This window comes from Cervus elaphus, chromosome 18, assembly GCF_910594005.1.
Source record: "Cervus elaphus chromosome 18, mCerEla1.1, whole genome shotgun sequence".
Taxonomy (NCBI): Eukaryota; Metazoa; Chordata; class Mammalia; order Artiodactyla; family Cervidae; genus Cervus; species Cervus elaphus.
The window spans coordinates 64,891,299-66,044,731 of NC_057832.1; the positions used below are offsets into that span (position 1 = coordinate 64,891,299).

Below are 1,153,433 nucleotides of genomic sequence, written 5' to 3' on the forward strand. Positions count from 1 at the left end.
AAACTGTTGAGACTCTAAAATTGCTTATGTTGGTCTTTCTATTCAAAAACCCTAGTTTTCCCTACTAATTATTAATTTACAAGTCAAGGGTAACAGGGATAAAAGAATGAACTAAACAGTGATTGTTAAGACTTTTTTTTTTAGGTTCCTGATATTAATCTCCTCTATCGTCTTGAACAACTCACTGAATATTTATGCCAAAAGATGCTTATTTGGGTGTATTTGGTCATCCTTTCTTTCCTGGGGAATGGTCTTGTCATTGATGGGGTGAATCTCTGACAATCAGGTCTCCTCTACAAGAGTTTGACCAGTTGGTATAACTGATTGTAAGACAGGCAAGTTTTTAGTTGTAAACAACACAAAACGACTCTGGGATATTTGAAAATAAAAAATAATTATTGTGAGAATTTAGGAATGCTCACAGAATCCCTGAGAAGACCTGAAAAGCTGGGCTTGGGAAAAAATGAGCAACGTCTAAAGGAGACAATAGTAGGACAGTCAAAGTCATGCTGCAGAAAGAATCTGGGTAACATGTAACTGATGTCATTGCCCTGCAGTCATCACTGTAACACCAGATATTGGAAGCTGCTACTGGTACTACTGCCACAGAGAACTAGACGCTAGGGTCATTGGTTATAGAAAAACAGTTACAGAAAAAAAAATTTTCAAAATGTTTGTATCACTTGTTGCAAATTCAAAGTTTCAGACAAGAGGATCTGCTTTTTACCAAGTGAGTTCAATTGAAAGGAAAGCTGTAGAAAACTCCATCTGTGCCCCAAGTTCAAGTCACATTATCCAATCCAGTTTTACTGTGGTTATTTATCAATTGGCACAGGAATCAGAAGGGAGAACAATGTGATGAATTGATACCATAAAGTTCAAAATAATTGAGGCAGTCAGTCATTCTGGGCTGTTCTCTTGAATGACAGAGATGTAAACTAGGGAGCCGTGGAATTTCTACCTATCATGTGGCTGGGAAGCACAGAAAATATATCTGTAGAAAAAGAGAACAAAGCAATTTATAGAGAGACTCAGAGTTGAGACATAAAGTTCTGTTGACTTCAGTCCCTAGCTGCATTATACTACTCTTGTTGTTTAGTTGCCAAGTTGTGTTTGACTCTTTGTGACCCCATGTATTGCAGCACGCCAGGCTTCCCTGTTCTTCATCACTCCCAGAGCTTGCTCAAACTCATGTCCATTGAGTTGGTGATGCCATCCAATCATTTTGTTCTCTGTCACCCCCTTCTCCTCCTGTCCTCAATCTTTCCCAGCATTAGGGTCTTTTCCAATGAGTCGGCTCTTTGCATCAGGTAACCCTGTAACTTCAGCTTCAGCATCAGTGCTTCCAATGAATATTCAGGTTGATTTCCTTTAGGATTGACTGGTTTGATTTCCTTGCTGTGCAAGGGACTCTCAAGAGTCTTCTTTGGCATCACAGTTCAAAAGCATCGATTCTTCAGTGCTCTGCCTTCTTTATGGTGCAACACTCACATCTGTACATGACTATTGGAAAAACCATAGCTTTGATTATATGGATCTTTGTCAGTAAGGTGCTCTGCTTTTTAACATGCTGTCTAGATTTGTCATAGCTTTTCTTCCAAGGAGCAAAAATCTTTTAATTTCACGGCTGCAGTCACTGTCTCCAGTGATTTTCAAGTCCAAGAAAATAGTCTTTCACTGTTCCCATTTTTTCCCCATCTATTTGCCATGAAGTGATGGGACCAGATGCCATCATCTTAGTTTTTTGAATGTTGAGTTTTAAGCCAGCTTTTTCATTCTCCTCTTTCACCCTTATCAAGAGGCTCTTTAGTTCCTCTTTCTACCATTATTGTGGTATCATCTGCATATCTGAGGTCATTGGTATTTCTTGCAGCAATCTTGATTCCAGCTTGTGATTTATCCAGCCCAGCATTTCGCATGAAGTTAAACAGGCAGGGTGACAATATTCAGCCTTGGGTTCTAAGAAATAGCACTCTGTCTTATACAGTCCTTCAGTTTTGCTTAGGCTAGGTCAAGTTGCTTTTATAATTTACCAAGTATCCTAAGCAACATAACTCTCTGAATTTCGTTATTCTTAACCATAAGTGGCAATTTTAACACTTACGTATCTCATGAAGAGAATAAAATAACAGAGTTAGAAAGAATCATAAACTTTTAAGATTCCCTTTAATAATATCCCCAATAAATGGTTGTCCAGCCTTTTTCCTTGACAGGAAACCACTATTTCTTGAGGCAATCTGTTCTCTTTTCAGAGTTCTCTGGTTGTTAGAAACTTATATATATATACACAAAATCAAAATTTTCTTCCCTGTAACTCCATCTCATTTATCTTATTATCCTCTTGAGTCTTACAGAATAAATGCAGTTTCTCTTGTTCAGGACAGCCTTGAAGTTTATGAAGATAGCTATCAAATTTTCACCAAAGCTATTTTCTTCTAAAGGCTGAACATTCTCAGGTTGTTTAAATATGTGTTAAGATTTCCCTCCATCAGAGTGCCTACAATGACCAACTCGTTTGGATCTATGAGTTGGAGAGAGAAAAAAATTTTGATTAAGGTCTATACCATTGGGGAAAAAAAAAGACTTTGTTAATAAGGCCATCAGGCTGTGTATTCACATTTTTACAGTGATTTCAAATTCCCAACAGATAATTTTATGATTAAGAAAAAACAGGAATTCCACGAATCATAAATTATTATGAATTTTTTATTGTATTTATGTGTTTTTATATAATGATAAGTGACCATAATAATAAGCAGTGCATCATTTTTTTACTAACAGGATTATTCTGAAAGTCTCAGAGGTTTTCTGTAAAAATAAAGAGAAAAAATGTGGGGCTTTCCTGATGGCCCAGTGGTTAACAATCCACCTTTCAATACAGGGGAAATGGGTTTGGTCCCTGGTGTGGGAAGATAACACATGCGAAGGAGCAAATAAGCCCATGCAGCACAACTACTGAGCCAGGCACCCGAGCCCACAAGTCGCAACAAGAGAAGCCACTACAGTGAGAAGCCCGCACCTCAAAGAGTAGCAGCCCTGCTTGCTAAAACCAGAGAGACCATGCGTGCAGCAACCAAGACCCAGTGCAGATAAAAATTAAATAAGCAAATTAATTAATTAATTAAAAGCCAAAAAAATGCCAAAGAGTATATATTTGAATAACATATAACAATGATCTTTACCTCATAATAGAAAAAAATTAAGAAGAGAAAATTAACACTAAATAAACACCCAGTGAAGCGGACTAAAAAATGAAAATTTCAGTTATCAGTCACAAAACAAAGGAACAAAAATACAGAAAACATAAATTGCCCTGATGATCTTGATTTTTGTTTTGTAACAAATATTCTACATGTAGAAAATTTTATTTCCCATTGACGCCCATTGAATTGTTGAGTGTGTCTAAAAGCATCTTGAAATTGAGTATTATAGCACATTAACATCATATAAGCACCTTTATTAATTTTTATTTTGTCTGCTTGTTTTGATTTTGGAAATTGATATTGTTTTAAATAAGTAAGATATGAGATTTATTTCTTATATGTTGGACTATCCATTGATGATTGTTGCCTGAATCATTTGTTTCAGGAAGGATTGTTCAGTTCAGTCACTCAGTCACGTCTGACTCTTTGTGACCCCATGGACTGAAGCATGCCAGGCTTCCCTGTCCAACACCAACTCCTGGAGCTTACTCAAACTCATGTCCATCGAGTCGGTGATGCCATCCAACTATCTCATCCTCTGTCATCCCCTTCTCCTCCCACCTTCAGTCTTTCCCAGCATCAGCATCTTTTCCAATGAGTCAGCTCTTTGCATTTGGTGGCCAAAGTATTGGAGTTTCAGCTTCAGCATCAGTCCTTCCAATGAATATTCAAGACTGATTTCCTTTAGGATGGACTGGTTGGATCTCCTTGGAGTCCAAGGGACTCTCAAGAGTCTTCTCCAACACCACAGTTTAAAAGCATCAATTCTTTGGCGCTCAGCTTTCTTTATAGTCCAATTCTTACATCCATACATGACTACTGGAAAAACAATAGCTTTGACTAGATGGACCTTTGTTGGCAAAATGATATCTTTGCTTTTTAATATGCTGTCTAGGTTTGTCATAGCTTTTCTTCCAAGGAGTAAGGGTCTTTTAATTTCATGGCTGCAGTCACCATCTGCAGTCATTTTTGAGCCCCCCAAAATAAAGTCTCTCACCATTTCCATTGTTTCCCCATCTATTTGCCATGAAGTGATGGGACAGGATGCCATGATCTTAGTTTTCTGAATGCTGAGTTTTAAGCCAACTTTTTCACTCTCCTCTTTCACTTTCAAGAGGCTGTTTACTTTTTGCTTTCTGCCATAAGGGTGGTATTATCTGCATATCTGAAGTTATTATTTCTCCCATCAATTTTGATTCCAGCTTGTGCTTCATCCAGCCTGGCATTTTGCATGATGTACTCTGCATATAAGCTAAATAAACAGGATGACAATATACAGCAGTGACGTACTCCATTCCCAATTTGGAACCAGTCTGTTGCTCCATGTCCAGTTCTAACTGTTGCTTCTTGACCTGCATACAGATTTCTCAGGAGGCAGGTAAGGTGGTCTGGTATTCCCATCTCCTGAAGAATTTTCCACAGTTTGTTGTGATCCACAGTCAGAGGCTTTGGCATAATCAATAAAGCAGAAGTAGATGTTTTTCTGGAACTCTCTTGCTTTTTCTGTGATCCAACGGATGTTAGCAATTTGATCTCTGCTTCCTCTGCCTCTTCTAAATCCATCTTGAACATCTGGAAGTTCACGATTTTGCTGAAGCCTGGTTGGAGAATTTTGAGCATTACTTTGTTCGCATGTGAGATGAGTGCAATTGTGTGGTAGTTTGAAAATTCTCTGGCATTGCCTTTCTTTGGGATTGGAATGAAAACTGACCATTTCCAGTCCTGCGGCCACTGCTGAGTTTTCCAAATTTGCTGGCATACTAATGCAGCACTTTCACAGCATCGTCTTTTAGGATTTGAAATAGCTCAACTGGAATTCCATTACTTCCACTAGCTTTGTTTGTAGTGATGCTTCCTAAGGCCCACTTGACTTCGCATTCCAGATTGTCTGGCTCTAGGTGAGTGATCACATCATCTTGTTACCTGGGTCAGATATACAAAAGATCTTTTTTGTATAGTTCTTCTGTGTATTCTTGCCACCTCTTCTTAATATCTTCTGCTTCTGTTAGGTCCCTACCATTTCTGTCCTTTATTGAGCCCATCTTTGCCTGAAATGTTCCCTCGGTATCTCTAATTTTCTTGAAGAGATCTCTAGTCTTTCCCACTCTATTGTTTTCCTCTATTTCTTTGCATTGATTTCTGAGGAAGGCTTTCTTATCTCTCCTTGCTATTCTTTGGAACTCTGCATTCAGATGGGTATATCTTTCCTTTTCTCCTTTGCCTTTAGCTTCTCTTCTTTTCTTAGCTATTTGTGAGGCCTCCGCAGACAACCATGTTGTTTGGTCCTTCCAATTCTGGAAATTTCTTTCATGTATTGTAAAAAAACAACTTACCCTCAACAACCATTTGGTTTTCTGAAATACAATTAAATCAAGAAAGACAGTGAAAGTTCTAATTCTTTTAATTGACAATTTTAGAATAAGGGGTGTGTGCCCTAGTTACTTGAAATAGTGTCTAGTGACTTTTTTGTTTGTTTATTTTTGTCTCTCTCCTTTGAAGCATGATTAAGAATTCATAGATTTTCATATACTGAATGTGTTTCAAACAACAGTATTTATTACTTTTTTTGATTGTCCCATCTTTAGCCAAAGAGATCCTTTGATTTTGGTTTCAGTCACCTTTTGACACACTTATTTATTGTGAATGGATTCCTTTGTTTGTGTCACAAGATATCACATTTGTCTTTTGTATGTATTCTCCCCAGAGGTGAAATCAGACACTCCTCTGAGTGGCCCAGGTGCCTTTTAGTTGGAAATTGTATTAAAAATCCACAATGGATGACTTAAGTTACTTCATTTGTAGTAAAAATAAAAGCTTATACATATAATGTTTTATTCCAAGGCAATAACTTTAGAACCTAGTATTTATTTAGGTAATAAATACTGTAATTGCCTGTTTTATTTTTATTTTAAGTTCACTTTTACATTACTTATGTAAAAGAAGATGTGCGTTGTTCATTATAAGTATGCCTAAACTGGTTAATAACTATATATCAATGTTTCATTTTTCCAGATGGCACAATTTATATTAAAAATTTCCCAAAAGTGTTTGTAATGAAGGATATACATGAAATCTCAAATGTTTTTATATGTACACAAAAAGAATATAAATTTCATCAGAGTTGCTATAGTAAAAGCTTTGAAAAAACTTTCAGAAATGGGATGGGTTTTATGTTAGCTGTCAAGTCAGAGTTTTAACTTGGAATAAGTGAAGGACTATAATTTCAGGTGTTAGTAAACTCTGGTGTGGGAATGCATGGTATTCAAGTCAATGAAATGCAAAATGCTATCTGGCAGCAATTTTCAAAGTGAGGTCTGAGGACCCTTGGGGTTTTTTGAGACCCTTTTACAGGATTTTCAAGGTCTTTCCTTTTTCAACCAGGAATTTGATTGAGAGCCAGTTTTCTCCATAATATCTTAGCTATTACAACATATCACAACAGACTGAATGTAGAATCAAAATGTGAGCTTCCAGCTCTCTCATGACAGAGAGTAGACCGACTTGAAAAAGACGTGAAGAAACCCATTTTTCTCACTAATTTTTTTTAATGTGGTCACCATTAAAAAAATATTTTTTGGAGTAAACAAAATGGGTTTATTATCTTAAAAATGAGTTAATAAACATACATCTACATTTTCTATGTTAATTTTTAATATAGTAAATAGGGACATATGTAACCAGCACAAACAAAAGCTCTTTAAAGCCCTCATTTTTAAGAATGTAAAGAGATCTTGAAACCAAGAATTTCAAGAACATTATTCTATGATATTTTGCACTATTTGCTTACTAATTGTAAGTATGTATGAATAGGAATGGGCTGCCTAGGTGGTGCTAGCAGTAAAGAACTTGCCAGCCAATGCAGAAGACATAAGAGATGCCAGTCATAAGAAGATCCCCTGAGGAGGGCATGGCAACCCACTCCAGTATTCTTGCCTGGAGAATCCCAGGGATGGGGGAGCCTAGTGGGCTGTTGTCTATGGGGTCGCACAGAGTCAGACACGACTGAAGTGACTTAGCAGCAGCAGCAGCAGCAGGAATACATGATTCATTTTCTTCCTGATGTTATTAATGCTGAATGGAAGGCAACTCCACACAGGAAGCCAAATATCCTGTTTGGAATTTAACTGATGAATTTGAAGAATATGGGATGTTCTGAGGCTTTACCCCATCTTCTTTTTCTTTAAAAGTCTATTTCTTTCTTAAAGACCAGTTTTATGTTCACAGCAAAATTGAGCAGAAACTACAGACACCCCACACCTGCACAGCCTCCTCAACTATCAACATCTCAGGACCCAAATGGTACATTTGTTACAACTGAGGAACCCACATTGACACATCACTATGACCCAGTCTGCAGTTTACAACAGGTTCACTCTTGGTGTTATCCATTCCATGGGGTTTGACTAATGCTCTGCCTATTTGTACCTTCTTCCATCATAACCCTTGTCAACCACAGATCATTTGACTGTCTCCATTGTTTTGCCCTTTCCAGAGTGTCAGATAGTTGGAGTCAAACAGTATACCATAGCCTTTTCAGATTACCTCAGCTTCTTTTTTAGAATTTCTTATTCATACTTTATTTTTAAATACATTTTTAATTGGAGGATATTTGTTTTACAATGTTGTGTTGATTTCTGCTGTATGACAATGCAAATCAGCCAAGTATATATGTATATCCCTAATCTCTTGAGCCTCCCTCCCACCCCACCTCCACCCTAACCCCCACACCACCCCTCTAGGTCATCACAGAGCACCCAGTTGAGCTCCCTGTGCTATACAAAGAGTCCCACTAGCTATCTAATTTACATATGGTAGTGTACATGAATCAGTGCTACATTCTCAGTTCATCCACCCTCACCTTCCTCCTTGTCTACAAGTCTGTTCTCTATGTCTGTGTCTCTATTCCTGCCCTGCAAATAGGTTCATGGGTACCATTGCTTCAGTTTCTTAAGTGAAGTCATTCAGTCGTGTCTGACTCTTTGCACCCCATGGACTGAAGCCTACCAGGCTCCTCCGTCCACGGAATTTTCCAGGCAAGAGTACTGGAGTGGGTTGCCATTTCCTTCTCCACGGGATCTTCCCGACCCAGGGATCGAACCCAGGTTTCCCGCATTGTAGGCAGACGCTTTACCATCTGAGCCACCAGGGAAGTACATTTGATGAATCTTTGTAACAGGTCAGACTTAGCAACTCTTTTTGTATGTTTAATTCCATTCCATTATAATAAAAATCACACACCTGTCTTGTTTGTCCGCATACATTCCATTCCAGACTGTCAGCTCCTGGTTGCCAGGAACTCCGTCTACTTAACTTGTGGTTGTTGCTTAGTTGCTAAGTGGTGTCCAACTCTTTGTGGCCCTATGGACTGTTAGCCCACCAAGCTCCTCTGTCCACGGGATTTCTCAGGCAGGAATACTTGAGTGGGTTGCCCCTTTTCTTCTCCAGGGTCTCTTCCCCACCCAGAGACTGAACACGAGTCTCTTGCACTGGCCGTTGGAATCTTAATCTCTGAGCCACCTGGGAAGATTCAGGAGATTCTCGAAGTTCTAGCTATCAGTTTCATCTAAGTCTCTGAGTAGGTTTTTAAACCTTTATAATTAGTTTTGAACCCTAAGTACTAGAGTGTCTTGTCCTTTGATTTATATTGAATGATTTGCACAGATCAGTTCGTCAGTATCCAGAAAGAGAATAAAGGGAAAACGTAATTGCAAGTTCCACTTTCTTTGAAAGTTTAAAAAACCCAGTTAAGAGTTTGTCGTTTGACGTCAAAAGCTTAGGTATGAAATTCCAGTTTCTCCAAAGTAAACCACTTGTTCTGGATTAATCTTTTTCCTGTGCCCATTTTAGCAGAAACAAGGCCATAATGAGGCTTCCAGAGGGGAGTGTCCCCATAAGATAGTTTGTCCCCATAGCTGTGCACTCAAAGCAACGGCTGGGGTCTCGGTTTCCTCACCTGTAAACGAGGGGAGAGGATGGAGCCACAGTTTCATACATTTTCAACTCTTTGTCGCCCTCTCAGCGGATAGTACAATGCAGAGCTCAGAGCTAGCGCTGCTGCTGCTGCTGCTAAGTCGCTTCAGTCGTGTCCGACTCTGTGCGACCCCACAGACGGCAGCCCACCAGGCTCCCCGGTCCCTGGGATTCTCCAGGCAAGAACACTGGAGTGGGTTGCCATTGCCTTCTCCTCAGAGCTGGCGCTAAGCAAGGGTTATTTTTGATCCGCTGCAGATCCAGGCCGGGTTTTGGATCTAACCCGCGCAGGCATTCGGAAGCGCAGCTTTACCGCCGGGGCGGAGCTTCGCGTGGCTCCCGCTCGCAGGGGGCGGGGGCGGAGCTTGCCGTCGGCGGAGGGCGGGGCCCGCGCGGGGAAGTCCCTTGGGCTGAGCGGCGCAGCGAGTGCGGAGGGCGGGCGCCGGGAGGCGAGTCGGGGGCTGTGAGGTTGGCGGGGGTGGGCAGGCGCGCTGCTGCCGCCGCCACTTGGTGGTCCCCAGGGCTTGGGACCCTTCCTGGGGACTTAGCCCCAGAGGGGAAGGGCTTTGCTGGGAGGCAGAGGGCTGCTTGGCCGCGAGTCCTTGGCTGTGATCGCGGACATGTGTGCGTGCGCGTGTTTATCTGAGGCTCCGCGGGGCAGCGGACCCGGCCCCCTCGGCCCCTTCCTCCTCCCGTTACTTCCAGCAGGAAACCCGAGCCGGGAAAGAGCTACGCCAGGCCTAGAGCCGGCCAGCCGTTCCCCGCCGGGCGGGCGCCCCATATCGCGCCCTCTCTTGTACCCGCTAGCAGAGGGGACAACTCGGGCCCAGAGTCTGGCCGTGAGGGAGCGCTGTGGAGACGCTGGACGTGTCTGGACGTGTTGGGCAGGTGGTGGGAGTTCCTGAGGCTTGAACGTCAGGGATTTAAAACACGTGTTTGTCATTTTTACTTTTAGGGTTTTGGCCAAATTGGGAGAGGGCACAAAATAACCACTTACCCCTTCTCACCGAGGAAGAACGGGAGAAAGGGTAAGTAAGGAATGATTAAAGGTGGAAGCAGCTAGGACTTTATGCTGAGAGGGAGCGAGCCAGGAAGAGAAGGACTACATCCAGAACTGCTCTTGCGGAATCTTGGGGCCAAATTCTACCTTTTCAGCAGGAACCTGAGAGCCACATTCAAGGGTCACAGGCTCCAAGCTCAAAGAACTTATTTCAGATTTTTCGGAATCTGTAGAGTTAGCTGGGAGTTTGACAGCTGGCATGCGTCCCCTTTAGCCACTTGACCTGGCAGAAAACTGCGATTACCCTTAACCTCTCTGTAGTTGTCTGTCTTGTGGTTGTTTTGTAGTTGTCTGTCTCAGTCCCCTTAGCTCACTTGGACTAATCTCTGAGACTGTAAAATTAAAGCATCATGGCTTTCCGTGATAATTAACACGAAACTCCAAGGATAAAGTTAATAGCAGTATCACAAGTGTTGACGTTCCTTTGGGATCTTCTCTCGAGCTCATAGGGAACGGTATTTTGGGAGGGAGAAGTGGCCAGACTGGGCCTTTTTCTCTTGACTTTCACTTTGATACCCATCCCCCACCCCCCAGCATTCTCTTCACTACTGAAAAGTTGCCAAACAGCACACTGACATTTCTGAAAGTTTGCTGTGATTTTCAGTGTGGGCTCTTTAAAAGATTCTTCTCTGGGACTTTTCCATTACTTCCCGACTCCACCACTCTCTCCTCTCCTCAAATTGGTGAAATGAAACACAACTGCTCTCAGAAGTTTGGAAATACCTTAGGCATCCCTGAAGTCCTATATAAAGAAATGTTTTGAATTAGTTAAAATTCATGTTAGCCACAAGCAAGGAGTTTGTGAGTCACATTCTTGGATGCTTACACAGGAAAACTAAAATGGTCCTCTGTGACATCTTGACATTGGTTTCCTGTGTCCTGAACCTGCCTTCTTATTTGTTTGTGCTCAAGTGGCGGATGGCCCCTTAATTTACTTTATGAAAAAACAGAAAATAGTTGTCTATTTGTGATAGGTTCATTTATTTATTCAATAGATATTTATCTTTTTTATCAAAGTGCTGAGCACTTTGAGTAGGATGGGGAAAATGAGGAAGGTATGTAGAAGACGGCCATTTGGGGTCAGACCTTTTACCAGTTTTCTGTGACTTTTCTAAATGTGCTGTGCTGTGCTTAGTCACTTAGTCATGTCTGACTTGCATGCCCATGGACTGTAGCCTGCTAGGCTCCTCTGTATATGGAATTCTCCAGGCAGAAATACTGGAATAGGTAGCGATTTCCTTCTCCAGGGGATCTTCTAAACCATGGGATCAAACCTGGGTCTCCTGTATGCAGGTAGATTCTTTACCATCTGAGCCACAAGGGAAGCCCATAAAGTAGTGTGTATATGTCAATCTTTTTTTTTTTTTTTTTTTTTTTGAGCCTGTGTGCAACTTGCAGGATCTTAATTCCCCAACCAGGGATTGAAACCAGGCCTGCGGCAATGGCAGCACTGAGTCCTAACCACTGGACCACCAAGGAATTTCTATAACCTCATTTTTTACATCGACATGAAAGTGTCTTTTTTTGGGTTACAAAGATTATATAAGGTTAAAACAAAGTTCCTTAAATCTTGCAAGAATAGAAAAGGAATGGGTTGGCCAGAAAGTTCCTTTGGATTGTTCTGTGCCATCTTAGGGATGTTGCAATAGAAAGTTAATCTCAGTCAGTGTCAGAGGACCACTGCTTGATAAAATTCGGAGTTTCTGCCTTTTACTTCTGTATTCTTGGCTGTTTACCACTGCTCTTTGTTCCATTCCAAATCCTATGTAAAAGTTGCATGCTTTTGATATAGTCTGTTAGACATGGATGTGAATCTTGATTCTTATTGCTGAATGTATTAGCTCTGCTGCTGCTGTTGTTGTTCACTTGCCAAGTTGTGTCCAATTCTTTGCGACCCCATGGAATTCAGCACGCCAGGCTTCTCTGTCCTTCACTATCTCCCAGAGTTTGCTCAAACTCATGTCCGTTGTGTCAGTGATGTTATCTAACCATCTGATCCTCTGCCACCCCCTTCTCTCGCCCTTAATCTTTCCCAGCATCAAGATCCCGCAAGGGCAGTTCTGCCACCCCCTTCTCTTGCCCTCAATCTTTTCCCAGCAATCTTTCCCATCTGACTTTTCCAATAAGTCAGCTATTCGTGTCAGGTGGCCAAAGTACTGGAGCTTCAGCTTTAGCATCAGTCCTTTCAATGGATATTCAGGGTTGATTTCCTGGTTTGATCTCCTTGCTGTCCCAGAGACTCTCAAGAGTCTTCTCCAGCACCACAGTTTGAAAGCACCAGTTCTTCGACACTCAGCCTTCTTTATGGTCTAACCCTCACATCCATACATGACTACTGGAAAAATCCATAGCTTTGATTATATGGACCTTTGTGGGCAAAATCATGTCTTTGCTTCTTAATATGCTGTCTAGGTTTGTCATAGCTTTTCTTCCAAGGACCAAGTGTTATTTAATTTTCTTCCAAGGACCAAGTGTTATTTAATTTTGTGGCTGGCTGCAGTTACCATCTGCAGTGATTTTGGAGCCCAAGAAAATAAAATCTGTTTCTACTTTTTCCACATCTATTTACCATAAAGTGATGGGACCAGATGCCATGATCTTAGTTTTTTGAATATTGAGTTTTAAGCCAACTTTTTCACTCTCCTTTTTTACTCTTATCAAGAGGCTCTTTAATTCCTCTTCGCTTTCTGCCATTAGAGTGGTATCATCTGCATATCTGAAATTGTTGATATTCCTTCAAGCAGTCTTGATTCCAGCTTGTGCTTCATCCAGTCTGGCATTTTGCATAATGTACTCTGCATATGTTAAATAAGTGGCGTGACAATATACAACCTGGTGTACTCCTTTCCAAATTTTGAACCAGTCTCGTGTTCCATTTCCGATTCTAACTGTGTCTTCCTGAACTGCATACTGGTTTCTCAGGAGATAGATAAACTTCTTTGCCCCTTAACTCTTTGTGTATCAAAACACAACAGTGAGTATATTAAAAAGAAAGTGTAAGAACAGTGCCTGGCATGCAGATACTGTTGACTTCCCTCCCTGTTTCTCTGTCTGGTCACAAAACTTTCTTTTGATCTTACTTGTGACTATAGAAAGCAGTCTGGTCCTTACTTTCTTAAAGGTCCTAAGCTTCCCAGGTATTTACATTTTCACAGGTAGTACCTGTTCTGACTGGTTCTCAAATTTCTGGGACAAGGGCCAACACCTGATTCTCCCTATCAGATCATTCCACAGCCCTGGGGAAAGAATGTCAGCTTGAAAAGTGAAGGGGAAAGGTGTCCACCAGGTGTTTAAAAAGCTCTGACACTGTTTCCAAAGGGAGAAAGACATACTACCACATTTAGCTTAAAGTTAGGATTTCTATTTCAGAAATGTCTTTGGTTTATAAGAATTACAATAAAAATGCTGATGCTTCACATCCAAACTGTCATGATTTTGCCAAGTTGTGGGTTTTAACATACAGCTAAGCTGGGTATTTAGTGTAGCTAATGTTGCTCTGGAAGCCAAGAGAGAGACAAGTCCCCAGACATCTGCTTTCAGACCAGACATCTGCTTTCACTTTGCTAAGGACTACGTTTTGTTAGTAGATTACAGGCATATCAACTGTACTGCTATAGTCTGTGGCATTTCTATCATAAGCTCTAGTCTGTAGGGTTTAGTATGATGTTTTATTCAAATGACAGCACATTGTCAATGAGCACCTGGTCAGATAAGCACATTTCCCACAGGTGTCTTCTGGTGTCATTGTTCTTACAAGTTAACAGGGCAAAATGGTTTCTATCCTTACTGATTTTTTTTTTTTTTTTTTGGGTGGAAGAAAATATTCTTAAGGAAAAACCTCACTGAAGAACCCCTGGTATTCCCCAAATAAAATTTCAAGACCATTTTTATCATTTTGAACAGTGTCCTTACAGGGATAAAATAACAGAGTATGTAGATTTCCAAGCCAGGGTCCCCAGACTTTGTTAACTCATTGTGTGCCATTATGTATTAGTGGTACTATAGACTCTAAACCTGGGGGCTGCCATGGCAGCTCACTGATAAAGAATCTGCTTGCCAAGCAGGATCTGTGGAATCTCTGGGTTGAGAAAATCCCCTGGAGAAGGAAATGGCACTCCACTCCAGTATTCTTGCCTGGAAAATCCCTTGGATGGAGGAGCCTGGCGGGCTACAGTCCATGGATCACAAAGAGTCAAGTACGACTGAGCTACTAAACAACAGCAAGATTCTAACATACGCTTATGATAGTGTTTTGGAGAATAATGTATTCTGAGTTCCAACCTAGAATGTCTGGACCATATCCCACTCCATTTTGAGGTGGTCAGGGGTGTAGAAATACTCTGGAGGTTGTCATTACTAGGTTCTTGGGCCAGCTCTGTCATTGCTTAGCTGTGTGACCTTGAACACACATTCCTCATCTGTAAAATGGGGTCATTACTTATCATTACTGTGAGACTTAGTGAGTGTTCTTAAATTAACACAATAACTGGTACAGAATAGGTTCCTCAGCAAATAGCAGTTCCTTTCCATTCCTCTAGGTCCTGGCCATGAGAACAAAGACTCCCCCTCTCATATCTAGGCTTATGGCTCCATCTGAAGGGAATTTCCCTTGGAAGCTGGGCCTTAATGGGATGGGGAAAGGGGTACAGAGAATCCTGACAAAGGGGAAGAGTGGGATCTGAGAGAGGAAGGTGCCAGTCTTTTGCTCAGTCTCTGGACTCAGGTTGATGAATTGCTTGACTCAGAGAAAGAACCACCTTTATCTCTGACCTGTTAATCTTTTGTCAGCTGCTCCATTGGAGATGATTAGCTCCTTATTGCCTGCTTAGTCCAATGACAAATTTTTTTCTTTGTCACCTTCATAATTCATGAATAACTATATATTTCTATTTTTAAAAAATGCATGGGACTTAATAATGTCTGTACTTCCTTAAGATCAGGATTTTTTTTTTTTTAATGCTTAAAGTCCTGTTGGGGCTTCCCTCGTTGCTCAGCTGGTAAAGAATCCACCTGCAATGTGGAAGACCTGGGTTCGATCCCTGGGTTGGGAAGATCACTTGGAGAAGGGAAAGGCTACACACTCCAGTATTCTGGCCTGGAGAATTCCATGGACTGTATAGTCCCTGGGGTTGCAAAGAGTCAGACATGACTGAGCGACTTTCACTTCACTTGACTTCAAAGTCCAGTTGATCTTCTTGTCCTGTTACTGGTCTGTAGTTCATGAATTTCTTTTCTTCTTTCTTTTTTCCTTTTTGTTATGCTTAGTATGCTGTGTGCCTTGAACTAGTTCTGAGGATATAAAGTTGAAAAGTCACTTTCCTTGAACAAGAAGCTTATAGTCTCGTAGGACAGTAGACATCTTGACCAACAGATGAAACATTGTGTGAAATGTGCTCTAATGGAGATAGGTACACATGCAAAGCATGCCTGGCAGAAGCGCTTGCTGTCTGATGGCAGTGCCAGAGAAGGGCTCTAGCTGTGGTTGTATTTGAGCTAGGTCTTGAAATCTGAGTAGAGTTGGGCAGGGTGACAAGCAGCTCAGAGCATTTCCAGGTGGAGCTAATAGCATGAATAGTCATGTGGATTATGAGAGCATTGTGTGTTCTGGAACTGTACGTGGGTCATTCTATTAGAGTGTGAAGGGCAAGGTCAGGAGTGAAAGGAGATGCAAGTGAAATGCTAACTCTGGATGCATTTGCTATCCCATGCCTTGTAATGAGCTCTGAAGAACTCTGAGTGGAAGATCACCATGAGCGCAGAGTGCTGGGTAGCTTGGGGTGTTGTGTGATGGGGATGTGGTGAGATTGGGGGCCAGAGTGGACAGTGTGATTAGTGTGGATAATATGAGGTTGTGAGCACAGACAAAGGCAGAAGTCATGGTGATGCTCAGAAGTGAGAATGTTTAGGAAAATATTTAGGAGGATGGAGAACTGGCTGGTCTTTGGGATTGTTTGAATGTCAAGGGAATGGGAAAGTGAGCAGCTAGAAGGACTGCCAGGTTTCTGGGTCATGGAGAGATCAGAGCAGAGGAAGCAGTTCTGAGGGGAAGTTCAGGTTTGAAGACATTGTGTTTACTGTGTTGTGGGGCATATCATTGGTGCATTGGAGGCATCTTGAAGGCAACTGGATGTAGGGTCCTGGAGCATCATGAGAGCTGGGGAGAGGCTGGAGACACAGGTTTCTGAGTGCTTGCTTATGGAGAGTAGTTGGAAGCATGGTAAGGATGAAAATGCTCAGAGGAACCGCATGGAAAGAGAAGAAGAAAGGGCTGAATGTAAGTTTTAGAGGATAAACCAAGTTAGTTACAAGCCAAGAGAAAGAAAGATATAAGGATGCTGGAGGAGAGTGACCGGATAGGCTGGGAGAGAAGAAAAAGCAAAACTTTTCAAGATTCAGGGCAGAGTTTCACAAAGTAGAATGCAGTTAAAATTTAAATCTACAAATCATTAAGTACAACGAAGATTGTAAAGTGCCTGGTAGAGGTCCTTGGTTGGAGTGATGGACTAGACACTGAACTGCCCTGGGTGAAGGGGTGAGCAGGAGAAGGGGAGTGAGGAGAGAGTCGATGTGCTTGGGTTCCTCCTCAGAGCTTCTGGCTTCACTGGTCTTTAGTCCAGAATTTTAAAATCTCTGTTGAAGATACAGTTGCCAGCAATCACTGTTCTTTGTCACACTCTCTTGGGAATGAAAAATCAGGTTGTCCCTTTGTTTGCTTAATCCTCCCTTAAAAAAAAAAATCATAACTGATCTTACTTTGAGTATCTCATTTTATCCCATTCATCCTATTCTTTCTTGGGCTAGAGTTCCACAATTGTCTTATTCTTACCATATTTGGCCTTATTGCATACATTATTCTCTAACCCAATCCAGTTGTATGGGGGGGGCATGTCCCCTTTCTTTTATTTAAGTTGAAAAATTTCAGAAGAGTGTCTACTAGGAGGCCAAGGGGAAAATAACCATACTAAACATTAAAAAAAAAAATCATATCATTCAGCTTTTTAATATTTTCTCTCTTCAAGGCTCTGGATAAACAAAATGTATTAGATGGAAAAGCTGAATAAGATAGGGACCCTACCCTTAAGGAGCTCCTTAAGAGAATAAAAGAATCCAGTAAGTGAAATGTATGTGTAAATAAATGCCCTGTGCACTATATGCTGTTTAGAGGTAGAGTTCAGGGTAAGATGGATGCAAAACAATAGGTTTCTTTATTTGGTGTGATCCAAAAGGGTTCATGGAAGAGGTGATCACTTTAGTTAAAACTTGCAGTGGAGTTAAGGTATAGAATGGTGAGGTTCAGGGAGTGGGATAAGGGGAATAAAATATTCCTTGACTCCATGAAAGCTGTAGAATGGTTTTGACTTTCCCATCTCCTCTTCCTTCTTGTTCTGCTTCGTTTGTTGCCGGATTTCTTAGTCTTAGGGGATAAGGATATTTTAGCTTACATGGAACTGTTCAGTCGTTAAGTTGTGTCTGACTCTGCGACTCCATGGCCTGCAGCACGCCAGGCTTCCCTGCCCTTCACTATCTCCTGGACTTTGCTCAAACTCATATCCATCGAGTCGGTGATGCCAAACAACCATATCATCCTCTGTTCTCCCCTTCTCCTCCTGCCTTCAACCTTTCCCAGCATCAATGTCTTTTCCAGAGATTTGACTCTGTGCATCAAAGAGCCAAAGTATTGGAGCTTCAGCTTCAGCATCAGTCCTTCCAATGAATAGAGTTGATTTCCTTGAGGACTGACTAGTTTGATCTCCTTATTGTCCAAGGGACTCTCAAAAATCTTCCCCAGCACCACAGTTTGAAAACATCAATTCTTTGGTGCTCAGCCTTCTTTATGGTCCAACCCTCACATCCATTCATGACTACTGGACTTGTTCTGCTTTATTTGTTGCAAAGTTTTTTTGTCTTAGGGGATAAGGCTATTTTAGCTTACATGGAGAGATATCCAGTTTCTCCCTTTATGGCATAAACTTGCTGTGAATTGATCACCACTGGTTTATTATATGTGTGTGTGTGTGCTGAGCTGCTTCAGTCATGTCAGACTCTTTGTGACCCTGTAGACCATAGCCTGCCACGCTCTTCTGTCCCTGAGATTCTCCAGGAAAAAATTCTGGAATGGGTTGCTATGCCCTCCTCCAGGGAATCTTCCCAACCCAGGGATCAAATCCGAGTCTGTTACATCTACCTGCATTGGCAGGTGAGTTCTTTACCGCTAGCACTACCTGGGAAGCCAGTTTTTAATATATTAGATGGCTAAAACAGACCAAAGCAATCAAATCAGAATTTCTGGGGGATGATGTCCAGGTACTGGTAATTTTCAGAGTGCCCTAGGCGTTCAAGGCAGAGAACCACTGGCTAAAACATGGGGCAGAAGAGAAGTCTGGGATATGGAGCTAAAAAATTGTAGGTTGAATTCTTGCAATTCCTTTTAATAACTAGGTGTCTTTATTTGAGTTACTTAGACTTTCCTAAGCCCCATCATCTTTTGGAAAATGGGGATGGTGGTATGCCTGTCCTGTCTGTCTTGTAAGATCATGTGAGTCAAAAGGGGCAATTGTGCAAAGGAACATTGCTTGCAGACGCGGTTGTAACAGTGAAATGTTCTGTTCACCTTCTCCAGCGGGAGACAGGCTAAGAGCCAGCCACTATGTCTTGCAAGATAGTAACCATTTGGTGGATTGGGACTTATGATTTCACTATCATGAGCATTTTGGTAATTCATTTTGCAATGTTTGTGTAATGTTAAAAGTTGGAGACTGAAAGCACAAAATCAAATCCTTAAAACAATGAGCAGTTGAACTTTTCTTAGTGTGATATATGAATTCTGTTTAAAATTATACAAATATATATTGTGATTAAGATTGTAAAGTGTATAAATATTCTCAATATCAATAATGTAATTGTTTAGTGTAAAATTCTATAAATACGTTAGATTTTTATTCAAAAAATCTGTACATTGGGAAAAAAAAACCAGTTCTTTTAGAAGATAGTAAAAACCCCCCAAATAGCACGTGCGTGTAGTTGCTTCAGTGGTGTCCGACTCTTTGCAACCCAACGGACTCTATCCCTCCAGGCTCCCCTGTCCATGGGATTCTTGGAGAGTCACAAATTCGATTATATCGCAGGTCCTGTCATGTCTTTTGGGTTTGCGGAGACATGGCGCTGTGTCTCTGTGCTCTGGAAAGCCTGGTGTGTTAGTGCCAGTCATGTGATTGTATGGGTATGATTGTTCTTGTGGCATTATAAATGATTTTACTTGAGAAGTGGTGTCACTTAACAACAAGGAAATTGAATCTGAAGCCTAGAGACTGGCTTCCAGATGTGACTTAGTGCTCGCTCCTATGACAGGAGGTGAGCTAGCCTCTCTGAGCCTTGTATGTAAAATCTGGATGCGTTTATTCTCGGTTACTTTGTAGCGTGACAAAAATTTAGTGGCTGCAGACTGCAGTAATCGTTTATTATCTCATGGTTTCTGTGGGTCTGCCATTCAGTTGGCCCTTGCTCACGGTCTCGTGAGGTTGTCATCAGATGTCAGGTAAACGTACAGGTAGTGGAGGACCTGCCTGAGTCTAAAAGATTCTTCCACAGTGACCTGCTTAGGGGATTGACAAGTCAGTGTTGGTGAGTTGGTTTCTCTTCACGACGAAGTTGGCTTTCCATGGGGCTGTTCCTTCTCAGGCTTCCCCAGACTGCGATACAGGAGACCAAGGTCTCTTTGGTGTCTCCCTGCATCTTTACCCTAGTACTTTGTTGATGCTTAATTGGTATTTCCTAAACTGAGATGGGTTGCTGGTCAAGCTCCAGACTGTGCCTCCCTTGAAACTTGAGATACAGAAGGTTGATTTTTGCTCGGGTGGTGGTGGTGGTGATGGTCATGGCTCCTGCCAGAACACTTTTAAGCCTGTCTTATGGGTCCCTGTTTTTGCCCCTGGAGTCCTGAGCCTCTTCCAAATGACTCAGGTGTTTGGGGCTTCCAGTGCTCGGCCTGACCTCCTCATAAGTAAACGGAGGAAGCCAGCGAACAGGCAAACAAGCACCCCCACTGTTTTTCTGTGTGACTGCTTCAAGATCTCATTGAACTCCTGCTCTACTTGGTAGCTTATATGTTTCTGACATCTGAGATTAAGGATACCCAGAAGATACAAGTGTACATCTTTCTTCCACATAATAAATCATCAAAATTTAATCTTTGCCATTTTATCCAAAAGTTTATTCTGAGAGCTAGGTCTTTGGCACTTTGACACACACACTTTTAGATGTATCTTTCTGTTGAAAAGTATAGTATTTATGGTTTACTATTGAAAAACCATCTTTCTGTGACTGAAGGACACATTGTCAACACATTATCAGGGTCGAGTTTAGGAATCATGTTCAGCAAAGACGTTTTTTAAAGAAAAGAAATGCTTGTAAGATCATGTTTTATATTTTAACGACAATTTAATTTCACGTGATTTTTGCATTATGTAGACAGGTAAGTTCAGAGCATCTTAGAATTGTTTCCTCCTCTCTACTCTCTCTTGGGAACTTTTCTGCAGGCATTATTTATCTTCTTAGTCACTACCTGCCTTCCCCACCTGTTGTTTGTATTAAGTCTTTGGACTTAGTTGACCGATGTCATATACGAGGGTGAGCTGCTTGTGAGGGGTGGAGCAGTATTGGAAGGAGCAGAGGGTATGTAAGGCAGAATATCTCTGAAGGTTAGGGTTGATGGACAAGGGTACTTTTTCACTAAATAGGTAAAAGTGGACCACTAAAGCACTGGTGGAAAAGGTTAGAGTTGCCACAGATATTTTAACCTTAATTTTTAAACTACACTTTATTTTTTTTGGAGTAGTTTTAGGTTTATGGCAAAATTGAGAGGAAGGTACAGAGGTTTCCCATATACTTCCCATCCCTACACATGCAGAACTTCTCCCATTATCAACCTTACTTTCCAGAATGGTATATTTATTACAGTTGATAAACCTGTGTTGACATGTCATTATGCCTAATGCTCATAGCTTGTATAGGGTTCCCTCTTGTTGTTATACATTCTGTGGGTGTGGGCAATGTATAATGTCTTGGATTCACTATGGATTCATCACGCAGAGTAGTTTCACTGCTCTAATAATCCACTATATTCCATGCATTCATCCCTCTTCCTAACCCCTGGCAACCACAGATTTTGCTACTATCTCCATAGTTTTGCCTTTACTAGAATATCATATACTTGGAATCAGTGTATTCAGTATGCTGCCAATTTGCCTGAATTTTTAGTTTTCCTGGTATAGCTGATTGTTTACAAAGCATTTTGATAATTTTCCAAAAGCTTATTTGTTTAATAGTTACTTTAATAAGAGTTGTATTAGTGTCAGATGAGGATACTAAATAACTATTACTTGATTTGTTAAATAATAAATATTTAGTGTTGCTGTTATCAAACAGTAGTTTGAGGCACTTTATAAACTAATTAGCTTGTATTTTTTATGAGCCTCCCTGTTTCTTCTGGGTAAGAAAAGTACTATAATCTGAACAAATAGGTTGTGAAAATACATTAGAATATTAATAGTTTGAGGCATGTTTGTTGTATATGGCTGCATGGCATTAATACTATAAACAATTTATTCAAAGTCTTATTTTGAAATTAAAAAATAGGCATTAAATGTAAATTTCCAGACATTAAAGTGGTGATATAGAATATGAAATGAGGTTATGAAGACTTTTATTCAAATGCTAGCTCTACTGTTATCTATGTGGACATGAACTTTTGGTCTCTGAATTTCATTTTCCTTTTGGGAAAATGGAGATAAAATATACTTCATTGGTTAATTTTGAGGACTGTGTATGTAAGCTGTTAGTAAGAATCCGAAGTAAATTTAAACTTATTACAAAGAAATGTGAAGAGTTATTTGGTTAATAAGTCATACTTGGTTACTATTTCCAACTTAATTTCTTTTTTCCCAAGTAATCAAGGGAAATAATGATTTGGATTTAAGAAGGCAATACTGCTGAAAAGATGCTTATTTAACTGTGCCTGAGGGGAAAAAAACCCTGCATTTTTTATCTGAATTTGTCTTACTGATAGGCCTGCTTGTTTCTTCTTGTGAAAGGTATACACTTTGGGGTATTCTCCTTGTGTGCTTGGCTCCTGGTTGTATTTATTACCTAACTGTCAGCTTGAAATGTTAGTCCTTCTTGCAAAAGCATGAGTTATAGTGCCACGTTCTGTACAGAGTCAGAGACACATTATTTCTTATTTATTGTGAGAAAAGTCTGGATTCTTAAGCTCTTATGACCAGTCTTTGTGTGGTTGAAGCCACTGGGGCAGCGGAGACTTTGGTAGAAAGATTCTGGTGTGAGAGAATAAAAATAGTCCCATGAAGTTGAAATCCTGATGCAGCTGGAAAATTTAATATAATCTTAATTTACAATCAAAATGTCCTTGTTTAATATACTTAGAGGTATGGTCAGTGATATTGTGATATTATACAAAACTGTACACTTCTGAGTTTGAGAATGCTTGACAGATCTTAATTAGTACCAGACAAAAGTGTAATGGTCACTTCTTGGCAGGACAGTTGGCATCTTTAATATATTGCAATCTAAACTTTTTGTGGCCCTACTAATTTACAGTATTTTAAGAAGGTTAATCTGACAAGTGTATGGAATCAGTTGGAGGTAGAAGGAGTAATGAGAAGTAGACCATTTGGGAAGCTGTAATTTGCTTACAAGGTAGTGAGGATTTTCATTGTCATAATTGTGTGAATGGAAAATAAGAGATGCTCAGAAACCATTAAGAAAAGAATAGTAAAACCTGACTGTATTAAAATTATGCATTGCCAAAAATAGATTAAAAAACTATAAAAAGTAAAAACTGTAACAAAAAGCAAAGACAAACTCGGAAGATTAGCAATCCATACCATAGAAAAAGGACTAATTTCATACATATATTAAAAATACCAACAACTCAATGGGGAAAAATCAACAATCAGAGGAAAAATGGGCAAAGATATGAAAGATTAGGAATAGGCAATTCATAAAAGAGAAATGCAAAATAAAACTTCAGTGAGAAACTCTTTTTTAACCTATCAAATTGGCTAACAAAAAATTTTGAAAATGTGAGGAGTTACTGAGGATATGAGGAAATAGACAATGCCATTATTGCTAATGGATGTAGGTATTTTTGTAGTTTTTGTTGAGAACAATTTAGAAATAGTTATCAGAACTTAAAATGCACATATTATTTTATCCTCCTAGAATTTAACCCATAAATCTTGTACTTGTGTGAAATAGTATATATTTAAGGATATTCCTGGCAGCAGTTTGAAATAAATGCTCATCCTTTGGGGACTGGATAAATTATGGGACATATAGTAGAATATTTAGTAGCTGTTAAAAAGAATAAAGCTGCATATATATACACTGAAATGCAATCATTATTAAGTCAAAAAGGCAAGGTACAGAACAGTGGGTATTAATAGGTTATTATTTTGTAGGAGACTAAATTAAGATACGTATTTTCTCCTAAATGCATAGAAAGTCTCTGGAGGGAATTACAGCAAAATGGAAAATGCCCCTGGGGATTGAAACTCGGATATTGGACAACTGGGATGGGAGGGGGTTTCATTTTCCACTGTGTATTCATCTTTGGATATCCTGAATTTTGTATTATACAAAAGAAAAAAAAAATCCTAAAAAGAAGAAACGTGTTCAACTCAAAATATATTTCTGTAATACTTATAGCCAACTCTGAGAAATTAGAGAATTAGAAAACTAAATTTAAAAAGAAGTTGTTATTCATATATTTGATAAGGGATTAATATCTAGAGTATATGAAAAAATTCTTATAACACAACAAAAGCAAACAGTACAATTAAAAATTGAGCAAAGGACTTGAACCATTTCTTGAATAAGATAGATAAGTGATAAGATAAGTGACCTATAAGCACGTGAAAAGCTCAAAATCACTAATCACTAGGGACATGCACACTTATTAGGATGGCTGTTATTAAAAATAGAAAGTAACAGGTGTTGGTGAGGATGTGGAGAAATTGGAAACCTTGTGTACTGTTAATGAGAATGTGAAATGCTGCAGCTGCTTTGGAAAACAGTTCCTTGAAAAAATGAAAATAGTGTTTCCGTTGTTGTTCAGTTGCACAGTCGTGTCCGACTCTTTGCAACCCCACGGATTGCAGCACACCAGGCTTCCTTGTCCTTTGCTATCTCCTGGAATTTGCTCAAACTTATGTCTGTTGAGTTGATGATGGCATCCAACCATCTCAACCTCTGTCGTCCCCTTCTCATACCCTCAGTCCTTCCCAGCATCAGGGTCTTTTCCAGTGAGTCAGCTTTTTACATCAGGTGGCCAAAGTATTAGAGCTTCAGCTTTAGCATCAGTCCTCCCGTTGAATATTCAAGGTTGATTTCCTTGAGGACTGACTGGTTTGATCTCCTTGCAGTCCAAAGAACTCTCAAGAATCTTCTCCAGTACCATAGTTTAAAAGCATCAATTCTTTGGTGCTCAGTCTTCTTTATAGTCCAACTCTCATATCCATATACGACTACTGGAAAAACCATAGCTTTGACTATATGGACCTTTGTCAGCAAAGTGACGTCTCTGCTTTTTAACATACTGTCTAGGTTTGTCATAGCTGTTCTTCCAAGGAGCAAGGGTGTTTTAATTTCATGGCTGCAGTCACCATCCACAGTGATTTTGGACCCCACGAAAATAAAGTCTTTCACTGTTTTCTATCTTATCTTCATCTATTTGCCATGAAGTGATGATACTGGATGCCATGATCTTAGTTCTTTGAATGTTGAGTTTGAGACAAGCTTTTTCAACTCTCCTCTTTCATCTTCGTCAAGAGGTTCTTTAGTTTCTCTTCTCTTTCTGCTATTAGGATGGTGTCATCTGCATATCTGAGGTTATTGATATTTTTCCTGGCATGTTTCCGTATGATCCAGCAATTCCACTTTTGGGTGTATGCCCTAAAGAACTGGAAGCAAGATCTTGAAGACCCGTGTTCATAGTGGCAGTATTCATAATAACTAAAAGATAGGAGCAACACAAGTTCCACTGGGGGATGAATGAATAAACAAAATGTGGTGTATGCATGCAGTAGAGTTTTATTAAGTCTTAAAGAGGAAGGAAATTCTGACACATGTGACAAGATGGATATTATGCTAACTAAAATAAACCAGTCATGAGAAGACAAATACTGTATGATTCAATTTACATAAGGTACCTAGAATAGTCAAATTCATAGAGGCAGAAAGTAGGAAGATGAACGCCAGGGGCTGGGGGTAGGAGGGAATTGGAGGAGATGTTGTTTAGTGGGTAAAGAGTTTCAGTTTTACAAGATGGTGGAACAGTGTAAGTATACTTATCACTACTGAGCTGTATACTTAAAAAATGGTGAAGACAGTAAATTTTATGCCATGTATACCACACTTTGAAAAAAGATAATGTAACTCCCCGCTGCTGCCACCAAGAACCCTGTGGTGTAGAGGTAGGGAAGATGAATATGTAAATAAATGGCTGTAATTCAGAATGTAATCTGTGTCCAAAATGGGTATAATTGAAGCTTTGGGGTGGCATAGGGTGGGACGTAGATAAGGGAGATTGCTTATGATTTCACATGATAGGGGGTGGTACTTTGAGCTGATATTAGGGTACAGTATTGATAGGGTAGAGAAAATAGAAAAAAATTCGGTACAGGAGTAGCACAAGTAAAAGTGAAATGAGGGAAAGTGAATGGTATCGTCATAGAGCAGAACAAGATGATGCTGGAAAAGAATCAGGATAGATTCTAGGGCCAACTCTGGGAAATGAAGATGTGGTCAAAAGAAGTTTCATGGGGTTTGTAGGATGCCTCTGGGGGGGGGCGGAGATGACCAACCAGGCAAAGCTGTTTTCTTCTTGGTTTTCTCTTGATGTAAAATATGTCATCCCTTTGCTCTCAGAGTATGAGAGAGAGGGAAGTAAAGAGAGATAGAAGGGGTGAGGAAGGGAAGAAGGAAAGGAGAAAGAGAGAGAGAACCAGAGCACCTGAATTCTGGGTTGAGACTTTGTTCCTGTCTCTCAGAGTATACAAGGAGGTGGGGGTTTTGTCTTTTTCCTACTTGAGTTAACCTCACTCTTGTCTTGTTTGGGGCTGTTAACCACCCTCAGGGCTACTTAATCCCCTTGCTGTTTTGTTTCTTGCCAAGTTGATTCTGCCTGTTTCATTCTTAGAGTTGCCAGTTATATTCCTTTCCCTGTAAAAAAACCCAATATATTTGATTTTTACATAAATTGAATGTAAACCTTCCCTCCCCAGCTGCTTTTCTCCCATCTTGTTTTGCTTTTCTGTTAAAATATAGCTTGAGTCCTATTTGCCCTCCACCCAGAGGCCATGGAGACATTATATTTCACAGTTTTTCCTTAAGTCCATGTACAATATAAATTCATTGAGTCTTATTGATTTTTCTCTGTGACAGGTGAAGGTATCTAATTTAGTTCCTTGGTTGATGTTTCACTGTTTTATCTCTTCATGCTGTAACCTTTTTCATTCACTCTTTGCATTAAAGAAATATGAACTGAATTCCTAGAGTTGATAGAAACTATATTCAATTCTAAAGAGGGCATCTGTCCTTTAGCCAAATATTAGATTGCTCAGCTTGTTTTCTTGAAGTCTTTTTTTTCCTAATTCTCAAGTGTTAAAGGCAGTGGGATATACACATCTGCACCGTTTAGTAAATGGGAATGGGGTGGATTCTGATTTCATTTTTCTAGCTAATTTTTCTCTCCTACTTGGAGAGGTGCAGAAAAAAAAAGAGTCTGAGAAAATGTATTTTCTGATCAGCTTCTATTGAAAATACTTAATCAAAGTAGTCAAAAGGGAAAGAGATTCTCAAGGATTGCTACTTGATTATGAAATAAAAAAATTATGAGTGTCGATTTATCTCAAGTGTGATTCTCTCTTGGGGAAAGTTTGCCATTCTATTAGCATCGATTTGCATATCTTTACTTTTAACAAATGTATGATTGGATCTGAAGTGAGAAGACTACATTTGCTCTCATTCAAAATTTAATTTTATGATAATATCGACTACCTAATTATTGTTTTTGCTTAAAGTATCTTTGACTGAGGAGACTGGTTGGTTAGAAAATGTGCTGTTGAGACCAGTGCCTTGGGATTAATCAAGTGTGGTCTTGTTGGCTGTCAGAGAGGGCCCAGTTGGCTTTTTGCCTGATAGATATTTTTGCTCTCAAGCAGATGAATATGGGTAAATTGGGGAAAAATTAGTCATACTAGTAGTCCCTACCACTTGCAGGAGGTGACTGGGGTTTCATCAGCTTTGTATTTGAGAAGCTGAGTACCCTAGTAAGGTTATGGATGTTTAAAAGGTAATGTAACTACTACAGAAGAAGTCATAGTTTAAAATTAATTGCAGCTTTTGTTTAAAAAACGTGGTTGATTTTTAAGTACTTTGTTCTGTATTTGCTTTTATATTTGCTGCAGATATTACACATGAAGATTATGCTTTAAACACTGTAAAATGTTTTTCTAGTATTAACTAAATGATTATGGGAAATGTTACACTTTAAAGGTCATGTTGATTTTGCGACATTTCCAGTTATACATTTTACACATACATTTGAATTGGTTTAGCTTCTGATAGAGTGTTTAAAGATCCAGGGTAGTAAATGTGGAAGGGAAATTGCAAAAGGGCACAATGCTTTGGAATGCACTTGTCTTCCACCTTTCCTTTGTTTCAGCAGTGGAATTTCAAATTCTAAGAGGCAGTTCAGAGAGCTGAAAGGACAGTGTGATAGTACGGGTTTCGGGTTTTCAGTACTTGTTAAGTTCAAAGACAACTCTAATTATATCTTTCTATTAGTTGATTCTCTGTATACATTTGTACTATACTTCCTTTTGTATCCTTTCCTGATTTGAACATTTATTAGAAATGAAAGAGACTTAAGAATATGTCTTTTATATTTGTTGTTGTTCAGTCGCTAAGTTGGGTCCGACTATTATGGTGGATTGAACTAATTGAGTATTCAGACACTTTTCCTATAATTTGCACCTCATTGCTATAATAGCAGCTATGAGATCAATAACCCATCCTGATCTGTGTTTACTGGGAGTGGTGAATATTTACTGGGAGCCAGTGGAGCATAGTGCATAAGTGTACAGGCCACAGGGTCAGATTATCTGGATTCAGCTCTGCTGCCTAATATCTATGTGACCTTAGGAAGATTACTAAATGCTCTGAGCATCAGTTTACATCTGTGTTTAGGGATAAAAATAGAGTTAATGTAGGGATTAGTTGATATAATTAGAATAACAAAAATTTTTGTTGTAGTGTCTGTCATTGACATAGTGATATACTATTTTAGACAATACAAAATGAACTTTCTTCACTAGACTAAAATTTTTATTTCATTAGTTTCACAAAGTTGTTTTTTTTTTTTTTTAATTTTTCCTTCTTTTTCCAATTAAGGCTTCTTTCAGGGTTTATGGATTTGATAATTTGTGGAAGAGTACTTTTCACTGATTTTGTATGATTGGCCAATAGCTCTATGTTTGTTAAAAATGAAGCAAAACTCATGTTCTGTTAGTCAAAAATTTTTAGGCAACTGTTTAATATTGAGGTTATTGGGTGTTTGAGGTTAATACCTCAAATGTCACAAACGTAATATGTTTAATCTTGTCTGACTCTCCGTGACCTCACAGATTGCATCCAGCCAGGCTCCTCTGTCCATGGGATTCTCCAGGCAAGAATACTGGAGTGGATTGCCATTTCCTCTTCCAGGGGATCTTCTGGATCGAGGGATCAAACTCACGTTTCCTGCATTGGCAGGCAGATTCTTTACTACTGAGTAAGAATGTCACAAAGTGTTGGTATAATTTTCACCAAGGAAAAATAACATTTAAATATTTCCTGAAGGATTCAGATACATATATCTCACTTGTAAAGCTGGATCTTTTGTCTGGGTTTTATCATGGCTCTTTTTTTCTAGCTAAGAAGAACTGAAATTGCCACCCTACTTTTTAATTAATTGGTTAACAAGTTACTTGGCTAGGGAAAGGTCTTTGAGTGATATGCCTAGTCTTTTTGTAGTACAGAGATACATTAGGTTCTGCAAAACTTATTCATTATTTAAAATATTAATTTAAATTAATTTGAATTTCTATATGACTCTTGTATTCTTTTTTTATCTAGCTTATATATTCATCCAAACCTATCAAAAATTTTACTGGATTTTCTTTCTAAGTCATTTACTGTAACATTGTGACATTCCCTAATATCATTTAATATTGATTAGACAGTAAGTTTCTTACAAAATTGAAAGGATCAGAGTATTGTTTTCAGGGCCGCTGAGCTGTTGATTAGTTTGAAAAGAACTTATTTGGTGACCAACATGAAGATAATTTAATTTTATTTATTATTACTGGTGCTTCTTTGTAAATAGGGGTATACTTATCTTTGCTGCTGAAAGTAGGGACATGTTAAGAGGTTTCCCCAAGTGTGTGTTTTGTTCTATACTATCCAATTAGTTACTTGATGTGTGTTAGTTACATAAACACAGATATGAAATAAAGATCAGAAGAGAAATTTCACAGTGTCATCATTAGAAATGAATGTACTTTCATGAGTATGTTAACTTACAGAAGTCCAAAAGGTGTTGGAGCACAGGTGCAATGATGATAATGATGAGAGGTATCATGAAAGACAGGTTATTTTAGTATGGGAGGAAGGGACCATTCCATGAATTTCTGATGTGGAAGGTAAAGGTTTGAAATTAGTCTCACAGAATTATAGATAGAGCAGAGAACCTTAGAGTTAGTCTACTTATGTAGATGAAATGTATTGCCTAGTCCTTGGCGCAGTTGGGTCTTGAATCCAAGTTTTCTGATTTCTGATTTGGTGCTGAGCAGGGGAAGAGGAGAAGAGGTTTGGCTCTAGGAGAGGCTGGGTACTTGGTTCTTTGGGGGTGATACAGGCATGGAGGTATTATCAGATTGATTGGGTGAATCTCAACACAGGCTGACCGATTGCTCCCTTATGCTCCCAAGCATTTAAAAGAATGGACTGTCAGATACTACCATGCCAAATTGTCTTTCCATCAACACTGTAAGTGGGTATTAATACAAACCATATGTAAAATTAAACAAGCAGTCAAGAAATATTTATTTAGCACCTGCAAATGCTTAGTAAAATTCTCAGACTTTTAGGATATATAGGAAGGAGTGAAACATGGTGCTTGCCCTTTGGTGGCACACAGTCCAGCTGGGGAGAAGAGACATTCTATGAAAATATAACAATACTGGCTGGCATATGTGGGTGTGGCTAGTACATGCCAGAGGAGTTGAGGGGTGGAAGATGGCTCTGTGAGTCAGAATACTCACGTAAGTTTCCCCAGAAGAGGTAAAAATGAGGTTGGTTGCTTCTGTTAAACAAGGAGGCCATTTGATCGAGGTAGCTCTAATGCCATGAGAGTGACCTATTTAAGCCAAAATCTAAGCCTGTAGATGCTTCAAATTTACAAAATTGAAACCTAAGGACAACAAATCACCAGCCACTAACTCAACTTTCATCTGTAGCCAATCAAATATTTCCATTCTTTGGTTCCTTCTTTTTGGTTTAAAAATGTCTCCTTGAACTCCTCTTAGTGTAGCACTTCTTACCACTTCTGGTTTGGCACTGACCTGTTTGAATTGATTTTTGCTCAAATAAACTGTTAGCATTTTAATATGCCTCAGTTTATCTTTGAACCTTTCTCAGCTTATTAGATCTTGTCAATAATTATATGTGTTCAGCTCTAAAGATTTTGGATTCCCCTAATTTACTGCGATTCATGGGGTCGCAAAGAGTTGGACACGACCGAGTGACTGAACTGAACTGAACTGAACTTACTGCTTGGCTTCCCTGGTGGCTCAGATGGTAAAGAATCTGCCTGCAATGCAGGAGACCTGGGCTTGATCCCTGGTTTGGGAAGTTCCCCTGAAGGAGGCCGTAGCAACCTACTCTAGTATTCTTGCCTGGAGAATCCCCATGGACAGAGGAGCCTGGTGGGCTACAGTCCATGGAGTCACAAAGAGTCAGACACAACTGAGCGACTAACACTTTCAACTTACAGCAGGTGTTCTCTAGGGTGTGCCATTCCACAGTCTCCATGCCATTGTGCATAGATAGCAGAAGCCTTCTATGTGAGAGAATCCCACTTCTGCTTCTCTTCTGTGAGTGTGTTCAACAGCAGATCACACTCTCCCCACTGGTCTTCTGAATGTTGCGTGTTAGAGGGCCTGGTTTCAGTTATCTTGTTCCTCTTCTGTTTCTTGGCAAAAATAGCTAAAATTGCTTGTTAAATGTGAGTTTGGTGGGTTTTTCCACTTACAAAAATCTTTTTCCTAAGAGTATTAAAGTCAGATGGGATATTTGTCAATAGTACATGAAAACAGCAGCAGCTGGCATTTACATTGGGGTTTTCTGTTGTTCAATTAGAATATTTTGGTATTCTGTGTTATGAATCGTTAACTTGAAGATTGGTACATAAATAATGCCATTAAACATTATAAGATAAATAAATTTAGAAACAGCTGCATCAGAGATTAAATACACTTCTCAGAACTCATGCTATTTTCTCTCTACCTAGATATTTCTGTATTCAAATGGTATTTCTCATTTTAGCACAAATAAGGGCCTATAAACCTGACAGAGATGAATGTACTCTAAACAAGAAATATGAAAGACATTAAGGGCTTGAATTATAGAGTGTGAGCCTCAATCTACCACTGATTCTTTAAGGTGGTGATTTTTTTAACCTTTTTTCTTTTCTTATTTTAATATGGTGCACTCTTCTTCAAGGAAAGTTTTTTTTGGAATTCAATTATTATTGAAAGAAAAAAAAAGATAAAAGCAGAGTGGCTCTGATTGAAGCCAGGAGTCGGGGCTCAGAGCTCTGCTCACTTAGTACCTGCTTCTTTTGGCCTTAGGGAATCCTCAGGACACCATGGAGCATGGCTTGAAAAACACTGCTTTTAAGGAAAAACAAGCTAAATACTTTGTAAAAGTAAGCCTTTAAAGAAAGTTCTTACTGTCTGATAATTGAATGGATTGTGAAAGCTACTTGATCTTGTTACCCATCCTTACTGCCTTTAGACATGAATGCTGTGCTATGGTTTATTGAAGAAAAAAAGAAAAAAGCACCAAAAAAACCCAAAAAGCAAAAAACCTCTGGAAGTTACACACACACACACACACACACACACACACACACACGAGATGAGAGACGAAGATAATCAGATAAACGTACACACATGCTCACCTGTGTGTGCACACACATACAACTCACAGTTTGTTTCATGTTGATTGGGTAATTGCCTTTTCTCAACCCATGCATCTCCAACAGCCATCTCATTCTGAATCTAATATAGATAGTTGACCTGGACAGGAAATTTTGAGGCTAGCATACCAAAAATCATTAAATGAAGAATTATTTTTAGTAATGTTATTGGAAATGATTTATTTATTAATAAAGCTGTATTGAACACTTCATTGCAGGACAATGAGGTATGGCAGTGAACAAGTGTCCCTGCCATCATACAACTCACAGCTAATTGGAGGTGAGGATGAGAAAAACAAGTGTGATAAATGCTGTGTTGCTGGGTTTGGCTAGAACAGGATGTGCTATAGGAAGTGGAAACATATTAAAGGACTTCAAGCCAGAAAAGTTACCATTTGTATTTTTTTCAGGAGAGATCCCTTTGGTTAACTACCATGTTGACCTTGGGGAAGCTGTTTGGGTGATAAAGTCATTCTCTGGGAGTAGAAAGGCCAAAGATTATAGAATACAGTGTAGTTTGTCTTTCCATAACATCCCCAGTCACCCCTGTCCTTTATGAAATCTGTCTTTCTTCATCTTATTTTTATGGCCCTTTTAACCTTATCACAAGGCTAGTGTAATTCAAAAGAACAATGTTTAATGTTCAATGTCTATACAGATACATAGATATATCTTCATTCTTTCAGTAAAGACACTGGTATGATGCCTAGCACATAATAGGTAATCAATAAATGTTTATTGACATGAAAGGAGTAAATGCTGAAGAAAGAGATGCCAACTCAGTTCTCTTTTTTTGGTAATCATCACTCAGTTCCCCCCAGCCCCACCACCCTCGTCCCATATTCTTTAAATTTAGATAATGTTAATATCAGCTGTTTCTTAAACCTGCAAAGGTCTAATCATTTTATACTACTGGTGTAACTACTAAAACTGTACATTTGAAATAGTTTAGATTCACACACTTTTCCATTTTACTTTCCATTCTGTACCTTCCCTGCCCAGCCCTGGAATCAATCCTTTCTTGAAGAGCCCTGGTTTTTTATTGTAACAAATCATACTCGAACCTAGTATTCAAGTTCTAGATATACACTTTGCTACTAGGGTGACTTTGCTTTTAGGTGTGTGAAAGGTTATTCCTTGGTTCTCCTCTGTGTATTTGTATTGCCTCTTTTCCATAGTGAGCACCCTGGCTCCCAGCTAACACCATTTTTCCTTTGCTCAGTTCTACAATGTATCTAAAATAGTTTCATAACTGCTGCCCTCATTGTTTGGATTTCTCCTCCACCTACCTCAATTATTGTTGTTGTCCAGGCTCTCAGTCCTGTCCAACTCTTTGTGACCCCATGGACTGCAGCACTGCCAGTCTTCCCTGTCCTTCACCATCTCCCAGAGCTTGCTCAAACTCATGTCCATTGAGTTGATGATGCCATTCAACCGTCTCATCCTCTGTAGTCCCCTTCTCCACCTTTCTTCAATCTTTCCTAGCATCAGGGTCTTTTCTAATGAGTCGGCTCTTTGCGTCAGGTGGCCAAAGAATTGGAGCTTCAGCTTCAGTATCAGTTCTTCCAATGAATATTCAGGGTTGATTTCCTTTAGGATTGACTGGTTTGATCTCCTTGCAGTCCAAGGGACTCTCAAGAGTCTTACTGAACACCACAGTTCAAAAGCCATCAATTTTTCACTGCTCAACCTTCTTTATGGTCCAACTCTCACATTCATACATGACTACTGGAAAAACCATAGCTTTGACTAGACAGACCTTTGTTGGTAGAGTAATGTCTGCTTTTTAATATGCTGTCTAGGTTTGTCATAGCTTTTCTTCCAAGGAGCAAGGGTGTTTTAATTTCGTGGCTGCAGTCACCATCTGCAGTGATTTTGGAGCCCAAGAAAATAAAGTCTGTCACTGTTTCCATTGTTTGCTCCTCTATTGGCCATGAACTGATGGGACCAGAGGCCATGATCTTAGTTTTTTAAATGTGGAGTTTTAAGCCAACTTTTTCATTCCTCTTTCACCTTCATCAAGAGGCTCTTTAGTTCCTCTTTGATTTCTGCCATATGGTGTCATCTGCATATCTGAGGTTACTGATATTTCTTCTGGAAGTCTTGACTCCAGCTTGTGCTTCATCCAGTCCAGCATGATGTACTCTGTGTATTAGTTAAATAAGCAGGGTGACAATATACAGCCTTGACATACTCCTTTCCCAATTTTGAACCAGTCTGTTGTTCCATGTCCAGTTCTAACTGTTGCTTCTTGATCTGCATATAGTTTTCTCAGGAGGCGGGTAAGGTGGTCTGGTATTCCCATCTCTAAGAATTTTCCATGGTTTTTTGTTGTGATCCACACAACCAAAGGTTTTAGCATAGTCAATGAAGTAGAAGTAGATGTTTTTCTGGAATTCGCTTGCTTTTGCTGTGATCTAATGGATGTTGGTTATTTGATCTCTGGTTTCTCTGCTTTTTCTAAATCCAGCTTAAATATGTAATTAAATATGATATTCAAAAATTAATGGGATTAAAAGAGGGTGGGAGAAAACTTTTGGAGAGGTCTGCTATGTTTATGATATGTGTTGTAGTGATGGTTTCATGAGTGTATACTTGTCTCTAAACTTACTAAGTTTTGGATACATTAAATATGTATAGCTTTTGGTATATCAATCATAAGATAAGCTTAATAAGATAGCTTAAAAAAAAGATGACAGGTGAACTGCCATGGTGGGCAATATAGGGTTAGTTTAAACTGCCCACTTCAAGAAATTTTTTATATCAGAAAAAAAAAACTCTCCCCTGTTTGTGCCACTTAAAAGCGTTAATCGAATTAATGCCCCTTCATCCACTGTAATTGATGCCTGTTCAATTTTCTGTCTTGCTTAGACTTTTCTGACTTGCATAGCTATATGTATATAAATGTGTCGTCAAAACCAAGAATATTGAGATTGTTTTGTCCTGTATTTCACATCTTTTCTTAGAAACTCTTGCTGAATCAAAATAAAGTTTAATGTTTCTTTTCATTTTTCTTTTTTACTTATGGAATGTTTCTCTACCTCTGTGTTTTACTCAGAATTGCAGAGGCAGTTCTCTCTTCCTGCCGTGTTTGCATTCCTGGAAAATCTTTAATTCTGCAAAATCTTGTGCTAAACGTGATAGAACTTCCAGGGAAAATAGGGTTGGGAACAGATGGTTTGAAACCAGTGGAATTTTGTAAACAGAACTGGCACCAAGAAATGACAATTGCAATAAAAATAACAGCATGATTAAATCTCAATTGGCATTTATACCCAGCATCACCATCAGTCCTTGGCCTTACACCGTGATTTTCCTCCTTTGAGTTTTTGGTCCTTAAAGTTACTCACTTTTAACAGAGACCATTTTCATCAAAGTTAAAAATCTGGTCCAGAGTGTTGACTTATCAGTTTTATTTTAAACACAGGGGGAAATACTTTTCATTTCTTCATCTGTACTCTCAGCTTCCTTGGATAGTTTACTATAGTGGAGAGTCTTGAAGGCAGGAAATGAGACTTTCCTGCATGTGAACTAATTTACATTAAAGAAATACCTTTTGTAGCAGAAGAGGCTAATGTTAATTTGCTTTAGTATGTAAACATAATATATACCCACTATAGATAATTTAAATAATGTGGGAAAGAATAAAGAAGAAAGAAAAATCCCTTGACTGCCAGTAAATATTACTGTCATCATCTGTGTGCCTACTGTTCTTCATCTGACCTCTTTTGATGATGTGTGTATATAAAATTTCACATAAATGAATTCATATTACACTTAGTGTCTTCCAACTTTCTTTTAGGGCAATGTCAAACAATATAGCTATACAATGTCCTTTTTAATGATTGCAAATGATTTTACTATATGCATGTCGAAGTTCATTTCTTTCTTTTTTTGTGGATGTTTAGACTATTTTCAGTTTTTCACTGTTATAAAGAGTGGTGTACTGAAAATTCTAGATCGTATCTTTGTACCCAGGGAGTGGTGTCTCTGCATCAGGGGTATGTGTTTGCATAACACTTTGGTCCTTATTGCAATGTTGCTTTCAAGAAAGATTGTACCTATTTATGCTCCCAGGAGAGCATGAGAAAGTCTGTGTTCCTACACAGGATGGTTTTAGTTTTCTGAATCTTTGCCAGTCTGATAGGTTAAAGAGGCAATATTTTGTTTTTATTTGTATCGATTTTATTATTAATGTGATTGAACATTTTTTCATACCTCTGTATAACACCCATATTTTGCTTTCAGTGAAGTGCCTTTCATGTATTTCATGTTACTCACTTTTCTCTCAGAACATTTACCTTTTTAAAAAATAAGAATTGTGTGATTTTAGGGATATTACACCTTTGAGATGAATATATATTGCAGTTTTTAATATCATGCTGATTATTTCATAACCTTATTTATGGGATGTTTTGATTTTTTTTTTCTTTTTTTTTTTTTTTGATTTTTATGAAGTCAAATCCATCAATCTTTTTTATGTTTCTTGCATTTGTAAAGTGTTCAAAAATGCCTATTTCCACTCCTAAAAGACTGTCTGCCTTTATTTTCTTTTATTGCATTTGTGTTTATTTCTTATATTTAATCTTTGAATTATCTGGAATTTATCTTTCTATAATGAGTAAAATGAATATCCACCTTATTTTTTTTTCTTCCTCCAAACCCTGATTATTTAACATCATTTGTTAATTTAAGCTCCTCTCCATCAGTGTGAAAGTCTCCATAATATACCCAATTTCTTTGTGTCTTTGTATTAATTTCTGGGTTTACTATTGTGTTAGTTATTTCTGCTAAATAAATTACCTCCAAACTCAGTGGCTTTAAACATTTATTCTCTTTCAGAGTTTCCATGGATGAGAAATTTGGGAGCAGCTCAGCTCTACAATTCTAGCTCATGATTTCTTTTGAAGTTGAGGTTAAGATTTCAACGGGAACCATTGTCATCTGAAGGCTTAACTGAGGTGGGAGGGTCTGCCTTACAGGTGGCTCACTCCCATGTCTGGCCAGAGAGTGCTGGCTCTTGCAGGGAGGGGGGCCTCAACTGTTCTCTGATTGGACTTTTGCCAGGTCTGGCTGTCCTTAGGACCTGGTGCTAGCTTGCCTCGAGGTAGTCATCCAGCAGAGAGAGGCAAGAGAAAGCTACCTTTTTTTTTGACTAGCTTCAGAAGTCACACAGCATCAGTTCTACCACATTCTCTTTGCTAGAAACAAGTCTCTTTCTAAGATCAGCCCACCCTTGAAAAGATGGAAATTGGACTACTCATTTTGAAGGGAGACCTGACAAGGAATTTGCAGGAATATATCTACACCTCCATAGGTCCCTTGACTGTTCCGTTCATGTATTCGGCTTGTGGTTTAGTTGCTAAGTTGTGTCTGACTCTTGTGACCCTAGGCTTCTCTGACCTTGGGGTTTTCCAGGCAAAAATACTGGAGTGGGTTGCCATTTCCTTCTCCAGGGCAGGGATCGAACCCACACCTCCCTCTTGGCAGGCCGATTCTTTACCATTGAGCCACCTGGGAAGCCCTATATTTGACTACTTCTCTAATATTACATTAGTTTATTTAAAGAGTCTTATATTGAACTGATGGAATGTTCCATAACACTCTGCTAAGCTATATTTGACAGCCATCAACTCTTACTGATCAAGTATTTGAAAACAGATCCACAAAATAATAATGATAATAATGGAGGGCTTTTTAAATTGCTTTATTCCTTCAACTTCCGATAATTCTTTGGAATTATGTAGTAGGGGTCATTATAGTTCATTGCAGATCCCTGCTTACCTTATTAAACCATTTTTTTTTTTCACACCCTTCCATATTTCTATGAGTAATTTTAAATACTTTGGCAGATACATTGTAACTTCGGGGCATTGCATGTTAATGAAATTTCACAGATATCTGAAACAGAATCTTCTAATATACCAGCAAGGAAGCAGAATCAAAAGAAGGCATTTCTGTGTGGGGAGCAATCTAAATAAGCATCTCAGCTCCATATGCTGTGACGTTCACCAGGGGCTCGTCACGATCCCTGGATTTTCTGTGCAGCAGACACGCGAGTTCATGGAGTGCTGGGCTCCATCTGCCTCAGTCCCCAGGCTGTACCGGAGGAGCCTCTTTGTGTTCTGACCTCTAGGCTGCCTTTTTTTTTTTAAAACATGTTGCCAGCCTGGCCTTTGTTGCCGTTTCAACAAGTGTGTATGCCTGAGGGTGCACTTACACTTGAAAGTTTAAAAGACCACAGCCACTCGCCCTCAAGACCTTGGTCACTGTTGCTCTCCCTTTAAATCGCACGAATCTTCTCACCCGGCTGCGTCTTTATCTGGTTCTGAGTTGGCACTGCCAGTGTGTTGGCTCCCCGTGGACACGCGGCTGCCGTGGACCAGCTGTGGCAGCCTTCCAAAAATTGCAACCGTGGTTTGGACAGGCTTTATTTTTGACAGACTAATCAGAGCCTTAATATGCTTCCCCTGCTGGGGGAGCCTGTGTTTCTAATTTTTAGATTTCTGATTCTCTGAAGAGTAGAATAAGTCCCTGGGCTGGCTGTCTGTCTGCTGGTTACCTTGTATTTCCTGATCTCACTTTTTTTTTGTGACCTTCTCTTCCCATCTTTGCCTCTTTGAGGTCTGGTGGGCTTGACTACCTTGAGAAACCTGCCTACGTCCTCTTTCCAATCCTGATCAAAGGAAAAGTCATTAAAAAAAATTGGAGTATAATTGCTTTACAGTGTTATGTCTCTGCTGTACAATGAAGTGAAATCAGCTATAAGTGTACATACATCCCTTCCCTCTTGGGCCTGCCTCCCACCTCTAGCCCCTATCCCACCCTTCTAGGTCATCACGGAGCACCAGCCTGAGCTCCGTGCACTATACAGCAGGTTCTCACTAGTTATCTGTTTTGCACATGATAGTGTATTAGAGAAGGAAATGGTAAGCCTCCCCAATATTCTTGCCTGGAGAATCCCATGGACAGAGGAGTCTGGTGGGCTACAGTCCATGTGGTCGCAAAGAGTTGGACACAACAACGACTAAACAACAACAACAAAGTGTATACATGTCAATCCCAATCTCCCAATTTGTCCCGCCCCAAAAGCCATGTTTTTGCTCCTTATCTCCTGTTGTGAATTTGAGTTGGTGTCTAGTTAAAGAAAGCAACATATTTGAGGCATGGTGGGGAGAGGGGGTCAGGATAGGATTTTCATGAGACCCTAATGGCATATTTGTTTTGAAAAATTGCCTTTTCTGTCCAACCCATTGAGACCCTTGTGCCATATAAAAATAGGGCAGAAGCAGAGGTATTGTGAAAAGTAACTAGCATAAATGAGTATGAAGTAGTAGTGGACAGTAGGACAGCTATGCTCTAGGAAATATGTGTCACATGGTGTTTCTGGGGCCATTTCCCCATCACCCATGTTATTGCCTGACACTTACTTTCTAATATTCTTCTTGTTTATCTTGTGTCCTTCTTCTTATACATTCTCAGTGTCATTATTTTTTCCCTATTTCCCTTGTCTCACTTTTATTTCTTAGTTTTGATTTTTGAAGGGTTTTGAGATTTTGCTTTTGATGGGCATGCTTTTTTCTTTTTATAGGCTTGCTTAACTTTTTAAAAGCCAGTTGCACTCATAGCTTAAATGCTAAATAATGTGGTATTTTCTTTTTAGCTGTTCAGCAAGTATTCTGATGCAGGAAATAAGTTCTTTAGCTAATTCAAAATTTTATTGCTTTAGGAATAAATAGGCTTATGGTGAAATAGTCCAAAGTCCTCTAATTACTTTGTTTGGGTTGTGGATAAGTACCTGGTCTGTTTCATTTACACATATATTTAAGTTGCCACATTGTTAGCTTAACATCCACATTGCCTTTAGCTTCTTCTTAATGACAGCAGTTATGCTTTCCTATTAAATTGGAAAAAAATATATAGAGTGCAGTGTTGAAATCTCAGTTTTGTGGTTATTAGAGTTTAAATCTTACCTAGCTTCTCCTTGCTAATGGTTATCACTTAATAGGATTTTTCTCATTCCATAAAGAACTATTTGCTGTCCTGTTAATTTTTAGGGTAAACTGTTTTTTGCAGAATTTATGGCATCTTAATAACTGAAATTTGTGATTGGGCCTTAGTTGTAAATGCAGTCAAATGGTGTCTATGTGGAGTTAAAGGATAAGGATAATCCGTAGGATTAGGATGGCCTGAGCCAGCTCTTAGAGAGGGCAACTGTTGTGATTTTGTTTTATGTGGTTTCCAAAAATATTAGAGTGATGAAGATTTCCATATTGCTAAGAAACAAAGCAAAACAAAATAAAAAATAAGTTTTAAATCCAGTCTTATCCCTCACTGCTCTTAATATATCTCTTGTTCCCTGGTTTGGCCAGCATTCACACTATCTCAGTAGGCCCATTTGTACCTTTACTCTCATAATCACATTTTCCTCTTGCCTGAGACATTTACTAAGTGTAATTTATACTTCTTTTATTTTTCAACATTTCAATGAAAACTTTTAAGCATATGGAAAAGTTTTGAGAATTTTATAGTGAACATTCCTAAACCTGCCACATACATTCTAATTAATTTTTTTCTTTAAAGTTTCTTTCATGAATTTTTTTCTTCCAATTCCATCTCTTATCTTTCTTTTCTTTTTTTCCAGTATCTAATATATGATTTATTCCTGTGGTCCAATTTTGTTGCTAAGTCATATGTTTTTTATATTCTGCTTAAAAATAATCCTCAAGACACCTAAGGCATTGCTGGTGTTGGCACTCATAATTCTTATTAATTGGCTGGTATCAGGAACTATGATCATCCTTAACCCATCAAATCTTAGAAAAAGATCAGGTTCAAAGCAGAAGAAAACTATCATCTGGATATTAGGTGTCCCATTATTTAGAAAATAGGCTTTATTGGTTTAATTATAAGTAATGGATGTTCTTAAGTTTCTTGCCCTTTTAAAATTTGTCATTGTTAGTCCTCTTCTTTGGACATGGCTAATGCTTTTATCTGAAGAAATACCTTTAATTTCATTATCTCACCGTTGTTCTCTAATACATTGGACATAATATGCTAGTTTTATGGGTGTTTTCCTTTCTTCATGCAAATGTTTACTGAAACACACACACACACAATATGAACATTTTGAATATCTGAAACACCCTACAAGATTTCTTATTTGAAAAAATTGTGGCTTGGAAAGATGAAGTAGTTTGCCCAAATTCACATGATTGGATCATGATTTGACCTGAGATCTGTTTCCCAGGTTGCACTAGTGGTAAAGAACCTGCCTGCCAATGAAGGAGACGTGAGAGACACAGGTTAAATCCCTGGGTCAGGAAGATCCTCTGGAGTAGGAAATGGCAAGTCACTCCAGTATTCTTGCCTGGAAATCCTAAGCACAGAGGAGCTTGGTGGGCTACAGTCCATGGGGCCGCAAAGAGTCGGACACGACTGAGTGGCTGAGCACGGTTGGAGCCACTCACCTTCCTGCTGAGTCCCCTGTTTGGTGACGCTGCCTCTGCAGAGCGCTGCCAGCCTCAGCTCCGACAAAGGCGGAAGGAGAGGTGGGGATAAATGCGAGGTTTGCAAGTGGAAGGAGTCCTTCCCCAAACTCAGGAAGCTTATATGAAATTGCATTTCTTATTGATTTCGGGTGGTGTTTTCTCTCTACATCATTGTAGTACAACATGCCCTTGGCATTCATTTGCATTTTAATGTTTCTGACTTAAAATTTCACCTCTCTTCTCTTAGCATCCAGGTGTTTATCACTCTGCAATAGACAATTATAATTATCTCTGTCAGAGAAGTGGTTTTAGGTCAAAATAGAGGACCTTTATCTTCATCAGTCTACCAGTGTAGACTTTTAAAGTTGGTTTCTTTGCCAGAACATGATTCACTTTATGTCTAACCCCATTGTATTTCTCTCCTTTATTACTTTTGACAGTTTTTCATTCTTTAATTTTGCTTGCCATTTTGTTCCTTCTGAGAATTTTTGACTTAAACTGTACATATAGGTCACACAGTTCAAAGATAAATAATTTGATGCTGGAGTTCACATTTCTGAAGATTACTAATTATCTTTTTGTTTTGATCTTCAAAAGATATCTTTTAGAAAATTAAAAAGCAAGACACAGAGAGGGAGAAAATATGTGCAAAACATGTATCTGATAAAAGACTTGTACCTATATATATGTACACACATGGTTTTCCCTGGTGGCTCAGATGGTAAAGAATCTGCCTGCAACATGTAAGACCTGAGTTCGATCCCTGGGTTGGGAAGAAGCCCGGGAGGAGGGCATGGCAACCCACTCCAGTATTCTTGCCTGGAGAATCCCCACGGACAGAGAAGCCTGGCAGACTACAGTCCATGGGTTCACAAAGAGTCAGACATGACTGAGCAACTAAGCACAAAAGTATATATATATTTATACAAACACACACATCCTTACAGCTCAAATAAGAAGACAAACCAATCACAAAATTGGCAAAAGATTTGAGCAGACACTTTAATAAAGGCAAGACTTCCTACTTAGCTCATGAAAAGATGTTTGACATTATCACTTATTAGGGAAATGCCAATCAAAACCACAATTAAATACCACACTGCATGCCCATTTGAATGGTCATAATCTAAAGGACTAAGAATGCCCAGTGTTGGCTAGGATCTGGAGAAGCCAAAAAACCTTCATATATTGCTAGTGAAAATGTAAAATGATAAAATCACCTTGGAAAACAGTTTGGCAGTCCTCAAAATACTAAAAACACACTTTTCATATAGCCAAGCAATTCCACTCCTAAGTAACTACTCAAGAGAAAGGAAAGCATAAATTCACACAAGGACTTGTATGCGGAGACTTAGCAGTCTTATTCACAATGGCTCAAAACTGGAAATAATCCAAATGTCCCATCAGCTGATGAACAGGTAAATTATGACATATCAATACAATGAAATGTTTAGCAATAAAAAAATGAACTACTTATAAATGCAACAACATGGGTGAACCTTAAAAATATTGTTAAATGAAACAAGCCAGATAAAAAAAAACCTACTAAAATTTCTTTAAAATGCACATCTCTTAGAGAAGAGAGCAGTATATTCCTGGGGCTTGGATGGGAATGGGAACTGGCCTTCAGATAGGCATGGGTGAACTTATGGGGGTGACAGAATGCTCCAAAAATGTATTGTGATGATTCCACAACAGCATAAATTTGCTAAAAATCTTTGAACTGTATACACTTACAGTGGGTAAATTTTATGGTATATAAATGATACTTCAATGAAGCTACTAAAAAAATATTTCCCTTAAAAGACTTCATTTTTTGGGTTAGTGGTTCTCCGATGAGGGTGAATGGGGGTTGTGGACAGAGAGGAAGACCAGAGACAGCATATTAGAATTAACTAAGAGTTCTTTTTAACACACAAGTATTTGTTCTTCCCTATAATCCCTAGAGATCACAGAATATCACCATATATTATGAGGAGTGGGTAAAGAATCCTCCTGCAATGCAAGAGATATAGGAAACTCAGGTTCGATCCCTGGGTTGGGAAGATCCCCTGGAGAAGGAAATGAATACCCACTCCAGTATTCTAGCCTGAAAAAATCCCATGCACAGAGGAGCCTGGCAGACTATAATTCATACAGTCGCAAAGAGTTGGACACAGCTGAGTGATTAAGCACACATATATCATTTGCAAATGCTCCCCTAGATGATTCTGATATACACGATCCACACATCTACCCTTGAGAATCTCCTCTTAATCAGGTTGAGTCCCAGGAGTCTATGTTTTCCATAAGCAAGACAGGTGACTATTGTGATCACTTAAGTTTAAGAAACTCTGCCCATGTTCTACAATGCTAAGAACTTTCAGCATTGTGGCAGAGCACAGTGGGATAAATGTTACTCTGGGAAAATCTATTTTCTGACCCTTTTAAAATCACATCTACCCAGATACTGGGGGCAGCCAATACCTAGCAGTTTTAATGAATTAAACCAATAATTAAGACTCCCAGTTACTCCACTTTTGGTGGGGATTCTGGTTCATTGAAAAGAATCTGTCTGAATTCAATACCAAAAAGGCCAACCATTTTGTTACGATTATGACTTATTCATGTAATGTGTTAGCTGTGAGATGTGTGCTTGCATGCTCACTTATGTCTAACAGTTTGTGATTCCAGGCTCCTCTCTTCATGGGATTTTCCAGGCAGGAATACTGGAGTGGGTTGCCATTTCCTAGCTATGAGATAATCTGCTATATTTGTGCCTAGTTGTGGTCCCTTGGGTTGAAAACTCTTGGGTCTCTACTTTCCCTTTTAAGAAGTAATGTCTTTTCCTTTGAAGCATTTTGTCATTCCTGAGTTGACAGAAGTCTCCCATTCTTGGAAGAACACAGGAAACAGAAAACAGAGCATTTGCAGTCACCTTCAATGGCTTTATTTTCCTGATTGTCAAGTTTGCCAAAAAAATTAGATTGCTAGAGATGATGGCTAAATGTTCCTATTGTTTTTAGAAAAATACAGTTTTGTAGGAGAGAAAACATTTCAAAAAACTTCAAAAAAATTAAAGTGCTATTGCTATCCATCGAGGGGTCACTGCCAGTTCTGTACATGTCAACAAGATTCCTATCTAGCAAACTGCCTGAAATCCCTACCATTGTTCAGTATTGTGTAGAAAACCTTAAGCATTAAATATATATTTTTATAATACATTATTTATTTATAATCTGAAAAGAGGAAGTTAGCCCCCCAATTTTTTTCTAGGTTAGTATCCATTGATTACTTTCCCAGATCTGCTTCTAGTGGAATAAAAATTGTTCTCATTCATCGGTTATTATTTTTTCCCTGATTTAGTTCAGATGCCTCCTGCCTCGTAACATGCATGCTTAGGCTCTGTTTGCAGAGTGAGGTTATTGGTATCAGGAGCTTCCGGAGAGATACATGGAGGAGGTGGCCTGATCTTGTGTGGTCATCTATTTCTTGTGATCTTGTCGCAGGACCTTTGGGAAGGAACTGTGGCTCTGTGTGCCTTTTTACTCTTGGTATCTTAGTGAGACATAGGGAGGCCTTGCATGCTGCAGTCCATGGGGGTCACAAAGAGTTCGACACGACTTAGCAACTGAACAACAACAAAACCTTAGCATAGTGAGTAGCACAAAGTAGGCACTTAATGAAGAAAGAATGAAAATGTAAGCTCCACATGGCCAGGGACCACGCCTTCCTTGTTGTGCATTGTATGTGCCGCTTAGCACAGTTACATAGTAGGTGATCAATAAAGTATATAATGACTGAATCAGGAATTTAGTGTCAGGTTTGTTTGGATCCCTGCTTTTGTATTTTCTGACATTTGTAGTTTGATATACAGTTTGAATTACAAATAAAATTTTGATTTGGTTGTCCAAATGTGTGGGCTGATTTCTATGATCGAAAGGTTACATTTTGTATAAGATACTGCTTTGTCATTTATTGTTTTTCTCTTACCTCCAAACCTGCCACACAGTTTTAAAATAGTTTTTTTTTTTCATTTATTTTTATTAGTTGGAGGCTAATTACTTTACAATATTGTAGTGGTTTTTGTCATACATTGACATGAATTAGCCATGGATTTACATGTATTCCCCATCCCGATCCCCCCTCCCACCTCCCTCTCTACCCGATCCCTCTGGGTCTTCCCAGTGCACCAGGTCCAAGCACTTGTCTCATGCATCCAACCTGGGCTGGTGATCTGTTTCACCCTAGATAATATACATGTTTCGATGCTGTTCTCTTGAAACATCCCACCCTCGCCTTCTCCCACAGAGTCCAAAAGTCTGTTCTGTACATCTGTGTCTCTTTTTCTGTTTTGCATATAGGGTTATCATTAGCATCTTTCTAAATTCCATATACATGCGTTAGTATACTGTAATGGTCTTTATCTTTCTGGCTTAGTTCACTTTGTATAATGGGCTCCAGTTTCATCCATCTCATTAGAACTGATTCAAATGAATTCTTTTTAATGGCTGAGTCGTATTCCATGGTGTATATGTACCACAGCTTCCTTATCCATTCGTCTGCTGATGGGCATCTAGGTTGCTTCCATGTTCTGGCTATTGTAAACAGTGCTGCGATGAACATTGGGGTGCACGTGTCTCTTTTAAAATAGTTTTTATAATTAGGATGACTTGAGGTATATTTATTCACTTGGTTGCCCTGGGTGAGTGATTAGTGACTTTGTATAAGATGAAATGTATGGGAATTTAAGAATGATTTTAGATGAATTCATGCGTGATCAAACCATAACACGTGAGAGGAAAGACAGGTATTTAGAGTGGAGGTCATTAGGCAGTTGAGGTCAGTAATGCCAAAAAAACTTTTACTTGCAGGTAGTATATACTAAGTGGCAAATATGATTTCAATGGAATCTGAAAGCTTATTTAAAAATATTCTGTTTAGGTACTTCAGCAGTCAATCAGGTGTACCTACTATTTAAACAGTAATTTTCTCAGGAGCAATGTTTTGAACCTAAATGCCTTGCATGGTTACTGGAAGAATGAGGTTACTGATAAAAATTATTCCTTTTTTGCTTGGGATATCACATTATTATTGCTTTAAGGGAAATTTTCTCAGAGAAAGCAGATGCTCAGTGCTTATTAGTATGGTAGCTTTAAATATTTAAGATGTGAACAAAAGACCAGATCATCCCAATGATTCTTTATAAAAAAGGAAATGTATTAACTTTACCAAAATGTGAATGCCATAGCACTTTAAACATTTTATTTAATATAACTTGACATAGAAGTGTAATGTTCATTTCTTCCTTTGTGCATAGCTTTAGTATTTTAATGATAGAAATCCCAAAGAGGGTTTTATTATTATGAGTTAAAGATATCATTCACAATTCAGGTAGGACAGGACGATACTGAGACTTTTGCTTTGAGCCTCTGAAAATAGTGGCCCCTCATCTGCAAGGGAGCTTTTATTTTTACCCTGGGCTTGGGCAGAGTCCGCATACCCTCAACTGACACACTGCCCACATAATTTTCATGGCAAATAGAAGGGGAAAAAAATGGAAGCAGTGACATTTTGTTTTCTTAGGCTCCAAAATCATTGCAGATGGTGACTGCAGCCATGGAATTAAAAGATAATTGCTCCTTGGAAGGAAAGCTATGGCAAACTTAGACAACTATTAAAAAGCAAAGACATCTCTTTACTGACAGAAGTCCATATAGTCAAAGCTGTGGTTTTTCCAGAAGTCATGTACAGTTGTGAGTTGGGCCATAAAGAAAGCTGAGTGTTGAAGGATGGATACTTTTGAACTGTGGTGCTGGAGAAGACTCTTGAGAGTCCCTTGGACAGCAAAGAGATCAAACCAGTCAATCCTAAAGGAAGTCAACCCTGAGTATTCATTGGAAGGACTGATGCTAAAGCTGAAGCTCCAATACTTTGGCTACCTGTTATGAAGGGTCAACTCATTGGAAAAGACCCTGTGCTGGGAAAGATTGAAGGCAGCGGGAGAAGGGGGCAGCAGAGGATGAGATGGTTGGATGGCATCACTGATTCAATGGAATCAGTTTGAGCAAGCTCTGGGAGATGGTGAAGGACAGTGAAACCTGGCATGCTGCAGTCCATCGGGTCACAGAGTCAGACATGACTTAGTGGCTTATCAGTGACAACAACAGTAGAAAAATATTCGTTCTGAGTTGTGCAGGAGATGGCAGCAGTTCTTGGGTCAGTGGTGGAGTTGTGACCCTGAGAAGGGAAAGGGCAGTGACTTTCAGGTCTTACCTGTATTTAATATGTCCCTTCACATAATTTGCACTAATTCCAACTTTATCTCTGCTCCCCTTTTGTGACTAGTTGTGTAATAAAAGTCTTCTTTCCTTTCAACATTAAAAAAACAAAAACAACAATTCTCAAACCTAAAAGGCAACATAATCTCTCTTCTTGGGCAATAATAATCTAAGTGCATTTCTTTATTTTAGTATCTTCTCAAAGAGTTGGAGAAATAAAAGAAAAATATATAGGAATATAGAGTGACAGCCCTGGAAAGAATGTTAGAAATTGAATCCGACCCCTTACTATTTTTTTTTTTTTTGGCTACACTAGATCTTAGTTGCCATATGTGGGAGTTTAGTTGCAGCATGTGGGATCTAGTTCTCAGATCATGGAACAATGTGAAGTATTGTTTCATGAGAGTTTTTAAATGATTTTATACTGTATATCTCTGTCTTTATATCCCCTGAACTTAGCATTGGTGTTTAGCAGGAAATAAATGTTTACTGAATTAAACATGAGCATATTAAAGTTTGTATATATACAAAACTGAATTTCTTATAGTTTCTTAAATAACTATGTTTTATTTTGCTCTGAGGTCTTCATGCACACTGCTGCTTTTGCCCGAAGTGCCCAGGTCTTACCTCAAATGCGTTTTCCTTTGGGAGACATTTCTTAATCATTTTCTAATGCATGCACTTCCTTGCCCCAGGCACATTGGCCCTTTTCAATGCCTTTTTCCCTTGGAAATATTTGTCTAAAGGCAATCTTCCGTGCCACTTTGTAACTCCTTGAGAGCGAGGACTGTGTCTGCTTTTCATTTGTGTATCTCTAGCATCCAGCCTTGTACTTATTAGAGTTTTGAGAAATTGAATGATGAACATGTTTTTAGTACTTTGGAATGTAATCCAAGGACATGATAAAATAACAGTGCTTGAATAGGTCACAACTACCTCAACACTTTTCTCATCTCCTCTCCCCAATCCTTGCCCATCTATTTTCATTTCTGTCTGTTTAACCTCCAAAAGGCATATGTGAAGTTTGCCCATTTTGATCCATTTCCATCACCACCACCACCACCACCACTATAATCCATCCTACCATCATCTCTTGCCCTAGCCCACTAGAATAATCTGGTCTTCCTGTATTTATCTAGTCCTAGTCAAGAAATAGAATGGACTGAAATTATAGCTTATCACATAGTATGAATCAGTATTATTTTGAGAAACTTGTGAACAAACTGGTCATTTATCTTCCCCAGCCAGGAGGGTTCTTCATCTGTTAGACTGTGTTTAGCTCCATTTTGGTCTTGTAGGGTAGAATCTCTTGATCTCTCACTATTTTGTTTTTCATTGCCTAAGACCATGAAAGGGTTGCATTAGCCCTAGAAAATCTGAAAATTAACCAAGTGGTTACAGGGTAAGTGAGGGTTGATAACTATCTGTATTGAATTCACGCAGTGATATTTTTTCTTGATTTCTCATATATTTCATGGTTATATTAGGATAAATTTGGCTGCCATAACATAGGCCCCATAACATTGGTTTAAACATGTAGAGTGATTTATCTCTTAATTAACAACTTGAACATAAGCAACACAGGACAGTTACAGTGCTTCCATGGTGTTGGAGATGTAGGACCCTTCTATTTTATTGCTTTGCCATCTTTAACTTGAAATGGCTACTCCTGTACCTACAAACACCATCACAAGTGTCAGCAAATGGGAACGGAGGGGAGGACATAATTCTTCTAAGGCAGTGTTTCTGCTTATATGCCATTCATCAGTCCCACTCACATGGTCATACTTAGCTGCAAGGGAGGCTGGGCAGCCATGTGTTTCCCTAAAACTTCTATTACTGCAGAAGAGGACAGGTATCAGGGCCTAAGGAGCATTTGCACCATAGTCAGCAACAGGAAAGGATTTACTTTTGGAATGCTTTTTTTTTTTTCTAACACTGCTTTATGAGGAGAAATTTTCTATTGAAATGATTAAGCTACTTGACCTGTGGGAAAGAATTCACCTGAGTTATTGTATTTGACTTTGGGATTTTAAGTCAGATATATTTCAGTGGTTATAGGGATGAGTATTGGAGAAGGAAATGGCAACCCACTCCAGGACTCTTGCCTGGAAAATCCCAGGGACGGAGGAGCCCGGTAGGCTACAGTCCATGGGGTCGCGAAGAGTCGGACGCAACTGAGTAACTTCACTTTCACTTTTCACTTTCGTGCATTGGAGAAGGAAATGGCAACCCACTCCAGTGTTCTTGCCTGGGGAATCCCAGGGACGGGGGAGCCTGGTGGGCTGCTGTCTATGGGGTCGCACAGAGTCGGACACCACTGAAGTGACTTGGCAGCAGCAGCAGCAGGGATGAGTATGAAACATATTGAGATGAGGTTGCTTTTTCTTAACTCTTATTTTTCTTGGACTGTTTTTATGTTTTCTTTTTTTACCTTTCTTGGGGCTAATCTAATATTATTTTTGTTGTGCTTTTAGGCATGGCGCAGTCACAAGGCTGGGTGAGAAGGTACCTCAAGGCCTTTTGTAAAGGCTTCTTTGTGGCAGTACCTGTGGCAGTGACTTTCTTGGATCGAGTTGCCTGCGTGGCAAGAGTGGAAGGAGCATCGATGCAGGTAAAACTGATATGACTCCTTTCTTTGAAATACACGTTTGCTTGTTTCTCAAGCACTAGAGATGAGATTTCTGTATATTGTCTCCATGCTAGAAACGGAAAGGTTTTTGAAAGGCCTTGAACTAAATTTTAACATTACTAAATGTCTTTATAAGGTCTTCTAATGCAGTCATATTATAAGCAATGGTGAATAAAAATAATTCTCTGATAGTTCTCTTTATCTATAGTTCCCCCTACCTTAGAAATGATAAATTGAGATTCTAAAGGAATTTTACAAAATAATATCACTTTCTGTTGCTGTGGCCTGAGATTTTAAGGTTTGTTTTTTTTTTTTTCAATTATCCATATATGACTGAGATCAGATTTATGAGTTCAATTGCAGGATGAATTTGTCTCCAACTCAGTTACCTGATTATTTTACACTCTCACACATGCACTCACACACTCATTTATGCACACATAGAATTCTGATAGGTAGAAAAGTCTACGGCACTGATTTCAGATATTCTAGTGTGTTTTTTAAGCATGTTGCTGATTAAGAAGATTAAATGCCATTTGCATTGGAAAAATTTTGGAGTGGAGATTTCCAAAAGTTATAACACAAATAGTCTCCAGTAACTCAGAGAAAACTTGATTATTCTAATGTTGATATCTGGAACTTAGCTGTTTCAGGAAGTTTATCAACTAAGAAGAATTTGCATTTTGTAATATAATTTGTTTTCTTCCATTATTTTGTGTATTAAGTTTATGCATTATACTAAATATTTCTATAAAACAAATAAAATGAATGTATAAACTTGTAAGAGTTTAAAATGATACAGAGAGTAACCAGCTTACTCCCCCTCCCTTTTTTAGTCTTTAAACTAGGTGAGGGCATAGACATCAGCTTTGAAGAGTTAGAATGAAATTGCTTTGTTAAAGTTGTAACCATTGCACTGAGAATCAGGTCTCTTCCTGAGTTCAGGTGCTTAGTGAGATCCTGAGTGAGTGCTTTTGGGGTGAAACTAGGGTTCTAAAGCATGGCTGCCTGAATATTTACTTATTGACTTGTGCTTCCATCATTTGAGAATGATGGGGGCCTTCTCTTGGGTTGGGGCTTCTGAGTTAAACCCTGTCTCTCACTTTCACTCTAGAGTGGGTCACCAGCTCCAAGCAAACCGGTTACTTACTTTGAATGCAAAAATATTGTAGTGCCTGGGTACAGCAAACAAAGGAAGAGGGGTTTATAAGTGTATGGCTTTATTCCTAAATGCAGTTTAATACCTTTAACAGAGGTGGGTTTTACATTTCCTTCCTCTTTAATTTTAAATTCCTAGCAGCCTCATCTTAGACCCAATTCTTTGGGGAAATTAAACTTTCTTTGTTGAGCTTTTGAATCAGATTCCTCATTTGAGATTAAAACTGCCTTGTCCACAGCCATCCAAATTCCTTTTTGGTCCCTTTCATCCCTTTGAACCCATTTACAGGTATTATTTTTTGATAACAAATGATCACATGAGTAATGACTTTTTTCCAGTTTTGCTAGTGCTATCTTGTTACACAACCCGCACTATCCTGAGATGGAATTTTTCCAGAACACAGAACCTCATAATTTTGGATCTCATGATATTCCAGAGAATCATATGGCAATCATAGTATTGCAGTCTCCATGCCTTTAGCCCAGTATAGCCCAGTATGTTTATGACTTGTGCTCAGAGGGAAAAAACACAAGGAACTAGCTGTTTTATGAAAACACAAAGCTTATCCCCAGTGAAGAAGACAATGAAGAAAGTCTTGAATATGCCAGATCTTGTCTTCTAAAGCCTTTAGATGACAAGATCTGTCATTTAAATGCCAGATCTGTTGATTAAATAGTAAGTTTATTCCAGATACATTAGAATTTCTTACAGTATTCCTGGACCACTACCCCAAGAATCAAATTTATTACCTTGTGGTTTGTTTGGTAGGATTTCCTTAGCTGTTGGTTAGAGAAGAGCAGTTTGAATTGACTTTGATCTACAGGGAAATTGATTGGAAGGCTTGTGAGTACGGTGGTGGAAGGCAGGAATGTGGCAGTCGTCAGGGACAGCTGGAACCAGGGACTTGAATGCTGCCAGGGTGCTCAGTCTTTTCTGTTTGAACATCTGCTTCTGTCAGCATCTTGGCTTAGTTCTCTCAGACCAGCTTTCGTCTCGACTCAGGGCACATGGCTGCTGGCAGCTCTCATGCCTTTAGATGCCCAGTTTCTTTACCGTCTGAGCGAGATTTCTCCTTATGCCTTAATTTCACTTTGAAAAATCTTGAAGAAGGACTGTGATTGACTTAACTTGGACCATATGCCCTGATCCATTCAAATACAGATCCACTTTGACCAGAAGGTTAGGGTGCCATGATTGGCCTATCTTTGGACAGGTACACACCCCTAGCCTGTGGCTAGGAGGAATGAGAAAGCAGCAACATATATTTGAATCACATTTTTCTGTGGGCTTTCAAGGTGAGGTAGTGGTGATACTTCCCAGAAGATGAGGAGGTGTTATTTTTGGAATAAAAGGGAAAAAGATATTCTGAGAAGAAAGGAAAAAAAAATGTATGGTTTTGTCTATATTATAAGAATTTTAGATTACTTTTGAGGATAATGGGTAATTTGTTTACACTTTCATTAGATATAACTGAATCACACTTAAAATTATTTTGGACTAGAAAGTGTAGTCATGAGATATTGTTATTAATTAATTCAGCATATTTGAAGAGATCTTTGCTATGCTACAGCTTTGATGAACTGAACATGTTTAGGCCATGGGGTTCAGCAGAATTTTTGACAAAAAATTCAAAAAAATTCTTGTCTTCAAATTTCTCTAATGATGCAAGTACTAAATAGTTGGCAGGGTGTGTGGTACTCTCTGGAAATCCCTGAGCTTCCTGCAAGGAACACACCTGCTTTTATTGACTCTTTTTATTCAACCAGGCCTGAAAATTATTCCCGGTTTATTGCAGTTGGTTGATTTGTTGTGAACAGAAGGAGTATTCTGGATGTGTGGTGATGTCTTGTTATATCAAGGCTTAAAGTGTGAAAGGAAGAGAGATAAAACAATAGCAAGAAAGAAAAATATGTGGAGAAGAAGAGGAAGGAAACTATCATAGATCAGTTGGGTGACGGAGAAAATTAAACACCTGAGTAGGAGACGAGAGCGGCACAAAGGATCAGTGACAAACAGGGAGAAAACCGCTCCAGTGAAGGCGCTCATGGCTCCTTTTGTGGAACCTTCCTTGGAACTGTACCCTTGAATGCTGACCCATCTCTGCTGCACATTTGTGTATAACACCATGAGATTTGTCACCCAGCCATCCATTCTAAATCTCAGTATTCATCGAAGGAATCTGTGTGCCCTTTTGAGGGAACCGCTATTGAAATAGGTTATCAGTCTTCATTGGAAGGATTGATGCTGACACTGAAGCGCCAACACTTTGGCCACCTGATGTGAAGAGCTGACTCGCTAGAAAAGACCCTGATGCTGGGAAAGATTGAGAGCAGGAGGAGAAGGGGGCAACAGAGGATGAGAGGTTGGATGGCATCACCGACTCAATGGACATGAGTTTGAGCAAGCTCCAGGTGACAGTGAAGGCCAGGAGAGCCTGGCGTGCTGTAGTCCATGGGGCTGCAAAGTGTCAGACCTGACTTAGTGACCGAACAACAACAACAGCAGCAACCAGTCTTGAGCGTCACTCATTGCGTAGTACCTGAGTGCTCCTGTGCATTCAGGTAGAAAGACCACATGTAGTCATTTCTTTCATTTCAACTATAGGAATCATTTTGTGACTCAGGGGGCATTTGCACATTTGCAACTACAGACAATAATAAAGGCACTGGTAACTATGAGTTGGAATAGGGAATCATTTATCAAATGGCTGGTATGTGCAAAACTGCTCTTGAGGTATGGGAGTCAGATACAGATTCTGTATTCAAGGTCGTCTTGCTATAGCAGAGGTTTAAGAATTATTAATCCTAGATAATTGCTACATCTTCAGATGAGATTTGATATAGAAGATATCGAGCTGTCAGATATTTGGCCAGTGCCTAGCACATCCGGAAATGGAAAAAGAAAAAAAAAACTTGTTTGGTTTAGCGTACTGTTTTAGAGAATGAACCTGGAAGTTTTAATATGAGACAGAATGGTACCAGAAAAATAATACCTTGAGCTCTTTTATAGTTCAACATTATTATTTTTACTGTGGCAACAAACAACCCTAAAATTTTAGAGTTTATATAACATTTTTATTTCTTGCTCATTGGTCTGTAGATTGATTATAGTCACTCTAGACTAAGGGTTTGGATCAGTCTGCTTCCTATATCTCTCATTGTGGGCCCTCTGCTGAAGGAATAGTGACAGTCTGGGGTGTGCCCTTCTTGTGGGTGATAGCAGGACACAGGGTGAATGAAAATGCTCAGAACATCTTAGAGCCTCAGTTCAGAACTTCTACTCTTCTGTCTACATTCCTTTGATCAAAGCAAGTCACACGAAAACACAAAGCAATTAGATGGAAGTATATTCCACCCATAGGGAAGTCATGGCAAGGTGACGAGGGAAGGATGAATTGTGAATAGGGCAGGTATATCTACCACAACCACTAGGATGCCAAAGATACATGCTAGATTTCAGAGGTAATATATTAACCTTTGAGTCTACCTAGAATAACCCTAATCTTTATAGTCCAAGTCTGACAAAATTGTAATAGGTTGAAATTCTAAGTCACTGAATTCTGGGATGGATTGAAATAGCCCAGGGCCAATTGGATCTTTAGAGTGACTTCTTAAAAAGGTCACTCTGCAACTTGTATACATGTTATTTAAGAAAATCCAAGAATTGAGAGAGTTTGAATTTCATTAAAAGTACACATAATGCCAATCTTTTGGAGTTTATTGAATAAATACTGTTATAGCAACCCTGGAAATTTGCTTTGAGTGACAAATTTTGCGCCAGAGCTCTTTTTTTTTTTTTTTAAATTTTTTTATTAGTTGGAGGCTAATTACTTCACAACATTTCAGTGGGTTTTGTCATACATTGATATGAATCAGCCATAGATTTACACTTATTCCCCATCCCGATCCCCCCTCCCACCTCCCTCTTCACCCGACTCCTCTGGGTCTTCCCAGTGCACCAGGCCCGAGCACTTGTCTCATGCATCCCACCTGGGCTGGTGATCTGTTTCACCATAGATAGTATACATGCTGTTCTTTTGAAACATCCCACCCTCACATTCTCCCACAGAGTTCAAAAGTCTGTTCTGTATTTCTGTGTCTCTTTTTCTGTTTTGCATATAGGGTTATCATTACCATCTTTCTAAATTCCATATATATGTGTTAGTATGCTGTAATGTTCTTTATCTTTCTGGCTTACTTCACTCTGTATAATGGGCTCCAGTTTCATCCATCTCATTAGGACTGATTCAAATGAATTCTTTTTGACAGCTGAGTAAAATTCCATGGTGTATATGTACCACAGCTTCCTTATCCATTCATCTGCTCAGAGCTCTTTTTATGTCTTGAAAAAAAAAATTCTGTTGGCTTGAGGTTTAATAGGAGAAACTCATTTTCAGGATTCTGTCTTATAAGAAATAATTCTTTACTTTTAAAATACTACTCAGTAGTTCTTTTTTGAGGTTAGGTTTTCCAGTATTAATTTACAGTATGACTAGAAGGATGGGGGAGGTCCATCATGAGGAGTCACAGCTAGTTAAAGGTAAGTCATCAATATAAAAAAGGTACGTGATGTAATTCAATGGAAAATAGGATTCAGTTTATGAAATAGTTGATCTTTTTTGTTTTATCAAGTTATATAGGCATGTCTCTTTTCTTGGATGAGATGTACCTTTAGCCATGCTCTGCCCACACAGAGCGCTAGCAGACATTGTTGGTTAATGATTATTCATACTGACCTGAATCACTTCTACCACTGGCTGCTGAAAGGTTACCATGAAAGTAGATGCACCCTTTTTTTTTTTTCAAGAAGCACCACATTACTCAACATTAATTTAACTCAGGAAGCGAAGGCTGATATTGCATACAGTTGAAACTACATAGGGAATTTATGTCGGTGAGATGCAATTATTCAAATTAGAAGTTCAATCGCTTACAAAGGCTTTTAGAATAAAAAGGTGCCCTAGGAATAGTTTAATGACCTCACGCCAAAGTTTTAGAATTTATTTGAGTAAGAATGCCTGAAGCAGGGTCACTGGTTCTTATAAAAGGTGTATGTGTTCTACATGCACAATTAAGATGTAAGACTTAAAAGAACAACGGAAAGAAATCATTTTGTGTCACTGTTCTTTTTTTGTTGCAGTTGCCACATAATTTTACATAGTATGCTCTTTGCCTTCTTCCAGAACCAGAGGGGAAAATGTTTGAAAACAGTGCACAATACTATCTCTTTAGCTCAGACTTCAGAGAAAGATTTATGCAGAATAGATTAGAAAATTAGAAAATTTGAGGGAAAATAGAGTCTAATCAACATTGAAGTCTTTATTTATCAATACCACACATTCATTTGTCCAAAATTGTCGATTTTCAGCTACCTGAGAATAATGATCCTGAAGAAACTGGCTTGTAATAAACCTTTTAGACTTCTGCCTGGCTCTTTGCACTCATTGTCTGTTGCCTTCTGAGTTTAAAATTAAAAGTTCCATAAAAAAAAATAAGCAAAGAGGCTGATGCTCTTTCTCTCTTTTTGTCACATTATTTATTTTATTTTATTAGAAAAAATTTAAACCTATAGTGAGCTTAATATACAATGGTTGTGGTAGTTAATTATTCTTTGCTACTCTGAGACACTAGATATAAACAGACTCTCAAGGAAAGAGATGTATCATGATTTACCTGCCACAGTTTAAGGTAGAGTTAGGGAGTTTTATGTTACTTGCTGAATTTGCACTTCCAAGGTGCTGGGAATTGCCTGGCACACGTTTCCTGTGAAGCTGACTGCTCTGTGCTCTTCCTACTTGCTCTTGGTGGCCTAGGGCTGACTTTGGGAAGCCAGGAGTTAATGTTGGAAGCCTTTATTGGCTTACGTGTGTGCATTCTTCTCAAATTACTTTTGGCTCAAAAAATCTCACCTGAGGTTTTTACACCTTAGGATGTTATGCATTTTTATATAGTTCTGCAACCTGTCATTAATAGAGAATTCAAATAGATCAATTTGCATTTATAGCAAGAAACATATGTGATACTAAAACCATGAATGAGTGATGACTTTAAAATGTTCCTTTGGAGGTTTTCTTCATGTCCCATGATAAAATAACAGGGTGCTTCTGTTCAATACAGCCAGGGTTAGATCTGTTATTTAAACACTGACTTCATAGCACTCTCTCTTTTTTTAATGTTGGAGTAGTTTTAGACTTATAGAAATGTTGTAAGAGTAGAGCAGATAACTCCCATGTGTTCTCTGCTCAGATTCCCCAGCTTCAATATTTTGCCACATTTATTTTATTCTCTTCCTCTTTCTCTTTCCTTCCCTCTCCTCCCCCAATTTATAACATATGATAGATAATATATAACATATAATATATGCAGCTGTGTTTCTATGTGTATATACTCACATGTATATATGTTAAGTCGCTTTAGTCATCTCCAACTCTTTGCGACCCTTTGGATTGTAGCCTGCCAGGCTCCTCTGTCCGTGGGATTCTCGAGACAACAATACTGGAGTAGGTTGCCATGCGCTCCTCCAGGGATCTTTCGGACCCAGGAATTGAACCCATGTCTCTTATGTGTCCTACATTGGCAGGCGGGTTCTTTACCACTCACATGTATGAGTAAGTTCAGTTCAGTTGCTCAGTCGTGTCTGACTCTCTGCGACCCCATGGACTGCAGCACATCAGGCTTCCCTGTCCATCACCAACTCTTGCAGCTTTCTCAAACTCATGTCCATCAAGTCCATGATGCCGTCCAACTATCTCATCCTCTGTCGTCCCCTCTTCCTCCTGCTTTCAATCTTTTCCGGCTTCAGGGTCTTTTGCAATGAGTCAGTTGGAATGTATGAATAAATATACCCACAAACATTGCTATTGAGCCAGTGGAGAGTAGGTTGTATACAGTACTTCTGTGTTCTCTGCTGAGTATATTCATGATGTTTGCTAATTGGCATATTACTGCTTTTCTTTTATATGTTTTTTAAATTTTAAAAAATGATTAAAATTTTAAATTTAATATTTTATTCAGATTTATATGCATAGAACATTTGATACATTGAGATGTTGATTCAAGTTCTAAATTTTACATTTGAAAAATGGAGGCCAGACATTGGAGATGATTTACATAAAGTGGCAGAGCCATTAAGTTTGAGAAATGATTTGAACCAACTCTGTTAATCCTTTGCATTTTACTAAATAATAACCCACAAAAGTTGTGCTTAATTGCAGTGCTACAAGTGTCTCCTGATAGTATTCCTGCTCATGGAGATATGTTCCATTTTGATTTTTATTTATTGAATGATATAATTAGCAAGTTATTTAATTTGGGGATGGTTTTATAGTATATTTGGCATTTAAAAAAGATAGAAATTACATTTATAAGTGGGAGATGAAAGATTTAAAAATTTTGAAACTCAGGTTGATAAAAGATACCCTATTTTAAACTGAAGACTATAGACTCTCTAAGAAGGAATTAGACAAAATTAGGCAGAGTAGACATATTGAAAGTATTTCCCATGCAGAACTCATTAAAAAGTATAAATAAAACATTAAGAATCTTTAAAAATGCATAGTGACCTTGCTGGAAGGTAAGGGAAATGATCACAGACCACAGATAAGAGGAAATGCATTTCCAGAGTAGTAAGTATGCATTAAAATAAGCAGCTTTCCTATGGACATTTGTCAGTACCTGGTAACTTAGAGTTTTGGTTTTAATGGCCGCAGGAGAGCAGAAGACAAGGTCCTGGGTTCATACAAGGTGGTTGGCACAGGAATTCTGAATAAATTCAGGATCATGAAAAAGACACGTCGTTAGGGAATGAATAAACTAACACCAGAATCTGTTCTGAGGGAAAAATTGTCTAGGTTCTGAGTACAGAGGAAAAGCCCTAATGTGGGATTGAGATTTAAATTCACCTTCACTATAACTGAAAAACCCTAAACAAAGATATTAATTTATAGTGGCGAGGGGTTTAGGGTAGTCTCAGTCACCTGGCAGGAGTTATCTCCAGTCCTCCTGGGCACATGCAAAGTTTGACGAGCGTGATTTCACAGTGAAAACTGTCACACAGTGAAGTGAGTGCTACTAGAGTTTAGTAACCTTTAGTAGAATCAGATCTTAAAGACTTTAGATATTAGAACTGCTGCTGCTGCTGCTGCTAAGGCGCTTCAGTCGTGTCCGACTCTGTGTGATCTCATAGACGGCAGCCCACCAGACTCCGCCATCCCTGGGATTCCCCAGGCAAGAACACTGGAGTGGGTTGCCATTTCCTTCTCCAATGCATGAAAGTGAAAAGTGAAAGTGAAGTCGCTCAGTCATGTCCGACTCTTAGCGACCCCATGGACTGCAGCCTACCAGGCTCCTCCATCCATGGGATTTTCCAGGCAAGAGTACTGGAGTGGGGTGCCATTGCCTTCTCTGATATTAGAACTATCATCTGTTCAACGTAGCATGTTTGAAGAAATAAAAAGGAAAGTGAAAATAATGTGAAAGCAACAAAAGCTTATTTAAAATGGTCAAACAAAGTACCATTTTTTAATCTCTTGTGCTTTAATATATTTTTTAAGATATAGAAATGGAATTGTGATTAGGTTAAAAATCCTTATCTTCTATACTATGAATCTGGTAAAATTTGCAATGAAATATATATATATAATAACATGTAGATGTTATATATATAATATATAATAATATAACATATATAATATATATACAATATAATATAATATATATTATATATATATAAAAAACAGAGATTTACTTTAATATGGAGGAGGAAAAGTGCAATGGGGTTAGAGATGAAACAACATTGGCCATGAGTTCATAATGTTGAATCTAGATGGTGCATAACATGGTAGCTCATTATTCTATTCTGTTTCCTTTTCTAAAAAAAGGGTTTATACCCATTTTGAGTGATTTTTAGTAAGTTTATAGAGGTATACAGTCATCACTTTTTAGAACATTTCCAAGATCCCTCATACCTGTTTGAAGTTAATTCTTGGTTCCATCTTGAGTTTGTCAGCCACTGATCTGCTTTATAGATTTTCCTTTTCTGGATATTTCTTGTAAATAGAAGCAAACAGTATGTACTCTTTTTGTCTGGCTTCTTTTACTTACCATAATGTGTTTTGAGGTTTATCTCTGTTGTGAATACATGCTAAGTCACTTCAGTCATTTCCCACTCTTTGTGACCCATCAGGCTTCTCTGTCCATGGGATTCTCCAGGAAAGAATACTGGAGTGGGTCGCCATGCCCTCCTCCAGGGTATCTTCCCTACGCAGGGATTGAACCTGTGTCTCTTACATCTCTTGCATTGGCAGCAGATTCTTTATCACTGAGCCAGCCACCTGGGAAGCCCTATCTCTGTTGTACCATATATCAATAGTTTGTAAAGTTTTCTTGCTGAATAGTATTGAATTGTATGGATATACCACATTTTGTTTATCTGTTCACCAGTCAGTGAACATTTAGATTATTTCTGCATTTTCATTATTGTGAATAATGCTTCTGTAGACATTTGTGTGCAGGTCTTATAAATAGGTTCGCCAGGTGGCATTAATGGTAAAGAACCCACTTGACAATGCAGGAGACATAAGAGATGCAAGTTCCACCCTTGGGTGCAGAAGATCCCCTGGAGGAGGGCATGGCAATACACTCCAGTATTCCCAGGAGAATCCCGTGGACAGAGGAGCCTGGCAGCCTGGCAGGCTAGTCCATACGGTCGCCCAGAGTTATACATGACTGAAGCGACTTAGCAGACGGGCACACTCTGTGAACATGTTTTCATTTCTGGTGTTGGGCCAGGTTTCCCTTTGGTGTTTGGCTGGATTAGGACAGGTATTATAAAAATATTTTTTGTTCCCCTTGGCTATCCTTTTCCAGTCTTTTGGCTATAAAGTGGGCTCTTCTTCAGCTTTTTTGTCCTGCCTGTTGGTATTTCCTGGTTGCAGGTTTCTCTGGCACTTCATCTAGGATGCACGGAAAGCAGAAGGGACACCCAGGGAACTCACCCACCATGTCATTCCTTATGTCCTCAGGTCCCTAGGCTCCAGTATATCTTTACACCTTTCAGAATCTTCTTGTATTTGTTAATTACGTCTGGAATGTTTTAGTTGTGAGAGAGGACCAGTGATGAATGGAGGTACACCATTTTGGTCCGAGACTATGTTTTTTATTTTTACTAGTAGTCAAATGTGAATGAGTTCTGCCCTGTGAAAAAAGACCAGAAAAGTGAGGTGCCATTTCCAGGCCTGATGCTCTATCTTCTGTCTGCTGGCCAGACAGAGGACCCAGTTGAGGACTCAGACAACAGGCGAGATGGTGAATCTACCATATAGAAAGAACCTGGGTTTCTCAATGACCAGGTGTAGTAAATCCACTTACTGTTGTGTCATACACTTGAGCTTTGGAGATTCTTTTCACAGTTAGCCTAGTTTGGTTATACAGTAAGACTTAATACTATACCTTTTCCTCTCTGCTTTTTCTTGTTTTACACGTCCTTTAAAGCTAAACTCAAATTCGGTTGTTTTCATACAACTTTCCCTAATCCCATCATTCACTTATTTGAAATCCTACAGCCCTGTAAATTTAACTTATGATTATACTTTTTTTTAATATTGTTCTCTAGTCATCTTAACCACATGTTAATACTATAAGCTTCTAAAAGATAGGGACCATATTCCTCTCACCTACCTGTTCATGGGGATGCTTAATAACTGCATATTAAATTTGTTCTTTGAAGCATTGAAGTGCCTGAATAATTAAACCCTACAGCAATAATGATAAAATGAAATTATCATCATTAAATTTTTTTTCCTTTGAATTTGAGGGTGTTTCTGCACTTTTCACCTGAAAAACTTTTAGCTCCTTGATGACTCCATCATATTCTTTATAGCAGAAATTTTCAAACCTTTTTACCTATGACTCATATCATAGATTTTCATTGTACACACAGACACATGACTGAAACAAAAGTTTCATGTAACAGTACTTAAACTGTAATTGCCATCATTATGTGCAATGCCCTCTGATATTTTCTATTTTGGTCGCAACCCATTAAATTGATTCTGTGACTCATTCATTGGTCATGACCTGTAATATGAAAAATGCTGCTTTACTGCAAGAGGGAGGATTGAAAGGCAAACCTGCTCAAACTGAGCTATTAGCTAAGGACGTGGAGCATGTTAGCCCTTGAGTCTGACATTTTAAAGGTGGGCTTGTCGTAAGAACTTCAAGCAGTAGATGTAACACACAAAGGATAAGGAGGCCCGTGGTCTGAGAAAGCCCCTGTAGTAGTTAGTGTTGTCTTTGGGTCTTTTAAATTAACACTACTTGGGTACCTGAGCCCCATTTCATATCTGTGGAATTAGAATCACTGCTGGGACCTTGGAATCTGCATTGTGACAAGCTCTGTAAATACTTAAGTTTGAGAATTGTTGTTGTTTTTTCCATAGAGTCCCAGCTCTTGGGTATGACAGATTGTTGGGCAATTTGCCAAAATGAGAACTACTTTTGCTTAAAAAATCCTGATTGCCTTGGTTTGTCAAGCCTTTGAATTCTAACTCTTAGTAATTTTTTAATATTTTTGTTTGTTTGTTGAGTTATTCACCATATACTTGGGCTAGTTTTAGCTTATTTTTGTTTCTAACCTCATACCAATTGTTATATAAATTTATAATATTTTCATTGTTGATTTTTAGAATTTCTAAACTTTGTTTTTTTTATTTCTTCTTCCTAATTTTACTTTTATGTTATCTTCCTACTTTATTAAATCTTTAAAAATGTGTGACCTACATTTTCTAGTTATCTGTTAATGATAGTTAACTACTATTAATGATAGTTATATATTAATTTTTAAAATTTAGTTTCTTTGTTTTACCAGCTGTATTGTTCAGTTGTGTCTGAAAACATGTGTCACTAAGTCCTGTCTGACTCTCTGTGACCACATGGACTGCAGCATGCCAGGCTTCCCTGTCCTTCGCTATCTCCTGGAGTTTGCTCAAACTCATGTTCATTGATTCGGTGATGACATCCAACCATTTCAATCTCTGTTGCCCCTTCTCTTCTTGTCCTTAATCTCTCCCAGCATCAGGGTCTTTTCCAATGAGTCAGCTCTTCGCATCAGGTGGCCAAAGTACTGGAGTTTCAGCTTCAGCACCAGTCCTTCCAATGAATAGTCAGGGTTGATTTCCTTTAGGATTGACTGATTTGAGCTCCTTGTCGTCCAAAGGACTCTCAAGAGTCTTCTCCAGCACCACAGTTTGAAAGTGTCAATTTTTGGATGGGAGATTTGTAGATTTTTACAGTAATTGCCCCTCGATGAATCATACCTGCCTCGTTGCTTTATATAGTTGCCCCCACCCCCCACACCCACGCATTGACTCTGGCCTTGTGCCTTGCTAGCATCAGCGGATGTTATCCAAGTGGAAACTTGGTAAGCACTTTTGAACTGGGAACATGCAAGACACTCAGGCTATGCTGCTAGAGGGGACATTGGAGGACCAAAGAGACATTCTGGCTAACAAGCCCCAGGTAGGTGCCTGACATGTGACTAGGGCCATGTTGGGCTTTTCAGTTCCATTTGAGCCCCAGATGGTTATGGCCACCTGAGTGACCACAGGAGAGAGCAGCAGAGAATCTGCCCCACTGACTAGAGCCCAAATTGCAGCATCACAATCAAATAAATGGTTGTTCTTTTAAGACATAGTTTTGGAATGATTTGTTAGGAAGCAATAGGTAGCTGAAACAAAAACTGGTGTTATTAGTGAGGTGCTGACATAACAAGATCCCAAAATGTGTCTCATCGGTTTTGGGACTGGGTGGCAGTTGGGGGCTAGAAAAATGGTGATGGGATTGTCGGCAGAGGCTGGGAAAACGACAAACAACTGTCAGTGGAAGCTTGAAAGGTGGTGGGGAAACTGTTTTTGGAGATTGGAGTGGTGGTGACCCATTTTTATGGTACTGAAACAATTTTAAAAGCTATTACCTGCAGGAACTTAGAATCCAGATCTATGTACTGAGTTTGTGGATCTGGCTGCAGATCCAGGCAGAACATTGAAATTGTCAGCTGGCTTCTGATAGCTCTGTGTAAGGTATGGGGAGAGAGAACTGAACTTAAAGCAGAAATTAGAGGAAATAAAGGGTGCCCAGAAATTTCTGTGTTGGAAAATAAAACTGTCTTTAGTTGTCTCTGGCAGGCAAAAGATTCTTGTAGGGAGAAGCGGTCTGGAGTAAATATCAAGTATTCTTTATTAAGACCTTAGAAAAATTTAAGGTAGATCCTTTTAGCTAGATGAAAAGGATGATACAATCATAAGAATGTTAAGGGTTTTGTGCCCTAGCAACCCAACACTTCAAAATTAGAGAAAGGTCTAGTTTGAAAAAGAGTTATGGTTATAGTTTAAGGGGGAATAGAGTGAACCTCAGTTAACTGAATAGAAAGTCAATGAAGTTTTAAAGGGTTGGAATTGGCTTACACTAAAAGGGAAGGTCAGTTTAAAAAAAGGCCTCTGGGCCTCAATTTCCTAAGAATAGAAGCATTTCTGTTTAAAAAGAACCCCAAAGCCTTGATGGTGCTAGTGGTAAAGAACCTGCCTGGCAGTGCAGGAGATGGGAGAATGTAGGTTCGATCCCTGGGTTGGGAAGATTCCCCTGGAGAAGGGCATGGCAACCCACTCCAGTATTCTTGTCTGGAGATTCCCAAGGATAGAGGAACCTGGCAGGCTACAGTCCATAGAGTTGCGCAGAGTTGGACATGACTGAAGTGACTGAACATGCACGCAAAGCCCAGAGGGAAAGCTAAGAGCCCTGGAGAATAGACTAGTAAACCATTCCAGAGAACAGAAGTGGGCCCTAACAAAAGGAACATTCCTGTCCCTGAGGTATGAGGCTCTCAAAACACCTGCTGCTGGATTTTAGACCTGCTGTGGAGAAATGACTTCCGTGTTTCTCCTCTTCCCTTTTAAAATTTATTGCAGTTATACTGTCCCTGTCTTTCCATTGTATGTTGCCTATTTGGGGGACAGACAGTTTCTCTTTTTGCTTTATAAACCTCTGATTCAAGATGAGCTGCATTCAAGTTATACCCTAGGATTCTCATCCATATTTAGAACTGGTGCATATTATGAGGTAATAGACTTTGATCCTTTTGCAGACGTCAGAGGAGACGTCAGGAATCCTGGAAAGGGTCCCACGTGTCTGCATGTGGGAGGGATGTGATTCACTGGGGCCAGAGGGCAAGACTTCAATAGAGTGTTACATTAACATCACCTCCCCTGTCCCCAGCCCCCATAAGTCGTGCCTTTTGGTTCTCAAGCTCTTTTGTAGACCACTTCCCTGACTCTTGACTTGGTCATAGGACTCCCTTTGGCCAGAGGAATGATAGCAGACATTACTCAACAGAGGCTTGTTAGAAGCTTGCACAGTGGGGCTTGTTCTCTGACATCACTGCTGTCTCTATGACTGCAGTTGCCTGAATAATCTCAGGTCAAACTAGCTGACTAACCTCTCAGTTAGTCATTTGGTGGTGGTGGTTTGGTTGCTCAGTTGTGTCCGACTCTTGTGACCCCATGGACTCTAGCCCACCAGGTCCTCTCTTCATGGATTTCCCAGGCAAGGATACTGGAGTGGGTTGCCGTTTCGTTGCCTGGGTCAGGGATTGAACTTGAGCCTCCTACATTGGCAGTTGGATTCTTTATGGTTGAGCCACCAGGGCAGCCAGATTAGTCATTCAGCATAGCCTAAGTGCAGAACGAAGAATAAATAACTGATTGTTGTTTTAAGTTTTGGAGTAGTTTGTTTTATAGCAGCAGGTGAGTAATTTAAGGATTATTTGCTTTTGTCCCTTTCCTCTGCCACAGTGGTTTTTGATTCCTTTCAGTAGGTTCTTTGTTTTCTAATCCCTTCCATTTTGTTTTTGATCCCTTCCATTCTAATAGCTTTGATTTATGTAATTCAGAAGTTCCATGGACCAAAATTTCTACTGATACCCAATCATGCTGCTAGAATGAAGTCTACCCCCCACCCCCAATATGATGCAGTATCAGGTTCAGCAATGAAGAGCTAAAGGATCTAAAATCCATGGTTTTATCTTCACAGATTTGTTCACAGATATAGTAAAGTGAAGTGACTAGATCACTGTGCCCTGTACCTGTTTGGGAGGTTGTACTTTTCAGTTATGTACGTCTGGGGAAATAATTCCAGCACCCTTCTAAAATCCTTTTTATTTGTTGAGCCAACTTCTTGATGTTGCTTCACACCTTACTATGAACCTCTTTTTAGGTCAGGAGGATGAATCAGAGGGAAACATGATTTCTTCTGGGCAATGGGGAAGGACATAGCAGTGAATAAGAAAGACTTATTCAGTTTTATGAGGATGTTGAAGATTCATTGGTATATAGATATATCTTGGTGTCAGTACATAGACATATCTATGTAGCTGACTTGGATTACATATAATAATCTGTCTTCTTGTTAATATGTAGACATGTTTATTATCTCAATTTAATATTTCATTAATTGTATATCATCTATTTCATAATTAAAACTATTAATTTGAATAGCTATCTCAATATCTGTTTTATTAGCAGGAAACACCATACACATGTTTAATAGTAGTGTTTTGTAGTAACTGAATTATTGCATTGAACCAGAAAGTTTGCAGAATGTACCCTTGCAGTCTAGTTACAGTGATCTGAATAAAGGGGTTGCTTAAACACTAAAGAATTTATTAAAAAGACAGAAAACTTAAAAAGTATTTGTAATAAAAGGGTATAAGAATCAAATGCTCTTCTTTCATTTTAAAAAGTTAATTGCTTCATTTTTCGTTTAAAAGCATTACATTTTGATTGAAGAAAACTTGGAAGATATAAAAAAATACACAACATAAAAATAATCTATACCACCTTCCAAAATTAGTTACTCTAAGATATTATTGTACGAAACTCACAGTTAAAAAATACTGAATGATCTATGTGTTACAGGCATTATAGTATTGTATTCACTTTAAATAAAGTAGTTTAAATGCCTGCAAATCCTATGATGAAGGAACTATTACTAATCCATTTTACAGATGAAGAAAGAGTAGAGAGATTAATCTGTTGAAGATTACAAAGATTTAAACCCAGACTTTTGACTTAAAAGTTTGCATTTCTAAACCATTATAAGTTTCTCCTACCCTTTCTGCAATTTTCCTCCCTCCCTCCCTGCCTTCTTCCTTTTCTTTTCTCCCTTCCCTTTCTAAACTTGATCCCACCAATTTATTTTTTTCCATTTATCACATTTTCACCTAATTTATTTTACCAAACATACCCAAATATCCTTAAGTATTTCTCTGCAATGTGATTTTTAATAACATCTAGTATCTAGTGTAGACTGGTAGTCTACAGTCCATGAGGTCGCAAAGCATTGGACACGACTGAGCGACTTCACTTTCACTTTTGGTATCCATATACTACATGGTTTAACCATTACTATTTTAATCAGTTTTCTGTTACTTGTATTTAGGTTGGCTTAAGTATTAAGCTATTATAAATAATGCAAGATGAGCATCCTTATACATGTTTTTTGATTATTTCCTGAGGATAACTTTCTAAATATGACATTTTTAGGCCTAAGGATAAGACCACTTTAAAGACTTTAGATATATTTTGACAAATCACCTTTTGAATAGTTAGTAAAGATTTTTATTTGTGCAAGCAATATATGGGAGTGTCTGTAAAACTTTGATGTATCACTCTCTGTATATAAAGAATACAAGTTAAGTCTAGGAGAATGAAAAATTAGCAACTCACTCTACTTCTAAGTTAAAATGGTATGTATCCATTAAAAAATTTATTAATATAGCTTTAAAGGCTTGCTTTTTGAAGAAAAGTTGAGAAATTTAGTATCTACAGAAATACAAGTTATTTTTATGTGAATAAAATTTCGTGCAGAAATATCAAAAGGGTGAGGAAAATAGTCACCTCAATTTAAAGTGAATATTTTTTTAAAAGCTCTTAAATCTCTGAATAAAATGTGATTAGAGTCATATCTGGGCTTTCAAGGATATGGAATCCCATTGTCTAACACAATGCTTGGCAGAACTGGAATTCAGGAGTTTTTCAGTGATGAAGGAATGAAAGAGTAAAAGAAAGCACAAATGAATTTTTATAGCTTCACTTCCTTAATGAAGGCATCCTTTGTTGCCTTTTAATTTGGACATATAAAAATATATCTCTGTTCCAGCTCATGTGAAACCTGTACGAAGTCTACACATGTGAGCAGAGAGAGGCTACCAGGATTGTCTGGCCAAGGTGCAGTAACTGGTCTAAGCCAGAGCTCTGAAATAACTCTATGAAAGGGACTTTCTCTCTGGGACTTACTGTTTATTGCCAAATGCTCCTGTGGGCAGCCTCTGGACATTGGAGCAGGTGTGAGGAGCCCATTATTCTATACTTACTAATAAAGTGTCAAATGTAACTAGGACTTAATAAGTATAAATTTCCTGCGATGCTTTATGATTTGAATTTCTTCTTTGTAGCACTCAAGTGTAACTGAGTATGTATATGTGACTCTAGGTTTTAATCACCTTGCCAGGTTAAGGGCTCTGAGGTCAAAAGTTTGATTAATTTTTAAATTAGATGGATGGTCATTGTAGGGGGTCAAGTATTAAAGGCTATGGGTAATAAGTACCTTTTACCTAGAAAAAGTGCTCCTCTTCTAACTTAAAGCTTCATGCAGACTTGGGTACAGCATAGTCCATTTTATTATGCACACCTAGTAAGACAAATCTGGTAACTCTAGAAACCGTGCAAACAGTTCAGTTCAGTTGCTCAGTTTTGTCTGACTATTCGTGACCCCGTGGACCACAGCGCGTCAGGCCTCCCTGTCCGTCACCAACTCCCGGAGTTTACCCAAATTCATGTCCATTGAGTCGGTGATGCCATCCAACCATCTCATCCTATGTTGTCCGCTTCTCCTTCTGCCTTCAGTTTTACCCAGCATCAGGGTCTTTTCAAATGATTCAGCTCTTCGCATCAGGTGGCAAAAGTATTGGAGTTTCCGCTTCAGCATCAGTCCTTCCAGTGAATATTCAGGACTGATCTCCTTTAGGATGGACTGGTTGGATCTCCCTGCAGTCCAAGGGACTCTCAAGAGTCTCCTCCAACACCACAGTTCAAAAGCATCAATTCTTCAGTGCTCAGCTGTCTTTATAGTCCAACTCTCACATCCATACATGACGACTGGAAAAATCATAGCTTTGACTAGACGGACCTTTGTTGGCAAAGTAATGTCTCTGCTTTGTAATATGCTGTCTAGGTTGGTCATAACTTTCCTTACAAGGAGTAAGCTTCTTTTAATTTCATGGCCACAGTCACCATCTGCAGTGATTTTGGAGCCCCCCAAAATAAAGTCAGCCACTGTTTCCAGTTTCCCCATCTATTTACCATGAAGTGATGGTCCCAGATGCCATGATCTTAGTTTTCTGAATGTTGAGCTTTAAGCCAACTTTTTCACTCTCCTCTTTCACTTTCATCAAGACGCTCTTTAGTTCTTTTTCACTTTCTGCCATAAGGGTGGTGTCATCTGCGTATCTGAGGTTATTGATATTTTTCCCGGCAATCTTGCCTCCAGCTTGCGCTTCATCCAGCCCAGCGTTTCTCATGATGTACTCTGCATATAAGTTAAATAAGCAGGGTGACAATAGACAGCCTTGACATACTCCTTGTCTTATTTGGAACCAGTCTATTGTTCCATGTCCAGTTCTAATTATTGCTTCTTGACCTGCATACAGATTTCTCAAGAGGCAGGTCAGGTGGTCTGGTATTCCCATCTCTTTCAGACTTTTCCACAGTTCATTGTGATCCACACAGTCAAAGGCTTTGGCATAATCTATAAAGCAGAAATAGATGTTTTTCTGGAACTCTCTTGCTTTTTCAATGATCCAGCGGATGTTGGCAATTTGATCTCTGTTTCCTCTGCCTTTTCTAAAACCAGCTGGAACATATGGAAGTTCATGGTTCACGTATTGTTGAAGCCTGGCTTGCAGAATTTTAGGCATTACTTTACTAGCGTGTAAGAAGAGTACAATTGTGCAGTAGTTTGAGCATTCTTTGGCATTGACTTTCTTAGTGATTGGAATGAAAACTGACCTTTCCCAGTCCTGTGGCCACTGCTGAGTTTTCCAAGTTTGCTGGTGTATTGAGTGCAGCACTTTCACAGGATCATCTTTTAGGATTTTAAATAGCTCAACTGGAATTCCATCACCTCCACTAGCTTTGTTTGTAGTGAAGCTTCCTAAGGCCCACTTGACTTCACACTCCAGGATGTCTGGCTCTATGTGAGTGATCACACCATTGTGATTATCTGGGTCATGAAGATCTTTTTTGTACAGTTCTGTGTATTTTTGCCACCTCTTTTCTTAATATCTTCTGCTTCTGTTAGGTCCCTACCATCTCTGTCCTTTATTGAGCCCATCTTTGGATGAAATGTTCCTTTGGTATCTCTAATCATCTTGAAGAGATCTCTAGTGTTTCCCATTCTATTGCTTTCCTCTGTTTCTCTGCATTGATCACTGAGGAAGGCTTTCTTATCTCTCCTGGCTATTCTTTGGAACTGTGCATTCAAATGGGTATATCTTTCCTTTTCTCCTTTGCTTTTTGCTTCTCTTCTTTTCACAGCTATTTGTAAGGCCTCCTCAGAGAGCCATTTTGCTTTTTTGCATTTTTTTTTTCTTGGGGATTGTTTTGATTCCTGTCTCCTGTACAATTTCACGAACCTCCATCCATAGTTCATCAGACACTGTCTATCAGATCTAGTCCCTTAAATCTATTTCTCACTTCCACTGTATAATGCAAACTGTAAGACACCTGAATAGTAACAGAAGGAAGATGGCATTTTAGACCATCTTATGCATGTTCTTTCAAAAGTATGCCATCTAATAATAATAATAATAATAATAATAATAATAATAATAATAATAATTTTATGACCAGAATATATATTTATCGTAACTATACTTCATTGCTTCCTGGCTAGTGCTACAATGTTAAAAGTTTACAGCAGAGTGCTATATCAGTTTCTTCTCTTACTTTAATAGTCCTCCACCCCCACCCCAATAATTTCCCTAAAATAATGGTTCTTCAAAGGAAATCTGAGGGCCACTGTTGGTTCCTCATGGCTGCAACTGGGGACTATGTCATTGAAAAGCACAAGTGAAAATTGCTCAGTCGTGTCCGACTCTTTGCAGCCCCATCACTATATAGTCCATGGAATTCTCTAGGCCAGAATACTGGAGTGGGTAGCCATTCCCTTCTCCAGGGAATCCTCCCAACCCTGAACTGGGATCTCCTGAATTGCAGGCAGATTTTTTTTACCAACTGAACTATCAGGGAAGCCAGAAAAGCACAAACTTCTGTTTAAACATTTTAGATTGTATATATAGGCAGGGTGGGTGGTGCTCTTTATAGAGGTCTGAAATGGTTGACAGTACAGCTCCCAAAGAAGTGAGGTTAAAACTGGGCTTTGTTGGTAGATCATTGTTAGTGAATTGTGGCTGTGGACTTTTTTTTTTTTTTAATTAAAAAGTGAAAGAGAAAATAAATGAATGAGAGATTTATAGAAAAAATTGAAACTGTAATAATATCATGTACTGATGGATGGCTGTGGCTAAATCTTACAAGGTGAGAAATCTATCATGTCTCTGTTTAATTCTCTAGGGGAGTTTTATTTTCCTAAATCAAGACATAAATTTTACCCCAACTGCATATGATTTGAACTTAGGCACAAGCTGAGAATTTAGGATACCTTGACAATAATATTTGTTTGTAGGAGGAATAAAAATCCTTCCACATCGTCTTCGATCATAGAGAACATTAAAGCTCAACTTCTGTGTTATATTTGTTTCTAAAACAGGTTTGATACCTGCTGTTTCAAGCTTTAGGATAATTTACTAACATCTGTTGAAATCTGCTGACTTATATGGTCTTTCTTAGAGTGAATGATATAGTACTTAGGTCAGAGCAAAGCATTTAACCTTTTTTTCATGTAACTTAAAATTTTTCCAAAAGAAAAAGAAAGGAAAAGAAAATTATATTTCATCAACCAGAGCTAAGAACTTAGATTTTTTTTAATGTGTACCTTTATTTGTATATGTATGTATGTTTTAAAAATGAAACTTGAAAACATAATGAGCATAATGTGTCTGAAGAAGCTATTTTTCAGTAGTTATGCACATTGAAGTTTTTTCTGGGTTAATTCCTAGAGGCAGAACAATTGAAATCTAAAAGTAGACTTACTTTATTTGCTTAGATGAAATGAAACACTGCACAAAGAATTTAGTAGTGGGGGTGTGTGAAAGAAAGTTGCACAGTCATGTCCGACTGGGATTCTTGGACTGCAGTCTGTCCCACTCTTCTGTCCATAGAATTCTCCAGGCAAGAGTACTGGACTGGGTTGCCATTTCCTTCTCCAGGATATCTTCCTGACTTGGGGATCAAACTCAGGTCTCCTGCATTGCAGGCAGATTCTTTGCCAGCTGAGCCACAAGGGAAGCCTAGTGGGTGTGCGGTGGTAGTAAAAATTTCAGCCTGAAGACTTCCCGATTAGTTTAGGCATACCTCAGAGATATTGAAAGTTTGGTTTCAGACCACCTCAGTAAAGTGAATAGTGTAAAGCAACTCACATGATGTTTTTGTTTGTTTCCCATTGCATATAACAGACGTTTACATTGTATTGTAGTCTATTAAGTGCAAGAGCATTATATCTAAAAATAAAGTATTTGTTGTTGTTGTTGTTCAGTTGCTAAGTGTCTGACTCTTTGCGACACCATGGACTGTAGCCTGCCAGGCTCCTCTGTCATGGGATTTCCCAGGGAGGAATACTGGAGGGGGTTGCCATTTCCTTCTCCAGAGCATCTGCTCGACTGAGGGATCAAACCCACGTCTCTTTCATTGGCAAACAGATCCTTTATCTTTATCACTGAGCGTTACTTAATTAAAAAATGCTTTATTAGCTTCTAAGCCTTTAGCTCTTCATAATCTTTCTGCTGGTGTCAGGTTGCGTCTCATTGTTGCTGACTGCTGACTCATCAGGGTGGTGGTTGCTGTGAGTTGGGATGGCTGTAGGAATTTCTCAAAATGAGACAAAAATGAAGTTTGCTGCATTGATTGACTCTTCCTTTCATGAAGAGTATCTCTATAGCTTGTGCTGTTATTAAATAGCAGTAGAACTTCTGCAGAATTGGAATCAGTCCTCTCAAAACCTGCCAAAGCTTTATTAACAGAGGTTGTGTAATATTCTGAGTCCTTGTTATCATTTCAGCAGTCTTCTCATCATCTTCACCAGAAGTAGATTCCATCTCAAGAAACCACTTTCTTTGCTCAGTAAGGAGCAACTCCTCATCCTTTAGTGTTTCATGAGATTGTAGCAATTCAGTCACATCTTTAGGCTCTACTTCTAATTCTAGTTCCTTTCTTTTTCTACCACGTCTGTAATGACTTATTTCCCTGAAGTCTTGAACGCCTCAAAGTCATCCATGAGGGCTGGAATCACCTTCTTCCAAACTTCTGCTAATGTTGGTATTTTGACCTCTTCCCATGAATTACAAAGGTTTTTTTAATGGCATCTAGAATGGTGCACTCTATAAAGTAGGTTTTCAATTGACTTTGCCCTGATCCATCCAAGAAATCACTGACTGTGGTGGCTAAGGTTGACAGCTAAGGCTATAGAGTTACAAAAATGTGTGTGTGTGTTTGTGTGTGTGTGTGTGTGTGTGTTTAAAGTACCAAGGATCTTTATTCTTAGGTCTGAAAATGTATTTCTTAAATAATGAGACTTGAAAGTTGAAGTTACTCTGATCTATGGACTGCAGAATGGATGTTGTGTTAACAGGCATGAAAACATTAGTCTTATTGTATAATATATCCATCAGAGGGCTTCCTTGGTGGCTCAGTAGTAAAGAATCTGCCTGCTAATGCAGGAGACTCGGGTTTGATCTCTGGGCTACAGAAGATCCATTTGAGAAGGATATGGTAACCCACTCCAGTATTCTTGCCTGGAAAATTCCATGGACAGAGGAGCCTGGTGGGCTACAGTCAATGGGGTTGCAAAAGAGTTAGACATGACTGAGTGACTAAACAACAACATAGCCATCAGAGGTTTTTGAGAACCAGGTGCATTGTCAATGAGCAGTACTGTTTTGAAAGGAATTTTTTTTTTTCCTGAGCAATATGTCTCCACAGACCTTAAAATATTCAGGAAACCATGTTGTAAACAGATGTGCTGTAATTCAGACCTCTTTGTTCCATTTACAGAGCACAAGCAGAGTAGGTTTAGCATAATTCTTAAAGGCCCTATGATTTTCAGAATGGCAAGTGAGTTCTGCTTCAACTTAGCCTCCAGCTGCATTAGCCCCTGATCAGCCTGTCCTTTGAGATTTTGAAACCAGACATTAACTTCTCTCTAGCTATGAAAGTTCTGGATGGTATCTTCTTGTATAAGGGTATTTCATCTACATTGAAAATAAGTTGTTTAGTGTAGCCAGCCACCATCATGAATTATCTTAGCTAGATCTTCTAGATAAATTGCTGCAGCTTCTACATCAACACTTGATATGTCCCCTTGTACTCTGATGTTAGGGAGATGGCTTCTTTCCTTTAACCTCATGAAACATCTCTGCCAGCTTCAAACTTCCCTTCTGCAGTTTCTTCACCTCTCTTGGTCTTCATAAAACCGAAGAAATTTAGGGCCTTTGCTGTGCATTAGGCTTTGGCTAAAGAGAATGCTGTGACTAGTTTGATCTTCTAGACTTAAAACTTTCTCGATATCAGCAATAAGGGTATTTCACTTTCTTAGCATTTGTGTGTTCACCGGTGTAGCACATTTAATTTCTGCTGATAACGTTTCCTTTGCATTCACAATTGGCTGATTTAGGGTAACTGGCTTAAGAGGCCTAGCTTTCAGCTTTTCTTGGCTTTCCACATGCTTTCCTCATGAAGCTCAATCATTTCTAGCTTTTGTGTGCAACTCTTTCTTTCACTTGAACACAGAGGTGATTGTAAGGTTATTCATGGGCCTAATTTCAATATTGTTGTGTCTCAGGGAATAGGGAGGCCAGAGCAGGGCAGTGGCTCGTTGGTAAAGCAGTCAAACTACAAACGACATTTATCAGTTAAATTTTCTGTCTTACATGGGTGCAGTCTGTGGTGCCCCCAAACAACTATAATAACATGAAAGATTACTGACCACAGATCACCACAGTAAGTATCATATAATAAGACAGTTCAAAATGTTGCCAGGATTACCAAAATGTGGCACAGAGACACGAAGTGAACATATATTGTTGGAAAAATAGCACTGGTAGACTTGATCCAGGACTGACACAAGCCTTCAATTTGTGAAAACACAGTATCTGTGAAGCATAATAAAGTGAAAAGCAATAAGAAGAGATATGCCAGTATTTAAAAGGAAAAACATTCTAGGCAATAAGCAAAGGATTGATCTTGTCTTGAATGTTATGGAAAGGATATTGTACTTGATTTTGTTTCCCTTTGTCCTATAATTGCTGTAGTTATCATTTTCATCGTATTTGTTGACTGTTGCAACAGTTTTTTAACTGTATGCACTGTTAAAAAATTTCCTATACCTCTCTTTTAATTCTTATAACAATCCTGTGAGCTGGGTGGCACTGCAACCCCCACTTTATAGATGTGGAAATGAGGTTTGAAAAAGGTTAAGTAATCTGTGCCAGATAATCTGGCTAGTGGGCTTCCCAGGTGGGTAAAGAATCCACCTGCCAGTGCAAGGGATGAAGGAGATGTGGGTTTGATCCCTGGGTTGGGAAGATCTCCTGGAGGAGGAAATGGCATCACACTCCAGTATTCTAGCCTGGAAAATTCCATGGACAAAGGAGCCTGGCTTGCTACAGTCCAAAGAACTGAATATGACTGAGTGAGCGCACACGCACACACACACACACAGTGGCTAGTAAGGAAGTAGAGACCAGATCTGAACATAGTTTTCTCTCTTTAGAGTAAGGGCTATCCAAAAGATTTATCTAAGTTGTTCGATTTTTTCTTTTTTTTCCAGTTATAGATATACATGTATCTATTCTTTTTCAAATTCTTTTCCCATTTAGGTTATTACAGAATATGGAGCAGCATTCCCTGTGCTGTATAGTAGGTCCTCGTTGGTTATCTGTTTTAAATTTAGCAGTGTGTTCATGTCCAAAAGACTTATCTAAGTTGTTTGTTTTTTAATCCTAGTGCTCCACAGCAAAAGCTAAGGAATTGTGTGAGAATGCAAGAAAAGAAAATTCTTTTCTTCATTTAAGAAAAGAAAGGCAGGACTGCCTTTGGGTTTGTTTCGTCAGGAATCCCAATGACTAGTGATGTCTTCCCTCTTACTACTGGAAATCTCCACTGCTGGTAGGAACATCTGATACAATCACACATTTTGAGATACAGGTAGAAACTTCTACATAGGAAAGGGCATGGTGAAATGTAATTGTTCCACATTGTTGGTAGGAATATAAATGGGTGCTGGCCTTATGGAAACCATTATTGAGGTCCCTTAAAAAATGAAAAATACGGTTACTATATGATCTAGCACCCCCACTTCTGGGCAGCTATTTGGAGAAAACTCTAATTTGAAAAGATACATGCACCCCAGTGTTTACAGGTGCACTATTTATGATAGCCAAGACATGGAAGCAACTTAAATGCCCATCAAAAGGTGAATGGATAAAGAATGACATAATAACATTTGGAGCAACATGGATGGACCTAGAGGTTATCATATTAAATGAAGTAAGTTCAGAAGGAGAATATGATGTCATTTATATGTGGACTCTAAAATATGATACAAACGATCTTATGTACAAAACAGAAAGAGGTCCACAGATGTAGAAAGCAAACTTATGATTACCAAAGGGGAGAGCGGGAAGGGGTAAATTAGGAGTTTGGAATTAGCAGATATGCACTACTGTATATAAAATGGGTAAATAACAAGGTCCTATTGTATAGCACAGTGTTCTAGTAATACAAAAAACCAGAATGAATATATTCTGTTACATATATATGGAAAATAATATTTAAAAAATATACAACTGGATCATTTGCTGTATACCAGAAACTAACACAACATTGTAAATCAACTACAATTAAAAAAAAAAACCCTCCTAAATTAAATATTCTCTGCTATTTCTTACTTCAAAAAACTTTGTTATTTTCCATTGGTTGTAATTTTGATGTAGTCTCTGGAAATCTAGGATTTAAAGTATTAAAAACATGACAAGAAAATATAGACTCTCTGGTTACATCAAGTTCCCAAAGTTTATGACTTTTAATTTAGATTTCATATGTATAACTTCTTTGGTTTGAAAGGACTTCTTGTTCTGTCTGAAGCAAACTGCCATTCCCACAGGGGGGAAAAACAAGATGTAAAATTTCTAAGAAATAACATGGTTTTACTAATTTTTCTAAAATTGCAGCATCCAAATGAAGTTTCTTTCATTTCTTATATAATATTTTCATTTTGAAGTTAGAGCATTATTTTTCTTCTGAAAAGTTGCTTTAGAAAACTTAAGAAGTAAATTTTTTTTCTTTTTATAAAGAAATTTAATTGAAGTACAAACAACTATGGGTTTTTATAGTGGTGTAGGAACAGTTTCCCAATTAAAGAAATTTTTTCTTTATGAATAATGTTACTCATATTCATAAGTATTGTTTATTATAAATAAACTGTAAAGAAAAAATTCATGTTCTGATTAGCATTATTTCATTATGGATACTGGTGAAGTACTGTCCAACTTTATTCTTAAGGCTTAAATTACCTAGTTGGCCCAACACAAGAAATTTCTTACTAAGCTTACTTATCCAGAGTGTGTTTTCTTTGAAAGAGATGTATACATTGTTAATATAATGTACATTCGGTGGGAAATATCTTAGTTAAATATGTTTTCAAATACTTTTAATCTTTTAAGCTTAAAAGTATAGACATACTATTTTCCAGCCACTGTTCTGGGGTTGGGTATATACAAACATGAAATATGGTTCCTGTAACTGAGAAACTTACAGTTAAGTGAATGAAAGAGTTGTATGTATAGGCGGATACCTATAATCAGGTTTTAAGGGCTATCCCTGAAGTTTACCTGAATTGCTACAGGAGCACAGATTGGGAGATAATTAATTTAGCCTTGTGCAGAAGAGGAAAGTTAAAAAACCATTGTTTCTTTTATAAAATCAAACAAGGTCTTCCAGGTGTTGACTGATGATTCTGATATTTTACTGCTTGAAATTTGGCATGCTTGCTTTGGGGATTTTCCTTTCCCCTGCATGAATCTGTAGTTTACAAGGCATTATCTTTAGGTTCTAACAATTAACATTAGAAAAGTTGGTGGATGATTGATTCTGTAAGGGAAAGATGAATGCAGGTGTCAAGATTTGAGTCTCTAGAGATTATTCTGTCCCTAACCGTGGAGCACCAGCATGTACTTTGCTAATTTCCTCAAGGAAACTTCAGCTTCCGTTTTAAGGCTTCACAGAGAAGTCATCATCGACTGAGCTGGGCTTGGAAAGATAAATAGAACTTTTCCATGTAGGGAAGAGGCACTCTGGGAAGAGGGAAAGTCTGAGGATAGCTGACTCAGAGAGAGTTAGAAGTTCAGAATGACAAGATTTTCTGGAATAGGGGATTGGGTGAATTTTGACACTGTTTACTAAGGAAGGTAATGTAGAAGTAGACTTTGGGTCTAAGATGGAAAAAGGGCTCTGTATTGGGGATATTAATTTGTAAAGTCTTTGGAAATTTCATTAGTTTATTTAAAAAAATTCTTTTCATTAAAATGTATTAATATCCGTACTTGCCTAGGTATCAAAAACACAGACTTAGAACTAATCTCTTCTTAAAATGCTTTTATTTTCCTGGAAAGAGAGCCAATCAGATAATTATAAAAATGCTTAAAACCGCTATAATTGGGCATCCTTGGTGGTCCAGTGGTGAAGACTCTGAGCTCCCAATGTAGGATCTCAGGTTTGCTCTCTGGTCAGGGAACTAGATCCATCTACTGGGGAACTAGATCCATATAACTCTTGGGAACCAAAAGTTCCCAAGCCATAGCTAAAGATCTTGCATGCTTCAACTAAAAGGATCCCACATGCCATAAGTAAGACCTGATGCAGCTGAATAAATTAATATTAAAAAACCCTCTATGATAGTAAGAGTCACAGGTCTTGATGAGGAACTTGGGGACATTTGTTTATCTAATGGAGACTGAAGATGGGAATGAGGAGGAGAGGTGAGGAGTCATGTGAAAGAATTCCTCGGAGATTGCCTCACAGAATTCAAGTGTTTTTTTGAAGAATGAGTTAAATGGTGGGAAGGGGAAAGAGGGAAACATTTCAGTTAAAAATTTTGCTTATATAATGCCTTGGGAACTGTGGATGAAGACCTATGGATAGAGGTTCATAACACTGCAAAGGAGGCAGTGACCAAAACCACCCCAAAGAAAAAGAAATGCAAGAAGGCAAAGTGGTTGTCTGAGGAGGCCTTAAAAATAGCTGAGAAACGAAGAGAAGCCAAAGACAAAGGAGACAAGAAAAGATACACTCAGCTGAATGCAGAGTTCCAGAGAATAGCAAGGAGATATAAGAAAACCTTAAGTGAACAATGCAGAGAAATTGAGGAAAACAATAGAATGACAAAGACCAGAGATCTCTTCAAGAAAATTGGAGATACCAAGGGAACAAAGATGGGCACAATAAAGGACAGAAGTCGTAAGAAATCTAACAAGCAGAAGATACTAAGAAGAGGTAGCAAGAATACACAGAAGAAATATATGAAAAAGGTCTTAATGACTTGGATAACCATGATGGTGTAGTCACTGTAACACTCATCTAGAGCCAGAATGCAAAGTCAAGTGGGCCTTAGGAAGCATTACTACGAACAAAGCTAGTGGAGGTGATGGAATTCCAGTGAATTATTTCAAATCCTAAAAGATGATACTATTAAAGCACTGTACTCAGTATGTCAACAAATTTGGAAAACTCAGCAGTGGTCACAGGACTGGAAAAAGTCAGTTTTCATTCCAATTCCAAAGAAAGACAATGCCAAAGAATGTTCAAACTACCACACAATTGTACTCATTTACATGCTAGCAAGGTAATGCTCAAAATCCTTCAAGCTAGGCTTCAACAGTATGTGAACCAAGAACTTCCAGATATACAAACTGGATTTAGAAATGGCAGAGAAACCAGAGACCAAATTGCCAACATCTGTTGGATCATAGTAAAAGGAAAGGAATTAAAAAAAAATCTACTTCTGCTTCATTGACTATGTGAAAGCCTTTGACTATGTGGATCACAACAAACTGGGGAATTCATAAAAAGATGGGAATACCAGACCACCTTACCTGTCTCCTCAGAAACCTCTATGCAGGTCAAGAGGCAACAGTTAGAACCTTACATGGAACAGAGGACTGGTTAAAAATTGAGAAAATCAGGGCCGTATATTGTCACTCTGCTTATTTAACCTATATTCAGAGTACATGATGCAAAATGCCAGGCTGGATGAATCACAAACTGGAATCAAGATTGTCAGGAGAAATATCAACAGCCTCAGATATGCAGATGATACAACTCTAATGGTAGAAAGTGAAGAGGAACTAAAGAGCCTCTTGATGAAGGTGAAAGAGGAGAGTGAAAAAGCTGGCCTACAATGGAACATTAAAAAAACTAAGATCATGGCATCTGCTCCCATCATTTCATGGCAAATAGATGGGGGAAAAGTAGAAACAGTGGTGAACTTTATTTTCTTGGACTCCAAAATCACTGCAGATGGTGACCGCAGCCTTGAGATTAAGACACTTGCTCCTTGAAAGGAAAGCTATGACAAACCTAGGCAGCATATTAAAAAGTAGTGACATCACTTTGCCAACGAAGGTCCATATAGTCAAAGCTGTGGTTTTTCCATGAGTCAAGTATGAATGTGAGAGTTGGACCACAAAGAAGGCTGAGCATTGACAATTTGATGCTTGCCAAGTGTTGTGCTTGAGAAGACTCTTGAGAGTCCCGTGGGCAGCAAGGAGATCAAACCAGTCAATCCTAAGGAAAATCAATTCTGAATGTTCATTAAAAGGACTCATGCTGAAGCTGAAGCTCCAATACGTTGGCCACCTGATGCAAAGAGCTGACTCACTGTAGAAGACCTTGATCTGAGAAAGACTGAAGGCAGGAAGAGAAGGTGGTGACAGAGGATAAGATGGTTGGATGGCATCACTGACTCTATGGACATGAGTTTGAGCAAACTCTGGGAGATAGTGAAGGACAGGGAAGCCTGGTGTGCTGCAGTCCATGGGGTCACAAAGAGTTGGACGTGACTTAGCAACTGAACAAGAACAACATGATGTCTTGGGAGTGTGAGGAAGTAACTTGTGCATACAGTCTGCTTGTGATTGAGTGTCACTTGTAGGAACAATATAAGTAGGGATGGGTAGGGTCCTACATGTCATGTGTGTGTTGATTTTTATGTTGAAGACAGTCTTGTTGGTAGTCAGGGAAGCTTATTATAAAGGATTTTAAGTAGAATGACTTGATCAGATTTGATGCTGAACAACCAGTTAGAATCATGTTCTAGAATCTCAGAAATACAGTTGAGGGTAGAGTATAAATTTAACTAAGGGACACAATAATGGGTAAAACATACGTCTTACTTGGTTGTGAGGCAGGAAAATAAATATGACATTACTGCATTCTGAGTGTTGTAGTATGAAGTGGTATGGATTGCATGTAGAAGAGGAGCAAGTCGTTTGGGACTGCACATTTAAGAGTCATAGGTCTATGGGTGGTGTTTGCACCTAGAATATTCATGAGATTTTCTAAGAAAATAATTTAAAACAGAGATAAAAGACCTGAAGGTAGACTTCTAGACAAAAGCAACCTTCATAGGATAACAGTTAAAGAAGAATCATCTAAATCTATGATGTTAGCACTGTGGGTTATAATCGATTATTAGGTTGCAAAATCAATAATGACTTAGCGACTAAACCACCACTACCAAAATCAATAATAGTGAATGGGAAATTAATATGATTGATTATAGACAGGATTTTAAAAACATGGATTAGGAGAGAATAGAAATTATGATATCAGGGTATGTGTGGTAAAGGTGATTATTGTTTTGTGATGTTTTGTTCAGATATGTGCATTTGTACTTTGGGTACAGTATAAAATGTCTTTATTATGAGTTGTAATCACAAACTTTTGAAAAAAAAACAAAAGAGACTAAGGAAGAACAGTTGGAAATAATTAAATCACTTTTGTTCTTCACTTCTCTGATGGCAAGGAAAAGAAATGGACCCAGTGAAAGTGCCGTGGGAAGTAGATTTTCCTTTTCATTGTACAGTTGCTTTCCCCCAGGCCACCTTTACCACATCAGTAATGTAAGGAGGGAAAATACAAAGAAATAAGGGGAAAGGGCTTGCAAGATAATGAACTGAAGGGTAGAGATGGAGAGGAAGAAAGAGAAAGTATGAATAAGAAATATGGATGAGAGAGAATAAACCCCATATGGAAGCCTGGCTTTTAGCCTAACTTGACTGAGTGGCTCCAGAAGCTCCATTTCCTAGCACCATGGCCCAAAAATGCCCCTTGGATTTGTCCTGCCACGGCAGCTCTGTTTCCTATTAGAGATAAAGCTGGATGAAGAACCTGGGGTAAGGGTACAAAACTACCTCTAATTAAAATTGTGATTTAGTTATATCACTAATAAAAGTTATTGAGAGCTTAACTAGGCGTCAAGAACTATTCTAAGCACTTTAAATGCATGATCTCACCAAGTAAGTAAGTATTTGTTAAGCCCTTAGAACAATGTCTGGCACATGGTAAGCACTTGGTGAGTATTGGATATTATTATTATTTAATTACTAATTAGGGAAAAGTTACTAAATATCACCATTTTACTAGTAAGGAAATTGAAGTATAACAAAGTTATACTTTAACAAAGTATAGCAAAGTAAGTTTCTCAGAATCTTAGAGCTGGAAAGAAATAGAATCATTCACTTTTGAGTTGGAGGTGAGAGACTGATTAGTATAGGTACACAGCTACCCACTCCAGTATTCTTGCCTGCCAAATCCCACAGACAGAGGAGTCTGGTGGACTACAGTCCATGGGGTTACAAAAGAGTTGGACATGACTTGGCAATTAAACAACAGTGAAGGGTTATATGGTGATTGGTGCTTGAAATATGATGATAGAAGAAAGAATAGACAAAATAGGTCTTAAGTGAAAGACATTATGAAAAAAAAAATCCCTTTAGCTTGGTGACTGGTTGGATATGAAGTAAAAGGGTAAGATTTTAAGTTGGTTGTCTAGGGAAATAGTGAGTAGGATATAAGAAAAGGGAAAAAACTTTTATGCTGGGAAATGATGATAAATTCCATTTAATAGTATTGAATTTTATGTCAGATAGTCAAGTGAGGATTATCAGGGAATTCAAAACTAAAGTTAGAGATGTTTAGGCATTATCACATAAAGGAGTTGCAGACGCTTTAAGAGTGTTTGAGATCCCCAAGGATAACCAATAAGTTTTTGGTCACAAAAAATCTGGGGAGTCAAAAATAAAGCCATAATAATAGCCCCCACACAACATTTCTACGCCTTTGTCCACACCTGCTTTTTAGAAAATCTACGAGCAGTTCCAGGAATCTTTAAAAGAGTATGTCACTACTGGGACTTCCCTGGTGGCTCAGTCTGCAAAGAAGCCTCCTGCAATGCAGGAGTTTGATGCCTGTGTTGAGAAGATCCCCTGGAGAAGGAAATGGCAACCCACTCCAGAATTCTTGCCTGGGAAATCTCGGAGACAGAGACTGGCAGGTTACAGTTCGTGGGTCACAAGAGTCAGACACGACTGAGTGATTAAACCATCACCATGTCACTACTGCTCCAGGGACAGTGTATTTTTGGGCGTGTATTGTTTTGCTCGCTGCTGCCCTGCTTTCTGTGGCTCTGTCTCCTCTTGCTGCCACCCCACCGTCTGTGAATGGGGGGAGCTTCCGTTGTGGTTTAGCACCTTCCCCACCACCACAGCAATTGCTCTTTTAGACCAATGACGTTCTCAGAGACCCTGGAGAGTCAGTGGTGAAAAAGCTCTTCTACTTTTTCTTATTCTTCCATCAAGTTTCAGACTTGATATCCATTGACTTTTTCAGCAGTTCTGTCCAGGTGACAGATGTATTGACTTTATGGTTCCTTAATCAGTTTCTTATGCCTAGATGATTCCTGACCATCAGATAAACTCTAACAGAAAATATTTCTCAGTGTCTGCCCCATTGGTCTTTAGGCATATCTAGACTTGTCTAAATCCTAGGGTGAAGGCTGCTAACTAGGCTTAAGCTGAAGCCAGGACCCTTCCTGGAAGCTCTCTGGAGAAAAGAGAGATCAAAGTGGGAAATTCCCATATTTTCCAAGATTATTTCATCACTTGCTACTTCTGGTCTCTTTAGTGCTTCCTGTGGTATTTTCCTGGTTGATTTGAGGTTGTTTCTTCTCTCCAAATGGAGCAATCACATGTACTTACTATGGAATTAGGTCCTATCTGAATATTCTATGGGGAGTCTTGATTCACTTTTTTCTTTTCTTCTTACGATTTTCCATGCCTCTTTATGGGAGTTTAGTAAAGAGTTGACCATCTAGCACATTTTCCTTTGAAATGAGTATAGGTAATTTTTTTTTTCCTGGTTACCTGTGAACAATCCCAATGAGCCTTTTTGAAAACTCATCATTTGCAGTTATTTTAGAACAGCAATTTATTGAAAGCTACTGTGTTAGAAATGTTTTATTGCACTGCACTACAGCTATGAAGTGCAAGGAACCATGAAGATTGAAAATTACAAATGACAGATGTGTCTCTTTCTTCTTACTTTTTAGCCTTCTTTGAATCCTGGGGGCAGCCAGTCATCTGATGTGGTGCTTTTGAACCACTGGAAAGTGAGGAATTTTGAAGTACAACGTGGTGACGTTGTGTCATTAGTGTGAGTAAATCAGAAACATACTATATTCCTATAGGAGACGATTTATAATGATCTGATTTAGCTAGTAATTCCATGTTTTTTATATAATATTTAATGTAATGACCATACAGTCAGTTACTAAATAGGTTCACTTAAAATGTAATACATTTTTCAAAATCTATTTTGAAATGTAACAATACTATGAAAGAAGATTTTTTCCTATTATACTTAAAATTTATCCATTGATTGACATACTTGGTTTTGGCAAAATGTGTTTAGTGAAATATTGATTGGAAATTATTATATTGATGATCTAAGGTACATGTATCTGGTATTTGAGTTATTTTGAAATATTGCATTTTGGAAGCAACTTGTATGTTACTCTCATGCTTTATTAGCTGTGTAGCTACAAAATATTTCTAGACCATTGTAAATGTGACATGAAATTCAGTGGCATATATATACATATATATATATGTATATATATATCAGTAATTTAACTGAAAAAAGGAAGTTTGGAAGATGGTAGACTGGAGGCTTTTGTTTGGGACCAAAAGGTGGCACTGTTTCTCTGTTAAAGCATTACGACTGGTCAGGAAGAAGAATTTCATTCCAATCTTAGTGTAGAGAAGGAATGTCAAAATGTACATGACTGACACAATGATATTCCTAATGTTTGAATGATTTAGACTTGAGATTTGTTTGTTTATTTTAAAAGTAAATTTACACTGAGAAGACTGCTACAGAACTTGCCTAATTTCTACTGTTTTCAGCTACTTATACAAATGTTTTAATATGATTCCCTGTTATGCCAGTTAGTGCATTGGGGAAGCAATTAATGTAGTAGTTACTGTTATTTGTTTTAATGATAGTAAAATCCTACTGTTTGGTGAAGACTGCCAACTTCTAAGTATGATTCTTGAATTAGAATAATTGTTTATTTTTGGGTGATAATTTATAATTGGTAAAAGTAAAACGTTATCTACTTGTTCTTACTTACCTTTGGTTACTGCTTTGTGGAAAGAGATGTTTTCTAAATGTGTCTCAGTCAAGCCTGTTCTACTAAGATTTATTTGAAAACATATTAACTAAACCTGGTCAGTAACTAATGAAATAAATTTGAGTGGAGTTTTGTATGGCAGACATCCAAGGATGGGGATTAATGCTTCTCATATTCTTGAGTGCTTTCTTTAATATTACTACTCTTCAGAGTATCCTTTTACTTTGTCATTCAGGGAACTGTTTCTGCAACCTCCTAACAACCTTCCCATGCTGGGTTAGCCTGTCGTGTGCTCATTATTCTTTCGCTTTTGGTTTGACAAGGTTACATCCTCACTTAGTCTGTGATGGAGAGGATACCCACCCAAGTGAAAGAGGTCACCTTATAAGCAGACTATTGTGCGGTATATTTTTTCTGTGAGAAACATGCTGACTATCTTTAACCAAATGAATTTGAATAGGTAATTGGGGAGGAAAAAGGGCTCCTTAAAATCCAGGTTTGCATGGATCCAAAACGGTACCCTAGCATATCCTAGATTATATTAAAAAAAGAGAGTGTTATCCCTTTATGTAAATATTAAAGTGATTGATATTTATTATATAAATTAATTTCAAAAATAGTATATTCAAATTGTTGTTGCCATACTAAATGATAGCTACTTCAGTTGAACTGTATTTTAAATGAGTTAACCATGTGATGTATCTCTGTCAGGTATAAATAACACAAATTTTCTTTCATAATGCTTGTTGTTAGTAGGAGCTATTTACATATAAAAATGCTTAGTGATTGGTATCATATTATTTAACAACAAATAATCATCAAGCAGTAACTGTTGCTTTCTTTTGATGAACAACCAGACTTATACTTCTTTAGTATGATGCAATACTAATAAAAGACACTGTTTAAAGTATCTTTTTAGTTTTATGAGCAAAAATGCTTTCTGGACACATGTCCTTACATTAGAATATCCTGTCAATATAAGAAATGTGTGACTAATACAGAAACACATGACTAAATTTTGAATTTATGGCTAAATATAAAATACAAAGATAACAAATTGATGTTAATTATGCATTTTATTGATACATAAGTAATCTTTGGTAACAAAGTAGTGTGACAGCTTATATTTTAAATCATTCCTGGACAGCATTTTATGTATTCAGAGTATGTGGAAATGCAGCATTTCTACTATAATATTATATATGCCTTTCTGGCAAACTTTGTGGTTTGCAAATTCATTCTTAAATTACTAGGGCTTATGCATCTTCATAACCAGAACACCAATGAAAATAACAATAATTCCAATAGCACTATTTAAAAGACATCTGAAGTTTCTAATAAATAAACACTGCAGTAGATGTTGGATTTACTTAAAACAATAAAGGTGAAGATAGCTTGATGGAAGAAGATATAAGGAAGGTTTGAGGCTATCTATGTTTTCAAGGGCCAGAGTTATTATTATCAGAATTTGCAAGTAGAGAAAAGATTGCAGGCTTTGTACAAAATGTACTAATCCCAGAGATGGATGTTCAGCTCATTGTTTTGTGTTATTTTATTTGTTGTAAATTTTTATTTTTTAAACAAAGATCCCGGTTAAACTTGCAGTAAGCTTTCTAGGAAAAAGTTGAATGTATAATACTGATTCCTTCTTAGCTTGCTGCCTTTAGTATACTCAGCCTTCAACTGCTATTAATGAGATAACATTAATGATTTTGGGAGAAAATCAGATGTGAACCAGTGAAGCTTCTGCTTTATATCGACTTCTTTCTCCATTCTTTCTCACCAGCTGCCTATGAACTAATTCATGTTACAGTAAGACAGTATGTAGCAGAGCAGACTGTCCCTTCTGTTTCGTTCAGAGTTTATTGACCAACGCTATTCCCTAATGCAAGGAAGGTCTGGGTGAGGGAAGGGTACGTACTGAAATATGCTTCTTTGCATCTCTTCCTTCTCTTTTCCTGTCACTTTCTTTCTGTAAAAGACTGTAGCAGGGCAGCAACTGTTTAAGCACGTTATTCAGTAATGTTAAATTGAAAAGTGTCTTTGTTTAATAACATCACACAAAACATTATTTGCTGTCATTGAGTCCTCAGTGTTACTGAGTGTATGGAGGAGACATCATACTCTCTTGGTGGATTTGCAGACTAAAAGTGGTGATTAAGGTGGATTTTCTATACCTCGGAATTGACTTTTCATTAACCTGTGTGATGGCCTTACTGCCATACACTTAACATAAGTAGCACTATTTTATAATGATATATCAATTAACAGAACCATTGGGACAGAGTTTCCTTCATAATAAAGTTTCAAATAATCACGTTTAAGAGTGTTTTAACTTTTCACTTTGAGATATTATTGACTTAAAGATTGTAAAAATAGTACAGGGAGTTCCCGCATATCCCCTTATTTATTTTTTTAAATTTTATTAAGATAAAATTGACAAAATTGTAAGATATTTAAAGTGTATACTGGGATGAATTGATATATGTACACATTGTGAAAGAATTTCCCTCATCAAGTTAATTAACTCACCCATCATCTATTTACATTTTGTACGTGGGGGGCGTGGGGAGGGGGTTGGGCATAAGCTAGAGAGAGAGAGAGAACATTTAAGTTCTACTGTTGGTGAATTTCAGTTATATAACACAATTTATTAACTATCATCACCATGTTATACATTAGCTTCTCAAACCTTATTCTTCTTATACCCTCCAAATATTAACATCATACACAACCATAGTCTAATTATGGAGACTGGGAAATTGACATTGATACAATACTGTTAACTAGTCTACAGACCTTATTTAAATTTCACTAGTGTTCCCACTAATGTCCTCTTTCTAGGCCAAACTCCTACCCAGGATCCTGTATTTTGTTTTTATTTTTCTTGTCTCTCTAGTCTCTTCTAATCTGCAACAGTTCCTTGGTCACTCTTTGTCTTTTTTAAGCTTGACACTTTTGAAGGGTCCTGGCCAGATGTTTTGGGGAATGATCCCTTTGAATGTGTGAGGGTCAGTCTGTCTCCAGTGAGGAGGTGGTGCTGTTGATGGCAGTTGCTGGGGAGGCTGCCGCAGTGGTAACAGTGGGAAGGTGGATGAGACAGGGTGGGAGGAGATGGAAATGGTCAGGCACAGAGCTTTTCAGGTTCTTGCAACCACATATTTGTGTCCTGACTAATAGATCCCATGGCTTCTATAAGTCCACACAGATGATTCTTTAGATGCTAGGAAGTAAGGAGGGAGGCCTGTGCAGGTGGGGAAGGCTACAGTTTGTAGTAGGGGTAGAAGGGAAGAAACTAAGGCTAGGTGACAGATGGCAGCATTCACTTCTACAGTAGAAGGTGAGGGTGAGCGAATTCTCCTTTAATGCACACTGCTGTATGTCAGGCATTACACTAAGTGCTTTGGGTTGCCATTTTAATTCTCATAACAGTATCAGGAAATAGTTATTATTATTTTTGTGGGTAGTAGACATTATTGGAGAAGGCAATGGCACCCCACTCCAGTACTCTTGCCTGGAAAATCCTATGGGCAGAGGAGCCTGGTAGGCTGCGGTCCATGGGGTCGCGAAGAGTCAGACACGACTGAGTGACTTCACTTTCACTTTTCACTTTCATGCATTGGAGAAGGAAATGGCAACCCACTCCAGCGTTCTTGCCTGGAGAATCCCAGGGACGGTGGAGCCTGGTGGGCTGCGTCTATGGGGTCGCACAGAGTCGGACATGACTGAAGCGACTTAGTAGCAGCAGCAGCAGTAGACATTATTAATTTATTTTTTAATGTACTTTTTATTTAGGTAACTTTGGTTTATAATATTATATGTTTCATATGTAATCATTATATTTCTACTTCTGTATACACTAAATCTATCAGACATAAAGTGGTAAAACTAAGATTTAGCAAGTAAATGGCAGAGCCAGAATTTGAATTCAGGTCCATTTAAACCTGTATTGCTTCATATAGTATGCATATGTGGCTACTGAGCTGTTAAATGTGGCTTTTGTTATTCAGTTGCCCAGGAGTGTCCCACTCTGTGACCCCATGGGCTGCAATGCACCAGGCCTCTCTCTCCCTCACCATCTCCCAAAGTTTGCCCAAGTTCATGTCTGTTGCGTTGGTGATGCCATCCAGCCATCTCATCCTCTGACACCCTCTTCTTCTGTCCTCAATCTTTCCCAGCATCAGGGACTTTTCTAATGAGTCAGCATTAGATGACCAAAATACTGGAGTTTCAGTTTCAGCATCAGTCCTTCCAATGAATATTCAGGGTTGATTTCCCTTTAGATGGACTGGTTGGATCTCCTTGCAGTCCCAGGGACTCTCGGGCGTCCCTTCCAGCACCACAGTTCAAAGGCACCAATTCTTCGGCGCTCTGCCTTCCTTACTGCTGCCACTGTGCGCTTGTTACGTAACGTGGCTGCTGCTTGTTAACATGACAGTGTTTGTGTGCCAACTGCTTGTGTGCTCAGTCATGTCCACGTCTTTGCGACCCCATGGGCTGCAGCCCGCCAGGCTCCTCTGTCCATGGGATTTTCCAGGCAAGAATATTGGAATGGGTTGTCATTTCCTTCTCCAGGGGATCGTCCCAACTCAGAGTTTGAACCTGAGTCTCTTGCATCACCTGCACTTGGCAGGTGGGTTCTTTAGCACTGAACCACTGGGAAAGACATATTTTGGATATATTCAGTCAAATAAAATATATTATTGAAATTAACTTCACCTGTTTCTTTTTCCTTTTTTTAATGTAGCTAGTAGAAAATTTGAAATTACCTATGTGACACACATTACGTTTTTTTTTTTCCATTTATTTTTATTAGTTGGAGGCTAATTACTTTACAATATTGTAGTGGTTTTTGCCATACATTGACATGAATCAGCCATGGAGTTACATGTGTTCCCCATCCCGATCCCCTCTCCTGCCTCCCTCCCCATCCCATCCCTCTGGGTCATCCCAGTGCACCAGCCCTGAGCACTTGTCTCATGCATCCAACCTGGGCCGGTGATCAAGGGTTTTACCCTTGATAATATATATGTTTTGATGCCGTTCTCTCAGATCATCCCACCCTTGCCTTCTCCCATATAGTCAAAAAGTCTGTTCTATACATCTGTGTCTCTTTTTCTGTCTTGCGTATAGGGTTATCGTTACCATCTTTCTAAATTCCATATATATGCGCTAGTATACTGTATTGGTGTTTTTCTTTCTGGCTTACTTCACTCTGTATAATGGGCTCCAGTTTTATCCATCTCATTAGAACTGATTCAAATGAATTCTTTTTAATGGCTGAGTAATATTCCATGGTGTATATGTACCACAGCTTTCTTATCCATTTGTCTGCTGGTGGTCATCTAGGTTGCTTCCATGTTCTGGCTATTATAAACAGTGCTGCTATGACACATTACATTTTAAATGGACAAATGCTCTGTCTAAATCTTTTTCTATTGTACCTGTTGCTTTCCTGGAGTGTGTCTATGGTGTCTCATGTAAGGATGAACTAAGATGAGATCCTAAAGTCTGAAGTGGAAAAATACTAATGTAGTTGCTATGAAGTACAGTAGACTCCAAAAGAGAGGTAAATACTATGTTGGTGAGTGTTGGGATGATGAGGTTCAGAGACAAAGGAAAAAAGACATGTAATTTACAAAGAGAGAAAAGTATCCAATATAGTTTATTATTTTTTTTTCTTGTAGGACTGAAGTCTCTTTGTTTTTTTAAAAAAATATTTACTTATTGAAGTATAGTTGATTTACAACATTAGGTTCCAGTGTACAGCACAATGATCAGTTTTATATGTAAATATATATTTTCAGATTATTTTCCACTATAGGCTATTATAAGATACTGAATATAGTTCCTTGTGCTATACAGTACATTTTTTTTTGCTTATCTATTTTATATGTAGCAGTTTGTATCTGTCGATCCGAAGTTCCAGATTTATTCTTTTTTACCTCTTTCCCCCCTTTGGTAACCATAAGTTTGTTTTCTGTGTCTATAAGTCTGCTTCTGTTTCGTCTGTGGATTCATTTGTATTATTTTTAGATTCCACATGAAAGTGGTATCATATATTTGTCTTTCTCTGACTTACCTCACTTCATATGATATTTTCTAGGTCCATTTGTGTTGCTGCAAATGGCAATATTTCATGCTTTTTTTATGGTTAAGTAATATTCCATTGTGTGTATAGACCTCACATCTTATATTTATATATATCTCACCAGTCATCTCTTGATGGGCATTTGGATTGCTTCCATGTCTTGGTTATTGTAAATAGTACTGCTGTGAACTTTGGGGTGCATGTATCTTTTTGAATTAGAATTTTTATCTTTTCTGGATATATGTCCAGGAGTGGGATTGCTGTATCATATGGTAGCTCTATTTTTAGTTTCTTAAGTAACCTCTAAATTGTTTTCCATAGTGGGTTCACCAGTTTAAATTCCCACCAACAGTGTAGGAGGGTTCCCTTTTCTCCACACCGTCCCCAGCATTTATTGTTTGTAGAATTTTTGTTGGTAACCATTCTGATCAGTGTGACGTGATATCCCATTGTAGGTTTGATTTATATTTTACTAATAATTATAATTGAGCATCTCTTTTATGTGCTTCACAACAGTTTTAGTATTTATTGACTGTTTATCATTTTCCAGTCCCCAGACTGAATTCTATGTTCATTTTTATTTAATCCTCATTAAAATAAACCCCAGTAAAGTAGGTATGTGGTTATTCCCATTTATAGGTGAGAACACTGAGGTACAAAGAGGTTAAGTAACTTGTTTAAGATCATATAGCTGAGTGGTAAATGGAAGAATGAAGGTTTGAAGGGCTTCCCATCAAATCAGTGTTCTTGACTATCCACCTGTAAAGCTTCTGTACATAGAGGTGATGGTTTGGTTGAGGATCCTTACTCATTCTTAGCAAAGAAGTCACACAAGCCCGTGCATCTCTACATCAATTGGATTATCCCATGAAGTTTCTGATACACTGGTTCCTGAAATGTAGTCTCTTCATTAATAGCAGTAATACTTTATTATAAACATAGAATCTGCATAAAATTTTGACAGCTGATTTGCAATATGCTAAGCTAATTGCCACTTTCAGTGATGGCTACTTCTGTAGCAGTAAGTATGCAAAGATGTGAGCCAGGGAAATAGATGAAATAGAATAGAGCCTTTGGGAAAAAAAAGAAAGGTGCTAGTTCCTTTGTGTCTTGATTGCTTGTAAATCTTTAAAGGTCCCTTGACCCACCATGGGAAATTAACTGCAGTCTGCTAAAACACGAAATTCATGTTTTGTAACAAATGCCCAGGGCAATGATAATACCAAATAATGACTTATAATTGTATTAAAAGCCATTTAATCTGTTGAGCTGGGAGAATATAATCGTGAATACTTAGCTGGTGTATCCATTGTACTTATTCCTAATGTTTTTGGTTGAGAGCCATTTTTTTGTTTTGAGTTTGTAGTTAATATTGTACATTTCAGGAACCAAATCTAGAAAGAACATGACTTTAAGAGAAAGGTTCTATAGGTAGGAGGAAGTGCCTAGGCTTTTGTTCGTTGTTTTTAATTAATTGGTATTCAAAATGCTGCAGAGTGAAGTCCTAGACTGTAATTTACTTTAATGAGAGATTTAGGTTTTGGCACTTCCATTTACCCATAATAATTTGTATTCATTACTGAGTATATTTACAAATGATACTTAAAAAATGAGATAGTATAAGTTTTGTTTGCTACTATTTGATCTCGATTAAATTGATTTTATAAATACTGTTTAGAGGCATATGGATAGAAAGTTGGTAACCTTAAGGTGGTCCTTAAAAGCAATTTCCTTTCTTGAGTAGGATAAACTGCCTTCACAATTTTTATACATTTAATTATGCAATAAAACATTTTCTTAGTTCAGAGACAAATTATAGCTTAGAGATATTTCAGTGATCATAAATTTCAATTTTGAATTATTGAGATTTTATGGTAATGTAACTATAGGAGCTATCCATAGCCTCTGCTCAACCCTTTTCATAAATCTTATATCCTCTGAGAGATGACTAGAAGTTGTCAAAGAACGAAGTTATATAGGCCGCAGTCCATGAAATAGTGGTACTTATGTTTGTAACTTTTTATTTTTATTGTGGAAAAAAAACCAATCTCAGAGGACACTGTTACCCTACTTAAAAAAAAAAGTGCAGGACAGCGTTTACAAAAAAGACACTCCTAAATGCTTGTTGTTTGTTATATGTAAGGTGTCAGATTGAACTGTGAAGGAGAAGCATTTTGAATATAAGCTTTAAATAATAATTCTAACAGAGGAATAACTTAAAAATTTAAGAAGTAAATTGTTGAGCTTTCAAGCAGAAGATATAATACACAAAAAATCAACTATCCCATATGTATGTCATCCCATCTTTAATAATTTTGGAATCAATAAGATATGTATGCTCACATAAACAGAGACCACTGAGATCAATCAGTGTCTGATTTCTTCAAGTATGATAGGCGAGTTTATTTCAAACTAAGGCACATATTGACAAAATGAGAAAACATTGTTATAAAGAATATCTAAAGGCATTATAGTACTACCAAGCAGGAAAGATTCCAGAGTGAAGAGAAAGACGCTGAGGTGAGCCCTATATTTAGCGCCACTTCTCACCTTGGGCTTTCTGTCACTTTATAAACAGCTCATGCCATGAGGCTGAGACGTGAAACAGTGGAGGCTAAGATGGGAGATGCTGGGCATAGTTTTTGGCAGTGTCACAGGGCTAAGAAGTCGCAAAGTAGAATTCAGGCATATGCAGGACCCTAGTGAAGCGCTTTCAATGTTTAATTGAAATCCTTGAAAGGCTATGTCATAGGAGTTAGGGAGAACTAGAAATAGACTATAAGTTACAAAAATTACAATGCAGCCTCTGATAAACTCAATCTTGATTTTAAGGTAATCTGCCTCCACTTTAACTATCTCTCATTGCCAGAAGCAAGAGATATCATGCAGAGTCTCTATATGTTTTATACACAGCACCTCGCATTCTATATAAAATTACCATGCGTATCACAAACCAGGTCCAAGATTTTAAAAATATAAAATAGCAAACAGTAGAAACACTCTTATGGTGTTCTAGTTTTTGGAGTTATTGGACATGATGTATAAAATAATTATAATCAATATATTAAAAATTGATGAAAAGATAGAGTTTATTAGAGAATCAGAATGTAGAAGAAGAATTGAAAGGGATTCTAGAGATGAAAACTAGTATAACTGAAGAGCTAGATCACTTTAATGCAAATTAGAGACAACTAGGGGCAGGATTATGAACTGGGTGATAGGTCAGTTAGGAAATTCGTAGGCCATGGGTGATTGGTTCATTGGTAGGCACTGCATCTAAACAGGGCCAATCTGAGTCATTCCTGGAAATGGATGTCTAAATATTAAGGGTGAAAATTTACATTTTTGTTAGAGTTGTTAAGTTTGAACAATATGATCTGTTTAAAAAAAAGTCACATTTTTTTAAGGTTACATCAATAAAATAGGTGCTAGGTATAGTAGGCAGAATTTTGGCCCTCAAGTTTCCATACCTAATTTCTAGGACAGTGAATATGTTGAGATATTGTGCTCATGGATACGTTACCTTGTATTGGCAAAGGGATTTTGTGGTTGTAATTAAGGTTGACCTTCAGTTGACCTTAAAGTGAGGAGGCTGGCCTAGGTTATCCTGGTGAGCCCAATCAATGTCTCAGGAATCCTTAGGAGCAGAAGCTAGCCTTGATTATCCAGGTGGGCCCAGTGTAGTCACATGAGTCTTTAAAAGCAGGCAGAGGCAGAAGTGAGGAAGAGTGCAGTGGAACAAGTCAGAGAGAGCCAGAGAATGGGAAGTATTCCATGCACTTTTGCTGGCTTTGAAGATTCAAGGACCATGAGAAGAAGAAAACAGGTTACCTCTAGAAACTAAGAACGAACTCTTGCCAAAGGCCAGTCATACACAGAATTGAATTTTGCCAACAAGCTAGTGAGCCTGGAAATGGACTCTCCCCCAGTCTCTACAGAAGGACCCAGAGTGGCCTACAGCTTGATTTGGGCCTTTGGAGACTCCAAGCAGAGTACCCAGCTGAACTTGCCAGACTGCAGTCCTGAAGGACGGTGAGCTTTTTAAATTTTAAATGGCTGTAATTTTGACTTTAAGCCCCTTCATTTGTTTTAATTTGTTAGAATGGCAATATAAAATTGTGTTTAGCAATGGAAAGATGCAAATGGTTCTAATACTACCCTTAGAATGTATAAAGGGATGAACTTTTATGGAAGACTCTTACTAAGTATTTGAAAAATTTTATTAAGCACTTGCCTAAGTAATTAAAAATTATTTTCTTTTGTGTAAAACAAACCTGTAAGCCTCTACTTGCAAGTTGCTTTGTATAAGAATATAAGAGTGGTGGTGGTTTAGTTGCTAAGTCATGTCTGACTCTTGCGACCCCAGGGACTGTAGCCCACCAGGCATCTCTGTCCTCTGTCCAAGGGATTTTCCAGGCAAGAGTACTGAAGTGGTTTACCATCTCCTTCTCTAGGGGATCTTCCTGACCCAGGGATCGAACCATGGTCTCCTGCATTGCAGGCAAATTCTTTACCAACTGAGCCACTAGGGAAGCCCCAGACAGAAGAATAAGCTTCAGAAAATATTGCTCCTTTTAGCTGTTTTCAGTCACTAAGTAGCTGAGTGACCTGGGAGAGGTTTTCTTGACTACTCGTAGGCTCAAGTTTTAGCACCTGCAAAGTAAGACGTATAGACTAGTTGATCTTTAAGGTGTCTTCCATTCAAAATAAATTGCATGAAATAGTTTTAGGAATCCAGATGAAATTGTTAAAAGAGCTAGACATAAGACTCAATCCCTCAGAACACTGGAAAAATATGCTGCGAACTTTTGAAGCTGGAGTCAAATTAATACGACATTTTTAAAATATGAGAAGCTCTGTAGATACATTAAACAGGCACTTCATAACAGATAAGGGGACTTTGAACACCAGGGCTTTTTTGGTCTAAGAAGTCAGATGAATGTATGCTTATTAAGATCCTCTTCAGTTGAAATGATTGAAAATCAAAAAATCTAAAGTTGGCAGACAGGTAATTATTCAGATATGTATTCAGATTTCATATTATTAATACAAAAGCTATAGACATCTATTTCTTTATCTCTTGTCATTTATCCTGGGTGTTGAGTTTTTGGCTCCACTGGTTAATCTAGTTCTGATGGCTTCCATCTCTTTTGTCAACTTCATATGCACTTTCCACCAGTCAATACTCTGTACCTGTTCTTAGGAAAAAAAAAAAAAAAGATTCTAGATCCCATATTCCATTTCATAGCTTAAGTCCTGGAGAAGTGGAAGAAATCTCAAAACTTCAATATCACCTTATTTGATCTAAGGTCAATAGCTGCCTTCCTGTTTTTTTTTTTTTTCCTTTTACAAAAAAACAAAAGCACTGTTTTTGATGAGAGGGGGTGGCATTGCTGGGAAGTGTGTCTGTGGCTGATAAGAAAGGGAGAGGGCTTAAAGTGACAGCCAAACTTTATCAGTGTTTTGGAGTTCAGGAGAACATTTCTTTCCAAGAACAGAAATACCTTTTTTTTTTTTTTGGCAATTGTTTATTTCCATTAAAGAGAAGCCTCAGTAACCCATTATTATGAAAGGTTACTTATTGCATAATCTAGTGACCGGTTTACTCACATTCAGAGGTCACATTAATATTTACTGAAGGCATAACAAGTATCCGTTTCATTTTATTAAAAACTGTGTGGAAACTGCTGACAGGCTGACTCAGTTTGATTTGGCTATGAATATGATAATTGTAATATGGCTCTCTGTGCTTTTAGAGGTCATAAGTTACATTGCAAAGATTTGTGTATTTGGATTGCTGCAAAATTACTGTAAAGTATTAAGACAACACAATAGGAAACATTTAAGTGTTAGTTGTATGTCTCACATAAATTGTACTGTACAATTAAGTATGAATCATCAAAATGTTTCAGGTTATTAAGAATTCATTATTCTACTAGAGGATCTTTAAAGAGCAGTAAGAACCTGAAGAAATAATAGGAAAGCTTGGTAACAGTGACAGTGTGTTAATCGAGTTGAAAGAAGGTAAAGAATGTGTTAACGGAATGCATACAAATTTGGCAAAAAAAGAAAAAGATATGTAATAAATCAACGGGAGAAATCAGTTAATAAAGAGGCCAATTATCAGTGAAGGAGGGGGGTGTATTTAATGATTCTAAATGAAAGGTTAAACTGCTTCTGTGAATTTCTGTCTAACAAAAAGGAAGAAAAGCAATATGGATAATTAGACAGTAATAAGATCATACCAAAAAAAATCAGAAAACTGCCTTAGGTGTTAGGGGAATATTGGCTTATGAACTTCACCTGCTGCAGTTATCTTCGAATATTCACTTTTGGTCTAGGAATGGAGATGGTGGGGATTTTGGTTATTTTCAAGAAGGAAATAGCACATTTAGCACTTTTATTGTGGATTTTTAAAATGGTAGCAAATAATGAAATGGATAAAGGATTTCTCATGAGAAACATATGTAACATCTGTCACTTGTTAAAATACTGTAATTTTTCACTACACATATTACTGGTTATTTACACTTGGATTCTGCTTTACTCATCTGTTTCATAGTATAAACAACTTTAGAGACTATCAACCTACTTGACTCATTCACAGAAATTCAGTATAGAATATTACAATTCTTAGAAAAAAATCTTCATGCAATATTTGGAATTGTTACTTAGGTGTTTTTAATAAGACCTTAACTGAGATACACTTCTAATTAACCCAATAACATAAATAACATGTATAATTATATATACACATATATAAATAAATTAAACTTTTAAAGATGGTAGATTCTTGGCCATTTTTTTTCCCCACAGTGGATGTAATTTTTATTATTTTTATTTATTTATTTTTTCATTTATTTTTATTAGTTGGCCATTTTTAAAGTATCTTATGCTTCTGAATTAAGGGAAGATCTTGGTGGTAATTTTTGGAATCAACATAAGGACTAATTTTATATGATCTCTGTACTAATGATCAGTTAGGGGGAATAGTAACCAAGATAATTAAGTTCATAGATGATTCCAAATTTAAAGATGGTATGAATATAGAAATTGGGCTAATCTCAGCTCTTATGATGCTATGTTGAGGGAAATGTCATTTAATTTATACAGAACTATATAATTATAATCTGTCTTTGTCACTGATAGTCATACAATTAGTTTGGCTTTTCTTTTATTAGATATTATATCAAATGTTTTTCCGTGTTGGTTTTCAACATCAATATACAGTGAAAAAGTCTGCTTTTCAAAATGTTAGCAGTTTCCCAATAGGTTAATAGCTCAAATAGGTAATAACCCAAGGGGCAGTTAATGATTACCTAGTCAAAAAAGATTTGGACCAGATACCAAGAGACCTGAGTTGTAGGCTTCCTCTGGCACTGTGGGACTGCATGTCAATTAACTTGTCAATTAACTACTGTGAAAAGGTTTTCCTTTTTAATAAAATTATCAGGATCACACCCGATAATTTCTAAGGTATCTTTTAACTTGATAGTTCTTTTCTACATGATTGTTTTATTTTCACATGTAGGTTAAATTTATTTTATGATGGGAGGCAAATAGCAACTCCTACTGGATTTTACATAGTGTTTTCCTATATTTAAATTATTGACAATTAATTCATTTGGCAATTAATTTTTCAAGTGTTTACTCTGGGCCCAGAACTAGCCATTTGTACAGCTGTAAAGAAAATAGACAGGAAAAGCCTCTTCCCTTGTGTAACTTATGATTCCACTAGATAGTTGTGTTTTGAATGAGCCCAAATTGAAAATAGACATTTTTGAAACTTGTCAAAAATGTAGCAGGTTGGGCCTATCAGAAGGGGAAACTTAATATTCAGTAAATTGTGCTCAGCACAACTCAGGAGTTATGGTGAACATGGTACAATGCTTTGTTCTGGTTCCAGAGTCAGTGTGCCCATATCTTCCTATCCCAAGATTCAGTGACTCTGTGTTGGTTGCTTGAAATTAGCCATGGTGGGAGTATTTATATCATCAAAATTGGTAAACACTTCACATGAGGGCTTACAGGTTTTAAAATTATCTGGTTAATAGCATATCATTTGTGTAAAATGTTGTCAGGTGGTGCAACAGAAATGGCAGACATAGTTCCTATCTATATGTATCTTATGATTAAAATAGCCACAGCAGAGACACCAGGTATATGTGAGTTTATAGAACCATAGGAACTGCTATGGATAGGATATTGAAAGTAATGAGTTAGTAAAAAGAGAGGCACTGGAAGAAAAGTAGGTGTAAATTTGAAACCTGATTTTAAAGATGGGGTGGTTAATGCTTGACCAGAGAAGCAGGAGAGTTTCAGAGATGGCATATGTAACAATTTTGAGGCATGGGGAGGAGGTGGCATGTGTAAGAATTTTGAGGAAAGAGTGAATAGCTATGTGGGAGAAGTGGTTAAGTAGGTTTGTTGAAGAGGTGTCAAAGCTTCACCTCATAGGAATATAACAATGTCTAAATCATGTGTTAAGCTGTATCAGAAGTCCTAAACATGGCCAGGTTTTCACTAGCACTGTAGTTAAAAATGGAAGACCATTCTTGAATTTTTTGACTTTATCTTAGTGATGCTTTGAGAGTTAAGGAAATAAAAATCCTTTACAGTAGATTATAGACTCTATACCAAACTGAAGGCCTGTAACATGTTGCTTGCAGTAAAAATTTTACTGAATATTGATACTGAGTGTATCACAGATACGCAATTTCCTCACCATGAATTGCAAGTTTCTCTTACTGTGCAATGGGTTGGCATGTATATAACATGGTGACTGTGTAGTAAGCTGGAAGAGGCCAGTACAAGCAGGGGAAACTGGACAGATCTTTAAAAATGTGCTGAAGCTCTGCTTTAAATGTGATATCTGGAGCCGGTGGACAGGCTGCCATACAGGAATCTGGAATCTTTGAAATAGTTGAGCACACCAACTCCAGTTATGTGAAGGGGGGTCACAAACAGCAAGCAAAGAAATGCAAACATGTGGATCAAAATGGAAAATGCCCCTTTGGAAAACACAACTGGTATGTGCATGCCTGACTACATTAGCTAGATTTGTATCAGCCTGTTATCAGCCTGGTGCAATGAGAGAGCAGCACGTAGACAAGAGGTGGAAGCTGGCATTCTTTATTTCTCTCAATCATGTCATTTTGGAATACCAATAGTAGTTTTCTTTGTTAAAATAAATACAGGGTGTGTATATATAAAATGAAATAAACATGCTGCCTAATCAAATAATCTTCATTTTTCAGCACTGCATTTGGAGCAATAACTCTACAATGAAAATAGCTATCATCATTTTGGCAGTTAATAGCTTATTAAACTGTTCCACAAAATTTAGTAGTATGTACTGTTGAAAGCAGTAAGTTTATTTTTTCAGTTTCTTATGGAAAATTAGCTTGAAAAGAACAGGTCATTAACAATACAATTGCACCCATTTTTACATGGGAAATATGAACAGATTTATAGGAGCTTGGAATATTGAAGAAATTATAACCAGAGATTGTTGGTTGTTTATAATTATTGGTGATCCTGAAACTGTGGCTAACCTCTAACGTAGAGATTGAATGAACTTTTAAGGTTTCATTGGACAAAGTTGGACTTCTGTAAGAATTTGAAATATAGTATATTATATACTGTAGCTATGCTTTGAACATAGTAATTTTTAACTTCTCATGAGTATTGCACTAAAAACCCCTGATGTTTTACTGAGTTACCACTCATGAATGGCAGACAATAATACAGGAATTGAGAAGTAAATTATTTGAGCTTTTTCAAATTTTTTCTTAAACCTATTTTTTAAGAGACATATACTTGAATGGATGATACTGTCTTTAATGTGGAATTGTGTTGAAATAAATTCAGAGTGCATATATGCCCCAAATAAAAGCAAAACCTAGCATGGGTACCTTAAAAGATTAGTTCCAGTATGGATTGAGCGGTGAACATAGGATGCTGTTTTTACTGAGGTCATGATTTTAATGTTTCGAGGTTGTGTTTTTTGCTTAGTGATTTTATTAGATGTGGCATAGAATGGGATATATATTACAGCCAAGCTGCTATTACCTTTTTTAAAATTCAAGCTTTTAAAGTTTTCACTGACATTTCAAGAGGTGGAATAATAGTAATACTCATGGGTGAGTTCTAGTTTGAGTTTTGCTTCTGACTAGGCAGAGAACCTGAGTAAGCCACCTCATCAGCTAGGACTTAAGTTTCTTAAGTTATAGTGTCATGACATTGTCCGGGGTGACCGTATCATAAACTTTTACCCTAAAGTGAAATAGAAGGGCTGGTTTCAACAGAACCTTTTTGACCCCTACTCTTATTCCAATTCCAGTATTCATTCTTTAGATCAGAGATATCTAAAAAAATACAATGTGAGCTATATATGTAATTTTAAATTGTCTACTTGGCACATTGCCAAACTAAAAAGAGGTGAAATTAATTTTAATAATTATTTAGCTCAGTGTAGTATCCCAAATATTATTTCCACATGTAATTAATATTGAACTATTAATGAGATATTCACCATGTTTGAGATGCCAAGTCATAAATCTGGTGTGGCTTTCCAAGAGCGCATCTCAACTTGGGACTAACTCCTTTTCCAGTGTTTGGTAGCTTCATGGAGGCTCATGGCTACTGTACTGGACTGTGCAGCTGAGAAGATTGGATCTTTACATCACTACCCATCAATCAAATTTAGGAACTTTAGAATCACCTTTAATTCCTCTTGTTTTCTCCCCTTTTTTTATTCAGTAGTGACAGAGCTTAGAGCTGAATCGGCACATTTTCTCTATATTTTCAAACATCCAGAAAGAGTAGTCTGAGTTCTTTTCAGTTCTTAACTTACTTCCTTAGTTTAGTGAAGTCAGACTTCTGTGTTCAATACTGGACAGAAACTCCTTGAAAAAGCTCCCATACCTTCTTGGTGCTAAATATAGTGGCCACAGTGTGAATGCTTCCTTATACCATAGCTAACTCAGGCACTGTACATACTTCCTCCTTGAAACTGCCTTGTCCCTTGTCATGTACTGCATTCCTCTTTCTTGCTTATTCCCTGAGTCCTGTGTTTTTCTGGTTCTTCTCTTGGATATATTTTCTGTTTCCTTTGCCCACTGTCCTTGACTTCTTTCCTAAGAATCAAGCCTACACTTTTAGCTATTTATTGGATATATCTGTACGATGATACTCTGTGAATTATTCCAACCCAACCTAGCCTTTGCTCCATACCAAACTTTTCTTCCCCTGGTTATTATTTTGGTTCTTGACCTCCCATATTTGGTCACAAGTCAGAGTTAGAGAGTTTACTATAATCTTCGGCTTCTTCCTTTAAAAAATTTTTTTTTTTTTTTAACCAGCTACATATAATTAGAGACTCAATATTTTGGGGTTTACCTGTGAAATACATACTGAATATTTTTATTTTCTCTTTTTTTGCAATGTTTTACTTCATGTCCCTCCCACCCGTGCTAAAATCCCACATGGTCTCCCTTACTTTGTTTCCTCTAATATATTTTTGACATCGCTACCAAAGTTCTGAGCACAGTCGGATAATGCTATTTTCCTGTCAAAACTTCTACCAGTTCCATTTGTTCTCTTGTGTGGCATGTATGTCCTAGACTGCTATTCTATCTTTAACCCTAGACATACTCTTCAGTATTTTCCTTTCCTCTGAAACTCTTTCAAGACCTAAATTTATTTTAAAGATGAAATTTTAGGCTTCTTGATATTAATGGAAGGAACTAGGCATCAAGTGTGGACAGTATGGCTTGACAGCACTTGGGCGCTCATAACAAATGGCAAGATGCATGGTGCGGCTATGTGGTGGTCAAAGCTAGGTTAATAAGCAGGTTTCTTTGTTTCCCTGTAAAAGAAGTCCTGTATAGCGATTTCAGTTTCTGAGCAGCAAGAATTAATAACATCCTGGTAGCAATGAATGATTTATATTTTATTTACAGATATACTTTCTGCACTTGGAAACTAATATAGAGAAATATCTTAGTTAAGCTGTTCAGCTTGGCTGACTTTTATAGGAAAAACAATAGATCCCCTGAGGTAATACTAATGTAAGTAGAAAGTAACTATGGCAGTTAGTACATCTAGTTGCATTGAGAAAGAATGACTTGTTACCTGTTTCTTAATATTACTATAATTGGTTGTCTCCTAGCCTCTTTCTTCTCCTAGTGTATTTCATTTGGATGAGATGTTCATCCTTTATAATGCACCGTATTATTTCATCCAGCCCAATCTTATTACTAACCTCATGTGCCTTAGCTGGCATGGGGCTTCCCTTAGGCAGCATAGTCATTGATGCTGGGAGGAAGAAGATAAATATTAATTGGAGGGTGTTAGATCTGGGAAACCTTAAAAAAATACTAAATATGCTGAGGAAGTCATTTTTGCTGCTATTTTATGGAAGTTTGTGTAAAATCTAATTGCTTGATTTGAAAGAAAACTGCAGGTCATAAACAGCAATGAATAAATTGTCAACAGGAATGCTTTTGCATATAGTAAAAATGTTTTGCCCTTGTCTTAAAATGAAAGCAAGATAATAGCCAATAATCATATTTAAAATGGTAGTGATACCTTCTCACCTCTATAATTCCAAGCAAGTCCAAATGTGAACTCAGGATTCAGCATATATTGTTTTAATGTAAACATGGGTCATCAGTGAAAACTTATTTTCTAAAATCACCAATATGATGGTAAAGTGAATATGAGCAGTGAGAGTTGTAGGTAGGAGGATAAAAAAGTGCCAAACTGTAACTGTCACAGAATACTTCCTTTAAAGTAAAATTAATCTTTTTTTTTTTTAAGACAACAGTTACTGCCATTTACTTGGCACATATGATCTTCTAGATACTCTGCTAAATACCTTTTAAACATTTTCCCTCTTTTTTCTCAAACAGTATCATGAAGCAGATATTGTTGTTTTTCCGTTTACAGATAATTAAGTTGAGGCTTAGAGAAATAATTTGCTTGATTCCATCCATTTACCTAGTATGTGACAGAACCAGATTTGACTCAAATTTATTTAACTCCAAAGTTTAAGCTCTTCATGCCATTTTCCTGTTAATTTTTAAGGAGAAAAAATGCTTCCCCACATCCCAGACTGTGTTCCAGGTTCCCTGTGGAGGATTACTAAGCATGTTTTTGTTCTTTAGTTGCTGAGTTGTGTTCGACTCTTCAGCGACCCTGTGGACTATTGCCCCCCTGGCTCATCTGTCCATGGGATTCTCCAGGCAAGAATAATGGAGTGGGTAGCCATTCTCTTCTCCAGTGGATTTTCCCGACCCAGGGATTGAACCCTTGTCTCCTATTGTGGAAATTTAGACCCCACATTATTTCCTTACCACCACCATATGTTCTTCCTAGTCCCGAGTCTGGGGTATATCAATGAGAATGGCCCCTTGTACTCATTTTGGGCTTTATGTATTCACTGTTTCATTTGAACATCACAAGGAGCCCTTGAAACTATATTATGCTTGTTTTACTCATGAGGAAGCCAAGGCTAAGGGAAGTCAAAGAACTGGCCCACATTCCCAGTTAATAATTAAGAGAGTTATTCAGAATATTATAAAAATGATCTTTTATAGAACTGTAGGTAGTTCTGGACTGATTATATACAATTGGAAGTTTTAGAACTGAAAGTGTTTGAGAGTTTACTGTGTGTCAGGAATTGTCCTATTAGTGATTTGTCCTAAATACTTTGTACATATCATCTCATTTAATCTTTCCAATATCCTGGGAGGTAAGAACTATTATTTCACTGTGAGAAACTTCTGGTATGTGGCGACTTTAACATGCCCAAGGTCATTAAGTAAGTGTGGGAGTGAGGACTCTGACCAGGGCTTTCTCACCTCAGATCTGTGCTCTTGGCCACTGGGCTTTTCTACCAATTAGTCACAAGGTTAGCCAGTCAGTCTGGCTTTATAACAATGAACTCTATAGCTACCAGTCAACTCGAAGCTAGTACTCTGATTTCTAAGTTGAACCTCTCTTGGGATGTTGATAAAATATTTTGATGTGTTAATAAATAAGTGCTTATATAAACACACAAATTGTTGCTGTTGTTCAGTCCCTCAGTTGTGTCTCTTTGCAACCCCGTGGACTGCAGGATGCCAGGCTTCCCTGTCCTTCATCATCTCCCAGAGTTTGCTCAAACTCATGCCCATTGAGTTGATGATGCCATCCAACCATCTCATTCTCTGTCACCCCTTTCTCCTTCTGCCCTCAATCTTTCCCAGCATCAGGGTCTCTTCAAATCATCAGGTGGCAAAAGTATTGGAACTTTTGCTTCAGCATCGGTCCTTCCAATGAATATTCAGGGTTGATTTCCTTTACGATTGACTGGTTTGATCTCCTTACTGTCCAAGGGACTTTCGAGAGTCTTCCCCAACACCACAGGTGGAAAGCATCAATTCTTCAACACTCAGCCTTCTTTATGGTCCAACACTCACATCTGTACATGACTACTGGAAAAACTATAGTTTTGACTATACATTATGTCTTTTTTGAGTAACATTTTCTCCACAATTATAAAACCAAGTGTAAACATCTTGAGATGAAAATCTCTGTTAAAGGCTGTCTCTCTGGCTGAAGGAGGATTTTGATAACTGTTGTTTAAAAGGCTGAATAGAGCTTGGGGTAGTGGGTGGAGCATGGTGTCTCACATGTAGCCTGGAGTAGCCCAGGTTGGGGATTGATGAACATCATGGGCTTGTCTGACAGCATGTGAAGTCATCAAAAATGAATTGTAAGGAAATAAAACTGACAATTGAAGGTATGCAGTAATGGTCAGAGAGCCAGGTGTGGCAGGAGTAATAGGTCTTATTGACCTTCTGAGTTCGGTAGGTAGTTTGGATGGTAAAAGTTAAAGGATTGGCTGTGCTTTTATGTATTTCTAGCATACCTTTGAATGGGCAGTTGGGGTCCACATGAAATGATGAGGCTAGATGGACTTAAAAGCATAGATCAAGTGAAAAACATCAAATTAATGTAAGTAATTTGATGTCTATCTCATATAGCAACCCTATGACTTGTATACTATTACTTTAATGTCCATTTTATTAATATACAGCAAGGTTAAGTAACTTGCTCAGTTTACACCATCTGGTAAGTTGTGGAGGCAAGAGTCGAAGGGAAGCAGTCTGCCTCCACAATCCATGTTATTAAGCTCTCTCATATATTCTCCAGATGGAGATGGAGGAGAGAGGGCAAAGAGTAACAAATGCATATATGATATAGAGTGATACCTTTACTACCACTTATTTCAAATATTGACTGGAGGCATCCATGCCTGAGGTTACACTCTTGTTTAGAGTTTGATAAACCGTGTAGATCATCTGAAGTAAAGAAGTGGCTTATCCCTATGTACCACACAGGGTCTTGGTAAGAAACAGATGGTACATGAATGAGGGTGATGGAGAGAGGTTAATGAATGGGGCTGTTCACAAAGGGGTAGACAATAGTACAGGATTCAGCCAGAAATAGTGAAGCACCCAGGGACTAGGAGCAGTGGGAAGTCATGACAGCCTTGTGCTGGAGGGTGAGGGGGAGGGAATGGACTTTACTGATGAGAGCGCGAGGAAGGGGCCAGTGGGCGGGATTCAGAGCCCTGAGTGACTGAATGTAGTGACTACCAAAACAGCAGCCTGCTGGGAGGTTAGCGGTGGCAGCAGATTTCCCACCTTCTCTCTTCCATTAGCTTGTGATCTCCTCCAGGTATCTCCTATTTGCTGAACCCAGCTGGAAGCTAGAAGTCAAGGAAGCTTGGGTGATGTAGTTCACAGACTTGCGGTAGAGGTCTCTGGAGTGGAGGTCAGAAAAGATCAGGGAATGGATCTAGAGGGCAACAGGGATTAACCAGTTTGCCATTTATTGTGGGTCAAATTGTGTGTACTCACCCCCCTCCCCTGCTCCAAAACCTCATATATATTGAATTTTTAAACCTCAGTTTCTCAGAATGTGGATCTTTTGGGAAATAGGTAATCATATAAACTGAGCTCATAAGGGTGATCCCTAATCCAGTATGAGTGGTGTCTTTATAAAACGGGGAGATTTGAACGAACATACATAGAAGAAGATGACGTTGACACAGGGAGAAGATGGCTGTTTACAAGCCAAGTATTAATTGCATCTACTAGAAACTAGGCAAGATGCCTGGAGCAGATCTCTTCCTAGCCACTGTAGAGAGAATATGGCTGTGCACACCGCTTCATTCACACTTCTGACCTCCATATCTGTGACACAATACATTGCCATTGCTCTCAGCCGTTTAGTTCTTGGTACTTTGTGATAGCAGATCCAGGAAACTGATATACCATATATGGTGATGAAGTTTCTCATTGACCAACTGTTTTTAAAATTTTACTTTAAGCTTATATAGAATCATAGAGCCATAAAGAGTTTAGAAATGAGAACTAGTGTAAAACACTGATTTTGGAGATGAGAGCCTTTCCCAGGGTCGCAGAACTTTAATGGCAGAGTCAGAGCTAGAGCCATACAGGTAAAACATGTATATAGACACTGCATTGCTCAACTTTTAGGTAAGAAAAGCCTTATCACTATAAGTTTTCAGATTTTTATACGTTAATAATTTGGGGGCATTAATTGTTGGTATGTTCCTAGTTTGTACTTGAACCAGCATTTTCTTGTTATATGAGGTAGATTAAAAACCATATGGTAAATATTCCTATAGATAAATAACTTAATTTTATTCTGCTTAAGATCATGTTTGCATGATAAACAACAGAGCATCAAAAAAGCAATTGCCAGTTTCCAGGGTAAAGTGAAAACTCAGCATCATATCTCAGTAGAAAAAAATTTCAGTAGGTTGGAGAGATGTGCCAAAGTCAATGTATAAACAAAGATTTCAAAGTTAAAGAATACTTCACAATAAACCTTAAGCTATATGTTGGAAGTAAAAGTGATTACAGTCCTTGAGGGAAGCAATTTCACAATGTGCAGAAAGAGTCTTAACTTTCATCTTTGCTAGTATTATATAATGTTTGTGTATATATATATATATATATATATATTTTTTTTTTTTTCTCCCTCAGGACATTCCCTGCTTTTTATTTTTGTTTGAACATACTGTTCTGGAAAATTTTAAATATATACAATTTTATTTCATCTGTAACTCCCATCCATTTTGCTCCTCTGTATAATTTTGTTACAAATCCCAGACATCACATTGCCCTTTAATTTTGATTATTGTTTTTGATAAATAGTTCAATTTTGAGGATTCTATTCCAAGGAAAGAATTTGAAATAATTGAAAACCTTTTTACCCAATATGTTCCTTACAGAATTATTTATAATGGTAGAAGAAATTGAAAGCAACTATCGAGCACTAAGGCAAAATATAATTTGTAAAATGTCCATTTGATGGAATGCTGTATTAAACTGAAGCCTGTAAACAGTTGTAGGCAACATGAGTAAAAGCTTATGTTTAAATAATGAGAACTTAAAAGATGTATAGAATAAAATAAGCAAACAAAAGCTTGGCTTGGAGAAATCATGAGAAGGCAATCAACCAAAATATGAAATAATGATTTACTTGAATCACAGTATTGTGAGTTATTTTTCCTTTTGTCTGCTAGTCAATATGTTCCATATCATATATAGTTTTATGATGGGAAAAATGCAATAAACTTGAATTGTGATTAAAAACAAGGTACACGGTATTTGACTTTTGATAATCATACTACCTGGCTCTAGTCATTTATGGTAATTGTGGGACCTACTTAGAAGAATAACATCAAAGAAATAATAGGGTTTTCCTGGATTGCAATTGTACAACTGCTCTCTTTCCCTCCATTTCTTAGTTACCTTTTCTACCCTTACCACTTTAAAAAAAAAAAAAAGGCAAACATTTACTTAAAAATCTCCCACAAATATCTTTACCTATGAAATACAAAGAAAAGCAATTATAAGTACCCCATTCTTCTCTCTAACTTTTGAAATGTTGATTGGCATTAAACTTGGTTCTCATTTCTGATTGGGCTTCCTTTAAAGTTCTTACTGGTCTTGAAATTTCCACTAAAACTCGTAATCCCAATGTTTAGCTGCATTTGTAGAAGTATTCCTTAAGAATCTGCCTGCAATGCAGGAGACATAGGAGAGGTGGGTTTGATTCCTGGGTTGGGAAGATCCCCTGAAGGAGGAAATGGCCACCCCCTCCAGTATTCTTGCCTGGAAAATCCCATGGACAGAGGAACCTGGTGGGCTACTGTTTATGGGGCTGCAGAGAGTCAGACATGACTGAGTATTGTGGCAAGCAACTAAAGTGTCTTTAAAAACTAAATTTCTGTATGCACATCTTTATATGTGCATTTGCTTTATTCTTTGCAATTCAGACATGTTGAGTTTGAATTGCATTTTGTATCTGAGGCTCTGCCCGCTTTCTCTCCTTTATCACCCTGCCCTTATGCTAGGCTAGCATTTCAGCCCATACAGCTGAATGAAGCATTTTTCCTTGTTTCTAGATGCCTTTTTGGAGCCAGTAGAGCTGCAGTAAAACTATCTTAGAGCTGTGCTAAGAAGCATTTTTTTCCCCCTGAAATCTATCAAAATTTGATCTGAATTCTCTGAATTCAAACATTCTCTAATTTTTGAAGTCAGCTTGATTTCAATGACCTTTCTAGTTTTTAGCAATTTCCTTTGTTGCTCCACATTTTATGTTAGGAGAGGGGACTACACACCTGCAATCTTCCTGTCAAACGGCCTCCTTGCATTGAGCTTCTTGTTGGAAGTGCCCTGTGACTCTCTGCTCAACAAAGAGGGTATGCTTTAAGGAAGAAAACTGCATTTTACCACATGAAAATAATAATGATTCATTGTAATAAAGTAATAGAAACTTTTGCCTGTCATTTTCAGTGCCCTAACAGAGGGAAAAATCTGACAAATGGTTCTTGAAACTTTTGTCTAGAAGTATCACAGGTAGCTTTTGCTCATATTTTATTAGTCAAAACAAATGACATGGTCACTGTTAAAGGTAAATGGAAAAGTATAGTGAGTATATAAAATAATGTTAAGTATTTGAGAGTATTTTCATAGATATGATTGGTTGATTAATTTGTTTAAACCTGAGTCCTTTTTATTGTACATTGTTGTGTTATCATGCCTGCCATATATACAAAACAGTATATAGCTCTCCTGGAGCCAATATTCTTGTGATAGCACTATTTAGGAAATCAGCTTGTCAATATTAATTAAGAATCTTCATTATGAATATATCTTCTGGCCCCCATAATTCCACTTCTGAATTGCAACAGTAAAGCAATATTCTTAAATACAAAACTATGGGAAATGATAAACTTTATAATTTATTTTGTAATGCTGAAAAATTAGCAACAACTATCCAGTAGGGAAATAGCTATAATAAATTTGCTTATGGAATATTATGAACTTATGAGTTTCTACTGAAAGCAGTTGCTTCATTTGTAGTGGTGACTTAGTGACCATTATAGCATCTCTGATGAAATAAAGCAGGTAACATAGTTGTATCTGAGCTTGGGGGCTAGCAAGATTGTGAGGATTTTAAGTTTTTAGGATTACATAGATAAGTTAGATGTCTCCAAGTATGATTTAAAAGACTCAGACACGACTGAGAGACTTCACTCAAGTATGATTAAATGGATAGGAAGGTAAGGAGGATGGAGAGGAAGTTTTGAGTTCTGATAGGATGTCAAGTCATTCAAGTAGACAGATCCTATAGACAACTGGAAATATGGGATCAGAGATTGGTTGGAGATAAGGGTTAAAAATGTACTTTGGGGATTCATCAATCTAGAAATGTTAGTTGAACTTGGAAGTAGATGAACTTCAAAGAAGTGAATTAAGAGGAAGAAAAATGCAGGCAGAAAATCAAAGAGGAGTGGTTGTGGGAGAAAGGATGAAAAGGATCGTGGCAAAAGTGATGAAAAGTTGAGAGGGACAGGAGAGCTAGAAAATTTGCAGTTTGGGGAAATTTTTGAGGAAAGAATTTTTTGATTGAAATAGAACTGAGAGGCAAAGGAGAAAGAGATTGGGGGAGTAATTTTATTGGTTATTTAAAGTAGTTTGTTTTTTTTTTCTTGAACAGGCTAGTACAATGCTAGGTAGCTTATTAAAATTGAAGCATATGATAGATATTGATGGTAATAATACCATTCCATAAAAACTGACAAGTTTTTTGGTCCATTTTAAAACCATTTTTAGTAAAAGGCTTAAGTGATAAGTAGAAATAATTTAAGTCTTAATAGAAATTTGCTCATACAAAGAACATGTACTCATACAAGGAAAATTCATATAAAGTTACACGCTAACCAAGTAGTCAAAAATACCAACCTTATTCACTTACTGTAAAGAAATTTATATCTCTGAGACTGAAGCAGATTAAGTGGTCTGAAGATGCAAAAGAGAAAGAGAAAAGATGGGAAATTTAAAAAATCATTTAGAAAAAAATATCTGGGTAGAATGTTTCTTTTCAACTCAGTGATTTATATACTATATCTTGAAGCAACTAGAGGACATGGTGACCAATTTTCATGTCATAGAATATTTTCTTTGTTTGCTTTAAGGGACAAATTGGTGATGTTTGAAGACTTTTCAATAACTTTGTGGGAAGAACTAGGACATTTGCACTGAGAAAAGTGTAGTTTTGCCATGTCCAAAAAAATACCGTAAGCTAGTAAAATGTAACAGCTACTATATATCCAGAACGACTGCCGAGGCAGTTGAATCTATATAGATCTCTTTGATCCTCCAAATTTTCTAGTTTTAAATGAGTACCGCGTCCTTAGTCAGGTGGTATGTTTGGAATATATTTAAGTTTTTGCCGATGGATTCCATGTTCTTCTCCCACAGTAGAGCATAACAGTCAGGCTTTTATAGTTTTCCCCTTTCCTTTAGACACTGCTGTTGTTGTTCAGTTGCGAAGTCATGTCTGACTCTGTGATTCCATGGACTGCAGCATGCCACGCTTCCCTATCCTTCCCCATCTGCGAGTTGGCTCAGATTCATGTCCTCTGAGTCAGTGATGCTGTCTAATTATTCCATCTTTTGCCACCCTCTTTTGCCTTCAGTCTTTCCCAGCATGAGTATTGGAGTTTCAGCATCAGTTCTTCCAATGAATATTCAGAATTGATTTTCTTTAGGATTGACTGGTTTGATTTCCTTGCTGTCCAAGGAACTCTCAAGAGTCTTCTCCAGCACCACAATTCGATAGCATCAGTTCTTCGGTGCTCAGCCTTCTTTATGGTCCAACTGTCATATCAGTACATAACTACTGGAAAAACCACAGCTTTGACTATATGGACCTTTGTCGGCAAAGTGATGTCTTTACTTTTTAGTATGCTGTCTAGGTTTGTCATAGCTTTCCTTCCAAGGAGCAAGTGTCTTTTAAAATTTCATAGCTACAGGCACCATCCGTAATGATTTTGGAGCCCAAGAAAGTAAAATCTGTCACTGCTTCCACTTTTCTTCCATCTGTTTGGCATGAAATGATGGGACTGGGTGCCATGATCTTAGTTTTTTGAATGTTGAGTTTTAAGCCAGCTTTTACACTTTCCTCTTTCACCTTGATCAAGAGTCCCTTTTCACCTTCTGCCATTAGAGTGGTATCACATTATGGAAGACTAAACATTAAGATGTAAAAATTAGCAGGATCTGATTAGTATCATCGAAAAGATTTAGAATATTAGGTTTTTTAATTAGGGTAAGACTTAGGTCATTTACATTTTACCTCACTTTAGCAAATGAAGAATTTGAGGCACAGGAAAATTAAGTGATCTAGTCCTACTAGAACCTGGCTTTACCTGTCAGGCTATTAGGTATTTCCTATAGTTTCTGCTGTACCTATTATAATATTAGTGCTAAAATACCCCTGTAACCAGGTAGAGAATTTCTTCATGAATAATGATAAAATCACTGATGTGGTTTCATTCAGTAACTGAGCAAGTCAGATCCAGACAGCAAGTACCATTTGTTAAGTGAGAAAAGAGAGAGGGAGGGACAGCTCCTAGGCATAGGACATTGAGTCTGTGATAGTAACATCAAGATAGTAAAAAACATTCAGGGCTTGGTGTCAGAGGGACTGGGGTTCAATTTTGATGGTGCCACTTAACATTAATTGTGTGACTTTGGGCAAAGTCCTAAACTCTCAAGTTTCTTCATGTATGAGATAGGAGTCATGATTAATCTACTTCATAGATTAATTGTGAGAATAAATTAATCAAGCTATGGAGAGGAAGATTCAGTCGTTTACCAATATTTATGACAACTACTACCTTCTAGACATTACTGCAGATCCCAGTAATAGACAATTAGATTCTTTTTGTACAACACTATGAAAGGCCAGAAATTAAGTAAAATTTACCAGGAAATCTGATATTTAGAATAATAGGTTTGTAACTTGGAAGAAGTACCTGACTCTTCAGAATAGGACTTTGTCTTCTTTTATCCTCAAGGAGATTATGACTAGTTGGAGAGATGATCCTTTTAAGCAAAAAACCCATGTTTATGGAGGTCATTGTTATAATAAATCACTTTTGCAAACTGTTAATTCTAGATCGAAGATGGAAAAGGAATGTCAGCAGTATATCAAAAAGGAGGAGGAAGATTATTTGCTTAGAAAGCATGGGGTAATATTTTTTTTCATTGTTTTACTTTAAACCACCCCTTTTATTCTGTAACATCTTTCTTGTCCTCCTACTAGAGATCAAAGCACTATAATTACTCTTTGAGTCAGCAAGAGACTGAATATCTGTGTTTCAGTCAAAGACCCCATCTTTTAATTTTACCTCTAAAGGATAATTTGAATTCACTGAGATTTTTGGCCTCAATTTTAAGATTCGTACATGGCTGGCAATCTTTATGGAGTATTCTAGCTTTTAATATTTAAGCAAATTATGACCATCTAGTGATTGGGTTTCCGACTGTAAGCTATTTGTCATTTATGATTGTGCTATGTATGTATACATTTATAAGTATTTTGTGATTTCTAAAATGTACATTTTTGTTCATATTTCAGTACATCTTTAAATCGATACCTTCTTAAATTCCTTGTTGGCCAGGTGGTGATTTTGATGGAATTATCATTGTCTGTGCATGTATGAATGTAGTCATAGTGTCAATGTTTTAATTGAGTTATGTGTATTTTAGGTAACACTATATTTCCCAGTAGAGTAGGAAATGGCGATCCACTCCAGTTTTCTTGCCTGGAAAATCCCATGGACAGAGTGGCCTGGTGGGGTACAGTCCATGGGGTTGCAAAGAGTCGGACACAACTGAGCACACGCGTGCACATGCACACACACACACACACATATTTCCCAAATCCTAAGATTTGGCCTTGCAAAGAGAAATCGTACGTATACAAAGGCATAGAAGCAGAGCAGTGAAACATATGACAGAGACACAACTAACAAATCTTCAGTGATAACCATTGTGTCATCATGGATTGCTTTTTTTCTTTCTTGGTGGTATGTGAATAATAAAGGTACATCATATAATCCAGTGTTTTGGGTTCACTGAAGCATTGGGTTCACTATATTATTTTAGCTTGAATAATTTAAATGAGATGACTTACATTCTAGAGGATATGTTAAGGTGTGTTTATGGAAAGTGAATGTCATTTCAAAAGTCATACTTTTACTTACAGAAGCTCTTAAAGGTTACTTTTTTAAAAAATCATGAGTATTATTCAAATGTAAAATGAATGTGTCAAAGATTTTATTTAGCTCATTAATTAATGAGTGAACCAGTAAGATAATACAACTTGTTCACAGGAGAGTTAAAAGAGCACGTGTACAACCTTTACCTTCCATCCTGTGGATCATGATCTTTAGTGATTCCCCCCACTCCACACGGGCACAATTTGCACTTCTATGGAAAAAAGTCATTCGTATTAATATGTATTTTATAGCTTAGAGTTGTGAAGCAGCTGATAGATATTAAAGGACTTAAAAAAAGTGAAAGTCGCTCAGTCACGTCCGACTCCTTGTGACTGTATGAACTGTAGCCTCCTAGACCCCTAGGCCAGAGTACTGGAGTGGGTAGCCGTTCCCTTCTCCTGGGGATCTCCCCAACGGGTCGAACCCAGGTCTCCCACATTGCAGGCTGTTTCTTTACCATCTGACCCACCAGGGAAGCCCAAAGGGCTTAAAAGCCCTGATGTAATTGGATAATCTAGATGGGTACACTGACAGAATACCCATTAATACTTTTTTGCATTTTTTAAAAGTCTTTCACATTTTCTGAGAAATCCTAGTGTTTGGAAGATTTCCCAACTGGCCTTTTACTGAATTTCATAGAAAGGATTGCATTTAGGCCATGCTAGAAAGATCAGTACCTTATCTTATGGCCTCTTCCTCCATCACTCATTATTCCATGTTACTCTTTTCTTTTTTCTTCTTTTTGGCTACCCTGTGTAGCTTGCCAGATCTCAGTTCCCTAACTAGAGTGTGAACCCAGGCTCTGGCAATGAGAGTGCAGATACTTAACCACTGGGCCACCAGAAAACTCCAGAATGTTACTAATTTTGAATTTCTCATATCTTGGGTCAGTAGATTGAATTTAGCCCAGATTATATTTTGGGGTAGAGAAAAAAATGTAAAAAAAAAAAAAAAAAAGAACTTACAAATTAAGAATTGGAATTCCCTGTTGGGTCCAGTGGTTAAACTCTGTACTTCCAATGCAGGGGAAAAGAGTTTGATCCCTGATGGGGGAACTAGGATCCCACATGCTGCACAGTGTGGCCGGAAAAAAAAAAAAACAACAAAAAAGAATACTTACTGATTGCATACCTTGTTAAAGCCCAGCAAATTAAGACAATTATATTTGTCCCAAGAATAATTATTAATAATGAAATTATCCAAAGTAAGAATTTCTAGCAATACTTTCTAGAAATGTTTCTTTGAAACCATATAAACAACAGATTCTTAATGAACTTAGCAATATCTGAAAATGAGTCTTTGTATTTAATACCTTGTATACGTTAGTGAACTGAGAATAAAATATTTCCATATTTTGTGTGATCTTCTTAAATATGGAAAAATAGGAAATTAAGTGTGCTTTGTAGAGAGCAGAATGAAAATTATTATAACAAAATATGTATTACTTCAAAATTGAGAATAAATTAGCAGTTTCTTAGTGTTTTTGACTCATTACTTTTGAAAACAGGTATTTCATTTTCTGGTAACTGTATGACTGAGCATAAATTGTCACTTGAGAATTACTTCAAATCAAAAGTGTCTCAATTTATTGTTACAAAACTGCCTGTGTTGAATATATGAATGCATAAAGATCTTATTGAGTATCCAGACACATTTTTTTCATCTGCTAATATGTTGGTAATACACATTTTTTAGACATAACCCTTTACATTACAAAATTTGGCATTCAATTTGGGCTGAATTTCCCAAACCATAGGGAGGTACTCATTACTTTAGCAAACATTTGAGTGCCTTCTGTGTACTAATCATTTGTAACTTGCATGTTATTTTAAGGAGTTTTTTCCTTTCCACAACTGAAAGAACAGGAATGATTGGGCTTAACTTTGTGGAAGTGACTTAGGGTTAGTTTGAGACTTTGGTAAGAGGTAACTGGTAGCCAGTCAGTTAATACCTGCACTGCTCAAAATCACCCTGTGCGCTAGTGGCAGCTCCCCTCCAGTCTTTTTTTCTTGTCCCTCACTGATTCAAGGACAGATTGTAGAGTCCATATTAATAGTAATGGTCATCTCTTTGTTTCATCCTGTCCTGTAGGTGACATTAACCTCTATATGTACTTAATTTAAGGCTGAAGTTGACATCAAATAAAACTATGACTTAATTTGAATACTTTTACAGTAATACATGTTACAACATCCATTTGTAAGTTAAATAGATTCACAAATGTGTCTATGAATCTATTACTAAGGAACATTTTTTTTCTTGATCTTAAACAACAGACATTATTTTCTTACAGTTCAAGAGGCTAGAAGTCTGAGATCCAAGTGTTAGCAAATGTTGGTTTCTTTTGAGGGCTCTCTGCTTGCCTTGTAGATGGTTGACCTCTTGTGTCTTCACATGGTCACTCTGTGCACAAGACTCTTCAGATTTCCTCTTCTTATAAGGATACTGGTCATATTAGATTTGGGTCCACCATAGTTATTTAATTTAATCATTACTATCTTTTTTTATGTTAATGAGTTTTCATGGAGGTTGTTGAGGGACTTTGTTGATCAAGGAAAACTCAGAGGAGTAAACCTATTGTAAAGGTGGGGGGAGGCATAAAGTAAACAAGCTAAAGGATTAGATGCTTCCATTTCTTAAGGCCAAGAAATGAAATCAGCAGAGAAGCATCCTTAAAGCTTTAATAAAAGCTGATCTGTACAGAGAACACTTTCAGTTGTTTTAGACTATTACCCATGATAATGACAATAGAGTGAGAAAAGTCAAATGCAAATTAAGTAACCAGAATGTATTTAGTTAGTGCAATCTCAGATGGGGAATTTGGTATAGATAGAGCCTCAGGCAAAGTGATAGTCTCTTCCTTCATTTTTTTTTTTTTTTTTGAGTACCTATTATGTGGATCTATTGTGGCTCAGAGGGTAAAGCGTCTGCCTGCAATGCGGGAGACCAGGGTTCGATCCCTGGGTTGAGAAGATCCCCTGGAGAAGGAAATGGCAACCCACTCCAGTATTCTTGCCTGGAGAATCCCATGGACCGAGGAGCCTGGTGGGCTACAGTCCACAGCGTCGCAAAGAGTTGGACACGACTGAGTGACTTCACTTTTCACTTTTCATTATGTTTCTGGCACTGCTCTAGGTACTTGGGATAGGTGAGTGAACAAAAGGGTAGAGATCCTCCCTGTGAATAACATGAGTCTAGTATCTCCTAGAAGTATCTCTCTAACTCGGTTCCACTGCCTATTATTCTATTAGTGACTAAAATTGTTTTAAGTAGGTATGGAAAGACATTATTAGTTTTATATTTCCAATGACCTATATATTTTATCTTATGTTCTGCTTAAGCCTGCCTTTTAAAAAAAGTATTTATTGATTTCTTATGCTATGAGTGCTATGTCCAGAAGAAATGAAGGATTTATTTCTTGACTAAGTAGCATTTGGGCATTTTGTTCTGCTAATAAGGTGTTTCAATCATTGATTAAGCTCTATTAATTTCTGGCCTTTGTGCAGTTGGTCTGTTTGATAAGATTTCATCCTTTAATACTACATTGTGTGCCTTTCATCCTTTTTTCTTTCCTACTTTGTTTTTTTGTCCCTCCCTTTTCTTTAGTTAATCCCATTTTCCAACCTTTACCCTTTCAGCATCCCACAAAAAGGATCTTCTAATTTGAGCTTTAAAAAGTACTTGAAAATGCTCATATCTTGAGTGCACTTGAACTCCTATTCTCTACTTGTACTTTAAATTATTCTCAGTCTTCAAATTGTGCTTCTTTTTATTCACCATAACCTTGTATGGTGGTGTTCCTCTGAAGCCTACAACAGTTTAAACTGATGTGTGTGTGTGAGTGTGTGTGTGTGTGTGTGCATACACACACGTTTGCCAGTGCATTAGCTGAGCTATAATACAAATGTGTGTGTGTTTATTAACAGATATATAAACATGCAGATTGTGTTAAAACATAAGAGAAAGTGATAGCTTACAGTGAACTATATCAGATTCATGATCTCCGAGGATCTAGCTTCGGGACCAGGGACCAGGCTTGATCACTCAAAGGTTTCTGTGTAGCAGCATTTTATTAAAGTGTAAAAAGCGACAAGAGGGCTGGAGGGCTGCAGTCCATGCGGTCCCAAACAGTGCGACGAAGCACAAAAAGGGACAGAGAAAGCTTCTGACAGAGACATCAGAAGGGGTGTCCTACTCTCTAGTCTTATCAAGGCCTTATATACTTTTACCACATCCACTCCCACTACATACATCTTAAATTAACAAGATTAGAACAATACAAAGGTCTTACCAGACCTGCTCCTGTATAAGATAATCAGATTAATCAGAAGGTTCCTGTTAAGATGGAGAAACTTTTCCTTGAGCAAGATACTTGTTGTTATATAATTGTTAGTATAGAGCTTAAGGGAGAATATACCCTTGAGCAGGATGAGTTGTTTTGTTGTGTAATCATTAGCTCTGGGCTTAAAGAAAGTTAGTTATAAAGATTGTTGTCATAACAACTCAGAGTTTAAGAAAAAATGTCTTATGTGACTAAGACAAAGCAATGTAGAAAAACAAATTCATGAGTCTGATAATAGGGAAACAGAAGTAAATAACAAGCTTACTTCTTCCAAAGGATAAGGGAACTGTTTTTTTTTTTTTTAAATAAAAATACTGCATTTAAAAATTTCATGGTAACTAAGGCTATACATTTAATGTATGATTTATAGAGAAGTAATTTGAAATTCTGTTTAAACATTTTTGTTTTTCAAAATTGGATACTGTCAAGATATATACACAATATTCTTTACACTTAAATTTTCACACATATAATGTATTTAAATTATATGTGTGATATAATGGATAGAAAATAAAAGTACTCCCCTTCTACCACATCTCCATTTCTTTTCACTGTGCCTCTGTAGAAAGAGTTGAAAATACAGTAAGTTTTAGAATGTTTACAGTGATCCACGTATTTAAAAATAGAGGGAAAATGGGTAGTAGCTGAACACATTTGAATTCAACAGAATAGCTTTTGAGATTTTATAATTTCAGCCTTTTCAATGTTTTGTCAGAGCATTTGAAAAAGTAGACTGTGAAGGCCCACTTAGATATTTTGAGGAGAATTCTGTTGTGTGAAGCTTGGACTTGGAATGTAAAGCAGCACTCTAAGATGTCCGCATACTGAGAACTGTTCAGAGGCGCCTTGATACATATTTGAGTTCTATGTGCTTAGGTGAGCCAAGACACTTCTGGTTTCTTGGGGATTAAGTTCTCACCGTTAAGCGCGTCATGCTTGTGTTCTTTACCAGTCCTCTCAGGTTTCCTCCTCTGGTGACTGTAGTCATAATACTGTTTTGAAGGTAGCCTAGTGCTTGGATAGACTCACAAAATAACTCACTCTGTTGTATTTGAAGAAAGGGCTGTGTCATGGGGCACAGGAATTTTTTGTTTAATATATTGTGTGGTATTATGTGATTTACCTTTTCTAGGCTTCATTTTCTCACTTTTAAAAGGAAGAGGATTCATCAGATAATCTTGAAGTCTCCATCTTAAAAAAAAAAAACTATGTTATTATATGTATGTATTTTCACTGACTGATTTAAAAGTTTTGTTGGATATTCTGGGGGGAAGAAAGAAAAGTGGAGTGAACAACCCTCAGTATTTCTAAAGCAGTTGTGTAATTGAGACATTCTAGATTTTGTGTTGTGTTCCCCTTTGATATTCTTGTCAACATAGAGGCTTTTGTTCTGTTGTATTTAAATGGTAATTATAACTAGGACCAAGCCAGCTCAGTTTGGTTTTTGGATTCAAAGGACTTGCTTGGGTAGCAGCAGTTAATTATACGGGAAAATTTAAGGTTAAAAACAGTTTTCTTCCTATGATTTACAAGGAACCATCTCTCATGTAACTTTAGAAAATTTTGTTAGTATTTACATTCAGCATTGCAGTGATTTTTGCCTCATTAATTGCATCCAGTCCTACTTTATTTGTACCAGATTTTTTTGGTTGGTAGCTGGCAATCTTTTGAGGTAGCTCCACATACATTTCAATGAACACCTGGGCCTTCTCATTAGCACAGGCCATTACTGAAAGCTAGAGACATCCTTGTGTCCATCTTTAATCTGACACCTGGTTTCAGGGTTATTTTGTCCAATATCCTGGCTTTGATGAAAGTTTGTATTGGGAGCAAAGGGTCATTAAAGGGGTAAAATCCAGCATTTGGAAAGTCTAGAAAATCAGTCAACTGCAAATGATGAAGTTTTCAAATGTATGTCTCTAAAGCTACTTCCAGTGATTGAAACCAATTTTGAAAATGTGAAAACTTGAAATAGTTTCTGATAAAACTTCCTGTAGAAAAAGTGCAGTCACACTATCTTGGGACTGATTTGTGGAACATGGTAGGTGGCTCCCAAGGGAATCTCCACTCTCCAGTGGACACTTATCTGTCCAGTGAACAGACATCTGTTTGGATGTTCCTGTGATGACCAGCTCAGATCACAGTACCTGCAGCGCTCTCATGCATTTTCACCCTGCCTTGTGTTCTAGGTAGCTCTGTACTTGACTTTCTCTGACATAATGTGCAGACACAAGTTTGCTCTCTCCAGGTCATCAAGTCTGCGAGTGCAGTTCTGAGGAGGTGTGAGAATAATTGAGGCAGACAGAGTGCCTGAGATGGGGACCCTGGGTGGTAGAGTGGAGATTGGAAGGGTGATTGGGAAGAACCATTTCTGAAAAACAGAGATGAGAGCATTAGCTGTGGACTATCTGGGTGGATCCAGAGGGAAGAAGTTCTAGAAGAGGAGTAGATACTGGGGTGCATGGTTTGAGATAAGACTGTCCTGGGTCTGTGCATAGGCAGGCTGCTTCTAATAGCTGGACCGCACCTTCTAATAGCTGGATTTGATACTGTGTCCATTGCTTCTTTGTTGCCAAATCATGCCTTCATATGAATGTGAAGCTTCTCTGGGGGCAGATAGTGTTTTCTAGTCATATGTTATCCTATTGTTGCCTAGCACATAGTAGACACATTAAAAAAAAATATTGAATTTAGTTTATATTTTCCAAGTGGGTTGTAAGGGTTGTAATTTATATTTCATGTGTGTGGGGAGATGAGAAAGTCATTATTTAGTAGCTGAAAGTCTTACTGATCAGCACACGTCTTCTAGGAAGGTGACTGACCAAGCCTGCACATTCTTCTCACATTGGCCTCTGTGTGATTTCTTTTGGCCATCAGCTTCATCCAGGTTGTAAACAGGAGCCCAGAAGACAGTGGTTTTATACTCCATTATCATTTCTTCTAGCCAAACAGTTGTGTGAATAGAACAGTCTAGTAAAGGAGAGGTTGTTTACCTTTCATTAGGCTTCCTAGGAAATAGTTCTAGCCTTTACCTTTTATTAAAATTGGAGGTTTTGTTTTCCAGAGTCTTTCCAGACATTATTATAAAAAGAACCATGTTAGTAATTAGCCTCCAACTAATAAAAAAAAAACAAAACAAACAAACAAAAAACCATGTTTGGAAGCAGTATGGGGCTCTCAAATAAAATAATAATTTAAGACTACTTAGTCTTAGTAGTTCTGTAAATAATTCTATACTTTTTAATGTTAAAAATCTCTTATGTATTTACAGTTCAAGTGGATTAGATTGTGGTGTATGTGTGTGTGTATGTATATATGTATGCATGTATAAGCAGTATTCTTTAAAACTACCTGGAGGTCATTTTAAAAATGAGATGTAGCCAGTAGTAAGAAACTGAGTATTTTTGATTGAGAGATACTTTAAAAAATATAGTGCTATCATAACTCATTATGGATGAACCTTTAATGGTGAAAGCATTGGTTCACCAATCTTGTGGATTGGTTTCTGCCTCAGGAATATTTTGCTTTTATAAATTTCATGGCCTAACAAGAAACAAATTCATACATGCTAATCTGAAAAAATATTAAAGAAAATTTAGGACTTAAACTTTGAGGAACAGGTTTTTCTGGTATGCTTGCTGAGAGTGTTGCATCATGAGAGAGAATGACATTGTTAAGATTGTGGTGCTTTATGACATGTATATAATTAATCATTTATAAGCAAGTCATATTCAGTTTTACAGGTTGTGCATTGCATAACTGTAGAGATGTATGTAGAGCTTACAAGCCTGTATGATGCAACTCTGGGGGTGAATAAGATGGAAAATACTCTTTTATTCTCGAGGTCTGTATTTCTGTATGCCAGGAGATCCAACCAGTCCATCCTAAAGGAGATCAGTCCTGGGTGTTCATTGGAAGGACTGATGTTGAAGCTGAAACTCCAATACTTTTGCCACCTGATGCGAAGAGCTGACTCATTTGAAAAGACCCTGATGCTCAGACAGATTGGGGGCAGGAGGAGAAGGGAACAACAGAGGATGAGATGGTTGGATGGCATCACCGACTCAATGGACATGAGTTTGAGTAAACTCTGGGAGTTGGTGGTGGACAGGGAGGCCTGGAGTGCTGCAGTCCATGGGGTTGCAAAGAGTCGGACACTACTTAGTGACTGAACTGAATTGAACTGAACTGAGATAATAAACTAGTAGATATTTCTGTCAAGTATATCAGATAATAATAAGTGCTATACAAAAAAGTGTGATGTGATAGTGGCCCGATAGCTACTTTAGATTAGGTGGTCAGAAAGAAATAATATAATGAAAAAACAATGTAAAAACCTTTAAGTGGCACAATTAAAAGTATTTTATATACATCTTTTAAGTTTGTCATTTTTATACTTCTGTTGCTAAGGATACTGAGTCTGACACAGTTCTTTGTTTCACTCTGGACTTTTTCAAACTGTTTTAGCAGTGGATGTATTTTTTAAAAGATTTATTTTGGCTGGTTTTCATAAATAAAGAATAACCTATATAATGTCAAATTCTTTGAGTTTAACTCAGTGACAAGATTCCAAGTATAAAACCGAGGTTTAAAAAGTTTGAGTAACTTTGGGGAGGGGGGATCGGGATGGGGAATACATGTAACTCCATGGCTGATTCATGTCAATGTATGACAAAACCCACTGCAATGTTGTGAAGTAATTAGCCTCCAACTAATAAAAATAAATGAAAAAAAAAAATTTGAGTAACTTTGGTTTTATACAATGAGAAAAAAATTTTTTAAGTTTTCAGTGATATGTATATCTAAGCTTGAAAAGAAAAGACTCAGAAGATAAGTTAGTCTTCAGTTAAAAATGAGTCTTTATTTAACTTTTCTAATGTCTATAAAATGTTATGAGCAGTTTAGCTTGTGTTCTTACATTGATTGCTTAAAAATGTTCATTTTTTAGGAAATACTGTATTTTTTTCCAGTCTACTTTCTATCTCTCTTTTGTTTTTCACAAAGTGTTTCCATGTTGCTACTTGGATTTTATGTCAGTTATTTTAAATAGCTTCAAAACAGAAGATAAAGTAGGCATATGTTTATTTATATACTCATTCTTTTTTTCATAATTTTAAAAATTATTACTGGAATTTCACTGTTATAAGTATTTCTGTGATAGACATTCTGTGGCTTACAGATTTTTTAATGCATGTTGGATATCTTAAGGGAGATTATCCAAATGTGAATTTCTAAGTATTAATTCCTTTGTTGCCAAGAGTGTAATTCATGTCAATGTATGGCAAAACCCACTACAATATTGTAAGTAATTAGCCTCCAATTAAAACAAATAAATTTAAAAAAATTTTAAAAAATTGTAAACATTTTTTTTACATAGAATTTAAGGAAGTTTTCATTTTATGGTTGTAAAAAAATTATGATCAGCCATTCTAAGAAGGTTTTAACTAGAAAAAACAAAGCAAAAAAATCTGAAAGAGAAACTATACTTTGTAGAACAAAGTTTAGAACTAGAGTATTTGGTATAGTTTTGGTAAAGTCTGATGGAGGCAACGATTTACTCAAGTGGGAATTCAAAGCTTGCCACCAGTTATATTTTTCAAAAAGCAATGTTAAAGTTTAACTGATATAATTTATCTTCTCATGTCTTAATTTCTATCTTTGGGATCCTCTGAAAACTTTCTAGTTAACAAAAAAAGATAAAGGCTGATAATTCTTCAGCTAATCCTCAACTATGCAGGTCATTTCTTTCTCTTACACTCTTCAGTTCAGTTCTACCATGCTTTTATGGATCTCCTGTCCTCTTATTTGTTTGATGACATTTTATGGACTTCCCACCCAGTGACCAGACTTAAAAAATCTTTGAAGATTAAATAGACTAGAGAGAACCTTGGTTGTTTGCAGCCTGAGCATTGTTTCTCTGGCCACTTCTGGGTGGATGGTTGTTAGGATTCTATGGTCTTTGCCAACAATCGGTTAACGGATTAATAAAACTAATAAGTAAAATGCTCTATGAGAACTGGAGATCCGGTAGCCAAACAGCTTGCTTGTGAGTGTACACCACTTTCCTTTCTCTTCGACCAGTGAATTCTTAAAGGTCTTAAGTGCATTACTGATGGATGTTACCTTGTCATGAATTGCATTTCTTCTTTTACTTATCTGGGTTTTATTATCTAAAAGAAGCGCTATAAATTCTGGCCTTATACCATAGGAGTGCTGCACTTGTAGTAACTGTTACTGAGATCGAGCATTTTTTGTCCCCAACGTAAAATAGGGCACAATAATAGTTAAATTTAATAGTGTGTATTGTTTGTTCACTTCCTGGAGTAAAAAAGAAAATAAAAATATTCATAAGCTGGTAAATATTCTTAGTTTTTGCGTACAGCATCCAGGAAAATACTTTGTTACCCTACTTAGATTCTTTAAAACAAAGTCCAGGGGTTAAGATTCCAACCTTCCAGTGCAGGGGGCACAGGTTTGTAAGTGTGGTCCAGAAACTAAGATCCCACATGCTATGCAACACAGTGTGGCCAAAAAAAAGTTCATTGTATTTGGTTTGCTTAAGTAAGGCTTTTGGTTTGAGGATGCAGTATCTGCTGAATTAAGAAAATTGGGTGAAAAGTACAAAAATTTTATCTTCAGTTACTCATCTGTTCTATAAGCTAGTAGCAAAGATACTCTCCAGAATTATAGATCTGTTATAAACCCAGATTAAGAAAAAGTTAGACAAGGTAAAAGGCAAGCTTGATATCTAACTTTCCCTAAAAATTTATATTTACATGCTTTAAAAACTTCTGCCTGTGGTTTAGTTGCTAAGTTGTGTCTGACTCTTGTGACCCCATGGACTGTAACCCACTGGGCTCCTCTGTCCTTGGGATTTCCTAGGCAAGATTGCTGGTGTGGGTTGCCATTTCCTTCTCCAGGGGATCTTCCTGACCCAGGGATCGAACCCAGGTCACCTACGTTGCGGGCAGGTTCTTTACCAACTGAACCATCAGGGAAGCCTAAAAACTTCTTCCTACCAGGAATGAAAGAAGGAACAATATTTTAGTGTGTGTTATTTTTACATAAAATAGCAGTAGTTTTCAGACATGTCATTTATGTTATTCAGGAGGCATATTGCAGATATTGTGAAAATATTAAATATGTTTTTTCATTGTATTAATTTTCAGTATCCTGACCTTATTATATATTCTCAAAATTCACTTTTTTTTCCTCCCAATTAGAATGTTCTAACTGGGACCTCAAACAGGGCTTTTTATATATGAGATAAAGCCAGCCAGACAGGAAGTAGAGTGACTTAAGTGTATAGTGTGTTACCTTGTGTTTGCTTTGTATACATGTGGCAGTAGCTACTTGAAGCCAGATGTATTATGACCATTCATGTCTAGGAATTCTCGTCCATCTAGTTTTAAAGCTAAAACCCTAAGCCTTCTGATGTAATTCTGGTCCCGCATGCTTTCCTCTCCTGCTGTGAATTTGATTCTTCAGTCTGCATTTCTCAAATTGTGAGCTGACATGTCCAGTAAAGAAACTTACGAAGTTATTTGCCACCATGATAAATGTTTGTGAAAAGCTGGCAAAGATCCCTGAGAAGGTATCATTTCTCTAAAGTTCTGTTGCTATTGAAAGGCAAAATTTAGTGGAGGAAGTTTCAATTTAAGAAACACTGTTTCATCTGGGTTGGAGTTAAATTAGATGAGACTTTAAATTCTAAATTCTTCTTGGCTATTGTGAAAGGCTTGATAAATACGAAGGCAGGAATTTAAAAAAAATTTTTATTTTTGTTTTTGGCTGACTTTCAGTGGCTTTGTTATCTATTGGGTAGACAGTTTCCTGCTGCTGTCAATTCAGGACCTGTGTCTGCACCATCTGTGAGCACCAGACCTGCCTAGTCTGTGCAGGGAGATTCACTTGTAAAGGCCGCCTTGCCAGCCTCTTCACTCAGGTCTTGCTGCTTTTGGTGACAGATGAAAGACTCTGGTGAACTAGACTTCTAAGAAAGAGTGGGTTAATATGTTTCTGGGGACAGAAGAAGGGGCCTTTGGTGTATACTCTAATAATTAGAGAGATGGTTCCGTGTGTCTGTGTGTTCAGGCGCACTGTGGGAACTCAGGCCACACTGTGGAGAATTTTCCCTGCACAGAGTACTCGGTGCTGACACCTGAGAGCTTTTGTGTCCTAACGTCAGTCTCATTAAAAGTAAGTTCCAAGAACATTAAAAGTGAGTTTTTGCCCATTTAGGCTTTTAATTTCATTTTTTAAAAAGTGCTTTTTATGTTAAACAATACTATTTCCCACCTCTTAGGGTAGCCAACAACTCTGGTTAATGAGAGCCCTGCGTTTGAGGCTTTGTTTGCTTGAAATTCTTAGTATGGCTCCCCAGCTTAAAGAAGACTACCTAGTATTGCCCTACCATTTAATTAAACAAGCAAAACAATCTGCAGTTGTGGCCCTTCGTCTTCTTCTAGGTCACTATGCCTTTTAGAAGCTCTTAATCTAATTCAGAAATACATGCATGAGTGGATGTCTACATACATTCACCTCTCCACCCCAGTTCATGTGTATACTCTTATCAACATGCATCCCCATCCTTCCTAGTTCCTGGGGGTTCATAAATCCCCTCTTGAAGTACGTTGACAACCTCCAGTTTAAGAACTTACACAAGTTTTAAGTGAAAGGAAGAAAGCAAGATGTTGTTCCCTCTCACCCCCACCCCACCCCACCCCACCCTACACCTGGGTAAAAGGCAGCTTATTTATTTAATCACCTGTCATTCTTTAGCATCTGTTCATCCACCCACCCATCTATCCGTGTTTTATCAGATGCTTTTTTTTGTTGTTGAAACACTTTATTTTCTGCTTTTCCTTTCTTTTCTTTCTTCTTAAATCAGGAACTAGACTGCTTTCTAAATACAGAAAATGGAAGAATGATTCATGGCAACTATGAAGCTGTTCAAGTAGAGAATATACACATATTTGTTTTTGTATAATACTACAATTTTAAGCATTTATAACTTTGGGAAGGTTGTACAGATAGTCATTTTAGCTTGGCTTGGTTTACCGTCGTCTCTTTTTTTTCTCCTTTGGCAAGTATTCCTTTGAACCTTTTGTTCTGCTCTAGTTTTAAAATAAAGTACATTGTCAGTAAAGCAGAATAGATTTTCTTGGGTAAAAATAAAATCACTAGGCATCTGATCATTTCTTCAGAAAAGTACTCAATCAGAGTATTTTTTTAAACGTTTTAAATGAAGATTTTACTCCTTTTACCAAAAGTTTCTTTTTTCTTTTTGAAGTTATTTGTTTATTTCACATATAAGTCATTTTGTGAAGATACTTTTAGGACTGTAGGGATTCACGTAAGTAATTTTAGACATGAAAAATTTTCGTATTACATTGTTTTCCTCCTAGTCCTTATTACCTTAAAAAATTAGTGTTGAAACCTTATTTCTTTTTGATGTTTATTTTCAGTATTCATTTTTCTACTGCCCATGTCTTTCTCACTTAGATAAGAAATCAAGCATCTATTTTTTTCTGTAGACAAGGAAGGCAAACTGACTTATTTGCTAAATAAAGTCCTCATTGCCCTATCATTTTCATTAAGGCTGAAATATAAGATCAGGGAAGAAAGAGTCACTCTCAGCATAATGCACATGAGAAAAAGCAATGTGTTCACATGTGTACAACCTGCTGCAGAGTCTTAGCCAATGAGGAGTGCAGCCTGAGTGGATCCTCATAACCAAGAGTTGTATCAAGAGCATATCATGAAAAATGAAAAAATACAAATCAGCTTTGATAGCATTCAGGTTTTAAACAAATATAATATTCTAACAAAAAAGATTCATTCCTATATCTTAAATTCAACATATTTCATGAGAAGAAAATGTCAATGTTATGGACTTGCCTAATACAACTAAGCTTTAGGTTCTGTCTTTGCTCTTAGGGTATTAAGGAAAATTTAACTCTTTTGAAATATTTGATATATTGTGGTAGATTTGTAATTTAATGGTAAATATGAAGAATATTTTTTCCTAGTGGAAATAAAGCATGGAGATTAGTAAGCTCATCAATAGAAAGGTCTTTTTCTGTCTCCAAGTGATAATATAGTTTTATATTAAATAGTGTAAGTCATTGTTGTATGTACTAGAGGATGAAATCAGGCTTTCTGTTTCATTTTTTCCATCCTGGATATCTCTTTTCTTTAGACTTTCTGAATATTCTGCCTCTCCTTTAATAATGCAGTGTTCAGTCTTAAGAACTCTCCACATACTACTTTTCCTACCTGACTTTTTCCCAAGAACAAAAATATCTCATTCAGCCCAGGGATCATTTGAAGGTACCTATAGAAAATGGTTTGAAGCAAATTATAAAGCATCTTGAGTCTGAACCTCTGGCCCAACTCAGTCACTCAGTATTTTTTTAGAGGATTATTCGAGGTGAAGGTCCAGTGATATTTCTATTCTTGGCCACTAACAGATAAATGATAAAATAATTTTAAGGTCTTTGCTAGTGAACTCTGTAAAGAGTGCCAGTCTTGGGTGAGCAGTGAAGTAAGGAGTTTGGATCTGAAAAGGAGCAAATGAAAAACTATTATGACTCTGAAGTGGTCAGTAATGCAGTAAGACTGAGAATTTGGACTTTGTAACTAAACAGAAAAGATATAATGAATTCTGGTTTACGTTTAATCTAGTTCATGACCCAGATTAAAAAGTGTCTGTGGAATTGCATGAATATGTATGGATAAACATTTTTTATTATTAATTGCTATTTACTGAGCAGTAAGCACTAACTGCGTTTATTTCTAAACAAAACATCATTTAATTCTCATTAAACATGTGAGTATTTTAGTGATACCTACATTTTGTAGATATGATACATTGAAGTAAACCCACATATGCTAGAATTTTGTTAGAGTTGGTTAGAGAGGTAGACTGCTCTTTAAAGTTAATGTGACTATCCATATGCCTTAAAAAAGGTTTAAAATATTTAAAATACCTAAGTAGATTATATACAATCTAGACAGTACTTTGATGTTGATATTTGTCCTTTGTGCATTTTATAGTGGGCCAAGTTGCTGTGTGAGACAGTCACATTTTTATTTGCTGCCTGGTCTAGAAAGCTTTCTAACTCCAGAATATATACTCTTGGAATTTTAAGACTTTAGAGCAAGTGTTTCATGTAGTGAGTACCAGGTAAAATTTGTAATGGAAAAAAAATCCCTACAAAGTAATAAAATCAGATATGATATACTTTCAGTTAGGTTTCCCAGGTGGCTCAGTGAAAGAATCTGCCTGCCAAGCAGGAAATGTAGGTTTGATCCCTGGGTCAGGAAAATCCCCTGGGAAAGGAAATGGCTACCCACTCCAGTATTCTTGTCTGAGAAATCCCGTAGACACAGGAGCCTGGCAGGCTATGGTCCATGAGGTCATAAAAAAGAGTGAGACCTGACTTAGTGACATACAAACAACAGCATACTTTCAATTATTTAAAATTCATTATTTGCAGCTTGGGTTGAATGGTAAACAAGAGACACCAGGATTATATTGGAGACTGAAAAGATTGAAGAGTTTTTCAATAGCAGTATATTAGATAGTAAAAGAAGAGTCTAATATATATGTATATACATTTATTTTATTTTTTTAATTTTAAATATCTTGACATATTTAAGAAGCAACTACCATAAATGTGTTGCTTTTTGCTATAAAATAAAGTTTTTGTATTATATGCTTATGTACACATTTTTCTACAGTTTAGAATCAGCTTCCTCTATCTGGAAAAATTTCACTTATCCTTCATGGTCCAGAAAATGTCCTTCCAGCCATATTCCTGAAACAGTAAAAATTATGATGTATTACAGTTAAGTTGTCCTTCTTCTTTAGGACTTGGAGACATCTGGTACATAGAAGGTGATTGGCAAGTATTTGCAGAATGAATGAAAGAATAGGTGAATAGGTTATACTTTTAATTAATTTAACAAAATTTTTAGCCAGTTTTAGCTATTCAGATCAATTTATATAAACATTTGAAACATTCAAGTAAACGAGCAACTACCATCATAGTTCATTGTCTTTGGGAACACTTGCTGATTTCGCTTTCTTTACCCGGTGAGTTTTAAAGTAAAAAGCGTTATGAATAATGACAGTCTAAATTTTAAAACATTTTATTATGAAAGTTTTCATACATAGGGAAGTTGAAAGAAATTTAGTGAATACCAGTTTATCCACCACTCATTTTAGCAATTGTTGTTTTTGTTTAGTTGCTTAGTTGTGTCTGACTCCAGGGACTGCAGCCCACCAGGATTCTCTGTCCGAGGGATTTCCCAGGCAAGCATACAGGGGTGGATTGCCATTTCCTTCCAGGGGATGTTCCTGACCCTGGGATCAAACCTGTGTCTCCTGCATTGCAGGTGGTTTCTTTACTGTGATCCACTGGGGGAGCAAACATTAGTCAATTATCTGGTCCATTTGTTCGTCCCTCTATTCCATCCATCTTATGATACATTTAAAGGTAAATGCTTCAGCATGCACATCATCAACTAGACTTCAGTAATAGTTTCCGTTTTTTTTCTTCTTGAGGTAAATTGAAGTACAATGGACATGCATAGTCTTAAGTGAACGTTTGCTAATTTTGGCAGATGCTTATATCTGTTAACCCAAACTTCTATCAAGATAACATTACCATCACCTCAGAAAGTTCCTGCATGTCCATTCCCAGTCAGCCTTTACCCTCACACCTCATGGGAAACAATTTTTCTGATTTTTTTCTGTTCCTTGGTAAGTTTTGCCAAAACATGACATCTTTAAGAAGTCAAAGTATGTAAATGTTTAGCTGGAAAACATAGGAAGGTGACAGATTGTCGTGTGAAATGATCTTAAGAATGACATCTGTAAAACCCGAGAGGGCAGTTGATGAAGGAAAGCTAAAAGACTTCATGAGATGACTTATGACATGAATTCAGGGCAATGCCAGAAGTACACACAGGTAGCGGCCATTAAGTCTTGTAATTGCTTCTAATGGTATTGGACCATATAAACCTGAAAGTCACTTGATAGATTTTTGTCTGGTGGTCAGCGAGAGTGACATAATTCTATGACCCAAATAAATGCATATCTTTACAAAGGTTGTAAAGTTGAAATATGGCATTTTGTTTCAAGTGTTTTGCTTTTGTGATTGAGCTAGCTAATACTTGGCTTTTAAAATAATTATAAAACGTTAATGCAAATACCAAGTTTTAATTGTACAACAGAGAAAAATATTTTGGAATGTATAAAATCACTTAATATCAAGAGTCTTTGTATTTGAAAATACAGTTTTAATAGTGTAGTTATACATCATATAGGGTTGTGCAGGTGTAATGAATTAATCATGTCCTTTGTATCCATCACTAATATGTTTAAATTCTGAGCTTTAGCCAATAGAAAAAGAAATCACCATTAAAATCTATGAAATAGTAGAACATAGTTTGGGAACTGATCTTCAATTTATCACTATTTCTAGTCTCTAACCTCTCTTTTTGCATAAAGGCTGAATGTTAGTGGATGGTTTGTTAGAATGTACACCACCCCACCCCCACCCCCACCCACCTTTCTTCTCTTCCTTAATTCTCTCCTTCCCTTTCTCCTTCCTTTCCTGCTACTTAAAAATGTATTTATTGTGCACTGGCTATATAACATTGTATAAGATTCTGGAGATACTGTGAGTAGAAAGTATCTTAATGTAAATCAGATTCTAAAACTAGTACTTAGATTTGTAAACATTAAATTCTAATGAGTCAGAGCTCACTTTAAAAGCATCATGCATCTTAAAGTTTGTCAATAGCTTTTGTAGAAAACGAAATATGGTGGTATACATGATCTAAGTTGATTGAATATTTGTGGTGTGGACATAATTCTTTTCTTTTCACAACTGAAACACTGGACCTGGTTTATCATTGACACCTGCGCTACCTATCAACTCTTCATGCTCAGTGTAGTCATCTGTGTATTTAACACTCTTTTACTTTAATAAAGATTCACTTGTGCATCTGCTTCTACAGGTAGCTTTTTTAATTTGTTTTAAAAGAAAGAGACACAGATGTACAGAACAGACTTTTGGACTCTGTGGGAGAAGGCGAGGGTGGGATGTTCTGAGAGAATAGCATTGAAACAAGTATACTATCAAGGGTGAAACAGATCACCAGCCCAGGTTGGATGCATGAGACGTGCTCAGGGCTGGTGCACTGGGAAGACCCAGAGGGATGGGATGGGGAGGGAGGCGGGAGGGGGGATCGGGATGGGGAACACATGTAAATCCATGGCTGATTCATGTCAATGTATGGCAAAAACCACTACAATATTGTAATTAGCCTCCAACTAATAAAAATAAATGAAAAAAAAAATAAAAGATCTGTTCTTAGTCAGAGAAGTCTGGAATTTCTTATGTGATCTCTCAATTTGCATAGTATTAGAGAACAAAGTTCACGAAGCTGGAAGTCAGGAAACTGATTTTCTCCATTTTATTAGCTATGACCTGGGACAACTTACGTGCTTAGTTGCTGTTACTTATAATGAAGTACTTTTCAATTTAGGCTGCATCACAGAAAAGAAAAAATATATGTATACAAAAATTGAAGTGTAATTACTTTAGAACTATTTTTTTAGTAGGAAAATATCATAACTTAGAATGTATTATTTTAAGTATTTTCAGTACCTTAAACATATTCTCCTTGTTGTACCACCGTCACCCCCATCCATCTCCAGAATTTTTCATCTTTTCCACACTGAAAGTCTGTACCTGTTAAATAGTAACTCAGTGACTCCTCATACCTCCCTCCCTGCCGCCTCTCAGTTCAGTTCTGTTCAGTTCAGTCACTCAGTTGTGTCCAATGTTTTGCGACCCCATGGACTACAGCACGCCAGGCCTCCCTGTCCATCATCAACTCCCAGAGTTTACTCAAACTCATGTCCATTGAGTTGGTGATACCATTCAACCATCTCATTCTCTGTCGTCCCCTTCTCCTCCTGCCTTCAATCTTACTCAGCATCAGGGTCTTTTCAAATGAGTCAGTTCTTCGCATCAGGTGGCCAAACTATTGGAGTTTCAGCTTCAACATCAGTCCTTCCAGTGAACACCCAGGACTGATCTCCTTTAGGATGGACTGGTTAGATCTCCTTACAGTCCAAGGGACTCTCAAGAGTCTTCTCCAACACCACAGTTCAAAAGCATCAATTCTTTGGCACTCAGCTTTCTTTATAGTCCAACTCTTACATCCATACATGACTACTGGAAAAACTATAGCCTTGACTAGATGGGCTTTTGTTGGCAAAGGAATGTCTGTGCTTTTTAATATGCAGTCTAGGTTGGTCATAACTTTCTTTCCAAGGAGTAAGCGTCTTTTGATTTCATGGCTGCAGTCACCATCTGCAGTGATTTTGGAGCCTCCCAAAATAAAGTCAGCCACTGTTTCCCCATCTATTTGCTATGAAGTGATGGGCCCAGATGCCATGATCTCAGTTTTCTGACTGTTGAGCTTTAAGCCAACTTTTTCACTCTCCTCTTTCACTTTCATCAAGAGGCTCTTTAGTTCTTCACTTTCTGCCATAAGGGTGGGGTCATCCGCATATCTGAGGCTATTGATATTTTTCCCTGCAATCTTGATTCCAGCTTGTGCTTCTTCCAGCCCAACGTTTCTCATGATGTACTCTGCATTTAAGTTAAATAACCAGGGTGACAGTATACAGCCTTGACATACTCCTTTCCCTATTTAGAACCAGTCTGTTGTTTCATGTCCAGTTCTAACTGTTGCTTCCTGACCTGCATACAGGTTTCTCAAGAGGCAGGTCAGGTAGTCTGGTATTCCCATCTCTTTCAGAATTTCCCACAGTTTATTGTGATCCACACAGTCAAAGGCTTTGGCATAGACAATAAAGCAGAAATAGATGTTTTTCTGGAAATCTTTTGCTTTTTTGATGATCCAGCGGATGTTGGCAATTTGATCTCTGGTTCCTCTGACTTTTCTAAAACCAGCTGGAACATATGGAAGTTCATGGTTCACGTATTGTTGAAGCCTGGCTTGGAGAATTTTGAGCATCACTTTACTAACGTGTGAGATGAGTGCAATTGTGTGGTAGTTTGAGCATTCTTTAGCATTGCCTGTCTTAGGGATTGGAATGAAAACTGACCTTTTCCAGTCCTGTGGCCATTGCTGAGTTTTCCAAGTTTTCCACCTCTGGACACCACCATATCTTTTGTCTTTAGGATTATAGACGGTTTTTTTTTTGGGGGGGGGAGAGGATTAAGAGGGCTAAATTTTCTCTTTCCTTCCATTCCTCTTAGTTTTAAGAAGTGTTTTTCTTTTTAGTAACACTATTATTGAGGGTTAACTACTAGAATATGTATATTCCAAGCCTAAATTCAGTTCTTTAATTTTTTAACATATTCTCTAATTTTTATTCTATAGCCATGGAGGCAGCAAGAAAAATACTTTGAAAGAAATGTGCCTAGGCAATTGTATAAATGTAATAATTTAAACTAGCCATTTATATAATATTAGGCATTTCATTTGATTTCCACCTATGGCTATGGCTTTGAGAAGTTTGATTTACAATTTATTTGATGTGATTTCAGGTTGTGTATCTTTGCAATGCAATAATTAGAACTTAGGTTATTTGAAGTATGGCTTAATGAAGTGTAAAGGGTATGAAATGAAAGATAACTAATATGTAACCTAGGAATATTTGCATAAATGGCATTTAGCTGTTGGGCATTTTAAAATTTATACTACAAGTGCTTTTTTATAATGCATAAAAGTGGTTTTACTAACGTTGGTTTCATTTAGAACATTTTATAAAGGTAATTAGATGTCTGAAATTTTTGTTTTTTATTTTCAACGATTTGGTATTTTCAGGCCAGCATTTGGTTCAATATATTGTGTACTAAAAGAAAAGTCCTAGTCATTTGAATAGCCACAGCTCTAATTGTATGAGGAATTTCACTGGTATAAGCAGTACAAAGCTTAAAGGTACTCCATGTAACCTAGTTACCAGAAATGATGTTTGTTGAGTGCCAGTGAGATAGAATGATGTTTCTGTCTTTGCTTTTTTTTGGTACTGAAGGTTGAAGAGATACCAGAAAAGGTCCAGAGTGGGTGGGACACAAGCTTTTCAAATTAACCTTTTTAAATCCTGGGATTCAATGACAGTGATGTAACTGAGTTATTAAGTGACTCCTGGAATGAAAAAACAAAAATGTAGATATTGTTAATTGGTAAATACTTTGATCAAGACAAAATTTCCTCGTTTCAGGGGCATGAAAGCTTTGTTGGGGACCTGAAATTTAGACATTTTTTGAGAAAAAAAATACAAAATTGCAACTACAGATTAATGTATACAAGTTTAATACTTACAATGAGAAAAGAAAATGGATGACATGTTTTTAAAAAGATGGCCAATGACATAATCATCAGAATATTGAAAAATCGACATTTTCGAATTCCTGATCACACTTTAAACTACTAAAATTTAAAAATTGACACCCATAGGATGTGTAGTCTTTGAATGCCTCTTCCTATGGCATGATTATGCTACATGTTTGTGCTCTACAAAAAAAGAGTTTGAGAAATTCTATTTCAAGAGTTCTACAAAATGAAAAGGGAAATGTGTGCTGCATTTATAATTATATAAGACTTATCAAATATATTCCTAATAAAAGAAAATGCCTGATTTACTAGGCATTGGCTAAAGACTGAATTATATGCTTATACTATTTCATATATCATGATTGGAAGAACTTACCACAGACTATCTTTTAGCTGTGTATGTTTCAGACTTCCTCCCCGACTTACCACATACCTGTAGTTCTAGTTTCCATGGGACACATCATGTGTCTCGTTAGACCTCTGTCTCTGAACTTGCATTTCAGAAAGTTTTCATGACTCTGGGTAGTTGGTGCAATGGGTAAAAAAGGTGTATTCTTAGAAGCTAGTCTTACAGTGGAATAGATAGCATTAATTAATTACACATGGAAATGAGTGAGACCCACATACATAGATCCTGCTTAACCCAAATTGACAGTGTCACCAATTCCCTCTCCTCTTTGTTGGAACCTCAAAGTGCCTGCTATGACTCACACCATTTGACATGAGAAAATAACCCTGAAGCCTAAGCTTCATGAAGCAAATTTATGGTAAATTCACCTCTGTGGATTCTGTGGTGCTGTTTCTATGGTGAGGGAAATCTGCTATCCAGTATGGTTGCCACTAGTCACTTGTGTTGAATACTTGAAATGTGATTAGTGCCACTAAAGAAATGAATCTTTAATTTTATACTTTAAAATTAAGGAGATATTTGTGACTAATGTACTGTGTTGGACAGTATAGGTCTAGCATTTTTATTACTATTTTACATAAAATTAGTGCTCATGTAATTAGTGCTCATGTTAAAGATATTATGTATTGATGTATCATATTAGGCTTTACTTACACTATTTAGATATAAACTCTCCATTGTAACCTGCATTCTTGATTACATGATACTGCCTATTGAGCAAAGTAGGGAATTCTCGTAAACTAAAGAAGCCAAGATATATATATTTGAAGATCTATTTAAATTTAGCTGAAAGAAGTGTTTCTTCTTGTGGGGATATTGTCTTGCTGGAAAGTTATCTTGAATCAGAAGTATTAAAATATTATGGGCTGAGATGTGTTTTCAAAGTAGGAGTTAAAGCCTTTTTGTATGAAGCATTTTATTTTTTTCTTTAGAAACCTAATGGAACGTTTCCAGAGACAAGGGGCAAGTGTAATATTTGGTTGATGTGTTTAATATTATTTTTGGCTGATTAGTTTGCTAATTCAAGTGCTCCAAACAAGATTCCAAGATTTGGGCTAGATCTTGTTTTGCTATGACTTGGCATTTGACAGTAATTCATGAATATTTAAATTGGTCAAAGAAAAGGGGAAACATGAATATTGCTTAGTAGAGTTCTGGGAACCACTTCTATGGCTTATCATTACATACAATTTTCTGAAACTTTACAGATTTTATTCATTATATGCCTCATGTAGAATGAAGCATTTTCATAATTATTAATTCAGTGTACAGGTGACCTTTCAAGATTTGTGTATAAAATTTCAGTGTGTATTTAAATGGGATAATTAATAATTTTCTGTTCATGTGCTGGTGATTTTTATTTGAACAGCTGAGTGTTGATAGAAATTGGGAATAGATTTTTTCTGTACATCTGCATGTAATAATTGTGATTAATATTTAGATTTACTGGATTGACTTTTTTAATTGAGGTAAAATTTGAATAATATAAAATTAACTGTTTTGAAGTATATAATAATTGACATTCACAATGTTGTTTTACCTCTGTTTAGTTCCAAAACATTTTCAACATCACTGAAGAAATCTCCCATATTCAAAATGGATATAGCTATTGCAAATATTTTATAGAAATGAAATAATACAGCACATGGACTTTGTTTCTTGGCTTCTTTCACATTTTAATATAATTTTTTCAAGGCTTATCTTTGTATTAGTACTTTATTTCATTTTAAGTTTGAATATTATATTTTAAGGCTTCACTTGTGGCTCAGTGGTAGAGAATCTGCCTGCCAGTGAAGGAAATGCATGGTCAATCCCGGGATTGGGAAGATCCCCTTGAGAAGGAAATGGCAACCCGCTCTAGATTTCTTGCCTGGAGAATCTCTTGGACACAAGAGCCTGGTGGGCTACAGTCCATAGGTTTGCAAAAGATTTAGGCATGACTTAGTGACTAAACAACAAACAATAGCAATATTCTCTTCTATAAATATACCACATTTTGTTTTTCTACTCATCAATTAGACTAAGTTTTAAGAAATTAAAAAAAAATTTTAAATTGAAATAGAGTTGATTCATAATGCTATGTAGAATAGCTTTTAAATAAAATTAAAACTAGGTCCTCCAGTAATTTTTCTTAATCACTTCTAAGCCTTAATTGACCATGAACATTCTTGTTTATAGTTATTCAATACTCTTCAGGTTTAGCTTATTGAAATATGACCAGTGTTTCACTTTTTACCCTCAATCACATTCCCATTTGCTCATTTTTTAATGCTGTTTGTGCTAAACATTTTATATAAACCTCTCTAAAAATTCTTTTTAAATGTTAGTGAGATAGTCTGATATAGTCTAAATTTATTCTAAATCATAGAATGATAAAGCTGAAGTAAAAATAAAATTTGATCTATGAGACTAATATTTTAAACTATAATTTGATAAGAAAATAAACAGTAAAATCAAACATCCTTTTTATCCATTGAGGAAAGTCATTTGTAGGGCAGGAATAGAGATGCAGATGGAGAGAACAGATGTGTAGACATGGAGTAGGGGTTAGGGAGGTGGGATGAATTGAGAGATTGGGATTGACATGTATACACTACCATGTCTAAAACAGATAGCTAGTGGGAACCTGCTATATATCACAGGAAGCTCAGCTTGGTTCTCTGTGGTCCCTAGATTGTGTGTGGTGACGTTTGAGAAGGAGATCCAGGAGGGAGAGGATATATGTACACATATAACTGATTCACTTCGTTGTATAGCAGAAACTAAAACAGTAACACAATATTGTAAAGTGGCTATACTCCAGTTTTTTTAAAAGGAAAGTCTTAAGAAATCTCGAGAAATTAGATTTTTAATATTCCCTTTCCTATCAGTGAATGTAGACTTCTTTAAAAAATGGTGAGCTTCACCATCTTAAATCTGTGATATAAGATGTATTGCATCATGTTGTAAGGGCTCTTTGTTTTTAATCTCTTGTTCCACTGGGCTGGGCCTCACTTTTCTAGAGACTGACACATAGAGAGATATGAACATTGCTCATAGTAAATCTCTCTTCAGAAACTCAGGACTCATGATATGTGTTATTTGCAGATTTTTAAAATTTTGTTTTCTCCTGGTATTTTTTGGAGGAGCAGAACCTGTCTATGTTTTTAAAAAATTATCACTTGGTAACCATTTGCAAAATTCTCAGTGGCATCTTAAAAAGTTGCTTCCTGATGGATTTATTCTTGCATTCTTTCTTGGTTGTGCACTTTTTTTTTAAAAAAACAGGCTGTGGTTGTGTCATATATGCTCGTTGTAATTTGGCTTTTCAAAATGTCAAATGCCAGCCATATGCAAAATAAGGTAATTTACATTTTTATGACTGTGAAATTTAGCTCATTTTTCAGAATAAACAGAAACCTCAAATGACTTCTTTTAGTCTAATTTGTTGACTTTGGTGATTTGTCAGTGTGTGAGTAACAGACTGTATTAGTTTTCCATCCCCGAGTAACAAGTTACCACAAACACAGTGGCTTAAAACAACATAAGTAGCTGATCTTACAGTTTCTGTGGGTCAAGAGTACAGGATCAGAATAGTTGGATTCTGTGCTCAGGATCTCACAGGCTGAGTTCAAGGTCTTGGCTGGACTGAGGGCTCATGGGGTCTTCTTGCATATTTGTCTTGTTGTTGGAATAATTCATTTTCTTGGGGTTGTCTGATTGAGGCCCTAATTTTCTTTTTCTTTTTTTTTTTGGCTAACTGTTGACTGGAGACAGCTCTTAGTCTCTAGAGGCCCTTTTAGGGCCTTGCTACATGCCCCTCTTATGAGGCCCTTTTCCTAAAGGCAGCAGGAGAATCCCTCCTAGGCTCTGAGGCTCTTCCTTCAGGAAAGGCCAAGTCTCTTCTGAGAGCTCCCCTGGTTAGCCCAGAATAATCTTCCTTTGACAGACTTAAAGTCAGCTAGTTTTTAACCTTAATTACAGCTGTAAAATCCTCTTACCTCTGTCATAGAATATCATCTAATACAGAGAATGAACCCTATCATATTTATAGTCCTGCGGTACTCAAGAGGAAGAGATTACAGAGACTCTACCCCAGGGAGCAGGCATCCTCTAAGATGGAGGCCATCTTGGAATACTGTCAACTACACAGAAGTTAGGTGGTAATTTTAAATTGTATCTGTATATATTTTTAAAAATAACAGGCAATATATTCAAGAGCAACTTTAGGTTCACAGAAAAACAGAGTGTGAAGTACAGAGCTCCCTATACTCTTTCCCTCTGCACAGTTTGCTGGTTTTTTTTGTTGTTGTTGTTGCATTAATGCAGTATACTTGTTAAAATTGAGTCAATACTGATACTATATTATTAACTCAAGTCCATAGTTTATGTTAGGGTTTATGCTTCATATTGTTCTATGGGTTTTGACAGATGCATAATATCATGTATGTACCATTACAGTATCGAACAAAATGATATCACTTTCCTAAAGAATCCCCTGTGCTCCATCTAGTCATCCTTCCCTCCTCCCTCCCCTGAGCCTTTGGCAACTTCTGGTCTTTTTACTATCTCTAATAGTACTGCTTTGCCAGAATATCATATAGGTGCGATCATAAAATATATAGCCTTTCCAGACTGGTTTCTTTCAGTTAATAATAGGCATTTAATGTTCTTTCATGTGTTTCTGTGACTTGATAGCTTATTCCTTTTTATTGCTGAAAAATACTACATTGTACAGTTGTACCACAGTTTGTTTGCTTAATCTGGTAGGCTGCTCTCTAGATCTTATTGAGCATTGCTGGGAAATGGTCTGTAGAGGTGAAACTCACTAGGAAGCCTTCTTTGGGATAGAAGGAAGGGGTTTCTCTTTCTGGTTCCAATGTACTTTACTCTCTTGCTCCCCCTGTGTGTGTGGTGGAAGGGTTGTCTATGATTTTCTTTTTCTGTAATGCCATTTGGTTTTGGAGGGTTTGGTGGCTTCATAAAATAAGTTGGGAAGTATTCCTTCTTCCTCTCTTTTTGTGAACAAGTTTATATAGGATTTGTCTCAATTCTTCCTTAAATTTTTGATAGAATTTACCAGTGAAGGCTTTGGTCCTGGAAACTTCTTTGTGAGAATACATTTAGTTACAAATTCAATTTTTGAGATTGATGATGAGCTTCATTTTGAATCACTCATACTTTGCATCTGTCAAGCAATTTATCCATTTAAATTTCAAGGATATTGATATAAAATTATTCTTAACGTTCCCTAATTGTTTTAGTGTTAGAAGCATCTGTAGAGTGTCTTTGTTTTTATTTCTTGTACTTGTCGATTTTACCTTCCCTATTTTATTCCCTTAGTCATTCTAGGTAGAGGTTTATCACTTAAGTTCTTTTTTTCTTTAAAGCATCTTTAGTTAGTAAACTATATTCAAGTGAAAACGAAGTACTCAAGGTTTGATATTAGCTATGGTGCTGTGTATTATTGTGTGTGTGTTATGAATAAGGAATGAAAAGAATTTTGGAAAAAGTGATACAATATAATTGAATGTTAAATACTATTTTTCAAAATTCAATTTTGTACTGGGGTGTAGCTGATTAACAGTGTTGTGATAGTTTCAGGTGAATCAATTCACTTTATGGTAAAAGTGAGGTTTTCATTAAACTCTGACATTTTATCAGGAACTATAATACTTCTTTTTTTCTATCTCATATACTTCTAATTCATCTTTCTATACCTGAGAGATTCACTGAATCACAGTATGAAAGCATTTGCATTAAAAAAAATGCACCTTTGGCTTGTCTCTTTTCAATGTCTTTGCTTATTTGCTCTTAAAAACAATTTTCTCTCTTCTATTTACTTCTTTTTTTAAGTTGCTTTCCTTTCTCTAATTTTTTATGGTAGAAATTTGACTTTTAAAGCTACAAATTTTACTCTAAACCAGTGATCCCAAAGTTCTGTTGCAAATGAAAATGATCTAAGAATTTTTAAATATACTAGTGACTGTTTCCCAACACAAGACACTGTGATTTAATTGTGGAAGTAGACATGGGCTACAATGGGATATTTAGGAATTCTTGATTCCGATGTGTAGCACATTCTGTGAAGCATTGCTCTGAGCTTCACAATTTAGCTTCTCCCACAAAATTTGATAGTGTTTTCATTTTAATTCATTTCAAGATATTTAAAAATTTCCCTTGTGATTTCTCTTTTTTCCATTGGTAATTTGGAAGCACATTGTTTGATTCTCAAATATTTCAGTTTCTCTTCTTTTTCTTTCTTTTTTCTTGATTTCCTGTGATCACAGTAAATATTCTGAGTGATTTTAACATTATAAAATTTATTGGACTTTGAAAATTCAGGCCTGCCGTGTGATGAATCTTGGTTGATGTTTCATGTGCACTGGGAAATTAATGTGTATTTTGCCATTGTTGGCTGGAGTAATCTGTAAATGTTATTAGATCAGGTGTATTGATGGTGTTAGTCAAGTATCCTATGTACCTATGTATGTTTTGGTCTTTTTGTTCAATGAATTACTGTGAGAAGTGTGCTAATCTCCACACTTTATTGATGTTTATTTCATCATTCAGTTCTGTTAATTGTTGCTTCATGTGTCCTGATAGCTCTCTGTTATTAGGCACGTGTACATTAAGGATTGTTAAGTATTCTTGATGAATTGACTCTTACCATAATAAAATGCCCATATTTATCTTTGCTAATATTACTTATTCTGAGATCTACGTTGCTATTAATGTAACTACTCAAGCTTTCTTATGATTAGTGTGTGCATGATAAATCTTAAAAAAATTTACTTTTAAAATGTTTTTGTAATTAATCTGGATTTAACTTAGCATATATTTGGCCTTGTTTTACTTATAATCCAAACAATCTGTGCCTTTCAAATTGAATATATACTAGCCTCACTCAGCTAGACTTCTGCAAGAGAAATAAGTCTGCAGAAAATGATTTGAATAGGTATTTTCCCAATTTTCCTGAGTGTGGGACTAAACATATCTCAATCTAAGTGCTCAGGGGAGAAGTTAATTTACTGCATATAGTAAATGCCTTAGACACTAGAACTTGATTCTTTTGGGGAGCCCTGCTAGAGAGGCTGGGTTGAATTTCCATGTAATATAATTACTTAAATCTGTCATCTTTTTGTTCCTTTGTTTTTTCTTTCTTTCTTTGTTTTGGTGGCTGATGTAATTTCTTCTTTTTCTGTGGCCTTTTTGGGTAACTGAGTGTATTTCATGTGCTATTTTATCTCTACTGTTGTTCTATGTCGGTACTTTGCTTTGTACCAACCAACCAGTGGTTGCTTTGGAGTTGACTGGCTGTGTTTATATATATTAGGGCTTCACAGGTGACACTAGTGGTAAAGAATTCTCCTGCAGTGCTGGAGATGCAGGTTCAATCCCTGGGTTGCAAAGATTCCCTAAAGGAGGAAATGTCAGTCCACTCGTTTTCTTCCCTAGGAAATCCCATGGACTGTGGAGCTTGGTGAACTACAGTCCATGGGGTTGCAAAAGAATTGGACGTGACTTAGTTACTAAACAACAGCAATTTATATATATTAGTACACAAATACCTTATGTATAATATGTATTAGTAACACTTTATAGTATACCTTCAAATCATTTTATGCCTTTACACTTATAATTATCTTATAATTATGTACTTCCAGTAGCCCCTTCCATCTTTTGTGCTATTGTGGTGATACATTTTACATCTACATGTGTTTGAACTCCACAATACATTATTTTTGCTGTACACAAGTATTTCTTAAAGATACTAAAAAATTTGTAATAAAGATAACTTTTTCCTCATATTCTTCACACTATTTTCTATTCATTTATGTAGATGCAAGTTTCTATCTTGGTATTATTTTTCTTTTAACTTAAGGAACTTCATTGTTTCCTCTTAATGTAAGTATGCTGACGACAACGTCTCTGCCTTTATTTTGTGTTTATTTTTGAGAGACACTTGGGCTGGACATAGAATTTTAGTTTCTTTCTTTTTTTTTTTGAGCTTCTTAAAAATGGTATTCCATTTCCTCTGGCTTGCATAATCCTGATGAGATATCTGCTAGATTTTTATCTTTGTTCCTACATATATATGTATGTATAATGTACTTTAATATTTTCCTTGCTGCTTTTAAGATTTTCTATTACTGGCTTAGAGCAATTTGGTTATAACATGTCTTGTATGTGTGTTTTCTTTAGACTGTTCTGCCTGGACTTTGTTGAATGTCTTAACGTTTGTAGGTAGATTTTTTTTTTAAATTAAATTTACAACATTTTTGGACATTGTTTTCTTTTCCTTCCCCTATTAGGACTCTAATTACACAAATGTTAGATAATTGATATTGTCTCACATTTTATTGATGCTGTATTCACTTCTTTGCCTTTTTTCCCCTCTATGCTTTGGCTAAGACAATTTATACTGCTATGTTTTCAGTTCCCTGATTTTTTTTTTTCTTCTGTGCTTAATCTGCTGATAATCTCACCCAGTGAAAGGTTTATGTCAAATACTATATGTATGTATATATATATTTATCTTTAGACATTTAATCTGGTGTTTTTTGATATCTTCACTTTCTTTTCTCATTATATTCATATTTTCCTTCAAGTCTTAATTTCATCAAACCTATTTTTAAAGTCCTTTTATGTTAACTTAATCTGTCTTAATTCTGGACCTATTTTTATTGATCAGTATTTCTCTGGGTTATAGGTAACATTTTTCCTGCCTCTTTTTTGTCAGTTTCTTTCTTTTTTTTTTTTCAATTAGGCATTGAGCATTAGGATTTATTGGACTCTAGGATTTATTTGCCAAAAGTTTCATTTAGGAAAGGAAAAATCCAAATGAATCTTTTGGCCAACCCAGTACATTTTTTAGTTGAATTTTATTATTTCCTTTAAGTAGGATTTAACCTTTATTTATATATATCAATAACCTTTATTAAGGACTTCCCTGGTGGCTCAGACGGTAAAGCGTCTGCCTACAATGAGGGAGACCCAGGTTCGATTCCTGGGTCAGGAAGGTCCCCTGGAGAAGGAAATGGCAACCCACTCCAGTACTCTGGCCTGGAGAATCCCATGGATGGAGGAGGCTGGTGGGCTACAGTCCACAGGGTCGCAAAGAGTAGGACACAACTGAGCAACTTCACTTTCACTTTCAACCTTTATTTATCCTATTCAGAACACATGGATACTCAGAGCCTGTCTGGATTCCTATGCCAGTTACTTCAGCTTTTTTTCTGCATAGCTCTCCCCATCTAATTTTTTCCCCCCATCCCAACCAGTACTCTGCCCCAGACAGTAACTTTTGTTTCTTACATGGTCTGTGAAGTTTCTTTTTTTTGGGTTCCCCTTCCCTATACCTGGAGAAGGAAATGGCAATCCACTCCAATATTCCTGCCTGGTAAATCCCATGGACAGAGGAGCCTTGTGGGTTACAGTCAGTCCATGGGGTAGCAAAGTGTCTGTACACAATTTAGTGACTAAACAACAATCTCTATACCACAGATTGAACTTTGCCTTTAGAATGAAATATGGGAAGTCTTAGACCTGATTTGTTTCCCTTCTCTTAATTCACAGGGCTTATTGCCTTTTGTTCAGTATCTGAAATAGCTTTATATATTTTACTCATTTTGTAGTTATATAGAGAATTGGGAGAGCACTCTTATAGCAGTCCAGCAAAGTTACTTTTTCCACTGAAATGCATTGTGTTAAATGTAGTTGCTCTATACCTGAATATAGAATCTAGTTACTTTCAGAAGCAAGCTTTATGTTGTAGTACATTATTTTCAGAGATTTCAAAGAGTTGTTTTATAAAGACCAAAAGAGCATTTAATGAAAGTTGGACCAATATCTTAGAATAATATCCACAGAGATTTTTTTCGTAGAGGATAATACCCTTTAGGTCATCCATTCCCTCTTTTTGTTGCACATCAGTTATTTAACTCGTTACATTGACAGTATCTACAGGTTCTTTTAAAATTGAATTGGGACTCAGAATGAATACAGGCTGTTGTACTGGTTCTTACGATAGTGAGTATTGAGTTATGAGAGTCACTCATGGTTATTTGTTACCTAGGAGGACTACTAAATGTGCATGGTTATATAGATCTGCAAATTTTTAGGTCTAGGCTGATATCCATATTGAATCATAAATTTATTATTGATGCATTGCTTTCTAGGCAGACATGTTATACTTTAAGAGAATTAAGGATTAGAATTACATTTCTGTTATGGAATGGTTTCTTCAACTTTAAATGAATGGTTTAAATATCCACATTACTGATTTGTATAGTCAATACATAAAAATAGTTGATTAATTATTAGTTTGGAACACAAATTAATTGGAAAGTTTTTTAATAAAAATAGTAGATGAAACATTTAGGGAAAAATATTTCCACATAAAAGCAATTTAACTGACAGAAGCATGTCAGTGCTTAGAAACATTTATCCTCAGTTATAAATGGCACTTTTTAAAGCACCATTTTTATTCTAGCCTTCATCGATATATCATTTAGGCAGAAAGCGCTGATGTCGATTTTTGTCTTAAGTTGGAAAGGTATTGAAGGTGAATTTAGTTTTATTTACACATTCTGTTTCTTCCACAGTCTGGGTATTGTGTTTTATTAGACTGTTTAAAATAAATTGTTTTGAAGTATATGGGCGTGGTGGTCCTTTATACACGGTGCTTTAGTTTAAAAAAAATATCAACTACTTACCAGATAGTTCATTTATCAGCTTTCTTATCTAAATCTATACCTAAATTTAAGAGTATTTTTCTGGAACATGCACAAAAAGTTATTGTCCCCAAGTTTTCCATTCAAATTGGTTTACTGCCATGTGAAATTTATAACTAACTTTTTTTTATATGAAAAAGACAAAACACATTGTCATCTCATCTTGTCTCATTATACATTTCAGTTATAGGAACAATGATATGCCTTTATTTTTGTGACATGTGCTAGAAAAATTTTTATTATAGAGTGTATGTGACTCACTGTGTGTTTGTGTATGTTTATGCTTGACTCTAAGAGAATAAAGTTGTATTTACATAAACTGTAGGGATATTTCCGTATCTGTATGAACATATTGATACAGTAGACAAGATCGTAGATGTTTTTTGTATTTGTTTACAGTAATTCTGTCACTGAATATGCACCAGTCACTGACCAAAGTGTCCTGTAATAACATAGTTATTGCTGGTTTCAATGGCTAATAGAGATAATTAGATATGTTGCAAGGTGGTCACTTGGAGCATCTTAACTATGCTTTTTATGGTAAACTTGCCATGTTTATACACACATGATACCTATTTTGATATTTTTCTGGTTTTGCTGGTAATCTAGCCAAAGGCTATTAGTATTTCAAGGTAAAATGATTTATTTTTATGAGTAGCAGTTAATTAATATATTCTTAATATATTTTTTACTACTATATGAGCATGTTACTGAAATTTCCCTGAGCCTCAGTTATCTCACCTCTGAAATGAAGATGGGATTATGGTAAAAATTAAATGAGTTAATACACGAGTTAATGCATGTGAAACTCAGACTAATTCTTGACCCCTAGCAAACTCAGTGAGTATCAGCTATCATTGTCATTATATTACTTTAGTTAATTCAAGAATCAGTCAACAATCTTTTTTGTCTTTTTCCTTTACATCTCATAAAATTCAGCCATGCTAAGACTGAAAGGCAATGATATTTTTAGAGTTGTGTAGTCATCACCTCAATCCAGTTTTAGAACATTTCTGTGAACTCCCAAATACTTTTTGTGCATGTTTGCAGACACTCTACCTTTCTACCCCCAGCTCCAGGTAACCAACAACCTGCTTCCTCCCTTTAATGGACATTTCATTTAAATGGGATCATAAATTGTCTTTTGTGTCTTGCTCCTTCTACTGAACATAATGTTTGTGAGGCTCATCCATATTCTAGCAGATACCAGTATTCATTTACTTTTATTGCTGAAGAGTATGCCTCGTATGGATGTAGTCCATGTTTAAAATTTATTCACCATTTGATGGACCTTTGGTTTATTTGCATTTTTTATGTGTTATAGAGTGCTGCTATAAATATTCTTTACCAGTCTTTTCATATACGTATATTTCTGTTTCCTTTGGTAGATTCCTAGGTGTGTGATTGCTGGATTGTTTGATAAATTTGTGTTGAACCTTTAAAGAAACTTTTAACTGTTTTCCAAAGCAGCTGTAGTACATTTCCACCAGCAATGTATGAGTTTGTAGTTTCTCCACATCCTTGTCAACACTTGTTATTCTTTGCCTTTTAAATTATAGGTATACTGTCACTGTGTAGAGCAGTATTACATTTCCATAGTTTCCCTAAAGCATGCTTTTATGTGTCTTATCCAAAATCATGCCCCCTCTCTGGGAGAACTCTGAGCCCACATATTGGTGCATTATAACATGCAAAGAACTCAGGTTCTTGGCTCAGCTGGGAAATTCTGAAGTGCCATTCCCACTCAAGGTTCCAGTGGCATTGACTGAAGTCTCTGTTATAACCTCACTGCAGTTCAGCTTCTCTGCCTGTCCTGCTTCCTTCACTCCCTTCCAGATGTTGCTCCTGAAAGTGCTCCCCTAAATGCATGCACATCTGAGTCTTGGGCTGTTTCCCAGGGAATCTGACTATAGCTGGGTTGTAGAGTTGACAGGAGGCAATAACTCAGAGTGATTGAGGAAGGTGGCCTCTAGGTTAACATAATATTTGAACAGAGACCTGAATAAAATGAAGACGCATGGCAACTTGGTATCTGGAGGGAAGAATTTTCAAGAGAGAACAGTAAGCGCAAAGAAACTGGGCAGGACGATACTTGAGAATAAGGAGGTCTGTATGGAGAAACCAAAGGAGCCAGATCCTGAAGGGCTGTGATGGTCATACCCTGTGTGGCCTTTGAAGTATTTTCAGCAGTGGGATTCCGTGATCACTCCAGATACTTTGTGATAATATAAAGTAAGGGGCTGAGAGCAGCAACAGGGAGCCGGTCGGGAGTTATTGCAGTGGTCCAGGTGGGAAATGCTTGTGACTTGAGTTGGAGTGATAGCATCACAGTGGGCAGGAAGTGGCCAGATTTTGAATATGTTTTGATAATATAATTTTTTGGTGGTTGGGATAAGGATATGAGAGAAATGTAAGAGAAAGAAAAGAATTAAAGATATATCTGAAGACTTGGGCCTGGACAATTATATGAATTCTGATGGATGTATTGAGACATGAAAAGCTTAAGAGCAGGTCGGGGTGGGTAGAAATCAAGTTACCAGTTTTAGACATATCAAACTTGCAGGCCTCCTAGAAATATGAGAGTAGACGGGCTTGAAAAGTTGGATGGCAGTTCTGGGTCCAGACTGAAGATAGAATTTGGGGAGCTCTCAGAGTATAGACAAAAAGCTGTGGATCTGAGTGAGTTTCTCTAGACAGGGGTTGGCAAACCTTTTCTGAAAAGTCAGAAGCACCAAGTTGTCTTTGTCGCAACCATTAAACTTTGCCCTTCTATTGGCATTTTCTATGATGATAATTAAGTGGGTGTGGATATGTTCTAATAAATTTTTATTTATAAAAATTAGTGTTGGTTGCAGTTGGCCTGCAGGTAGGTAATAGTTTGCTGATCTCTGAGTTGGATAGTGAATAGAGAATGAGAAGAGATCTTAGCTCTTCCCTTAGCTGGGCCCTGGGCTAGTATAATACACAGAACCAGGGAGATTGGAAGGAAGACAGTGATGTAGAAGGAAAGCTCAAAGAATGTGTTTAGGTTGCAATTTATGTTTATCTTAACTTACATTTGTAATTGGGCAAATAATGTAAAAACATAAATATGAGATATTCTAATATTTTTTGGTATTAGACATATTCTTTCCTTAATCTACTTTATTAATCATGCTCTAGAACGTATGGAGTGGTATCATGTAAAATACTCAGAATTCTTTAGATATTTGGGTGTGAGGTTCTAGTCACATTAGAATTAATGTACGTTAGTGCATTATTCCAAATACATTTTTTTAGTATACTCTAATGTGTGGCATTATTAAGATGATATAGTTGAAACTTTCTGTTTCTGAATTTTCAGCCATTCTTTTTGTTTGGGAGAGCTGTGTATTCAGAAATAGTGAAATTAGAGGAAGAGACTTTGAAAATAATAAATAAATCCTTTAAATTTGAGTGTTTTTAATTTTTTAAGACCTTTGGAGTCTTGGAGAATGTTGTTGCACATTTCCTAATAAGTAACTAAAGAATGAATTGTGTAAGCAGCTGAGAAATCACCAAACTATAGTTGGTAAAAGGCATTTCACAGATGTGTGGTGGCTTAGCTTGGAAATATGACTGAGACATTATAAGAAATCTTGGTTAAACTTGCATTTAATTTGTAGGATTTGAGTTCTCACAAGCTATTCCTGGTGCAATTTTAATTTTTCTGACACTGTTATAAGCAGCAGCTGCAGCTGCAAGGTGAAGTAGGAATTAAGGAACTGCTTAGACATATCTTTTTGGAGCTTTGACATCAGAAGTGATCTTGAAATTTTTGCATTTCCTACTGATAGACATTATGTGTAGAGAACTCACATTATTATAGGTCACTGAATTAATTTTAGAAATACCAATTGGCATGATTCCTTCAGGGAATTGTGGTCTGCTTTTTGATGTTATTGTCTTTGTAAAATATGAAAGTGTAGAATGAATTTGTTTTTAGTGTGTAGGGACTTTAAGGAAGAGGTGAGTTTTCTCTCCAAATTGAAATTTTTTTTTTTTCAAATGGACCAGAAGTGAAGTTTATATAGATTTTCTTTCTACCTATCTTCACTGAGATAGTTAAGTGCTTGAGTTTTCTATGAACTGTTTTATGTAGTTGATTATTTCTAAATGGGAAAAAAAAAAGTTCCCAAAAGCATTAAAATCAGAGTAGTGCTCAAAAGTCATTTTTTACTTGGGGGTGAATATGGTCGTAATTGGTATTCCTTATGTGCCTATTATATTTGATAGCACTTATGTGCTGTCAAATGTAATGTGTTACAGATGAGATCATTAAGAAAAATTTTCATTGTCATTACAATAGTGGTTGGGCAAGCCTTCTTTTGCTAAAAGCCTCTCAGTAAATCCTAATACTCCTAAGGCTATCTATAATTTCTAACACTCCTAATATTTCAGCTCTTGGTATTTCAAACTGTGGTAACCAGTTTTAATTGTGTCACAATGAACCTGACTTTTTTGTATACTAGTCATCTTTAGATAAATTTGTGTCCTTTATTCAAAAATATTTTAGAAAAAACAGTTGACTAGTGTGAATTTATGTGGTATTTTATGATAAAGTACTGTGAGCTAGGGCAAAAATAGGATGGGTAGGTCATGCTTCCATGGTAAAAACTCCTTGTGTGTTACACTGTCATTTGGTATTAATTAGTGTATGTGTTTGGAGTTGCCATAATAAGTTGGTTAAAAAAACACACACCCTTCAAGAGGCTTCAAAATAACTAATTTTTTCCAAATATTACTTTACATTTTACTACGATAGTAATTTCACATTCTGAATTCAAACTACTTTTTAAATCAGAGGATCCCAGCTTTAACAATATTGTATAAAAAGGAAGGGATCTTTGCTCATACCCTTTCAGGACACACTACAGGATTCTTGGCAACCTGAAGAATACAAAATTTTAGCTTTTGGACTTGATTCTTAAACTGTTTGTGGTTTGGAACAGTTATTTAATGTTTTGTGGTTTTTTTTTTTTTTAATGTGTGAAGAAATTTGTTAGACTAGATTTATTTATTTTTTATCCTTTTAAAATACCACATATGTTTTGAATGTTTACTATCCAACAAGTGGTATACTAAATATCCTAGGAGTTCAGTTCAGTTCAGTTCAGTCACTCAGTCGTGTCTGACTCTTTGTGATCCCATGGACTGCAGCACTCCAGGCTTCCCTGTCCATCACCAACTCCTGGAGCTTATTCAAACTCATGTCCATCAAGTCAATGATGCTATCCACCCATCTCATCCTCTGGTGCCCCCTTCTCCTCCCGCCTTCAATCTTTCCCAGCATCAGGGTCTTTTCCAATGAGTCAGTTCACATCAGGTGACCAAAGTATTGGAGCTTCAGCTTCAGCATCAGTCCTTCCAATGAACACCCAGGACTGATCTCCTTTAGGATGGACTGGTTGGATCTCCTTGCAGTCCAAGGGACTCTCAAGAGTCTTCTCCACCACAGTTCAAATCCTAGGAAGTACAAAATAAATAAATGACAAACTACCTGACTTTAAAAATGTTAACCTAGTTGGTATGAAAACAGCAGATAGTAATTTAAAATTAATAAGATTTGTTACCAAAATGAATGATACATGATAAGGAAGGAAGTAGTAGGGATTTGGATGATCCAAGAGGACTTTCTGGAAGAAACACTGCTTGAGTTGAGCTGGAAAGTTTGGATAGGAGGGAGAGGATTTGCTGTTAAGATGGCCATGGAAAAACAGATGTCAGTAGACATAAATGAAGATGATGTGCTTGTGGAACCAAGAGGGCATTGGGGCTGGAACAGAAATTTCCTGTTGGGAAGGTAATAGGAAATGGATATTCAGAGAGATGGATGGTTTTTAATGTCTCCTTGTGAAATTTCAATTTGATTTGTAGTAAATGGAAGTTTAAGATTTGACTAGATAATGTGAACAAAGCAGCATATTAAAGAAAAGGGTGACTTCATTTCATTATGTGAATAATCTCTGTGTGTGTGTTAGTCGCTGTCATGCCAAATTGTTTGCGACCCTATGGACTGTAGCCCACCAGGCTTCTCTGTCCATGGAATTCTCCAGACAAGAATACTGGAGTGGATTGCCTATCCCTTCTCCAGGTGATCTTCTTGACCCGGGAATCGAACCAGGGTCTCTTGCATTGCTCTTATCTATATATCCTTTAAATGCTAAAACTCTTTTATGCAGCTACAGGGTTCACTTTTCTTTAAAGAACCATTTTATTCTGCCTTGTGTTACTGTTAGTTGAGCATGCATCTCTCTATTTTACCAGAGTATACACTTGGGACAGGAAACTGGTTTTAATTGCTCTTGGTCCCCCATAACTCTCAGCACAGGTAAGCAATCAGAAAATATTTAACATACTCTACTATTCTTAATAATTATGCATATTCACTATTGTATAATAGTGTAAGTTGGAATTTTATTTTATTGACTTAATTTTAACTCATGCTATACCTTGGTGGGTTATATTTGGAACATAGGCTAAATTTTATTACATCTCAAGATAATCTCACCACATGTTATCAAATCCTTAGAAAATAAAAACAAATTTGTCCAGTCCAAAATGAAATTATTGCATAAATTTATGTAAATATTTAAGAAAAACTAGACTAGAACAAGAAAAGCAGAAAATACAAAAAATCAAGACAGTTGTTTTTTGCTATTTGGGACAATGTGGATGGACCTTGAGGACATTTGTTAATCGAAGTAAATTGGACAGAGAAATAGTGTATGCTCTCACTTATATGTGAAATCTCAAAAGGAAAAAACACAAAAAATACTGAACAAGTATAGATACAGAGAACAGATAGGTGGTTGCCAGAGACTGGGAGTAGGGGGTAGGTGAAGCTCGTGAAGGTAATCAAAAGGTACAAACTTAGACTTATGAGTAAGTCCTGGAGATGTAATGTCTGCCATGGTGACTATACTTAATGCTATATGCTGTTTTGAAAGTTGCTAGGAGAGATCTTAAAAGTTCTTAAAACTTGAAAAAACATTTTAACCATGGGTGAGTAACTAGACTTATGGTAATTATTTCACAATAGATACAAATATTGAATTATTATGTTGTACAGCTGAAACTAATATAATATTAGGTGTCAATTACATCTCAATAAAAACATAACCAACTTCCCCCACAAACAAAATTTTCCTCATCAGAATACATTTGAAAACTTATTAGTATAATCTTTTTTTTTTGGTGCAACTCTAAAAAATATCTAAGTGTTACTTTTATTGGTGATTATTATAGAAATGAGATTTGTAAAATTATGTTATTGTTCAATCGCTCAGTTGTGTCCGACTCTTTGCGACCCCACGAACTGCAGCACACCAGGCTTCCCTGCCTTCACTATCTCCTAGAGTTTGCTCAGACTCATGTCCATTGAGTCAGTGATGCCATCCAACCATCTCGTCCTCTTTTGTCCTCTTCTCCTCTTGCTCTCAGTCTTTCCCAGCATCAGTGTCTTTTCTAATGAGTCAGCGCTTTGCATCAGGTGACCAAAGTTTTGGAGCTTCAGCTTCAACATCAGTCCTTCCAATGAATATTCAGGATTGATTTCCTTTAGGATTGACTGGTTGGGAAGATACTAATAATCTTCACTTTGAAGACATTATATTTCAGTAGATATGCAGTCATGCCTTATGCAGTATGCTTTTCAAAGATGTAAGCAGATAGGCTGAGAGCTCCTCCCCACCCTCCATGTCTGAATATTCCATGCCACTAATATCTTCCCACTGAGCCAGGCAGTGTACTTGAATATAAACTGGGCATGAGGAAGGTACATTAAATTGTATTGTCATTCAGACTACATATATAGATAGTTGATCACATAGAAAAGCCTTAAAGAGAACAGGGTAGGAACATTTTAAATGGACAGTGGGATGAAGTAGAGAAGGTCAAGGGTGGAAAGTGGGCACAAGAGAATATCACCAGGTTGGAAGTGCAGCAGCAGGGAGTATAAAACTAGATTCTGGAAAGAGAAGTAATGTCATCATGGAATCTTGAAATTGAACAGACTTAATAGGTAATCTTGTTAAGAAATGACCCATTTCTGAATTGGATACCATGGCCTATAAAGGTTAAATGACTTGTTTGCTATTGTAATTAGTTGACTCTTGAACAGCACAGGTTTGAAGTGGTGAGTGCACTTACATGGGGATTTGTTTTTCCAATAATTCTATAGTACTGTGCATTCCTATGTTTTTAAATACTCTTGAGGGAAAATTGTCCAGTTTTTTAAAAAAAACAAAAAAACAAACTATGTAATGTTGCCATAATTCCAATAATTGAAAAATAAAGTATGTAATGTGTAGACCAGACTGGAAGAATATATAATATATAGATATTGTGGATATATGTATTAAATGTAATTTATAATTTGAAAATATTTTTTTCTGTAGCCTTAAACATTATAATAAGAAAATTAACAATTGTAGACTTGTAACATATGTTGAGTAATAGTGTTTTTATACTAGTAATCTGCCAGCCAATATTTCTCTATATGATAGTCTGTGAGTCTGTGAAAATTGCTCAGTTGTGTCCAACTCTTCCCGATACTCCTAAACCCATATTCCTAGTTTATCCCTTCTTGCCTCCTTTTCCCCTATGGTAACAAGATGTTTGTTTTCTATATCTGTGACCCTGTTTCTGTTTAGTATATAGATTACTCTGTATTACTTTTTAGATTCCATATATAAGTGTATCTTGTAATATTTGTCTTTTCTGTTTGACTTACTTCATTTAGTATGTTATTTTCTAGATCCATACATGTTTCTGCAAATGACAATATTTCATTTTTTATGGCTGAGAAATATTCCATTGTATATGGTATATATATCTCTACATATATGGTATATATACATACACCATATCTTTTGAAGCCAGTCATCTATTGATGGACATTTGGGATGTGCCTATGTCTCGGCTATTGCAAATATTGTTACTGTGAACATTTACTGTGTGTTACTGTTCACATTACTGTGAACATTGTTATTTGGGTGCACATAACTTTTTGAACTAGTTTTCATCTTTTCGAAGTTTATGCCCAGGAGTGGGATTGCTGGGTCATATGGTAGCTCTATTTTTAAGGTAAGGAACGTCCATACTGTTTTCTATAGGGGCTTCACCAATTTACAGTCCCACCAACAGTGTAGGAAGGCATTCTTTTTTTCATACTCTATCTACGTGCATCTTAAGTCGCTTCAGTCATGTCCAACTCTTTGCGACCCCATGACTCCTCTGTCCATGAACTTTCCCAGGCAAAATACTGGAGTGGGTTGCTGTTTCCTTCTCCAACCCCCTCTCTAGTATTTATTATTGGTGGACTTTTTGATGATAACCATTCTGACTGGTGTAAAGTGATACCTCATTGTGGTTTTCATTTGCATTATTCTAATAATTACTGACGCTGAGCTTATTTTAAAATGTGGCTATTTCTTATACTAGCACATCCTTTAACAAGAAGTAAAATGATTTTCCTGAAGTTACTATACGATACAGTATACAGTAAAAACGAGTAGAAGTAATAATAATATATGATTAGGAAAACAAAATTGGGCTACAATTTGAAAATTTAACTGACTGCTGTTTAACTGAATTAAAAATACATTTCAGCTGACTGTGTATGGAGACAGAAAAAAATGACAAAGTGTAGCAGAGTGATGTGGAAGGAAAATAACATATCATTTGAAATTATAACTTGGTACTTTTAGTTTCTCTGGCGGCTCTGACGGTAAAGAATCTGCCTGTAATGCAGGAGACCTGGGCTCTGTCCTTGGGTTGGGTAGATCTCCTGGAGAAGGGAATGGCTACCCACTCCAGTATTCTGGCCTGGAAAATTCACAAAAGAATCACAAAGAGTCGGACACAACTGAGTGACTTTCACTTTCACTTTTAGTTTAAAAAAAAAAAAAAAGATTAGATCCATTTTCAAAGACTCCTAACTGCGGAATTGTCTTCTAGTCTGTTTTCCAGTGAGATTTTTTTATAGTCCCTTATACAAATAGTCTTTTGATTTGGTAGCTAGTGAAAGGATCTTATTGGATCTCAAAGGATATTAAAAACCTTTGAAATGAAAAGATGCTAATCTATTGGGTTTGGATACTCTGAGCCAGGTCATTTAGCATAACCTTTTGAAATTGCATCATATTTTTTACTGGAGTCACATGTACATGGGGACAAATGAGAAATATATAAAATTAGGACAGAAACAAACAAAATGCATTCAGAGAAAAAGTTGAGTAAGGAGAATGCATCAGATCTCTAACTTAATCTGTGTTATTTTTGAATTTTCTGTTCTTTCATGTTTAGAAACATGATGAGCACAGCAAATAAAATTTGAGTACTTTTCCTGTATTCCATATCCAATTCTAAGTATTTTACTTTGGTTATCTCTGGTGGCCAACCAGAGGCTGCTGGGAGAGGAACTTAAATTTTATCAAATCTGAGATACATCCGTATTTTTATATACCACCAAGAAAGAAAAAGGTACTTAAACTACGCTGTCATTGACTGTAAAATAAATGCTGGTTCCAGAGATGACAGAATATTTTAAAAATTGTATCCTAATAACCACAATACATTGGTTGGCAGATGGGAGAGTGAACTAGCAGACTGATCAATTACTGTTCCCTCTCTCAAAGATCAATTTTTAACAAGGTTATCATCACTGAGAAAAAATTTTGAAAATGTGACAAGATGGCAATGAAAAGAAAAATTGTGTTCCTGTTCAGAATGAAGTTTAGTTGTCTATCCTGTATCTCTTGGCTGTCTTTAGGCCTGTTCTTTTTGGGAAAAAGATACGTGTATAGAACCCATTTATGTGAGCATAGAATCAGAAAAAAGGTTTCTAAAGGGACTGCTTCTCTTCAAGTAGGGATACATTTTTATGTAGGCAGAGACTAAGCTTTAATTTCGACTCATATTAGACATTAGACTGCAAAGTTGTACTGTTGGCAGTTGAGAATGGCTGTGGGAGGATTTTAAAAGTAAAACAGTCAATGAACATTAAGCAATAGATATGTTCTCCCCAGAGGAATGGTGTTTCTAGAGACATTGAACCTGTAAGCAATTATTTCCTGCATAAAATGTCAGAAGTGAAATTAAACAGCTCCTCCTAGCATGCAGAGTATACACACAGCAGATAGTCTGAGCAGAGCAGATGACAGATTAAGTCTAATCAAAAATGCATAATCTAAATCTTGGCTGTTACCTGGTACAGACTTGGGCAAGGAAGAGGGAAGGAAAGGATAAATGGGAGAAGTTTCTCTTAGGAAGCAGTGTGAGTGAGTAGGTGAGTGAGTGAAAGTCGCTCAGTTGTGTTTGATTCTTTGCGACCCCATGGACTATACAGTCCATGGAATTCTCCAGGCCAGAATACTGGAATAGGAAGCCTTTTCCTTCTCCAGGGGATCTTCCCAACCCAGGGATAGAACCCAGGTCTCCCACATTGCAGGCAGATTCTTTACCAGCTGAGCCACAAAAGAAGCCCAAGAGGTAGTGTGAGAGGAGCAGTTAAAGAGGCTAGGTCACAGAGAGCTATTATTTGTTGTCTATGGAAAAAGGAAGAAAGAGTTAACTTATTAGGGTCCTAGAGAGAGAGATTTGATCTCCGTTTCCGCCTTCTGGCATAGAGCTCCTAAAACACTTTACATTTTCTGAGTGGTAGAAGTGGTATGAACATCTTTTGTTCTAGTAACAAGTCTTGATGGATCCCTAGATAGCTTTGGGTAGGGCTGGTCACCAAAACAGCACCTGCCTTGACTGGAAACTTACAACTTTGAGCCCCACCCAACAACCTCTGGCTAGTGGAGAGAGACTGGAGATTGAGTAGATCACCAATGACCAGTGATTTAATGAGTCTTGTCTATGTAATGAAACCTCCATAAAATGCCCTAGATGACAGGGTTCAGGGAGCTTCAGAGTTGTTGAATGCATCCATATTCTAGGAGGGGAGCAGATCCCAACTCCCAGGGGATATATATTCTCATGTTTGAGATCTTTTGGGATCTCATCCTGTGTACCTCTTCATTTGGTTCTTCGTTTGTGTCCATTGTAACAAGCTGGTAATAGTACATAAGTGTCTTCTAGAGTTGAATGAGCCATTCTGGTGAATTGTTGACTCCTGCAGTGAAAGTCAGTTGTGGGAACCCCTTGCCAAGTTGGACAGAAATGTGGATAACCTGGGGACTTGACACTTGTGACTGGCATTTATAGTGAAAGCATGTTGTAGGGAGTCTGAAGCTAACCCCGGGAACTCAGTGTCACAATCGACTGGATTATAGGACACCCAGAGGTATTAGAATTATTTGGTATCAGGAGGAGAAACACTTGTCTGATGTCAGAAGTTGTGTAGAGTAAAAACAGCTCAAGCATAATAGGAGAAGCACTGAGTTCAAGGCCAAGACATTCAAGAAGGGAGGTAAGGATGTAATAGATTGATGGGAAATGAGGTGAGTGGTAGCTCAGGAAGATGAGACAGTGGGCTGGAACAGAGTAAAAAGTAGTCAGACTAGGTGCTTTGGGATCTCAGGCTACAAATGCTGGGACCATGGCAGAAAACTGTTTATGATAGCTCTTGAGCATTTCCAGTGGGCAGGAAGCATTGACCACTAAATTGTGGCTAGAAGAATAAAAAGAGCCTTCAGTGGTTCAGGTACCCTTTTTCCTAGTTAGCCAATATAAGCGAGAGTGTTGGATATGTGTCTCATTAAGTAATGTGCCTGTGGATCCAAGAATAAATTCTTGTCTGAATTCCATCTTGTGTAGCAGGTGTCAAAAGAGAAAATACAATTTTCAGATGTGATACACTGGACACAAATGAAGTCTAGTTGGTAATGAAGGATCCGTATATGCAAAACAAGGCCAGGACTGTGAAGCAAGCAGGGAAAAAACACTTGCTGAGCCTTCGCTGGAAACCAGGAAACATTAGCCTGAGATGCAGGCAATGCCTATCGCAGATCAGGGATGAGATGATGCTCAATGTCATCCTTAAGAACAGATGGCAGTAATCCCATCTAATGAGTGGAGTCAAATGAAAGAGAGGTGTGGTTGTATTGATAAATATTAAAGAATCTTCTCCAGGCTTCCTTGAATTCATACTCTTATCTCTATTTGCCAGTTTCTGTTGTAAGGCTGAAACTCTTTCCTGTAAAAACTGTGGAATTTTGCATAATCATTCTTGTGTAAGGCACAGATATGATGTGTTATCTGCAATAAATTAGTTTGGTTTATTAAAAAAGAAAATTTAAGACACAGAGCATTCTAAGTGTGGAATCCTTTTAGATTTGAATAATTTTTTCTAATTACCTAGTCTAGGATTCTTCATACCCATTATGTTTATGTTAATATCTTTTTGTGTGTGTGTATGTGCACTAGGTCACTTCAGTCATGTCCAACCTTTTGCTACCGTATGGACTGTAGCCCACAAGGTTCCTCTGTCCATGGAATTCTCTAGGCAAGAATACTGGTTTAGGTTGACATGCATGTCTCCAGGGGATTTTCCTGACCTGGGGATCGAACCTGTGTCTCTTATGTCTCCTGCATTGGAAGGCAAATTCTTTACCACTAGCACCACCTGGGAAACCCCAATATTTTTAGTGATTCATCTTTATTACATTTTAGTGACACAAAGTACTTGTTTTTCTTAGTTGCAGTAATTCTTGCCTTTTTGCACTTTGATTTCATCAGCTTATGAGCAGTTTGCACAGCAACAAGAACAATTGATAATAAGTGTGGGAACAAAACAATCACCTTTGAGTGTACAACTCAGAGGGTTGGGAGGGAGAAAAGTGGTATGTGGTAAAGATTGCTGCCCAAGGGCTCCAGCCTGCATGTTTCACAGGGATGAATGGAGAGGGCTGGCTAACTGAGTCTGGCAAGAGATCTGCTACTGTATTTGTGACGCTCAGAAACGCTACAGTTCCTCTATTCCTATGCTTTACAAAAGATTCTGTAGGTGTTTGAGAATCTTTCATTTACATATTATCCACAACCAGACTTGTAATTATTAGTAAAAATGAACATAATGGGATATATTAGTAATTGGAACTGAAATTATAGTAGATAATAGAGTCTCAAATAAAAAGTATCAAATTTCTAAGTAAAATTTTTTGTTATAGTTGAATGTATCCTGGTAGTAATGGTAGGGAGTGATAATATACATTGATGATCGAGATGTATTTTTTAAACTTACCCTTTAATTAGGGTTTCACTCTTCCTAGTTTTGTGTGTATGAATCTGTTTTCTTTGTTTCAAATGTGATACTGGAAATACACACACAGAAATTGAAATTTAGTCCCATCACAGTCCCATAATCTTCCCTTATTTTGTTCTGTATCTAAGTCAGAATTCACATTTACTAGATTATTATCTATTGCCATGGAAATCATTTTGTTATATTTCAATTTCACTACAGGAACAGCCGCATGAGCTAATGGACCATAAGAGGGAAATTTGTTGTTTAAACAATGATTATCTTTTATATTTGGCCAACGTGAAAAGGGGAAAGTACAATTCTTCTGTCACACAGCATGAGAAGGTAAATGGATGGGAGTTACGGGCAGAATTCACCTTAAGAAAATCACAACTGTCTTATGAATCAGAAATAATGTTGCCCGCTCAGAAGACAAAATTATAAAAAGTGCCCATGTCAAGCTATGTTTTTACAAACAGTATAGGAGGGTCTTGTTGTAGATTAGATTCCCCAGAAGTAATCATTTTGAGATGGAATGGGGTGAGATGGGATGGGGGTACATGGTGTATGTCAGGGATCAACTACTGTGAAAGGAAGGGGAAGAAGATACAGGACTGGGCTGAAAAAGAGACAAAACTTGTCTGCAAGAGGGACAGAGCCCCAGCCAGGCCAGCGGCGGGGCTCTGGAGGTGGTATTGACCTTGGCATTGTTTTGGGTCACCCCTGCTCTGTGGAAGGATACGGAATGCTCAAGGAAGGGCTGCCCACTCTCTTGTCTGCAGCTGAGGACGTTATTGCATCTGCTGACCTGAAGACCCTCTACTGATCATACTCCTTAAAAGTTCATCCTTGAAGCAGAATCTGGGTGACACATTTCTTTGTCTACATAGGTCATCTTATCTCATGAAAATCAGGGATTTTCTGCAGTTTTATCCTTAAAATATTTGTAATGCCCAGAAAATATATCACCTTTAATCAGCAAAGTCTTGCATAAGAACTACTGTTCACATTTTTTTAGACTTTAGAGTTGACAAAGGCCATTTTAGTGTCCTTATTGTGTTTGAGGGCTTTTAGTATTATGTAAGCTCTCTTCTATCTATAGCCACAGCATGCCATTTTTTTTTTTTTTTTAATTCACAGCAGATTGTGACCCTTCATAGAAAGGTAAGGCTTTTCTTAATAGTATATGAACATTTATGACCAAACGTTTCTTTTTTGAACTTTTAGTTTTACAGTGATTTCAAACTTACAGAAACATTCCAAGAACAGGACAAAGAACTCTCATATGTTCTTCACTTCTGTTCCCCTATGATTAACATTTATTACAATTGTCTTATCATATTCCCTCTCTTTTCTCTACCCCTTTACTCTCACACATTATTTTGAAGATTTTTTTATTTTTGACTTGAGAATAAAAGCTGCAGACATGATGCTCTAGTAAAATCCCTTAGGAATTCAGAAAGTGTTTCCTAAAAGCAAGGACATTCTCCCATATAACCTTAATGTAACCATCAAAATAGGAAATTCATATTGATACAATGTTACTGTTTAACCCATGGATCCCATTCATAATTCATCAATTCCCCCAGTGATGTTCTTTATAGGTTCAGCACGCAGGACCGTGCCTTGTATCTATCATCCTGTGCTTTGGTCTCCTTCAACTGGAACTCTTCCTAAGTCTTTCCTTGTCTTTTCTCTTTGAAGAATACCACCAGATTATGCTTCTCTATTTGAGTTTATCATGAAGAGTTTCAGGTGATGTGTTTTGGGCAAAAATATCACAGAACTGGTGCTATGTTCTCAATTCATCATGTGAAAACGTAGTCCAGGCTTATCTTATACTTTTTCTTCCCAAGCCTCAGAATTATTAGGACTCAACTGATTCCTTTGGGTGGAAATGACATTTATAAACCAAGGTGTTTCTAGAAGGTTCTAGAGGTGCTCATTGCTATTAAAATATCTTTTTTTCTAGATCTTAGTAAACATACTTAGGAAATAGAGGTTTGTTTGTATGTGTGTATATGTATATATGTATGTATGCCTGTATATATCACATACCATATACAGTATGTGTGTATATATCTATATATCTATAAGTTGAGCTGTCTAAAAATATGTTCACACTGATATCTCCAATTCCAACCCCAAACAGCAGGGTTTATTCTTTCTTCCACATTTTTATACTTATGGTTTCCTTTTGCGGTATTGAAAACCTTGGCTCCCATCATCCTCAATACGTTTACTTATTTCTCAATTGCCCCTGTAATGTAACCAGTCTTATATCAATTGGTCACCTCCTTGGCTTGGCCCTACTATCTTCAACCAGCCCTGTTGAACATTTGGTCTTGGCCTTGCTGGCCATGTCAGCTGATTCTTCTGCCTCAAACAAGGGAAGAGGCCCTGATGCCTTTTATGTTTCCTCACCCTATTATTATTGTTGATATTTTCCTTTCGGTATAAGTTACTGTAGGATCTCTAAATGTGAGTCTGCCTAGCAGATAGCATTTGTTTTGGGTTATATCAAAAAAAGAAATTGCTAAGTTAAAAATGGAATTTTCTAGAATTTTAGTTTTTTTAATTGAAGTATAATTTATAATGTTAGTTTCAAGTGTAGACCAAAGTGAAGCAGTTATATGTGTATACCTGTATATACATATGTACTTATATGTTATATGTATATACCTATACATATATATATATATACCTATATATACATATGTATATACCTACATATACATATGTACGTACACATACCTATATGTACTTTTTCCAGATTCTTTTACATTACAGGTTATTATAGGATATGTAGTCTAGTTCCCTGTGCTATACAGTAAGTCCTTGTTGTTTTTCTAAAAATTATTATTCTAAAGTATGAATGACAGGGTTTTAGTGCTTAGCTTGCAATTCTGTTGTGGATGATAATGATAGCAATGGGATTTGCACTAGTGGTTTCTGATATAAAAGATAGTTTCTGAATAAGAAACCATCTATATTGCAGAGGCAGATCTTTGTTTGGTTTCTTTTGGATTTATTTCTTGTCAGCTCAATAAGAAGCAGCTATTAGGAAAAATGTTTGAGCCTTGTTTATTGGTTTGCAATAGTGAGAACAGTTACTGAGTCCTAATAATTTTGTGCTTTTATTTTCAAGTAAGAAAGCATTCTTGTATTGTGATGATACCAAGAGAAGGTAGTTTAAAAGCTAGTTTTAAAGGATCTGGAGCTTTGAGAGGTTATAATTTAGAATGGAGGCATGGTGGTCAGAGGAAATGAGCCAAAGTTAAAAGCCTTTTCTGTGCCATTGCATCTGTAACCATCCTCAAAGTACTGTGCACTTTATGTCACAAAAAAGCCTCAGATCCTGTGGGTAAATGTTATCTGTAGGAACCTCATCACTTCTAAAAACAGTTCTTTTATTCTTACAGTGTTTGAACAAAAATACAAATAATAGTGTTTTCTTTTTTCAGGGCAATATATGGATAAAGGGTTTCTTCTAGTTTTGAATAAGTGTTTTGTGATATAAAAAGAAAAGTCAAATTTAAAATTAATAGATGGTAAGACAGAATCTCCTTGCAGTCCAAGGAACTCTCATTGGAAGGACTGATGCTGAAGCTGAAACTCCAGTACTTTGGCCACCTCATGTGAAGGGTTGACTCATTGGAAAAGACCCTGATGCTGAGAGCAGTTGGGGGCAGGAGGAGAAGGGGATGTCAGAGGATGAGATGGCTGGATGGCATCACCAACTCGATGGGCATGAGTTTGAGTAAACTCCGGGAGTTGGTGATGGACAGGGAGGCCTGGTGTGCTATGATTCATGGGGTCGCCAAGAGTTGGACACGACTGAGCGACTGAACTGAACTGAAGACAGAATCTGAAGGTGTTCTCATGGTTAAATCTTTCTCTTTTTGTCTCTTTTGTGAAGCAAGAATACTAGTTTTTATTTTTCTTGAGATTGTTTTTGTGCCTGATTTTCTTTTGGAGGATAAAATATAATTATTCGTCAGCTAAAAGTTGATGGGATAGATGTTTTTGCAAGTGGCTTTAGAGAGAGATCTTGGTTGTGTTTAATCTGTAAGGAACATAGGGAGCACGTAGGATGCGGGCAAAGCAGTTGATGCACAGTCAGTGTGATTGCTGAGGGAAGATAAATGAGTGAAGGCTCAGTTCATTCTTTTACTTTAAACACATTTGCATTTTCTTATAAGTCTATAGTCTCCTGACCTCATCTAGTATAATTTTACTTGCTTCTTATCCCAGTCTCTTCTTTTTGTTTCTGCCTCTCTCTCTGACACAGAGTCATTCACACACATATAACATACCTTCAGGCTTGAATCTAAATAATTGACATGCATAAAAATATTCCCAAACAAAGGTCACACAGGACCTATGTATATAATTGGTGTGTTTTTGTGTAGATGTGTGTACACACACACATAATATTTTTAAGTAGTTAATCACTCTGAGTACTTGGTTTATTGTAAATACCCAGCTCAGTTTATTAAGTGAATAAATATGAGCCTAAAACCAGAAGTTATTTTTGAGAACTGGCACAAATTGGGCAAAGGAAAGGATAGTCTCGTGGAGATGTCATTCACGCCACAAAGATTTATTTGTTGTAGAGGTGATTACTTCCAGTCATTTAGTAATTGTGTGCAAAAATTGCTAGGTTATCTTCTTCTTTACGTCATCTTTCTGAATGATATTTTACTTGTGATTGGTAGGGAGAGATTAACTGGACTGGACAAATAGTTCCCTGAGAAAGGTAAACCATGTCTTGGGTGGAGACATGATACGGGACCAGATATTTGTACCTTTTCCTGGCAGTTCAGATGGTAAAAAGTCTGCCTGCAGTGCAGGACACCCCGGTTCGATACCTGGGTTGGGAAGATCCCCTGGAGAAGGGAATGGAAACGCGCTCAAGTATTCTTGTCTAGAGAAATCATGGATAGACCATGGGGTTGCCAAGAGTTGGACCTGACTGAGCAACTGACACACTCTGAATAAACTCTTCTATTGCAGCCCATTTCCTGTCTTGTGACAGCCGAGTAACTCAGAGTAGAGTCAAATGATTTCTGCATGATGGGAACCATAACAAAGCACTTAGGACATCAGCCTTTAAAAACAGCAATGAAAGATCAAACATTCTCTAGTTACAGTTTTAACATTTTACAGTTTGAGTGGTTTGCTACTCCTGTCAATGAAAACGACTATGTGGCATCTTTTTGGAGCCTCTGACTCTGTGGTTGAGGACCCTGGTGGGCAGGGGACAGTGCTCTGTCTTGTTGGGAGTTTGGGAACTGCTTTCTTAATGTGCCCTAAATGTCAAGAATAGGGCTCTTTCTCCTGCTATTTTCCTGAACATCAACATCTTCCTCTCCTAGAGGCAATTGCTTTAGTTTAAAGAGCATAAGCAGTGGAAATCCAAGATTTGGATTACAGTTTACACTGGGACATAACCCACTTACTTCTCTTCCTCCCCTTTCAGGTCTCTGCTCAAAGGTCGTTTTGTCACTGAGGACTTCCTCGGCCACCAGAAACCCAACCTTCCACCTGTCCTGCCTGATTTTTCCATTAGCACCTCATTCACATTGAGTCATGACTGGTTTCTACTCTCTGTGGATCTTCCTTTGAGCCTGATGATTTTAAGAATTTCCATAGCCCTGGGCCAAATGGAGTTATGATCTGCTGAGGCCAAACATTGCTCCTTTAGCTCTTCCTGGTTGGGCAGTCAGATTAGTTCAGATTGCTTATCCATGATACAAAATCCTTCCAATCTCTCCATTTCTTCCAAAAAAAAAGAAAAGGAGTTGGGGGGATAATGTTGATTGAGTGCTACTGGGCCGAGTAGGAGCCCCTCAAAGTGCTGTGGGAGTTCACAGGCGATGAGGTGTGCCTTATAGCACGGACCAACCTTGACAATGTGCTCAAGGCCAGAGATGCACAGCTGATTTAGTAGGGGAGCTATATTTAAATAACTAATTAAAATAAAGTGCTTAATAGAGATATAAATAAGGTACATGAGAGGATAGATGAGGCGGTGATGCTTAAATCTAACTAGGCAGGCCGGGAGGATTTCCTTGAGGAGATGACATATTGAAAATTCATGGATTTGAACATGTGCTAGTAGAAGGGGGGAGGACTTCAGGAGGGTCAGACTGAGGTCAAGACACATGAAAAAAGAAAGAAAAACTTAGTGCAAATTTTCCTTTGCCTGTTGCTGAGGGCTTTTGGATAAAGGGATTTCAAGGTGGGATTTTGACTTTTGATTTTGTCTTTTGATTTTTGATTTTGATTTCGTCTTTCACTTTTACCCCTTCTGTGGGGATCTGGACTGAAGAATGACTTGTTTCCCCGCCAGCAGAGAAATGAAGTGCTGCTTCATAGCTGGATGAATGCTTGGTAACCCTCCATGTCTGGCTTTTCCAGTGAGGGATTTGAAGGCTAAACTGTGTTTTCTGTTCCAGGGAGCCTCAGTCACACTTACCTCCCCAGTTGTAGGTGGAGAATTGGAGCAGAGGGGAGATGAAGGCCAGATCAGATTTTTAAAAAAATTACACAAAGTGATCAGGCAGAGTGGTCATGGAGGTCCAGATTCAGCCCAGGCATGCATGTGCACCTCTTCAACACCCGAAATGGGAAGAGTAGAGGAAGCAGGAAGCTGGGTTCCTGTCTTGAAGGAACGGTAACTCCACCCAGTGGCTTAAAGTGTGACTCCCTGTGGCAGCTGTGCCTTTTCCCCAGGAAGGAGCTGCTGAAGTGTTAGGCATAGAGGATGGAACTTGTTCTTACTCTCCACTCCACATGTACAAAGCGGGGAACCCTAGAGGGACAGAAGGGTTCCCTGTCCCTCCAATCCTCTTGGAGCTTAAGGACAATCATTTCCCAGAGGTTTCTTGTACTAGACCCTATTAAGTTAATGGCTGTGGAGTAGACTGAAGTTGAGTTGACTTGTGATAACTCTGTGCCCTTGACTTTAGAACATATTCTTTACAGAAGCATCCTCAGATACTTGAGTCTGTGGAGCTACATCTGTAGTTACCATTAACCAGAGGAGCCCAGTGAGTCCTTTATAACATGAAAGAAAGTGGAAGTGAAAGTCGCTCAGTCACTTTGACTCTTTGCAACCCCATGGAACATCGCCTGCCAGGATCCTCTGTCCGTGGAATTCTCCAGGCAAGAATGCAGGAGAGGGCAGCTGTTCCCTTCTCCAGGCGATATTCCCAACCCAGGGATTGAAACCAGGTCTCCTGCACTGCAGGTGAGAGAGAGAGAGAGAGAGAGAGAGAGAGAGAGAGAGAGAGAATGACTCAGGCTCAGAAGAATTGTTCACATGTGTTCAAAGACAGTATTAAACCACCCAAATCCACTAGCTATATCAGCTTTAGAGTGTTGTTCCAGTGCTGGCTGACTGCCTCACAAGCACCTGGGTGAAAATATGCTTCTCTTATTGGCTTGTATCTGAACCAGGAGCTCAGATTTCTTCTCTGTTTCTGGCACTATGGAAAGTGGTTGGCAGTGAGAGCAGTTGATGACTTTCTCTTAGAATCACTCCCAGATACTTAAAAGAAACAGTTTCTTGTACTTTTTTGTAAAGAGATCTGAACTTAAGTTTGTTCTGAGGTTAGCAATTTATGCATGGTATTTTAAAAGATAGAATGATACAATCCCAAAGTATATCAGAGATAAGCCAGATGGCTTGTTTCTAGACTAGTGTTACTGGTGATTAAAGAGCTGATTTTTCTCTCACATACTCAAGAGCGTGGACGTATTTATTGTCAACATATTCAATAGCTAGACAAGTTAAATTAGTCCAGGAAAACCTAATTGGGTATTTTCCACCTTGCATAACTCTAGTGTTCCTATTTAAGAGAGCCTGGGGAATAGCTGTTAGTGAAGGTATTGATTATAAGTCTGCTGCTTTTTAATAGCTGTGCATTAGCTCCACTTACATTTCAAGGGGCTAAAATTTTAAACAAAAGTAAAAATCTAAGCAGTTTGAGCTAGTTCTGTCACTTGCACTTAGGCGAATAGTTTTGCTTTGATTACTTTCTGAGAGTTGCTGTCAGCCTGGGTGAAGAGGACCACATTACTGGATCGCTCTTATTTTGACAAATGATCATTATCTGGCTGGAACATGTCCTAGAAGCCAATAAATATATAATAGGCTATTTCAGATTATTTGAAGATATTAAGCATAATCTCATTTTGACTATAGACTGTGTTTCTTAATAAATATTTAAAAACTCTCCTGGCAGAGCCTTGATATGACAACTAATAAATATACCATTGGATAAATGATAACAAAAAAAACACGAATTACAGTTGATGTGTCTTCAAATTATTTAGGTGCAGTAATAAAATACCATTTTTTTCTTGACAAATATATTAGCCATGACTGAATTCTTTCATGTTACTTCATGTTGAGAAATATACACAGAAGTTTTTGCTGGGGAGTTACTTTTACTGACTGCTGGTAATTCACTTTTGATTTTTATTCAGGTAGTTTTTAATGATAAATTATTTATAGAAAACAGTTACTCCTTGAAATATATGTGAATTTTATTTTTTGCTTAAACTTACTGTGTATTTATGAATCTTGTTAATGTTAGGAAAAATCTAATCAAGATCCTGGCTTAGAAAGTTGCTCACGATTACTCTTTCATCTAAAAATTCGACCTGAACTAACTTGCTACTTGTCTTAATCTTAAAATGATTTCCTGTTTATTTGATGAGCAGAGAGTTTGCAATTACCTGTTAAATAATTTTGTTATTTAGAGTTTGATATGTGCCATTTTGATGTGTCTGGAGTTTTCTGTTCTTGAAGCTGAAAAGTGTTGAAATATATATTCATTAGTATCAGCATTATTCAAGGAAGTGACTGCACTTTATTTGCTGTTCAGCGTGGTGTCTTACCACTATATGCATATGATTAGGGAACTGCTTTGTGGCTCATGATGTATCAATAGGGTACTTCCGAGGTGCAATAATCTAACATGAGGTTGTCTTAAAGTGCAGCATATGCAATTTTATTTCACCATGTGAGCATTATGGACTATCTTGCAATTAAAAAAAAAGACTTGTATTTAAATACCTGTAACAATGGTATTCCTGAAAAAATGGATATATTGTTTACATAGTCTCATTATATATAATTTATATACTCTCCTTACATAAGTTCTTTGATTAGAATATAAATTTGCCTTTACCTATCAGTTTACAAGGGAAACTGACATTGTACATGGTCTTTCTTATCTCTGATACGACTTCTTTACTGTAAGGTTTATGAGATACTTTATTTTTAATTTCAGTTTTCTCTGACTGTGTACAGATGTCACATATCTTGTTCTTCAGTTAATAAACAGCTTGTATTCTAGTATCTCATTAGCCTTTTAGTAAATGGGATTCAAAATGGTGTCATTAGCCTTTTGATAAATATCATTTTAATTAAATATGCATAAATATAGAAAGATTTACTGTGTAACAAATGCAGTAATTATGATGTGTTCTGTACTATTTTGTATTTTTATTGAGCTGTGTACCTATTTCTCATGGACAATAATTACACCATTAAGAGTCTGTACTAACCTGTTTTCTGTGTAAAGATCACAAGTGTATTGAGTATGTAGCTTGAATTACTTTGATTTTGCCTTTATCATAATACTGAAGAAAATGATATTGTAACTTCTCATGTGCCAAGAAGTAAAGAATTCAGGTTTAGTAATTTTTTTGACTGATTCAGAAAGGTAATTTGTTGCTTGCAGGATTTTTGTAAATAGAGATGTTTTAATGTAATTTAATATTATAAAAACTCTTCAGCTCAATTTTTCAGCTCGTCATTAAAATCATTACTATACTACAGAAGTATTGTTAAGAAAGGGACTCTTGTGATAGAAAGATTTGACTTTGAGTCTCAGATTTGCCAGTTAAAGTGATCATAATGCCCTTGGGTGATTATAATAACAATACCTGCCTCCTAGGATTGATTGAAGACATAAATGAGATAATAAGAGTTAGTAAGTACTAAAAAATGTAGATGATTTTTATAATCATAATTATCAGGACGTTTTTGTCCTAAACATATTTAATTTTGATGGAAATTTTATCAATCTTTGTGTATGTGACAGAAAATATTGACTAATGGATGAGTATACCAAACTGTGAGCTATTTTTCTGGACACCCTGAAGGATAATATAATCAGCACATTGAAAAACATTACATAGTTGATATTTAGTAGAATTGAATTGAATTTGAGTAACTTCAACTGGTACAAGATGACTGTTGTGCAGTTTTGCTTATTTCCTGATACATAATTGTTTTGTAATTGTTATATAGTCTCTGTCAAACTAGATTGTAAACAAAAATTGATTAGAAATTATTTTTCACTTTCATCTAAAAGTATGAAAAAAAATTTTTTCCCCCAACCACCAAATATATTCAGTGAATGTTTATTGGATTTTAACCAGATGTATTTTTGATGGATGTTCCCTACTCCCCTTGATGCTAAAAGAAAAATGGATAAATAAGATAATGAACTGTTTGTAAAAGAATGACAAAATCAATTATCATGTAATCATGCTATACATACTATTGTACTGTTAAGACCTATTTATATAGGTGGACAAGTAATGGTATAGCCATAGAAAATGTTGTTAGGATTTATAGTCAGTTGTTTATGGAATTCTAGAGAAGGGATTGGAAGAGTGTAGGTGCTAGTGCTGGTGCTAATTCGCTTCAGTCATATCCAGCTCTTCGTGACCTATGGACTATAGCCTGCCAGGCTCCTTTGTCATGGGATTTTCCAAGCAAGAATACTGGGGGCGGGGGGCGGGGGTTTCCATGCCCTGCTTCAAGGGATCTTCCCAACCCAGGGATCGAACCCGAGTCTCTTGCGTCTCCTGCATTGGCAGGTGGGTTCTGTACCACTAGCACCACTGGAAGAATTTATAGTATATACCAAATAGTGTGTTGTGATTACAAGCAACCTAAAATGAGAGATTATTTAAGCCTAGAAACCTGGGGGGGTTATTGGATAAAGTGTGAGTACATCACAGAATTGGAAACAGAGTTGAATAAGTAAGCCTCAGGAAGTATAGAAATAGAAACAACTCCAGAGTTAAGTGACAGAAATTTGTGAGCAGCTTCTGTGGCCAGAGTGGCATTTGGGGACTGCCTGCAGTTGACAGCCCACTAGAATGACAGGGAATGGGGGTGGGGGCAGTTCTCTAAAGGAAGTGGTGCTGGGCATGGAGGTCATCATGGTGGGGTGTTTTCCTTATTATTTTGGATAAATCTTTTTAAACAGTAGCTTCAGATTTAATCTGTAAATCATATGATTCACCCACTTGAAATTTATAAGTCAGTGACTTATATGTGAATTTGTGCGTTCATCTGCATAATCAATATTGTATTACCCATGAAAGAAACCCTACTACCCTCAGCCATAATCAATACGCCACCCCCACCTCTGCCCCTAGAAACCAGTAATATACTGTCTATAGATTTTCCTATTCTGAACATTTTCACTTCAGTTTAGTCGCTCAGTTGTGTTCGACTCTTTGCGACCCCATGGACTGCAGCATGCCAGGCCTCCCTTCCAATACCAACTCCCGAAGTTTACACAAACTCATGTCCATTGAGTCAATGATGCCATCCAACCATCTGTCATCCCCTTATTCTCCTGCCTTCAATCTTTCCCAGCATTGGTCTCTTCAAATGAGTCACTTCTTTGCGTCAGGTGGCCAAAGTATTGGAGTTTCAGCTTCAGCATCAGTCCTTCCAATGAACACTCAGGACTGATCTCCTTTAGGATGGACTGGTTGGATCTCCTTGCAGTCCAAGGGACTCTCAAGAGTCTTCTCCAACACCACAGTTCAAAAGCATCAATTCTTCTGTGCTCAGCTTTCTTTATAGTCCAACTCTCACATCCATACATGGCTACTGGAAAAACCACAGCCTTGACCAGACAGACCTTTTTTGGCAAAGTAATGTCTCTGCTTTTTAATATGCTGTATAGGTTGGTTATAACTTTTCTTCCAAGGAGTAAGCGTCTTTTAATTTCATGGCTGCAATTACCATCTGCAGTGATTTTGGAGCCCCCCCCAAATAAAGTCTGCCACTGTTTCCACTGTTTCCCCATCCATTTGCCATGAAGTGATGGGACCAGATACCATGATCTTAGTTTTCTGAATGTTGAGCTTTAAGCTAACTTTTTCACTCTCCTCTTTCACTTTTATCAAGAGGCTCTTTAGTTCTTCTTCACTTTCTGCCATAAGGGTGGTGTCATCTGCATATCTGAGGTTATTGATATTTCTCCCAGCAATCTTGATTCCAGCTTTTGCTTCATCCAACCCAGCATTTCTCATGATGTACTCTGCATATAAGTTAAATAAGCAGGGTGACAATATACAGCCTTGACATACTCTTTTCCCAATTTGGACCAGTCTGTTGTTCCATGTCCTGTTCTAACTGTTGTTTCCTTACCTGCATACATATTTCTCAAGAGGCAGGCCAGGTGATCTGGTATTCCCATCTCTTTTAGAATTTTCTGCAGTTTGTTGTGATTCACATAGTCTGAACATTTTATATTAATGGAATTAAGCAGCATATTGTCCTTTGTGATTTACTTCTTTTGCTTATCATAATATTTTCAAGGTTCATTAGGTTGTAGCTTGTGTCAATACTTCTATTTACAGCTGAATAATATTCCATCATATGGATAATTCCACATCCTGTTTATCTACTCATCAGTTGATAGACATTTGAACTGTTTCCACCTTGTGATTCTTATGAAAAACATTGCTGTAAACATTTGTGTAGAAGTTTTTGTTTGAATACTTGTTTTCAGTTGACTTGTGTCTGTAGCTTGGAGTGAAATTACTAGACAATGTGATAATTCTTACATTTTAGCTTTTGAGGAACTGCCAAACTGTTTTTCAAATTGCACCCTTATTACCATGAAGTAGGGAGACTCAAATTTCTCCAAATTGTAACATGTTAAATGTCTTGCTGTAGAACTATCCTAGACGGTATGATGTGGCATTTCATTGTTATTTTGATTTGCATTTCCTTGATGACTAATGATGTTTGTATTTCTATATTTGCTTATTGGCTATGTGTGTGTGTGGGGGTGTGTGTGGGTGTGTGTGTGTGCATGTGCATGCACACATGCCCAGTCATGTCTGACTCTGCGACCCCATAGACTATACCCCTCCAGGTTCCTCTATCCATGGGGTTTTCCAGGCAAGAATACTGGAGTGGGTTGCCATTTCCTTCTCCAGGAGATCTTCCTGACCGAGGAATGGAACCTGCATCTCTTGCATCTCCAGGTGGCTCAGTGCTTTTACTTGTCTTCCTAATCTTGTAGAAACAAAGATTAAATATCAAAAGAACCTTATGGTCCATCAGCTGTTGCTTTTGACCAAATTATAAATATGTCCACAGGTTTGCTAAGGTCTGATTGTTTAGTTTGGATTGTATGTTGTTTTCTACCTACATCAGAATCAGCTGTTTGTTAGAAATGCACATTTCCAGGCTTCACCCCCAGTTTCATGAATGAGTCAGTTGAATAACAGGCCCAAGAGACAGAATTTTAAGCAAGTAGATGGAGAACTACTTTTTTGGTGGTAGACATCTCACTATCTCACAAGGCCATTATTTTGTTGGATGTTCCATCATTTGTTTCCTGGTAACTTTTATCATTTGGTCTGTTTTGACTCTTTGCCGCAACACTCAACAATCCAGTTCCCTTGTGATGGTTGGCAAATATGGTCCTGTTGTGCATGAAGATAGGACATGTAGTCTTGCAGTTTGACCCTGCAAGTTCTGCTGATTTAATCATTGAGTTAAGAATGTCTTCCTCAGCACTGTCTGAGTAGATGGGAGACAGCAGCTCCTATGTGTGACCTTTGTTATAAAAGAGGCAAAACTCTGATAGGAATTTTAAGTGTTAACCAAAAATACTGAAGTCTTCGTACCATATCTGGTATCATGGTACCATATTTGAATGTATCTGATGCAAAAGCTTTCATAATTTCTTAGATAACAAAAGTCTAGTCTTGGTGGTAACGGTAATTTTTTTTGTTGTTCAGTTGCTTAGTCACGTCTGAGTATTTTGCGAATCTGGGAACTGTAGCACCCCAGGCTCCTTTGTCCATGGGATTGCCCAGGCTAGAATTCTGGAGTGGGTTGCCATTTCCCTCTCCAGGGGATCTTCCTGACCCAGAGATCGAATCTGTGTCTCCTTCATTGGCAGGCGGATTCTTTACCACTGAGCCATCAGGGAAGTCTGGTGACAGTTTTACCTGGTTTCATGTAAAAAGTTTTCTGAATAGTGTGATAGCTTCAGCTAATATCAAGTGCAGCATCCAGTGTCTTAGCACAGGCAATAACCCCTACACCTTTTCTCACCTGAGTTGTCAAGCTGGGAGAGAATGTTGTTAAAGGGTCAGACTCATGTGTTCAGGCCCTATTAGCTTTTGATATATGACCAAAGCCATCTCACTCATGTCCTTACTTTGTTTGACTCTCAGGATTGGACTGTCCTTTGGTTTTAATTTGATAAGAGCTGTATGAATGACATTCTTGCCTTTAATACTGTGAAAAAATCCAAGGAGCCTGATGATAAGTTGTGCATCAGATGAGTTATGATTGTTAGATATAAGGGCAATAATAATATGGGGTTAGCATGGACTTGGTAAAGCTCATCTTGTGAAGTTGTTAAGTCCCGCCACTTTTTTCTAGTGTTGGATTGTTTTTTTTTTTCCTCCTGGGAACTGGCTTCTTATCACCAAGTTTTAACGCTTTTATTTAGTCATTCCCATAGAATGCATTTGCTTCCTTTCCAGTTTTTAACAAGTATCATTAGCCTCACTTAGGACCTTATCCACCAAAGGATGATCGATACTGGGAAAGGTTAAGAAGGTCAGATGTGAATTTATTACATGAATGTTCGTTTGATTTACACAGATGCATTGTCAACTGGTTACCAATTTGCATTATTCAATATTCATTTATAGGCACTTACAACGCTGCCAAATTCTAGCATGTGAGCAATTTTTAAAGATCTGCTTTGTGCTTAGTTAAAGCTTTGAATAGTTTGACGTAACTACGGTAAGGGTTTAGTTTTGTTCAGGAACAAGGTCTTTACTGAGACTTAAGTAGGAATAGTCAGAGCAAGCCAAGAATTAGAAAGAGGTATTAATGTTTTTTTTCCTTCATGATTAAAAAAGCAGGGGACCAAAAGAAAAAAAGCATTTTGTAACTTCAATTTGATTTGAAGCAATGTTTTTCAAAGTTTAAGCCATTCTTGTGATATGTGAGTGCCTTTTACTTTAAAAATGGGATCATTTGAATCTGATGTATTTTCCCAAGATCTCCATTCATGCTTAGGAAGTAGGTGATTGATGAGCTACTACTCAGCAGAGGAGAAATTAATTTGGCACAGAATAAGTGGAATCAGCTCTTAGCTTTCTTGGGGGCAGGGTAAGGATTTATTCTACCCTCATCACCTCATCCTTGAAGGCATTTTCCTTTAGTTCATAATCTTCCCTAACCAGTTTGTCTCCTGGAGGAACATATAAGCATCTTGCTCCTGCTGCTGCTAAGTCGCTTCAGTCGTGTCCGACTCTGTGCAACCCCATAGATGGCAGCCCACCAGGCTCCCCTGTCCCTGGGATTCTCCAGGCAAGAACCCTGGAGTGGGTTGCCATTTCCTTCTCTAATGCACGAAAGTGAAAAGTGAAAGTGAAGTTGCTCAGTCGTATCTGACTCTTAGCAACCCCAGGGACTGCAGCCTACAAGGCTCCTCCGTCCATGGGATTTTCCAGGCAAAAGAGTGGGGTGCCATTGCTTTCTTCTATAAGCATCTTAGCAATGCTTATAACCAAAGTTGTCAAGAAAAACGGACAAATATCAGTGCAGTTTTTCATGTGGCCTCATGTGGAACACCAAGGGACCAGTGAAGGGATCCTAACCACGTTGCTCGTTGTTGGCCTTGCCTTATTGGACAGCGCGGAAAGCCAGTTTTCTCTCCTTTAGTATTTTCCTCAGTTTTAACAGTTTTACTACCTGGCATTTTCCAAGTATATTTACAAATATCTCACCTAGTTCTCATAACACTGATGCTGGGCAGGTGGTACAAGCCTCTGCTGCAGCATGCCATACCCCCTGTCCTCTATCCAAATAACTTTTCTGACCATCTTTGATTTGTTTTTCCTTTTCATAGAAAATCTGATATATAATTTCAGTTAATATTAAGAAATGCTTATTTAACAACTATTCTGTCAGAAGCTTTTGATCTCTTTTCCTCTGTAGTTAGTTTTTTTTTTTCCATTCATACCACTTTTAAGTGTTTTAGGGTAAGTCACTTAATTCTCTAAAATGAGAAAACTGTATAGTTTTGTAGGCCCCTTCCCTCATTAAGTAACAAAATAGATGGAATCAGCTCTTGATTTTTCATTTTTGTCCTGACTAGATGTTCACCTTAAGTGTGTAGATATATGACCTTTTTGTGAAAATGTTTTTGTGATCTCAAAACATTTGAATAGGAAAATGAAAATGATTAGGAATTCTGACTGCTCATAATTATTGTTGATTTGTTTATAGTCTTGTAAAACTCATGTTTCTTGCCATCCTCACTCATACATTACATTCATGAGCTCTTGGGTAGACTTGTAGTGAAGAAGAGATATGTTACATATAGCTTCAGCTTACTTATCTGTCTGCTACTCTGCCCCCACCCTCACCATTTTCTTTATGAAACAGAATTAGCTTGTATTAAAAAATAAAAATAAAAAAACAAAAAATACCTCATCAGAAGACATGATGGTGTCAGTGATCATTTGAAAGCTGGTAGACAGTCTGTTTATGCCTTTATTCAATTTTAAAATAATAAACTTTATTTTTTAGAGCAGTTTTAGGTTTACAGAAAATTGATCAGGAAGAACAGAATTCCCATATACCTCCCTCCAGTGTGCACTTTGCAGTTTCTCCTGTTACTAACAGCCTGAATTAGTGTGGAACATTTGTTGTAATTGGTGAGCAAATATTGATGCATTATTATCAACTGTATTTGCAAGTAATCATGGAAAGATTAAAGCAGATATGAAAGGATGAGGAGTCCCTGGTGACTTTGGGGTTGCCTCACTACACTTGGAGCCTTTTGGGAATAGAGATGACCTGAGAATCAGAGACATCTTTGGGAGCTGATGAAAAGAGGGAATAAAGGACATAATAAGATTAGTTTTGATGATCTCAGAGATGATAAGTTTGCCAAAAATGTGAATGTTGCTTGGGAGGAGGAAGGTTCTCAGTTTTCATTCCTGTCAGTGGCTGTGTACACCCTGGAAGGACTGCTCCTGTCTGGAATTGCTGGGCCTCCCATTGATTTGTGCTGTGGAGGCCCAGGAGAAGGGAAGTGATGTCTTATCCCAAGTATGAAAGCCCCAAGGATCTTTAACAGATAAGTGAGAAGACTAGGCCTGGGACAGGTGTATGTGAGTCATGATCAGTGCCTTGACCACGTCGGCAAACTCCCATTCCCGTAGCTCTTCGATGCCTTCTTTGGTATCTTCTTCCCTGTGGCCAAGAATGTCACCTTACAGATGTGGTTTTTCTTGTCTGCCATCAGAAAGAGAAAAGAGATGGGTGTCCTTTTCTTTTACATTCCTCTGTTACTTTATTAAAATAAAGCAAATGATAGTAATAGTTGTTCCCATTGTTTAGTTTTATAGTGGCTTGCGATTTTTATACTTGAGGCCAGGACAGAGCCCTCTGGCTAGGAGTTGTGCAGTGCTGGCTGCCCCTCACTGGTAAAGTGGAGCGCTGAGGCGGGGGAACAGCTCGGCTGATTGCTCTCACCCAGTGTGGGGGCCATTTGTTAATGTACTCTGAGCTGCACGATTTGGAGAATGTCAGTTATGGCTGAGTAGCTGAAATCTAAGACATGCCACTTTGCAGTGCATAATTGATGCTGACAGGCTCATCTTTAAAAATAGTGATTTTACAGTTTGTTTTCTATGTTTGTATGTTATGTTTTTGTTTTTCTTTAAAGAATAGTTTCCCAGGCTGAGTTTGTTTTTTCAAAAACACATATCCACTTCGTCACGCTTTTCTTTGAATTTTAAATTTCAAGTATATATACTTGTTTCCTGTGCCTGTAAAGAAGTGGCCTTACTTTGTGAACATGACTTGTTCAGTCTCTGAACATACAGTCTCTGTGGTGAGACTGTATCTTTACGTAGTGAATAGTCCGTTGCAGGTGCCTAGCAGTCACGCTGTCTCTTTCTTAGAAACTTCAAGGTACCCACTGTGCCGTAATCTTCTGAAGGGTACCTTATGTATATAATACCAAGTTGTCTGCCTCACCATTGTTGTTGTTCAGTTGCTAAGTCATGTCTGACTCTTTGTGACCTCATGAAGCACAACACAGCAGGCTTCCCTGTCCTTCTGTATCTCCCAGGGTATGCCCAAACTCATGGCCATTGAGTCAGTGATGCCATCCAACCATCTCATCCTCTGTCTCCCCCTTCTGTTCCTGCCCTCAATCTTTTCCAACATCTGGGTCTTTTCCAGTGAGTCTGCTCTTCACATCAGGTGGCCAAAGTATCAGATCTTCAGCTTCAGCATCAGTCCTTTAAGTGGTTATTCAGGGTTGATTTCCTTTAGGATTGACTGGTTTGATATTGCTGTTGCAGGGACTCTCTAGTCTTCTCCAGCACCACAGTTCAAAAGCATCAATTCTTTGGCACTCAGCCTTCTTTATGGTCCAGTTCTTACATCTGTACATGCATGACTATTGGAAAAACCGTATCTTTGACTATACAGACCTTTGTCAGCAAAGTGATGTCTGCTTTTTTAATGCACTGTCTAGATTTGTCATAGCTTTTCTTCCAAGAAGCAAGTGTCTTTCAATTTCATGGCTGCATTCACTGTCTGCAGGATTTTGGAGCCCAAGAAAATAAAATCTGTTGCTGTTTCCTCTTTTTCCCCATCTATTTGCCATGAGGTGTTGTGTCTTACCATGTGACCCCATTATCCTGACCACTGACTACAGGAAGGCAGGCAGAGGCTCACATCATGGAAGGGGCTGGGCATGAGAACTCTGTTCCAGGGCGTACTGTCTACAGGAAGGTGACCACACCCCCTGTAGGATCGTTTCTCCTTAGAAGAGGGATGCAGTTAGAATGATGTAGAAGTACTCAGATTTTCTAAGAGAAAGTAGGCTGCAGAATTCAGGAGGCTAGAGCAGCCATAAAGGCAACATTGCCATGAGATCACGGGAAGAGGCATACTAAAGAACTAGTAGTTTGCTAAAGGCAAGAAGCAGACCCAGAAGAGGAGTCCAAACTGAGTTGCCCTGTGACTCCTCAAGACACTGTGTGTTCTGAGGGCAGGTCAATTCAGCTCTTATCTCATCTTGTATCCTTTCAGCAATCCACACCCTCTGCCTACCTCACCATCCAAATTCCCTGTCTTCTGACAAAATCTTGAATTTCTGGAACTGCCTGATAATTCCTGAATTTTAAAATTACTTACTTACCTAAGAATAAGTCAGTTTTTGAAAAGTGATAATATGATTCTTAAATAAAGACCTTGTATAATGACATAGATGGTCTAAAAGTCAGAAATACCAGATATAGATTGAAATATCTGAAAAAGTGATATTGTAGATTTTTGTGTTTTCTTGCCATGTGCAGATTTTATTTATCTTTAAATAAAACTTACCTGGTTATATCATAGTTCTTAAGAAACTATGTAATAGTTTAAATGAGGTAGAAAAGATGGCTGTATACTAAATTGGTTAGAGAGCTCATTAACATACTGTCTTTTTTTGTCAGGTTGCTAAGACTCACTGATTGAATGTGAATTTAGAGAAACTATCATCTTGATGGCAGTGTTACTAACTATACTTCATCTTCATTTAAATTTCTCTTTTTGTGTTAAAGTTTGTGTTTTTTATTTTGTTTACCAGTGTTAACTGTTTTAAATACACATGTCATACTTACAGGGAAATGATTATGAACAAGGAGACAACAAAGCAAATAAATTATATAGATATAACTCAATATCTATTGAATTATAAATTACTCAATAGATATTTTCTGTAATTTTCTTGTGATTTTGGACTATTATATTCACTGGCATCTTCCATGTGCTAGAACACTGCCTGACATATTGTGGGTACTTAGTTGTGCCCACATATTGTGGGTAAATAGTTGCTAAATGAACACATCCAACAGAGGATAGGAATTTCTATAATATATAATATAGACTCATGTTAGAATCAGAGGGGAAGTTGAAGATCTTAAAGCATGACTTCATGACTTATTTCATAGATTAGGAAATTGATGCCTAGAGAGGTGAAGGGAATTGCCTAAGATCACAGTATGTGGCAGAATGAGGCCTACTTTCTATATTTCTAAACAACTTGATCAATTTTACATGGCCAACAGGAGGGTAGAACTGGAGTGGAAACTCAGATGTAAAAGGCTGCAAAGTCCATTATCTACATAGGAGTTTATTATTGATATTTTGAGGTCATTTTCATATTTTTGTGTTTTTTATAAAGGCTTAATCTGTCACCTCTTCTCTGTAGCTCTTTCTATGCCCCCACACAGAATTAATTGCATCCTTGAGAGATAGCACTGAATACCATCTCTTTTCTATTATGTATGACATTATCTTGAGTTGGAGTTCCTTGTTTGTTGAATTGTGTTGAGAGCTGGGAACAATTAGTATACCTAAGATTAGGTTTAAGGAGATAAAACCTTCATGAGAGGAACAGAATCTCATAGGCTTTCAAATACAGTTACCCCTTGATAAGTGTCAATATTGAATAATCATGTTTCTTGTAGACATGACTTAATGATTGCTAGTCTCCTTGGTTGGAATGGCTTTTGAGGAAGACTTTACTTTGTAATTTTTATAAGATTCATAATAGTACTTTGCTATGTATGTAATGGTTTCAATACTAACACAATTTAAAACATTTTGGCTGACCAGTATTTTTAGATCTCTTTTAGAAGATTTTTAGAAAAGTTGAACTGATGGTACTGTTATGAATATATTCCTTAGTAAGTGCACCAGTCAATCTTATACACATTTAGCAGAACATGTCTATCAAATCATCAACAAATTTTAAAAGAAATTATTTATTATTTATTCTCTTAAACTTGAAACTTCTAGGTTACATTGATATTTATACAACATTTGAAAACATGAAGGAAAGCACACTTTAGGAGAATATTGTGAAATGTAAAAATTGGTAGAAGCTGTATTGTTTTGCCTGTGGATATTAAAAATATAATAGTATTTACTGTGTAATAGTATTTCAAACCTATTTATTTTTTTATAGGTAGATCTTCTTAGATGTGATGTCATTCCCTTAGGGAAATAGTCTGAAATTATTTTATTCCTATTCTTTGTCAGAACTGCTATAAATCTTACTTATATGAAAATATTTAAAAATGAATAGAAAATACTAATGTCAACAATTATAACCACATGCTAATTTCTATAAAGAAAGTCTGTATTATTGGTGTTGTCAGTAAGACTCTGATCTTTTCTACAAAACATTAACATTTTGTGAATGCAGGAAAACTTACAGTTCAAACCATCTTCATTCACAGATGAGAAAAAAAATCGAGAATGAATGAATTCACACTGGAAATGTTAAAGCCTGCTAATGAGTCTGGACTAGAATCTAGATCTTCATATTCTTTGGCTAGCATACATACCAAACTAATGGAAAAGAGTAAAAGTGATCCAAAGAAATGCTAAATAAGATTATATAATTTCATCCCCTTATGGCTTTATATTCTGTATGTTTATTATCTTTTTTGTCATCTTTGCCAGCAAAAGACACAGACTGATTTAAAATCAAAAGAGGAATTTACCTGAAGTTTTTAGACTGAGGGAGGCTCTCAGGATTGAAGGGAGACTCCTCTCCTTGAAACAGGGAGGAATCAGCCGGATCCAAAGGTCGTGGTAACAGGAACAGTCAACAAAATTGCCCAGGCTCTGTTGCTGACTTGGATCAATTCTGACCTAGTCTTTGGTATGTGCATAAGTTAGTAACTCAGTTGTATCCAACTCTTTGTAACCCTGTGGATTGTAGCCTGCCAGGCTCCTCTGTCTATGGGATTCTCCAGGCAGGAATACTGGAGTGGGTTGCCATTCACTTCTCCATGGTATGTACATAGTCTCTTTAATAAACCAAGTCCCAAGAGATTGTGTTTTATTGACTAATCTTGTGTTTTGTGCTGACCAACCGATACAGGAATTGTATAGAAATGATCCCAGAGCAGCCTCTGAGGGACACCTTTGGTTTCTGTAATTGGAGGGCATGCATCTAGATTTATGTTTCCATCAGGATGGTATAGTGAAGGAGAAGATTCCCTAAAAGAGAGTTGAAGTAACATCAGGAAAGGGGCTGGATGCCAGGCTGCCACTAAATGACATATGTTCACTTCACCTGTCAAGTGATAATATTATGCTGGAAAGCTTGTTCTGCTGCTGCTGCTGCTGCTGCTAAGTCGCTTCAGTCGACTTTGTGACCCCATAGATGGCAGCCCACCAGGCTCCCCTGTCCCTGGGATTCTCCAGGCAAGAACGCTGGAGTGGGTTGCCGTTTCCTTCTCCAATGCATGAAAATGAAAAGTGAAAGTGCAGTCGCTCAGTCGTGTCTGACTCCTAGTGACCCCATGGACTGCAGCCCACCAGGCTCCTCCGTCCATGGTATTTTCCAGGCAAGAGTACTGGAGTGGGGTGCCATTGCCCTCTCCGAAGCTTGTTCTATGTCCAGTAAAATCCGCCTTTTCTAAATAACATACTAAGTATTTTTAAAATGTGAGTTACCTAGTGTATGTAGAATGAGACTATTTTAAAACTTTTTCTGTATTACTTTGTCTCTGGTAGTATTTTAATTACTCAACAATTTTTTTTTTTCCACCATGAGGGGTCAGAGAAAAGAAGACACAGGGAAATTCAAATCTAAAATAGCATTGGGTTTTGAATTTTATATACAGCATTTGCTGCCCACAGTGAATAGAAATAATAGCTATAATTTATTTTCTACCTACTGGTTTAAAGTACTGGATTTAAAGTACTAGATGGTCATTTTACCAATATATTCAGCACAAAAAAAATTTGAGGTCAGAAACTTAGGTTCAGGAAGGTAGCAAAAACACAGTGGAGCCTGGTGTCTAAAAGTATGGGGTCTAGAATGAGATTTCCTGGGTTCAGATTTTTGACTCTGACTCTTGATCACTGTATGACCTTGCCTGAGTTACCTAATCTTTCTGTTGCCGGTTTTTCTTTCTGAAGAGTGGTGAAAAAAATAGGATCTGCGTCATAAGAGTGATTATGATTGTTAAAAGATACAATCTATATTCAGCTCTTACTAGCATGGTAGCATTAGTAGCCTGGCACTTAGTAAGCAATAAATGTTAGCAACTAATATAATGATTCACATTAAACCTTGTTAACTGTACTATTTGTTACACTACACGCACACACACACACACACACACACACACACACATTTTTTGTTGAGTGGAAGAGACTTACCAAATTGAAGAAGCAGAAGAATTAAAGAACTGGACCTAAAATTAATACTATGCTTTTAACTCAGTGGAATAAAAACAAATTGATTATTACTTCAAAAATATTTATTAGTCTGTGGTGTGCTTCATTGTGAGGGCTTTTCATATTCTTTTAAGTTTTCTAAAAATTGAGGTATAATTGACATATTACATTAGTCTTGGGTGTACAACATAATGATTCAGTATTTGTCTGTAGTGTAAAATGATCACCACAATAAATCTAGTTAGCATCCATCACCATTGAAAATTATGTTAATTTCCCTCTGATTAGAACTTTAACCCATTTTTAGTTAATTTTTATGAATTGTTTAAGATGTGATTGAGTTTTGTTCTTCTGCATGTGGCTGTTTAGTTTCCCCAACACCAGTTATTGAAGAGATTGTCTTTCCACATTGTATATTCTTGCTTCCTTTGATATAAATTAATTGACGGTATATGCTTAGGTTTATTTCTGGGCAATCTGTTCCATTGATCTGTGTGTCTGTTTTTATGCTATGGCATACTGTTTTGTTTTCATAGCATGTAGTGTAGTTTGAAATCAGGGTGTGTGATGCATCCAATGTTTTCTTTATCCAGCTTGCTTTGGCTCTTTGGGTTCTGTTGTGATTTAATACAAATTTTAGGATTGTTTTTTCTATTCCTGTGAAGTATGCCATTGGTACTTTGACACGGATTGCCTTGAATCTGTGGATTGCTTTTCATAGTATGGTCGTTTTAGCAATGTTAGTTGTTACAGTCCTTGAACACAAAGTATCTTTTCATTTATTTGTGTCTTCTTCAATTTCTTTCATTAATGTCTATAGTTTTCACTGTACAGGTCTTTAAACTCCTGAGTTAAATTTATTCCTAGATATTTTATTCTTTTTCATATAATTGTAAATCGGGTTATTCTCTGAATCTGTTTCTGATAGCTTGCTATTGGTGTATAGGCATATAACAGATTTTATTCTTAATTAATTAATTTTATTATTGAAGGATAATTGCTTTACAGAATTTTGCTGTTTTCTGTCAAACCTCAACATGAATCAGCCATAGGTATACATATATCCCCTCCGTTTTGAATCTCCCTCCCATCCCCCTCCCCATCCCACCCCTCTAGGTTGATACAGAGTCCCTGTTTGAATTTCCTGTGCCATACAGTAAATTCCCATTGGCTCTGTATTTTACATATGGTGATGTAAGTTTCCATGTTACTCTTTCCATACATCTCACCCTCTCCTCCCTTCTCCCCATGTCCATAAGTCTATTCTTTATGACTGTTTCTCCACTGCTGCCCTGTAAATAAATTCTTCAGTACCATTTTTCTAGACTTCATATATATGCATTAGAACATGTTAGTTATATTTCTCTTTCTGTCTTACTTCACTCTGTGTAATAGGTTGTAGGTTCATTCACCTCATTAGAACTGACTCAAATGCATTCCTTTTTATGGCTGAATAATATTCAGCCATAAATGGATAACTTCTTTATCTATTCATCTGTCCATGGACGTCTAGGTTGCTTCCATGTTCTAACTATTATAAATAGTGCTGCAATGAACAATGAGATACACATGTCTTTTTCAATTTTGGTTTCTTCAGGGTATATACCTAGGAGTGGGATTTCTGGGTCATCTGGTGGTTTTGGAGAAGGAAATGGCAACCCACTCCAGTACTCTTGCCTGGAAAATACCATTGATGGAGGATCCTGGTAACCTACAGTTCATGGGGTCATGAAGAGTCGGACACAACTGAGCGACTTCACTTTCACTTTTCACATTCATGCATTGGAGAAGGAACTGGCAACCCATTCCAGTATTCTTGCCTGGAGAATCTCAGGGACAGAGGAGCCTGGTAGGTTGCCATCAATGGGGTCGCACAGAGTCAGACACAACTGAAGCAACTTAGCAGCAGCAGCAGCATGCTGGTTTTATTCCTAGTGTTTTAAGGATTCTTCATACCATCTTGGAGAAGGCAATAGCAACCCACTCCAGTGTTCTTGCCTAGAGAGTCCCAGGGACAGAGGAGCCTGGTGGGCTGCTATCTATGGAGTTGCACAGAGTTGGACATGACTGAGGCGACTTAGCAGCAGCAGCAGCAGCAGCATACCATCTACCATAGTGGCTATATCAATTTGCATTCCCACCAACAGTGCAAGAGCGTTCCCTTTTCTCCACACCCTCTCCAGCATTTATTGTTTGTAGACATTTTGATGATGGCCATTCTGACCAGTGTGAGGTGATATCTCATTGTGGTTTTGATTTGCATTGCTCTAATAATGAGTGATGTTGAGCATCTTTTCATGTGTTTGTTAGCCATCTGTATGTCTTCTTTGGAGAAATGTCTGTTATAGGTCTTTCCCCCACTTTTTGATTGTGTTGTTTGCTTTTCTGGTTTTGAGTTGTATGAGATGCTTGTATATTTTGGAAATTAATCCTTTGTCAGTTGTTTCATTTACTATTATTTTCTCCCGTTCTGAGGGTTGTCTTTTCACCTTGCTTATAGTTTCCTTTGCTGTGCAAAAGCTTTTAAGTTCAATCAGGTCCCACTTGTTTACTTTTGTTTTGATTTCTGTTACACTAGGAGGTGGGTCATAGAGGATTTTGCTTTGATTTATGTCATCGAGTGTTCTGCCTATATTTTCCTCTAAGAGTTTTATAGTTTCTGGTCTTACATTTAGTTCTTGAATCCATTTTGAGTTTATCTTTGTGTATGGTGTTAGGAAGTGTTCTAATTTCATTCTTTCACATGTAGCTGTCCAATTTTCCCAGCACCATTTATTGAAGAGACTGTCTTTGCCCCATTGTATATTCTTGCCTCCTTTGTCAAAAATAAGGTACCCATAAGTGCATCGGTTTATTTCTGGGCTTTCCATCTTGTTCCATTGGTCTATATTTCTGTTTTTGTGCCAGTACCATACTGTCTTGATGACTATGGCTTTGTAGTATACTGAAATCAGGTAGCTTGATTCCTCCAGCTCCATTCTTCTTTCTCAAGACTGCCTTGGCTATTTGGGGTCTTTTGTGTTTCCATATGCATTGTGAAATTTTTTGTTCTAGTTCTGTGAAAACTGTCATTGGTAATTTGATAGGGATCACATTAAATTTGTAGATTGCATTTGGTAGTATTGTCATTTTTACAATATTGATTCTTCCTACCCAGGAACATGGAATATCTCTCCATCTATTTGTGTCATCTTTGATTTCTTTCATCAGTGTGTTATAATTTTCTGTGTACAGTTCTTTGGTGTCCTTAGGTAAGCTTATTCCTAGATATTTAATTCTTTTTGTTGCAATGGTGAATGGGATTGATTCCTTAATTTCCCTTTCTGATTTTTCGTTGTTAGTATATAGAAATGCAAGCGATTTCTGTGTATTGATTTTGTATCCTGCAACTTTGCTAAATTCACTGATTAGTTCTAGTAATTTTCTGATACTATCTTTAGGGTTTTCTATGTTTAGTATCATGTCATCTGCAAATGGAGAGAGCTTTTCTTCTTCTTCTTTTCTGATCTGGATTCCTTTTATTTCTTTTTCTTCTCTGATTGCTGTAACTAGGATTTCCGGAACTTTGTTAAATAATAGTGGTGAAAGGGGACACCCTTGTCTTGTTCCTGATCTTAGGGGGAATGCTTTCATTTTTCACCACTGAGACTAATGTTTGCAGTAGGCTTATCATACATCACCTTTACTGTGTTGATATAGGTTCCTTCTCTGCCCGTGTTTTGAAGAGTTTTAATCATAAATGGGTGTTGAATTTTGTCAAAGGCTTTTTCTGCATCTACTGAGGTTATCATATGATTTTTATCTTTCAATTTGTTAATATAATGTATCACAATGATTGATTTGCATATATTGAAGAACCCTTGCATCCCTGGAATAAACCCAACTTGATCATGGTGTATGAGCTTTTTGATGTGTTGCTGAATTCTGTTTGCTAAAATTTTATTGTGGATTTTTGCATCTATGTTCATCAGTGATATTGGCTTTGTAGTTTTCTTTTTTTGTGTGTTGTCTTTGTCTGGTTTTGGTATCAGGGTGATTTTGGCCTTGTAGAATGAGTTTGGAAGTGTTCCTCCCTCTGCAAATTTTTGAAAGCGTTTTAGAAGGATAAGCATTAACTCTTCTCTAAATGTTTGATAGAATTCTTCTGTGAAGCCATCTGGTCCTGGGCTTTTGTTTTTTGGGAGATATTTGATCACAGCTTCAATTTCAGTGCTTGCAATTGGGTTGTACATAATTTCTATTTCTTCCTGGTTCAGTCTTAGAAGATTGAACTTTTCTAGGTATCTGTCCATTTCTGCCAGGTTTTTCATTTTATTGCCATATAAATTGTTCATAATAGTCTCATAATCCTTTGTATTTCCACATTGTCTGTTGTACCCTCTCCTTTTCCATTTCTAATTTTATTGATTTGATCCTTCTCTCTTTTCTTCTTGATGAGTCTGGCTAAAGGTTTGTCAATTTTGTTTATCTTCTCAAAGAACCAGCTTTTAGTTTTATTAATCTTTACTATTATTTCTTTCTTTTCTTTTTCATTTATTTCTGCTCAGATCTTTATGATTTCTTTCCTTCTACTATTTTTTTTCTTCTTTTTCCAGTTGTTTTAGGTGTAAAGTTAGGTTTTCTATTCAGTGTTTTTCTTGTTTTGTTTCTTGAGGTAGGATTGTATTGCTATAACCTTCCCTCTTAGAACTGCTTTTGCTGCATTCCATAGATTTTGAGTTGTCATGTTTTCATTGTCATTTTTTTTCATTGTCATTTGTTTCTAGAAATATTTTGATTTCCCTTATGATTTCTTGAGTGACCTGTTGGTTATTTAGAAATGTGTTGTTTAATCTCCAAGTGTTTGTGTTTCTTATAGTTTTTTCTTATAATTGATATCTAGTCTCATAGCGTTGTGGTCAAAGAAGATGCTTGATATGATTTCAATTTTCTTAAATTTACTGAGGTTTTATTTGTGACCCAAGATGTGGTCTATCCTGGAGAATGTTCCATGTGCACTTGAGAAGAAGGTGTATTCTTCTGCATTTGGATGGAATGTCCTGAATATATCAATGAGATCAAGTTAATCTGATGTATCATTTAAGACTTGTGTTTCCTTATTAATTTTTTGCTTTGGCGATCTGTCCATTGGTGTGGGTGGTGTATTAAAGTCTCCTACTATAGTTGTGTTACTGTCAATTTCTCCTTTTTTTGTCTGTTAGTGTGTGTCTTATGCATTGGGGTGCTCTTATGTTGGGTGCATAGATATTTACAATTGTTATTTCTTCTTCTTGGATTGATCCCTTGATCATTATGTAGTATCCTTCCTTATCTCTTGTAGTATTCTTTATTTTAAGGTCTATTTTGTGTGATATGAGGATTGTTACTCCAAGCTCAGATTCTAATCTGCTCCTACTCCTGTGTGTTCTTGCCTCCAATGTCCACAGCTATCAGAACTAGTGCATTTTCTTTTGTGGGAGCTCTCAGTGTCCTTTTATATTCCATAGCCACAGAATCTGCCTAGTTGATCGTGTGGATTTAATCTGCAGCTTGTACTGCTGTTGGGAAGGTTTTGGATCTTCTTCCTTAGCCACACTGCCCCTGGGTTACAATTGTGGTTTTATTTCCACCTCTGCCTGCTGGTCGTCCACTGGTGTTTGCTCCTGAGGCTGCCCTGGAGGACTTGGGTCCGCCCCAGTGAGGGCCAGGTGCGGAGGTCGTGCAGCTGCTTGTGTTGCAGGGGTTCTGGCAGCACCAGGTACTCGGGGGGGTTGTTGGCTAGGGTAGCAGAAAATATAGTGCTGTAGAAGAGTATGGTAACTAGTATGGCCCAGTTCACTGCAGTATGCTTGCCTGGAGAACCCCCTGACAGAGAAGCCTGTCAGGCAACAGTCTACAGGGTCGCAAAGAACTGAACATGACCGAAGCGACCCTGTGTGCCTAGATGCAAGACTTTGTTTGCCTGTAGCTGTTCTGCCCCAGTGAGAGCTGAGCATGAAGGTGGCACAGCTGCTTGGTTTGCAGTGACTCTGGTGGTGCCAAGTGAACAGGGACATGGACTGCCTCCACGTGGGAGCTTTGGCCCTATCAGTCTTTTTTCAAGCTTCTTGTAGCTGGTGATCAAAAGGCCTCTTTGGCCAGTCTTTCTCCGCATCTCCGCCTGTTCAGGTACTTAGAGGGCTCCCTTGTCTGGCTTTCTTCTCTGTTGTTTGGTGCATCAGGCACAGGACCCCTGGCTGGGGTCCTGCTCTGTTGATTGGCATGTCAGGCACTTAAAATGGCACGCTTATTGGGGTCCTACTCTGTAGTTCAGTATGTCGGGATTTTATGGGCCAGCCTCTCTATTGTTCAGCTGCCAGTGCTGGCATGTGGGGAGAGAGAGGCTATGCTGATGGCTCCACCCCCTACATGTGACTCAGCAGCATCGTCTTGCTTCCGTGGCTGCCAGGCTTTCCTCCATAGACGTTTCCCACCACAATCTCCTCTCTCAGATCCCCACCATCCATCTCTCCATAGTCAACAGCAGCCCTCTCCCTGGGATTGCTCCACAATCCCTAAACTCCAGCTCCCAGCTGCTGTACCTTCCAGGGCATCTGTGGCCTGTCCGGAGTATGTATGGCTGCTGCAAGGACTATCTGTTTCTCATTCCGTTTAGGCTACCACAAATCAGCTGTTTTAGTCTCAGCCTTAAATGTTTCTCCTCTGACTCAGGCAATTGCCCTGATGTAGTGATTGGACCCCTGCTTTAGTTCCCCCATCTGACTAGGGCAAGTCCAGACCTACTAACACTCCTGTTTTCCCCCCTAGTTCCTTCATCCTACTGAGTTTTGCATGGATCCATATACTCTTTTCCGCTGGTCAGGTACTCTTGTCCACTCTCAGCTGGTTTTCTGCATTTACTTCTGTGTCTTGACAGTGTATTTCTGATGTATCCATGGAGAGAGATGTACTCCATGTCCACCTACTCCTCCACCATCTTGTTCCCTTCCAACAGATTTTTAAAATTGATTTCATACCCTGAAACTTTAATGAATTTGTTAATTCTCAGTTGTTATTTGTATGTGTATAGTCTTCAGGATTTTGCATATTTGAAATAGTGTCATCTGCAAGTAGTGAGAGTTTCACGTCTTTCTTTCCAGTTTGGATGCCTTTGTTTGTTTTTCTGGCCTAATTGCTCTGACTAGGACTTCCAATACTATGTGGAATAAGTGGTGAGAGTGGACATCCTTTTCTTTTTCTTGATCTTAGAGGAAAAGCTTTCATTTTTTCACTGTTGAGTTTGATGTTATCTGTAGGCTTGTCGTATATAGCTTTTAGAATGTTGAGGTACATTCCCATGTGGTGCTATTGGTAAAGACCCAGCCTGCCAATGCAACAGACATAAGAGACATGGGTTCGATCCCTGGTTTGGGAAGATCCCCTAGAGGAAGGCATGGCAACCCACGTCCATTATCCTTGCCTGGAGAATCCCAAGACAGAGGAGCCTGGTAGACTACAGTCCATAGGGTTGCACAGAGTCAGACACGACTGAAGCGACTTAGCGTGTGTGCACGCCCACACACAAACACACACACACACATTCCCTTCTTGACCACTTTGTTGAGAGCTTTTTTAAAATCATAAATGTTTGTTGAATTTTGTGAAATGCTTTTTCTGAATATATTGAGATGACCATATGATTTTTACCCTTCATTTTGTTAATGTGGTTTATCAGATTGAATGATGTGCTTAAGTTGAACCATCCTTGCATTCCTGAAAGAAATCTCAATCATAATATATGACTCTTTGAATGTTGTTGAATTCAGTTTGCTAATATTTTGTTGAGGATTTTTATATCTATGCTCATTTGTGTTATTTTTTAGTGGTGTCCTTGTGTTAGGTTTTCTTTTTTGGTGGTGTCCTTGTCTAGTTTTGGTATTAGTGTAATGCTGGTCTCCTAAAATGAGTTTGGAAGTGTTCTCTTAAATTTTTGTGAAGAGTTTGAGAAGGACAGGTATTAAATCTTCTTTGAATATTTGGTGGAATTCAAAGACATGATTTTGAACTCATGATACTATCTGGTCCTGTGATTTTTGTTGTTGTTGTTATTTTTTGTTTTTAGCAGTGAGAAGGGGGAAGAGGTTTTTGATTACTATTTCAATCTCTTTACTAGTAATTGGTCTATTCAGATTTGCTATTTCTTCATATTCATTCTGGGAAGATTGTACGTTTCTAGTAATTTGTCTACTTTTTCTAGGTTCAACTTTTTGGCATACAATTTATAAAGTTTCTTAAGTGCCTATGTATTTCTGTGATATTAGTTGTAACTTCTCTTTCGTTTCTAATTCTGTTTATTTAAGCCCCTTCTCTTTTTTTCTTGGTGAGGCTAGATAAAGGTTTGCTAATTTTATTTATCTTCTCAAAGACCTATCAATTTCATTTATATTTTCTGTTGTCTTTGTAGTCTCCATTTCCTTTACTTCCTTCTACCAAGTTTGGAGAAGGAAATGGCAAACCATTCCAGTATTCTTGCCTGGAGAATCCCCATTGACAGAGGAGCCTGGTGGCCTACAGTCGATAGGGTGGCAAAGAGTCGGACAATACTGAAGCAACTTAGCACCAAGCTTTGACTTTGTTTGCTCCTCGTATTCTTATAGTAGTTTTGAAAAAATTATTAAGATAACTTAAAGAGCTTTATTGTACCTTTATTCTGCTTTGTAATGTGCTACTTTATGTATGTGAGAATAAGTAACATATATGTAGTTACAAAACATAGTAATAAGAGAACAGTCATGCATCTGTCATGGAAGATATTACACTTAACATCCACCTATCTGATTTCCCTGTCTGATTCTTCTGCCTCTCATGTTGTTTGGACTTTGTGTTTATCATTCTTCTGCTTTTGTTTTTTTAAAAAACTTTTTATTTGGGAATCATTTTAAATTACACAAAGTTGCAAGGGTAGTACAGAGAACATCTGAATACATCTGTGTTTAATGATACTTATGTATACACTGTACACACACATTCAGAGTGGGCATTTACGTTCATATTCTTCTTCAGAATCTTTTGAGAGTAAGGTGATACCATTGCCTTCCTTTACTGTTAATTATTTCAATGTCATTTCCTAAGAATGAGGTGTATTTTAACATGACAAAAATAACATAATATTAATTTTTATCTAACTTACTATATTTGGATTTTGTTAGTGCACCTGATAATGTACTTTGTAAATATTTGTTTTTTCTCTTGTAGACGATCCAGTATAGGGACACATACTGCATTTGGTTGTCATGTCTCTTTATAGTCTGAAACAATTCTTGGTGCTTTTTTCTCTTTTCTGTCTTTTTATATCATTGACATATTTGAAAAATACATAGTTCTGTTTTTTTTTTTTAATAGAATGATTCCCATTTAAGTCTGATGTTTCCTCACAGTTTAGTTTCAGATTTCACAGTCAAAGACAGAATATTACTAAAGTGATATTTCCTTTCCAGATACTACATCTGGAAGCACTCAGTGTTCACCTGGTCAGGGTATTGTCCAATTTCTCCCTCTGTTGCTGGTGAGTAGGTTTTGGGGACACATTCGGAGACCATACATATATCCTGTTCCTAATAAAAAACTTCTCCTCTTGACTTAGCATCTGTTGATAATTCTTGCCTGAACCCAGTGTTACTGTTGAGCTTGTCAAATGATAATATTCCAATGCCAGCAGCAATCCACTTCTGTCAGTCAGCTCTCAGCGTTCTATCAACCTATTGAAAGGTTCTATCAACATTTCTTTCCCATTTCTATCTTTATGTTTTCCCTGTTTCTCCCCCAGTGATCTATAATCTTGAGTCCCTGTGACACACCTTCTCATTCTTTAAGTATTTCTTTACTTTCTGGTGTAACAAGATGCTCCTGGCTCTTCCTCGTGTACCTTCTCTGCTCATCCCTGGAATCAGCTCTTTCTCCAAGGAGCTATGGTTCTTGAGTGAGAAACGGAATGTGGCATCTGGTTTATTGTCTTTGTAAGTTGATTAATTGTGGTTGTGGTTTTTAAATCAGTTGGCAATTCTTCTTTTGTCTTTAAGCCAAGTGGTTATTTATTGAATTTCTCTGACTTAAGATACATCCTTCAAAATCTATGGCATTTTCATTCTCTTTGTGTTTTTTTATAGTCCTTCATGTATTTGTGACACTTTTCCTCACGAGTGTCAGGATTGGCTGCCGTGTTGTAGGACATCCAGTAGCTGCCCCAGTGTGTGATGAGCTGAACTGGATTAGTATTGATGCCTGTCTCAGGCAGGTGTTGAAAAGGATGAACGTGAAGTGTTTTCAACAAATGAAATACTCATTATAGCAGATTGTGTTTTAGAAGCTGAATAGTTTCACATTATCACTTAATTCTCTACATCCTTCTTGAAATACAAGGAACTAAAGAAGTAAAGAATTGTGTAAATGTCACTCCAGGATATTAATATTATACTGAATTACATATTTAAAGTTCAGCAGTACAAAGGTTAGGTAGGACCTTCTCATTTAAAGTTTATCTGTTTCTTGAGCAATTTCCTGTTGATTTAGCACTGTAACCAGTAGGATTTGGTATATTGGATATGATTTTTAATAGAAATAAATGCTATGTATATAATGCTTATAGTTTATATAAATATATACATTTTTTAAAGTTTATCTAAATACATACATGCTTCTGCTGCTGCTCACTCTCTTCAGTCGTGTCCGACTCTGTGCGACCCCATGGACTATATCCCTCCAGGCTCCTCTGTAGATACATGTATATGTACACATTTCATCCTAATTTGATACTTCCTATTTAATATGATCTTGCAATTATTGTTTAATCAATACAAAAAGTTGGGAATTCCCTGGCATTGATGTGGTAAGAATGACTCAGTGCTTTCATTGCCGGGGCTGGGTTCAATGTGTGGTTGAGGAGGTAGGAAACCATGCGGTACTGAAACTGTAACTAAGACAAATTATGTGATTTTGTTGAAGACACATAGCCGTGTTCTGTATATATATATTCAAACCCTGCCAAGTTGATAAAGAGGAATTGAGGTAGATTATTTTTAAAAAATTGTTATGTACTGGTTTTTATTCTATCAGATGCCATAAAAATGCTGAAGCATAAGAGTAGAGAAAACAAATATGCTAATTGCAGCAGCTATTACAGTGCTATGATTAAGAATTAAATTTCATTTTATTCATTTTGACTCTATCTGCACCACCTGTTTCATGCCGTTAATTTTATTAGTCCTTGGAGGAAGTTATTGTCTATTTAGGGAGACAGATTATTTGACTATGAAAAGTGATGTGAGAGTACAAAGCAAATAAACTTTACCCATTGTGTGTGTGTGTGTGTGTGTGTTGGCACACAGGCAGGCTTCCTGGAGGAGTAGGTGCCTGAGTTGGGCCTTGAAGGACAGTGAAGAATTAGCCAGAGAATAAATAGGGCAAGGGTATTCTAGCCAGGGATAGCACCGTGGACAGTTACCACATGGTGTGTGCAGGGAGCTCAAATAATATGGTGGCGGTGGATGGTGGTTACATGATGAGGCTAGAAAGGGAAATAGGGGCCAGATAATCGTGTCCACATTTTTTTTTTTTTTGAGTTGGAGACAATTGAAGGGTTTGTAAGCAAGAAAGTGCCCTGTCAGATTTGTTATATAGCTTCTACTCTCTCTGCTGTGGAGAGGATAGATTGAAGGAGGTAAGGACACTGTTGCAGTCGAGGATAATAAGGAAGAAATGTGTTGCCAACATTTAGTTCGAGGCTTATGGTCTTAGAAAATAAACTGATGGTGCTAGTAAGGTGACAAAAATAGAAACATGAGGATTACCTAATTCTTAAGATCAGAAAGAATTGGAGATTATTTCTTCAAAAGAAAAATAGTGTCTATATATTAAAAATTTCAAAGAAGCATTTCTCCCCTTCTTATGTCAGTGTTTATATGCTTATCTGTATGTAAATCAGGGTGGATTTTGTTAAATCAAATTCTGATTTAGTGGGCTTCTGATGGGGCCCCCCAATTTGCATTTCTAACAGGATCACAGATGATACTTCAGCTGCTTTTTTGAGGACCATCCTTGGAGTAGCAAAGATTTAGATCTTATGTAGTGTTGTGATGATTGTGCCACCGACAGTACTTTTATAATAAATACAGAGGTGATCTTCTTGTGATTATGAATTGGCTTTGGGTTGCCTTGAAGAGAGGCAAGAAAGAAGGGGAGGGATTGGGGAGAATGGGGAAAAGGGGGTTAGTTTAAGATACTAAGATGAATGAAAGAATAATGTGTCCCTTCGACTTGAGGTCTTCAAATTTGGTACATGTTCATTTTGCAAGGGACACATAGTTGATTTTGAAGAAATCCATTTCTAAATCCTAGATCTCCATAGTCTTGCCTAAAACTGGTTCACCCGGGACAGTGTTTCTCCAGCATGTTCTCTTTTATTAACTATCTTCTCACAACTGCTCTTTCATGTAGCAGGAAGAAATGTGGATAGGCCTCACACATGCCTTTCTTACTTTGCTGCATTTTTCCAAAGTGGAAAGTATCCCTTGCATCAAGCAGAGGATCAGTCAGAAGTATTAGTATGGAGAAAATTAATGACTTAAAAACCCTAGGTAACAGATTCTTTTGCAGCTCAGATGGTTTCCATTTTATTTTGTTGTTGTTGTTGTTTTTAAGAAACTTGTAGGAAGATGTAATTGAGTTATCAGCTGGTAACTGAAATATTCTTAAAAATATTTGTATGATTATGTGTTTTTGAAGAATTAATATTGCTATAATAAAAATGCTGCCTTTTCTAGCTATTTAAGTGAACAAGGTTTTTGCATCCTTTCATAAAGAGAAAATGGAAAGAAAAATGATACATAAGCTTGATTCATACTAGCAATGTTTAATATCCAGAGGCCTATAAATAATTTTAGAAAAAAAAAACAGTCCTACATATTTCATTAGGAAATACATTTCCAATATATATCTTCAGTTTTAATTCAGCAGTTTTAGGAAATAACATTGATAGATATCCTGTGCCTGATTCATGTTGATATATGGCAGAAACCAACACAATACTGTAAAGCCATTATTCTCCAATTAAAAATAAATTTAAATAAAATTAATAGGCATAAGATTTTAAGATATTTTTATTATAGATAATAATATATTTTAACATAAGTATGATAGGGTGATCAATATAAACATTCAGAAATAAAATGTATTACTTAAGGGTAAAATTTAGTTAGGAAGTGAGTATAAATGAAAGTGAAAGTTACTCAGTCGTGTCGGACTCTGCGACCCCATGGACTATGCAATCCGTGGAATTCTCTAGGCCAGAATACTGGAGTGGGTAGCCATTTCCTTCTCCAGGGGATCTTTCCAACCCAGAGATCAAACCCAGGTCTCCCACATTGCAGGTGGATTCTTTACCAGCTGAATCCCCAGGGAAGCCCAAGAATACCGAAGTGGGTAGCCTATCCCTTCTCCAGGGGATGTTCTTGACCCAGGAATTGAACCAGGGTCTCCTGCATTGCAGGCGGATTCCTTACCAGCTGAGCTACTAGGGAGTATAAATGAGTTCAAGCAAATATGTTAAACAGGTAAAATTTCATATTATTAAATATTGTATTTTACAAATGGATGATGGTATATATCAAATAGCTGTAGAATTTAGATTTCTTTGGTACTCTTAAGAGTGATGTGATGGTTTTGTTTAAAAATGAGAATACTTTTAACATATTTGTAATTACATTCTTTGCCACTGTTCAGACTTGTAGTGAAACATTTTGAATGTCAACTGGAAAAGTGTACTTACTGCAAAATTTTAGAGAATTCTTTTGGGAACATATGAGGGCAAAAATGAGGACTACTGCTTTGGAGCACGTTTCTCATACTAACTTCCCTTAGTAAGACTTTGTAAAATTTAGATAGCAAAGTAACTGATCATATTCACTGAGAGCACATTAGATTGTTAGTAATGGAGAGTAGATTTCTAGGCTTTGGATGCCTGGTGAACAGATGGTGAGAAAGTTGATCTTCTGCTGGCAAAGATGAGTGTCCTAGATGGCTCTCCTAGATGAACACTTGTCCACTGAAAGGCAGGAGTATGCCTAGACTACACAAACATTTTCCTCAGAAAGAAATCTTTGGATCACAGCATACGTTTGAACACATAAGCATTTTGTAGAGACTCTATAGAATGGACACTTTAGGAGAAATTTTGTGATGGCTTCAGCGCTACTTAATTATGCTGCAACTGCTACTGCAGAATGTGTAACTCTGAACAGTGAGTTAGCTATGAAATACACTCAATTAATATACATTAATTGAATTAATGTATATAATTATATAGAAATCACTGTGTAATCCTGGGTAATTTAACATTCAAGAATGCTTGCAAAAATGCAGTGATTTTAGTTTTGATATGCTTACTGTTGAGTTTGTCATGATGATATAAGTGAGAATGATAGGGACCAGATGTCCACACAGCTAATAAGTTGTGAAACTGGTATTTAAGCTCATGTATTCAATACCATGTTTTTTTCTACTACAGGAATTAGAAAGGCTGCCTAGTATTTTATACATGCAGAAGGCTGGTTAAATTTAATACAGTGTATCATTTCTATAAAAATTTCTGGCAGTGTTATAGGATTTTACTAATTGGTTGACAGTTTAAAAAAAAATCTTTAATTGAGGGCCCCAAAGAGCTTTTGTTTACATGGGTTAGATTTATCAATATTTAGCATGTTAGAAATTAAAATTGGGAAAATTAAAAATAAAAACATTAAAAATATTAAACCTATCATGTTAATTAAATATTTCTATGAAACATAATTTTTTCCTAAAACAAAAACACTTAGAAGAGTGGAACTTTTTTACATTTTTGTAAATCTCTTTAATGCATAGCTTAATACACACAGCTGGGTTCCCACATCTGCTCTTGCCTTCAATCTGACATAATGTGTTGTTTTGTTTGAAGTGTATTTAGAAAACCTACCCTCGCACAGATACATACTTGGAAAACAGAGACCTTGTGGAACCTGTGACAGGTCCTTAAGGACCACCAGAGATCTTTGAACCACACTATTAGAAGTGCAGCTTTAAAACATTGTCATAAGCATTATATTAACCTTCATAATTTGTATGCACATAATAAAATAAGAGTGCAGTTTTTGCATATGCATTATTTTGATGTTGTCTGCATTTAATTTTAGCTTCATGTACTATGAAAGTCTTTTCCCTTGTAGATATGTAGTTAAATTTATGACAAAATTATAATCTTAACCTAAAAACATTTAACTAAAATTATGGGGTATATTACAATATAAGTTTCTATAGGATAGGAATTTTGAACAAGTGTTTATCTCAATCAGAAAAATCAATAGAAAAGAAATTCAAATATATTATTTAATTAATGTGGTTGTAATAATACTAAAGATTTCTAAACCTAAGGAAAATGTGTATCCTATAAATCCTTTAAAATAATCTAGATATCCATCCATCTGTTCATCTTTTTCCATTCTTTCCAGCTTTCCCTCCCTGTTTTCTCTTCATTTCCAACTTCCTCTTCAAAATTCATTCAATAAATATTTGTTGGACTTTTTATATTTTAGGGTAAGTATTAGTTTATGTATCAAAGAGGTGAAAATGTGCAGTGTTTCAGAAATTTATTTGTTGCTACATCCAAGGAGTGTGTTTCTGTTTGCGATAGGGGTTGCTTATTGCAAGAGCTGGCTGGTCAGCTGGGCAACTGCAATTTGTGCACTATTTAGCAACTGTCTCACAACTGCTGGCTCTAGGGCCACATGGTCTCAGCCATGATTCACACTGGTTAAATGTATGACTGACCTGGCTCTTGACACTCCTGAAAATAGGAACTAGACATTAGGATTTATCCTGCAGAAAAATCAAACTTTTCTCTGACTGATTTTGCAAGTAAAAACAGCAGAAGCCACAGTAGTCAGCTTGGGCTCTGCCTTGCTGTTTCCTGACTCTGACTTCAAGTCCTGCTAGTGCATCTGCTTGGCAAGAGCTGGATTATGTGCCAAAGTCTAGCTGTCAGGGAGTATAGGAAGTGAGCTCTAGCTTTCTAGCTTAGCTTTCTTGTTTGGCATTCATTAAAGAATGCAGCTACATTTGGAGTTGAGGGACCCAGTGGAGTGGGTTGCCATTTCCTTCTCCAGGGATCTTCCCAATCCTGGGATTGAACCTGGGTCTCTTGCATCTGCTGCATTGGCAGGAGGATTCTTTACTGCTAGTGCCACCTGGTAAGCCTGCAAGAAGAGGCTAAAAGACATAGAAGAAAAAGACATAGAAGAAAAAACTAAAATGAAATGTTTTAAAACATTGACAACAAACATCTCTGGGTTATTAAAATCACAGCACCTTCTCCTTCCTTTACTGTCTTGATTTCTGTCCTTATGCATGTTAATCTTCCACATTTTAAAAGAATTTTGCCCTTTTCCCCTGGTTTTACTGTATCTACCCTTCTTGCTAGAAGACCGTAAGACTAACTGTTAGAATTGGTCATTTCCAGTGGCTACAAGAAGAATACTCCTAGTCTGAGAACTTCTCATTGATCTTGTGGGGATAGGAGCACATAGTGAACGGACTGACTGACCCTTTCAGTGCAACTGCCGTGTGAGTTGAAATGAGTCCGTCTAGATCATTCTCACTTTGCTACCTGGTTTGGATGCTTTGGGTTTCTCACTCCTAACTGAGCTTGGGCATTAATGGTAACCAAAGTGTATCATGTCATGGAGGAAACCAAGATGATTTTATGCTTTGTGGTTTTTCCTTGAGTGGGTCAGAATTTCTTTTATCTCTTTTGCTCTGCCACATGTTGAAGACTCTATATGGCAGATAATGGGAAAAGATACTTTGATTAATGCTTGAGAGTTACCTAAATAACTGGTGGAGTTAAAAATCTGTCCTCAACTGTGAGTGGTATCTTGGTCTTTGAGGGTCAAGAGAATAGAGGGTAATAAGGTAATGCCTTATGGTGTAGTTTTTGCTGTATGTGCTCAGACGCTCAGTTATGTCTGACTCTGCGACCCTATGGACTGTAGCCCACCAGGCTCCTCTGTCCATGGAATTCTCCAGGCAAAAATGCTGGAGTGGATTGCTATGCCCTCCTCCAGGGGATCTTCCTGATCCAGGGACTAAACCCACATCTCTTGCATCTCCTGCTTTGGCAAGCTGGTTCTTTACCACTAGCGCCACCTGGGAAGCCCATAATGTCGGTTAGGGAAGATGAAATGGTAGTAGATGGAATGGCAGAAAGGAAACCACATTCAAGCTAGCTGGGTCTTCAAATCAAATGATTCTTTCTAGAGTTTGAGACCCCTAGAGGGTGTAACAACAAGAAGCCAAATGGTTCTGTGTGTGCTCATCATTCAGTCAGACTCTTTGTGACCCCGTGGACTGTAGCCCTCCATGTTCCTCTGTCTATGACATTTCCCAGGCAAGAATACTGGAATGGGTTGCCATTTCCCTCTCTAAAATGGTCTGTACTCTGAATCAAATAGTAACTGGTTCGTAGGCCAGGGAAAAAGGGTATACAGAGCTGAGGTATGGTGTCTAAAGGGTCTGGGCTGCCTGGGGTGAAAAGCTTAGGGTTTTTATGGCTTGTGGGGACTAGTGAGTATGGGGGTGGGAAGTGTGTGGTGTGGAATGGTAAAGCAGTAATCCCAACACTGGCTAGCGCCTTTGCTTATCTTCAGTTTCCTAGTTCCTAATAAGATGAGTATGTCCAACGTGGTTAAAGATTGTTGTTCAGTCACTAAGTTGTCTGAGTCTTTGCAACCCCATGGACTGCAGCACACCGGACTCCTCTGTCCTTCACTATCTCCTGGAGTTAGCTCAGATTCATGTGCTTTGAGTCAGTGATGCTATCTAACCATCTTATCCTTTGCTGCCTGCTTCTCCTTTTGCCTTCAGTCTTTCCCAGCATCAGGGTCTTTTCCATCAGATAGAAACGGACAACAGCATTTATGTATATCTTTTCTATAAATTCTTCATGATGACTCGTGTTGTAGAAGGTTGAGTCTTTTTTTGTTTTTTTTAACACATTGTTCACCTCATTAGGAGAATCAGTTTGATGGATTTAATTACATTAATTTGTTTAATAAAAATATTTAGACACAATAGCTAGAGCTAGTGAATGTTCCCAGTAATATAAGATAAAAAACCAAATGCAACATTTAGACAAAGCAAGTTAATTTAGTTGACACGATTCTGAGTTGTAAAAGCACAGACCAGCATCCGAAGGGAATGCATTTTGGGTTTTTAATGTGGCAATTAAACATAGTTAGGGGGGCTATGTAAATTAGCATGTTTTAAACTGCATTTATGGTCATCTTAATCTGATATGGCTGACTTAATTTTATAGTCATTTGAGGATAGTTAATTCTACTTTATAGTTGCTTACCAGAAAATTATACTTCATGCTGTGTGGTGAGGTTTTGTAAATGAATCTAAAGAAAATCGTTACTGTTGAAAAAAAAGAAAAAAGAATTCGTTGTTTAAGTACCATCTAACATTGTTGCCTCAAAGGGATTGTTTCTGCATAGTATTTAAAAAAGATTTTAAATGTGTTTTATATCTAGTCAGTTTTTGAGTAGAAAAACATAGATGTTTGCTTAGCAAAAAACTTAAGTACCACTTCGGGGCCAGTCTGTGTCCACATCTTCCTGAGGTATTAGTGATAAATCTCATGGCATAGATGAGCTTACAGAGATGAGTTTACAGTTTATGAAGTACTGTACCAGTTGAGAGTAATCTTCTGGTTTGTACATATGTGCTTTTTAAGTCTTTCAAATAAGTTATCTGTTAAAATGTCAAATCTTTCTTTTTTTTTTTAAAGTCAAGATTTTTAACCCCAGCTAATAGAGAAAGATAACTAATTTACTCATAAATAGTATTACATGAGAGAGGCCTGTAAATTTTCAATTCTGTGTTTAAAAAGTGAGCATTCTGGGTCTGATATCAAATATCAACATAAAGATGTTGAATTATCATAAAAAGGAATCTGGGTCTATTTAGTTTATAGCTGATTATACTTTGTTTAATACATGGCTTTGTATATTTGCATAGTGTGTCCAATTTTCTAAATTCTGTGTTCAACCCCATGTGGCTTAATTATTGTCTTTGTGAGTTTGTTTTTCAGATAATCACTGTATATTCATGGAAACAAATATTTTAAGAATTGTAAGGTTTTCTGGCAGAATTCAGTATTTTCAGATGATCTAAAGACCTATTCATAGAAATATAACATAAAATACTATTAATTAAGCTTAAATAAAAATCCTTGAAATATAAAGGAACATTAAAACAGATTACACTATGTGAAGGTGTTAGTCACTCAGGCTTGTCTGACTTTGCGACCCCATGGACTGTAGCCCACTAGGCTCCTCTGTCCATGTTCCAGGTAAAGATACTGGAGTGGGTAGCCATTCGCTTTTCCAGGGGATCTTCCCGACCCAGTAATATACTTTGGAAACTGGGATTCTCAAAATGTATTTGAGGGAATGCTGATGGATCCCTGAAATCCTTTTGGGGGGAGGGGTATATGAGGTCAAAACAATTAGCATAATAATACTAAGAATTTGCTTTTTTAAAAAAACTCATTCTCACATCAATGTACAGGCAATTTTGCTGAAACTATGAGAGACATCAGAACATTAAGAGATATGAGAATCCAGTTGTCTCCTGAGATTCACAAAAATGTAAAGCAATGTCACTCTTTAAACTATTTTTGGGAAAATATTGTTAATTTTAAACAAAACATGTTATTTGTGTTAACATGTAATGAGTGGTATTATTTTCAAATGAATTAACAAAAGTTCTAGGTTGTCAAATTTAGTTTCTAATATGTTATAACTTCATGGATGCAATCCATATAAAGAAATGACTTTGGGAGAACTTCTTAAAATGTTGTTGTTTACTGTTTAATTACTAAGTCATGTCTGACTCTTTTGAGACCCCATGGACTATAACTGCCAGGCTTCTCTGCCCATGGGATTTTAAAATGTTAAGGGTTCCTAATTACAAAATGTTTGAGAACTATTGACTTAGACTAATTAGAACTAGCACCTGATTTGGAGGCTGGAAAGTAAATGTAGAGATTGGAACTTGTCTGATACCTGAATAACATTGAGTATGTTTATCAAATTTTGAGTCTCACTTTCCTTAGCTATAAAATCAGAATAATGTTTAATGTGTAAGATTAGAGACAATACATATGTACATTGTTCACTCTAATACTCTGTCCATATTAAGTGCCTAACACTTTTTGAATAGGTGGCTGATTCAAGGGATAGTTATATTACAGATATCATTGGGGATATTTATGTGTAAACAGCCTATAGTTTTCTTTTCTCTTATTCTATCTTGAAACTCATTCAAGAATAAGACTAAGAAAAAGATTGAGAAGATTATTAATTTTCTTTCCCAAGGTAAAGTAAACACATTTATAGATACAGATATGAGTCTATCTTACTCCAGCATTTTTGAGTCATTCATTCATCAAGTGTTAAGTTTCCCTATGCCATGTATTTTTATTTCTTTATTCTACATTTTCTTCTCTAACTGCATGTCCAGATTTTTGTCACCTCTACACTGTGCATATGCTTTTTTTGGTCTTGTTTTTAAACACTTCTCCCACAGCCTGCCAACCATTACAATTCACGTAGGCATCGTCATGACTAAGGTGTTGGTGCTTGTGATTGCAAACAACTAGCTGATTGATTGCATTTATACCTTTTGCTCTTGGTGATATGGACACATTTGTTGTCTTAATGACAGACAGCCTGATAAAAAATGCTTCTTTAAAAAAATGACACAGGAAAATAAATATTCCCAGTCAAGTGCCATGTTTAAATAAGTGAATGTCATTTCACTGAAAAGCTGCAGCCTAATCAGATTCAGGTTTATATTAATAAATCATATGGAATATTTTGAGGTACTCTGTAGCAGCTGTCTTGAAATACACAAGTCAGAACCTACCTAAAGGGAGGTTCATTGAATGTGTGGTACAATATGGATGAAACAGATGGACAGCATGTCTGCATTTACTCATTTCAAAAGGACAGGTTACAGCTTAATATCATTATGAAATAACTAGATAAAATGCTAAAATATAGTGAGCAAATGACTTTATTTTTGCAGTCTCATGTTACTCTAGCCACTCATTTAGCAATTTTTATCTGTGGTACCTGTTTAAAATCTATATATGTCAAAAGTAACAGGTTTTTTTGTTGTTGTTGTTAGAAATAGAAGCAGACTTTGTTGACAAAATGATCTTGGTGATTGATGAATTGCTCCCATTGTTAGTTATCTTCTTGTATTGGGGGTTATCTACAATGCAGTAGAAGAAAAGTAGATGCCACCCTTATTCATTTTAACTTAATGGGTTGGTATAGAATACAAGATAGCATTTTCCCCCAGCATACATGCAATAGTGAATTGAGTAAAAAATGTATTAAGTAAGCTTTTTAGTTTTATATCAAAATCAATACCAGACTGTTGTTGAAAATTTTAAGATTATGATTTCCTCATCAATTTATGTTGTACTTTAATCTCTTACAGTGTAATAGTTGGCCATCTAATCTAATAATATTTAATGTAATGATTTGAAAATGCAGTCAATTTTTCACCTATCTCATCATCCTGTACAATTACAGTGTTCATCATTTTGTTGTAAGTCACTGTTACCTATGTGAGGAAATTAGTCTAGTGTGGAGACTCAAAATTAAAAATAGATAAAAGGTGTAAAAGGTGAAAATCTTCATATTGACTGTGAATAAACTGTTACATGTTTTGGATTATTTTTGGAGAAGTGTTAAATTCTGTTTCCATTTACTATAAAATATTCTGCAGAGAGAAGGTAAAAGAGTAGTGTTCATGGTAAAGTGGAGCTGAAATCTCTCCTAATCAACTAGCCACTTCATATAGAATCTTCTGTTGTATGATTACTTATGGAGAATAATAGTAAAATTCAGATAATTAGTAGTCTTGACCCTCCTAATTGTGTGAGGAATATTGTCCTTTAGTAATGTATTGAGAATCTGCTATGTACTTCTAGACACTGGGAATGCTAAAATGACCTTGCCCTCAAGAGTTCATTGCCTAATAATTTATAATATTAACAGTGCATGACTTCCCAGATAGTGCTAGTGGTAAGGAACCTGACTGCCAATGCAGGAGATGTAAGAGAAACAGGTTTGATTTCTGGGTTGGGAAAATCCGCTGGAGGAGGGTATGGCAACCAACTGCAGTATTCTTGCCTGGAAAAGCCCACAGACAGAGGAGCCTGGTGGGCTACAGTACGTAGGGTCACAAAGAGTCAAACATGCCTCAGGCGACTTAGCATGCACAATAAGTACAAAATAGTAGTAAGTCCAACAATATATCTATATATGCAAATTTACTGATATGGAATATATTTTATTACTTTAACAATTGACATCAGGATTTCCTGTTATGAAGGAAATATCTTTGAGTAGATAACATCATCAGTTCGCATGGAGTAGATGAGAACTATGACATTGGAGGGCAAGTAGGTGCAGAAACTTTTCTGCATTAGGGAAGAAGGAGCATTCATTTTGATTTGGACAGGGAGCCCGTTTTGTGTGACAGGCGGAGATGGGGGAGAGGCCCAGGACTGGATTTGGGAGTGTGGAAGAGTCTGGCCTTGCCTGGGGAAAGACCCACATGTTTCCCTGGTCTGCCTCTCCCTCTGTTTCCCTGAGAGGCGGTTTGGCGCTTCTCTCTCCTTAAGTCAGGGTCCCCCCCTCTGCTCCCCTCACCAGCACCACGTGGCCACCCTTTTAGATACGTTGTTAGTTAAAGCTTGTTGTAGAGGGTTATCGGTTAATGTTTTGTCACCTGTGTAAGACATATGGCGCTATGGAAGCCAAGACAAATTTATTTGCTTTACTAAAGTTAAGTGAGAAAAGCTGATCTTTAACTTTAGAAATTTTAAAAGGAAGACACCTTGTTGTAAATGAACTGGCTGCATTTGTTGACTTCCTGCTCAAAACTCTTTTTAAACTATTTTGTTCTCTCATGTACTTTCTATCCCACTTGCCTGTACAACTCCTGGAGGGTGGGAATAACATTTCCTGAGGCTTGGTTACCCTCCCAGTACCTCGCATAGCTGCTGCCCAATATAGGTGCTCATTCATATTTTTAACCTAACATTGTTCTCAATATTAGCAGTTAATCTTTTTTTCCCCTTAAATATTAGAGAAAACTAGAATGGAGATAGTCATTCTCTGTCTGATTCTGGTAATTAGGGCTCTAGGAGGCTCCTCTGTTTTGATAATGTGGTTGTAGCTCAAAAATCATTCTTTTCCTTATGGTGTACTACTAAACTTGCAGGAAAACTGAATCTGGGGGTGAGGGGGGAAAGCCTCTGGTGTGCTCAGCATGGAAGACCAAGCTTATAAACTATTAACTAGTACACACCGAAATCAGTCTACTTTGGAAGAAAATAAATGAAAGGATTTTTGATGAAGAAAAGATTTCTTTGCTAGTTTAGATTAATTCTAGGCAGGTCCTTAGGAATTTATGCAAAAAGTTGGCTTAAAGCTTAACATTCAGAAAACTAAGATCATGGCATCTGGTCCCATCACTTCATGGGAAATAGACAGGGAAACAGCGGAAACAGTGTCAGACTTTATTTTTTGGGGCTCCAAAATCACTGCAGATGGTGATTGCAGCCATGAAATTAAAAGACGCTTACTCCTTGGAAAGAAAGTTATGACCAACCTAGACAGCATATTAAAAAGCAGAGACACTACTTTGCCAACAAAGGTCTGTTTAGTCAAGGCTCTGGTTTTTCCAGTGGTCATGTATGGATGTGAGAGTTGGACTGTGAAGAAAGCTGAGCACCGAAAAATTGATGCTTTTGAACTGTGGTGTTGGAGAAGACTCTTGAGAGTCCCTTGGACTGCAAGGAGATCCAACCAGTCCATCCTAAAAGAGATCAGTCCTGGGTGTTCACTGGAAGGACTGATGCTAAAGCTGAAACTCCAGTACTTTGGCCACCTCATGCGAAGAATTGACTCATTGGAAAAGACCCTGATGCTGGGAGGGATTAGGGGCAGGAGGAGAAGGGGACTACAGAGGATGAGATGGCTGGATGACATCATCGACTCGATGGACATGAGTTTGAGTAAACTCCGGGAGTTTGTGATGGACAGGGAGGCCTGGCGTGCTGCGATTCATGGGGTCGCAAAGAGTCGGACACAACTGAGCAACTGAACTGAACTGAACTGATACATAAAAAGGACAGAAAAATAAATATTCCTTTCTTTCAGATATCACAACCGTTAGAAGGTAAGTCAGCCAGTAAGTAGATGGCAGAAACTCAGTTTCTACAAGGAGGACAACTAGGGCCAATGATGCATAGTTTAATGCTAATTTCATAGTTTCTAAAGACTATCCCAGAATTCTAGTTCTATTAATGATACTAATGATGTCATTCGGGCATATGGAAAAAAAATGTATGGACATAATGGCCTTTTTGTAAGGCAGATTCACATGAACTATTTGCTATTATTAGAAAAAGATTTTATAAACATTCTGTATTTTACTTATGAAAAAAATCTACTTTGACTTCTAACATGGAGAAGTGTGGGACTGCAGTATAATTAGATGAATCAATAACTTGCTCCTTTTTTTTACATAAAAAGAGCATCTGCTATGTTTTAGAGAATGACTAGGAATTTAGCACTGAAGGAAACATGATCTAGTTTGAAAATAAACATGCAACTATTTTATCATAATAAATGCTTTAATAGGATTTTTAGATCAAATGTTGTATAAGAGAAAAAGTTCTATTTATGAGAAGAAAGTAGTGGGGGGATATCACAGGCAACAAATGAATTGCCCTCAGAAAGTTAAGTTTATCATAGGAATGCCTTCCCTTGTCATTCTCACTCCATTACCTTCAAATATTATTCTAAAGCTTTGCTGGCATTCTCAAGTTCAGCTTCCTACTCTCCCCACCACCCTCTGCTCCCATGGAATTGATCTAATTATTATAAAATATGAAACTGGAAAAAAGCTTCCTCAGTCTCTTACTATAAACATATCTACCTCTGTTTCTATACATTAAAAATATTTGAAGTACAATTGATTTACAATATTAGTTTCAGATGTACAGCATAATGATTCAATATTTTTATAGGTTAGGTTCCATTTATAATTTTTTAATAAAATGTTGGCTATATTCCCTGTGCTATATAATACATTCTTGTAGCAGTTTTATTTTAAGGGTAGAGGATTAAGAGATACAAACTACTACCTTGCCACTTCTGCCTTACCTCTTGCTACCACGGGTTTGTTCTCTGTATTGGTGAGTCTATTTCTGTTTTGTTATTCATTCACTTGTTTTATTTTTTAGATTCCACATACAAGTGATAGCATAGAGTATTTGTCTTTCTCTGCCTTATTTCACTAAGGATGATACCCTTCAGGCTCATCAATGGTGTTGGAAATGGCAGAATTTCTTTTTTTTAAATGGCTGAGTGATATTCTGTGGTATATATATATACCATGTCTTCTTTATCCATTCATCTGTTGATGGACACTTAAGTTGCTTCTGTACCTTGGCTATTATAAAAAATGCTGCTATGAACATTGTAGTGCATGTATATTTTTAAACTAATGTTTTCGTTTTCTTCAGATACATGCCCAGGACTGGAATTGCTGGTTAATACAGTATTCCTATTTTTAGATTTTTTGAGGAACCTCCATAATGCTTTCCATCATGCTTCACCAGTTTACATTCCCACCAACAGTATAAGTGGAATCCCTTTTCTCTGGCCTCACAAACATTTATTTGTGTCCTTTTTCATGATGATCATTCTGACAGCTTCCCTGGTGGTCCAGATGGTAAAGAATCTGCCTGCAATTGGGAATTTCGATCCCTGGATTGGGAAGATCCCTTTGAGAAGGGAGTGGCTACCCTTTCCAGTATTTTTGCCTGGAGAATCCATGCAAACAGGAGTCTGATAGACTATATAGTACATGGGGTCGCAAAGAGTTGGACATGACTGAGTGACCAACACTTTTCACTTTCATTCTGACGGATGTGAGATTATATTTCATTATGATTTTGATTTGCATTTCTCTGTTTAGTGATGTTGAGCATTTTTTTCATGGACCTATTGGCTATCTGCATTTTTTCTTTGGAAAAATGTCTATTCAGTTCTTCTGCCCTTTCTCTAAGCAAATTTTTTTATGTTGAATTGTATGAGCTATTTATTTTGAATATTAATATGTTACTGGTTATATCTTTTGAAAAATTTTCTCCCATCCTATAGGTTGTCTTCATTGAACTCATATACCTTGTTCCAACTCCTTGTGATGTTATCTAGTTTAGACTTTTGTGAAGAGTTCATTTGGACTGTTGGGAGAGTTACTTTACTGCTCTCAGTCTCCAGTATGGCTTTCTTTCTATCCATCCACACATATCAATCATTAGAGTTAAATGTAAAATTACTTTAGTAAATGTTAATTCTATCACTTAAAATATCCAGTGGTCTTGTAACTATGGTAAGTTCAGACTTCTTCCTGAGATATTGGACAACTCCATCCTCAACTTTGCCTGGCTTAGCCCCTTTTTTTTTTTTCCAATTACTTGGAGAAGAGTTGTTACACTGAACACATAGGTGGCTCAAGTCAGTTTATATAGAAAATAACATAATTAGGATTTAACAGTTGCTCAGAAACTTCTCTTACCCTTTCTCTTACCTCCTCTGCTCAGATCTTGCCAGAAGCTTGTAAGTAGTCTCGGACAGGGGTCAGGCTTTGCAGTCAGCCATGTATTCAATTCCTGTACTTGTCTCTAACTATACAGCATCTAGCAGGAATTTCTATTTCTGTAGTCCTCAATATCTTCATTCTAAGATGGTGCTTATAATTCTTCCCTTATTAGGATTTGATGGCATAAGACATGCAAAACACTTAGTATATATGTTGGCTTTTAATGTTAGGTTAGTGCACTTGGCTTTGATTGTTGAGATATAGTGATAGCAATATACTGAGAAGATAGTGGTTAGATCATTAAAGTGACTCAACACCATGCCCTATAATCAAGATTACAGTTGAATAAGCAATTGCAGTTTAATCTGAAGATAAGGAAAATGATCATATGCACTGAGCAAATGAACAAAAAGTTCATTCAGGTTTTTCCATAAGATGTTGCAGATGGACTTTTGGCCCACCCAATAATAGCTTTCTCCAAATGTTTGTAGGAATGTAGAAGACAATTTTGATTTATTCTGTTGGCTCTAGGGATTATAGATTATTTATACTGAATGGGTATAAATAGTTGAGGTAGATTTTCAGTTAATATAAAGAATTCTATAACAGAGCTGCCTTAAAAAAAAATCTACCCAATGTAGCAGGTGTTCCAATGGAGGCCAGGGTTGTCAAATGGGACATTAGTGCTTTGACTAGACATTCAGACCTGTTAACTATTACCCAGAACTGCCACCAGGTAATCCCCCTGGTGCCTCTCATCTCTGTTGTTCAGTGAGTCAATTCAGTTTTTGCACAACATACAGTTTTTCAGCATTTCCCATCAGGGCCATTTACAGATCATAGTTTCTGTGGTAACCAATGCCTATAATAAGTTGCAGTTGTCAAATAATCAAACACCATGTATTACTTCTCCTTCTGTAGTTGCTTGCTGGCTTTTATATTCCCCTGAAGTGTTAAATCTGGCCTTTAGGAATCAACATTCTGTAAACCCCAGGAGATGGTCTAACATCGTCTGTGACATGGGGCTTATTGCAAACAGCTGCTTATTGCCGAATGGTGGGAGAAAATTATACCTCAGGTGACCAATGTAAAATGAACCTGAGTGCATCCAGCTCTCATGAAGCACAGTGGAAACATTTTCCTCGGAGTAGATCTACTTGGCATTTTTATCCGACCTCACATTAGTAATATTACACATTCAGCAATATTAGACTGGCCTAGGAGTTATAAAAGAATTGGTTGACTCATAAAATTTGGATTGCATTCTAGGTCATCCTGTATGAAATTTCCAATTTTCATGCTGAATATTTCTGTACAGGGAAAATGCTAGGAAAAAAACCTTATGTGAAATAATCAGGGTTTATCTTTGCTCCTCTGTCTATCCCCATTAGTATTATTCCTGTTTATAGTCATGTGTTTCTGGGACGCAAATGTTGTTGTTTTGCCTCATTTTTGTTTTTCCTCCAAAGCCTTATCACAAGATGGCTTCCTAATGCCACCACCCTTAAGGGGCACTTCACTTTCAGAAATTTCTGGATTTGTTTCTCTTACCAAAACTGTCAAGCATTTTATTTTCCATTTCCCCATGATCATATGTCATCCTTTCTGAGGTAATAGCTATCTACTTATATTGACTGAATCATATCAACCCTTGCCTTATCTCAGGTAACTTATGCAATAACAGTAGTAGTCAGAACAGAAGGCATTTATCTAGCTTAACTGATGGATGTCAGACTGAAGGTGAATTTTAGAGAAAACAGGGAACCTGTGCTCACATAAAAATAGACTGCATATGTTCTGCCCATGTATAGCTTCCCTTCTTTTCTTTTTACCTTAAAACATCTAAAGAAAATAGTCAGTTGCTGTGTACCAAGGCATGCCTCTGTACGTGAGAATGTGCTGAAATACAAAGAAGGAAAGCATGATAATAGAGGATAACAGGAGGGCTGAGGGAGCAATTTAGATACCATGTTCAGGGAAAATGTCTCTGAAGAGAAGTAACATTGAAGCTGAAGGAAGTAAAGGAACCAGCTTTACAACACATGAAGGGAACAGTGTGCTAGGCAGAGAGAACAGCATATGCAAAGGCTCTGAGGCAGGACAAAGCTTGATATGATGCAAGATGTGGAAGGTGGCCAGTATGTCTGGAATTTTGTTTGGGCATAGTTGGATGAGATGAATTTGGAGATATTGTTAAGGGCTCGTTATTTAATAGGGCAGTGGGGGCGTTATTGAGGGAGATTAAGTAGAGAAACAGTTAAATTTATAGTTTGATAAAGGTTTTCTGACTGCTCTGTGACAAATAACTTGGATGGTGGCAAAAATGGGAAAATATACCTGAAAGTCCAATAGAAAAGCTGGATTATCTGTGAGGAAAGAAGAAAAGAAATAGGGAACAGTGGATAGATTGCAATATCTCTTTTTAGGTGGGTACAGACTTTTGGATTGGATTAGGTATGATGGCAGGTTTTCTGGTTTTATCAGTGAGTGGATAGTTACACCACAGGATGAAATGGTGAAAGTTCCCCAGTTTACAGTAGCAGGAGTTAAAGCTTGAAGAGGAAAAGTAATTTGGTCATGGTCACCTGCTCTTCTACTCTACTTTTTCAAATTTAAGCAAATGCCCAAACTAGGAAGTTATTTGGGTGGGAAATATATTCTTATTCTGGGTAGTATTCCAAGAACCCAGTACCGATATTATATCAATAGCTGGCATTTATATCATTCACTCATACAACAGATAATGAATTTTCTAGTTGTCATTGGGCACAGAGCAGTGACAGAGAAATGGTCCCTGTCTTGCTGATGGTGAGGAAGGTAGGCGACTAAGTGCTATAACCCACCATGAGATGGCTGGAGAGGTGAAGCACTGCTATGTGGGGAGCCAAGAAGGTCTTCTCCTTGAAGATCTTTCCTTCTTGCAAGTGAATATTGAAGACTGAGCAGAAGTTAGGATGAAAGATCAGGAAATAGTGTTCTAGGCAGAAGTGACAGCTCATGTTTAGAGATGAGAATCCAAAAAGTTCAGAGAACCTGAAAATAGAGCCATGTGGTTGGAAAGCTAAGTCCAGATGGAGTAAGGCTGCACAAGTAACCAGGGTGTGTGACCCAAAGAGTCCTTTGCAGGAACTAATATGTGATCCTCTGGTAGAAGGGAAAGCATTTATGACTTTTTGAAGGGGCGTGACTTGATAAAATTATCATTTTAGGAAGACCATTGTAACTGTAGTGTGGAGAATGGATTAGAACAGGCTACAGCTACACAATAAATATTTGTTGGTAATATTCTATAAATGTCTAGTGTGTATAATAGGCAGTTGCAAGGATTTTCAGCTTGGTTGGGTTTAACTGATGAAAGATAATTTGCAGCCACAAGGGAGTGGCAGAAACAGAGCAGCCTTGATGAGTTTCATTGCTGTTTTATTCTGTTATTTGAATTTTTAGGCGATTTGATTTTAGTGTACCCATACATAAGTTTTTTTTTTTTTTTTTAGTTTGCTTGTGTTTTGCACTTTTGTCCTAGAAGGTTATTAAAATAGATTTTAGGAAATAATGTTGCTTTTTTAGAAATTTATATATATATATATATATTTATATTTAAGAATGGTGTGTTTACTGATACAAACATTCTTATTAACCTAGCTAGAATTATAGTAAAAATTGACATATTAAAAGTACTTAGATATAATGCTCAGTAAAAAAGGAATATAAAATTTAATTTTTGTTATACCATATATGTATAATTATAATAGCATTTTAAGATCTATGATAGAGTACTTTACATGTAAATTTATTATGAATGTAATTTTGTGTATGCCTTTTATTGTTTACATGCAATAAACTTTAAAAATATGTCATATTTTAATATATTTTCAAAGCTCCTAACTGATAATTTCTATTCTTTGAATTAAATCATAGAGAAGTCTTGTAGGTCACGTCCCTCCCAAATACAAATTCTTGCTTCTTTACAATCCAGTATCAAGTTTCTCTTTTAACACTGCTTTTTAAATTATTTTGGTTATTTAAAGTTCCTTCTTAATTATTGACCTAATCTCTTTGTTTGAAAAATCTGCCTCTTTGGTTCCAGTTCTGTCCTCTGTGATTTTAAGGAAATGCTTAAATATTTCATATGTTATCAAGACTTACTCATGAGGATTTATACTGGAGTGTTAACCCGGGAGAAGATTTACTTTACAGTATAATGAAATAGTTACTGAAAGCAAGGTTCCCTTCTGTGTTTGCGTGTTCAGATGTGTTTATACTGGATTGAAAATTTCATTTGGTGTGTGTTTATCTATACTTTTCCAATTCAGGGGAGCCTGGCGGACTACAGTCCTTGGGTTCACAAAGAGTAGGATGTGAAGGATTAAGAACTCATACTTTGCAGGTACTAATTGCAGTTTATGTCTTCCTTCTACCCTTCTCATGTTTTCTGCATATTTTCTAATTTCTTTCCACTAGAGTAAAAGTGACAAGTTTCTACAATAGTGTCTTATATATATTGGGTGAGCCAAAAAGTTTGTTTGGGTTTTTCCATACATCTCTATAAAAACCTGAACAACCATTTTTGTCAACCCAACAGTAAGCTCACATAAATATTTGTTAAATAAATTAAAATGATTTAATATTTTTCCAAAAACAATCCCCAGAAGATCTGAGATTTGTTTGACTATTAGAATTACCACTGAGGGGTTAAATTATATTAAAAATCACATGCTTAGTTAGTAGAAAGTCATGATAGAAGCTGATGACTCCGATAACTATTGCTAGGATGAATTCGTTAACACCAGGATGCAGTCTTAGGAAAATTCTGCTGTATGATTAATGTTTGAAGTGATGATCTTAAGTCAAAGTATTAATATAACAGGCAAGCAGAAATGAGTATGCATTGTAAGAGTACTGCTTGGTGAACTTTTGCAAGGTGGTTGCCAGGTAACCACCACATAGATGAACGCAGAGAACGTCCTCTTCCTCAGGCTCCCTTCTGGTCACTAATACCCAAATGATTATTAGCTCCATAGATTAGTTTTGCCTGTTTTTAAAGGTGTATGTAAATTGAACTATGTAATACATACTCTTTTGTGTCTGACTTCTTTCACTCAACAGTATGTCAATGACTTCATCCCCACTAGGTGTAGGGAAAGTTCATTCTTACTGCTATAAAGTGTTTCTCTGTAAGATTACTGGACAGTTTATATTTCAGCTCTAAATAGACATTTGGGTTGTTACCGATTTTTTGGAAACTACAGATACAGCTTAAATTTTCTTTTATATATATATGAATGTCTCTTGGCTTTTGATCTAAGAATAGAATTGCTTGGGACATAGGGTATATGTATGTCTAGCTCTCAAAGATATAGCTAACGATTATTCTAAAGTGGTTGTATTATATTTTATGTATTAGAATATGGTGAACATTAGGGATATGTTTTGATAAAATAGGAATCATAATGGCAAAAAATACTCACTTTTAAAGTTTAAGAATTTAAGAAATGTAAATAGTATGTAATTTAAAAAAAACAATTAAAATAATGTTTTTTATACTCTTTTGTTCCAGCTTTTTAATTTGATACAGAGAGAACTTGATAAATATATTATTTTGCAATAGTAACCTTAATGTACAAAGAGGTCTTTAACAGGATTTAAAAAATTTAATGTCTAGGGCACATATTAAATTAACAGAGATGTACTTGATCCCTAGTACTGATAATTTTTCCTGTGTATTTTATAAAAAGTGAGTCTTGGAATTGAAATCAGAAAAAGACAAATTTGCAGATTTCAGTTCATGTGATGTCCAATAAATTTTTCCTTCTGTTTCTTTCCCTCTACTAGAATTTCTTGGTTATGTTTAACATGAACTGTTTATAGTGTTCTGTATACAGAGTGGTAGGATCAGTGATCAATGTATGCTCTTTGGCAATTATAATTGCTTTTTAATCCCAAATTAGCACTTTGGAGTGTATACGCAGGTTTTATTAATCATTTTAAAACAGGCATCCTTATCTTAATACAATTATTGAATGCTATTTCAGGTTCACTTAGATTAAGTGTAGAGTTAGGAAAGTATTTTGATGTATTGCAAACGCTGATGACTCAATTTTCACCAAATTCCTTTACTCTGCAAGTGTAGGATCCAGAAGAAAAAGCTGAAGTTTTTAAATGACATGGATTAAAATATCACTAACTTTCGTATCTTTGTTTCATGTTTTGTTAGACTGAGTGGCTTTTATCTAGCAGAGAGCAGTAGTATAATATTGTTACCCCTCTTTACTTGTGGTTCTTTCAATCATCATTTGACTGGATAAACCCTTTACTGAGTCTTAGTTTCATTATTAAATCAGGGTTTGGGAGTTAGCCGGCTCCTCCTTAAGCTGATTTCTGGGTACAGGCTCTATATATTTATGTAGGGTATTAGATTTATATTTAATAAAGTGTTGCTTAGAGAGGCCTCTCTGGTTTTCTCTCTTCTTTACAAGTGAAAGGGAAATGTTTCAGGGAGAGAATAACTGTCCTCCCCCTTGCAGATCTTCATAACTGGTGCTAAATAAATCAGGGAAGAGAGAGATCTGCTGAATCATGGCATTGAACTTGGTGTTTCAAGCATTGTAATTTCTGATGAATGGTGTCTCAGGAGGCTTCTGTAAAATGATGCATCCTGACATCCAGTGACCTTTTAAACTAATATTTCTATTATGTAATTCAGTTGCTTCTGTTTCCTGGAGGTAATAGCATTAGTTTGTACTGAGGTAGATAATGATTTTGTTAGCAATTTCCTTTGTGGTAAGTGTTTTTGCTGTAATGTAGTTTGAAGGAAGAATTGTTTGTACAAATAAAATCTAGAGGAACTCACCTACTAGTAGTGCACTGTGATGCAGACAAAGGTGGGCCATGACTTCTGGGACAGTATTCTCGACACTCCGGGTAAATAGAGTCACATTGGCTCAATTTCGGGGAAAGATTGTTGCCAACTACTAATTTTTAAAAATCATATAACACACACAATGCTAATGACAAAGTAATGGGGCTCTGAAATCAAACCTATTGCTAATTCTCTCATTGATGAGTAAGCAGTGTTACAAACTTGAATTTCTTTATTTATAAAACAAGAGTAATAATACTTCACAAGAGTGCACAATAAGTAAGTGAAGAGTTAACCAGAAGCATACCTTATAGTACCTGACATGCATTGGCATTTAATATATATTATTAATAACAGTTTTTCTTTCCTTCATGGGTGCTGTAAGGTCCTAAATGAGTCTAATTTATCAAAGATGATTAAGATGTGCTTACTCACCTTTTACTGTTTTGTTTTTAATATATTTTGATTCATGTTATAACTATTAACTTTTTACCAGCAATTGACTATTTGGAATACCTGCTCCCCTTTTTTATGCCTGATAACAATTTACTGTAGGTAGAACGAGGAGGATGGGTTAGACAGTTGAACTCTTATTCTCATATTTTTATTTAAAATGTTTACAGTCATAGCAGAACACGGATGTGGTTAAACGGAAGAACATGTGTTTTCTTGCACAGTTCGCTTCTGTTCTTAGTCATGCATAACTTCCACACATCTCTCCTATTCTAAGCTGATGTCATTGTGGCCCACAGGTCCTCATCTCTGCCACTGTGCATTTGATTGTAAAACCTTCTCCTCTACCTTAGTTGAGGGCTTGCTTCCTCCATGAGGTGCTTTTACTGTGCTTCCGCTCTTGACTTCTTCCATTTTCTCACCTCGTTCTATGTCTCCTACTTGCCACTTGACTTTGCCATTTCTCTGATCATAACTTGGTCACACTAGGTTTGACTAATTTGATATCAGATTGGTTCTTTCTGCTGAATAGTTGATTCATTTCCATTCATCTGTTTATCTGTCCATCTATCTATCCATCTATCTGAATAGTTTATTTAAGACCTTCATTTAGATAGTGCAGAATATGTGCTAGGAGGTATGGAAAACAGGAATAAATTAATAATAGAGGATGATTATACTAGTTACTTTTATTGTTCATGCATTCATGCTCAGTGGCTAAGTCCTTTCCAACTCTTTGCAACCCCATAACCTGCCAGGCTCCTCTGTCTATGGGATTTTCCAGGCAAGAATACTGGAGTGGGTATTAGCTATTCCTAAATAGTTGTTTTGTATCTTTAAATAACATCAAAAGGTTGGCAAATCAGTGTTTATTTATATTTCTAAGTTAAAATGAACTATTTAATATCTTGTATTTCTCTTTATGATCCCTTGCTTAAAAAGAATCCGTTTCACTTGACTGACAACTGCTGATCCTTATTGCATTAGTTAGCACTTTAATCCTAATATAAAAATCTTAACTGAATAAAGAAAGTACTGCAGAATTTCTGAAGCCTGAATATCCAAAATTAAATAATACTGAAGTGGGTAACCTTTCTCTTCTCCAGGGGATCTTCCCAACCTAGGGATCGAGCCCAGGTCTCCAGCATTGGAGGTGGCTTCTTTACCAGTTGAGCCACAAGGGAAGCAATAAGCATGTAGGCTTGCTTTTAAATAATTTCATGAAAATTTAAAGATGGAGTTGAAGCAAGATTGGAACAATGAAAATTAAACATTTGTGATACTTGCTGATCTATTTTTGGTACCATTCTCAGTTATTTGGTCTAACTCATCAGATATAGTATCTGTAGGGCCACTTTACCATATCCACTATAAATGACATAAAAACATGAAGAAATCTACTTTTGAGAAAGACAGCTTTATCAATTGCACAAACATGAATTTGCTTTATACATTAATAAAATTAGTTTAATGTATGGATCTGTTAAAAATTTTAAAATAAATATCCTTTTTTTCCCCCATAGGGTAAGTGATAAAATAACTTTCATTGGACGAGGGTGAGAAATTATGTAGTCAGACAGGTGGAACCAAATAAGAATGTGTGGATATTAAAAAAAAAAAAAACACTAATTAGAAATTGTGGAAATGAAAAATGTTGTCACTAAAAGTAAAATACCATTATAGATAGGATAAACTTTTTCGACAATTTACTGTTAGAATTTTTGAACTGGAAGATATTATTGTGGAATACATACCAAAATCAAAGATAGATTACACAAATAGGCAAGTACAAAGGAAAGTATAAAAACACTGAGACTAAAGAATGTGTTGAAAAGTGTCATTATAACTAAAAGTATCTGAAATATTCTAATCACACAGTATCTCCATTTTGTAATGTGGTCTTTTAAAAAAAACTTAGGAAATTGTAAGTATGCATGAAACCATTCTTGACATAAAAATTCAAACACTGGGTAAGAATATATTGAATTAAAAACTACAAGTACCTCTTTCCTCTTTTTACTTGCGTACAGTTCCTTTCTGATAGGAAAGCATTATCCATTTGCTGTGTATTATTCCAGACCTTTATTCCTTTATTTATATGAAAATTTACAAGTGTGATTGTTTAGAATAAAAGCAAGTTAGATATGGAAATTAAGTGGTATGTAGATCTTTAATTTTGGTGGGCATTGGCTGTGTTGCCCTCTAGTATAAAGTTGTTTAATTTTACATTCTCACCAACATCTTAAGAGAATGATTCTTTCTCCATATTCTCACTAATAACAGATATTACACAATTCTTCAATTTGTAATTTCATGGCAAGAGTATCTTGATTTTATTTGTATTTCTTAAATTATTTGTGATGTTGGACATTTTTTAAATTTGTTTTTGTGTTAGTTGATATTGATAAATCTCTACCTGTTTTTATTTGAGTTGTTCTATATAATAAATATTAATCTTTATCTGCTACATCTGCTCTAAATGTTTTCTTCCTGTCCATTTGCCATTTAGCTTGGTGTTTTTCTACTCTGTAGACATTTTGCCTTTCTTGCTGTCCATTGGGTTTTTAGAACTCCCCAGGGTTATATCACAATTTAGATACTTATTTATCCTTAAAATTGTTCTTGTATAAGAATGTGTATCATTTTATCAAATGTTTTAAATATTTAAGATATGCATTAAAAAGAGAAGGTAAGGGAAGCTAAAATACTGTTCTAGTTTTCTCCTTTTTCTGTAAGAAGGCCATTCTTGTCTCCCTTACTTCTTGTATAAGTGTTAAAAGCTTAAATACCAGAAGAGCATTAGTAACTGTGAATCTCTGCTGAGCTCATAGGAGCTGGCTGTTAACCTGTTCCTGCCACAGGGTGAAAGGCCAAGGAAAGCTGCTTGTCAGAGGTCTGTATGGGATGATTAAAAATACAAGAGAGATGTGACTGGAGATAGAATAAGTGTGTCTCAAAATTTGGTTTCCGTAGGAACCTGACCCATTTTGCCTGAAACTGACCTACTTTTTCTTCTGTTTTTCTGTATATTAAGAGATGATGAAAAAGAGGGAATGGAATAAATAAAAATGAAGCAAAATGGAGTAAGTAAATGAAGTATGAAAAATCAGACCTGTCTAGTAGTCTGGTGTCTCTGACACTAGGCCATATATTAGTACCTCCAGGGAGTTCAATTCCCAGGAACTCTTTTGCCTTATTAGGACCAAATAGAAAGAACAATGAGAACCTGCAACATAGCTGGGCAATGTCTTTCTTTAGATGCACATGTATGAATCACCATGTTATATAAAATTTTATTTCAAACACCTTTATGAGCTGATATTTTAATACATATGTATCACATGAGTCTTTAAAAGTGCAAAACCTTTTCTGACTGAGTCAGAGCTAGAACAGAAAAAGAGAGAGATGGAGAGTGTTAGAGACTTGGGCTGCCATTTCTGTCTCTGAAGATAATTCATTTGTTTTTGTACTTTGAGTTTCATTGAAAGGGATGTTTAAGGCTATGAGTTTTCCTTTGACCAGTCCTGTAAAAATATCTGATATGTAGGGTTTTCATGATCATTTTTAAAAGACAGTTTTTTGTTTGTATTTGCCAGTTTATCCAAAAATGGCTTAAAATTTTTTTTAAATGTCCAGTTAGGAGAGGCCTTCCACAAATCTGCTTAGATGATTTCTAGTTTTGTTTCACTGAAACAAGAGTGGTATTTATATCTATTTTATAGAACTTACTGATACTTTCCTTGTGACATAATACATGATTCATTTTGTGATGTTTCATATAGAGAAAGGTTTATTTTCCATTTTCCAGATGTAAAATTTAATATACATAGAACCTTTATTACTAATTATATTTTCAGGATTAAAATTTTTTTTAATTTTTAGTCTACCATGTCTATCAGCAATATGTTAAAGTCTCCTACTGGTTTTGCCCCAGCTGTGCCTTTGGCCTCTCTGAGTTCTTTATTTTTGTTTAAGTAGTCACATTTGTAATTTTGCCTTTATTCTCAACTTAAAATTTTAACTTTTTCATGTCTGGTTTGTCAACTTTTAATGGTATACCTGCCTGTTTCCTATGCAACAAGCTTATTCTACTTTATTCTTTCCCTTTCTTTCTTATCCCATTGTTTTATCAGCATTCTTTCTACTTTGTGAGAGCATTCATTATATAGTATATTGCGTATATCATGTAGCATATTATTTCCTGTGTTTAACCTGTCTTTGTGTCTTATGTCTACAAATAAATATGTAAATGCACACTTAACTTTTGACTTAACTTCCCCAGTAATTGCTTAGTTGGGTAAAGTTCATCTTCTCATAGATTTCTCAAGGCCTTATGGACATGGAATTCCTTGAACTATTACATGTTTAAAACAGTTTTTTCTGTAGGTTTGATACTCAAAGGTAGATTAGCTGGATGTAAATCTTTAGGGTCAACTTTATTTCCTGGAATTTTGTGAAAATGACATCAGTATTTTGCTTTGAGTTTTGTATTTAATAAGCTTTGCTAGTTTCTCTTTTTTTTTCTTTGTACATTATTATTAGTAATTTTTTTTTGGCCTGGAAACCCTGAGAATTTTTTCCTTTTAATATTTACTAGTTTTACTAGGGCTTGATCATTGAAAGTCTTTTTTGCTTGATGCCAAGTGGTGCTTTTCAGTGTATAGATTTAGGTCTTCCATAATGAATACCTTATTTAAGTAGTATTTAAAATATTATTTCTGTTCCATTAAAATATTCCTTAGGAATTTGATTTCTATATAAATTGAATTTCCTTTTGCCTGTCTTCTATTTCAACCACTTTGTCTGTGACCCTTTGTATTTTTGTGTCAGTTTCATTTTATTCACTTAGTTGTTTCTCTATTATTTTTGTACTATCTCTTGTTATATTTTCATTGAAATCTTTTTGCTTAGTATTTTGTAATTTAGTGTCCACTGTGGTATGATTAGCTATTGTTCTATTTTTTCTGAGTTCAATCAATTTTTATTTCTTTTTCTGATCATGCATTTGCTCTTATTTTTAAATTTATTTTTCATCTACCTAATGTCAGTTTGAGGGTATTTAACCTTTGAGTGTTACATTACAGTTTCCCTTTGTTTTGAGAAATTTTGGGAGTGGGGTAGAATTTTCATTGGATGAATTGTTTGGGTTATCATTCTCAATTTTATTTTTATAGGAGTTTTTTGTTGTCTGTTTGTTTTTTCAGTGTGTTGGGTGGTTATGATGTTCCTAGTTGAAGTGCACTCTATTCTATCACTGCAGGCGAAGTATTGGTTCTTTACTGGATGGCATGGCTTAGGAATAGTCATGTTTCCTTTGATTTTAAATTTTCTTTTGTCTTATGGGATGCTATATTTCCTTTTGTTTCTTTACTTCTCTGTGTATAATTTCCAAAGAAACTCTCTTCTCTCTCCAACATGAAAGCTTGCTGAGATTGCCTTGTCATCTCCAATGTATCTTTTCCAGTCCCTTCTCTATTTCAGTGCTCATATCAAACTGTTGATTTTTCGCTATTTTTACATATCGGATTGACTTTCTAGAAGTGGTTGTAAATCACGTTCAGATCTGCCATCAGTCCCCTCTTCTTTCTCTATAAATTCTCTTGAACTACTCTTGGTCTCTGTGAAAGCTAGTGGCAAGAGCTCCAGTGAAGCATGCTCTAATTTAATGTTTACATTTTTACTTGCAAGTAATTTAAAGTTGAAAAATTTCTGTTTTCCAGCTATGCTGAGTCATCAGTTTCTATCATTTAATTTGTTGCTCCTGATTGTGTTTTTGTTTGCTTTTTCTAGGGTATGTTGAGACTTTGAGATTTACACCACTCCCTTTGTTTTGGCTGCCCAGAATCTTCTGTATCCATTGATTTCAGACAACATCCTGTAACAACTTAGATTTTTAAAATTTTGCTTAGTATGAAATTCAAATGTTGAATATATAACAGTTTTCCAAAAGAAGAGAAGATATTTTAAATAATTAAATTTATATATGGTAAGTTTTTTCAGGCATGTAGTCTGAGCAGGTTAGAAAAAAGTGGATTCTGAGGTCTTATCAAGGTCTTACTAATATAAAAATCAATGGCTTTTTCTCTCTCTGTTACTAATGTTTAGAGTCTCTAAAGTGTTTTGTGAGACTAAATAATAAAACAATGATTTTCTTTTGAAGTGTGATGCATCATTCACTGCTGATTCTTTTTGCTAAAATTATCTGAGACAACTATGTATGTTTAGCAAGTCCAAGGACATGTTGAGATTTCATGTGGAATAGTTACGTGGGAATATGCTGAAGCAATTACTCTGCTGTTTAATGACAAGTAATTATCCACATCACTTCCCAAGCTATACATCTCTCTCTCTTGCCCTTCAGCATTATGAACATCTCACCCATTGGTGTGCACATTTATTGTGCATGGTATCCATCTGTTACCTACTCTAAGACGTAACACACCTCTAATTAACATAGCTAAATCTTGCTTCACCGGGGCTTGTAAATCTGAAGCATTACTTATTCTGATGACCAATTTTTTTGTATTATTTAGACTTTGTAATGCTTTAAGAATCTGTGGCCTCTGAAATAAGTTTTCTACCAATAATGAAGCAAGAAAGGACAATACTTTTTCTACTGGGGAAAGCTGAATTATCTTGTAAATGCATTTCTAATTATCATTTGTGGGCTTCTTTTCTTTTTAGTTCTCATGGTTTTGATTGTACCATGTCATAATTGGTGTAATATGGTTTAAAATTTTCAGATATTACATCAGTTTTTGAAGTATCTTTAGTATTCTTTGTAACCTGCAGCTGAATTGAAAAGAACTCCAGTTGTATTGACAATTTTCAAAATAACTTTTAAGAGCTTATAGGAGAATATTCTGAGAGAGCTTTCATTGGTGCTCTTTTTAAAACTAATACACATTTTCTGAGTAAGATTGGATCATTGTACTTTCATTAGTTCTAATATGACTGAGAGGTCATGAAGTGGCTACCACAGTTATCTTTTATATTCTCCAGCTCAGCAATGAAAAGATGGAAAAATATGAGCAGTTATTGTGCTTCATAGTGCTTTGTTCCTTTATTTATTTCCATATAGTATATATTTACTATATTTACCTCTCCTCTCCAAACAGGTGATCATATATGCAGTTAAATCCCTCTTCACACTGAGATCAGGAGGTTTTTCATATATAGACACCTGGAGAGTTCAGAATTTTTCATATTACACACTCTTTGTGTTTCTGCTTCCATTTCAGACATCAGGCAATTTGTGGTTCTCTCCTTCTACCTCTGCATTTATCTTGTGTAAACCAGAGGATTTTATGATAGCATTTAAGTTATCAAGATACTGTCGGACTGCTTTCTAGCTTCTAACTTACCTCTGAAAATAGTTTAAGATTTTATTCTTTTATTCAGAAACAGTGCATTGATGAACTAACTTTTCCCATATGTGTTTCAGTTCAGTTCAGTTGCTCAGTCGTGTCCGACTCTTTGCGAACCCATGAACTGCAGCACGCCAGGCCTCCCTGTCCATCACCAACTCCCGGAGTTTACCCAAACTCATGTCCATCGAGTCGGTAATGCCATCCAACCATCTCGTCCTCTGTCGTCCCCTTCTCCTCCTGCTCTCAATCTTTCCCAGCATCAGGGTCTTTTCAAATGAGTCAGCTCTTCTCATCAGGTGGCCAAAGTATTGGAGTTTCAGCTTCAGCATCAGTCCCTCCAATGAACACCCAGGACCGATCTCCTTTAGGATGGACTGGTTGGATCTCCTTGCAGTCCAAGGGACTCTCAAGAGTCTTCTCCAACACCACAGTTCAAAAGCAGCAGTTCTTCTGTGCTCAGTTTTCTTTATAGTCCAACTCTCACATCCATACATGACCACTGGAAAAACCTTAGCTTTGACTAGACGGACCTTTGTGGCAAAGTAATGTCTCTGCTTTTTAATGTGCTGTCTAGGTTGGTCATAACTTTCCTTCCAAGGAGTGAGCATCTTTTAATTTCATGGCTGCAGTCACCATCTGCAGTGATTTTGGAGCCCAGAAAAATAAAGTCTGCCACTGTGTCCACTGTTTCCCCATCTATTTGCCATGAAATGATGGGCCCAGATGCCCTGACCTCAGTTTTCTGAATGTTGAGCTTTAAGCCAACTTTTTTACTCTTCTCTTTCACTTTCATCAAGAGGCTCTTTAGTTCTTCTTCACTTTCTGCCATAAGGGTGGTGTCATCTGCATATCTGAGGTTATTGATATTCCTCCTGGCAATCTTGATTCCAGCTTGTGCTTCCTCAAGCTCAGTGTTTCTCATGATGTACTCTGCATATAAGTTAAATAAGCAGGGTGACAGCATACAGCCTTGATGTACTCCTTTTCCTATTTGGAACCAGTCTGTTGTTCCATGTCCTGTTCTAACTGTTGCTTGCTGACCTGCATACAGGTTTCTCAAGAGGCAGGTCAGGTGGTCTGGTATTCCCATCTCTTTCAGAATTTTCCACAGTTTATTGTGATCCACACAGTCAAAGGCTTTGGCATAGTCAGTGTGTTTAGCTTTTGTTTGTTCACCTGTTGGAATATGAGGTTTAGAATAGATAATTTTAGATCATATCCATAGTAAGTTTTATATGGGATAGGAAATACATTGCAGAAAGGTAAATTTTAAGCTGTAATGTTGTAGTGAACCCAGAATGCTTACCTGACTAGTCAGCTGATTAATGAGGATTAAAGAATTGCAAATTAACAATAAAAGTATGGAGATCACCTTTTAAAATTTTCCTAAGTCGTTTTCCTTGATAAGGAATTATTTGTAGATGTCTATTTATAATTTAATATTATTTTGACTTTGCTATTTAGAGTTTTTTGTTGTTCAGTTGCTAAGTCATGTCCGACTCTTTGGGACACCATGGACATCAGCATGCCGGGCTTCCATGTCCTCTCCAATTTCCCAGAGCTTGCTCAAACTCATGTCCATTGGATCGGTGATGCCATCCAACCATCTTGTCCTCTGTCGTTCCCTTCTCCTTCTGCCTTCAATCTTTCCCAGAATCAGGACCTTTTCTAATGAGTCAGTTATTTGCATCAGGTGGCCAAAGTATTGGAGCTTCAGCTTCAGTATCAGTCCTTTCAGTGAATATTCAGGATTGATTTCCTTTAGGATTGACTGGTTTGATCTCCTTGTAGTCCAAGGGACTCCTAAGAGTCTTCTCCAACACCACAGTTCAAAAGCATCAGTTCTTCAGCACTCAGCCTTCCTTATGGTCCAACTCTCACATCCATACATGACTACTGGAAAAACCATAGCTTTGACTAGATGGACCTTTGTTGGCAAAGTAGTGTCTCTGCTTTTTGATATACTATCTAGGTTCATCATAGCTTTTCTTCCAAGGGGCAAGTGTCTTTTAATTTCATGGCTTTATTCACCATCTGCAGTGATTTTGGAGCCCAAGAAAAAAGTCTGTCACTGTTTCCATTGTTTCCCCATCTATTTGCTGTGAAGTGATGGGACTGAATGCTGTGATCATGTTATTTAGAGTTAATATTAACTAATTTAAACATTTATACTAGTCCTCTCCCCACATACACAAGGTAATGTTTTTCCTCATTTTCCCCACTCTAATTATTATTAATATTACTCTTCCTGACTAATCTTGGTTTTTAGTAGAGCAATTTCGGATTAGACATTTGAAGACCAATACTTAACATATTCATACTTACAGAAAAGAGTAAAGCCATTCTCCTATATAAAACTATGAGTACCTCTTCACTTTTAAGAAAATTAACAGTAATTTGTGATGTCATTTTGATATCCAGTACACAATTTCCCCCCTAAATTTCTTTGATAGTCCCCCCCCCACCCCAGTACTGAGACCAGTGAAAGTTTACCAGGTTGTTATGTCTTATACATCTTCGTACATGTAGTTTTTTCTGTTTGATATCTGTGACTATGATAAAGAAAATGACTCTCTTGTAGTGAATATTACTCTTAAAAATAAGCTGGGACTGTTTGTCACAATATCATAGTGACATATAGTGCTGAAGCCCTTGATTAGCCTCCTGTATTTATGGAAGTGGAATCAAGCTTGGAGAGATGGTGTCATGTAGCTTCTTTATTTCTGTTTCCCTTTACACTTGGCCCTTTGACTTCTGCTATTTCATATTCATGAAACAGAGATATTATTGAAGACTATATATGGCTATGAGAATTTCTTTATTTGGCAGTGGAGAAGACAATGGAAAACTGAACCATCTTGGAACGTTTCTGGAGGGAGATTACATATTACAGTTTTGGAACTATTGTAACTTTGTCTAAAATGAGCTATTTTATTACTTACCTTTGGTCTTCGTTAAAATATTTTCTGTGGTTTTGAAAAATTTTAAAAACCTTCATTCAATTTAACAGTTGTTGGATAAGCACTCTTTTTTGTAGTGTCACTATTAAATATTAATTCGTATTCTTAATTGAGGGGTGATGATGGACCATGAAAGCTGCTTAGTCATGTCTGACTCTTTGTGACCCCATGGACTGTACAGTCCATGGAATTATCTTGACCATAATACTGGAGTGGGTAGCCAGTACATTCTCCAGGGGATCTTCACAACCCAGGGATTGAACCCAGGTCTCCCATATTTCAGGCAGATTCTTTACCAGTTGAGCCACAAGGGAAGCCCAGTGATGGACTTATTACTTTTAAAATACCTAATACATGAAAAACTCTTTAGGTATAATTTTCTTATATCTGTATAAACATGATGAACTAAGTGAGGAGAGAAGACATTTACTCTGATTTGCTTTGGGAGATTTTTTGAAATATAATTTTAAAAAACAGTACTGTACATAATTTAAGCACAGCACGTCACACTGTTTGTGACTTCAAGCAATAATAAATTATAAATAGCAGTTGTTGCTCACAATTCAGTTATCGGCAAAACTACATTATAGCTTAAATTCAAATTCCAGTAGATTATTACTACAGTAAAATTTTACAAGGAGTTCAACCTTTATAATAAAGAAATGCAAATGAATCAACTGTGATACGCTATTTTGACCTACCACATTGACAGTGCTGAACAGTAATATCTAGTATGAGCAGGGGTTTGAGGGAATAGAAATTATATCCTTGTATGGGGATGTAAGATTCTTCAGTCTTTTTAGAAGGGATTAGAGAATATGCATTAAGATTAACAGCCTTTGATCCAGTAATTCCACCTCAAAGAATTTTTTCAAAGGAAGTAATCAGAGAGCTAGATAAATAATTACATGAAGTGTTTTATTACAGAAGGATTCCTAATACAAAAATATTAAAACAAAAACATAAACACCAAAAAAATCATAGAATGGTTAAAAATATTTTGGTAGGTACAAATGCTTAACAGTGTGTATTTATTGAAAATGATGTTGGAATTTATTCACTGGTAAAATAAATTATGGTAAATTACTGATAATAATATTAAATGAAAAAGTAGAATAAGAATTATATTTATTTTGCTTTCTTTGATATTTGTATTTTTTTTTAATTGTATCTATTTCAATACAAGACTACAGAAGTGAAGTATACCAAAATGTTAGGAATTACTATTTATAATTTAAAGGTAACAGCTTTTTAGTGGTCCTATTTTACATTCCTGTATCTCCTGTTTTACATTCCTGAATCCTAAGTAACTGGTGTTCCTTTAAAAGTAAATAAATATTTATTTAAAATAACTGTTACAATTAGCTCAAGTAATATATATCTATAAATATGCATTTAAATTATTTTATGACTAAAATCTCAGATTACTATTTTTCCTTTTGACTAAGCTATTGTTGAATTTTATGCTAATAAAATAATATTCACCAAATATTGCATTCTTTATGGATAGCATTTGCAAAACTCATATTTAGAGAACACAATTATGTCAGTGAATTGAAATTAATGAAATGACGTCCCACGCAGGCACCATAATTTGCATATTAATTTCAATTAATGCTTTCATTTATATGACAGGATTATTCTAGACACATTTGATTTAAAAAGAAAAAAGATGGTGAAGCAACCAAATGCTGAGCAGTTGTTCCAGTAGATTCATAGTATTCCAAAAATATCTTTAATATGTTATTTTTTGGTAATTTGACTTTGGCTTATTTACCTTTTATTGCTTTTCTAAAAGTACAAGTACATTTTGTTAATGAACAGGTCATTGTTGATGCTGAGTATTCTTTTTAATGATCAACATACACCCTGACTCCCTCTCCCCCGTGCCTCTCCAAATGCACATAGCACTCTGTCAACCCCTGATCTATTCTCTGTATCTTTGAGGTTGTTTTCATTCTCTGTTTAGTTTTATAGATTCTACATATAAGTAATAACATACAGTATTTGTGTTACTCTAATTTATTTCACTTATCATAATCCCATAAAGGTCCGTCTATGTTTGTCATAAATGCAGGATTTCATTCTTTTTTATGGCTGAATGGTATTCTGCGTGTTTATGTATTAATACCACATATTTATCCATGTATCCATTGACGGACAATCAGATTGTTTATCTTTGTAAATGTTTTGTAAATGATGTGGCAGTAAACATGTGGTACATATATCTTTTTGAATTAGTGCTTTCATTTTATTTGGATAAATCCCCAGAAGTAGAAATGCTGGGTCATCTAGAAGTTCTATTATTAATATATTGAGGAATTTTCACACTGTTTTTCATACTGGCTGCAGTAAGTTACATTACACCAACAGCACACAAGGGTTCCCTTTAATTCACATCTTCAACACATTATTTCTTGCCCCTTTGATAGTGGCCATTTTATGATGGTGTGAGGTGATATGTTAAAGGTGGTTTTGATTTGCATTCCCCTGATGACTAGTGACGTTGAGCACCTTTTCATGAACCTGTTGGCCAGCTGTGTGACTTTTTGGGGGGAAAAAAAAGTTTATTCACACCCTCTGCCATTTTTTTTCCTATTGTGTAGTATGACTTTCCTATGTATTTCAGGTATTAACTCCTTATCAGATATATGAGTGGCAGATATTTTCTCCAAATTCAGTAGGTTGCTTTCATTTTGTTGATGGAAATTTCCTTTGCTGCGCAGAATCCTTTTAGTGTGATATCCCAGTTGTCGATTTATGCTTTTGTTGATTTTTGTTTTGGAGTCAGATTAAAAAAATCATCAAGACTGATGTCATGAAGCTTACCACCTATGCTTTCTTTTAGAAGTTTTATGGTTCAGGTCCTACATTCAACTCATTAAGCCATGTTGAGTTGATTTTTTTATATGGTATAAGATGGTAGTCTAGTTTCATTCTTTTGCAAGTTGCTATCCAGTTTACCCAATACCATTTATTGTGACTTTCCTTTTCCCATTGAATATTCTTGCATCTTGTCATAAATTACTTGATCTTACATGTGTGGGTTTATTTCTGGGCTCTCTATTTTTTGTTTTCTTTCTTTCTTTTTTAATCCATGTGTCTGTTAACAAGAATCAGCTGCTTGATAAGTTTTAATAGTTTCTCTATTTTTTTAAATTAATTTATTTTTTGTTGAAGGATAATTGCTTTACTGAATTTTGTTGTTTTCTGTCATTCTTCAACATAAATCAGTGATAGGTATACCTATATCCCTTCCCTTTTGAACCTCCCTTCCACCTCCCTCCCCATCCCACCTCTCTAGGCTGATACAGAGCCACTGTTTGAGTTTCTTGAGCCAGACAGCAAATTCCCGTTGGCTCTCTATTTTACAAATGGTAATGTAAGTTTCCATGTTACTCTTTCTATACATCTCACAGTTTCGTCCCCTCTCCCCATGTCCATAAGTCTATTCTCTATGTCTGTTTCTCCATTGCTGCCCTGTAAATAAATTCTTTGGTATCATTTTTCTAGATTCCGTACATATGCATTAGAATATGATATTTATCTTTCTCTTTCTGACTTACTTCACTCTGTAAAATAGGTTCTAGGCTCATCCATCTCATGAGAACTCACTCAAATGTGTTCATTTTTATGGCCGAGTAATATTTCATTGTGTATATGTACCACAGCTTCTTTATTCATTCATCTTTCCATGGACATCTAGGGTGCTTCTATGTTCTAGCTATTCTAAATAGTCCTGCAGTGGACAATGGGATACATGTTTCTTCTTCAATTTTGGTTTCCTCACGGTATATGCCTAGGAGTGGGATTGCTGGGTCATATGGTGGTTTTATTCCTAGTTTTTAAAGGAATCTCCATAGCGTCTTCCATAGTGGCTGTATCAATTTGCTTTTCCACCAACAGTGCAAGAGTGTTCCCTTTTCCCCATACCCTCTCCAGAATTTTTGTTTGTAGACTTTATGATGAGGGCCAGTCTAACTGGTGTGAGGTGATATCTCATTGTAGTTTTGATTTGCATTTCTCTAATAATGAGCCATGTTGAGCATCTTTTCATGTGTTTGCTAGCCATCTGTATGTCTTCTTTGGAGAAATGTCTGTTATAGGTCTTTTCCTCACTTTTTGATTGGGTTGTTTGTTTTTCTGGTATTGAGTTGTATGAGCTGCTTATATATTTGGAAATTAATCCTTTGTCAGTTGTTTCATTTACTATTATTTTATCCCATTCTGAAGCTTGTGCTTTCACCTTGCTTATAGTTTCCTTTGCTGTGCAAAAGCTTTTAAGTTTAATCAAGTCCCACTTGCCTTTTGTTTTGATTTCTGTTACTCTAGGAGGTGGGTCATAGAGGATCTTGCTTTGATTTATGTCATCAAGTGTTCTGCCTATGTTTTCCTCTAAGAGTTTTATAGTTTCTGGTCTTACATTTAGTTCTTGAATCCATTTTGAGTTTATCTTTGTGTATGGGTTAGGAAGTTTTCTAACTTCATTCTTTTAGATGTAGATGTCCAGTTTTCCCAGCAACATTTATTGAAGAGGCTATCTTTGCTCCATTGTATATTCTTGCCTCTTTTGTCAAATTAAAGTACCCATAGGTGCATGGGTTTATTTCTGGGCTTTCCATCTTGTTCCGTTGGTCTGTGTTTCTGTTTTTGTGCCAGTACCGTACTGTCTTTATGACTATGGCTTTATAGTATAATCTGAAGTCAGGAAGGTTGATTCCTCCAGCTCCATTCTTCTTTCCCAAGACTGCTTTTGCTATTTGGGGTCTTTTGTGTTTCCATATGCATTGTGAAATTTTTTGTTCTAGTTCTGTGAAAAATGTCATTGCTAATTTGATTGGGATCACATTGAGTCTGTAGATTGTGTTTGGTGGTTTAGTCATTTTCACAGTATTGATTCTTCCTACTCAGGAACATGGAATATCTCTCCATCTGTTTATGTCATCTTTAATTTTTTCATTAGTGTCTTATAATTTTCTGTGTACAGTTCTTTTATCTCCTTAGGTAAGTTTATTCCTAGATATTTAATTCTTTTTGTTGCAATCGTATAGTCAGAGAAGATGCTTGGTATGATTTCAATTTTCTTAAATTTACTGAGGTTTGTCTTGTGACTAAGATGTGGTCTATCCTGGAGAATATTCCATGTGCACTTGAGAAGACAGTGTATTCTTTCTTTGGATGGAATGTCCTGAAGATATCAACCAATTCATCTCATCTAGTGTATCATTTAAGACTTGTGTTTCCATATTAATTTTATGTTTTGATGATCTGTCCATTGGTGTGAGTGGGGTGTTAAAGTCTCCTACTATAATTGTGTTACTGTCAATTTCTCCTTTTTTGTCTGTTAGTATTTGTCTTATGTATTGAGATTTTCCTATGTTGGGAGCATAGATATTTACAATTGTTATGTCTTCCTCTTGGGTTGATCCTTTGATCATTATGTAGTGCCCGTCCTTACCTCTTGTAATATTCTTTCAGTTCTATTTTGTGTGATATGAGGATTGTTACTCCAGCTTTCTTTTGTTTCCATTTGCATGGAATTTATTTTTCCATCCCTGCACTTTCAGTCTATACGTGTCTTTAGGTCTGAAATGGGTTTCTTGTAGTCTTCATATATATGGGTCTTGTTTTTGTATCCATTCAGCCAGTCTGTGTCTTTTGGTTGAAGCATTTAATCCATACATTTAAAGTAGTTATTGATATATATGTTCCCATTGCCATTATCTTAATTGTTTGAAGTTGATTTTGTAGATCTTTTTTCTTCTCTTGTATTTCTTGACTATATAAGTCCCTTTAACATTTGTTGTAAAGCTGCTTTGGTGGTACTGAATTTCTTAACTTTTGCTTGTCTGAAAAGCTTTTTATTTCTCCATCAATTTTGAATGAGATCTTAGCCAGGTACAGTAATCTTGGTTGTAGATTTTCCCCTTTCAGTACTTAAATATATTGTGCCATTCCCTTCTGGCCTGCAGAGTCTCTGCTGAAAGATCAGCTGTTAAGCATATGGGGTTTCTCTTCTGTGTTACCTGTTGCTTCTCTCTTGCTGCTTTTAATATTCTTTCTCTGTGTTTAGTCCCTGTTAGTTTGATTAATATGTGCCTTGGCATGTTTCTCCTTGGGTTTATCCTGTATGGGACTCTTTGCACCTCTTGAACTTGATTGACTATTTCCTTTTCCATGTTGGGGAAATTTTCAAGTATAATCTCTTCAAAAATTTTCTTATGCCCTTTTTTATTATCTTCTTCTTCTGGGACCTGTATAATTCAAATGTTGGTGGGTTTGATATTGTCCCAGAGGTCTCTGAGACTATCCTCAGTTCTTTTCATTGTTTTTACTTTTTTCTGCTCTTCAGAAGGTATTTCCACCATTTTATCTTCCAGCTCACTGATTCTTTCTTCTGCTTCAGATATTCTGCTATTGATATCTTCTAGAGTATTTTTAATTTCAGTAATTGTGCTGTTTGTCTCTGTATATTTATTCTTTAAGTCTTCTAAGTCTTTGTTAATTGATTCTTGCATTTTCTCCATTTTGTTTTCAAGGTTTTTGGTCGTCTTTACTATCATTATTCTGAATTCTCTTTCAGGTAGTTTGCCTATTTCCTCTTTGTTTATTTGGACTTCTGTGCTTCTGGTTTGTTCCTTCATTTGTGTAGTATTTCTCAGCATTTTCATTACTTTCTTCTAAATGTATTGTGTTTGATGTCTCCTTTTCCCAGGCTTCAAGGTTGAATTCTTTCTTCCTGTTGGTTTCTGCTCTCCTATGGTTGGTCCCGTGGTTTGTGTAAGCTTCCTATATGGTGAGATTTGTGCTGAGTTTTTTTGTATGGTTGTTTTTCTTTTGATGGGCAAGGCTGAGTGAAGGGGTAATCCTGTCTGCTGATGATTGGGTTTGTATTTTTGTTTTGTTGTTTAGATGAGGGTTGGGTGATGCCTGGTCTTGTATTCAAGTGGTTTCCTTTGTGTGAGTTCTCACTGTTTGATACTCCCTAGGGTTAGTTCTCTGGTAGTCTAGCATCTTGGAGTCAGTGCTTCCACTACAAAGGCTCAGGATTTGATCTATGTTCAGGAATGACGGACGATTCCACAAGTGGTCTGTTATGGCATTAAGTGAGATTAAAACAAATACCCAAAAATGAGAAACCAAAGGTGAATCCCAGACAAATGGCAGATACAAAATCAGGCAAATAATAATTAAAATAATGGAATATACACATATACATATACACCCATCAGCAAAATCAAAATAGTCCAACAAAAGTAAAGTATAGTAGATTGACCTGGAGAACAAAGGAAATAAAAAATTATATTTATCATTTAAGAACAAAACTAACTAAAGCACAAACTGGAAAACAATACTAAAGTAAGGTGCCAAGTGGAGAATAAAGCAATGAAAACAAAACTAACAAATATGTTGAGAGGAAATGAAAGAAAGAAAAGATAAGAAAGAATAGATATGCAAAGTTAAATAGAGGTAGATGAAGATTTATGTACATTAAAGATTAACTGCAAGGGGAAAGGAACAGTAGGAAAAGCAAACAAAGGAATAAATGTAGAAAAAATAATAATAGGTTTAAAAAATTAAAAATTAAAATTAAAAAAAAGAGAAAAGGAAAAAAAAGGAAAACTCCACAGAACTGCAAAAGTACAACATAGAGGCAGAGGTTTATGACAACAATAAAAAATGTAACTGAGGGGAAAAAGAAGAGCTCAAAAGCTTCATTAGATTTCATAGTGCCAATAAAATTGACAGGTACAACAGAGGAGGAAAAAGAAGGGGAAAAAAAAAAGAATCTACAGAACAAGTCAAAACATAAGAATAATAAATGTTTTTCTTGAGTCACTGCTGTCAGAGTCCTTTTCCTCGCTGGGAGTCACAGTCCACCTCCCCTCCCTAGGATGCCCTCCAAGACTGTGCTGATCTCTGGACCTGCTGTGGGGGCAGCTTAGATACTAATTTGGTCCTACTCCTGGGTGTTCTTGCCTCCGATGTCCACAGCTATCAGAACTAGTGCATTTTCTTTTGTGGGCATGCTCAGTGTCCTTCTATATATTCGATAGCCACAGAGTCTGCCTAGTTGATCATGTGGATTGAATCTGCAGCTTGTACAGATGGTGGGAAGGTTTTGGGTCTACATCCTTACCCACACTGCCCCTGGGTTTCAACTGTGGTTTTATTTCCACCTCTGCATATGTGTCTTCTACTCGGATTTGCTCCTGAGGTTGCCTTGAAGGACTTGGGTTTGCCCCTGTGAGGGCCAGGTGTGGAGGTTGTGCAGCTGTTTGGGTCACAGGGGTTCTGGCAGCACCAGGCACTCAGGGGAGCTGGCGGAGAGGGCAGCAGGAAATATAGTGCTCTAGAAGGGTATGGCAACCAGTATTAGCCAATATGCTCTAATATTCTTGCCTGGAGAACCCTGCTGCCGACAGAGAAGCCTGGCAGGCCACAGTTCACAGGGTTGCAAAGAGTTGGACCCAACTCAAGCGACCCTGTGTGCCTAGATGCAAGACTTTTTTTGCCTGTGGCAGCTCTGCCCCAGTGACGGTTGTGTGTGAAGGTGCTGCGGCTGCTTGGTTTGCGGGGACCCTGGTTGCGCCAAATGTGCAGGGACAGTGACTACCGCCACCACAGGAGTGATGACCCTATCAGAGTCATTTTTTGAGCATCTTGTAGCTGGCAATCAGAAGGCCTCTTTGGCCAGTCTTTCTTCGTAGCTCCGCCCATTCAGACCCTTAGAGGGCTCCCTTGCCTGGGGTCCTACTCTGTAGTTCAGTACCTCAGGTGTTTGATGGGCCTGCCTTTCTATTGTTCAGCTGCTGATGCTGCTGTGTGGGGGGAGAGAGGCTATGGTGATGGCTCCACCCGCTATGCATGACTTACCAGTATCACCTTGCTTCCATATCTGCCCAGCTTTTCAACACAGACTTTTCCCACTACAGTTTCCTCCCTCACTTCTCCTCAATTTGTCCCTGCACTCAACAGCAGCCCTCACCCTGGGATTGCTCCACAATCCCTAAACTCCAGCTCGCAGCTGCTGTGCCTTCTAGGGGACTTGTATCCCTAATCGGGATGTGTATGGCTGCAGCAAGGACTGATTCTCATTCCATTTAGGCTGCCACAGATCAGCTGTTTCACTCTCAGCCTGAAATGTTTCTCCTCTGACTCAGACCTCGATGTGGGAATGGACCCCTGCTTCAGTTTCCCCACCTGCGGAGGGCAGGTCCCGTCCTACTAACACTCCTGTTTTCCCCCCTAGTTTCTTCATCCTACCAAGTTTTGTGTGATTCTATATATTCTTTTCCTCTGGTCAGGTACTCCTGTCAACTGTCACCTGGTGTTCTGCATGCACTTCTGTGTTTGAAGATGTATTCCTGATGCATCCGTGGAGGGAGATGTACTCCATATCCACCTACCCCTCTGCCTTCTTGTTCTCCTTTTCTATTTTCATTTTCATTAGTTTCTTTCTCATGCTATTGTTTTGCTCTAATCTATTTCTAGATTTTGTGTGGAATTTTAAATCACTTTCTTTTCTTTTCCCCCCAAAACTTATGTATTTAAACATTTAATGCTATGGATTTTCTTCAGAAAAGTGCTTTTGCTGTGATCTATAGTATTAGTTGCTTAATAGCTTTTTGTTAATTTCTAGGTGAAAAGGTTTTATATTATTACTAATTAGGGTTGTTTTTTGGTTAGTATATGATGATAAGAAAACAGTATTTTGTATTACCATTAATACACTAAAATACAGTGTTAGGATTAATTCACGAATATCATTATTAGTCACTCAGTTGAGTTGCGACTCTTTCACCCCATGAACTGTAGCCTGCCAGGCTCCTTTGTCCATGGAATTCTCCAGGCAAGTATACTGGAGTGGTCAGCCATTCCTTTCTCCAGGGGATTTTCCCAACCCAGGGATCAAACCCAGGTTCCCTGCATTGCAGGCAGATTCTTTAACACCTGAGCCATTTGGTACTTAGAGATGTTGTGGATAAGTTTCAGACTACCACAATAAAGTGACTAATGCAATAATCAAAGTCACAAAAACTTTTTCGTTTCCCAGTGCATAGAAAGGTTATATTTATATTATACTGTTAGTCTGTTAAGTGTCCAATAGCCTTATGACTAAAGCTAATATACATACCTTAATTAAAAATGTAATTCTATTGGAAAAAGTGGCAACAATAGACTTACTTGAAAAGAGTTTCCACAAACCTTCAGGTTGTTGAAAACATAGTATCTAGGAAGCCTAATAAAGCAAAAGGATTATGTGCTTAGTCACTCAGTTGTGTCCAACTCTTTGTGGCCCCATGGGCTATAGTCCTCCAGGTTCCTCTGTCCATGGGGATTCTCCAGGCAAGAATTCTGGAGAGGGTTGCCATGTTCTTCTCCAGGGTATCTTCCTAATCCAGGGATCTAACCCAGGTCTCCAGCATTGCAGGCAGGTTCTTTACCATCTGAGCAACCAATGAAGCCCATGATAAAGCAAAGTGTAATAAAATAAGGTTTTTATTTTACAGTTAAAATATTTACAGCTATTTACAGTTAAAATAGCCTCTATTGGGGTCAGTTCAGTTCAGTCACTCAGTCATGTCCAACTCTTTGCGACCCCATGGACTGAAGCATACCATGCTTTCCTGTCCATCACCAACTCCTGGAGCTTGCTCAAACTCGTGTCCATCGAGTCGGTGATGCCATCCAACCATCTCATCCTCTGTTAGTCCTTTCTCTTCCCGCCTTCAATCTTTCCCAGCGTCAGGGTCTTTTCCAGTGAGTCAGTTCTTCGCATAAGGTGGCCAACGTATTGGAGTTTCAGCTTCAGCATCAGTCCTTCCAGTGAATATTCAGGACTGATCTGCTTTAGGATGGACTGGTTGGATCTCCTTGCAGTCCAAGGGACTCTCAAGAGTCTTCTCCAATACCACAGTTCAAAAGCATCAATTCTTCGGCGCTCAGCTTTCTTTATAGTCCAACTCTCACATTCATACATAACTACTGGAAAAACCATAGCTTTAATTTTTGGATTCAGTTCCTGTTACCAACCAGAGTTTGAGTTCCTTCTTCATTTTTGGCACCTGGAGATTTCTCTCCTTTGGTTTCAAATCTGACTATATCCCAGAATTATTTTGTTATCTCTTTCTGCCTTAGCATTTCATTCATTTGGGGGAAAAAGTGACTGATTTCTGTCTGCATAATCCATTATAAAATTATGCTAAAGTTATGCTTGTATTTTCTTCAGTTTGAATATCCTTACAGTGTAAACTAAAACTCTGCATCTATTGGGTCTAGGGGTTAATTTGAGTTCAATGAATATTTATTTTGAATCTTTTATCTTGTCACGTACTAGCCTAGTGGGTCAGGCATAAAGGAATTTCTGTGACACCTTTTTATTTATTAGTAACTGCTTGATAGATATCAAGTCCTAGAGTCATAGTGTCCATGTTCAGGTATAATTATGCAGGCAGAACTACAAATTGGAAGCCTTTATCTTACATTCCTACAAGGATATTTCTGGGCATTGTTTTCTGTTGCAGAAATTATAAGGTTCAAAAATGGAGGCAAGTACTGTAAGTACAGTGAATGAAGAATGTGGCATATTATGCTTTCAGTTTAACACAGGCATTTTAGGATTAGGGATTTATATCATCATAACTGAAGGTATTTTAAGGTAATTTACTTAGTCACAAAGGCAAAGATGAAAGTAGTCTTAGAAATGTTTTACAGAACCTTTGAAAAGGCATGATGAATTTTTCTGTACTAATCACTGTATATTTCTACACGTCTTAATTAAATAAACTGTTATTGTTTTCCTATTATTCTTGTAGTCTGAAGAGTGAGTCTAAGAGGATACTTAAATTAAAACCACATTCAGATGTTTATATTGAAGGATTTCTGAAATTAAAGATTTAGGGCAGAGTTGCATAGTAACCCCAAGCTTTAGATTGAGGAGTACAGTTTTCATTTGCAGAATTTTTAAGGATATCACCCACAGGATATGTTACAAACACCTGAGAAGTTCAATCTGAAAGACAAATCATTTAGGAAAAAAAAAATTTTTGTAAGTTATTTCCCCCCAAGTCGAGAATATTTGCATTGAAGACATTGACTACATTATCTCAAATCAGAGATCTGAGCAGTTGTGAGCTTCCAAGGAGCACTCAGGATGGATGGAAAGCATTTTTTATAATTACTGTCATTTTTTAAATCAGTGCGCAGTGATTAAATCATGTAATGAAGAGGATTTTGGTTAAAATCCCTTTCTTTCAGTAGAGGTTTTGCTCTGTTGACCCTGAGCCAGTTGTGTGCTGACTGAGACTCTGAGTTTGAACAGGTTCTCATTTGGTGTCATGGGAGACAAACAAGGATAAGCAGACCTGAAGGCCAGCATCCTTCTATAGCTTCTCCATCAGAAAACTTTAGTGGAATCAGTGGGAATGTCATGGAATTTCTGACAAACTCTTAGTTGTTATTTTTTTCTTTGGGTGGAGTGGCTTAGCCTAGTTCATGTACATTTGGTAGCCATTCTTTTTTTTTCTTGAAGGAAGCACAGATTTGCCTATCCTCCCACCCCTATGTTTATTTATGTATTCTTTTATTCAGTAAATTTTGAGAGTATCATGTGTTCCAAACATATGTGAATAAGGTCGTTTCTCTTTTTTAGTCAGGGTAGGAAAAGAGGAAAAAATATAAACAGTACAATATAGTGTGATAATTGTAAGTTCAGGGTCCTTACATAGATGGGTCAAATGTGAGAGGTCTAAGAACGTTTCTTGGAGGGCTACAAACTGGATGAAACTAGGGACTGAGCAATGTGGGACTTGCTGCTGAGAGAGTATGGATTGTTCTCAACATGTTATCAGCTGAAGTACTTCAAATATTGTAGTACTGTGCCGTATGAAAAGCAGCAGTGGTAAGGGAGGGGGCTTGAGAGTAAAGAGATCGTAAATGACCTTGTAAGCTGTGCTAATGAGTTTGAACTTGATCTGAAGGTGATGGGGAACTGCTTAAAAGTTTTAGGAAGATTACTCTGGCTGTGTTTTAGGACATGAATTTTTGGGTCATAAAACCAGAGGTAGAGAAACCAGTTAGGAAACTGATTAAGGATCACCTGAGTTAGAAATGCTTAAGCAAACACTAAGACAGTCAGTTGGAGGCAAGTGAAGAGACGAAAGAGCTAACAAAAATTCTGACTGTGGGTTGAAGGAGAGGCAGAGATGACTCCTAAGTTTCTGATTTGGTTGAGAAGGTGGATGTGTAAAGGTGATGACATTGTCTGAGGTGAATGAATGACAAGGCGGTTTGGGGGCCTGGACTTGTTTGGATTCATAGTGTAGAATTAGTGTCTGTCCTGGAATGACAGCCTGAGCAGGTGTTCTCCACTCTGCAGCAGTGCACAGGCCAGGTGTGATTTGCACTGTTGGTGAATCCTCAGGAGTGTGATGCCTGAGGATCAACAGCGTGTCCTCTCTTTCTGAGTAGATGCCTTTCCAGGCTGGGGGATGCTGTGGTGACGGGGGAACTTTTTAAAAGAGGCCTTATACTAAATAAGCAGTAATGAATAGCTAATGAAAGAGCTTAATTAAGTTAAAAATATAAATGAAAGAGAAAGATAGTATTTTCTTAGAGATTTTCTTAGAAAGTCATTGTTATTGCCTATAAAATGCTGCACCTGAAGTATTAACCATTAGTTACTCCCCAGTAGGCCTTGGGCATTGCCTGAAAGTGGGCCCTGAAGGTATATTTTCAGCCAGCATTCTGACCTTTCTTTACTCAGTGTCCTTTTTTATGCTATATGCTATTTTAACTTTTTAGGCAACCTTAGGTTTTAAATGATCAGCACTGGAACTGAAACTTGCTTAAAATAGTACCTACCCCTGTAGAATATAGTCATCCTTGAAACAGATTATGGGACCATTCTTGAGGGCTGATCATTGGGACAATCAAATATATAACTTTGAAAGATGATGAGAATTTTAATGGTTCACTGATAACTCTCCTCTGACTCTGCTTCCTAACCTCCTACGCCAATCCATTCCATCTCACAAGGCAAAATGAGTCCTATTTGGATCTGCTTTTCTGTAAATTTTTTACTCTTTGGGAAATAACATTGTATCACATTTGAAACATGTTGTTGTTACTTAGTCACTAGGTTGTGTCCAGCTCTTTTGCAACCCCTTGGTGTAGCTGGCCAGGCTCCTTTCTCCATGGGATTTCCCTGGCAAGAATACTGGAGTGGGTTGCCATTTCCTTCTGCAGGGGATCTTCCCAACCCAGGGATGGAACCTGCATCTCCTGCTTGGCAGGCGGATTCTTTACCACTGAGCCACTAGGAAAGTCCTTTGAACATGCTGGAGAAGTCTATAATATGTAGCACATTAGTATAGAAGAATATTCTACTTCTTGTGTAGAGATGGCGTTTAGCACTTATGAGGACTTAAACTATGGTCTTTATGCCGTAAAACATCAGGGTCATGGCTTGATATCGCTGAACAGTTCTCTCGATGCTGTGAGGGTGAAAAAAGAATGCTCTCAGCACCCTGTTGAGTGTGACATGATTACAAATGATTCCTCACAAAGTCCTGAAAGTGTCAGGATGCCCTCTGCTTTACTCTCCCACAGACAGATTTGGTAGCTTCTACTCAGACTCTCAAAGTCTAATGGAGTCTCTTACCTTAAGGCACATGGTGATGTTTTGATTACTATGATGGCATGGGAGAGGGATAATTTCTTCTTTAGTTACCACAATGTGTGGACAAAATTTAAGATAATAATACAAAGAAATAGTTGCTATAGATGGCTAACTTCTGGCTGACTAGCCAACTAATCTTAGAGTTATTCAGTACAGTCTGCATAACACTGAATCTTGTGAAAAACAGACAATATATTTGCTCTATAATAGGTTTGAAAGAATTATTTCCACACTTGAAATGTAAATAATAGCAGTTATTTCATAGTTCTACTTTAGTAACTAAAATATTTTTAAAAGAATCTATTTAATTAATGGCAACCCACTCCAGTATTCTTGCCTGGGAAATGCCATGAACAGAGGAGCCTGGCAGGCTACATTCAGTCCATGGGGTCACAAAGAGTTGGACATGACTTAGCAGCTAAACAACAATGACACTGTTAACTAAGAGAAATCTTTCCTAATTGTGTTATAGGTATAGTCAGTCCTCCTATCCATGGGTCCATTTGTGAATACAGAGAACTAATTGTGCTGCATCATGTTATTTATGGGAGTTCCTAGAACCGGTATCTATGGATCATTGTCTCTGAGTGCTATCTTCAAGTTTGCCACATAGCAGAACTAGAAAACTGCTTTGTGGTTTGATCTGAGCCATACCGGTGTCCTACAATGAATATTTTGGTTGAGGTTCAGTCCTGTTGAAGGCTGCTGTTGTTTCATGTCTGATCTGAGGCTTCTTGTGATAACTTTTGTAATGAAATCTTTTCACAGATCTCCCTTTCTCTTCTTCCTTTAGAGATCTGCCTATAGCTGCTATCTGTTACTACCAGATTTCAACCCCTGTTTCCCTTGTACTCCATTTGAAATTTTATTTGTGTACTCAAACTCTCTGTTGGTCTTTGTAAGGAACCCAAGTACCCTCTCAGCTTTCACATCTGTATTAACCAGGCAGCCTGGGGCAAGGCTGCCATCTGCTTTGTGGGCAGAATCCATCTGCTTTTCAATTCCACTGATACTCAGGCCCCTTCAAGGTCCTCTCCTGGCACCTGTGGCCCTCTTTCACATTTTAACTTTTTAGCTTCTGGCCAATATTGGAAAGCACAACTGCAGAATCACATGCTAACATGGTTTCTATTTCTCCAGTCTTCCGTAGCTTGGATAAGTATAGCATTATAAGGATTGCATTAAAAATACCATTTATATTCTGTAAATAGTTAACATGGTGCTCATCAAAGGGAAGGTTGGAAAAAAATGAATATTTTTATAGTGTAACTGTCTACTTGATAATCTTTTTTTAAAAAACAAACAGAATGTATGGAACTGATAACGAACTGTATTCAGCCTTTCTTGACATTTTTAGTTTGATTTAACTCTGAGTAGTTTAGGAAGTAATGAAATGTTAAATTCACAAACATAAAAAATCTTATTTTTAATAGGTTTAAAGAATTGTAAGAGACTGAAATTTTCCTTAGTTTGACAAAAAATAAATTGCCTTTACTAACCTTGTGAAATCAGTGATTGACAGGTTGTTCCCAGCAGCCTTATAATGATCTTTTTAGGCCATGGTAATTAGACTTGAGAAAGTGAAGATGAATTGTTGATTTCTGTGGTTTTTTTTAATTTACAAATTAAAGAGTTACATAAAATCTCATACACTCTTTACTAAGAATGTTTGCTTTTAATTTTGAGACCTTTGAATATTTTATTACTAGTTTATTCCTTTGCTTTATTACTTTTAGGTCTTCAAAATGCTGAATATTTAGGGTCTCTCTGAGTGATAAACCCCAATTTCGAGGGAGTTGTGTAACATTCTTTGCATATTTAATGTTGGATCTTAACATGTAAATCTTATGTTCAGCCAAATCACATTAAACTTGGCTGAATCTTTCTTTGTACAATAGGTCTAAATATCAATAATGATGCACTGATAATTAGTCATCATTTAGATCAGAGTGGCTTTAGATATTGTTCAATTTTATATCATATGTATCTTTTAGATAACATTCAGGAGTGGCTAAAGAATTTAGGGTCTGAGGCCTGAATAAGAATTTGGGTTTTCTACGTCCAATTAACCCCTTGAGTCAGTTTTCATGCCTGGATGAGGAGGCAATAATTCTGTTACCAAGTTGGGAGAATTGATAGAGATCGTATAGGTGAGGTCCTTTACGAATGTGCCTTTATAATTGCTTATAAATATGAAGATAAAGTTTTTACTTGAGCATATAAATATATGAGATAATACTATCAGATATACTCATTCATTTCTTAATTTTCCCTTTCTTCAATCATCTATTGAAAACAATTGCTTATTTTTTCTTCTCCTTTATAAAGAATTTTGTTAAGTTGAAGTCCCTAGTAGCTGGAGTATTCTAAGCTGTACCCCTTCAGAATGGAGTCTTAAAGAATCATAAGAACTACTATAGTGGTTTTATTCTTTGCTAAAATTTTTGAATAATTTTTTCTTTTATCTCTAATGTTGTATTTGTCCCTGTATGGTACATTTAGATCACAACAAAGAATTTTACTTTGTTGGCTCTTAACACAATGAAATGTGTACACTGTTTTTTATTTATTTATTTTTTTTACACTGTTTTTTAGATTCTTGCTCCTACTGACTTTTTGCCATGTCCTCTTCATCTATCAGTCTTTCAGTTAGGGTGTCTGGCTTGTGCTTTGAGTACATTCAACACTTACCTGGCTTTGTCGATATGGCTTTGCTTTCCTGGTGGCTCAGACGGTAAAATTGTCTGCTTGCAATCCTGGAGACCCGGGTTCAATCTCTGGGTTGGGAGGATCCGCAGGAGAAGGAAACGGCAACCCACTCCAGTACTCTTGCCTGGAGTACTCTTGGATGCAGGAACCTCATGGGCTACAGTCCACGGGGTCCCAAAGAGTTGGACACAACTGAGCAACTTCACTTTCACTTTAGCTTTTGCTTTCTTTCCACCTGCGTACAATTCCTTTCCACTCTTGAGGTACTTTCCTATCAATAAGGCAAGGGGCATGGCCTGAGTCTTACCTCCTCCACGACGTCTTTGTGACTACTCCATCCAGAGTGGTTATTCTGTTTCTTACATTCCTAGGAAGGAGTGATTAGCTCTAGCACTCATGTTCTCATTAGTTGACTAGTAAGGAAGGCTTTCCCCCCCCCCCCCTTTTTCTCAAAGAGTCTAAGAAACCTTTTCTTGTGTGTCATTTGCTTAAATTAACCTGGTGTCATTCATTACTGAAGCCCTGGTGGTGGTAAGGAGGTATTGCCCTGACTGTTTAAATTGCGTGCCTGGTGTGCATGTGTGCTCAGTCGTGTCCACCCCTTTGCAGGAAAGACCTGGTGAACTGGAGCTCACCAGGCTGCTCTGTCCGTGGGATTCTCTAGGCAAGAATACTGGAGTGGGTTGCCAGCCCTCCCCGGAGGATCTTCCTGATCCAGGAATCAAACCCATGTCTCCTGCATTGGCAGGTGATTTCTTTACCACTGAGCTACCAGGGAAGCCCCTGGATTAGATTAAACAGAGCTTAACTCTGAAGCTGGGGTTGGATTTATTTGGGGGAGTCAACTGTGTTATGTACGCAGATAATCTGACATTCCCTGCCCCCCAAAAATGTCCATGTAAATTTTTAAGAAACCTAAGAGCCTCAGAAATACTTTAAAAATCAGTCTTTTTTTTGGGGGGGGGGAATGCATTATGTCCAGCATCCCACTGAAAAAAATTTAAATTAATCTTTGATACTTGAAATGAAAAGCAATATTTATTTATGAGTGATAACCCTGAAAGGGCTCTTTAGAGATCAGATTGCCCTGGGCAATGCAGAGGAGTAGGCATATGTTGTCTTTGACCTTTTCCTATTTTATCTTTCAGTATGTGTCCCTTCTCACTACTACTTTCCACTTCTCTTCTTTAAGCATTTATTGAATGTTTATTGTGTATCAGTCCTGTGCTTTGTTCAATGAAGAATGAATTATAATTGTTTCTGCCGCGAAGGACTCTCATAGGCTAGTGGAGAAGTCAGATAAATTTTTGGTCAAATATTTTAAGTGCTGTAATACAATTAGAAGCAAGATGCTAAGGAAACACTTGTGTTCTATGTTCCTGTCACTTGTCAAGGCTAGTTCTCTATTTCTTACCCTGTTGTTTGGACTTCCCTCTGCCTAACTGCCCCAATTTTCCATAGCAAGAAGTTAATACAAGGTTTTATGCAGAACTATCAATTACAATTGGAGAGGGCCACTTTCCTGGTTGGCAGAATAAAACAGGCTGTGATAGCGTCACAAGTGATTGCCTTTTATTATGATATAAAAAAGTCAGTGCTGTGCTGAGGAATGGTGACCTTTCAAGCAATAACAATTGATTCTTAATTTTTCTGTGGGTGGGATTTGCCACTATACTTAAAAATATTTTCCTTTTAGTTTTCTTTGGGCAACTTCTAGTTTGTCTAGTGATGATGTATGAAAGAATATGGCAAAATTTATGAGCAACAATTTTGAAGAGTTAGATTTGCTGTAAGAGGATTGTGACAAAATAGGTAAATAAAAGATAGAATATATATCACAGCCTAATTCACATTCTTTTTACTAGTTACTCCTTACATTTACATTCTACCTGTCTCCATCTTTTTCTTTGGAAGAGTCTATAGGGTGATTTTATTAATCTCAACAGAGAAATAGAATTATTTAAGTGGTCAGTGAAAATACATTAATAGTTTTGAAATGAGCTTAACTGACAGATTGATTAGAAGCTGGTGAACTTGCAAAAGGAAAGATGAGAAGAGCTGAGCTTTTTTTAGGCTATGCATATGTAGGACAAGTGGGGATTAATTCAGTTTATGGCACCTTTACTTCTGTTTTCTTTCACTTGAACAGCTACCTACTTTTTCATCCCCTCAGTGTTATCTTCTTTCATTAATCCTCCACTCCTCTGGCGGTTATCTTTCTAGAATGCAAATCAGATCTGACAATCAGTTTAGTTCCGTTCAATTCAGTCACTCAGTCATGTCCACCTCTTTGCGAGCCCATGGACTGCAGCACACCAGGTCTCCCTGTCCATCACCAACTCCCGGAGTTTACCCAAACTCATGTCCATCAAGTCGGTGATGCAATCCAACCATCTCATCCTCTGTCATCCCCTTCTCCTCCCACCTTCAATCTTTCCCAACATCAGGGTCTTTGCAAATGAGTCAGTTCTTCGCATCAGGTGGCCAAAGTACTGGAGTTTCAGCTTCAGCATCAGTCCTTCCAATGAATATTCAGGACTGATTTCCTTTAGGGTGGAGTGGTTGTATCTCTTTGCAGTACAAGGGACTCTCAAGAGTCTTCTCCAACACCATAGATCAAAAGCATCAATATTTTGGTGCTCAGCTTTCTTTTCAGTTCAACTCTCATATACATGACTACTGGGAAAACCATAGCTTCAACTAGATGGACCTTTGTTGGCAAAGTAATGTGTCTCCTTTTTAATATGCTATCTAGGTTGGCCATGACTTTTCTTCCAAGAAGCAAGCCTCTTTTAATTTCATGGCTGTAGTCACCATCTGCAGTGATTTTGGAGCCCCAAAAAATAAAGTCTGCCATTGTTTCCCCATCTATTTGCCATGAAGTGATGGGACCAGATGTCATGATCTTAATTTTCTGAATGTTGAGTTTTAAGCCAACTTTTTCACTCTCCTCCTTCACTTTCATCAAGAGGCTCTTTAGTTCTTTTTCACTTTCTGCCATAGGTGTGGTGTCATCTGCATATCTGAGGTTATTGATATTTCTCCCAGCAATCTTGATTCCAGCTTGTGCTTCATCGAGCTCAGCATTTCTCATGATGTACTCTGCATATAAGTTAAATAAGTAGAGTGACAATATACAGCCTTGACATATCAGACAGATCTGACAATACTACTGTCTAAATCTGTAAAACACCATCTGATCAGCTGTAGGAGCTACAGAGTCATACTTTGCTCACTGTAGCCAGTTCAGCCTTTTTTTCTAGCATACCCCCTTGAACTCCCTCAACTCCTCACTTGATATTGCAACTACATAAAATTCTTCCACTTTCCAGGCCTGCTTTGTCTTGTCTGTCTACCTCTGCACATACTGTCTTTCTGACCTGGAATACCCCTTTCTTGCTGTATTCTGCCCAAATTCTAATTTTCTTGCAAGAGTCACTTCTTTCCTGAAGCCTTCCTAGACTCATCCATTAGTCATGTTTCTCTTCTTTATCCCTGGTACAAATCGACTAGTTCATATAATATAGTATTTTGTTTCTTTCCTCAGAGTAGAGTAAAACTCCTGTCATTGATTTTGCATATTTAGCACAATGTCAAGTGCACTAAACACAGTAAATACTTGTTGAATATTAGGAAAGGTAAGATAGAATGAAACCAGCATTTTGAGTACCTCTTTGCTGCTTGTTTTTCTGTACAATTTACCATTCAGATTACTTTTTGTATGGTTTATGAAGGATAAAAATGGTCATAATTTAACCATTGCTGTTTGGTTTCCTGCCAGCTTGGGCTATCATCTCTCAACACTATCCCTGACCTATTCTACTCCATTGTAGAGATACAAAACATACGAAGCATGAATGCCAGACCCCATTGCTAAAGCAAGTTCTCTGTCAGGTACAGTCAAAGGAAGGCAGTGGTGAAAGATGGGAGGGTGAGAGGAAAGAAGCAACTGTTTATTTCCTTTTATTGGATGGGGTACTTCAGCATGCAGCATCTCTGTACTTCTGTGGAGTAACGTGGGTTCCACTGAACAATAACAGAACAGCCCCAGAGGCCACTGTGGCAGTGTTTCCAGGTGCTGGGCAATGATCTCAGGCTTGCGGGTCTCAGCCCAGGGTAGTAGTGCCCTGACTTTGATAGGCACCCCAGTTCTTGTTGTGTGCCTTTGGTTATGCCCCCTTCTCCCATTTTTTCTTCTAACCTGTTCAACATCTATATAATCAATTCCCTGCTCTATGTTTGAAATACCTAGAATACTTCCATCCTAGTGAATAATAATCAAAAGTGGTCTCAGAAAAGAGATTTCAAAGATGAAAATTTACTTAACTGATTGGGGTTAAACACAGTAGGGTCTTACTCTCAACAGAGAAGTGCTCTGGCATGCCCTGTTAGTTACCCAGATTATGAGACTTCTTACTGAAAGTATTCTCTAAAATCAAAGCTTTGGGAAACCAAATGGAAGTTTTAATTGACCCTTATGGTGGGAAAGATGTTTCCTAGGATTCTCAGGGGAGTTGGTTGCTTTTGACTGCATAGAAAAATTTTAGAAAGGAAATGATGAGTTGAGGGCTTTAAACTCTCAATTCAGGTATGGTGAGAGAAATCAAGCTCCATGTTGGCCCACTAAGATTGTCTTCCTCATTGTTACAGTTCTTCTGCAGCTGAAATTAAGACCCCAAATTTGACCCTGAGATTTGTAGTATTATACATTAAGTTGAATTCACAGCCTCCCAAGCTTAGTGATGTAAGATAAGAATTGGTTAAGTAGACATGGGATCATGAGAATTGACATGAATATACTTAGATAAACTCAGATGAATCTGAGAGTTTTAAACCTGAGTTCTCTCTACGCTTCACTTGCATTTTCACCCATCCTTTATTGTGGAGCCAGCCCCTCCTGTATCTCTGATGGGATTATTTTTTCCCAGCTTGAAGACTGTATAATGGCCTCTACCTTGCTAGGGAAAAAAATCGAGGGAGAAGAGTGGTTGTATCCTGTGTGACCCACAAGTACTTCCTTTGTTGAGACATTGGGAAATGTGTTAGTGAAGGGAGCACTCAAGTCCTGGAAAAATTATGGAATTTTCCCCTATGCTTTGACAGCCTTGGAATATGTTATGTGCCGCTATTGAAATGGAAAGAAATGAAAGTGTTAGTAGTCTCTCAGTCGTGTCCAACTCTTTGCAACCCCCATGAACTGTAGCCTGCCAGGCTCCCCTGTCCATGGATTTCTCCAGGTAAGAGTACTGAAGTGGGCTGCCATTCCCTTCTCCAGGGAATCTTTCTGACCCAGTGATTGAATCTCCTGCATTGCAGGCAGATTCTTCACTGTCTGAGTTACTAGGGAAGCCCGCTGAAATGGGCTGTCATTTAAACGGAATCATGGAATCCTTTAGAGACAGAGCCTGGGTGTCTAGGTATAATTGTCAGAGGAAAAGTGGGTATAGTTACTGTAATGGGCAGAAGAGCCAACGTGACAATCAGAATTTTGTGACCCCCAGGGTTTTTATCATTAAGGTGGCTAAACCCTTAAAGCACATATTAAGGGCATAGAAACTGTTGGGTCTCATGACCAGAAACCTGAATTCATTCACCATCATGGAGCATCATGGTCTCTTAAATTTCTAGACCTAAGCCAGTTCACAAGTCCACGATCCTTAAGTAAGGTGGGAGAGTTAGATCCCTCTGAGCATAAGCTGTTGCTATTGCTGTAAATGTATACTGAAGATCTTCCCTCAGGTTATTCCCAGCGGGATCTCAGTTATTTACCAGACTGATTGAGCATTATGGAAAGGGGTGTTCTCAGCTCCTTTAAGAATTACTAGACATAACCCTTACTTGAAGCTAATCTTTTGAGGGAAACAAAACACTACCATTGTTCTTGGGAAAATTAGACATTGGAAAAATGGTGAACGGATGATGAATTTATTTCCCTGCTTCCCTCTCTAGATTGAGTTGATCTCACTGTAGTTCCAGGGAGTCTGTGTATCTACCTTGTGGTCATTGTCCCAGTTGCTCAGTGTTTACCCTGCAGAACGCTGTATTGTCTCTGACTCATAGAATGAGGGATATTATGGGAGGGGGCCAGGTGAAAGTCCTGGAAATGTTCTCCTGTCTAGCAGAATAATCAAAAAGTACTGTGTCGCAGGAATTGTAGAGATTAGAGCCATCATAAAATATGTGAGAAATTAAAAAACAGAGATTTTTTTTTTTTTATCACATCCTCATTTTACTCACCTTCTTGGCTTGTGCAAAGGGAGAATGGGCCTTGGAAGCTGTTTTATTGTAAGTTTAATCCGGTTGTGCTTCCAACTGCACTACCATTCCAGATGTGATCTCTTTTGGAGAACTAGTCATTCTAATCTCCAGTCCTCAGTATACAGCGATTGATTTTGCAAATCCTTCCCCTTCTTATATCAATCAGCCAGGATTACAAGAAGCTGTTTACATTCACCTGGCATAGAAAGCACTCTATTGTCAGGGTTATAAGCAATCTGCTGTCATAATCTAGTACACCTTGAAGTTATTTTTAAAATGAGTAAGGGCAAAAAATTCATACTTTCCCCATTATTACTGTAAACTTTTAAACCAAAGAACATTTCATAGAACCAATGAGGGGTGGAAGAGGAAGGTGTTTGTTAATGCTTAAAGCAGTATTTATTTGGTGGGCTTCAGCTAGAATGATTGTTCTCTTGGGATTAAAAAGTAAAGCAAAACTAGACAAAAACAAAAATTTACAGAAAGTATAATTTTAATCTCCAGAATATCTTGTCTTCTTACCCTTTTTCTTACATGTTAGAATAAAAATCAGAGGTGGTTAACATTTTTTTTTTTTTTTTTGAGACATAGTAGACTCCTTTGCAATCTGAAGTCTGTGGATGTCACAATGTTTTCAAATGCAATAGATTGCATAGGATTATGCAAGTCAATTAAGGTGAAATATAGTCAACAAAATATTTTAAAATTTCCAGTATAGTACAGTATAGTAATATATCTATAGTGATGATAAATAAAAATTAGCATTACTAATAAGTACTTCAGTTTTGGAATTAGTGATGAGTATAACAGTATTTCAAATTATCTGTGATTTCTATTGATCACAGTTAGTCTAATACTCAGAGAAGGCAATGGCATCCCACTCCAGTACTCTTGCCTAGAAAATCCCATGGATGGAGGAGCTGGTGGGCTGCAGTCCATGGGGTCGCTAAGAGTCGGACATGACTGAGCAACTTCACTTTCACTTTTCACTTTCATGCATTGGAGAAGGAAATGGCAACACACTCCAGTGTTCTTGCCTGGAGAATCCCAGGGACGGGGGAGCCTGGTGGGCTGCTGTCTATGGGGTTGCACAGAGTCGGACTGAAGTGACTTAGCAGTAGCAGTCTAATACTATCGTCATTTTTTGTCTGCCTTCTTAACAGAGGAAAATTTAAACATTTAGTTAGATGTGAGTGAAAATAAATGTATGATTTCTTTTCCATCCAAATACATGGGCCCTCCTCCTCCAGTTCCCTCTGTTGAACTTTTTGATAGATGAGAGGGCTACATGAATCTCACTTAAAGAACTTCTGCTCTGAATAGGTTTATATGACACGGTGGCTCGAAAAAAATGAATATTTGTTATCTTTTGAACGTATTTGCTTAATCACATATTTTACTACAATGTTTCATTTACTTTATAGAGAAATAAAATCCTGTAACATAATGGAAAGAGGAGATTAAAATGAGTCTATGTGAATAAGTGCTAACTTTTTGTCAATGAATTACCACATAGTGAATTAACTCCTCTGATACATTAGATGGTGCCTCATGGACCTTTTGAAGTAAAATTATTTTAAACTTATGCTCTGTTTTCCTCTATGTTATCAACTGGTTCAAGCTCATGTACTTGCAATGCTCACTAGACTGACTGCATAGTATGTAAAATTTTTGTTTCCGAAAGATTGAGTTTCTTCAGTAATCTGCACTAATTGACTGGTGTGAAATCCTTACTAGAGTATTTACAGAAGTATTATTTGTTGTATATTGTTGGCTCACGCAAATAAAACTGCAAAAAATGAAAACAATTGCATTTTGCTCATTATAGTTACAAAATAATTTCTGCATCTTTTCCTTCTTTCTCCACATTTTCAGTCCCAAATTATGACAGTTTAACTAGCATTTGAAAAATTATTATGTTTATTGGATTATTTGCAGGTGGGGCTCTGGACTTTGGTCTACAAATCAGTGGTTAATTTAATGATGCACTAGTTTATATTTAGCAAAATGAAGCATAACAAGCTCAGCTGAAAAAATGATTCTTGTTTTAACCAGTGATCTTCACACAGCTGTTTAAATACCATATTGTACTTGTTTTTTTCCTCTTTCCTTATTTAGGATGGCACATGGTACTTGTGTAATCTTTGCTTATTTTAAGCCAGCATAAAAGAATGGCTCTTGGCAAATTGGAGGCAATTTGCAAAACTAAGGGATATTCTTATGAATTCAGGCCAAGTTAAATTATTATTGAAGAATACATCTTTTCCCCAAAATCTCTCCTGAGACTCTTTTTCATTATAATGTTATATTTCAAAGTTTATGACAGAGGAATATTTTTTTCAATTGTTCCACGTAATTTTCTTTCTTTTGTATGATGATACCATTAAAATAAGATTGGCCAGGAAGAATCCAATGTTTTGAAATTGTAATGGTGCCCTTTTTGTGTTATCAATTTTATGTTTTTCTGTCTAGAAAAAACTGTGGCTCTTTTTATACAGATGTAAATGATGACTCAAAACATAGCATAACATAGCATAACGTAGATGGAAATTTAAAATAATTTTCTATGACTGTTTTCTTTTTCTTTTTTTTACTACTGGCTCATCCTCACTGCTTGTTGGATCCAGCCCCCAACTACTACACTTCCAGTAAAAATCAGTTCTTTTCCTTTGACATCTGTATGATGTGTATCAAATGAAGCTTTCTCATAAGCTTTTCTTATTTTGCTTGCCCTTATTTTTTATGTAACTTCCATTTTTTCATGAAATGTTTCGTATTTTCTGATGGTTCCATTTTATCGCAGTATCTTGTGAAGTAGGACACTGTGTCATGTCTACATCTTATATCTGCCTTTTTATGTGAAACCCTTTGCTGCATATTTACTGACTTAAACATATGATCTTGTAGACAGTGATCACAACTGAGGTTGGAAAGATGAAGAATAAAGATGCAGAACGTAGTTACAACTTAGAAGACTGTGTTGATGTATACCAGTGTAATTTTTCTACTTAGTAAAACAACTCAGTCCACATTTCTGTTTTTTAGAGTATGTGGTATTGCTTAAAATGTTCAAGTATATTCTATATATTTCTTCTGGAGTCTCTGGATATCAGATCTGATTTTGATTGGTTGTACGCTTTTTTATTTGCCGAAAGTAAAGAATCCTCCTACAGTGCAGGAGACCCAGGTTCCGTCCCTGGGTTGGGACAATCCCCTGGGTGGGCGGGGGAGCGCGAGAGCGAGTGAGCGGCTGAGAGTTTACCGCGATGAGGCGGTGAGAGGCCCGGGGCCTACCTCAGCGGAGCGGGCTCGCGGCGCCAGCTAGCAGCGGGCCCCCTCCCGGTCCCCGGGCCCGGCGGCGCGGCGGCTGCTTGGTTGTGAGGAAGCGGGGAAGCGAGTGTCCGGCCCCAGCCATGGAGGTTATGGACGTGGACCTGGACCCCGAGCTGATGCAGAAGTTCAGCTGCCTGGGCACCACGGACAAGGACGTGCTCATCTCCGAGTTTCAGCGATTGCTCGGCTTCCAGCTCAACCCGGCCGGCTGCGCCTTCTTCCTGGACATGACCAACTGGAACCTACAAGCAGCAATTGGCGCTTATTATGACTTTGAGAGCCCAAACATCAGTGTACCCTCCATGTCCTTTGTTGAAGACGTCACCATAGGAGAAGGGGAGTCGATACCTCCTGACACCCAGTTTATAAAAACGTGGCGGATCCAGAATTCTGGGGCAGAGGCCTGGCCTCCAGGGGTTTGTCTTAAATATGTCGGGGGAGACCAGTTTGGACATATGAACATGGTGATGGTGAGATCACTAGAGCCCCAAGAGATTGCAGATGTCAGCGTCCAGATGTGCAGCCCCAGCAGAGCAGGAATGTATCAGGGACAGTGGCGGAAAAAATAAAATTAAAAAAAAAAAAAGTAAATGCTGATGAAATCAAAATAAAACACCAAATAGTAACACTTATGATATTAGCTCTCAGCCAAATAAACAAATGTTTAAAAATATTAAAATCCTTAAATTGCGAGATATATCAATAAAATACTTTTTACAGTCAAACATTATAATGTATTAAGTTTTTATGTAGTTTAAGATGATGGGTATATGCTATTTCTTTTCCTTTTTTGAGTTTTCCATCTTATTCACATGTGAAAAGTGGACTGAAATGATAAACTAAGAACTAAATGAAAAATGTTTTTTAAAAAAATACTTCTTACAGTCAATCAGTTCTTTAAATACCAGAAAAGCTCTTTTAATAATGAATGATCAATTCCATAAACATATGTTTTGAAAGTATAATGCTAATGTATATTGATAATTCATACAGTCTTTTCTTCCATCTTGCTGAGGGTAGCAGGCTTGTAATCCTGTTAACTTCATTTTCACTAATTCAGCCTGAGGGATAAAAGTTAGACATCAGCAAATTGATGGAGTAAATTGGTTCAGAGCTTTGATCATTACTCCCTGAAATAAAAGATAGGAGCGGTCAACGTCAAATGTGACTATTGTTCAGCACAGGGGTCCCCAGCCTCCAGGATCTGATGTCTGAGGTGGAGCTGATGCAATAATAATAGAAATAATGTGCACAATAAATAAAATATACTTGAATCATCCCCAAATTGCTCACCCCCCCAGTCAATGGAAAATTGTGTTCTATGAAATCAGAGACTGCTGATTAAGAGCATAGTCCAAAAAAATAGGCAGCTGATTGTGAGTTCCACTTACCCATGAAAGACTTATAGCAAAAGGGTGATAGACTGTATTTTGCTTGCCTTTTTTCTTTCCATTTACTTTCATGAGTTTGTAGATTCTGATCTTATTGAGCCACCTTAAAACTAAATTAGTAACAGACTTTGGCAGTTAATTGTGCTTTGTCCAGTTCCCCAAATTTCACATGGAAATCACTTCAAACAACTGAGAATGCATGCATGCTAAGTCGCTTCAGTCACGTCTGACTCTGTGTGACCCTATAAACTAGTCTTCCAGGCTCCTCTGTCCATGGGATTCTCCAGGCAAGAGTACTGAGTGGGTTGCCATTGCCATCCTTCAGAGGGTCTTTCTTACCCAGGGATCGAATCCACGTCTCTTATATCTTCTACATTGGCAGGTAGGTTCTTTACCACTAGCGCCACCTGGTGCCCCAACTGATAATAATTGGCTCTATTTTTAATCAAGATCAACAGACAGCAAACTTGCTAGATATCAGCTATTATTTCATTCAATAAGCATTTCTCGGTAGTCTGTTATGTGGTTTATGTGATAGATATTCTGGTAGGAACACAGAGATGAATAGATGAATAACCCTTGGGTTTTCATTGTCTGCGTGTACATAGACGATGGGGAACATACATTCATGCATGCATACATACATGCACAAACATGTACTTGTGTAGGAATTTAGCATGCAGAAGAGAGGGAAAGGGAGCCATGTGCCATCATGTGAACTGGTGGAAGAGATGTTAAAAGAATTTTAAATAGAAGATTAATACCAATTAGTGGTCTGATAGATTCTCTGAAGATGGAGTCATATGGAGTATGGAGTCATATGGAGTCTCTGAAGATGGAGTAACTGAAATTGCCTCTGAAAAATTTAGATCAATTTTTATAACTACATTTCAGTCCCTTTGCTAGTTTGGGTACAAAGATGAGTGAAGTATATTTTTTGCCTTCTCCCAACTCTCATGTTGAATTGGGAAAGATAGATAACGCAAAACAGACCACAGTTCCTTGTGGTGAGTGCTGCAGTACTCTTAGAAACAAAGTCCTGTGGGGCAATTCTAGGTCACTTACCTTTTCTTTTTGTAAATTTGCTTTTCTCAATGGGTATTTTAAATGTCTTTTCATCACTGAAAATCAACATTGTTGAAATAAAATTATATAAAATCCAATGCACCCTTTTAAAAAAAGAGGTGAAAAATATGTAAGAACATTTTTCCTGGCGAAGAATGGGTGATGTAATGTTATTCTTTGTAAGGAAAAGATTTGAATTTGGTAAGGCCCAAATTTGGCTTCCTCTGCTTAGATTTTTTATAACATTGAAAGTAGGCCTGTATTTCAGAAACAGGCCTTTTGCTTAGAAGGAAATTTGGGGGCATCAAATTGAAGGATACTTTGTAGCAAGAATAGCAATCTCTGTAATTTTGACTGAGAGGAATAAAAGAAAAAGTTCTTTTTTCTAGTGCCAGTTTTAAAACAGTAAAGGGAAAAATATTTTTTAAAGGTGTGTCAGTTATGAAAAGACATTAGTTCTAGGAGTATCAAAGGAATCAACAATAGAACACTTTCAGGTTTTCCAAATCATTAGTTAGGCTGAAGATTAAATGTAGTATTTGTCCATATATACCTCTTCATGTATGCGATCCCTGTAATTGAGTTACACTCCAGAGATTGGCTTTGCCACATTATTTTATCAGAAGAGCCCGTTATTATAGCATCTGTAGCCTCTTCTCTGAATTAAAGAGGACAAAACTCCATCCCAGTATCATCAATATGATTCCCTATAGAAAAATGTGAAGATTTTAAATCCTTCTGAAAATGTGTTCATGCTAATGCCAGTCAAGTCAGATCTGTGCTAGAATTTTTAAATGATTGTTTCTTATTCAAATTATAGAGATGCACTTTGGAAAATCTTGGAATGTTAAATAAAATGAAGAAGAAAAAGAAAAGATAGTCATTACACACATTTTTATCTAAGTCAGTTTCATTAATTAAACAAGAATATCAATCCATGAAAATTGACATTCTCTTTTCTTATACTTCATGATATTTAGAGATCTATATGCCTGAAATTTTTGATACTTGTAGAAGGTATCTACTATCCTCTTTCCTATCTTACACTTTCTTTCACCACTTTTCCCCAGAAGCTGCTTCATAAATTCTCAAGTACCTTTTGTATAAAACACTGCAGGTAGACACCGATGGGATGGAGACCTCATCCAGGGTAGTGGCAGTCTCAGGAGGCCGTTGTTTCAAGGACCTAGTGCTCAGCTTTGTCCTAAAAGTTGATGCTTCAGTGTCTGCAAGTTCGTCAGTCTTTATGAGCTATACCCACCAAATAAATTAATAAACATGTGTTTAATAATTTTAAAATTAATTTGTCATTCTAGTTTAACCATAAGGAAATGAGTTTTTTAAAGACCTGAAATTCCTTTATACTGTTCTAAGTTGCTGCCAAAATCCAATTCTTTTCCAGTAATCTGTCCCTCTTCTTTGTTTAATCATACTCTGATTTTTTTTTTTTTCCATAACCAACTTCCCACTCCCCTTCTCCCCCACCTTGCCACCCTCTGGAGACTCCATTTCATAGCACAACTGAAGAAAACAACTTCCCACAGTATAACAATCTTTTTTTTCTGTATTCTTATAGTTGTCATGGAGTTCTTCTCTTTTACTCCCTTTCACAGCTAACATCTGCGATATGGAGCCACCTTCCTCAACAGAAGACTCTCTCTTTGTCATACTTTCAAACTCTTAATTCTGGAGCTTTTCTTTTATGAATGTCATGTAGACCATTGTTCTTAGATTGCTTTTTTTGTTTGTTTGTTTGTTTTTTAAGGAAAAATAGGAAGGGTCATGTTTAAGCTTTTTTATATGGTCCTTCTCTCATGCTTTTTAAAGTTACACGTGCATTATTTTGATTTTGGATATTGATGGCCAGATAGTGTGTTCTCCTGTTTCCTGATCTTTTTTTCCAGAAATATACATATATCCTATATATATTATAATGTAAAATATTGAATAAAGTACGCATTTAAAATTTATACATCTATGCACACATATGTATGTGTATACATATGTATATATGCATGTGTGTATGTATATAAAGGTATATGTATTTTGGCTCACAATATGCAAATGACTGAACATTACATTTTGATTCTTCCCAGTTTATTCTCAGGGCCTTAATTTCATTTCCATTTGTGGAACAATATGTCCTCTGTCCATGGAATTCTTCAGGCGAGAATACTGGAGTGGGTTGTCATTCTCTTCTCCAGAGTGTTTTTCTGTTTCTCCACCCTACCACCCCGAGTATGTTTTTGCTTTGGAAAAAGCTATCTCCATAAATGCTGTGGCATTTATTTTCTGTAATAGCTCTAGCTGCACATTTTATTTGGGCATTGATTTCTCGTCATATGACAGGAATGGCAAGGTTAGCATTTCAGGAGAGCTCCTCTCCTGTTAACAATATCTTCATCCTCTCATTAGTTTAATTCATGATAATATCCAGACAAGCTTTGACCATTAAATCCTTTTAGGCAGCAGAGTTTCCCAAAGGCCATTCTTTGTTTTTGAATAATAAGTTTCTTCAATTCATTTTAATGTATGAAGTTAATACTATGTGGGAATTCATTTTCTTCCTGATGCAATAAACTTTCCATTAATGTCTGAGGTTAACTTTTGAGTGTTTTTTTTCCTTACATAGCTGCTGATTAGAGTATCCAACAGAATGTTTTATTCTCTTCTGACTAAATCTCTTTTGGGGGGGATTGTGGTTTTTATAGCTGTTCCCTCAACCCTGTTCCTTCTATCACACCTTTTTCTTTTATTGCATGGAAAATGATGAGGCCTCATCAAAAGCCATTTGTGAAGAACCCTTGGGAAGGTGCTGAGATTGATATATTGTGTGTTTCTTTTTTAAAAAAATTCTCAAATTTGAGAAGCCCATATCTTTGGGAAGCTTAATATTCAAAAACTGTCTACCCAGATCTGAAAGATTGCCTTTGTTGTGCCATTATTATTTCTGACAAAGGGATCAGGTATAGTTATAAAGAACAAGAGAATCAAATGTAAGTTATTTCTTCCCCAAATTAGAAAGGAGTGTCATAGAATAAAATACAGGATATCCTAACTTTGCATAGTCACAATCATAAAATTGAAATCCCCAAGCACTTTCTAGAGATAAGGAAAGACATTGCAGAAATAAATAATAGATATTGGCTGCTTCAAAACAGTGAGTGTGTGCAAGTACATAGAGATTTGCTTTTCGAGCGCTGAGCTTTTTAATTTTTTCAGCCAGAGATTCTTTGCTGTGAATCTGTGTCATTTTTGTTGAAGGAAGGATTGAGGACATATTCATACTTCAAGTTACTAATATTTACAGAAGTAATTTATAAATAGTAAATGTTCTAATTTTTCACATTTTTGTAGTTTGCTTAAGGGAGAAAAAGCAGTACTTTGAGGATGCTTAGTAAAGAGCAGAGCAAGGCAATCAAAGAAAATGTTTACTTAGAAATGCATTTGGGCCTTTTACAGTTTATGTCTGGTTTCAAATTTTGAAACTGGTTTCAAAAGTTGAATTGTTTCAGATTTCCAAATGATGTTTATATAAGGGCATCTTTAGAAGATAGTATAGTCAGCTCTCTTAAGGTTGTTAAGATCCAACTAAGTTTGAGGGGGAAATTTAGTGAATGCTTTATCTGGGGTTTAGGTCACTGGAGTCGAGTGAAAAGCTAGAGATGTGGCAGCCCTGTAATTATCTCACAAGTGAGTCACACTGAAGAAATTCTCTTAAAATTTGCTCTGTGTGATACCCTTTCCTAAGATAGCAATATTTTTCCTTGGAACTAGAACTAGAAGTAATCAAATAAAAGGTGCTAAGTAATAAAGATTTCGGCAATTGTCATAATCTCTATCAGAGAAGCCAAACAGAAAAAAAAAAAAAAAAACAACAGTCTTTTAATTCACCTCTTTTTTTAGTATGATGACTAAGCACATAAACAGCCTGAGCTGAATCCTTGCACTGCCGTTTCAAACGAAGGGTAACCTTGGTTAGATAGTCAGTGTGTCTGTGCCTTAGTTTTCTCACTTAGAAAATGAGGACAATAATAACACCTTTTAGGATATTGTCAGAACTGAATGAACATATGTACATATGACTTTTTAAGGGAGGTGATAAGAAGTGATGACAAAAAAAATATTATGAAAATTTGGGGAAGAACATTCTGGTAAAGTTTCTAAGATGTTCTCAGAAAACAAAGAGCAGACTGATGGTGGAAATGAATAGCAGCCTGGGCACGAGCAATGTAAGGTGCAAAGTGGAAAGCTGTATGGGATCTGGTTTTGTAAGGTTCTGTGAGTCTGGATAAGGACTTAGGATATCATTTTTCTGTGCAACAGGGAGCTCTTGGAAATTTGATTTTTAAGTAGAAAACTGGCATGACCTATTTTTTTTATAACTATTTTCATTAAGGCTTACTATAATCAGAACAGTGACACATAACTAAGTACTGAATATGGACCCAAGAAAAAGACCTGCAGAGAATTCTGACAAATCGAACTTAACTAAAGGGCAAAGGCAATTCAATGGGGGAAGGCTAACCATTTCAACAAATGGTGGTTGATGGAGCAACTGGCCATTCAAATAAAATAATGAAATTGACCTGAAACTCATAATGTAAATAAAATTAACTCCAAAAGAATCATTTGCACTTAAATGCAAAACATACAAGTAAAAGAGTTTTAGAAAAAATAAATTAACAGGATGAGATTTTTAGGATCTAGGGCTAGGTAAAGAGTTACTGGACTATATTACGAAAAGCACAATCCACAGAAGGAAAAGTCAATAAATTTGATCTCATTTGTTCTGTGAAAGACCTGTGTAACAGAATGAAAAGATAAGTTACAGACTAGGAGAAAATATTTACAAGAGACTTACCTGACAAAAAAACCTAGAGTCTAAAATATGTAAATAACTCAAAATGTAGCTTATAAAGCAAGCAGTCCAATTAGGAAATGGGCAAAAAAACGTGAAGAAACATTTCATCACAGAGCAAATAAATACTTGAAAAGAGGTGCTTTTCTCTCCTGGCATCATTTTCCGTTAGGGAAGAGTAAATTACGGATAAAGCCACAGTAGGTTAACACTGCACACCTGTCACAATGACTGAGCACACAAGAACACCAGATACGCTGAGGGCGTGAGGAAGCTGCATCCCTCACGCATCGCTGGGGAGGAATAGAAACTGTGGCAGCCACTCTGGAAACAGTGCGGTGGTTTCCTGTGACTCTAAACAGCAGTTACTGCATGACCCAGCAAAAGCACTCTTAGACATTTATCCCAGGGAAAGTGACAACTTATGTTCATACAGAAACCTGTGCATGAATGTCCCAGCCCAAACTGGACACAGTCCAGGTGTTCTTCAAAGGTGGAGTGTTAAATGATGACACATGTGTACCATGGAATCCCATTCAGCAACAAAAATGAATGACACATGAAACAACTGGGCTGAGTCTTCAGGCAGTTATTCTGAGTGAAAGAAACCAGTCCCCAAAGGTCACACATCGAATGATTCCATTTATAGAATAGTCTTGAAAAGACAGAGGTAGGAAGTGGAGACCATTAATGGTTGCCAGGGGTCAGTACCAGGGGTTGGGTTTAGGAAGAGGAAGGAGGTGATTATGTCTACGAATGGATAACAGGAGGGATCCATGTAGCAATGGAATCCTCTATATCTTGTCTGTATCAGTGTGAGCTTCTTGGTGGTGAATTTGTGCTACAGTTTGTGAATTTGAGCTACAGTTGTGAATTTGTGCTACAGTTTGTGAATTTGAGCTACAGTTTTATAAGTGCTTCCCTGCTGGCTCAGACGGTACAGTATCTACCTGCAACGCAGGAGACTTGTGTTCAACCCCTGGAAGAGGAAATAACGACCCACTCCAGCATCCTTGCCTGGAGAATTCCATGGACAGAGGAGCCTGGAGGGCTATAGTCCACTGAGTCACAAAAAGGCAAACACAGCTGAGCGACTAATACTTTTACTTTCGCTTTCGCAAGACATTACCACTGAGAGAAACTGGACAGAGGGCACATGGCATCTGTCTGTATTATTTCTTACAACTGCATATGAATCTACAGTTGTTTCAAATAAGTTTAATTAAAGAAAAATTTTCAGCTGATCACTAGAGAATGTATGGCCTTCATCCTGTTATTCTGATTTAATTGCTCAGAAACAGGATATTCGTCTTGTACTTTTAGGAAGGCTTTCAGGTGATCCTATATGCAAACAGGTTGCAGAAGCTCTGCACAGCTGTACGTTAATCCCCCTGGGCTTTACATGAAGGATGTTACTCATGCCTTCTTTAGGTTGTGATACCTACAGTTTGACTTTACATGTCTATGGCCTGATCCTGGGGGACCTGTGTTACTCTTTCAGCTGAGACCACCATCTGAGAATACTTAAGATGCATATATATATCTACACATATCATATTTTACTTTTCAAAGTACATTTTACTGTTTTTTCCAGGATCCATTCAACTTTTATTTCAGACACCTCAACACCTGTTGAGGTCTTTTCATAGCTTGTAGTTACTGTAATTTTGTCGGTAAGGATGCAGGAACTGCTTATTCATACTTGCAGATTGCTCTTCATCCTTTTGTTGCCACTCCTCTTGAATATGGCCCTGGCTGGCAGTAAAATCCTGTGTGTGAACACAATTCATGCAAGTCTTTTTGCATGGTAGTTGCAGGAATCTATTTAAAAACAATAGCAGCATTTGATTCAAATTTGGAGTTCCTCTTTTGAGTGCCCGCTGCTTATGATCAGAAACCACGGTAAACTTACTTTATAAGTTTTATGCTTTTTCATGAGAACCACTTTATCTTGTCTTTTTACAGTAATAGAAGCATACATTTCATTTTTCTTTGCTTCAGCTACACTTTTAAAGAATATTCTGGCAAAACCTCACTGATAGTACGCTTGTATTTGCTCCTGGACTTGCCAGACTCTTGATTTTATATTGGCCAGTTAATTCTCTGTTGCATTTTGAAGATGATTTATTTGATGTGGAGTTCAGAATGCTTAGCACATAGTAAGTATCCAGTGATTGTTATTAAAAAGATTGATAACTCCTTAAGGGTTACTGCTGTGTACCAGCTCTGTAGACAGTTCTGTCTGCATATAGCTTTCAATTTTGTGGTGAGATATATAAATATAGAAAATGATCAGTGGGACAGAGCTGAGAACCTGCAAATAGACCCACACCAATATGGCCAACTAATTTTTTCTTAATAGACTTTATTTCCTAGTACAGGTTTAGATTCACAACAAAATTGAGCAGAAAGTAGAGAGAATGCCGACACACTTTCTCCTTCCCTTTCCCGGCTCCCAAAGCCTCCCCTGCTGTCAACATGCCCTACCAGAATGGTACGTGTTACAATCAATGAACCCACACTGACACATTGTTATCACACAAAGTCCGTAGTTTATCTTAGGGTTTACTGTTAGAGTTGTATGTTCTATGGATTTTGACAAATGTATGATGACATGTTTCCACCACTATATTATCATACAGAACAGTTTCTCTGCCCTACAATCTCTTTGCTATGCTTATTCATTCCTCTCTCCCCATAGCTACTCACAAATACTGATCGTTTTACATCTTCATAGTTTAACCTTTTCCAAAATGTCATACAGTTGGTATCATAAAATATGTAGCCTTTCAAACTGGTTTCTTTCACTTACTAATATGCATGTGAGTTTCCTCAATACCTTTTCGTGGCTTGATAGTTCATATTCCATTGTGTGGACGTACGGATTATTTCCCCACTTATCTATTGAAAGATACCTTGCTTGCTTCCAAGCTTTGGCAATTATGAATAAAGATGCTATAAACTTAAAAAGGAAATGATTCAAAACTTGTTAGAACATTCCACTTGTTGAATATGACAGAAACTCTTTCAAATTTACTTGGCACTCATGTGTGTATGTGTGTGTTTGTATTGAATTGTACACTAGCCTGATGCCTTCTATTTCTTCTTTGTCTCTCATCCTCTTGATAAAGTCTCACTGTCATTATTAGAGACCTGATGTTTATGGCTCTGGTAATTCAGGACAAATAGTGGAAATCTGTAGACTGTTCCTTTAATCAAGTGTGATCCAAATAATTTTCCCTTTTGATTGTACTTTTCCCCCCTTTATTCCTTTAACTGGATAGAATTTGTTTGCTCATGGCAATTCTTATTATATTGCTCAGTGCTTACCCTCTATTTTATTTTAATTGCTTTTTTCTATTGCCTGCTTTCCTGACACTCCACTGTAGGTATCCATGTATTTAGTGGTTGTCCTTACAATTGCTCTCCCCAGCTTATTTTGATATATATGTATCCTTGAAAAAGGATTATACTGTTTTTGTTTCGTTGTATTTACTTATTGTTAACAAACACATAGCACTTTTAATATCTTAGATATCATCTTAATCTTCTTCCAACATGAATTTACTTAATGTTTACGATAACCCTGTGAGTTAGATGTTTTTATCCCTGTCGTCACAAAAGGCTAAGTAATGCCGCACGGGTACATAACTCACGTGTGTGGGGTCAGGGCTTCAGCTTGGCTCATCTGGCTCTAGAGTTCACACCTTCAGCCACTGCAGTAACCCGCCCCTCCGGCCTTACCAGGTGTGCTGTAAATCTCACTTGTTCCTTTCCATGTTGCCATTTGTACTTCAAATTCATAACCTTTAGTTGCTACTTGATATTCTGTTAGGAGCATATACTACATTTAAAACATCAAGTTTTCTGAGGTAATATACACTGTGTAATAAATTCATTTAAAATACATAGTTTACTGAGTTTAAACACATGAATATATCACTGTAACCAACACCATCATCAGTATATACAACATTTCCTTCACCCGCAGAGATACCCTGGTACTCTTTCCTGTTCAGTCCTACCCATGGCCCAAGAAAACATGGATCTTTGTGTCACAACTCGTTCATTTTTCCCATATTGCATTTTTTATAGATGGAATTATATTTTAGATACAGTTTGTTTTTGGCTTTTGTTGTTGTTCAGCATATTTTGAGATTCATTCTTACTGTTGCTTAAGTTGGCAGTTCACTTTTTTTTATTATAGTGCAGTTTTACATTAAATAGATATACCATAATTTGTTTATCTGTTCATCTGTTGATGGACATTTGGGTTTATCCCAGTTTTTGGCAAGAATGAGTAAAGCTGGCATGCAAATGTATGCATAAGTCTTTGTAGTAATATATGTTTTCATTTCTCTTAGGCAAATACCTAAGAACAAACTTTCTGGGTCTTGTAATAGGTATATATTTAACATTATAAAAAATTGTTAAAATGTTTTACAAAGTTTTTGTATCATTTTGCACTTTTACTAGTGAGTAAGAATTCAGTTTTCTTTACATTCTAGACAACTCTTGGTATTGTCAGCCTTTTTCAGCTTTTTATTTTGCAATAATTATAGAGTTATAATTGCAAAAATAACACAGGAGGTCCTTTGTATGCCAGCTTTACATAAACTACTTTCTGTGTAATTTCTATGCATTTCTATGGGATTTTTATATGGTTAGATTCATGTAGTTACCACTGCACTCAAGGTACAGAACTGTCCCATTACTGCTAAGATTTTTCACGCTAGTCTGTTGGAGTCACACAGATTCCTTTTTCCTTCCTCCCTCCATCTCTTCTCACTCCCTTTGTGAAATCATGCAAAAAAAAACTAACCTATTACCCATCCCTACAGATTTTCGTGAATGCTATGTAACTGTAAATGTAATAATATACTCAGGGTCTTCCCAAGTGGCTCTAGTGGTAAGTAACCTACCTGCCAATGCAGGAGATACAAGAGAAGCGGATTCAGTCTCTGGGTTGGGAAGATCCCCTGGAGGAGGAAATGGCAGTCCACTCCAGTATTCTTGCCTGGAGCATCCCATGGACAGAGGAGTCTAGTGGGCTACAATCCATAGGGTCGCGAAGAGTTGGACAAAACTGAAGCGACTTAGCATGCAATAATATACTTACAGTCCCATCAGATTGGCTGATTCTGCTCAACATAATTCCTTTAATATCTACCCATGGTGTTGACTTATATGTATCAATAGTTATTTTCCTTTTCATTGCTGAGTGATACAGATATAACGATTTACCTATTGAAAGGCATTTGAATTGTTGCCACTTTTAGGCTTTGGCAAAACAAAAACAAAAACAAAAACTGCTATGAACTAATGTGTATATGCTTTTATGTGGACACAAATTTTCATTTCTCTGGGATAAATGCTCAGTAGTGTATGTTAAGTTGTTTTTGTTATGTTTTAAGAAACTACCAGACTATATTTCAGAGTGGTTGTACCATTTTACAATTCTATCAGCACCAGGGAGGTATGATTTGTCCAGTTTCTCCCCATCCTTGCCAACATTTGCTATTGACATTATTATTTTAGCCACTGTAATCGTTAAGTAATACTACTTCATTTAGTTTTTAATTTGCATTTCCTTAATGGCTAGTGGTATTGAACATTTTTTTCATGTCCTTAATTTGCCATCCATATATCCTCTCTTTTAAGGATTTTTAAATCCTTTTAATTTTAAGCCATTCTAGTGGAGTGTATTGGCATCTCATTGTGGTTGTAATTTTTGTTTTCCTGATAAATTAAGATGTTGAGCATCATTTCATATGTGTATTGGTCATCTTATGTCTTGTTTAGTGAAGTGTCTCTTTAGCTTTGCTTCGCTCTTTTTTAAGCTGGCTTATTTGTTTTAGAGTTACAAACGTTCTTTATTTCTGGATACCACTGCTTTGTCAGATACATGTATTGCAAATATTTTCTACCATTGTATGGCTCACCTGTTTCATTTTTAAAATTTCTTTTGAGAAGTAGAAGTTTTAAATTTTGATGAATTTCTATTTGTCCATTTTTTCTTATTCTTAGTGCTTTTTTACATCCTTTCTAACAAATTTTTGCTTACTCAAAGATCATGAAAGTTTTCTCCTAGGAATTTTGTAGTTGTAGGTTTTAAATTTAGGTCTAAGTCCTGTTTGGTAGTTAATTTTTGTTCATGTGCCATATTTGTATTATTCTATCCCCTGTTAATTATTGCTTAGGTTTACTAGCATAAAAAACATTGACAACACGCTGTCTCATATGGCTCCCTGTGACTGTGTAAAAGTATCTCTGAATGGTAAGGCATATGTATGTGTATATATATATATGTTAATCAAATATACACACACACACACACACACACACGTGTGTGTGTGAATCAAGTGTATGCAAATTGATATCCAGAATGGTAGCACAAGTTTATCTTCCCATCAGCATGGTGAGAGAGTCCCTGTTTATTTTGACTTGTGAATAGCTACAAGATTTTTCCTTCACTTGCTTCTAAACTCAGATTTCATATTATGCGCTTCTCAGCATGCTTCCTGATGACAATCTGTGACTATTTTCTAATTCACTTATTCTAATCTTTTATGGAGGGGAAGGGTAACCAGTACTCTTTCCTGGCCTAAGTTGTGTCTGAATTACGACTACACAGGCTGAGAGTGAAGGCCTTAGGTTCTGTACCATTAGTTCAGTGCATAGGTGTTATGATAGGTTTTTTGCCAACTTGACCACTCTTTCATCTCCTGTTTGGTTCTCACCTTTGGTACTTATTTTTCGTGATGTTGAATTGGTGACCTCAGGTATATGAGATATTAGTATATATAATTAAGCGCCAAGTTGTGTGAAGATTATTTTTGATATAGTTGTGAAGGCTCTAGAGTTTCAGGTGAAAATATTTATGAGCAGATGGTGATGTGAGCAATAACTTCAGTACCTTAACATGGGTCATATCTTAAAAGTCTCTTACGTAAAGGACAAAGCCATCATGTTAAAAATATGCTGGGAAATGCTGTAATATGCACTTGAAAACTTTATGTATTATAAGAAAAACTTGTATTGAACAGATGCTTCGTCTTAAGGGCGCCAGTATAAACCAGTTAAATTTACATAATTATTTTATAGGCTAAAATATTAGCTGTTTTCTCACTGATGGAAAAGTTCATTTACTGCTACACAACACAGCTGGAGTAAGAAATACCTGGGCTAACATTCAGCCTGAAATACTGACTGAGAAAATTACATGTGAAAGTGAAAGATTCCATTTTTAGTTTTCTCGGCTGAGTTCTTTCAGTACTAATATTAGTTTTGAGTTATATTTATAGAAACACTTACTTGCATTAAATGTTGCTTGCATCTGGTGAGAATTATTTCACAGTATCAGCAATTTAGTTAGAATCTGTCCTTCCCAGTTTTGCTGTCAAAACTGGAAAATACTGAGAAATCTTTGCATACCTTTGACAAGGTCTTGATAGTTTCTTTCCTATGAATGAAGTGCGTATTTTTTTTCCTCCTATTTCTCTAGTAGTTTTGTGTTTAAATTATGTAAATATTTGGAAAAAAGGGGAAAAAATCATAACAGATAATGGAGGCTATTACTTGCTTATATAATAGCTTTATGTGTAAGTTCAAACTGTTCTGCCATGTTTAAAAAAATGACTATCACTGAACATATTTTTTCCACACCATGCTTGATAGACAAATTTTAGTTTGTTTCTAAAGCCATATATGATGCATTCTGGGTTGCTCAGGACAGTTCAGGTTTATGCCCGTGTTCCAGATGTAATTATTGCTAGCATGTTCTATCGCATCCTATTAAACGACATGCTGGTCATGACCTATGGATTTGATTTCATGACCAGAACTGTATTGGGTTGAGATTCGTATCTGGATTCAGATATTCTCAAGTATTAGCCTTAGCTATGTCATCCTGACTCACCTCCTGTAAATTTCCATTTCTGCATCCATCTCTAGTAAGGATGTTGTGAGGATTAAAAAGATCATTTCTATGAGCACTTCATATCATGTCTGGTGAATGGAAGAACTTACTGCGTGTTAGTTATTCTCGTTATTTATACTATAAACATGGTTTTCCTCTTCTAAAATTATGTTACACAGAGTATGATTGAGTAAAAGTTTTTTCCACATTATTGGGAGACATTTAAAAATTAGAGATAAAACTGTGTTCTTGTCAGTCAGCAGTTATAAAGCATATCCAGAAATGCCTGGACAAACAGTAGTTAAGCTGTTATACTACGCCTATAGGAGCAAGAAATCTTTGGCTTTCCAGCTGAGTTGAGTTCCCCACCAAGAGGCCAAATGTAAGGGATGTCATTAGTGAAAATACATTATTTTGGTAATCCTTGTCCTATCCTGCTTATGATTCATGTATATCTTAAAAAAAATAGAAACACTTTCATCTTGTTTTGCATTTAAAATAGCATGTAGCCTCTTGATGTTGAAACATTGATGCCCTTTTGAAATATTAGAATCAAAAATTATTTTGGTAAACTGAAAGCATTAATATTTTGATTTTCACTGAACCAACGTTATTGACTTTATTTATAAAATGAGATGTTAAATTTGTATCTGAATAGCCTTTGAGCTGATACTCCATAATGACTGAGGTAAGTGGTCTAATTCAGATGTTTGGCTCCTAAGTTTATTTTGCTGTGTCAGATTACTGTTTTCTGAATTTCCCTGTGTTTCTTACCTGTGCATTGTTGTCTGCATTCTATGTCTCATTACTGCTGTCCTGCCTGAAAACCAGGGCGTGGTGAGGTATATGTGGCGAGTTAAGCCCTTCGACTTGTTAGCTTGATTAGCCTTGTATCCTCCACGTTGAGTTTCATTCTGAGGAGGAATAAGTCCTCTTGACTTTGGCCATTGTGCTGTTAAAGTAGCTCACAATGATTTGGATGGTTGTTCCACAAAGGTAGATAATAAATACATATCAGTGTTAAGGGAGAGTACTTCTTATTCTATCATATCATTTTTCTTTCTTTTTTTTTTTTTCTGGCCATGAGACATGTGAGATCTTAGTTCCCTGACCAGGGTTTGAACCTACACCCTTTGCACTGGAAGCATGGATTCTTAACCACTGGACTGCCAGGGAGGTTTTCCTCTGCTCTATTCTTTCCATTACTAACTCAAGTCACTTCTCATGATAGCCTTGAGAAGTAGGCATTTCTAACCTCAGAGTAGTTCAATATTTGCCAAACTGTCCCCAAACTAGTGAATGACAGCCTTGAAATTTAAACTCAATAGTGTCTTCGTCACATTAGTTCAGGCTCCTCCTGAGAAGTTTGTGGAAGCGATTTCTGAATCATTCTTCCAGATCACAGTCCTTACCCTTGTGTTTTTCACTTTTATCAATGACACATTATATATCAGTATCACCAAACCAGGCTAGGATTCTGAAAAACAGAAAAAGGATTACAATTAAAAAAAGAAAAAACCCGTGGCAAATTGGAAGAACTAGTAACTGTGAACAGAGTATAGCTAAGCAGAGATGCATGCAGGGTAATTCACATAGGGAGGAAAATAAGAGTGAAAATTTAAGAGTCTGCCCAGCAATTCTCTTTTTCTCCTGCAGCTCTGGTCATGACTTTATTATGTAGACTTTGGAGAGAATCCAGAGGAATCCAACAGAAATTATTAGATGGTTTGAGAAATCTATGATGTAAGTCTTAGGAACTGGGTTTATTTAGCCTAGAGAAGGGAGGTCTGCATAGGGACTTAATTACAGTCTTCAAGTTCATTGAAATCATAGACACAGAGGCCTTGCGTATTTCCCAGGAGAATTGTCTTTTGACAGGCACTTTCATATATGGTTGTTTTCTTGGTTTTCACCGTGCATGAGAGGATATTGTATGAGTGATGATGAGCAGCTGTTCTTTGTTCACTGCAGGGAGACAAGCAAGAAAGAGCTTAAATCACCAGAGGAGTGATTTAGGGAGAACTCTGAGAACTTTTCAGCTATCCTTGGAAGCTGGTGGAGATTCTTTCAGTAAAGACTTTGTTTTTTAAAGAATTGTAATTTTGTGTGTACACTGCCAGAATTTAGGGAATGGATTTTAGACTGAAAGGAGGAAAAAACATTGCGTCAGCCTTTTTTCTTGGTTTAAAGGTAAACACACTTTTTTTTTTTTTTAGATACTTTCTCTCTGAGCTCTGTAAAAGTGTGAGGGCACCTGTCAAAAACAAGGCTGATGATAGACATCTTCATGTTACAGTTTTAAGCTTTAGTTCAGTTTGGTACGACCACTTAGGCACCCTCTGATTGGGGCTAAGGTCCAGGGAGGTCCTGATCTTTGAGAACAAGGTGTTTAGATGCTCTGAGCTGCTGTGACACTGGTCACCTGCAAGGATCTGCTCATTTCTCACTGACATGCTGTCTTCTCACTGAAAACGGATTGCAGAATACCATCTGCCTCTTCATTGCCTCTTTATAACTGGAGGAACATTCTTTCCTCTATTGTCCAGTCTCATCTAGGTTTTAGTGGAGGGTTGGTTTCTAATTAAAGTGGCTTCATAGCTTTCATTATAAAGTTATGAAATGCAGGTAAATATTAATATTAATATAGAATCTTTATTTGGATTTCCTTTTTTTCCTCCTTTCCTCCCATGAATAGTGACTGAAATGCTGCTAGGTGCTAGGTACTATACTAGGCATTGAGGATACAGAACAGTCAAGACTATCTGCCTTGGAGAGGTGGATAAAAAATCACATCTATAGTGTGATAAATGGTGACACACGTCGTTATACAGGACCCAAATTTCAATTTGAAACAGATTTGTCAGGAAGACCTCACATACCTAGGCACCACAGATGTTTCTGTTGTGTATTCTGGGTCTACCTCCTCCTTGCCCTTGCTTGCCAGAAACAGGAATCAAGCTAGGTACATCACTTCTGCAGAACCGCTGACCTCTGATATAAATAGAGCATGAAAGATTTAAGTCATTTACTTGTTTTTTAAAAAAGAAGTCCATCATGTTTTAATAAACACTATTTATGTTTAAAAATGACCTCTAAAGACATTTAAAATATCCCAGTGGCTGTGAATATGGCCAGAATTTAGCAGTCATAAAGCAGTCTTTTTCTTTTTTCTCTTTCAGTATATTTAGAGAAATATGTCCCCTCACTTTATATCTTATTTTATGTTGTGTTTTGCAATTGTGATTTTTGCAAAGGTCATCTGGCAATGGAGTGTGAAAGGATTCAACAGCCACACTCAGAAAGCCCACATGATCCACTGATGTTCAATAGCATAACCTTTATATTACAAGCAGAGCCTTTTAAGACAAAAATAAGAATGATGTGGAATTACTGCTATAAGCATGGGATGTAATTGAAGTATATCCTTGGCTTTTTTGTGTAGTGGTAAGTTGGGGAAGGAAAACTATTAAGAGATAAGGTATAGGTTAGAACTTTGCAGTAACCACTAGTCTAAATTAATAATTTTCAGTGGATATGTTTAAATAAGATGTGATTCAACTCAATACTTTACTTTTGAGGTGTTGGATGTTAGGCGATATTTAACTGTGCTAATCCCCTGGGCAGAGGAACCTGGCAGGCTACAGTCCATGGGTTACAGAGTCTGACACGACTGAGCAAATAACACTACTACAACTAACTGTGCTAATAGTTCTTATGTTCATTAATATAATGCCTGTCCAAATGGCCTTTCAAGTGATGTAAAACCTGTAGCATCAGTATTCTTCTGTGGGTACAGAACACTTAAGTGCAGAGTCTTAGCACTCAAGGATAAGAGAGGTGGGTATATTTTCTATTTCATTCTTAAGCTCTGAAATAGTTTGCTTTTTTCCTTAAAATTTCTAGAATTGGTCTTCTGGTTTATATATCCCTTCAAAGGGATATTTCAAAATTTCTGAAAGAATAGCATGGGCTACTTACTCCATGTTGTAACTTCATGTCCAGGTTCAGTTCAAACCCATCATCACTGCCCAAACCATTCCTCAATGTTCAAGGCTATTTAGAGTTTGTCAGAAACTTGTCTTTCCAGGCTTTTCCCTACCTTTAAACAAATCGCCTAAGTCCAAGTAAATAGGAATTGCCTGTTTCAGAATACTTTCTTTCTTTTGACAAAATTTAGTGTTCCCCACATGACACATCTTTACTCTTGCTTACATGGGAAGTGATGTCCTCTTTCTTTAAAACTCCTGTCACTCTTTGTTTAATGTAGGTATCTCACTGTTTCAGAAACAACAGTAATGATGAAAACAATAAGAAAAAAAATCCAAAATAAATGACAGGTAAAACTTCAAGTGACTCTTGGAAATGTAATGTGGGCAGTTTTCAGTATGTTTATCTATGGAATGAATTTGATTTTGTGCTTTGGAAACCTAGATTCTGTTTTGTTGAAATTTGGATCATTTATGTTTCTCAGCTTCACAGATGTTGCAGATGTCAGATGTTGCAGACTTGTTAGATGCCAAGCTTTCTTGCTTTCCTCTATCTCTTATAGGAGGTGACCCAGTGAATTTGCCTGGTCTGTGAAACTGCTTCAGGACCCTTTCAAAGGGCAGGCTCCTTTACCTCTCTCTGGTCAGCTCTACGTTTCTGGTATGATTGGACACACAGTCTATACGCTTTTTAAAAGAATGATCCTTTTTCCTCCTAACTCTGGACTCAAATGTGAATATATGGCAGCTTTTAAATTCATTTCAACTTTGAAGCAAGCAGCCGTTGCAGTTTTCATATTCATGCCTTGAGGGAAATATCTTCTTAACAATGCAGCTTTTGTTTATTAAAATTTTTTGGCGGGGGAGGCTTGATTTTGGGGAACAGAAGACTCTGACGTCACATTCCTGTCTGTGGTTTGAGTGTCCTCTCTCTTCCACCCAGTTATGGTGTGTACAGAACAGTCACCGTGCTTAGTACCACAGTCAAAACCAGGATTCGTAGATGTTCTCCTGACAGCTTAGTAGATACTTTCGAGCGGTTAAAACTGGGATATGTTAGGAATTGCGTTTTATATCTTAATACAGTTCTACATGAGTAGGCTATATACCCCTTCTCCATTTACTTCCCACCTGGAAACTAGAGAAATCAGGTTCTTTCTTATGTTGGCATTGTGAATTACCACAAAAGAGGATGCAGGTGCTTGATGGTAGTGGTCTTTACATTTTTTAACTTAAAAAAATATTTTATTGGAGTATAATTGCTTTATAGTGCTGTTAGTTTGTGCTGAATAACGAAGTGAATCAACTCTTTGTATAGCACAGGGAACTCAGCTTGGTACTCTGTAATGACTTAGAGGGTTGGAGGGGTGGGAGGGAGTTTCAAGAGGTGGTAGTCATTAAACAAAATTGTTTCTAACATCTAATGACTGTCAAGTTTAAGAGTGGTGTCATAGAACTTTCTCCAATATCGATGCAGATGCCCTTTAACATTTTATTAGTTTGTAGCTGACCATCCTGTAGAGCATGTTATGTCACTCATCTCTCGAGAGTACATATTGCAGCCGGTTTATCTTGAAAGATAACATGAAACATTCCTCAACATGAATTATTTTTATAGATGGTATCTTAACAAGTCTTTGAAAGTGAATGGGAATGCCTCCTTTTGAGATTGGTTGTCCTAAAGCATTGGGGCCAGGTTCTAAGTCTCTGGAACCTCGCACCCCTATTGATGAGTGTGACTGGTGACTGTTTTCTGAGAGAAATAGTCTTTCTCTTGTTTACCATTGGGATAATATCCACATGCAGCTGTTAAGTTCTCATGAGATGATGCAGTCCTGCCTGTTAGCTGATGAGCAAGTTCAATATGCCCTTAATTGATTCCCGTTTCTTTTTGGAGACCACAGTTTCAAGCTCTGTGCTGCTTTGTTCTTATCAGAACTCAGTCCTGATAAATAGTATTTGTGGAATATCACTGAGGAATGTGTAATTTATCCATTCTGTTAGAAATTAGATCTTTTCCTTAATTCAAGCCAGGCCACCATAGAGCTGCATTTTTCCTCCCTTGAGAATTGCTTATACTGAGTTATACTGTGATGCTTTGTCATTGGCCAGATTGAGAGTCATTATTAATAAGCATCCTCAGGAGAGTCATTATTGGACTCATCAAAGTGCAGTGGGTAAGGAGAAGGTCCATTTAATGTACAACATTTGCTTTATGGACACTCATAGAAGAAAGTTCTCAAAATTATCAGTGTTAGGAGAGACTGAACTTCCCTTGAGCAACTGTTGCTGAGACTCCTCTAACTAATGACATTGTTGCCCACTTCTAACCAAGCTTCTGTTAAACTTTTTGAGAACTACACTGACTTTCTCAGGTAGCACTAGTGGTAAAGAAACCACCTGCCAATGCAGGAGATGTAAGAGACTTGTGTTCGATTCCTGCGTCGGGAAGATCCCCTGGAGGTGGGCATGGCAACCCACTCCAGTATGCTTGCCTGGAGAATCCCATGGACAGAGAAGCCTGGCAGGCTACAATCCATAGAGTCGCAAAGAGTCAGACACAACTGAGGTGACCTAGCATGCACACATATGCTGACTTTATCTTTTTAAAAAATTAGTATTACTTTTTTCTTATCCCAGTAACTAGTCTTTTTGGTGTTATAGTATATTTCTGTATGTAGTAAAAAATGCTTTGAAGTGAGATTGGGAATGAATAAAAAAAATTACACATATGTGTGCTTTGATAGTACTTTGTTTCTTGATTTTGTTTCATAGTGACCTACTTCCTTACCTAGGGTTTCCCATGTGGTGAGGGGTAAAGAACCCTCCTGCAATGCAGGAGACATAAGGGACCTGTGTTCAATCCCTGGGTCAGGAAGATCCCCTTGAGAAGGGCATGGAAACCTACTCTAGAATTCTTGCCTGGAGAATCTCGTGGATAGAGGAGCCTGGAGGGCTATAGTCCATAGGGTCGTAAAGAGTCTGACAAGACTGAAGCAACTTAGCATACACGTACACTTCCTTTCCTAATCTCCTTACCAAATGTGACATCTTTCTGGGTAAACATTTCTTGATTATTCAGTATTAAGAACAGTGCTTTGCATTAAGGGCTCTCCATGCATATTTTTGCATTAAATAAATATGAATTTATTGAACCTAAATGCTGTTGAGTATACCAATGTGAGTAAAATATGGTCCGTACTCTTAGGAAATTTATTTACATTTTAAAGAGAGAAAATGAAGATTGTGTTAAGAGTTGTTACATGCTATAGGCATCTTGGGGAGGAAAAAATGAATTCTTTTAGTCTAGAGATGACATTAAGTGGTCTGGAAGGATAAGTGGCATTTTACCAGGGGAGACTATCTTGGGTAAGTCCATTCTTACCACTGAAAATTGAATTTATATGGGAAATTTATATAATTCTTCTGTGATCCAAAATTATGCTCTTTTTCCCTCAAGCTTCAAGGATTCTCCTTTAAGCTAGTGTTCTAAAATGTGGAGAAGTTACTGATTCTTACTGATATTATGATTTTTATAGACTTCAGTCTTCTCTAGTTCCAAACTTTAGAACTTCAGTCTTTGCAGTTTGTCTTGATAGGTTAACCTTTTCCTTTCATTTTCTGATCATTTGAAAAGCTTTCTCTGTACCTTCTCAAGTTAATTAGATCTTTCTCAAGATAACATTTCTTAAACCGTGATTTTGTACATGATGATTTCTGCTTCTTTTGTAATTTTGTTTGTATTTTTACTTTCCTCACAGTGCATTTTATTTAGAAGATCCTGTGATTTGGGGATTGTTCTATGGGCCATGTCACTACATGTATTAAAGGTCATTGGTGGTCTCTGTCCTGATGACCTTTCCATGTGTCCCTTCACTTGCTCCTCATAGGTAACACTGCCTCATGTCATAATGTCAGCTTCTGTCTCTCCCTGGAAGGCACTGTTGCCTCATGCTGTCTCTCCCTGGAAGGCGCTGTTGCCAATTCCTTCCCATCAGTCATGATGCTCGTTCACCTGTGAAGCCTCTCCTGACCCCTCAACATAGTCACTTCATCCCTGCAGCTTATGACTCTAGACACACAACTCCTCCAGTTCTCAGATTGCAGATAATAATTTACATTTCTACTTCTCTGTTAGACTTGAGCTCATAGAAGGCCAGGGCTGCATTTTACTTGACTTCTTTAATGCTTGGTGGACTGAATTTCTTTGTATTTGCAGTTGCCTGTCTAGCCATCTCATAGTATATGAAAAATCTCTTGAACTTTCATGACCTCATAGAGCTTATTGTCTTGGCTGAGCTAGAAATTTCCCTCTGCACTTCTTTAAAAACATGTTCAATAATCACTGTATTAGAAAGTGTCTCTGAGGAGCACTAGTTTAAATTACTTTTATCAGAAAAGTTTCCATTCATTACAACCTTTTTTTTCTTCTCCCTAAATTATTTGTGATTAATAGAGCATTAGATAAATACTGTTAAATGAATTATTGTATTTTTTTTGAAATTTTTTGGGTTAAAAAAAAACAAAAAACAACTCCAAGGCTGTTTTATCATATTGATTTTGGAAGACAACAGCTATATTCTGGTCACCCTCAATAATGTTAGGCAAAGCCCTCACCTATTTGTACGCTCCCCAATACTTCTAATCTCATGTTAATCTGATTTAAAAAATCTTTTTTGTGTAAAACTTGATCTGATGTTTCTCTGTCTATGGACACCCCCTTGGGATATTCAAGTAGGTTGGCCAGATGTCATGTTTCCTTATGGGAAGTGAAAGTCACTCAGTTGTGTCCGACTGTTTGCAGTCAGGAAGTTAGTTTTTTCCTTCCATGGTTTATGTGTATGTAGGTATCTGGGTGAGAATCACATACTAACAGGAAAAAATGTTTTATAATTATTTTTCTTATGTATTTGTTCACCATAAGCTGGGTGCAAATTCATTTAATATCTGGTTCTGTATTTTGCCTTCAATTATTTTGCAGATCAGAAGAAATTCTTAGCAAAGCTGTGGAAATTTACAGCAAGCTAGAAAGCAAGACTGTTTGCAAATTCTTTAATTCCTACCTGTGGTTTCCACAAATAGTTCTTTGGCTTTAATTCCCCCTGATAGTTAGATACCAAGTACTCTCCTGGTATTTTTACAAGGTAGGCAATGACTCAGAGCCCTATGATGGGATTATTCTGTGATGTCTTCCCTATACGCTGTATAACTAAGCAAATTATTTTATTATTGTGATTACAGTATTTTCTTGCAAACATTTTGATTTTTTGAAAAATGTCAAGAAAAACTCTGAATCTATATTGCTTTATCCAGTTGATTTTGGTTGATAGGAAATAAGCCCGGCCAGTAGGAATTATGTTAAGCTGAACTGTGGTTTGTGTGCCTTCTAATTCCTTGCGGCTCAAAGTGTATTCAGTGAACCAGCAGCATCTGCATACCTAAGGTATTGAGAAATGTGGAATATTTGGTCCCTCTTTAGACCTACTTAACCATAATCTGTATTTTGACAAAATTCCAAAGTGGTTTCCATGCACAGGAGAGTTTGAGAAGAGTTCCTCTAGTGCACATACATACACATCACACAGATTTCGTAGGTTCTTGTTACTCTTAGTGGTCTACATAGCATCACATCAGTGTCGTCTGGGAGCTTGTGCTCTGTTTCCATCTGGACATTCCGGTCCAATCCCTGACCAATTGAATAGGAATTTACATTTTAACAAGATCCCCTGGTGATTTCTATGAATGTTAAAATGTGAAGAGCGTTGATTTAGATTGCATCATCTTCCTGAAGCTAACTTAACTTGAATTCTAGTTTTGGAATAAATGCACAGTATTATTCTTTTTTCAAAATGTCTCTTTAGTAGTCTTTGCTGGAATGTGGCCAATTCTATTAGTATGCCTATTGTCTCTGCATACAAAGAAAGACTCTTCCGAGCTTCCTTACACCTTCTGACATTTGCCCTTGACTTCTCTCCAAACCCTTCAGTGGATGACTCTCCTACTCCCACTTACTCTCATGAAAATGAAGAGAAGTATGTCACATTTTCCCCCTACCCATCATGATTTCCAGAACATTGTTATGCAAAATGAATTAACAGATTCTTTTATGATAACACTTCTTTGTGTGTATTTCTTTCTCCATTCTTATTTTCCCAGTCTCATTCCTGACGTTTGTTCTTTTTCTGGGCTTTTCCCCTCTTTCCTCAATGGCAGCTCCTTTCTCTTTTTATTTTCTCTCAAGGCCTGCTACTTTTCTTGTCTGTGGCATTTTCAGCTTCGCTGACCTGTTCCCTCTGGCTCACCTTAAGTCATCTTCATCACTTCCACTTTCCCACTTGTACCTCCCCAAATCTTTCCGCTTTCAAGGATCTTGAATTTCCCTTGCAGTTTCCTTTCTGCAGATTGCAGCCTTCTTTGCCACTTTCTGACTCCTCTTCTTTTCATCATGTCTTGGGTTCCTTAGCCTGACCACTGCAGTGAGCAGTTGTAATGCAGCTTTCACAAGAATCTTTGAACAGTTCTTTCTTTTTCACTTTTGCATCCTTTAATATAAAAATAAATAAAGACTGCCTCCTGCTGCCTGCTTTATCCGCTTCTGTTTTCAGGCTATTAAGCTTTGCTTGAGAGAACTGTGAAACCAAGATGATTGAGTCAAATTAAATTTTGAGCTTTATTACCTCAGCTGGATGGCTTCTGCCCCACTATCTTCTTATGTATTTCCCGTGGTCCCCAATTCCATGTGTATCTTTTTAGTTTCTTAGGCAAGGTGGGAGATACTCTTTCGCTAGTGAATGATGGTAAGGCTTTATGCTTTGAGATTAAATTTGCTCGTAGGTACCTAAATTGCTGTGCTTTTATATCATTACAATTTTTTTTCTGGAACAGTTAAAATAAATTTAATATATTTGGCACATTGCTTTGTTGCAGATTTTATTATGGTCTTTAGATGCAGATGGCTTTTACCTTCTTGTGGATATAAACAACAGTAACAAAGATCTGGAATCTTAATTGGTCTTATTCCCTGTTAAGCTCTGTTGCTTTAAAATTGCTACATATAAGAAAGTCAAGTGGGTATTAAGTCGTATTTCCTAGTAGCTTTAAAGGGTAAAGAAACACAATTCAGGTATAATTTGTTCAATCATACTGAATAGCCAACAAGGCTAACTAAATTAAAAAATAAAAGAAACAATCTTCAGTTTATGGGCAAAAATAGCTCTAGGAATTTTGCACTCTTTGTGCAGTTAAAAAAAAAAAAAAAAGAAGTAACTGTTTTATTAAGTTGCTGCAGTGTCCCCAGCACTGTGCCAGTAATTGTGGTGGAGCCAGAGGAAGAACAGGGTTTTTGTTATTGTTGTTCAGTGGCTAAGTTGTGTCCAACTCTTTTGCAACCCCATCAACTGTAGCCCCCAGGCTCCTCTGTCCACGTGATTTCTTGGGCAAGAATATTGGAGTGGGTTGCCATTTCCTACTCCAGGGAATCTTCCTGACCCAGGGATCAAATCCATGTCACCTGCCTGGCAGGGGGATTCTTTACCACTGAGCCACCAGGGAAGCCCTATACAGGGTATTTTACCCAATGACAAAAACTTGGTGATATACACATGAACACTATGATATAGAATGTGATAGAAAACGCAAATCTGATCGTGTGACTTTTCTTCTTACAAAAAGGTTAGTGATGTCCTATTACCCAAAATGAAATTCAGAGACTTCCCTGGCTGTCCAAGGGTTAAGATTCTGCCTTCTAATGCAGGACGTGTTGATGCAATCCCTGACTGGGGAGTTAGGATCCCACATGCCTCAATCAAAAAACCAAAATGTAGAAAAATAGAAGCAATATTGTAGCAAAGTCAATAAAGACTTTAAAATTCAGTTTAGTTCAGTTCAGTTGCTCAGTGGTGTCTGACTCTTTGCGACTGCATGAACCGCAGCACGCCAGGCCTCCCTGTCCATCACCAACTCCCGGAGTTTACTCAAACTCATGCCCATTGAGTCGGTGATGCCATTCAGCCATCTCATCCTCTGTCGTCCCCTTCTCCTCCTGCCCCCAATCTTTCCCTGCATCAGGGTCTTTTCCAATGAGTCAGCTGTCTGCATCAGGTGGCCAAAGTATTGGAGTTTCAGCTTCAACATCAGTCCCTCCAATGAACACCCAGGACTGATTTCCTTTAGGATGGACTGGTTGGATCTCCTTGCAGTCCCAGGGACTCTCAAGAGTCTTCTCCAACACCACAGTTCAAAAGCATCAATTCTTTGGCACTCAGCTTTCTTTATAGTCCAACTCTCACATCCATACATGACTACTGGCCCACATCAAAAAAAAAAAAAAAGAAAGAAAGAAAGAAAGAAATAGAAAATCCTTAACAAACCAAAGCCAAAATAAAGTTGATAGTCCATAGAATAGTGTACTTGATCATCAACCACCTGGCCCTAACCTTCCTTGTAAGCCTCATCTTTCTCTACTACATTTGTCCTATGATGTGCCCTATGGTCCATTCACATTGATCTGCTTATTCATTCCAGAATGTAATATACACTTCAGTACTTCCCTGCTTTTTGTAAGCTGCCTCTGTTTGCTTTGTTTTGCATTCTCATCTTTCGAGACCCACCTTAAAAGGTGCTTCTTTCGCCCTGTGGGGATGTCTTGCATTTTCCTGGGGAGAGTTAGTGTCTACTCTCCGTGTGCTCTTTTAGCTCCTTGCTAACTCCCGTTCTGTTGTTTCTCACGTTATTTTTTCTGATTGCCTTTTTGATTTCTTCTTTGTCCCTTTGGTTATTTAGGAGTATCTTAGTCAGTTTGGTTTGTTATGGCAAAATACCATAAACTGAGTGGTTATCAATCACAGAAATCTGCCGTGGTTCTGGAATTTGGAAATCTAAGATCAGAATGCCAGCATGGTGGGGTCCTGGTGAGGACTCTTATCCTGCCTTGAAAATGACCATCTTCTCCTTGTAGTTTGGGAGTAAGCTCTCTGCGTCACTTCTCACAAGGGCACTAATCCCATTCACGAGTGATCCAACCTCTTTTGTTTTTAGTTTTTCTTAGAGGATAATCGCCTTACAGTGTTGTCCTAATTTCTTCTGTAAAGCAAAGTGAATCAGCTATATGTTTACATATAACCCCCGTTTTCTAAATTTCCTTCCCGTTTAGGTCACCACAGAGCCCTGAGTAGGGTTTTTTATACTATATGGTAGGTTCTCATAGGTTATTCTAATTATCTCTTGAAGACCGCACATTCTAATACCATCACATAGAAGGTTATGATTTCAACATATGAATTTGGAGGGACATACACATTCCGCTCAAAGGAAGGAGGGTGTTGTTTAATTTCTGTATATTTCAGAGTTTCCCACAATTTCCCATTTATTGATTTTTAAAGTTCATTCCATGGTGTTTGTAGAACATATGTTGTATTATTTCTATTCTTTTATGTTTATTGAGGTTTCTTTTATGGCCTACCATATGGTCTGTCCTGGAGAGTGTTCCATGTGCACCTGAAAAAAAATGCATATTTAGTTGTTGTGTGGAATGTTCTGTAGATATCTGTTAGTTGGTTAGCTGGTTTTAAGTATTGTTCGAGTCTTCTATTGTTGATCTGCTATTTGTTCTATCCATTATGTAGAGTATTGAAGTCTCCAACTATTATTGTTGAATTGTCTATTTTTCTGTTGATTTCTATTAGTTTTTGCTTCATATATTTTAACAGGCTATTGTCAGATGTGTATATGTTTAAAATCACTATATCTCCCTGATGGATTAATTATTTTATCACTTTAAAATGTCCCTCCTTTTCTTCCTAGGAGAAAGCTGAACTTGAAGTAAGGAGAGAGGGTAAAGGCTTGGTTCAAATTCCACAGACTCCTGTTTTCTTACAGAATTTTCATAGACTTTCTTGATAGATACTATTTTTGTTTACTGTTTACCTTGTGGACCATTTCCTGAAAGTTTTTATATTTTTGGCTTTTTTTAATACTTTTTACCACTTTCACTGGAGACCAGATCAGCAGAGCTTTTCGTGCTGCTAGGCAAGAAGTTGATCCATATGTCTTTTTCTATAATTTTTGTGTATGTGTGTGTTTAACAGATGATAAGTTTTACAAGCCTCATGATGCAGTGATTTTTTCATGTTTATTTGCCCAGTACCTACCACAGTGATTTTGAAATATTGCAGGTCAGTGATTCTCAAACATTTTCTACTTTGGACAATTTTGAATGCTGAAACTTTTTGTGTGGTGCATTTGGAAGTGTTAAAATGGTCAAAATAACATTAAATGACAGCAAAAATGAAGCTTTTATTGGCAGTTTAGCAGCCTCCATGTAGTGCCCATAAAAAGAAAAAAAATCAAGGTGTCATCAGGTTAGTTCTTGTGAGAGGGAGAATATGTTCCTTGCCCTTCTTCTAGTTTTCTGGTGGTTGTTGGCAATCAGTGGAGTTCTTTGACTTCTAGAAGGAGCTCTGGTCTCTGCCTCCATCTTTACATGGTTTTCCCCTTTGCGTTCCCATTTGTATCCCCTTTCCTTCTAAGGATTTGTCTTTGAATTTAGCACCAATTTTAATTCAAGATGCTCTTATCTCAGGATAGCTTAATTGCAAAGACCCTTTCTGCAAACAGGGTCACACTTATGGTTTCTTGGGGTTGGGACATGGACAGCCCATTGTGGGAGGGTGATCACCATTCAGCTCACTGCAGCTGCCTAGGACCACTTGGAGGACCAGCTTTGTGCTTCTGATGTTTAGTAACTCCTAGACACATGCAAAGTCTGGTTTAAGTCTTTCTGTGTTGCTTAAATATAAAATAGTTCTGACTCTGTGTGATTTGCTCTCCTCTTCAAGTAAAATCAATTACAAAAATATTTTTGACTATCGGTATAAAAACTGCACAGCAGACTTGCTCCTTATAGACTACTTATGTGCTTTGCCCTTATTGATTATTCAGGGAGTTCAAATCCCCTCCTTCATGTTCTATTTCTTAATGAGCAGGACAAATATTTTATTCTCATGGAAACTTGTTTCAGTGGCCCCAGAAACTGTTAGAAATGAATATTTCTACTTCTGTTAAGAAGAATGAAACATCTTAAATGTTGGACTGGAGGTAGAGTTTGCAGTCTAATTTCTGGGGGCAAGTTATGCATAGGTTCCAAGGAAATAGTTTTGGTCACACACACAAAAACTAAATTGTTGGCATATGTGAGACAAGTAGAGTAAGTTCAATGCATATAAGCTAGAAAATGATAAAAAGTGTTATGAATAAGAGACCATATTTTATTAGGTTTTCATTCCTCATGTTCAAATTCATAGCTTGAAGATGAAAAAGCATTCAGGTTGAGATTTAATACAAATACATATAAATCATGCGTTGTTATAGAGCCTCACACCCGATGTGCATAAGTCATATGCTTCTGTATATGCCTAAAGAGATAAGTGGGATAATGTTTACTGAAGCATTCATAGTGCTTATCTCTGAGTTAGTGGGATTTCTGGTGATTTTTGATTTTTGAAATCATCAGTTGTGATGGAATTTTTTTTTACAATATAGCAATGTCATTTTATCAATATAAATACAGTGTTTATGGTGAGGGAGACAGAGAGTGGCTATAGCCTCCAGGCCAGTGACCTCTATCTGCAGGAGCAGGTTTATATGTTTCCCCATGTTCCATGCAAAGAACATAGTTTTTTCCACATGTGCTAGGGTAGAAAGGGCGGAGAAGTAATGCATAACGTATGTGTTAAGACTGAATTGTGTTGCCTTGTAAATCACTCATGCACACACACACACACACACACACGGACACACCCACACACCAGTCTCATTAAGGTCTATCTGATTTGTTAGAAGTGGACTCTTCATTATTAAAATTTCAATATAATTGGTTGTCTCCCTCCCCAGCCTCCCCCATGTGTTTGTGGAGTGTGGGATTAGTTATGGAAAGTAGTTCAAGTTAAACATGCTAAGGGAGGAAGGACAAGAATTCTGGTCCAAAGCCATTAAGAATTCTTTCCAGAACCTGACCATCCTTTTTAACAAGCTGATTCCCCTCAGAGATATTAGAGTTTGTTGGTAGAGCTGCTTATGTCAGAGTGCTTTACCATTATCACAGAGGAAGAGGCATCTGGGCTGCGTCCAGATCTCATTAGAGGATGCCCCTCCGTTAGTGGGCAGTGTGGGTTTATTGACTTGCAGGCACTGACTTGTGGTCCCCATGTCCCTCTTAGCAGATCCTCTCAGAGCCTCTTTGGGATTCTTATAAATATGTGCAGAGCAGTTGCCTTTTTTCTGAACATGAAGGCATTCAAGTACACTGGAAGCTTGCCAAGTTTGATTTTGACACATGTCAAGATTAGAATGTGTAAAGGGAACGGCATTGTGCCTTGGTGCTACTGCTATGGGGTCTGAGGCTGAGAGCTCTCCAGGGGATGGGGCTGTAAATACTGATGCGTGAGTGCTTTACATACTGATGGGAATGTTGGTATCTGTTCCAGTCTGTGCTCTGTTAATTCTCTAAACTGCTGTAGTGTTACTCTTCCTGTTGGGAATAGCAAAAACAGCCAGTCTCTCTGTATTCCCTGCTCTTGGGACATGTGCCTATTTGCTTAAAGACTGGTCTTTGATTTCAGGGTTGCAAAACAGTTGTTCAGAAAACAAGCATAGCAGTCTACTTCAGAAAATCCTTCTCTTTTGAGATATAACTGGATTGGTGATTCGTGTCTGTTTGTTAATTGCAAAAAAGCTGCTACTGTAATTTAGAATGCTTGTTAAGAACAGTCCAACGGTCCTCTAAGGGACAATAGATAACCTGCAATGTGTCTGGCTTACGGAGCTGGTAATTATTTTACTATAAATGAATCTAACAATAGCCTATCCGAAAACCACAAGAGGCACAGACTTTGAGGGGGGAGTATTAAAATCAAGGCTCTTCTTTATTGACTACATTCATCAGCCCAAATAACTGGCAATAAGGTTTTAAGAGAGGCTCAAATAAAGAAAGTGAAATAATTAAGATTCTTTTCAGTTACTGTAAAAAAAATTCTTAGTATGAGTGTATCTTATTTAAGAATCATTCTAACCTTCCTTTTAACGGAAGTTTTAAGGTTTCATATTATATAATGATGACTTCTTTGCTTTTTAAAAGGCTATCCTACCCGATTAGAGACTTGTCAATTTTTCCTGTTAGAATTGCTAGGCTATTCACACTAATTTTCCATCTTAGAGATACCTACCATGTTGTATTTTGACTGTATTTTTTTCTTTGGGGAAAGTTGGTAGAGGTAAAAACCAGGCACAAATAGTAATTTTGGGTGGCATTGGTAGAGTATATTATATACTCTGGTATTCTTGCCTAGAGAATCTCATGCACAGAGGAGCCTCTTGGGCCCCAGTCCATAGGGTCACAAAGAGTCAGGCACAACTGAGTGACTGAGCATGCACATAAAGGAAAAACCAGAGAAGCACATTTTCTTTCCATGAAAAGACTTTCAAAATTAGGTATTGGTTGAGGAAACTCTAGACAAGATAGTAATTTTCATCAATTTCGAGAAATATCTATAGTATATAAGCAAAAAGGAGTTGGTTATATTAATAAATCTAACTGATGACGCAGGTATATCCATCCTTCTGGCATTGGGTTCAAACCTACTTTGAGCTCTGCCCTTCTCTGTACTCCACTCATGCTCCCACCAAGCCTTTGTCAGTTCTCAGACTACTTAGTGCACCTCCAAGTGTTTGGTGTGATTTCCCCTCAGCTTTGACTGCTCCTAACTTCACCCTCCAAATTAGCAAAGCTTGGGAACCCTTTGGACCCCACTCCCTCAGGAAGCACCCCCTAATCAGGCAGAATGAGTGTCCTCTGTCTGTGAAGTCCCACAAGATACCTGCACCTCCTGTATCCTCAAGGCAGAAGCTCAAACTCTGTTCATGAGGACCCTGATCCCATGGTAAGTACCTATTTTTCTGTCCTCTAGCATGTCCTGTATTTAGAGCTTATTACTCTGGAGTCTATTTAGTTTTAGGTCTTCCCCATTAGGCTATGAGTTCCAACACTTCCCATGCCTTTTTTCTCCATTCCTCCTGCTGCTTTGCTGGCATAGCTCCTCCTTGTCTGTCTGAGATGGCTGCAGTGACCCCTTTGTGCCTATCCCTGGTCTTTACCCTCGAACCTCTTCTCCACACTTTCTTCTAAAAATATCTATCAAAGGACATATCTGACTGTGCCAGTCTCCTCCACGAGACTTTACACTGGTGTCATTATCACAAGAACAAAGTCTAACCTCCTCAGTATGTCAAGTCGAATATGGCCACCCATGATCTGACCCCCGTCTGTCTCTCCCATCCAAATTCCTACTACTTGCGGCCCCATACCTCATTTTCCAGCCATGCCGAGCCATTTTTATTTCAGTATGAGACCTTTGATATTTTATAATTATGAACTTTGCTCAAAGCACTTCTTTTTGTAATATTCTTCAAAACATAGTTAATTTCTGATTATCCATCAAGACTCCATCATCTCCTCTTCCAAGAAGTTAACCAACCTCTGGGCTCTTGCAGCATCTCAGTACATATTTCTGTGTAATAATCTTAGTGACCTCTTTATGTGACCTTTAAATGACAGGGCAATGTGATTTCTTATTTATTATTATATCCTCAACATTTAGCATTGTATTTGTCACATAAGTTCCCAGTAAGTGTTTAAATGAATGTATGGAAGAACAGAAATGAACAACACTCCACAGGCCATATGAAAGACAAGAGTATGAATCTTGGTGAAATCAAGACATGAGTCTTAGGACAAAGATTCTGTTGATAGCTTCCAACATAAGAGATGACTCTGAAAAGATAAGGGCTAGCAGTGTAGCTCTTGTTGAAGACCTGTATTGATTCTGCTTAAGTGTCCATTTGGGGCAGGCAGATGCTTAGTGAAGAAAAGGCGACTGTTCAAGATTCAGATAGGTGGCTATTGTTGGGGATGCTCTTAAAGGGATGGCCTGATTTCCTCTTTTATTTGGGGCTCAGAAGTATGCTGGATTTTGAGGCAGAAAAGTACTTACTGAGGATCAGGCTGAAGCACAGCCTTGCAGAATTGGCAGGGAGTTGCAGAATGAGGGAAACAGTCACAGCAACCGTATGGAAGCTTGTCTGTTGCAAAGCTGGGCTAGAACATGTAGGCAGTGCAAAAGGATTACTAAGCAAATAAGATGCTGTCTTGGAGGCTTTATTTTCTTTCTGCCAGTGGCAAGGCTTGGTCTGGATTCTGGTATGTGGTCTAAAAGGGGGCTAAATGAGACCTGTTGAAAAAGTTGGAGCTGTTCTGTGAGAACAAGCTACGGCCAGGCATTACGGCAAGTTTGGCCAGCCACTTTTAACTTTTGCTCACTCCTCATCTCTAATCAAATAACAATTTGAATTTTTGCAATTTTTGCAATTACATATTTATCAACCAATCAGTGCTTACTTTGGGACTTGTTACTACTTGTTAATAAGCAGTAAACAGGGCTTGGGATTAAAATGGTGAACAAGACATAATGGTTCCTTGTGGAGATAACCAGTGAGGTCAATTTACAAGGAACAAGCAATTTCAAATGTGATTGATCATACTAAAGGGACAGTGCACAGAGACTTGGGAGAATGTGGTTGTGATTTAATTTATTCTCATGAATCAAGGAATGAGGAGTTTGCTAGAAAAAGGGAGAGGATGTATAGAGGTGTCATCATAAGCAGAAGCCCTGAGGTAGGATAGAGAGAGATGTGACAGAAAGCTAGCATGGTAAAGTGGGACAGTTTACACTGGATAAGCCTGGAGAGAGATAGTAGAAACCTTATTTAGAGGCTATAAGAAACTACAGGAAGGGCTTTGGACCTTGTATTAAAAGGTCCAGAAGTCATTGGAATGTTTTAACATCACCATGCTTATGTTTTAAAATGATTGCTCTGGCTACACTATGGGGAAGAAAGGGACTAAAGTAGAAGTGGAGTATCTGGTTAGAAGTCTGCTACTTGTTCCAAGAATGAGATGATGCTGACCCTGATCATGGTGGTAGTGGGGATGAAGTAAAGTGTATCGATTGGAAAGATGTGTAGGAATAGATGAGACAGTTTTGGCCTTTTGGTTAGATGTGGCCAGAGAAAGAATAGTTAATAATGACTTCTAAGTTTGCAGTTGAACAACCTGATATATAGTAGTGCCATTTTTTTTTTCCCCCTGAGATAGGTTTTGGGTGGTGATTCAGTGTAGGGATGGTGCATTCAGGATCCCTTAAGACATCCATATGGGTAATTGGTTAGATGAGCCTGATAATGAGATTGGATGACTCCTGAAAGGCATCTGTGTGGATGCAGTTACCTGGCCAGTGGTTTTCAAAGTGTGAACCCTAGCCCAGAACCATTAATATCACCGGGGAACTTAGACATGCAGATTTTCAGGCCCCAGCACTGACTATGTCAGAAACTTTGAGTGTAGGGCCCAACGACCTGTATAATAAGCTTTTCACATGATTCCAATGTACATGGAAGCTTAAGAACCACTAGCTAAGGTAATGAAATGTAGACTGAGCAGGGAAAAGTGGGTCTACATAGGGCTTATGTGTTTGTTATTTTACTTCAAAGACAGTTTAGTTTGTGATGAACTTTATGTTATTCAAATGTTATACGTTTGGCCATTCAATTACCTGGGCGTGTCAGTGGAGAATGCAGCAGTTTTAACAGGAGTTATGTGGTCCTGAAATTGTACTTTACATTAGAGTTTTGAGCTTTTTCATGTAAGGTAAGAGGTAAGTGCTCTTTTTTAGAGATGCCTTTTTTGTATGCATAACCTGAAATTCAATTGTTATACCTTTTTGGAGGACTGAGGAAAAACTGCTCTTAGTAAGTGAATAAGGGATAAATGTGTTTTCATTAGATAGAGGTTTCTTCAAGGCAAACTTACAGTCTGTAAATTGTTGAAATAGGTATTATGTAGAAGTTACTTAGATTAAACCTTGGAAACTATTTTCCAAAGGGTAGATGCTACTTGGTGAGTCTTTTAAAGTTGCTTTTGACAGCTAATTTGCTCACATAATAGCATAAGGTTTCTCCTCTTGTGCTTCATATTTTTCAAAAGAGAATTTTTTTCCATTATAATGAACTCTGATAAATATATGAGATAATTGATGGACTACATCTGCATAAAAAGAATTCAACTTGCTAAATACAATACCCATGACAAATGGAATGCATTTTGACTCCTCAGTTCTGGGATTGCATTCTGTCACTATGCTCAAGAATAATATGGAACATCATGAAAAAATGGAAAGCAGATCAGTAGAAGAGGTTTCCTTAAGGTGGCACTGAAGTTTATTTATCATAATGGGAGGCAGGTAACGATAACTTTCAAGTAATGGAATCTATGCATAGTACATTTGCTTGACACATTTCCTTTGAATGAAAAAGTTTCTTTTTTATTTTTTAATGTGAAAGATAAGCTGGCTTCCTTCTGTCCCCATTTGATGGGCAGCTACATAGTAGGTGCTAGAAAAGGCAAACTGGTGGTTTTCGGTTGAGTGATTGTGTATACATACACATACACACATAATCACAGATCGTAGGAACAGGAATCACACAGATTCAAAGCAAATATCAATGAAGAAAGGTATTCTAGAATCAGAATACAGTGGAAATGGAAGATGGATGGAGGTATTAAAGACCATGGCACATTCAGGGCAGTGCAGTTGTCCAAGATAGCATGATCAGAGCATCAGATGCTTGAGTCGCAGTCCAGTGATGCTAGAGAAATAGCTTAGTACCTGCTGGCAAATACCTTCCTGTGCAATGCTAAGAATTCTGACCTTGATCTTGGAGCTTAGGGTTTCTATGTAAGGATTTTAACGTAGGAAGTCATAAACTCAAATTTGCATTTTAGAAAGATCATTGCATAATGTTTTGTTAGTGTATCAGGAGGGAAGAGCCTGAGATAGGCACCGATGGCTCCTAGGTTTTTGCTTCAAACCATAGGTTTGACTATCTATGTCTTGGCCCATTTCTTTATTTTTCAAACAAAGTTTGCTGCTTGTACAGGTTACAGACTTGAGGCAAGAACCAGGGAAAATCACAGAGAAGCATTGGATCACACAGATAGAAGAAAAACAGAACACGTTTTTAGATGTGGGATTGTGACTCAGAAGTGAAATGAGGGGAGAGTTTGAAATAGGAAGAGGGAGCCCACAGTGTCAAATATTAGTGGTGGGATAAGGACTAAAATTTCTCTAAAGGAAGTGTCACTGGTCAGTTTGAAAGTGCAATATTGAGAGGCTTCTTGGGGGTAGGCAGAAGTGGAATTGTTGAGAGCTGAAGATTAATTAAAAGCTAAAGAATTAGAGTTGGGGGTGTATAATTGAGCAGAAAAGGAAGAAGGGACATAGATAGGTAGGAAATGGTATTATGTGAGAGGAGTGATTTTCAATTGCAGGAGGTTTATGTGTTAGGTAAAAGTGCAGGAGAGGGAGGGAGAGAGATTAAAGAGTTATAGGAGAGCAGGGAACACTGATAGACGACATACTTGAGGGAAGTAGATTGGATGGGATCCAGCACCAAAGTGGTGAGTCAGTGATTGAGAAGAATAGGTGTGCTTGCTCTCAGAGAAGGTGTAAGTAGCCGAGCTGAAGCTCCAGGTAAGCTTCGAAGTGGACTTGGATTATCCTCTTTAGGAAAGCATTTCTGTGTGGTGGGTTTGTATTCTGTAAGTCTTCTTTTAGATGAGATAATGGAGGGTTAGCTGGATTTAAACACATTATTCCATATTTTGATAAAATAATTCCTTCTTTCATGATGTCAACACTGGTTATTGTTTTTTTAAAACTGTGGTACATACTATGAGAAATTAAAATTCATATTTAACATCCTCTTACACATAGAGAAGAAAATATTGTATTCACCATAGGATATTTACAACGTTCATTTTCATTCAACTATAAGATGAAATAAGTGACTCTTTGAAGAGAGAGGCCAAAGTTTACATCAAACATTTATAGATTTTGTATTAATATGTTATTCAGTTTTACAATTGGCATAATTGTGTGTTTTGCAAGGTAATATGTACTTGATTTGGTTTTAAACATCTTGTCGTTTATTCAGTCTTCTCCTATGAATGAATTTATTGTACACAGATTACATTTCTTCATGTTTATGTTCTTTTGGTGGATAAGACAATGTAATAATACAAAAACTTAAAGACTGATATTTGTTTTGACAAGGAAATGAATCATGTAAAGGTGTTCCTTATATGGGCAAATGCTGCTTTTTGACATAAATATTACATGAAAACCTCCTTTGTCTTCACAGACTCTGCTCTGCCATGTAATCAAATCATGCTTGGGTGCGTGATCGTAGACATTGACAGCTTTGCATGTAGACATAGCATAGTCCTTATGCCAGGGTTCCGGGGCTGGGGTACTCTCTTCTTCTGAGGTCCTGGCTTTTGTGCCTTGTGTAGTCACTGGTTTACTCTACCTACTTTAGAAGCAATAAAGAATAGGCATGATTTGCAGATACTTCACAGTTACCAAGGATCACAAAAGTACCCTAGGGATATAGTTATCATTTTCTGTTTGTTTGTTGTTTGTTTTTGTCTTTTCTTTTCATTTTTCTTTTTTTGTGAGGTTGAATTTTTGAAATCAGCAAATTACCATTGTATTTTCCCATTGCTACACCACAAAGCGAAAACCTATTACTGGAAGCCTGCCCTGGGCAAAACTGTGAAATAGGTGAAGTTTGTCTTAGACATCTGCTTCCTCCATTTTCTAACTCTGCCAGCTCTCAAAGGCCTAATGCTCTGGAGTTCCTCCTGCCTAGGGGGCTTCACACAGTGTTAGTGATTGATTGCATCCTAATATCTACGTCTTCCATGGATATCAGCTTTTAAGAGACTATCTGGGGAGAGTAATATATAACACAAAGAAGTAAACCTCTAATGGCAAAATATAAAACATCATTGTTGGGGGGTCTGATGAGTCAGAAAATGTGGGGCAGAGACCTTTTAATTCTAAAGCAAGTGTATAAGTGACTGCTTTCTCTGCTCTTTTTGTAAAGCTGGGGTTATTAATGATTGCATGTGCATGCTAAATCGCTTCAGTCATGTCTGACTCTGTGCAACCCCATGGACTATTGCCAGTCAGGCTCCTCTCTCTATGGGATTCTCCAGAATCCTTTGAATTATCATACTTAACTATGGTAATATACAGGCATGAATGGGCTGGCATTACCCTACTCTTCTTTGAAGAAGATACTCTGTAGTGATAGAAAGAGTAAATTGAGTCTATTTTTATACCATGGCTCATGAACTCATAGACATGAGGGAATGATCCTTGTTTAGCATTTCAATTTGTGGTCTATCTTGGATTCATATTTTAATTAACTCAAGTCAACACCTTAGTGGGTGATAAGTAATATTATCCCTGGAGAATGGTATATAGAAAAAATGTAATCTAATCTGAAACCTTGAGAGTGGGAAAAAAGATTGCCCTTATCAAGTCTGTTAAAGATCGGGTTAGAGAGATCACTCGAGGTTAAGAGTCTCCTGCTAAGAAGTTGCCCAGTAAATCAGTGAGAGAATTGCAAGGAGAACATGTGAGCTTCTGGCCTCTTAGGGCACAGAGTCACTGTTTACTTTAAGGCCACATTTATAATCACAGTTAGTGACCTCAGGAGACCAGTGCTCCCAGCAATGAAGCAGATGGCACACTTCTTCCATTACCCTACAGCTCATGAGCCGTGATGCTAACCAAGTGAGAGAGGAATGTTAAATAAAAACAAATTAGGCTTTGTTAAAATCATGACATTGAATATATCTCTATAGCTTCCTGTTTCTGAAGGACTTTAGTTATATTTATAACTCTTTCAAACCACTTGAAATTCCTCTCGTTGAAAATCACTACGCTTCTTTTCAATGCTTAAAGAAACAGCTATCTGGTGAGACCATACATATTCTGATGGTAAATTTGTATTTATAAGGAAGAAAGGTTATCTAGCTCCACCACTGGATGAAGTCCTATTAAAACTTGTAGAAATATAGCATATTAACACTAAAAGAAATCTTGGAGGTTGGGAGGAAATTAATTTGTAATTGGGCTCCTTGGACCAAACTCATTATGAAAACCACTCAGATAACAGGGTGCTAAATCAGTTAAGGGTGGTCTTTGGAGAAACAAGTTTTCTGGAACACTGGGAAGCTAGGGCAGAGAGATGGATCAAGGACACCTGGGCCAGGCTCTGCTTTCACCTTGTGGAAGAGACTGTGACCTTGCCCACACTGAGCTTGATCCAAGAACTAGGAAAGATGCTGTTTGTAAACATCCTTTAAATGGAAACATGTCTATAGCAGCATAAGTTCTTTCTGGGTAAATGATTTTGACCATATGTATAAAAGGGCAGTGACATGATAAGAATTTGGCTGTTTCACAATTCTGACAGGAAGGTCCTATATTCCAGGCTAAATAAATTGGGACTTAGTTTAATCCTGCAGTAGACATATAAGTTTAATTAAGCCTCAGTTTTACAGATGAGGGAAACACAGTTTATAGAAAACAAATGACTTGCCTAAATTGACAGATTACCTTAGTGCCAGAGCAGGAAACAGAACCCAGGCCTCTTGACCCTGCCATAATCGTCTATAACCTCATGAATCAGAAAAGAAAACCCTGATCCCATTAAAACCATTAATTTTCTGGTAATGACACCATCATATTTCAGTCATTTTGGTCTTTTTCCACGTATTCATTAATTTAACAAATACTTAGTAAATCCCTGCAGTGGTAGCATGAGTAAAACAGATCCAAGTCCTTGCTCTCAGGAATCTTACTTTATAGTTGAGGAAGCTGGACCATAAACTAAATGAGTAAGATATGATTTAAAGTATGTTTTAAATTGGTTTATGTTAAATGGTGGTTAAGTGCCATGAAAAAAAGATAAATTGGAAAAGAGTGGAGTTGTGTGTGTGAGTGTCCTGCGGTCATTCTAAATAGAATGGTCAGGGAGGACCTTGCTGACTCTGTAATCAGTCATTTCCCCAGTCATCATGTATCATCTGCTCCTTCATGCCTACAACATCTGCATTTCTCTTCCTATTCCCGGGAATAGCAAGAGAACACTCCCTCTATTGTTACTTGACCACACATTCTCTCTTTGTCTCATAAGCTAAGGCATCCATTATCCTGCATCCAGCCTCAAGAAACCAGACCAGAATCCTGTCACCCTCTCCTGCCTCTGAAGCTTCCCTGATTCCTCCTTCAGCACAGCCTCATCACCAGGAGACTCAGACTCTGTGATATAATCACCTCTCCCGCCCACCTTTCTTTCTGTTTGGACAGGCCACTTTCTTCCTCTTTTCTGTTTTTGCTCATTGAATGCTCTTCTACCAGTTGAAACTCTGACCATCTTTTACAGTCCATCCCAAATGATGTCCCTTTCCAGAGAGCTTCTGATCTCCCCACACCCCCACCCCCCAAAAAAGTTCCAGTTCACTCTTTTAGTGTAAGACTTGGCCTCTTAAATCAGCTCTTCATTAGCACAGTTCTTGGTACATTGCAACTGCTCCATAAGGGTTTGTTGAATCAAGTTGAATGATACTTATCAGATTTCTTTGGGAATCAGAAATCCCAACAAGAAGTTGAAGTTTCAGTTTGGATTAAAAATACTGCTCATGGAAATGTAGCCAAGATGTAGGAGAAAAAAAAAAAAGAAAACACGCCAAAAAGCACTTAATAGAATATATTTCAAACAGAAAGAGGCTTTCAGTAATGTAGTCTGTTCTATGTTCAGGGACAGTTGCAGAGAGAATGAATTCACGTGAATTTATGTGGGAAGCTGGCTGTCAGCTGAACCATGTGCAAATGAATCTGCCTTAAACTGTTTTCTGCTAAAATAAGCAACATTTTAGAAATGTTGTCTATCTCTTTAGGTTAGTGCTAAATTATCCCACAGCTCTCTGAAGCTCATCAAGTTAATAATTGTTTCCAATAATCTGTAAACGAGCTTGCTTAAAATAATTAACCTTTTCACTTATTTGTATAAAAGACTCGGGTAACAAAAGATTGGAAGTTGATGGGGTCAGTTCAGGAGATCTGGGTCGTCACCCATTGGCCCCTATCCTGGTAACAGGCTGCACAGCTGTGGGTACCAAAGACTTGCCTCTGGGAGATTTCTCATTTTCTCCCCAATCCCCCATGACTTAAGAGCTGCTGCTGCCCCAGTGGATGGAGTATGGGGGGTAGACGGATGCTTCTATACACAGCGTCCCTGGTGTTAGGGTGGAGGGGACACATGACCCTGGTGGTCACGTGAATTTTGCTTAGATAGCAACCTTACTGTCTAATCTTCTGTATAACTACTTGGCCCACTTTTCTGGTTTGTAATTAATCCATGGCTAGTGCTGGTATCCAGCCCTAAAGTTCCCGTCCATAACTGAATTCCTCTTGGGCAGAAACCTAAAGAAAATTCCTGCTTAGAGGATTAGTTTCTTCTCGGCAAGTTTTTCAGAAGTGTACTTGCCAAGAGGGTACATATAAAAGAAAACAAATGAAATCTTCATCTGCTGTCTTTAGCAGAAATGATTTGGAAGCATCTTTCATACCTAAAGGATTAGACTCTATTGGGTGAGCTAATAGACCCAAATCTGGATCTCTTCTCTTAGAGGGCTTTTAATTCTGCATAATTTTGATGACAGTCACTCACTGCCCTTCATTTAGCACCATTCTTCCTAAAATGAGATTTCTTTAAGAAGTCTCATTTTAAGAAGAGATAGGTAAAAGGCAATAAATTATTTTGCCTTGAAACTAGCTTTTTCAAGTTTTCTGTGTTAATATGTAGCTATTTCACTTTAGGTGTTTATACTTTAGTAGTGAGAAATGTAGTAGAATATTTTTAAATTAAACTTGGAAGCTGTGTATGGAGCATCATGGCTGTATTTACTATGTCTGTCTGTGAACGTATTATCATCCACCCAATCACACTAGCCAGAACCTAAGAAATGATTTTTAGATAGAATCTATGAGTTCTACCTTTTAAATATCTCTTCTTATTAAGATTACTAATGATTTCCATGTTGCTAAATACAAGGAACAAATCTTAATCTTCATTTTTCTGGACTATCAGGTAAAGTAACTTTCTTCACGTGGCTTCTAGGGAAGCCATATTCTTCTGGTGTCCCCCCTTTTCCCTAGTCATTTCTTAGTTCTTTCCTTGTTCTTCTTGCTCTTTTTGATCTCTGATGACTGGAGTCCCCCAGTGCTCAGTGCTTGGATCTCTTCTATAACGACAAAGTCTCCTGGTGATTTCATTCAGGCTAATGGTTTTAAATACCATCTATATGCTGATGAATCCCAAATTTACATCTCTATCCCAGATTTATCTCCTAAACTGCAGATTCAATTACCTAGTGGGCCATTTGTCATCTCCATTTAGATGCCTGATTAGATAAAGTCCAAAATATTCAAAGCAGAACTCCTGATTATCCCTATGGAATCTGCTTCTCCCATAGTCTTCGTTTTCTCAGTAAATGGCCATTTTATCCTTCCAGGGTCTTAGGCTAGGAAACTTGGGGTGTATGCTTGATTCTTCTCTTCCTATACTCCTCATCTAATCTGTCAGCAAATCTTGTGGGTTGTATCTTCAAGAGATATCCAGAAAATAAGTATTTTTCACTACCTCTACCTCTCCAAGCCATCATCTTTTACCTACTTCTTATACCAACCTCCTAACTGGTGTCCCTCTTTCTACCCTTGGGACCCTTTTCTTTTCTCACAACACCAGTCACAATTACCATGCCATTTTTTTCACTCCTAACTCTTGTTTGGTTTCCTATCTCTCTCTCAGTAACTGGGAAAGGTCTTACAATGGCTTACATGGTACTGCACTTGCCGCCTCTCATTTACCACTCTGAACTCACCATTTTATGACTCCCTTCCCAATCATAATGTTCAGCACACTGGCCTCCTTGCTATTACTCTCTGAGCAAACAAATAGGACTAGACTGTCAAATCAGAGAAATGTGAATCAGAAATCTTACCCACTCAGTTCAGTTCAGTTGCTCAGTTGTGTCTGATTCTTTGTGACCCCCATGGACTGCAGCATGCCAGGCTTCCCTGTTCATCACCAACTCCCAAAGCTTACTCAAACTCATGACCATCAAATCAGTGATGCCATCCATCTCATCCTCTGTCATCCCCTTCTCCTTCCATCTTCAATCTTTCCCAACATCAGGGTCTTTTCACATGAGTCGGTTTTACACATTAGGTGGCCAAAGTATTGGAGTTTCAGCTTCAGCATCAGTATTTCCAATGAATATTCAGGACTGATTCACTTTAGGTGGGACTGGCTGGATCTCCCTGCAGTCCAAGAGATTCTCAAGAGTTTTCTCCAACACCACAGTTCAAAAGCATCAGTTCTTTGGCACTCGGCTTTCTTTATAGTCCAACTCTCACAATCATATAGGACTACTGGATATAAGCAATCAAAAGATTTAGACAAACTAGAGAGATGTCCAGGTTGGTGAAGGCACCTCCCAAGGTCCTCCCCACATTGGAGCTAATCCTCTGGCTTAGAATAGATAAGCTATCCAAGTGGATTTCATGAGATTATCGTAGACAGAGGAATGTTTAAATTATAAGACTTCTTCATTTTATTCTCTAGAGTTATATCTGTATATGATAGAGACAAGATATATATCAAATAATGTATTATTCAAGGAGACTTCCTTCACACAGCTAAGGTTCTATTCACTAGATAATCCTGAGCTAGGTACATCTTGCTATAGGCATTTCAGAGATTTTCCCTTCTTCCTGGATAAACACCATTCATCTACTACTCAGAAGTCGAATAGCAAAAGGTTTAGAGAGTTAACTGCTTTCCCTGTTATCTTCTTCCAACCCTTCCCATCCCACCTCCCCACTCTTTCCTCCCACTTAGGCAAGCACAGTCCTGCTATAGGTGGTGGCACTTGATCTTATGTCTTCCTGAAGTGCTCTAGACTCAGACTTCTCACAGGCTACTCTTAACTTCCTTCACCTCTTCTACACTGACCTTTCTTGATGAGACTTCAACCCCACTCCCAGATACAGTCGTTTCCCAGCCTTTGCCCTTCTCTACTTATTCCTGTTTGAAATAGTATTCTTTCACTGGTCATCTTATTTACAGATAATTTGTGTCAAGAGAAGAGAAGTCCATGGGAGCTGAGATTGATGCTTATAGTTGTATCCCTCGTTCCTAGCACAGCGCCCGGCAGTGGCAGGCTCTCTGTGCTTGTCAAGAGGATTCCTGTTTCTCCTTGCCTGCACCACTAAGATGGTTGGAGACCTCATCTCTTCTCCTGTTGACTGTTGTGGTCATCTCCTAACAGACTGCTGGCATACTGTTTCCAACGTGCTCTTCTGAAACTTGAAGCTGCTCTGTGAACATATCTCATTCCTGCTTAAAATCCGTCAGTGGCTCCTCATAGTTTTCAGGAGAAATTCCATCTTAGCATGACACCTGAGGCTTGATTAACTCTCCAGCCTCATTGCAGTCTTCCTCTCACTACACTTAACGTGCTTTCCTTCTCATTTCCCCCCTAGATTTTCATGCCTGAAATGCCTGTCTGAATCAGCTGAAGAACTGGTTCCTGATGATTTAGCCTAAGGCTCTTTCCTGTAATGTTTCACCTTATTCCCTTTAGTCTGGGTTAAACGTTCTTCTCCAATAGCAACCGTGCCTGTCTTTGCTGTAGCATTTATGCATTATGTAATAATTGTCCTTAAATGTATATGTCTTATTCACTAGACTTCAAGCTTCTTGAGTTCTATTCATTTTGTATCTCTAAGACATTTGGTAATTTGATTCATAATAGACCTTCAAAATGTGTTGACTATGTGAAACTCTAAACCAAAGGGCAAAAGGGACTTTTAGATAAGGAGTAGCTTAAAAAAAAAAAGAAAAGTTTTATCTTGATTACACAAGACACAGAAGACTATCTCCTTAATCAGGTCTTGTAGAATATACGAGGCAGTAGTCATAGAGAGTAGCAACTAGGTAGGTACCCCTCCTCGGGTCAGGTCTGGGAGGGAAATGACATTGCTGAGAGTTGGATAATGCACGGGGAATATTATGCTGTGCATTTACTTCAAAGTTCTAAATTTTGAGAAGGGCGCTTTAAGCAGGAGACTTGCTCATCTTTACCCCATCCTTAAAGGCCCTGGAGAAATCGGCCGCTATTGAATCCTTGTGATTTTATAGAATAGGTCAAGTTAAAGAAGTTAATGGAAATCTTTTGACCCACGAAATTATTATATTACACTACAAGTCAAGTGTTAACTAGAGAGGGCACATTTTCCACTGAGACTCACAACTCTTGGCTTCTTAGAATTTTTATTCTTGATTCCAAATATCAAATCTGTCATTTCACCATATGCTTTATCATCTCCATGCGTGTTTACACTGAAATCAAAGATTAATAAGTGATAATTTTTAAATTGCTATTTTTATTTACTGATTCACTAATTTAGGCTGATATGGGTTTTATTAAACTCATATACATGGGAAACTTTATCAATTGGGTAAATAGGAAATTTCTATATATAATTTATCAGCTTCCAGGGTGGCTCAGCAGTAAAGAATCTGCCTGCAATGGAAGAGCTGCAGAAGATATATACTCGATCCCTGGGTCAGGAAGATCCCCTGGAGGGGGATATGGCAACCCACTCCAGTATTCTTGCCTGGAGCATCCTATGGACAGAGAAGCCTGGTGGGCTACAGTCTAAAGGGTCACAAAGAGTCAGACACGACTGAAGGGACTTAGCATGCACACATATATAGTTTTTATATTCCTGTAAATTGTAATACCTATTGCAATTGCATAGTTCTTTAGAGAAAACAATCCCTTTCTCACATATTTCACATAAAAATGACTAATTCTTATAACTGTTTTTCAGCAGTGCAATGCATTATGATTAAAATGTTTTGGGAAATAGGTTTATAAGGTGTAGAAAATATTGTTATGAAAAGATTGTTATGAAAAGATTCTTATTAATATAAATCTTCACTTGACTTATAGGTGTTCCCCCAAAATATCAAATCTGTTTTGCTTTGAACTGAATATAGTCTTTTTAGACCAAGTCCAAAACAGTCTACCTTAATACTAGATTCTGCTTTGTAGTGAACTGGCCATAGGACCAGTAGAGTTTGATCTCAGTATTGCAGAATTCAGGCTACAATTTAGATAATTAATATTTTGGTTCCTCAGTTATCTGCTAGTAACTCTAAGTACTGCAAAATGAAATTTTAACATGTTAACTTAAAAATATGCTCTTATTTTCATAAAACCAGTATTTTTGAAGACATTGCTATAAATATGCTTCCATTGCATAGAAGATACAAGATACACAAACATGAGCGGGTGCTTAGTGATTAATTGAAGACTTCCTGCTGTTTTCTGAACATTTGTTAACACATATTTGTGAGTATTTTACCCTTGATCTTCTTATTTTGAATCAATTCACCTTTTTTCTTCTCAAGTATTTACCTTGTACTTCTTTGTGATTAACCCACATTTAAGGGATGACAAGTGAACTGATCTTTAGTTCATTTCTCCAAATATCTGCTTCTCTCAAATTTGTGATAGAAGCACATAAGAACAAATCTTAGTTATCATTATTTTATTGATGTTCTGGCAGTTTATTTAGTAGCCTTCATGCCAAAGTGATGGGGTTTAATAATAATACGCTATTGTACTAGAAAAAAAAATGCTTTGTTTAATTATTGGTTCAAATAGCCTTTGGAAAAAGGTGTTTTAGAGATGTATAGGGGCGTATATTTTGTACCAGAGTAATCATTCACTCTGTTGTTTAAGCAAGTAAGTTACTTTAAATAAGCTCATAATGAGTTTTTAATTTATAGAGTAATGAATCAGTAGGGCAAAGAGAGGTGCAAAGTCTTAGAAGAATTTGCCTTGTATAATAACTGAAGAATCACTTGAGTAAAATCCCCACTGAACTAGCTTTTGTTGGATGAAAGAATGCAATTATATTAAAAATGAATACTTCAGTGTAATATGAAACCGATGCTGCCTGAATTATTATGTGCCAAATTAGGTTGCTGTAAACAATAACAAAATGGGTGACTGTGCAAATGAAAGCACTGAGTTATTTAAACTTGCTGTAGCATGTTTAATGAGATGCAGTGAAAGCAGAAAATGTTTAATTTAGTAACGGGTGACCTGAATCAATCTGTCCTACAGAATGACAGGCTTTGGATTAATTTTCAGTTAAAACAAAATAACTGAATAACCACCCTTATTAATATGTAATGTAGACTATTGCACATTATTCTCTTTTAGTAAGAGAAACAGCATCTTTCAGGAGGAATTATAAGTTCCACATGAAACGCTGCTAACCAAATTAAGTCTTGTTTTTTTTTCCTTAGAGAATCTGGCAATGCTTTGTGTTTCTGGTTGGATTATATTAAGATCATAATCTAATAAACCCCTTGAAGGAAAAACTTGTGGTATTTGTCTGGAATATAATTGTGTAAGTCTACTCTATTTTTATTAATTATAGGCAGTAGAAGGTGATTAAATTAAAATGATAGACTCCTTTCATATTTAGACAGATCTGTGGAGTTGATGGTCTACCCAGGTATTTTTTAGTTAAATACCTGAAATAGCTTCTTGCCCTTGTGTTTTCCTTCTTTTAGAGTCATCTCAGTTCAGGAATTTTGAAAACTTCCTTCTCAGTGGGTGTGAATTCACTACTACACCATGATATGTTTGTTTGATACAGGGCAGAGAGTTAAATTCTTGAAGGGCTGTTTTGCATCACTTGAGGGACACTGAGTTTTATAAGTTTCCTGTGATATGGAAAAACACTTCACATTTTTACTCAAATTAAAAAACTTTTCACTCTAGGCAGACTCTATAAACAATGGACATAAAGTGAACATCTATGTGATAATGAGAAGCTGCAAATATCTTTTAAAAATGAAACCGTTTGTTTGTGAAAGTGAAGTGCATTTTACTGTCTTAATCCTCCTTTAATGGGAGGTTTCTTTGATATATTTTACTCATTTGGAGTTGGTTTCCAAACTGAGTTAGAAGAAATAATATGTAGTATCTTACACAATGAACCAAAATGTGTCTCAAAAGTCATACTTATAACCACTTTAGTGTTAGGAATGTTATGATATTTCTGTGTCTAAATTACACACAATTGTGTAAGTATGGTATTTTTATATAATACTGAATATTAGAGTCAAACATTATTTTGCAGATTCAAAAATTATTATAGTTCACATGTGCAGCAGTTGGAGGTGTGGGACCTTAAATCTGGTTTAAAGGCAAAACGAAGTTTTACAAATGCTGTTTTATTACTCTGTAACTTTGGTAAATAACTGTTTTTGTATTTAAAAACTTAATTAGCATAATACTTTAAATCAAAAAGAAGAGTAGAAGCTATTTTTTTTATGAGCTTGCTAGAATATTATCTAAATCAAGTGACTAACTCTTTTGTTTAAAGTAAAAACAATCTTGTTTTCCCAAAGAAACAGCACAGTAGTATTTAATCTCTGTGTGTAAATCACTGTGCTTCAGTTTCTTTTGGAGAGAAAATTTTTCATGGTTTTATTCTTTTCAGTGATGAGGCTTTACACTGTTAGAACTATTGAATGTCTTTAAAAATACAAGGGGAAAAAAAAAGGCAAAAGCTTTTCTTGTCTCCAGAAACAATCCTTGGTAATTGTGGCTTTGAATAATAGAATGTAGATAAAGCTAGTATGTGGGAGTTATTTTCTAGTTAGAAACAGCATATAGATAACCTTTCCTTGGGAAGAATTTTAATGTTTAGTTAGAACTTTTGGTTTGAACAGTGATTACTACAGGATGGTCTCTGTACTTTGATTGTCCTAGAAATGCTCATGTTAACCAGAGTCTGAGCTTTGAAATTAGTAGACCTCTTTTCAAACCCTTGCTTGTCTGTCTGTGGCTCCTTTATTTTTTAGATCCTGAACCTTAGGGCTTACACTTCTTGAGGCTGATTTTTTTCTTCACTTGAAAACTTGTGTTCATAATTCATAACCCACAGAGTTTTATTAGGGCAAAGTGGCACATATGTGAAGGTTTTTGTTAATTATATACTATAATATTATTATATATTATTAGACGGCACTCTATAAAGATATAATGAATCATTTTAAGTGGAGAATTTCTTTGTACAATGATCTCCACCTTCCTTTCTCTCTCACCATTCCTTTGTTCCCCTAATGTTATACTCTGAAATTTTCAAACACTGTGTTTAAAATTGTGGCTGTTAATATTGTACTTGTAACATGTTTGGGAAAACATTCTAACCTCATGGAAAATATGGTATTTAACTTGTGGTTGAATTATCTTTTTTTAATTATGATACTTGCAGTACTTTTGGAAGAGAAATTAGTCTCAGTTTTGACACCCATGTTGATCACTATGGGACAAATGCTTTAAAAATGTACTGATAATAAGCTTTTAAGTTTCCTCCATGTCTTTTCACGGCTTGAGTGTATTTCTTTTTGGTCCTGAGAAATATTCTATTGTCTAGATGGGCCATAGTATACTTATTCATTCAGCTGCTGAAGGATATCTTGGTTGATTCCAAGTATTGGCAATTGTGAGTAAAGTTCATGAGGCTTTTGTGTGTACAAAGGTTTTTATTACTTTGGGTGAATTCTGAGGTATTTGCAACATTTGCAATCAACTATGATTATAAGTAAACCAAGCTTTGAATCCCAGTTTTAAGGGAAATACAAATTCCTAACAAAGAATCCTGTTGTTCATATTAGTAGACCTATTTACAAAAATCCAGTTACTATTATATTTTGGGTTTTTAAAAATAAAAATGTATGGAAATGGGAAAAAAAATGTACTTGTGGTGGTGTTTATAATAGTAGGGACTGTTAGATACAGGTAGGATTGCTTATAGCTCTAGAAGTTTGATCAGTCCAGAATTACTTGATATATTAGTTTGGAATATAGATTTAAAATGGGCTTCCCAGATGGCACTAGTGGTAAAGAACCCAATCTGCCAGTGCAGGAGACTTAAGAGATGTGGGTTCATTCCCTGGTTTGGGAAGACCCCCTGGAGAAGGGCATAGCAACCCAGTCCAGTATTCTTGTCTGGAGAATCCCATGGACAGAGGAGCCTACCAGGCTCCACATCCATTGAGTTGTAAAGAGTTGGACACAACTGAAGTGACATAGCACACAGGCACATGGATTAAAAATAGGAAGTGATTATATCCGAGTATGGGATCATTAAAATTTTTGACATCATATTACTAGAATTTCATTGGAGAGTTGCATATAAGCTTGGTATGTGAAATCAGTATTGATAAGAGCTGAAGATTGTTTTCCAGACATAAAATGTACAGACTAGATAAGCATTTGTAAGTCACTTGATTTTTTTGTATATAAAATGTTAATACTTTGAGCTCATCAATTATACAATAAACTAGTATTAGGTATGCTGGCAGTCCACTGTGAGGATTAAAATGGTACTGTGAGTACAGTACCGGGGGGTGAAATGTCCTATTTCAGAAGAGTTTTTCATCCATGAAATAGGATCCTGTGTTCATTTCTGTTTACCAGATCAGAGATTGATAGGTGAATTAAAAAATGTTCCATATTGGCTATGGTCTGTATTTGTAAGCTTTCCTCTTTGCAGATTTGCATATATTCAAAGGCTTTTAAGATCATTCAGGAATACTTAGGACCATCAACTTTGAGATGAGAAAATTCAAACCAAACAAAGGCAGATTTCTGCCCAAATGAGAACACAACAGGTTGCCTTACTTTTCTCTACCATTAATAGCCACCAAAGCAAATTTTTATCACTCAGAAATTTCTCCCAATGAAGGTATTTGGGGAAGTATGTTAGCTCAAATCTGAGATAACTTGTTACCTGTATTCTGTGTCTTAATGAATTTCTTCTAAATGGTCTTGCAATCTATGGAGTTAGATAATTTCTGAAAATATTTTTGTATGGTACTTTAACGTTTTGAGAAACATTTATTTAGTTGCCATTAAAAATTAATGTATTTTGCCCATGAATCTTGATTTCTGGTTTTCTTTAAATAAACGTTAAGTCAGCGCATGCTGCACCTAAAACCCTGCCAGGTAGTGGTTTGGGAGGCTGAGTTATCATAGACCTCTGAGTTCACTACAGGCCCCTTTGGGCCTGTTCACTTGCTTATATTGATATTACTTGCCTGGCTTTTTGAAAGCATTTGATTTTTGTGAGCTTTTAGATAAAGTTGAATGTAGCAGGTTTTGAGAGCTTTAATACAAGTTGACACAGACTTTGTGATTCTTGGTAAATTTGACCCAGTTAGTTTGTATGATTTTGCTGAAACACAATCTTTAGATCACCCTGACAAAAGCTCTTGGAGGAATTCCATCCATATATCATTGATGTTGCTTGCCATGACCTTGGCCTTGCCTTTCTCTGAAGGGCTTTAGTTTCTGGCAGTCCCCACAGCCAAACAGAATCACATCTGACTTCTTACCTCTGAGCCTTGCATGTCCTCCTGTCTGGAGCACTCTCCCACCCTCACTTATCTGGCTTCACATTGTCCTTCTCCTCTGTGGACAGCCTTCCTCATCTGCCTCCTCTTAGCTGGCTCACCGGGCCTGGCTGAGGCCACTTGAAGACCCGGCAGGCGCCATCTTTGTTTCACTCTACACCTACTCTCTGCAGGCGAATATTCAGTAAGTAAGTGATTCTGAAGTTTTTCTGGTGTCATTTATGTGTCATAATTCCCTCATATCTTTGAACTTTAGGTAGTTTATGTTTGGGGAAATGTTTCATTTTAGTGGGGAAATGACAAATCTCCCCCAACCATGCCCTACCACATACCCCCTTCTCCTCCCCTAAAGGCCCGACCTTTCTTCCTGTAAATACTTTAGGCAAGACCTTTTATCTCAAAGAATTTTATTGGATTATAATGTCTTTTATTTTCCATATTCTCTTTCTTACCATATTTTCCACTTAAAGTTGAAATTATTTGTAGAAATTAGAGGAAGCCTAGGTGATAGTAGTAAAAGTTTTGCAAGGTCTTGGTGCTCATCATATTTTTACTTTTAAAGAAACATTTTTATACAAATTCTAAATATTCATTCTTGTAAATAATGACATCAATCTTGGAAGCTAGTAACTTTTTAAACATATTTTCAGCAAGACTAAGATTTTATAATAATGCTCAATAGAAAACACCATTTTCTAATGCTTGTGACTTAAAAAACTTCATGAATCAGAAACAATATCAAAAGATATCTCTGAATAATTATCTGCATATTGTGCCAGTGTTACTAATCTTAAATAGATACTTCATGAATTCTCAGAAATAGGATTTTAATTTAAATGCTTAAAATGTCCAATTTAGCGTTGGCTTCAAGCCTAATGCAACATTGGAGCCTCATATGATTCTTCAGAGGCTGGTATTCTTATTCTCTCCTGCCTTACATCCGAAATTATTCCCTACCCCTTTTCCCTTTTCCAATGGCAAGGTCCGCTAACTTTTATCTTCTCAAATTGTGTGACAACTATTTTAAATACCCCTGTGACAACATTTAGGATGCTTGCTCATCAGTCATACTACTTCATATCTCTGTAATCTGTCAAATCTGAGTTTATACTTGACTGAGAATTTTTTTCACTGGCTTATTTATAATATCCCATAAACACTCATAAACACGGGTGCACACATGCACAGACCTGCATACTCTTTAACTTCATTTGCTTTGTTGGTTGATGATGCTTACCTTTTTCATGATATGTAATGATCCCTACCACCAGATGAATAAACCATTGCTTCAGCTCAACTCATTCATGATGAAGAGAATCCTGTGAGTGTGGAGTAGAAAGGAAGATCATTCTTCATACTCTTGAATGACCTAGTTTAAGAAGCGACGGTTTGTGAGATCCCGAGATAGGTTCTCCTCTCCTTTTGTTAAAGCAAATTCAGTTTCTCTTTTCTGTTCTTGTGACAGCTTTTTACAGATATGAGATGTTTTGTTAGGAGAGAGTGTACTAGGTGGGCCTTTGGAACAGAGCTTGTATTAGGGAACACAGCTCACGAAGAAAGCAGTTGATAGAGTGGCATTATGTTTTTAAATGGAAGATGGAAGTTCAATAGAAATAGTACTGTCCCCTCAGATGGATAGTTTTTATCTTTAGAAGCAGTTTGTCAATTTTTAATAACAAGAAGCAGATGTATGGAATTGTGTTTTTACTTCTCTAACATTGAAAGTTTTAATTCTGTAATAGATATAAGCTCCCTGTCATATAGGATTGTAGCCCAGTATACTAAGGACTTTAAGAACTGTTGAAATAACTACTTGATGCAAGAATATCAACCTTGACAGCTTGGAAATTTGCTAGTGCAGCGTACACTCCTGACAGGGTGCTTCAGTTATGTTACAGGTTTTAATTCTATAAGAGGTTTAGATCAAAGATTACTAGTGATGGTGAACATTTACAGCATATTAAGTATTTCATAATTTAGCATATTAATAAATATATATTTCATAATAAAAAATAAATATTTCTAGAATGATTGAATGGCAAGTGAACAAGGAAAGGTCAAGTTTAAAAAAATGCTGTTTTTCTGAAGCAAACTACTATCTACTTGAGGTAAAAAGAGTATGGCAGGTTTTTTTTGTAACACTCTTTTTCACTTTTAGACACTTGAGTCACAAGGAAAAGTGCATAAAAAGAGATTTGTTATAGGACAAAAAATATCATATGGTCTTCTTTTTCTTCCCTAGTAAAATACAGCTTACTAAATGTAACAAAATAAGAAATGGTTATAGAAGACAGGATGATGGGTTGTTTCTAAATAATTAAATCATTGTGGAAGGTAACAGCATGTCAGAGTCCAAACTTAATTAGCTGAGGAACATGCACATTATTTCCGTTTGCTTTTTGGAGAAATTCTAACATATTTCCGTTCTTAGCTGCTCAGATTTGCTATTCTCCTATCAGTAGTCATGGTCTAGCTGTGCTTTTGTCTTTGGTTGAGTTGAAAGAGCATTTAGAGTGATCATCCGACATGTCTGGCAATTTGGTGATGCAGGAGGCCTTCAGAAGGAAGAGCAATTAAAGAAAACGAAAAGCCCCCAGCTAGCTCATTTGCATGACACGAGTTACTCACTCAGTGAACTATAAGTGATACACAAAGAACACGGGTGGTTTAGGTTAATGAATTGTTCTTTGAGTCCTGTTAGATTTTTTTTCACCCCTTCAGTAACTGCTTTCCCCACTGTTCCTTTATCTGGGTCCCTGGATTGTGAAGTATTGTTGTCTTGCAGTTCCCTTTTGTTTTCTTTTATGCTCCAGAGTTGGAACTGTGAAAGGCAGCTTCATTTATTGTTTAGTTGAATCAGAATGACTGCAATGCCACGAACAAATTGGACTTCAGTTAGGGGTGCTTTGTCATAAATAATCTTGGAAGAGAATGGATTCTTTTCTAGCTGGTATACTTTAGCCATGTGTTAAAATCAGCATCCCAAAGAGATTGATTTATTGCCAGTCTGAGTGATAGCTAAGCAGCACAAGCCTGTCCTCATCCTGCTGTCTTTTGCTGTCTCTTTCCCTAAAGTATATTCAGCAATAGTTTATGGTGAGGGAAACAAATATTCTAGTTTCTCAATTATCCTGTTTAATTTAGCCTTCACTTCAAAACAAAACAGTTCTACAATGCACAACCCTCTCAGTAAACACTTCTTCATTATCTGGAAAGAAACCTGTTTCACAGATTGATTAAGGGCATTTTTCATAGTAGAGTCAAGTAGATCATATTTTACAAATAGAATGTTAGGACATTTTAAAATTTAACTATGTTTTCCCTATAGGCTTCAAATACCTAAACAATAATTATGAACACCTGTTTTCATTGACTGTAAATATTTTTTTTGTCCATTATATTTATTTTGTTTCAAGTTATTTGATGCTAGAAATCATCTGGAGATGTAGAAAATCTGGTAGTTTCCTCCTTGGTGGAAAGGATATATATGTGTATATATGTATATGTATGCATAAGCATATTTATATATGTGTGTATAAACATACTTTGTACTTCTGTATGAAGATATTAAAAGTGAAAAACAGTATTCATTCGACTAGACCTTGGTCCTTAATATAATGCCATAATAAGTAGCACTTTGCTTTTTTGATTCATAAATGCTGTGGTCAGTTATACTCTGTCAGTATCAATCATTTCATGTAAGTCGGATAATGGCATTAATTGGCACTAATATTTTTAATTGTTTTATTCATGATGCTTTACATGTGTTATTTAACTTGAAGCAAATATTATCTCGTTTGTTTCAGATGAGAAATTTAACATCTAGAACTGTTAAATGACTTACCCTCAAATCACACAGCTAGTAAGTTGTAGAAACAGAATTTACATCTGTGTTTGTCTAGCTCCAAAACTTGCATATTTTGTCTTTGCCTTCAACTTACTGTCTTCTGTAGAGATAAAGTTTTGATGAAGCTGATCGTATTTTCTGTTTGATACATGATACAAAACAATGATGAGTGTGTTTAAGGTGATCTTTTTTTTTTTTGCAAAGATCTACTTATACATTGGAATTATTTTCCACAAATGAGGTACACCCATGGTAACTTAGAGTATATTGACAGATATTTCAGATGAATATACTCTTTTTGGTAATATTCAAAAGCACATTTCATAGTTTTAGAAAATAAGATGCAAATATTAGTTAAATGTTTGTCTAATTCAAACATAAACACGTAAGGTGTTGTTATATTAAGGGGTTTCGGTTGAGAGTGTGCGGATAAAACAGTAGGATTGACTTGTGCCAGATATGCTCAGGGATTATGGTTTTACCACGTGTTTTAGGTGCTCTATGGTTTACATTTTAAAAGCATTTAGTGTTTATAAGACATGATGTCTGAGTAGGTCTTATATCTAATACATAGTTCATTGTGGCAGAGATTTAGGAGTGGGGATTGGGGTGGGTGATGATGTTTAATTTTTCTGACATCAAACTAGCATGCTTGAAAGAGAAATTTAGCAAACTTAATTGGAGTGACTACCAATACTATAAGTTAGGTCCATAGCTTAGATCTATGAGTACTAGCCTTTATAGCAGACTTGACAGGAACACAAAACTGTTAAAGAAAATAGAACTGTTCCTGACATGAAATAATGGGATTGTCATATATACAACACATTGTGCAGTTTTTCCTTTTAATTACTGTATGAGAACAAAATCATGTTTTGCAGCTGGTCCTTCTTCATTTCCATTTGCCTTGACTACATCTCACACCTAGGAGTTTGAAACATGAGAGACAACAGGTGTGAACCTGTACTAATAATTGACTATAGTTCCTGTCCTTCCTTTAAAAATTGGCTATGTTGTAAACATCTGTAATACTAATCAAGACAGCCTTTTCCCCTATGTGTTTGATGTTTTCCAAACCATGGTTAGATGCTATGTCAGAATCAAATCACAAACCCAAGTCAGGTTATTAAATTACTCTTGCTAGGAGAATAGATTTTAAAGGAATGATGAGTTTCAGTCAGTTAAGTGCAGCTGGCAAGCAGCCATTCATAATGGCATAGTGTGACATTGATTTTTGACTAGAAGAAAAGGAAGCATAGCAGTAACTCTGTATCCTTAAGGAAACATTCTATATTATCGATGTACTTTGTTTCCTTAAAAGCCACTACCAAAACTTTATTCAAATTGAATTTTTTGATTGTACTAATAAGGAAACCTATTCATCGCTGAAGTCAAAACATTCATTATTATGAAAATAAGATGCTAATCCCAGACTATTACCTTAGCAACTATTTCTACCCCTCTTCCTTAAGGACACAAGACACAAGGTGCTTTTTTATAGACAAGAGCTTTTTTTTTTTTTTTAGCAAAAATTACAAAATACTCATAATTACCTTTAGTAGGAACACGTGGGCTGACTCATTGTGCAGATTAAATAGGCTATTGAAACAAAATCAGTTGATTTGGCTCATTTTTTTTCTCCTACATTTTCTCCAGTGATTACTGCTCTCATCTACTTGCCAAATTGATGGGACTTGGCAGTAAAAAATAAGCAGTTGAAAATGTGGGAGATTAAGTTTTCTGAATTTCATAGAGGGTCATCAGAGGGAAAGCGTACGAAAGGAGTTGGGCTTACGGGGATGACAGGATGCATCATAACTTGTCTGTTCTCAGTTACAATCACCTAGACCTAATTTTAGAAGCCTTGCCTTAAGAGAAAGTTATTTTTATTTTCCAGATTTTGTTAAATATGGTGGATTCCACAAAGAAGGTGTTTGTAATTCTTACATGGCTTGTCTTTGTCTTGTCATTAAATGTCAGAAGCGTGGATTCAAATTGTATTATAAGTGTGTGAAAATCAATGGTGGAAAGTAGTACAGTGTTTAATTTGCATAAATTAGATCATGTGGAAAGTAGGGTCTAGGATACTGAATGTTGGCTTTGAGATCTGATCATACTGAAAGCTATTCACAATAAAGTCTATTTGCGTAAGGCAAATAGGTGAGGGAGGTGGCTTCAGGACAGCAGGTAGTATTTACTCATGGCTGTAGCTTGGATAGCAAACTGGCTATAGAATAGTGTTGAATGTGATGGAGATTTGAGCCAGTCATTCTCGTTCCAATTGGCAGAGACCTGGAATGAGTCCAGTTTTGCGTGTGAGAAAGATGTTCTAAGGCGGAGGCACTGGAAGGGCTGCTGCTACTTTGGGCTTAGTGACAACAAGGCTGATTCATCTTCTTCAGCTCGATTGGGAGGGGGTGCATCTTGATCTTCTGTACTCCTCCTCCACTCTGAGAATGGAAGCTACAACAACTGCAGTTATAGCAAGTACATTGCACACATTCCAACTTAATTTTCAGAATAATTCTGAAAGATAGTTGTTACTCTTATTTTTCAGGTGTGAAAATTAAGATTCAGAAAATATAAGGAACTTAATCAAGGTCGTTCAGCTCATAAGTGGTGGTTCAGCTCTCTGTTCAGCTTTTATCATAGAAGTCATTTTCTCACAGAAATATTTTATCTTATAATAGATCCTTATCAGTCAAATCCTTCTTTTAGGTCATATGGGATGGGGGCTTAAAAGACAGGCAACTGCTGGAATTCTGTTTCTAGACTGACCCTGGAATCAGTGCTCTCCTGTTTTATCTGTCCTTACAAGCAGGAATATGATACCTTCCTGCCTCTCCAATCTCCCTGGCTATTCTAATATTAATTATTGAGTGTTTGCTTATATAAGACTGATATGTAGTATTAATAAATCATGAAAGAAGAAGAAAAAGAAAGGAAGGAAAAAAGAAATTTGTTGGTTTGGGGGAAAAAAAACAAAACCAAACTGCTATATTTAAAATTGCTTCTCAGGTGGCTCAGTAAAGTATCTGCCTGCCAAGCAGGAGACACATGTTTGATCCCTGGGTCAGGAAGATCCCATGGAGAAGAAAATGGCATTTCACTCCAGTATTCTTGCCTGGGAAATTCCATGGACAGTGGAGCCTGATGGGCTGCAGTTCATGGTGTCATGACTTAGCAACTAAGCAATATTTAAAATGGATAACCAACAAAGACCTACTGATAGCACAGGGAACTCTGTTCAGTTGTGTGGCAGCCTGGATGGCAGGCGAGTTCAGGGGAGAATGCATACATGTGTATGTGTGGCTGAGTCCCTTTGCTCTCCACCTGAGACTATAACAACATTGTTAATTGGCTATATTTCGATATAAAATAAAAAGTTTAAAATCATGTTTAAAAATTCATTGGTTTTAGAAATCGAACATTTCAGAGGCAGCCAGGGGTTACTTGAGAGCCTGCCTTTCCAGTCTGCTTCTGCTGTGCTGTGCTATATATTACTTTCCCACTGAGCTGAGGTCTCCCCAGGTGACAGCTCCTGAGTTCATATATAGCTAAGTGATTTTTCTCTTCTTTTTTTAAAAGCCCCCCAAATGAGCCCGTATGGTGAATTAACTAGGAAAGAATGTATGCATTTCTGTGAGATTTGTAAGTTATTTTTATTGGTGTTTGTGAATCCTTCAATTTGAAGATACTTTGTTCCTGACATTCTAAATTCTTTCCAGGTCCACAGAAACAAATACACTGGCAAAAATTCTATATCCTAACTCTTCTCTAAATTTTGTAAGAATAATTGAAGTGTTGTATATAAATTCACTTTTTTTCTGTCTACACTTAAAACTGTGAGGAGAACACTTGTAGGAATATTAGGCGTTTATTTGTTCATTCCACATTTGTTATTTATTTTGTATCATGTGTGATATTAAATTTTCAGGTGTGAGGAAATGATTTGTTTAGTCGAGGATTTTATTTTTTAGTTTTTTTCCCCCGTTTTCCATTTTGAATTATTTTAAAATTCAAATTGACTTCCTAGAGGGCACTCTGAAATCTGGCAGTATTCCCTATCGAAAAATCACCACGCTTGACAGTTTTATCCTATGATACTAGGGGAGAAATTCTCAGAGAAGTATCTCACTTATTTTCAAAGTGTCTCCACTTAAAGAACTTTTAAATGAACATTGTAATGCATATTTATTTGTGGTTCTCTGGCTTTATTTTACTCGTCTACTCAGTCATCTTTGATTCATTTGTTTTCACTTAATAAATATTTACTAAGCCCCTAAAATATGTGTTGCTCTTGAAAGATAAAATTGACGTGAATATTTCCCTTATGACTCGTATTAGGGAAGACAAATTAAACAAAGAAGCACAGTAAGATGACAGTTTTTACATGCATGCATGCTCAGTCGTGTCCAATTCTTTGTGACCCATGGACTGTAGCCAGCGAGGCTCCTCTGTCTATGGGATTCTCAAGGCAAGAATACTGGAGTATGTTGACATTTCACTCCAGGAAAGATGACAACTGGCCTGAGGAAAAGAACAGTGCATGATGAGAGAGGCAGCAAGCAGGGAAGGCTTGCTTAATATTTCCCTACACGGGGAATATTAAGAAAACTGAGCAGAGACCTGATGGATGCTTAAGAGTTATTTAGCTTCATAGAGATTTGGAACAAAGCCTGTGTAAATTCAGTTAGCTGCCTGTATTCACAGATTTTATATCTGGGGATAAGGATGGCCAACTGTACGTTGTCATTTTATATACATGTAATGGACTTGAGATTTGCAGATTTTGTTAACCAGGAAGATTCTAGAACCAATCTGCAGCTGATACTGCAGAGCACTGTATCCTAAGGTATGTATGGATGTGAGAGTTGGACTATAAAGAAAGCTGAGCGCCGAAGAATTGATGCTTTTTAACTGTGGTGTTGGAGAAGACTCTTGAGAGTCCCTTGGACTGCAAGGAAATCAAACCAGTCCATCCTAAAGGAGATCAGTCCTGGATATTCACTGGAAGGACTGATGCTAAAGCTGAAGCTCTAATACTTTGGCCACCTGATGCAAAGAACTGACTCATTGGTAAAGACCCTGATGCTGGGAGAGATTGAAGGCAGGAAGAGAAGGGGACGACAGAGGATGAGATGGTTGGATCGCATCACTGACTCAATGGACATCAGTTGGAGTAAACTCTGGGAGTCAGTGATGGACAGGGAGGCCTGGCGTGCTGCAGTCCATGGGGTCGCAAAGAGTCAGACACAACTGAGTGACTGAACTGAACTAAACTGTACTGGACTTTTTGGAAGAACCAAAGACCTGTGTGGCAGTTAAGAGTAAAGGTTAAATTTACAAAAGATAAGGTTTGCCGTTTGATTTTCATCTGTAAGCATGAAGTTTACTAAGCTTTCGTGCAAAAAAAGCTTAAAAAAGCTTGGGCTTCCCAGAAGGTGCTAGTGCAGGTTTGCCAATGCAGGTTAGACATGAGACGCCAGTCGGATCCCTGGGTCTATAAGTTCCCCTGGAGGAGGCATGGCAACCCACTCCAGTATTCTTACCTGGAGAATCCTATGGACAGAGGAGCCTGCTGGGCTACAGTCCGTGGGGTTGCAAAAGAGTCAGACATGACTGAGCGACTAACACTTTCACTTTTAAATATCCGAATAATTTACCTTAACCATTTGAAAAATGGAGACAGGTTAGTATTAGGTTAGTTATCAGTTTTTAAATACTTGGAAAGATAGACTAAGTACTTTGATTGCTGTAAGAGTTATGGAACAATTTTTTGTTTTGTTTTATAAGTATTTTTCCTTTTTTTTTGTATGTGTATATACCCACACCACTTATTTAGCTGTTTTTCTTTTAAAAAGATATTTCTTATATTATTTATTAAAGTGTTTAGGAAGATATTAAAATTTTTATTTACCTACCATATTGTCTTCATAAAGGCAGGGTGGAAATAATTTCCACTTTTGCTTTATTGAGTTATCATATTGCAAAATGAAAACTCAAAGTCTTCTTCCAAATTACTGTTTTAAACTGCTAAAGTGAAACAAAAGAACAAAAGACACATTAACCTCTGCGTTTGTAGGTGTGCGTGAGTGTGATTCTTTCAGGGACAGTGTGATCCTTGAACAGCATAACCTAAATATTTTAATCAAAGAGCTTCTGGAAGTGAGTGTATTTTGTAACTTGTTTATTGTGTTTTGTATGTCATTACCCCAAATTATTAACTGCTTTATTGTGATATTTATTATTATTATAAAATATTCCAGTTGCATTCATTTGTTTAACTAACTCCTCTTAAGGTCTGCTTTGTGGTCCCAAGTGTGGTCTTGAGAATGAGTGTTTTTGTCCCTCAAGGTTACTTGAAATTCTTTGTTGCTTGGGTTTAATTTAAATATATTTGGTATTTTCTGTTCATTCCTTCCAAGGACTTCCCTTGTGGCTCAGTTGGTAAAGAATCCATCTGAAATGCTGAAATATGGGAGACCGGTTCAACGCCTGGGTTGGGAACATCCCCTGGAGAAGGGAATGGCTACCCACCCCAGTATTCTGGCCTGGAGAATTCCATAGACGGTATAGTGCATGGGTGTGCAAAGAGTTGGACACAACTGAGCAACTTTCACTTTTACTTTATTCCTTCCATACTCCAATATATTACTAGTTGACTAATCTGATAAACTGGTGAAGGAGAATATATTTACTAGTTAATGTGTAATGTCTTGCACCTTAATTAATGCTTTCACTACTTTAAAACCAAAGGAATAACAAATGCAATAGAATACTATTATGAATTGAACTTAAGATCTCTAGAATCTATACATATTTCTTAACTTTTTCTTAATTCTTATTTCTTAAGTACTGTTTTATGCTAGACATATTATCGTAAAAATGGCATTTTTGCCACTCTGCTATTCTATGTGATTGCTATGTCAGATTTCTTATCTGAACTCCAGGCTTCATTTAATTATCTGTCTGACATCTCCACTTGTCTATCTCAAGGGCACCTCAGACTCAGCATGCTCTAGACTGAACCAGCTTCTCTGCCAGTGTTTACTTAGTGAAGAACAGCCACAACACGTCCAGTTGTATAAGAGCCATGTCTCGAATTTATCCTTGAAACCTTTTGCGACCTCATTCCTCATGTTGCTTCTACCACAGAGTCCTACCGATCTTATGTTCATCCACTGCCGTCCATCTCCTGTGACAGCATCTGAGTCCTGGAAGACTCCAGGTGTTGATTAACCAGTGTCTCTGCATCTACTTAGCTTCATATAACCTCTGTCCCACTCCATCCAAAGTGATCTTTTGGAAATTCAATTTTACTCTCAGGTATATAGCCTTCATTATCTTTTATTTTAAGATGAAGACCATAGTTATTAATGTTGCCTAAATGTCCCCACAAAGTCTGTTACCTACCTCCTCTCCACCCTTGCCCCTCCATTTTCATATAACGTTTTAAATAAAATAATGCATGCAAAACCCCTGTATTCTGTAAAACAAGCAAACAAAAGAAAAACAAAACAAAAACTGAACAAATATGAATCTGCCCTCCAACTGAAGAATCACTGTGTCTCCCTGTATGTGCCTCTTCACTATCTTTATTATCATTATGTCTGCCTGCTGAGATGCAGACACTATCCTGAAGGTTCTCTTTTTATATACTTTTGCTTAAAAAAAAAATAGTATGACCAGAGTGAGAGATTGATTTTCCTAGAGATTTCCCTTATCAGAGTACACTAAAACTGTCTTGTTACTGGGTCTACTTGTATGACCAATGAGGGTGTCCTCAAGAGTTGGTCCCTATGTCACCTGAGGTAAAAGTCTTTTTTCAGATTCCTCTGCTTACTTGACTGTTTATATTCCAGGTTCATGTTTATTTTTGCTCCTTGGTGACCTCTTCTTTTTTCCTTCTCCCAATCCCTGCCCGTGATAGGGATTCTGTGCATTTTGTTGCTTTTGTCAGATCTCACCTGTTTTCTGTTGATGTCCAGCCATTCTTTACTCTCAACTCTAGCATTTCTTTTAAATAAAGCCTTCTTTGTCTCCTGTCTTCAGTTACCCCAAGCCCAAGCCAGTGTACTTTGTCATAGATACTGCTAGCTCTGCATCTCCTTTCTTTGCATTGTGCCTTATTTTGTAATTGCATACTTAGTAACTTTTTTGGTTACTATTTGTCTGTCTTTCTCTTTCAACCACTAACTAAACTGAGAAAGAGGTATTATTGCATTATAGTATCTTCAGGTCTCAACCCAGAGCCTGGCATCTGAGCATTTGGTTAAAAAAAAGTGTGGAAATCAATGAATATATGTAACACTAATTCAGCCTGAAGTTTTCTATGAAACAGAGCTAGCATTGTCCCACATCCATTTTCTTTGAAGATAAACTATGAAGTTTAAGATTTCTTGAAATTATACAACACTTTTATGAATATATTAACAGTATTATCAAAACTTTTTAAAATAATGGCAAAATAAATACTTGATCTTGCTGATCTTCCTTCTGAGTTTTTTTTTTTTTTCTTTTCTCAATCTCTTTATTCCTCAAATCCCTATGTGGTCTAGAGTATGGAGGAAATTGCTAATGTTTAAGTTGATATCAGACCTCAGTAGATGCTTGTAAAGTGAAGAAGTGAATTATTTACAAACAGGAAACTATCCTTCATGTGTATTAAATTGGTTGTAGAATGATTCAGTGATGAGGAATACTGAGCACCAGGTACTATTCCATTTTCATCGTTAAAACAAATGCCTTCAGTACTCCTTTCTCTTTTCTTTGCCATTGTAAATAAAGGTCTTGGTGCCCCATTTAGCTTTTTTTTTTTTTTTGCTTTCTATTTGGTGAAGTCCAAAGAGATCATCTGTGGTTATGGTTAGAAATTTATTGAAACATGCAAATCCCTGTTGTTCGATAGAAGTCAAAATAAACCATATGCTAGCCCAATCCACACTGTCTAGGGTCCTTCTTGAAATTACATCTAAGTGCTGAAAAAGTGTAACACAGAGATTTCTACCAAAGCTTGAATAATCTTCAGTTCTATACACTTGGGCTTTTTCTGAGCATTTTTCCAATGTAGCATTTCCTTCTCATTTAGACATTAGTAAATGAAAAAATAGGTCTAATTGAACCTTATCGAACATTTGCCTTTAAAATGCAAAAGCCTAGTATACCCTAATGGCGTGGAGTGTTTTAATATATACAATAATTCCTTGTCTCTTTTAGTCAAACACATTGGAAATTCCTCACTAAATCTAATTTTATCCCTTGTTGAGGTCATTCCCCATGACAAGTTAGGCACTTAAATGGCACACATTAACCTAGAAAGATGGAAGATGGCTGGGAGGGGAATCAGGGAAGTGGTGTGGGAACATTTGGAACACGTGTATCATGTTCTGCAGAATCTTCCCTATAAGAAGGCAGGGAGGATTTCAACTCTTAAGAAAAAGTAGTTTTTTTGATCACCTGATGATAATTTTCCTACCCAGAGCTGATTAAATCATAATTGGTGCATATGTATCACTATCCTAACCCATAGATAACATGCTTTTAATAATTTCAGTATTTGGTATGCAAACTATTAGGTATAAAATAAATAGTTATAAAATGAATAATATTGTAAGTCAACTGTCTTCTACAATATAAAAAGGGAAAGGATTCTTACAAAATAATGTTTCAGTATTTCCTTGGAAACAGAAGTTGAGGACTGTTTAAATCAATCACTTTTTAAAGAATTAAACATGTAATTATTGAGAGTTGATTTTGTTTCCATTGAAGTATATCTGTCATCAGTTTGGAGAGAAATTTTTTTTGTGTGATAAATGTGATTAAGTAGAACTGAAGGTTTGTGCACTGTTGGTGTGTTGGTAAATTGTTAGTATTTCAGATATATGATAAATCAGGGCTTCGTGTGATTTTGTTTGTGTGTATGTGCTCAGTAATATCTAACTCTTTGTGACCCAAATAGACTTAGCCTGCCAGCTCTTCTTTCCATGGAATTCTCAAGGCAAGAATAGTGGAGTGGGTTGCCATTTCCTTCTCCATGGGATCTTCCCAACCCAAGTATTGAACCCACTTCTCTTGGGTCTCCTGTATTGGCAGGCGGGTTCTTTGCTGTCTGAGCCAGTGGGAAAGCCCACATGTGGTATTAATAGTAGGTCATTAAAAGAATAACCAGTATTGCTAGTGCTTGTTGATTAACCTGTTTGTACGTTAGTGCTTACTCTTATGTCTTGGTCATTTATGAAATGTATAAACTATTTTACCTTTTGCCTTCCATATATTTATTGCTAATTTTTACAATATAATAAAATGCTTCTTTCCTAAAATGGCTGAGATCCTTTGTTAAATTTCTTTTTAAAAATTGATTTCAGTAAGAGCAGAGGTTATATTTAATTGTAGTCTTCCTTTTTGTAAATAAATAGAAAATGTTTATGCATTTTAGACAAAATCTTAGTGGCAGAAATGCTGTCTTTGCTCAAGTTAAGAAGTCTCCTACAAAACTCCCTGAACTTGCCCAGTATATGATCCTTTTCTGGGGATGAATATCAGCTGTAAACTTCAACTTGTTCCTAAGTCCTCTGCACTTCCAACACATGCTTGAGAGCTGACCTGAGGGCCTGTGTTGGTCTTGGTCATTTAGTCCCCACAGTTATAGGAAGCTACCCTGGTTTTTGTGCTTGGAGCTCTATGCTGCCTGGCATTTTGAAGATATTTCCAGATCAAGACCTTTTTGCCTTTTTTTTTTTTTCCCCACCATAAAAGGAAAGTTCTTTTTCTGGAGTTTGATTTTTTTTTTTTTTAATGATAACCTAGTCTTCTCCTGATACAAATTGATTGAAATAGATTATTGCAGCTAACTGCATTATATACTCTGATGCTAGACACATGCTGTATCCTGGCACATGTCCCAAATGCTCCTGTCTTCACCTTGACAACTTTTTAGTTCTGTGACTTATTTATATGCTGGCATCATGAAGCTGGTACTTAGTCTTAAATTCAGGAGAAGAGAATTATTTTGTGTTCAAGAAACCTTTTAAAAATAAAGTTCAGTGGTGAAACTATTTCAATAGCAGATCATCTCTTAATGAGAGGATTCTTGGTTAGCCCTACTGAAGTCCATCCTGATGCTATTTCTGAGAGAAATCTGTGTCCTAGGGCTGTTTCCATAGAAGTGGTTGAGAAATCACTTTATGCTTGTCATGTTAGGCTCTCTAACAAATACAACTAATAAAACAGATTAATAGTAGAAGGAAATTTTCAAATATCATTCTGAAGTATTGATTCATTTGAACTGTTATAAATAATAATCTGGGTTAATTTTAAAACGGGCTACCTACCATGTTATGTGTTTGTTTGTTTTTTTTTTCTTATATGACCTAGAGTTCTGCCTATAAGAATGCTTTATTGATAACATTTAAGCATAAAAATCATAGAAAAAGCAAGTGAGTTCCAGCAAAACATCTACTTCTGCTTTTTTGACTACGCCAAAGCCTTTATTGACTACATCAAATCCTTTGACTGTGTGGATAACAACAAACTGTGGAAAATTCTTAAAGTGATGGGAATACCAGACCACCTTACCTGCCTCCTGACAAATCTGTATGCAGATCAAGAAGCAACAGTTACATCTGGACATGGAACAATAGACTGGTTCCAAATTGGGAAAGGAGTATGTCAAGGCTGTATATTGCCACCCTGCTTATTTAACTTATATGCAGAATACATCATTTGAAATGTTGGGCTGGATTAAGCACAAACTGGAATCAAGATTGCCAGGAGAAACATCAATAACCTCAGATATGCAGATGACACCACCTTTATGGCAGAAAGTGAAGAAGAACTAAAGAGCCTCTTGATGAAAGTGAAGGAGGAGAGTGAAAAAGTTGGCCTAAAACTCAACATTCAGAAAACTAAGATCATGGCATCCAGTCCCATCACTTCATGGCAAATAGATGGGGAAGCAATGGAAACAGTGACAGACTTTATTTTCTTGGGCTCCAAAATCACTACAGATGGTGATTGCAGCCATGAGATTAAAAGATGCTTGCTCCTTGGAAGAAAAGCTATGACCAACCTAGACAGCATATTAAAAAGCAGAGACATTACTTTAACAACAAAGGTCTGTCTAGTCAAACATATGGTTTTTCCAGTAGTCATATATGAATGTGAGAGCTGGACTATAAAGAAAACTGAGTGCTGAAGAATTGATGCCTTTGAACTGTGGTGTTGGAGAAGATTCTTGAGAGTCACTTGGACTGCAAGGAGATCCAACCATCAATCCTAAAGGAAATTAGTCCTGAATATTCATTTGAAGGAATGATGCTGAAGCTGAAGTTCCAATACTGTGGCCACCTGATGCAAAGTACTGACTCATTTGAAGAGACCAGTGCTGGGAAAGATTGAAGGTGGGAGGAGAAGGGGACGACAGAGGATGAGATAGGTGGATGGCAGCCCCGACTCGATGGACATGAGTTTGAGTAAACTCCGGGAGTTGGTGATGGACAGGGAGGCCTGGCATGCTGCAGTCCATAGAGTCACAAAGAGTCAGACACAACTGAGCAACTGAACTGAACTGAAACATAGAGAGATATAAGATGACAAGCATGCATAATCATGATCAGATGTGTGTTATATGCTTGAAGTATTAAAAGTGATGTATTCCTGACTTAAGCAGAGTTATGAGAACAGTCTTATTGAAGGTCTCTACCCAGCTTTTGTCTCTTTAGATATTGACTTTATAGACACATATATGCCTGGAACTCTTTTCTACCATTGTCCTGAGACTGGCAAAGGAAATTGTTGGTAGATAACAGTTTTGTTCAGAACAGGTTTCTATGATGTGTGTTTTCTCTTGGGTGCTTAAAAAAAAAGAAACTGGCTCTTAAGGTAAGCGTAAAAGAAAATAGGTGGAACATGTGTAATATATCCTACCCACTTTCTTCTTTGCTTATTGATGTTTGGGGAATTGTGTGTTGACCAGAGGCTGAAATTTGTGGTCTCTTTATGTAATGATTTAGGGAGCAATTGAAATGTAGAAAAAAAGGGAAGAGGATTAAAAAAACAGTGTTAATGGAATAACTCAGAAGAGTGTGAGAAAATGCATATTGGTCTAGATGGAATACTGCTGAGAAGGAAATGGCAGTGTGGGTGCTTACGCCGTGAAACCGGCTGTAGTGTCTTATGAGCACTTCTGTCTGTGCTGTCAGCGCCAGAGAAAAGATGTCTGGAATCTTTGAGTGTTGCCTGCTCACCTCACCTCTCTCTGGTCACCCCCTCCCCTGCCTTTTTTCCCATGTCAATATTTTCTGGGTGCTCATTCACCTTCTTATCCATTACCTTCCTTTTTATCCTGATCCTTCCCATTTCATTAGGGAAATCAGTTCACCAGTCAACTTCTCACTGGACATAGCTATTGTTTTTAGTCATTTCCTTTCCACTGATTATTATGTTGACCTACATCTTGCTTATATGGTTCTATGTACTTCTATTCCTTCTGTCCCATCACAGGATTGTTCTAGTATTTCCTTTTCCTTGTAGTCTGTTTTCTAAAAGAATGTTTTAATGTCGAGGACTCAGAAATGTTGCATGTGATCATGCACTTTCTGAGAAATAAACCAAAGACCATAACCAGAATTTGTTTTTTTTTTGTTGTTGTTGGCAGAGTTATACTTTCTCCCTTCCTAATTTATTCACTTTATATTTAGCTAGAATTATGTTGATAGAAAATGAAGTTGTACACCAACCTTCCTATTACTGTGGTAATCAAGTTGATTATCATATACTAGGAATTCAGAGAGCGGGATTGATCAAATAATTAAATGGCTCTTAACTAGCTGTTTGATGTTGGATTCTCTAGAAGCTACACTAGAATCTACACTAGAGTCTACCAGTGGATTCTACGAGAATCCACACTAGAATTCTCTAGAATGCTACACTGAGGATTTATTTACAAATTATTTACAAATAATAAATTAAAGTGAGAGAAGAGTTAGGAAGTAATAAATGGGGAAGGGCAGGACAGGGAAAGGAAAGAAGAGGTGTAATTTCAGGCAAAGTCTCTCCAATTGTAACTGAAGTTTAAAATTTCATGGGAGTTTCTGTAGTATGAGTTATGCTACTGTTTCAACCCAACTTAAATGAACTGGACGTTTATACTTTTATACCTGTCGAACCCTGACAAAAAACCACAGGACTAGAGGATAAGGGAGGGTGGATGCTTGCCACCATTGGACAAAAGGACTCTAGTTAATCTTAGGACAGAACATCATTTATGAGTGCTCTTTTTGGAAGCAAAATTGCACTGAAGTGTGAGAGGTACAATATGTACTGTAATGTGCACAGGTCTTGTTGAAGAATCATGTGATAGAATTGGATAATTTCCTTTCTTTCCACTCCATCACTCTACTCCATTCTAAATCTCCATCATTTTCTTTGTTTTGGTTTTAGCCCACTTCATTGATTGGAGAAGTGAGAGGAGTATTTTCATAACACATGGACATTCTTCTTTAGTTCTGCACTGAAATTCAACAAGTGATACTTTCTTAAGGATTATTCATAAACATTTAAACGAACTTTTTGTACCTTGTTTTAAAATCCATTGATCTATCATATACTTAGAACAGATACTTTACCCAGGCATAATACTGTAATGTCATTTATTGGTCATTTAAAAAATGTTCATTCACTGAGTTTTGTAGATTTTCCAAATGTTGATGCATTTCATTACACAGCATAAACAAATCCCATTTTTTAATATCACCACCAATCTAATCAGAAAAAATTGCACTGGGACGCTATTATGCTCTCAGAGGCCATTAGAAGTTTTTCAAACTTCTAATTTCTGCTTGAAAGCCTTAATATTATTACTGACAATGAATATTCTCAGTTGTTTTCCTTGAAGCAACAGAATTACCTCTCTGTTGGTCACTTAGTTGTGTCTAACTGTTTGCAGTCCCACAGACTGTAGCCCACCAGGCTCCTCTGTCCATAGAATTCTCCAGGCAAGACTACTGGAGTAGGTAGCCATTCCCTTATCCAGGCAATCTTCCTAACCCAGGAATCGAACCTGGGTCTCCCTCATTGCAGGCAGATTCCTTACCAAAAATGTCTGCCCAAAACCCAAGCCTGAGGAATTGTAGTTTGTCTGTCAGTTGTTCCTTCAAGTAAAAATGATGCTGTATGAAAAATGGCTGGTTCAGTTGACAATTAAACACACACACACACACGTGAACTGTTCCTTAAAACGCCTCTCACAGTTTAGTATGCAGCAATTGCTTTCTGTTTACTTGCCATTTTATCACACAGAATAAAAAAAAATGAGTCAAGGGTTGAGATAGAATTAAGATTTTTTTTAACTGCTTCATCAGGGACATTCTTAAATGAGACAAACATTTGTTATAAAGCTTGCTAGTCTGTGGCAGTGGAGACTATAAAGATGACTAATACTGTTTGGTATCCTGGCCGTGATTTGTGCTAAGGCACCAGCGATTCTTCCATCAGTGCTTTTCACTATCTGTGCAAGTTTCCACCCAGCAAAAAAGGCCAATAGCATCTTAGTGTTATTATGAAAATAATTTTGCCATTGTGAATTCCAGGAAGGTTCTGAGGGACCCTAGGTATCCACTGAGTACACTTTATAAACCATTGCTTTGAAGAAAGCAAACATTCTTGGCATTTTTCATCTTGCCACCCCCTTTCAGCTAGTGTCCACTTTAGCTTTTAACACAAATTGCAATCACCAATTAATTCAGTCTCTGAATAATTTTGGAAGGAAGTACTTCAGTCACCTTCCTTCATCTTCTTTGTATAATCCTACTCTGCACAGAGTTCTGTCATGATATCTTTAACAGTTATTTATACTTTCTTGGAGATTTTCTTGTAGCAGATCTACTCACTCACATACAAACCATGGCTTGCAGGAACTACCAAATTAATATTCCTTGTCTGTTTCTGAGAATTTTGTTGTATTCATTTTGTGAAGATAGTTTTTGGTTCTGAAAGGATCAGAATAATGACAGTCACACTTTGTGGTTTTTGAATGCTTTATCGTTCACAAAGCACTTCTGCATGTGTCATCTCTTTCAGGCCTCACACCAATACTGTGAGGTTGGCAGGACATTGTCATTATCTCTGTGTGAGCAATCCCAGGTTGAGAGAGGGGATGTGGGTTGCTTAAGGCCACAAGGAATGAGTGGCAGAACAAAACTGAGGTGCTCTATTTCAATCTCCAGTTTCCTCCACTGTAGAGCCCTGTTTCTTTTCTTGTAATAATTTAAAGTACATTTCATACTTTTTTCCCTGGTCTATGCAGCACATTTCTGTTAGCATTTCATATCATACGATGCCTGCACAGACTGTTAACTTTGATAAAAATACTGTGCAGCTGAAGAAATGACCACGACCCGTAGGCTCTGTGATCTCAATGAAGGCCTGATGCTGCTCGGGATTCTGTTGTAACCATGAAGGGTAATACCTTTTTGGCCTTAATAAATATCAGCCAACCCAGGTATGAAATTTCCAGCTTCAAGGAGAACTGTAGAAAACAACTTAAGTAAACCCTGCAGCCAATGTGAGGCAAAACAATAAGAGAACAAAGATTTGCTGGCTAGTTAAACATATTAGAAAATAAAGTTGACTGACTAATCTATAATCATATGATGGGATTTGTTATGCAAAAGGCTGAAGTATGTGGCGTGAATTGATGAATAAGTGTTTTGATGAGTTTACGGTGGCAAAGAGTGTTTGCAAAACATTAGTTTATTATATATTATTGTGGCCAAAAGTCCTCCTTTGTGGCCAAGAGGATTGAACTGAGCTCCTCTGCATTTACTTTTAAAATCTTTAAACAAAATTTGTTAAGTAATATTTTTGAAATACTGAAAGTGATAGACAATGATAATATATATCCATATAGTCACTATCCAGAGTTCTCATATTTTAGCATTTTGGTTTGCTTCTTCTCTTACAGAAATAAAATATTGTGAGGCAATTGAAGCTTGGTGTGTACCCTTCCTAGGTTACACTGGTCATTCCCCAAGGTTAATTATTATTTAGAATTTACTATTCAGTTTTCATCATGCTTGTTTTTATATTTAGATACATATATTTGCACTGATAAATCTCTAGTACTTTTTATGTTTTAATACTTTACAAAATTTGGTATCATTGTATATCATTTGACAACAAACAGTTTTTCACATCAGTGTTAACTTTTAGGATTATCCATCTTAACATATGTAGCTCTGATTGAAGTATTCAGTGCATAGTGTTCATTAATGACTATGCTGTAATTCATGAATCTGCTTGCAATGCATGACTCTGGTTCAATTCCTGGGTGGGGAATATCTCCTGGAGGAGCGATGGCAACCCCCCCCCAGTATTCTTGCTTGGGAAATCCTGTGGACAGAGGAGCCTGGCAGGCTATAGTCCATGGGGTCGCAGGGAGTCAGACATGACTGAGCAACTAACACTTTCGCTTCCATGTTTACATTCTATTTTTGATGACAATTTGATTGCTTCCAATTCTTGCTGTAAGAAGCATTCTTACATATATTTCCTTGTGCACATGATTAAGAGTTTCTTTAAGATATATATCTACAAGTAGAATTGCGTTGTAGTCTGCTCAATATGCCTCTTCAGCTTTGTTAAGTCCTACTGCCAAATTATTTTCTTTCTTTTTTTTAAATTGTTAAGATCAGGTTTTACTTTTCATTTTGAAACAATTTTTACTTATCGAAAAGTTGTATGGTAGTACAAAGAATGCTCAGAAACCATTTACACAGATTTAAGTAATTTATTTTTTTGCCCAGATCTTAACACCTTGTCTTTCTATTTTGTGTGTGTGTATTCGTGTGTGTATAAAGTATTGTTTTTCTCACCAGAACCATTTGAGAATTAGGTTGCTTTGATCATATCTCTTCACCCTTTAATACTTAAGTGTGTCTTTCCTAGAACTGAGAATGTTCTCTTACATAACTACAGTACAGTCTTCAGCTCTAACACTGAAAATACTCATGCCCTTATTGTAGTGTTGTCAGTTGTCCCAATAATATGCCTATAGCAGTTTTTATTTCCCCTAGTCAACGATGACATCGTGTTAACCTATCACATCTCTTTAGACTTTTTAAATATGGATGATTCTTTAGCCTTTCTTTGTTTTTGTGACATTGATGTTTGTAAAGAACAGAGGAAGTTAAGTGTTTCTCAGTTTGTGTTTATCTAGTGTTTTCTCATGATTAGATTCAGATTATGCACTTTTGGCTGAAAGAAAACTAATATTTTGGTTATGATATATCCTTCTCAAGGATTATTAGCATTGATAGCATTAATCATTTTGAAATGTGTTTACATATTTTAATTGACTAAAATTCTTAGCTCTGTTATATATATATATTTGTTGTTGTTGTTCAGTTATCCAGCCATATCCAACTCTTCACAACCTCGTGGACTGTAGCATGCTAGGCCTCCCTGTCCCTTACCATCTACCGTAGTTTGCCCAAGTTCACATCCATTGCATCCATCTATCTAACCCACTGATGCCCTTTTCTCCTTCTACCCTCAATCTTTCCTAGCATAAGGGTCTTTTCCAATGAGTCAGCTGTTTGCATCAGGTGACCAAAATATTGGAGCTTCAGCATCAGTCCTTCCAATGAATATTCAGGGTTGATTCCCTTTAGGATTGGCTGGTTTGATCTCCTTGCAGTCCAAGGGACTCTCAGAAGTCTTCTCCTGCACCAGTTTGAAGGCACCAATTTTTCGGCACTCTACTGTCTTCATGGTCCAGCTCTCACAACCATATGTGACTACTGGAAAGACCATAGCCTTGCCTGTGTGGACCTTTGTTGGCAAAGTGATGTGTCTGCTTTTCAACACATTGTCTAGGCTTGTCATAACTTTCCTGCCAACAAGCAATCATCTTCTAATTTCATATCTGCAGTCACTATCCACAGTGATCTTAGAGCCTAAAGAGAGGAAATCTGTCACTGCTTCCACTTTTCTTCCTTCTATTTACCAAGAAGTGATGGGGCTGGATGCCATGATCTTAGTTTTTTTTAATATTTAGTCTTAAGCCACCTTTTTCACTCTTCTCCTTCACCCTCATCAAGAGGTTCTTTAGCTCCTCTTCGCTTTTTGCCATTAGATTGTTATCATCCACATATCTGAGGTTGTTGATGTTTCTCCCACCAATCTTGATTCCAGCTTATAACTCATTCAGTCCAGCATTTTCTACTTTCCCACCTATTAATAGCACTTTATGACATAGGCTGAACTAAACAAATACGCAGTGTTACCTGGATCATTATGCAACGCAACTGCTAATGCAGTCACCTTTGGTAATGTTTGTTAGTCTCAAGCCTGTGAAGCACATTATCATGTAGATATTTTAAATATAAAGCTTTAATCAGAATAGGAAAGCCACTTTAAAACAATGTTGAGTTTCATATAAATTGTTCTTCTGTAATTTAATTTTTAATAAAAATTAAAGGCATATTGACATTATTTTATTATGTCAATATTATTATTGACATTATTTATTATTGACATTATTTTTATTTGGTTCAAGAGTCATTCAGTTTCTCTTCCATATTTACTTTTCTCCACTGGAAATTAATAAGTAATTTATAGGGAAATGCTTTGAGATGTTTTAAATATCCTGTTTGTAATAAAACCTTTCCCCTTAGATTTAGCATCCATTGATGGTGCTTGCCTAAATCAGGTTTTACTACTATAGTTGGAAAACTGTGATTTTATAACCTCATTATTCCTTTGTTCTTTCAATATATAGTGGCATAGTTCTTTAGTTGAACTTGAAGAAATACTTGTGAGCATACATTCAGTCTAAATATTAGATTCAGGATTTATTTTGTGAAATTTCTTTTCCTATTAGCCAGGAAAAGAAATTCCTATTGGTTGGCTTTTGAGAAGAGAAGTTAAAATGGTCTTCCCATTGCCTGAATCAATCTAGAACTACTCTGAAATCACTTATTGATTAATTTATACCTCATTTACTTCTATTAAGGATTAGAGAAAGTTTTTCAAATTAAACACAATAAAACAGGACAAAAAAGGCAAAAATCATGATTAACTTTGTGGTACCATTTAATCTTTATAGTTGAATGTTGCATTCAGGTCATAGAAAATCAGCAGCTAAACCAGAGAGACAACCATATTGAATTAGATGTGATTTCTTTGTTTCATACGACAAAGAATCCTATAAGAGCTTAATAAAATATATTTAAGCAAGATAGAAGCTCACTTAATCTGAATAGCTTATAACTTAATTGCATGGCATCAAGAGGGCTAATTTTTGTACTGAGTCAGCTCTATTTATTGAAAATTTATGCACTGGTAAAAACAATAGCTCCAACCAGTGCAGACTTTCTTAGAACTTTTGTTTACAATTTAGGGTCGCGGGTCTCAATTTCCAAAGATTGTGGTTCATTAGGTCTTAGGAAGAGCCTGGGAACATCACAGGTGATCTTTGGATCACACTTTGAGAAGCAATATCTCAAGCAAAGACACAAAATTTGTAATTTTATTGTGATCAAGTCAGTATTGCAGACTTTATAAAGTGAAAGTGTTAATTAGTCATGTCCAACTCTTTGCGACCTCATGGATTATAGCTTACCAGGCCCCTCAGTTCATGGAATTCTCTAGGCAAGAATCCTGGAGTGGGTAGCCATTCCCTTTTCCAGGGAATCTTCCTGACCTAGGGATCAAACCCAGAGTTTATAAAGAGGCTTGTAAAATTCTTCCAGTAATCTCATATTTAAAGTATAATAACTTTTAGAAATTCCTGTTAAAAGTAACTTAGGGTAGTAAATAAACAGCTAAATATTAATAGCTGAACTGAACCATTAGAACATATATTAGTAATTGATTTAGTAAGTCAGGGGTCTAGTTTTTTCCATTCCAGCCCAATACCCATGCTTCTTAGTATTTTTATAACCTCCTTAGTTTTTCATTATTCATTAACTTCATTAGTTTCAGTGGCTCAGCATAGATGACTTTTTGACTTGTGTACGTATTCCAAGTGGTAAAGGTGTTATTATTTCAACTTTTAAGAATAATCTTTTTTTTATTAATTCATTATTTTGCATTAGAAGAGACAGGCCACCAGATTCTAAGATTTATTACTCTTTTGCAATAACTGGCTTTTGCCAGGGGCCCAGATTTCAAGAACTGTTCATAGGAAAGTAATTTCCAGTGGTGTCATTGCTAACTAAGTGAATGACTTTGACATACATAGCCCTGGCCTACAACTGGCCAGCCTGAAATAATTAATCAGAAACAACAACTATTTTAGTAACACTGAATTCCATCCTTACAGTTTATGAAGTAGGTTAATTGGAGATCCTCTGTCAGTAGAGACTTTCACCATGGCTGTTGGGTTAATAAAAATATCTTAAATCTAACTGAATGTGTAAGCCTTGGATGGGTCTGTGATTTCTCTTAAGACTGTATGGGAGACATTTTATTTGTTGCCTGGGATTTATTGCTGCAATTCTCTTGAGCACTATAATGGAAGCAACTGATAAAAGTTCTGAAACTATATTGAAACTTTGCCTCTTTGTTTTATTAAATGTAGCAAACATAACATGCAATAGCACTGCTACATGCATCCTTGATTTGCAGCTCTTTCAAAAGGAAGATGCTTATTTTCATAAGAAATGTGAAACAAGGATTGAATAGCTTAAAAGTGTATGTACAGAAAATGGTAGGACTTGTAAAACATTGGTTTACCATGCCTTGTTCGTGACTTGTGCAAGACATTGTTAGGACAGACACAGTGACTTAATTCCCAACTTGGAACATGTGTTTATACTTTGCTGTTTATTTATAAGATCATAGATGCTAGGCGAAACCATTTTCACATAGGGAAAGGATGACTAAGAGAGAACATTCTTATTATTGTGCTTATGATTCAAATTTCCTGTCTACCACAGTCCTTTGAATTTTGCTGCTTATTAAAGTACAGAGGCAAGAACATTTCTATAGCTCATTATTTTGTAAGGGAAAGTGAGAGAAATGAAAAATACTGTTGAGTTTCAGCATTTTAAGACCCTTGCCCCAAAAGAAGTCTTGAAGATCTTCAATTCAGAGTAGAGATCTAAACTTGTAAAAAATATTGCATTTACTTTTATATTAAATACATGATTTCTAGAGTATGGGGGAATATTGACAGTTATAGCATCTCTAATTCTTTTTGTGCCTTATATTAGAATTTTATTCAAGTGGTTATTTTTCAGTTTGATGATTTTTGAGGTGAAGGGTTTCCTGAAGTTACTATAATTAAATTCTAATCAGATATAGCTGGCTTGGTTGTTGTTTTCTAAATGGAAAAAGTAAAGGAAGTGGAGTGAGTGTGTGTGTGCTAAGTCAATTCAGTCGTGAACTACTCTGTGCGACCCTATGGACCACAGCCTGCGAGACTCTTCTGTCCATGGGGTTCTCCATGTGAGAGTACTGAAGTGGGTTGCCATTTCCTTCTTCAGGGGATCTCCCGCACCCAAGGATCCAACATGCGTCTCTTAAGTCTACCTACATTGACAGTCAGGTTCTCTGCCACTAGTGCTACCTGGGAAGTGCAAAGGAAGTAGAATAATTCAGTCAAAAGTTTCATTCTGATCAGCAGACCTTGGTTAGTTGTCTACTCAGTATCCATTTCGCTTTGCTGCTTTCCCTTCTGTGCTCCCACTTTCTCTGTGCAGCTGCTCTGCTTTCCGAAGCATCCTGACAGATGTGTCAGGAAAAGCTGAGCCTTATCCCAGTTCCAGGAGTGGGACTGTTTTGTCTCAAGTGAATGCCCTCTTTCATACCTCTAGCAGATTCATATGAAGAGGGTCAGGTGAATGCCTAAACTGACTGATGCTGAATGCAGGGCTGCTGATGCCTTTTGGGAAAAATCTTCCTAATCCTCACCTGGAGACCTTCCAGTACTAATTCTCTGATTCTCTTTCTCCCCTGCTGGGCTACTGGCTGCCTCCTGAAGACAAAGGGAGAACTAGCTTAGTGATAAATATTTATAGTGGGTTAAAGAGCAGAGAAAAACTTTCCCAATTAGAAACCTTGTAACTCCCCTGATTGCACGTGCACATTTGTGTGTGTGTGTGTGTGTGTGTGTGTGAGAGAGAGAGAGAGAGAGACTGAGAGAGGTATCAATAGATGAGGAACCTCCTGGATAAGAATGTACAACTGCATTTTCCCCCCAGAAATTTACAAAGGGAAAATTAAAATGCGTCATTTGCAGTTCTACTTTAAAGTCCTGTATAAACCACATCATCTGCATGCCTTTGATAAAAGGTCTTCTTTTCTGTTCCCCTCCCCCTCAAAGACACTTATTTTTCTTCAGTGAAAAACTTCAGAACACTCATGTGGTGGACTGGATATAAAGTCATAAAGCCAAGCCTTCTGAAGTGGAAAGGTTTATTGCTTGAAATGATGTTCTTTTGATGATACAGTTAGTTTTCTAATATTTGCATATTTTGGTGCCTCATATGGTAGAAATGGACTTCTCATCTTTTGCCCAAAAGATGTTTAAACCTGAGAAACCATTTACTTGCAAATTTCAATTTATTAGAAATCATATCCTTAAAATTAAATTTCAATGCAAATGTAAAATGTGGGATGCACTTTGAATCATCCCTTTTTTTCTTACAGAAGAAAGAAAATACAGCTATAGGTAGTCCTTCACGTTTTCCTGTTTTTCCATCTTGATAGGCATTTTAAAACAATGGTCTTAAAAGAGAGAATACCTCTAAGAATATCTGCTTGGGGCCTCCTGGAAGGTGAGAGGACAAAACTGGTGGTGTGTGATGCCGCACTTCTGTGACAGAGAAGATAATTGCAGCGAGGTCTCCAGAGTGATTTCGAGGTGAACTGGAATTTTCCAAGAAAAAGTGAAGTTACATTTGTGAAGGAAAGACAGTTGGGGAGAAATGGTATTTTAGCTACATATTCTTGTTGTACATAACTTAAAGAGTTTGAATTTCAAGAGGACAATAACAAATAAATTATAATAATCAAGACAGGAAATTACTAAGGGCTTGGGAGAAAGTTTCAGCCGAGAGGGAGTGTGAAGATTAAGTATAAATTCTCCCAGCCTGGCTGACAGGCTGATGAGCACATTTATAGATGAGGAATGCAAGAGTAACAAAAGAATGACTTGAACAGCGTTACGTGAGAACCACTGCTTGGTTTCTGTTAGAGAGAATGAAAGTAGAATTTGAGCAGAGAAGTTTCTGAAAGAAGGAGAAAAATAATGGCTTGCCAAAGTTTATTCTGAGGTTTTTCCTCATGATGGACACCCTTCTCTTTCATAGTTGCTTTTTTGTGGGCGGTCTGATGGTTTCTGTATCTGACATGTCTTTTACTGTTGAGGGAAATAAGGTGAGAATTCAGAGAGGAGAGAATATATATGGTTTTTGAAGTTTAACTAAATGAATATCTTTCTTATTTTGCCTGTTGTGTATAGTAAATTTTATTTGATGATGCAAAATTGGCCATATTCAAATAGAATAGAATATCTTCCTAAATCTTGTTTGAGAGAAATGTGTCACTTATTGCTAGCCATGTTAGCTGTGCCAAGGCTGAAAAAACACTACATTTTGGGTCTGAACATGGAGAATAGCATGTAAGTTTGTTATTTGGCAGCTTTTTTCAGTCTGAGCGAGATGCTTAATGACTTGAAGCAGAGAGTATGGTTGGATGTATAGATGGAAGGCTCTCTAAGGAACGGAATGGCTCCTGGATGTGATCTGGAAAGTGTCTGCAATGCAGAAGTAGTACTTTTTTTTTTTTTTTTTTTTCTGTACACATACAATGTCTCTGTGTGGAGGCAACCACAGACTCTCTTAACCAATGGCAAACTGTGAAGACTGGTGGAGACTGTCACAGACTGATCTAAACACCAGATAATAGGTTTTAACTCAGCTCAAAGTGATTGTTGACATGTGGGAATGCAGTTTTGCCAGAATTTGCAGTTTTTGTTTTGTTCTAATTTTTAGAAGCTTGAATTTTTCATTTTTCAGTGAAATTTCACACACACACGCACATGTAGTTAATTAAAAAGCGATTTTGCTACACTTGTGTGTGAGTCAAGCAAAACAAGTCTTTGAGCCAGATCTGCCTTATTGCTACAGTTTAGGTTTTCTTCTTTCTGGTTTTCTTAGATGTTTATTGAAATAATGATAATTTGCATAGCTTTATACTAGACTCTCTTTCACTGTTGAACAATATTCTAAGAAACTCCTAATAGGCTATTTTTTTACTTAGGTGATATTTAAAATTTTACTTAAATTACTTAATAGGATTAAAAGTAAGGTTCCTAACAGTACACATGTTATTGGAGTGTGGGAAGGATTATAAAAGAAAGGATAATCGATTTCTTTAATTTTGTTGTTATTACCATAAACTGTTATCAATATTTCTTATAGAATTTTCTAAATAATCAAGAAATGGTATCTTTGAAATACACTATGGACACTCAGAGGTGAAAGATGAATATTCATAAAAAAGTCTCTTCAAAATAAAACCCTCACTGCAGTATTAAATTGATATATGTATTTTGAAAAGATGTCTCTATTTTCAGGGTTACTAAAGCTAAGTAATGATAGTATATTTTCTGTTGGAAAAATATAGATAGTACAACCCTTCATTATTTGTGTGATTCTATTCTGTTTTTCCCACAATAACTGAATTTTGGCCATATGATAGCTTTTTGGTTTACATAAAACTCTGGAAGCATAGGAAGCTGCAGTAGTTTGAATCAAATTACCCTTATGGGTGATTGGCTTCAGAGTGGGCATCGGTTTCAAAGATAGTAGATCACTGGACCTCTGTATAACCTGACTGAAAAATACATGTGGATTTGACATATCAAGAGAAAGAGTTAACATTTGAGACAAAGCTGAATGTCATGGAGTAGCAGATGGCCATGAGGGGTCATAGAAAGTCCAAAATTTATAATGAAACATGCTGTGGATAAGATGAGGATGCAGACATTATGAGAGACATGAAAACATGCAAAAGTGGGGGCTGGAGTGTTCTAGAAGCATCCAAGACAAAATTTCTGCTCCAGGGAGCAGCCAGATGAGGCATAGCTGGACCATATTAATGCAGAGAACCAGGACGAAGATCCACGAACGCTCGAGGCTGAGAGCTCTAAGCTCCCGCCCATCCTTTCACTACCTGGTCTGTTTTTCACCGTCTGTCAGGCCTCTTTCTTGGTTCTTCTGTCACAAGGTTTTTTCTTGTCTCTAGGTGTTTGCTCATATTGGCTCTTCCTCTTGAATTAATCCAATTTCCCTTCCCCTCTCCCCTTTACTGTCTTCCACTCCCTCTGTGGCCCAGCAAGTCTCACTCAAGACTGCTTTTCCTCCAAGAAATCTTTGACTCCCTCCTTTTCTCCCCCCATACCCCCCAGAACCATGGTATTTTTAAAAAACCTTCCTGGAACTGATTCTCTATTTTTTGCCCCTGCCCTTCTTACGACCTCTTAGTTTGTCCCTCTTTATACCTTGTTAACCATGTTTAGAGCCTCAAGCCCTCCCTTTTCTCTATCCCATCTGACCCAGTGTTGAATCCTCATTATTTCATTTGAATCATGGGATTTAGCCTCAAAGTAGCTTTCTAACTGCAGTTTTCCCGATCCAGAATTTCAGATCATTTTTCATAAGGTAAAGGAGAAAATCATATCATGATGCTCAAAAAATTCCCATTAAATCTGTAATTAATACTTGAGAAGTGAAAAAGTGAAAGTCTGGTGCTCGGTCATGTCTGACTCTTTGCTGCCCCATGGACTGCTTCCCGCCAGTGTCCTCTGTCCATGGGATTTCCCAGGCAAGAATACTGGAGTGGGTTGCCATTTACTTCTCCAGAGGATCTGCCTAACCCAGGGACCAAACCCACATCTCCTGTTTGGCAGGTGAATTCTTTACCACTGAGCCATCAGTGCAGCCTTATTAATACTTGGAAGCCTAATTAATACTTTCCTGATGCTGGGAAAGATTGAAGGCAAAAGGAGAGTGGGGCAGCGGAGGAAGAGATGACTAGATAGCATTACCGACTAAATGGACATGAATTTGAGCAAACTCTGGAAGACAGTGGAGCCTGGCATGTCCATGAGGTCGTCATGACATAGCAAATAAGCAACAACCAACGTAAGATTCCAATCTCCTGTCCTGCTTCTGACCGATACTCACCTGTGAGGATTCTGAGGGCACCAAATTCAGCCATTGACTACTTCCATTCTCTTCCTCCTCAGCACCACTGTTCATTCCATCCCCATCTCCTGGCCTTCCTCCTCCCTCCACCCCCATATATTTTAAAGCTGTTTTTAAGCTGGTACTTCTTCCATTCTGCCATGATTTGCTTGTTTGTTTGTTTTTCCATCACATGTATAGTCTCACATACAAAAGGAAATAGACTAGAACTTTATCTATTCTTAAGCACTGTGATTTGAGGACTGGTCCCGGAGCCAGACTGCTAAGTTTCTGTCTCTGCTTCTTATTTTGTGGCCTTAGAGAAGTTACATAATCTCCCTTTGCCTGTGTTCTTGTCTGTAAAAGGGAAATTATTAGTGTTTCCATTACAGAGTTCTTGACCAGACTGAATGAATCAATACATGGAAAACACACAGGATAGTATCTAGCACATACCATATGCTTAATATATGTTGTTATAGATTGTCAATGTATGAAACATTTTGTTGGAATGGGAGTGACTTTTTCATAAGTCAGCAAATATACAAAAAGAAAAGTAATAAAGAAACTTATCACCAACAATAGAAATTATTTAATTGAGTAAAGACTTAGTGAATTAGTAAATTAAGGCATTCTCTACTTCATTTTGGGCTTGGGTGTTAAGGTAATAACCGTAGAACCATTTTAATCTAATTTTCAACACCTCTGGAGTTTTAAGAATTTCATTAAAGAAAAGTCAATGTGAAGATGGCTACTTTTTTCTTAACACTGAATTTTCAAGCTCCTTAGAGTAAAGGTAAAGATCTGTGCTTATTTTTTTTTTTCCCATTTGAGCTTTTGATGTCTTTTCTGTCTTATATCACTTCCATTAATGAGAATGCCTTCCAAATCATGGTTTAGCCTGTCGATTTAATTGCGTTTCTCAGGAATAACAGACTGTTTCATAATAATTGTCTGAATGACTAGATTAAAAGTGAAGCTGAGTACAAGTTGAAGAATTCAGTTCAAAATATGATTTCTAGTTGACCCTTGAGAAATGTGCTGTACAGAATGTGAGACACTGATCAGTTTGAATTTGTGTAGTTAAGTATTTTTTGAAGGTATGCCTTTGGTGAGGTAATACAGGGCATCTCTAACAATCCGCAATTTCCCTATGCATTTGGAACATGGGAGTGGCCTACAGTAGGGATGATGGAGCCCCTAACAGATACTGCATTTCTTCTCTCTTCTCTAGTGAAGCTAATGTGAGTCTTCACCTTGCCCTCCACCTCACCTCACACTCTTCCCCATAGCCCCTCTACCACCAAGGTTCTCAAAAACTGGGGGATGACATTTAGATGGTACAGACTGATTTGTTCCTGCTTGGCCATTGTATTTGTCTGTCTGGGGGTTTTGGATTGCAAATGACAGAAATACACATCAATCTAGCTTCAGTAAAGAGTTAAAAGGAACAGATGAAGGGACTTGGAGGATGGTTCATTGATGCCTGAAACTGGGAGGTCCAGGGGTGAAACTGACCTCAGAAATCAAGATACTCAAATGATGCTGTTACATTCCTCTCCCTCATTGTTCCATCTTTCTCAGCTATGCCTCTCTGTATTTTTTTTTTTTTTAACTACACATTGTTTTAGTTAAGTTCCCCAGAAGACAGTCGTTCTCTCTCGTTGAATCCTGGAGAACAGCTCTAATTGACTTTGCTTTGCTCCTCTGGCCAACCGTTGGCTTAAACACTGTGGATAAAGGTTCAAAGATCTGTGTAATTGGCTAGGCCTTTGGCAGAATTCAAGTGATAGGGTTTGAGAATGCTACCAGAGCATGTGAATTGGGAGAATGGGAAGTCCACCCCAAGGACAGAGCAGGAAATGGGAATGAAACTGGGCAGCACATGTCCCGTGAGATTTACACATCTGATGTTGGATTGTCTTTCACTTTTGGCCGTTACTCTCCTTTCTTTACCAGAACCCTCAGTTGTGCAATAGTCATCTTTTTACAGTTGAGTTTTACCACCATTTTATTTAACCATTGAGTGTAGTAAAGCACCTGTATTTTGTGATGGCAGGAATAATATATAACTAGAGAACAAAAGCTGCTTGCTTTTTAAAGGAAAATCTATGATATATTCTATACAGTGGAATTAACTTTCTAGATAAGGGTTCCCAGACCTGACTCACTGTTACAGTTGCCTGGAAATTTGAGAGACAGAGAGAGAAATATCTGGTTTAGTACAGCAAGATGAAGAATAGGGGTATGAATGGTTGAGATGATTTAGTGATTATCCCAGTTCTTTTGATGATGGGAAAAAGCAAGAGCAACGTTAAGCAGGATTTCAGTCTTCTACTCTGAATTTCTGGACCTTCTCTTTGCTCAATCTTCTTATTTCCATGTCTGCTGGCAGATGAGCAGGGCTTTCCCACTGCTGTTTTATTGTATGGCTACCTACCTGTATGCATTCTGAGCTTTTCCTTTCCTGCTTCGAAACTTCCCTGTCTGGTGGTCTTGTCCCTCTCAGTAACTCATTTGAGGGAAATTCTGTCAATGTTCCTGGGGATCAAAAAAAAAAAAAAAAAAAAAAACACCTTACTCTAAGAGCATGAGTTTCTAAAATGTAAAAAGTTAAGTTCCATTGCAGGTTGATTTTCTTTCACCATATTGACTAGTGACAACTCTTATATGACAATTATAGTCCATTTAGAGAAGAATTGGATGACAGAAAAGTTAGTCCAGAGATGCTGTGATGTGTCTAGCTAAATCTTGCTCTTTGGAATGTGTCTTCTTGAGAAATCATTCTTAGGGTCTCACAAAGACAATATTCAGCTCTTTCTACTCACTCTAAGCTTTTACCCTCTACTTGCCATTAGCAGACCATCTTGACTCTTTCAATTGTCTCAAAAGCAGCTAAACTTTTTGATACATCTTTCATCCTTTTTCTTCCTTAAAAACGTCCTTGGAACTTTTTTTAGCTTATTCCTTTCACCTTTTTCTATGACCTTGTTTAAGAAATGGCTTTCCCCTTATTCCTATATCTCCCATTGCTTCCTTTTCTCTGACTCAGCCAATATGCAGAATTTCTACCCTTTATTTCAGTACTTCATATCTTACCCTTATCACCCACTGTCAGATTTCTTCAAGGGAAGGGAGGTAGCTGTGGGAATTGATTTTCTCTTCCACCCTCTCGTTCTGGTCATGTGGCTTCACCTCTTCACCAAAATGCTTGCTTTTGAAGTCACAGATGGTCAGGTTTCATGGTCTTTCCTTGCTACTTTTCTTCCATGAGCTCTCTGTGATATTTACTTTGTTGCCCAGCATTTTCTAATTCAGCTCTCTTTGGCTTCAGGCTCTCTAGGTCCACTTCCTTTCTCTTTTCACCACCCTATTTGCTTATCTTTCTGCTTGGACTCTGTTTTGGATTTCCTATATATTTGATGTCCTAGATTCTCTTCCAAATTTTTTTTTTAAATCCCCCCTCGATTTCTTCTTTTTTATCTTATCCCTTTTTAAAAATTGATTCTATACTAATAGTCTGCTGAACTTTTGCTAAATGTTTATTTTTCCATTCTTAGTCTTTCTTACAAGTTCTATTCTTTATTTTTAGCTGCTTATATCTAATATAACTTCCTTACTTTTGGTATTGCTCAGCATCTTAAACTGCACTTATTCCACCTCACTGATGCCTCACCAAACATCTTCTATTTCATTTTGCCTAATGTCTGATCTCCCAGACACAGGACAATACTTTGAAATCCCTATCATATCTTTCTATTTCCCTTTAATGTTTATTTATTTTTCTAATTATGTCAATTCTGAAATATGTTCCAAATAACTTACAGTTAAATGTTACTATATGTAATAAACACAAAACAATGCATGATACACACAGTATAAATTGTGTGTGTGTGTATGAGGCATAGTAACACAATGAAAATTCACAAACATATTATCCTGTCCAAGATCCAGATCATTCTATGTTCCAAACTTTTCTTTTCTAGTTTCATTTAAGATTTGTGTTTCAAGAGTCCTCCAGTTGTTCTCTTGTTAAAACTATATTTCTTTGCCAAGCTTGTGACCATGTGCCCTTGATCAAAAGCCTTCTCAAGTTGCCCATTACTTTGAGAATAGAAAAATGGACTGAAACTAATACTCAACACCTCTTTGATTTGGTACAACCTGTGATCCAGTCCCATTTCCCTCTATTCCCTTTGAATCACTTGATGCTTCAAACTCAAAGTATCTTCCTTCCTTCTCTCATTTCTTTCTTTTCATGAACAAGCTATTGCTTTCATGTTTGTGCATCATTGCTCCTATAATTCCATACTGAAGCATTCCCTAGAATGTTCTCTGTCTTATCTCCTTGGATTAAAATCCAGCTGTTTTTGTAAGGCCTATCTGAAGTGTCTTCATATTTATGCAGACCAGTCACACGTGGCTTTTTTCCTCTGGAGCACTCTCACTCTCTGGTATTGTTTTGAAATATTTATATTTTTCTTATACTTCTTTCCATCCTTCATGTATTACATGAGGTCTTGTATGAAGAATGCACTGAACAAGTATTTTTAAATGAACTGTTGAAGAGCATGAACTGAATATATGTTTCTTTCTATGAAAAAGTATATAAATTCTGCCCAAGTTAATTTCTTATTCTGCTTCTCTTTCCCTTTTCATCCAAGGTTGGCCCATGGAAGGCTGGAAGCCCTATCCATAGTTATACAGTTGGAGGACTAATCATAAGATTTTCAAGTTGTGATATTTCCCATTTTGACTAGTATTACAGTTCTCATTCTAAGAAAAACATTATTCTTAGTAAATTTGAAGGTTTCATAAATGAGTTTCTCCCTTCAATACTCACAATACTGTCATAGTACAAGAGCAGTTTTTGTTTTTGACTTTTCCTTAAATGGCAATACCAGGATTAAGAGTATTTCACCAGCTGGTAAACCTAAAAGAGGAAACACACTTTAAAATGAGTGATGGTAAAAAAAAATAAAAAATAAAATGAGTGATGGTTAAATGTATCAGGCATAGAAAAAGAGAAATACTTCTTGCCTACACAGCAAGAAAACACCTTAAGAGAGTTACAGATAAGTTCCCAGATAGTCCTTAGAGTCTGCCTGGTTGAAGAGGCTTCCATCTAGAAATAGAGAAGTAGATTAGATGAATTTTATAAGTTTTTGCAGCTTTCCAGTTTATATGTGAAAAAAACAAACCCAGCGTGAAAACTTCAAACTGACAAAGTAGAGATAACCACATAATTTTGTTGGAAGTGTTCTCTATCTGTAAAGAAGAACTCTTTAATTTTAAAGACAGCTATGTCACCTAAATCTCTAGTAATCTTCACGTCAGGGGTCCCTTCCTATGGAAATGCTGAGGCTGAGGTAATTTTAATTAAAATGAGGCAGGGAGTCAAGTACAGACAGAACAAAGTCTCAGTCAAAAGGCATTACTTGGAAGGGAGGAAAAGAAGGAGGGACTGATTGTTCACTTTGAATTTGAAAGGACAGGGAGACTATGAAGCCTCCCTCTTCAGATTGGAGCTGGGCTGATAGTCAGGTAATATGGGCTTCCAGGGGGGCCACAGTGATAAAGAATTCACCTGCCTACTCAGATGACGTAGGAAATGAGGGTTCGATCCCTGGGTCAGGAAGATCCCCTGGAGGAGGAAATGGCAACGCACTCTAGCATTGGACCTTTAGTTCAGTTGCTCAGTTGTGTCTGACTCTTTGTGACCCCATGGACTGCAGCACGCCAGACTCCCTGTCCATTACCAACACTCGGACTTTGCTGAAACTCATGTCCATTAATTCAGTGATACCATCCAACCATCTCATCCTCCGTTGTCCCCTTCTTCTGCCTTCAAACTCTCCCAGCATCAGGGTCTTTTCAAGTGAGTCACTTCTTCGTATCAGGTGGCCAAAGGATTGGACTTTCAGCTTCAGCATCAGTCCTTCAAATGAATATTCAGGACTGATCTCCTTTAGGATGGACTGGTTGGATCTCCTTGCAGTCCAAGGGACTCTCAAGAGTCTTCTCCAACACCACAGTTCAAAAGCATTAATTCTTCGGCGCTCAGCTTTCTTTACAGTCCAACTCTCACGTCCATACATGACTACTGGAAAAACCATAGCCTTGACTAGACAGACCTTTGTTGGCAAAGTAATGTCTCTGCTTTTTAATGCTGTCTAGGTTGGTCATAGCTTTTCTTCCAAGGAGCAAGTGTCTTTTAATTTCGTGGCTGCAGTCACCATCTGCAGTGATTTTGGAGCCGGAAAAAATAAAGTCTGTCACTGTTTCCTCTGTTTCCCCATCTATTTCCCATGAAGTGATGGGACCAGATGCCATGATCTTAGTTTTCTGAATGTTGAGTTTTAAGCCAACCCTGTCACTGTCCTCTCTCATTGTCATCAAGAGGCTCTTTAGTAGTTCTTTGCTTTTTGGCAGAACGGTGGTGTCACCTGCACAACTCGGCTGCATTGGACCATACTTTGTGTTACTATCTGAGGGCATCTTACCCTGATAAAGGTGGTAATTGCTTACCTAGATAAACAGCCTTGTTGATTGAATATAGTTGAACATTTGGCATTTGGGCTAAGGCATTCCTTTAGACTTTATTGATATTGAGTAAATTTAAAATGACTATTAGTTGTACCACTTTTAATAGCTGAAATTACATACTAATTTTGGAGTTTAAATGTAATTAATGATTGTTTATTTTCCGAAAATAACTTTTACATTTCTTAAGAAATAAATTGTGCTCCCTGTCACTCTATTTTCTTAAATCCTGTTAGTGTTAAACTATAAACATGAAGCCAGCTCCTGTGGCAATAAGGTAGTGAATGTTTAAGGCATCTGGGCATACAGTACCTCAAAGGATAATTAGATGATTATAATGGTGCTTGCTTTGAGATGGCTAATTAAAAAAACCTTTTGCTCCCTAGTTTGGTTTTTTGAGTAATGATCACATATTAGCAACTATGAAACTTCATAGTTCATAGCCAACCTCATTGAAGAAAAAATAAATAAATAAGTTGGCAGTATTTCCTACAAAGAACTAAAGAATGGCTCTAGACCAGTCTTTCCATTTTTCACTCCGTATTCTGTGCCCAACCTTCATATGCATCAGCATTAAACCTCCTACGCTAGGCATCATTCATCTAATTTCCCTCTATTTGTTTTCATTTGTTTATAACTCTTCCTTTGGCACTAGGGAGGTGATTTTCTCCCTCTTTTCCACCTTTTGTGAACCTCTGAAAGAAGGCTTTTGTAATTAGACTTCACAGCGTAAAGAAACATTTTATAACCTGCCAGTAAAAATGTCCATTCTCTGGACTAATGTATAATTAAATAAGTATCACTGTGGTAATTCAGTTACAAAACAAAATCATTTTAAAGGGGTTATTAATTGAGAACTTGTTTTGATTTTGGAATTCTAATCAGTAATGAGCTGTGTTATGGACAAAATCTTTTTTGCTTTCACCATTTCCATTACGTGGACTATTAAAAATACTAAATCAAACTGTGCCAATAAATTTTTTACTTTATTTTTCTGAATAATTAATCACCTGAGAGACTCTTGTTAAAAAGTATCAACAAATTAGATATGGTCAAAATGATTGTTTTGCTATCAGTCTTTAAAAGCAAGGTTGAGTGATACAAGCAATGTATAAAATGTTGTAATGGACTCTGTTGGAGGCCGTTACTTCCTGATTGAAGGCTTAAAAAAAAAGCAGAAAATTGAATTTTGGAGGCTAATCAGAGTTTGTTCCGTAGGAGTCCTTTGAGCTGAGAGCAGTAGGAGGAAGTTGAGTGTGTAAAGTGAAGGGTACTGTAATGATGAGCTGTGGTAAAGGTTGATTAACTAGTTTGGGAAAGAGTAAATTTTGAGAACAAACTGAAAGGCTGATGTAGTAGAAAATCAAACTTTTAAAACAGAAAAGCTCAGGAGTTCCCTGGTGGTCTAGTGATTAGGATTTGGTACTTTCATGCTGTGGCCTGGGTTCAGTCCCTGGTGGGGGAACTGAGATCCTTCAAGCTGTGTGGTGTGGCCAAAAATAAAAGAAAGAAAAAGAAAACAAACAACAACAACAAAAAACAAAACAGAAAAGGTCTACCTTTACTTTTGCTGGGAATTAATTGATTGGTTGTATATTTTAAAAGCTTTATTTGAAGCCTGGGAATGGTTAAGGGTGAGCAATGAGTTAAATCTCAACATGATTTTCACTAACATTGAACTTTTCTTTGTTCTAGGGGCTGCAGTTTAAGTGCTTTAGTCTATCAACTCAATTCTTCATATACCCTTGTGAAATAGGTCAGACTCCCTCGAGGAAACTGAGGCACTAATGTTGCTTTATTAGTAATTTAGCTGAGGTGTTTAACCCAGGCAGCCCAATTCCAAAGCCTGGATGTTTGGCTACCACTATCCCTTCCAGGGTAAATTTTATTGATAGTGATGCTTTAAGAACAGTTCAGCCCGGGCTGTATCCTCTTGATGTTTTTTAAAATGGCTATTACTACATGGATGGATGGGGCTTCCCTGCTGGCTCAGTGGTAAAGAATCTGCCTGTCAGTGCAGGAGGCACAGATTTGATCCCTGTGTCACAAAGATCCCCTGGTGAAGGAACTGGCAACCCACTCCAGTATTCTTGCCTGGAGAATCCCATGGACAGAGGAGCCTGGTGGGCTACAATCCATGGGGTGGCGAAGAGCTGGACACTACCGAGGGACTAAATAACAACAACATGGCTGGATAGGAACTTTGTAGAAAGTTTGACGTTATATCCCATAGTAAGGAAAGTTTCCGTCCCACACCATGGCAAAGCTTAGCTCAGAGAACAGATTTTTGATAATCTTTAAAACATTTTTTTGTGAAAACTATATTTATTCAGAAATGATTAAAGAACTAGATTGTTGATCTTTTGTGTATTTACTTGAAATGTTCACTTAATTATGCACATCTGGCCTGAAAGATTAATACCTCAGGAAAGATGTCTCCTCCCCAACATGCTGTTTGCTTATTTGTTTTGTTCTCTTTTGTTTTATTGGTCTCTTACTTGTGAGATGAAAATAAACTTCTAAGCCTACGCTCTCACTTAAGAAGTATCTTAAGATCAGAGTTGCTGGTTGTGTTACTATACAGCAAAGAGAACATAAACATGACCCTATGTTGACTGTAGTTTAAGAAACTGATTTAGGGGATTGAACAGAAAGACTGAAAAATTGGCTAGCAAATCTGGGCTTATGTAGCTTAGAGCTGCAGCACTAAGGGGGACTTACTTGTATGAAGGGATATTAAAAGAAACATGTTCTTGTTTGTTTCCTCAGGATGAGTACAGAAGAAATAGGCTTAAATTAAATCAAGTGGTGTCCAGTGTTCTAAGATAAGATGTAAGGAAAAATCTCCTGGTTTTACTGGTAGTGAGATCTCAAGGAGTTTGTAGATTAAAAAAAAAAAATTACGATGGTGTAAGAATAAGATAGTATGTGAGGTGATTTTAAAGCAGTCTGGTATACCATTAGGAAAACCAATTTAGCATCGTTGGGCTGTCTTTCGAAATTTAACACTGTATTGTAGCTTGTTTTACTTGTACGCTCTTGAGTTTGGAGCTGTCTAGGCAGTTCTCTACTTAGAGTGATTGCGCTTCTAGATGATGCAGAAAGGCTTCCAGCCAGTTTTGCCCATGTTGTTATGTAATGGCACTTAATGCAAGCAGGGCACAAATGAACTCACCCCAGCTAGTCTGGTTCCTGATGCGAATCAAATAAGGCCCCCTCATCGACTGCCTCAGCTTGCTCCCCTGGGCTCCTGGGTGGAACTCTGTTACAGGATTAAACCCAGCTCCACAGCAGCAGCAGCTGAGAGAGCAGAGTGGGGAGTGAAATAGCAGGGTCCCCACACACTTCCTGATGTGATCTTTTTTTTTGTTTTTGTTTAGTGTAAAACCTTGCATTTTTGTTGTTATTTTCTGTAACTTAAGGTTATTTATTGTGTTTGTACTAAAATGGTTAGTATATACATTTCACTCATGAAGTCAAATCAAAGAGATGAGATGGAAGGAGGGAGAAGAATGTGTTTGGCTAGCAAGAGAGACCTTTTTGACCTACAGTGTCCTGTGACATTTAATGGGACTGATTTCCCAGAGCAATTGGTAAATTGGCTCTGTGACAGTTCCCATGGGGAAGTTCTAAAAGTGGCAATGACAATGCCCTTGAAACAAATATATAGCCTGTCTAGGAAAATCCTTTGAAGGGCTGTTCTCATTTGATGTGTGAGATCTTAATGTCTTACATGTATGTATTGCATTTGATGTATTTATGAGAAGAACTCAGTCTCAGAGCTCTATAGTCACACCTCACATCCCAATGTACCCTTCAGATAAAAATATAAGTAGACCTCCCGGAAACAATGACTACACCAATATATATATATATATATTTTGCTAGGATAGAAAGACTGGGTTGTGTCAATTTTGTGCCTTTAGTATTTGCCATTATTCAAATCACAGCTTTAAAGGTTTATTGTGTTGGTTTGTTTTTATATTGTGAAGGAATCATATGACAGAGATCTAAAGCAAGGACAACTCAATACAGTTGAGCGTTGATTCGTGCATAAAATTCTTTCATGTCAGCAAAGGGCAAGATGTGAGTTCAAGTGCTGCTGTCCTGACACTTTTGGACACTAGCTATTCAGCCAGGGAAATTTACTTGGAAAAATGAGAGTGGTACAACAAACTTTTAAGGAGCTCTTTTTTAAAAAGAAAAACAAGCATCAGGGATTACTGTTTCACTCAGAATCTCCTCTAAAGCCTCTGTCCTTACAAACTCAGAGTCCTTAATAGTTTATATTATGGTTATTTGTTTTTATTGCCCTTTTTATGTCAACAAGGACTCCTTCAAAGGTAGGAAGCTTGCTTTCATCTCTCTCTCTCTTTTTTCTTTGACTTTTCCTGCCTTGCATTTTGTCTGGTACAGAGAGGTGCTCAGAATACTTGTGTTTAATAAATATCTGACTCCTCAAATCTCTCTGCAAAAATCTTTCTTTCTAAATGGTGTCCTTTTTTTCTTTTTTGGTCCCTTTTACTTTTTTCTTCTATTTGTTTCTATAAAAATAGATCAGGTGCACTTTTAGAAGATTGTTGTAGCTTGGTGGAAACTTAGAATGGAAAAATAATAGAATTAAATCTAGATTATTACTTTTTTCTTTTTATGTACTTTAAAATTTAGTTTTGTATTGTGGTGAAAATAAGTAACATAGAGATTATTTTTAGGTTAATTTATAGAAGTCTCAGCACTATAGTGTGTGAAATAGAGAATAAAAAATGTTCTTCTATGTTTCCAGATTCCTTTAGCATTAGGCCTTTGGTAAGAGTTATAATTTCTTACTGTAGTTTTATTTCTGTGAGAAAATAACATCAATTTATATAGTTCTTCTGTGTTTCCAGATTCCTTTAGCATTAAACCTTTGATAAGGATTATAGTCTCATATTATAATTTTATTTCTATGAGAAAATAACATCAATTTGTATAATTCTGATTTAAGGTTTGTTTTTGTTTTCTCTAGAAGAATTCTGGTAGTTGACTCTGAAAGATCTGGGGTTTGAATTCTAGTTCTTACTCTGTGATCTTGGGGAGGGCAGTTAACTTCTCTGAGTCTCAGTTTCTTCAAGTTTAAAACAGGGGTAGCAAAACACACCTCACAGGCTGCTGTGAAGACTAAATCATTTTTATATTAACGTATTCAGCACATTACCTGAATGTAGGTAGCTTCCAAGAAGTTTGTGTGTGTGTTAATAATTGTTATTTTGTAACCTAAATAGTGAAGTATAGTATTATAGAATTTTTATGGGAAAAGAGCTTATTCATCATTGCAATATTAATAGATATAGCTACTTAATGTTTGTATGCTAATACTCACATATCAGTCAGCATCACTGAATACTTTGTATGCATGGAAAATTGTCCTGAATATTATATTTTAATCAGATTAAAAATATGTATTATAATGACAGAGGTGAGTATATGCTCTGGAATTTATTAAAGACTAAAATGAAATTTTCGTTTTATGCTTTGCAGTTCATATTGAAATTCATTTAAATAGAAGAGGGCTGAAACTGCATTTTAAAGGAGATGCCTCTCGTAAGACGTTTGCATCACTGAACACTATGGACGTTTGAAAGTATTTTCAAAACTGCTCACAGCAGAATTTGTCTGAGTCATTGAAAAATTCTTGGACAGGACGTAATTTCTCATCCACTAGAGAAATGATATTATTTTAGAATAATATTTTAAAATGCAGATCCTGTAAAGCATGATAGATGGTTATTCTAAAGTGAGATTTATTTCCTTTCTGGGTGTAGATTGGAGTGGTTAGACTTTAAGAGCATGACTGATCAGTGAATCTGATCTATTCAGTTCTATAGTATGCGGATCCTCAGTATTATTAAATCAACCATTTAAAACTCATTTCTAATCAAATTCTTACAAGGATAGCACATGTAATGTGGTTTCAAAGACAGAAATCATTTCCAAGAGAACTTTTAGATTTTAGTGGTTTTTCAAACAATTGGGAGATATATTTTAGGCATTACATTGCCCTGCCACTGATTATACTTCATGATATCCTGAAAATTATTTGGTTTTTATGGTTCTTTGTGTCAAACCCATGTTGCTTCTTACAAAAAATGAAAAAGAGGAAGCCAGAGATAAATTATTTTACCTCATGTTTGACAGTGACAGAAGTAGAGCAAGTAGCACTATGAATCTAATTTCTTGGGTTTCTTTGGTTTTCCAGCTTTGATCGAAAGAAAAACACTAATGCTTAATAATGTAATCCTAGCCTATTCTTTTGCAAACATCATTAATTTTCTTCTTTAAAAATATATGCCTTACCTTCCTTGACCACCTTATTGAAAATAACACCATCCCCGATATTCCCTATCCCTCTGGACATCTTTACTTTTCTACATAACACTCTTGCTGTCTGACTTACTATATATTTTTCTTGTTATTATCTGTCTTCTTTATTATAAACGGCTTCCCTGATGGCTCAGATGTTAAAGAATTTCCCTGCAAGGTGGGAGAGAACTGGGTTTGATCCCTGGGTCAGGAAGATCTCCTGGAGAAGGGAATGGCTACTCACTCCAGTATTCTTGCCTGGAGAATTCCATGGACCAGAGGAGCCTGGTGGGCTACAGTCCATTGGTTGCAAAGAGTCAGACACAACTGAGTGACAAACATTCATTATAAAAGCTCTGCAAGCGCAGGGCCATGTATCTGTTTTATTTACTGATGTATCCCAGTGCCAAGAACAGCACCTGCCACATAGGATGCTGGCAATAAATATTTATTGCATGAATGAAGTCAAACAAAACAAAAGAAAAATTATGCCTTGTTTATTTACATGATTGAATAGTTCTTTTATGGAAGCATTTATTTCAATAATCTTACATGAAATATACCTTTAAACATTAGCCATTTCTTTTTCCTGATATCTGTCTGAATATGTAGTCCTAGTTTGGGAGGTTTTAACTTTTACTCTTGGTTTTCCAGATAGCAAAGGGCCTTTTTGTAGAAAGCTAGGTTGCTTCCCCATGACTATCAGTGTTTACAATTTAGAGCAGGAGACCACCTCTCAAATCTTCAGTACTTGCCTGGTCTCTCAAAATTGTGGGCACTTAGAAATTTCTTGAATTGTTTGCTTACTTGTTTGCTTATTTCTACCCACCACTTTCCAAAATGCATTTCAGGAGGCCAGCTGTCTATGAGTCCACAATGTTCCATACACACTCATCTCTGTTTCTATCCTACTAATCAATCAGTGTTGGGTCAGCTAGAGTTCATAGAATAAAATCGCTTATTATCTCTTTATCCCGTTCTTAAAGAGAAGTAGTCCATTTCCCCAAACTCACTTCTTGCTCAGATAATGTTTTCCTCTGATGCTATTTTTTTTTTTAAGCCATATTTCAACTAGTATCTTTGAAGAGTCAGTTCTACATATCCTCTTTACTGTCGATCATTAGAGTGCAGCCACCTAGAACAAAGAAGTGGCAATTGAATTGCTGACTGGATTCACGAGTGAAACTAACTGTGAGGACACTCATCTTTGCCCTCTTGGATATATTTGGAGTAGATCAGCTTAAATGATGGGCCTCCGTGGGAGAATGGAAGACACTTCTCTAACAATGAATTCTACGGGATGGGAAACTCTGAGTGTGTGACAAATGAAGTTATTTTAAATTCTTGAAACTTGTCATCAGAGAATTATCAGACAGGTGGACTTTGGGGCCAACACTTCAGTTAATAGCTCCCATTTTCAGACAAATTTAAGTTCCCTTAATGGATTTTAATTACACTGACTTTTTCTGCCAAGAGTGGGGATCATGGAAGTTAATAACCTGGTATTAAAGTAAATAGAAATCCTTTATTTGACTGATTGTTTCTCAGTGACAATTCTGCTTTCTCTTAAGAGTGATATATTTATCACATGTGAAACAGGTTTAGTCAAGTAAAGAAGCTACTTCTCGAAAGATGTGCTTTCAGATTAGTATCTAGTTTTTCATGTAGTTTGAGTAGTGTAAATCTCCAAAAATTGCATGGAGATTGCATTCCTGAAATTGAGGCAATTGCCTGTGGATTTGACATGATAAATGTTGGTTGGGGACAACACATTGATTTTCATTATGTGGTTGTAGGACTTAGGCATGCTCTGCATATTCCTTTAATGAACTGTTGCTGTTTAAAAGATGTATTTGGGCCCTCCAACCAGCTGCATGTGCTACTAGATTTTTTAATGTGAATTTCTTAGAAGAGTAGGTAAGAACTGTTCTAAGCACCTGAATAAGCTGTGGGCTTTCCTGGTGGCTCAGTTGTAAAGAATCCACCTGCTAATGTAGGGGAGATGGATTCGATCCCTGACCTAAGAAGATCCCCTGCAGAAGGAAATGACAACCCACTCCAGTATTCTTGCCTAGAGAATTCCATGGACAGAGAAGCCTGGCGGGCTACAGTCCAAGGGGTTGCAAAGAGTCGGCCACAACTTAGTGACTGAACAACAAACAGCAACCTGAAGAAGCTAAGGTGGCAACAGTATTGCATTATTGGGATTTAATTTTGCCCTTATGGAAGAAAATATATAGAAAGAAGAGTTTTTCCCCCCTCCCTCTATGATACTATATTTTTTGAGATTTGTTGCTGACTAAAGTAAATATAAATTAAAGTATTAATTGGTGCAAGGGTATTAACATTGATTGGCAATCATGCAACATAGGGTTCTTCCTGTTGACTGCAAGGACCTTGTGTCTTTTATCGATTTAGTGAACTCCTAGTGATCTTTCAAGTTCCAGGTGGCACATCACCTCCATGAGGTCTTTTTCTCTCTGTTAAGCAGAGTTGGTAGCTCTTTCTCAGTGGTCCTTTTACTGCTCTGAATTATCTATTATGAATATGTGATATCAGTTGCTCAGGTGTGTCCGACTGAAATGCTTTACTGGCTGAGTCACCAGGGAAGCCCCATTATAAATATAGATATCTGTTATATCTACTATATCCATATCATAATGTATTATAGTTACTTATGTCTTTTTTTCCCAGAAGATTGTTTTCCTGGGCAGAGATGGTGCCTTAGTCACTATCTTCTGTCAGTACCTTAATTAAGACCCCATATATAGTAGGTTCTTTTGCTGGGAAAGTAACAAACAAAATTTCCTGTGTCTACCTTGAGTTCATTTGTAACAATCCCTGCTTTGGGGCCTGAATTAGAATTTGGTGGTGTAAATAAAGCCACTATGTCTGAAAATCTTATATGGATTTTCTAGATACCATAAAGAGACTGATTAAAGATCCTCCAAGTTAAATTAAACATAGTTACACTCTCCACTGCATCGTAAGTCAATTTAAAAGGATTTTATTATACTTTATTCAGAAAAGGTAATATCATGAGTCCTGCTTTATTAACACCTAAATATGTTATATACTTTGAAGTAGTCATTGGTTGGTTTTGAAAGGCTCTGTGTGATGGAAAGGATATTGAAGGAGTCAGACTAGAAAGATATTTTAATCTTCTGTACTTTTCCCTGTAATTTTGTTAAGTTGCATCCCATACATGTCAGTAAAAATAACCCTACCCCTTTATTAAAACTTCAGTATCTTCATTTATATTTAGAGTGGTAGCAACATAAAATTGAAAACCTGAGAGTTGTGAAGGATATAAAGTCATGTTTTAATAGGGAAACTAAATTGCTCCTTCAGAGAGCCTATAAAACTGAAAAGCATTCATTATAAAAGTAATAAAAACTTATGAGTCCCATTTTATTAAAACTACACCCAGTTTCCTGAAGGGGCTGTATCGTTTAGAGGTAAACCAGTGACACTTTATGTCTAGCAACAAACTTTCTGTGAGATAAGATGTCTACTGAAATGAGGTTGGTGGTTTTAACACAATCCCTAATGGACATCCATTCATGTTAAAAGATTAGAATTTTTGCTATAGCTGAGTTTGTGGCTTCTGATAATAATGGACCCAGACCAGGTTAACGACCAGTAAATTCCTTACTACTCTAAGTTTCTTGAAGAAACAGAACAATTGTTAAAGACAAAGCTTATGCCTCTACTAATTGCTGTGTTACATCACCCTATCATACTGTAAAATTCTTACTCATCAAATTATGTAGGTTAAAACTGTCAGGGTACTAACTTCCCAGTGGCCTCTCTTTTTTCCCTTCAGGTACGGTAATGTTTTTAATGTGTTACAGGAGAATCATTCTCTTTTAGTCTTTGGCTGCTTTTCAAAGTTTTTCACTTGCGTTTTCCACATTTCGTTCTATTTTGCATATTCTATACACGTATTTCCATATTACGTTAATGGATTGTGGTTGTGTTGAAACTGAAAGTGTTAATCACTCAGTCATGTGTGACTCTTTGCAACCCCATGTACTGTAGCCCACCAGGCTCCTATGTCCATTGAATTCTCAGGGCAAGAATACAGCAGTGGGTTGTCGTTCCCTTCTCCAAGGAATCTTCTCAACCCAGGGATCTAACCCGGCTCTTCTGCATTGCAGGCGGATTCTTTACCGTCTGAACCACCAGAGAAGCATGGTTGTGTTAGTGGCAGTGTTTTTAAAATGCAAAAGGGAAACCCAAGGATGTGACTGCCAGGTGGTCCAGTTACTCTTAGTTTTAGAGTCGACTAGTTTTACACAGAGATACTTAAACATTTAAATGAGAGAATTGAAGTGTTTAAGTTAATATACGTAGGTTATATTGATTTATTCAGAAAATAAGGCAAAGTTTCTGGTAGATGATGACAAATTAAAAGTGGATTTATTCTAATTCCTTTCTTAAAACACTTCTGACATATAAATAATTATATGATTCTGAAAGCAGATCTGGAGCCTTATTTAGAGAAATTTTCATGTCAGGCCAAAACTTCGGCCAGTTTATGCCAAGCAGAGAGAACTTTTTTTTTTTTTTAATATGAGCAGAAGGGAATCCTTGTTTATTCTCTGATTAGCAATTACATTCTGGTGTCCTGGAGAACAAGAAGAGTACTTGTCCCAAAGTGTATTGGAATCCTTGGAGAAAATTTTTAGTTAAATCTTAAATATTCTTAAACTTAGCTCACTTAAAAAAAATATATATTTATTATTGTTTACTGTCATCTGATTTCTAAATTCAATGTTATTTCCTTCTTATTGATTGCCATTGTTACCATAAAGCAGATATTTGTCTCTAAACCCCTTTCAACAAGTGAAAATGCCAAAGTTTTAGAAGTCTTTTAATTTGAAAGTAATGATTTGGTAGCAGACATTTTCAAGACAGCAAAATAATTTTAAAGTTTTGAAACTTAAATTTCAGCCTTAGGTCAATTTATCATTTGATAGAAAGTAATGGTGCTAAGTAAACAGGTTGAAGGCTATTATATGGTGTACTAGTTCTGTTTTTTTTTTTTTTTTAGCATGATTATTTTTCACATCCTTCCAGTTGATACTGTTAAATTTTCTTGGAATTGGGGTTTATATTTAACCAATATCTTCTTTCATTTTTAACTGATGACATATTTCACTTTGGTATGTTGAACCCCAATTCCATAATTACTTCTACCTTTTTTGTCTTTTTTAAAGGTGTATGGAGACTTTTTCATCAGATAATAAACTATATTGTCCTAAGATTTATCTCCCTATAAAAGCTTAGTTAATTTACAGAGTAGTTGATTGGTTTGTTGAAACTTCATGATGGCTGCTGTATTTCCTCAACCTTTTCAGTATTCTTTAGGTCATGTTAAAAAAAAAAAAAATCTCATTTCAGGGAAACATCTTGACTGTGTCCACATGAGAATGGTAGTTTGGTCGCTAAGTCATGTCCTGCCTTTGGGACCCCATGGACTGCAGCCCATCAGGCTTCTCTGTCCATGGGATTCTCCAGGCAAGAATACTGGAGTGGGGTGCCATTTCCTTCTCCAGGGGATCTTCCTGACCCAGAAATCAAACCTGGGACTCCTGCATTGCATGCAGATTCTTTAACCAACTGAGCTACAAGGGAAGCCCTTATTTTAAGCCCTTATTTATGAATTCTAGAGACTGCATGGAAATTTAAAGTAGTTTTGTTTGTGATAGTGAGAAAGTGGAAGCAGCTCAAGTCTACCTCAATAGGCACAAAATAAATTGTGAAATAAGTATTCAATGAAATACTACCAGCTATGAAAACCAATCTGCTAGCTTTGTATACAATGTTGGAGATATATAAGATAAATATTTTAAGTCAAAATGAATAAAACGTAGAATGCAAATAGTATGAGTGTATTTATGTAAAGCTAAAGATGTACAGATACATAAATAGACATATATACAGAGAAAATTTTTAAATGATTTCTGCTAACTATTAATCACAGTTACTTTTGGGGAAAGAAACTAGGAAAAATGAGAAGGATTTACATTTTCATATTAATTTCCTATTTTTCTGCACTGCTTTGATTTTTCTTATCTTTTTTTTTTCTTTTCTCTGTTTCTATGCCTTTAAAAAAAATAACGAACATGTATTATTTTTAAAACAGAAAAGCTTTAAAAAAATAGTGCCCATTTACTTAGTAAGCAAGGAGTAGGAGATTATTCTTTGGGTGTCTTCCATAACCTTTTTTGAATGAAAATTGATTATCTTCTAATTTACAATGATTGTTAAGAAAGATTTAGGAAAAATACCACATTGGTTTTCATTTAAAACTTCTAGTGTTGAGTAGTTCATTTTATTGACACTCCCCCCCGCCCGCCCCCAATTTGCTGTTACTGTTTTATTCTGAGATTAAAGAGCGGGCCATGCCTCTACTTGTAAGGTGTCACGTAAAAGGTCACTTTTGTTGTTCAGTAGCTAAACTGTGTCCAACTCTTTTGTGACCGCATGAACTGTAGCCAGCCAAGCTCCTCTGTCCATGGGATTTCTCGGGCAAGAATACTCCTTATCCAGGGATCTTCCCAACCCAGGGGTCAAACTCATATCTCCTGTGTCTTCTGTATTGGGAGGTGGATTCTTTGCCACTGTACCACCTGGGAAACCCTTGAAAAGTCATTACCCTAAAGCATTTTGTTCTTTAGAATGAGCAATGTAATCTTTTATTACATTCTCAAAGATTAATTATCTTATTTAGTTCTTGTTAGGCCAGTATTAAGCTTGGTTTTAAAAATTAAGTTTGATTGAACATTGTAGCATTCCATTTATATTGCCAAAGTAAAATTATAGATTTGGAGAAAATTCAGACAGACTCTGCTGTGTGTTAACTTTAATTTATTTCACATTTTTCTGATAATTTCTCAACATTATGTCCATAACTGTTCTGGAAAGAATATGAATTTTGAAATCTTGTGTATTTGTGAAAAGTTCTCATGGATAGTGAAAATTAAAGTAAGTGAGAAAACATATGTAAGAATCCTGAAGAAAAACTTGACCACATAACAGAACTTCAATAAAAAAATGTTTTATGCCTCTGTTTTTTAGAAACAAAACGCTTCTTAGTAAAAATACAGTATGAAAGGCAGTGTGGCGATCAGTAAAGTAATGAGTTTGAAATTTTACACTGAATTTTGACACTTTACTTTTAATATAATGATTTCTGCTACTGTTGCCTCTTGAATTCTTCCAACCTGTCTCATTTTTGTTACTTGCAACTTTATGCTTTGGTGAAATTAGTTTTCAGAAGCAATTGATAGTGTCCGTTCAGTTTGTAATGAGATCATAGAAACTCACATCACTTGATACAGAACTGATAAGTTTAAAATAAAAAAGTTCCTAACTTCTTATTGCATGTTCCAAAGATATTAATGGGATTTAGATTTCTACTGTCCTTATTACTTTAAATTAGAGAAATTCTGTTAATTTAGCAGATTAATAAAAATCTTTATAATTCTATATAAGTATAAATGAAAGCCAAAAATATCACTTGGTGTATCTTTCATAGAATTTACAGTGTAAGTTACATGTAACGACTATTAATCTTTAAAAACAGACATTGTAAATATTACTAACATACCAAACTCAGCAGTTTTGTATTTTTAATTTATTATTTTTTAAATTAATTTATTTTTTATTGAAGGATAATTGCTTTACAGATTTTGCTGTTTAAATAATTCACTAAAATGCATTATTTCAAGCTTATTATATGTAGAAAAGTATATACTTCTGCATCTGAAAATAATTAGTGAAAACTGTTTTATTGCAAGGGGGCAAATTTACATATATGGCAGAATAAAGTGAAAATTTACTGCCTCCTTACGTAAACATAGTTATAAAAAGTTGATGCTGACTGAACCAATTTTTTCTATATAAATAATTTTGTGATTTAAGGTTGGAAATAATGGTAAATCTCCTGCCTTTCAAAGTTGGTGATAATAATTTGTAAAATAAATTTTATAAAGGAAATACTATATTTTAGGTATTACTCTTTTATTTAAAAACGAAGGAAAAAAGTGAAGTCTCTCAATCATGTCCAACTCTTTGCAACCCCATGGCCTGTAGCCTGCCAGGCTCCTCTGTCCATGGTATTTCCCAGGTAAGAATATTGGAGTGGGTTGCCATTCCCTTCTCTAGGGATCTTCATGACCCAGGGATCGAACCCAGGTCTCCCTCATTGCAGGTAGATTCTTTACCATCTGAGCCACCAGGGAAGCCCTAAGAAATACTGAGTAATATTTTTATCAAATCCATATGGTTTTATTGGATTGGGAGATAAGAACTATTCATTCCCAAAAGTTTACTGAGTGTGTGGTGTGTACTAGACATTGTGCAGGAATGGGTGTAGTGACAAAGAAGATGAGGCTCTTGCATTGATAGAGCTCATTGTTGTTCAAAGGGAGAGAGCATTAAACGCAAATAATTATGACACCCAGTAACAAGTGTTTGGTAAACAGATGTAGAGAGAAAAAGGAGAAATTGATTCTGTTGGGGATCTTGGATTCTTTTCAGAGGCTGTGCTTGAAGCATGATAAATAGGAATGTTAGAAGTGAAACGGGATAATGGTGATCGTAAGTAGACGGAAATTAGGAAATTAGGTGAATGTTTATTTCAGTATTGAAAGAATACTAAATGCAGGAAAACAATATTCAGTTCATTAGATGCTAATTGAATAGCTTCAAGGGGGTAAGTCCCTATGTTAGCTACCAAGAGGCTAGAAAAGCTGCCAGGATCTGGAGCCTGCTCTGAGGGAGCTCACGGTCTGGCCTGTGTGGCAGGAGGAGCTGCGCCCCAGGGTGGGGGTGGAGGAAGTGTGCTGCGTGACTTCCTGCCCCTGACCAGGTCAGGGCATAACTGCTAATCCCAGAGGGATGCTTTGTAAGTAACCTAGTCTCTTGAGTACTGAGATAAAACTGGACTGACGTGAATGAGGAAAGAAATTTTAAATCAATATATTAAAAAACCACACACACATATATACCATAGTATTGAAGACTTAAAATCAGTTAATGGATAGGGTACAGTTTAAATAATGAGAAGGTGACTCACGGTATGGCCAAGGTAAGTGTCTGGAAGTAATAGGTATAGACAGGCACTTTCAAAAGGGATCAAAATTATGCTGTCTACAGATACTATTCCCTATCTCATCTTGCATCTCTTCACTAAGTTTACCAGTCAGCATATTTTCTAAAGAGATTCCCTATTGATTTCTAAGTCAATGTCAATGTAAACCAGTTTTTTCTTTTCTTTTTCTTTTTTTTTTTACCCCTAATCTGGCCCCAAATCTCTAGTCAAGATCTCTGGTTGGTGAGTACCTCCAGTGCACAGGACTGTATTTAACGCCACCCTTCTCTTTCATCTCAAATAATCATTCCAGAGAATTCTAATATCTGGGTGCTAGGAGGGAGGAGCCAAGATGGCGGAGGAGTAGGACGGGGAGACCAATTTCTCTCCTACAAATTCATCAAAAGAATAACTGAATGCAGAACAAACCTCACAAAACAACTTCTGATCGCTAGCTGAGGTCATCAGGCGCCCAGAAAAGCAGACCATTGTCTTCGAAAGGAGGTAGGACGAAATATAAAAGATAAAAAGTGAGACAAAAGAGCTAAGGACGGAGACCCGTCCCAGGAAGGGAGTCTTAGGCGGCCTTGCTTGGGTTAGGGTCCGGGCCTGAGTGCCCTGAGGACAATCGGAGGGAGCTTCTGTGAGGTGCCAACTTGAACTGTGGGAAACCAAAAGAGAGAAAATTAACCGGCCGGAACACACTGCCGGCCGTTCACAGAACAAAGGGACGGAGAAAGTCCCAAGAAGAGGTCGCAGGCTGCGGACCCGCCCAGCCCCGCCGGAGGCAGGAGGCAGGGGGGAGGGGAAGGTCGCGGCGAGACACAGGGCGCAGGCACCCGACCGGCGCGGGCGGGGACTGGGGCTGGGGACGCAGAGGGCGGAAGGCGCGCGCACCCGACTGGCGTCAGCGGAAACTGAGACTGGGTCCGCGGAAGGGAGTGAGTGTGCCACACCTGGGGATAGTGCGCCCATCAAGCCCCTCGCTGCCTGGACCGCTCTGACGGGGAAGGCACAGAGAGCAGGCGCAGCTTTTCCTTCCGCGCTTTTGTGTAACACCCGAGGGCTGGAACCTAGCGCAGCGCGGGGCGCTCTCCATATAGAACAGCCGGGAGCCTGAGCAGCGCAGACGGAGAAAGCAGCGTCAGCCCCTCCCGGCAGCGCCAGCCCGCCCCCGCAGGGCCAGCCCCTCCCCGCAGCGTCAGCCCCGCCCCGCAGCGCCAGCCCATCCCCCAGCGTCAGCCCCTCCCAGCAGCGCAACGGAACTAGCTAACTGAATAAGAGTCCACCTCCGCCCGCCTGTGTCAGGGCGGAAATGAGGCTCTGAAGAGACCGGCAAACAGAAGCCAAATAAACAAAGGGAACCGCTTCAGAAGGGACTGGTGCAACAGATTAAAATCCCTGTAGAAAACACCGACTTCACCGGAAGGGCCCTGTAGATATCGAGAAGTGTAAGCTGGAACGAGGAGCTATCTGAAACTGAGCCGAACCCACACTGATCGCAGCAGCTCCAGAGAAACTCCTAGATATATTTTTACTTTTTTTTTTCTAAGTAAGGAAAAAAAAAAAAAAAATTTTTTTTTTCTTTTTATATTTTTTCTTTTTTATTTTTTCTCTTTTATTTTCCTTTAAAATTGCCTATTACTCCCCCATTACTCCTTAACTTTCATTTACATAGATTTTTACGATTTTTTTAATTAGGGGAAAAAAAATTTTTTATTTTATTTTTTTTTGTTTTTTGTTTTTTTACTTTTTCTTTTTTTTTTTTTTTTTCCTTTCCGTTTTCTCTTTTATTTTCTATTTTTCTTTTTCTCTTATTTCTTTTAAAGTCCTCTAGTACTCCTCTACTACTCTTCATTTTCATTTTCACTACACTATAACCTTACCAAAAAAAAAAAAAAAAAAAGAAGCCCTATCTTTAAACCGAAGATTATTCTCTCCCAATCTTGACTCTCTGTTTTCTACCTCAGAACACCTCTATTTCCTCCTTTCCCCTTCTCTTCCCAATCCAATTCTGTGAATCCTTGTAGGTGTCTGAGATACGGAGAACACTCTGGGAACGGACAGCTGCGTAGATCTGTCTCTCTCCTCTTGAGTCCCCCTTTTTCTCCTCCTGCTCATTTCTATCTCCCTCCTCCCTTTTCTCCTGTTCATGTAACTCTGTGAACCTCTCTGGGTGTCCCTAACAGGGGAGAATCTTTTTGCCATTAACCTAGAAGTTTTGTTATCAGTGCTGTATAGTTGGAGAAGTCCTGAGACTACAGGAAGAATAAAACTGAAATCCAGAGGCAGGAAACTTAAGCCCAAAACCTGAGAACACCAGAAAACTCCTGACTACATGGAACTTTAAGCAATAAGTGACTGTCCAAAAGCCTCCATACCTACACTGAAACCAACCACCACCCAAGAGCCAGTAAGTTTTAGAGCAAGACATACCACGCAAATTCTCCAGCAACACAGGAACGTAGCCCCGAATGTCAACATACAGGCTGCCCAAGGTGACACCTAACACATAGACCCATCTCAAAACTCATTACTGGGCACTCCATTGCTCTCCAAAAAGAAGAAATCAAGTTCCACGCACCAGTACACTGACACAAGCTTCCCTAACCGGGAAACCTTGACAAGCCAATCGTCTAACCCCACCCACTGGGTAAATCCTCCACAATAAAAAGGAACCACAGACCTCCAGAATACAGAAAGTCCACTCCAGACACAGCAATCTAAACAAGATGAAAAGGCAAAGAAATACCCAACAGGTAAAGGAACATGAAAAATGCCCACCAAGTCAAACAAAAGAGGAGGAGATAGGGAATCTACCTGAAAAAGAATTTAGAATAATGATAATAAAAATGATCCAAAATCTTGAAAACAAAATGGAGTTACAGATAAATAGCCTGGAGACAAAGATTGAAAAGATACAAGAATTGTTTAATAAAGACCTAGAAGAAATAAAAAAGAGTCAATTAAAAATGAACAATGCAATGAATGAGATCAAAAACACTTTGGAGGGAACCAAGAGTAGAATAACGGAGGCAGAAGATAGGATAAGTGAGGTAGAAGATAAAATGGTGGAAATAAATGAAGCAGAGAGGAAAAAAGAAAAAAGGATCAAAAGAAATGAGGACAACCTCAGGGACCTCTGGGACACTGTGAAACGCCCCAACATTCGAATCATAGGAGTCCCAGAAGAAGAAGACAAAAAGAAAGGCCATGAGAAAATACTCGAGGAGATAATAGCTGAAAACTTCCCTAAAATGGGGAAGGAAATAGCCACCCAAGTCCAAGAAACCCAGAGAGTCCCAAACAGGATAAACCCAAGGCGAAACACCCCAAGACACATAATAATCAAACTAACAAAGATCAAACACAAAGAACAAATATTAAAAGCAGCAAGGGAAAAACAACAAATAACACACAAAGGGATTCCCATAAGGATAACAGCTGACCTATCAATAGAAACCCTCCAGGCCAGAAGGGAATGGCAGGACGTCCTGAAAGTAATGAAAGAGAATAACCTACAACCTAGATTACTGTATCCAGCAAGGATCTCATTCAGATATGAAGGAGAACTCAAAAGCTTTACAGATAAGCAAAAGCTGAGAGAATTCAGCACCACCAAACCAGCTCTTCAACAAATGCTAAAGGATCTTCTCTAGACAGGAAATGCAGAAAGGTTGTATAAACGTGAACCCAAAACAACAAAGTAAATGGCAACGGGACCACACCTATCAATAATTACCTTAAATGTAAATGGGTTGAATGCCCCAACCAAAAGACAAAGATTGGCTGAATGGACACAAAAACAAGACCCCCATATATGCTGTCTACAAGAGACCCACCTCAAAACAAGAGACACATACAGACTAAAAGTGAAGGGCTGGAAAAAAATATTTCATGCAAATGGAGACCAAAAGAAAGCAGGAGTCGCAATACTCATATCAGATAAAATAGACTTTCAAATAAAAGCTGTGAAAAGAGACAAAGAAGGACACTACATAATGATCAAAAGATCAATCCAAGAAGAAGATATAACAATTATAAATATATATGCACCCAACATAGGAGCACCGCAATATGTACGGCAAACACTAACGAGTATGAAAGAGGAAATTAATAGTAACACAATAATAGTGGGAGACTTTAATACCCCACTCACAACTATGGATAGATCAACTAAACAGAAAATTAACAAGGAAACACAAACTTTAAATGACACAATGGACCAGCTAGACCTAATTGATATCTATAGGACATTTCACCCCAAAACAAGCAACTTCACCTTTTTCTCAAGTGCACACGGAACCTTCTCCAGAATAGATCACATCCTGGGCCATAAATCTAGTCTTGGAAAATTCAAAAAAATTGAAATCATTCCAGTCATCTTTTCTGACCACAGTGCAGTAAGATTAGATCTCAATTACAGGAAAAAAATTGTTAAAAATTCAAACACCTGGAGGCTAAATAACACGCTTCTGAATAACCAACAAATCATAGAAGAAATCAAAAAAGAAATCAAAATATGTATAGAAATGAATGAAAATGAAAACACAACAACCCAAAACCTATGGGACACTGTAAAAGCAGTGCTAAGGGGAAGGTTCATAGCATTACAGGCTTACATCAAGAAACAAGAAAAAAGCCAAATAAATAACCTAACTCTACACCTAAAGCAATTAGAGAAGGAAGAAATGAAGAACCCCAGGGTTAGCAGAAGGAAAGAAATCTTAAAAATTAAGGCAGAAATAAATGCAATAGAAACTAAAGAGACCATAGCAAAAATCAACAAAGCTAAAAGCTGGTTTTTTGAAAAATAAACAAAATTGACAAACCATTAGCAAGACTCATTAAGAAACAAAGAGAGAAGAACCAAATTAACAAAATTAGAAATGAAAATGGAGAGATCACAACAGACAACACTGAAATACAAAGGATCATAAGAGACTACTACCAGCAGCTCTATGCCAATAAAATGGACAACTTGGATGAAATGGACAAATTCTTAGAAAAGTATAACTTTCCAAAACTGAACCAGGAAGAAATAGAAGATCTTAACAGACCCATCACAGGCAAGGAAATCGAAACTGTAATCAAAAATCTTCCAGCAAACAAAAGCCCAGGACCAGATGGCTTCACAGCTGAATTCTACCAAAAATTTAGAGAAGAGCTAACACCTACCTTACTCAAACTCTTCCAGAAAATTGCAGAAGAAGGTAAACTTCCAAACTCATTCTATGAGGCCACCATCACCCTAATTCCAAAACCTGACAAAGATGCCACAAAAAAAGAAAACTACAGGCCAATATCACTGATGAACATAGATGCAAAAATCCTTAACAAAATTCTAGCAAACAGAATCCAACAACATATTAAAAAAATCATACACCACGACCAAGTGGGCTTTATCCCAGGAATGCAAGGATTCTTCAATATCCGCAAATCAATCAATGTAATACACCACATTAACAAATTGAAAGATAAAAACCATATGATTATCTCAATAGATGCAGAGAAAGCCTTTGACAAAATTCAACACTCATTTATGATTAAAACTCTCCAAAAAGCAGGAATAGAAGGAACATACCTCAACATAATAAAAGCTATATATGACAAACCCACAGCAAGCATCACCCTCAATGGTGAAAAATTGAAAGCATTTCCCCTGAAATCAGGAACAAGACAAGGGTGCCCACTCTCACCACTATTGTTCAACATAGTGTTGGAAGTTTTGGCCACAGCAATCAGAGCAGAAAAAGAAGTAAAAGGAATCCAGATAGGAAAAGAAGAAGTGAAACTCTCACTGTTTGCAGATGACATGATCCTCTATATAGAAAACCCTAAAGACTCTACCAGAAAATTACTAGAACTAATCAATGAATATAGTAAAGTTGCAGGATATAAAATTAACACACAGAAATCCCTTGCATTCCTATATACTAACAATGAAAAAACAGAAAGAGAAATTAAGGAAACAATACCATTCACCATTGCAACAAAAAGAATAAAATACTTAGGAGTATATCTACCTAAAGAAACAAAAGACCTATACATAGAAAACTATAAAACACTGATGAAAGAAATCAAAGAGGACACAAACAGATGGAGAAACATACTGTGTTCATGGATTGGAAGAATCAACATTGTCAAAATGGCTATTCTACCCAAAGCAATCTATAGATTCAATGCAATCCCTATCAAGCTACCAACGGTATTTTTCACAGAAGTAGACCAAAGAATTTCACAATTTGTATGGAAATACAAAATACCTTGAATAGCCAAAGTAATCTTGAAAAAGAAGAATGGAACTGGAGGAATCAACCTGCCTGACTTCAGACTCTACTACAAAGCCACAGTCATCAAGACAGTGTGGTACTGGCACAAAGACAGAAATATAGACCAATGGAACAGAATAGAAAGCCCAGAGATAAATCCACGAACCTATGGACACCTTATCTTTGACAAAGGAGGCAAGGATATACAATGGAAAAAAGACAACCTCTTTAACAAGTGGTGTTGGGAAAACTGGTCAACCACTTGCAAAAGAATGAAACTAGAACACTTTCTAACACCATACACAAAAATAAACTCAAAATGGATTAAAGATCTAAATGTAAGACCAGAAACTATAAAACTCCTTGAGGAGAACATAGGCAAAACACTCTCCGACATAAATCACAGCAAGATCCTCTATGACCCACCTCCCAGAATATTGGAAATAAAAGCAAAACTAAACAAATGGGATCTAATGAAACTTAAAAGCTTTTGCACTACAAAAGAAACTATAAGTAAGGTGAAAAGACAGCCGTCAGATTGGGAGAAAATAATAGCAAATGAAGAAACAGACAAAGGATTAATCTCAAAAATATACAAGCAACTCCTGAAGCTCAATTCCAGAAAAATAAATGACCCAATCAAAAAATGGGCCAGAGAACTAAACAGACATTTCTCCAAAGAAGACATACAGATGGCTAACAAACACATGAAAAGGTGCTCAACATCACTCATTATTAGAGAAATGCAAATCAAAACCACAATGAGGTACCATTACACACCAGTCAGGATGGCTGCTATCCAAAAGTCTACAAGCAATAAATGCTGGAGAGGGTGTGGAGAAAAGGGAACCCTCTTACACTGTTGGTGGGAATGCAAACTAGTACAGCCACTATGGAAAACAGTGTGGAGATTCCTTAAAAATCTGGAAATAGAACTGCCGTATGACCCAGCAATCCCACTTCTGGGCATACACACTGAGGAAACCAGATCTGAAAGAGACACATGCACCCCAATGTTCATCGCAGCACTGTTTATAATAGCCAGGACATGGAAGCAACCTAGATGCCCATCAGCAGATGAATGGATAAGGAAGCTGTGGTACATATACACCATGGAATTTTACTCAGCCGTCAAAAAGAATTCATTTGAACCAGTCCTAATGAGATGGATGAAACTAGAGCCCCTTATACAGAGTGAAGTAAGCCAGAAAGATAAAGAACATTACAGCATACTAACACATATATATGGAATTTAGAAAGATGGTAACGATAACCCTATATGCAAAACAGAAAAAGAGACACAGAAATACAGAACAGACTTTTGAACTCTGTGGGAGAAGGTGAGGGTGGGATGTTTCAAAAGAACAGCATGTATACTATCTATGGTGAAACAGATCACCAGCCCAGGTGGGATGCATGAGACAAGTGCTCCGGCCTGGTGCACTGGGAAGACCCAGAGGAATCGGGTGGAGAGGGAGATGGGAGGGGGGATCGGGATGGGGAATAAGTGTAAATCTATGGCTGATTCATATCAATGTATGACAAAACCCACTGAAATGTTGTGAAGCAATTAGCCTCCAACTAATAAAAAATTAAAAAAAAATAAAATAAAATCTGGGTGCTAAATCCTTCAAAAAATAAAGGAAAAAAAATTAAAAAAGGGAATTCCTCATACCTATTTCCTCTCTTAACATTTTCTTTTTCTCCCTACTTCCATCTTTAAATTACTGTTCTCACTCACTATCTCTCTTTACCCATTTCCTTAGTAATGCTCCATCCACTGGCCAAACCATCCTACCATCTTACTGCGGGAGAGCTCGCTAAGACTGACATGGACTTCAGGTTGCTAAAGTCTCCTCATAGTATTGTTCACTGCCCCATCTACCTGGCCAGCCATCCCCTCTCTAAATTCCTCTCTTGCCTCATCAGCTACCACTCCTCTTTTCTTACCTCTGTGACTTCTTTTTGGTTATTGGTTTCTTCTCTCTTTATCCTGCTTTAAAATGTGGCTATTCACTTGAGCTCTGAATTTGATCTCTTTTTACCCTGTGCACTGTCTTGGGCTCTCATCCACTTTTCTTTGATTAAACTGCCCATATGACTCCCAAATCCAATCCAGATTCCTCCTGAGTTCTAGACTCATAGCCCCATCTGGGGGGACCAGGCACTCCCAACTTAGAATGTTCCAGCCCTTCACTGATTTGTATCTGTTATCAAGAACTGAGAGTTCTCTCTTTCAAAACAAATAATGCACACAATTTTATTATTATGAAATATTGCACATATTAACGTTTATTGGAAGAAGGAGGAAAGAAATCATGGTTGGTGGCAATATTAGCTTGTTCATTTTATAGGGTAAATACAAAGTTAGGGCAGTAGTATAGCAGGAAACAAAAGGTTCAACTTTTTAAAAGAATTTACATGGGATATTTTAAAAAGTCATCAGAAGAAGCAAAGAACTTTGAAGTTCCTTATACCTTCATCATGATGTAGTGTTTTTACTTTTCCGGTGGTACATAAGTACATGAGATTTAATGCCCTTATCCATGTTTTAATCCATGTTTAAGCCTTAATCCATGTTTTCAAGGTTTAAGCTAATTTGATCATGGTTGAATGGTGTTGTGAAAGTTCGTTGCTGCATTCTGAATTTTTTGGCTTCTGGGTAAGTCCGAGAGAGAATTTCTTCTTCCACTTAGATACATAGTTGATCAGCCACACTCTTGGTGATACCAGACGTGAGGTTGCTGTCTGTAAGCGCAGCTTCTATCTGCTCCAGTTGCCTTCTGACAGATCTTGATGAACAGAGACTCCCACGTGGCCACTTCCCTCCTCTCCCTCTTGTCCACAACTCTGCTCACCTCCTCCTGCTGTTGCGCAGTGGAGAACTAGGGTGATATGATGGGGAAGGGGGTGTACAGAACAGCGTGAAATGTGAGGTGTCCTTTTCAAAAAGGTTTTCTTGCTTAGCTATATAGCAAATCAACTATTGCTTGGCCTGATTTCATTTTCTAAAGACTTTCTCTGGCCCCATGACACATTTAAGGGTAAGAGATGCTAGACTCTTCTTATTGTAAGAAGCTGGATTGTGCTACTGACCTAAAACACATGCAAGTCAAGGGGAAGGGATATGCAGTTACTTGCCTTTAGGGTGCTTGCTTTTTGCTTTTAAGAGTCCACGTCAAGTCAGTTCTCATCAGGACACTGTTTAGAAGTAAAAGCATACGGGTGGCTGGTGTGTGTGTGTGTGTGTGTGTGTGTGTGTGTAAACAGCTGCATTTTATGCAGCTGGAGATGATAACTATTTCTGGAAGCATCCTGTTAGTAAATGTAACTGATGTAACAAATGCATTTTACATGCAGTAATGGAATTTAAATTGCTCTAAGAGGCTAAGGAATATACTCTATTTTTGCCTTGGTTTTCTTACCTGCAGTTTGGGGGTGGAATATAGCAAAGAATATTTTTTTAAAAAGGAATATAATTCAAGATGCAAAATAATATACTGTAAATTATGTCAGTCATTGAACAATATTAAACTGGAAACTTGTAAGCCAGGTGAACTCTGCAAAAGTTGTGAGCAGGGCAGTATGCTTTTGTTGCTTCTCGCTCACTCTCATTGTCTCTTCAATGTTTTTTTCTCTCATTTCAAATATGCTGTGGTTAGTTCACTTCTAGTCTTCAAAGCCTTCTCTAAGGAAAAAGGAGAAGCATCATTGATGTTTGCTATGTGTCAGACTTTGTATTAGAAGTTTTACATGTATTTTCATTAACTAAGATAACAGTCATGCTTGTGACACCAGCTCTGCTTCCTCAGCTTCAGGTTTTAGTTAAACTACCCATTTAAGATTGTTATGAAATTTATTTGCATCACATGATGATATATACAAATACCTATATATCTACCTATTGACATAGATTAATAATCTTGTTCTGTATAAAGAAGTATGCTCATAGTGGTCAAGAGTGTAGCTTTTGAGGCCAGACTACTTGAGGAAACCAGAGCTTTTCACCTGCCCAAGGTCACATAGCATTAGTGACATATCTAGTAGAAGGATTTGGACCTATGAGCGATTGACTCCAACACTCATTCTTTCAAGTACTTTCAATCACTGCTCTCCTCTTTTTCTATTTATTCTAGAATTGCGTGAAAGAGTGAAATATTTCCTGAAATCCTGCCTTTTTGTTATTTATGTCACATTTTATGCAAAATGAGAATAATTTTCACTTTTGGTGGGTCTAAAAAGTACATTTTATGATAAATGAAGAAGCTTTGTAGTTTGAGTTTGGTAATATGGTGATGCTAGATTTAATTTTACATTGGAGCCTGAAGGAATAGTAGAATCAGTGGAAACCTTGTTTTTTCTTAGATGTCACTGTTTACCTTGAGCATGAAAAATAGAGCAAGTAGTTAGAAGGCTCAGAGGAATAAAAAATAATAACCATCATGCTGCCCTGGAAATAAAAGGAAATGATAAAGCATACACCTACCAGCTCAGTGATCAGTGATTTTAGCTGTTGGCCAGACATTTAATTTAGTGTAAAAAAAATGGTGTGAGAAACTGCTTTAAGACGTATATCTATAGTTCTTGTGTCACTATTTATTTTGATATACTGATCCACTTTAATTTTCACTTCTAGTACCACTGAAATTATCTCATGAATCTTTACCTCAGCACCCCTCCCCCACATGGATTGTCCTGTTTAAAAAAAAAAAAAAACCCTGTTATACTTGAACAGATATATGAGGGCTAATCTGTGATAACAGTTGGCTTGAACAAGCATTTAGACTGGAAAGGCATCCTTTCATCTTAAAAGGTATAGTGAGCCTTCTCTTCCTACCCCAAAGCCTGTCTACTTTCTATCACAGGGCTGAAGTGGAGTTGGAGAAATCACCTTCAGTCATTTCAGTTTGATATCATTTAACCTATAAAGAATGGCAATTCTCTGAAACTTCACTGTGTTAAAAATATCATCCTTATTTTCTTACCTTCATCTTTGCCCTAGTATTTTTTTGCTGAAGGATTCCATCATTTCTTCAGTACTTGTAGAGATTAGGAGAATGTGGACCAATGCATCTTTCTTCTTTTGATCACTTTCTGTATGTGGGTTCTCAGGGGAAGGAAAGTTAAAGGATAGTCCATGAATAGAGTGAGAAACATTAAAAGACAGCTGTTGTGAAAATAACTCTGCTGTATTTATTAAGGATTAGCATGGTTTTTCTGGTCATTAATGTTTAGCTAATTTTCTTTTCGGCAGGCCCTTGTAGTAGTTCATTTTTTTTTTTTTTCTTCATTAAAAAGGTGGGTTCTGTGAAAGCACTGTTGCCTTTCAATAGTTAAAATTGAACAGAGGATCCTCAGGTCTCTGGGGCCACAGAAGCAAAGTTTCTGCTCTTGATATAGGTTTCTCTACTGTTTTTATCCCCCTTGAGATAAGTCTTTGATTTAAGAAATGGCCACAATAGAATGTGAATTTTCTTATGTTTTTGTAAGCTATTTTTATAGATCTGGTCTTATTTGAAGTTAGCCGTTTGGTATGAAGTTTGGCTTCAAAATAAGTTTAAAATTTGAAAACCTTCCTATTGAATGAGTATATATTATTCTACAGGATTATTAACGAAATAACTAGCTAGCGGGGTAATGCACTGTCTCCCTCTTTTGGGGGTTGTCAGAAATGGCAAGTTTATCAAGTGGCCACTCTCTGAACCCCTTCCCATCACTCACATGTGCCCGACTCTCCGTTTCACCAGGAGATTGACCCTTGCCTTCTCACCGGTGGCTCAGCAGTCAAGAATCTGCCCACAATGCATGAGATGCAGACTAAATCCCTGGATCAGGAAGATCCCCTGGAGGAGGGTGTGGCAACCCACTCCGCTAGTCTTGCCTGGAGAATCCCATGGACAAAGGATCCTGGTGGGCTGCATAATCCATAGCGTCGCAAAGAGTCAGACACAACTGAAGTGACTTAGCACATCTCCCTTGAGCTAAAGGGTCTGGCAACTTCAGGCAAATCCTGCTGGTAGTTGCGGTGGGAGAGGGCAAGCAGAACTGCTCTTGTGTTCCCCAGAGGGACCCTCCCCACAGACCCTTCCTATGGTAGCTTCTCCTTCTCTGACAGGTATACATCTACCTGGTCTCCTTAAAAATATATATATTTTTCCTTTTCAACGCAAAGTCATCAATGTAGAGGTAAACTGCATTCTGACTGGGCAGTGTAGAGGAGAGGTGAAGGCCCCAGACTCTGCCTGAATCTTCTGCCCAGACCTGTAGTTACTGACAAAGTGATTTTGGATAGATGATTTAAGATCCCTGGGCTTTACTTGCTTCCTCTGTAAATAACACTCATGAGCCTTATCAAGAGAGCTGAATCAGTTAGTATTTATAAAGCCCTTAAAACAGTATCTACCATATGATAAGCTCTTTTTAAGTGTTTGCTATTATCATGATGATTTAAATGTAATCATGAAAGAAGACTAAGGCACTCTCTTCTATCCTGTCCTATTGACTATAGCATTCATTCACTCATCAACAAATATTTAAGAGCATACTATGTGCTAGGCATGGTATTATCTCATTTCCAGTAGGCTCCAGTCTGTGAGTATGGCCTGAGCCCGACTATATTACAGCAGTCTGAATTTCTGTCCCAATACTGGATGTGAAATTTTAGAGTGCATGTGGCTTTTATTCCTTTTTAGCCTTTTAAAAAGGTGAAGTGCCTAATTTGGGCTTGGGTAGCATTGGCCTGCGGAGAAGGCAATGGCACCCCACTCCAGTACTCTTGCCTGGAAAATCCCATGGACGGAGGAGCCTGGTAGGCTGCAGTCCATGGGGTCACGACGAGTCGGACATGACTGAGTGACTTTACTCTCACTTTTCACTTTCATGCATTGGAGAAGGCACTGGCCCCCCACTCCAGTACTCTTGCCTGGAAAATCCCGTGGATGGAAGAGCCTGGTAGGCTGCAGTCCATGGGGTTGTGAAGAGTCGGACATGACTGAGTGACTTTACTCTCACCTTTCACTTTCACGCATTGGAGAAGGAAATGGCAACCCACTCCAGTGTTCTTGCCTGGAGAATCCCAGGGACAGCAGAGCCTGGTGGGCTGCCGTCTATGGGGTCACACAGTGTCGAACACAACTGAAGCGACTCAGCAGCAGCAACATTGGCCTGAATGTCTGAGAGTTCTTGCTAAGTGGCAGGATCACATTCAGCTGATCCTAATAGGAAGAGCCTGGTGGCCCCAGAGCAGGGGTCCTCAGCTTTGAGGAGCTAATGCCTGATGAATTGAGGTGGCACTGATGTAGCAATAATAGAAATAAAGTGCACCATAAATCTAACACATTTGAATCACCCTAAAATCATCCCCCACTCTTGGTGCATGGGAAAGTTGTCTTTCACGAAACCAGTCCCTGGTGCCGAGATGGCTGGGGGCTGCTGCCCTGTGGTCTCAGCCAGCAGAGCTCCCCCTTGTTTGTGTGGTTGCTCTGCTGCCAGAGACTCGCGGAGTTAAGGGGGTTAAGACTCCCTTTAACCAGAGAAGAAAGGACCTAGATTCCTTGGGGCCCAGCGGCTGTTGGAACAACCCTGCCTCACTCCCTCTTTCCCAGAATGATTTTATGTCACACGTCATATGTGTTCAGTGGTCCCCCACAACATTAATGTTTACTTGCATTTTACCCCCACTTTTTGAGTCTTTTCTTTTCCTGTATAATAGTGCATACATTTATGGGGAAAATAGAGCCTACTACTTCTACTTCCAGAGAAAAGTGTACTGATTTACTGGGGAGACAGAAGATACAAAAACTGAAAAAATAAATAAAAGGGTGTGATTACAGACAGTTGTCAATTTCCAAAAAAAAACATGTGGCTTCTTCCCAGTGTTGCTCAGTCTGACCCTGTCCTTGTCACATGAATCCCAGAGATTCTTGAAGAACTGGGTAGTAAGAGCCATTCTGAGATTATAGATTGCTATTGATTTCCTCATCAACCTGCCTGATAAAAGCTGAGATATGGTCCTGGATGCTTAAAACGATAGAATGGAATGATATGAAGATATATTGTGGGCAGAAAAGAGGAATGATGCCGGCCTGAGTAGACATGAGGGGGTGAGTATCTCATGGCTGTCACTCCAGCTGTGACGGACCTGTGCCAGGAACTTATATAAGGTCATCACTGATGTGTGGGGTTGCCTTTAAAAAAGATAACTTATACCCTTTCTTTGTATCATGGATACCTTTGGTGGTAATTTTCTATGACCTATAGACCCCTTCTTAGAATAAATTTTTAAATGAATAAAATATATAGGATTACAAGAGAAACCAGTTTTATTTCTACATATATATATATAAAACATTAAAATATTTTAAAGTTTGTGATGTACTATGTATGTGCTTCTTCATAATGTATTTTAATACACTAAGTGCTGTGATTCAGTGTTGGGTGTAAAAATGACTATAACCTTGGTGATTTTAAAAGGAAAAAAGTTATTTCAAGATAAAGGTGACTGCTAATATGACTGTGGTGATTGGTGTTTTCCTACATTCACTGTAGAATAAAATGCAAAGTTACAGGGAGAGGTTAGCAAAAAAAAAAAAAATATTCCTCCCAGGTTTATACATATCTCTGAATTCAGTGTGTGGACCCCTGGGTTTGTGAACCCTGGTTAGAGAACTCCTGTTAGAAGCAGCACTGAAGGCGGTACTGCCAGGGTGGGGAGTATATTGATAGATACTATGAAGACAGTGGAAGATTCTGTATGCTGATATGGTAAGGGAAACTTGTCCTCCATTTTAATTTTTTACTAAAAAATGTATGATTTTTAATAAATTTTTCTTCAGATTGTCAAGGCCCTTTTCATTTTCCATTTTAGTGCCTTGACCTACCTGTGAAATTGATAGAACCTATGATCTTTTGGGGGTTCTCTGGTGGCTCAGATGGGAGAAAATCTGTCTCCAATGCAGGAGACCTGCGTTTGATCCCTGGGTCGGAAAGATTCCCTTGGAGAAGGAAATGGGTATCCACTCCAGGTATTCTTGCCTGGAGAATTCCATTTACAGAGGAGCCTGACAGGCTATATTTCATGGGGTCTCAAAGAGTTGGAAATGATGAAAGGGTTTTTTTTTTTTTTAAATAATCTTTAACTTAATCATTGAGTATATAATATTATAATAAAGAATTTTGGATTATGTTTGTCTATTCATGTAAATAAATAAATATGTATATATAATCCTCGTTAAAGTTTTTTAGATTAAAGCATATTCCCTTACATTTAAAAAAGCTCAGCAAACCCACTAATTTCTGATTGTACTATTCATGCTATTTAATACAAAGTGCTCAGAACTACTGAAAGAAATATTTGGATGAGCAAAGTCATTAGACAGTAATGCAAAGGGATCTAACAATCATTTGGCTTCAATTTCCTTGCTATTCTTTTCATTACATTATAGAAATGAAAATTTTCTAATCTTGTTCTGACCTATAAGAATACACTTAGAGTGGGTTTTTAGTTTTGCTAGTTGCTGTTTACTAGTTGCTAGTTGCTATTTAGCTGCACCTCTCAGCCTGCGGGATATCAGTTATTCAGCTAAGAATCAAACACTGGCCCTGGAATCCTAACCACTAGGCAACCAGGGAAATCCCTTGTTCACTTGTAATATATTTTTGTGTTTAATTGCTAAGTTCTTTTAGAAATAAATCTTTGGAGGTAATGTCCTAGAACCTCTAGATTTTTAAAATTTTGTTGTCACTTTTAGATCTTCATTCCTCCTATTGCCTGACATCCAGAGCGTCTTTTCCTGGTATATTTTATTTCTAGTTGCTAAATGCAGTGAACACAGCCAGACATAGTCAGGAGGAAAAGCCTATGAGTTATGGGTGATTGCTTTTATGTATTAACGGTGCCTATGGAGGGTCTCATTAACACACCCAGCATGGGGAATTTTTGCAGCTACCACACAGAGCTCAAAAAATCCAACTGCAAAACAAACTCGATTGTTTTTGTCTCAGTATTTTTATTTGGAGCTTTAAAGGACATTAACGAAACTTCTTGGGGCAGGTGGAATGCCATATGGCACAGGGACTGGACCACCGCCATAGCTTTCAAAATTTATTGAAGCTTCTCCTTGTAGTGGGAGTGATATGAGTCCTTGGACTGTTTCCATTCAGTGATGACATTCATGTACGGATCAGCAGTAAAGCTATTTGAAAGAAAGCAAACCAGTTACCATCTAGAAAGAGACATATTTTAATATATACTTAAAAATAGGGCCTGAAAGAGAGTATCATTAACACTGTCTTTATTGGATTCAACTTTTTCACATATTGTCTTACTTTACAAATTTTATATAGATACTATTGTAGAGTAATTGGGGTGGGGATGGGGGTATAGATGTACTGGTTTCCTATACCTTAACTGAATACTCCTAAATTCAGATTTTATGTCATACACACACACCCCTCCCCGCCCATGCATACATACATACATATCTAGGGATAGTTTTGAATGGTGGCATAGTCATTAAGAGGGAGTATCTGGGACCTTCTAGGGTTACACCAAAAGTCCCACTGCTGAGTTCTACAATTAGCACAGGAGGCTTCCTTCACCAGTGTGTTTATGGCAGTCTTGAGGCAGGTGGAAAGAACTGCCTTTCCAGTCCTGCTTGTGACAAGTGCTCCTCATGGTCTCTGTACTGAGCCCAGATGCTCTATAGAAGGAGAAGGCTTTTAGAGAAGGAAAGGGAAGCTTTTGCAGTGCTTGAGAGAGTGAATGGATTATATCCTTGTTTAACAGAATTAGGAGAAAGTGAGTATTTGTGATTGTCACTGACTTCAAATTATCAATACATGTGTGCCTTGGAATACTATAGAAAATTGACTTTATGCAATATAGTTTTCCTAAAAATTGGCGCTGTCATTTTATATGGAAGTCGGCACTGCAAATAATTTTAAGTAAAGATTAAAGAACATAGGACATTTACTTGTTGACTCCATTTTCACTATCCCCTCCGCCCATTTCTGTTTGATTCTTAAGGCAGACGTGTAATTTCTCTCAGGAAGACCCCAGAGCACTCTGGTTTTTCATGGCTACTCGTATACTTGTAATAAAGAGTGAACAAAACATATGACAAAAAAATTGTCTTTCATTAAATATAAAATGTAAGAATTCCCATTCATGGGCACTTTCAATTTTTATGAATAAGTTATACTGCTTATATTTTCCCTATTATTATTACAGCAGTGCAAACTAGGTGCTATTATTTCCATTTTATAAATGCAGAAAATGGGACCAAGAGAAATCAATTCACTTCCTCAAGTTCTCACGGGCATACCTATTAAGAAGCAGAGCCGACTTAAAAAAAAAAACAAACAGTATCACTTGAACTCAAGAGTCCGTGTTCTTTCCTTTATGTCTAAAATTCTGTCTTTTATGTTAAATATTTCACAGGGATTTGCAATTTCCTGATTCAGGCACTTTGTTCTTTTGAGTTTAAAGACCCACCATGATCTCCAAATATACCCCATAGAAGAGATTGCTCTTTTAACAACCACCACCACAAACTTAGACAGGAGAGGTCATGCTAATGAGAAACGAGATGCAACATAGCTGCTAAGGAAAGTGCCAACACAACTTCTGGCTGCTCAGTCCGAGAATATAGCTTCTGCTCGTCCCAGTTAAGCTCTGAGTGCATATGCAGTCATTTCCCTTTATAACTCTCTGTGGACAGAGTTTGTAATATGAGATGTGAGATGATAGAAGTGGCTCCCAGTAAAGTAAAGCCTAGGAAGTTTGGCCTAAAATATAAACTCCTTAAAAAAAAACAACCTGTTTCCTTACTGAGCTTGCCAGTTTCCATAATTAGTCAGAGGCAATTAAGTACTTTAATTAGTTTGATCTTTATGGAATTTCCAACATATTTTTGTTTTGTAATCAGAACTAAATTTGAGTATGTGACTAATATCCCTTATAAAGGCTTACAGTAACATGCATCAGAATGATTCACTTCCCTTCCAGGATGGTGATATTTTATCAGCATAATTTTAACATGCATTTCACAAAAGCATAGTGTTTATATACATTATTACTTATTTGAAATTTAACATCATTTTTCAGGCAGCATGGGGTTAAGCAGAACATAATGGGTTTTAATTTTTAGTTTAGATACAGCCACAATATAAACATTTAAGATACATTTATAAATACTTAATGGCTTAGCATTTAATATACATGATAGTTTAAATTTTGGATGTAATAGTATAAAAGTTTATGTAATCTAGCAAGGCATCAATTTAAGAGAGAACTGCCAATCTATGTAAGATTGAGCATTCAAGTCATGGTACAAATTATAGTTAATTTGATTAATGAATTGTAACTTTTAAATTTAAATTTACAGTATACATAAGGACTTGAGAGAATCCAAATTATTTACAAACTAGCCTGAGTTATTTTTCTTGTGCTTGTCTTTGCCTCTAGGTCCATTTAATATAACTACTGGATCAAGGTTTTTTTTTTGTTTGTGTGTTTGCTTTTTTCTTATATCCACCTAAATCTATTCTTAAAATTATGACTGCTTTCAACTCCCAACACACTCTCACTTCTACCCTCTACTCCCTGCTGTTTTCTCTGAGGAACAGGATCGACTGTTTTTTCTTATCCCCTTGAGTCATTTTCTTAACCTTTCATCCCTGGGAGTTCTTTATGCCCTATTTCTACTTCTTGTTTTTCAAACGTAATATCTTCCTTTATTTTTACCTTTCAAAGTTGATAAATCAACTGAGAAACTCTATCCTGAATCCCTGATGATTGCTTTCTTGAGTTTCAAAGAATCTGAAGATTCTTTCAGTGGAATCTAGCATAGAGTTTGGATGCAGAAGCAGCCTGCCTCCTCTGTGCCTGAATCATGTTGAAACCGTGGGACAGGTCTGGCTTCCTCAGATCTAATAGAGTCAAAAAAGTGGTAAACACCTGGTGGTAGGAGACATAGAGAAAGAAGAATGGATTTAGTTCCATTCGCTTAGTAAATGGGGATCTGTCCCAGAGTTCCTTTGAGTACGCTGAGTCCTGAAAGCCTAAAAGGGATGACACTTAAACAGAACTGACTATACTGAGGATGGCTCATAGAAGGAAAAAATAAGATTCTGTATTTTATATATCAATTCTATACTCATTCCCTCTTTAGCCACTTAGAGGGAAGAGGTTTAAAAATCTTTTTTTTTTCCTGCTTATTTAGTTTATTGAAGTCAGAAATGACTGTGGATTGAAATGTTTATTCTTAAAGCTTTTGAATCCAAAGAATCATATTCAATATGTAAGCAAGGTCAGAGCCTATCTAAAGTGACAGATTAGCCAGCTACAAAATCTTTAGCTGTAGGTTTTAGCAGTAAGAGGTAATGAACAGCATGGAAGCAACAAGAAGACCTCAGTGTACTTCATTCTTGAGTTAGCTTTTATCATGCTATTGAAAAACATTAAGGGCAATTCTTTGTTATTGTTTTTGGCAGGCAGCTAGATTAAATAATGCTGGTCATTTATTTAGTATTACATAAAACCTTCACATTTATCCCAGTATCCACTTTCAAAACTGGAAAGTTCAACACTGTGCTTTAAGGCAACCGAGCCTTCCTTGTGGCTCTTACTGATCCCCTGGGTTTGGCTTCACTGTGCTGCCAAATATCAGCTGTGTATGTGGGGCTGTAGCCTATGAGTTTAGCTGGGGACACCCATTAGAATGTATGTATTAGTTCTTCCATATCGCCCTTCTAAACTATGACCTATTTTAGTGTTTCAGGATGCTCATATACATGATCCACTCCTTCACCTAATCCATGTATTGAGTGCTTATGAAATGTCAGCGAGTGTATAGAGGATTGCATGTATATAACAATGAACAGGACAGGCAAGATCCTGGTTCACAGAGCTTACGCTCTAGTAACCAAACATGTAAAGAATCAGCATGGTGATAAGGGTGACAGAAGTAGCAGAGTGTTCATCAGAAGCTTGTTTACAGTATGTGGTTAGGGAAACTGTTGTCCATTCCTACTATAGAAAAGCACATGAAGATACTGCTTTAACGTATCCTCCAGTAAATCACAGCAGGGGAAACTGGGCTCAGTGATCTTACGACATTCTTATTATGTGGATCTCAAACATATGTGCAAATTGTCTACTAGCAATGAAAATAGTATAGTAATAAGGAAATCAGGTAATGTGTACTAATTATATTTAAATAGGTCTACATGTAGTGATAATGATGTGAATTAATATAGTCATAATTGTGTAATAGAAAGGTAGTATAGAAATAATGATATGGTATTTGGTGGTTGTAAAAACTAAATATCATTTTATTTTTTCAATAGCTTCAGCTAAGCACTATAATATGTTTTTTTGTTATGCTCAATTTAACTTTAAAGAATAATATTTTTCTATCCAGGAACCATCATAAGGCCCTAATAAACAGTATGTCAAAATTCTTCCTAGTTTATAAAATGAAGCACGTATCTTATATAGAGCATCCAGGATGAAAAAGTAGAGGTTTTGTTAATACCTGTGCATAATTGAATTGAAAGTAATTAGTACATTCATTTCAGCAAAATTTTATTATTTCGTTCTGTGATTCATGGGAAATATGCTTGCTGGTTCTTGGGAGTATGTAGATACCTGCTAACTAGTTGGAAACAGTAATATGAAAAGCATTTAGCATACTAAATCTTATACTGTGTTCCCCTCATGATATTAGATGCTTTCTTGTGTCATCTGATCCTCAGTAGGACCCCATTTTTACATTGAAAGGAAGTGAAGGTACAGGCAAATACTCTTAGGGAATGAGGAAGCTAGGATTCAACTTCCTGCCCTCTGATTCTAAGTACCTTGCAGGCTCTTCCCACTCTTTGTGACACGAAACCTCCTACCCCATCTTTCTGTCATGTTTGCTGTACCCACGTGTACATAAAAGAAATCTCACAGAAGATTCCTAACTTTCACTGAAAGTTTTATGGCTAAGACTAATCTGGGTAAATTGAATTTGTGGGTCATCTCCAAAGGTCCTTGTAACAGTGATTTTAGTTACTTCCCGGACTAATGGATGTACAATTACTTCATAACAACACTGACTGATCTTCAGTTTACTATTCTCTTTATTACTCTATTTGACAAATACACCTTTTAAAGTTGGAGATGTGGAAAGACAGAAAATAATAATTAACAGAAGGGCAAAGAAAAGAGGACAGATTTTCAAAAAATAAGAAAGTTCGAAACTTAGTAATTAAATGAGTTTTTTTGTTGCAGTGACAAATTATGTATTTCCCTGACCACAATCATCAATGAACTTGAGGCTTGCTAGTCATCAGATGACGTGCATATTCTATAAGAAAAAAATTGTATGAATTAAGGAAAAGATATTAAGGGGATCAGTTCAGTTTAGTTCAGTTGCTCAGTGGTGTCCGCCTCATTGTGACCCCATGGACTGCAGCACGCCGGGCTTCCCTGTCCATCACCAACTCCTGTAGCTTGCTCAGACTCATGTCCATTGCGTCAAAAATGACATCCAACCATCTCATCCTCTTCTCCTCCTGCCTTCAATCTTTCCCAGCATCAGAGTCTTTTCCAATGAGTCAATTCTTTGCATCAGGTGGCCAAAGTATTGAAACTTCAGCTTCAGCATCAGTCCTTCCAATGAATGTTCGGGACCGATCTCCTTTAGGATGGACTGGTTGGATCTCTTTGCAGTCCAAGGTACTCTCGAGAGTCTTCTCCAACACTACAGTTCAAAAGCATCAATTCTTCGGTGCTCAGCTTTCTTTATAGTCCAACTCTCACATCCATACATGACTACTGGAAAAACCATAGCTTTGACTAGATGGATATTTGTTGGTAAAGTAATGTCTCTGCTTTTTAATATGCTGTCTAGGTTGGCCATAGCTTTTCTTCCAAGGAGCAAGCGTCTTTTAATTTAATGGCTGCGGTCACCATCTGCAGTGATTTTGGAGCCCTCAAAAATAAAGTCCGTCACTGTTTCCATTGTTTCCCCATCTATTTGCCATGAAGCGATGGGATGAGATGCCATGTTCTTAGTTTTCTGAATGTTGAGTTTTAAGTCAACTTTTTCACTCTCCTCTTTCACTTTCATCAAGAGGCTCTTAATTCTTCTTTACTTTCTGCCATAAGGGTGGTGTCATCTGTATATCTGAGGTTATTGATGTTTCTCCTGGCAATCTTGATTCCAGTTTGTGCTTCATCAAGCCTGGCATTTCGCATGTTGTACTCTGCATCTAAGTTAAATAAGCAGGGTGACAGTATACAGCTTGATGTACTCTTTTCGGTATTCCCATCTCTTTAAGAATTTTCCACAGTTTGTGGTGATCCACACAGTCAAAGGTTTTGGTGCAGTGAATAAAGCATAAGTAGATGTTTTTCTCAAACTCTCTTGCTTTTTCAATGATCCAGCAGATATTGCCAACTTCATCTCTGGTTTCTCTGCCTTTTCTAAAACCAGCTTGAACATCTGGAAGTTCTCTATTCATGTACCCTTGAAGCCTTGCTTGGAGAATTTTGAGCATTACTTTGCTAATGTGTGAGATGAGTGCAATTGTGCGGTAGTTTGAGCATTCCTTGGCATTGCCTTTCTTTGGGATTGGAATGAAAACTGACCTTTTCCAGTCCTGTGGCCACTGCTGAGTTTTCCAAATTTGCTGCCATATGGAGGGCATCCCTGTCACAGCATCATCTTTTAGTGTTTGAAATAGCTCAACTGGAATTCCATCACCTCCATTAGCTTTGTGGATAGTGATGCTTTCTATGGCCCACTTTACTTCACATTCCAGGATGTCTGGCTCTAGGTGAGTGATCGCACCATCATGGTTATCTGGATCATTTTGATCTTTTTTTAATATAGTTCTTCTCTGTATTCTTGCCACCTCTTTTTAATATCTTCTGCTTCTGTTAGGGCCATACCATTTCTGTCCTTTATTGTGCCCATCTTTGCATGAAATGTTCCCTTGGTACCTCTAATTTTCTTGAAGAGATCTCTGGTCTTTCCCATTGTATTGTTTTCCTCTATTTCTTTGCATTGATCGCTGAGGAAGGCTTTCTTATCTCTCCATGCTATTCTTTAATTTCTAATTTTCATTGTTTTGATAATGCACTATGTTAAGCAATATGCCATAACTGGAAAGGAATCACTGGGAAACTGTAGGCAATAAAAGTCCATGCAATGGACCATTTATTTTTCTTTATGCTTTAAATGATTTTACATTATTTTAAAGCAACATATTTTAATTTTCGTGATTAGAAAAAGGTGGAAGTATAGTGATTTTTTGTCCATTGACATTTATAAGTATTTTTACAATATGCTATATACTTGACAAATGACATCTATATGACAAGACTCAATTTTCTGATCCTTCTTCTCATATTAATTCATATATGATACTTCAGAGAGGAAAGATACCTTTTGATCATAATGGGGTAAATACATTTCTTCTGTTGACTTGTGTATATATATATTTCCCAATATAAAGTAAAATACCCTGCTTTTAATAGAAGAAAAAGACATGTTTCTTATACTTAAAATATTTCACCTCTATTTAAATTATCTTGTGCATTTTTGCTTTTAAAGTTCTATACTGCAGATCCATTTTGCATTTCTGCAGATAATTTCTGATCTTATGAATCATGTGATTCCTAATGGAGTACAAATTATAGATTCCTCTTTACAACAAACCTAGGATGGTCTGTATAAATTTCTTTCCTACCTACCCCATTGTATATCATTACTCAAAAGTGCATTTATAACTTAGGAATTAAAATAATACACAATCCAGATAAACATTAGTGAATTTACAATCTGTGCATCAGGGAGAGAAACTTCTGAAAGATTTGAAGTAACTGTTACTTCATACAGTTCAGATACCTCAAAAAATAAAACTCAAATGCATAAATTCTGAGAATAATGAAGTGATGATCATTATGTGAGTAAAAGGTTACCATAAAGTGCTTGAATTTGCTATTTATTGCCCACCTCCTCTTTGTATCGGCTTCCCTGATAGCTTAGCTGGTAAAGAATCTGCCTGCAATGCAGGAGATCCCAGTTCGAGTCCTGGGTTGGGAAGATCTTCTGGAGAAGGGATGGGCTACCCACTCCAGTATTCTGGCCTGGAGAACTCCATGGACTGTAAAAGTGAATGGGCTTGCAAAGAGTAAGACACGACTGCGTGACTTTCACACCCGTTTTTACTGATCAACAATACTTCTTGAGGCTTATTTCTCATATAGATTTTTCTTTGGTATATAAGTTGTTAATGCCATTTTTTTCCAACAAATTTAATTGAGGCTAATTTACATACCATGCAATATATTTACTGTGTACAATTCAGTGGTTTTTATAGTGACATGTTTTTAACATCACTGCAATGTGTGTTAGAACACACGCATCACCTCCAAAACAAAGCTAGAACCTGTTAGCTTTTGCCCTCTCTCCCTATCCCTCATTTCTCACAGCCCAGCCCTGAACAACCACATATATACAGTTTTTCTATGTAGAATCCTCTGTTTCAGACATTTTATATGTATGCAGTCACATAAATGTGGCCTTCTGTGATCAGCTTATTTCACTTAGCAAAATGTCTTTTAGGTTCATTCATGTTGTAGTGTATGCCAAAATTTACTTCCTTTATATGACTAATACATTATTATATGGATATTCCACATTTTGCTTATCCACTCACCTATTGACATACACTTGGGTTGTTTTCACTTTTTGACTACAATGAATAATGCTGCTATGAAGAGTGGTGTATACGTTTTTGTGTGGATATATGTTCCCAACTCTCTTATGTACATACCTAGCTATGGGATTGCTGGGTTATATGATAAATGTCTATTTAATTATTTCTTCACTTTTTATTCTTTATTGGAAAGTCCAACATACTTAGAGTAATTCTTTTGATGTTAAAATTTATATATGTCTACCTGTCCTGTTTTTCATATTTCTCTCTGACCATTTATTGCACATGTATTGATTTCAAAACATCATTCAGATTCCTTCCCAGTGATTTGTATTTGTGCATTTGTGCCAAGAAGGGATTGTATTTGTTGCCATGTTCATGGGGCTATGTTCTTTTTTTTTCCCAGTAATTGTTTTACCAGAGTCAATAGGAGGCTGGTTAATAGTTTTTCATACAGTGATAGAATTTTCTGAAGCAGAGAAAATGTAATCACGAAATGTAAAAATAAGCAAACAAGGGCCAAAAGATTCAGGCTGTATATTTTTAGTAAGCATGGTGACCTTTGAAACCAGCAGTATATTTTTGTATTGGGTGAAGTAGTAGCTTCAAAAATAAAATGTATAATAAAAATGTAGATTATGGCTCTAGGCAGTGTGTGTGTAAATACGCTTGAGTGTGTACATGGTAATAGGCATTGAATCAAGACTCAGAAGAGTAGGTTTTCTCACTCATCAGTTGTTCAGTTCAGTTCAGTTCAGTTGGTCAGTCATGTCCAACTCTTTGTGACCCCATGGGCTGCAGCACAACAGGCTTCACTGTCCATCACCAACTCCCGGAGCTTGCTCAAACTCTTGTCCATCGAGCTGGTGATGCCATCCAACCATCTCAACCTCTGTGGTCCTCTTTTCCTCCCACCTTCAATCTTTCCCAGCATCAGGGTCTTTTCCAATGAGTCAATACTTCGCATCAGGTGGCCAAAGTATTGGAGCTTCAGCATCAGTCATTCCAATGAATATTCAGGGCTGATTTCCTTTAAGATTGACTGGTTTGATCTCCTTGCAGTCCAAGGGACTCTCAAGTTTTCGCCAACACCACAATTCGAAAGCATCAGTTCTTCGGTGCTCAGCTTTCTTTATAGTCCAACTCTCACATCTGTACATGACTACTGGAAAAACCATAGCTTTGACTAGACGGACCTTTGTTGGCAAAGTAATGTCTCTGCTATTTAATATGCTGTCTAGATTGGTCGTAACTCTTCTTCCAAGGAGCAAGCGTCTTTTAATTTCAAGGCTGCAGTTACCATCTGAGGTGATTTTGGAGGCCCCCAAAATAAAGTCTGTCACTCTTTCCATTGTTTCCCCATCTATTTGCCATGAAGTGATGGGACGAGATGCCATGTTCTTGGTTTTCTGAATGTTGAGTTTTAAGCCAACTTTTTCACTCTCCTCTCACTTTCATCAAGAGACTCTTTAGTTCTTTGCTTTCTGCCATAAGGGTGGTGTCATCTGCGTATCTGAGGTTATTGATGTTTCTCCTGGCAATCTTGATTCCAGTTTGTGCTTCATCCAGCCCGGCATTTCGCATGATGTACTCTGCATCTAAGTTAAATAAGCAGGGTGACAATATACAGCCTTGACATACTTCTTTCCCTATTTTTAACCAGTCTGTTGTTCCATGTCCAGTTCTAACTGTTGCTTCTTGAACTGCATACAGATTTCTCAGGAGGCAGGTCAGGTGATCTGGTATTCCCATCTCTTTCAGAATTTTCCACAGTTTGTTGTGATCCACACAGTCAAAGGCTTTAGCTATAAACATCATCTGTAGGAAGATAATGATGTTTGGCTATAAAGCTGTAGGCAGTCATTAATCCCTGTCTGCCTCAGTTTCTTATTTTTTCTTGTTCTTGATACCTGCCTCATTTCATTTTTTAACTGTGCAATGAGATTTACTGTGTGAAAGGACTGGAAATTTTAGATTGTTAAATTGTGAAATAGCATTGTTATGAGTCTGTGTGTTTATAGCCAATTCACTGTTGATTTTAGTTCATTGTAATGAGACTAAGGCTAGGATCCCAAGATTTATAAAACCTTACATGAATGTGTATATGGGTGTATAATGTTTCTTTGTGATATTCAAATATTGAAAATTGATGGATGCTCTCTCACACTAATGGATGTGCAGGGTGTTCTACTTTTTTGTTTTTGTAAGAAGTGTTGATGTTCAGAATTCATTTTAAGAGATGTATAAACTTATAAGTCAGCACTGTTACATTAATATATTTAACTTTAATGTAAGTTAGATATTTTTAGAGTAGTTTGAAGTTTTAGGTTTGTTTCTTTTTGGAGACGAGAAGATCGTGAAATGATAAAACAGAGGAAGGCTGGTTGGTTATTTCTTGTGGTTCTCTTAAAAGATAACATAATCTAAGAAACTCTTTTCATATTAGTTGATCGCCATATTCTTTTTTTTAATTAATTTATTTTTTATTGAAGGATAATTGCTTTACAGAATTTTGTTGTTTTCTGTCAAACCTGAACATGAATCAGCCATAGGTACACATATATCCCCTCCCTTTTGAACCCCCCTCCCATCTCCCTCCCCATCCCACCCCGCTAGGTTGATGCAGAGTCCCTGGTTGAGTTTCCTGAGCCAGACAGCAAATTCCTGTTAGCTCTCTATTTTACATACGGTAATCTAAGTTTCTATGTTACTCTTTCCATACATCTCACCCTCTCTTACCCTCTCCCCATGTCCATAAGTCTATTGTTTATGTCTGTTTCTCCATTGTTGCCCTGTAAATAAATTCTTCAGTACCATTTTTCTAGATTCCATATATATGCGTTAGAATATGATATTTATCTTTCTCTTTCTGGCTTACTTCACTCTGTATCATAGATTTTAGGTTCATCCACCTCATTAAAACTGACTCAAATGTGTTCCTTTTTTTTTGGTTGAGTAATATTCCACCCTCAAGGAGATCAGTCCTGGGTGTTCATTGGAAGGACTGATGTTGAAGCTGAAACTCCAATACTATGGCCACCTGATGCGAAGAGTTGACTCATTTGAAAAGACCCTGATGCTGGGAAAGATTGAAGGCAGGAGGAGAAGGGGATGGCGCAGGATGAGATGGTTGGATGGCATCACCGACACAATGGACATGGATTTGGGTGAACTCCGGGAGTTGGTGATGGACAGGGAGGCCTGGCGTGCTGCGGTTCATGGGGTCGCAAAGAGTCAGACATGACTAAGCGACTGAACTGAACTGAATATTCCATTGTGTATATTTACTACAACTTCTTCTTCCATTCATCTGTCGATGGACATTTAGGTTGCTTCCATGTTCTAGGTACTGTAAATAGTGCTGCAATGAACAATAATCTCCATCTTCTTGACAGATAGGCTCTGTAATCGATATTCTGAGTCTTCTTACCCTCGTTTAGTGTATGGATTACATTTCAGTCTTGCCTTGTTCCTCTGATAGTGTGGCAAACATCCCAGGATGCGCACTGTCTCTGCTGGTCCACTAGGGATTAAAAGTTACACTGATATACCAGAAATACACTCACACCTAGCTCTCTGATGAGGTACATACTAGTTCACTATTTACCAACATGAGAGAAAGAACGCATGTGTGGACCCCCACACCACTCTGTGGGTCACCAGTGTTTCAAGCCATGTGTAAAAATCACAGCCTCTGTGGTGCATTTTTTTCTGTTGTACAGATGCAGATTTGCCGTCTTCAGCATCTTTAGAAAGTGCACTAAGTAGCTCACAAGCAGTATGTAAGAGAATGAGTGTGAAAGGCCAGAGACCGGACGAGTACTTCAATGCTTTAGGTGACCTTAGTCTACTTCTTGCAACAGCAACGTTTTCTCCCCGTGAGTATTTGTAGTCAGTCCTCTGTTGATTATTATAGATTATTCAAACTATTCTATAGAAATTGTTCATAAGAGACATGCCAGCGTGCCCCTGGTAGTATGTATGTTGTAGCACTTGATCCACAGTGCTTCCATGGCAGGGAAGTCCAATGTAGAAATAGTGAACAATAATAGCTCATTTAATATTGTAATTAACCATATCATGTGTTTATTATTTTATAGATGAGGAAACTAAGGCAAAGAGTGTTGTATAACTTTTCATACAGGTAGTAGCAGAGTTGCATGTTAAACTGTCTATAATCCAAGCTTTTAATTACTATGCTATGTTCCTTCCTGGTCAGTTCATCAAATCATTCATTAAGTTAAGTGATACTTCTCTTGAAAATATGAGTTACCCTACATGTCACCAATGGGGAAATTAGACCATGGGGTTTACCAGTCAACTGGTGAGTGTGTGTATTCAATACAGTGTCTGCTCATGAAGAAGCAAGATAATGGCACCTTTTTAGTTTCTCAACTCAGATTTTGTTTGGAAAGTTGCTTGTAGTAGGTGTAAATGGTATTTTTACTATTCTTTCTATGATTAAGCAACTTGACCAATGAGACAGTTGGCTGAATCCTGCATTGGTAGTACTAGATGTCAGGCACTATTCCGAACAGATAACACATAATGGAGATTAATACAATGTCAGAGCAATTTACAGCCGAGAGGTGAGCATTGCAGCCTTTGGCAAGTTAATCAGTTATGTGGACATAAGACTCTTGGTTGATAAAATGAAGGAATTATTTTGCCCATATTACATTTTGTAATTTATTATACTGCTTAATTATCAGTTAAATATAACATGGTTAAATACAATAAAAATTTAGTGAGCATACTTTTACCTGATGTAACCCTAATGAACCTCATTTAGATACTGGATTGTTTTTTATTTTTTTCTTTTTCAAATCAGTAATTTTTTGTGTGTGTTAATAAACTTTTATTCATGTAGGAAAAATGGTGTAGAAATATCTTTTAAAAAGTCATTAAAATTTTATCAGAAAATGGTACTTTTGACAGACTTGTATTTTGTCAAAAGAGAAGTTTTCAGGTGCCATTATCTATTTATATAAAATTCTGAAAAAGAAATTTCCATTATTAAAAATTCCCTTCCTCTGACTATGGCACTTTGGTGGTGATGTTAAAGCTTTGTGAGAAAACCACTTCCAGGAGATCAGAATCTCCTAGGGCTTTTGTGACTGGAGCTCTCAGTTATCCTCTGCTGGAATTCCTACTGACTTCACGTATTGTTCACTTGTCTGGAGCATATGGTGCCGTCACAGCCCCTCAGCAGATTACATTTCCCTCTTTGCCGTATAAAGAAGAGTAGTTCTGTTGTTTACATAGATTATCTCACAGTGGTTTTTCCAGCATTTTACTGTGCATTCTCTGCCATTTTGCCAAGTTCAAGTTGATTTTAATTAATTTAATGGTATGTTGCCTTTAAAAATACCTTTAAACATACACAACTCCACATTGAAGAAATGTTGACAGAGAACAAGAAATTGCCTCCTAGAGTATTTACATTTAGAGATTAAACTTAATATGGATCTAATATCATTGCTAAATAAAGTTGTGAAGTTTCATTTTTTTCTTTCTCCAGAGAACTTGAAATTACATGGATTCTGCTTAGGAACTTGCGCCATGATGCTACTTGTATTTAGAAATTCTCTTACATTTCTAACAGATTAGAATGTAGATTTCTACATTTAGCTAACAGATTTAGCAAGTGACATACATGATTTATTTATCTTCAAAATAGTCAACAATGCTTGTGTTCACAATATTGAAGAAATTCTTCTGAGCATACATTACTTTCTTGATTGTGATTAATAATCATTTCTATTAAACCAGAAAAGAAATTAACAAATGCCCGTGCTCTTTTTCATCAAACCCATGATATTCACTCATTCTTTCCTTCAAGTTATGATTCCTTGTTGTTTCCCATCCCTAACCTTACTTTATTTCTTGGTCTTTATCTCTTTAGTTCTTGATTTAATATATTTTCAAGTTGCATTTCCACCTGCTTTTAGTGGAAGCTACCTGGCAGTGTTGTTGTTGTTTTGGGGATCAGAAGGATTATAATTGAAAAGAAAGAAATGTTCATGTTACTTCTAGTGTAATGGGCATCTTAAGACATATATTAAGCAAATCTCACTTGATCAGAAAGTTGGTAAGTTTCCTTCAGGAATTTAGGCACTGTCCTCCCTCCCCCAGATTTCTTTATTATAAACTATGTGACTATAGTCTTGAAACAGAGTGTTATGCAATATATATTTCCATAAATGGTTGATCATGTTTTTTTCGAATCAGAAGAATCTTGAACTTTGGGACTGAAGGCAAGAAAGGCTGAAATCATTTCTGTTCTGCAGAATATCTCTGAACGGTTCTCTCTGCCTCTCTGGAATTTAAAGACAAATATTTAGATATTCACTGTGGTATGTATAGAGTTAGAATTATTTCCCTTGAGATCAGTGATTCCCAGCATTGACTTGATGTTACGCTAGTGAGTTTCTAATGATTGTGAGGTGGTACAGTATTGAAGGGGGCTTCCGTGGTGGCTCAGATGGTAAAGAATCTGCCTGCAGTGTGGGAGACCAGGATTGCCTTGTGGGAAAATTTAATACATGGTGATTTTAAATATAAATGTATGCTGTGTGGTGCTCTCTCTCTTTCCCATTCCTTCATCCCCCCTTCCTTCCCTCCCTCCCTCTCTCTGCCTTCCTCTCTCCCTTAGTGAATGTGGATGTGTCTGTCCATCTGTCTGTCACTCTTATAGACATATACTTCTGTTAGAAAAGGGCTGATTGCAGTTCTTGTGAAAAACAATTATGCATTCATTGCTGGACACTTAGAAAAGTTTTAGATTTTTATAGAGGTAAAAATGGACCTATGAAATACAGTCGAACACATGATTGGAACTTTCCTCTTCCTTTTGAAGCAACCAGAACTATTCTGAATAGCCTGATCACGCAATAAAATCGCTGTCTTTTCCTATTTCATGCTCATGTGTCTGTAGCTTCATTTTTCTGTTTTAAGACTCTTTTCAAGCACAAGAAAACAATATAGGTGAAATGATACCATTGGTGAATAGTAGCTAGGAGTATAATGATGGGAAATCTCAGATCCTGTTATTCATTGATTTGTTGATTGAATTATAGTTGATTTACTATAGTGTATTAGTTGCAGTATACAACATAGTGATTCAATATTTTTATAGTTATAGATTATACTCTGTTTAAAGATATTGTAAAATATTGGCTGTATTACCTGTGCTTTATAGTATATCATTATAGCTTGTTTATTTTATACATAGTAGTTAGTACCTCTTAATGCCCTCACATTATCTTACCTCTTCCCCTACACCTCTTCACACTGGCAACCACAAGTTTGGTCTTTATTTCTGAGAGTCTGTTTCTGTTTTGTTATATTCACTAGCTTATTGTATATTTTTTTAGACCACATATAAGTGATGACATTTAGTATTTGTCTTTCTCTGTCTAACTTATTTCACTAAGCATAATACCCTCCAGATCAATCCACATTGTTGTAATTGGCAAGATTTCATTCTTCATCATGGCTGAGTAGTATTTCATTGTATGTATGTGTGCATATATATGCATCATCTTTATTTTTCGGTCTGTTGATGAATACCTAGGTTGCTTCCATATCTTAGCTATTGTAAATCTTGCTGCTATGAACATTGAGGTGCGCCTGTCTTTTCCAATTAAGTGTCTTCATTTTCTTTGGCTATGTCCTCAGCGGTGAAATAGCTGGAGCATATAGTGGTTCTATTTTTAGTGTTTTGAGGAACCTCCATATTGTTTTCCATAGTTCAGACCTATTTATCTAGACATGCCAGTCAGTAAGTGGTTTTGTAGGATTGTTATTGCTGGAGCTATCCTGTACATTCTTTCTACTTCTTATGTATATTTCCAGTTAGATCAATTTCTTCTGAAAATGAATGTCCTAGGCTCTAGTTCTTAAAATGCACTTGCCTAAACTCTAATATCATGGGCTTCTTTTCAGGCCATAGCCTTCTTTCAAAAAATCATGTTTCTGGCCTTTCTGTTCCTGCCAATTTTTCTGGACTTTTGCCCCTGCCATGGTCATCTGGAGAAACTGCAGAAACAGACAACTCTGTTCTTAAATTGGCTTTAAACTCTTTGCCAGTCCATCTGTTTGCTGCATATCCAAATTCTCTGGTGTGGACGATGTCTTGATTTCTGAGTTTAGTTATTGTGTTTTCTGTGGGCTTGGGGAACCCAAGTTAGCAAAGAGAGAGACCTTATTTTATTTTTTAGGAGCGCTTTCTTAGAATTATTTTTTCCTTCCTAATGCTAATCCATAATGAGTGCCAAAATACATACAGTGACTTGGTTTCAACAGTTTCACTGTTAATCCTTGGGTTGCTTTTTGAAACAAATCCTGAATGTATGCATATATAAAGAAGCAAAAAATAAAAACAAAAACAAATTTTGTTGTTTAAGCCACCCAGTTTGTAGTACTTTGTTACAGTAGCCCTAGAAGACTAATCAGGTTTAATTCAGTAACAAATGATCTAATATTCATTAAAAAAAACTGTAGTAACTTAACTTTTCCTATCAGGTGTACAATCTAGGTTATTTCCTCATGATAATTTTTTCCTATAGAAAGAATGAAGGGGAAGTTTCAACTATCATTTACAACCTTGCTTAGAAGGTAGATCTTTAAGGTAATCTTTAGATCTGTTTTTCAAATTAAGGAATTAAGGAAGCACTTGTTAAGGCAGATCTATATAACATTATGGAAGATGTTTCAAAGGCAGGAGTACAAACGCAATGTAAATTTAACATAGGTCAATAAGTGTGTATATTGGGCCAGAAAGAAATATAAGCCGGTTGAGCATCAACACTCCTTTCTTCTTTAATGGTTTGCTGACCTTCCCTGTTGGCACAGATGGTAACGAACTTGCCTGCAATGCAAGAGACCCGAGTTCGATCCCTGGGTTGGGAAGATCCCCTTGAGAAAGAAATGGCAACCCACTCCAGTATTCTTGCCTGGAAAATCCCATGGACAGAGGAGCCTGGCAGATTACAGTCAATGGGGTCGTAAAGAGTTGGACCCAATCTCAACTTATAAGACTGGCTTACATCCAGAACTCCTGTTTATAGATGCTGCTAGGTAGTTTGCTTAGCAACGTACTTAATGAATTTGGTTTTCCAGATAAATGAGTTTGAAATGCTCAAGTAAAAAGCAACGTTCAGTTGGAAGAAAAAAAAAAAAAGGAAGGAAGAACTTAAAGCCCACAAGTGAGAACCAATCACAGATAATTAGATCATGTATCATATGCAAATAACTTTTTCAAGATTTTTTTTCTTGGCAAATCTATATTCATAAATTTAGCACTCAGAATTAAATCTATTTTTGCAGAAAACATATCCTACAGAAAGTCAGGTTTCAGATTTCACCATAAAGACATTTCTTAAATATTCTTAAATGAATTTACAAAGAACAAAACTTTATTTTTCAGTAACAGTAAATTTTCCTGGCAGTGTTGAACTAAAAGGCAGGCATGGTAAGGGAGGGGAGTCGTTCTTGGATGTGCCCTTGAGCTGTTAGAAATGATGTTAATATTTGTTCAAGTCTCTTACTGTGTGTGTGTTAGGGGAGGGGTGGATGTAGTGCAATGCTGGGGGTAGACAAAAGCATTTATGTCAAAAGCGCTGTTCTTATAGGCCAAGACTGAGGTCTAGCTGAGAAGAGGGCTCAGAGAATCCTGTTGAAGATTTGGTAAAGGAGGGAACATGCCAGCTCTGGGACTTGGAGAGTACCCACTGTGGGTGCTAGAAAGAAAGAGACTCACCCAAGATCTAGAATCTTCTGAGCTCCACAGACAAGACTACTGTAAAAGAAGAAACAACTTAACATCAGATGATAAATTAATTCCCATGGAGATTGTGTCCTCTTTAGCTGAGCATGATTGGTGACATACTTTTACAAAGTTTTATCTGTGTTGTACTTAGCAACATTTTTAAATGCCCCCTTTTCTTTTTTTAATTATTCCAGACTTCCTTATCCCATACAATCTATGAAGAGCATGTGGTTACTTGAGTTCATTGCTTCTTGAGGAGATTTTTGGGACACATTCTAATACCGTATAACTAAATCAAAGTTTATTAAAATTTTCCCAATATTCTTTAGGTGTTGGACATTTGTAAAACCTCTTGTAACCATGTGCATGTGAACACTTAGAGAGATGTTTAGGATGTAACTTTATAAAAAGTTCAGTTCAGTTCAGTCTCTCAGTCGTAGTCATCAATTTGTTAGTAATTAACAAATGTAAAAATACTAGTGTGTGATCATTGGTTTCATTTGGTTTGTGATAACTGATTTTAGATGCTGATATAAACAGTTCAAGTATGCTGGTCCAAAGCATTCGACAATCCTTCACACTGAAGTAAGACATCTAACAGTTGTTGAGCACATACTCACACACTATAGAGAGTTAGCCTCAGAATTCTATTTAAGGCAATATCCTAAGGTAAAACTGGAAAAAAAAAGGTTGAGTGCTTTACTTGAAGTACACACCTTTTATTTTGTCAAGATGTCTCAAATATAGACCAGTGAAAGTATTTACAAGTAAAATGCATGAATTATTTCTTCACTACCAAAAGACAATAAACAATTTATTTGATAGAAGTAAAAAAAAAAATCACACTTTTTAACTAATGAATGTCCTGAGGTCTGTCCACCACTATGTTAAGCAAATTGGTGTTTATTAAAGTTCATCCATTCTGTTCACTTGTTTAGAATACTATTTGCTCAGATTGTTGAATTCTTGAGAGATATGTCCTGAAATACTTGCGTAATTTGAATATTTCATGATAGAGCATTTAGCAGTTCATCATTAACAGTTATTCCTTAAGCTTTCTTGGTAGGTACCTTTTCCATTTTCTGGTTTGTTAAGAATTCTTATCATGACTAGGTGTTGAGATGATTATGATTTTCTCTTTTAAATCTGTTGATGTGATGAATTAATGGTATTTTTAGATCTTTCAATAGTAATTTTCTTAGGATTCCTAGAAGACAATAGTAGATATGTTTTTATGTGTTGGATTTGCTTTTCAGTGTTTATTTCAGTATATCTATAACTTCATAAGTGAGTGAGATGGACATATTATTTTCTCTTCTCTTTCCATTTTTTAGTTTTGTTGTCAAGATTATGTTAGTTTCATAGAGCTGGGAAACAAGTCACTCTCTCCTCTTTCCCCTCCCTTTTCCCCATTCTCTGAATAGTACATGATTGAAATGCTTTATTTACTGAAAGTCTGATAACACTTACATCTAAAGATCTCTGATTCTGGTATACTTATTGTGGAAAGATTTTTTTAAGTCAGTAGTTCCATTTCTTTAATAGTTCTAAGTATATCGGGATTTTCATTATTCTCTCCTCTTGAGATTGATTATATTTTTATAAAGATATTTAAATTTTATAGAAAATTTCTAATTTACTGGAATAAAAATTATTCATAGAGGGAATTATATAGTGGTCCAGTGGTTAGGATTCAGTGCTTTCCCTGACATGTCAAGGTTCAATCCCTAGTAGGGGAATTAAAATCCCATAAGCTGCATGGCATGGTCAAAAGAAAAAAAAAAAAAAATCATGGAATTCCTTTAATATACTTTAGTTTTGTTGTTTCTCTGATTATGTTCTTTTTCAATCCTAGTATTTATTTGACCTCTCTCTCTCTTTATCAATTTAATTTTTACACACCATAAATGTATCTGAGTTTGTTTCATTTTTTTCCCAAAGAATTTCCCAAAGAATCAGTAAACTTCAGGCTTACTGATACCTGTTCAATCTTTTATTATTTTTTTTCTATTTAATTTTTGTTATCTTCATTATTACTTTTCTTCAACTAACTTTATTTTTATTTTTCATAAAGTCTCATATTTAGCCCTTGAATTCATAGACTTTCTTCTGATTTAATGAACAAATTAGATGTCCTTACATTTTTTGACAGAGAGTTCTCTTAGTATGTGATAATGAGCCAGTTGGTTTGTAGGTTTTCACTGGTTTGCTTGGCTTATTTATAAGCAAAGTGTCTTACCATAGGACCCTTAAAAGTCTTATGATTTAAGTTTGAGTGTTAATAAAAGCTGCTTTTTTGGTAAATTTCAGAGGTAGAATATGGAAATTTCAGCAGACTACTCTGATATGTGTAAATCTCAACAAAAACACTGATCAGAGATTTATTAGTGAAATTTATCATTTTTCCTACATGTGACAATTCTATTTATTATTTTGTTTCTAACTTTTAAAAATTTTTGAATGAATGCTATAATATAACCATAACTATGATATAATTACATGAATGTAAGTAAAATTTTCCTTTAGTTAATTTGCTGTTTTGTTTGATGATATTTAATAATGATTTATCTTGTCTGTGCACATTTATGAGATGAGGAAGAACTTTGCACTCATCATTAGTGAGTTTCAACTAGACTTAGAATTTTGAAAACTGAGCATCTAAAGACCCTTTACAAGTCATATTATTCAGTAAATGAAGAACCAAAAGTCTAAAGCTGCATTGTGCAATATGATAATACTAGCTATAGAGCATCTGAAATACAACTAGTCCAAATTAAGATGTTTCATGTTTAAAATATGCTTTGAGTTTTGAAAACTTAGTATGAACAAAGGAATATAAAACATCTCATTAATAAATTTTATACCAATTGCATGTTAACCTGACCATTTTGTTTACATCAGGGCAAATGAAATACATTATCAAAAAATAATTTTGTTTCTTTTGATTTTTTAATATAGTTATTGGAAAACTTAAAACTAATATGTGGATCATCTTAATTTCTATTAGACCGTGCTGGCCTGAGTTTACTTCTTTATGTAAACCTTCATGGCTAACTGATAAGGAATTTAGAAACAAAATACAAGCCAATAGCATTTTGACAATTTCTTCTTTTCCTTTTTGTTTATTGAGTTTCTTTTTGCTGACTGGGAGTTTTCTTAATTTGGAGAAGTTATAAAACATTACCAAAAAGCTATTGTTTCCTCAAATAAATCACATGAATTAGATAAAAGTTATAAATTATAAACATTGCAAGTAGCAATATTAACAGAAAATACTCCTTTTTAGTAGAATGCTTCCAGAAATATTTTAAATTTCAAAAATAATTGTAATTTTAAGTGACTGAGATTAGAATGTTTCAAGTTACATTATTACACTGAGGAGATTGTCTATAATATAGATATTATAGTATCTATAATATAGATATTAAGCATATACTGATAAAAGAAAACAGTCTCAATTTAATTTTGGTCATGTTTATTTCATAGATAGTAGAAATTTATGTGGGTCTACAAAATATGTGTTGGAGAAAGGATAAACTAACTTCTGATTTCACATTAGATTTTGTGTTATCCATAGGGTGAATAGTTTGAAACAAAGGTTTAGATTCTACTCTACATACATTTTTCATTGTTCTTCTGCTGGATAATTCAAGAAATCTGGAATAGACAGTTCTATTTAGTACCTACATTATCCAAGAGAAACATACCTATGTGTGGATCTTTGAGAAAATGTATACACATTATGGCGCCTCACCTGTTTAGAAAAAAATATCACAGAGCGTTGTATAGCATTGTGAATACAGCAGTGCCCTGAATAACTGAAAGCAGTGTGATTTGAAAAATCAGCATTTTGGATAGAAGCTGAATTTTCATTTCATAACAGTTTTTCATCCTAAGATTACACTTAGCGATTATAAAAGCACATCATTACCTCCAAGCTTAACTGCCACTACCTTCTGTGTGAAGGAAGCAGTGTTTAGTCATGAGTGCTATTGGATTATATTGTACAATTAAAAAATCTCACCTTTATGAATTGTGTATTGACTATCTGTCATTGGCACGGAGTTTATATTGAATGCAACATTGTGTGTGCGTGTGTATATGTACCTATGTCTATCAGTCATCCGAACTCTTTTTAGAGCTGGAAAAACTGAAATGTGTTCTTACTGACAAAAAAGAAAAACAGCAGTCATTATAAATTCCTTTTAGAATTGTCTAATTATGTGCCACAACACGTTTGCTTCTTGAATAGTTAAAAAACTACAATAAGATGTTCATTTTGTAAATAGAATAGGTTACCAGAGAACACTCACAGTCTAGGAAAGTATCATACAAATTCTGACAAGTGGTGCTGACAAAAATGTCTTTTAATGTTGTCATCACAGAGGCTAGGTTTTCCCCCTACCTGTCCTACCGTGTAACAGAATAAGTTGATACACGTTTAATAACCAGTAGTTTCTAGATAATGTGTGTCTATTTTGTTTTTCCTTATTTTTTGGAACTTAAAATTCTGTAATTGAATGTTCTCTAAAATGAAGTGCATTTTATAAAGTGTCACTTTATAAACTTTTACCTTTTCCTCCCTTTGGGGCATGTGTTCTATCATGTGGGGAAAATCAATTTTCGTTAATGAATGCTTAAGATTATTCATAATAGAGAGAAATTTAAAATAATTTTCTCCAGGAGATACGGATTGATTGGGCAGAACTCTGATACAGATGCTTCTGAGTAATTGTTTCAAATTGTAGCATTCTGCCAAAGTCCATTCCTTCAGCTGGAGCACAGAATCCACCTATAAGACAGACTGTGTTCTGATCACTGCTAAGTATTTCTAAGGATGGAAATTTTGTGGTTCTTATCAGTAAGGAGTTTTGACTTTCAAAGTTCCATGGACTTTAAAATATACTGCAAGTTTATTTTGTGTATTGAAGGGTAAATCTGCCAGAGGATAAAAGTCTTATCATGTGCATACTACTTAGTGATGTGTGAGGAGAAGAAAACACCTGTTTCACTACTCATGATGAAAAATAAGTGGTTTCCATGCTTCTGTGATCTGCTTTATAAATTATTATAAAATATTAAACTACTTGTACATGTGGTTTTTTTTTTTTTTTTTTTAGTGCTACTGGGCTGAATTAGTATAGGACAATGATGTGATACTTTGTCCCATAGTGTATTTGGGACCCAAGAGATCAAACCCTTTCAAGAGGAAGAAAACATTTTTTGTGAATAGAATATCCTGTATGTGCAAAGTATTTGTCATAATTTTGTCTTTTAAACTTAAAACAATAATGTTTCATTGCAAATCTGCTTTTCTTTTTAGTCTGAAACATCCTCCAGACTAAATGGGTACAATTTTTCTAGACAGAGGGATAGCGATATCATTAAGACTAATATTAACTTCTAGAAATTTATTTTATGGAAGTAAATATTGTACAAAGATTTAGTATACAATAGAATTTATATTTCACTTATTTCTAAGTGATAATCAGTTGGAAATAATTTAACTTCCAGGAAAAATGTGGTGATTGAAGTAAAAATTATATGGGACTTCTAATCTAATGGATTGGTGGTGATGGTGTCTTTGCTAAGTCATGTCCTACTCTTGCAACTCTATGGACTGTAGCCTGTCAGACTCCTCTGTCCATGGGATTTTCCAGGCAAGAATTCTGGAGTGGGTTGCCATTTCCTTCTCCAGAGGATCTTGCAGACCCAGGGATCCATCTCCTGCCTTAGCAGGGAGATGTAATGGATTAGTATATGACTATTTAATAGTATCCTTTTAAAGATTGCCTGATAGTTTTTTATTTTATTTTATTTTTTTAATTTTCTTTTTTTTTTTTTAATTTTTTTTTTTTGTCATACATTGATATGAATCAGCCATAGATTTACACGTATTCCCCATCCCGATCCCCCCTCCCACCTCCCTCTCCACCCGATTCCTCTGGGTCTTCCCAGTGCACCAGGCCCGAGCACTTGTCTCATGCATCCCACCTGGGCTGGTGATCTGTTTCACCATAGATAGTATACATGTTGTTCTTTTGAAATATCCCACCCTCACATTCTCCCACAGAGTTCAAAAGTCTGTTCTGTATTTCTGTGTCTCTTTTTCTGTTTTGCATATAGGGTTATCGTTACCATCTTTCTAAATTCCATATATATGTGTTAGTATGCTGTAATGTTCTTTATCTTTCTGGCTTACTTCACTCTGTATAAGGGGCTCTAGTTTCATCCATCTCATTAGGACTGGTTCAAATGAATTCTTTTTAACAGCTGAGTAATATTCCATGGTGTATATGTACCACAGCTTCCTTATCCATTCATCTGCTGATGGGCATCTAGGTTGCTTCCATGTCCTGGCTATTATAAACAGTGCTGCGATGAACATTGGGGTGCACGTGTCTCTTTCAGATCTGGTTTCCTCAGTGTGTATGCCCAGAAGTGGGATTGCTGGGTCATATGGCAGGTCTATTTCCAGTTTTTTAAGAAATCTCCACACTGTTTTCCATAGCGGCTGTACTAGTTTGCATTCCCACCAACAGTGTAAGAGGGTTCCCTTTTCTCCACACCCTCTCCAGCATTTATTGCTTGTAGACTTTTGGATAGCAGCCGTCCTGACTGGCGAGTAATGGTACCTCATTGTGGTTTTGATTTGCATTTCTCTGATAATGAGTGATGTTGAGCATCTTTTCATGTGTTTGTTAGCCATCTGTATGTCTTCTTTGGAGAAATGTCTGTTTAGTTCTTTGGCCCATTTTTTGATTGGGTCATTTATTTTTCTGGAATTGAGCTGCAGGAGTTGTTTGTATATTTTTGAGATTAATCCTTTGTCTGTTTCTTCATTTGCTATTATTTTCTCCCAATCTGAGGGCTGTCTTTTCACCTTACTTATAGTTTCCTTTGTAGTGCAAAAGCTTTTAAGTTTCATTAGGTCCCATTTGTTTATTTTTGCTTTTATTTCCAATATTCTGGGAGGTGGGTCATAGAGGATCCTGCTGTGATTTATGTCGGAGAGTGTTTTGCCTATGTTCTCCTCTAGGAGTTTTATAGTTTCTGGTCTTACATTTAGATCTTTAATCCATTTTGAGCTTATTTTTGTGTATGGTGTTATAAAGTGTTCTAGTTTCATTCTTTTACAAGTGGTTGACCAGTTATCCCAGCACCACTTGTTAAAGAGGTTGTCTTTTTTCCATTGTATATCCTTGCCTCCTTTATCAAAGATAAGGTGTCCATAGGTCCCTGGATTTATCTCTGGGCTTTCTATTCTGTTCCATTGATCTATATTTCTGTCTTTGTGCCAGTACCACACTGTCTTGATGACTGTGGCTTTGTAGTAGAGTCTGAAGTCAGGCAGGTTGATTCCTCCAGTTCCATTCTTCTTTCTCAAGATTACTTTGGCTATTCGAGGTTTTTTGTATTTCCATACAAATTGTGAAATTCTTTGGTCTAGTTCTGTGAAAAATACCGTTGGTAGCTTGATAGGGATTGCATTGAATCTATAGATTGCTTTAGGTAGAATAGCCATTTTGACAATATTGATTCTTCCAATCCATGAACACGGTATGTTTCTCCATCTGTTTGTGTCGTCTTTGATTTCTTTCATCAGTGTTTTATAGTTTTCTATGTATAGGTCTTTTGTTTCTTTAGGTAGATATACTCCTAAGTATTTTATTCTTTTTGTTGCAATGGTGAATGGTATTGTTTCCTTAATTTCTCTTTCTGTTTTTTCATTGTTAGTATAGAGGAATGCAAGGGATTTCTGTGTGTTAATTTTATATCCTGCAACTTTGCTATATTCATTGATTAGCTCTAGTAATTTTCTGGTAGAGTCTTTAGGGTTTTCTATGTAGAGGATCATGTCATCTGCAAACAGTGAGAGTTTCACTTCTTCTTTTCCTATCTGGATTCCTTTTACTTCTTTTTCTGCTCTGATTGCTGTGGCCAAAATTTCCAACACTATATTGAATAGTAGTGGTGAGAGTGGGCACCCTTGTCTTGTTCCTGATTTCAGGGGAAATGCTTTCAATTTTTCACCCTTGAGGGTGATGCTTGCTGTGGGTTTGTCATATATAGCTTTTATTATGTTGAGATATGTTCCTTCTATTCCTGCTTTCTGGAGGGTTTTTATCATAAATGAGTGTTGAATTTTGTCAAAGGCTTTCTCTGCATCTATTGAGATAATCATATGATTTTTATCTTTCAATTTGTTAATGTGGTGTATTACATTGATTGATTTGCGGATATTAAAGAATCCTTGCATTCCTGGGATAAAGCCCACTTGGTCATGGTGTATGATTTTTTTAATATGTTGTTGGATTCTGTTTGCTAGAATTTTGTTAAGGATTTTTGCATCTATGTTCATTAGTGGTATTGGCCTGTAGTTTTCTTTTTTTGTGGCATCTTTGTCTGGTTTTGGAATTAGGGTGATGGTGACCTCATAGAATGAGTTTGGAAGCTTACCTTCATCTGCAATTTTCTGGAAGAGTTTGAGTAAGATAGGTGTTAGCTCTTCTCTAAATTTTTGGTAGAATTCAGCTGTGAAGCCATCTGGTCCTGGGCTTTTGTTTGCTGGAAGATTTCTGATTACAGTTTCAATTTCCTTCCTTGTGATGGGTCTGTTAAGATCTTCTATTTCTTCCTGGTTCAGTTTTGGAAAGTTATACTTTTCTAAGAATTTGTCCATTTCTTCCAAGTTGTCCATTTTATTGGCATAGAGCTGCTGGTAGTAATCTCTTCTGATCCTTTGTATTTCAGTGTTGTCTGTTGTGATCTCTCCATTTTCATTTCTAATTTTGTTAATTTGGTTCTTCTCTCTTTGTTTCTTAATTAGTCTTGCTAATGGCTTGTCAATTTTGTTTATTTTTTCAAAAAACCAGTTTTTAGCTTTGTTGATTTTTGCTATGGTCTCTTTAGTTTCTTTTGCATTTATTTCTGCCCTGATTTTTAAGATTTCTTTCCTTCTGCTAACCCTGGGGTTCTTCATTTCTTCCTTCTCTAGTTGCTTTAGGTGTAGAGTTAGGTTATTTATCTGATTTTTTTTCTTATTTCTTGATGTAAGCCTGTAATGCTATGAACCTTCCCCTTAGCACTGCTTTTACAGTGTCCCATAGGTTTTGGGTTGTTGTGTTTTCATTTTCATTCATTTCTATACATATTTTGATTTCTTTTTTGATTTCTTCTATGATTTGTTGGTTATTCAGAAGCGTGTTATTTAGCCTCCATATGTTTGCATTTTTAACAATTTTTTTCCTGTAATTGAGATCTAATCTTACTGCACTGTGGTCAGAAAAGATGACTGGAATGATTTCAATTTTTTTGAATTTTCCAAGACCAGATTTATGGCCCAGGATGTGATCTATTCTGGAGAATGTTCCGTGTGCACCTGAGAAAAAGGTGAAGTTGATTGTTTTGGGGTGAAATGTCCTATAGATATCAATTAGGTCTAGCTGGTCCATTGTGTCATTTAAGGTTTGTGTTTCCTTGTTAATTTTCTGTTTAGTTGATCTATCCATAGTTGTGAGTGGGGTATTAAAGTCTCCCACTATTATTGTGTTACTATTAATTTCCTCTTTCATACTCGTTAGTGTTTGCCGTACATATTGCGGTGCTCCTATGTTGGGTGGATATATATTTATAATTGTTGTATCTTCTTCTTGGATTGATCCTTTGATCATTATATAGTGTCCTTCTTTGTCTCTTTTCACATTCTTTATTTGAAAGTCCATTTTATCTGATATGAGTATTGCGACTCCTGCTTTCTCTTGGTCTCTGTTTGCATGAAATATTTTTTTCCAGCCCTTCACTTTTAGTCTGTATGTGTCTCTTGCTTTGTAGACAGCATATATAGGGGTCTTGTTTTTGTATCCATTCAGCCAATCTTTGTCTTTTGGTTGGGGCATTCAACCCATTTACATTTAGGGTAATTATTGATAGGTGTGGTCCCGTTGCCATTTACTTTGTTGTTTTGGGTTCACGTTTATACAACCTTTCTGCATTTCCCGTCTAGAGAAGATCCTTTAGCATTTGTTGAAGAGCTGGTTTGGTGGTGCTGAATTCTCTCAGCTTTTGCTTATCTGTAAAGCTTTTGAATTCTCCTTCATATCTGAATGAGATCCTTGCTGGATACAGTAATCTAGGTTGTAGGTTATTCTCTTTCATTACTTTCAGTATGTCCTGCCATTCCCTTCTGGCCTGGAGGGTTTCTATTGATAGATCAGCTGTTATCCTTATGGGGATCCCTTTGTGTGTTATTTGTTGTTTTTCCCTTGTTGCTTTTAATATTTGTTCTTTGTGTTTGATCTTTGTTAATTTGATCAATATGTGTCTTGAGGTGTTTCGCCTTGGATTTATCCTGTTTGGGACTCTCTGGGCTTCTTGGACTTGGGTGGCTATTTCCTTCCCCATTTTAGGGAAGTTTTCAGCTATTATTTCCTCGAGTATTTTCTCATGGCCTTTCTTTTTGTCTTCTTCTTCTGGAACTCCTATGCTTCGAATGTTGGGGCGTTTCACATTGTCCCAGAGGTCCCTGAGGTTGTCCTCATTTCTTTTGATCCTTTTTTCTTTTTTCGTCTCTGCTTCATTTATTTCCACCATTTTATCTTCCATCTCACTTATCCTATCTTCTGCTTCCGTCAGTCTACTCTTGGTTCCCTCCAAAGTGTTTTTGATCTCATTCATTGCATTATTCATTTTTAATTGACTCTTTTTTATTTCTTCTAGGTCTTTATTAAACATTTCTTGTATCTTTTCAATCTTTGTCTCCAGGCTATTTATCTGTAACTCCATTTTGTTTTCAAGATTTTGGATCATTTTTATTATCATTATTCTAAATTCTTTTTCAGGTAGATTCCCTATCTCCTCCTCTTTTGTTTGACTTGGTGGGCATTTTTCATGTTCCTTTACCTGTTGGGTATTTCTTTGCCTTTTCATCTTGTTTAGATTGCTGTGTCTGGAGTGGGCTTTCTGTATTCTGGAGGTCTGTGGTTCCTTTTTATTGTGGAGGATTTACCCCGTGGGTGGGGTTAGACGATTGGCTTGTCAAGGTTTCCTGGTTAGGGAAGCTTATGTCAGTGTACTGGTGCGTGCAATTTGATTTCTTCTCTTTGGAGAGCAATGGAGTGCCCAGTAATGAGTTTTGAGATGGGTCTATGTGTTAGGTGTGTCCTTGGGCAGCCTGTATGTTTACGTTCACGGCTATGTTCCTGTGTTGCTGGAGAATTTGCGTGGTATGTCTTGCTCTAAAACTTATTGGCTCTTGGGTGGTGGTTGGTTTCAGTGTAGGTATGGAGGCTTTTGGACAGTCACTTATTACTTAAAGTTCCATGTAGTCAGGAGTTTTCTGGTGTTCTCAGGTTTTGGGCTTAAGTCTCCTGCCTCTCGATTTCAGTTTTATTCTTCCTGTAGTCTCAGGACTTCTCCAACTATACAGCACTGAGAAGAAAACTTCTAGGTTAATGGCGAAAAGATTCTCCCCCGTTAGTGACACCCAGAGAAGTTCACAGAGTTACATGAAGAAGAGGAGAGGGAGGAGGGAGATAGAAATGAGCAGGAGGAGAAAAAGGGGGACTCAAGAGGAGAGAGACAGATCTACGCAGCTGTCTGTTCCCAGAGTGTTCTCCGTAGCCCAGTCACCTACAAAGATTCACAGAATTGGATTGGGAAGAGAAGGGGAAAGGAGGAAATAGAGGTGTTCTGAGGTAGAAAACAGAGAGTTAAGATTGGGAGAGAATAATCTTCGGTTTAAAAATAGGGCTTCTCTTCTTTTTTTTTTTTGTAAGGTTATCGTGTATTGAAAATGAAAATTAAGGAGTAGTAGAGGAGTACTAGAGGACTTTAAAAGAAATAAGAGAAAAAGAAAAATAGAAAATAGAGGAGAAAAAGGAAAGAAAAAAAAAGAAAGAAAAAGAAAAAAAAAAAAAAGAAAGAAAGAAAGAAAAAAAAAATTTTTTTTTTTTCCCCTAGTTAAAAAAATCGTAAAAATCTATGGAAATGAAAGTTAAGGAGTAATGGGGGAGTAATAGGGGATTTTAAAGGAAAATAAAAGAGAAAAAATAAAAAAGAAAAAATAAAAAAAGAAAAAATAATAAAAAAGAAAAAAGAAAATTATATCTAGGAGTTTCTCTGGAGCTGTTGCAGTCAGTGTGGGTTCGGCTCAGTTTCAGATATCTCCCCGTTCCAGCTTACACTTCTCGATATCTACAGGCCCCTTCCGGTGTAGTCAGTGTTTTCTAGAGGGATTTTAATCTGTTGCACCAGTCCCTTCTGAGGCGGTTCCCTTTGTTTATTTGGCTTCTGTTTGCCGGTCTCTTCAGAGCCTCATTTCCGCCCTGACACAGGCGGGCGGAGGTGGACTCTTATTCAGGTAGCTAGTTCCGTCGCTCTGCGGGGCAGGGAGGGGGCTGGCGCTGCAGGGAGGGGCTTGCGCCGCGGGGACGGGCTGGCGCTGCCGGGAGGGGCTGACGCCGCTTTCTCCGTCTGCGCTGCTCAGGCTCCCGGCTGCTCTATATGGAGCGCGCCCCGCGCTGCGCGAGGTTCCAGCCCTCGGGTGTTCCACAAAAGCGGAAGGAAAAGCTGCGCCTGCTCTCTGTGCCTTCCCCGTCAGAGCGGTCCAGGCAGCCAGGGGCTTGGTGGGCGCACTCTCCCAGGTGTGGCGCGCCCACTCCCTTCCGCGGACCCAGTCTTAGTTTCTGCTGGCGCCAGTCGGGTGCGAGCGCCTTCCGCTCTCCGCGTCCCCAGCCCCAGTCCCCGCCCGCGCCAGTCGGGTGCCTGCGCCCTGTGTCTCACCGCGACCTTCCCCTCCCCCCGCCTCCTGCCTCCGGCGGGGCTGGGCCGGTCCGCAGCCTGCGAGGTCTTATCTGGATTTTCTCGGTCTCTTTGTTCTGCGAACGGCCGGCAGTGTGTTCGGGCCGGTTAATTTACTCTCTCTCCTTTGGTCTCCCACAGTTCAAGTGGGCAACTCACAGAAGCTCCCTCCGATTGTCCTCAGGGCACTCAGGCCCGGACCCTACTCCAAGCAATGCCGCCTAAGATTCCCTTCTCGGGACGGATCTCTGTCGTTAGCCCTTTTGTCTCCCTTTTAATCTTTTATATTTTGTCCTACCTCCTTTCGAAGACAATGGGCTGCTTTCTGGGCGCCTGATGACCTCAGCTAGCGATCAGAAGTTGTTTTGCAAAGTTTGCTCTGCATTCAGTTATTCTTTTGATGTATTTGTAGGAGAGAAAGTGGTCTCCCAGTCCTACTCCTCCGCCATCTTGGCTCCTCCCCTCCTGATAGTTTTTTAAATGGTACAAATAAATGCTAAGTGAAATAAAATGATAACCATAAATACATCTTGAATAGTATCAATTTTGTATGAGAAAAAAATTGCACCAAATATATCTTAATTATTCAGCCTTGATATTGGATATGTTATCCTGAAGCAATAGGAGTGTGCTTAATATTTTTCTTGTTTCTTGAGAAAATGGGAGTATGCTTAATATTTTTCTTGTTTTGACTTACTAGTGTTCTTGAAATTATGTGTAGATGGATTATGAGTTACTTCTATAGTCAGACTCAGTCACCATAAGTATTATTTCTAAAACCAAAAGCTGTAACAGGCTGTGCTGCCTCTACATTCAGTTTCAGTCACTAGGTAACTGGGTGGCCTTAGCCTTTAGTGGTGAAAAGGAGATTCCAGTTCATACTGCTGTAGATTTCTTAAAGGTTAGAATCTTGAATTGCAGGTCTCTGCTTCCTCTTTACTTTTCATAGAACACATTTATGCCCTATTCTCTTGAGGAGTCATTCATTATTTCCCTACGCTATATCATGCCCTGGGAGGGCACAAAGATAAAGAAGACAGAACCCTTGGGTCCCAGACTTTTTTATATAAAAGCAGCAACAACAATAACAAAAATTGAAAGTGAATAGCCAACCTATATGCAGTTGTTTTCCAGATAAATTTATTATCACTACACCACAGAGAACTGTTACCATCTCTTTTTTTTTCTCTTTGTAGATTATACAAAAGAAAATAGTGAGACCCATAGTTAAAATTTATTGATGTGAAATAAGTTTGTTTCTAAGGTTAATTATTAATGAAAAGTCATCAAGGGACAGGACCCAGGCAAGTCATTTGCTCACTTAATCCTATGAAATAATAAAGAAGTACGATGATTCCTTACTTGCATGTAAGTGAGTTCAACTCCAAAGGTGTTGTCTCTTGCCTATAATTACACAGCAAATAGTAGTTAAAGAGGGCTAATAGCATCGAATCATCTGACCGTTTCTCTAAATGTACTGCAATTAGTGCTCATATAGACTTAAAATTTTAAGAGTCCCTCTAGTTTAGATTTTCTTTTCATTAAATAAAATTGTGAAGGAACATCATTATCAGCTGTGATGATGATTTGATACTAACCTCTCCTTCCTGCCTAAAGGAACCAAAAAATAACAGGATAAATAACAAGAAGAGCCTGTTTGAAGGCACTGTGGTAAAACCAAGATAGCCAAAGTTATGGAGAAAAGATCAGGGTAGATGTGTGAACACTGACTTCTCAGCACTTTTTTTCCCCCAGAACATTTGGAAAGTCTCAGAGAGCAGCGTGGAGGAATAGGAAACAGCGGCTCATAGCAGCAAAGTTACTGTAGTTAGGGATTGAACATTGAAGTATACGGTTCTGAGACAGCCAGAACCTTCTGGTCCTAGAGAAAGAAGCAAAGACAGGGGAAAGCAGCCTAGTGTTTAGTTTACAGTATCTTTATGAAGTATTTACTTACTTCTTAGTGCATGTTTGGAGAGTGCGACTCCCAGACGCCGAGCAGAACTCATGCAGCTTCATAGGACCTGGAAATTAGATTTCAGGACCAGCAAGGAAAAGTCCTGATTAATTATATCTCAGACTTTTTATTGGATCCTCTGAAAAGACTTTTCCTTTGGAGTCAAGGTAAGTCAGAAATATACTAACTTCAAATGGATCCAAGGTAATCTTCAGTCTTCTATTTACTTGCCAGCAAAAATATCATATCTTATTTTTAGGGAGGTACTATACTGTATAGTTTTTACGTTTACTGTCTAGCATTCTTTGAAAAATTGCAATTAATGCCCAGGGAATATGGCCAAATAAGAATAAAGCAATAGCAAAAGATGATCCTGACATTACAATAGTCAAATATATACTTTAAAGTAGCTATCAATAACATGATAAGAAAATAGATGAAAATATTGACTATGTCACCAGAAAGCTGGACTCTAAAGAAAAAAAATCAAATGCAAATGTTAACTAAAAAATATAAGTAAGAAATATCTACCTTGAGCACAAAGGGAAACAACTTTGGAAAATACAGACCAAATAAGATATAAAGGACATGCTGAAAAGAATTAGTAATTATGTAGTTGAGTTCCAAAAAGAGAGTAAAGAAAGAATGTGACAAAGGAAATATTTGAAGAGGTACTGGCTATACATTTTTTCAAACTAATGAAAGATGCAAAGGTCTGTGAATAGCCAATGTAATTAATTCCTAGACACAAAAAGTACATATTGTGTATTTCTGTTTACATGAGACAAAGAAAGTTAGTTGTCACAAATTTTGGAGTCTTCTATTTCTTGAAACAGATTCAGAAACAGACTGTATTCATCCTGACTCTGGAGAAGAAGGTAGAGTTATTGCCCATACATCTCTAAATATATCTCTTGCACCAACAGAATTTTAATGATGACTGATGTATGGTGATATTTGCATCCAGACAGTCTCCTTAGTGAACGGTGAACTAAATTAGCTACTAAGCAGTTTATTGGTTATCCCTAGTTCACAACAATTAGCATTCAGAGTATGAGGCTCTGTATTCCAGTTAAAATCCCTTTCTGTAGATACTGTTACCTTTGTTGGTCCACCACCACCATTTTTCTTCTTTTTGAAATTAATTTGAAAGCCTGATTTTATAACCTGAGTGATAAGAAAGGGACTTTTTTCTTCATGTTGAAGTGTGGACTTGGTGTTTTTTTCCTTACTGTACTTTAAAAAGAAAATTCTGTTTGCTAATATGATACTTATAAGTCTCACTGGACAAATCCTGAGCAATATATGCATGGTGGATAGTAATGCTAATGCCAAGCTTTCAACTGTGATTTATCTTTCTAACAGAACTTTAAAATCTCAGTGAGAAAAAAGCAGTCAGATATTCAGTCCAGGATAAATCAGGAAAGATAAGGCAGCAAGGTTTTAAAAATATCCATTAAAGATATTATAGAATAGTTTTAATTTCATTTTTCATATTATTTAGCCAACTATTGAATATAATACTGTAGCACAACAGGGCATATGCATCTTTAACTTTAATAGTCTAAGAAACAAGATTAAGTAATGAATGAATCATTGTACTGTGAAATTAGTGGGGATTCTTTTTCATAGAAAGCAGAAAGCAATGATACATGAGAGCCTTGTTAGTATGAATCTGACTGAGAGAAAAATGTGATGAAATGAGAAGACCATCTCCAGTGCAGTTTCTAGTCCAAAGAATTTGAATAAGTGTTAGGAATTATGAATTTGTTTCTGCTTCATCTAACTAGATTTGGTACAATGGGGTGTACAGTTAGGGAGAAAAATTCTGTGGTACTTAATAAGGCAATAATTCATGCTGAATGGATATGAGCAGACATTCAATGAAAAATTGATTTTCATAGTGTCCTAGACTTGGTAACTTTTGGAGATTTGTATGCTTACTGTGCAAGTACCATAAAGGAAATATATAGTTCTCATTAAAAGGTGAATACATTTTTTCCCTGGATTTGATAGATATTTCTTAAAAGTTTGAGCAGTTTTCTTTGAAATTTTGGGTATTCTTACTATGTTTCTAAGAAGAGAGTAGGTAAAGAGAAATAACATGGCTCTAGAGTCCACATTTTCTCTTAGTCATGAGTGAGCTTACACATAAATTGGTTGATTTCCATCCTTAGCAAGAGAGAGTAGGTGCAGTTTAGTTCATATTGCAAATCAAGACATCCTTTAGCAGTTCAAAAGGTTACAAGGTTCATATTACTCATCAGAATGACTATTTATTATGTTGGAAATAAAACTGCAGCACTAATTCTACATGGTAGCATAGTGTTTATTGTTAGAGGGTGTCACACTTCGTAACACAGATAATTTACCTTTAGTAGGTATAATGCCTTGCATTGACATTTTAATAACAGAGAAGTCTGAGTACTTGCAAATTAATCTGCTCTAAAATTCCCAGATTCATCATGACTTTTAGACATTGCTACATTGCTTTGACAAGACCTTTAAAAAAAAAAAGGTTGAAAAACTAGTTATTTGTCATAAGGCAGTACTCCCAAACACATAAAATGCTCCTTTTGAAGAGTTACGATTCTATTCTGTTATTGTAATATTACATATTCTCTTTTGGTTTATGTAAAGACCTTCTGAATTCTTTACAATAAAACTGCAGGTTTTCGCATTTAAGTTACACAGAGAATATTTCTTTGGAGCTTGATATCCATCCATTCAAATTGTTTTAAAAAATTGTTGTCATTATCCACTATTTACTTGATACCATGCTAAGTGTGGGATACTAAGTAGAGCAATCGGTTCCAAACTTGTTAGCTCACAATTCAGTAGTGATGGATAATAATTTAAAGAGAGAAATTGAAGAGGTGGGACTAGAAGAAAGTAAGATAGGGATAGATTATTTTTTTAATTAAACCCCAGAGAAGATGAAATAGTGGTCTGTTAGTAGGGAGGAGCTGAGGTGTGGGTAAAGAGCATTGCTAGTGTTTGCTATGTTCCCAGAAAGTTTTATGGGGCAGAGCTGAAACTAAGGAAGTGCTAATTCTTTTCATTAGTGAGGCTGATGAAGAAATGACTCTGTGTAGCAATTGGTTTTTACTATTCCAGACCAAGTAATTTAAGATTGGCTTTCCCAAAATATTTTCTGCAGAAAAAGTTGCCAGCGTGAGAAACAAACCACACTAATGTGTGATGCTGGCAGTGATAGAATGTGTGCATCATGCAATGGGTGGAACAAGCATCACACGTTGCTCAACTGAGGAAAAGTTAAGAGGCCAAGTAGTGTAAATATAAATACACTGGGGTGGTAACATTAAGTACCCAGTACTTAATACCTATCCTTTAATCCACTTGCTTCCTCTCTTCCTAGATTATTTGAAAACAAATCCCAGACATGAAATTATTTTATTTGTAAATATTTCCATCTGTAGCTATAAAATATAAGGTCACCAAAACATAGCCATCATACCATTGTCACTTCTAAAATGTTGGTCATAATTCCTTAATATCAAAAATTGTGTTCAAGTTTCCATGATTGCCTCATAGATATTTGTTCAGGTTTTTTTCATTTAGTTTGTTCAAATCAAAATCCTAAAAAGAAAAAAAAAATCCACATTTTGAATTTTGTTTATGTTCTTTACATAGATTTTAAAATCCATGGATTGGTGAATTTCTTTCTTTCTCTCTCTCTTTACAATGAACGTGTTGAAGAAACCAAGTCAGTTGTCCTAGGTAAAGTCTCTCACAGTTGGATTTTGCTGATTAAATCCCTGTGTGGTTATTGAACCTAGTTCTCTGTGTCCTATATTTATACAAGCTAGCAATTAGATCTTTCTAGACATTTTAAAGATCTAGAGAAATGTACGAAAAATTACCTGCATTATCCCATGTAAGTGTCAGTAAAACTGAGACCTTCCCTCTTGCAATTATTATTTAAGTCTAATTAATGCTGATTGAGTCTTTTCTATGCTGAGGTTCTCTGACACATGACCTAGGCATTCTGCAAATCAATAAAATTTAAGTTCTGTATTCAAGTGCTTATAATCATTCTCTGTTATACAGCAGCAAAGCTGGCCAGATTGCTCAAGACTCCCTGGGACGGTTTCCTCTGTAACATCCTGACCCAAACATAGGCAGACAGAGCAGCTCTCTGGTGGGAGATAACTTTTCCTAAGACATGAAAGCCATCAGTGTTTATCATCTCTTCAGGCATCAGGAACGGAGTGTGACTAATGAAATGGCACAGTTGGTCCTACAGATGCCGAGCAGAAGAACAGGTAATCTCAAGTCATCTGCTAGGAGACCCAAGGAGAAAACTGAGCTCCAGAAAGATTAGTAGAGTGATTGAAATAGATAGTATCATTTTTCTGAGATGAGATTAGCAATAAGACTTGCTTTTCTGCCATAAAATGAATATATACATACACATGTCTATAGACACACATTCATAAATATTTATATAGGTATTCTTGTCACTTCGAGTGCAAAATTATGAATAATATTTTGAGTATTTGGTAGTAAAACAAAGCACAGGAAATATCCAAACCTTGCTTGTCTTGACTTGTCTCTGTTTCCTGTTTGAAACATGCCAAGACACCCCAGTGGCAGAGAGAGAGAAAGCAAAAGTCTGTCAGACCTAGTCCTAAGGACTCAGTCAGAAGTATGGTCCAAGATGGCACTGTCAAGATGAATGGTTTGTTACATGATTTTAAAGGTAACAGCAGGTAATGTATTTTTAATGCCAGGAAGTTCATTTGCCTGTGCTGAAAAGGGTACAGCTACAGAGGGGAGGTTTGTCAGCTTGTCAGAACAAGGGCCTGTGGGCTGACCACTCACGGACGAGAATACACCAAGTGTTCTGAACGTGCTTGAGGAATTAAGGAATTACTTGAAGATGTAATGAGAGGCCTTATTTAAAAATGCAAAACAGAGAGCATGTATCTCATGGTTTATATTAGTGCCTTTGTCAAACTTGAATATTAGTGTCTATATTGAAAGGAAGTTAGTTGCACAGTTGTGTCTGACTCTTTGTGATCCTATGGACTGTAGCCCACCAGGCTCCTCTGTGCTTGGAATTCTCCAGGCAAGGGTATTGGAGTGGGTTGCCATTTCCTTCTCTAAGTGTCTATATTAGTCAACATTTAACTAATATAGTCAATATTTAACTAGTATTTAATTTAATATTAAATTAGTCAATTTTAATATTGACTAACATTTAACCCTGAAAAGAGTTCATTGTCCTGTGTCTTTTCCATGTCCTGGATGAGATTTTAAATTTTCTTGAAAGTTACCACTTGACAAGGGCAGGTGTGATAGGATTAAAAAAGCAAAGTAGTTCTGAAAATAAAATAAAAAGTGAACTAAAATACTGCTAAGGCTTGGTGTTCTGACATGACCCAAATTTTCTGGTTAGCTGACAGTGTGTTCCTTCATGGAGTATTAGAATAGCTAGGAGTTGTTTGGATGGTTTAGATAGAAGAGTAATTAGTTGCTTACACCTTATAATCTTTTAGAGAAAAGTAACCTTGAGCATAAAGTGATCTCCTGTTTTTTCTTAGAAACAGTTGTAGACAGCTCACATGCCTATTTGACAATTTATGAATTTTATTACAATAGTTATTTAAAATTTCATAAATAATGATTTATTATTTTAAATATATTTCTTTTTTTCTGCTGTTACCTGTCACGAAGAAAGTTTCAGTTTTTGAATGTATCTTCATCATCAGTGTTTTTATTACCAGAGCCGCTCTCTAAGTCATTAACAGTTTCAGAGAACATCATCTTCCTTTCTGTGAAAGTTGAATTACACGTGATGTTCTACCTAGAAATTACACCCCGAGCTATAAGAACCTATTTATAAAGCCTGAGGAAATTGTTTTTGGTTCTTTTCTTTTCATTCTCCCTGTGTTTTGTATTTGTGATACAGATACAAATTTACAATATAACTACTTATTGTGTTGCTTTTAACATACTGCTCAGAAGTTCTTATTATAGAAGCTGCATGGCATGAGTTTAAAAGCACAGGCTCTGGAACCAGTCAGTCTAGATTCAGATTTCAGCCCCATCACTGACTACATCTGTGACCTTGGCCTAGTTAACCTTGTTTTAGTTTTCCTGTAGAGTTAATAATCGTCCAGCTGGCTAGAGTTGCTTTGAGAATTCATTGTTATTCCACATGAAACAGTTAAACCAACTATGTGTGTTTGATGACTAAGTGTAAGCATTTGATAATAAATAAACCAACATAAGCATTTAGTAATAATACCACTCTACACACTCTTTCTCTCACTCCCCCAACCCCCCGCCCCCCACAATATCTGCTGTTTCCAATTGTGAGGCTATTTTCGCAGATGTAATTCTAGAATGAATAAAGTTGGAAGCCAATAAATCTGTCAGGTGACTTCTGCTAAGCTAAAAATACAGAATTATCTTCACATTTTCATGTTAAAATGTCTTCTTTAAGTGGTATTTTAGCCCCAGGAGAAAGCTGTCATCTACTGAAATGTTTTTAAAAATAACTTTATTGAGATACAATTTCTATACTATAAATTTCAGCATTTTGAAATGTGTAATTCAGTGGGATTTAGTATATTCACAAACTTTGGCAGTTATCACTGCTCTGTAATTTCAAAACATTTTCATCACCCCAAGGAGAAACCCATACTCTTTAGCATTCGTTCCTTATTCCTTTCTCCCACAGCCCTAGCACAGACTAATCTACTTTTGTTTTCTGTTCTTCCTATGGATTTGCCTATTCTAGTCATGTCGTATAAATTGTATCTTATAATATTTGACCGATTGTGACTTGCTTCTTTCACACAGCTTGCTTTTCAAGGTTCCTGATATTGAAGTATGTGTCAGAACTTCATTCTTTTTATTGCCAAATAAAATTCTATTGTATAGATATACTATATTTACTCATTTGTTAGTTGGTGGAGATTTGGGTTGTTTCTCCTTTTGCCTATTATGAATATGCTGCTATGAACATTGGTGTCAGGTTTTCGTGTAGACATCATGTTTTCATCCCTCTGGGTATATACCTAGGAGTGAAATTGCTGGGTCATAGTGTGACTGTGTCTAACCTTTTCAGAAACTACCAGATTGCTTACCAAAATGGCAGTTTAAAATGCCACTAAATTCACTCTTCTTAGCCAGATTCATCTATTTTTGTTCAGTAGGTGCCTCTCAGATTATCTCAAACCTTTGGTTAATTTGTAGCTTTCTGAAAGAGTGTTTTAATGATTGTGTTTCTATTGCCCTTATGGAAGAGAAGGTATTCAGAGGTCCTTAATTTGCTGGTCCATAAACGCTTCCCAGCATCTGCTAAAGCGGAAACAGTGGGCCCAGGAGTGGGTAAGGCCTCTAATGTGACTTCAGTCCCTGAGAGTAAGGTAGGATTGAAACTGAGGTGTCTCTAGAACTCACAAGAGGAGAGGAAAGAGAGGAGACAGAAACTGGGCCTAAGGGAAGCATGCATCGTAGCCACCTGTAGGATTGAGCTCTTTTCATTGGGACAGATAAATATTACCAACACATTTTCTGATTTTTCCCATGCACATTGACATGATGCTTCCAGTTCTCATGCTTTCCCAGTTCCTTTAAAATGCTTTGTTGTAGTAACCAGAATTGTACAGATCCACTCATTTTGAATTAAAAGACTTTTTGTTTTCAGTTAAAAATTTAAAAATTTCTAGTTACCTGAGAGATATTGTTAGCTATTAGACTCATTTGTGGGTATATCACATTGTAATCTCTCTTCATTTTATTTTTCTATTCCTCTGCTTTTTAAAAAATTTTTTATAAAAAATATTTTTTATTGATATTCCATTAATATCTCCTAGTAACTCAACTATTCTGGCTCCCGTGCTTTTCAATAACTACTCTGACTTGACTCAGAATGACCTTAAAGCCAGCATGTCTGGAGAGCAGCTGTCCATTGGCACTGGCTCGAATAGTACATTTTCCAAAGCCATCCTTTGGAATTAAGTTTTTATTTATTAATTTATTTTTAATTGCCTGTGAGTTTTACACATTATTTCTCCTGCTCCCCCAGATTTTGCTTCATAAAATTATGTTTTCTCATAAGAAGTGGCTCGTAATCCTGACAGTCCCTTAATATTGTTTTAATGTCTGTGATTACCAGCCTCGGCATTTGTCTGACGCTCAGTTGACACCCTGAGAGTGAGTGGAAGAGTTCACCTAATGATTCATCCAGGAGACACACCATTACTTTGATATCTCCTTATTTGGCAAGTTCTCGTTTGAGTGGTCCAACTGATTCATATATCCATCCTGGGTGATTCCTTTCATGTGAACACTTAAGTCGATACTTGCCATCTGTGACTTGTTTATAATTAGATTCAGCCATCCAAAAAGTCAGTTCCATGCTGATTCAATTTACTGTTTCATTTTGTGTTGCCCAAGAGACCTAGATCTGTTTTTTTCTTCACTTTACTTTTGATAGGACTTTTCCAAGATGAGTTTATATTATTAAAATTTAATTATTTAAAAAAAAGAAATAGATGGTCTCAATTTAAGGCTAATGTGTTAAAAGAACATGCAGTAGTGGATTGCTCTAGGTGATGTCATTTATTCCCATGGCTTAATAATAATTAATATAATAGTAGTTCAAAGGTATGACTTTAGCCCAGCTTTTTCTTTGAGCTCCCAATATCTACACTTGACATTTCTGTTTGGATTCCTTAAAATCATCTCAGATGTAAGCACGTGAAAAGCTAACTTTCAGTTCAAATCTATTTTTTAATGCTTCCTTGGAGTAAATGATACTGCCATCCATACAGGTACAAGTCAGAGACCTAGGATTCATTTTTGACAGATTTCCTTCTTGACCTTGATGATGCGATCTGTTAGAAAGAATTGTTGACTGGTTCTCATTGTGATCTTATTCTCTTGCTGGCACGTAACCCTACATATGCCACTATGGTAGGCTTCTCTTTGTTCTCTTAGCTTTCACCCTCCACTAATCATTTCTTCCTAACAGAGCCAGTGATTTCAAAATATTTACCGCTGTTTTCTTTTAAACAGGTAATAAAGGTACAAAGATAAATTTCAAAAGGCACAGGAGGCTGTCCAGTGAAAAGCTAATCTCCTTCCTGCCTCTGTCCTCTGGAGCCTCTTGGTTCCTTTTTTCAGAGGCACTGCTAGTATTCCCTTCAGACGTCATGTGCATATTTTAGCAAAACAACTTCTTTCCGAGTAAGACTTAAATCTGTAACTCTGCCTTTCCCATCTTGCTTGATACGCTTGCCTGAATTTATTTCCTTAGCTGTGTTTCTCAGCACTTTCGTTAGTTCCCTTCCCTCCAACCACACTGTGCCTCATACTTTATTTCAGTTGTTGACCCTGCCTGGCTTTCTCTAAACTCTTTACACAGGCTGTGTAAATGAAGGTTCTCTTCATTTGGCAATATGCTGCCCATTCACTGTAATATTCCAAGGTAAACTACATTTTCCCAGGGGAATCCTCATGACCCCCCCATAGTCCAGATCAGACCCCTCTGAAACAGGATCTCATATTTAGCCTTCAGAGTACTGATTGCAGTTTGTGTTTATATATGTAGTGATGGTTTGGTTAATCTTTTTTTTTTTTTGCCTTTGCAAGATTCTAAGTCCCATGAGGGCTGTGTTTTACTCATGTTGCTGTTCAGTATTAGTGCATGAATAGTCAAAAGCCAACTTGAGAGGACTAGGTTGCCTATGGGAAACACCCCTCTCAAAGCACCCCATTGTTTCTTGTCTACAGTTATTTTACACACAGTTGGTCCTCCACAACTTTCACCCTTTGTGCATTTATTTACCTAAGAAACCCTCAAATAAACAGCAGTAAGTATTTTGGATAGTAAGGAAGGAGAAGAGGAGTAAAAACCGTGGTAGCACAAAGGGAAGTGATTCTAGGAGTAGACAAGTTGTATTTAAGCTAGTTTACCAGTCAGCATTAAGATCTACTTCACTGTGGAAGGTGTGATTTTTCTCTTCAATTCAGTTCAGTCGCTCAGTCGTGTCCAGCTCTTTGCGACCCCAAGAATCGCAGCACACCAGGTTTTCCTGTCCATCACCAACTCCCGGAGTCCACCCAAACCCATGTCCATCGAGTCAGTGATGCCATCCAGCCATCTCATCCTCTGTCATCCCCTTCTCCTCCTGCCCCCAATCCCTCCCAGAATCTGGGTCTTTTCCAATGAGTCAACTCTTCGCATCAGGTGGCCAAAGTACTGGAGTTTCAGTTTCAACATCAGTCCTTCCAATGAACACCCAGAACTGATCTCCTTTAGGATGGGCTGGTTGGATCTCCTTGCAGTCCAAGGGACTCTCAAGAGTCTTCTCCAACACCACAGTTCAAAAGCATCAATTCTTCGGCGCTCAGCTTTCTTCACCATCCAACTCTCACATCCATACATGACTACGGGAAAAACCATAGCCTGGACTAGACAGACCTTTGTTGGCAAAGTAATGTCTCTGCTTTTAAATATGCTGTCTAGGTTGGTCATAACTTTCCTTCCAAGGAGTAAGTGTCTTTTAATTTCATGGCCGCAATTACCATCTGCAGTTATTTTGGAGCCCCAAAAATAAAGTCAGCCACTGTTTCTACTGTTTCCCCATCTATTTCCCATGAAGTGTTGGACCGCATGCCATGATCTTAGTTTTCTGAATGTTGAGTTTTAAGCCAACTTTTTCACTCTCCTCCTTCACTTTCATCAAGAGGCTTTTTAGTTCCTCACCACTAAGAGTGGTGTCATCTGCATATCTGAATTTATTGATATTTCTCCTGGCAATCTTGATTCCAGCTTGTGTGTCTTCCAGCCCAGCATTTCTCATGATATACTCTGCATATAAGTTAAATAAGCAGGGTGACCATATACAGCCTTGATGTACTCCTTTTCCTATTTGGAACCAGTCTGTTGTTCCATGTCCAGTTCTAACTGTTGCTTCCTGACCTCCATACAGGTTTCTCAAGAGACAGGTCAGATGGTCTGGTATTCCCATCTCTTTAAGAATTTTCCAGTTTATTGTGATCCACATAGTCAAAGTCTTTGCCATAGTCAATAAAACAGAAATACATGATTTTCTGGAACTCTCTTGCTTTTTCTATGATCAAGCAGATGTTGGCAATTTGTTCTCTGGTTCCTCTGCCTTTTCTAAAACCAACTTGAACATCTGGAAGTTCACAGTTCATGTATTGCTGAAGCCTGTCTTGGAGAATTTTGGGCATTACTTTACTAGTGTGTGAGATGAGTGCAAGTGTGCAGTAGTTTGAGCATTTGTTGGCATTGCCTTCCTTTGGGATTAGAATGAAAACTGACCTTTTCCAGTCCTGTGGCCACTGCTGAGTTTTCTAAATTTGCTGGCATATTGAGTGCAGCACTTTCACGGCATCATCTTTCAGGATTTGAAATAGCTCAACTGGATTTTTCTCTTAGCAAACTCTCTAAATATATCCAGCTCCCATTTTGTGTGGTTTTTCACCTCTAAGATGCAAGAGGGCAAAAATTGTCATCTGTCTTGCTCAATGCTTCCAGCACCAGCACAGTCGTCCCTTGGTATAGGGTGTGGGGTGGGAGGGAGTGGTGGTGGCTCCTGTTCCTCCCTACTGCATGGATATAAAATTTGTGGACATCCAAGTCCCTTAGTTGGCTCCTGATCCATGGGATTCAACCATGGATCTGAAGCATAGTGTATGTTCTGCAGTTGGTTGAATCTGCAGATGGAGAACCTGTGGATAGGGATGTCAGACTATAGTTATTATTGTGTCTGGGAAATGGACACTAAATATTTGCTAACTTGAAATTTAAATGTGACTGCATTGTGTATTGAGTTAGAAATATTGTGTGAAAAGAAACAAGTAATTATTCAGGGAGACTCTGACACTTTGTCTCTTAAGGCACATAGCGGGGATGAATAGAGAAGTGTTATTTGTGCTCCTAATTTTGGGTCTGTTTTTATCTAGTAAAAGTCGTGGATTTAATCAAACTATGGTGGGTTTGCTTTGCAAGTAAAATTCTTACAATACGGAGCTTTTGTTAGTCCAACAACTAAGTCTCCTCATTTGACAAGGTTGCAATGTACAAGTTGTGACCCTGAAAATTAAATAATAATTTCTAAAAAATTTTTTCAAAGCAAGTCAGAATAAATAATAAATAAAATAAAGCTATTTTAAAGGTTTGGTTACATCACTAGTTTGTGCATAAGAGTAGTTTTAAATATACACTGTTTGGAGGATGGCAAGATAGATATCCTGTGTCTCATAAAGGCCCTGGGGAAAGTCATTGGGTGTGGTTTCAGCTTACTTTTTTGTCCTTCAATCCTGAGAGTCATTTTCATTAAAGGTATTATTCCTTCTCTTGACCTCAGAAGTATCTGTAAACAATGCTTTCATTTGAAATCATGGAACAGGAAATACGCAAATAAGGAAATACATTTTAAAGAAATAAATACTAGTAAAATGATCCAAGGTAAGATTTTTAAATGTAGACAGGATAGAGCATTTCTATTTTCCTTTTAAAAAATGTAATTCAACAATTCTTGGCCTTTTACAGGGAATGGCTTCTCAGTATTTTAAGGGTAACCCATGATGTCGTGGTTGTATTCCTGAAATTTCTGACTTAAGAGTCCATGCTGTGAGGTCTGCAGTCTTGGTGATCTACTTTACTTATTTAGCCTGGGAAGAGGTTGTGGCAATAGGTGGGGGATGTATCAGAAAAGTAGGTTGTGTTGCTATAATTTAAGAAGTTATTATATAGTACCCTAATTACATAATGTCACTTCTTTTTAAAGTCAGTGCTTTTGTTTTTTCCTCATTTATATAATAAAAGAGCAGTTTCTAATGGACATCTTTTTAATGACATTCTGATTTTATGAAATTATATTAGCAAACATTTTACCATCTTCTTTGATCTCAAAACAAACATTCAAACATAAACGTTGATCAGAGCTCACATAAAAGTTAGGAAATACAATATTTCAGCTACTTAATAATTCAGTTCAGTTCAGTCGCTCAGTCGTGTCCGACTCTTTGTGACCCCATGAATCGCAGCATGCCAGGCCTCCCTGTCCATCACCAACTCCCGGAGTTTACTCAAACTCATGTCCATCGAGTCAGTGATGCCATTTAGCCATCTCATCCTCTGTTGTTCCCTTCTCCTCCTGCCGAACTTAGCAAATTGTAATTAAAACTTAAAATATACAGCTTGCCAGCGTAGGCACTAATATAGGACGGGTTATGTTCTACTCTCTGTCCACAGCAACAAAAATGTCACAATCTAAAAATAAAATCATAATGATAAATTTCAATGACAACAATAAAAGTTTGGGGGCCAGGAGAGTTGTTCATCTAATTGAGGGCACCGCCTTCTGCTGTCATCAGGTATAGAATATTGTTCCATTTTAAACCATTGAGGGAGAAGGGCTTTATATTTTAAATTGCAAACTAATAAATGCTCTTTTTCTCATTAACACGCATGACCTCTATGATTTGTGCTCTCACGCATGCTGGCCCACTTTCTCAGTCTCTGTTAATGATGTTGAGAACCTTTGTTTAACATGAATTATTTTCCAACTGAACCCCTGTAAATTTGCAATAGACATTCATTGTAGTGATCTACTTGTATTGTTCAGGAAGGGAAAATATCAAAATGAACCCTACTTGTTGTACATTTTCTGATTTCTTCAATATATGTAGAAAATCATTCCATTTATTGGAATTTCACAGACAGCTTTGTCATACTTATGATATTAGAGATAATACATGAGTTTCTCACTTCAAATATGAAGATATTTGCTGTTCAAATAGTAATTATTAGAGTTGGAAAGAGAATGACAGATGAAGAAAAACTGATAAGTTTATAGGACTCTATATAATTTTATGTTCTTAATTTACAATGAATTAAATGTTCTCATATTATTTTGCCTTCTTGACACAGGTGGGTATGGAATTTGGATTTAACTTCAAATCCACAATGTTTGCAGTAAGGTTCTAGAAGCTTCCCAGGTGATGAATTGGTAAAGAATCCACCTGTCAACGCAGGAGACATGTGTTTGATCTCTGGGTCAGGAAGATCCTCTGGAGTAGGAAATGGCAACCCACTCCAGGATTCTTGACTTGAAAAATTTCCATGGACAGTGGAGTCTGAGGGTCAACAGTCCATGAGGTCACAGAGTCGGACATGACTGGGCGGATACGCACACAAAATCCTATTAATAGAAAATTATAAATGCATTCCTAAATCTGCATAGTTCATTGACAGTTAATTTTTAGCTTTTTAAATTAAGGAAGAAGTTAATTTATGGAATAGGCTTTAGCAAAATATGTAGCTCAGGGCAGGCCAATAGTCTAGCCTTTTCCCCCCATCATTTGACATGACTATTGGAATATCATTTCACTATAATCACCACAAAGATGTTTCTGGTAGCTCTCATTTTGACCAACCTAGGAGGTGATATTGTTGGCAACTAGCAAAATCACTCCATAAAGAATAAAGTAGATTTTGTAAACTCATGGGATTATAGAATATTAAAGTTGGAAAGTGCTAGGGAGATTACTCAATTCAATCTCTTTCTAATATCTTGAGGAACCTAAGACTTAATAAGACATGGTGGTTTGTCAAGTGCATTTTGACAGGTGAGTTAAAAGCCAGACTAGAATTCTGTTTTTAAAATACTTTTGTCTTTATCACCTCGCTTTTTCTCTTAACTCATTTCTAATAAGAATTTATTTATATCTTAAGATAAAAGAGAATGCACTGAAATTTATCAAATAGAATACATAGAGGCTGTTGTATAGTGATTTGACTGTTTTTCTGTCCCGGAATTTGGATATATAGGAAGGTCTTTGTTATTCATGAGCCCTTTTTACCACATCTAAGTTTATGTTGATAAAGTGACTGATGATGGACCCCTTGATAGCATCAGGTTAGGGGCTGGTCAGCTGATAAGACCAGTCACATGATGAGAATGTTAAATTAACGCTTTGTGCCATGTGGTATTAGTCTGACTTCCCTAGAGATTGAATTAAATCACATGACCTGGTAGAAACCCTGGACACTGAGGTCAGCTGAGCTTCCTGGTGGGTGAACACATTGATGTGCTGGAAGGTACATGGCCTGATTTCATGGGGAAGGAGCAGAGCAGCTCTGTCTGTTTGGGACCTTTTAGGACCTTACCCCATGTTTCTTTTTATTTGGATGGTCTGGTTTGTATTATCTCTATTATACAATTACATTAAGTATGGCACTTTTCTAAGTTCTTTTAATCACTCTAGAGAGTGACCAACCTAAGGGTGGTCATTAGGAGCTCTCATATTTGTGTCTATTTGGTTAGATATGCAGGTGAGCTGGGAGCCCAGTTCTGGCTGGCTTCTGAAATGACAGCAGACTGGTGGAAGCCCTGAAGTCCTTAACTTGCGGGGTCTGTGAGCTAATTTTACGTGATTAGCATCAGAATTGGAATGTATTGCAAAATGCCAGTTGGGGTTGGTGTCAGAATAGAACCATTGAAACATACATGCCATACCACGTACCAGGACTTCATGTAATCTATTTGTTGATAACTGAATTGGTGCAAAAAAACTGGTCAGGTGTGAATCAAGTTGACCATGGATTCTGAGCGGTGAGCTGCAGTGTCTGTCCCTCTTCCTATGGATGGCATGGTGCTTTCTCTAGTAAAGAACTTGTGCTCAGAACCATGAATTGGAAAACTTAAGATATGTGCTAAGAATGTATTTTCATGTTTGAGTAGATCTTCTCCAGTTTCTACCCTTTTTGTGACAAGATTAAATGATACTTTCTAAAAGCTTGCTACTCAGGGTATAGTTCTTAGGCCAAAACCATTGATATCATCTGGGGGCTTGTAAGAAAAGAAGACTTAAATGTAATCTATAGTTTAACAAGCTCCCTGGATGAGTCATAAGCACAGTAAAATTTGAGAAATGTTAATCTAAAATTTGAAGATAATGAGATTTTATATTAAACTAAAATCTAAACTGTTCTCTTGAAAAAAATGAAGATGAAGATTCTGGCTTTTTTTTTTTTTAATCTCTTATTTTCCTCAATAATCTAAACCCTCTTGTAATCAGTAAATTCTTCCACACCTACTTATTGTAATGATACTCTATCTTTCATGACTCTTGGCATTTGCTAACATCTGTTAATATCCCAGTATTGCATGCAGGCATTAAAAATCAATCTCTAGCTCCTTGTTAAATATGGTTGATTGATCACATGCATTTATCTTCTCTCCTTGAAATGTCACTAAAATACCAATAAGGAATAAAAAGAAAACATCAACCCACAATGATACAGAGAATGGAATAGATACTATATTAGGCAAGAGATGTTAGCAGATTTATTGTTCTGTATAGAATTTGAGAATGAAATGTTCTAGGTACATTGAAAATAAAGCAATTGGAAAAAAAAAGAGAGAGAGAGATAGTAATTAGCTGAAGGGAGTCCAAAACTGTATAGGAAACAGTATAATCATAGTCATAGTATACGATGTGCTTCAGCACTTAAAATTTATAATATGTGTATGTGTGAGTGCTAAGTTGCTGCAGTTGTTTCCAACTCTTTATGACCCTTTGGACCATAGCCTGCCAGGCTCCTATGGCCATGGGACTCTCCAGGCAAGAATAGTGGAGTGAGTTGTGATGCCCTCTCCAGGGCATCTTCTCAATGCAGGGATCGAACCAGTGTCTCCTGCGTCTCCTGCATTGGCACACAGGTTCTTTACCACTGTCTCCACCTAGAAAGTTCAGTATGTGATTTAGCAAAGTTGTGATGAAATTATATTTCGAGCAAACTTTTTGGGGATGTGGAGGTATATAAGGGATCAAAATTCTCATTTTTTAAAATATTATTTCTAGTTATTTAATTATCTAAGACTTTAACATTTAGTATTAGTGGTGTAGGTTTGGAATGTGGTAGTACCACTAGAAAAAATAGTTGAGTTAATATTCTCTCTTTTGCTTCCTCTCAGTAAATATGTCAGAATTTATGGATACTGGTACAGAGCATCGAGATTATTGGAGTACCAGTCGGAAGATCTGAGTGCTAGTCCTATGCTGCCACCATTGTACTGTGTACATGTCAATAAAAAGGCATACTTTTTATCCACCATGATTCTTATTCCATCTTATCATCCAAGTTCTATACTATATGTCATAGATATATTCCTATGTTGTAAGCAGAGTAGATAAGAGAAAATTTCTAGTTGTTCCTTCAATGATACTAAATTTCTCTTTGCTTTGTCACTCAGCCATTTACCTGTGTCTTTAAAATTACTCTTTCATGGGAAGAATAGGCAATTTTTCTTCTCAAGCAGCCAAATAGTCTTAATAACTTGAAGAACAGCATGGAATCATCATTAGCATGAATGAGGAGCAATAGTTCCTTTAATTTAGGCAGATGGAAATATTTTCTGTTCTCACATCCTATAATATTTGTGAGAAGTTCAAATATTTCCAAAATTGCAAAATGCCATCTGGCCAGAATGCCTTGCCCCTGTTAACTTATTTCAACCCTGCCCAATTAATTATATATATTTTAGCTTTCTCATCATCTGTGTTCCAAGTTTTTGTTTGTCCAACAGCTAATCTATAATATTAAGTGAAGTCTAGTATCTTTGAAAGGCATGCAGCTATGACTTTGAATTTTGTTTATGTTTCAGAACCCTGTAGATTGCATGTTCAAGCAGAAAACATCTAGTATTGACCCACTTGGGCTGAGGAATATGTGATCCTTTCCAAAAGGTTCTTATTAGCCTTTGGTCATTGCCACTTAATGTCATATCTGCTTTTGCCAACCAATTTTCTAAAGGGCAGTAGAGAGCAGGTGATAACAGAGAAAAGCCAACATTTAATTAGGGCAAATAAGCTAACATGTCACGTGGACAGAGGGCTTTGTCCTCTCAATGTTCCAAGTCTCAGTCTGTCTCTTTCTCTCCCTCCAACGCTGCCTGTTTTTGGTGCCTTTTTTCTTACCTTGCCTTTTGGTCACTTGTGTTTCACTTTTTCAGCATTGATGTGCTCTGTTCTTGTTACTCTTCCTTTTTTCTGCTTTTATTTTTTCTTTATTCCTGTTCATTGTACTTGCATGTGTGCATGCTTAGTTATGTGACTCTTTCCAACCCCATGGACTGTAGCCTGCCAGGCTTCTCTGTCTATGGGATTTTCCAGGCATGGAAACTGGAGTGGGTTACTATTTCCTATTCCAGGGCATCTTCCTGACCCAGGGATCAAACCCATGTCCTTTGAGTCTCTTACATTGGCAGGTAGCTTGTTTACCTCTACACCACTTGGGAAGCCCATTGTACTACATAAAATCACAAAATAGGAAATTGAATTGTAATGGTACCTGGTGTTTAGTAGATGAGACAATAGGAAGCTAGAAGGTTACTGAAGAAATAAAACGAGAGTTTCAGTTTTTGAAGTAATAGTATCAATAGCATAAGGCCATCTTGTCAGATAAAAGAATTATTTAGTTTTTCCTTTTGCTGGGAAATTGTGAGATGAGGCATTTTCAGCAGGTGAAATATATCTTAATAGGTGTTCTTTTTTCCTAGCTTAAAATAGGATACTTTAATGTAGAGGAAAAATTATTTTTGTATTGTAGAAAATTAAGATTTATTGCTATTTTTATAAAGAGATCAGGCACTATTTTATGTGTCCTCTGTTACAAAAGAACAAGTTTTCAGATAGGGGAGATGGTTATCTTGCATATCAGGCTCAGTTTAATTACTATTATCTTGGAAATTTCACCAAATATATCTGGAAGCTATTTAATTGCTGTAGTATTTCTTACCTATCTTTCCTCCTGCATAGTTTTTCTCACCATAGATAATTTTCTAAACTCTTGCAGGGCAAGTACATATCTGATTCATCTTTGTATATCCTGAAGCTTTTAGCATTTTAATTTCTTAGTAAATACCAGTGAACAAAGAAATACCAACCTGGCCCAGTCTCTGGCCATTGTTGTGGTTTATTACCTGTTTATAGAATCATTTAGGCTTCTTGCCTCTGGGTGATGGTGCTGCTGAGGTTCCCAGAGCACTAAAATTCTGTCTTAATTTAGCCTTTTATTAACTCAGTTCCAAAAAATTTTCTTCAGTGTACAATGTAAATAGGACAGAGATGAAAATACCAGATTTATCCTTTCTTTTCCTGAAATACTTGACATCAAATGAACATCGTATTCATTTTTTTTCCCCTCACAATAGCCAAACAGAAATTTACATAGAGTTTTCGATGGAGTTCCATTTTTAAAATCATGTCAGCTAAAACGTATCTAGCAGAATGGTATGTTCTGCTATATTCGTGGTACTTGAATGCATCCTAACTTTCAAGATTTTTTTTTCTCCCTAAAACATAGATGCAGGCAGTTCTCTTTTGCCATAAAGAGTTTTACAAGTAAGTTATCTCTTATCTCTCATCTTTTTCTAGCTGTGTTCCACTTTTCCTTCTGGACTATTTTAATTTACTGAAAGTCACTTTGCAGGGTTTTCCATCTATAAGTTACACCTAACTTGGAGCAAGGGATATCATTTGTTTGTTTATGGATGACCATTAAAATTTAAGATGGGTTAGCATTTATATAAAGAGCAATGAATTATATTGCCAAGTAATAAAAAAGTACCTACCACAAATAAACAGAGAGGCTCACTATTTCCCTCTTTCTTTGGTCCTCTGGCACCAGCCGTTAATGTAGGGCATGACGAATCAGTGCTGGAGAGATGCCGAGTCACTGGGCAGAGTGAGTGCCTTTGGGTATTTTCTTTATGAGACTGTCGCCCTACTTGTGCTAGTGCTGAACAGACAAAAGCAAGGGAAACCTTTAGCCAGAGGGATCTTGTTTTCTCCAGCAGAACACAGGCATCAGGGTTACTCTAGGCAATGTGACATTTTCCACATTCACCAGATACATTGGAAAGGATGAATGGAGTACTGTTTTATATTTTAAAGTAGGTTTATACAAAGGTGCAGTGAATCCATCTGTTTTCCAACTGTATTTCAAAGTGAGATTTTTAAAAGTATAATTTCTTAACTCATTCATATTAAAGTTCTCACAAAACTTCAACCCTGACTTCTGATCTTTGGGAAAGCTGTTGAAATACCTCTTGGTCTTAAGTAACTGAGCTGCTTTTGATGCTGTGCTTTTATTATTCACAGCATTGAGGTGGTAATTTAATATCTTTACTCCTCAAATCAAATTTTTTTTTCCTATCATTTGCCTGTGTCTTGGCTTATCAAGCTTGATTACATTTGCCTTTTCTTATTTTGAGCAATGTGGTCTGAAAGTGTGAAATGGAAAAAAAAATTGATCTTCCTAAGTATATAAAGCTACGTGCCAGTATTTTGTATAAGTTTTGTTTTAAATGATGGAAAATTGTAATTCTAGCTTAACATCTTTTTTTTTTTTTGCCATGATTAGGAAATGGTGAAATGGATGATCAGCAACTGAATAAACAAAGATTTTAAAAATTCCTTACTTAAAACAGAAAAAAAAAATTTAATAAGGCATCTAAATGGCTCTTTCAGCATGATAATTAATATAAACTGAACATAGAATGAATCCTTCTTGAAAATTAATTGAACTTTATTATGCTTTGCATGTTTGCCATACCGTTGTAAATGTTATCAAAGAACCAAGATTAAGTTTCACGGTATTTTACCCATACCTTACTGCCCTTCAAAGTTGAACTTACCCCCCTATCTCTTTACAACTTTCAAATTTTGACAAGAGTTACTTAGTTCACATCCTAGATTTATCCATTTCTATCTGCTTGTAGTGGATTGAATTGTGTCCCTAGAAAAGATATATTTAAATCCTAACCCCAGTACCTGTAAATGTAAATAATGTCTTTGCAGATGTAATCAAATTAGTCCAATGAATGATACTTTATAAGAGAAACTGGAAGATTTGGGTATAGACAAAGAGGAGAAGGCTGTGTGGTATTTTCTTGTGGCAGTCCTAGGAAATGAATGCACCTCTCCTCCTTGAATGGAACTCAGGAAAACATTCCCAGGGATAGCCAGGCAATCTACCAGTATGCATTCATTTTTAGAAATCTATACGAAGTTTATCTGGTAATATACTGATTTAATTATTTTAAGATTTTTTTTTCCAGCCCTTTAAGAGTTTTTTGGTGCAATATTATCCGACAGATGCATTTTAGAAATATTAACTATGTTCCTCTAGACTATACTCTAATCCATGTAAAAATTACAAACTTTGGTTCAGGTTTTAAGCCCAACCCTTCCTCGGGCAAGTTATTAAACTTTTCTGAGCCTCAATGTGTGTGTAACCTGCTCTTCCCTCCTCCATCCCTTCGCATAGCAGCCTTTCAATAGCTGCCATTGCCATCTTTTCCTCTCTTCTCCTTTTCCCTTATTATCTTGAACTGAAGAAACAAAATTAAACTTAGAACTAATAACTATAAAAAGAGGAGCTAAATGTCAATTCCATAGATAATTCTTGATTTATGACTTATTTCTAACCATGGGTACTAGTAGGTGTTTAATGTTTTTCCAATTGCAAGTTATAAGCAACTGGTAGTTAATAAAATCAATTAATAGATCATTCAACATTTTTTTAATTAAAAAAAGAACTAGAATAGAAAATATACTGAGTTTGAATTGCACAGTTAGAATTCTTTTCACGAAACTTACATTTTGTTTATGTGCGTGTCACAATGTATTATATTTACTTTAATATGGAACACAGTTAAAAACAAGTTTAGAAGTCAATAGCTAAACAAAAACAACTTTACTTATTCTCATCTATAATTTCTTCCTCAGTATCCTCTTAATTCATGATGGGGTTAGATTACTGTAAGTAAGTTAAAGCAATGAAATAACATTGATGTGTTGGAATACCTTTCATTAGTTTTCTTTTGGAGATTGTCTTTTTTGTGGTGACTAAAAGTCTTGTAATTCTCAGTTTCTCTAATGACCATGGTATCAAGGAGGTACACTTGCTCTGTTCATGGTTTCAGTTTCTTAGTTTGTGTCAGGCTTTACTTCTAAAAGTATGCTATCAATAAAATACTATTTCTAACTACAGAGATTCTTCATTTTCTGCTATTAAGATTGAGAAAAGCAGTATTCCTGCCTTTTCAGTAAACAAGGACGTCACAGTTGTCAGTGATTTTCACCCTCCAAATGCGACTTCCTGAGCCCTAAGGGCACCTATGAAGGAGAACAATACCTGTGATGAGGCAGCCACTAGGCTGCAGCCACTCCCTGTGGTGAGCACCGAGGAACACAGGATGTGAAAAACTCAAGATGCTGGCCCCAGACAGCTGAGATACATGTGAAAGGAATATATGACAGGCATAATTTCAGTGAGCCTAGGCTTCTACATCTTCCCATACATAGAAAAGTGCTGAATTCCTTAACTTGGGATATCTGGTTTTCTTTAATTCACAAAACATTATTGATATTCAGACTACTCGCCCTTTGTTACAAACTTCTATATAACTTGACTCCCTTCCTCCACCTCCTCAGAACAGTTCTCTCAGGGTCACTTGAGGTGCTGTCTCCCAGGCTTAATGTCTAAAAATTCTACTGAATAAAACAACTCTCAACATTTAGGTTGTGACTGTTTTTAAGTTGACATAATTGCTGATGTTAATTAAGTTATCATATTACTCACTTTTACTACCTCCTTTGTGACTCTTATCTAAGAGATGATATCAGTTTATATGATAAATTCCAAAGTTTTCAGTTCAGTTCAGTTCAGTTCACTCACTCAGTCGTTTCCGACTCTGCTACCCCATGAATCGCAGCACACCAGGCCTACCTGTCATCACCAACTCCCGGAGTTTACTCAAACTCATGTCCATCGAGTTGGTGATGCCATTCAGCCATCTCATCCTCTGTCGTCCCCTTCTCCTCCTGCCCCCAATCCCTCCCAGAATCTGGGTCTTTTCCAATGAGTCAACTCTTTCGCATGAGGTGGCCAAAGTACTGGAGTTTCAGCTTCAACATCAGTCCTTCCAATGAACACCCAGGACTGATCTGCTTTAGGATGGACTGGTTGGATCTCCTTGCAGTCCAAGGAACTCTCAAGAGTCTTCTCCAACACCATAGTTCAAAAGCATCAATTCTTCGGCGCTCAGCTTTCTTCACCATCCAACACTCACATCCATACATGACCACTGGAAAAACCATAGCCTTGACTATACGGACCTTTGTTGGCAAAATAATGTCTCTGCTCTTTAATATGCTGTCTAGGTTGGTCATAACTTTCCTTCCAAGGAGTAAGTGTCTTTTAATTTCATAGCTGCAATCACCATCTGCAGTGATTTTGGAGCCCAAAAAATAAAGTCAGCCTTTGTTTCCATTGTTTCCCCATCTATTTCCCGTGAAGTGATGGGACCAGATGCCATGATCTTAGTTTTCTGAATGTTGAGATTTAAGCCAACTTTTTCACTCTCCTCTTTCACTTTCATCAAGAGGCTTTTTAGTTCCTCTTCACCTTCTGCCATAAGGATGGTGTCATCTGCATATCTGAGGTTATTGATGTTTCTCCTGGCAATCTTGACTCCAGCTTGTGCTTCTTCCAGCCCAGCGTTTCTCATGATGTACTCTGCATATAAGTTAAATAAGCAGGGTGACAATATTCAGCCTTGATGTGCTTCTTTTCCTATTTGGAACCAGTAGGTGTTACCAAACTAACAATCTTTCAGTTTGCTTTTACATGGAGACTGAATCCCTCCCACCACTGCCCATTAAAACTTACTAGAAAAGACTTGGTATGTCACTGAAATTTTCTAAACCTAAATGTTCCCACCTATATACAAAATTGGGCTGCTGATAGTATCTTCCTCATAGGAGTTCATTAGCTTATACGTCTGCTAGGGCTTCAGACAATTCAGTTCAGTCGCTCAGTTGTGTCCGACTCTTTGTGACCCCATGAATCGCAGCATGCCAGGCCTCCCTGTCCATCACCAACTCCCGGAGTTTACTCAATCTCATGTCCATGGAGTCACTGATGCCATCCAGCCATCTCATTCTCTGTCATCCCCTTCTTCTCCTGCCCCCAATCCCTCCCAGCATCAGGGAAACCCCTTAGCATATACTAAATGCTGGTGATGATGTATTGGTGGTATTGCTAACTACCAGACTTGGCATCAGAAATGATGACCCTTGACTACCTAGAGTCAGCACTGCTCTCAATTGAGACTAATGCAGGCATTTTGTTAATGCTGCTCCTCAACTAAATGCAGAGAGCTTAGGACACCTAGCTGGTCATGTTCTGTTTCTGGTACTGTATTTGAAGAGAGGCTTTAATAACTTGTATCATCTCCATAAGAGTGACCTGAATAGCTTTAAGGATATAGACTTCTTCAGTGTGGAGCAAAGAACATAGGGACACGATAGCATGATCAGCTTTGCAGGCTGCCCTGTAGTACATATATTATATTCATTCTTTTTTTGTGTCCTAAAAGAAAACTGATAAAAACTAGAAAGAAGGGAATTCTCAGTTGAACATGAGCATAAAAAACTTTTTACTCCTAAAGCTTGACAAAAATGTAATAGGCTGCTATATAAGGGACTGATATAGGGAAGATGGTAACATCTGTCAGTCCTATCATTGGGAGATTTGGGGGCTGGGTGAGGAGATGATGGAGTGAGCAGTGAAGTCATCTTTCATCCCAAGACTGGAGGTTGTTCATGGCACTTTTCCAGTCTGGGCAATTCTGCTGCTGCTACTGCTAAGTCGCTTCAGTTGTGTCTGACTCTTAGCGACCCCATGGACCGCAGCCTACCAGGCTCCTCTGTCCATGGGATTTTCTAGGCAAGAGTACTGGAGTGGGGTGCCATTGCCTTCTCCACTGGGCACCTCTAGTCTGTACTAAAAGTGAAGGTAGTAGAGTCACAGATACTATAACCTTTGTGAAAAATAGAATGGCAGGTTTCTGTAAGAGGGAAACTTGAAGAATACGGGGCTCTCTTTTCTGAATTTTTTGATTTTATATAATAACTACATGTTACTTTAGTAATAAAACATATTAAGGTAAAATGACATAAAATTATGTACTTTAAAGTATTTTAAAGAATAATCTGACATTACGATAAGTTTGGAATTTCAAATCAAGGAGATATTTAGGAGAGATTTACTATAAAAACTCCTTTCTGACACCAGATTATTTAAAGATCATAGGGTTGGCTTTTCCCACTATAGCAAAAATCTTTATTGATAAGCTGATTGCCACTGTGAAAGGTACCCACAGGTGTTTAACAGTGTTCACTTGGGATTAGGGGAAAGATGCAATGGGTTTGCAAATTTGATAATAATTTAATATATCCATTGCTGGGACCAATAATTCATCAAAGTAGGTTAGCATAATTTTTATCAGAGTAGCTATGGATGATATATTCAAATGCTAGACTATACATAATACATATAATTCATAATACACATGAAAATATCTTTTTTTTTAAAATATGTCTTAAAAAGTACTTGACAAACATGTAATCAGAGGTTTGTGATGTCTTTATAAATTTAATATTATAACTTTAGTTCCAACATCTGGGGCTACTGATCTCATAAAGCTTCTAGTACTTCAAACTTTCTGATTTCTGTGAAACTAAACTTGACTTATTCTTTCCAGAATGAGATGAGAGTTTGTGTTGAGCCACATACACATTATTACCCAGCATGAGTATTCACACTGAAAAACAGTTGGCCTGAGTACTACAGGCTAGCACTGGGGCAGAGTTTACTCTTATCAATCAAACAAACCTCACTCTGTCATTACACTTATTTAGTATCATTTTGTTTAAAGGCTATGTGGCTCTTCTCTGTTATCCATAGCAGAGTGAAATGAAACAGCCACCTTCACCAGGGTGAGTTGTTGTCCTCTTCATAATTAGGAGCTCACTTCAGAGTGTTTGGAAGTCTTTCTGGGCATATCCAGAAATACTTAAAATATCATGGGAAGGTAGATGTGTTTTTACCCATTTCATTTTATGTTTGGAATATTCCCCTCATTTTCAGGTAAGAACTTCCAAAAAAGTTTTCAAACAAAAGATATTTAAGGATTGAAAAGTAACTAACTTAGTATTTCTGAAATTTTATGCTAATGCTTATATTTTATATTTATTATGTCTATGCCTATTAATGTTTACCTCCTCTTAAATTTTAAGTACATCTTCAAGGTTGAACTTTAATTTATTGACATAATTCACTTTTATAGTAATATAAATTAGACTTGTATTAGGCAATCTTCATAAAATTTTCTCAAGAATGCTCAGCTGTAGAATGAGTGTCCAATTCATGTAGGTCAGTGTTTCTACCTACAATGCTCTTTCTTACTTTAAGTTATTTTGAGTTCAGGATCTCAACTGGAAACATATAAGAGAGTAATTCTTTTTTATATTATCTGAGGAAATTGATATATATGAGATCCAGTTAGAACTGTGTATGATATGGCAGAAAACATAATCCATTGAATTGAGACCACTGTTATTTCCTGGTGTTCCTAAATCTGTTTTTTTCTTATTAAACTCTATGTAACATATCTGTGAAATTTCTGAGAAATACAACTGATAGTAGAAATAGAACTATATTGGTCTTAAACTCAAACACATAAACCCTAATTTTACATTACGTGGGTTTCTGTGTACAAAACTGTCTTTCATTTATTTGCTCTTTAGGGAAACAGTGGAGATCTGTAGTAACATTTTTGACTCTTTGTTAATTTCACAGAAGGTGTATTTTTTTAATATCTGAAAATAGGATACCTTGCATCTAATGGACTATACTTACTCTGAACATGAATATCGTGTGCCTGAGTATGTGCTTGTGTCTTGAGAGAGATACTGTGTGTGTGTGTATGTTTTCAGATTAGGGAGACCTGAGAAGTAGTACAGAGAGTGATCCTGTATCTCTCTTTCCTTTTCTCTTTTATTTCCCACGTCTTCTCAATATTCCTGGCTATGGAGGACTAAGAAAGGATGAGAAACTATGGCTTTGTTATAGAGGGAGAGAGGAGAGAAACATGGAAAACTAACATTTGTAACTTTATAAATTAGTTCCAATGTTTTAAATTTGGCCAAAGCTTTTCCCCCGGAATATTAGTTTCCACCATGTTTGGCACCAAATAAGGTTTGATTTTTTTTTTTTTAACCCATATTTTCATCTGTCTTTTTGAAGCTAGCTCCAGCCTTTTTTCCTTCTTAGAACTTTCTCCCAGCTACTCAGCATGCTGTTGCTATTCAAAATTCTCAGCCTGTTGTGATCTTTACACTGTCCCTAGCCTGTTCCCAGCATTCCTCCGCTCTTTAATTGGGAGATTGTGTAAAGGCAGTTTTAGTTGTTAGAACCCTTTCTTGCCTACTTTATAATAATCCATACCCCAACGTATATGTAAGCTATCCGCATGCCTATCATATTTTTATTAACCTATATTGCAATTACCAGATTCATTTGTTGGTATCTACCTATAGGCTATAAGTTTTATAATGTCAGGGAGTTTGTCTATCATAGGCAATATTGCATCTCTAGTAGTTAATACCATGTCTGGCACATAGCAGATCCTCAATAAATGAAGAGTGCATGGGTAAGATTCATGTATGAATGAAAGCATGGGCCACACCTTCTCTGTTTAGAAAGTTTGCTATTGTTGTAGTAGCAAAGGAGTTCTTACATACAAATGATTCATTAAAAAAAAAATCAAAGTGGAGTGGTATCTGTAGAATGAGAAATGGTTCAGCATAGTGACTTTGATATATTTGCAAGCACAATTGGTGCTCATTAAATTTCTGAGATACTTCTCCATATATAAAATCTGCATGTCAATTTAACTCCATAGAAGCTCACTAATCTATGCAAATATTCACTTGTTTTAATGAATCACTTTATTTCTTCCACTGGGACATACAGAAGATCCACTTCATAAATGGACATCTGAAGATTTTAATCTCATGGTTAAAATTGATAGTGTCAAGTTTTTGTTTAATATTTTTTGCTGCCCCATTTATCAACAAACAATCCATGTTCCCTAATCTATGTTAAGTAGCTTTTAATCCCCTAGAACAAATTCTTTATTAGAACTCCTCAGAACCAATTCATAAATCCCAATTCATGTGTTAGAACTCCTCAGAATCAGAGGTATGTAATAGACTACAAGTTGTCCAGCAAAGCTAAACTAAACTCTCAGGGCCCATTTACTTATAACCCCTAAGCTGCAGATGTTTATGACATCAATATACAAGAAGATGGGCATGTTGGCAGAAAGCTGAAAAGATGTCCCCTTTAAGCTTTATTCTATATGTACCTCCTTTCAAGGTCAGAGTTATCATGTTCAGTTCAGTTCAGTCACTCAGTCATGTCTGACTCTTTGCGACCCCATGAACCACAGCACGCCAGCCCTCCCTCTCCATCACCAACTGCCGGAGCTTACTCAAACTCATGTCCATCGAGTCGGTGATGCCATCCAACCATCTCATTCTCTGTCATCCCCTTCCCCTCCTGTCCTCATCTTTCCCAGCATCAGGGTCTTTTCAAATGAGTCAGCACTTTGCATTAGGTGGCCAAAGTATTGGAGTTTCAGCTTCAACATCAGTCATTCCAGTGAACACCCAGGACTGATCTGCTTTAGGATGGACTGGTTGGAACTCCTTGCAGTCCAAGGGACTCTCAAGAGTCTTCTCCAACACCACAGTTCAAAAGCATTAATTCTTCGGCACTCAGCTTTCTTCACAGTCCAACTCTCACATCCATACATGACCACTGGAAAAACCATAGCTTTGACTAGACAGACCTTTGTTGACAAAGTAACATCTCTGCTTTTTAATATGCTGTCTAGGTTGGTCATAACTTTCCTTCCAAGGAGTAAGTGTCTTTTAATTTCATGGCCGCAATTACCATCTGCAGTGATTTTGGAGCCCCCCAAAATAAAGTCAGCCACTGTTTCCCTTATTTCCCTATTTGCCATGAAGTGATGGGACCAGATGCCATGATCTTAGTTTTCTGAATGTTGAGCTTTAAGCCAAGTTTTTCACTCTCCTCTTTCACTTCGTCAAGAGGCTCTTTGGTTCTTCACTTTCTGTCATAAGGGTGATGTTGTCTGAGTTATCATGTATGACAAACCTAAGCTAGAGTCAGAAAGCAGATAAAACAGGTGACTGACTCTTCTTCACTTTTCTGCAATGGGATAGAAAAAGAGGACTATACATAGGATCATGAAATGGATGCATGGAAATAATTATAGAAAGGTCTTTTATAAGTCCCTAAAGGAGCTTTCAGGCTTTGCAGGTTGTTCAGTGGTAAATATTCCGCCTGCCATGCAGTAGATGTGAGTTTCATCTCAGGGTCAGGAAGATTCCCTGGAGAAGGAAGTGGCAACGCACTCCAGTATTCTTGTCTGGGAAATCCCATGGACAGAGGAGCCTGGCGGGCTGCAGTTGATGGGGTCACAAAGGAGTAGGACATGACTTAACAACAACTAAGCAACTGCAAAAGCCACAGAAGTATCTTTAAGTCAGTGAATACTTAGTGAATATGCTGATTTAATAGTTTAACTTATAAGAATATATACAGGTCTTTGGGGTTTTGTTTGTGTATGTGTGGTTGATAAACCAGTGCTCACAGCCTGTCTTTGGCAAGCAGTAACACAGTTGGCAAATTGGAGCCCTTTACACCAATTGCTCATGCAAAACTGAGATAGGAATATGAAAATGAATATATTTATGGAGGTAGTTAGATGATAAGCACAATTAGTGAATCTGGTATACTATTTATATGTAGTCCCTCCCCAAATCCACCTTTTAGTTATTTTTGTGGGTTATGGCATGCCAGAAAAGGATCTGACTGTTACTTTTTCACGTGATATTATGTCTTTTTTAAATTTTTTTCTGGTCTATATTGTTATTATCTTGGGAGAAAAAATTACTTCTCTGAGAATGATTTATAAAGTGGGAGTGTTAGTGCTGAACCCACAAGTATTTCATGAAAACTGAATTAATGTAAATATTTGTGTGTGTGTGAGAGAGAGAGACAGAGACAGAGGAATGTAAACATGGAGACACAGCAGGAGAGTGAGCCTGTATATCTGTCAGTATGCATGATACATAGAAAGATGGTAAATGTTCATTTTCCCCACACTGCTTCTCCTTTAGATCCAGAGTGGATTTATTATGACCCTAGCACATTTTTAGTATGGTACATATTCACCATTCGGTAAGTGGTATTCCTTTCTAGTTTTTATCTTGCTACTCAAGGAACTGTGAATGTATACCTGTTCAAATGCAATAATGTTATTAATGATATTTCCATTAGTTGCTATACATTATATCTGCCAGGAAAATCTCTCAAGCATCACATTGTGATTTCAGGCCTGAGCCTGGACTGAGATGCACATAATCCGTTGTTTGAAAAACCTAACATCCCTTACCCTGACACAGTTGTTTTTGATGTAACTGAATTTTTCAATGCAACCTATTAAATCTCTATGAATGCATGCATATAAGGATTTTGATAGAAGAAAGAAATAGATGGTTTTTGTCCTACTTTTAATCTTTTCTCTATTGAGTGAAGTGAAGTGAAAGTTGCTCAGTCATGTCCAACTCTGTGACACCATGGACTACACAGTCCGGAATTCTCCAGGCCAGTTCCTGGAGTGGGTAGCCTTTCCTTTCTTCAGGGGATTTTCCCAACCCAGGGATTGAACCCAGGTATCCCGCATTGCAGGTGGATTCTTTTGTCTATTGAAGGGCTCTTACTTTTATACTCAAAGGTTTGGGTTGGTTAGTTAGAATCACATAATCATATAAATTAATACATTTTATATATAAATATGTTTTATTAACTCTAATAAAATAAGGAATTTAACATGAAAATCATATCAATATATGAATGTTGGTTTGCTTGGCAGCTGCCTAAGAAACAGGGATGGGAATTCCAGAAACCTTAAAAAGCTATTTCTAGACATGATTTTTGGTTCTTTTCTTAAACATGTGACTCCTCTCTGTAATCATTATTAAAGGGATGTTTACCAGAGATATCTGTCTTTAACCCCAGTTTTGATAGTGAACGTCAGTGTTATATAGTATTCTTTTAAGAACTCTCTTGGTGTCTTTGAACATCAGTCAGTTCAGTCACTCAGTCGTGTCCGACTCTTTGTGATCCCACGGACAGCAACATGGCAGGCTTTCCTGTCCACTGCCAACTCCTGGGACTTGCTCAAACTCACGTCCATTGAGTCGGTGATACCATTCAAACACCTCATCCTCTGTCATCCCCTTCTCCTCTTGCCTTCAATCTTTCCCAGCATCCGGGTCTTTTCCAATGAATCAGTTCTTCACATCAGGTGGCCGAAGTATTGGAGTTTCAGCATCAGTCCAGTGAATATTCAGGGATGATTTGCTTTAGGATGGACTGGTTGGATCTCCTAGCAGTCGAAGGGACTCTCGAGTCTTTTCCAACACCACAGTTCAAAAAGCATCAATTGTTTGATGCTCAGCTTACTTTATGGTCCAACTCTTACATCCATACATGACTACTAGAAAAACCATAATTTTGATTATATGGACCTTTGCTAAATAATGTCTCTGCTTTTTAATTGCTGTCTTTGTCGGTCATAGCTTTTCTTCCAAGGAGCAAACGTCTTTTAATTTCATGGATGCAGTCACCATCTGCAGTGATTTTTGAGCCCAAGAAAATAAAGTCTGTCACTGTTTTTCTTGTTTCCCCATCTGTTTGCCATGAAGTGATGGGATCAGTTGCCACGATCTTCATTTTGACTGTTCAGTTTTAAGCCAGCCTTTTCACTCTCCTTTTTCACTTTCATCAAGATGCTCTTATTTCTTCACTTTCTGCCGTAAGGGTGGTATCATCTGCATATCTGAGTTATTGGCATTTCTCCTGACAATCTTGATTCCAGCTTGTGCTTCATCCAGCCCAGTATTTCACATGATGTACCCTGCATATGAGGTAAATAAGCCCTGACATACTCCTTTTCCAATTTGGTCCAGTCTGTTGATCCATGTCCGGTTCTAACCATTGCTTCTTGACCTGCAGGTAAGGTAAATTCTTTGATCATTCCTTTAATAATGACATTTCTGTTGGTTTAAGAACTATTTGTCTTTATCAACCTTGAATCTGTTACCACAGATGACAGGGAGGTTATTTTATTACTGTCTGATTCTCTCTATTCTAGGATTAGGAGGGTCAATTTATGTTCAAGGTTTACTCCATTGTTCGTTCCAGAGGCTGGTAAACATTGTAAATGAATATCACAACTGAATGTTGAATCAACACCTTCAGACACTGAACCATATGTTTTAGTGAGAACCTGGATTTTTCTTAAAATGGTCACAGAATTCCATTAGTTTCTTGAAGATATATCAGAATTAGAAAAGATATACACACTAAGCACTATGAAAACTTCAAATGCCATAACAATTCATCCTTCTGAAAGGCTTGTTGAAGTCAGCCACAATTCATTTTTTTATGCTTTGTTATTCTGGACCACATTACACTAATATGGAAGTTATATGTGATAAATTTGTTCTTAAGTCATTGCTTACTTAAATACCTCACTTTACTTTTAAGAGAAAGCTATATATCTGTGTATCTGTGATATATCTAACCCCTTATTTGATATTGACCATATGGCTTTTTTCAAAGATAAGCTAAGTGTTCTCTGATGTATGTGTAACTGAACTAGAGTAAGTGAATCCATATCTATATGGGTTTGTCTATTTTCAGTAGGAATAAAAAGGAAATGTGTCCTTTTCATGTGTTCCAAATTTCATGTGTCTTCTCACTTGAGAATGCTGAATGCTTCCTAGTCAATTCAAGAGGACCTTTGCTATATCATTAATGGAATGTTTAGGCCAGATTTTGGTAATAATTTATATTTTAATAGATTACTATTCTTTAAAGTTTGTATTTTAATACTTATTAAAATTTAAAGTATTTTAATACTTTAATATTTTAGTTATAATTAAAATTTGTATTTTAATTTTGGATACTTTAGTGGATATACAGACCATGGAAATAAAAATTAACTCAGATTTTTCCATTGTATTTCTGTGGATAAACAGTGTTTTATTTTTCCCTTGCCTCAGAGAAATAATATAAATCAAGTTGGTGGTCACCCTTAACAATAGGTAAAGTTCTCTCTTTTCAAATTAACACAGAGACGTGGTCACTATTGTATTGAAATTAGAGTCAGATTCTTTCTTTTTCCAGACCTCCATGATACTGCTTATAGCATTTTGATTCTAGGCTGTTTTTGATTTTGCTTCATGGCTATTTCTTTCCAGTATAACACTGCCATACTCCTAAGCAACAGGAGTTGCTTAGCAATTCATTTGTCGGGGTAAAATAATATTATAATGATTAAAGACTGCAAAACTATGGCTGAAAATTTAAAGAGAAAATTTAAATTTCTCTTTAACATTTAAAGAGAAAATCATTTTAGTCTTTCTGTTTAGATTTATTCCCAGATGACCATTTGGGGTGTTTGATATTCTAAATTACCTGTGATAACCATATTCTTTGAAAAAAAAACTTTGAATTTATTTGTTAGAATTTGTTTTGGCAATTTACAGAGATACAGAAAGACAGAGAATGAATCAAAGGACATGTAGCCACAATATAATTACTATTAATAATTCCTCATCTCCTAGAAAGTCAGCATTGTAGTGAACCTAAAGATGTTCTTGATAGTTATATATACAATGAGAATTCTTTTCAGCTACTTGTGATAGCTGTGAGAACATTTTTTAAAGGAGATATATAATTTTAGTTGTTTGCTTTATTGGTTACTCACCTATCACTTCTAATTTTTCATGTAAAAGGCTAATCTATGAAATTGCTATTCATAGCTGTTGTAAGATTTTATAAGAGTGGATAGAGTAAGTTGGTCTTCCTCATAAAATACTTAAACATTGGCAGTGGTAGATTTACCTTCTTGAATTTAACTTCCTCATATTTCTTGGGCAATCAATCTATGTTGAGAATAGGGGAAAGATAATTGTTATCTATGTTTCTGTGCTTTGAAATAATTTATGGTAAGTAGACAAGCATCTTGATGTTAACTAGTCTGAGGATGGTGTTAGGCTAGTGTGTGTGTATTAAGAGCAATAATAGAATTAAGTTCCTATATCAACATGTGATAAATAAAACATTTTAGACCAAATGAAAAAAATTGATTTTCTGAATACAACCATTCTGTGAAGGTGTGGCTTGAAACTGGGTCTCCACTAGGTAACAGTTAACATGTATTTTTGAAAGCAGTGATACGTTATCATAATGTAGTCCAGTCGAATAGAAGCCCCTTAATGGTGGTGAATTTGTCCTGTTCACTTCTATTTTTCCAGTGACTAATAGCCATTCAATACATACATATTGAATATAAACAAAATAAAATATATTTAAGTGAATGAAGGATTTATAATTTTGCAATTATGCTTACTGTTAGGTAATTTTGCTTAATTTTTAATCTAATTAGAATAAAATTTAAGTACTGTGATAAGTATTAAAGGACTGATCTATGTATCATAAATCTATTTCATTTCTTGCTAAGCAAAATGGTCCCATTTGACTGGTCATATGTCACATATTGTTACATGGCTTTGTTGATAGTTGCACATTTTACACCACATTGTTTGTATGCAGTTTTGTATTCAACTAGGCATTCTTGTTTTCCAAAAATTGGGATTTATTTTGTAGTGTAATTTATAAATTTTTTTTTTTCCTAAAAAATGTTTTCCTTTATGCCAAGTGAGGGGGCCATTTGGCATCCATAGAGATATAAACTTTGGAGTTTTATGTATTATAGGCAAAGTTCTCATTTGTATTCATATGGTATCACCAAATTCTAAGTTACATGTGTTGGGTACTCTGTGCAGTGCTTAGTTAATTTTATGTGAATTTTAGGAGGTAACATAGGGAGTATGAAATGCTATTCTGTTGTTGAAGCAAATGTCTTTTTTTCCCCCTCACTGGAAATTTAGATTAGAATTTGAGCAAGGAAATAGGATCATGATTTGCTTTGAGCATCTGTATTTATTCAGCTGTAACAGAAATACTTAATTTCTGTGCTCACTGTAAGGTATCTATTCAGAATACGTATTTACTGCAATTTCTCTAAGAAAAATGTAGCTTGAAATGGATTCTCAGCTTCCCCATATGTTTGTTATAGTTCTTCATGCAGATAGACATATACAAGGTACCTAAGCAAGTTCTTGCTGACCTATACAATACCTGCATCCTATCAGGTCATATTTCAGCTCCTATATTTTTGATAAATAGCCTGGCTCTTAAAAAGCTCTGTCCATGGTGCTGAAACCTCTTGTGATGTATGAGCGTGTCTTGCTGATAAATTCTAATGTCAGCCTCTCTGTGATAGTGATTCATCAGGTTGTAAAATTTGTGTTTGGGAAACACACTGAATTAGCAAGTTTCATATTTTGTTTGTGGTAAAATTAACACAGTTTGTCCTTTTGTATTAAAGAATTCCTAACAATTACTTTCAAGCATTGCATTAACAGCTTGGATTTCATTAGATACTGTTAGTGCTATCACAAAAGCAAACGTCTAGTATTAACAAATAAATTGATATGACTTCAGTGCTAGAGATGTTTACAGGCCAGTGACATGTTGGTAATAGGAAGGAAGCCTCTGTAAGAGCAGTTAAGCAATTGATTATGAACAGTTAAAGTAGCAATTAACAAGGAAGCCTTGTAGAGATAAGAAATTTGCATGTAGAAAGTAAGGCTTATTACTGTTGGTGGTTTTTTTAAAAATAGTTTCAGGATGTTTTATTTGTATATAGATACATTTTTGCGGGGTAGAACTATGGATTTTTGTTTGTAAATATGACTAAAACCTTAAAAAATCTTGGTAGTTTTTTCCAGGTAAAACTCTTGTATTTTTTGTATAAGATTCTAAATTACAAATATTAGTATTTCAATGATTCTTGATTTTTTAAGCTGCATTCCTTTAGGTGCCTTACATATAGTCATAGAGAACTGCACTTTTTTTTTGTTTGCTTTATTCTAAATTAGTCTCAGAATCTTTTCATTAGTAAAACAGTCCTCTAAAATTTCTGTTTAACTCTGGAACTTCTTCTATTATCAATTCTGTATATCTTAAGATAAAATTTAAAAATTCCAGTCTCAGAAAATTGTAGTCTCCTAAAATTCTAAAATCTATTGTTTTCCTGGGATAAAGAACCATCCACTTTGATCATAACTATCTTTAAGTCCATACCAACTGGATAAGTTGCTATGCAATTATATAAACCTGCTTCTTTGGGGGCCATATAGAATATATTGTTTTCTTACTGTATTTGCAATATAGAAGAGTATTAGACTATTTGCTTGTTATTGCAGTGAAGCTCATTAACTGTTTACAATCATAACAAGATTTGAAAATTACACCTAGGTAAGTGCTAGTGAGATTTGGTGATATTTTCTATAAAGCAAGCAGCCTAATATTGAGTTACTGCCAATTATTAAAATAAGACTTTCAGTTCCTTAAATATTGGGTTTATATTACATGAACCTAATAATTAAATCCAGTCCAAAAGCTTCTTGTTGAGAAAATCTTTAAGTGAATACATAATTTCCTAGAGGATTTGTATTTATCAATAAGGGGTTAAGTACAATATTATTATTGCTGTTCAGTATTGATAAAGTGCCTTCCAAGATCCATTTTTGTGCATTATAAATATGTAGTTACATCCCCAGTACAAGTCTAACTCTTAGCCTTCCAAATTTCATTATAGAAAAACACTTTTGAAAACATTGTCACTTAAATATCTGGTCGGATGATATTTCCCAGAAATTATTCTTTATTTAGAAACAAAAACAAGACAAAAGCAACTGATTTTAATCCAAAATGTATTTTTCCTTATAAAAGAGGTCCACATACTCACTGTGTCTACTCTACAGAATTTGTCCATTTTATTACACCACGTGTCAATTCAAGTTTATCGGGTCACTGCAAAAACTCGTGGCTAATATGTGTAATACAACACAGGAGGAGGTATTGCTCAGTTCAACTACTCTTATATACTTAAAAAAAATACAGAAATGTTTTTTGTCCACTTTAACTGTAGTCCAGACAGAAAAGTTACATGAAAGGTCTAGAAAAAGGATTTATTTGATTTGGTTGCCACAGTACCCTTTGAAGCCAGTTAATTAAAATGCTGAACTTGTACATATGTCCATGGTCAGGAGCAGCACTGGTGAAGCTTAAACTTCTTTCTACAAAGTAATATTTCTCTGCCTTTTTTTTTTTAAAAGTACAACCACAGTTTTGACTTTTTGTTTGAAGTAGATTGAGTTGGTTGTTCTTAGGACATGTTAGTTGGCACGCCTATAACAGTTGCTTTTACTTCCAGTGCTGTACCTTTTTCTTTGCCTGTTTCCCAGAGGTTGATCAGAGGAGGATAAAGCTCATTGAATTCAAAAGTTGGTTTCTGTGAGTAATTCCTTACATAGTTATGCCCACCATCACAGTTGACTTCTTGAGAGAGGAAGCTGAAAAGACATATCACACCAATAATCCCCAGAGAGCCTCCAAGGCAAGCCATAAATGTTGTGGTGTTATTCTTTTCATACTCTTTTTGATCAGGGTCCAAACCTTTTGTGGTGACATTTACACATTGTTTTCTGCTTTTTTGATAGATGGTGGGGATATCAATACAAATCTTATACTCAGTTGCTGGGTTCAGATGAGTAAGATTATACACCTTGACATCAGATGGTATTCGCGCACTTTGGGCAGCATGGGAATTCTCAGCCTTGACAAAGGCTGTCCACTTAATACTGGATTTGAGAATTTTAGAACTTGCTTTCCAAGACACCAGAACTGAATTAGCCTGAACATCTTTTATTTTAATATTCAAGGACCCATTGTTATCCTGGGGAAGAGAGCCATCCACTTTGATCATAACAGACTTCAAGTCAGCACCCACCAGGTTAGTTGCTATGCAGGTATATATACCCGCTTCTGCTGGGGTGATGCCACTTATGTCAAGGGTGCCTTCAGAATGGACATAGAACTTGTCTGTTAGAGTATTCGGCAAGAGTTTTTTACCAGAAGGTGTTATCCAGTAGATTTCAGGCTGTGGCTCCGCGGTAGCTCTACAGTGTAAGGAAACATAACTCCCAGCTTCTAAATCCAGGTTGGAAGGAAAACTCTCAGGAGCTATAAGAGGGAGACAGATTTCCATCATTTCCCTAAAATGCACCTGCCGCACATTCTGGCCTTGGAATTCGGGCGGGTCCACACAGAACAGTGACTCTGGCTCCATAAATCGAATGTTGGTTTTGTTCATATTAATCCAGCGGATGACACAGTCACATCTGATCGGATTGCTGTGTATGCTGACTTCCTTGAGGTTTGGCAGAGACTCAACTGTACCCTGGTACAGGGCGCTAAGGGCGTTGCTGTTGAGCATAAGTGATTCCAGCTTGGGCAGCCGGAAGAATGCATTTGGGTGAATGTAAGACAACCTGGGGTTGTTAGTAGCTTCTATTTTTCTTAAATCTGGCAAGTTATCCACAGCAAGACTGTCGATGGAAATCAGCTCAGGCATATTGTTTATTCCCAACTCTTTTAAGTGTAGCATATTGCTAAAATCTCCCCTCCGTATTCTGTTAATGGGATTTTTATTTAGATCCAAAAATTTGAGGTTAACTGCTTTTTGAAGAGCAACATTGGGCACTTTAATAAGCCTGTTGTCATAAAAAGAAATGCTTTCTAAGTTTTCAAGTCCAACCAAGGCGTTATCTGGTATTTCTGTGAGGTTTATACCAGCTATAACCAGGCTTCGAAGATTGATAAGAGGCTTAAAGTTCATATCTTTGATTCTGATGATTGGATTTTCCCCAATCATCAGAATCTCCAGATTGGGAAGAGCCTCAAACCACTTACTGTTGATCATCTGCAATCTGTTTGAATTGAGATGAAGTCGAAGAAGATTATGTAGGCCAATAAAGGCTCCTGGTGAAATTGTAGAAAGCAAGTTGTGATTAATATAGAGTTCTTGTAAGTTGCTTAATCCAGACAGACATTTTTCAGGCAGCTCAGTAAGTTTGTTTTCTTCTAGGTATACAGAAAGAAGCTGAGGCATCTTTTTTACATTAATGTTGGTGACTGAAGATAAGTTGTTTTGAGATAAGTCCAGGCCAGTAAGGTTTACTGGAAAGTCTATGGAGTATTCAATTTTTGCAATATTGTTAGTCTGTAGTAGCAGAATCTGTGTGTCAGCAGGCAGTCTGGCTGGGAAATTTGAAAGACCTAAATCATTACAATCCACTGTAGATGCCTCCATATAAATGGATCGAGGTGTAAACCAGGGCCGGATTTCACATGTACATAACTGTGGGCAATCTGCTTTTTTATCTACAGCTTGCACTAGGGTAGTGATAACTAGGCCAAGCAGCACATGAATTTGGAGTGGCAGGTCCTTCATCTTAGCTTTCTTCTTCAGAAATTTAATGGGCCCTTAAGGATTCCACGGTCACTGTTAGTAAGATCAGTAAGAGCTGATTGATAAAAAAAATAGTTGCTTTTGTCAAATGATGAATGCCAGAGAACGGCAAAGATTTTCTTCATGGAAATAAGTGCCAGTGCCACAGTTGCATTGTCCAGAAATGCCATGCATATTGGAGAAAAGGCTTCTGTCTCCTTTATGATAGAATATGGATTTAACTTTTGAAGATGGAGTATGTATAGATGGTCACAGGAAATTAGGCAATTCATTTATTTAGGAGTATAATATTCACATCCCATGCTTGTTCAGTACTTGCAGGAATAGCAGCATGATGCTAACTATAATAAAGTAAAATATAAAAGAAAAAAGAAAAATAATTAGTCCAAAGGAAAAAATACAATACCCATTAACTAATTATGATTCTTACATATAATAGTCTTACTTTACAGTTAATTCAATATGTTTTGATGACTTTATTCCCTGTTATAACTGCCCTTAGTAGTAACTGGCCCAGACATTGGACAGGCTGAGAAACTGTATCTTTAGAAGACTTAAGTTACATTAAACATAAAGAATTTTTCTCTGTTTTTCAAATCTTTGCTTGTTTTATTGTTTGTTATTACAAGCTATTATTTGTTGTTCTATTTGACAATTACAGTGGGGGGGGGAGGAGAAAACCTTTCAGTGATGGCTTTTTTTATTTTCTTTTAGAGAGGCAAAATTAAAAGGTTATAAATAAACAATAAATAAATAATGCTGTTCAGTTAAAAATCAAATGAGTTAGACTGTGATTCCTCAGGTTTCTAGGAGAAGACAGTTAGAAACAAAATTATAAAATGATGTAGAAATTGTGGTATTTAGCTGAATTTTCCATTTTCATTCATACTTCTTTCCAAAGTCTCCTTTGTATAAAGTGACTTGTATTTTGTAGTCTTTGGAAAAGATTTTCTAACTTGCTGTAGATGCACTTGTATATTGTCACGCTTAGCTGAAATTCAGATTAATATTAGACCGCTTTATTATCCCCTGAAAATAACTTACATTCCATTAGTTACAGCAATTAAAAAGTAACTTTATCACATCAGTAAAACAGACACTTAGCTATACCTTCTTTTAAAGGGTTACTGATGTCTTTGTTGTAATAATAAGCAACTGCAAAATCAAGTTGCAATTTTGATATGTGCTGTATTATAAAATACCCCACAACTTTCAGATGTCCACTCCACCTGTTAGACTGCTGGTGAGTTCTCCCTGCAAATGTATGGGACAGCTGGAGCACGTTTGCCCTGTTCATTCTAAGATTGTGCCTACCAGGAGTAACTCTGCTGAATAATCAGTCTGTGAATACTGTTCTTTCATCTCTGCCCAGTATTGACATTCATGATGGCATTGCTGACTGACTCTAACATGGGTATTTCAGTGACAGAGGTAAATATATTTGGAGATATAGCTTCCACAGAGAGATAAACCTTTTTTTTTATTTAATTAAAAAAATTCCTTGGTTTTGAAACTTGTAAAAAATTTACAGTTCGAAGTCACATCTTATCCTCCTCTTATAAACTAAGACATTTGATAAAACTGGATCATGAAGTTCAGATAACTACTAAGTTATCCTGAATTAAGTATCTTTTTTTTAAAATTACTTCACCTATTTAATGATCAGAATTCCTTTCTTTATAAAATACTCCTCAGATATTATTACTCTTAATCTGTTTTAAGTAAGCTCTAAGCCCCTTGAAAGAATTTAATACAACTGCTTCTTCCCTGAAGACACCTTATAAATCCTTAGACTTCCATGATCTGGGGTCCCTCCTCTTTTTCTCCGTATTTCTTGTCATCTTCTGCCATTCTCCTGCATGCAGCCTTCTCTCTGCCTGTAGAACTATAGATGCCTCAACTTCTTCTCTCTGCCTGGATTGCCTGTTTCTTTGTTTTAAGTTAATTCTTGCTGTTTTATCAATCTTCAGTTCAAGCATCGCCTCTCTAGGAAGCCTTCCATATAACTCCTCCCCCCCCAAGTTGTACTTAGCTTCCTGCTAGTACAGGGTGGTTCCAAGGCCCTACCTAGCACACATCTCTGTTAGAATTTTTAGTTGATTTTCTCCCTCATCAGACACTCACTTCCTTGCAAGCCTGAGATCTGCCTGATTTTGCAACCCCAGCTCCTGGGCTGGTAACTAGAACACAGTAGATGCTCAAGAAAGGTTTTCAGTGAACTGATAAATGAATTACATTTATAAATATATATATTCATCTTTTGATATACAATTTAAGCAGCTTGGTTTAATTTCCTAATTTCAAATCTAGCTGGTTTAGTGCACATAAATCTACTATACAGAATAGGTGTTAACTTTATTGCTAAAATTCAAGCTTTATATTTGAGTGTAATACAAAAGAGCTAGATTTTAAAGAAAAGTCATCTAATATTATATCTTAATTTATTCCTTAATTAATTCAGTCAAAATTTAATGAACACCTATTATGTGTCAGTTTGGGTTCATAGTCGGAGGATAAAAGGATGACTTAGATATGATTTCTTCCCTTCATAAGTTTTCAGTCTTTCAAGGGTGACACATGTAAATAGGGAGAGGTATCAGGATAGAATTTGAAATAGAAAGCTATTGCGTCTCTATTTTCAAAATGAAGAAAAAGCCTAGGTACAAAGTATAAAAGATATTTCAGTGTGTTGCCACAAATGTGTGTGCCACAAATGCCACAAATAACTCAGTTGTGAACTAAGCAATCATAATTTCGGCCAATTAATCAGTTAGATCCAGTTTCTCTATCAAAGAGAAACCTATATTCTCCTTTATGTTAACTAGAGGATTAGAAATGTTCAATGTAAAACATTCTTTTGGGGGGGATCTTAACCTAATGCCATTTTTGTTTTAAAATTCTTGTGTTTTCTTAAATTTATATGTATCTTTAATTAGAAACTCTTTTCTGACCTCATTTTATCATTTTGCCATAGTCACATGCCAAAAACAACCAAATCTGAACATTTCTTTTGAAATACATTTATTCTGAACTATATTTGTTCTGTAAGCTTTTGAAAATAAGGAGAGTTCTGAAAGTACTGAACACATTTGAGTTTTATTTTTCCAGGTCTGTAGGAAGAAATTGTCAGTATGGGAAGTACAACAGAGGATATGTAAATGTTGCCTTTATTGTAATATTGATTTTTTTTTCATGTCTTTGTAAATGATGATGATACTTTCACTAATGGATTATTTGGCATGGATTGTTTGCAGGAGAGTAAGGCAGTAATAACATCTTACATATTAGTGCTTTGCAGTTTTCAAAGACCTTTGATATCCATTGTTTATTTTATGTTATTAATGACTTTGAAACAGATTGCAGAGGGATTTTAACCACTGTTTTTGTTTTTGTTTTTTTTTTGACAAGGCTATTGACAATCTATCTGCCTGGAATCAAACAGCTAATAATTGATGAGGTGGAATTAGAATCCAGGCTTTATCTTTAGGCCTGCAGCTCTTTCTAGTAAGGCATGTTGCCTACACATGTAAACATGTGATGAAATCATATTGACAAAGGTAGTGCAGTGATTTATTTCTTATGATGGGCTGCCATTACCTTTGTCTTCAGCTTTTCAAATTTAGAATATTGATATTATCAGTCTACTAATAGTGAGCAGGGTGTGATTCACACTAAACAGACTCACAAGGGACAAGACCCAAATCCCAATACATTACAGTGAGGAATATGACTATCAAGAGTACAAATGTTAATACCTGAATCTGCCAGTCAATGCTTTTGCTTCATTTTAAAAATATACTTGGCAGTACAAATTATGAACCTGCAGTTTGTTTGTGAATAGAGAGTCGGGGCAGGGAATTTAGGTTAGACTTCTTATTATTGTCATCAGACATGATAGTCTGACATGCTTGCTTTCGTAAAGAGCAAATATCATCACAGGAAACTGAACCTCTTGAGCCTCATGGCCTTTAGCATAGCCTCAGCCCCCAAAAGCTTATTGTGGGAAACTTTTTCCAGATTTATTCTTGGTCATTTCTCATCTGTGTCATGATAATTATTTGTTTACACTTCTTTTTCCCCTTACTTGCCATAAAATTATTAGACAATAGATTATTGCTAGACATTAGATTATTAGACTATTTCCTTATTAGGTATAAGATTTTTAGATTGCTACTTTCTAAATTATGAGGTCACTATTATTCTTGTGTGAAACTGTGCTCAGCTTCCTTTTGATTTGATTATATTAGTGTATTTGATTGGTTGATTAGCGCCTCGGCCAGTATGTAGGTCATTAGACAAATGTTTGCTACATGATCATTCACAATTGTCTTTCTCTAACTTGTGTTAGATGATAGCATATGGACTAGTGATTAAAATGACTTTTTGTCCTTAAGTAACTTACAACACCAAAAAGAGTGGTTAAAATCCCTGTGTAATCTGTTTCAAGGTCATCGCCTGAAATGCAGGAGACCCCAGTTTGATTCCTGGGTCGGGAAGATCTGCTGGAGAAGGGATAGGCTACCCACTCCAGCATACTTAGGCTTCCCTTGTGGCTCAGCTGGTAGAGAATCCTCCAGCGATGCGGGAGATCTGGGTTCGATCCCTGGGTTGGAAAGATCTCCTGGAGAAGGAAAAGGCTACCCACTCCTGTATTCTGGCCTGGAGAATTCCATGGACTATAGAGTCCATGCAAAGAGTTGAACATGACAGAGCGACTTTCACTTTCAACTTACAATTAGCAACATAGAAAAAAAAAATAAAGAGGAAAAGATATGCCCCTAGATTTTTATAGAATTTTTTTCTTATTGTTTGACAGTTAGAAAGTAGAAATATCACAGTTATACTGCAAAGTTTCCATTGGTAAAACAGAAAATGGTTCACTTTACTAGCACCAATTTTAAAACATAGCTGGTCTTTAGGTACACCTTAGCTTTATCAGTGAGAAAATGGTGTTTGTTGGCGGCAATTTTGAGACTTGGGCTAGATAGCAGTTATATTGGTGACATTGCTTTTATATGCATTGGTGTAAAAATTTTTTGTTTTAATTAACAAACTAGTTATGTCATTAAAAAATAAATGGACCAGCATCCCATCTTCACTTTTTGAGAATTTTAATGTATGTGCCCTAAATCCTCTTACTTTTATCCTTCTTCTCCCTCATCTTTCCTTTTTAAATATATTGGAGTAAAAAGAGAAACTCTCTGAAAAATTTTTTCAAACTTAGAAAACTTGTATTATACAATTATTGATATATTTACTTAATTTCCTATACTCCATCAATTTGCTGGGATTTTTTTTTTTTCTAAGGAATAGGAAAATTATACTTGAAAATATCAGTATTTCAAGTTAGGTTTAAAGATTTTAGGACTGTTGCTTGGAAAGATGATCTGGAACCTTGTATTGAGACTGGGATATAATAAGCCTTCAAATAAATACTTTATGATGGATGAATGTATGAATGGATGGATGTTTATAAAGTACATCACGTATAGATAAAACATTGTCCTCTTCTTCAAAATAAAGTAAGCCATATGCAATAAAACTTAATAATTGTAGATACATCTTCATTAAATGATTTCCTATTGTTAGTGTACACATCATATATGTGGTCATACTTAGGAGCTGAGAACCAATTCATACTTAACTATTGCTCATTTCAGTTGCTTTTTCATTTAAAGCTTCTTTTGTAAGGTCATGTTTATACTTCCTTTTAGTTTTAATGGCAACAGAATCTTCCATATATTAAAGCAAAGGTAAGCTATAATTGAATATTATACAATTTCAGAAGACATTGTTAGTGAAATGTCACCAGGAATGAAAACTGACATCTCAATGAAGTGTATTATATCAAGGCTCTTTTAAATGACTTGAATGAATGACTCATACAAGTCTAAAGGCAAACCCTATTAGAGTTTACCATCTATCTACTTTTTCATTTATTCTTCCATTCAGTCTTTCAGTAAGTATTTGCTGAGAGCCTACTGTATCAGTCATTGTGCTTTCATTTCTAGTCATTATATTTCATAAGATTTTTAAGAATTGAAAGATTAAAAATGATTTTTCTTTGACAAAGTGTAATTGGCAGTGTATGTAAGGCCTTTTTGGGGGTTGGCAAATTCAGAAGACTTTTTATTTTTTAATTTAAAAGGCATTTTAAGACGAAATTTTTCTCATTGCATCTTTATTTTTTTCCTGTTGGCTTCCCCATGTCATTTTTGCCTGATATTTGGGAGAATGGCATTGAAACATGTATATTATCATATGTGAAACAGGTCCCAGTCCAGGTTCGATCCATGAGACAGGGTGCTCGGGGCTGGTGCACTGGGATGACCCAGAGGGATGGGATGGGGAGGGAGGTGGGAGCGGGGGTTCTGGATGGGGAACACATGTGCACCTGTGATGGATTCATGTCAATGTATGGCAAAACCACTACAATATTGTAAAGTAATTAGCCTCCAATTAAAATAAATAAATTTATATTAAAAAATTAAACAACAACAAAAAATCCCCCCCAAAAGTGTTTTATATGTTTTAAATTAAATAATATGTGCAAATTAGACTCTGACCAGCAGTGTAAAACTCCCAGTTTTGGCCATTAAAAGAAAGCAATTTTAAGAATTCTCATATCTTAAGGATATTTTTTAATATTTGTGGACATTCATAACTTTAGATTTCTTTAAAATAAAAATAGAAATAGTTTCTAGCTATAATTATACATGGAATTTTTGAGACCAAAAACTATTTTTTGCTTGGTAAAAGAGATCTTCATTCTTTAGCTTCTTCTGTTTTTCTCCATTTCTGAAACATTGACCAGACGCCTCCTTTTTGGCAGACACTGTTGTAGCCACTGCAAAGTCAACAATAAATAAGAGAAATTGTCTGTTCACCAAGTTCTCGGTTACTGAAGGAGAAGAGAACAGAGGACGCCGCACTGTAGAGCTGACTTGTAACAGCAGCATCTGCTCTGCTCTGCAGATACACGGAGGAGGAGGGATTCCTAGGTCTCTCCACCCAGCACAAGTAACTTGAGTCTTCTGCATTCTTTTATAATGCTTATAAAAACTCAACTGAAGTAGTGGGGAAACACGTGGGTAAGAAGATTTCATATCCAGTATCTTTCAGGTGAATTTTTACAATCCTAAAGCTTAAGAACAAAGTGTGGCTTCTTCCCCGTACCTCATTATGTATTATAAAGACTGCAGAGTCTGAAGAAGCGAAACATTTGGATGCTTAAGTTAAAAAATTGTTAAAGATAGGAGGTTGCTATGGCTACATTAAAGCCCAGTTTTTCTGTTTCTTCTATAGCAAATTGCTAGCTAAGTTCATTTGTGTAAAGAACTTAAATTCTATTCTCCCATTATCTGACTTTACATTCCTTTGTTCTAAGATTCAGTCTTTCTTCAATTCTAATTGAAGGTTCTGTATCCCAAAGGTATTGTTGGACTACACTAAATGCATCCGTATAAAAGGTTATTGTTTTTTTCCTTGAGAAATATTTATTTTCTAGTTTTTCAGAACATAATTGTTCTATGTCAACATTCAGGGAGTGGATAATGGTGACTATTTAGAGCAGTTTAATGAATGTCAACTTAAAATATTTAGCTGTTAATAAAAAATTGATAAACAGGAAGAAAATTTGCTTTGCATTATGAAATATGGGTCAAGTTTACTAGGTGATTGTATGATTGAGGACACGGCATCTTACTTTCCTATGCCCCAAGTTATTGATCATTAGAATTTAGAAAATGGTTGTATGATCATTAAGGTTTTTTTCATATTCTAAGCTTATATGATACTACTCTGAACATGAAAAATATTTTTTAAAATATCTAAAAAATAGCTGTGGGTAAGGAGTTTTAACCTTTGTATTTAATTGATCACTTGTTTATAGTTAGTGCTGTAGTTCTATGTCTTAAACACATTAGGATCACTGAATTTTAGTCATTATGGGTTTTTTTTAATGCTATCAGATTGATTACCTGCCATTATTACTATTTCATTTTATATTTATATCTAGTCAGTAAATGAAGAAGAGAGTTACTTTAGTCATCATATTGAGGTACACTAACCACTGGGTAAGTAAATTACCTGAATTAGGTCCCTTGATGGAATAAATAAATAAATGGAAAAAATGAGTTGCTAGTAACTATTAATATTGGTATATGAACAATATGTGCCTTATGATGATTTTTTTTGCTAATTTGAAGGATATGGATTTTTAATAATATCAAAGTTTCAGCCACCTCAGTAAACTTAGCATCATATTCAGTTCAGTTCAGTTCAGTTTAGTTGCTCAGTCGTGTCCGACTCTTTGCAACCCCATGAATCGCAGCACACCAGGCCTCCCTGTCCATCACCAACTCCCGGAGTTTACTCAAACTCATGTCCATCGAGTCGGTGATGCCATCTAGCCATCTCATCCTCTGTTGTACCCTTCTCCTCCTGCCCCCAATCCCTCCCAGCATCAGGGTCTTTTCCAATGGGTCAACTCTTTGCATGAGGTGGCCAAAGTATTGGAGTTTCAGCTTCAGCATCAGTCCTTCATTAAATTAGTGTATTTTTGGTGTCATAGAAATTTTTAGCTAGAAATGGGCATAGAGATCTATTGATTCTTAACCTCATCTCAGTTATGAAACCCTTTGTTTAAATAACATCTAACCTAGGCTCACAGTAGGTCAAACATAGGAGAGAAGATCTATTCTGAATAACATGACAGGTGGATGGTGGAGGAGAGTCAGATTTGTGGAAATATTTAAATGCCACCCAGTCTGGTTTTACATCTGATCCTGAAGAGGCTCCAAAGACCACGGTTCTCTGAACCATCTATTGCATCCTCTCTTAGAAATGAGGTAGTGAAGGTCCTCAGAAGTGAAATGACTCAGGCAAAGTGGTTCATTCTAGAAGGGTGTTGAAAATCTGCAGAGACCTTAGTGGCTCAAGTGGTAAAGAATCCGCCTGCAATGTGGGAGATGCAGATTCATTCCCTGGGTCAGAGAAGGAAATGACAACCCACTCCAGTTTTCTTGCCTGAGAAATCCTATGGACAGAAGAGCCTGGCGGGCTACAGTCCACGGGGTCCACGGGGTCGCAGAAGTCATGACTTATCAACTAAGCAATAACAACTGTTCTTAGACATGACTGAGCGACTGACACTTTGACTTTGACTTAAGTATTCTTTCTAAAGCAAATTCCCCCACTGTCATCTCAGTCTAGGGACCTTCCACAGTGAGGTCTCTCTTCCTTGGCTTTGAAGTGAAGTGAAAGTCTGTCAGTTGTGTCCAACTCTTTGCGACCCCATGGACTGTACAGTCCATGGAATTCTCCAGGCCAGGATACTGGAGTGGGTAGCCTTTCCCTTCTCCAGGGGATCCTCCCAACCCAGGTGTTGAACTCAGGTCTCCCACGTTGCAGGTGGATTCTTTACCAACTGAGCAACAAGGGAAGCCCTTGGCCTCGACTGACTCTTAATTGGCCTTTCTCCTTTCAAGGTGGGAAGAATACCTAAGTGTGTTATGAAGGCACTGAGTCTCCAAGGTAATTAGGAGCTGCATATGGGATGGGGCAAGAAGAAGGATGTGCTCTGGAGGAGAGTGGGTGTGGAAGGAGCAGTTAAAAACAACACATAAATGGCAAGCATGGCCCATGTAGTGCTGGTCTCATGCCTTATGTAAATTGCCACAGGTATTCCTCATGTCATCTCCTTTTGTAGACTCTGATATCATCCTTCATTTTCACATTAAGGCCAAAGAGGTTACATGATTTGCCATTTTATTCCCCCTCAGATTCAAGGCCCTTTATTTTGCCTTTAATCCACTGCTAAATTAATTAAACACAGAGGTCATTAACTGATAGGGCTCTAATTTTGCAGTGGCCTTTGTAAACAAACCCAAATCTAAGCCTGTAAATGCCTCAAGGTTACAAAATCAAACTGCTAAGGACAGCAAGGCAAATAGCTAAGCAGACTTTAAACTATAGCCAATCACTGCTTTGTTTGCTTCCACATTTTCTCTCTTAAAGCCTCTCTCTGAGTTCCTGCCAATGGGGCCTCCTAACCGCTTCCAGTTTTACTCTATTCAAATTGATTTTTGCTCAAATAAAGTCTTAAAATCTCAATATTCCTCAGTTAATCTTATACTATCACTGAGTCCTCATCCATGGAATTCTCCAGGCAAGAATACTGGAGAGGTTAGCTGTTCCCTTCTCCAAGGGATGGATCTTCACGACCCAGAGATCAAACCTGGGTCTCCTATATTGCAAGCAGATTCCTAATCATCTGAGCCACCAGGGGGAGACGACTGAACTCTACTTCGTCCCAAATGTTTACTAATATAGCACCACTTATCTTAGTAACTATTCAGAAATGTGTTTCCTATAACTGGATGAGCACACTGGCTTTTGTTGTTGTTTATTTCTCCTTTGATAGAAAAGTTTTACTCATATGAAATATAGAAGGCAGTTGAGTGGTACAGAAGGGGAACTAGAATAAGCAAAACTTTTTTTCTAAGCCTAGTTTTGCTGTGTGGTTCAGATAAATCATATTACTCTCTGAGTCTTAGTTTCCCACAAAATGTGGATTTTGGACATTTTCATTACTATTTCCAAATTGATAATGTTCTGAAATATCCCATAAAGGTTTCTTATGGAGTTACTGTTATAAAGAAGTTCCCCTTTTAGAGCAAAATTATTTTTGTTATTGTATAGGACTTATGCACTAAAATGCATGTGACGAATCCCATATATTTAATTGGTACTATCTTTGAGGATGATTTCCTTAGATTCTTATATTTTGAGAATCTCAAATCATCTATTTTCAAACTGGCTAAAATTCTCTTTTGAATTATGATAGGAATAGCTGTAGCTAAAAAGTAGGGAAAAAAGAGGAGATTTGATATCATTTTGTGTCCTTGTCATATCCTGGACCTTCTGTTTGAACTGAGAATATTAGTGCAACTCTTAAAGCAAGTCATGTACTATTTTCATACCTCATGAAACTAGGCTCAGCTGACTCCCTTAGATTTAAATGTAATCCTTGCAATGAATTTCTTTTAGAGAAACCAGGAGCAACTTAAATAGCACAAGTCTTTTTTTTTTCCCCTCTAAATCTTAAAATATGCTTTGGGCAGATTTTGAGAGAGTCTTTGGACTTTTTAGCTGGTGTCTTCTGCTGTTTTCAGAATTTGGGGATTGTGCTATGTGGGGAAATCCATAGGGATAAAGTAAAAAAAAAGAATATCGTTTTCTTTAAAAAATAATTACAAACATGGCACCCCCAAACAGCAGATCTGTGGAAGCTTGTTATAGCATAACCAGAATCAGGAAGGATAATTCATAGTGCAGAAATTCCTTACTTGTAATATTTTTTTAGAGAGTAGGGAATGCCATCTGAGTCTCAGGAGGGTTTCATATTGGTGTAGTGATTTCTGTATACTTATAAATAATAGCTTGTTGTTATACTGACATTTCTCATCTTGAAAGGATTCTGATTTGTATTTATTTTTAATTATAGTTTTTGCTCAACTGAGCACTTCATTAATAGCATTATATGTGAGCTTGATTTTTGTATGTAATTAGCAAAACGAATGATATTTCTAAGACAGAACTTGTTCTGTCTGTTTATGCTTCTATTTCTTCTATGAGAATAACTCCATGTATTAGGGAACTCTATAACATAACAGTACTTCATTCAGTATTGTGTAAGTACCAATGGAATCTGATTGCCTAACTGGCTTCTTTAACTTCCTTTTTATCATTTCCTTGTTAATTTAGCATTTGTATAGTCTCAAGTGTAGGTGTTCGTGAGGAAAAGTTCTCATTTATGCATTATCCTTAACATTCACGCATCTTAGAATGAAGTATTAATATAAGCATCTTATTTTCCAAATATGGAAAACTAAATAATGGAAATTTTGCTTCAGGTTATAATTAAACTATAGATCTCTCTTTGGGTGATTAATAGTAGATTAGCAGCAGGATATTGTGAAAGCAAGGAGATTTCCCAAATTAGAAGAAGACGTCACAACCTTTAGTGACTTGATTTCTAAAATGAGAGGGTCCTCCTGCTCTACAATTAAATAGTTTTTGTAATAATGTTAAATAAGGTCAAAACTGTTTGACTATATTTCCCAAACAAACATAATATATTACTAACATGTACTGACATAATTTACATGAAGATTTCATGATATTTTCAGATTTATATGAGGTTTATCCACATATTTACTTGTGTGTCAAACTATGGCATATAGATCGGGTGGGAATTTTTCTAGAATCAGAGGTAGTCATAAAGGGATTCTTAGGACCTGAACAATTCATAGGAAATTTGGAGATTTTTTTTTTTTTTTACTTTTATGTCAGGAACAACTTATATATGTGTAAAAAATAATTGTTCTCTTTGCAAAATGTGTGTGTATAGGCATATGTGTGAGATCCTTTAGTTCAGAAAATTCCCAATGTGACTGACAAAACTTACGTACTAAGGTTTCCCATTTTGGTCCAATTTTTATTCTTATCAGTAGATGTTTTGGGTGATTGATTTAGTTAGGCATCAATTTATATTTGAAAATCTTCACACGGGTGGAGAGGACAAGTCTGCCTAGATAAGCTTTCCTTTTTCCCTTGATGCTTTTGTTTTCTGAAAACTTGTTGTTATTGACCAGTTCCAGTTTATTTGAGAAGCTAGGGTGTGGGATGATTTGTAAATGATGCCATCCTTTTGTCTTCTGAGGCATTCCCAGCTACATTTAGAGACAGCCTCTCTAGCAAACTCCTCTGAGTGTATGACATGAGAAATGCTTAGGTGGTGCATTGCAGTACAATGGTTTGGAAAAGGTTTCATGTAGACCTACTTTGTTTCCCTCCATTTCAGATAAAAATATTTGGGGTAATTTTCAGGTAATTCAAACAATTTTTAAACATTTTCTTCTTCATTAGAAGCCAGTCATATACCCTAAACTAAGTCTTTGAAGTTTCCATTAGGTGAGTCATCTGAGGACTGTCCACCTCCCTGGTGTAGTTAAAAGAAAAAGAGTGATTCCAGCTTGAGTTGATTCTATGGACAAGGTGCATGCATGTTGCCTAGAGCTTTCTGATCACAAGCACTGCTCTCCCTAGGGTCTTAAACATGGGAGGCCATGACAGGCATATAAAACACCCCCACCAAAAAACAGAAAAGGAAAAAAAGTGTATTATATATTGATTGCTACAAGTACAAGTAAATGCTTTCATACTGATCTCAGGGGGGTGTTTGAAGCAGAGACATGCCATAAAAGGATGACAGGAAAAAGATTTTCATCATGTTTGTGTTCTTTCATTAGCTCACTTTGGCAGAACAGAAAGTCATTGGTTTGTGAAGAAGATAAGGAAGGCTCTGAACAAGAGTCCAATGATGTACTGTAGATGGAGAATGAAGAATAGTTCAGTGGCAATATTATTACAGAAAACCGAAAATTACATTTCAGAAAGGGATGTTCCTCTGATGAGAACTCAAGAGTGCAGGGTCTCTGGATAGTTCAGCTTCTCTTCTGCATATAATTATGAAAAAAAATGTTTTCATTGCTATTAAACAAAACAGCATGAGTATCAGTGTTTTGTGTTTTTGCTATGAATTGTGAAAATAAAACACGCTTTGAAAGGAATTGACACAAAATGGGCTCCTGTGGTCAAACAATTTCTTCAAATGCAGTAAACAAGGGGTTGAGTCATAGCACCACATCTCAGGTGTACCGTGAGGCAGTGCTCATCTGCCACTGAGGTTAGTGATGAATGATGCTCTGTTACTGCATCTGAGGAAGCCGATAATACAGATAGGGTCTGTATTATTAGTTCCTTATAATGAACGTGGAATTGCTTGTCCATTTTCATTTGAAAAGTGTGTCTGATTTCCCTCATGCTCTGTGATTTTCCCCTCATACTCTTGTCAGACTGCTTAAGACAGCAGTGCTCTCTTTGAGCCCGGGGGCTAGAAGAAAGATGTTTAAATACAGCAAGAATACAAAGTCAATTGAAAGCTTGAGAAAACTTTTCTGAATTTTGCTTTCGAGTTTCAAAAATATCCATCTAAACAAGGAACAGGGGTAGTTTTCACTCCTGTGCGCATCTTCGTGCATCTTTCAGTAAGAAGAAGCTTGTTACTGACAGGTCATGGGCTCCTTCTCTAACACTTGTGTTGACAGATGATCACTGTGAGATGATCTGGTGGTAACCTTGAGAAAATCTGAAGGGGCAGCCAAGGCTAGTTCTCAATGCACCCAAAGTCAATGAAGTTTTATTATCTACCTCATTTGTGGAAATAAAAAGTGCCGTATGCACCTTAAAGCTTTGAATTTTCTTCTTCCTGTCACTTAACTTATAGCTACTGAACTTTCCAGGAGCCTCCCAATTGCTCTTTGTTTGGAATTAATTTTGTGGACTACCTTCAGTAAACAATCCTGCAAAATTTGGTTGCCTAAAACCTCCTTGAATTCATTTAAAATTATTATTGACAAAGGGGACACAATTTGATTCATATTCTACCTGCTCATAATAGACTTTATGATGAATTCTACTTGAATAGCTCAGACGGTAAAGCATCTGCCTGCAATGTGGGAGACTTGGGTTGGATCCCTGGGTTGGGAATATCCTCTGGAGAAGGAAATAGCAACCCACTCCAGTACTCTTGCTTGGAAACTTCCATGGATGGAGGAGCCTGGTAGGCTAGAGTTCATGGGATTGCAAAGAGTTGGACATGACTGAGTGATTTCACTGGTTGCTACTTGAATACGTTTCTAGTAATATTCAATGACTATACCATATAAGGACTAGACTACATTTGGGTAGTGAACATTTGGGGTATACGAGATGCCCAAAAACAGTGACATAAAAAAAGAATTTGTGTTGCCTTTAAGTGGGGAGTAGAAAGGGTCAAAGTTAACAGAGGAAGTAAAAAAGAGCAAATGGCCATTTCTTTGAAAGGGAAAGTAGTACAACTTGTAATACTTGCAAATTTTAACTTTATGTTAACAGGCAGCATAGGCTCTTGCTAACATGACTTCTTTTTACAACAGTTACCTCGAGAAGAGCTTGGGCAGTATGCCAACTTAAGCATATTTTTTTGAGGTTCCACTTTGGCTGGAGATCTAGTCATGGAAATGATTCTAAATCTTAATTGAGAGAAAGGATTCTTTCAAAACAAGGTTGTAAATTTTTCTCCACTTTACACTTAAAAGCCTGGTATTCATCTCATATGTGGATTAGGTGAAAAGCTAGGTAACAAATCTCATGTTTGGGAGAATTTTTTAGTAATAAACTCTCTACAGAAAATACAGGAATACATTTCAAACTATCATTTTAGGCTTGGAAAAGCAAATAGTTTTATATCATTTTACAATAGCTTCACAGGGTAGAATTTAATGTTTTTATATATTTTTGATTACTGGATTTGAGTTAGGAGAAGAACAATTTCCCTTCACACATTTGGGTGATTCAAAATCTTTTAAATTTGATCCGGGACATTGACTAAAATTTACTGTTCTCTTGTACCCAAACTCAGATAGTAAAAAACCTGCCTGCAATGTGGGGTACCTGGGTTGGGAGGATCCCTCGGAGAAGGAAATAGCAACCCACTCCAGTATTCTTGCCTGGAGAATTCCATGGACAGAGGAGCCTGATGGGCTATGGTCCAAGGGGTGACAAAGAGTCGGACACAACTGAGCAACTAACACTTTGTGCCCAAAAAAATTATTTTGTGAAGGGAAGTTAATTTACCATTACTTTGTATTGCAGGAATATTTCACACTGTTAAGTCAAGAATTATTCAATATTAATTTGATGTTAAGGAGAAACTTTCTTTGAAGCTTAAAAGTCTTTTTCTATTATTTGTATACTTATATTTTTCATATCATGCCTACATTTTAGATGTTTTCAGAAGTATAGCCATGTAATAAAGTTTGCATTAAACCAGTAGGCAATTGGAATTTAAGATCTAAATTTCAAATAGGCTTATTTTTGTGTGTGTGAATTCTTAAAATTGTAATATATAATGCTATTTAGTAAGATATATCTTTTCCATTACTCCTGGTGTTGTGTAGGTTTTCTTGGAAGGTATAGTTTTGTTTCAGTGAATGAAAGTTGTCCTCAGTGTATGAGAATAATTAAACTGTGTGAGGATGATGAAAAATATGGAGTTAAAGATCATAAAATTTCCTAAAGATCTTGGTCATCTCCATAAAGATTTTGTTTTCTATCATATAACAGTAGGAATAAATAACAAAAGCAATGGAAGTAGTAGGAGTCATAACATGCTAAATTCAGTTTCATATATATATATATATCCCAGAATAATCCCATTAGCATGTGTTGTTATACCTGTTGAAGAGGTAATGAAATGAGGTTCAGAGAGACTTAGTGAGTTGGTGTAAGTGAAAGGGCTGGTTAAGTTATGGCTCCTGAGCTTGATCTCAGATCCCTGACTTCATCATCAGTCATCTTTCTGTTAGTCTGTGCTGTATAAAGCTTTGTGTTGTAGATACACTGGTACTTGATTGGCCCCTTTGTTAGTTGTTAATGAAATACTTTCTAGTCTACTATACCTATGTCTTACTCACTTCCTCAGCATACACAAAGCTGAATATTCCTTTTTGTACAATAAAATTAAATGATGTGTGTGTGTGTTAGTCACTCGGTTGTGTCTACCTCTTTGCAACCCTGTGGGCTGTAGCCCACCAGGCTCTATCCATGGAATTCTCTAGGCAAGAATACTGGAGTGGGTTGTCATTCCCTTCTCCAGGGGATCTCCCCACTCCAGGGATTGAACCCAGGTATCCTGAATTGTAGGCAGATTCTTTACTGTCTGAGCCACCTTTTGTACAATAAAATTAAATGATATTCCTTTTTAAAACTTATGAAGGAAAAGTTAATGGCTCATTATGTAGTTGGCAATGAACATGTTATATTGTACTGAAATTATTTTAGGCATTTTAGACATTTGTTCTTTAATTTGGCTTTTAATTATCCCATTTGGTGATACCTTGTTTATAGACCACCTTAACAAAGTACTGCTTCAAATCACTGTCCTTGTTTTGTTTTCTTTATATAGCATTCAAGACTACTAGAAACTGTTTATTTACTTTTTGTTTATTGCCTGTTTCCCACCACCTCCAACTAAAAAGTTAGCTTTATTAAAGCAGTTCCTGTTTTGTACAAGGCTATGTCTCTAATGTCTTGATAGAATAGTGCCTAGCTAGTTAAGAAATTACCAAAAGAATGAATGAATGAATATCAGTTGATTTAAACTGTAAATTCCCAAAATAGCATTATAAGACATATTTACTATATAAGACACTCATTTGTGACCTTGGTTTTGCTGATGAATGCTGGGTTCCTGACAACAGCTTCTATGAATGGAGTATTGAGTGATAACATAAAATTGGCAAACTGAGAAATAAATATGTATGTGTTTGTAATTTGGGCAACTATGGAAACTGTCCTCTGGTGGCTCAGATGGTAAAGAATCTGCCTGCAATGCAGGAGATTGGGGTTTGATCCCCAGGTAGGGGAGGTATCCTGGAGAAGGGAATGGATACCCTCTCCAGTATTCTTGCCTGGAGAATTCCATGGACAGAGGAGCCTAGTGGGCTACAGTCCATGGGATGACAAAGAGTTGGACATGACTGAACAACTAACACTTTCACTTTCCAGGAAACTAGCAAAAGTCACTTATAAATAGTAGCAGGTGTAAAAGTATAGTTAAATACAGATTACTTCAGTCTTATCAGTGCCTCTAATCCAGTCTTCATCCTCATAATAGTATGTTGAATAAATCTGTCTGGAGAGAATTAATGACAGTAGTGTTTTATGAACATACCTTTTCACTTAAGATATATTGTTTCCAGTTGATTTTTATAGGTCATGTCTATAGTAGTAGTATAGTATAGTGAGGGTGTAAGGTAGATATTTTATTTTCTGAAATTTTGTGGCATTTTTAACATGACAAATGTAGAAAGCTATGTGAATTTGGTCATAATATGTTCCTAATATCTTGAGTTGTCACAGACTTTAAAAAATATAAAATGCTATAATGGCAATAAAAAGGATAATAATAAACATTAAGATGGTATTGAGAACTCTTATCCAAAACTGGTTTGAAGGGGCTGGCCCACCTTACTCATGGCCAACTGATAATGATCAAATGGGAAGTGTTCATTACAGCAACAATCTGATAAGTTGGCATTTTTAGTGAAGTCTAGATTGGAGTAAAGAATCTGAGCTGGAATAATGTTACTTACAGAAAATAATGGATTTCCCTAAATACTTTGGGGCATAAAAACACCCTTGTTGTAAAGATTCATATACACCCAGAGAAAAATGTTGATATAAACCATAACAATATCTGCTGTTAGTCAAGACTGGGCAAAGATTGTCAGTACCAATTTTTCAGCAGAAGTACACAGAATCCATGCAGTGCGTGTTAAAATGAGTAAAATTTACTTCAATGTCAGCTCTGTATTACTAGATTCTATAATATTATATATATATATATATATATATATATATATATTACTCTATATTATAACTCAGAGCTTTGAAATGGACAGCGAGTGTTGCAAATAAATCTTTGGAAGTTCATTATTATCCAACAAAATTATTGCTCACTGTATCTGAAATAACAAATCTATGGCTTTGACATTTAATCAGAGCATAAGCACATTTATTGAATCTCATATCTGAGATGATTACTTCAGTAGAGCCCCAATTAAAAGCATGTGGGTTTTAGAAATTCCTTTCAAATAAAGTAAAATGCACAATGCTTGTTTTACTTGGACAAATTCATTTTATTCTTTGCTTCATGTTCAGTTGCCTTTTCTTAAACATGCTTATTCTGAGTTTTTAATGAACAGAAATGGCTGTAATGTAAGTATACAAAGAGCAAACCAAGGACTGCTTTGTGTGTAACAAAGGACCTAGAAGGTTGAAACTGCCCATATTCCCCTGTGACTGTTCAGTTGAATATAAACTGTTTACAATAGAATGTGAAAGGAAGTTTCTATCTGCTCTGGGGTTGGTATTATAAGGTGTTATAATACGTTTTATATGCCTACATAATTTAAATTATTAGACTTTAAATAAAGACTCCTTAATCTGAGTCCAAGAAGAAAGAAAGGAAGAGAAGGGGAGAAGGACAAGAGAGAGAGAAGGAAGGAAAGATGGGAGAGAATCTGGGTCTCTGCCACTCTCCTTTTTCACTTTCTAGTGAAAGAAACTCTGCTGCTGCTGCTGCTAAGTCGCTTCAGTCGTGTTCGACTCTGTGCGATTCCATAGACGGCAACCCCTGTCCCTGGGATTCTCCAGGCAAGAACACTGGAGTGGGTTGCCATTTCCTTCTCCAATGCATGAAAGTGAAAAGTGAAAGTCAGTCATGTCCGACTCTTAGCGACCCCATGGACTGCAGCCTACCAGGCTCCTCCATCCATGGGATTTTCCAGGCAAGAGTACTGGAGTGGGCTGCCATTGCCTTCTCTGGAGAGAAACTCTAAGTATTGTCTATTCATGAGCTTCTGCAACTCACATTGCAGCTTAGCTGTCTCTTCTCTGATTTAATAGAAAATTTGATTGTTTTTCTAGGATTTACATCCAGAGTAATTGTTTTTGCATTCTAATATAGTAAGAAGTAGATTGAATAAATGCATAACGTATTAGAAATGCTATTAAGCAAATGATTCTATGTGGTACTGTTGAATAAATGTTCTCCTTTTCTCTTATGAACAAAACACAAATTTCTCCAATTATTTTTAAATTGATCATTCTCTATTGTTGCCGAAGGAAAAGTGAAAAAAAAAAATCTGTTTGTGAGTTCACTTCATTTAATCTTCTGTATGAATAACTGGAGCAACAGAAGACACGTCTGTACAGTTAGGAACTTTTGCCTCCAAGGCCTGGAAGGGACACTTGCTATCTGCATCCTGGATATATAGTGTTTTCACACACTGAAACTTTAGTCCTGTCATCTTGTTATTTATATTATACATCACTGCTATCTTGTAGCAGCCATACCTCACCCATTCTTGCCCTATTTAAGTCCCTGCCTTATAATAATCAGCCCTTAACTTGAGACTTGGGTGGTGAAAAACCTCAGAGAGGGTTTTCACATGGCAGTCATGGTTGTGATAGAGGACATATCCATTTTGTTTTGTTTATTTGCTTTTTAAGTGGGCCATTTTTCTAAAAGAACATTCTGAAAATCAGTGAACTTCCAGAAACTTGGATTGTTCTGAGACTGATAATTGAGCTTTATTGTTTCAAAAAAAAAAAAAAAAAAAGTTGACTTTCCCAGTCTGAACAACATCAGGAGTTTAAAAAGTTACCAGACTTGCCAATGAATAAGGACAACAACTCAAGTTTTTATTTTCAAGACCTTAATGGATCTACAGATTGTGTCCATGCTTTTAGGTCTAAGTGGAGAAGTAAGTATGTAAGTAATGGATGAGTGTTCTCATTGTATTCAGAGTGGAGATGTTAATTTGCTTTCTCCTGCGTGCACAGATGTGGGTAACGTGATGTGTTCTGGGGTCCTGCACAGCCTCCTGTGAACAGGGCCTGATTTGTGTTCCTGTGAGGTTAAGAATATGCTTCTGAGAAAATTAATCATCTCCTATTTGTATCTTGCCTTTGTTTTCAGTCCAGAAAAATAAGCCTGTCCTTGCTGATGCTTTAAGTATTGAGCTCTCAGTGTATTCCTTGGGGTATCATCCATAGATTTGATACATCAATAGAGTCAAATTGGCTAAAAGAGCTGTCAATGATAAAAGTGGGGATGCTATAAAAGACAATGGCCTGATCACATTCCTGTGACTCAGGCAATCTGTATCCATCTCTTTTATATATCAGTGGTTTTTTTTCTTTCCTATTTGCATAAATTGGTAGTATATATAATAAAATTGCAAACAACAGAAAGCAAACCCATTTTTTAAATTATGAAACAACAGAACTTCTGTCAGGAGATTTGTTCTCTTGGGGTGCAAGGAACAATAAAAATTCATGCTGTATTTGTGTTTTAGAAGGTACTTGGAGGGTTTTTTTTTCTTCTCTCTCTTCCTTCTCAACAAGCTAAATAGCACATGGCAGTTGCCACAGCAACCCATTTTTGTGATTTGCAGAATACGGGAGCAAACCAGATGCAAATTGTCAGTCAATAAATCTCTCTTCTCATAGAAGATGGTAACATATGTGGTCTTATTTGGTCAATTTATAAACTTTTGTGGTGTTTTGTTCTCATCTGTTCCTTTCCACATGCTGTCAGGAATTAGTATTCTATTCTTTCGCTGCATAATTTCTGAGTTTCATATATAATGTTAACTGGAATACCTAGATGGCAGAATTATAGAAGGCTGCTATTGAAAAATGAAAGTTATTTGACATCAGTTGTGCCATTTTTCAGCATATTGACCCATGAATTCTTTGGTTTATCTCATGGAGAAGAGTCAAATTAATTTTTATAGGGCATTTTAAAAGCCGTTGTGACTCTTTTACTTGGAAATCCATAATTTCAGTCTACAGAGATGGGTGTGCTTTTGTCTCCATGAATCCTTTGCTGTGGAAACAACTGCTTTAGGCTGGAACTGTTGGAAGTGTAAGGCCCTGCTTTTGCTCTCTGTATCCTGGCAAGTAGGCCCACATTTTGGGTCCAACTCATTTCTAATAGCTATTGTACTTCCTCTTCCTTCCTTTTATCTTTTGTCCTTTCTTGTGTATAAGGCTCTTCCCTTCCCTCTGCTTGCCTTTACTTTCTTCCCCAATATTCCAGAAGTCATGATCCTCTCATCCCAAGGACAGTTTGCCTCTGCTTCCAATGGAATGAGAGCCTGGGTATTTGTGTGCACAGTTTTTTTTTTTTTTTTTTTTTTTTTACAGTTTTTAATTTGATAGTAATTTGATAGGTAGTGCAGCTTACAACTTGTTGGGATACACGTGTATCTTTTCCCTTGCTGCCTGTTGGCAAGTCCTTCACCTTTTCTGTTCCTTTTCTGTTCCTTACAACAATCTTCCTTTCTCCCACATTTAATAATCTTTAGCATTTGTTCCAAAGAGCCACAGCCTGAAAAGACTAGGTGGGGGGATTTAAGATGAGACATTTCTGATGTTTAGCACTATTTTAAACAATTGCTGGCAACCAGACAGAGTAGTGTGACTTATAATATCCCCTCCTTCCTTTTAAAACTGCTATCAGCAGCAATTGAAGTGATGGTGTTCCTTACTACACTGACAGCATAAGGATACATGAAAATGTATAAACTTGGAACATTAGCAGCAGATGTGAAAACATTTCTAGAACTAAAGATGGCATTTGGTAAATCTAAAGTAGATGGCAGCAGACATTGTTTTATTGTCTAGAATAATTTTGAATTGTGGCTTAAAGCACTGTACATCTATGGGAAAGCACGGCGCAGAGGGAGAGAAAGACAATTGTAGGACCACTGTTTCATCCCTACCTGGGGTTTCATCATTTCCCCTCTACAAAACTAGCTGAAGCTGTGAAAAACGGAGGTGTGTATGCGCATGCATGAAGGAAGGAAAGAAGGAATTCTTCAACAGCGGGAGACATTTTTCTAGCAAGTTTGGCTTTCAGAGTGGTTGCTTGAATATAGGCCCAAACCCAGAGATACGAGTAGTGTTACACTTGGGAAGTGAGAGTGAAATTGTTGCCTTTCCCCCAAACCCATATTACAGGCATGTAACTTTTTATTTTTCCTACTTTGCCCCACATTTAACCCCAATACTACTACTACTACTTCTTTTTTTTTTTTTTTGATATGGAACATTTTAAAAGTCCTTATTGAATTTGTTACAATATTGCTTCTGTTACATGTTTTGGTTTTTTGACCTCAAGGCATGTTGGATCTTAGCTCCCCAAACAGGGATCAAACTCACACACCCTGCACTGGGAGATGAAATCTTAACCACTGGGCCTCCAGGGAAGTCCCTCCCCAATACTTCTTAAGCAGCCAGTGCAAATGCTTTATCATATTCTCTGTCTCTGGCACTCTCAGCTATGTTCCTTAGAGCCAGCCTAGTGACTAAAGGATCAGACATGGGCTCTGGTTCTTCTTCTTCCTCTGTCATTGATTTCTCATCTGTATAAACGGTGGTTGACAATAGTACCTATAGGCTTCCCTAATGGCTTAATGGGTAAAGAATCCACCTGCAATGTATGAGACAGGGAAGACACAGGTTTAATCCCTGGGTCAGGAAGATCCTCTGGAGGAGGGAATGGCAACACACTCCAGTATTCTTGCTTGAAAAATTCCATGGATGGAGGAGACTGGCAGGCAGGCTACAGTCCAAAGGGTTGCAAAGAGTCGGACACAAACTGAGCAACTAGGCAGAAACACAAGTACAATAGTACCTGCCTCAGAGGGATGGTATGAAAATACAATGATGCATTGAAAGTTCTTAGTTAAAAATGTTTGTATTAACTGCTTGGGAAACAAAGTAATTACTAAATATTACTAGTACCAAATTAATAAGTCATGCACACATGCTAAATTGCTTCAGTCATGTACGACTCTTTGTGACCCTATGGACTATAGCCTGCCAGGCTCCTCTGTCCATGGATTCTCCAGGCAAGAATACTGGGGTGGGTTGGTACGCCCTCCTCCAGGGGATCTTCTGGACTCAGGGTTGGTACCCATGTCTATTACGTCGCCCGCACTGGCTGGAGGGTTCTTTACCACGAATGTTACCTGGGAAGTCCAATAATACTCAAAATAATGGTCAAATTAATTTAGAATTTGTTGTAACTTAAATTTAGTTTGGAGGTGGCGATGTTAGAATAGAAGTAGCAGAGCAAAACAGAGCTACTTGAATGACATTTGGCTGATTTGCATTAGAGGTTATAGATTTTACTTGCCTTATAGTTTGTTTGTTTGTTTTTTATCTCTGTGAGAATAACTCTTAAAATTCAACACAGTATTTGTTACCTCAGTTCTATGGCATGTCTTAGAAGAAGAAAAATTATTAGAAACCAGGTACAAATAAACAGGGCTAGACACTGGTAAAAACTATTAACAGTTGACAGATGTTAAGAAAAAGTCCAGTGTTGGTGTGTATGCAAGGATATACGCATGTGCCTAAATGCTTGTATTAAGTTGGCATTGAAATTGATAGAGTGCTAGAAGTACAGTGGTTAAATATAAATCTGCAAAAATGCTAGCATAACTTTTTTGAGATGATGGGATAAGACAGCTGTCACTTCTTAAGATATGGTTACACTTGGGGGGAAATAAATCTTAAAGAGATTGTTAAAATGTAACTTAAATGTCATTCATTAGTACTTATAAGAAGGATTTTTCAAATGAGAGAAAATAAAAACTATATCTGAAGTCATTTTGATAAATGGACACTCTTCTTTAAAAGAAGTTCATGTTATTATCAGCAATTTAAACAGTTTAATTTAGCAACTCAGGGCCTTGAGTACTCATTATTTGATACTATGCATTCTTTTGGAAGAAAACCTCTGACAGGATTTTTACAAAAAGTTAAAAAAAAAGTTTAAAATGAGATTTGTCATTTCAAAGACTGTAATTATTTTGTATGTTATAAAGCTTCTTAGGTTCCCAGCAAAGAGGATTAGGACAGAATGACCTAGAGGCTTTTAAATTTGGGATGGAATATCCAAGAGGTGTAGACATTTCCAATAAAATAACACAAAGAACTGTATCATTCTATTTCCATTTTGGATATTATGAAACTTTGTTTTTGTGTGGTTGCCATTTTTTTAATTTGTGACTTTCCATTTAATAATTTCTCTCTCTCATTTGATTTAAAAATGAAACAAACAACTCTTCAGCTGAAACCACTTTAGAGCACAAATTCAAAATCTGGGTTCCAAGTAATTAACATGCTTGATGCAGAGCAGCAGCAACACATTAATGTCAGTAAAATGTCAATCTAAAGAGGCGTCTTGAGGAGTGACTGTATGATGGCATATTGGGCCTCTGCCAGCCTTCAGCAGCAAAGAGTTGTACAAATATGGGCCCTTCCCAGGGAAGAATCTGCTGGGTTTCTCTACAAGGTTGAGTTTGGGAACTTTCGGTCATAATGGTGCTTAAGAAAAGGAATGATTTGATGGGAGCATATGGTCCAGTCTTTTTGAAGCTCTGCCATCACAGTCAATGTGCTGTGAAATAACTGCTAGGCAAGGACTGAATCACCTGGCTTCTGGTTCCAGTTATGTTTTCAAGTAGTGAGGTCACTTTGAGCAAGTGACTTAATATCTGTTAAAATCTCTTTCAATTTCATGATTCTGTTATACCAGGTCAGACTCCTTGTATTCTTCAGTGGAATTTGAAGGTAAATGCAAAGGGAGTGTAGAATTGATTCATTAGTGATGACAGTGGTGGCTTCTGGGTGCCCCTCAGTTAAGTTCCACATAGAATGTGATATAATCTGAGAACGGGAGTTCATGAACATGTAGGGTAAAGGGTTTTGTCCATTACTGGTAGACATTCCTAAGGATACCTGATCTACCATCCTATAGACATCATCTGAGAACCAAGAAATCACTATAGGTAATGGTCCTCTTTAGACTGGAGACTATTCTTACCACAGTCTCACAGGCATATTAACAAAGAATGTCTACTTAACCATCTCAGTCATATCCCTGTCAATCAAACCCCTGTCTCATCTAGCTCTACCCTATTCTTGGTCTTTTCTTGGGAAAAATACAACACAATATAACTACTGCATGCACATTCTGTATACAGTCAAGCAAGTAATTGTTCATCAATAATAAGCAATTTTTCTAAACCTAAAATTAAAATGGCAGAAAATGGACAATGAAAAAAGATCTGAATCTTTAACCACTTGTTCTGAAACTTTGAAAAATCATTAGGTGTCACTCTTAGAGATTCTAAGATTCTGTGTTAAAAATAAACACTATGAATTTGATGTCAATCATCACATTTACACCTTACTGAAATTTCCTTTAATGTTAAAAGTGAATCAAAATATAAAAATAAATATATATGTTACATCTAGGCAATATGCTTCAAAATACTTTTGGAATATATGCCTTGTAAAATTTTAATAGAATGACACCTGTTAAGATGAGAAAATTTAGATAGGTATGGTTCTAGTTGTTGTATTATATACCAGCAAATAAATGATGTACCTAATTTCTTATCATTATCTGAAGGTTCTTTTCATTGACTTTGGATGCATCCTTAGTCATTGATTATATAGCCATGATGGGGCATGTCTAAGTGAATGACTAAATCATAAATTATTTTAGAATATCTTTCCTTTCAAAGATTCATAGAAGTCTCTATCAAGTAAGTAGATAGAGTGGTACATTGATTTATAATTAAACATAATTATCTCAAAAGAAAAACCTCATGCTTAAGTGAAGTTAAGAACTGAATATACTACTACCTTCAGGGTTGGGTGGGAAGGAGAGTGGGGGAAGGATGTGGTGGTTGAGGAGGAGTTACTATTCTAGATAGGAAAACATTCTTTGTGCAGCAGATTTGAATTTATAAGTGTTTGTCATTTTTTCTGGGTGTACAAAATGTAGAAAAATATAAAGAATTTTCAAATAGTTCTCAAATCTGGTGAGCTATATTCAAGGGGGCAGGATATGGTGGTTGAGGAGGAGTTACTATTCTAGATAGGAAAACATTCTTTGTGGAGCAGATTTGAATTTATAAGTGTTTGTCATTTTTCCTGGATGTACACAATGTAGAAAAATATAAATAAGTTTCAACTAGTTCTTAAATCTGGTGAGCTATATTGAAGGAGGAAGGATAGAGTTGAAACATTTTTCTGCATGGTCAGTTTGCAAGGTATTTATGACCTGGAAAACTTCCCTTGTTTTGTTCCTTATATCCATTCCCTAAAAAATGGTAAAGATCTTAGATGTTCACAAGTCCTTTTGGAATTCAACTATAATCATTTTTTTCATTACACTTTTGAAATTGCACAAATTAATGGCAATATTCAAATAGAAAATCTACAAGTAATAATTTTCTTTTAGATTAGTTGTATTATAATAAGGGCTTATTATATTGTTCATGAAATACTAATTGAGTCAGATGTGTGATAAAACTGAAGTTTGACTGATTATTATATGTTTTCTGAACTTTGCTGAGAAAATTACAACTATAGAAAGAAACTGTTGTTGAATGCTTCTGCATGAAAAGTAAAATGCTTCCCAAAGGAGAAATATATTATGCTTATTCTAATTTATATATGTTATGGGAGGCAAATAGCATGATTTTAAAGTGTGGGCTTTGGAGTCAAACATTCAGGATTCAAATCAGGACCCTGGTACAATGGAAAACTGGGTAAATACTTCCCCATCCTAAGCCTCTGCTCCTTCATGGAGCCGAGATATTAGGTGAGATGAGGGATGTAAAAACCTTAATGTTGAATAACTGTTGGCCAGCATCCTCCCTTTCTCCTCTTCCTCCTCATCGTTACGTATGAATGTAAGAAATATCAGGGAAAAGAAAATTAAAAAATTTAATTTAAAATTCTAAAAATATTTTATTTCATACCTGTGTTAGGTTATTCATGATGCACAGATATTTTACCTTTTATCACCTCTAGCTTAAATTCATTTTTCAGTTGCCTAATGATAATTTTTTAAAAATAGTTGACTCTGACAAGAAAAGACAGCTGAATATGAGCTCTCTCAACATAACATTATTCTTTATCATCGGGAGAATCCTCAGTAACATTTGGCCCTAATTTCACATTCAGCTTTTTCTATGTAGGACAGTCAGATTGAAGGACTCCCCTGATAGTTCTTTGAGGAGGTCACTCAGCGAGAAACACTGAAGTTTTGCAAAGAGCTGGGATAGAAGAGTTTTGCTGAAGTTTTAGGTTTGGCTCAGAATGCTCTGTTTGGAAAATGGATTACAGCTTTCATCAACTATCTTTACAGAGCTAGAAGCTTATTGATGATGAGGAGGACTAATTTCATTGACAACTGATGGTCATACTAGCCGTGAAGTAGTGTTCAGACTCTTTTGACCTTCTTTGTTTAAAGGAGAATTCATGAAGAAAGGAAGGATCCACAGACTGGAGCTGGAGCCCCCAAGGCTTGTTATAAATAATGAAAATTGAGACTTATGGGCTAAGCTTTGTGTTTCTCCTTTGTGTCCGTTATTGTGCTGGGTGACCTCAGTTAAAGAAGCATGTTGAATTCCACTTGATGGAAAAATGGTGACAGAGGAAGACTGTAAGCCCATAAGGTGCCAGTTAGATAATCTGGCTCCACACTGTAGAAATCATTTTAGTTGAGCAAGTGGATAGTGATTCTCAGATACAACCAAGTAAATCATCACTTTTTTCTCAGAAACAAATAAAAGAAGAAAATATGAGTGAATGCTGCCAATAGATGATATCCTAGTATAAGAAGAATGCATTCTGTGAAATGCTAAATTGGGAGACTGTATTTGGATAGAGAATCTGAGATCTGGAAGGCGGTGTAGACTAGTTATATTTAGGTAATACCAACAAGGAAGCAGAGTTGCCTGGTGTACAAAGGCATGATCTATACAGCCAAACTGACTGTCTTTAATTAAGTGAGGCAAGTTGCTTTTTCTTCACCAGGTCTTATTCTTTCAGTTGTAAAGTGGGATTAATACTATTAGAATAATTAATAATAATAGTTTGATATGATTATTGTGAGGGGTAAATGATAAAATGCACATGAAGTGTTTAGGATTGTTGGGCACAGAAAATGCCTGTGTGTAGTGTAATAAATGAGTTCTGCTAATATCATGATCATTTCCTTAGCCAGTAACGATTGTCAAAGAGACATAATGCAATTTTAACTCATAAGGTCTCTGCTAACAGTATTTTAGGTCATAAAACATGTAATTCTTCATTCCTTTGACCATTTTGTCCAATAGCAGAAGAGTGTGACAAACATAGTTCATAGTATAAATGAAAAACGAGACTGGTATTTACACGGAATTTGCTTGCTCATTAAAAGTAAAGTAACTGGTTAAGGAGATGGTGCTTTGGCAAATGCCTCATTGATTTTCAAAAGTTTGCTGAAACTCACTTTATGACACTCTTTGAGCAGCTGAAGTGTCTGTGTAAAAAAACGTGTGGATGACCAACTACAATAAGCAGAACAAATATAACTTATATGTTTGGTAAGTGAATCAGTTCACCTATTCACATGAAGAATTGACTTGGATGGATAGTCTAAGCTCTATCTTATAATGGCATTTTACATGCTTTTCATTCAATAATTATTAGGAAAAGAGTGTCCAATTTTATAAGTGCTTAGAATATATTTCTTTTTCAGATATAGTGGTTGCATTGTTTTTCTCATTCCATTCTCTTGCATTTTCCTTTCAGTGATGCAGCACTGCAGCCTACTTTAGGGTTCATTTTTGCCTCCTCTATTGTTTTATTCTCAGTGCCTTAGGTATGTGGAGTATAAGGCCATTAACCCCTTGGTCTTTGTGGAAATCAAAATGCCATTTGTCTAGATGTAAATTACCTCCTGCCACTATTGAAATTTCAAAAAAGTCCATTATGATTCCATATATTGTCTATTTCATGTTTCCGATTTTTTGATGATTTTTTGATTTTCTGACTGATTTTTTTGATGACAACAGAATTAAACATGGAGCCCAGAGACATTGTTAGCAAACAGCAATAAGACTGGTATGTCTCAGGCATATGAAAAGAGCGATGAGAAAAACAGTCTAATGACATAAAGGCCAATGTGAGTTGTATCTCAGAAAATACATGTCTGTTAACATTTTTTGAGTTTTTATTTTGTTTTGTAACAAAAGTAAATTTCTGACAATGTAATTTAAATGCCTTGACATTTCAATGTGATGAGACTGTAACATATTATGAGTCAAATTTTATCAGTGGAATAAATTTGCTGGAACATTTGCCCTTGTTTCTTTATAGTCATTTTACTAATATAATTTCCTAACTTTAGAGAGCATTATAATAAAGCTCATTCCAGTCCTCTCTACCACAATGCCTCTTTAAGTATTTCCTGGAATCAAAATACTCAATATTACTTTTGCCACTGGTAAGTGTTATGAGTCCAGAGACTTCCTGAAAGCCATTGCTTAGCCATGGCACATTAGCAGGCTCAATCCCAGGGGAATACATTCTCCCATTCCTGGAGTCATGGATTTGCACAAGTCAGGAAACTGCCTCCTCTCTCACTCCTCAGGGAATTAAATCCCAGAGGTTTTAGGCCTCTGGAAAGAGAAAATATTTCTTGTTGATGCTAAGCCTTTAATTGATTCAGTGGGTCGTTCAGGAGTCCATGGGCCTTTTCAATGCAGACTTGGGAAAAAGTGGTGATGTTTATACTCCTTCCTAAACAGAGTAGCTATTATTTGTGGAATGCTTTACTTTCTGGAAGTAAAGGTTGGCAAGATAACCTTTGGAACATGTGTTTTAGGAATTTTCATTTATTCCAAGGATGCCATTACTTTTGAAGGATAAAATCTCCCTCAGGGCCCTCAGAATAATCTGAATAAATTTACTGGCATTTTGAGTTCTTAGGGTGCCATCTTCTCTCCAAGACTAACTAGAAAAGAGATGCCAAACAGGCTGCTTTCCTAATAGACGTTATCCATTGGTAGTGCTTCACATGACTTTGAAGACTTTGCTCATAATTTTCCAACAATCTGGAACATGCCTGAAAACTTACTCATCACATTTTATCCAATTTTTGAGACCTTTGCCAAGTATCTGTTTATCAGAGTGCTAATGCTGTCAGACAAACATATGGGTGAGTAGGTAGAAGACATGCAGTCTTTTTCTCCAAGAATAGAGGTTGGTTGTGTGTATGTGTGTGTTTTTTTAATTTATCTTGGGCATATTATTAGCTATGATTTAAATTAAGAAGTACACATTTTTAATTGCAATGATCTATCCACCCATACTGTGGTATGGTGCAAGGGACACAAATCTTGAAAGGATTAGGCTAGAGTGTGATTTTAGAAAAAAGAGAATGACCATTTACTGATCAGCTTACAGAGCCAGGCATTGTGATTGGCGCTGCACCATCTCTGGAGTCAGGATACCCACGTCCTCCACGTGTTAGTTCCCTTACTGTGGGAAGTCTTTAACCTCACAGAGCTTCATTCTTCAGTCTTACAAGAAAAATGATCATCATCATTACTCCCCCAGCAGGTTGTTGGGAGGAAGAAACGACATTTACTCTGTGTACAGGATAGCTCTAGAAGAGTCACAATTACTGGGGGTTTTTTTGTATTCTCCTTTACTTCCCCAAAGTTTTAAAGTCAATTCATTACTATTATCTTAGCAAAATTTGGAGAGCACATTGAGAAAGAGAAATTTGCTAAGAAGAAAAAAAATAGGACTGTGAAATTAAGGCGCTAGCTCATTGCCTACAGTGGTTCTCACCCTAACGATGGAAATGGAAAGGTAAGGCAGAATGGGGGAGATGGAGAGACGAAGGTAGGTATAACTATTCTGAGCATCTCCTCTGTGAGGCGCAGAAACAAAACATGAGGATGGACACTGCATATAAAGAGGACACCTCTAAGTGCCTTAAAATATTACAGTTAAACCCAGTGAAAAAGGATTGGAGAGTCTCTTCAGAATTCCTGGGAACTCTGAATTATATAGTGGAAGGCCAATAGCTGAATAGGTGAAGGATAGCAGTATTATTATTAAGATGTTTTAAAACCAGGGCAAGGGTCTAATTTTTATGACTCATTACAGAATACAGTAGGCTATATCCCAAAGGCAAATTATGAATTTGAAATGTTGGTTGTGAGATGCCTCAACGAAGTGAAGTTGCCCAGTCATGTCCGACTGTTTGTGACCCCGTGTGCTGTAGCCTGCCAGGCTCCTCTGTCCATGGAATTCTCTAGGCAAGAATACTGGAAGCCATTCCCTTCTCCAGGGGGGTCTTCCCGACCCAGGGATCAAAGCCGGGTCTCCTGCATTGCAGGCAGATTCTTTACCATCTGAGCCACCAGGGAAGCCTGAGATAAATAGTTATTGCTTCTGTTGTTGACTCTCTGCTCTAACTTTACGAGTACTTGATTATATGGATAAAAATCTACTTAAGGATTTTTTTGGGGGGTGGTGGGGGCATATATCTATCAGCCTTTACTTCTACCTTTTAAAGAATATTATCTTCAGAAGAGGGAATAGGCAGACCTTTAGCAGACTGTTGGAGGGATCACTGTAGGGCTTCTGTCCTAGACTGCCATAAAGAGCTGAGTGTGTTGGGGTAAAGATGTTAAACCCTTTGGGCCCCAGTTTCTTTACCAGTGAAATGAGCATATCAGAGCCTTTACCGAAGGTTGTACTATTATTACATGAAAACCTCTTCACCATCTTCATTTCCCCACACCGAGGTTGTGTAATATACTTTTATGAATGGCACCTTAAAAAATAGCCCTCAGTTAAATGCAATATGACAATTATGCAAATATATAATAATAGATAGCCCAGTAGGCACTGCATTTCTTCACAAAGTGTGAGATGAGCATTTGGCATCTCTGCTCCCCAGTCTTAATAATTTCTAAACAGCATCTGCCGAGATTTAGTTCTACTCTTCTCATCAACGTAAAACATTTGTATTTCTCCCTGTTACTTCTTTTATCCTCTGGCACCACCTACTTTCTTTATGTGAAGTTCGATTGCCTTTTAGTTTGTGGCTAAGGGAACAATTGCTGTCACATTCTACTTGCTAGGTGTCCAACCAGACATCACTTCATCAGGAGAGAGGCAGGGAGGTGTTCACTGAGCTCTGCACGGGACCTGTGTTCAGTTGCTACAATGGGAAGCTTTCCTAAGTGCTAGTTGCGTAGCCAGCATCAGAGAGTTTTATCTTTGGCAGCGCAGATAAGATGCTGATCTGTTGCCTCATGTTTACCTGCTTTATTCAGTTGCATGGGACCAAGGAGTGACACCTAAGTGGTTAAACCTTCACATCCAGGTCTCCATGGCCCATTTAGATGGCTGGAGATGTGTCCAGTGTTTGTCGAGATTGGCTGGAGCAACAATATTTTAAATTATTCTTTGGGGGCATCTTCACTGAAGCTAGAAGTAGGGACTCATTTTTTAGCATGCAACTGGCTTCCGTTTAAATGATCTCCTTCAGATTCCCCAACAAATATCTCATCTGTGACCATCTTCAAGGGCTGCTAATTAAGTAATACTATTTAATTTACATAAGTGTTAGTTTGTAACTCAGATTACAAACCTTTCTCTTCAACATAATTATTTTGTAGTAAACATCACAATGTCACTTTACAAAGGCAATTTGCACCAGGAAAAATTCAGAGAGGAGGGGAAGAAAGTAAAATATTAAACCTATTTTATGACCAAAAAAAAAAAAGAGAGAGAGTAGGTGTAAAAAAGAACAAAAATAATAAAATACAGTTAGTGAATTATAAGTTGATTATGGTTTTCATAGGTTCATAAATTGCTGGCTTAAAAAAACTGATAACATGGTGTTTTCAGCCATTAACAGCAGTAACAACAACCAAAGGTAAAAATGCCAACTACTCATCAGCATTCTAACTCAGCGTGCTGCCTGTGACAAGCAACACTCTGAAAAGATGGCCCTTTGATGCTTGTCTTGCCAGAAAGCTATTATTTTTGGTATAGCTACATGATGTGGGGAGACTGTGGCTTAGTCTTCCAGGCGTGCTGATATGTCCATCAATTGGCATTGGTAGATGCCAATCAGATCACTAAACTCCCTGGCACACATTGAGTGACAACCCTGGGGGCCTGGAGTGATTGTATCTCTCAGACTCAAGTGGGCACATTATTGATCTCCGTAATCCACAAGATATGTATGTGAGCTTTACCAAGGTTAAAGAGTGAATCCACTGTTCTGAGGTGTCATTGATTGTAATTTTAAAAGAGGTAGGGTAGGATTTAAGAATGTGTGTGTTTGGTATGGAAAGTTTCCCCAGAAAAGGTCTGAGAAAAACTGAAATCAATACTGCAATGCTACACCGCACAGGAGTTTGAAATCTGGAGGTTGAATGTCAGCTTCAGGCTTTTCTCTTGGCTAGGAACTTAGGAGGTGCCTCGAAAATATCAGATCTGTTCTGTGGCAGAAGACTCACTCCTAGTGAATAGCAGAAAAGCAAATGCTACACCTTTTCCTCTTTGTAATAAATCATTTTGTTTTTCTATAGATTGCGTGTGGCATTTGAGGCAGAGCAAGCAAGCCTGCCGATATTTCAAGCTAATTCTTCAGCATCTTTCATTTTTCACTCTGAGCAGGAAACCTCTTCTTAAACTTGTTCATTTTACAGAGGGAAAATCGAAGCCCGTGGCATGTTGTCAGAGCTGCTTTATTGTCATCATTTACAAAGGTCACTGGAATTAATTGACTTCTTACGTTTCATATTGTAAAGTGACTCATTTTTTGACACATTTATGGGAAAGCGGCAGGATCTAAGTGGCTGGTTATTGTCTCTTGCTTTTGGCTCATATTATAAACTAGAAAACCAATAATAACTCTGAAATCACAGTGGTAGAAAAAAATAATCTGCAGTTCAAAAGAAGCAGTCTCCATTAACTATTTGGTTAGCTGAACTAGAAGAAGGAAGGAGAGAGCTCCTGAAGATAAAATGTAAATACTTGGTTTCTTTTACTGTCTTTGCAGGATCCGTTAAGGGGGGTAGTGAGTGTTTCCATGAACATACTCATGTTCTAAGTAGCTGGCTTCCTTTTACACGACTGGAAGTATAAATTAACCCACACTATATCCCATGAATCATCCCTGCATGGATGCTCATAGTTTACTGAGAGTAATTCTATCTCAAAGGCATTGCTTCTGAAACTAAAGAGAAATACAGGGTGTAAGCAGTATTTATAGTGTGAGGGCACAGTATGTTCTGGGTAGGTTTTGCGAATCCTTATTTCTTCCTTTTTTTTTTTTTTTTCACATTATCCCCTTTTCACTAAATGAAGAAGGTTCAACTCATTCTCATAGCTTGCTTTCACGAAAATTAGAGGCACGGAAACAAGGACATATTGTTAAAAATGAATAAATTAGAGGTGAATTAAGCCTGCTAGCTGAGTAAGAGCAAAGGGAACATAGCAGTTGGTTTGAACAAACAATCTTCTTAAACAGGAGATGTACTTTAAAGCCACCCTGCTGCGATCCTGTTAATTACCAAAGAAGATGCGAACTCTTCTGGTTCATGGGATCCTTTTACCTAGAGTGTGTCAGTGGCAGCTGCATTAGCAGACATTTGCACTGTCCCTTCCGACCAGTGAGGGGATGTTATTAAAGGGAAGTCATTTACCCCGATCCGTAAGATGTAGCCTGGCAGAAATTCAATAACTGTTTGTGATATGCTCTTTTCGCCACTCTGCTTAGTGGTTTTACTCTTGACTTAACAGCAGCATTTGCCTTTATCTCCAATCACTAGGTGAAAAAGGGAGAAAAATGCCCCATCTCTGGGGTTGGTTTCACAACGCAGAAGGATTTGTGATCTGCTTTTCATTGCAAATAATGTGAAGAAAAAGCAAAAATCCCCTAGCCCCTCTCTTCCTCTCCTTTTCTCCTCTGGTCTTCTCTCTTGCTGTCCCCTTCTCTCTCTCTCTCTCTCTCTCTCTCCTTCTCTACTCCCTCCAACCCCCAGCACTGCTTTTTCTCTCCCACTCACATCCTCTGATGGGCGTTCAAGCTAGTAAAATTCATGCTGGAGAATCCCACAAACACAGCAAGGCATACACAGAGCCCGAGGGCTTTTGCATTTGAATTTCGTCTCAAAAGTGAAATGGAAAGAAAACTGCTCTTGGAATTCACACAAGAAGAGAACATCAAAAGAGAATTTAAGTGTTAAAAAAAAACAAAAAAGAGCATCAACTGAACAGGAAAGAGAGCATATTTAAATAGAAATGTATATTTCAAACTTACCCTGCAAAAGCGGTTTCAGTGCTACACCCCCTTCCGTGTCCCTGCGTGCTGGATTCCTCAATTCCTTAGTTGCAGTAATCACATGGTTGTGTTCTTGCCCGGGTGGAAATTGGTGCATACGTGTGTGTACCAAAGTATACACAAACGTGTACTATAGGTATTCACACAAGCAAGCGAGCTTATCTCTGTATTCTAAAATATAAACGAAGGCGGGAGGCGACAGCGAGGATTCCTTCTTTCTCCCGAACTCTTTCTCTCAGTCAGCGGCAGGCTGAGCCTTTCAATCCAGTGAAGAGAGACCCTGGGAGCTGGCTTTATTTCTCCTGGTTTCCATGGTGGTTAGTGGTGCGTCGTTCGCCCGATCAGTTGTCACACTGACATGGTGCTTCCGGCTCAGCGGTCATTAATAACTGCACACCCTCCACTCCCCAGAGAGGAGCCAATCGCCTCGGACTGCCGGGACGTGGCACTCGCAGCTGCTCGCGTCTGGTTGGCTGAGACAACCTGTCTGTCCTATGACACTGCCGCTTAGGATACAAGTAAATGAAACAGGCTTGCTTGTTTTCTTAGGTATCATTCCCTCCCTCCCTCCTTTCCTTCCTTCCTTCCTTTCTCCCTTCTTTCCTTCCTTTTTTAGAGGGGGAGGAATTTTTGACAAGTTTCCTCATTTTGGGGTTTTTAGTCGCTCAGACACTGTTTTCTCTCTGAAAACAGCAGGGCACATTACTAACAAGGATTTCCCAAATATTAAAAGCGCCTGGGAGAGATGCAGAGCCTCCAACCGCTCCTCTGAGAAGTTCACCGAGGCAGTATAATTTAAGAACAGCTTGAAACTGTTTTGAGTGGCATTTGATTTTCTGTATGTCCTACTTAATTTAGGATATGCGTTTGCTGTTCAATAATATATATATTTTTTAAGCAATGGTTTTTCTTACCTGAAATGACCAGTTTTTTGTTTTTGTTTTTTTAAGTAACACACATATTTGCTTCTCTATATTTCAGTACATTGGCATATTAAGGGGGTATATATGTTTCCAGTGAACATTCAGTCACTTCTCCTTATGTGATGAAGTTAATTTGCCAGCCACATGTGAATGAGCACATGTGCCATGGTGTTTGTGTGTGTGACCGGGGAGGGATGTGTGGGGGTGTATGTGTGTTTAGGGTGTATGTTTTACTCTTCTGGGAAAGCATTTCTCCTGAAATAAACTTAAATCCTCAAGAAAATGATTTCTCTTTGTTCTTAGACATGCTAACTCTGAACTTATATTTACCAGAAAAACATACTCTGTACACATATGTGAAACATTGAATTATCTGAAATTTAGAAAAGAAACACACCAAAGCATAACGGTGTATATTTCTGCAAGGACACCTATGAGCAAATAGATGGCAGTTTTTTAAAATGCATGGTTAAAACCTTAATTAGCATACTAGAGAAACATTTTGTTGAAAACCATGATACATGAGGATTAATTTAGCAACAGGTCAAAAACAGGTTAGATTCATGACTCCAACCCTAGTTTTGAGAGACTACCCTCTAGTGGAGTAAAAAGAAATGGCATTTTCATGTTACTGGATTTATTGGGGGTGGGGGTGGGGGGGGAAGCTTCACATCTAATTATTCCTTAAGTATTTATTGAAATGACATAGACCAACAGTTTACATTTATTATAATACCAACTTTGTTTCTAACTATTAAATATTTTCGCTCTGTGGTTTTCTTTGAAATGTTCCCAAATGCTTTATTTTTTTTTCCTTTTAAAAAAATGTATTCAAATAATTCTTAACCTTTTGAATAAAACTAAGTTTGAGACAAAAGTAGCTTCTCCATTAACCTAATAGTGCTTATTTCAGAATGTTACTGCAAGATTTTATTCTTTACACTAGGCACTCTAGCACTTCCTCTGTAAATGTTAGGAATTTATAGTCCAGTGTTTGGGATGTTGTGATACACTGTCTCTATACTTAGTTTAATGTACTTGTGATAACAGTAACTCCCCCCAATTCTACTCTCTCCAGCTCCAGATTCTTGCCTATTCAAAATAATTTCACCACTGGCAGATTTTTATTTTCAGCTATGGAAAACTTCGGAGAAGGCAATGGCACCCTACTCTAGTACTCTTGCCTGGAAAATCCCATGGATGGAGGAACCTGGTAGGCTGTGGTCCATGGGGTCGCTAAGAGTTGGACACAACTGAGTGACTTCACTTTCATGTGTTGGAGAAGGAAATGGCAACCCACTCCAGTGTTCTTGCCTGGAGAATCACAGGGGCGGGGGAGCCTGGTGGGCTGCCGTCTATGGGGTCACAGAGAGTCAGACACAACTGAAGCGACTTAGCAGCAGCATGGAAAACTTATATTAAAATTGCATTAATTACTTGAAAAAGGAATTTGAGTTTTATACCATTGGTTCCTTAAGCATTTCATTTTGGTTGGTTGGTATTGACCATATAATAGACAAATCCAATAATCAAACCAAGTATAATGGCTTCCCATAATGAGAGTGAGTAGTGATAATCAAGCAGATAGATGATTAAACTACTTTCATGGTTTATAAATAAAACCAACAGTTGTAAGTATTATAAATTTTAGTCTCCTTCAGATATCAAAAAAATTTAAGTTTTAATTTAGCAAGAGTGGAATATTTTAAATGACACTTAATGCTCTATCACAGGAAGTTGTTTTGACTTCCTTTGATTACCTTTTTTGGAATATGGGAGATGAGATGGCTTTTCTTGTAGTTGTCCTTTTTGTGTAGGTACATGATAAGTTCAAAAGATTTCATGGGACATTAGAAATGAAATTTCAGTGTGAGAGAAAGTAACTGACTTTGGATGAAAAGAGTGAGGATTTTGTTTCTTGGCTGTAGTTTCCTTTTTGCTACAAGAACAACAGCTGCTGAGTAGAAGCAGTGTGTTTTAGAAGATATACTTTTCCATCACATCAATCACTTATTAGTAATGAGAGGTCCCAGAAAAGACACGTTAAATTATTTAATTATCACATCTATGTAATACAGTACCATGTGAAGACTTTAAATTGTGACAGGATGAAGATTTCAGGGCTTTTGAATTAGCAGGATTGTGAATGGTCATCAAATGAGAAACATAAAACCTTTAAGCTCAAATGCCTTAAGTCCTAAAGTTTAAGAGACTTAATATGTATACACAGCTGGTTAGAGAGAGCAAGACTAGAACTCCTCAGGTCTTTCAGGATTTTTCTGTTATGTCACCCTCTCAGTTCAGTTCAGTTGCTCAGTCGTGTCCAACTCTTTATGACTCCATGGACTGCAGCACACCAGGCCTTCCTGTCCATCACTAACTCCCGGAATTTACTCAAACTCTAGATATCTATTGAGTCAGTGATGCCATCCAACCATCTCATCCTCTGTCATCCCCTTCTCCCACCTTCAATCTTTCCCAGCATCAGGGTCTTTTCCAATGAGTCAGCTCTTCACATGAGGTGGCCAAAGTATTGGAGTTGCAGCTTCAGCATCAGTCCTTCCAATGAACATCCAGGACTGATCTCCTTTAGGATGTACTGCTTGGATCTCCTTGCAGTCCAAGGGACTCTCAAGAGTCTTCTCCAACACCACAGTTCAAAAGCATCAATTCTTTGGCGCTCAGCTTTCTTTATAGTCCAACTCTCATATCCATACGTGACTACTGGAAAAACCATAGCCTTGACTAGACGGACCTTTGCTAGCAAAGTAATGTCTCTGCTTTTAAATATGCTGTCTAGGTTGGTCATAACTTTCCTTCCAAGGAGTAAGTGTCTTTTAATTTCATGGCTGCAGTCACCATCTGCAGTGATTTTGGAGCCCAAGAAAATAAAGTCAGCCACTGTTTCCACTGTTTCCCTATCTATTTGCCATGAAGTGATGGGACCGGATGCCATGATCTTAGTGTTCTGAATGTTGAGCTTTAAGCCAACTTTTTCTCTCTCCTCTTTCACTTTCATTAAGATGGTCTTTAGTTCTTCTTCGCTTTCTGCCATAAGGGTGGTGTCATCTGTGTATCTGAGGTTATTGATATTTCTCCTGGCAATCTTGATTCCAGACCCTCTCATCTACCTAATGATTGATAGATTTTCTTCTTTTTCTTCTTTTCGTATTCTTTTTTTTTCTTATTTTGTTTCCCCCCCTGCTTTAGAATCCATTGCAAATACAGTGTATTACTTGCATATGCATGTCAGCTACCTCAGAATAAATGTATGCAGGGTTTCCTGAATGAGTACCTAGTTCTAATGAACATGTATTGAAATGATTTTTAAACATAAATGAGTAATTATAGCCCTTAAATTATGTTGACAGAGTTCTGCCTATATCATCAAATAAGAAAATATATAGGTGCAATAAATATTTATTTGTTGATTTAATGGTTGAATTTAAGTTACTCATTTGTGAAGGTTTATTGCTATTTCGTGGAATCCTAGACAGGGTTTGCCTGTGAGCTTTTGTTAGAGAAGTAATTTACGTAGTGAATCATGACACAGCTTCTGGAGACAGACAGCCTGGGTTGGAATGCTTACTTTGCCACTTTCTAGGTTTGTGACCTTGAGCACAAATTTAGCATCTCTGTGTCTCAGTTTCCTCCTAGGATTGTTTTGAGAATTAAAGTAGTTAACATATATAAAAGCTTAGAACATAGTAACTGGAACATAGTATCTGGAACATAGTAAGTCTAAATGAATGTTTGAAATCACCATTACTGTCAGTATTATCATTGTGAGAGTCATCATTATTTGTTCCACTGTGTCCTTTGGGCTGCGCTTTCTACCTTCTGTTCTAAGTCCCTGCCTTTCACTTGTTCCATTCTAAGTCCCTGCCTTTCACTTATCAGAAGTAAGTTAGTTCAGTTCAAATGCTGCTTCCCCCATGGAATCTTCTCTGGCCCTCTAACAAGATATGATCTCTCATTTGACCCATTCTAGCATTCACTGACCGGGGAGCCTGGTGGGCTGCCGTCTGTGGTATCACACAGAGTCGGACACGACTGAAGTGACTTAGCAGCAGCAGCAGGCAGCAGCATTGATTATTTGGAGAAGGCACTGGCAACCCACTCCAGTACTCTTGCCTGGAGAATCCCAGGGACGGCAGAGCCTGGTGGGCTGCCGTCTGTGGGATCACACAGAGTCGGACACGGCTGAAGTGCCTTGGCAGCAGCAGCAGGCAGCAGCATTCATTATCCCTCCTATCACATCACTTTTTAAAAATACATTATAATTGTTTGTGTAATTTCCCTTTACAGTTTATAAGATTCTCCTGGAGAGATGGCCTATATCTTATTCAGCTTTAGTATCCATAACATGTAAAAATTGTTCTTTCATAGTATTTAAATTTTAAGAGTTACTTAATCTTCACAACATCTCAAGGTATTTTTATCCTCATTTGACAGTGTAGAAACATTGGCTCAAAGAAGTTAGGTTACTTGCCTGGTGTCCCCAAACTATTAAATAATGGAGCTAAAATTTGAACTCAGTTTGGTCTGCCTAAAGAGTCAAGGCTCTTTTTACTGCACAGGGTACTCGGTATTCATTTGCAAAATAAATGAATGCTTGATTGATGACTGAGTCAACCAATTAAATGTAGTTAGCAACAAGGGTTGCTAAAGATAGAAATACTGTTTTTAAAAGGGAATACATTTTATGTACTAGACAGAGGATGTTTTTATATAGTTGCTGTTGTTCAGTGTTAATGACAGAATTTTGTATTGCTGGCACAGTTTGAGAAATATAGCACTGAAGAGATGTAGCGCCTGGTTGGGAAGATGAAGTGATGTGTTAAATACATGTGAATGGCCATTGATGAAGAGGTGCTGACACTGAGCAGAGAAGATCTTCAGTGGCTTGTCCTTCCTCCTCTGATTCTGATAGCAAATTTGCTCTTTAGTTAGAAATAAGATGAAACGTGAGGAGCTTGTTCATTCCTTTATTCTTTGCTCTCAGGGGATTGACTTTAACTTCTTCTCTAGACATGTGAAAAATAGTGAGAGAATAAAATATACTTTTTAGAAAATATATAGCAGGTAAATAGTTAAGTAGCCTGATAGGTGGTTTTCAGTTTGCACAGAAATACCTGAAAAGAAATTTATCAAAAAAGAAAATATTCTAAATAGTAGTTATTTTTGATGGGATAATGGTTGGCTTTTGTTTTTGACTAAGTGCTGACCTGTGTATGGCATCATTTTTTAAAAACTGAAGCATAGTTGATTTACAATATTGTGTTAGTTTCAGGGGTGTAGCAAAGTGAAGTGGTTCGGTTATGTGTGTGTGTTCTTTTTCAGATTATTTTCCATTATGTAATATTACAAGATACTGACTATAGTTCCTTGTGCTATACAGTAGGCCCTTGTAGTTTATTTTACTTATAGAAATGCATATCTGTGAATCCCAAATTCCTAATTTATCCCTCCTCACCCCTGCCTTTAATAACCATATGTTTGTTTTCTATGTTGGTAGGACTATTTCTGTTTTGTAAATATATTCATTTATGTTATCTTTTTAAGATTCCACATTTATGTGATATCATATGATATTTGACTCTGTCTCACTAAGTATAATGATCTTTTGCTCCATCTATCCATGTTGTTACAAACGGCATTATTTCATTCTTTTATGGCTGAATATTTCATTGTATATATATATATATATGTATACATTGCATCTTCTTTATCTATTCATCTGTTGATGGGCATTTAGGATGTTTCCATGTGTTGGCTCTTGTAAATAGCACTTCTATTTACATTGTGGTGCATGTATCTTTTCGTATTAGAGTTTTCATCTTTTCTTGATATATGCCCAGGAGTGGGCTTGCTGGATCATATGGTAACTCTATTTTTAGCTTTTAAGGAACCTCCATACTGTTCTCCTTAGTGGCTGCACCAGTTTACATCCCTACCAACAGTGTTAGGAGATTTCCTTTTTTTTCCCACGTGATAATGAGTGATTTTTATTTCCTTCTTTGCTTCTCAGGCTTTCTAAGTCAATGTTTTGTTTTTACAATCAGAAATAATAGCTATTCTTTGAAAAAAAGATAGGAAGTTCTTTTGGAGTGAAATTTTACTTCTGTATCTGAAGCTGTTTTGTTTAGTGAAATATCTAACCTTCTTAACTTAGTATTCAGTTCTACCTATGATATAGTAATTTAAATAGCAACACAATAACAATAATGGTAGATGCCATTTATTGAGTTATTTTCCATGAGGGCTTCCCAGGTGGTGCAGTTGGAAAGAATCCACCTGCCAATGCAGGAGATGCAAGAGACGTGGGTTTGATCTCTGTGTCCGGAAGATCCCCTGGAGGAGGAAATGGCAACATACTCCAGTATCCTTGCCTGGGAAATCCCATGGACAGAGGAGCCTGGTGGGCTGCGGTTGGTGGGGTTGCAAAGTCAGATGTGACTGAGCACACACAACATACACAGCAACTGTGCCAAGTTGACTGTTAAGAGTTTGTCATGAATTGTCTCTTTCAGTCCTCCCTATTAGAATACCAGGTAGCTAATACTCTCATTTTACAAATCAGAAAACTGAGAGCTGAGTGTGCAGAAACTCACAATAGTTGCTTAAGCATCAGCGATTGAACCAAAGTCTGTCAGACTCTAAGGCTAACATTTGTGATCACTGTGATGCATTAACTCTGATACGTTTCCCATATTCTGTCCAGTCATTGTCTCTCTTCCTGTTCACATTCTATCCCTCAGCTACATCAAGTACCTCATCATTTCCTGAAAGTATCTTGTATGTTGGATTCTTTGCAGTTTATTTCTTCTTAATCAGTTCTACAGGGCTTCTGCTCAAAACCCCCATCTTTTAAAGAACCTCCACCTCCATCTCAATGAGATAAGTATCTCCTTATTTTATCATAGCTTAAATTTAATTTTTATTGTTGTATTTCTCTTATTCCAATACATGTTATCTTTTATAGTTTAATTTTTCCTAAACCTTGATAGTAAGCAACTTGAAGGTAGAAAATATGTCTTATTTGCTTTCTAAATTCAATAGTGCATTTACATATTAAAAATCAATGTTTGATTAATTAAATCCTGAGTGACTGATGGAGTAATTGACTACTCTCTCCTGTCTGCTGGTTTTGTCCTAAGCATTTGAGTAAAATCAGAGAATTTTTTAGTTAAACAAAGCCTGCCCCTCAAAGGGGTCAATTTTGTCAGATCAGTGACTTCAGTTACACTTGAGGTTATTCATAAAAGAGCTCTTATTTATGGAAGAATAAAGTGCATCTCTTGGCTTGACTGCATTTTGCTCTTTTTTGTTGTTGGTGTTGGTGGTGGTGGCTACTTCCTCTTTTGATCTTCTTTGATTAGTTAGTACATATTAAACACAGTTGGGGTCAAATAGCCACTAAGATTCATGTAAGTTCTAGGCAGAAATTAAACTCCAAGAACCAAATGGCAGGTAAGTTCATAAAAATTCTAGGCATAAATTAAGAACCAAGTTGGCATGAGATAACATTTTGTACAATATTCTTAGGTAAAATCTGTTGGTATTTTCTTACCTTTCCTTTGTAAAAGAGACTAATGAAAGGTATAAGTTTATGTCTATGCAAGAGATCAAGGCAGTGATTTCCGAGCAAGAGAAAACAAACATTTTTGTCAGTAAAATATTTAGGCATATAGATATACTGCATCATAGAAGTTAGAGTTGTTTAAATTTTCATGAATGTTTTATGTCTCTTTTGCTTGATGTCTACTAAATGGGAGAACAAAGGTAACTGTTACCATTCTCATCTGGTTCTCTTCCTTCGTTGATGGAGAGTCTAGAGGCCCAGAGCTAATGTTCACTGTCTGATTGTTCAGTGATTGTTCACAGAGTCCTTCCTTGTAGTGTAGGGAAAGTCTTTTCAAGGATGGAACCACTTACTACAACTAGCAACGATGCAGAAGACATGGGAGATTCTTGTTGCCATTACTTATACTGAAGCCATTGCTGAATTCTCAGTTTTCGATGTTAAAATTTTTTTTGACTCTTTCTTACCCTACTGTATTCTACTAGGACTATTTGGGGCAAGGGGGTCTGCTCTAATCTTTGGTCTTTAGAATATTTTCAGAAATGAGTTAATAAAATAATCAGGTAAAGGTAGTTCTGAGCAGATACTAGGCACTCAGTACTTACTTATTTTTGACAGTTACTGCTTCATTTCTTAAAACTCTCTATTTTGTTTTTGCATTTTAAAATTTATTTATTTTAGTATGCTATTTTTAATTGGAGGATAACTGTTTTACACTGTTGTGCTTGTTTCTGCTGTAGAGCAACATGAATCAACTATAAGTGTACATGTATCACCTCCTTCTTGAGCCTCTTTCCCACCCCCATACCCTGTCTCACCTCTCTAGATCATCACAGAGCGCCAAGCTGAGTTCCCTGTGCTAAACAGATGCTTCCCACTAGCTATTTTACACATAGTAATACATGTATGTCAGTGCTCTCTCAGTTCATCCCTCTCCTTCCCCTCTGGGTCCACAAGTCCCTTCTCTATGTCTCTATCTCTATTGCTGCCCTGCGCATAGGTTCATCAGCACCATTTTTCTAGATTGCATATATATGCGTTACTATATAATAATTTCTTTTTCTCTTTCTGACTTACTTCGCTCTGTATAACAGGCTCTAGATCCATCGACCTCAGTACAACTGATTCAAATTCATTTCTTTTTATGGCTGAGCAATATTCCATTGCATATATGTACCACAACTTCTTTATCTGTTCATTTACTGATGGGCATCTAGGTTGCTTCCATGTCCTAGCTATCACTCTGTATGTTTTATTCAGGCCTGGCTGTCTTTGGAGTCAGCCTGTTTATCAGCTGGTTTCTGATTTAGGAGCTTGGAAGGGTAAAAGAAGTTCTGAGTAGTGTAAGAATGCTAAAATCCAGTCAAATGCAGGTGCATAAGTTTGCAGGCTTTGCCTCACAGAATTTGAGTTCTGCCTGCCAATGGCATTTGTTGGCCTTTGGTTGTGTATAGAGCTTTCTTCAAGGAATCACAAGAAGGTCTCTGCCAGTCTTTTCTATTTGAAAATTGTAAATAGTTGTTCATACTAAATGCGAGGGAGACAAACACTATTTAAACTAGCTTAGGTTAAAACTAGCTCGGGTTTAGACCAGCTCAAGTGCAAAAGTGGGGTTATAGCGAGGGTGGTATAGTCTTAAATGCACTAACAATATGGGCAAGGGGGAAAACTGGACCTCAGAGACAAGTTGGTGGTGAACTCACATATACTAAGAGACTCGTTTTCTGTCCTGTGTCTGCTTGTCATGGAGTGTTGCATTTATTCACTTACTGGTGACCAGTTTTCTTTATGGTGTCTGAAAGTTTGGGCACCAGCAACTCTCACATTCTTTACCTCCCAGTTTCACCTCTAGAGAGACTATCTCTTTCTCTTACTTCCAGTTTGAAAAATCTGGAGGGAAGCTCTACTTGGGCCAAATGCTTATTCCTGATAAAGCACTTTTCTGACATCCCTGCTCAAATTAAAGGATAGGGGACAAGGAGAAGAATGCTGCGAAAAGAAAGATGTCCATTAGGTAAGCAATAAGGACTTAATAATATTAGGTATCATTTCTGAAGTGCTGTGTTCCTGATACTGACCTAAATAAGCACTTCCTTACAGCATCTCTTTGATATCATAGAGTTGATTTGTAAGCAGATAGTTTCTTCCTTTTATAGATAAAGAGGAAGCAGATTATACCCCACTCCCTACAGTGGCATGGCTTGTGAATGACTCAGCCAGGGTTGGAATCCACATCAGTCTGACTCCCAGGCTTGAGTTTAGGACCACTCACCGTGCTGAGTGTCACGTGGTCATCCAGTGAAACTTAGAGCGGCGTCCACGGTGCACACACTTCATGTTTTTCTTCAGCACGGCAGTGTTGGACAGCCAGTCAGGCTGAGCTTCTTGCCATCAGTAGCCACCATGCCAGCGGTTGAGGACCTGAAGACCACCACGTATCCTGTCTTGAAGTGTTAAGAGGCAGCCAGTGTGGGCCCAGGAGCCCCTGCTTGGCCTGAACCATGTCTTCCCTTCCTCTGAATCATGAATAACCTTTAACTGAGATCAGAGCTCTGTAACCTTTGCCATCTGTTGTCAAGTCACACTCTCAGATTCAGTCTTATTTCAGGCAAGCCTCTTCCCATTCTACCCCTAATTCCACATGGTTTTCTCTTCCACAGACATCAGACATCAAGATACCCTCTCACATAGCAGCATCTAGCTGCTGTATGTTTCATTCTACATAAATCCTCCCAGTTCTTGCTACTTCTCTTATTTGTCATTTGTAAGCAGATTTCCCATCTTTTAAACTGTCTTCCGGGCCTCTTCTATTTTCTTCTTTAGCTGAAATTGAATCTTATTGCAAGTCTTGATTATTTTTTTTGGCTCTCTCCCTTTTTGTTCCTAGACTCCCAATCAATTCCTCTTTCTCTTCCTTCACCTTCATAACCATGAGTTTACTCTCTAAGTCTGAGTTTCAATTTTTTAAATAAGTTCATTTGTATCATTGTTTGAAAGATTCCACAAATAAGCAATATCATATGATATTTGTCTTTCTGTGACTTACTTCACTTAGTATGACAATCTTCAGGTTGTTGCAAACGGCATTATTTCATTCCTTTTTATGGTAGAGTAATATTCCATTGTACATATATGTACCATGTCTTTATCCATTCATCTGTCAGTGGACATTTAGGTTACTTCCATGGCTTGGCTATTGTAAATAGTGCTGCGGTGAACACTGAGGTGTATATATCCATCTGAGGCTGTTTTTCTCTTAGTCATTCTCATCTCTCTCCCTTCCCTACCTGCTAAGATTGGTCATCTAAACTACTCACCTTGGCTCTCTTGCTGTAGTCTCCCACCATACCTGCTGAGTCGGAACTTCTGGACAAGGCAAGATTGTTCTCTGCTCTTGTTTCCATGAGGTAAATTGGTCCTAGAGAAAATCACAGTAAGTGCAGAGTATCATGTCTCATCTGGGTCTTCAGCAGGTCCCTCACATCCTTATATTTCTCCTAAGTTAGCTCCTTATCCAGTTATCTTCAGAGATGGCACCAAACTTGAGTACTCTCTTTATATCCCTTGTTAGTCTCTGAGTATTCCTAGGGACATGCCCTCACTTTTAGCCACATTGAATTCAGGCCTGTAGGTGTGAATTGTCTTTATTTCACGGCCTCCCAACCTACGAATGACTCTTTATCCACACTCATCATTATCTTTCTTTTGTAGTCTTAAGGATGAGGCTTTTTTTCTCAGTATATCCCTCCTTTTCCCCACCTCAAACTCACCTACTTATGTGTTCTCAGGAATTGGTCTCTAGAAGCCTTTGTCCCCATTCCACCCTGTAGTTGACATGTTGCCATGAAATCCATAGACAGGCTTAATTATTCCTCAATAATAACAGTATTCCTCTTAACCTTTGGTCCTATTCTATCATTCTTTATCTGTCCTCGTCATATAAATTTCTCAGGAGAGCTATCAACATCTGGTATTACCTCATTATCACTTTCTACTTACTTTTCCAGCTCATGTTTTTCTAGGTTCTTGTTCCATCCAGGCTACTGAAATTTCCCTTTGGAATCTCATCAGTGTCCTCCCAATTTGGTCCTTGTACATCAAAGCCTCCCAGTCATGCTCCTGCTACCTCCACATTCATTTTGCTATCACTGTTGATGTATCTACCTTTTAAATATTTATCTTAGGCTTCTTCTTTTGCCTACTCTTCTTCATACACTCTCTTAGATAATATAATCTCTTCTTTATATATTCATTACTCTCCAATGTACATCACCACTCCTCTTGGAAATAAAATTATTTTTTTGTATCTTTTTAGATATGTTCCTCAGACTCTGTGATAAATATCTCTAATTGTATGAGCCCAGGCACCTCCTACTCTCCATGTCTAAAACTGACCTTTTAAGCTTGTCTCTATAAAGTGGCTTTTCTTCTTCTTTTTTTTTAAATTTATTTTAGTTGTAGTAGCATTACCCATTACCTCGAGTCCAGGGATTTTTTATTTTTCTTTTATCTTATGCCCTGCATTCAACTGTTCACTGTTGTGCTGTGCATACTTGCTCAGTCATGTCCAACTCTTTGCGACCCCATGGACTATAACCTGCCAGACTCCTCTGTCTATGGCATTTCCCAAGCAAAAATACTGGAGTGGGTTGCCGTTTTCTTCTCCAGGGTATCTTCCTGACCCAGGAATTGAACCTGCATCTCCTGCTTGGCAGGCAGATTCTTTACCACTGAGCCACCAGGGAAACCCATTGTTATTGGTTAGGGAAATACAAACGGTTTTCCTTGAACTGTCACTGTCTTCACAGAAGACAGTGAAATAGATCAGAATTTGAAATGCATTGCTCTGCACATGTGGAAATGATATGTGCTCAGATAAAGTACCTAGAAAATAATCAATAGCCTGTGTTGAGAGTTAACTGTGTGCAAGACCCTGATGTGTGGTCTGCTGTGCGTATGTTTAGTCTTATTCTTTCAGTTCTGTGAGACATTCACACACCTGCCCCTTTTCACAGAAGAGGAAACTTGAGTTCCACAGAGGCTGGTTAGCTTTTGCCATCCTAGAAGCTGTGAGGGAATTAAGCTGGAATACAAGTTGAAGTCCAAAGCCAAAACTTTTAAAACTGTGTTTTCTCCCCTCTAGATATCTTCCAATTCTCTCATTCTCTTCTTCGTAGCATGTTCTATAGAGCAGCTTTTGCTTCTTGTGTTTGCTTCTGTATAACAAAATGGACAGCGACACATTCATAGGAGAATGCTGGCTGTAATTTAGCTGTACCTCACTTTTCTCACTTTGACTACATTCCTGTCTTTCTAATTGGATGTTTTTGTCATATTGTGACACTATCTATAAACAATTATCCTCAAAGGTAAGCATTATATCAACTCAGATAATTAAAACAAACAAACAAACAAAAAACCTTTTTTTATGCTGGTTTTTACTCTAGGATAGTGTCTGTATTCACCTGCCTTTTTGAGTTAATATTTGAGGTGAATGACAGTTGTATTACTCTATTAGAGAAGCCAGCTTTTATCCCCTAATTGTTGTGTTGTCCTGAAAAGTGTTAATATCATTCACTCAGTTGTGTCTGACTCTTTGCGACCCCATGGACTGTAGCCCACCAGGCTCCTCTGTCCATGGAATTCTCCAGACAAGAATACTGGAGAGAGTGGTCATTCCCTTCTCCAGGAGATCTTCCTGACCCAGGGATTGAACTTGGGTCTCCTACATTGCAGGCAGATTCTTTACTGTCTGAAAATGGATAAGTAAATGATTAAAAGAAACACCTTCATAAAAGTTCAACACTGCTATCTTAAAACTACTATTGTTTTTTTAAAAATATATTTGAGACTATCAAAAGGCCAAATTTATACTTTTTCCTAGCAATAGAATTTCAAAGAATGATCAAAGATGATTGTTACACAGAAAACTGGGAAATCAGAAGCCGCAGACTTTAGGCACAGACAGAAAAATAATAAGACAAGCTTAGGCTTTAGGGTAAGAAAATGTTTTAAAATACATTCAGATGAAAGGACAACATGTGTCTGTTTTGGGAAATCCCTTATCTTTCTTTCCATTTTGTAGATATGATGAAAAAAAGTGAGTATATTAACCCGCAGCAGTATGAGCACATCTTACATCCTTCACTTTCTCTGAAGGGTATGTTTTATTAGAAATGGAATGAGTATTCAGTGTTTTAGCTGTGTTAGACTTTGGGGTGCTCCCCAGATGTATGGCGCTCACTGAGAGCCTATGTGTGGCTTGCAGGGCGGGGAGAATCTTGGCCAGAGGGGCTGTGCCGAGCTCTTTCACATAGTTCCCATTACTAAGGAAACCACTCGTTTTGTCTGAACATGCTCTGAATAGATGTCTCATTTGAAGTCTACTGCTCATACCATGAGGATTGCATTATGGAGTTGAGAAAGAAATGAGGGGAACAAAAAATGCTTGAAAATGCCACCAAGCAGTCACAAAGCGTCATACTGTAATAACATTCCATGAGACAGAAGGTGCATTTATTTTTGCTGTATTCCAAGTTATTTTGGTGTCATAAAAGCAAATTCCTTTGCCTGCCCACGTAATGAAAATAAGCAAAGCAGATGTTCTTCTGACCTATTCTTAATCTCTGCTCTTGTTAGGATCTCACTCAGAAGTGTGACATTCGGCACAGGAAGGACAAAATATGGATTCTCATATTAATCTAGATTTGCTCCGTGGTGCCTTGGAACTAAATGGTGTAGTGCTATCTCTCTGCCAATAAACAAACACATGTTCAGAGTCAGACCTCAGAATTTGCAGCCTCCCAATTGCCACTGCTAAATGCAGAATGGCTACTGCAAACTGGTGCTTGGTGTTCCTTAATGAGCCTCCCATTCAGAGTCTGTGTGACAAAATACTGCCTCTAGAAGTCCTCCTGCTCCCTTCTCTAGCTTCTGGCAACTCATAGCAAAGAGACTAGCTCTAGCTGAAAAATCAGATGGTCTTCTTTCTTCTTTACCATGGAAAGTAGGATTTATGAGACTTTGATTACAGTATAATCTTTATCATCCTACTCTCAATTCTTTGATAAAGGGTATTGATTTTCTTCAATGTATGTCAAGTGCTATACAGACATCCTCATCAGGAGTCGCCACCTTTAAACCCATAAAGAAAGTTAAGAGCCATCACTATAGGGAAAGAAAGAGTCACTCAGTTGTGCCTGACTCTTTGAGACCCCATGGACTGTAGCCCACCAGACTCCTCTGTCCGTGGAATTTTTCCAGGCAAGGTATTGCAGTGGGTTACCATTTCCTCCTCCAAGGGATCTTCCCAACCCAGGGATGGAACCCGAGTCTCCTGCACTGAGGCAGATTCTTTACTGACTGAGCTACCAGGGAAGCCCATTACTACAGGGAAGAGAGGCATTATTATCTTCATTTTCAGCTCCTTTAAGCTGTTTAGCAAACAAGAGGTATATCAATACATCAACTAATCCACAAATGCAGAAATTAACACATATTTATAGATTCCTTGGCATGTTACTGTTTTGTTCATGCTCATAGCAGTAAGATAACGTATCTGCATGACAGTTAGTGGCTGAATGAGGTATGGGACTTGGAGCCTCAAGTTGTAATTTTGCTTTGTAGATACAGGCTGGTAAGGCCTCTCCTTGGAATACCAGTGTGACAAAGAGGTGCTCACAAGTCTAAGACCTAGAAATTGGCATGTACAGGTTTATTTGCTTACTAATCATGCAAAAAGCCAACAGCATTGTTAAAAGGTCTTCTCTTTTTTTAAGATCTTTTCTTTTTTCTCAGATCATGCATGTTTACTAAACATGTATTTAGAGTAGATATCATTTGCAGGTTTGCTGCCTGACCACATTTAAGAAATACCAATAAACTGAGTTGTTTCTAGAATTCAGTTGCATGACAACACTACATAAAAGACCCTAGATTTGAAAGAAAGCTTATTCTTGTAAAAGTACATAAGTACTTACTCTATCAATAATCTCCTCGCTGATTCTGATTATGAGCATTCAATTCACTTTGAAATGAACAGCCTGAAGCTGCCAGCTGTTTCTGATCTGAGGTGCCTATAGAGTATTTACTCGGAGTGTGTGTTTAGCACTTTAGCTATTGTGGCTACTGACAAGAAAAGTTCTAATACTCAGACTTATTAGAAGTTTGTTTTCAAGATGAATATACACTAGGTTCCTTATAGTTTATCCCCTCAAGGTTTGGCAGAGATCAGCATGTAGGCATCTTCTTATTTTTGATATTCAGCATGAGGCCTGGCATATAGTAAGCTTCCAGTAGAGGAGACTGAACTGAGTTGTCTGATACGAGAAAAATACAGCAAACTCAGCAGTTTTAAATGACTCTTAGCCTAGCCTAATTGAGTGTGAAGTGATGGAAACATCGAATGTTTAACTTGATTTAACATTGAACTTAATAAAGTCTAATTTTTCCCTGGCCCTTTAATCACGCATAGTCCTTTCTGAAATATTTTTTTCTGTGAATATAAGAGTGATAAAATTTCACTGGAAGTATTGAATCAGATCTGTCACACAGCCTTTTCTTTGTTTCAAGCCTGCATAGTTATATTTGTATTTCATTCTCTTAATGGGAGAATTCTCAAAATGTCTCCAGGTACTGCAAATCATCAGGTATTCAATATAATTCTGTTTCTGCCTGCAGCAATATATTTGCAGTCTGTTGTAACAATCATACATTTCAATTAATACCAAGAATCATTTTATTTGGAGAAGAAAGTTCTTTTTAGAAGACTTAAACTTGTTAGTAGATCAAAGAAATTTTAATTTGAACAAGAATGGAGAATTTACAATTATGTACTAGTGATTTTAACAATATCTATGATTTGGTAAAGTTAGAAGCTCATTTTGTAATTTTTTTTTAGGGAAGTTATAGTCTTTACTATGCATCTTCAGCCATACATTTTGAATCATGAAATATTTTATATATAAATTAGGAAGTTGTGTCAAGACCCAAGTCAAAACTTACCTTACCAGGACAGATAACATTGTGAGAGTGATTAAAATATAGTGAATTTAAATATAAGTAAATACCCATCCATACAATGTTGTTTTTTGAAAGAATGAATTTAGAAAAAATTTAATGCCATATTTAACTCAATGAAACTTGTATTGATTCCTTACTCCTTTTACATTATTTAACTGAATATATATCTTTGTTTAAGGTTGTTTATTAACAAAAGAGTTCAGGTTTATTTTCGAAAATTTGGAAAATTTAGAAAGGATCAAGAAGAGGATAAAACCCTTTGCCCTCAAAGGAGGTATACCCTTTGGCATACTTTTGGTCATATTTTTGTTCTTATGTATTAGAAAATATTCCATTTTTAAAAATTATATAAAAATAGAAAAACTTTTATATAAAAATTATATAAAAATAAAATAATCTTTATTATTTTAAGCACATATATTAATATCAAACAGATGACACAGATGACCCATTCCCCGAATGCTAGATATTTGTTAAAATTTTTTCATTGTTTTATATTGTAAATAATGCTGTGGTAAACATCACAGGGGAGAAGGAAGTGGCAACCCACTCTAGTATTCTTGCTAGAGAATCCCATGGACAGGGCATCCTGGCGTGCTGCAGTCCGTGGGGTCATGAGAAGCCGGACACAACTCAGCAGCTGAGCACAGACATACACAGACATCATAGGATGGGATTGCTATAAGTGGCTCTTCAGCTGCAGGTTTTAGTCATTTAAATACTCCTGACATGTATTATAGCTAACTTTTCTGAAACCACACACAATGTGTGAGTCTCCTTCCTACCACGCCCTTGCTAGCATTCATTAATTTATTGACTGAAGAAATATATTTGAACACCAAGGTATTGTTCTAGGTGCTGGGAATACAGAGGTGAAAAATAAAGTCACTGATTTTAGAAATTTTATTTGTTGGGGAGATTTAGAAGGTAGATGATAAGCAGGCAATGACAAATATGCAAGTATGTAACATGTTGATTCCAGAGATTGGTATCCATATTTTTTTTTTTTTAGGTTTAAGCCCAATAATAGCATGGTGAATAACAAAGAAGGACATCTAACATACATTCTTAAAGGTGATTCCCTCTGAGAAGGTGACATTTGTTAAATGTTAAAAGGAGGGTCAGGCCCCAGTGTTTCAGGAAGAATAACAGTGCATGCAAAGGTCCTAAGACATGAATGCTAATGTGTCTTAGGGACAGAAAAAGCTCAGTGCACCTAAGTGTAATGAAAAAAAAAGGAAGTGGTAGAACACGATGCCCAAATGGCGCACTGAAATGAGATCATTCATGGCCTTACAAGCCATGTCAAAGAGTTGGATTTGGATTGTAATGGGCAGCCATTAAATGGTTTCATTAGAGGAGAGATATTACTGGATTTATCATTTTTATGTGTACTACACAGACACTTAGAGCAAAATAGGAGTTAAGGGGTGAAACAGATGCTAAGTCTTGACTTCCATGATAGCTTAGTAGGTGGTGAGAGATGGTAGGATTCCAGAGATACTTGAAATTTACACGTGACAAAGATTGCTGACTAATTGTGTGTAAAGGCTATAGGAAAGGATGATTTATGCAAGCCTCCTACATTGTGGTGTCACTGTCTTGGTGGCCGGGTGGTGATGATATTAAGGGAGATGTGAGATTCTGCAGGAAGAACAGGTTGCCCCATCCCCAGAGTTCTGTTTGACCTGTATAATGGAAATAGAAGCATAATGTTACAAAATGCTTAAATGCTTTCATATTTTGCTTGACTATGTGAGGCAAAAAACAAAAACAAAAAAACTTTGCCCTCCTAGAGTCTACTCATTCACTTCCCTGAAGGAAGATTAAAATTTTTCACAGAATGAATTCCAAAAAGTAGTCAGTACAATATTCATCTCTGTCTTTCTATAAATAATTATGCAATGAGCAGAAGAAACAATTAGTACAAAGGCTCTAAGGTGTGGATTTCTAGATGGATATGACAAGCGAGGCTTTCATTTTGAGAAAAGATTTTCCTGATTCCATCTGAGCTCAGGTTTCTCAGCCCATGTCATTTTTCCCAAGTTGAAGAAAGACTATCCACTATTCTGTAGAATCAGAAGGAAGAAAAATAAGATGTCATGGAAGGAAAATTAAAGCTTTTTATTTGGCCTAGTCTGAGGATTTGTGAGAAGAAAAGAGGGGAGAGAGATGAGAGTAAGGTGATGGGAGAGATGCCTTTCAACATGTCCTCCTAGAGATGGATGAATACATTAAGCAAATAAAATCATTGCTAATATCTCTGATGAAGAACCACATGTTTGCTCTCCCATCACTCTTACACTGAGCCAGAACAATCCGGCCACACCATACAGTCAGCCAAAAGGTTTCGCTTTCCTGAGCCACAGGAGCTGGGTTAAGAGACAGTGGACTGGTGACTGGAGTCCACACAGCAGAGGCTGGGCCGGTACCTGAGTTCCACACTGAATGGAGGATAAGCCGGTCATTCTGGAGTTTGCCACTAGGGCAGCCTGGATTGAGGAGGATTGGGCTACACAGAACTGCCAGGCTCCAAGCAAAATGATGGAGACGAAAATCAAAATACCAAGCCAAATTAACCAACCACAATCTCACAAACATATAGTAATCATAGATTGAAGCTCAGAGCATCAACAGAGTGAATCACTTAAGGATCTGGTTAAAATGCAGATCCCGATCCAGTAGGGCTGGAGTGGAGACTGGGGCTGTGCATCTCAAACAAGCTCCCAGGTGACATCAGTGCTGCTGCTACAAAGACCACATTTTGAGGAGCGAGGAGCTAGTACATAAGAAGGATTATCATGAAAGCCAATGGACCCCTCCCTCCAGGGTCATGAGGGTGGATATGTGAAGTGTTCTTTTTTCCCCCTGGGGTGAAATTAAATATTATCTGAAGGCTCTTTCAAACTATCAGACTAGACCAAGTTTAAACAAGGTAGCATATTTTGTTCATTTGATATTCTTATAGCCAGTAGGTACAAGGCTGGGGAGAACAATTTCATTGGCTATAAATAAAAGCAAAGTATTCATATGTTTTTTCTCTGTGCATTCCAGAATAGTGAGGTAGACTAGGGTTATCTTTTAGCTAGATAATAATCTTCATCACAATTTTGGATGTGTGAACCCGGAGCCCAGAGGAGAGAGCATAATTGAAGAGGTAAATTTGGAAGTCATCCGCATATCCTTAGATGAAACCTCCTGGGGAAAGAGTGTACAGAGACAAAGACATCCAGAGATCTGACCTGAGGCCCTCTATCATTTAATGTGAACCAAAGGTGGAAAGTTGCTAAGGGAAGAGAAGGAATAACTGACAAGAAGGAAGCCAGAAGAGCTCAGTATTAGGGAAACCCAAAGAAGAATGGAGTGGCTAGCTGTGTTAATGCTCATGTGATTTTGAGGGTTATGAAAACAAAATATTGATCATGAGATTTGGCACCTACAAGTAGAGATTTATGATGTATATCAAGAATTTTTTAAGAGTTGAAAGTAAGCTATTTAAAAATATAGCTACTAGAATTTTCTGCTCCTATTAGAATCAAAATTCTAGAAAGCATTGCCTTATAGCCATGGTCTCACTTCCTGACTTCCTGTGATCTTTCTTTCCATTCTATTTGGTTCTTGATTTTGGTCCTTCCATTGAATTGTTACCAGTCACTTGTATTTGCCCCAGAAATCCCCCAGATTTCTTTTTTCTTACAGATTCTCTATGACTAAATTTTCTCAAGATTTTCAGCATCTGTTTTTTTGATTATAGCGAAAAGTACTACAGAGTTACACTGAAATTTGATATGTGCTTACTGTCTTGGTCAGAACCAGAAATGGAAGGGAAAATAACCATTCAAATGTTTCTAGCGAAAAAAACATTGTATTTTTAAGAAAACTTAAGACTCTGTCACCTTCTTCTTTTGTAATCAAGGCTCATTAGCAAGAACATTAGAATGTTGATTCCCAGCAGTGTCTGTATGGATGAAATCTCCATGAGCCAACTTCCATTTCCAAAGTGTGCTAAGTATTGTTGAGAGAATTCTAGATAGTTGGCAGAGGAACAAGCATTTAGACAGAACTGTGTCCAAAAATGAGAGAACTAAAGATATGCTTCATGGGACCATGTATTTTCCATGGGACTGGGATTAACTGAATTTTGCTCTGAACCTTAAGAAATAAAGCTCTTTTAGCTTTGTTAAAAAACCTTGCTTTGAAAGATTAGTGGACATGTAGTGTTTATGAAAAGCAAGTCAGTATTCTATAAATTTTCTTAGACATTTGAAGTAGTAATCAGCTAAGAGAGAGACTGAACTTTTTTTATAGGTATCATGGTAGATGGAGAGATGAAAGGTCAGGCAATGAAAAGACCAGGTTTCTTAAACTCTCTCTCTGACCTCAATTTACTGTATTAGTTTGGGTAGGACTTTCAACCTTTTTGTACCCTGTGCCTTACCTCCAAAGTGAGAGAATTAAACCTGTTTGTCTCTGAGGTCCCTTTCAGCTCTGTTGTTTAATGAGACTATAGTTCAACAATCAAAGTGACTAGGTAGAATCTAGGAAATGTTTTCTGCACAAAAGTTCTTGTCATTTGAGGGGTTGGTTATCAGAGATTGGATATTGTCCAGGGTCCTAAGGACAGGCAAAAGCCGGGCTAGAAAATGCTTACGTCCTTACATATAATAATGTATGCCAAATAACAGCATTTTTCTATTTTCCTTGTGCAGAAGCCAAAGGTTAATAATTAAAGAAGGTTGGTGCACAGACCATTGGAAATAAGTATTATCTTCCTCAGTGGCAAATTTTGCAATATAATTGGTAACATTATTAATAAGCATTTCAGGATGACCTATATTTCAGCAAACAACAGTTAACAAAAGATATTAATACCTCTCAAGGGGTAGGTGGAACCCCAAAATTTGAGCCTCCTAAAAGTGAACCTCAAATAGCAGTGGAAATAATGCCATGGAGAATAATCTTGCACTGGCAAGTAGATAGACTTGATAAATAGGGTTTCTCATTTCTGTTTGCCATGCTTCTAAGAAGAAAATGGCAATGAAGTAATAGTAGAGCTGGGAACATAGTCTTTGAACATGATACAAGTATATAGACTTGAATGAAAATAAACTTACTTCAAAAACACAATTTTAAAAAATTTAGTTTTTAATTAAAAAAATTCAAACTTATAGAGAAGTCACAAGAATATTACAGTGAATTCCCAAACACTCACAACAATTAATAGCATCTTTGTGTGCTTGCTTGATCTCTCTCTCTCTATATATATATATGCATACATATATATAGACAACACACATATTGTCATTTTTATTGCTATCATTATTGCTGACCTACATAAAAATTAATTGTAGATATGATGACCCTTTAGTGTTAAATTATGAGGAATTTTATCTTATATAATCCTACAACAGCTGTCCAATTCAGGATTTTTGACGACAGCACAATACTATTATCAAATGTATAGTTTGTATTCAATTTTCATCAGTTGTTCTAATAGTGTTCTTGATAGCCATTTGTTTGTCTTAATGAAGAATCCAATTGAGCATCACACGTTGCCTTTAGTTGTTATGTCTCATTGAACTGGTTTTCATGACACTGACAGTTTTTGAATTTTGTATGATGTCCCTTAATTTTGGCTTTTGTAATATTTCTTCATGATTGGACTGAGGTTTTGCGTTTGAAAGTAATACAACCTTAGCACGTCATATCAGGAGGTAAACAATGTCAGTTTGCTTCAGTTTTAATGATGTCAAGGATGATCCCTTAGCAAAGGCAGTGTCTGCTGGGTTTATCCACTGTAGTATTAACTTGTTTTGATATTAGGTAATATGTTTTCATTGTCAAATAATGTATTCACTGTCAACTCATGCAGTAGGTTTAGCATTCAGTGATGATTCTCTCCTGAAGGTGAAAACTGAAAGTGAAAGTCGCTCAGTCATATCTGACTCTTTGCGACTTCATGGACTACACAGGCCATGGAATTCTCCAGGCCAGAATACGAGGATACTGGAGTGGGTAGCTCTTCCCTTCTCCAGGGGATCTTCCTAACCTTGGGATCGAACCCAGGTCTTTGGCATTTAAGGCAGATTCTTTACCAGCTGAGCTACCAGGAAGCCCACTAGTAGCTCTAGTTGAATATGAGGGGCCCATAGTATGGTTATTCAGCCATAAAATGTTATTTAACACCCATTGTATGCATATCTACATTTTGTTTGTTCATTCATCCACTAATGGGCATTTGGATTTTTTCTTCCTTTTGGCTGTTGTGAATAGCGCTGCTGTGAACATTCATGTACAAGTATTTGTTTGAATACCTATTTTGTTTTGGAGGGTATACACCTAGGAGCAGAATTGCAGGGTTACATGTCATTCACTATTTAACTTTTTAAGGAACCACCAAACTGTTTTTCACAGCTACTATACTAGTTTACATTTCCACTAGCTGAGGGTTACAGTTTCTCTACATCCTTGCCAATGCTTATTTCCAGTTTTTAAATTCTCACCATTCTAGTGGGTGTGAAGTAATATCTTACAGTTTTGATTTGTACTTCTTTAAGCCCAATTATTTTAAGTATCTATGCTTCTTGACCAGTTGTATATCTTCTCTGAAGAGATGTCTATTGAAGTTCTTTGCCCATTTTTGAAATGAGTTGTTTGGTTTTTTGTTGTTAATTTGTAAGAGTTCTTTATATGATATGAACTTTTAGTAATACTGTACACAGCATCATTTACTTAGAAACTAAGATGTACAAATGTTTTTAAACTCATGATTTTTTCTGATATGAAATTTAAGTTGAGAGAGTTGAATTAACAATAGTGTAAGAAAAAGAGCAGATAGGTAATCCTTTTTACTTACTAACTGAAATTCGAATATATGTCTATTTATATATACAACTATGAAATGTAGGTTTATTCTATCTGGGGATTAGTTAAAATATTATATGATATGCCTGCTGTCCATGGCTCCTTCAGTGTAGCTGTGATGGTGCAGCAGAGAATTTTGGGTTCCCCAGTGAATCAGGAGTCCAAACTCTTCAGGGAAAATCACTTTACACTCAGTATTTACCCAATGAGGTTCAATGTGGCAGACTTGTAAAGTCTAGTTTGCAAAAACAGCTTATTCTGGCCAAGTTTTGACCGAATTTTCTTATCTTCTTGGTAAAAATTTTCCAATCACCAGTTCCTTTCTCATCAGATAATGTTTTTATTTAACAACAACAAAACAACAGATTTTTCTAGCTAGCATTTCCATGCATGATTACTTCCCTAAACTAGTATCCATCAACTGATTACCAATCACTATTTGTCATGACAGTTATCAGCAGTGCAGCCTTGGGACATACTGCTTTAAACTTTGGTGGAATGTTTTGCAGCTTGTCAATTGCTATCATTTTCAGAAGCCGAGGCTGCCTTTTGAGGTGGAGCCTGCAACCCTTTACAGTTTTGTGGTGCTCATGATTTTTTTCCAGTAGAATTCCTAAGTTTCCTTATTCAGAGTTCCTTTGGATTTTACCCATTGGCAGGTGTTCTTCTCACTCTAGTTTTACATCTAGTTTTATATTTCTGACATATAAATGTGACTCACTGTTGCTAAGAACAGTTTTCCTTTCAACCTATAAATCTGTGTTGTGAAGTTCCAGATAATATTTATTACCTCATTTCTGTTATCTAGGAAACTTTCTTTGGAGAAGGGTAGGGATGGCAGAGATCCTGGATGCAAACGTTCCAGGATGACTGTACTAGAGATGGAAGTGTCACTTGTTTCATGATATATTTGCAAATAAAAAATAACTTCTGGGGGGACAGTGTCCTGTCTTTGGCCCTGGAAACTGGCTTGATAATCCATTCTGGACAGATCTGAAGAGAGTCTGGTGATCATTTCTTTGAAATTTGTGTGGTCTTTCCACCTTAGCAATCTCTGCAGGAAGGAAAGCAGTTCTAGGTGTCCCCATCTCCGTTAGGCATCTGGGCTCTGCATGGCGATTGGTTGGGGATTAGTGAGAAGTACACAAAGGTCCCAGGAGAATCATTGTTTTGTATATCTATACATTTAGAATCTATGTGCTACTTAACATTGGTGAATATAATCATCAGTGTTCATTATAATTATTAATCTGCAAACAGCAATTAAAACACTTATAAAAATCTTTTCTACCTAAAAACACAGAATATTCTGGTTTTAAGAGACCTTGCTGTTGCTGCTGCTAAGTCGTGTCAGTCGTGTCTGACTCTGGGCAAGCCCATAGACGTCAGCCCACTAGGCTCCCCCATTCCTGGGATTCTCCAGGCAAGAACATGGAGTGGGTTGCCATTTCCTTCTCCAATGCATGAATGCGAAAAGTGAAAGTGAAGTCGCTCAGTCGTGTCCGACTCTTAGCGACTCGGTGGACTGCAGCCTACCAGGCTCCTCTGTCCATGGGATTTTAGATGTTATTAATTATAATTTTCTAATTTTTTTGGATGAAAAGACTCAAGTCCAGTGTTATAGACTAGTTTATTATTATTCCTCATTATACCAAATGTTTATCCTCAAAGGAAATCTAACGGTCATCTAGGAAATAAATAGCATGTCCACTATGGCTCACCCCTCTGCAGACATTGCTAATAGATCCAAGTGCTCCTTCCTACAGAGCACAAAGCCTCTTTCTTATATGCCCAGCTATCATTACCAGTGAAAAGGTGTTGCTAGAAGGTGAGGAATCTTTTTGCCTTCCCAAATCCAGTCCATTTCCTTCAGTATAAAGAAGAGGAGATTAAAGAAAAATCATAATGAGTTTCTTTGCTTAGATTGCAAAAATAAAACATTTGCTGAGCAGCCCCCTGTCGCCTCCCGGGATAGCATCCACTCTCCTTTGCCAGAGCGTATCCACGCACCAGCCTCTGTCATGGCTGTGTACCAGACTGAAAACTGAGTAAAAAGCAGCTCTCAAGGAATTCCTCTTTTATTGTTATTGGCAGAGAGATAGCTGGCTTCACCGCCTGATTAGCCCATTAATCCCGTGAACAAAAGAACAGAAGAGATTTGAGTTAGACTTCTGAGATGTCTTTTCTAAAATTAGAATGACCTCATGGTTTGTTCTGGGAAGTTTAAAGTTTGGAGAATAATAATTAGTTATCTTTCCACATTGCTATTGTCTATATTAAATTTTAGTTGGAAATTAAAGGCATCTTTTTAATTGCTTTTGATAGCAGTAAGAGGTTTTTCTTTCAATTGCCTAGAGTTGATATATATGCTGTTAAAAATATAAAAACAATATTAACTTGGAGAGATCATAATTTATTGTTGTATGTTTTTTCTTAATTTTTTTGTTCTGTTTAAGAAACTTTGCTCAATTTTAGAGCATATACATAAGTGCATTGTCACTTTGCCCCCTGGAATTGGAAACTAGTGCTTTTTTACAAAATATGCATAAAATGACAAATTTAAACGGCATACTGATTTCATGAAAATATGAAAATCAATCATTTTTTTCTTGGTGCTTTTTGCATATTAATTTATACCAGCTTGGAAATGTGAGAAATTATTTCACACCAAATACATTTTTCTCTGCCAAAGTTTAGTGTGAAATGTTCCTTTCCCACAATGAAAAATGCTCCCCATCAGTCACAAACATTTCTTCAAAATTATTAGTGATACATGAAACAAATTTAGCCATCTGTCTTCTCACACACTGTCTCTTATTCTGTATTCTCTATGGTCTCTTTATATATGTGTGTTGTGTATGTAGGTAGGTAAATTTGTGTATGATATATATATGTACTGATATACATATACACACACTCTCATACACTGTATGCTTCACTATGATTAACTGACTGGCATAGTGTTTACATGATATTTATTTTTTATATATTTATTTCTTTATTCGTCAAATGTCCTGGTGTCACACCACTTTAATTCAGGGTTAGTTGGGTTAATTGAGCACTCAGTCTTCTTTGAAACATTTTTACATCTTCACACTGCTCGCCACCGGATCCTCAGTCTCTGGCTGAAATTCCCTTAGAAGCTGCATCTTTCTGGTTCTTTCCCTAGTCTCTTGCTTTCCCTCTATCTCCTTTGTCAGCTTTTTTTCTGCCTGTCATCATGGAAAGAGCATATGCTCTGCTGTTAGACAAATCTAGGTTCCAATCTCACTTTTCCCCTTAGTATGTGACTTTAAACAAGTGATTTTTTTAATCTCTTTGAGCCTCTCTTTTCTCATCTGTAAAATATTATAGTGCTTTCCTGTATGAGTGAGGTTCCTGATAAGAAAGAAAAGACCTCTTCAGTTTAGGAGAAATTGAGAAGGATTTATTCATGGGACTAATTGTGAAAGTATGTGGGATATTGAGGAGTAACTAGGGGAGGATGTTCAGGAATCCATTGAATGTGCTGTTACTCACCTTCACTTCTGCATCTTCCTTCTCTATCCAAAGGGCAAAGGGGAGGGATGAGTTAACTGGATTCTAGAATGAAATGCTGAAATCATGTAGAACATTCTGTCTTAATAGAAGCGGGGACTTTCTATCAGAGAGGGACATAGCCAATCTGAGGCAGTCCTACTGGGAGAGAACCACATGAATAAATGCCAGCTTCTCTCTCCTCCCTCTTTCTAGCCTTCATCTGGGCTCCTCGTTGACTATACTTAATCTTCAGTTAAGGATTGATCTCATCTCTGTAATACATACAGTTCAGCTCCCAAGTCTGAGATCATGGTGGATGCAACAGTGTAAGCCAACTACAGAGTTAGAGGGAACCACCCTCAATGTTCCCCTCACTTCTGTCTCCAACTGCATTTGGTGAGGAGGTTCTCAAAACTACCTTCATGTTCAATAGTCTGGTAGAAGGACTCACATAACTTACTGAAAGCTCTTAGACTCGCACTTATGGTTTATCATAAGGAAAGGATACAAATTAAAATTGACCAATGGAAAAAGCACATGGGACATGGTCTGAAAAAGTACAAATGCAAAGCTTCTATTATCTTATCCTTGTGGAGTCACATTATGACGTATTATTTTCCTGGCATCCATGTGTGACAGTATGCCTGTCATATTGCCTAACATGGAAGCTCACCTGAGCCTTGGCATTCTGTGTTTTATTGTGTCTATTACATAAAGAAGATTGATTGATTGCCATGTGGTTTATCTTAGTCTCTCAGTTGACTGACACTCTGTGATGCAAAATCCTTACCCTAAATTACATTGTTTTTCTCTGTCATGATGAACCCCTTCCATAAGTTTTACAGTTAAACTATCCAGCATTACCTAAGGCTCACAGGCTATTGAAAGCACTCTTAACTTTTACAGGGTATAGAGATTACTTGCCAGATGTTCAGGGTGAAGGCCAGTGTTAGATTTTTACTACACAGTGGGAAGAATGGAGAGAGGATATAGAGGGGCAAAAGTTAGCAGTCAGGAACATTGCCTTTAAGAAGTACTTCAAAGATTAAATGAAATAACCAATGTAAATCATTTCCTGCAGTACCTAGAATATTTTGTTGGTGTTATTCAATTGCTTAGTCATATCCAATTCTTTGCAACCTCATAGACTGCAACACACCAGGCTTCCCTATCCTTCACCATCTCCCGGAGTCCACTCAAACTCATGAACATTGAGTCAGTGATGCCATTCAACCATCTCATCTTCTGTTGTTCCCTTCTCCTCCTGCCTTCAATCTTTCCAAGCATCAGAGGCTTTTCCAATGAGTTGGCTGCTGGCATCAGGTGGCCAAAGGTTAGAACTTCAGTTTCAGCATCAGTCCTTGCAATGAAGATTCAGGGCTGATTTCTTTTAGGATTGACTGGTTTGATCTTCTTGCTGTCCAAGAGACTCCCAATGTCTTCTCCAGCACCAGAGTTCAAAAGCATCAAATCTTCAGTGCTCTACCTTTGTTACTGTCCAGCTCTCATATTTGTACATAACTACTGGAAAAACCATAGCTTTTACTATACAGACCTTTATAGGCAAAGTAGTGTCTTTGCTTTTTAATACATTATCTAGGTTGGTCATAGCTTTTCTTCCAAGGAGCAAGTGTCTTTTAATTTCATGGCTACAGTCACTGTCCACAGTGATTTTGGAGTCCAAGAAAATAAAGTCTATCACTGTTTCCATTGTTTCCCCATCTATTTGTCTTGAAGTGATGGAACCAGATGAAGTGATGAGACCAATCTTATTTTTTTTGAATGTTGAGTTTTAAGCCAAATTTTTCACTTTCTACATCACCTTCATCAGGAGGCTCATTTCTTTCTGCCATAAGGGTGGTGTCATCTGCATATTTGAGGTTATTGATATTTCTTCTGGCAATCTTGACTCCAGTTTGTGCTTTATCCAGCCCTGTATTTCACATGATGTACTCTGCATATCAGTTAAATAAGCAGCCTTGTGATACTCCTTTGCCAATTTTGATCCAGTCCATTGTTCCATGTCCCATTCTAACTGTTGCTTCGTGACTTGCATACAGGTTTCTCAGGAGGCAGGTAAGGTGGTCTGGTACTTTAGGATTGATGGATTTGGTACCAAAATCCCATCTCTTTGGGAATTTTCCACAGTTTGTTGTGATCCACACAGTCAAAATCTTTAGCATAGTCAATGGAGCAGAATTATATGTTTTTCTGGAACTCACTAACTTTTTCTATGATCCAGCAGATGTTGGCAATTTGATCTCTGGTTTCTCTGCCTTTTCTAAATCCAACTTGAACATCTGGAAGTTCTCAGTTTACATACTGTTAAGCCTAGCTTGAAGGATTTTGGGCATTACTTTGCTAGCATGTGAAATGGTGCAATTGTGCAGTGGTTTGAACATTCTTTGGCATTGCCCTTTTTGGGGATTGAGATGAAAACTGACTTTTTCCAGTCCTGTGTTCACTGCTGAGTTTTCCGAATTTGCTGGCATATTGAGTGCAGCACTCTAACAGCATCATCTTTTAGGATTTGAAATAGCTAAGATGGAATTCCATCACCTCCACTAACTTTGTTTGCAGTGATGCTTCCTAAGGCCCACTTGACTTTATCTCCAGGTTATCTGGCTCTAGGTTAGTGATCACACCATTGTGGTTGTCTGGGTCATTAAGATCTTTTATGTATGGTTCTTCTGTGTATTCTTTCCAACTCTTCATAATATCTTCTGCTTTTGTTAGGTCCATACCATTTCTGGTGTTTATTGTGCCCATATTTGCATGAAATGTTCCCTTTTTATCTCTAATTTTCTTGAAGAACTCTCTAGTCTTTTCCATTCTATTGCTTTCCTCTATTTCTTTTTGTTGTTCACTTAAAGACTTGCTTATATCTCCTTGCTATTCTCTGGAACTCTGCATTCAGATGGCCTGCCACAGGGTCAGGGGCACTGCTACGACAGTCCTGGGAGGCCCGGTGTGCTGGTGTAAGTCTTTTTGAAGGAGGTCAACATTACCGCCATTACCCCTACCATAGTTTGGGCTCAGGCTAAACTTGAACAAGCCTGTTATCCTCATCCATTAGAAGGCAGATAGAATGAAAACCACAATCACGGAAAACTAACCAAACTGATCACATGGACCACAACCTTGCATAACTCAGTGAAACTATGAGCCAAGCTGTGTGGGACCACCTGAGATGGATGGGTCATTGTGAAAAAAGTTCTGACAAAACGTTGTCCACTGGAGAAGGGAATGGCAAGCCACTTCAGGATTCTTGCCTTTAGAACTCCATGAAAAGTATGAAAAGGCAAAAAGATATGACATTCAAAGATGAACCCCCCAGGTCAGTAGATGTCCAATATGCTACTGGAGAAGAGTGCAGAAACAACTTCAGAAGGAATAAAGAGGCTGAGTTGAAGCAGAAACAACACCCAGTTGTGGATGTGTCTGGTGGTAAAAGTAAAGTTTGATGCTGTAAAAAAACAATAATGCATAGGAGCCTGGAATGCTAGGTCCATGAATCAAGGTAAATTGGAAGTGAACGAACACTTGAGATGTTTGATCAAACATAGGAGATGGCAAGAGTGAGCATCCACATTTTAGGAATCATGAACTAAAAGCATCACTATGAACAAGGCTAGTGGAAGGGATGGAATTCCAGTTGATGTCTTTCAAATCCTAAAAGATGATGCTGTAAAATGCTGCATTCAATATGCCAGCAAATTTGGAAAACTCAGCAGTGAGTAGCCACAGGACTGGAAAACGTCAGGTTTCATTCCAATCCCAAAGATAGGCAATGCCAAAGAATGCTCAAACTACCGCACACTTGCACTCATCTCACACACTAGCAAAATATGCTGAAATTCTCCAAGCAAGGCTTCAGTAGTACGTGAACCATGAACTTCCAGGTGTTCTAGGTGGATTTAGAAAAGGCAGAGGAACCAGAGATCAAATTGCCAATATCTGTTGGATCATCGAAAAAGCGAGATAGTTCCAGAAAAACATATACTTTTACTTTATTGACTTTGCCAAAGCCTTTGAATTTGTGGATCAGAACAAACTGTGGAAAATTCTTAAAGAGATGGGTGTACCAGACCACCTGACCTGCCTTCTGAGAAGTCTGTGTGCAGGTCAAGAAGCAACAGTTAGAAGTGGATATGGAACAACAGACTGGTTCCAAATAGGAAAAGGAGTATGTCAAGGCTGTATATTGTAACCCTGCTTATTTAAATTATATGCAGAGTACATCATGAGAAATGCTGGGATGGATGAAGCACAAGCTGGAATCAAGATTGCCAGGAGAAATATCAATAACCTCAGATACGCAGTTGACACCACCCTTATGGCAGAAAGTGAGGAAGAACTAAAAACCCTCTTGATGAAAGTGAAAGAGGAGAGTGAAAAAGTTGGCTTAAAAATCAACATTCAGAAAACTAAGATCATGGCATCTGGTCCCATCACTTCATGGCAAATAGATGGGGAAGCAATGGAAACAGTGACAGACTTTATTTTTGGGGGCTCCAAAATCACTGCAGATAGTGACTGCAGCCATGAAATTACTTGGAGCCATGAAATTACATTAAAGCCATGAAATTACATTACAGCCATGAAATTACAAGGAGCAAGCACCTTGAAAGAAAAGCTGTGACCAACCTAGGCAGACTATTAAAAAGCAGAGACATTACTTTGCCAGCAAAGGTCCATCTAGTCATAGCTATGGTTTTTCCAGTAGTCATGTATGAATGTGAGAGTCGGACTATAAAGAAAGCTGAGCACTGAAGAATCGATGCTTTTGAACGTGGTGTTGGAGAAAACTCTTGAGAGTCCCTTGGGCTGCAAGGAGATCCAAGCAGTCCATCCTAAAGGAAATCAGTCCTGAATATTCACTGGAGGGACTGATGTTGAAGCTGAAACTCCAACACTTTGGCCACCTGATGCGAACTGACTCATTTGAAAAGACCCTGATGTTGGGAAAGATTGAAGGCGGGTGGAGAAGGGGATGAAAGAGGATGAGATTGTTTGATGGCATCACCGACTCAATGTTCATGAGTTTGAGTAAATGCCGGTAGTTGGTGATGAACAACGAAGGCCTGGCGTGCTGCAGTCCATGGGGTCGTAAAGAGTCGAACACAACTGAGCAACTGCACTGAACTGAACTAAAATGGATAGGAATGTTTGAATTTAATTCTGATGACCATTGTATCTATTACTGTGGGCAAGAATCCCCTAGAGGAAATGGAGTAGTCCTCATAGTCAACTAAAGAGTCTGAAATGTAGATCCTGGGTGCAATCTCAAAAAATGACAGAATGATCTTTGTTCATTTCCAAGGCAAACCATTCAATGTCACAGTAATCCAAGACTATGTCCCAATCACTAATGCTGAAGAAGCTGAAGTTGACTGGTTCAATGAAGACCTATAAGACCTAGAACTAACACTAAGAAAAAATGACCTTTTCATCATAGGGAACTGGAATGCAAAAGTAGTAAGTGAAAAAATACCTGGAATAACAGGCAAGTTTGGCCTTGGAGTACCAAGTAAAGCAAAACAAAGGCTAATAGAGTTTTGCCAAGAGAACACACTTATCATAGCAAACTGCCTTTTCCAACAACACAAGAGATGACTCTACACAATGATATCACCCGATGGTCAATACTGAAATCAGATTGATTATATTTTTTGTCGCTGAAGATGGAGATGATCTATACATAGTCAGCAAAAACAAGACTGGGAGATGACTGTGGCTCAGATCATGAGCTCCTTATTGTGAAATTCAGACTTAAATTGAAGAATGTAGGGAAAAACACTTGACCATTTATGTAGAACCTAAATCAAATCCCTTATGATTATACAGTTGAAGTGAGAAATAGGTTAAAGGGATTAGATCTGATAGAGTGCCTGAAGAACTATGAATGGAGGTTCATAACATTGTTCAGGAAACAGTGATCAAAACCATCCCCAGAAAAAGAAATGCCAAAAGGCAAAATGGTTGTCTGAGGAGGCCTTACAAATATCTGAGAAAAGAAGAGAAGCGAAATGCAAAAGAGAAAAGGAAGATATATCTATCTGAATGCAGAGTTCCAAAGAATAGCAAGGAGAGATAAGAAAGCCTTTTTAAGTGAACCTAGAACATGATCCTTGTCTATTTAAAATGCTATCTTCCTAAGCAGTTTCTTTGATTCTTTTCTCTTTTTACTTCAAAAGTAACATATATTCCTGTGACTTCTCATTTATTTATTAATAATATTTTTGATTCTCATTCATTTGTTTAGTCATTATTCATCATTGTTTTCATTAAGGATTTACCAGGTGCTTACTTTCAGTTCAGTTCAGTCGCTCAGTTGTGTCCGACTCTTTGTGACCCCATGAACCGCAGCACGCCAGGCCTCCCTGTCCATCACCAACTCCTGGAGTCCACCCAAACCCATATGTCCATCGAGTTGGTGATGCCATCCAACCATGTCATCCTCTGTCATTCTCTTCTCTTCCTGCCCTCAATCTTTCCCAACATCAGGGTCTTTTCAAATGAGTCAGCTCTTCGCATCAGGTGGCTAAAGTATTGGAGTTTCAGCTTCAACATCAGTCCTTCCAATGAACACCCAGGACTGATCTCCTTTAGCATGGACTGGTTGGATCTCCTTGCAGTCCAAGGGACTCTCAAGAGTCTTCTCCAACACCGCAGTTCAAAAGCATCAATTCTTCGGTGCTCAGCTTTCTTTATGATCCAACTCTCACATCCATACATGGCCACTGGAAAAACCATAGCCTTCTACCCTCCCAGAATTTATGGCATGGGAAACAAACAAAAAAAACCCAAACATACAAAACACACAGAGATGCAGATACATATATCTACACCTCCCGGGGATCTTCCTCACCTAGAAGTGAAACACGGGTGTCCTGCATTACACGCAGATTCTTTACTGTCTGAGCCACCAGGGATGCCCTTAATCACACACTGATAAACAAAAAATGGAATAGCTCTAAATTGCAGAAAGTACTTGAAAGAAAAGAAAAGGTCTTGAGTCAGAGAATAACAGTGCAACCTCATTGAATCAGAAAGAAGAAAATCTTAAAGCTGAGATGCTAAGGCTAGAGAGGAGTCAACCCTGATATGATTTGGTTGTGGTCAAAGAACATTCCATAAAGAAGGAATAGTGTTTCCTAAGACAGGAAACAGCTTGATATGAAAAGTGAAAAAAAAATGTGTATATATATGTGTGTGTATGTGTGTATATATACATATATACATATGTGAGTATTTATATATGTGTGTATATACACATACACACATATATATATGTGGCTAGAATATATTGTGAAGTAAGAGCAATGAAGAAGAACATAGATTTTAATGGAGGTGTCATAGGCAAATTATTAAAAGGTCTTTGTGCAAATAAATAAAATCATTTAGTTAGTACTTTATTATGTTGGTTGCACTGTGAAGAATGGATAAGTCTTGGAAACTAGGTAGTAACAGGGCAAACTGGAACCCAAAATACTTTTTAGAAGTCTATTTGGCAGCAAACGAGATGAGAGTGGCTTGAATATTGAGGTGTCAGTGAATATGGTGGGTCCCAAGCCCATGGACTTGAGATATATTGGGAGAAGGTTTCATAGGATTTGCAGATGAGGATTGTGGGAGTGGGGGTAGCAATGGATCATGATTCCCAGCCACCCACACTCACCCCATCTCTTTGAGAAGTTGACCAGTTCCTGAGCCAGAAGGGATTCTCCATAGATTCAGAGCTTCATCGTTTCTAGTGTCTACTGACAAACCTATTTGGAGTTCCAACTATCCAAGGCCAGCAGTCATCATCACTTGGACAATGAATTTCAACCTCAGGCAGTTAGTCGAGGCCCTCTGTGATTTGGTCCTGACCTTTCATGCTTTATTGATCAACTCTTCACTAGTATATATGCTTCACTAGGCAGTCTGATTAGTTGTTGTGCTCTGAATGGCTTGCCTACTTCTCTCCAGTCTGTGAACCTGGCTTAGCTCAGACTATCTGCCATGTTTACCATTGAAATCTTATTTGTTTTTTCATATCCAGGATAAAACTGCCCCTATACCCAACCATCCCCGTGTAATTAAAGAACTAGACTAAACATGTTTATATAAAACAGTCACAGGCATGTACTTTAGGAATGCAACCAGATACATGAAAACAAACACCATTCTATTTCAAGTTTTTAACCTTGTATTATGCATATAGACATTTCAATATTTTTATAAAAGGATATTGGATCCTGACTAGTCTAAATCCTGGAAACTTGATGCTGTAGGTTTCTTAAAACTTTGTGAGAGTGAAATGCATCTAAGTGGAATACCTCTACTTTTCAAGTGAAAGTGAAAGTCGCTCAGTCATGCCCGACTCTTTGTGACCCCTTGGACTATACAGTCCATGAAATTCTCCAGGGCAGAATACTGCAGTGGGTAGCCTTTCCCTCCTCCAGGGGATCTTTCCAACCCAGGGACTGAACCCAGGTCTCCTGCATTGCAGGCGGATTCTTTACCAACTAAACTATGAGGTAAGCCAACTGTTAAGGCAGCATCTAAATCAAACCAGAAAGCAGCCATTGAAAATATACTCAGTTCTGGTTTAACCAAGCATCTTAATTTAAGTCAGCGATACATGTTGATGTAGAGTAATAATAAAAATTTATTGAGTTGTTAATGTGTCACAAACATTGCCCTCGCACTTTACATGAATTAATTCATTTAGTCACTTGAAGAAAACAATGAGATGGATGCTAAATGGTCTCCATTTTGTAGATTTAAGACTGAGGCTTAGAAAATTGAGATAATTTGCCCAAGAGTCTTAAAACCAATCCACTGTCCATCCTGGGACTCAAGCCGGTTTGACTTCAGAGCATCTGTGATTAGGAGCCCCACAGCAGTTGCCTCTATATAGAATCCCCATGCAATGCAATGAATCTGAAACTGAAGGTTTTTGTTCAGACATGCTGAGGGAGGAAAGTAGAATTCTTGAGTATTATTTCATTTTGTAAATTTTTTATTATCGAATTTTCTGAAAGGTCAGAAAAATAATAGAGTACGTGGGTAAAATAATGTGACTCCTTATAGAAAAAGCCCCAGGGATGCAGATTGAGGGCATTTTAAGCCTTGAGTAGTGGCAGTACCTGCAAATGCAGTTAAGATAAACGAATGAGCACTTCACATAGTCTTTCTGGATTGTCAGTAATAGGCTTGGGCAAAAAGGTCATATCCATTTTGATAGCAAATGAATATTTATTTTTTTAAAAATTTGCTTTTTTGGCTTCTTTGAGTTTCTTACATTGCTATTTACAAACATAAATCACGAAAGACTTGGCACTTCACAGACTCTGTTTTCTAGACAGTGAAAGAAATGCTGGCAACATTTCCATGCGCTTACTGACTAATAAGACAGCATTGGCTACTTTCAAAGGACTTGGATTCTGGCAAGAGCAGCTCTTTTTTCACAATTAGGTATTTAATTTTAAAGTCATTGCTGTATGCTATAAAGCCAAACATATATTTATGTTTGTGTGTGTGTGTGTCTGTGTGTGTGTATGTTGCTCAGTTGTATCCAACTCTTTGCAACACCATGGACTGTAGCCTTCCAGGTGCCTCTGTCCATGGAATACTGGAGTGGACAAGAATACTGGAGTGGGTTGCCATTTCCTACTCCAGAGGATCTTCCCAACCCCGGGATCAAACCTGCATCTCTTGTGTCCCCTGCTTTTGCAGGTGGATTCTTTACCACCATGCCACCGAGGAACCCCATATATATACCTGCTCTAAATGAAAAGGCTTTATGGTCTTATGGCACGAAGATGGCTGTAACTTTAGATACTTGATATCACCAATAAGAAAAAGCAAGAATTTTAAGTTTATCCTTGGGGAGAATTTGCCCTATGATTTCTTGATAAAATTTTGAGCAATAGCTCAATGCCTGTCCCATGTAGTCAGCACAATATATAAATGCCAAATATCTGCACCAAAGTGTGTAAAATCAATTCATTGAAACTTTAATCGAGTGCCCTCTGTGTTACAGCCATTATTTTAGACCCTGAGAGAAGAAAGCAGATGCAAAGGTAGAGTCTTCCCCTCATGAAGTGTCTAGCCTAGCAGAGGAAGTTCAGTTCAGTTCAGTCACTCAGTTGTGTCCGACTCTTTGCGACCCCATGGACTGCAGCATGCCAGGCCTCCCTGTCCATCACCAACTCCTGGAGTTTACTCAAATTCATGTCCATTGCGTTGATGATGCCCTCCAACCATTTCATCTTCTGCCATCCCCTTCTCCCCCTGCCTTCAATCTTTCTCAGCATCAGGGTCTCTGCGGATGACTCAGCTCTTCACATCAGGTGGCCAAAGTATTGGAGTTTCAGCTTCAAATCAGTCCTTCCAATGAATATTCAGGACTGATCTCCTTTAGGATGGACTGATTGGATCTCCTTGCAGTCCAAGGGACTCTCAAGAGTCTTCTCCAACACCACAGTTCAAAAGCATCAATTCTTTGGTGCTCAGCTTTCTTTATGGTCCAACTCTCACATCCATACATGACCACTGGAAAAACCATAGACTTGACTAGATGGACCTTTGTTGGCAAAGTAATATCTTTTTTTTTTTTAATATGCTGTCTAGGTTGGTCACAACTTTCCTTCCCAGGAGTAAGTGTCTTTTAATTTCATGGCTGCAGTCACCATCTGCAGTGATTTTTGAGCCCCCAAAAATAAAGCCTGCAACTGTTTCCACTGGTTCTCCATCTATTTGCTATGAAGTGAAGGGACCGGATGTCATGACCTTAGTTTTCTGAATGATGAGCTTTAAGCCAACTTTTTCACTCTCTTTCACTTTCATCAAGAGGCTCTTTAGTTCTTCTTCACTTTCTGACATAAGGGTGGTGTCATCTGCATATCTGAGATTATTGATATTTCTCCCAGCAATAAGGAAATAGGTCTGTAAATAAATTTTTTATGGTGCTAACTAAAAGCTGAATACTATGGACTATTATAGTGGGATGTAGAGGGGATATGCTTAAATTTTCCCTAGAACAATTAGAAAAGGCCTAAGGTTTTCATAATCCTATGTTTCAATATATAAATTCAAATACTTTAAACAACATAGTTAGTTTCATTTTAGTTTATGATCTTATTTTCTAATGCAGAGGTACTGCCTGCTTAATGACCACTGATAAACTGTGAGAAAAGGGCATAAAAAGGGAAGAAACATAGTGAGAAAGCATCTTTGTGAGAAAATATAATGAATTTTCTTAAAAGAAAGGTTAAGGTTATGATTTCAGTTATTCAATTTTCAAGGGTTTAATTTTTTTAAAGCTGAAATTTTGTAGTAAGGCTTAATAAGTTTATGCTGGGTCATTTTTTGAAGATGGGTGTTTCCTTAAGACTCGTTAATTTTTCTGAAGGGTAGGGAAGATGACAGTAATTGTGATACTTCCGGGATTTCTATGTACTGATGTGTTTTGGGGGTTCTTAAAGCTTTACACTGAAGAAAAAATGGGTTAGAAGGTAGTGTGATCAACTAAACTAGATGCTGAAAACTTAATTAAAAAAATATAAAGAATCATGTTGTCTTTAATTTTAATGAAATTTGTGATTCCTTCCTGAGTTTATTTTTAATGGGAACAGACTGTCCTACAAATACACAGAATTCTTCTTAGTCTAAGCTTGTTCTTTACAAGAACTGTTGTTCTTTCATTTCTGAAATTTGAATTATTTCAAATAGCCTAGCCCATTTCAAAAATAAGTCTGAATGGATGGACCTAGAGATTATCATATTGAGTGAAGTAAATCAAACAGAGAATGATAAATATCATATGATATCCCTTATATGTGAAATCTAAAAAATGATAAAAATGAACTTATTTATAAAACACATCAAGTCACAAACATAGATAAAAAAAAAGAAACTTGTAGTATATATAAAATAGATAAACAGCAGGGACCTACTGTATAGCACAGGGAATTATATTCATTGTCTTACAATAATCTACAATGGAAAAGAATAAAAAGTAGGTATATTTATAACTGAAGCACTTTGCTGTTCATCTGAAACTAACACTATATTGTAACTTAACTATATTTCAATTTTAAAAAGGTCAAATTTTTTTAGAAAAGAAAGAAATCTTAAATGCACATTATAATTTTGTATAGTTGTGGTATATATTTTTTATCAGTTCGGTTCAGTCGCTCAGTCGTATCCGACTCTTTGCGATCCCATGAATCGCAGCACACCAGGCCTCCCTGTCCATCACCAACTCCTGGAGTTTACTCAAACTCATGCCCATAGAGTCGGCGATGCCATCCAGCCATCTCATCCTCTGTCATCCCCTTCTCCTCCTGCCCCCAATCACTCCCAGCATCAGGATCTTTTCCAATGAGTCAACTCTTCACATGAGGTGGCCAAAGCGTTGGAGTTTCAGCTTCAGCATCAGTCCTTCCAATGAACACTCAGGACTGATCTCCTTTAGGATGGACTGGTTGGATCTCCTTGCAGTCCAAGGAACTCTCAAGAGTCTTCTCCAACACCACAGTATTTTATGGATACATATTTATTAGTTGTCTTTTATTTGAACTCAAGAGTAACTGGAAGTTATCTTTGAGGTGACAGCATGAGTTAGAAAGAATGTGGCTTTCCTCTCTCTTTGGGGTATCTGTGTTGACTTTTACATGGCTTTGTATTAATAGAAAAAAGGAGATATGTGTGTTTGTGGAAATTCAAGGCAGGCTTGTTTTTAGTTTCCCAAGTTCTGCCTTATGCAGAGATTGAAATGTTACTTTGCACTTGTATTTTGTGATGGTGAGAGAATCTACTGAATAACCTGTAGTACAAACTTTAAAAGAATCTTTCATTTAGAATACATGTAATTTACACACATGTCTCCTCTACAAAAGTGAGGCCATTTCCCATGGATAAAAGTGTCTTATAATTATCACATGTTTTATGTTAAAGAAGGAAGTTCTACAGTGATTTTTTCCTTTCTAATGCTGAGTAATTAAAAGCAGCATTTCACCTGGCTTGAAAGGATCAAATAATGCTTAATGAACATTCAGTTGATGAGAGTTTTGACCTAAGGGTTAAGCCTAATATGTATGATCCCAAAAGATACTTTGCTTAGATTTATGCATATTAGTGCCACCGACAAGTATTACTTCACTGAAAATTCTTGACTTGTAGGTTACCACTCATTCAGTTCCATTTAATATGTATGTAGATTCCTATGAATGGTAAATATTATTAAACCCTCTTTAAAATAACTGTCTATAGAATGTTAATCAAGGGATCACTTTTTATTTGTCACATTATTTTTTAAATTCTTAAACCTTTCTTCACTGAGACTTGTTTGAGTGTTTAGCTATAATGAGTAAGAATTACAGTTGGAAAGATTATTTTAAAATAAACTTTGTGTCCTTTTCTGCTCTGAGGATGGTTGACCCAAAGCATTATCAGTCTCTCTAATCTTCTAGGGAGGTGGAAGAGGTAGATGCCTAATGCCCATCTTGTGGAAGCCATCAGTCTATATGAGGTGAAAGTACTATGCCAATGAGTTAAGTCTAGGAAGTGGGCTCTGGGAAATGCAGAGAAGGGGAAATAAGATTTGTGAGCAAACATTCTCAAATTAGTTACTATCCCTGGAAGTCAAAATGTCATGTCCTTTATGAGCTAAAAAAAGAGTATTATTTACAATTTGGAAAAATTATATATGTGAGCAAAAATGATACGTCTCCAGGTAAGTATACCTAGATGTGAATATGGATTTCATATAGAGTAGATTAACTCTATTAAGTAGATTTGGAGTTCTGTTATAATTAATATAAAAGGATTTCATATTAAACATTTTAGGTGACTAAAATTTATAACTATGGAACAGTGTTGATATGTCAACATATTTAGAGATTTTTAACCCTAGATTATCTTTCCAAATAAATGGTTAAAATAGTATAGGAATATGAGAGCTTCCTTTTCTTCTGCTTTTATATCTCATGCTTCATCTTGACTCCAGGCCTAGGAGGCAGGAAGAAGATACCACTGAGCAAAATTATTAATGCCATGGTTCAGATTTACATGGTTGGCAGAATGTCAACCATGTAAATCTGTCAGAACGTTTTATGTAATTGCATATACTATAGATGATAAAGCCTGCATTAGTGTTATTTGCTTTATTTTTACTAGAAGACTTTTATTAATAACATTAATTATGTTAAATGATCTGCTATACTAAATAGGTCTGAATATACTTAAAGACACATTACTTTTAAAAATAAACACCTAATTCTGAAATCCATCTTTAGATGTAAAATTAGAAATGGATTTAAAATAACAGCTATTGATCAGTTAGATTTTAATTGACCAACTATAAATCATCCTGAATATTTTTAAAAAGTTAAATGTCAGAAGTTATTATTAAATGTGCCAATTTCAGAAGGACCAGCCTAAGCATGTTATTCCCACACAAACATCAATCTATTAAGTATCTGATAATAACATGTGTAAGCCTCTAAAATTTACCCATCCTATCCCAAGGTTATAAGAAGTCATGACTAAATACCAGTATCTGCTGGTGTTACAGGTGCTTACAGGCTTGCAAGTCGTCCTCTCCCTCCCCTGAACTTCCTCATTCCTCTGCCCACTGTATCCTTTGGAGCCTAATGGATCATTTTTCAGTCGGACATTATTATACATTCCCGACCATGAACAATAAGTGTGTGCAGAGGGGTACAGAATTGTCTTTCAAGGATTCAGTCCAAGAAAGTGGTTGAGTGCTTCACTAAACCAGGCAGGGGTCTGAACAGAATTGGAGCCAGCCCCCAGCAGACAGCCAGAAAGTACAACTGAGAATAGATCCAGGCATAGCTTGGAAACAAGTTATACAGGATTTCTGAAAAGTATCTTAGCAACAGAAAGGTACTTCTGAAGAGGAAGTAAGGGCAGTGAGGTATTAATCGGAGCCCCTGCCTTCTGAGGTGTGGGCATCTGGTCCTGGTCCTAGGACCACATTCAGAGACAGGCCAGCTCTTGACTGGAGAAAGGAGTGGGGGTGGGGGTCATTGCTACCTCTGGTGGCTACTTTTGAGCCAGCTCAACTATTTTGTTTTTTGTCAATTTATTGCCTTTTTTTCTTTTTTTTCAAATAGAGAACCTATACATTGAGACTGTAACTTTACTAATAATTCTCTTCTATCCTTTACTATTTTGTTCTCAAGTTTATCATACTGAGATTTTTGAAGAATTGATGAAGAAAGGAAAATGTATGTAGGTTTTCTCCCCACTGTTGTTTTTTAGATTCTGCTGCAGGAAATACTCCTTATAATAGAGGGAGGTGCAGGCCATTTCCTCTGGCCACACCACCTCTCCAGAAGAAGGCATTTCCCACCATCATGTTCAACTTGAAAAGTCTCTTCTCTTGTGTGGTAACTCACACATACGCGTGCACACACACACACACACACACACACACACCGCCCCCAAAAGTGTGCGTCTGAGGCAAACATCTGTGGGGATTCATGTGCTCTGTTCCTGAGACTTAGCTCATTGGTAAAGATAATTCTGCAAGAGAAACCATTTGACATTTCTTGGGTACATTTAAATTGCTTGTTACTAAGTCTGCAAATGGTTACTTGGGCCATTTGGTGTGCCCTGATGCCAAGCATATGTGCCAGCTGAAGTCCCTTTGATGGTTTCTTCAAAATGAAATATTTTTAAATGTCTTTAAGATAGGGAAGCTCTTATCATGGTTAACGAATAGCCGAAAGAGAAAAGGACACTTTAAAAGTCAAAACAACAGAGTGATTAGAAAATCTTGTCTCTAGGGCATAGATTTTTTTTAAACTGGATTATCTATGTAGAGTTGAATTTCTAAATGCCTATGTATTAAAATACATCAAATAGAATTCTTTTTAGTGCAGTCTTAAAAATGTGTTCACCAAGAAGATGGAGGTTTTGAAGATTTTAGCACTGATTTGCTTCTTTCCCTAGTGACCCATTTTTTCTTTTCTTTTTAGCACAGGTTGCCACTTCATTGATTCTTCCCTTTGTAATGCTTTACATGAATCTAACTTCCCTTTGAAAATGATTTGCTTTCCTGGATTCTCTTACCTCACCACTATAAAGATCTTGATTAATTTGAATTAAAATACTCAATACAAAATTATTAATTTGTTTAGCAATTACAGGTTTTAATATTCTGTAGTATGATATAGTTCACTCTAAGTTTTGCTGCTGACTTCTATCTCAAAAGGTAGACATTTCTCAAATATTTTTTTCCTAGGAGATTTTAAAGTGTGAAAGTTTGAGTTTTTGTGACTCTCTGAGAGTTTTTATATTGACATCAGCAGCCTTGTATTTGTAGCAAAAAATTTATTTAAGAACATGCTAAACACTTTAGAAATGTTTCCTGATGATCATAAGAATAGATGTGACTCTTCATAATGCACAGATCCAAGACTGATCTCAGGTTTCTTTGTCCTGTGTTCCATTCACTGGATGCATTTATTCAGAAAAGTTCCTGAAGACTTTCTCAGGCTCCCCAGGGGTTATATTCAGTGGTCTCAGAAACAAAATAACTTACTGATGTAGGAGAAAAACAAAGCATCATTTTAGTAAAAGTGCTGATAAAATAGAAATAAGCAGTGACATACTAGACATTCTTTGCCTTTGTTTTTAGAGTTGAGGGATGCGTAAAAACACTGAGACCATGAAAAAACAAACAGAAAACACTACCCCATCCTGAAAAATACCCTGAATATTTTTCTTTTATCCATCGTTTCCCCATAACTCTTAAGTCAGCTTTCTCATTTGTTAATGGATTTTTTTTCCTGTCATCAGCTCACTTCCCCTTTCATCGAGGTTTTTCAGACAAGAGGCCTGATGACTAAAACAGATTGAGTATATCCTGTGCTTTTCAAACTAACCTAACCTACTTCTTAGATCTGTTAGACATATCCCATGGATACACAGATGCATGTCTTTATGAGAGGGAAAAAAAAAAAAATTTTGAAAGAATATGGTACATAGTAGTCAGAAATGTGGTTGAACCTAAAAGGGAATATTTTCTAGGCTTGCATCAGTAGTTAGGCAGTAATTATGCTCAACATTGAGTCATTTGTAAAACTGAGACTTAAGCTACTAAAATCCACACACAGTAGATAATTCACAAGTCTGGCACAATCACTTCAAAAAGGGTGGCAATCTGCCAGGCAAAAAACAGAAAAAGAAATTCTCACTCTAAACCAGATTGTATAACATTAACACACCTACGGAAAGAATGTATCAGTAGAAAGGAGGTAAGAGAGTGGGCTAACATTTTTAGCACTTCTTGATATTATAAGGATACTTCACACTGGTTGTTTTTTTATTTGACACAGAGCACTCCTTCGATTAGGTTTTAGTATCCCTGTTTTTGGGTTTTGCTAGTGTCTCAGAGTGTAAGTGAAAGTGAAAGTCACTTAGTCGTGTCCAACTGTTTGTTACCCCATGGACTGTACAGTCTATGGAATTTTCAGGCCAGAATACTGAAGTGGGTAGCCTTTCCCTTCTCCAGGGGAATCTTCCCAACCCAGGGATCGAACCCAGGTCTCCCGCATTGCAGGCGTATTCTTTACCAGCTGAGCCACAACAGAAGCCCAAGGATACTAGAGTGGGTAGCCTATCCAGTGGATCTTCCTGACCCAGGAATCAAACCAGGGCAGGTGGATTCTTTACCAACTGAGCTATCAGAGGGTAGAGAATCTGCCTACAGTGCAGGAGACCCGGGTTCGATCCCTAGGTCGGGAAGATCCCCTGGAGAAGGGCATGACAACCCACTCCAGTATTCTTGGATGGGAAATCCCAGGGACAGAGGAGCCTGGTGGTCTACAGTCCATGGGGTCACAAAGAGTCAGACATAACTGAGAGACTAACCCTTTCACTTTTTTCACATCCCTGTTTTACAGGTGAGGGAACTGAGCTCACAGATGTTAATTTAATTTGCCCCAAAGTTTTAGAAAGGGAAGATGACTGTAACTAATAGAAATATGGTGAATTTGACTTCAAAATGTGTAATTTTTTTTTTTACTATATGGCCCTAGCAGCATCAATTTCTGTGTAGTAAAAGCTGTGGAGGAATTAAAAAAGGGTGTTTGTGAATGGGCAACTCAAGATTATCCAAGTGCTTATTGAATGCTTATTATTCATTATTATTAATATGTATTATTATTCATTTCTAGAAGTGAAACTGTTGAAACACCATCATTTTACTTTCCTAGCATGATTTGAATGACAAAAATCTTATGATTTGGGAATTCAGTCAGTCTTCCTCATACCTGGTTCAAGGGAAACTCAAAACTCAAACATTTGACCAGGGAGAAATTTAGTAATGTTTATCTTTTTGCCACTTTTTCTAAATGTCCTCTGGACATCTAATAAAAATGTATGAGATACAAACTTTTAAATATATTGTATAGTATATAAGATTAATATAAATTAGTTAAATATAAATCTATTATATTTAAATTATTAAATATTATGTTTAACTTATTAATGACATAATTCCAGATGCTTCTATTCTTATTTTTTTCTGCACTTGATAAAATATTCTCAGAGAAATGTTTATGTCTCACTATGATTATATGTTTTTTTCTTTTCCATTCTAACTTTTGCTTTATGTATCTTTGTTTCTTTGTTGTTAGGTTGTAATGGTTTATGATATCTATCTTCTTTGTGAATTGTACTCATTATCATTAAAAATATCCACCTTTGTTTATTTTAAATAAATAAATAAAAATCTATAGTTTTGAATTTCTTGAATATTAGAATAGAAAAAGTTTTAGATTTAAGTGAGACTAAGAAGACAGAGTTATTGGGGTTTTTTACTATGGAGCAGGTGACCGTCAGCTTAAATAGAAGTCAGGGCAGTCCTCTGAGATTGTAGAGTTTGGGGACTGAATATCCTGAGCTGATCTGCAAACCCAGGAGCTGGGAAGAGAATTCTGGTTAGCATTATCCCAAATCACTTTGTGACTCATGATTTCCTCAATTAAGAATGGAATCATTTATGATCTTTTAATAAGGTGCTAGTCACTTAGCCTCCACCATGAGATCACTGTCAATACCAAGTCACTGTTGTCCTAAGGGAAATAACCAGATAACTTGCAAAGTGACATACGCCTGCATTTCATTTTCCTATTTCTTTGTCAACTTCTCTGATACTGGCTGTCTTTTCCTTGGCTCCTCTACTTTCTCTTGGATGGACATTGACGTTTGAATCCCACTTGCAAATTGCTAAAGAAATGCCATGTAGGGACTGGCAAAATATTCATCAGATGTGTGTCCTGATTTTTAGACTTAAATTAAGAACAGTTGGAATATACACATTATATTCCAATGAAATGCTGAACAGGTCTGTATCATGTTACATTACCAACTGTCAGAAACATTTAGAATAACTCTATACTGAGGATGTTTTCCATTTTTTCTACTAAAATACTATAAAAATATTTCTCCATGGCTCTTGAAATGTTTCTTTTCTATCTTATTTCCTTTGGTTGTTCTGCTCTTATCTTTAGCATAGCTATTTTTTGGGATAGTGGATATCTGATAAGTTACCAGTTGAGTGATTAGATGGTTGGAAAATTTCACCAAGATTTAAGCTCTTACCTAAGTGGCTCCCAAACTTGTCTTCACATTAGAATGCTCTGGGAAACCTCAAGAAGTGTTCATGCCTGGGCCTCATTTCCCAAGGGCAATTTAATTATCTGGGAGTCTGACCTGGGTTTGGGAATTTTTAAAAGATCCCGGTATACTAACACATATATATGGAATTTAGAAAGATGGTAATGATAACCCTATATACAAAACAGAAAAAGAGACACAGAAATACAGAACAGACTTTTGAACTCTGTGGGAGAATGTGAGGGTGGGATGTTTCAAAAGAACAGCATGTATACTATCTATGGTGAAACAGATCACCAGCCCAGGTGGGATGCATGAGACAAGTGCTCGGGCCTGGTGCACTGGGAAGACCCAGAGGAGTCGGGTGAAGAGGGAGGTGGGAGGGGGGATCGGGATGGGGAATAAGTGTAAATCTATGGCTGATTCATATCAATGTATGACAAAACCCACTGAAATGTTGTGAAGTAATTAGCCTCCAACTAATAAAAAAATTAAAAAAAAAAAAAAAAAAAAGATCCCGGTAATTCCAATATGCAGACAATTTGGGGATCGCTGCTTTAGAATCATCTAGGGCACTCTGGATAATACTTCTGTTTAAACTCTAGTTCACACCAGTTAAATTGGATCATTTGAGATTGGGGCTCAAGTTAGAGTATGGACAAGATTGCCAGCCACTGTCTCAGGGAAACTTAAATTGGATATCTTTCTTACAAATGAGGTTTTCATTAAAACCAATAACTAGTCATTTAGTCAATTATTAAGTAGTTTCCAAATAGTTGGGTCTATAACTAATTTACTAAGTATTCTAAATAAATATGCAATTGACTGAGAATGTGCATTATCCATCCTATCTCTAAGTACCTATAGAAAATAAGTATGAGTTGGCTCACTAATACTTACTCATAAAGACAGTTGACAAGTCATCGGATGTGGATTTCCTGGCTGCCAGCTATCTTGTTTGTAGTCATTCTAACAGCCTCTCCTACTGGACTCACTGTTGGTTCTTGAAGTGCCACTGACTTGTGGCTATAGAAGTTACTAGAGGTTTATAGATCCCCCTCCCCTCAAATCAGCTCAAGAAACATCTGCAACCAAATATATTGTAGTGAGCAACTACCTGTCCTTACTAAGGATTTTCTCAGCTACCTAGAAATTCAGTTCCCTTTGTTCACCTATTATGCAAGGGTCGTTAGCAATTCCTGTGTACCATGTATTGTAGTAGGTACTGGGAATATAATTTATGAATAAGACATAGTCCTTGGCCTCAAGGGACTCACAGGCTATTCTATTTCATTATGACAAATGCTAAGATAGTGGTAAATACAGATGCTGATCATTTTTTTTTAACATGACCACTAGGAAAGTGGCTCAGCAGGCCATGAACACTTGTTCTCCTGCTTCCTTTCTGAAATTGGATTCAGCAGGTTACTTCACTGTCCTCAGGCAGAGATAAGCATAACTCTACTGTATCGCTTTTCTTCTTTAAACTGATCAGCAGTCCCCTGAGGAGAGAGACTTAAATATAATCTCAACACCGGTAACATTGTTATCTATTAGCATGTCAGTTCACACACATTTTCTGTGTACATCTAAAATGACAAATAAAGTATATTCTCTAAAAGGCTAGGCCCACTTTATGGTTCTCATTTAATTTATAATACTTTCTCTGAGTTAGTTATCTTCATTTCATTTTCTAGATAAGAATAGCATGAATCTACATAAAAAATTGTAGCAGATGGGAAAGAACATGGGGTTACATTCTTTATAGTCCAGTTTTTTCTATTAAGTGATATAAACTTTGAAAAGTTGCTGATGTAAGGCTTTGTCTGTGGAGAGCTTCCTTCATATGATATATGAAGAGATTCCAGACCATCCCGGGTAGGTCTTGGTAATGTTCCTTTGTGCTGTGCCCTGCTGGGCTAAGTTGTGTCTGACTCTTTGCGACGCCGTGGACTGTAGCACGCCAGGCTTCTCTGTCTTTCACCATCTCCTGGAGTTTGCTCAAACTCATGTCCATTGAGTCAGTGATGCCTTCCAACCATCTGGTCTTCTGTCCTCCCCTTCTCCTCCTGCCTTCAATCTTTCCTAGCACCAGGGTCTTTTCCAATGAGTCAGCTCTTCATTACCACCAGATTATAAAACGATTCAGTTAATAGCTATCCCATCTAAAACTGTGTCAGATTTTTTTGCTATATAAACTATAAGCCTAGACATTTGAGGTTAATGATTTTATACTTTTACACTTTTTCCCTTAACAAAGGCCTTTGATTATCTAACTATCCATGTTAATCTCAATTAGAATCTTTGATTCTAATATAGTCTTTTTACTATAATATTTAAATATTTTTGATACTCTATTACTTCAGCTTCTGGAAACATTTTACCAATTTCTATGTTTACTATTCAACTCCTTTCCGTTCTCTTGTTGCTAAAGAGCAGATCTGATTTTGTAGAGTATGCAACTAATACACTTTAGGGCCTTCTTCAAATAAAATACAAAGTTAGGAATGGAATTGTCTGTTTTTTAAACAGGGAAAGAAGACCCAATACTTACTGAAGCCTTGAAGACTCAGGTCCTTTCCTTTTGGAACCTCTGTAGACAGTTCTCCAGAAATGCCTCATGGATATATTTTCCCACTCTATCTAGGATACTCTTCAACTTCCAACAGCTTTCGGCATTATAGGTTAGTGGCCTGTGCAAATGGGTTGGGGGAGTGTTTACAGCCTAAGATTCATTAGTTTAAACTATGTCTGCCTCTGACTGATATACATACTTTGTTGGCTCATTCTTGATTTATAGTTTAGGTCATATTGACCTAACATTTTATAGATAATATTTAGTAGTCTTTTAAGAAATCTGCTGCAAATCTAATTGCCTTCTTCTATAAACAATCATTTCTTTTTGGTAGCATGACATACTGAAGTTACCCATGTGGTAGATTTACGGGTTGATTTATTTTTTTGTTTTCTTGCTGGGTCTTCAGTGTATAGTTTACCATATAACTTTTTTCAGTTCTAAGAACTTCTTTTCCACCTTCTTTCCTCTTGTTCTCTCTGTTTCTCACTTTATCGTGTACAACTTCTATTGGAAGTATGTTGGAGCTTCTCAGTCTCTCCTCCATGTCCCTTAAGTGCTCTGTCATTATTTCTTATTGCATTATCTTTCTGGGATGCATTTTGAGTCCCTGCTCAATACTCTTTGGAATTTACTAATTACTAATTCTCTCCTTGACTATAGAAATTTTACACATTATTCCACCTATTTTTTTATCTCAATAGCTACATATTTTCATCCTCAAATTTCTAGCTGGTTCTCTTTCATATATACTTGGCAGTGTTTAATTTCTACCTGTTTTAACCTTTTTATGTTTTATGTATTTTTTTCTCATCATTTTTTAGTTTTAAACCATTCTTGTGTTCAAATCCTTTTAGACTATATTATTATTTTTCTGATGAATACCTATCCCAAACTTTATTTTATTTGCTTTCCTTATCATTATTTTTTAAAGTATTTTGGAATTTTGACTGTGTTCTTATCTCATGTGGGAGATAAAACTAATCTGTATTCTTTTCCTATTGCTGCTCTGACAAGTTACCACAAACTTAATGGCTTAAACAACACAAGTGTATTATTTTACAGTTCTGTAGGTCAGAAATCTGACATGTTACACTCAACTGAAATCAGGATGTCTGCAAGGCTGCATTCCTCTGGAGACTCTCAAGTAGAATTTGTTTCCTTGCATTTTCTAGTCTCTAGAGGGTGCGTTCATTTTTGGCTCATGGCCCCCATTCATCTTCAAAGCCTGAGGAGTGTATCTTACATCACGTTGCTCTGACGCTCAATCTTCCTCTGCTTCTGCTTTTCGTCTTAAGTGCCTTAATGATTATTTAGGATGACTAGAGAATCCAGAATAGTGTCCCTGTTTTAAGGTCATCTGATTAGCAACTTTTATTTTATGTGGAACCTAAGAAGCTTTTGTCCAGGAATGTAACATTTTTGGGGGGCTTCCCTGGTGGCTCAGATGGTAAACAATCTGCCTGCAATTCAGGAGACCCGGGTTCAATTTCTCAGTGGGAAAATCCCCTGGAGAAGGGAATGGCTGCCCACTCCAGTATTCTTCCCTGGAGAATTCCATGGACAGAGGAGGCTACAGTCCATGGGGCTGCAAAGAGTCAGACACGACTGAGTGACTATAATTTTCACTTTCTTTCATAACATTTTCTCAGGTTCCAGAGAGTAAGACATGGGTATCATGGAGGGCATTCTCCTGTCTGTTATACAATCCCCACTATTTTTGTTGTCTGTCCAGCCAGTCCTCTGCAAAGTAATGACTCTGATTTTTAATATGCTGTCTAGGTTGGTCATAGCTTTTCTTCCAAGGAGTGATCATCTTTTAATTTTGTGAATGCAGTCACCATCTTCAGTGAATTTGGAGCCCAAGAAAATAAAGGCTGTCACTGTTTCCACTGTTTTCCCATCTATTTGCCAGGAAGTGTTGGGAACAGATGCCGTGATCTTAGTTTTCTAAATGTTGAGCTTTAGGCCAGCTTTTTCATTCTCCTCTTTCACTTTCATCAAGAGACTCTTTAGTTCTTCTTCGCTTTCTGCCGTAAGGGAGGTGTCAATCTGTGTATCTGAGGTTATTGATATTTCTCCCAGCAATCTTGATTCCAGCTTGTGCTTCATCCAGTCCAGCATTTCTCATAATGTACTCTGCATATAAGTTAAATAAGCAGGGTGACAATATACGCCTTGATGTACTCATTTCCCAATTTGGAACCAGTATGTTATTCCATGTGCCGTTCTAACTGTTGCTTCTTGACCTGCATACAGATGTAACAGGAGGCAGATCAGGTGGTCTGATATTCCCATCTCTTAGAGAATTTTCCACAGTTTGTTGTGATCGACCCAGTCAAAGGCCTTGGCATAGTCAATAAAGCAGAAGTAGATATTTTTCTGGAACTCTTTCACTTTTTCGATGATCTAAGGGATGTTGGCAATTTGATCTGTGGTTCCTCTGGCTTTTCTAAATCCAGCTTGAACATCTGGAAGTTCATGGTTCACGTACTGTTGAAGCCTGGCTTGGAGAATTTTGAGCATTACTTTACTAGCATGTGAGATGAGTGCAGTTGTGTGGTAATTTGAGCATTCTTTGACATTGCCTTTCTTTGGGGTTGGAATGAAACTTGACGTTTTCCAGTCCTGTGGCCACTGCTGAGTTTTCCAAATTTGCTGGCATATTGAGTGCAGCACTTTCACAGCATCATCTTTCAGGATTTGAAATGGCTCAACTGGAATTCTGTTACCTCCACTAGCTTTGTTCATAGTGATGCTTCCCAAGGCCCACTTGACTTCACATTCCAGGATGTCTGGCTGTAGGTGATTGATCACATCATCATTATTATCTGTGTTATGAAGATCTTTTTTGTATAGTTCTATTTATTCTTGCCCCCTCTTCTTAATATCTTCTGCTTCTGTTAGGTCCATATCATTTCTGTCCTTTATTGTGCCCATCTTTGCATGAGATGTTCCCTTGTTATCTTTAATTTTCTTGAAGAGATCTCTAGTCTTTCCCATTCTATTGTTTTCCTCAATTTCTTTGCACTGATCATTGAGGAAGGCTTTCTTATCTCTCCTTGCTATTCTCTGGAACTCTGCATTCAAATGGGTATATCTTTCCTTTTCTCCTTTGCCTTTCACTTCTCTTATTTTCACAGTTATTTGTAAGGCCTTCTCAGACAACCATTTTGCCTTTTTGCATTTCTTTTCTGTGGGGATGGTCTTGATCACTGCTGCCTGTACAGTGTCACGAATCTCCATCCATAGTTTTTCAGGCACTCTATCAGATCTAATCCCTTGAATCTGTTTGTCACTTCCACTGTATAATCATAAGGGATTTGATTTAGGTCATACCTGAATGGTCTAGTGGTTTTCCCTACTTTCTTCAGTTTAATTCTGAATTTGGCAACAAGCAGTTCATGATTTGAGCCACAGTCATCTCCTGGTCTTGTTTTTGCTGAATGTATAGAGCTTCTCCAGCTTTGGCTTCAAATAATATAATCAGTCTGATTTTGGTATTGACCATCTGGTAATATCCATGTGTAGAATATTCTCTTGTGTTGTTGGAAGAGAGTGTTTGCTATGATCAGTGTGTTCTCTTGGCAAAACTCTATTAGCCTTTGCTCTGCTTCATTCTATACTGTAAGGCCAATGTGCCTGTTACTCCAGGTACTTTTGCATTCCAGTCCCCTATAATGAAAAGGACATCTTTTTGGGGTATTAGTTCTAGAACGTCTTGTAGGTCTTCATAGAACTATTCAACTTCAACTTCTTCAGCATTACTGCTCAGGGCATAGACTTGGCTGATACTGAATGGTTTGCCTTGGAAATGAACAGAGATCATTCTGTCATTTTTGAGATTGCATCCAAGTACTGCATTTAGTACTCTTTTGTTGAGTGTGAGGGCTACTCCATTTTTTCTAAGGGATTCTTGCCCACAGTAGGAGATATAATGGTCATCTGAATTAAATTCACCCATTCCAGTCCATTTTAGTTCAGTGATTCCTAAATTGTTGATGTTCACCCTTGCCATTTCCTGTTTGACCAGTTCCAGTTTGCCTTGATTCATGGACCTAACATTCCAGGTGTCTTTGCAATATTGCTCTTTACTTTAAGCATCGGACTTTACTTCCATCACTCATCACATCCAGAACTGGGTGGTGTTTTTGCTTTGGCTCCATCTCTTCATTCTTTCTGGGGTTATATCTGCACTGATCTCCAGTAGCAATTGCGCACCTACCGACCTGGGGAGTTCATCTTTCAGTGTCCTAACTTTTTGCCTTTTCATACTGTTCATGGGTTTCTCAAGGCAAGAATACTGAAGTGGTTTGCATTCCCTTCTCCAGTGGACCATGTTTTGTCAGAAGTCTCCACCATGACCTGTCCATCCTGGGTGGCCCTACAGTGCATGGCTCATAATTTCATTGAATTAGACAAGGCTATGGTCCATGTGATCAGATTGGTTAGTTTTCTGTGATTGTGGTTTTCAGTCTGTCTGCCCTCTGATGGAGAAGGATAAGAGGCTTTTGGAAGCTTCCTGATGGGAGAGATGGACTGAGAGGGAAACTGGGTCTTGTTCTGATGGGCGTGGCCATGCTCAGTAAGTCTTTAATCCAATTTTCTGTTGATGTGTGGGACTGTGTTCCCTCCCTGTTATTTGACCTGAGGCCAAACTCTGGTGGAGGTAATGAAGATAATGGCCACCTCCTTCAAAAGCTCCCATGCAGGCCCTGCTGCAGACAGTGCCTGCGACCCTGCAGCAGGCCACTGCTGACCCACCCCTCCACTGGAGACTCCTGGACAGACACTCATGGGCAAGTCTGGGTCAGTCTCTTGTGGAGTCACTGATTCTTTCTCCTGGGTCCTGGTGCACACAAGATTTTGTTTGTGCCTTGCAAGAGTCTGTTTCCCAGTCCTGTGTAAGTTCTTGTGACTCTGTGGTGGGGTTATTGGCGACCTAATCCAAAAGGGCTTATGCCATACCCAGGTCTGCTGCACCCAGAGCCCCTGCCCCTGCGGCAGGCCACTGCTGACGTGTACCTCCACAGAAAACACTCAAACACAGTTCTGTCTCAGTCTCTGTGGGGTCTCTGGGTCCTGTTGCACACAAGGCTTGTTTGAGCCCTCTGAGCTCTCTGGCAATATGCGGTTTGATTCTAAATGCAGTTTTGCCCCTCCTATCATCTTGCTGGGGCTTCTCCTTTCCTCTTGGATGTGGGGTATCTCCTCAAAGTCGCTCCAGCGCCACACAGCTGCAGTCCATGGGGTCGCAAAGACTTAGTGACTGAACAACAACAATGACAATTTCTTTTTAAGTTTTTTCCCTCATATTTATCTTTTGTTGCTTGTGTTTCTAACAGAGGCATGGCCGTAAAGTATAAGTCACAATGTGATCTTGGCTGGAAAACAACTTCAAACTACCTTTTAAGAAACACATTTGTCAGTTCCTTGGTTCAACTAGTAATGAAAGTTAGATTCTGAAACACATTGCTTCTCCTTTCAGAATCTTGGTTGAGGGAAACAGAAGTTTATGGGATATATGTGGTTTACTGCTCCTTCGAGATACTTGTCAGACCACAGGGAACTGAATATCAGAATTAAATGCACTGGTGTTCACCTCTCCTCTACAGTTACCTTACTGAATTGCATGCTATTGTATCGATGTTGGCCTCTGTTTTAGGGAAATACTGTTTATTCTGGAGAAGTTTTTGATCCAAGTATCTGGAATTTTCATTGTCTGGAGCTCAATTCCATATTATGGGGTTGACAGATTCTCTTCTGACACAAAACATACATTTTATTTAGAGGCAGAGAGACCAACAACAGTCAAGGAAATTAATAAGAAGATTTCAATAAGAAATGTCATAAGGAAAATGAAACTGGGTTATATGATTGTATGGGTGTGAATGTGTGGTTTTCATGGACCCATTTTTGGGGTTTCTAGTAAAGACTTTATTAAAGAAGTGATATTTCAAGTGAATTCTGACAAAAAGTTGTTAGTCACATGGAGGTTACTAAGTGTTCAAAGACTGAGTGTTCTGGGCAAGTGCAAAGGTTGTGAAGTAGAAATGGGTGTGGCATATATTGAAAAATAAAAAGTACTTGCTGGAGCATAGTGGGCCAAGGTGAGGGTCAAAGGAGAAGCATTATAAGAGGGAGTCAAGGTGCAGATCACAAAGGTCATGGAAAAGGGCTGTAAGTCATTGAAAGAAAAATAGGAAACCATGGATGGTTGTGTACAGAGAAGTGAACAGATTTGATCTGTGTTTTACAAATGAGACTCCTGGCTTCTATGTGGAGAATAAGTTGTAGGGAGACCAGAAAAGAAATGTTTAGAATAATCTAGATAGGAGAAGGTATTGTGTTGGACTAGTGTGGTAGCATTGGAAATGAAGAAGAGTGAGCCTTTGTTAAAGATACATTTTGGCAATAAAACCTGCAGGATTTACTGATGGAAAAATCTGGAGAGAGGAAAAGAAAAATCAGCGATGACTCTTGTTGGTTGGGCTGAGTAAGTTAACGAGCAAGCCAAATATTTGTGCTTCTAAGTTCCAGTCTTTTTTTAATCTGTGGTTATTCAGCAGTTGTGATTTCGATTTGCTAGTAAGAGGAAGTAAGCTCAAGGTCCTTCTGCTGTGTCATCTTTCTCTCTCCTTGACCAAATAGCTGTGCTTGTACGAAGAAGCAAGTTTTGCCTTATCTTATAGCTATTGTGATCTTCATGTCTGGAAGCTAAGAATGAAACTGTGTGAGTTCCTTTTAGCAGTTTCTTCTAGCAAAATTTCATTACTGAAATTGATATGAAAACTTCAATATTATCTCTTTGTTATATTCTACCTCCTATTTCTCAATTTTTAATTATTTTTCTCATTACTCACATCTCTGTAAGCTGCCTTAAACAGGGCAGAGTATAAATACATTATAAACAGAAATAAATCACAATCTGATAGCAACCTGAGTTTTCAATAAACAACTGTCTACATATGTAGCCTTAAGTGATCATCATTAATTAGTTTATCTAATATGCACACATATACCTTAGCTTGTTGATGGTATAAAAAAGTATCAGTTCAGTTCACTTCAGTTCAGTCCCTCAGTCATATCCAACTCTTTGCAACCCCATGAACTGCAGCACGCCAGGCCTCCCTGTCCATCACCAACTTCCGGAGTCTACCTAAACTCATGTCCATTGAGTCAGTGATGCCATCCAACCATCTCATCCTCTGTCGTCCCCTTCTCCTCCTGCCTTCAATCTTTCCCAGCATCAGGGTCTTTTCAAATGAGTCAGCTCTTCGCATCAGTTAGCCAAAATATTGGAGTTTCAGCTTCAACATCAATCCCTCCAATGAACACCCAGGACTGATCTGCTTTAGGATGGACTGGTTGGGACTCCTTGCAGTCCAACGGACTCTCAAGAGTCTTCTCCAGTACCACAGTTCAAAAGCATCAATTCTTCGGTGCTCAGCTTTCTTTATCATCCAACTCTCACATCCATACATGACTACTGGAAAAACCATAGCCTTGACTAGACAGAACTTTGTGGACAAAGTAACATCTCTGCTTTTTAATATGCTGTCTAGGTTGGTCATAACTTTGCTTCCAAGGAGTAAGTGTCTTTTAATTTCATGGCTGCAACCACCATCTACAGTGATTTTAGAACCCAGAAAAATAAAATCAGCCACTGTTTCTACTGTTTCCCCATCTATTTGCCATGAAGTGATGGGACCAGATGCCATGATCTTAGTTTTCTGAATGTTGAGCTTTAAGCCAACTTTTTCACTCTCCTCTTTCACTTTCATCAAGAGGCTCTTTAGTTCTTCTTCACTTTCTGCCGTAAGGGTGGTGTTATCTGCATGTCTGAGTTTATTGATATTTCTCCTGGCAGTCTTGATTCTGGCTTGTGCTTCCTGCAGCCCAGTGTTTCTCATAATGTTCTTTGCATAAAAGTTAAATAAGATTTGATCACTTGTTAAGTTTTTGTTTGTTAGTCTTTCCTTTCTGCATCTATATTGTCTAAATTTATTGTTGTTCTGTTGCTCCTCAACCAATTTTGAATAGTTAAGAAGTAAGACGTTACTAGATTGAAATGATTGATCTGGTTTGTTCTTAATATCCAAAACTTCAATATTAGATTCTAAGTCTATAGACATCAAAGGCATTGTAGGTTTAGTTTTGTCCATTCTTTTCGTTCTATGCTGTGTAAAGATGTGATGGCAATGTTGCTTTTAATGATTATGGTAAGGAAACTTGCAAACAGATCAGAAGGCATCTAGGGAAAAGTAGGCTCACTCTACTAAGAGTGGTTCAGAGAACACATATAATATCTTTTGATTGATACTGAAATGACAAGAATCAACTTGGTGAATGCCTCTGTGTTTTATTAGTTTTGTTAAAGGATCACTACCTCTTGGACTATGAATTTCCTTAGACATATCTATCAAATCCCTTCACTGACAGAACAAATTATTAGTCATTCTCTCATATTTCAAGGTAGAGTAATGATCTCTATTTAATATTCCTGTCCACAACTTTTTTTGTCTCATATTTATCAATTAAAGCATTTCCGTCTATGTAACTTTCTTGTCTACTACATCAACTAAAACTTCTTCATTTTGCCTCTGCAGAGATGATATGAAGAAGGCCACATATGTTCTTGTTTGTTTTAGACTTAAAACTACTATATCACATGATAATATTAGCATTTTCTGGGGTTGAAACACCACTTTTTTATTCTTTGTTTTGTTCTCTTTTTAAAAAACCCAATTTTCCACCTGTAACATTTTAAAGAAACATTTTATGAACATTTATAAAGAAAAATCTCCAATTCGGCTAAGATGGAGAATATTAAAAGACTGAACTGGCAAGTTTTGAACTTGCATTTCCTTTACTGTTTATGTTTTTTCTACAAGGCATTTTGGAGTACTGTTTAAATAATCTGTTAAGATGTTAATGTTGAGGGGAGGAAGAACAAGTAGGTGAGACATTAAGTAACCTTGAAATTCTAGGTTCCTTGACAGAGCTAATTATATCAATTAATTGTATTATATTAATACTTTTTTGGTCAATTTCTCATAGCTTTTAAAAAAAATCACCTTATTGGATGTATTTAATTCAAGAGACCTTAAAGAAACCATCTTTTAGCAATTAAAGGAGGATATAATAGAATGCCCTTGGTACTTGCTACAGCTCCCATTAAGAATTATAGGAATGGGTGAATGCAGATGGGTGAACATGGGTGGAATGAGGTGGAATGGTACTGTGTCATATGATTATTCTGGAAGCAAGTATAGTCATTAGAATCAGCTTTAGAAATAGGAATTTGACTTCTTTTGCCTCATTCACTTTTGACTTTTATTCAAAATGTGTATTTTTTGAACTCCAGTTATATGCCAGCCACCCTGCTAGGTGCTGGGGAATAGTGAGCAAGATATGGACCCCATTCAAAACTTATAGCCATTTTTCATTTCTTTATCATTTTTCCTAGCCTTAGAAAGCCAGTGCTTGGAAGGAAACAAGGTTATCATGGATTTGAGGGAATAGAGGAAATTTGAGATTTCTAAGCTTCTTTCATATCCTGAAGTCACAATTTATATGGTAGCTGTCTGATGTAACAGGGCAGACCATGCTGTTTATGGTGTCATGGTAATTACTAAGATCCTTGTTAGAGTAATAAACAGATCATTTTCTTACCTGGCCTGCCCTCCTCTCTGTTTCTTTTTGTTTACCCATGGACCACATGACTCTTGCCAGCATCCAGCTGCTCGCTTGAGTTTATTGTTTTCCTGAGTGGCTCAAGTTTAGATAGTATCAACAGGTTGATCTTTACAGGAGATAAAATATTTAAAGGTTATACATGGTATGCATACTAAAAATCAAGACAGATCATTTTACAAATACATGGTGTACATAAGAGAATTATAGGGAAGAGTTTAGGAATCTTAAATTACAGCATTAATTCTTTTATTTAACAAATTACTTTATTTAGCTCTTATTATATGACAAGCTGCATTCTAAGTTCATTTCAGTCTTAGAGCAGCCCTTAAAGGTAAATTATTATTACCTCCTCTTTTACTGATAAGGAAACTGAGGCACAGAAGGATCAGTGGCTTGCTTAGGTTCATTCACCTAATGGACCTGGGATTCAGACTCAGGCATTCTGGCTCCAGAACCTATGCTTTTAGCATTAACACCAATAGGTTGCTTCATTTTTCTATAACTATGCATGGGATATCCAACACGTCTGGAAATTCATATGAAAGACCTGGGATGACAACAGATCAGAGTTCGCATGCAAAGATATGGTGATTGAAGCCATGGAATACATAAAATTCCATTAGGAGAAGACAGAATAAAGAAAGGAGATTCTCAAATATATGACCCTAGGATCTAGCAACATTTAAGTTATTGGTGAAAAAAGAACAATCAGAAAGACTGACTGAAGATGAAGTAGTTCAGGAAGTTGGTATCTTGGAAGTCAAGGAAAGATAGAGTTTAAACAGGGTTGAACTTTGCCATGGACCCCTCATAGGTTTAAAGATTACAGGCTGAAAAAGATGCTATAGCTGCCAGTTAAGAGGTCATTGCTGCCTTTTCCTAGAGTTGGATGTTTCTAGTGAAGAAGATAGACACATCTTAAGAAAACATAAGTACATGCTTATATACTTTAATAAACACATTTTACCTTGTAGGCACTTAGATATTTCTTCAAAAAAATAAAAAACATATGAGCTTCAGGAAAACAGTAATTTAAGTTCCTTAGGTGGTACGTGGTAATCAGAATTAGCTTCTAATCCCTAAGCAGGATTATCTTTTGGAAGATTTATCATACCAAAATACCAGCTGTGAATCTTAATTCAAAACAACCAGAATTACGTGATGACATTATGCATTTGTAATCGAATGCATGCAAAAGTGAGCGATTTGAATATTTCCCTTCAGTGCAATATTTGAGCCAAATAATGGCATTGGTATTAATTTATGATATTTTCTGATGTGACTAAAACTTGATTTATCATACTGTGCTTTATTGCTGTAGTTAAAGTCTTGTACATCTTTGTTACATGTCATTCTTGAAGACTATATCCTGAAAACACAGGAGAAGTAATAACTCTTTTTAATAAAGGAAGAGAGAGTTTTACATTAAAAGATATTATTTCCTGACTTCCATATTTTTGTGACCTTTGGATCAATGCAGTAAAAACTGATAGTTTTTATTGCTATTTTAAAAAATCATTACCATGTTAAGACTTGTTTAAACAGGCCAATAAATAAATAAATAGGGGATGCAAAGAGGAGAGCTCACTGACCTGAACTTACATGAATTTCTTTGAATTAGGCTCACTATACTTGATGTTAAATATAGCGTTTTACTCTGCAGGTGCAGGTAGTGCCTACTTCCTAACAAGCATTGCCAAACAGGGGATCTAACTATACCTTCCTTACAGTGTCCAAGGTATAACATTTATGTTAATCACAAAGGTTAATAGACTTGCTTATGATATTTTAGAGAGTTATATTCTATTTTTATTGAAAAATAAATTAGCTGTTTCTATGATTCCCTAAATGGAATATCCCAATACTTTTTATCCCAGTTGACACTGGCAGTCCAGTGGTCAAGACTCCACACTTCCACCACAAGGGACACAAGCTTGATCCCCAGTTAGGGAACTAAGATCCTGAATACCACATGGCATGGCCAAAAATAATAATAATAATAATAAAATAAATAAATAAATTTAATCAAAGTTACATTCATATTACTAATGCAGACTCTCCTATTGTGTACATTGTAGTTATCAGAGTTCAGAACAGAAATTGCATTCAAAAGGAAATGACACCTCTTTCCCACATATTTTAAATTTGAGATGAAAAACAAAACAATTATCTGAATTTCAAGGCTTAGAAATATATTTCTGTTACCCTTTTATTTATATTAGATCACAAGTGAAAGCTTAATTGTGGTTAGTGTGTTACCATTCCCAAGGTTGACCTTAACTATTGCCTGTGCTTTGAGAAGTTTCCCAATATCCTTTTCCCCAGAGTTTTTCACTTGTCTTTTAAAGGCATGATCTATGGAAATGATCCCCTTTGGTTTTCAACTGCGCTTCATTTCAACTTGTTTCAGATTTAAAAAAGTGATTCCAGGAAAGTATTAGAAATGGTCCCCTCTGCTGTACACACCCAAGGACCAGCACACCCTTTTACTATCCATTACAGTTCCCCTGAACAGAGTGATGGAGTAGGGCAGTTGTACGCCCACGCGTTCGTTTTGCTGAATGAGCTAGAGCTCATTACCTCTCCGTTTTAGTTTAAGTGCTGGTGCCTAGGTCATGGTGACTGCTTGGTACACACCATTCAGGATCATAATTGAATCTGGTTAGCTTGCTAACCTTGGTTAGGGTCTTTGAACCTACCTTGTTTATTTCCAACCAGCAGATGGCTTTAGCAGGGGTTAAAAGAGGGTAACGTTCACTTCCTAATTTCCCCTACCTCCCTTTTATGGTTAGTTATTGATGAGGATAATGAAAAAAATGAGCAATGGATTAGTTGATAGTAATCTTTACTTCTAAAACTTTGTAAGTCCTTTTGAATAAACATGAGCTAGTCTTTTAATTTAGGTTATAGTGTGACTACCTACTGCCAATCATAAGAAAATATTTTAATTTCAAATTAAGGTTCTTCATTACAACACTTATTAGCTATGGTGTGGTTGCTATTTTACCAGTTTGTTAATAATCTCATGCTGACCTATGGAAGAGAGTTTTCCTGTGATAGACTTTTTTAGTCACAGATATTAGGTAGGGAGAGCACATCAACACGACCTTTTTACTTCTTAATAAAATATAGTGCATGTTAAACTGTCAACTGGAAATAGATACTTGGCCACCCCTCTGTACCTCTTTTTAAATTTTTTTTGTATTTTCTGCAAATGATTAGTCTGTTTTCATTGCCTCCTTATTATTTTAAACTATTCATAATTAATTACCTTAAATTGCTTTTGTAAAGTTTACTTTCTGTCTCATACTGAAAAGGCCAAGATTCTATTATGTAAATCTTAATACATGAGAGAACCCCAAAAGTAAATACTTGAATAATAACTACTTGTTTTGAAGACACCTGAGTTTATTTATATTGTAAATATTATTTCACAGTTGAGTTAGTTACCTTGCTGGTAATAAAGACCCAGAAATTAAAATGACACCTTTTCCACAAAATTCAGCTGTAAGTTTCGTTACCGTGAAGCGGCCTTGGTTTGATACTCCTCCTCCTGACACAGAAAACGATATCCTGCTGATGAATCTCAAGTGGCTTTTAACCCATCCAAGACACAGTTGTGAAAATAATGACTACTGTTTTTGGCCTCAACTACATCTTGCAATTCTCCTGCTTCCTTTCCCCTGTTTTTTCTTTGACTTTATAGTATTGGTTGTATTCCAGATCTTTTAGAAACCTCCATTTCAGAAGGACTGTGTTTATAGCAACCTTGAAAACCTTTAGACCTGTATAAATTTGAACACTTAATTCTTAAGGTTAATGTTCTAGACTATGGTAGCTTAAGGTCATTTTAGCCTTTTAGGTATATAAGCACCTAACAGCTTAATAGAAAAAAATCATCTTACAAGAAATGGTATCAGTTCACTTCAGTCACTCAGTCGTGTCCGACTCTTTATGATCCCATGGACTGCAGCACGCCAGGCTTCCCTGTCCATCGCCAGCTCTCAGAGTTTGCTTAAACTCATGTTCATTGAGTCAGAGATGCCATCCAACCATCTCATCCTCTGTCGTCCCCTTCTCCTCCCGCCTTCAATCTTTCCCAGCATCAGGGTCTTTTCCAGTGAGTCAGTTCTTCACATCAGGTGGCCAAAGTATTGGAGCTTCAGCTTTAGCATCAGTCCTTTCAATGAATATTCAGGACTGATTTCCTTTGGTATGGACTGATTGGATCTCCTTGCTGTCCAAGGGACTCTCAAAAGTCTTCTCCAACACCACAGTTCAAATGCATCAATTCTTTGGCACTCAGCTTTCTCTATAGTCCAACTCTCACATCCATACATGACTACTGGAAAAACCATAGCTTTGACTAGACGGACCTTTGTCGGCAAAGGAATGTCTCTGCTTTTTAATATGCTATCTAGGTTGGTCATAACTTTTCTTCCAAGGAGCAAGCGTCTTTTAATTTCATGGCTGTAGTCACCATCTGCAGTGGATTTGGGGCCCAAGAAAATAAAGTCTGCCACTGTTTCCATTGTTTCCCCATCTATTTGCCATGACATGATGGGACCAGATGCCGTGATCTGATTTTTCCAATGTTGAGTTTTAAGCCAACTTTTCCACTCTTCTGTTTGATTTTCATCACAACAAAATGTTAATTTTTTCTGTAAAAAGATTCATTTTTAGTCTGAGTGAGCTTGTACAGCAGTGTTACTGAAAGTCAGGGATTTACTCAAACATTTACAACTGCTTATTATTGGTTCTTGACATTTAGTTTCTATGCATATTTATTCTGTTGCAAAATACTATATCACTTGAAACATTAATAAATAAAAATGTTTTTGTTTCAAAAATTATGGAAATGATAAGGTTATCTGGTTTGTAGAATACCCTGAGTACACCCTTTTATATGGGTGTATTACCCATAAAAATGCCCTTCTGCATATGATAGAATTAAAAAGCTCTTTGATAAGCAGTAGGATTAATAAAAGATAAGTATAACATCGCTAAAATTCTAGATTGCTTCTGAAAGTACTGATGGCTGTATTAATCCTTTATTTTTCTCTTCTTGGACATTTTTTTGGCAAATGATTTAATTTCCAAATGAGCAAAGTGCTGTGGAGAGAAAGGAAGAATAAAAATCCTGTCCTAGAGGATCTTGATGCTTATAATGTAGTTAAGTGTCTAGAGATAAATTCTAAAGTGTCAAATGTCAAACTTATAATACCATATGAATACATTAAAGATCTCTAAGGGATTTATTGAATCAGAATTTTAGCACTAAAAGGAATCTTAGCAATTCTCAATTGCAAACACTTTGTTTTAGGAATGAGTAAGCTGGGGCCACCAAATGGAAGGTGACTTACCTGGTACTCATTGGCTGTCCTTGATAGACATGAGCTATAGTCTTTGGTTCAAGGTCTCATTTTAACTAAGCAATGTCATTTCTGAAATGGCAAATGGCTAACTACTAATTCACGTTGCTCCGCTTTTTTTAGAGTTGTATCTCTTCTGTTTCTTCCTTGCTTTAGAACATTTTATTTAGCTTTTTCATTCCAGTTTATTGAACACCAGCTGTTTATGTGAGAAGATGTGAACAGAGTAACTGATGATACCTTTCTATTTTTGTCCTGTCTTTCCATTTCTAGGCATCAACTAGAGTTATTGGTCTAAGTGGTGCCAAGGATACCAAAGAAAGAAGCAGTAGTACATCTAGTAAAATGCCTGTTTTTGTACACTTGGAGAAGCGGATACCTTCTGATGCCCTGATAGCTCAGTTGGTAAAGAATCCGCCTGCAATGCAGGAGACCCTGGATGGATTCCTGGGTTGGGAAAACCCACTGGAGAAGGGATAGGCTACCCACTCCAATAGTCTTGGGCTTCCCTTGTGCTTCAGCTGGTAAAGAATCTGCCCGCAATGCGGGAGACCTGGGTTTGATCCCTGGGTTGGGAAGATCCCCTGGAGAAGGGAAAGGCTACCCACTCCAGTATTCTGGCCTGGAGAATTCCATGGTCTGTATAGTCCATGGGGTTGCAAAGAGTAGGACATGACTGAGCAACTTTCACTTTCACTTTTGATGCAGATCCTCTCAAATGAATATTGGATTCCTTAATGTTCTCTAGTTTCCTTTAATATTCTGTATCGACTTTACTAATAAAATGTTAAAAAAGAAAATACATATAACTATTGAGGATCTGTGGTAGAAATACAGTTTATTTATCTGTGGAGTTTTCCTGTGTGTAGTTTGATAAACTTTAATTAACAATCCATCTACTCTGTTTTCATTCAATGATATTTACTCAGCTTCCACTAGGTATTAGGTACTATTGTGGGTACTGGGGCATGTGGCTGCTACTATGGCCATTAGCCTGTTATTACTCAAGGATACATATTGAAGTAGATAAATTTCTCATTGGATCAGATTTAAGTTTTTGCAGCCAAGGTAAAGCAAATACATAGTGTTATACAGCCTAAATTTATTCTAGCTGTCCTGCAGAAATTATTAGACATAAAGCACAAGATAATAAATTCTTATGATACAAAGTCTGAAGTATTGCTATTCTGCAATACAGAATTTTGTCTATAACTGTGTTTTTTCTTCCTTCCTCCTTTCTACTTTTCATTATAGAATCATTAGAAAAAATGTTAAATTAGATCTATAAATTAAACAGGTTTTCTATTAGTTCTAGCTAGTGAAAAAACAGACCATTATTTGGAACATTTGGTAATATCTAGAGAACATGTTGAGTAAACTCTAAAAATCTGCTATGATCAAAATATACTCAAAGTTTGGAATAATGTTTTATAAGCTAATACCGAAACACATGAGAGTTCAGTAAGCAGATATACAGAGGTTGCTGTGCTCATAAATTTTGTATCTGTCACTATAATTGCCTTCTTGATATATCTGAGATGACTGAATCTTTACTGTTTGCCTGGAATTTTTCCATTTTAGCAGTCAGTCTCAAATCTCAGGAAACCCTTCAGTCTTGAGCAGCCAGGAGAGTTGGTAACCATAATTATATCTAAATCTGAAGATTTTATTTTCTCCATTTCAGAGATGAAGTGATTAATGAACAAATATCATGTGTGAACCTATTTAGCTAAAGGGCACATATTAGCATATTACTATTTATCTGACTACAGTGATAGATAATTGAAAGATGAGGGAATAGGTGGATGGATGGATGGTTGGATCGGTAAATAATATAGGAAAATGACTATGTAATGTACCTTCTATATGGTTAGGAAACATCATCTGTTAAAATCCTACTTGCATCTTAAGGGCCAGCATAGCTGTCATCTTTTTGTCAAGATTTCCCTAAATCTTGCAAGTTAATCATTTTTCTCTCTGCCTACAAAATTCTGTTTATATCTTTATTACTTGACTTAACATAGTTGTATTATGCTTTGTTGTATGCATGTGTGTGTGTTCAGTCGCTCAGTTGTGTCCTACTCTTGTGACCCTATAGGCTGTAGCCCGCCAGGCTCCTTTCTCCATGGATTCTCCAGGCAAGAATACTGGAGTGGGTTGCCATGCCCTCCTCCAGGGGATCTTCCCCACCCAGGGATCAAACGCACATCTCTTCCATTGTAGGCAGATTCTTTACCACTGAGTCACCTGGGAAGCCCGAATTTGTTGTATACATATCTATGTTCTTCACTGACTGAACTATGAATTCCTTGCAGAGCAAGAATTGTGCCTTAATACCATTTTGTCCTTCACCTTCCATATACTGCCTTGTGCCAAGCACAAACTGAGTATGTTATTGCCAAACTGAGCATTCACTTTCCCTTCAATTTTAATAATCTTTATTTAAACATAGTTTGCCTACAATAATATTCACCAGTTTTAAATGTACAGTTCAATAAGTTACAGCAAAATCAAGAGGAAAACATTCCAATCACCCCAAAAAGTCCAACTGTGCCACCGTGCAGTTACTCAGTCTCTGTCATCCTGGCCTCTGGCAACTGCTGATGTATTCATAGTTTTCCCTTTTCTAGCTTTTTATATGAATTTCATGTGTTTGGCTTCTTTTTATATGTTTGGCTTTTTTGGATTAACATAGTACTTTTGGAAAATTACCTCATATTGGCTTCTATCAGGATTCTGTTTCATTTTATTGCTGAGTAGCATTGCATTATGTGGATACACCACATTTTATCTGTTATTTTGTTAGTGGACATTTAGTTATTTCCAGTTTTAGGTTATTATAAATAACACTCCTGGTGGCTTTTCTGGTGTCTCACGTGGTAAAGAATCTGTCTGCAATGCAGGAGACATGGGTCCAATCCCTGGGTTGGGAAGATCCCCTGGAGAAGGGAACAGTTACCCACTTCAGTATTCTGACCTGGAGAATTCCATGGACAGAGGAGCCTGGCAGGCTACAGTCCATAGTGTCTTAAAGAGTCAGACATGACTGAGGTGAGTGACTTAAATAACACTGCTGTAAAAATTAGCATTCCCAAAGAAAGGCAATGCCAAAGAATGCTCAAACTACTGCACAATTGCACTCATCTCACACACTAGTAAAGTAATGCTCAAAATTCTCCAAGCCAGGCTTCAACAGTATGTGAACAGTGAACTTCCAGATGTTCATGCTGGTTTTAGAAAAGGCAGAGGAACCAGAGATCAAATTGCCAACATCCATTGGATTATTGATAAAGCAAGAGAGTTCCAGAAAAATATCTACTTCTGCTTTATTGACTATGCCAAAGCCTTTGTGTGGATCACAATAAACTGTGGAAAACTCTTAAAAAGATGGGAATACCAGACACCTGACCTGTCTCTTAAGAAATCTGTATGCAGGTCAGGAAGCAGCAATTGGAAGTGGACATGAGACAACAGACTGGTTCCAAATCGGAACCCATCACTTCATGGCAAATAGATGGAGAAACAGTGGAAACAGTGGCTGACTTTATTTTTGGGGGCTCCAAAAATAAAGCTTACTCCTTTAAAGGAAAGTTATGACCAACCTAGACAGCATATTAAAAAACAGAGACATTATTTTGCCGACAAAGGTCCGTCTAGTCACAGCTATGGTTTTTCCAGTAGTCATATATGGATGTGAGAGTTGGACTATAAAGAAAGGTGAGTGCTGAAAAGTTGATGCTTTTGAACTATGGTGTTGGAGAAGACTCTTGAGAGTCCGATGGACTGCAAGGAAATCCAACCAGTCCATCTAAAGATCAGTCCTGAGTGATCATTGGAAGGACTAATGCTGAAGCTGAAACTCTAGTACTTTGGCCAGCTGATGCAAAGAACTGACTCATTTGAAAAGGCCCTGATGCTGGGAAGGATTGAAGGTGGGAGGAGAAGGGGATGGCACAGGATGAAATGGTTGGATGGCATCACCGACTCAATGGATATGAGTTTGAATAAATTCTGGGAGTTGGTGATGGACAGGGAGGCCGGGCGTGCTGCAGTCTATGGGATCACAAAGTGTCGAACACGACTGAGTGACTGAACTGAACTGAACTGAAATATTAGCATGTCCATTTTTGACATATGTTTTAATTTCCTACAGGTAAATATTCAAGAGTGCAATCACTGACTCTAATGATAAGTGTATGTTTAAGTTTATAAGAAGTTGTACAATGTGCAAAATGGCTGTATCATTTTGCATTTCCACCAGTAGTGCTTGAGAATTCACCTTGCTCTGCATCCTTGCAACACTTGAAACTGTAGTCCTAGTATGTATGTGGTGGTATCTTGTCTGTGGTTTTATTTTTCATTTCCCTAATGACTTATGATTTTAACCATCTTTTGATATATTTTTCATTTGTATAGATTCTTTGCCATAGGATCCATTCAAATCTTTTATTCATTTTTAAACTTCAGTTTTTGTCTTGCTACTAAATTTTAGATCTCTTTTTATTTTCTGGATTCCAGTCTTTATCAATTATGCTTTAGCATTATTTTCTACCAGTTTTAATTTTTAAAATTTTCTGTATAGTCTTCCAAAGAGTGAGAATTGTAATTAATTGAAGTACAGTTAGCCGGTTATTTCTTTTATGGTTCATAGATTGAGTGTTCCACCAAATAAATATTTACCTGCCATACTGTGACAAAGATTTTCTCTTATATTTTCTTCTAAAAGTATTATTGTATTAAGTTTCCCATTTAAGTCTGATTCATTTTAATGAGTGATAATTTTTGCATATAGTTAAAGGTCTTTTTATTTCAGCTATAATTTTTATTTCTGGCAATCTTCATTTTTCTATATTTATCCATTTTTCTATGTAGTATTGTTTTTCTTCTACCTGAAAAATTTCTTTAAACATTTCTTTTAAATCACATCTAGAGATGAAGAGGAAGTTGTCAGAAAACAATTAAGACCAGTATCCTTCATGAACTATGAGGGTAAAAATCCTTAACAAAATTTTAGTGTATTAACTCCATAATCTATAAAATTGTTAATATGACTGAGTAGAGTTTATTCCAGGAATGCAATATTGGTCTAATATTAAAACAATGTAATCTACCAAGTTAATAAACTAAAAGGTAAGAAAGATATAATTATCTCAATAAATGCAGATAAAGTATTTGACCAAATTCAATACCCATTCATAATGAGAACTATCAGCGTACTATGAATAGACAAGAAATGCTGCAGCCTCAATGTCAAAGAGAGTCTATGAAAAAAAATCTACAGGTAACATCGTACTGCTTAGCACTAAAAGATTAAGCACTTATCTCTAAAGATTAGTATGTCCACACTCTTCTGTTCGCATTGCACTGTCCACCTTCTGTTGAACGACTGGTCAGCACTGCTCTGGAGCACCTAAAAGAGTCAAATTGAGAAATCTGAGGTAAAGATGTCTTAGTTCACTCTTTTATTCAGTATATTTAAAGAGAGCCTACACTGGGTGAGAATTTCACTAAACTTTGTGACAGGTTACACTCTCTTGGTAAATACCCATACTATCCCCCTGTCTTCTTCTGAAGAAGATCAACTTTGCCAGTCAACATTTCTTACTAATAAATATATACCAATGCTTACTTGGCAATGCACAAGAAATCTAATTAAATAGATATATTATAGGAATTAATATGTAAAATAACATGTTAGATGTACATAACATGGCTGCTCTTTGCAAGAGAGGAGGTATGTAGCTAGACCTAAGATATGTATATACTTTTGTATAACCTCATGAAAATGTGTAACTCTTAATCACTTTTCTAATGTAATGAATTGCTATATCAAGACTGAACTGTTGATGAAAAGTAGTAGTAGTGTGGCATCATAAAGTAAAATGATTCTCATCTATCAAAATAACATCTTATGACTTCAAAGCATATTGGAGCCATGTGGAGAGAAAATGTAATTTAATTTTGTTTCAGCAGATTACATGTTAATAATTATTGCTGAGTTATTTTTTTTAATCTAAAATACTACCATATATCAGGGACTAGCTCATATTTCTGCTCCTTGAATTTCTTCCAGATCAACCTTATTGGAAATGATTTTTACCTCTAAATTTGCTTACAAGTTATAATCCCTACCACTCCATGTATTAGAGTTTATATGGTATTGTCTTTTAACTTACATTACCATATATGCAATAATTTTAATTTGGTAGACTTCAGTATACAGGAGTTTTATATTGACATAAAAATTTAAAGTAAGTATGGAGTTCCCATATAATCCTTACCCTCCATCCACACACACAATTTCCCCTGTTATTAATATTCGTCATTGTTTAGTCACCAAGGCATGTCTGACTCTTTGCAATTTCATGGACTATAGCCCACCAGGCTCCACTGTCCATTGGATTTCCCAGGCAAAAATATTGAAGCAGGTTGCCATTTGCTTCTTCAGGATATCTTATTAACATGGTACATTTGTTAAAGTCGAGGAGTAAATATTGATATATTGTTATTAATTAAAGTTCATAGTTTAGATTTCACTCTGTGAGTGGTACTTTCTGTAGATTTTGCTAAATATATAATGGTCTATATCCACCATGACAGTGTCTTACAGAAAAGTTTTGCTGCCCTGGAATTGCTCTGTGTTCCACCTGTTATCCCTCCTTCCTTTCCCCTTGCTCCTAGTCCCTGGAACCACTGATATTTTTACTGCCTCCACTGTTTTGCTTATTTCAGAATGTTATATCATTGTAATCATACATCGTGTAGCATCACACTGCCTTCTTTCACTTAGTCTTGATAGTATGTATTTAAGATTCCTCCACGTATTTTCATAAGAAGATAGCTTATTTCTTTCTAGCACCAATATTCCATTTTTTGGACATACTACAGTTTATTTATCCATTTGTCTACTGAAGGACATCTTTTTATTAATTTTTGACCACACTGGGTCTTTGCTGCGGTGCATGGGCCTTCTCTAGTTTCGGTGAGTGGGGCCACTCCCTAGTAGGTATGCAGGTTCTCACAGCTGTGCCCGCTCTGTGGCGGAGCACAGGCTCTAGGTGCATGGACTTCAGTAGTCGCACGTGGGTTCAGTAGTCGTGGCTCGCAGACTATAGAGCACAGGCTCAGCAGGTGTGGCCGACGAGCCCAGTTGCTCCACAGTATGTGGGATCCTCCAAACCAAGGCTTGACCTGGTGTTCCCTGCATTGCAAGGTGAATTCTCAACCACTGGACCACCAGTGAAGGACGTCTTGATTGATTACAAGTTTTGGCAACTATACAGAAAGCTGCTATAAACATCCATTACAGGTTTTTGTGTAGGTGTAACTTTTTAACTTTTGAGGGCAAATACCAAAGACAGTGATAGCTGAATTGTACTGAAAGAGTATGCTTAGACTGACTGGTTTGATCTCTGTACAGTCCAAGGGACTCAAGACTCTTCTCCAACACCACAGTTCAAAAGCATCAACTCTTCAGTGCTCAGCTTTCTTAATGGTTCAGCTCTCAACATCCATACATGACTACTGGAAAAACCATAGCTTTGACTATGTGGATCTTGTTGGCAAAGTGATGTTTCTGCTTTTTAATATGCTGTCTAGGTTTGTTATAGCATTTCTTCCAAGGAGCAAGCATCTTTTAATCTAATGGCTGTAGTCACCATCTGCAGTGATTTTGGAATCCAAGAAAATAAAGTCTGTCACTATTTCCACTGTTTCCCCATCTGTTTGCCATGAAGTAATGGGACTTGATGATCCCATCATCAAGTGATGGGACTAAGCCATGATCTTAGTTTTTTGAACATTGAGTTTTATTTTTTTTTCTTTATTTATTTATTTATTGGTTTTGTCATACATTGATATGAATCAGCCATAGAGTTACACGTATTCCCCATCCCGATCCCCCCTCCCACCTCCCTCTCCACCCGATTCCTCTGGGTCTTCCCAGTGCACCAGGTCCGAGCACTTGTCTCATGCATCCCACCTGGGCTGGTGATCTGTTTCACCATAGATAATATACATGCTGTTCTTTCAAAACATCCCACCCTCACCTTCTCCCACAGAGTTCAAAAGTCTGTTCTGTACTTCTGTGTCTCTTTTTCTGTTTTGCATATAGGGTTGTCGTTACCATCTTTCTAAATTCCATATATATGTGTTAGTATGCTGTAATGTTCTTTGTCTTTCTGGCTTACTTCACTCTGTATAATGGGCTCCAGTTTCATCCATCTCATTAGAACTGGTTCAAATGAATTCTTTTTAATGGCTGAGTAATATTCCATGGTGTATATGTACCACAGCTTCCTTATCCATTCATCTGCTGATGGGCATCTAGGTTGCTTCGAACGTTGAGTTTTAAACTAGCTTTTTGACTCACCTCTTTCACTCATCCTCTTAGTTTAGTTCCTCTTCATTTTATGCAATAAGAGTGGTGTCATCTGCATATCTGAGGTTACTGATATTTCTCCTGGCAGTCTTGATTCCTGGCATTTTGCATGATGTACTCTGCATATAAGTTATATAAGTAGGTTGAGTTTGTAGATACCCTCAAAATAACTTGTTGTGACTTTTATTGGAATTGTGTTGAATCTATGTATTACATCAGGGGCATCTTGACAATGTTGAGTCTTCCTATTCATTTACATGGAATAGCTGTCATTTAGATCATTTATGTCTTTGATTTCTTACATATAGGTCTTACCATTTTCTTCATATAGGATCTTGTATGTATTTTATTAGATTTATGTTTCCCCTCAGTATTTTTTCCTTTTCTTTTTTTCTGAGCATGAGTCTTAATGACAGCAACTTAATGCAATTTCTTTGTTGTTGTTCAGTCACTAAGTCATGTCCAACTCTTTGTGACCCCATGGACTGATGCATGCTCGACCTCCCTGTCCCTCACTGTCTCCCAAACTACTTCAGCATTCTTGCCACGATAACCCCATAAACAATATAAAAGGCAATTTCTTTAGGACCTGCAAAACTAAACCATTATTCCAAGTCATCATCTTTGACTTCTCCATGTTTGCTCTACAGATCATTCCAAATGTATAAAGCTCACGTGAAGAAAAGAAGCAAAGATATTCCCTAGTAACAAAATGAATTATATATTCTACCAACATTCAAAAGTATATGCTTTCATATATAAATGGAAAAGTTTGGAAATAATAAGTTTGTCTAATGAAAGGAAAAAACTTTTTAAATTAAGTGGCAGAATTTTCAGCATACTTATGGTTTTCTTTTTTTTTTTTTTAACTTCTTCACTTTTGATGATGAAATTGAGGAACGCAGCTGATTTTTTTTTTTTTTAAAGTAATTGCCGCAACTCTAATTCCTTTTCAGTGATCAGATACAATAGGCTCAATCTCAAACTCTGCACCTGTTTTTCACACTATTTGGCTATTGAGGTAGAATCTCACCTGGCAGGATCCAGCCTTATTAATAGTAATGAGCTGGAATGAGCTAGATTCTATAGGAATCAGGAACTTGGGAGAAGAAGTGATTCTGGCAGATTAAGTTTTAAAATTCTGTGACTGTGATTCTGTCACTGTCCCATTAGAATGACTGCCTTTTTGTTCTTTTCACATTGTCTGAGAAACATGATCTGGAATCATGCCAGAAACCACTCTCAGGTGGTGAATATTTTTTAAAAGCTGTTCTCTTTGACTAACAAGGATTTTCTTAAAAATCAGGACCATCAGGTTCTCTCTTTCTTTCAGTTGTGTCAGAAATATATTACTGAATTGAAGTGGCTAAGGTTATAGCTGGCATGGAAAGCAGTGAGCAATAAATTGAAATGCCCAAATACCTTATTTTCCAAGTATAACAGTCATTTTATTTCATTTTTCCAATGTGATAGGCTTATATATATAAGCCCTTTATATAATTGGATTCATGGCTAAAGGGTCATGCGGTATTTAGCATTGCTAGTGTTCTCTAGATATGACAGGTTACTTTGGGATGTTTAGTTCTCTGCTGAGGTTAGATGATTTTAATTATACTCTTTGGTTCTTGGGACAAACAGGTCTTACAAAGTTTACTCCTGCCTGGCCAGAGCCACTTATATGGAGAGACAGGTAGCTCTTTTTCTTTGGCTGCTTATTGGTAGTTTGTTCCAATCGTGTTACCCGACCTCTCTGTATTTCATTTCTTCACATCTGAAATGGAGAGAGTACCTTCCCCGTGGACCTCACTGCTCAGAACACTCAGCAAAATGTAGAGATGGTGTCTGCTGTCGGCTATCCCAGAGGAAGCTGTGAACTGAAACCACAGCTCTCCCTGACGTAATTCTCTGCTTGACCTTCCTTGAACTATGCCTCATGGAAGTCGTTAAACTCTGGTATTGCACCTACATTAGGCCACTGCTGTATGGAAATTGATTCAATGTCCATGAGTTCTTAATCTGTCGAAAACTCATGTAATAAGTGATTATTTTACAATAACATCTGATCAGCTCTAACTACTTGGAAAAATTATATTTGCTTACTTTAAAATAATTCTGTATAGTTTCTTTAGTGTCTTTTAAATAGTGAATTTTCACAAGTTTGATAAAAACTGTTTGACAGAATTTTATATGAAATACTTTAAAAAGTGATTTTAGCATGCCCCTTGAATATTAACCTGGAGAAGGAAATGGCAACCCACTCCAGTAATCATGCCTGGAGAATTCCATGGACAGAGGAGCCTGGCAGGCTACAGTCCATGGAGTTGCAGAGTCAGGCATGACTGAGTAACTATCATTCACTCACTCACTTGAATATTAAAGAGCAGCAGTTCTTTTATGTCAAGGTCAGATAATTTTAATTGATGGACAGTGTATCCTAATCCATTAGGTATATCTCAGGTTTTCTTAAGAGGAAGGTTCAGACTCCAGGGATGTTTGAAGAAAATCTGATTTTATAACTTAGTTTCTACAATATTATCCATAAGATTTTTTCCCCTATTCCAAATGCAATCATTTTAGATTGCAAATACATGTTGTTTATGTTTTTAATACATAGTTTTTCCTTGGCAACACTTCGTGATATTAAGAGAAAATGAGAGAGAGCAATGAAAACCACGGAATACTAACAAAAAGCTTAGTATGTTAGCAGCATCTAGTGCATATCAGAGAAACGAGTTATGAAATAATGAGGCCCGTATTGAAATACAGCATAGTTATTTTTTTCCCAGAGAATCTTTTTGATGGTATATTTAATAAGCAGCTTCACAGGCCGTTGTACCATATTCATTACAAATAAATTGCACAGTTTTTCCATTGCATAAAAATCTCATCATAGCCTTTTGCTTTTGTCTTTGTTTAGAAAGAAGGTGATTATTAAGTATATTCTGCAGTAATGGCAGACACAGAGATTTCTCCATGCTGATTGCAAAATCTAATTTGTGTAATTTATAAAGCGAGAGACGGAGAGAATGTGGTGGAGTACAAGGAAAAAACACATGCCAAACAATGTATTTTCAGTTTGTTACTGCCCCTGGTGTTCAGTATGAGGGTGTTTGATGTGTAAGCTGATGGCAGAGCTGCAGAGTTTATGATGACTGGACTTGACACTGCAAATTCATTTTACCAAACTTTGGCTAGTGTTACCAAAAAAAATCTGATTTTTCATGCTGAATTTGGTGACTTATTTGCAAAACATTAATAAAGGTTAATTTTACCCCTCACAATTTTTCAGATGTCTGTACAAAGAAACAGCAGAGGTTGATCAACAATGTACTTTTATTATTTTTTTAAAGATTTGTCTTCTCTGTGTTTTTGAGCTTCTTAAATGTTTAAGGACATGGAACTGTATAAGCTTTAAGAAATTAATTTTCTAAAACACTCAAGACTTATTTTGCCCTCATGTATTCAAATCTGTTAGCCAAATGTCTGTTTCATTTTGCCTTTGCCTTTTAAGAAATCATTCCTCCTAGTCTGTCTTTCCACACTAAGAAGCTTTTGTAGTAATACTACTACTAATAATAACAACAATCTGGTTTAGTCTGTGAATTTAGATTTCATCTTAAATTTCTGCCTCATGAAATATAAAGTTAGAGTTCTTTGTTCTTTCTATACATATATCAGTGTTTGTGTCTGAATGCTGTTGAACTCATAAACAATATTAGACTTCCCTGCACATGGTAGATACTCAATGATGTATGTGGCTTATCAATTGAAGATGAGATTTATCAGAGTCATCGTTTTTACAGGTCCTTCAACTGTGTCTGTAGGTCAGAAGCACTGTGCACTGGACCAAGGGTTTCCTGCTAAACATCCTTGGCCATCTCAGTTACAGACGGCTCAGCAGCCCTTCTTGCTCTTGTTCTCGTTCTTTCTCTCCTTCTACCCTCCACGCCCACATATCTCCCATTACTAACAGGAGACATGTTAGCCATTTTACCTTGTGTCATTTTATCTGTGAAATTCAGTGAATTAAGTATTTTCAGGTATCTACACAAAATAAATCATTGTGATCTCATTTGTAGTATAAAAAACATCACCAATGTTATGTCAATGTACAAATCATTAACAAAAGTAGACTCCTTTTCTCTCTGTATCAATCTAGATCTACAAGTAAATTCAGAAGATGAGCACTCAGTGCATATTGGCCACATCCAGAGTTGTTGTTTTCTGCCACGCTGAGTTGTTTGTTTATACCATCTATCAAATCCAGTTGTGAAACTGCAGTAGAAGTTGAAGTGGCTCTTTATAAGCAACAGGTCAATAAATAGAGTGGTTAATTCATGATGAGTTAGTAATTAGAGATTGCTAATGAAGTTATACTCACTACAAAATGACTTCCAGTAGTAAAGAACATGACAAGGACTGAAAATTTAAACCGAGTTATATAGAAAGATAAAAGCAACTTAAGTCGGACAAATGCATCTTGTTTCATTTGTATCTCTTATGAGGCCTTAGCCAGCTCAAGAACTATCTCTGATATAGACAGAAAAAAAACTAAGAGAAAAAATTTTAAAAAACAGCATTATATAATCCAAAACTTCACAACGCTGTGCAATATTCAATATTTTTTTTCTAGCAAAAAAAAAAAAAGAAAACCTAAAAGCATGGTAAATGAAACCTTGACTTAAGAGCAGTGTGGGAATAATTTCAATAATTTAAAAAGATGTTCCTTGTTGTAATAAAAATTGATTCCTTTTATTTACTTGAAGGCATGCTTGTTGTAAACACCTTAAAATTAAATTGAAATGCACCTAATCCATGTTTTTCTGAACTACTTGATTCAGTGTTTTCAAGTACATTTGTGTTGGAATTTCTGAGCTATTTATATGTAAATAGAAAGTCTTCTGTAATTGGCACAGGGAAAACCTGCCAGAAGCCCAGTAATCTAATCTAAGTTGCACCTTTTTTTTTCCCCCTCTCTGTTATACATTCATAATGGCATTTGAGGGCAAACAGTTTGATCCTTATGTCAACATCACTCTCCTTTGCAATAAGGGAATGGATAGGGAAACTTTGTTTTAAGGATTAAATGGTGAAATTTTTCTGTGACACACCATCTTAGACAGAGCTGCCAGGTTTTATAGGGAGCAAAAAGATATCATTAACTTCTAACTACTTGGAATAGGAATTCAAATGATTTGCTTCAGGTAGTAGAATGAAAAAAAAAAAGTAAAATTGCACAATTTTTCTGGCTGTAATAGACTTTGTTTCATTGACTTTTATTTTATTTTTAAGAATATATTCTGCTTGAGACTCTGGTAACTGATACTGAAGCAGTTGTTCTGTTTATGCATTTTTCCTTATTTGTGTTTATTGGGGAAAACGTTAGCCAGAAGTCCTATCAGGTAGGTTTCCCTGGTGGCTCAGATGGTAAAGAATCTGCCTGCAATGCAGGAGACCCAGGTTTGACCCCTGAGTCAGGAAGATCCTCTGGAGAAGGGAATGGCAACCCACTGCAGTATTCTTGCCTGGAGAATTCCACGGACAGAGGAGCCTGGTGGGCTACAGTCCATGGGGTCACAAAGAGTCGGGCACAACTGACAGGCTAACACACATACACAGATACTGTAGGAACTCGTTATATGCCTATTATCAATCATGAGATGTTTCAAATTAAAGGAGCCTGGGGTGCGGGGAGTCTGAATCCCAACTGCATTCTGGAGCAAGCAATATTTTTTTAAAATGTTTCATACTAAATTAGTTAAAATAAGGTTTATTATTCATGCTGCCATCTAGCCATTCATTCAGGCATCTATCCATTCATTCATTCTTTAGTAAATAGTAAATCATGCCCAGCTAGGCCTAAGCACTGGTCTGGATGCTGAGAGTACAGTAGCAAACAGGAGACCCATGTGGATCTCATGAAGAGCACCTTCTTGTAACTGGAACTTTAACCTAAAGTATTGGATTGGCCAAAAAGCTCAGTCGCGTTTGACCAAACCAATATATCATTGAATGAAAGTTACATTAAAAATTTAAGTATTTCCTATTTTCAAGAACTGCATGGTTCTGAGTATTTGTCTTTTCTAAATAGCTAATAGTTATCTTTCGAAGCACAACCTGTTTTAGGTTGATCTCTTTCTAATATATGACCCCAAATGGAAAGTATTGGATGCAATTTATATTTAAGTTTCTGGGATCATGGTTTTGGTTATTATACTGGCCTAGAATTCAATATTTAAATAATGTACATGACTAGATTATTAGACTTGATTTTGATTTGTACTTCATTTTTGACTACCAGACCGATACTGTCTTCTTGCTAGTTATTATTTTCTGCTTCTGTAGCAGAAACCTTCCTCCCCTATCCTTCCTATTATTCTTTCTAATTCATGAATATGAACACAAGCTCCCTAGGGTTACTACAATTATTCCAATTATTTTCAAAATAAGAGATGCTTTATAAAGTAAAATGGCTTTTCCTATAAATAAAATGCATCTTTGCTAAATTTATTTTTTCTGCCTACAGGTTTTCTTCGATTATACTGTTGACCCTTGAACAGTGCAGGGGTTAGGGGTGCCAACCCCTGCACAGTCAAAATTCCCAGTATAACTTTCGACTCTCCCCAGACTTTATTATTACTAGCCTACTATTGACCCAAAACTTTGCCAATAACATAAACAATTGATTAACACAGATTTTGTATGTCATATGTACTATATACTGTATTCTTACAATAAATTAAGCTATAGAAAGTGCTATTAAGAAAATCATAAGAATGAGAAAATACATTTACAGTACTATACTGTATCTACAGATACCATAAGTTTATGTCGTCTGTTTAGAAGATGAACCATCTCTCTGTAAGTACCTATATCAGTAGTCTTATATGAAAAACACTGTAGATGTTATGTGCATAACTAACCCTAGATATCAAAAAGGAAAAGATAATGTAAAAATAAGTTTCTATTTATTTATGGATATAATGATTCATGAGCTTCCCTGGTAGCTTAGTGGTAAAGATTCTGCCTGCCAATGCAGAAGGTACAAGAGATGCAGGTTTGATTTCTGGGTTGGGAAGATCCCCTGGAGAAGGAAATGGCAACATACTCCAGCATTCTTGCCTGGGAAATCCCATGGACAGAAGAGTCTGGTGGGCTAGTCCATGGGGTCACAAAAGAGTCAGGCAGGACTTAGCAACTGTTTAGTTGTTCAACAGCAACATAAAAATTCACACATTAGTACTGAAGAAGGAGCAATATAATTGCTTTACGGTAGCCTAGTGTACTAGTTGCGGTTGCTTTATGGTAGTCTAGCCCATACACTAATGAATGAATCATAAAATATTTGGAAACATTGTTACATTTTTTAAAATGACTGCTTATCTGTGATAATTGGTTGATAGAGTTTCTCCAGTTATAAGAGATGCATATGTACAGTAATATAATTCCTTGATATCAAAGTTATAAAACAGTAAGAAAGCTAATATATAATTTTTTTATTAAATATCACTCATCTTATGACTCTGTAAGAATATATCAGTTTCTATATATATTTTATGCCTTCAGGACATACCTACATTTTTCTTAATTTTTTTTTGGTATTTCTAGGCTATGTGGTTCATCTACAAGTTTTTTTTTTAAATTGATGTGGATATCCAATCATTTTTTGATATGTTTATTGAAAAATATCTGCATATAAATGGACCTGCACAGTGCCAACCTTTATTATTCAAGGATCAATTGTATTCTTGGCCCTATTCCTAATGGATGAGACCCTATTTTTTTTTTTTTTTTAATTTTTTTATTAGTTGGAGGCTAATTGCGTCACAACATTTCAGTGGGTTTTGTCATACATTGATATGAATCAGCCATAGATTTACACTTATTCCCCATCCCGATCCCCCCTCCCATCTCCCTCTCCACCCGATTCCTCTGGGTCTTCCCAGTGCACCAGGCCCGAGCACTTGTCTCATGCATCCCACCTGGGCTGGGGATCTGTTTCACCATAGATAGTATACATGCTGTTCTTTTGAAACATCCCACCCTCACCTTCTCCCACAGAGTTCAAAAGTCTGTTCTGTATTTCTGTGTCTCTTTTTCTGTTTTGCATATAGGGTTATCGTTACCATCTTTCTAAATTCCATATATATGTGTTAGTATGCTGTAATGTTCTTTATCTTTCTGGCTTACTTCACTCTGTATAAGGGGCTCCAGTTTCATCCATCTCATTAGGACTGGTTCAAATGAATTCTTTTTGACGGCTGAGTAAAATTCCATGGTGTATATGTACCACAGCTTCCTTATCCATTCATCTGCTGATGGGCATCTAGGTTGCTTCCATGTCCTGGCTATTATAAACAGTGCTGCGATGAACATTGGGGTGCACGTGTCTCTTTCAGATCTGGTTTCCTCAGTGTGTATGCCCAGAAGTGGTATTGCTGGGTCATATGGCAGTTCTATTTCCAGTTTTTTAAGGAATCTCCACACTGTTTTCCATAGTGGCTGTACTAGTTTGCATTCCCACCAACAGTGTAAGAGGGTTCCCTTTTCTCCACAGCCTCTCCAGCATTTATTGCTTGTAGACTTTTGGATAGCAGCCATCCTGACTGGTGTGTAATGGTACCTCATTGTGGTTTTGATTTGCATTTCTCTAATAATGAGTGATGTTGAGCACCTTTTCATGTGTTTGTTAGCCATCTGTATGTCTTCTTTGGAGAAATGTCTGTTTAGTTCTCTGGCCCATTTTTTGATTGGGTCATTTATTTTTCTGGAATTGAGCTGCAGGAGTTGCTTGTATATTTTTGAGATTAATCCTTTGTCTGTTTCTTCATTTGCTATTATTTTCTCCCAATCTGACTCCGACATAAATCACAGCAAGATCCTCTATGACCCACCTCCCAGAATATTGGAAATAAAAGCAAAACTAAACAAATGGGATCTAATGAAACTTAAAAGCTTTTGCACTACAAAAGAAACTATAAGTAAGGTGGATGAGACCCTATTTTAACTGTACTTTTACCATTTGAGAAAAGTCAAAACGATGGCAGTACAAACAATTCAATGTAAATTGAATTGAGCACATATTTGTTAGTACTTGTGGCAAGACATTCTGAATTTTGTGGATAACAAATGTTATGTTCAACACTAATATTCTAGGTTGTGCCATGAACAGTAGCTGGTTTGACTCTAGTAATTCTTATAGGGAAAATACCTAGTATTGACATAAAACTTTGAGATTTACCAAAGGAAACCTTTTTTTCTCATTTAATCTTCACTTACCGATAGTATCATTAACCACATCTTATAAGCAATGAAATTGGGTCATTTACACCACCTGTCTGGTGCATCTGAGGTTTTGACAAGTGGTTTGATGAAAATCACACAATCCCCACGTGCTGTTACTGACAAATTTCAGAGTGCTACACAAGATGGAGTATGTGGTGGGAGTCAAAGGGTGATGGGGTGGAAGGAGCTAAAGGAATCTCGTAGATGAATCTGAAAGTGACAGCAATGAGATTTCGGAACTGTCTCTATTCTCATTTGGAGAATCTGATAATTTGATAAGAATTACTTGTAGGCAACCAAAACTGCAATAGTTCTCTGCAACTGGAAATATCCTTGACTTTTCACCCATATCTCTAAATTAGTGATTCTTAACCTTTTTGGAGTCTCTTACCCTCTTGCAGATTTGATCAGAGTCATGGACTTTCAGCCCATAGAACTGCATGTGTATTTCTTATGGTTTCAAGACTCTGAAGTCCATACATTAACCACAGCACCCATAATAGTTGTGAAGTTTAAGAACCTATGGTTTGAATAAAGTTCCAAATTTCTGTTTGAAAGGGACTATTTTGAGATATCATAGTCTACATGATTTTTTTTTTAACTAAGGCCATAAGGACTTGAATATCTAAGTATCAGTTTAATAAGGAAATAATGTCATTCTGTGTGCATGGGTTTAGCTGATATAGAAAATGTATGAACGCAAGAGTTTACTTTCAGGAAACTTTTACATTACTGCAGATGCTAAGTAAACAAGAACTTGCCTCCAGGACACTTTAAAAGAGATGTGAAATTTCATCAGGCCCGGCTTCACACACTCCATCCTTGTGTCCACAGCAGCAGATTTGCAGGGTCTTCTGTGACCATGTAGCCTTGCCAACAGTTTCACTGCTGCATTTTGTGTGTCTCTATTTTACCAAGGGCATGAGCAGTTGATACAGAGAAGCAAGTGTGATTGTGTGTTATGTGATTCAGAGCCCAGAAGTGATTGGATCTTCCGTGTGTGTTTGCAGTCTTTCTCATATAACTTTGCAAGATTTTCCCATTAAAAAAAAAAGGGATGGTCAACATTAAAAATGAACAAAATGTATTTTTGATCAGAGTTCCAGTACGTCTGGGTCTGTGACACAGAACTTTGGGGAAGGGATCAGTTGATTTGGTGACCCAGAAATTGGATGTCATGGTATGAGTTGGTCACCCCTCTGCTTCAGTTTTGAGTCCAGGAGCTACAGGATATAGATCATCATTGAGGAGGGGAGGGTTTCTGCTGACTTTTGATCTGTGTTTTCTTATTTTTCTGCTGCCCCAGCACTCACTAGGGGCATGACACAGTCCCAGCAACAGCAGCTAACACCTAATTTCTTAAGGGAACAGGGCATCTCAGAATGTCTGAGGAGAATAGAGTGGAAAATGTCCCATCCCTTCCCAGTGCTCTGGAGAGCCTATTCATCTCCACACCCCCAGATTGGAATTTAAAAAAAAAGGTATAGAGATTGGCTCATGACTCTGAATCTGTCAGAACATAATGGCAGTGTGAGCCAAGCTTTAGGCTCGGATGTTGTTTCCTTTGTTGGGTCAGTGGGGGTCTTTGTGCTAAAGATGCCACTTAAATCCTGAAATTATGATGCCAGAGAGCTGTAGATTCTTCTACAAGCGGTCTATCTTTGTCCCTATCATCCTAGTCTCCTTAAATATGTTAAAGCTAAGGGCATGTCTCACCTGTGCTGGTGTGGAAAATGAGATTTAGACAATGGCCGTATCTTCAGTCTGGAGTTTTCTTGGGGTGGACAGGGCCGGTTTTAGTTCATTTGGAAAGAGAGTAGCACAGTGCCTAGTACAAATCATTCTACTTAAGAAATGCTCTTGATGGATTCGAATGACTGAGGAATCAAATTGCAAAGAATAGTTCTTATTTATACCCTGCTTGGTTTCAGAAAGAATGTTCTGAGGCTTATGAAAATATTTGCTAAATAGAATACAAAAGGAAATGAGGAGAGAGAGAAGAGAAGGCAGAAATGATGGGTTGGATCATGGAAAGAGCTTCATCTTCCTCAAGGAAGTAGGTACCCTCTAGCCTCAAGCCACCATTTGATGGTGGTTTCCATGTGTAAATAATAGTGTGTTGTAGACTCATCATCTGTAGTGAGCAGTATATCTCTCAGTAGTGTGATCACTTACTATGTAATTTATGAGTGATTTCAGTGTATTAGAGGTATTCATTATGTTGCAGTTTCCCTCAATGCACTTGACGGTTTTGGAAATTACAGTCAGATGAGGAAATACTTCATCAATTCTTATTATTACAGATTGTCATGCTTTTTCAAAATGAACAGGAATTTAAGAAACACCTCATGATACACTTTTTAAATTTCCTTTGAAAATAATTTGAATTATGTCAGTCACGGAGTTTCAACTTGCTTTCTCCCTCCCTTCCCTTTAACTTACTTTAATAAACACCCCTTTTGGAAATAGCTCAATAGGAATGTCTTTAAAAATTTTTATCACATCATTTTTAATACATTGAAAAGAGAAATGAAGGCTTTCCTTTCCTCTGACCAAGTATACGTGTATCTACTTTTAAATGTCTAGAATATATGGTAAAGGGCTTTCCTGGTGGCTCAGTAGTAAACAATCTGCCTGCCAAGCAGGAGACACAGGTTTAATCACAGGGTTGGGAAGATCCCCTGGAGAAGGAAATAGAAACCCACTCCAGTATTCTTGCCTGGGAAATCCCATGGACAGAGGAGCCTGGCAAGGTACAGTCCATGGGGTCACAAAAAATCAGACACGACTGAGCAACAAATCAGTAACAATATGTGCTAAACTATAAGAATTTATACGAAATCAGTTCATTCAGTTCTGTTCAGTTGCTCGGTCGTGTCCAACTCTTTGCGATCCCATGGACTGCAGCATGCCAGGCCTCCCTGTCCATCCGAGCTTACTCAAACTCATGTCCATTGTGTCAGTGATGCCATCTAACCATCTCATCCTCTGTCATCCCCTTCTCCTCCCACCTTCAATCTTTCCCAGCATTAGGGTCTTTTCAAATGAGTTGGTTCTTCATATCAGTTGGCCAAAGTATTGGAGTTTCAGCTTCAAATCAGTCCTTCCAATGAACACCCAGGACTGATCTCCTTTAGGATGGACTGGTTGGATCTCCTTGCAGTCCAGGGGACTCTCAAGAGCCTTCTCCAATACCACAGTTCAAAAGCATCAATTCTTCGGTGCTCAGCTTTCTTTATAGTCCCAACTCTCACATCCATACATGACCACTGGAAAAACCATAGCCTTGACTAGATGGACTTTTGTTGGCAAAGTTTGTCTCTGCTTTTTAATATTCTGTCTAGGTTGGTCATAGCTTTTCTTTCAAAGAGCAAGTGTCTTTTGATTTCATGGCTGCAGTCACCATCTGTAGTGATTTTGGAGCCCCCAAAATAAAGTCTGACACTGTTTCCACTGTTTCCGCATCTATTTGCCATGAAGTTGTGGGGCCAGATGCCATGATCTTAGTTTTCTGAATTTTGAGCTTTAAGCCAAAATTTTCACTCTCCTCTTTCACTTTCATCAAGAGGCTCTTTAATTCTTTTTCACTTTCTGCCATAAGGGTGGTGTCATCTGCATATCTGAGGTTATTGATATTTCTCTCGGCAGTCTTGATTCAAGCTGGTGCTTCATCCAGTCCAGCATTTCTCATAATGTACTCTGCAGATAAGTTAAACAAGCAGGGTGACAATATACAACCTTGACATATTTCTTTTCCTATTTGGAACCAGTCTGTTGTTCCATGTCCAGTTCTAAATGTTGCTTCCTGACCTGCATACAGATTTCTCAAGAGGCAGGTGAGGTGGTCTGGTATTCCCATCTCTTTCAGAATTTTCCACGGTTTGTTGTGATCCACATAGTTGAAGGCTTTGGCATAGTCAATAAAGCAGAAATAGATGTTTTTCTGGAACTCTCTTGCTTTTTTGATGATCCAGTGGATGTTGGCAATTTGATTTCTGGTTCCTCTGCCTTTTCTAAAACCAACTTGAACATCCAGAAGTTCACAGTACAGGTACTGTTGAAGCCTGTCTTGGAGAATTTTGAGCATTACTTTGCTAGCGTGTGAGATCAGTGCAATTGTGTGGTAGTTTGAACATTCATTGACATTCTTTCTTTGGGATTGGAATGAAAACTGACCTTATCCAGTCCTGTGGCCACTCACTGCTGAGTTTTCCATATTTGCTGGCATATTGAGTGCAACACTTTCACCTCACCATCTTGTAGGATTTGAAATAGCTCAAATTCCATCACCTCCACTAGCTTTGCTCATAGTGATGCTTCCTAAGACCCACTTGACTTGGCATGTCTGACTCTAGGTGAGTGATCACTCTATCATGGTTATCTGGGTCATGAAGATCTTTTTTGTATAAGTATCTGTGTATTCTTGCCACCTGTTAGTATCTTCTGCTTCTATCAGGTCCATACCACTTCTGTCCTTTATTGTGCCCATCTTTGCATGAAATGTTCCTTTGGTATCTCTAATTTTCTTGAAGAGATCTATACCAAATACACAGGTGAGATACTCTCTTGGAAGCCTATCAAAGGTACATGTTCTAATACTGTAGGGAAATACAGATTTACTTTTGATTTCAAAAGGTTGAACTCAATACATTTTTTTTAAAGTAATCTCTGCTCTGTGTAAGACAGCCTTGTAGGCACAGTGAGAATTCAAAAGTATAAGCAATATAAAAGACGCTTGTTACAAGTTTACTGTCCAGTAAGAGACTTATAAAATATGTAATACAAAGTATAGCAACTGTAATTTAATACCACACTGTAGTAGAATCTAAGTTCCCTGGATGCAGGAATTTGTGTCTGTTTTGTCCCTCACTTGATCACCAGTGTCTACAAAGATGCCCAGCACATGGCAGGCATGCAATAAATGTACATCGAATAAGTAAATGGAATATACAAGTGACAGCTAAGAGCTTCCTAGACTGTGTGTCATTCCAGTGATCAGGAAAAGCTTCGTGGGAAAGATGGCATTTTGGAGATGTGTGGCAGTGTTTCAGAAAAAGGTGAAGGTATGAATCAGGAAAGCAGAGGGAAGGAAGGTCATTGAGTTTCTTTTCAATTTATGCCCTTCCTTGTAATATGTTTTTTTTCCCTGGGAATAATTAGCAGTGTCAGCAGGCCAATTTCCAGGACCCAGTGGTGGCGTGTTCCTTCCAAAGGCATTAACTGCTGATTTACACTGGCTCTTAAAATGTTTTAACTCTCTAGGCAAGAATCTGACTTTCTTCAGTGTTCCCTTTCAACTCTGCCTTTTCCTTTCTAACATCATTTTCAAAGAACGACTGAAGACCCTGAGTAAAAGGAGGTGAAATCCTTTTTCTTTCAGTTTGACTTCTTAGTTCTTTGAAAAGGAGGAGGGAGGCCTTGTTGCCTGCCTCCCCACGACCCTCTTCCCGGTGCCTCCCTCCTGCCGTTGCTCCCAGATGGGGGGTGACTCTCAGCAGCAGCTGATCCCTGCCCTGGGCGCCACCCCTGTTCCTGAACTCCCCTGCAGGGATGCAGATCCCGCGCCCTGGAGTCCTTCATAGAGCGGGGAAGTCAAGGCAGCAGGGAGGGACTCTCCGCTAAGAGTTGCTCCTTCCTCCTCTTTCCGCAGTGTACTGTCCCTCTGTGCAGCCAGACATTTCCTTTGTGTAAAGTTGAGTTATTTACCTTCTCTGTTCACTCAACACATTTACTGAGTGTTTATACTAGGTGATCAGAATACAAAGACAGTAGTCATCTCTTTGAAAGAGCAGAAGTATCAGTGTGGTATCTAGGAACAAAATAACTAGTCATCACAGTGGACAATATCATTTAACTTGTCTACACCCTGCTAGTCTGAGCATGTTAAACTAACACAGTTGACAGTATTAAATGACCAAGCATGTTTATCGGAAAGATTGAGCCATGTATGTGTAAGTGCAACCCATGTAATTAAAAAAAAAATCGATCCCACTGTGAAATGGATATTTATAAAAAACACTAATACTTGTGGAAAAATATGCAATTTTTAAAAACTTGATTAAAAGCATGGACTCTGAAGCCAAACTATGCAATTCAACTTTCAGTTTCTCCATTGGCTAGCTGTGTAATATCAGGCAAGTCATGGAGCTACTCTGAACCTCATTTTTTTTCTTTTTAATGTGAAATGGGAGCTATATCACCTACCTTCTAAGACTGTTGGAATGGTTGTTTGATGATTCAATGAGTACATGCAAAGTACTTGGAGAAGAAAATGGCAAACCACTCCAGTATTCTTGCCTGGAGAATTCCATGGACAGAGGATCCTAGTGGGCTGCAATCCATGGGGTCACAGAGAGTAGGACATGATTGAGAGACTTACACATGCACACACACACATACACACATGCACACATGTGCACACACACAGGCGCACACACACACGTGCAAAGTACTTAGAGCTCTGGCTGGTGCATACCAAGTGCTATATGTTAGTCATTATTGAAAGTGTGTCTGCTTTTTAAGATCTTAACAATGGAACAGCCTGAGGTTAAATACTTCTTTTCTTTAGAAACCACCCTGTGTTTCCGTGCCCATCTTTTACACCCAATTTCACCCTTTGTCAGTGAACAGTCTAGAGATTCCAGTATATGTTATCATGCTCAATTTGCATTCAGGATCAGTGCTCGTTTCTGAGATCTGCTAACAGCACTGTGTCCCATTAATACTAGGTCCCACGCTCTGCCTGGTACTTTTAATGAACATCCAAGCTGGCTCTGCAGCAATGAAAATTGTCTTGCTACCTCTCAGCATAATGTGCTTGTAGACAATTATTAGATTTTTCCTACTTCTGAGAAAGAACTTGAGCTCAAATAATAGTAGAATAAGGATGCTGCCTCAGATGTGAAAAAATAGAAAAGCAAACAGTTTAAGAATAGCTGTAACTTGCATGTGATCGATATTCCATATGAGTCTAAATTAAAGATACTTGTCTCTTTCATTTCACAAGATAACAGTTTGTCCCAAAGATATGGTTAAGTGGGTTTCTTGCTTTGGGAAAATAAGCCTTTGTATAATTCGGAATTTTTTTGTGAAGTCAGGAACCTTTCTTTCTGTTCTGTGGTTGTTTTCTTTGACATTGTTTCTGTTGGGTCTGTTCTCCTGGTGATTCCTGCTATGTCTCTGTACCTTCTAAGGGGCTTGTCTAAAGCTGCCTGAGCCCTGGGTGGAGGACTGTGCCGGGGTCTGAGTTGGATCTCTTGGTGTAGAGAATGTGAGCATAGCATCAAAGGTCAGAACCAAAGAGACCTTCACCTGTGGTAGGAATGATAAGGAAGGCATTGTATCAAACATAAAGCCCATTTGAAAGTAAACTGAATGCAGAGTAGAAAGAAAGAACAGTGTAAAATGAAGAGGATCTAAGACAATTTCTGTAACCAGGATGGGGTGTTTAAGCTTCTTTTTTTTCCCTTTTTTGCTCACTGATCTGTGGTATTTGCAATTGCAGGCACAAGACTGAGATACACCTAACCCTCCTTCCAGCTGACCCATATAATTATTTCTGTTAAAAGCAAGAGGTATTACATTAATCTGGGCTTTTGAGATTACTGGAAAATAAGTAACAGCAATAGAGTTATAATAAGCAAATATATTTAGAAAATAGAATTTGAAGTTCTATCAATTATCATCATTGTGAAATGTCTATTGAGATGAAGTGATTGCTGTCATTTTAGTGAAATTTCTTCTTTATTTTTTTCTGCTCAAAATGTTATTAAATTGTAAACATAATACATCCTCAAAACAGTTATCATATTACTCTGGGAGATTTACAAATTATTGAACTTTTTTCAAATTTGAGAGGGGAAGACAAATAATATTCTTATAACTAATCTTCTTCATAGTAAATCTTTATCTGAGTTTAACCTAGATGAAACACAAGGCTTTTAGTGCAAATTGAAGATGTAGTTTTAATTTTAGATGTTGAAATAAGATGTCAAAGTATCTTAGTCAAGCTGACTGATCCATACAGTTGTTTTTGCAATGCACAATCTCAGGCAAGAGGATTTCATATTTTTATCCTTGAAATTCTCTGGCATTATGGCTTTGTTTTCAACACAGCATTATTAATGCTACATTCTAGTTTGTTGCCTTAGGATTCCTAGGGAGTTGAATGCAGTGACTTAGAGAAAATAATTAATAAGGTATCTGAAAAAAACTATATCTCTTATCGTTTGAAGGGGGTATTGAATGGTTTGGAATTACTGAGTAGTCTTTTTTTGGCAGAAAAAAGAGGCTGTATAAGAAGGAGACAGATATGTCAATCACTAGACATCAAAAGTGTGTTTTAAACTTTTCATGTCAACAGTTTTTAATATTCAGAGCTGTGCAGCCATCACCATTGACCTTCCATCTCCCCAACCCTAGGCAACTATTAATCTGGTTTCTGTTTCTATAGATTTGCCTATTTGGGCAGTCCATATAATTAGAATCATACAATACGTGTGTTTTTTTTAAGTGGTAAGAAGCACAAAATATAGCATTGACAGTTTGTTGTTGTTGTTGTTGTTATTTTTTTTTCCATTTATTTTTATTAGTTGGAGGCTAATTACTTTACAATATTGTAGTGGTTTTTGCCATACATTGACGTGAATCAGCCATGGATTTACATGTATTCCCCATCTCGATCCCCCCTCCCATCTCCCTCTCCACTCAATCCCTCTGGGTCTTCCCAGTGCACCAGCCCAGAGCACTTGTCTCATGCATCCAAACTGGGCTGGTGATCTGTTTCACCCTTGATAATATACATGTTTCGATGCTGTTCTCTCGAAACATCTCACCCTCGCCTTCTCCCACAGAGTCCAAAAGTCTGTTCTGTACATCTGTGTCTCTTTTTCTGTTTTGCGTATAGGATTATCGTTACCATCTTTCTAAATTCCATATATATGTGTTAGTATAGTGTATTGGTCTTTATCTTTCTGGCTTACTTCACTCTGTATAATGGGCTCCAGTTTCATCCATCTCATTAGAACTGATTCAAATGAATTCTTTTTAACGGCTGAGTAATATTCCGTGGTGTATATGTACCACAGCTTCCTTATCCATTCGTCTGCTGATGGACATCTAGGTTGCTTCCATGTCCTGGCTATTATAAACAGTGCTGCGATGAACATTGGGGTGCACGTGTCTCTTTCAAATCTGGTTTCCTCAGTGTGTATGCCCAGAAGTGGGATTGCTGGGTCATATGGCAGTTCTATTTCCAGTTTTCTAAGGAATCTCCACACTGTTCTTCACAGCGGCTATACTAGTTTGCATTCCCACCAACAGGGCAAGAGGGTTCCCTTTTCTCCACAGCCTCTCCAGCACTTATTGCTTGTAGACTTTTGGACAGCAGCCATCCTGACTGGCATGTAATGGTACCTCATTGTGGTTTTGATTTGCATTTCAGCATCTTTTCATGTGTTTGTTAGCCATCTGTATGTCTTCTTTGGAGAAATGAACATTGCCAGTTTTAAAAGTCTTAGCCTTTTTAAAATGTACAGTTCAATGGCATTAAATATGTCCGTACTGCTGTGAGACAGGCCTCCAGCACAGCCTCACTTTGTCAATCTGGAATATGCCCCTCAGATAACAACTGCCTGTGGCCCTCCTCCCTTAGCTCCTGGTAACCACCATGCTGCTTTCTGTTCCTTTGTATGTGACTACTTAAGACGTGCAGAACTATACAGTCTTTGTCTTTCGAAGACTGGTTTATTCCACTTGGCATAATGTGTTCAAGATTCATCCATGTATTAGCCTGTGACAGAATTTCCTTCTATTTTAAGGCTGATAATATTCCATTGTTTGTATATACCACATTTTGTTTATCCATTCACCTGTTAGTAAACATTTTGGTTGCTTCTACCTTTTGGCTAGTGTGTATAGCACTATAAACATGAATGTACAAATGTCTCTTTGAGACCCTGCTTTCAATTATTTTGTGTAAATACCCAGAAGTGAAACTGCTGGATCATATGGTAGCTCTATTTTTAAGTTATTGATGAACTTCTGTGTCTTTCATAGCAATTGCATCATTTTACAGTGCCCCCAGTGGTGCAGAAGGATTCCAGTTTCTCTACATCCTCACCAACACCTGTTTTCTGTTTGGTTTTATTGTAGCCTTCCTAATGGGTATAAAATGATATCTCATTGTTCTTTTGATTTGCGTTCCTTTAATGATTAGTGATGTTGAGCTTTTTATGTATTTTTATAAACTTGTTGACCATTTTATATAATCTTTGGAGAAATGTCTGCTCAAATTCTTTGTCCATTTTAAATAGAATTATGTGATTATTTTGTCATTGTAGTAATTCTTTTAAAATTGTAGACATTAGCTGCTTATCAGATTTATGACTTGCAAACATTTTCTCCCGTTCTTAGTTTTCTTTTTCACTCTGTTGGTTGTGCCCTTTGATGCGCAAGCTTTTCAGTTTGATGTAGTCCGATTTGTCAGTTTTTATTCTGTTTCTTGTGCTATTAGTGTCCTATTCAAGAAGTTAGTCCAAAAACTTTTAACAAATTCATATATATATATATATGTATATATATATATATATGTACAGTCAACTTTTGATTATAAAAACTGAGGTCAGTAATTCAAAGATTAACCCAAGAGTCATTTATGTTTGCATTTAAAATGCAATTTGTGTTTGTATCTGCTTATGAGTGTGCATACAGTTCTGGAAGGTAATTGCAGCAAAATAATGAAGTTTTATCATGAATATATGACTCAAGAAAAGCTGGAAATATGTCTGATTTTCATGGCTTAACCCCCTGAGGGAATGATTTACATGTCCTTCTTTCAAGAATTTTCTTAGTAGAATGCAGAGCTACAAAGAAGTGAATGTGATTTGCTTTATAAATATATATATAAAGCTATTTTATGCTTAATATGCTGATATGCTGCAATCTAAATTTGAATAAAAGATATGCATAATTAAGATTTAACTCTCTAATAATGCTCAAGTTACAGGGACTTAGGTTACTTTGCAAGTAAAATGGATTATTTCCCCCACTTGTCTGCAGGGGTGTATATGTGAGTATTATGTGGGAAGTGTTAATTTGGAGTGAGGCATAGCCTAATCTCAAAAATGTTTCTTTCTCCTCCTGTGTATATTTTTGTGCGTGAGTGGCTTACTGTCTCCCGCTTAACTAAAACAAGATCCTGGATACCATTCCTCAGTCTTTATCTCCCTCACACATCACATCCAGTCACCAGATGGTTTCAGTTTTACCTCCAAAACTCTAAAGCCACTTCCTTATCCCAGCTATCACTCTCCTTAGGCAAAGATGCCTTGTTCTGTCCTTAAGTACCATAGTAGCATTTTTCTTATTGTTCTACCTGCCTTGACTTGCCTACTTCAATTAGAAGACATCGTCCTAAAATATACTTTGCTCATGTCAATCTCATCCTTAAAATTCTTCTATGATTCTCAGTTGCTCTTGAATACTAATCCTCTTAGCATGTCTCACAAGCCTTCTGCAGTCTGGAGCGTGTTCACGCCAACAATCTCATCTACTGTCATTTACTTACACCTCTGATAGCCTTGATCTCAGGTTCTTCTAACTGCCTCTCTGCTTATCTGTGTCTCTCAGTGAACCGTGTGCTTCCTGAGGTCAGAAATCTTGTCAGTCTAGCCCACTGCTGTAGCCCTTGTGCCCATCGAATGCAATGTATACTTCGTTAGGCAGGCAATTAAAGTGTGCTGAATCAATAAAAGCAGCAGTGCAGGTAAGCCTAGGGAACACTGTCCTCTTCCAAACTGCAAATTTTCTTACAGTGATTTAGTATATTTATTATTTTTTGTCATCCAAGTAGGCTTGAACAAGTTCTCTAAGCGTCCCTTTCCTCATCTGGAAGATAAAGGATAAAGCCTTGACAAATAAATCTGTAATTGAAAGGTAGTGGACCAGGTCATTGAGAACTTAACACTGTGATCCCACATATACATAGCCACCTAACTTTCCCTAAAATTCCAGGGTAGCTACCACATATGTTATATGCATACATATGTGTATGTATATATTGTATATATATAATAAAATATTTATAAAATTTATTAAGTATTTGTAAAACATTTATGTATATATATTAGTTCATTGTATATTTACCTTCTTAATCACTATTAAGGCTTGTTTAAACTTTTTCACTTAATCACTATTAAGCTTAATCCCTATTAAGGTTTGTTTAAACTTTTTCAGTATCAAATATGTCTTTTTCAACTTAAGCTTGATTTGTCTCAATGTTAGTATCATATAAATATTACTATAAATGAATACCTTTCCTGTAAACTGAGAGACTATAAAATAGAGGAAATGGATATATGCATGCCTCTATGAAGTACACATTTGCTTTTATTTTACTAGCTGCGTTATTGTGAGGTACCATTACCTCTGTTGTGAGATATTTCTGAGGGTAATTGCCGTATGGTATGAGGTACTGAAGTGTCTTAAAGGAAGCACATAATATACATTCAAAATAATAGTGGAAATAATTGTATTGTTTACTCTGAAAACTCGTGTTTGTACATTTCATCAGAAATGTTATGTGTTAGAATTAGCTAGATCAAATATTAACTGAAATAACCATAGACATTTCTTTTGTTCCTGTACCTTTGATCTACATTGCATTCCATCTTCTTAAATAATCTTCTTTCCTTGCATATCTTTTCCTGCTCTAACTCACTCAGTACCTGTGTTACCAGCATAGGCAGGAGGCTTTAAGAATCGACACACTTGCTCTCTTGCCGTCCCAAACGTGAGTAGAAATGACTAGAAAAGCCAGTTCCAGTTATAAACTTCCCAGTCTTCAGAGTCCCAGAGGGACATGTACATGAAAGGGAGTAGTGATCATGAAATTTTTTTGCTCTGCTTCTCTCACCAGAGACATAGCGTTTCCAAGCTTTTGTCATACTCTTCCAAACGCAAGGCATAGTTTCTTCCTGGTGAGAATTAATTTATAACCCACCAAAATCACACAAGCAATGAAGAGTTTCTTCTTTTGTTCATTTGCTTATTCATCCATTCATTCTTTATGGAGAATTTAATCACTTGACACTCTTTCTTAGCTGCTTCAGTCTTTAATACAACACGGTGCCAAAATTCATTCCTTGCCAAGCAGCAAAGTTGCAGACTTGCAGATCATGCCAAGGAAACATCTTGGCCAGGAGTGTAATTACTGAGCCATTGGAAATGATCCTGGCCCACAAAAGAAGAATAAACGATCCCGTAGATTCATCCTGCACTACCTCCCCCTCTCAGGTTTCCTTTCAGAGGGATGATATAACAAGCAGACTGTTTTTCAAATATATTGCATCCCTGAAGGAAAATGTTTCTTGAACAAATGTCTTTATGAATATTTTATTCTTTAATGATAGCACAAATACCTATCTGTTTTGGGTGCACGTGGCTTCAGGAAAAATGCAAGAGCATTTCTCCAGGTATACGGTTTGGTCAACAGTCATAAGTGTCAAGACTGAATTACATATTAATTAACACTGCTATCAGCAAATGGAAGTCCATTTAAAATTTAGTTTCACAATGTGATTAACCCAGCACACTACTGACTCTCTTTACACAGATCCCTGGACCCATGAATTTGAAAGTCCTCTTTGATGGATATTTTTCTTTCTTGCTGCAGTCACTGCCCATCTTCCCATCTCTACCCCTCATCAAAACCGCTCACTCCTGCAGCCCTTCCCTAACCCTCATCTACTGATCTCTGGAGCACTCTCTTGCCTTCTGTGGTGGTGGGACACCTGAGACATCTCATCCTAGGGACACTTTCAACACCTGGGCCTACCTCTTGACTTTTTTTTTTTTTTGGTAACTCTGACAGCCTTATTAAGTAATCAGCTTTGAAGCCATGTCTGAACTTTTCTTCAGTTGAAATTGCCCTCCATTTAAAGTCTTGAGCCCCAAGTGTTCTTTGTCTGTCTGAAATATGGGCTGTGCTCACAACTCTGCTCTTATACTCACTGAACCTACCCTGTGCCCTACCTAGGATGAGCTTCAGTTATCTGATTTTTCTCAGTGTACCTGGAGTTGAAGACCCAGCTGGCTCGGTGACCTTAAGAAATCCATCAGATGCCCACAAACAACAATCTTCTTCTATGTCAAATTGTTGTCTGGCTGAAACCTGGAGGCACCCTTCCAACTCTAAAATTTTTATAAACTTTATCAGGAGGAAGTCTTTCTGAGGTCAGCATGCTGAGTCAAGTTATAGATTCTTTATAGTGCTATTAAAAGTATCCATGGTTGATCCCTTATATCTGTGAGCATGCACTCCTTGACTGTTCATATTTTTCTACTCTGAAGGTGTCTAAGTGAATAAACTGCCATGTGAATATAGAGGAAGAACTCACTAAAATGATCAAATACGATTTTTTGTGTTAGAAGGAAAAAGAACCAGTATAACAGGAAGAAAGCTCTGTCTCCATACAAATAATTGTTAAACTAAAATATCTGCTACATTACTGAAGACATAAGACTCCATGATTTCTCTAAAACCTCTTGTTTGGTGCTAATGAAAACATTTGTATTTTGGATAGCAGGTCTTTGAAACTATGTGTCAGAAATGAGATATAACTAAGAAAAATAAGCTGAATGATATGGTAAGTATTCTAGAAAATCTTGTCTGCTCCAAGGCTCTCTTTACTCTGCCCTGTGAAATCTATGGGAAATGCTTAGAATATTTATCTAGGAAACCTGCAGATACGATGATATAGTTAAAACCATAACTGTTCAATTAGGAGCCCATTGTAAATCAGCCCATGGCTAGGTTGTTTTAATAGCAGGGACACTGACACAGGGAGTTCATTTCTTAATTTCCTGAGTAAATGAGGGCATACATTTAAAAATAAAAATGTTGCCTTGAAGCAGTGTTAACAGAACACAAATAAGGTTCAGAGCCTTTGTTTAATTTCTCTTCTTCGCTTTGCAGTACTTTCAAAACCATAGCATTTGTTTTTCGTCTACTCAGGATGTTCTAAGAACCTGAAATCCCTTTTCCAGAGTGGAATATGAATATGAATGGGAGTGGCTTTGTGAGTCTTCAGATTCAAAAGTCAACTTTTTCTTCTCATTCACTTTGGAGACATACTGAACACAGACGCAAAATTAAGTATGGTTAAAGTAAAATATAACATTGTAGCTTTTCAGTTCATCCAAACTTTAGTGTTTCACATAGTTACAGCTTAATTTGGAAACATTTCATCTGCAAGACACTTTTTTTTTTTAATCTGTGCCTCATGCCGGGGTTTATCATTACTGGCATGTTTTTAGTGCCTTCTGAGTGTGAGGAGGCTTTCCAGGTGCCACAGTGGCAAAGAATACACCTGCCAAAGCAGGAGATGCAAGACATGCAGACTTGATCCCTGGGTTGGGAAGACCCTGTGGAAAAGGAAATGGCAACCCACTCCAGTATTCGTACCCAGAAACTCCATGGACAGAGGAGCCTGGCAGGCTCCCGTCCATGAGGTCGCGAGAGTCAGACATGACTGAGTGTGTACAAACACACACACCCCTGCGTGAGGTCCTCTGTTGGGTGCCCTGAGCACCACAAAGTCACTGCCCTCATGGAGTTTAAAATCTTAGGAAAATTGTCTAGATCACAACTAAAATGAAAAAAAAAAAAAAAGACTGAGAAACATATATATGCTCTACATAATCTGAAATTAATTTGAATTGCTATCATAGTGTTAATGAAATTATTGCAATTACAGTTTTTACCAAATAAATAGGAAACCCATTTTGGTGAAAGTAAAAACATGATTTGTAACAGTACAATCTTCTTATCTAGAACAATTTGATAAGGCCAGATGATCAAGGCTTGGTTTTGTTTTGTTTTAGAGAGAATTTACCCTGGCAGATTGTTATGGCAGGTACCTAGTAGATAAACAATAAATACTTATTGATCTTATTAAAAGAATAACCAGAAAAACACATAAAATAATACTGAAGTAAACATTAGATTCTGTGTTATGGATCATATATGCTGAAGAAATTTCTATATGAGAGCAATCACTGTAAACAAGACTAGTTGGTAGGGGAAGGGTCTTCAGGAATAACTGACCGCCACGACCCCAACTGACCCCAAAGTGGCACAAGATCAGTGCATGTTCCTGCTTTCAGTTCAGTTCAGTTCAGTAGGTAAGTCCTGTCCGACTCTTTGCGACCCCGTGAACTGCAGCACGCAAGGCCTCCCTGTCCATCACCAACTCCCAGAGTCCACCCAGCTCATGTTCATTGAGTCAGTGATACCATCTAACCATCTCATCCTCTGTTGTCCACTTCTGCTCCTGCCCTCAATCTTTCCCAACATCAGGGTCTTTTCAACTGAGTCAGCTCTTCACATCAGGTGGCCAAAATATTGGAGTTTCAGCTTCAACATCAGTCCTTCCAGTGAACACCCAGGACTGATCTCCTTTAGGATGGACTGGTTGGATCTCCTTGCAGTCCAGGGGACTCTCAAGAGTCTTCTCCAACACCACAGTTCAAAAGCATCAATTTTTCTGTGTCAGCTTTCTTCACCATCCAACTCTCACATCCATACATGACCACTGGAAAAACCATAGCCTTGACCAGACGGACCTTTGTTGGCAAAGGAATGTCTCTGCTTTTTAATATGCTATCTAGGTTGGTCATAACTTTCCTTCCAAGGAGTAAGCGTCTTTTAATTTCATGGCTGCAGTCACCATCTGCAGTGATTTTGGAGCCCCCAAAAATTAAGTCAGCCACTGTTTCCACTGTCTCCCCATCTATTTTCCATGAAGTGATGGGACCAGATGCCATGATCTTAGTTTTCTGAATGTTGAATTTTAAGCCAACTTTTTTGCTCTCCTCTTTCACTTTCATCAAGAGGCTCTTTTGTTCTTCTTCACTTTCTGCCATAAGGGTGGTGTCATCTGCATATCTGAGGTTATTGATATTACTCCCGGCAATCTTGATTCCAGCTTGTGTTTCTTCCAGTCCAGCATTTCTCATGATGTACTCTTCATAGACGTTAAAAAAGCAGGGTGACAATATACGGCCTTGACGTACCACTTTTCCTATTTGGAACCTGTCTGTTGTTCCATATCCAGTTCTAACTGTTGCTTTCCTGACCTGCATACAGGTTTCTCAAGAGGCAGGTCAGGTGGCCTCTTATTATTGTGATCCACACAGTCAAAGTCTTTGTCATAGTCAGTAAAGCAGAAATAGATGTTTTTCTGGAACTCTCTTGCTTTTTCGATGATCCAGCAAATGTTGGCAGTTTGATCTCTGGTTCCTCTGCCTTTTCTAAAAATATATCCTATTTCCTTTCTGAAAACTCTGACTCACTGTTTGTAACTCAAGACAGGCCAGTATTGGGTCTTTCCATTGTAACTTTGCTGGACCTTCCCAAATGTTTATTTCCTACTCTCTGCTCATTCAATGAATCGTTTTGAGTTCTGACTATGTGCCAGGCATCATTCTATGAGGATACAGCTGTAAACTCACCTGGTCCAAGTCTCTGCTAACATGTAACCTACACTGTTTTGTGTATATGTAGAGATGGAGGAAGTAACATAAACAGTAACGGCAATGTTTGTGTGTGTGTGTGTGTGTCTGCATATATAGGTGTTACGGAGAAAAATAAGGTACAACAGGAATAAGTGCCCAGGAGCATGGAATGGGCATCTTTTATGTGAGTGTCACGGAAGACTTTTTCTAATACGGTGGCTTTTGACCAGAGACTTGCAGAAAATGAGAGAGGGGATTGTGCAGACATCCTGGAGGAAGAGTGGGTTAGACAAAGGGACTTGACTTAGAAAAAGATGCACAATGTGAGAGTTGCTGCTTAAGTTTTATTTGGGGCAAAATGAGGACTACAGCCCAGGAAACAACACTTCAGAGAGCTCTGAGAGACTGCTCCAAGGAGGCAAGGGGAAGGTCGGTATATATGTGATTTTGGTGAAGGGGGAGTACATACAATCAATATTTATCTTACAGAAGATTTTCTGCTAGTCACAAGGAGCTGATGTCACCATGAAGGGATTTAGTGCTTTTCTAGATATGAGGAGATGCAAGGATTGGGCTCATGAAATCCTGAAAATATCAATGTAAGGACCTGTTTCACCAGTTTTCTTGGGGCACAAAGTGACTTAGTCTCCACCCTGAGCTCCCTTCAGGACGTGTCAAAAGTCAACAGTCATAGGAACACAGATTCAGTCCCCACACAGGCAAGTGGCAAAGTCCCTTGGCAAGCACCAGTTTGTCATTGACAGAACCATCAGGTTCCAAACCCCTGAGACAGGGGCAATCTTTTCTCTGCACAGAGAACAGCAACACTAGATCAGGTGAAGGCAGACGGAAGGTGACTTCAGGCAAGTGTCAGGGAGGGAGTCATAATGTGTAGGGCCTTAAAAGGCATTGGTGGATGTCAGCGCAAGAATATACAGATCTGGGCCGGTGAAAGATTCACACTGGTGTTGCGTTGAGAATTGAGAACAGAGAGAGACAAGAGGAAAAATAGCAAAAAGAATCAGGAGACTCTTGTAGTAGTCTGGAAGAGAGTTGATCAGGGCTGGGGCCAGTGGTAGGAGAGGTGGTGAAAAGTAGTTGGGTTCTGGATGTATTTGGAAGAGACAGCAAACAGAATTTGCTGATAAATTATATTTGATGAGAGAGAAAGAGAAGAGCCAATGATGCCTTACGATGTATAGTCTGGAAGGATGGAGTTGTTAACTGCAGTTTGCAAGGCCAGAAGAGAAGACTGAAGAACAGGGTGGAAAGTGAGAAGTCAGGCTTCATTAGGAACACATTAGGTTTTTGATACATAGGATACATCCGAGCAGAGATAACAAGTGGACAGTGGGATGTATGAATTTGAATTCAGAGAAGTTGAGAATGAATGTATTTGCATACATGCAGACATGTGTATGTATGTATTGACAAATGTGTGTACATATATGTAGACACATGTATACATATATATCTGTTAATGGCATTTAAATGCACAGCACTGGATGGGGTTAACTGTGGAGTGAGCACAGCTGAAGAGAGATATGAGGCCTAAGTCCTGGGGAACGTTTAGAGGTCAGGGGGAGGAGGACATGTCAACAAGGGAGACTGAAAAGGTACAGCTGATGAGACAAAAAGAGAAGTAAGAAGTTTGTCTTTCAGAAGCCAGATGAAGCATATGTTCCAGGGAGTCAGCAGTCACTTCAAATGGAGCTGACCCTCATAACAAACTGTTTTGATGGAGTGGTAGGGACCAGAGTCTGAATGACTTACCCTCAAGAGAAAAGACAGTGAGGAAAACAGAAATATGGTAGAGATGTGGGGTCAAGAGAGCCAATTTTTGTGTTGATAGGAATAATCCAGCAGAGGGAGAGAAGTTGATGAAGCACGGGATGGAGACAATAGAGTGATCTCCTGGCCTCAGTGACAGTAGGTGGATCTCAAGGAACTTACTCGATCACACAGGGTTTCAGACAGGAAAGTAGACTCAAAAGGTGAGTGGCTAATGGAAGCACTTTACATGAGAAAGCAGCTGAAGCAGTCAGAGCTCCTCAAAGTGACTGGTGGCTTAGTCACCTGATGACCACATGGACTTTGGAATGTGGGGACACTGGAGAAAACTATTGATCTTGAAAGAAATAGAAAAGCAGGAAAATATGCTTCCCCCAGTATTGCATCTGTCAGATTTGTGTTGACTTAATGTCCTGTGAATGAATAAATGTAAAAGTAAATAGCTGTTGTAGGGAAATATGCTTTCGCTTTAGGGGATTAAGCTGTTTTTTAAAACTCAGTTTTAATATTAAAAGTCTATGAGCATATAGAAAAAGAAATCCCTTTACACAATGCAAAGACAAACTCTATGATACAAATGTCATCATTTTTCCTTTGTCATAGCCTTATCCGTCATTGTAAATGTCATTGTACACTTTATTTTTCTTTTCTCACTGAGTCAAGAGTTGTCCTTAGAATCTTTTCCATGTCATTACTTTTTGATTTATTTTGGCATTCAAAGTCAAATCTGTGTATCATCACTAGTGTATATTTATAAGATGACAGCAACAATTAAGTCTTTCCTAAACCACGTGTGAGTTGTAGCCAAAACTCACCCTAAAGCAAGTGCGTGGCATGCTCCCAGACTCAGACCTGGATGAGCCCCTTGAGAGTCAGGAGAGGGAAAGTGTACATGCAGGGAGGAGAGCAGCTGTCACCGGTTACTTGACCAAGGGGTCTGTGACTTTAAGAACTTGGAAAAATCACTGCCCAAGCTGAAATTTGTTTCCATGATCTGCTTCATATTATGTTGTTCACTGAGCAGTGATCCATCTGATAGTTTAGTTCACATGCATCCTAAAGCTAGAAAGGATTATTCTGAAGGGCAGTCTTTAGCATTTAGTGACTAGAAAAGAAGACCTTCTTGTCAAAAAATACAGTTGCATTCTCTTGAGTGGTTGTTTTATTATCAAATCTGAATAAAGGAATAAAGGAGTCCTTTAGTAACAGTTTAATTGCAGGAGACTAGACCTTTTCAGAAAAGAAGCTAATCAGGCCATTCATAATTGTGGCTCTCAGTACAGGGACATTAGTAAGAAGTGAACTGTTTAGACTAAGTGAGTATCTGCCTACTTGAGGCAACTGTACTCTGATTGCATGTGATTAATTGTTTTGTACGTTGGTGATGTGTATGTTAGATTTAAAGTTTCCCAAAACTTTATCATCTCATGATATGTATATGTTTGTTCTCTCTGGGTGATCTCAGTCTTAATTTAGCTTGGCATATAAGTCTGAACATTAATTTTGAAAAGAGCTACTTTATGAAACAGTATAAGTATTCTTGCTAATAAGAAACACTGTATCTAGTTTTCTTCTTTTTTAACCTATATGAGAGATAGCATAATGATGAAACAATTTTGACTGAATATATTTATATGCCAGCCATTCTGGGTGGACTAATAGCAGACATACTGTAAGGCAGGTGGGATTCTAAATGTAAGTACCTACCAAGAAAGCAACAGAATGAAGTGCTGAAGTGACAACCAGATAAATAAGAATATGGACATAGGTTCTTGGAATATTAAATTCATATATTCCATCCCCTCTGATGATAAAAGTAATTTCCCTTAGGGTGGGCTCCCGAGCTATTCATGACTCAGTAGCTGTACCATATATTGGATCTTATTGCAATTTGGGGCAGTTTGAATTAGATTGAGCTACACTTATTAAATAGCTTTGATGTGATAAGTAAGGATAGTTGTGTTTTTCGTTGTACATCTACTTTGAGATTTCAAAATCCAACTTTTATTTGTATTGCTAAATGCCTAGTTTTATTAATGGACTTATTTCTAGTAAGTAAGGGAATAAACTGCTCATATAACACATGCTGAAGTAATAACCATACCCAGATCTGAGAGGCTCTGAGTACATAACCAGAAAGCATATACTTCATGCAGAACCTGCAGATCTTTGCATCCCTTGAAAGAGGAAGCTGCCTGAGGACTCTCTGTATTTTTTTCAACTCTAATCAGATTTTATGGGTTGTGGTATTGCTTTTATTCTTCGGGTAATGATTTGTTTCTCAGAAGACCTTAAAATGCCCCTTTTGCAAGGAGGTAGAATTAGAAACTTGAGACTGTAATGTAATAAGTGTTAATTTCCTAGGTGGCTCAGTGGTAAAGCAACTTCCTGCCAATTCAGGGGATGCAGGACAAGTGGGTTTGATCCCTGGGTTGGGAAGATCTCCTGTAGACGGAACTGGCAGCCCACTCCAGTATTCTTGCCTTGGAGATCCCATGGACGGAGGAGCCTGGTGGGCTACAGTCCACGGGGTCACCAAGAGTCAGCATGAGAGTGACTGAGCACAGCACCGCACAGTGTGATTGCTATCAGATCTTTACTTGGTGACAAGCACTGACCTAAGTGTTTTATGAATCTTAAGGGAAATCAACCCTAAATACTCATTGGAAGGACTGATGCTGAAGCTCCAGTGTTTTGGTCATCTGATGTGAATAGCCGACTCTTTGGAAAAGTCCCTGATGCTGGGAAAGATTGAGGGCCAAAGGAAAAGAGGCCGTCAGAGGATGAGAGGGCTGGATGGCATCACTGATGTAATGTACATGAACTTGGGCAAACTTCAGGAGATGGTGAGGGACAGGGAGGCCTGGCCTGCTGTAGTCCGTGGGGTCACAAAGAGTTGGACACAACTAGACAGTTGAACAACAACTAGTTGAGGATATACGAAGTAGCATCTATCAATTTATTAAGTATATATATTTCAGAATATATACTTATGTGAATAGCCCAAATATCTTTTTTCTTATTTCACTAAATTTAATGTTTATTTGATATTTGATACTTTATGTGAGATTTAAAAAAAATTAAGAACAGTAACATTTTTATGGCAATAACAATTTTTTATTTGCACAGTACTTCATAGTTTACAAAAGCAAAATATTTTATTATAACTTCTGGCTTTATCTAAGGGATATTTTGATTAAGTGGATGAATATATAATTAAGTAAAGGATTCCCTGATGGCTCAGTGGTAGAGAATCTGCCTGTCAGTGCAGGAGATGTGGAGTCAATCCTTGGGGTCTGAAAGATCCCCTGGAGAAGGAAATGGCAACTCACTCCTGTGTTCTTACCTGGGACATCCCATGGACAGAGGAGCCTACAGTCCATGGAGTCACAAAAGAAGAGTCAGACATGACTGAGCAATTAAACAACAAGAAGATAAGTAGTTTTATACTTTATATATTGTATTATAAAAAATATATTATTTGCCTTTGTCTCATACAAGTATCTAAGATGGAGAGGAAAAAGTATCTGTTGTTGTTGTTGTTAAGTTGCTCTGTTGTGTCCAATTCTTGCAACCCCATGGACTGCAGCACGCCAGGCTTCCCTGTCCTTCACCATCTCCCAGAGCTTGCTCAAATACATGTCCATTGAGTCAGTGATGCCATCCAACCATCTCATCCTCTGTAGTCCCCTTCTCCTCCTGCCTTCAATCTTTCCCAGCATGTCTTTTCTAATGTGTCAACTCTTCTCATCAGGTAACAATAATAACAGCAAGGATGTGTGTGTGTGTGTGTGTCTGTGTGCGCACGCGAAGTCATCTCAGTCGTGTCCAACTTTTTGTGACCCCATGGACTGAAGCCCACCAGTCTCCTCTGTCCATGGAATTCTCCAGGCAGGAATACTGGAGTGGGTTGCCGTTTTCTTCTCCAGAGAATTTCCCTGACCCAGGGATTGAACCTGCATCTCTTACGTCTTCCGCATTGGCAAGCAGGTCCTTTACTACTAGTGCACCTGGAGAGCCACCAACAATAAGGACACAGTGGTAGGAAGTCCTCCTGAAGGTCAGTGATGGTGTGAGGGTTCTCGATGCAGCGTCACTAAGAGGGCATTCTGAGTTCTCAGCGAAGAACATACATGGAGGGATTACCTGCATGGTGTCATTACCGCAGTCCCAGAATGTGCAGCTTGGAAAACTTGGTTTTACCTGCCTTTCCCAAGCTATTCAGCCTCTTGTGTCTTGACTCATCCTCACCAAACTCACAAGAGTCAATGAAAACAAAACAAAATAATCAGAGTGCAATGGTGTTGTTTCCTAAAGGATTCTTTCTTTCTAGTGACCCAAATTTGCTGATTCTGCTGTCTGGGATCATCTCCAGAGGCAGGATGCATGGGACCTGAAAAACTGTCTGGAATACTGTGTGCTGAACCTACAGTCAGAATAATAGAAATAATTTCAACTAAGCCAGGAGTTTTTCCATTTTTTTTTTTTTTTTTTTTTAGTTTTTCCATTTTTTAACACACGTGTCCTTTGGTCAAATGTGTAACAGATGGAAGCAGAATGAAGTTTGTGTCTTCTCATCCTGCACCCCACCCCTTATCACTCCAGCTTCTGAAGGGGCTGCAAGAACTCAAGGCCTGAGATTTGAAACCACTCATCTGTGCTCTAGAGAATTTTGACAAAATATCTCTACCTTAAATCAGACATGTATCTTTCATGAAATTGGCAGGTGGCCCAATGCCCCCAAATTTTTCATCTCTTTCCCTGACGACTTCACTGGATAAGACTTTGGCCAATTTGATTGCTCCTTCAGCTTTTTTTTCTTGCTCTTTTTCCTGACCAGCCTCATTGGTGGTTAACACATTCCTTCTCTGGGTATTTATGCCTTTGGTTGGATAATAGTAAGCCTTAATCCTCCCTCTTTGGGCCTGCAAAGAATTCTGTCACTTTAGGGTAACTTTTACCTATATGTTAGTTCTTATCTATGATGATTTTAGTAAAATTATTTTCCAAATTCTGCTTGTGCTTCACAGGGTCTCTTCATTCATCTTCATTCTTCTCTGCTTACACTTCCCTCTCATAGAATTAGGAAGTTCACGTAATGCTTTATGTACGTTGGGCACTGAAGTCCTATTTTACTTTGCTCAGTTCCATTGTAATTCCTTACATTGTATTGGCATGTTGGAGGAATCAGAGTGTGGTCAACTTTGTAGCCCTTGGCTGTAGTGAATTATTTACCTCTAATTGCTAGGTTCTTTCTCATAAGCATCAAAGTGGATTACATGTCTGTTTTCTTGATTATTGATTTTGGGAGTGGTGTTAGACCGAAATCTTTTGGTAAAGAAAGAGTGTAATCCTATTACAAATTGAGTATTATAGTTTGACTTTAGTTTACCCCTAAACGTTCATATTTTTACTTGGCCTTACACTCCAATATTATTTTCATTATGTTTTAGCAATAAAGGATTTTGCTAGAATATTAATTGAGAAATTCTCCTAAATGTTTCCTTAATTGAGCCATGTGAGGTATAATTAACTATCTACCAAATTTCATAATAGTTTTAATTCAAATTCTTAGTTATGATGAAACAAGATCTCCTTTTTGGCATAAAAACAACTGATTTTAACCTGTCTTCTCAAGTTTTCTTTAATATCTTTGAAACTAAATTGCAAAAGTTTTTATAAAGGACACTATATTTAATAGTTTTATATTTTTATCATGGTTTCATACATGATTGAATACAATCATATAAGGTATGAAAACTATGTAAGTTGAAGTTATGCTTCAATGGATTTTAATTACACTGGGACCCTCATAGAAGACTGGCTTAAAAGGATGTTTGAAATAATTAAACATTACATTATTTTATTTTATAGAAGCAAAGTAATTCTTTGTACAGTAGCAACTGACAGGTGTTTTGGCACCTGTGTTAGGGATCAAAAAATGATGTCTTTGCATATTCTTTGTGACACTGGAATCCTTATGCTATAATTGGACATGCAGAAGTTTATTTGTGTTCTATTGATAATGCTCTGTTCATGCATTACCACCATCTTGTGACATGTTGATGAATCGGCCAATCAATATCACTGTCTACATAGAACATTTATAAGTAGTTCTTGTTCAGTGCTCTTGCTACTAACTTTGGCTTTTCTAGCTTTTTTGTATATTTACAAAACAAACAAAAATGTTTCAAAATATTGATGAGAAGTTCCATATTTTCAGCCTGCCCCATGGGGCTCACCCATATGTTTTCTAAAGAGTGTTTGTTAATAACTGATACATTGTAAGTGATACGTAATAAAAGGTGTTTGCAAAATGAAGTGCCCCTTCATCCAAATGCATTATCACCTAATTGCCTTTTCTGTTATATCATCTTCTGGTGATCCCTTGAATTTTGTTCTTCTAAAGGCAAGAGCTGTTACCCCAGCTAAATTGAGACTACACATAAAAGACTATTGAGAACTTTTAGTTAGAAGTAGTAGACCAGGAGTATGGGCTTGCCTTCCATACCTAGTGAAACATTTTATTTATTTATTTTTAAAATTTTAATTGGAGGCTAATTACTTTACAATGTTGTGGTGATAAAACTTTAACAGAGGAGAGGAACTCTAGGCTGAGTTCACAAGGTCTATAGAGGTTTTGATAAGAAGTGTGGCTATAAACAGAAATTGAGAGAATTTCCATACTTCTCCCTAACTTCTGTTTTTAGAACAAAGTCATGTAGCAGGTGTTCAGTTAACAACAACAAAACCGCTGATTCTTCTGTAAAGAAATTGAATGAATTGACTTGGGAAAGCTAAAGCTTCTAGATGGATATTAATACCTCAGATTAAAAGGAGTAAAGTCTTCTTGTTATGTCAACTGACATAACAAACCTGAGAACTGAAATCCAGCCATCTGAAATCTGTCAGGTGGCTCCCTGTCCTTTTAATACCTTAACCTGCAGGGCTTCCCTGGTGGCTCAGTGGTAAATAGTCCACCTGCAATGCAGGAGATGCAGGTTCAATCCTTGGGTTGGGAAGTTCCCCTGGCAACAAACTCCAGTCTTTTTGCCTGGGTGATCCCATGGACAGAGGAGCCTGGCAGACTGCAATCTATGGTGTTGCAGAAGAGTTGGACATGACTTAGCCACTAAACAGCAAACCAAACTAGTTGGAAATTTTCACTGTTTGCCTTCAAATCCTTCCCCTGATGCCTCCCTATGCCACACAAATGTCCCAGTCAGAATTCCCACTCAAGGAAAAGACTTAGGAAAAAGTCCTTTTTAAACAACAGTGAATGAAACCTATATTAGCAGCTCCACTTTCTGACCCAGCAACATGAAAGTAAAAGATGAAAAAAAAAAAAAAGGAAGAAAGTTGATTCTAGATGAACATATGATAATTCTGGGAGCATAAGTCTCTTATTTTTTTATATTTAATCTCATATACTCAGAAAAGCTTGAGAGTATCTAAAATAAGAATTAGGGATACTGTAATAAAGGACCTGTTCATTAGAGAACTAGAGAACATTCTTAAAGAATTAAAAAAAAAATTATTGTGGAAATTTTACATCCATAAATTTAGGAAACAGTTTTGAGAAAATCATGGAGAAAATAGAGCAAGAGGACAAATAGATGAAAATATGAAAAATAAAGCAACAAGGCATAGCCCCAATAAAGGGAGTGCAGTATAGGAATCTCAGACAAGTATAAAAAGCAAACAAAAAGAATTAGCAAGAAAATACTAGAAGACAATAGCCTAGACCTGAAAAAGGAAATTTCTCATTTGATTGCTCCCATATAGTAATCCACACCATGATATTAAATTTTTGGAACACCAAAGATAAGCATGATATCATAAAAGTTTCGAGAAAAAAAAATCTTAAAAAACATAGATCAGATTTGCATCTGATTTCTCAGGTCTGGCACCGGACATCAGAAGACAGAGTTATGAAGGAAAATCTTCTTTGCAACATTCAGTGGTATTTGCCTTCCATTTTGTAAAGGCAGCCTGAAGACATGTTCAGATATCTAGGAACTGAAGACATTTTCTCTTGTCTGCAACACTCTTTGCTAAGCCTGAGTTAGCCCTCATCATCCTTTATCTCTTACTGGAAATTCACTTCTTTAGGGAAGCATTCCCTGATTTCCCAAACTAGGTCAGACCTCCTGTAATATCTCCCTGCAGTATTTTGATTTGTAATAGCACTTATCATACATTCAATTGTATGCTTGTCTGTGTTATTACTTGATCTTAATTTTGCAGTAGAATATACTGAAGTTTGGAGATGATTTATAAGTTATACATGAAGTCCAGCAGTAAAGCTAGGATTTAACCCTAGGCCTCTCTGATATTGAAATCCATGCAATTAATGCTATGTTCTAAGGTATCCTGTGAGTACTACATCTGAAGGGATTTCTTACTTCTGCATTTTATCAATGTTGCAAAAGGATTTGTTGAAAATGACCTAACCCATAGAATTATATTTATTACTCCAGTATTTTTGGTGGCTTATAGATAGCTAGGAAACACACACACACAGAGAGAGAGCTTGTGATTCATTTGACCAAGGCTACATAGACTGGCAAAAGCTGGGGAAGAGATGTAGCACTGGTTTTCCTTTATCCAGGATCCCTAATGGGGTTCACAGCTGCTTGTGATGATGCAAGACTATTTAGTCTTTCCAGAACTAGAAAAACAGCTAATTCTTAGAAACCTAAACCAGAGTGAATTGAAATACAAAATCTGTGCACCAGACATGTCCACTTCAAGGACTGTTTGTGGAGGTTGGAATCTCCCTGTCACTGAACCAAACTCAGTAACCACAACTCACTTCCTTATCTCAGAGAAGAAACAGAGTAATTTCACTGTGTCCTTGATGACCTTTTTCCTCTTGCTGGTCAGCATCTGGGGGAAACAGTTTTCTTACAACTATTCTTTAATATAAATCCAAATATGATCAGTAATTAGATAAGTGTAAATGTGTTTCAGTGGAGTTCAGGTATGAACCCAGGATTTTTCCTTTCTACAGAGACCGTCTTAAATTTTAGCTTAGGTTCTAGCATCTGTTGTGATCTATTCTGAATTTCCCTTACGCTTTTGTGCTCTTTCAATTCCACTAAGAAAGTGAAAGTCGTTCAGTCGTGTTCAACTCTTTGCGCATGGACTATACAGTCCAGGGAATTCTCCAGGCCAGAATACTGGAGTGGGTATTCCCTTCTTCAGGGGATCTTCCCAACTCAGGGATGGAACCCAGGTCTTCACATTACAGGCAGATTCTTTACCCGCTGAGCCACTGGGGAAGCCCAAGAATACTGGAGTGGGGAGCCTATGCCTTCTCTTCCCCGGCAGATCTTCCCAACCTAGGAATTGAACTGGGGTTTCCTGCATTGCAGGTGGATTCTTAAAATTGCATTACTCTTCTTTAATAGACCCTGGAATATTTTCAGTCCATGTCAGCCTGCATCGGGACTGCAGCTTCTGTTTCTCCTGACCCTTATCTCCAAGTTCTGAGTCTCTGTATGAGCCAATGACACATTCTTGTTAGTGTTACTTCTCTCTATTGTGCTCTTCAGAATGTCTCCTTTTCTTCCTAATAGCAGTGGTGTGATTGCTGCAGCTCTCTAATTTTCTATTTGCCTCAAATGTCCTGTAGCTGTGGGCCTTTTTCTAGGAAGATTTATTTTCTTATTAGAGTCCAAACTGAAAATATGTTCCTTTGTTTCTTGCACTATGTTCCTTTCTGTGTAATACCAATTAGACTTTTCTGTTGGCATTAGAAGCTGAGGACTGTTACTGTTTGAATCTTTGCTCTACAGTATCTCTGGAGTCACACATTTCATTGTTGTTCACAAGGAGACGAGGTGTTGGAGAGATTGTGTCCATTTATTAGACAACCTGTTTTATCAGCTACCAAATAACAGAATAAAATAACAAAGGCTTGTTTCTTTCACACATAAATATCCAAATTATAGGGATCTGGAAAAGAGGGGTGGGAAGGCATGGTGCTGCTCCAGGAGGTTGTTTAGGACCCAGAATCCATGTTAGTCCCTGGCCCCTAAGGTGTTTTTGGCATTGGCGAGGTTAAAGATGGAAAGGAAGAAAGAAGTGGAGTGCCTGGTCCTTTCTTTTAGAGGCACAGTCTGAGAGCCATGCATATGGTTTCTGCTCATATCCCATTGGCCAAAATATAGTCACATGATCACACCTAGCAATAAAAGAGGTTATTAAATATAGTGTTTAGCTGAGGAGTACACTTTTCCTAGTGCTAAAAAGAAGAAGCTGAGAGTAGACATTCAGGACAGCTTATCTCATTTGGTATTTAGGCTTAATGTGGGGGTAGGGGGAAATAACCCCAAGAGCAGGGTTAACTAGTAGGTTGAGTTCCTATGGCTTTGGCAAAAGAGGTGAGATCATAGGAAACTGTTTTGGACCTGAGCAAAGATCACTCGGGGTTGTCAGTAGAAAGTCAGCTATGTGGTTTCTCTATGCAAAATGACCTGAAGAAAGGATAATAGTCCGTATTTAAGAAAATGACCTTGAGGATGGAATGAATAGGGACAAATAGAGACTTTTTTTTTTTTTAATTCCAGATAAGAGCCAGTGAGAACTAGCTCTGGAGTGTGTATAGTGAGAAGGACAGAGACAAGACCAACATCAGAGACATTGGCGAGGCAGGTTCCCCTGAAATGGGCAGAGAGGGAATGGAAAAGTTGGATCTGACTCCAGTGTCCAACACGATTCTTTAGAAAAAGAGTGTCTTCAGACAAAGAAATAGAGAAGTCAGGAGGAGGGTTCCAGTTCTGTGGTTTTGTGGTTTGTGTTTTGGGGCAGTAGGGGAGAAGAGAGACAAGTATATTTGGTTTTTGACCATTTGAGTTTGAGGTATCAATGCGACACCAAGGTGGCTACGTTCATGAGAAAGTCAACCTACTGGATAGGAAGTATGGAGAACTCTAGAACTTTGGGGAAAAAAGATTTTAGACCTTCCTGTCATTTTTATGGATCTAGTAGTTGAACACATGAGAATACCAAGGCAAAGAGAAAGAAGGTCAGCTTTGGGGAAGTCCTCTTTCCTGGGGGTGCTGGCAGGAAGGGCTCAAAAAGGAACTTAAAAAAAAGAAAGCAAACCTGAATCTTCATTAACATTGAAAAGATTTTCATGAAGGAGAGGCTCAGTTACCAGGGTAGAGTTTTTCGAGCAAGGGCAAGGAAATGAACCCAGTTGATTTTGCTCACTGGGAAATCATTATAACTTTAAAGAGACCAGTTTTGGTAGAATAATAGGAGCATGAGTCCTGGCCGCACAATTAACTAATGTGCAGAGTTGGCCACCAAAAGGAAGGAGAGGAGGGTGTTGTGATGACATTTCCTTTTCCTCTTCATTTCAGCCATTCGCATGGCATGTGTCTGTCTATTACTGTGAGCTGTAAGGAACTGGCGTAGGTTGAAAGGCTGAAAGGCAGTAAGGTCTTAGGAAAGCCTGACCCCTTTCTTTGTTATTTAATATAATACTATAATATCACTTCTTTCTCCATTAGTTGCATTATTCTCCTTATGATTTTGAAAATGTATACTTTTGTTTTGATATAACAAGATAAGGTTGAGAACTCAGACGGTACAAATAGGTTATTATTTCCTACAGTATGTGTCCCCTTTGATGCAATAAATTCTCACTAAAGAAATGATATTTTTCCCTCCTAAGTAATTTGTCATTGGGGTCCAGCCAAGTTGTCTTAACTCCAGGGATTGAATACAAGTGGCCTACAAGGACAACATTAATCTATTTGCCAAGAAGTTGGCAATTTGAATAAGCATTAATTATGGCATTATTTCTGAATATATTCTTAATTATAGTTATATTGATATTGGCTAAGAGTTTTGATACATTTGGATGAACTTTCCATATGAACAAATGCTTCAGTGATCTGATTAAACTTCCTAATGAATCTGTTGTATATTATAAAGCTCTTGCCAAGACATTTCGGAAGTCAGTTAAGTTTAAAAAAAAAAAAGCAATACATCTTTATTTGAATTTCAAATATGGCTGAGATTTTGTTTTGAAAATTAAGCTAGAATGTGATTATGATTTATCTTACTTTTGAGGGCTGATAGCATAATTGATGCAGTATCATTATACTTTCTTCTTTGTTTAATATTTATAATGTACATACTTTATGCCTGGTATACTTGAAATGAGTAGTAAATCTATAATTATTATACATGTTATTTAATAAGTTAGCTGTTAAATACATAGTTGGGTATTTATGTTATGAAACCACCAGAAATATTTACTCAAATAAGCATGTTGCCAAAATCTTATGGCTATTGTAATTTCTAATTAATATATATTTATCAAATGTTTACCATGTGTGATACAGAGATATGCATACAGGATTTTCCTTTCCCTGAATAGACATATAATTGATTGGGAAATAAATGTACATATAATATTATCATATAATTTATGTAGTGAAAATATGTAAAATGCAATCAAGGATTAAAAAAAAGCAAAATTCAGAAACAGTGACAGTTTCATAAAAGAGCAGATAATTTAAGAAAAGGCTTGGCCAGTGGGATTTTGGTGGCAGAAATGGAAAGGGCTTTCTAGGCAGAATGAACAGCTTTCGCAAAAAAAAAAAGAGGACAGCAGGATCTAAATTTGCAGTTGGATAGATAGGCTAGGTGCAAAAAGTAAGTATGAAGTGTGATAGGTAGGTGACTGTGGAAACCATGTTAAACTGAAGATGCTTACTAGTATTTCAATTCACAGATAATAGGAGCCATTGCAGTCATGGTTATTATTGTTGTTTTAAGAGCCAGGTACTTCCTATGTAATTATCAGGGTCTGACAGTCTGTGTCTGAGGACAAAAACCAGACAAAGAGAGCCAGGGTGGCCTGTGGATCCAGGTTTCCATTCAGAAGGGGCCTAAGTGGATTTTTTTGATGTTATCATGTAGTGACAAAGACATACTGACAAGATTGCAGAAAGATGGTCATCAAAAGCCTTTAATGTTTGCTTCTGTTTCTGAACCACACCATCTTTGATGAATTGCAAAATATTCATTGTGATAATAATGAATCTTAATTTGTGAGTAGCACAGTTATATTGCATCACATTTTTAAATGTTGAACACTTTAATCTATTAAATGTAAACATTTAGAACAAGTCATGCTATATTCAATTATATTTTGGCCCTTCTCCATCTTTTTAATATACTGAGAAGCTCAAAAAAATGAAAGAGTCCTGGTCTTTTCTCAACCTCTGAGAGGTTTTGTCAAGGCCATAACATTTTCTTGTATGTACAAAACATTATCATTTATTAATCTTCTGTAGACTTTGCTTTGATCATCCTAAGTGTTGTGGTTTGAAATACCAGTACTATGTAAACAGTTCATAGGATTTGTGCTAATCCAGTGTAACTCATGAAATTTACTTTTAATTATGAAACACACATTTTCCACTTATTGCATGAAACTTAGAAAACTTTCCGAGAGAGATAAAAGAAAAGCTTTAAAATGTGCCGTTAAGAAAAAGGTGCCACATATGAATATGCGTCTATATTTGTCCAGCAACACATCAGAGTATTCCATTGAGACCACATTGCCAAGAAAAGTAAGGTCAGATCTAGTAGATCTAACTTTCTATATATCCCGTACCTGGAGAGCCAACAAGGTTCTCAGGTAAGAAATGACGTTCCCAGGCTTATGTTTTTAAAAGCCATCTCTTGGTAGTTGGGTAGCTAAGAGCACATCAGCAGTGGAGTTAGGGGGGTTGGTAATGAGGTTTATGTGAACTGCAGGTACCAGATAATAAAGGCTTGGATTTAGAAAGTGACAAAGATAAGGAGGCTTTCCAAGGTAGAAAATTCTGACCCAATGAAAGACAAGTATTGGTTCTATCCTTTTAGTACTTAACCATATAATTAGGATATAGCTAAAATAATTGAGACGAAATCTTTAGAGGAATGGTGCTACCTAGGAGTACAGAGTGTGGTATGGATGATAGAGGTAGGTGTAAAATTAGTTATTCTGTGATCTTAATAGGCCTAGTCATATTTCTTATGAACCTATTATATCAGAATATTTGAATTTTTGCCTAGTGTTATTTGTGGGGGCAGTGGTCATGAATTTCATAGTATTCTGAAAGAAGTTTGCAAATATACTTACTTAAAATGTAATTTAATCTTTTTACAATTATGGGAGATAACTATAAATTAATTTATAATTACAAAGTATTCAGGATATTGTCACCATATATATTGCTAAAATTCCATAGTTGTGTGGCCATGTAGATATATATGTATATATTTGAATAATTGCTTTATAAGCTTTTGTTTTCTCTGTGTTGCTGTGTGCTTCTCATCAGAATCAATAAACAGAAAATAATGTATGAGTTTTTACTGAGCAAAGCTCTGGATGGAAAGTAATTGCTGGTCCATCGATCAACACAGATAATTGGTGGCACAAAATAACATTAGCCTTTGTCTATCTAGGTTCATAATGAAAGCTCAGAAATGTTTGTTGTTGTTTGTTAAAATTATAAAGTAAAGATTGCAGCAATAGTTGAAGCTAATTTTTTTCTCTACCAGCAATCACGTGCACAGTTTTTACCTCATGTCTTAAAATAATGTCCCTATCAGATATGTGGGGAAAGGGATCAAATACATGTTTTTTATTTTGTCTTTACTTTTTACTATCAACAGCTTCAGAATTTTATAATTGATATATATTTAGTTACATCATTATATTTTTATTTGAAAATATTATTTATGATAAATATACTATGTATTTATTTTTAAAAATAAGAAATTGAAGATAAAAATTTAAAAGTTAAATATCCATAATTTTAATACCCAATGATAGTACTCAGAAATAATACCTTAATGACTGTCTTTCTAGCTTTTTTCCTCACATGATTATAACTGTGTGTGTGTATATATATATATATATATATATATATACATATGTATATAATATATATGTATTTTAGAAAAATTAGGTCAGATTGAACATACTCTATTTATACATCTTAATATTATGAAAATCTTGCAAAATTTCAGACATTATGGTGTTATTCTGCAATATGATGTTTACTGACTACATAATATTCTATGAATCTGTTGTTGTTTATTTGCTGAGTTGTGTCCAACTCTTTGCAACCCCATGGAAAGTAGCCCATGAGGCTCCCCTGTCCATGGGATTCTCTAGGCAAGAATACTAAAGTTGGTTCCCATTTCCTTCTCCGGGGGATCTTCCCAACCCAGGGATCAAATCCAAGTCTCTGTATCTCCTGCATTGCAGGCAGACTCTTTATCACTGAGCCACCAGGGAATCATAATTCATTTAATTGTTCTATTGTTGATGTTTGGATTAATTTTAATTTTTCAAAAATAACTTTTTGTGTTCTTTTTTGTTTGTTTGTTTATGATGGTGCAAACAATTCTAACACCGGGCAATGGTATAGAACACATTTGTTCTTCTTTTCCTTGTGCTTTGTGACATTTCCTACTGTGGAATCTCATTTTTACTTTTTTTTCCTTATACGTATGTAGCAAAGGCTACTATTTGTTACCTAAAATGTATATTTTCCTCATCTTCCTGTGCACCAGCTGGATCGCATTTCACAACTTCTCCTATAGTTATTGTGATCATGTGACTCTATTTAGCCAAAGAAATATGAGGACTGATGCATACCAAGTACGGATCTCTAGTTTAAAAATATCCTCCTGCATGCACCTCTAATTTCTATTCCTTTTCCACTAGCTAGAATGGAGGCGACCCCAAAGGTGACCTTGGAAGCCACGCGTTGACGATGGAAGAGCTATTGACAGTGTGACAGAGATGAGGTGCATGCACTCTATGGCTCCTACCAAACCAAAGCATTTCAGATTGTTGACTGTTATTTGAGCCATAAGTGAACTTTACTTAGGTTTGAACCATGATACATTTTGGGTATCACTCAATTTGCTAGAGCAGTTAGACTACACTTAATAAGAGCCCTAATAACTTCTTTCTTAAGCCTCCAAAGACTGAGAATTGAGGCTCTGCTTTGCCCTACATAGTCTACTTACTCTGTTTCTTAAGTATATCTTTTTTTACTTTCTCCCACTTATTTTTCTGGCACTCTCTGTTAAACTAATCTAGAACCAAGCTGTTAGAGATTGATAATGGGCTAATATTCTATCTTTCCTAAGAGTATTTCTATTTTAGTGAAATATTCTGGGAGACTTGGGGCCTTAGTTGTCAGGAACAAGTGTAATTTTTAATTAATATCTTTGAATGTAATGCTTCTTAACTAAATCATAAAGAAGTGTTATCCATACCATCTGTGAGATGTTAACTTGTCTTAGGCATAAAAGAGACTCTATTCTTAAAGACATTTTAGACACCTGCATACTATGCCCATCTGTTTGCCATGTGCAGCTCATGTTAGCATTTGAAAGACGCTGAAACTCATCTCTCTTCTCTAACCTAGTGTTCCAAAGCTTAATTTTCCATAGAACCCTTGCCTTAAAGTTGTACTGTTAATATCTTTGAATCCCTAAAGTTAGTGTTCCATGATACACAGTTTGGCAAGCAGTACCCTCGGATATTAGAGTCAAAGAAACCTTTGAAAAGACTAACAAACAAGCAAATGGAAAGAACCATTTAAAACTTTGTGTGTAGTTTTAAAAAGATAGCTGTTCCAATTCAAATAAGAGTTGTCACTGTATATTGAAAAACAGGTTTATTGAGTGGAATACAGTGCATGGTAAACACCTGTCAACTCTGATTATCCTTTCCTCTGTCAAGAGCTTAAAAATGAGAATACTTGTTTTGTGAGAATTCAAGTATTATTTTCTTTCTTGACATCTTTATAAATATTAAAGATTATTTAATGCAGTTAAGTTAGTTGTTCAAGGTGTCTCTTTCTTGACTTTTAACTTGTTACCTACCCAAACATTATAAGTAAACATAAAAATGACGGAGTGATCATGTAAAGAACATTTATGATACTTTTAAATTTTTATTTTCTCACTCCACTAGTTTGACGCATGTTTTTCATACTCTGCTATTTGTCATTTCAGTGAAGAATTTTTGACTGTTTCAGCGTGGAAGTTATCTGGAGGTCCTAATCATAACATTATGTAGTACTTTATTTCTCCTTTGAAAAGTAGGTAATCTAGAGGAAAAACAATTAAAAGATAAAATATGTGGAGTGTTATATAAAATCCTAGGTTGTTTTCCTGAAGGAAGTGTTATGTTATTGTGTAACATTAAAAAAAATATATGAAAATGTTTTTCAACCTACCCTAGTCATAGTGTTACAGCACTGGAGGGGGTGTTGAGGAGATTGTGTTTTACAAATAAACCACTGGGGCCCCAGAGAAGCTCTGAGATTTGATCAGGAATCAAAATTAAGTTTCCCTACTCTGAAGTTGCATTTGTTCCTCTTGGTTTATCTTTTCAAAATTCTCTTAACTGGGACAGGCTTCACTCTGGGGACAGGAGAGGACCATCTCTATGGCAGGATTTGCAAGATACATGGGAAATCTTAGCATTAGGACTAGATGGACTATTATTTTTAGAAAGGAAGATAGATCTTTTATTTGTGTCTGCATTACTTAGACAGTTAGGCTCTTGGGCTTCCTTGAAGTCTGGGGTCAAATGCTACTTCCTCTCTATACTTAGTTTTGTTTTTTGTTTCATATATAATAACTGTCAATAATTTCAATTTAATGGCAGAGCTGACCAATTTATTTACATTTCTTAAAAAATTACTTGTGTGGAATTTATCAGGTGTTTTCACTTCAAGGAGGATTTATTTGTTGATAATTGCATGAGTATAAATAGAGTCAAAATTATGCATTTTGTGATATTTCATGATAATAAGCATGATTTTAAAAATAGGGTCCTAAATTGAAAGGGGAGAATGTTAAGAGGTTATAGTTAATTTTAAGACATTAGTATCTTTAACCTATGGCTTTCTGTTGTGATTATGGGGTCATAGTTAATGGTTCAATCACATGACTTTTTAAATTAGATGAGCAAAATTGTTTGACTTAAGGAAATTCATCAACTACCATTTCCATAAGAGATTTGAGTTGCAAAAATCCTTCTTAAAAAACACCTTTATCTAGATGATGACATTGCAGCTAGATTATTTAATTTATGATAATTAAGAAAGCTTTATAAGAACAAATAAATGCAGTTGGGATGTACTGCTCATATCTTTTCAAATACCCATTAGTTCTCACAAAGCACCTTGCACAATAACAGCAGAGTCTTTTTAGGTAATTCATGGACCCTGTTGTGTTAGTTCCTTCATGGTGCCCATCAATTTGCTTCATTTCTGACCTAAGGGGACCACCGTCAGGGATCAGAGAGTTACTAGGTCTTCATCTCTATTCAGTCCTAGGATTCTCTACTGAGACTGCCAACAGAGGTGCAAATTTTGATGTTCTGTATATATTTTTCCTCCTATATGAGCACTTATGCAGTAAGAACTCAACTAAAACTACTTGACTTTGAGTAACTAGTAATCTAGCCAGGGTCAAAATGTTGCCCTAAATAGCGAGTTCCAAATCAATGGCTCCTTCATGGAGTGTGTACTTGGATACATGACCTTATTCAGTTTTATTCCTTTGCCTCAATGACGCAGCAGGGTCTAGCCTTTGGAAGACAGCAGCTCGAATATATCTGTGTTATTTTTTATACCTTGAGAGTAAAACACAGGGAAAGTCACTATGTTGTCTAGGGTCTTTTAATGGAAATTGAAATCAGATGCAGGTATTAATAGATTTGAGCTTTGCAGGTGGCACTAGTGGTAAAGAACTTGCCTACCAATACAGGAGATGGAAGTTCGATCCTTGGGTCAGGAAGATTCCCTGGAGGAGGGCACGGCATTTGATTCCAGTATTCTTGCCTGGAGAATCCGATGGAGAGAGTAGCCTGGCAGACTACAGTCCATAATATCGCAGAGTCAGACACAACTAAAGTGGCTTAGCGTGCATGCAAGTACACATTAATAGATATGACCATTTTATACATGAGCAATCCTCACTGGAATATTTTCAAAAGTTTTTGAAAAAGATCTTGCAATGTATGTTTCACCTTAAATAGCCTACTATCAGTTTTTAAATTAATCCCTTTATATTTAGTTTCCCCATTCTTTTCCTTCCCCAAGAAATGAGAGAATAGAGATTAAGAGAAGGTAGTTATTATTCCAAACATTGAATAGAGTTGTTTCAACTCTCCTAACTGAGAAGGTGGCAGGTGTTGATTTTGTATAATGCTTGCCTCCATGGAGCAAAAATAAGGAAGGCAGCAGGAGTGGAAGAAGACCAGATGCAGGGAAAGAAAAGTTGCTAAAAATTTAAATAAGATATCCTCAAATTTTACTTTAAACACTTTTTATTTCCCAGGAGACTAGTTTTAATTGTTTATTTTGTCAGTCCTGATCTTAATTGTAAGTTTAGCAAGGTTTTCCTAAATACTGTATAAAGCATGACCAGTTGTTTTGATTTGCCAAATATAGACCTAACTGTAGGGAAGAATTGTTAATTACCCACATAATTTTAGCAGTGAGACTGCTGCCAAACCCAATAATTCAATTCTCTCAAAGTTCTAATTTGGGCTAGTATCTCACTGAAGACCAGTATTGATAGAATTAATCAGATAATCACAGATCACTGTTAATTTGTATTAGTCCCACTTGAAACTTCTCATTCTGTTGGGAGTTAAGATCTGGAAAATTTTGTCATTGTAAAGTATTAAATTTTGAAAAAAACATATTACAAAACAGTATACAGTATGCAGTAGTTCTATTTTTAAAAGCTAAGTATGTGTGGAATTAGAAAAAATGGGAAAAGGTAAATACCAAAATTTTACTAGCAGTTTTTCCTGGGTGATGAGGAAAAGGGTATTTTTAGAAAAAAAAATTTTTTAAATAGTTGGAAACTAAAAGTAATAGAAAAGTCTTTGGAGCAATTTGTATTGATAGCCAGACAACATTGTAACTTCCACCCCAGACAAAATTAGCATATGCTATATGTATTCATGAGGATATGTTGTACATATCCGTATTCTGGAAAAGCTGTATGTATCTTTAACATTCTATTTACATTTTAAAGTTATCTGTTTTTAAAGTCACGAATTATAAAATGTTTTAGCAAAATTGTAGATTTTTCTAAGAGAGGGATTAGTGTTTTTGATATAAACCATAGAAACGTTTATCAAAGAATTTTAGAAATCAAAGCATCAGAAAAATAACTGTAGGGTTCTACAGGAGCTTTATATCAGTAATTAATCTATACATATTGTGATTAAATAATTTTATCTTTCATTATGGAAATATGGAATGCTTAGTATAAACGATAACCTTATTTTAAGTAGGATTTTGTCTTTTTCAACAATTACCATCTTGATCTGTTTATTTCATACCAGTATTCATAGTGAATATACATTTTAGAAAGAATGAAAATAATTTTAGACTGTCACCATCAATTTCTCTTTGGTGTTACTTAACATTTCTTTACATTGACTTCTTAAAAATGAAAATAAATAATGGTTACCATGAGAAATTATAACAAAATGTTCTGATTAATAAATGAAGAGTCTTATATACATGGTCCTAGTCTCAGTTCTAGCAATATGATTTGTGCTTTTTGGAAAATATTTGTCTATGACATAACTTTCTTATTGTAAAATGTAGGTACTCATTACAGTAAGAGCCCTGCACATAAACGAGTTCGGTTCTGAGAGTGCTTTCGTAAGTCCAGTTTGTTCCTAAATCCAACAAAGTTAGCTTGAGAGTGAAAGTGTTAGTCACTCACTCATGTCCGACTCTTTGTAACCCCGTGGATTGTAGCCCTCCAGGCTCCTCTGTCCATGGAAATCTCAGGCAAGAGTACTGAAGATCCCTTCTCCAGGGGATCTTCCCCATCCAGGGATTGAAACCAGGTCTCCTGCGTGGCAGGAGGATTCTTTATTGCCTCGAGCCATCCGGGAAGCCCTAGGTACCCAGCTAGTACAATCGGCCGTATGATACTGTACTGTATGTAATAGGTTTATAATATCTTTTCATGCAAATCTTACATAAAAAACAGGAAACATTTTAAATCTTACAATATAATACCCTGAAGAGTACAGTGGTACCAGCTCTATCACCTCTGCACTTATACTTGCTTCTGGACATCCTGGGTTTGAAATAAAGATGCTGTATTTCCATGGTGTACTGAACTCTACACTGTACAGTACTTGACAGTAAAGTACCTGAGCACAGTCCCTTGCAGAGGACGCACTCACATGACAGCATACACCAGACGGGTGAACTAACTTATGTGACCGGACATGTGAAGACACATTTGCATCTTGGCAGTTTGTATGTCGGGAACTTACTGTATTTCTCTTTCAAAGTATTACCACAATTAAGTCAATTTTGACATTTTAAAATACTCAGGATAAAAGCCTAGAAAACCTACCAGTAAACCTACTAGTCCATTATCCTAGGGAGGAATCAGTAAACATGAGACTAAAATGTAGGCAAATACCTGTCATGTGTCAACTTTCTGGTGGCTTATTCTGAATCTCTTAGGCCTTGGATTTCTCTATCTGTACCTGTTTTAAGGATGCTTTGTGAACCATTTGATGAATTTCCTGAACATTTTTAATACAGTATCACTGTTTTTGTTACCTGGTTTTTCACTGAAGGACAATTAATTAAAAAAGACAACAGACAGAACAATTAGATTCCCTTCACTTTCCCCACAGACTTGGTTGATGGAAATTTTGCATTTCACTGGAGCAATTAAATTGCCCAGTAAGAATACATTTAGCTACAAATTTAACAGCTCATGAACTAATGAAAAAAAAATCAACATATTATTGGTCCTAAAAATAGCTTAATCTCTCTACACCATCTTCAGTTATTAACAGGTTTTATGAAGAGTTTCTAAGAAGGAAGGGAGATAGAGAGGGAAAGGAAGGCGGGAGTGTAGAAAGAAGAGAGGCAGGAGAGATGTGGGAATCTGTAGAGAGAGAGAAGCCATTTGACATTTATTTGGAAGTAGAGTGGAGATTTCTCCTTGGTGGCGAATCCTTGCATATAACAGACCAGAGCACACACCTCATAGAGTGTTACACGGTGATCTCTGTGGTATGAAGTACGTTTTGTGGTCTCAGTTTCAGAGATTATAACTTATTTCCTAAAGTAGGACTTGAACCCTTGGAATCTGTCAATACAACTTACTATTTTCTGAGGTTCATTCTATAAAAAGCAGATGCTCAGAAGCTTTTGTTTAAAATTCATTTGCTCTCTGAAGCAAGATTTGGGGGTCAGCAGTGCCAATTGTCATCCCTTCTTTTTATTCATACCACAAAAGATGCTATGAGCTGTAAATGAGTTGCTCAAGATGCTGCTGCTACTGCTAAGTCACTTCAGTTGTGTCCGACTCTGTGCGACCCCATCCCTGGGATTCTCCAGGCAAGAACACTGGAGTGGGTTGCCATTTCCTTCTCCAGCGCATGAAAGTAAAAAGTGAAAGTGAAGTCGCTCAGTCATGTCCAACTGTTTGCGACCCCATGGACTGCAGCCTACCAGGCTCCTGCATCCATGGGATTTTCCAGGCAGGAGTACTGGAGCGGGGTGCCATTGCCTTCTCCGGCTCAAGATGCTACTGCTCATATATGGGCTTGAATCCTAAAAATACCATGAGTGCCATGAATTGTTATAAGGTCTGTTTTATAAACTAGTGCCATTCAGAGTGCCTGGTACCTGATTGTCATTTGGCAAATATTTGTTGAATGATCTAATGATTGTAAAAAATAAATTATCTGTATCTAATACCATAACCTCTCTGTTATGCCATAGTGTCTGATCATTATGTCTACACTGAATGAGGTTTTTGTACTCTAAGGAACCCTGGAAAAGGAACATTTTGCTCTTTCTTACTTGAGTTGCATTGTTCCATACTAGTTGTAGATCCAATTCCAGGTTGGGGTTACATATGGAATTATTACAATGTTTTGTTTTTTTTTTTGCTGGTGGGAAATGGTGTTTTCCCACCAGTTTAGAATTTTGTGCATGCTCTGAAATCACTATTCTGTGTCCTGTTCATTTTGGAAGCACTTTGTGACTATTCTTTGTGGCTTATGTCTTTATTGGATATCTGAGGATCCAATATGCTAAGTTTCATAGAATTTGCACATGAGGGTGTCCAGTTGTGTCCGTCAAAGGTGGGCTAGGACCACCAACATCAGCATCATCTAGATGCTTTTTAAAATCCTAATATTCAACCCTAGACTTTAAAGTTTCAGAACTACTAATCCATAGACTAAGATCTGTAGACTATAGAGAATCAATCATTTTCATGTCAATATAAATTCTCTTGGAAAGAATTGAGGAATTATGAGTTTTTCCCCCCAAAATTTCAGTTGCCATTTTATTAGATCATAAATAATATGCCAAGATATTGCTATTAGGTTGATAAATCATTTTGCACATTCATGAGCAAAGACTAGTGTTAGTCATGAAAATGACAATTAGGAAATGGAATATAGATACATGAGATCAGCTCAGTTCAGTTTAGTCACTCAGTCGTGTCCGACTCTTTGTGACCCCATGAATCGCAGCATGCCAGGCCCCCCTGTCCATCACAAACTCCCGGAGTTTACTCAAACTCATGCCCATCGAGTTGGTGATGCCATCCAGCCATCTCATCTTCTGTTGTCCCCTTCTCCTCCTGCCCCCAATCCCTCCCAGCATCAGGGTCTTTTCCAATGAGTCAACTCTTCGCATGAGGTGGCCAAAGTACTGGAGTTTCAGCTCCAGCATCAGTCCTTCCAATGAATACCCAGGACTGATCTCCTTTAGGATGGACTGGTTGGATCTCCTTGCAGTCCAAGGGACTCTCAAGAGTCTTCTCCAACACCACAGTTCAAAAGCATCAATTTTTCAGTGCTCAGCTTTCTTCACAGTCCAACTCTCACATCCATACATGACCACTAGAAAAACCATAGCCTTGACCAGACGGACCTTTGTTGGCAAAGTAATGTCTCTGCTTTTTAATATGCTGTCTAGGTTGCTCATAACTTTCCTTCCAAGGAGTAAAGCATGGATAAACCTTGAAGACATTATGCTAATTAAAATAAGCCAGACGCAAAGAATATGATATGATTTCACTTCGTGGGCTAACTAATAGCAACATCTTGGTATGTTTCTTATAAACTAGTCACTATGGAATAGTACTTTTCTGTTCTTTTTTTAAGCCCTGGTAACTGACTTCGGACTGTATTCAATGAGAAGGTTAAGACAATCACTACTTTCACATCTTCCACTGAACTAAGGGAGACTAAAAATAAATAAGTAGCAAATGGGAACTTCTAAAATGTTTCGTGGTATTAATATTAAAGGAATTCATGAAAAGTGAGAATATTCTTGATAGATTCCAGACTAGCTTTTGTGTTTATGGCTAGTTTTTCACATTTAAAACTTAAATGGTATCAGTTCTACTATATCCATACATTGCAAAAACCATTTTCATATTTATTTTCAAGCTGTTTTCCTGTTCTAGTTTAGTGTTTTAGAATTTAATTATGAGATTACACAACTGAACTTAATGTAACCTGAAGAGTATATAGGAAAAACTAACAGCATGCAGGAGAAACTAATACACTGTTAATCAACAGACTTCCAGTTTACACTGAGAGCATTCCATTTTTGTGTTTGGTAAAATTTCTAATGAAACCAGTGTTTCACTGTAACTGTGACCATAAAACCCATTGCAGTGCTAGTGTGTCTCCTCACCTATATCCAGGAAACAACTTTACCCCAAGCTGCCCTTCAAAACAGAGGCTCTCCTGGACGAGGATGAGCCGCTGAGTTACTATGTCACTTCTGCTGACTCCAGCTTAAGACATGTAGGCGCTATGGTCCTGAAAATTAGCTTTCTTGGGTCAAAATGGTTTATTTGTTGGCAGTTAAGAAATTCTGCGTGCATTCACTAAAGCTAAGGTTAAGGTGATAAAGCAACTGAGCCTTTTAACACTTAAAGAAAGGTGGAGGTGAAGTGAAATAACCATTCAAAACAGCAATTAATTAATTGACTCTCTTTGTTAACAGGCAGGAGGTCAAGTACACAGGGCCACAGCAATCACACTGCCTGCATTCTAAACAGCTGTGGCTTTGTCTTAAAGTGATTAGGCTGGATTGTTGGGAACTCATTTAAAATGAGATTTTAATTTAGAACGGTAGTGGTAGAGTTTGAAAGATACTGTCAGAGTTTCAACAAATGATCATTTACCTTACTTTTTAATCTTCTTTTTAGTAATGTAGAGTTGTGACCTTTGAGTTCCATTTCCTTGATTTTTATTTTATTAAATCATGTTACATATTTGTTTTAAATTTGTAACTACCAGCTTTACTCTAGGATATTGATTATGTGATTCAGTCAGTTCAGTCACTCAGTCATGTCCGACTCTTTGTGACCCCATGAATTGCAGCACTCCAGGCCTCCCTGTCCATCACCAACTCCCAGAGTTTACTCAAACTCATGTCCATCGAGTTGGTGATGCCATCCAGCCATCTCATCCTCTGTTGTCCCCTTCTCCTCCTGCCCCCAATCCCTCCCAGCATCAGTGTCTTTTCCAATGAGTCAACTCTTCACATGAGGTGGCCAAAGTACTGGAGTTTCAGCTTCATCATCAGTCTTTCCAATGAACACCCAGTACTTATCTCCTTTAGAAGGGACTGGTTGGATCTCCTTGCAGTCCAAGGGACTCTCAAGAGTCTTCTCCAACACCACAGTTCAAAAGTATCAACTCTTTGGTGTTCAGCTATCTTTATGGTCCAACTCTCACATCCATACATGACCACTGGAAAAACTATAGCCTGGATTATGTGATTAGATCAGTGTAATTATGAAGAGTTATACTTTTATGTATTAAAAGTTAACAAAAAGAAAATATGACTTTTCCAGAAACACTTGAATTAGCTACATCTCCATCATAGGACTCTGCTGAGTATTGTCTTGAAGTCTTTAAAGCCTGAAATGATAAGGACTTAGAGAACCATGATTGTAAAAGATGAGATATTTATGAAGTTTTCCTCCTTTTTATCACACAAGACAGTGTGTCAGGAAATAGTTGTGTTTGAAACAGAAGGCCAGAAGAAATGCACATAGCGTTTACTTGAAAAATGTTATCTGAGGAGGATAGTGTCCAAACTAGGGTAATGTTGAAGAAAATCTTTGGGAAGAAGAATTGAAGACCTGGAACACTGTTTGGATGATGTGATTAAAGAATTTAGAGGGAGGCATTTGAGTGCCAGTGAACAGCCTACAGGGATGGGCAGTGGGTAGGAAAAGCAAGCCAACAGATGGCAGTGGCAAGAAAGAGCTGATAAAATGTGGGAGAGATATGGTAGTGTGTATCAGCAAGGCTTTGGGGCTCTACATTTTTCAAGGAAGCTGAATCAGAAGATTTTTGTGAGAAGTATTTTTGTGATTTTGTTATATCTTTTCAAGAATGACATTTTATTTCAGGGAATAGGCTTACATTAGTTAAAAGTCCAAAGCAGAGTTTAATAATGATGTGTAAGTGAAAACGTCTCTTCATGTGGTCAATCCAAAATATGATGCCACTGCCTTTAAACTCACTCCAAAGTAGATTAGCCCCCTGAAAACATATTATTTACTGGAGATCTTTCTTAATCACTGATGTTTGGGTTCTTGTTTCTTGGCAAAGGTCCCATGTTACAATGAAATGAGACTCATACATTTCTACCATTCAGATGAAGAATGGTGGGTGGTGAGCATATGTTTCTGAGAATCTGCTTTTATTTAAATCAAAGCCTCCTTCATGCATTTTAACCCATAGTCATGTAAGACCAGTTGGAGATTATTTCCCTTCATTCTGTTTGGCCTTGTTTTACTCCATTGTAGAGGTATTTGAGGATTACGTATGGTTTTACCTGTGTTGGAAGATAATCATTAAGCATCAGCTGTGAGAACCATATGGAAACCAGGTTCCCCTGTGAGTTTCTTGCACACACAAAGAGGAGAGTTTGCTTCCATTTTCACTTAATAATCTCTCATTGCTGTTCTGGTTTTGAGGAAAGCTGTTGATCGTGTTTGAGCTGCAGAGTGGTTTCAGAGCCTGTGAAATGTACAGCTCATGAAGAGCATCAACATGACAGCTGGAGAGATTAGCGTCCATTCTGTGTGTGTAGAGAATTAGAGGACCAGTGTTCACAGAAGCAGGCAAGCCTTCTCACATTAATCAACGTCTTTTAACCCAGAATCAAAGTGGCTTCCTGTAAGGAAAAACACATGTGGGTAGACACTGTTTATTCCATTTTAAGTGGTTTCCCATTATTTGCAATAAAACTTTATGGACTAGAAAAAAAAAGGTCTACTATATATTTATACTAAAGAATGATAGAAAAGGGTAAATCATCTGGCAAATTGTAGCCTCAACATACTCAGTTTTTATTTAAAAAGACATACCTGAGCACATTTTATAGTTATTGTTGACAGTATGTGGCCAACTAAAAATAGCAAGACAGTGCATCACAGGTTGAGATATAGTTGTAAATTTTGAAAAGTAATTCCCTTTGTGTCCTATATCTAAAACACTTGCAAGTAGGTAAATTTTGACCTCTGAATTTTCTTATAAAGAATAAAACTTTCCCAGGATAACCTAATAGGGGAAAGGACAATCATGACATTGTAATAGCAGCATAACTGTCTTATTCTGAGGCTCTGATAAATTTTTAGAAACCAAACTGAGCAACTCTAAGGGTCTTCTGTTTTAAATGGTCTCTTTGGTGAATCTACTAGCCCTGCACTCTCTTCCTTCTTACCTGGCTGTTTCTCTAGCCACTGCTCTGTACCTCTTTGGCTTGGTTTACCCTAAGAAGGTAGTTTCTTTTAGTTCTTAGAAATATTCTCCCCTCTTTTCCTTCTATGGTCCCCCAGATTCCCTTACAGTCTCTCACAATTCTTTTAACCCCTCATAAAATTACTATTCTCATCCTGCCTCCTTTTTCCAAAGATATTTATTCTTGGCCACTAAAAATCCATATAAAACTTAAGCCCTCTAGCTCTGATCCCTTTCTATAACTCTATGTACCCCGTCCAACAAAGAGGAAGAAGGTAATACTGGGAAATGTAGAAACACACAGGAATTAGACATTTAACAGTAGAATTTTTTTTTTTTAGTTTAAAACTTTATAAATAAGCTATCATTGTAATAAGTTACTGTAGTATAAATAGCAGGAAATAAAATACTTTGAAGAAGTTTCTGATAATATAGTGGTGAGTGAAAGTCGCTCAGTGGTGTCCGACTCTTTGGAACCCCATGGACTGTATAGGATTCTCCAGGCCAGAATATTGGAGTGGGTAACCTTTCCCTTCTCCATGGGATCCTCCCAACCCAGGGATAGAACCCACGTCTCCCACATGATAGGCAGATTCTTTACCAGCTGAGCCACCAGGGAAGCCCAAGAATACTGGAGTGGGTAGACTATCCCTTCTTCAGCAGATCTTCCTGACCCAGGAATCGAACCGGGGTCTCCTGTGTTGCAGGCAGATTCTTGTCAGAGCTGTGTTAGTGACTGTCAAGCTGAGAATATCAATGACAACGCTGCTTTCAGAGGTGACCAGTTGTAGTTGGATTTTGTAAAATCTCAAACCTCATGCATTTTTTTTTTCCCTGAAGACAGTTTGTAAATACTATTCAGTGAACTCTTAGGGGCATAAACTTTCTCCTTTCAAAGGAGCCAATTGTGTGTGGTTATTGGAGCCATAGAATTCAGTACAACAGTGGTACTGTATTTTAAAAATTAGTAACTCAAACAGGGTTAGGACAGAAATGATCCAGAAAGCTTTATTTTGTACTTCTACAATGTCGATATCCTCCATGAGAGGCAAGTATTTTAAGGAAATTAAGATAGTTTCCATGATCCTGTGGAATTTCACCTCTCCTCACACATACACCTAACTCAGTTTTAGTGGGAAAGTTTGAATCATCACACATATACCTAACTCAGTTTTACTAGGAAAGTTTGAATCCAAGGCACAGTAGGTACATTAATAATGCATGTCACCGCAGTAGCTAGAGATGGTAATGCACAGATATATGCAGTAGAATAAATACAATGGAATGCATGCAAATATTCAGGCCATAAAATCCAGGTATGCAAAATATATACCTTTATTTTGCCATTTCTGGATTTAGGTTTTTATTGCTAGCAAAACCTATTCTTTTCAAATTGAGGTAAACCTAAGAAACTTCTGAGGCAATTCAAGGCAAATTAAGTCTGTTTATAGTTCTGCATCTTGTCAGAGTAGCATCTCTGCTTTGGGGATATTGTGATAGCCTCAGGGGAGGAACAGCCGAACCTCAGTGCACGCTGGTATCTGTTGAGACGTATGTTGACCTGTCTGGGTCTCCGTTGTCAACCTCTCACCACTGCCACCCTCCACTCTCATGCTGGCATCCATTGAAATGCCCCCATTCCCATCCACCTCCTTTTTTTATTTACTGCCTGACCCTGAAAATTATCCCATAGTAGCCAAAATCATGAGACAATAGGGCTGGGAGGTGGTACATCAGTTTACATATCACATTTTTATCTGGACACAGAAAGTTACACCGAAGATATTCTGGCTGTGTTGTTTGGAGTACACACCTCAGATGGGTGTGTAGAATTCAACGGCTTCTGTCCATTGCAAGCACCTTTTGGGCCCTATTAGGCAAACCTCAAGAGCTCAATTCACCGTAGATAAAATAATCATTTTTTGTATTTCTAAAAATGAAAATTCTGTCTCTTTTTTCCCCCCAGATATTTGGTCATTCATCCTTGTTAGAAATGAATTCTGGGTGAAAAAGTGGGTGGGTGCTAAATGTTGGCTCCAGGTAAAATGGTCGAGACTGTCTTTGTTCCTCTCTCTGTTCACTTGGGCTTCCCAGGTGGTTCAGTGGTAAAGAATCCACCTGCAATGCAAGAGATATGGATGGATTCAATCCCTGGGTCGAGAACACCTCTTGGAGGAGGGCATGGCAACCCACTCCAGTATTCTTGCTTGGAGAATCCCGTGGACAGAGGAGCCTGGAAGGGTTGCAAAGAGTCAGACATGACTGAAGTGACTACACACACACTATTCACTTTTACCAAGATTTCCCCTGTCCTGAATTTAGCATGTCATACCTTACAGTATGACCACCATTGGGACAAACTGGTGAGTGAGCTCAGTTAGAAAGAGGATAACCCTTGAGTCATGTTTCCAGCTGATTGCTAATACCACTCATTTACATGAGTGCCCATGTAAATGTCCTAATTTCAGCTCTTACATACTAATACATTTGTCCCCTGGTATCCACAGGGGACTTCAGATACCAAAATTTACAGATGTTCAAGTCCCTCATATATAAAGGTGCAGTATTTGCATATAACTTACGCACATTCTCCTGTATTCTTTAAAACATCTCTAGGTTACTTCTAATACCAATGCAAGTGCTATGTAAATAGTTGCTATACTATATTATTTAGAGGATAAAGACAAGGAAACATCTGTATACATTCAGTACAATCACAACCATCATAGGCCTAACTACATCAGCAACAACATAACATTTTTCTCTCTTTGAATACTTACAGATTGCTTTCTTTTAATGACTTGAAAGAGAGATACATAGAATAAAACAGGATATTTAATATACAAGTACATATATAAAATGTAATTATAAACAGAGAAAATATAAATTCACTTCTCTCTCAGATACATACACTGTGTTGTTTTTCAGTCACTAAGTTGTGTCTGACCCTGTGAGACCAAATGAACCATAGCACCCCAGGCTTCCCTGTCTTTTACTATTTCCTGGAGTTTGCTCAAACTCATGTCCATTGTGTCAGTGATGCCATCCAACCATCTTATTTTCTGTTGCCCCCTTCTCCTCCTGCCCTCAGTCTTTTCCACATCAGGGTCTTTTAACCCTCACCAAAACCCTGATTCTTCTCTCTTGATAACCCTCATAAGATGATGATGATGGTAATGATGATGACAATGGTGATTGTTTTATGATGTTACAGTGTTCATGGGGTGAGAGGATGAGATCTCTGATACTGTAGTAGTAAGTGGTGAGATGTCAGGCTAACAACCTTCTGGCAGAATATTAGAAGGGTCAGCTGGGTTTCCCTTACAGCTGCTGAGACTCTGGAGGAGGCTCAATGATGCTAATGTCAGAGTCTATGGAGACTGAAGGCTGGAGATCTTCAAGCTTGAAAATCAAGGCTTCACAATCACAGGTCAGGTGCTTTAGTTAGAAACATTGTTATGGAAAGCTGTTTCTTCTTTTCATCAGTTTCTTCTTTTCATCATCAAATAGATCATGCAGTGGTTCTAGGTGTGTTGTTATCTGTCAGGTGATACAGAGGCTTCGTTCCATCAAAGCATCATATTGAAGTTCATATCCTTTAACACATGAAACTATTGAAAAATTGCTGCAGATTTTTCAAGTGTCCAAACTGATGGTTCTAAGTCTAAAACTGCTCTAAGTCTTCTGCATCACTATCATCATCATCTGTAGAGGATTTCAATAGACCTTCAAGTTCCCTATTGGTAAGGGTTTCTCTGTGCTTCAACATTGTCCTTGATCATGTTTGAGAAGCTTTCCCCACCAAATTCCTTGAAACATGCCTGACTTTTGCACCAGTAGTGGGGATGCCCCTGAAATCATAGACAACCTCATTCCATCATGGCTTCCAACATGCACTCCTGTCTTGGGCTTTGGGGAATCTATGGTCTCTGTAATTGTGAAGCTCTTCCATAAATCCACAAGTCCTCCAGAATGTGAGGCAAGTGTAAGTTGTTTTAGTACACCTGATGCCTTGATCTAATGGCTACAGCATTGACATAGTATTAAGAGGGCAGGGCCATTACATCCGCATAATTGTCTGTGAAGCAGAAAGATAGGGGATGGCTGGGGGCATCGCCAGTGATGAGGAGGCCCTTGAATAACAGCCTTGTTTTTTCGAGAATTTTTTTCACTTAGGAATGAAGCTCTGGTGGGACTATTCCAAGAACAAGATAGCCATCACCCAAACCTCCTTGTTGTATTGCTAGAACACAGGCAGGCGATTTTGGGTTTTCATCACATTTCATCACAAATGAAGCCTTGCTCTGGAAGATAGTCTTTCTCTTGCATGAGTTTCCCGAGCTCTTCTGGGAACACTAATGCTGCCTTGGCTTCAGCCAATGCTGATTCTCCTGTGATCTTTATGTAGCTCACCAGTCATCGCTTACCAGCCTTCCACTCCTTCCTCTCACACTCCTCAGCTCCCTCACAGTGATCCCTCACAGAGCACAGCAGTGCTCCTACAAATGAGGGTAAAAGTTTGCCATCAGCCAGGATGTGCTCCTGTGACATCTCCTCCAGCCCCACACTTAATGCTTTCTCAGTCTCTGCGAGCAGTTTAACACCAACCGGAGACCCTGGTGTTGCCACTATAGGAGCAGCGCTAACCCTCCCACAAACTGTAGCTTCTTTCTGCTTCATTGTGCAAGTGCTTGATTCCTTCTCACCTACCTTTCCATCCACTTTGGCAAGCAGCATGCCAGTTTTTCAAAAGATCTCAGACTTTCATTTTCTCTTCTAAAGAGAGCACTTTATGCTCTCTCTTAACCTTTGAGGGATGCTGTGACCACTTAATTGCTTTTTAAGAGCCGTTTTCTTCACAGAAACAAAGAGTATATATAGCATAAGCAGCCAGTGTACAAGATGCGAGGTGAACAATGTTCATACAACTAGGAGAGCCTGAGAATCTGTGGGATGGCAGGAGGCTATAGCAGCCTTCATATCACACCATGAGGTGGATTTAGCATAGTGTTCAGTGCATGGCAAATTCCAGTTTTGCCTTCTGGAATTTTTTCCCCCAAATATTTTCAGTCTGTCGTTGCTTGAATTCATGGTCATGGATGCAGAGCTCAGGGATGCAGAAAACTGACTGTATTAATTTTGCATTTCAGTCGGTCTGCTTTTTCTGTGTCATATTGATACATATGGATATGGGTCAGTATTGGAAAATATCAGTAGCTTGCACTTTCATGTTTCGTGGTTTTTATATTCCTCTTCAAACCTACCACACGTATGTGGCACTATTTCCTTACTTGTTTAAAGCTTAAAGCATAAGTCCAGTTAGCTTAATCACAATGTTAGGGTTATGATGCTAGGTAGATAGCTTTAATTCATTTGAATATCAGTTAATTTTGTTTTGTTCTATGCCCTTAAGTGGCACTAAAATGTCATACTCAATGAGATAGTATGGCTAGAGGGGCAAAACCTGTCTTGACTGTATCAAAAGACCACACAGATACTCCTGAGTGCATGTTCTACTTTGGGGACAGAGTGGTATTATTTCTATGTGAACATCTGCACTTTGAAAGTCTATACTGAAAGAAGAGTCAATATTTATATTGATGTTAGCTATTCATCGCCTCCACTTCCACAGATATGTCAACTTGAAGCATATTCAATGTGTGGAAACCCAAATTTATAACAAAATAAATAAGGGAATGTATTTTTTAGCCCAGAAGTTTCTTTATAGTTCAGAGGAGTTTCTTTAAATAGTATGATTCCATATTGTATGGTAGAATACACACACATACACACATATGTGTATTACATATGTGCTATATATTTTATGTATATACTATGTATATTCATTTACATACAATTCTAGACAGTGAAGTATAATTGCAGTTATGTTCACTACCTGAAGATGCAGTGTTTTATGTTTTGAAATGACTGAATTAATAGACATTGGTAGAAATTAACTCATTATGATTACACTGTATTTCTTAGAGTTTTCCCAGTTAGTTAAGGACATTTTTTTTTTCAGAATCAAAACAGTCAGTTACAAAAATATTTCAGCTTTTTCAATTACAGAAGTTAGTCATAATACACATTTAATTGATTTTACATAATCAAGGCTGATTTACTATTAAGAACAGTTGTCACTATTTGCTTATTAAATGTCTTCTAATCGTAGTTAGTGACAGCCAGACAACTTTTAAATATAACCAAGAAAATGTTTATCAATAACAACAGTTTAATTGTTTAAACTTCATGCTTTTGTTGTTTTATAAGTTCTTTTAGAATACATTTACTTGTGTAAGGAATTGTTAATCATAAATCTGAAACGTAAGCTTCTTGTTCCTGCTGCTACCTTCTTGGATCATTCAAACTCTGACTGAAATCTTTGGGGATCTCTCAGTTCAGCACGGTCATGTCCAACTTTGTAACCCCATGGACTGCAGCACACAAGGCCTCCCTGTCCATCACCAACTCCTGGAGATTGCTCAAACTCATGTCCATTGAGTCAGTGATGCCATCCAGCCATCTCATCCTCTGTCGTCCCCTTCTCCCGCCTTCAGTCTTCCCCAGCATCAGGGTCTTTTCCAATGAGTCAGTTCTTTTCACCAGGTGGCCAAAGCATTGGAGTTTCAGCTTCAGCATCAGTGCTTCCAATGAATATTCAGGACTGATTCCCTTTAGGATGGACTGGTTGGATCTCCTTGCAGTCCAAGGGACTCTCAAGAGTCTTCTCCAACACCACAGTTCAAAAGCATCAACTCTTTGGTGCTCAGCTTTCTTTATGGTCCAACTCTCACATCCATACATGACCACTGGAAAAACTACAGTTTTGACTAGACGGACCTTTGTTGGGAAAGTAATGTCTCTGTTTTTTAATATGCTGTCTAGGTTGGTCATAGCTTGTCTTCCAAGGAGCAAGTGTCTTTTGATCTCACGGGTGTGGTCACCATCTGCAGTGATTTTGGAGCCCAGGAAAATAGTCTGTCACTGTTGCCACTGTTTCCCCATCTATTTGCCATGAAGTGATGGGACCAGATGCCATGATCTTAGTGTTTTGAATGTTGAGTTTTAAGCCAACGTTTTTACTCTCCTCTTTCACCTTCATCAAGAGGCTCTTCAGTTTCTCTTTGCTTTCTGCCGTAATGATGGTGTCATCTGCATATCTGAGGCTATTAATATTTCTCCCTGCAATCTTGATTCTAATTTGTGCTTCATCCAGCCCCGCATTTTGCATGATGTACTCTGCATATAAGTTAAACAAGCAAGGTGACAATATACAGCCTAGATGTACTCCTTTCCCAATTTGGAACCAGTTCATTGTTCCATGTCTGGTTCTAACTGTTGCTTCTTGACCTGCATACAGACTTTCTCAGGAGTCTCTGAAGGAGTCTATTCCTACTGCTCAGGAGCCTATTTAGGGTGGAGTTTGCTTGGAGAGAATAAGCCATTCCTTCCATCCCCACCCAGGAAACAAGCCTGCCCAGGAGCACTGGCCTCAGTGCTCTGAAATTCTACTCACTTCCCTAGGGTTTTCTGTATACATAGCAACACTCTGTGCCTGCCTGATGATGATCCCTTCCCAGGTTTTCACTTTTCCTTAAGACCTGTTTCCTATGCAAGACCATATGGTATTATAGAAGACAAATTTGAAGCACTAACCTGGGTTCTCGCCCCCTCATCTGTAATTCAGTTCTCTAATAATGAGGCCCTTGGATTGGAGCATTTTAAAAAGTATCTGGACAAGAGTAATTATTAGGGATTGCATTTATACACACACATACACATACACATACACACTTTTGTGAAACTGTATCTGAAGTCATAGACTTCACACTTGTGAAAATTTCAAGAATAAACCCAAAAAGCAATAAAAAGATCTTGATAGTTTCTTTTGTTTAAGTTTTAAAGACTCACATAATACAAAGAGAAGTCTGCAAGTGGCAAAAATGTAGCCGAAATGCTGACCTAAGTAAAAACTTTTAGAGTACTAATTAATAAAATTGCATTGAATTTAGAAAATGAATCATTATAAAAGGGTCTGAATGTACAAAGTTCATGCTACTACTGATAGTGAAGCAAGCATACAGAATCCAACATGGAAATTATTCATTTTTATCAGATAATACCCATTTAATTTAAAACTGACCTGTGACTTTCCAATATGAATACAATTATATTTAGTTTTCATGTTTCTTTAGTTAATTGTGTAATAAAATGTGACCAAACCTTTAAAATGCCTTTCTTGCCCTAATGCAACTGATTGAAATCAGTGGAGGGTTTTTGAAATAAATAAATAAATCTGTGTAACTCTTAAAAAAAGAGGATTCTAATTATTTTCTTGTGCTCAGTTAACTGACCTCCTTTAGGAATTTATTTTAGAAAGAGATGGCAGTAAGATTTACTGAGAACCTAATTCATGTTAGGGCTTCCCTGGTGGCTCAGACGGTAAAGCATCTGCCTGCAATGCAGGAGACCTGGGTGCAATCCTAGGTAGGGACGATCCCCTGGAGAAGGAAATAGCAACCCACTCCAGTACTCTTGCTTGGACAATTCCATGGACTGAGGAGCCTGGTAGGCTATATCCATGGGTCACAAAGAGTCAGACACGACTCAGTGACTTCACTTTGTTTCTTTTCATTTTAATTCATGTTAGACCCTCTAATGGAGCTTTCGTACATGTTTTCTCAGTTGTGATATGACGATAGAGGTAGAAGAAATTGTCAGGATTTCTAGAGGTTCCCAAACTCACATGTCCTCAGACCCTTAGACCCACATGAAACAAACTGTTGGCACTGTGGCAAATCCTCAAAATCTGCTTCTCAGATCCAGTGGACTCTCTTTCATGACAGAATGCAGGTTTTAGGGTGCTAGATCTTTGTATTTGTCTAAGAGGAACAAGAAATGTGAGATCTCTTGTTTGCTTGGCCAGCTCCAGATTTAAAAGTACAGAAATAAATGATGTATGAACCAAACAAAAGATTTCTACAAGCTAGGTTTGATTGTCTGGCTTCTGGTTTGATCTGGCCTCATCTCCTTGAATATGAGACCGAGATTTGTTATGGAGCTTGCCTGCAGGCAGCTGCTGTCTGTACCAGAGGTGGACCATGACCGTGACCGTGGAATCCATTTCTACTGCCCACCAGTTCATGCTTTTGTATGACACAAAAGCAGAAGTTCTTAGGCCGTGGAGAATGAGTGAGATTGAATATTGCCAGGAAAAGACTAGGTACATTCATAAGCCTTTTCTAGCTGTAACCTATGAAAATCATGCCAAATTCAGGCAACATTTTCCAAAATTAAAAAAAGAAAAGAAGTTATCATTTGCTAGGATTTTTTAATATAATTTTTATTGTTGTGTGGACTTTTAATTCTCATTTTGATTATTAAAACAGCAATACTTTTTATCATTATGATGATGTAAAGTTAGGTAATTTAATGCATGGCCATCTGGAGAAGGAAATGGCAACCCACTCTGGTGTGCTTGCCTGGGAAATCCCATAGACAGAGAAGTCTGGTAGGCTACATGGGGTTGCAAAGAGTCAAGACACGACCTAGCAGTGAAACAATAACACATTCTTTTGGGCAGTTAAAAAGAAAAAGCCTATGAAATATAAGCCATCCCCAGGGTATTAGTTTTTAGTTTTACCTCATTAACAAAGAGTTAAAATTCAGCTATTTCTGTGGCATATGCCATGGTAACTTCTAATCCTGAAGTTAATTCTAAAATAATCTGGGGCAATCCTGATGCTTTTAAATATGAAAATCTACACAACCCACACAGCAAGATTTAAGAATTTTACTATAAATGGGAGAAGGATGAGCATGCTTGGAGATCTGACATCAGGATGAGCACTGGGTTTGGGAATAGAGAGGGTAGGTACACTTGCTAAGCTCCGCATTCTCAGGAACACACGGGGGCTATCCTGAGTATTCCAGAGTACCTTCCCAGTGTTCCAAACAGGATCCAAATTGCAACCTTTTGGGAACATGAAAAACATGAAGTCAGCTAGAGATTATGAGACCAAAGACATGGCGCTGTTGGCTTGTCACAGGGTAAAAATGACAACACTTCTCTCTTAAGATAGGAAATGAAGTTCAAGAATGTTAAGTGTCACAGAAATCTTATTATGACTATGCTAACCTTTTACCCTTTCTCACAACCATTCCCATAGAGATAAATTCTGCCACATCAAACCAATCTGCTGAGACCTACATGGTAGAGACCATTCTAGGCATCTTGTCCAAACCTCTGGAGAAACTTGCCTAATTAAATCTTCAGCATAGAGCAGGATGCTTAAAATCCAGGCTCCAGAAAGAAATACTATAAGTGAAAGTGAAGTTGCTCAGTCATGTCCGACTCTTTGCAACCCCATGAACTGTAGCCCACCAGGCTCCTCTGTCCATGGGATTCTCCAGGCAAGAATACTGGAGTAGGTTGCCATTTCCTTCTCCAGGAAATACTATAAAACTGTGTTTATTATGAAAATATTAAATTTCAAATTTAAATGCATATTTTATTGGTCAGTATACATCATGCCCCTAAAGTAAGGCGTAAGCCTCCACTTGTTATCCTTCACACTTCTAGAAGATAGGCAAGTGGCCAAGAAAATGCAGACAAAGGGAAGTTCAGGGACTTTCGCAATGTAAATCTGTAATATCTCTCATAACAAGTCTACTTACATCCCTGTAATGCATTTAGCAGCCTAATGATTAAAATATAGATATTTAGCAGTAATGGGATTAATGTTCATAATATGATTAGATTCATGAAATTAATATTACATTAAAATTTATAGATATGTTTGAAGTGGTAATTTATAAAATTTTAATTATATAGGTAGCTCACTTTGTATATTCTGTTTTGACTCATGATCTTAATATATAGATTATTTTAAAATATAAAATACTTTTCACATATCTCAGAAGCTTAAAATTTGTCAGCATAAATAGTGTTTTATGCAGTTAAAGGTTGCTTTTCATATTATTTCATTAATATTAACATTGCAACAATATTAGATGGGGGGACTTGGTAATTAGTTCAGCTCTCACTCTTAGAGCATTTCTTCTCAGGTAGTGTCTGAGAATGTGATAGAAACATTTGTCCGCTTCTAATGGATTTTCCAGTACTCTGAACCAAAAATCTGGACATGTGTTTTATCACACACAGAACTATGCTTGCCACTTTGGTTTTCTATCCTTCTTAAATTTTCCCAGTACAGTTGTATGCACATTTTCTTTTTTAAAATTACTGATGCAAGGTCATGGTATACATACATTTTTCTAACTCGCATGTTTAATCTATATATTCTGTTGATATTTCCACATCATTAAAAATTCTTTTATAACATTTTTAATGTTTGAATGATATTTTATTATATAATGAACTATAATTTATTTAACAATCTTTTTTATTTTTTTCTCTTTAAAAATAGAATCCATGTAGCTAAAATTTTGTATATATACACAGCCATTTCATAAGAATAAATTTCTAAAAGTGTGATATGTTAAAGAGAGTGTAAAATCTTGACATGTTTACAGAAAAGTATGTTACATGATCATATACTTTAGGACATGTACCCGTGTCCCTAAACACTCAATAACAAATTATATTAATGGTATTATTACTATTCCTTTGTTGATATAACAGGAAAACAGTGTCCTGTTGTTTTAATGTACAATTCTTTAGTGATCACTGAGGCTGAAAAATTTTTTATACATTTCTGGTTATCTAAACAGAGAGAGAGACATGGGGGCAAATTTTCCTAAATGTCAATAAGTAACCTTGCACAGAAAATATGAATTCCATCATCTTGAGTGGGCCAGATCCCTCACTCTAGCTGTACATGAATGACATTAAATTTGTAGAAATATAATATTTAGTTCATTTCATGAAGGGGACAGATCACTCAAAAACTTTGATCAAATTTCCATTTTAAGATAAAGAATGTTAATAATCAGTCTAGTGAAAAGTTGTGTCAGTAAGTGTGACATCTAAGCCACAAATGATTTAGATGATTTTCTTTTCTCTGCAATAAATCATGTGAAATAGACACCTTATTAAAGCTACATGTTTCCCTTAATGAGGCATTAAATTCTGAATGTATTTAATCTTTTTAGTATTTTTGCATTTAGCTTCCTTTTTAAAGGTAATTCAATTCAAAATGTGACTTGAATTGGAATTATTTTTTTATTTATTGCTGATTTTCAAATCCATATTAAATGATCACTTATGTGATGCGTGAAATGTTTCTTGAAACAGATCTTTTAAGATCAAAAGACTTAAAATGTTATTGGCAGGAATTTGGACATATTAAGATTGCGATAACCATTGCTGTGTAATAAAGTGCTCCAACCTCCAGCTGTTTTCCAGCTGAAAACAGCCAACTCTCATTATTTCATACATTTTCTAGGAATCAGGAAGCCAGAAGCATATTCAGAGGGTGGTGTGGCTCAGGTCTCTCATGAGGATGCAGTGAAGCTGTTGGCTACAGCTGTACTTTCTGAAGACTTGACTGAGGCTGAAGGATGTACTTTAAAAAAAAAAGAAATGTATTTGATGTACAATATCGTGTTCGTTTCTGGAGTACCACATAGTGATTCAGCATTTACATACATTGGGAAATGATCACAATAAGTCTAGTAACTATCTGTCCCCATACCAAAGTATAATATTATTGACCATATTCCTTGTGCTGTATGTTAGATCCTGGTGGTTTATTTATTTCGATACTGGAAATCTTTACCCCTATATCCCCTTCATCTATTTCACCCAGTCTGTCACTACTCCTCTCCCTCCTTGCAACCACTCTTTTACTCTCTGTCTATAAGTCTGCTGAAGGATCTACTTCTAAGCTCCTTCACAGGAAGGTTGCTGAGGACAGACATGGCTTCTCCCAGAGTGAGGGATCCCAGAGACAGAGTGAGCAGGGAGGAGGAACGAGAAGGGGAGGGGAGTGTTTATTAGAGTAAATAGTATTACCTTGTAACATTTACCATAGCTATTAATCATAGGTTAAAATAAATGATGTCCACATTAAGCCGCTGCTGCTGCTGCTAAGTCGCTTCAGGCGTGTCGGACTCTGTGCGACCCCATAGGGCCCACCAGGCTCCACCATCCGTGGGATTCTCCAGGCAAGAACACTGGAGTGTATTGCCATTTCCTTCTCCAATACATGAAAGTAAAAAGTGAAAGTGAAGTCACTCAGTCGTGTCCAACTCTTTGCAACCCCATGGACTGCAGCCCACCAGGCTCCTCTGTCCATGGGATTTTCCAGACAAGAGTACTGGAGTGGGTTGCCATTGCCTTCTCTGCAACATTAAGCATATCAGAATGTATCAGTTTCTTTTAACTGTTCATAGCCTTACCTTAGCACTCTGTATTACATAATCTTTACATGGTTAAACCTAAGTGTACTTTCAAAGAATTTCCTCCTCTTGTGCCTTAGCATTCCTAAAACTCAGACCCCAGATTCTCCCTCCATCTTTCCTCTTCCTCCATCAGTGTCCAATATTATATCAAAAAGATGGTAGGGTCTTGGAGGAAGGAAAACCCAGAGCTTACAGGAACCTCAAACACTGTCTCCTCTGTGCTTTGATAGAATAATGCTAGTAGCAATGACAAGATGCCAGCAAGGCTGGGCTCTGCGCCTCAACAACTGCTCCTTTAGCACAAGAGACAGAGCAGCTTTAACTGAGAAATGTGGCAAGGAACCAAGGGGTTAAGAATAGTCCCAAACTTCAAGTCCTTGAGGAAGTGATATGCTCTCTCCTGGATGGACTTTGTCCAAGTGCTTTGTTAAAAACAAACCAACATGGAAAAAAAAACAAAAAAGACTCCAAATTCTTCATTTTTTCAAAATAATTCAGCTTCAGTGTTTTCTTTATTAAATCAAACTCCTTTGTTTATTTTAAATAAAATGAAACAAGTATGTTATCATTTTAAAGAAAAGCCTCATTATTTTCTTATGGAATTAGTTAGTTGCTTTATATACATTGCCTCATTTAATATTAGTATCTTAATTTGTAATTCCCACAAGATCCTCTTTGCACAACCCTGTATCCATTTGAAAGATAAGGAAATCCACATCTGAAGAAGAAAATCAGCCCATCAAAATTAAAACTTCAAAAAGGGACTCAAAGTTGAAGCTTAGTTTTTTAACTCAGGTTTATTTTTTTAGAGTAGAATAAATTAGTGTTCAGTCAGTTCAGTTCAGTTGCTCGGTCGTGTCTGACTCTTTGCGACCTCATGAATCATATCACGCCAGGCCTCCCTGTCCATCACCAACTCCCGGAGTTTACTCAAACTCATGTCCATCAAGTCTGTGATGCCATCTCATCCTCTGTCGTCCCTTCTTCCTCCTGCCCCCAATCCCTCCCAGCATCAGGGTCTTTTTCCAATGAGTCAACTCTTCTCATGAGGTGGCCAAAGTAATGGAGTTTCAGCTTCAGCATCAATCCTTCCAATGAACACCCAGGACTGATCTCCATTAGGATGGACTGGCCGGATCTCCTTGCAGTCCAAGGGACTCTCAAGAGTCTTCTCCAACACCACTGTTCAAAAGCATCAATTTTTCAGTGCTCAGCTTTCATCACAGTCCAAATCTCACATCCATACATGACCACTGGAAAAACCATAGCCTTGACTAGATGGACCTTTGCTGGCAAAGTAATGTCTCTGTTTTTTAATATGCTGTCTAGGTTGGTCATAGCTTGTCTTCCAAGGAGCAAGTGTCTTTTGATTTCACGGCTGCAGTCACCATCTGCAGTGATTTTGGAGCCCCCCAAAATAAAGTCTGACACTGCTTCCACTGTTTCCCCATCTATTTTCCATGAAGTGATGGGACCAGATGCCATGATCTTAGTTTTCTGAATGTTGAGCTTTAAGCCAACTTTTTTACTCTTCTCTTTCACTTTCATCAAGATGCTTTTTAGTTCCTCTTCACTTTCTGCCATAAGGGTGGTGTCATCTGCATATCTGAGGTTATTGATATTTCTCCTGGCAATCTTGATTCCAGCTTGTGCTTCTTCCAGCCCAGCGTTTCTCATGATGTACTCTGCATATAAGTTAAATAAGCAGGGTGACCATATACAGCCTTGATGTACTCCTTTTCCTACTTGGAACCCGTCTGTTGTTCCATGTCCAGTTCTAACTGTTGCTTCCTGACCTGCATACAGGTTTCTCAAGAGGCAGGTCAGGTGGTCTGGTATTCCCATCTCTTTCAGAATTTTCCAGTTTATTGTGATCCTCACAGTCAAAGGCTTTGGCATAGTCAATAAAGCAGAAATAGATGTTTTTCTGGAACTCTCTTGCTTTTTTGATGATCCAGCGGATATTGGCAATTTGATCTCTGGTTCCCCTGCCTTTTCTAAAACCAGCTTGAACATCTGGAAGTTCATGGTTCACATATTGCTGAAGCCTGACTTGGAGAATTTTGAGCACTACTTTGCTAGCGTGTGAGATGAGTGCAATTGTGCGGTAGTTTGAGCATTCTTTGGGATTGCCTTTCTTTGGAATTGGGATGAAAACTGACCTTTTCCAGTCCTGTGGCCACTGCTGAGTTTTCCAAATTTGCTGGCATATTGAGGGCAGCACTTTCACAGCATCATCTTTCAGGATTTGAAATAGCTCAACTGGAATTCCATCACCTCTGCTAGCTTTGTTCATAGTGATGCCTTCTAAGGCCCACCTGACTTCACATTCCAAGATGTCTGGCTCTTGGTTAATGATCACATCATCGTGATTATCTGGGTCATGGAGATCTTCTTTGCATAGTTCTTCTGTGTATTATTGCCACCTCTTCTTAATATCTTCTGCTTCTGCTAGCCCATACCATTTCTGTCCTTTATTAGTGTTAGAAGTATTTAAAAAGTTAAGATGATGTTTACATGAATAGAATATTAGATCATCCTTAAGATAGACTAAAACCAAAAGTATAAATACTACCATTTGGAGGTAATATCTGAAATGATTTATTTCATGAATCCTCTTTCCTACAGGTACTTTGATAATTCCTTCTCACTTAAGACTTAATTAGGACTGATATCATGTCATGGTTGCAAAGGGTCCTGTTATGACTTTAATATAGCTTATTTTCTTGTCATATTTATTTCCATTTTCTTAAAACAACAGACATAGCTGATTATATAACTTTATTTTTCTAGGTCCCCTAAAAACCCAGAACAGAAGATCATTAAGAGAGTGATTGCTCTTGAAGGAGATATTGTAAAGTAAGTACTTAAGCTATGGTTTTTGAGTTCAGGTTATAAATGTCTAGATTTTTGTCTCGTTTTAAATCACATTACACAGAATGTATATCTCAGTCTAGAGAGGTGTATTTGATGGCTTCAAATCTTTGAAGACTTTCTAAGTGAACTACTACATCTTTAGTGAGTATCATCAATCATTTGATAGGATATAACACGTCCATAAGCTGGCTGATGGTACTCTTATCCTTTTACTGGGAGACACATTTGAAATAGATATTAATTAAGGTGAAATTAACCACATTTTGTCAAATGACCACTAAATAACTGTATTTCATATATTTAAATTAGCGTCATTTTTTAGATTATGATGTCAAGTTTCATTTTAGAAAAATTCAATAATACTTTATTATTTTAGAAGCAAACACAGAAACAAAAGGGGAAATATTATTATAATAAGGATGGGGAAAGATGTAAATGAATATGAAACGGAAACTTCTGAATCAGTGACAAAAGCAGTAGTTTTAGAATATAACATTGGGACTTCACTGGCAATCCAAAGATTAAGAGTCCATGCTTCTATATAAGGGGCACAGGTTTGACCCTGGTCAGGGAGCTAAGATCCCATAGAACACTTGGCCAAAAGAAAAGAAAATAACATTGTAACAATCAGCTGTTTTAACAATATGTAATAATGTTTTATTTATTCTGCTTGCTGATAAATCTAGAATAATGTTTGAGATTCAACAAGTAAATACTGATGTAGCATGCAATGTCTCATACTGATTGGTTACTTTATTATATGTTACAGCCAAGTCTATACAATGTGGGATTCACTATGCTTTGAAACTATATTTAGAAAGTTTTTTGATCCTGTTTTCCCAAAAAGCTTGATCCTAGGCTATTTGTATTAATGACAGTACAGTTTAAGCAATCTCATTAAGATGATCTAGAGTAAAATCTCGACCAGCATTTCTCAAACCATGGCCCAAAGGGCACTGGGAGTTTCCAAGACCCTTTGTGAGGGTCTTTGAGATCAAAACTACTTTCCCTGTAATACTAAGATGTTATTTGCTTTTTCACTGTCATTTCTCTTGAGTGTACAGTGGAGTTTTCCAGAAGTTGCATAATGTATGATATCTCAGCTGACTGAAGGCAGAAATAGATACGCGACTGTGGCTGTCTTCTATTAAGCCAGATACTAAACAGATTGGCAAACACGTTTGAAAAAAAAAAAAGCCTCCCTTCTCACTATTTTTTCTCTTGTTTTGAAAAACAATCGTGCTTTTCATTCAACTTGTTCTTTTTGTTAACATACAGGCTTATTATTGTTATTTTATATTGAATAACTAAAGATATCTAAAAATTCTCCACTATGAATTTTAATATGATAAATATTAACAGCTGGTATCCACATAAACAAAGGTTCTTCAAGACCTCAATTTTTGGCATATGATGTGCTTGGTCTGTATTCATGAGTATTTGTTTGTTCTTTTTTCCTTCTAAAATTCTTGTTGTTCAGTCAGCCAGTCATGTCCTTATTGAAGTATAATTTTTATGCTGTGCAATTCACCCATTTTATAAATATACTATGCAGTAATTTTTAATATAAATCTATACAGTTGTGCAACCCTCACCACAATCTAGATTTGAAACTTCCTATTACCCTCAGACATTCCCTTCCCAGATTTGTCCTTAACTCTGGTTCCCGCCAAATCCCCGCTGCTAGTGCCGCACAACCATTGATCTGCTTTCTCTCGGTTAGCCTTTTCTAGAAATTCTACTTACATTTTAATATATGTCGTCCTTTGTATCTGGTTACTTTCACTCAGCACAGCATTTTTGTTGGTTTCTTCATGTTGTGCATCTGTAGTTTATTCCTTCATATTATTGATTACGTTTGATTACATGAACATACAACTCTATGAGTATATTCAAATCAGTGAGTTCCACCTTTTAAATGGGTAAATTATATGAGTTACATCTCAATAAAGCTATTTTAAAAACAAAAGAATTGATCAACAAAGCAGGGAAACTTTCATCTATGTAATCTAACAGGATTAGGAATGGCAAGGGGCTCATTTTATAGTATAATTCAAAGAGAAGACAACTTTAATTCAGATGTAATATTATTGGTCACTAGATAACTAGTCCAAAATGTGAGATTGCAAAGCTTGGTCAGACATTAAAAAACAAACAAGCAAAACAAAAAACAAATAAACTGTGCAATCAGAAGCCCTACAACAGACCTTTCTGAAAAAAAGGCAGAATTGTTACTTTCCTCAGTAAATATAAACATTCTGTTCACAGACGAGAGGCTGAGCTAGAAAAAGGGCTAATGGTATAGGATTGAAGGATGAGAAAAGGGTTTATGGGAATGTAGTAAGTTTACACCTTCTTTCTCCACGGCAGCAACCCACATGTTGAACCTCTAGCTTGTTCCATTCTGCAGACTGACACTTGAGACATGCATCCCTTTCTGCCCTCTTCGCTATTCTTCTATCATGCAGCAATGAATGATATAAAGCATGAAAGTAACAAGGCTCAAGACTTTTCTACTCTGTAGCCTTTAAAAACTGATTAATACTTGATTAAAAGAGAATTATCTTTTTATTTGGTGTTTTAAAAGAAAAATTTAACTTCTATTCATCTGAAACTTCCATATCCTAGATATTCTAGCCTTCTTGAACTTTTAATTAGTAATTGAATATATTCCTATAATGATTTTCTAACAATGTTGAAAAACATTAAGGGATATTTAGAAAATAAAATAGTGTTTATTAATGTGGTTACTTCTTTTCTCTGTTACCCATTTTTAAGTGTATGAGAAAATATAAAAAATTAATATGCTATCTGTCTACCACTCATAGCATATTAAAAATTTTATATGTTCTCATATGCTTAAAATGGGTAATGAATAAAAGTATTCTTGCCTGGAAAATTCCATGGGCAGAGGGGCTGGTGAGCTACAGCCCATGACATGACAAAGAGTTAGACATGACTGAGCATGCATGTATCCACACTACCACTGGAAATCATTTGTCAATTAGTGTCCTAACTTGTAGTAGGCAAGGTGCTTCTATCTATGCTACAGACCTAGAATTTCCACTCCTACTTTTACCTTGGGTAATACCAGATTACCTAGTAGGCAAGCTAAGCACTAATGTAGGTTTCCAGAAAAAAAAAAATTTTTTTTAAGTATTATTTCACTAAATGACCAAAGGGGGAAAAATATCACTTATCAGCACTTGGCTATACTTACTGTGCATTTTATGCTATTTTTATTTTGAATTACACATAATTAGAGGCTATAAAGGGAACCATCATCTTTTCAAAGGTTAAGCCCTTGAAAAGTTTGATCAAGTCCTCAATTTAATGTTCTGTTAAACTCCTTCAGATTACAGTTAAGTTCAATGTTAGTCACTCAGTCGTGTCCAAGTCTTTGCGACTGCATGGACCATGGCATGCCAGACTCCTCTCTCCATGGAATTCTCCAGGCAAGAATACTGGAGTGGGTAGCTATTCCCTTCTCCAGTGAATCTTTGGAACCCAGGTCTCCTTCACTGCAGGCAGATTCTTTACCATCTGAACCACCAGGGAAGCCCAAAAGTGTTAGGTGCTAAAAGTGAGTTGTGTCTAAAAGTGGGTTGTGTCTCACTTTTTGAGACCCCACAGACTGCACCAGGCTTCTCTGTCCATGGGATTTTCCAGACAAGAATACTGGAGTGGATTGCTGTTCCCTTCTCCAGGGATCGAACCTGAGTAGAATACAGTTTACAGAGCACTCGTTTGAAGTTACCTGGTGAAGGCAGGGTGACAGAGCCCAGAGCAGCTCTTCTGGTTTCTGTCCGCCTGTGCCCCGTCTGCTGGCGCAGCACTTCTGCCGTCTTGTCTTTGTTCCCACTGGCATTGCTCCATTATCAACTGCTGACTTCCTTGGGTGTGGGCCATGCTTAAACTACCTGAGAGAAGTCTGAGTTTGCCCCTTTGATCTAGAATCCATCCTCCCTACAGGCCACTGGCCAACTAATTGGTCAGCTGCCTTTGGAGTAGGTGCCCTTGCCTGGTTTAGTGAGCTGTGTCTAGGCAGGTAATTTACCTGGTACTGATGCTGCAGTTATAAGGAACCTCTTGGAAAGAGCTTGTATAGCAGATGCCCTGAAGCCTCCCACATTCTGGCAGTGAGATTAGGAGTCGTTTTCCTTAGCACTGCCCTTCAAAACCTCATTTTTGATTAGACTATATCTGCTCTCCTTGGTACTTGCTCTGACCTTACTCTCTAGGGAAGATTTTTTTTTTTTAATTGCAGAAATAACACAAGTTTGAAAAAATGTAAAGTACTGTCATGAACAACCTTGCACACATGCCTTCATACACTTGTGTGTTTATTCTCATGGAACAGATACCTATAAAGTGGAAATAGTCAACATATGCTTTGCTGTTGCTGCTGTTACTTTTAGTTCTAATATATACAGCCAAATTCCCCTCTTAAGAGGTTTGTGTATATTTACACTCTCACCAACACTGCATGAAATACCCTTTCAGAAGAAATTGGCTTAAATATCATGTCCAGAAACCAAAACACTGCGTCACAAAATTTGAAAAAGTTCTAGATGATCAAGTTATATTTAACATAATCAGTTTGCTGACAGTACAGTCCTTACAACTGTTCATTTAATGAACACTGGTGTAGACACTAGAGAGACGTAGTTGAGCAAAAGAGACAGTCTCTTCCTTTACGGAGCTTACATTCTAGTGGTTGGAAGCTAATAATAAACAGACAAACATATCGCATAATGCAATGTCACAAGTTAGAAGTGCTATGGAAAAAAATATAGTAGGAAACGAAGTATAGACTGATGGTGGGAGTCTGATTGCTAGTTTAGGTAGAGTGTTTACTGTAAAACTCTCTAAGGAGAAGGGATTTGAGCAGATATCTAAATTTAGGGAGAAGAGGAGGAAGAGAGCCATTCTAGTGTCTGGGGAAGGACAGTTCAGACTAAAGGAATAAATAACAAATGCAAATCTGAGACGGATGCATGTTAGATGAGTTTACAAGATGTCAGCATGATGGATTTTCATGCAGGAAGAAAATTGATGTAGGAGATTAGATTTTAGAGACTTGCAGAGCCTTACTATGACTTGTGGGTCATAGTAAGGACTTTGAATTTTATCCTAGGGGGATGGCAAGCCAGAGGAGAGCTTTGAGCCATGGAGTGGTATGATCTGATTGGTGTTTTTAGAGGATCACTCTGCCTGCTGTGAGGAGAATAGGCTAAAGAGAGGCAATCTGACCCAAATAACCGGTCAAAGTATTTTTCTCTTGAGAAAATCACATCTAGCTTCTTCTAACAGTAGTTAGGGAACCTTATTTATGACATGAATGATGACTACTTTGATTTATTATTTCAGAGTGATTCACAGAAGTAGTCACATTATTTGTAATCACTGTCATTATGATTATATTGACAAATGATAAGTACAGTTGAAGTATTTGTTCAAAAAATTCAGACAACTGCTGCTAAGACTGTAAAAGAGGAGACTTTCAGGGGTCCAAAGGTTCTATCTTGATGTCAACATTGATTAAAATCACAAAGCAATTGCTTAATTCTCTGGATAGCTTAGGTAGGAATGTTAACTTTTGTCATAAAGTTAACCCAAATGAGGATGCTTATCTATAACATTAACAGTCAAAAGCTAATGAAAGTAATATCTAGACTCATTAGTTCCACCAAAATATTTTTCATAGTTATTTGCTTTTTCTTATTAATTTGTTATGACTCACAGAGAAGCCCTGTTTTAGAAAAGCATAAAATGAGTACAAAGCACTAAATTCCAGCAAGTCAATAGGAATCAACCCAATTGAAAGTTTTAAAGCATCAGTATTTTTTATTGGGACATTTGTATTTCTGTTTCACAGATTTTGTCAGCCCAGTCAGAAATGAAACCTAGCATCCTTGGTTCTCGTCCTTGGTCAATTACACTCTATAGACGTTTGGAATCTGGGCTTACATGTGGTCAGCAACCTCAATGAACTAAATGAATAGTCTTTGTAGCCCCTAGTGAAGAGGGAAATCAAATACTTTATCACCTAAGCTGGGACACTTTTTAGAGCAAAAGGGGATGATGTTAATTATTACCTTGGAGTAATCAGCATAAACAGTACTGCCCAAACTACAACAAGTGGTCACCCTACCAGAAAATGTAATCTACTTTCTAGTTCACTTCACACAAATTGATTTTATTTAGTCTGTAGCCTTCCTGGTTCAGGAGAGTTCCAAGAAGTGTTCATAGAAAACAATCAGTCTGTGGCTCCAGGGATGTATTAGATCTGGTGGGATCAATGGTGTTGAGTTCACAGCAGTGTTTTTCCTGTTTTGAAGTATAGTGTAAGACTTTCTCTCACAAGTATTGACACTGCAGCATAGTCTGAGGTAAACAATTGTGAGACTTCTCTCTCTGCAAAATGTTTAGATAATAATTCCCCTTCAAGTCTGGAGACTTTTACTTTGTAAAATGTCAAAATACCCTAATTTATTAAAAATAGCTTTCTGGTATAAGCAAAAAAATATCCATTGAATCACTGGAATTTAAACATCGTAAAGCTTGTTGATCTTTTTTTTTTTAAATTTTTTATTAGTTGGAGGCTAATTACTTCACAACATTTCAGTGGGTTTTGTCATACATTGATATGAATCAGCCATAGATTTACACGTATTCCCCATCCCGATTCCCCCTCCCACCTCCCTCTCCACCCGATTCCTCTGTGTCTTCCCAGTGCACCAGGCCTGAGCACTTGTCTCATGCATCCCACCTGGGCTGGGGATCTGTTTCACCATAGATAGTATACATGCTGTTCTTTTGAAATATCCCACCCTCACATTCTCCCACAGAGTTCAATAGTCTGTTCTGTATTTCTGTGTCTCTTTTTCTGTTTTGCATATAGGGTTATCGTTACCATCTTTCTAAATTCCATATATATGCATGAGTATGCTGTAATGTTCTTTATCTTTCTGGCTTACTTCACTCTGTATAAGGGGCTCCAGTTTCATCCATCTCATTAGGACTGGTTCAAATGAATTCTTTTTAACGGCTGAGTAATATTCCATGGTGTATATGTACCACAGCTTCCTTATCCATTCATCTGCTGATGGGCATCTAGGTTGCTTCCATGTCCTGGCTATTATAAACAGTGCTGCAATGAACATTGGGGTGCACGTGTCTCTTTCAGATCTGGTTTCCTCAGTGTGTATGCCCAGAAGTGGGATTGCTGGGTCATATGGCAGTTCTATTTCCAGTTTTTTAAGAAATCTCCACACTGTTTTCCATAGCGGCTGTACTAGCTTGCATTCCCACCAACAGTGTAAGAGAGTTCCCTTTTCTCCACACCCTCTCCAGCATTTATTGCTTGTAGACTTTTGGATAGCAGCCATCCTGACTGGTGTGTAATGGTACCTCATTGTGGTTTTGATTTGCATTTCTCTAATAATGAGTGATGTTGAGCATCTTTTCATGTGTTTGTTAGCCATCTGTATGTCTTCTTTGGAGAAATGTCTGTTTAGTTCTTTGGCCCATTTTTGAATTGGGTCATTTATTTTTCTGGAATTGAGCTTCAGGAGTTGCTTGTATATTTTTGAGATTAATCCTTTGTCTGTTTCTTCATTTGCTATTATTTTCTCCCAATCTGAGGGCTGTCTTTTCACCTTGCTTATAGTTTCCTTTGTAGTGCAAAAGCTTTTAAGTTTCATTAGGTCCCATTTGTTTAGTTTTGCTTTTATTTCCAATATTCTGGGAGGTGGGTCATAGAGGATCTTGCTGTGATTTATGTCGGAGAGTGTTTTGCCTATGTTCTCCTCTAGGAGTTTTATAGTTTCTTGTCTTACATTTAGATCTTTAATCCATTTTGAGTTTATTTTTGTGTATGGTGTTAGAAAGTGTTCTAGTTTCATTCTTTTACAAGTGGTTGACCAGTTTTCCCAGCACCACTTGTTAAAGAGGTTGTCTTTTTTCCATTGTATATCCTTGCCTCCTTTGTCAAAGATAAGGTGTCCATAGGTTCGTGGATTTATCTCTGGGCTTTCTATTCTGTTCCATTGATCTATATTTCTGTCTTTGTGCCAGTACCATACTGTCGTGATGACTGTGGCTTTGTAGTAGAGTCTGAAGTCAGGCAGGTTGATTCCTCCAGTTCCATTCTTCTTTCTCAAGATTACTTTGGCTATTCGAGGTTTTTTGTATTTCCATACAAATTGTGAAATTATTTGTTCTAGTTCTGTGAAAAATACCATTGGTAGCTTGATAGGGATTGCATTGAATCTATAGATTGCTTTGGGTAGAATAGCCATTTTGACAATATTGATTCTTCCAATCCATGAACACGGTATGTTTCTCCATCTGTTTGTGTCCTCTTTGATTTCTTTCATCAGTGTTTTATAGTTTTCTATGTATAGGTCTTTTGTTTCTTTAGGTAGATATACTCCTAAGTATTTTATTCTTTTTGTTGCAATGGTGAATGGTATTGTTTCCTTAATTTCTCTTTCTGTTTTTTCATTGTTAGTATATAGGAATGCAAGGGATTTCTGTGTGTTAATTTTATATCCTGCAACTTTACTATATTCATTGATTAGCTCTAGTAATTTTCTGGTAGAGTCTTTAGGGTTTTCTATGTAGAGGATCATGTCATCTGCAAACAGTGAGAGTTTCACTTCTTCTTTTCCTATCTGGATTCCTTTTACTTCTTTTTCTGCTCTGATTGCTGTGGCCAAAACTTCCAACACTATGTTGAATAGTAGTGGTGAGAGTGGGCACCCTTGTCTTGTTCCTGATTTCAGGGGAAATGCTTTCAATTTTTCACCATTGAGGGTGATGCTTGCTGTGGGTTTGTCATATATAGCTTTTATTATGTTGAGGTATGTTCCTTCTATTCCTGCTTTTTGGAGAGTTTTAATCATAAATGAGTGTTGAATTTTGTCAAAGGCTTTCTCTGCATCTATTGAGATAAGCATATGGTTTTTATCTTTCAATTTGTTAATGTGGTGTATTACATTGATTGATTTGCGGATATTAAAGAATCCTTGCATTCCTGGGATAAAGCCCACTTGGTCGTGGTGTGTGATTTTTTTAATATGTTGTTGGATTCTGTTTGCTAGAATTTTGTTAAGGATTTTTGCATCTATGTTCATCAGTGATATTGGTCTGTAGTTTTCTTTTTTTGTGGCATCTTTGTCTGGTTTTGGAATAAGGGTGATGGTGGCCTCATAGAATGAGTTTGGAAGCTTACCTTCATCTGCAATTTTCTGGAAGAGTTTGAGTAAGATAGGTGTTAGCTCTTCTCTAAATTTTTGGTAGAATTCAGCTGTGAAGCCATCTGGTCCTGGGCTTTTGTTTGCTGGAAGATTTTTGATTACAGTTTCGATTTCCTTGCTTGTGATGGGTCTGTTAAGATCTTCTATTTCTTCCTGGTTCAGTTTTGGAAGGTTATACTTTTCTAAGAATTTGTCCATTTCATCCAAGTTGTCCATTTTATTGGCATAGAGCTGCTGGTAGTAGTCTCTTATGATCCTTTGTATTTCAGTGTTGTCTGTTGTGATCTCTCCATTTTCATTTCAGTTTTGTTTATTTGGTTCTTCTCTCTTTGCTTCTTAATGAGTCTTGCTAATGGTTTGTCAATTTTGTTTATTTTTTCAAAAAACCAGCTTTTAGCTTTGTTGATTTTTGCTATGGTCTCTTTAGTTTCTTTTGCATTTATTTCTGCCCTGATTTTTAAGATTTCTTTCCTTCTGCTAACCCTGGGGTTCTTCATTTCTTCCTTCTCTAATTGCTTTAGGTGTAGAGTTAGGTTATTTATTTGGTTTTTTTCTTGTTTCTTGATATAAGCCTGTAATGCTATGAACCTTCCCCTAAGCACTGCTTTTACAGTGTCCCATAGGTTTTGGGTTGTTGTGTTTTCATTTTCATTCATTTTTATGCATATTTTGATTTCTTTTTTGATTTCTTCTATGATTTGTTGGTTATTCAGAAGCGTGTTATTTAGCCTCCATATGTTTGAAGTTTTAACAATTTTTTTCCTGTGATTGAGATCTAATCTTACTGCACTGTGGTCAGAAAAGATGACTGGAATGATTTCAATTTTTTTGAATTTTCCAAGACCAGATTTATGGCCCAGGATGTGATCTATTCTGGAGAAGGTTCCGTGTGCACTTGAGAAAAAGGTGAAGTTGATTGTTTTGGGGTGAAATGTCCTATAGATATCAATTAGATCTAGCTGGTCCATTGTGTCATTTAAGGTTTGTGTTTCCTTGTTAATTTTCAGTTTAGTTGATCTATCCATAGTTGTGAGTGGGGTATTAAAGTCTCCCACTATTATTGTGTTACTATTAATTTCCTCTTTCATACTTGTTAGTGTTTGCCGTACATATTGCGGTGCTCCTATGTTGGGTGCATATATATTTATAATTGTTATATCTTCTTCTTGGATTGATCCTTTGATCATTATGTAGTGTCCTTCTTTGTCTCTTTTCACATCCTTTATTTGAAAGTCTATTTTATCTGATATGAGTATTGCGACTCCTGCTTTCTTTTGGTCTCCGTTTGCATGAAATATTTTTTTCCAGCCCTTCACTTTCAGTCTGTATGTGTCTCTTGTTTTGAGGTGGGTCTCTTGTAGACAGCATATATAGGGGTCTTGTTTTTGTATCCATTCAGCCAATCTTTGTCTTTTGGTTGGGGCATTGAACCCATTTACATTTAGGGTAATTATTGATAGGTGTGGTCCCGTTGCCATTTACTTTGTTGTTTTGGGTTCACGTTTATACAACCTTTCTGCATTTCCTGTCTAGAGAAGATCCTTTAGCATTTGTTGAAGAACTGGTTTGGTGGTGCTGAATTCTCTCAGCTTTTGCTTATCTGTAAAGCTTTTGAATTCTCCTTCATATCTGAATGAGATCCTTGCTGGATACAGTAATCTAGGTTGTAGGTTATTCTCTTTCATTACTTTCAGTACGTCCTGCCATTCCCTTCTGGCCTGGAGGGTTTCTATTGATAGATCCGCTGTTATCCTTATGGGAATCCCTTTGTGTGTTATTTGTTGTTTCTCCCTTGCTGCTTTTAATATTTGTTCTTTGTGTTTGATCTTTGTTAATTTGATTAATATGTGTCTTGGGGTGTTTCGCCTTGGGTTTATCCTGTTTGGGACTCTCTGGGTTACTTGGACTTGGGTGGCTATTTCCTTCCCCATTTTAGGGAAGTTTTCAGCTATTATCTCCTCGAGTATTTTCTCATGGCCTTTCTTTTTGTCTTCTTCTGGGACTCCTATGATTCGAATGTTGGGGCGTTTCACATTGTCCCAGAGGTCCCTGAGGTTGTCCTCATTTCTTTTGATCCTTTTTTCCTCTCTGCTTCATTTATTTCCACCATTTTATCTTCTATCTCATTTATCCTATCTTCTGCCTCCATTATTCTACTCTTGGTTCCCTCCAAAGTGTTTTTGATCTCATTCATTGCATTGTTCATTTTTAATTGACTCTTTTTTATTTCTTCTAGGTCTTTATTAAACATTTCTTGTATCTTTTCAATTTTTGTTTCCAGGCTATTTATCTGTAACTCCATTTTGTTTTCAAGATTTTGGATCATTTTTATTATCATTATTCTAAATTCTTTTTCAGGTAGATTCCCTATCTCCTCCTCTTTTGTTTGACTTGGTGGGCATTTTTCATGTTCCTTTACCTGTTGGGTATTTCTCTGCCTTTTCATCTTGTTTAGATTGCTGTGTCTGGAGTGGGCTTTCTGTATTCTGGAGGTCTGTGGTTCCTTTTTATTGTGGAAGATTTACCCAGTGGGTGGGGTTAGACGATTGGCTTGTCAAGGTTTCCTGGTTAGGGAAGCTTGCGTCAGTGTTCTGGTGCGCGGAACTTGATTTCTTCTCTTTGGAGAGCAATGGAGTGCCCAGTAATGAGTTTTGAGATGGGTCTATGTGTTAGGTGTGACCTTGGGCAGCCTGTATGTTGATGTTCAGGGCTATGTTCCTGCGTTGCTGGAGAATTTGCGTGGTATGTCTTGCTCTATAACTTATTGGCTCTTGGGTGGTGGTTGGTTTCAGTGTAGGTATGGAGGCTTTTGGATGGTCACTTATTACTTAAAGTTCCATGTAGTCAGGAGTTTTCTGGTGTTCTCAGGTTTTGGGCTTAAGTCTCCTGCCTCTGGATTTCAGTTTTATTCTTCCTGTAGTCTCAGGACTTCTCCAGCTATACAGCACTGATAAGAAAACTTCTAGGTTAATGGCGAAAAGATTCTCCCCTGTTAGGCATACCCAGAGAGGTTCACAGAGTTACATGAAGAAGAGGAGAGGGAGGAGGGAGATAGAGATGAGCAGGAGGAGAAAAAGGGGGACTCAAGAGGAGAGAGACAGATCTATGCAGCTGTCTGTTCCAAGAGTGTTCTCCGTAGCCCAGTCACCTACAAAGATTCACAGAATTGGATTGGGAAGAGAAGGGGAAAGGAGGAAATAGAGGTGTTCTGAGGTAGAAAACAGAGAGTCAAGATTGGGAGAGAATAATCTTCGGTTTAAAAATAGGGCTTCTCTTCTTTTTTTTTTTTGTAAGGTTATAGTGCGTTGAAAATGAAAATTAAGGAGTAGTAGAGGAGTACTAGAGGACTTTAAAAGAAATAAGAGGAAAAGAAAAATAGAAAATAGAAGAGAAAAAGGTTAGAAAAAGGAAAAAAAAAGAAAAAAAAAAAAAGAAAGAAAGAAAAAAAATTTTTTTTTCTTCCCCCAATTAAAAAAATCGTAAAAATCTATGAAAATGAAAGTTAAGGAGTAATGGGGGAGTAATAGGGGATTTTAAAGGAAGATAAAAGAGAAAAAATAAAAAAAAAGAAGAAAAAAGAAAAAAGTAAAATTATATCTAGGATTTTCTCTAGAGCTGTTGCGGTCAGTGTGGGTTCGGCTCAGTTTCAGATAGCTCCTCGTTCCAGCTTACACTTCTCGGTATCTACAGGCCCCTTACGGTGTAGTCAGTGTTTTCTAGAGGGATTTTAATCTGTTGCACCAGTCCCTTCTGAAGCGGTTCCCTTTGTTTATTTGACTTCTGTTTGCCGGTCTCTTTAGAGCCTCATTTCCGCCATGACACAGGCGGGCGGAGGTGGACTCTTATTCAGGTAGCTAGTTCCGTCGCTCTGCGGGGAGGGGCTGACGCTGCGGGGATGGGCTGGCGCTGCAGGGAGGGGCTGGCGCTGTGAGGGCGGGCTTGCGCCGCGGGGACGGGCTGGTGCTGCCGGGAGGGGCTGACGCTGCTTTCTCCGTCTGCGCTGCTCAGGCTTCCGGCTGCTCTATATGGAGCGCGCCCCGCGCTGCGCGAGGTTCCAGCCCTCGGGTGTTCCACAAAAGCGCGGAGCGAAAAGCTGCGCCTGCTGTCTGTGCCTTCCCCGTCAGAGCGGTCCAGGCAGCCAGGGGCTTGGTGGGCGCACTCTCCCCAGGTGTGGCGCGCCCACTCCCTTCCGCGGACCCAGTCTCAGTTTCCGCTGGCGCCAGTCCGGTGCGCGCGCCTTCTGCCCTCCGCGTCCCCAGCCCCAGTCCCCACCCGCACCGGTCTGGTGCCTGCGCCCTGTGTTTCGCCGCGACCTTCCCCTCCCCCCTGCCTCCTGCCTCCGGTGGGGCTGGGCCGGTCCGCAGCCTGCGAGCTCTTCTCTGGACTTTCTCGGTCTCTTTGTTCTGCGAACGGCCGGCAGTGTGTTCGGGCTGGTTAATGTACTCTCTCTCTTTTGGTCTCCCACAGTTCAAGTTGGCACCTCACAGAAGCTCCCTCCGATTGTCCTCAGGGCACTCAGGCCCGGACCCTACCCCAAGCAATGCCGCCCAAGACTCCCTTCCCGGGATGAATCTCCGTCCTCAGCTCTTTTGTCTCACTTTTTATCTTTTATATTTTGTCCTACCTCCTTTCGAAGACAATGGGCTGCTCTTCTGGGCGCCTGATGACCTCAGCTAGTGATCAGAAGTTGTTCTGTGAAGTTTGCTCTGCATTTAGTTATTCTTTCGATGAATTTGTAGGAGGGAAAGCGGTCTCCCCGTCCTACTTCTCCACCATCTTGGCTCCTCCCTAAGCTTGTTGATCTTAAATGTGCTTTTGAAGATAGGAAAATCGATATTAACTTATCACAGATGGTTGGAACATATTATATTCCAGCAAATGATGAAGCTTTATATGAAGAAAAAGAGAACTAAATTGAGTTTTCCCCAGTAAAGCAAAAAAATGATGTTTGTTTAATAACTTCTTTTTATGGTTGGTGTAATATTCTGAATAATAGGAACCTAATGTGTCTATTGGGCTTTGCTGGTGACTCAGAGGTTAAAGCGTCTGCCTGCAATGCGGGAGACCCGGGTTTGGTCCCTGGGTCCGGAAGATCCCCAGGAGAAGGAAATGGCAACCCACTCCAGTATTCCTGCCTGGAGAATCCCATGGAGGGAGGAGCCTGGTGGGCTACAGTCCATGGGGTCAGAAAGAGTCAGATAGGACTGAGCTACTTCGCTAATGTGTCTATTGGGCTCCCCTGGTGGCTCAGAAGGTAAAGAATCCACCTGCAATGCAGGAGACTTGGATTCGACTCCTGGGCCAGGAAGATCCCCTGGAGAAGGAAATGGCAACCCACTCCAGTATTCCTAATTGGGAAGTCCCATGGCCAGAGGGAGCCTGGCATTCTACAGTCCATGGGGTCACAAAGAGTCAGACACAACTTAGTGACTAAGCACGCATGCATACGATGTGTCTATATGGCTCTCTTTGAAGACCATGCGTTGGTTTATGGCATTTTTGGTAGATTAGGAATTCATCTGTCCTAAAGGAAGGATAGAATAAAAAAGGAACTTGAAAAAAAGCTTGTGTCCAGAACCCTGATAAAGATTGGTGAGGGCATTGTTTTTGATAAGCATAGAAAACAACAGTTTATTTTATAAATTTCAAATGGGAATGAGATAGATGGTTGCTGCTGAGGACAGAAGCATGTTTACACACTGGGTCCTATCTGTTGGGAAACTGAACAGAAAGTTTTCAGAAAGCTCTAAGGCCCTTTCAGTTCAGTTCAGTCGCTCAGTCGTGTCTGACTCTTTGCGACCCCATGAATTGCAGCACTCCAAGCCTCCCTGTCCATCACCAACTCCCGGAGTTTACTCAAACTCATGTCCATCAAGTCTGTGATGCCATCTAGCCATCTCATCCTATGTCATCCCCTTATCCTCCTACCCCAATCCCTCCCAGCATCAGGGTCTTTTCTAATAAGTCAACTCTTCACATGAGGTGGCCAAAGTATTGGAGTTTCAGCTTCAACATTAGTCCTTCCAATGAACACCCAGGACTGATCTCCTTTAGGATGGACTGGCTGGATCTCCTTGCAGTCCAAGGGACTCTCAAGAGTCTTCTCCAACACCACTGTTCAAAAGCATCAATTTTCGGTGCTCAGCTTTCTTAATAGTCCAACTCTTACATCCATACATGACCACTAGAAAAACCATAACCTTGACTAGACAGACCTTTGTTGGCAAAGGAATGTCTCTGCTTTTTAATATGCTATCTAGGTTGGTCATAACTTTCCTTCCAAGGAGTAAGCGTCTTTTAATTTCATGGCTGCAATCACCATCTGCAGTGATTTTGGAGCCACTGAAAATAAAGTCTGACACTGTTTCCATTGTTTCCCCATCTATTTTCCATGAAGTGATGGGACCAGATACCATGATCTTAGTTCTCTAAATGTTGAGCTTTAAGCCACCTTTTTCACTCTCCTCTTTCACTTTCATCAAGATGCTTTTTAGTTCATCTTCACTTTCTGCCATAAGGGTGGTGCCATCTGCATTTCTGAGGTTATTGATATTACTCCCAGCCATCTTGATTCCAGCTTGTGCTTCTTCCAGCCCAGTGTTTCTCATGATGTCCTCTGCATATAAGTTAAATAAGCAGGGTGACAATATACAGCCTTGACGTACTCCTTTTCCTATTTGGAGCCAGTCTGTTGTTCCATGTCCAGTTCTAACTGTTGCTTTCTGACCTGTATGCAGGTTCTCAAGAAGCAGGTCAGGTGGTCTGGTATTCCCATCTCTTTTAGAATTTTCCACAGTTTATTGTGATCCTCACAGTCAAAGGCTTTGGTATAGTCAATAAAGCAGAAATAGATGTTTTTCTGGAACTCTCTTGCTTTTTCCATGATCCAGCGGATAATGGCAATTTGATCTCTGGTTCTTCTGCCTTTTCTAAAACCAGCTTGAACATCTGGAAGTTCACAGTTCATGTATTGCTGAAGCCTGGCTTGGAGAATTTTGATCATTACTTTACTAGCGTGTGAGATGAGTACAATTGTGTGGTAGTTTGAGCATTCTTTGGGATTGCCTTTCTTTGGGATTGGAGTGAAACCTGACCTTTTCCAGTCCTGTGGCCAGAGTTGAGTTTTCCAAATTTGCCAGCATATTGAGTGCAGCACTTTCACAGCATCATCTTTCAGGATTTGAAATAGCTCAACTGGAATTCCATCACGTCCACTAGCTTTTTTCGTAGTGATGCTTTCTAAGGCCCACCTGACTTCACATTCCAGGATGTCTGGCTCTAGGTGAGTGATCACACCATCATGATTATCTGGGTCGTGAAGATCTTTTTTGTATTGTTCCGTGTACTCTTGCCACATGTTCTTAATATCTTATGCTTTTGTTAGGTCCATACCATTTCTGTCCTTTATCAAACCCATCTTTGAATGAAATGTTCCCTTGGTATCTCTAATTTTCTTGAAGACATCTCTAATCTTTCCCACTCTGTTGTTTCCCTCTATTTCTTTGCATTGATCGCTGAGGAAGAACTTTCTTATCTCTCCTTGCTATTCTTTGGAACTCTGCATTCAAATGGGAATATCTTTCCTTTTCTCCTTTGCTTTTCACTTCTCTTCTTTCCACATCTATTTGTAAGACCTCCCCAGACAACCATTTTGCCTTTTTGCATTTCTTTTCCGTGGGGATGATCTTGATCCCTGTCTCCTGTACAATGTCACGAACCTCCATCCATAGTTCATCAGGCTCTCTATCTGATCTAGTCCTTAAATCTATTTCTCACTTCCACTGTATAGTCATAAGGGATTTGATTTAGGTCATACCTGAATGGTCTAGTGGTTTTCCCTACTTTCTCCAGTATAAGTCTGAATTTGGCAATAAGGAGTTCATGATCTGAGCCACAGTCAGCTCTCGGTCTTGTTTTTGCTGACTATATAGAGCTTCTCCATCTTTGGCTGCAAAGAATATAATCAATCTGATTTTGGTGTTGACCGTCTTCTGATGTCCATGTGTAGAGTCTTCTCTTGTGTTGTCAGAAGAGGGTGTTTGCTATGACCAGTGCGTTCTCTTGGCAAAACTCTATTAGCCATTGCCCTGCTTCATTCCGTGCTCCAAGGCCAAGTTTGCCTATTACTCCAGTTGTTTCTTGACTTCCTACTTTTGCATTCCATTCCCCTATAATGAAAAGGACATCTTTTTTTGGTGTTAGTTCTTAAAGGTCTTGCAGGTCTTCATAGAACTGTTCAACTTCAGCTTCCTCAGCATTTCTGGTTGGGGCATAGGCTTGGATTACCATGATATTGAATGGTTTGCCTTGGAAATGAACAGAGATCATTCTGTCGTTTTTGAGATTGCATGCAAGTACTGCATTTTGGACTCTTTTGTTGACCAAGATGGCTACGCCATTTCTTCTAAGGGATTCCTGCCCACAGTAGTAGATATAATGGTCATGTGAGTTAAATTCTCCCATTCCAGTCCAGTTTAGTTTGCTGATTCCTAGAATGTTGACATTCACTCTTGCCATCTCCTGTTAACATTCCGGGTTCCTATGCAATATTGCTCTTTACAGCATCGGACCTTGCTTCTATCACCAGTCCCATCCACAACTGGGTTTTATTTTTGCTTTGGCTCCATCCCTTCATTCTTTCTGGAGTTATTTCTCCACTCATCTCCAGTAGCATATTGGGCACCTTCCGACCTGGGGAGTTCCTCTTTCAGTATCCTATCATTTTGCCTTGTCACACTGTTCATGGGGTTCTCAAGGCAAGAATACTGAAGTGGTTTGCCACTCCCTTCTCCAGCGGACTACATTCTGTCAGACCTCTCCACCATGACCCGACCGTCTTGGGTGGCCCCAGACATGACTGCGGTCCTGTGATCAGATTGGCTAGTTTTCTGTGATTATGGTTTTAGTGTGTCTGCCCTCTGATGCCCTCTCGCAACACCTACCGTCTTACTTGGGTCTCTCTTACCTTGGACATGGGTATCTCTTCACGGCTGCTCCAGCAAAGCGCAGCTGCTGCTTCTTACGTTGGACGAGGGGTATCTCTTCACGGCTGCCCCTCCTGACCTTGAACGTGGAGTAGCTCCTCTCGGCCCTCATAGACTGTAGCCTGCCAGTTTCTTCCGTCCATGGGATTTTCCAAGCAAGAATACTGGAGTGGGTTGCCATTTCCTTCTCTAGGAGATCTCCCCAACCCAGGGATTGAACCCAGGTCTCCTGCATTGTAGGCAGACGCTTTACCATCTGAGCCACCAGGGAAGTTCTAAGGCCCTTTAGCTTGGTTTAATTTGAACCCTAACTTTTCCAAAGCAAAATAGCATGGCACATCTATGCTTAGTACTTAGAGTCTAACCAGTGCTGTTAGTTAATAGCTAAGAGTTTGAATAATGAAAATATGTGTCCCAGAGTCTACCCAAGAGTTCAGTTACCACTAAATTAGAGGCATTTGTGAAAAATCATCAGCTTCTCTCCACTGTGAACCTGAGAAATTATCAATATATTCTGGACACTTTTACCTTCTTCTCACTAGAGAATTTTACGTCTTCTTTATTAAAGAATTAGGGATTGGTAGGTAACCCATACCGTTTTGGAAATATTTCTTTCTTTTATGTAGTCATAGATGATTATTTGTCACACTACTGCTATATCCGTGAATAAAAATGAAATTGCTAATAAAAACTCTATGCCTTAGCAATAGGTATTTCTTTCTAAACATCAGAGAGGTAGTTACTTTAAGTTTCTATGTAGAAATGTTGACCTTTTTTTTTTTTTAAAGTTTGGATTACTTCTGTGATCCATTTAGAACTGTAGGGAGATTTATATTATTATTTGTTGTTGTTCAGTTGCTAAGTATTATTATGCTATTACTAATATACCATAATAATATTATTTCTGTGGTATTCTCTCCACTCCCCATCAGTGATTCTCTGATTTCATTTTCTATCTTAGAAAAAGTCCTGTCTCTTGAATAGGAATCTTCTTTAGACATGAAACTCTTCCGTATTTATTCATTCATGCATAGTCATTCATTTGTTCATTCCTTGTGGTGTAGCGGTTATGAATACAAACTCTGAATTCAGTCTTCCTTGATTCACATCCCAGCTTTACCTCTTGATGTTTTACTTTGCCAAATTACTTAATTCTCTAAACCTAATTTCTTCATCTGTCTTTAAAATAGAAATTACAATAATACATACTCCATAGAGTTTTCTTAAGGATTATATGCAGTAGTGAATATAATGTGGTTAGCACAATGCTTGGCACATAAGTATGTGTTCAGTAAATATTGGATATTATTAGTAGGTATCATGATTTAATCATTTATTGAGTGCCTGGGGTATTTACAATATGCTAGACACTGCAGGATTCTGAGGTTATAAAAAGTCATAGGTAGTCTTTGTCTTCTAAACTTATAGTTTGGCCTGAAAACAACAAAATCAGCAAAAAGAGAAAATAAAACCATGTAATGAAAGAATTGCCCCCAGGGAGATGTGCGTAAGGCCCGTGGAATATTGGAGGGAGAGCATCTGCTTGACCTGAGGAGCTGGGCTGTGTTAGTGACAGCTTTCAGGCTGAAGTTTGAGATGAATAGGACATTTCCAGCCTCTTCCTTAATTGTGAAAGTATTACAGGGTTAGTACAAAAAATTCAAACAATACTGGAGCATATGAAGTAAAAAGAAAAGGCCCCTTTTTGCTTAGCCTTACAGAGGTTTATGTGGTATACATTCTTCTAATCTGTGTTACACAGTAGGAAAATGAAATAATTTGAAAAATATTTATCTTATAGCAGAAGTTTCTCCTAAAGGCTCCATAAAGAAAAATATATACTTGAGATATCTCTGTAAGTATATATGTTTCCCAAGGTTTATATACTCAGGAATATTTATGTTATACTAGTATACTCATATGTCTACACTGGGTAGGTATTTGTAAACATGACAATTCCAGAATTGCTTATTTAGTAAGGCCTAAGTAATAAGTAATAGTCCCAGGAGTAATGTACAGTAGCTGTGATTTATGATCTGGAGAAAACCATTTATGGAAAATTAAAGGCAAGAACATGAAAATAAATATTAACTAATACACTCATTATTTAATATTCTTCAAATTAAACTCACTATATCTAAAAGGAAGTATTAGCACCACCGTGTCCTCTCCAGGTAGCCCATGGACTGAAATAACTGCGGTATTTCAGGTAGGAAGCCCACTGGCTTAGCTTGTGGTAAGTCGCTTCAGTCGTGTCTGGCTCTTTGCAGCCCTATGGACTGTAGCCCTCCAGGCTCCTCTGTCCATGGGATTCTCTAGGCAAGAATACTGGAGAGGGTTACCATGCCCTCCTTCAAGGGATCGAACCCAAGTGTCTTACATCTCCTGCATTGGCAGGTAGATTCTTTCCCACTAGTGCCACCTGGGAAGACCCAGGGAGCCTAGCAGGATGTTGTGATGTGGCTCCATCCTAGCCCACAGCTCCTTGCTTCTTTCTCGAGGACAGTAGTCAGTTTCTATGATTTTCACTAAGCTCCTATTCTCTCTACTTGAGCTGGCTTTGGGACTTTGCTCCTCATTCTGCCATTAACCTCATCCAGTTCCCCCCAGTGCAGATAGGTTATGTGAAGGGCTCTTTTGAAATCTGATTCTTCCTGACAGGAAGTGTGTCACAAATAAATTAGCCTTCTTTGCTGCTGGCTTAATTACATTCCTTACGAGTGTTACGTTCTGAAGTTGTGGACTCCCGGTTAAAATAGAGAGAAATGCTAACTTTTGTACACTTCTTTGAATGAAATATTGATTTTTTTCCTCTGCTCACAATGATGTAAGTCTGTCAAATATTTTGAAAAGACATACAAGTATAATTATCTCAGTAGGAAACTAAAAAGATTGTCTTAAAATACCTTTTTAACTAAGCTTAAGAAGCATGCCAGAAAGATTCAAGAATTTTTCAACCTGAATAATTATTTAATAATTACGGAACGAGTAGCTCTTCTATTTTTGTGCAATTTCAGCTAACCTTGTTTAAACTTTTTTAAACTTGACCATGGTTTCTCTTTTAAAATGTTTGAAGGAAGAATTTCATGTAGGAAGCAGATGTATTTGACATATTGATTTAATTAGTTGTGGATGCTCTAGAGTTTTTATTAATTTTTTTCATGTCAAAATGTCTTTAAGATGTCTAAAAACCATAGAGGTAGCATGATAAAGTGGAAAGAATGTTACACTTGAACTAAAATGATAAGAGATCCAATGTCAGCTCGGTTTTCTTCCAAGCTGTGTAACCTTGGTAAAGTTATTGACTTCCATGAGTTTTGATTTTTTAAAAAATCTATTTCCAGGGTTATTGTGAAGACCAAATGAGGTAAATTAGTATATGTACTAATCTTCTCTTATGAGTTTTAACATGCTATCAAAATGTAGTGTGATTTAACTTTCTACATGAAATAACAGATATAATTTGATTAGCGCAGAGCTTGATGAAAGTGAAAGAGGAGAGTGAAAAAGTTGGCTTAAAGCTTAACATTCAGAAAATTAAGATCATGGCATCTGGTCCCATCACCTCATGGGAAATAGATGGGGAGACAGTGGAAACAGTGTCAGACTTTATTTTTTTGGGCTCCAAAATCACTGCAGATGGTGACTGCAGCCATGAAATTAAAAGACGCTTACTCCTTGGAAGGACAGTTATGACCAATCTAGATAGCATATTAAAAAGCAGAGACATTACTTTGCCAACAAAGGTCCATCTGGTCAAGGGTATGGTTTTACCAGTGGTCATGTAAGGATGTGAGAGTTGGACTGTGAAGAAAGCTGAGCACTGAAAAATTGATGCTTTTGAACAGTGGTTTTGGAGAAGACTCTTGAGTCCCTTGGACTGCAAGGAGATCCAACCAGTCCATCCTAAAGATCAGTCCTGGGTGTTTATTGGAAGGACTGATGCTGAAGCTGAAACTCCAGTACTTTGGCCAACTAATGCGAAGAGTTGACTCATTGGAAAAGACCCTGATGCTGGGAGGGATTGGGGGCAGGAGGAAAAGGGGACGACAGAGGATGAGATGGCTGGATGGCATCACCGACTCGATGGGCATGAGTTTGAGTAAACTCCAGGAGCTGGTGATGGACAGGGAAGCTTGGCATGCTGCGATTCATGGGGTTGCAAAGAGTCGGACACGACTGAGCAACTGAACTGAACTGAGCTGAAACCAATGCTTAGAAGAATGTCTTGCCCATTTTAGATTTATCATTTTTTTATCTTTGTTGTAATAATTTGATTGTGCTGCTAGGCTAAGATATAGCTCACATATTTTGTGAACCCAAGAGTTGGAAGAAAAACCACTTTTAAAACTTTCCGTTCAAGTACTCCCAGCTTGGCTATACCTTATCTTTAGGATCTTGACCTGCTTTTTTTCCCACACTGTTACCTATCGGCAAGATATTTCATAATTTTGATATTTGTTTCTTATTGTACTTTAGTAGGGATCAGTATGCTTTCTCTGTCAAAGTCCAATAATAGCTTTGGCTTTGCAAGCTTCACTGTCTCTCTCAGAAGTACTCAACACTGATATTGTACCAAGAAAAAAGCTCTCAGTGATACACAAAATGAATGCTGTAATAAAAATCTATTCACAAACACAAATGTTGACCTAAATTTGGCCCATAGGTCATAGTTTGCCAATCCTTGGTCTGTGTTGCCTACTTTCATTCTCATAACTTGGAAATCAATTTTAAAAAATACAAAACTTACTTCTAGTCTTGGCCAATACTTTAAATAGAAGAGAAGAATTAGCCTAAAAGCCATGGGTTCTTTGGTTATATGTTAGTTGAATCAAAGGACAGTAGGAGAGAAAATACTGATCTGCTTCTCTGAGGTCTTTGCTGAATTGCTAGAAGCAACATGAGTGCACCTGGACAATGAAGATATTTGTCTTGATCTGGATGGGGTCAAGTTATTACACTATAAGAACCCTGCAAACCATCTCTACTGGGGAGCAGTCACAGTGCTCATAAAAGAGTAGAATAAATTCATTGCCCAAATAGTTTCTTTTAGTACAAAAGGAACAGCCCTGCAATTGGAAAAATTTGGTATCCAAATGTTACCCTCATCCTATTTTTGTCTCCTCTTATAAGCCCAGCATAGAAGTCCAGTTATCTTTTAGCTTTTATTTTAGCTCAGTCTGCCCATGCTGGATCAAACTGAGAGTCCAGAGAGGAAGGAGCTGATATAACCTAGAGGTTCTGTTCCTTTAAGTAATTTTGTTCCTCAATTCATTTCATTGTGTAATAAGCATATTCAAATGTTATCTAAGTCATTATGATAGACACTTATGTATATAAGAGCATCTTAGGTACAAGCAGTAATTATTCCCATATTTAAAATGTTGATTTTGAAACTAAAGTCTACAAGTTTTATACAACTGGAAAATATTTGTTAACATAAATATTAATTGTAAATTGCTTATTATAAAAACGAATCTTCTTTTTTTTTTCCCCTCCTGGAAAGTGATCCTACATAAGAATCTGAATGGTTCAAGCTAGGAGAACTAATAAGATTTTGAAATTGATCATCCTTGTTATGCTTCAAATGAAAGTCAGAGTGAAAATAATTAAAATTTTCTTCATTATTAAAGGATTGACAATTGTTGATATTTTCTTTCAGAAGGGGAAATTGTATGATGAAAGTTTTTGGCTTGGTTTATGATGAATAGCAAGTCGTTAACTTCAGGCTTCCACAACTGGTCACCTGGGAACCAAAGAGATTTTCTACTTTGCTTATTACACAAATAAATTCTACACCTTGACTATTATGTGATACCTGATTTTAATATGCAGCCTGGAGCATGCAGTGATAAACAGTGAGTCCCACACTGCTGCACCTTCAGGTGTATTGATGATTCCAAGGAACATTTCTGGAGTCCAAATTTCAATTTTACATACATCAAAAAGTAAATGACTATTTAATCTTTTACTCTAACATGAATAGGAGCAAGTAATACATACTGGAATGGAGTTTAGTAGGATGGAAAGCCCAACTGAAAGATTTTCTATTTGAGATGAAACCATAATAAGCAGTAAGGTTTACAAAAGCATGGAATATGATAATAGAAGTGGGAGCAAATGAGCGGATTAGAATTTGGTATATACATGGGAAACTAAGGTGACCTTTAATGGATTTCTGGGACATCTTTGGGGGATTACGTAAATCAAGCCTGAATTCTAAATCTAATTCAGCTATCATTAAAATCAAGAGAATGCTTATTGCATGATGGGAATTGAAATGACTCCTGACTTTATAATGTTTCTGAGCTCTAGTATTCTCATAGGACTTTCAAAAAATAATGCTTTTTTATTAAAACTTGCAATACACTTAGTAATAATATGGAGTTAGGCAAGGAGGATATGATAACAAAATTTGTATGAAAGTTTTACTGTTCACATTTTCACACTAACAAGGTATGAAAAGTTCACTATGCCTTGAGTCAGCAATATTAACATCATTTTAGTCTTTGCTACTAAGAAAGGTGAAAAAAATGTTATTGCTATTTTCATTTGTATTATTATTGCTAATTAGGATATAATTTTATATAATTATTAACCTTTAATTTCTTTTTCTAAGAGCTGTCTTTACCAGAATTGCTCATTTTACAAAGGTATTAAGTGTTTTCTTCTCAGTTTGAAGATTTTATGTATGTTAGCTCCTTATCATATTTAGATCAAATATTTCATTTGCCATTTAGTTTAATTCATTCTCATAGATAATTTAAGGAGGTAAGTCTTTCTAAAATCATTTCACCTTATTTTTGACAATTGTAAGTCCCAAAATAGAACTTTAGAAATTGAATTCTCTGAAATAATTTTACACATTTGTCTACTGTGAGTAGTTAGTGCAATAATGCTAACCTATGAGTTTAATGAATGTAGAGAAATGAGAGTTCACTCTAAAGTTTACAAAATGTTTTTTCAATATGTCAAGGTTTTAAAAATATAGAAACACGGTATTGTAGAAGAGGTGGTGCTAGTGGTAAAGAACCACCTACTAATGCGGGAGACATAAGAGATGCAGGGTCAATCCCTGAGTCAGGAACATCCCCTGGAGAAGGACTCAGCAGTCCCCTCCAGTATTCTTGCCTGGAGAATCCCGTGCACAGGGGAACCTGGTGGGCTACAGTCCATCGTGTCACAGAGAGTCAGACACACCTGAAGCAACTTAGCGCAGCACAGAGCACACACACATGTCAAACACCACCACAGGGGTTCTTATCTCACATGTTAGCAAGGGAATGCTCAAAATCCTTCAGGCTAGGCTTCAACGGTATGTGAACTGAGAACTTCCAGATGTACAGCCTGGGTTTAGAAAAGGCAGAGAAAACAGAGATCAAATTGCCAACATCCGTTGGATCATAGTAAAAAGCAAGGGAATCCCAGAAAAAAAAAGAAAGAAAGAAATCTACTGCTGCTTCATTGTCTATGCTAAAGCCTTTAATTCTGAAGATCACAACAAACTCTGGAAAATTTCTTAAAGAGATGGAAATACTATATCACCTTGCCTGTCTCCTGAGAGAACCTGAGAAACCTGTATTCAGATCAAGAAGCAACAGGTCCAGATACAGAACAATGGACTAGCTCAAAATTGGGAAAGGAATACATCAAGGCTGTATATTGTCACCCTGCTCATTTAACTTATATGCAGAGGACATCATGAGAAACGCTGGGCTGGAGGAAGCACAAGCTGGAATCAAGATTGCTGGGAGAAATATCAATAACCTCAGATATACAAATGATACCACCCTTATGGCAGAAAGTGAAGAAGAACTAAAGAGCTTCTTGATGAAAGTGAAAGAGGAGAGTGAAAAGGTTGGCTTAAAGCTCAACATTCAGAAAACTATGATCATGGCATCCAGTCCCATCACTTCATGGCAAATAGATGGGGAAACAATGGGAACAGTGACAGACTTTATTTTTGGGGGGCTCTAAGATCACTGCGGATGATGGTTGCAGCCATGAAATTAAGAGAGGCTTACTGCTTGGAAGAAAGGTTATGACCAGCCTGGACAGCATATTAAAAGGCAGAGACATTAGTTTGTCAACAAAGGTCTGTCTAGTCAAGGCTATGGTTTTTCCAGTAGATATGTATGGATATGAGAGTTGGACTATAAAGAAATCTGAGCGCTGAAGAATTCATGATTTTGAACTGTGGTGTTGGAGAAGACTCTTGAGAGTCCCTTGGACAGCAAGGAGATCCAACCAGTCAATCCTAAGAGAGATCAGTCCTGGGTGTTCATTGGAAGGACTGATGTTGAAGTTGAAATTCCAATACTTTGGCCACCTGATGCGAAGGGATGACTCATTTGAAAAGATCCTGATGCTGGGAAAGATTGAAGGCAGGAGAAGAAGGGGAAGACAGAGGATGAAATGGTTGGGTGGCATCACTGACTCAATGGACATGCTGCTGTTGCTGCTGCTGCTAAGTCACTTCAGTCGTTTCCGACTCTGTGTGACCCCATAGACGGCAGCCCACCAGGCTCTGCTGTCCCTGGGATTCTCCAGGCAAGAACACTGGAGTGGGTTGCCATTTCCTTCTCCAATGCGTGAAAGTGAAAAGTGAAAGTGAAGTCGCTCAGTCGTGTCCGACTTCGCGACCCCATGGAGTGCAGCATACCAGGCTCCTCCGTCCATGGGATTTTCCAGGCAAGAGTACTAGAGTGGGTTGCCATTGCCTTCTCTGCAATGGACATGGGTTTGGGTAAACTCCAGGAGTTGGTGATGGTCAAGGAGGCCTGGTGTGCTGTGGTTCATGGGGTCACAATGAGTCAGACACGACTGAGCGACTGAATTGAACTGAACTTAATGGCAGAAAAAGAAGAGGAACTAAAGAGCTTCTTGATGAAGGTGAAAGAAGAGAGTGAAAAAGTTGATGTAAAATTCAACATTCAACAAACTAAGATCATGGCATCTGGTCTCATCATTTCATGGCAAATAGATGGGAAAAAGTAGTAAGAAAATCTATGGCAAACCTAGACAACATATTAAAAAGCAGAGACATCACTTTGCCGATAAAGATCTGAATAGTCAAAGCTATAGTTTTTCCAGTAGTCATGTACGGATGTGAGAGTTGGTCCATAAAAATGGCTGAGCACCAAAAAATTAATGCTTTTGAACTGTAGTGCTAGAGAAGACTCTTCAGAGTCCCTTGGACAGCACAGAGATCAAACCATCAATCCTAAAGGATTCATTGGAATATTCCAGTGACTATTCACTGGAAGGACTGATGCTGAAGCTGAAGCTCCAGCTCCAATATTTTGGCCACTTGATGTGAAGAGCCAACTCATTGAAAAAGACCCTGATTCTGGGAAAGATTGATGGCAGGAGGAGAAGGGGGTGACAGAGGATGAGATAGTTGGAGGGCATCACTGACTCAATCGACATGAGTTTGAGCAAACTCTGAGAGATGGTGAAGGCCAGAGAAGCCTGGCATGTTGCAGTCCATGGGATTGCAAAGAGTTGGACATGACTTAGTGACTGAACAACAACATACATATATCTCGGTACATTCTATAGGCAACATAGTTACCACATGGAGAGTGGCAATTTTCTTTGAGAATGTTTGTCAAAGAGTGCTCTCCAGATGACAACATCAGTGTCAGGTTTTAGGAACTCGCTCCCCCTTTATTTGTAATGCTCTCTGTAGGATTTCAACCTTTAGGAAGATGAAAATGACTTAGAATAAATTTGAAGATTCTTGGACTAAATAAGACCAAATGATTTTTGGCATGTGTTCTAGCTCTTAAATTCTATACTAGATAATTCATGTAGGAAAGAAGGAAGTAGTCCATACCTAACTTTTGTAGACTTGTTAGCACTGGAAGAATCTTTCCCCCTTCTAGGGTGGAGGGGGGATCCCAGTGCTCATCATTCCCTATGCTGTTGCTTTCTGCTGAGGCATCTGAGACATTGACCTTGGATGCACCCAAAAGGGGAAAGCATAGGAGACAAGCAAGGGAGAAACTTCTTTCATTGTGCATAAAGGATGGATTACTAGGCCTTTGTCCCCCCACCCATGCCGGATAACTGTACCTGTATCCTAACTGATTATCCTATTTTAGTATTGCCTATTCATCCCCCACACTTCCACCAGAATGATTTTATTAAAATGTTAGTCTTGTGAAGAGCCAACTCATTTTTGGAAAAGACCCTGATGCTGGGAAAGATTGAAAGCAGGAGGAGAAGGGGATGACAGAAGATGAGGTGGTTGGATGGCATCACTGACTCAATGGACATGAGTTTGAGCAAACTCTGGGAGATGGCGAAGGACAGGGAAGCCAGGTGGGGTGCAGTCCATGGCATTGCAAAGAGTCAGACACGACTTAGCAACAAAACAACAAAGTCTTGCTATGACTCCCACACTCAGGAGCACAGCTTTACTGCCCCTTCATGATCTGATGATCTCTTAGTGTCTCTCCAGCTGCATTCTCTCCAGTATGTTCTAGCCACCCTGGTAGTTTGAGGTTTCTTGGCAGTTAGGCACCTTTTCACAGACCATTGCCTTTGCAGGAAGCACCCTTCCTTTGGTCTTGTTCCCTTTGTTTTATTTTTGTCTGAGTAACTTCTACTCCACTTCTAGGAATTCATCTGGAGGTGGACTTGCACTTGAGTGGAAAGGAGTGTGTGCAAGGCATCACTGTTTATAACAGCAAAAGACTGCAGCCTTCTACATGCACATCAGTAGAGTTAAGGATGTGATGGTATAGTCATAAAATGAAACACTCTGGAACAATTAAGAGGAAAAGGATAGCTCTATATGCATACACACACAAACTGTGTGCTAAAGCTGTGTTATTCCAAACTTTTTAAAAATGCAATACTTCTCTTCATATGCTCACAGAATCTCCTGTGCTCTGCAAACCCTTCTCCATCCTTGATCCATTTAACAAAATCCTGTACCCTTTCTCTGACAGAAATGACTGTCCTCTTCTTTCTTGCCATAGTACTTTATTGATCTGACAGGTGTAAAATGCATCTAATTGTATTACAGCCATTTGAACATGTTTCTTTCTGCCTGTGAGCTCCCTGAAGTCAAGGGCAACATGTCATTCCTGGAGCCCAGCATCTAGCAGAGTCCAGTCTTATGAAATCGAGCACCTTAAGACACATTCTCAATAAAGATGTGTCATATGTAATGACTACAGAAGGCTCTGTGCAATATTTATAAAACTTCAGTCCTGCATCTTGCTCTGTGAAATGATTCTATTTATTCTGGAAATTTTTCAGCTTAGTCCAATTAGCATCAATCCCAACCCCTTATCTTTAAAAATGCAAGCTCTCTAAATTGCTGAACATTAGTTTTTCATGTTGCTGAAGGTTAAGGAAAGCAAATGGTGAGGAACATGAATCCCAGCCATCTGTTTTCCTCTACTCTCTCCAGCAGCATCAGTGCCGCAGGGGCCTGTCCCTGCCTAGCAAGGGGTATGAGGATGTGCCCGTTCATTATTGAAAAGGCTTGCACAGGCCCTGTGTCAGTCATCTTACGCTGACTTACTCAGTGATAACAAAGCTACCTCCAAATCTCAACGGTTTATTGTAATAGAAGTTTTTTCTCACTTGGTTTGCCATTGGCTGTGTGCAGCTCTGTTTCATATTTCCTTCCCTTAGGGACACAGGCTGACAGGGTATTTAGAGTCACAGGGGAGATGGAGCAGAAAGCGTGGTGCGACCATAGGATGGACCTGAAGGTTTCTGTTAGGAAGAGGCACGTAGCATTTCCACCCACGTGTCATTAGCCAAAATGAGTCAAAGGGCCACGCCTGTTCTTACCAGGGCTGTGTATATAGCCGTTCCTTGGGAGTGGGCCGCACATATTCTTCACCATAACAGACTCTACTAAAGTCTCCTTTAGAGTTCTTCTCTTGTAAATGAATTTTCTTTGCTCTGATCAGTGTGCCTATTCAACACACATTAATTGAAGATGCATCACAAATAGAGCATAATAGCAGGGTCTGCAGTTAAGTCAGGTGGTTCAGATGGTAAAGAATATGCCTGCTAGTGCAGGAGATGCAGATTCCATCCCTGGATCAGGAACATCCCTTGGAGGAGGAAATGGCAAACCACTCCAGTATTTTTGCCTGGGAAATCCCGTGGACAGAGGAGCCTGGCGGGTTACAGTCCACAGGGTCGCAAAGAGTCAGACACAACTGAGTGATTGAACACAAGGTTAAATCAGCCTCTTTTTAAGGGTCTTTTAGAAGGGCCTGAAAATACTTGCGATGCTTCCCTAGACTGTGGTCAGGTCCATATGTTGGTAGGAGCACTTGAAGGAAAGAAAGCGGACAGTGTGAAATTGTAGGCATTTGCTATTGATAGCTGGACAGATTTTTGAATAATTACTTTTTAATCTCGCATGTTAAGGTGTACTGCTCAAAGGTTCATCATGTCTATTTGTCTTTTAATTCTGCTCATTTCAGAAATTTATGTTATATACACACCTATATAATTGTTTCATAAACACTTGCATGTGTGGGGATAAAGTGATAGCAATTCAAAATAGCTGGTGTCACCTTATTAGTCAGTATCCTTGGTGTTGGATGTGCAGTCATACAATACACATTACAGAAATTTTGCAAAACCCATTAAATATTCTATTTTATAGTATTCTTTTTGTCTTCTGCTTATTTATTTAATTTTCTCTTCTTTGTTGTTTTGTGTAGCTCTCATTTCATTTTTGAAGAAAGAGATCTGCTGTGGGCCTTGCATTTTCTGACTTGGGAATTACTCTCTTGTCTACTCACTGAATACATGGTGCTTATACCCTAAGCTGTCAGTGTGTTTCTCTTGGTAGATGATTCCACATCCATTGCTTTTTAAATATATATTCAAGAGGATCATATTTTAGGAAAGGATTAAGTATTTCAAAGGAGAAAAATCATTATTCTGTTTCCAAAGCATACACAGCTGTTAAACTTTAATTAAGCACGTTTGTAGGAGAGGGGACTGGAGACCAAGTTCATAAAACCAGACAGATATGCTTTGTAAATGAAGAAGAAAACTAATTAAGCCAAGCATAGCAGCTTAATATTAATTTTTAGAACACCACCAATGTATTTGTTGTAAATCTCGACACTGCTGCTGCATATTTCCTAATGAGTTATTCTACAATTTCAGTGCAGCATTTGGATGTCAAGGCTTCCCAGTCAGTTGGAAAATTATAAGCTCTTCCCACATTATGTTAATATTTATTGCAAGAAACCTAACTCTTGAATGAAATGTAATTCATCAATGAAAATAAAATGGTGGATTTATACTTCGGAAATAGAATTTGTCATGTGAGCCACAAAAATAATCCAGAGCAACCCATCAGTTTTTTTAAAAAAAATATTTGATCACCAACAAATTCTGTGCCCCCAAGCAAGACTAATACAACAGAATTAATATTCAGTAGTGGTGTTTATGAACTTATTATTCTTAGGTCTTTTTACCAAGACATAATTTTTTTCTAAACACTGAAGGGTAGCTATACCATTTTAACAGAAGATTTGAACTCAACAGTTCACTCAGAAATCTGTGGAGGAGGAGGAACAACAGCAACAAAAAACCCTAATGAATTAGAATTTGTTGACAACGCTGTTGGATGGTAAGAAACCTGCAGATGCATTCAGCTATTGAATTGGGTTTATGATTTTCCTTTGTGTTCTGTTATGCATAGACCCTGTGAAGGAACACTTTAAGATATAGATTTTACCTTCTCAGTGAAAAAGGCATACAGGAGAAACTTTCAAAGCATAGAGATGTTTCAATTAAGCCCACTGAGAAGGAATGCAGTAAATAAAATCAAATTGGGATTTATTTCAATTATTTACAAGTTGAAACCTGTTGTTTTTCATTGAACACTAAATGTCCTGTTTTATTCTCTAAATAGAATTATGACCAATAAATTAAGTTTTGACTGTATACTTAAATGCATTAATGTAATAGAATTTTACACCATTACTTAATCATAACTGAAAAGATTTCTTTTGTTGGTGTTGAGCAAAAGGATTAGAGGCACTGTTCATTCAGAAAACCACCAAAGAATAAGAAGATATTTGAAACTATCTGTAGTTTTTCCAGAGAGTCACAATAGCTGCTAATAAATGAAGATTTAGAAACAAACTTTGCTGAGCAACATACGTTGTGTGGTATGTTGTCTTGTGGTGCTTCAGTTTGATATAATGTGCAGCCACAATACTGTCATCAATAGAATCTCTGAAGATGCGATGTTGCTACCAGTAGGTTTCTTGATAAAATGAAACATTTAACTTGTGTTGAAGATGCGACATGCGCAAACCACTCTTCTGAGAGACGCAGTCAACCTGAAAGGATGCTGTCACTCTAGGTTCTGATTTCCATTTTAAAGACAGTATTATCACTGATTGTGCTGAATGAAACTCTCCTTAATAGCGGTTTCCTCTGTCATGCCAGATGAATAGAAACAGTGGTGATTGGTCCCCTAAGTATTTTTTTCATATCTGCTTCCTTCATGAAGCACACTGTCAGCAGATTATGTGGTCATGATTAAAACCCCACTTATAAGCATGTTAGTCAGAAAGACTTAAGTTCTTCTGTCTTTTCCCTGAGTCATCTAGTAGTCTCAGTTCTATCTCGTGGTTTTTCTTTCTCTTTCAGGACACCAGAAACATTTCCTGATAGTTGGGGAGTTCCTTCAGGATGTCAGGTTTCTATAGGCCACCTGCTGAATGGGTCAATGCAGCTAAAGATGTTGTCATCTTTGTGCGTGTGTCTGACTCTTTTTCTACCCAATGGCCTTTAGCCTGCCAGACTAAACTCTGCCCATGGAATTTTCCAGGCAAGAATACTGGAGTGGGTTGCTATTTCCTTCTCCACGGGGCCTTCCTGACCCCGGAACTGAACCTGCATCTCTTGTGTCTCTTGCATTAGCAGGCAGATTGTCATCTTTGTTTAATAAATTACTAAAATAGAGTGAGATACATCTGCGTAACTGGACCCAAGAACTTCTGAGATCAAGTTCAGTTCACTCATGTCATAGATGAGGAAATGGAGACCCGAAAATTTTGTGACTTTCGCATGTTTATGTAGCTATTAGTTAATGAATTAATGTAGTTAGGTCATTCAACACCCTAACCCTTAGTCTAGCTGGACTGGATAATACTCATTGAAAATCTCAAACTTCGCCACAGTTTTCATTTGATCTGTTGGGTTGATGAGCAGTTGAATCTCTGAAGACCCTTGTATTTCTGTTATCCTGTAGTTTTGTGAATTTTTTCCTTGGCTGGGCTCTGCCAGATCTCAGTTGCAGCACGTGGGATCTAGTTCGCTGACCAGGGATTGAAACTGGGCCCTGTGCACTGGGAGTGCAGAGCCTTCACTACTGGACCACCAGGGAAGTCTCTGTCATGTCTAATGAATAAGCACCAAGTATGCATATGTAAAATCTTATTTTTCTCTTTGCCTATATTATTACACAATATTTATATTATTTATAACATTTTTGATGGTTACCCCACTGTGATATTTATGAAGTTAGATCGCCTTTACTTCCAAATAAGACTATGGGCCAATGGTGCACTTATGTTGTAGTTTTACTACTTTGTCCTATTGAGTTTATAATCTTAAGTTCTGTTTCACCTTTCAACAGAATTCTTCAGAGGATTCCCCTCTGTCTGGTGTCAGTGTCAAAACTCTCAATGGCCTCTTCTGTATAAAATCTCTTCTGTTGCACTTAGCTTTTGAGATGACAGCTTTCCTAATAGCCCACTATATAGTTCTCAGTTGATACAATGAGTACAGTGAGATGCCCACACTTTATTTAAGTTAATCACTGAGATGTACTTTAATGACTGTTTATCTGGCTATTCAAAAACAGATAAACAGTCATTATCTGGCTATTAGGGACTTCCCTGGTGGCTCAGATGGTAAAGTGTCTGCCTACAATGCGGGAGACCTGGGTTCAATCCCTGGGTCGGGAAGATCTGCTGGAGAAGGAAATGGCAACCCACTCCAGTATTCTTGCCTAGAAAATCCCATGGATGGTGGAACCTGGTAGGTTACAGTCCATGGGGTCGCAAAGAGTCGGACATGACTGAAGAACTTCACTTCACTTATCTGGCTATTTACTGTGGGCATGCTTTTTGAGGGGGAGACAGACTTGTCTTCCCTTATGTGGGAATGGAGAAGTCTACCTTTTTAGAGCTGAGGGTTCAAGAAGGGGAGGTTTACTCACACTTCATAGTGTTATGAACATTACTTTCTGTGTAACCCAGGGAATCATGAGGCCTTCAGGGACCCTAGGCCAGCGTTTGTCCCACAGCAGAAGGATCCCCAGTACGTTATAGTTTGACGCCTCTGTACTTGTACTAGCTTTATGATTTTGGAACCAACTAACTCCAGTTTCTGCAGTTTTGCCTTAGATCAGTGGTTTTGAAAACCTGTCCAAGCACAAAAGCTCTCAGGACACTTTTAAGAACCAAGATTCCTAGAAGTCATTTCAAATCAACTGAATTGGAAACACGCAGGAATAGAGTCCAGGAATCTGTAATTCTTAAGAACTTGCTTACCTGGGACACTTAAAAAAAAAAAATGCTGGATTCTATGTCAAAGCATTTAGATCCAAATTGATAGAGATGATGCCCCAGGATCCAGCATTTTAAAAACTCCCCAGGGGATTCTCACATGTACCCAGGGAGTGGGGGGTGGGAACTCGCTAAGCTTTCTTCCTACTCTAAGCATTTCTTTTGCTTAGAGGATCTAGCAGTATAAGCTTTGCTCTTCGGGAGCAAATAAAAGAATCCCTGTCATTTGTATGTTCCTGAGTGAACTGGTTTGGTAACCTCCGTGCCAGTTGCAGGATCTGTATCATCGGAAGCTTAAATTTAGTGGTATATTTAGACTTCCTGATAGGCTTAAGGAAAGTGATTCACATATAAAATCATCTAACATTTAGGTCTCCCTTCTGCTGTGTCACTCTCTGCTACCTCATCATCTAGTGGGAACTGAGCATTGCATTTTAAAGATATTTTTCGTCTAAGGTGTCCATTAGAAAAAATAATAATTTTCTCAACCAAAATTCTATCAGCATTTACTTTATTCAAATGTGTAAGCCATAATTAGCATATATATATATACATATATATATATATATATATATGAATTCATTTTAGAGGGGCTGTTTGGATTTCCTATTGTTTCATTTAAAGTAAGGAGTTTATTCTATGCATCTTTTCAGTGAAATACATATTTCCTGTCTTATTTTTTTCTCAGTCAGCCTGGCTCAAAAAAGTGTTATCTTATTCTCTGTCCCTTGACCAATAAGAGCACTTATTCTCTGTCCCTTGACCAAGTTGCTTTTTTGATGAAATGTCTGCCTATCCAACCAGACTGAATTTCTCAGCCATGAGGCATTTTGGATCTATTGCTTAATGTGGTCCCCCACCTGCTAGCACCTAGCATGGTGCTGACCACAGACTAGTAGATGAATAGTCTGTAAAGGTGTGTTGAACCATGTGTTGATAACCCAAACTGCATTTTGAGAGAGTAGATCCTGTTGCATTGTTTTGCCGTCTGCCTAATAGATGAAAACATGGATGCTGGGAGATGAGAGCCAGGACGAGCTGAACTGATACTATCAAGGAGATAGGTGTGGAGCAGGCTTGCAAGGGAGACCACAGGAGCAGGAAAAGGAACCGGAAATGGTGGGCGTGGGGGATGGTGCGATAAAGAAGACCATTCAGGTGGCAGGAGGCTACTCCTTAAGGTTCCCAAGCTTTTCAATAGTGCTTTTTAAAATTCAGGTGCTTGGTGTTTGTGGATTTCTTATAGAAACCAGCCAGGGCTTTGTATGCATCCTTGTTGGTACCACTGACACTTAGACAATAATCACTGAGGAGGATCCAGAGGCCCAGTTATTCTGAGAGCATCAAAGTTCTTTCCTGTCGAGACATGGGGCAAAGTATAAAATGGCTTTGTACTGGGCTTCCCTGGTGACTCAGTGGTAAAGAATCCTCCTGCCAACCCAGGAGACGTGAGTTTGATCCCTGGTCCAGGAAGATCCTGGATGCCTCAGAGGAACTAAGCCCATGTGCCACAACGATTGAGTCTGTGCTCTAGGGCTGGGTAGCCACAACTACTGAGCCCAAATGCTGCAACTGCTGAAGCTTGAATGCCTACAGCCCGTGCTCCACAGCAAGAGAAGCCGCCGCAATGAGAAGCCTACACACCGCAACTAGAGAGTAGCCACCCCCCCCCGCAACTAGAGAAAGCCCACATAGCAATGAAAGCCCAGCAGAGCCAAAAATAAAATAATAAATAAATATGGGTCTGTACGTCCACAAGTGAGAGACTGGTGATAGGAGCAAAGCTGACCCGGCTTTGCAAAGCGTAAGGAGTCTGAAAGTGAAGCTTTCCAGTTGGGAGTGACTGAACCAAATGACGCTGCCATTTGGATGCATCCAGTATGAGCAATTGTCTGAAATCAGGGTTCGAATAAATAGTATCAATCAACAGAGACTCTTGCGGTTAAATCTCAGGGCTATAAGCCACTCCTGGAATTTAGGGTACTCTGAACCTGTCCTCAGATATGTGAACTCAGCTGGACTCCTTGTGAGCACAGGGGCCCACTCTGCTCAATAGTGCCATTCATACTGGAGAGGAGACCTTTGTCAATATGCCATTACGTTCCATCTTTTCCTTTTCTATTTGTCTTCATCATTAATTAGGAACAGACATCTGAGGAGGGAAAATCTGTACTTTCTTCTTATTGAAAAAGAGCCGCTGGAGCCAGGGCAGACCTTACATCAAGTCAAAGCCCAAGGGCCTACCCCATAGAGAAAGATTTAAGGAAAGACTGAAAATATCTCCTGAACCAATAATCATAGAGCCTGGAATTTTAGCATCAAAGATGAAAAGCATAGAGCAAGACTGAAAGCTTTTTAAAAATCTTCAAGATCCTGTGTTAAAAGAGCACATTCCTTTTACAAAAGCATCATATAATTTCTCCCTTCTGATATCACAAGAAGGCTTAATTCAGTGAATTCTTCCCTTTGTGTCTACCGCTGTCAAAGAAAAGTACCTGGGAGTAGAGAGAGAGAGAGGTGGGGTGAGGGGTGGCTTTAAATGAGGTGGAAATTATGCAAAGACAAGCCTTGTGGACGTAACTATACCTTCCCTTGGGCCGTCTGCCTGGGGCACTTCTAGCTCTTTCATCTCTGCTCCCCACGGTGTAGGCCAGGACCCCAGTGTTTGATCAGGGCCTCGTTACCCGCCTCCAGTCGGTGGGTACCTGGCTGTGCCGGTCAGGTCCACTGCAGCTCTGTCTCCTCCAGCAGGCCCTTGCTCCAAGTCTGTTTCTTTAGGGAGCACACCGTGAAAATGAGGGAGCAGTACTTTCAAGTGTGTTGAATACTTAACTGTACATGATAAAGTTAATAGAGCAGTCGTTTCAACACACTTCTTATTTGTGATTATGTTTCAAGTAAGCACAGTAACAGCAATCTTCAGAACCCTGTGGCAAAAGTGGAGAGTTAGAGCTCTTCCCTGATGTAATATTCTGAAATAACATTTTTACAGGTTCCCCTTATTACCAAGGGCATGTGTCGTAATACATCATTTTAGAAAATTCTGTTACATTCTCCAGAAAGGCAACAGGAAATTTTTTACACTATTTCAATTATCTCTTTCATCCTCACATTATAATTCTGAGGTTAAATTCCCATAGGGAGGACCACAGTACTCAAAAATGTGTATAAGAAAAATGTAGGTGACATATCCTCCCTTTTTTGCTACAGCAACATGCCAAATATTTTCTCTACTGTCATCAGAGAGTGTAAAAAAGTATTTAGGACACTCAAAAAGTACATTCTTAAGCAGCAGTTTCAGAGAGGGCTTAAACACAGAAGACTTTTCCTGTGTGTGTGTGTATCTCTATGTGTGTGTGTGTGTGGGTTTTATTATTCTGGAAATAGTTATTGAGTCTTGCTATGTAACTGGTGTTCTAAGCAATGTGGATGAATTAGTAAGTGTCTCTACCCTTATGAGTCTGTATGAACTGTGGTGTAAGTGTTCACAAACCAATCTTGGGTCCGCTCACCCAGGTGCAGTAAAGTCAATCTACCATTCTTCATCACGTTTGTTCTTCTCCTTCATCACATTTGTTTTTCTCCTTCTGACGATATCATAACAATCCTTTGATGACATGAGTCTTATCAACAAAGCGTTTTCAGGTACCGGCTGCCTGAGGATGGGCCAATTCCTGGAGCTGGGGAAAAAGATAATAGCAAAAAGTTTGCTCTCTTCCAAGGGCAGGTCACAGTGGAAGGATAATGACCTTGGTAGAAGAAGGTAGGTCTGCCTTGGTGGCTCAGGCGGTAGAATCTGTCTGTGATGCAGGAGATCCCGGGGTCAGGAAGATCCCCTGAAGAAGGAAATGGCAACCCACTCCAGTATTCTTGCCTGGGAAATCCCATGGACAGAGGAGCCTGGGAGGCTACAGTCCTTGAGCTCGCAAAGAGTTGGACATAACTGAGTGACTAACACTTTCACTTTCAGAAGAAGGTAAAAAAGGCAGGACACAGTGAAGGAATCTCATTGATACAGGAGTTGGTCACCATCTTTCCAAGTAATTATATCACAGAGGAAGAGGAGGTACAGGTTTTAGCATGATAATGAAGCTTTATTGTTCTGCAATGTTGAAACACCTGTTTACTATGTATTGACTTAATGAGGTTTCTGATTTACACTGCTCAGTCCTGAATAGAATGAAATGATAAAACGCAGTATACTCATTAGCTACAGACCTGATGACTTCTCCTGAGTTAAGACTAAATCTACCACCAAGATTCTGATAAATGTGTCTCTTGACAAACTAGTATTTAATAGCAGTTACCTTCCCCCATCTACCACCTCCTTTTTGTGGTCATATTCTTATTATTGAGAACTAGAAGAAATCCATAGTTCAGTCATTCTATGACATTTATCTTCATGTGTGGCACCATCTCTGTCACTTCTTGATCAGTGAAGAATCAGATAGTAAGTGACTAATTCCTGATTTGTTCATGCAAAACCTTTTTTATTGAATCATTTTGAGACAGTCATGGGTAGCTATTTAGCTCTGCAGATTCTTGCAAGTCATGAGCCTGCTTAGGTAAAAGATGTTGAGGAACTTGTTGAATTATGCAAAGTTAGGTTCACAAAGTCAATCTTGATTTACAGCTGTTGCATGAACAATTCAGTACAGACTCAGTGAAGCACATCGTCTACACATAATACTCTGTACTTGTATAGAAACAGCCTGAACAGAAAGAGACTTCATTCTATATGATTAATGTACAGGTGCTTTGTAGACTGGGAAGCACTCTACTGATACAAAATAGAATTTATAGGCAGCATTTCTGTGACCATTGGTGAACCTATCTCAAGGAAAATGAGGAGTTCCTATTGATATCCAAGATTAAAAGGGACCTTACCTTCTCAAAGGCTTCCCTGGTGGCTCAGACGGTAAAGCATCTGCCTCCAAGGCAGGAGACCTGAGTTCAATCCCTGTGTCGGGAAGATCCCCTGGTGGAGGAAATGGCAACCCACTCCAGTACTCTTGCCTGGAAAATTCCATGGACAGAGGAGCCTGGTAGGCTACAGTCCATGGGGTTGCAAAAGAGTTGGACATGACTGAGTGACTTCCCTACCTTCTCAAATGGGCCTTACTTTCTCTCCTCCAGGGGGAGTCTATGGCTCAGTCATCTCATACAGTGGCTTTGTCTTTTGCATACGTTTTGGAGCAGGGCTCAGCCAGTAGCATTAAATAGATAGGCGAGACAGAGGTACACATTTAAAAGGTTGTCCAGACCACATATTACTTTCTTAAATGGAGGTAAACGTCTTAGTGTTACTTAATCTGATATACTGTTTCACCGGTTTCCATGTTTTGTGGATTTTGGTAATGAGAGCAATTTCAGTTGCCATTAAATCCTGTGGGCATTCAGTACCAACCATGGCAGAGTTACAAGGAAGTCAAAGGTGTAATCCTTACGAATTTCCAAGATGTTTTTCTTTTTTCACATTGATTCTCAATAGGCAAATAGTTTTGCTCAATCAGGGGTCTCTGCAGAGATGGGACTATAAATACACCTCAGCAGTGTTTTTGTTTCTTTTTTTTCTGACTTTTAGTTGACAAGCAGCATAACCACATCTGCCTCTGTGTGAGGGGAATCTTCTGCCATTTCCCTTTTGGGCAAAATTGTAGAGATCTCAAGAAGGTGTCCAAAATTATGAATTATAATATTGAATGGGAGTCGAAAATTGCCTCCAGGGGGAGTTTATGACTAGGTCATCTCATGCAGTGGCTTTGTCTTTTGCATATGTTTTGGAGCAGGACTCCAGCCAGTAGCATTAAATAGATAGGCAAGACAGAGGTACACATTTAAAAGGCTGTCCAGACCACATATGCAGGTAAGGGTAAGGGCAGGTAAGGACAACTGAGGGAGGCAGAAGCCTAGTGACAAGAATGTGATCTACATGGAGATGGTTGCAGCTGGGTGGCAGGTACAGAAGAGTCACGTAAAGCAACTGGAAGGATCCCAGTTACCAGGTGATGGCTTCTACTCTGCACTCTCTGCCCTGGTTACCTCTGGCTCAAGAACTAGGAGAGGCTGAGCTGCCTTCAAGGAATGTGATTTCTGAGGTCGAGAAGACCTGAGAAAGGCCAGGTGCACTAGGTTTATAGAGTAACTGCTGAGAGAGATATCATGTTAAAACCCAGTGTAATATCAGAAATACTCGGTAACACTTAGACAAGGCATATGCTGGGAGTGTTAATTATGCCATGAAAGCGCCTTTCTCTTCCTTCTGAGTGTACCTCTTTTTGTTGCATGTCTGTTTGACTATCTCCTGTGTGTCTTTGTGAGGATCTCTTTCTCTCTCCCCACCATTCTTTTTTTTTTTTAATATCTTCTTTTTCTTTCTGTGTTTTTCTCTGTCAACTCCTGGTATTTTTCTCTTTTTTCTTCTCTCTTAACAGACAATACAAAGCTGAAATGTGTCTATATCAAATGCGTGTATACACATATATAGTTTTTAATTGTATTTTAGATAAGTTTTATTTCATGGTCTTAAACTGAAAAACAGAAGAGTTAAATACTTCCCCAATTTTAGGAAATATTAAATGAAATGAAATGTTTGCTTCTGTCTTGGGTCAATGCTCTCCAAAACTGTTGATCTGCTTTAGAGGTTTGGTTTGGTTTTTGCTAGAGACAAGAAGAAGATGCTTTTCATTCTGTCTGTTTCACTACTTCTGATAGGTTATGATAAATATCAATGTATCATTTTAGTCAATCTTATTTATTTCTGGCCTGGTTCCAAAAGGATTTGAGGTAATATATAAAATCTAAGCATAGTGCCAGAGAGAAAACAGAGCAAAAGAAAGGGAAAATTAGAGTGGAGATATGAGATCCTGCAGAGTTGTCCAAGATGGCTCATTGATTGGGTTTGAGCTTCCTGTAGGTCAAAACTAAGAATTAAGCAAGGTCTCTGTTCCAATTACAGAATTAGTAGATAAAGAAGCCCCTCACCCCCAAACTTAGAGGCTTAAAATAAGAGTATATAGTTTTCTATTGCTGCCATGGATAGAGGAGCCTGGTGGGCTACAGTCCATGGGCTCACGAAGAGTCAGACACAACTGAGTGACTTTCACTCCACTTCACTTCATTGCTAAAGTTATAAATTATAACAATGACTTAATACAAATTTATTGTTTTAAAGTTCTGGATATAAGAAGTCTCACATAGATCTTATCAAGTTAAAAGCAAGTAGGACCCTATTTCTTTATGCAGAGCTCTGGGAGAGAGTCTGTTTCTTTGCCTTTCCCAGTTTCTATAGGTTACCCTGTTCCTTGGCTTATGGTTTCTTACCTTCATCTTCAAAGGAGTGATGCTGCATCTCACTTATCGTACTTCTGTACTCTGACTCTCTTCTGCCTCTCTCCTCCCCTTTTAAAGATGTTGTAATTACACTGACCATTGGATAATTCAGAATATTTCCCTATCTTGAGGGCAGCTAATTCCAAGCAAACTTAAACCCATCTGCAACCTTAATTTCCGCTTTCTATATAACCTACCATACCTGTAGACTCAAGGGGGCAGGATATGGCAATCTTTGGGCAGCAGAGGGCACATTTCCATGCTTATCACTCAAGAATAACAGCATTTATTTTGTTCATGCATCTGCAGTGTGGACGGGATCACTTCATTTCTGTACTACCTGGCATTAGCCAGTTTGTGTGGAAAGCTGGGGCTGGAATCATCTCTGTGTTTTCTCACTCCAGTAGCTGGCACTTGATGCTGGGAAGACTCAAAGAGCAGAGGGTGGGACAGTTGGCATTCCTTGAGCATCTCTATCTGTCCATATGATCCTTCCATGTGGCTTCTGCAGCATAGAGGCCCAGGTAGCTGAACTTCTCTATGTTGACTAAGGTCTCCAAGGTATGGGGGTGGGAGAGGAGGAGACAAGGAGGGAAGGAGATGAGGAAGGAAGGAGCGAGGAAGAAAGATAAGGAGAAAGAAAATGGTAGGAGTTGTGTTGCCTTCCCTATCCTAGCCTCCTAAATCATGCGGCATCATTTGTATCACTTCTGTTGACTAGAATTGAGACAGTGAAGCAAGGCCAAATTCAGGAGATGGGAATTAGATTGAAGGGATGTCAAAGAATTTTCACACATGTATTCAAACTACCACAGCCCCTTAAAATATTTACAGTGTCCCCTGAACAGCTTTTCTGGAGGATAACAAGTAAAATTTTTTTTTCATGAGTCTCGTAAAAGGACACTACGTGTGATGTAAAAATTGATGGCCTCACAAATGTCTGCACACAAAACAAATGATGACAAAATTCATAGAGAAATTTATTATAGCATTTCTGGGTGCTAGTACCAAAATACATTTTAGGGGAAAAAATTGTTGAAGTTTCTAAAGCCTTTATTCCAAAGTCTCTAATGGACTAAAAAGAATCCAAGCAAAAACTTAAAGACTATAGAAAAATTAATGGGCTATCCGTCAGCTGATCCTCTATGAATATTATATTTTATGATAAAACATTTAAAAGACTTAGGCATCAAAGAGATCATGATTATCTTTCTTGACAAGAACCAGAAGTAAAAACAATCTTTGTGGCCAGTTCATGGCAGGTTTTTAGGTTTTTAAGTTAGTTTGGTGTTGAGTTCTTAGATGAAATCAATAAATTGTGCTCCTCCTCATGTGCTCACCAATTTCAGACAGAAATCAACACAGACCATTTTTAATATATGGAAGATAAATACGTATCAACTTGAACATGGTTATTTTCAAATTTCAGTGGAACAGCCTTTTAGCAGATGTCCATATGCTACTCTTGAGCTGTCATCCTTGCACATAAAATGGTTATAGTAATTGGCTTTTCATCATTAACATTTCTTTGCAGATGTTTGAATCTTATGTGAAATATATATTTTTTAATTTACAGTAAGATTTATGAATAAAATGAATAAGATAAAGTGTGGAAGCTAATCAAATTAGTTCTTAGACGATCTGTTCTTAAGTCACATTTTTCTAAGAAGGCAATAAAAATTCCTGTGGATTATTTTTGTCTCCTTTATATTACCTTCATTAATTTTTTTTTTCCTCTCAAGAATTGAGAACAGGATCACTCAATCACTTATACATTTAGCAGTTAGTATACACAGGAGCGGTCTACTCTTTTCTTTGCAATTAAGTAATATAGGACACAGACTGTGAAATGAATGAGTGAATAAAAGGTAATTACATGGCATACTTAATAGAAAGCCAAGTTCACCAGCTTTTTAATGTTCTTTCATTTAAGTATCCATACTCAATTATTATGTTTTTTTCCCTACTGCTACCTAGTAAAACAGGAAATTACAAAGAACTTCTGAATGCTGTCAAATAACCTAACCTATTTCTATCTCAGACATAATGTCAGTAGATCTACATGGAAATTTAATATAGCATCTATGCTAAAAATCTATAGCAAGCTGGAGCTATGGGAATATTTGGAGACTGGACCCTTTGGAGTTTTTCATTTTTAAAGATAGCTTCTCATATACTCTTTATGCCTGGAAAGACTGTTGTCCTTGTGTGAAGCTATGCCCCTAAAGTGAGAGTTGCTGATCAAGGCCAAATATAAAAAATTATGTATAACTCCCTATTTTCTGTTCATTCAACCTACTAAAAACAGCATGGTTTACATGTTTGAATAGCTCTGTACAGAAAAGAAAACCCGATCTTTCTTTGCTCTTGATGGTTTACCCCAGGAATACAATTTTTAACAAGAACTTTCCCTGCCAAGTCCTATTCTTTGCCTTCCTTATGATGTATAGCCATAAATGGGCAGATAAGAGTTAAATTTTTTTGACTGTTCCTTTTGCTTTCTTTCTCTTAAGAAGACAATCTTCTGTTGAATGATATATGAAAGACTCTAGGGCAGTGTAGGGGCAGAAGACTAGAAAAAGAGCATTTCTCCAAATTGGTTAATTGACTGTACAGCAGTTCTGCTATGAAGTAATAATTATAACATAGAGACGGGATAAAAAGTGAAACATCCAACGACCATCTTCATATTTTTCTCGAACTAGAGAATCCTGTTCTCCAGGTGAGGATCTTATGATCTCCTGTTTATTTACATTGTTAAAGTATTTGATATTTAGAATAAAACCAACCTGTTCGGTTTCCCACAGTGACAGAAACATAAATGTGATACCTGCAGCCAGAGGGTCCTGTGACACAAGGCAGATGGTGCCCTTAAACATCTTATGCAGGCCTCCTTTGGAAAAGATTCTGCCAAATTGGAATCTCCAGAGGCCTTCTAACATCCCAGAGATCTTTTTCCCTGAGATTGGATATTGATTCTAAATTATTTGGGGAAAAATAAAAATACATAAATCCTGATCCCGACCTATGCAATTTTACCTGCCTAAGGAACTAAAAATGTTGTCACCTGAAGCCTCTTCTCAATTTTGCTTAAATAAAGTGGGTTGTAGAAGCACTGGGGAGAAAGAGAAACAGTTCTGTTCCTGTCTCCATCAGCCCAAACCTGGCTTCAGGCTGATAAAGGCTGACTGTTCAAATAAAGCAGTGTTCCATGTGAGATCACACAGTGAAGGGAGAAAAGTTTTAAACAGAAGGCAGAATTTAAAATAATCCTGTGAACTGTTACTTTGCCACACACAAGACTCAATTAGGTAAACTTGCCACCAAGTGATGAGGTGAGCTGGATACTCCCTTAAAGTCACAGAGAAGGGTAGGCTTTTACCTCCTTTGTACATGCAAACTTAGGGGACTATTCTTGGGCAAGTGTGGACCTGCATTTCTGTTGTCCATCAGCAGAAATAAGGCTACAGCGTGAAATACTCCCCAGTACTTTGGGATATTGCACTTGCATTAACCTTAGTTCTGGAAAATCAGTTTCAGTCTACCTCAAGGATAGCTTAAATAAAGACTGTTACACTACAAGTGGTAAGAAATAGTGTCCTAACTTAAAAGTGAGATCTTTTGAGTCATAATTTAGATCAAATTAACAATGTGTTAGCAGTATATTTCAGTTATGAGTCCCAAATTGACTGTGGCCAAAATATTTGTGTGAAGTTGACTTGATAGACTTAATGAAAAAGTAATGCTTAAATATAAAGTAGGCTTGCTGAATTATTATTAAATGTCCTAGTGTTACAGAACTAAACTTGGATTTACTCGCCCATGCGCAGTAAAGCCTATCTACTGACCGGGGTTGTGGTGAAGGAAAGTGCAGCATTTGAGCTTCCCTCGTGGCTCAGATGGTAAAGTGTCTGCCTACAATATGGGAGACCCAGGTTCAATCCCTGGGTTGGGAAGATCTCCTGGAGAAGGAAATGGCAACCCACTCCAGTATTCTTGCCTGGAAAATCCCATGGATGGAGGAACCTGCTAAGCTACAGTCCGTGGGGTCGCAAAGAGTCAGACATGACTGAGCGACTTCCGTTTCCTATACAAGAAGTCTGGAGGAAGGTACAGCAACCCACTCCACTACTCTTGCCTGGAGAATCCCATGGACAGAGGAGCCTGGCTGGATGCAGTCCATAAGGTCACACAGAGTCAGACACAACTGAAGTGACTTAGCACGCATGCCCACATGCAAGAAATCCTGAGCAGCTCGTGTGCAAATGACCTGAACTCCCTGTGGGTTTCAGTGGAGCATTTCTAAAGGTCAGGTGAGGGAGGCAAGACCCAGGCTGTGTGATCAGCTTGTGCACACTTCCCTGATTTGTTGATAGTGAGGTAACAGGGTGGTGTCATAGTGGGAAACATTATCAGTCCTTAAGCTGCAATGGGCCTGGGGGCTATGTGCTCACTGTCATCAAGTAATTAACATCTTCCATTTGGTAGAGGGTTTAGCATCCATAAAACAGCTCAGGAAATGTGCATCAGATACTGTCACCTAGATACTTTGGAGAAGGAATACAGCGGAGGACATGGGGGGTGAGGGTCTGTCCCAGGAAGGCCCTATAGTGTCCTGTTTGGTTGCACTAGTAATAAAATATAGAATTTTCTTTAAAAGTGAAGTGATAGTAAGGCCTACTTTCAGATAAAATCTATATTTAAACGTTGGTATTTTATGAACTCGCTTTCTATTTTCTCTTGAAAGTTTACCTTCTATTTATTTCTTTTTCTTTTTTCATGATAATGATGACACCAAATGCATTTGTAGTTTGTCTTCATATAGAAAAGTAATTTGCTGAGTAAGTGACCCTATCAAATACTTTCTTTTATTTTCAAAATAATGCTTGTTTTTTACATTTTTTGGGGGTGGGGGTGGGGGGTTGTGAGGCATGTGGGATCTTCATTCCCTGAACAGGGATAGAACCCAGGTCCCTACATTAGAAAGCTGGAATTTTAACCACTGGACCACCAAGAAAGTCCTTTAAAATGGTACTTTATAACAGGAACTTATCTTTTTCTTGTATTTATGCTTAGGGAGTAAACATTTTCTCTCCAAACATAACATTGTAAAGCAACTATACTCCAGTAAAAATGATATTTTAAAAAATTCTCTGTTAGTACAAGAATTAGAATTACTTGTGTTTGAGAATAAAATTAGTTGAGTTGCTCAGTCGTGTCCAACTCTTTGCAACCCCATGGACTGCAACACTCCAGGCTTCCTTGTCCTTCACCATCTCCTGGAGCTTACTCAAACTCATGTCCATCAAGTCGGTGATGCCATCCAACCATCTCATCCTCTGTCATCCCCTTCTCCTCCTGCTTTCAGTCTTTCCCAGTATCAGGGTCTTTCCCAATGAGTCAGTTCTTCACATCAGGTGGCCAAAGTTTTGGAGTTTCAACATCAATCCTTGCAATGAATATTCAGGACTGATTTCCTTAGGATGGACTGGTTTGATCTCCATGCAGTCCAAGGGACTCTCAAGAGTCTTCTTCAAACCACAGTTCAAAAACATCAGTTCTGTGGCACTCAGCTTTCTTTATGGTCCAACTCTCACATCCATACGTGACTACTGGAAAAACCATAGCTTTGACTAGACAGACCTTTGTCAGCAAAGTCTGCTTTAATATGCTGTCTAGGTTTTTCAGAGCTTTTCTTTCAAGGAGCAAGCATCTTTTAATTTCATGACTGCAGTCACCATCTGCAGTGATTTTGGAGCCCAAGAAAATAAAGTCTGTCACTGTTTCCATTGTTTCCCCATCTATTCGCCATGAAGTGATGGGACTGGATGCCATGATCTTAGTTTTTCTGAATGTTGAATTTTAAGCCAGTTTTTTCACTCTCTTCTTTCACTTTCATCAAAAGGCTCTTCATTTCCTTTTCACTTTCTGCCATAAGGGTGGTGTCATCTTCATATCTGAGGTTATTGATATTTCTGCCTGCAATCTTGATTCCAGCTTATGCTTCATCCAGTCTAGCATTTTGCGTGATGTACTCTGCATATAAGTTAAATAAGACGGGTGACAATATACAGCTTGATATGCCTCTTTCCCAATTTGGAACTAGTCTATTGTTCCATATCCTATTCTAACTATTGCTTCTTGACCTACATACAGATTTCTCAGGAGGCAGGTAAGGGGGTCTGGTATTCCCATCTCTTGAAGAATTTCTGCAGTTTGTTGTGATCCACACAGTCAAAGGCTTTAGCATAGTCAGTGAAGCAGAAGTAGATGTTTTTCTGGAATTCTCTTGCTTTTTCTATGATCCAATGGATATTGGCAATTTCATCACTGGTTCATCTGCCTTTTCTAAGTCCAGCTTGAACATCTGGTAATTCTCGGTTCACATACTACTGAAGTCAAGCTTGGAGAATTTTGAGCATTATTTTGCTAGTGTGTGAGATGAGTGCAACTGTGTGGTATTTTGAACATTCTTTGGCCTTGCCTTTCTTTGGGATTGAAATGAAAACTGGTATTTTCCAGTCCTATGGCCCCTGCTGAGTTTTCCAGATTTGCTGGCATATTGAATGCAGCACTTTAACAGCATCATCTTTTCAGATTTGAAATAGTTCAGCTGGTATTCCATCATCTCCACTAGGTTTGTTCATAGTGATGCTTCCTAAGCCCCACTTGACATTGCACTCCAGGATGTCTGGCTCTAGGTGAGGATCTGGGTCATTAACATCTTTTACATCTGGGTCATTAAGATCTATTATAAAGAATCATGATATTCATTGTTTCTTCATCAGGAAAAGTTGATTCGTGATCAATAAATGATTCACTGTTTGTGTATTCTTTGTCCTTGCTGCTGTTGCTATTTAGTCACCTCAGTCATGTCCAGCTCTTTGCAAACCCATGGCCTGTAGCCTGCCAGCCTCCTCTGTCTCTGGGATTTCCCAGGCAAGAATAATGGAGTGGGTAACCATTTCCTTCTCCAGTTTTTTGTTGTTATTGTTGTCCAATAACTAAAATTCAAGAGATGGTTATACTGGTGGGGCAGTGTGTTTATGCCTGAGGGCCTCTCCATAGCAACTGCCCCAGGCTTTCCTCTTCCCAGGTGAAGATTTAGAATGGTGAAACCCTTTGATACAACTAATCTAATTATTGACTGTGCCATGCCGTGGGCCAAACCAGAAAATCAATCCAAACTAGCAGCTTCCAGCTTCTCCCTTGTTACACATTAAATGCAAGTCTTGACTATTAATCTGATGAGAAATACATTCCATCCAGAATTTAATGAGAAGTCACATGTCTTGCTCAGACTATGCATCTGAAGTACCAGGGCCACCTCGTATTCTCTCAGTTGGTCATAGAATTTTTCATAATTCCAAATCCTGCTTGAAGTATATACAACAGGACACAGTTTCAGATCACAGTTTTTTTTGTTTTGTGGTCCCCTCAGCCCAACCCAAGCAATAGAGTAAGTGAAAAGGAGAAAAATGACATTTATAGCTTCAAACATTAATTATAAGTTTTGAGTCATTTAATTTTTAAAATCTTCTCTTAAGGATATGAATATGTCAGATGGATTTAAACAGTACACATAAATTATATAAAAACCCTAAATTTGATATCAAATTGTAGGAAGCTCTAGGTTGATTGGGGGTTTTATATCATATATATATGTATATTTTTACTGTGTTTATTTAAATATAATTTATAACTTTGGCATCCTACCTATTTGGTCTTTTGGACCAAATACAGTAGACAAGTGACAAAACATTTTAGACTTTTTATATGCAACTATCTGTGGAAGGAGTAGGGTTGCATTTAAGACTGAAGTTTGCATACTTTTGTACAGTTAGTAAACATCAGCAGATACCTTCTCTCTCAAGCTCTGGACCTCCCAACACACTTCTCAAGTAAGTAACAATTATTTCCACAATTTTATAAATACTTCTATTTCCAGAGCAGAGTGGAATTCTTATTTTCATAGCATCTGGGCACTGTGAATGTTGTATGGGAGTGGTGGAAAATACTAACAGACTCAGGTTTACTCTTATTTAACCGAAGGAAATAGTGTAGCTGTTAATGTTTTTTTTTTTTTTCTACCTAATGAACCAAATCTATAATAAGGCTCCAGGTTTCAGCAGAACTGTAAGTGCCTTGCAGTACCCTTAGAAATGACACTGCAAGAAAAGATCATTTCTGACTAGTGCCGAGGACTCGAGAATTGCTAAAAGGCGACTCCCCAACAAGCTGTACTGAAGTTGTCTGCTGTTAACTTCTAGGAGAGATGGAGTATCCTCCTCGTGCCAGAACAATTTATTCTTCCAGTTTTCATATATGTGTCAAAATAATGTTCCTGGTGGTGCGCCATGGGTAGTTAAGCACATTTGTTATTCCAAGATCCAAGCTTTCACATTACGGAATACATGAAAATATAATGTGATCTCAGCTAGTGCTGCCAGTCTGAGAAGGAGAACAGAAAAAGAAACAAGCAGGGGCTGTCATCCCAGGCATTTCTCTCCCTGGCCTGGCCTTCTAGAATTCTTATGTGCCCTTTGCATTGCAGTTCCTCAAAGGCAGAGTAATTTGAAGCAGAGCTCATTGGTTAATTGGATGAAGAGCTAATGCAGAGTTAAAAGAGGAACGTACATAGGAGCTGGTAGCAAATCACCTCTTGCTTTGGCATTGGACAGTGGAGGCGCTGGTGCTTGTAGCAGATGTGGATCTCAGTGTGACCGCCTGCAGCTGCCCCTCTCCCGCTAGGACAGGGCACTTCTAGATGCTACTCTCTTGTGGAACCTCACCAGACAGCACTGAGCCTTCCGCCCCCAGGTAGCGAACTACCTTTAGTTTCAAATAGCAGGGGAGAGTAGAGACTGATATTGTGAAAAACATGTTTTTGTGCATCTATTTATCATGTGTCAGAGTGCAACCAAGGTTATATAATAAGTAATGCATAAAATAACATTGGACAGAGCTTATCCCATTGAACAATTATATTGCTATTTCAAGCATAAAACAAAAATATTCTTTTTTATTGATTTATTTATTTTTGGCTGTGCTGGGTCTTTGTTGCTGTATGCTGGCTTTCTCCAGTTACAGCAAGTAGGAGCTACTCTTAGCAGTGCATGGGCTTCCTACTGCAGCGGCTTCTCCTGTGGAGCACAGGCTCTAGGTGTGCGGCCTGCAGTCGTTGCAGCACTTGGGCTCAGGCGTTGCAGCTACTGGCTGTGGTTTTGGCACAGGGGTTCAGTTGCTCCAAGGCATGCGGATCTTCTTGCATCAGGAATCAAACCTGTGCCCTCTGCGTTAACAGGCAGATTCTTATCCAGTGTGCCGCAAGGCAAGTCCAAGTCAAAAATATTCTTAATCATGAATGTCTCATTTAAGAAGCTGGCAATTCTAATTCCTGTTCTTTTTTCTTTCTCAAATAACTAGTCACTCACTAAATTATTAAAAAAAAAAAAACAAAAAACAGAGTCAAGCTGTAAGAGAAAAAAAAAGATAACTGTGGAAGAACTTTTGCAATCTGAATCAATTTTGCAGTTAGTTAATAGTATTAAACCAATTATGTTGATGATTATGCCTTCGTTATGCAATCTGTTAAAATTAGAGAATTTAGGGTGAGAGGTATATGGGCACTCTCTCCACTATTTTTCTCACTCCAAGTCTATAATTAGGTGAAAATACTTTTTTTAACAAAAACTCAGACCATTTACTGGGGAAAAGGTGTGTCATGAGTAAGAACTATGATAATTAGTGGGATGGATCCCACAGTGATGATTTATTTTTTAAAATCTACAAGCACAATGAGAGTGAGAAGCTTAGGAAAGCATGTTAAATATAAAAACACTATTTCAAAAGTGTAGGAATGCATAGGATCAATTCCCAGCATTCCAACTTTCAAATTTACCTGTTGGCTGGCAACTACTTCTATGATACAGGGTAAATTATGAAATACTTCATCTGAAAGGAGCAAAGAACCAAATTACTTCTAAAATCTTTAAAAGAATAGCTCTTCCATGGCCTTTCTATCTCAAAGACATATATGAAACATTTCTGAACTCCTGAACAAATCAGCTGCCCTGTGCTCTGTGGACCCTTGGGCTTCACACATCACCACCGCTTAGCACAGCCATAACTGGGGGACCATTCTCCAGATCAGAACCTAAGTATTGTTTAACTTCACTAATACCTTAGTCCATAAGTATTTGTAGAATTTTTTTTCCCCAAAGGATCAGTGAATTGTGGGAAGAATATATACTGTAAAGCATTTTTTTTTTTTTTTTTGTAAGAGCACCTTTGGTTCAGGGTCCTCCCTGGAGTTCAAGGGAGGAATAGCCATGAGATAAACATTTCACTGAAGCCCTTGCTATCCTGAGGATGCTAAAGACACACCCTCACTGCTCCATAGAGTTAGATGTCAGTGATTCTGAAAACAAGTGGTACTGCTGTGAGAAACGCCTTGAGTAGTGTCAGCTCAGTTTATTAATATTTGCTGATTCTGTTGTTTCTCAGTTCCATTTATGATTCCTAATAGTAAAATCCTGGTTACTTGAAAGTTTAGGTGGGTTGAATGTACCATGGGCATAATTTTCTACCCCAGCCAGTTTCTGTATCTAATAGTTCATTTCAGTGAGTCAATCAAAGATTAATGCTCAGTAACCGGTTTACCATTTTAATTACTATATTGAAAGTAGCAAAATAAGAGTTATATTTGCAACTAAATATGCTGAAAAAGGAAAGTCATGCAAAAAGTCACCATATGGAAATACATCACTCTCAGAAGGCCCTGAATTGGTTTCGGCTTCATCAAAACATCTTATTCATGGTTGGTGTGTTTAGTATGCACCGTGGCTGCTGCTCTTTGAAGGTTATTAAGTTTGACCTAGATTTTATTGGTGTACACTCTAATCTACTTAGTTATCTTTGGGGGTTTGCATATGTCTCTGGGAAAGATGAAGCACTGGCTTCGATTGGCGTATTGAGTAGTTGTAAATATTTGATAAAATGCTATTTGATAATAATTAAAAAATGAGTCACTATTTTGATAAAAATTTATTTTCTTGTTCTTTTGTAAATTATTTGAGAAATTATTTTTAATGCAAAGAGGAGTGCTTAATAAGGAAGACTCCTAGGAAGAAGAACATAATAATAAGAATCCTATTTTCTTGGTATTTTTGTAGCTCACCCCATTTAGATGGAAGGATTATGGTGAAAGGCACTAAGATGTTATAATTGTAGGTTCAGGAATAGCTATTAGAGATCATAAATATGCCCTTATAAGTAAAAATGTAAATCACTTAAGACAGAAAATTTCAGTTTTCTTAACTAACATCCAGAGAATAGATTTATAAGTCCCTTGATAATAATTTCACAATTTTGAGACTGCTAGTCTAATACTCTCTCGGGCTATACTCTTAAACTTTTGAGAATTACAACTAAAGGAAGGGAGAGAAATGCCTGAGGGAGAGACTTGTACATTGAACCTTGGGATATTTGGTTATCACTGTCCACTCTTGTCTTGTTGTCCATGGATGCTTCCAAGTGGAACAGAAGGTGGGGAGTAGGACATATGTAGGAAAGAGTTGACTTTTGTTTAAATAATTACAATCAGCAAGCTCCAGTAGTCACCTAATACTTTCTTGACCCATCTCCTTGTTTTCTAAGTCAGATATGATTTTACTTCTAGTCTCAAAATTGTATTCTTTGCTCATAAATTTATAATTTTATTAATTTGTTGTGTTTCATTTGGGGTTTTACCATTTTTCTTTCACTAGGAAATTGCTATTTTCTTTATTTATTATTTTAATACATAATAGATTAAGAGGGTTCAGAAATTTTTTTAAAAAATGCAATAGAATGAAAGGTACTCTCCCACACTGCCTTTCATCTCCCGCTTCCTCCCCTCCTTCCAGAGACTTTATTAATGCATGTGCAGATAAGGAAGTATTCATGTACTTCATACTGTCCCTTCTTCTTTAGTATCTTTAATGGAGGATGATAGACTGAAATCAGACTGACTTGGGTCTGAATTCTAGTTGTCAGTTTCTTCCTCTGTGATGAGTTAATAATAATGTCAGCCTCAAAGCTGGAGAAGGAAATGGCAACCACTCCAGTATTCTTGCCTGGAGAATCCCATGGACAGAGGAACCTGGTGGGCTATGGTCCATAGGGTCACAAAAAGTTCGACACGACTGAAGTGACTTAGCACAATCCTCACAGGGTTGTTAAGAGTGTCAAATGATTAAAAAAAAAAAAAACTGTAAAAAAAAATTATCACTATTTCTGACATGCAGCTAATACTCAGCAAGCATGATTATCCTTAGTCATAATCTTGAATGAAAGGAGGGGCATGAAAAGAAAAAAATGTTGTATCAGTTCCCTAGGGATGCCAGAACAAATTACCATAAACTTGATGGCTTAAAACAGTGGGAATGGCACCTCACAAATTTGGAGCCAGAAATCTGAAATCAAGGTGTTTAGAGCACTGTGCTCTCTTTAGAGATCCTAAAGGACATTCTATCTTTGCCTCCACCAGCCTCTGCTAGAGTGCTGTGCTAACAGTTGCCATTTCTTCCTCCAGAGACTCTTCCTGACCCGGGGAGCAGACCCAACATCTCTTTTGTCTCCTGCGTTGGCAGGCAGGCTCTTTACCACTAGTGCCACCTGGAAAGCCGGTTGTCAGCATTCCTGGGCTTGTGGCTTCATTACTCTAGTCTCTCCCACTGCCTTTGCATGGCTTTCTCTCTTCTTTATGTGTTGTTTTTCTTGTGTCTCTTATCAGGACTAGATAAGGACTAGATTTAGGGCTGCCTAGATAATGGAGATCTGGAGGTCCCTAACTTGTGTGCATCTGTAAAGCCCCTTTTCCAAATAAGGCTCCATTCACAGGTTCTGGAGATTTGAATGTGGACATATCTTTTGAGGGCACATCAATCACACAGTACAAATATCTTTTAAAATTTGTTTTGTGATGTTTAATTTGTTAATACAAAGTGTATTCTCAAGGACCATTAATGTCTTGTAAATTATAAGGCAAATATGGAAATATCAATTGGCATTTGTTTTATGTCAGTATTATGTCAATATAACATCAAGCTGCAATCAAGATTGCTGGGAGAAATATCAACAACATCAGACATGCAAATAATACCACACTAATAGTGGGATAGTAAAGGGGAACTAAAGAGCCTCTTGACTATGGTAAAAGAGAAGAGTGGAAAAAGCTGGCTTGAAAATCAACATTAAAAAAAGCAAAGATCATGGCATCTGGTCCCATCACTTTGTGGCAAATAAATAGGGAAAAGTGAAAGCAATAAGAGATTTTATTTTCCTGGACACAAAATCACTGAGGATGGTGTCTGTAGACATGACATTAAAAGATGCTTGGTCCTGGAAGGAAAGTAATGACAAACCTATACATTGTATTAGAAGGCAGAGACATCATTTTGCAGACAAAGATATGTATAGTCAAAGCTATGTTTTTTCGAGTAGTCGTGTACTTGGACCGCAAGGAGATCAAGCCAGTGAATCTTAAAGGAAATCAACCCTGAATATTCATTGGAAGGACTGATGCTGAAGCTGAAGCTCCGATACTTTGGCCACCTGATGCGAAGAGCTGATCCATTGGAAAAGACCCTGATGCTGGTAAAGATTGAGGGTAGGAGGAGAAGGAGGCGGCAGAGGATGAGATGGTTAGTTAGCATCATTGACTCAATGGATATGAATTTGAGCAAACTCTGGGAGATAATGGAAGCTTCCCAGGTGGCTCAGACAGTAAAGAATCTGCCTGAAATGTGGGAGACTGGGGTTTGATCCCTGGGTCAGGAAGATCCTTTAGAGTAAGAAGTGGCAACCCACTCCAGTATTCTCACTTTGAGAATTTCACAGACAGAGTAACCTGGTGGACTACAATCCATGGGGTCACAAAGAGTCGGGCATGGCTTAGTGACTGAACAACAATTATGTCAATATTGCACCTAGTTAAAATTTACTGATAACCAATGAAATATAAAATTATTAAATTTATGGTAATAAAGTAGGCCCAAACAAAAATATGAATTCTTTTTTGCTAGTACCATTATTGGTTTCCCTGCCATGCTCTAATTCTTTAGGTATATTTGTGTGGGGAAAAGGGAAGGAAATAGAAATTAAAAAAAAAAATTGATAGGTTTTAATCCCACCACAACAGAAACTTGAATTGGCTTGTCACATATACAAAAAGTCACTTTTACTCTCCGTTGTAAATTTCTTATCCCAATGGTGATCACCTCCTTTATATACTAATAGAATGGCTTATTAATTCTTATTAATGGCACAAAAGAGGTGGAAGTCATGATGTACTTCTTCTGTCTTTTGGAACAAAAAGAGTAGCCCAAATGTGAATTTTTTTATTTGAAATCCATATCACTCTGCTTCAAAAAAATAACCATTTCTAAGGGAAAAAATCTTTATTGCATTCAGTTCAGTTCAGTTCAGTTGCTTAGTCATGTCTGACTCTTTGCAACCCCATGGAGTGCAGCATGCCAGGCCTCTCTGTCCATTGACAACTTCTGGAGTTTACTCAAACTCATGTCCATTGAGTCAGTGATACCATCCCACCATCTCATCCTTTGTTGTCCCCTTCTCCTCCTGTTTTCAATCTTTCCCAGCATCAGGGTCTTTTCAAATGAGTCAGCTCTTTGCATCAGGTGGCCAAAGTATTGGAGTTTCAGCTTCAACATCAGTCCTTCCAGTGAACACTCAGGACTGATTTTCTTTAGAATGGACTGGTTTGATTTCCTTGCAGTCCAAGGGACTCTCAAGGGTCTTCTCCAACACCACAGTTCAAAAGCATCAATTCTTCGGCACTCAGCTTTCTTCATAGTCCAACTCTCACATCCATACATGACTACTGGAAAAACCATAGCTTTGACTAAATGGACCTTTGCATTACAAGCATTCAAACAGAGGTACTTACGCTATAAAAATTTCAGTTCATCTACCAATATCATCATAGTGACTGTGGTATTCTTTAATTTGTGTGTGACCAAATTGTATGACAAACACACTGATATCCTATTCTAATTATAATGTTTTTTACATTTGTTTAACTTAAAGTAACTCCATACATCCATAAAGTGAATAGTATGCTAGAGGCATTGTATATAATGTTATCCTTTGAATAAACATTTTATTAATTGTCAGAATTAAAAAATATTGGCCATCACAAGCAGTTAACCTTGTACTGGCTAAAAATGTCTTACTAGTTTTTTAAATTCACTACTCAGCCCATATGATAAGAATGGTTTAAAAGATGACATAGTTTTCACTAGTAAATAGCTTCCAGTGTATTATTAAACTTTTCACCCTTAAAGCTTGTCTAAATCTTATTCTAAGTTATGCTTTTATGTAACAGAGTATTTTCACTGATGGAAACTTTTTTTATGGATTTTTGATGAAGGTGTAACTCAGCTCTATTTGGAATTTGATAGCCCGCAAGATATGTAGTTTGTTCTGGGTCCACCAGTGCTCACTGAATCTCAGTGGCAGCTTTTAAACTGAAAGGCAGTGTAAATGCATATCCTCTCACCTGTTGCCCAATACCCAGTGTTTATTCATCTCCCAGGATCTTTCTAGGCAGGAGTGAGACATCTGCTCCAATTTACTTCTTATCTGACTGTGAGGAAAACTAGACATATCCTAGCAATCCTAAATCAGATTCGAGATATTCCTTAGTGACAGAACATGAAAAGCTACAACTTCCAAACTTTCCTGCTCCTAGAGTTAAAAAATATGTAAGAAGTTTTCTCCCTAAAAGAAGGTCCCATTATCCTACTCCCATGAGGTGAACAATCTTAACATTTAAATGTATTTCCATCTATAATTTTTAATTCTCATAGAAACACATATGTATGTATCTGGGTATATATTTCTTTAATCCAGAACTTTGGTTTTCTGTAACTCCATGTTTTCAATCTGAGATGCATCATGAACTTTATATTGTCACAAATCTAACTCATTTGTAATCTATACACAACATTTGTCAGTTTAAATGCATTATGGTTTTTAAGCCATTTATTTATTGTTGAATACATATTATTTTTTATTTTTTTATCTTACAAATAATTTTTCATACCTGTGTCCTTATGCAGTAGATATTTGCAGTAATCATGTTCATACATACGTCTTCTGCCAGATAGAATTTCAGATTTACTAGGTCAAAAAATTCACACATGTTAAAACTGATAGGTGCAGCCAAATAACATATTTTTTTTTAAAGTGGGGAGAAATGAATGATTCAGCCTTCTTTCATTTTCAGTTTACTTGAGAGTGTTTTCTTTGGTTTGTTTATGTATTTGTTTCTTCTTTTGCATTTTAACTGGATTTCAGGAAAGGCTAGACCTACATTTGCAATGTGGGTACCTAACAAATATTTGTAACACTGTAGTGATACATACTGTACAAAGCCATCTTCTTCTAGGAACATTTTGTGCCTTCCAGCAGAAATTTCTCATTTCATTTACTGTGATTTCAGTAGAGGAAGTTATTTTGATACATATTTACTATTCCATTAAGTGCCTGAAAATAAGTACATGAATTTTCCAGGAAGTTCTGAATAGAAATTGAAGAATTAGACAGGTTAAAGTAGATAGCAATAATAGTTGTCACTTTATTCCTTAATAAATATGGGTAGAACTAGAGAAAATATTTTATTTGTATTGCCAGAAGACAGAATAGGGATATTGCTGTCAAGATGGGGAAGTAAAAACATATAAAGTTCTGTTCCATAGCATCCATTTCGTTTCTGACCCCCAGAAGATTTTTCAAAACTGTCCTTTCAACATCTTTTAGCCAATTTGGCTTATTAAGAGTACTTAGTATTTATAAGTATGAATCCCTTTATTTGTACAGTTTCTGATATAGTGTTTCAATCAGTAACAACTCATTTATTCTTTATTCCTCTGTTTTCATGTTCATGAGGATAGAATAACTCCCACACAAATTAGAGCATGACTGCTAAAATCAAGGTTTTGAGTGCTTAAAAACCTTTGGGGGGAAAGGCAATTTTAGTATAAATTAATGTCATTTGATTTACATTTTGTAATGTATTTTTAATTTGACTTGTAAGGCTGAATTTGAATTCATTCATCTTTATAACTTCTTTTAGATTTAAATTTCTTGCTATGCAAGATAGCTTAGGTAAATGATGGTTAGAAAGCCTGCAATTCCTAGTTGAGTCATTTCCTCTGTGGCTTTGTATATATTATCATTTTAATTTCTAGTTGGTCATAAAAACCCACATTTATGACGTCTTAAATAGTAAAACATATTCAAAAATACTGTTTGAAATGTGTATGTGGAATTATTGATGGTTTATTTGAATGGGGTCCTGAATAGATGTTTGGTTCTCTTCCACTGCTTGATTCTGAAAAGCTCTACTATCCACATCTCTGTTGAAAGAAATTTGTACAAACACAAATATACATATATTTTGTGTATGTGTCTATAGTCACATTTATGCATATGCATATATGTGATTATATATACTCACAAACACATAAACACCCTTAACATTTATTTAAAGGTAATTTAAGATGTTCTTCCCTAAATATCTTTGATTTTCATACATTCTGGAATCCTCTCACTAGGTACCTTCTATATTAAATCTCATTAACATGAACATGCAGGCAGAATATGGATATAAAGTCTTCCTCTAAATTGAAAGTATCTCCTCCAATGATTAGTGTAATAATATGTGTCTGACATCCCAGCATTATGCGTTGTCAACCAAAAATAATGAGTGAAAAGTGAGGGTTATCAGGCCCTACATGTGTCAATGGTACCTCCCCACTTGATGAAATCACTCATCACCTGAAACTCAAATTTCATAGATGAGATTAATCAATTTTCCCCCAAGTATGACCTAATTTTCTGCTCAATGCAATAGTCTTATCATCTCAAAGTTCAAGCAGTGGAGTCACCTTTAATTCCCTCCTTTTGACTCAATGATTTAATCTGTGATAAAAAGTTCACAGTCTTTTGATACCTCCTTTCTATCACTACATCAGACTTTTCAGCATTTATTTTAATAAACATCCTCCTTACTGGTTTATTGTGTATCCTCCTAGCACCTATTTCTGTGTTTGGTGGCATTATGGGAATTAAATAAATATATGCTGAATGAGTAGATAAATACTACAAGGTTCATTGTTGGAATTTATTAAAATACATTTCTCAGCAAGTTACTCCCTGTGGATCTCAGATAACAACAGAGAAAAAGAACAAACTCCTCACTGTCATGTTTGGGGTTCATTAAGATCTTGCTCTCCTTATTTTATTGGTATCAGTATTCTCCCTATAAATGCTCTGTTGCACTCATGGTAGTTTTTATATTTTCCTTAGTATCTCATGCTTTATCCCAAGCCTGACATGCCTCTTTCCTTTAGTCCATGTGTTCATGCCTGAATTGCTTACTCTAGAATGCCCCAGCCTGTCCAGTCTCTTTCTCTAACCCCAACACTTAACTCAAGTATTCATACTTAAAAGTCCTCTTAGCTTTGGCCCGTACTAATATTTCCTGATTCTCATTGATTGAATGTATCACTCTTTATTAACATGACTACTTTTCTTGAAGGTCAGGCTTCTTCCAACTTATGAGAGTGAGAACCCATCCTTTCCTTTCCTTGGAGAATACAGATATAGTTGATTGAATAGAGCAAGTGGTAGATACACTTTATAAGCCTTGGGTGCCTGCAGGTGAAGGATGGAGAAGGATGAAATGCCTGGGTGAATGAAGTGGGAGTTTGTTTTTGGAGGACAGAGAGGTGCTAAAGAGGGCCTGGAGGTGGGATTAGTTCATGTTAGACCCAGAGAGTATATTTTCTAAAAGAAAAGAAAGTTCACTCAAAAAGAGCTAGAAAGATGAATGTTTCTTTCTTCAAGATTTTACCTTTACAGACTCTCATGTGGTGTGTCCTGGTTAGTAGAAATAATTTCATGGCATTGTTCTCTGGGTGTCAATGCATTAGAAATCCCCTCTAGTACCTTTAGGTGAAAGTCCTGTGACCTTATTACACCCTATTCTGCTGCACAGTCCTGTCTCCACAGGTACTTCTTTTAGGACCATCAGTTATTGCATGTCTATGAAACATGAATTCATTTCCTTGTGATTAAGTATGCAATTATTTCATCTACCATGAATAAACTATTTATTTGGGTACCTAATCAACTGAATAAACAAAATCACTGAACTATAATTCTTAATTCTCCCGGTAGAATGCAGCACAATTTGGTCCCCGCTCATCACTCTTCCATCATTTTCTTCTGCTTTGCCACTCCTTTGGCCTTCCTGCTCCTCTGGCCTTCTCTCCAACTCCCAGATGTCCTGGATTTCCTTTAGACATAGTACTTCCACATATGCTGTCAATCTGTGTGACACTTTCTCTTCCCTGTCCCCTTTATTCTCCCAGACTAGGTCAGATTCCTCTATTATTTGTGGCTTCAAGTTCCTTTCTTTCATAATTCTTAGCATAGTAATGATATTACACTTTTTTTAATGGAAGTATTGTTGATTTATAAGTTTGTGTTAGTTTTAGGTGTACAGCATAGCAATTCTTTTTCAGATTCTTTTCCAGTCTCACTAGATGAGATTGAATATCTTTCTCTGTGCTATGCAGCAGGTCCTGGTTGTTTGTCTACACTATCTGTAGCCCCACCCTCATCACCTTTGGTAGCCATAACTTTGTTTTCTATGTCTGTGAGTCAATTTCTATCTTGTAATTTCATTTGTACCATTTTTTAAAGATTCTGCATATAAATAATATGGGCTTCCTAGGTGCCTCTAGTGGTAAAGGACCTGCTTGACAATACGGGAGCCCTAGTGATTCAGATTCAATCCTTGGGTTGCGAAGATCCCCTGCATAAGGCCATGGCAATCTATTCCAGTAATATTTCCTGGAGAATCCCATGGAAAGAGTAGCCTGGTGGGGTACAGTCCATAGGGTTGGAAAGAGTAAGACATGACTGAAGTGACTTAGCATATATAAGTAATACATTTGTCTTTCTCTTTCTGACTTACTTCACTTAGCATGATAATCGCTAAGTCCACCCAAGTAGCTGCAAATGCCATTGTTTCATTATTTTTGATGTCATAGTAATATTCCATTATACACACTCACACCACACCATATCTTCTTTATCTACTCATCTGTCGAGGTTGCTTCTATGTCTTGGTTATTGTAAATAGTGCTGCTATTGACAGTGAGGTGTATGTATCTTTAATGATTAGAGTTTTCTCCAGATATATGCTTAGGAGTGGGATTGCTGGATCATATGGTAACTCTGTTTTTAGTTTTTTAAAGGAAACTCAATTCTGTTCTCCATAGTGGTTGCACCAATTTACATTTCCAACAATAGTGTTGGAGGATTCCCTTTTCTCCACATCCTCTCCAGCATTTATTATTTGTAGACTTTTTGATGATGGTCTTTCTGAGTGGTATAAGGTGATTCCTCTTTGTGGTTTTGATTTGCATTTCTCTATTAACAATGTTGAGCATCTTTTTGTGTGTCTGTTGGCCAGCTATATATCTTTGAAGAAACATCTATGTCTTTTCCCATTTTTTGATATTTTTTTATATTGAGCTATATCAGCTGTTTGTATATTTTGGAAATTAAACTCTTGTCAGTTGTACATGATGTTACATTTTAAATGATTACTTGGTTAATATTTATCTTCCCACTAGACTTGAAGTTCCTTGAAAAAAAATAGACTGTATTTGCCTTTGTCATTTTTATATCCCAGTGCATGGCACCTATAAGGTGCTCAATAAATGTTTATTAAATTAAGTGAACTGAGGACTTAATTTTCACCTGTAAATCTAGTTATTTTGCTACTCCATAAACCCAGATTTATTGTGTAAGTTGTTACCCTATTATCTAAACCCTCTGAAACATGAAGGAACTTGAATACGTATGAAAAGGCTTCTAATCCTAAACAGATGAAAAGAGGGTTTCTGTAGTTACATGGTTATCTATTTTAGACAAATATTAATTTTTGTCCTTTACATAATAAAGAGGACATGGTGGCAGTTCTTTAGAGTATATTTCTCCCTCTGTGTGGATTTTGGGAAACACAAATACATTTTAAGAATAAATATTTGCCCAATTCCAGGGAAGATTATACACTGAAAAATCTGAAACATCCTCAAAGGCTTTCATGTTTCAATAGAGGGAGCATAATGATTTTACTACTTGACTTTGTTGTACAGAGTTTTCTCAGCAGAATGAACACTGAATCAGTTATCCAGCAAGTTCATATTAAAAGAAAGATGTTCAAAGAATTATTCCACAAGGCTTCTCATGTTTGGATCTTAAAAGACTGCCTGCCTGGTTTAGTGATATTAAACTCTAAATAGTTTTGAAAGGGAGAGAGAAGTTTGATGACTTAATAAGAAAGGGGTCGTTAATTCTGGTCACTGAGGTTGCTAGATGCAGAGAGACTGTTCATGAAGATAAGGCCTTTGCTCCTTTTGTAGCTGATTTTGTGAATTTCTTAGAAATACCTGCTTTGACTTCCTTACTACTTCTCTGAGTTCACCCCTAAACCAAAATAGATGTAGTATTTGAGTGCAGCTGCATGGAAAAAGGCATCCATGATAAATGTCTTCAGCTCCACCCTCTTGCTCCTGAGCTGTCCAGTCAAGCAGCAGGCACTCCCCAGTTCTGCCACATGAGTAAGTCCTGACTCCTACGTGTCCCCTCTCTGTCCATCCTGGGACTGTGTTAGCTCAGCACCCGTAATCGACCAAGCATCTTTTCCTGGTCTGACACCCACCTCACTCCTTAATCCCTCCCTCTCTCACTGTTGGTATGGTTCCCTCTAAAGTGCACACCTGATCACTCTTTTATTTAAAACATTTAAATGGCTTGTAACAACAGCAAATTAGTACAAAAATTTTTATTACATGCTGGGTCATATTCAAAGTACTTTACATATATTCAGTCATGATTATGCCCTGGGACAGCAAATCTAGAAACTTACGAGTCATCACTTTGGTATGTAATGATAAAATTGATGTTAACTGAGCCCCTATATTTTGAACACATAATTACAATATTAACTCATGTAATCCTAACAACATCCCAGGAATAAGGACTCTTTTAAAATTGTGGGAACTGAATGATTATATAAGGGTAGTATAGTATAAGGAGCTTGTCCAAAGATACATGGCTAATGAAGAGAGAGCATTCACACTGGCATCCATGTTCTGAGCATGGCTCCACGGCCTTCTCTAGTAAGCTCCCTAGGTCTAGAGCCTAGCTCACAGCCCTCACCTGGCTCTTTTTCCCAACCTCCATTTTCTTTGATGTTGCATTCTCCTGTCTGACTGAGTGCCACACTGAACTAAACAGATGCTCTCTTAAATGAAGTACCACCTGAACAAGCTTAATTCACTCAAGCTCTCTATTCCTTCTGTAAAAGTTGTCTGAGCTCTGTGACCCAGGATACTCACCACTAAAAGGTTATACTCTACAATCCTATGTACTTTTGTTCCCATCAGCTAAACCGTATGCCTAAAAAACAGCAGTTGTGGTTATTAACATGCATGTTTATGCTAGCTATACCTATTATTATAAACATCTAATTTAATTAAATGTTATACAAATTGATGAAATGTGAAAAAGAAAGGAAAAAAAAAAACAGTCAAATGTTTTGAAAGACTGACTTATAATGAGTTTTCTTTTTTAAATGGTTGTCAAACGTGGCGAGACAACTGTGAAAGCCTGGGGAAATTTTGTAAATGTCTAGAAGGATTCTGTATTCAGATTTTGTCACAAATAATCTTTACGTTTTCACTCCAAAATAAAGAAGCTAAAACTGGGAATTTAAGCAGTGTTGCATGAGTGTGGTTTGTAAAACACTTCTGAGAATTTCAATTTGTGGACTTATATACAAAAAGAATGACATCTCAAATGATGGTGAATTAATTGGGCATTATATTTTTTATAATACAATGATATGATTAATAAAATGAATGTATGATATATTGGTATAATCTGTGCCTTGCCAACTTAAAAAGAATTACCTGAAAAGTTATCAGTCAGGACTGTGTTGAATGAGAGGATTTCTAATCTCTTTGAAATATGGTACCATATGTACCATCATATCCAAGCACCAGCCAAAGCACAGAACTCAGAGTTCTTCTAATGTTAACCTATAAGGCACTTTCTGATCTCTCATTTTCTGTCTTTGCTTGAAATGCCTTTTCCTAATCTTCTTTGCTACCTTTGATTTGTCTCTTAGTTTTAGGTATTACTTGCTCTGCAATATCTGTACAAATCTCCCCAAACTGGCTATATTCTCCTCTAAATGTCTATTAGAAACAACTACCTGAAAAAAATATTGTAATTAAAATTTTAGAGGAAATGATGAATGCATTCATCCTTTTGGCATTTGTTTCTTTTATGGGAAAGAAGTAATAGGAAAGTTTTAAAGAATATAATTATAAGCATAACTGATAAATTTACTAATATTTCTATCCTAATATCCTATCCAGAATCTACAGGACAATCACCGACTTCCCCATGACTTAAGGATCAATAATATTGTGTTAATAATAGAATTCATGTGATAAGGGAATCCTGTAAAATATTGATTTGAGAATAATCAGCTCCAAAAACTTGTTGTTTGGTTGATTTTTTTTTAATATTATGATTAGGTTGATGATTTGTGGGGGGGATAACTGTTAGTAGTTCAAGGCAGGTTGCTAAATATGACTCATAACTGAGACAGTAAATAGCAAAGTAGGGTTTAGGTGGATGTAGAGGTTTCCCTGGTAAGTCTATTTTATCTAATCAAAGTGGTATTTTGTAATCATGAAGAGAATATAATTACAAACATTTATTATCTAAGTGGAATGATTTTTGATAAGGGTGACACAGAGTTGTTTTTATTAGGAAGAGAAAGATATCCAATCAGAACATACAGTGCTCTGTGTGTGTGTGTGTGTGTGTGCGCGCGCGTGCGCAGGGGCGCGCACACGTGCGCGCACTGAGTCACTTCAGTTCAGTTCAGTCGCTCAGTCGTGTCCGACTCTTTGCGACCCGATGGACTGCAGTACGCCAGGCCTCCCTGTCCATCACCAACTCCTGGAGTTTGCTCAAACTCATGACCATTGAGTCGGTGATGCCATCCAACCATCTCATCCTCTGTCATCCCCTTCTCCCCTCACCTTCAATCTTTCCCAGCATCAGGGTCTTTTCAAATGAGTCAGCTCTTCGCATTAGGTGGCCAAAGTAATGGAGTTTCAGCTTCAACATCAGTCCTTCCAATGAACACACAGGACTGATCTCCTTTAGGATGGACTAGTTGGATCTCCTTGCAGTCCAAGGGACTCTCAAGAGTCTTTTCCAACACCACAGTTCAAAAGTATCAATTTTTTGGTGCTCAGCTTTGTTTATAGTCCAACTCTCACATCCATACGTGACCACTGGAAAAACCATAGCCTTGACTAGATGGACCTTTGTTGGCAAAGTAATGTGTCTGCTTTTTAATATGCTGTCTAGGTTGGTCATAACTTTCCTTCCAAGGAGTAAGCGTCTTTTAATTTCATGGCTGCAGTCACCATCTGCAGTGATTTTGGAGCCCAAAAAAATAAAGTCTACCACTGTTTCCCCATCTATTTCCCATGAAGTGATGGGACCAGATGCCATGATCTTAGTTTTCTGAATGTTGAGCTTTAAGCCAACTTTTTCACTCTCCTCTTTCACTTTCATCAAGAGGCTCTTTAGTTCTTCTTCACTTTCTGCCTTAAGGGTGGTGTCATCTGCATATCTGAGGTTATTGATATTTCTCCCAGCAATCTTGATTCCAACTTGTGCTTCATCCAGCCCAGCGTTTCTCATGATGTACTCTGCACATAAGTTAAATAAGCAGGGTGACAATATACAGCCTTGAAGTACTCCTGTTCCTATTTGGAACCATTCTGTTGTTTCATGTTCAGTTCTAACTGTTGCTTCCTAACCTGCATACAGGTTTCTCAGGAGGCAGGTCAAGTGGTCTGGTATTCCCATCTCTTTCAGAATTTTCTAGACTTTATTGTGATCCACACAGTCAAAGGCTTTGGCATAGTCAATAAAGCAGAAATAGATGTTTTTCTGGAACTCTCTTGCTTTTTTGATGATCCAGTGGATGTTGGCAATTTGATTTCTGGTTCCTCTGCCTTTTCTAAAACCAGCTTGAACATCTGGAAGTTCACGGTTCATGTATTGTTGAAGCCTGGCTTGGAGAATTTAGAGCATTTTACTCGCGTGTGAGATGAGTGCAATTGTGCGCTAGTTTGAGCATTCTTTGGGATTGCCTTCCTTTGGGATTGGAATGAAAATGGACCTTTTCCAGTCCTGTGGCCACTGCTGAGTTTTCCAAATTTGCTGGCATAGTGAGTGCAGCACTTTCACAGGATCATCTTTTAGGATTTGAAATAGCTCAACTGGAATTCCATCACCTCCACTGGCTTTGTTCATAGTGATGCTTCCTAAGGCCCACTTCACTTCACATTCCAGGATGTTTGTCTCTAGGCGAGTGATCACACCATTGTGATTATCTGTGTCATGAAGATCTTTTTTGTACAATTCTTCTGTGTATTCTTGCCACCTCTTAAGTCGCTTCAGTTGTGTCCAACTCTGTGCAACCCTATGAACTGTAGCTTGCCAGGCTCCTCTGTCCATGGGATTCTCTAGGCAAGAATACTAGAGTGGGTTGCCATTCCCTTCTCCAGATACAGAGATTGTGTCTGTTATGTGGTTCTGATGCTTAAGAGAGAACATTTGGTTTTTTATGGACTCACTTTCACTGGCAAAAAGCCATTTAACCTAAAAGGTGCAAAAACTGTAAAGCTGTCATGCTCAGATATTTTGCTTCCCTGATGCCTTCTGTAGCAAGTCCCCAAATCAGGGGGATGAGCTGAATGCAGTTAGCTCTCAGAACCATCAACCATCACGTGAAGTGGACGCACTACCTATGCACTGATTTATTGTCCCTATAATCAATGGAAACTTGATGTATGTAGGTAGCAAGGGCTCCACTCTGGAGGAGATTAGTTGAATGTATCTGGAGGGATGGTTTTCATTGGCTGCTGACCTTTCGGGTAGCCCTGTGCAGATAATTCCATACGATCTTCTAACTTTTTTGATCAATACTCTTCAGGTATTCCTCATTGCCCACAAAACAGAATATATATATATATATATATATATATATATATATATATATATATCCCACAAAATATATATATATATATACATTCTGAATGCATACTTATTCATATATATATATATATATATATATATATATATAATATTTAGGCTTGGATATCATTAGAATGATATTTAGGTTTCTATATGGACAGTCCATATTCACATTACATTTGCTTCCTAAACTTAACATTTGCTGGCTTCCATTAAACTATCAATACACTCCAGTCAAACCAAAGAATTCAGAATTTTTCTAACATGAACACTTGATGCACTTTATCATCTACCTATCCTTTGTCACATGTTGTAACACCCATGATCATATTTGTATTTTTTCTAATTTCCCAGATCTGCATTTATCCTGTAAGAATTACTCCTTTTCTTAAAGGAGTGTAGAATAAGTAATTAAGTATGCAGCTTTCTGTGTCTGTGGTCAAAGTCTTTACTATTTTCTTTGCTTGACAAAACCTAAATTGCTATCATTTAGTAGACTACTTGTTACTACTACAATAACTACTCAGCAGATAGTAAGCAATTATCATGAATATATCTTGAATCCATCATTTATCAGATTCTGCTTGTGTTGTGGTTTCTGTGTACTTACTTCATCTCTTGTACTATATTATACTATAAGGATTTTGAGGTCAGAAGCTTTGCGGTACTTAAGTTTTTAATCCTTCTGAACCCTCTAAAATAATGTACATTTTAGGTGTTCACTTTAATAAATGTAAATTGAGTTGAATTGATAGTAATCTCACTACTCTTGTTCAAAATTATCATGAACTATGGTGTATGTTTCAGGTAATAGCCTTCTTAAATAACGATCTTGTACTCAATAACCTCATTCAATTAAAATTTTCTAAAAATTTAGTTTGTAATTGAAATGTCCATTAATCTCAGTAAAATACCCACAAGAAAGCCTGTAGGAGAAGCCCTGAAATTTGGTTTTCATCATTTTTATTTTTAAAGGTCAACTAAGATAAACAATTAATGGTAAACCATGTCATTGTTGACAAAGTAATCTCTCTAGGCCTCGAATTTCTTACTTGTTAAATGACTGTGTTACCCGAAGATTTCTAAAAACCTTTTTGGTTAAAGACATTATATGAAACTGTTACAGAAATAAGAGAAACAACCTCCTCAAAATATTTATAGTAATCTAAAGAGGACTACTAGACTTCTCTGGTGGTCCAGTGGTTAAGACTCCATGCTTCCAGTGCAGGGGTTTCAGGTTCAATTCCTGGTCACGGAAGCTCCACATGCTGCATGGTGCAGCAATAAATAAATAAATAGGACTACTATCAGAATGCATACTTATTCATCCATTTAGTCAACATATTGAGCAACTATTGAAAATACAGACAGGCACTGTTTTAGAAATCAGAAAGACAGTGTTGAACAAAATGGCTCAAGTCTCTGGCATTGTGGAATTTCGTCGTCAGGAAGATAGACAAAAATTAAGTCAACTGTGAGATAGACTATAAAGCTAAGGAGCAGATAAGTGCTGTGAAAAAGTATGCTAAGGGGTAGAGTCTGGCAGGGTGAGCTATTTTAGATAGAGAGGACATTTTAGCAGGGACATTAGAACACACAGAGCATTCTATTCAGAGAACAGCAAGTACAGAAAAAGGCCAGAGTCAAGAGGGCTTTTGGTTTGTGGGAGGAACATGGATGAGGCTAGTGGAACTGCAGTCCAGTAAGCCAGAGAAGATGAGGACGGAGGTGTCATGAGGGGCCACGTCATGCAGAGAAGTGATTCCTGGAAGGGGTGACTTTGCCCCTGAGGTACATTTGGCGATGCCTGGTGACATTTTTGGTGGTCACAGCTGTGAAAGGGATGTGACTGGCTTTTAGTGGGTGGAAGCCAGGAATACTACTAAACATCCGAAATTGCACAGGACAGCCCCTCATGGCTAAGAATTATCTTGTTCAAAATATCTATAGTTCTAAGGCCCGGAATCTCAGATGTAAGGTCTTGTAGGTTACAGTAAGAAATTTGCATTTTATTCTACGTGTGAGAGGAAGCCACTGGACATTTTTCAACAGGGCGGACATATGCCATGATTGGACTTGTGTAGAGAATGACTAAATATAGAGGTGGGTAGAGACGTGAAAACCAATGAAATGAGGAGGTAACTGGGAGTCCAGGAAGTAGATGCTGGTGGGTTAGACCAGCGTGGGAGCTGAGGAGAAAGGAAGTAGTTGTTAGACGCCCCCCAAGTATAAATAAAAATGATTTTTTTTTCTTTTTAACTGTAGTTTTTCCACCTGGTTTCAAAGTCTCACAAGGTGATTTATATCACTTAAAACTTTATTTTAGGACAGCAATTGGCCTACATGGCAAAATATCAAGAGGATGTGTCTATGGAGGGAGGATTTACACTTCAATTTATATCTTCACAAAAATAAGAGAATTACATTTTCTTAAGATATACTTGACCCACTTGAATTCAGTTTCTTACAGGTCAGTCTTTACCATATGGACTCAGTGGATACAGAAGTCAATTTTATGCTGCTTAGTATTATTCTGGGTTACATTAGAAGTTTAATAAGACTTCATTAAAAGTGATTTCCTATTCTTTCTACCTGAATTGAACATTCTTTGTATTTTCTCCTCCATAATGGAAAGTCAGATATACACTCCAGAGCACATTTCTTGGAAGTGGATAAAATTGCTTGCTACTTACCTGAAACTTAGGTCATTGGTAGCAAATATCTGAACATAATTATGAAGCAAAGTAGTCTAGGAAGTCTTAAGTGAACTTTATGTTTACAGCAAACCACTTGGCCTCCAGGTACTGATCCATAACTTCATCCATGTTTTGTAACCCAGAAAATTCCCATGTAAAGGCCCTGCCACCATGTAATAATCCTATGACTAGGGCAGGGAAAACATCATCCTTTGTCACCTACAAACAATTCACTCACTTATTTATATAACACTGGCATTCTAAGCATTATAATGTGGATTTATAATACAGTTTCTTGTAGGCTGAAGCAATTTGGACTTAAATTAGCAAGTTACTTATTTGGTACTTTACAATACCTGTTTTATTCATATTTATATTTTATAAAGACTAATCTATTGCTGTCAAATGTGTAATCTAGTATGGTAATTCTTTTAAGAAGTCATTATATTCTCTCTCTGTAGTACTTTGTTTGAATGAAACTATTAAATAGAGACATATTAAGGAATATTTGGTTGGAAAATGATTGATGATTAAACTAATCCCTGCTGACTTTGATTAGTTAGTTCTACTATTTCACAATATTAATCATGTATAAAGAAGAATCTCAATTTGAATTTAACCAAAGTCCAGTTGGTCCTTGTAATATAGTTATGTATCAAAATGTTATTGTTAGGTAATTAAATCTTAAAAAGAAACAGTGGCTAAAAAGTAAATGATAAGTTATTTCAAAAGATGCTGCATCAGGCTACATTTTGAAGATCAAATAGTTTCATAACTGTTGTAGGCAATAAATAATGAGTAGAGTTAACAGAGAAACCCATTCTCAAAAAATAAAATTGCAGGCCTCCACAAAGATCAGAGGGAAAGGAACACTGGTCAGTTCACATGCCTCGATTAAAGAGTTGCTTTTGTATCCCAGAAGGCCTAAAAATGGCTTAAAAACATTAAATCATCAACTCTGAACAGGGGTACAGAGGCAGAAGTTTTCCAGAACTTTCTATCCCAAAGAGGATAGTAAGTTTGAATCTAATGACTATGTAGAGTTGTGGCCAAGTTTTTTCACCAAAATGAACTTAGGAAAAACAACTGATTTTGCAGCTGGAGGCTCTCTCTTGATTCTTTATGAATTTTGTGCCAGAAGACCCAGAGCAGTCTCAGCCTGTCAGTAGGTACCCCATCGTACCTGCTCTCTTGTGTCTTTCTGTCAATTTTAATCACAGATGGGGAGTAGTTTCTCAGGAAGTAGAAAATTTGTTCTTTTGTTGTTGCTCTCATTTGGTTTGAATTTTTGTTGCTTCAATTTTTCTTCATTTTTGTGTTTTACTTTTGCCTGTAAGGGGTGTTAGAATATGCCACTCCAAAATATGCCATCTTGGCAAAAGGATTATTTTGAGTTTTAAAGGACTTGAAAAATAGCAAATCCTATTCCCTTTTTCTTAAAAGCAGGAGATGGAATTCTCATGTGATTGATGACTTCCCTGTAACAGGAGCAAAGTAACATTCTTAATATCAAGGACAAGAAACTGAGACCCAGAGATTTCTACAAAGATGGACCTTCTAAAATAAGTCATCTTCCTTTAGCCTCTGCACATAATTCAGTTACTTCTCCATAACTGCCTCACTTTGTTTGAAGTGAAGTGAAGTCGCTCAGTCGTGTCCAACTCTTTGCAACCCCATGGACTGTAGCCTACCAGGCTCCTCCGTTCATGGGGTTTTCCAGGCAAGGGTACTGGAGTGGGTTGCCATTTCCTTCTCCAGGGGATCTTCTCGACCCAGGAATCGAACCTGGGTCTCCCACATTGTGGGCAGGCGCTTTACCCTCTAAGCCACTTTTGCCAGCTATAAAAAACATGTAGGTGGGTTCTGCCTTTCTTTGGGTCTTCATTGCTTATGAGGGTTCCTATGTACCATAAAATTTACATAAATTGTATCCAGTTAGTTGTCCCTCAGTATCAGAGGGGGATTGGTTCCAGGACCCCTCTCAAATACCCAAGCAGTTTACTTCACAGGCCTTGCTGAAAATTCTGAGTGCAGAGGTGAAAATTTGCCTTTCCTAACCTTCGGTATCTGAGGACAAATCTAAATTTTTTGACTTTTAAATACAAAGGCATTTCATAACCACTACTTGAATAGAAACGACTTAATAAACTTCTTACTGGAATGACATTTGACAGATCCTTTGCTTAGTATGGTGAGTGGCTACTTAAAGACCCTTATATATAGCAAAATGAAAGATATTTCCATAAACTGGTATGCCCTTTGTCCCTGCCCTGCCGCAACATTTATCTGCTGATGCATTCAGCCTAAGAGGAAAGACCCCAAGTGGGAGGACCTCTGGAAATATTACACCCAAGTAACATTTCTGGCTTTTATAAATTAGTGTCTGTTTTACTCCTTATTGTTATTTTTTCTCTAGTTTCCCTGCTATGAAACAATGCTTTTTAGCTCATCTCTAAATGTTTATGTTTTGCATATATATATATATACACACACATATAAATATATTTGCATTTTGTCTATTTTAGTTATTTTTGATGTGAATCTACTTAAAGTTTACAGGAAGGCATAAATATGGTAGTGTCATAATGCTTTATTTAGAAATGCTCTTTGATTTTTTTAAGTATGTTCTTTTTTGTCTTTACTCTTCCTTCTTTCTCCTTTGTATTGGTTTCCCCACCCACCTCTCAGATCTGCAGCCTCTTCTGAATGTGGTGTTCTTTGTTCTGACAAAATACTTCCTATATTCACATTTACATATATGGTGACATTTTGTCATCATTTTTTCACAAAAGTAAAAATAGCACATGCGCTTTTCTACTTTATCATTCAGCAATACTTTTGGAAAAATCTCTCGAATGTTTATAAGTAGCTTTATTTTTGTTCTTTTTCTGGGTTGTATAGCATTCTGTGACATGGGATCTGGCATCATTTCTTAAATCATTCCTCTGTTTGTAGTCATTATCTTTGCTTCCAATTTTTTTTTTTTTTTGCCATCATGAACAATGTTGTAATAACCTTGTTGTACCTGTGTCCTTATACAAGCATTTTTATGGCATTGAATCCCAGTAGTGGAATTGCTAGGTCATAAGACAAATGAAATTTTAGAATTTTATAGGTGTTGCCAGATTCTTTTCCAAAAAAATTATAAATCTTCATATTGTTGCCAGTAAAAGAGTATGCTTTTCCTATACCTCTGTCACCTGCAGATGTTAAAGCTCTTTTTAAATTTTTCAGCTGTTGATTGTAACGTATTATCTTGTGTTTACTCTAATTTGTATTTTCCTGACTGCTAGTGAATTTTTTCATATGTCTCATCTGTAACTCTCCTGTTTATATCTTGTACCCATTTTCTGTTGGATTGTTTTTCCCCCTTTTTTTTTTTTTTTAATGTAAGTGACTTTGTGAGAGCTCCTTTATGGTATAGGTATTATCCCTTTGTATGTCACTTGTGCAGTGTTTTCTTTCAAAGTAGTGTTAATTTGTTGACTTTAAACCTTATGATACAAAAAGTTTTTAATTCTTAAATATTCAGGTATGTGTATATTTTATTTTATAATTTTGGCTTTAGTCTTGCTTTAAAAAGCTTTCCTCAATTCTAGCTTATACATATAGCTTTCAAATTCTTTTTTAAAGTTATTTAAAATGATTTTTAATTGGTTGTATAAATTGAAAAAAAAAAAAGTACAACCTGAAAGTTGAGAACTATGTTTTATTCGAAGATTTTCTGAAGACTGGGAGGCAGCCTTTCAGGTAATGCTGAGCGACTGCTCCCAAGAGGTAAGGGAGGAGTCAATACACAGGGGTTTCACAACAAAACCCAGATTCTCAGGACATCAAAAGATTACTGTTAATTAAAGAAAGCCAGGCATCTCAAGTTAATGAATTTAGTGCTTTTCTTTATATAGGAAGATTGCCAGAGTCTGTCAGGGCTCATTAAAATCACTTCTTTGATTTATACTTTAACTGTTTAGGGCCAGTATCCTGCCTTCCCATCCTGAACCCTCTCAGGGCACACAGTCAGGGTCTGGGACGGGGCTGCCTTAGTGACTTGTGACTTGAAATCCTTTGTTTACTGATGTGGCAGATGATGTTTTTCATCCACAGTTGCAAAATTATTCTTTGACTTCAATTTGGTGGTTCAGGGATGCTGATAATTTATATTCATCATGTGATTCATAGATGTTGATAGTTAATTTCAGAGTTATGGGTATCATGTATGAAAAGTGTCAGCTTTTCCTGAAAAACTACCCAGTAATCCTAGCTGACTTGGATATCTCTTGCCCAGCTCCTTAATTTGCCCTCTCTGTCCCTATAACATTGACTTACCACTTTGAGTTGAAATTGTACATTTTAAAAATTTGTCTATTTACCTGGCTAAGCTACAAATTGTTCCAGGGAAGGGCTGTGTCATATTTATGTTTACATCACTAGTGCATAACAGTTTCTTGATATCACTGGGGGGAGTGTGTGTTAGTCACTAAGTCGTGTCTGACTCTTTGCGATCCTGTGGACTATAGCCCACCAGGCTTCTCTGTCCATGGATTCTCCAGGCAAAGAACACTGGAGTGGGTTGCCAGTCCCTTCTCCAGATACCACTGGGTATTTAATAAATATATGTGGAATTAATTTGATTTAGAAGAGCTTTTTTGTTTTCCTAGCTGCATTAATTCTTGTATCATAAGAATAGCTAAGCTTATTCCTTAATTCTGATAATAAAGATGACCATTTATTGGAGTTTATTCTGCCAGATACTGTTCTAAAAATGTTACATGCATTATCTCATCTCTCATCACACCTCTGTGAAGCAGATAGTATTATCCTCTGTTACAACAGGTGAACTCAAGGCCGTGCAAGTAGAAAGTGGCACATCTGGAGTTCAACCTAAAGTCTGTTTAGCTGGGGAGCCCCCATTAATTTTCCCTCTGCCACACTGCTTTCCAGCTTCAAAATTATCTTTTGTACCTATTCTAAAGAGATACTTTTAAAGAAGACCCCTTGTTTTATGATCTCCTTAGCTCTGAGGCATTTATATTTTATTTTACTGGTAATTAATCCAAAGGGTCATTAATTTTGTTTGTAGGGAATAAATAGTAACCATTTCTTTTAACACTAAAAAGTTAAAGTTATAAAACAGATTAGAACAAACAGAAGGAAAATTGTTCATAGCTTCTCTAATATCTAGGTGTTATTGGACCTTACTTTAAAAAAGCACTGAAATGTGTCCCTCCCCCCTTTAAAACTAGCATGTGGGAAAAACCCTTGAAACTAAATGATGAATGAAGTGGACACCCAGGAAATTATTTCAAAAGAGAACTTTGTAAACAAGTGCAGCAATACCATTTATAATACATATTGATTTTTCTGAAAAATAAAATTATGCATTACAAGTTCACTGTTCTATTTAAATTGGTTTGCTAGGAAGCCATGCATGGAATAACAATCTAAGTCACTATTTTTATTATGTGATAAGATCTGCTGATTATGGTATTTACATCTCTGACATTTCATGTAATTGATGATCATTTTAGCAAAAAAAATTTTTAATATATGTGAGTTAGATACATTATTTTCTTTATAGATTTATCATTTATATATTCAGATAGCTTGTATAATGTTTATAATTATGCTATCATTCAATAATATATTTGCCTTAAAATTTTTGACTCAATGTGATCTAAGTTAGGGTATACTATAATAGCATATAGAATATTTAAGAGAAAAATCAGTAATATGCTTTTAGAATAAAATAATTTAAATATGTTTCATTTTTCTATATAACAACTGAATGTCTTAATTAGAAAGTGATTTATAAAATATCTCCCTTATTTTACAGTGGCATATCTCCAGACAATAATGTAGTAAGAAAAAAGAAATCCTTTTTTTTTTGTCTGTAAGTTAATGGGATTTGAAATCCACACTATGTTCTTTACCTTTTAGTTTTAACCTGTTCTTCACATCTTGATTCAAAGAGACGCAATGCCTTTTCTGACTATTCCAGGCTAAAACAACACCATACTTTGAACACCTTTGCAGTTAGCAACATTTGACGTTCGTTCACTTATGTAATCCTTCACTCACCAATTATTTTCTGGCAGATGCTTCCAACTTGTGAAATTTTGTTTGTGGTAATTTAGACTGTTTATGTATATATGTGTATTTATATATATATATATTATATATATATATATATATTTATTTATTTATTTATAGCCTGCTTTGTGGCTTATGACTTCCCTGGTGGCTCAGACAGTAACGCGTCTGCCTACAATGCGGGAGACGAGGGTGCAATCCCTGGGTCGGGAAGATCTCCTGGAGAAGGAAATGGCAACCCACTCCAGTATTCTTGCCTGGAAAATCCCATGAATGGAGGAACCTGGTAGGCTACAGTCCATAGGGTCACAAAGAGTGGGAAATAACTGAGCAACTTCACTTTTACTTTGTAGCTTATGTTTTGAATCATGGTATAAGTTACAGTCTTGGTAGAAGGGACAGGATCTTATTCTTCTCCATGCTCTGGCCTACACCTTTATGCTGTTCATAACCTTATCTTCACAAACTAACCATAATACATGAAATAACATAGCATAAACTGCCACCCCATTGCTGGATCAATCGACATGGCCTCAGTGTGGGTTAAATATGTGCCTGATACAGCATGGGTGGAATCTGATTGTTGACATCTTTCTCCAGTTCTCACTAACAGTTGCATTGATTTTTATGAACACAGTATTTTCAGAATGCATGTTTAACAGGAGAAAACATTCTATATATTAAGAAAATTGTCACAGTTAATTTTTGTCACACACTCCTATAATTCAAATTTAGAAAAAATATATCAAGAATATCCATCATTCAAAAAATTCTTAGCTGTAGTAGGAGCATTCATATTAAATTTATAAAATTAATTCTGTAACTTTATTGTGAAGATGTATAAATCTAATTTCTAATTTAAATGAGCTAAATAGATTTTCTCTGATTACCTAGCAACAGGCTATAGTCTATTTAGAAAATGACATTAAATTTTTTTCAGCAAAAGATGTTAAGACATATTCTTTGAAATTTGAAGTACTTATGATCCATGCAATGGAAAGGAAATTATGGAATCTGGTTTTAATTGCCTGCCTTTGCCCTGCCACTGACTAGTTAGGTGATTTCACCTGCATGCTTTTTGCATCCATTTTGTCTGTGCAAAGAGGAGTTATGTTAGATCACTGCTAGGGTCTTTCCAACTGTGATCCTAAAAGACATAATGCTTATAGTTAGCTATATGCGATTGAACTTCCTAGAAATTTTATCACTTAATTTGCTTAAATTCAGCCTCTATTAATTGCATGTATTCCATTTCTAATTCAAGTCAAGCCCCACAGAAAGGAGTATTGAGTCTCCATATTTCAGCATTTAATTACTAAACAACATAATGATTGGCAACATGTATACTGGCAAGAGAGAATTGAATAGCAAAAAGCTTGTCTTGTCGTGGTAACAGAATTATTTGTAGTTTTTAGAATAGTACCCCAACCATGGACTTTAGAAACAAAATTTAACTTTATTCATTAAAGACTTCTAGGCTCACTTTCCTGCTTAAAATCCTTCTATAGGGTAAAATAGACATCAATAGTGTTCCATGATCCGGTTCTATTGCAACTTGTCTTATCTCAGAAATCTGTTTGCATTTTGCCTGATATTAATTATAGTATATTATTATATTGTGCAGTTCTCTATGTATCTATGTCCTTTTGCTTTGTGAATCTCTCTTATAAGCAGCACATAACTAGAATTTTTCCTTAGTTGCACAGTTTTTTTTTTTCTCCAGACAGGTAGATTAGTTCATTTACTTTTATTATGACCACTGATATATTTACATGCCATCTGATTTTTTTGCTTTCTGTTGATCTTACTTTCCCCATTTTTCTCATTTTCTCTCGCATTCTTTTGCCTTAATGGATATTTTTAAATACTATTTCTTATTTGACTTGGAAGTTATACACTGCATTAACATTATTACTCTTAAAACTTTTAAAGTATGTAGTTAACAAAGTCTAAAGGTAATAACTATGCCTACTCTTCCGTTGAGTTGAGTATTGGTCACTTAGTCGTGTCTGATTCTTTGGGACCCCATGGACTGTAGCCTGCCAGGCTCCTATGTCCATGGGATTTCCCAGGCAAGAGTACTGGAGTGCCATTGCCATTCCTTCTTCAGGGGATCTTTCCGACCCAGGGATCGAACCTGGGTCTCCCACATTGCAGGCAGACTCTTTACTGTCTGAACCACCAGTTTGGAAAATTTATTTCCAAACATGTTTCTCCTTTCCTACATGTTATTAGTATAAGTGTTCATGTAGTAGAGAAGGAGGCAGGGGATGAGCACTTCTGTGGTCTCTTCTAATAAAAGCACTAATCCCATCATAAGGACCCTAGCCTTTAAGACCTCATTTAAACATAATAAACCTCCCCAAAGCCCCCATCTCCAAATGTCATCATACTGGAAGGTAGAGTTCAACATATGAATTCTGAAGGCACATAACTCAGTCCAAAGCAAAAGATAATTTAATAAAGAAAGGATAATGTTTTCAAAGAAGAGTGCTAGAAAATTTGGATTTCCACATGCAAAAAGAAAAGAAAAGAAAGATGAAATAAAGAAAAATAAATTTGAACTTTCTTACTGTATTTTTTATAAGTACTAAAACTATAAAACACGACAATAAAAAGGAGAGAATCTTTGTGATTTTGGTTTAGGCAAAGATTTCTTAAAGTATAAAAGGCACATACCATGAAAGAAAAAGAATTGGCTAAGTGAACTTCATCAATATTTATTATATTTGTTCTTTGAAGAAAAAGACTGTTAAGAAAATGAAAAAAAAAAAAGCCACATATTAGGAAGAAATACTTGCCAAAACTCTGGTAAGTTTTACACAGACTGTATAAAGAAATCATACAACTAAATAATAAAAAGGCAAACAAAAAATATTTAATTTTTAAGAAATTTAATAGATATTTCACCCATGAAGAAAGAAAAGATAAGTCAGCACTCCAAATCACTAATCACTAGGGAAATGCACATTACATCCAGTATACGCCCCCTGCCAGCTCAGTCAGTAAAATATCAACCTTCACTGTAGGGAACCACCTGCCAAACAGGAGATGTGAACTTGCTCCCTGAGTTGGGAAGGTCCCCTGGAGAAGGAAATGGCAACCCACTCCAGTATTCTAGCTTAGGAAATCCCATGGACAAAGGAGCCTGGCAAGCTACAGTCCCTGGGACGTGACTTAACAACTAAACCACAGCCACCGAAATTTAAAAGAATGGTATTTATCAAGTGTTAGTGTGTGGTGAGAAATATCAACAACCTCAAGTATGCAGATGATACCAGTCTAATGGCAAAACGTAAAGAGAAACTAAAGAGCCTCTTGATGAGAGTGAAAGAGGAGAGTAAAAAAACTGGCTTCAAATTCAACATTGAAAAAACTAGGATCATGGCGTCTGGTTTCATGGCAAATAAAAGGAGAAAATGTGGAAGCAGTAACAGATTTCCTTTTCTTGGGCCCCAAAATCACTGTGGATGGTGACTAAAAAGCAGTGTCAGGAAGCATTTAACAAAAGGCTTCCTGTGTGCTGTTTTGGATCTGTCAGGAACCCTCTGGCCCTTATTGATTCCTGAATATTCAGGAATTAAGAGGAGAGGCCTGCCTTTCCTGGGACTGAGGAATCCAGGCATTTCTCATTACAGTGATAAGTACCTCTTCCTTCTTATGAAAAGGTGATTGTCTGCAACTCTCTCTTTTATAGGGATCGTCTTATGTTTTGTAAGTCTGGAGTTTTAATCTTTATCTTTGCTGAGAATAACGACCTTGTAAGACAGTATATATGCCCACGCCCTGTTTATTAAAACACCTTTGCCCCATCAGAGCTTTGGTCCCCGTGTCTTTCTTTCTTTCTTTTCTTTCTTCCCCTTCTTTCTTCCCCTTCTTTCTTTCTATTCCTTCTTTCTATCTTTCTCTCTCTCTCTATTTCTGGCTAATTCCTTGGAGCGCGGAGGCCCGCTGAGCTCACTGAGCCCAGGTTTCTAAGACCCTCTGGAGAAGGCGCACTGTGCCTTCACCCACTCGAGAGGGCGCCTGGTGCCTACGTGCAGCAGCTCAAGCCCTAAGAACAGGTCTCTATTGGCTTTCCGCGTAAACCAGGGGATGTCAGCCTCTTTCTCTCTCTTACTTTCTTATCGTCGACTCCGGACAACCAGGTTCCGGTCCATTAAAGGACCAACAAAGCAGAGACGTCATTTTCTCAACAAAGGTCCCTATATTTAAAGTTCTGATTTTTCCAGTAATCATTGACAGATGTGAGAGTTGGACCATAAAGAAGACTGAGCACCAAAGAATTGATGCTTTCGAACTGGGATGCTAGAGAAGAGTCTTGAGAGTCCCATGGACTGCAGGGAGATCAAACCAGTCAATCCTAAAGGAAATCAACCCTGAGTATTCACTGGAAGAACTGATGCCGAAGCTGAAGCTCCAATACTTTAGCCACCTGATGCAAAAAGCTGACTCATTGCAAAAGACCCTGATAGTGGGAAAAATTGAGGGCAAGAGGAGAAGGAAGTGACAGAGGATAAGATGGTTAGATAGCATCACCAACTCAATGGACATGAATTTAAGCAAACTCCAGGAGATCATGAAGGACAGGGAAGCCTTGTGATCTGCGGTCCATGGAGTCGCAGAGTAGGACACAACTTAGTGACTGAACAACAACATCATAAATGTTTATGGAACAACTGGAACTCATATACTATTGGTACAGTTGCTTTGAAAGTCAGTTTGACAAATTTGCTGTATGGTTAAACATTCAGTTACTATATGACTCAGCTATTTCACTTGTAGATATTTACCCAGGAGAAATGAAAACATGTATCCACACAAATATTTTTATGTTCATTGCTGCTTTATTGATAATAGCCAAAAACTGGAAGTAACCCAAGTGTCCATGAACTACTGATTGATAAACTGTTACTGACATATCTCTATAATAGTATAATATTAAGAAACAAGTAACAAATGACTAATATATGCAGCAACATGGATTAATCTCAAAAGCAAATAGACTACATTAGAAAGCAAAGGAAGGCAAATAAAGAAATGCATATGGAATAATTCCATTTATATAAAATTCTAGAAAGGGGATGACAGGACGAAATGGTTACATGGCATCACTGACTTAATGGCCATGAGTTTGAGCAAGTTCCAGGAGATGGTGAAGAACAGGAAAGCCTGGTGTGCTGCAGTCCATGGGATTGTAAAGAGTTGGACATGACTGAGCAACTGAACAATATAGTGACAGAAAGCTCAGCTGGGAGCCAAGGATGGAGATGGAGCAGATTTGCTTGGGGAAGGGCATGAGGAAACATTTTTGGATGATTCAGGTGTTTCATATATTGATCTAGTGATTAGGTGCTTGGGTAGATTTTGAAAACTCATTGAATTTTATACTTAAAATTGCTGAATTATGTTTCTATATTAACAAGGAAACTCTGTTGGCAGGTCATTGTTCCTTTGAAAATAATCTTTTCTTTTTTGTCTGGCAGCTTTTATAAAATTTTTAGGGAAGAGGAGTCCCTTAGTGTTCTGCAGTTTTATTACAGATATCACAGTGTGATTTCTTTCTATTTATTTATCTTACTTGTGGTTTACTTTGATTACAGAAGCTGTAAGTCATGCTTTTATCAGTTGTAGAAAATTCTGTTACTATCTCTCAAATGTTCTTTCCTTGTTCCTCTTTTATTCTCTTCCTATGGAACTCTAATTACACTGACATTACATTTTCTAATAACATTCTCCATCTCTCCTACTTTTCATTTCCTTACCGCTCCGTGCTAAAGTCTAAGCCAGTTCTTCTTTCTTTCATTTATAGTCATCCTGGGTCAGGAAGATCTCCCAGAGAAAGGAAAGCCTACTTACTCCAGTTTTCTTGCCTGGAGAATTCCATGTACAGAGGAGGCTCGAGGGCTACCGTCCATGGGGTTGGACATGACTGAATGACTAACATACTTTCTTACTCATTAATGCTGACTACTTCCTTGTGAGTTCTGTCTTTGGATAGTAAGTGCCTACTGGTAGGAACTTATCTATAGAAAACTTGAAAACTCGAACTCTGAATTGACAGATTATCCCTGAAGAGATTTATAGTTCCTTCTGCCAGATTCTTGGAGTCAATTCAAATTAATTCTTAACTGTTCCAAACCATAAGCACTGTGAATCTGAACCCCAATCACACCTTGAGAGTGGTATGTGGATTCTCAAGGGAGAATCTTTTCCCTTCCAGAAATCACCCTAGATCAGCAACCCCCAACCTTTTTGACACCAGGGACCAGTTTTGTGGAAGACAGTTTTTCCATGGACTGGGAGCGGGGTTGGTTTCAGGATGATTCAAGTGCATTGCATTTATTGAGTATTTTATTTCTATTGTTCTTACTTCTGTTCCACCTCAGATTATCAGGTATTAGATCCTGGAGTTTGGGGACCCCTGCCTTAGATAGGCAATGTTCTTTTCATTTTCCTTTCCTGATGATAGGTATCTTTTTTCCTAGTCCAGTCTATTAATGATGATAAAAGCAACCTGGTTCTAGCTCTTGATCTTACACAGTCCTGAACTCTGTACTCCTAATTCCTTCTTGACAATGAAAACTCAGGGGTCTAGGATCCTGGGAGTGTCCAGTGAACACCCTCAGGGCAGCATCTACTTTGCACAGTAAAATAAATTAATGTAATTATTTGAAAAATAATTAAAAATACCTTAAACAATCATTATTTATTAATACTGATTACCCACATTAAGAATATACATGTGTTTGTGCTTATGAGATACTTTAAATATGAATTTGTTTCCTTCTTGTGACATCAAGGATTACATAGACAATTTTGTGTTTAACTGATGACTCAAAAGATTCAGACTTAAAAAAACATTGTTTTCAAAGTCAAATCAAATTGGAAGCAATCATTCTTCATTCCATTTATAAGACCTAGGTAACTTGTCTTGGTAAAACTAGTACAAAAAAATGCCTTTTTGTAGATAGGTAGTTAGAATACCATACAGAATTCATTTTTGACTGTCAAAATCAAAATTATTTGCAACCCGTCGATTCATGCAACCTTGTAGGCTGACACCTCACTTAACTGTTAAATCACCTAAAAGATTATCTTGTCTTTCTTTTATGTGAATTCAGGAGCATAGAGCTATTTAAAATTCCTTCTCTAGAGATATTCTATTAGGAGTATTATATTTCTTTGGCAGTCCTAAAGAGAACCAGCTCAATATTTTAACATCATATTTTTCAAAGCTACTTTGGGTTATTTTTTAAAAAGTTATATTGAAACCTGAGGGAAAAAATATGCACTATGTATATGGGATGAATTTCAGCAGGGTTCTATAGCTCAGAGTTCTTTCACACCCTGTCTAGTGTCTAGGTAAACCATTCTCTATTAGCATAGCAACATTCAAATATGCAAGTGATTAGTAAGTAAAAGCATAAATAGGTAGATTGTACTTTCACCTACTACCCTCTGTGTGTTTGAATATGCACAAGCATATATATTGTGTTTTCACATATAAGTTTTAGAATGTTCCAGAAGGGCATAAGAATAAAAGAAAAAATAAGATTCACTGTACCATTAAAAATAGTCTACAAGACCAGTGCAAATGTAGGGAAAAGGAATTATTGAAGCATAGCTCAGGTAATTTTAAAACACTGATGTTAATGGGCAGTAGAAGCTTGAACACATTATGAATTATAAAACGAAAGAAAATAGTGGACAAAGAAGATGATAGCAGTAATAACTACCACTTACTGAGCTTACTGAGTTCTTACTATACATTAGAAATACATTGAGTGCTTTACTTAGAAAGTCTCAACTCTAAGAGAATCCATTTATCAAGTGTTTAATACATGCCACTTTTATCCATAGAACAGTTTTTTGAGTTAGGTACTATTATTTGCCCCATTCTGCAAACATGGTAACTGACATTTAACACCTTTATCAACTTGCCCAAGGTTACATAAACTTTAAAGTGTTAAGTCAGATATCAACTCCAAGATAGGCTGTCTGCAGACTATACTCTATAGAGGCCTCTCCGTTATATTGTTATCTAATACTTAAGCCTTCTCTCAACCCCTTTGTTGTTGTTGTTCAGTCACCCAATCATGTCTGACTCTTTGTGACACCATGGACGGCAGCATGCCAGGCTTCCCTGTCCCTCACCATCTCCCTGAGTTTGTCCAAGTTCATGTTCAATCATGTGATGCCATCCAGCCATCTCATCATCTGATACCCTCTTCCCTTGCCCTCAACCCCTTTAGGGTAGGTCTAATCTGTCCCATTTTAAAAGTGGACAAATAGAGGTGGAAACTAAGTAACTTGCACAGAATTACTTGTGAGTAATATTAATAGCATCCAGTTTAAAACTGGTTTAGTCTATTTCAAGACTCTATGCACTTTCTACTATATTATTCAATCTTTGTGACAGTATTTTTCATTCTTCAGTTATACATTCCTTTTGTCATTCATTTAACAAATGTTTGTTGAGCACTTATACCATGCATTCTTTAGCATGTATTTAAAATTTTTAAATAAGAGTGTCAATGCAAGAAAATGTGCAACTATCACTGGTAATTTTATGATACTATGATTTTCTATCATAAATATCTTAACCTCTTGGTTTATTTGACATTGAAACTGAGTCTAAGTTTTATATCAGATTCAGTTTCCAGAACAATATGCTTGACTTTAAACCTACCCTATCATTGCAGAGACAATTAGTTTTATTTCATAATTCTGCTTGAGTGATTGTTTAAGTAGAAAAAATGGGTAATTGTTTCCTTTCTAAGTCCTTATCCAAAATAGCCCGTTTAATAAGGTAAACCAATATTTGGACTTATCAGGAGAATGTGCTTTGCCAACAAGTAAGTAAAAGGGTTTTTCCGCATCATTAACATTTGATGTTGGGATAGTAGTTCTTAGAGGGAGTCTCAGAATAAAGGCAGTAGTGATGTCAAGAACTAATTGACTGATTTTAATTGAAGGACATTTATATGACAGTACGATATACTCAACTTGGTTTTGCTTTTCTTTAAAAAGCTGAAACTCTTCTTCCCGGTAGTAATTAAAAATAAATAGCAGTCATTTACTTACTGTGGGCTTCTAATGGCCACAACATTGCTTCCTTGCATGAATGATTTACTGATCTAAAGCAAAGTAATTCAACACTGAAATTATCTTGAAAATTAAAAACCATTCTAGATAATGAATAGTTTCAATTTCTATAGCACCAATTTATGTTTAGTTTTCCTTTTTAATGTATTCTTCTGCACATATACAACTTACTAACAAAAATGGTCTGATTGAGACTCCACCTCCATGAACCATGTATAAAGCTCAGACTCTGAGCTGAGTTAAGTCTATAGACTTGGGAGTGACATTTATTCATTCAGCTATCATTTATTGCAAAGTTTTTTTAAGCTAGATATTTTCTGGAATTCTTTTGGGAATGAAAGAAGAAAAAAAGTAGTCTCTGAAAAGGAATTATTATAGGTTTAGGATAATTTTTAATCTAATTTCATCCCTTTTATTTGGTTACTATAATTTATGTGACCAATCCCTTATTGATTATTTAAAAAGATACTTTTTTATTGCTGTAAAAGGTCTATATTGAGCATATCTGGTAATAAATATTAGTATTTCTCATTATTTCTTCAGAATGTATTTCTAACAGTAAATAACTAGGTTAAAAGACACATACATTTTAGTTTATTAATAAATTTGACAAAAATCTACCCCAAATGGCAAAATAGGAAAAAAATTTGTATCGTTTTACAGTGCTACCAATGCAGTATGAGAGAGCCTTTCCTTATTTGTTTTCTTGTCAGGCTTCAGAAGATAGAATATTCCACTAAATGTACGTCATTGATCATTGCTCTCCAAATACTGTCTTCAAAATTGTTAAAAGAGTATCTCATTTTCAAGAATGATTTATAAAGTCAAATGGCATTAATCAAAAATTTTCAGTTGACATTGTTAGTTTGTCTTTGAAGAGATCATCTAGCTTTCTTTCTTAAATATTCTGAATTTTAAAGCATTAAGAGGTTATAAAAAATCTGTCATTTGGTTTGAGACATTTATTTGACTAAAAAAGTGGACTGCAGCTGGCCAAGATGACCAATGAGGTAAAAGCAAATGTCAGAAATGATGTAGATCTGTTTCTTGTTGGGGCTTATTGGGTTTTATAAAAAAAAGATACAGGATATTATGAATTAAGTACCAAACCATTTTCTTGTGTTAATGCATCTTATTTAAGCACAAAATTCTACCTACAAAAATATGAAAACAAAATACTGTGGGTAGGTTTACAGGGTTCTAACAGTGTCAGACTTTATTTTTTGGGGCTCCAAAATCACTACAGGTGGTGATTGCAGCCATGAAATTAAAAGATGCTTACTCCTTGGAAGAAAGTTATGACCAATCTAGATAGCATATTAAAAGCAGAGACAATACTTTGCCAACAAAGGTCCGTCTAGTCAAGGCTATGGTTTTTCCAGTGGTCATGTATGGATGTGAGAGTTGGACTGTGAAGAAAGCTGAGCACCAAAAAATTGATGATTTTGAACTGTGGTGTTGGAGAAGACTCTTGAGAGAGTCCCTTGGAGTGCAAGGAGATCCAACCAGTCCTTCCTAAAGGAGATCAGTCCTGGGTGTTCATTGGAAGGACTGATGCTGAAGCTGAAACTCCAATACTTTGGCCACCTTATGTGAAGAGCTGACTCATTGGAGAAGACCCTGATGCTGGGAGGGATTGGGGGCAGGAGGAGACGGGGACGACAGAGGATGAGGTGGCTGAATGGCATCACCGACTCGACAGACATGAGTTTGAGTAAACTCCGGGAGTTTGTGATGGACAGGGAGGCCTGTCGTGCTGTGATTCATGGGGTCGCAAAGAGTCAGACATGACTGAGCGACTGAACTGTACTGAACTGAACTGAACCACATCTTATTTAAAAATAAAATTCTACAGTAGCCTTACACTTAACCTATAATAATCCATTGCATCTTTATAATAGCAGTTTTGACCTTACTGAGTTTGTATGCTTCCCTGTTTGAGCTCTTTCTTTTCTGATCTTTTCTCAATAGTTATTTATTTTTTTTATTTCTAGAACTATGGGACACAAAAACCGCTATGTCAAAGTCCCCCGTGGTCACATCTGGGTTGAAGGTGATCATCATGGACACAGTTTTGACAGTAATTCATTTGGGCCGGTAAGTCATCTTATAACTGATATGATTGGATTTCAAATATAGAAAGAAAAGTACATCACAGACGTTGTCCACAAATTTTATAGTGGAACACTTTATGTTTGAAAATTTCCTTTTAAGTATCATATAGATAACGTAAGCTGTCAGTAGGTGTGTAGGTATGTGTGTGAGTGAGACATATATATTAGACAACTCAGTCAAGTGCCAAAAGATGCTTTCAGCCTGCTATGATCTCAATAGAAATGGTTGTTTTTTTCTCACATAAATGTTTTGTACCTTATGTTTTCAGTTAGTGTTTAACAGAAATAATGTCTTGAAAGACCTATAGACATCAATTTTCTAAGTCAGTAGTTTAAAAGGCATTTATAATGGAAATCATATTGGCTAAGTAACATTTTTCAGCTTTTAATTTGTAACAGAAATGCTCATGTTCCTTATACCATGTTTATATTCCATAAAATATGTGACTAAATTCATATTTTACAATTTTGTTCAGTTTTGAATACATACAGAAGTGCTCTATTTATGAACCCCTGCAATAACTCATTATATAAAGAATATTTTAGTTAATGGAAACTGCATTATTTCTCTTTTATTAATAAGATTAAATCTGTTAAATGTATCATGTTGGCCAAGTCCACATTAAAATATAAACTTTAGTTTGGGTTTTAATTGAGAGAGTAAGTGTCTCTGAAATGAAATGTTAAAAAGTGTTGCCGTTCTGTTATCTAGTCACCTGTGTCTCTTTAAAATCCTAGATCTTTAACCCATTAGATTTTCCTATGTCTAGACATGTCCATACTTGTATGTATGTAAAAGATAATGTTGAGCTCCATTACATAGGTTTGAAAAAATGTTATTCACATCCTTTGTCTAAAACTAAATGGTTGGTGGTCTATATAAAGCATTTTTCTTCACCTGTTGTGAGGAACCACTATTAACATCACTGGAGGAGCGGTCAGTTTACTCATCTTTGACTAAAAGTACAAGAGACTTGGGGTTGGATAAGTGTTTATGTGTGAAGTGGAAGGGAACTTTAGGAGACATCTACTTCTTTTTCTAGCTGCAATGATAATAATAAAAATACCTAAGGTCTTTCTTGCTTTTGCATAGTAATTATTAAAGAAATATAATTTAACCATTGTAAGGTGTATCAGAGATGAAATGAACAGACTGGAATTGTTGTAGAGAATCCCTTGGAGAGTGTAGTGGAAGTGATTGTCATGTAGAAACTTAGTAGCAACTTGAAAGTGAAAATAAATCACCTAAAAGCAGTTTTATTTCTTTTTCATCAATAAAATTAAATCTATTAAGTGTATCATGTTGGCCAAATCCACATTAAAATGTAAGTTTTAGTTTGGGTTTTAATTGTGAGGGTAAGTGACTCTGAAATGAAATGACTCTGAAATGAAAGTGACTCTGAAATGTTAAAAATGTTTCTGTTATCAATTGCACATGTGGGGTAAATAATTCACTTTTCACTTTCATGCATTGGAGAAGGAAATGGCAACCCACTCCAGTGTTCTTGCCTGGAGAATCCCAGGGACAGCGGAGCCTGGTGGGCTGCCGTCTCTGGGGTCGCACAGAGTTGGACACAACTGAAGCGACTTAGCAGCAGCAATAAATACTAAAGCTTGAAATTGAGTTGCCTTTTCTTTATTGCTAAATGAAGCCAATGCAATCGTATCTATATAATTATTGTCAGTTACTGATATTCCAGAAGCTTTCTTATTTGGGAGAGAAAAATAATACAGTTGATAGCCAGAATACTGGGAATTGCAATTCCAACCTTCAAGATCATATCTATTGTGTAGTTCTTTCTGGGTTCTCTTTCCTACTGTGTACTTCATAGTAGTACTGTGAACCATTGAACTTTAAGTAGACCTGTGTAAGTTGAAAATATATCAGCTATGAAAATATCTTCTGTCACTTATATGTTTAAAAAAAGAAAGAAAGAAAAAGTGAGAAACTTGTATGAAGGACAATCTCATTGGGTTTATTACAATAAGAAACTACAGTATGTAAAACATTAGCAAATATATTCTGTGTAGGACCTTAATGCCATTGATTTACATCAAGTTTTTAAATTAAACATTCTTGAATTTACAACTTGAACCAGTAATATGAGTCAGAGACATAGAACCACTTTGAAATTTAGTGATTTTCTTCTTTTTTAAATGGATATAAATATATAGATGCAGAATGGCTTTTGGTTCACAAGTTGGAATAAACTATAAATTTCCATTCACTTAATTTGTATTGTTTTTATTTGTCAAAATTAGATGAAGAACCTGGGCTAGAATGAAGGAAAACATTTGTCACATCATATACTAACCTATTTGTATTTGTGACTTTTAGTATATATATTTTTACCCTTATAGTAGATTTCATATTTGTGTTCCAATAGCATTTATGACTAGGAATAGTGATTAGTAATGATGTTCCCAAATGAATTTAAAAGAACAGAGGAGAAAAAAAATGAATTAAAGGCCTACCATTTTTATTTAAAGCTAAGCTCTGATGTTTGAGTACAGAGATTTCATATTACATTTTTGACCAATTAATGGTTATCTGAATATTTTAATTATTTTAACATTTTTATCATTCTAAAAAATAACAACTAAAGTTTTACAATTCTAAAAAAAGGCAAAATAATCTTAAATCTTAAAATGCATATGGACTTGAAAGCTGTTATATTTTTCCAATAATTCTCAGTTGAAATTTTTGGCTTATCCATCAGTAATACTGGAGATTGTGGAAGGTCAGGAAGTTTCAGAATTTCTGGATTGTTGATTTATTTCTCCCCCTTGGAACAGGGAATGCACTTTTCCTGGAAGTAAGCTCCCTATCTAAAATCAGCCAGAATTGTCTCTAGGATGCTTATCTTGACTTCGTAGAAATTGACTGAAGTCTTTACCCTTTGTTTCCCTCCCAAATAACTTCAGAATTGTAGCTAACTGGGTTTAACATGCTTTAACTTTTTGAATTGTAATTCTACTTTATCATAGCATCTCTTCAATTTATTTTAAATTGTTACCTATTGGTAATCATGATGGAGTTGACTTTTTCCGTATTCAAGTAAATTTTTAATCGTAATCTGGAAAAGAAGAAGAAAAGAATGTCTTACTCTATTTTTTCCCTCGTTTGTTCTAAAATTTCCTATTTATTTTTTAATATTTGAATTTTCTTTTCTGATTTGGTTTATTGCCACTGTATGTAGGCTCAAGAAGGAATTGAATAGTTTTATGGATGAAAGATGAATAAAGGGTTATAAATTTAAAGATAGCAAAGTTGTTATAGTAGGAGAACGCATTTCAACAGAATGAGATCCAACATTTGCACTGTTAACTTGTAGAGGATGATTTTACAGATAGAATCCAGTAGACTCCTTTACGAACATAGATATAGTAGAACGGAAAATCAGATAACTTTAGTTTTGGACCTCATCAATCACATAACTTGTATGGTCTACATTTCTTCATGTACAAAAGGAAGAATTTCCTCTCCTCTGAATTCATCTTAAGTAGATATTTAATATAATGAGCATCAGTTCAGTTCAGTCGCTCAGTCATGTCCGACTCTTCACGACCCCATGGACCACAGCACATATAATTTATTTAATGCACTTCTATTTCAGATTGCTGAGAATGTTCACTAGAAACAATGATGTATTTTTGAATATATATATAGAAAAAATGTTTAAAGAACACCTTCAGCAACCTAAAATATGAAAACAATTTAAGTATGCTTCATCGATAGAATAAAATATTATGCAGTCATTAAAAATCTGTATTTGTGAAGAATTTGACAGCACATTCATGATATTGTTTTAAGTGAATACATGAAACTAGAAAATGGATTGCAATGTTATGTTAATTGAGCCAGGAGTTATGATTATGGTCAATTCTTTTTTATACTTTTGCACTTCACTATATTGTAAAAGGTCTGCAGCAAGTTTTTATTATCTTTATAATCAGAAGAAAACTAAGTATTCAAAAAAATAAGATAAAGGTGATTAAAGTAATGACTTCTAAGTTTCATCCTAAATTCTCTAAAAATGGCTTATAGTGCCATGGACAAAGGGAAGAATGTTGATATCACAGATGTGACTGGGTAGAAAATGTTTCAGTTATGAATGTCTCTATGGAAGATCTCTGTACCAAACCTCCTGAATATATCACCATTGTACAATGATAGAAAGTGTCCAATCTTCTCATAATATGGATTCACTAATGTATGACTTTAGCTTAGGTTTCCAATGTGAAAAATACACTTTGTTAATATCCTTTAAGGGTTTTATTATTGTCTGAAAATGTTTTTCAGTACATATTGCTGCTTGATTTCACTGCAGTATGCATTAAAGATAGCCGATGAATGCTTATAAAATTCAGAAAGCACTTCTCTTAATAATTTTTTGCTCTGTCAAAGACTTTACGGCCTTTCCCTTTACCATCCTTGCTTCTGTGTAGATGGAATTAATATAATTTCTATTGAGGTATGTTCTTTGCCGCCACCCAAAAGTAACTGATTACAATAGATATTGTTGAATTTTATGCTTGCTTTAGAAGGAAAGCTTGTAAAAGTCAAGCTTTTTATTTATATGTGTGTGCACATAGCAATGAATTTTCAAATAGTGATTTTTAAACCATTTTGGATTAGCAGACTGCTCATCAATTAAAAAAGACAGGCAGCCTTTCTGTCTTTGATTTATTATAAATATTCATTGTATTACTTATATTTGAAATGGTTTCATAGATACCCATTCTTTTTGATGAAAACATAGCTTCACCCTTTCTATGGCCTCCATTTAGCTTGTACATTCCCTATCTTTGAATTTCTTTCAGTTAGTTTAATCTAGTTTTAAGTCACGAGGCACTGAAATTCATTCATTACTTGCTGTATAAAGATTTGTTGTCAGAATGTATGTCATGATTGAAATTCTTGGGTTATAGTATCTAAAATAAATAATGTGTTTTAATTTCATTCACCAAAGGATATTAGGGAGAAAAAAAACTTTTGGTATAAACATTTCAGGTGGCATGACCTTTCTAATCTATATGAAAGTGCTTTGACTTTTAGATTTGTGGTCATAGTGTCACCTTGTGAACAATTTGTGTGTAAGAACCATGAAGCAGAACTGAACAATTTGGTGCAGAAACTATGTATGATATACTGCCTTTATCTAAGAGTAGAAACTGGGGAATTATACTAAATATGAATTCTTTTTAGTTCCAAATCATTTGGGAAAGAGCTAACCCAATCACTTGTTTCATAGATACCTAATTAAATAAAATACCAGCCCCCTAAAATGTTTTCTTGAAGGAAATATGCCTAATAGATAATAGATTTTAAATAATTGAGTATTAGAAATATTCCTTCTTAATTAAATGAGTTGATGATCTAAAAATGATAATCTATAAGAAAGCATTGAAATGAAGATGAAAATTCCATTAAACTCCTTTTGGACTTAGCAAAATTCAAAACATTTTTTACTTTTTACAAACGTACCGAAAAAGTAAAGGAGAGGAAAAGTAAAGTGTATGTTTTCCTATCATGTAAGTCTTTCATTCTGTCTTCAAGACACATTTTTGAACATTTTTCAGTTATCCATATTGATTTTAGCCTGGATTGCACTGGCTGGAATGGATCAGGAGAGATGAGGATTGTATTAACTACAAAGAGAGTACTAGATTAGGTAATATGTGGGAAATGAACTTTGAAAGAGGTTTATTAGTCATTCATTCCTGTTTTGAATTTTCTCCCTATGTTATGCATTTTTGGTAAAAAAAAAAAAAAAAAAGAAATACAGTGTGTGATTAGGGCAACAGAGTAAGTTTCTTGGAGATACAACAAGGCTAAAAGGAAGAGAAAGAGAAGGGGTATTATATTTTATAGACCAACTGACAAAGGGAAGCATTGGAATGGAGTTTGGGGACATGTTTGAAAGATTCAAAGAGTATAAGGACAGAGATTCAAGTTGTGGATGATAGGAGTGCACTGAAGCTGGGAGTCCCCCCAGCGCTTTCACCACTATCATCAAGAGATACCTTGATGCCTAGGAAGAGCATAAGTGGGTCAATAAATAAAACGACTGAGGTATAAGCCCAGCCTGGAAGGAGGCAGACAAACGATAGGGCAGAAACAACACAGCAGTCTAAGTAGAGGTGTGAGACAGATCCCCTTAGAAGAGTAGACATTTGTGTACTGAAAACTGAAAAGAAAAACCTACAAAATCTTCTGAGAGGATTTGGTAAAACAGAGTGTTCTGAAATCCATGAAAATAATAATTATTTGGTACAATCTCATACTGCAAAATACAATCTGGACGCTGCATGTTTTGTGAATGAAGTGGTTTATGCTTAGAGTGGTTAATATGTTTCAGCTGCATTGAAAGCATTGTTTGAACAGTACAGAATATTCTTGTGGACTTATGAGAATGAATTGACATTTCATGTATTGTTGAAGTGTAGCATTTTCGTTGTGTAAATTCTCTTCCGCAGATAGAATAACTTTTATTTAAAATCAGCCATCTTCAAATAAAGAAAAAGGTCATTAGACTATGTTGACAGAATTCAAGTAAAGTGTTCTATTCACACTTTCTTTGAAATATGTTGGTTAGACTTTAATTGGTTGTATTTTCCAGTTTCCTTGTAGTACATGCTGTTGTTCATTAAAGTTTTTGTTAGGAACTAAAGCAATCTCTCTTTGTAGAAGAATATTTCTGATAGAAGTCCCTTGGTTCTTAAAATCATAAAAGCTTACTTTGGTGTTTTCCTTCAACTGTTTTTCACAATTTCTTTTAAACTGTGCCAGAACCTAGCAACCTCACATATTTTCCTTAGGTATAATTCTTACTTGGCTGGTATAGACAAAAGCATGCATTTCATAAAAGGCCAAAGCCAATGAGAAGAAATGCCATAATAATGAAAATATCTGTATATCCAAAGTGCTAAGTCTCAGAAAAGAATCAATTCTCTGGAGCAATATTCAAAACAGAGAAATGTTCATACAGCAAAAAGAAACAAACAAAAAACCCCACAAAAATCCCTTAGGATCAGCATCCCTGTTGGTTGGATTTAGTTATAATACAATGAGAACATCTATATACATTATATCTATATATGTATATATATGATTGTTTTTAAAGAGCATGGAAACATAATACCAACTAGAGCTAGTGGTGAAGTAATCATCTTCCTCCCCATGAAAACAGAGACAAACTGAGTTTCCATTTCTACCAAATCAAATTTTGTTTGTTTTAATTATTCTGCTAGCACAGAAATCATTTTCCACATGATTTCATTTTCAGATAGGAGAGAAGTCAGCAGAATTGTCATTAAACTTCATTGCTATGGCAGATACTGTCCCTTAGGGCCATTTAGTTAGAATTAAGCATGTCCATTACATTAGAAATGTTATATTTGACAGTGGGTCAGGAGACAAAAATTAGTGAAATATATGCAGTATTATTAATTTAGCAGTTTTACAAAGTCTCAAAAATTTTAAGTGGGATCAAAATCCTTATTATTTATAAGACATAATCAGTGTCTATATTACATGTCTACATAGAAAAATAAAATGAAAAATATAAGGAGCTCAAAAGAGAAGAAAAATCTACTGACTAGCCTAAACAATATAAGGAGAAAAAAAATTAGCTCTTGAATACTTTGCAGTTTAAGGTTTGAGATTGAATTTCCTCATTTCAATAGATATGTTTATAAAATATGTACTGAGTGTTTCCTGTCTACCTCTCCTAATATGCAAGTGCAAAACAATGTAAATGACTCTGTCTTTCTACTGAGGTTCTGAGAGATGACTTTCTTTAGAAATTTTTAATTTTCCTAAAGCTGTTCTTGGGTGGTCCTAAAAAATGGCTTTGCTTTGTGTCAGCATCTTATTGGGCTGTTTCCTGAAAAAAACTTGCAAGAGAATTAAAAGATCCATTTGATTGTCAGAGACTTAGATGATTCTTTTCTGTGTAATGGAGCCATATGTGGAGTCGGTAATGAAGTAAAATAACCATAGTTTTAGATATTATCCACTGGAAGACCCATGTGGGTTTGTGTTATGTTAACATTTGTCTAACTTGATGAATCAAGCAAGTGAAAATGGAATTCTTTATTACAGTGTCAGAGTCAGAACCATGACGTGTGTTCTACTGATGGGGCATCATAGGCCCCATCACTTTTTCACAAAATAACATTGATTCCTATAATACGGTTCCTAGGTATTTCTGCTCCAACTCATCCTCCTATCAGCAAGAGTTTTTCTTAAAAGAACTCTGATCACATCATTTCACTTCTTGAAATAATATCATCAGCCGACAGCACCTATCATGCTTAATGAAGAAATGTTAGAAGCTTTCCCTCTTAAATCAGAAATAAGACAAGAAGGCTAGCTTACCACCTCTGTTCAACACTGTGCTAAAGGTCATTACCAGTGCAGATTAAGGCAAGAAAAAAATAGAAAATGTGGCAATTGGAAAGGAAAATTCCAAAGTTTTTTTTGTTCTCAAGTGTATTATTGTCTAGTTAGAAAACCTAAAAGGAATTTGCAGAATTATTCAGACAAGTACACAAGTTTATTTGTGTAAGAGCTATCATATATGGTGACAAACAGGTCTAGACTTCATCAACAAATAGAAAACACCTTTAAAGAACTTGCCGTTTGAAATAGCAATAAAAAACGCAGAATAGTGGTTAGCTTTGGAAGGCATGGAGTGAACGTAGGTGGAGATGGGTGAACAGGGACACCAAATTACGGGTACTCTCTTAAACCTTAAACAGTCTGGTAATGATGTAGCTGTTCATTATATTATGTGTTATACTTTGTATGTCTGAAGTGTAATGGAATATTTTTAATAACTACATAAATATTAAAAGTTGGCTTCAGTGGCCACATAAAACTCATGGCAGATCTTTCTAATATGTTTTGGTCATGGGGTATGGAGGTCCACATACCACACATCTAAATAATTTATAGCTATAAATCAAGTTGATCTTTTCTCTTAACTTGACAATTATACCTGCATATGGCTAAAACCAGCAAACATGAAAGATGATGGAATTTAATTATTATAAGTCTACATATTCTACTGGAAGGCCTGGGATGTTTGAAAAAGTAATGTAAAACATATAATTCATAAATTATTATGTGTTTATTCATAAAATTTTTCTGACTTCCATTTTAGCAAAATCACTATATAGTTATAATATTTTCACATAATTTGCATTTTACTTAAACAATATATAAAGGATTAAAATATTTAATTGCATTAAAGTATAAAAAATTTGAAAATATATTTATCAAAATGTAAATGAAAAGTAAATGAAAAAAATGGAAAAGTAATTTTTTCAAATTTTTCTAAAAATTTTTTGTAAAATATCGAAAAACCGGGAGTTGGTGATGGACAGGGAAGCCCAGCGTGCTGCAGTCCATGGGATCGCTAAGAGTTGGAAACAACTGAGTGACTGAACTGAACTGAAAATATCAAAAATAACTCTTAAAAGTCAAAAGGCAAAGTGACTACTAATGAACATAAAAATTATATAAAAATTATTGAAGTTTTAGATATTCAAAGAATTTAATCTTTTTAAATATTTTTATAAAAGTATGTCTATTTACAGTTTGAGGGTTTGAGTTCGATAGATTTGTCCATGAAAAGAGTCTGTATTACCCTTTATGCATATCATATCCTGAACTACATATATGCAAATCTGTGTGTGAAGACACTCAGTCATGACCAGCTCGTTGTGACCCCATGGACTGTAGCCCACCAGGCTCCTCTGTCCATGGAATGTTTTAGGCAAGAGTACTGGAGTGGGTTGCCATTTCCTTCTCCAGGGGATCTCCAACATTGAACCTGGGTCTCCCGCATTGCAGGCAGACGCTTTACCACCTGAGCCACCACGGAAGCCCTATGCAAATTCAAGAGGCACTTTTAAGCATTTACATTTTTTGCTCAGGAGGGTAATGAGTAAGAAGAGCCACGTCAGCTAGACTGATCTGGGAAAATAATGAGTGACTGGATTGCAAATAGACCACAGGTAGAGAATGCAATTACCCAATGATATTATTGGTTGAAGTGGGAGATGATAAAGTGGCAATAATAAAAATATGAAGACGTGAGTTGACTTGAGTCCTTAGGAAGCAAGAATCAATTCGATTTTTGTTAGATTCCATCGACTAGAATTAACTTACCGTATCTGTTAGGGAAGTTCCCCAGTTCAAATACTCAGTTACCTTCATGCTCACCTATGGCGGATCAAATCTTAAAACTGAGCATGATGAGCTTAAATCATAATGATAGTTTTGTAATGATCTTTATGTGGAAGAAAAAAAGATGGAAGTGACAAGGCAATGTCTCCAAGCTTCTTTGGTTAGCAAAATGTATGTAGAGATGTTGTGGCAGTCTTGGCTACCTGGTGAGAATTGTTCTCGTACTGATTAGACTTGTCGTTCTGACCTTAGGAAAGAGAACTGAGTTTTGCTTATGACTCATTAGCACTTAATTTTTTTTTTTTTAATTTTTTTATTAGTTGGAGGCTAATTACTTCACCACATTTCAGTGGGTTTTGTCATACATTGATTTGAATCAGCCATAGATTTACACGTATTCCCCATCCCGATCCCCCCTCCCATCTCCCTCTCCACCCGATTCCTCTGGGTCTTCCCAGTGTACCAGGCCCGAGCACTTGTCTCATGCATCCCACCTGGGCTGGTGATCTGTTTCACCATAGATAGTATACATGCTGTTCTTTTGAAACATCCCACCCTCACCTTCTCCCACAGAGTTCAAAAGTCTGTTCTGTATTTCTGTGTCTCTTTTTCTGTTTTGCATATAGGGTTATCGTTACCATCTTTCTAAATTCCATATATATGTGTTAGTATGCTGTAATGTTCTTTATCTTTCTGGCTTACTTCACTCTGTATAAGGGGCTCCAGTTTCATCCATCTCATTAGGACTGGGTCAAATGAATTCTTTTTGACGGCTGAGTAAAATTCCATGGTGTATATGTACCACAGCTTCCTTATCCATTCATCTGCTGATGGGCATCTAGGTTGCTTCCATGTCCTGGCTATTATAAACAGTGCTGCGATGAACATTGGGGTGCACGTGTCTCTTTCAGATCTGGTTTCCTCAGTGTGTATGCCCAGAAGTGGGATTGCTGGGTCATATGGCAGTTCTATTTCCAGTTTTTTAAGGAATCTCCACACTGTTTTCCATAGTGGCTGTACTAGTTTGCATTCCCACCAACAGTGTAAGAGGGTTCCCTTTTCTCCACAGCCTCTCCAGCATTTATTGCTTGTAGACTTTTGGATAGCAGCCATCCTGACTGGTGTGTAATGGTACCTCATTGTGGTTTTGATTTGCATTTCTCTAATAATGAGTGATGTTGAGCACCTTTTCATGTGTTTGTTAGCCATCTGTATGTCTTCTTTGGAGAAATGTCTGTTTAGTTCTCTGGCCCATTTTTTGATTGGGTCATTTATTTTTCTGGAATTGAGCTGCAGGAGTTGCTTGTATATTTTTGAGATTAATCCTTTGTCTGTTTCTTCATTTGCTATTATTTTCTCCCAATCTGACGGCTGTCTTTTCACCTTACTTATAGTTTCCTTTGTAGTGCAAAAGCTTTTAAGTTTCATTAGATCCCATTTGTTTAGTTTTGCTTTTATTTCCAATATTCTGGGAGGTGGGTCATAGAGGATCTTGCTGTGATTTATGTCGGAGAGTGTTTTGCCTATGTTCTCCTCTAGGAGTTTTATAGTTTCTGGTCTTACATTTAGATCTTTAATCCATTTTGAGTTTATTTTTGTGTATGGTGTTAGAAAGTGTTCTAGTTTCATTCTTTTACAAGTGGTTGACCAGTTTTCCCAGCACCAGTTGTTAAAGAGGTTGTCTTTTTTCCATTGTATATCCTTGCCTCCTTTGTCAAAGATAAGGTGTCCATAGGTTCGTGGATTTATCTCTGGGCTTTCTATTCTGTTCCATTGGTCTATATTTCTGTCTTTGTGCCAGTACCACACTGTCTTGATGACTGTGGCTTTGTAGTAGAGTCTGAAGTCAGGCAGGTTGATTCCTCCAGTTCCATTCTTCTTTCTCAAGATTACTTTGGCTATTCGAGGTTTTTTGTATTTCCATACAAATTGTGAAATTCTTTGGTCTAGTTCTGTGAAAAATACCGTTGGTAGCTTGATAGGGATTGCATTGAATCTATAGATTGCTTTGGGTAGAATAGCCATTTTGACAATATTGATTCTTCCAATCCATGAACACAGTATGTTTCTCCATCTGTTTGTGTCCTCTTTGATTTCTTTCATCAGTGTTTTATAGTTTTCTATGTATAGGTCTTTTGTTTCTTTAGGTAGATATACTCCTAAGTATTTTATTCTTTTTGTTGCAATGGTGAATGGTATTGTTTCCTTAATTTCTCTTTCTGTCTTTTCATTGTTAGTATATAGGAATGCAAGGGATTTCTGTGTGTTAATTTTATATCCTGCAACTTTACTATATTCATTGATTAGTTCTAGTAATTTTCTGGTAGAGTCTTTAGGGTTTTCTATGTAGAGGATCATGTCATCTGCAAACAGTGAGAGTTTCACTTCTTCTTTTCCTATCTGGATTCCTTTTACTTCTTTTTCTGCTCTGATTGCTGTGGCCAAAACTTCCAACACTATGTTGAACAGTAGTGGTGAGAGTGGGCAGCCTTGTCTTGTTCCTGATTTCAGGGGAAATGCTTTCAATTTTTCACCATTGAGGGTGATGCTTGCTGTGGGTTTGTCATATATAGCTTTTATTATGTTGAGGTATGTTCAAGAAATCAAAAAAGAAATCAAAATATGTATAGAAATGAATGAAAATGAAAACACAACAACCCAAAACCTATGGGACACTGTAAAAGCAGTGCTAAGGGGAAGGTTCATAGCATTACAGGCTTACATCAAGAAACAAGAAAAAAGCCAAATAAATAACCTAACTCTACACCTAAAGCAATTAGAGAAGGAAGAAATGAAGAACCCCAGGGTTAGCAGAAGGAAAGAAATCTTAAAAATTAAGGCAGAAATAAATGCAATAGAAACTAAAGAGACCATAGCAAAAATCAACAAAGCTAAAAGCTGGTTTTTTGAAAAAATAAACAAAATTGACAAACCATTAGCAAGACTCATTAAGAAACAAAGAGAGAAGAACCAAATTAACAAAATTAGAAATGAAAATGGAGAGATCACAACAGACAACACTGAAATACAAAGGATCATAAGAGACTACTACCAGCAGCTCTATGCCAATAAAATGGACAACTTGGATGAAATGGACAAATTCTTAGAAAAGTATAACTTTCCAAAACTGAACCAGGAAGAAATAGAAGATCTTAACAGACCCATCACAGGCAAGGAAATCGAAACTGTCATCAAAAATCTTCCAGCAAACAAAAGCCCAGGACCAGATGGCTTCACAGCTGAATTCTACCAAAAATTTAGAGAAGAGCTAACACCTACCTTACTCAAACTCTTCCAGAAAATTGCAGAAGAAGGTAAACTTCCAAACTCATTCTATGAGGCCACCATCACCCTAATTCCAAAACCTGACAAAGATGCCACAAAAAAAGAAAACTACAGGCCAATATCACTGATGAACATAGATGCAAAAATCCTTAACAAAATTCTAGCAAACAGAATCCAACAACATATTAAAAAAATCATACACCACGACCAAGTGGGCTTTATCCCAGGAATGCAAGGATTCTTCAATATCCGCAAATCAATCAATGTAATACACCACATTAACAAATTGAAAGATAAAAACCATATGATTATCTCAATAGATGCAGAGAAAGCCTTTGACAACATTCAACACTCATTTATGATTAAAACTCTCCAAAAAGCAGGAATAGAAGGAACATACCTCATCATTAGCACTTAAAGACAAGTATTATTCCATCAAAATTCTGTTGTCAGGACTTCCCTGGTGGTCTAGTGGTTAAGATTCCAGGCTTTTACTCTAGAGATGCAATTTCTACCCCTGGTCAGGGAAGTAGGATCCTACATGCCACTCAGAGTGCTCCCTCCTCTCCCCCCAAAAAAACCATTTCTGTTCTTTTACATTTAGCATCCATGTCAGCTGATCAACTACTCATCCATTTCACAGGCCTTATCTGCTCTCTTTCTAAAGTTCTCACCTATTTCAAAAGGTGAGATGGTGAATCCAAGAATGCAGAGGCTAATGAGAAGGACACATATTATGTAAAATAAATATTTTGATTGCTGGCTGACAGAAAAGCAGGTTTAAAATTTTCTTTTCACCATTATTATTTAATATTATTATTTGAAATGTAGATATATAGGATAGACTTCATTTCAATAGTTTTAGGAAGCAAGAAAAAATCAGTTTTGGTGAAGGAATAATGTAGAGTATTTGCACTAATTTCCACTTACATTAACTGATCATCCTTTTAAATAAAATTTTAGTATTAAAATAAATATAATGATATTCTGTTCAGTGGAAGGAAAAGGGAAATTATTTGGCTTCATCAAGTTGTAGAATTTGGGGCCTTGCTTTTTTCCAAATCACTAAACCTTGTTTTCATAATGATAATAATTATTAACTAGAATTTACTTTATACTAACAACTACATTAAGCTAAAGTTTTACGTAGACCCCCCAGTGATTTTATTTATAGTCGAAGAGCTTTAACTGAACATTTTCAAGGCTACTTAAATCTCCCTTGTTGTGAAATGTATTTGCCTATTCCCTACAGAGGCTTTAAACTCTATCTGCCTAGTATTTACTGAGAAGCTGCAGTCAAATGAAAGATTCTTCTCAAATGAGCCATGATTATATTTAGGTTGTTCATATAAATTAAATTTCACTTCAAAAAAAACCTAATAAGATTATAAATTATGTAATTTCTCCAAGTCATTATGGAATTATATAGTCTCTGGACTAGGAAAAGTTCTAACCTTAAAATATTTGGTACAGAGGCTTTTAATATAAAATTACTTAATTTTATGCTTCTTTTGACATTAAAACAAAAAGCAAAAAGCAAACCAAAAAAAAAAATGGTATTTGCTCAGTCTTTCAAACAAAGAAAATTTATGTACTGAATAGGGAATGGTAATACCATTAAATGTATGAATTATTCTTTAAATCTAAAGACATGATTTCAATGGACTGTTGTCTTCATATTCCATGCATTACCCTGAAATGACTGAAAACTAATGGGACAAAATGGGCAAGGCCATTTAAAAAGTCATTCATCAAAGTGCATGGTATTTAAATTACCTTTTTGCACAGATGGACATTGCTAGTTAACTGTTATATCTTTTCAAGTAATATTTACTGTTGAGTCACAATATACTTTATAAGAACTTTAAATAAATTTTCAAGAGTAAGTTTTCATTTGATTTTATTTCAGTCACCTAATACTTTGTATTTTAATTTGGGAGGGAAAAAAAAAATCCTGCCATGCTTAAGCTGATGTCTTTTTCTCTTTAGATGAAACTACTATTTGATTTCAGAGAGATCTCTCTGCAGCCTTTACATATTTCACATAACATATTGTATCCATGTGAGTTTTTATTCTGTGCTTCTTCACCCTATCACTACCCCTAACTGTCTCACTCATTCTTTTGGAGTTCATTATCTATAGCACCTTTTTTGTTATTTGTTTTAGCAAATGAGAATTACTATTTGGTTTTAAGGAAGAATATGAATAAGATATCCCATTTGAAAAGGGTTTAAATAATATATACCTATGTATGAGGACATTACCCTAAATTGATATATGATTATCCTTTAGGTTCAGGAAGAGTGTCTTCTTTATGCAGTTATTTTCTATATTCTCTTTTTAATTCCTCAAAATCTTCAATATGGCTATAGGGACTGTTACCATGATCTTTTGCAGAGTATATCTGTTTGAATATGCTTTCCTATAACTTCAATCTAGTTTAAAAATAAATTAACCAAGAACATCAGGAATCATGCCAAACAGAATCATTTACAGATGCATGGGATATATGCTGTATATTCTTCTTGCTCGATTGAAAACAAACTCGCCTAGAGGAAACTATAATGTCTTCAAAGCTCATTATACATTCTATGTTCTTAGCCCCTATTTCTTTTAGCACACAGTAGAAGCCTCCCTTCTGACTTCTGTGTCCAGATCTCACCTGCTCTCAAAATTCTTTTCTTCCCAGATAGCTCAGTGGTAAAGAACCTGCCTGACAAGCAGGAGATGAGGGTTTGATCCCTGAGTCAGGAAGATCCCCTGGAGAAGGAAACAGCAACCCACTCTAGTATTCTTGCCTGGGAAATCCCATGGACAGCAGAGCCTGGCGGGCTACAGTCCATGGGGTTGTAAAAGAATCTGAGACCTCAACAACTAAACAACAGCCACCACCCCTCCCCAAAGAAGGAGATCTCATAATCCTTTAAAGAGAGAGAGAGAGAGAGAGAGAGAGAGAGAGAGAGAGAGAGAGAGAGAGAGAAAGGGTGGGGGCATCAGGGAAGGTAGGGAGAGAAATAAATACTATCTTTTGCAAGTGTTACTTTCAACTTTTTATAAATGTAGCATGAACCTTCTCTTCCACTCAACATCCCAGTATAAAGAAAAACTAATAAAGCAGTAGAAATAAGGTTGCAAGCAGAGGAGTTATTTGTGTGGTGATGGCTCCCTCAAAGCATCACAAGGTTCCCTTGCTTGTCCCTGAGATCAATGGTGAATAACAATTTGAAGTGGCCTCCTTACCTAGCCTTACCCTGAGTTGATGCCCCACCCCAAAGCCTTCTGAAGATGAGGGAAGCCCAATCCCGTGTCCAAAGCTGTGCACTGCTTCCCAGAGTTACAATATATATCATGGTTGGTGCCTCAGACTCTCAATCCTGAGGGTTGGTCATGTACCAATCCTGAGCCAACTAACTATGACCTGTGGAACAAAATCTAGATGAGAAAGGACTGACAGGCCTATGGTGCCCATCCTGGAACAATCAATCTTTGTCAAGTAATGGAGCACCATGGTAGCCATAGCTTGCATCAGGCTTCTACTTCTAGATCAACTAGTGTGGCCAGAAGGCAGTATTACACAAAAATTGTGGCAGTCCTGTTGCAGGAAGGGGGACCTCTTCCAGGACCCGAAACTGGGCTCTTGTCTAACACCCAGAAATGAATTGTCTGAGGAGACACGTGCTGACAAAGCAAGAGATTTCATTGGGAAAGGGCACCCAGGCAGAGAGCAGTAAGTTAAGGGAACCCAGGAGAACAGCTCTGCCACATGGCTTGCAGTCTGGGGTTTTATGGTGATGGGATTAGTTTCCAGTTGTCTTTAGCCAATCATTCTGATTCAGAGTCCTTCCTGGTGGTGCACACCTTGTTCAGCCAAGATGGATGCCAGCGAGAAGGATTCTGGGAGGTGGTTGAACATGTGGTGTCTCCTTTTGCCCTTTCCCAACTCTTCCGATTGGTGGTGGCTTATTAGTTCCGTGTTCCTTCCCAGGACCTCCTGTGGTAAAACAGCTCATGCAAACGATTACTATGCCTGGCCAGGATGGGCGGTTTGTCAGTGTGCTTCCCCTAACAGTCCCATGAGAATCTTATTTTGCTGATACCAGTGTAGAGAAAGGAGTTGTTGTTCCCAGTTTCTGCAGGGTGCGAATAGGCCACACTGTCATAGAATAAAAGGTAGAAAGCATACACCCTGAAGCAAGAGACAGAGATAAAGCACTATGATGTTCACAGAACTTCCAACAGGAAAGAAATGGATAGGCTTCCATGGGTTCAAAGGAAAGACAGAATTTGGGCTTCTGAGCAAATGAGAAAGTAACTTTCTAGAAGTAGAGACAAGCTAGAAACAGAGAGGTAGAAGCCTATAGAACATATACTGGGTATTTGAGCAATTTTATATTTTAATGGAAACTCAGCTGTGGGAAGGGCAAATTCTGAAGCCATGACTAAGAACCTTGAACATCACACAAACAAGTCTGAACATTATCCTTTGGGCTGTGAAGCACTCAGAAGGCTTTTGGGGAGGGTAGAGAAATGATAATAACAGCAATTTAGGAACACTAATCTGACTGGTGTGCTGTAAAATGAGTTGGAGAATGAAGCAAAAGCTGAAACACCTTACCCTGCAAAAATGCTGTGTAATCAGCCATAGTACACAAATTAGGCCAAGAGTTCATACCGAAAAAACACTAAAGGGAACTTATTAGAAATGCAGACGTCTTTACCTGCCCCTTACAGATTTTGGTGTATGAGTATGAAGTGGGGCTTTGAGATTTGCTTTTTTTTTTTTTCAAGCACCAGGTGAATGTGGCAAGAGACCCTGCTTTGAGAAATGCAGATCTTGGGATGTAATCTGGAGAATCAGTTTAAGATCTGAGTGTGAAAGAGTCCTGGTTCATCCTTGCAACTTGCTCAACTTGGTTTTGGTGTAATATATCTGAAGTCAGAGCCAAAGCAGAAGGTTGAAGACATGAAGCCTTCTCTCCCAAGTTTCTATGGGCTCTATTTCATGTGGTGCCATCTCGCTGTGGATAAGTCAACTGGAAATTTTACAGCATGACTCACAGAGGAATAGCATTGAATTCTGTGGTTTTTGGTGGGGGAGCAGTGCCAGAAAAGATTAATACATTCTGTTTTAAGACTGAAGTGAGGTTATTTTATGTAGCTTCAAGATTCCTTCTCCACTCGCAGTCTATGCAGATTCAAATTCAGTACAATTTAAATGACAAAGGGTGATTTGGGCTGTTTAACAAATGGGGGATTGATATTAATCATCAGGTTTTTGGAGCTTCCACTCTGAACAGAGTGGGGAGGGATTAGTCCTCATAGGAGTACTGACACAGATGCGCTGTATTAGTAGACTTTGCTTGGCTATTCTTTGTTCAATAATTAATTAGAAGTCTTTTCAAAAATCTCCTTCTGTCTCCTGAACTTGGAGCAATAACATTTTTATCCTGTGCTGATAAATTCTAAGATTCATATTTAGATTGATTTAATATGTGTTCCAGTTAGTATGTGATATTTATTTTGTTTTTAATATCATTGTTAGTTGTTCTTATATGACAGTTTAAAATTAAAAGCTGCTAAGAGTCTGAAGCTGTGCTAAGATTTTCTTTGCATCCTCTTCCTTTTCACCATTCTACCTTTCTTCGATCATTTTCTTTGTCAGCCCAGCTAGATGCCTAGGCTTTGAAGAGATGATTCATTCATTTGGCTTAGGGTTTGTCAGGGTTACTTTCATGTTGCCAAAACCAGTGATCTTTCTCATGTATTCCTCTTATTTAGCCTTTCAACAGTATTCTATATAGTTGACCACTTCCTCTTTAAAACATATTGAGAATTTTTTTCTCTTAGCTTCCTTGAAACTGTACAACCAGTCATTTTTCTCTCAGCCTCTTTTCACTTTCATTTTTCTCTCCCTTGGCCTTCCCCTGAGCTCTATCCTATTCTTTCATCCCTATTTAAAGCTCTCCCTGAGAAAAAAATGAATCTAATGTCTTTAAAAGATGTATTTTATGCACTGGTGTTCAGAATTATATCTCCAGATTGATCTTATCACACTTGGATAGTCAATAAGCATTTCAGATTTAACATGTCTAGAGTGAAATTCTTTGTTCCTTCCCACTCCCATCTTCTTTCCTCAGATTTCCCAGATTTCAGTAGATGACATCACCGTCTACCCAGTTACTCAAGCCAAAAAGCTCAGAGTCCTTAGTGTCTCACTTTTTATCACTCCCATCTGCAACCTACCATCAGAACCTGGTAATTCTGCCAGCTTCCTACCCTAAACTTGCCTTATTCACCCACTTCTGTTACTGCCTCCCTCATCCAAGTCATCTTGAGGTCTCACCATGAGAGCTTCCTTAACTGGCCCACAAGCTTTCCTTCTTCATCTTCTAAACTCTAATATCCAGATAGCAACTGGGGTCATCTTAACCACAAATCAGGTCTTTCTCCTACAAGAAACACTTCAGTGGCCTCCTGTTGCTATTAGAATTAGAAACCTTCTCCACAGCGTTTTCTCTGACTCACTTGACCTCGCCTTGAGGGGTCTGGCATCAGGGGTGTCTCGCATCAGGCGGCTCCCGCATCTCAGTCTTCCCTATGCTCTGCACCACTTGGATCTTTCCGTTACCTGAACAGGCCATAGGTCTTCTGTACTAGCTGGATCCTCTTCCTTGAATTCTCTTCCCTTAGGTCTTTCTGTAGCTGGCTCCCTATTTTCCCCAGTTTGGAGAAGATTTTGCTGTGTACCCAGTTTAAAGTGAAACACACACATACACACACACTTCTGCCATCACTATTATTACTGTGCTATTTTCTTCATAACTTACCACTATCTTATTTCACTTCTTTACTTTCTTTTTTTAATCTCCACTGATAGAAATTAAGCTTCATGAGGTCAAGAACCATGTCTTTCCAGTTCACTGATGTAAAATAGTGCTTGGCTCATCACAAGCACTTAATACATTTTTTTTTTTTAATGGATAAGTGGTTTTCTGATCTGTGAATGAGCTTAGCTCTAATGGTGCCTCCTGATTTAGAAACAAGTTAGTGGAATGTATCCAAGGACATCTTTGGAAAAAAGAGACTGCTTGTAGAGGCCAGTGGAAGTTGGAATTGGGCTCATGGCATGGTGTACTTTCCAGGAAGCACTGGATGACTCTAGAGAGTGATAATGGATTCCACCTTAAAAACAAAGTGATAAAAATGACTGTATATCTAAAAGTCTAAAGTAAAAACTTCAAGGCAATAAAAAAAAAAAAGTGATGATCCAGCAATCTCACTTCTGGGTATATAGCCAAAGGAAATAAAACCATTATCTCAAAAAGGTATCTTTACATGTATATGAATGTACATGTTCATTGCAGCATTATTCATAATAGCCAAGATATGAAGACATCCTAAGTGTCCATGAGAGGATAAATGAATAAAGAAATATTGTACATACATGTTGTACATACAGATGTACAAAATATTGTACATACAAACATGTACATACCATATTTTCTTCATTCATTATGTATGTATATATATGCATACACACACAAAAGTATATTTATTATTCAGCTTTGAGAAAAAAGGAAATGTCACCATTTGCTGCAACATGATGGACCTTGAGGGCATTGCGCTAAGTGAAATAATCCAAAGAAAGACAAATATTGTACGTTATCTCTTACATGAGGAATTTAAAGAAAAAAGAATTCATAGAAACAAAGAGTTGTAAAGTGGTTGCCATGGGCTGAAGGATTGAGTCAGTAGGGAGATGTTGGTAAAAGGGTACACATCTTTGCATAGAAGATGGATAAGCTCTCAAGAACTAATGTGTAACATGACAAGCACGGTTAACAACACTGTATGTGTAACTGAAATTTGCTAAAAGAGGAGAACTTAAGTGTTCTCACCAACCACCCCCTGAACTATCTATATATAGACAGATGTGTCAATAACTAGATGAGTGGAATCCTTTCACAATATGTATGGATTTCAAATCATCACATTGTACACTTGGAATATATTACAATTTTAATTGTCAACTATACCTCAAAGCTGAAAATAATTTTTAAGTAAAAAAATTATAGGGAAAATAAGGCTCAACTAAGTAGGTTTTTGCTCTAAAACATTCACACACTAATACTAACAATAAAACAAACTGATCAAAAAATAAGTAAATAAGAAGGTGATTCAACCAAAGCAAATAAAATAAGAAGAAACAGCCAAAGTTTCTTACAGGTAGAGCGCAGGGCTTTTGTGATAGGTAAGTGGACCAGTCTGACTGAAACCTGGAAAAATGGGAGTGTATATATATAGGTTTGGTAGGAATCTTTGGTGACAACCGAAACTTACCTTCCAGCCAGAAGTGGGACTCTAAGATATTGGTTCTCTCAAGGTATTACTGAGATGTTAAGACCATAGAGTCTTATTTAGTACAGAATCATATGAAATGTAGGGGTTAAAAAAATCTCCCTGAGAAGACAGAAAGAGGAATAGAGCCAAAGCTTCTGATTCCATTTGGAAGCTCTCTAAACTGAATCTTTGTCATCCATAACTAAAATCTTAGAGCACTGTTTTACAAAGTTTAGAGTGGGTCAGAATCACCTGGGATGCTTGATTGAAAATAGAGCTTTCCCATCCTCTGTGAGATACTGGTTTAGTAGTACTTGTATGGGTTTTAGCAAACTGTATTTTAGCAAGTAGCAAGTATTCCCCAAATCAAACTAATACCATCCTAGTGCAAGGTCAGTCTAAAACAGTGGTTTAGAGCTCACAGTTTTGCCTATTCTCACATAGCATTTAGACAAAATTCAGTATTGTTGTGAGTGCTTGAAGTTTTGCTTGGTATTTAATTGTTGGTTATTTAGACATAGTGAAACTCTATACATGTCTCTTTCTAAGAATTGGGTGTTTTAATTATTACAGTTATGCATACTCTGCTTTTTCTTTTTTGGTTGTCTTGAAAAATATGAGTTTCAGATAACTTACACATTATTTGAATTTATAAGATCTGACTTTAAATTATAACATTAGATGGGAAAAATGAGAAAGTATGTTAATTAAATATGTATTTTCTCTTATTAGTTTTAGTAGCCCCATATACAATTGCTTCTGTATGTGTGCATGCCAAGTCACTTCAGTCATGTCCAACTCTTTGCGACCCCATGGACTGTAGCCCACCAGGTTCCTCTGTCCATGGGATTCTCCAGGTAGGAATATTGGAGTGGGTTGCCATTTCCTACTCCACAATTGCTTCTACCTATGTGATATTCCTGAATTCTGGGAACAGAAATTCCACTGTTATTTGTGTAAGCAGTTCATGTATGACCAAAAAACCTGAAGAAACCATTTAAATTGTAAACATGATTGCATTACCTAGAGAAAAATATTCTTAGAAAAACTTAAAGCTTCCAAGAGAATATTAAGCTAATTGGAATTTTTCTTAGTTTAAAATTTATTCCCAGGAATTATTTCATTTTTTTGCACTTTCTTTTTATATTTAGCTCAGAAACTGTTAAAACTTGGCTATTTTCCAAAACAAAAATTGATGAGAGAGTAGAAAGAATAATGGAGATAGACTAGTTGATTCAAGGAAAATTATATATATAAGAAGCACCAAATACAGAGTTTAGTGGGGGTATTCTGTGCATTACAGTTATTAATTTAGAGGCAAGGGATGACTGACTGCTTACATAGACAGAGCAGTGCCTACGCTATGCCATATATATGTCATGTTCTCTACTGTTAGGGATTTTCTGAAGGTAAAGCACATTTGAGTAACCTATGCATCTCTTCTCTTTGCCTAGCCCCAATCCTAACACTCACAAGGTTAATCCATGTCTGGATTAGACTAGTGCAGTTTAGAATACAATAGGCAATCATAGTACTATGATTCACACCCTCTCATCCTTTTAACGATCAAAATTATAATGATATAACCTACTAGGCTATAGTTACACTTGGGGTGATTGATTTGGGTTCATGTGGCTAAACTAGCTCCGAGGGTTGTCTTGATCCAACATAGCTACTCTTGCTATAATGACTGAATAGACAGATTTCATGCCTCTCGTTTCAAACAGAAAAATGGACTGGAGGCGTATAAAAAACAAAGAAATCCTTAAGCAACATAATATAAGCCAGGTGTTCTTTTTCTCAGCTTGACACAGTCTCGCTCATCCAATACCTCATGTTTCTCTCTATCACTGAATTTTAAAGTCAGTTACACATTTTTTAAAAATAAAAACTCACAAGATTCTTGTATTCAAAATAAAAAGAACTTGGGTTAGAAACTTTTTCCTTTAAGTTTGTGTCTCTTTGAAGGTCAGCTGCCTTTAATTAATTGCTGTGTTTTCTGGCTTGGAATGTTGGTTATTTTCATCTGGAGCCCTAAAGACCCCTGGGGAGCTCCCAGGGTGACATCCCCTTGACTGAAGAGTACTGGTGAGGGGCTGAGAAATGTCAGCCTTGCAAACCTCAACTTGAGGATAATGAGTCCAGGCATTTCAGAAACCAACCAGCTTCTGAGAAAGGCACTTGAGTGGAATCCTGCTTATTTTTGAAATTTAAGAGCCTGAGGCTCGCCTACTAAATTAAAGAGCTTTCAAACAAAAGCCTGGAGGAACCTGGAGTGGTGGTTGTTTCCATGGGCTCAGAAGTGGCCTTGCCATTCAACTTGATCTGAAGTGAAATCTAGAGATGAGGCCAAAGAAAAGATACTCAGGGATAGTTAAACTCACAGGAAGTTCTTATTAAAAAAATACATGGTAGGATTAGGGGTAATAAAAATCTCCCCACGTATACATAATTTTATTGTTCATACTTTTTTTTTTTTTTTTTAATTTCAAGGAGTGTTCTCTCACTGCCATGGACTAAATTGTGTCTTCCCAAAATCCATGTGTTAAAGCCCTAGCCCCTAATATGATTATATTTAGAAATAGAGCCTTCAGTATGTAATTAGCTTTAGATGATATTTATGGGAGTTGGCCAGAGAAAGGAATGGCAACCCCCTCCAGTATTCTTGCCTGGAGAATCCCTGGCAGGCTACAGTCCAGAGGGTCACAAAGAGTAGGACATGACTGAAGTGACTTAGCACACGTGGGAGTCAGGGCCTCATGAATGAATTAGTTCCCTTATAAGCAGAGGAAGACTCACCAGCGCCCTCTCTGCCATGTGAGGACACTGCAAGAAAGCAGCCTTCTGCAAGCCAGGAAGAGAGCTCTCATTAGAACCTGACCAGGATGGCAACTCTGACTTCTGGCCTCCAGGACTGTGAGAAAACACATGTCAGTTATTGAAGTCACCCACTCTATGCATTTTGTTATGGCAGCCTAAGCAGACTGATGCACTCCTATGACAATAATTAATTACAGTAGGAATAGATTGTTGCTTTACTGTTGTTGTTTAGTTGCTAAGTTTTGTTTGACTCTTTGCAACCCAATGGACTGTAGCCGGCCAGACCCCTCTCTCCTTTGGATTTCCCAGGCAGGAATGCTGGAGTGGGTTGCCATGCCCTCCTACAGGGGATCCTCCTGACCCAGGGATCGAACCTGTGTCTCCTGGATTGGCAGATGGGTTCTTTACCACTGAGCCTCCAGGAAAGCCCAGGTTTCTGCTTAGGAGGTGTGAATAAAATAATCTCATTGACATAAAATTTCCCTTAACCAACAGTGTACACAGGGGTGTAATTTTTTTAGTAAATGATGCTGTATCATTATTTGCAATTGGTAATTGTAGACTGAGGTTCTTTTCATTCATTTTGAGTCCTTTGAACGTTTTATAAAATACATCATGGCCAGTGTACAGAAAAATCAGCAGCCGCATGTGTGATTTGATTTAGAGAACACTGGAAGCTCCCAGGAACCAATCGATAGATGTGAAATGCCCAGGATTTGAGATTCATTCCTTTAGATTTAAGGCTTTTGTCTCTGGGAAACCCTCAGTCAAATGTCAGTATCCCTCAAAAAATAATGTATTGATACTTTACTAATATTTTTCTCAGCATAGAGTAATCTTTGAGGTTGGCAAGTTTTATTTTAGGAAGGATGGTTAAGACTCTGAATAAGAAGGGATACGAATAAGGAGGTTTCACAAAGGAGATGGGTCACAACATGCCCACAAAGATGGGGTGTGAGAGGGCAGAGCACCCATGGGGAGCTCAGGTGACAAAGGAAGAGCCCATTGTCAGTGAGTGACTGCAATATGCCACTCTCTGCTCTGTGGCTCAGACAGTTTTCCTTCTCTCTGCCCCTCCTTTATACTTTGAATATTCTCCAGTCATGCCTTTGTGTTGTTTTAATCCCCACTCTCATCTTCCAGATACTTACATGACCCTTAAAACTGTGCCCACCTCCAGTCCCCTTTCTGTCACTTAGGCTTGCTGAAATGAATGGTTTTCATCTTTTCTTTTCTTGACCGCAATAAGAAATTACCCAAAGTACAAAGATAGCAAAGAGCCTTACGGGCTTAGCTGCTCAGTCATGGCCAACTCTTGTGACCCCCTGGACCGTAGCCCCCCAGGCTCCCCTGTCCATGGGGATTCTCCAGGCAAGAATCCTGAGTGGGTTGCTGTGCCCTCCTCCAGGGGATCTTTCTAACCCAAGGATGAAACCTAGGTCTCCCGCATTGTAAATGGATTCTTTACTGTCTGAGTCACCAGGGAAGCCTTAAAATACTGGAATGGGCAGCCTATCCCTTCTTCAGGGGATCTTCCCAACCCAGGAATCAAACTGGGGTCTCTTGCATTGCAGTAGATTCTTTACCAGCTGAACTACCAGGGAAGCCAGAAGAGCCTTAAGTCTGAACCAAAATTTGTGATTTTGATCAGGATTGTGATCCTGATTTTGATCAGATTTGTGATCAGGCTTTGCTATTGGAAAAGAAAAGGCAATTTTTAAAATGTGTCAATCATGTTTTTAAAATATTACCCAAAGATTATAGAAATCTGTCTGCTAGGCAGAATCCCTTAATTATTTTTTTTTCCAAAAATAGTTTTGCCTTCTCTGTATCCCTTTAATCTCATCACTGAATATTTCATGCACCTTGACATGCCTAGATGATTTTGATGTAATTCTGCCTTAATTTTTTACGCTATACTTAAGTGCACTGATGCCCACATACTCCTTAAAAAAACTGAGGAATAAATGCAAGATTCTTGCTTTATGTTCCACATGAAAACTGAAGCTAAAATCAAGTTAAATACTATAAATAGCAAGCTGCTTTAACTGTTAGTCTGTGTAATTAAAGAAAATAGAAAAATACAGAAAAGTCTATATCTAAGATGACTTTTTTCTTTGGGTTCATCACTGCTGCCTAGATGATTGTTTTTTCTGAAGGAGAGTGTCTTTTGTGATTAAGTCACTTGTCAGATTTGCATTGATATGCAGAGTCTCATTTTATATCTCAAGAAGCTCCACCATCTGTTACTTACATTCTTCCAGCAGGAAGTTCAAGAGAATAGCGTTTGTAAGGTAAAAATACATCAGCCATAGCTAGAGCTTCAAACAATTGTTTATAATTAAGAAGTAGAATTTAGAGTAAATGTGGATTGAATGTAGTTGATAAGAATGAGATGAAGAATAATACTGGAAGGTTGAGACAAGATGTGAAAATGCCGAAGGACAGGAAGTATATTTACATTTCTTTTTGGAAAAATTTCAGAAAAGTCTCAGTCTTATTTTGTACTTTCAGAAGATGGTTCAGATTTAGTGTTTGTCTTACATCTGTTTTTTTTTTTTTTCCTCACTCAATTCATACTTACTGGACCCAACAATGAATAAAGAATGTGTGTGTGTATATGCACGGACACACAGGTGCGCTCAAATGTACAATTGAGTGCCATTATTCACTTCATGCCCTTAAAGTCTCATATAAGTAATACAGGATGTAGCTGAAATCTACTTTTTGGTATATAAATTTCAAATGCTGAAATAAAAACACTTATGTTAAACATGGAGAAGAACAGTGAAACAATTGAGTATCCCGAATGATGTTATGTAAATAATGTGGTGACATGAATATTTAGATATTAAATATTTGGGTATTTAAACACTTAGATAATTTAGAAAATATCCCTTGAATGGAACATAGTCAGTTTACAAAGGTGGAATATAGTCAATAGATCAAGGCATGTGAGATTATTAAATTGAAGAGAAAATAGTGAAGGATTAAAAAGACTTGATAGACTGGAGTTGCTTGCTATAGTTCTTAGAATCCTAAAATTATGACTTATGATTTGAAATTAGTCATATAGACTAAAAAGGTCATTTTTGATTCATGGAGGTTCATTGGCCTCAAAGTAAGGTGTGTTTATTCCATGCTGAGTTAGACTGCTCATGTGGCAGTGCACAGGTAATGAGTTCAAAGAGATTATGTGGTGGAAAGATGGCTCAAAGGATGATTATATCTGAAACAATCCAGTGGAAAAATCACAAATAACCCTTCATGTGCCTCTATTTTTTGGTGGTGATTTTGAGAAAAACAACAGAAAATTTTAAGAAGGAATAGAAGAGTTGCTAAGCATATTTGTGAGATAATTCTTCTAGGAGCTTTGGTTTTGGTTGTTAAATGACAGCATGATCAAAACTTTGCATTGAATATGTGTTTATTCTCTTAATAGTAGTGAAACATTTCTCTCAATCCCTCTTAAAAATAGGTTTTGCATATTTATGTGTCCCTGTACATGTTTGAACACAAGCACACCTACTGTACTGTATTTACTCCAATTTATATACCATCTTGTTGAACCCATTCATACTATCAAGATTTTTTTTACAAAAATCCTTGAATGTTGGTATGTTCTTTACTGTCATGGGTATAATACGGAACTATGAGAAACAGTTTTGAAACCTAGAGAAAATGTTTTAAATTTTTTATTTTGTCTTAACATAACTAATTACGTTCTGTCATGTCCTAATATAACTCGTCCTAACATAGGTATCATTTACTGAGCATGTGTTATATATATGTGGAAGAATGTATTACTGTTTCCATTATGCATTCTCCCACCTTGTAAGAAGTTTATGCATCCTTGCCTTTTTCCATATGGGGTGAGAATACTTCAGTTCTTCCTGTGAGAAGAGTGTATGCCACCCGACTATTACCAGGCCTGTCAACGTGACTTGCTTTGGTCGATAGAGTATAAGTGAAAGTGATATACGCCATGACCAAGCAAATATTTTAAAAACTACATAGGTGGCTCCTCCATTGCTTTTTTTCCTGGGCCATTAACAACAGACATGACCAGGTGGGGTCTGTTCTTGCAGTCTCAGAGAAAGGTACCTGAAGCAGAGCTAAGCTGACCTACAGTGACACATAGGCAACATGTAAAGTGGGCAGTGTCTGTGGAAAGGAGAAATAATCCTTTGTTATGATCAGTCCCCCCTGAGATTTGGAGGTTTTTGTTAAGAACCTCGGAGGGTTGAAATTTCACCCTACTTTCAAGCTAATAGATTAGCCAGTTTAGAGTCATGGACACTGACAGAGGACTTGACACTCGATTCAGTGACAAAGGACAGTTTAATATTCAGAGCCATATGAAGAACCAGAATATCAGATTTTGTGCTGTTCCCTGAGCCCCAGTTTCCACCGGGTGATGTGACAGTGGCCCAGGTGACAAGCCCAAACTTTGTGTATTGTGTTACAGCAGAAGAACCCTGAGTTTAGGGAATCTGAATCATTTGTAAGAGGAGGAAATGTGGCAGCTTAAGGCTTCTGAGCTATCTCTGTCTTCTAAGGCTGTAAGCAAACCTGCCCTTTGCCAGAGAGGGGGATGTTATCTTCATCTTCAAAGGCTGTTTACTAAGCAAGCATCCTTGAAAGACAGTCTGGAACAAAGACAGTCTGTGCCTCTGCTCACAAGATAGGCAATAATGCAAGAGACGTATGGAGAATTATCTCCCAAATTTCAGCATAATCTAGCAAAAGCCACCAAATACACAGTGTGTTATACACTACCTTTTATTGTTTCATATCTATCCAGGCCTCTAATTTTTTGAGTTATCATATGAATGACAATAATTTATTGTGAAGTGAAGTTTGCTCAGAATTGGGTTTTTGAAAGTGGCTTAGAATTGAGAGAATCCACTTGGAACAGTATTGTTGCCGATTTAGCATACATGACAGAGAAACTAAAGAATGGATATTTAGCATAGTCCTCTAACAATCCAGGAATCTATTTGAGAACAAAATAACCCTACAAGTGAGTGCACATGTATATCCTCTCAATGTATTTGTATATGGCATACCAAAGGGCCTGATTCATACAAGTTCATGTAACCTGGGCTGCTTTGGGGGAAATTTTATATTTTGATATATGTGAAGCATATCAGCCAAATGCTGAGCTGGGAGGTGGACAAGGCCGAAGTGGTATCTGCCTTCACAGAGTTTACAGCCAACAGAGGGCAAGATTCATTCATAAATAATCACATAGATAAGTATAAGATGATAACTATAATAAATGCTAGGAAATAAAACCCACATCACACAAAAGAAGTTATAAAAGAAAGAACTAGTCTTTGTAGGGAATGCAATAAGATTCTATTTTAAAAAAATTATTATCCACAGGTAAAGAGGATTAGATACAGCAAGTGTGCCATAGATAGACATTTTTTCCCCCACAGAAATCTGCATTTCAGAAAATCATTAATTTGAGTAAACATCATCACAATTTTTTTGCAGTGAGTAGCAGAGGAGTAGCACCTCTAGCATTAATCTGAACCTGTAAACCAGAAGCTAGAGACTTGTATTCTGTTGAATGGTGTTGCAGCAGCAAGTATGCGTTGAGCAGAGAGAACTATTCCAGCCCTCAAGGAGCTTTCATCCTGACAGGGAGGTAGAGGAGGTACACCGGTAGATAAGAAGAACAGACACAATGCCAAAGTGACTTGATGGATGACAGTTTCCCCCTTTAAGAAAGGCATGATATCAGTATTCTTTCCTTCTTTATGGCTTCAGAAGGCTGGAATCAGATCCACTTTTTTTCTTTTTCTCTGTATTTTTCCCCCAGTCTGAATGCTATCTTCAGTTCAGTTCAGTCGCTCAGTCGTGTCCGACTCTTTGTGACCCCATGAATCACAGCACGCCAGGCCTCTCTGTCCATCAACAACTCCCGGAATGCTATCTTACTTTCATGCATATTTCTTGCTTAATCCCAAAGAGTAAGGCTATAGAACAAACTATCACGTTAGTCAATTTAGGAAGACTAGATCAAAATGATCATATTCTCCTGACAAGAAGTCAGTGTTTGCCATTATTTTGCATTATTATTCAGTGCATTTATAAAACAGAATTATTCTTTTCTGGAAAGCAGACTACGTATCTAAAAGAAATTCATGTGTTTAGAAAGCAGAGTTCTTTATACATGCTAGAATAATGGGTAAGGTTTAGTGATTTTTGAGAATCCAGAGTGAAGTTTTTCTTTCTCTAGAAGTCTACTTATCTGAAGAAATTCCTTCCCCCACCTAGGGTGTGCAGATAGATTAAAATCCATATATATATATATGCACATATATATATATATGCATGCTTATGTGTTTGTGTATATGAATGTGTAATATATGTTGTTTCAACACCTATTCAAAAAATTTTTTAGAAGACATATGGTCTACTGGAGATATTTAAAAATTCTAAAATATAAGTTAACATACAAATTTATTACATTAAAAACATTTTAGAAATAAATCATGCTGGTCATGCGGATATAATTTTTGTAATCTCTGTGTGAGTGTTCAGTCGTGTCCAACTCTGCGAACCCATGGACTGTGGCCCAGCAGGCTTCTCTCTCCATGAAATTTTCCAGGCAACAATACTGTAATGGGTTTCCATTTCCTTTTCCAGGGGATCTTCTTGACCCAGGGATCAAACCCATGTCTCTTGGATCTCCTACATTGGCAGGTGGATTCTTTGCCACTGGGAAGCCCATATAATAATGTTAACTTGAATTAATAATCAGTTTTCTTGTCTTCTGAATCTGCTATCGACATTTGGATACTACAGTAAATACTTATATTTTCACATGATATTACTTTGGTCATTATATTAATTTTTTAAATTAGAAATATGCTTACAATTGGTCAAACTCTTTAGAATTAGTTGAGGAATAAGAAATGTATATTTCTGATTTATTTTTTCTTTCTGGCCTATGGTTAATGCACAGGCTTTTGGTGACATTTGAATTGTATTTTCAGATTATCAAAATGCAAGCTCCAAGTTTTAGTTTATAAATAAACCCCTCCTAATTTTTTAAAAATGATTTTTTTCTGCTTAATGAAAATCACCTAAATGTGTTTTAATGGTGGAAGTACATCTGATTTCCTCCTATTGGTGGGAACTAAATTATCCAAAATGATTTTAGCTCATTTGTTTTCTCTTTCTCTTGGAGTAGACCCTTTTCTTGTCGATCATAAAACCGTTAGTGTGTGTCATTGCTCAGTCGTGTCTGACTCTTTGTGACCTCACGGACTATAGCCAACCAGGCTCCTCCGTCCATGGGATTTTCTGGGCAAAAATACTGGAGTGGGTTGCCATTTACTTCTCCAGGGGATCTTTCTGACCCAGGGATTGAACCCGGGTCTCCCACATTGCGGTCAGACGCTTTACCCTCTAAGCCACCAGGGAAGCCCCAAAACCATTAGTAGCACAGCCTAAAACAATTTTTGATATTATTAGTCATTCATTTTTCCTCTTGGCTTTGAGATAAAACAAATCTCTTCAAAGAATTTGTAAACTTTTTGTAATCAGAAAATATTGGTATCAGTATCTGTGCATATTTGGTGGATTCATTATATATGCTTTTATCCCTTAATATTATTTGATTGATTACATGCAAGTGTGTCTATTTGAGCTTTCAAAATTAGAAGCAGTACTCTGATTTTTTTTTTAAACATGCAAGGAAATTTAGTTAACCTCTGTTTTAATTTTATTAGATTTTCTTTTATTTCTCCAAAATGACTTTGAGAAATGCCAAGGATGTAGATGAGTTCACTTACCAAATATGTTTGAAAGAGAGCATGTTATGATTTTGGAGCTGTTGATGACAGATATAAAGGCAGATACTATAAATTTAATCTCTATATTAGTGAATTGTCAGCACAGTTGTAGCATCAATGAGAGAATACATTATTTTTCTCCATTTTTATAAGAAATGATACCATCCCTGAGCCAGTTACAAGAATCTGAGAGCCTAGAGTGTCAGGATGGCCGAGTGGTCTAAGGCGCCAGACTCAAGAATCTGAGAGCCAAACTTCTGATGACACAGTACCTTAGTGACAGACATGGTTTCAGGTAACAAGAAACTTTTTTCTTTGGCTTCCAGGAAGTATGCTTTTCAAATCTGTGTGTCTGTCAACCTTAAATTGGCCAATAAAAATTATTACCTTCAACTTGGCATTGCATTTTAACTAATCTCAGGGAATCCAAGAACATACTATATAGGTAGAGTCTCCCTATAGAAGATAATTAGTTAATATATTTTAATGTATTTATATTAATTACTATTAGTATTTACTATCAACTTTTTCACAGACTATTTTCTCTTAGTCTGTGATTTGTGATTATGTCTCTAGTCAAAGCATATTCAAATGACTGGAATATTTTAGAAATAGGGAAAGTGGTAAATGTGTTATTTATAAATTAAGTAATTTAATTCTCTTATATTTTCCTTTATTCCCCAATCCAGTTTATTTACTTTGCTTAGTCTATAAAATAGAACATGGTGCTGCCCAGCAGTTGATTTGTTAATTCTGCCCAACCTAAACATTGATGTGATCTCTACTTAATCAGTTTGGAACAGACTAAGTGTTGATTATAACAAAGGCAGAAATAAACAGTGATTTATGTTGCAGATTAGTTCATACATCCCTCGTATTAATATTTTAGTCTAAAAATATAACAGCCATTTAAGTTCATGGTAGATAAGATCAAGTACTATATTTACAATGCAGAATTTTATGTGATTATGAAGAATGGTCTCTAATAACTTGGATACTACGCTTATTCTAAGTTTCAAACTGAAAAACTATGCCCCTGGTAAAGGAGATGGTTAAGATTTTATTTGCATGACATTTTACTCCTAAAATACATATTTTTTAGTAGAGTTTGTTTTTTAGAGCAGTTTTAGGTTTACTGCAAAATTGAGCAGAAGGTACAGACATTTCCTTTATATTCCCTGTCCCCATATACACATAGCCTCCCTCACTATCAAAATCCTATACCAGAGTAGTACATTTGCTACAGTCAATGAACACATGTTACATCATTGTCACAAAAGTCCATATTTTACACATTAGGGTGCACTTCCTGGTGTTATACATTCATTCTATGGGTTTAAATGTATCATAGCATGTATTTACCATTACAGCATCACACGGCCCTAAAAAATCTTTTGTGCTTTACCAAATTGATCTCTCACTCCTCCCTAACTTCTGACAAGCACAGTTCTTCTCCATGGTTTTGCCTTCTCTAGAATGTTATATAGTTGAAATCATACAGTGTGGAACCTTTTTAGATGAACTTCTTTCACTTAGTAATATGCAGTTTTCTTTCATGCCATGCTTTGATAGGTCCTTTCTTTTTAACACTAAATAAAATTCCATTTCTAGAGGTACTACCATGTATCCATTCACTTGGTAAGGGTTGCTTCTGAGTTCTGGTGATTATGAATATGCTGCTATAAACATCTATGTGCAAGTTTTTGTGGGGACACAAGTTTTCAGCTCATTTGAGTAAATACCTATGTGTGTGATTGCTGGACTGTTTCGTAAAAGTACGTTTGGTTTTATAAAAAAACTGCCAGACTATCTTCCAGAGTAGCTGCACCATTTTTTATTTTGATTAGCGATGTGCGAGAGTTCCTACTGCTGCATGTCCTGTCCAGCATTTGGTGTTGTCAGTGTTCCAGATTTTGGCTACTCTAATAGATGTATAGTGGTATCTCATTGTCTTGATTTGTAATTCCCTAAGTGATATATGATGTGGAGCATATTTTCATATGCATATTTGCCATCTATCTGTCTTCATTGAGAAGTGAGGTCTTTTGCCCTTTTTTAAAATTGGGTTATTTGTCTTCTTGTTGTTGAGCTTTAATAGTGTTTTGTATATTTTGGATAATAGTCCTTTATAAGATGCGTTTTGTGACTATTTTCTCTTAGTCTGTGATTTGTCTTCTCACTCTCTTGACAGTTTTTTTTTTCCCTCATAGAGCAGAAGTTTAATCATCTTATCAGTGATTTATTTCTTTCATGGACTATGGCCTTTATGTTATATGAAAAATTCCTCACTCTACCTAAGGCCATCTAGATTTTCTTCTGTGATATCCTCAAGGAGTTTGATAGTTTTGTGTTTTATATGTAGGTCTCTGGTCCATTTTTAGGTAACTTTTGAAGAGAGTGTAGGATCTGAGTCTAGGTTCACCTTAAGCAAATGGATATCCAGTTGTTCTGGGCTTCCTTGGTGGCTCAGAGAGCAAAGGATCCACCAGCAAAGCAAGAGACCTAGCTTCTATCCCTGGTTTGGGAAGATCCCCTGGAGAAGGGAATGGCTACCCACTCCAGTATTCTTGCCTGGAGAATTCCATGGACAGAGGAGCCTGGTGGGCTACAGTCCATGGGGTTGCAGAGTTGGACATGACTGAGTGACTAACACTTTCATTTTTTCTGTGTGTTGAAGATATGAGTCTGCCCTAGTTAAAGACTGGAAAAAGACTGTCTTTGGAAAGCTCTAAATTCTCTAATAATACAGTTCTTTCAAATAAAAGCCTTTAAAAAAGACCTTGAAATTCTCAGAATTTTGATGAGTATGCTCAGTTTTATTATGAAATTGTCACTTTGGCCTGAAGAATTCTACATTTACCTTTTACATTAATCAAAGGAAGTAACCCACTAGTCATTTCCAGTTAAACGAAAAAGGAACAATAAAGGAAAAGAACATCAGTCAGTTGTTTATGTGTTGTGAACTATCTATACAAAATGATTGATCTAATGATCTTAGATGTGATCAGAAAGCAGAAACGAATGATTTCTTAGTTTTCTCAAATTGGTATAGGCCTCTAGCAGGTCTATTCCAGTTAATCTTGTGGGTTCCAGGTATTTTGAAGACAAAGCTGAATTCTGAATCATGAATTTGGGTTGGTCATGGACCATAGATTTCTAGCTGGTTAATAGTTGGTTTTCATTCTCTCCCCCTCTGCTATTCTAAAGAATTTTATTTATTTTAAAATGTTCCAAAGACTTTAGTTTGGAAGCAATAATCACCTCCCTGGAGTTCTTAGGAACTAAAGATGCCTTGTGACTAATCTAGACCTACATTTTTGTACAGATAAATGTATGGAGGAAAATAGTATAAAGCCATCCCCAAATGGATATAAATGAAGATTCTAAATCAAAGAGGATAAAAATTTAAAAACCACTATAATTTTTGAGATTTTTTTTCATACCTGTCTTTTTCCAAGAGAACTTTAGGAGTGTTTTTCTTTTAAACCTAAAAAATATTACAGATGTCATTGAAAAGGAACAGAGAAGAAAAGGGAGGAAGCAATAATTATTGCTGTGAAGATGAGTGTGATAGGTGCAGTTAAGCATCAGTTTGGTGGTAAGCTTCCTGGCAGCCCAGAAGAAAAGAGAGATATTGTAGATAACATAGCTTTTATAGTCAGGAAAATGAATTCATACCATTTCTTATAAAGAGAGTTGACCATGAGTGATGTATTAGCAGTGTCCTTCTTAACATTTTTATGGCAAAGGGTGTAACAGAAATCACATAGCTCTTTGTGATCATGATCAAAATAAAAGATGATGCTATAACCTTGAAACACTTGTAAATCAAGCTAATTTTTCATACAGTGAAGTTGTCATTCATCGCTGCAGAGATTTAATCAACCCAAAGCCAGAAGAGCCTTGAATACCCTGAGGACTGACTAGATTCTGAATCCCATAGGCTGGTTGTTTTCAATTTGAGTATCTATTAGACTCAAATAAAGTTCTTGTTAAAAATATAGGTTCTTTGGCTCTATTCCTGGTATGTCTGATTTAGACAGTACATGATGAGATCCAGGCATCTGAGTTTTTAACAGATACCTGATAGGATTCTACTGCAACTGGTCTAGCCCTTGCAAACCACTCACTTGGACTCTCTTTATCAGATTTCTTTTATATGAGTTAAAATTTTTATAGGAATTGGGTAACAATTTTCTCAGTATTATACTGTCTGAAGACAGCCAGGATGGCGTGTATTCTATAGCACTGATTAAAGGCAGGTCTACAAGGGATCAACAGATAGTAAGGCTTTCATTCTATTACAAGAATTACAGAGTGAGACAGATACCCTAGGCTAGACAGATCAGCTACCCAAAGGTTTCTTACAGTTAAGGCGGGTTTTCTGCAAGAAACAATTGTGAGTTTGCTCCAGCATTTGGGTCACTGATGAATTCAAATGTCAAACTGCAAGTCAGAGATGGTTTTTATTTAGAAGTCTTTGAAGAAAGTGTTACCTGTGTCATACCATATCTATCCAAAAAGCCTTAATATGACCCTGTACAGGTCTCCAGATGTGTCTGCCAGGATGAGTGAGAGGCTAAATGTTCCTCAGACAATTGAACACATTGACCTGTTACATGATGCGGTTTAATATCGATCAGATGAATGTCTGCCAGAGGCAGTGGTTTTTGTTACATCAAGGTTAATGATGAGTCATTCTTGCAGCAGCTGGCAGATCCCAGAACTCCTTGTCTCTTAAGACCACTCCTGTTTAATGAGCGTTATGCATTTCATCAGCATTTAGGAGGCCTATAATATTGAGAGTTTTTACTTTTTTATTATTAATTTAAAACCCCTGGTCCAAACCTCTGTTGATTAACTGGCAACATTCCAAGCATATCTTCATGTAAATGTTCTTTTAACATGTGTATTATTTTTTATACCAGAAAGAAAGAGAAAATGGACATTCTCCCTTTTCCAAATCAATGTCTCTTAAGTAGAAGACTGATTTGACATGTCAGGTCTTGCTGGCTGTTCAAGACCCATATAATTTTTGATCTTTTATAAGAAAATACTCTGATTTTCCCTTTACATGAATTTGTAGCAGAAAAATAATGTCACTTTCACTGTACATCAGCCGGCTTATGGACAGCTGCTTCTGTCTTGCCTTAATTTTTAGATGGCATGTTCTAGGTGATTGGTTTCCCTTCTAGAAATTAGCACCATTTTTCCACCTATCTTGACAATGGCATCACTTTGCCTTTAACTAAATGTACAAAATCTGTACATGCTTTTTAGCTGAGAACTAAAAAGAAAGAGGAAAAAAAAACTTGACACAAAAAGAACTCTTACCTTTAAAAGGTAGAGTCCCTTAAGTTGCTTTACCCTACAATCTCACTTTAACAAACTTGATGATGAGTGTTTTTAAGTAGTAGTTTTGATGCAGTTCTTACTGTTTTGTTTTTTTAACTGAAATTTTTATAAATTTGGTAGCTTTGGAAGAAAGCACATTTAATCAGAAAAATGGTAACTGTAGTAGATGAGTGGCTCAAAACTTAAAAGAGTTATATGGCAAAAGAAAATCGAGACTTTACATAGTGTCAAAACTTTTTCTAAAACTTTAGGAAATAATGTAGCTTACAATAAACACACAGGTATCCACTGATGGATTTATCATATTATCTTATGAGCATTGAGTTGATTGATTAGTTAATACCCCCATAACTGAGTATAATTTGTAAAGAAAGTGCCCATAAATAAATTAAAAAAAAATTTTTTTTCAAATATATATTTATTTTATTTGGCTGCACTGGGTCTTATTTGTGGCATGTGGGATCTAGTTCCCTGACCAGGGATTGAACCCGGGTCCCCTGCATTGGGAGTGCAGATTCTTAGCCATTGGACCACCAAGGAAGTCCCATGTAAATCCATGTAAATCCATGGCTGATTCATGTCAAAGTATGGCATAAACCACTACAATATTGTAAAGTAATTAGCCTCCAACTAATAAAAATAAATGAAAAAAAAATTATTTAATTAAAATATAGATTGACAAGTGCATGTCTAATTTTAGCTTTAAGAAGTGGCATATCTAATTGAACTATAATGGTCAAATAAAGGTGGGATGTTTGTCAAGGAAACTTGGAGAAGAGTGTTGGCAGAGTTTTGGAAAAAAGAGGGACAAATTTGGACTGGGAAAATAGAAATATCATTCAAGTTGAGTAAATCGACAGATGGCTAAAGATACAAGGGATACCAAATGTTCCCTTTAGGATCATGAAGAATTATCTTCCTTCTTTTGCAGAGTTTGCTTCTGCTGAGAATGGTTTTTAGCGTAGAATCGGGTGTTTGGAAGATTGTCTCATTCATGTTGCACATTTTACCCTATGAAACAGAGCCCTGAGAAGTAATCTGACTTCTCCCTGCCCAGACTGCTGGCTGTGGTGGAGGTGGAACGCCCAGCTTCTAACACAGAGTGTAGCAGGTTGCCTTGCAGTACTGCTGCTGCTGCTGCTAAGTCGCGTCTCTAGTGTCCGACTGCACGACCCCATAGATGACAGCCCACCAGGCTCCACCGTCCCTGGGATTCTCCAGGCAAGAACACTGGAGTGGGCTGCCATTTCCTTCTCCAAAGCATGAAAGTGAAAAGTGAAAGTGAAGTCGCTCAGTCGTGTCCGACTCTTCACGACCCCATGGACTGCAGCCCACCAGGCTCCTCCATCCATGGGGTTTTCCAGGCAGGAGTACTGGAGTGGGGTGCCGTTGCCTTCTCCGGCCTTGCAGCACTGTATCACCCCATTTTTAGATCTCTATTATCCTGAACATTTTAGACTTATAGAGAAGATAGAAGTGTCTATTGTAGAGGACTTTAGGTTAGTAACCTCAGTGGCCCGTTATTATTATTTTTTTCTATTATGATCTATTTCTTCCTAGGGAAAAACTTTGGTAATCATTTAAGATTTTCTTCTAAATTAGAGTTAACCTTGGTTCTGCACCACACATATATTTTTGCCTGTTATCTTGTTAGTGTGCAATCTTAGATTGACTGACTTTTTTTTTTTAAACTGTCTTATCCTGGTGTGTTTTCTTAAATTGTGATGAAGCTGTCCTTAAAAACATAACTGTCAAAAAAAAAAAAAAAAAAAAACATAACTGTCCCTTCATAGGTTCTATTGTTAACATGAGTTTTGGAATATATTCTTTAGGAAAAAACACACAGCTCTAGAAACCCCACTTTCTTTTCTCTTTATTCAGGAGAAATGTGTTTTTTTTTTTTTTTAATTTTTTTATTAGTTGGAGGCTAATTACTTCACAACATTTCAGTGGGTTTTGTCATACATTGATATGAATCAGCCATAGATTTACACTTATTCCCCATCCCGATCCCCCCTCCCATCTCCCTCTCCACCTGATTCCTCTGGGTCTTCCCAGTGCACCAGGCCCAAGCACTTGTCTCATGCATCCCACCTGGGCTGGTGATCTGTTTCACCATAGATAGTATACATGCTGTTCTTTTGAAACATCCCACCCTCACCTTCTCCCACAGAGTTCAAAAGTCTGTTCTGTATTTCTGTGTCTCTTTTTCTGTTTTGCATATAGGGTTATCGTTACCATCTTTCTAAATTCCATATATATGTGTTAGTATGCTGTAACGTTCTTTATCTTTCTGGCTTACTTCACTCTGTATAAGGGGCTCCAGTTTCATCCATCTCATTAGGACTGGTTCAAATGAATTCTTTTTGACGGCTGAGTAATATTCCATGGTGTATATGTACCACAGCTTCCTTATCCATTCATCTGCTGATGGGCATCTAGGTTGCTTCCATGTCCTGGCTATTATAAACAGTGCTGCGATGAACATTGGCGTGCACGTGTCTCTTTCAGATCTGGTTTCCTCAGTGTGTATGCCCAGAAGTGGTATTGCTGGGTCATATGGCAGTTCTATTTCCAGTTTTTTAAGGAATCTCCACACTGTTTTCCATAGTGGCTGTACTAGTTTGCATTCCCACCAACAGTGTAAGAGGGTTCCCTTTTCTCCACAGCCTCTCCAGCATTTATTGCTTGTAGACTTTTGGATAGCAGCCATCCTGACTGGTGTGTAATGGTACCTCATTGTGGTTTTGATTTGCATTTCTCTAATAATGAGTGATGTTGAGCACCTTTTCATGTGTTTGTTAGCCATCTGTATGTCTTCTTTGGAGAAATGTCTGTTTAGTTCTCTGGCCCATTTTTTGATTGGGTCATTTATTTTTCTGGAATTGAGCTGCAGGAGTTGCTTGTATATTTTTGAGATTAATCCTTTGTCTGTTTCTTCATTTGCTATTATTTTCTCCCAATCTGACGGCTGTCTTTTCACCTTACTTATAGTTTCTTTTGTAGTGCAAAAGCTTTTAAGTTTCATTAGATCCCATTTGTTTAGTTTTGCTTTTATTTCCAATATTCTGGGAGGTGGGTCATAGAGGATCTTGCTGTGATTTATGTCGGAGAGTGTTTTGCCTATGTTCTCCTCTAGGAGTTTTATAGTTTCTGGTCTTACATTTAGATCTTTAATCCATTTTGAGTTTATTTTTGTGTATGGTGTTAGAAAGTGTTCTAGTTTCATTCTTTTGCAAGTGGTTGACCAGTTATCCCAGCACCAGTTGTTAAAGAGGTTGTCTTTTTTCCATTGTATATCCTTGCCTCCTTTGTCAAAGATAAGGTGTCCATAGGTTCGTGGATTTATCTCTGGGCTTTCTATTCTGTTCCATTGGTCTATATTTCTGTCTTTGTGCCAGTACCACACTGTCTTGATGACTGTGGCTTTGTAGTAGAGTCTGAAGTCAGGCAGGTTGATTCCTCCAGTTCCATTCTTCTTTCTCAAGATTACTTTGGCTATTCGAGGTTTTTTGTATTTCCATACAAATTGTGAAATTCTTTGGTCTAGTTCTGTGAAAAATACCGTTGGTAGCTTGATAGGGATTGCATTGAATCTATAGATTGCTTTGGGTAGAATAGCCATTTTGACAATATTGATTCTTCCAATCCATGAACACGGTATGTTTCTCCATCTGTTTGTGTCCTCTTTGATTTCTTTCATCAGTGTTTTATAGTTTTCTATGTATAGGTCTTTTGTTTCTTTAGGTAGATATACTCCTAAGTATTTTATTCTTTTTGTTGCAATGGTGAATGGTATTGTTTCCTTAATTTCTCTTTCTGTTTTTTCATTGTTAGTATATAGGAATGCAAGGGATTTCTGTGTGTTAATTTTATATCCTGCAACTTTACTATATTCGTTGATTAGTTCTAGTAATTTTCTGGTAGAGTCTTTAGGGTTTTCTATATAGAGGATCATGTCATCTGCAAACAGTGAGAGTTTCACTTCTTCTTTTCCTATCTGGATTCCTTTTACTTCTTTTTCTGCTCTGATTGCTGTGGCCAAAACTTCCAACACTATGTTGAACAGTAGTGGTGAGAGTGGGCAGCCTTGTCTTGTTCCTGATTTCAGGGGAAATGCTTTCAATTTTTCACCATTGAGGGTGATGCTTGCTGTGGGTTTGTCATATATAGCTTTTATTATGTTGAGGTATGTTCCTTCTATTCCTGCTTTTTGGAGAGTTTTAATCATAAATGAGTGTTGAATGTTGTCAAAGGCTTTCTCTGCATCTATTGAGATAATCATATGGTTTTTATCTTTCAATTTGTTAATGTGGTGTATTACATTGATTGATTTGCGGATATTGAAGAATCCTTGCATTCCTGGGATAAAGCCCACTTGGTCGTGGTGTATGATTTTTTTAATATGTTGTTGGATTCTGTTTGCTAGAATTTTGTTAAGGATTTTTGCATCTATGTTCATCAGTGATATTGGCCTGTAGTTTTCTTTTTTTGTGGCATCTTTGTCTCATTTTGGAATTAGGGTGATGGTGGCCTCATAGAATGAGTTTGGAAGTTTACCTTCTTCTGCAATTTTCTGGAAGAGTTTGAGTAAGGTAGGTGTTAGCTCTTCTCTAAATTTTTGGTAGAATTCAGCTGTGAAGCCATCTGGTCCTGGGCTTTTGTTTGCTGGAAGATTTTTGATTACAGTTTCGATTTCCTTGCCTGTGATGGGTCTGTTAAGATCTTCTATTTCTTCCTGGTTCAGTTTTGGAAAGTTATACTTTTCTAAGAATTTGTCCATTTCATCCAAGTTGTCCATTTTATTGGCATAGAGCTGCTGGTAGTAGTCTCTTATGATCCTTTGTATTTCAGTGTTGTCTGTTGTGATCTCTCCATTTTCATTTCTAATTTTGTTAATTTGGTTCTTCTCTCTTTGCTTCTTAATGAGTCTTGCTAATGGTTTGTCAATTTTGTTTATTTTTTCAAAAAACCAGCTTTTAGCTTTGTTGATTTTTGCTATGGTCTCTTTAGTTTCTATTGCATTTATTTCTGCCTTAATTTTTAAGATTTCTTTCCTTCTGCTAACCCTGGGGTTCTTCATTTCTTCCTTCTCTAATTGCTTTAGGTGTAGAGTTAGGTTATTTATTTGGCTTTTTTCTTGTTTCTTGATGTAAGCCTGTAATGCTATGAACCTTCCCCTTAGCACTGCTTTTACAGTGTCCCATAGGTTTTGGGTTGTTGTGTTTTCATTTTCATTCATTTCTATACATATTTTGATTTCTTTTTTGATTTCTTCTATGATTTGTTGGTTATTCAGAAGCGTGTTATTTAGCCTCCATGTGTTTGAATTTTTAACAATTTTTTTCCTGTAATTGAGATCTAATCTTACTGCACTGTGGTCAGAAAAGATGACTGGAATGATTTCAATTTTTTTGAATTTTCCAAGACTAGATTTATGGCCCAGGATGTGATCTATTCTGGAGAAGGTTCCGTGTGCACTTGAGAAAAAGGTGAAGTTGATTGTTTTGGGGTGAAATGTCCTATAGATATCAATTAGGTCTAGCTGGTCCATTGTGTCATTTAAAGTTTGTGTTTCCTTGTTAATTTTCTGTTTAGTTGATCTATCCATAGTTGTGAGTGGGGTATTAAAGTCTCCCACTATTATTGTGTTACTATTAATTTCCTCTTTCATACTCGTTAGTGTTTGCCGTACATATTGCGGTGCTCCTATGTTGGGTGCATATATATTTATAATTGTTATATCTTCTTCTTGGATTGATCCTTTGATCATTATGTAGTGTCCTTCTTTGTCTCTTTTCACAGCTTTTATTTGAAAGTCTATTTTATCTGATATGAGTATTGCGACTCCTGCTTTCTTTTGGTCTCCGTTTGCATGAAATGTTTTTTTCCAGCCCTTCACTTTTAGTCTGTATGTGTCTCTTGTTTTGAGGTGGGTCTCTTGTAGACAGCATATATGGGGGTCTTGTTTTTGTATCCATTCAGCCAATCTTTTGTCTTTTGGTTGGGGCATTCAACCCATTTACATTTAGGGTAATTATTGATAGGTGTGGTCCCGTTGCCATTTACTTTGTTGTTTTGGGTTCACGTTTATACAACCTTTCTGCATTTCCTGTCTAGAGAAGATCCTTTAGCATTTGTTGAAGAGCTGGTTTGGTGGTGCTGAATTCTCTCAGCTTTTGCTTATCTGTAAAGCTTTTGAGTTCTCCTTCATATCTGAATGAGATCCTTGCTGGATACAGTAATCTAGGTTGTAGGTTATTCTCTTTCATTACTTTCAGGACGTCCTGCCATTCCCTTCTGGCCTGGAGGGTTTCTATTGATAGGTCAGCTGTTATCCTTATGGGAATCCCTTTGTGTGTTATTTGTTGTTTTTCCCTTGCTGCTTTTAATATTTGTTCTTTGTGTTTGATCTTTGTTAGTTTGATTAATATGTGTCTTGGGGTGTTTCGCCTTGGGTTTATCCTGTTTGGGACTCTCTGGGTTTCTTGGACTTGAGTGGCTATTTCCTTCCCCATTTTAGGGAAGTTTTCAGCTATTATCTCCTCGAGTATTTTCTCATGGCCTTTCTTTTTGTCTTCTTCTTCTGGAACTCCTATGATTCGAATGTTGGGGCGTTTCACAGTGTCCCAGAGGTCCCTGAGGTTGTCCTCATTTCTTTTGATCCTTTTTTCTTTTTTCCTCTCTGCTTCATTTATTTCCACCATTTTATCTTCTACCTCACTTATCCTATCTTCTGCCTCCGTTATTCTACTCTTGGTTCCCTCCAAAGTGTTTTTGATCTCATTCATTGCATTGTTCATTTTTAATTGACTCTTTTTTATTTCTTCTAGGTCTTTATTAAACAATTCTTGTATCTTTTCAATCTTTGTCTCCAGGCTATTTATCTGTAACTCCATTTTGTTTTCAAGATTTTGGATCATTTTTATTATCATTATTCTAAATTCTTTTTCAGGTAGATTCCCTATCTCCTCCTCTTTTGTTTGACTTGGTGGGCATTTTTCATGTTCCTTTACCTGTTGGGTATTTCTTTGCCTTTTCATCTTGTTTAGATTGCTGTGTCTGGAGTGGACTTTCTGTATTCTGGAGGTCTGTGGTTCCTTTTTATTGTGGAGGATTTACCCAGTGGGTGGGGTTAGACGATTGGCTTGTCAAGGTTTCCCGGTTAGGGAAGCTTGCGTCAGTGTTCTGGTGCGTGGAACTTGATTTCTTCTTTTTGGAGAGCAATGGAGTGCCCAGTAATGAGTTTTGAGATGGGTCTATGTGTTAGGTGTCACCTTGGGCAGCCTGTATGTTGACATTCGGGGCTATGTTCCTGTGTTGCTGGAGAATTTGCGTGGTATGTCTTGCTCTAAAACTTACTGGCTCTTGGGTGGTGGTTGCTTTCAGTGTAGGTATGGAGGCTTTTGGACGGTCACTTATTGCTTAAAGTTCCATGTAGTCAGGAGTTTTCTGGTGTTCTCAGGTTTTGGGCTTAAGTTTCCTGCCTCTGGATTTCAGTTTTATTCTTCCTGTAGTCTCAGGACTTCTCCAACTATACAGCACTGATAATAAAACTTCTAGGTTAATGGCGAAAAGATTCTCCCCTGTTAGGCATACCCAGAGAGGTTCACAGAGTTACATGAACAGAAGAAAAGGGAGGAGGGAGATAGAGATGAGCAGGAGGAGAAAAAGGGGGACTCAAGAGGAGAGAGACAGATCTATGTAGCTGTCTGTTCCCAGAGTGTTCTCCGTATCTCAGACACCTACAAGGATTCACAGAATTGGATTGGGAAGAGAAGGGGAAAGGAGGAAATAGAGGTGTTCTGAGGTAGAAAACAGAGAGTCAAGATTGGGAGAAAATAATCTTCGGTTTAAAGATAGGGCTTCTCTTTTTTTTTTTTTTGGTAAGGTTATATTGTAGTGAAAATGAAAATGAAGAGTAGTAGAGGAGTTCTAGAGGACTTTAAAAGAAATAAGAGAAAAAGAAAAATAGAAAATAAAAGAGAAAACGGAAAGGAAAAAAAAGAAGAAAAAAGAAGAAAAAGAAAAAAAAGAAAAAAAAAACAAAAACAAAAAATAAAAGAAAGAAGGAAAAAAAAATTTTTTTTCCCCCTAATTAAAAAAATCGTAAAAATCTATGAAAATGAAAGTTAAGGAGTAATGGGGGAGTAATAGGGAATTTTAAAGGAAAATAAAAGAGAAAAAATAAAAAAGAAAAAATATAAAAAGAAAAAAAAATTTTTTTTTTTTTTCCTTAGAAAAAAAAAAGTAAAAATATATCTAGGAGTTTCTCTGGAGCTGTTGCGGTCAGTGTGGGTTCGGCTCAGTTTCAGATAGCTCCTCGTTCCAGCTTACGCTTCTCGATATCTACAGGGCCCTTCCGTGAAGTCGGTGTTTTCTACAGGGATTTTAATCTGTTGCACCAGTCCCTTCTGAAGCGGTTCCCTTTGTTTATTTGGCTTCTGTTTGCCGGTCTCTTCAGAGCCTCATTTCCGCCCTGACACAGGCGGGCGGAGGTGGACTCTTATTCAGTTAGCTAGTTCCGTTGCGCTGCGGGGCGGGGCTGACGCTGCGGGGATGGGCTGGCGCTGCGGGGCGGGGCTGACGCTGCGGGGAGGGGCTGGCCCTGCGGGGGCGGGCTGGCGCTGCCGGGAGGGGCTGACGCTGCTTTCTCCGTCTGCGCTGCTCAGGCTCCCGGCTGTTCTATATGGAGCGCGACCCGCGCTGTGAGGTTCCAGCCCTCGGGTGTTCCACAAAAGCGCAGAGCAGAAAGCTGCGCCTGCTGTCTGTGCCTTCCCCGTCAGAGCGTTCCAGGCAGCCAGGGGCTTGGTGGGCGCACTATCCCCAGGTGTGGCGCACTCACTCCCTTCCGCGGACCCAGTCTCAGTTTCCGCTGGCGCCAGTCGGGTGCCTGCGCCTTCCGCCCTCCGCGTCCCCAGCCCCAGTCCCCGCCCGCGCCGGTCGGGTGCCTGCGCCCTGTGTCTCGCCGCGACCTTCCCCTCCCCCCTGCCTCCTGCCTCCGGCGGGGCTGGGCGGGTCCGCAGCCTGCGACCTCTTCTTGGGACTTTCTCCGTCCCTTTGTTCTGCGAACGGCCGGCAGTGTGTTCCGGCCGGTTAATTTTCTCTCTTTTGGTCTCCCACAGTTCAAGTTGGCACCTCACAGAAGCTCCCTCCGATTGTCCTCAGGGCACTCAGGCCCAGACCCTAGCCCAAGCAAGGCCGCCTAAGACTCCCTTCCCGGGACGGGTCTCCGTCCTTAGCTCTTTTGTCTCACTTTTTATCTTTTATATTTTGTCCTACCTCCTTTCGAAGACAATGGTCTGCTTTTCTGGGCGCCTGATGACCTCAGCTAGCGATCAAAAGTTGTTTTGTGAGGTTTGCTCTGCATTCAGTTATTCTTTTGATGAATTTGTAGGAGAGAAAGTGGTCTCCCCGTCCTACTCCTCCGCCATCTTGGCTCCTCCCCCCAGAAATGTGTTTTATGCTTGCTATATTTTAGGCATCATCTACACTTTGGGATACAAAATCATATGTAGATAGTCACTGACTTGTAGAACTTTAAAGTCCAGTAGAGAACAGATATGAGTAAGCAAACAATACTAGACACCCAGGCAAACCATTTTATTTCAAAAATCTGGCATGCAGTTTGAGGTCTGACCATTTGGTAAAAACTCCTTTTAGCTGATTTTTACTTAAATGTCTCCAGTTTGTGTGAGTTAGATATGTTTTTAAAATGATAATCTTAAAATCATAGTGTATTCACATATCAATTACTTTTTATTTCATTTGGCTAGATTAATTATTTGTCATGGGATTTAAAGTTTAGTCCTATGGCTAGTCAAGGTCTACACTATTCAGTAATGTTTCAAATTACAACATTGTTAAGATGGACAAGAAAAACACACATTTGTGTTATTTTTGACACAATAAACTTTAACATAGAACACTTTTAAAGACCAGCATTTTATATTAATAAAAAGACCACATAATTCTTTCCTATGGATTTTCAAGAATTACTCAGAATAACTGTTCCACAGGATTCATTCCAGAAGGGTTTAGTAAAGTCTAATAGGTATAATATTCTTTATTTTTCCTGCTGATAATAATGGTTGTCAAAATATTTTAAAAAAGAAAAATATAAATGTGCTAAATGAAAAATGTAGATAGCTCTTTCTAAATTTTTGGTATTATTAGAAACTTGTAGAGTATTAGAATGCATGCATTTTTAAAAATGTGTATGCAGTATCTGAGTAACACTATTTTATTTTAAGAATATGGTACTATTTATTGATGATCATAAGAAATATGTTTCCCTGGTGGCTCAGACGGTAAAGAATCCATCTGCAATGCAGGAGACCTAGGTTCGATCCCTGGGTTGGGAAGATCCCCTGAAGGAGAACATGGCAACCCACTCTAGTATTCTTGCCTGGAGAATCCCCATGGACAGAGGAGCCTGGCGGTCACAAAGAGTGGGACACGACTGAACTACATGACACAACTAAACACAAGACATAAGAAATATACTCTTGTTTTTAGATGATTTAATAATATTCTTAGTAAATATTGAGCCCACACCTTTAAACAGAAAAATTATTCTGCCTAATGTGGGAACAGCATTTTTTAAATGTATTAAAGTCAATCCATTTTTGTGCTTATTGTTTACTATGAAAGTTGTAGTTTCCTTGGCTATTTCATGTTAAAGCCAAATAACCCACATAAATAACCATTATTCATTATTTTGCTTTGTAGCTCTATTTAGTTGAATTTTCATTTCATGAAAAAGTCAAATAAAATTATGTCTATCATTTTATTTTTAACAATTATAGTTTCAATTTTTAGCATTTTCTTAAGTCTATCTTATAAAGGTACTTCTGAAGAGAAAAATAGAAACATGATAGTCAAGATCAAGTGTCAAAAGAATGATAGAAGAGGCATTATCTATCTTCATGTATAGGAGAGCATTTTCTTCTTTAAAAGTCCCCTAAAGGTCCCATCATCTCATATGCTATAGAACATGGCCTGACACTCTACCTTAAAAGAAACCAGCTTTTACTGTCTGAGAGCATTCCCACTGCTATCCTAATTACCACACATCACTATATTTGTTCTCAATGTGTACTATTTATAGAAACTTTGGGAGGATGGAAGAAAATATAAGGAAGAATAAAAACTCATGAACATAAAATCCAGAGGTCAAAGTGTTTAACTATTTTACAAAAGCAATTTTCTCCCAATAAAACAAATAGATATCTTTTTTAAAAACAAATCAACTAATCATTGTTGTTCAGTCACTATGCTGTAGCTGACTCTGCAACCCCGTGGACTGCAGCATGCCAGGTTTCCCTGTCCTTCACTATGTCTCAGAGTTTGCTCAAACTCATGTCCACTGAGTTGGTGATGCCATCCAACCATCTCATCCTCTGTCGCCCTCTTCTCCTCCTGCCTTCAGTCTTTCCCAGGATCAGGGTCTCTTCCATTGAGTCATCTCTTCACGTCAGGTTGCGGAAGTATTGAAGCTTCAGCTTCAGCTTCAGCATCAGTCCTTCCAATGAATACTCAGGGTTGATTTTCTCTAGGATTGGCTGGTTTGATCTCCTTGCAGTCCAAAGGACTCTCAAGTCTTCTCTAGCACCACAGTTTGAAAATGTCAATTCTTCATGCTCAGCCTTCTTTAGGGTCCACCTCTCATATCCATATATGACTACTGGAAAAACCATAGTTTTGACTATATGGACCTTTGTTGGTAAAATGATGTCTCTGCTTTTTAATATGCTATCTAAGTTTGTCATAGCTTTTTTTCCCAAGAGCAAGCATCTTTTAATTTCATGGCTGCAGTCACTGTCTGCAGTGATAAAACTAATACATATCTTTTTAAAGTGAAAGTGAAGTCGCTCAGTCGTGTCTGACTCTTTGTGACCCGATGGGCTGTAGCCTACCAGGCTCCTCCTTCCATGGGATTTTTCAGGCAAGAATACTGGAGTGGGTTGCCATTTCCTTCTCCAGGAGATCTTCCCAACCCAGGGATTGAACCCAGGTGTCCTGCATTGTAGGCAGATGCTTTACCATCTGAGCCACCAGGGAAGCTGTGGAAATCTTTTTAAAAACAAATCAACTAATATATATAGTATAAAATAGAAATTTCAAGTTCCACCAGAATGAACCATTTTGGTTTATCACCATGTTTTTGTGTTTGCATATGTTTGTGTTTGTCTTCTTTCTATTTCTATGTCTATATTCGTATATGTACTCAGAGATGTATCTTCAAATGAAACCAAGTTATAATTTTGTTCTATGACCACTTGTATAATTAAATTTGTCACAGACATTTCCCCCTGTTTACTCCATAATCTATTGCTGCATAAGAGGCCATCTCAAAATTTAATGACTTAAAACAACAGCAGCATCTCCAGTCTTGGGCAGGCTCACTGGGGACAGCCCGTCTCCGTTCCACTTGGCATCAATTGCGATGGCTCGAAGTCTGGGGGCTGGAATCATGGGGAAACTTGTTCACTCAAGTATCTGGCAATTGATACTGGCTTTTGGCTGGACCCATTTTTTGGAATGTTTTCTGCTTGTGCTCTCCATGTGGCCTGGGTTTCTATTGGGAGATATTTCCCCATGAATATTTAATGTTTCTACATGGTCCAGTTCTTCTGAACAAAGGCATTTACAGCCAATTTAAGAATGTTTTTATAAGGAGATTTTCAAGGATAGTAAAACTGAGGGACATCTTCCTCCCAGTCCAAGGTGGTAAAGATAAAATCCCATCCTTCACTTCCTCAGAAGATGTACTTATCCAGAACCAAAATAAAGTCTCTCTCAGGGGAGGACTGGACGTCACCAGCAGCCCTCTGTTATAGCAGAGTTTCCTATCGTGGGGATTCTTCTATAATGCATGGATTCATTATTGATAGCTGCCACTATGTCACCCTGCAGGGACTGGGGTTTGGGAAAGTCAAGCAAGGTATTGCTCTAGTTGCTGCTTCTACTGTAACTAATAAGCTGTCTTTGTTTCTGATCCAGAGGCCCCATGTTTTCTGTGGTGTGTGTGTGAGAGAGAGAGAAAGGAAAAGAAAATGCAAAATGTTATATGTATATATGTGTGTACATACTACATAGATACATACTGTGGCAGTCTAGGAATCTTTAATTGCAAATAAGGTTAAATCTCATGCCTTTCACATTACCTGACTTAACAGTTTCCTTCCAAAGTGGTCGCTGTGTTCAAAAGGCTGTTGTGTGGAGACAGACAGAATCAGGTGGAAGCTGTATCACCTTGAATATCATAGCTTCAGAAGCCATGCTGTGTCAGTCTTGATGGATTTTATTGGTCGATCACTTACAAGGGTCTAAGTTCAAGGTTAGAGGAAGTAGACACCAACTCTTAATAAGAGAGTGGTAAGATTCTAGAAGAAAATGTGAGACTGGAAATATTGCTGGGACACTTTTTAAAATATCAATACAACTGGGACTCAATATAATCAATACAAGTTGTATATCAATACAACTGAAGATATCTCATTCTATTTAACTTGTGCATAATTTAAATTCTTATTGATGGACCCTGAGAATTTCCACTTTCCTTTAGCTTAGGGTTCCTAAGATATTAATGAGTAAGGCAAAGGCTCGTGTGCCATAACATTATGGGCTTGTCCAGTCCTAGGGGGTTCGTGAGAGAGAAATGAGAGTGAGACAGGATGGCGGGAGAGACAAAGTGAGGATGATTTATTGAGTTGCCCAATGCTCAGTATACAGCACAATTGATTGTTCAGTCTTGCAGAACCATATTCTAAGAGGTGACATAAACACTGTCTCAGGACAAGGAAGGAAGGAAGAGTGATTTACCTGCTGACTCCCATTTCCCATTGTTCAGTCTCCTCATGGGACATACTTTCGTTTGTTCATCATTGCATGCTTGAGTACTGCCACTTCTACCTTGGACTCAGTACATCTGAAGTGGCTTACAAGAGTTGTTGAATATTTTTCTTACTGTCATGAATTTTTGTATGAAAATCATCTATCTAGATTAATTCATATGTACTTGCCAAATTACATTCTTAACATAAGTTATAGGATTGAAATCTCAAAATGATCACACATGTACATTTTAACTTTTGCAGTCTATTATACTAGTTTTCCCTCTATGCAATGTATATTCTACCAAGGAATCACAGAACTTAATCTTGTTTTGTAGACCTAATGTCCTATGTATGTTAGTTGCTCCGTTGTGTCCAAATCTTTGAGACCTCATACACTGTAGCCTGCCAAGCTCCTCTGTTCATGGTATTCTCCAGGCAAGAATACTGGAATGGGTTGCCATTTCTTTCTCCAGGGGATGTTCCCAACCTAGGGATCGAACCCCAGTCACCTGCCTTGCAGGCAGATCCTCTACCAACTGACCCACCAGGGAATCCCAAATCCATGTCCTAAGTGCTATCAATCTAAAAGATAAACAGAAAATAATTTTTTTTGTTTTCCTAGTTTCTATTTAATTTGTTTTCTGAGAGTGAACTTCTTTTCATGTGATTATTATTGTCATTTTCCTTTAGTAAGTTGTTTTTCATATATTTTTCTATTTTTTTCATGGGGTGTATTCCCTTTTTCTTTTTGATGGTTTAGCTATGTACACAATGAAGAAGTAGTGTTTAAGTTTGCACATATGTTTTCTAGTTTTCATTTCTCTTTTAATTTTATTTTTCAGCCTACATTAACACATTTTTATCATCCAAAGTCCATAGTTTACATTAGGGTTCTTAGTGGTATACTTTATATCAATTTTGACGAATGTATATTATGACTGTACAATTGTGATGGGCTTCCCAGGTGGCTCAGTGGCAATGAATTTGCCTGCCAGTGCAAGGAGATGCAAGAGACACGGGTTCAATCCTTGGATCTGGATGATCACCTTGAGAAGAAAATGGCAACCCACTCCAGTATTCTTGTCTGAAGAATCCTATGGACAGAGGAGCCTGGTGGATGCTACAGTCCATAGGGTTACAAAGAGTCAGATACAACTGAGTCACTGAGCATGCATACTTGTACACCATTGTGATACATTCAGAATATATTCATTCCCCTGAACATCTGTGCTCTGCATATTTACCCTTCTCCCCCTCATAACCCCTGGCAACCACAGATTCTTTAGCTATCTCCATAGTTTTGTCTTTTCCAGAATGTCATGTAGAGTTGAACTTTGGACAACATTTGGGAGGTAGAAGTGGGTTAGGAGCTCTGATGCCCAACTCAGCTGAAAATCCTAGCCTAATTTATATTAATGGTTGGCCCTCCTTAACTGTGGTTCCACATCTGCAGAGTCAGCCCATCTTGGATCATGTGGCACTGTAGCATGCATTTAGTGAAAAATTCACATGCAGGTGCACCCGTGCAGTTCACATGGTTGGTCAAAGGTCAACTGTAGTCGGAATCCTGCAGTAGGCAGCTTTTCAGCTTCAGTTTTCAGCTGTGGGGTTGACACGCCCTGGGAACAAAGCGTCTCTCAACCTCAGCTTTCAGTCCTGCTCCCTAATTCTGGGTCAAGACTCATTCACTGCCCTATTACAGAAAAAATTATAAAACATATATATCAAAATATTTTACAGTGGTCAGTAAAGAATAAATTTTACTTTTTCCCTTGGTATATTCTACGTTATCTGAAATTTTTTCAAGTAAGTGTGTGTTACATTTATTATAATCAGGCTAAAAGAAATGTAAAGTAAAATATATAATGCTAGTACAAAAATACAAGGAGAAAGTCAGTTGCTTTGCATATATTATATTCTCCCCACTCATCCTGTACATTTTTGAAAGTTTTACAACAAACCTTTCTTAAATTAAAATATGCTTGATTTACAATGTTGTATTATAGTAGTTTCATATGTATAGCAAAATGATTCCATTTATATATATATTTATATGTATATTCTTTTTAGATTCTTTTTCATTTTAGGTTATTATAAGATATTGAGTATAGTTATATAGTATATATATAGTATGGATACTATATATATATAATATATCTAGTACACTAGTTATATAATATAGTGATATATAGTAGACCCTAGTTGGTTATTTATTTATATATATAATAGTGTGTATATGTTAATCTCAAATTCCTAGTTTATCCCTTATTCTTCCCTTCCCCCTTTGTTAACCACGAGTTTGTTTTTTTATGTCTGTGAGTCTCTTTCTACAGCAAACTACTGTATGCTGGCTAAAATTTTCTAAATCTTGTTGAAACAATCCTATAATTTTAATTTGTTACAATATACATATCTTGATTCTTAAACAGTGGCATAATTCAACAAATATTTCTGACTGTGGGATAAGCAACATTTTTTGTGTCCATGTTGTTAAATATATAGAAATGCAATATTTGAGAATGTGACCTAACAGTTTATAGGATAAGAGATCTTAAGCTGGCTACGGAGGAGAATTACCTAGGAGCTTTTTAAAGATTCTAATGATCAGGTCTCACCATAAATAATTCTAATTCTTGGACTTGGGGAGTGGAGCTGATACTTTTCCAAAGTTCTCAGACTGAAACAAAAATAAATAATGAACATGTATTTTTCTCTCATCTTTCATCAGTTACTGTCATTATGTGGTGGTGTGGTGCTCTGTTGTGTCCAACTCTTTGTGACCCTGTGGACGGTAGCCTGCCAGGCTCCTCTGTCTATGGAATTTTCCAGGCAAGGATACCAGAACAAGCCCTTTCCTACTCCAGGCAATCTTCCTGACCCAGGGATCAAACCTGCATCTCTTGTGTTTCCTGCATTGGCAGGCAGATTCTTTACCACTGTGCCACCCGGGAAGCCCTAAATGAACATTAAGCTGGTATTGTGTACTACTTGCTAAGCACTGTGCTAGGTGCTAAAGAAGACAGATATAAAAGTAATTAATATATAAAACCAATGAATAAAAGAGGCAAAAGGAAGGTGAGAGAGAGGTCTGAGCATACTCTAGCACAGAATCAGCTGCTCTCTTGAATTTTAGATTGAAATACTAAAATTATGGCACACATTACTTTAACATTTCAGCTGCTGAGAATTGGGAGATAGAAACACAAGCTACCCAATTTCCTAGACAAAATGAGAAAGTAGGGAAATTTGTGCCCAGGGCTCCCCAGCCTCCATTTCTGGGACTCTTCTTCTAATCCTCTTCATTGCAGCTTGACTCCAGAGGTCCTTATGTTTTCTCTGGTGAACATGCAATGGAACCTGGTGGCTCTCCAGTAAAATTCCTGGCCATAGGTGGTTTCAGGAGAAGCAAAGACAGAAGTGTGAAGGAATTGAGAAAGCAATTCTATCCATCCAGGGCATCTCCACACTCCGTTGTGGAGGTTGTGTCTTAGTCATCTTGGGCTGCTATAACAAACTTGGACTGGTTGACTTATAGATAGCAGAAATTTATTTACTGGATTTCTAAAGGCTGAAAATCTGAGATCAGGGGTCCCAGTGTGGTCAGATTCTGGTGAAGACCTTCTTCCACATTGTAGACTGATGACTTTTTGTGTCCTTATATGGAAGAAAGAGAACTTTTCAGCTCTCATGCCTCTTCCCATAAGGGCACGAATATTATTCATGGGGGCTCCACCCTCATGACCTAATTACCTCCCAGTGGCATCTCCAAGTACCATAACATTGGGGATTAGATTTTAGCATATAAATTGGGAGGCACATAGAAATGCTGAAATTCTATACAGAAATTCAGCTGTATGTGAATTTCTGTATGTGAAAATTCTATTCACATACAGAAATTCAGTCTGTAACAGCATCTCTCCTCTGAACTGCTGGAGAATTTTCTTGACTGTTCTCCCTGTTACTAGTACCTTCCTGCTCCAGTTACCATTTTGCATGGATCTGTAATTATCTTTCTAAAATGCAATATCTTGTCTGACTTAAATTCATCCAAGTGTCCTCACTGAACACAGGATAAAGTTCAAATCCCTTAGCACATAAAATAGCCCCATCGATCCCATCCATTTGTCACAGGTTTACTTTTTCACAGCCTTTTTGCTTTGTTTTGTTTTCCCTTAAGTCCAACATTGCTGAACTTCTTTTGTCTTCATTTCATTCCATACTCTCATGTGCCTCCATTATTTTGCAGTTGCTATTAGCTGGAATATTTTCCCCCATAAGATGCAGTTCAACGTTTATCACTTTTGTATCCTTTCCCCTTGTTTCCCTGAACATTTTGTACATGCCTCTAAATACACATTTACCTCTAATAAATCGTATTTATTTACTAATTTGTTATATTTCTGGAAAGCAAAATCTAAGCCTTATTGATCTTCGCATTTCCCATCTCTTCAGGGGAACTGGCAAACAATAGATGCTGAAAAATGTTTCTCAAATGAATATTAAATGAATGCACTAATCGGTGTGCTCTGAGGATCCAGAGACCTCTCTGTTGGCAGTCTTGGCAGTGACAGCAATCTTTTAAAAATGCAAATCTAATCATGTCACTTTTCTGCTTAAATCCATCCAAAGGCTTCATGCTTCACTTAGATCCCAAGCCTTGGTGTGAAACCCACAATCTTTTCTGGCCTGCTGCCTCTTCCTCCTCCTCCAGTCTGTCTCTCCTCCCCTCCCCCCACTTTCCTGGAAACTGTCCTCAGCTGCCCCAACCCCCTCAGCAGGGGATAGTCTTCCCTGGGTACCAGTTAGCTGTTAGCTATTCCTTCCTCCAGCTCCAGGTCTAGGTGTGGATACCACTTCCCTGAGGCCCTCCCCAAATCACATTTCCCTAGTATCATCTCAGTTTGGTGCACTATACATTTTATGATGCTTATTTCAATGTGTGATTTATGTTCACCTCTGTCATTTTGTTTAAAGTCTCTCCTGTTTACTAGCCTTTAGTCTCCACTATGGCAGGGACCTTGTATATTTTGTTCTAAGATGTATTCCCAGCACAGTTCTTGAGACTTATTTGCCCAATAAACATGACTGAATGAGCCACAAGCTTTAGGATTGTAGTTACTATAGATACTGCTCTACTCCTCTAGTTGCCCTTTATTTTTAACCCTAATGACCCATTCTTATCTAGTAATTATAGAAGTCTGTTAACTGTTTGGCTGGCCCCCTCCATACGCACTCTATTATCACCTTTGAATCACAGGTTTATGTAAATTTATAGCTCTCAAATGAATAATAAATTGGAACATTTGGTTTGTTTTTTTTTCTAATATTTTGCCAACAAAATTGAAATTAAGTTCTCCTCTGCCTACCATTTTTGGATTTCTCTAAGGTAATTTGGCAGGAGACAGTTATTAAATCATCTTCTTAAAGCTTCAAGGTTAGGAATGAATGCAGTACTATTTAAAGTCTGTGCTCACTATCCTCTTTGTCTTTTTGTCATTGTGGTTATTCCTCATAAAAGTTGACTTTCACATCACCAGCACAACACTGTACAGGTCGTCATGAGTAATCCAATAATGACTATGCATTTTATCTTAGAATTTTTTTATCTGATTCTCTGATTCGATAGAGCTAATTAAGTTTTTCTAAGCTCTGGTTTTAAACCTAATTAAGACATCTTAAATTGCTCAATTTCCATTTGGGTAGCCTGCCTTGTCTATAATTTTCAGGTTTCAAGACTCCTCTAATGAATTTCTTCCATTGCTTTTCTGCAATTAAGCATCTCTTCCATTAAACTCTGTCAGTCTTAGTCATAAGGCAGACTGCTAGCCAATCAGTCTCATTAATTAATAGCAAAAGATTTTTTTTTGAGAAATTCCCTTTGTATACAATGTAATTTAGAGGAGTGACTTACTATTTAGCAAATGTCCACAAATCCTTTTCTCAGCATGGCCAGTTATGGATATTTTGGAAACTGATTTTCTTCCCTCTTCTTCCTCACTCTTTTGTGCCTCTGATCTCTCAAAATCACCTGTCCCTCTAACCTCAATTAAAGGTTAAAACACAGGAGCAAGCACATGCTGAGATAGAGCAGGGGCATGTGGAAGGTGGCCTGTGGTTTGCCCTTTGGTTTCAGAGTCCAGCAGCATTTGCCAGCCCCAGGCTTTCCTAGTTGAATATGTCACTTCCCCATCACAATCTGCCTCTGTTGTCCTGTGGCCTGTGGCCCTAAACTCACGCCTCCATTTCGAAGGCATTATGCTAAGGCACACCATCTGGTCAGCTGGCCCCGCATCCAGAGAGACTTGGAATCACAGTGCAAAGGAGCTAATTATGTTCAGTGCATGTTTCCGTGTTTTGCTATTCCAGCCAAATAAACAAAAATAAATTATTTAAATATTTCCTTTTTGTTCTTCCTGTTCATTAGATTCAAAAGTAGAGGGGGAACAAAATCTCAAAATAGTGAGAAAATGATTGGAGAAGCTATTGAATCCATTTTGCATAACAGATCCCACATATGTTCTAAATTGTAATCCTTTTGGACTTGAGATGCATAAGAATATTTAATGTGTTTCTGCCCCATTTTAGAGTGGACGGTTTTCATGCTAAGAGCTTTAATGTATGTCTGCACTGTTAATATATCACTTGGGACTCTAGAGTTCAAAACATTGAGTATACTTTATGAATTTGAAATTTACTGACCTAGTGTTTATTTTAATGAAGATATATTTATGTTTGTACCCTTTTGAAAACCAGGCCATTGGGACAGAGGCAAATTTCAAAATCTTAATTCTCTTCTTAGATATAATTTGATAATGGACTTGTTCATTCTAGTTACTTCTGCAAATGCTTAAGCACCTTCTCTTTGCCAATCCAGATATAATTCAGCTTGTATTCAGTAACTCTTACCTATAAATTAATTTCCCCCTAAGCCCCATTTCTTAAAAGACAACATCAAGCAACTGTATTCTAGGAATTGTTAATTCTATAATATGTCTACTGAAGTCATGTAAAATCTGATTTGAAATGCAGTGTGAATGACAAATTTATTATGATGAAAGAAATCCAGGAAGCTATAAAGTAGCATGAACATATTCATGTGGGAATATATGTCAAAAGTCTAATTAAACTAAATGATACTAGATTAGCCTTACTAGTTATCTAAAAATAAATACCTATAGAGAACTGATCCTGCTTTGTAATCTATCATTAATTTTCATGGAGATTTCCCATGATAGGATTTTAAGGATAAGAGCTATCTCTTTTTATTTTTAGTCATTTCATCTGTTGTTTATACATTGAGAACATATAACTGTCAATTGAAATTTTTGAAGTAAATATTCTATTGAGAAGTATGTATTATACTCTTGTTAATTCTTCTGACATGGTTATTCAAACCCAAGGCTTTAAAGTCTAAAGCTAACTATACATGTAAAGGTGCTACTTTTTTCTATTTCATTGAATGAGCCACTGAATTAAATGAGTGGCATTAAATAATATCTTTTTTACTTGAATACTTCGTACCTTCTCACTGCTAGAACCCAGCCAATTGTTTATTATAATTAAATATTACCAAAATTGAATTTATCCCCACCAGATTGCTAAAATGTGTAATTAACAGTTCCATTAATACCAGATAGTTTTAAATAGTCTCTGAGAGAAAGTTTAGTGTGTGGGCTTGTATGCAAAAGTTAAAAAAAAATAGTATATAGAAAATAAACAGAAGTTTTTTCATAAGTATGCATATGATATTATCCATTGGGGCAAAGGCAGATAATTTTTCATTGCTTTTACACATATCACATTGTGTGTACACAAATTATAGAAAGAGACATGTTTTAAAATCTTGTTATAATGTTTCTGAATACAGTTTCATTCTGTCATATGTAAATTTAAATTATTTCAAGCTAGCATTTAGATAATAAATCATTTCATGGAATATTCTACCATTCTTTTTCCCCTGCATTAATGTAACAATACACTCACCTTCTCACTTCGATCTAAGCAAACCTTAGCTAAGAATATCAGATAATGCTCTCAAAAACTATAAACTGTTTGAGAGCAGAAACAATTTATAATTTATTTTCTATGTGTTAACAGCACTCTTCAGTTCAGTTCAGTTCAGTCGCTCAGTCGTGTCTGACTCTTTGCGACCCCATGAATCGTAGCATGCCAGGCCTCCCTGTCCATCACCAACTCCCGGAGTTTACTCAAACTCATGCCCATCGAGTCGGTGACGCCATCCAGCCATCTCATCCTCTGTCGTCCCCTTCTCCTCCTGCCCCCAATCCCTCGCAGCATCAGGGTCTTTTCCAGTGAGTCAACTCTTCGCATGAGGTGGCCAAAGTTTCAGCTTCAGCATCAGTCCTTCCAATGAACACCCAGGACTGATCTCCTTTAGTAGATTCTTAACATGTCAAAGTACGGGTCAGGATCCCATAATGAAAGAGATGGCTCATTTCATTGGTGTAACTGAGGAGTGTTTAATGAGGGGACTGTTTATGAAGATGTGAGCAGGGATAAGGGGTGGAGGACAACAAAGCAATAGTGGAGAGCTATGACTTAGACTGCAAGGAGATCCAACCTGTCCATCCTAAAGGAGATGGACAGCTCTTAGAGGACAGTCCTCTTAGAGGACTTCAGGCTACTGCAAAACTGAAGCCTGGCAGAAAGATAGCTTCATTCTTTGATGCCTTCACAATGCTTTTCATTGACCTATTACTGGCTAAACCCCCAAAACAGCCAGGGACTAGAGAAGCCTATTGATATACTCCATCAAAGACTGCATCTACGGGCACAGAGAAAGATGGAGAAAGGAAGAGAACAGATAGAAGCAAGGGAAGGAGGGTTGTGTGCCAACAGGGAATATCTATCTTAGTAGATGTTCAGTTGATGAGTGGAACAATAGGCAACAAGGTGAAGTCTTTAAAAGTTTCAACACTCTAAAATGTGTTTGCTAAATTCTGGAGCTTGAACTTCACTGAACTCTCTCAAATCATTAATCTGGGTGTGTATATATTTGAGTATTTGGGTAAAAGGATAGCTGTGAGAGAAGGCAGCAGTTCAGGGAGCCACACCCCACATATGGTTTAAGGACTGATCTTATCTGTCATAAGTATGGCTTTTTGGTAAATCTATACACCTTTTATCACAATCTGGATTGGTCTAATAGGCCTTTTGTTGTTTGTTTGTTTCAATTGGCTAAGTATTGTTTACAAGGCCTAATGAATATCAGTTTGTTCACTTGGTGTTTCTGCTGTCTGTCTATAACTAATGTATATAAATAGCATGATTTTGCAAAATAACTAATGGACTTAGTTACTTAAAGATATTCCAAGATCTGTTTCTCACTGAACAAAATAATCCCTGTATTGTGTGAATCAACATCACCTAATCTATCTTTTGTTTAAATTTGTATGTTTGTATATTAAAGTGACTTAAATCAAGGGATGTAAGCAACAGATACTAACACTGAAATGAATTGTTGAAGAATTCATGTGACATTGGTTGTGTTGTTAAATCAGTCATATTGGTAAGGACATCTGATAGACCTAGAGTATTTGTGGGAAGTAAAATCACTAGATCTTAAAACATTTAAGGCTACATTAATTGATGACAGGGATTTCTCCTTTTGCTTTTTTTCTGACTCAGATAAACAAGCTGTTTGATTTTTCTCTGCTGTGTGCTGTGCTTCGTTGCTCAGTCAAGTCTGACTCTTTTGCTACCCCATGGACTGTAGGCTCCTCTGTCATGGGATTTCCCAGGCAAGAATACTGGACTGGGTTGCCATTTCCTTCTCCAAGGGAGCTGCCTGACCCAGGGATTGAACCTGCAAATGCTGTGTCTCTGCGTTGCAAGTGGATTCTTTACTGCTGAGCCATCAGAGAAGCCCCTCAGTGTTTCTAATGGAACTCATAAATGCATTTAATAAGTAAATCATTAGGAATGGTAAAACCATAGATTCCAAAGAGTATACAATTCACAAGAAACATAAAGAACGATCCATTGGGATGCATTAAGAAAAAAATAATAATATACTTACTTCTATTTATTTTTCATCAAAAATTAAGTCAAAATGTTGATTAATAGTAGAATATACATATTGGCTATAAATAAATTTACATTTACTAGGAAGGCATGCTCAAAGGTTCTTTAGGAAGATCGGATTAAAGACTCAGATAACTACTAACTGAACCTGAATTCCTCTCCAGTTATCTTAAAGCTTCATCCAACTAAAAGTTGGTTCCTTGTCACCAAGTAGTTGGAGATCCCTACATGGTCTACATCACCCTGTCTTCTTTGGATTGTGTTGTTGTTTTTAAACAATGGTGGGGTCAACAACAGTTATCCACGTGTCAGATATACATGCATCAAATAAAGCCCTTCAGAGCTACCTAAAGAAAAGTAAACAACTTCACCTTACGTCCTCCATCTCATTCCTTTGAGTAACCATTGTTAGATAGCTACCTGCAGCATAGCATTCTTTCTCCATGCTCTTATAAAGATAGATAAGCACTCACAGAAACACAGTTTTGCATCTTCCCTTAACTTTCCTGTTTTGTTTTTTCTCTTCCCCTACCCCATGCCTGCTTCTCTCTTCTTTCTCCCTCTTTTTTTTCCTCCCTCCTTTCCCTAAACTGGAATGATGCTATACATATATTCTGTCACTTGTTTCTTTTTATATAATGTATTGCATGCTTTCCCCTGATGGCAATACTTACAGATGCAATCCATTCTTTTTAATAGTTGTATATAATATTCCATAATATGGAAGTCACATGTTTTCTTTAATCATTCCTCTATTGATCAATCTTCAGGTTACTTCCAGTCTTGTGCCACTAATGACAATACTATAGTAAGTGACTTTGTATAGAAATCCTTATGTATGCTCTTTCAAATGTGTATAAAAAAAATCCCCCAACCTTAGATTGCTGATCCAAAAGGTACCTTTACCTTTAAGTTGCCGTGTATATTAGGGCTTCCCTGGTGGCTTAGATGGTTAACAGTCTGCTTGCAATGCAGGAGACCAGGGGTTTGATTACTTGGTCAGAAATATTCCATTACCATGTTACTTTCCAGAAATGTGATAGCTCTAAACATGGCCAGTAGCAGTGAATGAGTTCCATTGCATTCCTAGGCATCCTTACTAGTACTGGATATTATCCATCTTTTCCATTTTTCAAATTTGATGGGTAAAAATAAAATTGCTATTGTTTAGTTGCTAAGTCATGTCCAACTCTTTTGTGACTCACAGACTGTAACCTGACAGACTCGTCTGTCCATGGGGTTTCCCAGATAAGAATACTAGAGTGGGTTTCCATTTCCTTCTCCAGGGTATCTTCCCAACCCAGGGACTGAACCTGAGTCTCTTGCATTAGCTGGCAGATTTTTTATCACTGAGTCACCAGGGACGCCCAAAACTAAAATAGAATCTCTTTAATGCTTTGTGTTTCATTCTTCTATACCAGCCACCTGAAGTGCAAGGGCAATACATAGAAGGCCTAGGTCACAGAAGACTTTAAAGGCATTCTCTAACATGAGAGGATTTTCCCTTGTGTGTTTATATGTGTGTCTCTCTTCTCCAGGGCTTTCCTGGTCCTCAGCTGGTCAAGAATCCCGCTTGCAATGCGGGAGATCTTCCCTGATAGCTCAGATGATAAAGAATTCGCCTGCCATGTGGGAGACCTGTGGGGTTCAATCCCTGGGCTGGGAAGATCCTCTGGAGAAAGAAATGGCAACCCACTCTGGTGTTCTTGCCTGGAGAATCCCCATGGACAGAGGAGCCTGGCAGGCTATAGTACTTAGGGTCTCAAAGTGTTGGACACAACTGAGCAACTTTCACACATTTACACATCTCTTCTCCAGATTACAAATTTGTAAATTCAGATCTTATCCTCAGAGAAATTCTGGGAAACAGCCAGCCTACCCAACTGAGTAGGTTGACACAGCAGTGAGAATACAAGGACCAATATTAACTCAACCTTGTCATTTCTTAACTGTTTCTACCAGGTTATATGTTTACAAAGAGATCAGCTTCTCCCCACCCCAACTGATGCAATACTGACTGAGATTTGTTATCCTATTAACTCACCACAGGATCTGTAATTCATTAAAACATGTCATTTGTAGGTGCTTCCAGCTACAAATAAGAGTGAACAATTGGGTGTTGCCCTGGGTCTAAATGTAATTACAATGTTCAATTCCGCATATGCCATGCTCTACAAAGTCAATGACCCATCAGGGTAGACAGCAGCCCCCTAATGTGATACATTTGAAGAAAAATTTGTTAAATGAGAAGAATAAGAAAAAACAGACACTGAGAATAATACACAGGATAATAAAAAGATTTTAAATCTTGTATTATTTAGCATTTATTGAATATAGTTTCATATATGCAATGATGATAGATCTTATTTCTGCCCAGTTAAATTCACAAAGAAAGAAAAAAGATTTAGGAACAAAAATATAGCTACTAAGTTTAGCTCAGAACTGTCTTTGGGGAACAAAGGTAAATATGTCAGGGAAATAAGTTGATATTTACAACCAACTAACTTCTTTTTCCTGGCTCTGCTACCCCTGGTCATATTCTGTACTTTCTGATTTTCCTTGGTCCTAGGCTCTATAGATGTTTAGGAAGACTTCTTGATAGTTTTTCTGTCTTTCCTTGCTCATCTGAGATTTTTGAGGACAAAATTGTAAAAAGTACTGTCATGTCCTGTATTTGGTTGGTGGATCAGATCTTTGGTCTCACATAATAAATGTCTTTATTCACCAGCACACAGTAATAGAGTCATGCTACTCCCATCCAGAGAAGTTCTCTCTCCTCATTACTAACATGGGTCCCTTGGCTATATTTTATTTTTTTGGATACTTTAGCAGTAAGGCTTTGTTTTCTTTTTTGTTATGCTTTATTTCTTTGGTGAAGCAAATGCTTTTCCTGCTCTGAGCACTAGAGGTGACTTAGTTGTCTATTTTACATAATTATTCTTTCTTGGGGTGCTCATACAGTGACATTAGGAGCCCACAGGGCACTGATATGACTGGTCCATAATCAGGAAGAAATTTCCAGATGAATGCTTTCACTGAAGCCACCTCTGCAGATGGCTGTCAGTGTTTATGTCTCATCTCTTCTTCTGAGGCTGACTGGTTACATGATAAGGGAGTGGACTTCTGGCAGATGCAAAAAGCTCCTGTGACGTGGAACCATGTTCTGTTTTGCTTCATAAAGTCAGGATCTCTGAGAGGTTCCCCATCGCTGACTGCGATCAGTTCCTTTATTGCTTTCTGTTAAGTTTTTATTAATCCATACAATTCTCTTTGTAGCAGGAAGCAAGCCCAACCCTAGTCTATTTTCATAATCTGTGCTGCAACATGCTGTCAATTTCTCTTCAACCTGACTGGAATTCAGTGATATGTTTTTCATTATGTAATAAATACTAAACTACAAAAGCTTTAAACATAAAAATTTAGTTCTTTGTTCCAATAATGGTGACACAATTGGAAGGAAGGAAGGCAAAACCTCCTTCCTTCCTGTGACTGGGTGCTATTTTGTCACTGGTCTCTCTTATGATCAGTTGCTAGAACAATTAGACACATCCTTGCAAAATTGATTTGTACTAATTTGTATATGCATGGTAGGGTAGGACAATCCTTCTTCCATCCTCTTAGATTCTGTGGCTGGGCCTGAGAATTAAACTGATATAAGATAGATTAAGGAGAGAAACATTTAAATACTTTATGGGCACATGAGGGTCCTTATAAGAAAAAGGGAGGCTCAAATAAGCAGTTAGGACTGAGAATTTATATACTTTTTTTTAAAACAAATGATAAATTTGTGGAGAAATAACAAGACAAAGGAGTTTCAGACAGGGGCAGTAAATTGTGGGAATATGATTATGAAATATATAGGGTGAACTAATGGAAGACAAATGTTATTTTAGTTGATTTGTTTCTATAGGTTCATTTCTAGGTTCCCAGTTTCCAGTGAGAAGAATGTTCTCTTCCTGGTACAAGGAGTTCATCTCTCCCATGGGAATTTTTATGAACTGCTTTTAAGTGGAAAGGAAGAGGTTGGAGACCCCTTCCTACATCTGCTGTCTTTTAAGTGCCTTCAGCTCAAAATACTCAATAGCCAAACCAAAATGTTTTGGAGTGGCATGTTCTCACCCCCTTGAGAATGTAATGTGTATATTGGCTTAAGCCCTTCACAACTTCTTTGTGTTAATATGGCAGATGAAGCCTGATTTAAGTCTGGTGGCTGTTTCTAGGCTGGAAAAGGGCTGTAATAAATTGAGTGTACTACAGAGGCAACTATATCTGTTATGTTTGTGTGGAAGACCCTATTTATAAAATATAATTAAGATTCATTGTTTATAAAAAAGACTTGAGGAAACTATAAATTGCAGTAAAAAGCTAAGAAATTCAAAATAAACTCAGAACAAGCAATAAAATTCTAAGGAGGAAAAGTTAGAATCAACCTCAAATGAATTTATTAATATAGATGAGCCCTAAACCTAACTCAAGTTATTGAAAACTAGAGCAAAAAAATAAAGAAGATATTTTGGTTTATCTAGTTCTCCGTGTTGAACTGAAGAGAGCTTTCATCTCAGGGGCTGCAGTGCACAGGCCAGTAGGTAAAGGAGGATGAGGCTTGGTGTGAACCGTGGAGGATGGTACAGCTTGTGTTTGCCCCATCCAAAGAAATTCAAACTAAAACCAAACCAAACCAGAGTCTTTGCTGTCCAGGTAAAACCAGAGATGGTGATAGGGATAGATACCAATTAATAACTCCTGAGCTAGAATTGAAATACAGGAGAAACATCACATATGTTTATTTGGCATTCTGTAATATAAAATAAATGGATAATGTAAATATTTTATTAAAAGAGCACAGAAATGGCCATTGCTATAAAGTGTTGATTGTTCAGTTGTGTCTGACTCTTTGCCACCCCATGGACTGTAGCCTGCCAACCTCCTCTGTCCATGGGATTCTCCAGGCAAGAATCCTGGAGAGGGCAGCCATTCCCTTCTCCAGGGCATCTTCCCTACCCATTGATCCCTGGTTCCCTGCATTGCCAGCTTCCCCTGCATTTACTGTCCAAGCCCCCAGGGAAACCCCATTGCCATAAAAGGTCTTTCTAATACTGAACTTCTGAAAAAGCTGAAGATTTAATGTTATGTTTTACCTTAACGAATATACTGTGAATCCTCTGGAAATCAGACATGCCATAAATGGTGTAACAGTGCCCGTATGTGGAAGGGCATGTTTAATTAAGGATACTTTGGTTTAATGATTAGAGTTATAAGAGATCCACTTTCCTTTGTTTTGGAGTGAATATCTCCCATGATTTTGAGTTCCAATGTGAAAATTTTTCTATGACCTTTCAGTTAAGTAAGAGCAATGCCATTCAAGGTTTATTGATTACCTCTTGTATAATCAATAGCGCCTCCTGGGAAGCCTATCCCTGAATAGACCTGCCGGCAAAAATCCCTATATACCAGAAGTCCCCAACCTTTTGGGCATCAGGAACCAGTTTCGTGGAAGACGATTTTTCCATGGACTGGGGGTGGAGGGGATGGTTTGGGGATGATTCAAGCATTTATTGTACACTTTATTTCTATTATTATTACATCAGTTCCACCTCAGATCATCAGGCATTAGATCCTGAAAGTTGGGGACCCCTGCTATATACAATGCCCCCCTTCTATTCTGTGACCCTTTTTCCTTTTATTAGAAATCACAAACCTCCTAAAACCAGTCTCCAGGGGTATGGCCAATGAGCTGTTGTAAAAGAACTAATTTGGGGGAGCTCCCTGGTGGCCTAGTGGTTAGGATTCTGGGCTTTCACTGCCATGACCCAGGTTCAATCCCTGGTGGGGGTAAGTTCCTGCAAGCTGTGTGGTGCGACCAAAAAAAAAAAAACCCACTAATTTGGGATTCTTCAGGTGGGCCTATGCTTGCCATTTCTCTTCAGACCCCACCACTCCCTGTTGTCTCCTTCCCAGCCTTGTCACACATTTTTATTACCTACTTGGTCCCTGAAGGCCTCTGAGGTTTTCAAACCCTGCTTTATGTCTTTGTACTCCACAGAAAGCACAAACGTAAAGAAATGTCTAACTCCATTTCCCAACTGTGTGTCCCCAGGACCCCTGGAAGCTGCACAAAACCAAACATGTTTTGGCTTCTGTTTGGTAATCCAACTTGGTCCCCCTGATGGGACTGAGGTGTGGATCCAGACCTCTCAGTGAGGTCCAGTTGTTAGAACTGCTCCTGTAACTTGGGGGAGAAAATATGAAGCTGGAGCCTCCCCTTCTCCCAGATAAAATGGCCCTTGGGCCAGATCCAATTCGAGACAAACATGCTTTTCATCCTGAGTTTCCAGGGATGCCTGCCATGTATAGATAAGCAACCAAGAGGACACTGGTGTCCTTAGATCACAGGTCCCCATAGGGCCACCATGTTGGGACTCTGAGGAGTTTATTCCCAGTGAGTCATGCTCTCTGGTGTCCTTAAGCACAGCAGTTCTGAGGGCCTCTGAGTTTTGGTTTCCAAGCATTTGGGCTCTGGAGCCCCCTGGCCTTTTGGACAATATGCTGTGTTCCCTGCTACCATCTTCAGAGTCCTATAGTTTTCTGTTTCTTTAGATATATCCCACCCTGGTTTCTTTTCTCTGATTTATCATTCCTTGCTTGTGATCTGGGTCTCCATACTTATTTCCTTAGTCAGCCTGCATCATCTGTAGAGTTTCCAGAGGAAAACAGATCAGAAAATGCACTGGAAGAAGCAGAGAAAACAGATCTAATCCTTTCTCCTACTGACCTGTTAGCAAAGTCAGCTTCTCAGGTCAAAAAGTCATTTGTATCATATGTGGTTATGTCCTTTAAATGGTGAGAATAAACTTAATCTCTCCCCCATTTTCTAATTACTCAGTCATTTTTGGTCTCTAAAATTCCTATGAAAAATTCTAAGTTGCTTTATGGTACTTTTGTCGGGGAAGGGGACTTGTTTACCATTGTCAGTGTCAAATACCCATGAAATGCCTGTCCAAGGTTAACATGCCACCAGCAGTCCCCTTTTAGACTGTGAAAGAATTTAAGGGAGGCTGGCTTGTCAGCTGAAGAGAGTGGTGAAAACTCTGACCATTGGCCCTAGAAAAACTTGTGGTTGTTGTTTAGTCACTAAATCATGTCTGACTCTTTTGTGATGTCATGGACTGTAGCCCGCTAGGCTCCTCTGTGAGATTTCCCAGGGAAGAATACTATAGTGGGTTGCCATTCCCTTCTCCAGGGGATGCTCCTGACCCAGGGATTAAACCATGTCTAATATATTGACAGGTGGATTCTTTACCACTGAGCCACCTGGGAAGCCCTTAGGAATCCTTAGGGCTTAGGAATCTGTTCACTCTTAGGAATCCTGACTTTCAGGATGGCTGACTCTGCTCAAATGTCATTTAGTGAAACCCAAGAATATGCCAGGATAAAGACAGTACAGTGCAAATAAATCAGAATGACATAGTACTTTTGAATTCAAGTCAGTTTGGAAGCATCTCAAACCACAGCTGGACTCTTTAGATTCAATTAGGGATTTTCACCTGGGCGTTGAACAAATCTCTTTGTTTCAAAGCATAAGCACTTTAGACTTCACCTGGCAAAATGTAACATCTGGGCACCTCTCAATATATCTGACCCCACATATCTAGAGTACAAATGAAGCTTCTGCAAGCTCTTTCCCTCTAGAATTTTCGTCAGTCTTCCTTTAGTGCATGCTTATTTTTGTACCTGCTCTTTCAACTCTTTTGTTTTATTCAAATATTTGTAATGTCTTATAATAGTCCTCTTTGATATGTTTTCATTTGGTTCTTCATTTTGCAGTGAAATCTTAATTGCCAACCTGGCCACCTGTGACTTTTGGCTAAATGTGTAATATAATTTAGGGTATATAAGGAATGTGTTTGAGACGTTGGAAATCTGTTATTACAGTGTATAGGCAGAATAATAAAGGTCTCTTCTCAAGAGGACGTTTTTCAGTCAAACCCTCACCTAGGAACTGCTATGGAAGGACTTTATAGATAGTTAAGGTTAATCATCAGCTGGTCTTAAAAGAGGGCAAGGAGCTTGTGTTTTTCCAGGTGGATCCAGTTTAATCACATGAGCCTTGAGAATCACAGGAGAATGGCCAAGAGAGTCAGTCAGAGAGATGCAGTTTAAGAAAGAAGAGGAAAAGAAAGAAGCCAGGAGGGGAGAGGTCAAGAGATTTGGAACAAGAGACGGACTCAATCCGTTGCCTCTGGCTTTAAATATGGAGAAAGGACTGGAGCCAATGTGTGGCCTTTAGAAGCTGAGAATGACCTCTGCCCCACAGCCAGTGAGGAAGTAGGACCTCAGTCCTGTGACTGCATGGAAGTAAACTCAGCCAACAACCTGAGTGAGCTTTCAAGTGGATTCACCCCCAGAAACAGTGGACACCTTGATTTCAACCCTGGGAAACCCAGAGCAGAGAACCTAGAGCAGCCGGTCCCACCCTCTGACCTACAGACCTGTGAGGTAATAGATCTATGTTGTTTCAAGCCTGCATATGATCTAATTGTTTTAAGTTTGTGTAATTGGTTATAGCAACAGTAAAGTAAAGAACTGGTACAAATAAAACTCAGAATGCCTAGGAGTGCATTAGTGCCCAGGATGACTTGAAGTCATCTATACCTAGTCAGAAAGAGAGATGGCTGAATGCAGAAAGAGAGAGAATAAAAACAGAAAGAGTAGAGAAGGGGGTCTAACATTACAGAGTAGGGATAATTTGCCTCCATTCCTTTTAGGGAGACTGTGACCCCCTGAGTGGCTTCTTGCATGTCTGATGATATTAGTTTCTCACAAGACTCATTCTAATCTTTAAATTTTTGAATGGTTTTTTTGAGGCAGCTAGAAGGTGGTCTTCTGGATTATAAATTGTATAATATCCAGTACATTATATATATGCATAATTAGTGGGTTATGTATCCAAAGCCATACCTAATGTACTTCAAGGAAAATACAAGAGATTTTCAAGGGCATTTTGATTTTAGGCTTTTTTTTTTTGGCCTAATAGACTGATTTTAGAAACCAGTTCCCACATAAGATGCAACCATTGTGCTGCATGCCATCTCTCCCAGCCACAGTCTTAGGAGAACTTGAGCTTCTAGGAAGAGACAGCCTGCAAGAAAGAGCAGAGCAGTTTCACTCCCTATTGCTATGAATCGTTTGACACGTATGCACACTGTCAGTCCATGGATTCCTCCAACTTGCTCCACGCGAGTGGAATGAACCTTTCTCCTTTCCACTGATTCCACAAATTATTCTTTTCTTACTTTTTTTCCCTTAGAAGGTAGCCTGGTTAGTGATAAGCAATCTGATTTAATCTATGAACACTTGAAGGGTGAGTGAAAGGGAGGAGCACCAGGCATACGTGTGACTTGCCTAGTGCTGCTCCCCTCTTGGTCTCCTCAAATTCCAGGAAAACAAGCTGATTGAGAGGAGTTTCCTCATCCATGATAGTCTTTCTCTTTGGATAACTGAGCTTCGAATTGCTGCTGCTTTCTCAACTCTGTAGTTTTCTGTATAGGGAACTGTGGAGGCCTCCCACAGATTGGCTTATTTGAATAAAAATACATTTCTTCTGCCCTCTACAACCTTCAGGAGCCTTCAAAGTTGAATTTAATTATACATATTAAAAAAAAAAAAACTCAGAATTTTGAGGATTTCGTTCTGAAACCAAATTTATTATGTTCAAAGCAGTGTCTGGATAAAAGGCAAGTATAACATTAAAATATTAATCCATTCATGCCATTTAGTGATTTGAATTATTCACAGCTGCTTGTATTTTATTTTTATAAGAATATGGCTTTTATCTATGAAGCCAATCAAATTGAAAGGAATATTCTTTGCTTTTAGAATCCTTCCTAGTCAAGGTTGTTTTAATATAGGATGCCCCTCCTCCCCCTCGTACATTTTATGAGCTGTATTCATAAAGCATTTACATTTGCTTGAAGCACTTAGAAAAACCAGGTAAATTGAACACTAAAAGCTGAAGTGAAATGCTCGGCAACTATCTCCAAGTTTACACTGCTTTGATGCTGGTAAGCTAAATCCCACTCCCCCAAGTTCTCCTTCCTCCTAGAATAGAAAGGAGGTGATGCTTTACAAAATATTTGTGGGTGTCTGGTTTTAGTGTTCAGTATATATTTTCAAAGCTGATTTGGGAGCTTAGCTTTAGTCCCTCCACTTTTTATGACATATGTCAAGAATCTCTGGGTGGAGAACAATCCTTTTTAATTTGGACTTCCTTATTTCTAAAAAGACTACGATATTTACCTTTACCAATCTCATAGGGCCAGGAAGTTCAAATGATCTGCTACACAAAGATATAAACTAAATGGCTGTACAAATATAAGAGGTTAGTGATGTTAATTTAACATTATTATGAGCAATAATTTTACAGACTTAAAATACTACAAAGGTTCAGAAGACACAACACTTAAAACTGGTCAAAACCAAGAACTCAGAAATACTATTCAGACCTAGGATATTTTAAGTTCTAATCTTTGTTTGATTCTAAGCATTTGAAGGGCTTCCCAGGTGGCTCAGTGGTAAAGAATCCTCCTGCAATTCAGAAAATGCAGGTTCAATTCCTGGTTTGGGAAGATCTCCTGGAGAAGGAAATGGCAACCCACTCCAGTATTCTTGCCTGGGAAATCCCAAGGACAGCAGAGTCTGGCAGGCTACGGTCTATGGAGTCGCAAATGAGTCGGACACGACTTGGTGAACTAAAACAACAACAAAGCATTTGAAGAATATCATGTCCACTATGTTTCTGCTTTCTATTCTTTAGTACAATTCTTTCAAATATATTTGATTTGCTAAAGTTTCCAGAGTTTTTAGGTCCCTGGTTGCTTTCTCCTGCACAGCCTTATTATTGTTTTACTCGTAATTGAACTTTACAGAGTGAAGTAGACCGGCCCTCTTTTCATTTGAGATAAACATTTCTATTAATATCACCGAAAATCACACTGTTCACTCCATGATGGAATGGATTAGAATACTGTGGGTACAAGAGTTTCTTTCTTTGAGGTAATTCTTTGGAATTTAGGGCCATTAGTGATCATATAATCTAAAGATCCTTGAAATGATACAAGAAACACGGGCCAGAGTAAAGCAATTTGCCTAAGATCACATAGCTGGTTAGTAGTGAGGTCAAATTAAAAGCTGGTTCTCTTGATTCCAAGTCTCCTACAGTTCTCCTGAGGGCATATGTGGTCCACTGCCTGATCCATAAATGAAGTTTTATTGGAATGCTGCCATACCCATTTATTTACATTGTAAGGCAGAGCTGAATAGTTATGTCAGAGATCATCTGGCATGCAGAGCATAGAATATTTGCTGTCTGGTTCTTTACAGAAAGTTTGCTGACCTCTGGCTTAGAGGAAAGATGACTGAAAAAGTCTGGTTGCATCATTTTGTGAATAGTCTCTTTAGTTTGTTCATTTGTCCCATCTGTGGTTTGGCTTAAGCTATTTGGATATTAGGCAAAATCAGTGGGGTCTCATGATTAATTGCAGGTTGATATTAACAAATGTAAAAATATATTTGCAAAAGAATAATAGGCATATATTTTCAGAAGACATATCCCATAATTTGGGGATTTGTTTCCTATATTTATCCTCATAATACATTCTTCAAGCAATGGAAATACTTAATTCAAAGTAGTGAAAACTGATGCAGAACGCACAATAGCTGTATTCAAGTCAGTGAAGGACTATTCTGCGAATAAAGAGATTAGATGATGTATTTGTCCTTCACGTCCAACTCAAATGTACTTTCTCTGTTAAGCCCCTGATCCCCCTTCTTTGGATAGAATTGATCATTCTCTCTTCTGTGCCTCCAAAATATGTTGGACAGACTGCTATTACAGCATTTATCACACTGCATTACAGGTAGCTGTTTATTCATTTATCTTGCCAGTCAATGTTGAAATCCTTGAAAGTGAGGACAAAACCTTATTCATTTTGGCATCCCCATCATGGGGCTCAGTCCCTGGCTCATAGTAGAAGCAATCTAAATACTTGATGAATGAGTGTATATTATAATATCAGAGGGCAAAGAAAGGGCCAATGCAAAATTTCAGTAAAAAGAACTTTGTGATAATATTGGCAGCAATATGTCCTAAGCAGGGCTGCAGTCCTCAAAGACCAGGACCTGGGGTTAGAATTCCTAGGTTTGAATTTCTCCTGGTGTGTTTTTACTGTTTGTCATTATGTAGATTACTTAATGTCTTAGTTTCTTTAACTTTGAAATAGAGATGATTTAGGCACCAGTTTTCTAGCTATGGTTGGCAGAACACTGAGCATCCCCAAGATCTTTTTAAGAAGTTTGTGACTGTCAAAACTGTTTTAAGAATGCTAAGGCATTATTTACCCTTTTCACTTAGTTTCATTGATGGTGCAAAAGCAATGGTGGGAAAACTATTGGTTTATCATGAATCAAGGCACAAAGTTAAGCTAGCATTAATATTTTCTTCATTATATACTGTTAGAAAAAAAAGAAAAATGCCAGTTTCATTTATGAATGCCCTGGATGAAGGAGTAGAATTACTGGTTTTATTAAGTCTCAACCTTTGAGTGCAATGTCCTTTTTAATATTTTGTGTGATAAAATTAGAAGTACCTATTTTTGCAGCATTTTGAAGTATAATGGCTGTCTTGAGTGAAGATACTTGTGCCGTTATTGAGTTGCCAAATGAACTAAGCCACTATTGTACACGGTAACATCATTTTTACTCGAATCACTGATAAATTGCAGTATAGTTATCCAGACTTTGGTATTTGACAGATATCTTCCCAAAAGTTGATAAAGTGAACTTAACTCTTCAAGGAAAACAACAGCAGTATTTGTCTCCAATGATTGAATTATGCTTCTAAGCACCATTTTTAATTTTGGAAAGCTTCCCTTATGGCTCAGATGGTAAAGAATCCACCTGCAATGTGGGAGACTTGGATTCGATCCCTGGATTGGGGAGATCACCTGGAGTAGGGAAAGGCTACCCTCTCCAGTATTCTGGCCTGAAGAATTCCATAGACTGTATAGTCCATGGGGTCACAAAGAGCTGGACACAGTATCTTTCACCATAAACTCTAGAGTTGTTCAGTTCTTAAGGACTTTTGTGAAAAGATCGGTGATATAAATTATTTTAAACTATTATATAATGGAATAAGACTATATTTGAAACATCTGCATAATCTAGTAAACTAGGACTTTCCAAGTGACCAATACATAATGTTACAAAATCATGCGTCAAAATCATACAAAGATAAAGATCTTTTCAAAGTGTGTTAATATAATATGGATGCCTCAAGACTAATACATAGAGTTTAATGTAAGTGAGTCATTACTCTCTTATTAAGAATTATTAAGTTCTTTGGTAGGATTTCAGATTCTATGTTACAATTATTCTTTAAGAAGTTTTGGTATGCTATTAAAGAAGAATATCTGCAATTATGTGAAAGGAGTATTGAAGTGCACCTCCCTCTTCGACCATATACCTGCTGCTATGTGAGACCAACTTTTTTTCATATACTTGAAGCAAAACAGCATAATGCAATAGATTGGATGAAGATATGAAAATTCAGCTGTCTTTTCTTAAAACACACATTTAAAAGATTTACAAAAAATGTAAAACAAAGTCATTATTCTCACTGTTTTTTGTATGTTTGTTTGTTTTTAGAGTAGGTTACTTAATCTTTGAACTTCAGTACAAAGATCAGATTATGGTTACTTATCATCAAAATGTTATTCATATTAATATGTAATCATCATTATATAATACATATCATATATGATCATATATCATAAATAATCATTTTAATTGAAAATATTTCATTGAAAATATTTATAACATTTAAAGTACTTTAAAATATCTATAATTGCCAGGATATGGAAGCAACTTAAATGTCCATCAACAGATGAATGGATAAAGCAGATGCATCATGTATATATACACATGTGTATGTATATGACTTCCTGGTGGCTCAGTCAGTGAATAATCTGCCTGTAATACAGGAGACCCTGGCTCGATCCCTGGGTTGAGAAGATCCCTTGGAGAAGGAAATGGCAACCCACTCCATGCTATTCAGACATAAAAAAGAGTGAAATTTTGCCATTACAACGTTGATAAACATGGAGGGCATTATGCTAGGTGAAGTAAGTCAGAGGACTATATGACACCTCTTATATGAGGAATCTAAAAGGTATAACAAGCTAGTGAATATAACAAAAAAGAACCAGACTCACAGATGTAGAGAACAAACTACTAGTGGGGAGAAGGAGAAGCAAAGGGGCAACAGGGATAGGAAATTAAGAGACACAAATTATTAGATAAAAAATAAGCTATAAGGATATGTTGTACAAATGGGGAATATAGACAGTATTTTATGATAACTATAAATGGAATGCAACCTTTAAAAATTATGAATTGCCATATTAAACACCTGTAACTTATATAATATTATACATCAATTATGCTTCACTTAAAAATGGTTAATATGAAAAAAATGAATGTTAAACATTTTTAATTTCTCAATTTTAATTTCTAATATGATAAGTTTGGGTTGATAGAATTCACATAATGCAAGCTCTTGAAGTTCCTCCATTTTTAAGAATAGGAAGGGGTCCTGAGCAGATGTGGTGGAAACAGACATTCTCATATATATCTGTGGAACTATGAAAATATCTGCAAGATACTAAAATATTAAAGAATTTTTTAAAGGATGCAGGAAAATATTTTGAATATGACTTCATTGTAAATAATTAGTGGATCTCTGCAGAAATAAATGCCTGGAAATTGGAAACCAAAGTTTTATTGGGAAAGTGATCGATAGTTGAGGAAGGGTGGAAGGAGGCATTAGTTTTTCATTTCACACCTTTCCAAATTTGATTTTTTTTAACCACATTTACTGTTTTGTGTAAAAAATTGAGGTGATAATCCTTAGAATTGTAATGAAAACTAGTTGAGATAATGTTAAATCTCCTGACCTATAGTAATTTGCTCTGTGAGCAGTGGGTGGGTGAGTAAAAGACAGCTTCATGAATTTGTGTGGTGCCATCAGAAGAGCATTCTCCAAGCAATTACTGAAGGATAGCCTGATAAAAATATCACAAATAAGAAAGAATTCTGTGAGTTTATCTAATTGACCTCTAGTGTGGAATTCTGCTTACTTTTGATCCTACTTTTTTTGTGCAAGAATAGCCATAGTATTTGAAAATGAAAGTTCTACAGCAAATGTCTTCCATATCCCTCAGAAACTTTAAAATTTTTCAGAATTTCATTTTTGGCCATTTTCATAGCATTTACTTTTCCTATTCAATTTTATTCTCAAAGTATAGAAGGGCCACTGAGACAAATAAGCCAGCATTCACTTAATTTTGTACTGCGCCATGGCAGGAAGCACTCTTTCATGATCTTATGACAAGAATTTTGTCTCACAATTGCCAGTCCCATAAAGTATAATTTATTTAGTAGAATGCCCCTATTCTTAGGATAAATTTATCTTTTTAATAGGTTGAGGCTCAGAAACAAATGATACATTTTGCCTAAAGAGAACATAGAGCAAAGAGCAGAGAGAAAATTCCAGATTTTATTGTATTTCTTAAAAAAATCACTTAGTGGTTTCCAGTAGTGCCTTTTGAAGAGTCAACATATGATTGCACCTATAGATTTTATGTGCAAATATATTTTTATAAATCAGGGCTTAGGTCATTGTGTGAAAAATGGATGTACCTTTCTGGAAGAACAGATTAATAATTTATCGCAAACATCTTATTGAAAGAAAAAAGTGCATTTGAATAATGTAGGGAGATGAAGCATAGCAATATTATTCTTTATTTCTTTTATTAATGAGTTAGGATGTAAGGAACTCAATAAAAATTACATTAAAAACTCAAACATTGTTAAAATCTTCTTTCCCCATCAGTCACACTTATGAAACTAGCGTTTCTATTTAAATGGTTTTTAATAAAACAACACGATTTTATATAGTGAGTCAAACAGTTCATGGGCTCTTTCATTTACTCATGAGACATTTGTTGAGTGCCATATTGTGTTCCAGGTACTGAGGCCTTGATGAATGAATAAGATATATTTCTTGTATTTTAAGAGTTCAGTTGCCAGTGAAGCAGACAGATATATAAGCAAATAATAAAGTTCTGTGGTAAATAGGAAAAGCATAGAGTTTTGGCAATAAAAAAATTTAAGTCTGGACTTCATTTCTGAATTATATAGCCTTCTAATCTCTGTATTTCGGGGATTTCATCTGTAAAATGAAAAAATATGCTCATTGCATGCTGTCTTATGGATTAAACATATTCAAAATGCAAGACCTAGAACTAAATCTCATCAAATGGAATGTAATATGAAAAACTAAAACTGCAATATGAAAGGCCCCATATTATTATGGGCATGGACAAAAAAGAAAGTGGTTCATTTGGGGATGGGGACAGGTAAGGAAAAACATCTTAGAGCAGGAGCTGTTTAGAATAAGGAAGTGCACATAACCAAGAGAATTCCAGGCAGAAAGAATTTTATGCACAGGAGCCTTGAACTTGTGGTAAAAAAATAAGGAATTCTGAATACAGTTTGAGGCAATGCCTAGGGTACAGAAGAGTAAAAATGAGAATGGTGAGTTTATGGTCCTCAGACACAGAGGATCTTTCACAGCCTGCAAATGATTCAAGACTTTTAGCAATAGCAATGGGAATGAGATATATAAATAGATGTGGGCAATATTTTCAAGGTAGAATTTATGGAATTGAGTGACAATGTAGGATTAACAGAGAAAGACTTCTTGATTTTGCTTTGGATTAATAATTGTTGACATCATTGATCAGAAGAAGGAATTTAGGAGAAAAAGTAGGTTTGAGGAGATAACGATAAACTTTATTTCATTATCAATCCTGATTTGTTAGCTCCTTAGGCAGGAGAGAGACCTACATTGCAGAAAGGATTTGAGAATGCTTAACATTTAGGCAAGAGTAGAAGCCAGTAATCTGAAGTTTCTAACTGGGCTGCATTATCCATTGACTTTGCTACTAGTTTTACCTATCCCTGTTCTCTTGGAGATTTAATGCAGCTTAACTTTGGAGGTCTTTTAAATGTCTGGGTCTTAGCTCAAAATTATCATAAATGAAATGCAAATGTAAAAAAAAAAAGCTATTCAATATTCCTCACAGGGTCTTTTTAAGAATCACATTTTTTGGTAACTGAAATCCCTTTCAGTTCAGTTAAGCCGCCCAGTTGTATCTGACGCTTTGCAGCCCCATGGACTGCAGCACATGTTCAACTTTCTTTATATTCCAACTCTCACATCCATACATGACCACTGGAAAAACCATAGCTTTGACTAGACAGACCTTTGTTGGCAAAGCAACATCTCTGCTTTTTAGTATGTTGTCTAGGTTTATCATTGCTTTTCTTCCAAGTAGTAAGTGTTTTCTAATTCCATGGCCGCGGTCACCATCTGCAGTGATTTTGGGGCCCAGAATATAAGGTCTGTCGCTGTTTCCATTGTTTCCCCATTTATTTGCTGTGAAGCAATGGGACTGGATGCCATGATCTTAGTTTTTTGAATGTTGAGTTTTAAGCCAGCTTTTTCACTCTGTTTTTTCACTGTCATCAAGAGGCTCTATATTTAGTTCCTCTTCTCTTTCTGCCATAAGAGTGGTGTCATCTGCATATCTGAGGTTATTGATATTTCTCCCAGCAGTCTTGATTCCAGCTTGTGCTTCATCCAGCCCGATATTTCACATGATGTACTCTGCATAGAAGTTAAATAAGCAGGGTGGCAATAGTACCCTATTGTCGCATCAAGGGAGCCTTGATGTACTCCTTTGCCAATTTTGAACCAGTCCATTGTTCCATGTCTGGTTCTAACTGTTGCTTCTTGACCTGCATACAGATTTATCAGGAGGCAGGAAAGGTGGTCTGGTATTCCCATCTCTTGCAGAATTTTCTAGTTTGTTCTGATCCACTCAGTCAAAGGTTTTAGCATAGTCAGTGAAGAAGTAGTAGATATTTTTTTGGAATTCTCTTGCTTTTTCTATGAAATCTCTTTAAAATATTGCATATATAAGTAGAGAGTTCAAATATAGCAGTTAAAGATTTAAATTAGACTAATATTAGCAGAAATAGAACTATTAGTAAATTCATTGATAAGGACTCTATAGTTATATTGAAAAGCATGATCAGCTATTATGCAATAGCATAACAGGAGTGTGGGCTCCTGGTCAAACTGCTTGCATTTGAATACCAGCCACTTATTACCTCTTTGACTTCAGGCAAATTGTTTAACCTCTTTTCTAAAATGGAAATAATCAGAACATCCACCTCATAGATTGCTATGAAAATTAAATGAGTGTATATAAAGTATTGGAGAAGGAAATGGCACTCCAGTATTCTTGCCTGGGAAATCCCATGGACAGAGGAGCCTGGAAGGCTACAGTCCATGGCGTCATGAAGAGTTGGACTGAGCACATATAAAGTATACAGGGTAGTGACTGACCAATAATTGGGCAACAGTGTGTAAATGACAGCATCAGAGGCAGTAGCACCATCATAATCATTTATTATCATCAAATGACATGATTTTAGTCAGTGAGAGGATGTTGGAGGTAATCATATCAGTGTACATGAGGGAAGAGGAAGCCTGGAATCACCTAGAGAAAGACAAGCCTGAAGATGTAGTCCTCCTCAGCTCCATGTCCTTCTTGTCACTCTTTGTTAAAGTAGGACCTTGTGCCTTCATGAGAAGGTTGAGAAAACATATAATTTTAGTTGATAGTATGTTTTATATACAATATAATATGAATAATAATATTATTCTTTATTAATGATTTGCTAACATCCAAAAGTTCAAAGTGTGTGGATATTAGTTCAAGTTGGACATTAACTGTTATGTACATGTGTGTATGCATTCATTAGAATGAACTATTCATAAAATTCATTATATCGTACATATATATTTATAATATTATACATAATGGTTTTTCTGTAGTGGTTTGCTGACTACCCAAGATTCAATGGGAAACAAAACACCAAGATACCATAAAGTAATTTCTTGATACAGCTTCAATTTTATCTTTTTTTTTTTCTGATTTATTAGGTACACTCATACTTTCAGAAGAAAATTTCCTGTGTTGTAAACTCACAAACTTAAAATATTAGACCTCAGGCTAAAGTTATTGAATATTTGCACATAGATGCTAAAAACACTGTGATAACATCATAGAATATTACTTAATAATACTTGTTTCATATAAAATATTTTCAACCTGCAGAGCCCAGAGAATTTTATAAATGCTATTAGTCAAAGACTTAAATAAATAGATAGGCTTTATACTGTACCCTGAAGATAAGTAGATTTGGATTCTTCTTGGATTTGTGTAATCTACTCTAGGAGTTAGGCTGTGGTGATTTAAAAAAAAAAAATGAGCACAGCTTTTTATCATCTGTCTGTAACAAATGGTGCCAGATAAAACATTTCTGTCATCAAAAACAAACAATAGCTTAATCATCAGGTCCTAAATATGAAAAATTAAGATAAATATGGCAAATAAAAAAAATTAATAGTGTTAAACTAAATTAGTTACATGATATAGAGAAATTATGAGAAAAATTGAAATTGATCTAAGGAGCACACTTTGATCCAGTGTAATTTAAGCACACCATGAAAATGAATAGTCACAGCTTTGCTTGGAAGATGGAGTTTGTTATCATTACTTAACTGGAAGTTTTACCCTCTTCTTCCTTTTAATTTGCGGTATCACTCATTTCGTTCCCATTCTGAGCTCCTTTAGCTCTAAAATTCCCAGGATTTTTTTTTTTTTTTTTTTGCAGTGGGGCATTTTATTAGTAAAATCATTGAGGACTTGCTTATTTAAAAAATAAACTGGGTAGTTTAAGAAGTTGATAATGGATATCTAACAACCTTGGCGGCTGTGGTCCCTGCTTTTGTTACTTTTGATCTTGGTGCCTTAGGTTTGTCCCAAGGATGAAAGAGTGGAAAGAAATGATGAAAGCAACCCTTCCTTCATCAATGCATTTAAGAGGTCCCTTTCCTGGCATTTATCATGTTTCTGCCAGACCTCCTGAGCCCTCTTCACTTGCTCCAAATTGAACATACTTCTGCATATCAGTCAAAACCTATGCCACACATTTACACACAAAGAAAGTGAAAGTGAAGTCACTCAGTCGTGTCTGACTTTTCCCGACCCCATAGACTGCAGCCTACCAGGCTCCTCCGTCCATGGGATTTTCCAGGCAAGAGTACTGGAGTGGGTTGCCATTTCCTTCTCCAGGGGATCTTCCCGACCCAGAGATTGAACCCAGGTCTCCCACGTTGTAGACAGACGCTTTACCACACCCCAAAGGCTTCAGCTTGAAGGCCTTTCTCAGTTCCACCTCGGCCTTATTTCCCCCAGCTCTCTGAGCCTCCTCATATAGACACCAAGCTGCTTCTCTTCCTTCACTCATCCACACCCTACCTTCCAGCAAGGGCCCACACCAATCTCAGCTAACAGGTGAACCCTCTGTGGACCCCTCCAATCTATGCTGATTTACTATGTTATACTCCCAGAGCATTTTTTCATGGCACCTCACAGTTGAGCAATTATGGTTCAGTGTGGTTTTATGAGGCTTGCTATCATCTCAATTATATTTTAATCTTCTATAGGAAAAGGACCATGTGTTTCATTTCTGTAACCTGCATAGAACCCAGCTCAATGAGGAGGTAATAGATTAAACATCATAATAAATGCATGTTAGCAAGTTAAGTACTGTGACTGCATTGTGTCTTACGGTTTATTACATATTTACAATACTCATTTATGATGAGATTAAAATTTTCTGAGCAATAAATTACTGGATATCTACATGAAATTAAATTTTAATTTACATAGTTCTATACTTGACAGATTTCTTTGTTGACAAAAGAAATCAGACTTTTTTGGTAAATGCAGGACAACCAAAATAGTTTATTGGTTTGTGATGGCATTTTTAGTCAAAAGCATTATCTTATTTAATTACTAGAATTTTATACTCTGGTAATGTTTTTTCAGCTACATAGAGCTGTTTTCTCAAAGTTGTGAATGTTTTAATCTTAGAGAGGACTAAATTGGGAGTTAATGTTAGTTCATTTCTGTTGAGACATAATGAAATAAACTTAGATGCTATAATATATGCAAGACTCTGATCAAAATATAAAATTCAAGTGGGCCCTCCTTAATGATTTTGTTATCTTCCCCCAAAATGGGAATTTTGTATAAAGGCATTATGCACCATCGTTTCTGTAGACACTGGAAAAATTTCCCATAGAGGAAAAGCAGAATGAAATTTGGAATGTTGCTTGACTCTTTGTCTAGAACTGATTCTGAAAAGAATAAAGTGAAATTGAAATGTAGCAATTTCCTGGCTAATCGTATAAGCCCAAAGAACCCAGTCTGGCCCATCTAATCCAGTGCTGTTTGGTTCTTTGGGAATTAAGGCCTTTAGTTAATCTACACTCAAAAGCATAAAATATAGTTTATGCTCTGAATTAAGTGTGGAAAATATTTTTCTGTCTAGGAAGTTAGCTTAGATGAAATTATTTTGTCGGAAGAAACAGCACAATAAAATGACTTCTCTATGGGTATAATTTTGAAATGTTTTTTTTTTTTAATTTTAAACTCAGTTTTAAAAAAGTACTAAAAATGTTTTTTAGTAGAGACTTAATAAATATTAAATTAGCTTGGTAAAATAGCTATATGGAAATGATGAAATTCCTGAGTATGCACTTGGAATTTCTGTTCTTTCTAAGCAAAATTAAAATTTTTAGCTTCCTTATGTTAGAGCTACAATTAATTATAGTAGTACATTCTTCTCCCATTCTCCCTGGCAGCTCCATTTTGATTAAACTTGATGTTTTTAGATAATCCAAACTCTACAGACAATTAAGAATTACCATACAAAGTACAGACATGAAGTAAATGTTGCAAAATGGTACTTTTTCTTGATAAAATGGTTCAGTTGAAAAGGAACAAAACTTTGACCTTGTTTTCTCTTGCTCAAATGAGAGAAGTTTCCATTTAGAATGAGAATTAGTTATTGAATAAAATATAAAAATCAGATGATTTCAAAAGTTAGGAAGACTCTTCATGTACCTCTTTTCACTCAATATCCTTTGATTTTATTACAACTTTTTCACAATGTGCTTAATCCTGAAAAGAGAGGATAGTGCTAAATAAAGGGAAAAACAATTAACTGCCGAGTAATTTCACATAATTCTTGTTCAGTTTTGTGCGGCTTTAGGTGTTCTGGGGGGTTATTAAGTATTCTAGCTGGCATAGGAAAGACTCAGTACCATTTGAAATGCCACTTATGTGAGTATACATGTACTTTGGTATAATAAAAATAGACTTGGCATTTGCTTGACCTGCCTTTTTGAGAAGGGAGAAATGTGTAAGGAAATATAGTCTATATATAGAATTGTAGGTATGAATAGATGAAAAACAAAAGGGAGCCATTGTAATCTGCTTCCTTCAAGCCATCCTGTTCTTAGTTACTTTGCAAAAAGATCTCATCTTCATGGAATAATATTGCAGACTATATGCATGATTTAGAAATAAGTTTTTTCTTTTCTTCTTTAGGCTTTTTCTTTATCCTTCATCTCCATTTTTTTTCATTTCTTCTCCTCTTTCCCTTGTCTCCTTTTTCTCCTACTCATTACTGCTCACACTGAACAAAATGCATTGGCTAGGGCAACCACATGGCATGTGTGCCAGAGATATACTACAGAATAAAACAGATGTGGTTTCTTTTCCAAAGGAACTTAAAATCTCATAAACAAAAGTCTTTAAGCAAATCATTACAGTTAATTAAATTTTCAATAAGTATGAAAAAATAAAGGGTAAGGGATATCAATCTTCAGTAACTTCTCTGAATATAATATACTTTTTTATGTACATAAAAAACATGTTTTGTGTATGGAATATTGAATGAATATGATTCCTGACCTAAGGAATTAATGCTTAAGATATGCTAGTTGCTGTGGTCCACATGTGGAAACTTTTTATTTAATGATCAATTAAATGGACACATGCAGTTTTGGACTTTGATAAAGCCAACTGATTTACATATTTTTGCTTATGAACCTATGAACAGCTGGTGGTCCCCTGGGTCTTGATCTTTGCATACTTGTAGTTTCCTCAGATCTGCATTCATTACTGCCAACTTCCATCTCCTTTGAGTCAATTGAGATTTCAATCCCAAACTCTCAATCCTGATTCAGGAGTTAGGGCTCAATTCCAAGGCTAATGTAAGCCTGGTTTTACTAGAAGCAAAGCGTGATTTTTTTTTTTTTTTTTTTTTGCCGTGTTAAAGAAATAAAGCCTTCTGATGTTAGATCTGCTCTCTCAGATGAGAATATGAGGAAGATAGCAGTGAGACTGGGTGCAAATGACATCTTTTTTTTTTTTCCCCTTGAGTTCTGCTGAGTCTCTTTAACCTTTTTCATAGGTTCCATTTCTTCAGAACGACTCTGTCCCCTTAGCAATGCATTCCAAGTCTCTCAGTCATGTCCAGCTCTTATGACCCCATGGACTGTGTCAGGCTCCTCTGCCCATAGGATTTTTCAGGCAAGAGTACTGGACTGGGTTGCTATTTCTTCCTCCAGGAGATCTTCCTGCTCTTGTGTCTCCTGCTTTGGCAGGCGGATTCTTTACCACTGCGCCACCTGGCTACTTCGACATCTTGTGCCATACCTGAGGTGCCAACTAATGATAGTTGCAAGTGAGAGTCACAAATGAGATTATTGTTTTGCTGCTAAGTCACTTCAGTCGTGTCCGACTCTGTGAGACCCCATAGACGGCAGCCCACCAGGCTCCCCCGTCCCTGGGATTCTCCAGGCAAGAACAGTGGAGTGGGTTGCCATTTCCTTCTCCAGAGATTATTGTTTTAGCCAGTGTTTTTCTCCTATCATAGCTCACTGATAGAATACCCTACTAAGTGATATAAAGTTTGCCTTTTCTATGTGATAGAGTATTATGCTATGATTAAGCAAAGTAAGGTATGTCTGTTGCCCTGAAATGAAAAGATGTGAGTAAAAGTAAATTAGTTTCATACACTTTACCACTCTATTTAGAAACTTTATTTGTAGGAGTATATACATGAATATCAGTGTGTATGTGTGTGTGTATATATATACACACACACATACAGTCATGCATATGTCTATATAGGCTTATTTTATTGTCAAATATATATGACAGAGAAATAAGTCTGGATGGAAACATACCAAACTGATATCAATGATTATACCTGGAGAATGGAAATAGAATCAGAAGCAGCAGCTGTGTTATAAAATTGAGTCTTGATAAAATGGCTTGTGTCATTGGCTTCTATGTGAGCCAGTCTCTGTGGCCAGAGGATGAGAGTACTCCTATTAGATGGGTTCACCCTGAAGCCAGGAGATGACCTACCCAAACCACAGTCTTAACAGCTGGGGATGGGTGGTTTTTCCACGAGGAACACCAGGATGCTCTTTTCAATGGAATAGTTGGTGAACAGTAAATACAGCAGTTTTGCATGATAATACTCCCTTCAGATTTCTTGCTTTATTTATAACAAGTATGTACCGTTATAGTAATCAAAAGGTAACACAGCATAAATATTCAACTATATATGTAAAACAAAACACATGGAAGATTTTCAATTTGAATTCAATTTTTATAGAGTTGAACTAATACTTATGACCAATCATAAGGATAAACATAAACAGTAAAGTTTTTTGCATACCCACCCTTCATCTATACAGGCACTTTGATGAAAAAGCCCAGTATGCTATTTATAATAGATTGTCACCCCTTATTTGTTTATGAATATATTATGCTTTATGACATTTCTCACTAGACTGATGCTTGGCATTAAGGCTGTGTAGAGGTGAGTTTTAGGATTTTCTGTGGCATTGTCTTTATTAGACACTAAGGTTATTCTAGAACTGGCAAAGTAAAAGTCTCTCTGCCCATTGAACCTTATGGTCCTTTTGGATTTCATGCAACATTTAAAGTATTTTGCAATGTTTTAGGAATAGAGAAAATTGCTAAAAGTAACAGCATTCCCTAGGAAAAAGGACTAACAATCCAACAAAGAACTGATACATTTTACTGGTCTCATTACCTAAGCATCATAACCTACCAAGTGAGTAAAACATACTGAAACATACGGGGTGTGGTGTCATCAGAAACCTGTCTGAAATGTCCTTCGTTCACCCCAGGCTCTGCTTCCTGTGCTTGTACTTGGGCCCCTCTTCTCATCCTAGGATAGAAGATGCTCTGCGTTGCAGTCTTCACAGAAATGGAAATGGTTTCAACTTTGCCCAGCTCAGTGCTTTTTCAGGGAAACATAAACTTTTAATAATGAGTCATGGCACCCATAATTGAAGTTTCAAACAGATTTAATTGTATTAATTGTATTATTAGTTTGAGGGAAACCATATTATTTGAGACCCAAGTAATTTCCCAGTACTATGTAATGGATTCATGTATCTCTCATCATGACGAACCCATTCTCAAGCTGAATCAAGCTATAGGCTCTTTCTCCTCCAGCTTCAGGCTCTGCTGCTGAGAAGCAGTAGCTTCCTCAGGATACCTGAGGCCCATGAAAGCCCTCTTCAGGGCCAGAGGAATGACAAGCAGCTGCATGTCACAAACTTAAGCATTCAGTCCTATACCAACACTTCAGAATTTCTTTTAGGCTGGTTAGTAACTGATGTATCTAAAAAAGTGCCTCCAAGTATATTAAGACAGTCTTCTCAGCTTCTTTGGAAACATAGCCTATCAAGTTGGAACCAATTATTTCTTCAATGTGTTATAGCACAAGTTTTCTGGTTGAAGGATTCAAATGTAAAGCGTCTTTTTACTCATTGGGCTGCAAATGATAGCAGCAGCCATATGTGAATTTGGTATTGTCCTTTTTAGCTGAACGTTGATAAGATAATTAAATGCAGCCATTGTAGTATTTTACCAAGTTAAGCAAAAGGCAAGAAAGTGAGAAGAAAGGAATTCAGGGGACTAAACAAGGGATATGCAAAACAGTTTTAGCTAGAAGTTGGGAATGAGATGGATGCTGGCAAGACAGAGCAGTGAGGATGCCTGCTCCAGATGGCAGACATTTAGGAAAAAAGACGTCACACCAACGACCAACCATTTAGAGCTGGCATTGGCATGCAGTGTCTTTGCTTTTTTTTTTTCATGATGCAAGGCAATTTCTGTTTGCCTTATGGAACTCAAGTATGGGGAAGTCTTGAGCAGTGGAGAAGAGGAAGAGTTCATTTTCATTTAGGTTACATGGGGTTTGATGCCATCTGATAGCAGGGTTTCAGAACATAATTTGGCTGAATCATGTTGCTGTTTACAACTCCAGAACTGTCCAATTGATGAAGTCCATAGTTGCTCTGTTAGAGAAATGCAGTGTTTATTTTAGTTTCGAGGAGACCTTCATTGTAATGCTTGACTTCTGGGAAGTTTGGAAATTATTCTGTTTACCAAATGTATAACTTACTTTTACATAAAATATCAACTTTTGATTGGAGCCTGCTTATTATTAATATCACATCGTTTTTTAAAATAACTTTTTAAATATGAAAGTTGTTTATTTTAGAAAGTCCAGACAGCATCTGACCGAAACAAGTTAGCTAAGAAAAATTATCCATAAATACTCGCCGTAATCTTATCTGTAATTAGAAACTGTAAGTGGCAGTATTTTGGCAATGTTCTTTCTAGTTATGTATGAAATTGAAAGTATGGATCACTCAGTCACGTCTGACTCTTTGCGACCCCATGGACTGTAGCCCACTAGGCTCCTCTGTCTGTGAAATTCTCCAGGCAAGAATACTGGAGTGGGTAGCCATTCACTTCTCCAGAGAATCTTCCCAACTCAGGGATTCAACCAGGCTCTCTTGCACTGCAGGCAGATTCTTTACTGTCTGAGCCACCACGGAAGCCCTATGAAATACTAAGCATATGACAATATTTTGTTACTGCAACAACCAATATGTCTAGAAGAATATTAAGCACATTCATATAACTGAATTTTTTTGTGTATTAATATCATAAAACTTTCCAGTGGACCTAATATACTATTTTATTGCTTCCTAGCACGTTAACAGGCCAAACCCATTCATTGTCATGACTTTGCTTTCTTCCCCTACTGACTAGTCTTTGATGTAGCATTTTCTTTCTGTCACAGTAGAATAAATGATGTGAAGTTGAAATGGTAAGCGAGCTTCACTGTACCTTTTAATTTAAAAGGAAGACAGCATGTTAGGTTGCCACACCAGAGAGCAAGAATGAAGGTTAACAGATGACATGATTTTCAAGTACCTTTAGCAATAGGTGATTTCAGCTTTTCTCATCTCAGCATATTTTTAGGGAAACCTAAACTTTTGATGATGTGGAGGATAATGAATCATGACACCCATAATTGAAGTCTCAGAGAGATTTAATTATATTGTTACTTTGAAGAAAACCACACAGAACCATATTTAGGTACAATTTCAAAATCATTTTATGCCATTTTCACATCTCTGTTTTCCTTTCAAACTATCTGGTAAACATCCAGAGTTTCTGAATGCTTCTCTCTGATGGATGCAAAGAGCATTTAAACTAACACTCAGCTGTTTGTTTGTTATGTTTTCAAACTTTTTCCAGTTTCTGTTTAGTATTCAGTGAAATGGTGTAAAGAAAACCATCTGCACTGCAGCTGCAAAGGGATTACCTTCGGTTCTTCTCTTCAAAAAGAAGCCAAATGCCCTCTGTGCACAGCCCTGGACAGTTGCTAAAATCTTACACCATATGTTTTATATAGTCATCCTGGAGCTAAGTCAATTAATAGCTCAGAAGATACAATTAGCCTTTTCGTGACTGTGCTGCCTAAGATAAAGAAACCCTTTATTCCTTACCCCATTATAGTTTTAGGCTAAAGATTTGGAGTGTCGGATGACAGCAAGTGTAGTGAGGTCCTGAGCCCCTGGTGGGTGCTCCGACTTATACAACCTCTGCCACCGTGCCAAATGCCTAGGTGTGTATAGGATATTGGCACAACCTAAAAATGAAATTATTCTCAATGGAACATATGTAAATGAAGTTTTACCATCCTTACTATATCTTGAGATCACTTTTGTCTCTGTCAAAATATATATTTTAAGCAGACTTCAGTGAGAGATATGTAGTAAAATGTCATCATTACCGTGAAAATTCATTATTTTTACAATTTATCATCCTTACATCAAGAATCTTTTATTTTAAGGTGAAATTAAAACCCCTTGAAAATACTGCACCTAACTCACTTGTAACTTTTTTCTTAAGCAAAAATTTCTATGCAGTGTGTAGCTTTAGAAACCATTGCAGTCTTAACATGTGGTTATTATGTCAATGCATATCATCAACTGGGGCAGAAGTTGCACTCATTTCTTGTGACTTCAGTCTGTTTTGAAGGAAAGTCAAGAATGAATCAGTGGTGTAGCTGGGGGGCCAGTTTTGTGAGGACAACAGGACTTGCATATGAAATTTTAAAATTTGCTTTTTCCTACGTAGGATGACATCTGAAATAACTAAGATTGATAAGGTGGTATAATTTAGGTGGATAAATTTAGATTTCTATGCATAGAGACATTTTTAAGACATATGTATACATGTATTATAATAATTTTCCTGAATAACTGTTTGCAGAATATGAATAGCTTTCATGCTAAGTCCTAAATAATTTATTTCAAATAATCTTATACTTACTTGACAGAAATTAGACTTTGTGTCTGATTGACTGAAGAAGGAAGGGGCAACTAACAAAGGGACGTCATTAGGAAGAGGTGGGGGGGGTTTCTTTTTTGTTTTGTTTGATGTGGAGATAGTTAAAACAAACACAGGATTTTCTAATACCCAGGAGATTCAGATACACCCTTCAAATTGAGTTTTCCATGGCCAAAGAAATGTCCTCCTGGGATGAGAATAAGAAAGAGGATACCATGTTAGACAGAGTGGAGCTAACTGATCAGTGTTAAAATGGGGCAGAACTCCATGATGATTAGAAGAATCAGCTCCAAGAATAAAGGTGTTCAGAAAAGGTACACCAAAGTAAGAGTCTACAAGGGATATATAAAACTTCCTTGGCTTTAATGCATACACCAGCAAAATTTAAATTAATTTAAAATTAAATTAATTAAAATTAAATTAAATTAATTAAAATATTTAAAAATAAAAAAATTTTAAATTTAAAACATTCTTGGCTTTAATGTACACACCAGCAAAATTATAAAACTAAGACCCAAAACAAGCCTTGGCAACAGTGACTAAAAACTCATGCAGAGAGTGGGGACTACTTGATTACCTAGCAATTGGCCCTAAGAAAATATTTAACATTTTTTCCTGACTGCTTTTTACTTTCTAAGATTCCCTTGTATTTTCTGGCAAGATTAAGGTTTTCTCATCTTTCATATCACCATTCTCAGAATATGCCAGAGTGTTTGAAGAGGGGATTTTAAAAAGAGCATTTGAATTGGAGATATTTCTGTATTAGGACACTAATCAGAAATTAGCAGTCAGGTGTCTGAGCAAAGAAATATTTTACTATCATAACTGCTATTTTAGTGTGCAGTATACATTGCAGTGGATATATATTTCTTGAGGCCATTTCTTTTTGGAAAATTTGTGAAAAATTCTTCATTCTTAATGTATAATGAAGAGGATTATCTTCTAAAGCACACAAATAATGACTGAGACATGCAATACTTCTGAAACTGTGCATAAATCTTCACTAGTAATAAAATAAATTTAATGCTATCTTGGATTCATACTATATCTTTCTTCCATATTCCCTATTCTATTTTAATGCAACTTATGTTATTCTGTTAATGTTTCTATGAGTTAAATGGATGGAAAATAATATCTGCAGTAAACATATTGAAAAATTATGTCAAAGTGAAGTCTAAAGGGAGGCACCCTGAATGATGAACCACAGAGCCAGAACTTGAGCCAACTGTCTTAAACTTACACTGACACTTAAGCTCATTGCCTTAAACATATGCAATGGAGTTGAGCTGATTTCCTGGTAGTTTTATAGATTACCTATCTATCAAAGTACTCAGTAGGATCCCTCTGCAATCTAATGGCAAGAATTCCCAGTTAAGAATGCATTCTTTGGCCTTAAAATGGAACAAAGATAACTGGTTCACTGACTGGCTTATAGAATTAATAGTTTTGCCCACTTTAGCAAGGGTTGATCCAACTAGAGTAGTTGACTGAAGCCCTAAAGATAGACTAGATAATGCCAAACCTAAAGTCTTTTTGATCTTTTTTACCTGGTATAAAGTTTGTGCACTGGGTTTAGCATTATACCACTTCAATCATTTGTAGATTTAAGAAAAGTTTCAAAATACTATTTCTAAAGCATAACTGTAGATAATAAAAGCCATGCTTAATGCATGCCAGGACTGTAAGTCCAGTATTGGTTCATTATTATAAGGGAACTCACTGCTTATTTAATAGAATACAATTTCATATATTTTAGATTTTTCTTGAGTTCTAGGAGCTTATATTTTCCAATGATACAACTGTTCATAAACCTTGAATTTTATCAGTGAGTCTAATACTGAAAGTTTTGTTATAGAATCATGGAATTTTTTTTCTTTATGTAATTTAAACAAATGCTTCACTGTGATTGATTTTGAGAAGGTTTGACATGCTTCAGGATAAATAAAAATCTTTCAGTGCTTTGTAGGTATCTGTTCTGTTTTTTTTTTTTTTTTTTTAACAAATGTTAGACCATGAAAGAAATTACACTCATTCATTCTACAGTCTTATACCATGCCTATTACATGCCAGGAATATTTTCTAGGTTCTGTGTATTTAGCAAATAAACCATTAATTACTTTCATGAAGCTTATGTTCTAGAAGTGATTTATACTATTAACCAAAAGTTATCAGATATCATGCTGGTAAGGCTTGGTGTTATGTTACTTACAGAAACTTTTTAGTAAGTTTTCTATTAAACTTTAGGTAATTGACATTATGTCAGTAATAGATAAAGCACTTACTGCATGCTTTTGTTATTTATTCAACAATACATCTGAATTACCTATCTTAAAACTGGTTTGACTTAGTTTGCACTATCTTCATGAATAGGAAATACTTTAATATGCATCTATGATAATACTTAAAATTAAGTTGAACTTCTTTCCAAGCAGTTCAGGAGCTTGAAGGACATAAATGACCTAATTTCCTTATTTAACTAGAAGTACTTTCTTCTGACACAGCTGTAGATGTACAATTTAGGGTAAAGGTTAAGCAGTCAAACAAAAATAATAGAGGTTTGTTTCTCTCTCACATGACATTTCTGTCCTAGTGTGACAGTTTCGTTCTGCACTTTTAGGTCATTTGGAGGCCCGGTTCCTTAAATGCTGTGCTTCCATCTTCGCATGTTGCTCCTTGTAATTCTGCGCTTTGAAAACCACTGCCTTGCACTGTTAAATGAAACTGGTAATCATAACTCCTCAGATTTTCTTTCAAGGAATTATTTGTCCCAGCTGCTGAAAGTGCTACTGATGTCCAAAAGTTGGCCTCTGTGCACTGGCACCAAATCGAATATCAGAGACAGGGTTTTGAGTGAAGTAGAAATAACAACTTTATTGCTTTGCCAAGCGAAGAGGGGAACACAGCATGCCCGTGCCTCTCAAAACTTTGTGTCTCAACCCTGCAGGATTTGGTGAGGAATTTTTGAGCACTAGTTCAAGGGCAGGTCTGAGTCTCCTTAGCTCAGATGATAAAGACTCTGCCTGCAATGCAGGAGACCTGGTTTCAATGCCTTGGTTGGGAAGATCTCCTGGAGAAGGAAATGGCAACCCACTCCAGTATTCCTGCCTGGGAAATCCCATGGACAGAGGAGCCTGGCAGTGGCAGGCTACAGTCCATGGGGTCGCAGAGTCAGAAATGACAGAGAGACTAACACGCTACTCAAGGGCAGCATTGATAAGGATCAGGGTGTGTGCAGGCCTGGACTTTATTATTCTTGTGGCCTCAGGTGTTCTCCTGATGAGCTTCTTGAGGTTGTCAAACTGTGACCTCTGAAATGGAGAATACTGACATCTTTCACTTATTGGGGCTTTTAGTTCCGTAAAACAGCTCAAAGATACTGTTATACGTGTCCCTTGAGGTGGGACCAGGACCTTGCCCCATGCATGTTGCTAAGTTGCTTCAGTCCTGTCTGACTCCTTGTGACCCCCATGGACTGTAGCCTGCCGGCTTCTCTGTTCATGGGATTCTCCAGGCAAGACTACTAGAGTGAGTTGCCATTCCCTTCTCCAGGGGATCTTCCTGACCCAGGGATCGCACCTGCATCTCTTATGTCTCCTGAATTTGGCAGGTGGGTTCTTCACCACTAGCACCACCTGGAACATCCTAGGACCCTGTCCCAAGGCTGCACTATTGTTTTTTGGCTATTCCTCCCTTGTCTCTGCATTTCTTCTCTTCCCTGATTAGAAACTGCTCTCTGGAACTCAGGGAAGGTCATGAAGGCTGAAAGCTAGTGCCTACAAAAAGAAACCAAGGACACAGAAAGATTTCTGTGTCCAGGAGTCACACCTGCATGGATTTACTACCAGTGGCCAGCATGTCAGCCACTTCAGGGATTGCCCTGGTGACAGATAGCTGCATGGTCCTATTCACATCTCTTTCTGGAATGGCCCATAGGTAGTGCCTTCTTGCAGCAGCAGTATAAAGACGTAACACCACTTCTCCTGGCTTCCTGGCTGTTTCAGCTCCAGAGCTCCTTGTGGAGTCAGCTGACTTCTCCCTGGGCTTTATTCTGATTTCTCCTCCTCCCTAAGTGTTAACATCAAGGACACTTCTAATAAATATCCTGAACACCACACTGTTCAGAGTCTGCCTTTCTAGAGACCTCAGTCTGTAACAGGAATGATTCAGCTCCCAGTGTTTCTCTGTGGCCCATCAAATTCAGTCCCGTCTCTGAGTTGGTATTCAAGTTTGAAGTCCACTCACCATCCCTAGGCTCTGCAACTCATGGCTCATGGCCACTTTCTAACCCCCAATCTCCTGTCTGATCTTCACCATTCCCTACACAGCTCCTACTACAGATTCCTGCCTTAAGGTTTTTATCTGTTTCGTTTTTAAAGCCCAAAATACCTCTGCAGAGCTGTGTCTTTACCTGCCCTAATCCTTGTGTTCTTCAAGGCTCAGATTCAAACTTGCCTATTTCAAGAAGCCTTCACTAGAAAAGCACTATAGTACTGATCTTGAGAATATCTTAGTAATTATTTATAATTATAGTGAATATTTATAATCTGCACTTGTGCATATTTCTTATAACATTATGTGGTATTGAAAAATGAACATTTTTAGTATTCATTTGTCTATCCTCCTAGACAATGAACTCCCTGAGGGCAAAGATCATACCTTTAGTCATCCTTGAACACATAACTGATCCATGAGTGTGTCCTGTCACACAGGGCCCTGCAGTCTGCTCATGTTGCCTTATAATTTCTCTACTATTTCTCCTTATATATCTTTGCACTTTATTCTCTTTACGTGTTTCTCAAGGACAAGCTTTTGTTTTTTAGCTTTATGTTCTCATGGTTCTTAGTGCTGTGCTTTGGAGAAAGCAGATGTTCCATTACTACTTACTGGGTAAAGAAACCTTGTATATAGTTGGTGGTTTTTATGGCCCACAAGAAAGAACATGCTAATAATATGTATTCTGAATAGAAGACCATATTTTACAATTTTATTATACTTTTCTTTATATTTTAATGCTTATAGTATCCCAAGATAATGAACTTTTTTATAATTTGAGTATTTTACAATACACTTATAAATAAAATTACAAAATAATGCTATGGGATATTAATTTGAAGTAACCTACAGCATTCTACCTAACAATGTGGAAAAAATAGAATTAACAACTGGTGTTAGGCCTATGAAACTACATACATAAATTATCTTTGAAATAAAAATTCCTTTTAAATGTAATCATACCACCAAGTTAATCCCAAATCTTCCACTTTCATGCAAATTCAGAAACTAATTTTTACTAATGTAAGCTGGCTTTAATTTTCATTCCAAATTACACTTTCTATCTGTGCTAGGCTAGACCAAGGAGTCTTACCTAGATTCAAAGACAAGCAAGATCACTGACTTGGAGTTGGTTTGAAATTTGATTTTACTTATGATCACTCCTAACACAATGAAGAATATATATCACAGAGTTGCAGTGTATCCCCAGGGTTTCATGTATTTAGAAGAGATACACCCAAGGTTTGGTGATCTTGGGTGCTGCATAGAATGAGACCTCACTGTTAACTAAGAGGATCCTAAGATTATGGGCTTGCTGTCTTTTATCCGTCCCAGCGTGTCAGCGCCAGAGAAAGCACATATAAGGCAATCATTCTGTCGGTCAGCAAGTAAAGCCATCCAGGATCTGCTACTAGCCCAGTATCTGTTATCCTGTGTTCCAGGTCTTGACAACCCTGCTGTGCCACCCTGGGAAATTGTCCTTTACAAATGCATGTGTCCGGGGTTTAGCTGTCTTCCATTTATACCCATAAAGGGACTTTGGTTGTGTCTAACTCTGACCTTCCTCCTCTATTAGTTTCAGAGGGTTTGTAGCTGAAATAATTGAAGATGAAGTCCATTTTCACATTCTACAGTCCTATTCAATTTCTAATTCTAGCTAGATTTTAAGTAGCATAGATAAGCAGGAGTGTCAGTTATTCTCTCACCCAATCCTCTAGGACAGCAGTCTCCAAGCTTTTTGGCACGGGGGACCAGATGATGGTTTCAGGATGATTCAAGGACATTACACTTATTGTGCACTTAATTTCTATTATTCTTACATCAGCTCCACCTCAAATAATCAGGCATTAGATCCCAGAGGTTGGGGACCCCTGCTCTAGGATCTGATTAAAGGGCATTGATGTTTGTGTTTTTTTTCCAGTCCTTATTCAGAATCTCATTCAGCCAAGTTAGTCCACATAACAGCAATTTCAACAGCATAAGGTACAAATCAAGCACATAGTTGAAAAATCCACGTTTAAACTGAGACTGAGATATATAACACATACATTCATTTCTAATTTGGGCAGTTTGAATAAAGCTAACACAAGCAACATATGGGAAAACTCGATCCGAACAGGATATTAGATTCAGGCAGCAAGACAACCCTAAAAGGGCAACTGTATCAGCTATGTAAATAGCAGGTAACATGTGTGGGCTTTATGTCAGGATGCGCATGGCTTTGATTTTTCTGGACGGATCTAGAAAGCTGGTGGAAACTTAGGTCTGACATCATTTTCAACTATGTACAGCAAAGTCAATAAGCTAAAAGGAATCACAGGTAATAGCCTGCAGCCATCCATATATAAAAAATGAATCTATCAAAGCATAGACTGTAAGCCTTGTGCTTTGGTTTTATTAGGATTTTTTACAATACTTGATTCACATGCCCTATTAAGGTATGCTCTAAGCCCAATGGCTCCCATTTCAAAGTAGTGGGCTAAAGCTGTGGAGTAGATCAGGTTCATCTTGGGAGCACTTCTTCACCCTGCATTATAGGCATTCTATCCTAACCAACTGTACCATGTAAAGAAGTTATGATTGGTTAATATCCAGCTACATGAGGCTTGTAATGGTAATGTAGTTGGGGCCAAGTGGTGCCAGCCTGTCATCGTTTTCAAGAAAATGTACAAACGCCCTGTGTAACAATGACTAAAAATACCACGATAATCTTAAAAGTATTATCTTAGGGAAGTTTATTATGAGAAAAATGGTTTATATAGATATATTTTCATTCAAACATGAGTATCAACTCTGTGGGCAGAAACTATGGTTCGTTCCTTTCTTTTATAATTTCTCAAGGGGTTGGTGGGTATGCACATACAGGAGACACTTTATGAATTTTGTAGATTTAGGATTTCGTGTTGCTTAAGATGTGTCTGCATGTTCTCTGGTTTTGTTGCCATTCCTACTAGGCCATTCAGAAATTCTCTGCTGATCCGTGGGAAACTAAAAATTACTTTACACAGAAAAGAAACATCATTAGATCAGGTGCACATGTCATTCAGCTGTGGATGAGAGTGAGTCTGATTATTTGCTCTCTGTCTTCCTTGATAGTAAGGTCATGCTTAAAATCTTTCATGCTGGGCTTCAGCATTATGTGAACCAAGAACTTCCAGATGTCCAAGCTGGGTTTAGAAAAGGTAGAGGAACAACTAGAGATTGAATTGTCAACATTCACTGGATTATAGAGAAAGCAAGGGAATTTCAGAAATACATCTATCTCTATTTCATTGACTACGCTAAAGCCTTTTACTGTGTGGATCATGACAAACTGTGGAAAGCTCTTAGAGAGATGGGAATACCAGACCATCTTACCTGTCTCCTGAGAAACCTGTATGTGGGTGAAGAAGCAACAGTTAGAACCCTGTATGGAACATTTGATTGATTCAAGGTCAAGAAAGGAGTACAACAAGGCTGTCTGCTGTCACCCTGTTTGTTTAATCTACACACTGAGCACATCATGAGAAATGCCGGGCTGGATGAGTTACAAGCTGGAATTAAGATAGACAGGAGAAACATCGGCAACTTCAGATATATGGATGATACCACTCTTAATGGCAGACAGTGAAGAGGAACTAAAGAGCCTCTTGATGCTGGTGAAGGAGCAGAGTACAGCTTAAGACTAAATATTAAAAAAACTAAGGTCATGGCATCTGGCCCCATTACTGCATGGCAAATAGAAGGGGAAGGGGTGGAAGTAGTAACACATTTTCTCTTCTTGGGCTCCAAAATTGCTGCAGATGGTAACTACAGCCATGAAATCAGAACACGATTGCTTCTTGGCAGGAAAGCGATGATAAACCTAGACAGAGTGTTGAAAAGCAGAGACATTACTCTGCCAACAAAGGTCCATATAGTCAAGGCTGCGATCTTCCCAGTGGTCACATATGGTTGTGAGAGCTGGACTGTAAAGAAGGCAGAATGCCAAAGAATTGATGCCTTCAAATTGTGGTGCTGAAGAAGATTCCTGAAAGTCCTTTGGGCAGCAATGAGATCAAACCAGTCAATCTTAAGAGAGATCAGCCCTGAATATTCAGTGATATTCACTGAAGCTGAAACTCCAGTATTTTGGTCATCTGATGTGAACAGACGGCTCATTGGAAAAGCCCTTGATATTGGGAAAGGTCAAGGGCAGGAGAAGAGGGCATCAGAGGATGAGATGGCTGGATGGCACCACTGTTGCAATGGACATGAGCTTGGGTAAATTCCGGGAGATGGTGAGGGATAGAAAGGTCTGGCGTGCTGCAGTCCGTGGGGTTCCAAAGAGCTGGACACAACTAGATGACTGAACAACAACAATGTCATATTCATTCTCAAACTGTTCCTAATCCCTAGTTGTATCTGTTTCTTCAGATTTCTCACTTAGTTGTTGTTCAGTCGCTAAGTCGTGTCCAGCTCTTTGTGACCCCATAGACTGCAGCATGCCAGGCTTCCCTGTCCTTCACTGTCTCCTAAAGTTTGTTCAAACTCATGTCCATTGAGTCAGTGATGCCATTCAACCATCTTATCTTCTGTCACCCACTTCTCCTTCTGCCCTCAATCTTTCCCAGAATCAGGGTCTTTTCCAATGACTCTGCCCTTTGCATCAGACAGCCAAATTATTGGAGCTTCAGCTTTAGCATCAGTCCTTCCAATGACTATTCAGGGTTGATTTCCATTAGGATTGACTGGTTTGATACTTCCTCACATTTCCTGATGATCTTCTCTACGATGATCTTCAAAACTAGATGCTTTGTTTGTGAAACAAACAACACCCACAATGAACTAGAAACTTGGAAGTGAAAAGAAAATGGGATCATAGAAGAAACCATCAGGCTGCTCTTTCAAGTGCATGAATTCTGTTTGAACAGATAGGGCTTTGCAATAAAGAATATATGATCAATAAATATTTTAAACATTATGATTTAATATTTTAGAGCACCTTTAAGGTCAATTTTGTGTTAAAATAATTTATGGCACAACTTCAGGGAACTTATGGAAATGAATTTCAGAATCCACCCTCACTGTCATGGATGATGTACTGTGGAGTTAGACTAGCAGTTATCACCGCTAAGTTGCTTATTTTAGAGACTCTTGAGTGAACTGCCGCAAAGCATCAACCAGTAGAATTGGTAATTCAGACAAAGCCATCAGTATTACCAATCTCCTTGGCCTATGGTATCTTGACTTTGCCTGCACACTTTCTCCCTTTAGTTTGGTGTAATAAAACTATTGATAGTAAAGAAAAAAGGAAAATTCTCATCTTTATTTTTTTCTTCAAGAAATTATATAGTCATAGTTCCTTGAGTAAACATATTCCTCTTTACTAAAGTATTCAGACAAATATATAGACAATTCAATATGGGTGATAATTCATACATCCCATGAAGTGCTTCTAAAAACACATTCACTGATATATAAAAGTAGAAAAAAATGTTTAACATCTTTAAAAAAACCTAAAGTCTGAATTTCTTGTATAAAATCCTCAATAAATTAGTCTTAAAAATATACTCTAGCCTGACTTTCAGAAATAAAAGGAAGTTGTTCACTTAAAATGTACTGAATTGTCTGTAAAGTTTCTTTTCACTTGGTTTTAGGGAGGGTCCCCTTTTTAAAAACTGGTTTTAATAACCTCAAATTCAGGCCTTTATTTTCTAACTCTAAGCTTCAGACATACATGTGGTAAACACTGAATTAACAAATACAGGAGTCTTCTCTCTGAGCATTCTTTGCCAATATCTTGCCAATAGAATCTCGGGGAAACTGCTGGCATTTGCGATTGGTGATATTCACCACTTTCTCCTCTCCATTTTCCCCAAATTTATGTTAAAACCATCACTAGAAAGCAACAAGCTTAGCTACCAATGAAAATGCTTTTTTGGGGTTATAGTTCATTACCATTCTTTGAGTTTTTATCAAAAGTTACTTAAAATACATGAACACCACAAGAGCCTTGCTTCATCTTCTCCAAGAAGCTTTTGACATCATTGCCCTTTAAGTTACCCAGAGTTCCTTCTATGTAAGCTTCTACAAGAAGAAAAAAATTTACCTGTAATGTAGTTCAAGAAAATGTCTTTCTCTGAAGACTGGTGTTTTCCTTTAGCCAGACAATAAGAACTGCAAAATTGCTTCCTTCTTTCCTTGACTGCTAGGGATCTCAGAAAGAAAGATGATATTCAGTTGATGTAACCGTCTTTCCTCAGCTCTGAGTGGTTTTTCTCAGCCCTTTCTATTTGTGTTCTTATCATTTTAGCATTGCTCTTAGCTATCCAATTGCAAGTTGGTACAATATTTTTCTAAGAATAGATTGAGACCAAGTTAGGGATTCAGTCAGTCAGTCAGTCAATCAGTCGATCATTCCTCTAAGTTCATTTCCTAAAAATATGAACACTAACTGGTGATCCCCTTTGGGCTAGTGCTAAACAAACACTACGGATAGAATTGTGAAGAGGTATATCCCTACATCAAACAGTGTCCCCTCTGATCCTTCTGTGTGCCTCCATAAAGCCAAGCTCAGGGTGAGTGTTCACCAGAAACGTGTTGTCTGATTGGGTCTTCTCTTAATTATCTTTCAGTCTTGCTTTCTGTGGGAATTTTAAAATAGGATGAATTTTCACATGTCTGAGTAGTTAATTACAGCACGTGACTTTAAAATGTGTGTGCATTTTTTCTGTAATTTTGTAATAGTAGGATTAGAATCAAATACAATATTTTATATTTTCCTTAATAAAATTAGCCATTAACTCCATGACCTCCAAGAATTCTTAAGACTGTGGTTAACCTTATACTTTGATATTTCTTTTTAGTTGTTGTTGGTTTTTTTTTTTTCTTACTTTGATATTTCTTTTGCTTAAGTAACCATAGTTTGTCCTTCTGTTATTCTCAGGGATGGTAGTTATTCTTCAAATGTCTTCTTCATCATTGAATTTTTCACAGGCAAATGGCAAATGCAGGAATTCATTTCAAAACAAATAAACTATGTTATATAATTTGGCATTTCTTGAGGCAGACATGACGCTTATACAGTGATGCATTGTAAACATTCAGATATAAACTTTACTTCTGTTAATAGATCTCAACTTCAAACAGGTCAAGGATTGCCTTATAACTTGACAGGGCCTTACACAGCATCTTTCAAATACTGAGTAACCAACAAATATCAGATAAATAAATTAGTTCCTAATGTAAAATATAGGTGTGTAAAACATTAGGCATTCCTATACTAGTACCTTGGAGGAGGAAATGGCAACCCACTCCAGTATTCTTGCCTGGAGAATCTCACGGACTGAGGAGCCTGGCAGACTCCAGTCCATGGGGTCACAAGAGTCGGACACGACTTAGCAACTGAACAGAGAGAGAGAGACTAGTGTCTAGTGAGCTCACACACATGCATAGTTACTCTGGGACAACAGAAATGTGTTGTCTAACCGATTGCTTTTTAACTATTTTTCAGGCTTGATTTACTTGAATGTTTCAAAATAAGGTTAATTTACTTTTCTGAATTACAGCAAGGACAAGAAAGATATGAAAATTGTGTTTTAATTCACACTAAACTTTTAAACTATTTTTTTCCTGTTAGCTTTTATCCTTATATAATGGCAGTTTCTTAAAACTAACATTATTTATTATTTCCCCCCTCAAGCTGCTTCTGGTATTTTCCCTATGGCATATCATGTGATTTTGGTGAGGATTCAAATTAGTTGACTTGGTCCATGTAGAGGTTTTTTGGTTTTTTTTTTTTTCCACTTAGATGTTTCAGTGTGTTGAAATAAGATGATGATAATTTAAGTTGCATAGCATCTTTTCTTTTTTTTTTGCATGAGCTGAGACTAACGCAGACAAAACTTATTCCCTGAGCAAAAGGATCATGAAAGATAACCTTGCTCTTCACCTTTGAAATTGAGAAGCCAAGCTCTGTACATTCCTGCGTGTTAATACTTACCTGGAGTTGTTTACTTATGGGGAACTAGGAGAATGAGACCCTGAAGGGAACTTTTCTGGGGGAGGGGCTTGTAATGAATTAACTTATTGTTTGCTGAGTTCTTAATGATTCTCATTAAGAGAGCAGCTAATGTGGGTTAGGGCTTGCTAGGTGGTGCTACTGGTAAGGAATCTGCCTGCCAATGCAGAAGACACAGGTTCGATCCCTGGGTCAGGAAGATCCCCTGGGGTAGGAAATGGCACCCCACTGCAGTATTCTTGCCTGGAAAATTCCATGTGCAGAGAAGGCTGGCGGGCTACAGTCCACAGGGCTGCAAAGTCAGACAGGACTGAGAGACTGAGCAGAATGTGGTTTAAGGCACTTAGCTCTCTCTATATATTGCAAACAGGATATTTTCTGGAGGTCTTGGGTAACACCCTATAAATCAATAATTTTAATCAAATATTCCAAGAAGAAAACCTGTCTTTTTACCTGTGATCTTGCTTTTGAAGTAACTAAGACAGTGGGTTATGACATCAGATTCCTGTTAGTATGCAGAATCTGTTCAGGTTTTTTCTTAGCTAACTTAAATGGGTTCCTACCAGGGACAGAGGAGTCTGGTGGGCTGCCGTCTATGGGGTCGCACAGAGTTGGACACAACTGAAGTGACTTAGCATGCATGCATGCACTCATTGGAGAAGGAAATGGCAACCCACTTCAGTATTCTTGCCTGGAGAATGCCAGGGACAGAGGAGCCTGGTGGGCTGCTGTCTGTGGGGTCGCAGAGAGTCGGACACGACTGATGCAACTTAGCAGCAGCAGCAGCTTCCTTTTAAATGTAGTCTGTGATATAACATAGGGTATGTTTTTAGTATTGGGGGGAATCTCTTAAGTTGAAATTATGTTTTAAGCTATCACAGGATGAGAGCAAGTTTCAATGGTATTCACTGAAAAAGTTTTGACTAGCAAACCTCCTTCTAAAAGTCAGAAACAAAGATCTTGGACCCTGAAGAGCAGAAAGGATGGTCAAATAGAAATGTTTTCATTTTGAGTTTTAAAAACAGTGCTAAGTTAGGATTCAGAAGACTGAAGCTCTGACAATTTCAGCCACTGCCATGAACTCATTACCTTCCCATGCCTTGGCTTCTAGGGGAAACATCAGATGAATTCTAAGTTCATCCATCTCTGCCTCACTGCAAGGCTAAGTACTTTGTAGTGCTGTTCTTGAGGGTTAGAAAGGTGCCTTACCTCTGTATCCAGACCCTGGAATTTAGTCGCTATTTTATGAATATTAGTTAATTCGTATTGGATTCCCAGGTATATAACTGGTCTTAGACTGATCTCTGATTCGATGCACAGAGCCTCAGTTCTGGGGCTGAAAAGCAGAATAGACTTGAATTAAAGAGAGTCCTTATTTCCAAAGCTATCTTCTCTTTTGGTCATAGATTTAACGTGTCTTCCTATTTCTGGTTCAGCAGCTGTTTCTCTATGGCTGCTATGCTTATGCTTGAGTTGGTTGTCAGGGCTGTTAGGAAAAAGCGCTGTCAGCACACTACCTTGTCCTCAAGAGAGACTTGTATGACAGTATTCATCTCTACTGATACAGGAAAGGAAGTCTCATGCCTGTTTCTGGCCTACTTGCTCAATACCTCTTATTTAACCCATCCTAGGATGCTTATTTTTACAAATGGTGTGCTTGCTTTAGGTTTTAATCATAGTAAGTAGAAGAATATGAAATCAGGTGATAAATGTTGAATTGACAGCCAGGGCAACTGTACTAGGTTGCTTCTGTGGTCAGGACAAGAAGCAGGGCCAGGTACAAACAGCAAACTCAGGAGCACAATATAATCCTAAAACATGTTTTGTTTGGAACCCCATTGTGAAGGTAGCCACTTTTGTTTTCAGAATATTCTAGCTGCTATTTGCAGTCATCCCTTTTCTCATTCTCTCTGTTCTCAAAGTACTTGTCTCCCTGAGTCCTGAACCCATCCTCTCTGCTTTCCTCCCTGTCTCTGAACCAGAGGTAAGAACACGGAGCTGAGAGTCAGAAGGCTGAGTCCTGTCGTCGACTCCTAATTGTGTAATTTCAAATCATTCAAACTCTATATGAATATAAATTTTTAATTAAAGGGTAAGAATTATAATAAAGTTTTTCTAACTCAATATGTGTGATTCTGTAGGATCTTCATCTTATGAGCAAAACACTCTCCTTTGTACACGCCCACTATGTAAACCTGGAAGGCGCTTTGTCCCAGGGTGGAAATGGCAATGGTCATCTACTGTGGTAGTCACAGGACGCTGAGGAGGTGTGTTTTGCGGTAGTGGTTTGTCTTGCTGTTGTTACTTTTTCTTTAAGGATTCATCCTGTTACTTTTTCTTTAAAGATTCATGCTGTTTCTTTTTCAAAAAAAGAAGAAACAGCTGACTGAATTTAAGCACTAGATGAAAACAGTGAAAGATGTATTTTCTTAAAATAATCTTTTATTAGCACTGAAAACAAGACCACAGAAGCCTAAGGTTTACTCCCAGTGACTATGGAGATCAACCAAGTGGCATTGTCAGGAAAAAAGTTGTGGACTTTGGTTCAACACAAAATTTAATCCCTGTCTCAGTACTGAATCAGGTAGGGAAAGGAAGAAAATTAGTTCAGTACTCGTATGCCAAGCCCTTCAACTTTATTTCCATTTAATTCTGACAAAGCCCTAGGAGATAGTATAGCCACTTTTCAGGTTAAACTGTCTTCCTAGTACCTCCCCCCCGCTTTTTTTTTTTGCTAAATTCCATAAGCTATGGATGGAAGAAGTAGGTTTCATGCCTCTCTGCCCAACCCACTGTCTCATTCATGAATGTGAAGAAAAATGAAAGGGGGAAGTATAAGTAGATGTTGGTAAAAATTCAGCTCCACAATTAAAGATAAAATTTAGTTCCCTCCTCCAATTTCAGAGAGTGAGATGAAGGAACATTTATTCCTAACTCCTTACATTTTCATGGAGGGAGGTAACTTCCACTTCTCTGTCCAGGAGGGAAATGCATGTGAAGAAGATATGTTCTTCTCTCCAACCCATCATTTGCTCCTTCCAGGACAGGAGGAATGGCTTCTTTTCACAGCGGAGCTTTGCAGAGAGAAATGACTATGCCTGTGTCAGCCCTTTGGCTCCTCTCTGTGACACAGACATGCTCCTCTCCTCCGGGCTTTCAGTCCAGGGTCTCCTCTGAGAGAGTGGTTGGCGATTTCCAGCATCACTGGGAACTGTGCAGTTCAGGGGTGTTAGGCAGTATTAGTGGAAATCACCAGAGTGGCACCTCTAAGTCCCATTCTTTGATCACCTTTATCAATAATAAAGCTGACGTTTTGATCTTCTTCTTAGTCTGTCTCTCAGCTAGTTCCAAACTGGGAAAATAAAATTATTTTTTCTTTTGGTGGCTAGAAACCTCAAAAATAGACAGGACAAAGTAGAGAGGATCAATAGTTTTAAAAAATGTTTTATATATTTTTATATTCATTTATGGGCTTCTCTGGTGGCTCAGCAGTAAAGAATCCATCTGCAATGCAGGAGACACGGGCTCAATCTCTTGGTCAAGAAGATCCCCTGGAGGAGGGCATGGCAACCCAGTCCAGTATTCTTGCCTGGAGAATCCCATGTACAGAGGAGCCCAGCAGGCTTCAGTCTACAGGGTCGTGAAGAGTCAGACAAGACTGAAGTAACTATGCCCACTGCACATGTATATATTTATATATAAATTTTATATAAATTATCATTAAAGATAATGCAGCAATAATTTTCACTTCTGCTTCTGGAGGAGAGAGAAAGGCACTGCCAAATTATTTTAGGGACACTGAATGACAATGTTAAAGGAGCTAGTAGCTTATGGAAAAGAAGGGATGTCCAGATAAGCTTGCTATTTCTATTTGGATAGCACCAAGTCAGCAGAGCCCATTTTAATGGATGCTCCCTACAGAGCTGTACTTCTTATGCTCTTTCAATATTTTACATTCCTTTTTAACTCTGGTCAGCAGCTGTCCTACAAATTTGTTTTCTTTTATGTACAAGTTGGGAAAAACACATGGGAGTACTTAATTCTTTATGTGAGTGGTTCTATTGTATTAGGATTTTAGTGTGATTTTTTTTCCCTCCAGAGTGTCTGTAAGTGTTCTGAAGAGACATGTCTCTGTGGACAGATGTCTGTCTGTGGAATTTTCTTGATGGCTTGCCTGCCACATATCAATCCTGTCAGTCTCCAGGGCATCCAGTTAGGCCATCTGTGCATGCAGGGGTCAGGGGTGCTTCTTCAAGACAGTGGTACATATTGGTCTCCATTACATGAAGGTGTCCATTCATCTCTTGGCATATTTTGATTCAAGTTTAGGTATGATGTCCAGGGCTCTCTGAGAATCAAAGAATTTATGCATTGGTTCTTAGAACTTCTGTTGACCTAAACCATCATACAGTTGAGCATTGATTTGGAACTTGCTTGCCAACTCTGAATTCATCCTGTAAAAAGAGGACCCTTGTTTAGAGTAAAAGTACTACTAAAATGACGCCACTGCTGAACCACTTGCAAATCCCATGGAAAGAGGAGCCTGCTGGGCTACAATCCATGGGGTTTCAAAGAGTTGTACATGACTGAAGCCACTGAGCATGCCTGCAAGGCAAAAACCTAGGGGTAATCTCTGATTGTTCTCATTATCTCATGTGCAAATCATCAAGCCTCTTCAGCTCTGCTTTCAAAATGTGTCTGATCACCTTGGAGTTCTCTGTCATTGCTATCATAATTCAAGGCATTGTCATCTCTTATTTATCTAAATTACTGCAAAATCCTCTGGAACAGTCTCCCTAGGAGTTTTATTTTTAAAATGCCAATCAGATCATATCACTGCCTTTGGTTTTTTCCCACTGGTCTGTCATAGCCTATAGGGAACTGCCTGGCCCTTGATTTTCTCTGCTACCTCATCTGTCCCCTGTATTCATTCTGTTAGCATGTCAAGCTAGTTCCTATTTCAGGATCTTTGCTCTTGACCTTCCCTCTGCTTGGAATGGTCTTTAACTTGCTGAGTTCCTGCTATCTCTAGGTATTACTACAGTCCTAGGAACTAGAGCTTTCAACAAGACAAAGTTTTTGTCCTCAGGAAGCTTCACCACATAGAAGAGAGACAGAAAAGAATAGTTTGAGTGATGGTAAATCAGTATAAGAAGAACAGGGACTATGTGGCCACATGGCTATTTGGAGGGAAGCATATTCCAGGCAGTGAGAGCAGCAAATGCAAAGGCCCTGGGATGTGAATATGCCAGATATTTTTAAGAAAGAGCTAGGAGACCAACATACTTAAAATAAAACATCAAGGCAGGGAGAGTAGTAGAAGAATCAGAGTTAGCAAGGTGGTGGAGTCCCAGTTTGTGAAGAGCTTTTTGTAGGCCATTAAGAACTTTGACTTTTTAGCTGTATAACAAAGAAAGTCATCGGAAGGTTCTGAGCATTGAAGTGACATGATCTTACACTTTCAGAAGAGTATTCTTCCTACTGTGTTGAGAGTAGACAGTATAAGAAAGAAGGTGTTAATAGAAGCAAGAAAAGACTAGTTAGGAGTCTACTGTAATAGTTGAGATGAGAGAGAGTAGTGTGAAGTCATAGATCCTGGATATATTTCAAAGGAAGAGCTAGATATCATAGGGTCTGCTGATAGCTTGGGTGTGGGTATGAGAAAAGGGAAAGTTGAAGGCAATTCTAAGGATTTTGTCCTAAGCAGTTGCTAAAGCTATCCTAATTACTATTGTTGTAATAAGTTTAGTGGCACAAAATAGCCATATTATTTTGCTCACAGGTTCATTGGGTTATGAATTCAAACATGGCCCAGGAGGAAGTACTGGTCTCTGTTCCACAATATCTGGTGCCTCTATTTGGAAGACTCAAAACCTGGAGTTGACTCACTGATGGGAAGCTAGAGTTATCTGGAAGTGTCTTCATTCACATGTACAGCTTTTGGTTAGGGCCTCCACTTTGTTGTAGCTGGAACACCTACCCATGACCTCTGTAGGTAATCTGCAATTCTGGCTTCCACAAAGCAAAGCAGCTAGGTTCTAAGAATGAGTGATCCAGGAGAGCCAAATGGAGGTACATGAATCTTTCATACCTAGTCTTAGAAATCACATAATGCTACATTCCCCATATTCTATTAGACAAGGCAGTCACAACTCAGATTAAAAGAAGAGAAGACAGACACATTACCACTCAATGGAAGCTATGTCAAGGCAAGAAGGGCACATGTAATGGATGATATTGTGGCAGCCATCTTTGGAATGCACTGTCTGTTTCAATGGGGAAGACTGTGAGAGTAGCAAGTATGTGTGAATCTCAAAATCAAGAATTAGATTGGCAGCATTTTATTTGTGATATGTATTGGACAACAAAGCAGAAATATCAAGTAAAGCAGTTGAGTGTCTGAATTTGAAGAGGTTCTATGGGCTACTGATATATCTGGAAGTCATCCATCTACTTAAAAACATGGAGGAGACAGAGTGGGGATAAATAAGAAAAGGAAGGTCCCAGGACTGAGGCCCAAACCACTTCATAGTTCCAAGTCAGGAAGATGAGAAGGAACCAACCAAGAAGACTGAGGTGAGTTGCCAGTCCCACTAACAGAGTGGTGTGCTCAAAACCAAAAGAAAAAATAAACTTTGGCAATATGAACGTTAGTGATGACTCTGAAGAGCTATCTCTTTGAGTGGTGGAGGTCACAACCAGCTTTGTGTGGGTTCAAGACGAAACAGGAGGGACTTCCTTGGTGACTCAGTGGTAAAGACTCCACCTGCCAGTGCAGGAGACATGGGTTCAATCCCTGATCCTGGAAGGTCCCACGTGCTTCAGAGCAATGAAGCCCATGCGCCACAACTACTGAGCCTGTGCTCTAGAGCTGGGGAACCACAGCTATTGAGCTCATGTGCCACAGCTGCAGAAGAAGTGCCCTAGAGACATTGCTCTACAACAAGAGAAGTCACTGTAATGAAAAGTCCGTGCACGGTAACTAGAAAGTAGCCCCCATTCTCCACAACTAGAGAAAAAGCCTGCACAGCAACGAGGATCCAGCACAGCCAAAAATAAATAAATAAATAAAATTATTTTTTTAAAAAGGAACAAATGGGAGGATGTTTGTTTCCTATCACCTCTCAATGTAAACTCTCCGAGGGCAAGGATTTTGCCTGTCTTGTTCGTTGACCTGTTCCTAGCACCTAGAACCTGGCATGTAGAGGATATTTAGAAAAAGTGTTTAGGGTGAATGACTCCTGAATGAATGCAAGAGTGACTATTTTTATGTGAGTCTTTGTTTTGGCTTAGGACCTTTTAAAGTTATTTTATAAACATTAGCAGTTCAAATGTGATTTTGACATCACTTTTCAATTAGGAAGTCATTTTGAAACTTCTAGGGATGAAAGCATGAGTTAATGGGAAACTAATTCAGCAGATTTTATACTATCTACACTGTCCTTAGCAACTTGATGACTTTGGAAAATGGGTCCTCATTTGATAGACACGCTAGAAGAGAAACTGATCTTTACACTTGTTTTGTACCCTCCCACACCCTCCAGTTCTCATGTTGAATAACAGTTCAGTGGCTCAGTGGAGGGGACTGAATGTCTAGAGGAAAGCTGTAAGGAAGGTCCTGCAAGGTTCTTAAAAAAATACCTGTCCATCCTCTAACTCCTCCTACCTGCTAGGAAAATGCTTGATAATATGTTGATAGTTCACTGGGGCAAGAGGGTATTGAAACATTTTGAAATGATGTTAGAGAAACACTTTGCTCAGACAATCTGTAATTTCACAGCATTGTTATCTAGGTAACTATGACAAATGAAAACATTCAGTCAGTCCACTCTCCTCTTATAAGTCACTTCTCATTGATTTGTCATGTCAGATAATATTGTATTTTCATACTTATCTTTTTTTTCTTTTTTCCCCTTTAGAGTAAGAAAGTAATTTCACAACATGAAATGAATATATTGTCAGGGAATATCATCATATATATATATATATATGTATATATATATATATATAAATGTATACTAAGTTTCTTTTCTTTGGTGAGCACTCCAAATTCAACTATTGACTTACAAAGCTGTGTTATTTTTCATGATGTTTTTGGCTCTCAATATTATGAAGAAATGCCTGATTAAAAGGAAGTCTGCAAGTGAATTCCCAACATGCCCTTTGGCAGCTTTTTCATTTCACTTAGAGGTGGGAGCAGGTGGTGTCATTTAGAATTAAATACATCATGTCTCAGTTGGCAGGAAAACAGTGTTCAGTGATGAAATATCCCTGCAATGAATCTCATTAATTGTTCACCAATTTGTGGTAACTTTATTTATATTTGCATACAGTAATACAAGTACAATGAGGTATTGTATATTCAGATTATACTTAGCATTAAGTTTAACTATAAGCTATAAAAGACCTTTGGTATAGCAGCGCTAAAGTACTGGCAGGTGAGGGCCCATCCATCGTCTACAGCAGCCTCCCTGCTCCTCCCCACCAAAGAAGACTTGTTTCATTTCCTCCATTTTCCTGTGAAGTGATGGCAATTTCACAAAACTGTGGCCCAGCTTAAGCCCACTCTATTTTTAGCAACTTCACTCTGGAAAAAGGTAGAACAGATTCTATTTGAACTCTTAGTGTTTCCAGAGGCGTGATATTCCTGCAAATTATAATGTTTTGCTAGCATGTAAATGTTTTTAAATGCCAAATTGCAGCTAAAAATTCACCTGATTTTTTAATGAAAGATATACTTTTAGATTCAAGTAACCATGCATTATATTCAACACAGTTTATTAGAAAAATAACTCTAAAACATTATTGTTATTATTTAGGTACTAAGTTAGGATTTTTGCCACCCCATGGACTGTAGCCAACCAGGTTCCTCTGTCCATGGGTTATCCCAGGCAAGAATACTGGAGCCGGTTGCCATTTTGTTTAGACTAAAATAATTATTTTCTTTTTATGTGGCTGTTTCCTTCATACAATATTTGAGCAAGCATGAGAACTTAACAGTAGGTAAAATATACGTATTAGTAAGAAATAACGTAAAAAAAAATGGCAGTATTTCTTTTGTTGTTGTTGTTTCTCTGTTTTTATTTAGTATTTTTTTTTGTTGAAGTATAGTTGATTTACAGTGTTGTACCAAACTCTGCTGTATAGCCAAATGACTCAGTTACATACACACACACGCATACACACACACACACACACACACACACATATATATATAGATATTCTTTTTAAATATTCTTTTCTACTATCATTTATCACGGAATATTACATATAGTTCTCTGTGCTATACATTAAGACTTTGTTGTTTATCCATTATAAAGGTAACAGTTTGCGTCTGCCAACCTAAACTCCAGTCCACAACTGTCATCCTTCTACCTTGCTGACCACAAGTCTGTTCTCTAATGCCTATGAGCCACTTTCTGTTTTGTAGTTGGGTTCATTTGTGCCACATTTTAGGTTACATATAAGTGATTTCCCAGGTGATGCCAGTGGTAAAGAACCCACCTGCCAATGCAGGAGACATAAGAGACATGGATTCATTTTCTGGGTCGGGAAGATCCCCTGGAGGGGGGCATGGCAACCCACTCCAGTATTTTTGCCTGGATAATCCCGTGGACAGAGGGGCCTGGCTGGCTACAGTCCGTAGGATCACACAGAATCAGACACAACCAAAGCGACTTACACATATGCCTGCATAAGTGATGTCTTATGGTATTGATCTTTCTCTTTCTAACTTACTTCACTAAGTATGTTAATCTCTAGCTAAGTATGTTAAGTACTTCACTGCTGCTGCTGCTGCTATTGCTAACTCGCTTCAGTCATGTCCAACTCTCTGCGACCCCATAGATGGCAGCCCACCAGGCTCCCCCGTCCCTGGGCTTCTCCAGGCAAGAATACAGGGGCGGGTTCCCATTGCCTTCTCCAGTGCATGCATGATGCTAAGTCGCTTCAGTCATGTCCGACCCTGTGAACCCCATGGACAGCAGCCCGCCAGGCTCTTCTGTCCACGGGATTCTCCAGGCAGGAATACTGGGGTGGGTTGCCATTTCCTCCTCCGAAGTACTTCACTAAGTGTGTTAATTGCATCTGTTGCTGCTAATCACATTATTTCACTCTTTTCTATGGCTGAGTGGCATTCCATTATGTATATGTACCTTTTCTCCTTTATCCATTCATCTGCCAATAGACATTTAGATTGTTTCCATGATTTGGCTGTTGTGAATAGTGCTGCTATTCACAGCAGCACACGGCGTAGGAATGTAGCAGTGCATGTGTATTTCTGAATTATAGTTTTGTCTGAGTATATTCCTAAGACTGGGGTTGCTGGATTGTATGGTAGCTTTATTTTTAGTTTCTTCAGAAACCTCCATACCGTTCTCCACAGTGGCTGTGCCAACTTATATTCCCATCAACAGTGTAGGAGGGTTCCCTTTTCTACACACCCTCTGCAGCATTTGTTATTTGTAGACTTTTTAATGATGGCTATTCTGATTGGTGTGAGGTGGTACTTCATTTTAATTTTGATTTGCATTTTCCTAATATTTAGTGATGTTGAGCATCTTTTCATTTGCCTACTGGCCATCTGTATGCCTTCTTTGGAGAATGTCTATTATGGTCTTTGTCTATTTTTCAATTGGCTTGTTTGTTTTTGTTGTTGCTGAGTTGTATGAGCTGTTTGTATATTTTGGAGATTAAGCCCCTGTGTGTTACATCATTTTCTAACATTTTTTTCCATTCCGTCAGTTGTCTTTTAGGTTTTTTGTTGTTTTTTTTAATGATTTCCTTTGCTTGGCAAAAGCTTATACATTTGATAGTTCCCATTTGTTTATTTTTGCTTCTATCTCTATGACCTTGAGAGACTAACCTAAGAAAACATGGGTACAATTTATGTCAGAGAATGTTTTACCTATGCTTTCTTCTTGGGGTTTTATGGTGTCATGTATTCTGTTTAAGACTTTAAGCCATTTTGAGTTTATTTTGGGGCATGATGGTAATAAAATATACTGGCAATGAAATATATACGAGTAAATAAAGCATACTAATAAGTATTCTTCTCTGATTTCATAACTTTCATTTCTAAAAGGAATTATGTGCTGAGGTCTGGGCTGCCTTGTGGAAAATGTGGGAAAAAAAAACACTTACGAGAGCCTCTCTCTTTCAAGGAATCTAAACTCTTTGAAAAACTAGATCCAAATGTATGAAAAAAGAGAACTATCAATGTGCAGTTGATAAATTCTGCAGAACCAAATAGGTGTTATTACAGATCAAAATAAAGACATTTTGTTGCAGTGATTTCCATCGTTAAAAGTTTTTAGATATAATAGATACCTAGTGGTAGTCTATTGGACAGATAAGACATTACTACAATAAAATAAAGCCTATATGGTTTACAGTTAATTTATATTGATAAATACACATTTCTGTCATTGGTGTATTTGCATTTTTGTCCAAGGATACTATCTTGAAAAGACCAATAAGGAATGGAAGACAGTGATTCTATCTTTTCTTTGAAGTCATTTCTTCTCTTTTTTTTAAGTTAATTTTTATTGGAGTATAGTCGATTTACAATGTTTTTGTTTCTGCTGTACAATGAAGTGAATCAGTTATACATATACATATATCCACTCATTTTTAGATTCTATTCCCAGATGGTTCATGACAAGAGTTTTGAGCAGAGTTCCCTGTGTTGTGTACTAGGTTCTTGTTAGTTACCTATTTTATAAATAGTAGAAGTCGTTTATTTTCTGATTATTTGTCTAGTAATAAAATGGGAAGGCGAGTGGAAAATCTTACATATTAGAGCTCTTCCAGCTCCTTGATGTTAGAACTGTGTTTGACTTCTGGCTCTGCTTTCTATGCTTGTATGATTTTAAGAGAATCATTTCATGTAACTGACCTCAATTTCCTCAATTATTGAATTGGATCAGTGAGAGCTACCTTGCAAAGTTCTTGTAAGAATTCATCAGGTCACATATATGCAACCATGTAGACTGCAAAGCAAGATGCAGTTATAAGAAAAAACATCAACCTCTAATAATTAAAGTACTATAGTAAAATGTCAACTGGAAAGTTGTCTTCATAGTTTCCTTTTGATGAGTCCATGGTTAATTTTATAGAGCCAGTTACTTTTCTTCTGAATCTGGAATTAACTAATAATAGCCTATAGCCCAAACCTGGCCCACCACCTATATTGCAGTAAAGTTATATTGGAACACAGCCATGCTTATTTGTTAGCATGATGTCTGTGACAGCTTTTATGCCATGACAACAGAGATGAATTTGTGCAACTGAGACCATAAGGCCCTCACAGGCTAAAATATTTGCCATCTGCCTCTTTATGAAAAAATTTCACTGACCTCTGACCTAAATCATTGTATTTAGCTGGATTTCATTTAATGTAGGATGTTGGAAGATTAATTTTCTGATATTCAAAAGAATTTGAATTCAGTTATTTGAGATTACGTAGGACAAAGTATTTTTCCAACTAGGTCAGTGACCATATAGTTTGATACCTTTGCCTTGATCACCCTCCTGGGAGTTATATTACACACTCTTAAAATAGCAAAAATTGCATCTTGGCAGATTGATAAATCAAGAAGGAAATAAAGAAGGCTTACATCTCATTGGCTTTCCTTAGGGGAGACTCACTTTAGTAGATAAAGGAGCTGATTAAGACTCCTCAGCTGGGTTTGTAGAGTAAGACTGGGTATGAGGGTCATGTTGGCTCTTGTTAAAGTCTCTTTTTGCATTGAGTATCATCATTACCTCTTCAGACTACAATAAAATGGGACATACATACAGTAAACTACTAGACTTAATAATGATATACATTGAAAAAGAACATAGAGGGAGGCTACTCTTGAGTAAATTTTACTCAGGCAAAAAGGATTATCTGTTAAAACGTTGGAGAATTATATGCTTTCCACTTTGAAATGTTTATAGACTTTCTGAAGAATCAAGAAGCATTCTTTGAGAGATTTTCTTCTGTTCCTATAGATAGTAGTATTTTTCTTTAATATCTCTATTAAAAATATAGTTTCTGTTGCCATGCTAAAAGTGAGTTTTTAAACCTGTGAATAGATTTTTTGCAATATCAGAATATGAGAAATTACCTTAAAGTGAAAAGTGAAAGTCACTTAGTCATGTCCAACTCTTTGTGACCCCATGGACTATACAGTCCATAACATTCTCTAGGCCAATACTGGAGTGGGTAGCCTTTCCCTTCTCCAAGGGATTGTCCCAACACAGAGATTGAACCCAGGTCTCCCACATTGCAGGCGGATTCTTTACCAGCTGAGCCACAAGGGAAGCCCAAAATTACCTTAGCATGTATGTGTATATTAATATACATATACACATATATACATACACACATTTCTTTACGTATATATTTACCTGTATACTTGAGTAAAGAAACATGTGTATGTATATGTGTGTATATGTATGTTAATATACACATACATATATAAACATATATAATTAGTTTACACTCTCAGGCTGTCACTGTGACAGGTGAAGAGTATGTGTGTCCTAGTCCACAAAGTTTAAAGTTTATTTTACGTGTTAGCAATGGACTCTCTGGCACATGGATGAATGTTTTGTAGATTCAGTATTTCTAATGTGACAGTTCCTGTACTTTTGTTTCTGGTATTATGTCATTTATTCAGCACATATTTAAATCTGAGTTATCATGCAAAAGTATATATTAACCTGTGTTTACAGAGCTTACTAGTAAGAGAAATGGACGTTATATAGTCTTAGAAATGCGTGCATGTGAGAGAGAAATGCCTGTGTGAAGGGTGTGTGGTGTATTACCCCTTCAGATGAGATCCGGAGGATAAGTTGCAGTTAACCAGGAAAAAAGGAGGAAAAGAATACAGCTCAGGTGGAGAGCATACAAAGACCTTGTGGTGAGGAGGAGGAAAATCTCAGAAATGAAGAGAAAGTGAGGGCCAAAGCAGGAGAGGGGGAGTGTGGTGCTAGATAAAGCTCTTATGGTGCTGTCTGATGGAAATTGAATACAAGCCACATAGGTAATTTTTAAGTTTTTGTTAGCAGCCACTTTAAAAAGTGGAAGAACTTGGAATTGATATTCATAATGTTTTATTTAACCTGATATTTCCAAAATATTATTTAAGCACTTAATCAATATTAAAAATTAGTGATGTATTTTATTCTGTTTCTCATACTGTCTTTATTTTTTTTGGCTGTTGTAGGTGTTCATTGCTGCACAGGCTTTTTATCCTGTTGCAGCAAGCAGGGGCTGCTGTCTAGCTGTGGTGCACAGGCTTCCCCTTGGAGTGGCTTCTCTTGTTCCAGAGAATGGGCTGTAGGGCACAGTGGGCTTCAGTAGTTGTGGCAAATGGACTTAGTCGTTCTGTGGCATGTGAGATCTTCCCGGATCAGGGATCAAATCTGTGCCTCCGCATTGGCAAGTGGATTCTTTACCACTGAGCCACCAGGGTAGCCTTACAATGTCTTTAAAATCTACTATATGTTTTAGAGTCACAGCATGTCAATATTCAGACCAGTCACATTTCAAGTGCATAATGGCCACAGGTGGTAAGAAACTACCATACCACATCAGATGATGCAACTCTGGATCACTAGTTCTCAGCCCTGGTGTAACAGGAGAGCTCTCACTGGAACTTGTAAAAACCCAGCTGCCTAGGCCCAGCCTAGGCTGATTACATCAGAATCTTTGAGAGTGGGGCCTAGGCATCAGGATTTTTATTAAAGTTTTCTGAGTGATTCCAATGTGCAGCCACGTATGAGGACTAGTGTGTGGATTGGGGACCTTGTTGAGGGGTTAGAACAATAAAAAACCTTAAAAAGAGTTTTAAACAGGAATATGGCATGATTGTATTTACATTTTTATTTTAAATTTTTTTTTTGCATTGGAGTATAGCCAATCAACAATGTTGTGATAGTTGCAGTAATGGGACTCAGTCATACATATACATGTATTTACTCTCCCCCAAACTCCCCTCCCATCCAGGCTGCCAAATAACATTGAGCAAGAATTGTACAGTAGGTTTTAAGCTATACAGTAGGTTCTTTTTGGTTATCCATCTTAAATATAGCAGTGTGTAATGCCCCAGATTAATTACATCAGAATCTCTGAGGGTGGGGCCTTGGCATCAGGATTTTTATTACAGTTTTCTGAGTGATTCACAACTCTGTGGATTGGGGACCTTGTTGAGATGTTTTGCTTTTATACAATGATAGACCTTTAAGAGTTTTAAACAGGAATATGGCACGCCTGTATTTACATTTTTATAAGGACATTGGTGAAATCACAGAGAACAAAAGTGAGGGAAATAAGGTAGATATAAATGCTGGCCAATCTTTAGGAGCATTTGGAAGTAGCCCAACTCAGAGATGATGACTTCGTGGTATATAGAGATGGAATCAAGAGTAATTTAGTAGATGAAGAGTACTGATTACAGATTGACTGTGGAGTAGGAAGGTAGAGATGCTGCTTGCTGTGGACGGAGGATGCTGCAAAAAAAAAAGATGTAAAAGTTACGGGATGTTTCTATGTTTTCTTTTTTTAGTTTTAATTGGAAACATTAAAAACATGTTTGCTTAAGTACTCCTCATAATTTATAAAACTGTGATAGCTAAATTATGCTATCATTTCCGTTCAGTCTCTCAGTCATGTCTGACTCTTTGCAACCCCATGGACTGCAGCACACCAGCCTTCCCAGTTCATTACCAACTCCCAGAGCTTACTCAAACTTATGTCCATCACTTCAGTGATGCCATCCAACCATCTCATCCTCTGTTGTCCCCTGTTCCTCCTGCCTTCAGTCTTTTCCAGGATCAGGGTCTTTTCCAATGAATCAGTTCTTTGCATCAAGTGGCCAAAGTATTGGAGCTTCAGCTTCAGCATCAGTCCTTCCAATGAGTATTCAGGACTGATTTCCTTTAGGATGGACTGGTTGGATCTCCTTGCAGCCCAGTGGATTCTCAAGAGTCTTCTCCAACACCACAATTCAAAAGCATCAATTCTTTGGCACTCAGCTTTCTTTATAGTCCAACTCTCACATCCATACATGACGACTGCAAAAACTTTATCTTTGACTAGGTGGACCTTTGTTGGCAAAGTAATGTCTCTGCTTTCTAATATGCTGTCTAGGTTGGTCATAGCTTTTCTTCCAAGGAGCAAGCGTCTTTTAATTTCATGGCTCAGTTACCATCTGTGGTGATTTTGGAGCCCCCCAAAATGAAGTCTCTCACTGTTTCCATTGTTTCCCCATCTATTTGCCATGAAGTGATGGGATTGGATGCCATGACCTTAGTTTTCTGAATATTGAATTTTAAGCCAGTTTTTTTATTCTTCTTTCACTTTCATCAAGAGGCTCTTTAGTTTTTCTTCACTTTCTGCCATAAGGGTGGTGTCATCTGCATATCTGAGGTTATTGATATTTCTCCCAGCAATCTTGATTCCAGCTTGTGTGTCATCGAGCCTGGCATTTCTCATGATGTACTCTGTATATAAGTTAAATAAGCAGGGTGACATACTCCTTTCCCAATTTGGAACCAGTCTGTCGTTCCATGTCTTGTTCTAACTGTTGCTTCCTGATCTGCATACAGATTTCTCAGAAAGCAGATAAGGTGGTCTGGTATTCCCATCTCTTGAAGAATTTTCCACAGTTTGTTGTGATCCACACAATCAAATACTTTGGCGTAGTCAATAAAGCAGAAATAGATGTTTTTATGGAACTCTCTTGCTTTTTTGATGATCCAACAGATGTTGACAGCTTGATCTCTGTTTCCACTGCCTCCATCTAAATTCAGCTTGAACATCTGGAGGTTCACAGTTCACCTATTGTGAAAACCTGGCCTGGAGAATTTTGAGTGTTACTTTGCTAGAGTGTGAGATGAGTGCAATTGGGCAGTAGTTTGAGCATTCTTTGTCGTTATCTTTCTTTGGGATTGGAATGAAAACTGACTTTTTCCAGTCCTGTGGCCACTGCTGAGTTTTCCAAATTTGCTGGCATAATGAGTACAGCACTATCACAGCATCATCTTTTAGGATTTGAAATAATCAACTGGATTCCATCACCTCCACTAGCTTTGTTCGTAGTGATTCTTCCTAAGGCCCACTTAACTTCACATTCCAGGATGTCTGGCTCTAGGTGAGTGATCACACTATTGTGGTTATCTGCGTCATGAAGATCTTTTTTGTATAGCTCTTCTGTGTATTTTTGCCACCTCTTCTTAATATCTTCTGCTTCTGTTAGGTCCATACTATTTCTGTCCTTTATTATTCCCATCTTTGCATGAAATGTTCCCTTGGTATCTCTGATTTTCTTGAAGAGGGCTCCAGTCTTTCCCATTCTATTGTTTTCCTCTGTTTCTTTGCATTGATCACTGAGGAAGGTTGTCTTATCTCTCCTTGCTATTCTTTGGAACTCTGCATTCAAATGGGTATATCTTTCCTTTTCTCTTTTGCCTTTTGCATCTTTTCTCAGCTATTTGTAAGGCCTCCTTAGACAACCATTTTGCCTTTTTGTATTTCTTTTTCTTAGGGATGGTCTTGATCCCTGTCTGCTGTACAATGTCACGAACCTCCATCCATAGTTCTTCAGGCACTCTGTCTATTAGATCTAATCCCTTGAATCTATTTCTCACTTCCGCTGTATAATCATAAGGGATTTGATTTAGGTCACACCTGAATGGTCTAGTGGTTTTCCCTACTTTCTTCAATTTAAGTCTGAATTTGGCAATAAGAATTTCATGATCAGAACCACAGTCAGCTCCTGGTCTTGTTTTTGCTGACTGTATAGAGCTTCTCCATCTTTGGCTGCAAAGAATATAATCAACCTGATTTTGGTATTGACCTTCTGGTGATGTCTATGTGTAGAGTCTTCTCTTGTGTTGTTGGAAGAGGGTGTTTGTCTGACCAGTGCGTTCTCGTGGCAAAACTCTGTTAGCCTTTGCCCTGCTTTGCTTTGTTCTCCAAGGCCAAAATTGCCTGGTTACTACAATTATCTCTTGACTTCCTTCTTTTGCATTGCAGCTCCCTGTAATGAAAAGAACATCTCTTTTGAGTGTTAGTTCTAGAAAGTCTTGTAGGTCTTCATAGAACCATTCAACTTTAGTTTCTTCAGCATTACTGGTCGGGGCATAGACTTGGAATACTGTGATATTGAATGGTTTGCCTTGGAAACAAACAGAGATCTTTCTGTCATTTATGAGATTGCATCCAAGTACTGCTTTTTGGACTCTATTGTAGACTGTGATGGCTACTCCATTTCTTCTTAGGGAGTCTTGCCCACAGTAGTAGGTATAATGGTCATCTGAGTTAAATTCTCCCATTCTAGTCCATTTTATTTCACTGATTCCTCAAATGTCAGCATTCACTCTTGCCATCTCCTGTTTGACTGCTTCCAATTTGACTTGATTCGTGGATCTAACATTCCAGGTTTCTATGCAATATTGCTCTTTGTAGCATCAGACTTTAGTTCCATCACCAGTCCTATCCACAACTGGGTGTTGTTTTTGCTTTTGCTCCATCTCTTCACTCTTTCTGGAGTTATTTCTCCACTGATCCCCAGTAGCAGTTGGGAACCTACTGACCTGGGGAGTTCATCTTTCAGTGTCCTATAAGGCAAGAATATTGTCATTCCCTTCTTCAGTGGACCATGTTTTGTCAGAACTCTGCACCATGACCTGTCTTTCTTGGGTGGCCCTACAGGGTGTGGCTCATAGTTTCATTGAATTAGATAAGGCTGTGGTCCAGGTGATCAGATTGGTTAGTTTTCTGTGACTGGTTTTCAGTCTGTCTGCCCTCTGATGGATAAGGATAAGAGGCTTATGGAAGCTTCCTGATAGGAGAGACTGACTGAGGGGGAAACTGGGTCTTGTTCTGATGGGCAGGGCCATGCTCAGTAAATCTTTAATCCAATTTTCTATTAATGGGTGGGGCTGTGTTACCTCCCTGTTATTTGACCTGAGGCCAAACTCTGGTGGAGGTAATGAAGATCATGGCCACCTCCTTCAAAAGCTCCCATGCAGGCCCTGCTGCAGACAGTGCCTGCGACCCTGCAGCAGGCCACCGCTGACCCACGCCTCTCCCAGAGACTCCTGGACGCTAACTCACAGGCAAGTCTGGGTCAGTCTCATGTGGGACATTGCTCCTTTCTCCTGGGTCCTGATGCACACAAGTTTTTGTCTGTGCCCTCCAAGAGTCTATTTCCTCAGTCCCGTGTAAGTTCTGGGGGCTCTATGGTAGGTTTAATGGCGACCTCCTACCAGAGGGCTTATGCCACACCCAGGTGTACTGCACCCAGAGCCCCTGTCCCTGCTGCAGCCCACTACTGACCCGTACATCCACAGGAGACATGCAGTTACAGTTCTGGCTCAGTCTCTTCAGGGTGTCTGGGTCCTGGTATACAAACATACAAGGTTTGTTTGAGCCCTCTGAGCATCAGATGGGGTTTGATTCTAATTGTGATTTTGCCCCTCCTACAGTCTTGCTGGGGCTTCTCCTTTGCGCTTGGATATAAGGTATCTTTTTTTGGTGGGATCCAACATTCTCCTGTTGATGGTTGTTCAGCAGTGAGTTGTGATTTTGGAGTTCTCCCAGGAGAAGATGAGCAAATGTCCTTCTATGCCACCATCTTGGACTAAATGCTATCCTTTAGGAGTCGTTTGTTCGTTTTGTAGACCTGAAAGGAGCTTTGCATACTTGTTTTCTGTTCTCCATTCACAGGAAGATTATGAAGAGAGGGTCTTAAAGGCAAACATGAAAGTTTCTGCATATCATGAGTTTTAAGTCTGTGTATCCAGATACTTAAAAATGTACAAGACCTTTCCATTGCTGAAGGAGCTTTTAGGTTTTGCTATAAAGTTCACTAAGTTTGTTCACTAACTGTAACACTGAATGAGTTTAAGAATTGTATCACTGAAGAGGACTATTATCTGTTTTACTTTTGTTACCTGAAAGTAAGTCATCCAGGGGAAAGGCAAATTGGAGAGTTAATTCTTCAATTGGACTCATGAGTCATTAAGGTCCTTATAAAGTGAAGATTTATTTGTTCCAGAGTTAGAGCATGTTTTGGTGTTCCCTGTCTTGTCTCTTCCTGACAGCTGAGTTTAAGCTAATTAGACCCAAGATAGAGAACAAGGAAACATGTTACCATACACTCCTATGAAATTCTCTGTCCCTATGCCAACCCCAGTGTCTTCCAACACTTCCCCTCCCTAGTCCGTATCCTCCCAGAAAAAAATCACCATTATCTTTTATTTATTCCTCTTCTATGGACTTCCCTTGTGGCTCAGCTGGTAAAGAATCTGCTTGCAATGCACAAGTCTTGGGTTTGATCCCTTGGTTGAGAAGATCCCCTGAAGAAGGGAAAGGATACCCACTCCAGTATTCTGGCCTGGAGAAAACAAAATACCCCAGTATTCTGGCCTGGACCTGGTACTCAAGAACAAATGAGGTAAATATATCTAGCTGAGTACCCAGGACATATAAAGTATCTATTGTTAGCTTAAGTGTTAAGCTTATATCAATATAAATAGAACTTCCTCATACATTTTTTTAAATTGAAAGACATTATGTGTTAAAATAAACACACCTTAAGGGGAATACTGGGTCAAATTGCCTTAAAGACTGTCAAAACAGGATTTTAAATAGTTTGGATTTATTTCTGCTGTAATTTTTAAGATTTCTTTCCTTCTACTAACCCTGGGGTTCTTCATTTCTTCCTTCTCTAGTTGCTTTAGGTGTAGAGTTAGGTTATTTATTTGACTTTTTTCCTGTTTCTTGAGGTAAGCCTGTAATGCTATGAACCTTCCCCTTAGCACTGCTTTTACAGTGTCCCATAGGTTTGGGGTTGTTGTGTTTTCATTTTCATTCATTTTTGTGCATATTTTGATTTCTTTTTTGATTTCTTCTGTGATTTGCTGGTTATTCAGAAGTGTGTTATTTAGCCTCCATACATTTGAATTTTTAATAATTTTTTTCCTGTAATTGAGATCTAATCTTACTGCACTGTGGTCAGAAAAGATGACTGGAATGATATCAATTTTTTTGAATTTCCCAAGGCTAGATTTATGGCCAAGGTTGTGATCTATTCTGGAGAAGGTTCCGTGTGCACTTGAGAAAAAGGTGAAATTGATTGTTTTGTGGTGAAATGTCCTATAGATATCAATTAGGTCTAGCTGGTCCATTGTGTCATTTAAAGTTTGTGTTTCCTTGTTAATTTTCTGTTTAGTTGATCTATCCATAGTTGTAAGTGGGGTATTAAAGTCTCCCACTATTATTGTGTTACTGTTAATTTCCCCTTTCATACTCAATAGCAAAAAATCAACAAAGCTAAAAGCTGGTTTTTTGAAAAAATAAATAACATTGACAAACCGTTAGCAAGACTCATTAAGAAGCAAAGGGAGAAGAACCAAATTAACAAAATTAGAAATGAAAATGGAGAGATCACAACAGACAACACTGAAATACAAAGGATCATAAGAGACTACTACCAGCAGCTCTATGCCAATAAAATGGACAACTTGGAAGAAATGGACAAATTCTTAGAAAAGTATAACTTTCCAAAACTGAACCACAAAGAAATAGAAGATCTTAACAGACCCATCACAAGGAAGGAAATTGAAACTGTAATCAGAAATCTTCCAGCAAACAAAAGCCCAGGACCAGATGGCTTCACAGCTGAATTCTACCAAAAACTTAGAGAAGAGCTAAACCTATCTTACTCAAACTCTTCCAGAAAATTGCAGAGGAAGGTAAACTTCCAAACTCATTCTATGAGGCCACCATCACCCTAATTCCAAAACCAGACAAAGATGCCACAAAAAAAGAAAACTACAGGTCAATATCACTGATGAACATAGATGCAAAAATCCTTAACAAAATTCTAGCAAACAGAATCCAAAAACATATTAAAAAAAAATGATACACCATGACCAAGTGGGCTTTATCCCAGGAGTGCAAGGATTCTTTAATATCCGCAAATCAATCAATGTAATACACCACATTAACAAATTGAAAGATAAAAACCATATGGTTATCTCAATAGATGCAGAAAAAGCCTTTGACAAAATTCAACACTCATTTATGATTAAAACTCTCCAGAAAGCAGGCATAGAAGGAACATACCTCAACATAATAAAAGCTATATATGACAAACCCACAGCAAGCATCACCCTCAATGGTGAAAAATTGAAAGCATTTCCCCTAAAATCAGGAACAAGACAAGGGTGCCCACTCTCACCACTACTATTCAACATAGTTTTGGAAGTTTTGGCCACAGCAATCAGAGCAGAAAAAGAAGTGAAAGGAATCCAGATAGGAAAAGAAGAAGTGAAACTCTCACTGTTTGCAGATGACATGATCCTCTACATAGAAAACCCTAAAGACTCTACCAGAAAATTACTAGAGCTAATTAATGAATACAGTAATGTTGCAGAATATAAAATTAACACACAGAAATCCCTTGCATTCCTATACACTAACAATGAGAAAACAGAAAAAGAAATTAAGGAATCAATACCATTCACCATTGCAACAAAAAGAATAAAATACTTAGGAGTATATCTACCTAAAGAAACAAAAGACCTATACATAGAAAACTATAAAACACTGATGAAAGAAATCAAAGAGGACACAAACAGATGGAGAAATATACCGTGTTCATGGATTGGAAGAATCAATATTGTCAAAATGACTATACTACACAAAGCAATCTATAGATTCAATGCAATCCCTATCAAACTACCAACAGTATTTTTCACAGAACTAGAACAATTAATTTCACAGTTTGTATGGAAATACAAAAAACCTCGAATAGCCAAAGTAATCTTGAGAAAGAAGAATGGAAAAGGAGGAATCAACCTGCCTGACTTCAGACTCTACTACAAAGCCACAGTCATCAAGGCAGTATGGTACTGGCACAAAGACAGAAATATAGATCAGTGGAACAGAATAGAAAGCCCAGAGATAAATCTACGAACCTATGGACACCTTATCTTTGACAAAGGAGGCAAGGATATATAATGGAAAAAAGACAACCCCTTTAACAAGTGGTGCTGGGAAAACTGGTCAACCACTTGTAAAATAATGAAACTAGAACACTCTCTAACACCATACACAAAAATAAACTCAAAATGGATTAAAGACCTAAATGTAAGACCAGAAACTGTAAAACTCCTAGAGGAGAACATAGGCAAAACACTCTCTGACATAAATCACAGCAGGATCCTCTATGACTCACCTCCCAGAATATTGGAAATAAAAGCTAAACTAAACAAATGGGACCTGATTAAACTTAAACGCTTTTGCACAACAAAGGAAACTATAAGCAAGGTGAAGAGACCGCCTTCAGAATGGGAGAAAATAATAGCAAATGAAGAAACAGACAAAGGATTAATCTCAAAAATATACAAGCAACTCCTGAAGCTCAATTCCAGAAAAGTAAATGACCCAATCAAAAAATGGGCCAAAGAACTAAACAGACATTTCTCCAAAGAAGACATACAGATGGTTAACAAACACATGAAAAGATGCTCAACATCACTCATTATCAGATAAATGCAAATCAAAACCACAATGAGGTACCATTACATGCCAGTCAGGATGGCTGCTATCCAAAAGTCTACAAGCAATAAATGCTGGAAAGGGTGTGGAGAAAAGGGAACCCTCTTACACTGTTGGTGGGGATGCAAACTAGTACAGCCGCTATGGAGAACAGTGTGGAGTTTTCTTAAAAAACTGGAAATAGAACTGCCATATGACCCAGCAATCCCACTTCTGGGCATACACACCGAGGAAACTAGATCTGAAAGAGACACGTGCACCCCAATGTTCATTGCAGCACTGTTTATAATAGCCAGGATATGGAAGCAACCTAGATGCCTATCAGCAGATGAATGGATAAGGAAGCTGTGGTACATATACACCATGGAATATTACTCAGCCATTAAAAAGAATTCATTTGAACCAGTCCTAATGAGATGGATGAAACTGGAGCTCATTATATAGAGCGAAGTAAGCCAGAACGATAAAGACCAATACAGTATACTAATGCATATATATGGAATTTAGAAAGATGGTAACAATAACCCTATATGTAAAACAGATGTACAGAACGGACTTTTGGACTCTGTGGGAGAAGGCGAGGGTGAGATGTTTTGAGAGAACAGCATTGAAACATGTAAATTATCAAGGGTGAAACAGATCACCAGCCCAGGTTGGATGCATGAGACAAGTGCTTGGGGCTGGTGCACTGGGAAGACCCAGAGGGATGGGGTGGGGAGGGAGGTGGGAGGGAGGATTGGGATGGGGAACACATGTAAATCCATGGCTGATTCATGTCAATGTATGGCAAAAACCACTGCAATATTGTAAAGTAATTAGCCTCCAACCAATAAAAATAAATGGAAAAACAAAATAGTTTGGAAAGAACCTGTATGGTTCCAGTGCTAATCTCTCCCCCTTTCCCATTGAAGTTGATATTTAAGCAAAAACTTGTCAGGAAAGGAAGCTGTAAATTGGAAATGCTAAGGTAAAGTCTCCCGAAACTGTTAGAATCATGTGGCAGGATAGACTCTCATACCCTGTTTGTAGATTTTCCCCCTATTGTTAGTTCTAATTGAAAGTAGTCATGTATGTTGTCTGTGTTTGAAAATATAATCTTCCTGAGGATTGGAGTTTGTACCCTGCCTACCTTAGGCTTAAAGTATGTTTTCAGATATAAATTATAAGTCTAGTGAGTGTGTCAGAATTTTTTTTTTTTTTTGCATATGTTTGGATTTAAAGGCCAGAAATGGCCAAGAAATAAGGTGGAGTGGAGGTGCTTATAGGATGGACTCAATCCTATAAGTTATGTTTAGGTCTCATCTCTTCCACCCACAACTAGGTTAGCAAGAAACTGGGATAACAAGCTAATCTTTTCTTACTTCATATCCAAAGAAGGTGTCTTTAAACTAATTGCATAAGGTGATCATTCTCCTTTGTTGGAAAAAAGAATTTGGTTTTGATTGCCTATTAATTTTTCAAAGAAGTTTAAGGGTATATAGCAGATCACCTTAGGTATATAATTATAGTGAAACTTTATATGTACTTTTTGTTATTAAAATAAGTACAATTAGATAGGCTGACTTGCTTTATAATTATCTCTTTAAAGTTTTATTTCAGGCACAGGCTATTGTTAATATTTTATATGGGTCTGTTTTATTTTGGATGAAGATTTTTGACAATTCATAGCATGTTGTCAGATAAGTTCCATTTATATCTTGCCTAAATTATATCTGAATGTGGAAAATGAATATTTTAGTTCATATTGGGAACATATCTTGTGCATAGATTTCTTAAAATAAATTATAAAATGTCTATTTTAGAAAGAAAAATAATATATTGAACTGATATTTGATATTATTGATGACTAATAACACCATAATGGCAAACTAAAATTTGGTAATTTATTTTTTGCCAGTCTCTGAAACTGGAGATTAAGGGGAAAACAATGCATTTAATTCATTTAAAAATTATTTGAAAATGTACTTTTTTTTTTTTTTTTTTTAGTTTATATTTGCAATATGTGGAATAAAACATAGGCTGTACTAGACTGAGAATTTTTACTTAGTGAATCTCAGTGAAAATCTATAGTGAATATAAATGTTCTACATTATTAGAGAAAAGAAAGGAGTTAATTTCTTCAACTGCTCATTTAGTAAATGGATGGTTTTTGTAGCACAGGATCAAATGCCTTACTGAGGAAAATTTACAGCTTTTTGGTTTGCCCTGTGTTAATATTAAACCTAGTATATATAACTAAAAGCCTCTTCAGTGTTCCATGAGTTCTTATAAAATCATGACCAAAATTATCCTTATATTTTGCAAGGTTAACAAATGGTAAATACATATAAACCCTAACTTTGAACATTTTAGTCTCTTAATGAAAATCCTGCATTAACAGGTAGTAGGCCCACACTAGTGGAGCTACTGTCTTATGCAGCTTCTAAACTCAGGAGACAGAATGAATAGACTGACTCCTAATGAGGAACAAACCACAGTGGGAATGCAGAAGGGGCAATGGCAATGGGAAGAGACGTTGTGAGGGTGTAGGCAGGTTGTTGACACCTCCCTGGCGGCTCAGATGGTAAAGAATCTGCCCGCAATGAGGAAGACCCAGGTTCGAGCCCTGGGTCAGGAAGATCCCCTGGAAAAGGAAATGACAACTCACTCCAGTATTCTTGCCTGGGAAATTCCATGGACAAAGGAGCCTGGTGGGCTACAGTCCATGGGGTCGCAAAAAGTCAGACACGACTGAGTGACTTAACACTTTCACTTTCAGGCAGGTTGTGTGCTTGAAGAATTGTGAATTGAGAAGGAGGAGGTGTCCAAAATAACAGGATCAGTCAAAGTGTAAAAGTTTACCTCTGACTATACTATTGATGTCTATGTGGGAGTTAGTTCTACATTTGCAGAGAAAGACACAAGGAAGATGTTTTGTTTCATTTCATTTCAATAGTACTTCCCTCTTTATGCCAATGGTGAATTGTTACAGTGTAAACCATAATAGTTGCGTTTTTAAGCACAATATCTTTTTTTCCATCTATTGTATAGAGAAATAATCCAGAGAATCAGTTTCTAACTCAATTTCAGGAATTAAGCAATACACTTGGTTTCTGAATACTAATTGTATCAACCTTGTTTCTGAAGTTTTGGTGCAAGGCATTCAAAATATAATGAAGTAGAAAAGGGAACAAGGAGATCTCAGATCTTCCTAGAGAGATTCATATCTAGGGCAGTAAAATAAATAAATCCTGTATTAAAGATGACTCTAAAGACAGTACAAAAGGCAGAAAAATATGACCAACAGTTTTATTTAATTAGCACTAGAGGATATGCTTTTAATAGTATTCATGCTAAAAAGCTTGTAGGAAATAGTCATTTTGTATATTTCCTTTATAGCCAAGCTGTGGCTTAAGAAAACATTGACTTCAAAGTTCTGATCTGCTACTAACTCCTTGGGTAGTAAGTTCCCTAGGATATGTATTCCTCTGTTTCCCTTACTGTGGAAAGAGGAATGGTAATTATTGCTGTTACCACAGCCCATGGATACCTATTTAGCAGCAGTCCCCAGCTTCTGGAATCTAATGCCTGATGATCTGAGATGGAGCTGATGTAATAATAATAGAAATAAAGTGCACATTAAATGTAATACACTGGAATCATCCTGAAACCATCCTCCCTGCAACCTGGTCTGTAGAAAAATGGTCTTCCACGAAACCAGTTTCTGGTGCCAAAGAGGTTGGAGGCTGCTGGAAAGTTTCAGTGCTAACACATGAGCAAAAATAGAAATAAAAGTAGCAGAGTAGCACATGAGCAAAAATGCCCTTGAGTTAGAAGTACCATATTCCCCATGCCATACTTCAAGCCATGCCCTTCTCAGTCCTTGAACCTCCAGTGCTCACATTTAGTAAGGATTGTCCCTCGTGACTCCAGTTTGCTTTGCCTCCATCTTTGTGGTAACTTCCTGTATCTTTTGGGTGTAAAAGAAGTTTGAATGGAAAAACAATTTGTTAGTCACTGCATATAAAAATATTAACTTTGACTTGATTTTATTTGCATATAGCAGCAGCTATAAGGTTAACTGGTAGAATCTTTTTCTTCATTTTTACATGTCTATCAAACTGGTGTGAAATAGTCACATAAAAGAGTCAAAATAAAATGGCTTATCCAGCCAATGTACTGAAGCTGACTTACACTTGTTTTTGGGAGCCAATTATTAAAAATTTCAGGAATTTTGTGAGTGGTTGTTAAAAAAGCCGTTGTTAACATTTTATAAACTTGGAAAATAACTAATTTAAAATGAAGGTAATAAATTCTCAAACTTCACTTTCTAATTCTCTGACTCCAGTTTACTGTTATACCTGGTGAACATAATGATGTGCCACTAAGCATCTTTTGCCAACTCCACATCCAGTAATTTCATCTTGGTGACTTGAAATTAGCCATGCTGGGAGTATTTACACCATGAAAATAGGCAGACCCTACAAGTCAGCTTCACTCTACCCTGAGAGCCAGTTTTTGAAAATTTTCCAGCATACTTTTTTTTTTTTTTTTAATAGAAGAGTTTTGTTTTATATGGTCAGACCACCCAGGATGGCTATTCTCTTGCTTTCCATACATCTCCTGCTTGACCAGTGCCTGCTTCACCTATGGTGGTGATGGTTTAGTCACTATGTCATGTCTGACCCTTGCGACCCAGTGGGCTATAGCCCACCAGGCTCCTCTGTCCATAGGATTTTCCAGGAAAGAATACTGGAGTGGATTGCCATTTCCTTCTTTGGAGGATCTTCCCGACCCAGGGGTAGAACCTAGTCTCCTGCACTGCAGGCTGAGTCTTTATCCCTGCCCTATGCTCATGACTGATCTTCCTACACACTTTTCCTCAGGCCCCAGCTAGTGATTCTTCCTATCAAAGGGGTGGTGAGGGGTGTGCCTCTCTACTGGTTTCCTGGTAACTAATGAGCCCACCTGATGTCAGTTTCCCTATAACTGGTCATCAATCTCCCCTTCCACTTGGGGGCAATGACTTCCACCATGTCCTGCCCACCATCCACCACACATGATGGGGTCTTGCTCGAGGATTTTGCTTCAGACATGTAAGCTTGCCCATCTAGTAAACCACTGATGTCTCTGTTGCTGTCCCCAGGCTCTTTCTTTGGTCTTAAAGCTAGGCAAGTGCAGGCCATGTAAGCCTGTGGAATGTCATCTAACATGTTGGAAAAGAACAGATGCTGTTCCAGTTCTTAGGGCAGTGGTTGTATCTCAGTTGGTGTTTTTTTATAGCACCTGTGTTTCAGCCCTCTCCTGGGCTTGTTTAAAACTAATCTCTTTGGTTCCACCCCTGTCTCTCAATAGAGTTCTTTTGTCCAAGCAAGTTATTTTCTACACTAAAATTTAAGAGCCTTTGTCATAGAGGCTTCTGAATTATGGAGGAAGTAAAAATAATTTTGTTTTGCTCTGTTTTACTTTATTTTTGCATTGAAAATGGTAACGCCAAAAAGAGTGGGGGTTTCCCTGGTGGCTCAGATGATAAAAAATCTGCCTGTAATGCAAGAGACCTGGGGTCGATCCCTGGGTCAATAAGAGTAAAGTTAGAGCAATGAGGATAAAAGCTGACCAACTTACAACAGAAATAAGTGATGATGTACATATGTATCCTAGGAGATCGTCTTCATCTTTATATCACCAATACTGTTTTCAATATGTGGCACAGGTGCTAAGTAGGTCTTTCTTGAGTAGAAGACAACATTCTGGGTTGTTCAATGCCTTCTATTTGTTAATTCTGTTTAAAAAACTATTTTCTTTAAGATGTATATTTATTTGTATGTAAAAACACAAATTTCAACTCTGCATTTTTGTTAATCTACAAAAGCTTTCAGATTCTCTGTTCATTAGGTTTTTCCATCAGAAAACTTTCATATGATGAAATATGTTTTACATCCTACATTTTTGCCCTTTATTCAGTGGCTCTAGAAGCCAGATGTTCATCTTAGTTAAGTTGACATATTCTCATCATCTTCTTTCTAACCCAGTCTTGCCTTAAAAGCTGCAAGAAGTTTTAAGTGTGGGTGTTTCAGTGAAAAAGAATTCATTGCTGTCCATCAGTTACAAAATGTTAGAATTCCTTTTTTAGACTAGCAGAACAATAAATGAAAAACAAGTCAAAGTCTTAGAACAGAAAAGACTTATTTTCTGCCTCTTAAAATTAAAATAATCTATTCATTTTAAAATAAGAGACTGTATCCACAACCACCAAACCATATCTTTTCTGACAGTTTATTTGGTATTTAGATTATATTCTCTCTTGTAACTGTCAATATGGAAATTTTAGTATAGTGGATCTGCAAGCCACCACTATAACAGATCCTCAGAATAACATATTGTAGCAAAAATAATGCAGAATGACACTTCTGCCAAACGTATTTATAGAATGAAGCTTATATAATGTAAGACATCCTTTTCTAGAAACAGTATTCATTCTCTAGCTCTGCAGCTTTCTCAGCGTTCAGTTCAGTTCAGCTCCATTGTGTCCAACTCTTTGCCACCCCATGGGCTGCAGCATGCCAGGCTTCCCTGTCTATCACCAACTTCTCAGCATTATTCCTCAATATTATTTTTGGTATAGAATGTTCACGCTAAATTAATGGGATAAAGAAATTATGTGATTTACGGGGTCTTATTGGAGCAGCAAATTTAAAACTGTTTTTCCTAGGGAAAAAAATAAGTGTAGGAAATACATATAAGTGGCAGGTTTCATTGCTTCCAAATTCTCCCAAATAATTGAGTCTTACTTATTAATATTGCTACAAACTCTTTCTTCCCCTCATGGAAAACAATAGTCTATGGAGTTGGAATAGCCTAGAGGAGTTACATTCATATATTTTTTGTCTTTAACTTCCAAATGTGGCCTGACCAGGTGATTGTCAGGCACATGTACTGAGATGGGCCCCTATGATGTTTGCACAGGGATGCAGAATTTTATCCAAGAAACCCACAGCCCAGAATGGTGTGCTAATGAGAAGAAGGCACACAGAACAGAATCTGAGACATTCCCAGGAATTTCCAGTGATACTAAGCCCTCATTATTATTTATTTTTAACCTGAAGTTTAACATAGAGCCACTGTTAAATTTACAGCTACAAATATTAAAAAGCACCATCCTGGGATGAAGTTAAAATGTTCCCTACTCTAAACTTTTAAGTATAAAGAAACAAACACACAATGAGAAAAGATATACATGCTAAGAAAAAAAAAATCAATGCTTTGCAGTATGATATAATAAATACAATACCCTGTATGGTGGGAAACATAAAGGAGAAAAAGAAAACATTGAAAAAGAAAGTGACCCTTGAACTGAGTTAGGTGTCAGTTCAACGTGTCAGGCTTTTGTGTTAAATACCAGTCATTTCTAGAAATTGAGGGTAAATGGATGATGCAGGTCTTTCCCCCTATGTTAAAATGAAAGCAATGTTAATCTGTATCCTGCCAGACCTTTAGTAGCAATGCAGGCACAAAACTAGTCTACTCTTTGCCCATTTAGGAACTCCTGACAATTAGCTTTAATGCAAGGGTCCCTCTAAAGAAGATGCAAGGATATAAAAGGTGATGTCTTTCTCAGATAGCTGATAAGGTCTTCCATTAAAGGACACACAGCTAAAAGGAGTTCTACACCTTGAGTGTTATTTGTCCTGCTGAGTTCTTCTATCTCATATGTGGAAGGGCAGAGAGAACTGTGTAATCTTTCTAGGAAACCACCTCTCAAATGCCACTCATTTTTTAAAGAATAATTGTTTTTACCATTACTCCAACCCTGTGGTACAGATGGTGATATTTGAAGTGTATGACATAGCCATCCCTAGAATGTGAACTCCTAATAATGATCCTCAGGTCCTGGGGTATGAATTCTGATTGGCATACTTATGTGCTCATTAAACTTACACATGGTATAGGTTAAAGATAATTTACACATGCAGAGACACTATTTATCATGAAATTTATTTTGTAAATTATTAATACAGATAATTTCTTATTTGTCAGAGTTTGACCTTTAGCTCTGTTTTGAGGTTTATAAGTTCTTTCCTCAAGAAGTTATTTTTTTGTAGATGTTTTGTTTTTGTGAGTTGTGGTGATGGGGACTAGTCTAGTTGTGGTGCACGAGCTTTTCATTGCAATGGCTTCTCTTGTTGCGGAGCACAGGCTCTAGGATGTGGGGGCTTCAGTAGTTGCAGCGTGTGGACTCAGTCGTTATTGCTCCTGGGCTCTGGACCGCAGGCTCAATAGTTGTGCAGGGGCTTAGTTGCTCAGCTGCATGTGGGATCCTCCCGGATCAGGGATCGAACCCATGTCTCCTGCATTGGCAGGCGGATTCTTTACCACTGAGCCACCAGGGTGGCCCTTTGTTGCCCCAGGCTTGTGCAGAACCAGAGTGGTGTGTGGATGTAACATACTAAAGAAGACACACCTTTCCTTCTCAAGAGTACCTCTCACAACCCGCCCCCTCCCTGTCCCCCCACCACAGCCCCACAGGAAAACACTGAGTTCCCTTCATCTCTGGTGGCTACTTTACTTTAATTGTACATTTGCTTTACATTAAATATTTTGTTTTCAAATGAAGAAGAATAGCATTAGATGTAGCAAAAAGGAAAGGATTTGAGGGTCTCTCCAGGAGTGCCTTTGAACTAGAGACAAATGTCTCTATTTGAAAGCTTAAATTCAAGATATATTTTTATATCATGGAATGACAGAATGAAACCTGCATGGCCTTTTCTCCACTAAGCATTTTCTCTACCAGTTCAGGCCTAGAAGACATTTCATACAATTGCTGCCTCCTTTAAGTTTCCAATTGCTCTCAGATATGTACCTGGAATCTAAATAGAATATTTCTATTTCAGGTGACATTAACCTTAACATTGAACTCGACCCTCTGTCATTTTCATATTTGAACCTGTTCACGTTTAAGCAAGAAACAAGCTAATGTTAGATCAGAACCATGCATACACATGATTGACTTAAGCATTACGTGCTCATAGTAAAAAATTTGGAAAAATCAAAAAAGTATAAGAAAACATGCATGATCTCACTCTCAAGAAGATGTTAACACTAGTGTTTCCTCTTAGTGTTTTCTATATGCATACATTATTATTTCAAAGTTTGTAATACAATATGTAAAGTTTTATGTCTTTCATTTTACCTGCTATGAGCATCTTCTTTTGTCACTAATCAATGAAAGTATGGTTTCTATTGGCTGCATAATATTCTATTCTATGGATTTCCCATGATTTACTTATTCCCTTCTCAGTTTTGTTGTTAGGCAAGCCTGCTTTCTAGATAATCATTAACTTACAGGGGTCTCCCATACTTTTTCTTTATGTATGATCCGTTAGTAGGATTTACTATTTAATCAACTGCTTTCCCCCATTACTCTGTCTATTCTTCTTGACACTTAGAATTTTTGTTTACAATTTAAAATTTAGTCTCTAAAGATGTGGGCATATATATTCATGTGTGTTTAAATTGAATGTAAAAAAAAAAGGTTTTGAAACATTTAAATTATTTTATGATGTAGCTCTGGTTAATTTGTTTACATCTTAGTAAAAGTAATAAAAATTTATCTCAAGATAAAATAATATTTTTATAGGTGATCATTTGCTGTGGGATGTGGAAAAGCAGCTGGGGATATTTACTTTGCACCATATTTACATATGAATTTTGTCTTTCCCATCTTTGCTTGGTGAGCTTTGCAGTGCTGAAAAACAGTTTTTAAACCACAAAAATGCATCTCGGGGTAGGGATGGGGTCTGAGGAACTCTGATTCTTTATGTTTCAGGGCAGAAAGAATTCAACAAGAGGCAAGGTGGTAGATAAGAAATGGTTTATTAGAATAAGATGCTTGTGAGGTTTACAAGCAGGTGGGGAAGAGGGTCCTTCCCGGAGAACTTTTTATAATTTTACAATCAAAGGAAAATTGGGGAAAGGAGGAAAACCAACTTCTTCCTCATTTTTGAACATGTGTCAAGTTTCCATGATCACCATCTCCTCCACATCAGGCAGGGGGAGTTTTTGTGTCCTGCCATGGTCAAGCCAGGACTGTTACAGTGCTATTTAAATTAGCAGAAGGGTGGTAAGATATGCTAAAAATTGTTCATCATCTCAGATTTTATTAATATTATAATATCATATTTTCCCTATATTTTGTCTTTAGTGAATGCAGAGGAATATGTATTAGGAATTATTAACTTACTGACCTCACTGGACAGGTTATGCATCTCTCTTTACCATTGTGTTGTTGTTTGCGGTCATTTCTCATGCTTCTGTTCCATGGGTAATTTTTTGCTAAGCAAGTCTGCTCAGTTTTGCTGTTAGGCAAGCCTGCTTTCTAGATAATCATTAACTTACAGGGGTCTCCCATACTATTTTCTTTACTTATGATCCCTTCTAGGATTTACTATGTAATCACCTACTTTTCCCCATTTCTCTGTCACTATCAGTTTCTACTTCCAGCTAACCAAAGAGTATGATCAAATTTTTAGTAACTGAAGGTTTACCAATCACTGCTTCTATCTTCTTTTCCTTTGCAAAGTGTTTTCCACTCTTCTGTAGACTAGTTGTCTTTGAACTTGGTGAAACTCCAAAACTCTAGACACAATTTTTATGGGACATACATGCCATATTTCAACTTGGTGTTCTCTCAAAGGGTTGTTAAATATAAAAAATCTCAAACAACAATAGTTTATCAAAGACAAAAGGGAAATAATTTCATTTCTAAAGCTATAGAAAATAAACGTATCTCTTTCTAATACTACCCTTTTGAAATGGCTACTCATAGAGATTTTTAGATTATTTTTCCCAATGTTATAATTTGGAACTCTAGTAAAAAATAGTTTTAAAAATACGAGTGCAGAATCTTTAGAAAATTAAAAAAATAAATAAATTGCCTGATTGCTCTCCAGGATGGTGTAACCCCCAAGTGAAATGGATGATTGAATCATGCTGATCTTTATTACCTACAACTCTTAGTTTGGATGGCCAGGTTGCTAGATACCTTTCTGGACAACTAGGTTAGATGATGTAATAATATTATCATAGATTTTTTACTGTGATTATTATTTTTATATTTATGGATCTTTGAAAATATATTTGAAGGAAAATCTTAAAGCATTATAATACAAGATAGCATTTGGCCAAATTTCCAAATGTATCTATTTCTGCACCTGACACTTAATGACTGATGTTTAATTTTGTAGACAAGACCCCCAATGTAAAGTATTCCATAACATTCAGTTGAGATGAGCATTCAGAATATCTTCAGAGTGATCTAATGAATCATTTTTACTGTTTTCTGAAACACCTGAAATTTCTGTGTGTCTCAACCTATTAAAAGGTAGATTTAGTGCTCTTTGCTTAAAGCAGTTGCAAGACTATAGCCTCAGGCAGGTTGTGAACACTTTGTCAGTATAGAGACCTTGAAATATTGAAAGGCTAACCCTTTCATTGTTTATACAGTTGAAAATCGTTGATTTTCTAACATACACTAGACTAATAATGTCACATTTTATGCTTGATAGTCTGTTATGAAACCTTGCTCCAAGATGACCAAGAATATTTTTTAGCTCTTGTTATTTGAAATTTAGTCCTGATATAAAACATGTACATGTACATATATGTGTGTGTATATGTATGTCCACATGTTTGTGTTTGTGTATGTACACACACACACACACACACACACACACACACACACATATATATGCTTTCCAAGTGACACAGTAGTAAAAAATCTGTCTGCCAATGCAGGAGACACAAGAGACGCAAGTCCGATCCCTGGATTGGGAAGATCCCCAGAGTAGGAAATAGCAACGTGCTCCAGTATTCTTGCCTGGGTAATCCCATGGACAGAGGAGCCTGGTGGGCTGTATTCCATGGGGTTTCAGAGTCAGATATGACTGAGCACACATGTATATATGTATATGCACACACATATGTTAGTTGAATTACTTTTTTTAAGATTCTATGTTTGTAATTATTTCAGGAGTAACAACACATTTGAAAGGACAGAGGGAAAAAGAATTAAGGATGGCAGATAATTCTTCTAGGGTTTCTCTTGACACAGTTCTCTGCAAGTAATACACTGCAGTTAGTCCCTACAAGGCAACACTTGAGGCCTCCTACCAGTAATAGTGTGATGACTGAAGTCTGAGTTTTCCCCTCCCAGTGCTCTACACCCTAGGGATTGTGTGGTGCTTGCAAGTAACAGGAGCAAGGGAGTCAAGACCAACTTGGCCCTATCTCAAAGCAGCCAAGAAGCCCTGGCTATTGAATAGAAACTTGGTCAGCTTTGTCTAAAGCCTGGAATCCCAAACAAAATGCCCGCTAACAGTACCCATAAATGTTAAAGCAGTATCTTTTGAAAGAATTTGCTAGCTCCTCAGGATCACATGCATTGAATGGACACCCAGCCAAGCTGGCCATGGCCAGTGAGGGGTGAGATGATAGAAATGTAAGTTGTGGAAGAGCTGTGGGTTAACAGAAGTGGGTGGCTGCTGGTGTTAGTCCTTGTTTCAGATGAGGAAACTGGGATCCAGATAAGTTCCATAACTCGCCTCAGGACACAAAGCTAAGTGGCAGATCTGAGTGTCAGGCAGTCTAGTGGACCCTGTTCCTAACCATTCTGCTGTTCTGAATCTCCACTTTCAAGTCTCTTCCGTGTATTTAGCTGCCTTATAGTCTCCTATTGGGTTTCCCAGGTGGCACTAGTGGTAAAGAGCCCACCTGCCAATGCAGGAGACATAAGAGACGTGGATTTGATCCCTGGGTCAGGAAGATCCCCTGGAGAAGGGCACAGCAACTGACTCCAGTACCTTGCCTGGAGAATCCCCATGGACAGAGGAGCCTGGTGGGCTATAGTCCGTAGGGTCACATAGTGTTGGACACAACTGCAGCAACTTAGCAGACACGTGCATACACACATTGTCCTGTATTAGGATGAGCCTTGCCTTTTTCTCATTTCTCAAAGGTATAGCCTAATTGGTTGGAGGTACTGTCCCCTAGCAAGGAGGCCCTGGACATCTCCCTCATCCAACTTACCAACAGCATCAACAGTTATGCTCCACTGGATCCTGCTCAAGGAGATTCTCATCCAGTATCTCAGTCCCACAGCTTCCTTGACCTAACTTCACCTCCTTGAAGTAAGTTTGCTCGGAAAGCACATGAACAGCAATCCCGTCTTTGGGGAAACTCAAATTATTTACCATTGAGATCCTCCAGAGATGAAGTTTCCCTGGCCATTATCATGTTTTCTTCCCCTTCTTACCATCAGCCTTCAGTCTCCTGCCCAGGCAGTTCTCAATGATTAAGCCAACTTTAGGTGTCCCTCATGGAACCCAGAAGTATAACACAGGTCCATGGAGCGAGTGTGTAAATATTACAAGGGACAAATTGACTCTGTAAGATTTGGCATTATAAATTTGTAATAACAATAAATTTGTAATAACAAATAATCCATTTGTTATTACAAATCCTACATGTTAATAAGATGTTAATACATGATGATTTTGCCAGAGTGATATTCTTTTCACTATAAGATGATGTGTGTTGCACAGAAGTCCCAAACTTTCCTATAATATCATCTGTGGGGGCACATATTCCAGGAATGTTCTATCCACCTAATAATATAATGCCTTCAAGTAAACCTCCTTCATCCAACAATTGTCTTTTTCTATACACCGCTAAGGTAGTAATTACCCAAATAAGCATAACTTTCAATACCTTCCATTGCAGATACAGAGTGGCTCAAAAGGAACATCCACCATATTGTGTATATACATGTAAATGTGGGCTTCCCTGGTGACTTAGATGGTAAAGAGTCTGCCTGCAATACGGAGACCTGGCTTTGATCCCTGGGTTGGGAAGATCCCCTGAAGGAGGGAATGGCAACCACTCCAGTATTCTAGCCTGGAGAATCCCCACGGACAGTGGAGCCTGGCGGGCTACAGTCCATGGGGTTGCAAAGATTCGGACACGACTGTGTGACTAAGCACACAGCACAATATATATAAATAACTGGAAACATCTACTGCCGCCAAACACATCAAAAAGATTTTGACAGGGACAAGACGATGCGTGCCGGTATAAGGACTTGAACTTTTATGGGGTCTTGGGGGGAGGTGGGAGAGGGGGTACTTCATTGTAATTATAATGTATTCAAAAAAGTCCATGAATTAAAATACATTCTCACTGATGTTTTATAATTATAAACAAAGGCTAATTTTTTTAACCTTCTAATATATTCACAGAAATGTGCATTCACTAATGAGTACCATTATATTGAGGGGCACATCACACACAGAGGATTGCATTAATGCAGGAATGACCCTGCATAAATGCAGATGCTTTCACATTAGCTATATTGGAATTAAGGATCAGACCCTCCATCCCCTGACTTCTCCACAGAAAATAGTTAGCTATTGCTCTGCTTAAGTGCCTGAGACTTCGTAGCACTATTCATTTTTTCTTCTAAATTTTCTTAAAAGAAAAATGCAAGTCTCTAGGTCCCTTTGGTATTAGGAAAGCACTAATTATATGCCATTGAGTTGAGTATGTATGTGTGCGTCAGTATTTGTGAACTGGGGTGTCTTCAGTGGCTCATCCCCACCGGGATGGTTATAAAGCAAAACAGTTCAGACAGTCAACCTGTTGGATTTTTAGTGTAGTACATACTCAGTACATCAGATACATGAAATATTAGATGGATGTTTATCCACAGGTTTGTACTGTTTCCCCATCAGAAAACACAGTGGAAACTGCTTCAAGTCCAGGGCAGTCTCCACTCAGTCTTTGGCTGAGCTCTATTGCACTTGATTTATTTATTTAATAAATTATTTTTTATTTTACTTTGATGATTGTGAAGATACCAACATTAGCTTTGATTTGATCTATTGCACTTTAACTTCTTTCTCACTTCTCCCTGTTTCTTTTCTTTTCATTTGTCTCTAATTTCCACATTCTGTCCATTTTCTTTCCAATTATCCATATTAAATGGTGACCAGAAATAGCATGGATAAATGACATCAATTGACAGTTTGAAATTCTGCATTAAGGCAATCGTTTCATCGTTTTCCACCAAATCCTATTATGAGCCCACTCAAAAATGATCAGAATGGATTCATTTGCATTTCACTGACTGTCTTCACCTCTGCATATTATTTAGTGAAAATACAAACATGCTGTGGCCAGAAGATGGAAAATGAAGTGGGAAAATGAAGGAGGAGATCTTAATGAGGAATGACGTCACTCCTAAATTACAAGCCAATATGCAAATGAAGGGTGGTAGGGAACAGGCAAGTGTTCTCTGCGAGAGGTCATTCTTGCCATGCCAGATGAATGTGAGTGGCTCAGAAGTCAGTGTGGCAGTTCATGAGCTTAAGAGGCTGGATGTAAAATGGGAAGTGCAATCAGGAAAGAGTGAGGAAGGTAAAGAAAATAGCAAGGAGAGAGCATTGGTAATCAAGAAAATAATTTAGAAAAATAGTAGAGAACAGTGGGAGAATACAGTGTGCACTTAAGAAGTGTGTGCCGAGAAAATGAAAATGCATTCAAAAGACTGGATCAAAGATATCGAGGTACTTAAGAAATTGTGGTATCAGACAAAGAGATACCAGGACATTTACAAGAAGTTTTGGTGCATACTCTGTTTATTTTCTTTGAAACATTTTAAGCACACCTACTTGTATTCTTGTTTCCATAAAACCATCTTTACCTGTAAGCACTCAATAGCCACTATTACTTTAAAAAGCCGCTTTATTCATTCAGAAAACATTTTGAATGCCTGCTCTCCATCAAGGCTCTGCACTGGTGCGGAATAAACAGAAATTGACTAGGCAATGTGAGTTTTTCAAGAAGCTGATGATCTAGTGAGGGAGATAGACTGCTAAGCAATCTCAACATGTTGGAATAACTGATGTGAAGCTGAAGCTTAAAAGCATAAAGGAGGGATATATGTCTCAGTCTGGGAGGGAGCAGAAGTCTTCCTCGAGGCAAGGATGTCTGCGTTGAGAGGTACCAGGGCTAAGTGGAAGCCAGCAGGGAGAGATAGAGTAAGGGTGGCACTGATGGAGTTAGATACTCCAGGCAGAGTTACTCCAGGCTGATGGAGTTAGATACTCCAGGCAGAGTTACTCCAGGCTGATGGAGTTAGATACTCCAGGCAGAGTTACTCCAGGCTGATGGAGTTAGATACTCCAGGCAGAGTTATTCCAGGCTGATGGAGTTAGGTACTCCAGGCAGAGGGAGCAGCATGTGCACAAGCCTGGGGAACAGGCCCTGGAGCTTTGTGACACCAAATGGCTACAGAACAGTCTGAGGAGAGAGGAAGAAGTGGAAAAAACTGAAGGGAATTCTTTCAGGTTTCCCCCACCCCCAGCTTTATAGAAATATAATTTACATAGAACACTGTGTAAATTTAAAATCGTGGTGGTGGTGGTCTTTAGTTGCTAAATTGTGTCTGACTCTTTGTGATCCTATGGACTTTAGCCCGCCAGGCTCCTCTGTCCATGAGATTAGCCAAGCAAGAATACTGGAGTGGGTTGCCATTCCCTTCTCCAGGGGATCTTCCTGACCCAGGGATCGAACCTGCATCTCCTACATTAGCAGGTGGATTCTTTACCACACCACCACCTGGGAAGTCAAATTTTAAAGTATACAATGGTGATGACTTGATACATTTTTATACTGTGAAATGTTTACCACATAATGTTATCTCCTACATTAGCGGGTGGATTCTTTACCACACTACCACCTAGGAAGTCAAATTTTAAAGTATACAATGTGATGACTTGATACATTTTTATACTGTGAAATGTTTACCACATAATGTTAGCACATTCTTCACCTCAATTATTATCATTTTGTCATTTTTAAGGAGAGAACATTAAAGCTCTAATCTCATAGCAGCTTTCAAGTGTACAATTCAGTACTATTAACCACCATGGTCACTATGCTGTGTATTAGATCTCCTGGATTTGTTCATCTTATTATTGAAAGTTTGAACCCTTTGACCAACATCTTCCCATTTCCCTCACCCTTTAGCCTCTGAAAGGCATTATTCTACTCTGTTTCAATGAGTTCAACGTTTTAGATTTCACATATGAGGTCAAACAGTATTTATCTACCATATGGAGGGTTGGCACTCCATTTCCTCCATTGTTCAAGGGTCAGTTCTACATTGTATGTGATGACTAAGTAGATAGGCATAGGAGGGAGGAGGAGGAGTCAAGATGATATCCAGGCATTTTTCTTGTATAACTGAATAGAGAGAAAGAGATGTAATGAGATATCTGGATTTGAGAATCACCAGCAAATAGACGGAAGAGGATGCAGTCATGCTGACGGAAAGGGTGGCAAGAATGAGACTGAGAGGGTTGACACTGAAATCCTGAGGTACACATACAAATTCAAAATCAAATTAAAAAAGTGTAAACCCGTATTGAAAGTAATTTTAAAATTTTAGGTTTGAGAAGTTTCACCTTTGTGTGAAGTCTCTTTCTAGGTCTGTCTGCTTGTTTGTCTCTGGTTAATTTTCAACTTGGCTGAAACAGGTAAACTGGCCTGTAGTAGGTAAGGTAAACTTACCTTGAGTTAAGTCTCCCTGACTCATGAGCAACAACGGTATGGCTTAATAGGATAAATAAATTATGTGACAGACTGAAAGGTCAGTGTTGCATCTTGCAAAATAAATATTTAGCACAAGAAAAACAGGAAATGCTGATGGCATCGTAATGATGCTAATGTTAATACTTCCAGGTAATCATTAATCAAATCACTTTAAATGCCAAACAAACAAGACCTTGTTTCCTCCCCTCACACAGACAGGATCCAGTGGCCCAATTAAGCACAAAAACTGCCAGAAGTTTCATCGTAAGCACTGAGAACCCAAACATCAGGTCTTACCCTCTGAATAGTTACTGCCTAAAAACTCTCCAAGTTCATCAGAATTTCTAATTAGTTATGATTGTGTTTTCTTTATAGGAGACTAGAAATCAAGGTGTTAAGCATGTTTTCTTGAAGAACTAAACAACAAAATGTAAATTCTCAACTTTCATAATGATTAAAAAATAATTCGAAGGGATTTAAAAATTAGTGTGATTTTTTTTATTCCCTATCTCTGTCCCCACTGTAAAATCTTCTATTCCCAAATAAGAAATGAAACACTACTTTTCTAGGTCACATACATTTATCAATATATTGTTTCACTAATACTTGACAAAGAAAGCCTTTAAGATTGGAGTCGAACACATTTAGTAAAAAGTGGTTGGAACAAGCCTACCTTTAGTTTGTGTTTCACCAATTAATTCACTTATGTCATCTCCATGTTATTTGGAAATGTTTAATTTGTTCCACTTGTAGGTAACTCAATAGCCAATACAGTCACAAAAAATTCTAGTATTTAAGAAAATTTTTGGAGCCAATAATTATATGGCAAATAAATTATAGCCAAGCAATACAGAATTTCTACCATAACGTGATATATGTGGGCCTAAAAGTACCCACAATCTGCAAAACTGTACACTGAAAATAGTCATTTATGGGGGAAAATAGATTTGAGATAGACTACTCAAAACTTTTACAACTTTGCAACCAGAATACTATCAAAAGCAATTAAAAAAAAAATTCTAGTAAGAATACCAGTTTAGAAGACTTGTTAAATTCCAGTTTCATAAACACTTGAGTATTATAGTATATCCAGGACTTGATGTTGAAGAAGAATGGAAGGTAGCTTGATGTAAGAGGCAAAAGAAAATACTGAGGCTGTTCAACCATGAAATCAGACAAAACGAAGCAGTGTGTGGGAGAGGTGAAGAGTAAGCCCTTCTGATGGGTAGTGTGGCCAACGTGAATTAGGAAGAACTGAGTGAGATGCTTGGGTGTCCTACACAGTAATGATACTTAAGTATGTTTAGCAGCTAATTTTTGCTGGGGAAAATGTTAGAAAATTGGGTACAAAACAATGTCATATCCATGACTTTCTGAATTCATTCTGTAACTGAAGGGACTATACCAGCATCTGAGTAACTGGTGTTATGTATAATAGGGCTGAAGCTTAAAAAGTTCTTAGCCTAATGTTCTCTGGGTAAGATTATTCATAATTTGCAATTCAGTTACTAAATCTCAGTCATTAAATTGTGTCTAACTCTTTGCGACCCCATAGACTGTAGTACACCAGACTCCTCTGTCCTCTACTATCTCCTGGAGTTTGCTCAAATTCATGTCCACTGAGTCAGTGATGCTATCTAACCATCTCAGCCTCTGCCTCCCACTTCTCTTTTTGCCTTCAATCTTTCCCCGCTGATGCGGGGAAAGGGTCTTATTCAATGAGTGAGCTCTTCGCATCAGGCGGCCAAAGTATTGGAGCTTCAGCTTCAGCATCAGTCCTTCCAATGAATATTCAGGGTTGATTTCCTTTAGGATTGACTGATTTGATCTCCTTGCTGTCCAAGAGACTCTCAAGAATCTTCTCCAGCACCACAATTCGAAAGCATCAATAATTTGGAGCTCAGCCTTCTTATGTCCCAAGTCTCATATCTGTACTTGACTACTGAAAAAACCATGGCTTTGACTATATGGACCTTTGTTGGCAAAGTGATGTCTCTGCTTTTTAATATGCTGGCTAGGAAGGACTGATGCTAAAGCTGAAGCTCCAATACTTTGGCCACCTCATGTGAAGAGTTGACTCATTGGAAAAGACCCTGATGCTGGGAGGGATTGGGGGCAGGAGGAGAAGGGGACGACAGAGGATGAGATGGCTGGATGGCATCACCAACTCGATGGACATGAGTTTGAGTAAACTCCAGGAGTTGGTGATGGACAGGGAGGCCTGGCGTGCTGCGATTCATGGGGTCGCAAAGAGTCGTACACAACTGAGCGACTGAACTGAACTGAACTGAGGTTTGTCATAACTTTCCTTCCAGAAGCAAGCTTCTTAATTTCATGGCTGCAGTCACCATCCACAGTGATTTTGGAGCCCAGGAAAATAAAATTTGTCATTGCTTCCACTTTCCCCTCTTCCATTTGGCATGAAGTGATGGAACCAGATGCCATGATCTTAGTTTTTTAAATGGAAAAAAGGATGTAATCATCTCATTAGATAAAGAAAACCTTTGATACTATTTTGCCTTGACACATTATTTTAAAAATTCTCCAAGCAAACTAATAATGGAAAGGGGCTCTGTGGCTGTAATATGTATCTACCTAAAGGCAGTGACAAATACCATTCTAAGGTAAATTTAAATACATTCCCTTTAAAATTGGGAAGAAAGGGTTATCTCTTATCATCACTTCTGTTCACTCAGTAGTAAAGGTCTTTGGCAAGAAGGAGGAATGAAATAAAAGAACTGGAAAGGAAGAAATCAATAAAATAGGCATATTTAAATTTCCATTTAAATCACTAAAGGAGTACATGTAAAGTAGAAACTACCACATCAGTGACGGAAAAAAGTGAAATTGTAAGACATAATCAAAGAACCAAAAAAGGAAAAACATAGAAAAATAAGAAAGGTGGGATGTATGCACACACACAACTTTAGCAGTGTAAGAATCCAGTAGGTAATAGGGAAAAATTAGGTAATAGGGAAAAATACTTCAAAGAAATAGAATATCATTGATAGAAGTAGATTTAGACACCAAAATATACTGTTTCAGAACTGCTCCCAGTTTTGAGAATCAATCATAGGAAGGGCCGAAAGAAAATTTCAAAATAGTTGCTAAGGGTATTCTGATTGAAATATAAGAATGAATGTGTGTGTGAGAGAGAGAGAAGGAGAGCATGTGTGCACTTAGTCTGTCAGTCATGGCCAACTCTTGGGGACCCCAAGGACTGTAGCCCTCCAGGCTTCTCTGACCATGGGGATTCTCCAGGAAGAATACTGGAGTGGGTTGCCGTGCCCTCCTCCAGGGGATCTTCCCAACCGGGGATAAACCCAGACCTCCCCATTGCAGGTGCATTTTTTACCATCTGAGCCACCAGGGAAGCCCAAGAATCCTGGAGTGGGTAGCATAGGGTAGTAGAGAAGGCATAGGCCTTCTCTAGAGAAAATTTCCGACCCAGTCATCAAACTGGGGTCTCCTGCACTGCAGGTGGATTCTTTACCAGCTGAGCTACCTGGGATTAGGAATTAGATTAAGTCAATAATAAGATAAATCTCAGTATTGAAATTAAAAAAAAAATGTTCTCCAGGATTGTGTAATTTGTTGTGTGAATAAAGTGAAATTGCAAGTCGCTCAGTCGTGTCCGACTCTTTGTGACCCCATGGACTATACAGTCCATGGAATTCTCTCGGCCAGAATACTGGACTGGGTAACCTTTCCCTTCTCCAGGGGATCTTCCCAACCCTAGTGGTAATGTAAAGATTTATATAATACATTGATAATATAAACAGAATTTTTAGTAGATACTTTCAAAGATTTCTTGAATGAATGAATTTTATCCCCGGTGGTAAGCCACTCCAGTATTCTGGCCTAGAGAATAAGGTTACAATCCTCCCATGGACTACAGTCCATGGGGTCACAGAGTCAGACATGACCGAGTGACGTTCACTTACTTACTTACTTAGTAAACCTTTACTGCAATCTAGTGACACCATACCCTAATTATAGGCATCTGAGCCACCAGGGAAGCCCTAAGTATAGACAAAGCATACTGAATACTGAATCTATACTCAAATAAAAAGTAATTATGATAATGTCAGTTTGGGGAAAGTCATTTGAAGACTATTTGGCCTTCTCTTGTGTCCATACGAAGTCAGCGAAGAGCTGACTCATTTGAAAAGACCCTGATGCTGGGAAAGATTGAAGGCAGGAGGAGAAGGCAATGACAGAGTATGAGATGGTTGGATGGCATCACCATTCAATGGAGATGAGTTTGAGTAAACTCCGGGAGTTGGTGATGGACAGGGAGGCCTGGCGTGCTGCAGTCCATGGGGTTGCAAAGAGTCGGACACAACTGAGCAATTGAGCTGAACTGAACTGAACTGTGTCCTTACTGCCTCCCTCCATCTTTTTTAATGGCCATATATTGAGAGTTATGATAACTGTTTCAGCCTCCCCAACAATTTTGGCAAACTTGGGATCTCATTAGAAATCTTGCCTTCTCTTCTGGGATATAAATAGGTCTATCACTTTCCTCTATAAGTATTTAATTTCCTATGATAATGTTTACAGTTAGAAACTTCTATCCATCATTAACCTTAGTGATTTGATTTATTATAGGCATATAATGCTTTATGAAGGGAAGAGGAAACTATTCTACGCAGTTTTGCATAGCAATGATGCACCTTTCAAATCTACAGAATATCTGGCACCTTCATCTTGCATTGCTGTGCAGACATTAAGCTTTCCCCCTTCAGGTTGCTGACTAAGATTATACCAGTAGAATGTCTAGGTCAGCACTATTTCTTCCTTTTACAGGTTAAAAAAAAAAAAAAAAAAGGTTTGGAATTCACATTTGAGCCTTTACTGAAATGGTGTAGTTTTCAGTCCCTTCCTATTGTCACTTTGCATCATTACAAAAACCCACAAAGCTATTATGCCAGTTTTAATAACATCCTGGTCAGCTAGAAGATTAAAAGTAAAATAATAGTAGCATTTACTCTGAGTTTGATGGATTTATGAGTATCACATTCAGGGGTAGAGATGCTACAATTAAAATCTTAACATTTTCTCCCCCAAATAATTTAGTAACACAGAAAGGAAGCTGGGTATTTGTTTTCCTTCTTTGAGGTTGTAACTCTCTTTCACTGACATACTCATTTCTTCTGGATTTGAATTTTTTATTATTGTAATTAAGTGCTACTTTATGAGCAGTCATTTCAAAGTACGTATTTGTTGGTTTCCTAAGTTCACATGTTTTTACACAAGTTTTGTTCAAATGAAATTAATTGCACCTTATACAGAGAATTCCCACTACCAAAGAGTTATTGAAAAGCTTGAACATGATATGCTGACATGGTAGAAAATAGTTTTTATTATCTTTTTAAAAATTTTATTGGAATAACAGTTCAGTTCAGTCACTCAGTCGTGTCCGACTCTTTGCGACCCCATGAACCGCAGCACGCCAGACCTCCCTGTCCATCACCAACTCCCGGAGTCCACCTAAACCTATGTCCATTGAGTCGATCATGCCATCCAAAAATCTCATCCTCTGTCATCCCCTTCTCCTGCCCTCAATCTTTCCCAGCATCAGGGTCTTTTCCAATAAGTCAGCTCTTTGCATCAAGTAGCCAAAGTATTGGAGTTTCAGCTTCAACATCAGTCCTTCCAGTGAACACCCAGAGCTGATCTCCTTTAGGACGTACTGCTTGGATCTCCTTGCAGTCCAAGGGACTCTCTAGAGTCTCCAACACTGCAGTTCAAAAGCATCAACTCTTTGGCGCTCAGCTTTCTTTATAGTCCAACTCTCACATCCATACATGACCACTGGAAAAACCATAACCTTGACTAGATGGACCTTTGTTGACAAAGTAATGTCTCTGCTTTTTAATATGCTGTCTAGATTGGTCATAACTTTCCTTCCAAGGAGTAAGCGTCTTTTAATTTCATGGCCGCACTCACCATCTGCAGTGATTTTGGAACCCAGAAAAATTAAGTCAGTCACTGTTTCCACCGTTTCCCCATCTATCTGCCACGAAGTGATGGGACTGGATGCCATGATCTTAGTTTTCTGAATGTTGAGCTTTAAGGGAACTTTTTCACTCTCCTCTTTTGCTTTCATCAAGAGGCCTTTAGTTCTTATTCATTTATATCAGAATATAGTTGATTTAAAATGTGTTAGTTTCTGCTGCACAGCAAAGTGAATTGTTACACATCAGTTCAGTTCATCGCAGTTGCTCAGTTGTGTCCGACTCTTTGTGACCCCATGGACTGCAGCACTCCAGGCCTCCCTGTCCATCGCCAACTCCCGGAGTTGACTCAAACTCATGCCCATTGAGTCGGCGATGCCATCCAGCCATCTCATCCTCTTTCATCCCCTTCTGCCTTCAATCTTTCCCAGCATCAGGGTCTTTTCAAATTTGTCAGCTCTTTGCATCAGGTACAGTTATACATACATCCACTCTCTTTTAGATTCTTGTCCTAGATAGGTCATTACTGAATATTGAGAAGAGTTCCCAGTTGGTCCTTATTAGTTATCTGTTTCATATATATTAGTGAATAAAAATATTTTGTGTAACTCTGTTATCTCATCTACTCATTTGGTTTTTGGTGATATAAATAAAACTGAATATTTCATATTTCAGAGGAGGAAAAATTCTTAATTGATTTAAATGAACTAAAATCCTGAAAATCAGAAACCCTCTTTGGTTAATATGCAGTAACGTTATAAGTACTAACGTGATATTGTGAGCCTAACTGCAAATAGGAAAGGGAAATAGCCCAAGTGACTTTCTGTCCCTCTTCAAACGGTTGTTGAAATTTTCAGTGAATGATTAGAGCCCTCTCATTTTGCCAGGGGATAGACTTTGAGGGTGTTTTCAATGTTGGCATGTAGTTATCCAGCTCTGTTACCCTGCATTCAAGTCAGATTTACATTTCTTGATTGTTATTTTCATTAAATGGAAACAAGGATGTGTCGCTTCATTTAAGGCTCCTGTGAATTCGAAGCTTTGAGTAAGACTTCATTAATCTGTACCCCCTTTGTTCAGAGGATGTAATAATTTAGAAAAGTGCTGGACTGAAGTTTGCTTTCCTACTATCTAAAAAGAGAGGATTACTAACACATTAACTAAATTAATAGTGCAAACAAGACTGGAAGAACAAATGGTGTTAAACACCCTAAAGCACTTTTGAAGCATCCATATACCTAAAGCCTATCTCAATCTAGCCATATATCTAGCCATATACCTAGCCATATATCTCAAGCCTATCTCAAAATTTATCCTCAGAGTTTCTTAAAGCAGGATCACTATCTAGCCACACTGATGAGAATTTTAAATAAATGGCCCTTATTTGGAATAGTCCCCTAATTCACTCTTCCCCTGCTTTAAACCCAGTTATTCCAAATCTGCGAGGCTAGGTTGAACTTGACAAACAAGTTGTTGAGTTTGTGTACAGACTAGGTTGCTTGTCCGTGTTACACAGTGATCCAAAAGTGGAGACGATCTTCCCAGTGAGCAGCATTCGGGTGGACCTTTGCTGACCAGCTTCTGGAGCAGTTGACCATTTGAGATGAGGACTTTTAAATCATTCTCTGTACAGTACTTTTAAAAAGTTTATTAAAAAAAAAAAAAGTTTATTAAAAACTTGTAAACATGTCAGTGTTTTACAGGAGTTTTAGGTTTACAACCAAATTAAGAGATACAGAAGTCTCCTTTTTCACACACTCCCTCTCTCCATACGTGGAAAGGCTCCCCCATCGTCCACATCATTCACCAGAATGTTACTTTCTTTTCTTTTTTTTAAACCAAGAATGAAGCTACATTACTCCCTTATAATTAGCCAGAGTCTGTAGTTTACCTCAGGGTTCACTGTTAATGCAGTACATTCTACATTCTGTAGTTTGAACAAATGTTATACGAACATGTGCTTAGTTGCTCAGTCATGTACGACTCTTTGTGACCCCATGGACTATAGTCTACCAGGTTCCTCTGTCCATGGAATTCTCCAGGCAAGAATACTGGAGTGGATTGCTATGCCCTTTTCCAGGGGATCTTCCCAAACCAGAGATCAAACCCAGGTCTCCTGCATTACACGTGGATCCTTTACCATCTGAGTCACCAGGGAAACCCATAAGAGCATGTATCCATCATTATAGTATCATGCAGAGTATTTTTACAGCCCTAAAAATCTTTTGTGCTCTATCTATTCATTTCTACCCCCTGCACCACAACCAGTGACCTTTTTATTGTCTTTATAATTTTGCCTTTTCCAGAATGTCATATAGTTGTGATCACAGTAGTATGTAGTGTTTTCAGATTGACTTCTTTCCGTTGGTAATAACATTCAAGTTTCCTTCTTGTCTTTACATGCCTTAATAGCTCATTTCCTTTTAGCACTGAATAATATTCCATTGGCTAGGTGTACTGTAAAATAGCTTTTCACAAAGACTTGTCGTATAAAAACCCACAGGGCTTGGACACTAGCACATCACCTGCCGTGGGGATTTGTTTGCAAATACTAGGCAGCCAGTGAATTTTGAGCGAGTGAATGAATTCATCTATTTCTATATGTGCTGAAAAGTGTGGCATCATGGTAGAGAGTTCTTTTCTGCTCTGTTGAGTAGGAAATACTCTTTTTCATCTCTCTAGGGAACTAAAATAAAGGATTTACTTCAAAGCTAGAAATTCCATAACTAGTTTAATGACATTTTAAGCGTGATCTGCCACTTGACTCTATTTTCCACCCTGCCCTGCTTCCAATTACCTCCTGAGATTGCAGATTTCTTTCGCAGGATATTATTCCCAAGGAAGGAAAAAAAAAAACCAGTGTGGAATTTCATCATTTCCTTCTCCTCCTTTTCGAACTGTGATCACACACTGAAAGCTCCATCCTGAGCTGATGTTTGAGAATCTGTTACCATGGAGCTATTCCTCAGCTCGAAGGATGATTTTATTGCATGCAGTGTTATAGTAAAAGAGAATGATTAAAATTAAACTTAAAAAAATCCTGATTAATAATAGAAATGGGAAAAAAATTTTTAAATCAAATACTTGATGGAGTACAATGCATTTTTATGGTCTCCCTTGCTCTCCAAACATTGCCTTTATTTATTTGGCTTTCTGTTTTTGTAATTGTGTTGTTTTAAAAAGACCCTGCTGTCTACTAGCTTCTGGGCATCTGTCCAAAATACAAATGGACATTAACCCAATTCAGCAGATCAGATTTCCGTAGAGACCTCCAGAAGACCCCACTAGTCCATTCTTACCAACCTGCCTCTGACCTGTGCCCTCCCAGACAAAGCTGCTTAAGAGAAAAAATAATAAGATTCGGTGCTTGTGTAGAGGTCAAGAAGGATACAAAAGTGCAAGATCTGAGGTGAGTTTGAGAATGAAGGTAACCTGGACACCAAGGCAAGTCTGAAGGGGAGTTGATGTTGAGGTGATGTGATAAGCTATTGAAGTGAAGGTATGCACCACCCACTTACCCTGTCACTTTGCAGCCAGTAATGATCCCACCATCACAGTGGTGACCTTTTCCTTACATGGATTGAGTGATCAGGATTTATAAGTTTTGTAAACCCTCAATTTTAACAGTTCAGAAATTTTCAGCTGTACTCTATTTCAAGTGTTTTTTTTCATTTTATAGCACTTAGAAGTATAGTAATGATGAAAGAAAAAAATGGCATATTTACCAAAAGTCTCTTTCCCTGATAAAACCTCTGAAAAAAAAGTTGGTTTTTTTTGGTTCTTTTTTTGCATTTAGGAGAAATGAAATTTAGAACTTCATGAGGAGGCACATGAAATGAGTTGCAATTAAAGCTTTCAAAATGTCTTAAAATAGCCGTTCAGATATTTGTCACGTTTCCTGATTCTTTGGAAAGTAAAAGACAATAGCTTTATTGTAGGAAGAATTCAAAGTGTTCTCTGCTTCTAAGACCTTGGTCCAGATGGAAGCTCAGAAGTGTGTCTGGTGCTGGGAGCTGGGCCCAGTGCTGGCCGGGAGCAGTGTTTAGCTTTAGCGAAAACAACTCAAGGTGTGTTATACAGACCTGACAATTGCCATTGTGACGCTGGGGGTCAGAAGTTAGAGAAATGAATAGTTTGTGAGTGATCGTCAACATAGAATAGAGGTTAAAAGCTCAGCCTTCCAATTAATGGTTAAGTGTTTGTTTCAACTCTTTAAGCCTCAGGTTTCTCATCTGTGAAATTGGATTCATAATTGTATGTACCCCATAAGGTAGTTGTAATGATGGAATTAGACAATATGTGTAAATTAGTTTAGCCATTTACACATAGTGTGTTCCTAGCATAGAGTAAGCATCTGATAAATAAGAGAGTTACTTTTGTAAAAATTCCAAGTCTCTTGAGAGGTGCTTAGTGGATGCAGTATCTACTTCAACTTTAGGGCAATATGGACCTCCCAGTAGAATATGTTGAATTTTGGATATCATTTGGGAGGATTCTGTTGTATCATTCTGGATTTCTTACAACTTGCGTAGATGGGTCTAATTCTATTTCTCAATCCAGGTGAACAGTTCAAAATATTTCTGCGATGGAAATGGCATCCCTGATCACTTGAAAGTTTTATTATGTACTTATTATTCAGCAGGTGGATAAAAAGGAATGGCTACACTTTTCTTGAAAGCTTTCTTCTGTACTTATTATTCAGGAGGGCTTGGTGTGAGGTGGATAAAAAGGTGTGGCTATACTTTTCTTTTTTCCTTTCCTTTTCTTTCTTTTTATTAACCATCTTCATCCTCCAGATGTCATGATTTCTGTTAAGCAGTCTCTTGTGTCTCTGGTGGAGTGCTAGTGTTCCATAGATGGAGGGACTACTTAGTCCCCTCTGGACTCTCACATTGTTAGCGGTATTAGCAGAGACCAACAGTTTAAAATCTGATTGGCTAAACACTGGACTACGTTAGCATCTCAACTGTCCAGACAGAGCAGTGCTGAGGCAGCCACCAGTTCCCCTTCTCTGTGAGTTACCAGCAAATGTTCTTAATTCATTAGTTTCCTCACTATTATTGCATTGCAACATTTGTTCTCTCTTTTCCCTTCACCCCAGTAGGCCCATTTATGTAACTTGGAAATTGGTTTGGCTTAAGGTCCGGCTCCTGTGGTTTGCTGGGCCCAGATTTCCTCAGGGTCTGCATGACACCTGTGAGGCACTGGTTGCAATTGCCATGTGTGACGTTCTACACTTGTAGTAAGAAATGGGTGTTTAGTCAGAGCTGTTACAGCAGTCAGCAGACCTTTTGAGATCTCCCGGGTATGGAGTGCTGTGAGAGATTTTCAAATAATCATATTATAGAACAAAAAGAAAACACACCCAGAAAACCAATTCTGCAGTGTGTCTAGAGAGAAGCAAAACCAGCGCTTTCTTTTCTGCCTTTCATTGTGATCTGTTATCCAGACACTTCATTCCTTCTGAGTAGTTGCCCTCCCGGGACCTGGGGACAGCAAAAGCTCTCTCTCTCAATATAAGCTGAAAGCAATGAGTAGTAGATGAGAGCCTCAGACTTCTTAGTGGTTGATGTGGGCATTTCATTTCTGACTTTCAGTGTATTTACTTACACAAGCATCTGATAATGGAAGACATCAGCTTCAAAGCCCTTCATGGCGCTGAAACATTTTCATCTACTGCTGAATGATTAAATTTCCTGAAGACTAGTGGGATATAGATTATCTTTACTGGGAAAAAAATGTTTCTAATTTAAACTTAATGTGAAGGGCGGTTCAATACTGGATGTAAACAGCATACAGCCAAGCAGATGCAGATAAACACTAACAGAAAGGTAATGAGTCTATCTTGGGCCTGGATGTGGGGAGTTAAGACTGAATTCTCAAGGTGGCACAAAGGCAAGTGAATTCTTACTCGAAGGCTGATAAGCAGATAATAATTAGAAAAATAAAACTGTTTACTTTTTTGATGACAAAGCACAGATGTCTCCACTTGATTTCATATGAAATGGAAGGTTTAACTGCCATTGTGGAGGGAAATGAAGCTATTTTTTTTTTCTCAGAAAAGTGCTGAAGCAGATTGTCCATTAAGAAATCTAATAGAGAATTTGCAGACAGAGACCTCACAGCGAGTAAAAGAGAATGACTAGGTTGGGAAAGAGTGAATCTAACAGTGATAAGTCAGCTTCCTTCTGCCAGGAAGTTCAGTGCTGAAAATTCACATAGTATAAACTCTATTTATATACTTTATTACTTGAGAGTCTTAGATCTATGGCTTCTGTAGTTCATTGTTGTCAATACACTCCTAAAATAAAGGTTGGTCAAGGATACATGTGTACTCTCTTAAGAAAATAAACCCCTAAGTCTTTTTAATATAAGTGTTACCAAGAGTGGAAGTAGAATAGATCAGAAATCTGTTTTTAATACTGAATAACCTAGTCAAAAAAGTCTCTCCTGACTCTACCCAAGCAATTCTTGAAAACTAGAGTCTTTTCATCACATACTCTGAATTGTAAGTATGTGTACTATGAGCCTGCCTTTCTAGTCAACATTTACACAAGCCTCCTATCTTAGCAGGCCTTTACTCCTTTTCTTTCCTTGAGTATCATACCATTTTATTTGATCAGCCTCCATTCGGAAGTGTATACATTGAAATTCATTCAGCAAATATTTATCTCATGTCTACTCTGTGCCAGTCACTGACAGCACAGGGAAGAACAGGATAAGGTGCTTATAATCTGGAAAAGGAGACAGAAATGTCAACAAATTACACGCTGGCCAGTGTCAGAGCACGGGTGTGAATATGCTGCAGTGGGGACAGAAGAGGAGGCATTCTCCCCAAGGAGACCCAGGAGTGCCTCCCGGTGGGGGTGATATTTGTGCTGTATCTCCAAAGATGAACAGAGTGTACTTAAAATATTTAGTCAAGCTTAACATGTGACAGCCTTGTGGGAATAATAGCTACTAGAAGTTTAAATGTATGTTGTTTGTGTAAAAGGTAAGTCTTCTCAGAAATTAAACTCAATTAAAGAGAGTGTTAAGACAGAGAGAGTAAATATATTTCATTTGGAGGAAACTTAAGATACACAAATGGCAATAATGCACAATGACAGGCCGTGTATGTGGCTATTGCTATGTAGACATAGTGTGTAGTGTGTTAGTCACTCCATTGTGTCTGACTCTTTGCGACCCCATAGACTGTAGCCCACCAGGCTCCTTTACCATGGAATTCTCCAGGCAAGGATACTGGAGTGGGTTGCCATTCCCTTCTCCAGGGGATCTTACTGACTCAGGTGTAGACATCTGAGTTTATAAATACCTGTCATTTTTCATTTTTTTTGCTCTATATGGAATTCTGTAGGAGCAAGAATCAGAGAGATTTGGTGCCTGGGAAGGTTATTTAGATAACTTATTAATTTGCCAGGCACTACATTGATCAGTAGATACTGTATTTCTTAATGAAAAGCAAACTAAGTCAAAGAAAGGTTAGATGTCTTGCTTGAGAGTCTTCGGAGCTCATCAGTGACAAAACCGTGAACTGAACTTCAGGCTCTTGATTATATACTAATGCCCAAACTGTTCACAAAGTATTAGGAGATTTAACTGTAGGAAGACTGAAAGTCAATATTGATCGACTGATTATTTACTAAATAGCTCAGTGTCACAGGCCACGAGACGTCTGTCTCCCTGCTGGTCGCTAAGGCCGATGCTTACTTACTAGATCGCATCCCCTTTCACCTGCAAGGACAATTCTTACCCTCTCTCCTGCATCATCAATATCTTCCTGTCTATAAGATCCTTCCTAACAGCATACTAACATGCTGGGTTTTATTCTATCACTTAAAAAAAAAAAAATCTCAGTTTCTACCTCTAGTAACCTCCTACTTTTCTCATTTTCATCTTTTCGTCATGACCAGACTGAGAGTTGTCTATGCGCGCTGTCTGTGTTTCCTCTTGCCCCCTGTTCTCTCTGAAGTTCACTCCCGCCAGGCTTGCAGCCGCATCACTCCACAGAAATGGCTCCTGTGAAGGTCAGCAGTGAACTCCGAGTTGTTGACCTCAATGGTCGCTTCGTCAACCTCATCCTAATGGCCCTGCAGCTGCACTTGGCAGTGAAAGGCCAGTGCCCAGAATCCTTTTCTGTCTGTGGTAGAGTGGCCTGCCTTCCTTCCTGAAACATTTTCTTCCTCAACTCCCAGGACAAAGCGTTGTCCTTCTGCCTCAGAGCCAGTTATATGCTTAATCAACTTGAAGGTTCGTAGAGCCTGACACTGAACTCAAGAGCTGTGCCACAGTCACTCTCCTCTCACCCTACCTCCCCCTCCCCTTCCACAGACTTTCCCACCTCACTTCATGATGGCTGCATACTTGTAGTTGCTCGCGAACAAAAACTGTGGCTCAGTCTCCTTTCACACTCCACATCCAATCCATCAGTGAAGTAATTTGGCTCTGTCATGACTATGCTAGACTCTGGCCACCTCTCAGCAGCTCTACTGCTATGAAGCGGCCATCACTTCATTTCTGGCTTATCAAAAAGTGTGTCCCCTCCCCCACCCCATCTCTCTACTTTTATCCTTGCTTAACACTACTCTTAAGGCAATAACCAGAGTTATCCTGGTAAAATTTTAGTCCTTCCCTCAAAGCATTCCGTAAGACTCACGAGGCCCTAAATCACTTGTCCTCCTATTTCTTCTGTGACACTGTCTTCTGTCACTCTCTGCATCACCCACTAAACTCCAGACTCTTTGGTCTCCTTCCTATTCACCTGATTGGGGAGTTAGCAAACTATCTGTAGCAGAAAAGATGGTACAGTAAGTCCCCTACATACAGACCTCCAAGTTGCAGACTTTCAAAGACGCGGACGTGCATCTCGCTCCAGCAAGGACCCGGAACCCGTGGCATCAGCGTCAGGTGCGAGTGAAATTGCAGCTCGCCCTCCATCTCCTGTCAGTGATGATCCTCCAGCCCTACCCTCTCCCCTCTCCCCTGCCTCCTCCAGTCAGTAACTCCTCTTGTCTATTCATGTGATGCCAGCTGAGTGCCAGCTGTCGTTACAAGGTTCTGTACTGTAAGATGGAAAATGTTTTGTTTTTTGTTTGCTTCTTATGTATTATATGTCTGAAAAGCATTAGAAGCCTATTACAGTTCAGAATTACATAGTTGGTTGTGTTAGTTGGGTACCTAGGCTAACTTTGTTGGACTTATGAACAAACTGGACTCACATGTCTTTGAAAGGAACTCGTTTGACTGTGGAGTACTTACGGTACATAATTCAGGCTTTGTAGGCATGCGCTTTCTGTCACAACTACTGAACTCTGGCATTGTAACACAAAATATCCATAAATAATGCATACACGAATGGATGTAGCTTTGTTCCAATTGTACTTTATTTACAATAACAGGCAGCAGGCTAGATTTGTCCTACGGACTAGTTTGAAGACCCTCTGTGATTCCAAGACTTAGGATTGCCTTCTCCAGATAGCCCCCCAGCTTTCCCCTCCCCTCTCATCAGGATCTACTCGAGTGTCACCTTCTTAGTGAGGTATGTTTCAGTCAGAGTACTGGCATTACACTCGTGTCGTACTCAAATGAGAAAAGTTTAAGTATGATGTATTAAAGGTGTGGGCAGCGAATAGGTAGCCCAGCAGGGTATGTCCATGGCAGGCTCGGTTAGCAGAGTCTTAGATGGGCCTTAGATGGACAAGGAGTAGAAGCAGCTGTAGAACCTAGGTCAAGAGAAGTGGGTGGTCGGACCTCTTGAGAGAAGCAGTGACCTCTTGAACTTCTGCTTGGGCTCCCTATGATTGGAACCACATCTACAGCCAGAGGGCAAGGGAGGTTCCTGATACAGTCCATGTGGTCAGCCTCTTGGGACAGAAGAGTTCAGAGAAAGGTGGAGAATCTATCTGGTGAGCCAAAGGAAAGATTCCACTAAAAGCAGGCTTTCTCACCCACCATATTGACAATTACAACCAGGACTGAGTGGATCATTTAAAGGGCCACTTGTTTAAAAATTAAGAAGTCTAAGACATTGGCAGTGGAACGTTACACCCAACCTGGAGCCCTGCTGCACCTGGGGCCCTGTGTGGCTGCATAGCTTGCATACCCAGGGAGCCAGTCTTGATTTCAACCCTTGCCCCCAGCACCGAATTCCCAGGTTTTCTTCCATGCTTTATTTTTTCTACTGCATCTGTCCCAATCTCACTTGCTATATAATTTAATGTATTTGGTTAATTTATCACCCTCTGCCCCAGTCAATTTGAGCTCCCCAGGCAGAGATTTTAGTAGCTTTTGTTACATATGGCAAATCTTGTCTCAAACACTCAATGATACATAGTAAATGCAATTAACTTGTGTAAATATATACAGCTACTCCTGGAAAAGAGAAGAAGAAAGGCTCCAGAAAGGGATCACACTTACTGATTTAGCTTAGCTTGTTTCCCCTTCCCTAGCCCTTCTCTCCAGAAGCCAAAACCCAAAGCTGACTGCAGGCCAGTATCTCTCACTGGAAAGGATCATTTTTTAAAATTCTCTGTATTTAAGATGATCTATCTGAATAATCTCTTATGTAGAGGAAGTAATCAAAATAAGACCTCTAACTTAAATGAACAGTTGGCATTTAGAATAGAAATGTGTGCGTGAATATAATTTTCAAGTTTTCTAAGGATTATTTCTGTGGTGTGAACTTAGCTACTATTCTTTGTGGTCTATTCCAGAATGACTGCTTCTCAGAGTTCTGTGCCTGGCCTACTTCTCTCACTATACATGCTTTGCAGCAAGCTCGTCTGTAGCTACTGGATCAAAATAGCACTTAGATGAGGCTGAGACACTATCTCCAGCCTGTATCTTTCACCTGGGCTTCAAAATATACATGGTCTAGTCCAACCGCCTACTACAATTTCATTACTTGTGAAGTCTCATAGATATATCAAACCCACTCAGAATAGATATCACTGTTTTTCTCTTCTCTACTCCAGCCACCAGCCTGCTTTTCCTGCTTTGCCTCTGAGGACAGCATCGTCATCCCTCATGAGCCCTGCAGGAAACCTAGGAGTCTCTGGTGACCTCTCCCACTTCCTCATCTACCATATAATTATCCACACAGCCTATTGTTTTTCACCTCCTAAATACCTCTCATATCTGAGTCTCCTTCTCATCTCCCCATGTGTTAACCTCATTCATTTTGACAGTGGTACCCTGAGTAGCCTTATTGCCTTTAACCATGCTGTTAAATCTGTCATCTACCATGCTGCTAATGCACCCTTTCCTTCTTACATGTAGATCTTCCCATGTCTCCTATGTAATTTTTTCAGTATTTTCTCTTCATCAATAACATGAAACCTGAGCTTCTTTAGATGACAAGTAGAATCCTACAAGATATTATCTCCCTCGATGTCTTACCAGCATATCCTGCTTACCCAAATGACTTGCACATATCCAGCAGAATCTTTTCCATGGTCTTTAATGTCTCTCCCTGCCTTAGCACCCAGTGTTATTCCTCCTACAGAGAATGATTTCCCCAGTATATCCAACCCAGCAAATTTTTGCTTCACTTCTAAACCCACCTCCCTCCCTCTCTTCCCACAGTACCTTAAAATGACCCCATGATAGCCTCACATCACACATTGTAACAGTTGGTTTAGATACCTTGCTTTCCACTAGATTCTAAATTCCTTTGGAGAAGAGACATCTTATCTTTGTAGCCCCTAGCCCCTTGTCTAGCACAGTGACCAGCACATATTATTGTCAGTGCTAAATAAATGAGATGAACAGATGCTACATTTTGATTCTGGCTATTACACAAAGTGCATACGTGTGCATAAATTTAAACCACAGGTCTAGAACTGCACAATTGTAATTCAAAATACTTAAATGGTAAAGTCTTTTAAACAATATTGTAAATAACTATTAACTATTCTCTAATGATTTTGTGTAGAAAGTATTAAAGGAAGCTAGTTTTATTTTGTTTTTAATGACTATGAAAAAGTTACCTTTTAAACAAAATATCAGTAGTTTGTAATTATTAAATTTATTTATAAGCTTTAAAAAGAAAGATAAATATATCTCTCTAAATAAATATACACAAGCACACAATATTTAATCACCCAAAATATTTCAAGAATTTTAAAAAGTATAGCTGTATAGACTAAACTATCAGTTATATTTAATTAAAAGTAATATTGCTGACACATTATTTACATATAATTATTAGTTAGGTCTTAACCCCACAGTTATATCATTCAGCTTCAAATAATAACTCCTTTCAGTTCAAACATATACTAATTTTAGAATACATTGTCAGAGTCTGAAGGTCAGGTTAAAATTCAGCTGTGATGTTTGAAACGAGTAGCATGTGCTGTACCCAGGCCATGTTCTCTGGTTTTCTGAGGGGCACATTAAAAGGATTATGTTCTTGTTGGAGGAATATATAGAGTGATAAACAGTTTTGTGGGTAATTAAACAGTGAAGTGAAGCTGAATCTTCCAATTATCAGCAAAAGACTCTTACTGCAAATGTGTTATGGTACCCTGAAAATTTCCTTTTGTATATTAGTTTTTTTGTAACATTTTATGAGCTTGATTATTATTAGTTGTATACTGAGCAGAAAGCAGATGTGTACACAGCAAAATCTCCTAAACTGAATTTCTAAAATTCAAAATCCAAGCTAATATCACTAGATCCAAAAATAACTTTTCACTTTCTATAAACTGTTTCTGTGCTCATAGAAAAGCAGGGAGAAAAGACGAGAGGACTGACATTTAATCCAGAATAGATAGGCCTTTGGGTAGAGATAGCTGCTGAGTAAAGCTGACAGATTTCTACAAAAAATGCAGTTTGTAGATAGAAAAACTGTATTCTACATCCCCAGGCTATGAAATCTGGACTTTCTGAACAAAGACAGTGTAGCTAACCCCAGTCATCTCTGAAATAAGATATTCATCTTAGGGTAGCAGTGATATTCAGTGATTATATTAACTGAATCATGATTACTTAAAACATAGTAAAATATAGAAAAAAGAGCTGGAAAACCACTACCTTATTTTCCTTCTCTGGCACTATGAATTGAATGCTGATATATTTCACCCTTTGACCTCATTTTTTAAAGACAGGCTTCAGAAAGAGGTACATTATTTGATGGGAATGTATAAGCTTAGAGAAAGGTTTGGGAAAATTCTAGCCAGAAAACTTTCCCTAATACTGTGATCGTGGTTTTATTCTATGCACCAAGTCTCATAGAAAGAAATTCAGTGCCAGTCTACTGGGAAGCTTGAATGAGGCCCCAAAGCTTTCATGATGGGAAGTAGAGATGGCTGGGCCTCCATCTACCTAACTGCATCCACTGTAAAGTGACTCAAGATCTCCTTAATAAAAACTTCATTATACTCATGTTCAGACAAAGTTTTCTTGTATTGCCCATGTTTTCTTCTGTTTCATCTCTCTTCATGTTTCTCTACCTACACACACACGCATACTGACACACATATATTTTCAAACAAAAGACTCACCTCTATCACCATTTTTCTTTGACTGTTCTTTGAAAAATCAAACATGATATGCTATCACATGTCCTTGGTATGTCCCAGCATGAATGTCCATTTAAGGACCATCAGTCATGAATAAGTTATGATTCTGTGAATGGTTGTTAGAAACAAGGTATCTTCATGTTGCTCTGATAGTTTAGGATTCTGTTTCACTGAAGCATGGGCTTTATGTATAGTTCCATATGACATTGTGTGGGATTTTGTCATAAGAGTTAAATGTCAGAGGGTATGTGCCTATTTGCAGGGATCAGTAATGAAAACTGAAGCTCAGCTCTTTGGTTATGAATGAGCAAATGAAGCTGAAACTTCAATACTTTGGCCACCTGATGCAAAGAACTGACTCCTTGGAAAAGACCCTGATGCTGGGAAAAATTGAAGGCAGGAGGAGAAGGGGATGACAGAGGATGAAATGGTTGGATGGCATCACCAACTCAATGGACATGAGTTTGAGCAGGCTCTGGGAATTGGTGATGGACAGGGAAGCCTGGCATGCTGTAGTCCATGAGGTCACAAAGAGTCAGACACGACTGAGCGACTGAACTGAACTGAAGCAAATGAAAAAAAAAAAAAAAAAGTGTTCTGATCAAAAGAAATCACCATGAATCATTTTATACTTCCTTTGATTTCTTTTCTACCATCTGAGACCTTTTTAATTATTTTTGATTGAAGAATAATTGCTTTATAGTATTGTGTTGGTTTCTACCAAACATCAACAAAAATCAACCATAGGCTTACCCATGTCCCCTGCCCACTTGAACATCACTCCCCATCCCACCCAACAACACTAGGTTGTTCCCGAGCCCTAGTTTGAGTTCCCTGAGTCATATAGCAAATTCCCAATGGCTATCTATTTTACATGTGGTAATATATGTTTCCATGTTACTCTCTCTATACATCGCATTCTCTCCTTCCTCCCTGCCACTCAGCCATGTCCATATGTCTGTTCTTTATGTCTGTGTCTCCATTGCTGCTCTGCAAATAGGTTCATCAGTACCATCTTTCTAGATTCCATATATATGCATTAGTATATGATATTTATTTTTCTCTTTCTGACTTGCTTCACTCTGTATAATAGGCTGTATGTCCATCCACCTCATTAGGACTGACTCAAATGTATTCCTTTTTATGGCTGAGTAATATTCCATTGTGTATATGTACCACAACTTCTCTATCCATTCATCTGTCAGTGGACATCTAGATTGCTTCCGTGTCCCAGCTATTGTAGAGCTTCAATGAACATTGGAGTACATGTATCTTTTTTCAATTTTGGTTTCCTCCGAATATATACCTAGTAGTGGGATTGCTGGGTTATATGGTGGTTTTGTTTCTAGTTTTTTTTTTTTTTTTAAGGAATCTCCATACTGTGGAGATTCTCCACAGTGGAGAATCTCCATAGTGGCTACATCAATTTACATTCCCACCAACAAGGCAAGAGGATTCCCTTTTCTCCACACCCTCTCTATCATTTATTGTTTGTAGATTTTTTGATGATGGCCATTCTGACTGGTGTTGAGGTGATATCTCATTGTAGTTTTGATTTGCTTTTCTTTAATAGTGAGCAATGTTGAGCATCTTTTCATGTGTTTATTAGCCATCCATATGTCTTCTTTGGAGAAACCACCATGGATTATATCATTTTATACTCCCTTCTATTCCTTGCCTAACATCTATGATCTTTTTTGAGCATTCTTTCATTTGAGTAGATAGTCTGAAAGCTAATTTGACTCCTTAAGTCAACTATGTGAGGTAGGAAGATTCAAGGAGATTTTAAAAGTAGCTTGATTTACACACACACACACACACACACACACACAAATGGTCAATTTAGAGAGCATTTGCAGTCCTTTCTTCTGTTTCTTTACTTTCAACTTTCCCAAGATTGAGCAAGCATTGCCCATGGAGTATAATTACTATGGAGAGTAAGTTCACATATTCCATTATGGGTTGAAGAGACTTCATGGAGACCATAATAAACAGTGTTACTGTGGTGATCACTAAGATCTCTTCTTTTCAAAGACCTAGCAATTTACTTAACTGCTCCCTGCTTTTACTTTCTCATTTCCAGCATTAACAGTCTATAATCTATGATGCTTGATTTGCTACAAATTCAGTTGTCCTTGTTTCAAACTGATGGATGGGGATGCATGCTCAGCCCAGCCTCTTCCTTAGACAAGCTGGCCCTTCTCTTCTCCAGGTCTCTTCATGAAGGGACTCACCTCCATGATTGACTGAAGCTTCCACTTCTGCTTCCCTTGAGTGTTGGAGAAGTATGTGTTAGAAGATCTTCATGCTGGTAGAATAATCATGCCACTATGGCAGTGGAGGGTTGAGAATCCAAAGATCCTGAAATACTAGACTTGAAAATAATAGCAATATTAATAGTAGCATGTGTCCAGTCATTTTCTGTTAACAGAATTGAAACTAAGATTTTAAAATATAAATAAAATCATTTTACATACAAATAGTGAAGAAGTTAGTACTTACAAGCTTTCATAGTGTAGGGCACTACCAAATTATAGTGTTCTGTGTTTTCTTAAATCTTGATTTAGACATTTTAAGACTGAGACAGTGAAGTACTAGAACACAGTTTTTAGTTGTTTTGTTTTCCCCCTGCAGTAGTGGCCAATTATGCTGTTGTAATTACCTAAGCAAGCTATTATAATTACCATCAGTCAAACTCAGTTTAACTGAATCAAAGGAACAGAACTTAAATCCTCTAAAATGCTTTGTAGCTGATCATTTTATAGTACTAAACTTAAAAATTTGTCCCATGAACTATTTCCATCATTCCTGCTTTTAAAAATCCAAAGCAAAGCTCTACACTCAGCAACAGTTCTCAAACTTCGATGTATAAGCCTTGCCTCAGGTGCTTCTTAAAAATGTAGTTTCTCGGACTTCCTTGGCCATCCAGGGGTTAAGACTCTGTACTTCCAATTTGGGGGGCATGGGTATGATTCCTGGTTAGGGAATAAGATCGCATATGCCATATGGTGTGGCCAAAAAAAGAAAAAGGCAGTTTTCTCAGGTCCCAACTCTAGAAATATTGATTTAGAATATTTGACATGGGAATTAGGAATTAGCCATTTCAATATTGTGATAATCTTACCTCATCAAGGAGATGAGAACTTATGAGAATCTAGAGTGGAATACAGCAACTCAGAAGTTAATCAAATTGTTTGTATATGTATAATCTTCTGAAGTCATATTCCTATATTCATTTATTTTAAAATACTATTAATTTACTTTTTAAAAATCTTCAAACATTTAATATAAGTGAAGAATTTAAATGTTACATATAATCACTGAATTATTTGGAAGTAACAATTTCATTCAAAGTATTTGCACAGGTTTAAACAAACTAGTCTTTAGTTCACTGAATACCAGAGTTCCCTATTTACTAATTTGATATTCCACAGCTCTAGGGTTACTTTCTTTTCCTTATTTCAATGTATTATGTTACAGCTAGATCTTGTTCAGTGTTCCAAAGAAAATTTCCTGGAGCACTAGCTGGTTATCAGGGGCTATTCTTTTTTCTCTTCAATGTTCTTACTTTTGTTTCTTGTGTATATTTCATCTTGTTTCCTCAAGGCTTCTCAGAGTAGCTTGAATGTTGGCTTTCAAAAAGATTGTTTGTAAAAGGCTTGGGGAAATAAGTCAGTGTCTAGACAATGAAAGAAAGGAGGTTAGCCAAATATTAAATACATGTTTCTAAAGGAGTATCATAATAATTACAAAAATAATTTCTCTTCCTTTAACCATCCCTCATAAAGAATGAGATTTGCTTTGTAAATACCAATGTTTTATTTTCTGTTAATGGCTTTCTTCTGAAGATCCGTGTCTTACACATGATTTCCTTTCCATCTCTTAATGAGGGACAAAGCTGAAATATTCTGGGGGTGTTTCATCTTGATGTTCTTGAGAGAGAATTATGTGAAGATCTTAATCTTAAAGACACTATGAGAAAGGTCTATCTTCTGTTCGTTTTAAAAACATTTTTCCTATAATATTAAATTTTCTTTTTTAATTGTGGTATAGTTGACATATAACTTTATATTGTATACTTACATATATATATATATATATATATATATATATATATATATATATATTAGTTTCAAGTGTACAACATACTGCCGTGATACATTTGTGTATATTATAAAATGATCACCACAGTAAGTCTAGCTGATATTTGTCACCATACATAAGTACATTTTTTTCCCCTTGTGATAAGAATTTTTAAGATCTACTCTCTTATCAACTTTCAAATATGAATTACAGCATTATTAACTAGAGCAACCTTGCTATCTATGCATTATGTCCCCATGACTTATTTATAACTTGAAATTTAGCACTGGAAAACATTTGTAGCATGAATTTTTTTTTAATGAGTAGTATTTGGTACATGTTTTCTGACAGATCTTTTTTTTTTTTTTTTTTTTTTTGACAGATCTTATCTATATTAAAATTTGGATATTTTTATTATGCATTTCTTGCATTAGTTTTATTTTTTAACATTTTGTTATGTTTATCTTGATTAATGAGGTTTTTGTGCCCCTTAAATTTGGTACCTGAGGTAAATGTGTAAGTGTCCTCACCCTAGACTGGCCATATCCCCTATTAATATGCTCTGTAGAGAGAAAGTACATTATTTAGGAAGCATTAACAGTGGATCTCATCAACCAGTATGGTATCTAACATAGGGAATTAAAATTGAATTGAATTGAATCATTAAATTGAATTGAGATTTTGGTCAGCATTTAGTTGCAAGTTTTCCTTATTTTGTGTTATATTAAATTTTCCGTGTGAATCACTGTAATTGGCATTCATTTATTATTTTCTTTATGATATTTATATTTCTACTGTTGTGAAATAAGTCGTAAGGACTTTTAGTTACATGAAGATAAATGCAAAAAATATACATCTTAAAATAACTCTTTGCTTTTATTTACAACATAATCCAAAAATACCCGAACAGATATTGAGAGTTTTCCCAAAGTTGTCTGCTCTTCGAGGGGTTTCAATGTTCTTCAGAATCATTCTTTGAGAATTTGCCCTTGAACAATCCCTTTTGGAAGTGAAATAAACAGTGCTGAGTCTTCCTATAATGCAGCGACCTTGCTTTGTATTGACAAAAAAAATATCTTACAGCTGGTTCTTATGTACTCCATGTATTGATGTGTTTCTGAAAGCCCAGATCAGTGAGTAGAAGCTTTAACTGTACATTCTCTTTGTAGATGTTAGAAAAAAAAACTCCTTTAGACCACAAAGATTTCTGACAATATCATTTCAAATTGAATTTGCACTTGGAAACTTAAACCAGGTAATCCTTGTGTTTATCTGTTGACAAGTTTTCATATTAGTGATATATTTAAGTGGTTACCACTTGGTCCCACCAGCTTTTCCATGTATAACTATTACTTTCTGGGAGCTGAATCTTAGTTGCAAAAGGTTTGCTCTGATCTGAAGTTTAGCATAATGGCAGTTGTTTAATATAACAGTTTAAATAAACACTGTACTTTATTCTGATTAACTTTTACTTAATACTCTGAAAATTACTTTGTAACAATATAGGCTTCTGCAAATTCCAATTCAAATGCATTATTTGATAATACAGTTACTATCATATGAATGAAAGTGAAAGTCGGTCTGTTGTGTCTGACTCTTTGCGACCCCATGGACTCTAGTGGGTAGCCTTTGCCTTCTCCAGGGGATCTTCCCAACCCAGGGATCGAAGCCAGGTCTCCTGCACTGCAGGCGGATTCTTTACCAACTGAGCTACTAGGGAAGCCCATAATATGAATAATTACTATCTAAATTATAATTTAGATATTTCCTTCCATGTGAAGTAAAATTAACTCTCTAAATTGTCCTTTACCCTTTCTTCAACGCAGAGGCCATATGTCTCTCCATTGTCTAGCACTATAAACCTATAGATTTCTATTTAATATTTATTAACTTTGAGAATCTACATACTTACATTTTCTGTCATGATACTCTTCACTGAGGTTGATTTTCAATAACGAGTTCTGATTATATAAATATAACATGAATTTGTGCTAGGAAGCTTAGAAAATACAGAAAACTATGAATAATGGTAAGAAGCATCACTAATATAACTCCCTAGGCAAAATTAAAACATGTGTGGACTTCAATTTAGGCTTTCATCTGTGTGATCCAGATAGGGACATACATGTGTGTGTGAGAGAGAAAGAGGGGAGAAGTGTGTGTGTAAATTAATTTCTTAAGTTGCTTTCCCCAGTTAATAATATATTCATGGGCATTTTTATGTTATATAATAGTCTTTGAAAGTATAATTTTTAGTATTTGCAGAATGTTTCATTGTTTGGCTAAGATTCACTTAACTATTTTCACCTATGTTTTTGGATGTATAAGCTATTTCTAATTATTATATTGTATTATCAAATACTGGTTTTCAGTGCATACCTTTATTTATACATTTATTTTTAAATATATCACCACATCTCAGATTCTTTCCCTAGGATTAATGTTTAGAAGTTTATTCATAAAGTAAAAATGTTTGTAAGGCTTTTGGATACATACTGTCATTGTACTTTCCAAAAACACTGGTATAACTATATTTTTAGAAACAAGCCCCCATTTAGAGGAATTATACAAAAATAACTTCAAAATCTTTGTGTACTAACACCTAGTGATTTATATTGTCTCTACTTTACACATTGTCCTGTAGTACTGGTGTTTTTGCATGCTAATATTCTGATTCTTACAGTGATACTTAGACTTTTTTCTCATCTTGCCAATCAATTAGTCCAGCTGTCTGAGTGATCATTTTTCCCAGTGGAGATAACTCATATCCATGTAGACTTTCTCAAGTCTGTGACTATTTTCTTGCCAATCTGAAGAAGTAGAATATAAGTGTTTTTACTGATTGCCTCCTAGAGCAGTAGTTTTTAAAGTGATATATACATTACAATCCCCTGAGGTTTAAAGGACAGTATAGGACATTTTATTTATATTTTTATTTTAGTTTTTAACAAAATTATTTGTCCAGATTTTATAAATTCTATAAAATAATATAGAATATGTATATAATTTATAAACAAACATATACTGGGTTACATGCTCACATTTTGAAATTCACAAATGTGTACTTATGGCAGAGTTTGAAAATTGCCTTCCAATATCTATCCTTCCTTCCTTCTTCCTTACTTAGAAAAACACACTCTTTCAGTTGGATACTTTTCCACACATCTAAAAAAGAAATGTACTCCCTGGGCTCTCTTTGTAGTTAGCTGGAGCCTTGTGACTAAATTTTGGCAAATAAAATTTTAGTAGAATTGTGTACAACTTGCCGGAAGGTGCCTTCAAAGGGAGCAGGAATGCCATTCCTCTCCTTCTTCCTCTCTCTTACATCTTAAACTCCAGCTGTGATGCCTGGCATCTCAGCAGCTAGTTTGGACTATGAGGGCACTAGCGCCTAAATGGTAGAAAGTTGACATGCAAGAAGACTGTCCCTGATAAACCTGTAGAGTTGTTGCACTAGCCCCTGCCAACATAACTAGAACTTGCATCTTGTTTAAATCACTGTTGGGGGGGATGGAGGGAAGCTCTGTTTCTTGCAGCCAAATCCAGTCTTGGGCTTCTCTGATAGCTCAGTTGGTAAAGAATCTGCCTTTAATGCAGGAGACCCTAGTTTGATTCCTGGGTCAGGAAGATCTGCTAGAGAAAGGATAGGCTACCCACTCCAGTATTCTTGGTCTTCCCTTGTGGCTCAGCTGGTAAAGAATCCGCCTGCAATGTGGGAGACCTAGGTTCGATCCCTGGGTTGGGAAGATCCCCTGGAGATGGAAAGGCTATCCATTCCAGTGTTTGTAACTTAACTGATCTTAACTAATCCAGTAATCTTAACTGAAAAGGTATTAAAGAAGTTGGAGTCCATTGTACTTGAGCATTTCTCCTTTCCATTTAGCAACTCTCACACCAGATCCCTGAGCCATTAGGCAGGGAGAATCTAGATAATTGTGTATTTAGGAAATCATCATCTATTAGTAAATTGAAACTGTTGACATATTTCTAAAACCCCATTATTTGGCTTTGGGAACATTAATTTTTCCATGAGTTCCTAGTGTTCATGGACAGAGTATAAAACTTTTATGAAAACACACTAGTGTAAGGCCAAAGGAAAAGTCTCCTTTCTGCAATCTGTGTCCATTTTTTCTCAGAGAAGGTGAAATCAGTACCATTTTCCATGTTCTCAAATCCTAATACACATGGCCAGAAGTGGGGAGACACAGTTCTAAAGATCTCTTTATTGTTGATTAGAGAAGGATTTAGAATGGCTTATTTTAGGTCCTAAACTCTTTCTTTTTTAGTTAAATTCTGAAGTTTTTAAGGAAGCAACTGACTATTAGTAATAATAGCAGCAGAAATGAAAAAGTTGGACAAAAAGGATCCTTATTCAGTGTTCAATCGTATTTTTCTTCAGGATTCTTAAAGTTTTTCCTGAGGAGTCATACTTCCTGACATTTTATGACCTGTCCATCCCTACTTGCAGTCTCGCAGGTTATTGAATTCTCCATGCTATCCAGTCCCCTGAACGTTCACCATCCTGTGTGTTCTCCTACTGCAGTACCCTGCCCCCGCCCCAAGGTGCAACTCTGACATCACTGTGCACCGTGAACTCTTCTAAAAAATCCCTCTCATGGGCTCTTCTTCATTACTTCCCCATTCCTAGCAGATATCATACCCTTTCCTAAGTGCTGGTTGAGTGTGTGTGTTTCTAACTAGTCTGAAAACTCTTCAAAGGGGCCACTCTTGTAATTCAGTATCTGGTACATAAGTGAAGTGAAGTAACTCAGTCGTGTCCGACTCTTTGCAACCCCATGGACTGTAGCCCGCCAGGCTCCTTGGTCCATGGGATTTTCCATGCATGAGCACTGGGGTGGGTTGCCGTTTCCTTCTCCAGGGGATCTTCCTGATCTGGGGATCGATCCAGGGTCTCCTGCATTGAAGGCAGACGCTTTACCATCTGAGCTACCAGGGCCAGGCTCCTTGGTCCATGGGATTTTCCAGGCATGAGCACTGGGGTGGGTTGCCGTTTCCTTCTCCAGGGGATCTTCCTGATCTGGGGATCGATCCAGGGTCTCCTGCATTGAAGGCAGACGCTTTACCATCTGAGCTACCAGGGAAGCCCAATCTGGTACATAATAGGTACTTAATAACAATGGAATGGTGAATACATTATGTTACTAGTGATGGCACTTTTATCTATCTCATTCTAATAAATGGATTTCTCGATCTCATACTCATGACATGAATACCATAATATTCTAGCCTGTCAATATTTCTTCACCTAATTATTGCAAGGTATTATTTTTAGTGTTCCTTATCATGCTTGTATTTGTACATTTGTCAAAGCTCTTAGGGGGGAAAAAAAACTACAAAAGCAAAAACATAGGTTTGGATTCCAGATTCAGGATCAGTGTATATTCTATGTGTCTTTGTAAGCTTCTCTCTCTTGTGTTTTCCTTAAACTACAGAAGCTCTAGGTAGAGTTCATTATCATAACAAATGTTTGAGGTTACTGCTCACCTCATTTCTGAATGCTGGGTGTGTTCCGGCTGTTAGTAAGGAGCTCAGCGCATCTGCATTTATTAACTAACATTTTGGAACACCTTCTGTATGTCAAGCATTGTACACCTTTGGGCAGCTAAATATTTATATTTAAATTTTTGATGATATTCTGTATATTAAAATATAGCAATATCTCATAACAAAGAAATGCTTACATTTTACAGCCTTTTATAGCTAAAAAATTAATTTTTATAAGTATATATACTTTAACTTCTCTATATGCATATAATACTTTCCTTTTGTGTGTGTGTTTGTGTGTGTGTACATATTTATTTCATTTAAATAATCCCCATTTTAAATATCAGGAACTGGAGGCTAAGCAGTTAAAAGAAGGTATGGCATAAAAATGACTTTTCAGAAGCATTTACCTGATTGGATATTATGCTTTAAATTCATTTAAATTGCTACCTCTTCTTATTCGCACCCATTAAGTGGCAAAATGGTCAGTTGCAATATGTGTTTAATTACTGCTTGGTTTTGTATGCCCTCTAACATGAAAACTTTCCACTTGAAATTAAAGGACAGTCTGTTTGATTTTGCTGCATCATGTTCAATATATTCTAGAAATACTTATTCAGTATGACTAAAGGATTGCTTCTTCATGAAAGTTGCATCACTTTAATTTGAGTTACTAGTAGTCTTTCGAAGGCAATGGCAACCCACTCCAGTACTCTTTGCCTGGAAAATCCCATGGACAGAGGAGCCTAGTAGGCTGCAGTCCATGGGGTCGCTAGGAGTTGGACACGACTGAACAACTTCACTTTCACTTTTCACTTTCATGCATTGGAGAAGGAAATGGTGACCCACTCCAGTATTCTTGCCTGGAGAATCCCATCGACAGAGGATCTTGGCAGGCTATAGGCCGTGGGGTTGCAAAGAGTCAGACACAGCTGAGCTACTAACACATTCACTTTTCACTTTTTTCAGTGTTTGTCTAGCATTGCTACTCTCTGAACTTGAGGGTTAAAGAAAACTTTATTGTGAAAGGTTTCAGTGGTTCTAGGTAGACTCTTCTTGCTTCAGTTGTTTTAACTGGGCAAAACATCTCTCTTCTGGCCAAGAAAGCCAGTGGTCTCTCCAGTTTTTGAGATCTGTTACCCCTACCCAGATGGTCTTCTTTGATATGACCCACTCCGATTCCCTCTTCCAAAATGCCCATATCTATTGCAAAGAAAACTCTCAGAGAACAGCATGTATATTATCTATAGGGAAACAGATCACCAGCCCAGGTGGGATGCATGAGACAAGTGCTCGGGCCTGGTGCACTGGGAAGACCCAGAGGAATCGGGTGGAGAGGGAAGTGGGAGGGGGGATCGGGATGGGGAATACGTGTAAATCTATGGCTGATTCATGTCAATGTATGACAAAACCCACTGCAATGTTGTGAAGTAATTAGCCTCCAACTAATAAAAATAAATGAAAAAAAAACAAACTCTCAAACATTAGGAACCAGAGTGTATGCTTGGAACTGGTGGTTCTTGACTTAGCAATCTCTTCTTTGCTCTAAGGGAATTAACCAATCACTCTCATGCATTAGTCAGACACCAATCCATGTGCCCATCAAATTGCAGGGAACAAATATTGAGGTCTCCAAGAGGTCCTATTGAAGTCTCTCTCTAGTCTGAGGTGAGGAGGAGATATCTTCTATATTCCAGAGTCGAATTTACAGCTTAAAATAACTTTCCTCCCCAAAAATTCTCCTCCCTAACTTCCAGCTCTACAATTTGGACATGACTGTAGGACTTAAGAATTGTGTAATTGACTCCTAGAATCCTCCTTTGGGAATTCAGCAGATGGTCTAATTCCTCCTTTGGAATATGTTAATTATTGTCTTGGTACTTCAGCCAAAACTCTTCTTTTTAATCTTCTATTATGTCCATGGGATTGCAAAGAGTTGGACAGGACTAAGTGACTAAACATGCACACGTATGTGTAATAATTTACTTTCAGCTAATTGGATTTCCATGCTTTTGTGTGCTTTTCTTCATCCATTTTCTTCCTTTTCTCTCCCTCTTATTAAGATAGTTGAATTGACAGTGTGTGGTGAGTGGAATAAGGGTTTGCTATATATTTCACATATCTACTCAGATAGTGAAGGAGATGTTCAAGCATCCCAGGAACAGAAGATTATCTCATAACTCATCCTCTGTTACTGTTTCCTCTGTTTAGGATGGCCTGTTGACCCTCCTCCTTGGTGAACTTTCATAGGAGGGGTGGTTCAATATAGTAGTTGTGAGTTATAGACTCTGAAGCTAGATGATCTGGATCACATCCCAGCCCCATGACTTAATACTTGTGTGTCCTTGGGCAAGTCGTTGAATCTCTTTGAACCTCACTTTCCTCATCTGAAGAATAGGGATAATGTGCTGTGTGCTCACTCCATTGTACCCAACTCTGCGACCCCATGGACTGTAACCCACCAGATTCCTCTGTCCATGGGATTGCCCAGGCAGGAATACTGGAGTGGGTTGCCATTTCCTCCTCCAGGGTATCTTCCTGACCCAGGGATCAAACCTGTGTCTCCTGCATTGGCAGGCAAATTCTTTACCACTGAGCCACCTGGAAGACCTGTAGGGATAATAGTACTTGCTTTGTAGGATTATTGTGAGAATTAAAGGAGTTAATATATCAAGGACTCTTAAAACAATGTCTGGCCTTTAGCATGAACTGTGTAAGGGTAATAGCAGTAGATGTAATTATTGTTATTACTACTACCACTACCATTAGTCTTTTTTTTTAAAAAGAAGTATTTATTCACTTATTTGACAGTGTTGGGCCTTCATTGCTGCGCTTGGGCTTACTCTATTTGTGGCAAGTGGGGGCTGCTCTTCACTGAGGTGTGCAAGCTTCTGATTGTGGTGGCTGCTTTTTGTTACAGAGCGCAGGTTCAGTAGTTGTGGCATGCAAGCTTAGTGGCACCACAGCGTGGACACCAGGGATCTCCCAGACCAGGGATCGAACCCATGTCTCCTGCATTGGCAGGCAGATTCTTAACCACTGGACCACCAGGGTAGCCCTTCTATTCATCTTTTAAGATTCAGTTTAAATGTCTCCCACTTGGGGAATTCTTTGAGGATTATCACACTCGGAATAGGGTAGCATTTAATCTTTGGTCTCTAAGCACTTTCTTTGCTCTGCTGCCACCCTTGTCACAGGTGCCCAGGTTAGGGCTAGCATGTTACTTCTCTCCTAGCCAGTCCTTCTGTCAAGGTCATTCATTGTATTTCTTGCTGGACACAGTGCTCAAACATAGCAGACATGGTCAGCAAGCAATATTTTCTTTCCCCTCTTCTTTTTGTTGAATGGTTGAATCTAACTTTTAAAATCTCAAAGTTACTTTTTTTTAAGATTGGCTACTGAATTTTATTTTTATTACTGTGATATAAACATATGTAAGCCTTCCCTGATGGCTCAGATGGTAAGGAATCCTCCTCCAGTGTAGGAGACCTGGGTCCGATCCTTGGATTGGGAAGGTCTCCTGGAGAAGGAAATGGCTACTCACTTCAGTATTCTTGCTTGGAGAATTCCATGGACAGAGCAGCCTGGCAGGCTATAGTCCATGAAGTCACAAAGAGTGACATGAGAGAATTTCACTCACTCACTCAAACATACATTAAGTATAAAAGTGTGTGTAAATATATACATTGTAATATTACATGTATATATATATAATATATATTATAGACTTTTTTATATTACATTTCTATTGCTTCATTTCTAATTTAAAACATTGAAATTAAAGAATATTATAAAATAAAAATATTCTTTTTAAAATGTGTGTATAGAAGGCAAATACCATGTGAGATAAAAGCATTTTCTAATTATTAATAAAGTCTGCCAAATATTTGAAATTGATATTAGACCAAGAAAAGATTCTATTTTGTAAATAAAGTAACAAAAGCCAACATTTGCCCAAATATTGGCTTCTTAAAGTAGAAAAGCAAAATATTTAGAACAAGAACGTCTTTGGTAACTGAGTACATGTCCATGCAAAATGTGAGCTTGAATTCAGTTGTTTATACATACGATCATCTCTGGTTTTCTGTGTATAAGACAGAGATAGGCAAGCCTGATCTGTGTCTGAGATGCTTTTGTGGCAGCAATGATAAGGTGAAACCTGGTATAAGACTTTGAAAGTACCGCGACTAGTTATAACAAATGTGTTGCTTGGACAGGCTCTGCCTCATTTTATCTGTCTACCCTGAGGGACTTGGAGTTTCACCATTCTCCTGCTCCCTCAGTCACAGACCTGTCATCCAGTATAATGGTCCAGTTAAATGAATTGCACTTGGAAATGTGCTCACTTGAGTCAAGGTTTCACTTGAGTGAAAGTTTTAACATCTCACTGCCAAGTCTTGATAAGCCACTCACAGGTATAGAATCCCTTTAATGTTAATAATTCTTGGCTGAAAAGGGAGGGGTCAGACCATTATTGATGGGAGGAGGCTTAGTTTAGTTCTTGTGTATTTGGTAGTTATTAATAAAGAACCTGAGGGGTGAGAACTGTATTTCTGAAACCACATTTACAAAATGAGTGGAATTATTGGAATACCATTCTTTCTTGTCTGAATCTAATTTTTAAGCTATCTCTTTTCTGACACACACAAAAAAGGTGGAGGACATTTTCCCTCATCCTTAGCAACCTTGAAGAGGCCACATCAATATTCCTCAGGGAATTTGCAACATTACTCTAATAAAAGATGTTTTAACAGTGTATCTATACTATTATATATCCCTGTACCTATTGCTTTCCTGCACTGTAGCAAACAGACACCTTGGTTCTAGAATGTTCTTGAGTGCAACCCAGTAAAATGTTTTGATAGGAATGCTCTCAAGGGATGTCATTGATGGGATCCAGTTTGGAAGTTACAGTGTTAACTCTAACTATACTTCCTCCCCCATCCCCAGCCCCTGGCCTCTCATTAAGCTTAGTTTGGGAAAGTTGTATGTGGTAAGGATCTAGCTAATTGGCTCAGACGGTAAAGCATATGTCTGCAATGCTGGAGACCCAGGTTCAATCCCTGGGTCAGGAAGATCCCCTAGAGAAGGAAATGGCAACCCACTCCAGTACTCTTGTCTGGAAAATCCCATGGACAGAGGAGCCTGGTAGGCTACAGTCCACGGAGTCGCAGAGTCGGACAGGACTGAGCGACTTTACTACTTTACTAAGCTATTAAAGCATAACTCTATTTCAGATGGAAAACTGCACCAACAAAAACTCCAAACCAAGCAAATAGTGACCATTTGAAATCTGTTTTCTAGTTATAAATCTCTAACAATTTTGCTTGCTTAAAATATGAAAAGATATGTTGACAGTCACAAATCGGTTCAGATGTCATAAGTGTTCTACAGTATTTTGAGAGTTGTTAATAAAATTGCATAAGAAACAAAATAATTAGAAATTATATTAGTCAAAGTAAGATATCAAAATTTAGCATAAACACATTAGTTACTATTATAATTCATATAAATTATTTATAAGCCCTTTCTACTAAGCATTTGCAAATACGTGTGCTAAGTATTTGCTAAGTAGTATTTCCCTCCTAAATACCTGTTGTTACCAAAACATCTATTCTTAGGTGTGGGAATCACTGGAGATGGCAGCTGAGGGTTACATGGCTTACCTCTATAATTACCTCTGTTTTCTAATTCATTTGTTTCCATGACCATAGCCAGAGACTATAAAGTAAAGGTTCTAGTTAGTAGCTCTCAATGCTGTGAATGTTTTTTATTTTCATATATTTTACAAAAAGCATTTTATTAAAACATATTGCCAGACATATGGACAGTACCTTTCTCTACCAGTACTGCTTCAGTGGCTAATCAGCAAAGATTCATTAAGAGCATAAAAAATTAGTAATAACTCCAATGAGTCACTACCCACTACTTTTTGCCCTTCGGTCAGTGAAAATATCGATCTCAAAAAATTAAAAAACAGACACTCATAAGCACGTGGATTTCAGTTTGCTTGTGAGCAGGACTGTCCTGTGGTAGGCACATACAGACTAAATGATCAAAAACAAGGGTCAGGGTTTGGGGTCATACTGGTGGTGGCTTATTCCATTAGCTGGTATGACAGTGACTTCCAGCCATCTTCCTTGCCTGGAGGGGAATGTTTACACACATGCGTAACTTCTGTCTCTATTTGTGAACACCTCAAAATCCTCACTGTAATACAGTTTGGCATCCTCATCTATGGTCTGATGACTGAAGTTTCAGACTATAGTATATTGGCCACTTTATTATTTATTACTTATAAAAGTGTTTTTTTCAGCTTTTAGTTGGCATGTCTTTTTTTAGAGAATGCATTGCAGTGTCCTAGAACCAGGACATCTTCCTTCTAAGGAGGATTTGGTGAGTAGGACACAGAGCTAAAGAGAACTTTGACAGGTTTGCCAAGGTTGCCAGCTCCGCAGCTTGAGTTTTTGCTGCTCAGGTTGTAACAAGTTCTAGATTTTTACGACATGAGAAGCACCGTGTGTGAGCTTAGTCACTCAGTCATGTCTGACCCTTTGCAACCCCATGGACTGTAGCCTGCCAGGCTCTTCTGTCCATGGGATTCTCTAGGCAAGAATTCTGGAGTGGGTTGCCATGCACTCCTCCAGGGGATCTTCCCAACTCCAGGGGATCTTCCCAACCCAGGGGATTGAACCCAGGTCTCCAGCTTTGCAGGCATATTCTTTACCATCTGAGCCACCAGGAATGTCTGAGAGGCACCGTAATGAAAAATTATTAGCTTTTATTTTCAGAATGTGTTTTGCCCACACATTCTCTGTTCCAAATCCCTACCCTGTTCTTCTAGCATTCACCACATCTTCAGACTATCCCAGTAGGTAATTTTAAGAAAAACTGGCTGAGTTAGGATCTATTTTAAGTTTGCCTTTCAAACTTTTAATAACTTTTTTTCCCATAAAAACACAAGCTGGAATATATTTTCAAACTGATTACAATATATAACATCTATTTGCAGGCCCTTACACACACACACACACACACACACACACAAAGAAAGTAGATTCATCTATGTGGAAAAGATGGATTATATGATGTCTTAGTTTTCATATCAAAGAAAATATTCACGTAAATTAAATAAATGGATGTTGGAGTCAGTGAGATCTATTTGAACCCAACTTACCACTTTTACCTGTATTACTTCTGGCAAGTTTCTTAACTGCCTTGAATCTGGTTTCTCATTTTAAAAGACAGAGATGGTACATGTCTTAAGGAGTGGTTTTTAAGAAATAATTGAGATAAAGAGCATGAGGCTCTTATTAAGTGCCGGGCATGCAGTGAGTACTAAACAAGCATTAACTACTTAACTAGTCCTGTTATTACTAATATAATTTCTGCTTCTGCTCCCACTGCTGTTTCTATTAATATTTGTTAAGAGTCCACCAGTACTCAAACCCCTTCACACTTTCTCCATTGCTCCCTCTCTACTCTATTCTGCTTATTTGACCATTGCCCTATGTTTTGCAAATATTCCAGAATACTTTTATCCTGCTATTCATTCTTGGAATGCTCTCTTCTTTCTCATCTATTGTAATCTTATTCATCTTTGAAGTACCAGATCAAATGTGTCTTCTCAACTAAATCTTCATCAGTGTGCCTGGGTGAAATCAATCCTTCACACAGCTGTGCTTTCAAATCCCTAGGTCTTCACATTTATTACAGAACTTTAATTTGTTCTTATGGTTGTTTACAACTCTCTTTTTCTCATTGTATTGTAAGGTATTTGAAATACTTTCTTATCTTTATTTGCCCCTGCTACATACAGTCTTCTCCTATGAGCACAAGGCTTTTCCATATGGTTATAACGCAATCAATACTTGTTGAAATAAATTGTTATCCAGAATTTTCTAAGAGCAAGGGTTTCCACTCTTTGCTGGTAAAATGAAAGTTGATGGTCATACAGATAAATCTGAAACAATATAAGAGACTGAAATATTTGCTAAATAATCAAATGACCTTTACCGTGTTTTAGAATTGTGGGATTTTTGTCATATTGTTATTTTGCTAGTCAGTCACCCATAGATGATGTATTAATTTGCTAGGGCTGCTTTAACAAAATACCACTGATGGGATGGCTTAAACAGAAATTTATTTTCTCATCCCTCTGGAGGCTGGAAATCCAGGATCAAGATTCTTGCAGGAGTGGTTTCTTCTGAAGCCTCTCTCCTTGACTCAAAGATGACCATCCTTTTGCTGCTGCTTTACATGGCTGTCCCCCTGGGCTCATGCACCCTGGGTTTCTCTCTGTCCTAATCTCTTCTTACAATGACATCAGCCAGAGTGGATTAGAGATCATCCAGAAGGCTTTATTTTAAGTAAATCACTTCTTGAAAAGCTCAACATCCAATATGCCATCAATGGTTCCCTGGTGGGTCAGATGGTAAAGAATCTGCCTGCAATATAGGAAACCTGGGTTCAATCCCTAGGTCAGGAAGATCCCCTGGAGAAGGAAATGACAACCCACTCCAGTATTGTCGCCTGGAGAATTCCATGGACAGAGGAGCCTGGCAGGCGGGTTGCAAAGAGTAGGACATGACTGAGCAACTAATACACACACACACACACACACACACACACACACACACACACCCCAAAATATAGTCACATTCTGAGGTACTGGCTGTTAGAACTTCAGTGTACAGATTTCAGAGGAACACAATTCAGTCCATAACAGATGACAACTCATTCTGTTTTCCAGAAAATCTCATTTCCTGATAATTAGTCCCCCTGATATAACTTATGGTACTATGATTCCTCACACATGAGATTTTCAAAATGAGTAATAGAATACAAAGTACCTATGGGATACTAGGTACTGCTTGAAAGAAAAGGTATTAGTCTCTCAGTTGTGTCTGACTCATTGCGACCCATGGACTGTAAGCCCTCCAGGGTCTTCTGTCCAATGGGTTCTCTAGGCAAGAATATTGCAGTGGTTAGTCATTCCCTTCTCCAGGGGATCTTCCTGACCCAGGGATTGAACCCATGTTTCCTGTATTGCAGGCAGATTCTTTACCGGCTCAGCCATCAGGGAGTTGCTTTAACTTTGGATTGGCAGCAACTGTAGAATCAAGTGGTACTTTGGGATGGCTTAGCCTTTCTTCTTTCTCCCAGCTGTCTCATGCTCTCCTCCATCCAACAACATCAGGATTCATACACAATACATAAAAATAGTGTTTTTAAAGCAAAATCCATTTCAAGAAGAGTTCCCTTGCTTCACATCCAATGAATCACCATCCTAGACCATTCCTGTAACTGGTGTCATCAATGAGTGACAGTGTAGCATCCTGGTCAAATACATGGACCTGGCATCAGGACTTTGACACATACCAGAAACAAGCTAAAAGGCACTGACACCATATCTTCCAATGTGTGTGACCTTGGGAAACTTCTAACCTCCCTAAGTCTCAGACTGTTTAGGTTAGTTGCAAGGACTACATGAAATAGTGCATTGTGAAGTGCTTGGGCAAGTAGGAAGTACTCAATCAAGGCCAGTCATCTTTAATATTATTGTTAGTGATTGTATTCATGTTTCTCTCAATTTTCCCTTGCAAATAGCTTATCCAATGGAAAAAAAATTGACAATAGTAACCATAAAAAGTTATAGGAAGTGGAGATATCTTATAAGGTTTTTTTCTTACTAGTAAGCAGTTCATGGGCTACTCTGGCGGCTCAGCTGGTAGAATTTGCCTATAGTGCAGGAGACCTGGGTTTAATCCCCGAGTTAGGAAAATCCCCTGGAGAAGGGAATGGCAACCCATTGAGAATTCCATGGACAGAGGAGCCTGGTGGGCTTCAGTCTATGGGGTTGCAAAGAATCAGACACTGAGCAACTTTCACACAGTCAAAAGGAGAAATCTGGGTTCCTAGGTAGTTGTGAATGCAAGTTTACCTTTGGATTCAGCCTATACTGTGAAACTGGGTGGTGAGAATCAAAAAGTATTTCTCTGCTGTTTTACAGTAGTAGTCATAACTGCTAAAAGAAATGCACTTAAAAGATTGCAGGAAGATTCAGCACAAATTCTGAGTTTCCAGGGGTTACATTCCCATCCATATAAGACTGCTCACGTATGAACAGAAGAGCCATGGGCTCAGCCCCCCACTTCTGGTTGTTGTCAGTGTATTTCTCAGCTGTTAACAGTGGAGCAAAGGCTACATTATCTCTTATTTTCCAGAATTTAAATTGTTTTAGTGCATGTGTAAATCATCCAGTGGCTTCATTAAATTATTTTAAGATAATAATACTGACAGAGACATTTTTACCTACAAAACCTCAAACAATCATAATAGGATTCCCTATTGGTGCTGAACTGTTTCATTAGTGTTTATATTCTTGCTTGAGCTCATCCTTTTAGTCCTCTTTTATTTCTTTTACTAATTGTTACAAAAGGCTTAAAAGAATGATTACTTTCTACATAAATGTTTTGTTAGTATAATTGCCAGGCTCACCTGGGGCTCTGACTCTTACCTTAGCTGACTTTCTAGAATAAATCAATCCATCTGTATTTTAGCATCTTGTAATAGCCACACCTTCATTCCAGTTTAGGTCTCTCTTAAAATTTTGTTGTTCATAATCTCTTGCTTTTGGCTTCTTAGTCAATGACCTCTTACTATGATTCTCCTGTGAGTTTCATCCAGTAACAATATCTGCTCATGGCTCTTTTAGCTAAATGTGCAGACATCATGAGATTTCCAGGATTTTGGTTGGAGTGGATCTGGTCATCCAAAATTGTGATTTTTTTACACTTCAAACACTGAGATGTAAAATAACTCTTGAGTTTTACAGCTGTCAGGAGCTAGAACATATTGAATCGGTTTAAGCCAAAAATATTTCATCTCCAACTTGATTTACTGGATATTTTGGCCAGAAGTGCAGAAATACCATAAATAGTGGTTAGTGATTTACAGGGTAACTACATGAAAGAGTGCTATAATTCAGAATCACAGGACAGAGCATGTGATGAACTCTCGTTATTGTAATATGGCCAAATTGACAGCTTCTTTTCATTTAAAGCTGTTTGTTTTCTATGAAGATCACAGACCAAGGTCATTTGACAATGCAGATGACATTCTGCTTCTTTGATCATTCCTTCAAAGATGTTCAAGCAGAATAAAGCATCTAATATTCTCCTGACACACAAAAAAGGTTATTCTTATAAGCATCCCAGACTTAACAGAACTTTATGTTAGTTTGTGCTGTTGCCAAAGAGAAAAATGTTGGGATACATGCTGAGAGGTGAACTTTTGTATTTAAACAATGTCCCCCACCCCCACCCCCACCCCCCGCCACTGAGCACTATTGTTTTATTTGTGAAAACTCTACAGCTTTTAAATTACCTATCTTTAACAAAAAATTCTGATTAATTGCCTATAATACTTGGTTGTGTATTATATGAGTAATTAAAATTACTAGAAGCCTTACTTCTTAACCTTGAAATACTCATTCCTGAATCCATGGACTCTAAATATCACCTTGACTCTAAATATCAAAGCCATCAGTACAACGGTCATAGGGCTTCCCCAGTGGCTTAGCTGGTAAAAAAAAAAAAAAAAACCCACCTGCCAATGCAGAAGATGCAAGAGACATGGGTTTGATCCCTGGGTTGGTTAGATCCCTGGAGAAGGAAATGGCAACCTGCTCCAGTATTCTTGAGTGGAAAATTCCATGGACAGAGGAGCCTGGCAAATTATTTTCCATGGGGCCGCCAAGACTTGGCCACGACTGAGCACGTACATAAGTCATAGATTCTTTCTCAGTAGCCTATCCTTGCTCTCTTTTCCCAGGTCCAGTTCAATGTTTGCCTGGATTTAGATCCTATTATCTTTGTTTTGAACTTCTCATCCTTATCTTTCTGAACTGTGTCAGTAGTTATTTGATTTCCCTGATTTTGACCTTCAATGTTTCCTAAGGCATAATTTTCCTAAACCAAGTGTGTTCTGCTGCTCAGGCAGTGAATAGATGGGAGTGAGTTATCGGTGTCTGGGATGAGTTTGGGCAGAAGGACCCCTTGTCAGCAGTCACTGACAGCTTCAGGCAGCCTCCTCCTTTCATTCGAGAGTGCCAGACAAATGTCAACATTTTTAATGTGTGTCCTGAGTAACAGAGGGTGCTTACACCCATCCTCCTATCTTGCTGCTTCTGCCTTTTTCCTGTAAACCCTGAGCTGACCTACCCTGTGCACTGAAGATCCCACCCAGTCTGGAACCACACCCAGTTAAGTCTGCCTTTTATTTTCCCTCCTTGAGGGAAGGATTCAGGAGCATAATCCTTCCTCATCCTTGAGATAGCCACAGGCCCAGATATTAGGCACAGATATTAGGCTTTATTCCTTCTAATTCCTCTTCCTCCTCATACTCTTGAAGTCTTTTAATCTCTTCCATCCCCTCCTTTTAAACTTAAGATACTGCCACCTTCCTCTCTGCAGCCTGATTTCCAAATGTGTTGATTTCAGCACTGTCAACTCTTCAGCTCCGACCCATCCTATCATACTTCTCTGCCATTGTCCAGCCTTGGATTGTCAGACCTGCCCTTCGCCTTTTGGATCCTTATCCCAGCACTGCTGAATGCCACTGGGGAAAACTAAACTGTTGAAGCTGATTGGTACAGTCAACCCAAATATATCATCTCCTCTTCAGCTGCACAGTAGCAGCCCTTTCTATGTATCCCTGTTATCTTCCCTAATCCAATACCAGAGTTTGCTCCAAGTATCTTCAAAATCCCTACTTTATCCTTAACCTCCTAGAAGGATGGCTTCATTGCTTCTTCAGTGAAAAATATGAGAAATAATTGTCCTCAAATTTCCTATTTTTACACCAATAAACATGTCTGTATTTGTTCCTATTCTTACTTGTTATTGGAGGTGTGAGGTAAGAGGTATAGATCACCGAAGCCTGGATGTGGACTTTGACTCTTCTTTCCCTTCACTCTCAACTTTTCAGTTCAGTTCAGTCACTCAGTCGTGTCCGACTGCGACCCCATGAATCGTAGCACACCAGGCCTCCCTGTCCATCACCAACTCCCGGAGTTTACTCAAACTCATGCCCATCGAGTCGGTGATGCCATCCAGCCATCTCATCCTCTGTCATCCCCTTCTCCTCCCGCCTTCAATCTTTCCCAGCATCAGGGTCTGTACAAATGAGTCAGTTCTTCGCATCAGGTGGCCAAAGTATTGGGGTTTCAGCTTCAACATCAGTCCTTCCAATGAACACCCAGGACTGATCTCCTTCAGGATGAACTGGTTGGATCTCCTTGCAGTCCAAGGGACTCTCAAGAGTCTTCTCCAACACCACAGTTCAAAAGCATCAATTTTTTGGCGCTCAGCTTTCTTCCCAGTCCAACTCTCACATCCATACATGACCACTGGAAAAACCATAGCTTTGACCAGACGGACCTTTGTTGGCAAAGTAATGTCTCTGCTTTTTAATATGCTATCTAGGTTGGTCATAACTTTCCTTCCGAGGAGTAAGCATCTTTTAATTTCATGGCTTCAGTCACCATCTGCAGTGATTTTGGAGCCCCCAAAAATAAAGTCTGACACTGTTTACCCATCTATTTGCCATGAAGTGATGGTACCAGATGCCATGATCTTCGTTTTCTCAATGTTAAGCTTTAAGCCAACTTTTTCACTCTCCTCTTTCACTTTCATCAAGAGGCTTTTTAGTTCCTCTTCACTTTCTGCCATAAGGGTGGTGTCATTTGCATATCTGAGGTTATTGATATTTCTCCCGGCCATCTTGATTCCAGCTTGTGCTTCTTCCAGACCAGCGTTTCTCTCAACTTTTAATCCCTACTTAAATACAGAGGATTTGCCTCTCCTCAAAGACGGATTCTTCCATCTCTGCTGTAGAAAATATCCCCTCCATGTCGCAGCTACCACATTTGCCCTCATTTTACCTTCTCAATTTTTCCTTCTTTTGGCTTATTTCCCAGTGCATACACCTTCTCAGAGCTCCCCAACTTATTTTTTAAAAAAAGTTCTCACTAATGTTTCCTCCTCTCATTTTATCTACTAATAATTCCTTCTCTTCTCTGCCAGTCTTTTTGAAAGAGAAACCCGTCTTCAACATCACTGCTTCATTATGCATCTGCTCCTCAGTGGATTCCAGTCCCCACACTCCACAGACTTGTTCTTGATAAGGTTTTTGAATGACTTTCTAATTTGCCAGATCGAACAGGCATATCTTAATACCACTGTCAGTGACTTCCTCCTTGAAATGTTCTGTGTGTTTGGTTTTCATAGCATCAGTCTCTTGGTTGGTTTGTTCATTTACTTAACAAGTGATTTCCTATTGTGTTCCGGGCAGTCTAATAAGGTGCTGTGGATACTCAACTGGATGACAAGCAGTATAGACATGGTGCCTTCCCTTTGAGAGCCTACGCTGTGAGCTGTTTATATTTTAGACTGTGCCTTTTTGACTATTTAGATGCTGCCTCATCTTTCAAATAAATCTTTAGATATTGCCAACCAGTGGGATTTCATCCTCTGCCTTCTTTTTCATTCCAAGTAGTCTGTAAAATGAACTTGGCCAAATCTTCACCAACTTGTGTTCCTTGTGTTTTTATGACTCTCACATCCGTCATGAGTTATAATTCCGTATTTCTAAATGCTTACTTCTTATCTTCGGTTTCCAATTTCAGTGAGTAGTATGATCATCTTATACCAGAAGTTTGGGAGTTATCCCTTCATCCTCCTCCATTTTTAATCACACTTACTCAGTCAAAAAACTTCTGCAGATTATATTTATCTTTTATCCTTCACATTTCTAAAAACTTTATTCTTTCCAGATGAGATCATTCCCTCCTTTGATAATATTTATATCAGAAATATTGGGACTCCCCCCAAAAATGACTGCATGGGCATAACAGTGAAAATTAATGGAAGAAAATACTTTGATCCTCTTCAGCCCTTTGCATTTGTCTCAAGACATTTTATAAACTTATACCAGGTTAGTGACATTACTTACCTGAGGGAATATCTCTTAGGGCTTAGACAAATCAGCTCACAGTAGGCAGGTATGATGATTTTTAAGTAAATGATAAAATACCATAGAGTAAGTTTAAAATTGCAGTGTTTTGCTTTTTTTTTTAGTCTGGGGTTTAATCAAGATATTTACTTTCTGTTCATACCTGGAACACTACTAGACACATTTAACAGTCTGTTTCTGCTAATCCAACCAACTGTTGAAAATAATGTGTTTGATGAGGTGTTAGAGGTATTTTAGCCACTCTTGATCTCTTGATTGTCTTAGGTAATAGATCAGCATGGATGAAAGACATTTACAGATCATTTCGAACTGTCTTCTTAGCTGGTACCTATAAACTCCTCTGTCACTAAATCCCTCATGATGCCTGTTAATAAACAGCAGGAAGTAGATGTCTAATTTAATCTCTTTCCAGTTCTCTATCATGACTTCTGATGGGAATAATAATAATGAGCTGATTATATATAAAACTGACTACTGACTATTATCATTGGATTATGAAATAAGCTGACTCTTCCCCCCCCACCCCCACCAAAGGAAGTGATTTGATCTGGTCTAAGCAAATGCTTTACTGGAAAGTTTTCTCACATTTGGCATATGCTATAAAATCAAAGTAAACAGCAGTGAGTACCCAAGTGTTAAATGCAGGGCAGAAGAGCAGTGTTAGATAAACAAGATGAAGGAAGAATCTTAATAATCTCCCAAACTGGTTAATTAACTTAAAGATGATTCACCCCTGTTCTTGACTTTTTCCCTGAGAGACTTTTGAGTTTAGCCTTCCTAGTAGTCTTATTTCCTTTTCTTTTCCTTGAAAAAAGGCAATTTATTCTTAGTTTGGCAAAAATTAAGTGAAGAAATCAAATGAATAGCAATTGACATTTAGAACACAAAAACTTGACCAACTGGGTCAGACAAAGTTGCTAATCTAATGAATAGCTTACCACGTGGTCTCATGGTCCTTGCTGTCACCTGAGTTCTGGAAGGGACAGTTTCGGGGGAGCATTGCCACAATAGTGGTTCTCAAAGATGCCATATTCCCCACATATTAAAGTGGTTAGGATAGAGTCTCTTAGCAATTAAGGGCACTGTAAACATCACTGGGAATAGTTTATAGTTGCACATTGCATTGAAATGCTGTGGTCTTTAATAGGTGAGATAATATTGTAAGACAGATTTGGAAATGTTAGGAAAGAGGGATACTCCTCAGAGAAATAATCTAACCTGTGGTAACTCAGACTTGATTTTTCTTATTCAGCAATGTGAAAGCTGTTATTAACACATTGAATTGTTGATTTTCCCACTACACATATTTCACAAATATAGTTACTTTGACTCTTTTCTTTCGAGAGTATGAAAACCCCAGTGGAGAATATTAGGAATTTGAGGAGGTAGCGATTAGAAAACTGCCCCGCTTTATATAGTTAGAATTCAATATGATTTTAACTATTATACGTTTTATTTAAAACCTAGTCGATATGTGAGTATAGCTTTCTTCACACACAGCCTTATCTGAAAACATCGTTTATTTTCTGAACTCAGTATAGTTTCTGATATTTTCTCCCCTCTGCTTCTCATAGCTCATAGTTCTACAAAGTTGTTCCTAAAAGGTCAATTGATTTTGTATATTGATCTATTTCAAAATGTGAATGAGCTATACATTAAGGTTTTGGAACTCCTGAGTAAAAGGAATTATCTCTGGGGGATGGATATGTGGGAAGGTGAAGCAGAAAAACTCGGAAAAACTAACAAGTTCTGAACCTTAATTTTCTATTTCAATACAATAATATATAAAAAAGGAGGAGGAGGAAGAAAAATACTTCCTAAATCAATTGAGAAGGCAAGAATTACTTTATCAAAACCAGACAAAGACATTACAAGGAAAGAAAACTACAGACCAATGTGTCTATAAACATAGACATAAAAGTCCTTCTAAAAATATTAGCAGATTGAATTTAGTACAATATAAAAAAGGGGTAGTATGTTATGACCAAGTGAGGATTATCCCAGGAATGAAATGTATAACTTTTAGCAGTTAATCAGTGTACATTTTCATATTAATATAATAAAGTAGCTAAACCAAATGATTATCTGAATCAATGCAGAAAAAGCATTTGACAAAACTCAATATCCATTCAGAATAAAAATTCTGAGAAATCTAAGAATATAAGGGAACTGCCTCATTCTGATACAGGGTATCTGTAAAAACCTACTGCAACATCATAGTTAACTATGCTTTCATAAATCATAAAGAATTTCATAATCAAATGCATTATAATTCTTTCTCTCTGAGATAGAAAACAAGGCGTGGATATCGTATCTCATCAGTTTTATTGTGTTTATTAGAGATCCTAGATACTACAAACACTACAAGAAACATAAGAGACATAAATATTAGAAAGCCTAATGTAAAAAAGTTTTGAAAATAATGTGATTATATGCATAGACAATACTAAGGAATGTATGAAAACACTACTAGAACTAAGATGTGAGTTTAATAAGGTTAAGGAATATAAGGTCAATATAAAAAAATCTCTTGTGTTTCTAAATATTAGGAATGAACAATTGGAAATTAAAATTTTAAAGTATTAATAGTACTATTTGCAATAGCAACAAACCCATAAGATACTCAGAGATAAATTTAACAGAATATATGCAACACTTTAATTCTGGAGATTACAAAATATTTGTCAAATAAAGAAAACCTAGATAAATCTTAAAAATATGCTATATTCTTGGATTGGAATCTGTAATTTGGCTTACAGATTCAATGTAATCCCAGTCACTTAAATTTTAATATTCATGATTTGCATTAGCTTTTTCCTGAAACTATTGCCTGTGATATATTTATTCATAGGTAAATATTGAACCAAAAAATTTTGTGAATACATACACATGTATATACACACACAACATTTTATAGGTATGTATACAGTAAAGCCAAATAAGATGTGAGCCAAAACAGAACCCAAATTTGTCTCCTAAATTAACTGCATATGCTGTCTTTCTATAAAACTTTAGAAATCTTTCAGCAACAGTTTATTTGACTATGTAGGTATAGGAAGAGAATTCTAGCTGGTACATCACAGTAGGGGATTAAATTTGGTGTCAGTAAAACTTGGGTTTAAACCCTGGTTGGCAATGGTGTTATCTTTTGAAATTTATCTAGTGTTTTTAATCTTCTAGTTTCTCATCTATAAAATGGGAAATGTTTTATCATCATATTTTGCCTAGATTTAATGAGATAATGTATCTAAAGCATTTAAGATAATGTCTGCTACTTCAGTTCAGTTCAGTCGCTCAGTCGTGTCTGACTCTTTGTGACCCCATGAATCACAGCATGCCAGGCCTCCCTGTCCATCACCAACTCCTGGAGTTCACCCAAACTCATGTCCATTGAGTCGGTGATGCCATCCAACCATCTCATCCTCTGTCATCCCCTTCTCCTGCTCTGTATCTCTCCCAGCATCAAGGTCTTTTCAAATGAGTCAGCTCTTTGCATCAGGTGGCCAAAGTATTGGAGTTTCAGCTTCAGCATCAGTCCTTCCAATGAACACCCAGGACTGATCTCCTTTAGGATGGACTGGTTGGATCTCCTTGCAGTTCAAGGGACTCTCAAGAGTCTTCTCCAACACCACACTTCAAAAGCATCAATTCTTCGGCACTCAGCTTTCTTTATAGTCCAACTCTCACGTCCATACATGACCACTGGAAAAACCATAGCCTTGAATAGACGGACCTTTGTTGGCAAAGTAATGTCTCTGCTTTTTAATATGCTGTCTAGGTTGGTCATAACTTTCCTTCCAAGGAGTAAGCGTTTTTAATTTCATGGCTGCAATCGCCATCTGCAGTGATTTTGGAGCTCAAAAAAATAAAGTCAGCCACTGTTTCCACTGTTTCCCCATCTATTTGCCACGAAGTGATGGGACCGGATGCCAAGATCTTAGTTTTCTGAATGTTGAGCTTTAAGCCAACTTTTTCACTCTCTTTCACTCTCATCAAGAGGCTCTTTAGTTCTTCACTTTCTGCCATAAGGGTGGTGTCATCTGCATATCTGAAGTTATTGATATTTCTCCTGGCAATCTTGATTCCAGCTAATTCTTTATTTATCTTTGGTTGCTCTGGGTCTTTTTTGCTGCATACAGGCTTTCTTTGGTTGCAGTGAGAGGGGTCTTCTCATGCAGCGGCTTCTCTTGTTGCAGGGCATTGGCTCTAGGCACATGTGCTTCAGTCGTTATGGCTCGTAGGCTCTACATCGTGGACTCAGTAGTTGTGGCGCTCAGGCTCAGAAGCTCCACGGCACGTGGAATCTTCCCAGAACAGGGATTGAACCCGTGTACACTGAATTCGCAGGTGGATTTTTATCCATTGTACCACCAGGGAAGTCCAATAGTTTTTATTATTCTTTATAGTGATGGTGACCTGATATTAGAGGCAGTAAACACTATATACTACACATTACATAATATACACTACAATACAGAAAATACCCAATGATCATTACAATTAATTTATTAAAACTACAGTATGGTAGGTTAAAGTAGATAATAACTTTCTCATAGGAATTTTATAATAAGTGTTTATTATGTCCTCGTTCAAAATAATGTCAATATAAAATGTACCACATTTTGTAAAACAGATTCCTTGATGATACTGTTTCATAATACTTTAGATCTGTTAAAAACCACTTGGATCTCTTTTAAAAATATGGTGTAAGGTCTATAAAGTGGATTCAGATATTTTGCGGATACTTATTTGACATTACAATTCCAGTTTCCCCTAAATTGAACTTGTGAAAAATTATACATACAAAATCAGCACATAGGAATACTAATATATTACCCGTATTAAACATTTTTTAAAAATTATTTTATTTTAGTTGATTTCCAATGTTAATTTCTGCTAGACAGCAAACGATTCACTTATATATAGATTCTTTTTCATATTCTTTTCCATTATGGTTTATCACAGGATATTAAATAGTTTCCTGTGCTATACAGTAGGGGGCTTCTCTGATGGCTCAGTGGTAAAGAATCTGCCTGCCGGTGCAGGAGACACTGGTCCAATCCCTAGCTTGGGATGATCTCTTGGTGAAGGTAATGGCAACCCACTCCAGTATTCTTGCCTGGGGAATTGCATGGAGAGAGAAGCCTAGTGGGCTACAGTCCAGGAGATTGCAAAGGAGCTGGACATGACCAAGGGATCAAACAACACAGCTACGCAGTAAGACTTCGTTGCTTATCCATCCATACAATAGTTTGTATCTGCTACTACCAAACTCCCAGATCATCCCTCCTCCACTTTCCTCCACCTTGGTAACAAGTCTGTCCTCTATGTCTATGAGTCTCTTATCTATTTCATAGATAAGTGCACTTGCATCATAATTTAGATTCCATATAGAAGTGATGTCATATGGTATTTGTCTTTCTCTTTTTGACTTAGTAAGTATGGTAATCTCTAGTTGCATCCATGTTGCTGCAAGTGGCATTATTTCGTTCTTTTTTATGACTGGATAGTATTCCATTGCATGTACATACCAAATATGACTTAATGGGATTCTCTGCTCAAAGTCTCTGAAGGCTGTAATTAAAATGTTGTCTGGGCTGTGCTTTTATCTGGAGGCTTGACTGAGGGAGACTCAGTTTCCAAGCTCATTCAGGTTTTTTCCTAGAATTCATTTCCCTGTGGCTTTAAAACAGAGGCCCCTCCTCCCCACAAAAAATGAGGCCCCTTGCTTCTTACTATTAATTGAAGACCCCATTAAGTCAAAGAGGCTGTCCCTACTACAAGGCCCCCTCTGTCAGCAGTTTGCAACATGGCTGTTTGGTTCTTCAAGGTCCACAGGAGAATCCCGTGCATGCCAGTGTGCTAAGACAGAGTCTTAATAACACATAATCATAGATGTGACATCCTATCACTCTTTCCATATTCTTTTGATTAGAATAAAATCACTTGCACTAAAGGGGAGAGGAGCCATCCTGGGTGGGCAGAGATCATGGAGGTCATCTCAGAATTCTTCCTATCGCAGGGAATGAGCCCAGTAATGTTTCTTGATAAAAAGCCCTAAGTCCTGATATTCTGGGTCCCATTAAATGGGATATTGGAAAGAAGAGGTACTTCAAGACTCAAATGGGAATGGCACAGGGTCTAGGGTAGAAGCTTTTCTGCAATAGTGGTTGTCTTTTAGTACGAGTGAGAGAGGCTTGGGGAAGTTGAGGCAAAGAGAAGTAACGGGGCGGGGAGGGGCAGCTCTGAGAAAGGGTAAACTCTCTTCAGCGGGTGCCAATTTTAACAGCTTGATATCACAGCAAGTTAAGGACCACCAAGATAAGGGCTTTTACATCCCCTCACCTTTCACTGCCACAGTCTATTTGACACTTTACTGACAGCTGTCAAACCACTTCACCCTTCACTGTAAATATAGAAAAGACAATTACCATGCATTAGCATTTACTTAAAACGATATGAATTCAAGGTATTTCTCTAGGTAGCTTAGCTGGACACAAGGCCAAAAACTATCCAAGCACGTGCTGGTGTCTTTCCATACTTCATTATTTGTGAAAACCTTTAAATGAATTGTAGACTTTCTAGCTTTGAATTAGACAGCATCTTATGCCTAGAAAGGTGGAGTGAAAAGGTGGGAAGATGAATGCTGGATACACGAAGTGTGTGTTAATTGTGGTTAAAGTTAACTCTATACAATGAAAAATCCATTTGGCTTTCTCCCACTCAAGACATCCAGAACTCTTTCTGTCTTCTGGCCCTGCCATCCTTTTGTCACAACTTTAGGTCCTAATGGCAGGGAGCTGAAATTTCTATGTAAGCAAAGCTTCTGATACCAGCCATCAGTTCTGAATTCTAGAAAGGAAGGAAGAGGAAGACAGTCAAGGGTAAGAGAGAGGGTGTCCTCTAAAAGCCCCCCTTTTATAAAAGCCTTTGTGGAGATTAACTTCCATTTTCATCTCCTTGACCAAACTGGTAATGAAGAAGGCTGGGTAACACAGTCTTTACTGGCGTATCGCCACAGGAAGAAAGTCAGTGTTACTGTAATAAGGAGAGGAGGCATCCCGGTTTTCCAAGCAGCAGTCTCTGCCACGTGCTACAAATTCAGTCTTGCAGTGGTGTCTAAACTGGGGAAAAGATTGCTTATCCATCCATCCATTTATCCTTCACAATTCTGGATTCTAAAGGTAGAATTATAGTGAAATAAGTTGGCTCATATTTAGCGGTAACTGCTTTGTGTCATTAGTAAGGATAATATAACTTATGTTTTATATTGAGACATAACATTAATATCTCAGTGACTAAACCTATTTATTCCACTAAGCAGCAGTTATGGATGATGGATTTCTCTTTGCAGAGAACATATTGTCTTTGTTAGGCACTTTTCTAATACTTTATTTTCAGTGTATTTTGCAACTTATATATTGGCTCTCATAGTCAATGACTATGCTGGAGAGTTTGGAGAGAAACTCAATTTCTGCATCTTCCCTGTGTTTAATACCCAGGTCCTGCTGATGACTCCTCAAGGAATTTTACTAATAAATTCCACATATGGAAATTACTGATGATTCAAAATATTGAAAGGCAACATTTTTATAACAAATATTTTGACAAAGATTAACATATAGTGACATATACATTTGGCAATGATATTTTAGAAGCAAAAAAATGTGTAAGCTTTCCAAATCATGAAACAGGAAAGCTTACATGTATACACTGTACAAAAACAACATGCTGTGTTTAGCAGTTTCTTTCCAAATAATGTTCACAAGTAACAGGTATATTACTCATTTGAGATACAATTCTTGGAAAATCTTTCTGTGTTCAGGTTTAGTTAAAATGCCAAACCATGGAATGGCACTTTAAACCAACAAAATGTTTTGTTAGGGTTCTATTGGAGTTTCCTTTCGACCACTAAATGAGATAAATAAGCCATTTCTTTAAGGTAATGAACACTTTAGTGTAAAGTTAGAGCTTTTTTAGGCTCTCCTGTGTTTGCAATCATGTCATAATCAATGTGCTTCAGGTATGGTTGCTCAATCCACTACAAATCCATCTATATCTGCTTTTGTCCCTGATATGCTTCCAGGGATATAAAGTATTTGTCACATGTTTAGCTGCAATCAAGATATACCACGTCTAGAACAGTTCTCTGATTTACAGTCCAGCTACCTGTCACAAAGGAATTGAGGTTAATTTGGCATAACTAGTTGGCAGAAAACTTGTACTTGCTTCTGGTTAATTTCATTTCCCCAAGTGCTCACCAACCATTTGCATAACAAACTTCAATCACATTTCAACACTTAACACCTTTATGATTATTTCCCAGGCCTCTCATCTCCCCTAGGCTTTATTACTATCTATTGGAATCTCCCTAGCGTTTCAAACATAATACATGCAAAAAACTCTTGTTTGTGCCATGTCCACCTTCTATCTAATTACCTACAACACAACTTTTTAAAAAAAAAATTTTTAAGTTAATGACCAAATTACCATCCTGGTCTCCCTGGATCAAATTTTTGGAGTATCCCTTTTTTGTCCCCTGCTTCCAATCAGCTTTCTAATGCCTGTTTTATCTATCCCTTTTCTCTGATCCCAGGGCCATTGTCTCAGGGCAGGTACAATTTCCTCTTGCCTGGACTATTAGAATCGACTTCTTGTTGCTCACCCTGCCTTGAGTCCCTTGTTCCTCTAATCAGCCATACACATACCTGCCAGATTAATTTTCCTGAAGCACAGCTCATGTCATTCAGCACTCTCAAACCTCCATGGCTCCCCACTAATAAATAGAATTTAGACTCTTTAGCCTGGCACTCAGGCCCATCTAGTGACAGCCCTCTTTGCTGACCTTGGTGCTGAGAGAGCCCTCAGCGCGCGTGACAGACCTTGTGTCTCTGTGTGCCTGTTCACTTCTTCTCCTACCCCCGTCTCTGATCATTCAGCAAGGGACAGTGCAAGCGTTCATGAAGCTTTTGCTATTCCCACTTTTGAAAAGTGTTTTCTTCTTCCTCTGAATGATGCTAACTCTTCCATCTTTCTCCATCATGGCATAGGTCTTCTTCTGAAAGTCACAGCTATATTAGAGTGTTAGCCTAGAGAGACAGAGTGCCCCTTACTAACCTTGGCAGTGTCCAGAGTATACGTCACCATCTCAATACGTCATTCATTTTTTCTCTCTGTTTTGCATTCTTAACTAGAAGGCATTGTTCTTAATGGTCTTTCTGGGTTGACTGTCTTCCTTTCATCATTTGGTGGCCTCTGCCTTTCTCTACACTGTTAGTCTTGTGAAGTACCCCACATTATACTGTGCTGCCAGAGCTGGGCTGTTCCTATAAGCATCTCTCTTTCTATCAGTACCACCTACCAGTCCCTCTCCTCCCCTCCCCACCCCTCACTGTCTTTTAAAAACATTTTTAAGAAATATTTTTCACCTTTGAGATTGTATATTTTTTATTGAGATGAAATTCACATAATTTGAAATTATTTTAAAGTAAACAACTCTGTGGTATTCAGTTCATGTACAATGCTGTGCAATTGGCATCTTCAGCTAATTCTAAAACATTTTTAAGATATTGAAAGGAAATCTCATACCCATTAAGGAACTAATCCCCTCTTTTCCTCTTCTCCAAGCCCATGGCAATGATCTACTTTCTACCTCTATGGGTTCACCTGGACATTTCATATAAATGGAACCATATACTATATGGCCTTTTGTGTCTGGCTTCTTTCATTTAGCACAATGTTTTCTAGGTTTATCCATGTTCATGTATCAGCACTTCATTCCTTTTTATAACTGAATAATATGTTGTATATGTGTGTGTGTGTGTGTGTGTGTGTGTGTGTGTGTGTATGTATATGTTGTCCACTCAGGTGGACTGGGAATTGTTTCCACTTTGGACTATTGTGAATAGTGCTGCTCTGAGCATTCATGAGCAAGTGTTTAAGTACCTGTTTTCAATTCTTTTGGAAATATAATGAGGACAGGCATTGCTGGGTCATATAGTGATTCTATATTTAACTTTCTGAGGAACTCCTAAACACACACACACTCTGTTAATCAGTGGTGTGTTCAGTCCTGAGTACCTTTCTCATAATACCTTAAGAATATCTAAGAGATCACATTTACTCCCCTGTGTCAGAATTTATGCTCTGATTCACAGTTGTCAGCCTAAATACTAGACTTCATTTCCCTTCCCCTTAATATTCCCTTGACACTTACTAGACTGTCTACCACTGTGGTTCTTTTTTTCTATATCACATCTATTGTTCTCTTTTGTATCTTATCTTATCTGGGTTTAGAACATCTTTATCCAGTGGGCAAAGCTGCCAAACACTTTCTTCCTCATCTCCTTAAAATTTTGCTCTGTCCCTACTAGGAGCCAATGATTCCAGAATTGTAAGTCACTATCCAGAGAAACAAATTCTACTATATTCCTCTCTTTCAGCCAGCTATTCACTTTTATGTGATTTTTTTCAAAGGTCAGAGCTTGAACTGGAAAAAAAAGAAGCTTAATATCTTATGTATCCCAGAATTTCACAAATCTGTAGGGAGATAGTTTCATATTTTTATTCTCCCAGGGCCATTCATCAGAAATAGTGATGTCTGAAGTATGTTATATTTGGGATACTCATCCAAGGTAGGAAATATAGCACCTGATTGAAATAATAGTTCATCTGTGGACCCTCAGAAGGGAAGCTTCCATAATGAGCAGAGGGCCTCCCACTTGCTAGGGTCTCTATAGCTTCCTTTGCATCATTGCTACTGCTGCTATTCCAGAGGAACGTTTGACCTTCTCTTACAAGAAACTGATTACTGTCAAGAGTTCCAGGAGCTCAGAAGTTCTCTCTTTCTTTCGCTTTGGTGTGAGATTCCTCCTCATATCAAACTCATGACACTGGTTTGCTTTGCCCACCAAATACAATACATCTTCCTTTCTGGTCCAACTCTGGACTATTTTTTCCTATTCTCTCTAGGAATTCCCCATTCTAATAAACCAAAAGAAAGAGAGGGCTTCCTTAGGTTCATTCATTTATTCAACAAGTATTTCTTGATGTGTGCCCTGCAGTCTTCTAGGCACTAGGGATATAGCAGCTAGCCAAACAAAGTCCTTGTTCTCATAGTTTTATAGTGTAGTGAGTGGATGTTATCTACAGAACAAAGAAATAAATCTATGATATGTAGTTTATCAATTACATATGATAATTGATAAGTGCTGTGAAGGAAAGTAGCATACCATAAGGAGAACCAGATGATGCTATTTTAAATATTGAAGTCATAGAAAACTTTTCTGACAAGGTGACCTTTGAGACCGCCAGGGGACTGATGAAATAGTCCTAGTAAAAGATGCTGGTGTCTTGGACTAGAGTGGTTGGGATGGCTGTGATTTTTCTTCCGCTGGGAGCTCACTTTGCATTAAAGCATGCAAAAACCCCTGTTCCTCTTGAGAAGCAGACCAGTTAGTGTAGTGTCCATCCTGTAGTTCATTAAAGGTGTCTTTAGTTTTCATTCTTTGTCTCAAATGGAACTTCACTTCTTTTTTTACATGCCCTGTATTCTGTCACAAAAATTGTTACTTTTATATACTTAACCAATTGATCTCAAGCTTGAAACATGGAGAAACATCACCAGTAAGGACTGTTTAAAATGGAAATTCGAATAACGACTCTGGCAGAGTATTATGCAAATGTCTTGGGCTGTATTTTGAGAAACACTGTTTATAGTCTCAGGCTCTCCTAAGTCCCAGACTGCTCTCAATAACAAAAGCAATAAAATGAGTTACTAAGCACCTTCTGCCTTTCCGATCATCACAACTTTAACATAATGTATTCTTGATATTAGGTTAAAAGTTTTGTCCAGGTTCACGTGGCTAGTATAAGGCAGGTCTAGCATTCACACCTACCCTGTCCTACATCTTGAACTGTATGAGTTCCTCTGTACTATACTGTTTAATAAATCACTAACCGATCACACTGACATTATCTAATGGAATCTCCTGCCTTTCATAGAAATAAGCAATATTTTAATTTCCTGCTTCTAGCTGTTTTCACACTGGTTCAGATTCCTCAGAATTTTTTCCTAGAAAGAGCTGTTTATACCCCCAGTGATAATCTACACCAAAAGAAAAATTAAATAACAAATTGTATATAATCAAGGTTTGAGACTTATTTTCTTTAAAAAAAAAAGATTATTTTCAGTTCCTAAAATCAAGTGCAATGATTCTGTTTAATAATCTATAGATAAGAATCTAAAATACTATGTTAAACTTAGCCCATTTTCAATAACTGAGGTTTTTTAAATTAATTGCAAGAGCAATATAACAAAATTAAAGAAAATGTGGACGTGCCATCAATATGGCAGGTTGAATGAATGTTAAATTCCCTCTTTCTATAAACACTTAAAAAGGCCAAATATAATACAAAGTTGACCTCGAGGAAAAAAATTGTAGAGAAAACAAAGTGAAGTAAACTCAACATGTGAAGGTGTTGCAGTCTGGGTGGTTACCAAGCTATATATAGATCCTGTCTTAGTTCAGGAAACGTGATTTGTGTAAGCTGAGGTGTGTGTGAGAATTGAGACAGAAACCTCTATAGACGGCCTGGGCCGTGAAAGGCCTGACCTCCACAGGGAAAGGCTAACTGGCAAACTTAGTTGTTTAGTTGTTTCCTAACAGTGTGTAGTCTGTTCTGTCTCAGGACTCTGAATGACAAACAAAAAAAAAAATCAACAACAAAAAGCAAAAGAAGGTCCAGGCTGTCACTGCAGAGAATGTGTTTGTCATTCTTTACTTGCTAAGTTGTGTCTGACTCTTTGCCACCCTATGAACTGCAGCAAACAAGGTTTTCCTGTCTATCACCAACTCCCAGAGCTTGCTCAAACTCATGTCCATTGAGTTGGTGATGCCATCCAACCATCTCATCCTCTGTCATCCCCTTCTCCTCCCGCCTTCAATCTTTCCCAGCATCAAGGTCTTTTCCAATGAGTCAGCTCTTCGCATCAGGTGGCCAAAGTATTGCAGCTTCAGCTTCAGCATCAGTCCTTCCAATGAATATTCAGGGTTGATTTCCTTTAGGATTGACTGGTTTGGTCTCCTTGCTGTTCAAGGAACAGATTGATATGTATCCTTTTAATCTTTTTTTTTTTCCTGCAGGAAAAAATATGTGTGTTGGGGTTAGGAGAAAAGGAGACAAATGCATAACTTTCAAAAAGGCAACTGTGTTCTTCACAGTTTTGTATTTGGCTTTTTACATTTAACACATTATGAACATTTTTTTTACTGCCAATGTAGCTCTATAATTATTTTTAATGGCTATGTATAGAATTTTAGTATGGGGATACATCATAATTCATGTAAACTAAGAATGGACTTTCCTTGGAAGGAAAAGTTATGACCAACCTAGATAGCATATTAAAAAACAGAGACATTACTTTGCCAACAAAGGTCCGTCTGGTCAAAGCTATGGTTTTTCCAGTGGTCATGTATGGGTATGAGAGTTGGACTGTGAAGAAAGCTGAGCACTGAAAAATTGATGCTTTTGAACTGTGGTGTTGGAGAAGACTCTTGAGAGTCCCTTGAACTGCAAGGAGATCCAACCAGTCCATCCTAAAGGAGATCAGTTCTGGGTGTTCATTGGAAGGACTGATGTTGAAGCTGAAACTCCAGTACTTTGGCCACCTCATGCGAAGAGTTGACTCATTGGAAAAGACCTTGATGCTGGGAGGGATTGGGGGCAGGAGGAGAAGGGGACGACAGAGGATGAGATGGCTGGATGGCATCACTGACTCGATGGGCATGAGTTTGAGTAAACTCTGGGAGCTGGTGTTGGACGGGGAGGCCTGGTGTGCTGCGATTCATGGGGTCACAAAGAGTCGGACACAACTGAGTGACTGAACTGAACTGAACTGAAGAATGGAGTTACCAGAATACATTTGACAACTTTTCCAATTATTTACTTACATCTTGTGTTTCTTTAATATTCTTCAGCTATTTTTATTTGATATTCTACAGCTTATTTTTTAACTTACTTCTTAGTGTACCTTCTGTAATAGAGGCTGGACTTGGAAAATATTAGAGATAAGAAATTCGTGTTTCATATGAAGTTTTTGCTAAGGACATAGTAAAGGGGCATTGGTACTAACTGGATAGTGTTGGGTTTCCTCAGCATTTAGGCTGCACAGGATATCAGTTTGTTGTTTGTAAGATTAGCTGTCTGCTTTATTGGTATACTATTTTAATTTTGCATTTGCACAGATACATGTCTAAAGCAATGATGAGTAGTGTTTCTATATTGCTGTGTAACAAGATATACCAAAACCTAGTGGTATAAAACAATTTTGCCCACAATTTTATGCATCAGGAATTTAGAAAAGACTCAGCTAGGTGGTTTGTGTCTGACTCATGTGACATCAACTAGAGTGGGAAGGGCTGGAGGACCCACTTTGAACATCTTTGCTGAAATGTCTGGTGCCTCTGTGTTCTGTGTTACCTCCCTCTCTCCTCTCATGTGACATTTCATTCTTCAGGGCCTCTCAGTGTGGTTTGGGCTGCTCATAGCATGGTGATCTCACAGAGTCACAATTCTCATATGATAGATAGTTTCCAAGAAGCATAAGCTGCCAGAGCGCTTTAAGTGCTCTGACCAGAATTGATCAAAGCAGTCACAGGTACCCACTCCCAAACAGATGAAGAAATAGACTTCACCTCTTAAAAGGAAAGTGAGGTGGCAAGATGACACTGCAGAAGAGCACTTGGGTTGTGAGGTCCTTTTGTGGTCATCTTTGAAAAATATGATGTGCCATAGGTAGTTTGTTTCTATAAAGTAGTAATTAGAATCCTTTATGTATATAAACTTTGGGTGTTTTGCCAAGAAGTAAAAGCTCAAAAGTTTATTTTTAAAGATATATTTCTATGCTTGATAAAAGACCTATATTTTAAAGTAATCAATGTTATGAAATGCACTTCATAGTAAAATCAGTAAACAGACTCATGTTGTCAGCCATATGTAGTTAGTAATTCTTTCCTAAACTGGCCTTGTCTAGGGGAATGTGGTTATTTTAGACATTCTATTATTTGTTTGTGAAGAAGGTATTTGTTGAGTGCCCATTATGGATAAAATGTTAAAGAGTAATTTAAGGAATGAAAAGATGTATTAGACACAGGTTCTGCCTTAGAAGACCATATAGTCATCTAGGGAAGATAAAGCCATGATATATAATTATAAATAAGGTAATGAGAGAGAAATATATGGAACTGAAAGTGGAAGAGAGTTTTTCTAAAAATCTGTAAGGAAATGTTGCTAGAAGTCAAGAGCTGGGTAGAATGAGAATGTGGAGGTGATGATGAAGATCCTGAGAGGAGGCAAGAGTACAGGCTTAGGTGCAGACGAACCAAGCAATAGTCGTGACCGTTGCAGTTTGGTTATAACTTAGGGCAGGAGTTCTCAAGCTCTGAGGGACACTAAAGTCACCCTGAAGAACTCCTCTGGAGCTTGTATGAGGTACATGGTAAAGGAAGAGTGAGGGAAAAGAATGGAAATGTAGGTCAGTGGGCCTATTATTGTCTTGAATGCTCTGCTGTACTTCTCTTATTTATATGAGGAGGCAGTGAAGAACCACTGAAGTGTGATGATCCTGGGAATTACCTGATGGAAGCCACGCTTTAGAAAAGTAATCTGGTACCAGTACGGATGGCAGTTGGAATAAAACAAAGTTGGAACTGGAGAGTTTGGGATAGAGGTTTCTGTGTTTATTCAGGAAACAGGAAATCAGAACCTGGCCCAGGATGACAGTGGTGAGAATAGGAAGGAGCAGAGAGACTCAAGCGAGGAAGAATCTGGCAAGGAATTTGATAAGACAGTGGTGATGCAAAGTCAGACATCTAATTATGGCTTTAATATTATAGTTAAGACTGGGCAATAAGGAGATCTCCAAATCAAGAACCCAGGGTAAGGTGCTCACTTGAGGGGACTGCTGATGAGCTGGTATGTTGTGTATATCGTGTTTGCCTAATGAGGATGACTCATTAGGGGGAGAATCAGGTCTGGAGGTCAGGAGAGAGGCTAAGGCTAGAAATAGGGATTTGAGTATTATTGACAGAGTGGTGGGGGCTGAAGATATGGCAATGAATGATCTTACCAAGGGAATACATATACAGACAGAAGATATAACTCCAGGGGATAGCAAAATGCAGGAAATCGGGATGATGACAAGCCAGCAAAACTGGAGTACATTTAGAGCACTAGGAAGAGAAGTAATCACTGAGGGTGACTTTCTAGCCAGGAGTTAGCCAGGAGTAATGAGCAGGGCTGGAAATTACAGAGGAAGATGGAGACTGAAGACAAGCCACTGATGTTTAAGTTCACTATTCCACAGAATTGTGTAAACAGAAGCCAGCAAAGGTTAAGGGATGAGTCAGTGGTCAGAAACTGGCATCATTTATAGTGCAGCATTATTTTGCTAAGAAAATGCATGCTTCCTGGGGAGCTTCATTCAGCTGGTATTGAAGAGCTGGGAGAAAATCAATAAAATATTGCTCATTTACCTAAGAGCAATTCTTTGTGATCTGTCACACATGTAATTTAAAGCAACAACAGAGTCCTCTGTTCCTCTTTTGTTCATTACTGCAAATGCCTGTACCAGCGCCAGAGGTCTCTTAGGGATGTTATCTTAATCCAGAGGATTTTGATTTTATTGAGCTCATCTCAGTGTATAGAAAAGCTCCTACAAAGTTTAGCCCTGTATCAAAAAAAAATGAAGCATAACAGCACCATGTTTTATTGCTATTGTTGATGGAGCTGCTAAGAAATAAGTTTATTGGGACAAGAATCCTTGCAATCATTTTTGAACTTATAAACCAATATCATAAGCTACTAAATACAATTTTTCTCAAAGGCATAACCTATAATTGGACACTACTCATGGTTAACAGTGGGATACAATATAAAGTAGCTATTTCAAACTTCATTTTCTTCTCTTTTGTTGTGATTTTATTATATACTTCAGGCTTCTTCTGCACTTGATTTACCATGGGGCTAGCATAGTAGTATGTAACAGGCTTTGTTAGGTTAGACCTGTGTACTTCATGCCCTTTCATTCTTATGGCAACCTTGCAAGGTGGATATTTTTGCTCCCATTTTGACAATGGAAAAAGTAATGCTGAAAGAAATGGAGTATTTACCAAAGATGCACAGTTATTGATTTCTCCAGTCTGGATCCCACCCCATGGGATTTCTTGACTCCAAAGCTTCTCCTCTCAGCACTTTGCTACTGATGTTCACTCTACTCCTTTTCCGTGGACCCTCCGGGTATCATGTTACTCCAGCAACATGGACAGTGTGCTATTGATGCTGAATCATCAGAATTTTTGATGATTAGAGAGGATCTTTTTTGAGTCTTGTCTTTCACAGATTTGTTTGGGTTGAGATATCCCTTCCATCTCCTTAAGTTAAAAATTATTTTTAAAGTAATGAAGCAGTTGGCTTTTCCGGTTTAAGAAGACATGGAAAAGCCGGCCAAGGGCAGGGAGGGAATACTAAAAGGAAAGAGAAATCTAATTGGAACTGTTGCTACCAGCACTGAATGTGTAGCAGGCTAAATAAGGCCAGGACCTTCATGAGAAGACTTTATCCAGAGGCAGGGCCAGCTCTACTCCCGGTGTTTTGTGGACTCCACCCTACTTTGGTGATGATTGATGATACTGTCTTAACACTGACAAGGTGGCGAGGAGCAGCCGTGAAGACAGAGCGCCCAGTATGTGCAAACCATCATTATCGGCCAAATCTCTGTTCCTCACCCCGAGGCAGCAAATGTTTCCATCTAGCTCTGGGGCCACACGGGCTAAGCCCAGTCTCTCCTTAGGCTTAAGTCCTGACAACTTAACATAAATCTATGAATTTATTAATATAAAGCATCAAGAGTTTTAACAGTGCATATCAGCCTTTTGCACTGTCAACATTAACGTATATATAAGACAACAAAATTGTTTGGTACAACATTAAGAGAATTCATAAATTAGACAGCGTTCAATTATCTGAGTCAGTGGAGTAAAGTCATGTATAATGCATAGTGCCAGATCAAAGATAATTTGTAATTTTGCACTGGAAAAATAAATTTGCCCTTATTAAATTTTCCTTAGGCCACTATTGAAATTATCCACCTTTCCAAGGTACATACACACACACACACACACACAGCCAATATAGAGAAAGGAGATATGACTTAGAATCATTCAAGCTAACTGAGCAAAAAGTTTGGAATATAGAAATTTTCTGTTAGCTCTTAGGGATTCCTTTTGTTTCTTAGTAGTCCAGCCAGTATTTGTCTTATTGCTGCTACACCATCTTTGACATGGATTATCTATTATTATACAAACTTCAACTTCAAATATTGTCTGTTATTTAGATACTAACTGTGCATATTAAAAAATCAAAAGACTAAATGTTGTTTACTCTTACCCTGATTTCAGTGTACCGCAATTGCTGTCTCCCATAGCATCCCAGCTCCTGGCATTGTGTTAGCATGTTTATTGATTGAATGTTGAGTAGTCCTCAAGAGATTTCTCTGAATTAACTACTGTAATCAAAGTACAAAAGCCAGACAACTATTATTTGTAGAAGCTCAAAATAACCAAAAAATCATAGCAGCAATACAAAGCATATAAAGCTGAAATGACTCCATTAATTTACTTCTCCCTAATGCACAAAATAATTAAGACTATATATTAAGGACTTAATATCAATATTAGAATTGATGATGGGCCAATATGTTTCCCCCTCCCAAATTTATTGAGTAATACATGACAAATATACAATTATAGTGCACAATGGGATGGTTTGATATGCATATATACTGTGGAATGTTTACCAAGACCAAGATAATTAACACACCCATCACATCACATAGTTAACTTTTTCTTTGTGTGTCAGCTTTTCACATGATCACAGCATCGTTATTTCTTCGTTGATTCAAACTATACTAGCAAGATGTCTTCTCAAGAAGGCAACAAGATTCTTTACAACTAAAAAAGTAGGAAAAAAATCTGTTCAATAAATTTCTTGTTTTTTATTCACATAGGAGTGAACCTGATTAAAAGCAAATAACTAGATCATAGTATTTAAACTAAAAGGTTTATAATTATTCCTCATAAACAGTATTATTTCTCATAAATAATACAGCCATTTAAGTAGCATTTTTAGTTCACACAGTCTGAAACTCATTTAAAACTCAGCTAAAATTCTTAGAAAGTATTTTACTTACCTTCTGAAAACAAAATGTTTAAAAGTAACAAAACATTTCTTTCCATTAGAAGATATAGTTTGATCAATCCACTGATCTGTTTTTATATTATGTATTTAGTCCATATGAGTCATTACATATATACAAATGTATAGCGATACCAGGTCAATATCATTTTTAGAATTTTAATAGTTTTTCTTTTTCCCCTGGATCTTTAAATGTTCTCTAGGCTCAGTCACAAAAAAAAAAAAAAAAAAAAAAAAACTATAGTTTTAAAGGTGATTTACAAGTATTTCCTCCCTTAATCTTTGCTTTTTTTCTCAATTCTCACCCTTTTACAAGCTGAGAACAATATGTCTCTACTTGTGCAAAAGTTTCACAAGCTCTAGTCTGGAGGTGTATGTGTTACTGCTCAAGAAAATGTATTGATTCTTGCATGTCGCTGACAACCTCCAAACATTACCTTTGAAATGCAATGCCCCCTGGGCTGTGTCCTTTCTTCCTCTCTAGGTGAGCCCATTAATTCCCAGGGTACAACTGGGTGAGTCCTGAATGTCTAAGTTCTACTTCCCACCCTTGCCTAGACTCTTGCACAGAATTTTCAGTTGCACTTGGGTTGTCTTCCCATGACATTCAATAGAATCCTCAGCTAGGTAATCCAAAACTGAATTTGTTATTTCCCATATCTGCTCCTCCTACTGTGATCTGTCTATTGTTAATATCATTACCCTCTTTCTAGGCAGGTGAGAAATGAGCCATCTCCAAATCCTGTTCTTTTCTCAGCTCCCAGGTCTAACCAGTTGCTAAACTGTAACCAGTCTAAATCCACATGCTCTCCGGTTTCATTTATTTAATCAATCAACATGTTTTGAGTTTCTTTCTACTTTCTTTTTTTTTTTTCTTTCTACTTTCATGCCATGGTTTATCAACAGAATATGAGACAATACCTGCTTCAGGAAGTTCATACCACATAAGACATAAAGAGCTAAACATCCCCTGCCTGTACAGAGTGGTAATCACTAGTTATCATAAGTAAGTCTGGACGTGGAGACTGGGCAGAGGACCTGGAAGCCTTCCAGGAGAAAGTAACATGTAAGCTGTGTCTGGAAGGATGAAGAGTTTTCCAGGTAAAGGGTGAAACAAAGCCTTTCAGGCGGCAGAAGCAGCAGTCTATGCAGCTGTGCAGAGCTGTGAGCGTGATTCGAGCACAAGTTGAGGAGCAGGGAACCAGGCCCACCATGCTACGAAATGTGGATTTCGTTCCCAAAGGTTCCTTTCTTTCCATTTCTCTTACCCACAATCATATCTCTCGGTAGCACCATCATAACAATCTCCTGACTGTTCTCTTGTTCTCCACACTGTTTTCTTTTCTTTCCTCAGATTGTGGTCAGAGGTGGCCGCCCCTGTTACTCCTCTTGATCCTTCAATGGCCTGTGTTACTTACCAGGTCACTTTCATTCCCTGCAACCTCCACTTCTGCCACACATATCCTGTGGATCAAGCTTGTGCCAACCATCTTCCCCTGAGTTGTAAACTCCTCAAGTTAGATTTATGGGTTATATATCTTGGTACCTTTAAAACATCATGTCCTGTGCTTTGCACATAGTAGGCGTTTACCTGTAAGTCCTGTGGAGTTAAGTGTTAAGTCACTCAGTCACGTCTGACTCTTTGCAGCCCTGTGGACTGTACCCTACCAGGTTCCTCTGTCCATGGGATTTTCCAGGCCAGAATACTGGAGTGGGTAGCCATTCCCTTCTGCAGGGGATCTTTCCGACCCAGGGATAGAACCCAGATCTCCTACATTGCAAGCAGATTCTTTATCGGAGCCACCAGGGAAACCCCTGAGTGGGAATATCTTTTAGTCTTTCCCCATTTCTTCATTTTGCAGGCTCTTTTATGCATGTGGACATAACCGCAGGGCTGTAGTAAGCACTGCCTTTCCCGTCACTGCCAGCAAGCGTTCCTTACAGCCCAGTGACTTGTAACGTGCCCTGCTGTTACAAATCAGTAGCAGCTCCCAGAGTGGTGCGGATGTGTACAAACTTTAATGTGCAATGTTTGGTGGTTTCTTCCTTCCCTGCACAAAATGAAAGGCCCCACTTTTCCCTGGGGTAAAAGCGGGTTCAGAAAGCAGGGCCCCGTGCCAAACATTATGATTTCCAGGGCTCTGCACTTTGTATCACTGACAAGGATGGTGAAAACGACTTTGAACTGGGAGGCAGTGCTGCATCCCACCTCTAACTGAGCTGGGCAGCTTTTCTGAGCCTCAATTTCCTCACCTGAGGGACTGGGGATTAGACTTAATTTCTAATATCCTTATAAACATTATTCTTGTACACGTATCTTTATGGCAGTGTATCAATCAGGTATCTTGGTTGCAAATAACACAAACTCATCTTGACTAATTTAGGTAGAAAAGATGTCATTGGAAGGGTATTGATATTCGATATCACTGAATGAATGGGATGAAAACAAGCCTTGGGAATTAGCAACATAGGATGCCCTTATGTCACACATAGGAGCAGGATGATAGGTTCGGCAACTGACATCTTTGGGCACCTCCTGGCACTCTTGTCTCTGCCAGAAATCTCTTACTCTTCCTGTGTCTTTGCTTAACTCACTCCACGCTCATAGGCCTGGATGTGGGTATCTGAATGGTTGAGCCCTGTTCAGGTGTCTTCCCTTAGCTCCTGGCAGTGGAAAGAAGGAACATCTGGACCTTCCAACCTGGGGAGTAGGCAGTGGATGATGCATTGCTTCTCACTGAGACTTACACAGACACACAAAGGTGGTTAAGATGGGTGGTTGCCTATGCATACCATGCCCACACCTATAATGGTCTCACTGATCATTAAGATCCTACTTCACTATGTGTACCTTTAACACTTCAAACACCTGGCAGATATTTCTCCTAGAAAAGCCCGTTGTGCTATGGTTTAGACCATTGTCTCGGTTACCTTTTATCATACTGTGTACTTTATTTTTTCCTTGTCAACCCAGTTCTTTAGATTTTGGTAAGCTTAAATTTAAGAACAGTAGTTATAGCTCTGACCACTAAGATATTGTTCTGGGATGCAGAGAAGGGCGGAGTTCAGTAGATCACTAACTCTACTCATCACTTACTCATAGATACACAGCAAGATTCTGGGGGTCAGGGATTATCTCCAGCCACAAACCACACAAAACAGATCTTGTTATATCAGCAACACAATGGAAAGAAATGATATTTCTACAAGACCATTTAAAGGGCATTCTATCTATCTGTGCTGCCAGGTAATCCAAGTACTTACCACTGGAATAAGTTAGACCAACTCATTGGACATGAGTTGGAGCAAATTCTGGGACATTGTGAAAGACAGGGAAGTCAGTCACTCTGCAGGTCATAGGGTCACAAAAAGTCAGATACGACTTAGAGACTGAACAACTAGATTACATACAAGATAACGTTGCCTTAATCTCTTGCAGAACAGAATTCAACTAATTGCCAGCAAATTGAATTGTTCTACAGTCTTTTGGGTGGAACCTACTTCCTTGCACACTGTCCATTTTGAGGCTTTAAGTATCTTGTGGCAGAGCCCACGTGTGAGAGCTTGTAGAAATTTACTCAGACAAAAACTTAGTTTCCCTTAAAAATAATGGGATACTCCCTCCCATCCTTTGAGGGTTGTGTAAGCTGGCTACCTGAGAGTTTCCACAAAGAAGAAAACATACTGAGTGTGCTCTCCACAGCAACCATTTTGGCCCTCAGAGTTGTCATTTTATGGACCTTCTCTTGTTTCTGGTTCATTGTTTTGAAATCCTCCTCATTTTCTTTTGGAAAAAAGGAATAAAAGAGGGATGGAAGTAGGGAGAGATAGTTAGAGAGAGGCTGGATGCCAGAAAACCACCCACAGTTTTAGATCTGGTATTACTGTCTTTAAATATCTGCAAAGATGAATATTTACCAGGAGGATAAATGTCACCAGAGTTTTGGCTCAGTCCTAGGTGGGATGGGACCCATCTAGGATCTCACCATCTGGCAGGAAAGACAGAGGTTTAAACAGAGTTTATCATGGCCGAGAGTGGCTGCATCTATCATGGCAGCAGGGCTGGCAATGGCTGTTGGACACCTTCTTGTCCCAAATCCTCTCCTACCGATGGCCCTCTAGGTTGTCTCAGTGCTGTCTGCCCAGTGGTCTAAACCTGGTTTAAAATAACGTCAACAACAGTAAAGACTTTTACACCTCTCCCCTCATGTATTTATGCAAACTGTTTTATCTCGTACATAAAAATAGCCTGTGAAACATGAGCTACCAAAGAGAACACCAGTCAACATCCAAGACATCGTAAGTCATCCTCCACTGTGGTTTATTGTGGATACTGTGAGTTTCTAACTCTCCAAATTATATTCAAGTATTTCATCACCTGCTTAATCAAGCTGCAAAATAAGGAGTTAGACCACTTCAACTCCAGTGATTTGATTATGTGGTGAAGAGACTGGTGCATAAACATTAATCCTGGGAAATTAATTCATGAAAATTAGCTGGAGATACCCCTAGAGGCCTGTTTTGTATCTATTTCTGCATAAAATAGTTACAAAAAAATTGAACTAACTACTTACTCAAAGAGTCTAGGGGGGACTAGAATGATTATGCATGATTCTATAGTTATCTAGAGAGAATTGTGAAGAGGCCATGAAGTGACCTGAAAATACATTCTGATTGAAGCTCAGTCTTGAACAGGGAAAATTGCTTTGAAATGATTAAAGTTAAAATTGTTGGTTATGAAGGAAAACACTTGTCCTAGAATGAGGCCTTTAGATGAGAGAATCTCACTTGGAATCTTTTGTAAAGCACATGGCTTTCTTTTTCAATGGCAAAATATTGGGTTGTATCAACCTATCACATTGTCTCAAATCTGCACCTCAGTGGAGGGTATGGAGAATTAGGAGGGTGCTCTAGACAAAATCTGGCAGGAGATGTCATTAGGTAAAGATCTACCTTCAGGAGAGAGGTCGCCAGCATCCCTGGGAGGCAGTTTAGATGCTTCGGCTCAGAGGAAACTTCCCACGGCGTGACCACAGTCTCTGCTGCCAGGCTCCTTCTTATGTCTGCTCTATCGGGTTGTATTTTGATGCTCTGTTTAAATATCTCTCTTTCTTGTCAGATAGTGAGATCCTAGATGGGAGTCCCATCCCACCTAGGACTGAGCCAAACTCTGGTGACATTTATCCTCTTTGGTAAATATTGATTTTTGCAGATATTTAAAGACAGTAATACCAGACTTAAAACCTCAGAGGGCAGATACTTCAGAAATCAGATTGTTTGGATGTTGGGAAGGTAGTGTCAGTGTGTATGAACAGCAACTAAACGATATCTATACCATATGTAATGTAATGCCCCCAGTAGAGTCTGGGGTAATGTCTATAATCAAGCACATTAATATTTCTGGAGCAAAAATTATGAACAGGCGCACTGCAGGGGATAAATAAAGGGTATAATTTTCTAACAGTTTGGGTTATGTCTGGTTTTTGCTACTAGAGATTCCACAACAGTGAATTTTTGGAGCTTGTTGGATTTTGGAATTGCAGATAAGGTATTGTCATCCTGTATTGCATCTTTAGGAAGAGAAGTGTTCTCATCTAAGGGAACTATTCCCCAACACAAGGACCCTTCCTCTTGTCATTTCAAAGAGGAAAAAGAGAACAGTGCTGGGTTTTCTTCTGGATGGTGATGTGTCCTCATAACTGGTGCTGTACTTGGGTCCCTGTGGAGGGGGCAGTGGAAGTGGTTCAGGCCCCACAAATAAAGCTTTCTCACTGTGTTGCTCCTGTGCCTTCTACTTTATCGGCTACTGCTTCCCTCTGTTCTTCTCCATTTTTCTAGTTTTCCTTCTCCCCTCATTTATTCTTAAATATATTTTTTTGCTTACCAGCTTAGGTCTTAGGAGTGTTGATATTTTCCTTGTTTGTCTTCTGCATAATTCTTTGGCACACGACCCTCCTGCCTCTCATTCACCTCAACAGCCAAAGCTCTGAGTTATTAGTTTGTCTGTCTTGGAGTAGATGTCCGTCAGTGCTTGCTTAGAGTGGAAGCAGTCACCCTGCATGTTTTCGTTTGGAGGACTGTGTTCTATCTGCTCAGTGCTGTGCTGATAAGCATCTTGGGAATGTGAGCTGGATGACAAGCCACTACTCTTCTCTTTATGACCCTTGTCTACTGCATCAGACAGTGTTAATGAAATGTCAAATCTGTATATGTTAATCCATGTGTAAGAATCAAGTAGGTCGCAGCATTTCTATCCTTCAGACTTTTTAAAAAATATTTTTTCATAATATTTTGAAACAGTGTTGTTGCTTCTTTTTTCATATGATACATTTTTGCCTGTCTTTATTTCTAATTGTTTGATTTACTTAGACCATACATCTGCTTTTTTGTTCATATAGTCAAGAAAATTCACTTTTATGCTACCTGATAAGGGAATTATCTTGCCCTCCTTAACCTTTTTCTCTCAGTCTTGTAGGTTCTTTTTAAGTAACTGCTTTTAGTGTTGATGTTGTTGTGTAATACTGACATTACCAGAAAGTGGTGACTGCAGAGATAGGCTGAGGAAGGCAAGTCCGCACAGTCGGGGCATCCTTCTCGTGAAGCTGAGTGTCACCGACACCCATGAAGGAAGCAATCTTGCTCTGTCTCTTCTCTGTGTGAGTAACACACCGTTCTATCCAGTGCTCAATGGTGCTGTTTTCCTTCATGACTCTGACACCAAGATGCGGTGAGCGAGGTGTCAGATGTCTGTTCCTGGTGGCTGGCGTTGTGATGATCTCTGCTGTCTTCTGTCTAGCTAGAGTCCTTCCAGGGGATGAGTACCTGGTGTACGATGCCCTGCTCCTTCGGGATTCATCACCAGTGCACAGGACTCTGCCCTACACTCCCCACCTGCAGCATCAGATTGAACCGCAGTTTCAAGGAGCAGGCTCCGAGTGCAGTCCCATGTTCCCAGTGGCCTGCTCTCCACGTACTGTCCCATCCCTGGTCTTAGCAGTAGTTATGGAGACAACATCCTCTCTTGTGGTGCTCCAGTCCACAAACAGCCAGAGCGCTCTGTCAGGGTACCGCTGAGTAGTGTTCCCTGGCTGCCACTGTGAGCAGGCTGGAGCGGATGCTGTATTCAGGAAAACTTTCATGTGTGGAAGAGGACAAACAGCCGGGATTCTGGTCTTTTACTCAAAACATCAATGGTACTTATCCCAGGAGAATGAAGACCAGGCATTATAAGTTTCTCTCCTTACTAATCTTGTCCATTTGTTTTGGAGGTAAATGGGGGTCACCAGAGGCAAGCCAAGCCAATTTTCTTTGCCTGTGTAATATATTTTAAAAATTCTTAATCTGCAGTAAATATACAAATTTTAAATCTATGCATTATATAAATATGTTTTTCAATTCCATACTGTACCTTTTAAAAATGATTTGAGGCTGCACTGAAGAACTGTATGAAGAACGGTATCACAGGCTTCTGGTAGCACTAGCTGATGGTCAGTCCACTGTGGCACGTCGTCTGTGAAGCTCTCATGCCTAAATAATATTGTTTTCCAGCAAACTGTGGATGTTTCTCTTAAATTAGGGAATTTCCTTGATGCCCAGATCAGAAAATGTAGCATTTCCAGATTGAAGCCTTCCTCCTTAATGAACATTCACTCATTCAACAAATATTTGTTGCTGACAAGTAGTTCCTAATCTTGTACAAAACACTGCTCTTTTCAGAAAACCTTTTTGTCAAATAACCCTGGGAGTTCTGTGCTTCATCTCATTTCCTGTTTCTCTCCTGACCCTGGTTCTAGTTCTGAACATCTTTTTTAAAGGAGTTGCATGACCAGTCATCTTTCTTTCTTTCTTAGTTTCTTCTCTGTGTTTCCCCTCTGCCCTACCTGCTAGGGCAGCTCAACTGGTAAAGAATCCGCCTGCGGTGCAGGAGACCCCGCTTGCATTCCTGGGTCAGAAAGATCCACTGGGGAAGTGATAGGCTACCCACTGCATTATTCTGGCCTGGAGAGTTCCATGAACTGTATAGTTCATGGGGTTGCAAAGAATCTGGACACAACTGAGTGACTTTCACTTTCACTTTCTTTCTGCTCCATCTCTAGACTTATGTGCTTATGTTAGTCCTTGGTCAGCAATGACCAGTACAAAGTAATTGATTTTATTTTTATTATTTTATCACCACACTCACAGCTTGTTCCTGCAAGCTCTTACTTCAAGGGAGGGTGTCCTCAAGCCAAAAGCTGGAAGAGTGTTCTGTAAACTGTAGTCCTGTGAAAAGGGGTGAAAGGAACCAGAGTAACACACCTGTGCCCCTGGCACTTGAATCAGAAGCAGGGCCCATGAAGGCTGTGTCTATCAGATGCCAAAATAACTTCTCAGTGGAGCCAAGTCAATCAAAGACAGTCAGTTCACTGTAATTTTAGTCCATGTGGTTTCTTGGCATCTTGTGGACCAAACAAACCAATTGACTGATAACACTGATCACTTTCCAACCAGTAATCCCAGTGTTTCCCAGAGAAGGGATTGCTAAAGAAGGAGCAGGACTATACAGCGGGTGTTTATAATGATCCCCTGGATACAAAATAAAGCAAGACTTTGGATCTAAAAGATAAGAATTTAAGCTTTACCTAACATTTGCTTTTATAGAGTATTAACACTAATATATGTATAAATTATTTTGATATAATTTTATATTTACATATTATATGGATAATTTAAAATATGTGAATACAAGTATTTTTGCTGGTGGGGTACACAGTCAAACTTGTTTGTTTGTTATTCTAGATCCTTGATTCCCCATCTTTAGGCAACAGAGTTTTGTAAAGGCTCCTTAATACATGTAAATGGACCTATTTTCTCATTCAGTAGATACTAAAAGTACAATAATCTGCTAAGGGTTTATAATGTTTTATTTAATATAGTTTTAGTACTCTGTTTTAAGGTTTACTGTAAAAGTGAATTCCTCTAGCCTAAGAATATTGTGAATCTATTGGAGGAGACACATCTACACAGGGTCACAAAAGAACAAAGAGACAGGAGCATCGGGTACCAATAAAATATTAGATTGGTCGGTCAGAGTATTTAAGATATTGAAAAAAATTGTGTATGCATAAACTCTCTCTCTCTCTCCTTAATAACAATTTTTTTTTTCCTTTTTCTCATCCTCCTTTGTTCCCCTATTTTGGGTGAATATTGGGATATCTCAGGAACTGGCTTCCAGGAATGTTTCTTTTATTTACGTCTGTATTGGTTTGGTAGGGCTGCCATAACAAAATACCACATACTGCAGGGCTTAAGCAACAAATTTTCTCATAGTTCTGGAGCCTAGAAGTCCAAGATCATAGTGTTGGTGAGTCTGGTTGCTTCCAAGGCCTCTCTCATTGGCATGCAAGTGGCTATCCTTCTGCTATGTCCCCACATGGTCTTTCCTTTGTCCACATGCAACTCTGTTATCTCTTTGTGTGTCTTAATCTGCTTTTCTTACAAGCATACCATCAGATCGGGTTAGGGCCAAGGCCCTATCTCCAAATACAGGCACATTCTGAGGTGTTTGGGGTTAGAGCTTCAATATATGAATTTGGGGGAACACAATTCAGTGCATAATGTGCATTTCTTTTTTATATCAGTCCCACAGGAAAGTATGTGGGACTCAGCAATATCAAGAAGAAGTATGATTAGGGTGACCATACCTTGATTTGTCCAGGAAGGTCCTGAACAAATTTTTATCCTGACTTAATTTAAAAAGTGCCCCCACTGACTGTCAGAAGTCTCTCATTTGTATGATAAATTATATTGTAATCCTGTTATAGAGTTCTCAGAGCCAGAGGGCATGTATTAGAGCTTCAGCTCCAAAATCTGTGTGGTTGAACCTAGGTGTCCTCAACTATGAAGTAGAGACAACAGTAGTACCTGCATCAGGGTTATTGAGAGAATTAAATGAGTCAGTATGTATAATTCCTTCAGGACTCTGCCCTGAGTATAGTCAGCACTGTGTGTGTGACCCTGAGTAAGCACAGAGGAGATGTTTGTCAGGGGTGACTATATTTGTCAGGTGTAATGGTTAATTTTGTGTGTCAACTTGGCTGGGCCCAAGTTTGGTCAAACATCCTTCTGGATGTTTCTATGAGAGTCGTTTTGGATGTGATTTACATTTAGATGGTGGACTTTGAAAGCAGGTTGGATAAGTCACACTCACATATTAGAGATCAGTCAGTTGAAGGCCTGAAGAGAACAAGGGCTGACATTCCCTCAACCAGGAAAGAATTTACCAGCAGATTACCTTTGAACTTAAACTTCAACTCTTTCCTGAGTCCCTAGCCTACTGGTCTTCTGCATCAGATTTTGGATTCACCAACCTCCGTAACTGTGTGATCTAATTTCTTAATTCTGTGTCTATATATACACACATCTTTTTTTTTTTTTTTTTTAAATTTTTTTTATTTTTATTTTTTTTTTATGCTTTGAATCAGCCATGGATTTACATGTATTCCCAATCCCGATCCCCACTCCCACCTCCCTCTCCACCCGATCCCTCTGGGTCTTCCCAGTGCACCAGGCCGGAGCACTTGTCTCATGCATTCCACCTGCGCTGGTGATCTGTTTCACCATAGATAGTATACATGCTGTTCTTTTGAAATATCCCACCCTCACATTCTCCCATAGAGTCCAAAAGTCTGTTCTGTATTTCTGTGTCTCTTTTTCTGTTTTGCATATAGGGTTATCGTTATCACCTTTCTAAATTCCATATATATGTGTTAGTATGCTGTAATGTTCTTTATCTTTCTGGCTTACTTCACTCTGTATAATGGGCTCCAGCTTCATCCATCTCATTAGGACTGGTTCAAATGAATTCTTTTTAATGGCTGAGTAATATTCCATGGTATATATGTACCACAGCTTCCTTATCCATTCATCTGCTGATGGGCATCTAGGTTGCTTCCATGTCCTGGCTATTATAAACAGTGCTGCGATGAACATTGGGGTGCACGTGTCTCTTTCAGATCTGGTTTCCTCAGTGTATACACACATCTTATTGGTTGTTTCTTCTGTAGGACCACCCCTAACACAGTATGTGTGGACACCAAAGCTATACCTGAAAAGAACTTATAATTTTTAAAAGTTTAATATATTTCTGGATTTTTATGCCCTTTTAAATTCACTGTGTTCTTTGCATGTCTATGTACATACCAATAAAAAAGATCAAATGACAAGATAGCTAAGAGAGTGACTAGGCACTTTCTATATTAATCACAGTCTTTAAAAAACACTTATATTCTGCATTCACATACCATGTTTTAAAATGATACTGACATTATCCATCTGTGGGAATTTTCACCATTATTTATAATTATGACGATGAATCATTTTTTTCAGGAAGTGAGAGTAGTATCTTTAATAAATGGAATAAAATTATAATAGGTTTTGGTAAAATGAATGATTAAAAAAAAAACTGAATCACTATGTTAAAACTGAGCTCCAAAACTAGGAAATCAGGCAAATATGTTGGCAAGAGTTCAGCCAAGTTAAAAGACTGGCAGATCAAACCTTAGGGAAAAAGTTAAACAAGTTGGAAAAGCAAATAAAGGCTTGAGGAACAACCGAGCAGCAGCTATCAAATCTAAAAAGGGTTACTGTGGAGGGGATGGAGACCAGCTGTTCTCTAGCTTAGCTGAGCCCAGACAAGAACAAAAATAGATAAGAACGGCAGTGTGGCAGACCATTTAGAGCTACGCTTCTGCAGTTAATTTGGTTAGAATGGTTACTTAGGATGTTCCAAATATACTTAAAAGTCTTTAGAGTTGGTTAGGTTTACCTTTTCTTGGTGTGAAGCCAAGTGGAAAACCCAGATCTAGATTTCTCGTGGGGTTAATCAGGATTGCCTGGATGTGGGGTAGAGCTTTTGTAAAAGCTACAGGCTCCATTTCTATGAAATGATAGGAAGTGATTTCCAGGATGTGCTGTTAAGAATAAAAGTACCATCAAAAGGGAATATGCATAATAGTAGCTACCTTCAGTATGAGAGATAGGGAAATAATGTATATGTGTGTGTGTATATAAATGTATATACATAATATATATAGACATAATAAATATGTACACATAAAAATATATATATAGATACACACAGATAGATAAAAACTGATAAATATATGTATTTGGTTTTCTTTACTGGAAAAGAAGGATAAATCAGAAATTAATGAATATAGTTATCCTACTAGAGAGGTAAGATAGCAGATACTGGAATTTCTCTGTGTGCATTTTTGTTAGTTTATTCGTTTCTTATTGCTGCTATAATAGATCGCAAGATTAGTGGCTTAAGATGACATGAGTGTATAACTTTACAGTTCTGGAGGTCAGAAGTCCAAAATGGGTCTCACTGGGCTAAAATTCAAGTGTCAGCAGGGCTGGCTTCATTCTGGAAGCTCTAGGGGATAATTTGTTTCCTTGCCAGCTTGCAGAGTCCACCTGAATTCCTTGGCTCATGGCCCTGTTCTACATCTGCATCTTCAAATCTCTCTCTGAATCTGACCCTTCTACCTAGCTGGTCTACATTTAAGATCTTTGTGATTACATGTGTCCATGGGCTCATATAGGATAGTCTTCTTATCCTCAGATCTGCTTAGTAACCTTAATTCCCATTTTGTCCTGAGATATTCCATATTCACCATGTCTGGGGGACCGGTATGTGCACGTCTTTGGAGGTGTGTGTGGGGGCATTATTCTGCATACCATACCTTATGAACCATTTAAATGTTTATTCAAAAATAAAACTGAATCAAAAAGGATAACAAAAGCGAGCTCTAAAATTGAATACAAATAGAAACAAATGGGCTTAACCATATGTCAAAAGGAAACATAACTGTATTTGGAAGGAGACAGACTAGATTCAAGTTTTTTTGAACACAGGACTTTGCCAATATACTGGAATTATTTTAAAGACTGAAATACTTGCAAAGAAATCTCGATTTTTACTGAATAAATTTGTTGTTGGTATTAGTTATAGTGAACTCAAAACTACCCTTTTATATGTATTGTAGGGTAGTGTAAATGTTGTTATGGGGAGACAGAGCATTCACTATAGAATAAGGGAGACAGAAATTTGAAATGCAGGAAAGTGAGAAGGATGCCTGTGGTATGGGGCTTTTTATGTCCATCCCCTGAAATGGCATAGATTGACACCACCAGGAGCAAGCAGCACATCTACTGCCTTGGTTTCTAACCAGCATTCATTGGTAAGAGAAATCAAAGCCTCCTTAAAGAGATGTCTAATTTCAGATGGAACAGGTTTAAAGTACAAGAGCGGACTTCCCTGATGCCCAGTGGTTAAGAATCTGCCTTGCAATGCAGGAGACATGGGTTCAATCCTTGGTCAGGGAACTAAGATACCACATGTCCTGGAGCAACTAAGCCCACCTGCTGCAATTACTGAAGCGCACACATTGCAATCAAGATCCAGCACAGTCAAATAAATAATATATAAACAATAAAATAGAGTTTTAAAAACTAAAGTACAATCAAAAAAGCAAGAGAGTTCCAGAAAAACATCTATTTCTGCTTTATTGACTATGCCAAAGCCTTTGACTGTGTGGATCACAATAAACTGTAGAAAATTCTGAAAGAGATGGGAATACCAGACACCTGACCTGCCTCTTGAGAAACCTGTATGCAGGTCAGGAAGCAACAGTTAGAACTGGACATGGAACAACAGACTGGTTCCAAATAGGGAAAGGTGTACATCAAGGCTGTATATTGTCACCCTGCTTACTGAACTTATATGCAGAGTACATCATGAGAAACGCTGGGCTGCATGAAGCACAAGCTGGAATCAAGATTGCCAGGAGAAATATCAATAACCTCAGATATGCAGATGACACCACTCTTACAGCAGAAAGTGAAGAAGAACTAAAGAGCCTCTTGATGAAAGTAAAAGAGGAGAGTGAAAAAGTTGGCTTAAAGTTCAACATACAGAAAACAAAGATCATGGCATCCAGTCCCATCACTTCATGGCAAACAGATGGGGAAGCAGTGGAAACAGTGGCTTAGTTTATTTTTTTGGGCTCCAAAATCACTGCAGATGGTGATTGCAGCCATGAAATTAAAAGATGCTTACAGCTTGGAAGTAAAGTTATGACCAACCTAGACAACATATTAAAATGCAGAGACATTACTTTGTCAACAAAGGTCCGTCTATTCAAGGCTATGGTTTTTCCAGTAGTTATGTATGGATGTGAGAGTTGGACTATAAAGAAAGCTGAATGCTGAAGAATTGATGCTTTTGAACTGTGGTGTTGGAGAAGACTCTTGAGAGTCCCTTGAACTGCAAGGAGATCCAACCAGTCCATCCTAAAGGAGATCAGTCCTGGGTGTTCATTGGAAGGACTGATGTTGAAGCTGAAACTCCAACATCAAACTCCAACATTTGGCCACCTGATGCAAAGAGCTGACTCATTTGAAAAGACCCTGATGTTGGGAAAGATTGAAGGCAGGAGGAGAAGGGGATGACAGAGGATGAGATGGTTAGATAGCATCACTGGCTCAAGGGACATGAGTCTGGGTAAACTCTGGGAGTTGGTGATGGACAGGGAGGCCTGCCATGCTGCGGTCCATGGGGTCACAAAGAGTCAGACACGATTGAGTGACTGAAGTGAACTGAAAGCCAATAATACCTAGTGGGACCAAAACGTTAGGATGTGCTTAAAGATTCATGGAGACATGTCCAAAAATTAACAACTTTCACTGGCCCAATGTAGAATATTTGAGTATCAAACAAACCAAAACATAGTAAGATTTTGAATTAAAAAGGAATCTTTTGTGTTAAAATATAGGCATTTGAAGTTGGGAGGGACAGAACTTTTTAAGAGAAAATGGAAATGAATAAATATAAACGAAATAAATTTGGAAAGCCACTTTTCTGTAATCATGAATGTAATAATTGTTTCAGGCAGGATAATGGATGTTAAATTTTAGATGGTTTCCAAATCCTCTTCCTTCAGAGAGCAGTGAGATTATATTATTATTAATTACAAAAGGAAGATTATTAATTTACAATAGAGAAACATGATCAATATCACCTTAAATGATCAAACAATAATGAGGTGAACCAATATTTGTGCCTCCTGATGTGATAAAATGGGAAGGATTATTGTTGTTTAGTCGCTAAGTCATGTCCAGCTCTTTGTGACCCCATGGACTGCAGTCCACCAGGCTCCTCTGTCCGTGGGATTTCTCAGGCAAGAATAGTAGAGTGGGTTGCTGTTTCCTTCTCCAGGAGATCTTCCTGACTCAGGGATTGAACCTGCATCTCCTGCATTGGCAGGCAGATTCTTAACTACTGAGAGACCTGGGAAACCCCCAAAGATAGTAAGATTTTGAATTTAAAAAGGAATCTCTTATGTTAAAATATAAGCATTTGAGACTGGCAGGGACAGCACTTTTTAAAGGAAGAATGGAAACTAGTAAATATGAAAGAAATAAAAAAAATTGGAAAACCACTCTTTTATAATCCTCCATGTAGTAATTGTTGCAGGCAGCCCAATCAGCAGCTGCGAAAATTATTTTAGATGCTTTAGAAACCATTTTCCTTCAGAGAGCAGTGAGATATGTTATTAACATACAGGGTATTTACATGTTTCAAAATATCATCCCCTCAGTTACTTTTTAGTTACCAAAAAAAAAAAAAAAATGACTGATTTACAATAGAGAAACCTGATCAACATCACCTTAATCAAATGATCAAACTTCACATGACAGCAATGGGATGAACTAATATTTTGTGCCTCCTGATGTGATAAAATGGGATGGGTACAATACCAGTTATATGATATTCTTGCCAAGAACACTTCATTTGACTCTAATCAGGAGGGGGAAAATTGGGCAATTACAGATGTAGGACCTCAAGATTAACCCAAATGTAAATTGAAGTATCACAGGGACAATCGTGATTCAATTTGTGATCCTCAATTAAGAATTTTAAAAATAGAAGAACTTTAAAAGACATTATTTGGACAGTTAAAATTGTATATGGGCTGTATATTGAATAATTTTATATCAACATTAAATACCTTGCATATAAAGTGTTCCTGTAGGGAAGAGTCTTCTTAGGATGTCTATGTTGAAGAATTTGGGGATAAATTCAGCATGGTGACAACTTCAAGTGATTCAGTGAAAAGTATGTGTACAAATACATATACAGACATAATGAGAGGGGAAGGAAGGCAGCAAAATGTAAATAACTGATAAGTTTTGGTGACTAGAACTGTTTTTTACACAAAATTTTCTAATTTTCTGTAGGTTTGATTTTTAAAGTAGCAACTGAAGAAAAATTCCTTTATTGGGCCCATGGGCTTCTTATTTCCCTTTGGGCTGATTTTGTTTATATTTCAAGTTGTTGTGAATGTTTTCTTTTTTCTTAATGTTTGTGGTTATCTCTTTGGAAGTGTCTCCCTTGACTTTCACATCTAAATTTCTGGGCAATGTGATTCTTCAAATGCATATAAACAGAACTTTAATGAAAGCAATGTTGTATGTCAATCTCTATGGAGCTCCAATTTATAGGAAAAACACTTGAAAATAAAATGGACACATAGTTACCTGGTTCAGTGATGATACTCAATATGAGTATGTTTTATAATTTTTTACATCCCTTAAAATATTACTTGATAGCTGGTTCCCACTAGCTGTTTTACACGTGGTGGTGTATATATGTCAATCCTAATCTCCTAATTCCATCCACCCTCACCTTCCCTGTGTCCAGCTGTCCATTCTCTATATTTGCATCTCATCCCTGCCCTGAAAATAGGTTCATCTATACCATTTTTCTAGATTCCACATACATGCATTAATATATGATAATTGTTTTCCTCTTTCTGACTTTACTCTGTATGACAGACTCTAGGTTCATCCATATCTCTTCAACAAATGACCCAGTTTTGTTCCTTTCTATGGCTGAGTAATATTCCATTGTAGATGGGGAATGTGGGAGGGGGGGCCAAGAGGAGGAGATATAAATATACATATAGCTGATTCACTTCCTTGCATAGCAGAAACTAACACAAAATTGTAAAGCAATTATCCTCCAATACTTGATGGTTTCCCTGGTGGCTCATGTGGTAAAGAATCTGCCTGCAATGCAGGAGACCTGGCTTTGATCCCTGGGTCAGGAAAATTCCATGGAGAAGGGCATGACAACCCACTCCAGGATTCTTGCCTAGGAAATCCCATGGACAGAGTGGCCTGCTGGGCTACAGTCCATGGGATTGCAAAGAGTTGGATGTGACTGAGCAACTAACACTTTGGCTTTGATTTTTGATAACACCAACAAAGGATACAGATTTCCACGCCCTCCATCAGACCTGTGAAGGGTAATCTCTGAGCGTAGGGCCTAGCTCTGCATTTTCATCAGGTTTCCCACAGTCTTTTGAGCACTGAATTTCATGTCCCTGACACATCTTTAAGGGCCTCCTCCTTCTCAGGACTCAGTCTTACAACCTCTAGGGAAAGCTCCCTTCCCTTATCTCCTCTTCCACCCTGGTACATCCTTTTACCATCTGCAGTGATCTTCATAGATTTTCCTCCACTTATGATGGGGTTATGCCCTGAGAAGCCATTGAAGGTTAAAAACATTTTAGGTAAAAAGACTGCACTTAATTCATCTAACCTATCTTAAACGTGCTCAGAACATTAAACATTAGCCTACAGTGGGAAAAGTTACCTAACAAAAAGCCTATGTTGTAATAAAGTACTGAATATCTTATGCAAGTTATTGAATACTGTACTGAAAGTGAAAAACAGAATGATTGTAAGTGTATCGGTTGTTTACCCTTGGGATTGTTTGGCCCAAAGCCACTGCCCAGCATTACAAGAGAGTATCAGTATCATATTGTATATTGCTAGCCTGGGAAAAAATCAAAATTGGAAGTATTGTTTCTAGTGAACACATCTCACTTTCACACATCATAAAGTCAAAAAATCCTGAGTCAAACCATCATCAGTTGAGGACCACATACTGGATTTTCCCCTTGTTTCCCACCTTCTCCATGAGCACTGAATTTCACATTGTTCCATGTACTCTGTGGAAGCACCTTACCCAGTCTCACACCTAACTCCTGCTACTCATCCAGTAGGTGGGACAGTATTTCTTTTTTAAACAAAATATAGATTTTTTTAAAGGTATCTCTGCTCCCCACCCCACTCAAATGCCTCTCTGAGATACCGGGAGCTCTGGCAGAAACTCTGAGAATGTAAACCAGATCCATACTCACTGGGGTTTGCAGCCTCTAAAGCAGGACTCTTAAGCCCTAAAGCCAGCCTCCATGGCTTGGTGGCTATGTGACTTAAGGAAATGGCAGCCTACTCCAGTATTCTCTTATGCAAAAAAGGGGATAATATCAGTACCTACCTCAAAAGGTTGTATTAAAGGTATTTACATATATAAAGAACCTAGAAAAATCCCAGTAAGTGTTTATTCTCTTAATCATCATCTTTCCATGGACTATCAGACCTGGATCAAATTCTGCTTTCAAAATGTTAATGATGAGCCTATATAAAAGAATATCTTTCTTGCTTTCTTTGTGTCTCTCGTGAGTTCAGGTTTCCCTAGGACTCCTGCATGCCCATGCTACACATATCCTGTGGCCTCCAGAGCGCTGGCAGAAATTAGAGTCTGTTCTTCCTCCAGAGCGCTCACCGGTTCAGAGTGAAGAGGACTGCCTTCAAGGATCCCTCTAAGCTACTGCCACGGGGAGGCACCGCGGCCACCAGTCCCTGAAGTGGGCTGAAGAACAGCACTGAAAAGGGCAAAGCTTCTTACAAGAAATATTTCTATCTCATTAAGATGATCTGTATTATTAGAGTTTTAAAATATTAAACAGTATTAAATGATACCTGATTTTATGTTAAATTGTAATACAGTGTTTAATGTCCCCAAAATGCAGACTTTTAGAAATATGAAAATTTTATTCCCAAATGTCTCAAGGGGGATACATTTTGGGTTTTTATGCATACATGTTCTATTCATTGTTAGATTTTGATTTGGGAGCTTTCTGCTGGAAGAATGTGAAAACTAATATTTGATGAAAGTAGATAACTATTCGTTTACTCTTAAGACGGAGCATGAAGAAACATTATACACATAGTGATAGGAATAACATTATAATTGACAGTATCTACAATGCAGTGACTGCAAGTTAGGAAGAACAGCAAACTATGATGCAAAAATAAAACATTGATTCGTTCATGTACTGTTTTGGGTGTTTAACATTAAACCGGTAATAGTCCATTAATAAAGAATATATTCTTTCTTTTTGGAAATAAAGAATTAAAATGTTGGGGAACCAGGTCTCTCAGTATTTTTACACAACCAAATCTTTCTTCCTGGCTCTCTTTTAATCCAAAATCTCTTAGTAATCTCATGCCTATTCACACTGATGAGTAAACCTATCTTTCAGTATTTGGCCACTATTTGGTAAAATGTTCTGAGTGACATGGAAAAATCACTTCAACCAAGTCTGATTGTTTTTTTTCCCTCCTAGTGATTTTTCAGTGCTCCTGTCTATAGTTCTGAAATCACCTACTAAACAGGGGGGCAATCCTGACAGATTTTATCATTGTAGAGCTAAGAAGGTAGATTCTCCATATGCAAGCCTGCGTTTATGAAGCCTTTCTTTTTTTTTCCTCCCATTGGCTGGAGGTTTGTGCTTGTGGAAACTGCATCTCTAGATCAATCTCCTCTGCATGCCTGGCCTCGTTTCCTTTTGTTTCATCAGCAGATAAGATGCCAAACAAGAACTGACCATCTTGCAAATGTGGACGCAAACTCATTATTAGCTAGCAGACACAGAAAGAGCAACCACAAAAAACATATGCATATTGAGAGCATATGTTACTAATAATGATTCATTAGCATCATAATAGCTAGTTCAACGCACATCAGTGAATACTTATACACTAAGATTGGTCAACATTATCATTTAAAAAAAAAGACCTGCTTAATATCTCTTGATGAATCTATATTATCCTTATGAGTTCTTCTTTTCCATTTCCCTCTCTTCCCCAACATAAGCTTCACACTCTGGCCTTTAACTGCAAATTACCAAATTCTCATTGCTATTTCAAGGCTTGTAACTTTTTTCCCTTGGTAAAGTGCATCCCCTAGGATTATCTGTAAAATATTGAGTGCACAAAAGTATTAACCCTTTAGTTGCTAGAACATAGGAAAGTCCAGGGACTATGGAAGATAGGATTGGGGGAGATAATGAAGCGAGATAGAGAACAAATAAAGGGGTACCTGGATTAGCTGCTACTTATCCTGCTATGACTTCCCTGGTGGCTCAGATGGTAAAGTGTCTGCCTGCAATGTGGGAGACCTGGGTTCAATTCCTGGGTTGGCAAGATCCCCTGGAGAAGGAAATGGCAAACCACTCCAGTACTCTTACTGGAAGATTCCATAGACAGAGGAGCCTGGTAGGCCACAGTCCATGGGGTTGCAGAGAGTCATACACAATGGAGCAACTTCACTTTCACTTATCACTTTATCCTGCTGTGGAAGAATTTGATATTTTAACAGTTCAGCAAACTGTGTGTCAGCCTTATTACCTTATTGACTGACTGTGTTTTCCTATTCCAACTATTAATTCAAGATTGTAAATCTTAAGACAGGAGACAAATGCTCTTTCTATTTACTTTTGTATTCTCAAACCATCTAGCATATAACCAACAGAGTTAATATGTGATGCTTGTTGAACAACTCAGCTCATAAGCTACCTCCTCAAAGATGCAACTCTTGGCAGAGATTATAACTGTGTTACCTAGTATGTACTTTCATGAGTCCATCAATCACTCTAAATACTAAGAAGAAAGAGTTATTAACTGTCCACCACTCCCAGGGCACAGCAAGAAGTCATAGACCCAGGAGCCCAGTCTTTCTGTGAAAGAGGCCTATTAGCTTATATTCATAGCTATGATCCAAGGGTCAGGCTTCTAACTAAACATGTCTAAGAGGTAATCCTTTCCAGAGACCTCAGAGGGCAGGCACTATCATGGCACTCTCTGTCTGTTACATTCCAGAGCACCAGTATCTCCCAGAGAAGAACCGTACACATGTCTGCTGCCCTTGTTTTTTGTGACTGCCACTCTTGGGACACCCTTTGATCCCCTGACTCTGATGGCCAGCAGTGCTAGCATTCATGTCCCACAGAACTAACAATTGAAGAATCGCTTCTTGGCTGATTGTCACCCCTGGGCAAGGCACAGACAGGTGCCTAAAATAGATGACCACTCTTTCTGGGAAAGTGGCCCATTTGCTTGACCTGGAACTTTGGTCTGAGGGGCAGGGGTCTGGTTTGGCACACATCTAGGGGCCTTCTGAGATAAGGACACCAGGATAGAGGTGGGTGGGTGCCTTATTTGTGCTCTCCCTCTGCTTCATTCCAGGTTGCCAACATCTTCCAGAAGAAAGCTTGTATGACACTCTGATCTTTGTGACTGCCACACAAGAGACCCCTCTAGATTGCATGACTCTGGAGGACAGTAAAATTTACACTTGTGATCCCAAGGACTGTATGCATTTACATACTTTAAAAGCTGCTGCATGAAGGCCTAGCTTCCAAACCACTTGAATTTAGGTGCTGACTGATATCCTCCCCTCCACTGACAGGTCTTGGCACATCCTCAGCTAGCAAGAGCCACTAAATATAAGACAGACTGCAGGGACAATCACAAAGGATTGAGAAATAACTAACACTAAGGCAGAGCAGAACAATAAGGTTTATCTCCTTCACATGGCTACTCCTTTAAGACTGGTAGACATGGTTGTTTTATTGAGTGCATAGAAACCAACATGGAGAGTCAAGGAAAATGAAGAAATAGGAATATATTCCAAATGAAAGAACAAAATAAAACCTGAGAAAAAGTCGATAATGAAACAGATAAATAATTTACCTAAAAAAGTTTTCAAAATAGTGGTAATAAAGATGGTCCCCAAACATGGGAGAAGAATAAATGACCACAGAACTTCAACAAGGAGACAGAAAATATAAGAAAGTAAAGCAAAGAGAAGTCACAGAGCTAAATACAATAACTGAACTGAAAACTACACTAGAGGGATTCAATAGCAGACGAGACAGATGAAACAGATGAAAGGGTCAATGGAATTGAAAGCAGAGCAGTGGAACTCACACAATCAGAGCAGCAAAAAGAATAAAGAATGAAAAAGTGTGAAGATAGTTGAAAGGGATTATGGGACATCATCAAGCAGACCAATGTTTACATTATAGGGGTCCTATAGATGACTTATTTGAACAATGGCTGAAAAATTTCCAAACCTGAGGAAGGAAACAGACATCCAGATGCAGGAAACCTAGAAGTTCCAAAAAAGATGAACCTAAAGAGACCAAAACATGTTATGATTAAACTGTCAAAAGTAAAGACAAGAAGAAAATCAAAGCAGCAAGAGATAAACAACCTGTTATACAGGGGAAATCCTGTAAGTTTGTTAGCAGGTTTTTCAACAGAAACTATGTAGGCCAGAAGGATGTGACACAGTATACTTGAAATCCTGAAAGAAAACAAACAAAAACTTCCAACCAATAATATTCTACCTGGCAAAGTTGTTGAAGGAGAGGGAAAGAGTTTTCCAGACAAGCAAGAAGTAAAGGAGCTCAACAGCACTAAACAAACTTTACAAGAAAAGTTAAAGTGACTTCTTTAATCTAAAATGAAATGGTACTAATTAGTAACAGGAAAACATGAAAGTATAAATCTCATGAGTGAAGTTAAATATATAGTAAAATTCAGAATAATCTAATGTAAAGGTGGTAGATGAATCACTTATAAAGCTAGTATGAAGGTTAAAAGACAATGCTAAGAAAAATAACTATTAGCTACAATAATTAAAGGATACCCAAGATTAAAAAAGAATTGATACTTTTGAATTGTGGTGCTAGAGAAGACTCATGAGAGTCCCATGGATTACAAGGAGATCAAACCAGGCAATCCTAAGGGAAATCAACCCTGAATGTCCATTGGAAGGACTGACAGTGAAGATGAAGCTCCAATACTTTGACCACCTGATGCAAAGAGCCAACTCATTGGAAAAGACCCTGATGTTGGGAAAGATTGAAGGCAAAAGCAGAAGAGGGCAGCAGAGGATGAGAAGGTTAGATAGCATCACTGACTCAATGGACGTGAATCTGAGCAAACTCCAGAAGATAATGAAGGACAAGGAAGCCTGGCAGGCAGCAGTCCATGGGGTCACAAAGAGTCAGACATGGTTTAGCAACTGAACAACAACACTGAGATTGTCTATATTAGCTAAATAAAATGTCTATACATCCACAGCAATATATAGATTTACTGCAATCCCTATGAAAGATGCATGAATGGCATTTTTCACAGAACTAGGACAAATACTTCCAAAATGTGAATCCACAAAAGATTCTGAATTGCCAAAGCAATCTTGAGAATAAAGAACAAAGCTGGAGGTTTCACACTTCCTGACTTCACATTATACTCAAAGCTATAGTCATCAAAACAGTATGGTACTGACACAAGAAGAGACACAGAATAGAAATCCCAGAAATAAATCTATGCCCTTATGGTCAATTGATCTATAACAAAGGAGGCAAGAATATGCAATAGAGAAAAGACAATCTCTTCAATAAGCAGTACTGGGAAAACTAGACACTTATATGTAGATTGAAATTAGAACATTTCTCCTACCAAATTTCAATGGCATTTCTCACAGAAATATACCAATCCTAAAATTTACATAAAACCACAAAAGACACTGAATATCCAAAAGCAATCTTGAGAAAGTACAAACTTAAGCCACCATCTTCCTTGACTTCAACTATTGGGTTGGGCAAAATGATCATTTGGGTGCTTCCAAACTATCTTACAGAAAAGCCCAAATAAACTTTTTGGCCAACCCAATATAAGGAGAGAGAATATAGCAAGGAGATAAGAAAGCATTCTCAAATGAACAATGCATAGAAACAGAGGAAAGCAATAGAATGGGAAAGACTAAAGATCTTGTCAGGAAAATTAGAGATACCAAGGGAACATTTCATGCAAGGATGGGCACACTAAAGGACAGAAATGGCATGGACCTAACAGAAGCAGAAGATATTAAGAAGAGGTGGCAAGAATACACAGAAGAACTATACAGAAGAGATCTTAATGACTTAGATAACCATGATGGTTTCACTCACCTAGTGATGATGGATCACTCACCTAGAGCCAGACATCTTAGAGTACAAGGTCAAGTGGGCCTTAAAAAGCATCACTACAAACAAAGCTAGTGGAGGTGATAGAATTCCAACTGAGTTATTTCAAATCCTAAAAGATGATGCTGTTAAAGTGCTGCACTCAATATGCCAACAAATTTGGAAAACTCAACAATGGCCACAGGACTGGAAAAGGTCAGTTTTCATTCTAATCCCAAAGAAGAGCAGTGCCAAAGAATTTTCACACTCCTGCACAATTGCACTCATCTCACATGCTAGCAAGGTAAAGCTCAAAATTCTCCAAGCTAGGCTTCATGAGTATGTGGACTGAGAACGTCCAGATATTCAAGCTGGATTTAGAAAAGACAGAGGAACCAGAGATCAAATTGCCAACATCCATTGGGTCATAGAAAAAACAAGGGCATTCCAGAAATCATCTACTTCTGCATCATTGACTATGTTAAAATCTTTGACTGTGTGGATTACAACAAGTTGTGGAAAATTCTTAAAGAGAGAGGAATACCAGACCACCTTACCTGCCTCCCAAGAAACCTGCATGCAAATGAAGAAGCAAGACATGTTAGAACCAGACATGGAACAATGGACTAGTTCAAAATTGGGAAAGGAGTACATCGAAGCTGTATATTGTCACCCTGCTTATTTAACTTCTACACAGAGCACATCATGCGAGACGCTGGGCTGGATGATGCACAGTTGGAATCAAGATTGCTGGGAGAAATATCAATAGCCTCAGATATGTAGATGCTGCTGCTGCTAAGTTGCTTCAGTCATGTCCGACTCTGTGCAACCCCATAGATGGCAGCCCACCAGGCTCCCCCGCCCCTGGGATTCTCCAGGCAAGAACACTGGAATGGGTTGCCATTTCCTTCTCCAATGCATGAAAGTGAAAAGTGAAAGTGAAATCACTCAGTCATGTCGGACTCTTAGCGACCCCATGGACTGCAGCCTACCAGGCTCCTCTGTCCATGGGATTTTCCAGGCAAGAGTACTGGAGTGGGGTGCCATTGCCTTCTCTGGATATGTAGATGATACTACTCTAATGGCAGAAAGTGAAAAAGAACTAAAGAACATCTTGATGAAAGTGAAAGAGGAGAGTGACAAAGCTGGCTTAAAACTCAGCATTCAAAAAACTAAAATCATGGCATCTGGTCCCATCATTTCATGGCAAATAGGTGGGGAAGCAATGGAAACAGTGACAGATTTTATTTCCTTGGGCTCCAAAATCACTATGGATGGTGACTGCAGGCATGAAATTAAAAGATGCTTGCTCCTTGGAAAAAAAGCTATGACAAACCTAGATGATATATTAAAAAGCAGAGATATCACAATGGTATGTATAGTCAAAGCTATGTTTTTCCCAGTAGTCATGTATGGATGTGAGAGTTGGACCATAAAGAAGGCTGAGCACCAAAGAATTGATGCTTTCAAACTGAGGTGCTAGAGAAGACTTTTGAGAGTCCCTTGGACAGGAAGGAGATCAAACCAGTCGATCTTAAAGGAAATCAACCTTGACTCTTCACTGGAAGGACTGATGCTGAAGCTCCAATACTCTAGCCACCTAATTCAAAGAGCTGAATCACTGGAAAAGACCCTGATGCTGGGAAAGACTGAAGGCAGGAAGAGTAGGGGGCATCAGAGGGTGAGATTTTTGGATGGCATCTTTGATTCAATGGATATGAGTTTGAGCAAACTCCAAGTGATAGTGAAGGATAGAGAATCCTGGCATCCTGCAGTCCATAGGGTCACAAACAGTTGGACATGACTGAGTGACCAAACAATAAATATACTACAAACTATAGTAATCAAAGCAGAATGGCCCTGGCATAGAAATAGACACATACTTCAAAGGAACAAAATGGCCCAGAAATAAACCCATGCCTATATCATCAATTCAGTTCAGTTCAGTTCAGTTGCTCAGTCATGTCCGACTCTTTGCGACCCCATGAATCGCAACACGCCAGGCCTCCCTGTCCATCACCAGCTCCCGGAATTTACTCAAACTCATGCCCATCGAGTCAGTGATGCCATCCAGCCATCTCATCCTCTGTCATCCCCTTCTCCACCTGCCCCCAATCCCTCCCAGCATCAGGGTCTTTTCCAGTGAGTCAACTCTTCGCCTGAGGTGGCCAAAGTACTGGAGTTTCAGCTTCAGCATCAGTCCTTCCAATGAGCACCCAGGACTGATCTTTAGGATGGACTGATTGGATCTCCTTACAGTCCAAAGGACTCTCAAGAGTCTTCTCCAACACCATAGTTCAAAAGCATCAATTTTTCAGCACTCAGCTTTCTTCACAGTCCAACTCTCACATCCATACATGACCACTGGAAAAACCATAGCCTTGACCAAATGGACCTTTATTGGCAAAGTAATGTCTCTGCTTTTTAATATGCTATCTAGGTTGGTCATAACTTTCCTTCCAAGGAGTAAGCATCTTTTAATTTCATGGCTGCAGTCACCATCTGCTGTGATTTTGGAGCCCCAAAAAAGAGTCTGACACTGTTTCCACTGTCTCCCCATCTATTTCCCATGAGGTAATTTGTTTATGAGAAAAGACCAATGATATACAATAGAGAAAGGACAGTTTTTCAATAAATGTTAGGCAAAGTGGACAGCCACAGGAAAAAGAATGAATCTGGACCACCATCTTCCACCATACACAAAAAATGTCTCAAAATAGCTAAAAACTTGAACAACTGAAATCACTAACTCCTAGAAGAAAACATAGGTGGTAAGCTCCTTGACATTGGTCTTGGTGATGGTTTTTTGGAATTGACACCAAAAGCAAAAGCAACAAAAGCAAAATAAGCATGTAGGACTACATTAAACTAAAAGCTTCTGCACAGCAAAGGAGATTTATCAGCAAAATCAACCTACCAAATGGGATGAAACGTTGGCAAATATATGTCTTGTTAGGGTTTAATGTCCAGAACATATTTTTAAAAACTCATGAAATTCAATAGCTAAAGAAAAAAAAAATCCAAAGCCTCTTGGACATTTTTCCAAAGGAGACACATACATGACCAACAGTTACATACAAAGACATTCAACATCTCACTCATCAGGGAAATGCAAATCAAAATCACAATGAAATACCACCTTACACCAGATAAAACATCTGCCAAAAAGAAAAGAAGAGGGAGGATCTGGATAAAAGGGAACTTTTATGCACTGCTGGTGGGAATGTAAATTGGTACAGCCACTATGGAAAATATATAGACTTTCCTCAAATAATTAAAACTACCTTAGGCTGTTGCTGTGTTAGTCGCTCAGTCGTGTCTGACTCTTTGCGACCCCATGGACTGTAGCCCACTAGGCTCCTCTGTCCATGGGATTCTCCAGGCAAGGATACTGGAGTGGGTTGCCATGCCCTCCTCCAAGGGATCTTCCTGACCCAGGGATCGAACCCAGGTCTCCTGCACTGCAGGCGGATTCTTTACCATCTGAGCACCAGGGAAGCCCATATTATACAACAATTCCACTTCTGGAAATTTCATCTGAAGAGAACAAAAACACTAAATCAAAGAGATACATCCACCTCCATTTTTATTGCAGCTCTAATAGAGTATCCAGGCATAGATAGATACAACCTAAGTATCTATTGAAAGATGAACAAAGACACATGGGATATATATCCAATGGAATAGTATTCAACCATTTAAAAAATGGAGATCTTGCTATTTATTACAACATAGACCTTGAAAACATTATGCTAAGTGAAATAATTTATACAGAAAAAGAAAAATATTGTATGATTTCTCTTATATGTGAAAACCAAAAAAGGAAAAGAAAGAAGATGAAAAAAAGAAGCTCACAGGTACAGAAAACAAATTGGTGGTTGCCAGAGATGAAGAGGTGAGGTGTAAAATGGGTAACTTTCAGAAACTTTCAGCTATAAGTCATGGGGATGTGATATACAGCATGGCAGCTCTACTTAATAATACTGTATTGCATATATGAGCATTTCAGAGAATAGATCTTAGAAGTTCTTATCACTAGAAAAAAACTATGTATGGTGATACATGTTAACTAGACTTACTGTGGTGATCATTTCATAATACATGGAAATATGGAATCATTGTGTTGTATACGTGAAGTCAATATAATGCTATATGTAAATTATACCTCAATAAAAAAAATAATTTGGAGACACTCTTTTTCTACCTTGGATTTTGATTTCTTAATATCTTTTAAATTCTCTCCTCCCTGATGAATTCAAGAAGTGAAAGTGAAAGTGACTCAAGCTATAAATTTCTCACCAAAAGCTATTTTCCTGTACCATTTTTCTCCTTAAAACACATGAGAATAAACCTCTTAAAAATTTATATTTTAAAAGTCAGAAATCTCTCAAGCATCTCTCTTACAACTGACTTCCAATAAACAAAATCATCAGAAAAGTCCTTATTTTGCCAGATTTGCTCTTTCCTTCGTTAGTATGGTAGAGGTTTTAAGTAGTTCACCAAAATAATTTTCCTCTTTTTCCTCAAAATAACACTAAGTTATGTTTTCCAGGTTTCCCTGCAGTTAGTTACAACCAAGTTTCTGAGTTCTTGACACCTCAGATATGACTAAAAATGATTAATGTGTCTGGCACATAAAACCTCTCATGGGTTCCTCTAGGCTCTTCCTGTGTCTCCAGTGGGAAGCTAATGATTATAAGACCTTAAAGGTTAAGAAAAACATGTAATGGAAAATGTGAGAGTCGCTGAGTGACCACCTGAATAAGAGCCAACACAACTGAAACATTTTCCCTGGACTATCAAGTGAGCAAGAAACACATTTCTATTCTGTAAAGTCATTGAGATGAAGTCTGTTAGCACAACTAGCATAGGTTAATTAATAGAGATTCCTATAGAGAAACAGAATAAAATGGCTAGATAACATCACTCACTCAATGGACCTGAATTTGAGCAAACTCTAGGAGATAGTGAAGGATGGAAGAGTCTGGCATGCTGCAGACCATGCAGTTGCAGAGTCAGATACGACCTAGCAACTGAACAACCACAACACAGAGGAGGATTCCTTAGTATAGCTTAAAGGACTGTCTTTGGGTTAGCTCTTCTTTGAGCCAAGACTATTACCTCTGTCTTTCAAAGGTTAAGATCTCTGTTTCTAAAATTTGATAACAAACTTCACATGCGTTTCAGTATCAAAATCAATGATTACTTATTTTTTGATCTTCAAGTGGGCAAGACACCATTATGAACCATTCTAATATATACAGATTATAGAATGTAAATGTTCGCCTGGCAGAGCAAAATGGGAAGGTTGTCAAATTCACTTGGGAAAATACATCAAATTCAGGAGGAATTTGTTATGTTAAATAGTTTTCATGATAACAGAGATTCAATTTGGGCTTTTAGTTTGATCTTACTGACGTTTAATTTGAAGCTACAGTAATTTTTCATTACATTAAATGCTTTAGATCACAAGACTAGCAAGTCTCTAATCAGTTCTGCTAAAAGGGTGGTATCCAATCCCCAGTTGCAAAGAGTCCAAATCCACCGACAAAGAACCTGAAGACCCTAACAAGAGGGTTCATCTCCAAACACAACAAGCAAGCGTGACAATCAGGGAGGTCCCACTGACATTCTCCAACACAGGTCTCCAGTGCTACTCTTTTCAGTCATCTCACAACATGTATATCCTCTATTTTGGGTGAAATATTGCTTCTATGAGGAGCATAGGAGCCCTCGGCATACACATTTTCCCCTCAGATCATCCTAACCCCACTGACCCTTTTTGCAAGAATGAAACATTTCTCACCAATTTTCTCCTATCCCTATAATTCTGCAGTCTTTATACAAAGCTTTGCTTTCTCTGGGCAATGTCATAGATTTTAAAAAATGCTGTCCAGATTCAAAATCTCAGTATGTTTCTATCCCTTTCCCACTATATTTGTCTAATTCATCCATTTTCCTTCTTCAAAGATTAATTTATATTTTCCCATTCAAAAAGCTTTTACATCTCCTAATACTCACCCTGAACTTTACTTTACTTCCAATTTAATGAGAATATATAAAGAATAAGAGAAGGACTTCAGCATCTTGCCAGAACCATGTCTAACAGGGCTATGTGTACCTGTATCCATGTATTCTGCTTCCTGACTGTTTTGATAAACCCATTTAAATGCACCTTTCCATTTCAGAAAGTTGAATCCATGACTAGGAGGATAAGTTTGAAAATATATTCAGACTGCAGTACAAATTGGTTTAAAAATGTACATGTAAGAATTCTCCTAAGTCCTCTCTTTATTAGCTGCTGTTGCTGCTAAGTCACTTCGGTTGTGTCCGACTCTGTGTGACTCCATGGACCGCAGCCCACCAGGCTTCTCCATCCATGGGATTTTCCAGGCAAGAGTACTGGAGTGGGGTGCCATTGCCTTCTCCAACTCTTTATTAGATCCAAGCCCTTTTTCCTACTCGAGGAAATTACTATAGTAATTGACCCCAGTTTCTACATTACCACTTTTTCTCTTCTCCCCACCACTCTCATCAGCATGTCAGTATGCTGTAATTTCTCCCACCTCACAACCCTTTCCCTTGACACACGCCCCCTTTATTCCAGTCACTCTCTTGCACGCCTTATTTTTTTTTTTCATGCCTTATTTCTATATAAATCAACTCCTCAAAAGAGTTGCCTACACTCTGTCTCAAATCCATTCAAACATTGACCCCCACCACTCAACTAGAATTTTTTGTGTCAAGGTTACCAGAGACCTCTAATATACCAAAGTCAATTCCTTCAGTTCAGTTATGTCCAACTCTTTGCGACCCCATGGACTACAGCACTCCAGGCTTTCCTGTCCATCACCAACTCCTGGAGTTTACTCAAGCTGAAGTCCATCGAGTGGGTGATGCCATCCAACCATCTCATCCTCTGTTGTCCCTTTTTCCTCCTGCCTTCAATCTTTCCCAGCATCAAGGTCTGTTCAAATGAGTCAGTTTTTTGCATCAGGTGGCCAAAGTATTGGAGCTTCAGTATCAGTCCTTTCAATGAGCACTCAGGACTGATCTCCTTTAGGATGGACTTGTTGGATCTCCTTGCAGTCCAAGGGACTCTCAAGAGTCTTCTCCAACACCACAGTTCAAAAGCATCAATTCTTCAGAGCTCAGTTTCTTTATAGTCCAACTCTCACATCCATACATGACCACTGGAAAAATCATAGCTTTGACTAGACTGATCTTTGTTGGCAAAGTAATGTCTCTGCTTTTTAATATGCTGTCTAGGTTGGTCATAACTTTTCTTCCAAGGAGCAAGCATCATTTAATTTCGTGGCTGCAGTCACCATCTGCAGTGATTTTGGAGCCCAGAAAAATAAAGTCTATCAATTCCTTAGCCTTCATTTTATTGACCTTTCAACAACATTTGGTATTGCTTTCTACTGTTTCCCTTAGATTTTATTCACTTGCCTCCTGGGGAGTGACTATTTCTTGGTGTCCCTGTAGTTCATGAACAATTCCTACTCAGTAGCCTTGGTTCTTTCTCAGTGTGTATTAGCATACTTTAGGGATATTTCAGCCTTTTTATCTACAGTCATTCCACTCATGATCACTGAGCCTTGGGGAGAGGAAACTTTCTGTCCAGAATGCTCTGAACACTAGAGCCATCTGAGAATCAAAACTAGATAAATATTGCATTGCAAGTAGTTTCTCCTGCTCCATTGATTACCTTTTTCTTTTGTCGATTATTTCATTTCCTCTGCAGAAACTTTGCAGTTTGATGTCCCACGTGTTTTTTAGCTTGATTATGGTAATCATTTCACAATGGATATCAGTTTATAACATTGTACACCTAACTGTATACAATTTTCATCAGTTATACATTAATGAAACTGGAAAAAAATTAAGATACAGCTTTCAATTTTCAAAACTAGCTATGAATATCAAAATCCCCTGGGAAATATTCTCAAATCTTATTTCCAGAGAAAAGATCATTCCAAAATATTCACTGAATGAAGAAACGTAAATTTCTTATTATATTTTAAAATTTTAATTAGATGTAAGCACCAAGCACCACTTATTCAGTAAGGTATATTTTTTGTGGAATAGATAAGTGAGCCTAATTCTATATCCATTCCCACCAACCATCAATATAAGGACAATGGTGATAGACGTATTGTGACTATGTAGGAGGGTGTAATTGTTTTTAGGAAATATATGTGGAAGTATATCAGGTAAAAGTATTCTACAAAAATGTTCCAACTGTTGAATAAGGGAGGGGCATATCGGGACCTATTACATCATTCTTCCAATTTTTCTACAGGTTTGAAAATTTTCAACTTTTTAAAAATGAGAGAAGGATATAAGGATAGTAGGGATAAAGCAATGGCTCTCCACTTTATTGCTTTCCTTCTATACCTTCCTGGAAAAAATGTGTAAATAAAACCAGGACAATGCTGCTGCAATTTATTTCAGTACAACCTCAGTGCTCTTCGTTTAGGGATTAGTTTATATTTTGGCCTTTTCTCCTCTTTTTATAACAAGAAGTCTTTCCAAGTACTTTCATATATCACCTGCAAGAAAAATCAAAAGAGGAAACACAGAAACGGCGGTCCATCATGAAAGAAAAAAAAAAATTTGTTTTTAAAGCTTCTGGTATGCTTACTATTCATTTGAAATATTTGAAATCAATTATTTTACTCTATTTGAAATCAATATTTTACTCTCTCCTCTGGCCTGGTTGCCATTCATTTGTTTTGTGGGTGGTTTGGGGCAGGTCAGGTCTTAGAATTCACATCCAAAGAACACAGTAGTCAGTAGAAACTGGGGAAGAGAAAAAATAAAATAATATGGGAGAAGAGTAACAGATTAAGAAGTATAGTCAGAAGGAGAGTGAGCAATTTTGGCAATTTGTGGGGCTATAAGAAGTCTTTTTTGAGGCTACAAATTGTCCCCTCACTCATAAGACCTCTTTCTTCCCTAAACTGTTTTAGTTTTCCTGAGAGCAAATGGACATTAAAGGTTGTGTAGAGAAAGAGAAGCTGGAAAGATCTTGAGAGCAAAACAAGATTAGAGATTGTCAGAGAAAAAAAGGAGATGATGGTAATAGAAAGAAAGTTGGTGGTGGCACTTTATTTTTATTTTTTATTTATTTATATTTGGTGGGACCACACTTGCAGGATCTTAGTTTCCCCACCAAGGATCAAACCCAGGCCACAGCAGTAAAAGCACTGAATTCTAACCACTAGACCACCAGGCCGCCGCCCCTGACCTTGGGCGTGGGGCGTGGGGTAGCTCCTCTTGGCTGCCGCCCCAAGAGGAATTATCACACCCCGAGGTCAGGGGCGGTGGCCGAGAGGAACTACCCATGCTGGAGGTCAGGGGCCCCGCCCGAGAGGAGCTACACCCGAGGTCAGGGGCGGCGGTCCAGAGGAGCAACCCCACCTCCAAGGAGCGGCTGCTGCGAGGGCGCAGGAGGGCTAAGAGGAGCTACTCCACGATCAAGGTCAGGAGGGGCAGCAGTGAGGAGATACCCCTCGTCCAAGGTAAGAAACAGTGGCTGCGCTTTGCTGGAGCAGTTGTGAAAAGATACCCCACGTCTAAGGTAAGAGAAACCCAAGTAAGATGGTAGGTGTTGTGAGAGGGTGTCAGAGGGCAGACACACTGAAACCACAATCACAGAAAACTAGCCAATCTGATCACAGGACCACAGTCTTGTCTAACTCAATGAAACTAAGTCATGCCGTGAGGGGCCACCCAAGACGGATGGGTCATGGTGGAGAGGTCTGACAGAATGTGGTCCACTGGAGAAGGGAATGGCAAACCACTTCAGTATTCTTGCCTTGAGAACCCCATGAACAGTATGAAAAGGCAAAGAGATAGGACACTGAAAGATGAACTCCTGAGGTCGGTAGGTGCCTATTATGCTACTGGAGATCAGTGGAGAAATAACTCCAGACAGAATGAAGGGATGGAGCCAAAGCAAAAACAATACCCAGCTGTGGATGGGACTGGTGATAGAAGCAAGGTCTGATGCTGTAAAGAGCAATATTGCATAGGAACCTGGAATGTTAGATCTATGAATCAAGGCAAATTGGAAGTGGTCAAACAGGAGATGGCAAGAGTGAATGTTGACATTCTAGGAATCAGTGAACTAAAATGGACTGGAATGGGTGAATTTAACTCACATGACCATTATATCTACTACTGTGGGCAGGAATCCCTTAGAAGAAATGGAGTAGCCATCTTGGTCAACAAAGGAGTCCTAAATGCAGTACTTGGATGCAATCTCAAAAATGACAGAATGATCTCTGTTCATCTCCAAGGCAAACCATTCAATATCACGGTAATCCAAGCCTATGCCACAGCCAGTAATGCTGAAGAAGCTGAAGTTGAACGGTTCTATGAAGACCTACAAGACCTTTTAGAACTAACACCCAAAAAAGATGTCCTTTTCATTATAGGGGACTAGAATGCAAAAGTAGGAAGTCAAGAAACACCCGGAGTAACAGGCAAATGTGGCCTTGGAGTACGGAATGAAGCAGGGCAAAGGCTAATAGAGTTTTGCCAAGAGAACACACTAGTCATAGCAAACACCCTCTTCCAACAACACAGGAGAAGACTCTACACATGGACATCACCAGATGGTCAACACCAAAATCGGATTGATTCTATTCTTTGCAGCCAAAGATGGAGAAGCTCTATACAGTCAGCAAAAACAAGACCAGGAGCTGACTGTGGCTCAGATCATGAACTCCTTATTGCCAAATTCAGATTTAACTGAAGAAAGTAGGGAAAACCACTAGACCATTCAGGTATGACCTAAATCAAATCCCTTATGAGTATACAGAGGAAGTGAGAAATAGATTTAAGGGACTAGATCTGATAGACAGAGAGCCTGATTAACTACGGACAGAGGTTCGTGACACTGTAGAGGAGACAGGGATCAAGACCATCCCCATGGAAAAGAAATGCAAAAAAGCAAAATGGTTGTCTGAGGAGGCCTTGCAAATAGTTGTGAAAAGAAGAGAAGTGAAAAGCAAAGGAGAAAAGGAAAGATATTCCCATTTGAATGCAGAGTTCCAAAGAATAGCCAGGAGAGATAAGAAAGTCTTCCTCAGTGATCAATGCAAAGAAATAGAGGGAAACAACAGAATGGGAAAGACTAGATATCTCTTCAAGAAAATTAGAGATGCCAAGGGAACACTTCATGCAAAGATGGGTTCAATAAAGGACAAAAATTGTATGGACCTAACAGAAGCAGAAGATATTAAGAGGTGGCAATAATACACAGAAGAATTGTACAAAAAAGATCTTCATGACCCAGATAATCACAATGGTGTGATCACTCACCTAGAGCCAGACATCCTGGAATGTGAAGTCAAGTGGGCCTTAGAAAGCATCACTATGAACAAAGCTAGTGGATGTGATAGAATTCCAGTTGAGCTATCTCAGATCCTGAAAGATGATGCTGTGAAAGTGCTGCACTCAATATGCCAGCAAATTTGGAAAACTCAGCAGTGGCCACAGGACTGGAAAAGGTCCATTTTCATTCCAATCCCAAAGAATGCTCAAACTACAACACAATTGCACTGTAGTGCACACACTAGTAAAGTAATGCTCTAAATTCTCCAAGCCAGGCTTCAGCAATATGTGAACCGTGAACTTCCAGATGTTCAAGCTGGTTTTAGAAAAGGCAGAGGAACCAGAGACCAAATTGCCAATATCCGCTGGATCATGGAAAAAGCAAGAGAGTTCCAGAAAAACATCTATTTCTGCTTTATTGACTATGCCAAACCTTCAACTGTGTGGATCACAATAAACTGTGGAAAATTCTGAAAGAGATGGCAATACCAGACCACCTGACCCACCTCTTGAGAAACCTGTATGCAGGTCAGGAAGCAACAGTTAGAACTGGACATGGAACAACAGACTGGTTCCAAATAGGGAAAGGAGTACGTCAAGGCAATATATTGTCACCCTGCTTCTTTAATTGATATGCAGAGTGCATCATGAGTAACGCTGCACTGGAAGAAACACAAGCTGGGATCAAGATATCCGGGAGAAATATCAGTAACCTCAGATATGCAGACGACACCACCTGTATGGCAGAAAGTGAAAAGGAATTAAAAAGCCTCTTGGTGAAAGTGAAAGAGGAGAGTGAAAAAGTTGGCTTAAAGGTTAACATTCAGAAAACTAAGACCATGGCATCCGGTCCCATCACCTCATGGGAAATAGATGGGGAGACAGTGGAAACAGTGTCAGACTTTACTTTTTTGGGCTCCAAAATCACTGCAGATGGTGACTGCAGCCATGAAATTAAAAGACACTTACTCCTTGGAAGAAAGTTATGACCAACCTAGATAGCACATTAAAAAGCAGAGACATTACTTTGCCAACAAAGGTCCATCTTCTCAAGGCTATGGTTTTTCCAGTGGTCATGTATGGATGTGAGAGTTAGACTGTGAAGAAAGCTGAGTGCCGATAAATTGATCCTTTTGAACTATGGCTTTGGAGAGGACTCTTGAGAGTCCCTTGGGCTGCAAGGAGATCCAACCAGTCCATCCTAAAGGAGATCAGTCCTGGGTGTTCATTGGAAGGACTGATGCTGAAGCTGAAACTCCAGTACTTTGGCCACCTCATGTGAAGAGTTGAGTCATTGGAAACGACCCTGATGCTGGGAGGGGTTGGGGGCAGGAGGAGAAGGGGACAACAGAGGATGAGATGGCTGGATGGCATCACCGACTCAATGGGCATGGGTTTGGTTAGACTCTGGGAGTTGGTGATGACCAGGGAGGCCTGGGGTGTTGCGATTCATGGGGTCACAAAGAGTTGGACACGACTGAGCGACTGAACTGAGACCACCAGGCAGTTCCCAGTTGTGAAGTAGCGAGTATGTGTTTGCTAAGTCATTTCAGTTGAGTCCAACTCTGTGCTACTCCAGGGACTGTAGCACACCAGGCTGCTCTGCCCATAGGATTCTCCTTGCAAGAATACTAGAGTGGGTTGCCATACCCTCCTCCAGAGAATCTTCCCAGCCTAGGGATTGAACCCATGTCTCTCACATCTCCCACATTGGCAGGGTGGTTCTTTACCACTAGCGCCACCTGGGAAACTCATCATGAGTGATCAGAACTAAAACGAGAATAACACCCTATTTCTGGGTTAGACATTAGTAGGTCCAGAGGCATGCTCTTCCACTTCTGTGTTGAGCAGTACTGAGACTAAGCAAAATAACCTATCTGAAAGGCTACTCTGGAAGTTAAAGCTGTGACACAACCAAACAGCTTTTCCACCAAGACTAACTCTGAGACTCTCCCTCAAGTTGACCGTTGATCCAAAGCTATTATGTTACACATAATCTAATCTCAAGAAGTCTCTCTTCTTGTCAGATTCATCCTATGTGACATGTCCTAGGTCCTGAATTCCTACAGATACCCTTTCCTATATTCCCTATTTTCAGATGTTACCACTACAATTTTGGCAAAATGATAGTTTCCCTTACTGCAGGACATCTTAGCTTAGTCAGGTTTTCCTGGTGGTATTTTGAGAAACTTGTAGTGAAAAGATGGAACAGGATATTATAATAGTAGAAGAGACAGTTTTTTAAGAGTTTCCATTAAAATTCCATCAAAAGATACCTCAAAAGCAGATTTTGTCCTAATTCCTTTTATTACCTCATGAGGCCCATCACTTTTGGAAAATACTGAAGAGTCAACCTAGCAAAGCAATCCTTTAGTGGGCCTCTTGGGGCTCTTCCCCTCACCCCTTCTCTTCTGCCAGCTCCCCGGGGCATTGTGCACATAGCAGTTACTCCACTAAATTAATACCCACACCTTCTAGATTATCATCTTTACACAAGGTACAAGATTTCAAAATATTAAATGATTTGCTGCTGTTTTATATTTAGAGAAGGCATGCCCTAATGGACACTTGATAGTCTACATCTTTATTTGCCAAGAAACGAAATACTGAAATACATAGAATTAAAAAAAAATTTTTTTTAATATGCAAAGCATAGGCCAAACACTGATCCCTATCCATGAAAAACAAAAATTATTTTCAAATTTCCAAGAAGTGTTTTTAAAAATTAGTCACATAACAGATGACAAAGAGAACACTGACAAATTCCCTAACTGGAAATTGTGATAATCACATTTTTCTGACAATAATGTAATAAAGCTAGTCATTAACAGAATTGCACATAAACATACACACACACATGCACATAGGGCAAACTGGAAACCTAGAAATGCAACCTTAAAAAAAGAAAAAGTCCCTAAACTCTTGAGTTAGTGACCTAAATATACAAATACAGACACTTAAGAATATAATTAAAAGAAAATAATATACATAACATTAATGAATACAGTCAGGGTGTGTTTAGAGAAAAAAACTTTTTTTAATTAAAAAATTGAAAACTCTGTTTATAATATTTAAAATAAAAGTATGGAGGACACTTACCAAGTGTTTAACTCAAAACAAGAAGAAAAATAAAGGTATAAGGTTAAATTAATGTACTAAAAAGTAAAAAGGCAATACAGTGAATAAATAAATGCACTAGTTCTTTGAAGAGATTAACACAAGACAGTCCTCTGGCAAATGTGAACACAGTTAAGATTGAATTCCTAGGCCTTGGTTTCCCTTCAGGCCCTGGAGTAACTAAAAATACTGGGAGATGGAGAGAGAAAAATGTCAAGGGATGTTTCTTTCAAACCTTCCCTGAAGGAGAAACTTTCATGTAACTTTTACTTCCTAAGTATAGCTTCCGGAGTTTCTCTTCCATTACTGAGAGAAAAATGAGAAAAAGAAGGTATAGTCTCTAATCCAATTTGGTTCAATGACAAATTTGTCTTTGTATTTTTAAGCAGCAAATTAGCTAAATCTTTTACCTCATTTGAAGGGGATTCTATTTCTGATTACCGAACCATACTATGGGTAGAACCCATAAACACCTTGGAGAAATAGAAAGAGAAGCAAGTTTTCTAACTGAATTTTAAAATTCCCTCTAAATAATATAAGGATTATATATTATTATTAATAGAGTACTTTGTATTGAGGAAAAAACATAACAATAAAGGGGCATAGCCACCAGTATGAGATTATGACACATAATTCTATATCTTGGTATTTTTAAAAACAAGTAAGAAAAAAAACTGAAAAAATTAAAGAAACAAAAGTAACTCAAAAAAAGTGCTCAAACTTTTGGTTAAACAAAATAAAACTGCAACTTCAAAGAAAACCCTTGAACATCTCATTTTCCCAACTCTTAAATGACTTATGACTTTACTATTTCTCAACCCTTATCCTTCCTGGTATTTCCATCACAAATATTAAGTTAGTCTAACATTATATTTTAATTTAAAATTACACAAGGAGAGGAGTTACTTATATATCACTATGAAAGCATAAACTATTACATGTCTAGAGAGGTATCAACTCTCTAAAATATCAGCATGACCTTTGGCCTATAATTTTATTAATATATGCTACAAAATAATCAGAATGTATACCAAGTTCTGTGCACATAAATTTCAGTGTCAAGAAGAGTACCCAGCTCACAGTAGGTTTAGCACATTTTAATTAATAAGTGATCATCAGTGTGTTTTTTGAATATGGTGAAATACTGGAAACTACGTTTAGACTTAAATGTCCAAGTAAATTGTGGCGTATCTATGAAATGGACCATTGTATACTCATTAGAATAAGAAGAGCACAACAAAGCATTTAGCAGTAAAAAATGAAAAGTACCATATCACGTACATAGTAGGATGACAGGAGGCTGTGTGGGAGTCATCATATATAAATTTGGGTAGATATGTATCTATATGTAAACAATATCTCCATTATGCAATTATTGGTGACTTTATTTACTTCTTTTTCCTTTCTATATTTTTAACATCTTCTTTTGGCACAAAATCCATTAATTATAATCATATATATAATATATATATATCATAAACTACATTTAAAATTTTTTCTGATATTTATAATTACTTTATTACCCTTTGCAGTACGTGCGTTAAGTCGCTTCAGTCATGTCCAACTCTTTGCAGCCCTATGGACTGTAGCCACCCAAGCTCCTCTGTTCATGAGATTCTCCAGGTAAGAATACAGGACTGGGTTGCCATTTCCTTCTCCAGGGGATCTTCCCAACCCAGCGACTGAACCCGTGTCTCTTACATCTCCTGCATTTGCAGGTGGGTTCTTTACCACTAGTGCCACCTGTGAAGCTCTAATAATATACAGAGCATTTTTACATATCTATTTTAGTTTCTAGTCCCTGGCTGAATATCTATTTTAGTATCTAGTCCCTCACCATATAATAAGGAAGAGAAATGTACAGATAAGTAACCATACTAAAATACTCTATATTCTATAATAGAGAAATATGTAGAATGCTATGAGAGCATAAAGGAAGAAGAAACCACTCCACTAAAGATATTTATAAAGCAGAGAGGGTAACAGTTGGAGCAGCACAGTTTCAAGAGCACTCGCTGACAGCCAGAGTCAAGAAATAAAACAGTGGTCTCAAGTAATGCTCACCCAGTTGTTTGCCCTGAGGTAGAATGATATAAGCGTTAGTGAGTAATTGGGTAAAGATCAAACCTATAAAGAGTGATAATTACGTGGTACAATACACATTAAGCATCAAGTAGTAGATGGAAAAAAAATTCGGGGCAAGAAGCTGTCTCCCCACCACAGCCCTAGATCACATAGGGTCTATTTCTATACCATTAGCTCCTCATGTAGGTGTTCACACTGACTCCTCTTAGTGGCCATAGTGTTTATTTTTAAGCCTGAAACAAGTCATTTCTAGCTAAGCTTTTTGAAATTTTATATATATATATATATATATATATATATATAACCTCAGTGAGGTATCATTACACACCAGTCAGAATGGCTGCTATCCAAAAGTCTACAAGCAATAAATGCTGGAGAGGGTGTGGAGAAAAGGGAACCCTCTTACACTGTTGGTGGGAATGCAAACTAGTGCAGCCACTATGGAGAACAGTGTGGAGATTCCTTAAAAAACTGGAAATAGAACTGCCATATGACCCAGCAATCCCACTCCTGGGCATACACACTGAGGAAACCAGATCTGAAAGAGACACGTGCACCCCAATGTTCATCGCAGCACTGTTTATAATAGCCAGGACATGGAAGCAACCTAGATGCCCATCAGCAGACAAATGGATAAGGAAGCTGTGGTACATATACACCATGGAATATTACTCAGCCATTAAAAAGAATTCATTTGAATCAGTTCTAATGAGATGGATGAAACTTGAGCCCATTATACAGAGTGAAGTAAGCCAGAAAGATAAAGACCAATACAGTATACTAACGCATATGTATGGAATTTAGAAAGATGGTAACAATAACCCTATATGTAAGACAGAAAAAGAAACACAGATGTACAGAACAGACTTTTGGACTCTATGGAAGAAGGTGAGGGTGGGATGATCTGAGAGAACAGCATCGAAACATGTATATTATCAAGTGTGAAACAGATCATCAGTCCAGGTTGGATGCATGACACATGTGCTCGGGCCTGGTGCGCTGGGACGACCCAGAGGGATCGGGTGAAGAGGGAGGTGGGAGGGGGGATCGGGATGGGGAACACATGTAAATCCATGACTGATTCATGTCAATGTATGGCAAAAATCACTACAATATTGTAAAGTAATTAGCCGCCAACTAATAAAAATAAATGGAAAAAAAAAAAGAAAAAAAAAAAAAGAAATTTTATATCTCATTTTTATGTTTTCTAAAATACCTCCCAGAGCCTTGTATATAGAAGTACTCAATAAATATTGATAGAATGAGTCACTAATATAGAAGATAATACTGGAATTTATAAAAAATAAAAAGTTATTCATTTAGATTGATGGTCTTTCTTTTCAGAGTTGAGAGACTGACTGAAGAAGTAATGACACAGTGGAAAATGAGACAATCAGGAGGTAAGGTGAGAACAGATGATTATAGAGAGGAGAGGTGGCCATGCTGAAAATGTTGACAGTCACAAGGAGAAAGATCCCATTTCATTTCCATGATTCCCTTGGAGCAGCTCCAAGACCATCACAATTTCTGCTGTAAGTGTATTCTTATATCAAGTCTCATTCACAATTTATTGTGTATGTATGTATGCACAGTTACTGCAAGGATCTTTAGAAAGCAGAGCTTTTGTCACTAGTCCCCAGACACCGTGACAAAGAGAATATTAAAAGATCAGACTGGCCCAAATCCAAGGGAAAATAGACTGAAAAGATAAGGCAGATAGTTAATCTTCTAGAAGGTACTGCAAGTCGAGACAGGTTTGTTCACCCAGCTCACCGTCTCAAGTCTACTTTTGTCTGATTTGTTATCTTACCCAATAGAAAATCTGTGTCTTAACACTGAATCACAAAGCAAGGATGGCCTGGGTCATTAAATAAGAAGAGTCAATGAAGGGAAAAAAATCTTTAGTCAAACCTTATACCAGAACTGAAATCTAGGCAAAATTTTTCTTTAAATATATTTATTATTACTTGAAGAAAAGTAAAACCAATGAATTAGAAATTAGACCTATTATTACAAAGCAATTTTTGTTATCACTTAATAATGACTACAGATGGATATCTTAGCTGGAAAGCTGCACTTACTCTAAAAAATGATATTATACATATTACCAAAGATGACATCTCAATTGTCAATGCTACCTAGGTGGATCATGGCACCCGGTCCCATCACTTCATGGCAAATAGATGGGGAAACGGAAACAGTGGCTGACCTTATTTTTTTGGACTCCAAAATCACTGCAGATGGTGACTGCAGCCATGAAATTAAAAGACCCTTACCCCTTGGAAGAAAAATTATGTCCAACCTAGACAGCACATTAAAAAGCAGAGATATTACTTTGCCAACAAAGGTCCATCTAGTCAAGGCTATGGTTTTTCCAGTAGCCATGTATGGATGTGAGTGTTGGACCATAATGAAAGCTGAGTGCCAAAGAACTAATGCTTTTGAATTGTGGTGTTGGAGAAGACTCTTTAAGAGTCCCTTGGACTGCAAGGAGATCCAACCAGTTCATCCTAAAGGAAATCAGTCCTGAATATTCATTGGAAGGACTGATGTTAAAGCTGAAACTCCAACACTGTGGCCACCTGATGCAAAGAACTGACTCATTTGAACAGACCCTGATGCTGGGAAAGATTGAAGGCGGGAGGAGAAGGGGATGACAGAGGATGAGATGGTTGGATGGAATCACTGACTCAATGGACATGAGTTTGAGTAAACTCTAGGAGTTGGTGATGGACAGAGAGGCCTAGTGTGCTGCAGTCCATGGGGTCACAAAGAGTCAGACACAACTGAGCAACTGAACTGAACTGAGGTGGATAGCATAGATACTACAAAAGTCACAAATGGCTGAATGTTTCACATTCATTCTCTAATGTGACTTCCTTGGCTGGATATAAGCAAGCGTAGTATTTTCATAGAACTAACATCAGCTTATAGGGCAAGCTTAAATGTTTTTGTCATCTTCTAAAATATATGATTGGTATAATGGCTTTGCTTCCTCTAAAAATGTGCACAAGAAAGGATATACATGTGCAGCTGACACTGTGGTTTTCTTCTCTACATCTGTATCAATTGTGCCCACCATTTGTAAATATACAGATTGGGGGACTGACCAATCCAGAGGTGAACTCTGATTAACCTGAGGCAGTCAAGATAGTCTCGTGTACCTTAATAAATTGTTTGGTTTTACGATGTACAAACTTGGAAGTTTCCTGTGCAGGCACTTATTGAGAAATGGGTATGTAACTTGTTCCAGAACATTGAGACCCAAGGCTGAATTTCCTGGGTTCCTCTAGAAAGGGTTTTTTCTCACACTTGAGAGAATTTATCTAAGCAACTCTGTTTCCTCCTCTCAGCATCATGAGGTATGGTTATAAAGCCACAGGAAAGCAGCTAATGGAAAACCAAAGACCACAAAGAAATGAAGCTAAAGCCATTGAACTTTTGCTGATTTTAAGTCATCTGCCATTTAGACTTACATTTACATGAGTAAATAATTCAGTTACTTGAAGCTAACCTCTTTCTGATACATGCTGAATAGATACCTATTTAAAGCATATATTAGAATTACTTGATAAGTATCTGCCCAAGATATAATAAACCAAAACTGATGGATGAATTGATTAAAGAAGAAGGGAGAAGAGAATAGAGGAAAGGAAAGAAGAGAGGATGAGGGAGGAAAGGAGGGAGGGAGGGAGGGAGGAAAAGAGGAAGGAAGTGGAAGAGGAAAGGGAAGGAGGAAAGTGCTAGGTCACATTGGTAAGTTTTTAGGAGACTGCCTTACTCTTTTCCAGAGTGGCTGTACTTTTTCTTGTTTTTACCAGCAGTGTATGAGAGTTGCAGGGTTTTTTGCATCTTCACCAGCATTTAGTAGTATTAGTATTCTTTATTTTACACATTCTGATAGGTGTGTAGTGATAGCTTATAGAGATTCTAATTTTCATTTCCCTAAAGGCAAGCAGTGTTGAACATCTTTCCATGTGTTTATCTACCATCCATACATCTTCTCTGATGCAGTGTCTGTTCAGTTACTTTATCCATTTTCTAACTGAATTGTTTTCTGACCACTAAGCTGGTAGAACTCAATAGATATTCCATATGCAAGCAATTTGCCTGATATTTTTTTTTCTCCCAGTTGCTGAGGCCTTTTTACCCTCTTAACTGGATCTTTTGCAGATCAATCTTCATTTCTTTTAATGAAGTCCTATTTATTTTAATTTTATGGATCATGCATTTGATGTCATGTCTAAGAAATCTTTGCCTAATCCTAGGTCATGAATAATTAATTTTATTTTTCATTTCCTCTTATTCCATTATATAGTCAGCATTTCAATTTCTTCTTGCCTATTTTCCCTTTCTGCCATTTCCTTCCTCCATTTCTTTCTTTTTTTTTTTTTTTTTATTTTATTAGTTGGAGGCTAATTGCTTCACAACATTTCAGTGGGTTTTGTCATACATTGATATGAATCAGCCATAGATTTACACTTATTCCCCATCCCGATCCCCCCTCCCATCTCCCTCTCCACCCGATTCCTCTGGGTCTTCCCAGTGCACCAGGCCCGAGCACTTGTCTCATGCATCCCACCTGGGCTGGTGATCTGTTTCACCACAGATAGTATACATGCTGTTCTTTTGAAACATCCCACCCTCACCTTCTCCCACAGAGTTCAAAAGTCTGTTCTGTATTTCTGTGTCTCTTTTTCTGTTTTGCATATAGGGTTATCGTTACCATCTTTCTAAATTCCATATATATGTGTTAGTATGCTGTAATGTTCTTTATCTTTCTGGCTTACTTCACTCTGTATAAGGGGCTCCAGCTTCATCCATCTCATTAGGACTGGTTCAAATGAATTCTTTTTGACGGCTGAGTAATATTCCATGGTGTATATGTACCACAGCTTCCTTATCCATTCATCTGCTGATGGGCATCTAGGTTGCTTCCATGTCCTGGCTATTATAAACAGTGCTGTGATGAACATTGGGGTGCACGTGTCTCTTTCAGATCTGGTTTCCTCAGTGTGTATGCCCAGAAGTGGTATTGCTGGGTCATATGGCAGTTCTATTTCCAGTTTTTTAAGGAATCTCCACACTGTTTTCCATAGTGGCTGTACTAGTTTGCATTCCCACCAACAGTGTAAGAGGGTTCCCTTTTCTCCACAGCCTCTCCAGCATTTATTGCTTGTAGACTTTTGGATAGCAGCCATCCTGACTGGTGTGTAATGGTACCTCATTGTGGTTTTGATTTGCATTTCTCTAATAATGAGTGATGTTGAGCACCTTTTCATGTGTTTGTTAGCCATCTGTATGTCTTCTTTGGAGAAATGTCTGTTTAGTTCTCTGGCCCATTTTTTGATTGGGTCATTTATTTTTCTGGAATTGAGCTGCAGGAGTTGCTTGTAAATTTTTGAGATTAATCCTTTGTCTGTTTCTTCATTTGCTATTATTTTCTCCCAATCTGACGGCTGTCTTTTCACCTTACTTATAGTTTCTTTTGTAGTGCAAAAGCTTTTAAGTTTCATTAGATCCCATTTGTTTAGTTTTGCTTTTATTTCCAATATTCTGGGAGGTGGGTCATAGAGGATCTTGCTGTGATTTATGTCGGAGAGTGTTTTGCCTATGTTCTCCTCTAGGAGTTTTATAGTTTCTGGTCTTACATTTAGATCTTTAATCCATTTTGAGTTTATTTTTGTGTATGGTGTTAGAAAGTGTTCTAGTTTCATTCTTTTGCAAGTGGTTGACCAGTTTTCCCAGCACCACTTGTTAAAGAGGTTGTCTTTTTTCCATTGTATATCCTTGCCTCCTTTGTCAAAGATAAGGTGTCCATAGGTTCGTGGATTTATCTCTGGGCTTTCTATTCTGTTCCATTGGTCTATATTTCTGTCTTTGTGCCAGTACCACACTGTCTTGATGACTGTGGCTTTGTAGTAGAGTCTGAAGTCAGGCAGGTTGATTCCTCCAGTTCCATTCTTCTTTCTCAAGATTACTTTGGCTATTCGAGGTTTTTTGTATTTCCATACAAATTGTGAAATTCTTTGGTCTAGTTCTGTGAAAAATACCGTTGGTAGCTTGATAGGGATTGCATTGAATCTATAGATTGCTTTGGGTAGAATAGCCATTTTGACAATATTGATTCTTCCAATCCATGAACACGGTATGTTTCTCCATCTGTTTGTGTCCTCTTTGATTTCTTTCATCAGTGTTTTATAGTTTTCTATGTATAGGTCTTTTGTTTCTTTAGGTAGATATACTCCTAAGTATTTTATTCTTTTTGTTGCAATGGTGAATGGTATTGTTTCCTTAATTTCTCTTTCTGTTTTTTCATTGTTAGTATATAGGAATGCAAGGGATTTCTGTGTGTTAATTTTATATCCTGCAACTTTACTATATTCATTGATTAGTTCTAGTAATTTTCTGGTAGAGTCTTTAGGGTTTTCTATATAGAGGATCATGTCATCTGCAAACAGTGAGAGTTTCACTTCTTCTTTTCCTATCTGGATTCCTTTTACTTCTTTTTCTGCTCTGATTGCTGTGGCCAAAACTTCCAACACTATGTTGAACAGTAGTGGTGAGAGTGGGCACCTTTGTCTTGTTCCTGATTTCAGGGGAAATGCTTTCAATTTTTCACCATTGAGGGTGATGCTTGCTGTGGGTTTGTCATATATAGCTTTTATTATGTTGAGGTATGTTCCTTCTATTCCTGCTTTTTGGAGAGTTTTAATCATAAATGAGTGTTGAATTTTGTCAAAGGCTTTCTCTGCATCTATTGAGATAATCATATGGTTTTTATCTTTCAATTTGTTAATGTGGTGTATTACATTGATTGATTTGCGGATATTGAAGAATCCTTGCATTCCTGGGATAAAGCCCACTTGGTCGTGGTGTATGATTTTTTTAATATGTTGTTGGATTCTGTTTGCTAGAATTTTGTTAAGGATTTTTGCATCTATGTTCATCAGTGATATTGGCCTGTAGTTTTCTTTTTTTGTGGCATCTTTGTCTGATTTTGGAATTAGGGTGATGGTGGCCTCATAGAATGAGTTTGGAAGTTTACCTTCTTCTGCAATTTTCTGGAAGAGTTTGAGTAAGGTAGGTGTTAGCTCTTCTCTAAATTTTTGGTAGAATTCAGCTGTGAAGCCATCTGGTCCTGGGCTTTTGTTTGCTGGAAGATTTTTGATTACAGTTTCGATTTCCTTGCTTGTGATGGGTCTGTTAAGATCTTCTATTTCTTCCTGGTTCAGTTTTGGAAAGTTATACTTTTCTAAGAATTTGTCCATTTCTTCCAAGTTGTCCATTTTATTGGCATAGAGCTGCTGGTAGTAGTCTCTTATGATCCTTTGTATTTCAGTGTTGTCTGTTGTGATCTCTCCATTTTCATTTCTAATTTTGTTAATTTGGTTCTTCTCTCTTTGTTTCTTAATGAGTCTTGCTAATGGTTTGTCAATTTTGTTTATTTTTTCAAAAAACCAGCTTTTAGCTTTGTTGATTTTTGCTATGGTCTCTTTAGTTTCTATTGCATTTATTTCTGCCTTAATTTTTAAGATTTCTTTCCTTCTGCTAACCCTGGGGTTCTTCATTTCTTCCTTCTCTAATTGCTTTAGGTGTAGAGTTAGGTTATTTATTTGGTTTTTTTCTTGTTTCTTGATGTAAGCCTGTAATGCTATGAACCTTCCCCTTAGCACTGCTTTTACAGTGTCCCATAGGTTTTGGGTTGTTGTGTTTTCATTTTCATTCATTTCTATACATATTTTGATTTCTTTTTTGATTTCTTCTATGATTTGTTGGTTATTCAGAAGCGTGTTATTTAGCCTCCATGTGTTTGAATTTTTAACAATTTTTTTCCTGTAATTGAGATCTAATCTTACTGCACTGTGGTCAGAAAAGATGACTGGAATGATTTCAATTTTTTTGAATTTTCCAAGACTAGATTTATGGCCCAGGATGTGATCTATTCTGGAGAAGGTTCCGTGTGCACTTGAGAAAAAGGTGAAGTTGCTTGTTTTGGGGTGAAATGTCCTATAGATATCAATTAGGTCTAGCTGGTCCATTGTGTCATTTAAAGTTTGTGTTTCCTTGTTAATTTTCTGTTTAGTTGATCTATCCATAGTTGTGAGTGGGGTATTAAAGTCTCCCACTATTATTGTGTTACTATTAATTTCCTCTTTCATACTCGTTAGTGTTTGCCGTACATATTGCGGTGCTCCTATGTTGGGTGCATATATATTTATAATTGTTATATCTTCTTCTTGGATTGATCCTTTGATCATTATGTAGTGTCCTTCTTTGTCTCTTTTCACAGCTTTTATTTGAAAGTCTATTTTATCTGATATGAGTATTGCGACTCCTGCTTTCTTTTGGTCTCCATTTGCATGAAATATTTTTTTCCAGCCCTTCACTTTTAGTCTGTATGTGTCTCTTGTTTTGAGGTGGGTCTCTTGTAGACAGCATATATGGGCGTCTTGTCTTTGTATCCATTCAGCCAATCTTTGTCTTTTGGTTGGGGCATTCAACCCATTTACATTTAAGGTAATTATTGATAGGTGTGGTCCCGTTGCCATTTACTTTGTTGTTTTGGGTTCACGTTTATACAACCTTTCTGCATTTCCTGTCTAGAGAAGATCCTTTAGCATTTGTTGAAGAGCTGGTTTGGTGGTGCTGAATTCTCTCAGCTTTTGCTTATCTGTAAAGCTTTTGAGTTCTCCTTCATATCTGAATGAGATCCTTGCTGGATACAGTAATCTAGGTTGTAGGTTATTCTCTTTCATTACTTTCAGGACGTCCTGCCATTCCCTTCTGGCCTGGAGGGTTTCTATTGATAGGTCAGCTGTTATCCTTATGGGAATCCCTTTGTGTGTTATTTGTTGTTTTTCCCTTGCTGCTTTTAATATTTGTTCTTTGTGTTTGATCTTTGTTAGTTTGATTAATATGTGTCTTGGGGTGTTTCGCCTTGGGTTTATCCTGTTTGGGACTCTCTGGGTTTCTTGGACTTGGGTGGCTATTTCCTTCCCCATTTTAGGGAAGTTTTCAGCTATTATCTCCTCGAGTATTTTCTCATGGCCTTTCTTTTTGTCTTCTTCTTCTGGGACTCCTATGATTCGAATGTTGGGGCGTTTCACAGTGTCCCAGAGGTCCCTGAGGTTGTCCTCATTTCTTTTGATCCTTTTTTCTTTTTTCCTCTCTGCTTCATTTATTTCCACCATTTTATCTTCTACCTCACTTATCCTATCTTCTGCCTCCGTTATTCTACTCTTGGTTCCCTCCAAAGTGTTTTTGATCTCATTCATTGCATTATTCATTTTTAATTGACTCTTTTTTATTTCTTCTAGGTCTTTATTAAACAATTCTTGTATCTTTTCAATCTTTGTCTCCAGGCTATTTATCTGTAACTCCATTTTGTTTTCAAGATTTTGGATCATTTTTATTATCATTATTCTAAATTCTTTTTCAGGTAGATTCCCTATCTCCTCCTCTTTTGTTTGACTTGGTGGGCATTTTTCATGTTCCTTTACCTGTTGGGTTTTTCTTTGCCTTTTCATCTTGTTTAGATTGCTGTGTCTGGAGTGGGCTTTCTGTATTCTGGAGGTCTGTGGTTCCTTTTTATTGTGGAGGATTTACCCAGTGGGTGGGGTTAGACGATTGGCTTGTCAAGGTTTCCCGGTTAGGGAAGCTTGCGTCAGTGTACTGGTGCGTGGAACTTGATTTCTTCTTTTTGGAGAGCAATGGAGTGCCCAGTAATGAGTTTTGAGATGGGTCTATGTGTTAGGTGTCACCTTGGGCAGCCTGTATGTTGACATTCGGGGCTATGTTCCTGTGTTGCTGGAGAATTTGTGTGGTATGTCTTGCTCTAAAACTTACTGGCTCTTGGGTGGTGGTTGGTTTCAGTGTAGGTATGGAGGCTTTTGGACGGTCACTTATTGCTTAAAGTTCCATGTAGTCAGGAGTTTTCTGGTGTTCTCAGGTTTTGGGCTTAAGTTTCCTGCCTCTGGATTTCAGTTTTATTCTTCCTGTAGTCTCAGGACTTCTCCAACTATACAGCACTGATAATAAAACTTCTAGGTTAATGGCGAAAAGATTCTCCCCTGTTAGGGACACCCAGAGAGGTTCACAGAGTTACATGAACAGGAGAAAAGGGAGGAGGGAGATAGAGATGAGCAGGAGGAGAAAAAGGGGGACTCAAGAGGAGAGAGACAGATCTACGCAGCTGTCTGTTCCCAGAGTGTTCTCCGTATCTCAGACACTTACAAGGATTCACAGAAATGGATTGGGAAGAGAAGGGGAAAGGAGGAAATAGAGGTGTTCTGAGGTAGAAAACAGAGAGTCAAGATTGGGAGAGAATAATCTTTGGTTTAAAGATAGGGCTTCTTTTTTTTTTTTGGTAAGGTTATAGTGTAGTGAAAATGAAAATGAAGAGTAGTAGAGGAGTACTAGAGGACTTTAAAAGAAATAAGAGAAAAAGAAAAATAGAAAATAAAAGAGAAAACGGAAAGGAAAAAAAAGAAGAAAAAAGAAAAAAAAAAAAAAAGAAAAAAAACAAAAAAAAAAAAAAGAAAGAAAGAAAAAAAAAAAATTTTTTTTTCCCCTAATTAAAAAAATCGTAAAAATCTATGTAAATGAAAGTTAAGGAGTAATGGGGGAGTAATAGGGAATTTTAAAGGAAAATAAAAGAGAAAAAATAAAAAAAATATATAAAAAGAAAAAAAAAAATTTTTTTTTTTTCCTTACTTAGAAAAAAAAAAGTAAAAATATATCTAGGAGTTTCTCTGGAGCTGCTGCGGTCAGTGTGGGTTCGGCTCAGTTTCAGATAGCTCCTCGTTCCAGCTTACACTTCTCGATATCTACAGGGCCCTTCTGGTGAAGTCGGTGTTTTCTACAGGGATTTTAATCTGTTGCACCAGTCCCTTCTGAAGCGGTTCCCTTTGTTTATTTGGCTTCTGTTTGCCGGTCTCTTCAGAGCCTCATTTCCGCCCTGACACAGGCGGGCGGAGGTGGACTCTTATTCAGTTAGCTGGTTCCGTTGCGCTGCGGGGCGGGGCTGACGCTGCGGGGAGGGGCTGACGCTGCGGGGCGGGGCTGACGCTGCGGGGACGGGCTGGCCCTGCGGGGGCGGGCTGGCGCTGCCGGGAGGGGCTGACGCTGCTTTCTCCGTCTGCGCTGCTCAGGCTCCCGGCTGTTCTATATGGAGCGCGCCCCGCGCTGTGCCAGGTTCCAGCCCTCGGGTGTTACACAAAAGCGCGGAAGGAAAAGCTGCGCCTGCTCTCTGTGCCTTCCCCGTCAGAGCGGTCCAGGCAGCGAGGGGCTTGATGGGCGCACTATCCCCAGGTGTGGCGCACTCACTCCCTTCCGCGGACCCAGTCTCAGTTTCCGCTGGCGCCAGTCGGGTGCCTGCGCCTTCTGCCCTCCGCGTCCCCAGCCCCAGTCCCCGCCCACGCCGGTCGGGTGCCTGCGCCCTGTGTCTCGCCGCGACCTTCCCCTCCCCCCTGCCTCCTGCCTCAGGCGGGGCTGGGTGGGTCCGCAGCCTGCGACCTCTTCTTGGGACTTTCTCCGTCCCTTTATTCTGCGAACGGCGGGCAGTGTGTTCCGGCCGGTTAATTTTCTCTCTTTTGGTCTCCCACAGTTCAAGTTGGCACCTCACAGAAGCTCCCTCCGATTGTCCTCAGGGCCCTCAGGCCCGGACCCTAGCCCAAGCAAGGCCGCCTAAGACTCCCTTCCCGGGACGGGTCTCCGGCCTTAGCTCTTTTGTCTCACTTTTTATCTTTTATATTTTGTCCTACCTCCTTTCGAAGACAATGGTCTGCTTTTCTGGGCGCCTGATGACCTCAGCTAGCGATCAGAAGTTGTTTTGTGAGGTTTGCTCTGCATTCAGTTATTCTTTTGATGAATTTGTAGGAGAGAAAGTGGTCTCCCCGTCCTACTCCTCCGCCATCTTGGCTCCTCCTTCCTCCATTTCTTAACCACCTGGTCCCGTCTCAGCCTGTGTATCAGACAAAATAGTCAGTATATCAGTCCTGGGCAAAGTTTATGTCTTCATCTGAGTCCACTGTAGCTCTTTATCTGTGCTCCCAGTTTTTCATTCTGGTGACATATTAAGACCTACTTCATAATCTGGATTTTCTAACCCTAGCTGGAAGCCCAGGTGAAAGGCAAGCCTCTTTTGAGTACCCAGGGATAGGATAATGGAGTGCAATGCCAGGTGCCTATTTATCAGAATGAGTAAATAACAGATGTTTTGCTCAAAGAGTGACCAAAGTTCAACAAAGAATAGCTTATAAGAAAGTCTTCACTTTTGAAAGGAGGCTAAAACAGAGAAACCAGGGAAGCAAAGGAAATAGGAAAATTGATATATGCAAGGGGAACTGAAAATGTGAACTGATATAAGCTAGGTACTTTCATTAACTTTGGAAATAAAGTTAATACTAATAGCTAATTCTAACAATTAGATTCACTCAGTGACAGGCACTGTTTTAAACACTCTCCATCAGTAGTTCTCAAACTGTCATCGTGTACAATACATGTTCATGTTTCTCCAAGGCCTTTTTAGGGATCTGCTCGTCCCAATCTATTTCTATGATAATAGTAATACATCATTTGATGTTTTCAGTCTTTATTCTCTCATGAGTGTTCAGTGGAGTTTTCCAGAGGCCCCATGATGTATTTACAACAAATTGAAAGCAAAAGTAGATATGAGACTCCCGCTGTCTTCTATCAAACCAAACAAAAGAGTAGATCTAAGAAATGATGCTACTGTCTTGCAATATTTTTCCTGTTTTGAAACAGAGTGTTGCAGGTAAGGGGCTAGTTAGAACTGGAGAGGGAGAAACACGAACACTCTACTGAGGGAACCCTGTATGGGTTTAATTTATTTTAGCCAGGTGAAAAGTTATAGCTAGTATCCAATATAAAGAATGCTCTCTTAAATACACAGTAATTTCTCCAGGAAGTTCGACACTTTCATCGTGTCCTATTAGACTCTCTATACCTCTGCGTTAGTTGCACTGTGGGGATACTGCAATAAACCAAAGAGCAGTCTAGATAGCATCTACCAGGGGCATCATGATGCTATAAGATGATAAATGGCTAGCCTAGGGTTCCAGGAGCTAATTAGCAACAGAACAGTGAAGCTCAGAGTTAGCCATAGAGACTAGACAAGAATGGAAAAACTAGCTATGGCAGAAAAAAGAAGGGATAGGTGCAAGGCAAAAAAACTCGTCCACCAAATACATTAAAATAAACAGACCCTGGAATGTGAAATGGCATGCAATTAAATTAGGAAATGCAACATTGATAAAGTTCATGGGGAAAGAGCAGTCTATTGTCAAAGAATCTCTGAGAAACATGAAAGGGAAAGGAAGCCAGGCTATGCAGTCTTAAGAAACAGACTCTATAAAAAATTATTTAGCAAATCAAGATTAAGCATGTGAAAAACTGTTCTTGACCCTGGTTCTCTAGTTCTCAAACTGGAATGTACCTCAAGTGTTCTGGGGTAAAAAACACAACATAAAATGACACATACACTTGAGTTGTTGTGTGTGTGTGTTTGTTAGTCGCTAAGTCATGTCCGACTCTTTGCCACTCCGTGGACTGTAGAATGCCAGGCTCCTCTATCCATGGAATTCTCCAGGCAAGAATATTGGAGTGGGTTGCCGTTTCCTGCTCCAGGGGACCTTCCTGACCCAGTGATCAAACCCAGGTCTCCTGCATTGCAGGCAGATTCTTTACAATCTGAGCCACCAGGAAACCCCTTTGGGTTGTTAATTTTATTTAATAGAAAGTGTTTTAAAGTGTACATTTATGTTAAAATGGTTATAGCTGTGTTATAAAGAGAACACAGAATTCACCTGTATATTTTAAGATGGTCAGTTTGGCAGGGTCTTATCTGCTGCTGCTCTTTCAAGAATTGGACAGAGTCTCTGACTGGCTCATGCGATGCCCCCCTCTCCTATTGGTATAACTGTATTTTGTTTATTATTGCTGTCATTTTACTCCATTTTCCATCTCAAAATGGAAACACACACCGAAATTTCCATGATATGGAAAAATATCAAGGGGAAATATTTTGAAAATATAGGAAATTATCAAAAAGGTCCAATATTGCCTATGTCCAAAACTTGACCATTGATTTAATGTGTCCCTGTTAATAAAATTTAGTATATAATATATTGCTGGCCCTTTATCTTGGGGAAAAATATAAATGATTTTATATGTGGAAGTTAAGCAGAAACAAGAAAAATTATTTTGTAGCTATATTTGTGCAATAAATACAGTCTATGAAAAGTATGATGCATTTTGACTATGTATCATGTGTTTCATCAGGAAAAAGAGATCCTACCATCCTACCATGGTGATTCTACTGTGGTGATGTTGTATTTTTCAAGGGGCTATTCAATCCCATAGTATCAAGCTTAGTCTACAGAGATGCTGAAACAGTAACTATTTCTTAATCCCAGTAAGTAGTGAATCAGAGCTACACACTGTTGGAGCAGAAGGAGAATTCAGAGATCACCAGCATTTTAGTGCTGTGCTGGTTCAGAAATGAAGTAAACCAAAGCATCAGAAAGCATGTTCTTGAAGTAAATGGTTAAGTACATAGAGTAGTTAAGAGCATACAATTTAGAGGGAGACAGACTTTGGTTTTATTATGCTCCACCACTTAACTATCTAACACCAGAAATGTCTAAATTTCAACTTCTACATTTTTAAATTGAGATAATAGCTAAATTGATGCCTGAAATATGCTGTAACATATTTTATGGGGATAACAATACTGCTGAGTAAGTGTAGAATTTCTCTATTAAAAATCTTTTATTTTAAGTTCTAGAATTAAACTACAGGATATATTTAGTTATAGCATAGATTTTGTTATAGAATAGATTGGCAATTTTATCCATTTGAACCATGTTAAGATATTATCATGGCTAAAAATATCATGCAGTGTAGGGTTAAAAAGGAGAGGTGAAGCATATGAGGGTGGGAATCTCCTAATTTTACACACAGGGAACCAAGATACATTGTTAATATTTAGACTATAAATTAAACATTTTATGGCCCATGTTGAATTTAAAGTTAGGAAATATAGCATGTGAATTTATATATTTATATAGAAATGAGCCCTCAAGTCTCATGGTTAGATTGAACCATATGAAATTTATATTCAATCAGAAATAAAATAGTATTATAAAAAAATTAGAAACTTTGGAAGAAGGAGAAGTAATATAAACATAATAAATTCCTCAACCTTAATTTAACAATCAATGGAGATACACATGTATTATTTAGTGTCAGGAGTGTAATCTTCAAAAACTCAAGAGTAAAATTGGGGCTAAAGTTAATGTGAAGGTAGAAAAGGCTTTTAGCTTTTGATGTATAATTTTCTACATTTTTATAACTTTTTTCCAAGTATATCTATTACTGCTACAATAAGAATTTTCAAAAACTAAGTTAATCTCATAATTCATAATACCCCAAATGCATACTTACTGCTGTAAGTATGAAGTCCTTAACTTTTAGAATGTGTATTTTCAGAAATATGAAAGTATTTTCAAACTGTTCCCATAGTCATGCTTTCTACATAGGCTTTTTTAAAAAAATGAATTTATTATAATTGTAGGCTAATCATTTTAAAATATTGTGGTGGTTTTTGCCACACATTGACATGAATCAGCCACAGGTATACTTGTGTCCCCCATCCCGAAACCCCCTCCCCACCCCATCCCTCTGGGTTGTCCCATTGCACTGGCTTTGAGTGCCCTGTCTCATGCATCGAATTTGGACTGGTGATCTATTTCACATATGGTAATATACCTGTTTCAATGCTATTCTCTCAAATCATTCCATCCTCACCTTCTCCCACAGAGTTAAAAAGTCTGTTCTTTATATCTGTGTCTCTTTTGCTATCTTGCATATAGAGTCATTGTTACCATCTTTCTAAAGTCCATACATATGTGTTAATATACTGCATTGGTGTTTTTCTTTCTGACTTACTTCGCTCTGTGTAATAGGCTCCATTTTCATCCACCTCATTAGAACTGATTCAAAGGTGTTCTTTTTAATAGCTGAGTAATATTCCATTGTGTATATGTAACAGCTTTCTTATCCATTCATCTGCCAATGGACATCTAGGTTGCCTCCATGTCCTAGCTATTGTAAGCAGTGTTGTGATGAACACTGGGGTAAACTTGTCTCTTTCAATTCTGGTTTCCTCGGTGTGTATGCCTACCGGTGGGATTACTGGGTCATACGGCAGTTCTATTTCCAGTTTTTAAAGGAATCTCCACACTGTTCTCCATAGTGGCTGTACTAGTTTGCATTCCCACCAATAGTGTAAGAGGATTCCTTTTTCTCTATAACCTCTCCATCTTTTATCGTTTGTAGACTTTTTGATAGCAGTCATTCTGATCAGTGTGAGAGGGTACCTCATTGTGGTTTTTATTTGCATTTCTCTGAAAATGAGTGATGTTGAATATCTTTTCATGTGTTTGTTAGCCATCTGAATGTCTTCTTTGGAGAAATGTCTGTTTAGTTCTTTGGCCCATTTTTTGAATGGGTCATTTATTTTTTCTAGTACTGAACTGCAGGAGCTGCTTGTATATTTCTGAGATTGATTCTTTGTTGTTTTGGGTTCGAGTTTATAAACTTTTCTGTGTTTCCTGTCTAGAGAAGATTCTTTAGCCATTTGTTAAAAAGCTGGTTTGGTGGTGCTGAATTCTTTCAGCTTTCACTTGTCTGTAAAGTTTTTGATTTCTCCTTCATATTTGAATGAGATCCTTGCTGGGTATAGTAATCTGGGTTGTAGGTTTTTCTTTTTCATCACTTTAAGTATGTTCTGCCATGCCCTTCTGGCCTGAAGAGTTTCTATTGAAAGATCAGCTGTTTTCCTTATGAGGATCCTCTTGTGTGTTACTTGTTGCTTTTCCCTTGCTGCTTTTAATATTTGTGTTTGAACTTCATTAGTTTGATTAATATGTGTCTTGGGTCGTCTTGCCTTGGGTTTATCCTGTTTGGGACTCTCGCGGTTTCTTGGACTTGGGTGGCTATTTCCATCCCCATTTTAGGGAAGTTTTCAACTATTATGTCCTCAAGTATTTTCTCATACCCTTTCTTTTTGTCTTCTTTTTTGGGATTCCTATGATTTGAATGTTGGGGCATTTAACATTGTCCCAGAGGTCTCTGAGGTTGTCCTCATTTCTTTTTTTCTTTTTTCCTTTCTACTTCATTTGTTTCCACCATTCTGTCTTCCACCTCACTTATCCTATATTCTGCCTCAGTTATTCTACTGTTAGTTCCCTCCAGAGTGCTTTTGATCTCAATTTTGCATTGTTCATTATTGATTGACTCTTCTCTATTTCTTCTAGGTCCTTGTTAAACACTTCTTGCATCTTCTCAATCTTCGTCTCTAGCCTATTTATCCGTAACTCCATTTTGTTTTTAAGATTTTGAATCATCTGTACTATCATTATTCTGAATTCTTTTTCAGGTGGACTCCCTATCTCCTTCTGTTTTGTTTGGTTTGGTTGGCATTTATCATGTTCCCTTACCTGCTGAATATTTCTCTGCCTTTTCATTTTGTTTAGATTGCTGTGTTTGGGGTGCCTTTTCTGTAGGCTGGAAGTTCATAGTTTCTCTTTATTGTGGAGCCTGCTCCCTGTGGGTGGGGTTGGACTAGTGGCTTGTCAAGGTTTCCTGGTTAGGGGAGCTTGTGTCAGTGTTCTGGTGGGTAGAGCTGGATCTCTTCTGTTTAGGGTGCAGTGAAGTGTCCATTAGAGAGTTTGAGGTGTCTATGGGTTTGGCATGACTTTGGGCAGCCTGTCTTTTAATGCTCAGGACAGTGCCCCTGCTTTGCTGGAGAAGTCTTGCTCTGGAACTTGTTGGCTCTTGGGTGGAGCTTGGTTTCATTGTAGGCATGGAGGCTTTTGGATGAGCTCTTGTCTATTAATGTTCCCTGGAATCAGGAGTTCTCTGATGTTCTCAGGTTTTGGAGTTAAGCCTCCTGCCTCTGGCTTTTGGTCTTATTCTTATAGTAGCCTCAAGACTTCTCCATCCATACCGCACCAATGATAAAACATCTAAGTTAATGGTGAAACAATTCCCCACAGCGAGGGACACCAAGAGAGGTTCACAGAGTTACATGGAGAAGAGAAGAGGGAGGAGGGAGATAGAGGTGACCAGGGTGAGAAGAGGGGGAGTCAAAAGGGGAGAGAGCGATTTAGCCAGTAATCAGTTCCCTAAGTGTTCTCCACAGCCTGGAACACCCAGAGAGATTCACAGAGTTAAGTAGAGAAGAAAAGGGGGAGGGAAGAGATAGAGGTGACCTGGGGGAGAAAAGGGAGAGTCAAAAGGGGAAAGAGCAATCAAGTCAGTAATCACACCCCTAAGTGAAAATGGATACTGAAGATTGGATTCTTAAAGGTACAAAATTGATAACAAATACCAAGAAGCAAAGATTAAAAATCTAGAGTAGAGGTTAGATTCTCAAAAAAGCAATATTAAAAATACAAAAAAAAATCAATCACAAAAATTATTTATATATATATATATATATATATATACATATATGAAATTTGCTTTAAAAATAGCATCTTTTTTTGGTAAGGTAATAGTAGTTTATAAAAATGAAAATTAAAGGAGTAATAAAGAACTTAAATTAAAAAAAATTAAAAAGTGATAATAGTAAAAATATACCTAGGAATTTCTCTGGAAATTTTTGGGCAGTATGGGGTCAGTTCAGTTTCAGATAGTTCCTTGTTCCAGCTTATACTTGTTCTCAAGGTTTATAGGCCCCCTCCAACACTTGGACAATGTTCACTACAGGGTTTTAATCAGTTGTACCTGTCACTTCCAAAGCAGTTCCATGTTGTTTATTTTGGCTGTTTGCAAGCCTCTTCATTGTCTAATTTCCACCCTGACACAAGGGGGCGAAAGGTGGTCACTTCTTTAGGCTCACTTGTTCAGCTGTGTTGTGGGGAGGGAAGGCTCCTGCAAACAAATATTGCTGGCGTGTGGGAAGTGCTTGCACTGTATGGACCGCACTGGGTTTGCCCCAGCTCAAGGTGGCGTGTGCTTCCTGGGTCTACACTGCTCAGGCTCCAGGGTGTTCTGCAGGGGCACTGTCCAAAGTGGGCCCTGTGTTTCGTGCACTTCCCAGGTCCAAGCTGCTCAGGTTTTCAGGTACTCCTCAAGCGCACGACTCAGTTGGGTGTGCATTTTGTGCCCTTCTCAGGTCCGGGCAGTTCAGGTGACCAGGTGTTTGTGAGCGCACTGTCCCAGGTGAACTGTGCGTCTTAATCACCTTCCCGGTCTCGGCCACTCGGTTCCCCTGGTGCGTGTAAAAGCACCATCTCAGGTGTGCCCTGTGTCTGCTCTGAGGAGCTGATCTCAGGCTGCGACCTTCCTGGCGGATGTCAACTGTCCAGGATCCCAGGAAGAGGTGGTTAACAACTGGGAGCCTGCTCGCACACAGTTTGGTGGAGGATGCTGGTCTCGGGCTGAGACTGCAGGCCCCTTGCCTTCCGGCTCTGGCTATTGCATGCCCGCCCGCCTCTCTGCCTCCGGCAGCGGGAGGGGCCTGTACACAGCCGGCTAGCTCGCCTTTGGATTTGCTCAATCCTTTGGTCTGTGAGCAGGCCAGGCTGCGCATTACAGCCTTTCTCAGGAAAGTTCTCTTTCTTTTTCTTCTCTCTGGTGGTCCCACAGTTTGGGTTGCTATCTCAAGTTAGCTCCCTCAGATAGTTCTCAGGGCATTCAGGCCTGGTCCTTACTCTAAGGACCAATGATGCAGCCGGCGCCTCCCTGTCCAGCCCCTGCTGGCTGGTGGTGGACATGAGCCTCTGAGTTACTTCTCTGCTGGCAGTTGCGGTTAGGCGCATATTCTGTGGGTTATTTATTTTTTTTTCTCCTGGTTATGTTGCCCCCTGAGATTCCAAAACTCCCCACAGACCCGTCTGTGAGAGGGTTTCCTACTGTTTGGAAACTTCTCCTTCACAACTCCCTCCTCAGAATGGGTCTTTATCCACAACTCTTTTTGTCTTCTATATTTTGTCCTACCTCCTTTGGAAGAGAATGGGCTGCCTTTCTGGGTGCCTGGTGTCCTCCACCAGCATTCAGAAGTTGTTTTGTGGAAGTTGCTCAGCATTCAGATGATCTTTTGATGAATTTGCAGGGGAGAAAGTGGTTTCCTGGTCCTATTCCTCCACCATCTTCTCTACATAGGCTTTTACACAACAAAGTTAACTTCTTTTCAACTTTAACTGAATTTTTATCTCTGTCTTAATTTTCATAATATTTTGAGGGAATATATTCTTATAAAAGGATAGTTGCACAAATCTCTTCTTGTTTTATATATGAAGTAGATATTTGGCTAAGAATAGTAGGTTTAATCTACAGCAAAATTTGAATACTGTTCTTTAAACTGTCTGAATTTATTGCCTTCCTATGAAAACCATGTTCTTTGAACTTGTCTCTTCCTTTTTACTTCCATTATCAGAGTAGCATTTGGCTTTTATTTATTCATTAATTTATTTTTTGGAGTGGGAAAAAGAGGGATAAGGAGGTTTTATTAAAATTTTTTAATAATTGGGCTAATATTTAGAGCAGTTTTAGGGTTACAGAAAAATTGAGTGGAAAATACAAAGATTTTCCATATTACCCCTCACCTTGCCAAACAGCTTCCCCTATTATTAACATCTTGCATTAGTGTGGTTCATTTCCTGTAATTTATGAACTTGTGAACTCAAATTGCTTATTTTTTCATTTCCATATCCATTCTTGGCTTCTGTATCTATACTGACTCACAAAAGTCCATTTCTACAGAAAAAAACACTGTCTTTGATATTCTATGTGGCACATACCACGTTTATATCACACTCATACTACATGCCAAATGTAAGGCTCTACTCCACACAGTCATTCAGGGATCCTGGCTGGGGAAGTTTCTATTATATTGAAGGTATTTTATTTAGAGTCTTGCTGCTCAATATGTGATCTGCAAACCAGCATCACTGATATCATTAGGAATTTTATTAGAAATGCAGAATATTAGTTCCTACCTTGGACCCAAATGAGAATCTGTATTTTGACAAGATCCCTAAGTGATCTATCTGCACATTAAAATTTGAGAAGAGTGGAACCAGAAGACATGCTTGGAACCCTATGTCAGTGAAAGAGAGATGCAAAACCTCAGCCCAGAAGTGACACAATCACTTCCCTTCCAAAACCACTGACCAAAACCATATGTACTTGGCCTCATTTAATTTCAAGGAGGCTGGGAAATACAGGTGAGATATTTGATGAGCATCACTATATTCACATGGCTTTCCTGGGGGCTCAGACAGTAAAGAATCTGCCTGCAATGTGGGAGACGGAGGTTCACTCCCAAATCAGGAAGATCGCCTAGTGAGGGAAGAAAATGGAAACCCACTCCAGTATTCTTGCCTGGAAAATCCCATGGACGGAGGAGCCTGGTGGGCTACAGCCCATGGGGTGGCAAGGAGTCAGACATGACTGAGTGACTAACACTTTCAACACTGCTATATTCACATGGTTTCAATATCCTAGACTGATCACAGATTTTTTTGAATGATTATGGGTGAAAACCTCAGAATCCTGAATGTAAAGGTTAATCATTTAAGCGTATCTATTACAAATTTATCTTTTTTCCATTTTTGTTAATATGAAAAAGTAATGTAGTGGCTTTATACCAAATAATTCAGTAGATTTGATTGACCTATGTGCTCAATTCAGATATTCTAGGAAAAATTCCAACTCCAGTTAGTTGCTTTTTTTTTTATCATGAATATCGATGTTCATCATCAAAATTGATATATATGTGACACAATATTTACATACCCTAAGAAGTTCCTGGATTGTTTATGCACTTCACACTCTTTGAACAAACTGTTATAAAATTGTTAACAGTCCTTAGGCAATAAATGACATTGATGATTACTTTCATTCAAAGCTCAATATTTTTACCTGAGGTTAACAGAGGCCTTATGTATCACAAAGTGTCCAGAACACAGTACCAGAGAGGAATAGGTAAACTGTAAATAACATACAGGGACAAGAGCAGAGTCTAAGAATGAAAGATGATCAATTATTATATATAAAAATATAGGAATCTAAAAGCCTTCCTGGGGGCTTCCCTGGTGGCTCAGACGGTAAAGCGTCTGCCTACAATGTGGGAGACCCGGGTTAGATCCCTGGTTGGGGAAGATCCTCTGGAGAAGGAAATGGCAACCCACTCCAGTATTCATGCCTGGAAAATCCCATGGACCAAGGAGCCTGGGGGGCTACAGTCCATGGGGTTGCAAAGAGTCAGACATGACTGAGCGACTTCACTTCACTTAAAAAGCCTTCCTAATCTACGTCAAGGTCAGAAACCAAAGCGAAGGACAAGTCAGTGGCATAACAAGGCATGGAGATCTGAGCACAAATTATAGGTCAGTTTGAATTTATTTGGAATATGAAATCTTAAGAACTACTTGGGAATACTTTTAAAAGAGCTAACACAAATTATCAAATTCATTCATTCACTCAACAATATTCTCAATTGTGCTCTGAGGAATTTTAAAGTGACTGTCTAGTTTCTGGTCTCCCTTATATAGTCCTTAGTTATTGAATTTCTTTCTTATCTTTGCACCTTTTGAAATAAAGCAAGTTAATATCAACCATACTGTGTCAACTATTTAAAATTTCTTATAATAGATGAACAAATATAGAATGTTCATATCTCACCTCAAAGCTGACCTTAATTACATATAGCACATAGAATCATATTTTTAAAGTTGAAAAGGATCATAGCATAACTGAAGTTCTACTGACATGAATTCAAATACCAGTTCTGGTACTCATCACTTTGGACTAGTTCCTTCACCTCACCTCTTTAGGCTTCATTTTACTTATCTATTTATGGGAGATAAAAATATCTATCCCTTGGGTAGAAAGTGAATGCAAAAATTTAGTGCAGGGCCTAACATCTAGTTAATTTCAAGAAATCACACCTATTATTACTTTGGAAAAGAGCTCTTTATTTATCTCATCCTGTATCCCACACAGTATAGGTGTCACTGCGGTGATAGTTCTGATTTCCATTAGAACTTTTCCACTAACAGGGGCTAACCCTAGATGCTCAGATGGTAAATAATCTGCCTGTAATGCAGGATACCCAGGTTTGATCCCTGCACTGGGAAGATCCAATGGAGAAGGAAATGCAATCCACCCCAGTATTCTTGCCTGGAGAACCCCATGGACAGGGGAGGCTGGCAGGCTACAGTCCATAGGGTCGCACAGAGTCAGATAGGACTGAAGCAAGTTAGCATAGCACACACACTAGCTTACAAGGCCAGCCAATCCATTCATGAACAACTCTAATTTTTAAAATATTTTTTTCTTTTGCAGATCCCTTTTTACTATCTATCTATCTATCTATATATATACACACACATACATGTATACACATATGTATATCTGTAACATATATATCATCAGTCTTTTTAATGGATTCTGAGGGCTTCCCTGATGGCTCAGACAGTAAGAATCCATCTGCAATGCGGAAGACCTGGGTTTGATCCTTGGGTTGGGAAGATCACCTGGAGGAGGGCATGGCAACCTCCTCCAGTGTTTTGCCTGAAGAATCCATGGACGGAGGAGAGGAACCTGGTGGGCTACAGTCCATGGGGTAGCAAAGAGTCTGACATGACTGAGCGACTAAGCACAGCGCAATGGCTTCTGGAGTAATCCAATATTAAATGTAAATATTTTAATTTGATGTCAAAAGTAATGGTGTCAAGAATGTTCTTTATGAAAGGTTAGTTTATTAATTCCATATGCCCTATATTACAAAGTCATCCTTTAAAGTGTTTTTCCTAGGCTTCACCCACAAGATGTTCAAACAAATGCTTCAGCTATTGATTGCTGCATAGAAAAGTGGTTGTAAGTCAAGCATACAACACATTTCAGGTACCTCCTAGAGAAAGAAAAATGATGCACTTCTGAGAACTATTCATTCTTTGCTTCAACCTAGTTTCATATAATATGAGCTTGTCTTAAACAGTATTACATTTTGCAAAATTGAGCACTGAAAGTAACAAGATTCATGGAAAAAGAGAATCGGCACTAGCTTAGAACTCTGTGACCAGAACATTCACAAAAACAATACCTCTAATAAAAGATCCTAGTAAAGTTAATAGCATCACTCTTGGAAAGTTTTTTGCAGTGTTTTCCCTGTGCTTCCTCCTTCCATATATAGATCCTAGAAGCCGTTCGCTTTTGATAAGACTTTTCATCAGAATTTTTTTTATTACATTATTTTAATTCAAGGTGAAATGTCTCCACATGTGTGCTTCCCAGACAGCTGAACATAGAGGAAAGCCTAGCAACTCTTGAAGCAAATAGCCACTTTTTGCTCTAAAAGAGGGCATTTTTGAGATATTTCAGCCTTTTTTTTTTTAAAAAAAAAAAGCTTTTCATATATTGTAAAGATGGTCTTTTTAATTTTGAGAAGCTTGCCCCTAATTGCTTCAAAACATTAACAGGCTGGACATAATTGTGCGTGAACCAACATAACCTCTATGTCACACTCACACTATGTTTTAATTTACCAACAGTTCATGAGGTGGTTCAAATCAGAGCAAGAATGAAGAACAGATGATAGTACCAGCTAATACAAACCCAGGGAATATTATTTATTCAGGTACTTTTCAACAGCCACAGGACAGAGACCCTCCCGAAGGATACATAGTACATCAGGGGTTCACGGGCTAATGGCACTGACTTATTCCTCCAAAAAACAGAATGTACTTGGAAAGTCTTTGAGGTGAGTAGAGGGCATTTTAAATTTTTATTTATTTAAAATTTACACACCACTTACTTCCAAAAATGACTTTAGGTAACTGCCAGAGAGGAAGGGACACATGCCAAAGAGAATTTCATGCTCTTCTTGTTTGTCATAACATATAAATCACACATAATTTCTATATAAATTTTAGTGACTCCAAATGGATTGAGAGCTTAGTGATTAAGAACATGAATTTTGGACCTAAGCAAATCTAGGTTTAGATCTTGGCATGTCACTCACTAGCTGTGTGACATTGAGTTAGTTCTCTTCTCCTAGCCTTGGTCCCTTCCTCTGTGAAATGAGGTTAATGACATCTGATAAACTTTTCATGAGTTGGATAAGATAAAATATGTAAAGCAACACAACAAATGATAGCTAAAAGCCTTCTTAAAAATAGTTATTTTGTCTTTTGTCAAGAGTAGATCTTATTTGGTGCAATCATGTATCTATGCATCACCTATCTACATTTTATATGGTTTCAAAATTGTTAATTTACAGAAGAAATTAATTTTTAAACTTCTATAAGGCCCTATTTATTTTTGAATTGCTAGCCCAAACTTACAATATACCCTGGCATCCCTTAGCAGCACTGAAGGTCACTGAAATCAACATCATAGTTATTGTGAATCCAGACAAGTAAAAGTGAAATGTCAAGAAGTAAGAGTAATGCAGACAACTCACTTTGTTTAGTCAATAAAAGTGATTGGACCTGGTTATCTTTCCTGCCTCTTTCATTAGCCCAGGAGACAGTTGGAGGTTATAACTTAAGCTGCTTCTACCACAAGATAAAAGAAAGAACCTCTTTCTGAGTATTAATATTTTAACAACCAGTTGATAAACCTAGCTTTCTAAGCACATGTTTGAGAAAAATAAAAGGAATATGGGTGTTCGTAAAACTTTTATTTTTTTGTTTTTTAAACTCTTGATTAGTTTCAAACTGAAGCTTTTAGTAATGATCCTGGTTTGTTTGGGAGACTGGAAAACACATCACAACTTGAAAAAAAAAGAAAAAGCTTCATAGTGGCCCAGTGCTAGATGGTGCCTGTTCAAATTGCTACCTGTCCTTCAGGCTTCTGCTACTTCAAGTATCACCCCCAGATTAGCAGCAAGAATCACTTGGAGCTTGTTAGAAAGTAAGATCTAAGCCCCTACTCAGACTTACTGAATCAGAATCTGCCTTTTTAACAGGATCCTGGGCTGATTCCAACGCATTTAAAATTTGAGAAGTCCAGCGTTCTGTGTCTCTAACTTCAGCACCTCTCCTTTCCCTTTATTCTCCTCTAAACACCATTCCAGAGCCCCCTACTAACACCTTGGTAATGTTTAGTTTCTACTATAGTCCAAAATATGTATTTCCCCCAAAATTCATGTTCTTTGAAATCCTACTAAAGAAACAGGGCTGGTAGGGAAATAGGGTTGGAAGATCATTCAAATCTAAGCTATTTGGTAACCAGAGACTGAGCAAAACCATAATTGGTACCTCCAGAGATCACCTGGACAGCTAGGCAGGCACTGAGCGTGACTGGAGGCCACTTCAAGGACATTTAAGATTCACATAAAGCCATGAAGTAGAAATGCTGGCTTACAGGTGCAGAGACAATGCAGATGAAAGTGGTACTCTGGACAGGAGGATGAACAAATTGCCTGAAGGGGAAAGCTGGTTAAAGTAGAGGCTTGGCTTTCTGGAGAGGAATCCCCAGTTAAGAGCTCATTTTCCATTGTCTTAAAATATAATGAAAAGGACTCCTATCTGTATAACATCCAACCTAATGGATTTTTCTTTTCCTGCAGAAATTTGTAATTATTGCTACACCAGCTTTTTGCCTAGAATTGGTCGCATATGAACCAACCTAACTTCACCTTTATGTTGACATAATTCTCATATTTATAAGTGACATCAAGATCATAGTCATTTTACAAGCAGGTATTCTAGCATTATTATAGTTGTTTCTATAAAGGGAAAAACAAAATGTCCCCCTGAACTAATTCTCACTAAGATGGTAAGGATCATTCTAGGTGTATGTGAAAAGAACAGTGTACGATACTCAAAAACAAATATTCATGATGAAATTTCAGATATTTTAGAGAGATATTTTAAAAGAGCTCCTTATCCAAATCCTATAAGCCACACAAAACAAGCAAACCCTCATGCCCTACTGCCATCTTTCTTCCTCCTTTCCTTTTTCTTTTCTGCGTACCTTCCTTCAGCTGTCATCTATGGAGCTTCACTACCTCCATGGCACTGTGTTGGATGCTACAGATAAAAGACATCTTATAATGGGAAGACCATTTTTAAGAAAAGTATTTAGAAAACAAGAATAAAACCACAAAAATTGATCAAAATATTTTTTTTTCCTACAAAATGAGAATCTGTACAGAAACATCAGAGGGAAGAAAGTTATTTATCTTGCATAGATTGCCAAGGGGTTACCTCATGAGCGACTGCAAATCTTGGAAACACTGTTTGACCATGTAGGTTGTCCAGCAATTCTCAGGGATTCTGTGAAGAGAATAAAGAAAGTAACCTAGAAACTGAGAAAATGGTAGTCGATTAGGTGCTTAAAGGACTATCCTAAAATGAGAGATACAAGTTCTTGTAATGGGGCATAAAGCTTAAAGTGTGGAAAGGTAAAGTTGGCAAACTTAGAAGAAGAATTATTATTTTTTTTTTAAATTTTTTTATTAGTTGGAGGCTAATTACTTCACAACATTTCAGTGGGTTTTGTCATACATTGATATGAATCAGCCATAGATTTACACTTATTCCCCATCCCGATCCCCCCTCCCACCTCCCTCTCCACCCGATTCCTCTGGGTCTTCCCAGTGCACCAGGCCCGAGCACTTGTCTCATGCATCCCACCTGGGCTGGTGATCTGTTTCACCATAGATAATATACATGCTGTTCTTTTGAAACATCCCACCCTCACCTTCTCCCACAGAGTTCAAAAGTCTGTTCTGTATTTCTGTGTCTCTTTTTCTGTTTTGCATATAGGGTTATCGTTACCATCTTTCTAAATTCCATATATATGTGTTAGTATGCTGTAATGTTCTTTATCTTTCTGGCTTACTTCACTCTGTATAAGGGGCTCCAGCTTCATCCATCTCATTAGGACTGATTCAAATGAATTCTTTTTGACAGCTGAGTAATATTCCATGGTGTATATGTACCACAGCTTCCTTATCCATTCATCTGCTGATGGGCATCTAGGTTGCTTCCATGTCCTGGCTATTATAAACAGTGCTGCGATGAACATTGGGGTGCACGTGTCTCTTTCAGATCTGGTTTCCTCAGTGTGTATGCCCAGGAGTGGGATTGCTGGGTCATATGGCAGGTCTATTTCCAGTTTTTTAAGGAATCTCCACACTGTTTTCCATAGTGGCTGTACTAGTTTGCATTCCCAGCAACAGTGTAAGAGGGTTCTCTTTTCTCCACACCCTCTCCAGCATTTATTGCTTGTAGACTTTTGGATAGCAGCCATCCTGACTGGCGTGTAATGGTACCTCATTGTGGTTTTGATTTGCATTTCTCTAATAATGAGTGATGTTGAGCATCTTTTCATGTGTTTGTTAGCCATCTGTATGTCTTCTTTGGAGAAATGTCTGTTTAGTTCTTTGGCCCATTTTTTGATTGGGTCATTTATTTTTCTGGAATTGAGCTGCAGGAGTTGCTTGTATATTTTTGAGATTAATCCTTTGTCTGTTTCTTCATTTGCTATTATTTTCTCCCAATCTGATGGCTGTCTTTTCACCTTACTTATAGTTTCCTTTGTAGTGCAAAAGCTTTTAGTTTCATTAGATCCCATTTGTTTAGTTTTGCTTTTATTTCCAATATTCTGGGAGGTGGGTCATAGAGGATCTTGCTGTGATTTATGTCGGAGAGTGTTTTGCCTATGTTCTCCTCTAGGAGTTTTATAGTTTCTGGTCTGACATTTAGATCTTTAATCCATTTTGAGTTTATTTTTGTGTATGGTGTTAGAAAGTGTTCTAGTTTCATTCTTTTACAAGTGGTTGACCAGTTATCCCAGCACCACTTGTTAAAGAGGTTGTCTTTTTTCCATTGTATATCCTTGCCTCCTTTGTCAAAGATAAGGTGTCCATAGGTTCGTGGATTTATCTCTGGGCTTTCTATTCTGTTCCATTGGTCTATATTTCTGTCTTTGTGCCAGTACCACACTGTCTTGATGACTGTGGCTTTGTAGTAGAGTCTGAAGTCAGGCATGTTGATTCCTCCAGTTCCATTCTTCTTTCTCAAGATTACTTTGGCTATTCGAGGTTTTTTGTATTTCCATACAAATTGTGAAATTCTTTGGTCTAGTTCTGTGAAAAATACCATTGGTAGCTTGATAGGGATTGCATTGAATCTATAGATTGCTTTGGGTAGAATAGCCATTTTGACAATATTGATTCTTCCAATCCATGAACACGGTATGTTTCTCCATCTGTTTGTGTCCTCTTTGATTTCTTTCATCAGTGTTTTATAGTTTTCTATGTATAGGTCTTTTGTTTCTTTAGGTAGATATACTCCTAAGTATTTTATTCTTTTTGTTGCAATGGTGAATGGTATTGTTTCCTTAATTTCTCTTTCTGTTTTTTCATTGTTAGTATATAGGAATGCAAGGGATTTCTGTGTGTTAATTTTATATCCTGCAACTTTACTATATTCATTGATTAGCTCTAGTAATTTTCTGGTAGAGTCTTTAGGGTTTTCTATGTAGAGGATCATGTCATCTGCAATCAGTGAGAGTTTCACTTCTTCTTTTCCTATCTGGATTCCTTTTACTTCTTTTTCTGCTCTGATTGCTGTGGCCAAAACTTCCAACACTATGTTGAACAGTAGTGGTGAGAGTGGGCAGCCTTGTCTTGTTCCTGATTTCAGGGGAAATGCTTTCAATTTTTCACCATTGAGGGTGATGCTTGCTGTGGGTTTGTCATATATAGCTTTTATTATGTTGAGGTATGTTCCTTCTATTCCTGCTTTTTGGAGAGTTTTAATCATAAATGAGTGTTGAATTTTGTCAAAGGCTTTCTCTGCATCTATTGAGATAATCATATGGTTTTTATCTTTCAATTTGTTAATGTGGTGTATTACATTGATTGATTTGCAGATATTGAAGAATCCTTGCATTCCTGGGATAAAGCCCACTTGGTCGTGGTGTATGATTTTTTTAATATGTTGTTGGATTCTGTTTGCTAGAATTTTGTTAAGGATTTTTGCATCTATGTTCATCAGTGATATTGGCCTGTAGTTTTCTTTTTTTGTGGCATCTTTGTCTGATTTTGGAATTAGGGTGATGGTGGCCTCATAGAATGAGTTTGGAAGCTTACCTTCTTCTGCAATTTTCTGGAAGAGTTTGAGTAAGGTAGGTGTTAGCTCTTCTCTAAATTTTTGGTAGAATTCAGCTGTGAAGCCATCTGGTCCTGGGCTTTTGTTTGCTGGAAGATTTTTGATTACAGTTTCGATTTCCTTGCCTGTGATGGGTCTGTTAAGATCAGAAGAAGAATTATTATCCAACAGAAAACCTCATCCATTTCTACCAAACACATCTGATCCTGCTCTTGCAATAAGGCACTCACATACAGGTGAGCAGTTTGGTCCACATGGAAATTCTGTCCTGATGAAACAGAGGACAAGGATGCAATTCATTAGCCCCTCAGTCCCTTGGTTGGTAAAACCTCCCTTTGTGTGTAACACCATTATCTTTATCATCAGTGTCACCACCTGTCCACAGCAAACATTTTTAATGAAATATACTCTGTGCCCAACATTTGTTGCACTTAAGAGCTTCGCTTGCACCTTCTGATCTAATCCCCATTAAGTAGGACTATCTCATGCCAATGCCCACATGGATTGGGAGGGCGCTATGCAAGTGAGACTGTATTACCTCAAGTCTCATTAAATCAGTTAGCTGAAATACTGCTCCCTTTAGGCACTCTAAGCTTGGCCTTTTGACAAAATTTCAGTTATGCAAGATGAAAAAGTCTGAAGATCTAATATACATTAATCTACCTATAGTTAGCAATACAATACTGTGTCACTGAAATTTGTTAAGAGGATAGATCTCAAGTATTCTTTTCACCACATTAAAAAGAAGGAAAGAAAGAAAGGAAGGAAAGAATTGGTAACTATGTTGGGTAATTGATAATGTTCATTAATTTAGTTGCAGTTATTATTTCACAATGTACATGTAAATAAAAGCATCAAAATGTAAAAATCAAATATACAATTTTAATTTTTATTTGTCAATTATACCTCACTAAAGCTGTGAGTAGGAAGGGGAAAGAAAATTAATTCCTGTTAGCCAGGGCTTTATAAGGATGAATATCAATCCCTGACATGAATTTCTCTCCTTCTGCTTTATTGTTAAGACTTTCTCTAAAGGGACTGGCAATGTAATTTCCTAAAAGATTTCCAGATAGAGAAATTTCAGAACCTCTTTTGGTTTTCAATTCTATTTCTGCCTTTAGAGAAGTGGGAGTTGTTTCAGCTAGTCTGCCTTACAAATTTGATCTGTTTAATAAATTCAGCTCTATGAAAACAAACAAAAAAACAATTATGGACTTTTGTTAATCATTTCAGATATTTTAAAACCAATCTTATATAGGTAGATTCAAGGATACTTCTGTCATAACATTGAATATATCATAGATATATGTCACATTTACAGACTTTACTGCTGATAGAATAGTTTTGCATCTTTATGGATGAAGAGAAGTCTTTTCTTCAAGGAACTAAACTTGGTTATCCTGTTAAAATAGCAGAAAAGACATTATTTTAACTGATCTAGAGTCATAGGACAGAGATCTGTCTATACCTACAAGAACCCCAAATTCGGTTTGCAGCTTCTCTATCGTATATCTTGTCTCTTTCACATCAACCCACAGTTTCTCCTCCTTGAGTGTGACTTCAAAGATTGGGCCCTGAGAAATCTAGTACTTTTACCTGCACTACAAATGCCCCTTGCATTTGCTTTAGTCCTGTCCGCCTCTTTGCAACGCTATGGATTGTAGTCTGTCAGGCTCCTCTGCCCATGGGATTCTCCAGGCAAGAATACTGGAGTGGATTACCATGCCCTCCTCCAGGGGATCTTCCCCACCCAGGGATAGAACCTGCATTTCCTGTGACTCATGCATTGCAAGTGAATTCTTTACCCCTGAGCCACCGGGGAAGCCCACAAATGTTCCTTCAGTTCAGTTCAGTTCAGTTGCTCAGTCGTGTCTGACTCTGTGACCCCATGAATCACAGCACGCCAGGCCTCCCGGTCCATCCCCAACTCCCGGAGTTTACTCAAACTCATGTCCATCGAGTCGGTGATGCCATCCAACCATCTCATCCTCTGTCGTCCCCTTCTCCTGCCCCCAATCCCTCCCAGCATCAGGGTCTTTTCCAATAAGTCAACTCTTGGCATGAAGTGGCCAAAGTATTGGAGTTTCAGCTTCAGCATCAGTCCTTTCAGTGAATACCCAGGACCGATCTCCTTTAGGATGGACTGGTCGGATCTCCTTGCAGTCCAAGGGACTCTCAAGAGTCTTCTCCAACACCACAGTTCAAAAGCATCAATTTTTTGGTGCTCAGCTTTCTTCACAGTCCAACTCTCACATCCATACATGACTACTGGAAAAACCATAGCTTTGACCAGATGGACCTTTGTTGGCAAAGTAATGTCTCTGCTTTTTTTTTTTTTTTGTCTCTGCTTTTTAATATGCTATCTAGGTTGGTCATAACTTTCCTTCCAAGGAGTAAGCGTCTTTTAATTTCATGGCTGCAGTCACCATCTGCAGTGATTTTGGAGCCCCAAAAAATAAAGTCTGACACTGTTTCCACAGTCTCCACATCTATTTCCCCTGAAGTGATGGGACCAGATGCCATGATCTTTGTTTTTTGAATGTTAAGCTTTACCTACTTCCAAATCATCTAGTTTTCTAGATTTGCACTTAAGAGCTAGTTAAATCTAGTTTCTAGATCGCCACTTCAATCTCTCTTGCTAAAATCAGGAAAATGCCTAAAGTGTATAGCTAACTATCATACATATACACAAAAACATTTCTATTCTTGTTTTGTGTGTGTGTGTGTGCGCACACAAAGTACATGTACCTATGTATGCTTGTGGTGCATGCTTTATATGCATGTATGTAATATAATGAGAGAGAGAATGAGACTAAGAACAAATGAGTAAGAAAAAGCAACTTCTAAAATCTATATCCAATATATTATTTAATTCTAACCCATATAATGTTCAATAGCTTTGCATTATAGTTATACATGATGAGTATCTTTCTAGTTTCAGTATAAATCCCTTTCTTTACTCCAAACAAAAATAACTATCTCTAAATGTTACCCCTAATAATACTAGTCATTTTTATTCAGTGGAAGTTCTAATATATCAATGTGTTATGCTTTGTATTTTTGTATTTCATCAATGGTTTTTAGCTTTTTTTTCTAAGAGGTATGCTGCTTGAATATTTTAATTATGTTTACCAATGATTTTTTTCACTTACTGAGAATACAGAGATGAAAGAGATGAAATATATTCACAAACTTCCTAAAAGTATGACTTAATTATAGAATAGCTGTCAGTATCATGCTTCCTCTTATGAAAGAAGGTAACTATTCTATGCAGATGCTCTTATAAAAACATTAAAACACAAACATTAGAGCAAAAAAAATGAGCTTTGTAAATTATACATTTTATTTTCTGCAATCTAATGGCACATTTAATCTAGCAAATAATTCTTAAATTATGTTTGACTTCCTACTGGAAGTCACTGAAAGGATGTGACTGCTGGTTTGACCCATCTGCTGGGCCCAGGCAACTGAAGGCTCCTCACCCATTCTTCTGTTTTTGGATTTTGTATTCTGTTTGCCTTTCCTACTGTCAGAAGCTCCTCCTAGATACAGCTCTGAGCTAGTGATGTGGTGATGAAACTATCTGACGGGTACGTGACCGAATTCAGTTTAGGCCTTAACATAAACTTTCAAGATTGTGGTAGGCTGGCATGAAGATCTACTTGCCTTGCAACCACCCAAGACAAATCTTTTAAGTTCTCTTGCATATTAAACCTGCCAGTCACTAACCTAGAGTGTCTGCCTCCTTCTTTGGTCCCTACCTTTCCTCTGTGTCCAGGGGCCAGTTTCAGATCAGACCTGGGAAGCTCCTATGGAGGTTGTGAATTAACACTTTTTAATAAAACCAAGGTTTTTAGTAAGCCCCCAAGTTCTTGGTTTACAAATTTATTTGATGTAATCAACTTGGAAAATTTTCCTAGGGAATAAAATTCACTAATTTTGAGAAATAAAGTAGAACAAAATGTACAGTTATATTATCTCTAACCCTTTGTAAATAAAGTACCAGGACAAGAGTGGGTCTTAATCTCCTCATCTTTAATATGCTAGAGTTCTAAAAGATAATAAAATTATTTACTTCCTTTTCTGTTTTAATTCTTGTTTCAAGGAAACATAGTTACATACTAGGAAGAATTTAAGAGGTCAATTAATCCAACTTCTACCTAAAGCTTAATGAGTAATCTCTATAGTATCTCTTCAAAAGCAACAGATTCTGTTTGAAAATATTCAGTGGAAGGAAAATTGGTTCTCTCTTGGATCTCTTGATTGACAATTTTTGTAGGTTTTTTTTTTTTTTTAAGTGCAACATTCAAACTCTATGAAGATGACTCCAAGAACCCAGATCTTGCTCATAAAAATAATGAGAGACAAAAATGTCTAAGTTATAGAGATTAAACTTGAAAAGAAATGTCTCTAGCCATCTAAGCTAGAAAGATGTTTGTTGAATCTGATGGAGAGAGCTTGTTCTGGCTTGGTGATGAAAGCCTAAACTCATCTCTCAACAGCCTTAATGTCATTTTAGATTTATACAGACCAGATAACAAATTTCTTATATTCTTTCTTAGATATTTAATCTGTTTCCTTCAAAGCAATTGTATGTACAAGCAAACATCTTTCCTTCCATTCTCTAGTTACAGAATCTTAGTTCAAGTGCCATTTCAGCAAGAAACCACATTTGTCTTTCCTTAGGTTCTCCTAAGGGCTTCCCTCGTAGCTCAGTTGGTAAAGAATCTGCCTGCAATGCAGGAGACCCTGGTTTGATTCCTGGGTGGGGAAAATCTATTGGAGAAGGGATAGGCTACCTACTCCTGTATTCTTGGGCTTCCCTTGTGGCTCAGCTGGTAAAAAATCCGCCTGCAATGTGGGAGACCTGGGTTTGATTCCTGGGTTGGGAAGATACCCTGGAGAAGGGAAAGGCTACTCACTCCAGTATTCTGGCCTGGAGAACATGGGCTAAGTCTATGGGGTTGCAAAGAGTCATACACGACAGAGTTACTTTCACTTTCACTAGATTCTCCACCTTTCTCAGGTTCCTAGCCATAATGCAGTGATTATTGGGGCACAGGGACTCTTCTTTCTGTCATCTTAGCTCTTTCCATGACTTGCTCCTTTCTTAGGATTGTCAGGTTGTTAGAATAGGAAAAAGGAGTCCAAAATGGTGGTGGCTAAAAGACAAGAAAGGGAAAAGCCCATGAAAATAGAACAAAGGAAGGTCCAAGGACCGGAGTGAGGACCTCAGGTAGAACAAACAGCACTCCTGGCTAGCCCAATTTACATAGGGCAGGCCCAGGGGGAGGAGAAAAAACATATAGAAAGAGGAGCCAAAGGGCCGGGGTCTCTCTCCCTCTCTCCCGCTCTCTCTCTCTTCTCTTCGTGTCTTTTGGATTGGCATGCCCTCATGCCTCAAGGATGTATTTTCCTTTATTTTCTAAATAAAACTGAGCTGTAACATGGAGTTGTAACACTGATCTGTCCAAGAGCTGTGACATGCCGAGGACTTTAACGTCTGTTGCTTCAAATTTTTGTTGTGACGAGACAGAACCAAGGAAATTACACACTCCCCTGATACCTATGGTGCTGTGACTCAGATTTAACCTGGCTGAAACAACCTCAGCAGTCCCTGCAAGGAGGAGGCCAAGTTCAACAGGAGCCCAACTTGGTGAAAGCTCACGGTAGAAGCTGAACACAAAGAAAACCTAGTGCAGGGAAGTGACAAGAAGCCCAGCGTGCTAGAAACGGGGACAGCGAATAACGGACTTAGCAGAAGCTCATGTGGCTCAGTCTCAGATTCCAGAAGACCTCTGTTTAAGGTAGGAGGTCATTGCTCCTATGGCTGGAAGGACATATGCCTAACAAAATCTTAATTCCTTTACAATTCTCCTTTCTTGTTTCCTTGAACCCCCGTGAACAGGCCAGTAGCAGTGGGCACAACTGAGGGACTCTGGAGAGGCTACTCCTCACTATGTCCCAAAGGCTTCACTATCTGCTGAGCCCCAGTAGCTGTTACCCAAGTCAGCGGGGGTTCTTCTGTCCTTAATCTTCCTTGTGCCAAGGATCAGGCCGATAAAAATTGTGAGCACAGGTCAGGTATTGAGCAGATTTTCCAGCAGGCTATGAAGGGGATTCTTTGGCACATTTCCCCCACTGCTTTTTCCTCCCATCCTTCAGCTCCTCTCTCCTGGGACTTGAGCCTGGCCAAAACCCATGATGCCTGGCTTCAGGACCTGATGAAGCTCAGGCTCTGATATCTCATTGCAGAATTTCAGTGAGAGACACAGCGATTGGTAAGAGGTGGATTTGTTAGGATTCAGAGAGAAACACACTCAGCAGGGTTTGGGCCATTGCAGAGGGCAAGGGATTTGACCATGGAAATTCAGTCAGCTAGTTTTTTCTGAGCTGGGTGAATTCATATGCTAATAAGTGGGAGGATCATCCTACTCAGCCATCAGGAACCACCCACTCCTCCCTCTTTTGACAGTGCCTTGGAGCTGTCCTGCCACCTCTGGGTGTGTCATTTAGCTTACAGATTGGGGATGAAGGTTTACTTGAATTTGACTTGTCATCTTGGACCCAATTGATTTTAATCGGTTTATGTTATACTCTTGTGCTATGTCATTCTTTAAAAAGTTGTGCCCTGTCCCCTTTCCTCCTGTTTCATGCTCATTTCCTGAGCCCCCTCCAGGCCCACAGTGTTGCCTCTACAATCTTCTGCAGGGACAACCAGAAAATAGCTGACCCTTGGGAGGGAAGTACTGTATAATATCCAGTCCCTCTAGATATTCAGGCCTCCATCTTCCATGCTTCCTACAACATGAGCAACATCAGCATCTCTCAGTGAACCTGCTAGGGTGGGCGACAGGCACACAATGCCTGCTGGAAGTCCATCAGTTGGTGGAATCCCTTCAAAGGCAATTGGGCTTCCAGGGATAATGTTTGCCACTTTGGGATTTAGCCCTGCAGGGTGTCTGGGCCCAAACCATTACTACCCCTCTCCTAAAGTTACAACATACCCCCAGATCAAATCTCCATTCCACTTTTATGAAACATCTGGTCTGTTGTCTCTTACCAATTTGTTCTTAAGCCAATTACCAACTCCTACAACCAGAACCCTGCCCCCTTGTAGGGAACATTGCTTCACCCAGCCTATTATTAAAATACTTTAATGCCCCTAACAGGGCCAGATAACCCACTCCTTTGTCATTACTTCTGTTATTACCTAAAGTGGGTCTATAACATGAATTGTTTACCATTGGAGGCACCCTAACCTCCTCTTATGGAGGACTAGGGGAGGAAATAAGTGACTTATAATCCCTTAAAGCAGTAAGAGGACAAGGCTTATGACTGTTTCACCAGGTTCCCAGTCTCAGGGCACAGGCTTGGATTGTTTTATATCATGGTATCTATTCCCATCTCTGGTGAAAAAGCTGGCAATGAGTTAAAATTACAACCCCTAATCCTACTCAGCACTGGTCATGCTGGAGACCTTGGGGACACCCAACTCCAGTCCAGGGTCCCAGGAGGTCAACCTGCCTTGACCTGCCTAGGGATCTTGTCCTCAAAAGGTTGTCATACCTCAACCTGCTTGGGGATCCGCCAGTCCAGGGGTCCGAGGAGGTCGTCATGCCTCAACCTGCCCAGGGACCCAATTCTTGGGAGGCTGACCTGCCTCGACCTGCCTGGTGATTTGATCTCCATGAGGCTGTCACGCCTCAGCCTGCCTGGGGATCTGCACCCTGACTCAGGGACGCCTAACTCTCAGGTTACAACAGTACTAGGTAGGATAAGAAGAAGGCAATGGCACCCCACTCCAGTACTCTTGCCTGGAAAATCCCATGGACTGAGGAGCCTGGAGGGCTGCAGTCCATGGGGTCGCTACTGGTCGGACACGACTGAGAGACTTCACTTTCACTTTTCACTTCCATGTATTGGAGGAGGAAATGGCAACCCACTCCAGTATTCTTGCCTGGAGAATCCCAGGGACAGGGCAGCCTTGTGGGCTGCCGTCTATGGAATCGCACAGAGTCAGACATAACTGAAGTGACTTAGCAGCAGCAGCAGTAGTCTTTAGTGAAATCCCTTTGAACATGTAGCACATTAACTATCAGGCCCTCTAAAGATAACTAGTTTTCATTAGCAGCAGCAGCAGCAGCAGCAGGTAGGATAAGCTTCAGAAAGACTCACCCCTAAGTAAGTCCACCCATGGAAATAGAAGGAAGCCTATTACTTGTGGGACTGTGCCCAATCTCAGTAATAACTCAGAAGCCCAATGAGAACCACATTGACTTTCTGGAAATGCTAAAAGAGGCCCTCCAAAAGTTTACCAATCTGGACTTAGACTCTTACAAGGGACAGGTGATTTTAAAGGACAAATTCCTGTCCCAATGTGCACCAGACATCAGAATAAAGTTACAACAGCTACAGCAGCAGGACCCTGCTGCTTCTTTAGATGAGATGGTCCAAACAGCCACCAATACCTTTTATAACAGAGAACAGGAGAAGGAGGCCAAGGCCCAGGAGAGGGAGAAAAGGAAAGAAACAAGGCATGCCCAGATGCTGGCTGCCCTCCAGGGAAGCCCTGTGGAAAACCCAGAGTCCTTAAAGGACAGTACCTAATCTGTAGACAGGCGGGGCACTGGGCCAAAGACTGTCCAAACCGTGACAAATCTAAAACGGCTTGCTATGAATGCTCTCAATTGGAACATTGGGCGGCACTCTGGCCTTGGGACCCAAGAGTCTCAAGGTCAAGCGCCAAGCCTTCCCTCATGATGGTTCTACAGAACTGAAGTGGCCCACTCCAGCCAGCCCGCCTGTCACAGGTAACCATCACAGGGCTAGAGCCAAGGGTGCAACTGGATGTGAAAGGTAGGTCGGAGAATTTCTTGGTTGACACAGGGGCTACTTACCCTGTCCTGAGCGCCTACTCCAGAGCCTTCTCCTCCCAAACCTGTACCATTTTGGGTGCTACAGGAAAAGCAACTACTAACAGATTCACCCAAGCACTTCTTTTTTGCTGGGATGGACAAATATTTTCCCACCAGTTTCTGGTGGTCCCTGAGTGCCCTACTCCCTTACTGGGAAGAGACATGCTCACTAAACTGGGGACCACCCTTGTGATGGGAAGCTTTTCAGCCCCTAGAGCCCTACAGCTTCTGGTTACTACTGAAGAACCCATTACACACTCTCCAACAGAGAGGGACCAAAAACTATGGGAGGTCCCAGGTATGGTCCCAGGGGACTCCTGGATGAGCCCACCAAGCTGAACCGGTCATCATTAGGTTAGGATCCTACTAGGTTTCCTAACCAGAAACAATATCCCCTCAGAAGAGAGGCTCAGGAGGGACTATAGTCTCTAATAAATAAATTCCTTGCTTGTGGGCTACTGGTCCCCACCAATTCGCCGTGTAACACCCTGATCCTCTCAGTGAAGAAAAAGGATAGAAACTGGCAAATGGTTCAAGATCTCCTGATCACAAATGAAGCTGTAGTCCCCTTCCATCCCACAGTACTCAATCCCTATGTAGTCTTGGGAGAAATCCCACCCAGTGCCAAATGGTTTACAGTCTTGGATCTCAAAGATGCATTTTTTTGCATACCACTGGCTAAAGAATCCCAATACCTTTTTGCCTTCAAGTGGGAGGCTCCAGGAGAAAAACACCAATAGATGACTTGGACAGTATTACCTCAGGGGTTCAGAGATAGTCCCCACCAGTTTGGACAGGCCCTTAGCTGGGATCTCCTAGACCTGGACCTGGGGCCTAATGGGAAAATATTACAATAGGTAGATGACCTACTAATCTGCTCTCCAGGTCAGAAAAATGCCCAACAACAAGTAATTCAGGTTCTAAACTTTTTGGCAGAGAGGGGATATAAAGTCTTCCATGCTAAGGCACAGATTCAAGACAAAGGTCACTTACCTAGGAGTTTAGATTACACACGGGTCCAGGAGGCTGTCCTCTAATTAGGTACAAGGAATCCTCCAGTTTCCTTCCCCCACTACTCAAAAACAATTGTGAGCTTTCCTGGGGCTAACAGGGTATTGTAGAATCTGGATACCCAACTGTGGTCTAATTGCCCAGCCCTTATATGAAAGTTTAAGGGGACGGGATGATTCAATCCCACTGATGTGAGAAACTCCTCAAAAGAAGGCAGAGGTTACACTAAAACAAGCCTTAACTCAAGCATCTGCCTTGAGGTTGCCAGACCCAGAAAAAACATTCCAATTTTATGTCCACGAAAGAGAAGAAATAGCCTTGGATGTGTTAACTCAAAGGTTGGGATCTGAGCCCAAGCCTGTAGCTTACTTATCCAAGAGGCTTCACCCAACCACCCGAGACTGGCCTCCCTGCCTTCGAAATCTTACAGCTATTGCAATCCTGATAGAAGATGCTTTAAAACTCTTTTTTGGGGGCAAACTAACTATTTTTACCAGCCACCAAGTGAAACAACTCCTAAATGGGAGAGGGCATTTATAGATGTCTGATCAAAAAATCCTCAGATATCAAGTAGTATTGATGGAAAATCCAGGCCTCACTATATCCCCTTGTGAGGTCCTTAACCCAGTCACCCTCTCTCTCCTTTCACTCTTGCCTAGAAACCTTGGACCACTGGAAAAACCCCTGAGAGGGATTGTCAGAAGGTCCTCTGAACAATCCTGAGGAAATCTGGTACACTGATGAAAGCAGCTTTTTCTTGGATGGAAAAAGAAGAGCTGGCTATGCAGTAGTCTCCAATTTTGCGACCATAGAGGCTAAACCTTTGCCACCAGGTACTTCAGATCAATTAGCTGAGCTCATAGTCCTGACTTGAGCTTTAGAGCTGGGAAAAGGAAAAAGAGTAGCCATTTACACTGACTCCAAGTATGCCTTTCTGGTGCTACATGCACATGCTGCTATTTGGAAAGAGGCCACTTGATCACTCGAGGGTCCCCAATCAAATATGGTGATCAAATCCTTAGACTCTTGGAGGCAGTCCATCTGCCCACTGAGGTTTCAGTCTCCCACTGTAAAGGACACCAAAAAGGGAGCATGGAAGTGGCACGAGGGAACCAAGCAGCTGATCAGGCAGCTAAGAGAGCAGCCTTACAGACCAATGACCTAATAGGGGTTGCCACCCTAGTTCCACAGACTAATTTGCCAGAAACTCCTTCATATACTGAAGGTGAGACTCTTAAAGCTAAGAGTGAGGGCTTTCAAGAAGATCATATGGGGTGGTTCCAAAAGGAGGGGCTCCTTTTTCTGCCTGGGAACCTCCAATGGAAGTTGGTTAACTCCTTACATGCCACCACTCATTTAGGAGAAGAGGCCCTCCAAAGATTACTAGAAAGGTCCTTCAGAAGAATAGGCCTCCAAACAACTATAAGGCAAGTGGTCTCCACTTGTCCCACTTGCTAATTAAACACCCCCCAAGGAGCTGGAAGACCGCAGTTGGCTCAACCTGTCCAATGATGTGGGACCTACCCAGGAGAGGACTGGTAGATGGACTTCACCCAGATGCCAATTTCTCAAGCGTATTAATACCTGTTAGTCATAATAGATCCATTCACAGGATGGATTGAAGGTTTTCCCACCTGGACTGAGGCTGAGGAGGTGGTAAAAAAAAAACTGCTCCATGAAATCATTCTGAGATTTGATCTGCCCAGTTCAGTTCAGTTCAGTCACTCAGTCGTGTCCAACTCTTTGCAAACTCATGAATTGCAGCACGCCAGGCTTCCGTGTCCATCACCAACTCCCGGAGTTTACTCAAACTCATGCCCATCGAGTCAGTGATGCCATCCAGCCATCTCATCCTCTGTTGTCCCCTTCTCCTCCTGCCCCCAGTCCCTCCCAGCATCAGGGTCTTTTCCAATGAGTCAACTCTTCACATGAGTTGGCCATAGTACTGGAGTTTCAGCTTCAGCATCAGTCCTTCCAATGAACACCCAGGACTGATCTCCTTTAGGATGGACTGGTTGGATCTCCTTGCAGTCCAAGGGACTCTCAAGAGTCTTCTCCAACACCACAGTGCAAAAGCATCAAATCTTCAGAGCTCAACTTTCTTCACAGTCCAACTCTCACATCTATACATGACCACTGGAAAAACCATAGCCTTGACTAGATGGACCTTTGTTGGCAAAGTAATGTCTCTGCTGTTTAATATGCTATCTAGGTTGGTCATAACTTTCCTTCTAAGCAGTAAGCATCTTTTAATTTCATGGCTTCAATCACCATCTGAGGTGATTTTGGAGCCCCCAAAAATAAAGTCTGACACTATTTCCACTGTTTCCCCATCTATTTGTCATGAAGTGATGGGACCAGATGCCATGATCTTAGTTTTCTGAATGTTAAGCTTTAAGCCAACTTTTTCACTCTCCTCTTTCACTTTCATCAAGAGGCTCTTTAGTTCCTCTTCACTTTCTGCCGTAAAGGTGGTGTCATCTGCATATCTAAGGTTATTGATATTTCTCCCAGCAATCTTGATTCCAGCTTGTGCTTCTTCCAGTCCAGCGTTTCTCATGATGTACTCTGCATATAAGTTAAATGAGCAGGGTGACAATATACAGCCTTGACGTACTCCTTTTCCTATTTGGGACCAGTCTGTTGTTCCATGTCCAGTTCTAACTGTTGCTTCCTGACCTGCATACAGGTTTCTCAAGAGGCAGGTCAGGTGGTCTGGTATGCCCATCTCTTTCAGAATTTTCCACAGTTTATTGAGATCCACACAGTCGAAGGCTTTGGTGTAGTCAATAAAGCAGAAATAGATGTTTTTCTGGAACTCTCTTGCTTTTTTGATGATCCAGCGGGTGTTGGCAATTTGATCTCTGGTTCCTCTGCCTTTTCTAAAACCAGCTTGAACATGTGGAAGTTCACAGTTCACTACTGACGAAGCCTGGCTTGGAGAATTCTGAGCATTACCAGAAGCACGCCAGCTGTGACGGACCGCGCAGAAGCATGGCTATGAGGAGCTACCCTTCGTCCAAAGTCAGGGGTGACGACCGAAAGCACCAGGCTGCGACAGTGCAGGAGTGGCCGAGATGAGCTACCCCATGCCCGAAGTTAGGGGCGGCGGCCGAGAGGAGCAAGTCCACCAAGGTAAGGAGCATCGGCTGCACTTTGCTAGAGCAGCCATGAAGAGATACCCCACGTCCAAGGTAAGAGAAACCCAAGTAAGACGGTAGGTGTTGCGAGAGGGCATCAGAGGGCAGACACACTGAAACCATAGTCACAGAAAACTAGCCAATCTGATCACACAGACCACAGTCTTGTCTAACTCAATGAAACTAAGCCATGCCATGGTGGAGAGGTATGAAAGAATGTGGTCCACTGGAGAAGGGAATGGCAAACCACTTCAGTATTCTTTCCTCGAGAACCCCATGAACAGTATAAAAATGCAAAATGATAGGATACTGAAAGAGAACTCCCCAGGTCGGTAGGTGCCCAATATGCTACTGGAGATCAGTGGAGACATAACTCCAGACAGAATGAAGGGATGGAGCCAAAGCAAAAACAATACCCAGCTGTGGATGTGACTGGCGATAGAAGCAAGGTCCGATGCTGTAAAGAGCAACATTGCATAGGAACCTGGAATGTTAGATCTATGAATCAAGGCACATTGGAAATGGTCAAACAGGAGATGGCAAGAGTGAATGTCAACGTTCTAGGAATCAGCGAACTAAAATGGACTGTAATGGGTGAATTTAACTCACAAGACCGTTATATCTACTACTGTGGGCAGGAATCCCTTAAAAGAAATGGAGTAGCCATTATGGTCAACAGAGTCCAAAATGCAGTACTTGGATGCAATCTCAAAAATGACAGAATGACCTCTGTTCATTTCCAAGGCAAACCATTCTATATCACGGTAATCCAAGCCTATGCCCCAACCAGTAATGCTGAAGAAGCTGAAGTTGAACAGTTCTATGAAGACCTACAAGACCTTTTAGAACTAACACCCCCAAAAATGTCCTTTTCATTATAGGGGACTAGAATGCAAAAGTAGGAAGTCAAGAAACACCTGGAGTAACAGGCAAAACTGGCCTTGGAGTACAGAATGAAGCAGGGCAAAGGCTAATAGAGTTTTGCCAAGAGAACACACTAGTCATAGCAAACACCCTCTTCCAACAATACAAGAGAAGACTATACACATGGACAACACCAGGTGGTCAACACTGAAACCAGATTGATTATATTCTTTGCAGCCAAAGATGGAGAAGCTCCATACAGTCAGCAAAAACAAGACCAGGAGCTGACTGTGGCTCAGATCATGAACTCCTTATTGCCAAATTCAGACTTAAACTGAAGAAACTAGGGAAAACCACTAGATCACTCAGGTATGACCTAGATCAAATTCCTTATGATTATACAGTGGGAGAGAGAAATAGATTTAAGGGACTAGATCTGATAGACAGAGAGCCTGATGAACTATGGATGGACGTTCGTGACATTGTATAGGAGACAGGGATCAAGACCATTCCGATGGAAAAGAAATGCAAAAAGGCAAAATGGTTGTCTGAGGAGGCCTTACAAATAGCTGTGAAAAGAAGAGAAACAAAAGCAAAGGAGAAAAGGAAAGATATTCCCATTTGGTCTGCCCAGGTCATTACAAAGTAACAGTGGGACATCATTTACTTCTAAGGTCACCCAAGGGATCTCTAAAGCATTGGGCATTACTTACTATCTCCATTGTGCCTGTAGACCTCAGTCTTCAGGAAAAGTAGAAAGAGGCAACCAATTCTTAAAATCAATGATAAAAAAGATAACCCAGGAGACCTCCCTGGGATGGAAGGAAGTTTTAGCAATAGTTCTCCTCCACACCCATATTGCCCCTAAGGAACAGGTTGGTCTTAGTCCTTATGAGATGCTAGATGGGAGACCTTTAGTTTATGTCAATAACTTCTTCTTAGATCCAGAGGCTCAGAACCTCCAGTCTTATATCATGGGCATTGCTCAATTCCAACAGGATATACGCTTGTGGGGTGTGAACCAGGACCCAAAAGATTCTAAGGAATCACTGCTATATGCTCCAGGGACTCAAGTCCTAATTAAAGTCTGGAAAGGTGGGTCCCCAAAGGCTCAACTCCAGCCCACATGGAAGGATCCCTAGCCTGTAATACTTTCTACCCCCACAGCAGTCAAGGTACCAGGACATGACTCCTGGATTCACTATTCACGAATCAAGCCATGGAAGAAAACAGAAGAGGACGCTCAATACACCTGTGAGCCCCTGGGAGATCTCAGATACCTATTCAGAACTACAAATGAGTGTCATTCTAATGAACACCTCCAAAATCTAGTTTCTGGGGATAAGATTTCTCAGGACATCTCTAAAGAGCCAACACAGCTTGTCAGGGGTTGAACTCCAAAACAGAGAGGAGACAGATCTTCTGATTCCTAACAAGGAGGGACTTGACCCATCCTGGTGATGGAAATTTGGAGTTGGCTAATGCCCCTACTAGTCCTTGTTATGCCATATTGATGCTGCGTGTGATTGCTCCATGTATTATCATTTATTTAACCCCTTTTGTCTCTGTCCAGGTCAACAAGCTACAACATTCAGTGCCAGTTCAACAAGGATGTGTGAAACTATAGCCGACCATGGAAAACATCACTCATCCTTAGATGGACACTGCTATAAGGACTCTGAGGGCCTGAGACTAGCAATAGAGGGAGGCCCAAACCTCTCGCCATCCCAGATCAGCAGGAAGTAGCCAGAAAGACCTTGACACCCCTATTCCCAAAGAATTGGGCCTCCCATCTCTTGAGGGGCGAATGTCAGGTAATTAGAATCAGAAAAAGGAGTCCAGAATGGTGGTGGCTAAAAATCAAGAAAGGGAAAAGCCCATGAAAATAGAAAAAGGAAGGTCCAAGGACTGGAGTGAGGACCTCAGGTAGAACAAACAGCACTCCTGGCTAGCCCAGGTTACATAGGGCAGGCCAGGGGGAGGAGAAAAAACATATAGAAAGAGGAGCCAAAGGGCCAGGGGCCTCTCTCCCTCTTTTCCTTCCCTCTCTCTGTCTCCTATTCCCCTGCTCTCCCTCTCTCGCACTCTCCTGCTCTCTCTCTCCCATTCTCTCTCTCTCTCCTCTTCGCATCTTTTGGGTCAGCATGCTTGGGTCGGCATGCTCTCATGTCTTGAGGATGTAGTTTCCTTTACTTTCTAAATAAAACTGAGCTGTAGCATGGACATGTAACACTGATCTGTCCGAGAGCTGTGACATGCCGAGGACTTTAACGTCCATCCCTTCAAATTTTTGTTGTGATGAGACAGAACTGAGGAAATCACACACTTCCCTGACAGGATAAATGATCAGTTACATCAAACAGAAAGTCTTTATCTCTTCTCTCAGGGCTGGTCTTGTACTGAGCTGTGTCTCCTAATTTTGATGAACAGAAGTGTTTTCAGAAAGATTCCTCCTGCTGTTGCTTAGAGGGTTTAGGCAAATATTTTTGATCCCCTTTAATTTCTGTTATCTATTTAAACTCTCAAAGAAAGAACCATGTTGGTTTAAATAGTGAGCAATCAGAAAAGCATGACCAAATGAGGGAGATTCTTCATGCTACTACTACATAGGCCAGCCTCAAGACTGATCACTCTCAGCTTAGCGGTCCAGGCCTGGTTCAGCCTGTAGCCTCAGGGTAAAGTTCATGTCAAGGTTCACATGGTGTGTATCATGTATCACATGCTCTGACTTATAAAGGTAATGAACCCCTCAGAATAAGGGAGGGGCCATGTCACTAGCCAATGGTTTGCATGGCATATTGAATATAAACATAACTACCAATAAAATAAGACAAGGAAATATCAGGTAACTTGCACATGGCTTGTTATATGTCAAAAGAGTTTAGAGAAATAAGAAGGTAAGTGTTACATTCAGTAAAAAAAAATATTTTTAGGTGGAAAAAAAATTACAACACAGGAAAGAACAATAGGGCCCTGGCAATGGCATGAAAGCAGAAATGAGCAAGATAAATGTGGGGTGGCTGGAAGGGTTTAACTATATTGATTAGTTTCTACAAAGGACTGCTAGGGCCCCAGGAATTCAACTAATGGCTCCTATTCAAGCTTTGTTGTTGTTTAGTCACTAAGTTTATAGGTTGTTTAGTCACTTTTGTGATCCCACTGATATTTAAGCTTTAGGCATCAACTAAAATGTACATTCTCATTCAGAGTGGCTTTCTGTGACTACTGATTCTCAAGGAGATTCATAACATTTTCCACTCTTAAACCAGTCTGTTTTTCTTTTCTCCTCTGTAGCATTTATCAAATATTGCAATATTGATTTACTGTTGTACTTATTGGTTTGACACAGTGGCTAAGTATATTGATCTGGAGAGTGATTGCCTGGATTTCAAAACTGGTTCTGCCACTCACAAGCTTTGTGACCTTGGGCAACAGTCTCTGTATCTTAGTTCCCTTATCCATACACTGGAAATAAAAATATTGTTCCACATTGAGTCATTTTGAAAGCAAAGAAAAATATATACATTTAAAAAATATTTTATATGTTTATACATTTTAAATTTTTTTTATAAAATATTAACCTAATGCCTAATAAGAAGAGCAGATAAATAGCTTCAGAAGGAATGAAGAGGCTGAACCAAAGTGGAAACTATGCCAGTTGCAGTTGTGGGTGTGTCTGGTGGTGAAAATAAAGTCTGATGCTATATAGAACAATACTGCATAGGAACGTGGTAAGTCAGTTCCATGAATCAATGTAAATTGGAAGCAGTCAAACAGGAGATAGCGAGTGATGGCAACATTGACACTTTAGGAATCAGTGAACTAAAATGGATAGGAATGGGCAAATTTAGATGGCCATTATATCTACTACTGTGAGCAAGAATCCCTTAGAAGAAATGGAGTAGCCTTCATAGTCAATACAAGAGTCTGAAATATAATAGTTGGGTGCAACCTCAAAAATGACAGAATGATCTTGGTTCATTTCCAAGGCAAATCATTCAGTATCATGGTAATCCAAGTATTTAACCCAACCAATCATGCTGAAGAAGCTGAACTTGAACAATTCTATAAAGATGTACAAGACCTTCTAGAACTAACATCAAAACAAGATGTCCTTTTCATCATAGGGGACTGGAATGCAAAAGTAGGACGTCAAGAGATAACTGGAGTAATAGGCAAGTCTGGCCTTTGGAGTACAGAATGAAGCAGGGCAAAGGCTAACAGAGTTTTGCTAAGAGAATGCACTGATCATTGCAAATGCCCTCTTCCAACAACACAAAAGATGACTCTGCATGGACACCAGATGGTCAATACCAAAATCATATTGATTATATTCTTTGTAGCCAAATATGGAGAAGCTCTGTGCAGTCAGCAAAAGCAAGACTGGGAGCTGACTGTGGCACAGATCATGGGCTCCTTATTGCAAAATTCAGACTTAAATTGAAGAAGGTAGGGAAAACCATTAGGCCTTCGGGTATGGCCTAAGTTAAATCCTTTATTATTATACAGTAGAAGTGACAAATATATTCAAGGTATTAGATCAGAGACAGAGTGCCTAAAGAACTATGTACAAAGGTTTGTAACATTGTACAGGAGGCTCTGATCAAAATCATCCCCAAGAAAAAGAAAAGCAAAAAGGCAAAATGGTTGTCTAAGGAGGCCTTACAAGGAGCTGAGAAAAGAAAAGAAGTGAAAGGCAAAGGAGAAAAGGAAAGATACAGTCATTTGAATGCAGAGCTCCAAAGAATAGCAGGGAGAGATAAAAATGCCTTCTTAAGTGAACAGTGCAAAGAAATAGAGAAAAATAATAGAATGGGAAAGACCTGAAATCTCTAAGAAAATAAGAGATACCAAGGGAACATTTCATACAAAGATGGACACAATAAAGGACAGAAACAGTATGAATCTGACAGAAACAGTATGAATCTAACAGAAGCAGAAGATATTAAGAAGAGGTGGTAAGAATACATAGAACGATAAAAAACAGGTTTTAATGACCCTCACGACCACGATGGTGTAGTCTCTCACCTAGAGCTAGACATCCTGGATTGTGAAATCAAGTGGGCCTTAGGAAGCATTATTACAAAAAAAGCTAGTGGAGGTGATGGAATTCTACCTGAGCTATTGTAAATCCAGAAGATGATGGTGTTTAAGTGTTGCACTCATTATGTCAGCAAATTTGGAAAACTCAGCAGTGGCCACAGGACTGGAAACAGTCAGTTTTCATTCCAATCCCAAAAAGGTAATGTCAAAGAATGTTCAAACTACCCCACAATTTCACTCATTTCACTCATGCTAGCAAGGTAATGCTCACAATCCTTCAAGCTAGGCTTCAACAGTGAGTAAATTGAGAACTTCCAGATGTGCAACCTGGATTTAGAAAAGGCAGAGGAACCAGAGATCAAATTGCCAACATCCATTGGATCATAAAAACAAGGGAATTACAGAACATCTACTTTGCTTCCTTGACTACACTAAAGCCTTTGACTGTGTGGATCACAGCCAACTGTGGAAAATTCTTTAAAAAAATGGGATTACCTGACTGCCTTACCTACCTCCTAAGAAACCTGTATGCAGGTCAAGAACTAATAGTTAGAACTGAACATGAAACAATGGACTTTTTCCAAATTGGGAAAGGTGTACATCAAGGCTGTATATTGTCACCTTGCTTATTTAATTTATATGCAGAGTACATCATGCAAAATGCTGGACTCAATGAAGCTCAAGCTGGAATCAAGATTGCCAGGAGAAATATCAATAACCTCAGATATGCAGATGACACCACTCTAATGGCAGAAAGTGAAGGGAAACTAAGAGCCTCTTGATGAAATTGAAAGAGGAAAGTGAAAACCTGACTTAAAACTCAGTGTTCAAAAACTAAGATCATAGCGTCCAGTCCTATCACTTCACTGCAAATAGATGGGGAAAAATTGGGAACAATGACAGAATTTATTTTCTTGGGCTCCAAGATCACAGAAGATGGTGACTGCAAACATGAAATTAAAAGACATTTGCTCCTTGGAAGAATAGTTATGACAAAGCTAGACAGCAGAAATATCACTTTGCCAACAAGGTCCATATAGTCAAAGCTATGGTTTTTCCAGTAGTCATATATGGATGTGAGAGTTGGACTATAAAGAAGGCTGAGTGGCAAAGATTTGATGCTTTCAAACCGTGGTGCTAGAGAAGACTCTTCAGAGTCCCTTGGACAGCAAGATGATCAAATCAGTCAATCCTAAAGGAAATCAACCCTGAATATTCACTGGAAGAACTGAGGCTGAAGTTGAAACTCCAATACTTTGGTCACCTGTTGTGAAGAACTGACTCATTGGAAAAGACTCTGATGCCAAGAAAGATTGAGGGCAAGAGGAGAAGATGGTCACAGAGGATGAGATGGTTAGATGGCATCAGTGACTCAATAGACATGAGTTTGAACAAATTCCAGGAGATAGTGAAGGACAGAGAAGACCGGCGTGCTGCAGTCCTTGGGGTCACAAAGAGTTTGACATGATTTAGTGACTTAATAACAACAATATACTATATGAACAGAAAATAACAAATGTTGGCAAGGATGTGGTAGAAGTCTGTGCACTACTGGTAGGAATGTAAACCAGTAGAGACACTGTGGGAAAAATAACATGATTGTCCCTCAATAATTAAAAATAGAATTACAGTATTTCAGGAATCCCACTTCTGAGTATATGCACCAAAGATTTAAAATCTAGGTCTCAAAGAGATATTTGTATACCCATGTTCATAGCAGCATCATTCATAATAGCCAAAATGTGGACGCAAACCAAGTACTCACCTACAGATGAATGGATAGTGAAATATGGTGTGTGTGTGTGTGTGTGTGTGTGTGTGTGTGTGTGTGTGTGCAATGAAATATTATTCAACCTCAAGAAGGAAGAAAATTAGGGCATATTGTACAGTGTGGATGAATCTTGGGAACATTTTGCCAAGTGAAGTAAGCCAGCCACAAAAATATAAGTAATTTTTTATTCCACTTATATGAGAAGCTTAGAGCAATCAAAATCAAAGAGAGAGGAATGGTGGTTTCCAAGGCTGAAAGGAGAGGGGAATGGGAACTTATTTTATAGGCATAGAATTTCAGATTTTCAGGATAAAAAGAGTTCCACACATGTAATGGCAGCCCACTCCAGTATTCTTGCCTGGAAAATCCCAGGGATGAAGGCGCCTAGTAGGCTACTGTCCATGGGGTCGCAGTGAGTCAGACAGACTGAGCGACTTCACTTATAGCGGTTATGGTAGCACAGCACTATTAATGTTTAACGTCACTGAAGTGTCCACTTAAAAATGGTTAAGATGGTAAATTTTATACACAGTTTACCACACTAAAAAACAACGGACAAAAATACAGTTAACCCTTCAAAAGCATGGATTTGAACTGCAGGGGTTCAATCGTAACGTTTTCCAATAGTAACTACTACAAGTAGTTTAATGGCTATACTCCAATATAAAATGAAAAGTTAAAAAAATACTCCAGTACGACATGATCTTAATTTGGTTGAATCTGCAGATGTAGAACTATGGACATGGAGGAACCGCAGATACTATGTGGTCGCTGTAAGTTTTATGAGGATTTTCAACTACACGGAGGATTGGTATTTCTAACCCTGTGTTGTTCAAGGGTCAACTGTAGATATAAATAACTCTAGGAGCAATAAGATATATTTAAATAACTAGGGAAAAAGAGACTACAGGGACCTAAATTTCACTCTGATCAAATAAAACATGCACATAACTTTTCTTTATAACAAGGTACTGAAAAAGCTACTATATTGAATGCTAGGTAGAGTATCACACAGGAGCTGCTTCCAAGGACTAAGAGAGAGTATGAGGGGAAGGTTAAATGCACTAAACCTTTGTTCCACTCAAAGAGTGACACCAAACTTAGTCATTGATGGGTAATATTTGTCCTAAGTATTGATGAATAATGACAAAGTTTCTAATAGAATACTAATATGAGTTAAAATAACAATACTTATTCCGTCCTCTATCCAGACACCAACTTAAACTCTCATAGACTAGTTGCTCACTTGCTCTCTTCTTCAAATTATAAATACTTAATATTTTGTTTAAAATATCTGAATATATATATTATAGCTATATTATGATCACAGGCTCATATTATATCTTTAATTTATAGATGAAAAAATAGAGATTACTCTTAAAAATCACTAGTTCTTTGATGAATGAAGGTGGTAAAAAAAATCTAGTAGAGATGTTAGGGGATTTGTTTTAATAACTAGAAAAGAGTTATAATTTCTGAAACAATAGTGATATGAAATTAAGAACAAAATGTACTTCAAAATTTTTTCAATAAATTTCAAAATATTCTGAAACATTTGGCTTCAACTATTCACTTGTTTAGAATATTTTATAGACAGACCATAGAGATGCACATCAGTTCAAACTTAGGTCAAAATAATACAAATTTTTAAACTGGTTATTTGAGAATTGATGAGACTTCATGGCTGGAGCAGAATAAGCAGAAACTATGTCTGCCATTGACCAAAAAGGCCTGAATATTTTCTTTCATTTCATTTCGGTTCAGTTCAGTCGCTCAGTCGTGTCTGACTCTTTGCGACGCCATGAACTGCAGCACGCCAGGCCTCCCTGTCCATCACCAACTCCTGGAGTTTACCCAAACTCATGTCCATTGAGTCAGTGATGCCATCCAACCATCTCATCCTCTGTTGTCCCCTTCTCCTCCTGCCTTCAAGGTTCTAACATCAGGGTATTTTCAAATGAGTAAACTCTTTGCATCAGGTGGCCAAAGTATTGGAGTTTCAGCTTCAGCATCAGTCCTTCCAATGAATATTCAGGACTGGTCTCCTTTAGGATGGACTCGTTGGATCTCCTTGCCATCCAAGGGACTTTCCAGAGTCTTCTCCAACACTACAGTTCAAAAGCATCAATTCTTTGGCACTCAGCTTTCTTTATAGCCCAACTCTCACATCCATACATGACCACTGGAAAAACCATAGCCTTAACTAGACAGAACTTTTTTGACAAAGTAATGTCTCTGCTTTTGAATATGCTGTCTAGGTTGGTCATAACTTTCCTTCCAAGGAGTAAGCATCTTTTAATTTCATGGCTGCACTCACCATCTGCAGTGATTTTGGAGCCCAGAAAAATAAAGTCAGCCACTGTTTCCACTGTTTCCCCATCTATTTGTCATGAAGTAATGGGACCAGATGCCATGATCTTAGTTTTCTGAATGTTGAGCTTTAAGCCAACTTTTTCACTCTCCTCTTTCACTTGCATCAAGATAAAGCTTCTTCCTACCTCTGCCTCTATTGATCCTTTTCTTAGAACATTTACTTTAGAAAACTTGTCATTGTCAATTCTTTCTCTGCTCCTTTAAAAAAAAAAATCTTGCCAGTTTTATAACCCAGAATGACTTTCTCTAAGACTCTGGAGCCCATTCTTTGCAATGTTATCATCTAGAATATAGTGCCCTTGTCTCACAATTTCTAGGGGAGGATAGAAGCCTTATTTAGATGGACACCAATTAGGACTTCCCTGGTGGCTCAAACATAAAGTGTATGCCTACAATGTGGGAGACCCGGGTTTGATCCCTGGGTCAGGAAGATCCTCTGGAGAAAGAAATGGCAACCCACTCCAGTTCTCTTGCTTGGAAAATCTCACGGACAGAGGAGCGTGGTAGGCTACAGTCCATGAGGTCACAGAATCGAACACGATTGAGCTGCTTCATTTTTCACTTTCAGTGCTTAAAAACACATTGTTTCTTTCAGGGCAGCTGAGTTCAGTTTCTCTGCCCCACAGCGAGAGTCAGAATAGTCTTCCTTGCTTTTTTTCTTTAAATTTATTTGTTTTTAAATTGAAGGATAATTGCTTTACAGAATTTTGTTGTTTTCTGTCAAACTTCAATATAAATCAGCCATAGGTATACATATGTCCCCTCCCTCTTGGACCTCCTTCCATCTCCCTCCCCATCCCTCTAGGTTGATACAGAGCCCTTGTTTGAGTTTCTTGAGCCATACAACAAATTCCCATTGGCTATCTATTTTACATATGGTAATGCAAGTCTCCATGTTACTCTCTCTATACATCTAATCTTCTCCTCCTCCCTTCCCATGTCCATACGTCTCTTCTCTATATCTGTTTCTCCATTGCTGCTCTACAAATAAATTCTTCAGTACCATCTTTCTAGAGTTCGTATATATGCATTAGTACACGGCATTTATCTTTCTGATGTACTTCACTTCCTTGCTTCTTTAATTGTGTCCAACACACGTTTTGCACTGACACTATGAAAGATATGGTCCCAAACAAACCAACAAACCCAAAACATTATCTGAACTGCCGTTGTTACTATTGTCTACAGTGATAAACTGGCCTTAGGCATTTCTTATTTAGACCAACCTCAAACAAAAGCTTGACTGAATAGATGAAAGATGCCATCTCCATTCCAGTTCCAGATCCCAGTAAGGGATCCACCAGAAAGAAAGGAAAATAAGGGAAGTAGCTCTCTTCCTGAGTGTACAGCCCAAAAAAGAGAGGATTTCTGTGCGGAGACAATAATTTTCCGCTTTCAGTTCAGTTCAGTCACTCAGTCATGTCTGACTCTTTGCGATCCCATGGACTGCAGCATGCAAGGTCTCCCTGTCCATCACCAACTCCCAGAGTTTACTCAAACTCATGTCCATTGAGTTTGTGACGCCATCCAACCATCTCATCCTCAGTCAATAGTCCCCTTCTCATCCTGCCTTCAATCATTCCCAGACTCAGGGACTTTTCAAATGAGTCAGCTCTTTGCATCAGGTGACCAAACTATTGGAGTTTCAGCTTCATCATCAGTCCTTCCAATGAACATTTAGGACTGATCTCCTTTAGGATGGACTGGTTGGATCTCCTTGCAGCCCAAGGGACTCTTAAGAGTCTTCTCCAACACCACAGTTCAAAAGCATAGTTCTTTGGCACTCAGCTTTCTTTATAGTCCAACTCTCACATCCATACATGACTACTGGAAAAACCATAACCTTGACTAGATGGACCTTTGTTGGCAAAGTAATGTCTCTGCTCTTTAATATGCTGTCTAGATTGGTCATAACTTTTCTTCCAAGGAGTAAGTGTCTTTTTATTTCATGGCTGCAGTCACCATCTGCAGAGACTTTGGAGCCCCCCAAAATAAAGTCTGTCACTGTTTCCACTGTTTCTTCATCTATTTGCCATGAAGTGATGGGACTGGATGCCATGATCTTAGTTTTCTGAATGTTGAGTTTTAAGCCAGCTTTTTCACTCTCCTCTTCACTTTCATCAAGAGGCTCTTTTGTTCTTCCTCACTTTCTGCCATAAGGTTGGTGTCATCTGCACATCTGAGGTTATTGATATTTCTCCCAGAAATCTTGATTTCAGCTTGTCCTGATCCAGCCTAGCGTTTCTCATGATATATTCTGCATATAAGTTAAATAAGCAGGGTGACAATATACAGCCTTGACGTACTCCTTTCCCTATTTGGAACCAGTCTGTTTTTCCATGTCCTGTTCTAACTATTGCTTCTTGACCTGCATATGGATTTCTCAAGAGGCAGGTCAGGTGGTCTGGTATTGCCATCTCTTTTAGAATTTTCCACAGTTTATTGTGATCCACACAAAGGCTTTGGCATAGTCAATAAAGCAGAAATAGATGTTTTTTCCTGAAATTCTCTTGCTTTTTCAATAATCCAGTGGATGTTGGCAATTTGATCTCTGTTTCCTCTGCCTTTTCTAAACCCAGCTCGAACATCTGGAAGTTCACAGTTCATGTATTGCTGAAGCCTGGCTGGGAGAATTTGGAGCATTACTTTACTAGCGCGTGAGATGAGTACAATTGTGCAGTAGTTTAAGCATTCTTTGGCATTGCCTTTCTTAGGGATTGGAATGAAAACTGATCTTTTCCAGTCCTGTGGCCACTGCTGAGTTTTCCAAATTTGCTGGCATATTGACTGCAACACTTTCACAGCATCATCTTTTAGGATTTGAAATAACTCAAGTGGAATTCCATCACCTCCACTAGCTTTGTTCATAGTGATGCTTTCTAAGGCCCACTTGACTTCACATTCCAGGATGTCTGGCTCTAGGTGAGTGATCACACCATTGTGATTATCTGGGTCATGAAGATCTTTTTTGTACAGTTCTTCTGTGTATTCTTGCCACCTCTTCTTAATATCTTCTCCTTCTGTTAGGGCCATACCATTTCTGTCCTTTATTGTGCTCATCTTTGCATAAAATATTCCCTTGGAATCTCTAATTTTCTTGAAGAGATCTCTAGTCTTTCCCATTCTATTGTTTCCCTCTATTTCTTTGCACTGATCGCTGAGGAAGGGTTTCTTATCTCTTCTTGCTATTCTTTGAAACTCTGCATTCAAATTGGTATATCTTTCCTTCTCTCCTTTGCGTCTCTTCTTTTCACAGCTATTTGTAAGGCCTCCTCAGACAACCATTTTGCCTTTTTGCATTTCTTTTCCATGGGGATGGTCTTGATCCCTGTCTCCTGTACAATGTCACAAACCTCTGTCCATTGTTCATCAGGCTCTCTATCAGATCTAGTCCCTTAAATCTATTTCTCACTTTCAATGTATAGTCATAAGGGATTTGATTTAGGTCATACCTGAATGATCTAGTGGTTTTCCCTACTTTCTTCAATTTAAGTCTGAATTTGGCAATAAGGTTCATGATCTGAGCCACAGTCAGCTCCTGGTCTTGTTTTTGCTGACTGTATAGAGCTTCTCCATCTTTGGCTGCAAAGAATATAATCAATCTGATTTCAGTGTTGACCATGTGGTGATGTCCATGTGTAGAGTCTTCTCTTGTGTTGTTGGAAGAGAGTGTTTGTTATGACCAGTGCACTCTCTTGACAGAATTCTATTAGCCTTTGCCCTGCTTCATTCTGTACTCCAATGCTAAATTTGCCTGGTACTCCAGGTGTTTCTTGGCTTCCTACTTTTGCATTCCAGTCCCCTATAATGACAAGGACATCTTTTTTGGTTTTTAATTCTAGAAGTTCTTGTAGGTCTTCATAGAACCGTTGAACTTCAGCTTCTTCAGCATTACTGGTGGGGCATAGGCTTGGATTACTGTGATATTGAATGGTTTGCCTTGGAAATGAACAGAGGTCATTCTGTCATTTTTGAGATTGCATCCAAGTATTGCATTTCAGACTCTTTCCCACTTTAGTCCAGCATATTTCCAGATGAACAACAATCCACAGAAGGGGTCCGAACTACCCCATGCAGGACTAAAAAAGAAAGCCTTACTACCAAAGAAATAAATAATCTTCATAGAAGACCTGAATCTTCAAAGGTAAGCACAATTATACAGAACTGGGTTTCAAAGAAAAACCCTTTTTGTACTGTACTTACTCACTGCTTTCTGTGGGGGTGATAATTTACTGACATTTAATGAGTAAAACAGATAAAAGAACATTGAGAGAAAATTGGACAGGGTGTTCATATAACAAAAGACTATTCTGCCTTTTATTTTTTCTTATTCCTCAGTAGGGTATGGATTTACTAAAGGTACGGGACAAAATAGCTCTTGTTCCAGAAACTGCCTCTGTAGGTGGAGGGAAGTTGTGAATAAATATGAATGTAAAGTATTGGTAAGATACAGGAGGACAGAAAGTTGTAAACTATTCCAAGTATCTATGCCTTATGTTAGCTATTATTGTTTAAAACTACATGGAGAAAAAGATCTTACTAAAACACAGTTACCATTGTCCTGTTATTAACTCAAGGTAGAAATCATCCAAAGGTGAAAAATGGAAGTTCATTACAAGTGAAGTATTTTGAAAAATTAAGCTGAAACAACTTGATGTGAGTGAGAGGATGGCATGATTCATCCAAGAACATGGCATTATATTTAAAATTTCAGTGCAGCTGGAGGCAACATTTTAAGGTAAAACAGTTTAGTTTCTATCTAACCTTTCAAAGAAAATATCCAAAGTTTATCTTTCAGGTGTTTGACAGAGACTGTTTTATTTGATGGCCACCCTTCCTGCATACCTTAAATTTCCATAACTAGATCATCTCTGCCTTCATCCATCACTTAAATAAGCAGCTTATAGGAGTGATTAACATTAAAACTATTGATTAATCAGAAAATTATAATGATTACTGATAATAGACTCCAGAACCCTGAGATGATTATAACAATTAAAATGAGAATATTAAACTTTAAAACATAAAACTTCAATACTATGTAGACCTATTAATTAATTCCAATTTGAAAATAAACAAGCTAGTTTTCTCTTATGCTTAATCTTGTTTGGGGGAAAAATCTATAGTAAGTAGAATAATTTTCCTTGACTTTTAGAGACCTGAAGATTGAAAGAGGTGCCAGATAAGAGAAAAATTTCCCTGCAATTACTCACAGTTTGAGGGAACAATGGCAAATGTTTCAGTATTTGAAGACAAAGTGACAATGGTATTCTACATGTTGATTAGTGCTTCTGGTTAAAAAGGACATCAGGTATAACCCTAAGATTATGCCCTCAACCTTGCCATCTTTTTCATATTATGCTTGACTTTCATGATTGGAAAAATTACACTGTTTTGGAAATTTCAAATGAAAGAAAAAATGGGGGAGGTACATATACAATCAAAAACATATTGGTTTACTTGGTGTGAAATTTAACAATAGCAAAGATTTATAAATGCATACATAAAAATTAGCTAAGCAGTTATTTGTTAACTGCTTACCAAAAATATAATAGGGAAAAGGCTTTTAAACAATAATTCATCACTACAAAATTGCCTGTCTGTGAATATAATAATCTCTTTCAGCAGAACAATACACTTATTAAAAAGTATAATTTGCTATTTCATCACACCTTCTATCCATTTTGGATTTGAAATGCTAATCACTCATGGTTTGCTGCTGTTGTTTGCAACACCTGTAAAATTCATTACAAACTATACCAAGACTGTAAACACCTGTATATTTCTGCATACATATGTGTAGAAAATCAATATTGCTCTGCTAAAGTGTTTGAAAAAATATTGCAACTATCTCAGCAGTTCTACCGGTTGGTTACTACTTTGATTTCCCTTTATGGTATTCTTTATGTTTTTGCAATATGAAAAAATATATGGCCCCAATTTACTTATCTTTCTTGTTGGTAGAAAGATAGTTCACTAAGTCAATTAAAGTTTCTTTTGAAATGTATCTTTCAAAGTGTAAAAAAGTCTCTATCCAGATGCTAAAATGAGCAAATGAATATTTATCATAATTTAACAGGTCCTTTCACAGGATCCCTCCTACACAGTCATTCTCAGGCTACAAAAAAAAAAAAGAGAGAGAGAGAGAGAGAGAGTAGTTTCCTTGGAGACAATACTGAATAAAACAACTAACATTCCTAAGCCTTTGTTTGAGTATTTTTCAAATGTTTTGGAAAATTACCACAGGAGTCTACACAGCCTTCTTTCTAAGAGCAAAACATTGGCTAGTTTGCAAAAAATTTTGCCAATTTATGACTCTTTAAATGAGGGGCATTCCTCCACTCTTTCATGTTAATCTAAGAACTCTTGATTTAAAATAGATTTTAAGAGGACAGTGTGTACATCAAGTGAGAATAGATCCACCTGGGGATAAGAGCAGGAACCAAATTATTCAGATCTCTGCTTCTTAAAGAACACTGACTATAGGTATTTGAATACCAATCTTCAAAAAAATATATAGCATAAGTCACATTGTAAATTTTTCTGCTTGATTTAAGAGAAAGAGAATAGGGCATTCTATCAAATGACTTCATTTTTTCACTCCAGTAATACTTATTACCAGGGTGACTGGGGATAAATTTTTTTACCTTCTGTTCATTGTCCATTGGCAACATAAAGACAGTTTTGTCTACACTGGGTAATTTCTGACATATAGTTCATCCTCATAAAAAATTAGTTTATTCTAAATTTAAGGAAAAACAGTATCAATGTATAATTCTACAGCACACTTCCATTTTAACCTCAAGATCTATGGGGAGTAAGATAAAGCATTTGTTTCTGTTTGGGTTGATTGGGGGTGAACCTACCTGTCAGAAACATAATATCCACAGTGTCTTAAAGGAAGTATCGTAAATACCAGCAATTAGACTTGAACTCATTTTCCTGAGGTAAACCCAGAAGACCGCCATGCTTCTGTTACTTAGTTAAATGGCCATATAATGGTGCTAATGGGGTTCTGTAAAAATTCCAAATCTAAATTATCTGCCTATTTCTTTATTTTTGACCATATAAAATAAGCAGCATATTCACTGGGGAAGAGCTGGTTCCTCTATTTGTGACTACCACAGTGACTCTTTCAGTCTCAAAACAGTTGGATAAATATTCACATGTGTTCTCAGGAACATCCGGGTGATTCAAGTCATGCAAAAGCAAATGCAAATACTTCAGTCTAGGGTATTAAGTATTGTTTCAATAAATAGAAGGGCCTCTTAAGAGGGGAAGGTGCTTGGAGGACATCAGGTGCTAGAAAGCAGAGTATAAGACAACTTGGAGCGCATCTTTCCAGAAAATTCTGTTCAGCATGAGGTGAGGGGACACTGTCAACGTCATAGGGAAACTGTGGGACAGCCTGGGGAGGCCCAGCAACGTGCAAGGATGTGGTGACCTGGGAGCCCATGAAGACCATGTCTACTGTTAATCTTCCTTACATCATTCTGTTAGTTTCTGTCACAGTACTTATTACTATCTTTACTTTGTTTAACATTATTTGTATGTCTCGCTTTTCCAGGTGACAACTATAAATCAAAAAAGCCAGTGTTATGTCTCTGGTTTTCTACCACTGGCTCCTCAGTTCCTGCAACAGTGCCAGGTAGAGAAGAGGCACAGAAAATGTATTTCTTGAATGAATGAATGGTGCCCAAAGCAATGTTAGGAGCAGTGTACATCAGTAAAAATGAGAGCATGTGTTAGTGGATTCATGGCTGTAGCTAGAAGATGCTGAAGGAGAAACTGTGGTCCCTAATTTTGTTGATGAAAACCATTATATCCAATAACAGCCAGTTGAGAAACAGAAAGTGAAAAGTTTTATTTTTTTGTTATTGCAAACAAGATTTTCACTGTACCGCAGGAACTGTATGAGGTTAAAAGGTTAAAGGTTTCCTTGACCTGGCTTTATAGATGGGTTAGCAGTATGAAACTATCTTAACTCTTATGTGCCTTTTTCCTGACTACTCTGTAATTTGCCACATACAAACATTCTGGCTATTTCATCAGAAAAAAATAGAAGATTATCAGTTATCTTTATACCTGTTTAGTTAAATGTTTGGAAGACATAAATAATTTTAATCAATTCAGATATTAAAATCCCACTGTATTCAATTTATCATATATTGTCATCAGCAGATACAAGTAGCAAAATTTTCTTTTGTATTGCATTTTTCTGCTTCCCCCACAGCAATACTGTTGGTATCAAAACCTAACTATCATTACCTAAATCACACATAGAAGTTCAGTGAATGAAAAATCCTATTTTTTAGTGTGCCACAATTCTAAAATTTCTATATTCTGAATCTAACATTTTGAGAAATTCTTCCAACCACCTGAGCCCATGTTCTGTTTCTCCTTTGGTCACAACTGAACAAACAAGACAGAATTTTTAAATCCTACACTCATCACTGACTCAATGGACATGAATCTGAGCAAACTCTGAGAGATAGTGAAAGACCAGGAACCCTGGCATGCTGCAGTCCATGGGATCACAAAGAGTAGGACAGAATTTAGCCACTGAGCACCAAAACCAAAAGTTATTAAAGAAACAAATCTTCTTCAGCATTTTACCTTAAAAAGCAGAGACATTACTTTGCCAACAAAGGTTCATCTAGTCAAGGCTATGGTTTTTCCTGTGGTCATGTATGGATGTGAGAGATGGACTGTGAAGAAAGCTGAGTGCCGAAGAATTGACGCTTTTGAACTGTGGTGTTGGAGAAGACTCTTGAGAGTCCCTTGGACTGCAAGGAGATCCAACCAGTCCATCCTAAAGGAAATCAGTCCTGAATATTCATTGGAAGGACTGATGTTGAAGCTGAAACTCCAATACTTTGGCCACCTCTTGCAAAGAGTTGACTCATTGGAAAAGACCCTGATGCTGGGAGGGGTTGGGGGCAGGAGGAGAAGGGGACGACAGAGGATGAGATGGTTGGATGGCATCACCGACTCGATGGACATGAATTTGGGTAAACTCTGGGAATTGGTGATGGAAAGGGAGGCCTGGCGTTCTGCGTTTGATGGGGTCACAAAGAGTCGGACATGACTGAGCGACTTAACTGAATTGATGCCTTTTCCAAACATTTGGTGAACACTTTACGTGTTTGCCTCACCCCAAAACAAAACCTGGCACTGAGCCCTCTTTTCAGTTAAGTTAATGGGCTCTCATCAAAAAAGGAAGAATTAGGGAATTCAATGGTGTTTTATGGGCCTGATAATCATGAAAACTGTACGAAAGTGGATTAGATTGCTACTTCATTTGAATCACAGAGTAATTAGATTCTTCCTTTTGGGAATATTTTCACATATGTGTTTAGAAATAGTTATTTTAATGAAAAGACCAAATTGTAATTTGAATCCCCTGACTGGCACTCAGTCATCCATTTATTCATTATTTCATTTATTCATGTATTGAATGCCTACTATGTGTCAGATATCACATGCAGGGCTTGGGTTTAATGGTTGAAACAAAAGCAGAAAGAGAGTTTTGGTCCACAAGATTCTTACTACATGATGAAAAACTAGGCAAGTAAACCAGGAGTGTAGTGGAGTGTGTCATTCAGTAAGTTGGAGAAAAACAAAGTATAAAAGAGAACATATGTACGGGTGACCTAACAGCCAGGGCAGTAGGGTGTGAGGGTAGGGGATATTAGGAAAATCTTCCACAATAAACTAATGTATTGACTGAGTCTGAAAAACCAAGTTTATATGATTCAGGCAGAGAAAGAGAAGGCCTCCTAAATGCAGAAGTCAGCATGCTCAAAAATACAGGAGAATGAAAAACATAGGCTGCCGTTCCTTCTGCGGCAGGTGGTTGGTGAAGAATCAGGAAGGTGTGGTCTGGTGTTGACTCTTAAAGGAAGCCACACCATTAGGAAGATGTCAAATTAGGAAGCTACTGCCTGGTGAATCAGGAAGCTACCTCTACAACTATTGGCTCTAGAACCATGATGATTCTGCAATAATCTGACTTCCCATAGTGGATTCCCTTAACCTCAGGCTTGTCAGTTCTGAATCCAAGTCTTATTCAAGTGCATTCAATCGAGACATAGAAATGTGGCTGCAAGGGAGTGTGAAAAAATGCAAATTTTAGCCCTCTAGTTTTTATACTGTAGAACAAATTCAGAATGAGTAGTGAATGATCCAAACCCAATTTGTGCCAGAGATTTCAACTTAAAATTACAAGTCAAATTCGTAGACGACCTGCTTCTGGGTTGGGGTTTCGTACGTAGCAGAGCAGCTCCCTTGCTGCGATCTATTGAAAGTCAGCCCTCGATACAAGGGTTTGAAAAAAAGAAAAAAGAGATAAATAAGAAATAAAAGTTAAAAGAAAAAAAACGTTAAAAAAAGAAGAAATGTAAAAGAAATTTTTAAAATAAAAAAACAAAAAAAGCAAGTAAAAAAAGAAAACATTTTTTATAAAAAAAAATTACAAATCAAAATAATTATTTATCCATTGTCAATACCAACTGTAAAACTGGCCTAAATTTGTCTATGACAAACTTTAAAAGTAATATAAGTTATATATAATAATAAATATCACAGATTGTCTATCATAAAAACAATTACACACTGCTATGACCTTCTAAACATTCCTATTCTTAATTGTATATGTTTCTGGGGTTGAAAAAGACTCACTAATAGGGAGACATTTATCATCTTAACTAACCAAGCTGAGGACAGTATTTAGTGCTTGTTATATCATGAATTCCAAAATTTAAGGGGATGAGGATCCAGTGGTCCAAGCCACTGACTGTCAAGCATTTTATTATCTTCACATCATTTTAGGACCTGTGACCTATGCTCTGTCCATATCAATGCTGAGCTTTCTCTGATCAAGTTATTGCTTTCTTACCTTCTCAATTATTTTTATATTTGTTCTATTATAACCAAAGTTCTAAATACATTAAAATGTCAATCAATTAAAGTTATAGCTCTCATGTCTTTAACGTGCAGTCAGCACTTTTAAGGTCACTCTTTTGCCAGGTCACGAAGAATTCTGAGAAATATCACTATTAATGGAAAGGTAGTATTAGGGTACCCTGAAAATAAAGGAGTTGTAAACACAGGAGTAAAACTGAGAGAATAATGTCATGAGAGCAAAAGGGAGAAGAGTTCAGTTAGAGGTGTTTGGACAAAAAAATGAAATGGCCAGGGTCAAAGAGAGAAAAGGATCAAAAAGTCCTCCCTGAGTTTGGAATTCAGAGCTCAAAAGTGGAGAAAGCAGTCTGAGCAGGGTGCTAGGAGAGGGTCTGGCTTTGAAGGGGAAAAACAGAGTGACAGCTAGACTCAAACATAACTTTGATGGAGGATTTTTGATTTGGTTTGATTTGATTTTAATGAGATCACTAAACATCATTAAGTGACACACAACACATTTTCAGAACCAATCCCAATGTTTAGTCCAGTCTTGAAATGACGACACAGCTTATTTGGCATTTATATGCTGGGTTGACAAAAATAGTCTGAAGTATTTCAATTTTTATGCTCAAAAGAGGCAATATGCCTCAATATGCCTCTCTCCACTTGGTGTTGTGGGTACAGAATCAAAGGCTTGCTGACTGTCCAGCCATTCTGTAGCGAACTCACTGGGGTCACACATACACCAGGTGTGTTTCAAAATCTGTGGGGCAATGTGGAATTTTTACAAATAAAATCTTTGAAATTGATTTTTTTTCTTGTGATTGCAGTAAATTAAGGAAGTGTTACGTTTGTAAGAAAATTCAGAAAATTCATAGAAAGTGAAAGTTTTTAAGAGACATAATAGGATTCACAGCTCATTATGGACCAAAGAAAGAATGAGAGAGAGATCTCCAGAGGGACCATTTAGAACACTTAAAGGATGATAAGGATGATAAAAATTCATCTATTTTATATTTTAGCATATAATGAACAATTCATACATTCACTCTCATTTGCAGAGGAACCTCAATTCCAATATCATGCACGTTAGCTTCATTTACCTAGAGGGTTAAAGAAGATAATGGAATAAAAATGTTTAAGAGATTATTTAAAATTCCAAGTGTAGTTTCTTTTTATGTATAGTTCAGTTTAGTATTTACCACTATTTTGTATACTTCATTTTATTTAGAAAAAATAGAGTTGATAAGAAAAAGTTTTAAATCCCATGCAAATCTATTCCCTATTAAACATTCTTAAAAATCATATGTAAGCCATACTATGATGGAATATCAAAAGTATTTACCCTAAACATTTTGAAAATGAATAGTATGTTCTACATAAAAAATAAATGGATTAAGCATCACATACTTGAGTCAAACATAAAAAATGGGTCATCTTTGGATCAGTAGTTAACTAATTAATTAAAGTTATGAAATTAATATATTGCAAGTTGAGATTTTAATAATTTTAGGGATCTTAGATAATAAATTCAACACTTTTACTTATTGCTGAAGAAGTCAAGCTCTTGACAGATTTTCCCCCCATCTTTTCATATTTTAATCAATTAATTAAAACTGCCAGTAAGACATCTTAAATTATTTTTTGACAAAAAGTGTGTGTTGGGGGGAAGACGTGGACATAGAATATAGAGAAGGAGGGAGGGAAAGAGAGACAGGGATGAAGAGCAGAGGAAGAAAGAGCAGATGAGGGGAGAGAGAGAGAGACCCTTGGTCTCATGTTGTAGCTAAGGGCATCATCTCTGAGGATAATCCCAGGCCTACTTCACTACTCAAAGACATGGCTCTAGCAATTCTCCCTTCACCCCTCTCTCTCCTGTAGTATCAAGATTTCTGTCTTTGACCACCAGTTTTCAGCCATTACATGCATTTCTCTAATCTAAAAAAAGTGACAAAACTCTACTGATTTCAGTTCTTCTAGTCAAGACCTCTTTCATTTGCTCTCCTTTATAATAAATTCTTCAAAGGAATTCTCTATATTCACTGATGCTAACACATTCTCTCCTCCAGTTCTGTCTTAAACCTAGGCCTCTGCCCCACCATTGCTCTGAAACTGCTTGGCCAAGGTCACCAATGGCTCTATGTTGCTAAATGCAATGCTGTATGATCAGTCCTTATTTCTAGTCCTATCAGCATCATCAGACACAGTCGATTACTCGTTCAAATGCTTCTTTTACTTGGTTTCCAGAACACCACTCTACTTAATTTCTTCTTTATAACATGCTTTTCATTCTCCTTAACTGGTTCATCCTCATCTTTCCAATTATAAACATGGAGGCAGCATCCTTGCCCTTGGTCCTTAGACACTGTCTACTTTGTTGTTATTCAATAGCTAAGTCATGTCCAACTCTTTGTGAGCCCACAGACTGCAGCATGCCAGGCCTCCTTGTCCTTTGCTCAAACTCATGTGCTTTGAGTCAGTGATGCCATCCCACTGTCTTATCTGCTGTCAGCCCCTTCTCCTCCTGCCCTCCATTTTCCCTAAGATTAGGGTCTTTTCCAATGAGTCAGCTCTGTGCATCAGGTGGCCAAAGTATTGGAGCTTCAGAATCAGTCCTTCCAATGAATATTCAGGGTTGATTTCCTTTAGGATTGACTGGTTTGATCTCCTTGCTGTCCAAGGGACTCTCAAGCGTCTTCTCCAGCACCACAGTTAGAAAGCATCAATCTTTTGGTGCTCATTCATTCATTTAAACACCAGGTAGAGGTAGATGGATTCCAAACAGATAGCCCTAGACCTCAACCCTGAACTCCAGACTCATGAATTTAACTGCCTTCTTGATAACCCCACTTGGAGTTATAGTAGGTATATCAAATTTAAAATGCCCTGAAACAAATGTGTATTAATATATGATATTTGTTTTTTTCTGATGATCATATTTACAAAGCATAAATAGAGACGAAGATGTAACAGATGTTGTGAACAAATGTACAAATACCAAGAGGGAGAGGGAGGGGTAGGATAAATAGGGAGATTGGGATTGACATATAAATACATAGTTCAGTTCAGTTGCTCAGTTGTGTCTGACACTTGGCAACCCCATGGCCTGCAGCAGGCCAGGCTTCCCTGTCCATCTCCAACTCCTGGAGCTTGCTCAAACTCACATCCATCGAGTCGGTGATGCCATCCAACCATCTCATCCTCTGTCGATATATACAGTTAATATTATATATTAAAATAACTAATGAGAACCTACTGTATAGTACAGGAATTCCACTCAATGCTCTTTGGTGACCTAAATGGGAAGGAAATCCAAAAAAGAGGGGATATAGGTACATGCATGGCTGATTCACTTTGCTGCACAGTAGAAGTACAACATTGTAAAGTAACTATACTTCAATAAAATATTTTTCAAAATGACAAGGGGGAAATTACATTCTTAATTTACTCTTAAAATATGTATTAGTAAAATAACTCAAAGAAAAAAATGTTCTAAAACAAATTTCCTATCTTCATCCTCAAACCTGTTCCTTCAACAACCATTCAGGAGATGGTAACACCAATTCTTCCAATTGTACAGGCCAAAAACTTTGAGGTCATCCTCAACTCTTTTCTCTCTCAATCCACATACAATTCTTCAAACTCTACCAGTTGAACTTTCAAAATGTTTTAGTCAAGTCTCACTACCTCCATTGCTAATCCCATGGTCCATTGTCATTGTTAATCATCACTTTACCTGTACTATTGCAATTGTTATTGTCTAGTCTCTAGGTTGTGTCTAACTCTTTTCAACCGCATAGACTGAGGGCAGGAGGAGAATGGGGTGACAAAGGGTGAGATGGTTGGATGGTATCATCAACTCAGTGGATATGAATTTGAGCAAACTCTGGGAGACAGTGAAGGACAACTAAGCCTTGCATGCTGTGGTTCATGGGGTCACAAGAAGTTGGACTTGACTTAGGAACTGAACAATGAACAACGATAACTGTGTAGAAAAAAAGTGAAAATAAAATAAATAGTTTAGGGCACAATAGTAGAATATTGTCTGGAGATTTTCTCTTTGTGAAGAGAAAACCTCATCTAGGTTTGATTTTTAAAATCCATTAAGTTTCATCTACTACTGATTAAAATTAATAAAGAAGTAAAAGCATCACCAGTTAGTACAGTGTTATTAATAATTTATGTAGAGTCATTTTTGTTTTATTTAATGCTAAGAAGAGGATTCAAAACCAGATTTGAAAAAAATGAGCTGGTATTTGTTTCTTATAGAGGCTGATACCAAGTTCAGAGCCTGGCCATGACAGTATTAAGACTGAAAATTATTATGTCTTCTCTCTCAAAGTGTATTTGTATTCTAAAAAATACTAAATTTTAAAATGAGGTTATAAAAGTAAAAGTGAAACTGTTGGTTGCTAAGTCGTGTCTGACTCTTTGTGACCCCATGGACAGTAGCCCACCAGGCTCTTCTGTCCTGGGAATTCTCCAGGCAAGAATGCTGGAGTGGGTAGCCATTCCCTTCTCTAGGGGATCTTCACAACCCAGAAATTGAACCTGGTTCTCCTGCATTGCCGCAGATTCTTTACCATCTGAGCCACTGGCGAAGTCAAAGGTTATAAAAGTCAAACACAATTCTGCTTTTTCCGATTATTCCTATTTCATATAAACTTTTGAAACAAACATCAGATGTATTCTTTAAAACATATTCAGCACCCTGCTGTTATGGAAAGACTGTGTCCTCCCAAAATTCATATGTAGAAATCCTACCCTCTGATGTATTAGGAGGTGGGGAAGTAACTAGGATTGGAACAGATCATGAAGTTGGAGACCTCATGAAAGGGATTATGGTCCTTATATGAGTCACAAGAGAGCTTGCTCTCTGGTATCTCAGACTTTCAGCCTCCAGAATTCTAAAATAAATTTTTATTGTTTTTAAGCCACCCACTCTATGGCACCTTGCTATAGCAGCCTGAGCAGACTAAAACACTTGCTTTGCTTTTGCCTGAAAACCTGGATGCATCAGAAGAAATGTTTACTGAAAGAAAGAGTGAGTAGCTATTAATCCAAATGGATTAAAAAAAAAAAAGCTGGGATGAGTCAGTAAACAGAACCTTGCCAGATAAAAGCAAATTTGAAAAATAAATGTACTTTCTCCACACTGTCATACCCTGAAGGAAATTTGGTCTAGCTCTAAGTACTACCTACACTACAGTGATTCCCAAATAATTTCCTCCATCTCTGACTTCTCCCTTGAGCTACAGAGTGATAAATGCAATGGTCTAGATGACATACTTCCTTGGCTCTTCATATATAACATATCCAACACTGAGATCTTCATTTTATATCTGTCACCTAGCCTCCAAACCTGCTCTCTATCCAGGCTTCTCCATCCCATGGCAGCAACAATATTCACCTAGTCACTCAGGTCAGAAATTTTGAGCTTCCCTTCATCCTATTTTTTACCTCTATCCATTTCTTCAGCAAGGAATATACATCTTCATGTATGTCCAACTTCCCTAAGGCCTCTATTACCACCCTAGTCCAAGATTTCTGCTCACATTGCTGTAGCAGTCTCCTAACTAGTCTCCCTGCTTCTGCCCACCAACCCCTGAATCCACTTTTCATACAGCAGCTTTGGAGGTCCTTTTACGTGTAGATTATGAAACTCTCTTCTTTAAACTCATCAACGCCTTGCCAGGGTCCTCACAGTAAATCCCAAACTTCTTCCCTGAAAAACTTCCCTGGTCTGGTCTGGGCACAGCTGTCTGGCTTCAGCCACAGCCCAGCTCCCTCCTTCCTCACTCCACTAATATGGCTAATGTAGCCCTGTTAGCCTGTTTTGACTGCCCCTCCAACCTCAAGCTTGATGTTCTGAGGTGGCCTTTGTGTTTCCTCTTGCCTCGGCTTCCAGTGTTTGCTCAGATCTGTTCAGGACTCTCCCTCTCACTTCCTCTAGTTCTCTGCCCAAATGCTACCTGTGACCAACATGGTTTTAATGTTCCCCTTAGCTTGACTAAGCTTTACATGAGTTTCTTCCTGACTGTAGACCCCTGGCCTCCCTTTTCTTTCAGCATTTACTTTAGAAAACTGGTAGTGTTCAATTCTCAGTCCCATTTGAGGTGTATATCTTCCTACCTCTTGCCAGTCTTACAACCAAGGAATGTGTTTCTCAAGGACCTGGGAACCATCCCTTTGATATGGAATCATCATGGAAGATGGCGCCACTGTCTTCCAGTCTCCATGGGAGGACAGGAGCCTAAATTCTCTAAGGGAAAATTAGCAAACACAGATGGCTAAATCACTTGCCTGCCTACCCCCTAATATCCTCTAGTGCTTTTCCACTAGCTCAACTCAGTAATTAAAAATTCTCCTGCCTTTGGTGTCACCAGAATTCAATTTGATTCTTCTATTGACCTCCGTATAGTAGTCTTGAATAAAATCTCCTGTCTCTTTAATTCTGCACAGTGCAATCTTTCTTTGACATCTTCTCAGAGAATCTGCTCTGACCCCTATGTCTTGAATAGCCTATTCCCTCTGTCCTCCCCATACCTAAATCTAGTCACTATTTATGACTCAGTCTGCTTTGTTTTTCTTCAGAGCACTTATCACTACCTGACATTATATTAATATTACTCATTTATTTACTTATTATTGTCTCTACTAAAATATGAGCTCCATGAAGTTGGTGGTTTTGCTTTTACAATGGTGGATACCACTATATCCTCCCCACCTGAAGTGTAGCTGGCATGTTATAGGCTCACAGTAACTGTGTGGCCAGTGGGGAGGGAAGGAAGGAAGGAAGGAAAGCCAGTCAGCAGGTCGGAATTAGGGATTTTGAAAGACTGAACATGGGAGAAGAAATGTAAAAGATGATTCTATGTTTTCAGTTCTGCCAACCCTGTATTTTCTCAGGCTTCCTGAAAGCTTAGGACATTTTTTTCTTTGCCCCAGTATTTTTTTTTAAACTACTTCTACATCTTAATTCTACATAGTTTTCTACAAACATCAGGTTGTAATTAAAGTTCCTATCCCATGTTCATTTCTTTCTCCAATTTGAAGCTTTCAGACCAAAGCCAGGAAAAGGATAATGTTCCCCCAAAATAGCCCAATCTTCTCTGTGAACATGCAATTTCCATCTATTTCTTCTTTTTGTGCATGCGTGCTCAACTGTGTCCAACTCTTTGTGACCCCATGGACTGTAGCCCACTGGGCTCCTCTAGCCATGGGATTTTCCAGACAAGAATATTGGAATGGGCTGCCATTTCCCACTCTGGGGGATCGTCCTGACTCAGGGATTAAACCCTCATCTCCTGCATCTCCTGCACTGGCAGGCAGATTCTTTACCTCTGAGCCACCGTGGAAGCCCATATTTCCCCTTTTTGGGGGGATACATCTGTGCTTCATCTTGTCAACCACTCTCTCAATTTCCAGGTAGGCTAGGAAAAGAGAATATACTTCTCAGCTGGCTGTTCATGGCCCTAGATCTCAGAGAGTGTGGAAAAGTTAATTCATCCTTTCATTTAGCAAACATTATGGAGTCATGGGCATATGAGAGTAAATAAAAGCTGAGGTACTTTTTCTGCCCCTACAGTTATCATGGAATGTCCATTCTCATGATGAAGATATACCTACAGTTATCACAGGGATGTGAAATGAGGATTACAAGAAGGAACTAAAGGGGCAGGAGTAGAAGAGCCTAATCAAGGAAGACTGAGGCTTAAAAGATACATGGGAGCAAGCTGTAAGGCAAGAAAATATTACAGGGAAAACAGGACCATAGGTCAAAACATAAGAGGAGAGAATAGGAGAATCAGGGGCTATTTAATTCAGTACAGAGAAAGGGGGACTGGGGAAAGATAAAAATGTTTAGGATTCTGGGCTTTTGAGGACAATAGGGACATTGAGAATTATAAGGATTTCTGCCTTTCAGAAAGATTATTCTGACTTGCAGTGAAATATACACCACAAGGGACCATAACTGAAGCCAGGAAGATATTCTGAGGACCGTTTTAGGAATCCAGGCAAGGTTCGTTGGAGGCATGAGTTTGTAGAGAAATAAATGGTGAGTTAATTATAATAATATTTGGAATTTGGATGTGAGAAACCAGGGCAGAGGGAAGAGTTATCATTGGTTTCCAGGTTACTATGGGGCCTCCATTCACTGGGATGAGTGAAACTGGAGGAAGAGTAATGTTTAAAATAAAGGTGTGAGGTTCACTTGTTCTGCTCAGGGCATTTAACCATGACCCGTGTTCTCTTGCTCCCTAGCACAGGTAGGCAACCAGACATAAACTTCAGGGTTACAAAGGTTTGCAAACTACTATATTCATTCTCAGCTCAAGTTGCCAGTTATATTTTATAAGCTGCCTCCCAGTCATTTCTTATTGAGATCAGAGAAAGGGCTGTAGTTTTGATGCTGAAAATTGATGAGTCAGATCATCGTGGTTGTAGCAAAAGTCTAAGGCATATCCGGTCACCTTTTGAAATTGAACCTTGCTAGGAGGCCATAGAACCTCTGCTTTATTAGGCTCTGGCTAGCAAAGTATAGATTTTAAGATGTGACTTAGGAGTGCATTTCACACTTGTCTTTTTTCTTCTCCTTTCCTTTCTCTTTGGATGTGGATTTTAGATTCGTTATGGATGGAGAAAAAGGAAATAAGCTCTCATGGAGAAAAGACTAAAAGATGTCAAGCAACTTTTCTCAGACAAGAGTGCATGGCACGGAGTTGTCCTTTTCTATACCTGTAGCTGGTCAGGCAGCTTACAATACTCTTGATTTGATACATTTCAGACTCATTATTTCCTCTTTGGAACACTGAACTTTCTCCAAATTGAAGGACCCACAGTGGCCAAGTTAGAAAATAGAAGGGTACTAATACCTGAGTACTCCTTCTAGGACATAGGTCGCAAGCGCTGAAGGGTGGAAACAGGTTTTCATGCTGGGTCAACTTCTGCAATCCAGGTTAAGTTGTCACTAAGGGATTTCTTCTTTTTTTTTTTTTTTTTGGCTGCTGGACATGTGGAATCATTAGTTCCCTGATCAGGGATTGAACCTATACCTCCTACATTGGAAGCATGGAGTCTTAACCACTGACAGCCAGAGAATTTTTCGCTATTAAGAGTCAGACACAACTTAGCAACTAAACCAAGGGATTTCTGATCAAATGAAAGTATTGGAGCTTTAGCTTTTAAAAGATGCTTATTTATATTGCAGTGATGAATGTCTGAGAGAACGATGTCTGCATAAAAAAGAAAGAGCAAATAACAACAAAAGTCATCAAGTCACTCTGGGTACTTGATGGCACAGGCAGGATTGCTGGGCTTGGAGGTTCCAAATCCAACACAAACACTGAGGAAGCAAAGAATATCCGGTAAAACTCACTTAGTGCCGGAGGAGGAGCCAAGATGGCGGAGGAGTAGGACAGGGAGACCACTTTCTCTCCTACAAATTCATCAAAAGAGTAACTGAACGCAGAGCAAACTTCGCAAAACAACCTCTGATCACTAGCTGAGGTCATCAGGCGCCCAGAAAAGCAGCCCATTGTCTTCAAAAGGAGGTAGGACAAAATATAAAAGATTAAAAGTGAGACAAAAGAGCTAAGGGCGGAGATCCGTCCCGGGAAGGGAATCTTAGGCAGCATTGCTTGGAGTAGGGTCCGGGCCTGAGTGCCCTGAGGACAATCGGAGGGAGCTTCTGTGAGGTGCCAACTTGAACTGTGGGAGACCAAAGGAGAGAGAGTAAATCAACCGGCCCGAACACACTGCCGGCCGTTCGCAGAACAAAGAGACCGAGAAAATCCAGAGAAGAGCTCGCAGGCTGCAGACCGGCCCAGCCCCGCCGGAGGCAGGAGGCAGGGGGGAGGGGAAGGTCGCGGCGAGACACAGGGCGCAGGCACCCGACTGGCGCGGGCGGGGACTGGGGCTGGGGACGCGGAGGGCAGAAGGCGCACGCACCCGACTGGTGCCAGAGGAAACTGAAACTGGGTCCGCGGAAGGGAGTGGGCGCGCCACACCTGGGGAGAGTGCGCCCACCAAGCCCCTGGCTGCCTGGACCGCTCTGACGGGGAAGGCACAGAGAGCAGGCGCAGCTTTTCCTTCCGCGCTTTTGTGGAACACCTGAGGGCTGGAACCTCGCGCAGCGCGGGCCGCGCTCCATATAGAACAGCCGGGAGCCTGAGCAGCGCAGACGGAGAAAGCGGCATGGCCCCTCCCGGCAGCGCCAGCCCGTCCCCGCGGCGCAAGTCCGTCCCCACAGCGCCAGCCCCTCCCGGCAGCGCCAGCCCCTCCCTCCAGCGCCAGCCCCTCCCTGCAGCGCCAGCCCCTCCCTGCCCCGCAGAGCGATGGAACTAGCTACCTGAATAAGAGTCCACCTCCGCCCGCCTGTGTCAGGGCGGAAATGAGGCACTGAAGAGACCGGCAAACAGAAGCCAAACAAACAAAGGGAACCGCCTCAGAAGGGACTGGTGCAACAGATTAAAATCCCTGTAGAAAACACCGACTACACCGGAAGGGGCCTGTAGATATCGAGAAGTGTAAGCTGGAACGAGGAGCTATCTGAAACTGAACCGAACCCACACTGACCACAACAGCTCCAGAGAAACTCCTAGATATAATTTTACTTTTTTCTCTTTTTTTTTTTCTTTTTTATTATTTTTTCTTTTTTATTTTTTCTCTTTTATTTTCCTTCAAAATCCCCTATTACTCCCCCATTACTCCTTAACTTTCATTTCCATAGATTTTTAAGATTTTTTTAATTAGGGAAAAAAAAAATTTTTTTTTCTTTCTTTTTTTTTTTCTTCTTTTTTTTTCCTTTCCTTTTTCTCTTCTATTTTCTATTTTTCTTTTTCTCTTATTTCTTTTAAAGTCCTCTAGTACTCCTCTACTACTTCTTAATTTTCATTTTCAATACACTATAACCTTACAAAAAAAAAAAAAAAGAGAAGCCCTATTTTTAAACCGAAGATTATTCTCTCCCAATCTTGACTCTCTGTTTTCTACCTCAGAACACCTCTATTTCCTCCTTTCCCCTTCTCTTCCCAATCCAATTCTGTGAATCTTTGTAGGTGACTGGGCTATGGAGAACACTCTGGGAACAGACAGCTGTGTAGATCTGTCTCTCTCCTCTTGAGTACCCCTTTTTCTCCTCCTGCTCATCTCTATCTCCCTCCTCCCTCTCCTCTTATTCATGTAACTCTGTGAACCTCTCTGGGTGTCCCTAATGGGGGAGAATCTTTTCGCCATTAACCTAGAAGTTTTCTTATCAGTGCTGTATAGTTGAAGTCCTGAGACTACAGGAAGAATAAAACTGAAATCCAGAGGCAGGAGACTTAAGCCCAAAACCTGAGAACACCAGAAAACTCCTGACTACATGGAACTTTAAGTAATAAGTGACTGTCCAAAAGCCTCCATACCTACACTGAAACCAACCACCACCCAAGAGCCAATAAGTTTTAGAACAAGACATACCACGCAAATTCTCCAGCAACGCAGGAACATAGCCCTGAACGTCAACATACAGGCTGCCCAAGGACACACCTAACACATAGGCCCATCTCAAAACTCATTACTGGGCACTCCATTGCTCTCCAAAGAGAAGAAATCAAGTTCCACGCACCAGAACACTGACGCAAGCTTCCCTAACCAGGAAACCTTGACAAGCCAATCGTCTAACCCCACCCACGGGGGTAAATCCTCCACAATAAAAAGGAACCACAGACCTCCAGAATACAGAAAGCCCACTCCAGACACAGCAATCTAAACAAGATGAAAAAGCAAAGAAATACCCAACAGGTAAAGGAACATGAAAAATGCCCACCAAGTCAAACAAAAGAGGAGGGGATAGGGAATCTACCTGAAAAAGAATTTAGAATAATGATAATAAAAATGATCCAAAATCTTGAAAACAAAATGGAGTTACAGATAAATAGCCTGGAGACAAAGATTGAAAAGATACAAGAAATGTTTAATAAAGACCTAGAAGAAATAAAAAAGAGTCAATTAAAAATGAATAATGCAATGAATGAGATCAAAAACACTTTGGAGGGAACCAAGAGTAGAATAACAGAGGCAGAAGATAGGATAAGTGAGATAGAAGATAAAATGGTGGAAATAAATGAAGCAGAGAGGAAAAAAGAAAAAAGGATCAAAAGAAATGAGGACAACCTCAGGGACCTCTGGGACACTGTGAAACGCCCCAACATTCGAATCATAGGAGTTCCAGAAGAAGAAGACAAAAAGAAAGGCCATGAGAAAATACTCGAGGAGATAATAGCTGAAAACTTCCCTAAAATGGGGAAGGAAATAGCCACCCAAGTCCAAGAAACCCAGAGAGTCCCAAACAGGATAAACCCAAGGCGAAACACCCCAAGACACATATTAATCAAATTAACAAAGATCAAGCACAAAGAACAAATATTAAAAGCAACAAGGGAGAAACAACAAATAACACACAAAGGGATCCCCATAAGGATAACAGCTGATCTATCAATAGAAACCCTCCAGGCCAGAAGGGAATGGCAGGACGTCCTGAAAGTAATGAAAGAGAATAACCTACAACCTAGATTACTGTATCCAGCAAGGATCTCATTCAGATATGAAGGAGAATTCAAAAGCTTTACAGATAAGCAAAAGCTGAGAGAATTCAGCACCACTAAGCCAGCTCTTCAACAAATGCTAAAGGATCTTCTCTAGACAGGAAATGCAGAAAGGTTGTATAAACGTGAACCCAAAACAACAAAGTAAATGGCAACGGGACCACACCTATCAATAATTACCCTAAATGTAAATGGGTTGAATGCCCCAACCAAAAGACAAAGATTGGCTGAATGGATACAAAAACAAGACCCCTATATAGGCTGTCTACAAGCGACCCACCTCAAAGCAAGAGACACATACAGACTAAAAGTGAAGGGCTGGAAAAAAATATTTCATGCAAACGGAGACCAAAAGAAAGCAGGAGTTGCAATACTCATATCAGATAAAATGGACTTTCAAATAAAGGATGTGAAAAGAGACAAAGAAGGACACTATATAATGATCAAAGGATCAATCCAAGAAGAAGATATAACAATTATAAATATATATGCACCCAACATAGGAGCACCGCAATTTGTATGGCAAACACTAACGAGTATGAAAGAGGAAATTAATAGTAACACAATAATAGTGGGAGACTTTAATACCCCACTCACAACTATGGATAGATCAACTAAACAGAAAATTAACAAGGAAACACAAACCTTAAATGACACAGTGGACCAGCTAGACCTAATTGATATCTATAGGACATTTCACCCCAAAACAATCAACTTCACCTTTTTCTCAAGTGCACACGGAACCTTCTCCAGAATAGATCACATCCTGGGCCATAAATCTGGTCTTGGAAAATTCAAAAAAATTGAAATCATTCCAGTCATCTTTTCTGACCACAGTGCAGTAAGATTAGATCTCAATTACAGGAAAAAAATTGTTAAAAATGCAAACATATGGAGGCTAAATAACACGCTTCTGAATAACCAACAAATCATAGAAGAAATCAAAAAAGAAATCAAAATATGTATAGAAATGAATGAAAATGAAAACACAACAACCCAAAACCTATGGGACACTGTAAAAGCAGTGCTAAGGGGAAGGTTCATAGCATTACAGGCTTACATCAAGAAACAAGAAAAAAACCAAATAAATAACCTAACTCTACACCTAAAGCAACTAGAGAAGGAAGAAATGAAGAACCCCAGGGTTAGCAGAAGGAAAGAAATCTTAAAAATCAGGGCAGAAATAAATGCAAAAGAAACTAAAGAGACCATAGCAAAAATCAACAAAGCTAAAAGCTGATTTTTTGAAAAAATAAACAAAATTGACAAGCCATTAGCAAGACTCATTAAGAAACAAAGAGAGAAAAACCAAATTAACAAAATTAGAAATGAAAATGGAGAGATCACAACAGACAACACTGCAATACAAAGGATCATAAGAGACTACTACCAGCAGCTCTATGCCAATAAAATGGACAACTTGGATGGAATGGACAAATTCTTAGAAAAGTATAACTTTCCAAAACTGAACCAGGAAGAAATAGAAGATCTTAACAGACCCATCACAGGCAAGGAAATCGAAACTGTAATCAAAAATCTTCCAGCAAACAAAAGCCCAGGACCAGATGGCTTCACAGCTGAATTCTACCAAAAATTTAGAGAAGAGCTAACACCTATCTTACTCAAACTCTTCCAGAAAATTGCAGAGGAAGGTAAGCTTCCAAACTCATTCTATGAGGCCACCATCACCCTAATTCCAAAATGAGACAAAGATGCCACAAAAAAAGAAAACTACAGGCCAATATCACTGATGAACATAGATGCAAAAATCCTTAACAAAATTCTAGCAAACAGAATCCAACAACATATTAAAAAAATCATACACCACGACCAAGTGGGCTTTATCCCAGGAATGCAAGGATTCTTCAATATCCGCAAATCAATCAATGTAATACACCACATTAACAAATTGAAAGATAAAAACCATATGATTATCTCAATAGATGCAGAGAAAGCCTTTGACAAAATTCAACACTCATTTATGATTAAAACTCTCCAAAAAGCAGGAATAGAAGGAACATACCTCAACATAATAAAAGCTATATATGACAAACCCACAGCAAGCATCACCCTCAATGGTGAAAAATTGAAAGCATTTCCCCTAAAATCAGGAACAAGACAAGGGTGCCCACTCTCACCACTACTGTTCAACATAGTGTTGGAAGTTTTGGCCACAGCAATCAGAGCAGAAAAAGAAGTGAAAGGAATCCAGATAGGAAAAGAAGAAGTGAAACTCTCACTGTTTGCAGATGACATGATCCTCTACATAGAAAACCCTAAAGACTCTACCAGAAAATTACTAGAACTAATCAATGAATATAGTAAAGTTGCAGGATATAAAATTAACACACAGAAATCCCTTGCATTCCTATATACTAACAATGAAAAAACAGAAAGAGAAATTAAAGAAACAATACCATTCACGATTGCAACAAAAAGAATAAAATACTTAGGAGTATATCTACCTAAAGAAACAAAAGACCTATACATAGAAAACTATAAAACACTGATGAAAGAAATCAAAGAGGACACAAACAGATGGAGAAATATACCGTGTTCATGGATTTGAAGAATCAATATTGTCAAAATGGCTATTCTACCTAAAGCAATCTATAGATTCAATGCAATCCCTATCAAGTTACCAATGGTATTTTTCACAGAACTAGACCAAAGAATTTCACAATTTGTATGGAAATACAAAAAACCTCAAATAGCCAAAGTAATCTTGAGAAAGAAGAATGGAACTGGAGGAATCAACCTGCCTGACTTCAGACTCTACTACAAAGCCACAGTCATCAAGACAGTGTGGTACTGGCACAAAGACAGAAATATAGATCAATGGAACAGAATAGAAAGCCCAGAGATAAATCCACGGACCTATGGACACCTTATCTTTGACAAAGGAGGCAAGGATATACAATGGAAAAAAGACAATCTCTTTAACAAGTGGTGCTGGGATAACTGGTCAACCACTTGTAAAGGAATGAAACTAGAACACTTTCTAACACCATACACAAAAATAAACTCAAAATGGATTAAAGATCTAAATGTCAGACCAGAAACTATAAAACTCCTAGAGGAGAACATAGGCAAAACACTCTCCGACATAAATCACAGCAAGATCCTCTATGACCCACCTCCCAGAATATTGGAAATAAAAGCAAAACTAAACAAATGGGACCTAATGAAACTTAAAAGCTTTTGCACTACAAAGGAAACTATAAGTAAGGTGAAAAGACAGCCGTCAGATTGGGAGAAAATAATAGCAAATGAAGAAACAGACAAAGGATTAATCTCAAAAATATACAAGCAACTCCTGCAGCTCAATTCCAGAAAAATAAATGACCCAATCAAAAAATGGGCCAAAGAACTAAACAGACATTTCTCCAAAGAAGACATACAGATGGCTAACAAACACATGAAAAGATGCTCAACATCACTCATTATCAGAGAAATGCAAATCAAAACCACAATGAGGTACCATTACACGCCAGTCAGGATGGCTGCTATCCAAAAGTCTACAAGCAATAAATGCTGGAGAGGGTGTGGAGAAAAGGGAACCCTCTTACACTGATGGTGGGAATGCAAACTAGTACAGCCGCTATGGAGAACAGTGTGGAGATTTCTTAAAAAACCGGAAATAGAACTGCCATATGACCCAGCAATCCCACTTCTGGGCATACACACTGAGGAAACCAGATCTGAAAGAGACACGTGCACCCCAATGTTCATCGCAGCACTGTTTATAATAGCCAGGACATGGAAGCAACCTAGATGCCCATCAGCAGATGAATGGATAAGGAAGCTGTGGTACATATACACCATGGAATATTACTCAGCCATTAAAAAGAATTCATTTGAATCAGTCCTAATGAGATGGATGAAACTGGAGCCCCTTATACAGAGTGAAGTAAGCCAGAAAGATAAAGAACATTACAGCATACTAACACATATATATGGAATTTAGAAAGATGGTAACGACAACCCTATATGCAAAACAGAAAAAGAGACACAGAAATACAGAACAGACTTTTGAACTCTGTGGGAGAAGGTGAGGGTGGGATATTTCAAAAGAACAGCATGTATACTATCTATGGTGAAACAGATCACCAGCCCAGGTGGGATGCATGAGACAAGTGCTCGGGCCTGGTGCACTGGGAAGACCCAGAGGAATCGGGTGGAGAGGGAGGTGGGAGGGGGGATCGGGATGGGGAATAAGTGTAAATCTATGGCTGATTCATATCAATGTATGACAAAAAATAAATAAATAAATAAATAAAAATAAAAAGACAATTACAGGGAAAAAAAAAAAAACTCACTTAGTGCCTCATCATTTTTATACACACAAGTATTATAAGTTCATTTCCAGGAAGAACAAATAACAGAAAAAGGAATAGAAATATTAGTATATATAAGATCTTGTAATTGAGCATATATGTATTCCTGACTTTTTCTATATTCTCAAATATCTTTTGCTGTTTGTCTTAGGATTTAAACCATAGTAACATATCTGGCTACTTTTGCTAGCACTAAACGAAAGCATGGGGCTTCCTGGTGGCTCAGTCAATAAAGAACCCACTTGCAACGTGGGAGACCTGGTTCCATTCCTGGGTTGGAAAGATCCCCTGGAGGAGGACATGGCAATCCATTCCAGTATTCTTGCCTGGAGAATCCCCATGGACAGAGGAGCCTGGCACGCTGAGTGATTAGGCACAGCAGCATATGCAAATTTGCTGCATATGCAAATGAAAGAACATGCAAATTTCAAGAAAATAAAGTCTTTTTACTTATAGTAAGGTAACAATTCAAAAGTCCTAATAAAAACAAATTTTGCTCATCCCATGTAAGACTAAAATGATTTCTTGTGCTATTTTTTTTTTTTTTTTACAAATAAAAATACACTAGTGAAAGAAAAATTCTGGACCTAAAATTGAATACACTTCTATACATGTTTAATCTTTGTGTAAATTGACCTTGAAATAAAGTTAAGAAATAATCTAGAGTATAGTCCAAAACTGAAACTGAGGTTATTTAACAAATCCAGAAAATCTAGGTATTATTCAACAAAAATAGTGCATAAATGGCTTTGTGTTACCTGCCAATTCTGTTTCTCCAATGAACCTTTACAAGCATGTCCAACCTAAACCTTCCATCCAGGCCCACCAGAGAATTTCTCTCCTATCTTTGCCCCAGTAATTAAAGATTATATATATATATACACACACATATATATATGTAGATATGTAATCACTGTCATCACTAAAGCCTTAGAAACCCAGCACTTTCTCCTTTCCTTTGAATTTGCTCGTTTCACCCCAAATCCAGTTTATATTTAGCATACAGTGATCTGCTTTATTTTCCAGGTAAGAAATCTCGGGGCAGGTAAGACAAACTAAGAAGTCTGAATTTTGCTGACTTCTAGAGTCAATTGTTGGTTTCACCTCATATTTAGCTTGTAGAAATTTCCCTGCTTTTCCAAGTGAGGAATCTGAGGCCAGGAAGTTACAGAGAACAGTCTAAATTCTCATCACAGGGACAACAGCTAGGTCACCTAAGCCAACTCTGTTCGTATGAATTTCTAATTCTTAAGGAAGCCCAGTCTATTCTGACTGTTTAGTTTAGACTGAGGCTGAAACTATCCTCAGCATCTGACAACTCACCATTTCTCCCCTCTGCTTTCCTGATGTACACACAGAATGAGTGTACACAAGTGTGAGATGGTGTGTGTATGTGTAGCTATCTGTGCTCTTTATAGTATTCTTTCTCTCTAGGTCCTTCAGATCAAAGTACTTAAATATTTTCTCCAGTTCTTACTGATGAATAAAGAACACCAACCCTCAACAATGGTCTGTTCATTAAGATTTATCCCTCTGTATTCTAGAGGTTTTTTTGTTTTGTTTTGTTTTTTAACCTATTTAGCACTAGTGGTAAAGAACCTGCCTGCCAGTGCAGGAGACATAAGAGACATGGATTGGACCCCTGGGTTGGGAAGATCTGGAGGAGGGCATGGCCATGCACTTCAGTGTTCTTGTCTGGAGAATCCCATGGACAGAAGAACCTGGCGGGCTACAGTCCATAGAGTCACAAAGAGTCAGACACAATGAAGTGAGTTAACACACACAGCTACTTCTTTGAGCACATTTCTTTGCATACATCCACAACCTGCTTCTTTCATGTTTAGTAATTTTCCCCCCAGCTTTATTAAGGTATAACTGACAAAAATTATATACACTTAAGATGCAAAACATGATGATTTGGTATATCTTTACATTGTGAAATGATTATACAACCAAGCTAATTAGCACATCCATCACTTGACCTAGTTTTGTGTGTATATGTGTGTGTATATGGGGGAAACACTTAAGATCTACTCTCTTAAATTAAGCAGACAACAGCATTAACTACGGTCACCATGCTGTACATTAGATCTGCAAAACATATTCGTGTTATATCTGAATTCTGTGTTCTCTTACCAAAATCTTCCCTAGGTAATTGTTATCTTATAAAACAACTTTACATAACACATATTTAATAGGCTCCTATAGCAATAGCTCCTCTATTAATAAAAAAAAAACAACTGAGATGACTAAAGTAGATGTGCCCCTAAAAATGGGGAAATTCACCATAGTGACTGTTCTATAAAATTAAGCAAATCAATATTTACCAAGGAAGAAATTTTCAGCAAATAAAACCTATCAGTGTTTAGCATCATTTAGCTACCATGGGCTAAATTTCACAGTCTATAATTTTGAGTAAATTACGTTGGTATCTCTAGTTTCCTGGAACACGGAAAAGATACTCCATGTATATAGTTCTGGGAATGCTGCAAATGAGAATTTAGTTTTGGGAAAAACATCTTGGTACAAAAAGGCCCCGACCTAAGGATAAATGAACTGAATAAGGAAGAGCTAATGAAGAAAAGGAGGTAAGTAGGAAGAGAAAGATAGGAGAGGAAGAAAGGCACAGAAAAGGGGGAAAGCAAAAAAAGAAGAAACAAAATAGGGGGGAGGGAAAAATAAGCATGGGAGAGAGAAGGGAGGGAGTAAAGAAGATATACATAAAAAGAAACAGGAAAGTTAAGTTGAAAACTACTATAAGAAAATATTTGAAAGGAAAATCTTTTATGGTGATTTGGTTCAGTTAGATGGACAAGATTCAATAAAGAGCAATATGGTTGGTGCCCAAAGACACTCAGAGGAATCAAGACCCATCAAGTATGAGTATAAATAGTTTTGCAGAAAGTATAGAGAGATGGCTGTAAGTTTTGTGAAGATGGATCGTCTGGCCAACATGGAAGTGAAACAGAAACATACACAGCTAGAACTTGACCAATGAATTAAGTGAATTATATAATTTTAAATAATAAGTCTGTGTATTAGTAAACTAATTTCTATATTGTTTGAACATTTTAGATATGTAAATTATACTTTGTAATTGGGTATTTTGGCTTTGTGTTTACATTAGTTCAGGCTCAAGTCATTCTCAGTCATTAATATGTAGATTATATTACTAAGCCTCCTTCACTTAACAGTGAAAAAAACACTGTGAGGTTAAATATGAGATCAATGTAGAGGAGCTACAAGAAATTAAATCACTTAAGTGAAGGAGAATGAATAACATTTATGTTGAACAAAATAGAGACTACATCTCTAAATTATATCTAAACTTGGAATACTTAAAGGAAAATAAGCTTTGAGAGTATAAAATGTAAGGAGGTAAACAACTAGATAAGTCATTAAAAAGAAAATACAGCTCAAAGTCTTAAGATCCTTCAAAAGGTATAACTCTATGGATACATCTTCTGCCATCCAATGTTTTAATAGACACTACTATTTCTATCAGTATTTCATTAATATTCAAAATTATAAGAGGAAATTGTCTCCAGACTATATCCCCATCATGTACTCCTTTAAACATAACTAAGTTATGAATCCTTTTGAAAGAATTTTTAACTTTGGTAGGCTAATCTGTAAGCAATTAATTTCTTAAAAAGTCATTTAGCTACTTCTTTTAAGGCTCTAATGCTTTGATATAAAAGTACCACAATATTTAGTTACAGTTATATCTTGAAAATTTTCAATTATAATATATGCTGACCATTAAATACTGTTTTACTAATAGTTTTCATCTTTTTCATGACTTTGAATGATTCAAGATTTCTTTAAAGAGAGACCATGTTTGCTCTTTTACTAAAGTTCTGCTATATTCCTGGAAATCTCTTGTGTCTTGCTTAGAATTTGGATCTTGTAGCTTATGGAATTCTGCAAATGATATGAAGCTAGCCAGTGCCAACCACTAGAACTAACCCATCACATACAGTTGTCACAGCACAAAGAATGCCAATTATCTCTCACAAAGTAACTGAGATGGCAAAATCGATCCAAGAAGGTACAGCAAATTATCTTCTAAATATAGCATGAAAAGCTGGAGTCTGTGGTATTCTCAAAAGTTGCTTCCCTAAAGAAAAAGCCAAATGACTGTTGCACAACACACCTGATACAGAGATTTGAGACATGAATAAAAGCCTTTTTAAAAGGGGAAGTTCCAATGTATCTCAAATGGAAGAATCCAAGTATAATGAAGAGGTGAAGAAGAGCAATAGCTCTCAGTCACGAGCTAATCTCTTTTTCTTGTTGGCCCACCAAAACAGGATTTATGTTAGTTTTCCAAGTGTAGAGAGAGGAAGGAATAGCATCCACCTAGCATGATTTCATTTATTCCTGATTTATATTAAAAAATCCAATCTCTCACATGTGGGGTATATGTGGATGAATTATGACAGAATCTAAAACACAGTTTTAAGTGATGTTTTATGTAGAAGGTTAAGGTCAATTGCTTTGGATTAGCATTATAAAAGAAGTAAAACACTCATAAAACATCACCTAAAACAGGGATATTGTTATTTGCATACACCACTGAAGTCCAGATATATACAATATTTATGTTAGAATTAGCATAATTTAGTCTGAATAAGTAAGGTCAGCAGCATGACTTATTTGCTAACATTTATTGAGTGTTTATTATACAAGCACTAGGCAAAGCAATGGTATATAATTATGAATAAGCTTAAAAAGGACTACTACCCTCATGGAACTTATACTCTGTAGAATAAAATGCAATTCTTAAGAAACATTGTACTAGACATCTGTCATGGGATCTCTCTTTGTGCTTCAATGTTGAGATGTCTATCCAACTATATTAAGATAAAAGGGGTTTGTCCTGACAACGTGTGATTGTCCTAAAGTAGTGAAAAGCAAATGTTAGTTTCTCAGTCATGTTAGACTCTGTGACCCCATGGACTGTAGCCAGCCCGGCTCCTCTGTCTGTGGAATTCTCTAGGCAATACTGGAATGGATAGCCTTTCCCTTCTCCTGGGGATCTTCCCAACTCAGGGATTGAATACAGGTTTCCTGCACTGCAGGCAGATTCTTTACCATCTGAGCCACCAGGGGAGCCCCCCAAAGCCATATCCAACGTGGGGACCTAAGTACAATTGCCCTAAGTATAATGCAATTATTTTGCAATGCCACATAGAAAAACAAGCAGTAAAGGAATTGAACGAAAGCCTCCTCTGAACAAAGAAGAGTAATAGATTTTATTAACAGTTGCAAATAGAAAGTAAACATGTTTTAATTCTGCTTAGAATTTAATGATCTCCACCTGACAATGAAAAGTGAGACCCTAAGAAATCAAAATTAGAAATGTAGTGAATATGTACAGTAGAAATGAAAGAAATTGCATTCCTAAACATATTTTGTTTATTTTGACAGATGCAAATTAGTTTCAATTAGTTAAGGTCATTTTAGTAGTATTGTGTTACTGATCTTGTAGAACATTTCAGAAAATCGGCTAATTAATTCTTCCCTAGGAAATTAATGGCATGGATGAGCAATTCAATGGGCATACTTGGATTTTCAGATTAACAAAATAGGAAATATTAGTCTTCACCATAAATCTATTTTATTTCTTAATCTGCCAACAAATGAAAAAAGGACACTGAACAGATTGATTTTTCCAGGAGGTGTATGTGTGTGGTTTTCTATGGAAGCAAGAAATTAACTGGTTATTCCATACAAATGAACCACAAGTCAGTCAAAAAGTCGTGATAGTGCTGAATTATATGATGTATAAGGGGGTGGGAGTGAAAGGAGAAAGAGTCCTTGAACCTCATTGTCTAAGCCATTTTTAAGTGACAGAGCAAATAAATGGTACCCCAAGGGAGAAGCAGACCCAGATGAATTAATCTTTCAGGCTTAGATTAATGTCCTTAAGAATGATGTTTAATGAATAAACAGGATCTTATGGTTTCCCAGTGACCATTTAAGAAATTGACTTTTAACCTCTTGACTCTATGCTGCTAGGCCCTTGTTGTAGAATCCAAAAAGATGCCACCATGCAATCCTCTTCCTCAACACAGGATTCTGTTGAGAAGCAAAGAGTTACAGAATGTACGTGTTTGACCTTGGTATTTTGAACACTGCCAAAAGCAATATTCTCTTAAATTTTCTCCTCCTAATTAGTACAAGCTGTCTCTTGCTTTTTATCTCTCTACATTTAAGTGGAAATATGAGTCAAAAAAAGACAAATTGTTCTTTGCTCCTTTCCTAGCTGCCACCAAGACAAATGATGCTCCTATAGGTTATGGGAACACTTCAAGTAGCTAAGAGCCCTTTATTACTTTTTTACTAGTGCCATGTGTAATAAAGGAATGAAGAATTAGCAGTATGGCACATCACTTAGATAATGAGCACCTACTGAATCTGAAGCATTAGATGCTCCTCAGTCAACCATTCTATCATTCATAACTTTACTTTTTTATATTTGAAGTAAAAAAAAGGGAACAGAGGAATATAAATAAGTATACACATATACATGCATGCATGGGGCTTTAATTGCGGCTGTATGTGTATATTCTGCAACACAATTTGCAGGTGCAGATGTAAAGATAGTCTCAGAGATGATAAAAAGTAATGCCAATATCAAGAAGCATATTTATGCATATATATATAAAACTCATATGATACAAGGCATAAAAAAGATTTCCAAATATGTTGGCATAGGAATTCTACATAACAAGAAGGATAATGGATCTTAAAGGACAGATAAATCTGGGGCTTAAAGGATGGATAGAAAATTCTTTGCCCATATGAAAAAGTTCTCCAAAAAATTTGTCCCAGTACTCCCCCATCCTTTGCCTCTGCTCCAGAGAAAAACTGAGAATGCATTCGATATATATATATTATACATACATATAATAGATGCAAAACAAAAGTAGAGTGAAGAATACACACAAATGCTGACAAGAGTATAACCTATGGAAGTAAAAGTATAGAAGAACACAATCAGCGGTGGTGGTTAAGGAAGGACCCTTTTACTTTCTCCACAGTGATTTATTTTCCCTTTGACAAATAAAAATTCAGTAATAAAAGATGATAAATTGGAACTTCGCTGGTGGTCCAGTGATTAAGACTCTGCACTTCCACTGCAGGGGGCAGAGTTTCAATCCCTGCTCAGGAAACTAAAATCCCTCATGAAAAGAAAAAAAGATGGTAAACTCACTGTTTCTCAATCTGAGTGGCAAGAATATGGATGCTTATTATATGACTAATTATTTTACTTACTTACTTTTTTTAAGGATTGATCGAATTTCCATACATGGGAAGAGAATGGAGAAAGTTCATAGTACATATTGGAAGAAATGGTCAATAGTCAGCAGTCATCAAGATATATAAATCAGAAAGTATCACTGTGGATTTTTATTACAAGAGTAAGACATCCCAATTTTCTTCAATAAGCAGTATGTAATCTTATGAAACTTTTGAAAAATATGATATAATAGAAGCTGTTTCCTAAGATGCTAAACCTAACAAAGAATTCATAAAAGATTCAACTCTTAAAATCTGCATGTATTCATCATGTGTTGATTTAACCCAATTCTCTCGTCTGGGCTAGAGAACTGAGAAAGGGCATGGCAATAGGAGTCTATTCAAATTATCCAGTGAGACTTTAATAAAGGACTGAACTAAGCAGCAGCAGGAAACAATAGACACAAGAGGTATTACTGATTTACTGGACGTAGTAAAAGAGACGGAGAGGAGCCGAGAACATCTCCTAGGTAATTGGTAATATTAACAGCAAAAAGGAAAATGGATTTTTATTTAAAAAGGTGAGACATACTACAGCTTTTTTTATCTACCGTTAGGAAGGAACAAGATGAGAAGGAAAAACGGGTGCTTCTGGCTATTGTCAATAGAGCTGCAGTGAACATTGGGGTGCATTCTGGAATTATGGCTTTCTCCGGGTATGAGTCCAGGAGTGGAATTGCTGGATTATATGGTAGCTCTACTTTTAGTTTCATAAGAACTCTCCACACTGTTCTCTATAGTGGTTTTACCAATTTACATTCCCACAGACAATGAAAGAGATTTTCCTTTTCTCCACACCCTCTCCAGCATTCACTGTAGATGATGGCCATTTGAGCAGTGTAAGGCGATGTCTCATTGTAGTTTTGATTTTCATTTCTCTAGTAATAAGAGATTTTGAGCATCTTTTCACATGCCTCTTAGCCATCTGTATGTCTTCTTTGGAGAAATGTCTATTTAGATCTTCTGCCCATTTTTTGATTGTTTTTTTTTTTTTAATTGAGCCATAAGGAAATATAAATAAAAGGGGGTGTGTATGTGTGTGTGTGTGTGTAATGTGTGTAGAGAGAGCAGAGTTTAAGCAGAAACTAATGCAACATTGTAAAGCAACCATATGCCAATAAAAATTTTAAGAAAAGAAGGAAAAATGGATGCTGCAGGAGAGAAGGGTCTCTTATAGTATCCATGTACTATGGTAGGTGGAAAGGGTGGAATCCAGTACCTTTACCAAGGTCCAAGCCTTAGACGGGATCACTTAGACACTTAGATCACTTAGACAGGATCTACACATGTAGATGGGTAGATCTGGAGATGTAAGTATGTTTTGATTGTTTCTATGTTCTCAGTCAAATAGAATGCAAATTTGTTTTTTTTTTTCCTTCCAAAAAGAGACTCACAGACTTAGAAAATGAGCTTGTGGTTGCCAGAGGGAAGGGATAGTTAGGGACTTTGAGAAGATCATACACGCACAGCTATATTTAAAATGGATAGCCAAAGACCTATTGTATAGCACACAAAAATTTTTAAAAAACAAAAATTAAAAAAAAAAGACTGAAATTTTTTTTTTTAGCTCAAAAAGAGCAAAAGAAGAGAATGGTAAAGGTGGATGTTTGACAAAGAAGTGAAATAGTCATCTAGGAGAGTAAGAGAAAATTTATGAAGGAAATTCAAAGAGTCAGAGGACAGAACCAAGATCCAACTTGAGGACAAAGTGCATTTATTTAAGATAAGAGAATGTTGGTGTGTACTTTTGTCCAGACATGAGTAGATGCAGATGAATGTGACCGGAGTTGGGTTTTGCAGGCATATGAGAAGATGAAATGAAAAAGGCCAAATGGTTGAACATGTAAACAAGAGGTAAACATAAATATGGACTACAGAATCTAAGTTTAGATGAAGGAATATGAGAATTTTAAAGATTTGAGAAAATGTCTGGAGTGAAAAAGCCATATGACCCATAGACTGAAGACTTCAGATAAGTTGATGAATTGTCTGGGGAAGGAAACAGCAGGAATGTGTTAGAAAGATATGAACAGTGGATTGGAGAGTGGGATACTTAAAAGTGAGGTTATGGAAGGAGAACTGTTACTAGTAATGACAAAGTCTAGGGTAGCCACATGAGAATGGGCAGCTGATACAATAGGGAGTATGATTCTAGCCAAAAGGGAGAATAAGGAACTAAAAAGCCAGGAGTGATCAGACTGTCTGCATGAATAGAGAATCACCAAAAATTGTGACAAAGTAGTAATGGAGTGAATCATATGATAGAATCTTTAAGAAATGAAGAAAAATGATCTGGGGCTTGGTTGGATAACTGCAGCAAGACTGGGTAGTGGGTAATCTCTTGGTAACAATTTCAAAAGAAATCAGGGGGTCTGGAGGATAAGGGAACAAAGGTCTGAAAGAGATGAGAAGAATCAAGAAATAAAATTATCTAAACTCCAGACCCAGTAGTATGAAAGGCATGAGAGAGAAAACCACCATTACTTGAGAAGACAACTCTTTAAATGTCCTCTAGAAAGAGCCAGATTTTAGAAAAAGAGGGTAAAGGCAATAATCTGAGAAGAGCTGAAGTAGAAGGGAATGTTTCTGATGGTTGATATATCTCTGAGGGTGAAGAAGAAAGGTTTGGGGGTTGAAGAAGGTGGGAGCTGTGAGCTAGTTACAGGATAGTTCAAGCTGCTTGAGAATGAGCATCCATGTGAAGGGATGAGCTAAGTCTCTTAGACTTCTTGTGCGGTGGTGGATTAGTCACTAAGTCCTGTCTGACTCTTTGCGACCCCATGGACCGTAGCCCACCAGGCTCCTCTGTCCATGGGATTCTCCAGGCAATAATACTGGAGTTGGTTGCCATTTCCTTCTCCAGGGGATTTTCCCAATGTAGGAATCAAACCTGGGTCTCCCGCATTGCAAGCAGATTCTTCAATGACTGAGGGCATCTTGTGTGACTGACAGAATTCAGATATAGGGCACAGGGGGTAATACTGGCATTTTCTGAGGGTGATAGTGTCTGTGGTGTTGGAAGAAATCATCTCCATAGCAGTACAGGTAACTGTGTGTCACTTCTTCATGTGCATCACATGTTGGGGTCAAAGAGGACCACATGGGCATCTTCTGGATGTTTCCCATCAGCTCCTTCAGGATGACAGGCTGGAAGAGGGTCAGTCTTCCCTATGAGCTCATAGGCCTCTATGAGTACTTTTGGTATTCTCTGTTCATCAGGAGCTTAAGCTTCATGACAGCCAACTAGGTATCTTTTAAGAGTGGTTTGGACTGTGCAGCTACTATTTTTTCCCTACCAAACACATTTCTGCCAATTTTGCCCCTCACCCACTGAGCAAAACTGCCCTGAGAGTTATGTGTATGGGTATGCACTCATCAAACTTGGGCAAAGGGAAAAAGGAAGGCCATGTCCTCAAGAGAAGTTTCTGGATCTAAAAACAGAAGCAGAAAGAAGAGAACAGACTCTTCTTTTTTGTGCCCCAAAAAAGATAGATGGACTAACAGAAGTCAGAACTAAGAAAAATAAACAATGACACAAGCGCTGCATGCCTCAGTGGCTAGTGAGGGGATAGTAGACAATTTAGAGAAAGGAACTTCTAAATCTTGTTGGATTCTTCTGGTTTAGGTAGTTTAACCAGGGCTTTTATCTTTTCTATTGGCATACTCAAATAGGAATGACAACTAGTGGTCACTAATGGCTTTGAGTTTGAAACTAGGAATCATTTTGCAAAGTGAAACTACACAATAACTACCAAAACCAAAACCTGGATGGCCACATGCAGTCTTTTAAAACAACTGAACCCATGAACACAAATGGTCTGACTCTCTTTTTCCTACTCTCGAGGACTTAATTGAACAAGCTGACATTTCTTAATTTTCACTTACTTTACGGGGCATAATAATTCAATGAGAGAATGTTCAGCCTGTCATTCATCACAGAAGAGACAGAAAGCCCTGATTAGAATTAAGGAAAAGCAAGATGATTGCCCCACATCCCTGGTATCTCCAGGCAGTCCTAGGATACCTCCTATATTTGCAGGCCCAAAGACACTCACAAAGTAAGCCCTCCTGAGAACATCAGTGTATACTCTCTCCTCCCACTCGAGAGGTGTGTGTAGTGACAGTCATCTCAGAAAAGCTCCCTCTATAGCATTGTGTGTGTCAAGGTTGATACAACAATATTAACATTTATATTTCTGGACTCTCAAGTCTATATTGTCAATTTAAGCATCCAAATGACCCCAGTGTTCTCATCTTGCTTTTATGTGCATTTACCTATGTATATAAAAATATATCATACTGCATGACTAACCACTGCCTTCAGGTTCCTGATTATACATTTTCCAAAGACAAGTATTTAGGTATTTTCAGTTCCCTGATGTTGCAAGGATCCTGAGTAGCTGTTATTCTGGAAATATGTGATTGTACCAACATCAACAGCAGCAAGGAGAAAATAGGTTGGACTCTAGTATGCTTAATTTATTTTATTTTTAGCAATTTTCTGAGAAGCACTCTGCCTTTGAAGCAAATTTCTATTAGATGGAGATTATTTTCCAGGTATCAATTCAGCTAAACTATTAGTTCCTTAATGGTTCTTTTTAAAAAACTAAATAATTAAATATAAAGGACTTTTTTTGAATGTTCCCTCAAAATGTGTCCTTATTCATGGTTGCCTTTGTACATCTGCCAAATTACTAGCATAAAACACATTGGTCTTTCATTGCATTGAATCATTTTCCTTCCTTAAAGATTTAGGGGAACTCAGTGTATAAATATTTTAAAATTATTTCCTAGAAGTTTCCTTGGCCTTCTAGTGATAATAGATTGCCCTTCTGGGTCAATCTCATTCCACCCATAGATCCTAGATAACATAAAAAAAATACAATACTCTCAGATTGTTAAAAAAACAAAAACAAAAACAAAATCACCATCCAATGTCCAACACAGCATAAGCATTTTCTTCTTAAATCACACCCATTAGTGGAAGAAGGCCATAGTTTAACAAAGAAACAAATTTAAATGCACCTTATCTCCATCCCTTGTTTCATTTCATTATCAAGACAAAAAGTATCAAAGCATATGTTCAGAAAAGCAAGCCATTAAACAAAGAGATTTGCATACTTTTTTTTTTAGGTGTAAAATTCTCAATCATAAAATAAGAATAGGTAGAATATATAAACTTATAACTTTACTACAGTCACCTTTTCAGAAGTCAGCAGAAAGAAACCAAAAGATCACTGGCTAGAATAAGGGGGCTTGGGTTCTGGTCAATGTTCTGATCCTTATTCTATGAACCTGGAAAACCCATCCTCAGTTTCCTTATTTGTAAGGTGAGATAAGAACAATTCCCCTGTGTACCACATAATTGTTGTAAGAATTCATTTTTGTAGACATCTAGCTACATAGTTTATTAAAAAACCTTCTGCAAACTGTGAATTTAAATATGAGTGGGAATCATTATTGTTGCTACAATTATCATGTGAATAAGACACATGATGGAATCCAGAAAGCGAACTATCATTAAGTCCTTTGTTGTTCCATAAACCTTAATAGCTAAAAGGATTATTTATACATGCACAAATATATAATATTGTAAAAAGAGTGTGACTATAACATCCATAAAATTTACTGGGAAGTTTTACTACTTTTCTCCAATATTCCCAGCCCTTTCTCCTGCTCATTTCTCTCTATCCTACTAATATTGTGTATACAAGAAGCTGTAGTTTTTTATTCACCATCATGACTGTACATTTTTTAAAGCCTTTCAAAACACTTAAAATGACCTCCAATTCATTGTTGCCAAGATGATAAGATTTAGATGCTAATGAGGCTTTGTACAATGTATAAAGCTTTGTATGTTCCCAGAAACAGTTAACAGGAGAGGGTTGGGGCGTTTATTCCTTTGGACTATCCAAAGGTAGAATAAATATGACTTGGGCTTAGAGGAACTCAGAGCCAGAGCTTAGGTGAACGATTCCTTCATTTGCATGGGCAGAATCAGAAAAAAAAGAGTAATAGATAATAAATTACTTTCCTAGAGCTGCCATAACAAATTACCACAAACTTGGTGACTTCAAACAACATAAATTTATTCTCTCACAGTTCTGGAGGCCAGAAGTCTGAAATCAAGGTGTCAGCTGGACCACGCTCCCACTCAAGGATCAAAGGGAGAATCTTCCCTGGCTTCTTCCAATTTCACATGGCCGCTGGCACTTCTTGGTTTGTGGTGGCCTAACCCCAGTCTCCGCCTGCATCCTCACAGAGCCTTCTTCTCTCTACCTCTGTCTCTGTCCCCCGCAATCCAAGCTGGCAGCGTTTCAACATTCTTAAAAACCTCATAGGCCTGCCGTGTATCATTAGACATGAGGGGCTCCACAGATGTTTCCTGAATAACCCCATCTCTATTACTGTGTCTGCTGAAGTGGCGGAGCAGGACCGTGAGCCACATACCTAGTCTCTTCAGCCAAAGTTTTCCCAGCCATGTTCTTGGGCTTCACTTCAGAGCCTGCTTTCCCAACAATGAATTTCCTCATTTTAGCATCCTTTGCAACCCGGGTACCCTGAGACCATCCCAAATCACCAAGTTCTGCTTCCTTTTTGTTTAGCAGTTCCTTCCTCAATTCTTCTCTTTCCCTTTGCATTTTACTATAAACAAGGGAAAATCAGGCCACATCTTAAACACTTTGTTTGGCAATCTCCCCAGCTAAATATCCAAGTTCATCTCTTTTCCATCCAAAAGTAGGATGCAATTCAATCATGTTCTCTGCCACTTTATAACGAGAATCACCTTTCCTCCAATAACATGTTCCTCATTTTCTACTGAGTCGTTACAGAAATAACTTCAACATTCACATTTCTATCACCATTCTGTTTATGACAACATAGTATCCTTTCAGATAAAAGACACTTTCTCTACCGTACTTTTTATTTCCTTCTGCGCCCTCACCAAAATAGCCTTTAATGTGTTTATTTTCATTTATTAGATCTTCAGTTCAGGCTTTTTCTATCATACATATCAAAGTTCTTCCAGCCTGTGAAAGTGTTAGTCACTCAGTTGTGTCCAACTCTTTGGGACCCCATGAACTGTACCTGCCAGGCTCCTCTACCCATAGAAATCTCCAGGCAAGAATACTGGAGTGGGTATCCATTCTCTTCTCCAGGGGATCTTCTTGACCCAGGGATTGAACCTGGGTCTCCTGCACTGGAAGCAGATTCTTTACCATCTGAGCCACCACTCAGATGGTCCAACTGAGTGGACCCCCTGTCCAATTCCAAATCAACTGTTCAATTCCAAATCAACTTGCATATTTTTATGTATCTGTTGCAAAAGCAGCTTGCTTCCTGGTATCAAAGTGTCTGTTAGTTTCCTTGGACTATTCTAACCAATGACCACAACTTAGTGGCTTAAAACAACTGAAATGGAGTCTTGCACGGTTTTTAGAGCCTGAATTCCAAAATCAAGGTGTCGATAGGGCCATGCTACCTCTGAAGACTCCAGAGGTAAACCCCACTTTGCCTCTCAGCCTCTGGTGTCTTGAATGGTTCTTTGACCTGGGACTGCATGCACCCCCCCACCACCTCCACACCATCTTCACAAAAACTTCTTCCCTGTATGTCTATGACCTCTCCCCTTCTTATAAGGACATTGAGGGTCTGCCCTAAGTCCAGGATGATCTCATCTTGCAGTGTTTAATATAAAGGTTCTATTTGTAAATAAGATCATGCTGAGAGGTATTTGGTGTTAGGACTTGGACACATCTTCCTGGGGAACACTGTTAGGCACACTAAAGATAGAAACATATGACTTTTATCTGTAGTCTCCACTAATATCCTGGGCTCCAAATTTCATGGCAAACTGATGGGGGAAAAGTAGAAACAGTGGCAGATTTTTTCTTGGGCTCCAAAATCACTGTGGATGGTGACTGCAGCCACAAAATTGAAAAATGCTTGCTAATTGAAAGAAAAGCTATGACAAATCTAGACAGCATCTTTAAAAGCAAAGATATCACTTTGCCAACAAAGACCCATTTAGTCAAAGCTATGGTTAAAGTAGTCATGTACAGATGTGGGAGTTGGGCCATAAAGAAGGCTGAACACTGAAGAATTGATGCTTTCAAATTGTTGGTGCTGGAGAAGACTCTTGAGTTCCTTGGACAGCAAGGAGATCAAACCAGTCAATTCTAAAGGAAATAAACCCTGAATATTTATTGGAGGACTGATGCTGAAGCTCCAATGCTTTTGCCACTTGATGTGAAAGCCAACTCATTGGAAAAGACCCTGATGGTGGGAAAGATTGAGGCCAGAGGAGAAGGGGGTGACAGAGGATGAGATGGTTGGATGGCATCACTGACTCAATAGACATGAGTTTGAGCAAATGCAGAGACAGTGAAGGACAGAGAATCCCGCAGTGCTGCAGTTCATAGGTCACGAAGAGTCTAACACTACTTAGCAACTGAACAACAATATCTTAGGATTTCTGTTTTATCCTCTGAGATATATGGCAGAGGTTGTTCATGACTTCATTACATAATTCCATGCATTTGGTATTGGAAATCCTAGTCTAGAAGTTGTGGAGAACCAGGCTTCCAAACTGGACCTGAGGGAGTCACTATGCTCCAGTGAATTTTCCTTCAGAAAGGCTTTTAACCACACAAATTGTAATAAGTAGATTCTGGATGTGTGAGATGAAGTGAGTTAGGAGAAGGAAAAGGAGCTGATACCTGAGCTCTTAAGTCAAGTGAAAAAGTTGTGTAAATCACAACAGTGGTGAATAGTACCTTGCTATCTGTAGATTTCAAAAGGATAAAATTCAATTGCATTTGATTGTCATCAATTATTACCCATATGTCTGTCAAATCTATTTTCTTCTTTGGTGCTAATCTAGTGAATCCAAGCAAAAAAGGATAAGGAGAAATGTAAACAAGATGTTACAGAAAACTATCGAAAATGACATATTACTTTGAATAAATTTATTTCATTTTATAATAGTTTTCAGCAAAGCTACTATTAGTAGCATTAAGACACAATAAAAGTTCCAAGCTTATCATGTTTACTTCAAAGATACACAAAGCACTCTGATTTAGAAAAAGAAGCAAAAGGATTGCATCTGATCAATTAAAAATAATAACATTTGGTTCACAATATGTCACCAGGAGTCCATAGCTTAGTGCTGCAATTTTTCTAAAGGGACACACATTTCAGTGGCTTCTGAAATTAATTAGAAAATTCATCCCAATTACCAGTGGATAAATTGATAAGATTTATCTGTTGCCAAACCTTCACCCTCCCACAGACACAAAGGAAATGGAAGATGTCAAGTAGCTTATGGAATTTTTACTGAGGGAGGAGTAGATTTCTCTCTAATCCAATATGTGGTTAGAAGAGATTACTTCTCTACAAAATCGAAAAGTAGATTATTTTTTTGATGTTATCAAAGTCATATATGCTTACTGAAGAGAAAATGCTAATGATTTAGAGATTTAGAAATTTAGAAAGTAAAAGCCTATCCCCATTCTTGTTGTCAGATGTTACTGTTGAATATTCCCATTGTCTTTAATCTTGTATATTTGTATCAGCCTTGAGTTTTTTGAGGAGAAGGAAAGGGTTTTTGGTTTTGCTTTGGTTTTATTAGTACATAAATGATGTATGCGTGTGTTAGTTGTGTAGTCATGTCCAACTCTTCGTGACACTATGGACTGTAGCTAGCCAGGTTCCTCTGTCCATGGAATTCTCCAGGTAAGAATACTGGAGTGGGTTGCCATTTTCTCTCCTTTGTTTTCTCAAAAGAGGAACCCAGTTAAAAGTACCTACAAGAAGTGGCTGAAATATAGAAACTAAGGATCAAACTGGGAATGACATGCTGAAGTAAGCTTAACTGGCCCTCACCTCTCTACACAACTCTGCTTACGTGGAGGAGGTACCTTCTTCAGTACCACCATGGTACCCCCACATTTGTCTCTATCACTGTACCCACAACATTATTAACTCATTCTCTTTTGTATGTAGTGTCTCCCATTAAAATCCAAATAGGATGTAGCATCTTAAACCATTTCCCTCCATTCATGGGCAAAGCAATCACAGAACTGGAGAAGACCAAGAGACATTATGACAAACCATACATCCAGCATGCATTTTGGGATGACATCAATTCCCTCATGAATGCTATTTAATCATGGTTTTTCAATCAACTGCAATTTCTTGTATCAATGCTTATAACCAGTCCTCATTTACTTCTCTTGTTCACAAGTATTTCACAAAAAATACAATAATACATGTCCCTAATTTGCTAAGTTAGTAAATCCATCCCATAACAGAAATGAGTTCAGGTTACCATGACTGCTCTTATTAGAACCACAACTGAGTTCTCCACACTATATGGCAAAGTCCCTGGTGCCTCGGAGAGTAAGAAAAAAGGCTGACTGTGTAATCACAAGTCATCTTAGAAAAGCTTTTCTCTTTTCAGTGAGATAAGACTAAAATAGTTAATGCTTCTTATAATCACAACACAGAAGCAGAAAGTAAAGGCACACTTTACTAGTGCTTCCAGTAATGAGGAACCAGAGAAGACATTATCACAGATGTTTGAGCACTTCCTTGATCTCTAGCTTGTCATAGGGCTGTGCCATAATTACTGTAGCATAGATTGCCTGGGAGGTTTAAAAATAAATAGTTGATGAAAACTATAAATAATGTGTGAACCTCATAACTGTAGACATATTCCTTGCAATCAGTATAATACAACATATAGGGGAGTGAAATTTTATTATTGTTCACAGAAGATGTAGAAAGATGAAGCAAAGCTAGGGTGCAAAAAACAGGGATAAGATAAACACATCTTTGTAGTCAGACCTGTCCAAGTATAGAACCAATTCTGTGAGTAGGAATTAGAAATCAATGCCCAAACATAAATTATGTTAGTTGTAGGATGGTTAATTTTACATGTTAGCTTAGAAGGTATTTTTCAATGTGACTAACATTTAAATCACTGAACTCTGGGTAGAGCAGATTGTCCTTCATAATGTGGGTGGGCCTCGTTCAATCAGTTGAAGGCCTGTTTAGAACTCAGAGATTGTCCTCTCTGAGCAAAGAGTTTGTCCTCAGACTGCCTTCAGACTTCACGTATACCACTGGCTCTCGTATCTCCAACCTGTCAGCCCATGCTGCAGGTCTTAGATTTGCCAGCCTCTAGAATTGTAAGAGAAAAAAAAGTGCTGGTTGTTTAAGTCACTCATGTTGTGATATTTTGTTATGACAGCCTAAGCAACCTAATAAGGCCCCAAAATGGGTGATTCTATAACTGCAGACATTAGTTTTTCCTTTTCTTATGCCTCCCAAAGCAAGTGCCTCTCATTGGTACACTATTATCCAGAATTATATAGGGAAGGGGTTCTGAGCAAGAGAATTCCAGGATCACTGGCAGTGATGCTGAGTTGACATAAAATCCAGTACAACTGATTTCCTAAAAACCAAGAACAAGATGTCTAAAAACCTAACAATCTAGGACTCTAGACAAAATCTAAGCATCTGGATGTATTCTTTCTCCTTTTTTTCAAAGATAAAATATACACATACTGATCCTGGTATTCTAAAGGTAAAGAAGATAAGTATTATATAATATCACTTAAATGTGGGATCTAAAAAATAATACAAATGAATATATATGCAAAACAAAAACAGATGAACAGATACAGACAATAAACTAGTGGTTACCAAGGGGAGAGAGTGGAGGGAGCAAATTAAGGGTATGGGATTAAGAAATACAAACTGTTATGTATAAAATTGGTAAGCTACAAGATAAACTATATATATATTAGCATAGTATAATCATTATCTTGTAATAAATTTTAATAAATTATAATCTGTAAAAATACTGAATCACTATGCTGTATTCCTGAAATGAATATAATTTTGTAAATTAACTATTCTGTGCTGTGCTTAGTCACTCAGTTGTGTCTGACTCTTTGCGACCCCAGGGACTAGGGCCTGCCAGGCTCCTCTGTCCATGGGGATTCTCCAGGCAAGAATACTGGAGTGGGTTGCCATGCCCTCCTCCAGGGGATCTTCTCAACCCAGAGGTCGAATCCAGGTCTCCTGCAGGGAAACCCTAGTAGCTCAGGCAGTAAAGAATTTGCCTGCAATGCAAATTATACTTTTATTACTTTTTTATTAATTATACTTCAATTTAAAAAATAAAATAGATCAAAAAAAGGTAAGTTCACCCATAGAACTTCCACTTAAATCATGACTTACAAATATGTCTCCCTAATCATTATAAATGGAGAAGGCAATGGCATCCCACTCCAGTACTCTTGCCAGGAAAATCCCATGGACCGAAGAGCCTGGTAGGCTGCCGTCCATGGGGTCGTGAAGAGTCAGACACAACTTCACTTTCACTTTCACTTTTCACTTTCATGCATTGGAGAAGGAAATGGCAACCCACTCCAGTGTTCTTGCCTAGAGAATCCCAGGGACGGGGAGCCTGATGGGCTGCCGTCTATGGGGTCGCACAGAGTCGGACACAACTGAAGTGACTTAGCAGCAGCAGCAGCAATCATTATACAACCCCTTTCCTCCCAACAACTATCCTGATTTCAAACCATAGATCACTTTTGAGGTCTTGGAAGTTCATATAAATGGAATTACAAGATCCATTCATTCATTTCAGATTGTGTTTATAATATCATTCAGATTGCTGCAAATAGCTATAGTTCATACATTTTCACTGCTATATAGTATTTTCTTGTATAAATATATCACAATTTACCTTCTATTCAACTGTTAATGTACATTTAGATCATTTCCAGTTTTTTCTTGTTAATAATTACTCTAAAAATATTCTTTTATAAGTCTCTTGGAGCACATATGTATGCAACTCTGCCAGACATAAACCTAAGAGAGAAAGTTCTGGGTCATGAGATCAACATACCATGAACTTAAGCAGATACTCCCAGAAAGTTTTTCCAATGCATTTAAGTGAATTTTGCTCCTAGCAGCACTATATGGGAGTTTTAAATTTTTGCCTTCCTGATGGCTATTCTTTTTTGATTTAACTGTCACTTTATCATTTTCAAGCAATTTGGAAAACTCTTCTTTATCATATCCATGGCTTAGCACAAAAATAAACTCCAACTATGATGCCAGATGGAAACATTTTTTAACCAGCTGTGATATATTTTAACACTGGGAAATTTTCCTTAAAAATCATTGATGTGATACATAGTAAATCATTCAGTGTCTCGGAGACACTTAGAAACCGATAACTCAACTTCACTTATTATGATGCAAATTATTAAGATTTTATTCACTGACAATCCACAATGTCCTACTTGATTAATAAGAGATTTTTGCCCCATCCTATGTATTCTTGGGGATTGCTTGATCTTTCTTTTATTAAAGATTCCTATCCTCTAATTTCCTATTTCATTCCCAAAGGCCTACTGTACTTCTCACTTAAATATGTGTTGCTGAATATATTACTTTTGCTTGCCATTTTAATTATTGTTATTATATATCAATATAACTTTCACATTACTGTATGTTTAAAAGGAAATTTTAATCATCGTTGTAAAGGGGTTGTGATCTTCCTACAACACAAGGTGGTGATGTAACAGGCATGGTAGCTACGATCTATTGAAAGCAGGTGGCCAGCGCTGCACTAGGGATTTCATTTTACCTATCATGATTGACTCTCAGACCACCTTTAAGATGTAGATACTATATAAATCAGAAGTTCATTTTTTACTGTGTATCTCTGTTTTCTTTCCTCACAAGCCTTACTGAAGAACCTTATTGCTTTAAATTTTCTGGGGAAAAAAATTCATTTATACTGCAAGAATTATTAAGCAATAGAGATTTTAGCAAAGGTATTTTGTTTGATTTAGTTGCTAAGTCATGTCTAAGTCTCTGTGATCCCATGGACTGTAACCTACCAGGCTCCTTTGTCCATGTGCACACACATACATATACACACACATTTAATCTAAAGTAATAATGTCCCATAAAGTCATTGTCATGTAAGAGAAAATAGCTCTGAAAGCCCCTCTCCTTTTCTGGAATATCATTCCTTTTTGACAATCTTGTCATTTTATCTGGTTACACATCAAGGGTCTAAATTACTTCCTTCACAAATCTTTCTCTGTGAAATTCTATTGAAAAATGAACTCAGAGTACTTGATGTCTAGGGGCTTTTAAAACACACCTGAAGGAGTACTGGTGGCTGAAGGAAGTTTGATTTGTGGTTTCATCTGCCCATGTGCTGAAAAACAATACTCTCCTGAGAAGTGGAACAGACCTGACATAGGTTAGAATTGAAGTTGAAATTCTTAAAAATATGGACAAGTCTCCAAAATGAGCCTCATGTAGCCCAAAAGATAAGCAAGACAATCCACTGGAGGATGGAACAAGAAGAAGAATACTAGAATACATATTTTAATGTAAGAATGCTTTGCTAATATTTGACATTCAGCTGGGTCCTGGTCTTTGTTACCCAGCCATGTTCTACATCCTAGATCATGTGTGTATCTAGAGTACCCTGAAGGAAAGGTGAGGATAACTGATGATTGAGATCTCTTTCACCTGCTTTTGGCATATTATGAAGATTTGCAGTTTATTATATCAAGTTCCCTCGTGGCTCAGATGGTAAAGCATCTGCCTACAATGCGGGAGACCCGGGTTCAGTCCCTGGGTTGGGTAAGATCTCCTGGAGAAGGAAATGGCAACCCACTCCAGTATTCTTGCCTGGAAAATCCCATGGACAGAGGAACCTGGTAGGTTACAGTCCATGGGGTGGTCACAAAGAGTCAGACACAACTGAACGACTTGACTTGCACATCAAGTTTACAGATAATTATACTGTCTAATTCTATCTATACTAATCCTTTTGAAATGTCTGGGAAGTCTTACAAGAGTCCCACTAAGGAGCCATGTATAAGACACCTCCACAGAGAGGTGTTGGGTACAGCACTCTAAATACCATAGAAAATGGTACGATGATATTACCAGATCAGACAAGAAACCCAAACTATGTAAATAATCTAGAAGCTTACTTAAGATATGGATCCATGTCCACCACTACTAATGTTGTTCTTTTTTTTTCACTTTTCCTTTCCCTTTATTTGTTTTAGGGCTTTACATTTTTTATTTTTAATTGGAGGATAGTCATTTTACAATGCTGTTTTGGTTTCTGTCATATGTCTACACGAATCAGCCACAGGCATACATATGTCTCCTCTCTCTGAAACCTCCCTCTCACCCCACCCCACCCCTTTAGGTGGTCACAGACACCTGATTTGAGCCCCCAGTGTCCTACAGCAAAGTTCCACTGCTGTCTATTTTACACACGTGTGTGTTAGTTGCTCTGCTGCTGCTGCTAAGTCGCTGCAGTCGTGTCTGACTGTGCGACCCCATAGACGGCAGCTCACCAGGCTCCCCCGTCCCTGGGATTCTCTAGGCAAGAAAACTGGAGTGGGTTTTCATTTCCTTCTCCAATGCATGAAAGTGAAAAGTGAAAGTGAAGTCACTCAGTTGTGTCCAACTCCTCACGACCCCATGGACCGCAGCCTACCAGGCTCCTCTGTCCATGGGATTCTCCAGGCCAGAGTACTGGAGTGGGGTGCCACAGCCTTCTCTGGTTAGTTGCTCAGTTGTGTCCAACTCTTTGCAACCCCACGGACTGTAGACCGCCAGGCTTCTCTGTCCACGGGATTCTCCAGGCAAGAATATTGGAGTGGGTAGCTATTCCCTTTTCCAGGGAATCTTCCCAACCCAGGGACTGAACCTGGGTGTCCTTCATTGCAGGAAGAATCTTTACCATCTGAGTCACCAGGGAATCCCATTTTACATATGGTTATATATAGATATATTTCAATACTACTCTCTCAATTCATTCCATGTTCTCCTGCTCTTGCTGTGTCCATAAGGCTTTTCTTTATGTCTGAATCTCTGTTCCTGCTTTGCAAATAGGTTCATCAGTATCATTTTTCTAGATTTCATATATATGCGTTAATATATATTTGCTTTTCTCTTTCTGACTTACTTCAGTCTGTATAACAGGCTCTAGGTTCATCCACCTCACTAGAACTGACTCAAATTTGTTCTTTTTTATGACTGAGTAATATTTCATTATATAAATGCACCACAACTTCTTTATCCATTCATCTAGTGAAGGACATCTAGGTTGCTTCCATGGCTAATGCTTTTCCTAATCCCATATATATATTACACCTTTTAGGTATTAGTTAATGCAATTCAATGCCATCTTCCACTTGTATTACTTTATATATTGGGTTACCTTTATTCATGTAATTTACTTAAATCTAATATGGAAAAAACTCCACTTGGAAACCACCTCCCCTGCTTTGACTTATTATAGCATAGTTCTTAAAACAGGATGTAAACCCAGAGGGTCAATAATCAAAAATATGTTTAAAAACTTTAATTACTTTGTTCACTAAGAAGTGTCATTAATTTAATACTTTGGCAAGAGAAAAATGTCTTCAAACAGTAAAAAATAAAGAAAGAAAATAAATATGACAATTAAAATGTTCTCATTTTTCTCATCTAGATTTCTATTTTATGTGTGCTATAATGTTCATAACATATTATCGTGTAGTTATATGTATGTAATTTTTAAATGAATATAATAGGTTAATTAGAGCAGAGAACTAAAAATTTTGGAAACCCTTGGTTTAGATTCTTGTTATTTGAATACCTACTCATAAACGTTATTTGTTTATTTTTTGCTTCTTTAAATTGCATAACCACAACTTATCAAACTATGTTTCCCTAGTCTTTATTTGGGAAAAAAGAAGTTAAACAAGTTAAATCACTTTTTTTTTTTTTTTAATGAAAAGCCTCCAATATGCTAACATGTCAAGTGAATTTCTGAGAGGAGGATTGAACACGCAGCATTTCCTACTTTTACTAATACATGGAATCCTGTTTTCATAAAGCATCTCATGGAATTGATGTTCCACATAACACATTTTAGATACTAGCCGTCTATATGTAGAACTCTAATAAATCTTTCTGTAGCTCCAGTGGTGATGAAAGTAAAGCTAGCTTATCTACTTCTCTGTTAAACAACCCTTCCTTCAGTCAACCACTATGTGCTTACGTTTAAACCTCTAACTGTCCCAATCCACCACCTTCATCCTTTACTCTCTCTATTCCCTGAATCTGAGTCCCCAAGTACCTCATTTTTGGTGGCTTTCCTTCCTCTATATCTGATAGAGTAACTCATAGTCCTTCCAGGTGGCTCAGTGGTAAAGAATTTGACTGCTAATAGAGGAGACGCAGATTTGATACTTGGGTTGGGAAAATCCCCTGGAGAAGGAAATGGCAACCTATTCCAGTATTCTTGCCTGGGAAATCCCATGGACAGAGGACCCTGGCAGGCTACAGTTCATGGGGTCACACACACACACACACACACAATAGTCAGACATGACTTAGAGACTAAAACAAAAAACTCATAATTTTTTCTAGATGTTAAAGGCTTCTTTACAGATGTTCTTATGTCAACCACAACACCTAAACTGAAATCTGTAGATTAATGTAGAAGCGAGGAAGCAGAGAGCAAGTCACCTAGATGAGAGTTCAGAAAAATGCCTATGGACAATCTGAGGATGCCAGAAACATGGTTTTCAATGGGGCTGGTTGTGTGGTATAGGGAATAGGAACCTAAAGACAGTTCTAAGAAACATGCATTTTAGTGGCGTCTTTAGTGACATAATTCAAAGGAGTGAGTAATGTTGTCAAGTAAGCCAATATGGTAGCATTGAGTGAGAAAAGTTGCTAGAGAGCCAAGCCTGGGGAGTGTGTTCTTCAAGGTTATTTCAAATCCCAGTAGAGACAGCTGGTTACTCAGTCTATGTGTATGGCTGGCTCTGGGTTGTCACTTCAGCTCACTGCCACCTGGATCACAGGGTCCATTTGTTCAAAATGAGCTCTCTATCTGTGATGGCTACTGGCCAGATGGGTCTGTCAGCTGTAGTGACTCAGTAGAAACAGAAAGCTCAGCTGGCATAGAAGAGTGAGTTCTTAGGCAGGGATGCATGGATGGAGTCTCCCAGGCCACAGCTCTGGAAAATCCCACATGAACTCAGAAAGGCTATGCCATTTAATGGTGCAGCAAGGGGATAAGGTTTACATCAGCAGGACTAGTGAGCTTGTGCATGGGCAACTGTTAATCAACATATAAAATACAGTATTGCTAAATTAAAATACAGATTGAAGTCAGAAAATAATTACAGTGTTATGCACATACACTCAGTCATGTCCAACTCTTTGTGACCCCTTGGACTGCAATCCACCAGGCTCCTCTGTCCATGGGATTCTCCAGGCAAGAATACTGGAGTGGGTTGCCATTTCCTTCTCCAACAGTGTTATTATAAATGTAGATAAACTCTTTTGGGTGAAATTTTAAAATATCACAAGGGGATTCAGCTGCCCAATTCCCATAAATGCCTTGAAAATGTACTCATTTCTGAATAATTCTGTAACAGGAAATAAATAACAGCCTCGAGTGTATGGGCTCTGCTACATTTTTTTTTTCTTGGTCATCTCTGCCCCACTTTCTCAACTGAGGGGAATTAATTTATAGCAGAAACACTTGGTATACACCATTCTTCTTGTGCCCTGTTGTGTGCTTTGATATCAGAAACTTTAAATTTCACAGCTTTAGGGTTCTGATCAGCTTGAGCCTGAAGAATTTTTGAAAGAAACTTTCATTGGATAAATTTAAAGTCACACATGGGAAAAATGTTCCCTGGGAATTTCTCATGCCATTAAAAAAATGATGACAGATATGGCATTTCCTTTAATCTGTCTTCAATTATACAATAATCTTGATTTCAGAGGTTTTTCTTTTAATGCATGTGTTAGAATTGATAAAACCTTTAAATACAATTGACTGCAGATCAACAGTGACTTTTAAGCTATCTTTATATTACACTATTTTAAAACTGACATGGATTTGAAAGGGATCATCAATCTATATCCCTTTTTATATCAAATATAAATGTGCTTTTGTGTGTTTGTCCTATGGATGCTGCCTCAAAATGCATCTCAATCCTGTCTACCTCTCTTCTTACCCACTGTTTCCATCCATGCCCAAGCTCAACCCATTTTTATCTCTAGCTCAGACTACTAGAATGGCTGCCCAATTGGTTTTCCTGCTTTCATTCTGTTCCAGCAACCTATTCACCATAGAGCAGACAGCCTAAGATGGATCCTTTCAACAACCTCCTGTTACCCTTCCTATTAACTCCAAACTCTTCACTGTAGCCTACAAAGCTTGGAATTAACTTATCCTGCCAGTTCTCTTGCCCTCAACCTGTCCCTAAGTGGCTCTCTCCCTCTTCATCTTGGCTCCATCATTGTAACCTTCTTTCCTAATCTAGTGAAGAGATCAGGTCAAGATTTTTCCTTCCTTAGGGCTTCACATGATGGGACTCCTTCTGCCTGATGACTTCTTCACTCCATCCTGTTGATATCATTGTATTCTCTTGGTCTTTAAAGTTTCACCTTAGATGTTATTCCTCAATGCAATTGTCTCTGCCAGCCAATTTTAAATATTAATAGATCTTCTTACATTACTCTCTCTGTCTCCTAGATTTCTTTCAGAGAACTTCTTCATAATTGAGAATGACATAGTTACATGGTTGCCTGTTTATGCTCTACTTCCTTCAGTAGATTTTAAGCCCCATATAAATAGGGATCAGGTTGATTTTGTGTAGATTCCATACCCAACATCCACCAAAGTAGATTCTCAATAAACAGTCACTGAATAAATTAATGGCTACACCCGATTCTGCCCACATTTGTAACATACATCCTTCACTCCCACATCTCTTCATTACTGAGTTCATACTGATCACAGCCAGGCACTCTGCTAAGAAAGGTGTAGGCATCAACTTATTTAAAACAGCTAATCAATATGCCTTCTTTTTACTACATGCTAACTTGCGATGAAGATGCAGGCACAGAGCAGTTGAATAACTTGTGCATGTTCTCACATCTGTAAATGATGTTCAAGTAGGCAGTCTCATATTAGAGACAATCCTCTTAATCACTTGACTGTGGAGCATCTTCCATAATGGAAACTGTCCTCATATGACGCATGCCAAGGGTATTTCCCAGGAGGCTCAGAATTAGCCTACAGGCCTAATGATGGCCAGCATCCTTAGAAGCATCAATTATACATAAGCGATTATCTTGATATGTCTCCCTTAAACCTCAATAAAGAAAGTCTAACACTACTTATGTCTCTTCTGTTTTATCTCTGTAGTAGTGGTTGGCTTATGGATAAACTAGAGCACATCTTGCTGGCAGACCTGCCCAGAATGTCTGGTCAACCCCAGCTATTTCTTAGATGTCTTTATTGATTTCTGCATTGCTTCTGGCTTGTTTTTAGCACATCGCTTTAGTGTCTTAACTTGACAGCCCTCTGACCTATTCACTACTGAATTGTTGTTCAGAAATGTACTCACTTGCCCTGCCTACACAATAGAGCTGAATCTCTCTAGTGTTCTGATCAGCCAACACGTTACAGCGTTCATCATAGAGATGTGGTGAAAGTTGCCATGGTCTCTATTTTGTAATGCTTAGCAGAATGGGTCTCCGAATGATGACTGTAGTATTTATTTTACCTTTAATCAATTTAGTGCAACTATATTAAGTGACTTATTTAGTTCATTTACTAGGTATTGAGCAGCTGCACTATCAAGCTAGTATAATACAAAAATAAAATGGTACAATACAAAAAATATTGGGGCTTCCCTGGTGTACATATTCTCTTAAAGACTGTATAACCTAATGGGGAAAATTTTTCCCTTAATAAACACCTTAGACAATCATCAATGATAACATAAGGTCAAGTGCTGGAATGAATGTTGCAAACAATGCAATTGGAATGAAAAGAAAGCATATGGCTATGAACAGGAATTGATGGTTATGGCTTTATCAACGTGTAAAGATACTTGATTTCCCGTAGGGAGCAGTGTGGCATAGTGGCTAAGAGTATGGCAGGTGCTGTCAGAGGACCTAGATTCAAATTTGGATTTCCCCATTGACTAATTGAACAGCCTTGGACAAATGACTGGATATCTATGGCACCAATTTAATTATTTGTCAGTTCAGAACAGTAAGAGTACTTACCTTACAGAGCTGTGATCAGGATTAGCGTGGATAATACGTACATACACAAATTTACTTTATTGGTGGGACACACTAAGTTAGCTACCATTAACTACCACAGTGTAACTACCATTGGCTCATAGTATGAAGGATGGATGGTAGCTGCATGAAAGGATGGGCTGGGTAAGAATTTTATGAAAGGAAACAGCACCAGCAATGGCCAGGGGCTGGGGATGAGCATGGCATGTGCCCAGGAAGAATGGAAGACCAGCCTTAGAGGAATCCACAATAGTCTAGTACCATCTATCAGATTTTGGACAAAAAGCAAAACTAATGCAATAGCAATCTACCAAGAATTTTACCCTGTCTCCAAAGAGAATTCAATACCAGTCTCCCTTTGAAGTGTTGATTTTCATCTGCACGGCACACTGCCCCATTACGATTCCTGCCAGTCTTCCAAGAGATGCTCTCACTTTCTTAATGCAGGTTGTTATCTCCTTGTCAAATGATGCCTCAATGCAAGGAACATTCCCAAGTTACCACAAATACAGATACAATTTTTAGCTTTGGGCTTTTGATAGGCTAGCAATTAAAAGGCAGGACAAAGTGTAATATATGCCTCTGCCTTTCACCTCGTCTATGATACACAGAATAATTTTTCTTTTTTTCATTTTCATGAGATTGTCCTTGTGTCCTTTGTGGATTTTATCAGCAGCTACAGTGAGATGCTCCACAGAAAAGTTAGACTCTAGCTGAGCCTCTCCGTAGGTACAAGGATGACAGACCTCAGGCTTGTTGCATAAAATGGCAGGGCATGGGAAGCTGAACTGCAACAAGCTAATCTCTTTATACTAGAAAACTCACTCTTTATTTCTTTGTGCAGACAATGGGAAGATTCTCCCATCATTTCCATGCAGTCTGTAATATGGAAATTTAGTTAAATGGCCTATGAGAGAAAGTGTTCTCAGAAATACTGTGACTGTCTCACCTTTTTATCTGAGAAACTTTAACACCTTCAGAGGGTCACGTGGCTAGCAAACCTTTCCAGCCAGGCTTTGCTTTAATTGCTTCTAATCCTCACAGCATCCTTGTTCTGTCAATGTTTTTCTTCCCTTTTTGGTCCAAAGCACATAGAATGTGTAGAACCCTCGGAGCAGTTTGTGTCTCTGGTGTTCCATGCTCACTGTCCTTTGCCATTAAAGACACCCAATCATCACACACCCAAGATATTGTGACTAAGGAAAAAGAGGGAATGCTACATCTGTGCTATTCTGATACACACAGGCTTAACAGAGAAAGAGGGAAGAGGGCTTAGTGGCTTCTGCTCATACAGCCTGGGCTTTTTAGAGAAGCAACAGATGACCCGGCACAGGCAGAGGGCATTCTGTTCCTTCTGGTTAATATTCAGAAAGAACCCTGACACATTTGGCCACATTAGACTTTGTCCATTTGATGGAAAAACATTGAGAGCAGAAGGCAAACAAATCATCTCAAACTCTAGGATTCTGGAGTTATATTGACAAACTTTCATGAGATTGGGTGAAATGTTGACTTTCCTTTGGGACATGCTGGCATCCCACATAGGGATGGGAACTCCTCGAATGGCTGAGCAGAGTGAAATCCAAAGAGCATCCCCATCCCCCTTCAGCTTCTGATGGGCAAGTGTCTACCTGCAATGCTTTCAGACTTAGAAGGCCTCAAGCAGCCATGGTGGGACACAGTGGGCCTCATTTCCCCTCTCAGCCCTCGACCCACATAAGCTGTGATGATGTCGCAGCAATGCCCACAGACCAGGATAGGCTCTCCCTCCACAAGCAGGGAGACAATGGACCACCCCATCCCAGTGCCACACTTGGGCACTGAAATCCCATTTTTTAATGTAATTCCATTTTGATAAAGCCAGATAGCCTTTTGATGATTTTTCTTTTTTGCTTTAAAATAACTTGTTTATTGGCTTTCTCATGTCCCCTTTCTGAGAGAATAGGGAGGATATCTGAACATCTGGGACATCTAAATACTGCCTTGGCATTTGTGCTTATATAAACCTAATCTCTGCCAAGCCCCCGAACTTCAAAACTCTGCAGTCAGAGAAGACTGGAAAATGTATAAATCATGATTTTGCTCTTGGGTACTTAGCCACAGTGATGAGGTGCTTAGCATCCTATCCCACCTGCATCCTAATGCGCCATAAGCTATTCTGGTTTTTCTGAGGCTTCGCTGGAAGTAGAGAGGGCACGCAGCAGGCTCCATCTTTAGTATTCAGGACCGAGAAGAACTGCACTGTAAGCCATCTCTTATGCTTTGCTGTCAGCACAGACTGGCAGGGGGAGCCTGTTATGTTGGATTGCTTTAGAATAGCATCCGAAGTGATCTTGAAGGAAGAGGCCACAGACTGGTTAATGCCTACAGTGCTCTTGACGGTTGTCTCAGAGTTCCTCATTGTTAGGAGTCCTGAGGTGATTGGAACGATGATCGCCACTGGTAACATGTGGAGAAGGTGGAACTCACATGCACCTTAACAAAGTCAACAGCCATCCCCTTTGTTTCCAGTCGCTTTTCCCCTGTGCCTTGAGGTGGTCTAGCAGTAGTCAGACATCAATTTTCTGATGTGTAATCTCAAAAAGTATGATAGGGGAAAAGCTGATATCTGACAGCACACATCCTGTGGGATTTATAAAACTGACAGATGTCACATGTAAAAAGCATGCTTTGCATCTGATACCCAATGGTGTTACAAAAAAGTCACTTTTAATGCAAGATGAGAGCCAAATTTTAGCACCCTTTAAGACAAGAAGTTGACAGTCTAAGGCATCTCTCTTACAACTTCCTTAAGAATTTCTGCTACATTCATGTCGCAAATGACACTGAAACATTACTTAGATATACATTTCAGAGAGAAGTTCATAGAAAGCAGACTTTGGCTATGATCTAGAGCTAATCGTCTTAAAATTGACCTTAGAGTATCATGTGCTGTTTTAAACAGGAACTGGGGAACAGTTAGTTTGGAAAGAAAAATAGTTTCTTAATAAGCATTAATGTGTGTGTGTGTGTGTGTTCAGTTGGCCATGTCCAACTCTTTTCAACCCTCCGGACTGTGGCCAACCAAGCTCCTCTGTCCATGGGGTTTTCCAGGCAAGAATACTGGAGTGGGTTGCCATTTCCTCCTCTAGGGGATCTTCCTGACCCAGGGATAGAGCCCATGTCTCCTGTGTCTCCTGCATTGCAAGCAGATTCTTTACTTTACCAGAGACATTGGAGAAACCCCGTAATAAGCAATGTAACAGTCTTATTGTTCTCATCAGCCCCAAGTTTCTTCTTTTTGACTCTCATGGGATAGCAGTGTTGTCTCATGGATTCACCGTTGGGTACAAACAAGCTTCATGAGTCTATAGAGAACCATCTCTCCTTTAGACTTTCTGCTCAGCTCGTGTGGGAAGGCCCAGAGCATAATTAACACTAATTAAAGAAGTCTCTTACTGTTCTGGAAACCCTCAATCCCTGGAAAAAGCAGAAGAGGCAGATCCCATGGAAAGTTTTTCCTTCTTCTAATGTTAACTGTGTCACGTAGTAACTTGACACTGGGGACCAACTGTATAAAAGCAGTAAGTATATACTCACATTTCTCATTCAAATCTACTATCATTCCTTAAAAATATATTGAATGCTTATTATGTGCTATGCATTAATTTTCAATACCATAGCTAGAAGAATAAATGAAAAAGACAAAAATCTTAGCTCTCATGGATTTTTATTCCAGCAAGAGAGACTGATGACAGGCAAGAGAAATAGGCAAAATATGTACCTTGCTAAGTAATGGTCAGTATTAAGGAGACAAAAAAGACAGATGTGTCGGAGTAGGAAAGAATTATGGAAATTTTAGGCAGGATACCCAGGAAGAATTGCTAAGAAGATGACTTCTGAGTAAATGGCTAAAGGGAGTGAGGTAACAAGCCATGCAAAGATCAGGAGATGAGTACTCCAGACACACAGAATAACAAGTCTTAAATCCCCGAGATATGGCATGTTCAGAGAAAAGCAGAAATGCTAGTGTGCCCAGAGCAGAGCATGTGACGGCAGGGTAGGAGGAGCGATCAGGGGTCAGATCATACAGGCCCCTGGAGGCCGTTGTAAGGACTTCTGCTTTTATACTGAGTGAGATGGGAAGTCAGGGGAGGCTTATAAGCAAAGTAGTTACATCATCTTATATTGTAATTGTCACACAGGCTGATGTGCTGAGAGCAAACAATATTAGAAACAAGGATGGGAAGAAAAAGGTAGGAAAGAGGCTATTGCAATAATCCAGTTCAGAGGTGATGGATTTTGTCCCAGACTGTTGATGGTGTGTATGTGCAAGACATGGCTGGATTCTGGACATATGCATATAGGCTGCTTTAGTCAAACTTAATACGAGATCAAGCCAACAACTATCAGAAAGTCTTTCAGACACACATAGGGTACAGAGAACATATCATGTCCTCTGCAAACACATGTAGTAAAAAGATCAAATTCATACACATTCTCCATACTTATGTTCTCTACCCAGGTTGCATATTCATTCTTAGTTACCTCATTACTAGAAATATTTTGAATAAAACAAATATAATGACTTAAACTTTGAACTCCTTTGAAAAAGCATATTTTATATACAAGTAATTATACATTTGCAAACTTCAAAGTTTCAATCTTCAAACATGAAAAATACATTTTTCAAACTTTGATGTAATTACTAAGTAGAAATCCACCATTGGCATTAATACTCATAGTCTCTATAAAATTTCTCATGTGTCTGTCATAATTTGTGGAAAACACTATAAAACTCTGATCCTCCTATGCCATACCTGTCTCATAAGATTAGTTTTTAGTCTCAGACAAAATACCCCCAGCTCTTCATTTGGAAGTTAGGTTTTGCAGAAATGAGCTCTCTGATGTAAGGTTGTATTCCCTTCCCGGGGTAGCACAAAACCAATGGTTGGTCCATGTTTGGTATGAAGTCACAGCCCCTCTGCCTTGATTCACAACTCTGGAGGACCCTGCCAGCTCTAGAGCTCCCAGTGGACTTGACCATGACCTCTGCTGTAGCTGTATTATGGTTCAACTTCTTCTTCTACCAATCCTGCCTTTCTCACTCCCTCACAGTTATTGTTCCTGAGAGTACTCACCCTATAAACTTACTGCATGCAAATCTCAGTCTCAGAGCCTATTTTCCTGTAACCCAACTTAAGATATCATGACCTTATTTATACAGCTGTTATTTAATGAAATTGAATACTGAAGCCAAAGACACAACCAAAGTATCAGCCACCTAAGCAAAATAATGAATACTCAAAGGGAATGAATGTTAACTACTACTATTTTAAGCTTTAATTATGATCTACTCCCCAAATTTCTTACTGTTTCAGTTCATTATTTACCTTCTGGAAAAGACTTTTAAAATGAAAGATCAACTTCCAGGAGAAAATTATTTGCCTTTATACAAAATGTATTTCCTATTTTGCAAGTTATAGAAAACATACATACATACATACTTTTAAGAATTAAAAAGACAGATGTCCTTAGAAGTCAGAAGTATATGACAGTTACCTGAGCATGCATATATCTTGGAAGGAGTTTAAGACAGCTGCATCTGAAATTGTTGTCGAAGTTCCTCAGATACTCTGCCACTAATGAAATGAGCATTATATGTGTGTATGTGTGTGTGTAAAGGTGTACCTATGTATAGGTAAATATGCTTAGACTGGGGGTTCTTTCATAACATACTTTATACACAAAAAAGCATTGCCTGCCACTGGAGACATCTGTACTCAACTGTCAGTTCATCTCCCTGGAAACAGAAGAAAGGTTTATAATATAATGTATTCTGGTAATAGCAGTAACTCTGATAATATATGACACAGATGTAGCAATTTTAACTATGCAGCACAAAACACTTTATATATGCATTAATAAATTCCAGTAAAATTGAAATACAGAATTGGGATTATTTTTTTCTCATTTGTTTGACTAACAGCATCTTGAGATAAAAGACTCTCTATCTGTTATTTTAGTTTTGACTTGGGAGTGATTTTTGTTCTTCCTAATGTTTTTATAAAAACCAGATAAACAAATTGTTCTTTGGGGGACTGAGAATTATTGCATGATCACAATAAATCTCTGTAATGAGACACATAAATATTCTGAGAATAATGATGTGGGAACAGTTCATTGTAAGACTTCACTTGTCACACGTGGGTGGAGCTATATCATCCGACTTTATAATGTTAGAACTAGAAATAATTTTAAAAAATCTCCTATTTCATGTTTTTTTCAGAAGAAAAAAAAAAAACCAGGCACAGTAGATAAAGTTATTTATTTTGAGGTCACAGCACTATTTTGTTTTTGTAGAATTAAAGTCAGAAATCTAGGTCTCCTTCCTTTCAGGATGGTGAACTGAACACAAATCTAACTTTGCCCCTCCCAACAAATCACAAAGTAAAGGAAAACATAGAAGAATTATAATTTTATAGTTATGCTAGGATTCTAGAGAGGGTATCATCAACAGGACAGAAATGCTGAGAAATTTCTAAAAGATATAAATGAGCTTCTCCGCTCTTAAATCTGTGTTCATGTTGAGTATAATTGCCTCTCTCCTGGTCCCATTCAGTGAACCCACCAGCTTATGTATCTGCTACCTGGTAAATAAATTCACACAAGAGTGAGAAATAGATCACTCTGCTCATTTACTCTACCAGTGAGCTCAGGTTTACTGGGAGAATTCAATATACCTGTCTGGAATTACTCTGCCTGGGTATATAACTGGGACTCATAATTATACCAGTTCATAATTGAACATACTATTTACATTCTTGGAGACTGAGTTCACTTATGAATTAATAATAACAGCACCTATGTTTACAGCTAATTATTTTTTGTTGTCTTTACTTATCATTTTTTCTCCAAGTCTCAAATATAAATAAATCTATTTTTAAAATACCAAATGGACTCAGACATGCTGAAAACCAAGCACTACACATTCTAATGCGTGTACAAGAGATTGACAAAGGTGTGAGCTACTCCTCCAAATGAAGCTGGTAAGAAATTCTGAATTTAGAGGGAATAACTATGAAGAACAGAGCTTAAAAATTAAAGTGTTGAGAATAAGCTAATTAGAAAGTTAGCTTACGGAAAGCTTGTGCAATCAGGCCACTCCCCATCCTCACAAGTTAAAAGAGCTGACAGTGGACTTGGTCTTTAGGATAAAGCTAAGGAAGCATTATCTAAATTAGAAGGTAAATTTAACTGCTCTAGGGGAGGACTTAGACATCCAAATCTTTTAACAGCTCTCTAGGTGACTCTGAAGTTAAAGGTCATTTTTCTAAGTCAATGGTTCTCAAAGAGTGGTCTCTGGAATAGCAGCAGCATCTTCATTTGAGAACTTATTAGAAATGCAAATTGTTTGACCTGAAACAATGAAGCTAAACCTGCTAAATCAGAAATTGTATATGTAGCCAGTTATTTGTGTTTTAATAAATATTTTGGATAATTCTGATGCATTTTAGTTTGAGAACCACTGCTCTTAGTGAAGTGGATGATCTAATTTAGAGGACCCTTATTGGCTTGGAAATTTGATGAGACAGTAAATTATAAGCACTATTTATTTCTTGTGAATAAGAAAGCTGAATTTGACTACAACACTTGGTGCTATCAAAGTAAATTGTTATTTCACCTGAAGAGAGTTAAATTTTCATCCATTTTCCTCCTTCCTTCATCTTTTTCCCCACCCATGTACATTCTAGAGTTACATCATACTGTTCCCTAATTTTAGAAAGTGAAAGTCACTGAGTCATGTTGGACTCTGCGATCCCATGGACTATAGCCTTCCAGGCTCCTCTGGCCATGGAATTCTCTAGGCCAGAATACTGGAGTGGGTACTCATTCCCTTCTCTAGGGGATCTTCCCAACCCAGGGATCAAACCTGGGTCTCCTGAATTGCAGGTGGATTCTTTACTGTCTGAGCCACCACGGAAGCCCAAGAATATTGGTGTGTACCCTATCTTTCTCCAGGGATCTTCCTGACCCAGGAATCAAACAGGGATCTCCCGCCTTGTAGGTGGATTCTTTACCAGCTGAGCTACCAGGGAAGTGCCAAAAAAGACCCTTAACAACATATATACATAAATATATATGTATATATACACACGTATATATTTAAAGACATAGAAGAATCAAATGATATAAACTTATATCTGAATAACCAGTATTAGAAATAATTTCTTTAATAAGAAATATGATTTAATCAAATAAAAACACATATTTGACCACATGGGGTTTCCCAGGTGGCTCAGTGGTAAAGAACCTGCCTGCCAATGCAGGAGACGAAGGCTCAGTTACTGGGGCAGGAAAATTCCATGGAGCACGGCATAGAAACCCACACTAGTACTCTTGCCTGGAGACTGGCAGGCTAAAGTCTGTGGGGTCGCAAAGAGTCTGACATGACTAAACATGCACATTTGTCCACATGAACATGCTCAGCATCATTTCAAAAAGAGTGACTGATTTATTTTTAAAAAAGGATCACATGTAAATCCATGGCTGATTCATGTCAATGTATGATAAAAACCACTACAATATTGTAAAGTAATTAGCCTCCAACTAATAAAAATAAGTGAAAAAAAATGATCAAGGTGAAAAGGATAAATTTTCCTTTATTAGGAACACAAATTATAGAGAAAGAAATCCAAATGACTTCTATGGAATGATGCCCAATCCTAAAGGTAGTCAGGTAAATGCCAATTGAAACTATATTCCACTTACCAGTGACAAAAATTGATAAATGCAATTATACCCAGATTTGAAAAGACACAGAGAAATTAACAGAATCAAATATTGTTGAGAGGGATGTAAATTTTACATAAAAAATAAAATTGGAAAAATGTACATATCTATTTCAAATCCTAAAATATGATGCTGTTAGTGCTATACTCAATATGTCAGCAAGTTGGGAAAACTCAACCGTGTCAACAGTACTAGAAAAGGTCAATTTTCTTTCCAATCCTAAAGAAAGGCAATGCCAAAGAATGTTCAAACTACTGCATAACTGAACTCACTTCACTTGCTAGCAAGATCATGCTCAAAATCCTCCATGCTAGGCTTCAAATGTGCATGAACCGAGAACTACAGATGTACAAGCTGGATTTAGAAAATGTAGAGGAACCGGCGATCAAATGGCCAACATCTGTTAGATCATTGAAAAAGCAAGAGAATTTCAGAAAAACATCTATTTCTGCTTTATTGACTATATCAAAGGCTTTGACTTGGTGGATCACCATAAACTGTGGAAAATTCTTGAAGAGATGGGAATACCAGACCACCTGCCCTGCTTCTTGAGAAATCTGTATGCAGGTCAGGAAGCAACAGTTAGAATTGGACTTGGAATAACAGGCTGGTTCCAAATCAGGACAGGAGTACGTCAAGGTTGTATATTGTCTCCCTGCTTATTTAATTTATATGCAGAGTACATAATGACAAATGCTGGGCTGGAGGAAGCACAAGCTGGAATCAAGATTGCTGGGAGAAATATCAATAATCTCAGATATGCAGATGACACCACCCTTATGGCAGAAAGTAAAGAAGAACTAAAGAGCCTCTTGATGAAAGTGAAAGAGGAGAGTGAAAAAGTTGGCTTAAAGCTCAACATTCAGAAAACTAAGATCATAGCATCCAGTCCCATCACTACATGGCAAATAGACGGGGAAACAGTGGCAGACTTTATTTTTTCTGCAGATGGTGATTGCAGCCATAAAATTAAAAGACTCTTGTTCCTTGGAAGAAAAGTTATGACCAACCTATAGAGCATATTAAAAAGCAGACACATTACTTTGCCAAAAAAGGTCCATCTTGTCAAGGCTATGGTTTTTGCAGTAGTCATGTACGGATGTGACAGTTGATCTATAAAGAAAGTTGAGCACCAAATAATTGATGCTTTTGAACTGTGGTGTGGAGAAGACTCTTGAGAGTCCCTTGGACTGCAAGGAGATCCAACCAGTCCATCCTAAGGGAAATCAGTCCTGAATATTCATTGGAAGGACTGATGCTGAAGCTGAAACTCCAATATTTTGGCCATCTGATGTGAAGAACTGACTCATTGGAAAAGACCTGGATGCTGAGAAAGATTGAAGGCAGAAGGAGAAGGGGATGACAGAGGATGAGATGGTTGGATGGCATCACTGAATCAATGGACATGAGTTTGAGTAAACTTTGGGACTTGGTGATGGACAGGGAGGCCTGACGTGCTGCAGTCCATAGGGCCACAGAGTCGGACAGGACTGAGTGACTGAACTGAACTGAAAGAGCCTTTTGATGAAGGTGAAAGAGGAGAGTGAAAAAACTATGGCTTACTCATGTTGATATTTGACAGAAAACAACAAAATTCTGTAAAGCAATTATCTTTCAATTAAAAAATAAATAAATTTTAAAAAGTAAACCTCAACATTCAAAAAACTTACATCAGAGCATCTGTTCCCATCACTTCATGACAAATAGATGGGGACAGAATGAAAACTGACAGACTTCATTTTCTTGGGCTCCAAAATCACTGCAGATGGTGACTACAGCCATGAAATTAAAAGATGCTTGCCCTTTGGAAGAAAAGCTATGATAAACCTAGACAGCATATTAAAAAGCAGAGATATTACTTTGCCAACAAAGGTCTGTATAATTCGTATAGTCAAATGTTTGGTTTTTCCAGTAGTCATGTATGAATGTGAGAATTGGACTATAAAGAAGGCTGAGCACCGAAGAATTGATGCCTTTGAACTGTGGTGTTGGAGAAGACTCTCGAGAGTCTCTTGAACTCCAAGGAGATCAAAACAGTCAATCCTAAAGGACATGAACCCTGAATATTCATTGGAATGACTGATACTAAAGCGGAAGCTCCAATATTTTGGTCACCTGTTGTGAAGAGTAGATTCTTTAGAAAAAACCCTGATGCTGGGAAAGATTGAAGGCAGGAGGAGACGGGGACAAAGGAGGACAAGATGGTTGGACGGCATCACCGACTCAATGGACTTGGGTTTGAGCAAATTCGGGGAGATGCTGAAGGATAGGGAGCCTGGCGTGCTGCAGTCCAAGCAGTCACAATAGTCGGACATGACTGAGTGACCGAACAGTAGTAACAACATATGTATCAAAATAGAGTAAAATAAAATATATGCATTTAAATCAAGAAATTCTATTTTTGGTTTTCTACTCTAGATTAAAAGTACAAACATGGAATACCAAGTAAAGTTATTTTTACTTTATCATTGTATGTAATAACAATAAAATAAAGTAAACCTGTAATAGAGCAATGGTAGATACATTTTTTGTCGCGACTATGTATTACTATGTGACTAAAACACATACTTTAGATTGTATGTATTTTGAACCAATGATCAGAAGAATCATTAACAGTTGAATGATATCTTTTTCATTAAAATGAAAGGCGAAAAAATGCTCATATGTATTTGTATTTATGTTCGATCCCTGGGTTGGAAAGATTCCCTGGAGAAGGGCATGGTAACCCTCTCCAGTATTCTTGCCTGGAGAATCCCATGGACAGAGGAGCCTGGTGGGCTACAATCCATGGGGTCACAAAGATTCAGACATGACTGAAGTGACTTAGCAGTCGATTTAAGGGATTAACTCACTTGGAATTATCACCTATTCTCCCCCATGCACACATGCATGCATACACACATACACAAACACACATAGACTTTCAAGATGAAATATAATAAAGTTACCTTTAAAGATCAAAAATGCATAGCTGAACTTAAACCTGAAAAGAGTTCCTTGAAAACTTGGGAACTGAACATAAGATAAATACACTGAGTGGAGATCAAAGGGTGCAGATAAATGGTTTGCAGCTATTACAGGTGCATATAAACCCCAATGTTGAGGGTTATGGAAAAGGACCTTTAGCATCCCAAGTCACTCCCAGTGCTAGAGTAGGTCTAGCAGCAAAATACCGAGAAACACAGTAGGCTAGTAAGAGGGACTTGATGTGAGAAATGAGAAAGTCCACCAACTGATTCTGAGAATAAACTAACTGCTTATGATTCATATAGGGCTGTGGATGAAAAGTAGAACCAACCATAAGAAACTGGAATTGCACACTAAAGTAATTAACTAAGAACAAACGTCAAGAAGTTAACAAGAAAACAAATCAGAAATCATGGAATCCATGGGATCAGATAGAGGGAAGTGGAAAACCACCATCTAGGATTGACTTCATATCCAGACAACTTGCAAAGAAAAAATAACAACAAAAATTCACTGAAGATAAGCACCCAATGTACAATAATGAAGATAGTATGTGCAGTGGAGATACAGAAATCCCAATTTCTATGCAACTAACATCACTGTGCAAAACATATAAGGCAAAAACTGATGGAATTATAGGGAGCAATTTAGTAATCCACCATTCAAGCAGAATATTTTAAATCATCTGTTGGAAACTGATAGGTTAAATACTAGTAAAGCTACTATAGCTACAGAAGATTTTAACAACACAAATTAACATGCTGTATTTACTAGATATGTTTTTAATTCCACACAACTAATTTTCAAGTGCATATGAAAATGTTCCAAAGCTGACCACTCAATAGTCCATAAAGTCTCAGCAAATCCCCCCAAGTAGCTCCTGTACAGCCATATTGCATTATTCCATAACCGTTCAATTGGAAATGGCCAATATCAGAACGATTTTAAAATGAGTGAAACTAAAAGTCACACTGCTAAAAAGTACCTGGGTTGAATACATGATAATGAAAGTTATGAAAAATTGTATATTTAGAACAAAATAATAACAAATATCAAAATAGACCACCAAAGACATAGAAATTTAGTATATACAATAGAAATGGAACTAAATATCATGGGAAAATGTTAGCTATTCAGTGAATGGCATAAGTAATTGAGATATTCATATGGAAACATTGGACCCTTATTGAAAACTGTATTTTGAAATGAGATCCAGGTATTTTAGAGACCTTAATGAAAACAAAACAAAAAACCTACAAAGAATAAAAACCCTTTGAAACCACCAGAAGAAATTATACAAGTTTATCTTTGTGACCTTGACATAGAAAAGAACTTAAACAGGGTTCAGATAGCATAATCAATGAAGGAAATAGTTGATAAATTTGACAATGACAACATTTTAAAATTCAGCATTAGACCCCATAAACAAGGATAAAAGGCCTGCAAGAACATTTGGAAATATATATATTTACATAATTATATATAATTCATAATTCATATATATATATGAGGAAGGAAATGGCAACCCACTCCAGTATTCTTGCCTGTGAAATCCCATAAACAGAAGAGCCTGGCAGGTCCATGGGGTCACAAGAGTTGGGCACAACTTAGCAAATAAACCACTATATATATATATATAGTTAAAATATTTTCACTCAGAATATCAATGAACTACAAATCAATAAGAAAAGGTCAAATCAATGGAGAAAGTATATGAAGCTATAATTCACAGAAGAGGTTTCCAGCAGCCAATAAACTTCTAAGATGCTACACTTCATTAGTAATGAGGGAAAGGCAAATAAAACAATAAAGTAATACCTCTGGTTGCCACAATTTAAAAGTCTGAATAGGTCAAATGCTAAGGAAGTCATAGCCAACAGGAGCTCTCATACTCCAGGGGCAAGAGTGTAAAACTGGGCCACTGTTTTACATAGCAGCCCACCAGAGCTGAGGATGGGGATTAGGGTTTGCTGGGATAGATGGTTAGTTACAGCTACATGTATACTTCACAGACCCATGCTCTTTCCTTTACAAAACAAATGAACACATTTCTTTCTGTGGACCCCACAAACCTAATGCCATCCTCACAGGGGGCTCAATAAGGTGCTGGTAGGTGCTGGGAAGGAGCCCACCTAAAAGCAACATCTGAGAATCATTCCAGGGCTGCAGGCCCCTCTTCAGCATTTTCTGGTTAAATTAAGTTCTCAGTCACCAGCTTCAACAATGTACATAAAACAAGATGGTTTTGTCAAATGAAATCGAACAGGACAGACAACTGGCGATTTATTTGCAACTCCAAAGTGAATTTTCACACAGGCAACATGAAGGCCAGAGTCCATACCCACTTTAAAAAGTCCCAGCATTATGCTATCCAAAAGTCTACAAGCAATAAATGCTGGAGAGGGTGTGGAGAAAAGGCAACCCTCTTACACTGTTGGTGGGAATGCAAACTAGTACAGCCGCTATGGAGAACAGTGTGGAGATTCCTTAAAAAACTGGAAATAGAACTGCCATATGACCCAGCAATACCACTCCTGGGCATACACACTGAGGAAACCAGGTCTGAAAGAGACACGTGCACCCCAATGTTCATCGCAGCACTGTTTATAATAGCCAGGACATGGAAGCAACCTAGATGCCCATCAGCAGATGAATGGATAAGGAAGCTGTGGTACATATACACCATGGAATATTACTCAGCCATTAAAAAGAATTCATTTGAACCAGTTCTAATGAGATGGATGAAACTGGAGACCATTATACAGAGTGAAGTAAGCCAGAAAGATAAAGAACATTACAGCATACTAACACATATATATGGAATTTAGAAAGATGGTAACGACAACCCTATATGCAAAACAGAAAAAGAGACACAGAAATACAGAACAGACTTTTGAACTCTGTGGGAGAAGGTGAGGGTGGGATGTTGTGAAAGAACAGCATGTATATTATCCATGGTGAAACAGGTCACCAGCCCAGGTGGGATGCATGAGACAAGTGCTCGAACCTGGTGCACGGGGAAGACCCAGAGGAATCGGGTGGAGAGGGAGGTGGGAGGGGGGATCGGGATGGGGAATACGTGTAAATCTATTGCTGATTCATGTCAATGTATGACAAAACCCACTGAAAAAATAAATAAATAAATTATTAAAAAAAAAAAAAAAAAAAAGTCCCAGCATATTTTGCTTTCCAGTTCCAGAACTGGTTTGGTTGGCTACAAATTTCTTTTAAAAATTTCACTCAATCTATTAATCAGTCAGAATATGACTACCTACTGTGTGAAGAAGCAATTCTTTATTACTATTTTCAGAGTACAAAGGAGATAAACATATGATATAATGGAAAATGACCAACATTCTCAAAATATTTTTTTGAATTTCACTTAGGCAAATAAAAGTAGTCTAGAAAATAGAGCAATCTAGGAGAACGAGGTTGTTAATATTAGCCTTAGAACTTTAGAATTTCACACTTTACTACTGTATATTTGGGCTTCCCAGGTGGCTCAGAGGTAAAGAATCAACCTGTCAGTGCAGGAGACGTGGGTTCAATCCCTGGGTCTGAAAGTTCTCCCGGAGAAGGAAATAGCAATCCACTCCACTATTCTTGCCTGGGAAATCCCATGGACAGAGGAGCCTGGTGGGCAACAGTCCATGTGGTCTCAAAAGAGTTAGACACAATTGAGCAACTAAACAACAACAACTATATGTTTACTATTTATAAAATAAATAGGCATGAAATCTAGGTGCTGTTGGGTTAAGGTACTCTTAACAGGCTAAGAACCAAGGGGCCTGGATTTCTTTCTTTGAAAAAAAAAATGCAAAAATGTATGAGGAAAAAATCAATATTTATAATATATACCTCTTACACAGAATTGGTTAATGTTATTTTGTTAGTGACTAACAGTATCATGTAATAGTAAAAGAAACAAAACATAATAAAGTAGAATCTTTGTTTTCACTCCCTCCAATCCTTCTCTTCTCACCCTCAACTCTATTTCTCTATCATTAATTGGGTGAATACATCTCCAGTAAATTTTTTTAACCATTTAGTAATATATATATCTATAAATAACACATGGTATATTGCTTTCTGAAACATGATTTTATATTTCCATGTGTTTTTGAATTAGATTTATGTTAGTCGTCCTAGTGTAATCATCTTAACTTTTATATAACATGTCATTTGAATGTGTTATACTTTACCCATTACTATTGGTGGACATTTGATTTATTTCCAATTTTTCACATTATAAACATTTTACACTTCAAAAACTGAAGTGAATATCTTAGTATGACTTCTGGTTAACATAAGGAATAATTTCTCTCTTAAAGATCTCAGAAGTGAAACATGAGTTCTGGGTTATGAGCATTTTCAGCTTCACTAGATATTGCCAAAAAGACTACGGGTATGGCAAGGTAGACCTTCTCATACTCTATTGAGATCAGTGAAAATTGAGGCTTTCTTCTTCATGATGAAGAATTGGTAAGGTATATCAAAATTGAAAATGCATATAAGCTTTAGCTGAAAAATTCTATATCTGAAAATATATCTTCACAACATACTTGCTTATGTACACATACATGTATGTTTAGGGCATTATTAAACAGCTTTTTCTGTAATAGTGAATAAACAGAAGAATAAAATTTGATGTTTTTTACAGCATTTTTACAAGAAGGACTAAAAATAAATTTGAAGTCTGAAATTCAAACCTCCCTATACACACACACATTGAGCAGTAGAAAAAAATACTAGGTTTTGTGTCTGGTACTCTCTAATTTCAACTCTCTCTTTAACTAGCTCCAGTCTTTAGCGAATGTCAGGAATCTAAACCAACTTCCTTTACCCCTTCTTGCTCATGACGATCTGTGTGGCATCTATGGGACTTGTGTGTCCTCCTGGCGGCTCAGGGGAGGGAGTTCTGGGTGTGTGCGGCCCCTTCGGTGCTACCATCTACCACAGTGATGGTCTCTACTGTCTATCCTGCAAGCAGAATTCAAGGTTTTGTCCCTGCTTATTTGATTGATCTTAATGAAGATCATACATCAATCTTCATGGCCCTGGATAAAGAGCAGAGGCCTACTCTTCCCCCTCTGCCTCCTCTGTCCTATACTGTATGTGTCATAGAAGCAACTCCAAATCAACGTGCCTCTCTCTATGGCAGCTTCAAAGAAGCGCCACCGTCTCTCAGCACAGCCACTCTTAGTCACTGTCAGAGGACAGTGGGAAAGTATGGCTTCCAAACCTGACCTATAAGAACTGAGAACATCCTGGAAAATCTTGCCTTTCTCCTGCCTAACTGACTGCACTGTTGAATTTACTTGATGTGGTCACTTCCAGGCTATCTCTGGTGGTCCCATCTGTGACAATCTTTTTCTAAACAGGAACTGGGATAAAAACTCCAGACATGTTTCAGTTTATCTGAAACTCTTCTGACCTTCTAAGTCACAGTGTGAAGAAAAGAGATTGGGAGCCACATACTTTATCCCCTTCTGCTTTTCTCCTCATCTATATAATGTATACTTTGGATTCTGCTAGGGCCAGATTTTCTCTTACATTTCCTACTCTATGTCATTTTCTCTCATGCTCTGGCCATGTCAGGCAGAAGGGGGATTATCACTATACTGTGCCAGACATCCCATAATCTGAGTCCTTATAACTTGATTCTTAAGATAATGATTTTCTAGTATTCTGTCTATATTAGTGCCTGGTTTTCAAGCTTGGGGTTTTGTTGTAGAATTCTATCTTGGGAGTTAGAAGCTGAAAAGTTTCTCACTGAATGCTTGCTATAACCCTTTGTCCCAGCCCTTCCTCACCCCACCAAATACACACTTCACCATCAAGAATGGCAGAATGATGCCTTAAGCTGACTGGAGAAGAGCATGTATGAACACAGGCAAATGAGAAAAGTACAGCAACATGTTTTAATGCATCACATTCACTCCTTGTTTATACTTGGTTTTCCTGGTGGCTCAAAGGTCAAGAATCCACCTGCCAATGCAGGAGATTTGGACCCAATCCCCAGGTCATGAAGATCCCCTGGAGAAGGAAATGGCAACCCACTCCATTATTCTTGACTTGGAAATCCCATGGACAGAGCAGCCTGGTGGGCTACAGTCACAGAGTCAGACATGACTTAGTGACTAAACAGCAAAATATTACATGTAACAGGATGTTAAGTAGGACTTTTTCTGTAATCCTATGATCGCCTGCTAGAATAAAAAACTGTGGGAAGTGTTTTCAAATACCAAAATTTTCCAAGACATATGCCAATGAATGGTGTCAGAAACCTCCCTCAGTTTATAAAGACATAGGTGAGTAAGCTCCACTACTCCAACCACTTCACTAGTTCCCCTCCTCAACTGTCCTGACACCTCATCTAGAGAAGAGGAAGAACAAGGAAGTGGGAGCAAAATAAATACTTAACTGTTGGAGTTGAAAGAGCCATCAGGAGTGCAGTTTCCATGACACCTTGAAGCATTCATCCCTTAAATGAGGTTAGTCCATTTCATTTCCGTCCTTCTGGCCCAGAGGTAAATGTACTTCCAGACAAACTCCTGGGTAAAGGAGTGAAAGGGAGCGCTATTTGAGCAGATCATACACACACCACTCACTCCATAAGGAGGGAGAGGGAAGGATGAAAAGAGTGAGGGACACCCACCCCTTCCCCACAAACTTGGCTGAAAATGCTTTAACTGGGAAAGGAGATGGGAGTCTTCAACCAGAGAAGACAGTGGTCTATTTCTGTGTTTGCTTCCTGTTGTTTATTTGCTTGAAATAAGGGAAATGATCAGAAAGTTTTGGAATCTATGCAACTTTTTGTTAAGTGGTTCAGTCACGTAGTCTAGAAGATAGGGAGTCATAGAAGAAAGACAAACATTTTCACATTCATGTTCTGTTAAGTTTGGGCTCCTTAATAGAATGGCTACATGTGCAAAGAACTTAAAAGGCTTGATGTATATATATATACACCAAAATATCAGCAGGTATTTATTGAAGATAAAATTATGATTTTTTAGTTTTATTTAATGTATTTGTGAATCTTTCATAAATTCCACAATAAATTTTTAAAGTCAGAATGAAACTCCACTCTTTCCAAATGAACAAATGAGTAGAAGGTCACAAGTGTATCAACCATTTGAACTCTGATGTTGGAGAAAACTCTTGAGACTCTCTTGGACTGCAAGAAGATCAAACTAGTCAATCCTAAAGGAAATCAGTCCTGAATATTCATTGGAAGGAAACTCCAATACTTTGGCCACCTGATGGGAAGAACTGACTCATTAGAAGATTGAAGGTAGGAGGAGAAGGGGACAACAGAGGATGAGATGGTTAGATGGTATCACCTACTTGATGAACATGAGTTTGAGCAAGCTCCAGGAGTTGGTGATGGACAGGGAAGCCTGGTGTGCTGCAGTCCATGGGTTCGCACAGAGTCAGACACGACTGAGTGACTGGACTAAACTGACTTTTACAGGAATTAGTCTTCTACTGAATTCTCAAGATAAAGAACAATGGTAATCCCAATTGCCACTGTGCATTTAAAATTTAGTATTTTCTGAACACCAAAGTAGAATGAAAAATGACAGCACTTATTAGAACCCCAAGAAGAGAAATAAAAGGGTTATAACCCTTTCTGTCTACATCCTTGAGACCTGTATTTTAAGCTTTAAAAGAATGCATTTGAAGAGAGACCTGAGGCTCAACAGAACGCCCACTACCTCTGGGCACAACTGCACTTTCCTGTTTCTTTTCACTCTGGTCTCACTCCTCTATCTTCAGTCTTCAAAGCTTTCTTTATCTTGGGAATACCAGGTGCTGAATAAATGAATAAATGACTCACACCATCCACATGGCAGCCAGCAGCCTCTAGTATGCCCTTCAGAAACAAAGTCATTAATGCAATGTTGTCATGGAATTTGATCATTCCTTCAGATCTAAATGCATTTCTGTTTTGGTCACCAAAAAGACTTTCCTTGATAGTCTTTCCTACTATAGACCAGAAAGTGTTCAGTGAGGCCAAGTAAAATTTTGATCATCTTAATTCCAAGGATACTAATTTCTTAATTGTTATTTTTGGGAATAAAACCATTTTCTGGGATATTGTGTTTCCAGATGGATTATTCTTTATCAAATATTTTAAGTTAGCAACTTTATCACTTTTAGTAAATCTTATTCCACCATGCAGGGGGGAAAGGATGGAGAAGGCAACTAGATTAATGACTGAATTATTGTTTTATCTTAAGCTGAAAATCCTTCAGGCAAAGCTATGAAAGCACAGGGCCAAATTAACATGTAATTTACTCTTTTCTTCATCATTTGATATTAATATTTCTTTCTCATAGTTATTCTATAATAGCCAATTTTGGGTCACAGAAGGAAATAGCAGATTTCTTGCTCCTAATTCTATAGGGCATAATTAAATGCTAGAAAGAAAATCTCTTAATTATTTTTAAAAGATATCAAGAAAGAAAACACAATTTTACTAGCAGTTTTATTGATTGGAAGAAATCTGTTCAATTAACCTCTTCCTTTATTGGCCATGATAATTTTTAGTTGGGTTCTTAGAGGAGTCTTGCTTTATAATAACATCTTGAATCAAAAGGAATCCGGAAGGAAAAATTTCTTGGCACAGCCCAGTACTGACCCGGACTTGGGAGAGCCAGTTAGCAGCAGCCTACTTACCCCTATTTCCTCTCTCCTTCTGGAACACACACATGACTCTGACACAATCATGCTGACCTCTGACATGGATGTCCAGGCTGCTGCATTTCATGCTGAACCAAACTTCAAGCATGAGCTACAGATCACAAGCTTACCTCCTTCACATTTAAGGAAAGATACCTACATGGTCAGTTCATCAGTAGTCTCAACAATGTCACAAATGAAAACCCTGGCCCAGAAAGCCGAGAAGCCTCTGGAATAGTAGCTTCTCACTGCCTCTTGGTCACTCAAAGTATTATACTTGCTCAGAATTCTCTTGTCTCTGCTTTCAATGAGCATAAGAAAACCACAGTCCTGTCCCTGGTTCCTGCGAAACATCCCTCTCCCCTCCAGCCAGGTTTAATTGCAAACCTGAAGGAAGTATTGTGACAGGAACCTCTGCATTTTTCTGATAAGGTACAGTTTTTCATTTCCCCCAGGCTTTATGATCCTCAAGGGTGGGAAAGTGCTGACAATGCATGTCAATGACCAGAGGAGCTGACTCTCCAAGTGCTGATTTTTCTAAAGGAAGGAAGGCAGAGAAAATCTAAGAATTAAAATTGTGGTGAGGAAGAAAGTGTGGCCATGGAAACTCTTTTGGGTACTTGAGGAGGGAGAAAGGCTTCAAAAGGAACCAGTATATCTCTATCTAAGTCAGTGCCAATTAAAGAGAAAGATAAAAATGCTCAGTCATCATGCCTTCATTGCTGGGAAAGGCTTAGTGTTTACCTCCCGCCTAAAGTGGGAGTACTATTATTGCAGTTATGCCTGCTACTACTGCTGCCTGTTGTAGTTGTTTAGTCGCTAAATCCTGTCTGACTCTTTGTGACCCTGGACATTAACTGACCGGGCTCCTCTGTTTGTGGAATGTTCCCAGCAAGAATACTGGTGTGGGCTGCCATTTGCTTCTTCAGGGGATCTTCCCAATCCAGGGACTGAACCTGATCTCTGCATTGGTAGGCAGATTCTTTACCACTGAGGCACCAGGGATAAAATATAACAATGGTAGTTACTCTCTACAGAGTTGATTCCTATAACCGAGCTTTTTAAAAATTAATTCTACTAGAATATAGTTGACTTACAATGTTGTTAGTTTCTTCTGTATAGCAAAGTGAATCAGCTGTACATATACAGAAACCCACTCTTTTTTAGATTCTTTTCCAATATAGGCTATTATAGAGTACTGAGTAGAGTTCCCTGTACTATGTAGTAGGTCCTTTTCAGTTAACTATCCTTGCCTGCAGAATCCCCATGGACAGAACAGCCTGGCAGGCTACAGTCCACAGGGTCACAGAGTCGGGCATGACTGAGCACAGCGCAGCCCACTGTGTATAGAGAGGCTTCCTAGGAGGTGCGGTGGTAAACGATCCGTCTGTCAATGCAAGAGACACAAGAGATGCAGCTTTGATCCCTGGGTTGGAAAGATCCCCTGGAATAGGAAATGGCAACCCACTTCAGTATTCTTACCTGGGAAACCCCATAAACAGAAGAGCCTGGTGGGCTACAGTCCATGGGATGGTGAAGAGTCAGATACAAATGAGCAGCACATGTGCGCACACACACAGTGTATTTATGTCGATCCCGATCTCCTAATTTATCCCTCACCCCCGTCCCCCTTGGTAATCATGAATTTCTTTTCTATATCTGTGACTCAATTTTTGTTTTGTAAATAGGCTTATTTGTACCATGTGTTAAAGATTCCACATATAAGCAATGCTATATGATATTTGTCTTTCTCTGCCTGACTTTACTGCATGTAACTGATTTTTTACATTTATCATCTAAGTAGGTCTCACACATTGCTCTGATATAAGCACAATCACCATCCCCATCCTCAAGAAATTGAGTCTTAGAAAGATTCAGTGACTTCCCAAAGGCCAACAAGCAAATAAGTGGTAGCGCAATGTTGTAGCCATAGCTCTGCTGCCTCAGGCTCAGTGTGACCAGAATCACTGAATATGAGGTGGTACTTGGTCCATGAGGCTGCTGAGAGGCAACAGCCAGCTAGCACATCCACCCTCTATTGAAAACTCGCCACTATGGAATGAGCATCAATGCCTAACGTGTTTGTCATAGTCCAGCCTCCTCCTCTACAGTGTGCCCTGCTTGTAACACTGCTTATGACAGCCATAATTACACAGTCAAGATTAGCAAATTTCATTAAAAAAAAAAAAAAAGCCTTTCTGTCTTGCTGTGCACTTATCACAAAGAACTCTTAGGCTTTTGCTGAGATTTCTAACTCAACCAATCCTCTGAAGGCTGTAGGAGTCAGACTGCAAAAATCTCTCGCTTCCAAGGTTTTCAGTTCAGTCAGTTGAGTCATGCAGATGTGTCTGACTCTTTGCGACCCAATGCACTATAGCACACCCGGCTTCCCTGTCCATCACCAACTCCTGGAACGTACTCAAACTCATGTCCATCACGTCAGTGATGCAATCCAACCATCTCACTTTCTGCCATCCCTTTCTCCTCCCACTTTCAATCTTTCTCAGCATAAGGGTCTTTTCCAATGAGTCAGTTCTTTGCATCAGGTGGCCAAAGCATTGGAGTTTCAGTTTCAGCATCAGTCCTTCTAATGAATATTTAGGACTGATTTTCTTTAAGATTGACTGGTTGGATCTCCTTGCAGTCCAAGGGACTCTCAAGAGCCTTCTCCAATACCACAGTTCAAAAGCATCAATTCTTCATCACTCAGCTTTCTTTATAGTCCAACTCTCACATCCATACATGACTACTGAAAAATCATAGCTTTGACTAGACTGATCTTTGTTGGCAAAGTAATGTCTCTACTTTTCAATATGTTACCTAGGATGGTGATAGTTTATCTCCCAAGGAGCAAGCATCTTTTAATTTCATGGCTACAGTCACCACCTACAGTGATTTTGGAGCCCCCAAAATAAAAGTCTCTCACTGTTTCCATTGTTTCCTCAGTTTTTGCCATGAAGTGATGGGACTGGATGCTATGATCTTAGTTTTCTGAATATTGAGTTTTAAGCCAACTTTTCCACTCTTCTGTTTCACTTTCATCAAAAGGCTCTTTAGTTTTTCTTTGCTTTCTGCCATACAGGTGGTGCCATCTGCGTATCTAAGGTTACTGATATTTCTTCTGGCAATCTTGACTCAAGCTTGTGCTTCCTCCAGCCCAGCGTTTCTCGTGATGTACACTGCATATACATTAAATCAGGAGGGAGACAATATACAGCCTTGGCGTACTCCTTTCCCTATTTGGAACTAGTCTGTTGTTACATGTCCAGTTCTAACTGTTGCTTCTTGACCTGCATACAGATTTCTCAGAAGGCAGGTCAGGTGGTCTGGTATTCCCATCTCTCTAAGAATTTTCCAGTTTGTTGTGATCCACCAAGTCAAAGGCTTTGGCATAGTTAGTAAAGCAGAAATAGATGTTTTTCTGGAACTCTCTCACTTTAATGATCCGGTAGATGTTGGCAATTTGATCTATGGTTCCTCTGCCTTTTCTAAATCCAGTTTGAACACCTGGAAGTTCACAGTTAATGTACTGTTGAAGCCTAGCCTAGAGAATTTTGAGCATTATTTTGCTAGCATGTGAGATGAGTGCAATTGTGCAGTAGTTTGAGCATTCTTTGGCATTGCCTTTCCTTGGGATTGGAATGAAACCAGACCTTTTCCAGTCCTTTGGCCACTGCTGAGTTTTCCAAACTTGCTGGCATACTGAGTGCAGCACTTTCACAGCATCATCTTTTAGGATTTGAAATAGCTCAACTGGAATTCCATCACCTCCACTAGCTTTGGTCATAGTGATACTTCCTAAGGCCCACTTGACTTTGCATTGCAGGATGTCTGGCTCTAGGTGAGTGATCACACGATCATGGTTATCTGGATTATGAAGATCTTTTTTGTATAGTTCTTCTGTATATTCTTGCCACCTCTTCTGAATATCTCCTGCTTCTGTTAGGTCCATACAATTTTTGTCTTTTATTGTGCTCATCTTTGCATGAAATGTTCCCTTGGTATCTCCAATTTTCTTGAAGAGATCCCTAGTCTTTCTGGTTCTAATGCTTTCCTCTATTTCTTTGCATTGATTACTGAGGAAGGCTTTCTTATCTCTCCTTGCTATTCTTTGGAAGTCCTCATTCAAATGGATATATCCTTTACCTTTCACTTCTATTCTTTTCTCAGCTCCTTGTAAGGCCTCCTCAGACAAGAATTTTGCCTTAGGCATTTGTTTTCCTTGGGGATGGTCTTGATCACTGCCTCCTGTACAAAGTCACAAAACTCCATCCATAGTTGTTCAGGCACTCTTTCTATCAGATCTAACCCCTTGAATCTATTTCTCACTTCCACTGTATAATCGTAAGGGATTTGATTTAGGTCATTCTTAAGGGTCTAGTGGTTTTCCCTATTTTATTCAATTTAATTCTGAATGTGGCAATAAGGAGTTCATGATCTGAGCCATAGTCAGCTCCTGGTCTTGTTTTTGCTGATTGTATAGAGTTTCTCCATCTTTGGCTGCAAAGATTATAATCAATCTGATTTCAGTATTGACCATCTTGTGTTGTTCATGTGTAGAGTCTTCTCTTGTGTTGTTGGAAGAGGGTGTTTGCTATGACCAGTGCATTCTCTTGGCAAAACTCTGTTAGCCGTTGACCTGCTTCGTTTTGTACTACAAAGCCAAATTTGCCTGTTACTCCAGGTATTTCTTGACTTTCTACTTTTGCATTTCAGTTTCCTATAAAGAAAAAGACATCTTTTTTGGGTGTTAGTTCTAAAAGGTCTTGTAGGTCTTCATAGATCCATTCAACTTCAGTTTCTTCAGCATTACTGGTCAGGGCACAGACTTGGATTACTGTAATACTGAATGGTTTGTCTTGGAAATGAACAGAGATAACTCTGTCATTTTTGAGATTGCATCCAAGTACTGCATTTCGGGCTCTTTTGTTGTCTATAATGGCTACTCCATTTCTTCTAAGGGATTCCTGCCCATAGTAGTAGATGTAATGGTCATCTGAGTTAAATTCACCCATTCCAGTCCATTTTAATTCTCTGATTCCGAAAATGTCGATGCTCCCTCTTGCCATCTCCTGTTTGGCCACTTCCAATTTGCCTTGATTCATGAACCTAACATTCCAGGTTCCTATGCAATATTGCTCTTTACAGCATCAGACTTCTTTACTTCCATCACCTGTCAGATCCACAACTGAGGGTTGTTTTTGCTTTGGCTCCGTCTCTTCATTCTTTCTGGAGTTATTTCTCCGCTGATCTCCAGTAGCATACTGGGCACCTACCGACCTGGGGAGTTCATCTTTCAGTGTCCTACCTTTTTGACTTTTCATACTGTTCATGGGGTTCTCAAGGCAAGAATATTGAAACGATTTGCCATTCCCTTCTCCAGTGGACTACATTTTGTCAGAACTCTCCACCAATACCCATCCATCTTGGGTGGTCCTCCACGGCAGGGCTCATAGTTTCATTGAGCTAGACAAGGCTGTGGTCCATGTGATCAGTTTGATTAGTTTTCTGTGACTGTGGTTTTAATAGCATTGAAATTATGACCCTGGGCACAGTCTACTCCAGGATATAAAAAGCTGCTTCTCTCTACCTTGTGCTCTCTTCTACAAAAGTGATAAGTAAAAACAAAAAGAAAAAACAAACAAAAAAAATTCTGTCAAACTATGAGAGAGCAAGCCAATCAAATTCTTTGTTTTGTGGAGAGAAGAGTATGGCAAGTGGTACAATGTTGATATGAAGCCTTTTTTGAAGTTTCAAGTGCCGGGTTATGTCTATCTTTTTAGGAGTGTCAATTTCAAATTACAAGTGTTACTAGCCAAAACCTTGGCCTTCTCTGCCCACTGAAGATAAATAAGACAGAGTTTGGAGGAAATAGAAAGGTGGCTTTAATTCTCAGTTGGCGGAGAGGGGAACACAGTATAGTCATGCCTCAATAACTGTCCCCCAGCTTCATGTGGAGTCTAGGGGTTTATGTAAGGCAAGGAGTCAGCAGTCAGTTATGAGGAACAAAGGTGATAGGATCTTGATTTCTTCCTCTTGCATTGTTTCAAAGACAGTCATAAACCAGGTCAGTAACCCGGTAATTGAGTCTTGCAGTTTGGTGGCTCTTTGGCTTTTTTCTGATACGTAACTACAAGGGGAAGGGTGTTTTAAAAGTAAACACCAGATGGGGGTGTATTTAGCATAGAGTCAAAGGGAAAAATGTGAATTGTAGCTCTTGCAGAGTTAAGGGGCAGAAAAGCAAGCTTAGTTACAGACATGCAGAGTTAGGAGCAGTTAAAGTAAAAGAAAAAACAAAAACAAAACTAGGAATGTTCAGGCGGGCTCTCCGTTTTCTTTATCTTCTTTGTTCTCAGTCAAGGGAAAAAGAAAGACTCATTCCTCTTTTTTCCTTTTCAGTGAAACACGAGTAAGTAGCAAATATTTTGAGCACTACAACATCCTACACTAGTTTCAGGGAGAAATACAACACATAAAACGTTGTTCCTTCAAATATCTGTTATCTAGTTTCAAATTCCCGCAGTTCAATAAACAATATAAACAGCTCCCGAAGAAATGGGTAAAATATATGAACAGACACTCCACCAAAGATTATACAAATAGGCAATAAGCATCTGAAAAGGTGCTGGACTTTGTTAATCATCAGGGAAGCACAATGAATATCACAGGATACAACTACAGCTTCCACTAAGATGGAAAAGTCTGACAAGGTAAAGAAGGATGTAGACTAGCTGAACTCCCCTGTATTTCCAGTGGGAACGGAAAGTGGTAAAATAATTAATTTTTAATTGTAGTTACATTTACACTTAAAATGTAAAATAACTACTTCAGAGAAGGGAGTTAGGGAGTTTTATTAAAAAAAAAAGCCAACATACTTATGCTTTGTGATCCAGCAATCTCACTTCCAGGTATTTATTGAAGAGACATCAAAATATATGCCCGCCAAAAAACATGCACAGGAATATTCAGACCAGTTTAATCATAATAGCCTGGCTCTGAAAATAGCCACAGCACCTTCCATAGGAAAATGGATCAACAAACTATTCACACAAACCAGGAAATTCTATTCAACAATAAAAAAGAATGAAACACTGATAATTTAACATAAATCTCAGAATGTGCTCAGTGAAAGAACCCTATGTAAAAGAATATGTGCATTCCTGTTTATAGAAAGGTCTAGAACAGATAAAACTAATCTGCAGTAGAAACAAATCAGAACTCTTGCCTCAGAAACAGTGGCAGAGGGACTTGACTGAAAAGGAGCCTGGGGCAACTTTCTGGACTGATGGCCCTTCTCTACTCTTTGATAGAAGTTTGGGTTACATAGCGGTATACTTGTACAAAAGCAGCAAGCGTACACTAATGTGGTTTTCATTGTATGTACATTTTATCTTAAAAAGACTATTACATGTTTATAATTCTAGTTAAAAGGTACTTCTGTTGAACTGTTTAATAGAAGTTGAATTGATATCTTCAATTTAAGTGTATCAAGAATGAGATGAACTAAGGATTAACAGAGGGGTAGATAAGTGGATAGGTATATGATAAATCCATGTAATAAAACAATGATAAGATAGTTAAAAACCAATTTAATGGTGGATCCATATGTGGTAACAGTAAGACTCTTTGACCTTCACCATATGTTTGAAAACACACAAAATAAAATGTTGGAAAAAAGATGTTTCAATTTTTCAGTCTCTACATGCAATGCTTAAAGAGAATGCATGTAAGGAGGAAGGAAAGAGAAAAAGTGATCAAGAAACAATAGCCTGGTAGACATTATTTTCTGTACACATTTAATTTCCAAGAGTGCATGCATGCTCAATCTCAGTCCTGTCTGACCCTATGGCCTGTAGCCCTCCAGGCTCCTCAGGCCACGGGATTTTCCAGGCAAGAATACTGAAGTGGGTTGCCATGCCCTCCCTCCAAGGGGTTTCTCTGACCCAGGGGAGGAACCTACATCTCCTGCTTTGCTGGCAGAATCTTTACCACTGCACCGCCAGGGGAGCCGAGTCTTATTCAGTTGCTACAGAGTCTTTGTCACACATTTAGCAGCTACTTGTTGAGTTCCTGCTATGTACCTGCCCTTATGCTAGACAGATTCAGACCCATCGACTGATTGATTTCAAAAAGCTTAGGATACAGTTGGCATCCAAAGGTTTGATATACGTAAGTCCTTAATCACACACTCATCCTACAATATTTCCTCAGTTTCTACATTTGGAATCTTTTTAATACTTGAAAAATGAAAGTGAAAGTAGGGGAATGACCAGATTAGCCAACTGTACTGTGATGCTGAAAGCAATTATATATTTATTTTATATAATAATTATATATATATATAATTTTAAAAATATACAATTATTCTGTCATTTATTATAAAGCAAATAGGCAGGGCATTTACTAAATTATTTTAATAGAGCACTCTCTCCATTTAGGGAGTTAAATTTAAAATATCATGATAAAATCATAATAATTACGACATTTAGGTAACAATAAAAAACTGTAACTTCAATGCTATTGATGACTCCCAAATAAATATTTTTGCCCAAAGGCTTGTTTCTGAGTTTCAGAAACTTGAAAACACCCTGCTAGACATTCTACTAGTTAGCCCTCAAGCACTTCAAATTCAAAAGGTTCAGATATAAACATAATATTTTCTCCCATAGAGCTGCTTTACTCTCAGTATTTTTTAGACTAGTTATCCATCCTAGTCCCAAATTAAAAATGAAAGAGTCAACCTAGTCCCCTGATCCATACTTATTTACTACTATCAATCAGTGAAAGTGAAAGTGAAGTCGCTCAGTGGTGTCCGACTCTTTGTGACCCGGTGGACTGTAGCCTACCAGGCTCCTCCGTTCATGGGATTCCCCAGGCAAGAATACTGGAGTGGGTTACCATTTCCTTCTCCAGGGGGTCTTCCCAACTCAGGGATTGAAGTCTAATACTATTTATTCTAGGTTCTAAAAATCTTTTAAAATGTGTTTTTATTATTAGAGAAATACAAATTAAAACTACAATAAGGTATCACCTCACACTGGTCAGAATGGCCGTCAGCAAAAAATCTACAAATAATAAATGCTGGAGAGGATGTGGAGAAAAGGGAACCCTCTTCACTGTTGGTGGGGATATAAATTGATACAGCCACTATGGAGAAGAGTATGGAGATTCATTAAAAAACTAGGACTAGAACTCCCATATGACCTCACAATCCCACTACTGGGCATATACCCTGAGAAAACCATAAATGCAAAGATTCATGTACCCCAATGTTCATTGCAGCACTATTACAATAACTAGGACATAAAAGCAACCTGGATGTTCATTGACAGATGAATGGATAAAGAAGTCATGGTATATATATACATATGATGGAATAATACTCAATCATAAAAATGAACATATTTAAAAATGAACACATTTGAATAAGTCCTAATGAGGTGGATGAAACTAGAGCCTGTTAAACACAGTGAAGTAAGTCCAAAAGAGAGAAATAAATATCACGTATTAATATGTATATATGGAATCTAGAAAGATGGTGCTGATGAACCTATTTGCAGGGCTGCAATGGAGAGACAGATTATAGAGAACAGACTTGTGGACACAGTGGGGGATGTTGAGGGTGAGACAAACTTGAGAGAGTAGCATGAAGCACATACATTACCATTGTAAAATATACAGCCAGAGAAAATCTGCCGTATGACACATGGAGCTCAAATCAGGTGCTCTGTGACAACCAAGAGGGATGGCATGGGGTGGGAGGTGGGAGGGAGGGGACATATGAATACTTATGGCTGATTCATGTTGATGCATGGCAGAGACCAACAATATTGTAAAGCAATTAGCCTCCAATTAAAAATAACTTTTTAAAAAGTTTTCTTTCTTATAATAAAAGTAATAGTATAAAATAAAATTTGGAAAATATAGGAAAACAGCAAGAAATATAATTGCTTATGATTTTACTATATAATAGGTAAAATGCTATGTTTTACTGCTAGTCCTATTCTTTCCTAAATATAGATAGACCTCTACAGAAGGTTTCTTTTTTCCTCTTGGTAAATATATAAATGATTTAGTACTCTGTTTTAAAAATTTTAATGCTATATCATAACTTGTTTTCAATCATGCCATTTGGTCATTGTAAACTATTTTTAAATGGCTATAAAATTCTTAATTATCTAATGTTCCAACTGCCACACTCCGCCATCAGGTCCACTTACTTTTTCTGCATTATTATGAAAGTTTTTTTTTTTTTTTTAATTGTGCCCTCTAAAATCTGTAATCTACATTGAGCTATGGCTTCTCCAGTGGCTCAACAGTAAAGAATCTGACTGCAATGCAGGAGACGCCAGAGACACGGGTTCAGTCCCTGGGTTGGGAAGATCCCCTATAGGAATGCATGGCAACCCACTCCAATATTTTCACCTAGAGAAGCCCATGGACAGAGGAGCCTGGTAGGCTACAGTTCATGGGGAAGCAGAGTCCGACATGACTGAAGTGACTTAGCATGCTCACACATTGAGCTATAGTCAGCATTCAAATTCAAAGATTATTCACTTCCATTCTTAAAAAACCTCTATATCCAACCAAGATAGAAGGAAGGTAACTAATTAACTCTTCTGCTTGAAAAAGTTAAAACACTCAATAGAATATGTAAAACATATTTTAAAACACTGGACATCATATTGCATAAAATAGTTATGCCCATAACAGGGAAACAAAGGGACTAATCCCTATGATTGCCTGATTCTACTGTTTGGGAAGTGTTTCCAGGCTGTGATCCAAGATGGGGAAACCCAAGGAAACTCTCAAGATCTTCCAGAATGGAGTAGATGGAGTTGAGAGTTCAGGGTGGTCAGTGTGACTGAAGTTTACAGAATAGAGTACTAAAAAAAAAGACAGCTGGAAAGAAGACTCTGGATATCTTTAGAGGAAACCCCTTGAGTATTCATCAACGTTCTGATTAGCACACACATAGAAAGACACTATCTGAGGCTAAGGAAAGAGTTGAAAGATAAGAGAATTTTTTTTTTTTTTTTTTTTTTTTTTGCAGCACAAATAGATCTGGGAATTGTACTGTTCCCATGGGCCAAGATAGAACACCCCATAATTGTCAGAGTAGCAGATAAAGTAGAATTAGTAGAAAAATCCTATAAAATCTTACCCAAAAAAGTAGGAAGGAAAAATGTTTGCCTCATTGAAGTGACTGTCACTCAGTCATGTCTAACTCTTTGTGACCCCATGTACTGTAGCCTGCCAGGCTTCTCTGACCATCAGATTCTCCAGGCAAGAATATTGGAATGGGTAGCCACTCTCTTCTCCAGGGGATCTTCCCAACCCAAGGATCAAACCTGGGTCTCCCACATTACAGGCAGATTCTTTGCTATCTGAGTCACTAGGGAGGCCCTTTGTCTCATGAGTGGGGAAGAAAAAAAAAAAGAGTTTGAGTAAACATTAATCTGGCCCTGCTTAACAAAGATTTAAAACAAATTACAAAAAGATTACATGATTTCCATGTAACTTAACTATGACCCAGAATAAAGTTCAAGAAAACTTTTTAAGAATGAAACAAATTTTTTCTCACCAATAAAGTAAAATTACAATTTCTATCATCTAAGAAAAATTACTGGACATAGAAGTAAACAGGAAAATATAACCCACACTGAAGAGAGGGCAATGACAAAGAATGCTCAAACTGCCGCACAATTGCACTCATCTCACACGCTAGTAAAGTAATGCTCAAAATTCTCCAAGACAGGCTTCAGCAATACATCAACTGTGAACTTCCAGATGTTCAAGTTGATTTTAGAAAAGGCAGAGGAACCAGAGATCAAATTGCCAACGTCCACTGGATCATCGAAAAAGCAAGAGAGTTCCAGAAAAACATCTATCTCTGCTTTATTGAATATGCCAAAGCCTTTGACTGTGTGGATCACAATAAACTGTGGGAAATTCTGAAAGAGATGGGAATACCAGACCACCTGACCTGCTTCTTGAGAAATGTGTATGCAGGCCAGGAAGCACCAGTTAGAACTGGACATGGAACAACAGACTGGTTCCAAATAGGAAAAGGAGTATGTTAAGGCTGTATATTGTCACCCTGCTTATTTACCATATATGTAGAGTACATCACAAGAAATGCTGGGCTGGAGGAAGCACAAGCTGGAATCAAGATTGCTGGGAGAAATATCAATAAACTCAGATATGCAGATGACACCACCTTTATGGCAGAAAGTGTAGAAGAACTAAAGAGCCTCTCAATGAGAGTGAAAGAGGAAAGTGAAAAAGTTGGCTTAAAGCTCAACATTCAGAAAACTAAGATCATGGCATCCGGTCCCATCACTTCATGGCAAATAGATGGGGAAACAGTAGCTGACTTTACTTTTTTGGGCTCCAAAATCACTGCAGATGGTGACTGCAGCCATGAAATAAAAAGACATTTACTCCTTGGAAGGAAAGCTATGACCAACCTAAGACTGCATATTAAAAAGCAGAGACATTACTTTGCCAACAAAGATCTGTCTTGTCAAGGTTATGGTTTTTTCAGTAGTCATATATGGATGTGAGCGTTAGACTATAAAGAAAGCTGAGTTTTGAAGAACTGATGCTTTTGAACTGTGGTGTTGGAGAAGACTCTTGAGAGTCCCTTGGACTGCAAGGAGATCCAACCAGTCCATCCTGAATGGGATCAGTTCTGGGTGTTCATTGGAAGGACTGATGTTGAAGCTGAAATTCCAATACTTTGTCCACCTGATGTGAAGAGCTGACTCATTTGAACAGATCCTGATGCTGGGAAAGATTGAAGGCAGAAGGAGAAGGGGATGACAGAGGATGAGATGGTTGGATGGCATCATAAACTCAATGGACACGAGTTTGGACAAACTCTGGGAGTTGGTGATGGACAGGGAGGCCTGGCATGCTGTGGTCCATGGGGTTGCAAAGAGTCGGACATGACTGAGCGACTGAACTGAAATGAACTAAAGAGAAAAAATCAATAAATGAAAAAGTACATTATGCAGATGATAGAAATCTTAGGCAAGAACATTAAGACAGTTATTATAACTTCATTTATAATGGCAACAAATCAAGACAACACAAATTGGCATCAGTAAGTAAACAGATAAACAAATTGTGGCATAACCATACAATAGAATATTATACAATATAGATGAATATAAAAATATTATTCTGAATGAAAATCTAGATTTAAAAACATACATACCTGTGTCATTTCTTTCAATAAACTTCTAGAAAATGCAAACTAATGTATAGTGAGGAAACACTACAAACATTCAGGAGGAAATTTTGGGGGTGATGAATTTGTCCATTATTGTGACTGTATTGAATGGTTTTATGAGTATGTAGACTCTTGAAAAAATTTTTCAGATCGTACCTTCTAATGATGTGTGGTTTTTATAATATAAGAGAAACAGGAAGAAAGAGGAGAGAATACAATAGACCAGACTAGACTAGATTGAGGGAGAAAGGGAAAGAGGAATAGAGAGAAGGGGGAAGAAACTATCCTTTGCGCCTCCTTAGAGCTTTCAGACCAACACACAAAGTCTTTAAAACAAATTGGTGTCCTTCCATGGATGGCTCTTGTTTCTTTCTACAGTCTTATCTATCACAACTCTAACTCCCATACATTTCCAATTTATTTCACTGCATCTACATTCTAGTTTACATTATCTAAAGCTTATTATCCACAATGGTCCCTAAAAGTTGTATTTATCTTCTAATGATCAGTGTTAGCTGTCCTTCCACTGAGATGCTACTCCCAGGCTGAGTTAGTTACTCCTGCAGTGCTCCTGGAGCAAAGATTCATAGCTCTGACAAAACATCCCTCACTCCATTTGGTCACTGTTGACTCACTTGTTGGTCTCCTTTTACTGAGAAAACCCTGAGGAAAAAAATCTTCTTGTGCACCCCTAGTCTCTCCATATCTCATATAGAGTCTAGTACATAGTATGCACTTAACATAATCTGACATAATTTAATGCAACAGGAAGGAATGGACCTAATTACGTTAATGTATACTCCTTCCCACTGGTGTCCTTTCATTACCATAGCATATTAGTGTAAAGTCCTAAAGAGAGTCATAGCTATCTCGACATTTATATGGGGATAAAAGGGAACAGATTAGTATAGGGATAAAAGAGAAAACATTAAAATACACACGAGAATATTAAAAAATGTCACCACATGATAGAAAAACATCTTACCTCCAAGGTTTGTAAGAGGCTGCACAGGCTCATTGTAGAATGATTTGCCAAACAAATAGAATGTCTACGTAGATTTTTAAAAGGATGTCCTGATTGACTTTTATCTATGCTTTCAACAAACACAGCACCAACAATAAGACTTAGTGGAGTGTGCTGCATGAGGAAGAGCTAACAAACTGCTTCTTTTGAGTGCAGGTACTTACTTATGAACCCTTGAAACCTAAAATTTAGTCTGGCTCACAATTTTGCTGTGTGAAAGTGTCTGAAAATCAAGAAGTAAATGAATCTAGTTCTCAGAACAATCCCCAGTGGGAATTATAAAGGAGTGAAGAGAATTCTCTGGGATAAAAAGATTTTTCATCAGACTGTTTTTTTCTCTATTTTTGACAGTGTTTATAAACTACTCACAAAATATGCATTTACTGTAAACAGGTATTTTGTTGCCCACTTATGCTTAGGAGACACATTTCCTGGAACAGGCTAGAATGAATCCAGTTGTACTGTTTCTGCATGATCCCAAATGGAAGATCAATATGAAAAGAAGTTTCGAAATGTCATTGGACTGGATGCTAAATGTACTCCATTGTGAAATGAACCCGAGAGTACAGCCACTTAAGATATTGTTCTGTGTCATTTAGGTCAGACAGCAGATGCAGAAGAGAAAATGCAAGTAAAGAATATTTTAAGCCAAGCTTTAAAAATATAGCTAAGAACACTTGGGTGAGGATGTGTGAATTTCAGGCACTATGGGAAGAGGTGCAAATTAAAATCTAGCTGGTAAATCCCTCCAGAACAGGTTGTTTCTTCCTCTTGAAAAACACAAAGAAGAAATCATGTATCAAGGAAAGCCAAATCCTTTTGAAGCTTCTGTTAGTAGTAGGTTCATTTATTTCTCCCCTGAGCAAGCATCATAGGACTCAAATAAAAGGCTTGAGGCATGTTCGGTAGATGATAATAAATGATGAAGAATCTATCTAGCAAAGCTGCAGTGGAAAATCAGAATGGTAAGGTTACTTTTACAAACATTTATTTAATAAAGGCATGCATAGAAACCTGAAGGCAAAAAAAAAAGGTTGACAGGAAACAATTATGATATACCTAGGGGCATCTTTCAATATCTATTTCAAATGGATGGGAACTGGAGGAAAAAAAATAACAGTAAATGAAATCCTCATCAGTCAATCATAAGAAACATGAAAAGTAGCAACATGGAAATATCACTCATCTTCTGCATACATAGATAAGGGGAAGTCTCTTTCACAGAGTTTTATTTCCAGTCATGGAAATAAATTTAGAATAACTGAAAAGAAAACAACAACTGTTTCAGTCTGAAACACAGCCCAAGACTTCCACCTGTTACCTATTTCTAAATAGGTTCTTTAAAAAAAGAAGCTGATAGTAATTCAACCATTTTATCTCCTTCAGACATGATTAAAATAGATAAAGAATTTAAACTGCACTGTAATGGAAGATGTACATGTGTTCATATTAAGCAACAATGGCGTGTGTGTGTAATTAGTATCTCATTTCATTGTGGATCACTTTTGCTCCTGAATTTATGTGCCACTTAAATTATAGAAGAAAACATTGCAGGAATGACTCATGACATCAGGCATCTTCTCACACAACCAAGCTTAGAGGGTAGGTAAAAGAATCTAAATGCTAAAAAGCTTTTCTGCAGTGTCAGTAGCAATTCCAGAAGCCTGTACTCTTTGAAGCATTTATTCTTCAACCCAAAAGGGCATGAAGTGGCAAATTTTGAACCAGTAATACTTTAAAATATTTTTTACAAACCACAGTCTCCTCTCTAGTGGCACTATGCATAGAAACTAGCTTTTCTCTCATCAACATCACAGGCTTGAGGCAGGAGAAGGGTAGAAGACAGATTTTTCAGTAGCTACCATGCTCTGGGCATGAGATTCAGCATTCTGCAGACATAATCTGGAACACCCTGAGTCAAGTATGATCGCCACTTTATGGCTGAGTACTGAGGTTAAGTGACTCTAGCCCAAGTTGACCAACTTGGTAAACAGTGGCCTGGGAGTAAAGCCCAGTCAGTCTGACCTCCAAAACCAAGATTCTAAACTGTACACAAATCAGTTAAATTATAGGTCCTGTTGATGTTTTCAATGTGGCTTTATCCCAACAAGTTAACCATCCAGATCAACTTTCACAGAAAGTTCTTCCTTATAGTTCCTAGACTGCACTTCTCTGCAGTCCCAAATGCAAAGCAAACATTAATCAAAATATCTTTCTTGTTTTTGTTCAGTTGCTAAGTCATGTCCAGCTCTTTAAGATCTCATGGACTGCAGCATGCCAGGTTTCCATGCCCTTCACTATCTCCCAGAGTTCACTCAAATTCATGTCTACTGAGTTGGTGTTGCTGTCTAACCATCTCATCCTCTGCTGCCCCCTTCTCCTTTTGCCTTCAATTTTTCCCAGCATCAGGGTCTTTTCCAACAAGTCAATCAAAATGTTGAGCACATTAAATTATGCAATAGATTCTCTCTAGAATGTAAGGCCTGTGAAGGTTGGGACCACAGTTTTTTTTCTGTATTCTAAGCATTTAGTGGAAATGGCAACCCACTTCAGTATTCACGCCTGGAGAATTCCATGGACGGAGGATCTGGCAGGCTACAGTCCATGGGTTGCAAAGAGTTGGACATGACTGAGTGACTAACACACACAAAAGCACTTAGTGGAGTATTCAGTAATGTAGGAGCTGTTCAACAACTATTCAGTGAATTATAAGTGAACGGAACTGATTAGATCAGGAATTTCTAAACTCTTCTCCACGGAACTCTTTAGAACTCACTAAAGAGAGGGAGCTGACAGGGCAAGCATCCTGGTCTCCGCCATCATCAGAACCAGTCACCCTGTCTCCACTGGAGCATTTCTTCCTCAATCTTTTTTTCTATTGAATTTCCACATAACAATTTATCTAAACAAAGGAAAGTATGGCTTGATAAATGTTTAGAACTATAGTATTAGATGGTCACACTTTCACTTGCAAATTTACAGCACTGCTTTCACTTTTCTCTTAAAATTCCATACCTGGAATTCAAGTCATTGACTGAATGCCAAGCATATATGAAACCGAAGTTGCTGTGGGAAATTAGTGTTGGGGGGTATGGTATATTTCATGTGTTCTTGAATTTCATGGAAGAAAATTGCGGAACTTATGATGACATTTCCTTATGTGGTTCTTTGAGAAGAATTTCCTCATCTGATTTTCAGGAATGTTGAGAGGCCATCATGACTGAGAAAAGGCATGAGTCACCCCAAGTTTGGCGTTAATCATTGTGAATTTTCCTAGCAATCATGGAAAACAATGAGCTCTATTAGGGACTCTTCTCTGAGGAGGCACTTCCTAGGACCCTTAGTTGTAGGAGATTGAAATCACCCCTAAGGGAACAGTCTTCAGAAGCAGCTATCCCTGAATATTAGGAACTGGTGGGGGAATCTAGAAGTAGCTAGATAATGTGGAAATTTTTACCTTCCTCTAAATGTCAGTAATTTGTAAGTAGATAAAATTGACCAACCGCAAAGACAAGGAAAGCCCAGAACATGGTTGGAGTCAGATGGTTCAGACTGGAGTTCTACGGCCCACATGCTAATAGCAGTGGGAGTGCCAACTGCTCCCTGCCCTGTGCTCCCAGGTCTTAAGGCTGTGGTATTAGGAGCCAGGACGGAGGCAAATGAAGTGAGCAGTAATTAGAGGCTAAGTCAATTGTGGCTGCATCCACTCCATAGGATCAGAGGCCGGGGAGTTCATTAAAAAGTATTTAACACAGAAAAAGAATAAAGTCTTGAAAGAGAAATGCTTGAGTTGATGTTCTCAGGAGTGTTTCTTAGCACCGGGCACCTGTGACCCTAGACACCCAGATTCAGGACAGTTCAGCCAATAAACAATGCTGCTTTCTGTCTGTGGTTTTTGCCTATTATCAGCGCTGCCTGAAGGGAGCAGATGAGATGCTCAGTCTCTAGGGCCTCATACATACTCATCTGTCTTGAGATGGAGCAACCTACATGCCTGATGCTGGGTTGTTCCTGCTGTTCTTACTCTCCCCGTAGGGAAGCTGGGGTCAGGGGCTCCCCAGAGGGAGGTGCTAAGTGAAGAATCATCCATGACAAGTTTTTATCTTTGACTTTGTTCTAGGACTGAAGTGGCACCAACATCCACGTCTTACAGAGGAGTCACCATGCAGAGGTTAGGTGACCTGCCAAGCTCCCACAAAGTAAGTGATCAGTGGGGATTTGAATGGGTTAAATTTCGCTCTGGGCCTCAGGTCTCTGATGACCCTGAAATAGTCTCTTCTGATACTGCGTTACCTCTCTCTTGTTAACGTCTTGAATATGGTGATGCTTCTAGGATGCTGTGGGAAGCTACCAAAGTCGAGATGTATAGGCCCGCGTTCAAGGGTGGATAGCTTTGTGGAAATAATTTGTGCTAATGGAGCACAAACAAGTGCACACTGGCAAAATCACACCAATGGAGGGTGAGTGGTATGATGGCATAATGGTTGAGGACGAGGGCTGTAGAATTAACTAGAACTGAACCCAGGTCTTGGTTCTGCCGTTTACTCATTGACCTTGAGAAACTTACTTTAATTTCTTATTTGTGAAAACTTCATGGGATTGTTAACAAAAATGAGTGAAATAAATGATGTAAAGTCTTGGCACAGTGCCCAATGCATAATAAGAGCTTTATCAAATGCCAGCTAATATTATTGATGTTGCTATTATTGTATTTGGAACCATGTTTCATTATTTCATTTTATTTCTTTTCTAGCAAAAACAAGTTTTGCTTATTCAGTCCTTTCTCATGATGCCATAGGGCACAGCAGAGATCTTAAATGTATTGATAAATGATTGCTCTGCTGCTGCTGTTGCTAAGTCGCTTCAGTCGTGTCCAACTCTGCTCGACCCCATAGATGGCAGCCCACCAGGCTCACCCGTCCCTGGGATTCTCCAGGCAAGAACACTGGAGTGGGTTGCCATTTCCTTCTCCAAAATGATTGCTCTAGAGAACTCTAAATAGAATACTCGCCAGTTAGTCGCCATTACATATATTTGCATATTCCAAAGAGTCTAGCAAAAGAGGATATTAATCAACTTTTAAAAGTTGATAACTAATGATAATTTTCTTAGAAGTGATAATGGCAATGTGGCCATGAAGGAGAATGTCCTCAATCTTAGGAGATGCACACTGAAGTATTTAGAGATGAAGGAGGCCTGTAACCTCCTCTCACAATACAGTTCTCAATGGGGCTTCCATTTCTAAACATCCTGAGAGCCTGGACACTAACAGGGATTTTTTTCTGCACTATCTTTTCAAGGATGTTTGTATAGTGAACAGCCTTGAAAGACAGACAATGTTTCCCTTTGGGACGAAAGTTAACCAGATTCGCTTGAAGTCCTCTTATTAAAGTTTGATGCCCCTCAGCCGTGACACAAGCCTATTGCGCACCCAACCTCCATCTAGACCTGCCCTGAATCACTTCCCTAGGACTTAGGGACAAGGAGTTGGGAACCAATGTGAGCAAAAAAACTCATGGTGCCTGCTGTGCTGTGACTTGTAACATTTTAGTTTCTGACCCAGAAGTCAGAAACTAGGTCTTGCACCAACAAAACGTGTATGAAACTCAAGCAGACTACCTTGGTTTTCAAATACGGTACACATCTCTCCTCAGCCTTTGACTTCTATTTTCATTTGTTTAGCAAGTAAGATAAAATGTGTGGCTATGTGTGTATACTGAGATTGTAAAAGTCAAGGGATGAATTACCTGTCTTAAGGACATAGGTGTATTACCCTCAGCTACAAATCACTGAACTCTATTTGAACACATGGACCCAAGTGAAAGTTCAAAGAAACCAGATGTTGCCTGGATCTGTGGGGGGGGGGGGGGGGAGGGTCATGCAGGCACACATCCCTTAAATTTTTCTTCAGGGATATCCAGCTGTTGCTTCAGAAATGAAATTAAGTGAAAATGTACTCAAAAGGGCCGCAGGGGATCTGAAGCAGCGTATATGTCTGGCTTGATACTTAGATAAACATTTAGGTGGATAGATACATGATTTGCATACTGCTTTACTCCTTTATACACATGTTCTCCAGGGTTTCTCAGACTTTTGTTAAGGACCTGCATTGTGTCAGGTGTCATAATAAGTCTTGTAATAACAATGTAATATGTGGGTGAGAATTATTATGAAATCTTTTCTGCAGAAGAGGAAAAGGAAGCATCCTGAAATTTAAGGATTTTTGCCTGACACTCCAAGTGACAGAACTTGAATGTGAATTATAATTAAATTTTGACGTCTTCTAGTAGGCCTTGGATTTTATTTTCTAACCCATATATCACCAGGGTTAACTTTATACTCTCCTTCTGAATTAGAAAAAATTTAACACAGCAAAGATGTTACTGATGTAAAGACTACAATATGCTATTTTTAAAGATATATCACTTCATTGCACATACATATATTCAAAGGCTAGTTTAATAATGATTTCCCACCTGGTTTGGACAATCTATATACATTTTTGTTACTTATATTCATTTTAAAATGTGAATTTAAATAAAAATTTCAGTCATAGCTGAAAAACCAGTTATTTTAATAATCTTTCAGTCAGTTGATTAGAGAAATTCCAAAGACAGACAAATTGAAAACACAGCCAGATCATTTTGTTGGCAGTATACCATTTTGCCAGGATACATATGTAAACATTTAGTCAATACAATTTTTGTGTAGATTCAAGTAATACCTTTCACAGAATGCTATTTTTCATAACTGGACTTTCATCTATCTGTGAAATGTAGCTACTGGCTTATGAAGTAAGTTCAAGCTGACCCCAGCCTAGATGTAGTCACTGACTGCCTTAGATCTGAAAATACATGATCAACTACTGAGCCATTTGGATACTTTGGGCTGAATAATAGGGCAAATTATCTTAAAAAGATAGGCTTTGCTGTATGATTTCTGATATTTTTTCCATCAAAAGGCAAGAGAAAAATCTTAATAGCATTTCCTTATGATATTTCATCAAATCTAAAGCAGTTAAAAGTGTAAACTGCCCAAAATGAATATAAAGTAATAAAGAAGCCAACAACTAGCTCTGAAATATATACAATTGCATTTGTACAGAAAGAAAGGAGACAAAGAGAAGGAGAGAGGAAAGGAAGGAAGGAGAGAGAAGGAGAGAGAGAGTGAGGGAGAAGGAGAGAGGAAGGGAGAATCTCTTACATTAATCTAATTCAACCTAACTCAATCTTAACACAACCTAATTCAATACAATTCAACCTAAGAGTAGGACTGAAGGATCAAAAAACAGTATTGTTATACTGGGAAGAGTTATAAAAGAGTTCTCTGAATTTTATACCAAAATGTATAACACTCAATAGATAAGTACAGACATGTGTAAAAAGTAACTAAAAAGGGGGGAAAAAAAAGATTTTCCTCTTATAAGACTAATGGACAGAAAATAGATTATTATATTCAATCTGATCACAGATGGGCATGTGCAGTGTTCTTCATGACTATTCTGGGATTTTTATGAGGTCAACACGGAGCAAGTTTCTAACCCACTCCAGACTTCAGACATTTTACCTGAGGAATTAAACTAGATGACTTTTCCTTCACATTCCTTCTTGTTCTGATACTACTCTTAGCTCCACGAAGGCACCCAGAATTCAGTCTCTTCATATGCCAGGAATCTTAGAACTGTTAGGAAAGATGTGCTCTAAACATTATCATAGTCCTTCAGTTTGGCCCAATTTGACTTGAAATGTCAACTTAACTTTTTACAAGTTCTCCTTTCATTTTGTAAATTAGCTTGAGCCTATAGATGTGACTGGACTTCCCAGGTGGCTCAGTGGTAAAGAATCCACTTACCAGGCAGGAAACTCAGGTTTGATCCCTAGGCTGGGAAGATCCCCTGGAGTTGGAAATGGCAACGCACTCCAGTATTTTCGCCTGGAGAATCCCATGAAGAGAGGAGCCTGGCAGGCTACAGTCTATGGGGACGCAAAGAGTCAGACATGCCTTACTGATTAAACAGCAGCAGTATAGATGTGATTAAAAATTCTTTTTTCTTTTGTTTTGATCTGGGAATTGTGTCATTTGCTACCACTCTTACTTGGGTTATTCTACAAAGTTAAATACACTTGGTACTTATTCAAATGATGGTTTTAAAATGGAAACTCTGCCATGTTGGACAGTTTTCTTTGTGTTTGTCAGTGAGTTACGGTCTGTTCTATCATTCTTATACAAATATCTATGGGAATGAAAAATAAATGGAGAGAAATATCTGTCTGAAATGGTTCTGGTTAAATAAAACAACAGTAGAACATTATAGTTTAGGAAATGTTTTTCTCATATATACAAAACATTACAGAATGTCAGGAGAGGAAATGATACAAAAATTTAACAAAAATACAGATAGCACTTAACACCAGTCAACATATCTGTCTTCTCCATCCTATGCTTTCTATCGTTAGGGGGACTATTCTCAGCACCTGATCCATATTAAAGCTCAATGAATGTTTGCTGAATAAGTCATGATCTCTCTCTCTCTCATTTTTATAGATAGCTACGGAAGTAAAGAGATTACACCATTTGCTAATTTATGGCAAATCCAAACTTAGAATCTAGGCCTTCTGACTCATAGTCCAGTGGTACTTTTTATATTACACAGATCCAAGAATTTTGATATAGGTAAGATACATAATAAAGATGAATTTAGCTATACAAGAATTTCCATTCAGAAACGGATGACTTTTAAAAGTTGTTAGCTCCACTGGCAGTGCAGCCCAGACACCTGCTGTGCCTTCACAGAGGGCAGCAAAGCAGTCAGGGATTGAAGGGACCGAGCGGCTAGTTCTCAGCTGAGCAGCTAATGTACTTCCTGTCTTCTGTGGGGATGGAGGCAGCCTGAGCGTTTTGCTAGAGAGGCCTGGGTTTTAGCAGGTGCTGTACAGTCCAGTGGTATTCTAGAATCATGAGGGACCTGGTGGACCTCTTCTAGGACCTCAGAATTGGAAAAGAATTAGAAGTTAGCTTACTGAACATCTCACCAAATCCACAAACCCTTTGTACACTAACTCCTACAGAGAGAGGTGCCCAGATGGAGCTGAAACTCCTGCTAATAGTTTGTACCACTTCACAAAGCTGCGTGAGGTAAGGGAAAGAGCTCAAGGCTTGAATGAAAAGGTATGAGTAACAATGGTAAATGTTCTGAAGTTTTTGGAACCTCTTTAGTTAGTTTTGTTTGTTTTATTTTCTTTGGGATATAGCCAGTTAACAAGGCTGTGATAGTTTCCGGGGAACAGCAAAGGGACTCAGCCAAACATATGCACGTATCCCCTTTCCCCCAAACTCCCTTCCTATCCAGAGTCTGTTTAGTTTTTAAAATGTAGCTCCTAATACCTGCCTAGCCGATTATTATGAAAATGAGGCACAATAAATTACATAAAATTCTCTTACAAATTAGGCATTCAGAAATACTCATTTCCTCCACAGATGCTTTATGAATCAATTTGGATAAAAATTTTTTTTCCAGATGTATTAGTTTCTTAGGTCTGCTATAACAAATCACCACGAACTAATAGTTTTAAACAAGGCAAGTTTATTTTCTCACAGTTCTGAAGCCTAGAAGTTCCAAATCTAGATGTCGGAAGGGTCATGCCTTCCCTAAAGGTCCTAGGGGAGAATTACTCCTGGCTGCCTTCCTGGCTTCTGGTGGTTGCTGCTTGGCATTTCTTGAGGTGGAAGGAGATGCATCACTATAGTCTCTGTCTCCATCATCATATGGCATCATCCCTGTGTGTTTCTGTATGGAAATTTCCCTTTTCTTTTTTAAATTACTTATTAACTTTTCATTGTCCTGGGACTTCATGGCTGCATGAAGGCTTTCTACAGTTGTGACGAGTGAGGGCCACTCTCTAGTTGCAGTGCGTGGACTTCTTGTTAAGGTGGCTTCTTTTGTTGTGGCTCATGGGCTCAGCAGTTGTGGCATTGGTCTTAATCTCCCCACAGCATGTGGAATCTTCCTGCACCAGGGATCGAGCCCACGTCCCCTGAAATGGTGGGCTGATCTCCAACCACTCGACCACCAGTGAAAGTGAAGTGAAAGTCGCTCAGTTGTGTCCGACTCTTTGGGACCCCACGGACTGTACAATCCATGGAATTCTCCAGGCCATAATACTGGAGTGGGTAGCCTTTCCCTTCTCCAGGGGATCTTCCCAACCCAGGGATCGAACCCAGGTCTCCCACATTGTAGGCAGGTTCTTTACCAGCTGAGCCACAATGGAAGTCCACAATTTCCCTTTTCTTATAAAGCCATTTGTTATATTGGATTTAGGGCTCACCTGAACCCAGTCTAAACCCAACTTGATTTCATCTGCAATATCCCTGTTTCAAAATAGGGTGTCATTTATAGGTTCTAGGTTGATATGAATTTTGGAAGAACACTGTACAATCTAGTACACTTGTTATGACAAGTAAATGAAATATTATATAAGCTACAAAATACAAGTTGATTCCATTTCTCCAATTTCCAATTGTTCATTCTCATGTATATCTATGAAAACAAATTATTAAAGAATTATTTTCAAGCACAGTAAAAAAAATCATTTACCAATTAGGTAGAGGAGAAATGAGATAACTTCTACTCCCAAATAAAAAAGTTATAAAAGAAAGTGAGAGTTTTTCTGTCGAGTATGATATTTCATCATATAAAATTCATCCATTTTAGAAAATCTATAGTCATGGGATATATGAGGAAGGAATTGTAATGTATTGAGCATCAGATTTAATTTTCCATTAGCTTACATTGATGATTAATTTTTGTTGATATGAGGGTTATTGTACCCTTGAGCCAAAGCTTAACAGTTCACTTCCAGTCTTTTAACAGAACCTTCTGAGGAATGATGATTATGTCACATTGTAATAGCAGGAATAGATTTAGTTCAATGATTATCCGTATACAAATATTTAAACAGAAATGTACGGCATCAGTCATCTTTTATATTTTATTGGTTGGGTTATATAATGAAACTTGGGGATGTTTCACTTAGGCTTAAATTGTGAACATTGTAAGTATCAGCATTTAAATTAATATTAGCAGAACAATTGAGTTGGCTGAAGTATTTTCTTCATAGTAACCTGTATCAAATCAATCAATGTCACTTGAATTGCTGCACTTGGACTCCCAATAGCATATGATTTTCACTGAATGGTGCTGTGTAAAATAAACCTCAAATACTATGATCAGCCCTAGAGAGACAAAAAGGAGACTTTCTTTACAAAGACAAGATGTGATCATAAGAGTACTTCACACTTTCTGCATTGAAGTGGAAAAAATCCATAAAAACAGTAAAAGGCTTACATTTTATCAGAGCTCCAATACTAATATTTTGAATACTTGAAGACATATTTGTGCTGTATTTTTTATTTAAATAGCCAATTGGAAGAAAGTGAGATTTTTTCCTTTTAATTATCTGAAGGAGAGGGAGGATGGCAACTAAAGAACTTTTAATCTGTAAAACTTTTTACCCTCTAGAATTAAAAATAGAATCTCTCAAGATTCGCAAGTCCCTTTCTAGAATCAAATTTCAGGTCTATAGAGCTACAGGAATTTCAGTGGATTTCTAAAGTATTACTCACATTGCCATTGTCCCCAGCCTAATGTTCGTATCACTGCCACTTGAAAACACTGTATTTATATCTAAACATTCTCTTTGCTATAGTCTTTTCTTTTTCTTAATCCACCCTGCTGTGCATTTCAGACTGATCTTCCTAAACATATCTTTGCTCATGCCATTTCTCTGAGGAAATATTTGCATGTACTATCATGGCGGGCTACAGTCCATGGGGTCACAAAGAGTTGGACACAACTGAGTGACCAGGCACACACATACATCATTGCAGTCACAATACCATTGCTTCATTCCACTCTGAGGTCTTACCTCAGCCAGTTTCTCCAGTTTTATTCCCCAAATCTTCCTCTCAAATTCTACACTTCAGACAATCTAGATTCTTCTCTATTGGGTGGAACTAGTCAACACTTCAATCTCTCTGCCTCTGCTGAGATCCTTCCATTTGAGTTAACCTTTCTCCCTCCAAACCTTTTCTGACCCACTCAAATGTCCTTCCCTTCATGAAGATTATCTGATTCAACTCCCCTTCCTCACAATCCCCTTCCAACTACTAGGTATAGCTGTATAATCCATGAGAAGAGGAATCATGTTTTCATCACATGTGAATCATCCCCAACAACTAGCATCACACCTTTTTGAATTAAGTCAAATGAGTTTTTAATGTGAATTTTTCTGAAAATTTCATGGGAGAGTATCATCTTAGACAGAAAACTAATTTAAGACTCCTTCACAGATTACCAGATGAGGTTGACAGAACTAAGAGAAGAGGAATTTGGAATTGTTACAAACTTAGTTTTCAGCAGATAGATGAAGGGAAATTATATATAGTAGCTTCTTCACTAAATACTGTAGGGACTGTCCCTAAAATAGTCTGTACAATTCTACTCCCACTGAGTAATCACAGCCCATATTTCTTTATCTTCTTTATATTCAGGATTTTCTTTGGCAGATGTTGCTATAGTTCTTCATACAAAATGAAGGTGAGATTTGGAAATTTTTAGTATTTTTAAGTCTATTTGATTGATTTTGTCACAGACTGACTTTCAGGGAGAAAAGAAAAGGATTGTATCTTAAATGCCATTCCTAAGAAACTGGTATAAAAGAAATAAGGGTAACCAATCTTTCTCCTACTTTTTGTGAGGCAAACAGAAGACTCTCAAATAAAGCCAGAGTGACTGAAATACCTTTAAATAATGTTGGAGTGTTTGAAGACAGTCCCTATAAAAGAGAAGTTGCATTTCTCTTCACCTGGCCTTCATTCAACCTCTTCTCATTTTGTTGGACTCCCTTTTCAGCAGAGCCTCCTGATGATAGAAAACACAGCTTTACATTCTGCCAGTGGAATTACTTGGCACTAGAGTTCTGGCTGGATGCTCCCTGATGAGAAATTCACTTTTAGTATGCATTGTTGAGCGTCTTACTGTGTATTTAGATAAAGCTTTTATTTCATGATTTCTTAGTTCCTCTTCTTTATGAAATCCAGGTAGTGTAAATCAACTCCTTTGACTTGTACATATTAATTAGAGTAGTTAAGAAAGGGTATTAATGAAATCCTTCCTTCCATTGAAATGGAGGTCAAAAGTGGCATATCACTACTCCACAAGGAGTTTTACCAAATTTAGAGGAGTAGTGAGCTGTTTGGCAGATATTAGGCTCTGGAGAATAAATTCCTGTAAACTTTCTTGAAAAAATCTTACTATCAATTAGGAAATGTTGAATGAAATTCTTAGATTTTAAACTATTGGATTATGTCTTAATGTTAGCCACTATTATTCATAAAAAATAAATTGCTCTCCTATTGCATCTTATATTGTTGATTAGGAGATTTTTTAAAATTTTGCTTTCCTTTGTTTTGATATTTAGATACATTGATTTCCTCCATTAAATATTAATGTCTGCCTGTTTTAATTTCATTATTTGTTCAATCATAGTACATAGGTCTGTGCAATGTAATATTTTCTGTCATTTAGATTTCTCCCCCAGGACAAAAATAAGAAAGAAGTTTCATGCCCTGTGTTTATCAAATCCTATATAGAGATATTGATGCATTTGATGAGATTTTCACATATAATGAAACTAAGAGGGACAACAATCTATAGACAGGATTCAAAAGGCCACAAAGCCCTCAGTGAATATCCCAGTTCTAACAACATAAAGCTTCGTTAGGTTAAAAGTACTTCACTCAACTATTTAAAAATACTGTACAAATATAGAAAAGGAGCTACACATGAAAAGTAACTCATATAGGGGCTTCCCAGGTGGCTGAGTGGTAAAGAATCCGCCTGCCAATGCAGGATGCATGGGTTTGATCCCTGGTACAGGAAGATACCACATGTCATGGAGCAGCTAAGCCTGTGCATCACAACTACCGAACCTGTGTTCTAGAAGCTGGGAGCCACAACTCCTGAAGCCCATGTACCCTAGAGCCCATGCTCCACAACAAGAGGAGCCACTGTGACAAGAAGCACTAGAAATGCCTCTGAAGAGTAGCCCTCATTCTCTGCAACTAGAGAAAAGCCTGCATAGCAACAAAGACCCAAGCACAGGCAAAAATAAATATGTAATTTAAGACAAAATTCATATAAATGTGCTGCATGCTCAGTCACTTCAGTCATGTCTGACTCCTTGCAACTCAGTGGACTATAGCCCACCAGGCTCCTCAGTCCACAGGATTCTCCAGGCAAGAATATAAACATGTAAGTTCTAAATGAATAACAACAATCTAAGAGTTATCCAAGCCCTTTAAGTTTAAACAGGAACGAGATGCTCCAAGTCAAGAATGACTTTCCCAAAGTGACTCAGTTACTGATAGTTACCTGGGATGTTCTCTCAGCACCTCCAGCTTCACATCTGTGAGCAGCCACATGACCACGAGACAATGACTGGGCAGTTTTAATTGTCTCTAGGCTGAAAATGTGAAGTGACTCCAAAAGTGATGTTCTTTAAGTCAAATAATTAACAAAGAATAATGCTGAGCATTGAAGAAATAACGTGCTCCATCGGTCATACCCCTGAGGGGTTTTTCGCTGTTTTTGACTATCAATTCAATGTAGCTTCTTAGGCTTAACATTTCTTCTTACCTTTCCCAGTGCTTCATTCCAGTTCCTTGGGCTCACTTCTCTAAAAAACAATCAGCAGCTACATCCTTGACCCAGGTTTTCTTTTAAGAAGAACCATCTAAGAGACATACCTAGTCTGCCCCAGGAAGACACTGCAGGCTGGACTTTAAAATATACTGGAATTTTTTTTTTAAATTTCATTTCTTATCTAGGGTATTCCATAGGACATTCTCAGGGAAACACAGAACAAGATTTATTCTCTCTCAACATAGAATAAAATTTGAGTAGCCTATCTTGATTTCCTACAAGAAAATGTGATGCAGAGATGTGACCTATATAACCTGGTCCCCAGCTATCTATTCATGTGTGTGTGCATGCTAAGTTGCTTCAGTCTTGTCCAACTCCTTGTGTCCCCATGGACTATAGCCCATCAGGTCCCTCTGTCCATTGGATTCTTCAGGCAAGAATACTGGAGTGGGTTTCCATGCCCTCCTCCAGGGGATCTTCCGACCCAGGGATTGGACCCACATCTCTCACATCTCCTGCATTGGCAGGTGGGTACTTTACCACTAGCACCACCGGGGAAGCCCTATCTATTCATACTCCTATGTTATTCCTCTCCTTCTTGCTGTCTTTACTCCAGTTCACCTCTTCTTCATACTCTTCTTGAAACACGCCAAGCATATTCCTGCCTCTGCACATCTGTCCTTGCTGTTCCCTCTATCAAGAACAGTTATTTGTCCAGATAATGGCAGGGCTCACTCTCCCACTTCATGCCTCTCTCTGTCTAATTGTCACCTCAGCAGAAACGCCTATCACAATATCCAAAATACTTCCCCCACTTTCTTTCACACAGTTTTACTTTTCTTCAAAGCACTTCTATCTGAAAGCACTTTGCACTTATGTATTTATTGGCTGTCTCTCCAGTAGAACATATGCTTCATAAAGGCAGACTTTGCTCATTGTTGTATTCCTGGTACCTGGGAGATCTGTGTGACTTTAAAAACGTGTGTGTGTTTTTCATCATCCCAATTTTTCTCATTTTGTGACGGACTCATGACAATGAAATCCCAAACCAGCTTCTGGAGGAGTGCAGTGCTCTTTAGTACTGAGAAATTTCCTTAGTATAACATAATGCCTTTGCTCATTCTGTCCCTTTTTGACGTTTTTGTTTTCCCTTCTCACATTCACCTTAAGAATTTTCCCTCCTCGGCACTCAGACTTAGCTTCCTAGCCTGCATTAAACCTGGCTGATGGCTCATACCATCAGGGCAGATACTCTGTTCTGCGTGCTCACTTGTCTTAGAACACGTCCGAGTGTGCCGTAAGGGGCTTGGTCACACGTTTGCACCACCAGCCTCTCAGTTCCTTGAGGGCAGTGATTCTGTACCTTTAGCATCTAGAGCAATGCCTCTCTCAAGTCTCTGTCACCACCAGCATCCTCGTCTGACACCCTGTGTTATTGAATGGAACATTTCTGAAATTGCTTTTTCTTTTTCTTACTAGAACTTAGAAGCTATTTCCTTGTCAACTGTGGTCTGTTCTATAAAGCCTTTAGTCATGCCTTTTTTTTTTTTTTTACATTTTATTTTCAATCTTTGAGTAAAATGAATTGTGAATAGTACAGTGTATTACTGGATGGCTTAATAATATTTTTGTATGATTAATCTGTGCCATCCCATGGCTCATTTATAGCAGTGATTTCACCACCAAACCAGAAATCACAGCTTTAGGACCTAGAGACCCATCCATTTAGCTCACTGTAGCCTGTGTGATAGTTTGTAAATGTGAATCTGCTCAGGTCACAGACACTCTTATGTGCTTGCTGTACTGCTTCTCCTCATAGTCTTTGCCAGTGTGGTTCCCTTTTCTGAAATTTTCTTTCCTTCCCTGTCCCTTCCCTATGGCATATACCTTCTCAACTTTCAATCTTATTGAAACTCCCTGTTTTCCAGATGACCATTCTCTACTATGAACATTTATATTAATAGCACCAACTATGTCTCCTTTCAGTGTCTTTCACATTTGTTGTTTCACTTTGGTCATATGATTAAGGTTTGTTTCTCCCCCAAAGAATAGGCTCTAAGAGGGTGTAGACAGTAGGCAAATAGTAGGTAGTCAATTAGTCAATAAATCCTCTTCAGGTAAATGAATGAATGCAGGTGGAAAAGCACTTATAAACTAACCAAGTCTGCAACATGCAATAAAAGGGTTGCTATGGAAAAAGAGAACACTTTCCAGGCGTCTCGAGAGGATTTGGTTTTTAAAAGAGCCTTAAATTCTTACAGAGTTAAAAAAGGAGTAACTTTTTGAACCCAATCATTTTTACAATGCTAGCCTAGGCTGTAAGTCAAAGGGAGAAAGCTTTATGTTCACCAACCCCAAGGGGTTAAGGGCACGATCCAGGGAACCTGAAGAAAAGTCTGCTACTGAAGCATGAAAAAGCCAGTGTAAAAGAGCTTTCAATTCAGGTCCACTTGTTAGGAATTCTAAGTTTTACAGTCCTTGATCCTCTCTGTATCAGATTACTTTGTAACTCAATTGTTTCCTCAACTCAAAAGAACACGATTTTACTTTTTCTTGATTTGGGTGTTGAATGAACTGAGAGAGAGAGAGAATAAAGAGATTAATTAAAGTAAGATAGCCATGGTCAACTTTGCTCTCTGCTGAGTGGATCGCCCTCATCTTAAATCTTCTTAAACCACACACAATTAATTCCAAAGCCTGAGGGCACTTGCCTGGAAAGGATAATGGGGTGAGACCTTAAATGATAGAAAGTTCTTAATTTGAAGTCTCTCTGCTTTATTGGTTTATGTTAACACCTTACTGATTAATCTTGTGATGACTGAAGCTGATTCTATTCACAGATATCAAATGGACTAAATCTATCCAATTTTTGGAGAAGGCAATGGCAACCCACTCCAGTACTCTTGCCTGGAAAATCCCATGGACAGAGGAGCCTGGTAGGCTACTTTCCATGGGGTCGCTAAGAGTCAGACACGACTGAGCGACTTCACTTTCACTTTTCACTTTCATGCACTGGAGAAGGAAATGGCAACCCACTCCAGTATTCTTGCCTGGAGAATCCCAGGGACAGAGAAGCCTGGTGGGCTGCCGTCTATGGGGTCACACAGAGTCGGACACTACTGATGAGACTTAGCAGCAGCATCCTATTTTTGGTCACTTTAAATTCCCAGTCACTACACAATGGACTGCATTGACTGTACTGTAATTGAAATCCTAAACCTGTATAAAGTACCAGATTGGTCACTATTTAATCCAATATGGACATAAATTGTCTCTACAACATTTTCTAATTTTTTTTAAAGTAGATATAAATGTCCATACTTTTACAACCACAGAAGACTAATTTGTAAATAACCTACATGTATAACTATAAGAGGTTGACTTGTAAATTATACAGCACATCTATAGAAGTGCTTTTCTGATGCAACTTTTAAAATAGTGTTTTCAGAGACAAGTTAATGATATTGGAAATGTTCACATAATGTTAAGGGAAAGGGCAGATGACAAAGCTATACAGTGAGTATAAAGCCACTTTGTTTGGAGGGATTTCATATATATTTTAAAAGACTAGAGGAAGGAGAGGACCTGAAAGTAGGAAAGAAAGAGGGGGATAAGAGGAAAGAAGAGAGAAGAAGACAAAATGAAAATACACTGAAATGTTAACACTGGTTAAATGTTTGATGGAAATATAGGCATTTCTCCCTTTCATCTTCATTCTTTATAATGAGAAGAAATCAGAATTTTAGAAGTTAGAATATATAGTCTATGGCCTTCAAATGAAGAAAATGATCTTCGGAAATGTCTCATAGTTTGGGATGGCTATTTGTAGAGAAGTAGGAATGAAGAAAAAGATTTCACCCTCTTCTTCCCCTCCTCTCCTCCCACACAGCGTGTCTCCCTCCCTTTCTTTGCCTCTCTGTCTCCATCTTTCCCTGTTCCCCTAGCCTACTCTCTCTCTGTCTCTCTCACACACACACTCTCACACACTGATGCCATTACAGGGCCAGTGCCTTGACATCTAAGAGCTGTGTGTACCACAGTAACTGAAAACATCCAATTATGTGTTCTTAGCTGCTGGTCACCTAGAACTGTCGCAGCATTCCAAACAAGCAAAACGTCCTCTTCATTGTTGACTGCAAATACGGCTAGCAACCAAGGTGCTGTGGGGCCATGATCTGTTGTGAATAAAGAAAACGATAAGAGAGGGAATGCAAAAAGACTCACAGAGCAAGACCTCTCCTGTGATGGAGACTCCATCCCTGGTAGATAGATTTTCTACAAAGATTGCTATTCCCATGAATCAGCGCCATCAGCCTGTGTGATGTAGCCTGGCATTGTGGGGGTTTACACAGGGAGTTCTCTCTGTCAGCCTCTTCCTAGAGCCAAAAACACTTTTTGGAGATCCATGGTAGAGAAAGGAAAAATAAAAGTGAGTCTGAGGACATTCTGCAAGGTGGCCCAAAGATTTGCAGGGCCCAGAGTAAAATGAAAATCTGGTGTTTCTGCTGCAAAAAGCTGGAACCAAGTGCCATTAAAGGTGCTAAAACAAAGCTTTTTTCCTTTCTTCCTCATCTTCCTCCTAACTTTTTAATTTGCTATCAAATGTCATTCTAAGAAGAATTTAAATTTTTTACTTATTAGCATGAATTTTACCATTCCTGTTTAGATTGTGCAATGCCTATTTTAAATGCAAATAAAAGAGCATTTAGCTCAATTGCAGCGTCACCAAAATTACACAATTCATATTTTGAAGCTTTGTACATGCATATGTATGTTGTTCTTAGAACAGTGGAAATAATGCACAAAATTCAACTGTTTTTCTTTCACTTCTTAATATGAACACACTCTACCAACATTCTCTATGTTTACTGACAAATTAGAAGGAATGAAGGGAAAAGGAACTATGATTTTCCTATTTCCTTTTCCTTCTATGTCATCATTTTCAGCATAAGTGGCTGGCTAATACAGGGAAGTAACATGAGTGAGAAAGGAAATGATAGACTTCCTTGGTGATTGTATAGAAAAAGTACTCTTGGTGTTTTTCCTAGACTACTTATACAGACTGCAGCCATGGAATTAAAAGATGCTTGGTCCTTGGAAAAAAGCTATGACAAACCTGGACAGCCTATTAAAATGCAGAGACATCACTTGGCCAACAATGATCTCCATAGTCAAAGCTGTGGTTTTTCCAGTAGTCACGTATGGATGTGAGAGTTGGACCATAAAGAAGGCAGAGTGCCAAAAAATTGATGCTTTTGAACTGTGGTGTTGAAGATGACTCTTGAGAGTCCCTTAGACTGCAAGAAGATCAAACCAGTCAATCCTAACGGAAATCAGTCCTGAATATTCATTGGAAGGATTGATGTTGAAGCTGAAGTTCCAACACTTTGACCACCTGAAGAGGTGGAAACTCATTGGAAAAGACCCTGATGCTGGGAAAGATTGAGGGCAGAAGAAGAAGGGGGTGGTGGGGGATGAGATGGTTGGATGGCATCATTGACACAGTGGACATGAGTCTGAGCAAACTCTGGGAGATAGTGAAGGACAGGGAAGCCTGGTGTGCAGCAGCCCATGAGGTCTCAAAGAGTCGGACATGATTGAGTGACTGAACATCAACTCACACAGAACTCTGACACTTCTGAACATGTTGGTATATGGGGAAGGTTCCCCAAACCAACAATTCTCCAATGTCAACTGGATGTCCCACAGTTTAACTCAATTCTAATGCCATCTGTCCAGAGATCCCATAGGTTGAAAAACCTCAGTTCTGCAAGACTGCCCCCTACTTTCACTTTAGAAGCTAATTATAAATTTTAGATTGGCACCTATGCTTCTGATTGATTGGCTATCAATTTGGGTTCCCATGACCCCGTTTCAGGTTTGACAGTTTCTGAAAATGGCTCATAGAACTCACGGCAACACTTACTTATGTTTATTGGTTTATTATACAAAGATATTATAAAGAATATAGATGAACATCCAGATGGAAGAAATGCAAAGGGCAAGGTCCCAAGGGTCCCAAGGAAGGACCTTCCACCCCTGTGGAGTAGGGGAGGGCCACCCTTTCAGCACATGGATGTTCACCAGCCTGGAAGCTCTCCAAACCCTACACTTGGGATTTTTATGAAAGCTTCATCACAAAGGCATTAGAGATGGCTAACTCAGTCTCCAGCTCCTCTTTTCCTGGAGAGTGAGAGGTTGAGCTGAACATTCCCAGATTATCTGTTAGAACTAAAGACATTGCAATCACCTGAGAAATTGCAAGGAATTTAGGAGCTCTGTGTCAGGAATTGGGATCAAAGATAAAATACAAGGGGAAAAAATGCTGTTAGTACACTTATCACTCAGGAAATTAAAAGGGTTTAAGGAGCTCTGCGCTAGGAGCTGGAGGCAGAGACCAACTTATTTTCTATTATCTCACAATTCATATTTCTTAGAACACCACTGCCTTCTTTTCACATTTGAAAGCAAATTCTGATTCAAATAGAACACATGGAACCCCAGGCTGTCAGTTCACCCACTTTCTCAGTTGCAGATAGCACACGCTTACCTTGGACTCACTTTCTGGATTGCTGAGCATTCATACATTGTGCTCCTGGGGCATCCTAAACACTATATGCAAATGAGGTGGCCCAAAAGGTGAGCATGCATTTCGTGCTAATCTCTTCTGCTTACACAAATGTTCCATTGTCCTATTGGACTGCACTTACAAAATACAAGTTGAAAAAGATAATTGTTAAGAATTTCAAAATAACACCGAAGCATTCAACAAAGGCAGGGCCCTTCTCATCACAAGTCTACTTAGGCTGTACCTCCATGAAGCCAGCCTGGACACACTGCCTTGTTTTTTGGCCAAAGTACTTTCTAGTGCACTCAGCAGCCTAAAATACCTGCTTATCTAATTAAAAAAATTAAAATTTGCCATGCTTAGGGGCAAAACATGGGATATGTACACCCTGAGTTCTACACAAAAAGAGTTTAGAAGAAACTCACTGAGTAAGAGAGCTAACCACAGTGATCTGACAGTCACATGACATTAAATGACTATTTCACCAAAATCCAGTTTTACAATTTATGGATAAAGCTAGCAAGGGAAGAGAGATTGGGAAGCAGCAAAGAAGGAAAGCTGGTTCACCAGTTATCTCAGACACAATTCCTGAGATTGACTGGGACACTAATTGAAGAATCATTAAACCAGAAGGCACAGTCTTACATATATCAAAGGTCTGTTTTCTTTCTGGTTGACAAAACGAACAATTCCAGGAATCATGCTGAACACTGTAATCTGATAATTAAGGAAGGGCTCAGTGGAGCAAGGAAAAGAAACAGGGAAATTAAATTTAGAAAGAAGCTGATGAAGAGCCAGGCACCAGCTGACATAAAAATTGTCCATTGAAGATGTTCTTAAAGAGAAACTGAAAATGCTCTTCATAAATAAGGTTTAGGGGCACCAAAAGAAAAAAGAGAGAGAGAAGCTTTTCTGTAAAATAATACTAAGGCTGTCAAGGCAACGTACTTCTTAACCAAGTGAATTAATACTGCTTCTGTCTAAAGCCTGCTTCAAAATGGGTGAGGTCAGCCTCATAAACTGATCAAATCAAGGGCAGTTGAAGTGAAATGTTTATGCACATTCTATTACTGTCTACATACACAGTGACTCTCATATCAATATACCAGGGAAGCAAGAGCAACCAGAAGTTTTTGGCTAGACACTGATTTGGCATAATTTCCAGCTCAAATTGCCCAGTTTCCTGATTTTCCTCAAACAGACCAGAGCTTATGGCCTCCGTCCTAACAAACCATTTTCACTTGAGCTACTTTCTGTTACCCATGCTTTCCAGTGTGGTTACTCTCTAACTTGTGTATGTGGAGCAATCTCCATTGGTCAAATGCTACCTGCCTGAGTTTTGAACTGGACCCCACCATATGTTGCTCACTGTATTTCCACTGCCATCATCCAGATTAGAGCTCTGGGTTCTGATAATCCAAATCCAAATCATTCTGAATATTGTTGCTTTGGACCTCCCAGCTCTCAATTCTGAGATCATTCTTTATGAACTCCTGTGGTTTTCTCCTCTCTTCAATCCACAAACTAAGAAAGTTGTATCCATCAATAATGTGTGCTGTGTGCTAAGTCACTTCAGTCGTATCCAACTCTTTGCAACTCTATGGACCATAGCCCTCCAGGCTCCTCTGTCCATGGGATTCTCCAAGGCAAGAATACTGGAGTGGGCCGCCATGCCCTTTTCCAGTGGTCTTCCAGACCCAGGGATCGAACCCATATTTCTATGTCTCCAGTATGGCGGGCAGGTTCTTTACCACCCGTGCCACCTGGGAAGGCCCCATCTAATAATGGCTTGCTCTACTGCTGTTGGCACCAAGTGGTCAAGAAATCAACATATCTTTAGTTTGAGTTCATCTGAGATCTTAAATGAGTCTCAAGGTCACCCAAATGCAGCATCCTACTGTCTGTTATATACCCCATCTGTCACCCAAACTCTATAGAGTTGGGGAGTACTGTTCTTCCCCATCAATGGTGCATGTATAGTCAACCTCAGTGCCCTTGCATCCCACTGTAACTTGGGAGGAAGAAAAAAGATCACAAACATAAGAATTATTAAGAAAGTTCTTTATCTCAAAAATTGCCCCAATCCAGGTGCCAAATTATTTGCAATATCTTCATTATAATTCAACTCAACACAAATTCTTTTAGCACTAGCCAAAAAAGATACTATGGGTAACTCTATATGTAATAAAGATAAATAAGGCACAGCTCCTACCCTTGAAGAGGTCACAGTTCAAGTAGAAAGAAATAAGGTATATTGCTCTGTATTATGGTTATTTCATAGATGCAGAGAATAGAAACTTTTATGAAGTGTTATGAGGATACAGGGCTTCCTTGATGGCTCAGCGGGTTAATAGTCCACTTTCAATGCATGAGAGATAGGAGACATGGGTTCGACCTCTGGGTTGGGAAGATCCCCTGGAGGAGGAAATGGCAACCCACTCCAGCACTCTCGCTGGGGAAAATTCCACAGTCAGAGGAGCCTGGGGGGAACAGTCCATGGGGTTGCAAAGAGTTGGACACAACTGAACTACTGAATGATGATGATGATGAGATGAGGACAGAGAATGAAGGTCATTTTCTTTTGGTTAATCATTGCTCTCTTTCAGATATTATTTCATTCAAATTATTCCAAATAGCAGTACATCATTTATTAGAACTATCAGCCCCTTATCTCTTCCCCAAACTGTGAGGTACAAGGTGATAAGTGTGCAGGGAAAAATTAGAGCAAGAAGCATCAGGAACATACTCATTAATGCATTCATTCATGTATTAGATATTTATAAATCACCAAATCTATGGCCGATACTGTGCAGGATGAAAGTGCTATCAGGCATAGTTACTGTCTTCAAGGGAACACATATTACTACCTGTTCATTGATGTTAAGAATTAAGTTGGGACTTCCATAACTTAGAGTTTAATAGCTGAACTTTTAATATTTCAGGACTATAACAACAAGTTATACATTATACAACAAGTACAGACCTGCCTTATATCTTTTATTCCATGAAGTGTCACTCAGGTTCATTCCCACCATAACATTTTTTTTTTGAAGGAAAAGATTAACTGCTTATATCTATATTTCACAGAATGGAATCACAGCTACTTATACCAGAAAGAATCACTTGGTTGCTTACAAAATACAGAAAATCTGACTCAGAATCTCTGCAGTTGAGGGTCAGAAATCTACATTTCTAATAAGCACACAGATTATTCTGATGAATACTCAAGTTTGAGAACTACTATTCTAGCACACCTTTACCTTTGCCTTATACTCTTGAGGGTTTAGACTATTTTCCCTTTTAAGCAAGTTTCTGCCTCCTGGACTCATTTTCATTCAGAATAAAGTGATCAAGCAGCTTGTATAGATATGAGAATACAATTAACTCATGAAGTGGCTTCATGGCCCTGCAGATCTGACTTCTGCCTTCCTTTCCGAATACATTCTTTACTAAGGTCAGCTGCCCTCTTGCCACCCACTCCAGTGTTCTTGCCTGGAGAATCCCAGGGATGGGGAGCCTGGTGGGCTGCCATCTATGGGGCCGCACAGAGTCGGACATGACTGAAGCGACTTAGCAGCAGCAGCAGCAGCCGCCGTCTAGCCACAGTCTGACTTCCACTTTCTTCCCTGTGTCAAGATCCTCCTCAAACCAAAGGTTTCTATCATGTAGTGGCTAACAACCAGAAGGTTTTCCCCTAAATTCTTTGCCTAGATAATTATTTTTCATTCTTCATATCTCAGATCAAATATCCTTTTCACGGTGAGACTTTCCCTAACCACTCAAAGTTAATTAGGTCTCACCTAATATTTTTTTATGGATCTCAGTTCCTTTCTATCAAGGAGTTTACCACAATTTATTATTATACACTTGTGTATATTTTGCCTGACACATATTTCTCCTGCTACTGCAAGCAGCTTCAGAATGGATACCATTATATTTTTATTTCACCATTGTATATCATCTCCTAGCAAAGTGCCTGACACAGAGTAGACACTTAATAAATACTTGAATGAAAAGCAAAATAAGTAAATAGTGATTATCTTCATATGAGTGAAGACAGGGAACAGAACACTGCATAAATAATATGTAATAGCTAATTAATTAATTATATGCAAGTCATAAAATGGTTTAAGAATTCAGAGGGCAAAGACATCAGTGTGCACTGAAGTGGTCAGCAAAGACTTAGTAGATGAAATGGAACTTTAGCTGGGCCCTAGATAGTAATTAAAACAGGCAAAGAGAAGGGGAAAGTTCTCATAGGTAAAAGTTCAGAGGCCAGAATTACTGAATTTCCAAGTTAAAGTATCCCAAGATTTATTCCAATTCAGCACATTCTGTTTATAGATAAAAGTGGTTAGAAAATTTTTGATTGTGATTGATTCTCTTACCCCCAGAGAAATGGTCCAGAGAAAGAGCGATATTCTAAATTTTTCAGTAGTTTTATTGATCCCACCACCAATCCCCAGAAAAAATAACTCTGTGTTACTCAAAGTATAAAGAGAGGTTAAAAGAGCATCAAAATGTGACCAGATATCAAAGCTGATATTATGAAACATGACAGAAGTGATGTAAATATTGAAACAAACCACCTCCAACTTATCAGGGAATTAAATCAGAAGATGAAGTTGCTGATCCCTCTAATACAAATCAGGAATCTGTATGTCAGTCTCCCCTGAACCTCAAAAACATCACTGTTCTCCCTATGTTTATTTCTGCTCAAATTGTTTTCCCTTGTTTACAAATGTAACCTCCCAAAACCATTTTTTAAAGCACTTTCACCTAAATTCCTAGTCTACTGAACAGTCTGAACTTAGATGTAAATATAAAATGGTTTTATTTTTTCCTCTTTTTATCTTTTATTTTTGCCAAATGTATTTTGAAGGCTATCCCTACACACAGCATTGGTGTCTCTTTGAGTCTTTTAAAAAGCCCCTTGACTTGTTATTGTGTGTCCTTTTCTGAGGCTTCTACCATATTAAATTAAGTAATTTGGTCTTGTCTGAACTTTATAAACAATCAGAACTCTGGTAAAAAATACACACACACACGCACATATATCACTGGATAGGCAAAATAGGAGATTATACACTGACGGAAAAAATCAGTACTTCTGAAGACATAACAATAAAAAATTTTCAAATTGAAACAGAGAAAACAGTGACTAAGAGAAAAACTGAACAGAGCCAAAGTGACTTATGGGACAACTTAAAATGGTCTGACAGATATGAAATTTAAGTGACAAAAGGTAGAGTCAGCAGAAGCAAATTATGTAAAGAGAAACTGTTCCAATTTTTTTCATATTTAATGAAAACTATATACCCATGGATCCAAGAAACTCAATGACATAAAAGAAAGAAGAAAATAAAGTATAAAGTAGCCATACCAAGGCATGCATAATCAAAAAGAGAAAATCTTAAAGGCAATCATGGAAAAAAAAAAGACCTACTAAATATACATGAAGGGCTTCCCTTGTGGCTCAGCTGGTAAAGAATCCTCCTGCAATGCGGGAGACCTTGGTTTGATCCCTGGATTGGGAAGATCCCCTGGAGAAGGGAAAGGCTACCCTCTCCAGTATTCTGGCCTGGAGAATTCCTTGGACTGTATAGTCCAGGGGGTCGCAAAGAGTCAGACACAATTGACTGAGTGAATTTCACACACACAAATATATATATATGAAAAGGAAGGACCAGAGCTTTGTTCAAAAACAATGCTATCAATAAGAAATATAATTTCTTTAAAGTGCTACAAATTGTTATTCTAAAGTTTTATACTCAGCAAAAAAAAAAGGTAAAAAATGTCATTTTCAGACAAACAAAGCAAAAAAAAAAAAAAAGGTGTTACCAGCAAATATGCACTATAAGAAGTGGTAAAGAAAGTTCTTCAGGCAGAAGGAAGAAGGTGCCAAATGACAACTTTGATCTGCATATATCATCAAGAACTTCTGAAACAGTAACTATGTCTTGTAAATGTAAATGATATCCACATTTTAAAATTTCTTTAAAAGATTACATGATTAAAAAAATAAAAATATATTACTGACTTAGGTAGAAATAAAATGTATTACAACAACAGCATAAAGGATGAAAGAAGAATTAGGGGGTAAACTAAGTTTCTGAAACTTTGTCTGAAGGGGTATCATATTATTCTGAGGATGACTCTGATAAGATAAAGGCACTCACTGTTAACTCTACAACCACCAAAAAAAAAGCTATAACTTATACTTCAGTAATGTATATAAAATGAAAGGCAAAATGTAATTAATGCAAGAGAAGGCAGGAACCAAGGGACAAAGGAACATCAACAGCAGAAAATGGCACAAACAAAAAATAAATATTATCTTGCACTTAAACTCAACTACACAAAATTTTATACTAAATATACATGAAGCAAAGTAATCAAAGTAGAAATTATTAGATTGAATAAAAATCAAAACCAAACTATACATGTCTATAAAAATACTCTTTAAATCTTAAGACACATGTAAAATGATAAAGAAAATTACAAAAATGCTAATCATAAGGAGGCTGGGAGTGGTTATATTAATATCTAAGCAGATTTCAAGACAAGAAATTTATCAGGGATAGAAAAGAAAATTTCTTAGTAATATGAGGGGTAATTTATTAAGAAGGTATAATAACATAAATATGTTGTCCAGTTTTTAATGGTGACTTCAACAGTGTGCTCAGGAATCATTAAAAATAGTAATTCAAAAATAATTAAGTACAAAGAATAATTGAATCACACTATCAACTAACCTGATTTAATTGACATTCATAGAACAGTCCTTTCCAATTATATTTTAAGTGCAAATGGAATATTCACCAAAACAGATCATCTGCTAACCCTAAAAGCTGTCTCAATAAATATTGGAATACTGCATTTGAACAGATTAGATTCTCTAACCACAACATGTTTGCTAGAAATCTTTTTTTTTTTAATAATTTAATGGAATATCACCAAATATTTTGAATATTAACAACACTCTCCTAGATGACCCATAGATCAAAGAAGTCATAAAAGATACTAGAAAATACTATGAACAAGTGATGATGAAAGAAAACATGTAAAAAAATTGTGAGATACAAATAAAGTAGTACTTAGGGGGAATTGTATATTATATTAAAATAAAGATCTAAAATATTAAAATACCTAAGAGTCAATCTTAAAAAGCTTCCAAAAGAAGAGCAAATTAAGCAAATGTAAATCCATCAATAAAAGAATAAAAACAAGGAAAAATTAATGAAATAAAAGGTGATTCTTTAGAAAAACCATTTAAATTGACAAACCTCTACCTAGACTAAATGAGAAAAAAAAAAAAGCACAGATGACCCATAACCGGAATAAAAGATGGCATATAAATGCAAATCCTACAAGAAATTAAAAGTATAATTTGAACAATTTTATGTCAGTTCATTAAACAAAATAAAGTCCTGGAAAGATATAAATTACCAAAGTTGAAATAAGATAAAGAAAATAGAAATAGCCATGTGTCTATTAAGAATTTGAAAGGATAATTAAAATCTCTACAGGGAAACTTCAGACCAGACAACTCATTATAGTGGTCTATAAAATATTTATACAAAAATGCTAATCCTATATATATTATTTTAGAAGATAGAGAAGGATGAAACATTTACCAAATCATCACATGAAGTCAGAAGTGTTCCAGTGCTAAAATTAGACAAAGCATTACAAGAAGAGAAACCTACAAAGTCAACATCCATCATGACCACAAATGCAAAAATCCTTAACCAAATATAAGATTGAACCCACAATATATGTAAAAAAAATATTGTGACCAAGGGGCATTTGCTCCAGAAATTTGAGGATGCTTTAACAATTGAAAACTAATGTTATTCCCTATCTTAACAGAATAAAGGAGGAAAATATGATTAACTCTATAAATGTATGTGATTATACTGGATAACCACTTATATAAGTTTACTAGAAAATGAAGAATGAAAGAAAATTCTATCTGACCAAAGGCATCTATGAAAAATATAACATTAATTCCAAATTAGTAGTGAAAGACTGTCCCTCGCCCCCCAAGTTTGGGAGAAAGGCAATTAAAAGTCTGCTTAGCTAAACAGTACAAAGGTCCAGTTAGAAGATAAATAAGTTCTGGGGAGCTAATGTATGGCAAGGCAATTATAATTAATATTATAATACTGTATTTTATACTTGAAAGGTGTTGAGAGTAGATCTTATATGTTCTCATAATAGAAAAGAAATGGTAATTAAGTGACTTGATAGAGGTGTTAGCTAATACTATGGTGGTAATCATTTTGCAAAATATAAGTATATCAAATCAACAGGGTTAAGCTTATACAACATTATATGCCAATCATTATTGTAAATTATATAGTGTTCCAGTGTAATATGCCAATAAACCTGGGGAGAAAAGGAAGTCTGCTTTCAGCACTCAAATATTCTACTGAGGGTTCCAGCAACTATAGTTATAGAAGAAGAGGAAAAAAATAAAGCATATACAATTGAGAGAAAAAAATTAAACTGTCACTATTCTCAGCAACTAAGACTGTATGTATAGAAAGAAAACTACTAAAACAAGTACTAAACTAAGTGAATTTACTGAGGTCTCAGACACGGTATATATGACTAAAATATAAGAATCAACTGTAACTCTATACACTAGAAAATAAGATTTTTTTTTTTTTTAAGATTTTTTTAATGATACAATTTCCAATAGCATCCAAAAAGATAAAATTTTTACAGATAATTTCTACGTGTACAAAACCTATATACTGAAAATATAAAACATTGCTGAGAGATATCTTAACAGACTAAATAAATGGAAATACATATGAATTTAATGTATCAGTATTGTTAAGACTCAATAGTTTTAAGATGCCAGTTTTCCCAGTAAAAAGCCAATGTTCTATAGGAATGTACAAGCTGATATCTATACACATGCAAACACTATATACATACACATATATCAGACAAAAAAACTTGTATCTAGATATTTAAAAATTCTTATAACTCACAATAATAGATGAACAATATAATTTTAAAATGGAAAAGATTTTAGCAAGGCTCACATGAGAACTGGGGGTCCCTGGTGGCTCAGATGGTAAAGCTTGTGTCGGCAAAGCAGGAGACCTGGGTTTGATCCCTGGATCAGGAAGATCCCCTGGAGAAGGGAATGGCAACCCACTAGAGTACTCTTGCCTGGAGAATTCCATGGACAGAGGAACCTGGTGGGCTACAGTAAATGGTCTCACAAAGAGTCCGACAAAACTGAGCAATTGAAAATATTGGGAAGAGCAGTTCATTTCAGTTCAGTCACTCATTCGTGTCTGACACTTTGCGACCCCATGGACTGCAGCACGCCAGGCCTCCTGTTCATCACCAACTCCCGGAGCTTACTCAAACTCATGTCACCAGAGTTGGTGATGCCATCCAATCAGCTCATCCTCTGTCATCCCCTTCTCCAATTCTTTAGGATGGACTGGTTGGATCTCCTTGCAGTCCAAGGGACTCTCAAGAGTCTTCTCCAACACCACAGTTCAAAAACATCAATTCTTTGGTGCTCAACTTTCTTTATAGACCAACTGTCATGTCCATACATGACCACTGGAAAAAACAAAGTTTTGACTAGATGGACCATTGTTGGCAAAGTAATGTTTTTGCTTTTTATTGTGCTGTCTAGGTTGGTCATATCTTTTCTTCCAAGGAACAAGTGTATTTTAATTTCTTCCAAGGAGTAACCATGTGCAGTGATTTTGGAGCCCCCCAAAATAAAGTGTGTCACTATATTCATTGTTTCCCATCTATTTACCATGAAGTGATGGGACTGGATACCATGATCTTAGCTTTCTGAAAGTTGAGTTTTAAGCCAATTTTTTCACTCTCCTCTTTCACTTTTATCAAGAGGCTTTTTAGTTCTTCTTCACATTCTGCCATAAGGGTGGTGTCATCTGCATATCTGAGGTTATTGACAATTCTCCCAGCAATCTTGATTCCAGGTTGTGCTTCATCCAGCCCAGCATTTCTCATGATGTACTCTGCACATAAGTTAAATTAGCAGGGAGACAATATACAGCCTTGACATACTCCTTTCCCTATTTGGAACTAGTCTGTTGTTCCATGTCCAGTTCTAACTGTTGCTTCTTGACCTGCATACAGATTTCTCAGGAGACAGGTCAGGTAGTCTGGTATTCCCATCTCTTTAAGACTTTTCCAGAGTTTGTGGTGATCCACACAGTAAAAGGCTTTGGCATAGTCAATAAAGCAGAAATAGATGTTTTTCTGGAACTCTCCTGCTTTTTTGATGATCCAGAGGATGTTTGCAATTTGATCTCTTGTTCCTCTGCCTTTTCTAAAACCAGTTTGAACATCTGGAAGTTCACGGTTCGCATACTGTTGAAGCCTGGCTTGGAGAATTTTGAGCACTACTTTACTAGCATGTGAGATGAATGCAATTGTGCAGTAGTTTGAGCATTCTTTGGCATTGCTTCTTTGGGATTGGAATGAAAACTGACCTTTTCCAGTCCTGTGGCCACTACTGAGTTTTCCAAGTTTGCTGGCATATTGAATGCAGCACTTTCACAGCATCATCTTTTAGGACTTGAAATAGCTTAACTGGAATTCCATCCCCTCCACTAGCTTTGTTCGTAGTGATGCTTTCTAAAGCTCATTTGATTTCACATTCTAGGATCACACCACTGTGGTTATCTGGGTCATGAAATTCTTTTTGTATAGTTCTTCTGTGATTCTTGCCATCTCTTTATATTATTTTCTGCTTCTGTTAGGTCCATACCATTTCTGTCCTCTATTGTGCCCATCTTTGCACCAAATGTTCCCTTGGTATCTCTAATTTTCTTGAAGAGATCTCTAGTCTTTCCCATTCCATTTTTTCCCTCTATTTCTTTGCATTGATCACTGAGGGAGGCTTTCTCTTCTCTCCTTGCTATTCTTTGGAACTCTGCATTCAAATGGGTATATCTTTCCTTTCCTCCTTTGCCTTTCACTTCTCTTCTTTTCTCAACAATTTGTAAGGCCTCCTCAGGCAACCATTTTGCCATTTTGCATTTCTTTTTCTTAGGAATGGTCTTGATCACTGCCTCCTGTACACAAACCTCCATCCATAGTTCTTCAGGCACTCTATCAGATCTAATCCCTTGAACCTATTTCTCACTTCCACTGTATAATTGTAAGGGATTTTATTTAGGTCATACCTGAATGGTCTAGTGGTTTTCCCTACTTTCTTCAATTTAAGTCTGAATTTGGCAATAAAGAGTTCATGATCTGAGCCACAGTCAGCTCCCAGTCTTGTTTTTGCTGACTGTATAGAGCTTCTCCATCTTTGGCTGCAAAGATTATAATCAATCTGATTTTGGTATTGACCATCTGATAATGTCCATGTGTAGAGTCTTCTCTTCTGTTGTTGGAAGAGGGTGTTTGCTATGGCCAGTGCATTCTCTTGGCAAAACTCTGTTAGCCTTTGACCTGCTTCATTTTGTTCTCCAAGCAAAATTTGCCTGTTACTCCAAGTATTTCTTGACTTCCTTCTTTTGCATTCCAGTCTCTTATAATGAAAAGGACATCTTTTTTGGGTGTTAGTTCTAGAAAGTCTTTTAGGTCTTTATAGACCCATTCAACTTCAGCTTCTTCAGCATTACCGGTCAAGGGACAAACTTGGATTACCCTGATATTGAATGGTTTGCCTTGTAAATGAACAGAGATCATTCTGTTGTTTTTGAGACTGCATCCAAGTATTGCATTTTGGACTCTTCTGTTGAGTATGATGGCTACTCCATTTCTTCTAAGGGATTCCTGCCCACAGTAGTAGATATAATGGTCATCTGAGTTGAATTCACCCATTCCAGTCCATTTTAGTTCTCTGATTCCTAAAATGTCAATGCTCACCCTTGCCATCTCCTGTTTGACCACTTCTGATTTACCTTGATTCATGGACCTAACCTTATAGCATTGGACCTTGCTTCTATCACCAGTCACATCCACATCTGGGTGTTGTTTTTGCTTTGGCTCCTTCCTTCATTCTTTCTGGAGTTATTTCTCCACTGATCTTCAGTAGCATATTGGGCCCCTTATGACCAGGGGATTTCATCTTTCAGTATCTTAATTTTTTGCCTTTTCATACTGTTCATGGGGTTCTCATGGCAAGAATACTGAAGTGGTTTGCCATTCCCTTCTCCAGTGGACCACATTTTGTCAGAACTCTCCCCCATGACCCGTCCATCTTAGGTTGCCCCATATGGCATGTCTGGGCTATGCTCCCTATGAAAAACTAGAAAATGAATTCTTCCTTGCTTTCTACCTTTCCCCATTTTCTGGAACTCCATGGTTTTCTTTGCCTTGCGGTTACATTTTTCCAATCTCTGCCTTCATTATCACATGGTCTTCTCTGTGTCTGTATATCCAACCTCAAGACCTTCCAGGTTCCAAGATGGTTGAGGAGATTCCAGGAGATTATGCACACTTTTCTGTCAATGGGAGGGTCATGTTCCCTCCCTGTTGTTTAACCTGACCCAAGCGTGCTGGGGAAGAGCAGTAAGAGCCTGGAAAAGTGCTCAACATCACTACTTATCAGGGAACCTCAAATTAAATATCACTGAGATAATGAAATTTAAAAGATTAATAACTTCAGCTTAGAACCCTACGTGGGGGCTTCTACTACAACAGTTGGGGAGAGACCCTGTACCCGACAGGCCTGTGACAGGCACAGAGCAAAGAGAGGGCCCCACCCAACATCCAGGGCAGGCTGTGGTCACTACAATACCAACCAGACCCTCCATTAAGGGGACAAGGACCAGCACACCCTGAGGAAAGACAAGGCGTTGTCCATACCCAAAACAGCCCTCGCACCAAAAATACTAGACTCATGAAGACTACACAGGGATGCTCGCAAATAAGGGTAACCCATCAAAACCACAGCAGACAGCTGTTTCTCCTAGATTCATAGTCATATAAATATAAGCAAAATCAAGAAGCCGGGGAACCACTCCCAATGAAAAGAATAAGAGAATTTCACTGCAAGAACAGATGATGAGACAGACCTCACCAGTCTACTGGACCATGAGATAAAAAAATAGGCAAAATTTTAATGACGCTGAAGGAGCAAAGAAGGCTATTGATAGAAAGGCAGATTATTGTAACAATAAATAGAAACTGTGAGGAACCAATCAAAATTAGACAACTCAGTTGCCAAGATGAAAACTCAGCCAAAATCAGTAAGTTGCTGCTGTTGTTTAATCACTAAATCTTGTCTGAGTCTCTGTGACCCCATAGACTGTAGCCCGCCAGGCTCCTCTGTCCATAGGATTTCCCAGGCAAGAATACTGGAGTGGGTTGAATTGCTATTTCCTTCTCTAGGGGATCTTTCCAACCCGGGGATCAAACCCTTGTCTCTTGTATAGACAGGCAGTTTCTTTACTGCTGAGCCACTAGGGAAGCCCTGAAGCTATAAATAGCAGAAAATAAATGCAGAAAAACAAATAAGTGACCTAGAAGATAGAAGAATCAAAATCACCCAATCAGAACAGTAGACAGAACAACCAAAATATTAAAATCAAATGCTGTCAAGAATGTGGAACAACTGGAACTTTCATTTGATGAGGATATAAATGGCTGATGAGGATATAAAATGGCATTTTAGCCAACATTAAGAGATCTTCTTATAAAATTACCCATACACTGAATACAGTGTTGTTATTCCATTCCCTTCACACAGATGAAGTCAATATGACTTGACCCACAGGTAATGAAAAACTATGAAGTGTTTGATGACAGTTAAGGTTTTAATAGTCTTAGAAAAATTTATTTTGTAGTAAGAGGAATTAAAGGGGGGGAAAAAAAAACTGGGACAAAGGAGATACTACTGTAATACCTTAAAGCACAAAGAGAGAGTCTCTCAACTAATACTACTGTTAAAAATATGAAAAAAGCCTCCCACAGAATTTTACCAAGTAAAGATACATATTTTATTTTAGCTAAAGACAAAGGTTACATCTAAACATTGCTAAAGGATTCATTTTCCTTCCACCTTGAAGAGAAATGTTCATAGGAATCTAGACAAAGACAAATGGGAACATATAAGTGACTCTGAAAACCTAAAAACTCTTTTTACTAGTAGTTTAGAATACATGTTTAATATTTATTTAGTGGGAGCAGTGAGAAACAAGTGTTTTATTAATAAAAGCTGTGCACCTCAATTTAAATTTGAAATAAGGAATTTATCATATGTACTGAACATAACACAGCATTCAGAATATTTAAATTGTCATCAAATTGCAATTTTCCAAGCCAGAGAACTTCTTAAGGAGCATAATAAAGGTATTTAAATTAACGAAATAGAGTACTGATTCTGAGTAAACACCACACCTCATGGATTATTGTTACAAGTTTTTAGCTGTCCGCAGTCATTAAGTAGCTGGCCATGGGATTTGGTGGGTGTGCTGTGGTTGCATAGTACATTCTATATGGAAAACTACAAAGTACTCCTTAAAGATTAATCGGCAACAATGAGGGTGTTTACTTGTCTGTTTGTTCACTCAAAGGTGGTAACTTTGTTAGGAGTGGGACCTGCTATCTGTGGAAATCTGAATTTACTGACAACACTGAACGTCATAAAACATCATATGTCTACCTGGCCCAGCTTTGAGAACTCTTCTGGCCCATTGTATGCTAAGGAACAGAATTCTCAGAGTGAAAATAAGTTAAAAGTATGTGTGTGTTCGTTTGTTTTTAATTTATGTTTTTATTTGCTTTTTTCTAGTACTGTGGCTGATTCTCTGCCCTGGAAATTTACTCCAGTCTTGAAGGATAAGAGAAAGCTGGGATCTAGTCAACAAAAAGGGAAGCATCATCAAAATTGCTTAAGTAAGCCTCATCCTTGAGAAATGACTTCCTGGCTCCCCTAGGATCTACATTGCAGGTTCTCAGACATGACAGACATCGGAATCACCTGGAGAGATTGTTAAAACACAAATTCATGGACTTTCCCCCAAGAATTTCTGATTCAGTAATTCTGAGGTAGAGCTGGAGGTTTTGCATTTTAACAAGTTCCCAGGTGATTTCAATGTTGCTGGGATGGGGATCATGCTTTGAGGACCACTAATTAACAAATTAATTGGGGCCTGAGGTTCCAAAGATAAACTTTGGGTCTAAATCCTAGATATTTCTAAGTGTTTTGTTTTAGTTTTGGCCTTTCTTCTTTTTAATTCCTTTTGGTCTCATAAACCTGCAGTGGTTGTAGGAATCTGATTGAAGGACTATGAAAAAGTTCCAAATACCACTATGTATCTTTCAGTCTTGGGCACATGACCAGCAATAAGCAGTGTGGGTCTTATGAAAGAAAATGAAAGTGTCAGTCGCTCAATTGTGTCCGATTGTTTGTGACCCCCATGGACTGTAGCCCGCCAGGCTCCTCTGTCCATGGAATTCTCCAGGCAACAATACTGGAGTGGGTTGACATTCCCTTCTCCAGGGGATCTTCCTGACCCAGGGATTGAACCCAGGTTTCCTGCATTGACAGTTGAATCCTTTACCATTGCACCTGTGGCTCCTCCCATAATAATGATAATTATAATTAACATTATTTCATAGCTTCTAAGGGATGACATTTGCAATTAACTGTTTCACTGTTTTGTTTCCTGTTTGTTTTTTCTTATGAGTGTGAGAGAGCTGGAATGGGTAACCCCCTTA

The 1,153,433-nt window shown here is 37.7% G+C and overlaps 3 protein-coding genes across 6 annotated transcripts; 2 read left to right on the forward strand and 1 right to left on the reverse strand.

The window, feature by feature from the left end:
• The first annotated feature begins 9,539 nt into the window (after positions 1 to 9,539).
• On the forward strand, positions 9,540 to 950,780 carry IMMP2L (inner mitochondrial membrane peptidase subunit 2). 4 transcript variants are annotated; one of them, XM_043872109.1, is made up of 7 exons: positions 9,540 to 9,622; positions 10,129 to 10,201; positions 50,777 to 50,913; positions 85,975 to 86,078; positions 635,686 to 635,751; positions 724,037 to 724,139; positions 950,038 to 950,780. In XM_043872109.1, exons 3-7 carry the CDS (start codon positions 50,779 to 50,781, stop codon positions 950,173 to 950,175), a joined length of 546 nt encoding a protein of 181 aa, XP_043728044.1. In that variant the 5' UTR covers positions 9,540 to 9,622; positions 10,129 to 10,201; positions 50,777 to 50,778; the 3' UTR covers positions 950,176 to 950,780. The 4 variants fall into 4 exon arrangements, with proteins under 4 accessions (XP_043728044.1, XP_043728042.1, XP_043728043.1 ...); XM_043872107.1 differs by lacking the exon at positions 635,686 to 635,751 and having other exon boundaries at positions 9,583 to 9,622; XM_043872106.1 differs by lacking the exons at positions 9,540 to 9,622; positions 10,129 to 10,201 and adding an exon at positions 41,975 to 42,099.
• On the forward strand, positions 257,806 to 259,424 carry LOC122674072 (protein ILRUN-like). Its single transcript, XM_043872111.1, has one exon. It carries the CDS (start codon positions 258,902 to 258,904, stop codon positions 259,388 to 259,390), a length of 489 nt encoding a protein of 162 aa, XP_043728046.1. The 5' UTR covers positions 257,806 to 258,901; the 3' UTR covers positions 259,391 to 259,424.
• Positions 450,934 to 489,870, reverse strand: LRRN3 (leucine rich repeat neuronal 3). Its single transcript, XM_043872105.1, has 2 exons — positions 489,491 to 489,870; positions 450,934 to 453,941 (listed from the first exon to the last, which is right to left on the reverse strand). The coding sequence occupies exon 2, from the start codon at positions 453,580 to 453,582 to the stop codon at positions 451,456 to 451,458; it is 2,127 nt and encodes a 708-aa protein (XP_043728040.1). The 5' UTR covers positions 453,583 to 453,941; positions 489,491 to 489,870; the 3' UTR covers positions 450,934 to 451,455.
• Positions 950,781 to 1,153,433: the final 202,653 nt, after the last annotated feature.

Coding starts and splice junctions, on each gene's coding strand:
- LOC122674072 (XM_043872111.1), top strand. CDS start 258,902: ATGGAGGTTATGGACGTGGACCTGGACCCCGAGCTGATGCAGAAGTTC.
- LRRN3 (XM_043872105.1), bottom strand. CDS start 453,582: ATGAAGGACCTGCCACTCCAAATTCATGTGCTGCTTGGCCTAGTTATC.
- IMMP2L (XM_043872109.1), top strand. CDS start 50,779: ATGGCGCAGTCACAAGGCTGGGTGAGAAGGTACCTCAAGGCCTTTTGT. Junction 50,914..85,974: donor TGGAAGGAGCATCGATGCAG/GTAAAACTGATA, acceptor CTTACTTTTTAG/CCTTCTTTGAATCCTGGGGG. Junction 635,752..724,036: donor CTTGAAGGAGATATTGTAAA/GTAAGTACTTAA, acceptor TTTTATTTCTAG/AACTATGGGACACAAAAACC.